At 42.0% G+C, this 1,153,433-nt stretch overlaps 1 protein-coding gene across 1 annotated transcript; it reads left to right on the top strand.

Moving 5' to 3' along the window:
• The first annotated feature begins 508,166 nt into the window (after nt 1–508,166).
• Nucleotides 508,167–1,024,225, top strand: ADGRL3 (adhesion G protein-coupled receptor L3). Its single transcript, XM_072862688.1, has 23 exons — nt 508,167–508,879; nt 598,046–598,112; nt 689,228–689,479; nt 746,190–746,403; nt 803,775–803,884; nt 845,419–846,219; nt 885,327–885,407; nt 924,122–924,427; nt 926,631–926,734; nt 935,135–935,320; nt 939,110–939,148; nt 952,003–952,186; nt 953,008–953,130; nt 955,125–955,333; nt 956,024–956,200; nt 968,590–968,799; nt 969,317–969,537; nt 976,940–977,006; nt 978,380–978,471; nt 995,923–996,091; nt 998,945–999,070; nt 1,001,702–1,001,798; nt 1,022,104–1,024,225. The coding sequence occupies exons 3-23, from the start codon at nt 689,425–689,427 to the stop codon at nt 1,022,907–1,022,909; spliced, it is 4,377 nt and encodes a 1,458-aa protein (XP_072718789.1). The 5' UTR covers nt 508,167–508,879; nt 598,046–598,112; nt 689,228–689,424; the 3' UTR covers nt 1,022,910–1,024,225.
• Nucleotides 1,024,226–1,153,433: the final 129,208 nt, after the last annotated feature.

The raw sequence follows: 1,153,433 nt of genomic DNA, 5'->3' as shown, positions 1-1,153,433 counted from the left end.
ACCTGCTCATCTCACAGTTGGACAACTTGTCCAGAAGGATGCTGTGAGGGACAGTGTCAAAAGCCCTACTAAAATCCAGAAAAAAACTACATCCACCACCTTCCCTTCATCCACTAGGCGGGTGACCTTATCATAGAAGAATATCAGATTAGTTAAACAGGACTTTCCCTTTGTGAACCCATGTTGACTGTGCCTGATGATTGCATTGTCCTTTTTCCAGGTACTGAGGTTAGACTAACAGGCCTGTAGTTTTCTGAGTCTTCCCTCGCACCCTTCTTGTAAATTGGAATAACACAGGCTACCTTCCAGTCGGCGGGGACCTTCCCAGACTCCCAAGACCTTTGGTAGATGATCGAGCGGGGTCCTGCCATAACATCCACTACCTCCTTCAGTACTCTGGGATGAATTCTATCAGGCACCCTGGGCTTGTGAACGTTCAGCTGATACAGCTGGTCCCTTACAATTTCAATGTCCACAAATGGAAAGTCACTGCTCCCACAGTTGAGGTCCTCCAACTTGGAGGTCTGGGCAGCCCGAGGTCTATCAGTATTATTAAAGACTGAGGCAAAAAAAGCATTGAATGCCTCTGCTTTTTCTTCATCCCTATTTGTCAGGTGACCATCTTCAACAAGTATTGGTCCAATGTTTTCCTTGGACCTCCTCTTGCTATTAACATACTTAAAAAAGCCTTTTTTGTTATCTGACACAACACTGGCCAGTTTCAGCTCTTGGCCTTTGGCCTCTCATGTCTTCTCCCACAGCTGTGTAATCTTCATGTGAAGCCTGACTTTGCTTCCAGACATCATACAATTTATTTTTCCCCCTGAGCTCCATGAGGAGTTCCCTGTTCAGCCAAGCTGGTCTTCTGCCCTGCTTGCTTGACTTGTGATACATTGGGATTGCCTGGTTCTTAAAAACTGACCAGCACTCATGGACCCTTAAGTCCTCAAAACCAGATTCCCAGGGGACACTGCTAAGTAGCTCCCTGAATAGCTTAAAGTTTGCTCTCTTGAAATCCAGGGTAGCAACCCTGCTGACCTTTTAGCCTTTACACCTTTGTTTAGCATGGTCACCAAGATCTTTTGGCAATGGTCTGGAGTTTAAAAAAAGTTTAAAAAAAGACCATAGAAAATGGGGAACAGGGTCCACTTTCTGAAGCAGTTTCTCCTAGCAAGCTTGGTGCAAAAGAGCCTGGTAAAATTTTTTGAAGAGAATCACTGCTTCAGTAACATATCACCAAAACCCTCCAAATACACAGGTCAGAGCCCTGTGATACACACCAGCCAAAGTCCAATATACATCTCACAGTCTCTCCAGGTGCCTCCAGAGGAAAGTGGCTTATAAGCCCAAAATTATATTGTGTGCCTGCAGCCTTTAACTCCAGCTCCTCCAGTCAAGTCATTTACATAAGTTTTGAATTCACTCTGTCTTAAAGCTATACTGCCAAGTGCCAGAAGCCCAGACTGCTGTATTCCCTCACCCTTATTGCTCTTTTGAATGTAACATGTTAATCAATGACAAACAGCTGACTGAATAATCAATGTTTCATTGCTACTGATGGCTCTTTTAGGTAGCTCAGGAGAAAATAAGGCATTCATAATTAAGGGTAATCAACTCTGAAAGGCAAGGATTCCAAGGAAAGATTTATATTGTTGTCAACTAAATACTGAGAAATTCCTGGAAATGAAGAAGTTGAGCATGAGCTAAGCTACAATGAGATTTATGCAACCTGCTTTTTCTTTAGGCCTTGTTGGCTGTTACCCTACAAAGCAAGGAAGGCTAACTCCTTAGCCAACTTGGAAGCAGAGTGGCAACCCAGGTTTTGTTCTCTGTGCACCATCAGGCACCCGTCACTTCAGTGGAAGTTTGAAAGGGTCCTAGGCAATCAACCTGCTATCTGTGCAGAACCCAGTCCTATGACCTGCAACAAAGCACAGGCCCAATGCCCCTAAGACAGCAAGGACTGTAATCAGTTAACATCCAACTTTATAGAGTTTACCGGCTCCAAATTGGTCATGTGACCACGCCTGGTTGGAAATGTGTCTGAACTCACCTCCTGGTTTTTGGGAAAAGAGACTAGTACCCAGTTCTCCACCCCTTCCCCACAAGTTCTCCAACCCCTGGGGTATTCAGTCTCAGCTCCACTATTCATTTAAGTCCTGAAATGAGCCCTTCAGCCTCTATCCATTTCAGTTCTTTTCTACATTTTGAGAACAACTTCCCTGGAGAGGAGGAAAGGAGAGAGCTGAATCTAAATCCCTGATGTCCTGATATACATGAATCACTAAGATAGCACTTCCCAAACCTCTCTAGGGATCACTAAACATTAAGTGGCAGCAGCAGCTCAGTTCTGCAGGGGCAGAGGAATGGCAACAGACTGCAGATTACAGGCTGGCAGTGCTAACAATAGTCAGGCCCTGCTAACAACCTTCAGCTGGGGCAGCAGCTATTTCCCAAGGGACAGAGGGTTTCAGCTTGTAATCATTTCACACTTACTTCCCAAAACATTAACCCTGGGGGGCGGGAGGAGGGCATGTGGAGACAGAGGCAGCAAAGGGAGGACAAAATAGCACAAGAAACCCCACACATTGTGGAGGTGTTGGAATTGGCACCACTTCCCCATCCAGGGGAATGAAACTGGCAACCACAGCTCCTTTTGTTATGGAAAAGGTTGTGGCTACTTATTATCAGGGGAGGATTTCACAACTGCAGGGGGCAGCAGCAAGACACCCCAGACCAGAATACGATGCAATTTAAAGTATACATCTTTTCTTATTACAAGGTGTGTACTTATCAATCTCCCTGACCATATAAGGGATTGCTTTACAGTGCACTCCAGCGCTATTTGTTCTTTAAAAGCAGCCTAATCTTTACTGTTTCTCTAGTTCCTAGAGGGACAATGCAATCAGAGGCAGAACCCCCCACACCAAATCTGTTCTTACTGAAATAAGCAGTAAAGTTCACAGCTGCCAGATATGATCTCAGAAGGAAGTTTAGAAACAGTGAGGTTAGAACATTTCCAACAGATAAGCAAAGGCTAATAAAGACAGCCTTAAAGTGGGTCCCACAATGACCTAAAAAAAAAAAAAACCAACATAGAATCATAGAATAGTTTGGGTTGGAAGGGACCTTTAAAGGTCATCTAGTCCAACCCCCCTGCAACAAGCAGGGACATCTTCAACTACATCAGGCTGCTCAGAGCCCCATCCAACCTGACCTTGAACGTTTCCAGGGACGGGGCATTTACCACCTCTCTGAGCAACCTGTTCCAGTGTTTCACCACCCTCATTGTGAAAAATTTCTTCCTTATAACTAGTCTGAATCTACCCTCTTTTAGTTTAAAACCGTTACCCTTTGTCCTATCGCAACAGGCCCTACTAAAAATTCTGTCCCCATCTTTCTTATAAGTCCCTTTTAAGTATTGGAAGGCTGCAGTAAGGTCTCTCCAGAGCCTTCTCTTCTCCAGGCTAAACAACCCCTGCTCTCTCAACCTTTCAGGGAAACAGCACCATCTTACTACCAAGCATCAGGTTTGGGACAACCAAGAGAAACTCTTAAAGCTGCTTAGTGTAGTGGTTAAAGTTGGGGAGATTGTCATCACCCTCTGCTTTACGCATTTTCAGTGCACTGCAGTTCTTCCTCTTGAGGTATTGTCTTACCTACTCCACTCTATGTCCATTCAACAAATTCCTCTAGAAGTTCTTCCAAGGCAGTTCAGATTATTCTGTCAGCTCCTCAGCTTTTAAATTGCTTTTCATGGCTGACCACTTATTCTTTTTGGAAATACCATCTTTTAGTACTGTTTCTTGCTTCACTGACTTCCTTTCTCTGGCAAATTTTAATCCAACTCTGTTGACTTGAGAGAATGCACATCTTTTGTAGTACTGCAGTTTCCTATTACTCTGCTTGTACTGTTGTGTCTGTCTGCTATCATTTCCTGGAAAGAGAAAAGAAGCAGCAATTCCAGACATGAGTTTGTGTTTGTCTACCAAGTATAAAGCAAAGGAGTCACACTGAAGACCTGGGTGTAAGATCTCAGTTACAACATCTATTTTCAGCAGACTACCTCCTGAGAAATTAATTTTCCAGAAATTTTTTGCCCAACCAGATGGATTCCTTAAAATATTTCTTTCAAGCAGCTGCAATGAAAATGTGCTCATGTGAATGACTAACTCAAGAATAGGTGTAAAAACGAAAAAAGAGACATTGAATAGAACTTTCACCTAAAAACTATGGATAAACACACTTAGTTTTGACATTTAGCTTGATTTGTTTTGGTTAAGCTCTGACAGGGATCTTTCAACTGGAGCAGATGTTCAGGTTGCAATGGCAGACCAATTGTTTTGACAGTACTTGGTTGGGACAAATAAATGTTGAACTAGACTTGGGCTAACCCAGGGATATCATAAGCTGTGCCTGAGAAAGAAGATCTGGAAAAGTTTATGTCAGGAAAATGCCTTTTCAGGTATTTCTGAATAGTGTTTCATTCCCAGCAGTCTGCCACCTTCTAGTACAACTAGCAAGTCTTGAGTACCTGATGATGAGACAATCAGCCTGAGAACAAGACGAAAATAAGTAATCAACTTTTCTGATATAGGGCTGCATAAATTGAAAGTTTATTAGAAACACTGGATTCCTTTCAGAACATCTTTGAGTGAATTCACAAGCTGTGGGCAAGAGTAAGAACCCATCAACAGCCCAGACCAGACCAGCCAGAAGGGCTATAGCACAGGTGGGGAAATCTAGCATTGCTACTGCTAATGTATGGTGTCCCTAAGTAATTTCTTCCACTGTAAAAGCAAGAAAATTCTAAAAGATTCTAGAGGATGAGTGTGTTTAGCACAGACAAGATTTTCTGCGTTTCTTTGTTCTTCCTAAAGGAATCAGTACACCTAGAGGTAGTAAGGGATCAGAGAGTCTGTCATAGCATAAACCAAGGTACAACTGTATTCTTTCCATGCTAGTAATGCAGACTTTTCAGCTGCTGTATTGCAGATTGCAGTTCTTGCCATGGGACTGAACCAAATGGCTGCAACAAAATTCCTTCAGAGTGGTACATTTGTTCTTTTCCCAATTGTGGGAAAGTAAGGAAGATTAATTCCTCTTGTTGGTTTAAAAGATTCAGAGGAAGGTCTCATTACAAGGTAAGGCCTGTCTCATGTCCCTTTGCAACAACACAGACATGATCTGGTAACCTTGAGAACACAGGTCTAGTAAAACATTCATAACCTCAGTAAGTGCTTTTAGGCATGGTCCTCCTCTCCAGCTTCCATAGCACAAGGGCTAGTTACCTATTTTCTGGCACAAGCAGCTCTATACAAGCTGCACTTCAGTTGCACTCCATTTGTTGAACAGGTGTTTACTTTGTCATGATAGTTCAGCAATAAAATCAACTTTCCATTGTAAACATTAGCAGACGTTAGTCTAGTCATGTGCTGCAACACATGCAGCTCATGTCCTGTGAAAAGCATATACTGTACGTTTCTCAAGTGTTTTCCTGCTCTTGGAGGGGGAGAGGGGTTGTAAGAAGAGTGTGAGCCCCATGCCACTCTGAACAGAAACCTCACAGACCATTTGGAGAGAGCAAAGATTAGAAAGAAGAGATCAAATTGTGTGAAATGAGCAGAAATAAAACCTAGTCAACTAATTCCCACATTAACCTGATTCTGAAGTATTTTTATCCCAAACAATTCTGAGCCAAACATGCCCGTTCAATGGACAAATCTGTCAAAAAATGGGACAAAACAAAGCAGTTTCAAACTACTTCCTGACTCACCTAGACTCTTGGGTAGTTTATGAAGATCCTTAGGGCTAAACTAACTTCCACCATTGAACAACCCATGGTTCACTATTCTGGCGCCAGGAAACAGCTACAGATTCAATAGGAAAGTCCACACCAAACACATTTAACCTGGCTACAATCTCTGTGAGGGGTTACTAAGAACCACAGCAACAGTCCTAAGTCCCTCAGAGTTTCTGCAGAACTGAACTATGTCAATCAAGTTAAATATTGTTTGAGACCAGAAAAATCAGCAAAAAAGTTACCAAATTCAACCCAGATTAAACAGCACTGTGTACACAAAGTGTAGTGAGAAGTGGAGAAAGCATGACGCTGTACTATCTGGTCAGCCTGGAGGAGCCTGTGAGATCTTCTACAAGTGCATATGCAATTGCATGTTTCGGAAATAATCTGTACATATTAAATATCTGAATAGCAGTCATAAACAATATATTTGTGTAGCAACTCCTTTTTATTTAAGAGAATATGGGAAGAAGATTAAATAACTTGGGTCAGAACTTCAGAAAAATAGACTGCCGAACAAGGAACAGCTCATTGTTTGAAGAGTAAAAGGTCACACTTCACTTGTTCCTTTGCATTTTTAAGAATATTTACTTCTGAGACAGACAAGTCAAATACAATGAACATAAAAATAATTTAAAAACAACACGTGGGCAGTTCTGCTTCAAAAGCCGATGTAAAAAATGAACAGTCAGAGTACAGCGGAAAGTTGCTGCGTGTTGTCTCTGGGTTTTTTTTAAATGAAAATTAATCTAGGGACAGGAAACAAAATGAACCTTAAGCAATACAGTTCAACACAACAGGATTATTCTGAATACAAGAGGAAGGCTCCCAGTACCCAACCTTTTATGATTTAGACTGTGTAAAATTACAACTAACAGTGATTTTCATCCAAGAAGGTGCAAAAGATAATAAATGAATGTAACCTTTTAAGGCAAGTATTGTTACCCTTATTCTGACAGAGGACAAAGCCCTGCACAGCGTGATAAAGGGATTATTCATAAGCATCCAGTATTTACATAATATCTGACAATGATGAATTTTATCAGACTTCAATGGGTGCCCAGTTTACATAGTCATAAACATACCTGAAAATACAGCCCTAGTTTTTGGACTCCTCCCATTCTCAGTACTTTGGTTCACACTGACCCAACTGAAAACAGCTTGGACTTAAATTTTCAGAGGCCAAAGTCACAGAGACCTGAAATCCAGACATCTCAGTCTAGGCTCCCAAGGCTGTGGAAATCAAGATGCTATACCCTTTTAAGCCCTACTACCTTGTCCCACTGAAGAGTTCAGTGAATGGATCAGGAAGAGGATCTTAAGTACTCAGTTGCTGTAAACACCATGAACGTCATTTTAGTACCAAAAAGCCTAATATTTTGACTCTGTTTGCAAACTCATGGTCAGTGAAAAAAACATAAAGCTACAAAAATACACAGCTACCCAAGAGTAGATGTGCATTAAAGAGATATACAAGAAACCTTGTTCCCATCTTGGAGATGTCCACAGTTGTAAACACAGCACACAGAAAGCATAATACTGTAGTAAGGTAGTAGTGACCTGCTCTGGTCAAAGACCAGGCATTTAGCAGGACCAAAACCTCGTATGGATCAAGTACAACAGAGTACAGCTTGTTTCCTTGTTACATGCGAACAAGGCCTCAGTTCAGCAGATGCAACATGCAGCAAAGGTGGTTAGAGGAACAAGCCACACTTGATACTCTAGGCTTTTCTGTATGCAAGTGATAATATCTTTTCATTCATAACCCAAAACAGGAAAACACTCCTAGTGTGCAGACACAAGAGCTGAGGAAAGACTCAGACTGTCAGTGGAGCAGTTTACTGGCAACTAGTTAGCTAAATAAAAAGAGGTTGATCACAACAGAGCAGCCTCCTATGAGTTACAGACACCTTTGTACTTGGAATAAAGTTGCCAAAAGCACAAAAATATTTCATAGTTTGTAAGAAGAACTGGCAAGAGTTCAGGCACTACAGATAAAGAGAAGACAATGAAGAATTCACCACCAAGTTCAGACACTTAAAATCTTAGAAGGCAATGAACACAGAAGGAAAAAGAATCTCAGGAAATTTTGAAAAATATTTTGTGTATATATATATATATATATTATATATATGGCTTTCCTCAAATAATAGCCCTGAAGTTTAAAAACCAATTCACTGAAGCATGCCAGTTGTTAGTAGCTCTACAGAGCTTGTCAAGCAAAGGGCCAGTGAAGTTAAATTGTGTATTTGGTACAACTGGCAAACAACACTAAGAAACAGAGCATGAATGGTCGACTATTTTGACAGGAAAAAAAAAAGAAAGTTAAAAGAAGAACAACCATTCAAGTCCCCGAAGATCATGTATTCATTGCTGGTGAAGCAGAAAGTCCACTTACCTAACTTGCCTTAGCTGCTTAATTTAATTCATACTGAGACCAATCTAAACTGTCATAGCCTGACTGGAGAACTACCTTAAGGTGATGGGAATGACAGATTCCTGATTAAATGACGTCACCTCTTAGCAGTTTGTAAACAATCAGATTATGACATTGGCAGTGCCACCTGCTAGGACACCAGCTGATATTTCTTCTTTTTGGACAGTCCGCTCTGGAATATAATGGGAAGCAATACCTCCCCTATTGACTTATCTGAACTTTGAATACACATGATCAGTGTCAAATGCCTACAAAGGAAATGCACTCTCAGTTGTAGCAGCAGTATTCTGACAGGACTTAAAGCTTCAGTCCTCACATGCTTGACTGTCGGAGCTCTTCACTTTGCTTCTTGTGGTGATGCAGAAACAGCTCACTATCTGTCATAATTTTGTGCCATTCTGAACCGCAATCGGACAGTTGCACATCCCACAGAAAGCAGCATGCATGCAAAGAGTAGCTGCTGACTTATCAGAAATATATTTTGAGGCACCAGTAAGGACAAACATGAATAACCTATCCTTTTCATGAAAAACTGCTGGCAATATTTCAAGGCTAGAAATTGTTTTACTTTGTCAAGGCTGTCTTCAGAAAAAAAGAGGGTTTGAAACTTAGGCCAGTGTTCCAACTTGTATGCCTTAAGTCATCACTGACATAAATCTGTACTTTGGCACCTAGGTCCAAGTGGTTTTATTTCATCACCCACAGCTACTAAAGGCTTTGACATGAGACAGGTACAGGATTCAACACCTCTATAAATCATAATATTTTTTATTTAGACACCTACTTTCAGTATAAAACCTTAAGGAAAAAAAAAGCTTCTGAAACAGGAAAGTGTGATTGTCCTCAGCCAAGTTTGCCCCCAAACATATGATGCAGTTAAAAAAGAAAAAAACCCTCATGAATACAGTAGAAGCACATTAAAGTTATGTTGTAGTTCTTATGAAATTGCTTCAGAGACAAATACAGAAGTTGTCAGGTCTGCAGGTGAAAATCACATTGAATTGACTCATTTTCAAATGTTCATATAAACATGTAGCATAATTATTCTGTGAAAGTTTACTACAGTCCAAATACTTCAAGACAGATCACAATGGATGAGATAGATATATAAAATAATGCCTTAGGAATCCCTTACACTTTTGTTGCTAGAAGAACTGAAAATCTAGTAAGAATCAGCAAAAGTACATACCGCTAGGTAAAAACTTACAAAATCTATTTTTTAACAATAAGAGCAGCATCTATCTAAATAGGGATTCATCTAGTTATACACTGATGTTTCCTTAATGTCTAATAAAACATTAGATATTTACATATGAGAGAGATTGATATATATTTCATTTCAAAGTGATGTGTCTAAGTACAGATCCACAATAAAAAGTTCACTGGATTTCACTGTCAGTCATAGTAAACAAGCTCGAACAAGTCAGGAAAGGAGAACTGAGCCTCCTTGCATCCTTCAACTAAAAATCAAAACAAGCTTTTCCCTGAAGTTGCCAGGAGCACTGGGCTCTCCCATAGCAGAGCTGTAGACCACAAATGCAGTCAGCTCACCACTGCAGTGGAAGAAGAAAGCATGCCTAGTAAGAGTCCCTCTATGTTGCTTTTGAATAAAACCTCTGTGGACAAAACCAAAGAATAAACAAGAACAAACAAGGGTATAGAAAACTTAGAAAAGTCATTGAAATCTGTGGCAGCCACAGAAACTGAAAACAGGTTGAAGGGGTCCCTACAGCCTCTTAACTGCAAAATCATGTGATGGCACTGCAAACTGTACCTGCTAGCAATTTCCCAGACACAGGGGGTCAGGGGAATGGCCACATCAGAAGCATATATTCTCTTAAGCAAAGGTCTTTGGAATCAGTCACCTAGTAAAGAGCACCTCTTTCAAGCACCTTAGGCATGCATAGTGTTATTTCCAACTACCACATATGCTTCCTATCTGCTTTGAATAAATCACAAATTCAGTTAACTTTTACAGGACTGCTTCTTCAACTCCATGCTTTGTGTATGATTAGAAGCAGAAACACTGACATGTCTTTTTTCAGGGTACTTTTGGCTGCACAGGAAAGAGCAAATAAGAGAAGCTTTCTGTCTGGTTTTGCATTCCAGGGAGATTTAGATACCTATCTATCCAAATATGCAGGTTCCTAGCCAACCTTACCCTGAGAATGGCTGGTACATCTCCCTACACTAATCATAATGCAGAGTTTAACATTCACTCATTTGCAAAGAACATAATTAATACAATAGAAATTTTTGTTTAGAATGTTGCCTTGACTGAGCATGTTGAAAATTAACCTCACATTGAATTCCTGCAGTTGATGCTTTCATTTACATTTCACACGGGACTTAGATCCCTTGTAAAAAGTTTGGGAAGCGGTGTGTGCATCTTTATTTTTTTAAAAAGCTTTTAGTGTTCAGGGTTTTTTTCCCAAGTTTCAGCCTTGGCAAGCAGTTGCAGGACTCTCAGTGATTTCCTTTTTGACCTTTTATCTATCAAAATACTTTAAATACAGTTTAATTTACTTTGCAAATATTTATTATTGTTTCACCTGCCTTTAAATGGAAACCTGTGCACTTGAAAGCTGTCTATTTCCACAGCAACATCTGCAAATATCTGTGTAACCTCTGTTGAAATTCCATTCTGTAATTTCTTGCAGGAGTATTTCTTCAGGTACCATAGCTGATATTCTTGTAACTTCTTTAGTAACAATTGCTTTAATGGAATCATTCTTCTTTGCCCCTCCCAGCTCTGGTTAAAGAAAAACCCCAATGTCACTAAGTTTTCCTAGATCAATTTCATTGTATATTTACAGATTAAGAAAGTGAGGAGAGAGCAAGAGTAAAAAGAAGGCAGCTTGACTCTCTAGTACACACTATTTGTGTAGCAGAGACATGTATTGTCCCAAAACATTTCTTAACTTAAAGCATTTAAGATCCTCTCGTATATTTACTCCAAAATTATAAGAAGCTTGCAACCAAGAATCAGTTAAGCCAGCCTAACAGGAGTTCAGGGTTTTGGATGATAAGGTCCTCATGAGATCAAAAACTTTCTAGTTTTACTCAAGTTTTACTTTATTTACTCTATTTTTATTCAAAAGACAGGCTTCTCCTAGTTTAGAATACAACCTGAAACCAAAACCCTGCGGCATGTTCAGATCCATGTTATCTAGCAGCTTCCTAAAAGGAAGGGTTTACGAGGAACTTGAAATAGTGATTTATTCCCCCAATGCACAATCAAAATAGTTCAGTAACTGCTGTAAATGCAACTTTCAGATTCTGTTTCCTTGTGCCCATGATAATTTGGGGGGTCAAAATTTAAAGTTAAAAAATACTCATTTCCCAAGTTGCGCCTTTTTAATAATAAGTACTATAACTGGATGGAAAATATTTCTAACCCCATAGAAATTCTTCATAGTTTCACACTACACTTGTGATATTTAAAAAGACAGAAGTGCCTGCTTGGATCAATGAAAAGCACAGACTTAGAATGAAGACTTCAATGCCGTAGACCAGTCTTCTAACAGCTCAGTTACTGGACATTAAATAACTAAGTCTCCTCTCTTAACCTGAATTTCCATCTCAGACCTGAAAAGTCTTTGCCCCTGAAAGTTTAATCAAAACAAGTAAAGCCTTTTCAACCACGTAGCTCAAAAGACTTGTCATTTTCTAATAGAAACACTATTAAATTCCTCAATTGTTCTCATAAGAACGCTACTCCACAGTTGATTGTTGCAGCTATACAACAGGGATTTTCATAATCTCTAATCTCTCGTTTTATCACAGTTGACATTTTAGTAACATTTGGGGTGGATAAACAACCATTCCACTAGTTTTTTTCTACTGCAAGCTACGCTGCGTACATGGAACCGTGCAGTTGCCTTATCAGGCCCCAACTCTGGACTCCATCCAGAGCACTACATTTTCTCCCTCCTACAGATGAGTGAGAACTGGTTTCTGCTCTCAAAAGCTTCTGTCCTACCTGCTACCTGAAGTTCTCTGACTTAGCTGTGTTCCTGATAGCTTTCATAGGGAGTGCATGCTCTGTCGACCTTGATCCATAACCCAACTTGATTAAACACAAGCAGGTCATGGCCCAAGTCCTCTACACATATGCTTTGAACATCTTTCTTGTATCACATTTCTTGGTAGCTTCACCCACTTCAGCATTTCTTGGAGTCCCTCACAGCTCTTAGACTGGATTTCCTAGCCTAGGTGAACCTGCTTTAGGCAGGGGAGTGGGCTAGAGAACCCTCTAAGCTCTTTGTAGCCCTATAGGTTGCAATATGTAATTTTTCTTAAGTTCAGCCTTAAATTTTTCCTAGCATACTAACAAATTAACAACATGGCACTGAACTCAGTGAAAATGCTTCTTTAGAATGCTTTTTCTGGCAACAAAGTCACCTTCAAAAGTAACTAGGATTACCAGAGTAATTTAAGAATCATCCTGAACATAACTGGAGTGCCTAAGCAGAGATTTAAATCTGAACTTTTTTTAAGACCCTAAAGGAGAATTAAGCATATGCTAGTAAGTGTGTTACTGAATGGAGACAGATTTCAGGATGCAGTCAAGTCCATTTGTGGGTCCATATTTTGGGCTACTGAATATCTCTACTTTCAGCCATGGTGACATTTCCCAAAACAAATGCTACCACAAATCACATGCACCGACAAGGTTAACATCTTCATAAAAGCCTCATAATTACACAAGTCTTAGATTATATTTAGTTTTAAATTCTTACCAGACTTCTGGTAGGCCTCAACCTTCCCTTCATGGTTGGTGGTATACTCTCTGCTCTCACAGTTTCGCTTTCCTACCCTCATTCCACTATGGTCTGTTCAGCTTCTATAGAAATTAACATAGTAATCTTTGGGTTTTACATGTCTTACATTGTCTTCACTTGGGTTAGATACTTGCAAAAATTTAATTTAAAGTTACATCGTTTGAGAAGGCAGCTCAATATAAGCATCTTCCTTTCCAAACCAATATTTTCTAAAATTTGTCTGAATGCAGTCTTGAATGCAGTTTCCATTCACACATAGAAAGAGTCTAAGCTAACATTATTCAAATACGGACAAAGGACATGAAGGCCTATATGCTGCATATACAATATACCCTTTTCATCACTTTGTTATTTGTTTCTGTGCATAAAGAACTGATAGTATTATTAACAATCCAGTTCCTCTGACGTGGAAGTTACTGTTTTTGCCTCTTCATGGACTTCCTCCCACTGCCTCTGTTCTTCTATGCAGTTTTGAAGAGTCATAACCACATACAACAAGATTTAACTAGTACTATTTAGTACTAGAATAGTGACTTCTGGGCTATCAGTACAAGAACTAGATTTAAACTGAAACCACATAACCCAGGCTTCATTCAGGAAAAGAGAATATCAAAGATAAACATCTATGGATCCAAGCTACAGAGGAAAATATCTGCTGGACTCACTGCAGAAAAAAAAACCAAACAAACAAACATCCAAATAGCAGATGATTGTATTGCTGTGATTTAAGCACCAATCATCTGCTCTATATAGCAAAAACTGCACTGTGGTGACAAGAATGGAGCATTGGTTTATGAGCAGAAAACAGTATCTCTCCAGTAGTATGTTTTAATTGTGTCAGATACTGCCACATTACAAGTAAAAAGAGATTGCTACCTAAAAGCCAAAATGAGAAATCAGGCACTGGTTATGCTTCATCCATTGACAGTACTTTTCTGAAGTACCAAAGCTTTCTATTGAATGAACTTCATTTTCATCCTCCAGTTTTCTTAACTTGAAGCGAGCAGTTCATACAAAAGCCATTTCCCTCCCATCAATAAGATTGGTCACAGAGGTAAAGTTACCCATATATACAAGGTGCATAGAATAAAGTAGTAATCATCTGGCGTATTTGGTCTGTGCAGGTTGCTGCACAGGCCCTCCAAAAAAGACAACAGACCTTTATGTAAGTGCAGAACTGCAAGATTAGAGCTGAAGTTCATGATCTGCCCCTGGATTACTGCAACAAAGAGCCTTACATTGCACAGACTCATGCTGGGTCTCAATCTGGCTCAATGTATTGTAAAGTTCACAATATTCTGTATCTGTAAGCCTCCAAATAAAATTTTCTTTCTGCATTTGTACGTACATGTAAATTAAGCTATGGCAAACAAGATTAATTCTATCTTACAAAAAGTAGTGTGGACTGAGAGTTATGCTGTAGATACTTTCCATATGAAAATGCTTGCCAAGAAAAACTTACGTTTCATTAAATGTACCTTAAATTAAATCCTAACTACAGTATAAGAAATTGATTGGATAACTTCATTTGAGGAATATCCTCTTAAATGATTTTTCCTATGTAACCTCATGAAGTATTACAAAGATATATTTTTATGTCCATTTTACTAACTTGCCACACTTTTTATGAAGTTGCTGATTAAAAAAGAAAAAAAATTCTAATTTACTGAGTCTCAGGTAAGAACTCCAAGTTTAAAACACACCTTTAAGAGAATTAATTCTGTTTAATAAATAACTTTCTATCAAATGATTAATCTCTTGATTATTTTAATTAGAATTTGCCCAATGTACATTATTTCTACTACTAGAGTAGTCAATAAATTATTTATGCACTTAGTTTTATATGGCTTACAGGCTTGACAAATTGCTTATTTGGAATGACTAACTAATCTATCACTTTTTTATTATAAAGAGGGCAAAGTGTAAAAGAATCCTAATAAATTTACTAAACACTGTCTATGTACAGAATGAAATTAAACAAATTAAATTAAAATTTCAGTTGCACACATGACTAAGCAGGAGAATGTTCTCAGGGTACTAGAGGTTAATAATAAATTGCAATGAATCTAATAACTAGTTGTTTCTTCCTTCTAGAAATGTCTGCATTTAAAAATAATTTCCAATGCAAGCTCAGGGCAAAGTGTGTTCTTTTTGCTTTTTCTGGGACACTTGTTCAATCAAAGCAGCACGAATAACAGAATTTACTCCACCCTGCTCCATATATGCCCTCTACATATTAATGTCAGGTGTCAAACAGCCTAGTTCCTCAATGTAAAGGTTACCATGGTAGTTATACTTCAGTAGCCTGTCTCTGCGGTGACCAATAAATGCCTTCAGGAAGAAGTAAAAGGAGGACCTCTACTGTGATGTCTCCCCACTATGTGCTCCCAAACATCAGCAGCTGTTCTTCGAGCTGTATAAGGAACAAGATCCAATAGAAGGACTATTTTCAGATTGGGACTGCACCACTGGGTCTCACTCACTCTTATTTCCAAAGGAAGTATTACATGTCATTTAAAAAGCCAAAGGCTTTTTAATCATCATGCTCTCTTATTCCCTACAGAGAAAAATCAAGCCAATATATTTTGCACAATATTTTCAGAAAAAAAGGACAGAAAGAACTGGAAGATATAAAAGAAGGATATTATGACATCCAAGGATGGTAAGAAACCCTTCCAAGGACAGTTTCAGGTGAATGTAGTAGCTAGAAGAGCAAAGCGACACAGACTATACTAATGAGATGTAGCTTGTCACACAGGAACAGTTATGTCCTTGAAGGGTAAGCAGCAGAACACCAAAGGCAGCCCTGGATCTCATTATGCCCTATCTGTCAAATTACAGAGCCTGTTAGTATCAGAAATCTCCACCATATCAGTTCTTTGGCCAATAATCAAGTTACTTCTTATCCTTCTCCTGGATAGATAAGCAACGCAATTTATTTAGTTTTTATATAAGGCATGTTCTCCAAACACCAACTCAGTTCTGCAATTCTTTGAAGAAAAATGGTACATCTTTTTGAAAGGTGACAACTAGACTGTGCCCAAGTATCAGTAGTTTGCCATACATATTTAGTCAGTATTTCCTTGCTCAATCAGCTCAAACTGGGGTAGAATGCCAGATAATACTCACAGGTCCAGAAAGAAACAGAAGCAGATCTTAGTTGTACCTTCTACTAACACTACTATTAGCCTAGCAATCTTTTTAAGTAGTCACATTACTTTCTCATGGAGGATGGTGAAGACATGAGGAGTAAATAGAATATTAGAAATAAAGTCTGCTTGATTTTATTTTTCTTGACAGAAGCTTAGCAACTGAAGGAGAACCAGGAAATGCAAAATATTTTCTTTAATCCAAAACAAATAATTTCAAAAAGCTTCTCAAAAGAAAAAGAAGATAAATCCCTTGTATTGGATTTGCATGGCAAGGTTTTGGTAGCGGTGGGGGCTACAGAGGTGGCTTCTGTGAGAAGCTTCTAGAATCTTCCCCCATGTCTGATAGAGCCAATGCTAGCCAGCTCCAAGATGAACCCACTGCTGGCCAAGGCTGAACCAATCAGCAACAGTAGTAGAGCCTCTGTGATAACGTATTTAAGAAGGGGAAAAAGTTGCTGCTCAACAGCAACTGCAGCCAAAGAGAGGAGAATATGTGAGAGAAACAACTCTGCAGACACCAAAGTCAGTGAAGAAGGAGGGGGAGGAGGTGCTCCAGGTGCCAGAGCAGATATCCACCTGCAGCCCATGGAGGACCCCACACTGGAACAGGTGGATGCCCAAAGGAGGCTGTGACCCCATGGGAAGCCTGTGCTGGAGTAGGCTCCTGTCAGGACCTGTGGAGATAGAAGACCCCACGCTGGAGCAGGCTTGCTGATAGGGCTTGTGACCCTGTGGGGGACCCATGCTGCAGCAGTCTGTTCCTGAAGGACTGCACCCTGTGGAAGGGACCCACACTGGAGCAGTTTGTGAAGAACTGCAGCCCATGGGAAGGACCCACGTTGGAGAATTTTGTAAAGGACTGGGTCCTGTGGGAAGGACCTCTCACTGGAGCAGGGGAAGAGTGTGAGGAGGAAGGAGCAGCAGAGACAACGTGTGATGAACTGACTGTAACTCCCATTCCCCGTCCCCCTGCACCGCTCAGGCAGGGAGGAGGTAGAGAAAATTGGAAATGAAGTTGAGCCCATGAAGAAGGGAGGGGTGGGGGGAAGGTGGTTTAAGATTTGGTTTTATTTCTTATTACCCTACTCTGATTTGATTGGTAATAAATTAAATTAATTTCCCGAAGTCGAGTCTGTTTTGCTTGTGATGGTAATTGCTGAGTGATCTCCCTGTCCTTATCTCAACCCACAAGCCTTTCATCGTATTTTTTCTCTCCCCTGTCCAGCTGAGGAGGTGAGTGATAGAGTGGCTTGATGGGCACCTGGCGTCCAGCGGGACAACCCACCACATCCCTCTAACTTCAAAACACCACTGTTAAAGAGTGTTGCATACTAGAATCAGGTCCACCAATTGTAAAGATGAAGCATGAGAGAGAAAATACCACATGGATCCCCTGTACTGCCAATAGGAACCAACTTCATAGCTGCTTTCTTTCAGCATCTATGTTGTTGGAGACTCTTGTTTTGCAGGAGGACACTGATCATCTTGGTGAGTAGAAACAAGTCTGCACTGTCTCTCCCATGACACTTGCTCTAAAGCCATCCTAGGCCTTCCTTTAGCACTGTAAGAAACATAAAAAGAAACATTCATTCAAGTCAAATACTGCAGTTTTGCCTTCACGGGGTACTCCACTTGAAGCCTGATGTACTCTCAAGCCCTACAGTACACTACATTTGACCCTGCTGCTGAACAAATAAGAGCATCAGGAGAGAGTGCAATAAAGTATGTTTTCTTCATCTGTTCAGTCTCTGTTTCTCTCTACTTTTTTCCTATTTCTTCTTCAGATTTGGTCTGGCATAGCAGCGATACCCACTCTTCATTCCTGTGCTAAGGTCTGGTAAACTATGCATAACGATACAAGGAATGGAGACTTCTGGAGGGAACCCTCCTCAACCTTTCATCCCCTCTAGAGATTTGAAGAAAATGGTACCAAGCCACCTGAAGAAGTGTCAAATTTGTTTGAAGTGTTAGAAACAATTTAAAGTTACAACTCTCTAACATATTTCGGAAAGAAACCCAAGATACCCACAAATTAAATGCTGCAAACAGCATTTGCTGTAATGTTGGCAACTGGAGAATGTAAGCAGCAACTGTTACCAAAAGACAGCAATTCCTCCTTTTACTGCTCTCCACCAACAATTTGTCTGCCAGGTCTTCATTTTCTGCAGCAGTACAGTGTTTGACACCCCAGCTTTCCACAGCATACCCTCCTACTCTTTTTCACAAGTTCTAAAAGCTCACTTGTAGAGACAAACAACTGAGGCACAGACGACACCTGTAAGTTTCAAAAGCACTTGGATAGGAGTCTTTAGACCATCAAGATCTCTTTGAAAACATGGTTAGTGCTCCTAAGTGTGTTGCTCTTTAGAGTATTCAGTTGGCTATAAACTGTCCCTGCCTCCTAATTCCTCCAATAACTATTGGACTATTCTTCCTTTAAGCAAAGTTCTCAGCTGAGGCTGACTCAGGTAATTGGCATCTAACTAAAAGCAGAGTTTCCCACACCCCAAAGAACTTTTTCATTTGAGAAAACAGTTGCCAATAACACTAAAGCCTGGATTTCAAGAGTGCCATATAGCCTCTGCAAAGGCCTGATTTGCAAAGCTTAGCAGACAGTTAGTGCTTAACTGGGAGAGAGGTTCAGCGCTTATTCCGTGTTTTCAGGAAGCCTGCCCCAGCAACCAGATCAAGCTCCTGTACTACAGCAGAGAAGTAGCTACAGCTTGTGAACTGCCCTTTTACAGCAGGGGAATCATAGCCAGCTTCAACCTGCTGCTTTAGGAGCTGCTACTTCAGCTTCATCAACGAAAACATTTCCTGAAGTGTGTCTTGGCTTCTCCTTAAGAGGTGCCAGCCCTCCTCCTGCTTCCCTTAGCTTCTCAACGTAAGTTGCTAGGCCCCTACAGAAGAAGAGACTAATAGTCCCAAACTTCACTGAGCATCGGCTAAGAGCTTCCACCAATACCTTCTCTAAACCAAAGGTCCAATGGAGGTTGCCTGCCTAACACTTAAGATTCTTTTTAAGCCTTCAGTAAGACTGCTAAACCACATAAATACTCTGTAAATGAGTGACCTTCACCATAAAACTGGATATAAGAAGGCCAGAGATGCAACCAGAGTAATTTTTTGTGAACCTGAATGACTCCTTACAAGACACCCTGATTTTTCCTCTCCTGTGTTATACCCAATCTTTTCCTTCACCATTCACATACTAAGCAGCTCTGCCTCAGAATAGTCTGTCTTTCTAGTGAAATTTGAGCTGTGCTTTAGGGCTTATTTCAACCAATAATACCAGTGCCTGAGAGGCTGAACTATCCAGATAGCTAACTGGTCCTGGATAATTGTTTCTCTTGCCATACAACCAAACAGAATCTCAGCATTTCTAGAAAGAAATAAAGATTGTGTCTCAAATGTTGTCAGTGAAAAGTGAAAGCAGCAAAACCCAATTTCTCCCCCCTCCTTCCAGAGCAACTAAGCAATAAATTAGGACTTCTGTTTGTGCTGGTAAATAAACATTGGGGGTTTGGATTACAAATTAGCACAGATGCAAGCTAGTACTAAAATCAATCACCGGGGTGCCTGTTGAGATAAGATCCCTTGACCTCTAATCCTGATTTTCCACTACTTCTTAAGAAGACACAGGCATAAAAGTATTCAGCTGGCAGGGAAGCTGCTTCTTTCCAATTAAAAATTATAGCAGTAGGTGCAGAAGGAGAAAAGTGCATGAAGGTAGAAGGAAAGAGCTCACAATAAACAAGACAGATGGACATCTTAAATGATCAAAAGACTATTCAGTTCATTTCCCTCCTTTGCCACCAAGTTTCTCTACAACCTTAAGCAAGTCAATCATGCTCAGATTCACAGGCAAATAACTCTACAGTTTGTGCCAGTGACGCTCCCGAGGCACTCCCAGTGCCTCCTGCCAAGCCAAACCCAAACTGCTTAAGCCATGACTTATGTTAAACTTCTGCCAAACCACTTGACTAAATGTCACCACAATTCATAGGCCAAGGTTTCTCCCAGCTATAGGGCGAAATCTCATCTGATACATAGTTTAAAACACACTATATGGGACACACAAAAGACAGCCCAAGTAAAGGCAGCTGCTGCCCGTTTCTCAGCAGACAGACCATCCATATAGAAAACTGGCAACCCATGTTTCAAATCCTTTTTCTGTCTGGTGGGATTTGAATTCAGAATTCTCAAATCCCCAGTGGATGACATTGCTGCTATCACTTTCAAAACTGTAGAGGAGGCCTCTGATGAACATTCCATACTGTACAGAATATTTAATCATTCATTGACTCCCTAAATCTAGTACACAAGATGCTCACTAGGGATATCTGCATTCTGATCCCTACTGAAGTCACTAATTAATTTTGGAAAAAGAATTAAAATTAGAGTGACTGAGAAAAGCCCACCTCACAATGCTTCATAGCCAAGCATTAAAAGATTGTACCTGCAAGAAAATAAGCATGAGCTGAAAGCCCACAAACAAAGAAGAGTTTGGAATTTGAGTGTCATGAAAGCTGGGAATAAAACCTCTGATCACTGGACTTGTAGAAAAACTGAAAGGTGTAATGGAAGGTGAGAAAAAAGACAGGGAAGAGGATGTGTATTCTTAAAGTCACTTACAGAGGACATCCAGTGATTCTGACTGCAAAAATGCAGGAACTCATGCAAGCCACAGATCTATAGGATCTGCTTCCTCCTGATTAGTTTAAACGGGTTCTGCCTTAGCTTTCATGGTTATGTCCGACACATGCTCACCTATATCTGCTGTATGTACACACTAGTGGTATCTTTAAAGACAATTTGCCATGTACGGGACAAAACACAACAGCAGAGGAATTGGCACAGGCTGAAATTTAGATCTATATTTTGCCTCTCTCTCTCGCACACACAAAGAGAGAGCCTAACAAGACTTTCAAACATAAGCATAACAATACTCTGAGATAGTCAATACATAAATATGGGCTTGGTCTCCTGTCACCAGTGAGGTAACAGCTCCTTTCTACTTAAGAAGAGTCTCATGTCAGAATGTCGGAGTGTCAGAGTGCTCAATGCTCAAATATCCACAGTGATGAGAGCCAAATGATCCTCTTAAAGCTGAAATTAAAAGCAAAACATTGGTTTTAGCTATCTGTTCCACAAGCAGTATAGCTAATTCAGCCTGCTTTTGTATAGACTGCCCTGAGATTTAGCCACAGATCCTCTGACAGCTAAGAATCAACTTTACATTGGAGAGTTGGAGAGGTATGGAATTGATGGATGGACTACTAGACAGATAAGGAATTGGCTGAATGGCTGCATACAAAGAGTTGCAGTCAATGTCCAAGTGGAAATCAGTAATGAGTGGAGTCCCTCAAGGGTCTGTAGTGGGGCCAATAATATTTAAAATCGTAATTAATGACATAGACAGTGGGATTGAGCACACCTTCAGCAAGTTTGTGGATGACACCAAGCTGAGTGGTGCAGCTGATATACTTGAGGGAAGGGATGCCATTAAGAGGGACCCTCACAGGCTGGAGGAGTGGGCCCATGTGGACATCATGAAGTTCAGCAAGGCCAAATGGAAGGCCCTGCACCTAGGTTAGGGTGATCCCCAGTATCAGTACAGACTGGAGGATGAATGCGTTGAGAGCAGCCCTGCAGAGAAGGACTTGGCAATAATGGTGTGGATGAAAAGTTGGACATAAGCCAGCAATGTGCACTTGCAGCCCAGAAAGCCAAGCATAACCTGGACTGCACCAAAAGAAGCATGACCAGCATGTCAAGGGATGGGATTCTCCCCCTCTACTATGCTCTCACCTGGAGCACAGCTCTGGGGTTCTCAGTGCAAGAAAGACATGGACCTGTTAGAGCAGGTCCAGATGAGGACCATGAAAATGATCAGAGGGCTGGAACACCTCTCCTATGAAGAAAGACTGAGACAGTTGAGGCTGTTCAGCCCGGAGAAGAGAAAGCTCTGAGGAGACATTATTGCAGCCTTTCAATATATAAAGGAGACTTATAAGAAAGATGCAGAAAGATTTTTTACCAGCCTGTAGTGACAGGACAAGGGGCAATAGTTTTAAACTGAAAGAGGGTAGGTTTAGACTGAATGTAAGGCAGAAATTCTTTACGATGAGGTTGGTGAGACACTGGAGCAGGTTGCCCAGAGAAGTTGTGGATGCTCCGTCACTGGAAGTGTTCAAGGTCAAGTTGGAGGGGGCTTTGAGCAACCTGATCTAGTGAAAGATGTCCCTGCCTGTGGCAGGGGGTTTGGACTAGATGATCTTTTAAGGTCCCTTCCAACCCAAACCACTCTATGTTTCCATGATTCTACATGCCACAAACATTCCCTAAGTGAGGCCACTAGATTGTAGCTAGAGAGACCTTCTTTTTTTTCCCCCAAACCTGGTACAAGCTATGTTAAGTTCTGACATTACCCTGTGAGACTTGGTTAACAGTCATTAGGTGGGGACTGGTACAGAAAAAAACAGACAACGGAATTGTTTAAGCTTTTTTGTTTCGGGGGGGGAAATCACCAAACAAACTAGAAGTCCAGTACAAATATGGAAAACAAAACAAAACAAAACAAAACAAAATTATTTACCTCTCTTCCAAAGGAGTCCTAAGAAGTATCTTCAGAAGGAAATACTGTTAGAGAGAGAAGAGTTCTAGTGATAAGGGGTCTGAGAAAACATTACTGCTCTTAATCACTGAAGTACCACATGGCTTTCCAAAATTCCTTCAGAGCCCCCATATTTTTCCTGGTATGAAACAGTTGTGTAATGAAAGACATTTAACATACTTGTTTCTAATTTATAGTGTTCTGTCTGCTTGACAATCCTATTTTATTATTTACAAGAAAAACAAAAATAAAACCAAAATCCACTACACTTCTTTCAATTAATATAAATAGCATGAAACCACAGTTTTCAAAAACTGTGTCCTTTCAGAGCTGATAGATGTTACCTGCTTGTCACTGAATGCAGGACTGGCATTGCTGAGCTTACACAGCAGGAATACCTATTATTTCATTTCATCACCAATGCTGTTGTACAAGAAGGGGCAAACAGGCACACTAGGAAATGTACACGTGAACAACAGGGAACTGAAAAGGAAATGCAAAGCATCTCCAGCAAGTTCCAAAGTTGTTGTTCAACAGTATTTGTCACCCCAGACATCTTTTTGTACAAAAAATATTTTTCTACAGAAAAAATAAAGTTTCTCCTACCTTCATGGTTTTCCATATGAAATTATGTAGAATTTTCTGTCTACAATTTTCCACTTCTGAATCATTTACAATTTTCTGCTACAACAGGCTTTACCCACAACACTGCAAGGTAAAATACCTCAGCTGAAAATTGTGTAGATAAGTGCACACTAGAACTATTGATTTTAAATTCATTAGGCAGAACCCAGAAAAAATGATTTAGCACAGCATAGAATTCTGACTTCAAAAATCCTTTACCTTTGATTAGCAACCCCCCTTTTTTTTTTTCTTCCACTGGGGTACATGCATATATACGTCTGCCCTGAACTGTGTCCAATCTGGCATTTTAGCATAAACTGCTGCCAACAGCCCGGCCCTGCAGTATTTTTCATTGCATCAGGCAGCAAGTGCTCTAGTTTCATTATCTATGCCTCACTTACACATGCTGGTGACTCTGACATAGCCCCTGACTTGTTTGACTTCTTTTAACAATATATATGCTACACTTTGCAAGACTTATGTTAGCTGACATCTTTCAAACCTCTGTTTTGTACTTCCAGATACAATTTTCTAATAGCAGGCAGTTCAAAAAGCATAGGAGACTTTTCTCCGAAGATCTCCAATCTCCTTGTAAGAAAATATTTCAGTGCTGCAAAGTCTAGAGTGGACTTACTACATGTACTATTCATCCTAGTCCTTAATGTAGCAGGGCTTCCAGGAATATAGAAGTAGTTTCTCTGAGGCAAACCAAAGTATGTATCTTCATTTGTAAAAACATGAATCCAGGGCAAAGAAGTGAAGAGTAGGAATCTTCATAAGCACTGAGTTCCTACTGCTGTGTCTAAACACAACTACAAGTATCTATGGCAGATTCAAGAACCAAAATTTCCCAACTCTCAACCCCAAATGCTGAAACGACAAAGGCAATTTTTCCTCTTATCTTTCCTATAAAACACATAGCCAAACAAGAAACAAGTTCTAAATATCCTACCAGTAAGCCTCAAAATCTGAAACACATGAGCCAGTTCTGAGCCCATTCAATATTTACCCTCTCCTGAAGATATCAACAAGGAAAACTACACATTGCCACAATGCTGTTGGCTTTGTTCTTCTGGAAGTTTGTGTGGCTGACAGTTGAAACAGGCCAGCTTCTTGTTTCATGCAGGGGAATGGAAAATCTGGATACTGAGCTTTGGTCAGGCACCAGTGAATACTTCAGGACTACTTCTTTAAGTTGAAGGACCCCACACCTCAAAACATTTTGAAGAGCACCACGTGCTTTGTACTGTGTAGGGTTAACCACCTTCAGGTAAATGGGGAACACACTTCCATACAAGGACCTCTTCAGACAAATGTTAACTCTCACTCCCAGAAGGGGCTGTGCCTTTAGGATTATGAAATCCTAATAAGCTAACACAAAAAGACTACTGCTATCCAAATGACCTTCAAAACAGCATCTAATTCAGGGAAGGACTACTGAACAGGGAGAGAGGAAAATCTGAACAAAGGGGATCAGTAGTTTTAAAGACAAGTGTTCATTTAATGAAATGAATTTTGGTGAAAGGATATAGCACTGAAAATCAGACACATCTGCTGGAATTTGATTTAGGAGAAAAAGCAGAAGTTCCTACTCCATGGAGGAAATATATTTTTGCTACTTCTGAATTAAGTATGTCTTTTTAAATGAATAATACTTTGAAAGGATATTTCTGAATTTCTCGTCAAGAGAAGTGGTCTAAAAACCCCTTTTTTTTAGGGTATATAGGGTGACATTAGAGAAATCAAAGAGTTTATTCCAGCTTATAAGAAGATAAATTTTTAAGTCTTACACAAGCAGAATTCACACTGTATTAATGGATCTTGAAATGGTCGGGTCCTGCACTCAAAACCCAAACACTGACATGATGCACATTCAGGACCTTTAGGACACCACCACATTTCCAGCAAGGAGATAATTAAGTTGTTTTCCTCAGAGTTCCTAACTAAGAGTCAGTAGAGTTGCCTCTAAGGCAAAACAAAACAAATCCCTCTGTACTATAATACTTGGGTTTTACGTGGAACTGAAAGGGTGTCATGGTTTAGCCCCAGTTGGCAACTAAGCACCACACAGCCACTCACTCACCATCCCCCCCATCCCCTGTGGGGTGGGGGAGAGACTCTGAAAAGCAAAAGTAAGAAAACTCGTGGGTTGAGATAAGAACAGTTTAATAATTGAAATATAATAATAATAACAATAATAATAATAACAATAATAATAATAATAATAATAATAATAATAATAATAATAAAAGTAGTAAAATAACGAGAGAGAGAGGGAAAGAGAGGAACAAAACCCAAGAAAAAAACAAGTGATGCAACTGCTCACCACCCACTGACCAACATCCAGCAGCAGGATGGCTGCTCCCCAGCCAACTCCCCCCCAGTTTATATACTGAGCATGATGTCATATGATATGGAACATCCCTTTGGCCATTTTGGCTGTGCCCCCTCCCAGCTTCTTGTGCACCTGGCAGAGCATGGGAAGCTGAAAAGTCCTTAACTAGTGTAAGCATTACTTAGCAACAACTAAAACATCAGTGTGTTATCAACATTATTGTCATACTAAATACAAAACACAGCACTACAGCTGCTACTGGAAAGAAAATTAACTCTATCCCTGAAAAAACCAGGACAAAGGGGAAACAAGAACTGTGTTGACAGTAGCATGCAGGCACATAGTGCTTCTCAGGAGATACCATGGATAAGCGCAAACCCATAGGTTTTTACTCTTTGCATCAATACCATTATTTCCAAATACTAGAATTAAAACAGGTTTACACATAACTATTCAGTAGCACTGAGGAAGCATAAAGAATGCATAAAGAAAGCATAAAGAATTTCCTAAGTAATTCTCTTTACACCCATTCCCCTCTGGCTGAATTTGGTTCACAAAAGCAGCACAATGTTATCTAGAAAGAGACCTTCATCAGTCCCAGCAGGATTCATGCATGTTTACACTCCCTCTTCTTTGATGCTGACCCTGTCTATAAGGCTTGTAAAACTGAGTGAGATCTACACCAGAATGCAAAAACAAACTGAAAGACCCCAGCACATTTCCTCACCACCAGTTTTCCTGTAAATGTCCATAAAATGACCACAGATGTCCACAAAATGTCCACTGAGTTCATTTAGTCCATGACTTTGGGCTCCATCTCTTATGGTGGTCACTCAGGACAGGAGAGGTGGTGTGCTGCATGGAGTTACTGGGCACCAAACTCAGCTCATATTGGGTCAGTACTGCACTTGCACTGCTTCTTGTAAGGCTTCTCCTCTATTGGTCCAGGTGGTTCCTGCTATGGTAATTCCTATAACATGCAACTCAAATCATGGATTACAACAATTGAAAGGTATTTCCATTACAACCTCCACCCCTGGTTCCTTTGGACCAGACCATAGGGTTTAACATTGCAATGAACTCCTCTCCTTGCCTCTGCACTGGCTTGGACTTATCCACAAACTGCAGTCCCTTAGGGGTGTACCTGCTCCAACAGGAGCTGTATCTATGAGCCACAGTCTCTTCAGGGGTATACCAGCTGCAGCATAGGTTTATCCATAGACAGAGTCACTCTGAGGTGCACCTGTTCCAGTGTGGCCTTGTCCACAGGCCACAATGCCTTGAGACATATAGCTGCTCCAGTGCGGCCTTACCCACAGCCACAGTCTGTTCAGGAGTGAACCTGTTCCAACATGGCCTTACCCATGGCTGCAGTCCCTCCAGGGGTGTACTTGCTCTGTCATGGGCTTATCCATGGCCACACACTTTGAGGTGCTCCAGCATGACCTCATGCACAGCCACAGATGCTTTGAGGTGTATCTTCTCCAGCGTGGACTTATCGCTTGGGCTACCATCCCTTCAGAGGTATACCTGCTGTGACACAGACATAACCATGGCCACAGACACATCGAGATGTACCTGCTCTGGCATGGACTGATCTACAGTCACAGTCCCTTTGACTCGAGTTCACACTGGAGTTTCAGCCTGTCCAGTACAGCAGCACGGAAACAGAAGCGATGCCCTGGCAATCTGCCAGCCCAGGCGCATGGCCACTGCTGTTATTAAAATGTTCCCAGGCACAGCAGAGTAAGACGATAAGCAGTACAGCAGCACAGCAAACAGTGAAAACAAAAAGCAGCCACTAACGAGCACTAGACTCTACTATATAGTGAGGCAAGCAAGCCCCATGGCAAGCACAGGAGCCTGCCAATTAATAGCTAAACAGCAATAACAGCTATAAATTCCATCTAGCACATTCCAATCAAATCCATCGTTATCTTGAACACTTCAAGCCCCACGTTGGGTACCAAAAAGGACTGTCGTGGTTTAACCCCAGCCAGCAACCAAGCACCACACAGCCACTCACTCACTCCTCCCCTGTGGGATGGGGGAGATAATCGGAATAGTGAAAGTGAGAAAACTTGTGGGTTGAGATAAAGACAGTTTAATATGTAAAGCAAAAGCCATGCACGCAAGCAAAGCAATCTAAGGAATTCATTCACTATTTCCCATCAGCAGGCAGGTGTTCAGCCATCTCCAGGAAAGCAGGGCTCCATCACATGTAATGCTTACTTGGGAAGACAAAATGCTGTAACTCTGAATGGCCCCCCTTCCTTCTTCTTCCCTCAACTTTTTATTGCTGAACATGATGTCATATAGTAGGCAATATCCCTTTGGTCATTTGGGGTCGCCCATCCCTGCAGTGTCTCCTCCCAACTTCTTGCGTACCCCTAGCCTACTTGTTGGAGGGGCAGTGTGAGAAGCAGAAAAGGTCTTGACTCTGTGTAAGCACTGCTCAGCAATAACTAAAACATCCATGTATTATCAATGCTGTTTTCAGCACAAATCCAAAGCATAGCCCCATAGCAGCTACTATGAAGAAAATTAACTCTATCCCAGCCAAAACGAGCACACGCTGTAAACCTGCTCCTTTTCTTGGGTTTGCATGGCAAGGTTTTGATAGCGGGGGCAGCTGCAGGGGTGCCTTCTGTGAGAAGACACTAGGAGCTGCCCCCATGTTGGACAGAGCCAGTTACAGCTGGCTCCAAGATGGACCCGCTGCTAGCCATAGTTGAGCCCATCAGCGACAGTGGTAGCGCATCTGTGATAACATATTTAAGAAGGGGTAAAAAACACTACACTGTTGTGTTGGAGCTGGGAGAGAGGAATGATAAAATGTGAGAGAAAGAGCCCTGCAGACACCAAGGTCAGTGAAGAAGGAAGGGGAGGACAAGCTCCAGACGCTGGAGCAGAGATTCCTCTGCAGCCCATGGCGAAGACCATGGTGACACAGGTTGTCCCCCTGCAGCCCATGGAGGTTAACAGTGGAGCAGATATCTACCCTGCACCCCATGGAGGACCCCACACCAGACCAGGTGGATGTGCCCTGAAGGAAGCTGTGACCTGGTGAAGAGCCCATGCTGGAGCAGGCTCCTGGCAGGAACTGTGGCCCATGGAGAGGAGCCCACACTGAAGCAGGTTTGCTGGAAGGACCTGTGACCCTGTGGGGGACCCATGCTGGTGCAGTTCCTGAAGTTCCTGAAGGATTGCACCCCATGGAAAGGACCCATGTTGGTGCAGTTCCTGAAGTTCCTGAAGGACCCATATTGGAGAAGTTCATGAGGGATTGTACCCTGTGGGAAGGACCCCACGCAGCAGCTGGGGCAGTGTGAGGAGGAAGGAGCAGCAGCAAAAACATGTGATGAACTGACTGCAACCCCCATTTCCCATTCCCCTTCACTGCTTGGGAGGAGGAGGTAGAAGAGTCAGGAGTGAAGCTGAGCCCAGAAAGAAGGAAGCGGTCGGGGGACGGTGGGTTTTTTTAGATTTGTTCTTGTTTCTCATTATCCTACTCTCTTATTAATTGGCCATAGATTAAATTAATTTCCCCAAGCAGAGTCTGTTTTGCTTGTGATGGTAATTGCTGAATGATCTCCCTGTCCTTAGCTCGCGAGGTTTTCATCGTATTTTCTCCTGCTGTCCCACGGAGCAAGGGGAGTGATATAAAGGCTTGGTGGGCACCTGGCGGCCAACCAAGGTCAACCCACCACATACATAAGTACAGGCATTATGAAAGACAACATTATATTATAAGATTAACTGCACTCCTGGAACATTAACCTGGATTTCTTTCAAGGGTCTACTACTATTACTATTACTATTACTATTACTATTACTATTACTATTACTACTACTACTACTATTACTGTTACATACTAAAGAAATGCTGCCTTACAAGGAACCACACAGCTTTGTCCTTTCATACACTCACCATTCATCAGGTCAGAAGCAAGCCAAGGAAATCCCACCACACTGCAACTTAGCATTAAGGATGGTGTTTGCAGGCCTACCAAAGATCTTTTCTCTCAGACATACCCGTATTTGTTCCTTCTATAATCAATTCTCAGCATCTTTCTGAATCCCTGCAGCAGGCAACCTAGGGGTAGGATCCGCTTTTCCCACGTTTATCGTCCAGAAAAGAAAACCCTTTTTGCCTTAACTCCCCAATCCTAACCTGCTGGGGCCATGCCTGAGTTAGCTGCAGTTAGTCCCAGCTGCCTATCAGGAGGCTCAGAGCAGCCCAAGGAGCTGCAGTCACTGCTTGTAGTCAAGTCAGCAGCCAGGAAGCAAAGAATTAACTGCTGCTGCCCTTCCCCATTCCCTAGAAGTGTAAGGAAGAGGGGCAGAACAGGCTGACTATTTGGGATGCAGCCTTCCAAAACCTCTTATTTTTCTCCAATAGCAGAAAACTCCTTCCATAAACAAAATGCTTATGAATAGAATGCCCTTCAAAAGCTTCCCTGTTGTAAGGCCAGGGACAGAGACACTCCACATCATTCATTAGACAAGTATTGTAAAAATCCTCTGGATTTTCAGGTTCCCGAAATCAAGTTGAAACTTGTGCCAACTAAATCCATACAAACTGAGTTAGAGGTTCTCTGCCTCTAACCTTTCCATAGGTAGACAACCTAGAAATCCTAATGTATCTAGAAAATAAATAAGTATATATACCTCCATGTCCTTAATTTCCACAGAAGTCTCAATTTCAGCTCCTATTACAAGCTTCCATCTCCTAGCTTTTAAAGTCTCTGAGATCTCCCCACCAACCCCTCACCTTATTTCATGTCCAAGCACCTCATTCATCCCCTTATGCCCATTTATTTGGAAGTTAGTTTACAAGTCTTTGGATTGCTCTCATTTAGGAACTCCACTACTGAAAGAAGCAGGAGACTGCAAGCAAAAGGTACTGGTAAGTCACTATACCTTAAGGCAGGGACCATGCTCAGGGCAGGTGAAAAGTGAACCATATGAACACTGATCAGAGCAAACTGCCAACCCCATGGGTTAAAAATTGTGTCATGAGACTGGAGTCAAAATCATGAGATTTGCTGAACTGGTATGTTTTTATCTTTCTTCTGGCTCTGGGGGAAATTCAGTTCCACACCCAAAATGTGTAAAAGCTTTTGTAAGTCTAAATCCAGCCTCAGATAAACATGCACCAATGTTTTTCCCAACAGTTATCTGAAGAAAACACCTGCTTTTCTGCATAATCCATACACTGGATGCTACTACCGTACACTTTTGCACTCTGCTCATGATTCACCATGTCTCTTTAGCACCCAAATGCACTCAGAAACATTTTATTTATGTACCAAGCCCATGGGGGTGGTAGAGAAACAAACCATCACCCTCTTTATAATAACCTAGCAACAAATACTGATCCAGGGAGCAGCAATACAGGTTCAGGTCCCTTTACTCAGTCAAGGGGAAAGTAAGAGATTCTCTCTGTCCTTGCTGGTAAAGCTGTGCCCCTGCACAGAACTTCGAAGATGAACTCCAGCCACTAGTCTGGAGCTACATTCACACTTACACATGAGACAGTCTTCCTCTTCCATACACACTTCTATTGTGGTCTTCTCTTCCTCAGCAAGTTTTATGCAACAAAACTAGTGGTTAGAGAAGATAAATATCTTCTCCAGCTGTGTCAGTGTCTACTGTACTAAAGCAGAGATAAGGAAATAGCTAGCCCCAAAGCTCTGTCACACCTAAACGTGGGTTAGGCACTGTGCTGGTCATCCGTGCCAAATTCTTTTGCTCTTAGGGACACTGCAGACAAGCAGAATTTTACTCTCCCGGCTAGACAGATGACTACACAGTTTGTTTTTCAGCAATAAATGTGAAAATTTTGGACAGCTGGACTAATGAACTAAAAAAGCCAGCACATTTCAGGGCCATTGGAGAAAGTTTCTGGGACAAAAGACCATGGGAAGAAATTTGGCATGTAGTGATTTCATCATTTATGTTTTTTAGACACAGAGGCTTTGTCATTCCATTAGAGGTACTCTAAAATCCAGAGAATTACAGTGTCATTCAAAGAGGGAAATTTCATTTGAAGTCTTCCAAAGTTGCTGATAATTTCCACAAAAGGCAGAAATTTATGCCTTTTGAAACAGAAGATTATGCCCTGCCTGTTTTTACCCTTTATTTATTTAAAGCATTCCAAAGTTTACATCATTCTAATAGCAAAAAAATAAAGCTTACGAAAGAAATAACAATGACAGGTTGTGTTAAATTGCAGACTTTTATGCAAGCTGACTTCACGCTCTTTAAGAACTGGAACATAACAGAGTAAGGCAGCCTACAAGAGCTTGCTGTTGCTGGCATGCTACCAGGGGACCAAAGATAAATAAATCAGAGGCTGCAATTAGGTGGTTTATGTGCAAAACAGCCCTCTGAGCAAGGTTTAGCACCTGCTGCTGTAGTTGATATAATTTTCCTATTTTTGTTCACCTTCAAGGTTTGGTGAGCACGTAGGAAGATCAAATAAATCACCATCTCACCTTCACATGAATCTAGCAGAAAGATCTTTTTAAAGCCTTAATTTGGTGGAGAAGGCAGGCTGCAAACTATGGCAGTTACCAGGTGTCAGCCTCACTATCTCATCCCCCATTCCTCTTCCACACAGTAAAAAGAGCCAGTCCCATGACATATGGGAGTCCTGTACTGTCTTTCATGTTAACGTACAGGGATCTCATACTTAACTAGCACTTTCTTATTCAGTCATATGATTTCTAGAGTCGTGCCTCTTTTAAGCATTCCACAGATGCTTAAAAGTAGCTCATTCTTCAAACTCCACAAATTTTTGGCTCTTTCACTTCACTCCATAAGAGAGTTAAGCCCAAAGTTATTGTGATCGTTATATAGTAACTAGATATGGTTAAAATATTGACTTCCTCAATGTTTGTTTTACAGTTGTCTTTGTTCCAAAAGAAGTCCAAATCTTTCAATAAAATGTTCTGAGAAACAAGAACAATGTAAGTATTGAATCAGTTAAAACTGTGGTCTTGAGAGACCACAGTTTGTCACCATAGTTTAAAAAAATATTTAAATGTCATTTGATTAAAACCAGAAAGAAAGCCCTGCTTTGAGCACAGGAGCACTCTAGATGACCTCCAGAAGACTTCTCTTCCAACCTAAATATCGTGACTGAGAAAGAACACAGAAATTGTATTTCAAGCAAGTTTGCTGGCAAACCTGCTGTGTATTCATTCTTGACCAGTCCTACATTTGTCTTGTTATATTCACAGCTAGGCAAAATAGTCTTTTCTGTAATAGTAAAGTTTAACAACAATAAGCATTGAGGAAAATCTGGGTTTTTTCAATTTTTTTTGAGAATTTTCTTTTTTTTCCAATTTTTTCTCATTTACCCAGTATGTTTCACCTGCATCTCAACTGCAGATGCAAAAAAGCAGGATGCCTTATCACTATTAACTCTTGCTGGTCAAAGCACGTCCCACTTTAGACCAGCTGAATATGCCATGTTTTTTATAGAGTTATCTTTTAATCCAAGATGAGGAATTTCAATGTTATCTGGAAAGACACAGGCAAAGAAGATGAGACGCGCTTTCAGATACAGAGGAACAGCAGCAGACCCCTGTAACAGAGCACCAGTACAGGAGTGCTTTAAGTCTTCTAGAGAAAGTGAATTTACAATTTATGTGGAAATGAAGTACAAACTCTGCACAAATTAACTCATTCATACAGTGCTGTCCACAGTAGCTTGTGTGGGGAGGCAAAGCCATCCTGCCAGAACCTGACTGCATGTCTGACAGCCTTTAGGTCACTCAGCAGCCAAGCTGCCCAGGCTTGGTGGGGGACTAAACTCTCACACTACAAAAGGTGCACATCCAAACACCAATTCAGTGGTCTGCCAGCAGTCATTTATACCACATGTTCTGAGAAACTTCCAGAGTTGTTCCTCCCTGTATTTCCTTTCCCAACACACAGCTTAAATATAGCTGAGCTCCAGAGGTCTTCTTTCTGGGGCTCTGACCGTGGAGCTACCCCCAGCCATGTTGCCTGATATATGAGATATATGAGAAAAGAAGGATTTGGGTATGTTATAATCCATAACTAACCTTTTTTTACAGCCTGTGGAGCTCCTAATGGTGTGTTCAGGAACTCTGTGGAAAAGCATTAAATAGACAAGTCAGCTGTATGGCAGGTGAAGCAGAAGACTTTTGCACTATATAATTCTCACCCGAAGGCTTGGGTTCACATTTCCTGTAAGGTACATGCATGAGTACCCACATATGCAAACTGATTCTGCAAAGGAAATATAAAACTGACCCTCCACCACAGATGCTTTTTCTTTTGTACTGCCACTGGATGTCATTTCTCCTTAAAATATAGCATATTGCCTGAGGTTACAAAGGTCATTAAAGACAGATCCTTTCTGGCTCAAGATGGTGTGCCAACAGGGTTGTGGTCAGGTAGGAAAAAACTGGACACTTCTCTTTTGCAGCACACCCCAACCTGACCCTAAACAAACATGATTTGTATTACAGCATACTGGCTAGTTTCTAACAGTTCTGCAAGACTGAAACAATAAGAAAAGGCCTGCTCTTCTGTTCAAGAGAGCTGAAGCAGTTCAGTGCTAGCAAAACCACAATCGACTGTTCTTGCCAAAAAAAAAAAAAAAGTCTTCTGAACCTCAATCAAAACTTGCAGTTTGGTTTCTCTTAATGGTTCTGGACTAAAATGTTTTATTGCCACCTCATATTAGATGAATTCCTTAAAATTAGAGGTGGGGGTGATGATTTTTATGTATTTCTTCTCCTGTATTAACACTTTCTTTGTTGTGAAGCCTTGGCAATCTAAGTCTCAGAGAAAGCCAGGAGTTCAATACATACAAAGCATCTAAGCTCTGAGCCTCATTTCTCAGGCTAAAGAATAAAGGGCCATGACACATGAATCATTCCTCAGACCAGATTTGGCCCAATTCTCAGATGGAGTCAGTGTGTGTAATAGCTCAGCCCAGTAGGTGGTGTAAATTGATATAACTCTGTTGATATAGTTGCTCTAAAATGCAGCTGTCATCTCTGGTGTTTACAGGATTTCTAATCTTCTAGGAGGCTGCCTTATAACTATTGTCTGCTTCATTGACTCTCAACTATAATTTGGCCAAGCATATGAGTGCAATTTTGACATCTACCCCTTAAAATCCATTATCTCTTTGCAACAGTGTACAAGACACTGAAACATACAAAGTGGGGGAAAAAATCAATACAGTCCTATAATGATATTATTCCAAGAACCTATGTTAAGTTTGCACATACCCTTTTTCATTCCCAAATTGCTATCAACAGCTATCAACAGCCTCCTGAATACCACAGGGAGCAGAAGGGGAAAGATGACAAATGCACACAGCTTTCTTTGTAAGTGGGCAATACTGTGGACATACTGTTGGAGTAACACTGGGATCAGCAGTCCTCTGCTTATTGCTGAAGATTTCTTGTATGTTTAAAGCACAAGAACTGATGGCAAAAAATGTTTCACATATTCTATAACAGCAGTCCATCAATAGCTTTATGTATTTATGTAACTAGGAAAAAAAAAAGGTAAAAATCTTTAACAAGTTTTGAAACTTGTTTGTAGCTACATGGGAAATAGGTTGATGAAACAGTTCAGCACTGAAATAAACAAGCTTTGTTTAAGAAAACAAAGTATATTTGCACAATTTTAAGGGCAGAAATCCTGTTTTAAAGAAAAATAGACACATTAGAACCCGAAGTTACAAGAGGAAAGGACAGCTCCGTGCTCATCCTTTTTTATCTCCAGAGATAGACAGCTGTTGACATTGTTTGACCAAAATGTTAGCAAAAGCACTTGCAAGATAGTTGCCAGGATGGCCAGGTTCAGTATCTTCGTTATTCTCCCATGTTCCCCAAATTTCATTCGTAGCCAAGTATGGGTTTATTGGAAATCCTAAACCTTTTTTGTTCACCTTCAAACTTTTCTCAGGAAACAGAAAAATTAAAATATTCCCAGAAAAAGTACCTTTTGAACTAGCTCAAGGTAAAATATCAAGTCCTACTTCTAAAAGTTTTCCTACCACCCCAGAGCCAGACAGCCTGCACAGGGCAGTTAACTGAGTGGGTAGCAACAAACATTTCTAGTTTTAATTTTTTTCTAGAAAAGAAGATAATTGCTTCACTTTTTCATTATATCTTTACACTCTCCTGGTATATAATAGCTACGGTGAACTCCAGATTAGTCAGTTCCTGGCACTTTATGACCTGTTGGGTAAAGAAATCTCAAGCCAACAGCCCCTACACAGATTTTTATTTGCCAGGAAATACCTGACCATGGAATCAATTATTGGTTAATTATTCTATAAATTTAAATCCATATAACTAAAGAGACTCATTGGGCTGGATGGTGCCACCTGTTCTTAGCCGACTTTTAGGAAGACCTGTCAAAGCACTGAATTTACCTCTTTCCTAGGCACCCCATATATGCTTTGTAGCATTTCAGGTTTTCTACATGCATATGACCAAGCTGTGAAGATACAGTCCTCTCCTCCCTGCAGTTTTTGTGGTATTTCTGTGCCTCAGGAGGAACAATCAGTGTTAATTGTAGAGCCGCACCAACTACTCATGCTTTATGGCCAGATTGCCTCCTTTGTCCTACCAGAGGAAGCAGCCTCAGCTGCCCACACCTTCACTTTTCTGACAGCCTTGAGAAAGTTGTGGGCGTACCCCCCACATTCAAGAAAGAAGTCCTACAGACAACCTCACTGTCCTTTCTTCATCTTTTCTTTTAAGCTTCACTTCAGCCATGGCAACCAAAAGCACTTTCCCAGCCACTTTTTTTTCAACTGCTCACTACTGCCTCAGTGCAGCTAGCACCACCTGCCACCTCTCAGTTTACATTCTGGGTTTCTGCAAGTCTTAAGCTTGATTAAGTTTATACACTTCATAACACCATAGCTCTGATACCTCTGTAAATAGGGAAAATTCCCTCAATAAGACATGAAGTATTAGCCCCTTTGTTGGAATTTAAACAGGTCTACAGCAAGCAGATGAGTGGAAGGTATTAAGAGCCATCAGCACCTGCTGAAAGGCCCAGTTTCTGTTACCAAGGGCTGTTTAGTTTAGTGCGTTTCAAACTGAAGAACAGCAAAAATCCTCTTTTTTCTCCACCATATCCTAAGAGTGGAGGACCAGCACTCAGATGCTGCAGCTCCTGCACCCCCTTTTTCAGCTTCTTCCTTTTTAACCTTTTGTCAGGGATACTGGGCAATAGACACCCACCTTTTACAGAAGCAATTTAGTCTCTTGTTATCTGCACACCTCAACACCATCTTAGATATTGAAGCTTCTCTATTTAGAGGGCATGGTCTTTTAGACCAATACTTTTCCTCTCACAGCTAACAGGGGAGCCATTTCTTAAGCACTGCCTTTATACTTCTGCCAATCTTCAACGCACAGCAAGAGGTTCAGTACTTAGCAGTTCTCACCTCCCCCCAGTGCTTTTCCCCATTGTTTTCCTCCGAAGCCTGGTGACAGAAAGAACAGTTTTCCTGTTAGCAGCTCAGTCACCATGGCCAGAGATCAACCATATTCCCTCTACCTCACTTCTTTCTTCTTCCTTTCTTTCCTAGATACAAGCTTCTACAGCACCTGCATACATCTTTTTATCTTAGTCTCCCATGCTCATCCTTAGTGTGGCACCCATGCTCAACCAGCTCTCTGTAATATTTGCTGGGCAAAAGCATCACAATTACCCTTCCCACTGCACTTCTCTCCTCAGCCTTTGGCTCCCCTCTGCCACTTACCTCTTTTCACTTTTTTTTCTTTACTTTTCCTTGTCCATTGCTGCTCAGTGTTTCTTGACACATTTCTGTCTGACAAAAATCTCATCTAAGCTCTTAACCTCCCTGTTCTAGTAAAACAAATTAATCTGCAGAGAGTTGGATGACTTTGAAGGGAATAAAGGCATTTAAATGGGGGGCAGAACAGTGAGAAGAAACAGCTTGCTGGTGGCAACTTTTCTTGACCACTGTCTCCAAGGGAAGGAGGAAAAGATCAAACACAGTGATTTTATCCTGCAAAAATATTTTAAGCATTTTAATATCCATCCATAGAGGATGGATATTATGATGTATTCTGTTGCACATTGCAATGTATTATCAGTATGTACCTCTTTTACTAGGGAGAGTGGTATTCTATTATAGTCCACTGGTGAACTTCCATTAAAAGTCATCCTTGGCCTGAGTTGCAGAGTATGTGAGTGCATTAGGGTCATGTCCCAGCAACCCTAATTCTATTGTTTATGCAGTTAAAGACCATTCATTTTATCTGGAAATTCCGATTTCAGTCCTTGGTGGTTTGAGCACCTCACACATTTTACCTAGCTTATACATGATTCCTTGTGTAGACAGCAATGTTTGTAAGGAGTCACAGTATTTTTTGTTAGACCAATTGATACATCTAGAAAACACAGATGATCTTTCAGGGAAAATCTTTAATTCTTATCTGATTTTTCACAGTTTATCTCAAATAGGATATCCTTTCAGATGTTGCCCTGGTTATATCTTTAGAACATCTTGTCTACACTCCTTGTACCATACCAAACACAAACCTTCATGCCTAGAGGAATGAGGACAGGCTAAAAAAATATACTGCTTTGAGTGAAAGTGCATTTTGCATGCTTGTGTTCAAGGAAGAAGAAAGCTGGAAAACAAACTTCTGCTAACTAAGCCAGCTTGAAACATTTGTATTTTGTTCTTTGAAAACATGCTGTCTGGAAACATTGACTTAAGGGATATAGGAAGGAAAGAAAAGAGCATTGCAAACTAGATGAGAGGGAAATTGCACACATCAGTAATTTACAGACATGTGTTTAGTTAGCTTGGATCCAAAATTTCTGCATGACAGTTATTCTGTGGAGAGCCCAGGGTTCTCTGAAATCTGAATGTGGAAAGGAAATAATTCACCATTATATATTGCTATCGCCTCAAAACTGAGTATCTCTTCGTGTGGCAAAAGCATGACAGCAGGCAGGAAGGCTCCATTTGTGATAGCATAAACCAGTTCTGAGTCTGAGCAGGTTTGTGTACGGTCCCATACTGCCATAGTTGTGAATATTGCTATCCAGAGGTCATCAGCCAAACATTCAATTAGTTTTACTTGGATACTGTTGTGATGTCTGCATATCTCCTAGACTTTAATATGCAGCTCTGTGAAGCAGGAAAGGATAATCTCCAATGGGGTGACAGATCCTAGCAGCACAGACAGGCTTAATGACTTCCCAAAGATCAAGCAGCTCTGTGGCAGAGCAGGGATAGTTATAACTGGGGCTTTCCAGAAGAGATAGGTACAAGCAGGAAACAGGAATCCCTGTTTGTAGCATTTTGAAGCACTTCCATGTCACCTAGGGTCATTGTTTCAGGAATTCTAAAACCACAGGATCCCATAAAAACTTGCCAATCAGTATTAAACTGTCCCTCTTCAGGGCTCAGCAGCAGATGCCAGAACATACTCTCTGAAACATAAAATTATTTGAAAAGATTTGGAATTTTTTCCCAAAGAAACAACATCTGCCTGATAAACATTATCAGGGTACCAGCGATGAGGGAATACCATGTTGGGGAGGACAGGCTCATGAGACCCTTTCACAAAACACTCCTTATGCTTTCAAAAACCATGTTGAATTGACATCCACTGTTTCAGAAAAGCTTAGTATCAAGCAACCTTTGTCCTTGAGTCTAAATAGCAGAGAGCTCATCACTGCAGAGAACTTGCTGGTTATCATCCAGGGAAACTGAATTCTTTGAAAATCTACTTAAATATATCGGTGCTCTTTCCTTCATAGAAATCCAGAATAATAATTGTTTTTTCATAACTTAAAAAACTGCAGATGAAACAATTAACTTCAGATTTTTTTTTTAGTTTAACAAATATATGATTCCCTTACCCGCTCTGCCCTTCCTCAGAAACTTCCAGTCCATAGGGAAAAGCTGTGTCGTAGTGTTAAAAGATGTGTGAAGAGTACACTATCTCTAATGAAACATTTGATTTTGAAGTATATTTAAAAATGCAAAATCCCTCTTGAAATGGAGTTATGACCTTTTGGGAGCTGGGTTGGATTGGACAGATTCAGCTAAAAATTAAATTGCCTGCCATAAGAGCAATCTTTCTGCTGAATGCCCTGCTTAAAGCAACTCTGAAAGAGCACAACAAAGAAATAAACACACCTCTTGCTTCAAAAACAGGTGATTTAAAGCTTCTTTCACTCCTTTAAAGCTCAGCTCCATATGCAGTTGAACAGTTCTGTGATGTGTGGAGCATCCTTGAGGTCTACCAAGTCTTAAAGGGAGGAAGGAAGCTCATTGGCATTTCAGAAATGAGCATATCCTTTCTAAGCGGAGGATCCAAAATGGACAAGACAGAACGCTTTCTATTCTTTGCAATATTCAACTGCTTAAAGAAACTGTATTTCTTATTGATTTTCATCAACTCCACTGGGCTTGGAGCTCAAAGCTTGAGCATAAGGGCTATTTTGGAAGAAATTATTAAAAATAATATGCCACAGGAGTGCAAGAGTGCATTTCAGATTATTGCAATTATTTATTTCCTTGTGACTCTGTCTGATTTTACTTTCTGTGACTTTCACAGACTTTCTTTTTATCAGCTCTTGCCTTACTGTAGATTGTGTGCTCTTTTCACAGTTTTGGTGAGTGCTTGTTTCTTTTCAAGTCCCATTCCTGGACTCATGCATTTTGTGATACTTTCAGCTTCATTCAAACAATAAAAACAACGTTCTGGTGTTCGTGGGTGTGACTGATGGAAGAAGGTTCAGAAGAGATGGGCAAGGGTGATGTGCCTGTGAAACTCAGGAATAATGCAGAGTATGACTGACCACAGCTGTTGCAAAGAAGCTGACTTTATCTCAGCACAAAGGGGACTGGAGGGTGGCCTTTGATTTTAGAGAAACAGCTATCAAGAGTTGAATGGATGAACTGGTGGTGTAAATGTTTTTCTCTGAGTTCACTAAAAGAGCGTGACTGTCCTGAGTTAGCCATACCAGCAAGGGGTGAATATCCAGCTCAGCCCAACATAGAGTATAAAACCTGAACAACTAACACAAGAGTTTTGAAGAGAGCAACGGGCTTGAGCTGGCTTCAACCCACATATTCTTTCCCAAAGATTGAGGACACACAGCATCACGATGATGAGTATATTATAGAGACTGGTAATGGGAATCACAATGGTATTGAGATTAAACTGTATATTGAAATTGCTATATATGTTGCTAAGTGTAACTTACATCGATATTGTGTAATGCAACATATTCTGTCTCTCTTCAGAAATCCCATGTAACATTCACTATCTTTAAATAAGTAAATTTGATATTAAACATTGCACCCTCCACATGTGGAATATCTAAAAGTACTTGGTCAGAGGGTACTGAACTCTGACAATGGCTGTGAATAAACAGCTGAAAAAAATCCAAAAGGTTTAAAAACAGCTCAAAGGGGTTAAAATCTAGAAGAAACAAACTTTCGAATCCTTTGTTTAAAATGTTATTGCAATTAAGTTAATTTCATAATTTTTCGAGACATGAATGCTGGTCCTGGTGGAATAATATTGTGCCTATGGGAGCTGACTTATGCATGTGGCATTTTTCCCTCCCCATCTGAAGCAAACTGGACAGCAGTATATGCCATTTTTTGAATTGACTCGAAGTTATACTATATTTTCAAAGGCACCTTTTACCGCTTTTATGTCCACTGTTAAAATGTTCTTGCTTAAATAACAGATGACACAGTAACTTTGGATATAAATATATTACTTAGTTAATTTAAGCTGTTTATTTTATTCCTTGGATGACTAAACCAAATCTAGGCAGATCTAGGTACAACTGGCCAGCAACTGCAGCAATTTTTGTGTGCAACGTCTGAAGCAAGTTCTGAAGCAAACACTTACACATTTAAAAGAGTAATTTATGGGAAAAATGCCTCTGCATGGCCTTGTGTTATAGTTTATTCTTTAGATTTTTTTGCCAGGCGATGGGCCATAATTAAAGTAAGTTCTGGCTTATTGTATGGGAGTGTTGTCCCAAGAATCAGGGTTCATTTACCTGGTGTGCAAAATGCCAATATACACACAGAGCAGAGGTATTTTATTGCATATTTGCACAGATATGGGTGCCTGTCTCAAGACAGCACACCAAGCTTTCAAATTAACATTTATACACAAAACATTAACATATTCAACCTCCTAATACATATGCAATATTATGCTGTTAAATGATTGGTTAAAATCTCTTCACTCACCATGTAAATTAGTATGCATGCTTAGTTGTTCTTTTTCAACTTCATCATTCAAGTCAGTGGTATAATTGGGGTAGGTGGTCTGGGAGTCGGTGGTCGCGATCTCCCCCTGCCAGAATTACCTTTCCTCTAGTTTCCTACTTTTTTGGCAGATCTAAGCAGTTCTTCATGGTTTACTAACTAGACTAGTAATACATCAGTTAAACTTCTGCTTTTGACAGCCACATCCTGCTTATTAGACAAAGGTACATTGTCTAAGTTCTTATGTAGATAGGGTAGGGCTCTACAATGGATTTCTGTAGCAGCATCAACATTATGTGAATTGTATACTTACATTTGATTATTACAACAGGAGGGAGAGAGCTTAGGAACCTTGCACTTGATTTATTTTTCACAAGCCTGATAATTAATTCAATGTCTAATGTAGGTCTTCTGGGAAAAAAAAAATAAAATTCAAAGTCTGTTAGACTTTTGGACCAGGTCCTCAACTTCATTCAACTGAAGTCAATGGAGATGTGCAGAAGAACATCATCAGAGGACTTGCTACCTGTGACTTGGTTTTCACGTAAACTCCCACCTCTGTGACTAGCTACATATACTGCACAAGGCTTTTTGTCCATTTAATTATTTATAACAATTAAATGGTTGTAAGGGATGAATCCAGTTCTCTCTAAAAAAATGTGTAATTGAACTAGAAGTGTAATGGAACTAGAGTACTTTTACGTTGTTTTGAGAGTGGAACGTAGCTCCATTCTGCCATGACCTTTGACTTAGTGTTAGTTCAAATCAATTATATGGTGTGACTTAAATTGCTTTTTAGAAAAGAACATGAAGGAGGCAAAGAAAAATTACTCCCACTCCTGGAAATGCTAGTTTTTGAGACAGCATCCCAGACATTTGGACAATGTTCATTGGCTATTCCTGTCACGTTGCTGCCAACTATGTACAAATATATCCTGACACAAAGAGACTGTGATGAGGGAGAATGATGCAAACACCTCTTATGAATATGGTTGCCCAAGGCAGTTAGGCTGCCTATACATTTGTGGAAGCAGGACTTTGTGTTGCTGACCATTTCTGAATTGTCATGCCTTAAAAGAAAAAAAAAAGGAAACCAAAGGTTGTCATTATGGCCTACTTTCTCCCTCGACTCTTTATCTGTAAGACAAAACAAGCAACATTTAACCTGAGAAGTTGTCTAGTTTCATTTAAGGAAATAACATACTCAGCACTGCTTTTACTAAGTAGGTCAGAAAATTCCCCAGGGCATCCAACATGCATTTTTTGTAAACATGAGTTGGTAGGCAAATGCGCTAAAAAGAATGGACACACCATTTGCATCATGATTTTTCTTGGGATTAAAAGGAAACAAGAGAAGCTATAAGAGTCTTACTACTATCTTAGTTAAATATTCCTCTTCCATGCTGTGAAAGGGTGTCTCAGAAATCTTGGGCTTTGTAAGCTTAGGTGTAATACGAGTGCACATTTCTTAAAGCTTTGCCTCTGTTGCACCTCACCCCTATTGACAAAGGCTTTGGATATTAGCAGCCCATGTGAAGGGTGTTTGAGCTCAGCTATCACACCCAAAGCATGAGGACAGTTTGTGTTCTTCCAGATGCTCCTGGGTTGGTAGTGTCTGTTCAAGGAGATAGGGCATAAATCCACAGGGCATTAAAGCCTTCATACCCCAAGCCAGGACTCATCAGTCAAACCTGTGAGTGTCTCACACATTGTAGGGATACCTCTGGCTAGTAGATGCGGAGTTTCTGATATTTTTTCCAACAGTGGGTTTTGTGTGGCTAAACTGATTTCCCTTCTTACTTCAGAAGAGGATAATGGAAAAAGATTAGCAAAATCAATGAGTGCATTTTCCTGCATTTTCCTCATCTTTTTCCTTTCACAGACAGAGAAGGATTTGCAAAACTGTACTCCATTGGCTCCACCTCCACTTGGCAGTGACATATGCATGTTGTTTGGTTGAAGGATAAAATTTTTCTGCTTTCTGGCTTTATTAAAGAACTCTGTGTTATGTAAGACATACTTCAATAGCAAATAGTAGCTATAACCAAGCTGTAAGAGGTGAAGCTGAACAGTTTGTTAGTTTGTCCTCCTCTTTACATTGAAGCAAAAGGGATGCCATAATTGACCAAATTTCAGCTGGTGAAAGTGACAGCCAAGTGTATAATCTTCAACTAAAATCTTCCAGTTGATCAGCTAAAATGCCAGCTGGGGCACGTTAAAGCACTATGTTTCGACTTCATATATAGGCAGTTGCTGAGCTCACATTAGACACCTTCAGCATCAAAGAACACAAGCATGTGTAACCCATGTTAATGGAATGCATAGGTAACTTTGAGCTAAAGATTACTTGAAACAAGCCACTCGGAGGATGGCTGAGATTCCTCTCCTGTTCAAGGCATTGTGAATTTTACTATTCAGTACAATTAGAACCATATCTTGAAGTAGCATATTTCCTATATATTGTATATAAGAAACATGACCAGCATCACAGCTTGTTGCAGTTTGAAAGCAGTCATGCAAATCCTTCCTACTCTGTAAAGTAGTGTAATCTAGCTCTTTTTGCTGACATACACATTTCAGCTGTGGTGGCGGGCTTTTATGACAAGGACACTAAGCCTAGGATTTTCAAGACATCCATCTCCCATGTTTTTAATGACATTTCTGTACTTGTTGCTCCTATTTCTCTTTGAAATCCTAGTCTAACTTCATGGACAGTCCAGCCTGACCTAGCTGGACTGAGAACTACAACTTGATTACTAGACTGAAGCAAGCAACTCATCATCACCAAAAATCTAATTTTTTCTTGTTTATATTGTCTACAAACAACCTGCAGTTCTCTTAGCTGTACTTGATATTAAATATAATTCAGTAAACAGTTTTTATGAATAATTCTGGCTTTATTATAGGTGACTCACAAGCAGTTCATAGTGAATATTCAATAATCAGAAGCAGAGATGTTTTTCAGTGGGTACCCAGAAAACATGGCTTTCTGAGCAGATGAGGACAGTTCTTGAAGCAGATGTTCAGTGTAACTACTCCCTTTCACATTCTTTTCTTGTGGATGCACTACATCCTGTGGGTGGCACTGACCTAAGTGTCATATCCTTTTACAAGCCACATGACATCAGTATCTACCAACGTCAGCTATTTACTAGTCTTGTTCTACCAGCATTCTTACTTTCTGGCCATCTAGGATGATGAATATAAACACAATTTAAAGTTCTCCAGGATTTTTAGGCAGCCACAGTTCCTTCTGCCCCATTACATAGGTCAGAAACAGAACAGGATGTCAATAATTACCACACCTTATTGCTAGTAACAAACCATCTGTGTGGTGGATTAGAAATTCATTACATGGTTCTTTAAAATTAAGTAAAGCCCCTAATGGAACTTAATCTCACCAAAGCTGCAGAGAACTGTTGCCCTAATAAATGACATCAGTTAGAACTGAAGTTCTGCTCTCTAGCATATAACCCCCTCCTGGTCGTTATAACAGGTAGAGTTGTACTGTCATCCATTAGCTCTGTTCTCACTGACGTGCTAATTGAACCCTTTGCTAAGTGGGAATAAACTAGTAGCTAACCCATAAAATACTAAATGTTCAGAAAAACAATAGGAGAAAATACATTTTATCTCAGTAGCGGAACTGTAATTAGGCATATTATAATTCCATATCTATTCATAATAAGGGCATATAATTACAAGCAAGCTCGTAAATACACCAACTTTCATTTCCAGTCAAGTCTCATCAACCAAAAATTTTCAATTATGTGCAAAAAGAGCAAAAAGCCATTTTGTAAGTATTTCCAGGTACTTGGGACATTGCTGTGCCCTTCTGGGCTCTTTCCTGGTTACTTCCAGAATGTGGATGCTCACAGGTGCAGAATGGGCAACATAATTTCTAGTTTGGTGTTCGTGTTGTGTTTGTCATTCCATTCCTCAAGCCATGATTGATAATCTTTGCATGTATTGCTTAACCTCAAACAAATTTGGCAGATGAGTAAAATGTGAAAAGATATTAAGGCCTTATAATTATCATGAAAATAGCTATGCCTTTGGTACCTGCAAAGTGGTCTTTGCACCCTATGTAATACTGAGATCACTGACACATATGCATGGACAATCCAGCTTCCTTGTTTGAAGTGCTTATTCCTTTAAGCAGAAAGTATAATTGTGAAGATAAAGCAAGATGTTTATCAAAGATGAGTTGTTATTCAAGTAACTGGATCCTCTGTCTGCAGCATTTATTCATTTTAAGATGAGAAAGCATCTAGCATAGATGCATCAAGGCACTAGCATACAACCCAGATCAACCCAAGTTTATTGTCCTCTTCTTACAGAGGATGCTTGTGGAAGTTTTAGTAAAGTGCAGAACCTCTCTGGGCATCTGAATTTGAGCTTTTCCTCCCAGAGAAAGAGGCAGTCACTGCATCCTTTAGTCCTTCATCTCGTCTGTCTCTCTGCATATGATACAGCCAGAACTGGAAACCACTACTAGAGACAAGGACAAGCTGAGATCTAGAAGCTGAGGAGCCAGGAGATATACCAGTTCACAGTGGGAAGTAGAGGCACAACTACTGGCCAAGCAAAGCTGATTTGAAGAAGCTAGGGAACTGGAATAGAAAGGTGCAGACTAGGGCAAAGAACTGAGGCAAGACCTGGCACAGCAACAGGATGCTGAAGACAGCCTTGGTGTGACAGTCCAAACAGCAGTTAAACCCACACCAGGCTTCTCTAAATCCCAGTATCCATGCAACTGTGTTGATCTGATTTTGCTTTTAATCCCCTCCTGTCCTTGTCAAGATATTTGGCCAGATATGACTGCTTTTGGAAATATTCAGATAAGTGACAGAGAATTCAAACACCTTTGGGTTCAAAAAGGAAAAAAAATGTATTAAAAATTAATTCTATTTGGGAATTAATACTAATTCAAGAATTAACTACAAATACTTAGTAGTGGGAAAAGAATCAGCTCCCCATAATCAGTAACTTGCCAATGGAGGTAAAATTTTAGATTCAGAAGTTTGACAGGAGTACAGAACACACATGACATGTTAAGCTGCCTTGGAGTCTATTTGTTGATCAACATAGCCATTTTACACTTGCATGTCAAACAAGCTGTTCACGCCACATTTTTTCCCATGGCTATTTGATTTGCAAGCTCTGCTCACAGTGGGGGGACCACAGAGAACTTGAATGACTTCCATGCAGCATCCAAGCTGGCACATCTTGAAAACTTAAGCACTTATGAAAGCTGGTGGCCATAAGAGTACGGCCATATTACTATGTGTTCCCTTATTTGCCACAAATGAATTATTAACATATGCAAGTTGACCATGACAAAGAAACCAAAAACCAAACCAACTGAACTTCAACCCTCCCACCTCACCATTTGTAGCGATACAGGGCGATGTCAGGAGATTATATTTCCCATCTCCAGATGATGCAAATGCATCTAAATGCATCAGATCATCTGGGCCAAATCCCAAAGGGCTGGAGGAATGCAAAATTCCTCATGCATGCAGTCTGTGTAGCTACTCACTTCTTCCTCTTTCTCTCTCTGTACCCTCTGGGGCTATCGAAGGCCATTCTGGCATGGGTGGGAATGAAGATGCCAGTTGTGCACCTCCAGTCCCTGTGAGCTCACCCCTGCGTTTGGCTCTAAGGATTCTTTTACCAATGTTACCTCTGGCAACATGGAGGTCTGGCTGTTACCCACTCAGCTGTGATTGCTGCCACACTTAGTGACACCTCCACCCTTAGGCCTACCTTTGCTTGACCTTAAATTTCCTCTTATGCAAAATAATTTGGCAATCAATTTATTTATTGGACGATAATATTTATGCAAGACCTGTAGAACCTGACAAGAAAAGTGTAGGAGGATTCAGCCAGAATGTGTATACATGACCACTTTTCATCTTGACTGCTCTATCACCAAGGCACCATCAACAATTCAAATCTTGTTGCAGTTGTTCATCCTTTGGCACTGCCTGGCACCCAGGCGCTTGAGCTAATAGCTTTTCAGTTCTTCTGTGTGCTTCCATCTCTCACATTTGCCCCCAGATACATGCTCTTATGGGTACTGCCTTTCCCTCTGCTACAGAAAATGCGGGTTCCCCTTTTTTTGGGTAGAGATTCAGTCCTAGCTACTGTTTGCAATATGCTTTTGAAACACTTAGAGGAAAGACAGTTTATAAATGTTAAGTATTATTAATTATTTTCTTTGTTATTGTAATATTTTCCCTTTACTTTAAAAAAGGCAGCCACATTTCCCCTCTGAAACAAAAGTTTCCATATTAAATTTATCTATTCTGTCTTTAAAAAGTGTCTAACATCCCAGGAAGAAAAGAATAGAAATGTCACAGCATAAAATACAATTTCTTCTTTGTGGAAAATTCTGTCATATTTTATCTGCATAGTAAATCTGCATGTGAATGGACAAGTATTCACAGTGAAACCATTAAGCCTTCACAGGGTGAAAGGACATAGAAATAGTTTGAAAAATGAATACAAATACACATGCAATATGTGTGTTTTTCCAGCATAATATATGGTATTTTTCTGCTCTGCATTAGTTCAAAATGTGAGCACATTAGGGGCTTAAAGAGTTGGAAGCATTCAAAAATATTCTGATTGGAACCAGAACTAGATCAGAAAGACGAGTAGGCTTTGATCTACTGCACCTTAACTCCAGCCAAACTCAATGAGCCCTTTGTGAGATCATTTAAAATGCACCTGTAAATCCCTGCTTGCCCGAGGCAGTCCCGAGTAGCCAGAATTGCAGACTCCCTATCTGCTTATCATCTCATCCAGACCGATTCTTTTTCCCTCTTTCACAGAAATACATTATTTTTCTTATCCCAGATCTTCACAGCATGATTTAGTAAATGTCTCCCCTCCTTTAAGCTGTAGCCCTGTAGTCATACCATAGTTGCTATGCAGAAGTGGTTGTATTGAAATATCAGCATCATAACTTATCTAACAGAATGACATCAGTCTCATCTTGTTTTGAACTTTAAACAAAACCTGTCAAACCTGCTGAAAAATTTAGGTCACCTCTCCTGTTGTAAAAGCCTTTTTAAAGTATTTATAGTGGTGGGAAGGTGTAAGGAGTTCAGGTGGATAAGATTTCCACCTTTTAGTTGCTATTATATTCGTGTTCATTGCTCTGATCAAATGTTCACAGTCCCACTGCTCTGGAATGTCTGAGAAGCAATTTATTTTACCTTAGTGATTTTGTTTCACATATTTGAATATATAACACACAGGCAGCAATCTACCACCTACTAGGAAAAAATAGTTTAGAGATAGTCAACCTCAACATCTGCAAAAGGTAAGAAATGTGCAGGTTATCCTCTAAAACATACTGCCAGGTATATGAAATTGAGATTCACTGTGACCTTTTTACAGCTAAAGGTTTTAACTATCTACAGTAATATGCCATCTGATCTTACAAAGGAATATATGCCAATTACTACCGGTGCTTATGTTAAGATTTTCTAATTATTACTTACATAGTATTAAAACCCCCCTGCTTTTCTTAAGCTGCATTTGAAATCTGACCTTGGAATTAACTTGACCTTCAATATAAACTATCAAGCTGACTTTTCTGGCTGCCTCTGCTGTGTAAATATTGCAAAGGGCTTGTCTGCTCTTGCCCCACAGTTAATGCTCTCTTCTGAGAGATCAGACATGTACATGCGCTTCTTACACTTACTTTTCCTATGGGAAGCAATATGTCTGTGAGACAAGCAAGAAATCAAAGCCCCTTGGAGTTTGTTATTCTCAACTCTGCAGCACTGAAAATATTCACTGGAATCCATCATTACACAGCGATGCTGGGTGTCCAGTTTAAGAGATCTTTAAGATTCCTATCTTCTGGACAATGTGTTCTCAGAACTTTCTGATAATTTTGATCACTTAAAACAGCTACAGCCAGGTCTGCAAGAATATAGACATCAGACTACTTATCAATTAAAGAATTACAGGTGCTAAAGACAGCAAACTCTTATTTCATCCAGATCATGAGACAAAGTTTGGTTCTTTACATGTTTTGTCTGTTATCAGCAGAAAGCAAGTTATGGTTCAAATGTAGTATTACACACAGAATCACAGAATCGTATAGGCTGGAAAAGACCTTTAAGATCATCGAGTCCAACCGTAAACCTAACACTACCAAGACCACCACTATACCATGTCCCTAAGCACCTCATCCAAACATCTTTTAAATACTTCCAGGGATGGCAACTCAATCACTTCCCTGAGTATTGTTTATGTATGTGTTCCTGTTTCCTTGAGGATGGAAGAAGTCAAATACTGGAAGATACTCCTTTGTTCACAACCATAAGCCTCTTATTTGGCATCCTCTCTTGAAATGTGTTCATGCTTTCTCTCATTGTTGCTCTTTCAGATTTATTTCTCAGAGCCATGCAATTCACACCGCAGCAGCTGGGTTTTGGGTAGAGCTTTCTCCTGTTTTAAGCAACTGGTTACACAGTAGAGAGCTCATGAATAAAGCTGCTTTCTGCTTTCTGTTGGTGGTACACTTCTCAGCTCCACAAGTTCTGTCACATCACACTGAGAAGATAGACTACAACCCTCGCACACAAAGAGTGAAGAGCCAGTGTCAAGGGATGTCTCGAAGGGAGTTTGCTAGGACTTGAGTGCACCAATAGGCTTTAACTGCCCTGGAGAATCTCACCTGGGACTTACACACACGCTCTCTTCCCCTGGACCTGTGAGCTCCATGTAAGTACAGTTCCTGGCCTCTAAGCCTGGTCTGAGCTTTGCTGTAGGTGGCTCTATGCCTGCTCTTGCTCTCTACTGAGCATGGCTTGCTCACTATTCTTTCTGAGTTGTTCTCGGACCTGCCTTTTTCACCTTGTATTTTTCTGAAGGTCACTACCTGTTACTGTCACTGACTCTGCATAGGTACTATGGGATTGTGTCCTTGCCAGTGGGATTCTGTCCTTGCCAGACCCCTACATGTGGGGTCTCTTAGCTTGTCTTGCTTGGTGTAACAAGCAATGATCTCAAATGTCAGCTACTAGGTTACCTTTTATTAGTAAATGCCAGCAGCTAATGGCAAAAAGACCTTGCTTTAAGCTAGCGGGTGGCGTTCTTGAAATGTTTCGTATTATCAGCACTGTAATCATAATGGTGTGTTACTTTAGGTCAGCATATTCTCACTGCATCTCTCTGTGAATCTTCTAGTCCCTTTCACCAGTTGAAATGGGTTGAAAGCACTTTTAAAATTTCTCTTCAGCAGTAGCTTTACTCATTAACTCTTCTGCCCTCATGTTTCACCTTGTAGATGCAAGATTGCCTTTGTAATATTTGTTTCATTGCTTACAAGTAAAACACAAGCATGAGATTGTCAAGTAGCAAAGAAACTGACTGTTTCCCTGTATGGGCTGTCTAGAAGGGAAGCCCTCTACAGAGCTAGAAAAGCAGCAGCTGTGTCCTGATGGAGAAAAACTTCAGGCATAAGCTGGAAGGTGGTTCTTGTGCTAGATAAATAGTCACTGATATCTTAAGAGTAGCATCTCTTTTGTTCTCTTGGTTTAAAAGCACTGTGAAATCCAAGACTTAATTCTGCATTTCATTATTTTTATGGCATTAAAAGCCCTTGCTTTATTTGACATCTGCCACCCTTTTAGTCTCTCAGTTATCTTGTAGCTACAACTATTCTGCAAGGCTGTCCCCATGCCTTTTCTGCATTTCCTTGTGATTTTGTTCTGAGTGATCAACAAGGCAATTTTAAAAGGATTGTACTGAATGTTGTTGTCCTTTCAGCTGCAAGAAGGATCACTGCATGCTGTAAAAGCACATTATGAAGTTATGGGATTCGTTTGAAAACAGATGAGGGAGGGAAGCAAGGTAATGTAAGTAAAATCATAAAATGAATTTTATGTATCATTAATTCTGATAACTGATTTTATTGCTTTGGAAAATTATTATGAGAGTCTGCTACAAAATACTTAACCTAATTTAAATTTCAGAACACATTTTTTTGGCAAATCACTGTAAGCGATATTTTTAATCAATGGAGTGGAGCTAATTTAGATTTCAGATGCTTCAAAAATTATGAGTTTGCTAAGATAAGCTTTTTGTATTTTCTTGCAGCTGTATTTTAATGTTGTTATTGGAAGAAGAACTGTGACAACTATATTCTCACTCTGTATGTACAAAAAAACCCTCAAAACCCTGAACACAGATTATAGCAATGTTTTTACAGAAAATATTATATTTATGTAGTGGCAGTGACTGAAGTTCAAGAGCTAATTACTTACCCACTGAGTTGGCAGTAGATTCAGATCATTTAGGGTCTATCTCCTTTTTCCTATCAGGACTGGCTTATGTCCTCAATTGGAGTAAAGCTTAGGAAATTAATGTTTTCTCCCCCCATCCTAGAAGTGTCTGTCTTGTCCCATTTTCTACCAGAATTGTTCTGTCCAGCATAAAACAGCAGAAAGCAGTAGAGGCAGCTTTGGGTCTTCTGTCTTAATTCTGTACTGATCTCCTAGTAATGAAAATACTCCTCCTGATACAAGGTGGCAAGGCCACTTCTCTTTAACACATCATATCCTCATTCATCTATATGTTGCTATTTAACATGAGACTGTTGTATGATGCTAGCACAGTCCTTACAAATGGCTGCAAGACCCTTTGACTTTTTGTATGTCATGAAATATGAGGGGATTTGTATAGAATGGTTTTGTCCCAGGAAGGCAGAGTGTTTTCCTACGTTCTCACTGCCTATGTGGCATCTAGTAAAACAGTACCCATTTTATAGGAGCAGGCTATTTTTCTGCATGCTCAGAGAAAGTCTGGAGCTACCGTTCTGCTTGTTTTCATCTCCTTTCAAATAATTGGGATTACTCCTTTTGTCAGTTCTCTGCCCAGATGGCTGGTACTTGTGTCTAGGACTCTGCATCTTTGATTTAAATGCTTGTGTGAAGAACTGAGTTCCCATACACCAAAAGATATTTCTTACTAGTACTGCTTTTTCACTTACTTCTTTTGAATGGGCTTTCAGTCATGCAAACACAGGGCAACTCATACCTCTCTTTTAAGGCCAGTTGGAAAACTTACAAATACCTGAAAGATATTAACTGTGGGTTTTTATGATTTTTTTTTTATTATTATTCAAAGTCAGAACTATTTTTCTTCTATCCCCTCTAGCATCTAAAACATACAGGCCCCCAGTCTTTTGGGGGCTTCTAGAAATGACCTTAATAAATTCCCTATTACCCCTGAGAGGAAGTTGTTCAGCCTGTAAAAAGAATCTCCTTTTTCCCACCTCTCTAAACAAACAGTAACTCTTTTGTATGTTTATAACCAATTCAAGGAGCAAGTTTCTGCCTGCAGTTAAAGCTGAATTGAGGTGTTGATTTAAAACAGGGTTCCACTTTGCCTGACATAAAGATACTTGGCTTGTCCAGGAACTACAATGCTGTGAGCCAGAGAGCTCTGTAGCCTACCTATTATAGTTTTATTTTTGTCTGAAGAATTGGGGGAAAAAAAAAAAAAAAGATTTGGTTTTCTTTTCTGGGGGATATGTGGGGAGGGGGATGAGAGTGCTGCAGTTTTTTCTGCTTTTCTCAGGGTATCAAAAGCACATGAGGTGAGCCCTCCTTGCCATAGTAAATGAAGATAATTAATGGAAAGCCTAGTGTGTAACCACTCATGCCAGCAGCTCATTTGTAAGAAGTCCTTGTAAGAAGGAATGAAGAAGGAATGCTCTCCTCTAATATACTGCCTGTCACACATCACCTGTATTACTTCATATCAATTTCAGTCTTGGAGGGCAACATATAAACACAGAACAACAAGTTTCATCCAAAATGGATCCATAAAACACATTCCACTCTTATATAACTATTTTTGTCATTGACACTTCTCTGTAATAAACGCATTCATGGAAAGTGCTTGTGTGTCTAAAAAGAAAAAAAAAAGGAAAAAAAGAAAAAAGAAAAAAGAAAAAAGAAAAAAGTTTTAGACTGAGATAGCTATGGGGAAAACTTCTAGGAAAATTACTTCTTATCATACTCAGCCTCTTCTGATAAAATGTAAGGCATTCTGTTAGGTAGGGTTTTCTGGTTGTTAACAGGAGTGTTCAGATTACCCAACACAAACAAGCTGTAGATGAAGTGTCAATAGTAAGAAAGAAATAAAACTTTGCTCTTCATAAAAAGTCACTGGCTGCCTCACATTCCATTTTTGATTCAATTACTATTTTTCTGATGAAGGTCCAAACTTTCAATCCCATGCTTTCAATGAGGTAAGTAATAGCACCTAGCTTCCATAGCATACTTCTACCTAGCAGATTTATGTTCCTCCACCTTTTATATTCCTGGTGAATCTTTGGGGCTTTTTTAGGCAAGTGTTAACATATAATGAGAAAACATTATTTTTTCTCCACTGAGATTGTCTAGATGTGGGGTTCTTTTTGCCTCAAAGCTTTTGGAGGTGGAGAGTCCTCAGTCTACTGAGGAAGGACTGGTATCAGCTTCACAGTATGCACAGAAGCCAGTGAAGGAGAAAGATGATTCTGGACACTGAAGTGCCTCTCAGATCCCATGCTGAATGCCCTTGGGAGCAATGTAGAATTTCACCACCAGCTTGCTCTGTTTCTGTCTGTCTTCCACTCAGATGACTCAAGGGGCCACGAGGGATCACATAGGAATAGTAACTTCATGCATGAGGGAATTCAAGAGCATAAGAACCATGCACAGTCGTTGTTCCTACAGAGCTATCGTCTTACCCCTTACTGGATTAATCCTGCTGAACAACTACACCTAGGAGCAAGTGGATTTGATGAGTGCCACACTTCTCTTCTGAAGTTTGTTTCAGAACGTTATTGCTGTCTTTGCTTTCAGTTAGCTAGCTGTTAGAAAACTAAAGCAGTACAGTGGTTATATTAGTGTGAGACCTCTAATTCCCAATAAATAGGAATTCCTTCCTCCCCTGAGGCTTAGTGAATCCAAAGACACTGTGGCCTCCAAACAGCCCGAAGGCTGATCTATGCTGAGATAATTCCATCCTGCCCACTTCCTTTTCCTGGGTCAAGTGTAGCCACATGGGAGGAGTGGTGGTAGTAAAGGCATACATCTTACTACGCTGCATAAGCTTGAATGATATTCTTGGTTGCCTGTGAGAATGGATCTGAATTTAGCCTGTTCAGATATATTTAATGCACTAGACTCTTTTCTGAAATGCTGGAAGAACCTTAGGCAAGTTGTTTCACCTCTCTGTACCTCTGAGGCACCTCATGCTGTCTGATTTTTTTAGAGAAATGGGATGCATTTCAGGCCACGACTAGACTTGACTTTATCCTGTTACAACTAACTTCCAGGAATCTCCTGCAGGAATCCCTTTCTTTCTGATTAATTACAGGAGTGGAGGAACATTAAACCATTCATGGATGAAAAACAGGCATTGGAAAATCACACAGAAGTTATTGTTGTCTTTATATCTGCTGGATCATTGCTGAAACATTCCTAGTGCTACCTGGTCACTTCTGCATCCTGAGTTACTCCCTAATGTCTCAGCATGTCTCTACCCAAAGTAATGAGCATTTGAGGTCTCAAGCCACTGACAACTAGTCTTTGGAAAGATGCAAATGTCTAAACGTATTCATCTTTCAGGTAATGTGATCTGGCTAGTATAGCCTTGGTCTTTTCGTCCATATGTCTCTATATTCAGCCCCCTGGCTTGGTTCCCTGTCTCAGTGTCACTCTGAATTAAATGTATCCCCTCCCATTAAATCAGTCATGTTTGTATTTGGGATGTGCTGTCAATCTCCTGCATGTCTGATGATCATAGTCTTCACTTAGCTTCATTTGCCACCCACTCTGGCTTTCACAGATGAGCTCTCCTGTCTCCATCCGCAATAATATGAGATGGTGAGAGTGCATGTAACAGGTGAGAGTGCATGTAACTGCTGAATGACACTTCTTCATTAATGTAGAGCCTGGAGGCTTGTGTAAATCCACAAGATGTACTGATTTCACCACATTTCTGTCAGTTCACACCAGATGAAGAATGGGTCCAGAGTTTTTCTTCCTGCCTCTCCCCTACAAGTCTCTGGAAAATCTCTTGTGTGAAAGTAATGAAGAAACACCTAGCCTTGTCACCTCTTTAAATTGCTGATTAGCATAGACAGATGACACTGTGTAAGCAAAAAGGGAATGTCTAATTCCCAATCCTAAAAGGATGCAATAGAAATACTGCTTCCATGTGTGAGCTGACTCAGAAAGAAACTTAAAGGTGAATTTTAATTTAATCTTGAACCAGAAACTCTCAAAGCTGGAAACCAAGCCTCACTGAAAGGCTGTGAGACTGTGGCTCTCAACACTGGAATTTTAAAGGTAAGTGAGAATTAACCCTGAGTTCTCTTTTCTCTCAGTATCAGCTGGGCCTCTACTGCACAGATCCTCCGTGTTACTGAAGTGGTAAATCCTTTTAAAAGCAACAGAAGTTATTTAACAAAATGTTGACTTCAGTCAAAGTGCTTAAATTCAGATGCAGCTATTTAAATCACTTGCAAGCTATGTACCTTTGAAAATCTGTGGCTCAGTACCTGTAGGACAGATTTTTGTCTGATTTTAAAAACATGGCCAATACAATAATGAAGTGAGTGTAGCTGTGTGAATTTACATCTGTGTGTCCCAAACCCTAGCTTTTAAAGCAGCCTGTTTCAATCAAATTCGACAGAATAGAGGAGTCAAAAATGTTGTATTTGACAGCTTTCATGAAATTATGGGTTTAGGCAGTCAAGAAAGAACCTCCTAAAACCTGCAGGAGGGAAACACAGCAGTACCTTTTCTGCCCTGTTAGGTACTTGGAGAATACACCAGAGGGGAGTTTCCCTGGAGACAGGAATCTCTATGAGACTAAGCTTCACTGTTTCTGCAGTCAGAAATCTCGTGGTAAAATTAAGCATTTAAAAATTCAGGCATAGGCCTCTGAAAACATCTCAGTGGCTCTTTGCATTATTTCTGAGCCAGTCTAATACCTGGGGAAAAGAGTTGCTAGGTCTTTCTGGAAAATGGAATGCAAACACTTAAACATTTACCCACTGAAAGGTGATTAATTAACTTTCTGGGATGTTTTCTATTTGGCATAATTTACTGTAATGCATCCATCAGGACACTTAATTTAGTGACACAAGCACAACTTGAAGAAATGCTGTGTCAGCCAAAGTTAATGTCTTTCCCTACCTTGTGCTGGAGATTACTACAAGCGGTTCATTGCTACCTGTGAACTAGCAATGCCCTTGGGAGCAATGTTGAATTTAACCACCACCTTGCTCTGTTTCTGTCTGTCTGGTGGCATCACAAGATGGTCCCCAGTGGCATCATAGTTCATTTGAGGAAGCAGAGGTGCTCACTGACTAACCAATGCCTATGTGCTGCTTAACTGGTACCTTTTTGGATGAACTATTTTATAACTGCTTCATCCTGCTAGGAAGCCAGGCAAAAAAGCAGTTTCACCTTCTTGATGCATACCACAAGTTTTCTACATTAGAAGAGGGTAAACTCTGTTCACTTAGCTGATAGTCAACAAAGCATGACAGATATTAAGCTAAATTTTTTTTCAGGTGGTGGTGGCTATACAACAGGACAACATACTGCAAACTCAGGAACCTGCTGCTACCATGGGTTTTCTAAGAGTTGCAATTTAGTCCATCAGCTGTAGTGTTTCCACTCATGTTGGTTAGTTCAGCAGGATATACAAGGAGAGAGTGAGGCATCCTCGGGCAAGATGCCACCTCAGTAACATCTTTGCAGATGTGCAGTGCGACCTTGAGGCTGAATGTGAGGATGCACTGTAGTGTGGAGTGCTAGGAGACCAATTCTCATTCCTTTGCTCATAATGGTCATTGAAAAATCACTTGCTTTTCTGTGTCTCTTGTGCAGCTGAAAGGCCGGGGAGGAGGTCCTGCATAGGATTCCACAACTGCAGAAGTCATGGCAGGGGAGCAGATTTACGACAGGTCCATCACTTAATGTAATGCAGTATGTTGTTATAGATCCTCAAGGTAGCTGTGAGCTAACCAGAAGAGCTTTGTGGCACAACACAGCCCAGCAGCTTCTTGCTACAATCACAGTAGCACTACCCAAGTCATTTTCCCTGCTAGGTGGGCTATAGAACATAGACCAAAGCAGAAATGCAATGACCAGTCTAGAGGCTGCTGGTTCCAGCACACCTGAGGCAATATATGGAAGAGATTGCAGTGATCTTGTAGCCTTTCCTTGCCTAGACTTGCACAGTTGATTAGTTGCTTTATTTTCATTAGTCTAACAACACCTTTGTACTCTGCGCAGACTTTGTCGTGCTTCCATGAGTCAGTTCAGACCCTTGGCTTAACTCTGTGCTGCATCTGTGCTTCATTTTATGTATCTAGGTGTTATTTACCACACATACAGTTTTTTTCTTCTCAGACTCATTCAGTTTCTATTTTACTTTGGTTTCATCTTCTACCTATTGGCAATCTCCGTTGCTTTGCTCCTTCAACACCGCATTAATAGTATTTTTCCAGAAAATAATTTTGTCTTCTGCCATTTTTTTTTTAATTGTTGAAAGGAAATATAATTTGTCCCCAAAGACATCATCTTACATTCCTCTTAAATTAATGAAAGTACTGTGGATATGAACTGGCTTCCTGAACAGTGCATTTTAGACCTTGGTTCTTGCATTTTCAGAGGGATTTTGTGGAATGATGAACTGGAAAACATAAATAGAAAAAAAGTTGGAGTGTCATCACATTGCTTTGTTTATTGATAAAACTTGGCAAGGTAGACACTAGACATTTTAAACAAATTCAGATTTTGGAACTGTTTCATCTTTTTGGAAAATTCCATTTCTTTTTTCTTAGTTCAAGTGCAACATTTTCAGAGAGTGGACTGCAGACTAAAATACTAAAGAGCTGTGTAGCCTCTCTGAGTGGAGACAGCTAGCAGTGGAGTCCTTCAGATGTTTTCCATTGCCTCTCTCTTCTGAGGAAATGATGATAGCAGCATCTCAGTTCTCCAGGTTTCTCTCCTTACTGCATGCCATGACAAGACCTCCCTCCTCTCTAAGCAATGTCTTTTAAATGGATCTGAAAATCACCCACAGTGACAGCTCCTTTATTGCTTTTAGAAAGTATGAAAATACCTATCCTTAAAACATCGTTTTCCTGGGGTGGTTTGAATCATGTACTTCTACTTTACAAATGGTTTCCAGATAATGTACCACAGAGGAAACCCTTTATGCCCTTGAAGGCATATCCCTTGCATGCTCTATATCAGCCCTGAGATACATATCATTTTTTAACAGTATCCCTTGTGTTTAAACTTTCTTCCATGCACACACCATTTCCTTATTACTTGCTTTTATGGGCAGTGCATCTGTGGTGTCCATTGCATAGATTAGTGTTTACTATCTCTCTTAATGTGTTTCATTTAGAGTACAGCTTTTTAGTACATCTCCTTTTTTATCTCCACTGTCTTACGATTAAATACTGCTGTTTGGCCTTTGCTCATGCATGCATAAGGATTCTGCATTTTTTTAGGAAATGCTTTCTTGCAGTTGTAGTGACCTGCTCTTTTTCAAAGCATTTTTTCCAACAATGTAAGTCGGTTCTTGCAAGAGTTGGCTGAAAGGATAGGTGAGAACACAACTAAATGCAACCTGGGATGAAGCAGTGAAATATCAAGCCTGTTCCACTATGCTATAAATCATTTTCAGGACTTAAGATCAAAAGTACCTACAACCCTAGTGTAAAGAAGCTGAAAATGTGAATTGCAGCACAAAAATCTCCCTGTGTTTGGGCTGAGGTTCCCTCTCCCCAAGTGCTGGTGTCTATCTATTAGTAGTTCACTAATCTGGTCGGCTGACAGACCAATTAAGTGATCACATTCACCTAAGGAAAGTAACTGTTTGTGTCTGGCTCCTCCTTGTGACATGAGAAGGAGATCTGAGTCCCCTTACTGCTATTAGGTCTCTAATACAAGTGCAAGGGTGGACTGTGGGTTATTATACCTTGGACAAGAATACCTGAATAGTTCACACAGTAATTTCCTGAGCCTTTACATAGCACATTTGGTCCTATCTGGATAGGGCTTGAATTGTTATCCTGAAAATAGTGGTGGCTCAGGACCTGCTGAAGATGCTGTTGGCCATTCAGTGCCACAGTGGCAATCTCTACTACATTGCTGGGGACAAAACTGATGCTGAGTCTTGGTCAGAACCCACAATCACATCAAGCACTTCAGTTACCAAGGAAGGGTAAGGTGGATTTCATGGAATTACTGGCATACCTAATAAAATAATAGATGTGTACAAAGAACTTAAGTTGCTAGGCATTTGCATATTTAATGTATTTGGAGAGAAAAGATCCTTTAATACTTAACAGAAGTAATTATTAATGCTTTGTAACTGAGGCTGAGAATGTAATCTGAATGATATCACAGATGCATTACTTTTTACTATTTTGTCCATATTGACTTCTTTTTAAATAAAGAATGGCACATACAGTACAGAAAGCAGTACAGATGCAGCTGGCCACCTAACCATTATGGGCATGAATAACTGTCTGTATGGAAACTTTGCAATACGAATGCTTGTCTTCTGTCTGGTTTGAATCAATTTGCTTAGAACAGGTAGATTTTTCTGGAAACAGGCAGACAGGGAATGTCTCACTCTGCTCAGCTTCAGTCCTGTGCTGTCTTCCTGCCCCATCACATTATCTTACCCTGGGGTAGGGCATGCATTCTTGCCTTGCATGTCATGGTGCAGTGGTTTTTTTCCTCCAGCACTGTAAGAAAGACCTTAACATGCGGTATGCCATTTCTTGGACTGGGCATTTTAAAAACGCCAGAAGATGCTTCTGACTTGCAGCAACTTCAGAGTCAGCCTTAAACATCAAAAAATAGAACATCTTATTCCACTGTTAAATCTCTCCTGGGTGGCTCGAAAAACAGTCTGCTCTTTGGCATAAGGTAACTCAGGAAATTGCTATGTTTTGGTAGCAACTGTGAAAATTCAAAGCCAAAGCATTTTCTACAGGGGTGTAAAGAACCAACATTTTGTAACAACTTTTTTGCCAGTTACTGGTGTGGACACTGAAAAGCATATAACAGATGAAAAGTCCAACTACCTATCTGTAGTCAGAACATTTATGTGAGGATTGGACATGGAATACATAAAAACAGACTACAGCAATGTTGTGTGTCTGACAGACCGAATGTGTCACTGAAACTTGTGCTGCACGTATTTCCTAAGTGGGCTAAGGACTGCCACCTTTGCCATTTGTCCAAAGGAAGTATTTCATCCCCAGCTTGTTTTCCTCTGTTTAGAAGACTAGAAAGTGCAGGATTAACGTTGTATTGTAGGAGTGTTGGGTTAAGGGTTACTGTCATGTAGGAGTCAGAGGAGTGGCTGAGGGGGGGGAACCCTCCCGTTGAGTCACGAGGTTCAGACAGGACCCCCTTGCTTTCTAAACTCCTTCTCAGAGAGGAGTCTAGGGGCGGCTAAGTCCAGTCCTAGTCTCAGACTTGGTCAACAGTTATTTTCTAAGGACTGTACATGCAGCCATTCATCAGAGCAAAGGCGACAGCGTTAATTTAAACGCGCTGCACCCCCAGTCTAGTCGTGTTGCATGAACTATCACGGCCACATTAATAAAGAGTGCAGTTTATTGGAGCAACAGATACACAGATTCTTTGGATTACTGGTGATAAATTTACTGTCTGCAAAGCACGTGCAAATACCAAGAGTATGAGTGACACTGCCGGCTATAAATGCGTTAAAGATGATAAAGCAACTCTAGAGAGATTTCTAAGTTTCCTGGGGAGGCACTTGGAATAACCAAGTGTTCGACTCTTACCCAAAGGCGTCCCGATGGGGGGGAAGAGAGGCTCAGCCCGTCGACTGATCCCAGAGGTCAGAGTGGTACGCGATGGTGTCTTCCCTAATATTCGCTTTCTCTTAAGCCATTTTATACTATCTTTTACCTTTCGGGTGGAGCTTGAGTGACTCTAGTCATACATCTTTGTTTAGGATTGGTGTAAAGTTTTCTCAAAGCGCAAGCTCAGTGAGGAGTGGTCGCACCTTGGAGGCAGGTAGCTTTTGGGATGGAGGTGTGTTTTGGTATTATAATGATGTCATAATGAGCAAAGTTCATCAAAGGACAGCATTTTGTCAGAAACATGACAGACTGTTGGCCCAGGGTAGCAAATGTGCAGCTTACTGGTCACACACAATACCTTTGAGTTCCCATTTAATTGCAGAGCCTGGCCGTCTCCACACCGCTCCACCCTCCGAACAGTACCTTCTTAGAGTCAGTACACCCCCTGGTGTCACTGACGTCTAAGGTTACAGGCCTAGGGAACTTCCGTGGAATGGCCTTGCATGTCAGCTGCATTCCACCCGGGAATCTTCTTCAATGCTGTACCTTACCTAAAAGTGTGAATATAAGTTTAATTTCTAAGTCACCTCCAGCTATTATCCCACAAGGAGAACCCTGAGAAGATGAGGTCAAACACTTCTGTCATCCCATGTAAGCAAGAAGTTATGTGAAGGGTGACTAAAGGAGAAAAGCCGTCTTCTGTCAAGCATTACTCTCACTAACGGACTGTGTGTAGGCCTGGTCTGTTATGTATAAATTTTGATATAAAACTGGAAGGTGTGTCCTGTAATATATATGCTAGTGGAAGAAGAAAATGGCTGATGCCATCACACCTCCCAAGGCTTTTCCAGATGCTGCAAAGAAAGGAGGAGAAATATTAAGACCTTTAATTCTTTCCTTTAGTTTTTCAGTCAGACTGAGATTTTAGAGTGTTCCCATCTTTGCAGCAAGGTGATCTTTCCATGGGAAAGTTTTCCATTGGAAAATTTTATGACCAGCTCTATTGCCTACCAGCCCTAACTTCTTTAGCACTATTATAAATGAGGTTGAGAGTTTCTTCCAAATGGGAAGACATAAAAATCTTCTCAGTCTCAGCAGTCTTAGTTTGGGGTTTACTACATTCTCAGTAGTTTATCAGCTAGTAAACTTTTTCAAATAATCGCTGAGATAGAGACCAAAAGATCTGAAGCTGTAATGTACACAGTAATTAGGCTGACAGAAGTTATGCAGCAGGGAAGATAATTCAGCAATTAACCAGGGCATATCTAATACTAATAAAAATATTTTTATGCAAACTCAAATCTTAGTATGTTCCCATTGAAGTTTTCTCCACATTTTCATTTTCAGGAAAATGTTTATATAAAAATTAAGTAATTTTATAGTTATTAGTTCTCATTTCTTAAGTAGGACTTTAAGTATTCCTTAGTACTGCAATTTTTCAGTTTTGAAGAACTGGACATTTCAGTTCTGTATCAGAAGGGAAAGTCAAGGCAATAGCTATCTACATGGAATGAAATTTTAAAGATGAGAACAGAAAAGTTTATATAAAAAACTAACATCACACTCTAAAAAATATTTTGAAATGTCTACACAAAACAGGATTTTATGCTTCAGGTCTCTTTAATGGAGAATAAAAATGTTATCAGCTTTCCACATAATTATTCACAAGCCATACTTGTAAAAAGCCACACTTTCATGCTCAAAGTTGCAGTTAGTCTTAGGCCTGAATTCATCCACTGCATTTATGCACCAATTTGAGATACTGAAGCCAGAGGACCAGTCATTCGAGGCTCATTCCATCAGTGGAAAGAGATGGGCACATGCAGACCATTCACATATTGGTTTTCATTTTCCCTCTGTACGTGCCAGACTCTCTCAACTGAGTTTATAGGGACCTGAGGACAGGTGTATTTTATGAACTGCCTAAAGCTATATCAGATAAGTCTGGGCCTTGGGCACCTTCTTGGTCTTGGATTAAGTTTCTCAAGAGACCCTTCACATGAGTACGCAGTTCCCTTTAAGTTCGTTTATTTCTGTTCTCAACCTCAGGTTTTTGGTTGGGCAGGATTTCAGTAAACAACCTAACGGGTGAAGTAATGCCCTTACTGTTTCAGGTTAAGTCAAGACACTTTAGTCGACAGCTTCCAAGCAGAGTCCCATCCAGTGTTAGACTGGAGTGTCTTGAGAAGGGTATAAAACACTCCGTCTTCGTCTCAGCGCTGTCATTGAATTTTGGCCGCCACACGTTGTTTTAAGACTGTCCAGGCAGCCTTAAAGCGCAACCTGACAGCATGGAGAAAAGGCCAATGCAAGAAGCTCTCCTGGTTGAGGAAGGAGGATTGCATCCCTTAGTGTGTAGACACTCTTTCATGCTCCTTGCCTTTGAATGAAACCAGTAAGGATAACAGCCTGACCACCAACTTCACTGCAGATTATTTGCTTGTTTAGTGGCATTAAGGTTCAGCTGGCCCCTGCTGTTTGAGCAACTAAGGTCTCTGATGCCCATCTGCTGTTCAGCTATTTTATTTAATAACAGCTGATGCCAAGCTCTAGTGCAACTCTCTGGCATACTCAGCTTTTGAGCACAGGGGGTTTCAGATAAAGAAAAGAATTGAAATTGGGACTGGTTGGTAAAAACAGATACAGTGAATCAACAGCCTTCTCATACAATGAGCAAAAGGCAAACAACAATTTGCTGCAGATTGCAGGTGGGCTAGAATCCAGTGATCTGTGCCAATTGATAACAGCAGAGATTTGGAGCCAGCTTGTGCTTTTTTTCTTTTAAGATGCACTGAATGCTTCATAGAGTCTGAAAAATATTCCATGAGAATGCAATTCAGTGAACATATCACTTTGTAATTAATGACTCTCACTTGTTTTTTTCCTGTTAAATGGACACATTTGCATGCAGACAGTATCTCTCTTTATGTAAGCCCTTCTGTTCCTACTGATACCTCAGCTGAAGTCATAACCCTTTGTGACATCTACATGGGTTGCTGTGTAGATGATTATGATGTTAAGGAGAGCACATTATGACTTCAGGTGAGGAATGAACAGCAGGAGCAGACAAAATTGTAACTCAAATATACTGCTTGCATGCAAATAACCCCATTGTCATAACACAAATGTTACAGTGAAAGATTTGCAAAATATGGAACGTGCAGGCAGAAAATAATAGTAAGCAGAGTGGCTCCCCAAAGTTCTCCAGGAACTGTAGACTATTTAAAAAAAAAGGTGAATGTGCGTCATTCCTTTGTGAGCATGAGTTGCTAGGGTTTCCTGTTTTGTTTTTTCTTCTCTGAGGAAATATCCCTTCTGCCCAACTGTTATAATTTCCAGTGCTTTTCCACTTTTACAGTTTCCACTTCTTAATTGTGTGCTTCAGTCAGGGGGTATTTATGTTTGAACACAGCCTGGCTACTGAAAGTCTGTGTTATACAGCAGAGTTCTTCCTCAGAAATGAAACTTCAGAAACTAAGCCAGACTTCAAACAGATGTGCATCAGTGTGTTGGGTATTTGGGCATTCTTGCACAACAGAAAGTGCAGAAAATGCAGGAAGGCTGTTAAAATAATTTCTAATGTGTGCTTTTTAAAATGCATCAGTGCTTTTCTGCAACTGTGATGTACCGGTTAACTATCATACACCATCTTGATAAATCAGGTAACACAAATGGACCTCTGACGCTTGCTTACTTTACTTAGCCATTATACATTTTGTTTTTTCCTGATACTTTCTTGCTATTACTAATAATGATTAGTAGAAATAATTGTGACTAGAAAGATCAAGATTTCACTTCACTAGATATGGAAAAGAGAATAAATGATTCATTGCCTTAAATAGTTTAGGATTCTGAGGATACCAGAATAGTATTTTAGTAAGAATTTACTACAAAAATATGACCCCTTGAGGTTTTCATCATGTCATTCCTACTTGGAATTGTATTAATAACCTTATTCAAAAAACCAGAAACTAGTTTGTTCGTCAAGGATGAAGGTAAATTAAATCTCTTTAGCATATGTGTCCTATCTACATTTGTATTGCAGCAGCCTATTGACTGTATTTCTTATTATCTGTATTGATTCCTTACTACTACTTCCTCTTTTGTTTGCCGGTGTTGCCTAGGAGACATTTATGATTTTGTTACAATAAAAACAGTTCTCAAAGTGAAAAGAAAGTTGAAAGGCTTCAGAAGCACACTTTTTAGCACTGATTAGAGATGGGTGGAATTCAAATACTGTTCTATTCCTCAACCTTGAGTCAAGGTCACTGTTAAACCTACACAGCTGGAAAATCCTGCTTCTGGGGAAGTCATCAGAAATAAGGTCTGTTCTCCCTCCACTGGTGGAACAGCAAACACTTTTCTCTCCTCATGTTATTTGGAAAGCTTGGAAAATATTCACAACCAAACTGAAAAAAAATGGAAAATTCATCAGTTTTCAGATATACTTATGATCCCAAAGGTTGACTGGAGTACAAATACTTTTGTCTTTAACCTGTCCCCTATTTCAGATGAGCTGAATGTGTTCTCTGGCTTTGCGCATAGTGAAGTGACTCTCTTTTTGCAGCAGTACTCCTTGCTGAGTTTGGCTTTGCCGTTCTAGGTTTGCTTACACGAGGAACTCTCCTCCCCTAAGGAGAGGCTATCCTTAGACAAACAACGAATAAAGCAGAGACCATTTTCTGGTGAGCCCAGTCATGATTTGTAATCGCAGTACTGCTCCACACACTGCAAGACCAAGCCCGAGTGCTGTGCTAGAATGCCTTCAGCTTCCTACTGTCTCCTCTCATTAATTCAGACTTTTTATCTAGCGCAGTCAGAAGTAGCTCCCTTTTTGGAGGAAAATGCATAACACCTTGGATTCCTTTAGCCATAAAGCCTCCAGTATTAATATAACTGGACCTGTGATACAAAGTATGCTATTGCTTCCGCCTACTGCTAAGATAGCTCTTAATCCCCTTATCCATAGGTCAGAACCCTTTGATGTATCCCAGCAATTACCTGGGAAGTGGGACCATATGGGAAATGTAGTTCAGACAAGGAGCTCAAGTCACCAAATGAAACAGGGACCATTAGGTGGCTGAACTATAGCTGCCAGGAGGTACCACAACAGCATTTCAGAATCAGCTGAAGTACAGTTACACACCAGAACATATATTTATATGAAGATGTATCTGTGATTATATAGAGAATATTCATTACCCAGGGTCAGTGGCTTTCCATAATCTAGCTACAAAACTATCACTAAAACCTGATTTGCAAATGACCTACCAGCAAGATTGGACATAGGGCAAAAATATTTGCATTTGAAATATATTCAGAGGTGGTTAGCTTGTGCCTTCTTTAGCTATGTAGAATTCTCTGCTTGTACAAAGATTTACCAGCCATAGACGAGAGGGATTAGTATATGTGGATGTATTGCACCACTGGCTTAAACATTAAATAGGCCTCTTCATGGGTGAGCTCAAACTAGTTTCTGAACTGACTAGTATCTACTTTTTTCCTTTACCGGGGGGGGGCAGAGAATGGGATGGTTATGGCAATGCCAGTTATTTTTTAGTTGGAAAGCAAAGAAAGATGGCTGTTGAGACTGAAAGGAAAACTTCATCCAGCTTGACTGAGCTGGAAATGCTGAGATTATAATGGAGACAGGACTTATTTAATAAATAGCAATATTCTTTCTAATTAAAGGGCCTGATTCACTGCTATTTCTGGCTCTGGATAGCTCCACTAGTTTCTGATGTCCTTTGAATTGTGCAATAGAGAAAAAGAATGAGCAACTTTCAACCTAAAGCAGAACTCCCATTCAGCTATACTTTCTCTGTTATTGTAGGCCTACTAAGTCACACTGAAGGGTGTGAAAACCTTTGCAAAGATTTCCTGGGAGAATCTTGCACCTCTTGTTCTCTGCTGGAGAGAAAACATTCTTCCTCTAACATAAGCGAAGATTTCCACAGGCCAAGTGAGAGAGTCCCGTAAGACACAAACAAAGCCAAGACTTACCCCAAGAGATGCTGGAGAATTAACAGTTTTTCAAATTGGATCAGTTATTTCAGTGTCTAAACACAAATTTTTGAAGCATGCCTCTTGGCTTTTCTTTCGGCCTCCTAAGTCTAAACAGACAAGCAAGCCTAACCAAACGGAGCTGTGGGATAACTGGACAGCTTTAACAACTGGTCTTGAAACTTCTGGATATAACCTACTCAGTGCACCAATGCTGAACATTGGAGGCCTTTTGGGCTGCTTTAAAAACTGATGAGATCAATTTTCTTTTATTGTTATTTCGTATTTTCCCCCAAGACTTGAACTTTATTTCTGATTTTAGTTAGGGTCAGTCAGGTCTATAAATCTGGACACCTTGGCAAAAACTGGAAGATAAGGGTATGTCATGCTGTACAGTGTGAATTAATAGACTGGATATTTCAAACCTGTCCACGAGGTTTAGATGCTCAGTTCCTATTAAAAGTAATGACAACTGGACTGCCAGCTCCTCTAGGCAACTTCAGAGATTGCAGCCATAGTACAAAGGGAGGTAACCAGGGATGGTGGCCAAGGAATTTAGAAGCAGGACAAATCTTTCTCTGCTGCATGAGTCATAGGAGCAGAGCAACCAGTGTATGACAAAAGGAGCCTTTTATCCAGGTGAGCAAAGATGGGTTGTCTTCTGCAGTTATCAAGTGGACAAAGGGCCTAGCAGGGTGATTTTTTTTCCCCAGAGAACAGATGGAGCCTTTTAGGCAAGAGACAGGAAAGTGGATAAGTTAAGCAGGGCTGCTTAGTGTTGGCTTCCACCGCACTCAGGGGCAATAGGCACTAGCAGCAATTAACACAAAATAATTGCAACTTGTAAGCAGGAGGAAGGTGTAAAAAGCTATGCTGCCTGCCTTCTGGAAAAGTTTCAAATCCATTCGTTCAAAAAAAGGAGGAGGTGAGGGAGTATGAGGTGTGAGTTTGACTTCTGTCCTCACTGCCTTCCACTTAAGCATTAAGTTACTCCAAACTTGCCAATGTGTTGGCTGTTTTGAACGTCATCCAGATGTACTTAGCTCCTACAATATGCTTTGCAAATGCTGCATCTGGGCCTGAAAGTTAGGTGCTTTGGTGCAAAGACATTTGCATCTTTCTCAAAGTGGCTATCTCATCTCACTTGGTGGGTTGCGAGATGGGTGAATCTTTTTGATTCCCTGACGACAAAGTCCGATCTCTGCTCAACAGAGCCGTGTGGTCGGTAGAGTCACGACAATGACTCAGAGGAACAGTCTGGCCAGCAGCTTTATTAACTGGTGAATTCGACAAACGGACAAACTTAACGAACTGGCAAGCTCAACGAACGAACAGAGGCGATTTGGCAATGGAGCTATTTTCCTGGCAACCTGTCACAATTTATCCCAAACTTACATATATTGAAAGAGTAGAGGAAGAGAGAAGCGAGAAAAGGAAAGGAGAAGAGAGGAGGAAAGAGAAAGAAAAAGTATCCCCACCCTTGGATCCTGCGATGACAGACATGGCAATCCTCCGGTGATGGGCACATGCGTGGTTCCCTGGGGGTGTGTCTTTTATAGGTTAATCCCCGCCTCCAGCTACGCCCCTTCAGGACTTACATGGTTCTTGTTCTACAAAGTTCTCAATCTTCTGCGCAGGCGCTGGGGGAGGGGGCTGGTCACAAGGGGTCTCTCGGGCGGTCACAAGCCCCTTCCTCAGATCAAATCTGTGACCTCTGGCCATACATGGTAAGTTCCGGAACTGCACATCCTCTGATGCATTCTCCACATCCCTCTCCTGCTCTCCCCCACCTCATGCTCACTGACCTGCCGTCACCATGCAAATAGCGCCTTGCATCGCCACAATGTTTGAGATATTAACTCTTTCAGTCTCTCACAGTGGCATACAATGAGCATCAAGGAAGTCTAGGTTCCAGTCTAGCATCTTAATAATTACAAGTTTGTCCTACATAAAAGTTCTGAACCCCAAACAGAAAAGGAAGTGCAAAGGCTCAGGATCCTGCAGTACTGCTTTTTGTCACCTGAGAGGAATGTATTCACCACATGGCTTGAAAATTCATTGCAATTGTCAGTGTGCTCTGCCATATTATATATAGTTGCAAATCGTCCTGCATGTGTTTTTCCTGGTTGTAATGTTTTGATATCACAGAATCACAGAATCATATAGGTTGGAAAAGACCTTTAAGATCATCGAGTCCAACCATAAACTTAACACTACCAAGACCACCACTATACCATGTCCCTAAGCACCTCATCCAAACATCTTTTAAATACCTCCAGGAATGGCAACTCAACCACTTCCCTGGGCAGCCTGTTCCAATGCTTGATAACCCTTTCAGTGAAGTAAAATTTCCTAATATCCAATCTAAACCTCCCCTGGTGCAACTTGAGGCCATTTCCTCTCGTCCTATCACTTGTTACCTGGGAGAAGAGACCAACACCCACCTCTCTACAACCTCCTTTCAGGTAGTTGTAGAGAGCAATAAGGTCTCCCCTCAGCCTCCGCTTCTCCAGGCTAAACAACCCCAGTTCCCTCAGCCGCTCCTCATAAGACTTGTGCTCTAGACCCTTCACCAGCTTCATTGCCCTTCTCTGGACACGCTCCAGCACCTCAATGACTCTCTTGTAGTGGGGGGCCCAAAACTGAACACCGTATTCGAGGTGCGGCCTCACTAGTGCCGAGTACAGGGGGACGATCACTTCCCTAGTCCTGCTGGCCACACTATTTTTGATACAAGCCAGAATGCCATTGGCTTTCTTGGCCACCTGGGCATACTGCTGGCTCATATTCAGGCGGCTGTCAAACAACACCCCCAGGTCCTTCTCTGCTGGGCACCTTTCCAGCCACTCTTCCACAAGCCTGTAGCGTTGCATGGGGTTGCTGTGGCCCAAGTGCAGGACCTTGCACTTGGCCTTGTTAAACCTCATACAATTGACCTCGGCCCATTGATCCAGCCTGTCCAGGTCCCTCTGCAGAGCCTTCCTACCCTCAAGCAGATCAACACTCCCACATAACTCGGTGTCATCTGCAAACTTACTGAGGGTGCACTCGATCCCTTCATCCAGATCATTGATAAAGATATTAAACAGAACTGGCCCCAACACAGAGCCCTGGGGAACACCGCTTGTGACCGGCCACCAACTGGAGTAAACTCCATTCACCACCACTCTTTGGGCCCGGCCATCCAGCCAGTTCTTTACCCAGTGAAGTGTACACCCGTCCAAGCCATGAGCAGCCAGTTTCTCCAGGAGAATGCTAGAGGTGTGAGAAATATGCAAAATATGCAAAATATGCAAAAGGTGTGAGAAATGCTTATAGTGGAAGCAAAGTACATGTTTTCTCATAATTCAAGCCAGTTCTGTGATCAGTATGGCCATTGATTTTGTGGTCAATTGACAGCAAGAGAGTTTGGATCTGTTCAGGGAGAAAATCAATCTTTTAAAAGAGAGTAAGATGAAACGCAAGTGGCATTTCAGGATTAATCTTTAAGGGATTTATAATAGATTATTATAATTAAAATTATTGTAACCAGTAATCAAAGTAATTACTATGCTCTGGCCTTTCTCAGTCCTGAGAAACACCAAGAATTTATCTAAAAAACATACACTGCTTATTCTAATTTCCTCCACCTCACCTATTTGCACTGATTATTTAATTTGAAAATAACACAAAGAAGAAATAGATCAAGCTAGATCATGAATTTAACACTTAATAGCTCCCAGTAACTAGGAAATACCTGCGGATAACATGGTATACTCAGTGCTCAGCAAATAAAAGGGAGTTGTGAAGCAGCCAATCTAATTACTTAAATCTGCCTACCCAGGGAAGAGTCTTCCTGTCCCTCATTAGGATTCTGAACCACAGCTGTAGCATAAGGAGAACAAAGACATTAGATGAAGGGGCAATGAAAGGAAAGTAGGGAAGTATATACAGTTTCTTATTTTGCTGAAGGAAAGGAGGATAAATGACATAGCTAGGAGCCACAGAGGTCCAGGTGAAAGTTGTATTCTGTCCTTTTTGTGTGACTGCCACTGTGTGCTGCATGCTGTTTAACATTTCTTTTTGCTGAAAGCCTTGCATATTTCCTAATGACACCTGCTCTACAGCTGGGCTAGTCAAGGGTGTCACATTAGAAAATTGCCTGTTGTGCAGTGACAGTCTTCGGCCAATGAGTCCTATATCTGCACAGATACAGTTGTGACAGTTCTTGTTTCTTCCTCTCAAATTTCTCATCAGCCCTTTTCAGGTCCCCTCCATGCTGTCTAGGAAATCCTGTTCCCACTCTTCCTCTTGACAAAGAGCAGGTGCTGGCTCTCTGTTCAAACAGAATCCATGCATTGTATCTTCAGTCTGTGCATTATATCTTGCTGCACCTGATTTTCAAGTCGTTGTTCGCATAAAATTCCTGTGCCTTGTTAGAACGCTTCTATACTAAGGAAGATCTATAACTTGATAAAAAGGCCCTGAGTTAAGGCAGGACAGACAGATAATTCACCTTACCAATTTCACTCCTACTAACAGATGAGATACCAAGAGGGCTGCTCGGAGGTGGGAGAAAACAGGTCTTCAATCTTCCTTGCAGAGGAGGAGAATGGATAACTGAGATAAAGGAATTCTGAAATTTAAGAAGATAAAACAAAGCGGGGCATGACCTAGAACATGGAAAACAACAGATGTCATCTGTTCTGGGACCCAAAGTTGGCTGGACTGCCTGCATCTATTCCGTAAAGAAAGTGCACAGAAAGGACTTTAAATTCCTATAGTTGTCTTATTGGAACAAGAAACTGGGAAAATTCAGATGTGCATTGTGAGATAAACAAGCCTGTCCACTGTTCCTTACGGAAAGAGGCCTTTCCTTCACTGTTCAAGTCCAGCACAGCAGATTCCTAGGCAGAACAAATTCCACTGAGTGAAGTCAGAGCCTCTAGGAATTTTCTTCTCCTCCTGTCCACAGACCTGGCTGTGCATCTGCTTCTTGCAGCCTGCCTAGGACTCTCTCAGTTGGCTCATCCCTGCTCTCCACCACTAAAGAGTAGTATCAGTGCTTTCAGGCAAGGCAAGTCACCCTTTGGAGAACAGCAGCCATGAAAAGGCAAACAGGCTTCCGTGCTGCACAGAACAAACCACAAGTGGTGAACTACCAACCCAGGAGCAGAAGCCTGTGTAAGTAAGAGGTTCAGCATTGGTCCGAATATATAGCATTGGTCTGAACATATATCCATATAGCAGGGATGGCTATATGGAAGAAAGGTCGCTGCAGACTGAGCAGGACTGTGGACCCAGGGAGACTGGCCAGAAAGCTGCAAAGCATTGAGAAAGGCTGGGGATGATGTGCTACTGGCTTTGTATGAGCCTTAAGGCCTCTTCTGCTGGTGCTACGTAAAACAAATACTTGTGTAGAAGTTGTTTTTGAAAAGCCTGTGCACACATGGTATATTAATGGCTGTTACATGTTGATGAAGAAATGTGCTGTATCCAGCTGGATGGAGGTCTATGTGGTGTTGCATTTAAACCATGGGAGAGTAGCAGTCTGGTGCTGCATATCCAGCACTTTATGCCATGGCTCTCTGCTCTGTTCTAGCACAAACTGGTGCATATGGCCTTTCCTAAGGATGCTTGACAGCAGTTCCTCATTCTGGTTCAGTCCCAGGTAGTGATGGCAGTCTAACTGCACTTCAGCACAGGCAGTGAGCTCTTACAGGTACGTACATACCTATCAGTTTAAAGCTAACTTTACACCTGTGAGACATTGATTGCAGGTGTGTTACCTTTTCCTTCTGTCAATATATGTGCTATCAGACTAATTATTCTATATCCAATTTCAGAAGATTAAATTATTTTCTGGGGCTAGTGTTTAATATTGCTCCCTGTAGACTTTTCCTCAGCAAATCTCAGTGCCCATCTGTTTGGGACTTCTAAGGTTTTGGAATTCTCTTCTTAAAGTGCAATTGTGGGATGCAGTTTAGGCTAGGCCAGCTCGGATTTATCCTTTTCAAGTGATCACATTCATTAGGTGTCTTGTTTAGCCTGCTTGTTACTCTTTAATATGGTTTCCCTTGTATATGCTTATGTGAGAGAAAAAAAGAAGACAGTACACTGCCCAAATTTAGGCTGCTGACTTACAGGTTTAAGGTGCAGGCTCAAGGATATGTCTTTCCAGTGACAGTTTCTTGTTCTGTGCAGAGTGCTGAGGTAGGAACATAGGGCATGCCAGCCCACACAACTGTGAAGGAGTGGATTCAGGATTTTGAATCCAGTTTTATGTGCACTGGGGCAAATCTGAGGTAAATACACAAACATATTAGTTTCAGTCACATTAAGTTCTTTGGGAATATGAAATGTTTTCACAGGCCTATGTCTAAGCCACCGTTTCTTGTCATTCAGAGACTTGTCATTGGAATAGATGACTACACAAGTACAGAGGATAGTCCTGAGGGTGATTTTGTGAATGGGGAGCCTACCTTGACATGCAGGAGACTAAATCTATATCTTCTAAACCGTGCAGTTTAGGGCTTGACCTTGAATGGTAGTCCAGACTCCCACATTATCGGTGTTACTTGTTTGGCTTATGACCTGGATCAGTTCATGAGGGTGGTCCTTCAGACCAGGAAACCTGGACACAGGGCTGGTCCAGAAGGATCATATTTTACCATCAACGCAGAAACAGCGAACTCAAGAACTGGAGCCCAAACTTTAGCACAAGTATCAAGAGTAGCGAATGTCAGATGGGAGGTTCTGGGGTATTCTCCTAATATGGGAGATGGAGAGAGAAACTCAGGAAACATTAGGATTTAATTTGCTCAGCCTTTCAAGAGGTTTGTGATTTGATGGCTCCCACTCATGGGTTCTGGATGACTTGAGAGACTGGTCCAGCCCTGCGTCCCATGGACTGTCAGAATCCACCTTCCTTGATGCTGTCTGTGAGTCTTCTTTTCTCCGATCTAACAAAAAAGAGTAGTAGCTGTGTGGCATGTGACTTGTGAAAGGATTTTAGACAAGTCAGCCATTTTCTGGAGTTAAACTAGTGTATTTCTACACTTTCTCTTGGATTTTCTTTTGCTAGCCAAGTCTTTAACAAACAGAACATGAAACAGCAGGGAAGTTGGCTTCCTGCCAAGAACAGGGCTCTATAAAGTTCAATATATTTGCAACTTTGTTGCTATTCTAGAATGACAGCACTTTTTCATATATATTACTTCCTTTTAAATAAATAACCTTCATTTTACATCCTACTTAATTCTGTGTGTAAAGATCTGAATAATATATTCTGTCAATTATTTATTAATGTCAAAGTTAATTTTAATAAGTAGATGAAAAGACCAATTGGTTTAATTTTTTATGCTTTGCCAGTGGTAAGGATTTTTAAAAAATGTTTTTGTTTACAGAAGGAGTTAACATTTTATATAACTGCTTGAAATTTTTTGCTCATAGGCTCTGAAATCATTACCATTTTATTAGCAACTGTGTAAAATGCAGAACATACCTATGCTGAAGGGTTAGCAAATCATTATGGTTAAAATGACTGAACAAGATATTCAGCATGATGGCAGGCTTCTCCCTCAGTCACACTTTAAAAAGAAATTCTGAAGCCCTGAGTCTGGTCCTAGAGAGCTGGATGCTGCTTTCTTTTACTCAGTTGAATGGGTGTGCTGGTCAAATATCAGGAGATTGGGCGCTCGGAGGTGAAGCAGTGACGTATACAGATGTGCTTGCTGCCAGTGAATTTCTTTCTTAGTATTGTTGGTACTTCTGCTTTGCTCTGTGCTAGTAGAGGTTTCAGGGCTACAGCAGGACTCCATCTGGGTCTGCTGGTTAACAGCCAATACATGTAAAGCACTGTTTACAATCCAAAGCTGGGAGCTGGGCAGTTACTGAGTGCTAACTACCAGAGTGGAATTGTCATGGCAGACATGGCATTAACTACCTCAGATTCTTGTAATTTGTTTTTTTTTCCCCTGCTCTGATTCCACAAAACTTATCTGGAAGCAGAGTCTGCAGTTTGTGGGCCTGTTTATAGATGTATGCCTATTTAAATAATCTCAGCATGCTTGAAAGAGTTTTACTTTGGGACATGGATTCCTTCTTTAACACTCTGAGATCAGAAAGGGTCCTGAGCTGCAGTGGGAGAGCACTAATGGGAATTGGGAGCTGGGAAATCTGGCAGTTTGGTTTTCGGGACTGTGTTGTGTCAGTTTTAGATGCCCTGTGAAGTCCCATCTTAATGGAGTGTCTGAAACCTGATTGATGTTTCTTGCTGTACAGCCCCAGCTGACATACAAGACTGCTTCACTAACCTTAAAGAGCTTCATTTCATGTACCCATGGGAGCTACTGGGGGCACAGAAAGTGGCGGTGTTACTCTGATCCTCTGCCTGGCAGTGTTCGGTAGCAGAGGATTCAGAGCAAAGTGCACGAAACCTCACAGTAGGGAACTGTGTGATATCAGGTAGTTAATTGAAGGCCTCTGAGACTTATGCTGTTAAACTGGTAGGGACTTGGGAAAACCATACCCTAAAGCCACAAGGTGATTAGCCACATGCACATGCCTGCACATTTTTTATAAGAACCATGAAAAACATAATATACATGTATTTGCAAACATGTCTCTAAATAGTATTGTTCATAGCTAGTTCCTCACTTAAATTGTCTTTCCAACAGCAATGCTGTGGCAAAGTGTTGCCTTTGGTATATATAATGGAATCTGTGGCATTGACATTTTTGAAGAGCATTCAGATGGTTAAAATCTCATATTAATACCATGGAAATATCTCAAGACTGTAACCTTCTCTCTCTGTGTAAAACTTTTAAAATATATGTACATTGCAACTTTCTTGGTTACTCAGCCATCTATTTTGGCTCTTCAGAGTTCGGCAGTGTGGTCGAACTGCTTGCTGCAACCTGTAACAAGGGGTCAGATTGCCTCTGGCAAGCTGCATTTATGGCAAAGGCTTACAAAAACTTACCTAAACTCAAACTCTTCCTACTAGAGCCTCAGAAGGTGTCAGCATCCATCTTCTCCTGTTAAGGATAATGGAAGCATCTGTTTGGCTGCTTCCTTTTGGCTTGCCACGTGGGAGTTTTGCCCTTTCAGAAATCTGGTCCTTGCTGTGTTGAAATTCTGTAATAAAGAATTACAAGTCTATGTTATAAAGTGAGCAAGGGCACAAAGCAGGACAAGCTAACAGTGTTTTTTGCTGGCAGCTAACAGCTCCCATTAAAACCTTTTTTAATCTTGTATTGAAGATACAAAAAAAGACTATTAAAACACTAGGAATACCAAATGCTAAGTAAGATTTCTTTTATTTATAATGTTCCTTATTCTTTTTCCCTTTAGACTTAGGGACTTTTTCCAGAAAGAAAATATTTAGATCACTTTTAAAGCCTTCTAACTGCAGTTTTGGGAAGAAGGGAAGAAATGATTGAGAAGGCCTGGAACTGTTCCAGTGCCTATCGTTAAGTCCTTGATGACAAAATAAGACATGATATGGAAGAGGACAGATAAACATAGCAAAATTGCCAAGTGTGTTGCTGTTTCTGGGGTTTTTTTTCTTTTTTTTTTTTTCTTGCAGAGTTGCTGCTGGTAGAAAGCTTCACATGAGGTCTTCTCAGTCACCCTGTAGTCTGAGTTCCAGCAAACATCAGCTGTTTAGGGTGTGCTTTTAGATAACCACCTCGTTTCATATCTGTGCTGCAAAAGATACATATGTGATATAGCCAGCTAAGGTAGTGTTAACAGAAGACAAGGGGTAGGAGTAGGAAAAAGAGAAAAAAATGGGGAAGGAAAAGTGTGCATGAAGGAAGCGCAACAAGAACTCTGTACGCCGGCTGTACACACTGGTCTCAGATGTGAGTTTTGCTCAAAAGGCCTCTGTTTGCATAAAATTGGTTCTTTCGCTGGCACATTCTCCTAATATATTTTGTTCTGACCTGTTTCTTACATTCTTTCCCTAAACAGCAGGCAACACCCCATGTTGTAAACTCAGGATAAGGACTTAGCTGGACTTATCTTTTGAGCTGGTATGGCTATACTTAGCTACTTGTGTCCCTCACTTCCTCCATTTCCCTCACTCTTGAACAGAACAAGACAAAGTGTCTTGGGTTCCCCCTTGTGCAGCCTGTTCAAGCTGCTGTTTGGGATTGAGGGAGTGACGCCTCACAGACACGATTGCAGGGGTCTCTAGGAGACTGGGCATGGGAAGCCAGAAATATAGAACCTGCTCCTTGTGATCCACCTACTTCTAGTATGTGATCTCCCAAGTAATCTTTTCACTGATGGGTTTCTGATGAGGTTGGTGGTTTGTACAGCTGGCCCGTCTCTTACTGGTTTTGACTGTTGATTAGGCTGATTTTTTCCCAAATATTCCCATATTATTTCACTCATTTCCTTTTTTCCTCCTTTTGCTTGTCTGCTTGTCATCTTAACAAAGTCCTTGAATAATGTAAAGAAGATTTTTGTCTGGTCTGTTCCAGAAAGGATCTTTTCCTCTGCTATTGTTGTTCTTAACACTGTTCTTGGTGGCTGTAATATTTGAAGTTGTCCTCCTTGCAACAAACTACCAGAACAGTAATTCAGCCCACCAAAATGTAAAGAGCAAAACCTTTCCATAAACTTTAGATTCCTATGTAGAAGGACGTCTCAAAATGGAGGGTGATGGGTCAATGGGTCCTGCTGGATCCTTGTTGCTTCTGGAAAACCCAACTTTAAAGATCAGAGTCTCACTGCCATCTCTCATTTCTAAAAATTAGAACCAAGTCTGATACACTAAGGATCTCTTAGCTGTTTTAGCTTTCTTGCCTCTCTCTCCTTTAGCCACTTGTCTGTCTTGGTTTTAGCTTTGAAGTCTTTGCCTATGTGTGTACTTCTCCACCCCCAAAAGACTCCTAAATTAAGTGAAAGATGTTTTATCCGTTGTATCTCAGTTTATTCCTTTCACTCAAAAGCCACATTTCTCACACTTCAGATTTTGACATGCTTCTCCCTGTGTCCCCTCCTCCCTGCCAAAAAAAAGGAAATTTGGTCAGCCTTTCAAGAGCGTTATGCTAGCAGCGTGACTGATCCTGTCTTGAATGGAACAGCAGCTTAGGGGTCATGAATGTCTGACTCTTTCTGATATCCCATGGGATCTGGATATGTTTGTATCCAGATTTTTCATTCCTTAGACAGAGAAGTGTAGGGGGAAAAGCTGTCATTTTTTGAGCAGTCAAAAAGCTAACTAATGACCTTTTTGACTTCATGATTCTTGTGTGGAGTCAGCCCCAGGCTTGTAGGCAGCAAAATGTTTGTCTGATGGGTACTAAGGACCTCTGTGGAAATAGTGTCTAATAGCATATCTTGTGAGCAAGTCACGGGTACCATAAGCAAGTTTACCCATAAATCTTTGTCCAGCTGGCAGATCAGTGAGTGTTTAAGCACAAAGGCTGAGTAAAAGGTCTCAGTTAAGAATGTGTAGGCAGTATGGTGGTCATGGTTTGCCAGCCAGTGCTCATTTGGGCTGGTTAATATGAGATGTAAAGAAAATAGGTTAAGAAATGGATTTTATGAATGTAGTGCTTGAAAAAGGAACAAAGGAGAGCTTGGTGGTTCTGTTTGGCATGCCTGCCTTTTTTGTTCATACTTGCCCCTTGGATTTTATCACTCCATTTATACCAATGTTTCAGAAAGTAATGGTGTATATATATGATCAAAAAATTACTGAGGGATTATCTAGCAACACTTTACAACAAGTGGCAAATTACTTGCACTTCATTTGGTATTGATTGTAAAAACATTAATCATGTTGAATTCTTTTGGTATTATTCATTTGGATGTAAGAGAATACTTCCATCTTAAACACTGAATAATTTTAAGGGTAGATCACAATCATCTAAGTATCATCCTGATTGTGTCTCAGTGCTCTATGCTTAAAACAAAAATATACAACAAGGGAGGAAGAATGAGCTTTAATTTATCAGTGTTTAGTAGAACAGCACAAAATGTTTTGCTATAGATTCAGATGAATGAAACTGAGCTGTTTGTCCACTTTGTTGATACATAGCCTCAACATGGTATTTCTTTCCTGGAGTCTGTTTTTGTTGTAATGGGATGCACCTTCATGTGGATGACAGGAGAGAGGTGTTAAGATGTTATACATGACTGTAAGGCATGCTGGTATTTCTTCCTGTCAGCCAAGGACAACTAATTGACAAAGCTGTTTTGGCTGAAGTGTCTTACTCAGAAGTAATTTCAAACAAAAGGAATGGAGCAACACAGCCCACTTACGTCTCAATGTCCTTCCAGCGAGGCAACAAGAAAGGCCCCTTACCCTCAGAATAGTCATTCCTTTCCTGAAAAGCATGGGTCTCTGGGTGTGGTACACAAGCTGCGATGCTATATATGCTTGCCCACTGGGAAGCAAATTCCTGAATGGCCCATTCCTGGATCTCATGCTCGTTTATTTCCAAGTGGGATGAAGTGTTTGGCTAGGATTGTCAGATGCTCACATGCCCTGCTGAAACATGCACATGCAAATGATATCCATCTCCACTTCTCAGTGAACAACTGAGTGAGAGGACAGCCTTGTGCATCAATTTTCTCTGTGTCCTGCTGCTAGTCTCTGCAATACTTAAAGATGCTTGTTTTAGTGAGCAAGAAACAGAAGCAGTGCTGTTGCAAAGAAGGAAAATTCTTCAGAGTTGTAGAAATACAAGCTTAAAACTTTTTTTTTTACTAGCTGGGGTATGTCAGGTAACAAATTGGGTCTGTGTGGGCTGGTGGGATAGCAGATTTGTCTGCCTTTCCATTCTGTTGCACCTCTGTTACCGCTGCTTTTGTCCATGTCATATCATAACAACACAGAGCAGCATCAGGTGAGAGCAGGTTTAAGCCACAGCTCAGAATTCTTGAAAACCTGACATGGGATATCCCAAGGGAAGATGTTCTTGTCAGCAGTTGAGGCCCTTCCAGCAGCAAACCGCTAATAGGAACAAGTGGGCGAGCTTTAGCATATGCTTCATCCATAATCTCAAGGAGAAAGCTCACTAGACTGTCTCTGATGCTATTTCTGACTAGTTACTGTGTTTTTCTCCTCAAGTCTTCAAGAATAAAGCAATTCTCAAACTTATCACTGACACTGTTAGGCACATTTAATTTACAAACATTGTCCAGAGAACCTGTTTATTAGCAGTCAGACTCCAGTAAACTCAGCAACTAATTCATTTAATGCTTAACTTTGACACTAGCAATTTAAACTATTTTTGTTTATATGGGTAAGTGACACTGTTCAGGCAGGATGCAGGACAATTAATTTAGATGTGCCAATGGCTGTAAATGTTCTGACATGGCTAATTTAGATAATTTTTGCCTGTTGCACTGCTTTAGGTGTGTCTATGCAATTATAATTATCTCTTCTTTTGGCTCATATGCTTGCCAGTCTGGAGTGTGATTTATACCAGTGATGCTGAAACAGACTAGGGTTATTAAGTTTTGCCTGGTACATAAACTTTTTGAAACTTGACCCAATTTAACTACAGATTTGCTATTGAAGCATATATGTATGTAGTCAAGGTCTTACAAGCATAGGGAAGTGGTGTCATGAATTACATAGCTGATTAATGTGTTAGCCTTTTCTTAGCCATTTCTCAACTGGAGAACAAAGATGAACTTGGTATTTTGTGGCTAGAATTGCAGTAAATATCCATGGATGGGGTGAAAAACCCCCCAACATTTTCATTTTTTTCCTCTTCATTTGAAAGTGCTTCCCTAATTCCCTAACTCATTGGGGTTTCTATGGATTGCCTGCTGTTTCCCAGATTCCTAGAGAGCAAGAGTGGCAAAGGACAGATACACTGAGTCTGTATGTTGCGAGGATGTTTCTCATTTTCTTTTGAGAGTGGGTGTCCGTGGATTTTTTTAGGCTAGTGGAGTGGTAATGGGAGTTATTTAGAAAAGCCAGCGGGTGTAAAAGTAGCTGTCTACAGAGATGCTCTCTGCCACCTCACATGCTTCAGGTATTCTAGCCATACCTCCTGGGACTCGAACACAGACGAGAGGTCTGATCTCTTCATCATGCTCTTGCAGGTTTGGGTTTCCAAATATCTAAAGAGAGATGCTAGCTCAAAGTGTCTCTCTTGGGAAACTGAGATTATAAAGGATGTCTGATCTGGGTGTTCCCAGATGTATTAATCTTGTGGGATGTTCAGGGTGAACTTCCTGACATGTGGTACTGAAAAGAATCTGCAGGGAAGATGGAAGACCTTATCCTGTGCCTCTTAGTGCACTGGAGGAAAATAAATGGCACAATGTTAAATTAAATTGCCACAAGGGATGATTGAATGTGTAAGCTGTAATTTTAGATAAGACCCGCTGTACCTAGAACACTGGGACTGGATGCTAAATTGATCATAGGATGAATACTGCCAGTCCCCTTCTCTCATCTTTGTTCTCTTATGTTCTGTTCAGATACAGCATCTGGTTTGCTTTTCTGAATTTTTTGTTGTGAATTTTCTTCAGGTCTCTTGTAGGTTCACATGTCAAAAGTATTAAAAATAATCAAGTAGAAAAATCTACAAAGTAAAGTTGAAGTCCATTAATAGGAAACGTACATACCCAGAAATGCAAATGGAAGTCAATAAACTTTCTTCTTGTTTGTTCTGTCATTTTAGAGGAGTAGAGGTTACTGCATATTTGGGATGTGTCCATGTGTCATAGAAATGCAGAGCTGGACCTGTGCAGTTAGTGATTTCACCAGTGTGATTAGTTAACTTTGGGTGGCTGCTAGATGACCATCAAGCTGCTCTCTCACTCCCCCTCCTCAGCAAGACAGGGGAGAAAATATGATGGAAAAATTTGTGAGTTCAGATAAGGACAGGGAGATCACTCACCAATTAACATCATGGGCATAACAGACTCTATTTGGGGAAAATAATTTAATTTACTGCCAATCAGTAACACAGTAGAATAGCAAGAAATGAAAGCAAAACTAAAAATACATTCCTCCCACTCCCTCTTCTTCCTGGGCTCAACTTCACCTCTGACTCTTCTACCTCCTCCCACCAGGCAGCACAGAGGGATGAGGAATGGGTGTTGTGGTATGCCCATAACACTTTGTCTCTGCTGCTCCTTTCTGCTCACTCTTCCTCTGCTCCAGTGTGGGGTCCCTCACGCGGGATACAATCCTTCATGAACTGCTTCACTCTGGGTCCTTCCCACAGGTTACAGTCCATCAGGAACAGACTGCTCCAGCATGGGTACCCCACGGGCCATAGGTCCTGCCAGAAAACCTGCTCCTGTATGGGCTCCTCTCCATCGGCTGCAGCTCCTGCCAGGATTCTGCTCCAGCATGGGCTCTCCATGGGCTGCAGCTTCCTTCAGGGCACATCCAGCTACTCCAGCATGGGATCCTCCAGGGGATGCAATGTGAATATCTTTTCGACCGTGGTCCTTCACCAGCTGCAGGGGGGAACCTGCACGATCATTCTCTTCACCACGGGCTGCAGGGGAATCTCTATTCCAGCACCTGGAGCACCTCTTCCCCCCTCCTTTTTCACTGATCTGGGTGTCTGCAAGGCTGTACCTCTAACATTTTTTCTCACTCCTCTCTCTCACAGCTGCTGTGCAGGTTTTTTTACCCTTTTCTTAAACATGTTAGCACAGAGGCACCATCAGAGTCACTGATGGGGTTAGCTTTGGGCAGCAACGGGTCTGTTTTGGAGCCAGCTAGAACTGGCTCTGTCCAACATGGGGGCAGCTCCTGGTGTCTTCTCACAGAAGCCACCCCTGCAGCACCCTCCTGCTACCAAAGCCTTGCATTTAAACTCAACTGCTTGTAGTTGTACAACTTATTATTTGTTTTCTGTTTAAAAAAAAATGAAGATGTGGTTGGTGAAATAGTGGCATGTAGCAGGATAAGAGTCAAGTTAGAGAGCAAGAGGTAGATATCAGGGCTTAGAGTGGAAAATATCAGGCAATTGCAAGAGCTGATGATACCTGCTATGCCTACAGTAGCCTTGGCCAAGGCTAGGAGACAGGGACAATTTTCAGGAGGAAATATGGGAGGGAAACAGAGAAGTGGGACTAGCCTGAAAAGTAGACCGTGAGCTTCAGTGTTGATGTGCCTTATCAGTTGGCTACATGAAGTAGCCTTGCTGATTGCTCTGCATCATCCATGACGCTTGTAATTGTATCCCAGGGTCTTGCACTTGAGTTTTTTTAAACACCACAAGCCGTCCAACTGAAAGTTGTGAGCCAGCACCCTACCATCCCTGGAACAGACCTGTCAGGCAGACAGGACACATGATACAGAGGATTCCCTATCCTCTCTCCACCTGGCAGAACGTGGTGACTTAAGGGATAGGAGGGAATGGCAACAAGTTCCTGCCCGGCACAACAGGCACATCTCCTCCATGACTACCCCACCTTCTCAGGTGCCCTTGTATAATAGGTATGAGGCTCTGCAAGTGGATCCAAACAATGATGAGGATGATGGTCCATCTAGGTTGGAGGTGTCGCCAAGGTTAAGTCAGCCTACATCCTGCATCAAAACCACTTCCATAAAGAAAAAAAGATGGGTCATTGTCATAGAGGACTCTCTTCTGTAGGGAAGAGAAGGCCCAGTGTGCTGACTGGACCCAATTCTTAAGGAACTCTGCTGCCTCTCTGGGTCCCAGGTTAAAGATCTGATGAGGAAACTTCTTACCCTGGTACAGCCTTCAGATCCATTATTGATTTTTCATGTAGGCAGTGATGAAGTTGCAATAAGAAATCCAACAGCAATCAAAAGAGAATTCAGGGCCTTGGGATGACTGGTTCAGGGATCAGGAGCACAAGTAGTGTTTTCTTCTGTCCTTCCAGTTGCAGGGAATGATGAGGGAAGAGATGAGAAAGACCCAGCTGATCAATATCTGGCTCTGTGACTGGTGTCATGGGCAGAATTTTGGTTTTTTTGATCATGGGTCAGTCTACACGACAGCAGGCCTGCTGGCAAGAGATGGGGTACACCTTTCTCAAAGGGGGAAAAGGAATTTTGCACAAGAGTTAGCAGGGCTCATTGAAAGAGCTTTAAACTAGATTTGAAGGGGGAAAGGGATAAAACCAGGTTCGCTAGAGATAAGCCTGGGGGAAGCATGCCAGCGTTTGAGAGATGCTGTGCTAGTGAGGTCCTTCAGTGTGCTCCATGGTGTGCTGAGTACACTGGAGCACATTTGAAATGTCCCTGTACTAATGCGCGCAGTACCTTAGTCATCTCAGTGGAGGCAGGGGATGGAGATCCACATGGCAGCAAAGACAAAAGATTTGTCAATGCGTTAGAAACCATGGGGAAGCACCTGAGAACAGTCACATAGGAATCAGGGCTTCTCATCAAAAAAAGGTGGCAGGATCAACAGCCCAACTGAAGTGCATCTACACCAATGCACGCAGCATGGGCAACAAACAGGAGGAATTTTAAACCATTGTGCAGCTGGAAATCTATGAAATAGTTGTCATCACGGAAACATGGTGGGATGACTCACATTACTGGCGTGCTGCAATGGATAGCTATAAACTCTTCAGAAGGAATAGGCAAGGAAGGAAAGGCAGTGGGATAGCCCTGTATTTTAGGGACTGTTTTGACTGTCTAGAGTTTGACAATGGTGATGAAAACATCGAGTGTTTATGGGTAAGAATCAGGGGGAAGGCCAACAAGGCAGATATCATGGTGGGAGTCTTTTATAGACCACCCAACAAGGATGAAGAGGCAGATGAAATATTCTATAAGCAACTGGGAGAAGTCTCACAATCGCTAGCCCTTGTTCTCATGAGGGACTTCAACTTACCAGATGTCTGCTGGAAATACAATAGAGCAGAGAGGAAACAGTCTAGGAGGTTCCTGGAGTGTGTGGAAGATGATAGATAACTTCCTGACACAGCTGGTGAGTGAGCCAACTAGGAAAGGCACCCCACTGGACCTGTTGTTTGTGAACAGAGAAGGACTTGTGGGTGATGTTATGGTTGGAGGCCATCTTGGGCACAGCAATCATGAAATGATAATGTTTTCAATTCTTGGAGAAGTAAGGATGGGGGTTAGTAGAACTGCTACTTTGGATTTCTGGAGGGCAGACTTTGGTCTGTTTAGGAGCCTAGTTGACAGAATCCCTTGGGAGGCAGTCCTGAAGGGCCAAGGAGTCCAGGAAGGATGGACATTCTTTAAGAACGTAATCTTAAAGGTGCAGGAGCAGGCTGTCCCCAGGTGCTGAAAGATGAGCCGACAGGGAAGAAGACTGGCCTGGCTGAACAGAGAGCTTTTGCTGGAACTCAGGAAAAAGAGAGTTGATGACCTTTGGAAGAAGGAGCAGGCAACTCAGGAAGACTACAAAGATGGCGTGAGGTTATGCAGGGAGAAAATTAGAAGGGCCAAAGCCCAACTAGAACTTAATCCGGCTACTGCCATAAAAGACAACAAAAAATGTTTCTATAAATATATTCACAACAAAAGGATGGCTAAGGAGAATCTCCATCCTTTATTGGATGCAGGGGGAAGCATAGTGACTAAGGATGAGGAAAAGGCTGAGGTACTTAATGCGTTCTTTGCCTCAGTCTTTAATAGTAAGACCAGTTGTTCTTGAGGTACCCAGCCCCCTGAGGTGGAAGACAGGGATGAGGAGCAGAATGCAGCCCCCATAATCCAAGGGGAAATGGCTAGCGACCTGCTACACCACTTAGACACACACAAGTCTATGGGGCCAGATGGGATCCACCCAAGGGTATTGAAGGAGCTGGTGGAAGTGCTCGCCAAGCCACTTTCCATCATTCATCAGCAGTCCTGGCTAACCAGGGAGGTCCCAGTTGACTGGAGGTTAGCAAATGTGATGCCCATCTACAAGAAGGGCCTGAAGGAGGATCCGGGGAAGTACAGGACTGTCAGTCTGACCTCAGTGCCAGGGAAGGTTATGGAGCAGATCATATTGAGTGCGATCACACAGCACGCATGGGACAACCAGGTGATCAAGCCCAGTCAGCATGGGTTTATGAAAGGCAGGTACTGCTTAGCTAACCCTATCTCCTTCTATGAGAAGATGACCCACTTTTAGTGGATGAGGGAAAGGCTGTGGATGTTGTTTACCTGGACTTTAGTAAAGCCTTTGACACTGTTTCCCACAGCATTCTCCTGGAGAAACTGGTTGCCCATGGCTTGGATGGACATACTCTTTGCTGGGTAAAAAACTGCCTGGATTGCTGGGCCCAAAGAGTTGTGCTGAATGGCGTTAAATCCAGTTGGCAGCTGGTCACAAGTGGTGTTCCCCAGGGCATAGTATTGAAGCCAGTTCTGTTTAATATTTTTATCAATTATCTAGATGACTGGATTGAGTTCACCCTCAGTAAGTTTGCAGACAACACCCAGTTGTGCAGGAGTGTTGATCTGCTTGAGGGTAGAAAGGCTCTACAGAGGGAACTGGACAGGCTGGATCAATGGGCCAAAGCCAATTGTATGAGACTCAACAAGGCTAAGTGCTGGGTCCTGCACTTGGGTCATAACAACCCGATGAAATGCTACAGGCTTGGGGCAAGGTGCCTGGCTACAGTGGCTGGAAAGGTGCCTAGTGGAAAAGGACCTGGGGGTGTTGGTCAACAGACGGCTGAATATGAGCTAGTAGTGTGCCCAGGTGGCCAAGAAAGCCAATAGCATCCTGGCTTGTATCAGAAATAGTGTGGCCAGCAGGACTAGGGAAGTGATTGTCCCCCTGTAGTTGGCACTGGCGAGGGCCCACCTCGAATACTGTGTTCTGTTTTGGGCCCCTCACTACAAGAAAGACATTGGGGTGCTGGAGTATGTCCAAAGAAGAGCAACGAAGCTGGTGAAGGGTCTAGAGCACAAGTCTTATGAGGAGCAGCTGAGGGAACTGGGATTGTTTAGCCTGGAGAAAAGGAGGCTGAGGGGAGACCTTATCACTCCTTACAACTACCTGAAAGGAGGTTGTAGTGAGGTGGGTGTCGATGTCTTCTCCCAGGTAACAAGTGATAGGACAAGAGGAAATGGCCTCAAGTGGTGCCAGGGGAGGTTTAGATTGGATATTAGGAAAAATTTCTTCACTGAAAGGGTTATCCATCATTGGAACAGGCTGCCCAGGGAAGTGGTTGAGTCACCATCCCTGGAGGTATTTAAAAGACGTGTAGACGTGGCTCTTAGGGACATGGTTTAGTGATGGACTTGGCAGTGTTAGGTTTACAGTTGGACTCGATGATCTTAAGGATCTTTTCCAACCTAAATGATTCTATGATTCTATGATTCTCTCATAGTGCTACACAGTCAATTTGATAATCCAGTAAGATATTTGAGAGTTACGACTCTATATTTAAGAAGTTAAAAAGCCAATTGTATTGTAGATTCATGATACGTACCTTTTATTTATGGTGGCTATTTCATGTAATCATATCATTCCTGTCACTGGGGCTTTCAGTGAAACAGGCATTGTGAAGCTCAGAATGAAATCAAAACAATAGATATGGTCTGTGCTTGTGTCTGAAAATGAAAGAAAGGAATACCACATTTTCCTTTAAAATGCCTGGTAGAAATGTCTACACTTGTCTGACTGGACTGAAACATTTTTCAGTGTAAGAGCCACAGAAGCAAAAATGCAGATGTGAGACTCTGAAGTCCTGCAAAGAACTCCCTGGAACCTGTTGCAGCAACATGATACAGAGGAACCAAAAAAAAAAAGAGAGAGAGAGAAAGAGAAAGAGAAAGAAAAATAACAGTTCTTCATCAAAGAATAAAGGAGACTCTTGTCTGAAGGAGAATATAAGAATTGGACCTCATATACACTAAGAGAATAGGAAGAGAGATGCCTTTTATTGTTCTAGGCATTCAGGCATTTTGGTACAACACTAGGAAGAAGTTTTACATCTCAAGTCTTCTGTTTTTAAAAAAGACAAGGTTAAGCCTGTATTTTTAAAAGTAAAGGCTTTGTGGAATAACTTCAGAAATGCTTAAGATATGAGTCTTTCGAAATCTGTTTTGTTTTGTTTTCTAGGACTAAGAACTGCTTTCACTACTTTCACCTTTCTTTCAACACGTGAAACGTGATATTTCATGATACAGTGGGAAACTTGCTGTTTCTCCCTGAAGATTAATTGAGAAGCCACAAATGTCTTTCAGAAGCACCTTATCTTTCAGCAGCTGTGAACATCTCTGGCTAAGCAAGCATGTACAACTTGCCAGGCTATCCATGTTGGCTGTGGAATTTCTGGAAAGGTCTGTGATGCAGCAGTCAGTGCTAGTTTTCATGTTAACCTCCATGTCTACTTGTGATGACCAGCTGTGTTGGCAATGGATTGAAAAGTGAATTTTCCAATGGTCTGTGCAGAAATGTGATTTTTTTACTTTAGCAGAGACCTAAGCAAATAATGAGGTGTCATGGTGAGAATATTGGCTCATGTCAGGCACATCTAAAGCAGATAATCATCTCTCCTTCATGCTCAAATGAATTAAGTACATAACCATGCTTTGGAAAATCAAGATGAACAGGAGTGCTGGCACCATGTTGCTTGAGATATTATCCTTCTGCCCACAAGTATATGACTAAACTATGGACACCAACAGAATAGACTAGACTAGACTAGACTAAACTAGACTAGAACAGAATAGACTATTTCAGTTAGAAGGGACCTACAACGATCATCTAGTCCAACTGCCCAACCACTTCAGGGCTGACCAAAAGTTAAAGCATGTTATTAAGGGCATTGTCCAAATGCTGCTTAAACACTGACAGGCTTGGGGCATCGACCACCTCTCTAGGAAGCCTGTTCCAATGTCTGTCCACCCTCTCGGTAAAGAAATGCTTCCTAACATCAGCTCTGAATCTCCCCTGATGCACCTTTGAACCATTCCCACGTGTCCTATCACTGGACCCCAGGAAGAAGAGATCTGCAGTTTCCTCTCCACTTCCCCTCCTCAGGAAGATGTAGAGAGCCATAAGGTCACCCCTCAGTCTCCTTTTCTCCAGGGTGCTTGATGCATTCAAGTACTTTCACATCCTTCTTAAATTGTGGGGCCCAGAAATACACACAGTATTCAAGGTGAGGCTGCATTAATGCTAAATACAACAGGATAATCACCTCTTTTCACCAGCTGGTTATGCTGTGTTTGATGAAGCCTGCTGTCAACCAGAACCCACAGATCCCTTTCTGCAGGGATGCTCTCCAGCCACTCCTCTCCCAATTTATACTTGTGCCCGGTGCTACTCTGCCCCAGGTGCAGAATCCAGCATTTGGTCCTGTTAAATTTCATGTCACTGACGATTGCCCAATGCTCCAATCTATCTATGCTCCCTCTGCAAGGCCTCTCATTCCTCGAGAAAGTCAATACCACCTCCCAGTTTAGTATTATCAGCAAATTTGCTAATGGTGCATTCAACGCTCACAACTAGATCATTAATAACAATATTGAACAGAAATGGCCCTAAAATTGATCCCTGAGGAACACCACTGGTGACTGGTCACCAGCCAGATGTAGTGCCATTCACTAGAACTCTTTGAGCCCTGCCATTCAGCCAGTTCTTCACCCAACTCACCATGTACCTACTCATCTCACAGTTGGACAACTTGTCCAGAAGGATGCTGTGAGGGACAGTATCAAAAACTCTATTAAAATCCAGAAAAAACCTACATCCACTGCCTTTGAATTTGAATGCAAAAGGATAAAAACCTGAATGTTAGGAAAGCCAGAAAAAGTAGGCAGAGGATGGCGAAGGAAACTGAATGGAGGTAGGAGGGGCATGCTGGGGTTCTAAAGGAAGCTTTCCTTCCTTCAGTATTTTGGCTCGTTGTGACATATTTTTCACTTTTAGACTGAAAGATCTGGTCCATATTTTCCTTATTAAATGGTATGAAACAATAATTCAGCTCAACTAGAAAGGAAAGAAGTCAAACTTTGCAATGGGAATATTATTCCTGTTTAAGTCTCCTGTCGGTTACCTGCATTTACAGGAGAAACTTCAACCACTTAAGTAGGTTGTACAGTGTGATTGCAATCAAATTGCTAACTGCCCGAGCAATTTATATGGAGAATACACATTAATAAAATGTCTTTGGGCATAGACAATGAAATCAGGCTTTCTCTCATGAGATAAAAGTCATGCTGCAGATCAAATTCTTCTGGAGATAGAAGCCCAATTTGAGGAGCTTATTTATGGCCAGATTTGTTTGTTTGTTTGTTTAGTCAGAAATGGTTCATTTGTCCCTTACAGGTTTATAGGTGGTGTAAGATGACAGATCCTCTTTCAGCCTGGACTGCTTCCCTGGGTGAAGTATGTGTTTTTTATAGTTGCGTGTGTCTTCCCATTTGATGCCCATGTAAGGCTGTTCAGATTTCAAAAGCAAATTATATTTGCGAGGCCTTCTGTTTTCCATGGGAATTATCACCTGCTAAGGAATCTTGGCTAAGCACCCATAATCAGTCAGACTCTTAATCTTTAAAATCTTGGTCTAACCATGTTACTTCAAGGTGTGCAGTTTCTAAAAGACCAGACCCAGATTTGTGGTCTGTCCCATGGATTTTTTTTGTTTCTTATGTATGTAGTAACTTACATTGAGTGAACTTGCTGCTAGGGAGGCTTGCTGAAATGGAAGGTCATATAACAACCGGTTCACAGTGGAACAACCTGCTCATGCTGGGTACTGGTCTTAAATGTCATGTAGTGAGAACAACCCAAGAAGCACAACATATTCTTCACTTCACCATTAGGTTTCCAGAGCTGTAAAATTTCTGTGAGATCACTGCATTTTACAAGGTTGCCAATGTAGCACACAAGCTAAACACACACTGCTGGGCTGTTTGACATATTTATTGCAGAGACGTGGACGGAATAGTGGGCCTTAGAGCAGAACTGAACAGACCTTTTAAAGAAATTGAGCAATGAGGTATTGTAATTGGCACCTGTCATTTGGGTTATTTTTCCCAGCTTTGTGTGACAGGTACACTTCACACACACACACGTGCACGCACACCCCCCCCATAAAGATCGGGGCTTTTGGCATGGCGATCACCGGCTTTTCCCACCTTTTGTGCTCTGCTATGCCCCCTGGCAAATATGCACCTCGGCAGGGGGAGCAGGAGAGGCGGGGGGTCCACAGCCAGTGAGGCATCTTGGCTCAGAGAAGCTTCTAGATCATGACCAAATATGACCACAGCTCAGATCTGACCCAGGGTATGAATGGGGCGCCACCAGAGACCCCCTTTGAGTGTGGTCTTCTTGGAGCAGTGGGCCTGTGTTTGGGACCTCTCCGCTTGGGTTGGGACGCTGCCTGAGGAAATTTCCTGGGATTGAGTGCCCTCACGTCCTTTGGTGAGTGATTTCTCCTGGATATATCCTTGAGTGATCCCTCACCACCCCCACCACCAGGGTGAGCGATTATATCTTCTGGGTACCCATGAGAGAGAGAGAGAGTTTCCCCCTTTGTGAGTGACTCTGTGTGTGCACTTTGGATCATCATTCCTGTGTGGAATTCTTGCAGTGTAGTAACAATACCCCAACTGACACCTGGAACCTGTTACATGGTAAATATTATCAGAGTGTTGGTTGGCTTCAGTTTACCCGTTTCTCATTGGTTTCTGTTGTGTGGTTTTGGCTGTCTTGTGAAATAAAGTTGTTTGAGCTTGTCCCTCATTTGAGTTAGTTTTAGTGTACCTCTCTGACAGTTACTAACGAGATGAAAGGCAGTCAGAGTGCAGAATGGCAACAGCCATCTTTGAACTTAGTATCTTGCAGGTAGTACTACCTCTTTCTCCCAGAAGATGACATTTCTACTATCTAGGCCACCAGATGATGTGACAGTTGTTTTGGAGATATTTCTCCCAGGCAAACTTTCAAGCAGTATTTAAAACTAAAAATACAGATGCAGCTATTTTTGTAAATGCTCTTTCGTGTCTTAAGTTGTAACTTTTTATTGAGAAATATGTTTTATTCACCCATTGTCACACAGAAACACCAATGAGTGGATTAATTTTTTGAGAACTGTACAACATTGAAAATTGGATCAGGCTTTTGCGTGTTTTCCAGGTTATGAGAAATAACCCATGTTCAAATTGGGGAACAAACCTCAGACACTTTGAAGGCTAGAGATTTTAAGGAGCTTTACATTGGTGTATTGTAGAAGAAAAAAATGTATGAAAGTGGGATTTGGCATATTTTTTATTGACGACTCAGCAAAAGAAACTCAAAGCAAGAACTACAAAGGGAAAACTGATAGGTACATGATTAATGATGTTTCCTGACTTTGATGCTCAGTTCAACACAAACTTCTGGAACTGAAATGTAGGCATTTCACATTATCCTGGTACTGAGATATTCCTGGTCCCGAGACATTCCTGGTCCCATATGAATTACTTCAGCCTACAGAGAGGTGGACAAAACCAGATCTGGACTTACATCAGTTGCTAATTGTGCAGCATAGAATGTTCAGTGCCAGTAAAGCTACCAGTCCTCACAAAGCCTTTGCAGGTGGGATGGCTTGAAAAAAAGACACAATAACCAGACCAGTAACCTTCATGGCCAGGGCAAGTCATAATCATTTTTTAATCCCTGGGATTATTTTTTTAAATAAACTAATTCGCTACTGAAACAAAACTGGACAATCCAGTCTGTCCAGTGAGCCTTTTTCCTCTGCTCATTGAAGAGGAAGGCATTATCTCACACATCAACTCTGACACTAAAGCAGTATTGCCATACTTCTTGTGCTTCCCAGGAGCTGGGGATTGATTTCAAAGCATGCCACATCTACAGTTAAAACCTGAAATGCAGAAGGCCAGGAGCCCAATGTGCTGGTTCTTCTGGAAACTGGCCTGGCTCTCAGGGCCTGGAATAAGCCCCTTTCTTCTCATGCTATTGCTTTCCTGGCAGAGAGATGTCCTCTGCTGTCTATGTACATATGACTATGGTCTTCCAATGACTCATCTACTGAAACATATGCGAATCTTGAAGGCTGGTGCTTTCTCATAGTGAGAGGGTAAACTGCTATAAAATCTCTTCCCAGTTGTATAAAAAAACATCTTCTGGTTTTCTTGAGGTGCTCCTTCAGTTGCCTGATCTTGCCCTTAATTTACTGTTGAGGGTGAAGGACATAGCTGTATCGTTATTTATTTATTTATTCTTCTGGGAAGCAGGCTGTGTGTTATCTGGAATACAGTTCCCACTATGACAGCTATTTTTAATTTCATTGAGTAAGCAGTCTCTCCTCTCTGACACTTTTCTGTTTGAAAAATATGATGCAGTGTGATTGAGGAGGCAACATAATTAGCCATGGCACAGCCAGGATCACTAGATTTTTTTAGCTTTACACAAACTCAGCTCTCACATTTTGTGACCTATGCATCTTTCCTCACCTATTTGGTCACATTGGAATAAAGTGTCCAGATGTAAACAATTAAATGTATTTTTGTTTTCATGGCATTGGGTTTTAAAACAATCTCAGTAACCACTTAAGTGGTAAGTGAGTGTCTAACATTTTGCTTTGTTTTTCTGAAAGCTCAGGATTGCTAAATACTGGAATGCTGCAAAAAAAATTTTTTTTTAGGTATTTCTGTAGTATGATGGTCTCCTTTGTATTAGAGGACAACGCCCTCCCCCCCCCCCCCCAATTTAAAACCATTCCATCCCAGAAAGCTTGGCCAATAAAATAAAGTTTGAAAGAAAAGACATGTTATTCTATTCAGTGTTTTACATCTGGCAGAGTAAAACAGACAGACTACCTGTGCTAGGTGGATAAACTGAGAGGAAGTGAGTCACACCAAAGGTTGCTCACTGAAGATCACACAGGAAAACGGGAGTAGGTACCTTTTCACTGATGACCTCCTGACTGGATGTTTCATGCTTCAGGCTACAATGCTGTTCTTGTCCTGATAGAAAGATACCTACTGCTACTGCTCAAAAACATGTCTGCAATATCAATGAACAGGTACACTTTGGGATGAATGCATAATAATAACAAGAAACTTATTAGGACAAAACCATTTTAGGGTCTGATTAATCTAGGTAAAGATTGAAGTTAGGGGAGGATGCTGAAGGGGACTAATACATTTCAGTGAATATTCAAGACAATATTGCTGAAGTTGATAAAGATGCGTCTATATTTAAAGAGATCAGGATTCAGAACACGTTTTGTGACTTATTATGCAGAGAAAATTATTACTGCCCATTAAAGAATTACCTTTCACACAAAATGGAAAAGTTGATTAGTGCACTTCAGAGTGGCTAGCTTCTAAAATTATAAAATTAATGAATGTATGAAATATTTAATTTCATACATAAATATCTATGCATAGCAATTAATTACTGCATGCAATAAAAGTCATTTATTGCACATAGAGGATCAAATATTAAACATGTGCTGAACTAAAAATGTGAGCATTTTCATAGCTTGTGTGTAATTGATTTGGATTTCTGTTGAAGATTTTTGTTACTGTATAAAAAACAGATCAAACTCAGTAATAAGATAAACTCTCTATATATTTTCAGTATCTGTGGAAGGTTAATAAAGGAAATCCTTGTTCCTGGAGAGGATCACCTTTAAGTGCAGTTGACCTCAGATACCATTGGGACTGCAAGAAATCAATGAAATAAAACATATGCTTAAGAGTTTGCAGGACTGTAACCTATGCTTCCATCATAATGTAATTTCATGTTATTGGACTGTGAGAATAAGTATAACATCTGCCGCTTTTGCAACTGTCCCAGATAAACGGCACTCTCGTATTTTGATTTTTGATGCATCAATCCGCTGATCTGGCAAACACGTACTTGATATACCATGACTTAGGTTGTGCTAATCTTTCAGCCAAATCCTGTTACTTGTACTGGATTTACTAGCTTTGTTCTTGTGCATCACCTCATCTCCCAGCCTGCCTCTACTACGTGAAAACTTTGAAATTTTCAAGCAGTGTATGTAGCTAGTTCTGCTTGCAGCTCCAGCTGTGCAGGTTAAATATTACGTAGGTTGAAATGTGCAGGAATAAGGTAGCATTCTTTTAAATAGCTTAAACCAGGTAGTGCTAGTTGCCATGTCCTATGAAATTTTGAGAGGGATTGGCAGGAACAGCATGTCCATATGTATTTAATTAACAGTGTTATTTGGGATTCTTCTGTGCTAGTGTCATTCTTCTATTGTGTTTAACAAAACAACAACTGGAGGTGAAAACAGATGCAGTGGTCTTATGAAAAGAGAATTGTTGCCTGCAGCTACTGGGCATGCAAGTAAATTGCTCATTTTTGGGAAAAATAGTATTACAAAATGTCTGACTGCTTGGGGGAAATGGACTTACTGGTGGATCCATCCTCTGCTGAAATAAACAATACAGTAAGGTTTTGAATGCTGTTAGTGATTAATAGTTTAAGTGATAAGAAAGGTTGCTGTTTTATTGATTGGGGTGGGGGCAAAAATTTGTAACTTAACAGCTGCTCTTAAGCTTGAAGAGAAAACATTTGCTGACATTGTACAGACTGCATTTCCACTGCTCTGCTGCCCAAAGCCTTGCAGGTCCCCTGTTATAAATGCAATCCAGAAAAAGAAATAGTTTCTAGATGTCTTTTATTTAAGAAAGCTAATAAAGCATTGCCAATGTGGATGGTGTTTGAAAAATTTGTCAGGTTCATCATTAGTCTCTGTAATCTAGAATAGATAAAATATTTGCCTTATTGGCTGGTGGCATACCCTGAAACTTACCTAATTAAAGCCTATCTGAAAATGAAGGTTATAACATTCTTCCAGTCACTGTCTTTGGAGGGTAGACTTTTGGCTGTAGTTAAAGTTGGCATTTGAGCTGTTGTATGCAGTTCTCGTTTAAGTGAGACACATAGCAAATATCACAGGATACTAATAACCTGTGTTAACATGATGCACTATAATTGGAAGCTAGCAACAAAAGCACCCCAAGAAGCACCAGAAGTTTCTTGCAAGTTCTAGGCATAAAGCAAATGAGACCAAACTGGCATTTTTCTGAGGTTCAGCTGTGTTCTGTGGCAATGCCATGTCCAAAGGTAACTTCAACAAGTCTTGCCATTTAAGCAAACTTTCTGACATCCTGATCACAACATATATCACAAGTGTGGTTTTTCTGAGGATGGTTAATTATCCTGATACATAACTTAACAGCATTACATCCTACAAACAAGCTGCCATGGCAGAGACTGTTGTTCTGTGTTCCTGGGCTTTTATTGACGCTAAGAAACTCAGAATACTTTGATGGCAGACTTTCCCATAGGAGGTGGCTCACAATGCTTCTCATACACAGTAAAAGCAATTAATATATTAAATGGATGCTTGTACTGAAAGTCCTATAGACTTTGCTTTCCACATTTCTTGTCTCCTCGGAACGCCACTGTACTTCAAACCATAGACAAATTCTGAGGTTAGTTTTCAAGGAAAAGTTTCACCACTGTCTCTGACTACAGTTTATGAATTGCTAGTCTGAACCCTTAATGCAGTGAAGGAGAACTAGTGTTGATTGTTGCCTCCTTGCAGGGAGGGGGAGATTTTGGGGTACACCTTGTGATAGTAACAAATTAGGGTGCCAGCTAATAAGAAAACAGATGATCTGGTGGGAGGAACACTTGTGGGACTGGAGACAGAGGCAGCTGATATATTTTACTTGAAAGTGATTAGGGACTTGTTAACCCACAGGGTACTGTGGTGTTCATTGAGGTTGTCAGCAAATGTTACGCGTGTTTAAAGATACTCCATTGTTTTTCTGGGAATGGCTGGGTACCCTGTGGCAGTGAATGTTAAACAGACTCCTTTGAAGCATTTAAACAACATATGTTTTAATAGCAGTAACTGTTCATTCTAAATACCCTGCAGTATTGTCTTTGAATTCAGGTAACTCATTACAGACAGTGGTGGTGTAAGACCTGTTTTCCTGTACTGAAAAAGTGGAAATGAAACTTCCCATCTACAGAAGTATTGTTCTTTCCTGAAAGAAATGCTATCAAACTTACCAGTTAAATGCCACATTACTACAAATGCTGGAAAGATATATTGAGGCAATCAAGAAATGTATGCTGTGTTATTGACAAAAATAGCCTACAACATGATGCAAGCTTCTTATTAGGCTATGTAAATTTAACATCAGCAGTGATATTACAGCATATTATTTAAGGTTCTAAAGTACATGTTAAACTGGATTCACTTAAAGGCTTTATTATAAAATAATGTGAGGAAGAGGACTTGATTAAACCTGAAGTTGAAGTGAGATAGGAAATGGATTTCCCCTCTGGAGTGTATGTCTGAAGGACGGAACCAGCAACTGCCAAAACGGAGGGAAAGATTTCTCCCTGGAGTGCCAGAAGGTAGCGATTAGTATGGTTACCTACTTGTCTTGCAGGAGACTTGATTTCAAACCCCAAGTTGCTCAGACAAACCAAGTGCCTGAACCCTCTGTCTTACAACTCATTACTCTAACCACTGGTTAGCCTGTGGTTGATATTTGCCTCTAACTTTCACTCCATCTTAGCATTGAGAATTCATTTCAACCTAAAGATTTATCAAAGTAATAGACTTCTACAGTTGCTTATGAACAATAAGCAATTTTTTTCACTAAATAAGCTAATTTCTCACTCATTTTGACAGGTTTGTCAAGTGGAAAAAGACCAGAGATGGCAGAAGCTAGCTTTCAAACCCCAGTTTTTCCTTTTATTCCTCTCAACTTTTTGTTGGTTTATTTTTTCAAGGGCTGAAACACCGTGCAACCTTATCTCCTCTTTTCCTCTTGGATCCATTGATAGTGCTGTCCTGCCTTGGCTGTTACTCTTCCAGTGAACTGACAGCTTTAGGGAGGGGATTTCTTTTAAACTACATTTATTAAAGAACTAACATCACCAACCAGGATATTAAACCTGCTTGTTAAAAACATTACAACATTCTGTGCCACATGGGGGAGAGAGGATGCGTAGTAAACAAATGTGCTCTGGTGGGTAGAGAGTTGATCTTTATGAGGCATTGTACAAGTGGCTTAATTTAATGGAGAGAAGTGCCTTAAGTACTGTACAGAGTAGAGTCAGGTCCTGGATTTTGGTGTTAGTTGTTTTTCTTTTTGTTCTTTGCCCCTTCAAAAGACAGGGTCCTGATAAACCTGGGTATAACAGTCCTAGAAATGTCATAGTTCATCTTTAGCAACTGAAGCATTTCAGGCCCTTTCTAGCAGAAATTCAGGCAGGATGGCCCACCCAGGGCTGGATTATTGTCACAGGCACAATTATTATGCTAAAGAGGGAGGTACAGACGTGTCCTGGGTGAGAGGTGTCACATCCAATACAAAACCATAGTGTAGTTGTTTTTAGCCAGAAGGATGGCATAGAGCTATACTACAAAGCACGATGTTGAGCTAAATCACAAACCCACTGTCAGGGTCAGTGAGTGAGGATATGGCCATGCTGGCCTTCCTGATGATGTAATGCAACTATGACCACTCTGCAGAGGGAAAAATTAATGTCTGGCCTTAAAATGTGAAGGATTTTAATAACAATGTGGATCTTGGGGGGATTAATCAATTGGGAGAAGAATTATGGAGATCTATTCTGCTATCAAAGGACTCAACATAGATCCAACGTCTTTACTTAGTTGCTTTGGGAAGCGTACAGACATAAAACAGTAGAAATCCATGTGGTTCCAGGTTGTTTCAAGTCTGGATACTGGTTGTGGACTTTGAAGCTGAATACCTCGGAGACATTGAGAGGACTCAAAAGTACTGGTTAATGCTGCAAGGACCCCCAATGCAGTAAGTGCCACTGGGATGACACAAGCTTTTGAAAAGAGGTTGTTTTATAAGAGACACTGTTGCTGACATGCAGAAATAACTTCAAAAGGCACCAAAGCGGAAACATATGTTCTGACTACTCATACTCTCCATGGAAATGCAAAGCCACTGACATGCTGGAGATGGATTTTGGTCCTTCCTTTGGCCTCAGGTTTGTCTGCTGTCATCTGGGATGACTTGCAGAGCAGAGCAGCTAAAAGCAGCATTGGAAAGGTTTATACTTGCACAGTGTTTCATATGATAGGGAGAAAGCTATGCATACCATTATGGTTTCATGTCTGTTAACAGTCCTCTGATCTAATGCTATCCTTTTCTCTGAATCTGGAAATTATGATCTTTGTCATGTCTTGTTAGAGTGCATGAAATTATGTTTGCAGACACTTATGAACAGTATAATTACACTCTACTAGTAAGATGTAATGCAGTACAGATTCCCTTTCCCACTCTCCTTTTTCTGTCCAATGGTCCCACCAAAGGTTCTAGAGCAAAGAGAATCTCAGCCCATTTCACTTCCAGTTGTCTGCTTCTAAAACTTGGAAAGTAACAGCCATGCATGATCTGATTAACTTCCTGTCAATGCCATCTAGCAGTGGCTTTTTCAGTATTTGTGCTTAATCAAACACAACATGTAAAGTAAAGCTCACTAAAGGATTATTAAATTCACTTCTTTCTTGCAACCAGCTGCCCTGCAGTGCACAGCACATCCCAAATGTGAGAATGTCAGCTACCACAAAAGAGAAATACTGTGTAAATTCTTGGGATGGGTCCCATGCTAATGTTGAAAATCCTTCTGGTCGGTACACTTCTGTGTGGAATCTAAATGTGCAGCAGCAGTCAGAAAGAGGGGACAACATGGTGGAGTCCACGTTGGATCCTCCTGTGGCTTCTCAAATGGATGTGGACAATATGGATTTCTTCATGTTTCTCTACCATCTGCTTCTCACCTATGTCAAGGTCTGAGGCAGTGATAGGAAAACCCCAGGACTTCATCTTTGCTCTCCCAAACCCTACGCCTTGCTCTTTTTTCCTCTAAATCTCTCTCTGCCTGGTCTGGTATAAATTTGCAGTTACCTTAGACAAACCTCACAGCCAGTTGTGCTTTGCTCTCTTTCTCCTGACACCACAGCTGCCCGGTCCCCCTGGCATGTTGCATCCCCCCTGAATACCATATGATTCAAGAAAGAGCAGAAAAAATTCACACTTTGATCTGTCCCTAGTGGAATCACTCCATGCTTTCCATGACCACTTTACCCCTAGGTCTTTTCCCAACCTTGACGTATCCTGCAGAGAGGCAACTGCTGCTTTCATCAAGCAAAGCTCTGTAGTACTCTGGGTTCTAAAAGCATCTGAATGCCAACAGTACCAGGACTTAGCTCTTTCTGTTGGGAAGCTATGAGGAAGCAAAGCTTCTTATGTCTAGGAGCACAAAAAGAACTAGAATTGCTGGAGTAAGAACTGTGGAAAGTTTGCATGTTACTCCATCTCACGAGTGAAGTTTCCTTAGTCTGCACAGGGGACTTTGATAGAAATTTTCTTGAAGGAGGAAGACGTTGTGAAATTCTAAATAGAGTAATCTTTACTACGTGAATGAATGCCAATAGGAGATCTAGACACTTATATTTTAAGTGCACTCCAACCTGAGAGATCCTCTGAATGCAAAGAAAACTGATGGAACAGGTTGCCCTGGGAGGTTGTGGAGTCTGCATCCTTGGAGAGAGTCAAAAGCCATCTGGACACAGTCCTGAGCAACTGGTTCTATGTGGCCCTGCTTGAGCAGGGGCGTTGGCCCAGATGACCTCCAGAGGTCTTTTCCAACCCTAACCACTCTTGTGATTCTGTGATAAATTACCTTTATGTTAGTGTGGAGAAGGCCTGGGCATCACTGTTAGAATTACAGTGTTCAGAGGCAGAAACAAACTTTTGAATATATTTATATAAAATACATATTTATATACACAGGCTCAGCTAAAGCTATATATGCTTCTTTCCCTCTCTGATTATTGGAGATAAATGAGTAAAATAGATTAGCAGGATATTTTAGCATGCTCCTAAGTTTAAATATCTGAATGGTTATTTCATAAGTGCTCTCAAATCAACTCGGTGATTTTAGATGCCCAAGTGCAGCTTTGGAAGGCTGACCTGAAGGGTTTTGTTTTTATTTCTGAAGGTGTAAGTTCTAGACTTTTGGAAATGTTGTTTCTTCATGTATGCTTTCCTTCCTTTAATTGACAATTAAAAAGTCTTTATCCAGTCATCACTACAAAGACAACTAAAATCAATACAGGAAAAAAACAATATCATTTTCTGTTCTTTGTGGAATATTAAGAAAATAGTGGGCTAAGCTGTCATTCCAGAATGTCTTTTGATGTTGGCAACAGTGGATACACTACTGGCTGGAAAAGGAATACTACAGGAGGCAAAATAGATGAGGTCATTGCAGGCTTCTTGGTGGTCTGAGGTTTTGTTAGGTTTGGTTCTTTTTTCCTCCAGAAAAAATGGACAGGTTGTCACAAAAGTAGTCGTGTGAGCCGCCATCTGAATTTGTGGGGAATAAATGTTGGGCATCAGTTGTGTCAGTTTTTAGTTTTCTGTTTAGAACACATTTGAAAATATTCACTGCTGCAGGGGAAGAAACGTATCTAGTTGGTCCTTGTTGCAGCTTTTCACATTCCTGTGCAACTAAGACAAAGTAATCACAGTAAACCACAGATTGCAGTGTTACTTTGATATCTTTGAGTCTTCTTCTTTGATAGCAGATGCAGAGCCAAGTGCTAAGCCTAACCTTGATTGACACGATATGCTGACTGGCAATGTTGTAGAGTCTCATTGCATTTGTTGGATTTGATCTGATGGAAATGAAGATACCTGAGACTAAAAATAAAAACATGGCTCTGTTGTGGTCTCCAGGCTTCTCAGTTCACTTCAGTGAGACACAGAGCATGAAGTTTTTAGTTGTAGGAGGTTGGACCAGGTCCCATTCTGTTACTCTGCATGGTTATTGGCATGATAACATGGCATGGCACATTGCCACAGCACACAGTGAGATGCCTGCCTCTTTCTGTCATAAGCCCTATAAATATAAAGCCTTATGAAGAGAATTTTCTATATCTATCCCTCTGCTTCTTTTATTCTTTGGAAATATTGCCTCCTTCAGCAAAGTAATTAATTTAGACAAAAAAAGCTGTTAGGACTGTGAATGTATGAGAATATACATATATATATGTATGTATGTGAATGTATGAGTACATACATGTGAATGTATACATGTATGTACATGTGAATACATGTGAATGTATGTACTGTCATTTTAAGCAGATTGATGTTTTCTGGTCTGGATTTTTCTCTGGTCTGTCAGTGCTACAGTCAAGAGCATTTCTGCTAAAGACTGTAGGTTGATGCACATGTAAAGGTGGCCAGGCTGTTTCTTTTCCTTTTTTACTTCTTAGCATGAATCCTCAGATAAGCTCTGAAATTTAAGGAGATGTCTTGTCAGTGGATTATTCTGTCCTTAGTTGAGGCCCAGACAGCTCTGTTAAGGAGTTAGGGAAAACGTTATGAAAACAAGCCAAGGAAAAACTTCAATAAACTGGCTTGATTGGTTGAGGATCTAAAGAGATTTGGAGCTATTGGGAATTACTTAGGTACTGCTATTGATGGGTGTAGGGGCACAGCATCTGTTCCATCCCTCTCAAACCCTGCATGCATACTCCCTCTGTACCTTCTGACAGTTCGGTATAGTAACGTTGAAATGTGTCAAGGTGATCTGCTGCTTCTGCCCTTTAAGGAAGCTGTATATTTAACTCAGCACTTCCCCTGAACCTGACTGCCAGCTCTGTGTCTAAGCAGGACACCTTTTTAATAAATCTATTTTTCTTACTGAGAAGCATTCCCTATTAAGTTTACAAGATGACAAGAAAAACTGATTTATTACCAAAGTTAATGTCATAATTTCTGTGGAGTAAAAGCACTATAGTTGGTGCTATGATGAGGTATCACTAATAGCATTACTAATTATAACTGTTGCAAATTTATAAATAGCAATAGAATATCATTAAGTATGTGAATCATGAAGAGCTAGCTTAATTGTGTCTTGTCTTGCTATCAGCCACATCAAAATTAGGCTTAGATTTGCAGTGGTTGGTAGACATCTTGACCTCCTGCTTCTTGAATTTTCCATAAGGCCTTACAATCTTAAAAGGAACAGAATCCTTTCTTTACATTAGCATTGCCTCTCCAAATATTCTTTATGGAAGCTGTGCAGCTTCAAATATACAATGGGGAATGTATTAAAATGGGAGGTGTGTGTTACAAGACACGCCCACTATATATCATCTGTGAGGCACTAGAGTGCAGTGCTAACAGTTAAAAGCCAATTGGTTCAAAATAAGACAGTTCTTTAACTTAAAATTTCTTATCTGTGAAAAACATCAGGATTTTATTACTTTACATAAGTATTTCAATATTGATGCAGGATAGATATTGTCATTCCCTCCTCTCCTGACTCTGCTCTACAAATGTGGGGCTCCTTTTTATACACTTCTGTACAGATCAGCTTCTGTCTTACACAGATTCTCTGCAATCTTTCATGCCTCAGCCTCCAGCAGTACCCTTTGCCTTATTTTGTTTCTTTCATATGAGAGGCTGTGAATGTGACTTGAAAACACCCTTCCAAATGTGTCTTTTGATCTCAGTAGGATTTCACAAAGAGGCACGGATGCAACTGTGATATCAAGATCCTAATTTGCCAGGCCGCTTTTAGAGGTTACTTTAAAATTTGCCCACGGGCTTTGGGATTTATTTAGTGTTGCTGTATACCCTGTATTGTTCATAAGCTCCTCAGAGCTAGCAAGGAAGTAGATTGCATGGTCATTTACACTGCAAGCACAAAAGGAAATTTATGACCCTCTTCTGTGTACAGCAGGAGCTAGTTGCTGATAAGGAAGGACCAACAAAGAGCTTGGGTTGAAGGCTGTATGTTACAATCTGAATTTTGTATGATTTTTTTTCCCTTCTTTTTTTCTTTTAAAATCTCTATTATCTTTAAATACACTTTCCCAAGGCTTATAATCCTTGAATATCTGCTCTGAGAATAGGATATGTCCTTACTATAATTATTCTTCATTGAAAAAGAAAGATATGTGAAGGACAGGCTGGGGCTGCTGTTACATACCCTGAGGTTACCGTGCATGTTGTTTTACAGTTACAATGCATTTCTTTAAACACATTTGTCTCAAAGTTAATGTCAACCAAGGCGTTAACACCAAGACTCCAATTAGCTCCAGTTACAATCCAAAATCATGGCCAAGACAATTTGGAATTATAAAGCAAAAACTGCACTGATGTCTTTGGGCTGCTCTCAAAGAAGTTGAGCAGTCTTTTTAGATGGGGCCCTTTGGTGAATTGACTTCTCCCATCTAACCCTGAGAAAATTGGTGTGAAGGTTCCTGGTGATTTAAATAGGGGAGGCATGAAAGGTCTCTCCTACAAATCAGTTTTACAGCTCCCAGTTTATGAACTTCTAACCATGTATTGGTAAACAGAATCTTAAAAGAATCTGATATTGTCAAATAAACTACATAAAAATAATTTCTGATACAAGCTTTCAGGTTCTTCTATGAGCCTGAAAGCACTACATATATCTTTATGTAGTTTATTTGAAAACTTCAGATTCTTTTAAGATCCAGTCTCTTCTCTATCTAAGTTTCACCAAAGCAAGCTGTGGCACAGAAGGATGATGTGTATGTGAAGTACTATAAAACCAGATATTTCAGAGTAAATAAATGCTGGAGAGTCAGAGGAAAAAACCTCAACAACCCAAACCAATGTACATGTATAGTGGGTAGCTCTGACCAATGATACAGTCCAGCACAAAAAAATGAGTGTTTTCTAAGAAAAGTCTGGCATGAGCTGGTTTCTACAGCTACAGAAGGGATCAAACTCTCTCAAAGGCTCAGTCAAGGCCAGTCAGCAGGGTTATAGGACTGGAGATGTACCAGAGTACCATTTTATTAAATGGGCAGAAGTGGGTGAATATAAAGTGCCATCCCCATTTCATATTCGTTCCATGGAGGTTTAATGAAGCTCCACATACCGGTGTCTGCAGTCATTGACACTCACATGAATTACTGGCATTTTCTTAGATAGCAACTTGTTGAACCATCTGTAGAAAGGTCCAATAGGTTTCCTCCATGCTTGATGGAAGAATGGGAGTTGAATTGCCATGTCGCTAACTGTGCAAATTAGTCCAAGCTCATTTCAGTCCCTGAATGGGAAAATAAAAGACAGGGTGGTGATTTATGGGTGTAGTTTGATCAGCCTTTTAATTTCTCTAAGTTCAGGCCTATCCAGACATGAAGTGATTTTGAACATTCATTAATGGTGACACTTTCCAGGATGTCACCATCATGAATTGGAGGGGGGAAAAAAAAGAAGAAAAAAAGACATATTTCCTTATAGACATTGCAGTCTGGGCACTGAGAGCTTTGAATAAAATGTGCCCTGTGGTCTGGGAAGACAGAAAGGCTTCATACAATTAAATATTATTTGTGCATTTGCATTAATGGCTGCAAAGCTACAGAAACTGGGACCAACTTGTAAAACTGGTCCTGTGAAACAGTTGAGACTTGTGTGAACAGAAAGTGACTTGTCCCAGTTACACACCAATTCAGGTTTCCTCTCCATTATGCCAACAAGCAATGGTGTGCATATTCTGTTATTCCACAGGCAGAAGAAACTCCTTTAAATTCAAAGCAGATATGCGTGCTTGTTTCACCTGCAAGATTTAAGCACTTTAATATAGAATTATTGTTAATTTTTTAATTATGAAAATATGCAATGTAATTTGTTAATGTGCTTTACATTGTTAGACATTTTAAAAAACATACAATTTGTGTATGTAGGTGCAGGACTATTGTATATCATACTGGAAAACGTAATTGGGTTATGGTGTACTTCCACCTTTCATGATAAGTTGAAGTTATGGAGTTATCGAATTATGGAGTAGATTTTATTACACCACAAAAGAAATGAGTTTCAAATAAGCTTCATGGCTAGACATTGATGGAGAAGATTGGACAGTTCATCTATAAATTAAGCTAACAATTTCTCTCTCCTAGTTTGACTCCTGTCAATTAAGGATACAGGCTTCCTTAAGCCAAACTGTATGAATAACACTGCAATGTGTTCTGAATTAATGAAGGAATACTTCATTGTCTCATTACTGCTGGAACAGAATTCAAATACAGTGCTTTGTAAAAGAGCACTTGGTTTTGGATTTCTGGAATACCGAAAAGGTGGGGGTTTTTTGTTTTCTTTTAGGAGTAACTTTCAAGATGTTAACAAAATACCTGAAATACAGATAGAGATCTGTCATGTTAGCTATACTGCAACAGTTTAGGGCAGGCATTACCATACTGAAAAAAATAACCTGAATAGTTGTGCTGGAGATTGCAGTGCTAAAATTATGTTCTTTTTTTCAAAATGAACAGATGTGTAATTTATCTGATTAGATTTATTGGCTATTGAACTATTTGACCTGCTTCATCCATATTAACCAGTCCAACAGAGACTTGTTAACAGCCTGCTGTTACCTCAGACAGCTACTTCTCTGTCTGAGGTCAGTGATGACTATACTTGCCTTTCCTGATATTGTGCCTACATCTTGTATTTTACCATGAAGCATGAAGAAATGGAACTCTAGTAAAGTTTCAAACAGTCTGTGCTGAACGATTGGTTAGTATTCTCTTTCAAAGACTGAGATCTTAAATGCATCTGTGGTTTCAAAGAAATGAGAAAGGCTATGTAATGCATAGATTTAGTTCACAATAAGTTAATTGGTAAACATCTTTCATATATATTCTGCCTGGTAAGAAGTGCTGACAGATTTTTTGCTTTATTTGTTCTAATACAGCTGTAATTTGATGATTATATTTAAATTTTGACAAAAATTTTAAAAGACAACTTTAATTAATATTTTTTTAAAAATTTCTAAGGGAAAAAAAGAGAAGAGATCTGGGGCAAGCTTGGTGTTCTGTATCAGTATGTAATCCGAGCAAAGACTTTGTTTATAACCTGAAAATTTCGGTCTGTTTCTTAACAAAGCTTTTAGTGCTGCTGACTTCAGTAGCTAAACTTCCCCTCCCCCTTCTCTCCCCACAAGCCTGATTGTTTTTCACGTAGGCACAGCAAAATATGGTCTGAAAAACCTCAAGCCCAATCAAAGCAATACACTTCAGCAAGCCACACACTGCCCCCCCTTCCCCGGTTTACTTGCCCCCCCCCCCCCCCCCGCACCACCTCATCCCATCCCATCGCATCCCATCCCATCCCACCCCACCCCATCCCATCTCATCTTGCACTCTGATACCCTTCTCCAGGATGAGTCAGGTCACTGTTAATCACAGCACGTAATGCAAGGTACTCTAACACTGCTGTGAATGAGGGGCTCAGTGGGATGGAAAAGATTTCAGGGGCTTGGCAGTCATATGAGTGTCTAGTCTTTGTACCTATTTTGAGCAAACATCTGTGCTTACTAGATAGTTGTTTGGACTTTGCTATAGATGCTCTTTGAAAGCAAAAACCGGGAAAAGCATTTTAAAAAAAAACCCCAAGTATCCTATCAAAACATTTATAAGTATTTGAAGCTTGAGGCTCTGAAAGCATTGTGTGCATACTAAAATAAATGGAAGTAGCTGTAAGCATTATTTTTAGATATTGATATAGCAGAGTAAGCAGGCATGATGCTTAAACACATGAAAGGTTAGTTTTTCAAGAAGGAAACTTTGAAACTTAATTTGCACATTAAATTTTCTAGTGTGAGGATTCAGTTTTTCAATTTAAAAATATCATTACACTCACACTGCTTGTGATCTGATCCAGAATACAGAGTTTAAGCCTCAAAGAGTGCTATGTCTTCAAAGAGTCTTAGAATCCAAAATTTCCACATCCTACCTCGAAGAGTCAAGCTATTGCTATTCTCAAAATTACCAAGGCTGAAACAACTGTATCCTTTCTTCTTTCATTTATGTTTCCTTCTTCTCAGGGATGGCACAGAAGAACTGACAGGCCTCTCAAGAAATTGCGTGTGTGGGATGTTACATTCCTTTTCCAGGCTGATGAACCTCACTCTTAAGCTGTTCTGTTGCTAAAGCCTTTGCTCATCTTGTCACCATCTTCTGACCCCTTTTTGCATTGCTGTTGTGTCTTTTCTGAAAAGATCAGAGCTCTATACAGTGCTGAATATGCAGATACTGCACAGATTTAATGCCATAATGTACTCTTTACTCCTTTCCTAATAATTCTGAGCTTTTATTTTGCTTTTTGACCATTGCTGAACACTGAGCTGATATTTTCATGCAATTAGCTGTTATTAGCTGTTATTACCTTATGATTCCTTCCTGAGTGGTAACAGTCAGCTCAGAAGCTGCCTTTATACACTTACATTGGGATTAGTTTTTCTCATTTCACTTTACAGGGAATGTTACCTGCAATTATATTGCCCAGTCACTCAGTGTCCTTCCCCCACTCATTCATTCCTTGGTATATAATTAGATTTGCAGGTTATTGGCTGTACTAATCAGCCTCCCACAGAAACAGATGTTGATTGCCGCATGGGTTCCTTAGATATAAGCTATGCACCCCTAGATGGAGTTGGAAGTTTTCATCTGGGTCAGGCTGACAAGTGCAGCTGAGTTGTTTTGCTTCTCATCAATATTGGACATGATGGGCTCCCTAGGAGCAGCTGGACACTAAGAGACTTCAGTAGATATTTTTCACCCTTAATTTCTCCTGCTCCCTTTCTGTGACACAGGATCTTTCATGAGCATTGAGTTTGTGGGGAGAATATGGGTTAAGTTTGGAAAAGGCAGAGTAGATGTTCCAACACATCCTTCTGGACCTCAGACTTGGATGTGGCTTACAGAGGATTAGAGCTGTGAATTAGAGCTGTCCTTAGTGCTTTGCCACAAACTCATCCATTCCCAGCTTATTGTGTCTTCTCATGTGTCTTCTTGCTATCTCAAAATGCAAATTGCAGTAAATGAGCTGCAGCTTTCACAGAGGGTGTGTCTGTAGTGCATTGTTGCTGATTTGTCCCAAGTCTTGATTTGGTCAACCACTTGCAAAGATTAGCAGACCTTCTTGCTAGTTATTTGTACGGAGATGCTCTGCACGTATTGGGGATTGCTTATGCTTTCCATTTAAAACCTCCTGTGGCAAAGGGCAGTTACATAAGACTTGTTGCTTTGTGCTCTTTTCTGCTATAAATATTGATGTTACATTTAGTCAAACCTCAAATCTGTAAATGTTGCCAGTCAGATCTGTAAATGTTGCCACAGAATGGGAGAGACTTCCCTGTCCCATCTTTGGGTGACAGAGAAAAGGACTCACATTTAGGTAGATGAGGTCAGCCATAGGATTATGTTGTACTGTAATATCTGTCAGGAATGAGGATACTTTGAACTACACTTCTATACTGGCAATTGCTCTAGTGAAGATGCAGTAATTGCTAGCATATGAGAACGTGTTCTGGCAGTGAAGCTAACTTTTTTCATACAAACACGAGCTATAAAGGGAAACTTCTCTTTTGCTGGCATAAGTTGGACTGGTGGCAAGAGGACTTGCTGGTATCATTTCAACCCTTCTAATGCAAACCAGGCCCCAGAAAAAACAGACATTACTGAAGGAGCAAAATAACATGTAATTAACTGCTAAGTGGAGAATAATACACCCAATGTTTCTAGAAAATGCATTGAAAAAACAACATATGGCACTGAGTCCTCCAAAGGGTGGAGCACCTTGGGTGCCTGCTTTTCCATCTGTTCTCTGTGCTTTTCTTCTCCAATTAATATATGGGTTTGCGTCTGCAAACCCTGTCCTTGGCTGCATAAAGAATCAATTCCATGCTTTACTCTAGAACCACTAACCACCTTCCTGAGACTCAACCAGTCACACTCTATCCTGGATGCCATATGTGGAATAAGAAGCAGACTTAGATCACTGGCTCACCCTGCTGCTACTGACACACAGGCTTTTTTACTGAGTGGCAATAGCAGCTGGACACATTTGCTCCCTGGTAGATGAGAGCATATGATGAACAACTTTCTTGCTCTGTCCTCATTATGGGCCTTACAGCAGAGTTTCTAAGAGGAGAGTTTAGGCCGAGATGCTGCTAGCTGAAAATGTGTGACATGATGGTATAAGGTGGTCTTTGTTGCTTCAGTAACCTCATAGACTTTTGTGAGGTTTCCCTGTGAAGGCTGAAGGTGTCTTTAGATCTCCAGATGCACTTTTAACCTGAGGTTCACCTCTGGATTACACAAAAGCCTTTCACACACAATGGGCTATGAGAAGATGTTGGGAATTTAGAGAGCATCAGAAAGTATAGCTCAGTGACAGCATCCTGAGATATTGCTGACAGAGTGCTGCCAAAACAAGCTAAGGAGCTGGACACAGGGTAATGGCATCAGTGCATCTCAGAGGGTTCATTAGTGACCCCAGCAAGGAGCAACCTGGTCTCATATCTGTGCTGCTTCCACATGGCAAACACACCCAGCAGGGTGACTTTACACTCTGGAAAAGCTTGAAGCCACTATTCCAAGGACAATGGAGACTTTTAGAAATGTTGTTTTTAAAAAAACACAACACACCCCCCCAAAAAAAACCCCAAACTTAAACTCCCGAAAACCCAGAAAATTAACAAAAAAACGTACCATGCTCATGTCAGGAAAGTTCAGAAGCATTGCAGCTTCAGGGGGAAAAAAATCCAAACCCAAACATTTATGAACTTTGTTTATTTTGGGGGGAGTTGTTTTGTTTTTCAGTATTTTATGTCACCTGGTGATGAGCCAGCAAAAGTGTCAATGCTTAACATGTGAGCTCCTTGGCTGCAGCAAACCTTCTAGAAAAGAGATCACGTTTGAATTGGTGTGAAGGCACAGCTGTGCTTAATGGCATTAAAAGAAAGACCAGCATGATGTTTTTGGCAGTTATATTATACACAAGCAAACATGTCAATAGCAAGAGTGTGAAAAATAATGGATAAATAAAATTAATATTAAAAATGAAACAGCCCTTTGGAACCGAAAATGAAGAAACTAACTGATTCTTTTTTTTTCTTTTCCTTGCCAGACCATTCATCAAAACTGGCACGTGTTTTAAAAAAAAGTTGACAACACCACCAAATCTATATTTTTTTTTGGTTAGAAAAACAACAACAACATTTAGACAAATAGCTGGCTGGCGCAATTCTGGGTGTGGCCTGTTTCTGGTGGTTGCTCATGCCAGGTGCTACACCCAAGAGGATAAAGACATGTTCTGCATTCGCTGTACAGGAGAATAATTGTGCTAACTTCCTATGGGGATGAGACCTCCCTGTAGCCAAAGTATGGTCAGTAGGCTTAGGTAGCCAATGCTCCTGTAGCTAAGTTCTTTCTCTACTCCTAAACCTGACAGTATGCTCTATGGCCGGGCATGTTGTGGAAATGCTTCACCTCTCCTTACTGAAGAAGGAGTTTCTGTAGTGAAGGTTGAAGCTGTAGTGTTTTGCTAACTGCCTGTCTACATTGCCTTGACACCTAACCCCTAGGGTAAGCTTGCAAGCAGGCATAGCGCCATCTCAGCAGATGGGCATGAGTGAGAGCAGCCTGGAGACCACATATGTGCACCGGGTAGGGATAATAAGGTCAGGATTGCCAATGGGTAAACTCAAGAGGGCTTTTATTATGGAGCTCAAGCGATGATAGAGAAGACATAGGGTATTGAGGGCTCAGAAGTTAGCTTTTCCTTTGAAGGGTCAAATGAATGGTTTCTCTGCTTGTGAGTCTAGAACTGAGAGACTATTGAATTCCTAGATTTTGAGGAAATGTCAAAAGGACAGAGTTAAATCTTGGTAGCTTTGACTTTAGTTATCTCAGGAAAGAGCAGCAGAATGAACTTGTATGGACATATTGTTGATTTCTTTACGTATTTCATTGGTTGGTCAGCTCAACGTGCTAAATCTTTGACTGTGTGTTATTTTTACATTGTTTTCCATTGCTAACCATGTCACAGTGTGTCATCTCAATGCTATAACTGGGCTGTAGCACAGGCTAGGTACAGGAGAACATAAATGTTTTCCAGCCGAACTGGAGCTATGAAAGAGCTGCTAAGGCAGAAACCAAAGGAGGCTGCTTCACAGAAGAAAGTTTGTGAAGGAAGCAGCAGGATAGTGTGATCATCCAGAAAAGAAGCCAACCCAATGGGAACTGAGTAGGGGACAAAATAAAGAAACTGAGAAGTCAGGATTGATTTAAACATAATGAATGTTGAGAACAAAGATGAGAGAGTCTTTTACTTTGTCACTTGCAGGCTAGCATTTTGAGGGTTTCTGTTAAGTTTTCTTTCCTGCAATCAATAAGACTAAAAGTACTGTTAAAGTTCTTGATAAAATGTGAAAAGCGAGCAATGCTGCAACATCTGCTTGTAAGCAGGCAGGAGATTTGCATGAGGAGAGGAGAAGCTGTGATCCTCTTTGAAAGACAAGATTTCAAAAGAAGATGTGTGCATGTGTATCTCCTATTAATTTCAGTGGGAAATAGAAATACATATCAGGAGACTATATGCCTACAAATTTAAAATGAATGTCTGATGCTATAATGCATACAAAGAATCTGATTTACTATATTAGGAGAAGAGGAGCTAGACAAAACTGTGTAAGATTAAACAAATACATTATGTAACCTGATGAACAATCAACAGTATAAAGTTTGTTTATGTGCCTATAGCTCTGGTTGGTACCCAAATATTATGCAAATTTCTCTCCTAACACTGTGCCTAACATAACAATGTCTTTTTATTTCAGTGCTTTGCTGCTTTGTACACAGCTTTTGCTGTTCATGCTGTCATACAATAGGTCTTCTGATTGCAGCGTGCACTATAATTTAAGCCTTGATTAAAAAATGCACTCTCTAATGGATCTTTAATGGAGTTCCTCTTTAACGATGAAAGTAGAAGTGATAATTAATACTGAACACAGGCAAGTTTAATCCTTATTTATGTTGAACAATTTTACACCTCTTCAGCATTGTAAGGATTCCTTAATATATGACATGCATTTCCAGCCACATTAAGATGCATTTGTACTAACAGAGTAGGTACAGAGGCTTTGGGGATAAGAGAGTCTCAGATTTTTTTTATTTTGGGGCTTGTTTCATGGGGAGAGTCAGAGGCAATACCTCTCATGGAGTTAGCAATGTGTGAAAAGAAAGTAACAAAATAAGCCGCCTACTCTGCCTCCTGGGGGATTTAGTCACAGTCACACAAATGTGTGGAAGTATGCTCCAACCCAAAGATGGGCTCCTGAGCTGGTCAGAAGGTGATATTTGTTGCAATGAAAAATCTCAGTAAAATCTAATATTGTCTTTTTGGTCACACCAGCAACTTCCCTTACCAAATTATATTTCAAGATCAACTTTTAAATTACATTTTAAATTTAAAAAAATTTTTGCATTAAAAAAAACCCAAACAACCAAACCCAAACTAGTTCTGGAGGAAAATGTCAACTAACTGTTGATTTTTCATCCAACATGTGGAAACCCATGCATGGCAGTACCACGAGGGACTCCTCCTCTGCTCCCCACAACCTCATGCCTGGCAGTACAGACATTGTGGACAGATTTCCCAGCAGTTCCTTGCTTTGAATTGCTATCTGATATAAGTCAATGCTTTGCGCACTGCTCAGAGCAGCACTAGTGAAGGTGAGGATCCATCTATGTTTTTTTATACCAGACTGAGCTTATGTTATTTACTATATTATCATTTATGTTATTTGATACCATGTATACACACCTATATATATAAAATCTTTAAAACTGTGCTTCTGTCCTTTCTGTTAATACTTTCCATCTTTTAAGTTGTCCAGCCAAATCAGTAGGACAGCTTCGAGCCTGTTTCACATGTTCTGCAGCTGGATAGCCCCCATGCAGTGAATGATCCAGAGCTCTTTCTATTCCAGGCCCTCTGGTCACCTTCACTGTTCCTTATTGTTATTGCCTGCCTATTCGTTGTCATGTTGTGAACAAGTCAGCTGCCTTATCCTTTTTCCTCCCTGCTGAAAAATGATGGAAGCTTTTGCATGACTTTTCATAATTTGCTGAATTTCCACAGGGACTAATATTCCCTGTGCTGGTTTGAGCAACGGTGTCTGGATACAATTATCACAATAATTTCCCCTGATACCATAGGCATCTTCAGAACATGTGGGGTGAATAGATTTATTTATTGCCATCAGCAAAATCCTTCCTATTGATGGAAAAAATAGTTCACATTCCTCTGTGGCTGTCTTCCCCATTTGAGTCTGTGTAATCCTACCTCAGTCCTGCTTCTCTACGGAGAAGAAAAGTTGTTTAGATGAACACCCTGTCCTTTCATAAGCAAGACCTGTAGCAAATGCAAGCATCCACAACTAAATTAAAGACCTATACTTTAGGGAACAGACCTAATGAGTACTAATTCAGGGAACAGACCTAACAAGTACTAATGAGGCTGTAGTAATGAGGAAGTACTAACTAAGCAACCCTCTAGTAGGAACACTTGTGGGTTCTGATCTTTATGTAACAAGGTTTCAACATAAGGGTACAGTAGCAACTTACTGTACTGAAGTTGTCACAAATATGTTTGCTCTGTTTTATTTTGGGCCAACAGTAAAGGCAGAAGTGAGATGATCTACCTGAGCAAGACTCTTAATCCAAGGTGTGTTGGTTTGCAGACATGAACTGGAAACTGGGGAGTCATTCTTCTTCAGAGAATTCCTTCAAGCCAACTTTTTGTGTCTTGGTTTTCCTATTATAGTGTGACTGTGCACCATTTTTTTATATTCTCATTTGGTTACAATGCATTAAAAGTATGTGTGTCTATAAAGTGTGTATATACACATTTTTAAAAATATATATATATATTTATAAATAAAATATAAATTAAAAAATATAAAGTGCGTATATACACGTTATATGTGTATAAAGTGTGTTTATACACTTAGAAGTGTGTATAAAGGCAGAACACAAAGAGAGGGACTGGTGAAGCACTTGATATTTTTCTCTTTATTGCTCTGCTTTTTCCCCTCTGCCCAGCTCTGCATCTTACAGCTCTGCTTTCACATTTCATCTGTTCCCTGGGATGTGACTGGGAGAAATGAGGTCCCTGGCAGATTGTCCAGTTTGTCGGTGTTCTGGCATGACTTCTGTATATTTCCTATATAAAGAAGACTTTAAATAAATACATTGATTAATTAATTAAAAAATTTCAGGTATGTAGATATCAGATATGTTTCTTAAATCACCTCAGTCTGGGACTTTGTTATGGGGAATCTCACTTGCAGACACAAGCTTATATACATCCTTCAAACAACGATGACAGCAGGAGATGACTCTCAACTTCTGCACAGAAGTGAAGATTTAATAGAGGCAGGGAGACTAGGATCTCCACTGAGTAATTGTGATCAGTGTACAGTTAGATTTGCCATCATAAGAGCAGGTGACTTCCCTAGGGAAAGTGCAGAGGCAGTGACAGGTGACTTCCCTAGGGAAAGTGCAGAGGCAGTGAACTTTGAAAGGACATATTTATAAGCTATCAATATGAAGGAAATGGTTAAGAGCAGAATGAACGGGAAGGTGATTACAGAAAAGGCAAGATGGCAGGAAACTTTAAGAGCACCTTAATGGAAGGTACATTAAAACAGGGAGAGGTGCATTTACATGGCTGAAAGCCCCCATAATTAATGGGTTTATTTAAGACAAAAGAAATCAGCCTTTTTAAAATAGGATAGAATAGACTATTTCAGTTGGAAGGGACCTACATCTAATCCAACTGCCTGACCAATTCAGGTCTGACTAAGTTAAAGCATGTTATTAAGGGCATTGTCCAAATGCCTCTTAAACACTGACAGGCTTGGGGCATCGACCACCTCTCTAGGAAGCCAGTTCCAGTGTTTGACCACCCTCTCAGTAAAGAAATGCTTCCTAATGTCCAGTCTAAACCTCCCCTGGCGCAGCTTTGAACCATTCCCATGTGTCCTATCACTGGATCCCAGGAAGAAGAGATCTGCACCTCCCTCTCCTCTTCCCCTCCTCAGGAAGATGTAGAAAGCAATGAGATCGCCCCTCAGCCTCCTTCTGTCCAAACTAGACAAACCCAAATTCCTTAGCCACTCCTCATAGGACATGCCTTCCTGCCCTTTCACCACCTTTGTTGCCCTCTGGATGCATTCAAGGACCTTCATATCCTTCTTAAATTGTGGGGCCCAGAAATGCACACAGTTGGTGGGGCTGCACCAACGCTGAATACAGTGCGATAATCACCTCTTTTGACGGGCTGGTTATGCTGTGATGAACCCCAGGGTGCAGTTTGCTCTCTTGGCTGCCAGGGCACACTGCTGACTCATATTGAACCTGGTGTCGACCAGCACCCTCAGATTCCTTTCTGCAGGGCTGCTCTCCAGCCACTCCTCTCCCAGTTTATACTTGTGCCGTCCATTATACATTAATCCATTCTAGGTGCAGAATCTGGCATTTGGACTTGTTAAATTTCATCCCACTAATCATGCCAGTACAAGAAGGCTAAATTTTACTCTGGGTGGTCAGTAGACCAAATGAGTGTTCAGAATTTTTTGTGTGAAGCAGCACATTGCTTCAGGTTCTTGTACTGGCCCAAATATTTCAGGTGATGCCTAGGACAAGAAGCTGGCATCTAACATATAGGCAGCATACAGTACCCACCAGTTGTATACCAGCCGCGCAAGCATCTTGAAGTTGCTTATTCCAAGCCATCCTCGCCACAGAGTGCAGATGGCAGGAGAGAGGAGCAGCAAGCAGCCAGACATCGTTTGGCATCCGGGCCTCAGCACCAGCCATATTGGATACATGAGCAAGGCCAGTTGTTAGCATGTTCTTACTGCCTGCCTGCTGCCAAAGGCAGATGTCTGCCAAACCATTGAGAACAAGAGCAGCCAGGAGCTCATCCCACTTCCCCTTCCCTTGTGGAGATGGCACAGGCAGGCTGCCAGGTTGATGCTGTGATGTTGTGACTCCTGTAGCAGTGCAGATATTTCAGAGAGACTGAACATCTCAGTGTTGTGCTACCTGAGTCCAGGCCTGATGTATAGAGTCTGGAAGTCCAAGACATGCAGAGTGTCAGTAGACGTTCTCCTGTGAGATTATAGGAAAGGGCAGAATGGGCTTTTCTAACCCAAAAACGTTCCATGGAAAACCAGACAAAGTATACATCAGTAAACAAATAAGCACAATAAATATTTATGGTCTAATAAGCAAAAACTTCCCACATCATGAGCAGACTAGAAACAGAAATATAGGTTCCTTAACAGTTATCTTTAGAGAAAATACAAAGTAATTGTTGGGTTAGCAAGCAGAGAAAAAGTGTTACATAGCATGCTTATTGAAGACTTATTAATGACCTGGAAGAGAAACCTGGATGAATTTAGTGAAGTTCATGAAGTTTGAGAATGATGCAAAATTACTTCAGAATCTCCTTTCTTCCATACATGCCATAAGCCCAGGAGGCTTGCAGTCTGCTCTAGAGGCTAGTATCTCCACAGTTCCTTTTGGTTTGGTTTTGATTTGGTTTGGTTTGGTTACTGAGCTGTTCAGCTAATGAATCAACACTTTTGACCCCTCATATGTGAGAGGAATAGTGTGGGAACCACTGTTCTCCCATGCAAGACCTTATGCACACATCCTTACTCAGTGGCAGCCAACTGAAAAAGGTCACTGCTCCTATTTGCAAGAACTTAGTCTATCAACTTTATTAAGATCTGCTGTTGCTGTTGCTCCCCAAAGTATTTTGGCATAAATCAGTGTTTGCACTTTTTAACATAGTACGTCTTTGCTAGCCCAGTTGTTTTCAACTAGAATGGGTTAAGGAGCTCTTGTGCTGTTGTATTGGATGGCTTGGACTGGCTGTGTCTGTCAAGTTGTGCCTGCAGGAGAGTCTTTAGCTGATGCATCAGCAACTAAATGGGAATATGTGGAACAACAATAGGTGGTTTCTGCTGCACAGAGTACAAAACTTCAAGTGATGCTGTGAGAAATGCTTAATTCTGTGGCAGCCTGAAAACACACTAGACTTCATGGCTGCAAAGTCTGTCTCACTTGTGAGCTGTGAAGTCTCTGCAGGACTCAGGCAAGCATTAGTCAGCCTATATTTGGTCTGTGTTTTCAAGATTATTACTATAAATAGAAAAGCATGTAGCAGGGTTTGTTCTTAGTTTTTGGTTTGTTTGTGTTGGGTTTTGTCCCCCCAAAACAAAAGCTAAAATTCTGGAGCACAATTCTTTGCACTTCTTTACTCTGACACACTTGATAAATGCTAGACTAAAACAGATTATAAATTTGTAGCCTGATTTTTTTTTTTTTTTACATTGATACAGGTTTTATACTTTTTCCTGTCATTTACATAGCTCTCTCCATCTGTATTAAGAAGTATGAAATGAGTAGAGTCCTCACTGTTGTGACTGGGTGGTATTTTACAAAGGCTTTTTGAAGATGCATGTCTAGAAAAGAACAGGACTGCTATATGTAGTTTTGGTCTAGTCTGATTAGGCAACATGTGGCTCATATTGCAGGAAGAAAGTCAAGAGAAGGATTATGAAAATAGCTGGAGAAAAGGGAGAAGTACAGATATTGAAAAGTTTCAGGGAATAATAAGCTTAGAAGGCAGAGCAAAAGGTAACTGTACTGAGATGGTAAAAACTTCAGTATGTAATGAAAATTTGCTAGTTATTTCTCTTTATCTTGTCATGTAGTGCCAAAAGGATAGGTATATATTAAGTAAGGAAGACAAGGAGAGTAAAAGCTTCTTTTCAACTGAGCAGCAAGCCTATAGCTTCCATAGCTGCTGTGAGAGCTGGCAATAAATTTTTGAGGATTTAATAAGAAATAGCCCCATGTCCCCCACTGTCAAAGCCATTGGTAGTAAACAGAATCATATTAAGTTAGAAGTTTTGAGATATGACTGCCCTTTTCAGAACAGTCAGCAGATACCAGTTTCTTAATGAGAGTCAGCTGGTTGAGTGATGCATAATACGGTACACTTAAGTCTCATATTCTTTTGTTTGGTAAATGGCCTGTGATTGTGCTGAAAGTTGTTCTTGCTCAAAATATAAAAAATATCGGTGAACTTTTCTTGAGCCATGGCTCAGGAACAGGTGAACTTAAGTACTCAGACCTTAACTTCCTCTGCCTGCATAATCATCACCTGAATTATTTCCAAATGCAACAGTCAGATTTACGGCTGAACATTTGGTTTTCTGCAAATATCCCCCTACAACTTCTTTGACTCCAGAATGGTGACTGTTCATGAAATGTTTACAGAAGGTTACTGAAAATACCATCTAAGGAGATGTCTAACAAACAGCTGTCCTATTCCTTTGTTGTATGTCTGACCACAGAAATTTGTCAAGATGGGACTGGAAAATGTTACTGACCATAATATGTATAAATTGGCTTATTTTTTTGACTTCTACATTTTATGTGAAAAGCAAACTCACCCCTCCTGCAGCAGGATGCCTCACAGTTTCATTGACTAGAGAGAGCTTGGCCCCAGCTCCCCACAAGTAACACCCCTCTCTTCTCTCACTTTCATCCCCACAGTTTCTCACAGCTCTTAAACATAGATGAGCAAACACTCGTGTTTGGTGCCCTTTGGTTGTTGATCTGAAAGTGAGCACTATTCATTTGCAGTCAGAGGTTGTCATGAATAGCCTGAGGACAGCCTGCCTTGGCAAATCAATTTTTGAGCCTGGCTTTCCAAAAATTAATTATCTCTGCCTAAACTAATTTCCCAGGTGCAACAATTCTGAAAAATTCAACCTTTTTAATTTATCTCTCTGGCAATATCTATTGAAATAGTAATAAGAATACTCTTGTTTTCCAAGTGAAACATTTGTACTCAGTTACCATTATGATATGGGGGCTGAACTGCTTGGTACTTCCTAGCTTGAAGGGGCTGCTGAAAAATCGAGGAAAGTCTGGGACACAACAGGTAGAAATTGTACTGAATGAGCTGCATTTTGGTGACTGCAGTTTACTGCAAACTGAAGATGGAAAATTGGCCCTTTTGGCCTTTCCAGAAGATATAAGTGATCCTCTGTTCAGGTTTTTCTTCCTTTGTATGATTTAGTTACAATGTCCTGAATGCAATATTTTGCAGGACCTAGCAAGAGGAAAGCCAGGTAGAAACATTTATTTTTAAGCTTGGAAGACAGGATTTTCAAAAGCACCTAACTTTTTGATGGGATTTCAGTATCTAATTCCCCTAGGTGTCTTTCACTGTCCCACCCAAATACATCTGGTATTCATGGTAAATGAAATTGCAAAACCCACTAATCTTTCAGTTACAGTAGGTGGAATTCTTTGCATCAGAAATTATATTTAGAGATTCGCCAGTGTGACTATTCCTGTCTCATTTTTTTCCTTTGGATTTTCTGACCTTTATTATACTTCACCTGAAGCTCCCCGTTACTCGAAAACATGAAAGCAAAATCCTCCAGTGATTACCAAAGCATGAGTAATTCAGTACTCCCTTCTACCTGACATCCACACAAATAATAAGTTAAAGCCAAATTGTTACACTCATAGGAAAGTGAGTGAGGGTATTTGAGCTAGGAGAAATATATGATTCCAAGAAAGACTTTTCTCTGACACGCTGAAGTGCAATATTAATTTCAATTTTCAAACCTCTTTGTTTTAATGATTAGATGGTCCTTTGAGGATAGCTTACCTAGAAATCCTATACAGAAATAGCCTGCTGTCCCTTGTTTGGCTTGTTAAAATGCTGATGTTTGCATTTTAAAGTATTCCTGATTTGTATACAGAGTACAGACTGCACGCTGCTTTAGAATTATTAATATTTAAACAAGAAATTAGAGAGGAGAAAAGACATGTTCAGAGACAAAAATAATTTAATAGCTAGAGAGTTGCCTCTCCAACCTTATTCAGAATATTTGAAGTAAAACCCCATGTCCACTGACCTTTTCCTTTCTCCTGCAGCTCAGAAGATAGTGAGCTATGATTAGTCACAACCTCCATGACTTTCACAGCACAGCCTTCACCCCCAGTACGGAGAACATGATATTCTCAGAAATCCACAGGTAAGGTGAGCTTGGTGCAAGGATACTACCAAGGCTGAGGTATGGGCATGTGCTGGGAATACAGGGGACCTACAGACCCAGCTAAGGCAACGGCTGCATTCCAGTAATAAGTACTTTTGACTGCATACATCTGCAGTGCAGGCAGGAGTATTTTGGGGCCCCAAAGCTTTCCCTATTGGCATGTCCTAATGCTTTTCTTAGAACTCTGCTTGAGCACAAGCTAGTTTCCATACAGTTTGATGCATGACAGAGTCTGTGTACATGGACTTACTGACAGCATTCCTGGAAGTTTTGGGTGAAATCTCTCCTCTTGTCCTTGCTTCTGTCAGCCAGTTGATGTCAACAGTGACCTACAAAGTTTCTGGCAATACTGAAACACTGGGGACTCCTGCTTTTGCTCCTTTTGTCAAGGCACACTACAAAGTTGTGCATCTTTGTAGACCTACCTGCAGATGTCTACCAGTGAAGAACTCGCAGAATATGCAGAGAGAAGGTGATCAGTTTGGGGGAATGTATAAAAATGACAGTTCAATCAAAAGTCAGGAGCATGCACTCACAGGCACTCTTTGGGCAGAAAGTGGTGGTTTGTTGTACAGATACAGTGCATGTCACCTCCTCTTTCCCCCTCCCTCTCCGGGGGAGACTTTGTATAGCAAACTAGTTGCAACTTAAAAAAAGAACACCTTGTTTAATGACTTCCATATATTTTTAGATAACAGTTCCTAGCTTTCAAATAGGGAAGGTATTAATTTGTTCCTATGAAGAAGGTGAGCCTTAGAGTTAAATGCCAGGAATAATCAAGCTAAACAATAGAGTGAGCACTAGCCTGCAGAATGCATGTGTTATTAAAATATCAGATAATGCATCCCAGGCCACCATCTCAGACATACTGAGAATTCAGGGAAAGCTGGGAAATAAAATAAGTTCTCCTTTTGTTATTAAATTCTGAACATTTCAGCATTTTTCTCCCCTGTTCTTGAAGACTGGAAGAATATTACATACAGTTTCAGTCTGAAACATTTTTAGCAGCTTCATATCCATATTGCATGTGCATACCTGATTTCTATGAGACTAGAACACGTGCATTACCTATAAACAGTTGAAAAAAAAGGGAATGTAGCTGGTGAACTAAAATTCCCTCAAATCCTCTGTAAAGAATCTGCTACCTAGGATTTCAGGACCAAAATTATGCCTTTCATACTAGAAAAGCTTGTTTCCATATCAAGTCTGAAGGGTATTCCCTGTGCTTAACACTAGCACTTCACTGGGGTCCAAAGACTGGGAACTGTCTTCCTCTATCAGCCATGGAGGCAGAGTTGTTTGCAGGGGCAATTGAAAGTAGCTGAATTAAGCTTCTCTTCTCAGTTGTCTGGGGAGTCTAGGACGACTTAAAAGGACAGTTAAAGATATGAAGCATGAGTAACCGGTCTAGCTGTTCTCACTGGGACTGAACCTTAAGGGTAATAATTACGGGTGAAACAAGGAGGCAAATGAAAATAAGTAAATTCTAAGTTTAAAAATATTTCTGCAAAAATCAGTAGTAATGAGGGTTCCTCTCAAACTTAGGGTTTGCTTTAGAAAAAAATAGAGTTGTGAATGTGGTAAAAGCTGAATCAATAAAACTTTCTGGTTTAGATACAGCTTGTGATGATAACTTTGCTTTTCTTGCATAATGCATGGCAGGTACCCAAATGGGGCCAAAGTGAAGACAACAACCAGAACTTCTGAAAATTTTTCTCAGAGAAGTGAACTTCATAGCTGTATGCCGCTGCTTCTGAAATGGAGAGTATCCATGTGGACTTACGTCAAAGAATTACCTTAGTTGGCTAAGGTAGCTAGGTAGTCTTCTTAGGCTGCTTTTGTGGCAAATGAAGAGAGCATCTTTTCTGAAATGCAATTACAGATGACCCAAAATAAACAATTACATCAGTCCTGCCACTTCCTGAGATGACTCTCTACAGGAACTGGAGAGGCAGTCTTAGGGAAAGCAGTCAGATGAACCTGGGAGTTGCCATTATCCTCCTATAGCCTAATACATAATGGGGGTAAAATAAGTTCTGACATTTTTGCCTCATGAGTGCTTGATTTTGCAAGCTTGATGTTGTTTAAGAGTACTTTTGTGTTTTTTGTTGGATTGTTTGATGCAATGCTAAATAAAAAGGGCAGTAAACATGTAAGACTTTTTACATTCTAAGTAGATATTACAACCAGAGAGAGCACATATTGAATTAAGATTATAGTAATCTTTAGCTTTCAAGATGAAATGAAAACCTGCCCAGGGAATCCTTAATGGATACCGTTACAAAAGGCATAATGTGAGCATCGCCTTAACTTTAAATTTCTTGCTGAATGTTTATTAGAACTCTGTCAACATATTTTTCATGTTTCCTTGCCTATTTGTTCTGCTCCGTCTTTTTAATAATATCTCAGGAACTTGAAAATCAAATAAGTTTTATTATTGAAATGGATTTCCCCTCAGCTTTTTTTATACACTATTTGCTTATTGTTAAGAGTATTTCTTCAAAAGTGCCAAGCATCTGGCTTAGCTAGGGCTTTTTAGGGGCCAAGAGGAGTTATGAAGAACATGTTTGGAAAGATATAAGGAACTACAGCATAAATAATTTACAAGCAATGCCTAGGCCAGCTTTGAGACATAAAATAAGAAGGTGCAGGCCATACTGTGACAAGGTTACCGAGTTGAACCCTAATCCTATGACAGGTTTTATTAAAGTTGAACTTAGTTCTGCAGCTAAGGTGGTTTTGAAATAGATTTTCATTTTGTATTATTGAAAAAAAGGAAGCCAATAAATATATGTAAACAAAAAGTGCCGTTTTTATCAAGGACATTTGTAAAACAGTCTTCATGAAAGAATATTATTTGTCCAACTAGGAAAAATATCTCCCCTTCTATTTTTCTGCCCTTGTAGGGTACTGGTTTGTGTTTGTAATACTGCCCATTTCATGGTTCTGAGCCACTCACTGTCCCACAGATCCCTTATATTTATCTGTTTGGAAAAGAATCAACATTTCCTACCTTATTCCTAGTAAGACGGGGAAAATAATTTAAATGGGAAAAAATGAACTAAAAGACTAATATTAAGAAGAAAGTACTTTTGAAAACATGTCTTTAAAAGAATAAGATACATTTTTTAGTCACTTGATTGGGACCATAATATTGGTATTTCTTAAATAATATGAATTTCTTATAATATGTATTTTAAGCCTTTTTAAAATGGTAATAAGGGTTTAGGATTTGCAGTGTAATTCATGGGATAGCATGTGATGCCTGGTTCAAATATCTTGACAATCTTAGGTTTACATCTGCAGCTGTAGATTCTCATCCATTCATGAATTTTTCTAAACAAATGGGTCACATCCTAAGGTGCTGTATGTCAATGTGATGGTATTGACTTTGATGAATCTCAGAAGGGAAATTGTGCATGATCTGTTCAGTTAAGTGTTCAGTTGAAAGGGACTGCTGTCCTCCTCATCAGATGCCATTCTCTACCACATGGAGGCCTTTAGTGAACGCCTTAGAAGAAAAAAACCTCCTATCTCTCTGTGATTTATTTAGCTAAGAGAGTGATATTACACAGTACAGGGAAAGAGTTGTCTTATTTGAGAAACAAACAGGAATCATTTGTTCCTGGAAGAAAATGCAGATTAATATCGATTGTGAATTTTCAGACAAACTGTGACATTCATGTTGCATGGACTTTATGCTGGTCCTCTCCACAGGTGAATTTTATCCTTTAAGATCTTATTATCTTTTGGATCCAGAGTGTGATACATTTCTGTACTGGTTTTACTGTGTTTACATAAATGTGCTGTGGATTGTGCTTTCTTTCTCCTGGTGTGGAGTCGATGGGAGTTGTGGGAGTTGATTTCTGATGCAGAGCCTGGCATGCTGAATCTGTATCTTGTTGTCAAGAGAAAATGAGTGCACACATCACCTGACTGCTTTCATGCAACATTATCATTTATAAATATAAAGGCTTCACAGTTCACTGGAGATGGAAGGACATTACGGTAGTGATAGAAGCCCTGGAACTTGATATTTAGCAATTACCAATCATTTGAATGTGCTTGCTCCTGAGCATTATAGACAGCTTTTTGGTTTTGTACTCCAGACAGGAAGAATGTTCCTTTGGCTGAGAACTCCCCAGATATTTCCTTCATTTGTCTGGAAAAAGAAACCGCCTCATCTGAGCAGCTGCTGTGAGACGAGACATTCCATTTAACTCGTATCAGTAAGCAGTGACGTGGGGTACTTTGAGAGTTTAACCTGGTATCCCAGTTGAAGATGCCTGCCTGTTTTGTTTGGAAAAAGGCTCCTAAAATAGTAGACGCATACAAAAATCCCTTCCCATGAGAGAGGAATATTTTGCAAGGCCTTTCTCCATGGTAGGGGCCAGGATAGAGGTGAGTTGAAGGAGCTGTTCCCGTTGCCAGGTTGTTTTTGTATTACACCTAGAATGAGTTGCCTCCACTATGACCCCTGGACAACACACAGATGATGGGTAGAAAGCCTATCATTAGCATCTATGAGCTACTATGAGAGACTGAAAGAGTTAATGTCTCAAACATTGTGGCGACTTGAGGCGCTATTTGCATGGCGACGGCAGATCGGTGAGCACGGGGTGGGGGAGAGCGAGAGTGGGACGTGGAGAGCACATCGGAGGACGCGCGGTTCTGGGTTCCAACGGACCTGACCATGTATGAATTTCTTATAATATGTATTTTAAGCCTTTTTAAAATGGTAATAAGGGTTTAGGCTTTGCAGTGTAATTCATGGGATAGCATGTGATGCCTGGTTCAAATATCTTGACAATCTTAGGTTTACATCTGCAGCTGTAGATTCTCATCCATTCATGAATTTTTCTAAACAAATGGCCAGAGGTCACATGGAGTTTATCTGAGGAAGGGGCTTGCGACCACCCGAGAGACCCCTTGCGACCACCCCCCTGCCCCAGCGCCTGTGCAGAAGATTGAGAACTTTCTAGAACAAGAACCATGTAAGTCCTGAAGGGGCGTACCTGGAGGTGGGGATTAGCCTATAAAAGACACCCCCTCCAGGGAACCACGCGCACGCCCACCACTGGAGGATTGCCATGTCTGTCATCGTCATCGCGGGATCCAAGGGTGGGGCTACTTTTTCTTTCTCTTTCCTCCTCTCTTTTCCTTTCATTTTCTCGCTTCTCTCTTCCTCTACTCTTCCAATATATGTAAGTTTGGGATAAATTGTGACGGGTTGCCAGGAAAATAGCTCCATTGCCAAATCGCCTCTGTTCGTTCGTTGAGCTTGCCAGTTCGTTAAGTTTGTCCGTTTGTCGAATTCGCCAGTTAATAAAGTTTCTGGCCAGACTGTTCCCCTGAGTCATTGTCGTGACTCTACTGACCACGCAGCTCTGCCAAGCAGAGATCGGCCTTTGTCAGTACACAAACCCTCGGGGAATCAAAAAGATTCATCCATCTCGCAACCCACCGAATGGGACGAGACAGCTAGGGAGGGAAAGCGAAGTGCTCTACCCATCACTGCGGGACGACAGAGTTGCAAGATATATAGGAGATTCATCCAACAGCTCACACAACATCTAGGGCAGAAATGGAGCACAAATTCAGATCTCCTGAGTCCCAGCCAATAGGTCTGGGCCTGTTGCATGGTGCTATGCATTTTCCCACCATTAAAAGGTTGCTCCTTGATTTGCTTCTCTCCATCATGGCACATTGTGGAATTTCTTTACTACAAAGTGTTGGAAGAGTAATGATAATTTATCAGTCTTACTCAGCAAAAGAATTGCTTTGAGATACAAGCTTCCAAGCACTTCATAAATATACATTTCTCAAAACCATGTCTTTCCATACACCTCTTTCCCAGGACAGCAGAGGCAGAGTAGTGTGCTAACAATGCTGGGAATATAGAAAAAGTGTCCTGTGAGTTGTCACCATTGTGCATGCTGCTGGGGAGTGGACTTGATGTAATTAGATATCCCAGATCCCAAGGGCTTTGGCACCCAAGTGTGTGAGTAAAACATAACTCTTAGCAAAGTAATGCTTTTGTGAAATGGAGAGAGTATAAATTGTTGTCCCAGGCCAATTACTTAATTCACATTATTTCGCTCAATTGTGAAGCCCAGTGTGTATTCCAGATTAATTGAATATTTGCATCCTTAATTAGAGTCACTATTAGGGAGATTAAGCGACTCTGTTTTTCACAAAGGACAATAACATTGTAAACCTGCCTTTGAAACCACCTTTTTATTCTTGACCTTGGGGAAAAAGATAAACACATATACCATTCACATGCTACAGCTGACACAGAGTCCATGCAGGAGACAGGATGATGTGGTAAATGTATTGGGGCCATGAAGGGAAGGTGGAAGTGCAGAAATGCAGAGACAAGCTCAGTGAACAGTGGATTTTTTTCTTTCTTTTCTTTTTGGTTTGGTGGCCAAATAAAAAACCAAACAAACAAAAAACAACCTAGGAGGGAGGAATTAGTTTTACTTGGACTGAAATAGCTATTTTTTTGAGTCTTGGACTGAAGAGAGAGAACAATGACAAAAGAAAATATGTTGCTATCTGGAAAGTTCTGTTTGACCCAAACAAAAAGATTTTCAACACCTCCAAAAAAAAAAAAAGTAGCTTTATAATGAAAAAGGCATCCTTTTTGAACCAAAGTCTGAAAAATATAGCTTAGTGCCAAAATGAAACAGCCCACATCAGTTCTTGAACTAAGCCCAAATTAGTGAGAAGAAGAAATCACCCAGTTTTAGAACATCCACACAATGCTCTTCCCTCACTGCCAGCAGTTTTTCCAACAGTGGCATTGTAATGTCCCAAATTTCTTGAGTGCCCCACAAGCACCCCTGGGAGAGCCACGCTGTCCATCTCAGACACGCTGTGTCCATCTCACCACCCACTTGACCTGAATATTGATCAAAAACTCTGTGCAACTGCACCTTCAGACCAGTCCCATTCCCCTGCCCACAGTGACAAGGGTGTTCTGTACCAGTTCCTGTGTTGTCCCAAGAAAATCCTGATTGCTTGAGAGAGCCCAGGCACAGATCAGTATGCCAAATTCACCTTGACAATCACAGGCTGGAGCCACTTTGTGTACTTTGCAGTTTTATTTTCCATGTTTGTGAATAGGCTCTTGCATATGAGAGAACTTCTTCCTTTCCTGATCTAGTGATGCTTCTTAAGAGGTTTTGGTAATTTGCATGTGTCTTACGCTAACAGGTTATTTCCCCCTACCACACCACCTTGAAGTCCAGAATTTGGGGATCAGGTGATTCCTTGCAAATGGTATTCATTTTTATTTGATTTTTAAATTAAGCAGATTTCTAATTTTGTTGTAAAGAAAAAGCTTTTAAAGCTTAGTCTAAGTGCTCCTTCAAGGCACAAAACTCTGAAAGCAATGATAAAGGAAAACTTCTTTCTTTTTAAAACATGATTTGTGGAGGCAAATGGGTGATTTGCTAAATTTTTATTTTGGAGAGTGTATTGATGCTGGGAAGTGAGGAGAATGAAAGAGCTTTTTTTTGCCATGGTTGTTCATCAGAGGAGGAAGAAATAGATGGGAGCAATATGGAATTATTCTTTGGATCATTTATCCATACCTGGTTTTGATGTTCGTTATTAACCGCCGTTTTGGTTACAAAAATGAACCACTGCAAACCACTGTTAAGTGATCATTAGTAAGGTCAGGCTACTCCTGCCATAACTTCATTGTGAACACTAGGGCTGGGACCTAATACAAACTCCTAGAGAAACTTAGCCTCAAATAAGGTTTCTCTACTTGAAAACATTTTCATCTTCTTTTTCATGGAGCATGGTATGTGGTAGATCCATCTTCATCAAGTGGTATTAGCTCAGGAAGAAGGGATAAGGGAAAACAGGTCAACACACTGAGACTCACAAGCACACGGTATCTTGTGGGATGATTTACTTTCTCTGTGGCTCAGTTGCAAAACAAACAAAAGCAACCCTCCTAGAAGTGCTTGCTTCTGCAGTTTGCTGCCATGGGTCAGGTTAAGCTGGAAAACAAGGATTTCACTTCGGCTCCTGCATTGACTGTATTCTTGGAGGAATAAAGCATACTTCATGTGTTATACAGTCCACTGACTGACATACAGTTATGGGGTCAGAACAAAATGTCTGAAAATTTACTGAACGACCTGAAGGAGAACAGAAGGGAAAGTCATGACTGGGAATATATATACAAGGAGCATATTTTGAAGCGGTGCTACTGATAAAGAGATGAGGTGTCACAATTTTCATCACTGTGCAGAAATTCTGTGGCTAAATCGTTGTGCCCTAGGTTTGAAAATTTATCAATACAAAAAGAGAAGTCATCTTGTTTCCTTCAATTGCACCTATCAAGCCAAAAATGGCAGCTCTGAAATACCAGTGAGTTTGAGACTATGATCACTGCTAGCCTGTGTAATGATGGGATGGAAGCGCATTTCCCATGTCAGCACAAGTTATGCTGTTCTGATGACTGAAGCTGACGGCAAGGACACATTAAGCCAGCTGGGCTAAATATCCTCGCTTTCTGCTGTGCTCTTTGTCTCCTTTTGCCAGTGAATTTGGACAGCAATCATGCAGATGCCAGCAAACAAAAGCGTGCCAACTTCCCAGCTGGCATGAGCCAGCTTCATTCCCTTGACACCAATGGCACAGGGTAGATTTACACAAGCACAGTGGCTGGCTTGCAGAAGTTCTTGGTACCTTGAGTGAACGTCTTGGAAAAAGGCTTTGCTTCAACTACTCAAAAAGTTGTTTTTAAGGAATAAGAATTTTTTCTTTCAGTGTGGAGCTTAGGAAGGAGTGTTTGGTGAAAAGAAGGCGCTTAGGAGGAGTGTTTGATGAAAAAGTTCTTCTTTTCACTGGAAAAAAAACAACAGCTTTCTTCTAATTGTTAAAAGCCAGACAAATGAAAAAAAAGTCCCTTGGTTTTAAATAGAAACTTGAAAAAGTTTTGGTGAAAAGAGTCCTTCCTTTTAATCTAATTTAGGCATTAAAAAGCTCAGATACTATGCTTTCCTTCCCCCCTACTATATGATCTTTACCCTCACCACTGTTAAGGCCACACCTCAAGTACTGCGTCCAGTTCTGGGCTCCCTGGTACAAGAGAGACATGGACATATGGAGAGAGAGAGTCAAGTGAAGCTCTGGACTGGAGCTGAATGAAAAATGGTGAAGGGACTGGAGCATCTCGCATAGGAGGAAAGGCTGAGGCAGCTGGGAGTGTTCAGCCTGGAGAAGGGAACGTTTTGGAGGGGATTTTATCAATGTGTACAAATACGTGATGGAAGGGTTTAAAGAAAATGGAGCCAGGCTCTTTTCAGTGGTGCCCAGTGACAAGATTAGAAGCAATGGGCACAAACTGAAACACAGGAGGTTCTTCCTGAACATCAGGAAACACTTTTTCACTGTGGGGGTGACCAAGCACTGGCACAGGTTGATCAGAGAGGTTGTGAAGTCTCCACCCTCCAAGATATTCAAAAGCTGTTTGGACACGGTCCTGGGCAACTGGATCTAGGTGGCCCTGCTTGGGCAGGGGAGTTGGACAAGATGACCTCCAGATATCCCCTTCAACCTCAACTACTCTGTGATTATTATTTCCCCACCCCGTATATTCCATCACTTGTCAATTCCTTCTCCTGAAGCAGCAAGAAGCCAACACGAGATAGGATGAGGGACTGCGACAGTGAAATAAGACAAGAGTTGCTGGGTACTTATTATCATAGATGTTGGAAGGCCACTGGCACATGTAATATCGTAGGGGTGTCAGCCTGTTTCAAATTAACCCATTTGTGCTGTGATTCACACGTGTGAGAAGATCTAATGTAATTTTAACCAGTTCTGGATTTTGGAAGGCTAGGTTCAGTAAGGGCTGAGACACAGGTTATATCCAGCTGCCACAAAAATATGTTCTTCAAATGTTGCAGGAAAAAAAAATATGCTGAAAGATGCTTTCTTTCCCCTTTAAAACTGTAGCAGAGCATGAAAAAATAACAATTTCTTACCTGTGTGTAATCTAAATCAAGTGGGAATCAGATCAGAGTGACACATTTCAACAAATGTATTTAAATTTAAATTAAATATAACTTTCAGCACTTCTTTCAGAGGCAGTTAGGCTTCCTTGTTTTTCAAAGTAATAAGGGCAGCAAAAGAAGGATAGTATTTATTGTAGTTGCTAGGATAAAAGAGAAGAGCAAAGGAGATGTATCCTGCTGGAGAATGTAAGGAGATCTTCTCTTAAAGTGCCCCTCTTACACACTGGGTGATTATTTGTTTCAAAAGCTTCAAAGGTCATAGTTTAGAATTACCGATATCTAAAGCAGAAATCTCTTGATGGAGGGAGGTGAAGGTGTCAAGTTAATGGAGGAACATCAGCCCACAAAGCTAGGCTTAATCTGATGGCTACTTTGTTCCCTCCACCTTCCCCCCTTCCCAGGAATTTGATGGGTTGGCTTTCTGGCATGTTGTTTTACCCTTTAGTGAGACAGATCTTCCTGCAAAAGATCCCTTGGGGTTGTTCACCTGCCCATGAGATTGGTTAAGTTCTTTGCAGTTCTTCAGCCCTGCTTTCCCCAAGCATCCAGTAGTAAAGTGACTCAAGAGACTCCAAGCAACAGTTTAGTAGGAATGAAGTGGTAGCCTCAAAGAGTAGAAGTGAGCACCCAAACTGAAGCACAGACCCTCAGTGTCTTTGGAGACACCATTCCTCCTGTGTTCCACCTCTCTTGAAGCCCGAACCCAAACCATTAAACCTGCTGCCTGCTGGTAACTCACTGTGCTCTTTAGACCTGGCTGATGTGTAGTGTTGAGTCTTCATACAAGCGTTGTTTTCTTCAGTTGACATTGTACATATGTTTGTTAGTAAAACAAGAACTATTGTAAGATCTGAATGAATGAATGACTTGTAATTGTATTATTTTATGGGCTTTTAATAAACTGTTTGTTCTATTTAACTATCTAAGGTGAGAGCCGGGACCCCAAGTGTAGGTGTAGAGCTGTAGGTGCCTTTACGCTGCCAAGGGTGACAAAAGCTTGTAATAAGGTGGTAATAGTATGCAGGGAAATGTGGGACTCAGGGTCATGATGCGTCATCAGCACTGCCTAAAGACACTAATTACTGGTCTTTACCCAGGTGGACAGGCCACCTTTACTTAACCAGGAAAAGGAACATGTATAATTTTATATATGTTTGATAAATAGCCACTAACATTCATGAAGGGAAATGTGATTCAGAGCCCCAAGTCTTTCAGTCTCATCCCACATTTATATACATTTGTACTTTGTTCTTTCCATTTTTTTCATATCTTTATGGAACTATCGTGCTAAAAGCTGGTGTCAGTATTTTAGCCTTACCAGTGCTGAGTATATTGGAAGCAGTATGTCACAAGAGATCCGTCTCATGTCTGGGCCTCCATTGTCCTCCATTGTCATGCTGTATTTTATCACATTGCTCCGTGCTTTCATTAGGTATTATAATAAAATTAAGCAGACATATTGGGAAATAGAAACTTTAAAAGCCCTTAAGTGTTTTTGTTTTGAATGAAAAGCTATAAAGCAATGCAATTAATGATAAGTTTCACACAATGTGAAATAAGTTAAGGAAATTTTGATGTACAGATTCATAGGTATCTGTCTTTCAAGGGCAGAACTTGGATAGCAGTTGTATAAAGAGGACAGCCCCTTGAAGATAAGAGAACAGCTAACTAGCTTTCCCTACTCTTTACTTCCTAAAGATAAGAAATTATCTTTCTCCTGATCATACACTTAAAACACATGTAATGTAAGATAGAGGTAAGTTTGTCCTCTTTCACTAGAACAAAAATGCTAATTAAGCTTTGCTTTTCAAAGAGTTACCATAAAGGGGATATTTTTCTTCCATTTATAGATGCTGAAGAACAGAAAAGGAAAACAAAAGGGAGTTTTATTTTACAGGTTTGCCCTTCCAAAGTTTAATGTGAAGAAAGATAATACTGCCCCACTAAGGCTTAAATTGAAGGTTTTCTATTAAATGCTACTTTTTAATGGATTCTGAAAGAGCCGATTGATTTTTTTTAAAAGCTTTGTTTTTGTACAAGTTGCAAGCTGAAGTAAGGCACTATACTCCATGTACAGTTTTAGTTTCAAATATTGAATAATGGTATGTGTACAAGGATTATTAATAGAAAGGATGATTAAGTAATATATTGCAAGCTAAAAGGAAATTGCTACAATGTTGATCATAATGTGCTGAGTGCCATTGATTTTCTATAAATGAAATGTAGACAAGGAATATTAATATAAGTTGCAAACAAGGAACAAATACAAATATTTTGAAAATCTGTAAGCAGATGCAGAGATTTCTTTGAAATGCTCTATGTCCAGCTTTTCCCACTGTAGAGGGTACAGAGCATTCATTAAGAACTGGCTGTTAATTATGGTGACTGAATTATAGGTAATGTCTTTGATGTCTACAGAGGGTTAATTAGTTAAATTAAAAAGCTTTGAGGAGCTTTTTATATGCCTCTAATTTTTACTAGAGGGACCTAGTGGAAGAAGATGTTCTTCTTTTCTCCCTTTCAAAACTTAATCATGATGTAGACTAGCAAGAGCAGAAGGGACACCGTATTTCTACATAAAGAGATGAGATTTGAAGGGTAGGTACATGATCCTTGTACTGCAGAGTACAAAGTGATTCGGCTGCATTGCTATAACCTCTCATTCTTTTCAAAACCAAATAGGGAGTCTGTGCAACAAAAAACACTGATGGGCAGCACACAAAAAAGACATGCAAACTCCTTCAAATGCTGGATTCTGTAACTGATTTTCCCCAGAATTTCATTAGTTTGCTGTGACTTTTTCTTTTATTGGTGATGGTTTCTGTTTGTTTTTCATGTCACTCGCTTTCCAAAGGGGAAAAAAAAAAGAAAGAAAAGTAAGCGAAAACTGGGAAAACTGAGCTCGGCTAACATGAATGACAGCTGTTGAAATGTGAGACACTAGGGAGAGATCATCAGGGTGAAAAATGCTGTATAAAAGCAACATGATTTTTATCTCAGCCCACAGCAATTCTTGCTGCAAGGGTAAGGTGTGAGATATGGCAGTCACTCTTAGGTTTTTGTTTTTCTCTTCTGTGGGTAAACTTACTCCCAGGCAAGCAGTTGAAGATAATAGTCTTTCTCTATACCTCTGGTTTACTTAGACACAATATCATTCCTCAGTATTCTTGATTCTTTTGCCTGTGGTCCAGGATTTGCCATAGCCCAGTGCACTCCATCTCTTTGTGTGTCAATCACCACGCCTCAGTCACACAAGAGTCACCCCAGAGGATGGTTGTACCTCTGAGCTTGTAACGCCTCTTGAATAACATGGGGTTTCCAGACTGTTTGCGCATGTGCAGTGGTCACCTGACTAAATTCCAGCCTTAAGATCAGACTTTCAGCCCTTTGCAATCTCACCTTACATCTAATGGGTGGGTGGAAAGAAAGTGGCCATGTCTCTCCGTAAGTACTAAACTGAGAGCCCATGCATCTAGCTAAGTTAGAGGCTCCCTTACTTCTCTTTCTCCTTTTCTTTTACCCAGTAAAGCCTGGCACTGTTATCTGTGAGGAAGAAAGTGTGTCTGAGTTTTCTTATACCTGGGCAATGCACCCAGAAAACGTGCACACATATTTTTATGACAAAAACACTTAATGTGCCTCTGTTTGGCAGAATATTATGTTACAGGTTTGTCAGTCATACACAAATTGCTATTTGGAAGTTAGGATTCAGCTAGCAGAAGGAAATGAAATTATCTCACTACAGGCAGAGGCCCATAAAGGTGAAAAAAGCTGATCTACTGATAGGAGAGTGATGGCAGGACAGTAAACAGCAGGATTGGAATAGCTAGATGTCTCTGGCTTGGTGGGAACTGGCTTTCTATGTTATGAACAGAAATTGAGGTTATGGGGATTAATCCTAGTGCTATTTAACTCAACAGTCACTGGATTCATTTGGACCAGAATTTTATTCTGTTTCTTTTCCTACTGGGAAATTGGACCAAGAGGACTCTTTATGCAGGCTGTCTGCCTTCTTCATGGCTAAATGCACTTCTTGTTATCTTTGCTTTAGAGAGGAAAACTTTATCCTAAATAATAGGCTGTGGTTATGAATTATGAACTCTGTTGCCTAGGCTTCTGCTACACTCTTCCATGATAACATGGACTCTCATGATCTTTCCTTGCCCTGAATTCCAGAAGGTAAAAGACTTCAAAAAAATGTTGGATAAATCCCTACTTGTCTGCCCCGAAAAGCAAACTGTCCAGACTGATGAGAATGATTATGAGTAAAGTCCGTGGTGAATATGAATGAGGATTGCATTATTCATGGTATTTGAATGGCATTATTTAACTGATTATAATTATACAACAAATTAGAAATTTGTTTAATGTAAATTTGCTCAGGGCAACATTTCACAAATTTCTGGCAAATCTGGTTGCTGTTAAACTTCAGTTACTGTGACAATATAAAACAGCTCTTTCTGCTCTCAACTTTTTTCCTAGTTTGCTGGTGCTTTCAACTTGATTAAAAAAAAAAAAAAAGTATTTAATTGCAGTGAAAACATTGTGAAGGTCCAGTGACATGGATTAGAAAGCATAAATCCCCAACCATTTCCCTCATCACTCAGAAATTCAGAGAATGCTTACCTTTTCAATACTTGTCTCAAGCTGACACATATCAACATTTCATCTTGAATATAGGTAGTTGTTGCTTGCATTCTGTATTCCAACAGTCCATGGGCCTTTCTCTCTGCTTTTGTTAATTTCATAAGAATTCTTCTTCCTCATGAATTAAGTTTTGTGTTGTTCTTTGAAATATGAGCAAATTTTCACGCCTTTTCTGAACAGAATAACAATTTTGCATACACTGATTTCTGAATTCTCAACTTCAGATGCTATAAATGAGGTTGCTCTTTCTCAATACTTGCTCTCTATACCTCTAAATGTAAGACATCTTTGGATGCACCAAGTTACTAGTCTTTTTTTTTTTAAATATAATTCTTTGGTATGTAGGTTTGTCACCCTCCATAGCACAGTCCACTGCTCCTCAAATGTGACTTATATCCAAATATCTAAACCCCAGCATCCAAGATGAAGGTAGAGAATATTACATGTCATCTGTGTTACAGGATTATGCATATGCTCAGATTTTTGTATCTGTGGGGCTAATCAGTGATGTCTTTTAAAAAACAGGATGCTTCGTTTTCTTAGTTTTGTTTCTAGCTAGAATAGCAATCTGATATTCTCCATGCCTTGCTGTGTAAGATTTTCAAGCCTGTCAACATGTGTGTCAAATTTTGGCATAGATGATATCTAAAAGAAGTTTACCCATGTGCATTTCTCTTCATAGTTTGTATGAGACTGGAGGAACAATTGTTTTTCAAAACCTAGAGGAAGATGAACATTTCATAGAATAATAATAATATGCTTGAGCATGTAAGCATTTGTTGGAATTTTTCCTATTTCATTAATGTCTGAAAGGAACTATGATTGCATTGCTGTGTGGCAGCCATTGTGAAATCAGCTGTTCATCATAGACTGTTTCTCAGCTCACAGAAACCATCAGACTTATAACTTAAGTGTTTAAAACTCTCAAGTTCTTAAACCTGGTATACTTGCAGAGGATGGTCAATTAATTGTGAGACACAGAATGAACTGTTTTGCTGTTGGTAAATTCAGTGTTAAATAGCCATCAGTTTTTAGCTAAAAGAGTGATAGAGCACTTGGTGAAAGTGCTTGGTGAAAGTCTCTTGGTGAAAGTGCTTGGCAAAAGTGTCCTACTGCTACAACATGTATTTTTGCCTATCCATCAAAACCATATGGGAGCCATGTCTTTAGCTGAGTTTCATAATTTCAAAATGCCTTGTCTTCTGCAGCAGAACAAAAGCTTTTCATGTAAATATTCTGTTAACTGAAATGTCCCTCAAGTAATGCATTTAGGGTTGAAAAATCAATATATTTTCTTTCATTTTTGAGGCTTTTCTTTATATTGTTTTATAAATATGAAGTAAAGAAAATAATTAAATGAAAAGTAATTTCAAAATAGACAATTAGAATGTTTTGTTCCACAAAGGTCAAAATAAAATGTTTTTACCTATCTAAACTTTTTTTTAATTTTCATTTCAAAAAATAATTTTCACAAAGCACTTTACTTTTGGTGAACTGTCATTTTTATATAAAATACATTGCAGAAAAAAAATCTGACTGTGTGTAACGATACAAAGCAGTACAATTTTCACTGTTGTCAATCTGAAGACTTGCACAAATGGTCAAAGGTTAAAAGAACTAATAACTGCCACTGAAGTCAAAGAAGGGAAATGTGTGAAAGGATTGTTACATATCTCAGCAATCACATGTAGGGGGAGAGGTGCAGGCCTGAGGACAGGAGGTGGAAAGCCACAGTCAGGAGGAGACCTTCCTACAGAGACCACGTGTAGCACAATAGCATTTAAATACCAACATCCAACTTGATTTCTCTTCACAAAAGGAAGATGGAAGCAAAATGTAAATGATGCTATATACCATGCAAATGCACTTCATGATCATTCTGTTTTAGCCACAATGGTACTGATTTCAATACACAGGTCCTGGTGTCCTGCTGTGTCAAGGCCTTGCAGCACCACCACACAGGTTCCTGTTATTTACTTTTGAAATTACTTCTTCCCATAAGTAACATGTTATATGTTTAGATGTGGCAGTACCACGTTAACATGCAATTGCTGTACTTGCATGGCATTTAAAATAGATTTGTTTCATTTTCCACATAGAAGCAAGAAAATGACTCTTTCAGACTGAGACAACCTCTCCAAGCCTTGCTAGCATAGCTCTCTCTAGCTGACACCCTTCTCAGTCTGGCCACAATGCTACTGAAACCAAGGAATAGTTTGGAAAGGGGATGATTGGACTGTTTTTGGCAAGAAAGCAATTGAGCAAGCTTCAATTAATTTGCAAGCAAGACTTAATTCTGAATATGAGTATTTTTTTCTCTGTTTGTCATCACTAAACTTACAAAACACAGGACCTGGGATCTGAACTGGGGAATGGCAGATAGACCCAAGCTCTGCCCCAAAAAGGTAAATGAACTTTTGCAAGTCCACTTTACCATTCACTGCCTCAAATTCCCTATCTGTAACGTAGGGTATATTATTCTAACCTTCTCTCGTGATGCCGTGAATGCAAATGGATCCACACAAAATAAGTTCTGTTGGTAATTGCCATTACTGAGAGCACATACCATCTGTTTCCTTAGCCATGCCTACTAGCTACTTCCTTACATACTATGAATCTGACCCCAAAGTTCATCACAAGATTTAACAAGGTAGATGGAGTGGTTGGTGTGGGCAGTGCACTAGTATGTAAGGCACATTGTTTTGGAGAAACCATTCAGGCTACTCTGGGCATTGAGATTAAACGTTACATAGGTATAATTTTACACAAAAGGGAAGGTCTTCACTCCAGCTGTGGGAAGAACAACTGCTTGTCTGTATTTGAAGCACTGGGAACGAGGTGCTTCCTCTCTCCTATAGTCCTCTTGGCTTGCTCTCTTGAGGCATGTAGGTACTGCCCCGTTTACCTCTTCTTTTCATGTTTTTCATCTCCTTTTTCTCATTTGCTTCTCAGATTTTTCCTCCCTTTACTGTTTCCTACTCCTTGTATTCTGCTTTTTACCTCATTGTAGTTTATGTATCTCCCTGCTGCACTCTTTTCTGCCAGCCTTCCTTCTATGTCTTTCCTGACCTTCCACTCTGAATGCCAACTAATACAACCTAAGAGAAAAGGGGCCCCATTTTCAATGGGGGCAAGTTTTTAGCTTGTTAGGACCAACAGGAGAGAGAAACTGTCTTTAGGAACACTCTGAAACCAATGGTGATCTGACCAGATGGCGGTGTGGGAACCATGAGCAAAGTGACTGATGTGAGGTGAGGTGGAGGAAAACAAGCCCAGAAGAGGGAGGGTGAAGTAGGCTTGTCTGCAGTTTATTTGCAGCGCTGCCTTCTGCTTGCACACCTCTGGATGAGCTAACAGTTTGCCTCCTTAGCTGAAAACACATCTATTTCCATACATTTTTATTAGACCTGGCAGCTTGTCACTCCAGTGCATCCTTCCGTTGCAGCGCATTACGTGGCACAACATAGCAGCATGATGAAATGAAATGTCAGACCCACATCAGATATATTTAGAGTTATATGTGCCTGTGTCTAGCACGGGAAAAACACTATTAGATCACAGACCCATTTCGCTAGGTGATATGTACGGTTATGAATCACTCATTTGCCAAGCCCAGCTAGCCTTATTATAATAGGAGGCTCATCTATGTCGTTTACAGTTTCAGTACCATGAAATCAACATGGAACAATTATTAGACAATTTCACATTTGTTCATCATTTTGTCACCTGCAAAAAGTAATAGTCAGGGGCCATACGTGGAAGTTGCATAATGACCATATGGATTGAGCCAGACAGCAAATAAGATGGGATTCCAGTGTTCGCAGCATTTTTATTAGGGAGCTGCAAGAAGCTGAAGTGACATTTTCATTAATAAATTATCCCATTGACATTGCTGGGTAGGTTTCAGTCATGGAAACACAACAGTGAGTGAGGGTCACACAGTCTAGCATGTAAGTCTGGTCTCAGAAGGCTTATGCTCTGTTTCTGGTTCATGTGGTGACCTGCCCTGGGCTTTAGAGGAGGCCTCTCAATTTTCTGAGAGGGAGATTCAGTCGCAAGTGAAATTTTATCATTACTTTAAAAAGGCACTTTTAGTCAATTTGAGAGTCACAAAACCATTTCTTGATGATGATTAAATTTTCCTGTTTTCAGCAAAATACTATTTCCACATTTGTTTGATGTTTCTGTTGTTTCTTTATTTTCTTCTCCTTTGTTTTTCAATAGAAACAAAACTTTATTTTTCCAAGTACCTCTATTGCTTAGCTAGTGAAACTGCAGAGAAACTTTTGCCAATGGAAATTTGAACAGTTATATAACTGCACATGAGGACACAGATTCAACCCATGCTTCTGAATACTACTGTAATACTTCAGAAGCCCACACCATCCAAAATGAAAAGAGTGGGGATGGATGAGGAAAAAACACTTTTTAGGACAGTTGGGCACATACCTTCATCAGAGCTGCATGGGATGACAATGGATAGTGGTCTCATCAGTGGCTGTAAGTATAGCAAAACAAATTACATCATTTATCCTCTGTAAAGATTCAGTGAGGACACACCTCCATGGCCCTGGTTCATCTCCCTTTGCCTAACTTCTAGCAATTATATTATATTTGTTTTCCCTATTATTGACAAACTTTACATCTTAAGGAGGATAACATTACCATACTCTTTATTTATTTGTTTGTAGTTAAATATCTTTGTTTTGAAGGCAAGTTTGAATTTTGAAAAATTGAGATGAAAGTATTTTTTTTTTCCCCTATTAGCTTTATCTGTCAGGCTGGCAGGTTTTTGTGAGAAACAGCTGACTGTCTCTTGCTGTTGGAGTGGCACTAACTCCTTTATTTACAAAGGGTAGATAAAATGTAAATGTAGGTAGCTTGTTTTAAAGTTGATTGGGGGGTTTGACCTAAATATTAAAGTGTCAGTGTGTGTGTGAAAGCTCTAAGTCCCAGTCCTGGATGTACCAGATACATATTTTTTTAGAGGTGGGAGGAGAGGTAGTGTATATAACACTGCTTCGGTGCGTCATTTCGCAGGGGCTGTTGGAGGAACTTTTAAGAAAAGAAGCCTGCTGGACCACTTACACCACCTGTGAGACAAGTAGATGGACCTAGGGATATGGGCAGCGGTCAAGGCATGTGAAAAAAATCTCAGCTGTGAAAATCTGAAATCCAACAGACAATTGCATTAGATATCCAGGCTTTAAAAAATTAAGCTATACCCTGCATAGGTATTCAAAAAAGCCCAGATCCTACTTAGACAAGTAAATAAAGTTTTCAGATGTGAAAAGGTCTTGCATGCTGTGCCCAGCCTTTTCATTTAGCTACTTAAATGCTATCTGAGCATCTTTAGAAATCTCTTCATTAACTATTTAGGTGCCTGTAGTGTGATGACTCTCCAGTTTCTGACTCTGTCCATCATCAAACTTTCTCCCAGTGTCACCAGCAAACTGGAAACTCTACAGCAGCCTCAAATAACTAAAAAGGAGAAGCTTCTAGTAGACTAACGATAAGAGCAATCTTATTCAATATCCTCTGTTAGGTGTAACTTAATCTTTTAAGGACTGCAGCCTTTTGATTTTCAAAGTGTAGTATGGCACAGACATTTATATTCAGGAACCTCACTGTGGAATTTATAGAGAAAAACCCTTGACTTTATGACACTCCAGAGGGGGTGTATTTTGAAATTTTTGCCATCTGCAAGGTTGTGGGAGGTGATTTGGGTTTACAAGATACACCCTTTAACTGAATATTTTTACTTTTATAATTATTTACCTGTTTATTGGTGATGAATGGGACAGGTGATACCTTCCAGTGTTTTTCAACTTGTTTGAAAATTAGGAAAACAAGATATCAACACAATATTCAGGTGTTTTCATCTCAGATGTAAAGGGTAGGTATGTTTAGATTTTTTTTTCTTGATAAGCATGCAAATGAGAAAGTGCAGCAGTACTCTTTTCCTTAAGATTTCCCTGAGAAATCTGAAATTTTGAGAAAAAAATCAACCTTTCACACAAATTACTGCAGCACAGTTGCAATGTGGCTCGCTTTCAGCCAATTGTTCTCAACGAGGTGAAGGCCAGACTGACATACTGCAGGCTGCTTTCCTCTGGATCATAGGAGTAGGGTTTTTTACAGGTGTAAATCACCATTCAGTGGAGTTTTGCCAGCTAATACTAACTTACTTTCATCACTGTGAAGACCTTTTCAAGTTGCTTTTACAATTAAATACCTTTATTTTTCTTTGCCATACTCTGTGTCCACAATGCCAACTATGTTTAGTTTTCACTTTCCAGGAGACAGCAGCAAAGGGGTGTGTGCTACATCTTCCCCTTAAACTGAGCCTTGATTTTTTCCGAGGTTCTGAGATACACACCATTTGAAGATACCAGATTGTATAAGAGGAGAAACTCAGTGGTACTGTAGCAAACTTTGATTATAAGCCAAGCTCTGCCCTTTTGAAACACCAAATTAAGAAGTTTTGCAGAGTGTACACCATCACCAATACAGAATTTAATCTGTGGCTGTTGTTTAGTTTCAATACCTTTCTTTCTAATGGTATAACAGAACAGAATTTGATCTTTAAGTGAATGAACACCAAAGTGGAGCAAAACTCCCTAGTTATCCCTCGTTAATGGTAACACATTCTTCAGTGCTCGACATTAAAGGGGTTCTCAAGTTATGCATAGAGTCAAAGCAAAGGGGCTAGAAATGGCCTCACAGAGCCATATAGTCATTTTTATACTTGGTCATTCTATCCTGAGATGGATGTTTCATCTCTAATGTGCACTTTCTTTTCTTTGGAGTGAGTGGTTGAAAAGTCCTTTTCTGCAGTCATTCATCTTGACTTTGTCAAAGGGAAATAATAGTTATTATAAAATAGTCAAAACCTGTATAAAAAGGATTATACAAAGGTGCATCTAAAAGTAAGCATATTCAGAAAAATAAAGCTACAGGATAGCAGAATTCCAGCATTTTAGAGAGTGCCTGAAATCCTAGCATTTATCAGCTTTTCAACTTTGCAACAATTTAGGTGCTTTCAAAATGTATAGATGACAGGTGGATAGATTGGTGCATTCCCCCCTGCCCCTTTTAATTTTAGATAAAAATAGCATGATAACTCCTTCTAACCTTAAGATAAAAAGAAGATTTTATGATTTTATATTTCAAACTGTTTTCCATGGAATGTCTCTGATCATCACATATATGCTCCCAGGCATCTTATACAAGTGTATTTATGTATGGGTTCTATCCTGAACTGGATTGAGTGCTTTGAAGATGATAAACTTGGGAAGCTGATCTGGAGCATAGTTGCGTGGAGTTCTATATAAAAAGTGTTATGAAACAAAGCAACTTCATACATAAGGCAGAAAAAAGTGACTGACCTGATTCTCTCTTCTTACAGATGCATACTGGTCACCTTTCCATCATCTTCTCTTGGGGAGGAAAAATATATATGACATTTAATTTTCCGTCATTTATGTGGAGCCCTTCCAACTGAGAAGCAGGCAAGGATGTTGTTTAATAGCAGGTACATTTGTCCACAAATGTTTAATTAGATTCATAATGAAAGGTCTTTTTCATGATCATGTTCTGTAAATGTGCAAGAGTGGAATTTTACTGACATAAATACAGTAATGGTATATATAAAGTATTGAGGTTGCTATGCTTAAATATTCACCAAAAAAAGTTTGCTTTGAAGTCGGGTTTGTGAAATTTCCACTTGCGTCATGCTCATTATTCACATAAGCCACACAATCAAGGAATAGTATGTGAAATCACATAGCAGAAGTGATTAACAAAGAAAACAACTGAATATTTTAAAAAGCTGGTTTGCCATCCCAACTCCAAAGATATTCAAACAGCTTTGAATATTAAGGTGAGAATTTTTCAGTATGTCTTTTAGCAGTTAGTGGAGAAAATAATGGAAAACAAAATTTATCAAAAAATGTTTTTGTTTTTCTAATTTTTTTTAATTTTTGTATTTCTTGGCTTATAGTATGTAAATGAAATTTATGAACTGCTCTGAAATCAGAGTAGAAAGGTAGCAAATATATGTTTGTTTACCTTCATTAAACTCCTGTGCTCTTTTCAGTAAGATGTTTCTCTGCTAAAACTTTCAAAGCAGTATAAGGAAGTTTGCTTGGAATTCCATTGAGTCCTTTTAGGACCTAGCATATTTAGGACCATAGATCTTAAATTCTCAGTGTTTGGTGGCTTATGCCAGTTTTGTATTTTTCCATTAAAAAGAAACAGAAATTGTTTTTAAAGGAGCATGTCACCCTGAGTGTCACTGCACAGCTCATAAATTCAGACCTTGTTTTAATTTAGTGTCAGAAAATGACTCATTTCTTCATTATGACATTAATTCATTCAGAACAGTACTTTTTCAGGGAAGTCCATCTACTATAAAACTAATCATCTCAGACTATCTACTCTCTGGAAAAACAAGTATACTTCCTTCTCATGATGGGTGGAAGCACACCCGGACTAGAAAAATGGGTTATGCTTTAAACTGTGTTGGGCTTAGTACCATCAGTAACAAGTATTATTAGAAAGTACAATCTCTCCCTACCTAAATTCATTAGCATAGATTAGTTTAAAAAATCCTACCAGAGTATTAAAAAGTTATCACTGTATTAGGGTATTTCTTTATTAGTTCTTTGTTTTCTAGGTGTTTGTAATGAACTGTGATCATGTTTCAAGCTTTTCTCCATCTTCCTAAAGGGTAGCAGTACTAGGAACTTTTGTATTTTGATGAAAGTTGAGATTCTTATGTAGCATCTCCTTGACAGATGCAGTGCTTGTATAATATCTAAGCATCATGAGAAGTACGGTGATATGGCGAGCACATGGTGAGCACATGGAGGACAGGGAGGTGATTCAAGACAGCCAACATGGCTTTACCAAGGGCAAGTCCTGCCTGACCAACCTAGTGGCTTTCTACGACAGAGTTACCACATCAGTGGACAAGGGAAAAGCAATGCATGTCACCTATCTGAACTTCTGTAAAGCCTTTGACACAGTCCCCCACAATATCCTTCTCTCTAAATTGGAGACATATGGATTTGATGGGTGGACTGTTCAGTGGATAAGGAATTGGTTGGATGGTCGCATCCAGAGGGTAGCGGTCAACGGCTCAATGTCCAGATGCAGATCAGTGACGAGTGGTATCCCTCAGGAGTCCGTACTGGGACCAGTGCTGTTCAGTATTTTAATCAATGACATTGACAGTGAGATTGATTGCACCCTCAGCAAGTTTGCAGATGACGCCAAGCTGAGTGGTGCAGTTGACACTCCAGAAGGACGGGATGTCATCCAGAGGGACCTGGACAAGCTGGAGAAGTGGGCCTGTGTGAACCTCATGAGGTTCAACAAGGCCAAGTGCAGGGTCCTACACCTGGTTCGGGGCAATCCTTGGTTTCAATACAGGCTGGGGGATGATGTGATCAAGAGCAGCCCTGCGTAAAAGGACTTGGGGGAACTGATGGATGAAAAGCTGGACATGAGCCAAGAATGTGTGCTCGCAGCCCAGAAGGCCAACTGTATCCTGGGCTGCATCAAAAGAAGCATGGCCAGCAGGTCGAGGTAAGTGATTCTGCCCCTCTACTCTGCTCTGGTGAGACCTCACCTTGGAGTACTGCGTCCAGCTCTGGAGCCCTCAGCACAAGAAGGACATGGAGCTGTTGGAGCAGGTCCAGAGGAGGGCCATGAAAATGATCTGAGGGCTGGAGTGCCTCTCCTACGAGGACAGGCTGAGAGAGTTGGGGTTGTTCAGCCTGGAGAAGAGGAGGCTGTGGGGACACCTTATAGCAGCCTTCCAGTACTTAAAGAGGGCCTATAGGAAAGACGGGGAGAGGCTTTTTAGCAAGGCCTGTTGTGACAGGACAAGGAGCAACGGTTTTAAACTAAGGGAGGGCAGATTTAGACTGGATTTAAGAAATAAATTTTTTACAATGAGGGTGGTGAGGCACTGGAACAGGTTGCCCAGAGAGGTAGTGAAGGCCCCATCCCTGGAAACATTCAAGGTCAGGTGGGATGGGGCTCTGAGCAACCTGATCTAATTAAAGATGTCCCTGCTTTTGCGGGGGGGTTGGACTAGATGACCTGTAAAGGTCCCTTCCAATCCAAAGCATTCTATGATTCTATGATTCTATATGATAAGAGTTGGCAACACAATAGTGAGGTTATTTCAACAGATGCAGTTTTAAGTGAGCATTGCATGTAATATGGGCAGGGAAGGTTGGTTACATTCATATAACTTGTCTTTCAATGTTATTTACCATCAGTACTCATCACCAAAAACATGTAAATAGGTATACTTTCAAACCCAGCTTGTTTGTCTTAGTTGTGCCTCTTCTACTACTAGATGTATATAAAGATCTGGAAGCAACATCCACCCTTCCTAGACCCGATGCAGACCCACTCTGGTATAATATTTTCTTTTTCTGTTTTGGTTTTTTTTTTCCACACTTTTGTCCTCGTCAGAATTTCAATGTCAGAAATTCTGTACTTTGGGAATATTACACTGCAGTTTGGGAAGTTGTGGTCAAGTTCTCCTCTAAGCATTGCTGTTTCAAATCTAGAAAAACACTATTGACTTTGGTGGAATTGTTCTGGTTTTACTCCAACACACTGGAGAGCAGAACTAGCCCCTTGCTGTTTTATCTGTCCGTGGTAATCTCTTGGACTGTGTCTTCCCAACTGTTAGACTCTCAGAACAACATCTTCTACCGGGATTTGAGAGAAATAATCCTGTTGCACTGGTCAAGCAGCTGAAGACCTTCTCAGCTGTCAGTTCTTCTTCCAACCTATTATTGCACTGTTGTGAAGGCTATGTTCTCCACAGGAGGAGTTCTTACAGAGAAGCAGAATAAGTATATGTATTTGTGGGGTTTGCCTATGCTGCCGAATACTCAGGCTCTGAGGAAAACTGATAATCCTCCCATTCTGCCATGGAGAAGACAAAGCAGTCAGCATAGATTCCAGTAATAGAAGTGGCAGATTCAGGATGTAAAAAATGCCTCCAACTGGAATAAAAAATAAAATCAGTACCCTTTGTGCTTCTTGCTGATATATGAGGTGCTTTGGTTATCTCCTTTGTAGTTTTGTTGGAGAAACGGAACATTACTTCTAGAAAAAGAGAGGCATGGGTTTAAGGCTGCCAGACACATTCTTGACCCTGCTTTCCTCATTTGGAAAGGCGCAACTGATGGATGCCCTTGGAGAATGATTAGGACAGCAAGGTGTTTTAGCTGGTACCCATGACTAAAATAGAAAGCTTACTGTAAAGAATGGGAAATTGTGATCTTACCAAAAATTGTTGTCAGTAGAAACATATTTGCTGGTGGTATAATGATGTATAGTATTTTTAAAGGCACTGCATTTTCTTCGAGCAGGTACTGCGGGGAGAATAAACTTTGTAATCTTTGGTTTACACTCTTCAGCTGGATCTGCCTCAGACAACACTGTGCTTATGCAGGATGTGAACCTGTGTGAGATTTATTCTGACCTAGACACACTAGATTATTTGTTATGGCACTCTCTAATCTTGACGTGAGTTACATGCCCCAAAATGTTTTTTGAAAAAGAAGCTGTTTTTGAAAACCAAAATGCTAGGGAAAGAGTGGGTGTGTATCAGGATTAAAATCAGTTCCCTTAATATATTTAAATAGTGAAATCTTTCCATTTAATTGCTAATGTAAATGTTAATATATTAGTCTGACATTTTCACACTTGTTTACAGAGCAGTACTTGTTGAGCAAGCAGGGAAAAGCATTGCTGTGCAAATCACATCTGACTTTCAAACAATATGGAAACAAAGCTCATTGACAACATCTGGGCAAACTGGGATGTGAGGTTCTGTAGTCAAAGACACTACAATGCATGTATTGATGCTGGTTTGATGCAGCCTGCTTTTTTCCCCTTACATAGGAGATTGGGAAGAGGAGACACAGCCCTCACTTTAGAGAGGAAAGAGGTAGGAGGCAGAGATGGTTTCTTTACAGAAGAAAAGAGAAAAGGAGATAGCAGTGTCCTTTCCTATGCAATACCTAAGGTCCCCTATTAGAATATGCGGAACCCACACTGAGGTCTGGTAGCCAACAGCTATGGCATGAAAACTGTCATTTTCAATTCAGCACTTAAAAAGACATCTGTATAGTATTATTTTAATACTCTAAAAATACCCATGAACTCAAACAACTGCTAATCAGGCAAACTCCTCTTGTCCGTTATTCTGGAAGATTAACAGGTTTGGTATGAAGTGACACCCTTCCCAAAGAATAAAAGCCCACCCTGTTCCCTGCCAGAGGATGGCTAATTTTGAATTGTCCTGCAATAAGCTGTATGACATGAGGCACTGACTACTCTGTTGCCTAGCCTAGTTCAGCCTGCTACTCTTCAGGAGGCAGCCATGGAGGGGTCTAATTCCCCATCCTGCTTAGATAGAGGAATCCCCTTGGTTTTCTAGTATCTTCTTGCTGAGCCACGGCTCTTCGCCACTGTGGGAGGTGGCTAACTGAAGGAATGGTGCAGCCTTCTCTGTTGCAAGCATGGGCGCTGGTGGTGTACACAGACACATTCGCAGCACTTCTATTTCTGTAGAGAATGAGGGAACAATTTTTGTCGATATTGCCACTTGCTGCCTTTGGTGGAGCAAAGGGTGTGTCACTCACTGGGGTAGCTGGTTAGACCCTGCTAAAAAGCTTTTCTTCACGAGGACTCATGAAATCCCAGATGGAGCTCCCACAAAAACATGCAGCCATCCAGGTCTCAGGCTGCAGGGAGTGCCAAAGCCTCCCACTGTTCATGGATGGCAGCCGTGAGGACAGCTGTGTGAGGTGCGACCAGCTGGATTATTTGCTCTGCATGGTGGCAGAGCTACAGGAGGAGGTAGAAAAGTTAAGGAGCATCAGGGAGGCTGAGAAAGAGATAGACTGGTGGTGCCATGCTCTGCCTCCCCGAGACAGGAACAGGAGCAGCAGCAGCCATGAGTAAGAACCCACGATCAAGGGGATCCTGTATAGCCCCCGCACCGGGCTGAAGGCAGCAGCTCAAAGGAAAAGAGTGAATAGAGGCAAGTCCATGCTCATGGTGGCGGGTGAACGCCCTCCTTGCCCACCTCGCCTTCCCAAGTGCCTCTGTACAACAGGTATGAGGCCCTGAAGGTAGAAGGCCAGTCAATGGATGATGGGGATGACAGTCCATCTGCACCAGAGGTGTCGCCTAGGTCAGAAAAGCGTACCTCTCATATCAACACCACCTCCACAAGGAAGAGAAGATGGGTTATAGTTGTGGGCGACTCCCTTCTAAGGGGAACTGAGGATCCAATATGCCGGCTGGACCCTCCTCTTAGGGAAGTCTGCTGCCTCCCTGGGACCCGGGTTAAGGATATCACTAGGATACTTCCTAGCCTGGTACGGCCCTCAGACTATTATCCTCTACTGCTCTTCCATCTGGGAGGTGATGAAGCCACAACACAAAGTCCTAGGGCAATCAAAAGAGACTACCAGGGCCTTGGGATGGCTAGTAAGGGACTCTGGAGCCCAGGTTATTTTCTCCTCTCTCCTTCCAGCTGTGGGCAGTGACACTAGGAGGAACAGAGGTACCCAATCTATTAGCACGTGGCTCCATGGCTGGTGTCATGACCACAATTTTGTTTTTTTTGATAACGGGATGGCCTACACAGCACCAGGTTTGATGGCGTCTGATGGGACTCATCTTTCTCAAAGGGGAAAGAGAATCTTTGCTCAGGAGCTTGCAGGGCTCATCAACAGAGCTTTAAACTAGAATCAAAGGGGGAGGGGGATAATATCAGGCTTGCCCGAGGGAAGCTGAGGGATGACATGCCACAGATAGAGGGGTGGGTGCTAGCAAGGGCACTCAGCCTGTGTCTCTGAGATATGCTGGGTACACTGCTGCACAGTTGAAGTTGTGCAGAGTTGAGCTAGAGGATACTGAGGTAATAGGAGCCAAGAGGGAAATGCCAGTGAAACCCCTCAAAGCACACAAGGGGTGTTCTTCTATGAAGGAAACACGGACGACAGCCCAGCTGAAGTGCCTCTACACCAATGCACGCAGCATAGGCAACAAGCAGGAGGAGTTGGAAGCCATTGTACATTAGGAAAACTATGATATGGTTGCCATCAAAGAAACATGGTGGGATGACTCGCACAAGTGGAGTGCGGCGATGGATGGCTATAAACTCTTCAGGAGGGGTAGGCAAGGCAGGAGAGGTGGTGGGGTAGCCCTATACGTTAGGAAGTGTCTGGGTAGTTTAGAGCTTAATGATGGTGACGATAGGGTGGAGTGTCTATGGGTAAGAATCAGGGGGAAGGCTAACAAGGCAGATATTGTGGTGGGAGTCTGTTACAGACCACCCAACCAGGATGATGAGGCAGACAAACTATTCTATAAGCAGCTGGGAGAAGCATCACCATCGCTAGCCCTTGTTCTTGTGGGGGACTTCAAACTACTGGATGTCTGCTGGAAATACAATACAGCAGAGAGGAAGCAGTCTAGGAGGTTGCTGGAGTGTGTGGCAGATAACTTCCCAACACAGCTGGTGAGTGAGCCAACTAGGGAAGGTGCCCCACTGGACCTCTTGTTCACAAACAGAGAAGGACTTGTGAGTGATGTGATGGTTGGAGGCCGTCTTGGGCAGAGTGATCACGAAATGATAGAGTTTTTGATAGGTGGAGAAGCGGCAAGGGGGGTCAGCAGAACTGCCACCTTAGACTTCCAGAGGGCAGACTTTGGTCTGTTTAGGAGACTGGTCGACAGAGTCCCCTGGGAGGCAGCCCTAAAGGGCAAAGGAGTCCAGGAAGGCTGGACATTCTTTAAGGAGGAAGTCCTAAAGGCACAAGAGCAGGCTGTCCCCAGGTGCTGAAAGACAAGCTGACAGGGAAGAAGACTGGCCTGGCTGACTAGAGAGCTCTGGCTAGAACTCAGGAAAAAAAGGAGAGTCTGTGACCTCTGGAAGAAGGGGCAGGCAACTCAGGAGGACTACAAAGGTGTAGCAAGGCTGTGCAGGGAGAAAATTAGAAGGGCCAAAGCTGAGCTAGAGCTCAATCTGGCTACTGCCGTAAAAGACAATAAAAAATACTTCTTCAAATACATTAACAGCAAAAGGAGAGCTAAGGAGAATCTCCAGCCTCTGTTAGATGGGGGAGGGAACACAGTAACAAAGGATGAGGAAAAGGCTGAGGTACTTAACACCTTCTTTGCCTCACTCTTTAATAGTAGGGCCAATTGTTCTCTGGGTACCCAGCCTCCCGAGTCAGAAGATAGGGACGGGGACCAGAATGGAGCCCCCACAATCCAGGGGGAAATGGTTAGTGACCTGCTACACCACTTAGACATTCACAAGTCTATGGGGCCTGATGAGATCCACCCAAGAGTACTGAAGGAACTGGCAGATGTGCTCACCAAGCCCCTTTCCATCATTTACCAGCAGTCCTGGCTAACTGGGGAGGTCCCAGCTGACTGGAGATTAGCAAATGTGACACCGATGTACAAGAAGGGTCAGAAGGAGGATCCAGGGAAGTACAGGCCTGTCAGCCTGACCTCAGTACCAGGGAAGCTGATGGAACAGATCATCTTGAGTGCCATCACATGGCACGTAGAGCATAACCAAGGGAACAAGCCCAGCCTGCTTAGGGTTTAGGAAGGGGTTTAGGAAAGGCAGGTCCTGCTTGACCAACCTGATCTCCTTCTATGATAAGGTCACCCACCTAGTGGATGAGGGAAAGGCTGTGGATGTTGGTCTATCTAGACTTCAGTAAAGCCTTTGACACCATTTCCCACAGCATTCTCCTGGAGAAACTGGCTGCTCATGGCTTGGATGGGCATATGCTTCTCTGGGTAAAGAACTGGCTGGGTGGCCGGGCCCAAAGAGTTATGGTGAAGGGAGTTTATTCCAGTTGGCGGCCAGTCACAAGTGGTGTCCCCCAGGGCTCTGTGTTGGGGCCAGTTCTGTTTAATATCTTTATCAATGATCTGGATGAAGGGATTGAGTGCACCCTCAGTAAGTTTGCAGATGACACCAAATTGTGCAGGAGTGTTGATCTGCTTGAGGGTAGGAAGGCTCTACAGAGGGACCTGGACAGGCTGGATCAATGGGCTGAGGCCAGTTGTATGAGGTTCAACAAGGCTAAGTGGAATGCGACAGGCTTGGGGAAAAGTGGCTGGAAAGCTGCCCGGCAGAAGAGGACCTGGGAGTGCTGGTTGACAGACGCCTGAATATGAGCTAGCAGTGTGCCCAGGTGGCCAAGAAGGCCAATGGCTTTTATCCTGGCTTGTATGAGGCATAGTGTGGCCAGCAGGACTAGGGAAGTGATCGTCCCCCTGTACTTGGCACTAGTGAAGCCGCACCTCGAATACTGTGTTCAGTTTTGGGCCCCTCACTACAAGAAAGACATTGAGGTGCTGGAGCATGTCCAGAGAAGGGCAACAAAGCTGGTGAAGGGTCTAGAGCACAAGTTTTATGAGGAGTGGCTGAGGGAACTGGGGTTGTTTAGCCTGGAGAAGCGGAGGCTGAGGGGAGACCTTATTGCTCTTTACAACTACCTGAAAGGAGGTTGTAGAGAGGTGGGTGTCGGTCTCTTCTCCCAGGTAACTAGTGATAGGACAAGAGGAAATGGCCTCAAGTTGAGCCCAGGGGACGTTTAGACTGGATATTAGGAAATTTTACTTCACTGAAAGGGTTATCAAGCATTGGAACAGGCTGCCCAGGGAAGTGGTTGAGTCGCCATCCCTGGAAGTATTTAAAAGACGTTTGGATGAGGTGCTTAAGGACATGGTGTAGTGGTGGACTTGGTAGTGTTAGGTTTACAGTAGGACTTGATGATCTTAAAGGTCTTTTCCAACCTATACGATTCTGTGATTCTGTGACTCCAGCTTCAGTAGCTATCCCTGTGCAGTGCAGTCAGTTGTGGAGATCACAGGTCATGACATGGTAATACTGGCAATATTTAGTCCCCTTGGATTCTTCTGCTTACCAGCCATCCATTTTTAGGGTCATTTTTCACTCACTCTTCAGCCTAAGTGGTTCAATTGCCTGGTATCAGGAACATGACTGTCAAGGGAGTCAAACCTGAATGCAGGCGAATGAAAGGACAGTCCCAGTTGTCAGAGTGCAGAATGGACATTGTGCAGAAATGCACAATTTCCTAAGTTATGGATTAAATTTTGGATTTGCAGCTGCCTTTGATGTTGCTTATATAGGCTGTTGTTCATTTATCTTAGAATAGCATCCAGAAATCTCAGTTGGGATTAGAACCTCTCAGTGATACATGGAGCACAAACTTCAAGGCAGGTAAAAAAGATAGCCAAGAGATGTACAGTTGAAGCTGGTGATCAGGTAGCTGCAAGGCTCTGCTGTGCTAAATCTAAGTCACTATCTTCATGGCTACATTTTGCTGCAGTTACTCAGACAAACTGTGAAACATGTCAATAACCCCTGGTCTGCGAGGGAGATCAAAGGAAGTGCAGTGTATTCCTTGGAGGACTCTGAAAACAATTTCCTGAGTGTCTATCAGGCCTTCTAACTTTCAGGATGTGCTCAAGAGTCATTTTTCTTGTAGATGAGGAGAGGTTGTTAATTTACTCTGCTTAAGGGTTGTGGGTTAGAAAGGTTTATGTCCTTACTGTTGTAACATGTTTGTATTTCCAATTTGCTTAATGTGCCTGGAGAGTTGTGATAGACGCTTTGCAAGTCAAGGTGAGGCAATCATATGCTTAGTTTTTGCTATTAATTAATCATCTCAAAGATTATGACAACCTCATCTTTCCCTCTTCTCCTCCCACACTGTTTCTCTCTACTTACAGTACCATTCTTGGTCCAGTGAGCTGACATGTTTGAAAAACAAAAAGCTGCATGGCTTGAAACAAAGAATAAGAACCTGCAACAGTTAGGGTGATGAAAGAAATGGGGTTTTCCACTAAACAGAATTAAAAGTCCCTATGAAGTTAGGTGAATCCATTGATATATAGTTCAGATTCTGTCAGAGTTTCATTAGGTGTGTTCCGGTTAAAGAGAGAAGTGCTTCAGCTGAGCTTTCATACTAACAATCCTAAGGCTACTTTTCTCCCTCATTTTAAATTTAACTGCAACACAGATTGTAGTTTACATTGACAGAAGCTGAAATTAAGGGCAGGCATGGTGGTGTATCTTCTATTCTGGGAATTTTCCAGGTTTGCTTTCCAGTGTAATAAGGTAATCTGCAGAGACAGAAAAGAGAGATGAAACTAATTTAAAAAATTTTCAGTTTTTCTAAGACTGTTCTGACTTCTACATTTAAAATGTGGGGGATTTGTTTGGTTTTTTTGAGGGGGAGGGGAGTGTTACATTTTTTGTGTCATTAATTTGTGTCCTTGTGCTCTCTGAAATGTATTTTCCAAGACTGCTTGCTTTCATTGGAGGCCAGTTATTTTTCTACTCTCTCAGAGCAATGGCTTTCTAACCAGAGACAGATCCAAAATTAAATCCCAGATCCAACCACTTCCTCAATACTGTGGATATTTAATAGCTGAATATTATTATTGTAAATGAGCCTTCCATTTTTTAGTGTATTGAATACATTGACCTCCAAGGGGATTTTGAATGAAAAAACATATAAATATGCCAGCTGGTTGGAATCTGTTCTTCAGAGAATTAGCATCTACATTTGAGCGTTAAATGACCCAATACAATTTGTTAGCATGATGCTCATTCTGTAGCAGTCCCAATTCTTGTGAAGTCCCAGCAAAAGTGAATTTGCAAATAAGGGCTGGTTTTGTTTGGTTCTCTGGGTTGATGGGATGCCAGATTTCAGATTTCAGTGGCATTAGATGGACTGTAATAGAAAACATGTTTTCCTATTAGAAGAACTGTAGCTGTAGGAAACAGCAAAAAGGCGGTCTTTCATTACCCCTTTCTACAGATAGTAGTGTGTGTATTCACTGGAGTTTATTCATATTGATTTTTCATTTTATAAATCACTTTACCATTGCAGCACCTTGACAAGCTTACATATTAAAGCACGATATATTAATATTTACTTGCTGCCTAAAAGCCACACACAGACTCTCCTTACTGTATAATGATATTCAAGCATGAATGAAAAGAGGTTGAAAAATGTTATATTTACAATGGGAATGCATCTGATTTATAGCCCCCAAATGGGAAATTATTATAGTTGTAGTAATATTCTTTCACATAAGCTGTCACAAGTGGAGAGCAGCTTGGCCAGTAAAGACCCATTTTCTAAAATGGAAGAAGTCAAATGGTCGGTCCTTCAATGTTGAGCCGAAAGGCAGTTATCAAAACTTGGAAAAGTTTCCTCAAGACGTCAAGAACAGGGAAGGGAAGCTGTCTAAAGAGTGCAGTGTTCATTGTGCCCCCATGAGGAGAGAGTAGGGAAAGGTCTTATTCTCCAGATGTTTGCGTTAGATGTGAGCTATGTCTAAAATAACAGAAAATTTTTTTCCCTGGAGCTTGTACTTGACATCTTAGCTGTTTAAGACAAAACCTCACAACCGCAGATGCCGCAGACGCAGTGGGGGTTGGTGCACTTAAGGAATCCACCCCCAAGGAGTGGGGCTGGAGAGTTTCCCCCGTTGTCTTCTGGGGAATCATCTGTTCCTGCCTTTTGTCAGGGGCTGCAGGAGGTTGCCCTGTTTTTACTTGCTCCTTGGTATGAAGGATTGTGCATTCCTTTCACCAGGTGGTTGTGGCCTGGTGAGTGGGGTGTTGTGGTCTCTTCCCTCTTCCCAAGGAGGGCAAGTATGGCAAAAATGCTGCCTTTTGCATTAATGCATGAGGTGAGGATGTCTGCTGGGCCCAGAGATGGCTGTAGAGTTTTCCAAAAGCTTATTTGGACATATGCTGAAACTATTCCCCCCACCTGGTCACACATTTATATTTTAAAATTACTTGTGGACGTGTAAGGTTTATTTTGAGTCTGTGTTAATGCTTCTGTGAAATGACTGCTTTACTCTCTGCTTACAGTAATGTGTATGTTCTGGGGAAATTTATGAGTTTATCTTTTTGAGGTATTTAAGGGTTGCAAATGAAGCAGTAGGATTGAGACACTACTTTTATTTGGTGACTTGTAGTTATTTATCTCTATAAATTTGCCAAGATTTCTGCTGCTTTGTTTTTTTTATCAGTATTTTCCCCTCTCTTGTCTTCCTTTGTGTAAATGATGAAAATTTAATTTTAGTGAAGTGGTGTAAATTGTATTATGGTTGAGAGAACTGTAAAAGGCTTTGGTTGAACTGATGATAACAGTGTTCAGGATTTCTTAGGGATCTTGAGTACCCTGCCATCCCCAGGGTCTGCTAGTGATTGTCTCCCTGGGGTCAGGGCTTTGTAAGCCCATGGAGTACTGCTAAAAAGGGGATAAAGCAGCTGGCCAGAGTGTAGGCTAGACAGAGCTGGGACTCTCTTCCACCCTTAGCTGAGATTAACCCTACCTGAAGCTGTCCAGAGTGCAATTCCTCCTAACCATGTCAAGAAACTTGCTTTTCTAGTAAGTGAAGGAAATCTAAAAGCTGAAGTTCAGGGACAGGAAGCTTGTGCCACTAACTTCGAGAGCACTCTTGCAAAGCAGGAGACTGGATGAAAAATATGCTTAGGAGCAATGCTTTTCACTTAAAAAGTCCCTTCTCATCTATAAAGCTAAAAACACTTCACAAAAATCTGTGATTCTTTTTTTTTTAACATTCTATGTGTGTACAGAGACTAGAAGCAGTTTGTACAAAAGCTGTGTTATAGTGGATAAAATCTGCCTATTAAATAGGAAATCAAGCTCTCATTACCAGTTCTGTCACAAATTTTTGGCATCACCTTTGATGGGATGTTTGGGGCCACGCTCCCTGGAAAGTATGCTTCCCACCAAGGCACTTAAATGGGGTTTCTGCTCATTCCCTGCACCCAGCAAGGATTTCTTTAGAAATCTGCTCATGTTCTTTTTCTTCTTAAGAAGTAATAAAGTGCTTGCTGACCTATGGCCTTTCAACTTTCTCTTCTGCTATTTCCCTGCTGGGAAAAAATATCTCTTTGGATGGAGACAGGGAGTTTTCAGACTATTATTCCTTCATGAATAGGAATAGCTAGGTCCACAGGGTTCACTTATTGAATAAATACTTTTTTTTAAAATCACTGCAATTACAAGAGTTTTACTGTGAGCACTGTCAGCACTTTTTCTCTTTCCTAAATGCTACAAACGTTTTGGATTTTTGTCACAATATTGAAGTCCTGGTGTTTTCCCTTCTGAGAAAGAGATCTTGTGGTCTGGCTACTAAGAGAAGTTGCTGTTGCCTATATGATCTGTAGTTACCTCTTTGATCACTAGAGGTTGTTGTGTACATGCAGGCTTAAAAACTGCCTGCTCTTCAGAGATACTATGGAAGAGGACTGAGCAATTGAGTGGCTGAGGGAGGAGAGGAAAGGGATTTTGTTCCTATTTTGTGCTTGGGCTAGTTTAAATCTAGCAAAGCCATGCTAAAATCAAGGTTAATACATGTCCTAAAACAAGCATAATATCCCTGTTTGTTCTTACCCTGCTGTATTTGAGGAGTCCTGAGGCCAAATTTGTTTCCCACCCATTGTATCTTATTTAAAACATACACCTGAGGCTACCTGGGGGGCCATCCAGATGATTCTTAGGATGTGCACGTGCATCTGGGGGCTGTTTGATGGTGTGCTTTAAAGCATGCTCATAGCATCTCTTACCTGCAGTGTTGCTGGACTTCAATCCTGTCCATCTTTATATGTCTCCTCCCACCTTGAGGTGGTAGCACTTACCCAGGAGTAGGAAAAGTTTGAGAGCTGCTGAGGAAGCTTGAGTTAGAACCAGCGAAGTGGCACCTGGTCACCAGAGGAAGGTGACCAAGAGATGTGGGACCCTCCCTGAGCCTCAGACCACACCAGAGCTGGCTTGAGTAAGCAGGAGAGGACCATGTTCCCATGGATGTGCATGGTAGGCTCTGTGCTGTCCCACTGCCTATGTGACATTGCAGAGTTATCATCCTGGCTTGGATGGAGGCTCCCATTATAGCTGTCAATATGGGTGTCTCTTACCTAATACTGAGAATGGTTTCATTTCTGAAAGCTCAGCTGCAGCCTCTCTGAAAGATTTTTATTAGATAATGGTCTTGTTTTATGGTTTAATTTAACTAATTTGGATCAATATATAACAAGGCTTTCACTGGTTTTCTCCTTGCACGTACAGCTGTGACCCAGTCTGCAGCCTGTCTTATCCCTTCTGAGCTGTTCATTTTACAGTGTCAGCAAGTGAATTTGTATATTGCCATTTAAAAAAAAATGCCTTTTTAAAATTTGGAGTAATGAGTAGTTCTTGCTTGGAATGTGAATGCCACCTCAGGAAAGACCTCTTATATTCCAGAAGAGCTGTGTCTGATCTCTTCATAAACAGTTTTTTCTTGCTTAGGAAACAGATGTATTTTTTTTTAACCAGCTTTGTGAATAGCTGGAGTTCTAATTTTTGTAAATGTCTATTAAAAAAAAAAAGTCATCCCAACACTTTGCCACTAAGAGTGCTATCAAAATTGAAGGTCCTTAGAGATTCTTTCTGCTTTTAGTCTCTTTATGGTTAGACTGTGTCCTGGTTTCAGCTGGGATAGAGTTAATTTTCTTCCTAGTAGCTAGTATAGTGCTGTGTTTTGGATTTGGCATGAGAATGATGTGATAACACACTGATGTTCTAGTTGTTGCTAAGCTCTGCTTATAGTAAGTCAAGGGCTTTTCAGCTTCCCATACTCTGCCAGTGAGGAGGTGCACAAGAAGTTGGGAGGGAGCATAGCCAGCTGACCCAAACTGGCCAAAAGGATATTCCATACCATATGATGTCGTGCTCAGTATATAAACTGGGGTGAGTTGGCTGGGGGGCAGCGACTGGTACTCAGGGACTGGCTGTGTGTCGGTCAGTGGCTGGTGAGCAGTTGCATCACTTTGGGTTTTTTCCCTGGGTTTTGTTTCTCTCTCTCTCTCTCTCTCTCATTGTTTTTCTTTTCATTACATTGTATTATTATTATTGTTATTGTTGTTATTATTATTATTACATTGCTGTTATTATTATTATTATTATTATTATTATTATTATTATTATTATTATATTTTATTTCAATTATTAAACTGTTCTTAACCACAAGTTCTCTTACTTTTCTTACTTTTCTCAACCCACAAGTTTTCTTACTTTTGCTCTTCAGATTCTCTCCCCCATCCCACCGGGGGGGCGAGGGTGAGCGAGAAGCTGCATGGTGCTTAGTTGCTGGCTGGGGTTAAACCATGACAGACTGTAAAATTAAATTATTTTGTGTAAATAAAGCTGGCCACTTACATGTCTGGCTAGCTGCTGGGGAGATATTTTTGGAGTGATCCTCACACTGAAGACATCTTGCAGCTTCTGCAAAGCACAGAAATGCAGCTTCATGACCTGTTTGGAATAGTCAGGCCACCTGCCTGTCTCTGAATAGCTTGCTTCTTGTAGTACCTGGGAATGAGATAAACAAGAATAAATTGTGAGCACCAAGTGTGGGAATTTTGAGAGACTGCCCATGGTAATTTTGATGGCATGAGCAGTGTCTCTCCAGAAAGAACCTCTGCATGATATGCCTGGCTGTCCTTCACAGACCATTCCTGGGAGGCCAGATCTGTTAACCTTCAAAATCAAAGCGGATGCTTCCAAAACCTCTTGGTCTGCTCAGAGATGAGAAGAGAACATTCTGTATCCACTGGCTATTTCCCTCAGCATGGCTTAAGGAAAAAAAAATGCAGCAAGGCAGCTGTTCTCCCTGTGTCTTCCCCCCCCCTCAGTCTTTCTCTGTCCACTCTTCCCCCTGGCTTAGGACAGAAATATTCTTGCAATATGGAATTGCAGACCTTTCTTTGTAAAGTCCATCTTTGACTCATGCAAGACAACAAGGAAATGTGTTAAAGATCAGACTGGCATACAAAGTAATCTGTCCCGTACTAAAATTACAGGTATTGGATAACAAAAGGAAATGTGGAGTAATCCTGAAGTGAATGGTGACTGAAGAATGCCCACAAAATAAAATAAATGTGGGAATGAAAGAGGCATAACTTGTTTCCTCCCTCTAGCTGCCCTTGGTGAAGCTAGGAGGAAGTAAGATGAGAGGTGATACTAAATGACAAATTAAGATACAATACTAAATGACAAATTAAGATACTATAGGCTTCAAAGGACAGATCAATTTGAACAACACACAGCTGCTGCTCATTAGGGTGCTTGTTTGGAAAGCAAACAGGCTGACATGTGTCTTTGTGTTACTTTGACCTTGCTTTGGCCAATGGAAAGGGTCCACTGTGTAACGAATGGCAGATGCCTGCATTTACAAAGCAGTTTACAAACTTTTCTATTACTTTTGTTTTCCTTATAAAAACCCAGCCGGTAGAGGAAGGCATATAAAAGCATGACAGAATTTAAATGAAAATCCACAATAGTCTGTGGAGAAGTGTCCTGTCTCCCAGTCTGAGTAGGAACGCACCCTTCTAAATTAAATAAATTTATAGTGGACCCAAAATGATGTAAAAGCATTTTACGTTCTATTTTGTGTTCATTTTTATTAATGCTCTGAATAATAAATCCCTCCTCTTAATCTTTATGCTGTTAGCTCCTACTTGTTTACCATTTTAAACTTCACAGAGGTTTTTTGTGAGGTTTGCTTCTTTAACCATGAAGTAGTCAGGGTTTTATGTAATTATGAAGTCCTGTGTTTCCTTAGAAAAGTAGGACACAGATTTCCCGGGAGGAATTAGCAAATAATTAAAATCTTGAGGAAAAGAAAGCAATAATGAAGTATCAGCCAACAGGGTTACAGGTCTCTGATATTTGACAGCATTTTGATTTGGTTTGTTGTTAAGTATTTCAACTAAGGGATGTTCTGCGCTTGACTCTGTGCTGCTGTGTTGGCGTTTAGAAAAGTAGATGCAAGAAGAATTGGACTCACTGAGTTCTGCCCTGCATCTTCCAAGGTTACTATATACTCATTTGCTTCATAGTTTGTCATCCCTCTCCTATTCCATGTTGTTAATTTCTTTGTCCTCCCTTTTCCTTCACTTCAGGCAATCAGTATTCACACCACTGTTTGATACCTCCTGTACCTCTGCCAGAGGCAGAATGACATATTTGTGCCAGCTTTGCCTTTCCTTGTGCTCTCCTGTGTGTCTATAACTACACAAAATAAAGTTTAAGGCGACCTTTCTTCCTCTTTCCTCTTCCCTGGATGGGGCAAAGGTTCTGTTTTCATTAATCTCTACTGTAAAATCTGAATTCTGGGAAATTTTGCTGTGGTGTCTCTTGGGAATGTTTTTAGTTGAAGAGCTGTACTAGGTTTACATGACAAGGTTTTTGTATCAGGAGGGGGCTGCAGTGGTGGCTTCTGTGAGAAGACACCAGGAGCTGCCCCCATGTCCAACAGAGACAGTTCCAGGAGGCTCCAAGACAGACCTGCTGCTGGCCAAAGCTGAGCCTATCAGTGACATTGGTAGCACCTCTGTGCTAACACATTTAAGAAAGTGTAAAAACCACTGTGCAACAGCAGCTGGGAGAGAGGAATGAGAAACAACCCTGCAGACACCAAAGTCAGTGAAGAAGGAGGTACTCCAGGTGCCAGAGCAGAGATTCCCCTGCAGCCTGTGGTGAAGACTGTGGTGACACAGGTTGTCCCCCTTGCAGCCCATGGAGGACGATAGTGGAGTAGGTATCCACCCTGCACCCCATGGAAGACCCCACTCTAGAGCAGGTGGATGTGCCCTGAAGGAAGTTGTGACCCCATGGAAGGCCCATGCTGGAGCAGGCTCCTGGCAGGACCCGTGGCCCTGTGGAGAGGAACCCACACTGGAGCAGGTTTTCTGGCAGGATCTGTGACCCTGTGGGGGACCCACACTGGAGCACTCAGTTCCTGAAGGACTGCACCCTGTGGAAAGGACTCACACTGGAGCAGTTCTTGAAGAATTGCAGCCCACGGGAAGGACCCACATTGGAGAAGTTCATGAGGGACTGTATCCCATGGAAGGGACACTACACTGGAGCAGGGGAAGAACATGAGGAGGAAGGAGCAGCAGAGACAACGTGTGATGAACTGACCACAACCCCCATTCCCCATCCCCTTGTGCTGCTCAGGGGAAGGAGGTAGAGAAGTTGGGAGTGAAGTTGAGCCTGGGAAGAAGGGAGGGATGGGGAGAAGGTGTTTTTGGATTCATTCTTATTTCTCATAATCTTACTCTGTTTGAATAACAATAAATTAAATTCATTTCAAGTCAATTCTGGTTTGCCCATGATGGTAACTGGTAAGTGATCTCCCTGTCCTTATCTCAGCCCATGAGCTTTTTGTTGTATTTTTCTCCCTGTCTTGTTGATGGAGAGGGAGTGATAGAGTGGCTTGGTGGGCCTCAAGGTCAATCCAAGGTCAATCCACCACAGATGCCTTGTTTCATTTCTCATCAGGACTCTGAGCTCTGAGATCAACCAATATGTCTCATGGTGCACATATTTCCCCACAAGGTGGGCTTCTTTTTGGAAGTATTGACAAGGGAGAAGATAGAGCAAATACTGGAGACATAAGGCCTCTGAATTACAGTGTCCATATGCATAGGAACAAATTAATATCTTAAAAGTTCAGATCTCATACAAAACTTTTTGTGGTGTGTTTATTTGTGTAGTTTTTCCTTTTTTGTGGAAAGGAAGCATTTTTTATTTAATCTTTTTTTACATATTGTATTATGCTGTCTACTTGGTACTGCTTAATTTCTGTAGAAGCAGGTGCAGTAAAGATCAATATTACAAGACTTACACTTTGCTGGAGAGTACTCATTGACTGCCTTTTCACCTAATTACCTGTGACCATCTAGTCTTAATTATTTAAAGAAAGAAAAAGGGAGTTTGTAATCCCATTTGGAGATGGCAAGGGAATATCTTTCCATGCTTTGCAACTGGCTGCATATTACGTTAAACCACTACATATCTGTGATGAGAAGTAATTTGAAAGACAGTTAAAACTAAGGGGTCTATGCACGTATATGTGCATATTACGTATACAGCTCTAAAGTTGGCTTTTATGCCAGAAGTACCTTTCTCCTCTAAGGAATCATCATTTCAGTGATCACAGTCTGTCATGTTGAAGGATTGATGTAGAAAAGCCAGCTAAACTATAACATTAGAAAGCTAAGAAGCAACAAACTGTTAAGAGTAGGCTCAATTACTGACCTTAATTTCTAAACTGAAGTGTCTGTCTAGGAGCATATGAGTGAATTATGCTCAGATTTAATTCTGAACTCTATATATTGTATTAGTGATTTTTGGAACCCAACCTGTCAAACATCGGTTACATGTGTTAATGAGAGGTTTAGATAGGACACAGTAGCCTTTTTTGTTTTAACGGATAAATTTATTGCTCCCATCATGGAAAGAGGGAGTGTCCTTAGCTGTAGCATTAAGGTAAGAATGCTGCTGGTCTTCTGCTTCCGCTGTGTACCTGAAACTGTATTACATCTTTTACTTGTCACTGTTCCTTATACCCTAATGAGACCTCCTTGTTTTAAAGGTTTTTGTAATACCCCTGGTAACCATTGATGTTAGGAGGTTGAATTAAATGTTCCCTATATCCTAATAATCTTAGAGATTCCCTCTGCATTAAATAAAATCCAGCTCATTTTGCTTCCACCCTGAATTACTAATCAAGTTGGTGAAAAGCAAAATGGCTTCAGCTTGCGTGGAAAGCTGTAGGGCTTTTGGTATGCTGTAAGCAGCATAGAGGGAAATCTGCTGCAGGGGCCTGATGAAATGAATGCTGATTCACTGTTAGCTTTGATCTGTGGCTGGAAAGGTTGGCTTATTCCTTACAAATATTCTTTTTCATCTCCTTTACAACTCCTTTCCTGGACGTATGGGTATGAGTTCTCAACTGAACATGAGTTATGGTGACTTAAATGAGCTATGGTGACTTAAAAAGTGTCTCCTTGCTGTGGCTGAGCCTTGGTAACCAGCTGTGTGATTATTCTGACTTTGCTCCAATTCCAGGGTAAAATATTGTTAGCCCTAATGACATCACTGTTTTTTGAGATAAATGTAGACTGAATGTAGACTATTATTTCTTTCCTTTTGTGAGTATGGATATCTCCATGTATCCTGAGGACTTTTTTATATGACAGTAATTGAGAGGCTGTGCAGACCAGGATGGAAAGAAAGGCCTGCTGAACGGCAGAGGTAAAAACACCACTGAGGGTACTGATGGGATGCTAAGTCACAGAATAGGGCTCCAGTCACTTAATGCCTCTGCTGGGGGGGCCACATTTGCTGCAAGATCCTCATCAGGATCAGGCTCTAAAAGGTTTGATATAAGGACATGGACATTAGTCTTGTGCTGCCTTTATCACTCAAAGGGATTGCTCTGAATAATTAAGAATTTCTCATAAACATTGACTTTTTGTTTGTTTGCCTGATTTACTGAATCAGAGATTGAACAGAGTGAATAGTATGCCATCCTTTTACTTAGCAGCAGCCTGCATAGCTCTTACCTGTACCGAGAGTTTGTTCTCATATATGCTGCTGGATAGGTGTTTCAAGAATCAGCTGCATGGGATTTATAAATCACACACAGAGTCAGTGATTGTCTTCTGTAACAAAGTAAATCTAGTATAGTCTAGAATAAATATTTATGAAGAGGAAAACTTTTCTGGAATCTGAAATTGCAGTAGATATAGCCTGGGTAATATCCTGCAGGAATCTCTCCACCTTTTGATTACACAAAACTTAAAGCATTCTTCACCCCACCTCACTGGCTTTCCTTGACCTCTGCTTTCCCCATGGGCCTGAGCAGTGAAATGTGTGCCACCACAGTCCTGTGCAAGAACAACTAACCAAATAACACGAACTACTATTCAATTACTGTTGACATCTGTATATTAACCGTTTCCTGGTGTGTTAGCCAAGTCCTGTCAGCAATGGTAAGAGGGTTTGGTCCATGTGGGGCTGATTCTTTTCTTTTGGGGTTGTCATATCTGTTCTACCACTACAAAACCATCACATGCCTCATGGAGAACATGTGATCTTGGAATAACTCTCGAAGCTGTGTACAATTAAGGACTAGAAGAATAACTGAATAACTAAAAGAATACCACCACCACCTTACTCCCCAAGGCAAATGTCAAAAAAGAAAAAAACTTGTACTCTTGCAACAAAATGTCAAATCTGGGATATTTGCTTGGGGGGTCGCTGGCTGCTGGAGGAAGAGTTTTGGTAGAAAACTTGCAGCCATTGCCAACAGATAGGGCAGCACCTACTAGATGCTGATGGGATGTTGCACAGCTGTTGCTCCAATGCGCTATTTGGGGTTGAAAGGTTTCCATGTAATAAGAGGGATGTAGGCCATATAACAGAGTCTGCTACTTGTGCCTTTCTGGGTAAGAATTTGAATGCCAGCAAGAGATGGAAATAGCTTTCTTTATTAAAAACCTGCTGAGTAATCGGAGAGGGGCATTGCAGGGTAGCTAGAGCATCTTCTGTGTTTTCAAAGGTATCAGTAGGACTCTGATTTGCCTGTCCTGGATGAAGATATTTTTTAGTCAATAGAATTCAGCTTTTGTTAGGGAATGCATTAGTGGAGACAACTGCAAGGCCTCCAATGAGAAAGTCTTCCATCTGAAAGAGATTAGATTGTCCAGGTATCATGCAGAGGAGTATTATTTTTGAGGGCAGTGCAATCCATAGGCTGGCAGTGAAACATGCCATGCCCCTGGTCTGTAACATTCAAAAAGGAGATGAGTGAAGAAAAGTTGTAGCAGTCTTTTTCAACTGCTTCTTTGAAGACAGCAAGATATATCTTGTCTCGCCAATCCCCTCACTCTCCAGAAGTTAGGTTAGTGTTCAGTTTGCTTTGGTGCTGTCTGGTGTAGGAAGTAGACACTTGAAAATGGTAGACCTGAGGAAAAAAACCTATGGCCTGAGTAGTAGGGCTTTTTGAAAAAATAATTAAAAAAATAACTAGATGAAAAGGAAAAAAGAAATAATCCAGTTTCTTTGCAGAAACAGCTGATATTTACTTTAATACCCAGTGTTTTATCTTCCTGTTCTTACCTTGTCCTGTGGTGAAGACCTCACAGTTTGTCTAATACAATAATACTTCAGAACAGAAGCAGAAAGGTCAAAGAGAAATATGAAGAAGTCACCAAATGGTATGAAACTTTCTTAAATGTGTTAGGAACAAGAACACAGTCAGGAGATTTTTACATTACTTCAGAGACAGCTGGATGAGCAGGTACAGAAGAGGCAAGGTGGTTGCTCTCAGCACCCATTGCTTTGATTTCAACAGTATGGATTAAGAGTCTACTTACAAACAATAATGACAAGTTTAAGAAAAGTGTGTGGTAAAGCTCTGGGAATTGGAAAATGCAACATAGTGATGGCCTTCTGTTGCAACCATGTGGAGTTTCAGGATGGTGGCATTTTGGAAAGTTTAGTTTCAAAGCCAGGCTTTCCACTTGATCTAAAAAGGAATCTCTGGTCCTGCTGAGATCCAACAAAGCCATTCTGAATCCATCCAGCAGGCATTAGTGGTGCCTGCAAGAGCATTGACACATCATGAGGGTAGTCAAACATGGTAACCAGAGAGATTGGGGAATATGTATCCTTCAAGACGTCAAAATTTGACTGGACAATTTTTGAGCTGCCTGCTCCAGTTGGACCTGTTTTCTGCAGGAGATTGACTGGATGATCTCCTGAAGTCCCTTCCAACCAATGTGTCTGTATGAACTTGTGTGGTGTCCATTTATTTGTATTTTGGGGCAGGGGGGGAAACCTAGGAATGGTACCAAGGGATTAGATAAATGGAGTAAAGGCGCAAGTAAGATATGGTTTCCAGAGGAGACAGAATTTAGCAGTGCTATCTTTGGTATGTATATGGAACTGAGACCTGCAGCCATTATTGTCTGAGTAGGAATTGGACAAGAAGATGGTGAATATCCTAGTAATTCTGAATTTGTTGTGATATCTAGTCAAAATAAAGAGGAATTTGGGGCACTTCAGAAAGCTTGTTTCTCATCATCCGAGTTCTTATATTTGAGTAAAATACGATTATTGCTTGTGAAGAAGCTGAGGGTTGGTTTCTCAGGGCCAAACTCTGATCATAGAATCACAGGATATTTGGGGTTGAAAGAGTGCTCTGGATATTTTCTAGTCCCACACTTCTGCTCAAAGCAGGGTCAGCTAGAGCCTGATACATATCTGATATGAAAACCAACAGTTTTGGAAAGGAGTTATGTGGTGTGACTTGTCCTGAATGTTAGGAGGCCTGAATGTTAAGATTTAATGCTCCAGGAAATCTTGTCAGTCTCTGGTCCTACATTACTAATTCTGCAGGTAGAAAAGCTGAAGTTCCCCACTCAGGAGCCCAGTTTCGATATTGATTAGTGCGCTGTTCAGACTTGTCTCTAACGTTGCTCTCAAGCACATGCATGCCTGGAGATAATGCCTTGGTTTGGGTCCAAGATTAAATCGTTTTACATTACTTCACATCCTTCTCCAGGTCACTCCATCAATATGAAGGGGCCAAGTAGAATGTTTCCAAACTGAAGTATTCTTTACAAAGAGGCGTAGAAAACCAGGTGGGGATGTTATTCCTACTGTGAACACAATATGGAAAATGTGTGACTAGTATGACATGATGTTTGTTACCTGCATAAATGATTTACAGTCTTTAATTCTCAAGTTTAAGCTTGATTGCAACCAGTCCCTTGTGGTAGGTCAGATACTTCCTAGTATCCTAAAAGAAATTAGTCCTACTTTAGACCCCACTAATTTTATTCCGGAAGGAGCTTAAACTGTTCAGGAGCGCTAAATGCCAGGCTTGCAGATTTCTGGATTGAGTGAGGAGCCAGTGTTTGATATGAAACCCTCTACCTTGAATTTGTCTTCTCCCTTCTTTCCCTTCAGTAAATAAATGGCAACATGGCAATGATAACACAAAGCAAACGAACTTTCTTATTCCTCTGCCAGAACTAGGAAGGTGGGAGATCATAACACAAACTGGCTGTCATGTTTCAAACCCTGTGCAAAACGAACTATTACCAGCCTTGCTGTCCAACAGGTAACTTGCCAGCAGGCATGGATTTATGCTCCTTTAGAGTTCAAAAATACTGTGAACACATTCTTTAATATGGAATTTGGAGTTCATAAACCATCGGGTCATCCACATTCAGCTGCCATGTTCCTTATGTTCTCAGGCTGTCTTCTGCTTCTATGAGTTCCCGGTTCTCCTCCCATCCTCACTCCAGTTATGTTACATTTTGACCTTCAGTGTTTTTTCTCCAAAAAAATATATACAGCTATCTACCCGCCATTTGTCACTAAACTTCTGTTTTACCTTGAGGCAGATACTAATATGCATATGTAATGCATTCCAGGGCTGAGGTTCCTACATAGTTTATTCTCGCAGCTCTACAGTGTTAGAGAGCTCTATTTTACAAAGTGCCTACAACTTTATGAGTTCGCTTTAGTTTGTATTCTAAAGCAGACGTTTAAACCATGTATTTGCCTTGTTTGCCTGCAAATAAGCACTTTATTGTTTAAATGAACCCTTTTGGGCACTTACTGCTACTCCCTCAATATGGGGTGTTTAATATCTGTCACAGGTTCGTTTTGCTGTCAGAAAATATCATAAGAAAGGTACCACTTCCTTAAAATGACAGAAGCCAAGATTGCTATTTTCCCACTGCATATTGCAGCCCCACCCTTTCAGGCACACTTCTACTTACATAAGTAATCTCATTTCAAGGGGACCACACATAGGAAAATGATAGTGCACATCTGAGTGTTGGCATGATTCAGACTATGATTAGATATCTCTGCAACCAGTGTCATTTTGTTCAGCTCCAGTTGCTGAAGCTGCAGGTGATATGAGCTATTTTAAATCCAAGTAGAGTGGTAGGTGCACAAGAGCTACAGGTTTGTTGTGAAACAGCACTACTGGATAGACTTCTTGTGCATTCAGCACATTCAAGAGTTACAGAGTTTGCCAAGGGCTGGATATTTAATGCCATCAACAAAATCCTGCCCCTAAAGCAGGGGAAATAGTCCTCTGCTTTATGCCTGATGGACTGCATTTCGTTAAGTCTGGTATATTAAGGCTTCAAAGGTCAATCAAGCTTTGATTCAGATATTTTCTTAGCCACATTGAACACAAGAACTCCCCAAGTACCTTTGGTTTTACCACATTTATTACTGTGTATGGTACAACTCCTTATCAGTAAGAATAATAGAATCACATCCTTGGTGTTTCTTCTAAAAATAACAAAACAAAACAAAACAACCACTTTTCATCTTCAAATGTTCTTCCTTAGTAGTTCCTGCAAACCAAGCATTAGAAGTATTAAAATCTAGAAGACTAAACAACACGTTGTGAGTTATCCTAAGACCACCTTATTGCCTAATAGGCTAGATGACAGTTGTAGAACTGACTTGCATAGAATATATCCTCCATGAAAGCATTTAGGTATTAAATGTGTGACAATCTATCCTAAAAAACTAGGTGTTTGGTGCTCTCCTGAAACGTAACACACACTTCAAGACATCTTGTTTTCCTGGCAATACAGAATAAAATCTTAAGATGCACGGATATGTTTGCCTTCAATAACATCCTAAATGGTTTGGTAAAAATCGGAACCTTCTGGAAAAGTGCTTTTCCTGTATTATGCTTGGTGTAAGAGTTATGCTGATACTGTGCTTGTTTTTCTGTCTGTTCCTTATTTCCCTATCAATATTAAAGATTGAGATGGAGCAGGGCAATGGCCCTTGACAAAATCACCATGCTGGGTGTTATGCTGATTCTGAGTTAAGGCTCCCAGAACTCTGACAAAAATGCCCATCACTGACCTTTGATAAACTTACTTCTCTGCAAATGGTAAAAGGTTAATTCGGTGTTCGTACATTAGGTCAAACACAACATTGCCTTTCCACACTACCTTACTTATTCTGAATTGGATTCTGTTTATCTTTCAGCTAGTGTAAACTTGGCATAAACTCTGAATTACTGGTTTGGCTAGCTAATGTCACACTTGTGTTGAATATATCAGATCTAAATGAAATTGGAAATACACCTATTGGATAGTCACAATTACAAAGGGACAACCTGGGAATGGAAAGGATAAAATTGCTTGTCGGCAATATCAATCGTTTTCTAAATCAAATAAGCAGGTGATGAAATGTCTGATGATGGGTTTATGCCAGGTCCTAGAGGAGTTACTAAATGCACACCTTTGAAGTCCTTGAATTATTCCCATTCTGTCAAGGGACTGCCTCAGGGTGGGTGAAGCAGTTTTGTTTCATAATATTTTCAGAGTACTAAGCTCCAGGAACTTGCTGACCTGCAAGTTGGTGAAGGAAGTCAAAAAAAACATACATACACAGTTGCCTGTGCACTCCTAAATTACTATGTGCTGCACTGAACAAACCAGGAGATCTCCTCCTGCTCTTTCCCAGCCCCTTCACTGTTTAACACTTTTGTCTTGTGTTTTCTTGATTATATTGGCACAGCTGTTTGTGCACCTGTATGAAAAACTAGACCCAGGAAATGGATCTTGGAGAAGCAGTGTGAGCAAAGCATGTGAGTGGGTATGGTGTGTGTTGTGGGTTTTTTTTTTCTTTTTTTAACTGATCCTGCTTTGAGAAACTTCAGCAGAGTCCCTACAAAATGTGCAAGTGTCTGAGACAGCTTTGCCAGCTGAGACAATGAGAAACTAGGGGGTCCTAAATGTTGTTTAATCAACTGGAAGTTGAAGATTACTTACACTCTCTCAGCTACAAACACTAATTATTAAATGCACTTTGCCTCTAAAGCATTAAGGATTGTTATTAGCTTAAAAACAGATGAATGACCACATATATTTTAATGACAATAAACAATAGGAAGGTGATGTACACACAAATTAAGCCCTTTACAGCAAGTGTATAGGGGGCTCTTTTAACTTCTTTCTGTCCCTCATTATCAGGAGGTGATGGCAGCTCATACAGCATTTATGCAATGAAAGGGACCATTTGAAGGCAAGCTAAGTAACCTGCAGCTACCATGAACACTAAAATAAAGCACTTTTTACTTTCTCACTACTGTTAAAAGCTCAGTTTTAACTTGAGGGGGGAAGAGGTAATTTTGGAAGCCTGTTTAGCTTGATTTATTTGTGGCTTGAGAGCTCAGATACAAAGGCATATTTGTCATTTAATACTTGCTGCAAGGCTTGCCAAATACCCTGGGACTTTAATGAACCTGGGGAGGAGGCTTCTTTACTTATGAATATGCTTTAAATTAAAAGTACCAACTGGCAGCAGAATTTTGAAGGCTGGGTGCACAACGGGGGGAAAGAGCAAATGTTAGAGCACTGCTCATATCCACAATTGAGGGCATATTTTATCCCTGGAAAGGTGTGCCCTTATGGAGACTTTGAACAGATAATTTTTTCCACCATGCTGCTCCTTGTCCTTTTTTCTGAATGCCAGAATTAAAAGCCTGCTTTATTGTTCCTCCATTTTGATGTATGCTGAGTATCAGAGTCAGAGCACCTTAGGCAATGTGCACTTGGCTGCCAATGCAATGGGAAGGGGAAGGAACTTTGGAAAAAGTTGAAAAATAAAATTCAGCTCTGGAAATTGTTTTCCACATAAGTCACTTCTTCCTTCTTCATTAGGGTAAAAGTGAACTCCTAATTATCTGTTGACAAACAGAGCAAAACAGAGAGCTCGATCCTAGCAAAGACACAGGCAGGATCCTGTTGTGTAGGTGGGCAAAACCAGTCAGGTTTTCTTTGGTAATGATAAGCATAGGAACTACTTCTCTCCTAAGGCTGAAAGCAGTTGTGTTTCCTCTCGGGGTGGGGGGAAAGACCTAACTCTTCTTTTCTTCCCCTCCCCTTTTTGGAGCTGTTGTTTGAATCATCCATTTGGTGCCTCTTGCCTCTGACATGCCTTGCTGTAGCCTTTGACATGGAATTGCCACAGCATCAGTAGCAGTCAGCAGTATTTGCAGGCAGCGAGCCCTGTGCCCCAGGTGCCACACTGAGGCTTTCTTCTTTTTGGACTCTGACTGGTCCCTCGGGCTGGTGTGGATCGCAGTGCACGTGCGAGCCCCATGCATGTACTCCAACCTCTTCTGCCTCCCAAGCACGTTCCTGCATTTCTCTCAACATAGGAATCCTCCACACTCCCAGGGGGAACAAATGGTCTTTCTGTGCTTCTTGAAAGGAAGTAGGAAAAGATTTAATTTCTGCCACTGTAGCTAAACAGGGAAGTCAAGGGTAAGCTCCTGGAGGTCAATGATAATGATGCCTTTGTATCTTGTTCATAAGCATCTCCAAGCAAATGGTGGGCAAAGGGATCATAGATCTTCCTTCATTCATCTGTTTTGCATCACTGATCTAAGAAAGCCATTTTGGTTCCTACTGTTACAATTACACGATACGTCATTCAGCTTACTTTGAGGAAACAAGTCACAAAGATATGAAATGAATTGTCATTGCAAAGTAGGTAATGTTATGCCTCTGTTCTTTCTTAATCCTTATAGAGGTTGAGTGTCTTGTGCGCCTGGTCTTCGGTTACACATATTTCAGAGCAGGGCCAGTCGTTTCCTACCTGTTTGTGTGGGCCTGCTAGTCTGGTCAAGTCCTCATCTGATTCATCCACAAGTGCTACTGCACAGGTGCTATGTTGCTACTGCAATGTACAGTTACTTTATTCCTTTACAGGAGAAAGTGAATTTGCTTTGTTGCCTTTATGTAGTAAAGAAAAGGTATGATGAAGAAAAAAAATATGTTGAAGAAAATAAATATCTAAAACTCAGTGGAACAATTCATAAAGCAGGGATATCTAGAACTTTGTAGCAGTTTACCACATGGTTTCAGGAGGTTTTTTGGGTGTGTTTCTGTGTAAGTTTGCTTGTTTGTTTTTTTCCTTTACTGAAAGAATGTTTGTAGGTTTAAATCACAATTTAGGCTAATGTGTAAGTTCTTTCACTTTGTTACAAAGAGCTATGAATGAAAACTAAGTAGATGGTGAGCAGGTATCATTAATGAAGTCAGAATTCTCAAATGCTCTATGTTTCCTAGCTGGTAATGGAAGGCAGTGAAATGACAAGGGAAGCTCTGAGAGGTGGATATGGCTTTAGTGACTGGAGAAAATTCCGCACAGCAAAAAGGTGAGCTCTTGGAACAGATGACGAAGGAAAATGGGATTAAAGTGCAGACACTTTGCTAGACCTGCATGCTTGTGGCTTAAATGGGGCTTTCATTCATAAATTGATACAATTATTTGTGTATTTTTCAGAAAAATAATTTGGCTTCAAATTGAATAAATGCTGTAAATTAGAAAGAGGCAGTGTATTTTTTTTTTTCATATAAACTAGCACAAAATAAGTGCTGAGATCTCTAGATATTAGCATGTTAAGACAGATAAAAAGCCCTTACCATTGAGTGTAATACTATTAATCCTTTACTAACTCTCTCTAAACATTGAATTTGAGACACAAGTGAACAAGTGAAGACATTGGGGAGAAATCTTTTTTGAGGGGTAGGTGTGTAGGTGGTGTTTCTCAGAAATAGTTAGAGTAGGATTAACTCTCACTCTACTTGAAGTCAGGCATTCCTGAAGACCTTTAAATTTAGGGACATTTGCCTTCATCCTGCTGCTAACCACATTCATGTTGCTTCTGGATTCTGGGCTGAGCAAGCAGTGGAATGTGGCAAAGCAGTAAGAAGGAAGAGCTGAGTTTTGCTGCTCCTCCATGAAGCATTTCCTCCTCTATGCAGGTAGGGCTAAGTAGCCAAGGCCCGGCCAACAGGTGATTTGCAGGGTCAAGGTGGCAGTTTACAACAATCAAGAACAGGACTTGCTGAGGATGTGCACATTTTGCAAGACTCTAACGTTCAGATAAGCATTTGGACAACAAGCTGAATTGAAAGGAGCCACTCTGCACTTTAAGTTGCACAAGAGGCTGTCCTGTGGAAACTGGTTAGGTTGCTACCCCTTTTCCTCAAAGCTGATGTCTGTTCTTTTTTTTTTCCCTCTACTTTTAATAGGAGAACATCTAAATAGTTGCATCAACTGAGGAGAAATCTGAATAAGATGAGCCAGGATCATCTGCAGAAGTCACTTCTCTGCCAATTTTCATCTGTTTGATTTCATTGTAGTTTCATTCATCCTCATGGAAAACAGTAATTCTGTTCTTTACCATCAAACATCCCAGCTTCCAAACATCCAGCTCAGACTGAAAGGCATAACTGAAATCTGCAGTTGAAGCATGCTGTGAAAGAAATTCATACCCATTTAAATAGCTCTAGGTAAACTGCCTTGTCCTTGTGCATTAGGCTTTACCAGCTGCAAAGCTTTCCAGTAAGGACACTTAAGGATTCAGTAGTTGCAACTCCACAGACAGACATGAGAGCTGAGCTATCTGTCTCCACATGCTTCATCTACAGTCTGTTTCTCTTTGACACAGTATATTAACATCTAGGACTGCTAATTGTGCTTCATGAGTGCACATTGTAACTGACTTGCCAAAATCAAAGGTATTAATCTTCCCACTGGAGGTTTACATTCCCACAGCTCATTCACTACAGTGAATTTCGAATTGGCTATTGTGTGGCCACAGTAAATGAGGGGACAGAGACTTCCAGTAGGGAACTCTGAACTTTTTAAGAGGTTACTAAATAGATAATCCAATCTATTGTCTGTGAAAGCAACTACTAAACCAGTTACTGCTCCACAACCTTACTAAAGGATGACTAGATAGTTTTGTTTCTGTTTTCAACCTCATAACCTGTTATTCACTGCAGGATTTACTTACAGATTCACTGCAAGATGATTTTTCAAACAAGTTATCTTATACTGACATGGCAGGAAATACAAATGGGCGTTGAGTGTAGTGCTCATATTATCTGTTATTCAACTGCACCATGCTAGCACAGTGACTAACATACGGGGCTGGCATGAGGTCTGCATTTAAATGAGTTTCATAGAATCATAGAATAAATCATTTAGGTTGGAAAAGACCTTTAAGATCATTGAGTCCAACCGTAAACTTAATACTGCCAAGTCCACCACCAAACCATGTCCCTAAGAGCCACGTCTACACGTCTTTTAAATACCTCCAGGGATGGTGACTTAACCACTTCCCTGGGCAGCTTGTTCCAATGCTTGATAACTCTTTCGGTGAATAAATTTTTCCTAATATCTGATCTAAAACTCCCCTGGTGCAACTTAAGGCCATTTCCTCTTGTCCTATCACTTGCTACTTGGGAGAAGAGATTGACACCCACCTCTCTACAACCTCCTTTCAGGTAGTTGTAGAGAGCAATAAGGTCTCCCCTCAGCCTCCGCTTCTCCAGGCTAAACAACCCCAGTTCCCTCAGCCGCTCCTCATAAGACTTGTGCTCTAGACCCTTCACCAGCTTCGTTGCCCTTCTTTGGACACACTGCAGCACCTCAATGTCTTTCTTGTAGTGAGGGGCCCAAAACTGAACACAGTATTCGAGGTGCGGCTTCACTAGTGCCAAGTACAGGGGGACAATCACTTCCCTAGTCCTGCTGGCCACACTCTTTCTGATACAAGCCAGGATGCTATTGGCCTTCTCGGCCACCTGGGCACACTGCTGGCTCATATTCAGGCAGCTGTCGACCAACACCCCCAGATCCTTCTCTGCTGGGCACCTTTCCAGCCACTCTTCCCCAAGCCTGTAGTGTTGCATGGGGATGTTGTGGGGTTGTTGTGGTCCAAGTGCAAGACCTTGCACTTAGTCTTGTTGAATCTCATACAGTTGGCCTCAGCCCATTGATCCAGCCTGTCCAGATCCCTCTGTAGAGCGCTTCTACCCTCAAGCAGATCAACACTCCTGCCCAACTGGGTGTCGTCTGCAAACTTACTGAGGGTGCACTCAATCCCTTTGTCCAGATAATTAATAAAGATATTAAACAAAACTGGCCCCAATTCTGAGCCCTTTCAATGTAAGAGAATTGATTGTTCTAATACATGTTTATAGAACAGCCAACACACAATTCTGCATCACTGACAATTTGTCCTCAGGACACGAATTGAGGGGTTTTGAAAGACAAGGTGCTTCCTGTTACAGTTGGGCTCCATGCCTGTTTGACAGGGTTGTGAGTATGGAGATCTGCTGCTCCCTGTGCTGAGGATGAGCAGAGCTGCAGCACCACAGGTTAGAATGGGAAATTTTACAGCATCGGCCAAGCTGCGCATAATCTTCTCCCCACCAAACTCTGCATTTATAGAGCGTGTGGTTTCAGGGATGCCAAAGATGCTCTCTTCAGACATTGGTGGGTTTTAGTATGTGATTTTTTTTTTGCTTGTTGTTGGTTTTTATTCTGGTGCTAGTCTTGTTCTTCGACCCCACAGGATCAATCTATGATACCTCTCTCATTCAGGTATGAATTTCCCCAGGACTGCTCTTTCCTCAAGTAATTTAGAGATCTGCAGTACTATCAGGCAGGTGAAGGAGCTTACGCTGTTATGAGCTCATCTGTTCAGTAAGTATTTAATTCCATTGCTGGATCTCTCTTTAATCTGCCCTGAATTATGCATACATGATTGTTCATGATAGAGATCTCCAACAAACCACAGACAGTAAGTATTGAGGGCTGTTATGCCTATTTGTCACACATCTCTATTTTATCAATTTATATCTTCTGAATAATTTTATTTTACATGTCAATTCAGTTGTACTTGTCACTTCTCTGCCTTCTTCATGCACTCTATTTTCTCCTATTTATTTTCTCGCTTAGCCTAGAATCTTCTTTGTATAAGAAAACATACAGTATCCATGTCTCTAGTTGTTAAATTTATGCAGCATGAAAGAGCTTTTAAGATACTTGGGAACTATTCAGTCTCTTCTTTTTGTACTAATAGCATGGATAAGAAGTGTATATGCACATCTTAGGCAAATCTAATAATAAAATTATGTACATAGGTATCAATAATATAAATGAACAGCCAGCTTTTAGGTGTAGCACACAGCTATATAGAATAAAGCTGCAGTTACTGCAGTAATAGTGTTTATCAGTACATCATCTTAAACAAAGGTCAGGGATTTTGAGTGGAGTTCTGCATAGGGGCAACAGTCTTATTAGCATAAGTTTATTGCGAATAACTTCCTGGGTTGTAGATGGTGGGTCAACCTGCATGGGTTATCCTTGAGCCTATATGTTTTGTGACTTTGTGAGGTGGTCAGTATTGTCTGTGCTCAGAAGTCACTTTGCTCTGTATAAATCTATTGCAGAAGAATAGTCTGGTTTGGAGTCTGTTTGGTGTTTTGTTGGGGGGGGGGCATTTTGGGGAGGGTGTTTTGTTTTTTTGGGTTTTTTTTAGTAAAGCCCAACAAAGTGAGAATTCAGCTTCCACCTCCTGAAGAATTACATATTCCAACCTCTTTTTTCAAAAGATATATCTCCATTAGGAAAAAAATCTCAGAATGCAATAAAAGATGATAAAATCTCACCTCCAGAAAGGAAAAGCACTTGGGGTGGGGGAAATTAGCTGCCAAAGGCAGCTATAATCCTAGATGTAACCTGGAAATCGGCTAGTAATCATGTGCTTCTGATGATTGAAGCTGCTTGGCATGTCACTGGATCAAAAGTAACCTATTCTATACCAGGCCAGGCTTCAATGCTAAATCTGCTTCCCAGATGAACTGGACGATCTGTTGCAGCCAAGAGGCTGTGTGGAGGGGAAAAATGAGAGTACTTTTTGACAGAACTCTTGCTTTGGTGCTCCTGGTGGGGTGGAGACAGAGAAGAATTGAGGAGAAAGTTTTGAATGTCCTGGCAATGCTCCACTTCTGTGGTCATACTGTAATCATGGCATCATACATACATTTGTTATTAATTAGGACTGGCTTTATACCATAATTCAGCAGAAACTGCCTCCCATTTCTTTCTTTTAAAGGGATGAAAAAAGCTGTGTTTCTAGTCCCCATTCTAGTCTCTGCTTTACACATGCTCAGCCAACATGGGTCAGGTGTGCCAAGGGTCTGATGCTAGTATCGAGGACTAGCATCAAATCACTTGGGAGAAAACATATTACTTTGAACTACCTGCTTTCCCAGCAGTCCCAAGACTAGATGTAAAAGAACTTAACTAATGTATCTGGCTGGTTTATTCCCTCTCTAGTTACTTCAGAAATCCAAGAGTGAAAAGCATCTGGAAGGATTCAAAGACTGTGTTTAGCTAAAGAAAGTGAACAAGAACTAGCTATCTTTTGTAATCCGGACTGGATTAGCAGTTAGACCTAAATCAACAAAGCAGATGGAGGCAGACAAGACATACCCTATAACACACTTCTGAGTGGTGGAGGAGAGAAATTTTATTTTGAAAACACACTAAAGAATTTAGGCAAGAGAAGCTTATATTAGAGGATAATAGCTAGCAGACAGATACTTTTTGACAGTAGCAGGAATTAGTCCATATTTTAGAGATCCTTTCTTCAGGATAAAAATTGGAAAGTTTCAAGGAATCAAACATATATGGCATTAAAGCAAGCAATATAGTTTTTTCTGTAAATTTAAAAATGGGAGGGAAATCCTAGAGGAGAGAAATGATGGGATGAAAGAGATGAAGATTACATATAAAGAGTATTCTATTTCTGATGCTTTTCTTGTGCCCTTTTAAATTTAATTCTTTGTCTGTACTTATGAAAACCTCCTACAAACAGTGGCTCAGGCAAGGGCTCAACTGTGGAGAAACAGGCAAAGGCTGAAGGACCTTCACGTACCTGTATCTTCTTTCATATAGGTAATGACTACGCCACATCCAAGGTCTGGCTACAAGTTTTCTACAGTCTTGTGTGCCGTGATGTGCACCCCACTAAAGGGAGTAGCTATAACAGTGATCTGTATGAGCTTTGGATCATGCATGTTGCCTGAAGCTTAATTCATCCTGTACCACTGGCAGTAACTGGCTGAGATTCTTCCTGAGAAAAAGTCGGGTATAGCATGGCTACAAGGAACTGGTGTTCAGCAGTATGCTGCACGCTGTAGCCAGCCCCTTTCCTTGTAGATGATGACAGCCAGCTGCAAAAAGATCTAGGAAAAGTGTGTGGTGAATAGGCAAGGGAATGAAAATCAAAGGGCAGCAGGCAAAAATCTGTGTGGTGTTGTCATAGAGAAGATGCAGATGAAAACCATGCCATCTCTGTATCTTTCACCATTTGAGTGAGGAGCAGGGGGAATTAGTAATTCCCTCATGTTCATTAGGCTGAGGATGATGAGTAGACTTTTCCTTCACCTGTCTTTTCAAGCTAGGATGCTTGAAGCTGTTACAGGAGCACAGTCAAGTATGTTGATCCCTGGCAGACAGGATTATCCATCAGGAGACAGGCCCAGTAAGCTGACTTTGGAATTTGATTGTTAACTTGCCGTTCAAGGAAGTGAGTAAATTGGATGGAGTCAGTTCATTAGCGTGAGAGCTCTGAGGCCAAGAGCTGGCTGGAAGTTGAAAAAGGAACTGGGTCTTTCTGTACACGTCATGAGTTGTCACAGTTAACAGCAAAGTAGTCTGGAAGAGATGCCAAGTCTGGAGTTTGAGTCTCTGTTTATTAGAGATCAGCAAATGGACACAGATGTATGAGATCCCTAAATCCTTCCACGAAGGAATCTGATTCTGGCTCCAGTAGGAAATCGTACATGAAAAAGCCTAGGCCAGGCATGTGCTTTAATTTGAGTAACTTCAAGCTGGTAGATCTACCTGTCTAGGAGGAAATCCTGTTTCCTTGAAATTATCCTGAAAACTGAGGAAGGGTGCAAATATTTCCAAAATGCATTGTTACCTGCAGTTAGAAGTCAGATTCAAGGCTTTATCCAACAGATGTTCATCTATCTTTTATCTTGAGAACTGAAAGTGTTGTATTTGCCTGCTTGTTTAAGAAAGAAAAAAGAATAACAAAATATTTGGGAGTGTAATGATGTGGCCACTCAACCCAAAATGGGGCCCTGAACATGACTGCTATTTTTCCCCTGTGTTTTGTAGTGGTTGTTTCCATTTATATAATTATGAAGGGACAACAGCAGAATTTTTTGATCCTGTCTCTTATGCCTGTGTCTCTTTATTTCAGGTACTGCCTTGTTGCAGTAGTTCTCCTGTATCTTGTGCCTGATTTGCAGAAAACCTTTCTTGCTGAATTGTGGTATCCTCTTGAACTTAGATACTAAGTGAATGCTTCTGTCCCTACTCAGCTATTTGTTTCAGTCCTGTCTTATAGAGGCTGGTTTTAGTATTTGACTTCACCTGTATTGTGTTCTTGGTACTCTTTTGAAAGGTGAAAGTTCTTTGGGCAAACAGATCAGTATTAATGGTGCTAATCACAGATACCTTATTGTAGTCACTGTTTTCAAGTTCAACTAAACTATTGATGAAGTGTGCAACTTCTGAGTTGTAGAGAAGGGCGATGTCATTTTTATTGAAAAGATGCATAGCAGTTAAACACTTTTGTCCTCTGCAGCATGAAGCAAGTCCCTTGTGTAACTGTTTTTCCTTTTCCTTGCAGGAAATAATATTACAAAGAAGGTATTGAATAAGATTGTACCTGGGATGCCACTGTATACACCATGAAAATATAGATAGTGGTAACTGCCTAATTCCCAAGTAGTCATATGATGTTTTCCTGAATTATTTTCATTAATAGACTACTCGGAAAACATATGCAACCAACTTCATGTGTAAGTACTTCAATAATCCCTATTGAGAGAGCATAGAAAGTTGATAGCAAAGTGGATAAACGGGTTTCCTCTGCTTTCTGCAAAAAAAAAGCAATAAGGTATTTTATCCCTAAAAAATCTGGAGCACATTTAGCATTGCTCTTAATTCAGATGTAGACTTCAGGAGTTCTGTATCATGCATGTTCCCCAGCAGGTTTCTAGTATGTCTATGAATGGGCCACAATTCAGCTAGCTTTCCAATAGCTCTGCTAACATGAATCATTACCGCCTTCATAGTGACAGATTTTTGGACAGTGGCATGTCTTTCTCTATATAAGGTACAGCCTTAGGTCCTGCAGTGCACGCTGGGTACTGATCAATCTGGACTTTGTTTGATGGCTGTTTCGCTGTGTATGTGCCGCTCTCCAGGTTTATACAATCGCTGCAGAATGGCTTGGGGATGCCAGTATGCCAGACAGTCAGCTATCTCCTTTCCATTTGCTGTTCCCTCCCATGCAGTAATGCAATATTTATGGTTTTAATTAACTCTGAGCAAATTTATTACTTGTCCATCCTGTAAAAGAATAGTTAAAATGGTGCAGATGGGCACACAGACAAGGCCTTAGGTTTTTCAGAAGGCAGAGGAGTGTTCGTGCCAAAATTTGCGAATTTTGTAGGAGCTGTGCATCTACCTGGCTGGCGTTCAGGAGAGTTTAATGCATTTTTGAGTGCCACTAGGTGGTTTTGTTCTACAATCTGAGGTTCCTATGTGGTACAATTGGCAAGATGTCAAGTCTGTGGCCATGCCTGATGCCTTAGTGTGGACGAAATTAGGATACTCTGCTTTAAGATGGAAGCTCTGTTGTCCATGTGCATGTGTCAGATTTTTTTTAAACTCCATACCCACCTGGTTGTCCGTTTATAGTCCTCTGATTAACCATTATAAGTCCTCTGATTAACTATTTTAATTAACTCTGTTTTATAGGGAAATGCAGCACAAGTGCATGGGACTCGATGAGAAGCACTGAATCATTGCAGGCTGCCCCAAGCACTGAATCATTGCAGGCTGCCCCAAGGGTGCAGTGCAGTACCCCTTTGAATCTGTATGCATCCAGACAGACTGGGTCTCACTGGGTCATGAACTGGGAGCATGCAAGTGGTGGCTTCCTAAGCTGTTACTCAGCTGCAGCTGATCATGTGGCAGTTTGTTCCTGGTCTACTACAGGACAGAATTGAGCTAACACAAAACACAACTGAAAATTAAGGTGCTTAAATGCTTCAAAATATTTACTACTATTACTGGACTGGGTTGGGTTCCCTTTCTTCTGTGTCCTGACCACTGTTACAGTTTCTGAAAAGACTCCCTGAAGGAGTGTAAGTTCACAACTGTGTGAGTTCTTCCTATTAGTATTTTTGTGTGGATTGCCCTGTGAAAGTCAGATGAATGAGATAAGTTTTATTTTGTAACATATAACCTGTAAAATAGGAAGTGTTTCATATCTGTGTGCATATGGATGGATATTTATATAGACGTCTCTATAGATAGGTACACACAGAAAATTGACAGAAGCATCCATGATGTTACAGGCATTTTTCAGTCCTGCTGCATGCTCATGTTGTAAAGCTATAATAAAATATGCATACAAAGAGAAGCCAAGTTTAAATGAAGATTCCAGAGTCATCGTTGAGAATATTTAGATTAATGCTGCATTCAGGAAAATACAGGTATGACAGATCACCAATTGTCTGTGAAAGGCCTGATAACACATCATGGTCTCTAAGCCAATATAGGAAGCCAAACTAAGCATGGGTATGAACGGTAGAAAAGACTGCTTGTATCAAAAATAGTGTGGCCAGCAGGACTAGGGAAGTGATCGTGCCCCTATACTCGGCACTGGTGAGGCCACATCTCAAATACTGCGTTCAGTTTTGGGCCCCTCACTACAAGAAAGACATTGAGGTGCTGGAGCGTGTCCAGAGAAGGGCAACAAAGCTGGTGAAGGGTCTAGAGCACAAGTCTTATGAGGAGCGGCTGAGGGAACTGGGGTTGTTTAGCCTGGAGAAGCGGAGGCTCAGGGGAGACCTTATTGCTCTCTACAACTACCTGAAAGGAGGTTGTAGCGAGGTGGGGATCGGTCTCTTCTCCCAGGTAACTAGTGATAGGACAAGAGGAAATGGCCTCGAGTTGAGCCCAGGGGAGATTTAGACTGGATATTAGGAAATTTTACTTCACTGAAAGGGTTATCAAGCATTGGAACAGGCTGCCCAGGGAAGTGGTTGAGTTGCCATCCCTGGAAGTATTTAAAAGACGTTTGGATGAGGTGCTTAAGGACATGGTGTAGTGGTGGTCTTGGTAGAGTTAGGTTTACGGCTGGACTCGATCTTAAAGGTCTTTTCCAACCTATACGATTCTGTGATTCTGTGTGAATGAATGAAGAGATGTTATTAAATGTCCATTTATCTCAAAGAGGCTAGGTATTGAAGTACTGTGTCTAATATTTTCTAGCTAATACCTACTTGAAGGAGTCCATTTGAAGATAGTGATCTTATAGGCTGTAAAAAGGCCCTGGCCAGGGAATTTCTGAAGAACAAAATGCCAAAGAAAGGTTGGTTCTACATTGTGGTTTTTTAGTTTATTTTTTTTCCCTTAAAGGTCAGTTTATCTGCAACTTGATTCTTCATGGTGTGAGGGAAAGCAAGAGATAGTAATAAGTGGTGTACTTTGGTTTAGCTCTGACTTGTGGGAGGGCAGCGTGGAAAATGCTCCAACCTGTGACATCTGCTGCAGAAGCTCCAAGGGCTATTCACTGGCTGCAGGTAGCTGAAGGCATATATCTTCTTGACCTAGGCGCTGCTAAATCAGTTGTAGTTAGTTGCACAGCATAATTAAAATGAAAGACCATGTGGCACACTGTAATTTGTGTGACGGAGGGAGCGTCTTTTGTACTCAGGTAGAAGGCACTGAAGGCAACTGTAGATCTTGCCAAAAGTGTGGGAATATCCTTTATGTTTGTTAAAGTGTGTACTTAGTAACCAGATATTTCTGGTAATCATGGGAATACCGTCTGGTTCTGTTGCCTTAAACTCCCCAGGGTCTTGATATGAGAGGTCAGTGACTTGTCTGAAGCTCTTAACTAGAGAAACTTCATACTCTTGCAGAGGCATGAGAACTAATAGAAGGAGCACTGGATATCAGGACAGCTGAGATAAATTCCTGGCCTTACTACTGTCCTACTGAGTATCATATACGTAATCTTTACTCTGTGCTTCAGTTATCCCATGAAAAACTGGCAGAGGCAGCCTCTTTCTACAAAGCCTTTGAACATCTCTTCAAATTAAAGCATCTTCCCAACATCGTCTGTTGCATGCAGGTGATAGTGAAGCTGCTCCTTTAAATGAATCCAAGGCAGAATCTCCTGGGTTGCTCCTGTGGCATAAAGTCTTCTACGAAAGAGAATGGGAGCACTGCAGAGCTCACTGAGAGGGCAAGCACAGGCATCTCATCCCAGGGTAGCCATCTAAAATAAGTCATCTGACTCCAGCTCTGGAAGTACCAGTTTATCTCCGCTGAGTGGAAAGGATTCTAGAGGACTACAGCAGACATTCTCAATGATGTTTGCCAATATCACCATTACTATCTTTTGGTGAGACTTCCCCCTTTACCTAACTCTAGTGCAGTCCTCCACTTGTGGCATTTGTTACCGTTCAGTTTATTCCATCCTAACATTAAAGTCTTGCAACAGAACGGAATTCTTGGGACCTCTGTGCTTTGAAGGATCAAAATCCTACCCTGTCCCCTTATTTAGGCTCTGACTCCAATTGAAGGCTAAACCAAATCTGAAGGAGAAATTGGGTAGGTTTGGGGTTTTTTTTATTTCCTTCTGGGAGGGAAGAAGGGTAAAGACCAAGTTCTAATAAAATACAGTAAAAAATTTAAATGTATCTAAATACAGGGGGAGTGAATTTTTTTCTGCTGTGGGAGTTTTACATCTGCATGTCACTAGAGATTGTGTTTCCAAGTTCAGCAGTCCCTTACAAACATGCAGAATATAATTTTTGGACAGTGCTGTGTGATAAAAGATGGAGAATTGAGAATGTATGTCTGTGTATGTTCTCAGGGCTGTTGTCTGCATACCAAGCCTTATGGATTAGTTACCAAAAGATGCTGTCATCTCATACCTTAGCTGACTCCATTAAGTGAACAGCAGTTCAGTAGGCTTCAGTAGGAAATGTGCATCTGTATATCCCTGGGAAAAATTTGTCTCTCAGTCTACCAGAATCTATTCTATCTTCTGCCCTCTCTTCAAACCACAATAAATAAGTGCACCAGGGACAGTATATATAATACTGTAATACAAAGAAGAAAACTGAATCCATGGCTTTGTGCTCCTTTGCTAAAGTATGGGCTTCAGAAAGAAATTAGAATTGATTTCTTTAAATGTCTTTGTCAAGAGAGATATGGGTCTTGCATACAGAGGTTTTGGGTCTTCTTTTTCTTGTAGCTCTTTTTATCACCACAAACTAGCACTGAAGTTTCTCCTAAATAACTTTGGTAACTATGTTAAAGGCAATTTAGTAGGATCTATATTACTAAGGTGTAATTTTTCCCAGCAGTGTCATTTTAACTTCGCCTGAAGCACAAGACTGCTCCCTTGGGCCTGCTGAAAGCAAGTATTGCTATAGTTTTGACTGTTAAGAGAAAAAAAGAAGAAAAGAAAAGAAAAAAGAAAAAAAAAACAACACACCAAACTCCAGGGAGTTGCCTTTCAGTTTAGCCTTCTAGAAATAGTCTCAGATTTTTATGAATGTCTGTTCACCTATAAAGTCTGCTTTACTGCAGACCACTCCAGGCAGTGGTCATTCACCCATAATCAAAATAACAGAAATTGTAACCCACTCCTCCAAATGTTACATATGGTTTAATGACAGTTCCCCCTTTCATTTTCTCGCTTTAAAACAAGTTTGACACCAAGGTCCTCCAAAATCTGCTTGCCACGTGCGCCCCCCATTCACTTGCTGCTTTCTTGTTTGCATGTGGTTGTTCTTGCCATGTGCCTAAGCTTAAAGATGTCAAGCATTTTCCCTATTGGATAAACTGGTTTGCAAAAACTTCACAAACATCATCCTCTCATTGATGGTGCATTTAGCATGTGCTGCTGCTGGACCTGTGTGGCAGACAACACAGAAGGAGTGGGTGAGCAGGTAAGCATCATGAAGCATCAGCTGAAGGTGTTCACCAAGTGACAGTGTTCCTAGGGCTCCTGTTAGGTCATTCCATCACAAGTCTGGTTGCAAGCCTGTTCTTTAATGCATACTGAGCAACAGACAGGTATTTCTTCTGAAGCAGTTTCACTTGGTGAGCAGCCATTGACTTAACTTCTTAAAGTTAATGAAACTTAATTAAAGTTTCATTGCAGACCTGGGGTGAATGAGAAAGCTCTGACATAATTAGTCTCATCATTTCCCCTGGACCTCCAATATGAGAGTATCATCTATGTCATTACCTCCTGCAGTGCAGAATAGCTGGATACTGCTGTCTACAAGTTCATTTCCTTCAAATGCCAAGTATGAGCAGCTGACAGGTTGAAGGTGACCATGTGATCATGGTGAAGGTGACCATGAAGGTGATCAATCATCAGGGTTCCTGTAGCGCTGTCCATGATCCTTAATTCTGAAAGAAAAACATAGGACATTGTTAATGGATTTTTGTTGCTGGGGATCCCCAGTGATAACTATTCTTTCCCCTTACATCAGTCTTTGGGGTGTACCAAAAAGAATGCAATATTCCTCTAGCATGTCACAGAGCTAAATTGGGTCAACCTGAAATGTATAGCAATGTTAAGTTGGGAATGGCTGGGAAGAACAAGGGCTTTCAGGAGCTATGGGGTCATACAGCAATGCAAAATGAAATTTTTGCTTGCTGCAGACTCTGGTAAAGCTGTTTTTCTAGTTACTGTAAGAAACTTAACCCCAGCTTGTGGAGCTTTTGCCTAGGCAAATAGGGTGAATAAGTTTTACTGGGAGTAGTTGCACAATGGCTGTCAAAAGTACATTGGAAGGTAGAAAGATAAATGGAAGGACTGTGCAAGAAAGCTGGTAAAGTAATATTCTTCTACCTGGTGTAATAGCTGCTTGTTGGTTCTGCATGACCTTTGAGAGAGGAAGGAAGAGTCTTATGGAAGGGTGGGAGCCTGGGAAATGGCAGCCTGGATCACAATACTGAGCAGAACAGCTGGGGAGGCTGAAGTGCAATGGCTGCGTAGAGCAAAGAAAGAAGGATGCCCTGTGCTCCAGTCCTGTAGGCAAGGGCCACTTATGAATGATGTTATACAAAGCTGTGATCATCACTACTGCACTTGTGTTGATGTGCAGGTGAAGCTTTCTTTATGTTTTACATTATGATTTGAGTGCGATTTTTTTTGCAGTGATGTTAATGCCCTTTCTATAGGGATTTGAACAATATGCATGTTTGGATTTTATTATGGTAAATGCCTATTTAATAGGTATTTGCATGAACCATTCAGAAAGTTGAGCCATGAATAAAATGCATTTGGAATATGTATAGCAACGTATCACCTATGTAAATGCTGGGAGTTGTCCCAGTCATTAAAGAGACGTACTCCTACCAATGAGATGAGACCTTATTGCAGTCAGTGGATTTAACCACAGTCTGTCATGTACAATGGTTGGCAAGCATACTTTAGCACATGTTACCATCTAGAGGTTAAAACATAAGCCAGCTTGCAACTAGAGTAGCAAATACACTTCTTATAGATATGGTAGTAGCAGTAAACTTAGTGTCTTGAAAGAGCCTTACAAGCATGGACGATTGCTTTAAAACTCATACCTGTCATACAGCCCAGCACTGGTTCTTACCCCATCACCTTTCTTAGAGAAACTCCAGAATAAACATGTCACTAACTCTTAGACCTATTCTGAGGTCAGGTGTGAAGATTACTTTATTTAGGAGAGGAGCAAGATCCCAAAGTGAGGACTGCCTCACTGGAAATACCCATCAGTCAGTCCTTGCTCCTGTGAGCCTGAGGGCTGTTAGCTTAAATGCATCAGCAACGGTTAATTGCTGTAGTACAGCAGGAGGAGAGAGTCAGTCTCCAGAGCACTGTTGTAAGATAAATAATAATGCTAATAGTGGTGTGTGAAATAGCTAGATGCCAAATCTACATTAGGATTTACTTGCTTTGCAGATGAGGGTGGCGTTTCTCAGTATTTTTTTGCCTGGGAGTCTGGCATTAACTGGCAAAGAAAAAAATTTCACTTTTTTTAACCACGAGTCTCGCAGCATATGTAGATTTTACATAGTTACTTGGAAAGCTGTGCTTGCAAAAAGCCTTAATTCTGGAATTTACTTTTTTTTCCCCCCAAAGAAATGCCTATACTTGCTGATTGTTGGGTCATGGTCGGAGTATGTTATTATTAATTCAATGAGCAAATAAGGTTAAGTCCTTTAACTGCCTGCAAGTTCTAAATGAGCCTGGACTGATTTTTGTGGAAAATTCTACTGTGCTCTCAGAGCTAGTTAACTACAGCAGGAGCTGCTGGTTTAGAAATGAGACCACTTTTTTTAAACTCTCAATATTAGGCAAAGAATAATGGATTCATTAGAATAAAGGTGATGCATCATTGCCTTAAGAAAGAAAGAAAGAAAAAAAAAAACAACTAGGATTCTATTCTAGAGCTGTTTGGGAAAACCTGCTTTTTTCCCCATGGACGAGAATCTTATGAATGCTTAGTTTTAAGAGGAGGAAGGGCTGCTTTAAGGTAACATTTTGAACAGAAGTTATTTTTGATGAAAAATTTTTGAAGCAACTCTACTATATACATTTTTAAAAGCTTAACTTCACTCTACTATGTTTTACAATCTTGACTTATGTTGTTGCTGAATTGTCTGGATATCAGATGATAAATATTATTCATTGCTGTATGCAAGTATAGTCCAGAAGGATTTGTTTTGTTTTTGGGTTGGTTTTAGGAATGTTGCTGACTGAATTTTATAATGGCCTTAGACTGATACTATGGCTTTATACAATCTAATTCTGTCTTGCTGAATAACTTGGGGTAAGAGTAAAACATGCAATAAATTGTAGATTTGCTCTGGTTTTTGCTTTGTCTCTATACTGTGCTTGAACAAGTACTGAAGCTCAGACTGTTGTGTTTGGCATATTGCTTCTAAAACAGTAACTTGAATAAAATCATCCCAGGCCTCTCTAAGTCAAAATGAGCCCTGGCCACTGGGGAAAACTCTGCTCAGTAGGCTGGATAACGTCATCTCACACTGTTCATTGGAGGAATTAGGGAAGGAAGTTAGATACCTTTCTATATCAAACAGCTTTCTAATGGGCATTAAAAGCTGCTTTACTAGTTACTGTTCTCTCTTTAGAAAACAATTCTCGATACTTGTAATATTATCACTGAATTCTCCATATTTTTAAGGGCTAGATTCTCAGCTCTGCCTACCTGCACTATTGAATGAGCCATATAGTCAGTCTGGGAAGACTCTTGTGTTTGGGGTTAAATCCCATGCTTGCTCCATTCATTGCTGATATAAGGGATCACTTAAAGAAGCATAGGTTTTACTTTAATCTACACCTGACTCCAGCCCTTAGGAGTGCATGCATTTGGATATACTTGGGCAGATACAGGCTATACCTAACTTAGCATATAAGAGATCTGAGCATGAAGTAAAATGAATTTCTATTGTGTTTCCAAATTTGTCTTCCTCACTAATTAGCATAGCCACAGGCAAACTCAGATAGGACTTCAAGGAAACCCAGAGAAAGCTTCAGAAGGTATAATCATTAGAGAGGCTATGTCATTCCAGCTAATGAGGGTTTTATTTCCCTCCCCTCCACTTCCTGTCCTATTAACTGAACTGTGCTTGTGAATAATGGTTTTAGAAGTGGGCCTGTACTCAAGTGTATCTTGCTAAAAGTAATCCCACTTAGTGTACATGAAATGCTGCCTATTTGGAAGATCACATTTCTGGATATGTATTCTTTGAAAGTGTAGCAATTACATATTCAACAATCAGTTACTGTTACCTGGCTGTAATACTATAACACACTGACTTTGATGCTGTCTCTTTACATTGCCTGCCTACTTCATAGCATGTTGTTTTAAGGCAGCATAGAAGACTAATTGATGTGAAAGTGTTTTGGAGTTGTTGATGCTCAACCGACACACAGAAAATGAAGATAAATCTGTCATCAAAACAGGAACTTTTGCTTACTTTTTGTTTCCAAAAAGCTACCCAATGTTTAAGTGAATTAATTAGGTTTGATGCACTTGTTTTCTTTATGGAACAGCTGTCCATCACCACTAGTGTTATTCAAAGCAATTTTCTGACAATGAAGCAATAGTATTTGTAGGACTCTCTGATGCTAGGTGACTTGTAAACAAGCTGCACCTAGCACATGGACCATTAAATGGGAGCAGAGGTGATGCTGCACTGCAGTAAGAAGTGTACTGCCTTGTGGGATGCCAGCCTGCAGAATAGAGTCAAGCTGAAAGGTAACCAAGTGCATGAAAACAGCTGCTGAATAATGCAGCAGGGCAAAATAAACAATGTGTTTCTTTGCATGTGCCCCAAAACATGGGCACAAAATATGTTCCCAGTTCCCTCGTTCGTCTTCGTCATCATATGACTTTTTCATGTTAAAGTATCCCCATCACATCAGCTGAGCCTATATGCTACACTTTGCAGCAAGGGTCCATCTGCTCAAATAGCTCTGCCATTCTGAGATGTGGGGAATAGGCTATATCCTCCTACAGTTAATGTAGAAGAGGCCAGGCATTAAGAGAACCAAGCATATCACTATCCTGATGTGGGAGCGTGGCATGCCTGTTACTGCAGGTACAACTGATGCACCCATGAGGAGGAGATCCCAAACACACTCATACTTGTGGCTATGCCTCCCAAGCATAGCAGCTCTTCAGTAGTAATGGCCAGGCACGTTTCCATATTGTTTATTTCAAGCAGCTTTTGCAAACTGCAGTCCAGTGGCTCCAGCACTGATGGAGGAGTCTGGGAATGGAGCCTAACTTTCTAGGTTTGACCCAAACTTCCTATGTGGCCTCAGGCCATCTTTGAGAACCTGATACTTAAAGTATTTGAGGACTTACAGGCTTGGGAGAATCTGAGCTCGGTCTTCATCCACTCTGCCTCCAACTTGCACAAGGGCAAAACCAGCTGTTGTCTCCCTTTACCTCTCTGGCACAGGTTTTGTAATGCTTGCTATCACATGGGGAATCAGTGTAAACTGGAAGCTTTTCATTGAGCAGGATTCACAACACTTGCCATTCTCTTCTGCTTGCCAACAGACAGTAACTAATGCTACTGGAGACTCTGCTTTTTCCTGTTGCCTTTGATATCTACTCTGTCTGCACTCCTGCAGCCTCCCCAAGGAGGACAACACACAAATGCATGTTGATTTAGCTTTGACTGTTATATGACAGATTCAAATAAATGTTCAGACTACTTGACTAGTTCCAGATGCAGTGGCTGCCTCCCATGAAAATATATAATCTGCAAATGATCAGTGTGGTATGGAATTGAGTGTACAGCCTCGCTGGGCTACAATTAGACAGTAAAACAATATCTGCAGAAAAAGAAAAAAAAATAAAGTTGTTTTGGGATTATCTGCTGTTGTTCTTGCTCTGATCGGCTCTTCCCTGCATTAAACTCATCTTTCATGAGGTGGCTGTGCAGATTATGACCTTCTATTTCTCTAAGAAGATTTCAGTAGGCAACTGCATGAAAAGGCATTGCAGAAGGTGCATGACATTACTTTCTGTGTGTTGACTCTAGGAATTAAAAAACAGCAGAACCTTTCCAATACATGTTCAGCTAATGGAAACCGGAACAAAAATGCCCCAACTTGCTATGTCTGAAAGTCTAGGAGGGAATATGAGTACTATTTCATTCCAGCTACCCTGCTTACACATTCCATGCTGAGGAGCAGAATAGCCTCTCTTCTTTCACGGGGATGACTGCATGGAGTTCCCGATTCTGGGAAAAGCAGTGGTCAGCTCTTTAAAAGTCTGTAGCTATGTTTGATGATGGTGAGAATAATCTTGTTCTGCACAATTTACTTGCCAGTCATGTCCTTAGTGGGAGCAAAGAGGAGCCCAAGCTTTCCACCAAACACACATTTTTGTGCAAAAGCAGTATCCATGTAGTGATGTAGCTCTCACTGCTCTCCTTCTCTATAACCGTCAGACCAGGCTGTATCTGGCTTTGTAATATTGTAGTATCAAATTATGCCAGTCCATAGGCTACTTAAGGGATCTCACTTGTTTGCTTCCATACAAGACAAAATACTGAAAATGGATGTTTGATTTCTGTGGTCAACTGCTCAGATCCATGAGCCTGGAAAACCTATAGCCCAGCAAGAAATACCTTCTCTAGTGCTCAGAGACAGGGAATGTTTTGCTTACAATGTCAACAGCCCTGCTAAATAGTTTCTAGCATAACTGGTACAATTGGCAAGGTTGGTGGTTTGTGCTCACTCCTGGAATGATAATGGTGCAAGAAAAGTTGCAACCTAGAAACTCTACAGAAGGTAGCTGTGTATAAGTGTTAGGACTAGCCAGGTGCTCATTTAGAGTGGTTGGCCAAAACGTTACCTTATTTAGAAATTATTCAGTAGAGAATAGTACTGTTTCAGAGCATAAATGTAGTTTCATTCAAACCCAATCCTTTCCTTAAAGGAAAGATAACTTTGGATTGGGTACTAAAGGTACAGCATAATTATACAAATGTGTTTTGGTTAAAATAACTGCATTGTGACCGTATTTCCAAAAAATACCCCTCAACTTTGTGGATTAAAAAAAAAAAAAAAAAGAGGTCCTAATAACCTTTTCTAAAGGACTTAAGAGGGGAGTTGTAGATGATCAGCTTGATTGTTAACCTCATGTAAATGTACTATGGTCACATTGCTATGCATCAGGCTGCAATGTGACAGGACAGGCAAAATGATGCAGTAGATCACTGGGAGCCCTGGTAACATGTTGGTATTCAATTTCTTAGATCTGGGTTGCCATTTCAGTCACCTTGGCTGCAGAGTGACACAGCACCACTAATTTAATGGAAGCTACATAGATGTAAAATGCGAATAAAATAATGAAGAATCAGAGCTATTATTCTAGCTAACAAAAGTTGGGCTTTATAGTGAGTTTAGGGCTTTTTTTTTTTTTGAAGGAGCTCAAGAGATGAGCTCTTTTGGTTAGCTGGGGAACAAACAAAAGAAGTCGCATCAGATTGTCCTCTATAACTGATCTGGAGAGAGTAAATGGTTGCATCTAAATGCAAATTAGTACTAAGGTAGCTATACTAGGTTAGAAAGAGATGTCACTGAAGCAGTACAACTCTGGTGTGTGAGTGGTCCGAAATCAGTTTTGAATGTCATCTTGTGATTTTTAGTTTTGAAGAAAATGTTTTTAAGCTGAATCCCACCGTAGCAGTAGCCAGACCCCTCAAAGAGAACTGCCCATAATTTCTACAGCATTGCAGGGAGTAGTCAGTGGCTATTAGACCAACAAATCAATTTTGAAAATTCACTGCTCTTGTGTGTCCCTTGGGAAAGCATGGCCTAGAGTCAAATCCTTATCCTGGCACATGAGGGGAGTGAGCAAGCGGCTGTGTGGGGCTTAGCTGCCTACTGGGGTTAAACCAGAACAAGGAGGTTTTAAGATGTGGAATGCTTTAGGAAGTTCTCACTCGCTTTATGTTTCTCCCACCACCAGGAGTTACTGCTTGTACCAGCCACTGATGTTGATCTAAGTCTGAACAGCCATGGACCTGCACTACTCTCCTCAGGCAGATCTGCCTGAGGGCTGAACCACCTTTTCAGCACAGAGGATAATTTTTGTGTGGACCTGCTTCAGGAATGGATTCACCACCCACCCTTGTGAACTTTGTGTGGAATCAACTGAGTCTGCCTGGAGGCAGTTGAAGCAGTTGGGAAAGGGACCTTTCAGCTGTATTCAGTTTTCTGCCTGTACGACCACGCACCCAGCCAGGGCTGCGGGACTTGGTTCACTTTTAAAAATCTCTCTTCCCGTTAGCAGTTAGTTTGCTTTCTTTTTCTTCAGAAAGAAGAAAAAGAATAACTACTGCCGAGGCATAGATATGAGTTGATGCACTCTTACACTTGATTTGGGAGCCCAGGCATTGCACATGAACTTTTTTTTTTCTTTTAAACTACATCACTTCTTAAGCTGAGATAAACTGAAAACAACTAATGTTTAAACAAGGCATCTATCTCCTGTCTCCTATGTTGCTTTGACAGTGAGATAATTAGGACAAGTTGTGATTGAATAGACAACTACTTACTGGGCCTTTGAATGGAGCCACCAGTACCCCTCTTCCCCCAGCACAGTCCTCGAAAAGCAGTTGGACGATAATGACTTCCCCTCACTAATAACCTTATCTGAATTTCAGCCAAATACCCAGAGATGAAAGGCTTCATAGTCTATTACAATTCGCTGACCTATCTAGTCCACACATTTAATTTTGCTTTAGTGCTCATACTTCCTGCCAAAATATCTGACACTTGAATATTTTTTTTAAGTAAATTTGCTTGGAGTGAGAAGATGTAGTAATGCTGAAAGTATGCTTGAATCGGGAGTCCTTCTGTAGCACTCCTGGAAATTGTTCCTGTCTGTGTTGCTATTTGATTGTTTTTTAAGTAGGTTCACATAAGGCAATTTCTTCTGGTGTCCCTTGAACTGGATTAGGCTTTGCATCCGAACTTCAGCTCAGTAAGCTTGATGCTGCATGTTACAGAGTTTACATATCATTCCATGCATTACCATGTTACCTTGCGTATTCATAGGCTTTAATACCTCTGGGGGAGGCAGGGATTTTTATGGAATTGGTGGTATCAGAGCTGTCCCAGGACTTGAAATACTTGCTGATCTGAGGTGGTTCTGCAGTATCACCAGTACTGGTAAATAATTCAAATTAAAGTACTTCCCTCTATATGTACCAGTATTAAGGGAACTTCATTTACTTTCTTTCAATGGTTTCATCCTGTGCTGTTCTCACCCTGCATTATTCATGTGCAACCTTGCAAATTGCTTCTAGTTCTTACAGCACTGATATAAATCATAGAGCCATTTTCTCTGGAGGACTTCAGCCTTAAGCTCCACAGCTTGTTTTCAAATGAAAACCATGTTCAATTAAGGTGATTTGTTTGCTGCACAAAAATTTAAGTATCTCATACTGCCATTTATAGAGAGGGAAAACTGAGATGATATAAACACAGCATGAGTATTTCTTGGGTTTTCTGCCTTCACCCTCCACCTATCTCTTTTCCAGACGTTTCCAGCTGAGATACAGTCTGCTGGAAGAGGGGTGTGATGACAGTGCTACCAACAGTGTAGGCTGTGAGACGATCTACTTTTGTAAATGACTATAATACACCACCAGACATGGTTGCTTGTCTTATTCTGTTCACAGAAGTGGAGAAAAGACTAGGATGCATCTTGCGCACACCGGCTTGAAGTTAGGTTCCTAAATAAATAACCTTGTTTTCAAGACTGCTTGCTAGATACTAATCAAAGGGAAAGTGGAGCAGGAAAAAAATGGTCCTTCACTAATATTGTTGTCCTTGAGGGTGGAAAAAATAAATAAAATTGCTTTGAAACAAGATACTGTCTACTTTGTTCTGCCTCTTTCACAGGAGTTAGAAGGATATTTGACAAATGAAAGTTCAGAGTGCTGTGCAGTTTTGTATGCTGGTGGTCCCATATTGGCCTGTTGGTTCTTAAGGCTTCTGCAGGGAATGTCAGTGGCTTAGCTCATTGCCCTGCTTTGGGCAGCTCAGCCCCCTGCACTGGCCTTCCTGTATATCCTTCGGGTAAGTTCTGGCTCTCATTCCTGTAAAACTGGTCAGGCTGTCACTGCTTTGCTTCCAGACACAGCCACCATAACAAAGCTTGTTTGGCTGAAAAAGGTGGAATTTCTCTTTCTGTGAAGAGACCAGGAAGAAAGAAATGTTCTTCCTCTCACAGGGCATATCATCTGACCTGTGAGATGCTGTGGAACCAGAGGACCTATCTGACACATATCAGTGATACTTTTCCTTGCTGTATGGGTGGCTTTTCAGCCAATACTATGCAGGTTACCAGAAGGGAATCCCACATAGCTTCTCTCAGACCTTTTGATTTTCAGCAACTCCTTTCTTGGCTCTATATGTGCAAACCTTTTTCTTCGCATGCTGTAATTGAACTTAGTTCTCTGTTGCCCTTGCCTCTGTTCCCATTTGCACCAGAGTGAATGACTGCTCTGGGGCAGGCAACAGATAGTCTGGCCAGGGTATCTTCCTGGGCAAACCTGTCACAGGTTTGACTTCAGGGCCAGCTCCTCATAAGGGAGAAGCAGAATTCCTTGGTGGTTAATACTCATGAACTTCCAGATTTTACTCTTCAAGAAAATAATTGATCATTGTTTTCTCTCTTTATGAAAATTAGTACTGCTTTCATGCTTTCTTTACTGAGGGGTTTGTTTTGTTTGTTCCCCCCCGCCCCCCGATTTCACTATTATCTTCAAATGTTTACCATCAAAAAATGACACTTAAGGTGAATTCACAGGATGAGAGAAATTGTCACCATGTCCCATGGGGAGAGAGACAAGTATATTCAGAGTGCACATCAAGTCCGTCCAAGCAAGAGCCCCTCATGTTCTTAGCAATTATTTCAAATTACATTTATATATTTTTTTAAAAGCAATTATATAAAATAATACATGAAACACTGACTTGAGTTAATTGTATAAGATCTTAGTTTTGAAATTAGAGTAGGCTTTCAGTTTTGTTATTCAAATTAATTAAAATACATTTCTTGTGACTTGATTTTTTTGATTGCTGTGTAACAGACATGCCCTGTTTAATACCATCATGACTTCTTATGCAAGGGTGAAAATGTCGATTATATCCACATCTGTTGAATACTGTCAGTTGTCTTGTAAGGCAGTAGAGTTAACAGACCTATTGTGATCTTGTATTTCATGTTTAGTTAAATCAGAAAGACAAATCACAATACCGGGATCCTTCAGCAATGAATATGTCACTGGATTGACAAACAATTTCTACACTATGCAGTAAATAAAATTACTTTCTTTTTATATACAATCAGTGTTATGCCCCTTGTCCTGAGTGGACGTAGACCCAGAGTTAGGACTTTGAATCAGATCCACTATGATTGTCTCTTTAAAGCTTATATGCCTGACTTGCTGAGGACTTGGAATCTAATACTCCCAACATCTAAGCCTGGGAATGGCCCTACTTATGCTAATATCACTGACTCTTGGTTGTGTTTGCCTTGGGCATGATAGAAGTAGATGGGTAGCTTGCTCTACCCACAGGACACAGTTTGAGCCATTCTCTGAAGTGCCACATGTCTCTCTCAGATAGACGAGGGTGTCACTTGTGTGCACACATCCATGTCCCTGCTGTCCGTGCCAGTGTTATTCCATGCTGAGTTTGGACAGCATTTGTTGTTAGCTGTCATGAAGGGAGAGGTGAAAGACTTAATCCTGAAGCTGTATCAGCTCATCCAGAAGAACAGGCAAGGGATGGTAGGGGAAAGAAGAGCTGAGAGGGCACAGAGAGAGAGTAGTAACTCTCTGTAGTAAAAGGAAAAGAAAATCAGCTCAGAACTCTGCCATGAAAAGGTGTGATGGGACCTGAAGACTGAATTGCAAGGAGGGAATTATGTATGACGAGTCTGTGAAAGGTGTGTGGAGCAAATGGGGGGACATGGTGTAGAGAGCTCATAGTGTAAGAGAAATGAGGGCTGGGCAAGCATGGGGTGAGGCAGAGGGGCAAAGGCTAGGAAGTATCTCAGCTGCAAATTCCTGGAAGAGAAAGGAGTACCTTGAGGAAGTATTACTACAGGCTTGCCTTGTTCTTAATTTTTTCCAGTCACCTGCTGTTGGCCCCATCAAAGATGGGACAGTGGATCTTGCCTGACACCTGTCTAGCTCAGGATGCGTATTTTTCTGTTTTTCCTTCACTTGAGGTGAGGAAGTGGTTATAGTGTGGGAGATATAGAGGTGACATTTGGACATTTGGGTGAGAGGAGCAAGGGGATGACTGGATCAGGTAGGGCTGGTACGTTAGCAGCAAAGAAATGAGGACAAATAAGGTGGGAAGATGGCGTTACTGGAAGTGGTAAGTACAGAAGTGGATGGTAGGATACAGAAGAGAAGCATGCATGATGGCCAAGTGTATGGAGTGAGACATGTTTCTGTCTGTATGCTGGGAGCAGTGTTGCACCCTAGTGTAGCTGTAATGTTCAGGTCACAGTTGCAGTCCTGTTTTCTGGACCCCCACCCCCCCATTTGCTCTGCTTCTTCGAATTTTGTTGTATAAACTCCTTCTTTCACAAAAGCAGCCACCCTGCATCTGGGGGAAATGGAAAGTGCAGCAAACTGACCTTTACAGCCAGGGCTGTTCTTGGATGCTACATGTACTTCTATCCAATTGTGCAGTAGTCTTTAGCTAACAACAAAACCAAATCATAGCAAAGTTCATTGTTGATACTGAATAAGGGAACACATCACCCACATATACAATTTAAACACTGAAGCTTTTTGGAGAGGAAGGAAAAAGCAGTGGTGCACACAGTTCTGTGGCTGTAGAACTGTTTCGGTACTGTGGCAGCCTGAGTTGCTCCAAATCCTGTTGTGTGCATTTTCAGCTTTAACATGCTTGTGTGCACACTTGGTTACTGTGTTCGTGCAAATGTCCAACTGAGAGAGAGTCAGTGAAGTCCAGCAAAGCATGACAAAACTGATAAACTGTGGGAGGCTTGATAAGACCATTAACAAATAGTCATATTCTCAGGAGGATGATCATGGTCTAAGACTAAAAGGCCAGGGTGGGGGAGGGAGTGGGAGTAGACAAGGAAGATGTGAAAACAGATTGTTGGGGTAATGCACTGATGGACAAGAAGCTGGCTTATAACTAACCTATAGAATTAGTAGATATTTTGTGTAAAAAGAAAGGTAATTACGATCCTGTAATTAAACTTAAATATGTATTAGATATATGGAACTGTTATTTTATCTTTCTGTAGATGTGATAGATATGAGCTTAATCTATACATTTCTGTGAAATTTCCCTTTCTAGATGAGACATTTATGTATATATGTACTTATACTATCTCTGTGTGTGTTGATAATCACTTTGTATTAATGTGACCAAAGCTGCCAAGCTCCAGTTAGAGACTGGAGGAAAATCCGTAGGGTGCTAGAGGGAGTTTATAGAAAGCTGAAGGGAGTTTCCATGCAGTTAATTGATATAATCAATTTGTGGGGAAATAACAAGACAGAGACCATTAATATTTAATGTAGGGTAAAATGTGTTTTATTATTAAAAAAAAAAAAGTTGGGGCGAATATGTATTTGCCACTAAACTTCTTCTTCATAGAAGTCTTAAAATTTCTTGGAGGCTGTTGTGTGTTGATGCTGTCCAGCAGCCAAACACCCACACAGCTGCTTGCTCACTCCCCTATCCTACAGAATGGGCAGAAAACAGAAGGAAGGTGAGAAGACTTGTGAGAAGACTTATAAAGACAGTTTAATAGGGAAAGTGAAAGCTGCGTGCACAGACAAAGCAAAATAAGGAATTTATTTAGTATTTCCCATGATCTGGCAAATGTTTAGCTACTTCCTGGAAAGTTGGGCCTTGGTATACTGATCTGTTAATTGTGAAAACAAGTGCCATAACCACGACTGTCCCCCCTGTTCCTTCTTCTTTCCCTGAGCTTTTGTTGCTGAGCATGATGTCGCATGGTATAGGATATCCCTTTGGTCAGTTGGGGTCCACTGTCCTAGTTGTTGTGTCTCCTTCAACTTCTTGCCTGCTCCCAGCCTACTGACTGGACGGGCAGAATGGGAAAAAGAGAAAGCCTCAACACTATGCAAGCACTGTTCAGCAACAGCCAAAACACTGGTGTGTTATCAATACTTCTTTAGTCACAACATTTTGACACAGCACCATACAGGGTGCAATGAAGAAGATTATTTCCTTCCCAGCCAGAGGGGAAAAATGCTTTCTTAAATACTGGAAACTCTTGATGGGGAAAGAATGATTCTTCTGCACTGCCGCACTACATGTCCCCTACTCCTCAGTGTAACATAGCAGTAGATTTGCCCAAAGTAATTGCTGTCAAGGCAAGTTGCTAGGTAGGGTCAACAAGAAAGAGGGTTCTGGCTGGGATTGCCAACCAGCACTTTGGGTAGCTGATCACCCCAGTCAAGGGGAATGAGGTAGCTTACCCTGAGGACACTGGTATGTTACCCTTCTTGGCTACCAGCCAAATCCAGTAAAAAAATTACCCTTTTCCACCAGGATTGATAGAAAACTGAACTTTATCACTCAGATCCTCTTCTTGAACAACATGGCTTGAAATTCATCTCCAGGCTGGACTTCTGGAAAGTTACTGGTGATACAGCACAGTTTGGGGCTTCACTGAGCCCATTCTCAGCTGGGAATTCTGGCTTGAGTATGAGGGTTGTGGTGCACTTTCAGTTCCAGAGGCCTGTGTGGGAACACCAGTTAGTCCCCCTGGGAACTGGGTTGTAAGTGGGAGCTTGGACAGCTCAGCATTTCCCTAACAAAAAGAAAAAAACGGCTCCCCCATTTGCAAGTGGGAGATCAATATATGGTTGCCACAGCATCCTGGGGAGATATTCAGCTTGAAAAAGGCTTGTCTTGGCATGGAAGTCACTGGTGGGTTGTGGGGATGAATTTAGAACACTAAGAGTAGGCATTGTGGTGTAACAGATAATTGTGCTATTAGTGGAAACAGGGGATCTGCTCTTCCAAAGCCGCCTGTGTTATCAGGACACACGGGCTTTTTTTTGAGTCATCAATTCATAGCAGGAGCCTAACTCAGAGACCACCTAAATTACCCTCTGTAGGAGGTATTCTCCCCTCAAGCAGGGAGAGGCCCTCCTCCCAACTTGAGTGGAAGTCTGTGCTTTATTTGTGTTGTGCTAGGTAGAAATAAGTACTGTGTGGCTGTAGTATTTCCTTGAATAGTTTGTAAGATCTCTGACAAAGACACAACAGCCAGTATTCCTGAGGGGTGTGTATATGTGGTTGGTTGGTTAGTTTTATGTAGTGTTAGTTTTTACAGAGCCTTTACAGAATTCACTTAGAATAGTTTGTGACCTGACTTGACACAATACTTACCTGCAAGTGAGATTTGGCTCTGGAGCTTTATTTGTAATAGTAAACATATTACTAGATAGCAGTACTTCTAAACTGATGTATATTCTCCGTTAAAAAAGTATTGATGTCTTCACCTTTAGACAATTGCCTCTAAAATCTAAAATGTTTGAGCAAGTACTTCTAACTGTCTACCTTCAGGTTTGCTATACAATTTTGCTTATTCATACTGAAACAATCACTGTTTCTTGTGTTTTGTGAGAACGCTGTGTTCAGGAAAATAGTTAACTCTCAAGATTTTGACAAGGGCAAATGACAGAAAACAAGGGATTTGCATTAGATATTTGCCCTCAGAGTCAAACTGTGATCTGTGCTGTACTTCTCTTATCTTGCTGGTTCTATTGGAATGGCAACTGTAGCTCCACAGCAGAATTAGGTATATCCCTTTGAAGAGTCACTAACTTAAAAAACAGAGGTTCATAGCATACCTTTGTTTTAATATGCAGTACATCTTCGTGTACTTGTCTATGAATACACACATCCCTAGATACACTCATTATGCTTGTTCCTATATATGTAGTTTCAGAATAGTTGCACTCACTAACCAAGATAAAGAAAAATTGCCACAAGACCCAAGAACAGGTTCAGCTTTTTCTGTAGCAATGCATGGTTTGAGCACCTTGACTGTCAGGTGCAGAGTATAACCTTCTGATGGGGAAAAGAAGATAGATGATACAGAAGCCTTGCTGGCTCTCAGCGTACGTGTCTATGCACACCATGAAGGTGTGCACTGAACCCTTTAAGCTCTAACTCTTTAAGCATTTAACTTAGACACTGCTGTCCAAAGAGGAAATAATGTCATCATAGCTTTTGACATTTTATGTCACATTCGTAACTTAAAAGTCAGCTGCTTCCTAACACCAACCAGAGCACAACCAAGTTTTGTGCAACCCCTCTGCATAAGAAGTTATTTTCCCAAGTCAGGAAATACAGCTTTGTATTGAACAATGATGTTAGCTGGCTCCATGATCTCAAGGCAGCATGACTTGCATGCTTTCAAGGATTAGTTGTAAAAATTTGAACTCAACCCATGTTCTTTGGAAAACATACCTGGCCTGTCCTTATAGGAGAATGCTGGATGTAATGGTTAAAATTTTGCAGTTAAAGTTTGGGGCTGGATTTCTAGAGGATTTTAAGGTACAAAAAAGGATTTCCAAAATCGGCCAAGGGCCCACCCCACTTAGAAATCTTGGTGAAGTTAAAGTCCCTGAATGATTTTGGTAATACTGGTAAATGTTCTTCTTCTCACCCCATAAGGTGCCTGGGCTTGCTGAAAGTGAGTGCCCTGTTACACAGCAGACTGTGTGATCAAGATGCTGCAGTGTCTTCTGCCAAGTGAGCACTGCAGTGTTTCTGCTGGGACTTTGGCAGCTGCTCCAGATGAGGGTTCTGCAGCACTCGGTGCCCTTGCCCAGAAAAGCTGCCCCCACGGACCTCAGCAGGTCCCTCAGCACAGTTCCTGTCCTACTGGTGTGACCCTGGACTGTCCTCAAGAAGCTACCATTGTGTTGTGAACATCCATCTCTCCAAAGCTCCTGCATTCTTTTACAAGGTGATTGCCACTTTCAGGAGATGCAATGCCCCCTTGCTATCAGCTCTCTTCCGAATAAAAGCTCTTGTCAGCTGTTCTGTAGCAGGTGTCAAAGCATTCACCAGCATCCATTGCAAAGGGGAAGTCAAGTCTGAACATGAGTCCAGTCTCTGAGAGTGGCCAAGGCAAGCCAAAGACTGTACGAGAAGGCTAGCACAGGGAACAGTAGTTGGCAGCACTATGCTGATGACCTGAAATAGCCAATGCAAATAGCTTTGGAAGAACTTGGTATGGTCCAAAGGAGGCATAAACATCCCTGCACACAAATGCTTCTGGGATATTTAATGCCATTATTCTACCCAATCCTTCTAAGAAAAAGAGGACTGGTCTAGGAGAGCTGCCAGAAAATTAACATTTCTGCTTCCTTTATGCAAAAGTAACCAAGGGGATACTAGGAGGGCCTGTAAGGCAATGGTACCATTTGATGTCAAGTCCCATAGTTAGGAGTTTGTGCTACAGATTATCACACACTCTGGTTCCAAGGCTGCCATAATTTAGAGGGGGATATTAAGATCTGGTCCATTTCTGCACCACAGATGGCTTAATGTCCTGCCAGTTATTTTGTCATTGGCTTTTGTTTTTTTCTAGGGGATGGCACTACACAGTACACTGGGCCCATAAACACTTGTGAAAAAGTGCTTTACTTTTTTCACACTGATTTTCCTTCTGCTGAGATCCTGCTTGGAAGGGTTGCTTGTGTGAGCAAGTGTTTACGTGATGACTGCCTAAGGATATTGTCGTTCTACTTGTAGATCTCACTGCAAACTGGAAGCTTATGCCAAAATTATGAAAACCAATAATCTTCCTTTTATTATATTATAAACCAAACGGTACTAAACACATATTTCCTTTAAAATAAAAGGTACTGTTCTTTATTGCATTTTCATAGTAATACCAACTTCATTAGTTTTATTGCATCATTTTTACTGATTAAAATTTAATAACATTTGTTGATGAAGCAAGGGAAGTTAGTTAACTAAATTTTTAAACAATTCAGTAATAACTTACTCCCTCTAATATATGAAGACGCTACATTGCTTTCTGGAACATTTTGAGCTGAATTCCTGAAGGCCCTTCAAGATTTTAGTGGGTTCCCTTGAATTAATTTAACTACCAGGTTTTATCCTTCATTTGAGGCTCACTTTGTGGCTGGAAGAGTCTTCAGAGGAAAAGAAAAATGGAAAATTTTAATGTTCTGTTCCTGTCATTGCCCAGACTCCAAATGCGATTGTGGATCCCTCCATATTGGCTAAGTGGGGAAAAGAAGTCACATCCCCTTTTCTTGTATTAATTGATGAGATGATTGTTTTTGGTGATCCACATACTAAAATAATTCTTTACAGTGGAGTTTTCAGAGGAGGAGGACACCAGCACATCTTGAATAAAAGGAAAGGGTCTGATATCACCAAAACCCTCCTCCTTTCCTGCAGCATGTAGAAAGAAAATAAAGCTCTGGAAAGAAACAATGTTCTGGTCCAGTCAGACTATTTGAAACTATTTTTGGCCTCCTTGAGCTTCAGAGTTAGTTCTTAAAGAAGGTCTCTATAGGCAGTCAGAACAAGGTCTAGGGTAAGAAATAAGTACATGTTCTCACGCGCTAAGGGAAACTTGCCATTGGCAGAACTTTGTTGTGATGGTGGTGGGTGGGCTCTTTGTCACCAAGTTGTTTACACTGATCAGGATGTCTTCCTAAAAGATATATGCTAGCCTCACAGAGCATTTAGTGAAAGACTGTTGCATGGACTTTACTGAGGAGACTTTGTTGATTTTCAGGTTGACAATTGGCTACTAACATTGTGTGACCATGAAAATGGCAGCTCAGGTGGTACAATCTGCTCATTGGAGTATTTCTGGCAGACCGATAAGTTCTGTTGACATATGTGGGAGATGCAGCAAGAGCATCTAGTGCTCTGTGGAGAGTTCTGGTCAAACATGAATTTGGAGAGGACCTGATGAAAGAGGGACTGTGTGGATGATGGGGGGCGTGGAGGACTCCACGAGGAGAAAAAACAAGACCCTCACCAATTTGGTCTGGCAAAACAAAGACTGGGGAAACACCATCTAACTTTGTAAACATCTCAGATGGAGCAGCACCAGAGCATGAGAAAAGCCATTGAAGCCAAAGGGCCAAGCTGTTACAAAAACAGGAGGGTTACCATGAATTTTTGAAGTGCAGAAATTAGGAGGAGGTTCCTGCTATCTCAGTGGCAAGTTTCAGGAATGGCCACCCAGTGCAAGTGCTTGGAGCAAAGAAAAAAGATAGTTCTAGGGGGGAGCTTTTTAGACCTTTGAAGAAATTCCTTTGAGGTGGGGCTGTCAGTAGAAGGGTGTTGCCGTTCAAAATAAAGTCTTTTTCAGTTTCATGTTCTCTATAGTCATGACTCCTTTTGGCCTAAAAACTGACATGTCCAGGGTATGTACAAGGCAATATTGCTAATTTGCTCACAGTGAAATCTTAATGTAAATCCAGATTGAAGCCTAAGGGAGAGTAACTACATTTCTACCACAGCTTTGCTGCTGTTAGCATCTTTCTCATTGTTTTGCTCCACTGTTGCACACCATCTCCAGAAGTGATATTGCAGCCTTTAGATTACTGATTGACTGGCACTATGATGATACGCCCATAATTACGGTCTTCTGTGGGTGATAATAGTTTTTGAAATGGTATCATGGTTTAATGATTCGGCAAAACTCACTAGGATTTTATAGATACCTGGGGTTACAGATGTGTAGTAGGTGCTTCTATTACAGCTCATTTCACTTTGCAGCAGTAACACAGAGTCTACACTAAAAATGTTGTTTCTTTGAACCAATTTGCTCAGTTGAACTAAAGTTTTCACTAAGAAAACATGTCACACATGCATTTATTTGAAACAGACCTTGAATGTTCATGACTTCAAGAAGGTTAATAACATTGGGACTTCTGGAGAATAAATAAGAACACAGTTCATTTCCTTCCTAGCTTTCCAATGATGCAAATATAGCTTGGAATTGTGCAATGATTTTAAAGGAAGTAGGTTGTCTGCATATCAACTTTTTAGACAATCATAGAATTAGCTCATGTCCAAATTTACACTATCCTTCAGTGCAGTTGGTTATTTCAGGTGATGCTTGCTATTTTCTTATACTTAAAAGGATTCTGTTAAATTAAACAGAGAGCTTCTTTGGGATTTGTGTTTATCTTCTAGCTCTTTAAAGGGATTCATTAAGGTATGTAAGAGAAATAAGAGTAGTCTCTCTACTAAGAATCTTCAAATAAGAGATTGTGCACAAATACACCATATTGGTTAAAAAAGGGCAATGCAAAATGTTTTTAAAAAAACCTGCTTACTAATTAACTCCCTTTTTTCAGGGTTGATCAGCTGGTAAACCTAAAACTTCCCAACTTTGGCACTTCCATGTTTATAATGTTTGCCTGTGTATGCTGTTAGTTGCATCGTATCAGTTGTGCTGTTTGTTTACAGAACTTGGGTTCCAGTATGGCAGGATTTGCACTGTGACAAGTGTACTTTTTCACTTTATGTAAAGCAAATAGGGACAAAAATTGAGGTATGTGTGTTGTATCTGATTAATAAAAACAATGCTGTGTAAGCTTATCATACTTGTTATGTTGCTGTAAATTGTTCTAACCCACTTACCATTTTTGAATTAGACGGTAACAATGTGAGGCTGTTGTATAACTGTCAAAATTTGCTGGGCCCAAAGTTAGTTCCTTGGAGTCTGAGAAACACTTCTAAATTAAAGAAAATGAGATGGTAAAATTGTGAGAATTTAGAGGGACTCGAAGGCATTCTGCTTACATTATTTGAAGCCAGTGGCAAATTAACAGTTGCTCTTCTGGCATGCGGGACAAGTACTGCATTGTTCTAAATATTGTATTCTAGAGTATAAATAATTTGGTAATTTTAACAAGTAGTTACTTAATTTCCATGCAGGTAGTGTTAGGCCTTCATCAGTGCTTTGAAGTATGCTCTTTATCTTCTATCTGTTTAGACAAATCCAAAGTCTTGTGCACTAGAGCTCTGGCTATCCTCTGCAGGTGTTGAAGTGACATTTTCATTTCTGTGAATACAAGACATGGCAAAGAGTCTATAGGTGGCAGCCACTTGCAGCCTAGAAGGGTCCTTCACAATAAGTCTTCAATGAAACATAAAGTATTAACACAGTTGTGATGCTGAAATGGCTGTGACACCATAAAAACTGAAGAATTAAGTCATAAACTCTATGACTTTCACCTCAGGCTTTTCATTTTCATTATGAGGAGACCCCTTGAATTAAAATAGTTCAAAATGAACCTCTTTTACATCCAGAAGAGTAGATCATCTGGAACTAATGACTACTAGACTACTGAATATTGCTACTGCCAAACCTTTCGGACTGAACTCTGGGTCTCTTCAGAGTGTATTTTACAGCTGACTGCTAATACAGTCATTGCTTTGCCTATGGTCCAGATCCAGGGCTTTCTACTGAAATGTCCAACCAAGCCCCTAAAGGGCCTGCAGATGCGTTTGGTGGTGATTCTTCCAAGCACAGCAGCAACTTTATATATTGGCTTGATAGTGCAGAAAGGTTTTACTCAACATTACTAATGAAAACAGGTATTTTGACTGATTTTCCTCTCTTTTCCTTTTGATTAAGAAAGAAAATTCTTATACCTTTGAATCAGGAATTAATAATTTCATCTGCAAAGACTCATGCCTCTCCCAAATGGCTGTAACCGAGCACAACCAAAATCAAAGCCTAAAACTAAATGAATTATTTTTTTTCTAGCATACCATGGTAGATGTTTGTCACACAATTTGAAGGAAACTCTTCTACAAAGTGATGTTGTCTTAGTACTCCTAATCCAATAATATAATTATACAGGCCCCTGTTTCAAAGGAAGTCATAAATTGCAGCTTATGTGTCTGAAAACTTTGACAACGAATCTAACATTTGATTAAAGCTGGGTATCAGTGTCTTAGAGCCAGATGTTTAAGTGCACAGTGATAAAATAACTGGGTGCCTGGGTACCAAGCAGATCAAGAATGGGTTTCTTCTTCAAGGACTTTAACGGGTATTAAGTGCTGCTGGAAATGTGGCTCCTTTGGGGATAGTTAAAGACATTTACCATCTGGCCCATGAATATATAGAGTGCCCTGGGAGACTGGAAAGATCAGTTTTTCTTTCTGTGTTTGGCTTTGGATAACTCTCTGCATTGCTTACTAAAGTACTTCCCACCTGCAGAGCCAGGACAGGGAGAGGGAAATTACAGTTCATTCTCCTACATATGCTGGGGAGGTGAAGGTGGTCTTGATCACCTGGTGTGGTATTACTATGCATAAGATGACCTAGGACACATGACAGCACAACTGTAGTTTTCAGCTGTACTGGGTTGTGTGTGTTTTCTTCAGAGAGGTGATGTCCTGCAGGGGCAGATATGAACAGGCTTGAAGTGTGCTGAATGATGACTTCAGGTGTCCTGTACACACCTCCCAGGTTTTACTTAGTCCACTGGTTGCACTAGAAATGGACGGCAAAAACAACTATGACATTTAAACTCATTTGAGGTGGGGATTTAAAAAAAAATTTTTTTAAAATAGCGAGACAAGGTAGCATCTTCAGCTTGTCTATCAGGAAGGAGCGCTCTTAGAACTAAGAGTAGAGATTCTGTCAGTGCTTCAAACCATGCAATGTAGAAGCTATAAATGGTGAATGTAAATGGAGAGAGTTTGCTGTACTGTAAGTATATTGGGTTTGATTTAGAAAGTGCTGAGGGCTTAGGCACTGCTGTGCAGAGGTATATGAAAGGTAATTGAGTAAACCAAGCCCACTATTGGCAGACATTATGCTCTGCAGCAATTTGCATCTTCACTGGAAAAAGCCTGGGAACTGCAAAAGGTTGAAGATCATGTCTGCAGTTGGCACTAGTCAGGCTTAGGAGGGTTCTCGGCCAGGGTTTAACATGTGCCTGACTTCATGTTTCCACTTCAGGCTCCCCACCTGAGAGTCCTTACATAGACTGCAGGACTCACGTTTTGAAAATCTGGCTCTGTGGCCCCTTCCCATCTCATGTGTCTTCCTGTTCAGACTATTTGTGGGATTAATTTTCCCACACTGCCCTGCTCCACATCCCTTCCCCAAGACTTACTGTGCTGTTAGCTCACTCACTGCACATCTGTGGCAAAAAGTTCCTTGAATGACAGTAGGAAATGTCAGCAAAAAGAGACTGAAAACACTGCAAATGGCTCAAGATAAAACAATTTGCTCATGGATTATTTAAATCAACAGCTCAGGCTGCAGTTGGATACCTTTACATTTTTGTTTTAGTATTTATTTAGACTTTTCTCCAGTGTAGATTCCTATGATGTCCAGCTGCCCTTTCGCCTCAGCATCCTTGGAAGATCCAGTATACAGGAAGGGTTATACAGCTCAGTGGGAAATGCTTTATATGACCAGAAGGCACACGTATGAAGGGGACAAACAACTGATAGCAAGTCTGTGTCCTTCTTTAATTTGGTCAAGGCACTGGAATAAGTTTGTCTGAAAACTTTCCACATTTTGCAAACCACATTTTGCAAACCACATTTTGAAAACAGTTTTCACTTGAAATACTGGGGGGTTTTTTAAGCTAATGGCAAATTATTTGTACTTGAGAAAATGATTTCTGAGGTGAGGAGGAGTTTTGGGATGTTTTGTGTGTGTTTCACATAATAATTACTTGGGCTATTCAAGAAAATAAGTATTTCACCCAAATGTGGCATCTTTGTGCTATAATGTTTCCTGGGAGCTACAGTTCTGTTATGTTTCTCATCTTTTTTTCAGATTCAGGCTTCCCCATGAGACCACTTTTTCTGTGTCTGTCATGAATGCAAATGTGCCATTACTATGACTGGGACTCTGCCTGCAAGGATCAACAGAGCAAAAGACACTCAAGCCATCTTGGTTCATCAGACGCCATGTGGCAGCTTTCTGAAATGACTGTTTCAATTTTCAAACTATTTGGGCTTTCAAACTGTCACTGGAAAAAATAAATCTCAGTTCTGTACATGATGAAGCAATAATTATTTTTTCCAAATGGTTTTAGTGGTATGAAAGCTGTACAAGTTGTTTTGACTATGACTACTATAACTTTCAGAGAGCCCTTTAACTTTTAGTGTGGGACCCTTTTTTTTTTTTTCACCTTTCAGAAGATGTCCCTAACAGTCTGTGGCAGTCTGGCAGGACCAGACTCATCTCCAAGGGAAAGTGTCAGCAGGCATTTTCCAAAGGCTGTTTTTTTTTTTTCTCTGAGAATGTAACCTTTAACACAGACTCGTCATTAACTACAGTCATTTAACATGAAATGCCAGTAGCAGGGTATTTTTCGCAGTTACCATAGCAACAGCATAGGGCATCAGATGGTGTCAATAAATAAAAATCCACTGAAACATTATTTTTGAGCAACCTCTATTAAGACAGTTTAGTTTATCTAGGATCAGGTGGTGATGATTTCAGCTTGTATTTTTGTTCCTTCATGTGACATTTGGTATGCTTGTGCATGTGTGGCCCTTGGTGTATATTGCCTGCCTACACCTCCCCCTACTCCCCCCAAGGACTGCTGTACTAAAGTGAGTTTGTAAAGACTCATCAATCCCCCTGCCTTTTCACTGCCTGCAATCACTGCAGTTCCCCTGCCTGATGACAGGGAATGTCATTGTGAGGGGAAGGGGGCTGCATCCAACAAGGCTTTTATTTTCCTCTCTGACAATATTTTGTAACTCCTTTTAACATGACTAGGAAGTAGCTGTCTGTGCACTCCTCCAGTCCTTGTATCTCATCAGGTATCCATGACTATCAGGTCATGACATCAGATATCAGCCCTTATCCTGACTATGCTTGTCAGGCAAGTGTTTATTTTAGTGCAAGACCACAGACCTGCTTTTCCTTCCGGCACATGGAAGAACAAAGATTAAAACACTTCTATAGTTCTCTATAGTTTTCTTCCCCCAACCCCGATGAACTACTGTCTGGAAGAAGTGAATGGAAGAGGGCTATACCTTATTTCTTGGAAAGGTTTGAGACAAAACATCTTCAGTATAAGCCATCTGACAGCATCAGTTCCTATATTGGAAAAGCTGTGCAAATGTTTACAGAAGTGACTTCTCTTCTTTTATGAATATTGTCCTTGCCCGTTAACCACATCTCATGATACTTAGGGTCCCATGGAAACAGAACTAATTAAAGCAACACTCACAAAAGCCGGTGTAAATGTCACATTTCAATGCAAGCATCCACTACCTGGATACAAAACCACATGCAGAATTTACACTACTACAAAGAAACAGAGTGGTTTCATTTTAATTTTCTGATATACATGATGTTTGGAAAAATATCACTGACTAACTAAAAATTATATGAGTTCTTTATAAACACTAGGTGTTATTTAGAAGAAAGTGTTTTCATCCCACTGCCAGAAGGAAATACCAATGCTCAGAAAACCTAGTGATGGGCCATGAGGCAAACTCAGTATAGTTCTGTGTCCACCTACTCCCAGATATAAAGTAATTCAGTTGCAAAACTGTGATGGTGAGATCATTTCTACAGACTTGCCAAAAGTAGTGCAAAACATTAGAATAACTGTGTACAGTTACGCATTGTTTCCTATTTTTCTATTATTTTCCCACCTGATACACTTCATTATCTGTATTCTAGATGTCTAATTTTCAGCTCATGTGAAATGAGCTTCTTTTTCCATTACTATGCATGTGCCTGTTGAATATATGGGACAGGATGACCTCTGAGACAGGGTTTATTTACCAGGATGGGCCTTCTTACTACTAAAAATTTCAGCTTAAGATTTTTAAGAAGTCCCTTGAAGTACTACCTGAATGGGAAAGGTTTGTCCATTTTGAAAAACAAAATACTTCAGTTTTGTATGTTAGAAGCTAGTTTCATTGTGACACCAATATAAACAGGGAAGAGCTTAAACTGGGCTCTGTTCAGAAGTATGCATAACTGTAATAAAATGGGACACAGCACACAACAGTTGGAAGGAAATTTTCACACAGCAATTGGAAAGTAATCCTAGTAGTTATTGTTATTAGGACTTGGGGTTAGAAATAAAAAAAGACCATTTTCCAGGTTAGCCTCTGGATGCCCTGTGTACACTTCTTGCCTGTGGATATATAAACAAGCTTCAACAACAAGCAAATTGCCATACTGATAATGTGGTGTCAAAACACTTTGTTACTGTATAATTTGATCCAGAGAAACATTCTGAATTCAATTCAAGTGGTCACAAGTTGTTTGTGTTTCTGCAGGGAAGTACAACATTATGAGTTCAGAAAATCTCACTGCTGAAAGGCAGAAGAAAGGCTGAATAAATTCAGAGTCTGAATTTAAGCTGGATAAAATACTAAACAAATTGTTCTTTCCACAGACAAATTGGAGTTGCTAGTCTGCTCCTGTGTAAGTAAAATTGCAAAAGTGACCCTCTCTCTTTTTTTTTTTTAATCTGCTTAACTGACAAAAAATTAAAAAAATAAATTCCACTTGCGATTTTAGATAGAGTCATCCAGAGCAGGAGTGAAAACTGAGCGTTAATTGTAGTTGACTGAGTTAATGGAGACTGTCATTTGTTGAATAAAATTATTAGGCATCAGTGGCCCACAAAATATCACAAAATGCTTGAACAACTGGTCAGTACCAGCCTTACACAGATGTAATAACTTTTTGTTGGGATTAGTTCTTCCAAGAGCAGTTAGTGTTTGCTGTGGAATTTACTTCAATAGACATAAAGATTTTAAGACTTTTTTTTGTAGCCAAATCATGTTACATAGGTATTTCTTTATAACATAACACGTAGAGTGAGATAAGACCTTGTTTTAGAAACAAGGTTTTAATTTTGAGATGTCCAGAGATGAAGAGTTTCATGTGTCTTGAAGTAAATAATTTAAATAGTTACAAGAGTTCCAAAGGAAAAAGTTTCAGATTGAAAATAATCTCTAATATAAACCTGCATGGTCTCATAATCAATATAAATATCTAACTGGTGGTGGAGTGGGGATGGCTTTTGCTTGGCATGTAGAAAGACTTACAGCAGCAATCATTAAACAATGCATTGATAGTAATTTTGTGGGTTTGTAGTATATTGGATTCGAGAAATTACCACATTCTTCTCAGGTATGTTATTTGTTATTATTTTCTTTTTCATTTTTTGCCCTTTTTTTTTTTTTAAACAGTCTGCTCCTTAATTACATTGTTTTTGTTACATTTCTAGTTCACTGAATATCTCCTTGTTACATTAATAAAGGGATAAGAGGAGTACAATTCACCTTCTCAAAAACATTCTTGGGCAACAACTACTTTGTACGCTTCTCCCTGTCTTCTTTTGTTACTTTATTTCTTCCATGTGAGACAGTTCCCATCTGACTTGCCTTGGTGGGCCTCCAGCTGTTTTAATTCCTCTTTTCAGAACCTCTTCCATTTCTCTCTTCTTTCTTTTCTCCCAGCAGATAATCAGAATTGAATGTGATTCCCTCTGAGAATACAATCTTGATATTATCTCAATGCATTTAAACAGTTTCAGTATAATTTTCTGCACTGTTTATTTTTCATAGCATTGGGACATAGCATGAGAATATGTAGGCTCTTGAGCAATATGCCCTTACTGGACATATTACTCCTGGTGTGTTGTCCCTTCAACAGACCTTCATCGAACTGCTCTGCCAATTCATCCCACCTTCACCTAATTTTGCCAGCTGCTTCTGAAATTCATGACAACTTTTTCTGGTGAGTAATCTGAACATTCTGGTCCCATCTGTTTGTGTAATATGACATGACTGTGATAAGCAATAACTTTTCTATACGGACCTTTGGTGTTAATTTTCCTGTTGGAAGAGGTGATCTAATGCTAGTATATGATATGATGGATGATGTGGAGAAAGAGGATGGGGAGAAGTTGGTCATTCTTTCTAATAAAGGAAGAGCTAAGAGGCTTCTAAGAAATTGCCACATATAGTAAGTTTAAGATGAAGGAAAGGGAACAACTTTTTCTGCACAACATATAGTTAATCTGTAGAACTCCTTAAAGAATAGCTCAAGAATAAATTGGTTCAGAGCGATATAGGACACATCCCGTGCCCATGAGCATGATGATCTGAGGCTTTGTCTCAGGATGATAACAGAAGCTGGTTTTCAGGAGCTGAGATTGCACAAGTGAGGAAGGATCATTCTATGCTTACCTTAAAGACACCACACTGGGTTGGACTGAGCTTTGGGACTATTGGGCTTGCTTTTGTGTTTTCCCATACTGAACATGGACATTTCTATTATTTTTCTGTACCTTGGTCACTGTCTTTTAAAATGGAGGAATGATGTCATGAAAGTTCCCTTAAAATCTTGCGGTTAGGATGTGAGCACAAAGGCAGTGTAAACAGCTACCCACTGCTGTTTAAAAACAAAAATCCCAAGCCATGAGAATTAGACATATAAGGCAACAAATTATTTCCTGCTTTGCACATAGTGTTGCAGAAAATCATAAAGATGAGGCCACCAAATTTTAAGCTTCCCAGATTGCTCAGGAAGTGCCACCTGTAAAGGTGATGCTGACTGCATAGGAGCTTTGTATTAATATAAAAATAACAACAAAAAATTTTTCATCATGAAGGACTTTTTCAGGTTGTCATAAAGGATTGTACATTCAAATATGAATGTCCAATGAAAGAGACAGACTGCATACAGCTTACAGTTTTCCTATAGAAAGTGCTTTCATTTATTTTGCTAGCCTATAGACAGTGTCAAACTGGCAGTATCACTTCATGCCAAGGAAACTGTTAGCACACGCCCATCTCTTCATATCTTCTTTTCCCAAAGAAATCACTTTAGATGAATGCTGAAATGAATAATTTCAAGGGGAAAACCATTGTAACTGCTAGAAATTAATCTATGAAGACTTATAATTTAATCCTTACTCTGACAGTGAATCTAGTTAAATTATTTAATGTAAACGAATAGTTTATGGTAGGCATAGGGATAGAACAGGATAACAATGAATATCATATAAGTAACTATTACAGGCTGGGTGCCTAAATCAATGTAACTAATTCTTAGCATAGCTAAAGCTATAAAATTACAAAATACCAGAGATATGAGGCAGAGAGGAATCAGGGATTTTCAGGTGCAAATGGCAGGAAGGAACACCATGGGTGCCCTCTAACCAATAAATGTAATCAACAGAGAATGGAATGATCATATTCCATTATCTTTTGTTGATATGCTTTTAATGGTGAAGGTAATAGAAGAGGGGTCTGGCACTCGAGTGTATTTCGCACCTGCAGATGTCTGAACTCTTCCTGAAACTTAGCCATGGAACCTGAATAGGCAAGGTGGGACTTCTGCTTTAATAGTTCTTTCCACTGCTACTGTTCTTGATGTCATATTTAGTCTTCATTGACTGTTTTTTATTTTCATTCTACATAAGCATGATCATCATACGCACCATGACCTTGCCATGTCATTGCAAATACTGCACTATTCTGTAGCACTGTATTGTATGATGAAATAAAATCATTTTCATATGTTGTCATGAAGATCCAGTTTTCATGGGTAGGTTTCTTGAGCTCTCCTGATTTTTCAGCTAACATCTGACCAGGTGCTCTGCTGTGGTATATGTGAAAGTATTCCAATAGGTAGGTTAAGGTTTCATTTTAGGAGCTGGAAATGTGACTGTGGATAGTTGTAGGCTCTGGTAGACCCATTCGTCATGGTTGGACGAGGGAGCCACCTTCTTTGGCCCAGAAGAAGTATGCTTCACTGTAAGAAGCACTAAAACTGAATGGAGGTACCTGCCCTGCCTAAATGCACTAAACTCTGCCACATGGTAGTATAGATCTACAAAAAAAAAAAAAAACCAAACAAAAGAAAGCCCTGCAAGAAGCAGCTATAGGTGCTATCAAAGTTATTGCTTGCTACCTGTAATAGGACAATTTGTTCTCAATACTTCTGTGACTGCTATGACTTTGAGTCCAGGCAACTTGCATTCTCTAAACTGTTTTATTTTCATGCTACTTACCGGGCTAGGCTGTGATAATTCCTCTTTGTACAGTTGGGAAGAAACAGGTTGAGTAATTTGCCTAAAATCAAAGTAGGCTGATGGTGAGGAGAAAGGGTAAAGATTCAAACCCACATCTCAAAAACTTAGCTACAGCTTAAAGCATACAGACTTTTCTTTTTCCCCATTAAGAGATATCACTTGCCTCCCTCCCTTGAGGGCAGTCTGAGTTTTATTCTACATTTAAAACTGAGATTCACCTTTCAGGTTACACTGGAAAAACATGATTCCTCTTCAGTTTACAACACACATCTTTCCAGGGCAGAATGAACTTTAATAGAATTTACAGGCAAGCCATTAATTAGTTTAGGACTGAAAATTAATTTTAAGTTATGTCTTTTAAGAAATTTAGCATCTGTGCTAGTATTTTTTTTGTCCTGAAGGTTCTTAGTCAGGGAGTAACAAAACCTCTTCAAACTTTTCACACCATTAAAATTAATTGAAAATGTGTGTGGAAGCTATATTTGAGGTAATTAGTTTGCAATTAAGTGAAATTATTGATGATAATTTCTTGACTCTGTAATGATGGGTTTTAAGAAATATATCATGTCTCGGTAATGCAGGTTTTTTACCCTTAAGTAACTCTCAGCCTTAAAACTATCTTAGCTTTGTTTGTCTGGTAATTGGCACTAAGGGGAGAATTTGGAGTGCATCATCCAATTGAATTTTCTCCTGGTCCTTCCCTCTCTCCCAGTCTCAGAAATTATTGCAGGACTTCTTTTGGAGTTTGGAGTAAAGCTGGTCTCATCTACATAACAACCTCCTGCCCCTTCTTCCCCTAACCAGTGCTGGGATGCAAAGCCCCAAGTTCTGCTAGAAGTTGCTATGGAAGCAACTGAATCATGGGCTGGATGTATTTCAAATACCTTAACAACAAAATATACTGCTCCTTTCTAAGCACAAGCAGGATGGATTGCTTCTACGGCAGAGTCCATAGCCAGTGTGTTGACAGTTCTCCCTTGTCCTGCCATGCATCCTTGGATTAGCTGCACAAATTGTTCAGAGCCCTAAACTGAGCTTGCAGTGATGCACTCAAGGTGCTGTGCCTTTGAACATGTGATTGGCACACAAACAAACCCATTAGGAGATAGGGTCCCTTTGGCCTTCTTGCATACAATACAAGCCAGGTCCTTTCAGCCTGCTGTGCTGAAATGAAGGTGGTCTTTGATAGGTACCCATGGAGAACCTGCCACAGACAAAATAGAGCAGATCTGCTGCTGTGTGCTTCACAAGTCATCATTTGGATAACATGAAAAACAGAAGATTAGGAAGGGTCTGGATGCTCCCAATGAAAACCCGCAAGGAGTAAGGATCCTTCCACCATCCAGGAAGTACAGGTTGAGGAAGTGCAGGAGCTGCTGCTCACTTTTTTCCCCCGACAGCATGGAAACATTTTCTCAGGAGGGGAGGGCTATTAAGGGCACAAAGTTCCTTTGAGATAAACAGGTCCAATTGGTTGGCATGGTTGACGCACAGTAGTTTCTGCAAGCAATTCTGAGTACTGACAACTATTTCCAAAATCGCATCGGAACTTTTCCCTCCCTACCCAAAAGACCAGTTTCAGTTGGGTCAAAGGAGGTGGGCTCTAGTGGGAGTCTGAAATTGAGTCTTTTGGTTTCATATACTTGAAATGCTCCAGTGTCATGGCTCACCTCCCTGTTAAAGGCCAATACAAAACCATAGCACTGATCGTTCTCAGCACAGACATGTTTTACAAGTCCCACATCACCCTGCACCTATGCTATGTGTCACAAAATGCCAAATATAGGCTCTCTGACTGTTAGCTGCATTGTGTTTGTTGCAGTAGAGTACTTGAGGAGCCACTGTGCAAAGCATCCCCAAAGCTTGTCATGGATCAGTGTGTTCATGTGCCTTCTATGCATGTTTGGAATGGGAGAGCTGTGAAATTGGAGGTAATGAGTATCTTTAGCCCAAAATGCTGTGCCAGTGAAAATAATACCTTTGTGAGCTGTACAATGGAGCTGCACCTATCTCTGAGAGAATACAACTTTACATCAGAAGGCTTTGGGCTACAGGAAGACTTGTCCCAAGTCAGCTGAATTAGCCCACATGAAGAAATTAAAACAGAAAATGCTTTTATTTCAAATAAGATATAACAAGGTAACAAGTGGAGTGGCTGTGCTTTGAGGATGTGTCATGGTTTAACGCCAGCTAGCAACTGAGCACCACACAGCTGCTTACTCACGCCCCCCGCCCCAGTGGGATGCAGGAGAGAATCGGAAGAGTAAAAGTGAAAAAAACCTCATGGGTTGAGATAAGAACAGTTTAATAATTGCAATAAAATAAAATATTAGAATAAGAATAAGAATAAGAATAAGAATAAGAATAAGAATAAGAATAAGAAAGAATAAGAATATACAAAGCAAGTGATGCATGATGCAATTGCTCACCACCCGCCGACTGATGCCCAGCCAGTCCCCAAGCAGTGGCCCCCCTGCCAGCTTTCCCCTAGTTTCTATACTGAGCATCACATCATATGGTATGGAATATCTCTTTGGCCTGTTTGGGTCAGCTGTCCTGGCTGTACCCCCTCCCAGCTTCTTGTGCATCTCCAGCCTTCTCAGTCGGTAAAACATGGGAAGCTGATGAAAAGTCCTTAACTAGTGTAAGCACTACTTAGCAACAACTAAAACATCAGTGTGTTATCTACATTATTCTCATACTAAATCCAAAACACAGCACTATACCAGCTTCTAGGAAGAAAATTAACTTTATCCCAGCTGAAACCAGGACAGTATGGGACAAAAATCAAGGGTAGTTTAATTATGCCATGCAGGCTGAGCAATTATTTTGCCTCAACCCTCTCTAATGACAGTGATGGAAGTTCATTATGAAAGGAAAAAGAGAATATCAAGGGCAGGGAAATTGAATTGCTATATTCAGAATGTATAGAAAGCACCAAGGTTTTAATGAATTTACAGGGTACTCAGTTGTTCACCATCTCACACCACGTACTACTCTTTCACTGCTAATACTTACAGCTCTCAAGGGTTGAAGGTCCCCCATGGAGGACCCTGAGGCATATTGTGACAACACCAGTAAAGTACAACCCAGTTCTCAGTCTAATTTTGCTGTTTCATCATCTTCCTTTGGAGCTGGCTACCCCACAGTGTGAATATAGGTAGAGGAATTATGCATTCCCTTATTTTCTTATATGTGCTTCTGAAACATCTGCTTGTGGCTAACACTGTCAATGCAGTGGCAGTGTCCAGGGGAAGAACTCTAGTTCTCCCTTAGACTGACATGCACTGTGACTCATGACTTTCAATGGGACCATGTAAAGCAAAATAATCTATCTCCAGGTGAAGGGTAGCAGATTCTGAATTTAGGGATCTAATCTCTAGAGTGAAAACATGAGATGTACAGATTAATAACAGATTAGTGGAGAAACTCACTTGAGACTAAATGTAGAATGGAAGGCTGCATCTAGTGTATCATACGCTGTCCTACCTAGATTCCTGTCACACCTGTAAGTACAGTATTTGAGGAAGATTGTAATTGATGGCTTAAAGAACATCAATATACTCTCAGCTTGTAACTTCCTTATGCATATGCAATGCTAAGGAATTCCCTAGAGTTTCAATTTATTTCAAACCAGTAAAATAATTTGGCTTAAGAAATAAATGCCCAAGCCAGAACGCTGAAGAAATAAGCCAGTTGAAAGTGATGTATAAAATGCATTCCAAAATTAGGACTTCAGCTTTAGTGAAAAGTTGTCAAAATGCTCTGATCACTTGATCGTTGTTGATGCACTCTTATTTCCCCAAAATCTGAAGTTCTTATCAGTGAGTAAAAACAGTTTCTAAGGAATCCAATTAAAAACTTCTGTCAAGCTGTTTCCCTACAACCATAAAATTTTATGCTATATTCTTGATCCAGCAACAGGGACATCTTTGAAATTATGACATCAGATGAAAAGCGTCACATTTAGGATATGAAAGATCTTTGGGTGTTGTGTCGTATTCTTACGTCTTTTGCATTTAGTACTTAGGATTCCTATTTTCAGGAAGACTAGAAGTGTACATTTGAAATAAATGAATAAGCCTGCCAAAGAAAGAAAGCTGACAGGTTATGCGAGAGACTTTTAGAGCATTTAGAAAACCTATAAATATTGCTAGGCCTGCAATTAAACTGCAATAGTTAGCGACCCTGGTTTAGCTTTATGATCTTTGGTGTTTTTTGCATGTGGTGTCCTTAGCACCTATTCCATCTGACACATGAAATTTTTGCCATGAAAAAGCCAAGTTATGAAAGCCCACCATGGTAGTTCTTGGATGTGAATCAGTTCAAAGTTTAGAGATAGGAATCTACATTAGGAAGATGGTACAAACTATACTGGTTTAGAAGAACAAAGCAACAATCAAAAGAGGGTTGCCCACAAGGTTGTCAGTACAGCTGAACTCACATTTGACTTACCCTGAAACCTCATAGTTTGGTACAAAGCTGAATCAGATTCCGTTCTCATTTTACACAGCTAAACCTGATGAAAGTTTACAAAAGCCAGATGGCCATGAGCATTCCCCAATCTTAATATGGCAAAAACAACAGGAAGAAAAATAAATTCTGGTATTAGAAACAGATGGACATTTGTTCACCTTTTTTTGTATGTTCTATCCAATAGAAAATGTTCTTAATAAAAACATGGGAGGTATCTTCCTTAGAAGTGTGTAGGGGTTTTGATGTGTACCAGGCTATTTCCTCATCTGGAATAAATCAGTCTAGTTGCCCTAAATTCAGTACTACAAGCAGAGGCAGAAAAGAGTCTTGTGATTCTTTATAGCAGGGCATCAAGCTTTCTGTGTATGCTGGAGTGTAAACATGTGACTGCATGGAAATGAGGGAATTATGCTCCAAAATAAAATGTACTGTGCACCAACAGGAAGAATCTCAGCTGGTGTCAGTAATGGTTGATGTTCAATTTGGTGTCTTCAAGTAATCTAGAGGTTTATGCAGCTGGCCTTAGGGGTGCTTCTTGCTTAGAAACACCGGTGATCATTGCTTTGAATAAGAGGGGCAGAAGATTGCTTAAAAATTGCTCAGGAAACTCAACAGAAACAAATAACTCCTGCAGAAAAGAAGTGGATGAAGACTTCCTTTCCCCAGTATTGCAGACCTGAGCCTTACCAATAATACAACACCTCTTTTTGTTGGCTGGATCTGAAGTTTTCTGGCAGATCAGCCTTTGTCTCAAATTCTGTAGCTGGCTAAAAAAACTTCAATATGCAGTGAGGGAAAATTTTCTAGAATCAGCTAGATGTTTAACTCAATGTCAGCATTATGAAAAAGTTGGTCCTGGTAGTGTGGTTCTACTGCCAGGTGACTTCACAGTGAAGCGAACTGGAATAAGCTCATGCAAAAGTATAAATCAAAGCCATTGGGCTGGTGGTGAAAAGAATAAAATTAGATACCTGAAGTAAATTGTCTTCCTCTCTGAGTTATGAGAAGCAAGGTTTAGATTTAACTGATAAACAATGCCAGTAGGAGTGTTACTATTTTTTGGAGATGTTAAGTTTGGTTCAAGGCTCCAAGTGCAAGAGCTGGGTAAGTGATTGGTGCATGTAGAAAATGTTCATCTTGTAAATTTTTCAGTAACAATAGTAAGGAACAGTAGTTTGTACTCACCATGAGGCTTTCCTAGGAAGGTCTCAAGGTGCCTTGCCAGTTAATAATTAAGTGTAGTAGCAGCTTCTGTGCTGCTTAAGAATTTTACTGGTTTGGAGGGAAGCAAACTTAGATAAAGCAAACATTATTTTCTTGTCATTATTGCTTTAACATGCAAAGAAGGGCATGTTTTCAGAAGAGATGGGGACATTGTCAACTGCTTTGTTGTCATCTTAGTTTGCATGAAGAATCTGGAAGACAGTATAATATTTATTAACGTAGGGCTTAGTTGGCTCCTTTTGAACAGCTTTGTCCTGCTCCTACAGGAAGAAGTTTTCTGTAGATGGTGCCCCTGCTATGCTGTGGCACAGTTCTGTGGAGATGACAGAGACATCGATAACTATGGCTCTTTCTCTACATTCACAGGGACTACATTCATGTCAACCACAGAGTCAGCCTTCCTGGGCAGTTAGCAGACGCAAAAATCTTGGTAGGGGTCCTGAGTAGTAATTGTCCTGTGAGATTAGACTCACCAGGGCAAAAGCCAAGCAAGCATACAGGAAAACATGGAAGAGGTCTTTGCTGTAATCGGGACAGCACAACTTTCTTCCCAAACTTCCCCCTCTCCATCTGCTCTCTCCCAGCATGTAGTAAGGACTCTAGGGAAAGGCACATTGTCAGAAGGTACTATGGATCTTAATTTGAAGGAGTATCATTCCCTTAGGGGACAGAGAATTGGGTTCATTTGACCAGGTGGAGATTTGTGTGTATGAGCTGGTCATCTAGACTTTGTACAGGAGAAAGATGCTTCTAGTGCATAATTTAAACTCCACAGAAACTCAACATTTGAATTAGGTCAGATGAATGAAAGGCTAAAAGTGCACATTTTTCTTCACTGACAACAAAGGTGTCTAGATCAAAAGCAGAGTTACCTACCTTTCAAACATATCACATGAAGCAAGACAACTTCCACCTACTAAATTCCCTTTCTCTTGAAGGTTGTCATTGCCAGTAGGCCCTAGTGGACCTCAGACTAACCCTATGTTACATTACCAGAGAGGAAGAAGATGAAAAAAATACTGAAACATGGACTAGAGTTTTCTAAAAATGTGTTGCTGGGAACTGATTCTTGGCCCCACTGCCACTATATGAAGTTCTGACACTGACCTTGCTGGCGTCATTAATTCTCAGTGTCTCTGGAGACAGAACCAGAGATTAGATAGGCCCAGCCCTATCTAATCCAGCCGTATCTAATCTAGCTCAGTTTAGCACAGCATATTGCCATCTATCAGTTGCCAAAGGGAACTTCCATTATACATAGAATATAGATGCAAATTTTATCTTTCACTTGAAAAATAGTAGACAGAAGTATCTTACTCCAAGGCCAGTCCTGCTCCCCTCCCAGCTCTGACACTGCTTGTTATTATCAATGCTGTTGATATTTTCCAACAGTTAGTTTACCTGCCCCTCATGAGCTGGAATTAATTTAGAAGAAAAATGGTACTTAAAGCTTTTTACATAACAAAGTAACTTTTCCAGCTCTAATAAAGCACATAAAGTTTATAAGGGATTTGATAAACAGAAATATATCAAGGCCAGCAAGATGACTCAAGAGTGTCGGTGTAGTTTTCTTGGATCTCCTCCCGAGTCCAGCAAGTCTAGTATTTTGGCATGACCAGTCATGACTGTTTCATTGGAGTCTCTAAAAGATGGGGAGGGGCTTATCCCCTGATTCATGATGGCTTTAATGCCTTGTATGTTTTTTTTCTAACATTCCACCATTTCCTCACTTCCATCATTTCTTCACTTCCACCATTTCTTTCCCTTCTGGTTCACATTATACATAGAGCTGTAAATAGAACTTCTTGCTATTAATTATAGGGTAAATCAGCATTCAAATTTCTCTTGGTCAAGAGAAAGGTCCTATAAAGTTTGGCAGATGGGAAAAGAAGAAATTGAACTCTCTTGATAGTTTTTAAGTCAAGAATGGATCCACCTTAACAGAGTATCCAGTAAATAGTTCTCAGCACCTCTCAGCAGTTCAGGGAGTTGCTGTCATCCTTGTTTTGCAAGTGGAAACGTTGAAACTCAGAGTTACCCAAAAGAGAGCAACTGTATTGAGAATAGGCACAAAGACTCCCCGCCTTTTGTTCCCAGTTAATCCAATAGCCTAATAAAATGTGCAGAGTGGACTTAAATTATGTTTACAAAAATTAAGTGCCTGACAAAAAGGAAGGTACCTAAATGACATAGGAGAAGTTACAAAAAAAAATTATTAGTCATTGATAGCAGTGAGAGGCTGCAGGATACTGAGATCTCTGAACACCTGGTTTTTCCTTTAATTCATTTGCAGCTCTGATGCTGATTTGAAGCAATAATATTAATAAAAAATGAAAGCAACCTTAAAAAAAACAACAAGCAAAACATCAACATTGTCATAAGAAATAACGTGGCCTTCTGATTCTAGTCTTGAGCAGGATGAAGTAGCAAGGGAAAGATGTTGTTGCATGTATTGGGACAGGGAGTAAAGGGAATGCTCAGGCCTCTCACCTGTGATGTCAAAACCAACAGGAGAATTGAGACAGCAAATGGCAAATTATATATGGCTATCCTTTCAATGAATGAGGAAGGAGAGCAAGAAATGTTTTGGGAAGGGTGATGGATGAGATGAGCTATCTGCAAAATGTTAATTCCCCTGTTGTTGAGTGGGTGGAGAGAAGAGACCTCTCTTACCTGGGCAGGGTTGTCAGATTTTTCACGCCACTCTACCTAATGAATTTTTAGTGGAAGGTGATACTGTTTTTCCAGTTCTCTTGACCTGGATGACTGTGTTGCCAATCCAGTGAAAACTGTATGGAAAGAATGGCTCTGGTTTCATATAATTTAATGAGCCTGTGAGTTTTAAAAAAGAGTCTAATCTCCAGGGTCATCTTCTTTTGAACATAACAAGCAGTAGGGGAAGGAAGCAAGTGATGGGAGGAGGAAAGAAAGGAAGAAAGGAAGAAAGGAAGAAAGGAAGAAAGGAAAAAGGAAGAAAGGAAGAAAGGAAAAAGGAAGAAAGAAAGAAAGAAAGGAAGAAAGGAAGAAAGAAAGAAAGAGATGGGAGAAGGAGAGGAGAAACAGAGGGAAGAATAAAGGTAAGAAGAATAAAAAGGATAAAAAGAATAAAAAGAATAAAAAGAAATAAAAGAATCAAGAAGGAGAATGGGTAACTGAGGGTGCTTTTAGGAACTTGGGCGACAGGTTGTTCTGAAGAAGAGCAGGGGAAGTTTGCCATTGTGACACCTTTCCCATTGATACTGTGAGAGAAAACATGCTGGAAAGCCTGTGCATAAGCAAGTTGTAGCAAGAGAATAATGGAGTATGGTAGGCAAGGTACTGGTTACCACTGAGAGATTGTTACAAACCCTTCAGTGGGAAAATACCTGCCAAACTTAAAAGCCTTCCTCTTAAATTCTTCTTCTTCGAGGCTGTGCTCAAAATCTGCAGCCCAGACAGCTCACTCTGTCCTAGTCTCAGGACACAAGAATTTCTGAATGCGTCAGAGGGTTAAGAACCACAGCACGATGGTACTGTGTGCTCTTCATCTCCCTGGGACACCTTGGAGCTGAGGCTTGCCAGCATCAGTGGCCAGGAGGGTTTCAATCCATTTGAAATAAGCCTGGCTGAAAACTTTCCACTGAGATGTTGAGGGGTTCTCCCCAAGAAAAAAACAGTTTTTGCAAAAAGCTGTAGGTTCATGCGTATACTTCTGCAAAAAGTATATGATGATCCCTTTCTCGGGAAACGGGGAGAGAAATGTTGAATGAAGGTACTTTTTGTCACCAAAACAGAAGTAGTTTTTCAAAGCTTGTAGCTGTCTTTGGCCAAAAGACTTTTATGGGTGTTTGTCTTTTTGGCAGCTGGTAAATATGCTGAACAGTTTTATGGGGAATGAAATTCTAAATGTCTACAGATTTAATATTTCTCTTGCTGTTATCAAACTATGATTTCAGGTCCACTTAATGGAAACTTGAAGTGATAAGAGTTTTGTACTTGAAGATTAATATTGTTATATTGCTTGTGGTTTTATTTTTTTTTAGACTTTGCTGTTCAGCCTAGAAAATAGTGTTGAGTGAATTTAAATTAAGAGAAAACATACCTGCACAGGGATTAACACAGGAAAAAAAAGGTGGGGAGAAAAAGATTTAATAACTGCATTGGTGTTTGTGATTGTGCTCTAAAGTTACACTTCCCTGTTCTACCAAAAAAAAAAAAAAGAAAAAGGAAAGATTGGCAATGACAGGGCAAAACAGCAAGATAAACACAACGAGATACAAGCAAGTCACTTCTAGTACAATTTATTTAAAGTAGACTGCCGATTTAGATTATTTGCAGGCATCTAGGCATTGAGGTTATCAACAAAAATATCTTAATTACTTTCCCACAGCTCTTACAAACTACTGCTTCTTCTCTATCTACTTTTTCTTGAAGATGTCTTGTTGAACCTTTCCTAACCAATTTAGTTTCTACTAGTTTGGAATTCTTCTCACTTCTAAAAGTTACTCCATTTCCTATAATCACTTTGCATTAGCCCAGTAAGTTTCTTGTTCTTGGTTTAGTTGTTACTGGAGTGGGAGAAGCTTGCGTCTGTGTGGTCCATTCATTAGTCTGAATAAAAGAGAAGGAATTTTCTACAGGTGATGTGCTTGCAATTATTATTTTCTCTGCTTGAAGTTGTGAACAAATCACAGAAAGAATCATCATATTGATCATGCAACCTTATTTCTCCTGCTAAATAGAGAGCTGAACAGAGAAAGATTTGTTAGTTGTAACAAACCACCATAGAAGAGAAATAACAGTCCAGTGAAGAAGTGCATACGTGAAGAGTGACTGACACCTATTCTGTTTGCTTAAGTGCCCTTTGGTTTTTGGGCCTTGGCTGCTGTGTGCTAAGTTTGTCTGAAAAATCTGGCTACTTTACTGAGATGAATAAGTAAGGAAAGATTTCAAAGTGATCTTGGAAGTATTGTTCAGTTTTCGAAAAACACTGTTTATTTCTCTGTGTAACTGTGGAGTGGAATGTGTAACTGTAGAGTGGAATGCTAAAATTTGCATGTTCAGTAGGGCTGGTTCAAGAAGATGTTAACTATTTATTACTTTTGTGTACACCTGTGTAGAATGTATGTTTTATACTCGAAAAAAAGTGTGCCAAATGAAATCCCTTTTTTTCTTAAGCAACTTTGGTGCATTTTTTGTGAAAAAAAACATGAATGGGCAATAAAAATTGCCTCATCCTTAAAAAACAGAAGGAATTATTCAAAATTGTTAGTGGAAACATGGCTCCCAGTCTCTACATTAATATAAAAATTCGTTAAGATTAAACCTTCTTGCTTTACTCCAACATGATGGAAAAAGTACAATTAAACTGCTGAGAAATGCCACAGCATTGCTGTCTATGTATTAGTATAGGCGGGGAAACACAAGAAACTTTGAAAGGGTTCTTGTACATAAATGATGAATCAGGAAATACATGTCCTTACAGTGAAATCTTCAGAAAAGACAGATGCAGGGGCTGACTGGGAAAACAGGATTTCTGTTCTGTGAACAAGTGTTTCAGGGCTTGTTTTAATCCTAAACATGAGACAGAGATGGCAGAAATGTTGAACTATTGAAAATGGTGTTATAAATACTTCTGGGGAGAAAAAAAAATATGTTTTGTAAATGACAGTGTTGGGTTTCATGCTGGTTGATACTAACCTAGAAAGGACAGTTTTGCTCCAGTATTTCAAGTGAGCTGTAATGCTGATTACACTCCTTCTCTTCTCTGAACCAGGCTTTCTGACCATCCTCTCTCATATGAATACTGCCATATCCAATCTTGTCTCATGAAAGCCAAGCGAACAGAATTTGTGCCAAAATGTCAGTTTTGCTCAGTATTTTTTTCTGCTTTCATATTTGTCTGTTATTCCTTCTTGGCACTTTTTTTGCTCATTCTTATTTTTTGTTTTCCATTTTAAAATGAAAAAAATTGTAATTGAATAAAAGAAAAGAAAAAGGGGAGAATGTGATTTTTTAAGTGAACATAATGTTAAAGTTTTTTCAATGATTGAGGAAACTATAATAAAAAGCTTGATCTTTTTGCCAACAACTTAACTGTGGGTACAAAAGTGTGTTTGCAGTGGAGTGGTGTTGTGTAGTGTAGTGGAGTACTTCTTATCCAAGGGGATGATATAATAACAAAACAGTGTTTTCACCAAATGATGCTTTGTCATAAAACTCAGTACTATCCATATGAGTTCATAATAAAGAGTAATGGCTATATAAAGTCTTTAAAACACATTTTTATTCTGAAATGGGTCATGAACAAATATGCGGGATGTTACTTTCACCTCTGCAACATTTTTGTAACCTGAAATGGGATGAATTTAATGGCACATAAAGTCGTGGAGCCAGGATATGAAGTGAGGAACATCATGTGCATCTGAAACTTAGGTCCCTGACTGTACTCCCCAGGGATTCCCAGGGTACCCCGGTAGCACTTTCGGCACAAGTTGGCTCTTTTGCCCTTTGAAGCTTTACCTTATCCAGGAGTATGGGAATGCTTATTTGTTGTCCCCCACCATGTTGCCCTTGATTTGGAGGGTTTGAGCTGTTTACCTCAGGCCTCCCTTTCTTCTCATAGCATCTGGCCAGCTGAGGGATGTGGGGTGCAAGCCCAGAGCATCAGGATCTGACCCAGGAGTTTCCACCTGAAAATAGTCTTGTGAGGCACCCAGCAAAACCCAAGTGAATGGAGCAAAATTGGCACCTCTACTTCGGAAACAGGATACTAAACAGTAATGTTTACTGTATGAAGAAAGTGTCAGAAAAATAAGATTGCTGGCAATGTCAGTTGCTAGCTAAATTACTTCATAGCAATCTTCCAGACTTGTAATGTTTTTTATCTCCAAAATTCTTCACCCATCTCACTTCTAAACAGAATTGTTGCTGCTTTGAAACAGCTCATAGTCATATTAAAAGGTTGCTTAAATGTTTCCAAGCATTAACAGTACTAAGTTCAAAAATTTTTGAGCCATTTTATAGCAAAGAGAACTTCTTTCCAGTCCCAAACTGTGACAGAGGCCAGTTGTGTTCCCTCAAGAAATATTTTTGCCAAACAGTAAACAAAATCCCCATCCCCTCAAAATCCAAGAGTTTCCAAGCATTGAATGACAGCCTTTTTACTTGTTCCCACTAAAAGAAGGCTTAGGGTTCCTGGGTGGGTCCCAGCTCTGTGTTACTCTGTACTCAGCACATCCAGACCTGCAAAATATTTTTCCTACTTTCATACCACTTAGATGAGTAGCACGCATCTCATCGAATGCACTCAGCTAATGTACCATTAGCCACTGGCATAACTACTGTAGATCAGAAGTGCTTTGAGAATATTATATCCTATAATATTTGCTCTGCCAAGGCTTTTGCAGGTTCTGTTTGTGGCTTTCAAGTTGCTCAGCAAAGGAAAAGAAACAACCCCCTGTTACATTGCAGGACTTTTTGGATCTTGGAGAGCAGAAGTGACTCCATGGCTCTGAGGGACCCATTCTGCCAAAAAAATCCTCCCCCACACTCCACCATCATCACCATTTTAATATTACTACTATGGTGCTGATTAGACTTTTAAGCAACTCTTGTGTTTTTAGCATCCATGACAGGGAATTTAATTGATGCAGCAGTGCTATGTTAAGCAGCTGAAGCAGCCACAAGGGACTGCCTGGCTCCTAGCTCTCTGTGGAGACAGGAGGAGATCCTCAACAGCTTGTCCACAGTATCTGATGATCTTATCCCTTATGTTCATGTTTTTCCAAAGCGTAAGGCTGTGGGCAAACACCATCTTTCAGCTTCAGCTGTGCCATGTGAGCAGGGTACTTCCTTGAGCTCCTCATAGCTGAAGGAAAGCTTGTGCAAGGTTTAGCTAAGGGCTGAAGTACAGGCAATCCGCCTCCTCAGACCAGAAATGCAGCAGTCATATGACAAAAAAAAGCACTAATCCAGTGTGAACATGACTGTATTTGTTCAAATAGTTTGACTCTGTAAGCACAGGTGTAATGCCAGATCAGGTCCCCTCAGCTGAGCGGGAGCAGTGTGGTGCTGCTGCATGACCCAGTAAGATCCTGTCCTGATGCTGAGGACTTTGTGCCAGGAATAAGGCTGTGATTCTAAATCCACTGCTGGCTGCATGGTGCAGACGTTATTTTAAATGTAAAATAAGTGCAGAGATCACTATTTTGTTTTGGGGTTTTTTGTTGTTTTGTTTTTTTTTTTAAAAAAAAGCCCTTCTTTGAGGTCAGATGGAGAATGTTTCTGCTCAGATTTACCCCATTCAGAATTTTCAAAAACCATTCAAAAGTGATTTTTCCCAGCCATGAAACTATTTTGTTTTAGATCAGCTGCTTGTTTCACTTCCTCGACATTACCAGATCATCATGTCTTGAGAGCATTGTCCTGTGAGTTATAGGGAGAACAGCTAAATGGGAAAGGTGAGCTCATGCATACAATAGAAAGCTCAAGGCCAATTCCCAGGTAAATAACAGTTGCTGACAATTTCCCATGAATAGATTTTTTCACCACAGGGGTCTTGTGTGTATTTTCTCTAACTATGTGGTCAAGTAAAAACTGGACTCCTGAGCACTTGGTTAGTGTGACTGTCACTTTGGCACATCACATAGATGAGTAAATTTTGCAGTGCTGTAAAGTTCACGTTCCACCATTATACTATCATTTATGAGAGTATATGTAATGCGCTACTTAAGCGATTGCTGTTCAGTTGGAGTTGATGAGCTCAAGATAAATTATAGCCTTCTGTGTCTTATCATTTTCCTTCAAATTTTCTTTCCACAAAATATAAGAAGGTTGAACAGTCTTTTCAGAGTCCTAGCTCACCTTCCATTGCCCATCGCTTTAACCAGGTATTTTAACAAGGACTATAATCAAGAAAATAGAGGTGGTTTGTACACTGCAGCTTCTTATGTTATCACACCTCCTTTATGGATAATAAATGCTGACAGTGCCTACAGGCTGTTAAACCCCACCTATTTCTGTGCCCTGCCTTCTTAAATGTTGCTGGGGCTGACTGCATACCCTTCCCTGACACCAGATGAGTCTCTTTCAGCAGAGTGTGAATGACACACAGGAAAGAGTGTCTCCTGATGTTGCTCTTCATTGCATCTTTCTTTACTGTTTTACTGTAGTAAAACATATACAGCGAAGCAGGTATCTAAAAGATAGCAAGGTAAAGGACAGTATCTGTAGAATATTTTCAAAATCAGTTGCATTCCTTAAAGGGAGAGGGTGTGTAAATATTGTTCTTTTTTGCTACAAAATCCTATAGGCCTTAGGTGTAATGCTTTTTTGTGTTTATTCCACCTATATGTTGATTTGATCTATAGACTGATTAATTCTGAGAGATGTGCAATTATTTTCAGCCCAGACCTCAGTTAGTGAAAAAGTGAGCAGGGTCCTGACAACAGTCCAGTTATTCTGCTTTGTGCTGGCCAGGATATGGCCTGTTGTTTCTGGGCAGAGGAAAGGAATTGCATTTTGCATGGGGTGGTGAAATTTGGCTTCACTCCAAAGCTAAGAACATGGCCTGACAGTTTTCCACAGAAGATATTTTTTTGGTGGAAAAATTAATCATTTAGGCTTGTCTTAAAAATTTTTGCTAGTGGTGTCATCTCAGTGTTGACTTTATAACAAATTCATGTCTAACAAAGGAATTGAAATGAGAAACTTCTTCAGACTGAAAAATCAATGTTACGATCAACAATTTTTCAGAATGTTTTCTCTCATCAAAAAGAACAAGAGAATACTTTTTGCTCTGCGTTGTTTCAGAAATGTGACGCTCACAGCCTCTTTGTCTTATCGTTGAACTTTTGGATATAGAGGCAATTCCACTTTCTGGGAAGTTGTAATATTTAATTATGATTAGGAAGAACTTGACAACCTGAACCTCTAAAGCCATGAAATAAAGCAAGAACTTTTTTTTTCTTTTTTTTATCTTTTTTTTTTTTTCTTTTTAATTTTTTTTCATCGCAGATGGCCTGATTTCTCAGCAGTCTCAGGAGTTGTGATAGCCTGGCTTTTGATCCCCCTCTCCTTGATCTAGTAATTTTCTTCATGCCATAATTATTCTTGTGTGGAACTACTCCTTTAATATATGATGAACTTGTAAGCTTCAGGACTAATCACGGAGCCCTGAAACGTTTCTTTACAGATCATTCCTGCTCTCTCCGCCAGCAATGAACCCGTATAGTCAGTTCTTCATTCTCTCTTGCCAAACCCATTTTATAGGATCATGCTCAGCACCACCCTGACTCAGGAGTGGAACAACATGGCTTCAACTCGGAATCATCCAGCAGCAGTGGGTGAAGTTCTGGTAGTTCTGATTGTGTGACTGAAATCTAGTGATCACACTCTGGGGTCTTTGGTAAATTGGCTGTGCAGGCTTAATATGCTGTGGTCCCCTTTCCCCCATGTCATGCCTTGTCCTCCTGCCTAGGAGTACTTACTTACCTTTGTGCTATGCTTCCCACCCTATTGCTCCCCTTTGGTAGGACAGGGTAAGATCTTCAGCCTCCACAGTGTGAGGCACCGTAGTGGCTCTGTGGTATCAGGGCAGGACCAACGCGGAGGCAAATTTGCCTGCCTCTGCTTGAAATGGTTATTTCCACCTCTGTCTGGAGCATCTGGTGTTGGCCATTCTTAAAAAGAAGGGATTGAGATAGGTGAATGCAGCGTGGCATGTCCTGTGTTCCCAGCCAGCACTGTTTGTTAATGAGCAAAGTGGGATCTGATGTTTGTTCACTTTTCACAATGCTTTATCATTTGGGGATGAATTTTTCATGGAGAAAAAAAATATTGAAAGCACCTGAGGCATTTAGACAGGCTCAAAACTCCAAAGAAACCTTTTTGCTTAGATGTTCTGCTGGCTGAATAAAACAGTGTGATAGAGATAATAGATGTTAAATTATACCACAGGGTGTCCTTGTCAGGTTGCCTCCAGGGATTTGGGGAAAAACCCAACATTCAGTTAAATCCAAACTCTCTTGTGTAGAGGCAATCCATATACCAGAATCCAGCAGATAACGAATGAAAAGAAAAAGAAAGCACTTGGTGGTGGTTAAAGAAGGCATGTTTTGCTGTGTACATACAGCGTGCTCCAGGGTGTTGTGAGTGCCATAAATCTTTAGAAAGAAAATTCACCCTTTTCTGACTTCCTGTGAGGCTTTAGCACTGTTTACAACCCTCTGAATCAGATGCCTACCATATGGATGTGCTCATACCAGTGCACACAACAGCCAACCTCCTTCTGCAAAGAGAGCGGTGATGCCTCTTCTGAAGGATGTGCTGATGTCAGGACAAGGTGGCTATATATTCTGGAGGAGGATAGCTGTTTTTAATTGCAGGGACAGTGTACCTGTATCAATCCTCCTGGTATTCCCCTGTCCCAAAAACCTCTGTTCTACATCACTGCAATTTATCCTGAGCCTGCCTTCCTCCCAAAGTCAGGCAATCAAGGAGAGAGTCTGCAGCCCAGGTTGTATCCTGAATGTGGTGAGCAGAACTGGGCAAAGTCTTCATCACATCAAAATTCACTCTGCAAACTGGATCTGTCCTTAGTTTCTTTTGGATCCTGGAAGCTCAGGTCAAATCACTGAAGTTCCAAAGTGCTTTAAGCAATCCCAGGGTTAAGTGAGGTTGGTTTGGAAACTGTGCAGGATCCACATCCCTGTGTAGCCTCAGCCTGACGTTAGGTTAGAGTGCTTGCTTTGCGTTTTGCTGTCCCAAGAGAGTTTGGGAACTATGAAGTCCATTTGTAGCACAGGCCAGATCAAGATGCTTTATTGTGTGTGCACTGGGAGAGCTACCTCCTCCTCCAGGATTTAAATGAAGAAAAAAAAAGGAAAAAAAATTGGGTTTGTGAAATCACTTGTGATTTCTGTCTAGCTCCTGGCTCTGCACCTTCACCTGTTGTAAAAAGTGGTAGACAGCCTTCAGTTCTCCATTGATATGACTATCTGGCAAGAAGTCGTGGTCTTACTGCTACTCTCAGTCACTGTAAAGGAAATTCTGATATCAGCAGTAAGCACTGGCTTCTGGAGTCCTACTTTCTTGGATCAGGAGGTGGAGAGAAGATTATGCCTTTTGGGAGGTAAGTGCTTCTGGCCTATACTCTCACCGATTGGGGAAAGGCTCCAAGCATACAAATCAGAGAGAACATGCTCATGCTGGATCTGGTCAAAAAATGTGCCGGATGGGTTGGGCTGACTGGTATGCACTGGAGTCAAGTTGGGATCAAAGAGGAAAGACAGATGAAAAATGGAAGACCATCTGAGGAACTACATGGGGGAGGTGACTGTTTTAATCTCATTTTTTTAATTTGTTTTTATTATATCAGAAGGTTTTATGGTTGTGTGCTGGCTTTCTCATTGTCTGTAAGAACATGCGTGTGTTTTTAACCAATGTCAGCACTTCTGTACAAGGAAAAAAAGTTGGTTTTTACTACATGAAATGACTTCCAGCAGTAGGATACTGGAGATGCAGAGATAAGCAGTGTTGTATTTTGGAGATGACTGCATGAGGAAAAGGGAGAGCAAGAACATAGGGGAACAAAGTTTTTGGACTGAAGACTTTTCCTATTAAAAATGACAGATTCAGCAGTGTAGTACATGTATATCTAGCAATCTTGCCAACTTGTCTTGGATACAATAGAATGTGAAAAATCAAAATGCTATGTCAACATTGTTTTAAGTGCAACTTTTTTGAGTTGTAGTAGAGTTTCATACTGATGATTCAGAAAAAACAATAGCCAAATCAGTGAAACCAGTGGCACGTAATCATTCACATGAAAATGGAAACCCAAGTGGTGATTCCACTTAAGCGTGACTCTTCTTTGAGGAATTTGGGAAGGCCTGGGGGCCATATAAAGGAGCCCAGGAGGGCTAGGCTGTGGAAAGAGCTCTGAGTGGAGAGACAAACAGCTTAAGAAAAACATGCCAGGCTTCAAAAGCATTTGGTTCAGCTTAGGCTCATTTGCAGAAGAGTTTTGACTCACTAGAGAGTTATGAGAAAGTGTAAGGAAAAGCAACTGTGTGATCCTGGGAGAAACTTTTCACCTTTTCACACCTTTTGAGGAAGGACTGTCTTTGTCCTTCTCCACTCTTGCTAGATAATTGAAATACATCTATGCATAAGAAAACTTCTATCTTCCCTGAATAAGAGAAGCCTTGAAGCCCTGGGAATGGGCAGTTAATACATTTTTTAAAGTATTAAACAACTTTCCATAGTATCCAAAGCAATTTTTAACTTGTCAGTGCCTACAGAAGGAGTAAACCTCCAGCTCTTATTTCGGATTTCCTCAAAACTACTATCTTCTTGCAGTTATTCAAAGCTCCCAGCAGGATGAGAACCAAAGTTCAGGATGATCAAAAGTTCAGGGTGTCATGAAAGGATGAATAGGGATACTAGAAGGATGGTTAGGGATGATGGTTGATTGGCAATGATGATAATGGTAGGGGATGGATTAGCTGGCATGCAGAAACAGTGTTCTGTGCTGTGGCAAAAGCTTGTGAGGCCAGTTTCAACTAAGTGCCACATAACAGCTGTCACTCCACATGTCTGGCTGACTTGCTTTCTCGAGACTGAATTAAACAACCCTTGGCCTGTGCTTCCATTTCTAAGCAGCAAGAATATTTATGTGGCAGCTTTCAGACTCATCTCCTGCAGCAGCGATAGCCTGTAGGCAGGCTCCCTGTTATGGGGGAGTGCTCTTCATCCCAGCAGCAGCTCCTGCACCAGACAAAGAGCAGTCCCCCATGCTCAGGACTCTGCACTGAGTCCAGGTGAAATGCGAGTCTTTCCAATCTTGCCAGTTGTGGTAACCCCTCAGCATGTTTGTGCTTACTGACCTGCCTGTGTATGCTAACAGCAATATTTCCCCAGCTAGGCGTTTAAATCAGGATTTCAGGCAGTGAGCTGCAGGTGACAACCTAGATACTGGGGTATTTATGTGTGTGTTTTTCAGGAATATCTTTTGTATGCTCATGTTTGATATGCTGACAGACTGTCTTTTATTACTACGAGTTGCTTTTGCAGTGTTTTGTTTCAGCTGTTCTGTCTTACCGAGTAGTTTTTCTCACCTGGCTCAGGAGACATGGGAACTCTGTTTGAAACAATCTGTGAGAAACATGAAAATAGCCTGATCCAGACTTGGATGTGGATTTTCATTGCTCAAAAAGGCAGTCTCCTTTCAAACTGGGGCTTTTGCTCTGTCCTTGAAAGAGACAGGAGCTACTTGCAGAATGCAGATCTGTATGAAGGTTTTCAACATCCTGCTGTGTGATGGCCTATACCTTGGATTTAATTTCAGGTCACTTTCTGGCACTATTTCATTTCTGATCTGTCCTATGAGTCCTACTTTACTGTATAATTGTTGATGACTCTGAAAGCTCCTGCCAACAGTTTGCCATCTGTTTTAAACTAAAACCATTTAGTTTCTCTCGATGTGAGACAAAACTGTCTGATACGTAAATATGAACAGTAGGTGGCCAACTTATCTCTACTTAATGTAAATGAAAATTCACAAGCAGTATGCAGGGGCTTCGGTAATGTTCTCCATCCATAGACCCTTCCAGAGAGTCTCATTTAAAGCTAAGTGCAGCCAGCTCCTAGATATGCAGGATTAGGGCTCCTCTCCAGGTCGAGAGACTGTTCTTTCACCATCACCACTGTTCATTTAAAGCACATGTGAAAATGTGAGAAAACCTTGTTTTCTTGTTTGAAAGGATTCTCAGATTTCTTAATTTGTGAGTCTTTAAAATGTTTGTCCTTATCCTCTTAGATGTTCCTTAAGTGCCCCTGGAGTGAATGGAGAGGGAAATGACTGCTCACTATGTCTCTTACAAGAGGAATGAGGGCTGCCAGGTGAAATTAGCAGGAGGTAGGTTGAAAACAAGCAAATAGAGGCAGTACTCATATGTGGCACTCCTGGCCAAAGCTGCACTGGCTGCAAAGAGTTTAAAGGTTTCAAGTGGAGACTGAAAAAGTTAATGAAGAGAAGTACACTGTGAGGGTTTCTAAGAAAGACAAAAACAACTTCCAGCTCAGGAAGCTGGAGATTGGGGAGCATATGACAGAAACACTGCTGTACGTTAGACTTATTCTGATATTCCTCCCTAGAATATTTATTTTGGCCACTCCCAGGATCCAGAGGCCTTTGGTCAGAGCTAGCACAGGCTAGGGATGCACGGTGCAATGAAGGGTGAGGCACAGGATTGACTGTGGTTGTGGATGGGCTGTGAACATGTCTGTTGGATATGGCATGGAGGGCAGTCATTGATCCTGCTGCTGTAGACATGGACTGCCGTATGTCTATGCTATCATCTGAGGGAAGAAAGTTTTCCTTCTGATGAACGGACAGTGACCACCATGTGACAAAGAAATCCTCTCCAAGACTTCTTTGACTGAAAGCGGCCTTGGCTTTCAAAAGTGCTTTACATTACTTCAGGCCATTTTCTCAAATTACGGATCTAAAATGGAGACAACAGTGAGTTACTTTATATCAAAAATACACATTTCAGTTGACGTAAATCAACATGAAGCAACAGAGAAATCAATAATAATGCATCATAAAAGCTAAAATCTGTAGGAACGCTATTTTCTGGTGTGCTGGATTTTAGCTAAAATAGTGACTCACCGTTTGAAGCACTCCAGCACTGGGGGAAAAGACCTCAGAGCAGGTCCCAAATTAGTTAATTTTGCTGGGACTCTTAGGTTGGGCTCCCACTGGTACAGCTGGAACTAGAGGCAGGAGTAAAGAGGAAGGTGAGGAGGGCACTGAGGCAGCTGTGGATGGAGGAGGGAAGTTGGGAGGCAGTGGCAGGAGCTGGGATGGAAGATAAGGAAGCAAGAGAAGCAACTGGAGCAACTGCCTAGAAATCTACAGAGAAACAGAAAGGTCTCCAGAAACCATGCCGGTTAAGAAAAAAAATGTCCTGGAACAGTAGCTGTATAAGGGAGGAGGCAGACCGGTCCATAGCGTGTTGCATTGTGATGAAATAAAAAGGCCACAGTCTGCAAGCTCTGGTCACTTAGGAATCAGGTCAGATGTATGGCTTTACAAGCTACTGCCCTCTATGTTTCTGCTGTACTTTTTAAAGTGACCTAATGACTTAAGGGAATATTTTTCAAAAGGTATCATTGGGGGATTTAGGAGCACACATCTCAGTTCCTCTCAAAGGCTCTTGTGCTCACAAATTAAGCTCTCTTGAAATCTCCCTAGTAACCATTATTTATAATACAGCCCAATTGTAACGGTTGCATCTTAATTTTTACCTTTCATTTATGAACTATTAGTGAACATTTTAGCTGCTTGAAAGATAAAGGACAATGGTACAAATTGTATTTCTTCCAAGTTGCATTTTTAGCACTAGTTCCTAGCCTGCATTTTTCATCATTCCTGATTTGTGAAATGTAACTGAACCAGTGATAGAGAGGAGGGAACAAAGGGAAATCAAAGCTGTGTTTGATCAGTATTGGAATATGTATCAATTCCATACCAAAGTCTTCTGGCAGCTTCCGAAAAAAGGATATGAAGAAAGAAATTGTATAAAGGGAAAGTCATCTGCACTTGCATTGGAGATCATTGTTAATAATAATTGACAGCACAAAATAAGGGATTCTTAGGGGAGTGTGCATCTTCCAAAGATAATGTAATGGTGTCATATGTTGTGAGTGATTACATGAATTAATGCCTTGATCACAGCACTTTGGAGAAGGCACTAACAAATCAGTGCATTATGCTAACATTTTGAAAAGGCTTCTCTATCCACATGTGCACACGTTTCTAGAGCAGAATTTTTCTACCTGACCCCCCCGTCCTGTTTCTTAATTTTCTTCTAACTTAGTGTGCTTGAAGACACATTGCTGCCACTAGCACCTAGCAGGTAGAGGAGCAATTGGTGCAGTTCCTATGACCATTCCTAGTGTAGAGATCCTGCACGAATGTGATGTCAGTATGAAGCTTTCCAATCCAACCCAAAACACAGTGGGGGAAAATGAGAGTGCCTATGCAGGGCAGGGAACTTGCCTTGTTTTATTGGAGCTGCCACTCAGGAAAACTGAGAGTCGAAGGGGCTGGTCTACAACTGTGGCTGTATCCACAGTTTTTTGTTCCAGAACAGGATACAGACTCTAAAAGAAGAGACAAGCACTTGCCAGAGGAGCCTGGGTGACATTAGAGCTCAGAATTGAAAATGTTTTAACTTAAAACTTTGAATACCATCCAACTCTGTTTAAAACACAGGGAAACAATTTCAGTGCATTTAGGGCTCCAAAGTTCTTGTAGCTTTCCAAGACATAATATTTTAGCCAGCCTGGTGGTTACATCTTAATTTGCTGGGTTTCTGTTTTAGGAAGAGGACATACCTTTCCTTACTTCTAAGCAGAAAAGGCCAGACTTTCAGTTGCCTGCAAATCAAGTGTCCTTCAGTCTGGTTAGCCCACTTCATTCCAGGTGAGGATCAGGTCTAGTGAATGATTTATTTATGATCAACAGCAAAATTTGAAGCCAGTTTTGAAGCCAGTCTGTCTGTTTGCAGCTGGGGGCTGGAGGGGAAGGGACAAGAACTAGCTTTCTATTTGTGATGTCAGATAGCAGCCAAGTCAGCTGTTTCAATATTACGCAGTCCCTGGGCTCCATATTGCTCAGAACTGTGGATCAAATAGAGGTGCTGAACAATAAATATGTACCAAAACAAAAGCCCCAAAAGTAGCATTGACATGGGCTGCATTTGATATCCATATAAAAGCATGACAGAATTGCAATCTTATTCTCCTTTATCTTTTGTATGCTGATAGTCTGATTTCTCTTTCCTACCTCAATTAAAATTTCATGTTCTATTTAAAAAAAAAAAATCCAGACAGATGAGTCAGCAGCTTACTAACAGTGGGTTTGTTTTTGGGGGTTATTTTTTGTTCCTAAGGAGATTTATTATTTTAGTTAGGAAAAAACAATCAAAACTAACAGCCAAAGCACCACAGCCTAAGTTGAGAATACAAGCGAGAAACAGATTAAATGGACAAATAGCAAGGAAATTGTTCTCCTTGCACATCTCTTTCAATGCATTGAGTCCCAAGTAATCACTTAAAATTCCTACTGCACCCTTCCAAAAATGGTCACTCTTTAGTATTGCACCTTACCTCATCAATTGAACATATTCTCACCTTCTACTTATATTCCTGAAATTACTTCCCTGTGTGGCCTATTTGTCATAAGTGGTACAAAATTTCATTTGGTTTCAGTTCTTGGCTCATATACTAAAAGCTTCTTATGCTCCTGAACTATTCTCTGGTGCTTAATGATGTCCCCTCTTTTTTATTTTTCCTTTTTTTAACTGAGGTGAGAGACTAAGTTAACTTTAACATTACTTCCTTTTCCTCTTCAGAAATCAGAGTTTGAAATTTAAGCAGGCCCTTCATGGTGTAAGGTAATGATTCTCTAAACACTGTTCCACATGTAAAGCTATAAATTTTGAGCATCCACCTCACACCCACTCTGAGAAGCTCCAAGAGTTTCTCACAATGACCCATGCCACTGCAGATGTAGCGAGAAGCACTGTCCTAACACCATGCATATTGTTATTGCACTCAAATATAGTTAAGAATGCATTTAGAAGTCCAATTGAGCAGGACTCTTTTCTCAACTCTCTCTTGCAACTGCTGTCCAGAAAATATATCTACCAAGCAGGACTCCTTTTTGAAAGCTCTTTTGGGTCATGATGATGTATGTGCAGCTGAGGCTTTTAGCCCTTAGAGCTAGGAGACAGCTATAGTTCAGAAAACCAGCTTCAAAGGGTGCAGAAAAGCACTAACTCCCCTGAGTGCCTTGCAAGGAGTATGTGTGGGGTCTTGGTCCCCTGGTTGTCCAGACTGCGGGTTTGGCTGGAGCACACTAAATATCGTTTCTTGTCTGTATGTCCAGCTGCCCATTCGATGGAAAGTAGGCTACGTGTGACACATTGCTCCTAAGATAATTTCTAATATGTAAGAACCAGTATAAAAAACCCTAGACAGGAACTCATATATGAAATTGTGTATGTGTGACTACAGTTAGCCTGATTTAATGTAAATATGGTCCATATTATTCATATTGATAACCACTTTAATGCCTGCTAAGGCTACTTTCTTTACATGTAAATTGAAAGAGCCAGTTCTGCAATACCTTTTAGTTCACTCTCCTATGGTAGCTGCAAAAATAGTTTGTTTTGATGATTGCAGTGTGAAAAGCTCTTTATACAGTAGCCTTTATATAAGACTTTTCCAGTTAGCCACTCTGTGAGCAAAGTGGGATGAACTAGGATTCCCCTCAGGATGTGAAGTCCAGCTGTTTGCCAGTTGTATTTTCAAAGGCAAAGGCTGATCCCAAGCTCACCCACCTTTCCCTTGTGCTGCACCTCTAAAGCTTGTCATTCACAGCTGCCATGCCGGATCCCACTGTACATTCAGCATGGAAACAGCTTCCTGGAACACTCAAGTAGTAAAAAAAAACCAAACCAATTTTCTCATCATAAGCACATTTCAGATGAACAATTTTGCTGAGGGGATTTGATGAAAACTTCGTTCTTAAACTCACACAACTATTCTTCCCTTGACAACATTAAGATCATACTGAGGGCTACATGATTTAAACATTAGGGGGAAAAGAAGGCATGAAGACATGAAGTGTAAGGCCATGAGCCTTAGCTGTGTTTTCTTGTTCATACAAATTCATGACACAAGATATGTTTTTCAAAAAGGCAGAGGGGCTGTGGGTGATGCAGGATATTCCACCCTTAGCAAAATCAGGTCAGTTCTGAAACATTTCCATTTGGTACTTAGGAACTGAGTTGCAAGTAGCCTTTGTAATTAGCAGCAAAAAATCAAAATTAAGGCGGCTGCTCCTGGTCAGATAGAAGTTAAGCACATGCTTAGATTTAATAGGATATATTGAAAACCCACTTGTGTCAGCATGAATGTTTATTTTTATGCATATGTATATGTTTAAGCATATGTTTACTGTGAAACGGAAACCTTCAAATAGTTCTTTTAAGTGAATTGTGATCCCATTAAGAAATAAAAGCTCTCCACGTGATAAGTGTGGTAAAAACCTCCTGTGTTTAGATTTGCTGCTAAGGGAGAAGTGTGCTTTTCTGCAGTGTCACTACTACAATGAATGTTGAAAACAACATGTAATCACCTTAATTTTCAAAATGACTGTGAAAGCATCAGAGAGAAGACACATGGGAGGGAAGGGGTTGCTATTCTGATCAGATGAACAGTCAGTTTTCACTTTACAGAGAAGATGGAGCCAAACTCTTCTTGGAGGTGCGCAGCATAAGGAAAAGAAGCAATGCTTACACATTGCAGCACAGTCTAATAATTACTAGATGTAACAAAAAGGTCCTTGCAGTGAGAGTAACTGAGCACTGGAGCAGGCTGTGGAGTCTCCATCCTTGGAAAGTTTTGAAACTCAGCTGGACAAGACCCTGCAAAATCTCATTTAGTGGAGCCGTGCTTTGAGCAAGTTTGAACTTGAGGCCTCCAGAGGTCCCTTCCAACCTGAGTTATACTGTGATTGTGATATTAACATCAAGCAAGTAAGTAAAGGAGAACTAAGTGCAGGAATGTAAGATAATGCAGCAAGGGACACTGTGATCGAGGATGAGTTGCTGTGAAGGTGATGCATTGATGGACATAGACTTCATTATTGAGGAGACCATAAGATATCAGAAATTATTAGAGTGAACTACATGAAGACTTTGGGTTCCTGAAACTGTGCAGTATGTGCCAGGTGGGATTTTCTGAAGTATTTAGATGTCTACTGCTGGAATTAAGGCCAAGAGGCCCCTCTGCATTTGGAGACATTTTGAATGCCTTTAAATATATATGGGATTCGTCACCCATGCAAGGGTCCTGAGGGAAGCAACCACATTTTTAAAAGTCATCAGCCTTTCCAATCATACTGGCTTTCCTCAGGAAAAGCCTCCTATCCCATCATTTGCTACCCCAAGACAGCTATGTTGGGCTGGCTGAAAATTCTTCCTAAAAATCATTGGATTTTTTTGATCAAACACATCATCCCCCTAAAGAATGTCTCTGTGGAAAATTTGAGCTTGCAAACATAACACCACTTTCTCTACCATTTCTTATCTTCCTTGAAGTAGTTCAAAGTCTGACTTCATCTCATCTGAGGGACAAAAGGTTTAGGACCCACATGGTAAGCCAAGTCCTTTAGAAAATTCTGTCACTTGGGCACCGTTTCTGTCCTCTCTATTAAAAAGTCACATTTATGGATCTTTTTGTGTCTCTGTGAAGGATGTAGGGCCTTCACCAGAATATAAGATGTTTCAGAAGTTTTTATTTCAGTTATTGTCTCATGCTTTATGATATTTAGGATATAGATCCAGCCATAGTGTGGGCATCTCAAATTCTCTAGGCCTAAGTATGCCGGAGCCTAGTTTGCTCCTTGGGCTCATGTACTGCTAAAGTATAACTTACAGTGTAGAAGTAAATTCACAGTTTTCTGACTTTGGTTCTGTAAGATGAATTGTGATCACACACAATTAAAAGTGGCCTTCAGGATGAGTCCGAAGTAAATTGCCACCTCTATCTACAGAGGTGTCTCCCAGGATCATTCTGAAATGCATTCAGGAATGGCCTAAATCTGATTGAAGCAAAAAAAAAAAGTTTTACAACTAGTTTTAAGAGGCTGAGTAATGGTGGGAAATTATTTTGAGAATCCCATATGAAGCTTTTATTTTGGGATCAACTGCTACTGGTGGATTGATGCAGAAAAATAATTTGGGATATTTTGAAAAATTGAGAATAAAATTTTGCTTTGACCTTGTTCACATGCCTTTTAACCTATTTCTCAGTCATAAATGAAATCTATACAGATGTCCATGAATAGCAGGTTTTTAAATAAATGCATTTCGCTTGGTAACCATCCCAACATGAGAATAATTAATCATTATTTCATCATCCAGTTGGGGAAACAGAATCTGAACTGTATTACTGTGGTAACTGCTCTTGCTGTTTGACTACATATTTTGGAATATCACATTTTGAAAAAGACTCTTTACATCATTTGTGATTTGTGATCCAAACAATCCTCTTCTTTCCTGTTTAAAAAAGGAAAGTCCTTAATTTTAATGTAAATATGCCAAGAGAAAAGTTGATGCTACCCTTCTGAAGTGTACTCCACATTACATATAGTAGGCTTGAACATAATTAATTACAAGTAGAATGTAAAGGAATGGCATGCCAAAATCTTTAATGTAATTCCAAATCATGCCTTATGTCAATCTCTCACTCCCCGCCAGTATGAGCTGACATATCCTACGGATGGCGTTTGATGTACTCTGGCACCTGAAAGGAACTGTCAGTAGATTTTGGAGATAAAAATGGGAGAACAGGTGCACAGCTCCTAATAGAAATTACCAACTCCAGGGTAACACTTGCTAAGGGTTGTTTGACAACAAAAATCAGTGTGCGCTCCAGGAGAGAATGGTAGCATTATCCAGAGAGGAGACAAAAAAATTCAACTCCCAGAGATATCTCCCTGCCCTTATTTTTCTGTGAGCAAACTTTCTTCCTTTTTTTTTCTCCTTTACAGCAGTCCTTCTTCCTACTCACTTGCTCTGCTGTTCCCTGGCCCTAACATTTATCCTTGCCATCCAGCAGTGGTGAGAAGGGCTGTGTTGAAGTCTGTAGAAATCCTATTAACTTTAAGAACAGTCAGTTTCTTACCAAACTCATGTGCCTAGATGAAGTAGTCATAATCTGAACTATGCAGATAGAGTACTGAGCCTGAAAATCTGCTCATTTAAGTGGACAAACCAGGTAGCAGAGAGCAGCAGAGCTGCTTGAAGTCAGGCTCAGAGCCTGTATCAGAAGTGACTCCTCTGCAGCCCTAACCCCTGTAACTGCACAGTCCTGGGAGACAGTTCAGGCTTCAGGTCAAGCATGCTACCAAGTTAAACACCCCATCTAAAAATGGAGTTGGTGTTACTGGAGGGGAAGCCATGTATGTAGTCAAGAACACCCTTATCACCTTTTTGGTTCATACTGGAGCTCTGTGCTTAGTCCATCGACAATGATGTATCCCAACACTTGAGCAATAAGACAGCCTGAAGCCCTAGAAGGACCTCAGCATCACCTGCCACAAGGGCATCCTGGGCTTGAACTGACTTAAGACCGCATACAAGGGCAACAGACATAAGGTATATTTGCCTTGTGAGCCAACAACTTCTTTTCAGTGTAACTGTAGCCTCTGTGTACACCAGAAACAATTAGTAAATCCCATCAGTTGAACATGAGCCCTACAAGATTGTCTTACTCTGGTTTCCACCACAGTCTCTGTCAGAGGCAGACTGGCTCCATGTTGTGTGTGTGCTAACACCTAAGCTTTAGCTCCCTTTAACTTCAGTGGTGCCAGCTCCCGAGGAAATGGGAGGACAGCCCTCTACATGGAGAAGCCCATGTTGGTACATGCCGTCTTTGCAGCCCTGTGTACGTTCAGAAGCACCTGCAGTTTCTTTTTCACTAGAGCAGTGTCCTCTATTCTTATCGCTGTCACAGTGGTAAGCCAGCACCAATAATGACATTCACCCACTTTGCTGCCACAGCAACTCTGGGAGACTCCAACAAAGACCATGTTTCCCCTAACACTACCTTCCATCTTGACTATTTTAGGCACTAATTCAGGAAGCCCTCCCCAAAAAGCATATACACTTCATGTCCCAGGGCTTTCTAAATATAGAAGCTAGCATAGTAACATTACAAAGGAAGAAATAGTTAAATTAAAAAAGGCCTTTTATATATTTTGACTCAGATCAAGTGGTTGTAAGGGAGCATCAGCTGGCACATATTCTTTCAAAAACTTTTTTGTTTTGTTTTATGTGTAATACCTGGCAGTGCAGGCACAAACATTTGTGAGGACAGGGTCCTGTGCTTGGCAGCTGTCAAACCTTAGGCAACTCATTTCACCTCTTAGCTTTGAACAGGAAACAGAAAGATTTTCTTTCTCTATGTGTTTTTTGAGTGCCTTAGGGACTGCAGCCTTGACCTCAGGTGGGATATGACATTCACACCTAGACAGTGTGTAACTGCTGTTCTAATAGGAAAAGCTGTCTAGTGTCTTTTAAAATCAAGCAGTCTTTCCCAAGCTAGTGCACCTGTACTAGCTTCTCTAGAAATGCCATAGGTTTCTGTGTGCAGAAGAAACTCTGCTCCATTGATTTCAGTAAGGTTATCAGTTCCTTGAAGTACTACTTTTTAAGATAACTAAAATAGAGGGTTTGGAATCTAAATGCAAGCATCTAGTTAGACAACAGCGATTACTTTGTTTTACCTCTGTCATGAATGTAAGATAGTATGAACTGTGTTTAAATAATTGTTTTATGCCTGCTTCATGGTACATAAGTCTTTCAGTAGAAGTACTGACCAACAGGACTCTACAGTGGGACATCGTTCTGCTTTAAATCTATGAGTCCCTCAGAAAGTGATACAGAGTGGCACTATAGGGAGGTTGGATACTCTAAAGGTGGTAAAGGCTTGGTTTAGGTTAGAACTGCATAAATGGTATTTCCTTGATAGTTGAGTAGTTGAGGGGCAGCTAATAAAAATAATAACTTGCTGTTCTAATTCTGAACGGAGCACTATGATGAGGAGAGCTGGAATAATGGATAAGGACACACACATATCAACAGACACCAATCTTTCCAGAACGTACTATGACACCTTAGAGCTCCTTACAAGCCCTTTTTTCTTTCTGCATTTTGAAGAGTATGACAGATAACTATTATATATCAAGCAAAAATTACAAACAACTTACAAGCAAAAGTGTAGTGAAGACCATAAGCTTGAGATGATTTTGTCTTTGCACTATATCTGGTTCAATCTCCAAAGCTCCAAGCCTCCTGGATGTATCAAAATATGGAACATTACCTGGCTCCTCTTTCTTGATATCATCAGCAAGACACCAGGAGAGTTCAACTTCTTGCTTAATTGGCCACATTGGTGAAAATAGATGTCCAATTTTCTATATGTGAATACGTGTGGCTATAGCTGAGCAGCAACATGTGCTCCTGGTGTCCAGCCAGCCTGAAACTTTCCCCTTACTGAGCACCACATGGCCCCTGGAGCACAAGCCACCAGTTGCATCCTAGGGAGCCACTGCTATGTGCTCGATACTGCTCTTGTCACGTGTACCCCTAATCCAACTGCTTTAACAGCAATTAAGCTCTGAATTAGGAATTTCTGTAAGACCTTATGGTAAAAAACTGACAAAGGAGTATGGGTGCTAGTTCTTGCCTCCATTTCCTTGCTACAGGCAACCTTGCTGTCTTCTGGCTTTCCCTTCTCCCCGTCTTGATGATTGCTGTGTCCAGGCTTTCAGTATGACTGAAATGTAGCCTGACTGCCTATCTCTCTGCAAAGGCACTTGACAAAAGTGAGTTTTTTAGGGAAGTCCATGCATTCAGACAACCAGGATGCATCTGGTTCCTTACTCAGCTCCAGTATTACCCCTTTGTGTGTGACCTTCAGCATTATACCTTCTTGGCTTCAATCCAGCAGAGCACTTAAACACTAGATCTGGGGTCAGTTTTTCAGCTGAAGCTTATTTTCATTTAAAACAAAAAATCTATTTGGCAATACTGAAAAGTTTCCAAAATTTGTCTCAAGTTTACTGAATTGTTCCTGTAAAAAATAAAGTAGAAAAAAATTTTAACCAATGTTTACTTTGGCACTTTTAAGAATAATGTGTTTATTTCTCTATTTAAAACAACTATGTCTGATAGCGGATGAGGAAAAAGCTTAATGGAAGGTCCTGTAGGGAGGACCAGGAGGTAGGTGTCCTCCAAAGAAGGAAGGAGGCAAGCATGACTAACTCTGAGACCACCCCAAAATTATATTTTTGTAGGGTTTTTTTCCATGCTGATATAAATATACAAAAGCATCTCACTCTATCATCTGAGTAGTACATTCAAAAGTACTGAAAAATATCACAGGTCAATTTTTTCCAATGCAGTTTCTGCCAATTGTATCCGCCAAAAACTTTTTAATATCTGGCTGTTTTCCGAGGCACATGGAAATGTATTCTTTTGAAAATCTCTCCTTCAGCCCTAAAAGAAAGAATCACTCAGCCAGTAGCAGAGCTACCTGCACACAACAAAACATTAAATTAACCATTTGGTAATTTGAAACCATGAGTTACAGAGTACACCAAGCCTTCTTAGGCTTGATAAATAATTTATTTTCAATTTAAATTGCACCTCTGCTTACAATCTCGTTTCTCCTCACTGACACTGTACAACTGATATTTTGCCTGTTGAGGCAAATCCATCTATTTCTGGCACTGCTCATCTTCGCCCTCATTCACCACACTCACAGTGAATCAGTGCTGAGTTGCCCTGAATGTAAACAATGTGTCTGCGTTCCTGTGTGTTGATGAATTTCTCTGATATGCTGATGATGTGTTATCTTTCTAGCTGCTGTGGCAAGGCATGTGATTTTATATGCTGTGTCTATAATACCAGCCTGTTCCCACAAGAATCGATGACAGCCAGAAACAGGGAATGTGTTTGCATTAAATCAGGAGTGTGCTGAATTTAAAGTCTGTCACTTCATGTGGATCTGGCTCTTGGTGCTCTCTTCTTCATTGATTGTCTGTTTAAAAAATGATTGCTTTTGCCATGCATTGATACAACAGAAGTTACACCATGATGCTTCAAAGAAGGGATTCCAGTTCTGCCAGTTTCTAGCATATGACAGTTTCCTGGGGTCACAAAAAGCTTTTGGAGTGAGGTTCTTTGCCTTCAAAACAGCTATCAACCACAGTGGCCCTGATGCAGTTTTAATCTTTGATGAATATTTGTCCTGCATGGCTGTCATTTTGGGAACCAGAAAAGCAAAGGTCGAGCGAGTAGGAACACACAAGGTGAGGACATTAACTTGGGAGGGACGAAGCCTAGCTTTGGTCCTTGTTCCAGGAACAGTCTTTGCAGTTTGAGTGAAAGTCTCTGGATCAAATCCAGAACAGGAAAGCTCCTCCTCCCTTTAGTTTCAGGGTCTCCAGGCTTTCGGTGTGGCTCAGGAGCTGGTCCAGATTATTGACTCTCGTGCAGCATCACCCTGTGGGAGGCTTCACTCCTGCTTCAGGCAGAACCTGAGAGGATTGGGCACCACGTGGATCAGGTGACAGCTACGCAGAAGTTTGGAGTCTGTTGCTGGTCACTAGATGATTGATGTAGGGACTTCAAGAAGCCGATGAGTATGTGACACAAGCAAATCAGTTAAGTAATTATAGAAATGTTGTTCCTGTTTTTTAAAATCTTGGCATTACTGCTATCTTCCAATTATTTTTTTTTTTCCAGGGTATGATTTGTGGGCATTTTTGTTATGCTGTAGAAAGTTTGCTGTGTGCTGTTTCAGGCAGTTAGGCTATGTTGTGGGCTGGCTTCCTGCATGCTCTGATGTGATTAATTGTAATGCTGAGCCTGAGGTTTGTAGGATCTTTATCAGATTGCCTTTATAGACCCTAGATGTGTTACAGGAATGAGCTAAAGGAGACAGGGAAAATGATATTTTACATTCTAACAGGCTGTGAAATCCAAAACTAGCATGAGAGCAACCACAAAGACTGAAAGCTTCCAAAAACGTGGTTCCTTGAAATATCTCCTGGCTTCACCTTTAAAAAAATATTCTATACCGTTTCAGAAGAAATTGTCTGTGCTAGATGTGAACCAATCTGTGATAACAGATTAACTTCCACTGACTTCAGTCACAGGACAGTGTGTAACCCTGAGCTCAGTCCTTGTTGCTTTCTTGGCTTCCCTCAGGTCTGTAGGAATGCATTGAGAAAAATGCATTTAGCTGACTGTACCCAGTCAGAGCATGGGAGTGTTTATCTCTGTATTACAGAATCACAGAATCGTATAGGTTGGAAAAGACCTTTAAGATCATCGAGTCCAACCGTAAACCTAACACTACCAAGTCCATCACTACACCATGTCCTTAAGCACCTCATCCAAACATCTTTTAAATACCTCCAGGGATGGCGACTCAACCACTTCCCTGGGCAGCCTGTTCCAATGCTTGATAACCCTTTCAGTGAAGTAAAATTTCCTAATATCCAGTCTAAACCTCCTCTGGCGCAACTTGAGGCCATTTCCTCTCGTCCTATCGCTTGTTACCTGGGAGAAGAGACTGACCCCCACCTCTCTACAACCTCCTTTCAAGTAGTTGTAGAGAGCAATAAGGTCTTCCCTCAGCCTCCGCTTCTCCAGGCTAAACAACCCCAGTTCCCTCAGCCGCTCCTCATAAGACTTGTGCTCTAGACCCTTCACCAGCTTCATTGCTCTTCTCTGGACACGCTCCAGCACCTCAATGTCTCTCTTGTAGTGGGGGGCCCAAAACTGAACACAGTATTCGAGGTACGGCCTCTCCAGTGACAAGTACAGGGGGACGATCACTTCCCTAGTCCTGCTGGCCACACTCTTTCTGATACAAGCCAGGATGCCATTGGCTTTCTTGGCCACCTGGGCACACTGCTGGCTCATCTTCAGGCAGCTATCAACCAACACCCCCATGTCCTTCTCTGCTGGGCAGCTTTCCAGCCACTCTTCCCCAAACCTGTAGCGTTGCATGGGGTTGTTGTGGCCCAAGTGCAGGACCTTGCACTTAGCCTTGTTGAACCCCATACAATTGACCTCGGCCCATCCATCCAGCCTAGCCAGGTCCCTCTGTAGAGCCTTCCTATCCTCAAGCAGATCAACACTCCCACATAACTTGGTGTCATCTGCAAACTTACTGAGGGTGCACTTGATCCCTTCATCCAGATCATTGATAAAGATATTAAACAGAACTGGCCCCAACACAGAGACCTGGGGAACACCGCTTGTGACTGGCCGCCAACTGGAGTAAACTCCATTCACCACTACTCTTTGGGCCCGGCCATCCAGACAGTTCTTTACCCAGGAAAGAGTACACCCGTCCAAGCCATGAGCAGCCAGTTTCTCCAGGAGAATGCTGTGGGAAACCGTGTCAAAGGCTTTCCTGAAGTCTAGGTAGACCAACATCCACAGCCTTTCCCTCATCCACTAGGCGGGTCACCTTGTCGTAGAAGGAGATCAGGTTGGTCAAGCAGGACCTGCCTTTCCTGAACCCATGCAGGCTGGGCTTGATCCCTTGGTTATTCTCTACATGCTGTGTGATAGCACTCAGGATGATCTGCTCCATCAGCTTCCCCAGTACCGAGGTCAGGCTGACAGGCCTGTAGTTCCCCAGGTCCTCCTTCCAGCCCTTCTTGAAGATGGGCGTCACATTTGCTACTCTCCAGTCAGCTGGGACCTCCCCAGTTACCCAGGACTGCTGGTAAATGATGGAAAGGGGCTTGGTGAGCACATCTGCCAGTTCCTTCAGTACTCTCGGGTGGATCTCATCAGGCCCCATAGACTTGTGAATGTCTAAGTGGTGTAGCAGGTCACTAACCATTTCCCCTTGGATTATGGGGGCTCCATTCTGGTCCCTGTCCCTATCTTCTGACTTGGGAGGCTGGGTACCCAGAGAACAATTGGCCCTACTATTAAAGAGTGAGGCAAAGAAGGTGTTAAGTACCTCAGCCTTTTCCTCATCCTTGGTCACTGTGTTCCCTCCCCCATCTACTAGGGGCTGGAGATTCTCCTTAGCTCTCCTTTTGCTGTTAATGTATTTGAAGAAGTATTTTTTATTGTCTTTTACGGCAGTAGCCAGATTGAGCTCTAGCTCAGCTTTGGCCCTTCTAATTTTCTCCCTGCACAGCCTTGCTACACCTTTGTAGTCCTCCTGAGTTGCCTGCCCCTTCTTCCAGAGGTCATAGACTCTCTTTTTCCTGAGTTCTAGCCAGAGCTCTCTAGTCAGCCAGGCCAGTCTTCTTCCCTGTCAGCTCATCTTTTGGCACCTGAGGACAGCCTGCTCTTGTGCCTTTAGGACTTCCTCCTTAAAGAATGTCCAGCCTTCCTGGACTCCTTTGCCCTTTAGGGCTGCCTCCCAGGGTACTCTGTCGACCAGTCTCCTAAACAGGCCAAAGTCTGCCCTCCAGAAGTCTAAGGTGGCAGTTCTGCTGACCCCCCTTGCCGCTTCTCCACCTATCAAAAACTATCATTTCGTGATCACTCTGCCCAAGACGGCCTCCAACCATCACATCACTCACAAGTCCTTCTCTGTTTGTGAACAAGAGGTCCAGCGGGGCACCTTCCCTAGTTGGCTCACTCACCAGCTGTGTTGGGAAGTTATCTGCCACACACTCCAGCAACCTCCTAGACTGCTTCCTCTCTGCTGTATTGTATTTCCAGCAGACATCCAGTAGTTTGAAGTCCCCGACATGAACAAGGGCTCGCAATGCTGAGGCTTCTCCCAGCTGCTTATAGAATAGTTTGTCTGTCTCCTTATCCTGGTTGGGTGGTCTGTAACAGACTCCCACCACAATATCTGCCTTGTTAGCCTTCCCCCTGATTCTTACCCATAGACACTCCACCCTATCGTCACCATCATCAAGCTCTAAACTACCCAGACACCTCCTGACGTATAGGGCTACCCCACCACCTCTTCTGCCTTGCCTATCCCTCCTGAAGAGTTTATAGCCATCCATCGCCGCACTCCACTTGTGCAAGTCATCCCACCATGTTTCCTTGATGGCAACCACATCATAGTTTTCCTGATGTACAATGGCTTCCAACTCCTCCTGCTTGTTGCCTATGCTGCGTGCATTGGTGTAGAGGCACTTCAGCTGCGCTGTCGTCCGTGTTTCCTTCATAGAAGAACACCCCTTGTGTGCTTTGAGGGGTTTCACTGGTGTTTCCCTCTTGGCTCCTATTGCCTCAGTATCCCCTAGCTCAACTCTGTTCGACTTTGGCTGTGCCCCAGTGTACCTTGCACATCTCAGAGACACAGGCTGAGTGCCCTCACTGGCACCCACCCCTCTATCTGTGGCATGTCATCCCTCAGCTTCCCTCGGGCAAGCCTGATATTATCCCCCTCCCCCTTTGATTCTAGTTTAAAGCTCTGTCGATGAGCTCTGCAAGTTCCTGAGCAAAGATTCTCTTTCCCCTTTGAGAAAGATGAATCCCATCAGACGCCATCAAACCTGGTGCTGTGTAGGCCATCCCGTTGTCAAAAAAACCAAATCTGTGGTGATGACACCAGCCACGGAGCCATGAGTTGATAGATTGGGTGCCTCTGTTCCTTCTAGTGTCACTGCCCACAGCTGGAAGGAGAGAGGAGAAAATATCTTGTGCTCCAGAGTCCCTTACTAGCCATCCCAAGGCCCTTAAGTCTCTTGATTGCCCTAGGACTTCGTGTTGCAGCTTCATCACCTCCCACATGGAAGAGCAGTAGAGGGTAATAGTCTGAGGGCCGTACCAGGCTGGGGAGTATCCTAGTGATATCCTTAACCCATGTCCCAGGGAGGCAGCAGACTTCCCTAAGAGGAGGGTCCATCCGGCATATCGGACCCTCGGTTCCCCTCAGAAGGGAGTCACCCACAACTAACATGACATAGGGTGTCATGTTAATCTTCATGTAGTATTTCCTCAGCTAGTGATAGCTCCAAATCGGATTATTGTATAAAAATGTACTGCTTTGAAATGCTTCTCTAGATGGTTTATGTTAATTCCATTATAATGGACCACAATCAGGCAATCGTGACGGTAGCAATTTTCACTGCTTTTATAGAAATTGAAGATAGCTTGGCACGTGCCCAGAAAAATGCTTCATCAAACACAAAGAGACATCAACTCTTATATTCTTGGTAACAATAAACATTCTACAACCTTCCATAAAAATGTAACGGAGTAAGATTATTGAGTGACTCATTAGAAATGGCTGTAGGTTTGGGGGTGGAGGGTGTTGGGGGGGGGGGTTCAGACATGCAGTGTGTCTTAAGGATGTATTGAGCACAGGATTGCTTTGGTAGGGATCTGAAGGAAAGAAGCCCAGATAGTGAAATAAAATTCTTTTTATGCTGATAGAGTGTTAGAAAACTGAAATAACTCATAAGGTATCTATTAAGGCTGAAATAATGTCAAGGGATTGTAAAAAGTCTTCAATACCACATTAGCAGGGGAGAGAATCCAACCCATTGCATTGGTACACAGAACTTCCATGAGACAGTGAAGTAATATTATGTACAGAAAAGTAACACAGTGTAGAAAAATAATATTTGATGCTCAGGGTCTGACATTTCCTCAGTCAAAATTCCCACTGATTTCAAACCAGTTAGTGCCCTTAGTTGCAACTCCCACAGGAGCAGTAGTGGGAATGCACATTTGTGCTGACACCACCATATATCTAGGGATTACGAGGCTAGCTACTGCATCCATCTGCCTGCACAGCCACATAGCCACGTGCAGAACATCTGCCTTATGTCACAACCATACGTCCTGCTAGCAGATAGGCATCTATTTGGAGGTCATATGCAATGGCCTGACATCCCCTTGTACAGATTTTGACCTGAACTGCAGGTAAGTATCAAAGCATTGGAAGCTGTGCTGGTGTTGTACGGGCTTTCCAGCAGCAGGTGGTCCCTGCCTCACTGAGGGAACTACCCTCTAGGGCTGCATTTTGAGAAGACAGCTCAATTACTTCCAGAACCAAGGCCATTCAGAGCAGGCCAGCTTGGATGCCTTTACTCTCTGCTTCCTCAATCTAACTTATGCTGGCCCAGTCCTGACCCTCAATTCACCAATAACCAATTAATTTAGACACTGACACAATTGCTGTGTCTGTGACATTCATCTTGTGTCTCACCCTACATGTCGCTTGGACCAGTCCAGGCTCACTTGACCTTCATGTCCACATGTTAACTCATGTCTACAGCTGCTCTGGGAATGTGTACTGGGTTTATGTGGTAAGGTTTTTGTAGCAGTGTCTCATCCCACTCGGTGGGTTGCGAGAGGGGTGAATCTTTTTGATTCCCCAACTGTTTGTGTACCGACAAAAGCCGATCTCTGCTCAGCAGAGCCGCGTGGTCGGTAGAGTCACGACAATGACCCAGAGGAACAGTCTGGCTAGCAACTTTATTAACTGGCGAATTCTACAAACGGACGAACTTAACGAACTGGTGAGCTTAATGAACGAACAAAGATGATTTGGCAATGGAGCTGTTTTCCGGGCAACCCGTCACAATTTTTCCCAAACTTGCATGTATATTGGAAGAGCAGAGGAAGAGAGAAGCAAGAAAAGGAAAGAAGAAGAGAGGAGGAAAGAGAAAGAAAAAGTATCACCACCCTTGGATCCTGCGATGACTATGACAGACGTGGCAATCCTCCAGTGGTGGGCGCGCGCGCTTCCCCCCTGGGCGGGGGGACATGTCTTTTATAAGCTAATGCCCGCCTCCAGGTACGCCCCTTCAGGACTTACATGGTTCTTGTTCTAGAAAGTTCTCAATCTTCTGCGCAGGCGCTGGGGCAGGGGGGTGGATGCGAGGGGTCTCTCGGGCGGTTGCAAGCCCCTTCCTCAGATAAACTCTGTGTGACCTCTGGCCATACATGGTCAGGTCTGGCATAACCTGGAACCGCGCATCCTCCGACGCGCTCTCCACGTCCCACTCTCGCTCTCCCCCACCCCGTGCTCGCCAACCTGCTGTCGCCATGCAAATAGCACCTCAAGTCGCCACAGTGTTTGAGACATTAACTGTTTCAGTCTCTCACAAGCAGGAGGGGGCTGCAGGGGTGGCTTCTGTGAGAAGGCACCAGGAGCTGCCCCTATGTCCTACAGAGCCAGTTCCAGCTGGCTCCAAGACGGACCTGCTGCTGGCCAAAGCTGAGCTCATCAGTGACAATGCTAGCGCCTCTGTGATAATATATATAAGAAAGGGTAAAAACTGCTGCGCAACAGCAGCTGGGAGAGAGGAGGGAGAGAAACAACTATGCAGACACCGAGGTCAGTGAAAATGGAGGAGGAGGAGGTGCTCCAGGCATCAGAACAGCCCGTGGTAAAGACCATGGTGATGCAGGTTGTCCCCCTTGCAGCCCATGGAGGACCACAGTGGAGCAGATATCCACCCTGCACCCCATGGAGGACCCCATGCTGGAGCAGGTGGGTGTGCCCCGAAGGAAGCTGTGACCCCCCTAGAGAGCCCGCACTGGAGTAGGCTTCTGGCAGGAGCCATGACCTGTTAAGAGGAGTCCATGCTGGAGCAGGTTTTCTGGCAGGACCTGTGACCCCACGGGGGACCCATGCTGGAGCAGTCCATTCCTGAAGGACTGCACCCTGTGGAAAGGACCCATGCTGGTGCAGCTCGTGAAGAGCTCCCTGCAGCCTGTGGGAAGGACCCACGTTGGAGAAGTTCATGAAGGACTGTCTCCTGTGGGAAGGACCCCACACTGGAACAGGGGAAGAGTGTGAGGAGGAAGAAGTGGCAGAGATGAAGCGTGATGAACTGACCGCAACCCCCATTCCCCGTCCCCCTGCACTGCTCAGGGGGAGGAGGTAGAGAAGTCTGGAGTGAAGTTGAGCCTGGGAAGAAGGGAGGGATGTGGGTAAGGTGTTTTAAAATTTGTTCTTATTTCTCATTATCGTACTCTGATTTGATTGGCAATAAATTATATAAATTTCCCCAAGTCAGGCCTCTTTTGCTGATGATGGTAATTGCTGAGTGATCTCCCTGTCCTTATTTTGACCCACAGACTTTTCATCTTATTTTCTCCCCCTGTCCAGTTGAGGAAGGAGAGTGAGAGAACAGCTTGGTGGGCATCTGGCAGCCAGCAAAGGTCAACCCACCACAGCATTGTGTCCCTGTTTTGGCATGAGGAAGAGGAGAGATGGAGGTGGAACTCCTCTGGACCCATTCCATTGTTCAGCAGTGCCAGAGCAGAGCTGGCCCTCAGCTGCATTGGGTGTTCAGGAGAAAACAGAAAGAAACTTTCTCCTGTGCTGGACAAAGGTATCCCAAATGCTTGGACAGGGAGGAATCTCAGAGCCTCTCAGCACCATCTTGAGCTATAGCTACTACCATGGGTGAAGTCCTCCAGGGACAGTCCACTCTTCATGAAGAGCCTAAATCAGTTATCAGCGGATTAGAGGGGGGGAGGGGGGCAGAAATTTCCCCCTGCCTGCACTGCCCCTTGAAATAACTAACCTTGATGAGGGAATATTTCCAGCAGGATGCTCTTTCGATATGGCACTCTATATCCCCCCCATTGCCCACTGCTAGCATGGCCTTGTGAGAAATCACCATATTTCTCCTATGCCCTTTTGTGCTGCTTATGCAGGTTAGAATTTTTTGTTTGTTTTGATTGTGTTCACATCTGATGACATTTCTTCACCGAGTAAGCAAGATATAACTGCAATTTGTAAAAAAGCTCAGTTGTGGCAAATTGGCTCTATTTTGCATTTGTTACAAGTCAAATTGGCTTGTTTTTACCCACTAGTATTAAGTGGCTTTGCTTAATAAAGATTTTATTGTTGTTCAAACACGTGCATGAAAGATATCCATGGAAATATCTTTGAATAGGAAGAAAAATCCATGCCATAATTGCAAAGAATTAACTCCAGAGTAAAGCAAGGAATTTTACAGATGCAGATTAATACTTAGTGTTACACACAGCTTTTGGCTCCCAAGATTGTAATGGGGATTACACAACCTGCTTTTATAACAATGTATGATCACATACTACTCCCTTTGTCACTTCATACACTTAAAATATTTTGTAACACAGGTGTCTGGTTTCCAACCCACTTGGACAAAGGGAAACTGAAGCAAAGCGAAAATGAGATAACTTGTCGAGGGTTGTCCAGTTGGTAACTTTGGGGTCCCAGGCCACTGTTGGGCCAACAAGCTTTCTTCTAAAAAACCAGGGTATTGCCTTGAAGGATTTTCACACTCTTTACTGAGCTCAAACAGTCAGAGAAAGCAAGGATGCACTTGCTGAGGGCACACACCACCAAGGTCCACATACTAAATTGGGTGATGGGAGGGGTGGGCAGAGGTTGGGGCTTGGGTCTTCCATTTAATTCCTCAAGGTAAGGCCCAGGAGAGCTGCATTGCACCAAAGCACAGAAGCAGAAGAGAGCAGATGTATGAGAAATCTAGAATTACTGGAGGTGAGGTCTGTGGTGACTGAATTATTCTCTCTCTAAAGATGAAAACATTTCCTTACCTTCTATTTGTTACTGCTTACTGTAATTGAGCTTACAAGCAAACTTGAAATATGTTAGCGAGAAAGCCAACTTCTTTTGTCATTGGTTTAATCCTCTGCCTAGTTTTGTATGTCCTCAACAGTTTGTAAAATAACTGATTTCACCTCGTAACTTCTTTGTCTTTTTGCACATTGTCTTACTTCATTTCATTTTATCTTTTTCAGACAGTCCATCCCTGATTTGATTAAATCAATGCAAGGAGACTATGGTCGGAAGGAATGATTTTTTTTTTCTATGGGAAGACTAGAGAATCAGCCTAATAAATGCAGGGGATCCTTAGGACTAATGCAGAAGCAACTAAGGTTATCCACATTAAAGTCTATGGCTACGTACCTGCTGTCTGGTGTGTGTGAAAGCCAAGAGTGCTATGTAAACTGTCTCTGTGCAACTTCTGCAGGTAGGTTTGAGACCAGACTGGGTTAGGACAGCCACAAGTCAGGTTACCTACATGTTCCATTGGCTCCTGCTGGAGGGTATACAAAGCCTTGCTTCCTGTAACTTTGCAGCCACACAACTTTATTGTGAGGATTCAGGAGATATGCGGGGGTGTGGTGGTATTTGTCCTGGACATGGCATACCCAGCATGTTTACACCACAGGTGAACGTTCATGTTTCAGTTTGTGTGAAGGGGTAGCAGATTTCCACTCACTTCTCTCATGCTCTGAAGTTTTTCTCTCGCCTTTACTGCTGTGTGGTCAAGGTTAGGTTGGAGCAACATCATTGGAGTAGAGATGTTCTCTTGATCTCTTTGCCCCTCAGTCCTTCTAAAGATGCAGGTCTGGAGGAGTAGAAGAAGGAGAAGATAAGTGTGATTTGATCCAAATGATGATGTAAGATATGCATATGGTTCCTTTAGGCCAATGGACGACAGCTTTTTCAGGCTAATACATTATCACTGAAATGGAAAGAGGCAATAATGAAAAAAATGGAACATTTTCTTGTTTGTGTTGTAATTTCATAGGATTTTGCCTGAAACACTGGGTTTTGTGTTACTGTAATCAGGGACAACAGTTACACAAACAATTTCCATCACTTGCTAGTGGCATCCATAGGAAAACAGTTGAGAATGTGCTTTCAGGGCTTTTTCCTTATGTTCTTTATTCTGGTGATCAGAGGGGAAAACTAGACCAGTCTTTCTGCTTGGGCAGATTGGGAATACTTTTAGTATCCTTCAGATGAAAATAGCCACTGACATACACATTGCTGGTGATCACGTCTGGAGTCTGTAAGTAAATGTGTGTAAAACCCTAATAGTAACAGGGAGTAGATGCAGTCTGCGTCTAAAAACACCAGTGGGAGTCTGGGTCAGTGCTTAGGAATGTGATCAAGACAATGGAGCTGTTACACAGCAATAGCTGGGGGGGGGGGGGGGGGAATAAAAGAAAAGAACTTGGAGCTGCCTTCGCTCTTACGTCAGTCCAAACACATTGAAGACATTTCTCTTTGTGGGACAACCTGGCCGCCGGGAAAGGCAGACACCCTGTCAGAGAGGTCACGCTGGAAACAGTTGTTTCCTTTTTGATTTTTTCTCAAACCTCTATTTCCTTGCTCTAAACCTCTGTTTCCTTGCTCTCTGAGAATAAGCATGTTGTGAAGCCTTCAAGAAATGGAAGCAGAAGAAAACCCTAGATCAGAGCAAAATTTGGGGGTGACAGAATTAAATCAATGAAGTGAGGTTGCAACAGGCTGAAGGCAATTTGCAGTGCTGGAGCAGACATACCCAGCCCAGGAACAGAGTGTTTAAAGGACAAAATTATATTGCATTTAACTAGAGAGCGAAAGATCATCTGGGATACACTCTAGCGGTGCGTTTTTGAATACTTCCCTGCCAGACTTCCGTGGGACCTGCACACGTTTAACTTTTGCTGACAGCTCACATTTTAAGGATTACCCATATAGAAACAAAAACCATGTACATACAGAACACCTTACCATAAAAGGACTCTGTGAAATAAAAGGAAAATCTTTTTTTGGAACTGTAGTTAACACTAGATCCAACAGCACAACAGGGAGTAAAACTCTGGCTATCTTTACTTGAGGAAACCAAGACTGTAAGAAAAAAGTAGACATGCATAATTCAGTAATTCAGTAATTTTTCAAAACTTTAAGAATGAGGCTACTCTAATAATCTCAGGAGATCAAGCACTTCTTCCAGTCATCATAATTATAGGGTATGGTTTTAATGTTACTATTTTTCTTATTCTTAAATGGACATTGCTTTGCAGGGTACAAAACTGAGATTAAAAAACATGAAGAATCAAATCTTCTTCTATGTAACAGCACCATCCTTATTCCTAAAATGGGGTAATGGAAATTTAGAAAGTTCAAAGATTCTGATGAGTCAATTTGTGAATCCTTTGCAATTAAGTCTTCTCAGAATTAATCTCTAAATTTCATCCCAAATTAGGATGAAAATTCTGTTTTTCCTGTGAAGCAAGTGACCTCAAAAGTGTTGTTTCAGGAGTTTCAAAAACTATCAGATAGTTATTTATTTTTCTCTTTGAAAGATTAAAACACTTCATCAGTACAAGATATGTGAGGGATGGGTTTTTTTTTTCCGTTACCTTTTTCTGTAAAAAAAAAATCCCTTAAAAAAAAGTTATACTCATGACTTTGCTTGTAAAATTGGACAAATATTCATATTTTAAAAATATTGGTGGCTTTTGAATGTAACTACCCTTTGTTAAAATTACACCTTTGTGAACATTGGTTCACAACCTAGCTCTGTGTAAAACAATCCTTTTCTCCTAAACAATCCCCCCCCCTTTATTCTTTCACAGTTTAAAACTGACTTAAGTGCTAGTACTGATGAAGAGAGAAACTTAATCACACAGGTCTAGGTGACAGTGAACTTTTATGTGGTATTTGAGAGAGAGGTGTATCAGGAGTAGTTAAGCAGTTCAGAAAGAAACAGCTACTAAATCGGGATTCCCATTCCCTATCTGTTGAGCTGGAGAGTTCTTCATATTGGTTGCTTTAATGCGTTTTGCAGATCTCTGCCTTCCCATGTGGGGAGTATTTATCATGCATTAATGTGCTAGTAAGGGATTTTGTCTTAAATTGTACAGATTCTAATCACTGCAATTTTTCAGTAAACTTCTTAAATTCTTTTTGTTACTTCTGTTCTTCTACCCACGGAATGAATGCAGAAATTAATCCAGTTCAAATCCAAACCTTAAAAATCCTTTACTTAACCTCTGAATTGCAAAAAACATGAGGTCTGATTCACAGCTTGTGTGGATCAGGAAAAACAACACTCCCACTCAAACCAGACCCTTAGTGCCAGATTTTACCAGTGTACTCACTGAGTATTCTTGGTGAAATCAAGAGAAGGAGTTACTGAGGCAGAATCAGACCCAAAAAAGGAGAAGAGCAACTCAAGCAATACTGACATGAAATAATGTTTTCTTGCATTTCGTAGAGGTCCTTTAGATGTCACAGCAGATTCAATTGTAATGTATATTCCCATAGAAACTCCATTTTTCTTAGTCAGTTTTGTTTCTGCATACATTTATTAATTTTTTGAGCTTAAATGCAATGATGATGAAATATAGCACATAATTCAAGCCTAAATGAGGGAGAGGGTAAAAAAAAATCAGGTTAAAAAAAAAGAGGGAGAAAAAGGAGCACAACAAGGCAGTTTTAGGGATGGGCAGCTTAGACAAAAAGGGTTAGAGATAAACATATAAATATATGTCATAAAGCATTGTGGACCTCCCACCAAGCATTTTTTGATGTGTAAAATTACCAAAGCTTAGCGTAGGAGCAGGGTAAGTCATTGGTTATAGGAATGGTGGGGTTTTTAAATTTCCATTTCATATGTAAACAGCAGTTGACAGAAAGTAGAAAAGCGTATATAGCTTTGCTTTTGGACTTTGTAGGTCCAGTAAAATTGCTTGTGCTGTTCTGCAAATAGTTTCCTATGCACAGCCTTTCTACACCAAGCTCCTAGCAATGTTTATGCTAGGCATCCACAGCAGTTGCACGGGGAGCTGAAGATGATACCAGCATCTATCAGAGGCAGAGCTCTGCATCTCTGCTTGAAAGTCCTTTCTACCCCTGGTTTGCAAAAGAGAGAACCAGATGTCCCTTGGGATCCTCTTTCAAAGACAACTCTTCCTGTGGAAGTAGAAACATAAGGGAGAGGGCCCTTTTCTGACTGTTACCAGCTGTAGCAGAAAGAATGTACATACTTGGTTCATGTGGTATTATTGTAGCACACAGCACAGTGGATAAAATAGGATAGGACAGATTATATGAGTATGCAGTTTCTCCTTCTTTGAGGGCTTAGAATATGAGACACTGAAAGATGAGATTACATGAGTCCCATAAAAGTTATATCTTGTTTACTTCATATGCCATTAGGTGAAGTCAGTGAAACAAAGTTAATGCAGTTTAATGAGATACATGTGTGGCAAGGATAACCTCATTCTCACAGTCACTCCTAGCTGGAATATAAAATCATGTGTGAAATTTTAACAAGAATTATCATGGTCTTCAGCATCTCATGCAAATCGTACACCTGGGGAAGTTTTTCCTTCCTGGTAAGCTCCCACCAGGAAGAACTTGCCATATCCTAGCAGCATGTCACTGTCTACAGCTGGCATTTTCTGCAATATATTTAATCTCCCCAGCTGAAACCTGCTTTTCTGCGGCAAGATCCAGCATTAGCTTGTTAGATGAGAGAGGGTCAGTTTCATCTCTGGTTTGAGCTTCCTTCTGGAGCTATGTGGAAGACATGTGAGCGGCTTTTCATATTGCTTCATCACCATGATGTTTGAGTCCTTTGATTGAGGGGGAATGGTTACTTGAACCCAAACACTTTCTACAGCTAAGTAAGCTGGTTAGCATTGGTCATGTCCTCTAGTTTTCCCAGTTTTCTATGAGAGAGAAGAATGGCCAATAATAGTGTGTTCCTCTGGTGGGCATCTTTTAAGTGTACACATGCCTCTGTGAGTGAAGGCAAGGTCAAAGGAAGGTTTCTTGCACTTGGAGGTGAAAACACTTAGAGTTTTGATGGTTGCTGGGATTCCTTGCTAGCCTTTTTCCAAAGGCTGAGGTAGCTCCCAGGATGTCTGGTCTCTCACCCAAATAAGTTTTCCTTTTCTAAGGAATCTCTAATGGAGCTCTTAGGTTGCTAAAAGAAGTTTTGCACCTGGATGGAAGCAATGTGTCTCCAAACTCTCTGTTTGACACTCTCCAAGTGAATGAGCTGACCTGGCTTTGCTGTCACAGAGCACATGGTCAGTTAAGCTAAAATGATCAAGTTCATGTTGTTGCTCCAACTCTGTAGCTTACAGTGGTCCTCACCTTCACTGGTATGTTAAACGAACACTAACTCCTCGGGCTTTCAGGACTGCTTCCCTTTTCCTCTCACACATCTCCAAAATACTGATGCCTTTGATACAAAAGAAGTATCCATCCAGGCATCCACGCTGTGCTGGGCACTCCACTGAACATCAGCAAACAGTCAACAATTACCATCATTACAGTGATGGAGGGCTTTCTGGTATACTGTCCTGTTGCCGTGCAACTCCAGGCAACCCAAATCACAAAAAAAAAAAAAAGGGCACTTACCTAAAAGTTTGCAACCTAGTGTGGAGGTTAGGAAATTGATTCATTCATTCATAATTTTGAGGAAAAAGTAATGCAGGGCTTTTGCTTCCTTCTTTTGATATCTGTAGAGCTCAGTATCATTTTTAGTGGTTCCTAGAGTCTTTACCAGCTCTAATGAGAGAGAAAAAGAAAAATCCCCTCTGCTCACTAGCCCCCATGTAACATTGCAGGTCATTACTATAAAGCTATTTATCAGTGATTTCCCCTTCTTCAGCCTGGGGGATTTAATAGTGCTAGCAAATTGATGTTTAAATCACTGGCTATTAAAAGCACTTGGGTTTTGTTTAGTTTTTTATCTTCCCTTTCCACTCTGAGTTTCCAGAGAGTCTTGTATTGTCCTGCATGTCAAAAACAAAATGTAAAGACAAGATGTATTTTGTCTCAGAAATAAACAGATATGAAAACTTTACTTGTTTGTATTTGTGAGTTTAATAATGTTCTTTGTTTGTTTAAGCACTTGTTCTGTTCAGTTGCAAGGGAACAGGATGTTGTAGCTATGCCAGAATGTTTTACTGAAGCATGAAAAAGAAGGAAGTGACTTATAGATACCAATAAAATGGCACCCTATGTCCCCAAGCTAGCGAACAACATGAATTTCATTAAAATTTATATATAAACCAGAAAATAAATATACCCTTACCTGATACAGTCTATTAAATTAATCAGGTGCAGAATGCTCCATGCAGATTAGCATCCCCTTCACCCCAGAAGATCTAAAACTACACACAAGAGGCACCTTAAATCCCTGGTATTTGGTAGTGGAACATTGTTCTATGATGTTGCACTACAAAAAGGCACACGTATTAGCAATCAATTACACATTGCCCCAAATAGTATCCCCGATCTACCTTGATTTTCTTGCTCCTCTGTGTTCATAACAACACATTCCAACACCGTGTGAGTGAGCTGAGGCCATGACCTAGAGGCACTCCACCTAAACCTCCCATTTCTGACTTTCTCGTTAGCAGGCAGGGTGCAGCAGGGCTTTCATCGTTAGCTTCCCAAACACACAGTAGCAAATGGGGCTTGGAAGTAGGGAGATTAGGAAATAGGTAGGGTCACAGGGAATTGTCCCCCATGTCCTGGCTGGCAGACTGGCCTTGTGTGACATGCTAACACAAAATATAACCACCACCACCACTGAAAATGCAGAGGTCTAGGCTCTCAAGGACAGATCAGCAGCTTAGGGCTCCTCTGGGGCAGCCCAAATACCTGCTGCCTTCTTCTGAGGCCACCTTCCTATTTATATCCTTCTCAGTTCCTCATAATATTTGATTACACTTTTCAGAGAATCATGTATCAAAGACAGAGATGTATTAAATGAAAATTACCTTATTTATGTGCTGTACTGGGTAGCAGGTTGCCATAGCCTAATCTGTTGATAACGTATTACAAATCACTTCTCTAATAGGTTTTCTAATAAATTATTGGAAAAGGTAGCCATATTGAGTGATCATTTTACCATTTTGTGCTTTTTAAATAATTTTCAAAGGGAAAATGGTATTCTGTTGTAACTTAAGTTACTTCAGTAAGTTAAATATTTGTGAATGGGATTTTGAATCATTCGGTTCTGTTTTACTTGTGTGTGTTTATATATCTATATATGTGATCGCTGTGTCCTCCTGTGTTTAGTAGTGTCACAGAGGAAATTACTGCTACAGAATTCTGTACTATGAAACAGCATGGAAACACATATAAAGATGTGAATATATATCAGGGAAAAAAATAAGCTTGAAAAATTTTCATTTGTATTTAAGGTTTAAGAATAAAAACTAAGAAACTTGAATTCTCCCCTAAGGTTTCAAGGTGTCACATCTAGATTTACCAGACCTCAGGCTTTTTTATTCTCATTGAGTTTCAATCTATTAGTAACATACAGGCAAGTAGTGTTACCACATTGCTCACACTACTAAAAAGGAGTAATTTTATGTCAGTGGTTTTGTTCTAAACAAACACCTGTTTCTAGATGAGAAACAAATCAGCTTACCTCCACAATCTGGTGCACTAAGCTCCTCAAATTAGACAGAGATAAGTATGCATGGCCAGGCCTCCAGACTTTTTCAAAAGCTCACATCAGCTGCTCAGCTTCCTGTGAGTTGAAAGGTGCTTTACAAAGCACCTCCCACCCCTTGGGACTGACATTGAATCAAAAGACCAGAGAGTTGGCACACAGCTTGAAAGATACCAGGCAGGATGCACTGTGGAGCAGAAAGTCATGGCAGAAAAAATCTGCCTTCACCTGAAGGGAAAACCTCCTAGAAACTCAACCTCTTCTGTATTCTTTGTATTCTCACTTTTTACCAGGAAAATTGCCAAACCAATCCAGGCCCCTGAGATTGCAGCTTCCTTCCTGTGGCTAATGGTTTACTGCTGTGTGATCAGGCCCTTTATCATCACATTTGCATAGCTGCAACATGACATGTAGGTAGAAGAAAAAATGGGGGATCTTCTTCCTGCTTAGCGTGTGCAAACCCTGAGGTATCTTTGCAAAACTTCTTTCTGATTTTTTTTTCCAAATGTTTCAAATTACATTCCTAACAGAATGTCAAGGTAGGTTCTTTGGAGGTGAGCTCTGAATAAGAAATGTTCTTTTGGAAGGAAATCTCATTTGAAAGGGTGCTGGAGGGAATCATTCCAAGTGAGTGGGTGTTTCTTAAAGCTCTCTTCCATTCTGCCATCTCTGTTATAGCTTTGTGTGGCTGCCTCTTGCTGTTGAAGCCAACTTCATTATGCCATTGAGTCCAGGTTGTCTCAAATTGCCTCTTCAGTGGTAAAAACTAGCATTGACCACTATTATGGAAATATTTTAAACATGTTTTCCTGTCAGCTGAAATGGGACCTTTCTATTTTGTGGCCCTTGCACTCTCCACAATTATCCTCTGTTACCAGCCAAGACAAGGAGAACAATTTCGACACTGTCATCCTGGTCACTCACCTGGCCTGTTTTGCTCACTTGTCATTCTTGTGCCTTAGTTAACATTCATTAGCAGATAATTGTTTCCAGACCAGAGGTGGATATACTGTAATTAGAATCTTTCTGTCAATGAAGGTTTCATACCTTCTAATGAGTAGGTAGATATATACACTGCTATGCTCCCTGCATAAATATGAGTATTCCTATCCTGCCACAAAATAGGCCAATTAGTTTTGCTGTTGGTTTTTTTTGTGCGTATGTGTCTTTTAATAATGAAGCACCCTCCATAAAATTCTTCATTTTCCTGATAATTTTATTTATTGAATGCGTCTTTGCTCTCATTTGTCTGTAAAACCCTCAAACCTTTATCCTTTATCCTGCTGTGGTTGCATCTTTTATTATGTACTCTGATAGTGCCTACCACGGTAGTGCCACGGATAATGACTGTGTAGCGCGTGCTGCCTTAGCAAGTGTCCAATGTTTTGTGCCACAGTACGACAGGTGGGAAGGTCACCTTCTCACATAACTTCTCACTAGCAGATCTGCAACAAGACTGTATAACCCGGAGATTTTGCCTGTGTAAGACAAATGTGTGCATATTATAACACATGCCTCCTCTCTGGCAACAACAGAACAGCAATATAACTGTATGCTGTAAGCTACCCTGAGTTCCTTTTCTTTGTATGGTCAGCACCAAGCACGTGAGGGACAGAGAGGTATTACTGAGTGACATTGTTCCAGCCATCCTTGTTCTTTTGAACAACTTCAAAAAGCCACTGGAGGAGCAGGTGGGGATTCAATCTGCTAGCAAAATAGATCCTTCTAGCGATAGATATTCTTCTTCCCCTAAAGTGCTATCCTCCAGACACCCAGCTTCAGTAATGTCGAGTTCAGTTCTAGGAAGGTCTTCACAGGCTTAATGTATGTCAGCTTTGCAAGGCTAAAAAATGATCTTAAAACTCTGGGGAAAGCTTCTGCGAACTACTTCCCAACACTGCAATAGAACTGCCAGAAGTGAGTATCCTTGGATATGAGACCTTAAAACCCTATGCTTTTGAGTATAGAATATTCTCTGAAAGCTATTTTAGTTGTTCAGGTAACATCTGTATCATTGGATTTTATTTTAAACTTAAACTTGATTGCCATGGAAGTCTGCACATGTTTAAGTCTTTTGCCAAGTCATGTCAGGTCCTAACACTTGTGGTGTAACATTTTCGACTGAGTTTGGGTAGGGGTCTCCTGAGGATTTCTGTATGGAAATCTAGCTAAACGTACATTGTTTCCAGTGAGTAGGAAATCCCATCCTTCCTTTCTGAACCAGATTGAGCTATGATTAAGGTGTCCCTATTTGCAGATCCCAGTGAGGGCAGTTCAGTGGAAGAGGTGATTAGCTGGGAGTGCTTTAACAACTTTGCTGCTCCGTGCAGGCAATGGGAGCAAGGAGGTACTCTTCCTTGACATCCAGTCCTGAGTAAGGCACAGTTCTCAGGTGAGATCATAGGACAAAACACCTCATCCTTGTCAGGTTGGCATTTTTCAGCAAAAGTTTGTGGTTATATTATTCCTTATCTGGATGAAATTAATGTGTGTGTCCGTCCCCCGTGTCCCCCCTCCCCATTTTTCTCAGTGTATCTCATTTGAATCTATTAGTAGGGAGAGAGCAGAGAGATGTGGGAGACTCCAGAGGCACTCTGGGGCAATTTAGCCCTCATATGAGCACCAGCTTGTGGTGCACAAGCTGCCCTGGCACATCATGGCATGGCTGGCATTCCAGTCAGACAGAGGATGCCTCTGCCCTTCTGTCACCTTCCAAAACTAGGTCTCTCAGGCTGTTGCTTTTACCTGTTTCTGGGAATTTTTCTCAGCTGTGTTCTCCATTCTCCCTCTTCTGCATGCAGAAGTGGCATTATGCCTCAGCACTCAGTAATTTCATTTGCCCCCACTAAGCTTTAGGTGGGAAAGACATGAAACTCATTGTCAAAGCAGATGAAGGTTGTGCAGCAAAGTGCCCTTCTAAGGCCCACAGGAACCTGACAGCCCGTTTTGCTGGGGTATAGGTACTTGTGCACAGCCAAAGGATAATACTTTTGCCTTGAGTTGAACAACAATAAATAGCACAGCTTGAATGCTGTTTTCAGGTGGATGGAGGTAGATTTAGAGCAGAGGAGAGCTGCTTATCAGGGAGCTCTTTATCATCTGTCTTTGTGGTGGCCATGGATATTTAATGAATGCGTCTGAGATCTGAGATCTGTACCTGAATGCATCTGAGATCTGTACCTGATTAGTCATAGCAGCAGTGCCCTCCCAAAAGCGCATCCAGTCTAACCAGACAAGGCAGCTTGATATGGTGGGTAGGGCATGGATCTTGGCCCCTCAATTCAGAGGCCCTAATTCAATGCTGGGACAAGAAGGGAGTTTGTACAACCAGCCAATAATTTGGTACAAAGTCTTACATGGGAATGGCCTTAATTCATTTGCCCAAAGACTTGCCAAAAGAGTTATCCAAAGAAAGTGATCTAAGTGGTCCCATGCCCATTGCCTTAACTACACAACCACCTCTGCAGTAAAGCACTAATATTACAAAAGAGGAGAGATCAAACAGCACTGCAGGCAAGCTTTTCCTCCCCCTCCACAAGAAGACTGTGACTAAAGCTGAGTAAATAATTTATAATTAATTTCTTTGATAAATTTTGGTTGTTTTCCATTGGTGAAATGTTCACAACACGATGACAATTTTCACAAAGGTACTCAGAATTACTCACTGAATAGTGTCTGCAAATAATCCTTAGTCTTTATTCATGAACAATTTCTTGCAAATCATGTCAGAAAATAGAGCAATTTTGACTGGACACATCTGTCATATGGCATATTCCTGTGTCCTGATGAAAGTTGTCAGATACTGCGAATTTTTGAAGCAAACTCTTTCTATGAGATATTCCATCTCCATCTTTGGTGAATATTTTAGTGCACTCACTATTCTGAAACAACGAATCTTGTTGTAGATAAACTCATTTGCAAGTCAAAATAATGTCCACTGAGACCACTGGAAGTCCCACTTGTTTTGAGTTTCATCTCTGAGATGGTTCCTAGCTTCCAGGAACCTCTCCTAGCTAGCCATGATGGGGTTGGAGGTAGCCAGCAGATCTCCTGCTGTGGCAGATAGTGAGGGAAGGGCCACAAGGATCCGCTGATTCCTCCTCCACTTTTGTATAAATCAAAACCTCTTTAGACTTCTAAGAAACCTAAATACTTCTAAGTGCTACTTCATTGATTCCACATAATTTTGCTCCCTCCTCCTTGCTAATCCCCTCTCTCACTCAGCTTCATGCCATCCTGGCCCTTTACAGAGTGTCAATGCTCTGTCTTTTTGTGGTGATGTTTTACACCAGAGCAGATGACCTATACACTTCACAAGCTGCATACTTCACCTCCACTTAGCACACAGTTTAGGGTCTCTGGACTCTAATACCTGCCCCAGAGAACTGAGGGGGGGAGCTGCAGGAGTACTTCACAGATGAGTGATGCCAGAAGCCTCTTATTGTAGGACTGATTTGAAACAGATGGATTTTCTGAGGCGTCTGTCACCTGACCCACCCCAGACATCTACCTTAGGCAAGCTAAATCCAGCCCTTGAGGACAGTGGGAAGAAGCAATGCCATCTCTCAACTGCCCCAGTGTCTGCATCTGTCTGGTTCTCTGGCTGCTCCTGCAACTGAAACTGTCCCTCTGCTCTGCCTAGAAATTTTGCTGCACATCAGGAATACTGTTGCAGGTTATGTTGTCTGTAAGCATTAGAATAAATAATTTGTTCTAATCATGGTTATTATCTTTAGCATTGCTGTTCTTTCCCCTGGACTTTTGAATACATTTGCCCCAGACCAAAATTATCTGGCTAGGTATTAAAGGGTGTGGGTTCCTTCATTTTTTTAGTGAGAGACAAAAGAAAGCAGTTAACTGTGAGAAAGACAGCCATACTTAAAGATGGCTGTATTTTTGAGAAAAAAGCCATGCTTGTACAGTAACCCCTAGTCAGGCAGAGCAGAAAATTATGATTGCTCTTTGGGCTCTAAGGGTGTCTTGTTTACAAGGCAAAAGCACTCTGGTTCCTTGCTGTAGCAGGGAACAGAAAATCTTTCCATGTAAAACCTTGTGTGTCCCTTTCGCTCCAACACAGAGCTCTACAGCTAAGATTCCCCTACTGACCTAATTACCTGTTTATTTTGAACCACATCTGACTTTGTGCAGCACAAAAAGCAAACAAGCAAAGGTGGATGACCCCTCATGAAAGGAATCAGGAGATCCCCTGGAAAGGCTAGACTAGCCCTGTAGCATCCTTTAATCTTTTGACTCACCCAGTCATATCTGTGCTTTATAATACTGTTGCTTCATGGCTCTTCCCAAGCTTACACTGACTTAGAAAATGTTCCCTTCATACGGCAGCACTCACTGGCATCATCATATGAGAGCCCTCACTGGCAGTGCTTCTGGATCTTTGCAGGTTTTAGAGAGCTATTTTACTTCCATTGCTTTTCTTGGCTAATCTATGTTCTTTCTGAGTGTTCAAGCGCTTGACTGGAAGCTTAACTAACTTAACTGCTAGGAACGATTCTCCACTTCTGCACAGAGAGTTGTATCAAAGCTTGGCATAGCCAGTGAGAAGTCTGCTTTTGGCTGAGGTTCTTAATAATGAAACTTAATCTTTTCCAGTCTGGTGTGGTAGTCACCAGGGAATCATGTAAACTGATCATTTGTGCCACATAAGAAACCAAGCTGATGGATAAAACTGTATCCATCTTATTCTGCAGCTATGACAAGCCACTGGCCCTTAAATAAAGTTGAAAAATATCTTAGTAGAGCAGGTGGAAATTTGTGTTGTTTATTTGTTGGGGAATTTTGATCAAAATGAGCCCTGTAGCAATGATATTTCTTTCAATTACTTTTTGCAAAAGAACTAATGTTCCTTTGATTGCCATTGATTTGCAACAACATTCAAAATGCAATAATTTCACCGACCATCTTTTGGAGCTTCTGAATGTTTTTGCTTAAAAATAAATGGAAATAGCTCATTTTATCTCAGCTTTTCATTCTCTTGCCTTTTTCTGGAGAAAGAGAGTCTAACAAAGGAAAGGGAGTTAAAAAACAAGACCAAGTAGGTCTTGCCCATAAAAACAAAGTAAGCCATATTTGAAGAACTCTTTATAAATTGAAACACTCTATGAAAAGCTTCCAACATTGCAAATCATCTTTGAACTGTTAATTTTCCCTATAAAACTTAATTCTCTTTTTTGACTATCCTTTTTTGCGGTCAGTGAACACACACCAATATCTTTCTTCTTTCTTTTAAGCGAAATAAGGAAAAATCATATTGACTTAGAGACAGATTTTCAAGAAGTATTACTGTCCTACAGTTTTTAATGCATAGCTGTCACCAGATTAAATAGTATGAAATCTTTATGGAGTTGCAGGCCTGAAGTTACTAAATGAACCATTTAACTAGTCTACTTTTTCTTTAATTTCATATACCACATAACAAACAGAAAAGAATTCCAGGACAGAAGATCTCCTAATGTCACTGTGAATCACTGCAAATGAACATCAAATCCCCTCTGAAACCCCTGTTCCTAGAACCAGTGGCAGAATCAGACCTGACTTCAGCCAGTATTTAACTCAGTTGGGCAGTCGCTCACACATCCTTTGAATCTGCATCACATTTCTCAACAAATGCCCTCAAAAAGTTTCAAGTAGGAAAATGGATAAGCTTATGTGGAAAATTCTGTGATACTCGTTTACTACATGTTCCCTAAAAGAACTCATAAACCACCTCAAGCAGAAATGGTTTCTTTTGAATTTTATTTTTATATATATAAAAATGCTTTCTGTATGTTTCATGAGCAGCCCTGTGGGTTTTTTTTTCATCCACCACAGAATCCCTAACTGTATGTTTGCAAGTAGCCCAGTGGTATCTCCCAGGGATGTAAGCAACAAGGGAAGCTTTGGTGACCACCTTAAAAGGTAAATTGTGTCTCCCTCCTGTGCAGATCAACAAAATTGCAGTAAAGTGAATTTCTCTGTAATGTAAAGAAATAGCTTGACATTTCTTCTCTTCTTTAAGAAGCAGAGGTACAATGCTAGTTCCATTTGTTACAGTCTGCAAACACTAAAAATGTCCACTTTTAACATATCAGTGCCTCTCTAATGGCTCACTGTAGAAGGAGCTGAAACTACCAATTTGTCTTCCAGCAATTTGCTTTGTAAAGAGAGAGTTGATAAGGACTCTCAACAAGGCAGACAAGCTTGTCTTTTAAAAGACAACTGTCTCCCTCTTCCAATTTTCAGGCCAAATATTTCTGAGCGAGGAGGGGAGGTGGGTGTCAGTCTCTTCTCCCAAGTAACAAGCGATAGGACAAGAGGAAATGGCCTCAACTTGTGCCAGGGGAGGTTTAGATTGGATATTAGGAAAAATTTCTTCACCGAAAGGGTTATCAAGCACTGGAACAGGCTGCCCAGGGAAGTGGTTGAGTCACCATCCCTGGAGGTGTTTAAAAGACCTGTAGACCTAAAGGATTCTATGATTCTATGATTCTATGACTCTGCTATCCGTACCTGTGTGCTTTCCTGGTCAGGAACTGCAATCAGTTCACAACAGCCCTGCCAGAAAGCCAACATGCCCCAAGTTTTGGCCCCATGCTAGTTCAGCAGGGCATGTAAAACTAATCCACTGTATCTTGCTGTGCTGTTTCTTGAGAGTGTGCTGTTTGTCAGTGCTAATTACAAAGATGTCAATGCTCGGTTCGTTGGGAGATAAGAGAGGCAGATGGCATGTTCATTTATTAAAAACCAACCCACTCCTTCTATTTGCTGTAGCTCTTTGTGCCTTCATTAGTATTTACATTTTAAATGATCAGGGATCTATTAAGCCAGCATGTCACCTCAGTATCAAGGATGTATCTTCAGGTCTCTACCTGAAGGGAGAGTCATGGATTTTTTTCTGCTTCTGAAAAAGCAGAAAAAGAACCTTGGTTTAAGAACCTGCTGGCTTGCTTTATCTCTGCTTACTTCAAAGTTTCCAGTTGTGTGAATGCAGCCTCCAACTTGGCAAAATGCAAACTCAAAACTTTCAGCTGATTCCAAATGGTATGCAGTGAGGAAGATGTGGATTTACAAAGCTCTGGCTTGTTCAATGGAAGTGTTTAATTAGCCTTTAACCAAATACCTCCGTTTGATGCCTGGGACCAGGAAGGAGCGGAAGGTAAACAAAGCTTTGTAGGCTTACAGCTTATTCTGAAAATCAGTGGAAAGACATTTAGTTCTGTTCTTAAACAGATGCAACAATGTTAGTTATGGCTCAGATATGAGATGCTGAAAGCAACAGGGGGAGGGTAGGACCATACATCCTCTCTGTGAAGATCAGGTGCAGGACAATAATTAAGGCATAATCAGAGTATCTTCCTGCTCCTTTCCAAGTCACCATTCAGCTAATAATGGCTTTATAGATTAAATAGCAAGTTGCAGCTAAGTTAGGCAAGTGCAACATAAAAACAATACTGATTAAATAAATTAGGTAAACTTAGTCAATGAAGCATAGCATCTCATTCATGTTAATCTCCAGCAGAGACCTGGTTGTTCCAGTCACTGATTCAATCATTTGCTTGCCTACGTATTCTACTTCCCTCTGTGCATTCTCTGTTACATTCTTCCCTTCAGCATTCACCTCCTTCCTTGCAGGTGTTCCCAAGGTTAAACCCCCAGCCCTCACCCCCTGTTCCTCATGGTAGCTTCTGGGGGGAAAGGGGTTAAGAAAGCAAAAAAAAAGCAGCAGCTAGAAAACTGCTAGAGAATGTGTATATACACATATACATATACATACACACATTTATACACATTTATATTTTAAAATATCTGCAATGTACCGTTAACCTCCATTGTCTCTATGTGGCAGAGCTACATCCACTGGTAAGAGTTGGCAGCATAGTAAAATTCTTCTGTGTCTGAAGACTGTTTGGTAGTTCTGCTCGCTCCAGAGCCCCACAGCAGACTGGGCTGCACTGCCAGGAAGGTGGGTGGAAAACCAAGCATGGTCAAAGCTGGGCAACCATGAAGCGGCGAAGAAAGACTAGTGCCGCCACCACTATCCAGTATGTCCTTGCACTGGCTATGTAGGATAATGGGGAGCAACTCAGAGTGAAGGGCAAGTCTACATTTGCACATCTCATATGCACAAGTCCCTTGCCAAATGCTGCCCTAGGCTAACAGCATGAAAATAGGCAACTACCAAGGTTGGGTTGATGATTGGTAAGTTCCCTTGCTTCTCTTGTCAATGCCTTTGCTTGTGTCCTTAGTGTCTTGAGTAAATGTACTTGAGAAATTTGGGCAAGATGTCTTCTTCTTGTCAGACAGTAAGACTGGGAGCAACAACACAAGTTTTTTAAAAGGGTCACATTCCTTTGAGCAACTAACAGGGACCAAATTATGGCTATGGAGGCTCAGTTCTGGTGCAGCTCCTGTAAAGGAGCACATCACTATCAGTCAATCTGCACTGCCAACAAGGCTTTGTAATTGCAACTCTGCACTCTGAAAGAGCAGTGGAAACATAAGAAACATTAACGGGTCATAGCTGTGAACCCTTTCCTTTGCTGCCTGAGATACTTGGTTTATTTTTTTGAACTCTTGGCCATATGAGGATTTCAACTGCAGTCACAGGGTTAGGAAGATTGGTAATACTAGGAACAGATATTATTGAAATGTGAATGGTTTGAGAAGAACCAGGAATTATAAGAAAAAAATATCTCTTTCTGCCATCCTCCCTTTTAATATCAACCTTCTTGTATGTAACTTGCACCAAGGAGGATTTTTATTTTTTTTTTCCTGAGGTGGAAGAAATTATACATAAGCAGAAGGAAGAATGGCATTAAATTAACAAAGATAAAATATTAATTATGGGAAAATGCAAAGCAGGGAGAGAAATCAATTGTGAGGAAACAGCATAAGAAAAGAACCTCTTAGCCTCGTCAGATGTTTTGTGGGAGAAAGTCTTCAATCAGAAATGTGCTGATACTAAATTATCCCTGGATCTGATCTAGCTCTAATAATTGAGAACTCCCACTGCTGGAACAGAACCAGCTTGCTGAATGACCACTAATTTCTCAGTCTGGATATTAAAGAGACAAAGCTGTTGCATGTATCTCATCAGATTTGTATTTTTGTTCCATGACACACTACATCCTACGCTGCGTTATGATTTAAAATTATCACAGCATCCTCTGTGACATGTGTAGATGAGATGTGCATTTTCTTCAGCACGGAAGCATTTTCTCTTCTGTCTTCACAGCTGTGATTATAAGTTCTGAAAGCAGATTTTCAGAAAGATGTATCAGAAGATGCATCCAGGTTAAGCCATTTGTTTTTTTATTTAATACCTTATTAAAATGTCTAGCCTCCAAATTTTGTAGTTCTGTGTCTGTCAGAGCTCAGTGTGATTTTGCAGGTACGGCTTGCATGTGAAGAGGAGCATTCTTTACTCTTTCTCTCCCCTTGTTATTTGTGTGTGTGGTTCCCCCCATACCTGAAAGAAACATTGCACTCTAGTAACTGTGGTCCCAAACCATCTGAACTGTCTTTGTCTCTTTTTTCCCCAAAAGAAGGTGAAAGATACTCAATTTGAAAGACAAACTGTGAATTTTGCTTCTGAAATAACATAGAGGAAAAGTGAGCAGAAATAAGGACTACAGATAGAATAAAGTTCTTACTCAGTATTATACATTTAAAATTCTTTAAGTATTTTACCTACTGTGAATCCAATAAAATGTTAAAAATTCAGTAAATAGTTATTACTGCAGGGGGGACTTGGTGTTTATCTTTCTTCTCCCCACTAAGTTGTTTCAAACTTTTCTATGCTCTTATCACTTATTCCCTTTGAGGAATTCCTTACTAGCAGCTCTTATTACACATTGCCCAATGTGGTCATTGGAAATTGTCCAGTGTCACCACTGATTTGGATTTGTCCTTTGTGTCCTGATTCAGTGCAATATATGCACCCATATCAGTACAGATCAGCTTTAAGGTGAGTACTTAACTTTAAGCATGTAGTTACGTGCACATCTGACGCTGGGTTGCCTTGTTGGATTACAATTTGAGGAGTGTAGATCCAATGACATTCTCTGTTCAGCCAAACATGTGAATCTACACTGGAAAGCAGTCAGGGAAAGGTGGTGCCAAGAATTACTGCAGCTGAGCAGAAGCTTAGTGGTCTCAATACTAAAATGTCACTTTTCCTCCATCAGGAAAACTTCTTCAGTGCTGTCTTACTGATTAACTGGTTCTCTGAGGGAGTTATGCACTTGCTACTAATCTTGCTAGTATAAGTGGTTGAAACTGGGACTTTATCTCACAGTGCAGCAAGAAGTTCTCATGTGAGTCCCCCTTTATGTACTGGAAGGCTGCTATAAGGTCTCCCCAGAGCCTTCTCTTCTCTAGGCTAAACAACCCCAACTTTCTCAGCTTGTCCTTACAGGGGAGGTGCTCCAGCCCCCTGATCATCTTTGTGGCCCTCCTCTAGACCTGCTCTAACAGGTCCATGTCTTTCTAATGCTGGGGGCCCCAAAGCTGAACGCAGTACTCCACGTGGGATCTCACAAGAGCAGAGTAGAGGAGGAGAATCACCTCCCTCAACCTGCTGGCCGCAGGATATGCTTGGCTTTCCGGGCTGCAAGTGCACATTGACGGCTCATATTAATTTTTTTTCATCCACCAGTATCCCTAAGTCTTTCTCCACAGGGCTGCTCTCAAATCCACGCATCGCCAAGCCTGTATCCATGCTTGGGATTGCACTGTTTCTCTCTGTCTCTCTCACCCTCACTCCCACCAGTGCAGAACAGTAGTCCACAGGGAAGTTCTGCTGGGAGCATAACAAATACTCCTTCATGGTTTCTGGCACACAGCAGAGCCAAAATAAAATTTAATTATCAAGTATACTTTAAAAATTAAATATTATTTGCTACTAAACTTTTATTCCAACTTTGATGAGCACAGCTTTCATTATATTCTTAAAGGAATGATTTATGACTCCAAAGAAAGCTTCCTGAACTGGTATTTTTCCATCTGCTCTGCAAAAGAAGGTAGTCTAAAGTAAGTAACGGGCATAAAAATGGCACAAGCCACTAGCTTTTCTGCTCACAAAGCATGACCCTGTGGATGGGCTTGAGGGGACAGCAAGAATGAATGAGAGGAAAGTTCAGGGAAGAGAGGATTGTGGGCGTCTTCTTGGCACATGGCTGTTGCCAGGGAGACTCTGTCTATAGCGTGTGTCTATAATGTGGTTGACAGGTGCAAGAAGCCCCGTCCACTTGATGTACTCCCAGCCTGTACATGGAGGCCTCTCTGGGCATGACTAGTGCCAAACCAAGTTGCCAAATGCAAAATATATTTCCAATACCACCTGCCACCTCCACCTGGAGAATCACAGTTTGCACAGAGTCTGGTCTTGACAGCAGGCTTAAAATTATCCCCCAGATGTAATGTAATGTGCCTGAATGTCAGTGGCTCATGAAACTGGAAGCCTGAAGGGTGATTCACAAAGCAGGCAGAGCACAAGAGGCAGAATATGCATCTTCCATCTTGCCCAAATGCTTGACACTGAAGAGGAAAACACAGCAATGGGAGTAATGAACCTGTGTCTAAAATGTAGATTCAAGTTATGCCTTTGTTGTAGTCTTGAGTGCAACGGGGATTGTGTTAACGAGGGTCAGCAGTTGTGAAATTACATAACAACCCTTATGCCATGCCCTATATCAGCTGTAGGAGCTTACAGTAACATTGCAGTGTATTTGACCCAGGTCAGCTGGCAGGACAGCAATATCACTGAGGATTTGTGCATTGCTTGTACATTGCATCTTCCTGGGTCTACATTACCTGATGGAGATATTAGAGAGGGTGAGGAAAGAAAGGCCTCAGACACCTTAGCTCTAGTCTACCAAGTACACCATTAAGGGCTCAGTTTGTAGCAAAGCCACAGAGCTGTTTATGTTGGGATACTAAGCTTTGAATTGAACTGAGATGGAGGAACAGCAGCAGGGTATCACACCAAACTGAGCTGTTACATTTCATCCCTTTCCCTTTTCTGCTCAATAGACCAAATCTGCTCCATTTGTAATTCTGCTATGGCCTCATTGCTGGATGACATGCATATAATTATCTCTGCTATGAAAGTAACTTGGCCTTTTCATTCCATACCTTGGGGGAGATGTTGAGGAAAAGTATAGTGCTGCGTAGTGAGCTTCTCCTATGGTGCCAGGGGAAAAGAAGGATTCAGAGCTTGAGATGATCCTGAATGTCTCAGGTTGAGAACAGACGCATGCCTCCAGGGCTTGCCAAGCTGGAAACTCTCCTCCTCCTTTATCATGGTTCAATCTTCCCCATATGTAACATGCCAAGACTGCTCAGTTTTATGTTTGCCAGTTGGGAGAAGTGAGGCCGCAATTTTCTTTCAGTCTGTGAAGCCTGATCCAAGGTGGTTTACTTTGACTGACAGGATGCTAATAGCACAATCTCCCAGGACAACTGCCATCACAATTTGGTCCATCACAAATACAGTTGTTCTTGTAATTTTAAGCAAGCACTGTCCTGTTTACTGCTCTGTTATGTGCCCAACTTCATGTGCCCAGACAGTAGGAATGTTTGATAAGCCTAGCTACTGTAGAGCTAGCCAAAACAAGGGACTAGTGAAATGGTCAATCCAGGCTGCAAGTTTTGAGAGATGCTCAACTTCTAATGTTATGTTATGTCTTAACACACGCATGGCCACTGCTTCAGCTTTGCCCTGACCTCCATTGAACCATTGTGCCATTCTGCCTGCTCCATGAGGAAATTCAGAGAATAAGTGGCAGGTGAAAATTTGCATACCATTAGTTTGTATGAAAGTGACCCAGGTAGATATTATTCTAGTTAATTCAAGCTGAACTTGCTGGGGATTATTATGTAAGAGTTTTTTCCATGGCACCATGTGGATGGGAGCTATGATATGGAGCGGAGCGGCAGTACCAGCTGAGCTGCAGCAGCCAATATAATGAAGTTATTGTCACGCTCCTGGTCCTCTCTGCAATATGGGGTGGTGTCACCTGTGAGACAGAGCTTGCAGCTGGGAATGTTGGGTGACATTCCTTGTGAATAAGCAGCTAAGCAGGAGGCTAGATGGCTTGCTCCCTAGTAAGATCCACATGCTCCACAACCTGTAGCTCCAAGGCAGCCCTGTCTGACTCTCACTCCAGATATCAACGTGTTCTCAGAGTTTGCAGAGACAACCCTCCTGCAAGGCTTCCTCTCCAACAAACCTCTGTTCCTCATCACAAAAGGTTTCAGCAGGGCCACAAGTGTTGATAGTTTCAGCTAAAAATAAACAATTTTGAAAACACAAAGCCACTCCAAGAAACAATTTTCTTCATTCAATGTCTGTAAAGTTTTTAAGAGAAAATATTTCAGTGATTTTTCTCACCTATCAGCTGGAATTTGGGCAAGTTAAGTTTAAAAAATATTTGAAAAGCTCATGCTTATACTCCTCACCTTGACTCTTGTCAAGACAAAGTTCTTCACATCTTACATGCATTATCAGCATTCATTTTTCCTCTAAAATTTTTGAACCATTATTGCCCATCTATTTCTAGACACTGTTTCTCTAACATGACCTTTGATGTCATGAAACCTAGTTATAGGAAAATGAGGGAACAAATCTATGCCCCAAAGCAAGAAAATCAAACCCAAATACCATTTTTTTAAATGTTAATTTTCATGTTTGCAACAAACTATACTGTTCGTATCTCAGGACCTGTTAGGCCTGAAGAAGACCAGAAGAACATATTGCCAAATACTTCAGGAAAAATTATTCTTGTTGGGTTAAAATTTTGAATGAAGTACCAGCATAGCTGATTATGAATTAATTTTTAGAAATTCAGAAAATTTGTAAAGATAAGATTTAGAGAAACAAGCAAACCTTAGTGTCCTTACCTAAGTAGACTTCTCAGAATCACTGAGGTTCTGACATTAACTAGATTATCTGGAGAGGGCAACAACCAATCTTCTTAATGGTAGTAGACCAGTATTTAGTAAAACAGGATCCCATGCATTACTACAATACAAATGTATGAATCAATTTATTACTAGTAATAATTTTTATCATTATAGATATTATTATTACATGTATAGTATAAATCTATCATCTCAAGTGTCAAAAAAGAATAAAATGGAAATCCTTCATAATTCCACTGTGGAAACCAGTGAAAGCTACAAAATGTTACTTCCTAATGACTTAGAAAGTTTCAGATCATACTCAAAAAGAAATCTTGGTCACTATCCATGGGATAAGTGCCCAGAGTTTCAAAACCACTTTTACTTTGAAGCCTTCTTCTACACTGTGATAATACCTTGGTCTTTAAGTATCTAGGAGATCCTAAACTTGAGGAAAGGACTGCTAGTCCTTCAGAGTGCCATGGGATGGTAATATGAATTAAGAGCAATAATGTGTGGTGAACTGAAAAGTTTGCTTTCTGTCAGGACACAGCCTCATATTTCTGTGTTCTACTGCAACAAATGATGAATTATTTTTTTGTAGCTTCAGAAAGTTGCTTCCAGTGACAAAGGATGAGAGACTAAACAGGAACTGCAACATACCCATTGTAAAATTATTAATATGAAAATACCAGCCATCTGTGCTAAACTTGGCATTATCATTTTCCATCAGGACAAATATGACAACAGTGATATCAAGCAGTTGACAGTCATGCTTTGGTTCCAAATCAAGGGAGCTCTTTTCATGATCCACTGTTAATATTCAGGGCATGATAAGATTGCACAGCTCAGTGGATTCTTTATGGTGGGGTAAGCATTGTCCTGCAGGTGTTTTCACCACATCTTTAAATACTCCCACAGTGCTTGCTTTGAGAAAAGGAGACAATGAATATCCCCCCCTCCCCACATCTTGTTAAAAGGATAAACTCAAGTGACCTGCATCTAAAAGTTGACCTTGCTTACAGTCCCTGGGAGAAGGCTGTGTAGCCACAAACACTGGAGTCTCAGTCTGACCCTGAGGTGATCCACCTAGAAACCTCTGGAAGTTCAATTAACTGGAAGTTCAATTAAACTGAAGTAGCCCACCTCAGCAAACCTTATCTCACTGGACAAGGAAGCCAAAGTAGACAGCTTTGTATATATTTTCCTGTGTGCCTCCATCATCACTCAGCCTGCTTAAAACTTGCTTGGACAACAAGTGACAAAGCTCCCCAACAGACCTATGAAAACTAAACTGATTGTATATCGGAATGCTCATTTGTTGCTTATCAGATATGTTCTATCATTTTTCCTTTGCAAGAACAATTTCCTAGCTAGGAGCTGAATACTGTAATCACTGTCATAACTAGTGAAAATCACTTGCTTTGAAAATAACAAAAATGTTATCATAATTGTCAAAATCATGGTTCAGTAATTTAGGAATACTTGTTATCTTGCCAGCAGCAACTTGTGGGCCTGATCCAAAGCCCAGGAAGCTCAACGAGAAGCTTTCTGTTGGCCTCAACAGGTCTCGGATCAGGCCCTTCATTAAGATATAGGAATAAAATTGGCCATTGCTGTAGTGTTGAGACAGCGTGCATGAATGTAGTACATGTGCTAAGGTTAGTGAAGTGGTTGCTGGATGTAACGTGAAGTATAATAGCATCCAAAATGGTACATCAATGCAAGACAATATTATTCCAGCTATTAGCAATTGGGATACACAGGCATCTCTACCATTCATTGGATGTGCATTCTGCTTTCTGGCAGCATTTTAAGATTCATTAAATAGAATATTAAACTAATCATGATAAACGATAAGCCAGATTTCATTACATTCTGGATAATTACAAAATCATATCTACCTCGTCTTACAAAAAGCAAATTAGTTGAAATGCAAAGCATCTTCACTGAACAGCCATGTAAGGAAAAAGCTAAAGAGGGAAAGCAGTAGGTAAATCACCTAGTCAGTGTAAAAGGATTTAGGTTCACCCTTCTTGCTGTGCCCCATAATAAAAATGCCCCCCCCCCCCCCAAATATCAAGTGAATGTATCATCTAAAAGTCTGAAATGACCACTCATTTTTATACTGGGATTTGGTTTTATGACTGTATCATAATCCAAGCAATTCCTGCACTGCTGTTCTACTGATTTATGACTGGACTGCTATTTATTTAGTGGAAAGGCATCCCATTAGGAAATGATTGTGTCCTGCTTCTAAGGAAACAGCAGACAAATCACACCAAAACCTTTTTTGCAATTACTCAGTAACACTTATTAGTGAAATTAAAATTCAGGAGAAAAGATTTTGATAACTGCTGAAGCAGCGGCTCACATTTCCAGATGGTGTGTATGAAAGTGACATTCTACACCCCTTGCAATAATACGATGCATTGGCAAGTGATTGTGGACAAGGTTTGCTTATTTAATTAATAGAGGGTTGCACATCATTCAACAATAAAGCCTGTGCGCTCAGTTCCACTGAAAGTCATGTGTGGCTCAAGTAGGGATTAGGGAGGATTTAGGCTCTCCTGTCAAAACCTGCATTCTTCAAAACCCTCATCAGCTGCCATCTCCCACAGCAGAATCCACAATTTGCAACAAAGGGCACAAGGGGACTCTCCTGGCATCACCTGTGGAGAAGAAAAAGTAGTCACAGACACTGCTACCTTTTAAAGCACGGCAGAGCAGGATGGACCGCATTTTTTTAAAGAAACAGCTCAGGTGTTGGAACATGCATACTGCTGGGAAGAAAGGGCAACTAGACAAATTCTTGTGCTTTGATAAAGTCTAGTCCCCTAGTCACTACCTTTCAGGACAGTGAGGTTAAAGTGATTGCTTCCTTAGCCTTTTACAAAAGCAGCTTTATGACTTGTATCTCCACAAACAATCAGTGAAGTAGTTAGCAAGCTGCCCATAGGCACAAACTCCTAGTGATTGGAGTAGATTTACAGACTACTCAGAAGAAAGAAGAAAAGATGATAAATTCATTTGCAATGGGAGCAATATATTTGTTATGAGATAGTGAAGAACAACCTGAATGCATGTGCAACGTCCATCATAGCTGCACCTACAGCATATACTTCATACTTCCACATCTATTTCTGTCTAATAGAGATCTTCTTTGTTCTTTTCTTGGGTCCCCTACTTCACTGCAGAGTTTCCTCTTAGTGAGTTTTATGTGCTGGGATTTTCAAAGTGGCTTAAGACTATTGACTTTCAGTAGGATTTGGGTAGCTAATTTCCTTTGTACTTTACAAATTCCAGACATAACTCTTCTGTGAGTTCATTTTAGTCTTTTATGACTGAATTTCCTGGAATGTTATATCCCTCTTGAAAGGAAATGAAAAAAAGTGTCCCTGTTTCTTTTTAATGTAAACCAAAGGAAATAGTTGTCCTTCTTCCTTTAAACATCCAAAGCTCTTGGTCTCTTATCTATTTAAATTAAATAATACAGACATCAAATGCATTAATTCAAGTCTCCTTGAGATCTTGATTCCAGCCTGGCAGAGGATCTGGGTGATACAGTCGTTCTGTCCCTTCTCAGTGTGTGCCATGCAGTGGTGGTTTAGAGCCTGTTAAAGGGGACAGAATGCTGAAAACTTAATAAATATAGTCTTTGGGCTGCCCGTTCAGCCAATGTGCTTCTGACTAGAAGCTTTTATTTTATTCTTTCACAGCCAACCTACATAATCTATTGCTGTCTGTCAGATTTGACAAGCAGTTTTGACCTCTAACTGTCCGGAGTATCTTGTCTTTTGTCTCACTAGTGGTTAGCTATGAGTTAAACCCTGCTTACTGCCAATCTCAGAAAGCAAAAAGCAAGAAATGGTCAGTACAAAACAGAATTAAATCATTCACCTAACACAGTAGATAGCTCCACTAACAATAAAGGAAAAAATAGATATTTTGTAATGGTAGCAGAAGTCTTCCAAAGGCATTCAGAACGGCAGAACAAGGGACAGAAAGAGTGCATGAAAGAAGCAAACTGCAGCGTAAGCTTTTGTGAACTGCTACCTCAGCAAGAGTGAATCAGTCAGATGTACAACTGAGAGAATTGCACATAGAAAAGAACATAGGAGAAACCAGAGGTTGTAGTTAATGGATAAAATGCAGGGGGAGGTGGAGAGAAGCATTAGTCACTGGCTACAGTTTGTCCTTTTTCCTATTTATCTCTGTCTTTACTGACCACGTGGACTGTGCTCTGGCTTCAGGCACCTCAGTGCCCTGCTCAGGTGGGGATAAGTGTACAGACCAGGTGTGCTGTAAACAGTTTTGAAAGTAATTTACACAGAAGACGACTTCACTAGAAATGGAAAAGTAGTAGGAATGGAAAAGGAAATAGAATATTCTGTAGCAGGTTTTTTGCCCAACACATTAGTGCTGTGTGACTGTCAGAGGAAACACTAGGAAGAAGGCACCTCAGTTAGAATAAGAATTATTTAAACTCCTCCAAAAAGGTGCTAAATGGAGTTAGCCATTTTTTAAGGTCACACTAGCTTTTGGAGGACTACATTTGCCTAATAAAAGAACACTAGACTGCTATTCTGTTAATTAAATTGTATAGAGCCTCCAAGATGATTTTGTGTCAGCATAACTTGTGTCAGTTTTGTTTCCCATTGTTTTGCCTTCAAAACCATCTCCAGACACAGGGATGTGCAGAAAAGCTAGTGTACTGGAACCTGTGCCTCGTCAAGGGTATTACTTCTCCTATAACCCAGCTACAGTAACAATAGCAATAAAGGATGGGTATGAGCTGTTTATAGATAAGTAAATATTGATGCCAATACTGGTTCCATTTCCCTTCTGGGATTCCCTGAGTAATGTGTGTCAGCATTATCTGTCATAAAATTTGGAGCCATGGTTGCTGCTTCTCAGCTTCCTCAGGCACAAAATGTGACTCTTGCTGATTGAGCTATCAAAGGAACTGCTTTAGAGTCTCATGTTTTCAAACCACTGTAGCACAGGTTCACGAAATCACCCTTATTCAGCAAAGCCCTGTAGCCCTTTCTGACCATCTTTCTTGCAAGGGTTTAAAGGTGCTGCATCTGCTGCATCTCCAGCAGAACTCTGCAGTTTGAACTAAAGAGCCAGCCTTTGTAGGCTGGATTATCACAGGTTTGGAGCTCCTGTGAATTAAACCAAGAGAATAAATTACACATTGAACAGCATTTTACAGACTGAAACTCCCTCAGGGCATTAGAAGCTCAACTAGAAAACCAAAAACAAAAACCCCAACAACCACTCTCCCCAACATAACAAAGTCGACTTATATAGCATCTACCATCTGGGTCCTAATTTAATTTTGGGACCATGGCACCTTCAGACCAGGTTGTATTAATTTCCACAGCTTAAACTAAACAGTCATGTTGTCCAGCTGTCTTGGGAAAGACATAATCTGGAACATGGGTAACTGCTAGGCTAACCCCATTCTTGAATCAGAGCCTGTTTAATACACAGGGAAGGACCTGTAGTTTCTGAGAAGTAAACTGCAGAGGAATTGATTGTAAAAAGATCAAAATCAGATATATGATGCATGGCAGATTCCATCTTGATAGTATTATTCATGTTGGGAAGAAATAGCCTGAGATGAGAGAAACAACAGCAAAATTATTTTCTACAAGTGGATATCCCCAGGTTATAAAGCTCACCTTGTTCAAAATGGCACAGATAATTTAATTACATTAGTAAGGAATTTCTGGTAAGTCATTGTATAATTAGGCAAATTTGAGTAGATATGTCAGCAATTACCAGCACAACTGCATTCACAAGTTGCAACTTAATCGTTTTATTGAGTGTTAGTGCTCTATATTTGCGAAACTCTCACATTTCAGGTAATCATAATGTACCAGCATGACAGAAAGCTAGTAACCCATATAGCACATTCCTTGTTTTTCTGCAGTATTATAATGAGCTATGAAACTAGAAGTAGCTGATCAGCATTTCTTGATTTCTACTCATGTATTACCATTCCACACAATGCCACTAAAAGTAATTCAGTTTGCTAAGGATATGCCCAAGAGGCTTGGACAGAGGAAACTTCCATCCTTCATACCCATCTCATCTGCCTCAGTAGCTCAGAGCTACTTCCTGGAGTTTCATGTCTCCTCATGCCCATGACAGTTTGGGGCAGAAAAAAACATTCCACTATCACCCTTACTTGGTCCAGTGACTCCAGGCCGGTCCATATCTATATGCTGGACTACACCACTGCAGAGCAAATCTTGTCCTAGAGGCTGACAGAGAAGGAAAGCCACGGGCCTGAGTCAGTCCATCATCAGCTTTGGAGTCAGCCCAGCCTGCTTCCTTGGACAGCTGTGCAAGATGTGCTGGAGAAGAGGAGCCTCACCTCCTGTGGAAAATCACATGCTCTTTCTTCCCAACCATTTAAATTTTACTGTCTGTCCTGTCAGATCAATAGCTATGTTGTTGTAGGACCCCTAGTGTAAGGAAGAGGGCAAAATGTTTTTCCTCATGAGTAGATGATGAGATTTATCCCAGGATGGATCTCTGAGGAGGGCGCTGTAAAGACATCCTGTCCTGTTGTGGAATGAGGGCAAATCTTTCTCAAAGTTGCTGTTCTCAAAGTTCCTGCCCACCAGGACAGCAGAGGACTTTAAAAGTCTTCGAAAGTGTAAAGACTGGCATGAGGGATGTTTGAATTTACAGTCACTGTTACAGAGGACCCAATAGCATTTCTCATCTGAGGACACCAAGCCTTAAAATACATTTGAAGCTAAGAAATTGTTTCTACAGAGGGACAAACTGAGCTTCAGAAACCTAACTTATTTAGGGCCAGTTAGGTTGAGGGTAGGGCCAAGCCCAAGTCTTCAGTAGGAAGTCACAGCCACATGATTGTCTTAACACCATCATTCCATCAAAATAAAATAAGTAGTAATCTCCCCTCAGATCAAAAATGTTTCATGGGACTGATCCCTTCCTTTTGCCAGCAGAACTATTCAGATGTAAACCTACTGTGACCAAAAATCAAACCACCTTAATAATGTGAATTGGTTTAGATTATTCGTTTCTCTCTCTCTCTCTGCTTTACCTCTTGACAACCTTCTTCCAAACTCTGATTTCAAATAGAAATTCTAGCAATGCCCCATACAGGCCATTTTGATTTGGAAATTGCAGGAGACAAGAGAGGATAAAGTTAATAAAACTATCAGACTACAAATAGCCACTTGGTGTTATTTTATATTTCTTCTGTTCAAAAGGGTCACAAGCATCACCTTCCAGTTCCCAAGCAGGAACTGGAGCACAAGTAATTTCAAATACAGCAAATGTTTCTACCATAATTTGTGACAGTTCTCCCTCTGTGTGTCATCTCAACATCCCCCAGGTTCCTACAAGTGCTGACAAGCCTTGAGTCTGTCCTCTGAGTCCAATGGAAATTTTAAGATGGGTTGAGAGGAGATAAATATTTATTAGTAGAAGTTAATATTTGCCAGAGATCGTTGGTGTGGCATGCAGTTCAATCTAGACTGCCTAGACCTTACAAAATCTGCCATATCTTGCTAGTGCTTAGTCCAATATGCAAAATCACTGATAAACTGATGTTCTCTTATGGAGAAAGCCATGCGTTAAGGGAAGGAGAACTTCTGCATTTGTGTCAAGTTCAGTCCACTGCCAAAGTGCAGAAAAAGAGCAGAAAATTCCTATCACTGGCTAATAACCACATTGTACTTTGCCGAACCATGGCTAAAAATAAATAGACTAATAAATACTCCTAATAGGAATTTAAACCTAAAGAAAGCTCTAAGTCCTTTCCCCCCCAAAAAAACACTAAGGAATAAGAAGCTGTCATCCGGCAACTAATCACCATGCAGCTGCTGGTTCAGTCCCCCCAACGTGGGATGGGGGAAAGGATCAGAAGGGCAACATTGAGAAAACTTGTGGGTTGAGATAAAGACAGTTTAATAGCTAAAGCAAAAGCTGCGCATGCAAGCAAAGCAAAACAAGGAATTCCTTCAGTACTTCCCATCAGCAGGCAGACGCTTAGCCATCCCTAGGAGAGCAGGGTGCCATCACATGTAACAGATACTTGGGAAGACAAATGCCAAATGTCCCCCCTTCCTCCTTCTTCCCCCAGCTGAGCATGACGTCACATGGTACGAGGTATCCCTTTGGTCAATTGCAGTCAGCTGTCCCCCAACTTCTCGAGCGCCCCTTGCCTACTCGCTGGCGGTGCAGTGCGAGAAGCAGAAAAGGCCTTGGCTCTGTGTAAGCACTGCTCAGCAATAACTAAAACATCTCTGCATTACCAACACTGTTTTCAGCACAAATCCCAAGCGTAGCCCCACACAAGCTACTATGAAGAAATTTAACTTTTGAATTTAAAGCAGCATTTCTACTTACTAAAAACAAGAAGAAACAAACTTCACTTCCATATCCACTTTTTAGTTTTGGGGCTTTAGTTCTTTAAATTTCTTCCACCATATAATGAGTTTCTTCATGGCAACAAATTGTGATTGCATCATTCAACCCAAGGGCAAATCAAAGTCTAAAGCTGTTTCATCCTCAAGGGAATTAGCACCTAAATAATCTGATTGAATTGCAAGTTAGGAAAAATGACAATACACATATATGCCCTGTATATTTCTGACCCTACCCAAACACTTCTGATCTTTATATGCCTGCTACTTATCCAAAATCACACACTGTCCTGATGTCAAAAAGCATTTTCATTAAAAATCTGGAACCTCTATTACAGACATGCCGCCTTTGTGTCTGCAGGCTGAAATTAAAGTTATTTAAAGTAGTTCAATAATAAGACCAGAGATTTTACAAGCAACCAGGAGCTGGTAGGAGGTGTAAATTAGAATGATTATGACACAGATCAGTGTAAATTCTTGTAGTAACCAATTACCAACAGACAAAATGCAATCTTTTTTCTGTACTTCTGTCTGCCGACCAGTATCAATGACCTGGTAAGAATTTGCTCTAGAGAAAGGCTGATTGGAAAGATAATTGGAGAGAGAGGAAAATATTAATAGGATACAAAACCCTCTGCTCTTAGGATATTGATACAAATTTGGTCCAGGGTCAGCTGCCACTGAAAGTTATTGACAGGCTAATAATATTCATGGATGTTGTAGTCTCCTGTTTAGTTCCTCGAGGTCATTAATTAACATCATCTGCTTTGGAAATCTGAAGAAAGAAGCTGAAAAATGGAACTGGAAATCAGATAGACACTGCCTGGCTACTCCAAACAGGTCCAAAACATACAGATGTTAAAGAAATACTTTAAGAATGAGTTATGTAGTGCTCTAAGTCTACCCACCAGACCCATTTGACATCCATCATTGTCATTTTCAGATGAGAGCTGGATATTTGTATTTGTCTAATACACACAACTTTGAGAGCCAAAAAATCATCTTCATATGAAAACTGTGCTTTGTTATGCAGCAGCATCTAAAATACACTGCTGGTGCATTTATAATTCCATTTTTCATTGCCAGCAGTACACATTTCTGAGGCTTCTTCTGAGGATGGAGCTTCAATGGTAACATCCATCTATCTAGGTAACAATAGACACAAAGCCAGATATCTGATGTTATTTGCTTATGGGAGTTTGTTTTGAAGTTAAAATTCTGCTAATTTTCAGAAATACTTGAATTATGAGAATCCTCTTGAGAATCCTCCCCTATGAGAATCTTTGTGTTTACTGAACCAAACTCCATCAAAAGATACTTTTGTTTCTTTTCTCAAATATGTCTCCTCCATAGTTTTCCATAGGTCTTGAAAATCCTTCTTGTCTTAGTTTTTCTGCTAATGTCAGTCAAGAAGAGTATTTCCAAATATGAGCTTTGTGCCCATTTAGCAGATAGTCTGAGGAGTTCTCTATGGTAATTGCATTAAAAATATATTTTCTCCACTTCTGACATTCAGTTCCTCCCTCTGTTTCTCAGCTAAAATTTATTTCCCATTTGTGACTAAGCACTTTCATATACTTTTGAGTGTATGAGTCTGCACAGATGCATGCTCAGGAATTAGTTAAATAAAAAAGGAAAACACATTATTCATGCACGCAGACCCTATATCATGTCACTATTTACAGTATTTTAGAAGTGGCTATAAGAGAAACATAATGCTAAACTATACAATATGTTTCGAATGTGCTTACAATTCATTGAACACATTTCTATTTGTAGCTGAACTGAAAGCAAGGCAAAAAACCTTTGAGATCTACAACTGATGGGTAAGTTCTCTTTTAATCGTTATTCAATTTTAGTCTTATTACTCTAACATTGACTCTTTCAAAACAAACAAACAAAAAACTGTGCAAATTCTGCCTAAACTGGCTAGACCAGCCGGTCTACAGATCAGCTCAGTGAAATGAAACGACTAGAACAGCAAATAAAATTTGCTGTAGACAGATGTAAAGTGAAACAGTCAGCCTCACACAGAAAGTGATGGCTTTAGGCTGACTCCAGCCAGCAACAAGACCTTGGGCTTTTAACAGGTAGATAATTCCATGAAAATATAAGTCTGATATTTCATTCTTTCATGAACATAGCAGACAAGCTCAGCAGCAGTCAAAAAAGCAAATCAGTTTTTAGGATTTTTTAGGAAAGCAGTAAAACAGGAAAGATAATTATGCCACCGTATGTATCCATGGTTCTCACACGCTTCTAAAACTGCATGCAACTTGGAAATGGAATAAAGTCTGAGACAGGCAGCAAGGGATATTGAAACTCTGGAGCAACTCCCAAATAAGGAATGGCTGACTGAGTAGACTAAATGTTTCCATCCTGGGCAAGGGACAACTGAAGGTAGATATGTTAGTGGTAACAAAACCATGAATAACACACAGAGGATAGAGAGGGATTGACTATTCACTCTCTTCCAGTACAAGCATCAAGAGTAATCAAACAAGGACAGCAAAAGCCACCTGCAGCACAAATTAAAGGAGGTGGTTCTTCAGGCAACACGTAGTAGAACTACCTGTTTAACACCCTTCCAAAGGACCTTGTGGATGAAAGAGGATTGCATGAGTTCAAGAGGAGACTGGATGAAAGACTTGGAAGAAAGAACCAAGAAGGCATTTCTAAACAGACAAACAGACAAACTATGTCAGGAAATGCCCTGCTTTGCAAGTGGTCCAAGAGCAGGGAAGTATCATATATACTTTGCTGGAGACAGAAAATGGGACTAGATGGGACCTGTGAGCTGAACTAGTACAGCTGTTCTTATCAATACTTTCCACCTTTTCATTTTTATATATATATTTCTCTGCATATAGTTACACTGCATAGTTTTGGAGAGTTCAAAGAGCATCTCCCTCAAAAAAGCTACAGGCAATAATCTTTCACAGGTTTCAAATTAAGCTGTTTTGCCACAGTGTTTTTGCTTACTCCTCTCAGAAAAAATGCCGCAGCAAGAAGATTCCTGTGTCCTGAGACCTCCTGAACGCATTGATTCCCTAATTTCCTGTGTAGAATAAATACATTATTTTTGTTTATGATGTTGATCCCCTAAGCACTTTGTTCTTGGGGGACTGTTCCTTTCCCCTGGAGGAGAGAGGAGGAATGACCCCGTTTGAGGAGATATAAGGCAATCAAATATTTTTTTCTCACCAGAGGATGGGATAGGACTTTTTGCACAGATGAATAAAAGTTATATAACAATAATCAGGTATTACTATTATTATAATCAAATGAGCTCAGATTTTACCTCAAGCACTTTCCAGAGACTCATTTCTATCACATTTTGCAAGGATAACAAAACACAATTAGAAGAACTTTTCAGCACTATGGCTTTTCCAGATCTAGAAGCTTGGCTTGGTGCAAGAATACTATGGGAGAATCTGTTGTTGGTGTAAAATGAGGGAAAATGGAGTAGATGGATGTCACTAGCTCCTAAATTTCAATGTTCTTTCAGAACATAACCAGCTTCCAGTTCCTAATGAGATATGCAATACTTAATCTGGGCTCTAAATACAGTATAAAGAGGGCAACCAGACGTGTAAGACTAAACGTTGTCATGGAAGATTGTCATGTCAGTCATAAACTTCTTCACATGCCTTTCAATCATAACCCTCTGCTAGCATATCCAGGTTTGATCTGCCGTAAAGGCTAATTAAATTCTACGTGTCTTGAAGAATAAAGGGAGTTTAAAATAGTGCCTGTGCCAGTATTGTCAGACATGAGTCTCTTGCTCAAAACTGAGTGGGTAAGGTCAAAGCATAAGACAACAGGAAAAGAAACATAGACAAAAAAAGCCTCTGGGCCACCACCAGGGAAAAAAAAGGGCACACCAGAGAAGACCAGAAACTTTGCTGGGAGGATGCACACAAGCTAAAAAGGAAATTTCTACAGGAAATGCAGAACTCACATCCACATAGCCCACCTGTACAAAGACTTAATCCTAAATCCATCTGATGTACCTGATAAACCTTAGCAAGCTGTAGAGAGAGCTATTCTAGTCCAAATACTGCCAGAGACAGGAAGACAGAGCAGTCCAGATAGCCTTGATTGCACCAGGATAGTTGTCCAGTGGCAGAATGGCATGATGTTGTACAGAACTTGCCAAGAATTTTCTGCTCCTTGAAGCCTGCCCTAGCTTGTACAGTAAAATGTTGCTACCCTTGCCCTTGTTCACCTTGACAGCATGCATAATGTTGTTTCAAGAACCCACGCCATAATTAAAAATCACCATCATGTATGATGCAGTGGATGGAGAGCCTGAGCTTCACAGCTCTGACCTGTGTGTTGGACAGAAAATGTCCCCTTTCCCAAAGTGTAGCGGTTACCAGTTGTGAAGGGGCTGCAGAGGTTATTGTTATATGTTATATTGTTATATAGAGGTTATGATAATGGGAGCTAATAAATATGTGCTTTCTTGTTCATCATCTGATGGATTTCAGCTGAAAGGAATAGCAGGATCTTGATATTTCTGAGAAGTTTGGGTGATCTGTGAAATCACTTGTGGAACACAGAAATCACATGTGGAACACAGAAATCACATGTGGAACACAGGAGAAGGGTGAGGTTTTCATTGTGACAGATGTGATTAAACTGCTGTATGACACAGACCTCTACTGACATAAAGATTAATGCTGTTAAGCTCTAGTGACAAATGCGTGGAATCTTTTAACATGCTACTTTATCATTTTCTTTGTTATTTATCTATTTACCTCTCACAGTTTCAGAACTGATTCCAGGGGAAAATTAACAGCCATGATAACTCCTCATTTTATCAAGATGCTCATCCTTGTTGTCTTACCCTGGCTCCTGGATTCATGTGATTAGTTGAATATCTTTTGTTTTATCAGTAGAGTTTGTTTTGTATTCTGGTGACAGGATTAAAAAAACAACCACCCCACTGACACCAAAAAAAGCCCCATCCCACTCTGAAAATCTGAACAGAGAGACAATAGAGTCCCTGGGCACTACTGTCCAAAAAGCTGACAGGAATCATGGCAGTCATCTTTTGTAAAATGTCCCCAAAGTTTACATATTCTTACAATTTGAAGTATTTAATCTATTGGGTTTTGAACATTTGATGTGGATAAAGTTGCACTTAAGTTTTTTGCAAAAACTATTACAGATAATTTTTCTGATACCTACACACAGTATTTGCAATGAAGATTACTTTCTTTGGACAGAAATTCTGAATAAGATGAATGTGCCACCAGTTGTCACAGTGCCAGGATCTGACAACTAAAGCTGATACAGCATAGTATCACTTTCAAGCCAAAGTTTTTGTAGAGATGGAAGAGTCTTCAATCAAGAAACCTGATGAATTGATTCCATTGTGATACATGGGCAGAGAGTGAAAGCAGCATACTAGCCATTACTGAAATGAGATTGTGGAGTTAGAAGGGATGAGGTGGAAGGGAAGAGTAATGAAATCAGTGAAGTTACAAAAAGGAGCGGGGTGTGTGGGAGAAGAGAAGGAAGGACAGACAGTTGCTTATTCAAAAAGATACAAGAAAAGACCAGTGGGGGGGCGGGGGGGGAGAACAAAAGAAGAAAAAAACAAACCCAAGGGAATGAGGAGAAGGTAAACAGAAAAATAGAAGAGGAATTTACATGAGCCAAGTATTATTCTTTCATTTACAATCGATCAGAGTTGACTGAAATTATCAGTTATTTGCAATGGGAAATCAGGGTGTGGGGAAGATGTTCTCTATTACTTCAGGGAAGTAATAGAGAAGAAAGGGAAGTAGTATTGGAAAACACCTCAAAAAAATCATGGTCCAAACCAAGAGCCTGTTATTTCTCAGAGTTTGGGGTTTTCTGGTTTTGTTTGGGGGAGGGTGGGGGTCTTTTTTTTCCCCTGCGGGAGTAATAGGAGCCATGGAGTATTTTCCAAAATAGGAGTATACAAGTTAGATCATCAGAACTATTTCATAAAGAACCCTGGTAAGAAGAAGAAGCAAAAGTAAGAATCAGAGCAAAGAATGAGAGCAAAAAGGTAAAATACATCAACTATATTGAATTACAAACATACAAGTCAAATCCAAGACAAATTCACATGTGTGCGTTCAGTGGGGCTCTAAATTAGGGCTATATCCACCCAGGTGCTTCCATCTTTCAAACAACAATATAACACAGCTCTGGCATTTCAGATGGTAATGTGCACAGTGAGATTAAATTACCCATTGATAAATGTGGATTCAGTTACTCATTTAACAAAGCAGCATCAGGATTGTCAACTGGGAAATAAAATATGTATTTCTTTGTGTCCTGTCTCTAGCAAGTCAGCATTGGCTTATGAAGTGCCACTGGCAAGTGTGTCTGGTGGTCCTCACCAGCTGTCTCATGCCAGTGGCCACAGAAATGTATAGAAGTCCACTGCAAGTGAGGGCACGCTTCCCCTGGGAAATGAGTAGAGTCAGGGGAAAACCAATGTCCATCCAGCCAAGACAGGATACACTGAAGGACAGTAATCAAAAACATTCTCAGCAGAGAGTCAAACTGTGTGATTTCCAGTGAGGCATCTAGAGGCAGAAGAGTTTGTGAAGCACATGGACTTGACTCCCAAAAAAGCATGAAAGTTAATAAAAAGAGTCATGAGAGGTTGAAAATTTTATTACAGTCTAAGCTGAGAGAATCTCCCTGCATAACTTAGAATAAAGGTCAGGCTTTCTTTCCAAACTCTTGAAACATGCATAAATCAACTAAACAGCATTTATCTCTGTTATCATTTCTGTTCTGATAGTAAAAGTAAGAAGGCTGAAAAAGAAAAAAAAGCAGCATAAAAAAGAGCTTCCAAAAAGAAAAGTTGAGAAAGGCTTATCCAGGAGATAGCTCACTGTGGAAAACTGATTCAATAAATGAACTTAACACACATGCTTGCATTAAAGCATATATTTACTCCATATTCATCAGAGAAATTAAGCCTGTGCTACACACCGATTCAGTAGAACAAAGGTATACATACAAGATTAAACAGAGGTTCAAATACTTTGCTGAATCAGGACATAGTTTAGGTGCCAAGGAACTGTGGTTCTGCTCTCTCTGCGCTCAGTAAATTTGATAGTGGTGTGCAGGTTAGCTCCCTTCCGTGCCTCTCAGTTATCATCTGTGGGAGTACCATAGTGTAACTCTGACATACAGAGAACTAATGAATACTTCATGAGACTCTCAGTTATTATTTAATCACAGCTCCTTTATGAGTTGATGGAATTCGTGTTGACTTGATACAAAGGGAAAATAGCACAGCACTTTCTGAAATGTAGTAGTGAAAACAAAGCTAAAAATTAAATGAGTTAATATTAAAAATATGAGAAGTACAGAAAAGAAATATAAAGTAATGGTTGAAAGCTAAACTTAGACATTTGAAAGACTTTATCAAAAAGATCAATGTAAAAGCCTAAGACAAAAGTGCTCATTTCTACAGTACAACACTTCTATTCATATTCTTGTAGAGGATCAACTCCTTCCATGAATGTCCCTGATTACTTTCATTCATTCCATGAATGTCCCTGAAACTACTGATTAATCTGAGAGTCAGGGCTAAAATGAATTCCAAGTAGAATGAATAAGAGAAACATATAAAAATCTCACCTAAACTGCCCAATTTTTTTTCCAAACCTCTTTTTTCTCTGAGAACATTAGCAGCAGTAGGGAAACTATAGGTACTCAAAACTGAAATCTTTTATTTGCCTACTAAACTCCTACCATCAAAGTTAACAGCCCAATCAAGATTATTAACTCTAAGGTTAACAACTTTAATAATTTAGTTATTTAAATTAATTCGATCCAAGGTTTGTTCTTCCAGATGATTGTTATTATGGACAACCTTATGTAGAACCACTCAATACTTCAGATTTCATAACATCCATGTGCCAAGCCCCAATTCACTGTGCTTATACTGCATTATTTAAACTGTTGTAATAGGGCCTGATCTAAAGCCCTTTGAAGTCAATGAAAATACTTCCACTGACTTCAAAGGACTTTGCATTAGGCCCAGAGTATTTACTTTGCAAGGCTTTTGTACTTGATAATATCTGATATGGTAAGGAAAGAAGGTGTGAGAAAAATTATTGGCAGTCTTAGGAGGTCTTCTTTAGAGAACTTCTATGAGTACCTGAATATTTCAAGTCAGTCAGTGGTTAACCCAAAACTGCATTTAATTTAGTGCAGGTTCTTCTGAAATAAACAACAAAAATATGTGGCACCTCTTGGCAAAACTGAAAAAAAGAATTTTTTTGGACAACATGCTTAGTTTGCCCCCACCCCCACCCCCCCCCGCCCCCGGTAGTATTTTTTATATTTATGGGTCAAAATTATCTGGATTTTTTGTTTTATATAAAGGTGATTTTTAATGAATAATAGTGTTTTAAAAGTAAAAGTCTGAAAAAAATAATTTCAGGAGTGTCAAATTCAAATATTTTGGAAATAAAAATTCATTCTGTAAAGACTGAAAAGTTTTAAATATTCAATAAAATACTTCCCCAAGCTTTTTGCCTATTTTTTCCACAGGTGTTACTTGGATTTGTGAATAGGTTTGATCTCCTCCAAACTATATTTCTATTAGTGAGTTTTTACTGGGTGCCAAATATAATGCTTAGCCATAAAAATCCAACTGCTGCTAATTTCAGTGGACGTCAAACTTGTGCAATTCACAGAAATCCTTGCCCCTATTAATCTTGCTGTCTGTGATAAAGATATTGAAAACGGTTTCTTTAAACCTGACCAAGCTCCTATGTATCACAACTGAGTTTTATAGCTCTTACATTTCACAGTGAGTCCACCTTTGTTTGAGACCTTTGGGTTGTATCTAGCTTTAGCTCCCCATCTTTTCCTTCCCTTCAAAACTTATCATCTGCAGGATTCACATACAGCATATGCTGAAGTATTTAGCAGGTTGTAGCATGGGCTGGTAACCTTCCACCTTATCTCCCTTTTGCCTTATGTGTGGTAAGATGTGGGTCTTAGCAAGAATTAAGAATATTTTACTCCCCCTTTTTATACAGCTAGACCCTCCAAAATCATTTGGAGGAGGTTGTTTACCATGCAGTATACCTGCAATCTTCATAACATTTTCAAGGACATCACTTTTCATTAGCAAATTTCAGGTCAGCAACTTCTTTCCACAGGTTTAGGGATGTATTTTATCTCTGACATACAAAATCTTGGGCAAACGCAGATCGGTACTTTCAAGTAACAAATAACTTTACCCTTCTAGGTGTGATTTATAATAAAACTATATGGTTTGTTTTCTTTTACTTCCACTAGATAAATGCCTGAATGAGTCCCTGATGTTTACATTAGTGTGCTACAGTTTAAAGGGTGTGATCCAAAGTGTACTGAAATCAATAAAAATCTTTCAGTTGATCACAATGGGCTTTTGATCTGAATTTAACACATCCAACAAATTAATATTATTTACTGTCAATCTGATGTTATAGATTAAGTTCTCTAATGGGGAAACTGTGAGCTAACAATTTCAGTTTCCAGTTGTTAAAAGTTTTATGTATAATTTATAATGAAACCATGAGTAAGAAGGCATTTCAAACAGGAAGACCCATAGGAATGCAAATCAAGAAAGAATGTTAAATACTTCCTAGACCTAGAAAAATAATTTGGATGTGTGTCCCTGTTTCGCAGGCTGTGGAGTCTTCTTCAGTAGTAGGCACTGTCATGCAGATCAAACGGCTCAATGACCTCAGTTTACCACCCCTCTCACAGTAAAGGCAATGTCAAATAAAAGGCACCTTTCACAGCACTTTCAAAATAATGCTGAGTGCAGTCAATTCCTTAAATAGAGCAAAGCAGAGGAGTGGAAAATGTGGTTATTCAAGGAGTCAACACAACTGCACGCTGCAGTTCCATCCTGGTATTAACTAGTGCCCCCTTGTCATGCACTTAGCACCTTGCAAGTTTGCTGGCTTCCAGCCAATGTGGTGGCCCCTCAACTTGCTTACTGACAACTCCATTTCCAAACTGCTCCTGTAGGACCAGCTGAAGCCTGAAAGCCTGCTGGAAACCATCTCTGATAAACAGACAGGCCATTCCAGTCACTTGGCTGGATTGACCCTAACTAACTCAACTGCCTTGGATTTGAAGATGATGAAAGTTTCACCTCTTTCATGTATTGATGTTATTCTCTGTCCTAAAGACTGTCAGCTGGAGGGAAATTATCACAAGCAGCCAACCTGGAATTGCATTTGAGACTGTGGAAGCTGATATTTGTTCCTGCTGAGCACCAGGACAGTGCACACAGATTCATGGAAGAGACAAATGTCATTATTCACAAAGAGCTTCCTCCATATGCTCAGATGCATATGCCATTCATCAATCAGTCTTACTGACAAAAAGGGAGAGAACTTAGGGCATGGCCACCATGTACAGCCTTTTTACAATTTCTAATTTACCAAACACAAGATATTTGTTCCTGCTTAGCAATGGCCTTGTGGTGAAACAGGCAAATAAAAGCACCCATTTCATGTCATATATTTCAGGGCCTCAAAAGACTGTATCATAGTCACAACAACAGACCATCAAAAGGAACTTGTGGGTACAAAGGGCTGGGAAATTCACTAGAATAAATATAACTATCTACCATACCTGCATGACCACAAAAATCTAATAAATACAGAAATATATATAGGAAAGGCAGAGAGAATTAAGATGCCCCTAACACCTGCATTTGCAAAAAACAGTGACCAAAACACTTTGCAGAATCAAAGGATAGCTGAGGTGGGAAGGGACCTCTGGACATCATGTAGTCAACCCCCCCTGCACAAAGCAGGGTCAGCTAAAGCAGGTTGTCCAGGACTGCATCCAGTCAGGTTTTGAGAATCTGGAGACTCCAAAGATGGAGACTCCACAATCTCTCTATGCAGCCTGTTCCCATGTTCAATCAAACTTAGGGCAAAAAAGTTTTTTCTTATGTTTACACAGAAGCTTCTATATTTCAATTTGTGTCCATTGCCTCCTGTCCTGTCACTGGATACCTCTAAGAAGTCTGGCTCCATCTTCTTTAGCCTCCCCCCCACACCATCAGGTATTTATACACATTGGTAAGATTTCCCCTGGGAATAGGTCTTGATAGCTATATCTATGTGGTCAATTTGTCGTGCTCCCTATCCTGCAGCCCTATCCTCAGACTACACTACATGAAGGTCTAATGGGAAAGGCTACATCTTAGCAGACTAAAGTCAGTTCCTGCTTCCATTTATAGCTTTGTGGATCATGCTGGGCAATTCACTCCATCTCTATGTTCTTTGCTTTCCCTCTCTGAAATTTGAGGATGAACTGCTTTGTGATTTTTTGCTGAAAAGTGCTGAACAACAGTAAAGTATTTGCTTCACATCTGTCTTGTCTGAATAACATCTAGCATATTTACAGAAGACCAGCTGTCATTGAGGTTTTGGGAAACCAAAGAATGTCAAAACATCAGGTCCCTGAGAGGACGCCTCAGAGATCAGTAGATTTATTGTCTTATTGACTGCATCAAAAATTGAACAAAAGAGTCCACAAAAATAAGGCTGAACCATTAAGAACTCCCTGGTATCTCTACAGCCATCCCTCCCGACAGATGTATGTCTATTAACAACTTAAAAACCATCAATGTCTCTCCCCCACTACATCCTGTAACTTATTGCTTGTGTCAATGTTCCTGGAACTAAAGTTTTTGTTAATATTCAAGTGAAATTTACGTTACTGTAATTGCAGCCTCCAAATCCTTGTTCCATTCTTATTGAACAAAGAACAGTCTATTCTCTTGCTCTTTTACATATTTTGAAGACAATTATTGTGATTCCTTTTTCTACAGAATTTAGACTTTATCACCTCAGTTCTTTCAGGATCCTGGGATGTTTTTGAAGATCTCCTGTCATCCTCTATCGCATCCTGTGCCTTTTTTGAAGAGCAAAGCCCAAAACTAGAACAGCATTTAAACTGGGACCTTGTTGCTACCAAGAAGAATGGAAGTTTTACTGAGATTGTTTTCTATATGACAACCCTTCCTGGAAGTATCAGATGCCTCCTGCCAATAGGAGAACAAAGATGGAGAGCCTTCAAACAGGATGAATCACCTGTTGTTCTGGCTCATGAAGGAGCTATGATATCAGCACGCACGCATACTTTCATACATCTACAAAATAGGGAGGATTTCAGTTTTCTGAAAATGCATGGGAAGTTGAGTAGAAGTTACTTTTAAAGCAGCTTGAATCACTTATTTTTAAGATGAGTCATCCCTCATCCCTCAGAATGTTATGAGACATGTCTCAGTCAGTGCACAAATACAGGTCACCCATCACAGACATCTTTGTCCTTCCTGAAGGAAGAAATATGTTCATTATAAGGCAAGTTCATCACCCCCTAGGTAGGCCAGGCAGATCAGCAGCAGAGCGCCCAGCAACACACAATAATGTCACCCATTATTTCTATTGTTGTCATAGAGACTACAAGGCTCCAAGTAAGTGCAAAAATCATTGTGGATACAGACAATGAAGCCAGTGGTTAAAATAGATCAGAGCAGGAGTGGGCGCTCACTTGTTTGGGTGGCTGTTTTCAAAGATTTTTATGCCAAGTGGCAATGAAGCCTCATGCCCTTCTGCAATGACATATGAAGATGAGACCCCATCTACAAAAACAAACTTGTCTGTGCGTGGGTAAGTACATACATGGAGCACATAGGGAGTTTTGGTGCTGATGAAGTTTTATATGGTAATGTTTTTACTTTGTCATCTACCAGGCACTAGAATGTGAGCCAAGAGATAAACAGGAACAGAGTTAAGGAAGCAGCAATGAGCTAGGCCTGGCTCTGCCAACTTGTAACACACCAAAAAGTGGTATCTAGTCCAACTTGGTCACTTCCTTGAAAACAGAGAACTCTACAAACTTAATAGTCCACAGTATTTGAGCAGAAGAGGTATTAAGCAATGCCTCACAAGAGCTTCTGATATCCAGGGGTCCAAAAAGAGACAAAAGCCTGTATTATTTTTTTTAATACAGGCTTTTTTAATACTTTTTTTTTTTAAGCTCAGAGCTGTCTAACTTGATTGTGTTTTCTAGCCCACTTTTTTGGATAGGTGGAGCAACAATAGTTTTAACACAAGTGGTCCTCTCAGTAGGCATGAGGGGAACCTTGAATCAAACCGTAAACCACATCTGTACATCTCATTGGTTCTCTACCTTCAAGGTGTGTCCAGCAGAGCAATTTCTTGTCATCTCCAGCACCTCCATAGCTTCTTTAATGAGAAGGTAGCAGCTGAGAGAAACAGGTGCAACATCATGGGTGCAAATGGCTTTATCCAAAGCCCATTGCAGGCTATATGGATTTTGTACATCAAAGACCATGCAGGGAACCTTCAATATTTTTCTCAAAATGACGTTTGTTTTTTCTATCCTAGGTATCTATAAGTACCAGTCTCTGCATGTAATAAAACTCTCTCAATACATTTAAATAAACAAATTCCCTCAGTGACTTCTAAAATGCTACACTTTGGCATTACCATTACAAGGCATCCTCTTCTGGGGTTCAAGCCTTTTGTGTGCAATTTGAAGAGTGCTATGAATAGATGTATCCTGAGACATAATACTTGTCTCATGCACGCATAGTAAGCCTGGCTCACGGGATCCACCCTACACACAAACAATTGCACACAGAGCCTCTGGCTGCACAGGGCCCTTCATCCTTGCCTCAATGCCAAAACGCAGTTACCCCCACTCTATCCTATCTATAATAAATGCCTAACCCTTTCAAAAGTAATGTTCCCAACAAAAAATGAGGAAGATACTAGATTTCTGCATAAAGTGACTATTATCATTTACCCAGTTAGCTAATAGGCTGTCACAGAACAGCAGTGATGTATCATTGATTACATAACATCATAGACTGTATCCCTCCTTCAAGCCCAAATATTAAACAAACACTTCTCAGTTAGTGCTGTTTAGAGGAGCCTTCTGTGTCCCATTGAAAATAATTTCACCTTTCTCATCTCAACCCACAACCTTGCCTCTTCAGGTCCTTATCAATGCCACCATGATTGTGTCTTCATATCATCATGCATGCACTGCAGTTTTTACAATATAATTTTGTGAGAGGCACAGACAACATGGATCTCAGGAATATGATATGGAAGGGATGTTCTGCATTTGCACGTTATGAGCAGAAAAGGACCTTGCAGTGAGTGGCAGAATGAAATCACAGAATCACAGAATCGTATAGGTTGGAAAAGACCTTTAAGATCATCAAGTCCTACTGTAAACCTAACACTACCAAGTCCACCACTACACCATGTCCCTAAGCACCTCATCCAAACATCTTTTAAATACTTCCAGGGATGGCGACTCAACCACTTCCCTGGGCAGCCTGTTCCAATGCTTGATAACCCTTTCAGTGAAGTAAAATTTCCTAATATCCAGTCTAAATCTCCCCTGGTGCAACTTGAGGCCATTTCCTCTTGTCCTATCACTTGTTACCTGGGAGAAGAGACTGACCCCCACCTCTCTACAACCTCCTTTCAGGTAGTTGTAGAGAGCAATAAGGTCTCCCCTCAGCCTCCTTTTCTCCAGGATAAACAACCCCAGTTCCCTCAGCCACTCCTCATCAGACTTGTGCTCTAGACCCTTCAGCAGCTTCGTTGCCCTTCTCTGGACACGCTCCAGCACCTCAATGTCTTTCTTGTAGTGAGGGGCCCAAAACTGAACACAGTATTCGAGGTGCAGCCTCACTAGTGCCGAGTACAGGGGGACAATCACTTCCCTAGTCCTGCTGGCCACACTATTTCTGATACAAGCCAGGGTGCCATTGGCTTTCTTGGCCACCTGGGCACACTGCCAGGTCATATTCAGCCAGCTATCAACCAACACCCCCAGGTCCTTCTCTGCTGGGTAGCTTTCCAGCCACTCTTCCCCAAACCTATAGCGTTGCATGGGGTTGTTGTGACCCAAGTGCAGGACCTTGCACTTAGCCTTGTTGAACCTCATACATTTGGCCTCAGCCCATTGATCCAGCCTATCCAGAACCCTCTGTAGAGCCTTCCTGCCCTCAAGCAGATCAACACTCCCGCCCAACTTGGTGTTGTCTGCAAACTTATTGAGGATGCACTCGATCCCTTCGTCCAGATCATTGATAAAGATATTAAGCAGAACTGGCCCCAAGACAGTATTGCTTGTCCAAGTAAGATAGTTTTTCCCTTTCACCCTGGCTGTGAGGATGAGAGGTTGTTCCCATCTTCTCCCATAATAGAAGATCAGGTTTGAGACCACCTGAGGAACCTGAACATACATCCATGGGATCCTGAGTACCAGAATCCTGAGGGAATTGACTGACACAGTGGCCAAACAACTCTCCCTCATATTTGAAAAGTCATAGCAGTCAGGTAAAGTCCCCGGTGACTGGAGAAAAGGGAAACATCACAGCCATTTTTAAAAATGGTAAAAAGGAAGATCCTGGGAACTACTGACCAGTCAGCCTCACCTCCATGCCTGGGAAGATTATGGAACAGATCCTCCTGGAAGATGTGTTGAAACATATGGAAGACAGGGTGGTGATTAGAAACAGCCAACAGGGCTCCACAACGGGCAAATCGTGCCTGGCTAATCTGGTGGCCTTCTACAATGGAGTGAGTGTATCAGTGGGCAAGGGAAGAGCTATGGATGTCTTCTACCTGGACTTCTATAAGGTCTTTGAAATGGTGCCCCACAACATTCTTACCTCTAAATTGGAAAGATATGGTTTGATGGATGGACTGTTAGATGGATAAGGACTTGGCTGGATGGCTGCATCCGAAGAGTTACAGTCAATGGCTCAATGTACAAGTGGAGATCAGTAACGAGTAGTGTCAGGGCAATCGCCAATATCAGTACAGACTGAAGGATGAATGGATTGAGAGCAGCCCTGTGGAGAAGGACTTAGGGACACCTGGTGGATGAAAAATTGAATACGAGCTTGGAATGTGCGCTTGCAGCCCAGAAAGCCAACCATATCCTGGGCTTCATCAAAAGAAGCATGGCCAGCAGGTCAAGGGAGGTGATTCTCCCCTCTACTCCACTCTGGTGAGACCCCACCTGGAGTACTGCATCCAGTTCTGGAGCCCCTAGCACTATAAAGACATAGAACTGTTAGAGCAGGTCAAGAGGAGGGCCACAAAATTACCCGTGGCCCGGAACACTTCCCCTATGAAGAAAGGCTAAGAGAGTTGGAGTTCAGCTTGGAGAAGAGAAGGCTCTGAGGAGACCTTATTGCAGCTTTTCAAGATATAAAAGGGGCTTATAAGGAAGATGGAGACTTTTTACCAGGGTCTGTAGTGACAGGACAAGGGGCAACAGTTTTAAACTGAAATACGGTAGATTTAGGTTGGACTTAAGGAAGAAATTCTTTACTGTGAGGGTGGTCAGACACTAGAACAGGTTGCTCACGGAAGTTGTGGAAGTTGCCATTGGAAGTGTTCAAGGTCAGGTTGTATGGGGCTTTGAGCAACCTGATCTAGTGGAAGGTACCCCTGCCCATGGTAGGGGGACTGGAACTAGATGATCTTTGAAGGTCCCTTCCAACCCAAACCATTCTATGATTCTATGTGCACAAGTTTGATCTAGCCCAAGTTTTGATTTATCACCTTCTGGAAAACTCCTACCTTCTGCTTCACCCAGGTGTATTCTAAAGAACAGGATTTTTAATGAGAAGAATGAAACTGACACATTTGTGTTTGCACTAACCACTCCTCCTCCACAAGGGAGATGGGTATAGTATTTAAATTACTTTTCTGCACCAATAACTTGGATTCCTGTAGTAGAAAATTAATTTGTCTCTTCTCTGTTGAAAAGAACCCAATGTGTATTCCTAAATCCCAGCTGGACTAGCAACAGAGGAGAAAGAAGCCACAGCACACCTAGCTGAAGAAATAGAATACAGAGCTCTTCCAAAATACAATCATATTTTTATCAGATCCTGATGGCAAACATGTCCCTGTTGTGCTAAACACAATACAAGCAAAACTTGAAAGACAAAGAAATGACACATAAGTAGTGAGCAGAAATAAGTTATAATAACCATATTCATGCAACACAGGACAGTGCAGTGCTATGCATGGAGAGTGGATTAAACAGCAGTAGCAGTGTAGCTTTTCACCGGATCCTAGCAAGAATCTCCTTTTCTCTCCTTTTTCATATTCTTACATACATATTTGCTGCTGATTAGCAGCACCCAGGATGAAAACAAGGTTACTGGGCTAGATGGACCTTCTACTGTGAGACACTCTCGTGTTAGTAAGACCATGTTTCTACTCAGGTGCAGAGCCATGGCTATATGAGTACTCTGCTTTCAGAGCCAGGATGAGTACATTGAGCACAAGCTCAGCTGTCTTTGAATCATGGGCTACTGTAATAGACACTTTCGCAATGATCTTCCTGCTCCCTACCCCCAATATAAGTAACACAGTCCAACTTCTGTTTAAAAAAAAAAAAAAAGAAAAAAATAAATCACACCTGTACTGGTAAAATTTGCACTTGAATCTTTTTACCTGAATATTGAATCACAGGTTCAAAGCAGAACCTGTACCTGCAAATGCCTATCTTGTGCTTACAGTCCAAAGATAAACGTAAAGGCACACTGCTTGGCATTTCTTATTCAAAGCTTGGGTACCAAGCTACAGGTGCTAATACCAGTGGCACATAATTCACTCCTGCAGTGATATCGCCTGATTAACCATCTGCTACAGCATCTAGAAATTTGTTACCTTCAGTTTAACCATGTCCTGTTTCCAGCTGATCTTCATTTTGGTTTATGAAGGAATATTGTGTCAAAAGCACTAGTGGTTTATAAAGCTGGTAAAAACAGTGATGGTTCTAGCAGGAAAGGAAAAAGGCAAGTGAAAATATTTTCCTGTTGTCTGCTCTCTGAAAATAACGATACTTTTAAAGGTGAATGCTTCCTATCACCTCTACTTACATATATCATTATTTGGAAAGAGGAATCAGAGCTTAAAGCAGAGTGATTGAGGTTTCTGTCAAAATTAAGCAAGTTCAGGTGCTGAGTAAGGAATTCATTTAGTTCTCATAATATTCATAAAGGAGGGCAGAATTCAGACTAGCACACCAGTTGAGACCTTCTGTCACGGAGATACAGCACAGCCACAAAGGACCCAAAGAGATCGAGAAAAACTGTCCAGTCCAAAGGAACAGAAATATTAATGCCTACATCAGAGTGAAGTCAACTGCTCCCTTTGGTAGTTTCAGCCATTCTCACAGCCCTTGCTTGCCTGAAAATGTATATATATTATTGAATAGATTTGTTTCAAACCATCTGCTTAAGAGCAGGGGCTAATGAAAAATAGAAATGGCCTTGGAACAATTAATGGAAGGCATGTGCCATTGAACGAGAAAGGACTGAGGAGCCAGATGGCTAGTGTCAACTCTGACTTACAGCTACAGAAACTTGCCTGACTTTCCCCACAGAGAGAAGCAATTAACTTTGGTGAAACTAGATTGCCAACTGTCCTCTCATAGCCTGTGTGTGTCAGAGGGGAGGGAGAACACGGGTGCAGTTCTCCTTAGATTTAAGGCCTGTTGTGTGCTTTCAGAACTTAGCAGAGTTCTGACTCTGCTTATAGACTAGTCTTCACAAGGTGGATGAGCAGCATCCTGAGCAGACCATACAGTTTCCAGGAGAAATCAAAGCATCATCACGATCTGGTCATATTTAGGACATTGAGGGCATTGAGGAGTGGTACAGAAGTTGGTTGCTCTTGCTCTGTACTAGCTGACAATTCAGCTTTTATATTGGGCCAAATTCTTACACAGATGCCAACTGAAGCCTTTTTTGAGAATCTGGGTTATGTTTGCCTGCAGGGGAAGATCCCTTGAAATTTCTAGTCCTTTTGGCAGAGTAATTCCAGAACTACAACAAAGAAGCCCATCACACAGAATACTATTTTTTCTTTAAGTTAGATCTTCCTTTCACTTTTCCTTTATTTTTTTCCAATTCCCAGGTTCCCTTCCTCAGCTCAAAATCAAGGAAAATAGATCCATGACAGAGATATCCCAGACCATAAAATTTGGTTCCCAGCATGAGTATTAAAGTACTACAAATCCAAACTGTTGCTGCTACACACTCAACAAGATCCTGTTCACCCATATGTTTCAATATGAACATTTATTATTTCACCTACAAGGTTCTGCCTGAATCTTAAATACTATTTATCATTCTGCAGGGTTCTGAAAAGCAGAATGGACTCTACAGATCAAATAAATCTTCTGGAATAGAATTTTAACTACATATAAAATTTTATATAAATATAGAAGAATATAAAATATATATATATAAAATTAAATAAATCATTCACTAAAAGAAATTCCAAGCTACTTGGCAAGTACAATCTAAGCCATTAATGTGTCACAGAATGTATTAAGATACAAGTCAGGATTCCTGTGAAAGGAGATTGAATTTTACACCTTTGTGTTCATAAGTTTTTAAATGATATCAGAATCAACTTGTTAGGCTATGACAGAGTTTCCAGTTGAATTTCAAACAAACACATCCATTTCTAGAATGAAAAACATGGTATTAAAATATGCCATGGGAAGACAGATAAGGGACAAAAGAAAAAGAAATAAGATTTTATTTCCTGCAGAGAAGAAAGACAAGGAAAACATTGACTTTTTTTCCAGTAATGCAAACATTAATATTACAAAAGTGACAAGAAGTTAGCCAGGACTACAGTGTACTTTTCCCAAGGGTAAGAAGGAAACAGGAACAGAGGAAGCAGCCCAGATGAAACAAATGAATGACCAGCTGTAGCACATGGAAAAGAAGCTAGTGTAAACTAACAGGATATTTAAAGAAGCATGTCTTCATGGGGAAGGGAATCAATTTTTTTCCCATGCTTGGCCATGTCATTGAAATATCAGCAGATCACACAGCTAAAAAAATAGGGAGAATAGGAATCTGCCAGATGTTACTCTGAGTAGCTATTGGTCCTGTTAAAATTTGAATAACTGTTCGTGTACACTTGTGATGACCATTGGGCCACAGCAACTAGCAGTGCATACTCTGGGTGTCATTATTAACACTTTTCATTTGACATGTGATTATTAATCACATGCTTTTTCTCTCTGGCAGTGACCAGCAACTATCCTTGTGTGAAGCTGAGCTTATGCATTCAGAGTACTTGAATCTTTCGGCCTCTATAGTGACATCTGTGACCATGGTAGGGATCATGAGCAACAGCAGCTAGAGGTATTATACATAGCTTAGTTCTTCCCCAAATATAAAGGACACTCACCCTGCAAAAGCATGTCTTGCAACCTTCAGTTATGTGTAGTGTATGTGTTCATCAACAGCAGTATTAGAAACTACCCACTGCAGTTCCTGGGGAAAAATGCCATGGAGCAGGAGGAGCTGTTGAAAGTGTTCCACCAAAATGCCCTGTTTTCCCCATAAAAGTTGAATCCTTCCAGTTATATTCTAGAATGGTTCCATCAACATGACTCCCAGCAATCTCTGCTGCAAACTTGCCAGCTACTCAAGAGTCCCCTCAATTCAACTGGCCCAAGCCCAAGAGCCTAAGCAGAAGTAAGGGTGTATAATTACTGGTTACTGCAGGAGAGAAATAAATGTTTCTTCTGTCCTACCTGTAAGAGAAGGAACACAGGGATAGAGGGCAAAGGTAGCTTGATGTAACCTTTGCATTTTCCTCTTCATGACAGTCTTTCAGGATCCAATATCCTCTTCTCTTCCCGCTCCCCAAACAAACTTAGTGGCTTTGGAGACTCCTGTATTAAGGCTTCACTCCAGAGCTGTCCCTCAACACCTTTCGTCAGGTCCTGGTTTGCAAGATCTTCCTTGGGAAGTCCAAAAAATTTCATCTTTCTGTCATTTTCTGTCTCCATTGTCAAGGTGCTAGGCTGCTTGCCTCCATTTTACCCACCAACATCATACACAGAGAGACAGACATGGACACAGACACACACACACACACTAACCTTTCTTTAATGCTGGCCCTTTTAAGGGGCATTTGAATCTGAAATTAGGTGAGGAATTGAATCTGCTGTAACTCAGATTTGTCTCTTAAGCAATACAGGAAATTTAAGTGACTGATTTGAAAAGAATAATAGAGTCATAGAAGCATTTAGGTTGGAAAAGACCTTGAAGATCATCGAGTCCAAATGTAAACCTAACACTACCAAGTCCACCATTAACCATGTCCCTAAGCGTCACATCTATATGTCTTTTAAATACCTCCAGGGATGGCAACTCAACCACTTCCCTGGGCAGCCTGTTCCAATGCTTGATAACCCTTTCAGTGAATAAATTTTTCCTAATATCCAGTCTAAACCTCCCCTGGCACAGCCATTTCCTCTTGTCCTATCACTTGTTACTTGGGAGAAGAGACTGACACACACCTCGCTACAATCTCCTTTCAGGTAGTTGTAGAGAGTGATAAGGTCTCCCCTGAGCCTCCTTTTCTCCAGACTAAATGGCCCCAGTTCCCTCAGCCAATCCTCATAAGGCTTGTTCTCTAGATCCTTCACCAGCTTTGTTGCTCTTCTTTGGACGTGGTTTCTTTTTTTTTTCTTGATACTGAGGTGCTGGAGTGTGTCCAAAGACATTCATTACAATGGTGGAAAGGGACGGAGGCTGTACAAGGGAAGGGAGAAAGCTGACTTTGGTGGTAGATGTTACAGATTTCAGAATGGACAGGATCAAACAACACTATTTGATAAGGTCAGTTCTATCTAAATCAGTAGTACTTGAAAATTCACTTTGACACAAGGAACTCAATGTGCTGAGAAAGCCTTGTTCCAGGAAAGAAAAGAAAACCCATTAACTGTGTGTGCACAGGTTTGTGCATACACACACACATTTGAGGTACCTTTGTCCAACACACTTCAAACACACAGATTGTCTAGCCAGGTAGCGTTCACTGTGTATAATTAAATGCCTTTATTTGGATGGGAGATTTTCAGTTGTGGTTGGATAGGAGCTATCATATATGGTTGATAGGAGCTATCAGCTGGAAGTATTACAAAAACATTTCTTGATTCTTATTCCTAGCATGCTGTCAAGTTTTGATTTTTCAGCAGACTTGCTACACTGCATTTTTGAGCTCAGACAAAATTTTTAGAAGAAAGGGACAATTCTATCAGTGGATTTTTCTCTGAGCTCTAATTGGTTAATACTCAAGGTTGAGTTATTCTTGAGAAGCTGCTGTTAGCACAGAGCTAAAATTCTTGGAGGAAAAGATTACCCTGCATGTTATTGGACCCTTTCTCTTCCTGAATTAGTAGCATAGCTTTAAATGAAGCATATTAGAGTACAAATAGGAAAAGCAATGATTCTGTCTCCACTGGAAAGCCAACATGCAAGACCCTGGGCTCTGCTATCCTTCTAAACACATAACCTAGCCCCTTTAGTCATTAAAAGCCTTACCAACTTCTAAAAATCACAGCAAGTATTTTACAAATCTCTTCAGGATTGCTGGATTCTGTACAATAGCATGGAAGGGGACTTTGCCATGGACAGAGTAAGCTTACAGTAAACTGCAAAGGTGGATGAATTACAGGATTCTTTTTTTAGGTTATCTTCAGCCTGGCTGTGTTTGGAACATGTAGCATTGGAAATGGAGAGAGGATGAGGAGTAGGAAGGTGAACAGGTACAAGTAATCATGATTAAATTCGTGGACATAATTTCATTATCAGATAGATTTTTGCATCAGCCATAGATTTCTACCAGTGCTGCTAAGCTAAGATTAATATCATTGCTGGCATAGACTTTCTGGTGTCATCTCATATATGCGTAATCGTTACCAATTTTACATAGTGATACTCAAATTCAGAATGAAGAGAAAAAGTCTAGTTTGTCTGACATGGACAAAACGTAGATTTTTCAAATGCTATTAAATATACAAGCAGCAATACATTAAAACAATTATTTTGAAACACATTTCACCAGGAAAGACAGTAGTAACTTTTGGCAGTGTATTGGTCTTACATCTTTTTTCTAACACCTCACAGATTTTTTTCTAGGCTAGCTCAAGGCGTGACTAAAATTAAAGTCAACTCTACCCTGAGCTCTACCCTCCTCATGTCTCAGTGCAATATCATAACAAATTATTTGGATGAATTAGCAAACAATCATCTATTTTTCCCTCTTTGTCAGCCCTTCAGAGCACACTGAAGACATTTTCTCCTAGATTTGTTCTGGTGAAGGAAGTAAAAGTTTCTGCTCCCAAAGTGAATTCTCTTAGATTAGCAGAATATTTATCATGTGTTTTAGACTACAAAGGCATCTACCATGGGCCACTTCCCACATCTGAATTTCCTGGTAGGTGTTCTCTACAGTATTGTGAGAAGACTTCCAGAAAGCATTTCTAAGCTTTCTAAATTGGGTGACTAAATTAAGACAGTGTGATCCTTCCTCCTCTTCTTTCATCTTCCAGTGTCTACAATATAAATTCTTCAAATATATGGGGGTGTGCATCCACCAGTGGAGCATCTGGTACAGCAGTGAGAAGCAGACCAGAAGAATACAAAGTAGCGAGTCCAAAAGCTGAAATTTCTTCAGAAGTCAAAGGAAGACCCTGCCTGTGAGAGTGAATATACTTGTGCACACACCAGTAGTAGCCAGGCTCAAGTGTCCACCTTTAATAGCATCTCTGGGCTATGTGAACCACTGATCTAAGCCAGTGAAACAATTCTTATAGGAATTCTATAGGCAAAAGGTAATGCTTCACCCCTAAAAGGATAGCTATAAATGATGAAGAACAACTTGAAAATGTTCTATTGGAAAAATCCAGGAATTTTGCAGAGTCTTTTTCCCTTAATGTGTGTAAAAATATATTTGAAGCCTGTGAAAGATAAAAAAGGATATTTTTGAAAGGTTTTATTAGAAACAATTTATCAGTTTGCAGCCACTGGAATTAAAAATTTAGCAAATGCTTATTAACATGTAAGGAAAAATTGGTGGAACATCTATTAAATGCAAATAAAATATTAATAAAATGTTCATAAACATCACAAAAAGGTAGAGCATCGCCACTGTCCCTTATGAGTCACACATACAGTAGAGATAAAGATGTCCTCCTTTGCAGCAGGATTTTGGGGAACTGCTCAGTTTCACACTCCATAAGCATTTCAACAAACACCATTGTACTATTCTGAGGAACAGATCATCTCTGAAAACACACAAACCCAGACCCTTCCATAAAACATTTATATATACCTGCTTTCATTTTTGTTTTGAAGGTTTTGGATCACTGGTCTTTGTGTTTATCTATTTTGTGTACTACTTTCTATTAGACAACAACATATTTCTTGAGAAAATGTCCTTCTGTTCCATTTGACCATCCAATTTAATTTTATACAACCAGTTCTTATTTCTGATGTTTGTCTTTCAAGTTATGTGTGAGCAGATATAGAACAAGTTAAAAATCCTCTTTAAATCTGTAAGCTAAGGCACTGTACAAGAAAATTTGTATTTTTATATATATATTATATATTAGATTGCCAGTAATAATACTTACCATCGCATTCTCAGGTACTTCATGAACATGAATATCTGTTTGGCATGTAAGACTTCCAGATTGTATACGAAGGAACAAAGCAGTTAAGTTTGCTCAAGGCTATCGAGCAAAAGGAGTAGAGAAACGAGTAAGTATCTAGGAATGTAGGAAACTCACATTGAGATCCCTGTAATGAATCAGGCAGAGGAAAAAGCTGACACTGTCCTTCACCCCAGATGAATACACCAGGCACTAGAACCAATGTGTCTCTTGCTGTCTAAATTATTATGAATTACTTATGAAATAGGGCACAGCTGCAACAGGGAGACAGAAAAAAAATCATTCCAAAGCGGTCAGCAGCCCAGCAGTTCAACACCCCTACGAAGGTTTGTGCCCTGGCAGTTTTCAGGTGGGTTTGCCTTTTCTTCCCTCACCTTACTCCACAGCCCACCACATCCTCCTGAGGAACATGGTGTGGAAATTAAGAACTTCCCTCTAGGAATTCTTTGGTTTCATGTGATCTGATGAGGTCTCTCAGGTCTCTCTCTCCCATCATCCAAATACTCAGGATATGGAGAGACAAAAGTCCAAGTTACAGAAAGATCCCTGTCCACCTGCCCAAACTGCTATACACTTTTGCTTACAAGACATTATTCATTTCCAGCCACTGAGCGTCACCTCCACTAGTGTTTGTCTTCAACACAGTGGAGGATGGAGCTAGTGTCTCTTGCCTCCTTGCTGGCATGATAAGGAGGAAGGTTGCACCTGCCAGCATGGTGAAGCAGAAAGCCCAATTCCTGAGCAATGCACAGAGGTTTTGGGGAGAGGATGGGCAGGTCAGATACCATTACTTGGTTCCTGGCATTTCTACCATGATATCCAACTGGCAACACCTTCTACAAATCATTTCCTATGGGTCTATTACCACCAGCAGTTCAGAAACATTAGTCAAAGACCACATTTTCAAAATCCCTTCTCAGGCTTCCCCTGTGAAAGTAAGAAATCTGTAAAACAGGCCCAAGATATAATTTTTCTTAGTGTCACAACTTGCATTTATGATACATGCTCATGCGAAGCACTGATAAAGTACTACTAAGGAACAATGATGTGTATTTAAATGTGAATGCCAGTCATGGGGAACCAGAGACTCACGAAGTCACAGACCTACATGGACAGGTCTGCCATTGTCACCAAAGACAGCACTGGATGGCAGTCCTATGAAATTATAAGCCACAGACAACATGTCTTCTGTGCCATGGTATGAAATGCAAAGACAGACCGGTCACATCAGGCCTTAAAAAGATGGACATATGTCTGTTCTTGAAAAGATTGTCTCTACCTGGCCTAGTCACTGGACTCTAAAGTATACCAAGTCCTGGTGAAGAGAAAATGTGGGTCTAAACTGCATGGAGGCAAAATCCCCAAAGTCTGCTAAGCAGGTAACTGGATCCTTCTGCTGCTGAGGTTTTCCCCAGATTCATCTAAATTATGTTACCAATTTCCAGGTTTAGTGAAAAATATTGACCATAAATTGGACATTTCCAGCAGGAGGAAATTTCAGACTGTTACTGTAGATGCCTTTCTATACTGAGAAGTAGTTTACTGAATGCATTGCTGTCTGGATTTGGGGAAGCAAATACTACAGTGAAATGAAAATCCCATTTTACTTGCTGTCTTCCATTTTTTTTTTTCCCCACACAAAGTAAAGTTGTTAAACCCTTTGAAGAAGGCTGCTGTCCATCTGACAATACAGCTGGAAACATGCTTTCTCTTTTCAACAAAACTGTTGTGGGGAGGTTTTTTTAGACTTTCTGAATTTAGTGGAAAATGGTAAAAATAATGGGGCAGGGGAACTAGTTTGCTAAAAACAACTGTGTTCTGGTTTTATTTGGGCATTTCCTCCTTAGCCAATAATTTTTGATAAATGTTGTGGGGGCTGAAAATTAGGGTTGTTTCATTGAATGGGGTTGGTAAAACAATGAAAGAGGAAGCAGTTTCAGTCTTGAAAGATTACTTACTTTTTCATCCACAAGCCGGAACATTGCTGGAAGCAATGGTTTTGTTTTGTCCTTTTACAATTTTCAGTGAAAAAAATGGTAATAATTCTGACCAGTTCTGCAAGGTACCCAGTTACCACTTCTGTACATGGAGTACAGTAGAGGCATGCACTTGTTGCAGAAATATCTGTACTCAAGATCTGCCAGGTAAGAGAAGACATGAGGGTGGGAAAATTGCAAGTTTCCTAGACATCAATCAAGAAAGACCAAAACTCCTAAGAAGGCATCTATCTTGGAAGAATCGTGATTTTAACATAACTCTTCCCTTTGGGAGACATCCTTTCATTCTCTGAAGGATCTTCACACACTCCTTATGCCCAACACACTATTCAAAATAATTTGTGCTTAACTGGAGTCATTTACATTAATGCCTTCTATGAATGATCCGTCTTTTATCCTATCCACTATGTACACTTAATTATTAACTTTCAGTTTTATGCTCTGATCAATTCCCCCTCCCTTTTTGCTTTCTTCCCCACCTCCCCCCTCCAGTTATCAAATACATTCCCTTAAGTCTATCACTGAGGTAGGCATTTACTGAGCAGAAACCTCCTGTTGCAATGGAACAGAATAATGAACCACCAAGAAGTTGTTTGTTTGAACATATAGAGAAGTCTCTCCATCTCTTGTGCATATGGGTGATTCCTATTAGTATTAATGGGCATATTGTGAGTGCATTGAAGAGTGACAAGGTCCCTAAGGTCATATGGTCACCATAAAGTGCTTGGGGTGATTGATCCCAACTATCCTTCTGAAGGATTCCCTTACAGCATGCAATTGCAAATTCAGTAATCCAAAAAGCAATTAGCCCAGACAGAGTCACATATCCAGATGAGAAAGGATGATATAGAAAGGAATGAAATCAAGAGTCCTAGATTATTTCAACCCTTTAACATTTTCAATTGCAGTACCTCCATTCAACTCAATGAACACTCACTTGACTCTGAGAAAAGGCAGTAAACTGTCATCTGAGTCAAAATTTGAATCAGATAGGCTTAGTCTATAGGTTATTAGTCTTCTTTTATAGGCAACAACCTTTCCACTGCAGGAGTTTCTCCAAGAGACTTACCAAAGTAAAAACTCAATAATGGCGTATCAGGGGGATTTCTGCTCCTGTATGCATAATGCTGGCAAAGTTCTGTGGTGTTCACAATACCTGCAATTCTATTGAGAATTTGAAGCATAATCATGCCATCCCTGGCATTAAGCAGCAGAAGAAAAGCCAACAAACACTCTGCCAAATAAGCAAACCGAAAAATATAATTCATGCAACTTCAAAATTACTTAAGACCAATCTACTGTCAGTTTGGGACATTAATGCATAGAATATGCCTCTGAGTGCATCCCAGATTTGCAATCAAACTGCAGTTCTGAAGGACACTGTCATTATAACCAATGCACAATGTCATATATGAAGAATTTTCTTAGAGCAGCTTGGAAATAATTTCCACCTTGAGTCTTCAAACTCCTTTGGAAGCATGGAACAAGGAACTGTCAGCAGCTATCTAACGAGAACTGAAGCACTTGTCTGAGATAAGAGGGATACAATGCAGCCATACAACTTGAAGTCATGCAGATACCTAATGTGTGCAAGGACTGAGAAGATGCTGCAGCGCTATTGCAAATGGGTGGAATAGGTGGGCAGCTGGATCTACTAGTTATAGTTCAGAGCATAGAGAATAGGGGAGCAAGTATACAATGTTTACACATATGGTTCTGATGGTTAGACTCTTTATCAGAGATTTCATGTCCAGATGACTAAATAGAATTACCTTCTTTTTCTTTTTTTCTTTTCTCCAGATACCTACAGAAAGAAAGAGGTTGTAAATACATCAGAAATTAAGTAATTTTCATAGCAGATGAGAATTTATTTGGAAACATATTAACTGTTGCTTGAAGCAGAAAGTTGGAGACCAGAAAAGAACCAACAAAGCTCACAGCTACATTCATAGTGCATGGCAACATCAGATGGATTGTTATAAAAAAACCCAAACAAGGCAACTTTAAATAAAGGGTAAGATAGAATCTGATTCCTGGTGAAACCACACCAAGCCATCTGTCTGTATTATTGATGAAATGAGCCTAGTCTAAAGAATAAATGGTGTTAACAAGACATTTGCAGAGCCTGAGGAATGTGCCTGGTCATTGGCAATACATGAAGATGTAGAAAGTCATACACCTGATGACTGATTCAATGTTTGGAGGGAGACATCAGTAAAGTTGCTTGGAGATACACCTGAGGACCTAACAAAACCACTCATTCCAATAACATAATGATAGGTCACAAAAGCCAGTTTTCAAGTAGGCCCAACAATACACCAACCTCCATAAATTCACATTTGAACAACAGAAAAAGAAATGTGAGAGGCTACATGACAAATTTCTAGATGCAACGTGCAAGTTCCTTTATTAACATTTAATCAAGATCACCATAAGGAAAGTAACCTTCCTACATGATCTCATAAAAAGGACATGTTACTGGGTTTGCCTCCCATGCCTCTGTAATGGACACAAAAATGTAAGTCATAATCACTGCAGAAGGTACAACTACCCTTGCTTCTGTTATGGCTTTAGCTAGAGTGTATTTGCCCAACACAGTCATGGTACTTGGATAAGATTTACTAAAATTCATTAATAGCACCTTTCTTTGGGATAAACGTATAGAACATACAAGTTGTATGACTGCCATACCTTTTTGGGGTTAAAAATGCCAGCTTTGAAGACAAGAGAAAGGTGGCACCCCTAGAATTCATGAAAAGAAATCACACTTACCAGATCTTGTCCAAACTGGGAAAAGAATGGGAGCTTTTACATGAACTCTTTCACACATTGCAGGAATTCACTTGCAATCTGTAATCCCATACAAGAACACCAACTGATGTCACCGAATGACATTATCAGTTCTGCAGCAAGGATGAGGAAGTTGTGTCTGAACAGCTTCTACCTTACAAAGGCTGCATATTCCAGCACATACCACACATGCTGCATGCAAGTCATTCAGCAAGGATGCTCTGCCATGTTCTGCCTAACAAGTTGTGGCTGGGTGATTGTTGCCAAAAAGAATAATCACCAGACAGGGACCACCAGCACCTACAGCCATCCCAAAGCTTAACCGATGCAAGAGTGGTCACCAAAAAGCTGAGGTTAACTTTTTATCAGTGTGTAAGGTCATTTCAATGAATGTTTTGAGGGAGAAATAAAAGAAAATTATTATGTAATTTAAAATAATCCAGATAGGCTGGGATTTACCTCCCTTAACTTTAACTTTAGACTTTCTTTACAGACAGAATGAGACATCAACCCTCCAGATGGTGATTCATCTGGTTGTAGTGCTCTCTCCACTGATTACAAAGAGGACCTAGATGATTAGTTTATACTTACCACTCTTTTAATCACAGGTAAAATTAGATGAGGTGAATCCTACCCATTCTGTGTTCCAGATGCCATACAGATCATCCAACATTTTTTCATAATGGAAAAAACCTCCTAATCCATATAAATGTTATGTGTCTACTGCTGAACAGAACCTCTTTGGGACAATAAATGTACACCTTAAGCAGTAAGTAAATAATTAAATAAATTTATTACCACATGAGACTATAAAAATAGGTAACTAAAGATTGTCTTTGCTAATCTATTATTCTACAAAGTTTACTCTGACTAGTAGAAGTCAAGATATACACAGCCTTCGAAGGCATCATGACTTCATCTCCAGTGGTACCAATAATTAACATTTCTGGCCTGGGATCACTGACTGCTGAAGTATATCAATTCAATAGTGCTTCATCCCACAGTGAATTCGAGAATCATGAAAGGTGCTTCATTAGTAGCCAAGGTTGCTGTCTTTCTGGAGTCCGTCGCCCTTTTCTGGCCCTTTCAAATTAAGAATTCAAATAGGAGTTCAATAGAAATATTTACTGTAGGAAGCTGGCTAGCACAACCCTAGCAAGTCACCTGTATTGCTCACTGCAATTAGAAGGAAAAGTGTGACTTTGAGAAAAGCAAACTTACCTTTTTTACCTAAGCAGCAACCATTGGAAAATGCTTTTCCAATTTTTGTCAAGTTTCTTCTTCCGTGAGAAAATTGTTCATATCTCAATATTTTCCATATTTATTCAATCAAGTGTTATTTTATCCAGATTTATGGTAGGTAAACTAGTTATACCGAGTAGAGCATGATTCTTTTCTCATGATTTAAAGCATTGCTGATTTTTATCATACACTCCATATAAAAGAATCATCTTTCTATTGTGAACCTACTCAAGTACTAGCTTCTAGTTATTTTCATTTTGCTCCTGTAGTTTAAGATGCAGCTCCTCAAAATGGATGCCATTTATTGTCTCTTCTTCTCTTCTAACTTATTTTTCCACTGCAGCTGCACCTACTACAATGGAAATTTGAAACAGCACAGCGAGAAAATGAAGCACAATATCTTAAGTTTTCCTGCTACCTCACTTTTTAGGTCCCTCTCTAATTTCTTTACAGGCAGGTCTTCTGCTCCATTACTATTATTTAGTGGTTTGTACAAAGTAGATTCATCATCTCTGAAACTTGTTCCACAAAAAAGGCATTCCTTTTTTAAAAAAGTCCTCTGTTAAAAGCTTTTATATATTTGTTATTCTGTGAGGCATCCTGACATGTAACTATTAGGGAAAAACCTTGCCACTTATTCCAAAGCTAAAGTAACATACTGCAAAAGCTGTGTCCTTCTAAATTCACATGGCCTGAAAGAGGGTGGCATTAGGTGGTCACATATACAGCCAGCTGTTGCTGTTAAGCAATAGTGTGAGAGTTTGTAGATTTACAAGGGAACTAGAAGACAGGCAGTTTCGTCTCTTTCCCTCTGCCCTTACATCCACTTGGATTCCTCTACTCGGACAATTTTGAACTTGCAATAAGATATGGTGCCCTCCATATGTGGAGTGTGGCTGCAAGAATGCGCGAAGAAAGCTTAAGAAAGCAAATTTCTCTTTAGTCCTTGGGGTGTGGGGTTTTTGTTTGTTTGTTTGGGGATTTTTGGTGTGAGATTTTTCTGGTTTGGTTTGTTTTTTTTAAATCTCCCTGGTTGTTGAGGATGGTGATTACAGTTCCTCTGATGTTTCTGTGCACGTGCAGTTCAAAATTAAAAGTTCACTTCTAACAAGCCTAAATGTTTTCACTGGAAAACTGTAGTTGTGCTGGACAAAGTTGTCTTTCAGAGGAAAAATGGAAACTGGCAGGTTGCTACCTGCAAGCCTGATTGTTTCTATTTTCTTGTCTGTAGACAGATTCCTGGAAAGTCCATGCATGTATTCTCTATCTTCCTCGCTTGTAGTTTCCAGGAGAAGATGGAAAAAGGCACATAAAGGAGCATGAAAGTCAGGATTTGGTCTCCTTGAATTTGGCCATGGATTTTTACTGCTTGTTGACAAGTGAAAATGCAGTAAATTGAAAACTGAAATCTTGACTCTTTTGAAAACTTTCTCTAATTAAAATGTGTGTTTGTGTGTGTTTCTCATGCAAATTTGGGATGCATTTTGTGATGCAATTATCCCCTGGAAGCAATTTTCACTTTCTGGACACCTCAGATATTCAAAGGAGAAAGCAAATCTAATGCCCTTCTCCCTGTTAGTCAACAAAAGCTCTACTGCCTTCATACATAACTTTTTCAATCAGATGTATTTAGTTGAATGGGGAGAAATTCACCCTGGTGTAATGCCATTACCTCCTTGGAGTTTCTGCAGTATTGAATTTAGCCCCTAGGAATTCATTATTCAGGCTTGCTAAGCAATGCCATTATGCTGTTCTTCAGTGCGTATAGTTTAGTCTGTAGTACCTTGGGGATAAGCATAAGTTATGGAAGATCATTTGGATAGATTGCTGCAATTTATGAATGACACCATTAATGATCTATATAGTTTGCTAGGCTATCTATCTCCCATCAAGCCCAAAATAATCAAAAACTAGACAAGTCCCTACAAGCAGTGAGTATTTACAGTATCAGAAATTACATAAGGTTATGATATTCAACCTAAACTGTGCATATGTATTTGAGGATACAACTCGGTAGTTACTTCAGAGGCAAAGCAATGCTAATGAGATTGCCTGACGATTTCAGAATAGTTGCTCAAAACTGTACTAACCCATGAGCAGATAAAATGGAAAATCATTCCCTTTTTCTTACTGTCTCTGACTACACCCCAACTTCCCCACCTTTGGAAGTTCTTGAAAGTTTTTTCCATTTGTTTCTTCACTCTGGACTGTTTTTTGCAAAACTTGAAGCTGTGGCAGGCCTGACCTTAGAGCTGATTCAGATGTGCTGCTGGCATTGCTAGCTCAAATGGATAGGAATCTATCTAGAGTCACCTAGTTCACCTGAGGTAAAGTAAATGAATTTTTGATTGTATGGTTTCCTGTGAATCAGAAACTGCACTAATTTTCTATTTTGAAGTATCTATTTTTTTCACTTGAATGAGGGGTGGAGGACTTTCTCCTTCAATTATAAACCACTTTTAAAATTTTTAATTGAGTGTGGGGAGAAATATTTCAGTGGAATTTTTCTAGTCCTGATATTCATGCATACTCTGAGCATTTTTTTTATACAGCTGCAATACAGAAAGGCCTGAGATAAATTTCATACAAGAAAAGTTCTGCCCCCCAACCCAAACCAAATCCCCCCTTTCCTGAAAACAATTCCTATAAACTGGATAGCTTCCACAGCAGAATATATGTCTCTCAAAGAAGGAAAACTGAAAGCAGAATTTATGCACTGTGGTCTATTACTTTTCTGGGGAAGTTATTATGCTGAGACAGCTAGGTGCTTTCACCTTTCTCTCTTAATATTTCCTGCCAAGAACAGCTTCTCTCTGTTATGCTACCTATCTAGTGGATAGAGCTAGAACAAGATGTTTAATAAAAATGTCTTTCCAGAGGAAAATGGTTTCTTAAAAATCTTCATTTAATTAACTCTCCTACTTCCCATCCAAAAATGCTATACATATCAAAAATACTGCTGTTGTTGACCAAATCCTGAAAAACATCAAAGAAAATGGAAACAGAGAGCACAGTTCATCTAGTAATTGCCAGGTTCTCATGAGTACAACCTGCACCTCCAATATCTCCCATCCTAGTGCTTCTGAAACAACACCTTCGCTTCTGTCTCTGCCTCCCTTTTGGCCCTGGTCTCTCAGAGACATTTTGTATGATTGCATTGTCTTACACTTCAGCAGGTGACCTTCAGATCCCTCACTCTCTGGCCCATGGGTATAGGAAGGGAGTGAGGGCTTTTCTGGGTGTGCACATTGGCAGCCAAGACAATTATGGAGGACAGAGATCCAAAACTGGCCACATGAAACAGTTGTGCCTACTTTGTTGGGGAGGCAATGACCCAATCAAGCCCTGTCAGTGAGACTTGTGGATGTGATCCATGAAGAGCCTAGACATGCATGGACATAGCTGGTGATAGCAGTAGGATTCTGATCACCATCTAATGTCCACCATGTTGGCAGAGCTGTACCTATTGTGGGCACAGAGCCAACAGGCATGAGAGAGAGCTACAAAAAGAAAGGAACTCCCCTGACCAGTGTGGGAGATAGGCAGCCCATACTACAAGCTGTTGACCATTGCCTTTGGAAGAGTCCCATTCACAAGGATTACTGTTCTTAAATGTTTCTGACTAGTCTTATTAAAACTATTATTAAAATCATAGGGCTACCTAAACAGGATGAAGAAGTAAAATTAGTGTTATTACTAGGATCAAAGACCTACTTTCACAAAGCTAGTCTAACAGCTTGTTATCCCTTCTTTATTCACAATATCCTGTCTTTGGCAGAAGAGTGTGTGCAGATTTCAAAGGTATGACTTTTGAAAATGCTTATATCCCCTCAGATACACTCTCGGGTACCTTTTCAGCTTCATACTAATTTAAAGCATTAAATTGTCATATGTATACCACTATACATTAGGAGTATTTATTGCACTGGTGAAATATCAGTTCATATTTGTTTATCTTGCTTCCACACTAATACTACTAGTAACCTCACAAAGACCTTATACAAATCTCAAAGATCTAATTGATCTTCAGCATCAGAACAACACAAATTCAGAAGTGTTTCAAGAAAATGTTTTCATCATGCAGCTTTAAGCCACTTCCAAGCCAATAAATCTACACACCCCAAAGTGGTCTTGCCTTATCATCCCATTAACCAAAAGGAAGTGTTGCCTTCCAAATCAATGACAAATCATTACATGTCAACTTACTCAACTTCCTTTATGCAGTCTAGGAAACCTCCCAAACAGCTAGGCCTCCCAAGGATCCTCTTTACATGCACTGTTGCAGGTGACAAATTTGGTAATCACAGAATGGTTTCAGTTGGAAGGGACCGGACAGTTTAGTTGGCAGGTTCAATACTATTGATGCTACAATAAGGGTTTCTCTGTATTCCCATACTGTCCTTAAAATCCAGTGCTAGATTAAAAAAAAAAACAAAAACAAAACCCCAACAAAACCAACAAAACCTAACCTCACAGGGAATTGATTGTGTCTGCTATTTTGCTTTTTGCCAGAAGAAGCATAATTCTCAGAATTTTGATTAATTTTAGTGAATAAAGTAGTACTATAGAATTTTCTTACTGGTATCAGCTTCCTGCCATTATCTAAGAGAGATAAGCCCTGCAAGACATTTTCCATTACTTTTATGCATGTTTTCATGTAAGCCTGGGATTCACTATACATTATCCAAGAAGGCTAGTCATCACAGTGCTTGCAAGAAAAGGCCAATTAGTACTAAATGTGGGCAAGGAAACAACACTTACAAAGGGACAGCTGCTTTTTCAAAAATTTTCCTGCCATAAAATCTTAGCACCTCTGGAGAAGGGGAAGGCATGGAAAGGGAGGGAGCTTAAGGAAAGCTGTATGATATATACATATATTATATGTGATACATATATTATATATGGTATAATATATGTATGATATAATAATTTTAGATAAATCATATATATGTGATTTATCTAAAATTATATATTTATAATATATACGATATAATATATATGATATAATAATTTTAGATACATCATATATATATGATGTATCTAAAATTTTATATATATATATATATATAAAAAATTCTGAGCTTCAATATGGTGCAATAGTGAAAGACCATATGTTTCCCTCATAACCATCACTCATTCACAGCTGGCCTGTGCATTTCCTGTCGGGAACCAGTTGTTTAAAAAAAAAAAATCTAATTTTTCAAGCAAATTGTGCCATGAAGGTGTTGAGGGAAGGTAATCCCCAGAGATCCTGAGCAAAGGAATTGGAGTTAATGGAGAGGGATCAGCAAAACCATGTAAATCGTACTAATTTGAATGAAACGAGAAAAGCAGCAAAGACATGTCTGTTGCCCAGCACAAAACAGTCCGGTGTGCTAGGAGCAGTATATCCACCCAGTCGCACTTTGCAGCCAAGATTGAAGGTCCCAGGGCCTTATTTCCTGTAATGTGGTCCTTCCTGTAGTTGTAACCCTGCATCCTCTTTCCTAGATGTACCCTGGAAATCTCCCAACAGCAGGGTGCAGAATTAACCTTGTTTAAAGATGCATAGAGCCATGTTCCCCCTCAGAGCTACTGTTCCCATTGGCCTGCCAACTTCAGCCACCTCTTTTAATTGTTTGCACTTAGGTGAGGACAGAAACATACCTTACTGAGCAGAAAAGGAATGTTAAGCCTCTGTTGTAATCATACCTATAGCGGTGGCAAACACATACTATGCCTATACTTTCATCCGGCCCTACTTCAGCATCATGTTGCGGCTGTGGTTCCTTCTCAAGAAGGAAGCTAAAGAGATGACCCGCATGGACCAAAACGTTGGTCTTGCTATACAGGAAAGATCATAGATAATGCACACATATCAAGCCATAGCCAGATGGGCTTCAACAGTTTCTGGTGAAAACTTGAGCTTATTTTCCTAGAATAATTCACAGAATCACAGAATCACAGAGTCGTATAGGTTGGAAAAGACCTTTAAGATCATCGAGCCCAACCGTAAACCTAACACTACCAAGTCCACCACTACACCATGTCCCTAAGCACCTCATCCAAACATGTTTTAAATACTTCCAGGGATGGCGACTCAACCACTTCCCTGGGCAGCCTGTTCCAATGCTTGATAACCCTTTCAGTGAAGTAAAATTTCCTAATATCCAGTCTAAACCTCCCCTGGTGCAACGTGAGGCCATTTCAAGAGCTTGAGGCCATTTCAAGGCCATTTCAAGTTGTGCAACTTGAGGCGCAACTTGAGGCCAATTCAAGAGCTAAGGAATTGTTATGCATTTTCTTCCTGTAGTGGCAAAGCTATCCAGGAGGCAACACATTTAAACAAAAGAAATAGGTCCAATTTTAGTTGCTTGCTGTAGTGTGGATAAATCTGACCCTATGGGACAATAAAGGTGTGAGGCTTGTTCAATATTCCATACAAGAAAAACTTTTTAGATACAGAATAGCAGTTTAAGTATTCTTTGAGAAATGTGTAGAACTGTTCAATAATAAAATTACAGAGATAAACAATGAATAAATAGCCAGGAGGAAAGAGAATTAGAAATATGTGAAAAAGAGCAAAAAATGTATTTTCAGATTAGATTTAATGGAGAAAGATAGGCAGCAAGATACAGACATGAAGACTGTTAGAGGTGGCCAGTGAAACAAAGGAGAATGCTCCAGCTGTAAGTATCCATACTTTTTTCCTTTTGCCACAGACCCCAGAATGTTTTTTCAAAGGCAAAATCATCATCACTGCCATTTTGCAGGTGGGCAAACTAAGGCAGAGCGATGTGAGGTGACTTGCCAAGAACTGATAAGCAGCTGAGTCAGAAGTGTGATATAAGTTTCCCTGCCTGATACTTTTACTGCCATGGAGGAAGGAGTATAGGGAGAGCTACAAGTCCTCCTCAGGACTAGCAGTGGGAGGACTCTGTGTGACATATGACTTCACCCTATCATCTAATCCTATATCTCAGTGCTCTTTCCCTGAACATTTCTCACTGCTCCCAGAAAATACAAGATACAGGGTTGAACGGATGCTTGATCTGATCCAGATTCTCTTGGGCTGTACTAAGGTAAAGGGGCATTTGTCTGATGCTTTGAGAAATAGGAATGATTCCTCCTAGACATACTTTCTTTAAAGTTTTGAGAAGACAATCTTTGATTACTTCATATTTTAATGACTGCAAATCTCAGAATCTTGAGACCCATTTATACTGATTTCTGGGAAAATGTTAGTAATCAGCCTGAGGGATAACAAACTCCTCATTGCAATGAAAGCAAATATAACACAAATTTACAAAAATCAATGCCAATAATGTGACATTTCCACCTGTGGCTGTTTATATCCTGTATAAAAGAAAAGGCAAATAACTCTTTTTTTTTTTTTTTAAACACCCCAAAATAATAAAAAAAAGGCTGATTGTGAGAACAAAAGTACTCAAGGGATCAAAGTGTCAAGGCACAGTATTGTCATATCAGGACTGCCAGCCTGCACTCACACTTTCTGGGGCAGCAAATGTTGCTTGTTATCAGGCTCTTAAACAACTGGGTAATCTCTCTGGCCTCATCCAAAGCTCTCCAAAGGCTATGGAATGCCCTCCTTAGCATCAGTGGTACTTTCAATCATCTTTTTCAAAGCCAGTTTGACAGAGGTAGGACACTGGGGAGGAGGGAAGGGGGCATGGAAATGTTCATGGTGCTGTACTAATCTGAGAATCTGACTTCTCCATGCAAACCACACACTACTGAATAGCATCGAGCTCTTCTGAAGGGATCACATTTTCCTGAAGTCTTGAAATAGTTCTGAAGAGCTAGTTCAAGTCTTTAGTTGTTGTGGGTAGGTGCACAGCAATGTCTTCTTTCAAGGAAACGCATTGATCTTTCAGCATTGAAGACCTATAGGTAATGTACTATAGGTTTTATATAAGTCATGCAACAAGTAGGTTCATAAAAGAACAGCCCCTTCCCAGAAAACATCTTTCTACATACCCATTTTCTATAAGATAATATACATAATATAACAGAAGTCTTTTTTCAGGTTGGCCTTTTCTTATACCCTTCCGCATTTACTGAAGGTACTCCACCAAAAACATTTTATTTCTTTTTGTGACTCCATTTTATGTTATGAACTTGAGTAAGCATGTCATCCTTTACTGTGGGATGGGTGAAGCAGTAACATTGGTTGATTCGAAGGGTAAGTGGCACGCTGACCAATTAGGTCTTTGGTGAAGACAGGACCCTGGAAATACATCTCATAGTTTTACTAGCTGACAGTTTTTGGTTGATAAGCCAAGGAGTCACTGGCAGACTCGAACTCCATTCAGGCAGTGGCTGGACTTGCAGTAAGCTTTACGGACGTGTTAGGACAAACCGTGAACTCAGAGGACTGAGAGCGATGCAGGCCATTCGTGGCAGGTAATTTACAAAGATGGGGCACTCAACTTCCGTTCAGTGATTGGATATGATATTACATCTAACTTAGCTATACAATGATTCCTAACTAGTCACAGCCAAGTGCTTGCTTTATCGGGAAACTCAGCTGATAATCTGCTCTCATGCCACTTGCTGGTTCCAATAGGGAAATGCAGTGTTCTTACTAAATTTTTCCACTTATAGTAGGTGGGTATCCAAGTTTTCACTCACCGTACCCATTGCTATTTTACCTGCAATTATGCCCTTTTGCCCTGATTCTGGAATGCAGAACAAGAACAAGGGGCTCTAGCGTCTTTTATTTTGGCTACATAATTTTGAAAGCTCTTCAAGTATAAGAAAGTTCTTCTTCAGTCCCTATTTTTCTGTCTTTTTACGGGCCCTTCCAGCATTGCTTCTGAGCTGCTGCAGTACACCTCCCACCCTAATGGTGGCAGAAAAACCCTACACTTCACTCCATTTATTGCGACCAAAGCAGATTATATCAGGGGAAAAGTAACAGGGCATATCCTGCCGTAGGGTTTCAAAAAACCAGCCAGAAAACCATCGACAAAGTCAGAGATGCTCAATATATCATTGTAAGGGAAAAGACTGTAACTGTTTAATTTAGAGGTGAACTTGGAAGTTACATAAAAGACTGAGTTAAATCTATAAATGGTAAAATCAAAAGGCCTTATTGCTCATATCACCCAAACTAGAAGAAGTGCCATAAAATTGTCAGGCAGTAGGTTTTACATAGATAAAGGAAGGGAGGTCTTGTTGCTTGTCTTTTGTTTATTTTAAACACAATTCTTTCCTAACCTTTGGAATTCACTATCAGAAGACTTGGTATTTTTAGCAACATCTAACAACAAAACAGAGTTGGTATCTTTGTGGATGCCTCCTGAACAATTATGGCAGATGGGGAATGAAATGAATGTGTTCACATAACTGACTTACAGACGAAAGACTGACTATGTAAATACAGGTGTTTGCTTAAGACACAAGTAAAAATTTGGGCAATATTTTTGAAAATTCACTTTCTTCTAGCAGCAAGTTATAAAATTCCCTTGGCACGGACAGCTTCTGAGTCAGCCAAAGCTAGTCATGCATCTCCTACACTCATCCTATCCTATGGTTACATTATGCAATCTGACAAGTAAAACTAAACTGGAATCAAATCAATCACCTGATCCTAACACAGAACATTGTTAAAAAAAAAAAAGAAAACCAAAACAAAACACTGTTTCTGATTACAAGTAGCAGTCACAAACTTAAGGCCTTGCTACAATAAATCAAAAGCATCATCCTGCTTTCATGGGTCTAGAAAAGAACTTTTTTTTCTTTTTTTTTTAAGGGGAAAAAAAGACAGTTCAGCATAAGCAACTCACGAATTCGGGTTTTTTTACATCCACCTGTGGTGAAATACAGTCATCACTAACTAATGTTAGTAACATTTTCATTCCTCCTACTTTATGAGTTTATACATGTCAGATCAATTGCTCTATTGCAGCAGTGACAGGAGCAGCACCAAATTTTCTCATTATGAACAAAATATGCTGAGTGCTTATAACTTACCAAATTCGATACTAAGCTTGAGCTCTTAAAAATGTATTGATATCATTTATTCTTCAGAAATTCTGAAAATAGGGTAAGGGAGAATCTATGCTAAACTGGAGCTCATTCACATCAGTAACAGTAGTATGATACTGCTGCTATATCCCTGGGAAGACTCACAGAATTCATGAGTAAGGTTAAGTTGAAAAGAAATTTGAAATGTGTTAAATTGGGTGAAATGCAAAGACAGTGTGCAAAAGAAATCCTTGTCCTCTTGGCCGGGCAGTAACCATACTGCTCTAATGCCCATGCAATAGCTACACGACATGATGAAACACGGACTCATCTAAAAAGTTTGGAGGGGACTTCTGGAGGTTACCTAACCTACCATGCTAGAAATCCTGGGTCAGAACGTTATACAGATTAAGAGTCATATTTTTTACTCCTTACAGTTCCTTTTCATCCAGATAATCCTTTTAAAAACATCATCTTCTCTCCTATTTTTTCCTCCATCCTAGTTTTGACTGAGTTTCTACGTCCTTTTCCATATCCCACTCTTTAAAGGCAATAAAAAAGCAAACAATCCCTTGAAAAGTGTTATGATTAAAAAGCACTTTGTGAAGTTGGTGGCAAGGAGAAGACAAAATGGTTGCCACAGACAGGAACAGTGGCAAAAGAACAGTCAAAAAGGAACAAAACCCCTGGAAAATAAGCTAACTAAAACATACCTGCCACTATACATTGTCTTAGGATCACTGAATAGGAAATGGACATTTGTCTCCAATAACAGCCATAGACAGTAAAAGCCCCCGTGCAATGCCAAGAGCAGGAGCCTGTAAAGCTGACATCAAAGAATGCCTCACCTGTGTCTGAAAGGTGCAGACAGGGGTTAGTTCTGTTACTGCTGGTGGTGATTTAATACACATGTGTAATTGAAAACACAAATGGGAGCTTGTGTTGTTTGGCTTTAACAGGGCTCCTTTTGAGAATGGTACCATGTGACTGGACAAAAAGGAATGACACTGATCAAGCCTGCAAAGATGAGTTACAGAATGGGACAGGGGAGCAAATACAATTTAAAAGTAAGATTGGGGTGTGGCTGTGGGGAGGGGCTAAGGGACGAGGAGGAGAAGCAGACCATCAAAATAAGGAAAGTCATGAGAACAAACACTGCTTCATTTCCCTGACCAAACAACAGTCCAGGCGGACAGAACTTCCTTTCCATCTTTACTGAATAGACAAAGCCTGCTGAGGAATTTCTTAAACTATATCAGAAATCACTAAATGCGCAAGTGCAGTGTCCTCAGCTGAATGGCAATGGTTTCAGGAGAAACAGACTCCAGGTGAGTTTTCTTTTGCCACGCTGTAGAAACTCAAGAGCTGCCTGGCAGATCCAGAACACACAGCACAACCTCCTGTTCCTGGGAGAGGGGATGTCATCTTACATGTAAAAATTCATAAAGCAGCAGATACAATTTGAACCTTAATGTTTAACCTCATCTGTCAGGTAGAAGATGTTAAATGCCTCAAGGTCTGAGTGTCAGCAAGAGTCCCAAAGCCTTTACAATTTGATGCTCCTTTAGAAGTGCCACTGTAACTCAGGCTCTTTACCTTCTTAATAAAACGGTCATTCTTCTTCTAGCCCCTGTTAAGGCTGCTGGCCTTCAAGCTTCTGATAGTCATGAGAAGCATAATCTAATTGTGCATGTTGTGCAGAAACATTCATTTCATCAGAGGGTTTAAGGTTACTTGCTACTGTCTACAGTTCCTAGTTCCTCCTCTGAAGAGTAGTTACAGGTTCCCCTTCATAATATTCTTTTTTTATTTTCTGTGTTTTTATTGTGTCACCTTTGATTGGTTTGGTCGTTGATGTTGTTCAATTAAGATCAATGACAGATTCAGCATTACTTTGAACTGCAGCAGTCACACACCTAATTCAAGCATCAACTAATTCAACCTCCCTTTTTACAAGCATTTTTCCATACCCCTATTCATTCTTGTTGAACCTCAATTATTTCCGCATTATCCTTTTTGAGATCAAGTACCCGGAACTGAATATAGCTTTTGAAGCAAGGTTGAGCTACTAATATGAAGAATGGCATTTATAATTGTTTGTACATTATTCTTTGTCCTCTGGCATCTGCCTATTTTGTTGTCTTCTCTTAACAGAGCTGCAGATCAAGCAAAAGACTGTATTAATCTGACAAAAAATCTTTTGTTAAATTAAGATCTCATTCTTCTAACTTTACCTCATAGCCTAAGGCAAAACGTTTATGATTCTGAATTCTTAAAAGCCCCCTAGACAGCAGGCATGTGTAATATTGCCATAATTTTCATTCAGAAGATGGTCAATAGGGTTGTACAAGCTAACCACAACATTTTGAAATACCATCCCTTGTTCCATATGACTAGTGTAGAGGCTGCCAAAGGAGAACAGAGTGTAGGAGGAGGATCTTCAAAAGCTGTTAGCTTTGGACTGAAAACCATAAAATCCAGTGGGAAGCTCTTACAACTAGAAGGTTCTCCATGTCCAATGCAGGCTTCCAAAAGACTTGCTGAACTAACATGCTGCTGGAAAGGGAGTGTTTCGCTCCCTGGATTCCTTCTTCTTTCAGGAGTGGGCTGTGTTAAGGTCAGGTAATTTTCAAAATTTAAGCCTAACTTGTGCCTTCTCAAGGAACCATACACAAAAATACTGCTTTCTGAAAAGATAAGAAAGTCTTCTTTGCCAAGAACTTGAAACATATTACTGTGCTGTGGCTGCATTTCAACACCAAAGGCCTTCTCCCATCTCCCAGTTTTCCATGAGTGTGAATGCTTCTCTCATATCACTAGAGTAATAGGAGGGGGCAAAGGGACAGGCTGAGTATTCAGTTTATTAGCTTTCTCCAGGGAAGGGAATTCTTCAAGTATAACTTCCAATGTGTTTCACTTTCTGTTGGTTCATGTTTGAGCTGAATAAATCAAAGTGATGCACACATTCCTGTACCTGTGGCTAGCTTTAGAGGAGCCCAGTCCTTTGTCCAGCCCTGCTGGGATTTAGTTTTGTATACATACTTGATTTTCCTGGAAGTTTGAATTTCCTTTTGTCTGATATGAAGTGTATGGTTGTGCCAAACCTACCTAGTCCAGCATGAGGTTGGAAACTGTTGCTATCATAGTGCCGAGAAATAATTAACTCAGCAATGTTAACACACATGCTTGACGTATCAGACAGGGTGGGAACAGAATGCGACGAGGTTTCCACCACAGCCATCTACTGACCCTGCCGTCTGCTCTGTCCCAGCTGCCCGCTCATCCGCTCTTCCTCTGCAGCCATGGCACCAGTTTGTTCAGATATCAGTGAGCAAAGATGGAAAACTTAGGTGCCAGGAAGCACTATGAGAAATGCATGCAACTGTTCTTCTTCCTCTTCCAGGGCCCCTTTACTTCCCCTGGCTCCCCAACAGCTATCCACTCTCCAGCTCCCCTCTTCTCTCCATGTTGACCAACAGAACCCTGCAGGCTGGCTTCCCACTTCCTAGGAAGAACAAATGAATCTCAGAAAGATGCACGTGCTGTGAAAATCTCTATCCTTAAAATGAAAGCTCACTGAAAAGGCCAGCAGAAGTGATATTTAAATGCCTGTGGTTCAAAAGGTCTGTGTTGGAAAGCCACTGTTTTCCATGTTTGGTGCATTTGGCCAAGGAAGACTGAAGTGAGTTGTCTAAATCAGAAGACAACTTTGCACACAGGGGGTCTAAATGGCTTGCAAATATTTCATTATTGACAATGTAAAACGCTCTGTGTCTCAGAGGTGGCTGAAATCTACCTGCTTGGAAGCAATGCCTGTGGGGTTTGGGGACTCTGACCAGAAATCTTTCCTTCAAAGCAGCTCCTTTTAGCCCTCGATCATGATGTTAAAAATCCCAAGAGAGGTCTGCCACTGTAATTGTTATTAATTATTATTCACTCATCTCTTTACCATCTCTTGCCCTGAGAAAATGGTTGCCCATTACTGGGTGAAAAGTTCAGATGACAGTGCAGTTTCCTAGACAGCCTGGTTGATATAACAGTTACCTGAATGAATAATTTATGCACAGTTCCGCCTATCTGGAGAATGTTTTATAAAGTAGAAAGGAAGACAACAATTCCTCAAAAAAAAATGCACGACCAAACAAAAACATCCCCACCATTAAAAAAAATAACAGTAGCCCAACATATGTCCTCAAGTTAAAGATATTTTGTATTATTACTATTGAGACAGTAGTAGGTTTGGTTAATTCTTGTGAGTACTTTATATTCAGTAAACAGCCATTATTGTTATATGCTAAATTTTCTAATACATCCCAATTAAACAGTCTCTCAAGGGAATAAAGGGGACTCTTTCTTCCTTGGAGGAAAGTAGAACCAGTAAACCAGACTGGAAGTCACATTATGAATCTCGAAGCAACAATATTGTTTAAAAACAACCCACAACATACTTTCCTTGTCTTGGAAGCAACAGCAAATCAAGTATGTTACTATCTGTGGAAGAAAAAAATTAATGTCATGCTTCTGAAAAAGCTATGTGAAAAGTAGATTTTAAAAAATACTTAGCAGTCCCAGTAATTACAATGGTACCTTATTGTATGAATCTGAAATGGCATTGAAACCCTTTGAAAATCCACTTCTAAATGCTATGTCAGAGATGTTGGGCAGTGAGTCCATTTGGAAAGCCAGTGGTAAGTCCTGATGTTTGGAGTTGGTGTGCACCTACAGTTCTTACCCACTTGAATGGGGATAAAGAAATGATGCTTGTGATTTAACTCTTCCACATCTGAAGTCCAACACTCCAAAATTAATCACCTAAACCAGGGCTTCTTTATTTTTAAAAATGATACTATAAAGGAGTGCTTAGAATGGCTGAGCTATGGGCAGGCAATCTGGACTCAGAAGGGGAGAAAGACAGATGCATTTCAGGATGCAAGTGATGTTGATGTCATTGGGCAAATGTGTGATACTGCATGAGCCTAAGCTAACACCAATTTCATAGGAGAAGGGTTAGAAATGGGACAAAGTCAAGAGACATAGCTGGAGAGCTGATGATACTGTGGCCTGGGATCTGAGCTTATTACACAACAGATATGGAAGTGGGTTCTAATACCTAATTGTTGCTAGAATTAAATTATATATTTAAGGCTAATATTTAATCTTTAAAGGCTAATATTTAATCTTGGAATACATCCTTGGCTGCAGAAGCAATGATTGCTAGTAAACTCTGAGCCTAATTTTAATCAATATTTTTTGAAAAAATGTACAGAATTGTAAGAAATTCATAATATTTCAAAGAAACTGACCCATTCCTATGCATGTGTGTTTGACTATTTTAACCCTATAGAACTAATATTTAGATCTGATAGAAGGGAGGGAATTTCAGAGTGAAAATGGTAGAATTAAAATACATAAATGGAAATCACTCTGACTTGCATAATGAAAAGCATGTCCATTGCATGTCAAGGAAGTCAGTCTAGTTAGCAGCATCAGCATGTGCAAGGTTTGGAACAACTGCAAATCTAGTACAGTGCCACTACCTGGAGGGCTAAGGCAAAGCAGAAGTGAAAAAAAGACTCTAATACTAAATCCACTACCACCTTCTTTGCAGTGCACCTTCTTTATATTCCAAGCAGATACAAACAAACTCCATATTAGTTCTCTCTGTAGTAGTATTTGTTTTGGAGTGGGATCAGCAGTATTGCCTAATCCCCATTTTTATTAGCAGTCCACAGAAAAATATCAAAGTGACAGTTATAAAGTACTGAACCCCACTACATCAGCAGAAAGCACATCAACATGCCAAGCAACAATTCTTCCCCTAAAGCAACACCACTTTGTGTAGGAGACATTTCCTATTCAGGCAGCCCCTTAGAGAAGTGGACAGTATTTGGGATAATTCCCAAATATCAAAGACTGCAAAGTAGGCAGAAGTTAAAGAAGACAGTCAGCCAAAATATTTCTCTCTCTTTAACCCTGAGAAAGAGTCCTTTGAAAAGTGCCAGAGCAGATTCTGTCCATCCTGATTATTTTGAATAATACTTTGTTCCACCAAGTCTACCCGTTGAAATGAAACTGGAAATACTAAGAATCTCCATCAACACTGTTGGGCTGAGGGGAATAAATATGAGAAGAAAGAATGAAAGTCATGTTATAAACTTTAAAAAAACAAACACAAACAAACAAGAAATGAACAGACCCAAGATAAATCTATTACAGGGTAAAATAAAATGCAGATCTTCTTTCTTCTCATTTTTCTTTTCTCCACTTCCTGTATTAACAGCAGAGGGCTGTTTTCTACTCAGAAATGCCTCTTTACAGTAAGGCATGTATTAATGTCCAGACCCGATTAGACAAGTGTTTTTCCCAACATCTTATGGCTTTAGTTGGATTGCTATGGTTTGCTACCCTTCCTATGAATCAGCACTGCTTTTCCATCATCCATCACCTTCCACACAGTCTGCCCTGTTCTGCCTATCCTGGGCCTAAAAGGAATAATTTTAGTAGCACTGGCCATGCATCTGCCTTCACTGAGGACCTCCCCACCCACTAATGTGTGTATATCTGATGAAACAAGAAGATGTATTTTTCTTACTTTGGAGAAATTAGGACATGTTGAATATTAAAATATTAGATCAGACTTATGCAAAATATTTTAATATTTAAGTATTTACATATAACAGTAGAACTCACAGGTTCCAAACAAGTATTAGAGATCCTCAGCTTGGGGCCCTATACAATGCAGCTGAAACACAAACTGAAACACCCTAGGATGATAACAAGCAACAGATGGATGGAACAGGAAAAGCAGAAAAAGAAAGAAAAAGTAAGTAAAAACATATGGAAGAATATTTAGAAGGCTAGTGTGCCATGGACCTCGTTCTTATCATTTTGCAGTACTCTGTCCATACCAAAGTAGCACAAAAATAGAAAGGAAGGTATGGAGTGGATTTGTGGCATTTGTGAGTCTGCCCCACAAATTATAGTTAAATGAGAGAAACAATTCAGAAGACAGGACAAGCAGAAGCAGAGGTTTCAGATGCAATGGCAGAAGAGATTAAACCTTTTAATGGAAAGGAGAGGAAGCAGAAATAGCAGAACAGGTGATTTTTCCTTGTAAAATTCATCTCTGGTGCTTCCAGAGTGAAACTGTTTCACCCTGCACAGGCTCAGCCAGCCATCTGGAGAACATGGGCTCAGTCTGTGAAGAGACTAGTGGCAGAAATGTATAGCATGGCCTGATTCCCTAAAAGGCAGGAAGAAAATCTAGAGGAAGCTTGGGTCTTGTTTTAGCTGAGTGCTGACTGCTGCTCTCTAAGAAGCTCAGACAGGAGCCCCAGGCTACATCCTACAAACTCCAGTGGGCAAGAAAATCAAGACTGTAGTGAGAAACACAGCCAAGCATGGGACAAGTTAGAACAAAATGAGAATAATAGGGGAGCAATACTAAAGGGGAAGGTTTTGAAAGAAAAGAACAACCAATATGCCACCAGACTTCTGTAATGCTGAGGGCAGAAAGAGAGAAAAAAGCCGTGGGACATTAGCTTCTACAGAAGTAACAAAAGGCAGTAGCTAGAATGAAAGAAAAGAAGAGGCATAAAGAGAGAAAGAAACTCTTTAAAATAACAAATTCAAGCTTGGCATGTAGATGTCATTGCTGAAGGCCATGTTACCGATGAAGGCCACAGGTAGGTATTTTTTTAAATTTATTTAGTTTTGTCAGATTGAAATTGGCATTAAAAAGCCAAAACACTATATTTTCCTTCCCCTGTACTATATGATCCTTACCCTCTACTCAGCACTGGTAAGGCCACACCTGGAGTATTCCATCCTGTTCTGGGCTCCCCAGCACAAGAGAGACATGGAGCTACTGGAGACAGTCCAGCAAAGGGCCACAAAGATAATTAAAGGACTGGAGCATCTCTCATGAGGAAAGCCTGAGAGAGCAGGGACTGTTCAGCCTGGAGAAGGGAATGTTCAGGGGGACCTCATCAATATGTACAAATACCTGATGGGAGGGTGCAAAGAAGATGGAGCCAGGCTCTTTTCAGTGGTGCCCAGTGACAGGGCAAGAGGCAATGGGCACAAACTGAAACACAGGGGGTGTTTTTCACCCTCTGAACGTAAGAAAACACTTTTTCATGGTGGGGGCGACAGCACTGGCACAGGTAGCCCAGAGACATTGTGGAGTCTCCCTGTTTAGAGATATTCATGTCTGGACATGATCCTGGGCAGCCTGCTCCAGGTGGCCCTGCTTGAGCAGGGGAGTGGACGAGATGACCTCTAGAGGTCCCTTCCAACCTCAACAGTTCTGTGATTCTGTTTTACTGTAATGAATCAGTTACCAATAGATCAGTTACTAAATTTTCATTTTAAAGAAAAAGCAGTAATGTTCTTAGAAACTGTCCTCCTTTGTCTCTTTAAGCATGATGTTACTTGACACAGGTTGCCTTTAAACTCATTAGTACTGAAAAAAGAGACAAAAGAACAAGTTCAAAACAGATGAAAGAGCTTACACCAATACCTATACCCATGGCTCACTGCAATTTTTATTTCATATACATTTTCACATGACAACTATGGTCTCTTTGGTTTCACTCTGTTGCAAAGAAAGTCATAAAGGCTTTTGAAAGGTTAATAGTTCATTACTACATATTTTAGGGTAAGTTACCAACATGAGCAGCATGCGTAATAGATGTTTATGAAAATGTCAGTGGGAAATGTTATACACAATTATAAGCAATCTATTGACTTCTTAGAACTTAAAACAATTTATTAAACATCTATGAGTAATTATTAATTTTAAACAAAGTATTTCTATACACATCCTTAATACTGTGCACGACTACCTTCTCATACCAATAGCTGAAAGGATAACAACATATTCAGTAAAGGAGGAAAGCTTTGACAGTTTTGAGAATGTCATGCTAGATCTGTTACAGTGTGACTCAGAAACCCAAAGGTATTATGGCATCAAAAGGTACAGATGCTGACAAGGATTTCCAGAACAGCCTAGAGGCTACAGTCAGTTCCATTACAGGCCCTAAACTTAGAAGTTGTAACTACATCTCTCTATCAACTGCATGGGGAACCAGGGCTTGAATACCCATGGACAGTAAGAGCTTGAATCAATTATCACATTGGAGTAGACTCCTAGGTACCTAACTCCCTTAACTTCCCTTAGGCTCCTGTATGCACAGTCTTTTCTGAAAATGTAGGTAATTTTTTCAAACGTACAGATAAACTACATAGTTCCCAAGTTGGGAGTGAACGGAGCTTTCCCAAGTGTTTTCAGTAGACGCATGTCACAGTTGGCTTCCTGTACTTTTTGCAACTCCTGCAACAGCAATAAGATTACCTCATAATGTTGTCTTTCTGAACTATTCTAGCTTGCAGATCTATCTAGAATTGAAATTTTATCCAACATCATCAATACTATAATTCATCTCAGGAGTTACATACTGTAGGCATTTTCATAGTTTACCAGTAGGCTGGGCATAGCAATAATTCAAACTTTCTTTTATCTTGATATACTCTTCTAATTTCATGCAAGAGATTTAAAAGAAGTGTTTCTAACTGGAAAGGTGAATGCCTAAACTGAGACTCTTTTCACTTATTTTCTTTTTCAGACCTGGTAACATTACACTTCCAGTGCATCCCCAAACCAAACACAACAACCCTGAAAAGTGAAACATGGTCAGGAAGGAGCAACTGTCTGTTACACTCAAGGACAAAAGGAAAACATCATGGTAGGTCTTACTCAAATATCTTCTGCTTATTCTTAATATAAGTTAATTCAGCATGACAGTGTTGAGGACTACTAGGATTTTAATGATGCTTCATTGTATTTGAAAATATTAGTAAAATGGAAAAGTGTTTAACCTTTCTCTTTGGTGAACATCTATCTTACTATCAGCTTTGGAAGCAATACAGCTATGGTTCATTCAGTGAACATGATTGGCAGTGACAGAATACAGGAATCCTTGGGGTTGGACTCATTGATATAGTGTGAGATTTAAGAGGAAATTACTTCTAATGCATGCAGTTAAAACCTACAATAGCTTTTTTTCTGTTCTCTCAAATCTTGATAAGAAGAATGTAATAATGCTGTTGTCTGACCTGTGGCTTGGGTACAGGAAAAGGGTGGCAGCTCAGTACCAGCCCACGCTGAGCTAAACGCTTGAGCTTGATGTTAGGGTATCCTTGCATTTCCATACTCCTGTTTCAAGCCCCCAAAAGATAGTACAAGAGTAACTAACCAGAAGTTCCTAGTAAAACAGAACAGAACACAGTTTGCACTGAAGCTGTGAAAAAGAAAGTGTGTGGAAGAGGCAAGGTGAAAGACTTAATGAATGATAAAATGGAAGGTTGGAAAAGTGAATGCAAAGTGTCTGCAGTACATCCTCATGGTCAAACTGCAGAGAGAGCACAGGCTTTTACATTAAGTAAAATGCTAATCACATTGGTTTATGTAATCATATTATTATCAAAGTTACTGCCTTTCTTGACTAAGTATTCCCAGCAACAGTTGTTCTAGTTTGGAGCACAGGAAAGGAGAACAATAGTGACCTTGTCATTGCATATTTATTAGGGTAGCTCTGTTAAGTCCATATTGCTGGAAGGCATCACCCAGGCTAGCTATTCACTACAGTGGTTACTTCCTGGAAAACATTAAAAAAAAAAAAATCAAAGCACTTCTTTCAACAGCTGATTTCTCTCCAGCAGCAATCAAAACCCTACAACCAAATTCCAGGAGTACACGACTTCTCTCTGTTTTTCTACTACGTGGCAGGCTGTCCTATACCAACTAGAACTCTCAACACTCTCATGAAGAGTAGATGACTCCTCCATCCCTTGCTCCATAACCACTGAAAGAAAATAAGGCAGAAGTCTTGTAAAGCAAATGAAAAAGCTTTTTATTGCTTCACATTTACTTCATTTTGTTTAAATAGGTATGGTTTTACTGCTATGCTTATGAATGCTATATAGAGCCACCTGAACACTTTTGTAGTTATTTATTAAGTTACCTAAGAAAGAAATTAAACTAGCCACGGTGCCAAATGGTTAGCTAGTCATCAGTTAACTGATATCCAGGTAGCTAGAGAAGAGAGCTGATGTGGACATATTTTATGCACAGAATCTAAATGGAATAAAACTGATCTAGGCATCATTTTGTGTATTATAATTTCATTCTTTCCTGATGAGCAAAATAGCTAGGAATACTCCCTCAAAACTTTGCAAAATAGGAATACTTCTTTTCTTCAGATGTTCAGTGCAGATGGAGGTACGTGGGGAGAGATACAGATGCATAAATACATACATACATATAAACTCACAGAGAAAATAAGTGATGAAGTGGTATGATAGAAAGACTTGAATTCATATGCTATTCCCAAGAGGCAGACACCAGCAAAGCGGCGATAACATTCCAAACACATGTGCACAAATTCCTTATTCCACACAAGCCTCATTATGAATTCTGTATTGCCATCTATTTACACCTCATCTATTTTAAAGAATTTCAAGAAACTATATTTATTATGTATTGCTCTACCTAATCATCAAGTGCCTTCGATACTATCAGCTCAGATACATTCACTGCACCCAGAGAAAAATATGTATCCAATATGTTTTAGATATCTCCAACTTTTTGACATCTTGCTAATAGGTAATGGTGTGAGCATATCAAAAGCAATACCTTTGATGCTGACAGGACCTAAATCATATGCAGTGTACTGGTGTGTGGTATACACTTCCACCACCAGTCAGAAATTCCTGCATTTAGGATTTTGGACTTCTGCTCTGTTACTAGGCGAGGAGCAGATTTTGCCTGTCCTTGGCCTCAGTGAGCTTTGATGGGAAAGAAAAGAGAGAAATTGTGTCAATTAGAAAGAAACTGCAGTTAAAGTTGCTGGGAAGGAAATAGTCTAGGCAGAGTTTAATGAGAAAAGTTAAGTGCAATACTTAGTCTGGCCTTGCAGCTCACCACTGCACCACATTCTGAGACACACACACACACACTCTAAACCATAAAGGTAAAAATGTGTCACATGTGGCTCTTAAAATTCAGCATAATTAGCATTATTCTTACTTTCAAAATTGTGTTAGAAATATTAATGTAGTAAAGATTGCAAAGCAGAGCATTAGGCAGTTCAGAAATGTCAGAACTTGCTGGGATTCATTTTACACACAAACAGTACAGTCCAGTGCTTAATGCATGGCAACCACCTGTTTGCTAAAACAGTTTGCTGGCTCCTAAACTTAGTTTAGCAATCTGATGCTCTGAAGTTTTTCAGACGACTCAGGGAAAAATCACCACCTTTTGGAAATGTATTGCCTTGCAAGGGATTAGTAGATGTTTCTACTACCTCTTTGTGCTCAGCCTTTAAAAGAGAGGGATACAACTTATTTCTTTATTTCTGCATCTCCCAGTTGTCCCTCCCCGCAACCAAATCAGAAAAGTGGGGATGAAAGTCTTTCTGGTTTCCATATCCATTGCCGCAGCATTCCCTGGCAGCTCTGCGGAGGAGTAGCTGTGAAAGCTTTGCTCAACCCTACAATGTCAAGGTGTCTGTTTTGGGCCACTTGGAGGGAGGCTCTCACATCCCCCTTTACCTGTTCCTGGAGCACTGCCCCTGTGAGTGCCCAGCACGTGCTCACAGCAGTGAGAGTCCTCAGGGGATTTCAGTGCAGCACACAAGCAAACCTTGCAAGCACACAAGCAAACCAAAAAAAGGATGATTTGTCAGAGACTTTAAACTCGGACACAACTTAAAATCTGCCTAGGGATGCTGGAACACGTCTCTCTCAGACCAGACAACCATGCTGCAAGTTCCCTTTGGAGGCAAAAAAGCAGTTTTTCCGGAAACAGCTATGACTTTCCAGCAAAAAAGCCAAAGAATGAATATTCCCTAATTTAATTAATTATTTTAGCTGAGACTTTAAGATAAGGAAAATTTAAAAAAACCATCAGGCTGAGACAAACTGCTGTAGGAAGTGTTGGCTGGAAGTACTAAAATATGGCAAAGTTGCATGTAGCTGAATACAGGCTGCTATAGGGGAAACTGTAAGGTAGACGACAGGATTGCTGTACTTGCTGTGTCTATGGCACGACTGCCATACAATGTGCCATGCGTTACAGGCATTTTAAATAACTGTTTGCTCTGTGCTGTCGCCCACAGCAGTCTCCATTTCCAGAGTCTTTGCAGGGAGGCTCTGTTTTTGTAAGAGGTGTGTGATGACCGTGTAGGCACCTGCAGCCTTTCCAGTCCTGAAATCTCTTAACAGTTCCCATGCAGCAAGTATAATACTAAAAGTGAGAGGCTGGCTAAAAATATCCAGAGAGTGACAATCCTGCTTATACCAGCAGTGTAGCAATCTGAAAACATGGGAATTCCCATTGAAGTAGAGATCTGACCACTCAAAATGCATTTTTAACAGCTAAAAATGCTAAATATCCCCAACTAAACAGCTAATAATCCCAAACTGCCACCCCTGCTGCCCCTGCCCCAACTGCTGCACCTGCCCCAACTGCCGCCCCAGCCCCAACTGCCACACCTACCATTGGGTAGGTGCTGCACTGCCCCAACTGCCACACCTACCCCAACGGCAGCACCTGCCCCAACAGTGCCCCAACGGTGCCCCAACTGCTGCCCCTGCCCCAACTGCTACACCTGTTGCAATGGCAGCACCTGCCCCAACTGTGGCCAGCAGCCCCTCCACCTGTGCCAGCCCTGCCCACAGCCATCCCAGGTGCCACCAAGGTGCCCCATCTGGCAGCCCAGCCCAGGGCAAAGGCCAGCTGCAGCTCAAAACTGACTGCACAGAAGTCAGCAGGAGAGGGCTTTGCAGCAAAGCAGGCCTGTGGTGTTTTTTCCCCATCAAAGCAGAGTTGCATGTTAGGGCAGTCATGCCAGGTTCCAGCTATGCTCATGGTCATCCTATCTTGCTGCCTGTGGGCTGGGCAACACAGGCACAGGGAGCTGGCCATGAACTACGAAGTGAAGGGCAGGAATAAATGGTTTCCTTGGAGCAGAGAGCTAACAGAGGGGAATGCTGAGGTGCTGTGCCAGGGTCAGCCTAACTTAGTGCGTTTGTTAATTTTCTAACAGAAACTGTGCTAAGGTGACAGGAAGGTAAAAAGCACACTGAAGCAATTTAAGGAAGAGACCAAACAAACATCAGAGTCATCATAATTATCTCCAACTTAGACATTATAAATCCAGGAAATTCAGAAGTAAGGTTTAAATTAAAATAAGTAACCTGAGGTGTGGAAATGCCCTACACCAACAACATAGAAACTGACTGCTTTTACTGAAGCTATGCAATAATAATGTAGTGATGATTAATGCATAATAGATACTGTAACTTGAGATCAGAATACAATTACTTTAAATGGTACATTAGATTTAAAAAATTATAATTTTGCCCCTTTTTGACTCTAGAGCTTTCAACGGAGTTGAATATATAGAACATTTGAAGAAGCTGCAGAACAATATTTTTTCTTGGCTAAAAAAGTACTGATGCTTAATACTATAGCTATAGGAGAATTCCATTTTAAATTAGTTTCATCTCATATTTCATCATAAATATGTTAATGTATTTACTTAGAATTTCACATAAAATTCATTCTTTGCCCAGTCAGTGCTATAATTCCAAAGAAGCAAGATATAGTCTTCCTCTGTAGTGAAGAGATCAAATCACTGCTTAACATGCAAACACATCTCACCTTAATGAAGAACCAGGACTTTTGTAAAATTTGGGAAAGGGAATGAACAGTCACATGAAAAAAAAAGGAGTTCACCTTCCCCTGCCTAAATCAGACCTTATCAGCAGTTTCAAAGAGACCTGAGCAAACTAGGAGAATGGGAAATGCAATGGCAAGTGAAATTTAGTGTTGACAAAGTAATGTATGCAGTAGGAATAATTTATATTCCTACTAAGTCTTAAATTTGCTATTTAAACCTAAAAAAAAAAAGCTAGACTATTTCTCCTACCCAAGAGAAGCACAGCTACAAAAATTTTAAAATACCAAGGAAACCTATTCCGAAAATGCTACACCAGTGGTGGTTCTTCATTAAAGGGGTCACAACGATATATATGTCAATGATAGAAACTGACCCTGGGAATTAACTAAGTGTAAAGAAATGTCTCTTTAAGGAGAGCCAAACGTTCAAGTTGTTAATTTTAGAAAACATAAATGCAAGACCTGCCATGATAAAGGTACCCACAATATCCAAATGTGCCATAAAGGGAAGCAACTCTTCTTCACCAGCAGGAATTGAAAATTAAAGTGGGAAATTGAAAGCTGATTATGAGAAAAACTTTCCCACCCTACACATTCCCTTGTGAAACTCGTTGCTACAAAGTGTTGTTAGAATCAGAAACTCAGAAGCATTCAGGGTAAAATGTGGATATGGAAACTGCTCAGGGTTTTATACCGTATCAACAAGAAAGTGTTTTAGAAAGGATATAGGCCTGACTATCCGGTCATTAGCCTTATCTCCCTCTGAAACGTCAACTAAAAGCTGCTGTTGAGGGGAAATACAAACCTGGATGGATCAATCATCAGATTCAGCACCACAAGGTGATGCTCACCCTGCCACTGCTTCTCTGCTGTGTTTATGTGGCATAGCCACCAGTGGCTTTTTTTTTAAACCTTTTCTTTGAAGCATAGCAACCTTCTCACATTCCACATATCCAAATGTAACTTGCATACAAGACTAATTTCTTATATTAATTTCTTGGATTTTGGACATGAAGGCAACAAATCTTCTGTAATCCTCTTCCATCTAAAGCATGGCTGTAATGGGATGATGCTATCTTTTTCTTAAAGTGCATCCTAATCACAGACCTGTTTATTTCTTAAAGCAAGAAGAGACCATTACACGATGTAGCCTTACTTAACTTATTACACAGGTACATAGCATCGGAAGGAGCCTGTTTTGCAGTCCAGTTGCCTTTCTACTTTTCACTGATTCAGACAACTGTTTCACATGTTCATAGAAAAGATTAGCATCTTTGGATGTTGGCTTGTATTAGTAACAAGCATGTATGTACAGTTCCTTTTTCTTTGATATCTGTTGACCAAGGCTATTCTGAAAGTAATAACTTTGCTAAACAAAATATGTCCACATTTGGAGATTGCTTGTGATGAGGAATTTAACAGAGCTTTCAATGCTATATGTGAAAGAAGCTTAAATGACCATGAGAATAGGCATTTGTCTGTAAAATGGGAAACTTGGGTTCAGTTCCCTGCTTTAAATTAAATAAAATTTCTTAGCTTGAGCTCAGAGTTATGCTAATATGTTCATCTAATCCTCAAGAAATCTGCCTCCAAGCATGGATCCTCTGAAATTTTTAGACTAACTCCAAGGCAAATACCCAGCCTCTCAGTGATGGCTTTCTACCAGTCTCTTAGTGGGATGCCAATACCTGCACATAACTGCTTAAGCTGCCATTAAAGTGAGGCTCCTGGGAGAAGGCAAGACAGGGAGCGCAACACTGCAGTATCTGGAAGGAAAAGAGACATTACAGGTTGCTTGCCACAGCCTTATTGACACAGTACCTCCCTCTGAACGAGTGTTGGTGCACCCAGGGTTAGAATGAATCAGCACCACAGCATCAACACCATATGACTCTCCCCATTAGTGAACACCTGTTGATAATTTAATAGCCTGAAGAACAGCTGAAAAATGAGACTTAGTGCTGGCAGCCAACACATCTATTCAGCAGTAAATCTTTCCTCTTAATTGGTTATTCAAGGCTACTGCACTCTTGTTTACAATGACTTAGCTCTGTTGATATTTGTGTGTGAAAAGAACACAAGAAAAGGAGGCAATGTATTATCATCCTAGATAAGAGAAGGCTGCCTACCTCCATGGCATGTCAAACTAGGATTAATCACACATATTTAAAAAAAAAAAAACCAACAAAAAACCAGCAAAAATTGTTTCCATAAAAAAAAGAGTCCCCCAAAGATTTTTTACATGGAGGACAGAACTGAGAGGCAAAACCAGCTACTTCCCACCAGAAGAAACAATAGAGGGCTGATCTAATCACCTTCTAGTCCCTGAGGAGAGAGAAGTGGACATGTCTCTTTTACTGGGGCCTTTGATGAAAAGCGTTGAAAGGTCTCACTTCAATTCTAATGTGGAATGACAACATATATGAAATAATCTTCAGTTCCTTAGCAATATGGATGCCCTGTTTACCAGTTTTCTAACCTTCCACTGATCGGTGAGCAGGGGGCTGAAAGGCACCTGCACAACTCAGCCTAGTTGCAAAACTTCACCAAGATGCCTGCAGCCATGTCGAAGGGTAATAAAAGTGCAGTCCAGGTATGATACTTAGCTTGAGGTTGCTGTTGTGGCTCTAACCAGATTGAGTTAAATCTAACCAGATTTAATCTCTGAAAATTCTGGACAAATGTCGAGTTGTGAAATTTCACCAGAGCATATTTTGGAGATTTAAAGGAGGGAAATTAATTATGAAGATAGTACTGGCATGGAGGGAGAGGACACTGATGCAGATAGTCAGCAATAACGGCTGTATGTCACTATAATATTTACTTGTGGTTTCCTGAGTCAGTAGGGAATCATTGTTTCTCTTTTGGAAGCCATCCTACAAAGGACATAGCCATAAACTTCATCATGTCAATTACAGTCATCATTAACAAGGTCTGAACAGCCTCTGACATGTAGTTCAGTTTAGAAACACAGAACTAAAATAATATCCTGCCCATACAACTCTTTGACAATGCTAGACAACATTGTCTATTTTATTTATACAGTGAAATTAAAAATAAACAAAAATGTTCATAAAAGAATATTTGAACCATTTTTCAAAGCTTTACAAAAGTCACAGTTCCAGTTCCCACATATAAATCTCAATGATTTGGGGAAAAATACTAAAAATGCTAAGAACATAATACTTCATGGAAAGCTTTGCACAAACTATTGTGACACCTTCAGATATAGCCCTCTTCATAAATTTCTCTTCTTGATAGGAAGGTTTGCATCCTATATTCAGAGTATGGTAATTTATTTACACTTTGAGTGTAGACAGAAGTTTTCCTGAAGTTCCTCATTCCCAAACACCTTTGGACTCTCTCTCTGCCTCTTTGTTCTAATGAGGAACAAGGATGAATTTGGAAGCTTCCAAAACTGCCACAAAAAGTAGTTCTTATTCTCTGGCCAGCTCTAATTGCAAAATAAATTCAGCTTAAATTCAGGTCCAAGAAAGAAAAGAATTTGACTCAAAGGTACTGGTAGCACACGTACATTTATATATGTCTGGCTAAAGACACTTACAAATGCACTTACAAGGCCATTTTCAAAGTTTTGGATTAGACCTCTGACTATTTATTTTGTCTATGGAAGAAACAGACCCACAGCTCTCACTGTAATGGGGAACTGGAGAGTTTAGGGAAAGGATAAAGTTAGGCAAGAGATTCAGCTATGCAAGACCTATAGAAAAGGCAGTGTAAGGAAGCAGCAGTTTCCTCTTCAGCATACAGTTAGCGGTTGCAAGGGGTCTGCCTGGATGACAAGTAGAGGTCATTAGGATTTCAACATCATGATCAGAGTCATGGGTTCAAAAACTCAAACCCCTTACTTAATAAGATCTTTGGAGGTAAAAAAATAAAATAAGGAGAGACACAGGGAGGGAGAGAGACAATGAAAACTTTAGGTATTAAAACATGCAGATCCCCTGGTTGATGTTTGTAATCACATTTTGAAACCCATTCCAGAGTAGTATGTCTACTCATCTGTAGCAAGATGGGAACATTCAGCTTGGATATGTTTGGGGATTGTATTTTGAATGTTTTACTGTGTCACTAATTGGGTTTTATTTATTAATCCATTTCTCATATGGCTAATCTTAGAGGACGAAGTGTGATATTTTGTCTTTTAACTTATTTTATGTTGTGTCACTGAATGTTCTAATTGGATGTGTTTCACTGAGTAATACAGAGCTGAATTAGGAATGGATTAGTCACGTTGAATATGCTGTTGTAGTCCAGGAAGAGCACAAAACAGTAAAAGTTCAATTTTAACATATTTATGGATATTTTAAAAGAAAAATATTCTAAAAATACATTATAAACTGGTGTCCATCCACAAGTTAGTCACTTTGGATAAGGATAAATCTTATCGCTGCTCATTTAAATAAGTTCTGAAATCATTGCTAGCAGAAATATATCTTTTTAGGAATGTATGAAATGAACTGTGATCCATTCGAATTAAATGGAGATGGGCCAGTTTTAATAAGTTAATTTTGTTCCCTTCTTTCATTTCCATGAAGACCATGAAAAACTGGACCAAAATACTTGGCTGCCTCTTTTAGCTGGATTTCTACCATGGAGTGGGTAAATAACACTTGTGCCTGGTACCAGCAAACGGCCTGAAACTACAAAATGAGCTGCTGTATGTTTTTGTTGGATGCCAAAAACAATTTAAAAATCAATTACCTCAATGGATTTTTGGATCAGGCTACCTGGAAAGAAAGCATAGATTTAGGCTGGACTATCTTTGTCCAAGTTAGAGTGAGCGCATTTTTCACCACTATTTTAAACAGCAGTGGAGAGGAGAATTAGGAAGGCAACCAAGAGCTTTTTCAAAGATCTCACCAGCTTTAGAATAATACATGATATGACTGAAGACCTTCTTCATATAAATCCAGATTTTTACAAAACACTGTCAGGTAATTGCTCTGTTTACTTCACAAAAGTAAATAATACCATTATAAATAACAGTTTAAAAAATACTTTGGAAGATTCTTAATGCAATTGTTGTTCCTTTATGGTAGAATTCATCTCATCTAAGTTTCATAATCTGAAAACTGGTCTTTTGTCTTATCTAGACACTCTTTGGACACTTGTTGAAGGAATTTTGAAAATCATAGAGGCAGTTCAGCCTACTGAAGTGGCTGAACCGAGGAGAATAGAATACTCTCAAGAGGAGAATAGTTTGGATAAGATGCTTAACATTTTAATCATGTTAAGCAAAAAACCCCCAGTTCTCCATACAGATGAGAAAAGCCTGCTTTAAGGTGCCAAACAGTTACAATTGCAGTACTGTCTTACAGTTGTGCAGTTATAGAGGAAATGGAATAATCAAATAATAATACAGAAACTTATAAAAGTTCTTGGAAATCATTTTTCAGTCTGTTCTTGTTACAGTAAAGTCTGTTATCTCTAGCCATTTCAAGGCTTTTAGTAATGTACAATTTATGGATTGCCTTGGGTCATGAGGATACACACCTTAAAATAACTAGTGGGAGACTGAATTGAAGGTTACAAGCACAGGTGAAAGTGTTTTCTTCTGATCTCATTAGGTAATGGCCTTCCTCAATTTGAGACTACTCTCATTTGTGGACACAAAGGCAAAAGCTTTTCTTGGGAAGGGAGGTGGATTTGAACACCAGGAGAGTCCTGCTAGGAATAAACTTCTCTTTCCATCCATACCAGAGGAAAGATTTAAATCCCCCAGCTGTTTAGGTCTGCTCCTCCCTTAGGAAGGGACAGTAACCTCCAGCAATGGAATGGGTGGCTGCAAGAAATACAAACCTCTTCAACCCTCACAGTCTGTTCTAGAAGAGAAAAAGTGCTCACAGCCCTAGACTAAATGCAGGTTGAAGGAATTCATGGGTAGCAAGCAGTAGAAAGTCAAAGATTTGTGTTCAGTGGAACAGATCACATGATTGTGACCTTCCTAAATGTGACTTGTGTGAGCAGTTGCTGATGGGAGAGACAAATCATATCACAACACTTGACATAGTTGATATTACTCACCCACACTTAATTTCTTACTATTTCTTCATAATATTTTGTTGTGTTTCTGAGAGAAGATTCTCAGGCAAGATGAGAGAGTATCAGTCATGCTGTCAAAAGAGAAAAAATGCTACTTACTCCCTTTAAAGTCCAAATTAATAACATTAAAGTTAATGTTTTTTAAAACACTTCTGTAGCTTCATGGGTGATTTAATGATGATTGTATTCTAGTGAATTTTACCACGCATGATGCTTCCATTTGAGTTTTGGTTTAGTTTATAACCTACCCTCTGCTAACTTCCATCCAGGAAATTGTGATTGGTAGTGTGAATTCTGAAGTGAAATATAAACAATTTTTTTGAAAAAGAGGAAATGAGCTTTAGACAAAAAAAGATACAAAAAGTACATTGAAACTAGATGGTTCATAATGAGCCCCAGTCCCTGGAAAAAGCAGAGTGAGGATGTATATAGTACCTTCCTTCACATTAACAGCTCTGTTATTATCATCAGACCCAGAAAAGACAGTAAAGAAAATTCTGAAAAAGGAAGAGCAGATAAAACTGGGAACATCCAGGCAATACTACCTCCATCCCAGGCAGGCAGCAGCTTTTCTGACATGATAAACAGAGATTTCACTAGTACATTGAAATTAACCACACGAGTTCACATGCAGTAGGGTCTCTGTTTCAGTATTTACTTGGCAGAGGTCCTTCAGACTGTGTAACTTCCTGTCTTTAGTGGCAATGTGGCACTATAGCCAGATTAGACTACATTAATCACCCCACTATGTTTAGCTAGGCAGCCACAGAAATGCTTTGAAACTAATGGGCAAGGACAGCTCTCTCAAAGGTTTCTGCAAAACCATGATCTAGGTATGACATTAGGATGGCTTGTTTGCATAGAAAAGTTGGCAGCTATAGCTACTGTGAGTAAGGAAACAACAAAACTGATTCTATTTTTGTTATGCTGGTATAATGTTTGCATCAGAGAATACTATTCTAGAGAAAAAGTCACTCTCTTTGGCAGTAACAACACTTTACCTCACTAGAGTAAAAACAGGTCAACACCTGATTTTCTCAAACTAGAGAGTGAAGGGATTTTCTTGCCACTTTTGGATTTTCTTGCCACTTTTGGGTTTTTTTTGAAAAAAGAAACAAAACAAAAACTCTTCTGCAAGTTTCACCAGGGGGAATAAAAGAAGAAAGAAGGGGAAAAAATCAATTTTCTCTGTGTTCTTGCCCTCGCACCCACAAACTAAATAAGGGAATACTGAGGAAAGACAGGTCTAAAACACAGGGGAAAAACATCAAAGCCAAAATAAAATCTTCTGATTGAATTGTAATGTTGCTATTTCCCATGCCCTTTCTGGAACATTTTGGAATGAAAATGTTTCATTCACTTGTTCTGATTGTTTGTTTTTTGGTTTTGGTGGGGTTTTTTTGTACGGAACAAAAAGGACAGGAATCTGGGGGGAACAACCTTCCCTTGGTGGCCCCAAGCCAGTGGGAGCCATGGGGAACCACTGGTAGAGAGGAGAGGAAGTTGTGCCCTGAGTTTAACATGTGCCACCACACATGTTAATAGCATCCATGGTTATATGCAGGCAGTGCCTCTTGGATGTGCAGTGGGTGAGGAAGGAGAAGAGGGGGCAAGCAAGGAAGCCCATCTAATGACTGTTGACTAGTCCTTGCTGGCTAATTAACTGACAAGACAGCAGTCTGACAGACCATAACTTATGAAGAAGCTGTGTGAAGTGAATTCATTTGTTGTGGTAACGAAGTTAGGGGCATTCATTTGATAAGAGGGTCTGTTTAAGGACTGTAAGTCTCCCTGATGACAGTGCAGTTTGGTGGGAGGCTAGAAAAGCACCAAGCTGATGTTAAGATTAGCTGCTGTTAAGAGGAGCTCTGCCAGGAATAGTTAACTGTGGGTTGAAGCAATCATGATTCATGATTAACTTATGAAAGCTAATCAAAAGTCCTGCGGGCTATCCCTGGACCCCTAGTGTATTCAAAGCCTCTCACAGAATGTATCTCACAGAAGTCTCTCAGTATGAAGAAGGGTGTTACATAAAGATGGAGAATGATTTCTAAGGGACCTGAATGGGAATTTGATGGAAAGGTCTCCTGTGCAATTCTGTGGTTGGTAATATCATTGCCTTTCCCATGACAGATGCCGGTGAGGTTGTCTTGTTTGCTAAGTCTGCTCGAGCAGGTTAGGATATGGTATGCTTTCAGATGCAAAACCAGATCTGAATAACAAATCAGAGTGATTAGGACTCATCAAAAAAATCTTCCCTCGACATGCCCAAGGGCAGAGAGATCCTGGGTGTCCTGCCCTTCTCCCATTTCCCTCCTCCCCTGCTGCAGTTAGATACATGTGAAGAGTAGATATGGTCAGTGAGAGAGGCTCCATGTTGGTCACAGTGGGAGATGCTCTCAGACTAGGCGATATTAAGGTGGAACAGGAACAGTAGGTTTAATGTAATCATAATCCGTACATTTTCCCTTGAAGCATGAGAATCTGATAATACTCAGTGCTTGCTGAGCTTTCCAGTTTGGCCACAGAGCACGCAATGTTTATGTGAATCACTGTCAGAGGGCAAGTTTAAATTGTGATAAGTAGCCTATATGTAAAAGCAGTATTTCTGCATCAAGTAATAATGCTGTGTTTCCTTCGAAATGAGTGGTTGAAATCCATCCCTTGTCACACAGTAACACGCACAATAAATGTAATTTTAAATCCATTATAATGCTGCCAAATACATTAAAAAAAAATATACAGAGGATTTATCCACCAGAAGATGTACAGATTTCCTGAGTAGTACATCATTATCAGAACTGTCAAATTGAAAATAAAAATTGTCAAACCATCATTGGAACATAATAAAAGCTGTGACAGAAATACACAATAGCTACTAAGTTTTTAAAAAATAAAACCCTCAGCAAACCCACTCTACACACAATTATCACCTCTGTAGACTGCCAAGGAAGCAGTAAAGTACTGAAGGATACCAAAAAAGAGAAGTGTGGTATCCAACATAGTTAATATCAGCACCACACCAATTATTACATGTAAGCGCCATTGAAAAGCAGACTGTTGTGCCTTTAATGATGGAATCCAGAGGGGCTAGCAACCATAAGAGATAAAATCCTAGCTAAAAGATGATCATTTGTTCTCACATTTTTTTGGCTTGAATTTGGATCCCTCACTGGGCTCCTGACTGGTCAGCTTCACACTTGTTAGCCTCCTTGGTTAATCTGAGAGAAAGGCAAGAAATAGTTTTGTCACAGTCTGAAAGTGATTTCTGTCACATAGCTTTGGGTTAGCCTTTCCCACCTAAAACCTTAACAGACTGATGTGTTCAAATTCCAGGAAGCCAGTCCCATGCTTTCCTTTGATCTGAGAACACTACAATGCCATCTTTCCCTTCCACATCCTTTATGATCCCTCCACGTCATTATTTCCTGGTAGACACAAGATTATATTGCAATGCTGTCCCACAAGCCTAGGGCTATTGCTCCCTGATTGTCTAGTAATTTAAGCACAACTTTTCAGCTCCCAAATCTTGCAGGTTCTCCAGATTTATAAACTGACCTTCCAAGGACATCTGGTAGTTAAAAACAAACAGGCACAAAGCCCACATAAGTGATTCTATACATGGTTGATCTGAAATCTGTTAGTATAAGATATATACAGTGCTGTCCTATTTCCCTAACTCAGTTTCTTCATTGTGCCTGGCCATTCTTTGAAGATAGGTGAGGATTTTTGAAGGAGCCTAGGATCATTCACTTTTACATAGCTTCTTCTTTGCACCACCAGAGCTCTCTTACCCAAGAAGCCTGCTTCTTATCTTGTTCACTAGTTGAGACAGATCCACTTGCAACAAAAGCATGCCCCGCTCTCCTTCCCAGAAGACTAATGCTTCTTATCACTTCTTTGCCATTACATTTTTAAGATGCTACATCAACAGCTGTTTACAAGGAAATTCTTGTGCTGTAGACCTGGTCCCTTGCAGGGAAGGGCTTACCCTGTGCTGTTACCATCTCACTGCTTCACTGAGCTTCTGCTTGGATGAGAGTCCTTTACTCCATTATTCTTCATGTTAATTACATGTCAACTCTTGGTAAAATTTCATTGACCACAGAAGTAAAAGATAACAGAGGAAGCAGCCAGTGTTCCATTCAAAATGAAAGTTTACGGTTTCACACTTAGAAGCATAAAGAGATCTGAATAGGTGTTTATTAGCAGATCAGGAGTCATAATGAACTCCTATGGCTGAGAGCTGAAGCAAGACTATCCCAGATTAAAAGTAGCCCTTTATACAGGGAGGAAAGTTAACCATTTAAATGACTTGGCAGGGGCTATGATTTCCATGTCATTTGAAATCTTCGTGATAAACTTGCAAGTCCTGAAAGATCTGTGTTGGGTCCTCTTCCCAGGCTTGTACTCGGAAGCAGGCTGGACTGATTATCAGAATATTTCCTGGCTGGAGAGGTATGGTGGCAGTTTCACTGCAAAACTATTTCAGGGGAACTTGGTACTAGTGCATCATGTTATAACCTTGAAGAAAATCAACAGTAAAATATAGAGAACCATAGAGAGCTTTTCTATTAAATAACTGAGCAGACTGAAATAAAATAAAGGGACTTGTGTGGGGTCAGTATTTCTTCAAGAGTTTGGAGATTTGGATGTGAGGGTCTTCACTCTGGAATGTAATGAAGGCAACATTAAATTGAGTGTATCCACTGAATTCCCTGTGTTGGGGATCTGGAGTTTTTAAGTCAGTGACTAAATCTGCATTGGCTTTAATGGAACCCAGTGAAAAGTTTTAAGTATTGTGACACAAAATTGAGTGGAATTACTGCAGCCTAGCAAGTTCACTGTGGTTTAGATGAATGCATTTTAGCTAGCATTCGCTGGTAGCAAAGGATGCTGCTATAGTCAGTTCCTGTAGCTCAGCTGATGCACAATATGTCATTAAGCTGCAGTAATTTATTTGTGCATCTTCATGCTAAGCTTTTCCCGGCTGTTGGTGTAGCCTAGATTATGATCAACTTTGTATTATTAGACTGCAACAACTGACCTTCTGTTTGGCTGCAACTTTATTCAGCTTTGTAAAATGCTATTTGGTCTCTTAATACCATGTCTTGTTAATACCATCCTTAAACTGTGGTACTCTATAGACTGATTTGAGCTGATGCGCAGAATGTCCTTAGCTGGCCTGATTATTTATTCTTGATGGAACCTGTATCCCAGATATACATTTCTGTGTATTTCACACTGTTACCTTTACGATATCATTATTTGTTAACCCCACTTTACATATGGTGAATTGAAGTAATGAAGTGATAGTGAGTGGAACTTTGCAGAACCAGCATACTTACTCCTGCTTCAAAAAGGAAAACTGCAATAGGTCTGGTAACAGAATCAAGCTCTTTCAAGCACAAACACCACTGAAGCCATGCAAACACCCTAACTTATGTTACTACTCCCTTTTGCACAGGAAAATCCCAAAAGCTGAAGCAATTTTTGCAGTACCAACATAATTTGGCTTTATTTGCACATTGTTGTCCTATCACTTTTGAAATCCTGGCAGCCAGAGATAGGCGTCCTGCTTTGGCTGTGGACATCTGGTCACCCTCGAATGGAGCCAGCAATGCTAATTAATTTTAGCAGTACACAATGCCTTGTTCTGTACTGTCATAATTCACTGAAGGCAGTGAAAGCTATACCCCTCTCTGTGAGGTTTCAAGTAAGCACGTGATTGGAATATTACTCCATGTGTATTTCACGTTCTTCTTTAGCCCTGATTTACCTCAAAGGAAAGTTCAATTGCTCATAATTGGGATAAACAGCAGGTTAATTTAGCTTGCTGAATAGTCCTTTAACCACGAGGAAAGCTTAATATTTACTGAAAACACCACCAATTTTGTTTATTGCATTTTAACTGCAAAATAGTTTAAATTAACAACTACCTTATCTTCACTTTCTTGACACCCACCCCTGCTCCAAAACCCCACAAACAAACAAAAATCAAAGCCAATACCTTTCAGTTCCAGTAAGGTTTAACTGACTAACAGCCTTAAGTGCCTTTGAAAATACCTGGGTTAATGGAAGCAGTGTTTTAATAAGAGGGGTAGTAAGTACTTTACATCAGCAGAAAAAGATAGTAATTTAAGAATTCCAATTGCTCTATTTTAACAGTCTTGGGGTAAAGTGATATTTTCAGTACAGATGCCAATTATTTATGTATTCACCTTCTTTCTGTCACTGGATTCATCTCCATTCCAGATTGTTGCATAACACACTTTTAAAAGAAAAGTGCAGCTAGTGGAACCCAAAGCTGGATGGCAAGCCATGGCTAAGTGAAAATAATATTTCAGTGACAAAAGTGATATACCAGAATATTGGGGGGGGCGTGGGAGGGGGATGACAACAGGGGGGACTCAGTAAACACACCCAGAGACTTAATTCATATGCACACCAGATCATATCATTAAAGCCAATTTGCTGGCTTTCTAAATTTTCCTGTTGGATATCACCAAGTATTGTGATGGCAGCAGCAAGAGAAGGGTGAGTGATAACTCAACAGTAATTTCCCTAGTGCCTGTAAATAACAAACATTGTTAGCAATTGAGTGATGGAGGTCAATGGGCCATACAGTCATTAGGTGGTTTAATGATATGCTGCAGGTTATCTCAGGGCACAGTGCACTAATGACATTCTCAGCCTTCCCTGCAGCAAATAACCTCTGCAACTTGAGATAAGCAGTCACATTGCACAATACAATACAATAGCAAATGACCCCAACACAAAATTTCTCTTCTGTTTGACATTTAATGTGCTAGTATCCATCAAAATCTGTCCTGAGAAGAGTGCTGTCCTTCTTAAATCTGTTTTTGCTAACTGAGAAGCTATTAAAGGGCAGAAACTAAATGTCCTCAGACTTGTGGGTTATGGATAGAGAGGTAACCGAGTCAGCTGGAGAAGAATACCTAGCATGTAGCATCTTATTTTGTTTTCCTGGCTGTTGCTTGTTCCTTGCAAAGGCATAGTCCAAGGAGAAAAAGTATGAACAGTATGGTCTGTTTTGTGCTGGAGGTCATATTAAAAGATCATAGCAGATCCCGTAATCTAAAAGTCTTTGAATTTATGAAAACTGCTGGGTCACTTGTCAATGACAGGTTTTAGAGTAAGATGGTAACCCAAGTTATCATAGCAGACTTGGCATCAGCATGTTAGGTAGGTATAAAATGGTAAAGTAACTTTGGTGTTACCCCAGAGCTGAAGGGAACCCAATACCAGGGGCCAGGTAGTCAGCCAGGGCAGAGAAACATTGATTTTTTTCAGCCTGACTATAGCTGCAGTAACACCATACTGTGTACATAGACCCTGCTTTGCTTAAACCAGCAGATCACATACAGCATTTTGTCTGTTACCCCTTCTGTGTCAGTACAGAGGTGACAGTTCATACCCTCAGTTACTGTGGATGGGATACAGTAAAACTAGAGATGTAAGACCATGTAAAACAAAGGCATGAATGACACTGTGGAAAAGAAAGGACAAGGCATCCCAGACTTGGAGTTTCTCAGGAGAGACACTAAAAATGAAACAGAAAAGACTCACTTGAATTATTCCATGACAAGGACATTTAAGTATAGGCGGTATATCTACTATTTAATTGATTTAAAGTACGTTCAATATTTAATTATTTCATAAAACAGTATTTATTGTGTTAACAATATTGTAATTTAAAAGCAAAAAATGCAGTAGAAGAAGGGTCTGAGACCACAAAGGAGAGGGGGAGTAGAGACTGGAGACCACTGCATAAGTTACAGGAATCCCCTTTCTCTTGCGATGGGAAGGCTAGCCAGCAAGGTCATGAGCTGGAAGCCACTCACTTCATCTGACTTGTATTACCTGTTACTCTGTCATTTTTTAATCTGGTGATCAGTTAATGTATGACTGCAGTAGTACAGGTTCCTACCTATTAATGCTGCCTCACCACCCAAAAGTAGTAGATATATATAGCAAAAACATTTAATAAGCTGAAGTCTGTGTAACCATACTAAATTTCCAACATCTTAATATGAGACTAGAATTGTAAACTCTGTAATACAACTGTATCAAAGTCTTAAAATGAAGAAGCAATGTTCTGATGATGAAATACAGTCTTTGTTCCCTGTTCAGAGCACATAGGTACTATGAAATTTCCTTAGCTCAGATTACTGGAAAAGCCAAACAGCAGGTGTTTTCCACAGTAGTACCCTCTGTTACCATCATCCTGATGAACTGTATGAGAAATAGTGGACAAAGTTGTAACATAGATCATCTATTTTTTATAAACGTTATGCTAGAACATCGCTGGGAACACCCATGTGCAATTTACCTGACTTTCTGGGAGGAGGAATGGAGAGAGGAATGTGCACACTCAACATTTTGCACACACAGAGTTGGTGAGACAAATATAAAGAAGACAAAAACTAAGTGAAATTTAACATAGACTATGGAGCGGACTTGTCCATGTATCAGGCTTCTTGATGGGTAAGATTTCCAAAGGGCTCGGCACTCAATAGCTCCCATTTAGAATAATTGGACCACTTCACTTTGGTGCCAGATAACGTGAATAAGTCCTTGAAGATCTCACTTGATTCACTTGATCTTAACCCTTCAAAAATCTCCTGAAGACCACAAGTAACACTTAGCATGCTTTCTTTAATGGTAGCACAGATTGACAGACCAGCCCATCCTGGGAGCCACTGCATTGCATATGTGTTCCTATAGCCTTGCAGGTCTTCCTAGACCCTTGCTTTGGCAAAAGTAGTGGCCATCCAAGCAACAAGATACATCCTTTTGTTGATAACTAAGTTCATTGTTGTTGCCTTTATTAACAAAAAAAAAAAAAAAAAGGCAGACCAAAGATGCAGGGAAATGAAACAGAAAACAAATACTTCAGGTGAAATATGGTTTTCTGTATGTCTGTGTGTCATAACTGATTTTTACTTGGGTGAAATAAGCACAACCTTTTACTGAGGCCTTTCTCACACATGTAGTACCTCTCTTTTCTGCTTACTTTCTCTAGGGGTTCAGCTAATACTTTGGTTATATAGGGTCCTGTCTCATAGGAACACCACTCTACTGGAGACTTTGGCTTCCTCGGTTATATTTCGTTGACATCAGCTGAAGTGTACAAAAGTTATCATAGGACAATAGACAAATAGACACAGGCTGACAGCGTGATCACCGAAATCTTGTTTTCATAGGCTGACAGGCTACAAAGTTGAAGTCAGCCATCTGAAAGCTCGAAAATGATATATCCTGCTAACTGGGCAAAAGCATGTCTTGAGAACTGTAGATGACAAATATGATTAGCTTTTTCTACTCTTTTTCTTAGCTATTCTAAAATTTTACAATGCAGCACACAGGGGCACTCAATTCACCATTGAAAATCAGAGGCCTCCAAACCACAAAGCACGTTTCCAGGGTTCATTTGTTAAACACACAGCTGGTCACAGCCATCACAAAATCCCAGGTTCTTGGGTCTTGCAGGATTAATCCAACTACTTGAAAAACACCCTGGAACAGATGAGAATGTGACTTCCAAAATAAAACATGCATCATGTTTGTGGGTATGCACTGTCTATCTCTTGCAAGTGAGATTTCATTCCTTCATAGTGCTAATCCTCACTAAAAATAATGACAGCCAGCAAAGACTTTGTGTCAACAAAGCATTAACATACTGCAAGCGGGTTGCCAGCAAATAAAAGAAGGGCTTAAGGACAGATAGTCTGCAAGGATTAGACTACCTGGATAGACTACCTGGCATAGAAAGGGGAGCTTCCATGTCAGAGCATGAGCAGGGAAGACACCTAGGCACACCAGTCAAAACACCTAGATCTCAGACTCAGGAGCAGCCTGTTGCAGCAGGGTTTTTTTCCAGTGTGGTACGCACAGATGCCACCAAGCTCCCCCTCACCTCTCCCCTCACTCACCTTTTCTGAGTTGTTTTTCTGCGTAGCTAACATAAATCTTTCAGAGGCTTCCAGAGCCATGACAGAGCTCTGCAGAGTGGGACTGTGCCCCTGCCACTGCTGCTCATTTAACAACCCTGGGGAGTCAGAGGGACTAAGCTACAGCTGGTGTACACCACAGCAAAATGGAGTAAGCCCTTGGAGTACAAGTGGATGTTTCTTATTTTAAAACTATCCACAGTTCTAATTGTGTGGAGCAGCCTTAGTTTTTATGAAGTCCAAGTCCTGGACTTCACCCAACTATCCAGCTCCTATGACTGAGAGGAAAAGAAGAGCCTTAGGTAGAGGCTTGACAAAACCCGACAAGCTTATCCTTATTGTGTTGCCTTCCTACAAAGCTGAGATCTGACATATCTACAGACCTTCAGTTTATTCCATTTAGTTACCTCTAAGTACCTGTTTTAAGTGCTGGAAGTTCCCTCTTTTCTCCCTCCCCTGTTTCTTGTTAGCTAGATGAGGCATGAAGTGTAAGGCTTGTTTCAGAAAGGCAGATTCACATGATGTTCCCTGGTTTTTCACACTTTGCAGGACACAAAGTGAAACCTATTGAAACAGCCATAGCTTAGTAAGAATAGATACAAGAGGTTTTTGTTTCCCGAGTATGATGACAGCTGTCACTGTGAATGGAAAGGAGGACAACCCAATATGCATGACACATGTATGAGACAGTAAACAGGATAGTGTCAACTGTATATGTTCCTTCTAATTTGGATGTGATTTGCTACAATAATTTAATGTCCTGCTCTGCAACTTACTCAGTTTTTTTATTCAAAGCTTTCTTAGCTGCAGGGCTTAATTAACTGGGATTTTATTTGGGGGGGGGGGGGGGGAGGAGCAGTATGAGGAATTGTCCTAAATGGGAGCCATTACCTTTTAAAACCCCTCTTACTCTACAGCAATCAATCACATAATTATGTATAAGACATTCTGGAGTAACTCAACCTTTGGCCTGCACTACACAGGGGAAATTAACCGGCAGAGCTATTCCATAATAACTTCCATTATTGCTATTTTGGTATAATTTAACTATTCTGGAATAACTCCCCAGTGCAGACATTCGGTTCCAGAATAAAAGTGATATTGTTCCAGAATAATTACTCTGCTTCTGAGGGGGAATAATCTTTCCAGATAAAGTCACTTTTATTTCAGAATCATATATGCTGGGAGTTACTTGGGCATAACTCCCCAACAAAGTTGTTGTAGTGCCAGTTAATTTTCTCAGTACGCAAAAATGTTAGTAGCCTTCAGCAATGCTGTGTCTTATTATACTTATCTGTGTTTACATGCTAATCTGCATAAAATTAAACACTAAGATTTAAATGGAATGTCTTAAACTGTGTGAATTGTCTTTTTTACCTTGTCTCGCACATAGACAGTTCAAGATTTTGTAATAAACACATATCTAATCTGAAGAAAAAAATCTGTCTGAATACTTTCCTCTGCATAAATTGTATGATGTAATCTGTCAGTGCAATCTGAAATTTATTTTCTACAGTTTACAAAAATAGTCAAACAAACAAAGAAGCATACATGCACACACAAAACTATTTTGGATTTGGGAATTGACTTGGTAAACACGTAAACATGACTGCAAAGGCAACTTTAAAGCAATTATACGGAACAAGTCCTCCTAGAAGATCCTCCTAGAAGCTATGCTAAGGCACATGGAGGACAGGGAGGTGATTCAAGACAGCCAGCATGGCTTCACCAAGGGCAAGTCTTGCCTGACCAATCTAAAGGCCTTCTATGATGGAGTGAATACATCAGTGGACAAGGGAAGAGCTACAGATGTCATCTATCTGGACTTCTGTAAGGCCTTTGACACAGTACCCCACAACATCCTTCTCTCTAAATTGGAGAGAGATAGATTTGATGGGTGGACTGTTCAGTGGATAAGGAATTAGCTGGATGGTCACGTCCAGAGGGTAGTGCTCAACAGCTCAATGTCCCCTGAGTGGTGTCCCTCAGGGGTCTGTACTGGGACCAGTGCTGTTTAATATCTTCACCAATCACATAGTGGGATCAAGTGCACCCTCAGCAAGTTTGCAGACTACACCAAGCTGAGTGGTGCAGTTGACATTGCATCACTGCAATGTCAGGGACAGGATGCCATTCAAAGGGACCGGGACAAGCACAAGAAGTGGGCCCATGTGAAGTTCCTCATGAAGTTCAACAAGGCCAAGTGCAAGGTCCTAGACCTGGGTCAGGGCAATCCTCAATATCAATACAGGCTGGGGGATGAAGGGATTGAGAGCAGCCCTGTGGAAAAGGACTTAGGGGGGTACTGGTGGATGAAAAGCTGGACATGAGCCAGCAATGTGCGCTCGCAGCCCAGAAAGCCAACTGTATGCTGGGTTGCACCAAAAGAAGCGTGACCAGCAGGTCAAGGGAGGTGATTCTGCCCCTCTACTCTGCTCTGGTGAGACCCCACTTGGAGTACTGCATCCAGCTCTGGAGCCCTCAGCACAGGAAAGACATGGACCTGTTGGAGCGGGTCCAGAGGAGGGCCACAAAAATGATCAGAGGGCTGGAACACCTCTCCTATGAGGACAGGCTGAGAGAGCTGGGGTTGTTCAGCCTGGAGAAGAGAAGGCTGCGGGGACACCTTATTGCAGCCTTTCAGTACTTAAAGGGGGTTTGTAAGAAAGATGGGGAAAGACTTTTTAGTAGGGACTGTTGCAATAGGACAAGGGGTAATGGTTTTAAACTAAAGGATGGTAGATTGAGACTAGATATAAGGAAGAAATTTTTTAAAATGAGGGTGGTGAAACACTGGAACAGGCTGCCCAGAGAGGTGGTAGATGCCCCATCCCTAGAAACATTCAAGGTCAGATTAGAAGGGGCTCCGAACAACCTGATCTACTTGAAGATGTCCCTACTCATTGCAGGGGGGGTTGGATTAGATGACCTGTAAAGGTCCCTTCCAACCCAAACTATTCTATGATTCTATGATTCTTTGATTCTATATTTCAGTCATAGTAAGGTTGCAGTCTGAATGAGCCAGAAGTACAAAAGCTGAACCTTGGAGACAACATTAATTCATTGATTTTCATAAGTGTAAAGAGTTAATAATTTGGTTTTCATGTCTGAAGAAGTTTTTCAACAGTATTCACTAGCATTTTGGTAGTGCTTTAACCAATGCTATAGCAAAAGTTGAAGTTCCCAGGTTTAGCATTTGATTATAGTTCAAAGGGCCGGCAGAAGTTTGGAGACACATCCCTACCTGGTTAGCCAGAGACTTCCTCCGAACCAGTTTGATGTCAAAAGAAACATTCCCATTGCATCTCAGTCAAATCCTGACTCTGGGCCAAGATGCAAATTAATATTTCATGATAATTTTTCCGTTCCCCTAGTTTCAGTGGTGGGAAACAGGACATAAAAACAAAGAAACAAACAAAAATGTTACTTAACCTTAAACAGATTTCTGTCTCTAAATTCAAAGTTTAAATTAAAAAAAAAAAAGAAAAAAGAAAGGAAAACTCTTATGTATAAACAATGTTGCCTTATTTCAATTCATATCAGACAGTAAAGTTGGTAAACTAGTATTTATTAGATGTTAGAAATGTTCTTTCACAGTTATTCTGCTGTCTGTGAAAATCATGTATTTTGAGTAGGATACTGACAGCTTCTGAGCTTCTTCTGTCAGGCACTCAGCACCTGTCAGAAGCAAACCCTTAGGTACTTCTTTTTAATACACATATTTATATATAATCTATGTTAAGGGAGTTGGCAGATAGACAGTTTAGTGTGGATTTTGAAGAGATAGTAAATTGTTCTTCCACAGTCTAGTTATAGACTTCTTTCATGGTCATTAAATCCTATTTTAACTTGATCCAATCATTTTCTTTCATTTCTATTGGAAAGATAGTTTTAGAATGAAAATTGCACCAATCATGCTGAAAATGAATGAGGACGTTTCTGCAAAGTTTGAGGAAAGATATTTAGCATTATTCTGGAATTATTATAATAAATTTTGCCTGGATTTTAATAATCTGTTATTCAGTTCCTTCGAATTTGCAGTACTATCACCTTGGGATGAGGTGGCTGTATTTGGAATGCAGAGCTTATATTTAAATTAATTAAGGTGTTGAATTGGATTAGTTGGGGATCTTTTGGGGGAGTTGGCCAATGATTTCAGGGGCAAAATCTCAAGCCGTATGTATGATGCCTACCTTGTTTTTAAGTTTGTCAAGACACAGAGTACACTATTGTTGCATGACAATCTATAGTTGATTTAAAGCACAACCTAGTCTTGGTCTGCAGATGTAATCTAGAGTATGTCTTCTGCATATCTATCCATTCTATAAGTAAATGTACTAATTCAAAATCTGTCTTGAAATGTCCCACCTGGGAACCATGAGATATTAAGTTGTTAAAAAAAAAACACTTTACAAGACAAGGAGGTTTCCTCTGGATAATCAGCATAGTTACAAGAGTATGGAAGAATTTATGGGTATTTAAAACAATTTACATTCTAATCCATTTCATTCAGACTTGTTTTCATTTAACAGATGGAGACAGTTTTTCAAACAGTGTTTGCACCTGCAGTGTGAAGTAACTCTTTTTTGCTACACATTTTGGTGACAGTAGACCTACAAAGTGATCTGTATGACATTACTGTGCTCTCTCAGAAGTAACTTTCTGAATGTTGAAAATGGAAAGCTGACTGAAAAGCCTAATAAAGCAATATGATGAGCCACTCCCTTGCCAAATTATATTTTCTATTTTTCACAATGATGCCTGAAACTGGCACGTTTTTTCATAATTTAGCTGTATCATTCAAAAATAGCCCATTTCTTTTGACTTTTAATTGTTTTTATTTTGCCTGAGAATTTTGCATGCCTAGTTTCAAATCAGAATGAGGTTTTCTATCCCAGATTTAAGAGTCAACTTGATAAAATGTCATTATTATTGTAACAGTTTTACTTTAAAGCTGAACTAACATTCATTAAATTTCATAAATCTTTAGTTTTACAAAGCTTGATATTAGTTTGTTATACTAGTAAGAAGAGGTAACAAAATTGCATGTATCGACTCTATGCTATTCACACAGAGAAAATACAAACTTTTAGGGCAAAACGAGTGAATAATCTAAGGTCTGTTAAGGGATTTAGGGCTCTTTTTAGATATATGGTTGGTAACATCCCACTCTGAACAGTGCTCGTGCCATCTGCAAACACATCTCTGCACTCATGCCTGATAAAAGGCACAACCAATTCACAAGCCCTCTCTTTCAGTAACTTGACTAGGATGTTCCTGTGCATTGCCAAAGATAACAGAATTGTTGCATTTACACTGCAGACTGATGGTGGTCCTAGAGTGTGAAGCAGTGGTAGAGCAGCCACACATTTTCTTCCAGTGTTTCCTGGATAGAAATGTGTACTTGTGCTTTATACTTCTGAGTCCAATGCTTTGTGAAGTGTCTGATTTGCTGTGCGCAAGCACTACCTTCGCAGGAAATCCCGAGAGGTCAGATTTATTGAGTATACTGCAGTTAACATTTGGCTGGCACTTCTGCATGTCAGAAGCCAAGCCAAAGCTCTGCTGATCTGACAGGCTGATGGGATGCCAGCAATTCCAGACATGTGCCTACATTCCTTCTTGCAACAGGACAAAAATTTCAGCTGGAAAAAAAAAGATGTCATTTAGAGAAATCTAAATGTTCCATAATCAAAATTGATGGGTTTGTACTATTCAGCAACTCTTTTTCTAGGTCACCACCATTCTTGAAGGCTTTGAGTCAAGTCATGAAATGCACTGTATGTGGGAAACAAAGAGATTTAGTTATATACAGTAAAATGAGGAAAAACCAAACATATAATTGGGTGAAGAGGGGGGAGCGGATTACAAACTTACCCAGAGACCAGAAAGATAAAGCAAACTCCATTCACGCTCTTGTAAGAGTGGTCCCTTTCATTTCAATCACATACAGATCTCAAGCTTAACCCACTCAGTAGTAGCGCATAGTGCTACATAGTGCTCATATGCTCATAGTGCTTGTGAATACCCATGCTCAAAGTGTGGGCCTAGAAGCACCTAGGCAGTAAATACCTGGCGATTTCTTCATAAGTTTCCCCAAAAACTCTGGCAATGGATATGGGGTATACTGCTGGTTGGTATGGCAGAGCTTATCCAGATGCTCTCTCTAACAGGGGCAGCACCACCCTTACTCCAGTGGCTGCTTGGGCCAACATCTGCCTCTGGGAGCTCTTGGAAGCATAAAGACACTATAGGTCTCTGTGAGTGGTTGACAAGGGAACACTAAAGGTTGGAAAAGCCATAGCTTCTTCAGTCTCACTTCCAAAGCTCAGCTGGATACATTACAGGGTGAAAGATGGAAGAGATTGGTTGGGTTTGGACATTGCCCACTGTGGATTTTTTTTCCTTCATACTTTGAAAGGGATTTACAAGAAGTAAATTGAGCAGCTGGCTGGAGCTACATTATCACAGCACTGGGAAATTTGGCAGGTATCATCAGATTTTTGTGAACTAATGTCAGGCTTCCTGAACTGCTGCATTATTTGTGCCCTGTGGGAATGCAGCCAATATTGTCTTGGTATCGCTAGAGCAAATCACAGAACAAAACCTGCAATGATTTCCTGTTTCATACTCCTTATCTGCCACCCTGGTGCCAGTGATTTCATGAAAGAGATATCACAGCCCAACCAGATGCACTGGACACCTGATTTATACTTCATCACAAGGCAGCCCTGTTGCCTGGCCTACTTGCCTTGCCCTTGTATGCATGCATGTTTTTGATTAAAAAAAGAAAAGAAAAGAAAAAAAGAGGCTAAATTTTCAAAGGGACTCAGCATGTGTTTAAGCCTCTAGATAGAGCGTCTGCATTTTCAGGGAGAGTTTGGCTCCTAACAACTTCCACTGGTTTGCATTAAGCACCCTTAAAAAACTGGGGCCTTACTGTGGAGAATGATGATTTTAGACATTCTGGTCCCGTATAGTTAAAAAACAGATGTCTCAGACTGTGGAACAACCACCCCCAAATTGTCCCTTTTCCTGTCTAGTGCAAGGACCTTACTTTGCAGACTATCATACATACAATGCACCTGTCCTTGCTTCACATCCTGACTACCCTGGTGAAATTCAAATGCATATTTCCTTTCCCATATTTCCTCTTGATGTCTCTCCCCGTGACACTGTGTCATACAAGTTGAAGAAGCAGCCTGTATAACAGAGAGTGACACAGAATAATGTGTCATGTCAAATATATTAAGTGTTTTAAGGCATCACAGACCTAGAGGATTTCAGATAAAAAGAAAAAATTATTTGAATACTAAAAAGAGTTATAAAAATCCACAGGGAATTTGATATTTATACCTGAGCTTTAATGGTGCCTCTGATTTCTGTTTAATGTGGAGGCATGTGCACAGTTACGGCTGTAATGTTAAGGCAGTAATTGCCATCAGCTTTTTAAGAGTGTTGTTTTGAAAGGTCACACTTAACGTTGTGTGCTTTGGGGATTTTTAACTCCTTTTTTCCTATGGACATTGACAATGGCAGCAGGGTCGAGCCAAAAGATATCAGTATCTTCTGGTACTTGACTCTCTGCCAGATGACAGTGAAGTAGGATTTTCTTTGATTTTCATGTTGCTTTAGCTTCATGGTTTCCCTGATTTTGTTGTTTGTGATGCTGTGTGGCAGCTGAACATGATCAGTGCTGAGGGCTGGTCTACAGAAGGGCTCTGGAAAGCTACAGTGAACCACCTAGAGGTTTTAGACTAAATTCGTGTAGAGGGATGAAGGTCAAAGCCCATGTGATGTGCTATTAAGTTACAAGGATAGGCCAGGAACCTCCCACAATATCTTCCTCTTTCTTTTTCCCGGGAAATTTATTCCCAGAATGCCCTAACAACAGTACCAACGTTAATTAGACTAACTAGGAGACAGAGACACATACTTACCTCTTTATAATTTTTTTTATGATGTTTATATTATTTAATCTGTTACTCTGATGAAGACTTATTTTTATTGTGTGCTGAAACATAAAGTTCACCACAAAAGACCACTGCCTAATTGTAAGAAAGACAACCACTGGGGAGAAGGTAGTGAGGAGAGGCTCCAGCACAGCTGCAGAAATCCAGTGGCTGTTTAGTTATGAAAATTAATTTACATTTGAGAGAAAAAGATAAACAAAGAGGACTTGTTAAATTTAGCATTATCAAGGCAGTGCCACTAGATTTGTTTAACAGCCTAGTTAGGTAAGAAAGAGCAATTCCTTTTATCAGATGTGGGTCCCAAGATTTCCTGCATGACCAGAAAGAATACCAGATTTGAGAGATAAGTTTTGTACTTGAAACCAAAAGGAAGCAATAGCTTTAAGCATTTATAAAAGTTCTGTGACTTTTGAGTCACACAAGCAATGTTTTTACAGGGAAGGAGAGTTTGCAGCACTCATAATTTAACGTTAGTTTCTGGAAGATTTCTGAGGAGTCATATAGAAAAAACTATTAGAAATTCTTGCCTGAAGCTTAGAAAAAAACATAAAATGGTTTCAGTCTGCAGAATAGAGACAGATCAGTCTCAACATGTTGGAGAGAAAGCTCAGTGCTCAGTGGACTAGATTACCAAATCACAAATCTCAAAGAGTCAAAGCAAAACTTAGAGAGCATAAGGAACCTTAAAAATTCAGGCAAGACTGGACTACAATAAGGAGCATGAGAGACGGCTTGCTTCCCATTTTGAGCATAAACATAAGTAGCATCCAATCTTGAGACAGAGCTAAAAGCAAATCTTGAAAAAATCAAAGGTTGGGGTTTTTTTGTAGAAAATAGATGGAGACTGAAAATATGCCTGAAACCAGGTTTCACAGAGATGAAATATACTGTAGAGGGACAGGAGTCCACAGTGAAAAATTTAGATAGAGGAAAGCTGCACTAAATGTAAATCTGGAAATAATAAAGAAAAGACAATTTTCCAGTATATATTCAATTCCACAGGGAAAAGTCCTAAAATAAATATTTTCAGTATAATTAAAGGTTTGATAGCAGGAGAAAAGGTAGAATAAAGAGCACAATATGATTTTGTACATATAACTATGTTCAAGAGAACATAAGATCCATGACCCGACATTGTCAGAGATTTCTATATGTTGCATAAGGATCCTGAAATGTTATCCCAGGTATCCAGAAACAATGGTGTCAGGGTTCTGATGCATGAAATGGATATTTTCTAGATTATGCATACCAATTATGATAATGTCAGCTAAAGGGTTACAATCTGACAGTTCTGAACCTAAGCATTTTGCAAGGATTTTTATTTTAAACATACTATATGAAGTGCAAGATAGCTACAATCTAATAATCTGTTCGGAAAATTATGTCTGAAATTTTAAAGGATGCTTTTCCTAAAAAGGCTGGAAAACAAAGTTCCAGTCTAGTTAGTATTCCTACCAAATCACTGGTTAGTCCTACCAAATCACTGAGCAGCACCTTTGAAATGCAACCTGTCCCTTCCTGAATTCTTGATAGGCAGTTGAGAACTCAGCTAACAGGTAATATGATCACTTGTGTGACCATAAAGACTATTGTAAAGTTTTATAAACACAAAGAAGAAAAACCAAGTTGAAAATGTGTTTTGATGAAATGAACATATCAGTCTGCCATTGTACCAGCACCTGGAGTGAAACGTAAGTGTGAATACAGGCATTTCTCCCAGAGATTTGCCTTCTTTGTAGGAGCTGCATTCTGAAGAAGGGAAAGACTTCAGGAATAATGAGAAACACCTTCAGCTTCTTCCACCACAGTACACAAAGGGAGATGGAGAGCAAGGGTATGTTTCCTCTGGCTCAGTCTTTGCCAGCTCAAAAATAGGTTGTCTAGCCTGAAACAGAAAGGATTCATCTACAGTAAGTCCTAGGGAAATGTGTAAATTAATCTCTGAAGAGAGGCATCTACCAAACTTCATTGACAATAAAGGGAGCCTAGAGGACAGCTCAGATTGTAGGTCTAATATGAAGGTGGGTAAAATTAGCTGGGATGGATCCCATGAAGAGTTTTGAAGATTCAGATCTCATGGAAGGAGCCAAAGTATCAAACAGCATTGGCAGAGGTTGCTGACCAGAGCAGTATGGGACTAAACCCCACAAGGTGCCTCAGATATCTACATGATGAGAGAGACCTATACAGATGTACTCAAGAGTTCTTAATGCATGAACTATATTGCCTATACTAGCTTTCACTGCAAGGGGTAAGTGTAAAATAATTGCCCAATTAAGGGCATGAAAGATTTTGATTTGAGCCAGTAGCTGTTAGAGCTCCAACTCTTTTTATAGGCTGTAGAATAAGTGAAGCAACACATAATCCTGCTTAGTTATCATGAACAATGAACAAACATCTTCAAACCCAGCAAATTCAGTGTTAAACATGAAAAAGCTCAAACACATTAAGACTTGGAAGTGCATGCTCTTGGCACTAATGAAATTTTAACTTGTCCCTTTGGGATATCGTGCAATACCAATGTGATTTCAACAAAAGCACTTTGACCCAGATGAAATGAAACCGTTTTGTCAAAGATACCATGACTTATTTCCCTGCCTTCCTCTGGCATCAGCAAAGAGAAGTTATCTTGTATGGATGCTCTAATTATGCATGCCCACACCATGAAACTTCACCTGTGTTTTAAGGAGTTCAGTTTAATCCATTGGAACATGTAAACTAATGGTTTACTTGTAACGCCTTGAAAAATTCATCCTGTGCCCAGAGAGTAAGTGCTGTCAGCTTGCAGAGGTTACTCTGTGGTTTTATAAGCCCAGCCCTTTGTTAAGAACAAAACTCAATTTTACGATGCCGTGAGCAAGTGCCTCCAAAGTCTAGAGCAAGGTCTCTGCGGTCAGTCCACTGCTATACCCCCTCCCTCTGCAAGAGTTTCTTTTCTAGAAGTTTTTTACTGCCGTTGACTGCCTGTGTCATATGTCTTCATTTAATAGCTGTGGCTTCTGTTAAGTTTATTTACTTGCCCCTGCAGCTTTGAATGAAGGACCGCTTAAATTTAATTACTTTCTAATGCAGCTTGAATAGTAAATGTGCGGTTGCTAATTGATAGCTCCTTTTCAATGAGGCTTTGTATCTCACCCTGGCCTGTCACCTCAGGTGCTCTGGGTAACCTCATTGTTAAGATTGCTAATTCAAATGGAAATGGATACAGGAAATTCAGATTCGGCACTGTACAGTGTAGCCTAGCAAAAGTGATCCACTTCTAACTTCCAGGGAGGTGTGTTCAGAGGGGAACAAATGACTGTGCTGAGGACATGCATATGGATTGCATGTCTGAGACGCTACATTGTGATTGCCTACCCATCCCTTACAACTTAATCCTGGCTTAAAATAGGTATGGGTGAATTAACCAGAAGTTCAACTTAAGACTGACACAGATATAGTCACAAGTTCAGCACTCCAGAAGCACTGTCAAGGGCCAACTGGCCAGCATGAAAAACATAAACATAAATTCGCAACTAAGTTGAGCAGCAATGACCCCAGATGCTGTAAACAGAACTGTGAAATGATTTTTCCTTCTTTTGAAAAATTCTCAACTACAGATTGCTTTGTTCAATATTAGGATATACCCAAGCATCACTCCACTACCCAGGAAGCCAATGACTGGTGTTTCCTACTCTCGCCTGGGATGGGGGAGACTGAAGTCTAAGGCTCTGGCCTGAATCAGGCCCCCTCATACATGTGTTCCACTTCCTAGAGGAGTGCCCTGACTACACTGGACCTTAGACTGTTCAGGAGCAGAGATCAGTCTCACCAATAGCTCTGGAGGAGAGAAGAACAGTACTGCTCAGACAGAAGGTAAATAATAATTTAGGGCCCATACAGATGGCCAGGTTTTAGTCCAATGATCTTGGACTAAAATGATCTTGCCAAAACAGAAGTAACCATTATGCATTGTTTAAATGGGAATTCAATATCTGAAGATAGTCTTTGCTGCAACAAGCCTGGGGAATTGTTCAGGTAGAAGTAGTGGCTACTGAGTGATGCTTCAGGATGTGAGTCAGCACCCAGAGATTTCGATTAAACTTTTTATATGAAGTGCTAAAGAGATATGCTGTGCAGTAGCACATACAGACTACTTAGGATGCCATTGACTGCTAAAGAACTCAACAATTTTTCCCTTTGAAAAAGAAAAAAGAGGCATGTAGAAGTTCCTGTACATGCCACACTTACAGAGAAGCAAGCATACACAGATTATTCTTGTACTCTCAAGTTTTGCACTGAATGCTTGATAGGAGTACTCTAGGAAACTCAGAAGTGCATATATATAAACCTTATAACTATTTCCAGATGGCTGAGGCTATCATTTCACTTAGAAAGCCTGTTATGAGTTCTTTGTGTTATTATTCCAACAGATGTAAAATCAACATCATGCTAGGCACTACACTAGAGAGTATTCAAAGGCAATTGTTCAAAGTTACTTGGGGGTTTGGCATAAATCATACTCTCAAAGAAAAGGGAAAAACTTGTTCTTTGTGTCATAATATAAGGAGTAGCCTGGAAATGACATCCTTATACTGTGATCGTAAGCTCCAAATCTATGGCAGTGTATCCATGCAGTTTTGGAACCTGCTTCCTGTACTCTGAAAGTACATAGAGATTTATGTAGCAACCTTGCTTGTGCTGAGTATAACATACAGCACTACATGAAATATTTATTTATTCTGGTTTGCTGGAGCAACTGATAAACAACAGCAAGCTTCCATTTATATATCAGGATTTTCAGTCTCCTATACTTATGTACAGAATATTATTATTGTATAAGGATTTAGCCAGAAAAAATTTTCAAACAAAAGCAGTAGCCATACATTATTGCCAGAGATAAAGACTGGTCAGAAACACATTAACAGTTTATTACCATCCTTGCTAAACTTTCTGTAAGTCAGATGAGTTGCCAGGCAGGTTTTGTTTTTTTAAAAAAAAGCTGTTCCTCAAAACCTCTCTCTTTGCTTTGTAGTTTCAGTGGACATAAAACAACTGTGCACATGTATGCTTCTGAATGTGCATCTGTGCTTTTCTAGTTACTGTATTTCTTTTGTTTTGTTGTTCCATTTCTTCCTTTTTCTTTGCATATCTGTCCCAATGTGATAGAAATTGCTGTGCTCAAACAAACTCTTCCTGTTTCCTTTTCTTTCTTGGTTCATCCTTTTCATATGACCTTGGCATATTTTCTTCTCTGTTGCTATTCCTAAATATTGTTTTCTCATTCAGGTTCAACTTTTTTGACTTCTTTGCTCCCATCATCACTTTTATGATTCTTCTTTTAAAACCCATCATAAAAATCTTTCCTTTGTTTTCTATTTTATGTCTCTGTCTCCCCTTTCCTTCTTGTAAAAACACTGCCCGTTTTCTCTGGGAGCTATTAGGTGTCATTTATTTTTTTAATGCTCTATCACTTTGTTTCCTTTACACTATAGCTTTAGATAACAGAGGATATGTAAAAATATACACAGTTCTGAAATAATTAAATACAATACAAGAAAAAATACAATGCAAAAATGAGGAAAAATAGGCTCTAATGAACTATATGGTAAAGGGCAAATGCTGTTAGCTTATTTTTGTACTGGACCCTACTGAGATCCTGCTTTCCTCCACTCAACGGCCCTGATAATGCAGTGAACACCCATGGCTGTGTTCTTGTAGCTGTGTGCACGCTGCAAATATGCTGCGTATACACCTCTTTCTGAGTGTAGGAAGGAGGCAGAATGAGAAATTATGAGCAACTGTTTCGATGAACTTTTACCTCTTACTACAATACTTTTCTTAAAAATATAAAGTGAAAATGCAGGTCTAGCTATATAGACAGGAATCTTTGCAGCATTCAGCCCTTAAAATTTAGGATTTTAGAGGTCCTGCTGACAGCCTTTCCTCCAGCACCTCTGATTTTCAGCCTCTGGTTTCTGGGCTGCTGTTATCACTCAGACTTTCATTTTATATCAAATATGCTAATAAGGGATTTCTGACATCAATAAATCACAATCACAATAAATCACAGGCATAATCCAGTTGGTTAGAAAACACCTGCAGTATTTGAATTCATTCCTTCCAGTGGCAAATACTTTATTGTAATGCGCCGTCGGCCCCAGGATGTAATATCTTTATCAGAAACTTAAGTTCTAAGAAGACACCATTTTTTTTGTTATTAATGATCAGGTCTGAGTAAATGTGATAGCATATTTCAGATGAATATTCAGCATTTGCAAGGATAGCTTCTGATTGTTTTTCACCATAAATTTATTGGAGACTGATCATCAGAAATGGTGAAAAACGGATAGTCAGATTGGAGGGAAAACTAAGATTAAATTCATGTTACATGAGGTGGGTTGTTGGGTTTTTTTTAATTTATTTTCAACCGGTAGGTGAACTTAAATAGGGTCTAGAGCTCAAATTGTCACTTGCCCTCCAGTAAGACCCTCTTCTCCAAGTGGGCCCACTGCAGTGAATGAATAAATGCAATTAATTGAATGACACAATCCAAAGTAAGGCTGGAGTTCAGCCCCATGTAAAACACCCACTCAAAGCAAAGTGCCACTGCCTGAAGAGTAAATATTAAGTAAGATTTTAAAAGACCATTAATTCATTAATATTGTCCAGAATCTAACTGAATACTTTCTAGTAACCAACAGATTAAACATTACATTCTACAAACTGCTCCACTGCCTGAATGAGTTATTAGATTAAATCATGCATGGTAGTATACTTCATAAGCTCTTAAACTTTAACTTTCGCAGTTTTATCCAGTGATTGTTTAATGTAAAAAAGGTAACATCCGTACCCAGAAAGCCTGTGCCCGTTCCCCAGCTGCTGTACATCATTTAGCATTAACTAGCCAGGGTGACTGCCCAAACCATTAGGAGACAAGGTCACATCTGTTTTCAGTCTCTTTTTCTGGTCAAAGGAATCTTATAGACTCCGCTGCATAAAGCCGAAAAAAAGGAGTGGAAAATGCCCTTTCACACTGACCACGCCCTTTCTGAAAAGCAGCCAGCCTGATGGCTATGCAGCTCTGTTGGGTAATAAAAGACATAGCATTGAACCCCAAGAATATTAGTTTAATATTAATTTGCATCTTCTGCACTTTGTGGGAACATACACACTTCACAAGCATCTGATCCTCTCCTGTGGTAGAGAGTTTCCTGGTAGACCTCCCCATGTGAATTATTGTGAAGCATACACAGAGGAGTACCTGATTTCTGGATCAGGTTTAGTTATGAGAAGATAGGTGCTTTATTTGAACAAATCCATGTTCACTTTCCATGTACTATCATCCTCTTTTGATTTAGTCCTAAAGCAGCTCTCCAGAGTCCAGGGTTTCTTCCTTTCTTTCCATGGTGATTGGTATTTTCTGGGACAGGAATTTCAATTGCTGTATTCTCCACTGTCCTGAGTCTGCCTTGAGGGCTAAAAGTTCACCCTGCATACACTGGAAGACTCATTTACATCGGTAGAGCTGTACTGCTTTATGCCAGCCGAGGACCTGACCTACCTTTAAGAAGTATAAGTTGACAGCAGGCACTCTTTTCAGAAAAAAATAATAAAAGTATTTGTTACCTAGCTGTACACTGATACATTCTTTCATTTCTGCAACTGACACCTAAACATTTAAATTCAACACCCAGCGATAACATAGGTGGTGATACTAAAAGACTTTATGTACTCCAAGTAGTCCCTTGGCATAAATACGTGAAGGCTCGGAGCCTTAACAAATACAACTGAGATATGTGTATTGGTTTATAAATTTTGTTTATTACATCTTTGACTGCCCTCTGTTTGTTTTCCATATGGTCCTCTGCATGCAGAAAAAGATGTTCCCCTACAGCTTGTGCATACTTTGGTCCATTTTTGCTATAGCAAACTGAAATACTGGACAGGTTTGGTAGCAGTAAATATTTGAGTTTTGTCTTTACAGTGACAACAAACACATTCTAATTAATAAACAAGTAAGCAGATATAAATAATTAAGAGGTTTTCTTATTATTTTTAGAACATGCTAATTCTGTCTGGATCGTGGCATATAGAACAAGAGAATGCTTTGTAAAATCCCTTGTTGTATTATAGAAATGTAACTGTTTTTTTCTTCCCACTTGACTTTCAGATTCTTATTCCCTCCTGAAGTGCAACACAACAAAGTCCACCTACCACTGTAGATTTTTAACCAATGACTAATTAACCATTCAGCTTTAATTTAAAACTAAAATTCTTCCCAAAATATTTTTTAAAATATTCCCTGGATTAAATTTTCCTTTAAAAAAGGGAGGGTTATTTAATTAAACACCACAGGTTTTGCTTTCCAGGTTCTTGTCATTTTTTCAGATGTGGTCTTACTTACTGTGGTAACTGGCAAGCAATCCTGCTACAATAAATCAAAAAGTACAGCTGGGTGCCAAAAGAAAACACTTCCAATGCGGCTCTCCTTTGTAGCCATGTGATTTTAACTGATATTGACAAGCAGTACATTATATCTTGGGGGAGAAAATTTAGTTGATATTGAATCACACAAAAATGAAAAATAAATGAGAGTATTTTTCAAAAATAAAAAGAAAAAAAAATTTTTTTAGAGCTCCCAAGGCTGTGGGGGTGACCATTTTTCTACCTTCACACATTCTAACAATAACTCAAAGAGATGAATTTGCCATCATCTGCCAAGGCACATGATATTTAATAATGCTGGACTCCAATTCTGACCAACTGTTGTGACTTTCTTTTCAAACCACTGCAGGTCCTTCATTCATGAGTGCCCTACACACTTTGGCAAAGATGAGATGGTTGAATATATGACATCATTGCTACCAACACCAGGAAACAAAAGAGGCACATCTGCATGAGAAAGGTGGCTTTTCTGTAGCAATGAAGAGAGGGAGGGTCATAGGTTCATTCCTCTGTTTGCAGGCCATGGATAGTGCTATAAGCTTACTATACCTTATTCTGTGGGGCTCACAGTCAGCAAATACAGCACTGGGCCCATTGCTGACTACAAAAAGACCATTATCCCCTGATAACAGTTGTGCTAGCTATGACTTTTGCATGGCACTAGGAGTTCATTTCATGTTCAATGGCTTTCTGAGAGAAGCACAAACCATTCTGCCTCTTCTTTGTACGGGTTTGTTCGATGAGGGGAAGGGACCAAGAACAGGGGGAGTTGGATTGGTGACTGCTGCTGTCAGCTAGTCTCCTCCACACTGCTACTGACTTAATCTGACCTCTTTATGGTAGCAAATGCCATGCATTTGCTGTGCAGGAATGAATAGATGAGGCTTTGGATCACAGGAGCTCCTCAAAATGCCATGAGTACCCCAAATCCAATCCAACATATTTCCTGCAGCTCAAGAGGTGCATAGTATACATGACCCTACATCAACAGGGGACATTTTGGCTATTAAAACATTTCAGAAATCTTGAGTTTCTTTTGAGTATATTTCTTCTAATACATATTTATTCTAATACATAATATATTTCTTCTATTGTCTTGGCCCATACAATAGCCTTGAAAAAAACCTAAGAATTTGCTTTTCGTTTGAGAAAAGAAGTCAGGATCTGAGATGACAAAGTTATGGATGTCTGGAAATATTTTTGAGTGGTTGCACAACAAGATATTCTTCTTAGTTTCAGGGAGAAAATAGGAAGCATGCTGTTCCTTCTCATGACTTGTGTGTGACTAGGAGGGAGAGGAGTGCTTTTAGAGATGCTCTGCAGGCTCAGGAAGCACTTTCCCTGGTTGTGGAAATAGGCAGAATTTGTGCCATCCCACTCCCTTTCAGCAACATCAATGTGATTCAGTGTTGTACAAGGTGTACCAAAAGGACTTGGTGAAATTGTGAAGAGGTACATCTAGGCTTTTCCCATAAAGTGACATAGTAAATAGGAAGGACTATAGCTCCTCATGAGATTATAAATAACTCCAGTGTTATTTCTTTAAACAGAAGCTGAATGGACAGGAGTCTTTGAAGTTCAAATCAGGCAGCTTTAGACCACCAAAAGAGTCAGACTAGTCTCTTCTTCCTGCTTACTCTTACAAGCTGGAAATGTCTGTCTCTTCTCTACCAAAAAAAAATGTCAAAGGCTTTCTCTAGTGTTTTTGCTAGCTAGCTGACCAGAGAGCAGCACAGATATTGCTGTATCAGTAAAGTACTCTGAAAGGGACACTGTCATCATAAAACAACAAAGGCTGTATCTAAATTAAGAGTCATAGTAATATTCTACTCTAGTGCCTCAATGAAATAAGATCAATGATTCCTCCCTATGCACAAAAATCCCAAATGGGCCACAAAATCCACTTGATTTACCACTGCACCAGAGGTGACCCTACCACAACAAACCAGCACATGTTATTGTTGCTGTAATCATAAGCACAAGACACAGAATGCTTCACAGGGCAGGTTATTTATATATCCAATGTGTTCAACCAGCTGCTCAAAGGAGCAGTTGAGCACAGCATTAGGAAAACACTGGGTGTGTTTGTATGATACGCCTGTGTATGTAGCCAACTCAAAACACTCTTCCTCACTTGAACTCAGGCAGTTTCCATTATTTATTTATCTACTTATTTATTTATTTTACCGGCTATTTGACATCCTTTCTTAAGCTTAGAAAATTAAGCCTCCTGCTTCATCATGCAGCTCTCTCCCTGCCATATGGTTGCTCTGATTCATCCCAGCCATCAGCTGGTGCAGTGCACAGTTCAGGGATGTTTTAAGTTTTACCATATTTAAGGGCACGAGGATTTATATGTTGCTCATCTTTTTGATGTTCTGGACTTGGATGCGCCAACTAACAACACTCATTACTGTCTGAATTAATGCTATTTTTTTTCTCTCAGGAGAGCAGTCAATGCAGGAGATGGGAAGGAGAAAATGGGCAAGCACTTATCTTTAGGTTGCTTTTGTAAAAGTATTTCAATTCCAATTCTCCTATGCCCAAGGCTGTGAGACCTGTAAATGTAATGCGACATACTCTCTCTGTTGCAAATTTAACCTAATTCCCTCACAGTAAGTGCAGCTACATTAAGAAAGAATAGACTGTGTTGTGTACAAGTGACTTAAGCTGCAACTGCTAGGGTTTGGTGTTATATTTACTCCCAAAAAGTTTATCCAAATGTGTTTTGAAATGTAGAAAATAGATGGCATTAGACAGCATTATACACTGGCCCATTCTGTAAGTACCAACAAATCATTCAAACAAATAGCTCTACAGAGAGAAATGCAGGCAAGAAAAGCATTTATATAAAGGCACAAAACAGGGCATTCCCACTATGGATCCTCAATATTCACCCTTTCCCTATACCCCAGAAGCAAGATAACACTTCTCTGCCAAGCCTCAAATCTTGAAGCCCAGAACTGATGCTACCACCAAGGCCAACACCAATATCCCCCATGTAAACAGTAACTAGCAGATAGACCTACCTTTGTATCCACAGCTGCTTCAGCCAAATGTTGTGCACATGTCTACCAGCCACCAAATTCACTGAGAATCAAAATATAGTTTACCCAAACCATTACAACATCAAGTCGACCATATTGGAGTTTTGACCAATCACTAAACAAACCACAGAGAAGAAAGAGTAAGTTGGATCAGAACGATACAAATACGTGCAACCACTGGAATAACAATGTGTATTTTCACTCTATTTAAAAGCATAGGTCACAGAGTGCTTTATCCAGTTTAACAAATTCTTTTCATGTTCAGAAATATTTGCAAAGGGAAGAAATCTCTTTTCTGATGAATAAAAGCTGTTTGAATGGCCTGACTGATTAACATTGTGTAACATTTACACAATAATTTTTGCATACATTTTAGCATTTGAAAGATTTGTGTATGTTAAATTGCATCATTCAAATATAGGTCCACATGGTTTATAAAGTCCATGTAAGCCAACCAGAGGCAATTATTAGGGAATTTTATCTCTATTAGTCTTTTGGAGAGCAGTATAAACATTAACTTTATAACTATCTTTGCACCCTGTTTCAACTAGTGAGGTAAGATATGATTTTGGATGCCCCTACTTCAAAGGATAGAACTTTTTTTTTTTCTTTTTCATTCTGTATCCAAGCAGAATAAAAATATCCAGTCTTTTACCATATAGGATTTACCTTATATAATTGACTCTGTCTAAAAACGTAGGTGTGTTTCCTAAGCTAGGCAAGATTTGAAGGAGAGGGAGGTTGGGTTTTTTGGTGTGTTGTTTTTTTTTTTTAATTACTGATATATGCGCAAAACAGACAAGCTTTCAAGCATACAAGCTCTTCTTCAGGCTTGAAAGAGAAACAAAGCTCTTTGGAGTTAAATACAAGCTGAGAACAATTGATTTGAATTGGTTAATCAGTTAGATCATTTGAGAGAAAAGGCAGCTGGTACCTCAGGAACAGAGGAATGACACTTGCAACAGAAGAGATTATAAGATAGCTATCTCCTGTGGGAAAAAGAGATAGGCAATTTATCATCAATTGAACTTGCAGGAATTAATGGGCATGGGTAAAAGAAGGCATAATGTGTTATAAAACTAGTATATATCTACTCAATTCATGACTTCTGGTATCCCATAGCATTACAAATTTTAATTCCCAGGTACTTATTTTGAAAGTATTTTGCAGGTTTCCCTTGAGCATAAGAACTGAAAAGGCAAAAATGAAATGAATGTTTTGTGAGAAATATTCTTTCTCAGATCTTTGAGTGCATCTGTTTTTCATCAATTATTCACTCATTCTGGTTTTTAGTGGTTATTTGGTTTCACACATGTAATTTCCTTGTGGACATTTGATGTGCTTGCTAAAGTATATTACATATGGAATATGTAAGCTCCAGGTCTTGTAATGGTCCAGTGAAGGACAAGGTATTGTAACAGTTGAGAAGATGCATTGGCAGTTCTTACATTTGACGTTCAGCTGCTATTATGGGTCTGTTTAGTAAGTGTTGGTCCATAAGAGTGCTGCTATAGTGGTAAGTTTAGAAAAGATCCACACCAAGGGTTCGAGGGCTGTTGAAGGAGATACCTCTAGGCAGGGGGACACATTGCATTTGTAGTGGATTTCAGTGAAAGACTCCAAATTATAAAGGGGTCATTTAGGTACAGCATAAGTATAAGCATAAGCATGGTGGAATAGACATTTAAAATACCTTCTTCAAGGTGGCTCATTAAAAGTCTGCCATATTGCAAGACCCTCTGTGTGACACAGCTGTGCCCTCACTGTCAGAAACAAAAGGAGAAGTTATGTTTGAGAATGAAAAGAAGTTGGCTGATTTGAATTTCTGAGGGTTAGTCTCCACATTGTACACACTCAGCGTAGTCTTAGAGTCTTCCATAATGTGGAGTGTTGGTATGTGAACAGGTAACATCTGTCACAACTAGGATGATGCTGGTGAAGTTGGGATTATGTTGTGTGGTTTATGAAGGAAGTCTCCTCTGTCCTGCAACAAGCATGCCCCTTTGGGGAGCACAGACTGGAGGAGGGCAGTAAGAGTGCAATGAGTAGGAATGCAAGGTTTCCCTTGACGGAGTACTGGGGACAGCATAGGAAGTCTTAAGTGCAGGAGGAGATGCTACATAAGATGATAGGAGATGTAGCATCTTCTTCAAGTTCCATCAGCCTGATCAATGTAGTCTTTGTGGATCAAGATGTTATAGATCTTCGTTTGTTGGCTTAATTGCTATGTAGGGATGGTGTTTTAAGCACTGCTCAGGATTGTTTTCAGAAAGAGGCTGTGATACTACTTTTTTATGTTGGATATTTCAATGCTCATTCTTATCCTAAAGCGATTACTGCAGCAGCCCAAGATGGGATTTTGGCTAGGCTTGTCAACCAGGCTTCTTCTATAGACTATGAAGAAAGACATTTACCTGCAGAGGCAAAACCGTGCCATTCCATGTAAAGCAGATAGAAATACCATTTAGGGATATCCATGGTACTTCCTTAGGTGCCTATAGTTGATTGAAAAGACTGTTTTCTTATCAGACATTCTCTTTCCAGCGAGCTTCTTCATGAAAAACTGAACTGTTGCTCCTTCACAGGTTGAGATTTATGGGTTTCCTTTTCCAGCCCATTGGCATGAAAATGTTTAATGGTGGTATTCCTCCAAGCTCAAAGTGTATGGTATTTCACAAGGAAAGGCAACTCCTCCATAATTGCTGACAGAAAAGCTCCTAACAGTCTTCCACCACAAAGAGGACTGAAGAAAAATCCACTTACAAAATCCAGGAGTAAATTCCTTAGGCTCAGCAGTTCCTATGGCTCCAGGAGAGCAAATGTTTCCAGTAGACCTCTTGATGAGTTGGGCAATCCATCTACAAATATTTACTAAAGAGGTGTGAGCTGGCGCTGGTGTTTGGTAGTCTGTCTCTATCCAGATGGACTTGCTTCAGTCACTGGAGCATGACTGTTGAATTTCTCTTAATTTGCAGCAGCTAGAGTTGAGCTAGGGCAACATAAGCTTCCTGCTCATTCTTACATCCAGGCTATCAATCCCTGGTCTTGCAGCCTTGGCTCAACTATTCCTTTTTCAGCATCTTCCCAGCCAAGAACTTCCTCTTCTGATGGTCTCTCGGGGCTGAGTGGAATTCATCTGCAGTGAGGGAGAAAAGGAATGGGCATCGAAGCACAAGCAGCTGAATCACCACACTGTTATCCTTGACAGATTACGGCAGTCTGATTCCTATGAAATACTGCAGCATACACTGTCTAGCTCTGCCCTGTTATCTTGTCTCTACAGTTTGACTGACTGAAGCATTGTCCAGCAGCCCTTTTTGGCCATCATTTCAGGCCCTCTGCAGATTCAGACAGTATCTGGTATGCCTAAATTATATTTTTTAGACTTTCCTTCCAAAAAAGGCAAAAAAACCTGACTCTTTCCTTTCAGTGGAAGCTGAGATGAAGAGAGCTATGTAACCTTAGGAACTGGAAGGCTTCTGAAAGCCCTATAGTCTACCTTAATCCATCTCTGCCGATCACTATCTCTTTTCATGAGTTTATAATCAACAACCAGTATTCCTTTAAAAACCTGAGATGTTCTGAAGGCAACAATGTCAAAGTAACCTCAATCAACCCAATCTGTGTCAAGTGCTTACTAAATACCAGTAATTTCCAAAGCAGAAAAAGTATACTGTACTGTACCACATCTAATGTTTTATAGAAAAACAGTGTCTTACTTACATACACTAGAAGTTAGTAGAAAAGAAAACATGGAAGTAGCTGATGAGCTGTTGACTATCCTGGTATTCTTGTCAATTGGACAGAGATCTGCATGGTGGTGAAATATGAAAGGTAATCAAACTGTCAACCACAAACAAATTTTGCCAGTTTATCTCACTATCATTGATCAAGCTGCTAATATAACATGGCACTTTAGTTCATTAGCAGTGACTATGATACTAATAAGTACCTCAGGCAATTAAAACAAGTGCTATATTGTATTAGGTTACTTTCAGTTGACACTTTGAACAACCTGGTGAGCATATATTTCATGCAGTCCGCGCAGTAGTGACAATGACCCCAGAATGAAAACTGGCTACATTTTTGGTGCTTCTCATTTTGTTGGCTACAAAATCCTGTCAGGTCTGTGTAAAATTCTGCTGAACACAAGAAAAAAAGGTAGGTGGGTGTTAATAAGAATGGCTTGAAAGCCTGTTAATCTAAAATCCAGATGTTCTTTATTAAAGAATTTAGAAGTATTCTCAAAGCCAGCACCAGCTGCAGGTGTTGCTATGCCATAATTCTTTAGATGCTATGGTAACAGACACTGTGAAAAACGCAGAGACAGATAGCTTTACATCGCTTTTCTTCATTTGACCACTACCTTCACTTTTGATTCATAGGCTCCTACAAGCTGATGTTTTAGATTCAAGCTCCAATGAATTAAAAAATCTGAAAAAATACTTAGTTAAAACATCTGTGCTTCACTCAGTTAATACAGAAATGCAACGTACACTGCTAGTCCCTGCATCAGATCTCACTAGCTATCATCCCCTTGTCCTCTAACCCAAACACAACTTTTTTACAGCTTCAAAAAATCCTCACGAAAAGTTTTGATAACTAAGTGTGAATGAAGACATGATTCCAAGATTAAGCCAAGTGGGTCTTGGAAACCTAAGAACTGTCCTGTCACTGCTCTACCAGCAAAAATTAATTAATTAAATAAATTTTAAAAGTAAAAAAAAACAACAAAACTTCACACATGTTCTTCCCCACACATGTTACTATCGTAACAAATATCTTGTGTGGCAAGATATTACAAGAACCTTGTAAGGGTTACACATATCTTGGGTGTTCTGTATGAGGCAAATTACAGGTCAAATAATCCTCTAGCACCCTACCTTCTAGGCTCCGAAACTAACCCATTATCCCCTTAGCTTCACTCTACCTCTATGGAGTAAAGAAAGGCACCATTAATTCAGTGTTAACAAAACGAGAGCTAGCTGGCTAGCTGGTATCTGAGCTCAAACAAGACTGAACAAACCTGTCATCAGCAATGCAGTTAGGTGGCAGCTGCAATTTAAATTAGATAAATGTGAAGTGATATGGAGTGGGAAAAAGAGCCTAAGTGTTTTTCACACGCTGCTGGGATCTAAATTACCTAGAGATCTAAATTACCTAGAGTATTTCAGGAATAGGATCTAGCATTCATTCTTAGCCAGCTGATGTGTTGCTGGAAGTTTAGAACAAGGAAATGATTGCGCAAAATAATAAAATTGGCAAGGATTGCTAAAGAAAATATTGGAAAAGGACTAGGACTTTATAATTTGGTGATACATTTTTTTCCCCTTGATGCTGTACACAGGGTAGTCTGTCTCAGCTCCAGGCTCCAGTGTGCCACAGACAGTAAAGGTTTACATGGACAGGGGATAAGAAAGTGGAAGAGAGATTAAATATTGAGAATGATTAAAATGACCAAGGCTATTTAGTATAGAAAGCAGGAGTATAAGAAGGACCACCTAAAATAATGAAAGGGTTAGGGGAAAGAGATCTGGTACTCCTCCACAGTCAGTCCCAGCCCCATAACACAATTACAAGAGAAATGTTGATGAAATTGGCAGGCAGAAAATGTGAAATGATCAGAAGAGAAAGTGTCTTAAAGTAGCACATTATCAGCCCATGGAATTCAATGCCACAGGAAATCATTGAGGAAAAGAGTTTAACAGGATTTTTAGAGTTGAGTTATTTATACTGACAAGTAAAACTTTTGTGCCTACATGAAGTTAGGTCAAAAACAAAAGGGACTTTAACTCTTCATGGGGAAGGAAGCTGTGAGTAGAGGCTTGCAGAGAGGCGTCTAGATGCATGAAGCCAAGGGGAATTCTTCCTTCCTTTGAACTTCAGGGACGGCAGATACCAGCCTGCCCGTTAGGGCAACCTTCACATATACAGCTCTCAGGAGCTGCTGAGGAAGGAAGCAGGAGAGAAGAGGACACTCTGGCACTTTGCTCAGATTTTGACTGTAATCAGGATAATATGTAAGATCCATGTGAGTTCTTCCTAAAGACACTAAAACTCCAGAGATTTAGTACACGTGCACCAAAACTCACTGGATGCAGGGTGCTTGCCTGTAAAAGCTAGACACCTGCTAACTGGCAATGCTGTCCCTTCCTGCTGTTTCCTCAAGGTATAATCATGTATGCTCAGCTATAACACTGCTACACAGAGAAGACTCTGAAGACTAGACACCTGGATTTTTTTTTTTTTTCAAATTATCTGCAAGAGTTGGATAGACACTTGCACAGAAAAAATAATTTTGCCAGGCCATGCAACAACACTGAGAGATTCAAGAAAACTGCGTGAAATAGCTTAAATTTCAAAATTAAAACAATGTGTTTTCTGTCTTATAGGACTTTGTCCTGAACAACAAAAGCAGCATGATGTTGATTGTCTTTTAGTAAACTACCCTTTTTCAGCACTTTTCAGCTGGGCCCTTAGAAGGAACCCTCAGATATCCTTTAAAACAGGTAGGTAACTCTGCTAGCACATTAGTCTTGATACCCAGATCTTGATACGTTCAACCAGGCTTTCACATTGTCCATCTGGTTTAATGTGTCATTGGGCCACAATGTCTGGCTCTGGAGTAGAAACAGCTCAGCCCACTCACACCAGCATTCAGACAGATGATGAAGAAACTGGTACAGCTTCTGAGCACAAATGCCTAAGAATGTCTGGTTTGGGACTTTAATCCACTGTGGCCTTCACTACTGCTAACTGTTCTGCTGTCATAGTTTATCCATAAATTTATATTGTAAAATGGTAAAAAAAAAAAAAAGAAGCAGCTATAAATGCTGGTATAAATTAAACAAACATCATTGGGTTGTCTGATACAAAAACATAAAGTGGAAGAGAAATAGCAAACCAGAGCTAGAGTTTAAGAAAAGAAAAAAAAAAAACAATAGGAAGTGTAGGTCACTAAACAAAAATCTAAAGATGTAACCAATTTTTTGTTGAGTGGAAGACATACTCATCCCTGCTCCAGCCCTTTTAGTTCAGCTAAAAGAACAAGCCAGTTCTAAAAGGCCCTAACAATTACCAAAACTATACATGGTAAGGAGAAAGAGCTGTAGAGCTGCCCTCTCCCTTACAGCAGCTGGAAGGCGGATATCATAGAGCAAAGGATTTCCCAAGCATTTCATTAAAATTTTAAACTTTCTATAGAAAATTACTGGCTTTGAGAAAAATGACAAGAAAAAGCAACTCGCTCTCTACACATGTCCCTGTCAATTAAAACAGTTGGCCTATATACTGTTAGTTAGCCTATTTGAGTGGGCTGTAGGAAGTTCAAAACACTGCTCTTCTGAGATGTCTTCCTTATCTCAGGGAGGTGGCCTTATCAGAGCCCACAGAGATATGTTTACTTCCATGGCTCAGTCAATCTTTACATTAAGTGGAAAAGGACCAACTGGCAATACTGCTTATGTAGCTAGATGGCTAGGGTGCATTCTTCATAGGACTCACATTAAAGGAAGGATCTGTCTGATATGAACACATGGCTGCTTGGTATTTTGAACTGTACTTTCAAAATTTTGTGAAAAGCATGGGAGAGCCTAAATTTTGTTTTGTCAAAATGTCAAGACTTGCTTTGTCCGCTCTTAAAATGGAGGCAATGATATTGTGACAGCTGCAATGTTTTTAAATATGAGATGACGCTTTTCCTGTGCCCTTCTGTGGTGAGATGCTCCTGACCTCAGGTATGGCATGGGACAATGGAAAGCACTTAAATAATGTACTTGCACTGCTTGCATAGCTGGATGGACCAAAGGAAACACAAAGAAACCTGTGATCAACTGCATATAACTATTTGCAGATCACCAACGTTTTTGAGACACGTCCAGCTTTGTATGTAAAGGACGTGTCTATGTCAACCTGTCAGTCATACAGTTGAACAGAGAAGGAGCAATCCCATAAATAAGGCACCCCAATGCTAACTTGGGGTAGCTCTCGTTGGCTGGGCCAGGGGTGCTCCCCAGCGAAGGAGATGTCCTTATGTCATGATGAAGAATATGGAACGTCAACAATTTCCCTGATTGTTGCTCATCAGCAGGTAAGATTAATCATTAACACTGTTGTACCTTGACTACAAGGCAAGTGAGCTTTCCTCTTTTCCCTTTCGCTCATGCTTAGATTGCTTGCTTTTCATTCAGGCTTAATTATACTGATTGATTGTCAACTTATATTTTATAATAAAGTTGGTCAGACTTGGTCCTTAGTCCGTTGTCATTTTATCATCCAATATCCAAAGAACCCTTTGTTGTGTGACAACTTTCCAGTCATCACAGGGTATCTTCTCTTCAAGGAAAGTCAGTTGCAGTCCCAATCCCGGAGTGTTGTCTCAACAAGACCTAACTGCCAACATGACAGGCAGGCTGAAGGAAAGGGACCCAGCAGAAAGCAGTCCTCTGTCCTTCCAGGTTGAAAACTGAGCTTACATAAACCACCTGCAATGCCTGCAAAGACCATGACAGAGCTAAGTGCCCTCTCACAGCAGGGAAGGGGACCCAGTGTCCACTGGGGTGGAAAATGTCTGTGGGGCATTTCAAGGTGGATAGTGCTGTAAGAGGAAAATTAACTCGGCAGGCAAGAAACATCTGGATGTGGATCTTTCTTATGCCACTCCATGTCACTTAGGATGTATATGACACTGTCATAGTAAATCACTCTGTTTCAGCATCTTTCAGCTGGGGCCACAAGACTTTAAGTGCAAGTTAGAAGGCCTGCATAGATGACTTGCACAAGCTGCTTCTTGCCTTTCGTTACTGTGTTTATTTTTATAAGATCTGTTTCATTTCATATTCCTCCTAGTCTATCAGGTTTCCAAAAGTTAAATGTAATGTGTTTGCACAGATTTTAAAACACATTTGCAAGGTGAATGCTAACCAGTTTCAGATTCCTGAGGTGATAAACTCTGTGAATCAATACAAGCTCAGTTGCCTGTGTGGCTTTGCTTTATGGAAACACAACAGTACGTCCATAATCATAAGCCTGTACCTAGTTTAAAAGAAAAATTAGAAGAAGGGACAATAGATGGTGTGGGTGGCAACATGCTACTCTTCTATTGAAATTGTTTCCAAGTTGTTGAAATAACAAAGTATTGTCTCATCTTGTCACATTTATATCACACCTGATACATAGCCTATTTTAAAGTGGTTTTATTCAGGGTTATATTGTTTCATTTTTGCTAAACAAGGAAGAGGAAAATCAAAGTATTGCACACTGTCTCACATTCCACTAATCCAACTGAAGCTACAGTGAACAGATGCACAGCATGTTATTATACAAGTCATATGATACTTATTTGAATGGGATACTTTCAACAAGAAAGCATTCATAATGCAACAACTTTATTGATGCTATAAGGAATGTGACTTATTGAAATGCAATGTATTTTTTTTAAAACCAGCTGAAACTAGGTACATTGCCAAGTTTAGAAATCCTACTAGGCAACGTGGCATACACCATTAGCTGCCTAAATACCTTTGCACTGTGTTGTTCTGGTTCTCGAGAGGTATTTAAATGTCTAATTCCCAGTGACATCGCTAGGGCCAAGATGCCTACATACCTGTGAAGGTTCAGGTTTCCTATAGCATAAGGATAATATTTTCAAGCCCAAGAGGCATATTTATTGCATTGTAAAAAACCTTTGGTCTTCCATATCTGCTGCATTTCACAATGGCTTTTGTATTTCTCATATTTGCTGTTAACTTAGGTATGGATTTAACTCCCAGTAAAATCAGCAAGGCCTAAACTCAGATCTAAGGTTAAACACATGTTAATCTATTCTGAATGAGAAGAGAGTACTGAGTTATGGCATTACAGAGGGATACATATCTGGCATGGACTTTGTGGGTTTTCATTTGGGTTTCTAAGTTGCTTGGTGCATTGTCAAAGTGTCCCTTTTAAGAGCTCTGGAGAAGCATATTTCCCTCTTTTTCAAGCGATTACTTTCATCAGTTCCTGCAGAGTCCCTCTAACTAAATCAGTGCTTCATTTTAATACATTTGACACAGTAATGCTCTGCAGCTGCATGCTGAAGCCACGAATAAACAGAGCACTGAATTAACAGGCCTCTGAAAACTTCCCAACTAAAATTCTTGACAGATTTTCTCAGTTACAAAAAAAAGGTAAGAAAAACACAAAACCCTAACAAAATATCCATCAGTGCCTTATCATGCATTTACAATACAGATCCAAACAGGTTTTGTTTTTTCAATCATTCTGACTTTCACAAAGGCATTTCATTGATATTTGATCTTTCTGATACGTGTTTAAAGACACAAATTACCAAGACTTGGGACATTTCTAAACGACAGGGGAACAGCCCTATTAATGCTCATCTTCACACCTACTTGCCAACTACTCAGATACAGAAAAAGGATTTTAGCATGTTAAACAATTATAATTCACCTTCAGTCAAGATAGGAGCATGTGTCAAAGTTGAGGTTCCAACTTAAGTCATATTCCTATATTTAAATATACTCTTTTATATCACTTGAAAGATTATATTTCGGACCTGAACCCATCCACTGCCTTTTGCATGCTGCTAAAGATTTCCCAAGCTACTTCCCAGTAATGCCTGATTTCTAAGTCTGAGGTCCTTCAGGGTGACGAGTGTTGTGGTAGATCTGTATTATAGTAAGAAACAAATTTTTATTCAATTTGGTTAAGGAATTGCATGAGGAATTTTTTTCCTATGAAAAAATAGCTTTTCAGTTAAATGGAAACTTGCACTAATTATATTTTTAATCAAAATACATCATGTTTATGGTAAAAGCCTCGCATGTTTCAACTGCAATTTGGCTATGAAAACAAAAAAAATTGCTTTTGGTTAAGACTTTTGTAGAGGAAAAAATTACTTCCTAGCTATTTCTAAATTTGCTCCTGATCTAATAAGGGAAGTACAAAAGAAATAAAAGCCAAGAGAATATAACATTTAGCCATTAATAATGTACATGCAATTGCCCCACTGGAAGGAGGAATAACCTGAGAGATGCATGTCAGATTACCTTATGCACAAACTTGCCAGATATCACAATGATGGCTGTAACATATAAGCCTGTGTAAGAAACTTTGCCACTCTTGCAGACAGCTGCAGCACTTTAATGCAATGTGCTAAATGAAATTTTATGCACAGAAGATTCAGTTAACTTCTGAGCAATGTAGTCTCAGCAATATTTAAAACTCACCCTGAAAGTCTCCAGCTGGCAGCTATTTTCCCTTGACCAAATGTATTTCTCTCTTCCACATCTTAGGTCAATTTTCACTTGCCCCTCTACTGTGGTAGGTCGTAGCATGTGAATCTCTCTCCCTTCCTGATATTTGCCTCCTGCACTTCCTCCAGTTTTAGACAAACACCTGCAGGTATCCACCAACAATCTTCTCTCCCTTTCCTCCGGCACATAACTCTTACTTTGGCAGCATTTTTTCCCAGTATTGCTTGAGTTCAGAAGCCTACACACTGCACTGTAAAACAGATGTAGGGTGATGTCTGTGGCATATAATATGGAGGTATCACATGTTTTTACGCAGTCAGTACTACTGTTGTTGTTGCTCCCCTAATGTGTAGTTTCATTCATATCTACTTTTTTCATCTGTATCATGTTTTTTGCTGTACTCTTCTGCTACAGAATAAGAGGTTATGAGGGCACAATGATAACAATTCTCAATATTTCCATGCATATAAAATCTCAATTTTCTTCCACTGTTCAGAGAGGAAAATTTGTGCCCTACCAGGTCTGGGGATGAATGCTTACCAACCCCTAAAATCCATGGCTACCTATCCTGGCAGGGTCAATTTATGCCTTTATTTTGCAAAAGTAGGTAAACAGCGATTAGGGAACTAACAGATAAGAGTTTAAAAAATGACATCCTAGCCTCTTTGCATGGTTATTAAACTTCTCTTGAGATAATAGCTAAGAATGGGGATTCCTCTTGATGTCCTTGCTCAAAGGCTCAATTGTAGCAACTGTTCAGCAACTCAGCAACCGATGTGTGCCAGAGTTGCCTATCCATTTTCTGCCAAGCAGAATTCACTGATGCATTCACTTGTTCATCAGGATATCCAGGTGCTCCATGTATAGCCTGAGCATATTTATACTCTTTGGGCTGGAAGATGTTAGGTAAGTGTGCAACATTTGTGATGACAGTAGCATTACACCTTTAAAATTCCTGTTTAGTTTTCCATTTTTGAAGGAAATGGATTAATTCAAATAAATTGATTATAAGGCTGGGATTTTCAGAAGCACTTAGCGTTGGCCTGTATCAGCTAGCTGAACTCCAGGGGAAGTCTTCTATTGACATCAGTGCCAGTAGAGTCAGGACAATGATGAATGCTTTGAAAGACCCCATGTACACCCACATTTATTCAAATTTATTGTGTAAGGTTAAATTGAAGGTGCACATAACAGAAGTACCCAGCATCCACAACTGGGAGCAGCTTCTTTACAGAATACAGAAATCAGTTATCACTAATAATTATTGTTAGTACTACAGGAGTACCTAGATGTTCTTTCTGACACCACGTCCTACACAATAGGACTCTGCCCGAGCCCCTGTTAAAGATAAGATAAATCTCCTAGCTTCAGTGGCTCAGAATTGGACCCAGAGAAAGAGACAATCTGTGACTCAAAAAGCTTATCTTCTAAATAAACAAGACAGACAAAGCCTGGATGAAAATAAATCTGTGAAACTTGCAGAGACACTCAACACCTGCTGGCTTCTGTTCACTGAGGCAAGCTAAAACAGAGCTCCGATGCGACTACCTGAGTAACTGAATAAAGATGTAAGCATGTGGCAGTGTACTTACACAAATCCTTGGTCACTGTTTCTGTGTGCAGAGGTCCAGAAATATTGCATGTCTTTGTCACAGGGATATGAGGATAGGACTCTGCACCCATCACAAGTCATTAAAATGACTTGCTGGATATTCCCAAGATATCGTTGACCACTTTTATTAGAATGTTTTTATTTCTTAATTAATGTTTTTATTTCAACCTTAGCCAAGCAAATTTTCTTCATTAGAGGCCACATACAGAACATGCCACATTTGAACTTCTAAATGAAACTAGTCTGCCTGATGAAAGCCCATCTGAACAGTCTCAGAGCAAGAAAACAACTGCGGATTCTCGCCTGTACACAGAGATGTTCAGACTTTTCAAACCTTGATAAGAAAACTCTCTCTAATCATTCACTTTTTCTCCCTTTCCTCCTTCAATTTAAAAAAAATTTCTGAGTAAAGAAAGATACTAAAATAAAAGTCTAATTGTGCACTAAAAGAGAAGAAAAACCCACAACAAAATCTGGCACTGGGGAATTTCTCAGCAGAGAGGTTTGCTATGAAAATCTAAACACAAAGAAACCAGTTCCTGGCTATTTTCCCCATCTGAAGGATAACACATTTGCACTTTTGTGTTCCTCATTGGGCTCAAGTGGAACGTTTTGACCTCTGGTCTAACTCCAGAAATGTGCCTGAGCTCTCCTTTTGTCAAAGGAAATTTAGAAATATTTCCACTTTTACTTTCATTCAGTAGCAGGATGAGTGGTGGCAGAGGAAGAGAGCATTGGCAAGAAGTGCTGGGTCAGTATGGGTCTCTGTGAATAGCTCTCGGTACACCTAGTGAGCCTTCCTTTCCTGTCACCCTTCTGCTGGCAATGGAGGGAAAGCAGGTCCCCTGAAGGACAGTCCTGGGCCACTGAGGTGTGAACTTGGTCTGAACTGCTCTTGCCAGGAGTCTCCATCTCTCTCTACCGACCACAGACGGAGCTGACAGACACTGTCTACTAGTAGTGACAGTGAATATATTGCTCTCCCCACAGGATTACCCAGTCAAGACCCTCAGGGGGTCCTGGGCTAGCTGGATCACTGGTGTGACCCCTTAGTGCAGTTTTTATGTCTTACATCCTCACCTCTTACCAGGTGCCTCTGTGGCACATCCCACATTACTGATGGAATACAGCCAATGCAAGGTAACTACAGCAAGAGGAAAGTAGCAGATTCTGGCATCGCACTGCTATTTCCAGCCCTGTCTCAAGGCCCCTACATTGTACCAGATCAAATCAAGCTCTCCTTTGAGAGAAACAGTCCTTATTAATTTGATGGCATGTGCATACAAAAGTTCTGGATTTCTAACAACTCCCCTAGTGCCTTCCCCATAAGCTGAATAATAACCATCTGGTGGAGCAATTTTTAAAAAGTACTGATATGCCAGAATTTGCTTGGCAAGGTTTCAATCAAATTGAAGGAGGCAACCCCGCAAACAACAGCCTCCATCACTCCACAAGCCTGATTCATCCACAGACACCATCCCTCCTGTGCTCTGGAGGAGGCAGGTGTCCTGTGGGAAAAAAACCACCACAGTGTGTAATTGTTTTGTTAAAAATCATACTTACTGGGGAGCAGAATAAATTCCACAGATACATGTATTTCTAGCATTTCTCAGCTCCCAGTTCTTGATTCTGAAAACTTCTCAATCTTCTACATGGTTTTGTTTGGTTTTGGTTGGGTTTGGTTTTTTGTGTTTTTGTTTTTGTTTTTTTTTTTTTTGTATCTAACTGTAATTGCCAAAGACTCCCCCAGTTTTATTTCAGTTTTGATTTTCTGTAGTGTACTTGCATTTCAAATTTTTACCCAGTGAGTTTCTAGGTGAATACCAACTATTCAGATTTGGAATAGGGATGTTTACATACAAAGTCTTTCTTTGATAGAGTTTCTTTCACAGACCTGTGTGAAAAAGGATCATTTTGATGTAGTTTGGATCAGGCTCTAACAGATGGAAAAGATGCAGTGGCTCTACAAAATGTAGACTGTTATCAAGGCCTTATGCTATAAAAATTACCTTTGAATGGCTCATATGTAGACTATTCTGACTCCTTTCCCAGGACTAAGGCTTTTACAGGGAATATTATAGAGTCACAGTTGCAAAGATGCTTGTATGCTCCCAGACCAACTTTGAGAGAGAGAATTACAGCATACTCTGGAGTTACTAAGCCCTCCAGAGTTGCTCCTACTCTCACACAGGCAAGTGTCTGGTTTTTTTGTCTACTGTTGTTTGCTGTTGAGCTGGAATGAGAATGCTGTGTTCCTTTATCTGAATGGGCATGGTCTATTTTCATACTGTAACATCAGTGCTGCTAGACTCCTGCCTGAGAACTGGATTCACCTGAGAATTGGAGCTGTCCCACATCCGTGCAAAGGCGTAAGGGTTCTTCCACACCATGAACAAGACTCCTCTAGCGTGGACCAGAGGTTACAGCAAGCATCCATCTCCAGTTCAGCTCCTCCCTTTCCAGACAGTATTCACACTACCACTGCTGAATGACAGGAAGGCAGCTAGATGAAAGCAATAGCTAGTCTTCAGTAATTAGCAGCATTCAACAAATACAAGTGTTAGAAAAGATGTTGTGCTTGGCTGAAAGGTCACACCCCTGCTATCTCTTTATCTTGATGATCAGTTTGCCAGAGTTTGCATTTCGAGGATTTTAATCTCTTCCCTACACAAGGGAAACAATCTTTCATTTAAGATAGAGGTCCTTCTTCAACATGCCTCCCACAGCAAGGTGTTGATTTCAATACTGCATGTCAGAATTAATCAATTTGGTTTTATTTTAAGGTTAGCTAAAAGAGTTTTATTGCATTTGAGTAGAGACTTAATGTTACAGAGCAGAAATAGCATGTCCACTCAAAGGAAAAATGGTTTGGCCTCTGGAGTTAATGGAGAGCCCTCTGCAACCTGTGACAACCTTTTGCCTAAATTTAAAAGAATGTAGAAATAATTTGACACCTGAATCAGGAAATGGGGTTGCCCCCTTTCCCCTTTTTTGCTTAATTTTGGGAGATGTCTGCTCTGAGCAGCTGGATTCAAAGCCTCTCTTAATATTCAAGTTATATTAAAAAATCTACAAGTAATTGATGAAATTTTTTCAGTAAGTCCAATGAGTTGGCTGCTCATCTTGTTTCCCCCATACAGTAGCTTAAGAAAGCTCTATTTGTACAGCCAGGAACACAACCCATTGAATTTGTACTCCTGCAAATTGGGCTGAATTGCTGCAGAAGCACCATCCACCCTGTTCGCACTTAGGTACAGTGACCGTATTTCTGACAGTCAAAGCAGACAAACTTTTGTTTCAATGCTTTATCTGAACCCCAGAGAACAAAACTACCCTCGCTTTGTATTTTGTAAGTGCTACTACTTCCCAATTCTGACTCCACAACCACAACAGCATGGTGTCGGATGGGAAAATTTTTCCCAGTAATGAGCCATCTGACAGAGTTATCAGGAAACTCCAAGCACATTGTTAAAATTTTCTACCAGAAAAGCCTTGACAGCGTCTTTGCTCCTTCATCTTTTTCCTTCACCCCACACCCAATTCATCACACTGAATACTCATTCTACTGGGCTGCTAGTTCCTGATAAAAAACAAGGGATAGCCCAGGTTGCTTCAGAAATGTCTTAAATCCATTTCTTACTTGAATTAAGAAAAGGATGTTTTGTTTGAGGAGCTAAAAAGTGAGGGAACATTCCAGGCATCCTAAAAGAAGTTACCAGGCTTTGGTTACGTGAGCTGGGAACATCCCAGTGAAATCAAGACAGGTCATCCTTGCCATATATCATTGACATCCCTGACAGAGTGATACCCATATTTTTACAAATGTCTAATGTGACAGAGATTTTCAGGGAGAGATTTACTGGGACTGATCGCAGAACAGGGTAGGAACCTTGCAGTATTACAATTTTTCCTACTCCTCCCCCATAATACAACTGCATTCTCAGCATTAAGTGGAGACAGGTGCTACTAAGAGAGTATCTGCCTTGCTAAGTATAAAAGCCCCAAGTGGTTGATGGCCTTTTATATTGTGTTCTTCACTTCTGTGTTTGCCTACTGTGAGTAAGTGATAAGGGTAAAAAAATCTAGTAAATATTAAGCAATTAAGGTGAAGTTAGAGTAAAAAAGAAAAAGGTGTTTTATTAAAAGATTTGGGGTTTTTTTTCTTTAAATAAGCTTGGAGGAAGTGCTAAAGAACTAGATCCTCCATGTGACTAGATGGTTTGGGACTTGGTTCAGGTAATGTCTCAAATTTAGCTGAAAGGATTGAGACGGATTTTTTTATTGCTAGTAATAGTAGTATTTCACTGTTTTGGTTTGTTCTTGTTCTGCTTTAGTTTGAAGTCAGTTGCATCCCTTTCCTAGTCTAATACCAAATCAGATATCCTCTATGTAAGTAGTGCAGTAAAATGCTTGGGGGGAAAGCAGCTAAAAAACACTTTCCTTCTTGCATTGATATCTTTCTCCTCCTCACATGCATATCAGTCATTCTATAGACTGAGAAGAATTTGTGTCCCAGAAAAGATGAAAGAATTGTATGTGTGCCATAATATTAATCATCCTTCTAATATTATAATTTGGAGAAACTCCCATAACACTGGATCACTTCTAAATGACTATGCTATTTTTCTTAATAAGAGCTTTCATAAACCATTGTTCAGCCATTAACAAAAACTTGTGCATGCCATGAATTTGGTCTGCTACAAAAATGTTTATTTTCATTGACTGATAGGATACGTGATTGAAAAATGGTACTTTGCCATAAGAAAACTTATTCTGTGAACTGAAGCAATAAGTTTTATGATGCTTCTCCATAGCTTTGATTTTGGGAATACACTTAGCACAACAAGCTCTGAGACAGGTGCTGGAAAACTGTTGTGCGATTTGGTATACTACTTCTATAGAACTTGTTTAGCATAACTTGCTTAATATTAGTAGCTAAATTCGTTGAAGCCTTAGGCTGCAAGCTGTGAACTTTCACCTAGATATGTTGAACTTTTACCTAGTTAAGTAAAAGAAGGCCCCAGAGCCAGTTCAAGCTGGAAGATAAGGAAGCTACAATCATCAGCAGAAGCTGCAACCTTAGAGTTAAGAAAAGAAATGGCCCACCTAGAGATAATGAAAGGACCCAATGAAGAATGGGAAGACCCTAGACCCTAATATTACTATTGGTCCAAACTGTTGCATGAGGGGTGGGGAACTTAGATTGTAAGGGTATAATTGCCCAGGGATTTTTTTGTTCAGGGTCCCCCTTTGGAGGCACCCAGCTCAAGCTGTAGGGCTAATAAAAGAGAACTTTACAAAAGAATTTCCTTTTTGGCTTATGGAATCAGCATAAACCTGGAGTCGAACCCTGTTATGGTAGCTGGCATGCATAATTTCCACAACAAAACAAAGTTTCAAGCACTACTTCAGGAGTTGGCTGAACCACTGAGCTTCATTAGCAATGTAATTCATCTGTGGTTCATATGGAAGAACTGCAGTATTCTATGCAACATGGTAGAGATGACGTTTAAATCAGGTTTCTTAAATATGCACATTTAGTGTACTTAATTGACTTTAGAATAATTATTCTGTGCTGTATAATTATGTTGTGGCAGGGAGCAAGGCTTCTAAACATCTCAAAGGTAAATGATTACAGACCCAGAATTAAGACATTATTCTCTCCTAAAATATACAGTAAAACAACAAAAGTGTTTTATCTCCGCATTGAGGTCTTTGCATCAGACTTGAGGCTATATTTAAGAAGATCCTCTTAATGCTTTCTTCCTCTCACTTTCTACCCTTCCTCATGCTATTTTAATTTAGCAATACTGATGGAAATAATACACTTCAAACCATGGGCAGCAATGAGGATTAAAATCCCCATATGGCATCAGTGGCATCAGCTGGATCACAATATCTAAAGCTAGTCATGTGAGAATTTCAGTTGGTCAAAGAAGTAGGCATCTCCCGAGTGTAATTTGGGACACTTGAGTTGGATGGTGAAGGTGAATGATGTGGCAATATCCCTTTGAACACTGATCTGTGGACTGACCAGAGTTAAAGATTGCTTGCAGGGAAGATGGGAGAGAAATCTGTTTTCCTCCTCTTTGAGAATTTTAGCCTAACCCTGGGGCGGGCATAGGTGTGGGTGTAGCATGAGGGGGTGTGAGAGAGAGGAAAGATGGGATGGAGAAAGTCCTCTTTTCCCTAAAGAGCTCTCACTAATGTGTCTTGCCCATGTCCCATGGGGAGGGTGGGGGTTGGTGGCTTGCAGGGAACTGACTTCCCCATGCACTTGGACAGAAGCATCTTTAGCCCTTTTGGCATGGTAGCTGTGCTGCAGACTGAGCTGGGATGTTCAGCAGTGCTTTATGCTTCTCCTAGCTACTTTTTGCTAGCTTAGAGCAGTCATGGTGTCATTAATCAAATTGCAGTTCCTAGTGAGGAGCTGGACACTAGGGATCGGAGGAAACACACTGGGAATCAGAAAATAAGTTTTTCAAAAGCCTTTTTTTTTTCTTGCCTTATTCTCTACTCCACCCCCACACACACACACAACTAGCAGAAATTGCATTTTTTCTTTGAAATGGGATCCCTCCCTTGAGGGAGAAAGCCAATTGGGAGCACCAAGCACAGTTATATTTCACAAAAAATGTAACAGACTAGAAGCCTGATTTTCACAGCCCTCCTCCCCATCTGACACTGTTGGCTTATTTGAGAAAGTATCATCAACCCAAAGCAGTGTTTCTTCACATAAGTGTTGCCATATTGAGGCCAAGTGTGCCTCTATAAAAGGTTCATTGGGTCTTGTATCCTCTAACTGGATGCTTAGGGAGGAGCACAGGGTGTTGAACAACAGTCATATTTTCAACTTGCTTTCCAGCAAGAAGAGCACTAGGTCTTCAGGCTGGAAATCTTTTGTTGCCTCCAATAGTGTTTCCAAGCAGTCACATCCTACGGACCACATCATTCTTACTCCTGAAAGCTTTTTTGGTGTGATTTGACCTTCTTTCACCACACTGCAAGAAAGACCCACCTTGTAACTAACTAGCCTCATGTTCTGCCCATCACGGAATGTGAATTCATGGAATTAGGGCTGCCTATGATGAGTACATGGGGATCTGCATGCTATCAACATGTTAGGAAGAGAAAATTAGCAGATGGGGCAGTGGGAACAGCTATATGCTAGGTTAGTCTTATTATGAAGATCTCCTCTTTCTTTCCACTCCTGAAAGACTTAGGAGACATCAGTTTATTAGAGGCAGTGTTCTTCTGGGATAGTCTGCAAAACTGTGTGCTCACCATGAACTGGACGTGATGGAAACAACTGTCTTTTCCTTTACAGACCACAGCTGGAGAGAGATCTTTAGCACTGGAACAAGCATTTTTAAGTCCCATGTCTGACCTGCACTCAGCTACCTCGTTGTGCTTCTAAGTGGCTCATTGCTGCACAAAAGAGTATGGCTTGCCTGGCCAAAAGGCAGGAATATGTTCTCAAAAAATGCAACATTGACATTGAAGCCTAATATTATGTTATTACCATGCAGCTTACAGCCCTGAACCAGAGAAAGCGTCTGTCCCTTTTCTAGGGAGCTAGATGTAGAATTGGTGAAAACACTCTCCCTCGGGAGCAGAAACATCTGGAGCTCCACTAACAACGAGATATGAGAAATGGAATATTAGCAACACTTTTAAATAGACAAGGATTGCCACAGGAGAGGAAAACCTGATTTATTCTTTTGATTAATAATAAATCATGTTGCCCTTTCAGTAGACATCTTTAATACTTATTATTTGTCACATATCTTAGATAATAGAATACCCCAAATATAGCCCATTAACTTTAAGTACTGGAGGACATTAGCAGAACAGTCTTTTGTATGTGAAGAAAAAGCGGGCGACAGATTTGATAAATTATTGGTCATGGAGAATTTGAATAGCCCATCTTCTCCATTCTCCAAATGCAATAAATTTTTTAAGATCAGAGTGTATGTCAAATGGAGTTCATAAAGTGGAAAATGACACTATTTACTTTCATCAAATAAAATGTTGTCAAAATTTATGGCTCTGCACCTCAGAAATCTCTCGGAATGCTACTTCTATTTTGTGTAACACTTTAGTAACCCAAACTAATAGGGCTATAAACCAAGTTATGCCAGCAGAAATTCTTAAAAAAAAAAAAAAAATTTAAAATCCTAAATTCATAACTTGAAGCAATACTCCAAGTTTTTGACTGCTGCATAAGGGAAAATGGTATAACTTCATAATTAGCAGAGATGGGAATTTATTCTAAAGTCAGGTGAGAAACCTGACCTGTATCAGGACCATCATACACCTTGGAAGGAGATGTGGTGACTTTAACCATCTTAACATGCAGACACCCACATGTAATGGTAATAAAATGGTCCTGTTTCAGTTTTGCCAACATGATATTTCATTGCACTGTACCAGCTGGATTTCTTTAGTATTCATTCAGAAAACACTAGAACATGTACTGTACCCTTGTTCCAACTACACTGAGGCAAATTGGGCCTATTGAGTCCCCAGTCTCATCTTTCCCACTAAAATGACCTTTTATATTGTGATAATACAGGCAGTCATCTTGATCCACCACGAAACTTTTTTTTTAATTCTTTTTTTCCCCTCTGCCTGGAAATGACCAAGACTGTTTGGCATTTACCATGATTTTTCCCTAGTCCTTTTCTACTTGTCCATGACCATACCATTTATTTAAAAAGATGTGTTTTAACAGGGGAACATCCAAAAATCCCCCTGCCTACTTGAGAAAGCATCCAAGTTCACCAGATGCAGTCTCTAATGTCATCATCAGTCCTGAAAATAGGCTTTAGAGACTACTGTTGGACAGTGCTCACAGCAAAGTGCAGTATTTATAGGTAGGGATTACTGTCCTCTAACTGCTCCTTTTTAAGGATGCCACAAACTTTTATTCTCTTCTCTCTGAAGTCTGCAAATAGATATGTCTACTGCAGGTGCGCTTTGGAGTGAAGCTGGTTTACCTCTCAGAAAAGCTTAGATGCTCTTAGTAATAGCAGAAGCTATGAAATAATCCCTTGTAAATGGACTGATGCACAGTGGTGCCTCTATCTTCTGCATCTGTCCACAGATCCCCTTATTGCAAATGCCTTGATTGGAAGAATCCAGCTTGAATACAGGTTCACCTAGTTAAAAATCCCGGGTGTAAGATTAATGCCATTGTGGGTAATATTCTGATTTCCTCGATAGATGCAGCAGTCTGGTAAAACATTAGTAGAAGTCCCAGTTAAAAATCTGTGCCCTATATCAGAAGGATAATGAATACATAGTCATCCATACTTGTGGGAAATTCAGGTACAAAGATAGTCAAGGGCCTTTTATATTTCCTTCTATAATGTAATGCACTGAGCAGCTGTGCATTACATTATAGAAGGGCTAAATGGTGAGTCAACTGTTATTTCTACTACCTGACTCTCTGACTGTAGCTCCCGTTTCTCTCCTCCAGTCTGTAGCCAGAGCATCCACCCACTATGTGAGCAAAAAGAACCAGGCTGGGTTCTGTGACCTGACTTTCTCTCCAGTAATGTATATCGATCTGCTACAAGCCCAGAAATGAACCATCACTTGGCCAAGAGGCAACAGAAGGGAGACAGAGCAACTTCCATGAATGTAATAACTTTCAGCACAGAGCCTCCAGCAGCAATAGCTTGCCTTGATGTTAAAAAAGAACCAAAGCCAAGTTAGGAAAAACATTTTTTTTTTCCTTCCTCTTAAAACAGTTTGGAGGCCCATTTTCTTTTTCTGTGCTGTAGCTAGGAATTCTCAGTTAGCATTCTTGCTAGAGGAAATATAGTACCTGCGGTTCCTACTGCTGAAAAGTCTGGGCAGAGATGAGTCACCAGTTCTGCCCACACATACATATACAAATCCATCTTTAAACTCCCTGTTTAATTTGACTAGTAATCAGTGTGGGTAGTTACCGTCTGATAATTACATGGCATTGAGATGTTGTTAGCCAGATTTCTCCCATTTCAATACACTTTGTAGAGTTGTGTGGTGACAGGTGAGGGATTATAGCCAATTGTGGGCCAGAGAGTGCATAACATACCCTCTAAAATGAGTCTGACACTTATCAGCAACGCAACAGGGCACAGAATTTCAAGTGTGAGCAACCAAGGTTGGGTCCAGAAAATATGGGCCTGTATGATCGAACAGCTTACACATTTCACCAAACAGGATGCTTCCATTAATATTTATATACTGGAATTTGAGATCTGTGACTCAAGGAAGGACAGCAACTTTATTATTAATCAGTGAGAAGTATTGTTTATAGTTCTGCACAAGAGAAGTAAATGAAATGTCTTCTTCCCACACATGATCTTTCACAATAAATATTATACTTAAGAATGCATATCCTACAGGCCTTTGTAAACTAATGCTACATGCAATAAGGACTTTTCTTTTTTACCTTGGGATTAAAATTCAGCTTTTTGTGGCGAACTTTCTCAGCAGCACTAGAGACTGAGACAGGGAAAGACTCAAAGCTTAACTTATTAGATTGTAACCATGAGAAGAAATTCAAGATGCAGGGACATATTAGCTTGACCTGTCCATACTCTGTCACAACGTGCTTCATGTCCTTACTTCAGAAAATGTCAGGAGTGTTTAACGTATGCTCTCATTTCTGAAAACCAAAGCTATCCATGCTGAAATCAGCGTGGCTCTTCCCATGTGAAAGCACTTGCACAGTACAGGAACAGAAAAATGCTGTCACGGGTGTGCACAACACTGCTTGCTTAACTGATGCTTGTCCTGATCCACACAGCTCACCAACAGACTAATGGTTATAGATCAAACCTTTCCTTCTCCTTCTAAGTCCAGGCTGTTTCCATCTGTACGTCACACACTGTGAAGCTCCACCTTTTCATATTATTAGTATACCTGCAGGAAATTATTTTTACAATTATCTGATGCTTCAGATTCAATCTGACATTTAATCAACTACAAACACAGCTTATTGCTTGATGTGTTCAAGTGCCATGAACATTATCCCTTAATAGCACGTGTCTTGTTTTATGGTTTAATTAGTTACTGTTAAAAGACATTACCGTATTGTATTCGTGCTTGTTTAGATTTTCTATTTGCAGTAATTAGCAGATAAAATACAGGTATAGAGTATTAGCAGAAATCAAGTGTATATAATTTAATCCATTCTAACAATTTACAAATAAAGACATTTTTCTAGGGTAATGAAAGAGTAAGAATAGGTTCTGAAACAATTATCAGGTTCTGATGTTATCTTAGAGCACACAGGTGGAGCCAAAGCAAAGAGCATTTTGTTTTAAAAAAAAAAAGCACAGCGCAACTGTTCAGAAGTACAATGTGTCAGCACCCACTACATTTTTCAAATTCCTAGGAGTAAAGTTGTGCAAAAGGGAGATACTCTGGTCTTATTTCAATGATGGAACACAATAGGTGGGATTCTCTGTAGTGCTTTGTCTTGATCTATCTAAATCTACTCCAGCCGATTGCAGGAGAGGGGTCAGGCTTCAACAGTCTTGTCCATCAAGGTTTGCTGGCTGTGTGTTTGCTGCTACCTCAACAGTCTGTATAACTTGCAATAACACAATCACACTCACCATGCATAGTAAAGCTGGGAAAGCAAATATTGATCTTCTCTCTTTATGCTAGAGGTGGTATAATATACATTGGAAGAGACAGATTAGGGCTCAACTCCAATAGTTCCTACATGATGTGCTTAAATATAATTGTGACTTAGACCAGCTGGTCAAAGTGGAGCACAGAATTCTTGTTCTGCCTAGCTCAGTGGTCCTCTGTACTGCAGCCATTAGGGAATCTATGGACTACTTGTAAGCCTTGCAAAAGGCAATTAAAAGTAAGTTGGTTTTCAGTAAACTAAATTCATTTAACAGCAATCCATATCTCCATTGGAAAAACTAGAGGTATTACAGCTCAGAGATGGATGAAAACTACATGTCTAATTCAGTATGGTCCTCTTCCAGAATTGCTGTCCCTATAAACTATTATAACCAGAAGTGCTTTCTGGATTACAACACAGTGTGGAGGATGCCTGAAACTTGCTGCCAGTGCAATGCTATAATAATGTTTAAGACATCAATTCAGCAAACATGCATTGAGGCTTGAAGGATGTATTCTTTATCACTGAAGCCTGAAAATACAGCTGGGCAAATTCTTTTCAGAAGATAGTAAGCTCAAAAATGTGGTTTCATGAATTTTTGGGCTGAAGTTGACAAATTATTTTGAGGAAAAATTTGTAAGCTGTAACATCAAAGCATTTCAATGTTTTCTAAAGTGGAGTTTTCCACTTTTTATTTGGAAGTGCTGATCATGATTCAAAATGGAAAAAAAAAATCAACAATCTGAAGCCCTAGGAGAATTTATTTACTTTGAGGCTTGCCAACATGTTGCAAATATACTCCACTGTTTCCTGTTGGATTTTTGGCTTAATAAAAGTTTGTTTTCTATCTGCAAAACCAAGATTTTCTTTTTTATTTCACCACCACCACCACCTTTTTTCACTCTCTGTTATTTTCTTTTCATTCATTTCCACTGTCTTCATGTTGCAACCAGGATATTATAGAGTTTTAAAACCTATCAAGTCACAAATGAAAGTCAAATATGCAAATGCTAACGTTAATAATTTTAAGATGTTTGCAGGCAGGATTAAAGTGCAGCAATTCCTTTGACGAAGGAAAAAAGGCCGATCAATCCCCACAGCCAAGCTTATTCACCACCAGCTTTTTTGTAAGGGAAGTGGTTTTTACTCAGCAATATTCTCTCACACGTGCAGGCTGGAGACATTCATCACACTGATTTCCTCTCTGTCCCTTTCCTCTCCCGGCTTCCTCCCAACTCATATCACAGTTCATGGCTGGCTGCAGTGGCTGCGTTCTCATAAGTCCACATTTATCACTTTCTGTCCACCTATTGGAGTTGCTTCTGTAGTCGCAATTGAGTTATTAATTAGAATCATCTGGGGAGGCACAACTCTTCACTGTTCCCTGTTCTAGGAATTCACTCGGCAATAACGTCCGTAATGAGATCTTCCAGAACATATATACATGGAAATGCCTTGAATGGTACTTCTTCCATATATTTTTCTCTCCCACAGGCATGTGGTTGACCTTCAAGCTCTAGATTATTTATCTCATTTCAGACTAGTTCTGCATGCTATTTATTTTGCTATGTAGGAGAATGCAGTTTGACCCATCGTAGTTCTGATGTAGAAAATACTTTCTTCTTCCTTCCAAAAAGGAAAATTTCAGATGGGTTTTATTTTGAGACCTTTATGAAATACATTAAAATATTCTTTAAATAAATACATTTTAAGATGCTGTAAAAAAAGGAACAAAAAGCAATGGAGAATACATTAAATGGAATATTCTAATTTCAAACTGATTAATTTTGCAGATGTTGAGAATCCATATGGTAACATAATTAGTCAATTTATTATCCACATTATAAATATCAAGAATCACAAGGATAAGAGCATGGAATCCCTTTCAGTCTCTGTTGCATTCCAGGTTATATTTATTTCTATTTTTTTAATTTGAGAACTTCAATATACAGAGCTTATTAAATCTTAGTAAATAAACTGCATATGGATAAAGGGGAGATATGCCAGATGATATAAAGATCTTGTGCTCAATCCTTCTGAAAATATTAGTATCTCTTCCCAGGTCTTTCACCCGGCTGTCCTAATTCGTGGTTTAAAAAGATGAGTTGAGCATCATCAAGGTCCTGTATAGGAAGCAACGCCATGGAAAGTGCTTATGTGCCTGATGCAAATGTATCTCTTTCTCAGATTGTTAGCAGATTTCTTTTCTGTAATGAATTGATATTTATGTTGTGCTACTTATCTACTGGCTTATGGTGGTATTTTCTACTCTTTAATCGCCGAACATGTTTCAGATTTCCAGGAGTATCTGTTGGGGCTGGACACACAGATCATAGAAAGGGGTTTCAGCAAGGCACTCTGCAGAAGATCCTCAGAGATCCTACCATAATCGTGATTCTGAAAACTGCTAACCCCCAAATCAGCTACAGTTTCTCTACTTGATCAGTCTCTTGAGACTCAACAGCTGCATGGTCACAGCAGGCTTATTCTTTCACGCATCTTGTTTTGGAAAACAGCTTTATAAGCAAAAAGTTGCTTGTGCAGGTATTCAGAGAAATCAGATATCAGGAACTGGGAATATCACTGCAGCCAATGTGAGTTTGGGCACATGAATGCACAGGGAACACTTTTCTGCCTTCTTGTTTTAAATTTCCTTTCACACTGTATAAAGTAAATCTCATCAATACCCTCAGAAAACCCCAATGGCAAAGCTACAGGCTTCAAACCATAAAACCCTTCCAGTTTAGTGTCATTTACACAACTTCACCAAAGCCGCCTTCTGCTGATTAACTAGCTTATCACTTAAACCAGTCATTTAATAGTCCACAAAAGTCTGTGATAAAATGCTCTGCTTGCAATTATTGTAATCAGGCATATCTGTCATTTTAAATCTGATTCCGCATGCATCTCCAGAGATTTAATCATTCAAGGTAGATCATCGAGTAGTTGGTTGAGTTAATTATTTGAATAATCTACAGTTCAGACACTTAATATTATACCTACATATTCCCCTGTATGCCTGCATCTTCTGCTCGGGTCTACAGAAGTTTGGCAAAGCTACAGGGAGGCTTTGCTGTTGGTTGTAACAGTATGAGATAAGGGCACTGTTAATCCATTGCTGCTGTGGCTTCTTCCGTCCCCAGGTAAAATGGGTTGGCATGAAGACTGTGAGTCTGGGCAGTCAGATCAAGACACTCAATCAAGAGATGAGAAGCTGAGGATACATGAAGTTGAACGATTAAGGTAAATCTCAACTTGTCACTTTTAGCATTGAAAATAAAGGGAACTTGTATCTTAGTTGTGGCTCCTATCAACAAATCCAAGATTCCTTCAGGTTTCAAGGGGGAATATTTCAGTCTAGTGGTAGAATCTGAAATTGAAATTCACTCAGGTGCCTAGGAAAGTAGCCACCTAAAGCATTTAAAGGAGCTCAGGGAGACCATCACTGTGACTCTCTTGTTTAATGGCCTTGTCTCTAATACCTCCTTTTAGGGAGAGAACTGATCACCTAAACCAGTTAACCTAATAAACATATGAATCCCTCACTCTTAGTTTGCTGAAGGAAGAAACAAACCAAATGCCCACAAAATATCTTTTTTTGCTGAGAAAACATGGATGGGAGAATAGCACTTAAAGATGAAGGACACAAAGATTTTTTGAGATAACAAACCAGCATTATGCTATACAGTAGCTGGAAGCATGTAAAACTTGTGGATGGCAGAACAAAAATGGAAGAGAATAATACTTTGAATTTGGTGTCAGTGTGCACATAGATTTGCAAAATTGAGCCTGCCACCTATTAGTGCAATGTGACTTCAAAATGCCATTTTCTTCCTACATCCCATGTTGTGGAAAAGACTGGCAACATTGCATTGTAGCTTGCTTGGTGTAGCATTGGAAGCTTTCTGCCTTCTGTTATTTATCAATATGGTCCCATCAGTGCACCCCTTTCTGAGCTCTAATATTATAGGTAATTGATTTTACCCAGTCATTCTGGGCTAAGACTTATGCGTGTACAATACCTTGTGGCTGCCAGGGTCAGAAAGCCACTATTTCCATCTTGATCTCTGAAGTAGTGTGCAGGCAGCCCAGATAAGATGCAGGCAGCTTCCTCCCTCCCCTTCAGCCAGGTCCTGCCATTGCATCAGTGGCTGGCAGTGCTTTGCCTCCTCACTAATACTCATTGACACATGTACGGTGTGAAAAGGTTGCTCTAGTTTTGGCACCAGGCAACAAGCAGCAAGCTTGATGCCTTCTGATCTGAAAGTGCCTCTGCTGATGGACTTTGGAGACCTGTACCTGGCTGTGGTTGCTCTGCTGCGACCCAACTACTACTAGAGGTGCACAATGCCAAAAACAATGAAAGAGCTGTTGGCACTGTCACTTGGAAAATTTCAGTGTCCTTCCTCTTCCTCACTCTTCTTCCTCCTCTTGCTTGTAAGAGATACAGCCCTTCCCTTCCCTCTAGATACAGATCATTGAGATCAGGAACAGGCAAGGCAGCTCCTGAACTGTACTGAGAAGCTTTGAGTAGATGGTTCAAGATAGCACTGGAAGAATGAATCCCTTGAAATGGAGGGGACAAATAAGAATGCAGCATCTATTCAAGAAAAGAAAATAACAATCCTCATGATCTTTAAGTCAGACTTGTGATTTGGGGAGGGAGAAGATAACTAACCTGTGATCTGTAATGTCTGGAGGTTGCTGCTTATACTTAATCTTCACTTCCATTAAGAAGAATTTTGTCTTTCGAAATAAGACATGAAAGGAGATTCCAGTTACTGCTTTCTCCCACATAATAAAGGTAATAAAACATTAGGTTCATAAAGGTCACTATGCCTTAGCAGAGGAGGAGGGATGGATTTCTATTACTGGCTTTCCCTCCCCTCTCTGCTTTTGAATGAATCACATGCTGATGTAATTTGAACTCAGAAGACACTTGATAAAAGGATAAAGCATTTGCTTACCCCACTGTGCTTGCAGACTACACTGGACTGACAGAGGCATTGCTATTTACAGAGAAGTGGATGATGCAATCCACCCCTGCAGATTTTAGCAAAGGCTCAGGAATGTTGAAGGGGTTGGGAGCAACATGAGACTGTCCCCCTCATCTGTGCATCTTGGGGTTGGGGGCAAAGAATATGTCTGCCACAGCCTTGTGTGCCCTTTTCCTGACCTGCAGCAATAGAGAGGACAAGGGCTAATCTGGGAAACTGCAGAGGGGTCATCCCATCCTCAGCTTGTTTACATGTGTCCTTTGCAATTGTAGCTAATCCTCAAGCAAGCAAGTGCCTGTAATAACCCAGCTCTTCCTCACTACGGGGCAAATACATCATCTTTTAAGTTCTCATGTGTGAAACTGTATTTTTTAACAAGTATTTAGCATACAATTTTTCCAGGTGGTGATGTGCAGCAGGCAGTTCATTAACATGTATATTCATCTAATTGAGTGTTTTCCACTTACAGTTGAACTAAGGTATCATTTGGCCAAAAGCCAGATGGGAACTTATGAAGTAAGGTATGTGTCATGTTCAGCACATCCCAAGTCTTGCTATACACCCACAGAACTATGTATTGCAATGCTGACGTGAGCTTGGGAGAAGGGCTCAAATTGAATAGTTATGATCTGCATTTTCACTAGGAGTGCCACCTTATGCACTCCTGAGGCTGTAGGCACATGACTCTAGGCAAAGTCAGTCTTTGTTATGGTAATATTTTTGCCAAAAGAGTTAGATTAGAATAATATACATATCACCTTCTGTTGAAGCCAGATGTTAAACCAGTTGCATACAATTATAAATATGTACATTTCTAAAGAGAAATATGAATAGTAAACATTGTTTAGCAAAAAAAGGTAGGAAAAAGCAATCTTAAAATTATGGATGCCACCTGATAAATGGTAGTTCAGGGAAGTTCACTGAGCCTGAAATTTTGACAGCACTCTAAGTTTCAAACCTGATCCTTGGAAGGTATATTCTTTACAGCTACTATATAACTATGGAAAACTTGTGTTTCCTGTGGTAAGTGTGACTGGCTTCTTGTTGCATTTTTATGTTTTCTTTCCTGTAGAGAAAAGGAAATAGAGACTTCCAGGCTGAGATTTTGAAAACAGCCAGCATGAATCTATGTTTGATCCTGCCATGGCAAAAAGAAGCCATACCTCTGATTTTTGGAAAGAAGCTGAGTTGCATTCTCATTGGAGGGTCTAGAAAACCCTTGCTGTTTTCAATCAGCCCTTTACAAAATAATTACCTGTATTTTATGTTCTACATGTTGTTTCACAGCCTTTGTAAAACGATCAGGACTTTACCATTGGAAAAGGCTGACTTGTGTTTTCCAGCACAGGAAAGAAACCTACCAAAATGTAGTATTAATGGAAATAATATTTCCAGTTTCTATTTGCCTGGGAAGTCAACTGATAGCTGGTCAGGCTCACAAAGTCGAACACTCGTTTGCAGTGTGTCTCCACAGCTAAATCACATCAAGCCAGCTTTTCAGGGTCCTTGCCCAAGGAGCTTGAGTCTTTTTCCTGCTTCCAGCAAAGGCAACTCTCACATGGAGCCCAACGCACTTTTATTTTCCATAAGTAATGTTTTCAAATAGACAGTCTAATGTCGTTGGAAAAAAAGATTCTTCCATTTTTTTCACAGCACTTGCTCAGGTAGCTCTAGTCTCCCTGTAAAGTATATAATATGCAATAACATTTATTTCAGTATAAATTTTGAGATACAGAAAAACTCCTAAGGAATAAAAGCTATCCCTTTGCTTCTGGTCAAGCACAAAATACCTATTATGAATTTCCACTTTCTGTGTGTGCCAGGCTATTCTTTGGTTCCAGCTTTGCCCTCAAAATTATGCATGCAATTCCCAAGTGAATGTGAGAGAAAACTGTTGGCTCAGTGGGAATCAATGAGCAAAGAAAAAACATCAGCCTCAGTAGGAGCAAATGGTCTGATGGGAAGAAATGCTGGCTTTGTTTCTCAAAAAGGCCAAAAGGGAAACCAATGGCACAGTTAAGAGAACACTGCGCAGAGGAATTAGCCCCATCTTTGACATATCTTATTTTTTGCCATCTCCCACCAAAAAAAAAAAAAAAATTAGTCTATTTTAAGTGTCCTTTGGACAGCTAAATACTTCAGCCTTCCCAAAGGAGGGATGTGATCATCTGAAGCATTTCTGTTGCTAAGAAACTTGCTAACACTAAAGCCAGGACAATGCATTCATTGGGCTCCTGCATTAGTTAAGGCATCCTCCCAGTGTCCTGTGCCTTCTGTGCTCTAGTGAACTGGCTGGAGGTTGAAGCTAATAAGCTGGTTCCATGCTCTGAAGTGGCTGCAAACAGCAAACTAACCATTTCACCTCTTCACAAGCACCCAAGAACAGGGCTGGCTGGGTCAGTGAAGTAAAGCTTTGGCTTCTCATAATAGGGAGTTTCACCCAAAGTGAACAGAACTGAAAAATATTAAGTAGTTATTTCAGCAATCTTACACAAAACAGTCCTGCAGAACTTAAGTGTTCACTGCTCGTCTGTAGCTGGACAGAGCTCCATACAGTCCATTCAATCAGCTAATTTAATAGAGAATGAAACTTTTTAAGCCACAGTATCATATGCCAAAATGTTGAAAATGCACAGCATGGGCTGTATAAAAGGGTTACCTTAGTAAAGGTAATATGATTTCCCCATATAGTACTGATTACTGTGGTGCAGGAGTTAAATGATGCGTGTTTGAAGAAGTGGCAGATGATTTTTCCAGAGAATAAGCAGGATACTAAGCTTTTAAGACTGGAGAGTTCACTTGAGTAGGTCTATAACTGGAGAAAAGCACCAGGGGTTAGTAACCTGAGCACAGGACTGGTCACTAGGAGCACTTGATAAATGTATATTCCCTGCACAGCTTTGCACAAATTTTACATTTCTTCCCTTAATTGGGGGTGGGGGATAATCAAGGCATTGTGAACAAAAATTCATTGAGAATAATGGATTTCAGTCCACATAGAGTTTTCCAAGAGAACAGTGATGTTCTTGTAATGGCTGGAATTTGGACCCATTTCCAATTATTCCCTGCTAGTAAAGGTATTGTATTCCTCTGAGGCCAGTACACACTGACGTGTACCCTTGTCTCCACATATGGTGTCCTTTTTCCAGAGAAACTCAATAGCAGCAGAGCACCTTGTGATTGATCTCCTTTGAATGTTAACAAGCAAAGAACATGCCATTAATAAAATCCAAAGTATGAAAATCTATCTGTCATCAGTATGATGAATCTAGCCTATAATTCCTCAAATCAAATCCCTCTGTGAAAGCAATGGCTGTTCACAGATCAATTTGTCTGTGGATTCAGAGTAAATAAAAAATGAACTGCCCAGAAGCTAAAATTTGAGTCCATCTAATTGAAAAAACATTCCAGTTGCTAGGTAGGATTATTCACACAGAGTAAGTGGATGGCTTGCTTATGCCTACAGCTACAGATTGGAGCCACCATTTTTAAACACTCTCTCTAGCAAAAGTGGGTGCTTGGTGCAGCTGCAGAAATCAGCCATCGCACAAGGAGTGAGTTTGATGCGGACATTTGCCATACACCCAACCATAGACTCTGTGGGCCCGCTATGGCTTGCTCCTTCAGAGATTTCTTTGTAATGGGGTGTTTTGCTCCCGAGTTGGGGAGAGAAAAAGATCTCTACCTTGCAGTGGCGGGAACAAGCAAGAGATTGGTGGGCTTGAGTGAGATCATGTCCAAAGGTTGAAATAAAATGGCCTTCTGAAGCCTATTCTGACCCACACAGCAAAAGTTCACCTATCGCTCTAGAGCCAAGGGGCTTAGACTTAGCAGTGATACACTAATGACACGTAGCTTACAATTAACAAACCACTAATGAGAGGATTTAAGATCAGAGGGTCTCTTCAGTTACAATTTATTATGGCTGATTTTTTTTTGGTTGTTTCTCCAGCCAAAAGAAGACGTTAGAAATATTGCCTTACCTTAATGGAAAAAAAGAAAAGAAAAAGGGCAATCCACAATAAAGAGTTCTTTAACCTCTAAACCGATCATGAGTATTCAATCACTTTTCACCATTCTTGTGCAATAGCTTTCTTCAAGTGTGGAAATGAAGCATGAAATCCAGTAGACACACAGGTGGTGATCTCTTGTTTTCCGATGGCTTTCCCCCTCCACCCCAGGAAGAATTGGGATCCCAGGCAGCTGTACCTATGCAGCCTAAACAGTACAGGAAGAAAGGCATAAAATTGGAAGCAGAAAAACAACTTTGCTGTTAAGAATTAGATATTGGGAAACAGTACTCTGGGTTTGTTCCATAACTCCATGAGGACGGACAGTACTTGCACCTTTGCCACCTGAGCGCTCTGCCTGCTATGCCACCCTGTCTGCTCCCTCTCCTGCTATTTCCAGTCCCTGAGATTTGAATTCCCTTCTGCTAGATGGCAATTTTCAGCAGCTTAGCTACTGCAGCTCAAATAGCCTCTTGTCAAGTGATTAGGAAATTTACCACAGGGCCAGCCCTCCTCCTCCACCCTGCTGCATACCTTTATCGACAGCTCTAACCTCAACACTATTACAGAAATTATGAACTACATCCAATTTTTGAAGGAAAAGACTGAGCCCAGCATCTTATCCTAAGCACAGGATAGCTTTCCAGTTCTTTTTTCTAGCTTTTCAGATGCAGCTGATTAAAAAAGTGTTTTCCTGTCAGTCTGTCCCCTCTCTCCAGTGTTTGGTATTAGATGGTATAAGCATTCCTCATCTACATTCTCTGTTGAAAATCCTGTACTGAGACATGCAGAGGCCTTGTCTCTGGTTCCCATTTCAACACTGTGGGCGTCTGCTCCTGGGGCCTGGCTATTAAACTCTAAGGCGTTATACAAATGCAATGCAAAATTGAAACTACTTATTTTGTTCTGTCCTTCTCCAGGATCATCCCTCTTTAAACTGTCAGAGGGGATTTGGTGTATCTTCATGCTACACTAGCAAAGCCTTCTGCTGTCCATGCTACAGCGGTGAGTGAGTATGAACAAACACCTTCCAGGGAATGTGAAGACACCAGATGATACCTGCCTGGGCCAGCTGAGGATCCAGCCCATGATCCCCAACCACCCACCTACAACAAATCCTGGCACCTGCGTAGTCCCAACGAAACCATGGCTCTTCCTCAGTACATGTGCGCAACAGCCAGGGTACCCTGTAAATCAACTCATATGGTTCAAGCTGAACTATATCAACCCACACAGGGGGGCGTCCTGTCCACCCACAGTCATGATTAGCCCCAGAATGATCTCTGGACTTTGCGAGGCCTCTGGCACTTTTGAGCGTGAAGCGCTGTTGGCTGGGAGGGAAGACCTGGCAGGAGGATGGGAAACAGCACTCTGCTGTCTCTGTTTAATCACAACCATATTTTGTCCATTTTCGTCTGCAGAAACCACTTAATTCAATATGGATACACAGCTACAAGCAAGGGAGAATCAGGCTCATATTTTACAGATCAGGCACCAGTGGAACCGAACACTTACTTAACTTCATGAGGATTTCATGTGTTAGCCTGTGCTTGCCAAAAACAAAGAGCAGGAGAATCCCCAAAATGAAAAGCCAGTGTCCAATTCAGCCATTAAAATCTGGCAGAAAAACAGAAAAGTTTGTACTGCTAAAAATCAGCTGCTAGAGAAAAGAGGAGTAAGGCAGAGGAAAGGAGAGCTGAGCCCTGAGAAGCAGCTTTCCAAGAGCCCAGTGCAACAAAAACACATTAAGGAATAAACTTTTACTAGGAGTAGTAAACAACAAACATGGGTGATCAGGGAAACGCAGGGATTGATAAAGAAAAGAAAAGAAGTGTGTATGAAGACACTAACCTTGTAGATGCAACACAAACCTTGTGTCGATCAGGGAACACAAGGTACAGCCTTAGAAAACCACTAGTGAAAATGAAACCAGGACTGCACAAGCTGTGAAGACAAATAAAAGCTTTTGCAGTCATATAAAGTAGTAATCTTGCTGAGGGAACACTGTGGGCTTTGAAAGACAGGGCAAGCATACAGAACCAGGAATCTCAATGACTTCCTTGCATCTGTGTTCACCAGGGAGACTGGAAGAAGCAGGAATAATTTTGCTGCACGCAGATAGGGAAGCAGAAAAATAACTAACAAATGAGGAAGGTACTGGAAGAATCAGAAAGGAATTAGATCAGTCAAAAAAACTTCAGATAGCTCCAGTACTTGACAGAAAAGAATCTCAGAAGGAATTAGAAACAAACCATTTGCAGACATTTGCAATATTTTCATTGATGCTAGCTAGGGACTAGAGAGAAACTAATCTGACACCCCCGATTTAGGATGGTAAAGAGGGAGGAACCATGAAAATACAACCCTTTACAAAAAGGTTAACAGATGTTTTCCAGTGAAATAATTAGCTGATTTTGCTATCTGCTGGGTGGGAAACTGGCAGAGTGTTTTATTAATGAAATGCAGATTTAACTCTTTATTTTTGTTCTTTAAAAAAAAATAAGTCCCACCACAACAAACCTCAAAAGAATAGAAGTTTTAGGTCCAAATGATGTTCAATATTTTTTTTTCTCAACTGCCTGTTATTTCAGAAACCTGGCCTTTAATAAATGTCCTCACGGCCCAACCCTGCTTTCAGCTGGAGACTGCAGTGAAGTCACAAATCTGTGATGATGACATCAAATTGTTGCTATGGAAACAATAGCCATGTCACAGATTCAATGTCAGTATTTCACCAACATTCACAAGAAGGCAAGAAAGGCTGTGGAAGTACTAAATTTTACTTGAAAACATCCCCTTTGTAAACAACTATATGAAACAATAGCCGAAAGATAACACCATCACTGTTAATTGGAGACACAGATATTTTCAATCTTGATGCCTCACGAAAATGTGGTAACTGCCTGTGAAACATGACAGAGCCCTGGTTTGTCTCTTTGCTGTGGAACGTGAATACCATCGAACTTGTGCTTGAGTGCTACAAGGAGAATGTGTTTTGCACATTGGATCTAAGATCAGATATTGCCTCTGACACATTGATGCCAGTTTTTTGCACTTATGTTACAATATGTGAGATTTTACTTCAAAATTCAGTTCCTGGCAATACATGGTTTTATATTAAGATCATAGCTTTTGCTTAAAATAGATCTGTGAGGACAAATTTGAAAATATGAACCAAGCATGCCCTGAAGGAAACTAAGGAGAGACCCAAACTTTAAATTTTTTTCAAGAGAACTCTTTTGTCTTTTAATTCAATCTCATTTTCTCTAGGGCTGGCTTCTGACCTTTTTTAGTTTGCTGTTAGCAAAACTGCCTTCATGAATTCTTGCGAAATAGAAGTTGAACATTACAAATAACATACCTGCTCTGCTTACTTTCAGTCACCAAGGATAGAACCTGACACTTTCTAATATAGTTGCTCTAATTGCTGCACACGACTTTGTTCCTTGGTTCTGTCCTGCTCTGTGACTGCTCTAACCTTGGTGGGTTTATGCGATATGTGAAAATGGATGTATAGACCAAAAACTATGTTTGCGCTGTCCACATTTTGGGGACTGACAGAGAAGCAGAGACAAGCCAGGGCAATTTATATAGCCCTAGGGCCCCTTCTGAATTATAGTGGCTTCCTCTGGTTGCTCTGTAAGAATTAATACCATCTAAAGTCTCTGCAGCACTGCAAGGAGGTATCAACTATCTCCTGCAATGCCTGTTCTGATAGACCCCACAGTGATCAGAAACAGGGTGGTGTAGAGCTACATCCCACCACATCAACATTGCTACCCAGGACTCAGGGCAGATTAAAGACCTCTCCCTGAAAAACTTCAAGGAGTGTTAGAATGGAAAGAGTCATTATTTCATAACAGATTTGTTGTGGAGCTAGAAAGACCCTGTGAATGTTCACTTTTTCAAGACTAATGTTCCTACCACTCCCAACAATTCCTTCACCCCCTTCGTAATGATGGAAGAGACTATATAGGTTTATCTTCAGAAACACTGTGTTGCCATAAGTAGACCCCTGAGAAAAACAGCTCTGGGTTCTAAATACTGCTGCTGCTATTTAAATATTTAAAGCCTTTTAGGAGTTTCAGTAAGAATTTGGTGAGCAAGACAAAAGCCATCTATCGTAACTCCATCACACACAGAGCCTCGTCCTTTCTCTCTTCTGCAATACTTTCCCAGGCAGGGTCGCAAGGACTTCAGCAGTAAAGCCCACTGGGTTTCAACAGGCTGGACAAAGGACCCAGTGCCAATCACCCAATGATTGTTTTCATTTATGTGATAGCTGTTCTCCACTTCCCCGCCAGCAGCACTGATACTGCTGCACTGCCAGATACTATTGGCCAGTGAGGTTTGAATCTCTCCATACCAGTAGATGGTCTAATCCCTGACAGGTGGTCATGTGGTCTCCAAGCATACCCTAGTGTGTCCATAACAATGCAGTTTTTGAACAGACTCCACCTTATTCTATATGTATGGATTCTAATCAAAGCAACGGATTATTTACTCTAACAAGCTGTTATAAAATGCCAGTCTAATTAAGCTGAGGCAGAAAGATATTTTCTAAACTTATTAGACTTGTTTACCAGTTTAAGTATGGGGAAAAAAACAAACTCGGTCTGAAGACATCTTCTGCAGTAGCCAGTTCTGCCAACCATGCCACTGGTGAATATGCCAGGAACATATTCCAGCTGTCTATCATTTTAATTAAAAAAATGCCCAGAATGCAAACAGAGTGGAAAAACTTTATTCCATGTGCTATGAACACTACTGAGCTGAGGTTGGTATCTGGCTTTCCTCAGAGTTTATTTTTAAAATAATTTATTTTTCTTTTTAGAAAATTTACTATTAGCCCTTAAATCTATTAATTATTGGCTCATCTATTAGCTTAGATTTGCTGAAGTCAAATCTTTATTCATTAAACCAAAAGGGTACTAGTTTTGCAACATCCCTAGCTATATGCAAAAAGCACAGTAACAGAAAACCCTTCTTTTCCTTTCCCCAAGACTACTTGAAGAGTAAACATCCTGACAAGCTTTGGAAGAAAAGCAAAAACGACCATGCATATCTATCAGAAACTCCAGTCTGCCCATCCAGCAGTGACAAAACAGCCAAGCTCTGAATCCTGGAGAGTACTGCTCCATTACGGCTGTGCTGAAAGGATCACATAAGAGCAAGCGTCAGATCTGTGGGAGAAGCAAAATTGACCAGTAGATACAGGGAGAGAATACAGCACACTGAAATGTGGTGAAACATTGTAACTATTAAATAAAAGGCATGTGTGATTTATTTTAAAATTTAATCTGTAGAAGGAGTGTTCAGCTGTACTAATTTCTCTCAAAGCTTTGCATTTAAGAGTATGTGTTTAACATTAAGTCAGATTTTCCAATGCCAAAAGCAAAAAATGACATCGTTTCCAGATGTAGATTTTAGTAGATCATGTCTTGAATAATTAAGGGCTGTCAGATCTGAGCAGGCTAGTAATTGAAGCTGTATAGAATACAATTTATTGCCAAATAATACCAGAACTTCAGTGAAAAGCAGAAATCACATCTCTCTAACGCAAGCTTTTTATTTTGGGCATAAGCTTGGAGGTATGGATTGAAAACATCAAATTTTCCTTCCAAATGGAAAAGTTAAAACAAAAAAAAGCAGTTCCCAGGAACATTCTTTATATGTATTTTATTATTTGTCTCCCCACATTCCTGTGTTTGCTTGTTATTTTCTGTTGGAACATGTATACAAATTATGCACTTTCCCTATGCAGTCAGGAGACAGACCTGAACATCAGCTGTTTGTATTCAGCTCAGTGCTGCTCAAAGTAGTTTATAGTTGAGTATAAACTGAACCATCAGAAATAGGGTCTCAATCCTTTGAAATGTCAGCAGATCAAGTTCACTGCACAAGCAGGAGCTGAATTTTCAATCCAGAAGGCTGCATCATTGTCAAAAGCTCAAGATTATTTAGGTGAGCTGATTTACTAACATGGCAACTAACAAGATTTGTGCTCCGAAGTTTGATTTAAACTCTGGATTCATCTTGTCAGACCAACTGTAAATAATATCTGCTAAGAGCAACATTTTAAATGGTCCATTTTCAGTTTGCTCGGATTGCTCACAAGCCCGTGGTAAGGCTACGAGGTGTCTCAAACATCAGACCTAAATTCTGCTTCGGCCTGGGCTACCATGTAGGAAAGTAAAAAAGGATACTGGCAAATGGGACGTGGGTGGCTGGCAAGAACCCAACCCAGCATCTGCAAAGGCTAAGCAGGTGTCCCAGCTCAGGGTATCCCGGCTCACCTGCTCCACAAGTTGGACAGGCCCATGATGGAGGGAAAGGACCAGACCAGTGGCTGGTGTCCCCCTCTTCTCATTACTGACATCTAGGAGCAGGGGTATCTAACTCTGATATCATGACTTTACTGAAGCCAATGGCAAAATGGCCTTTAACTGCAGTAGGTCTTTGATTTTACCCTAGGGGAGAATAAAATGCAGGTGCCCTTCTCTCGGTCTGCCCTACAAAAGATGAGGTGACTTGGGCAACTTTGTAACATCAGTGCTGAGGCTAAATCAGAGAGCAGAGAAAGGCAAAAAAGGGCTCTTGCTTTCTAAATCCTGTCAGGCAGGTTCCCAAAGTTGCTCTTTCATATATTCATGCCTTTACTCTTTTATCGTTGACTAAACCTGAACATCACAATGAAAAAAACAAAGTGTGAGATGAAGAATCTTTTGTTTTTTCCTTTCATATCCTAATTTTAAAAGTTGTTGTGAATGTTAATGAATTAGTAAAATAGAAACACATTTTAGAGAGAAGGCAGTGCATTTTCAGTAAGGTTTGGAAGTACAAGTTACAGTTCAGGTACATAACATGAACTTAAAGTAATGATCTACAGACAGATTCCCACAGGGAAATCAGTGGTATATATAACAAAGCCAATTCGCTACATATTTTTCTGTCTTCAGCATGCTTGAATAGGTAGAAGTTCATCAAGGCACAAACAGAAAATGTAGCAAGGGCAGACAAAGCTCTGCAAATGGCTACATTAAAAGGCTGCACGTCACAGGACCATGTGTTCCTTTTCCTTTTGGATCCAGTGGCCGACTGGGTTAAGCACAGGGTGTGTCTACGCTGCGTTTTCACACCTGCGCTGCACTCAAGCTCCCATAAAGAGATGCCACATTTCTTCAGATGAGTGGCTTCATTTCAGCAGCAGGCAAAGACAGGTCCTATATGCAGCTGCCGGATGCTGCCAAGTCACAGCAACCCAAGACAGGAGGAGCTGTGTCACCTCTGAAGTCTGTTCCCATGTAATCAAAAGCAGAGCTGGGGCTCAGCATCCCGGCATCTGCTCTGCAGCATCCTCACACCCCAAAACAACTTCCCTAGCAAACCTCAAATCCTTAGTACAAAGGAGTCATTGAAAAGCAAACCATTTTAATCTGTGGGATAGAAAGAAGTTCTGCAGCTGAGCTGACAATTCTTGCTCTTTTAGTATTGATTGGATGATCATTTGTTATAATGATGGCTGAAACAGTCAAGCAGATGCTACAAATACTGCTGTTTTGATTTATGAATGTGGAAATCTCTTTGTCTGCATGCTACAGAAGAATGCAAAACTTCACAGCCATTGTTCCCCAAACAGAGAGGTGTCCAGGTAGATTTTTTAGGGGTATTTTTCCATTTGCTTTTTGTGTTGTAAAAACAGAAAATTTAACAGACCAATGGCAAATATGTGAAAGCTAATGATATGGTGCCAAATGCCTACCCCAGATCTCCACCTCCAGTGCTAGGGAAAATAATTACTATATAGCCTGTAACCCAGGATAACTCAGCAGGCTTGCTAACTTACCATGTCAATGGGGAATGTTTATCTTGCACATGCGGGATCAGTTTTACCTCAAGCAGTTTGGCACAGAAGAGTTGATAAATTCACAGCATGTATTCAAACACTGCTTTCAGCAAAACATTTCCACTTTTATTCTGGGGATGCTCAGATGTGGCTGAAGAAATCTCCACAAAGTGGAAGAAGAGACGGGGCCGTGAAGTGCACGTTAAAGAGAAATCATAGCTGAATCATGCATGATCTTTCAGCTGCATCAAATATCAAGGGCTTGCTCATTGCACAGTGGAAGGAGTGTCCAGTACATGGGCAAAATGAATGTGGCTGTAACATGGACAAAGTCTGGACAATAGTAATGATAATGACTATAACTGGAAAAGGAGGCAGTACAAACACAAGTCAGCAAATTAGCATGACGTTGCTCAGAGCAGCTTCAAAATAATCCAAGAAAGATGCAAAGACCTGTGTAGCATAAGGAAGGTAAAAGCACCATTTCATCATGCCAAACCAAGAAAATTACCCCCAAAAATTGAATGTACAGCTCTAATTGATGCAATTGAGAGAGGCAGTGAAGATAATCCAAGTACATAATGACTGTGGTGGGAGCATCACAATGTAATTGCAATGTACTTTTTTTGCCACAATGTACTTTTTTTGCCGCAATGTATCATTACACCACCTCTGTTCCTCTGGAACAAATATATTTATTTGAATTGAAGCACGTAGATTCCCAAATCCCTTTGTTTCATGCCAAAACCTGCATGCCATCTCCTGTCATTGTGTCAAGGAGCTGCAGTTGTGGATAGCTGTGGCTGTAGCACAGTGTTTGTTTTCAGCTCCGTTTCATATTTGCACCCCCAAAATCAAGAATTTGCTCAGTTTGTTAACTTATCTTAACCTGTCCAGGGAGACCTATGGGGGATGTCCTGCAAGGAGGCATAATATTTCTTCCCCAAATGCAGGTCCCTCCTGTATAACAAAACTACCTTAGTGGAGATGCCTGATGCCAAACCTCCTCAGTGAAGGGGGAAGCTGATTTTTCCCTTTCATCATTTAAATGCTTCATCTATCATTTTCATCATGTGTAAAATGAAGACAATACCTGTCTTCTTCCCAAAGGCATCATTAGACCCAGCTTACTAGTTTCCTCTAAGAGATTCCCCAGATTAAAGTAGAAATGTAGAAATGTATTATTATTATTTCACCACTATCAAGAAATTACATGCAGTCATAAGATGGATACTGAAGAAGTAAGGGAAAGGCAATATAGTTTTCTCTGGCATCTTTTTTTTCTGTGGTGTATGTTCTATAACTAGTCCTGTCTCTGCTAGACATATAGCAGTATGCCTGCCACTACTGTCCTGTGACATGCTACATCACTAGTGAAGAGATGTGGTTGAAAATACCTTGTTTCTTGCCATATTTTCCAATAGACATTTTTTCCCCTCTCTTATAGTAACTTTCCAAAGATTGCTTTTGTACCTGTTGGGGACAATAAGAAAGAAAAAGGAAAAGGAGAAAGCTGACATCCCTCCATTGTATTTTTTTAAAAGAGAAATGGTTAGCTTTTGGATAAACATGTTAAAACACTCCTGAAATATTTCTGCCAAAGCACTTTTTTCTTATGAACTTGTAATTTTTTTCTTAAAAAGGGTTTTCTCTTAAGAGGGCTTTTTAAATAAATAAAAAAAAGAAGCAGACAAAAATGTTTAACCTGCTTTGTTGAACACATACGTGCTACTATTAAAATCAGCAGTATGTGCTTGTAATGCTGCTTGCTATTTTTCATTAAATCTGTACATGCATTGCAAATAATTTCTGTAGATCTTTCTAAACTTTTTGTATATAAAATTATGGGAAAAAGTAAAAGACAAGGGACTGCAAAGCCTCAAGATACCTACTTCAGCCATTCCAGAAAGAAATGACAATAAAATAAGGATTTCCAGCAGAATACAGGCATGAATAAACAGACACAATCTATTTCCATGGAAACAACTCATCTAAAATCTGGACAAAGGAAGCATGTGAGTGCCTACCTGACTATATGTCATCTTTAACATGAAGTCAGTGAGGTGAAGCGTCCACTGATGGGATGTGGCTGGCTTCCTAAAGCAGGAGCACTGTGGTCCCCAGCCAAGGGCAAGCCCTGGCACATGGACCAAGTATGCCGAGGTGGGCAGATATCTCCATTCCAGTGTCCTAGGCCCATGGAGGGTGGGAATTAATTTGCTGTTGTAAAAGAGATGGTGGCACTATGATTATGTCCTTACGTACTTCCCTTGTGATTTGTGACAGGGCAGGATGCTTGAAAGACGTATTAATAACTGCAAATCAGCTGGGTGCTTTGCGTTAACGATTTTATACAACGGATAGGGAAAGACACAACTGTATTTATCACAGCTAAAATATTACCAGCACCCAGAGTGAAGATCACTAGAACATTTGAAATACATATTTCCTGCATTATCACTTTTGTTATCTCCCCCTGAACTGAACTTTTCTGGAAAGCTAGAGCAAACACAATTCATAGCGCAAACATGAATGCATGCTGTGTTTGAGGGAGAAAGAATGCACTTCTCTTGGTCCTTAAAATAATCCTGAATTTTTAAGAGGTTTTATAGACAGTTTACAAGAGCTAGATACTGGCAGATACCACTTGGCAAGGGAGGCAGGCCTCCCTGAGAAACCCCTGTGAGTAGCCTGATGAAAATGAGCTCAGATTTGGCCAAGTGATGAGTCTTTGAGAACAGCATTTTGCATACATGTGGCAATTTTTAAATTTTTTTTAATGTATAACAAAAGCATTCAGAGTGAATATAAGCTGTTCTCTGAATGCATGAGCAGCTAACTGACAGAGAGGCTGAATGTTCACTTCTTCTAAGGTACATGCTGAATGAGCCATATTCTTCCTTTATTCACTGCTTAATAAAAAGCACATAAAGAATTGCTCCGCTTGGACTCCTGCAATGATTGAAAAATTAGGTTAAGCAAGCATGGGGGGAGCACTGTGATGGTTTAGAGGTTGCTACAGACCCAGAAATCTCAGAAGGCCCTGCTGTTTTCTCTCCAGATCTGCTAAATGCAAGCCTGCAGTCACCCCATGCTAAGGCAGCAGCAGGTGAGAATCCTCCTCCTCTTTAAAAGCAGAAAATACCAGGAATACCCAAAATCTGGCCTTGAGATCACGGATTGCAGGATTCAAGCATGAACATAATCACTGTCCTTGTGGATTACAGATTCTCCTTGTGGATTACAGAGATTGCCAAGTGTAGAGGACTTTAATAGCTTGCCATGGCCTTTGTGTTAAAAGACTTTTTTTTTTTTTCCAGTTCTGTGCTGGATGTACTAGAATATTACTTAATCTTTGTGAGATCAATTCTGGATTGCTGTGCTCTTGATTACGTAATTTGTCAAGATGTACTACTTAAGGAAAAGCAGGCACTCGGTACACCTTTCACATCACAGAGTTCAGCAGACAAATTCTCAACTCATGCATTGATTTCATATCAGCTGAAGGTAACAAAAAAGTGATAGTTCTTACTTGTGTGCCCAGTTTGAAATGTCCAAGCTGGTCGCTTTGCAGCTGACTGGTTTTTGATCGCCAGGCTGCAGATGACATCTGCGTGGGGGAATAGGAGGGGATGGATGCTTCCCATGGGGAGGTGCTCCAGGAAGGAGGTCTTGTAGGTGGTCGTCTCCTCTGCCTATGACCACTTAAGGCTGCTGGGATTTTGTTGTTCCTAATGACTCCTAATGACTCCTAATGACTTGGGCACCCACAACCCTGATTAGGTATATTTGCATTTTTGAGTGCTACATCCTTTTCTTGTAGCAGGGAAGGCCAGAAAGACATACAAACTGATCCCATCTGCTTTCCAACATGTGACAACACCTGGCAGTGCTAGGACTCAGAAAAGGATGGAGAATCAGTACATTTGGAGGTCATTTCCCTAACTTATTCCTGGCTTTCACACACATCCTGACCAAGCAAGCTGCAATGGAAATTAAATACTAAAAGATAGCATGCTTACTGTGCTTTACTTTCATAGATTTCCAAGAACTTTCCATAGATGGGTAACCATTATCTCCATTTGACCAAGAATGCGGCTCTGGGGACTCAGAGACAAAGTGGGCAATCCAAAGCATTAGCGGCTATTATTACTATTTGTTTTCATATTGTATCACTGTCAACAGAGACCCATTCCTGGATCAGTTCCCTAGTCACTGCACAGTTACATAACTAAATGACAGTTCATGCACAAATGAGCTCATAACCCAAGTAATGACATGTTTTAACAGCAAATGTATTCAGAAAAGCCTTCTGTCTTTTCTGGTTATCCAGGAAATGAGGCTTTTTTCCCTCTGTCAAAGGCCTGGCAGGAGTCATCCTTCATTTGGACACATCCATAACAAACAGCTCTCCCTGAGACTGACCACAGACAGTGCAGCAAAAAATGAACCTGGCTGCCGCATTGAAAGCTATTTTGGGGTGCAGGGAAGCAGAGGCATAGCATCAGCCGGCCGTGCTCCTCACCACTGCGGATGCTGGCAATGCTCTTTTGAGCTCTAAACGTTGAGCTGCCTCAGGCTCACCTATGCTTTCACCTGTCCAGCCATGATCAGGACAGAGCAGGAAAAAGCAAAAGGAAAGTTACCTACTGTGTCTGCAAACAGCACTGTATTGTTTTTCTAGAAGTTAGCAGTAAAACTCTTAATATGACTTGATATGCATATAAGTGCAGGCAGAATGATATCTCAACATATGTGTGTATTGTGCCAAAAAGAGAGACAAAAAACAAATCCCAGGTGGCCTTGAAATTACAGAGCTGGTGGGAGTTTTTAAATTCCTCTGTAAAATACTTCACATCCTGAACAAAATCGTGTCTAAAAATAGTCCCATACAAGATATGTGATGGCATTGCTCTATGTGAGTTCACGTGCATTTGACAAACATGAAAATCATCAAGCAAACTATAGGTTTCATGCAAGATGCTCTCAGTCAATGCTCAAGTTTTTGTGACTGATCCAAGTTCAATTCTTACCCTGGAAGAGAAAACATTGCTATATCCCAGAGCAAAGCAATTGTTTCAATATAGTAAATTGAATCCAAACATGAAGATAAGATGGAAGACCTATTTTCCAGAGCTGTAGGCACACCTAATTAGACCTCTCAGCTGCAGACTCCAGAGAATCTAAATGAATGGGGAATGATATATTACTAGAGGAAGTAAAATAATCTGAGCAGGAAGACAAGGCATAATTTTGTTCTAACAGATTACTTAAAGATATGTAAAGATTACACCAATAGTTAAATGATCTGAAATTCTACCAGTGCAACCAGAAAAGTTTAAACATACTGCTGTCCTCTCAGGCACTATAAAATCACGGTGTTGCTAAATAATATTATAACTTTCCATATGTAAGCCAGCTGTTTTGCACAATTGTTTTAAAGTGCTTGTGACCATATTTTGCCATGGTATGATAAGCTTGTGGTATCTGACAGATGAGAGCTGCAGACCTGCATGCAACCAACTAGTGCAACAAAATGTTTTCAGGATTTGAATGGACATTATTTTTGCCCACAGCTTATTGAGAACACTATAAAATAGTAAGGAGCTATCAACAGTAACACTATACTTATGGTTGTGACACAGCTCTCTTGCAGGTGACTTTGCTACAGGACTGAGACCTGGTTCTTGTGAATGCAAATGGAGGCTATTTGTGACTTAAAGTGTTCATAAAACACTGGGCAAAGGAGACAACGAAAATATGAATACCTTTTTGACAGATGGGGAAGAGTATAGAGAGACTAAGAACGTCCCTACCGGAATCACATTAGAGATATTCACACTAATGGCAAGTAAGTCCACATGCTTACGCCGCAAGTGGGGCATCGGCCAAAGGTAATTAGCGTGGGTGCCAGAAGCAGGATGGCCATGTTGGTACAGCACCCAAACTGGGCCCCATCGGGCAGCACTACCAGACTGACACTGGCCAGCTCAAGGGCCTCTTCATGATGCTACACTGGGCGATGCAGACATCTCCTAAATAATTTGCCCAATGGGAATGAAGCCCAGAGTACTGAAGCTTCAATGCCTTTAAAACAAGAGTAGCCTTTTCATGATGACCTTTGTAATTTTGATGAGCATCCTGCTCATCTTTATCCTGCTGTCCTTTATCCAGCTGCCATCTCCAACCTTGCAGCAGTCACATTTGAACATGTGGGCTGTTTTCAACCAAGCATGGCAGAAGTGCAAAAGAGATATGAAAATGTCTTCTTTTTCATGCAGACAGAAGAGCAACCCGCTAAGTGCTTTCTGCTGAGGGCCACAACATGAACTCAGCCCTGTGATTAGGCACTGCAGGAACCAGGGCTTTGTGTTTCACTGAACACAGAAAGACTTATGTGTTACTCCAGCAAAATTCAGAGGGCTGCTATAGGAGAGATACCTACAATGGCTGCCTTGTGAGACTTCACCATCCTACCTTCCCCGACCTTCTAGATATGCAGTAAAGGCAACAAACAACTATCAGCCAGGACGATGCTGATAATGTTACAAGGTGCAGGTAGCAATGCAAAGAATGGCTAGCCTGAAATCAATCTGAAATAAAAGTCTGACAAGAAAAACATGGGATAGACACTGATTTCTCTTGACAAGCAGATAGCACTCAAAGTGGATGGACTTCTGTCACACAAATAATTAAGAGGAAAAATATTTGCAATAGAAGGAAGAGGAAAGTAAGTAGACGGAGCTTTAGTCCATTTTAGAGGGATGACCTAAATAAAAAGAAAAAAAGGAAGGTAAATTAAGTTGAAGCTAAAGTCTAAGGGAGAAACGCTGATGCTGATCTATAATTAATAGACTAATACCTTTTAAAGCCAAGAGAGACCAAATAATCATCTAATGTGATGTCCTGCATTAGACCTGTGAGGTGGACAGGATTTTGAGATTTTTGACATTCGGCTTTTTTCCAGTTAAGACCTAAAGCTGACTATTTGAAAATTCTCCATGAGAGAAAATGCTGAAAAGGTTTGTCTGAACTCAAGAAAATGGATGAAAAAGAAATAAAATAATAAAATCATGGAAATTTGGTTTGATTCACCTATTTTATTTGAAAAAAAAAAAGATGGCATCATAGAAGTAGCATGAAATGCTTTTCAGAATGAAAAACTGACATTTGGCTTTGAAAACATTAAAATGATAAAACTCAGAATTATGGGAGGTTTTTTCCCTGTCAGAGAACATGTGTGAAATGAGCTTATTTGCAGAGTACTTTGATTCTTATAAGAATAAATTTTCCCATGAAGAAAGGTGCTACTCAAGATTCTTCCAGGCCCACCTTTATCCCACATAGGTCAGGCTAGACAATCCTTGCTTGCAAAGGTAGACTTTTTAAAAAGACATCTGGTCAGGGCAGAAAAGCATCAAGGGATAAAGAATTCACCATATTCTCAGCATGACACTGAAAAATTATGAACCAAGCCCTTAGGAAGCACTCCAGGGGACCAAATGGATCAAAAAAAGACTGACCAAAAAAGGGACAAAATTGTATCCAACTTCTGCAGGCTTTTTAAGAAAACAAAAAGACCTTGTGGAGGAGGTCTCATGCAGAAGGAGGCAGGCCTTGTCACAAGGGTAGCACACGGTGATTTCTCCCAAGTGATTGAGAAGATGGTAGACCACAGCGAGGACTTCCAGTGGAAATGGTTTTGCTGATGGCTGGGCTGTGCACTGTGCTGTTTCCAAGGTTATGCCATGATGAGTCATGGCATATAGCCTCAGGATGGTGCAAAATTCCTGGAGGGTGTGGGTTTGGGTTTTTTTTCTTCCCCCTCTGTCAAAGACCTGCAGCAATAAGCCATCCACAAAGTTGTGAGGGTGACTGATGGACGTGAGTGCTGTTGAATCCCCGGAGAAAGCTGAAGCAGGAGGTGGTGGTAAGCAAGGTCAAGAATCACAACGCTGAATGTCAGGTCATCTAAGGACCCGTTGTGTGAACGGGACACCTCAGGAAGAGGCATTTGCAGCAGCAAAGCTAAAAAAAGCTAACCTGTTTTACTTTGCACATAAACAAATGAGGAGCGCCCACACTGGTACTTACTGCACTACACAGGAGAGTAAGTGACGGGTTTTTAACTCCTAATCCTCTTGAATGAGATCATGGTTACATACCCAACTGTGCATTTCACCTGCACAGGGTTTTCTGTAGATCTGGGAAGAGTATATCCCCTTTAAAAGCTTTTTTGTATTCAGCCACTCTTCCAAGTTGCTTAATACAGTAACAGAGTAACCAAATAAAAAAAAAAAAAAAGGGAAAATGCAAAAAATGACATTTGCACATTGGAGAATTTAGAGGAGTGAAGGATTCTCTAGAGTTTCTCTGTTTTTGACCCATTCTATAATTAACTGCTATATAAAATGTGTTCCAAAATAATTGCAATCAGGTTAGAAAATGTCAGTTGCTCACCTGTGCATCCTAAAGAACTGTCTGGGTTGTGCTTTTAAAGCTATATGAAAAGAAACTCAGCTAGAACCTTTTGCAATTCAAAATATTTAGCTGAATGACAAGAAAACTAATTCTTGGTTTATTATTAGACATGATAAAAGATTTCTGAACATCCTGGATGTTCATATTTTTCTTCTGCTCTTTTAATGCAATGCTACTCTGAAAAATGACTTTGTCAAAAACGTAGCTGAAGCTTTTAAACGTGAGAAGTGGTTGTGGAGACACAACACAAAATGCCCTAAAGAGGTCTACTGTTTGGAGATGCGTGCTCTGCTCTTCCTCATTTCCATGCCCTTCAAGGATGGCAACAAGTCTGATGTCCAAAAATTGAGGTGCTCAGAATCATTAGTCTCCCTGAAAACCTGAGTCAGCTTCTCCTTGCTTGGTGTATTTGTCCTTGGTGCATAATCAGTTAAAATCAGAGGTTTATTTCAGACCCTGAAATAAGTTTTACTGCTCCCATTAGCTCCAGAGCATCAACAAAGCAGTGGGAGAGTGCAGAGTGCAGTGGATGCGATGGCTTTTTGTGTATGTTTTATCTATTGAGCACACTGCAAAACGGATGAACTACTACTGCTTTTGATTGTGCAGGCTCCTGGTCCTGTTCTTAGCATCAACTGAGACACCAGCTATCACACATCACCAGCAGAATTGCTAAACTCCTGGCTGATACCTCAGTGAAAATTTGCTGACAACTGCATTACTTTGCCTCAGGATGCAAAGGCCATACCTAAACCACGGGACCAGCAGCTCCTTTCCCTAGAGAGACGTGGATGGCAACAGCCTCCCTTCCCAGCTCTGAAAGCCAGGGCAAGAAAGCTAAAAAATTGTGATTGTTGAGGAAAGCAAGGGGTATCCCTGACCATAGGTGGAGGGAAACAGCATCCTATGACATGCCACCAATCGCATTCACAAGGCAATTAGAAGCAGTCTGTGAGACCTGCTGGAAATTCATTACTCACAATGAAGTTGTGAGAACGAACAAACAAATGATTCACCGGGAACAGACTGCTAGCAAGGCAAGCAGCTAAGGAAAAGGAACCCTTTTACTTTTAAAGGGAGTACTTTTGATGCAGGATTAGTAAGATAAAATAAACATAGCACTCCAGAATGATATTTTGACAGAGCCAATTTTTGGAACTGAATCACATGTTAAGTGGCATGCTTAAGCGGATGGGCAAAATCAAATTAGGGCTGGATTAAAATGATGCTTTGAAATTATTTTAGTAGTTCTTATTGATTAGGAAATGTAATTTTATAGGACAATATTATGTATAATCAAAATGCAGTCATAAAGAAAAAGGTCAGGATATTACTGAGAAAAGGTCTTTTATCTTTACAGTAGTTAGCGAAGAAGACTAAAAAGAGTAAAACTAAGCATCTTTTCCAAAGCATGGGTTACTACTTTCCCTTAATTTTAAGTTAGCAAAATTAAGATAATTTATTCAATCCATGAAGAGCAGTATGCCTCTTTCCTGTTCTGTTTATATTTCTGTTGATATAGCTGTGGAATTTCATGCTACTATCTTAAATATTTTTCTGATTTCATTTTAGTAGAGAGGTGCTAAATTCTGTTTCATCACATCTTGTACTGAACAGTCATGTGATGAATGTATTTGGCTTAATTTTATTAATTTTGAATAATTAACGCCCCAAATCTGGATGATTTCCCAGGTTACAAATCCACCTAACAGGTGCCTCAGTGAAGGCAGCTGATTTGCAGGGACACAGTAGAAACAGCACCACATAGGATGGATCCCTGTGCAACCCCTTTCTGTATCTGTGCTCATGTAGCCAGAATTTCAGCTGGCATTTCATAGATCATATTTACCCACTGAAGAGGAGAAGGCATGTCCTCTGATGCGGGAGTCCCAGGAATTAACCCATTATGGGAAAAATGATGGGAAAAACAGGCAGTGTTACATGCTATTGGGTTCAAACAAGGGCAAAGAGTTTGAACCATCAAACTGGCCTGAGAAAGATCTCCACCTTCCATCAGCCGAACCAGTGGTTTTCACAGATTGCTAGTCAAAGAAAGGTCACAGAGCAAAAATGCTGGTAAAAATGAATTCTGAACTTTCAGAAAATATTCATCTAGATGGGTTCTACTCCATTCCCTCAAGTAGTATGAAAACATCTCATTCAGTAAGATAAAAATGTTTCATTTTGATAATAGCTGAACTACATCATTTATTATCAAAATTATATGCTGGATACATGTAATAAAGGAGGTGTGTAAATTCAATATTATCATGCATATTTTATTATGCCATGCAAGCTGAAATGAACAGAACTGGAAAAGTAGAAACAAAACACATTCACATTATTGAAATGAAACATTCATGCCTTATCAAAACAAAACAAGAAAATAGAAATGGTTCATTTAAACATTTTCCTGTCAAAAAAAAAGCTGAAATTGACATCTTCCCATGAAATGTTTTGATTTTAAAAATGCATCCTTCTCTGCTGGGAAAAAGTGTTCTGCAAAAAAATGTCTGCCTGCTTTCATTGCCAGATACATGCAATATAGCATTGATTACAATGTTTTCTAAAATGGAGATCAGTCCTGATGGATATGACTTGTTCCAAGCCTCTCTACTCCAATTTGGAGATGCAGGCTGAGATGCTAGCAGCGTCCTTGTGAGAGGTAATTCTTAAAATGGTACATCTGGACTGGTCAGGCTATGCACCTAGCAGGTCCTTTGCAAATAGTACAAGAAAGGATTTGAGCATAATGCAATGGTAAATTAAAATGACTGCAGGTGAAAGTGTTTCAACTGCTCTGAAACTACCTGACACTAGTGAGCGGAATATTTTAACATCCATTCCAAAACACATTGCTTTCAAGTTATGGAAAGGCTGGAAGGCATGATTCAAAGCCCTTGGTCTGTTGGTTTCCATTTCCTGACTTGAAAGGACTTTGCACCCTAAGAAAACATGATAAAAACATGCATGTTTTTATGTGATGCTTGTTCAGCTTGCTTCTCCCTTGAAACTGGTCTTCCCCAGTCACGTCCTACTAGCCTGGTTTTCCCCTCCCCTTGGCCCATTAACACCAGGTGATAACTATACCTGCTCAAACACCCAGGCTGAATGTCTGAGAGAAAAAGTCACTTTGCTTCCCCCGAGGGTAAATTTCTCCCAAATTCATCCAGAGAAACAAAGTCAACTGAATAAAAATAAGTAGGAGTGCATCTGACAGCTCTTTGTATGAGCTCCATAAATTAGTTTATTTCACATCTCTTAGTGCACTTCAGGAATGGGAAAGACGAATGTGCTTTCCTATCCCTCTGAGAAGGCTTATAGCTATAATGAAGAGGGTATTATTGCTGAAGTCTAATTACATTCTTTAAAGTGTGCTGATAAAAGCACGTAAAGAACTGTTTTAAAACTTGATTCCACCACTGGTGCTTTTATCCATGCTAAAAACAGCCACCAAATGAACAAAACCTGGTGAAAGCAGATCTCACATGATAGTGTTTTTACTGTTCTTCCCAGTAAAAATGCAATGGGAGGGAGGAGCAGAGAAGCAGGCAGAATTTTAGATGTATTTTTGTGCAATTTAAGTGTTCCTTCTGGTGGTTTGGGTTTTTTTTGTTTGGTTGGTTTTTTTCTCAGTTAAAGAGCTTTTTCATTTTAGTAACAGTGGCTTACATTTGTACAATACTCTCAGTTGGGGCTAGCTGGGTTCATGGCTTGCTAATCCTCATCTGATTACTACCATTGAAGTTTTCTTTGACCCCGCTTAGGTGTCCACTAGTGCGATCAGATTGTGAGCAGTCTGAGACCAGGGCAGCATGCCTCCTCGTTGTCCTATAGCACGTAGCATATGAAGACTCTACCCTCTGACCAAAGTTTCCAGACACTATCAGAGTACGATAAGTAATTGGCACAGTGTTTGCGATCCAGATGGATAGTATTCTGCATGTTCATTTGCTTGAACACCGATTCTTCACATGCATTTTTCTCAGACATACTCAGAGAGTTCACCTTTTTTTTCCCTTCTTTTTTTTTTTTTCTAATGAAAAGTTACTTTGACCTTTAAACATTAGTGAAGGCAGATGACAATGTGCACAAAATGTTTGTCTTAATTGTTTTGGGTGATGTGGCTTCACTATGAAACTTTTTTCAGAAGCTTAATTACTCCCAGTGCTGCATTTACAGCAAAGGGAAGGTATCAAATGAGACAATGAAGGGAGTTCAGTGGTTTTGATCTTATTTTCTGAAATCGGGCGATCTCACACTCTCAGCATTTATTAATACAGATCATTTCCTCCCATTTCTCACAATTGAATTGAGTAGCTGTTTGCATGCTGATGGGGCAAGTAAGTGGGGAGCTGTGTTCATCGCCACCTGATAATGGATGAGAGCCATTCGTTCAGAGGCAGGCGGTTCCTCTGGAGGCCCTGTGATTTGCCAGAATATATTACATTTTTCCAAGATTATTGCACAGCATATGATTAATATTGCATGCTCAAACGGCCTTTTCAAGGACTGCACAGGAAGTGGGGGGGACTAAGGGAGAGCCTCAGAAGACTAATTTCCTATCTGCACGTTGTGATAGAAATACATAATTGGAAATAGCATTTTGTAACTTTCCAGTATAAAAAAGGGAAGCCACTGAGCGATGTGTAGCCAGAGGAAATATGTCTTCAGTTGACAAAACCAGCAGAGCCCTGTTGAAATCAATGTGGCTCCACTGGTTTGCATCAGCAAAGAATCTAACCCAGAAAGCTTACTAGGGAGGTGCAGCAGGGAACTAACATAGGTAAAGCAGTAGTTTTAGCAGGATGGGAAAATATAGTCCCTAAATCAAGGCCAGCTTGTGGTGTGGACTCTACAGGAGTATGCAGCTGGAAGAAGGATGCCTACAAAAGTTAGGTGCTGTCTGCTCTGCAGTAGCAAAGGAGTGTGCTGCATCTAGTCCAAGTGGGAGAGGTGAGGAAGAGCTGGTACCTCTCCGCTGTGGGCTGTGGGAGTGGACAAAGGGCTTCAGTTGGTTTAGGGCAGCTGTGAAATGTGTTAAAGATGTGCCTAAGACTACATTGGCCTTTGTAGTCAGCAAAGAGCTCTGCAAAACCCATAGCGGGGAGATGTAATACTAATGGAAATGCTTTAGTAGAGTTGAGTGGTGTAGGTGTAAGAGAGGGTTGTTATTTCTCAGCTCTTGCCTCTCTGGGTGCAGCTCAGATAATGTTTTGGCAGTGTTGGAAAGCAAAGCTTTGTGTAAACGCCCCCACATGACTGAGCTGGGTTTGGATGGACCTTGGATGGGCTCTGTGCTCTTTATGGCTACAGCAGCAACATTTTTGTAGCGTGTCTTCTACCTTTCAGGCACAAGAACTTGAATTTAATTCAGATGTGAGCCTAAATAACATAAGAAAATGTCTAAACTGATTCACCTCCCCCTCTTAAGCCTTTCCAGGAGCTGTGCTCTGAGCATTTTTGGCTAGCTGCAGATATCATGACTCAAAATCCGAGGAGCACATCCAGCCTGGAACTGATTCCCCCTCCTTCCACTCACATGTCCTCCCAGCTGTGCTAGCTGCAGACAGGTTGTGCTATTCCCGAGATGCACAAGTTTTTGATGCCACCTTATTTTGGCCACTGATTTCTACGTGTATTTGGTTTTCACTTCTTCCACTCCCTTAAATATGCATACTGCTCCAATCGAGGTTCTCTCTAGGACGATACTGCCAATGTTTTCCTATCAGAGGGAGAAGGGTGGGTGAGGGGGTGTCTGTGTGCTGGTGGTGTGACAGGTACGCTTCACACACACCCCCCCAACAACAACCCCCTCCACACACACACCCATCCCATCCCCCCCCCCCCCCGATAAAGATCGGGGCTTTTGGCAGGGCGATCACCGGCTTTTCGCACCTTTTGTTCTCTGCCGTGCCGTGCCCCCGGCACATACCCACCTCGGCAGGGGGAGCAGGAGAGGCGGGGCCCCTTGGTCACCAGACGGGGTCCACAGCCAGTGAGGCGCCTTGGCTCGGAGAAGCTTCTGGATCCTGACCAAATATGACCACAGCTCAGAGCCGACCCAGGGTATAAAGGGGGCGCCGCTGGAGACCCCCTTTGAGTTTGGTCTTCTTGGAGCAGTGGGCCTGTGTTTGGGACCTCTCCGCTTGGGTTGGGATGCCGCCTGAGGAAATTTCCTGGGACTGAGTGCCCTCACCTCCTTTGGTGAGTGGTTTCTCCTGGATATATCCTCGAGTGAGCCCTCACACCCTCCCCCCCCCCGGGGTGAGCGATTATATCTTCTGGGTACCCACGAGAGAGAGAGTGTTTCCCCCCTTTGTGAGTGAGAGTGTGTGTGCACGCTTTGAATCATCGTTCTTGTGTGGAATTCTTGCTGTGTAGTAACAATACCCCAACTGACACCTCGAACCTGTTACATGGTAAATGTTATCAGAGTGTTGATTGGTTTCGGTTTACCCCTGTTTCTCATTGGTTTCTGCTGTGTGATTTTGTTCTCTCACAAACCGAGTTAGTCACCCGGTGTGCAACACCCAATATGCACAGAGAGCCGAGATATCAGTTTATTTCAAGCTTTGTGCAAGACCGGGTGCTAGGTGGTAGCTCCACAAAGCTAGCACACTGCTTATTCATACAGGTGCAGTATTTATACAGTCTCATACATACGCATAAGTAATTACACAAAGCAGTTTTCTGTTGGTCTACATTTTCTCCTTTTATACTTAACACTACAGTAGGACGTTAATATTCTATGCATGCACAAAGGTGAGGGGTCTCTGCTTCAGTCAGGGTTTCCAGCTCAAGGGGTGTAATTTTTAGTATTATAATGAGGATAGTTCGCATGAGGGTGCTTCTTATCACACTTCTACTAGTAGTTTCAGATGGTTCCCAAAACATCTTAATTAGCTTATATATTTCTCCAGGACGTGTTTCACTCCCAAGGACAATAATTTTTTATTAGAATCATAGAATGCTTTGGATTGGAAGGGACCTTTACAGGTCATCTAGTCCAACCCCCCTGCAAGATCAGGGACATCTTTATCTAGATTAGGTTGCTCAGAGCCCCATCCAACCTGACCTTGAATGTTTCCAGGGATGGGGCCTCCACTACCTCTCTGGACAACCTGTTCCAGTGCCTCAACACCCTCATTGTAAAAAATTTCTTTCTTAAATCTAGTCTAAATCTGCCCTCCCTTAGTTTAAAACCATTGCTCCTTGTCCTGTCACAACAGGCCTTGCTAAAAAGCCTCTCCCCGTCTTTCCTATAGGCCCTCTTTAAGTACTGGAAGGTACTTTAAGTACCACAGCCTTCTCTTCTCCAGGCTGAACAACCCCAACTCTCTTAGCCTGTCCTCATAGGAGAGGTGCTTCAGTCCTTGGATCATTTTTGTGGCCCTCCTCTGGACCCACTCCAACAGCTCCATGTCCTTCTTGTGCTAAGGGCTCCAGAGCTGGATGCAGTACTCCAGGTGAGGTCTCACCAGAGCAGAGTAGAGGGGCAGAATCACTTACCTCGACCTGCTGGGCACGCTTCTTTTGATGCAGCCCAGGATACAGTTGGCTTTCTGGGCTGCGAGCGCCCATTGTTGGCACATGTCCAGCTTTTCGTCCATCAGTACCCCCAAGTCCTTTTCTGCAGGGCTACTCTCGATCACATCATCCCCCAGCCTGTATTGAAACCAAGGATTGCCCTGAACCAGGTGCAGGACCCTGCACTTGGCCTTGTTGAACCTCATGAGGTTCACATGAGCCCACTTCTCCAGCTTGTCCAGGTCCCTCTGGATGACATCCCGTCCTTCTGGCATGTCAACTGCACCACTCAGCTTGGTGTCATCTGCAAACTTGCTGAGGGTGCACTCAATCTCACTGTCAATGTCATTGATTAAAATACTGAACAGCACTGGTCCCAGTACGGACTCCTGAGGGATACCACTCGTCACTGATCTGCATCTGGACATTGAGCCGCTGACCGCTACCCTCTGGATGTGACCATCCAACCAATTCCTTTTCCACTGAACAGTCCACCCATCAAATCTGTATCTCTCCAATTTAGAGAGAAGTATATTGTGGGGGACCACGTCAAAGGCTTTACAGAAGTCCAGACAGGTGACATCCATTGCTTTTCCCTTGTCCACTGATGTGGTAACTCTGTCGTAGAAAGCCACTAGGTTGGTCAGGCAGGACTTGCCCTTGGTAAAGCCATGTTGGCTGTCTCGAATCACCTCCCTGTCCTCCATATGCTTTAGCATAGCTGCTAGGATTAGACGTTCCACATCATGGTCTGAATCCTCCTTATCAACTTCATGTAAGTCCCGGCCTTCCACCAGCTCTAGTATACTTCTCACATCTAAAAATTTAGATCAGACTGACCTTCCATGTATACCTGTATAACACTGAATCTGATGGACTACAACTTTGGCTGTTTTGTGAAATAAAGTTGTTTGAGCTTGTCCCTTGTTTGAGTTAGTGTACCTCCGTGACATGTATAATTGGCGCGGTGAGCAGGGTGTCAATGAAGGGATTGTTACTGAGGCACGGTTGTGATCCTTCTCCCTTAGGAGTGGAATGGGTGAAGGAGAAGTGGTGTGAACCTGAGTCTGTGGTAGAAAGGATAGAGACATGTCGTGGAAGCAAGCGACATGGCAGAGGCAAAGGGACCATGTGTGCCATACTGGGTGCCTGCTTGATGCAAGCGCAGGACCGGTACAAGTATTTTAGGCAGGTGTAGAAGGATAATTCTGAGAGTCAGCTAGAGGTCGCATGCTTAAAAGCGGAGTTACAACGGGAGAGAGAGCGAATGCATTTGCTAGAGTGGAAGATCAGGATTATGTTAACCCAAGCGAAAAAGTCCTCCAGTGTTGTCCAGATTTGGACGTTGATTGCGGGAACAGATCCCGAGGATTGGGATGGGAACATCTGGGGAGATTCTGATGAAGCTAGTGTTGATGAAACAGAGGAGGTAGAGCAAAGGGATGTAAGACCTCTTATCAAAATGGAGAGGCATACAAACTCACAGGGTGGGAATCCCCGAACTACTGTTCATACTACCCCATGGACGGGACCTGAGCTTAGTAATTTGCAAGTTAAGTTTTCACGCAAACTGGGTGAGACGGAGATGGAATATTTGTGGCGTGTTTCGCTTACCGGAGGTGATCAGATATTATTGAGTGATGATGAGGCTCGAGGGTTTTGGGGACCCAGTGTGTTTCTCAGTGATGGGCCAGCTGGCAACCAGTCTGTAACTTCCCAGGTGGCTTACTGGGCTGGCAGTATGGACCCCAAAGAGTGAGGGGAGCCGATTACAATTCGGATAAGGGGATTGTCAGTATTGGCAGAAGGGGTACAAAAGGCTGCCTGTATACAGGCGATGTATGAGAGGGGGCAGCAGGGCATACCAATAACTGCACTGGTAGATCCTACCCACCTCAGGCCTCTCGTTAGGTGGTTACCAGGTGCTTTAAAAATACATGTCCAGTCCCTTAGAGAGACAATTCAGACGGCCATAGACTGCAATCCACAGAACCCCCCGCAATCCGCCTGCTCATGTGCTGACATGAGCTGAAACACAGCATAGTATAGTCACCCACGGGCATAAAATGGGGTGGATGGATCCAGGTCGTGGTGCAGATGGGAGCAGAAGGGCCCAGCAAGCCAGCCGTGAGCCTCATCCTGGACAACTCCCCCCACCAAGGGAGCCTGAACCTTTCCAAAGCAAGTCAGATCGAGCTGGCAGACCAGAGTGGAATGACTTGTGGTGGAAGGCGTTAGCATTGGGGGTATGTTAGCATTGGGGGTACCTCAAGTGCTGTTACATGGGCAGGCCCATGAGTACATATGGAAGCTAGTGGGATTGCTGGAGGGAAAGACTAGGAACATAAAGGAGATGCCAGCGAGCCTGCCCACCCCTCAAGATGTGAGGCGGAACCTTAACCCTTTTGCATCTTTGCAAGGGGAATGAAGTGAACTAAAAACCTAAAAGTTGCAGTTTGGGGTTCGGGCCACCCAACCCGCTTGGTAAGTTCCTGTCAATGGTCCGCCGCTAAGGAACCCTTGTACATATTCCTGTTAGTCCGAAGCGGATAAGTTTAGAGTTTCTGATCAACAAAGGAGCCCAAATTAGTGTTTTAAACAAGCAGCAAGCTGACGAGCTTGGAATCAAACCATCGAGAAAAGCTATCAATATAATAGGGGTAACGGGTGCAGCAGAAAGTTGTCCTTTAGCCCAAACCCAGTTTTGGCTGCCTGGGGAGAAGCGGATGATGGCTGTGGAGGTTGCTCTGAGCCCTTATAAGGAAAACATATTGAGGTTTGATATTTTAGTGGGTAAGCGTTGGCGCCTGCCCAGTGGCAGCCTGTGGAGTTTTGGGAGCCACAGGCTGGGAGCCTCTTGCGTTAGGATCTTGCAGTCTGCTCCTGCTCTGCCACCATCCAAAATAACCTGCGTTTCCCAATATCCCCTGCCAAGCACAGCAAAATGGGGTATCACAAAAGTCAACAACGATCTTGAAAAAAGGGAAATAATCAGCCACACCCATTCTCCCTATAACTCCCCAGTCTGGCCAGTTCGCGAGCCCAATGGGCAGTGGCGACTAACTATTGATTATCAGAAATTGAATAGTAATACCCCACCACTGACGGCTGTGGTCCCAAACATAACTTCGGTGGTGACTGCAATACAAGCAGCAGCCCATCCATGGATGGCTGCCTTAGATGTCAAAGACATGTTCTTCATGACAAGACATGTTCTCCCTTCCCTAAGGGAGGAGGACAAATCGCAATTTGGCTTTACCTGGGAGGGGACCCAGTACACCTTCAACTGGCTTCTGCAAGGATACAAACACTCTCCCACTATTGCTCATAATGCCTTGGCTGTGTTCCTTGACACTGTGAAAGTGCCATTAAACATTCACATATACCAGTACATAGATGACATCCTGGTGGGTGGAGGCAATAAGGGACAGGTTGGACAGGCAGCCAAGACTATTTGGAACTTATTGACAGAAAATGGGTTAGATATTCCACCTTCCAAATGCAGGGTCCTGGACAGGAAATCAAATTCTTGGGGCCTTGGTGGATAGCAGGAGCTAGCATGGTACCTGATGATGTCCTGTCAGCCATTGAGGGGGGGGCAGACCCCGAACAGGAAAACAGAATTGCAACATATATTGGGCACACTGAGGTACTGGAGGAAATACATACCAGGATTTTTGGTAGTTGCCCACCCTTTATATGACTTGCTTCAGAAGAACAGGAAATGGGATTGGACCTCTCGACGTACAGAGGCCCTTAACGTCCTAAAGGACAAACATAAAACCTACCAGGAACTAGGCCTGCTACACCCATGAGACCCGCTAAGGGTGGAATGGGGGTTTGTGGAGCATGCCTCCTATTGTGGTGTATTCCAAAAGTGACCGCAAGCGCCGGCCAGACCTCTATTGTTTTCTTCCACCTCATTCAAGGAAACCGAACAGCGGTACTCGGAGTGAGAGAAGGGGCTTCTCTCACTCAACAGGGGAGTTAAGGAGGCGGAGAGACTGTGTATGTCACAGGACATTGTTGTGCAAGGCCCTTTCCCTCTATTAAACTCAATCCTTAAGGGGTCACCCCCTCCTGAGGGAGTGGCGCAGAAGGCCACAATACGAAAATGGTGTGCCTATTTGGAGGGAGCCAGTCAATTGTCACCATTAAAAGAAGGCCCTGCCAAAGTTTCCCAAGTTTCAACAACCCATAAACCCTGACCCAACCTTTCTGAGCTTACCTTATAAGCCCTCTCCAATTAAAGAGGCGCCCAAGCTAACTCAAGATTCAGACACACAGGGGGTGTGGTTCACTGACACGTCAGCCTGTTGAGTGGGGCTGAAGTGGCAGTACAAGGCAGCAACACTGGAAATTGGCACTGGAACAACAATGACAGAGGAGGGGGAAGATAGTCCTCAGGCAGGGGAGTTGCGTACTCTCTTATTAGCTGCAGAAGGAGGTGCCTCCACAATTTACACAGATTCTTTTGCAACTTACAAGGGTGCCACCGAGCAGATATGTCCATGGGAAGCCAACCGGTGGCAAGTAGGTTGCACTAGAGTCTGGAAGGCTGAAGATTGGCAGAGGCTATTGGAAATAGGCAGGTCATATCCCTTGAGAGTGGGTTGGGTGAAAGGACATGCGAAAGCTGGAACTCCAGCTGCTAAGTGGAACCAACAGGCTGACCAGTTAGCTCAAATCAGAGTGGTCGATGATGTACGGGAGGAGTGGGAATGGCTAGCTGAGTGGCCACACCTCAAATGAGGCCACTGTGGGAAGGCGGATCTGTGTCATGAGTGCCAGTCTCAGGGGTGGCCAGTGTCTATGGCAACATGTGAAGCAGTCCTCATGGTCTGCCCACAGTGCCGAATAAGACTTAAAGCTGACCACCCGAACCAAGTCCCAGCCCAGCACATCAGACAGGGCAAAGCCCTTTGGAGCACTTGACAGGTTGACTATGTCAGGCCATTAAAACCATCCCATGGAAAGAAGTTCATCTTGGTAGGAGTGGAAGTGGTTTCAGGGCTATTGGTAGCTACAGCTGTCGGCTCTGCCACTGGGGACCAAGTGGTGCAAGTGTTGCATGAATGGTTCATTGTTTTACCCACCCCCAAGTACATTCAAAGTGATAATGGGTCGCATTTTATGGCCACTGTGGTGCAAGACTGGGCTCAAGGGGAAGGCATCAAATGTGTGTTCCACACACCATATTATCCCCAGGCCAATGGGACAGTCAAACGGACCAATAGTTTGATTAAAAGACATGCTGATGTCTCACGCCACAACTAGGACATGCGATTACCACAAGTGGTCTTTATTGTTAACAACCCCTGGGGAAGTTATGGAAACCCCAAAATTCAAACATTCTGTCCTGTAGGACCATTAACGGGCAACAACCCTATACCAGATGATAACAGGGACCAGTTCCCACTACAGATGTACGTGGGCCAACCTGTAATGGTAAAACTACCTCAAATTGGCACTGTACCCATGACATGGGAAAAATCCAGACGCATAATATGCCTGGGAAGCTCTGGACAGGAAGCGGAAAAACCTACCATAGTAGTGCTCGGTGGATAATCCCTGACATCTAACCCTGAAAGCTCGGTCCCAGGGGATCGAGGCCTTTTTTTTGTAATCTCTTTCAGGACAACGGAGAGATGGACCATTCTGTTGATCCTACTGGTGGTGGCAACAGCTAATGAGGATGACTCAGACCTGGAAGACAACATGGTGGCAAAGATGATGGTAGAATTTGTGTGAATGATGAACCTAACATCAGTAACAGTCTGTTTACCCATCCCCAGGTCAGCGGAGGACCCCTTACCCATTTTTGTACAGGATATCAACATATCACTAGCCCTTGAATTAACATGGGGTCAATATAACAATTATAGCTGGAAGTTCCAGGAAAGCGTAGGGGATATAGGCTATACCCATATTGTTTATAGCTGGTCACTGGACACGATAAATGCTAGTTTGGTATGGAATGTGAAATGCAATTACGATCTTCAACTGATCCATAAAGCCACAGGGTGGAACATCAACAGCACCACACCCTGTCCTGAAGTTCCATGGGGAACCACTGACCGTGGCTCCCTATGGGACGCTGATGATCATTCACTAGTGTATACCAAGCCACTGAATGCTTCTTGGTCTATGAAACATCCTGACAGAGACAGTAACGAATACCCTAGCACGTACAATAACAACTCATTTGACTGCCCGCTCAACTGTACATGGGCCAGGTACACCTATGCACCTAGCTGGTACAGGGGAAAAGATAAGATACACCCAACAGGGGAATCTTCACTCTGGGACTGCCAGGCAGAAATTGGGTGTAAGGATATAGATAAGATGCCCCTGGTGTGGCTATATCCACCGGCCCAAGAAGCCTTGGTACAAGGCTGCTTATGCAGCAATACCAGATATTCATGTCCCTCTGTCCTAAATTGCTATAAAAGAGACTATTGTCACCCCCTCATCACCACTCCAGGTTCGTCCCAAACATCTTTTGTCTCTGCACCTCCTAATTTAGCGTGGGCGTGCTCTGATGGCCGCCTGTATTCCCAGCTACAGCCAACTATCCCAAAACTGGCCTGCACGTTAGCCGTGCTTTCCCTCTGTCCTATCTACCAGGAAGGGCCCGTATCATGGCAATGGTGGGATCGCTTGCCAAGGGATGTACGGAAGGGGTGGAAAAATGCTCCAACGAGGATTGCGTGGTGTTTAGAGTCAATCTTTGGAATAGGAATCGCTCCAGTGTGAAACAGGCACTCTATTCTAGAACTGAGCCTACAGCTGAGGCTCTGATGACAGCATAGGCTTCTTAAACCATCAATTACAAGAAAACAGGAAGTTGACTATTCAAAACCGCGCCATGCTAGACTTAATCCTATTGAAGGAGAAAGGCGTATGTGGGAGGCTGAATCTCTCAGTAGACAACTGTTGCGTCCATATCCCAAATGTTTCAGTGCCACTATGAGAACAGATGAATAAGATGAAGAAGATAGCTAAAGACACACGAGAAATTGCTACTGCACTAGGGACTAATTGGTTGGGGAAGGTTTTTAACGTAGTTGGGTTTTCCCTGTCGGGGTGGCTAACGAGCCTCCTTCAATCTTTGATAATGATCATAATTGTGATTGTTGTAATTTGTATTGTTATAAGCTGCATTAAGAGCACCATAATGAAATCCATGTACACCATGAAGTACATTCCCTTAAAACACACCCCTGAAACTAATATTACCCTGAATCCCACTTGTGACACTGACATGCCCCTAAAACTGACCCATGCAATTGACATCCCCCCCCTGAACCCTATTTGTATGTTAGGTGTCCCAATAGAACCCCAGGATGGTGCTCATGTGTTTGCCTGTTGCTATTGTTAATTGTTGCTATCATGTTGGATATTGTTACATGGTTCATGGTTTATTGTGGGGTGACTGGTTGGTTGCTAATGATACCTTGTAAAAGCTGAAAGACACTTAAAGAATGATGATCCAGAGTGGATTAATCCACAGTTAAACTCACCAACACTGTGCCCCCTTTTAACTTTGGAGGCAAGAGGTGACTGTACCACCACTCCAAAGAAACTGGTTGGATCATGACTGTGGTCATGGGGTGGATTGTGTGACAGGTACGCTTCACAGCTCCCCCCCCTCCCCCCCCTTCCTGATAAAGATGGGGGCTTTTGGCAGGGCGGTCACCGGCTTTTTGCACCTTTTGTTCTCTGCCGTGCCCCCAGCACATACAAACCTCGGCAGGGGGAGCAGGAGAGGCGGGACCCCTTGGTCATCAGACAGGATCCACAGCCAGTAAGGCATCTTGGCTCGGAGAAGCTTCTAGATCATGACTAAATATGACCACAGCTAAATATACCCTTCCAACCCAGGGCTAAATATACCCTTCCAACCCAGGGTATAAATGGGGTGCCGCCAGAGACCCCCTTTGAGTTTGGTCTTCTTGGAGCAGTGGGCCTGTGTTTGGGACCTCTCCCCTTGGGTTGGGATGCCGCCTGAGGAAATTTCCTGGGACTGAGTGCCCTCACCTCCTTTGGTGAGTGATTTCTCTTGGATATATCCTCGAGTGAGCCCTCACCACCCCCCTCCCGGGGTTGAGCGATTATATCTTCTGGGTACCCACAGGAGAGAGAGTTTCCCCCTTTGTGAGTGAGTGTGTGTGCATGCTTTGGATCATCATTCTTGGGTATTTATTGCCGTGTAGTAACAATACCCCAACTGGCACCTCTCACCTGTTAAGTGTTGATTGGTTTCGGTTTACCCCTGTTTCTCATTGGTTTCTGTTGTGTGGTTTTGGCTGTCTTGTGAAATAAAGTTGTTTGAGCTTGCCCCTCATTTGAGTTAGTTTTAGTGTACCTCCGTGACAGGTGGACGCTTGGGTCTGCTACAAACTAATGCAAAGGCTGCATATAGTGTTTAGTATCCTTAAGAGATCAGCCAAAATCACACTTAGTATGTACACCTGGATGTACGTGTATTGTTTCCTTACCAATTCCCTGCTATCCAGGTAGCGTCTGGTAACACCTAGGCATCTAAGCATCATAATTTATTCTTCATTTGTGCTGCCAGCTCTGAGCTGAATGTAAGGCCAGGCAAAGTAGTTCAACTCTCACACTTCTTGGTCCTGGCTTCTCAGATATGAGTTGAAGAAAGGCTGAGGACACTCTTGGCTGTGCAAGCAGATTCCTGTTGGGGCTTTTGTTTGTCCAATTTTGCATCCATTGCATGATAAGTGTATTTCTACAGGGGTCTGCCTAAATATGATTCATATCCCCCCAGGCTTCATCAAAGCAAGTTGCCTAAAGCAAAAAAAGATGCTCAAATATTTTTGCCAGATGAATGTGGTGAGGTCACTATACTTGTGAGGAGAATTTCAGTGAGGGTTGGTTTTGTTTTTTTGGGGGTTTTTGTTGTGTTTTTTTTTTTTTAATTAAAGCTTCTTTTTTTTTTAATGCTGTGGGTCTAATTTTGTCACAGAACTGTTGGTCTGGAAATCCATCTTTTTGTATTTGATGCTTAGATTATTCACTTGTTTATTGTCCCAGGAATGATGCTGAAAACTTAAGACACTACCAAAAAGACCTAGGAAGAAACTGGTTGTAATATATGATGAGTGAACAGCGAAAGCTAGTGGAGAAATCCATGTACTCTGGGACCCTTGGCTTCCTGATAGTATTTCTGTATAGCTAAGCTTGAAAATAATTTTTTTGTTTGTTTTTTTAAAATCCACATGCATAAATTGATCACTCTGAGACTGTTGTGTTACATCAGAGGTAGGACTGTAATCTGGGAGCAATGTTGGCTTAATTCTTCACCATCAATTATCTGGCAAATATTTGGAAACAGTGAACACTTTCAATAGAAGTTAGATGGGTGAATGGGGGTGGAAAAGGTCATGTTCCAGGGGATTTATCTGCAGGAAATAATTCAGCTACTTTGTAAAACCAATTCTGCATCTGGCCCTTTGATTGCCAAACTATTCATTCTTTCTAAGGCAACAGAGAAATGCTTATTTGAAGAAACAATATAAAGAGCTGCTACAGTAGAGCAGAAGGCAGATAATTTAAACATGGAAAAGCTGTGATGTTGTGGGAGATGTACAAAAGCGTTCCTTTGTCCTTCTCCCCATTGTGGGAACAAGCCAAGCCTTAATAGCAAATGTGTTAATTCAGTTTCTAAGTTAGCTATTTGGGAACGGGTTTTGCACTGTTGGGTGGCTGCCCCAAAATCAAGCTTAAGTCAAAGAGATATTAAAATAAAGGGGAAGGGGGCCACAACACAACTTCCATGGTGGGTCTGTTCTGTGCAGGTCAATAAACAGGCTTCATAGTGTCTGATCACTGGGAGAATTGCACGAGTGAGGAATGCAGGTCCTCTTCCGACCAATACTAGCAAACTGTTTGTGAACAGTACACATTCTTTTGTACTGTATTTACATAGCTTAATGGAGTTTTAAAAGGTCAAAATCTAAGCAGTATACAGTTTGGAGCAATGAACTATATATATACAATTGTGTTGCTGCATTCTTAATTGCATCTTCAGAGCGGTGGGGTTTTTTTCTTCTTTTTTTTAACTATGGGGCTTTCAGAGATGAGAACTGCGCCTTTTAAAATTTATGAGTTGCAACAGGGACAACAGACCCTACAACTCATCTGGCAAGAATGCTTTTAAACCTCTGTCCTCCTTTGTTTGCAGAGGAGATAGCTGTAAAGGGAGTAAATGTTCATCACCCCAGTACTAATGAAGTTGGATAGCATTTGTTTCAGAATTACAGGAAAAGAGGGCAAGGAACGGTGGTGGTGGATAATTAAAGACTAAGGTTCAATTTTTGGTACCCTAAAGCAACATAACCTTTATGTTGGTTATCTTGAGAGCTGGCTGAAACATACTTAGTGTTGTTTTGGACCACAGCTTGGGACCAAAAGACCTTTAAGAAGCCCTCAGGCTGTTACCTCTGGAGGGAAAGGCTCAAGCTAGGCAATCATCACAGGACAGAGCCACACATACTGAGTTAGAGTATAAAGCCATCAACTACTTTAAAGAACAGGTGTGCAGTGTTCTGTGTTTGCTGTGACTGATCAGGCCATCCTAGAGTTGAGTGCACATTGTCTTTTAACCCCTACTTATGGTATGTGTTTTCCTTGCCAAATGACAATGTCCAGCACGGAGGGCACTGCATACAGCTAAATCCCACTCAGCTTTATCAAGTTGTTTCTATCAGCTCTTTCCCTGGGCCTAAAACATTTGGCATATGAGCTAGTAATGAATCAGCAGCTCATGTAGATAGGACGTTAGCTCATATTTGTTCTTGCCAGTAATCATTAGCCCTACAATTGATTTACTTCAGCATGGTCTATGCATAGACTACACTATCAGCTCAGAGAAGTCTGCCATGAAGCCTCTACAGCAAGTCAGACAAACCCCTGAGTTATCCCAGCAGGTCTGATACTAGATACAGTGGTGGAGAGGACCTGCTGCGCTGTTTATTCCCTTTCCAGCTGTCCCCCACCCCCATGGGTTTCTGCCATGGTCAGAGCAGAGGTTGCACGTCAACAGTTGGTGTTGGTCTTTCTCTGCTGAGCTATTTTTCAAGCAGAAATGAAAATGTGTGCATTACCAGTTTCTCATCACTTACTGCTTGCTGTTAGAGAATCAATTATCAGTGGGATTTCAGCTGTTTATAATATCTGATCACTTAGGTCACTGACAAATTAATAGTTCATTTCAGCTGTAGGGTTTTGATTGTGTTACTTTGATAACTGTGGGAGCAAAAGGCTGCTTTGTCCTTCTTTAGGAAATACAGGCTGTCTCCTCAGTTCAGGCTTTTGACAAGTTATCCACAATTTATATGGAGGGTCTTCTGCATCCCTTGCAACTTTGTAATTGCTCTGATACAGGAAATGGGTTCCTTCAAGTGCTTTTCCTCAGGGAGAAACTGTCTGGGGAACAGTCACTGGAGAATAAGCTGGTTTTGCAACAAGTCTCAAGCAGCTGCATGGGAATAACCATCCTGCTTAATCTCATCATGCTCTTGGAGATGTATGCAGCTTCCTAGCAGAGCTCATTGTGCATTTGCTATCTCAGGGCTCAGCCACACAACCCAGGTAATGCAGCTTATCAAGATACTGTGAGTCAGCTGAGGTGCGGTAGCTGCCTATGCAAAACCCATAGACCCTGCCAAAAGTAATGTAATGCAACTTAACTTAATTCTCATTCCTTGCAGGCTAAATGAAATCATTTTATTGCATCAGCCATTGGCTAAAAACATGCACATGTGGTTTTCTCTGCAGTTCTGTCCATACGTGGTGTCCTGTTAAGGGGTAGTAAATTGAACTCTAGATTAGATCCTCCCAAACTTCTTCTTCAGTATAGTTTGCAACAGCCTTCACAAGGAAGGTTGTTCTATGACATGCAAGATTTCTCAGTCTAATGTATTAGTCTGTAACCTCCTGCTCCGACCAAATAAAATGTGCATTTTATTTTATGAGAAATGGTGGACAGACATTTCATGTGAGCTTGCAGAGTGATCCAGGTATTAAACCATATCAGTGTTGGTTAAGTATGTTGCTGGTTTATTTTTTGCTTTCTTACAGTGGGGCAGAACAGAGCTAGCAAAAAAAAAAAAAAAAGGTGGGAGAGAAGTACAGCCATTCAAGTTTGTTTTTATGGGCTTTTTTTAAGCCCAGATGAAATGAGAAGGAGGCAAGGGCTGACAAAGGAGGGTAAGAGGAGGCAAGAGGTCTGTGGGCTCCTCATTAACTCACCTTTCAGTCATTCCCACCATTGTACTCCCACCATCCTGACTGCACTGGAGGCTGTAGCACTAGGGCATGGCTTATGTGGTAAAAGGTGCTCAGCCTCTGTCCTATTCCTTCTTTCTCATAGGACCACAGAAAGACCCCTGCTGTAGCTCCTTCCTCCTCTTCCCCTTTTTCTCTCCTGTTGATAAGGTGCCAGTCACAGTGAAGAAGTGGTATGCAGAGAAACAGGCAGGTCACCCCTTCTGCTGGGACATCTAGGCTGGCTTTTCAGCCAAGACTGGAAGGCACCTACTCCTGCTGGGTGCAACTCTCTTCTAGTTCTTCCTTTCCCAAATCAGGGTGAAACTCCTCATCAGCTCAGTAAGACCCAGGTGGTGCCAGTGCCAAGAACTCTTCAATGTCTCTCCTCTGCAGGCCATACCAGGGAATAATGATGTCACTTCAATTTTTTTTTTTTTCTGTTGTCAAGCTGCTGGTGCTTCAAAGCAGTTTCTTACTGTCTGTGCTTTCACGCAGTTTGATGCCTGTGCTTTGGGGTTTATACATTAATGCTGGTTTCAGGCAGTCTGCAATAGTTTTTAGCTCATTCCACATAGAGCTAAAACCCTCTAAGAAATATAAGACCTTTAGTTACTCTGGCTTAATTTGATTCAAAGACCGTCTCACAGGATGAGAGTAGAGAGATCGTTAGTTCCTTAGGTCCATGAGATGGCAGGAATTAAGAGAAGTTGCTCTGCTACCCTGTGAAGTAGTCAACACAGCACTAGAGAGGGGTAGGGGCAAGAAATGGTCTTTTCTGATCTGTTCTTAGGGAAGAACTATTTTCTAAGCACAAAATAGAAAATATTTCTCTCCTGGTACTTCTGAAAATGACTAGTGGAAGTCCTGAATTAATGCAACGTAATGAAGGTCAACAGAGCAGTGAAACACATGGCCTCAAATCCCCTTTCAGCAACTTCTTGAAGATCCTAAAATGCTGAAGCTCCAGAGCCTCTTAATGCCAACTTCAGCTTCAAAACCACCCCTATTTTGGCACTTAAAATGTCAGGTTCCTGCTGTCATCTTGCTGTGATTGTGCCATGCCATCATGTCTGAGAGGAGATGGCCTATTTCCTTCTAAAGACTGAATTTAATCTACTTATGAAAGGTATGTTTTTTCATCCATTAAGCTACGCTCTCTGATCAGAGCTCTTCAGAAGGAGTCTTATTTTTTAATCAATGTTTTGTTCCAAGGACAGGAGGAGTTTAAATAAGTGAACACACTACTGCTCCTAGATGTCTCCATGCCGTCTCCTCTAAAACAAAAGCAGTGGCTCTGAGTCATCCTTGCCGTATTCCAGTTTTATGCTGAAATCAATGGGGGTACACAGGATAAAAATGGAGTAATGCAGCAGTGAATTATCTCAGCAAAAACTTGGGGTCTGTAGCATCCACCTCTGCAAGGCTCCATGGAGTACATTGCTGATTAAACTATGGGTGCCATTGCTGCCTTAAATTAGTTTTCAGAACTGTGTGAGGGATAACGTCCTCCTGGTTTTCTTGGGATAGCAAGGAAGTGGAAGACTAAAGGTGCAGTATTGTCCTTATTTATTTTTAATCTTTTCTTCCTGTGATTTATTATGAGACACTGGATTTTCCCCTGAGAGCTGCAGTTCTTTGGCACGTCTATTCTATATCACCATTTATTCGTTTACACTGAGAGATCTGAGCTTATAATATCCAATGTTACAGTGAAGTTCTTGCAGGCTCAGGGAGTTTGTGAAGTGGAAATTCCTCTCCTGTTAAAAGAATTCTGCTTTCCATAGAGAAAATGTCAGGAACATCTTAATGTCTTTGTTTTGTAAGCGCCTTATTTTTATCAATGCCTGTTGAAAACTGTGTAATGGTTTCATATTCTGAATATTGTTTTTTCGGTCTGCAAAGGTTGAGGGAGTGATCGGGAGTTATCACATTGCCAGAAGGTATTAAAAATATAGAGGGTGATGAGAAGGGCTCAGTGTAACTACTAGCAGCATATAAAAATGAAAAATGTGCAGCTTAAGAGTTTTGATGCTGTTTCCATTAGCCTTATCTATGAAAGCTGCAGCAACTGCCTGCCCTGCCAGTTAGTCCTCTCATCTACCCCGACTTACTGCTATTTGTCATCTTGGGTTCTCCTGGCTTCAGCCTCAATCCCCAGCCTTCCCCACAGTATCCTGACTTCCAGTAAAATGGGGGGAAGGAAAAAGGAGAAAAAACAAATGGCCTAAAACAACCCGAAAGGAAGGAGGGAGCTCCTGACAAGGGCCTGGCTCTGACTCGGCGTGGGTGGGGACAAGAGTAACGGGGCCAATTCCCCTCGAGTACAAGAGCAGCCCCCAAGGAGCGCAGTGAACAGGACGGGCAAACAGGGCGTAGCGCGGCAGTTTGTGCAGCAGTGCGCGCAGGGAAGGCGAAGTCACCCTACCAGCTCAAGAGGTGAGTTCATTCAGTAGTCCTCATCCTTTCAGAAGAAACTTAGCTATGGTATTCAATCGGCAATAAGCGATGCCCTCTGTTAAATGTGGCTGCCCAGATGGGGCTCCCACAAAAACATGCAACCGTCCAGGTCTCAGGCTGCAGGGAGTGCCAGAGCCTCTCACTGCTCACGCATGGCAGCCATGAGGACAGCTGTGTGAGGTGCGACCAGGTGGATGATTTGCTCTGCATGGTGGCAGAGCTACAGGAGGAGGTAGAAAAGTTAAGGAGCATCATGGAGGCTGAGAAAGAGATAGGGGATCCTGTATCCCCCCTACCAGGCTGAAGGCAGCTGCTCAAAGAAAAAGAGTGAATGGAGGCAGGTTCACGCTTGTGGTGGCAGACGAACACCTTCCTTGCCCACCTCGCCTTCCCAAGTGCCTCTGTACAACAGGTATGAGGCCCTGGAGGTGGAAGGCCAGTCAATGGATGATGGGGATGACAGTCTATCTACACCAGAGGTGTCGCATAGGTCAGAAAAGCGTACCTCTCATATCAACACCACCTCCACAAGGAAGAGAAGATGGGTTACAGTTGTGGGCAACTCCCTTTTAAGGGGAACCAAGGATCCAATATGCTGGACGGACCCTCCTCTTAGGGAAGTCTACTGCCTCCCTGGGACACGGGTGAAGGATATCACTAGGATACTCCCTAGCCTGGTAGGGCCCTCAGGCTATTATCCTCTACTGCTCTTCCATGTGGGAGGTGATGAAGCCAAAATACGTAGTCCTAGGGCAATCAAAAGAGACTACCAGGGACTTGGGATGGCTAGAAAGGGACTCTGGAGCCCAGGTTATTTTCTCCTCTCTCCTTCCAGTTGTGGGCAGTGACACTAGAAGGAACAGAGGCACCCAATCTGTTAACACATGGCTCCGTGGCTGGTGTCATCACCACAATTTTGGTTTTTTTGATAACGGGATGGCCTACACAGCACCAGGTTTGCTGGTGTCTGATGGGATTAATCTTTCTCAAAGGGGAGAGAGAATTCTGCTCAGGAGCTTGCAGGGCTCATCAACAGAGCTTTAAACTAGACTCAGAGGGGGAGGGGGAAGGGGATAATATCAGGCTTGCCCGAGAGAAGCTGAGGGATAATGTGCCACGGTTAGAGGGAGTGGGTGCTAGCAAGGGCACCCAGCCTGTGTCTCTGAGATGTGTGGGGTACACTGGTGCACAGCTGAAGTTGTGCAGAGTTGAGCTAGAGGATACTGAGGTAACAGAAGCCAAGAGGGAAACACCAGTGAAACACCTCAAAGCACATAAGGGGTGTTCCTCTATGAAGGAGACATGGACGACAGCCCAGCTGAAGTGCCTCTACACCAATGCATGCAGCATGGGCAACAAGCAGGAGGAGATGGAAGCCATTGTACACCAGGAAAACTATGATATAGTTGCTATCACGGAAACATGGTGGGATGACTTGCACAAGTGGAGTGCGGCAATGGATGGTTATAAACTCTTCAGGAGGGGTAGGCAAGGCAGGAGAGGTGGTGGGGTAGCCCTGTATGTTAGGGAGTGTCTGGATAGTTTAGAGCTCGATGATGGTGACGATAGGGTGGAGTGTCTATGGGTAAGAATCAGGGGGAAGGCTAACAAGGCAGATATTGTGGTGGGAGTCTGTTACAGACCACACAACCAGGATGAGGAGGCAGATGAACTATTCTATAAGCAGCTGGGAGAAGCCTCACCATCGCTAGCCCTTGTTCTTGTCGGGGACTTCAACCTATGGGCTGTCTGCTGGAAATACAATACAGCGGAGAGGAACCAGTCTAGGAGGTTCCTGGAGCGTGTGGCAGATAACTTCCTGACACAGCTGGTGAGTGAGCCAACTAGGGAAGGTGCCCCGCTGGACCTCTTGTTCACAAACAGAGAAGGACTTGTGAGTGATGTGATGGTCGGAGGCTGTCTTGGGCAGAGTGATCATGAAATGATAGGTTTTTCGATTCTTGGAGAAGTGAGGAGGGGGGTCAGCAGAACTGCCACCTTAGACTTCCAGAGGGCAGACTATTTAGGAGACTGGTCAACAGAGTCCCTGGGAGGCAGCCCTAAAGGGCAAAGGAGTCCAGGAAGGCTGGTCATTCTTCAAGGAGGAAGTCCTAAAGGCACAAGAGCAGGCTGTCCCCAGGTGCCGAAAGACAAGCCGGAGGGGAAGAAGACTGGCCTGGCTGACTAGAGAGCTCTGGCTAGAACTCAGGAAAAAAAGTAGAGTCTATGACCTTTGGAAGAAGAGGCAGGCAAGTCAGGAGGACTACAAAGGTGTAGCGAGGTTGTGCAGGGAGAATATGAGAAGGGCCAAAGCTGAGCTAGAGCTCAGTCTGGCTACTGCCGTAAAAGACAATAAAAAATACTTCTTCAAATACATTAGCAGCAAAAGGAGAGCTAAGGAGAATCTCCAGCCTCTATTAGACGGGGAAGGGAACATAGTGACAAAGGATGAGGAAAAGGCTGAGGTACTTAACACTTTCTTTGCCTCAGTCTTTAAAGTAGGGCCAATTGTTCTCTGGGTACCCAGCCCCCCGAGTCAGAAGACAGGGACGGTGACCAGAATGGAGCCCCCACAATCCAGGGGGAAATGGTTAGTGACCTGCTACACCACTTAGACATTCACAAGTCTATGGGGCCTGATGAGATCCACCCGGGAGTACTGAAGGAACTGGCAGATGTGCTCACCAAGCCCCTTTCCATCATTTACCAGCAGTCCTGGCTAACTGGAGAGGTCCCAGCTGACTGGAGGTAAGCAAATGCAACACCCATCTACAAGAAAGCCGGAAGGAGGATCCAGGGAAGTACAGGCCTGTCAGTCTCACCTCGGTATTGGGGAAGCTGATGGAGCAGATCATCTTGAGTGCCATCACACGGCATGTGGATCAATGGGCTGGATCAATGGGCTGAGGCCAATTGTATGAGGTTCAACAAGGCTAAGTGCAAGGTCCTGCACTTGGGCCACAACAACCCCATGCAACGCTACAGGCTTGGGGAAGAGTGGCTGGAAAGCTGCCCAGCAGAGAAGGACCTGGGGGTGTTGGTTGACAGACACCTGAATATGAGCCAGCGGTGTGCCCAGGTGGCCAAGAAGGAGGCCAATGGCATCCTGGCTTGTATGAGGAATAGTGTGGCCAGCAGGACTAGGGAAGTGATCGTCCCCCTGTACTCGGCACTAGTGAGGCCGCACCTCGAATATTGTGTTCAGTTTTGGGCCCCTCACTACAAGAGAGACATTGAGGTGCTGGAGCATGTCCAGAGAAGGGCAATGAAGCTGGTGAAGGGTCTAGAGCACAAGTCTGATGAGGAGTGGCTGAGGGAACTGGGGTTGTTTATCCTGGAGAAAAGGAGGCTGAGGGGAGACCTTATTGCTCTCTACAACTGCCTGAAAGGAGGTTGTAGAGAGGTGGGGGTCGGTCTCTTCTCCCAGGTAACTAGTGATAGGATGAGAGGAAATGGCTTCAAGTTGCGCCAGAGGAGGTTTAGACTGGATATTAGGAAATTTTACTTCACTGAAAGGTTTATCAAGCATTGGAATAGGCTGCCCAGGGAAGTGGTTGAGTCACCATCCCTAGAAGCATTTAAAAGACGTTTGGATGAGGTGCTTAGGGACATGGTGTAGTGGTGGACTTGGCAGTGCTAGGTTAACAGTTGGACTTGATGATTTTAAAGGTCTTTTTCAACCTATACAATTCTGTGATTCTGTGAAAGTGTGGGGAAACTGTTGCAGTTCCTTGTGCAATGCTCCCGTCGTGCAGAGAAATTAGGTTGTTTAGGAGCTTATGTACAGGCTGTGCTCGTTCAAAGATGCTCATATGTCCAGCCCAGGAAGCACGTTGATCTAAATCTCTGCCTCTGAACAACAGAGATGATGGAAATTTGAATGCAAAACAGTTGGCAAATGCAGCCAAATAGCACTTGATGAATCACTAGTGTAATCCACCAGTATCGCAAGCCTATAGCAAAAGTGACTGGTGATACTTTTTTCCCAAATAGCACAAAAATTATGAATGTGGTATTCATAATGTCTCCAAGTAAGTAGTCTTGAGACTGGTCAATATGGAAACAAATACGAGCAGTTTCTGGTTAGATCTCTGCACTAAGTATTTATTTAGACATCTGATTGCAATGTATATGCCTGATAAAATGGATCACAGGGTGTGAGTAGATGGCACAGAGCATACTGTTCCTGTTGCTCAGCTTGAGAGAGACACAGGAAGGTTACTTGGGTTAGAAACCGGGTCAAGCAATCAGCCAAGGAGCTAGGAACAACAATGTTATGTGCTGTCAGACCAAATCTAACCTGCTCAAAATATGAGCAGGGTGGGCAGTGATCTTGCCTGTTAGTTCAGTGCTCCTGCTGATGATGAGACACTACTGAAACCCTTTATCTCATTGAATATGTATTTTTTTAAAAAATATAAGCAGAACTCAATCCTCTAAATGAGGGCAAGCTCTAAAAGAAACCCAGGTATTATACTGGGAAATGTTAAGAAACCTAGTTGAGATAGCACAGATATTTAGAGTAGAGCTTTCTATACCTAGATATAGACACCAACAGTGACAACAGTCAGTGTGTTACCTAAAGCCATACTGTATGTTATTATGCTTTTTTGCAGTAGGAAATGTATAAATATGATCCCTCTCCCTGAGTAATGGAAACAACTGATTTTAAGCATGAGATTAAAGTTTTGGTTTTATACGTTCTTGAGATTTTTTTTTTTCTTTGAGGGGGCCTAGTTATGTGTTGTGGGTTTGTTTTTTTTTTTAAATACAGCTGGTGTTACCAATACTCTGAAACTTTAAAAGAGAAAATTACCTGAAACAATGGAGTACAACCTGACTATTTTAATTTCTGAGTCGAACAAGAAGCAAATTTTAATTAGACTGTAAGTTACGGAGATTTAAAAAAAATCTTTTTATTTGAATAATGCATTTGTTGTTAACACTCATGATGGGCTTTTGTTTTAATACATAGATTTGACTCTTTTGACCTGGGAGTTCCTCTGAAGTCTCCAGTTTCAATTTGGCCGTCTTCATGTCTGCATTGAGGAAGGAACATAATGGTGAAAACAGGCTTTGCAAAATGTCTCAGTCTTGGTTTTCTGCCCAATGATACACTAGAGGACTTGGTTATATGAATGTGTATGTTCTTGAAAAATCAGAGATGAAGAGAATTGGAAATCAGAACTACATTTAGAGGAGGTTTTCCTTCCCTTCAAAAACACTGCTGTAATATGATCTCCATTTGTTATCATGCCAGTCAGTATACACAGGCTATGTCTAGTCTACTTGAACTGGCAGGTCTGAAGAAGGCCCCATACACAGGAGCTATCAAGGTTCAGCTCCTTGAATTTGTGGTGAATTGAATTTGACAGATCAGTAATCTCATCTGCTTTTCCAATCCCGTCTGCTTTTGCAAATAGTAACACTGGGGCCCTTCTAGAAGCATCTTTGAGCTAATGTGTGCCTGGCCTGTCAATGGTGGGGTAACCTCTGTAGATGGCATAGATGGAGTAGATGGCATAGATGGAGGATGCTGGGGCAGTCCTTTGGTGTCTGAATAGAGGGTCCAGGAAACATCATAATTTCCAACAGAACCTGTCCAACAGAAGACTGCTATTTTCACATTGATTTATCTTATGGATCCAGTGGTAATATTCACATAAAGTGTTCATTCTATGTATGTGTGAATGGTAGGGGACACTGCTTTTAAGACAAGAAGAAAAAGTGGTGGATGGACAGAGGGGGTTTTAAGATTCCCCCCCCCAACAGGAAAGAAAGACTCTTCATTTTGGTTATATTTTCTTTAAAAAAACCTCACACTTTTTAAACTTGAAATTTTGCTTTCTCTCATTTTTGGCTTCTTATACCTTTTTAAGTTTATCAGCATATTGAAAGACGGAGGCTTTCAAGTGGTTGAAGGCTGAGACTACTTTCACTGAAGTCACTGGGAGCTTCATGACTAATTTTAGTATGGAGGGGGAAGGTGAGCAATCCTTGCCAGCTAACATCAGACAGGGAGCTGAGTACCTCCACGATTGCTCATCTGTTGACAATTCAAGAGTATTTTGCTATCTTTAAATAGATCACATAAAAGGTCGCTTCTAGACATGGCTCTGAAAACAGGAGGAAACTTGTAAAAAGTTTCCTTGGCTGCTATTTGTGCTTCTTTACTTCTTTGCTTGGAAAAAGCTACCCAACAATTTCCTGTCTTTTCTCCATCCTGTACCACTTCTGTCCCCATCCTTCACTCACATAGCTCCATATGACTAAAGGTCTTTGGTACTCTGTGATCCAGCTCTTTAAACCACAGAAATGCTGAATGGAAGGGACCTCTCAACGTTATGTAGTCTAATCTCTCGCTCAGTCTCTCCTTAAACAATATTTGCGCAAGAACCTTAGCAGCATAGTCTTCTTTACCAAGTGACAGCATCTGATGAAAAATTCAGGACATCTGCAGCTACGTGATCACTCCAATTTAAAGCCTGTTCCTCTTCCTCATCTTCTCTGGTTACCTGTAGCTATGCTAGGCTGCCAAGCCTTTCTCACTTCTACTTTTTGTTCTCTCCCTCTGTCCCTCTCTCTCTCCCCAATGAGTTGTCCAACTTTTTGTCAGTTCAAAAGACTTGACTCCTCCTGTCTGTCTCCTCTACAAGTTAGTATGTCCCTTTGGCTTCCTGCAGAGCATTTTTATATTTTTTTTAAACTGGGCACAGGACTGTTGGGCACACCTGGAAGAAGAGGATAACCAAGCACCACAGAATACAGGAAGCAGTGCTTTTTTTGCCTTAATGCTGGAGCACTCTGCAATAAAAAATCATCATCTCCTGAGTCATTCAATACCTGTTCTTCCAGTAGCATATACCAAGATAGCAACTGCACTGCCTGGTGATTATGGTCATAAAAATAGAGTAAGAAAGCTTGTGCTTGTTCTTTCTACCCATCTCAGATAACAGGACAGCTATACCATGAGTTTTCCTTGGCTTGAAATGGCTGCCTCTTCCCTCTGCTGAGGAAGATAAAGCCACGGAGATCATACTGGGGCATGTGGGAGCTAGAGGACCACAGGAAAAAATGCACTTGCTGCAGCTGATGCTGCTGCTAAGTTATTGATGCTGGACAAGCACTGTTGAAGCATGGACTTTGAGGTACAGCAGACATAGTGAAAAGTGGAGAGAGGAAGGGTGCACTAAGATGGTAGGCCTGGGGAAAGAGACCAAACCAAAAGGGACTGTGGGGTCTCCTCTGCCAAGGATCTGTGGTGCTGCTGGGCTTCCAGACAGAGCATGATGGCTAAGACAGCAGCAGAAACCTTCATTAGAATGACTGTTTTAGCTTTTTGGACAATTAACCTGATAATTATGCCACTTATTTATTATAACAGCCTGCAGTTAATGGATGCTACACAAGAGAATTAATGACTCTAAATTATTTTAGAAATACCCTGATTATGCCATCTTTTTAAATAATAATGCAGAACATCTCTGTAGGATGTTTAAGTAAGTTGCAGATTGCTGTGTCAGGGCACCCTGCTATCCAGGCATGCTGACCACTGTTCAAAAGCCATACTTGCTTCTCAGAAAGTCAAACATGCATTAAGGAAAAATATCTCTTGCCATGGGGCTGGGAGCAGGAGCCCGAGGCTGCTGTGTGCACTACCAGAGCAGGGATGCTTTTCAGCTCCGTAGGAAGCAGTGCACGTCGGTCGAGGCCCTGCTAGTATTTTGCATCCATCAACAGCAGGGCAATGTGTTGCCTGCCCCAGCCTTGGCTTGGTTTGTGTCCTGCCTCTTTGTTGGATATAGATGGTGCCTTTGCCTATGGCCTGTGGCAGGCCTATTTATGATCTGCTCAGCACAGACTGACAGAGGTGGTTAAGATACCTTCACACAAGGAAATGCTACTTGTTATTCCCTGGTTATAAAACAAAGGTCATTTGGACTAAAAATACCTTTGTTCCTAGCTGAAGTGGGGGAGATCTCTGCATAACTGTCTGCTGAAGCAGCATAGGGGCCATGGGAGTGGGGAGGGAGCAGAAGCTGGAAGCTACCATGGCTATCGCCAAAGCACAGATGATGGTGACTGAGTTTGCATGGATAAATCAAGCAGCATAGTTCTCCAACCCTTAGCCCAGGTTTCAGCTGGCTGATCCAAGGCCCCATTTGGTGCAGTGCAGCTGTGTGACCTTGCCTGATTTCACTAATTGCCATTAAGATGTGAGAAAGTCCATGAGCTAAAAGACATGCAAGATGATAGAAAGGGATAGTCAGCAGGTTCAAGGATTCAAAAGGAGAAATACAGCCTTGACAAAGATATAAAACTCTAAGGAAAAAAGCAGGGAAGAAGAAGATGGCAATTTGGCAATGTCAAGCATCAGCCTTTTCTCATGCAGCAGCACACATGACACCTTCCCCACCCACTGTGCCAGAAGGGATGCAGCGGCTGCCTTGTTGGGGTGGTGAATGTGCCCATGTTAGCACATGCTGGATAGCCAGCAGCAGAGCTGCTTCAGCAGTTGCTTCATTGCCCTACCCTGCTACCCTGCCTCCACTGTTTGTATTTTGCAATCAAATTAGTTCCCATCTCCAGCTCTGTTCATGCTGACACAGCAGAGAGAAATGAGTGGTCCAGTGGCGGCTGCTTAGTGCCACACTGCTCATTTTCAGATACCCACAGCCTGCATTAATGGCTGACACACCATGTGAACCCACAGCAGCTTTATGGAGCTGAGGTTGCTCTCAGCAGGGATACAGCTTCAACATGGTGGTTGTACAACCTTTGTGCCCCAGCAAAGACCAGGGACGGGATCTGTGAATCCTTCCAACAGCTGTGCTAGTACTCAAGCTATGCTTCCCAGCCAACAATGAGTGATTTGCACCGATTTGTATGGAGCAACCTGGCTCCTGGGCAGCTGTACACCTAGAGCTGCAATATTTAATACCTCCATTAACTGTCTTTATATCAAAGGGGCAGGATGGAGCGCGCCTTTATGCATGCCTTGGTTTTGTGATGCTGTGCTATATTTTTAAAGAAGGACAAGCTGTTCTATTCTACAAAGCAGCACCTACTGAATGAGACGAACTAGCCAGGTACTTAAAATTAAGTGTGTATGCTTGCCTAATGGTGGCTAACCTCTAATGGACTGAAAACTGTGTAAACCTGACAAATCCAATAAAATAAAGATAATTATGCCTTCTGTACCAGGCATTTTTAGAACATGAACAATGTGTGTTCAGGAAGAATAGAGCTTCATTGAAACTACAGGGGAAATAATGGCACCTAGTATTCATGGGGCTGTAACAAAATATTGTTTACAGTTCTCCACTGGTTGTGAAATTATCTATACCGAGGAAACTGGATGTACTCTAAACCAAAGATTGAAGTAGCATAAAACACGTAATATTGTAGTTACAAGGCACATAAAATCTTATTGGATCTGTGATAAATATTTGTGCCTGAGCAATTTTACTATTTTACAAACTACTTTCCCTGGGGGATGGTTAACGAATACAAGGACACCCTATTTATCAGTTTTAAAGTCTAGCAGCTCCCAAGACCTATGACGAGGGTGTAAAGTACCTGTTCTAAAAAGTGTCCAATTAATTGTTTAGTTTTGTATTGAAAATATTCTTTTTTGATTAAAGCTGCTATCAGTAGATAGATGTATCATCTTTAGGGCTGCATAAATAAAGGCAGAATAGGTCCCTAAAGTGATGCTGTTTTGTAATTGAAACCATATATTAAAGAAAACTTCCCATGGGGGATGGGGAGCCCACAGTGCAGAGTTTAATGCAAACACAAATACTGCATTCAGCTGCAGTACAACACTTTTGGATGTTGTCTGTGGGACTTGGAGGAGGCTGTGCTGCACATTTAAAAACTGTTTACCTAAAAATGCAGGCATGTATTTTGTGAGATTTGGGGATGGGGAGGAGGGCATTTGAAGATGGAGATAAGACTCTCTGAGTGGCAATGAAATGTTTTCTCCAATAATGTATTTTAAACACCATAAGGATCTCATCTGGACAAGTAATTTTTTTTTCTTTTAACCTGGCTTTTTATGCATTTACATTGGTAATTTTTTAGGTATTTTCTGTGTTCCATTGATTGTTCCTGGGTTTAGCCTTTTCCCCCTTCTGAAGAAGTCCCCACCTTTCTTCATGTATGGATGGAATTTAAAATACTAAAACTAAAATAAATCCTCTCTGTAGATTACTTTCTCTTTTCCTACATCACGTTTTTCCAAATCTTAAGCTTGCTCCTAGCTCAACTCTCCAAAGGAAGAGCTTATCTTCACCTTTTTCTAATAGCGTCTTATCTGCCAACTTCTTTTTTGTTCACTAACCAGCATGGAGGTTTGTCCCTTGTTCTTGGAAACAAGTATTTCAATCATACCTCATAGAGGTGCTTGCTAATTATCTTTCAGGTCAAACAGTCTCAGGATGTGGTTTGCATGTTCACATTGGGTCATCAGTGTGGTTTCTGAAGAATTCATTTGGAGAAGAAAGCAGAAGAGGCTGCTGAGTCACCACATCTGATCTGCCACAATTATATTGGGGAGGGCAAACACCTCTGAGCCTGGTGCAAATCTCTGTGCTGCTGAATTCCTGGCTGCCAATATGTAAGAAAACAGAAAGGTGAGTTAAAATGGTGTCTGTCATCGTGCAGTGGCAGTGCAGGAGGTTTGGTGTAGGGCTGGTGCTGTGTGATACAAGCAGCTATCAGTATTGTCTCTGAACAAGAGAAATCTTCTGTCCACCTTTTGAGGAGGAACAGAGGGGTAATATTTTAAGGACTGATATATCTGCATGTTTTCACATTGGATGGTGACAACAACAGCAATATTTGACGGAAGGTGTTTCTGTTTCATAAGCAAAGCCAGCCGAAAAGCTACCCAGAAATCTCAGTATAGCCTCTTGAATTCAGGGCATACAGAGGATTCAAGGATTGCACAGCCCTTTGCTCACTTAGACTTTTGTCAGATGAACATATATTCTGAAGGTAATGGTCAGCAGCCAAATATCTACAAAAGCAGGGGGCAGAGTGCCATGGATCACTTGCAGAGCAGTTCCGTATAACATATGTCTCTGTGTGTTTGTTGCCACCTATACACTGTTGCTTGCAACCCTGGAGCTGTTTTGGGGATTATAGCAGAATATTTTGTATCATGGAGTAAGTGCCACCACATGTATGTTCTGCCTCTCATAATGCTGAAAGTGGACAACGTAGCAAGTGGATTAAAGTAACCTAGTCCTAGCCAAAATTATCAAAGGCAGACAGTTCTTTTGACTAGGTTGCTTTTCAGAGTCATCGATGGGTACAGCCCTACCAAGGCAGTTTTACCCATTTGCTGCAGTCAGGTAATTTGGACAATGAACAAGTTTGGAGAGTTAAATGCCAGGGCACGAAGCTCAGTGCTGCGCATCTGTAAATAACTTCATGGTATCCCATCTGCTTAAGCATCCTTAACTGGCTGATCACTTTCTATTAGTTATCTGGTCAGGGCTGAGATTAAATTGAAGTCTTGCAACCCACTGGGACAGCTCTCACAACCACGTGAGTTTACAAGCAATTTTGCCACCAGGCCACTCTAAGCAGCTCAGAGAGGCAGAGAGGTAAATTCAATTGCCAGACCTCTCACGCATTTCATTTCTGGAACAGTAGCTTAAATAGACAAACAAAGGTGACCGTAGGTAAAGCTGAAAGTCTGGATTGAATGATCGGACCTGCAGCACATCATATGGTTTTTATTTTTGTGTTGTGCATCATAGTTCTGAGCCAAAACTGGATATTTATTATTTCTTGACTTGTATTGAGACACCACTGGGGAAAGCCCTTGCCTCTAGCTGCTCTTGACAGACATTTAAACTAACAATTTTGCTGCTATCTTCATAACCAGAAAAAAGTAGCCAGAAAGATAAACAGGAGATGTCTAATCACATCCAACAACAGTCATTACTCTTATGTTTCCTGGTCTCTATTAGCCTGAGGAAAGAGCAGCTGCATTTTGCATCATCTTGAAAGCCATCAGTCCACAGCCACTAAGGAGTGATGCAGAATGCTGGTAGTCCATGCCCAGCAAGCAACTAGTGTCCAGGCTGGACACTCCTGAAAAATGCAATCTGTGTAAGGAAGTAGTTCCTTCCTACATCTCAATTATCAGGAGCAGGGAGCAGGTTGGCCTCACTTCTCCCAGGTTTAACTTGTGCCTGTATTTGTTCTTTGTCATATGTCTATATTTCTTGCAGAGAAAAGCATCAAAATCTGAATTCCCCATATTGCAGTGTTTATTAATTCTGTTCAGTTTTTTAAAGGCAGTAAATATTAAGGAGTAATCTCAAAGGAAAAAGTAATTTTTCAGTTGAAATGCATGCTTTGAGTCAAAATTGAAGACAGACTGCTAGACCAACCTTTCATCCGTACAAAATGTAGTATGCCAGCCTAACTCCTTCCTTAATGTATTTGATGCAGAATTTTCTATGCATTGTCTTCAGCAGGAGAAGGCTGGTTTTTTTGCAGGGTGCAAAAATGGTTTGCTTTTTGATCTGCAGTGGGCAGACAGGCACGTAGCAATCAGTTCTTCAGCTACTAAAGTAAATAATCTGAATCAGTTGATACAGTAATGGAAAAACCCCAGGCTAGATCCTTGGTCTGTACCCGAGCTCCAATGCCGTCAGTAAAGCAATGCAGATTGCTGTCGGACAGGGGCCTGACCCCCTACCCTTTAAGCTATGTGAAGCCTAAAGTTGAAACATGGTGTTTAGCACTCCCACCCTTGCTGCAGGAGGGAAGGGCAAGGCTTCTCGGTCTTGTACCCTTGCTCATCTAGCATCTCTAGGACAACCTAGAACAAATAGTCCTGCCAGCTATTTGCACACTTGGAGGGTGGGCTGCTTACCATCTTCCCAGTACTATCTGCAAAGCAGGGAACATGTCTGCCAAAAATGAGAAGGATGAGTGCCAGCTGAAGTTGACCAACTGCTGGAGCAACACTCTTGCTCACTATGTGTGCAACCTCAGCAAGTATTACCCTCCTGGGTATTTGAGCACAGGGCATCTCCTGTAGCCTGCGCACTCCCTGGCCACATCACAACCTTGTAGGCAGCCAGGAGGTCACCCAGGCAAGCATTCATCGGGATGCCTGAGCAAGCCAGAGCGAAGGCATGGGGTCCAGTATGCCAAGAGGGGCATGTTTGTTCAACCCAGAAGGTCATCACCATGCTCTGATGTCGTAAAGGTGGGAAATGCTGCTGGTCGGGAAGGCATTACTGAAGAGACAACATAACTGTTGCCTTCTGCCAAGCTTGCGGGCAAAATGCCCCTTAGGGCTCCAGCTTCTTGCTGAGATGGTCATGGAGGCTCATTGGAGTTATATAGCTTCCTTGATGCTAGCCCCGCTAAACTTTTATTGGTTCCTCTACTCATGCTCTTTCCTAAAGCTTTTATTGAAGGGAAGGGCAAATTAGAAAAAGTTAATGTACAGTAAATTATTTGATTGTGACTATTACTATCACAATCCTACGTGTAGGTCATTGTTCTGTTTTGTTAGCACTTTTCTGGGAAATTGTTTCGATGAGTTAACTTAGTGGGTGCTGTTAAAGGCAAGCTGATGGGAAATCTTGTCCTGAGCATTGCTCTTTCCTGGACAGGAGAAAAGCGTTGTGTGGGAACATAGCAAGAAAACGTGTTGGAAGCAAGGGACTGAGATTTCTTCCCTGTAGAATATTATAAGATGTTTCCATCAGTAATCATTAAGCAGAATATAAGTGTTTTCCTTAGTGCCTTGCAAAATAAAAGATGGATGTTTTCATCCACATTACCAGTGAGAGTAAAGGAAGTGATGATCAGAGCCACCAGTTTTTGAGAACATCTACAACAAGCATGGTGGAAAGATAGAAAACCTGCCACAAAGTGTCATGTAAGAGAGACAGGCCATGCTTAATCAAAGCTGACACAAAATCAAGACTTTTCAAGGCAATATCTGCAGTAAAAGATAAGTATTCAGACACTGTCAGTCTCTGCAAACATCTCCTGGTGCCACCAGGTAAAAAAAATTCCCCATCAGCAATATATGATTTTTATTCCACTGTAGATGTCACCAAACAAAGCTTTCTCAAAACTTGGCTACAGAAATTTCTGAGGAAAAGTGAATTATCCAATGCTTTGGTTCCACAATACCATCTCCGAGGAAAAACCACATGAGGGTGGGCAGTCCGGGAGAAATAAGGTTAGGAAGAAAAAGACTGAGATACCAAAGCACAAGTTAGTAAGACAGACAAGGTCAAATATTATCTTTTTTTCTGAAATGGATGTTCACCCCAGTAGATTTCAGCAGGCTGCAAAAAAGTGACCAAGAAAATAATTTGTCCACAGTCCTGAATTATTTTGATGACAAAGGCAGGCCTTGGTGTCCAGAGAGGAAACAGGCAACTCATCTGAAGACTGAACACAGTAAATGTAAGCAGTGGTAGCCTTTTGGGGCAGAGGTAAAATGACCACTAGAAACTTTTTGGTTTTGCTCAAGTTGCTTCCAAAGACACATCCTGAGTGCTTTGGTACTCCCTGATTGCTGGGTTAAAATCAACACATTGACAGAGTGCTAGTTTCAGCATAACAAAGTGCATGTATTGTTCAAAATGCTTATTTTTAAATACTCTATTTAATGTTTGTTTCACATGCCACATGCTGGGTAATAATAGGAGAGGGCTCCATCGTTTTAAAAACAAATCAAATAGACCAAACAAATCCCTTTTTGGCTATGAAAAGAGCAGTCTATGAGACGGCTATAAATGTAACCATGCTTTAGCTCTGTGCTCCCAGACTCATTACTTAGTGCTTTCTCCAAACTTCTGTTTGGCAGCCAGTGCTGCTTTAGCCAAGCTGTTTGTTGGCCACCACATCTTTTCTTTAATGACATGGTGGGGGCAGTCTTTAGTGGTGATTTCCCATGTCCATAGGCTTACTCAGTTTAAGTACATGACCACAATTGCTAGTGTTTTCAAACCTGTTGGATATCATATGCCTTTGGGAGGGGGGTGAGCCCATCCTTTTCCCCCAAGGTTTTAGGGAGATGCCTCCATCCTACTAAGCGGCACAATGTATTACCAGTATTGTCTCCTCAGATGGTGTCCTGACTCAATGTCCACCTTGACACCTTACCTGTTAACTAAAGTCTTGGGTTGTTGATCCTTCCATCAGCTGCCCACTGCTTCTGCTGCCTTTACTACTTCGCAAATTCGTCCTGATAGCTTCCCCTTGGGTGGTCATGCATGCTGCTTTTCACAGTTGGCACATCTTGTCACTTTGCTCTAGTGATTGCTGCTGTCTTGTCTTTCCCTAATATTCCACCAGCTGTTGCTATTTGGAGGCATTTGTCTGGGGTTTCATCTGTCTTTCCCAACCGTTCCTTCTTTAATATTAGAGCTTGCTTGCTCACAAACAATTCCCTCTCTCATTAGGGAATTGTTAAAGTTTCCAAAGCTATGTGCAAACTACAGACTTCTCAGCAATATAATACAAGAAATTAGTTTCTATTTCTTCTGCTGCTTGATTATTGTCTTGTTTCCTAGAGAAACTGTCTGTCCGCTGTCTTCTCCTGCCTTAGGTCTCACATATAGAATTGTCCTGCTGGCAACACATTTTGACAACTGCTACCAAAATAAAAAGTTCAAATCTGTTCTTGTGGCATTTTTTCTCTGGAAAAAAAAATTAAAATTAAGGAGTTTTTTTACTGACTTTATGTCCATAGTTAACTCTGCAGAACTGGATGGTATGGTGAAGGTGTCAGACTCCAGCTGAGTATCATCAGAGACTAGATCCTTGTTCTGGTTATTGGCCACATGTACCTAAGAGTGCTAACTCCTCAGTCACTGGGCTTCTCTAACTCCCTTTGGTTTTAGCAGCTCACTGACCAGGATCTCAAAGCGATCTTGCTTTTTGGAAAACAGAGTTGATTGATAGGTTGTGATTTTGGAAGGAGCACATTAAAGTGCAAAAGCACCTGATGCTTTTTTATACTCTTTCTTCAGAGGCAACACTTGCTTTCTTTCAAAGTATAATGTTTGTTTCTCAAAAGGAAATCAAAGATTGTATAACGTGTAATTCATGTGATTTACAAACATTTGCATTTTCCAATTATTTCTACAAAAGCCTGAGATGCTGGATCCGTGGATGTGCTGGGGAGCATTCAATTAGCTTCTTTTCTAATATTCAGATGTTAGGTCTCTCATATCATATGTTACTTGGGGAAAGAGGTATGTCAGCAGCCTCAGAGCACCCTTTGAGAAAAGAGATCTCTTTCCAGTTCATGAGCTGGAACAGGAAACCTGGTCATTTCTTTGCACACAGTTACAGCTCAATTGACCTGGGATTCTTCCATGTACAGTCTCTGCTTATGGCTTAATTTTAGACTCAGCATTGCAGGAAGATTTAATATTTGTTCTTTTTTTTTTAACCTCCATAACTGTAAATAGTTACACAACACTTGACCCTTGAATGACAACGACCAATGCATTTGGCACACTTTTCTTGTTCCTTAGATATTTTACTGTGCTTTTTTTACTTCACAAAGTTGTTTGTACCATTTTGCTCCCCCAGGCCAGGTGCGTATCTGCCTTCATGCTCTAAAAACAATATATGATAAAAGCAACTTCAGAAAAAATGCAGAAATGGATTAAATACTTGCTTTTTAACAATGATTTCTAAATACCGTTTAGAGATAAGATATAATATACATATTTATAAACAGCAGTGCCTCTGCTAATGGGAGCTATTGCTCCATGACTGCCTGCCCAAGAGGAGATCTGTAGACCCACAAACAAAGTCTGGTTGTAGGCTTGATGTTTTTTCTGTCTTACCCACCTTTTTCTGTAGAGGAAGTTGTGCCCACATCCTTGCACAACAACAGGCTGGGGAAATGTTATTTCCATTCCTCTGGGGAGGAAAATCTTACAATGCAACCAATATATCAGTAATTTTTGCCATACAGCACGGCACTTCTTGTATGGAAGTCTTCATTGCTAGCCTGTATTCTTTACTGGTCTTTAACTTGATCCAACACTGTCTGGGAAAGTACATGGCTTTCTAGGTTGTGATCTAGTTCTCAAACAACTCAGAGTCCCACTTTTAGTATTCTCCATTTGTAAACTTGCACCTATATCCCACGCCACATGCGGTGGCATGAACCTGTCTGTAGACTTGCAGCAAAATGCTGCATGGTGCTCCATGGAGTCTCATAAGATGCTTGTTGCCTCTGTTTTTGTAGTGTACCTTTCAAATGAGAGCGCAAGGGCTGTGGTCCACGATCTAGTCCTCAGCTGGCTTCTAGACTTTCCCCCGCCCCCAGCAGGGAGCTTTTTGAAGCACCGGACTGTCAGACTCAATTATTTGCAAAGCAGCTTAACAAGACTTGCAGTTTTCCTAAAAAAACCCCAACAACAACAAAAAATGCCACTAAGGTCAATTGTCCTTTCTTTAAAATTGGTTTCATGGAATTCATCTCTCCCCGGGAGATTTGAGGCACTCCTGGAATTACTGCATAATCAACTCATGTCTTCTCTGGGGACTACACTACTATGAAATCAAATAATGTTGTAATCTTGATGTGAAAACCAACTTCAGTTAGCCCCTTTGATCTCAAAGGTTTGAGAGTGTCACTGAAAGAATTACTTTGAGCCTGATAGTCTTCCATCCAAATTGCAGCAAGCATTGACTGTGATCTCTCCCAAACCTGCAACCCAAGCAAGAAAGGGCCTGGGCAGGTCTTAATGAGAGGTCTCCACAAAAAGACTCGCATGACATTAGAGAGGTATTTTAGGAACTATTGCTTTCCTCAAGAGCTTTCCATAGTTGTAGCACTGCAGTGTGGTTTAGTAACTGCAGAGCTAAAGGGATTACCTGTTCCACTGCTGCATGTAACTGTGGTCCAGACCATTTGTGCCCTACAGCAGTCCCATGGCCTTATTTAGGCTAACTGGTATCTTTTCACACAAAACAAGACTTTCTATGCAAAATGGGCTTCATGGGAAGGGCATCATTCTTGATTCCCTATTTTTTTTGGTAAAAAATCTTACAGAAAAACAAAATAAGGAAAATGCACTTTTTTATTGCTTTGGTCAGTCTTCTCTGTTTTCAGTTTAATTTTTCATTGGAAACGAAGAAGGCTGTTTTCACTGGCATTTTTTAAGATGAAAAAAATTCCTATGAAAAATAATTGGTGTTTTTCAACTGCCTACAGTTAAGAGTCCTATAAACTCTAATCCTGCAACTGAGGTTATTAACCCATATTTTTGTACCCTAGCAAAGCTGTGTTGAAATCAATGGAGCAGAGCACGTTTGACAGCCAGAATGATTATAAGATCAGTGGCCAATTAGGCAAAAAAAGACAGCTCAAGACTGTTATGATACTGGGAACGGAAGCACTGTCTTCTTAGGTAACAGAGATGAATCACTGAAAAAGAATCCACATGGTTCTGTAGAAAGGCACCAAATACCAGTTATAACACGTTTCAGTGGATCCAGTGGAAAAAATGTCTTTTTGACATGTTTCGCAGTGGTTTCTTAAATTATTATATCTAGAGAATAGAAATACACCACAGATTTTTGTACTCAAGTTGATATTGGGGTGAGAAAAATACTTGTTTTTCATCTCCACCAGTTTTACTGTGTGCTGTAATTGCATCTTGTGCTGTACCAAGGGACACATTCAGCCTGCCTTGCCAACTAGCTTCCACTGAAGTTATGGGAGGTTTTGTTTGATTATTGTGCTAGACATAGGAGAACATTTTTATATGATGCCTGTAAGTGTTTCAGCCTCCTCCTTTTAAGTATTCCTTCACACGTGGTTAATGATAGTGATAATCTGATAATTTTTTTATGATTATATTTTCCTGTAGAAAGAAAGGCTAGCCAATCATGCCGTTCATCTGTGTTCCCTTACTCCCCAAAATTTCTGGACCTTTTTGATCCCTCTAAAGCAAATCTGACACAAGCTTTTAATTTTATGCAGAGTCTGTGGAAGGAGGCAACAGGTCTCACTGGAAATGGCTAAATAAAGGTGATTTGGGGATGAGCCGACACTTCGTCAGTCATCAGGGCCACGGCACAGGAGGGAACCATTAGAAATAATCTTGCCATATGAAAAGCTCCAGTTGCAGCTTGTATTTTCTTGGGTGCCAAAGCTGGTCTGCTCTCAGATGCAGAAGCATTAGACCAGGCTTGGGCAACTGCAGAGCCCACAGACAGCACAGCAAATGCTTACAGCATGCAATCCACAGGAAAATGTGTCGCACTGGGGTTTTGGGCTCTCTTGGGCTACAGTTGAAAGAGCAAATACCTTCCACGCACAGAGAAAAAAGAAGCGAAGTTATGAAGCTTAGAAAGTGATCAGTAATTCATTAAAGGAGCTCTAAGTGTTATTAACTCTGAAGAAGTCATGATCTACTCACAGATAGATAGTCTGCAAGTACAAAGAGATGAAATACACCAGATAGTTTATCTGTCCTACAGGAACTGCTTTGTTCTAGCCATTATTTTTGCTATATAATTTACTTCTCTTTTATTTATTTTCCCTTTCATACTATTTCTTTCTTTTTAAGATTATTTCATACTTGTCTTTTTTTTCTTATTGCATTATGTGCATTAAAAAAAAAAAAAATACTGAGATGCTTAAACAGCTCATTAACACCTGCTTGTAATCCTCTGTCTGGGACAAAAACTGCTGCTGTGTTCAACAGCTCAGAATACTGTAGCTTTATCAATCTTCTAAAAATCTTGTAAATCACTACTGTGGGCTGTCTCCAGTTTCTTGTAAATCAGGTAAATCACAAACCAGATCTTTTGATGAGATTGTCCAGGCACTTTAACTGTCTGTACCACTTCTGTCTTCATCCACTCCTGTGGTACAAAGCCTTTTCCCCATAATCACTGCTGCACATACAGCCTGGAGTTTCACTGAATTATTGGAAGGGGAGAGTGAGGCTTTCAAAGACAGCATTTTCATGCTTATAAATTTTATTGGTGTCATCTTGTTTGCGAGATATATGCAGGTCTCCTACAGTACCTGTGACATCCATATCCTGCCTTATAATCATACTGTGCCACAACCATCACAATGATTAAAGAGATTACTTTTTTTTTTCTGGATTACTTTTTTTTGATCTAACTCTCTTGATGAGATTAGAGGAGTTCAGTTACATGGGAGAAGGGCAATGAAGGAGCGCAGTTATATATCATGATCAGTCTCAGGAGGAGGTGTTTAGAGGAGCCCTCCCTGTGCCCCTGAGCTCTGGAGGAGCAGCATTTCCAAGGTGTAAGGGAGAGTGAGCACCCATCTTCCACCCTGTTTCTGGGAGAGCCTACAATGGGTCCTGCTTTTGAAGCAGATCTCGTCTTGAAAAAAAGCCTGCAGCAAGACTGCAAAACCTGCTGAACACACGACACAGCTGCGAGGTGATGAGGAACCAGTTTGATGGTGGCACTGGGAGGGGCAGTGGCTGTGCCCCACCATGGAATGGGGAATCGTGCCCTGCTGGGACACTCTGGGGTAACATACCTCTCTCTATCCCCTTCCACCATCTGTCACCTCAGCTTCTCCCACCGAAGTGATGCTGTGACTTTGCTGCTGAGATTCACAGCATTTTCTTTGCTGTTCCCATTTCTACCCACCCTCCTGCCCCTGCACTGGTTCTCCTCTTCAGTGTGTCCATTTGGGTTTAGACAGCGGTTTTGATTGCATCATTTAGTTATAACAAGACTCCATTGTTATTGTAGTAGAGACAATAATAGCCTTTGTGTATCTTCTACCTATAATTATTAAAATAGGATCTGGGGCTGACTCTGACTCTATAAAGGGAGCAGGGTGGTGCTGAAGGGTCACAGCTGCAGAGCCAGACCTGGGTCTTATGGAAGTCCAAGCGGCCTCCAGTGAGTCCATGATCCTGTTGCATCCCTTCCTCTGAAACTGAGACTTGAATACAGAGATTACTGTGCGTCTCCTGGTCTGCTGCCCTGCAGAAACTGTTAGTGAGGATAAGCTTGCGACTCAAAAATCACTCAGTTTAAGCTTTGTATATACCATAGCTTACAGACCCAAAATGGATCACTAAAATATTTGTGGTTTGCTTGGAGAGAAAAGTGAGGAGAGTAATTTGTGATAGTCCCTGTCTAACGTCAAGGTTACCAGAACACCAAAGACATGCCTTGAAGCACAGAGAGGAAATTCTGAATCAGAGATGTCACCTTGCCCTTAATGTGTCCTGTTTTTCCCAGGCACGGGTACATCTCCCATTAACATGTGATAGATGGAACAGATGGGCTGCAATGCTTGAACAGGGAGACGGGTTACAGGGAAGCTGCAAGGCTTTGACTTCAACTTAATACTGTTGGCATTGCTTTAACGCTACCCCTTAGCTGTCTGGTTTTAAAGGGCAGTGAGTCTTTGTAATAATGCCACATCCTAAACTGCTGGACAAAGGGCACCCACTGCTATATGGTCTTAGCACTTAGGAAAACATTGTAGCCCTCATAAATAAAGACACAATAAGCCATCACCTAGTTTTTGTAAAGTTGGCAGCAGATGAGGATGGCTGAAATCACAGCATCCACTTCTTAAAATCCCTGCCTCTGTTTTCTCTTCTGTAGCCCTGGACTGGTAACAGCTTCCTGCCTGTCAGGGATGCTGCAAAGATTAATTATACACCTGCTAAATTACAAGACAATTTAAAGCATTATTTTTATTCTAAGTAGCACTGTTGAAACCATAATGCCCCAGGAAGAATTTAAGTGGCTCCCTACCACCTTATACTTGCATTCACTTTTAAGGCAGATCGCCTTTACCATCTCACCCTTGTCCCTAATGTTACCAGGCAGATTACAGCTGTGGTTTTCAAAAGCAACTTTGTGAGTCCTGTTGTTGGCCACAGCAGAGGGAAGGAATTTCACAGGGAAGAGAGACCCTTCTCTGCTTCCCCCATCCAGCCTTTTTTTCCCAGTTTCCCAGGCAGTTTTGCTGCCTAAACTCTATTACATCCCCTGTTCATACAGAGTGGGCTGTGTTTTGCATCCCTCTGCTAATGAAGATAGCAGAAAAACTTAAAGCTACCCCCAGAGCCATGGAAATAGGATCTGAGCAGCAGCTGTTCTTGAAGGTGGTGGCTCAGCCCTCTCCCTTTTCTGCGTGTTGAAAACTCGAGAGCAGTTTCCTATGCTTGTGTGTCTGCTGGCAGCAGGCAAGTTCCTCTCTCATCACCAGAAATGTTTCGGCAAACTTCCCTTTGAATTTAAAGGCAGGTGGTTTTAATGTGTGCTTTTAATGACCCCTTTGCAATGGAGGCCAAGTTTGGACGCGGTGATTATTTTCAGCTGCTCAAATGCGTTGCCCAGTAGAGGGAGCAGAGGGAGCAGTCTATCCGCTGCCTGTGGACGCCATGCATTTGCAGAAGCTCTCAGAAAGGTTTCCCCAGTCCAAGCGGTCCTTAACTGTTTCTCCGCAATCCTGCGTGTGGGTCAGCGTGGGTTAGTGTGCCACTGAGCCACGCAGACACAGCGCCCAGGAAAGAAACAGCCTTCGGCCTACCGAGTCCTGCACGGATGCTGCCGATGCAGACAGACAGAAAATTGTGCTTAAAAATATTTTCTTAATACCTGCTTATTTAAATAATACCTAATAATTTATTTAAATAATACCCAATAATTTTAATCTATAATAATTGTAAACACATTATTTACATTTATTATAGAGTGATTAATATATAGTAATTACTAACATATAGTAATTAATATAGTAATTAATTTAAATAACATATAATAATAATAATTACCCTTTGACGAATTTGAGTTTGATTCACATGGACGGCATCCTATTTTCCCTAGAGAGGAAACAGTGTGCATGGCTTCATGAGCAGTGAGAGCACGCTTAATTCTGATCCTAAGGACAATTTCCACACTCTTGTATTTAGTTCTGTGTATTGGCCAAGGAGTTTGCTGTACCGAGGCCCCAGTGGGGCTGACAACTGAAAGCCTTTTCTGCTTGGAGGCTGGGCTTGCTCCCTCGAGGTGGGATCGGCACTGATAGCCTGCTCTGCTCATGCTGCAATAGACAACATAAGCACAAAGTGGAACAGAAAAAGCAAAAATGTCAGTGTCAGAAGACAACACATCATTTTCTGATTACAGTTAGTGCACACCTGCCTTTCACCAGCTTAGTTATGACTGCATAAGCCCATTAGGTTGTTCTCTAATTAGTTTGCGAAAGGTTATAAAAGCCATTAGATACATATTCAGAATATTACTTCATGCATTTGCTAAATAGGAAAACTAAAGATAGCATCAGGTTTTCCTGTAAAGCAGTCTGGTGACACCAACACAAATCTCCTTCTTTTACAGTAATGCCAAAATCATTAGTGCTATTGTATTTAGGTAAATTTCTGACTTCAACATGATTTTCTTTTCTTTTTTTGGAACTTAAGACAATTAGCTAAACAAAGACCATACTTCTCCCTAAAAAGTGTATGTCAGTGAATTGAAAAACTACTTCAACACAGTGAATTGAAAAACTATTGCATATTTTATGCAAAGAGATTGAATGAGCCAAACATTTTTTGCTCCCTTGCATAATTTTCATGGCTTTAATTTAAAGAAATAGTTTTCACTGAAATGAAAATTCACCCCAAAATTTCAAACTTTCATTTATTTGAAGTAGCAAGGAGGGAATAATTTTTTAAAAAGTCTTTCAAAGAATCTCTTTTTCTCTGAGTGACAGAAAAAAGAAAAGGTACAGTTAAAAATCCCACCCACAACAAATACGGAACAAAAGTTTAAAGCCTCCCATTAGGTTCAAGTGTCTTTGGATTAGCCCTCAGGGGACAGACTCTGCTCTGACATGCTCCTCTCTAATTCCAGAGTGATTTGAACAGGAGCTCCTTCGTCCTCTGCAAACTTTAGTAAACAAGCTAATTAATCAGTGAACTAAATGTGCACTTTTGTTACTAATTTGTTTTATTTCAGCCTAAATACATATACAAGGTGCAAAGCACTGGACCAGAATAGTTAATGGAAGAGCATATAGGGAATCCAGGCTATGTTTCTATTTGTGTTGAACAACAATAATTCAGGAGCGTGTAATACCAGAGGCGTGCTTATAAAGGAGTTACACAGGCTGAATCAACTTTTGAAATCAATAGGAACAGAGTATGGAAAAAATCTACACTATTTCAATTCCAACAATTACTGGAGACTTAACCAACCTCCGAAAAAAATGTTACCAGGATTGACACATTTCCAAAGTGTATTCTGATTTTAGCTAAGCCTTATCTTCTGACAAAGAAAGGTTTTGTTGGAAATCTTCCACTTTGTGCTTCGTGTTATTAGTTTTTTTCTTCTTGCTTTTTTAATACAATGATTTTTTTGCACACCGTGGCAATTGGAATAGAAGTAAGCGTGTGTTATTCTTCCGGCAGTCATATTCCCTTCACTGACTTTCTTTTAAGTAACAAGACACCGCAACAGTATGAATTAAAAGGCTACACATAGGCACATCGGGTGGCTCTGATGATTTACAGGAGTGGCGGTTAACAATGGGAGCTTGTTGTGATGGCTCGACTGCCACTGTTACACCAAGACTGAAAGTGAATATACGTGTGCATTTACAGTTCATTAAAGATGTATTCTATTTGATCCATAAGGGATTGCTTCAGCTTCTTCAAAAGTATCTGATGGAAAATACCTTTGTTCCCGTGAATGGGAGTGGGTCTGCTTTTTGGTTTTCTTCTCTCCTGGTGCTTTTATTTGCAGCCATTTCAAGTCCGAGTTGTTGCAAGTGCAATCTGGGGTGAGACACTTGTGTGAGCACCCTTGAGTTCTTCAGCTATGGTCTTTTAGATGTTTAAAAGCTCCACGGATCTACCCCCTAGAAAATGTACAGTTATTAATAACAGTCCGAGATGTAAAAAAAAAAAAAAAAAAAATCACAGTAGCAATCAGAGCACCGGCCATTAGCTCAACCCAGGATCTGAAGACATGTGATGATCCTCCAGAAACTTTTCTTTCTCTGTGGCATGCGCACAATGGATTTTTCAGGGCACGAGACATTACATGCATGGTGGAGCCCTGTCCTTTACAATTGCAGGAGCTGGCTATTTTTTTTGTGCTGCACATGGTTTGCTGCCTTGGGGTTTGAGCTGTGTCTGGTGCCGCAGATGCAGCAGATGAAAGCCAGGGAATTTTGCAACAGGGAGTTTTGCTACATGCAAAACACAAACTAGAAAGCTAATTAAGCACCAACGGGCTCCCCACTCACTTCAGGAGATGTTGGGCCTTTAGCAGAAATAAGCACTGTTCCTGGGAGCGTAATGGCAGATATTTGGTATCTGTACAATTAGAAAACCCTTGGAATCATTAAAACAGCTTTGTGAAAATAGAATTGCAAGCCTTGTTCCTTGCCATGCGACTGCTGGGTGCTTCCTACTGTACTAACACATAGTACAAACATGTATGCTGAATTGAACTGAAGGACACAAATGGAAATAAAAGATGTGGAGTTACTTAGTGATGAGAACTAGCACCTGGAGCCTGCACACTAAGCACTGGAAACATCTTCAATCTTCAAAGCCTAAAACAAAAAAATAGCATAGAAGAAGCCGCTGGGGCAGGAAAACAACAAATCACATAGTTTAGGCTTTGGCTGGCACTGAGGTATTTGCACACAAATGCTTTGCATCAAGCCAGAAAAAAATAAGGAAATTGCAGGTAGCAGGTGGAAAGCAATGCAGCCAGGGGAAAAGATGTAAAACTCTATTTCCTTGTGTATTCCTTTTGGAATGGGGGGATCAAGTTGTCTCATACCCATGTGCATGCATGCATGCCCTTTCTCGTGGTAGAGGTAGAGGAGAGCCTGGGAGGCAAGCACTGCTATGGCTCCTCTGCACACTCATCTCTCCCAGGGGAAACCCCTCGGTCCTGGTGCCCGTGAGAGAAACAGCCCCTGCAGCACTGTGGAACCAAAGATCACAGCTCCTCTCTCTTTAAGCTGATACACCTCTTCCTTGTTAAGCACAAAATGGTTCAAAGCCATGATTTCAAGCTTGACAGTGACCCCGTAAGAAAGCAGGTCAGGCAACTAACTCATCATGAAAATCTTTTTTTTCCCCTTCCTCATCTCATTGCAAATCTATTTCACCTTTACAGGGGCATTAGATACCAACAGACACATGTGTGATGCCTTGTGTCATAGACTCAATGAATCCTTCGTTTTCCCCCTTTCCACTTCATCCAAGCTCCCTAAAAAGCCCAGGAAGCATTACTTTAACAGTGTGCTGACAGTTTAATTAGATCAAGACTGCAGTGAAAGGGGGAGCATTGGGATCAGAGGCAGTTGTGGATTAGAGTTGGGATGTTTGCTGCTCAGCCTTCTTCCAGCCCACCTACGTAAGGGCAGCTCAGGGGCAGTGCTGATACTTGCATCTAGTTTTCCCCGCAGGTACTGTGTCCTTTCCAAGAGCTAGTGGCTGATCTATATGATGTGGCTACAGAGTCAGTCATTTTTTCTTTGCTTTCCATCTCTGAAGCTTATGATACTAAGGTTTGCACTCAACATTATCTGAATGAACAGTGAAGAATAATAATGCAGGTACATTGCAGCCATAATCCTAGCCTCACTAAAATTCATAGCAAAACTCCCACTGACTTCAGAGGAAGGCAAGCTGTCACCTTCAATTTCCCATGAAAAAAAGAAGGAAGCCTTAAATTAGGAGGTCTCTGTTTTAAGAACATTTATACTGGTATGAACAAAGTGCCTTTCCCCACAAAGTCCATGGCTATTTGACGTGGAGTCACAGCCCTTCTTGCAAGAGAGATCCACCATGGCTGTTTTACAGCTCTATAGAGTATGATGAAGAGAAATGAAGCTAGTTGCTATAAGTAACATCAGGGAGTAAAGTTCAGGCACTTTGACTCCCACTTTTCCACACATCTCAGATGTTAATGATTACCAAGAAATAAACAAAAACACATGCTTGTTTTTCAGCACTAATTTATGTATGAAGGTGCACTGGTTCCAGTGTGCACACTCAGGAATCCCAGGTGGGGAACATTTTGTAGACTTTCCCAATATTTTATTAACAAAGGCTAGCTTTCAGCTGGCTATTTAGCAATCTCTTTTAATAAAACATGCATTTGCTTATCTTACGCTTTATTTACTATTAGTTACCGTTCGGTTAATGCATTTGTTTTGCAGTATTCTCCATTATTTTGTATTTCTTGTCTAACATTCCGATATATGCATATATAAAGATTTTTTAAAGAGTTTGAGTCTGGAGAAAAATCACTGAGACAATAACACCTTTTTGCCTGATGCCACCATCCACTGTGTCATCTCTGCAACATAAATCATCCTCCTTGCTATCCTCTATCTTCTAGAATAGATGTTAGCTAAAATCTTGCTTAAACTCTTGCATTAGAAAGGAAATATGGGAGAGGGAAACTCTTTCTTACCTTCAGTATTTCCAGTCTTCTATATTTAGATCCCCTTTTACCTTAGTGTCGACTTGCCTGACCTTTAATGCATTGATTCTCAGTGCATCAGTGTCAAGCAGAGAAGTGCTATGCGTTCCATGTTCCAGATGGACAGTTAGGATACAGAGACTTGCTTAAGGTCACATGGGACTGCTTGTGGAAGATTAAGGGCTTAAACCCAAGTCTTTCACACACCAACAAACTACCTCCAGCACCAGATCCATCAGACACTTCAGTTTGCTGCCGTCGAGGCCCTGCCTGACTCTTACGCAGCCTCCTTCCAGCATATCTCCTGGAAAATGCCCAACTTGATGTCTGGGGTCCTCCTACCCTCCCCACTAAACATGTTGTTAACCATTTGAAAAACCAGGTACCAGGAGAAATCCAGGTGATTTGTTATGCAAGTTGGATATTTTTTTGACTGGGACCAGCTGCATTTTCATGTATGTATTGGGTTTATGTGGCAAGGTTTTGGTAGCAGGGGAGCTGCAGGGGTGGCTTCTGTGAGAAGACATCAAGAGCTGCCCTCATGTCAGACAGAGCCAGTTCCAGCCGCCTCCAAGACAGACCCAACACTGGCCAAAGCTGAGCCCATCAGTGGGCTTGGGGAAATTAATTTCCCCAGTTGAGTCTGTTTTGCCCATGATAGTAACTGCTGAGTGGTCTTCCTGTCCTTATCTTGACCCATGAGCTTTTTGTTGTATTTTCTCCCCCTATCCAGTTGAGGAGGGGCATCACAGAGCAGCTTGGTGGGCACATGGTGGCCAGACAAGGTCAACCCGCCGCAATGTAATTATCAGTGTAACCTGCTTTGGTGAGGCTATCCACATTACTCCATAGAGGTGCTATGGGTATCTGGGACAATATTTGTTCTTCTCTGAGCAAAGATGAAGATAATTGAATTAACTCTTGTATGCCACATTAATACTGCTAGAACTGAAAGGAGGATACGGCCTGTGGAGCTTGTATGATTGCTGCTTTTGTCTTAATGTGGAGCTCTTGTTTTTACGAAATGTCCTAGTGAAAAAACTAGCGTCAATTCATCTTTAACAGCATCTATTTTTTAAACTTCAATAAACACGGCATAGAGAATTAAAGTGGGTTACCTACATGAGTGCTCTGGAGGCACTGAACATCAGGTAGTTTGCCTTTGTCACCTCTCTGCCACTGCAAGTCACCCAAATAAGCTTTCCTGTAACTAAGCTAATGATAAATCTGCAACTCTGAAAGAACAGCCTTCTATCTTTAGGCTTCAGCTATGCTTTTCTTTTGTGTGTATAGTCTATTTATGGAACGCTGCTGTTGAACTTGAATGTAAAACAGAAAGGCGATCTTGCCTAAATTGTCTGTAAATACCTTCTGGAGGAGCTTAAGGGGTTTTACTCTCTGGGTTGTTGTGAAGCCCTCAGTGTGTTTTGCTCAAGTATTTGTTTATTCCCCATTCAACATTCATCTTCTGTCTTCAAGAAGTGACGTCCTGAAATGTATATCCCACCCCTTTGTATGAGACTGCTATTTTTATATAAGCCTGATAACATTGTTGCTGTATGGCCTCCATGAGGCAAGAATATACAGAAACATGCGCATGAAAATTACCTTCTTGGATACACCAAGTTACAGATGAACATACAGATTTTTTAGAAAACTAACAAAAGAAAGGATTTTAGCTGAAATAATGTTGTAAATTACTAGACTGGATCAGACTAATGTTTACCTGTCCCATATTCCTGTCTCCAACAGTGGTCAGAATTGGATGCATATGAGGACAATAGAAGAAAATGCACGGTGAAAGTGTTAGAGGATAATTTGTACCTACGAAAATTTTCCTCATTCATTAGGCATGGATTCATTCCCTCAAGCAGAAAGGTTTCAAGTGTTTTTCGAATCCTGGGCTTTGGGTTTGTTTTAGGTTACTTTTTTCGGTTTGACATCTTATGTAACCATCTCACCCTCTTCTTCCTGGGGTATCACGTGTCAACAAGTTGTGTGGGCTGATCACTCAACAAACCTGTAGTTTCTTTTAAGAGCTTTGATCTACCTGTTTTTCTGACTCTTTGAATCTCTTTGGAGCTTGAGCTGGAGGTGGGAAGGAGTGGAGCCCTCTATAAAATTAATCACTTTGACTTCCCAGTGCATCCTCCTCTGTGGCTTGAAGCAGACAGGGGCAAGGACAGTAACAAGGCATCCCACATAATTCAATTCAAGTTGCACAGGGCATTATGATTGCTCTTTTCTCCTCCTTGTGATTAGGTTGTATGATAGTAGTGAACACTCCCGTACCTTGTGATGGGGTTGTGGCTGTTTTTCAGGCTACTGCCCTCACCAGCCTCCAGCAACACTGAGGGTGTTACAGCTCTTCCAGCTCCCCCTTGGACACCCAGGACTGGAAGGGCTGTCTGGAGCGGTCATCATAGCTGAGCAGCCAAATCACAGAGTGTATCATCCCAGTCATAGAGCAAAACTGCAAATATTGGTTTTGGAAAACGTGCATGGAAATACAAAATTATATTTACACTCATGCAAATGTATATGCTTTTCCAGAGGGTATCGATGTAGTGAAAAGCAAACTCTTAATAGGCCAAGAGCAAAACAAATTTGCTTTCAAATTTAAGAGAACACTCAAAAGGAGAAAACTGCAGCCTACACTGAGCCTCATTTGACACTAGAAATATGAACATTGGCCTTAGCTTTGATAGCAGTAGTGCAATACACTTAAATTTGCTTGGGTAACCAAACAGAAAATTTCTAAACATAAGTAGAAAATTGCAAGTTAAATATGTTAAATTTAACTTTAAATTATCAACTAGCGGCCTTATTCACAGATGATTCACTGTTTTTATCTATGATAAGTCAGTTGAAAACCATAGAGTTAATACATCTCTTTTCTACAGGAATTTATGTCATTTTGACAATGGGGGGAGGGAACACACCTAAAAATATTTTTAGGTTTTGTTTTGGTAACATGCAGTATGTGTGTATCAATTCTTACTTTTACATTTGTTTAATGTTTCATAATGTAAAACAATTTTCAAGGAAAGCTCCATTTCAGTGAATTTGAAATGAAATAGGAATTTGTCAAACAAGAACAGTCCTTGGATTGATGCAGCTTAAAGCAAAGCCTGAATAGTCAGAAATCAGCCCCAAAAATGAGATGCCAACTTTATAAAAAATAGTGGGGAGTACGCAATCCAGAAAACATTTCACCCAGTTTTAAAAGGACAAAAACGTCCACTTATGAAATTGTGAAAGAAGCTAAACAGGCTGACACCACCATCTCTTGGGTAATATTACACTACCGGTTTGTCTGGTTTGGTTTATGTTTTCTCCTCATCCTATACAGCTCAAGTTCTGCAAGTGCTAAATGCCTTGTGAATACTCTTGTTGATGTGGCACTCAAGTCTTCTTAGGGTTGGAGGCTGTAAGTGTGTGTGTGTGGGGGGGGTGTGTGTGTTACCCCTCCGGGATGCCCAGAACAGAGAAAGACACAAAGGCCAAGTCTACCTTAGGAAAAGGTGACAGTAAAAGTGGGGTTTTCACTGAGTGTCACCCATTGCCACGTTGCATTTCATGGGATGTTTGCAAAGTCAGGCCAAGTTTCTTCCTGCTCATGCTTCATCACTAGAAGCAGTGGTTTCACAAGACAAATCTTGCCTTCCGTACAACAGTAGGGTTATGCAGGTGTAAAGGAGAGCGTAAGTAGGCCCGCTAATAAATCCTCTATACAAGCCAAAAGCGTAGTAGATTTTTGTGCAGCATTTAAGCAAAAGACAGCCTTCTGGTTGGCAGTAGAAGTTGGCTGAAGCTTTGTTAATCCTCCCACCAAAAGTGCCAATTTCTAGTAAGGAAATAAAACATTGTATTTCTTCTTGTTTATATTCAGAACACATCATGTTTAAATTTTGGAGGAAGCTCCAGGACTGGAGGACAGAGAAAGTAGTAGTAATAAATAGACAGGAAAGGGTGGGATAAAATTGGGATACTCAAAATAGCATTACCCCCAGATGACGTCAGAGCCTTAATACTTTAGCTGCTTTCTGGTGCGATTTAAATTAGCAGCAGAAGTCAGTCTGTCATTTAGATTCAAGCAGCATGGCTAGTGCCCTCAGGCCCTAGTAGAGGTCATGTATTGAAATCGACAGACTTAGATTGCCGGCTCAAGACCAAGGAAATAAAACTCCTGTCTGGAAATGCATCTCCCAGGTTTGTTGTTGTTACAACAAACTTGTTTGTTTGTCTGAACTGCTTTGTGTCTAAACGGGATGGAGGACATAACCTTTCTGCAAAGGTGTGGAGAAATATCAGAAACATTTCCTCGTGTTTTCAGGGCGGGTGGAAACCAAAAGTCAGATGTGACCCCTAGCCCCATGCATCTGTGCACCCTTCTTCCCCATGTCTCTTCCTGTTGGTCCAGGCTCACTTGTCAAAGAGAAAGGGACGGTTCATCCAGCTGTTAATGCTCTGTGCTGAAGTTAAGTTGGCCACGGTGTACATATGTTACTTCAACAGCTTGGTTTATGCAATTAAATATACACTTTAATGTGCATAATCTGAGCAATAGTATTGATTTAACATCAGTGTGGGAACCTTAGCTTTCAGTTTTCATAAATTATGTGTGTTTGAATTCTGAACTTTAATGCTGTACTAATGTAGGCATTTGCATTTAATGACACAGCTAAGCTAAATAGGCCTGCCACCTCCTAAACTCTTAAAAGTTTTGGGTCTGTGAAAACCTCTTGCTGAAAATACGAACAACAGCTGGTAGGTTTCCTGACTGAAATGCTGTAGGCTTGATCATGAAAAGAGAAGAAACACAGCATCAACAAGTTCTTATGAATCTTTTGACATAGTTTTATGACTGTTTTCTTCATATATTATGCTCCTTGTATCTAGAGTCTAATAAAAATTAAATAAAACCTAATTATTTAATATTCATAGCAAAACATAACAACAGAAGGATGCATGACAAAATCACCAAAGAGATGACAGGAACATAATATTTATCCTAGATTCTCTAAATGTTTGGGGGTTTTTTAATAAATTAACCAAATTATATAGACAGATCTGAAGGAAGATGTAAGAAACATTTAAAACAGACTTGCTCTGACAATGGGGTACAGTTGAAGTTACTCCTGACTTCGAGGGGCAGACCCTAATGCCCTTCCTGCTGCTGAGGTGTGTCTTACTCCATCAGCAGTCCCATTGCTTTCATCAGAGCTGCTGCAAAGCATGAGGTTTTGTTGCTTGAGGTTTTGCTGCATTCAAGGAGATGGTTTGCTAGTGAGGAGGATCACGTCATGGCATTCAGGGCTTGTGACGCCACGGTGTTTACTCTCCCGAGTGAGCACAGGGGAATGCTCACACCAATGCTGAAGAAACTGGTCTCCTGGGGTGGGAAGAGGGCCACCTCAAGGGAGCGATGTGGAAATCACCATTAACTAGGAGTTAGACTCGTAACAGTGTGCTCTAGATAGATTGCTTTTTGGAGATAGCTGACTCTCTCAAGTACCTGCAGAAGAAATCAAGGAAGCTTAGTCTCCAGCAAGACACAGCAGTTATTTTCCTGATGCTGCTTGATGTGAACACCACGTTCATGACTAAGGACTACATTCTCCAAGGTACTTTGGTAACCAGCTCCTGATGACTTCAGCAGGAATGTCCAAGTGTGGTTGAGAATGTGGGAATAAGTTCCCATCACCATCAGTATGGGCATATAGTCAGACCTATATGGAGGCATTGAAAGAATGGAATAATCTATTATTCCATTCAGTGTGTATTGAATCTGGCATTTATAAATTTCATAAATTCCAAGAGATTTAAAAATATTCAGTTGAAAGAAAAAAATAGTCATTTCAATAATCTATAAGCACAATTTGCTAACTAGTTGTAAATCTTTTTGAAAAATATTTGGTTGAGCACATTACTAGTAATTCTACTTCCCCTTAAAATTTTGCTCTAAGCATTTCCAGCTTTATTTCAAACTGCTCTAGTCTTGTCTTTAGAAAGTCAATATCAACAATTTCTTCTTTTTAGAAAAAAAAAATAGTAGAATTTCACATCTTTAAAACTTAGTTTTTTAAAATGACTTCACATTTAGCCAAAATTAAAAAAATCTTTTTCACATGAAAGTAGCTTTCAAAGTTCAAAAATACATTGACTCTAGTTATATGTTTTTGACAAGCTTTTATAAAAAGTTATCTTATTACATGCAAAGATTAATTGCTTTTTAACCTCATAACCACCTGGAACATCTAAATCTTTCACAACAAAGAGAGAGATATAAAGGTGTAAAATGGAAGAAGAAAAATACAACTTTCAAAGGAATATCAAACCTTTCAGCTTGAGGGTTAAATATGGGCATTTTAAAGAATCCAATTAAAATTGAAAACAAAGGTGTACTAAAATGCCCAACTGTAATAAATTCATTATGTATGGATAAAGGAAAACATAACAATTCATAATAAATACATGTGCTTCTTAAGTACAATTGTTTGTAAAAATAATTAAAGTAGATTATTCTGAGTTCCAGACACATGTCCTCAGTAGTCTGGTGGGTTTAGCAATGCAGAGGTACCAGCACTGCTTGGGGAGGTGGGAGATGTGCAGTAGCAGTAACACGTAATGGGATAACAACCTCATATAAAATTTAAGCCTTCTGTCTAAAAACCAGGAAATAAAAGTAGGAATTGGATGTTTCTCATCGTTGAACTTCAAAGACTATACCTTGTGTTTCTGTGATTTTATAGCTGATTTAAATACTGATTTAATGCTAGCTTTTAGCTCCCCTCTTATACCAGCATGATGCAATAACTGGGGTTAGATTTTCCAAAAGCCTGATCTCCCTATTTCAGCCTCTAGACAATCAAGTTTTCAAAGTGGCTTATCCCTGGCAGTTCCCCCGACAGCAAGGAGAGAAAGGAGGAGCCCTTCTGTTCCAAATACTCTTACAAAGCCAGGGTCACCTTCATGCTTCAGCTACGTAGTCCAAGCTCCAGTAAGAGACATGGTCGACCATAAGGTTCATAAGGTTCAGACCTGCCTGTGGAATTGCATATGTTAATGTAAATTAATGTTTTTAAAGTACAAGACAGAAGACTTCGTTTGAATGAACAATGTCATGTTTCCTCTTCTCTCCCCAGTTTCAGGAGCTGGTTTTCCCAAGGTTGGGAGGAACATAGTTGCTGTTGGTTGAGTAAGAAGGCCACGGTATCAGAAAGACAGAAAATGAGGATCAAGAGAAAAAATAAACCAAATAAAAAGCAACCAAAATGGCAGTGATCTCACAGGCCAGGAGAGCTACTGAAAATGGCAACTACCTGCAGTCTTTTCACCAAAAGGTTTTGGTTTGCTAAGAATAGTGTGTGAAGTATTTGCATGCGGGCAGTGTCAGAGGGCAGACTTACACAATGATTGGGATTGCGCAAAGAAGCTGATTCATCAGGGTCCGGTGCATTTTTAAGGAGAAAATCTAGAACGAGTGCCATTATTTCAGAGTACATTTCTCACTCACTGAGTCAAGATTCCCAGGAGCTATGAAAGGCAATCATGCGGTTCTCAAGTGATTGGAAATGTCATTATAATGTAAAATGAAGAAAACTTAATCCCCATCACTTTTTCCACAGCTTTTTTCCTGCCTGGACAGATGTTCCTTGTGAGCCTCTTGAAAAATACAGGGACCATAATACGGGCTCACCATGGTCACTGCTAACCAGTGCTGTTAGTCTAAGTATTAGTTAAAGGCAAGAACAGGAACAGGCAAACTTTTACTCTAAATAAAATATAAGTGGCTTTCTGGCCAAATTGAGCAGACGAGTATTCTAAAAACCAGGAAATGAGGTAAAAAACCATATTCTCTGCATAGTAGATGGTGTAGATGGTAAACAGCAGTGTTCAGAGATAATCATAGCCTTTGAAAGAAAGGGCTAAGACAGGGCGTGGGACAAATGGGGCTCTGAATCCCAGTGAAAGGACCTCCAAAATCCTTCAATGCTCACAGCAAGGAACAGCCCGAAGAGCAAGGAAGAGCACAGGCTCCAGATACATTGCAAAATACAAATCAGTCTGGTCCCGTGTCTCTTTGGGATTTTAATCTGCTGGGTAAAACCACCTTCCCAAGGCTACCTGAAGAATGGAGCTTGGCATGATGAAATGCATCATTTCAGCTATAGAGCTGGTACTATGAAATTCTGCTTGTGTGTATTGCTCCTCAGATTTTTGCAAAATACTCAGTCTTGGATTTTCTCAATTCCCATTTAAGCCAGCCCAGCCTACCTTCAGAAAAGCTAGTTAAACCAAAAGCTAGTGTGACACAGGTCCCCCCCTTATAATTCTTACAAATCTGAGGTCATAGTGATCATCTCCCATTAATTTTTCTATTTACCATTTTTACAGTCCACTACTTGTTGCTCTAATCACCCTTACCAGGCAAGTGTGTGTTTTATTTTGAAGAGAACAAACTAAATACCATTTGACCCCAACCTGGCCACAGTTTTTTGTTGCCGCACCTGTTTTGCGACTCTCCTGCCTCGTTTCCCAGGCTAGTTCATCACAACGCAAAGAAATAGCTTTGTACAATCAGAACTACGAATTCCTATATGCAGTGTGTATTTTATCTGCGGTAACCAAAAGTCATTACCATTGGTGGGCTAAGTCAGATAACTTGGGCTCCCTCTAATTCTTAGAGGGCAGGTATTAACATGTCAGAAAACAACCCTACTTTCATTGTGTTAATCGTCACATTTCTCCTCAGAAAGCCCAGGAGGGTGGCATGGAGAATTAATTTCCCTCTCTGAGAAATTGTGGCTCCTTCTAGGTGCTGTGGCACTTTTGGGCAAGTGCAGGGGGGTCAGAAAGTTGGCAGTTGAGAATAAAGAGTTATTTGCACTAGGGAAAAAAGATGTAATGCCTATAAGCAAAAGTTGTGTTGCATAAAACAAGCCAGACAGCCTTCAAACCATTGAGGCTGAACCAGAAGTTGTCAAAGTCTCTGTTACCACCTAAGCAATGACTTCACACGTCAGGTGAGGTTCTGCCCTGCAATCTTTGGGAAGAGTCATAAGCGCTGGTAACTGCCAGCAAGATTAGGATCATCTAATTCCTGCTAGATTATATAAGTATATAATAAATTTATATGGAATAGAATAGAATAGAATAGAAGTATATATAAATAAAAATATAATAAAAATATAATTCCTGCAAGATGTAATTCCTATACTAAGCCAAGCCTGCTCTTCCCCTTGCCATCATAACAGAGCTGATTTCTCCTATCCAGAATGAATCACTTCTGTCGCAAGCCTGTGGCAACGAGCAGGCCGCTCCACGGGAAAAAAGAAGAAAAAAATTTAAAAGAGGGAATCTTTCTGACAACAAAACAAGTTGAAACCTGAATTCCCGACTTAGGGCATAATCATACAATGCTCCAATTTTTTGACTGCCATGGGAATGGAGCATGAATAAGGACTACATATAGAACTCAACCTGAATAAACCTTATAGATAAGAAACGATATGTTTTAAAAAGTGATTGATTGCAAAATGGTAAAACAAGCAGGTATTATAGATTTTTCACAAGGGAAACATACTTCTTTACATTAGCCTCCCACAGAAATATATTGTCTCAAGTTGCTAATATAGGCATGCTTATAGATGCATTTATAATGTCTCATTCCTTTAGGTGTCTTTATTTTGATGAATTAATCTTTTACTGTTAGGCTAACTCTTGACATATTTTTCTTTCTGTTTATTTTTAGAAAATCTTCAAATTAGAACAGCCTGAAGGGTTTTTTTTCCCCCCATAAATAATTTATTCACAGAAAATTGCAGCTTCCATCAACCCAAGGCTACTCATGAGTCTGCATAAATTCAGTGAACAGAGACAACTGAATGCAAAGAGGAGATGCTTAAGTGCAAGTTAGAGAACTAGAAGAAGATGGTGAAGATATCCTTTGTAGTCCAGTTCTCAGAGCATCCAGTGTTTTGGTCCATCCACCATACAAACAATTTACCAATATGTAAGAATGTAAGAATCATATTGCAGAAGAACTATAGTATAGAAGAACCAGAGTATAAGAAAATGCTGTAGTGGATCTGCCTATCCCTCCAGTATCCTCCCCAATGAAATATGTGCAGGGCAAGCACGATGTGGTGCTTCCCCAGAGTGCTCTCACAGATGTTGCATGGCGCAATGCTAGATCTGGGGTGAGTGACTTGGCATTTAATAACTCTTAAAACATTTCTTTTCTTTGAATGTGCCCTATCGCTTTTTCACATGCACATAAGTCGCCAGCAGCTATATCACTCTGTGGCCATGAGTCCCCCAGTCTAATGCCATGTGCCATGAAGGAGCAATTCCTTTCTTTGTTTTGAACCTAGGCTTGCCTAGTTTCATTTGATGCCTTCTAGTTCTCAAATTGGAAGAGACAGGGGACATTGATCCCTGTTCCTGTTCTCCATGCCTTCTGGTGATTTTATGGTCCTAAGCCAAATCGGAAAAATAAAAAGATGCTGTTTGCTAGGTTGGTTTTTGTTACCCACAGCTACACTATAAGGGCTGCACATACTGAGGGCTTTACAGCAGCTGGGAAGTATTTTCTTGACTACTAATGATATGTGGTGAGCCCAGCTGAACTGCAATGGGTCTTGCACACTTGTACACCTAAATCATTTATATGTCCTCTTTGTAACACAAATTCCTCCTAGAATCAAAACGTACAAATTCACCCGAGTCTCACCTGCAGGATTTTAATTTCCCAGCATTATCTTTGTGTGTGCATCTAAGATGGCTAAATCCTTAGACTTTGCTGCTTTTCTAGCTGAGCAGGCGGTTTGAGGGTTTTGACACGACCGTTCACAGTTAGGGATTTAGTTTTGGCTTCTATCAGGGAGCTGAAGCAAAATGCCTTACTGCACCATTGATTTCAACTCAGCTCTGACAGTTTGCACAAGCCAAGGATCTGGCCCTGAAGAAGGTGGTTTCTAAATTCATATTTTTCTAAGAGCAGTCATGGAGTATTTATTAGCCCTCCAAGAGCCTTAAAGCAAATGTGAGAGAGCGTCCCTGTTCCTAGACCTCTGCCCCATGCCAGGGAAAGTGGCTTTGCTTTAGCTTGTAAAAAGATCAAGGAAAAAAAATCACCTCTGTTGGTAAGAGTGGGAGATGGGGCAAGAGTGACTATCCGACACTGCTGTGGGGTGGACGGGAATAGTTTGGCAGTTAAAAGACTACCAAATAAACAAAATCACCTCGCTTTTTTTTTTTTAACTTCATTATAGTTTAAAATATATATAGCTTAAAATATAAATAATTTAAACATACATGTAGTTTAAAATAGAATATGTAGCTTAAAATATCAGAGCCACAGCAAGATTAGTGCTCTGACAACTTTTGATCAATTGGGTTTGGCAGTGAGGTTAAAAACAAGCTCACGCACCATAAGCATGTGCCCCCTTCCACTGGGGTCCTAAGGCTCCTGTGGTGAGTGACTGGTTTTTCCCAATGGAGTAGGACTCCCTACAGCAGTAGGTGTTTATTTTTTGTCTTTTCTCCAGCTGTACAGCTGCTTTAGCTGTTTTTTCTCAGTGTCAGGAACTCCTAATGATTAAAAAAAATTGAAGGTGTGTTATTTAAAGGCTACCTGCAGTCCGATTCAAGGTCTGGTTAGCCCATCCACTATTCTTAATGCAACCACCTTGCTATATATATTGCAATGACTCTCCTGTTAAGGACCCTACATTTAAACAAATAAGTTATCAACGGAAAATAGGAATGTCTTGGAAATTTTTTGTAGTCATGAAAAATTAGGTTCTCCTGGCTTTTCTGTTCGTACATCCTGTGTTTCCCAAAGCACAGTTGCCTTCCAGTTTCTTCAAGTGCATGATCAAATGCCAAGAATTTGGCATTCGCTGTGTCCAAGAAGAGCCTGAGTAGGCTCTGGAGACTCAAATGCAGAGGTGCTAGAGGCAGCATCTCACTGCCCCTCACACTGGGTAGTATTTTACCCTGCAAGTAGCTGCACTGAAACCACTTACCTTCCAGATCAAGAAAGAGGACAATGTGAAGAAAAGTCCTCATGCAGATGCACAAGGAAGGACAAGGGTGGCTGTGATCTTTCATGTGCCTAGTTAAGCACCCCACCACCAGCCTGTCAGCAGGGCGGGAGAATGGTTATTTGTGGTTTGCCTGCGGCCCAGATCCCCAGCTGCATCCCAGCATGGTCTGGTGCAGAGCCTCAGTGAATCACACCCAGCATCCCTGTAAACATTTCCCTTCAACAACAGCCCTGCAGGCCACCGCCGTGTATTTGCATTACTGTACAAATACTTTCTGTTGTGAACAATGTAAGAAATCATTGCCCATTGTGTTTCAGCTCCTTTAACATCTTCTGAAAATAGAACACACACTGAAGTAGTGTAACATTGTGCTTCAAGTCTGGGTTTGGGGTTTTTTTTGTTATTGTTTTTTTTGGTGCTTTTTTTTTTTGGTGCTATTTTCATCCTCTTTCAATGATCTGGTGGTGAAGCATCTGTCACTGTATAGCAACCTTTTGCACCGATACTGCTGCTTCTTAGGCACTTGAAATGAAACATCCTCTTAGCAGAAGGCTGGATTTTGGCTACTGGCTGGCATACAGGAACTGTTCCACCTACCTGTGAGAGGCAGCTCTTTCTGGGGTGTGGCAGGACCACTGTTTAGCAGCATGTAACTCTAGGGCAATAAAATAAAAATGCTGTATCGAGCCAAAAGTGCAGGGTAAGTCCAGATGGGCTGAGTGCAATACAGTTCAAACTGAGATTTATTTTTCCCTGTGTGCATTGTGTGAGTTTATATCACAGTGGCTTCAGATTTTTTGGTTCACTGAGGAGCCAGCTTCCAGTTTCACTTTTAATTTTTGCACCTGTATTGCTGTAGAAACAAGGATTCCCTTTGGAAATGGTGGCTTCTATTGCTAAAAGCGTGACTGTTCTACTGCCACATTCCACCCCTATGATGGTGTGTATGGATTCGTACCACTTACCCCCTTCTGCTACAAAAATAAACCAACCCAGCACCTATGCACCAGTAAAGCTGCACCCCAAAAAGAGGTATGAAAGCATCCCAGCTGTTGCATATAGGAAAGGCCTATAGGAGATGCAGCTGTGATGGGATGACTCTGCTTGTCCTCTCAGCTCCGGTAAGTGCAAGGAGCAAGTAGGAGAAGACAGAGCTCCAAATTTATATATATATGCATATATACATGTATGCATGTGTATGTGTATGTATATATGTATCTATAAATGTGTGTGTGTGTATATATATATGCACAAACAGCACCTGGGTTGGATGGAGAGGGGGGTCAGGCAGAGATGGAGCAGAAAACCTGCAGAAAAGTCTTGCCTTTCTGCTGGTAGGGCATGAGTTTACTAAAAGAAACAGGAAGGAGAAAAAAGGTTTCAAGGAAGAGTCCTGGGAACTAAGAAATGCATGTATTAATATTAGAGAAATACTGGCGTATACAAATCACTGGCTCTAGATGATCTCAAAGTATTAAACTGATTTCCCTCCCACTTCCCCACCCAAGTAATACAAGAGGGGAAAAACCAGCAAATGTTGTAATTTTTTCACAACAATCCTTGAAAAATACATTTTGTTTGATCAACTAAAATCAGCTTTCTGACAAGGACAAAGCCATTAATGACAGAACAGATATTTTCTTTAATAAAAAAATCAATTTCTCAATGAGAAGTATTTCAAGAAAAAAAATCAGCCTGATTTTCTGCTATAGCACAGCAATTACTACTGAAAACTCAAAAACAACCAGGGACCCATCAATATATTAGTGAAAGGTGAATATGGTATTGATTTTCAGAAGGAAAACAAAAGAGGTGGAAGCGTTTCATAGTGAAATAAATCCTTACAAAAAATGAAAGAGCCAATATCAACAGTGTTACCACTGAACACATAAAGGTAAAAGAAATGTAGCATCTCTGGCACATCTCATAAAGAATAAATCTCCCTAGAGAGAAATATATATATATATAAACAGAATTATGAAATCAGTGAATAAAAGGTATTTGGTAAATGTGGTATCATAAGACTTTTTTTCTTGGACCCCTATTTTAAAAATATAAACTGATTCACAAACTCTGAAGTAGAGTTATGCATAATACAGAAACCAGGTGTTTGTGATCACACATTAGAAGGAATTCAGCTCTCAAGCATTGACAAACTCTTTTCTTTTGTTCTCCTGAAATTTTTCTGCAAGATAGTTTTCCTGGTTAAGCTTAGTAACGGTCTCATAAATGCTACGCTTTTGCCATTTTATGGTTTCTTTATTGGTGTTCTTAAAATATTATTGAAATAAGACACAAATTCATTAGTAAATTATTCACCAGCTCTGCTCTCAAGTGTATTGAGAACTGGCAAAAAGTCCATGGCAAAGGGTAATGCTAAATAACAGCACATAAAATGGAGAGGCACTATCAGGTAGCATAACATAGAGATTAGTGGCAGGTCCTGACTTAGTCAACATCCTCATTAATGATCCTAAAGCAGGAGTAAACAGAAACATAATGAAATCTGTGGATAGCTGGAAGGAACTGTGCATGCCAGCATCAAAGAAAGTGGAATAATACAAAAGAAACGAGATGCATGGATGTCAAATAAAATAACACTGCATGCTAAAAATCAAATTACGAAAAATATTCCATATATACTTAAGAGGAGAACCACAGGCATGTCTCAGGTTAATTTTCCATCAATCGCCAGGCACTGATAGCCAGGTAATAATCACAGTACCTCCATAAAAGTCAGTGGAACAACCAGTGAAGACTGAAGGAAGCCTGGACCTGCTTTCACCAGCTGATGAGCACCCTCCTGTTAAGGAGAGTGGCAGAGAAAGCAAGAAGAGGTCTTTGGTGCTGCATGGTGAGGTGCATTGTTTGTGTTGCAGAGAGGCAGCAGCTCTTCTGACATAACCTACAGCAAGTCATCATTCTCTGTAAGCCACCCCATTGATTATACTATCAGTACTTTTAAAAATCTGTAAAGTTACTGTTTGAAATGTTTAGAGGTGAGAGGGGTGAATAATACCAAAGGTATTTTCATAAATCTGTAGACTTGAAATGATGTACCTAAAGGTGGTAAATTAGTAAATGGCTTGCAGAACATTAACTTGCCCTGGCTGTTGCACACCCCATGCTGAGAAAAATGTTGTTGCTGAGGCCTCAAAGTGCTGTTTTGCCTGCTGTTTTCATTAGGGGCCATTCATGTTTTATTTAGATAGCTTCAATCAACGTGTATCTCTGTTTTATTTTTCAGTTAAACCCTGCCAGCGTAATCAACCTCATCTGCAAATTGTTCTGCATTGTCAGTAAGTGACTGTCTTCTAGTATTGTAAACTTTATGTAGTTAATTGTTCTTAGAGAATAGGGAAATATTTCTTGGTAGCACAGTAATCATTTACATGATAATGTAATGGTGCTGTGTTTATTTTGAATAAAAAATTCATCTCACATTGTTGGTTTTGGTATTTTTGCTGTTTGGTGCCCTACATGTTGTCCTAGTGGGGGAAGCATAGAGGGGGAGACACCTGCTTTGATTCTTTAAAAGTAGGTTGGGGACAAATGGGAATGATGGATCAATTTAGCTGGAAAAACTTGCTCTACTAAGGGGAGGTGCCTGGATATGTTATTAGTCAAAGATAGAAAGCAAGTAGTAGGAGTTAATGCCTGTCCTCAATGTGGATGGAGCTCGCTCATGGAGTTCCTAAAAGCTGTGTGCTAGGAGCTGTGCTGTTGAACATGTTTATAAACAGCCTGAAAAAGGACCAATTGTTAAAATGAAAAGGTCCAATAATTACAAAAAAGTTGGTCAGGCTAGTGAAAACAAGGGTTACAAAATTATTTTTGAAGATGGAGAGGCTGGGAGACAAAATGGCAGGTGAAATCCAGTGGAAGCAAATGTAAAGTGATGCACCTTGGAAAAAGCGATCCAAGGCTCATGAACAAAATGAGTTCTGAGCTGGCTGTAACTGTCAGGAGCGAGACCCTGAAAACATCAGCTTAGTGCTAGAAAGCACTGAATAAAATTGTAGGATGTTTTAGGGAATAGATAGAGAACAAAGAGAAAATACTGTTAAACCCTGGTACAAAACCATAGCTCATCCCCATTTTGAACGCTGTGTGCCTTCACCTGTAAATAAAATATGATGAAAAATTCAGAGGAGAGTGACAAAGATGACGAAAGGTGTGGGGCAGTTTCTCCATGATAAATGAGCAAGTGGGCTATGACTCTTGCTATGGGTCAGATTTGACTGAGAGGAGACAGGGTAGTCTCTGGGGGCCACAATGCTACGAGGAGCCAGACGCAGAAGAAACCCATGAGGGTGGTGGGCCGCAGCCTTTTGAGGCTTTGCAAGGGCTGCTTTTATGGGTGCTCAACATCTGCATGGCCTCAAGGGAGAAACAGCACCAGATTGTGCAGCAGAAATCCAGAGAGCATTACTAAATGTGGAAAAAAACCTCCACAAGTAATTGAGAAAGTCCCTGAAATTAAAATGGGTGGGAGAGTACTTGGGAGAAAGTACCATGAATGCTCATGCTGTTCTTGCTCCTCCCTAGATGTGTGCTTAGGGGCACAGCTGGAGCATGTGTGTGGTGGTCGTGGGGGTGCGTGTAAGCTGTTTGCATCCAGAACACTAACCATATGGTGCTTTTAAATCTTCTGAAACTGAGCAGCCTTGTCTCCCTGATCAGACCTTATCTTTAAAATGATGACTGGCTTTAGGGACTTCCTTCTGTGCTCACTTCCTGCTTCTGTGAACCTGAACATGGCTCTTGAGAAGCACTGTGGATTGACACCTTCAGCAACTAAAAAAAAAATAGACATCATAATCATTGCCAGAGAAGGACTGGAAAGAGAAACTGAGAGCTTAATTATGGCTGCAAAGGAATGGGCTCTTTGTATGAGCGATGATAAAATGAAGATAGAGGGAAAGAAGTACAGAGCATAGGAATTGCAATCAGGTTTTGGAGACTATTAGCGGTTCTGTTTATGATCATACCAATACAGCTAGAGATTTTTAAAAGGTGCAGCCTAAAAGGCTGCTAAATTGTGCACCATGCATTCTGGCAAGAGACACAGAATACAAGTAGCTTCAATACAATAGGATAGTAATAGGGGATGTGTTGCAATCTTAGTCCAAGTGAGAAACACTAATGTATAAAAATCCCTTTGAGATTTTTTTTTTTTTTTTTTCTGTTAATGACCATAAGGTATATGCTAGCAGATCCAGCACGGTGGCCTTAGAAAGGAAGGAAGGAGACTATCATCATGGATGCTGCTTTTCCACTTCATGAGAATGTCAGACTGAGAATGCAGGAGAAGACAAACTACATGATCAGCAAGGACACAGAAAGCATAGCTGCAATTACTTAAAAATTACTTGGGAAAACCAATACAGTACTGTGTACATTAGAGACATAAACCATGTGCCTTCCCAAAAACAAGTATAAAACATGGTAATAGCATTCCAAACTCATTGGTAGCTGGATCTGAATTGACCCCCTGAAAACTTGGGTGGTGGAGTGGAAAAACAATGACAACAGCAGCAGTAACAGTGCCCTGTAGTTATTACTAACAACACATGTATAGAAATGTATACTCATGTTTAGCATTTATACATTACAGATAAAAACCTGGCTGGTTTTGATGAACATTGTGATGTTCAATTGATGAACAATTGATGAACATTGTGATAAACATTGCAGCGGTCTGCAACAGAAAGAGATCCAACTTGATGAAGTAGGTGGCCTCTCCTTGCCCAATATTCTTTGTACAGGAAAGCTATGCATGAAGGGCAGCTAAGTATGGGTATGGCCTGAAGAGCTGAAATGCACATTTCTGCTTTGCCCACTCCGCTCCCGCCAGCTTCTGTGTGCAGGATCGGCTCTACCCCCAGAGCAGACAATTCAGCTTCAACCTCTGTTTAACCCAGGGGCTGGGATATGGGGGCCTGGGCTGCCAAAGAGACAAATGAGGGTCCCCACTGGGAAGGTAGTATCTTACTGCCCTCCCTGAATTAAACAATAGCTTTATTTCTTTAGGGAAGACTCTTTCCTTTCAATCCAGGTGTAAAAATAAATATGCTTTTCTTCAAAGGTGTAAATGAGACCCAAGGATTTGTAAGAGGGGGATGCTCAAGGTCAGAAAAAGAAAAGCCAGCAGTCTGCAGGTGTTTGGTCACGGAGCCAACCTACAACATATCCACATGTATGTCAGTCCTTGGAAGGACACCAAGGAGCAGGCAACAGTAGAGCTTTGAACCCTCCGAGCTAGAGAACAGCCACTTTCCTGATTAAAAGGGAAAAACAACACCTCAGCTAGCCCATCAATAAGGTCAGCAGTCCTATCAGGAATCCTTAGTCCAAGACCTCTAATACAGAAGAGCATGAGTGTGAACAGCTAGTATTTAACAGAGATAACAAGGCAAGCAGTGGAAGTAATTAAAAAGCAAAACAAAACAAAAAACAAAACAAACCCCCAAAGCCCCATACATCTCAATGCAGTCGTGTTTTGACTTGGAACAGACCATTGTAGGGGCCAGTGGTGTTACACTACCCTTACACTGACTGAGCACAAATTTCACAGGTAGAGCTGATTCCTCTCTTCTTTGCATACAAATGCTTACCTTCTTCAGCGTACAAGTAGACATCAACTACAAGGAGTTTTATGGGCTCTATTTAAAAAGGCTATTCTATGGCAGAGTTTCAAAAAGCAGAAGGCAAGTAACTTACAACCTAGATTTAAATTTATGATAGGCATCCTGCATGGATCATCACAAAGTAGATGTTTTGCTGTTTGCATCATATTTGATTCTGTTCTCCACTGCCACATCCAGGGTATCCAGTTCCCAGAAACTGTCACGAACACGCATGTGGCATCATGTAAGCAACACTGGAAAAAACAGCTGTACTGCAGTTCCCTTGCTGCACAGATCACTTGAGCAAATTGAAGGTAAGACGTACCAGAAGAAAAGGGTGTACTGGATAATACAAGTAGCTGGATGCTCTGCGCACATTGGTGTTCTGAGCTCAGACCACTGCAGATACATCAACTGAGGACTGAGCCCAATGGCACATTATTTTGGAAAGAAAGCTCATCTTTGTGGCTGTCCTCAGTTTTCAGAAGCAACTGTGGTTCTTAAGAGGTAAGAACCTGCTGGCAACTGCCTAGGTTTTGCTTTGAGGACAGAACTGACACCATCTCCAACTCATTTGTAGCTCAGCAGTTGAGAGCTGAGACAGGAATTTGCTGCTTCTGTTTGCTCCTCCGTCTGAGGGTCTTCATAGACTGCAATTCTCCACGATGTGTAGTGCAGAAAAACACAAAAGATTAATGAAAGGCAAAATTCCCATATCAGTTTGTTTGGAAAATCAGATTTAACTTCTATCATTGTTAATGATATTTGGGGGTTTGTCTGTGACTGGTGAAAGAGCCTGGTGATACAGGACACATCAATTTGCCAGTCAATTTACAGGGGCCTGGTATTGGATACAAATCTCCAAAATATATTGAGTGTCACATCTGAAAAGCAATTCCAATGCTTGGACCTTATTCCCTGCCTACTGCTCTAAGCATCTCTTCAGTATAATGATATTCATATTCTCCAAATCACTATGCTGCTCTAATCTTGGCTCACCAAGAAGCTGTTGTGTATACTAATCTGTGTGGTATGTCCTATACATTAGGGTGTCTGGCTTAATTTGGAAATCTTCTTAAAATGCACACTTGAATTATTGATTGTACAGCTCATAAGATGAAATGAGATGGGGTGGATTTTAGAGTTATGAATAATAAACTCCTGCTCAGCCAAAGCTACCGAGTGACGAGTTCAAGCTCAAAGAGATGCTACCACTACACATTTTATACATGCTAATATCAGGCTACATACAGTCGTTGCTACATGTTTGTAACTTTTCTTAATAGCCATGCAGAAGTAGGGGTTAATGTGTTAGGGATTAATGTGTAAGGGATTTAGGTGCACAATTCCCACTGGCCTGTGGTGAGATTATGCTCCTGAAAACCTCTTTTGAAATCTGCTCCAGATATCGATTTCCATTTGGCTGAATAGGTGTTCTGAAAGGTCCCTGACCCCCTTTTCTTGTGTGCTGGTTGATAACATTTTATAGTCCAGCCTGTTATCCTTCATGCAAGATGTTAGGTACATCTTGCTTGCTCTTCTTTCCCTTTCAGAATTTGTTTCAGCAAGCCTTTTTCAGCCTCTTTCTTCCCCAGCCCTGAGCACGAAACTAATTAGGTTCATCTATAACTATACTTATGAACAGCCAAGACTACCCAGCACTTGAGTTGCCCTTTTTGCACTGTTACTGTATCAGTACCTCAGGGATGGGGCATTCAGCATCTCACACAGCTCACAGGTCCACTGGCCCTCTCTGCATTTCAGTCATCTCTTCTGATTTGTTCTGTGCCTCTGCTGGTACATCTCACTGTTTTCTTTGCTTTCTCTCTGGCTGCCAGACACTATGCTAACTATGTGAAGATTAGATCTCCCATTTGTCTCGGATCATTTTCCTGTGACCCTATCAGAGGAAGCATTAAAAGATTTAGAAAATGAATGTGTGAAACAAGGATGTGCCAATCAACTGTACAGACAGGGGTAAAAACATTATTTCAGTGACTGCTGATATGAGTTAAAAGAAAACTGAACTTAATAAAAAATCATTCTACTGATTTCTGAAACAGAGCCCAGGAGGCAGAAAGATCATGGAGGAGACCAAAAAGATCAATTGCATGTCTCTGCACAACAATCCATTTCTTAAAGCCCTGATTTTTGGTATAATCCCATTGGCTATGTTTTGACTCAGTCTTGTCTGATTTATGTTTTCTTCTTATCAAACTGTATGCATGAAGTATCCGGCTCAAGACTTCACCTTACGCATGTTTCACAGAAAGGAGCTTCTGTTGTATTTGGTACAAACCACTCTACCTGGTTTTATTATTTGAAATCTTTGAAATTTGTCTTTGCATTATTGATTTCTTTCTTTTTGGAACCTGATTTACCCCTAACCATAGCGTTTAGTCTTCAAAATAATTAGGATCACTTTACCACTGCAGTATAACCTCAAGTGGGAAAGTTAATTTCCTATTCAGTTTAGAATTTCACCATTAATACCATGAATACTAAATTCATACCACTGCGGTTGAAGTCCTTGGAGAGCACCTTTAAAACACCAACTTCTCAGCTGCAATCATTTCCTACTTTAGTTTCACAAATGGCTTTAAAACCTCTCACAGTGTTGCAAGAAGAGGTTTTCCCTTGGTTTCTTCTCTTGATCCTACCTGCCAGGAGATAGGTGAGGTAAGTGGTTACAGATGATATGAGCATTACAGGATAGATGGCTAAGAGTACTGCAAAAGCACCATGCCCAGCAGTCCCTGACGGGCAATACAATATTTCTGCCAGTAGCTCAAATTTCTCTCAAGCCCAGCAAGCAATGTGAACTGGAACCTTACTCTTCTGGACGTCAGCATAATTCATCCTGCACTAGCGCTGTGATGGATGCCAGGGGTGGATTTCCTCCTCTTCTTCCTGGGAGATTGTGGTTTCTTGTAGCGCATAAAGGCTCTGTGGTCCTGGCTGATGGAGTCATGCTAAGTTGCAGCATGCAGCATATGGCTTCAAGTGACCAATAGATTAAGGCCAATACATTGGTTTCCTAAGGAGTATGGGCACCAAGTATCTATGTGGTGTTGTGTTGTTTGTTTGTGAAGAACGTCTTATTTTCCCGAATGCCACAAGAGTAAATCAACAGGCAGCCTAGAAATTACTGTCCACGTCTTTGGTCCTAGAAGTCATTCTGCCTCTTCTCCTTCTCAACCCCAGCTGCTGCTTTTGCTGTTTATTGGATTTCTCCTGGATTCCCTGAACTTTTCTGACTTTTACCAACAGCTGCAATCAATAAACCCTCTTGCCTGCAAATTTGCTGCCAGTCCCAGGGAAATCTCTCTGGCCGGCACGGCTTATTTTACTCTGCTATTTCTGCTCCCTGTTGTTTCAGCAGTAACTATGTGGAGGGGCATTTAATTGCTCTTTCCATTTAGCCTGGCTGAAGCATACTCAGCACACCCATCTGCTTTAACGTGGCTACTAGATCAAAGCCCCCCCCTTTTACAACAGCCGGTTACATCTTGCAGCCTAACTTATCCACACACAAAGAGAGGCTTCAGCCTCAATTTGAAAATATAACCAGAGCCAGCTCTGAGAATTCAGAAGTTCAAATTAATGAGAAAAAACCAACCCAAGTTCTTTAAATATCGGTTCTAGTGACAATTTTTATTTTCTCCCACATTATTTAAGCACTGGAACAACAGAGACAGGTCATGCTTTCCAAACAGTTGAAATCACTTGAAATCGTACAGGAGGGCTGTATTGTTAGGTTTCAATTAAGCTAAATTATTAATGATTTTTGTGTCTAATTGCCTTATTACCTCGACTACAGACAGATTCAGGTCAGCAGTTCAGATAATTCTTATGCAGGGCCATTTTGCAATCCATGTCTCAGCCACCAGTCACCATGAGTCTTCTGCAGCAGGTTTGCATGGCCTTCCGATTTGCAATGGTGACCAGTTGTGAGCGGGGTGGATCTGGGCATGCATCTCAAGAATGGCAGTTTGCTTGGACTGAACACCACGCTTTTCAGGGCAACACCCTATCTTGACCACCTGCGCCAGGAAGTCTTCCCATGTCCCTACTGCCTGCGCTTCAGGAAGCATTGAAACAGCACCACTGCCTACCAAGAGAGGAGTGCAGCACGAGTATTTCTGCTATTGAGAGACTGGGAACCCATCTTCTGCTGCACAAAGCATTGGGCTGAATTATACAGGCTGCAAGGAAATATGTCAACTGCAAGTTAGGGACCAGATGCCCACGGCACTTTCTCTCCTTTGTGCTGCTCTGATGGTGCCAAGCTACTGCAAACCTACTTTAACTGGCCAGTGTGCCATGGCTTAACCTACCCATTAGGTGGAAAAGTCTTTTTTGACGTTCCATGTTTTCAAAATAATAAAAAATAATTATTTCTTGCATTTCCTATGTAATATGGGAGGGGGTCTTTTGTTAGTTTTTTGAAGCTATTCTCACACCTAGAAAAATGGTATTCAAATGAAGGTGAAGGTACATATCAGAGGGAAGAGACTACAAAAGAAGAAAAAACTGTACTAATTGTCCACAAACCAATCATTATAAATCCCCAGAATTTCACTTGTTATAGAAAGAAAACTGAACATTAATGTAAGAAATGCACCATCAAAGTACTGAAAGAGTCTTGCCTCTGACCTGTATTTGATCCTTATGAAAGCAAAAATTCAGGAGAAAATTGCAAGATGTCTTTTAAAAACAGTTTAACTCCAACTGAATCTGTAAAGACTAAAATACTTTAATCAGATTATGCAGGTATGGCAAGACATCTCTCCACAGCAACTGAAAAGCATTATCACCACGACTCTTTTGGACATTAAAAGCCATCGTGCACTAGTTTTTTTCTTCCACTTGCCAAAGGGCCTTCACGGTTTCATACAAGACAGCAGCATAATGGCTGGTCTGACTACCCAAGCTAGCCCCAGATGTCAAACTCCTTGAACTGAAGCTGAGTGCTGGGCCATGAGGCACGTGCAGGCAGAAGCAGGATGGGGTGGGAACCTTCTGCCCCTAACCGGAGTGGAAGCAAAAGGCGTTGGCATGCTCAGCCCACCCAGCAGGCTGCTGTTATGAACCGTACAGCTTGCAACGATGCTGGGATGAGAGAAGCATTGCATCATCAATGCCAGTTTTAGGTAGTCCTGCCTGGAGCCATGAGGAGATATTTCAGGTTTGAAGAAGTGTCTCCTGCTCGTCTCTGGCGCCAAGCAATCGCTGCCTCTGCCCAGCCTGACTTTTGCATATCTACCTCTATATGCATCTTAAAACTAGCAGTGCTGAGATTTCCTGTGGTAAAATCCCTGAGTGACTAAATTCTCTAGCAGGTTTGTAGCCAGAGCAAGCGGTGGGACAGAAACACATCTGTCCCCATGCAATGTGCCCTGCTCCGTTCATGGAGAATTTATTCACCCAGTAGTTTTACCAAGGGAAACTGCTAGCTTTCAGACACATGTAGAGGTAGATATCCAAAAGCCAGGCTGAGCGTGTGCCTCAGCATTGATTTCTGCTTGTGAACTATTCCTTATTTTGTAATTTTGCTTTAGCCCAGTGCAAACGATCTCGCTGAGGCTCGTGCCTAAAAACGAGTGTGGGAAAAGGCAGCATGCAAAAACATGAGGTCTCCCCCTGCAGGGAGGGATCTCAGACTGCTTTCCTAAACCAGGGCTGCAGAGGAGATGACGAGAAGAAAAAACGCAGAATGTGGAGTATGTCAGGGTCTAATTCAGTGTTACTATCTATCATCAGTTGTTAAAGAAATCGGTGAGCTCCAATTGTGGGGATTTTATGATGGAAATGTGGGTTTATGAGGAATGAGTTGAGTTTTGCTGGATCTATAGCAGGAGGCCTGTGATGTTTATTTGTATCACTCCATAGCATTTGTTTTTTACAGTTGATGTATTTTTGTGAAGACAATACTTCACATTGGAAAAAAAAGGTGAAAACCAAACAAGCCACATAATACTTGATTATGAAGTAAAGAAAACACTGTGAAATATATTTTGTGTGGGAGAACGGGTTAAAAAAAAAAAAAAGCAAGTCTGAAAAGCATAAATGTGTACCAATGAACTGCTCCAGATGACATGCATCTCTGAGAATAAGGTAATTCATTACAGAATGTAATGGCTCAGTGACAGTTGTTTATGGAAGTTCATGGAAATCTGAGAGAAAGCCAGAAAGCAAATAGGACACAGATTTCAGAAAAAGAAGAAGAAGGGAAAAAAAAGAAAAAAGAAAAGAAACCGAATCACAGGCAATTACAATTCACTAAACCTAATTTTAATCCATCGTAAAATAATGAAATGATCATTAAAACTCTGCATCTACCTGGGGAATAAAGGAATAATGAGCAGCAAACAATGCTGGCACCACGGTGCCAGGGTGGTATGTGTGACAAATCCTTCTGAAGAAGAAAATGGATTTGGAACCCAAAATACTGGGTGAACACATTCAAATAATACAACTTGAAATGGTGATTTTTTTTTCCATGGGAGAAAGCGTTCTGGAAACTTCTAAGGCTGCAATTTGGTTCTGTTACAGGTTTTCCAGTGTAAAACACTGCACTGAATTTGAAGGCCTAAGGGCCGGCCGCCTCTGCAAGCAAAAATACCTGAACGCCGGGGTGATGGATATGGAAAAGAATAGGAGTAGATTATAGAGAGTCTTACAAAATGATAGAGCAGCACAACAAATCAATGCACTTTGGGGCTGCTGGCACAGGTAAGTTATATCCTTCGACTGCAGAGAATAACTGCTTTTTATGTAATCACACCTGGGATATAGCATTAAATTGCAATACCTCATTACCCGTCCTTACAAAACACAAAAGGATTTGAGGGAATTCAGACCCGAAGAAGAAAAATTATCAGACTCTTGGAAAGACTGATACACAAGGAGAGATTAAGTAGCTTAAATATATAGCTTATCTAATCAATAATTAAGCAAGAGAAGGATAATGGTTTAAAAATATGTAAGAGAAGGATAATTATTTTGAATGATGCATGGTCCCAATTCAGCACAGTGCTTAAACACATGTACATATCCATCAGCCCTGCAAAACACCGACACATGTGATTTCAATGGAGCTTAAGCACATACCTAAATTTAAGCATGCACTGAAGTACTTTGATTAATTGGGGCCATAACCACAAGTAATAGTATGAAATTAAGAAACGGAAAAATGTAGGCTGAACAGCAGGAAAATCTTCCAAACGGTGAGATATATGAGACTGGGAGTAATCACTCAAGGGAATTGGTGGAAACCTCATCCCTGGACACCTTTCAAGTTTTGCTGGACAAAGTACTGGGAAAATATCCTTTAGGGAATAATCTTGCTGTTGCCTCTGGGGACCACAACTACACAACCTAATGCAACTTTTCTGTCTCTAAGTTTTTCTGGGCTGGCTCGCAGCATTAAGCCTGAGACACAATTTTAATGAGCAATGATAGCGCGACAGGCTGGTGGCCTTCCAAAGCTCTTCCTTGCCTCTCCCCACAATTCATTGGGTTTTTTCCATCTTCATTATATGTAACGCTATGAGAGAAAAAAAAAACCCACCACACTTTAAGCCTAGTGGTACTTTGTCTTTTTTCCACTCACTGACTAAACATTGATTTCATTCTCACCTCTACATTAAAACAGAGCTTAAAGATACATAGCAAATCTAATTTCAACTTGTAGGGCTTTGTTTTGTTCCCAGAGCATGTGTGGTGAATATCATCAGAGAGGTAATCGTATCTTGGAGAATCTCATAACTCTGAGCATCCCAGCAGACGCAGTGTTAAAGATTTGGGGGTTTTGGTGGTTTCTTTGTTTCTTTTTCTCCACATTGCCCCTGGAAGAAGGCCTGTTGCAGAAAAGGACTTTCCCAAGGATGGAGCAGTGGATTCTCTGAGGGCTTTTCCCACTGGGGAGAATGATTTTGGTGAGCCAGATCCGAGGCCTGAAACACAATGGCTTTTTAATTGCTTTAAAGCCTACTTTTTCTTAAAGTAAACATTTGTAGAAGGCTGTGCATCATTCACTCGGACTTCTGGGTGTATTTTGCAGCCTTGTGGGAAAGGCCAGGTGTTCTCTTAACATGACTTTGCAGAGGTCTACTGGAAATGGAAACAGTTGAGACAGATCTGTTATAACTTTTAGAGTTTTTTTCCCCCTGAATTTCACCACAGTCGACATTCTTCCTTTATTTTTGTAGTGTCAGTGAGACGGGCCCTTATTTTATTATTGGGAAAACAGCTCTTATGTTTATTGGTCTTAATTTTCCACAGCACATCAAGGCATCTAGAATAGCAGTTCTTAACCTAAAATACACATTTCTGTGCCTGTCTAACTAGCAATGCAGCTAGGAACATGTGTGAGCATCTTCCTGACTCACAGCCCAAGTTAACAAACAAGATTAATTAATTCCTTTATCCCACTGAAAAGGACGGTCTTGCAAGGTCTCTGTCATTGGAGATCCTTAAGAGCTTGTTAAAGAAACAAGCTGGGCAGGATAATAAATGGAGTGGGTCTTCCATTAGGGTGGACCAGGTGGCCTCACTGGGGCCCTCCCAGCTCTCTTGGCTACAGGTTTTTTACGTTCAAAGCTGGGAGTGCAGCAGCATCTCCCCACATAGGTCTGGTCACTGGGGTAAAGTGTGGCATGTCGCACATGTATGTCAGCACTCAGGCAACTGGAAAAGTTTGCATTTCTTTTCTTCCCTTTTTTTTTTTTGTTAAAAGAGTTTGATTTGTTTGGGTCCTTCTCTCTAAAACTAAAAGCTAACAGACGATACAGTCTGGGAGAAAAGTATTTATCATGTTCCAGCCAAGCACCGTTATTTTCAGAGGTCCCTTGTAAGCATTTAAGATAACAAATGTTAAAACAAAGGTAGACTTCTTGTCCCATGTCCCGGATGTCCGTGGCTTTCCGGAGATCAGGGCATTCACATTTCCCACCTCTTGGAGGCCCCAGGGCAGAGACGGAGCTTGTCCCCCGGCCCCAGGCTGCTGCAGGGCTGCCCTGAGCCCCATCCCTGGGCTGCGCAGCCGGGAGAGGGTCTGTGACCAGCAGGCTGGCTGTGATTGGCTGTTTGGCTGGGGACAACAGGCCGAGCAGCAAATTGGGAGGTGGGGAATCCAGTGGGGAATGGGGGCTATGCCAGAAAGACAGACTGCGATTGGCTTCCTGCGAGGGGAGCAACAGGCAGAGCAGCCAATTGGGGGAGGTGGGGAAACCCCCGCAAGTGATGGTTCTGTGCTGGAAAGGCAGGCTGCGATTGGCTGCTTGGCTGGGGACAACAGGCTGAGCAGCCAATCGGGAGGTAGGGAATCCAGTGTGGAATGGGTCTGTGCCTGGTAGGCAGGCTGCGATTGGCTGCCTGGGAGGGGAGCAACGGGCAGAGCGGCCAATCGGGTCGTGGGGGATCGTTTCGGGAGGGGGCTGCGGGGCAGGTCGTGGCGGGCGTGGGCGCCAGGGCTGCAGAGAGCCCGAAGGAAGGGGGCAGCTGCAGGGCAGTGCGGGCCCAGGGGGCAGCGCGGCAGAAGCCCCCGGCGGGGCCGGGCCGGGCCGTGCGGTGCCGGCCGGCTGCTAGGTGGAGCCCGCGTCCGCGCAACCCAGATCCGGGCCCTCGCCGCTCCCCCGCCCCTCGGCTCGCCGCCCGCCCGGCTCCGTGCGGCCGCCGCCGGGCAGGGCAGCAGCGCCGCGCCACCCGCCGCCGCCTCCTCCTCCCCGGGCCCTGCTCCCTGCTCCCGGTCCGGCCCTGCGGGGGACGCGGGTGGTGCGGGTCCCGCCGCCCCGGAGCGCCTCCGCCCCCTCCCCGTGTGCGTGCGTGTGTGTGTGCGCTGTGCCGAGCCGAGCCGTGCCGGCGGGGCCGCCCGCCCGCGGCCATGGGGCCCCCCCGCGCCCGTTAGGCACAGCGCGGGGCGCGGCCGCGGAGCCGCCCCCCCTCCGCGCCCGCGGAGCCGCCCCCCCGCCCGCCCGCGCCGAGCCGCGCCGCGCCGCGCCAGGGCTGGCGGTCTCCGCAGCGGGAGGAGGAGGAGGAGGAGGAAGGATCCGGGGTGCCGGCGGAGCCTGGGGGGCTGAGGACCACCCGCCTCCCTCTGCGCGGGCGCCTTTGTGTTCCCCAGCCCCGGCGGAGCGAGGGGCCGCGGGCAGCGGAGCGGATGCAAAGAGCGGCTGGTGCTGGAGGGAGAAGAGAAAAAGGGGGATGGTGGAAGATTCTCTCTCCCCCCCCCCTCTTTTTTTGGTGGTCTCTTCGGCAGTGGCTGTTCTTCCCCAGCAGCAGCGGCAGCAGCAGCACAGGCAATGACTCTGCCGCATACGAATCGCCTGGCCGGTGGTGCCGGCTCCGGAGACATCACCTTGCTCTGAAGTTGCCCACCTGGAGGAGGTAAATCGGAGCGGGGCTTTGGTCCAGAGGGGTCGGCGGCGACGGGGGAGAGGAGGGAGCGATCGCCTCCCCCATCCCCACACACCCTGCGTCCTCCGGGAGGGAGCCTGTGTAGCAGAAGAGCACGGCAGAAAAGGAGAGACTTTTTTTTCTTCCTGTTTTTTTCCCTTTTTTATTTTTTATTTTTTTTCAAATTTTTCCTTGCTTGAGGGACGTTCCCTGCTTCTCATCCTCCCCCTTTTCCTCCTGGCTGGGGGCTTTGGTACTGTGGCCAGGTCTGCTTCCTGCCCCCACCCCTGGTTTTAATGGCTGGATTGTGGCAGCAGCTCTCTGCTGCAGGTTGTTGAGGAACTGATGGGGACTTGCATCTCAGGAGCTGGAGGTGACTAAAGGTAACTAACCACCCAACGGATGGATGCTCACCAGCCTTTGCCTGGCCGTCAGTTGCACCTTTGCCCACTTGTGTTGGGCTGAAGGGTGCTGGCTGCCCTGGGCACACGCTTGGATTGAATTATTTCATAATAAGAATAGTTTGCCTTCAGGGGGGCTGGATCCTCCAGGTAACTGGGGAGCGTCTCTCTGGGTCTGCATGGGTCTGCATGGGGGGGGACGGGGGACACAGTGGGGACAAGGGGTGTGCTGCTAGTTGGGAAATGCCTTGTAGGCTCCAGTCGGGTTTGACCGTCGACAAGTAGGGTGGCGAAGGCAGTGGGTAAATGGAGGAGACCTGGTAGGTTTTGTTCTTGCTCTCCTTTCTGTTTTTCTGTGAAAGGCACCACGTTGGACTGGTGGGTTTGCTGCTGTTACACTGAGAAATTCCTGAGTTTCATGTGTGTCCCCCCTCGTCCACATGCCCACCTCTTCGTGAATCTATGTTTCTGTTTAATTGCTGAAGGGTGCCTCGAGAAGCAATTGCTTTTCTGGATAGCAGGAGGCAGAGGGTGGGCACGGGGCACGGGTGGGGATGTTGCCGAACTGGGGGGGGTGCATCAGTGGTCGCGTGTGCGTGGATATGGGGTGGTAGGGTAGAGTTCTGCATCCAGCCCAGTGGCCCTGGGTTACAGGTAGGCGCGAGCTTCCCTTTCCCTTGCAGCTGGAGTGGGAAACGTACGGTCCAGGTAGATGCATTGCTAGAGATGTTCAGAGCTTCCTTCCCACCTCCTGCCTGTGAGATCGCGTTTGCCGGCTCTAGCAGTATAGGGCTGGCGTTTGCCAAAGAGATTTTTGAGCAAGAGGGCCAGTATGTATGGCTGAAGGAAGAAAATAGTTGGGTTTTTTTTAAGCTTTTTTTTTTTTGAGCTCTTGGTTTATTTGCTTGCTTAATTATTTATTTGTGTTCCCCTTGCAATAATCTTTGGACTGTTTAACTTGGAAATATGGTTGTAAAGCTGATGATCGCTCCTTGCCATGAGCCAGAGAGCAGCCCTTTCCTGTTTCCCAGTCTACGGAGCCCACCTCGAGCTGGTGCCCTTTATTGCTAGTGAACATGTAGGTACAGTGCCCCAGAAATGTGCCCTGGGTACCTGGGGGGGATTGCCTTCAGGGGCTGAGTTTATCAGCAGCCTTGTGTCCAGAGTTGTCCATAGGAACAATGTAGCCCCCCCGATGATCATCATCCCCCCCCTCCCCCCCTTTCCCCTATAGACAGGCAGATGTTTAGTTTTGCAGGAGGGATGGTGAGGTACCCCCCCTCTCTTTCTATCCCTTTCCTGATAGGCATGTGATTCTTCTCTGCGGTAGTTAAAACAACTTGTATATGGCCAAAAGCAAAAGCAATGGATTGTGGTCTGCTTGTCAGTGTAGCATTCGTCGCTTTAGCTAAAACAACCCATGTCTGTTGTATTTACTTTTTTATTTAGATCACTCATTAGGAGGTATTAGCATTTCCACTGTCCCAGTCCTGGTTCCAGGCAGCTAGCTGCTTAGGAGGAGGGTGAGATGCAAAAAAACCAAAAGAGGTGAAAATGCCATCTGTGTCTTGATATAAAGCAGATAGGTAGGTAGTCTGCTAGTTGCAGTTTCTTTCTGTATTACAGCACTGATTATTCCAGAGTATTGGATCAAGATTTTGACAAAGCTGACAAAAAAAAAAATCTTCCCTGGAGTTAAAAATAAATAAATTCCATTTTTTGCTGTGGAATGCCGTCTCTTAAAGAGCACAGCCAATGCTGCCTGCTCAGTATTGAGTAGTAGCGTGTGCTTTGTAGAGCTCATTTATCATAATTTCCAGGGGTTTGTGATATGAACAGGCTTCTACTGTGTATTCATTAGGAAAAATCCTTCCATGGAGTTTTTTATGGGGGTAAACCAGGTGTTGCAGGTTAAAAGAGGCTGCTGTCAAAAAGTCTGCAGTTGTCACTTAAGAATACCAGACTGGGAAGGGAGAAAATCTGTGCACCCATGCTGATGTTGGGTGACAAAGTTCAGGTTAGGGCTCCACCATAAAGCCCTATTTTTTTTCTAAAGGTAAAACAACTGCTCTCAGGTGGCAGGAGTCAGTCCCCCTTGTTGTGGTTGAGGCTGTCCCTGTTCCACCTCCTTATGAGCTTTTTCCTTATTTAGGCTTGATTTACTACAAAGTGACTGTTATCTTGTTACCTGCTAGCAATATATGAGGTGGATACCTGGTGTGTCTGTTTCCAAAAGGACTGAAGTTTTTATAAAGCTAGTGTTGGCCCATGAGTTTATATGATTTTTATTATTGAATAAAATATGAATTTTCCCTTTTCTTCTGGGGGCTGTTAGGAGAGAATATGTTTAATTTCGCATTTAATTCTAGAGTAAGCTAAATGGTAGTGCAGATTGATGACAGTGAAAACACTGAGTCCTGCTTTGTGGGGCAATGAGATTTTAATGGTATTTATTAAGTTTAAGGCTAGCAAGTCCTCGCTCAGATGTTTTGTTTGAGAAAAGTAGGAGCTCAGCTTTTGGTTTCTTGGTGCCCTCCGGAGATGGTGGAGCAGCTTGTGTCTCAGCCTAGGAAATTTGTCCCCGAGCACCTACTGGGTCGATCCCCCTCCTTTGTTTGCTGCAGCCGGTGCTTGGCCGCGCGTCCCACAGGTTGGGATGCCATAGGGACCATGTCCCTCCCTGCTGGGGTTGATGTGGCAGAGGTACTTGGCTTACCTATCCTGGTGTTAATTGCAGAAGAGACTTTTTCCTCCTGCAGCAGAAAACAAATTGCCCTGCCCGCTGGTGCGAAAACGAAGCTGGTGCCCTTTGCCGGCTGGGAGGGAAATGGAAGCAGGTTTGTAGGTGAAGACGCAGGCACGCGCATTGAGCTGGGTGTCTGCGTGCTGCCCAGCATTGCAGGGCTGTTATAAAAATAAATAAATATTTAGAGGCAGGTGGACTGAATTATTGGCCAGGACCGGAGAGGAATATGCATGACCTTTAGCCTTGTTCAGCACGTCAGTTGGAGGGCCTGATGGGTTTTCTCATTCAGAGCATGAGTGTATGCATCATCAACACAAGTAAATGAGATGCACACAGGAGGGTGAAGTCTTTGTAAATGGAGTAGTCCTGGGAATGGGTGATTTATTATTACAGATTTTAATACTAATAGTGTTGGGACTGGTGTAGATTGACTAGGAAACTGTTCCATGCGTGACACAGTATAAAGGATGGGCTGAAGATTGAAAGAGATGGAATTCAGGGAGCAAAAATGGATCAGGGAAAAGCTAAAACATTGAAGATGGGCATGAGGCTTTTTATGCTTTTAATAAGTTTTCTTTCTTTTTTTTTTTTTAAATTATGTTACTTTTAAATTATGGTGGTTGTGGAAACACCCCAATGCTGTGATTGGAGTCATTTTGACAAAACTCCTTACTCCTTAGAGCATTCTTGCACATCACAAGAGAGGTTTGGAAGAACAACTTAAGAATTACCATTTTGGAGCGGTGATGATCATACTGCTCTGAGATCTAGGCATCACAATATTGATGTATTGCTTGAGACAACACTGAGACACCAGGACAGCCCTGCAAAATAAAGAAGCATTTTCCTGCCACTTTTGATGATGGCCTGCTTATTGGGGTGGGATGCACTTGGTGAGCGTTGAAGTTTTGAAGGGGTGTTCATTGTAGTTCATGTGGACTTCCAGTTCTTCCCTGCTGGTCCCTTTCTCATTCAATAGATGCCCTCCTGCTGGGATATGAATACTAGAAATGCACCATCATGCCAAATTTTGAGTGTACATACACGCTTCAGTCTCTGCTATGTCTATATGCAATGCTTTCAGATGTCTATAGGATGGAGAGCTAGAAAATGTGCCATTTGTAACAGTTCACTCTGCCCCAGCGTATTTGTAGGAACGTAACTGTCCCAGGCAAGGCAGTCAGGCATGCTGGCCTCTGACTGTGTCATCTCCTGGGGTCATATCTGCCTTGGCAAATCTTTGTCATGATCCTCACCAGCACTTAATATCAGGCTCTTTAATCCCTGCTTGGGATGTGTGTGAATATGTCCTGGTTTTTGTAGGTGCTGAGATGCTCCAGCACTCCCTGATCTCATCTTGGTGCCTGCAGGCAGTGGAAGCTCCCAGAGCAGGCTGCTGAAGTAGAAGAAGGAGGAACTTGCTTTTAAGCATCTACTTTTAATTCTTGGTTACTTTAATGGCAAGGAAACCACCTCTTACACAAATCTGTGACGTCATTCTAAGACGTTATCCCATTGCCTGTTTTTAGCCTCCAAGTTTGCGGTGTAGTGCTTGCTTTACATTCCTCACTAGATAGTCTCTACAGTGCACAGTTTGAAACGCATGCGCCTCCTGGGTGCAAGCTAAGTGTTCATTTTTAAGATGACTTCTCTAAGGACACCTTGACACTATAACTTTTACTTCAGCAGTCTTTTCAGAGAGGCTTCTGATTTTGTCTGTAAGGCAGATGCATTTATTAGTCATTGCACCAAGCATCTGTAGCTATAGCAAGGTAGCTAGTCTTTTCAGGCAATAAAAACTTAATTTTAATTGTGTTCTGGACCACTCTTTTGCTTACTAAGCAGTGCTCAACATGGGATTTTTTTCCTAGCCTGTCTGAAACCTCTGTTTTCCTCTGGCAGAGAAATGAGGACTAAACCATTTTTAAATGGCCTTTTTCTTTCTGTCTGGTTTTTTTTTTTTCCTTTTTTCCCCTCCCTTTTTAAACTTTTCATCTCTGCTTCTTCAGGCCCACTCCTGTCCAAGGGAGGTATCTCTGCATCTGTGATGGGGTTCCCGCTGTAGTTGATAGAGCGCTTCTGTTGGCTTCCCTGTGAGGGGAGGGTGCTCAAGAATCTCAGATGTGGTATCTTCTCAAAAGATGCTCCAGAATCTCAGTCGTGGTATCTTTTCAAAAACATTCCCCCACTTCAGCATCATGTTTCTACTAATTGTGTTGTAATGTCTTTGCCAGAGGTGGCATTTCAGGCTGAACAAAGCTGTGTATGCAGGTGAAAACTTGAAATCTGTGCACACTTCTGAAATCTGCTTATGAAAACAGTCGTAAATTAAAATCAAGACACTTCCATTTGAGACTTGACAGCTTTCGGTTTCAAGGGTCATGATATAGGTACCATTCTGAAGGAAGCAAAGAAGTGTTTGGAAGCTGTCCTAATTAAGCAATATGAAGTTATCTATTTCATTTAAATGCCTAATAGTAATAAACTTTTACAGAGCATCCATTGATGTATGGCCTCACACTACCAGGATTTTTAAATTATTATTATTTTTTTTAAAGTACCATAGTCAACATGTGAGTAATTACATAGGAATTATTTTGGTGGTTACAAACCTAATGCTTGCAGTCTAGCACAACTCCGATTCATTGCAGTGGATACCTGACAGAGGGAACAGCTTTGAAATATTTTGCACAATATTTTGAGTAGGTTGGATCATAGCTTTGCTACTATTAATTGTAATAGCTTTACTGACTTGATTGCAGTTGCATTGATTTATACCAGGTAAGGTCATTGATTTTGAACTTCACAACGGAGCTATGTGTTTCTACAACTTACAGCGAAAAGTCATAAATACAAAGGATCAACATGAATGTTTTCTTACAGCAATACAAAGTTAAAATGAAGTGAAATAGGACTCTCTGTGCTTTCGTAGCAGTGGTGCTACAAATGTAATCATGAATTGCCCTACTATAAAGTTCTGCGCAAAGATGCCAGTGCTGAACAACGCCATTCTGAAAAGAGGTCTGGTCTAAACCTGGCACCTTCGGATAAGGCTCTAAGTGGTTTTATACCAATGACAAGTAGTTCACTTGTAACAGTAATTGCATACAATGCATATGAGTTTTACAGTAAGTCCTTTTCCCACTCCATGGGAACCAAGAATCTAGTTACAGAGGTGAGGATGCTGAATGAATGGACAGTGTTTAAAATTAGAGGGATAGAAACATTCCAACTAATGCAGTCTTAGCGCATCCATTTATTATATGCAGACACATATATATTCTTCTAAATATCACAATTTGGGGAACAGACACAGTTCCGATTTTTTTTTTTTTTTTTTTGGTCAGACTTGGGGAAGTGAAAAAGAGGTATCTAAGAATTGCACCGATACCCAAAACATATGTACCTGCATCTGTATGTCTATGTGTGCGCATACTTAGGTTTTGTTTGTGAAATGATGGTGCTCTTGCATAGAGTTTTTTTAATTCTGTTGCTGGAAGAACTTATCTTTCTATTGATTTTCTGATTCTTTTTTGAGTTCATGAGATGTAGGTGCAGTGATGAACAACAACAACAAAATACTTGTGCACGGGCCTGCGGTTTTAAAATTTTAACTGAGTTGCTCAGTTAGTAGTCCGACACCAAAATAAAATAACCGCGTTTTCAGATATGCTGAGCAACCACACGTTTTATCAGATTTGGTGCTGGTCCTTGCTTATTTGTTGTGGCAGCCTGTTCCCATTCTGAAGTTGTCGATCCCAAGCCTGCCTTAATGGGAAGTTTTTTCACTGCCCTCAGAGTGCAGAAGAGAAGCGTCATTGTGTTGCAGGAGTGCTGTTTGCAGCTTTCTTGGGGATGTCAACATTTTCCTTCAAGCGAGGAGTAGGGGTATGTTAGAGATAAGTACGCTAGCTAACTTTGGGTTGATCTAGGTTAGATGGGGAATTTAATTCAAAAGAGCCCAGCTCCAGGAGCTGCTAAGCTGTTGACTGTTGTTTTTTTAACATACCCGGTGTGTTGTGTTGGAGGACACTGGGAGAAAAGGGAAGCGTTAAGCAGAAACGACACCCCTGTTCTGTTTGATCGGCAGGTCTTGCTGTTTACAAGCCCTGCAGAGGCACTGCACTGCCTTGCTATTCAGCACCGTGTCGCAAACCAAGCCTTGTCTTAAGCCCGGGAGAATAGGGGAGGGACCCGAGCCCAGTTTTTGATGTTCTGCATGGGTGGGTACCCTGAATACTCAAATGCATTCCAGTGACAGCTGACCCTATAAGGAGATTTTGAATAGCGCTCTGGTTGGTTTTTTTTTCTTTTTTTCCCTTTCTTTTTTCCCTTTATTTTTTCTTTTCTTTCTTTTTTCTTTTTCTTTTTTCTTTCTTTTTGCTGTTCCAAAGACTGCTGGGGGAAAGGGAAAATAAAAAAAAGCACCCATCGTAGCCTTCTCTTTGAATAGATTTCACTGTTGGAGAGGGTTGAGGAGAATTTCAGGGATCATGTTAACTCCTTTTCTTTCACGCTGCCTTCGCGTGCACGCGCGCGTGTGTGTGTATTACTGACTGACACATCGTCATTCCGAAATGGTGCAAATTCCTGTCATTAACTTCAAGAGGGACAGGTTTTTGTGGGGTTTGGGTTTTTTTCAGCAAGATGTACGCTGCAGGTTTTGTATCCAGAAATATGCGCCATGTAATGCGGATCCTTATTTGCCACTTTTGTCTTTGTGTTCTTTTGCATCTTTTGGCTTGTTTTTTTTCCCCCCCCTCCTTTTTTTCTGCGGTAACAAAAGGCTTTTGGATTCCATCCTGAATGACTTTTTATGTTAAGGTTATCTGGAGGTACACAAAACTGGTCTATAATCCTGTAGTAGATGGCTTATCCAGAGAACAGCCGTTCTTGTTTCCAGCACACCACAGATTGCTATATTGGACATTGCGCCTCAGCTCGAACTTGTTGGAACTGTGTGTGTGATCTAAAATGTTATTCCTCTGGATTTAGCATATTGTAATCAAGGCCTGTAATCATTTGGAAATGTGGTGTATATATCCCGCTTCCTTCCGAGTGAAATTATGATGTGACTACTGCACTTTCAACTCCCATAGCACAGACTTCCTCAGGAAAATGTCATTTTGGATTATCTTTAATGGATGCAGGTATGTGGAGTGGCTGTGTGTCTTTTTTTTCCCCTCTCTTTTTTTTTTTAAAGAAGAAGGACAGTAATATTACAATTGCTGCTTTATTTGGTGCGACTCCTAAAATGATGAGTGTCTCCTTGTGTAAAATTCATCCTGATAGGTATTTGAAATATAGCGATTACGCTGCATAGAGTGATAACTTGTGACCTTTTGACAAGTGATCCGCAATTACAATCATAATGCACATTATAGATCTCCTTAAGTAGGTCACCAGTTTGCAATGAGTCTTTCTAAAGCCTGTGCAATGCATTTCGATTGTAGGAGTGGGGAGCAATTCTCTGTATAACATTGCCAGTTTTCCAAAGGAAGGCTAAAATGCGACAAGGGAATTATACCTGTGCAAGTATCTTTGTTTTGATGAGAAATACAGGTGTGCATCAGTGAGCGCATGAGGGTATTGCCACGTGAGCAGCTCTGTGTTTGCAGTGGGGCTGAGATGTTGGGTGAAACTTGAGCACCTGTAGAAAGATACCAGCCAGTAGACTCAAGCAGTTGTTTAAGCCAGCCTAAACTAAGAAGTTGTAATTTTCCCTTTCAAGGGGAGAATCTGGACTTCCGCAGTATCTGCAGGGATGTTTGTGGCAGGGAGAATGGGATATGGTGGGGAATCTATCTAAGAGGTGCCTCACTGTTTGTCTCCTTCAGCTTTGGGAGCAGCAGATGGGAGGTGTCTTCTCCAATGCCTTTACGCTTGATTGCTCCCTCATCCCATGAGAGCGAAGGGCAGACCAGCATAACCTATGGGCCAGGCTGTAACGGTGAGGATGCCAGCTTTTGTTCGATCCTTTTCAAGCTGCGGGCTTGAGGATAGTGAGGGTCCAGGGTTCCTCCCAAGTTCATGTAATTTGGGGGCAAAGCCTATTCCAGCAGTAGTCATTGTGGTAAAGCTGGTGACTTAAATAAATAAAAATTAATAGCCAAAGTAATAGGCAAGTTAGTGAAGAAGGTCATGGAAGTCTTGTCTATAGTAATATAGATGTATTTTGCAGTAGTAGTGACGTAATGCTGTTTCTTTTGAGCTCGTTCCTCCTCTTGTTACTACAATAAAATAAATGGCAAAATAAATGGTATGTGGACCTAGGGGTGCCAAGTCCACTCCTAATTTCTAACTCAAATAGGTCTCTGCTGGGCTGCAGTAGGAGCTGTAGTCAAACACCAAACAGTTTTGATTTTGTTTTGTTTTTTTTTTTTTTCCTGTGAATCACTTTTCCTTTTATACTGTAGACATTTGTGTGGGTGGTTCCTCATTGACCACAAAGATGTGGTTTTTGTTGTCTTTCATTTACGTTCTCTATTGAATTAGCAGAGTTATGCAGTTTTGTCTGTCACACTTGGGTGGGATACTGCAATGATTTAATTTAAAATGAGAGAGAGATGTCTTCATTTTAGGGAAAACCATGGCTAAGTGGTGAGAGTAAGCAGGTCTAGTCTTTACCAGCAAACCTAATTAGAAGAAATCCCATGTACGGTTGACCTTGACTATTGAGACAACCCTCAAAGAAGAAAGAGCACTAAAAATTAGTATGCTGCCAGCGCTGCACTTTTATTATTTGACGTTATTAAGCAAACTCGGTGTGTATTTCTTTTTTGAAGCGTTTGATTAAATGTGTGATCTTATCTTGGTGAAATGGCCCGCTGGGCTGCAGACAGTGGTGTTCAGAAATGAAATTTGTTTAGAGCCTCTGAACAGACATTTATTCAACGAGACTTTTCTTGAATAATAGATGTGACAGTGAGATAGCTGTGCAATGTGTTTTGGGGTTTGGGCTTTTTTTTTTTTGGTGTAGGGCATTGCAATGTGGTTGGGGGGAGAAGATAACACAAGTGCACAGGAGTAAGAACAGGATGTATATGTAGGGAAATTATCATATGTTGCAGAATCAGGTCCCGATTCTGCCAAGAGTTATTTTTGGGCCAAGCTTTGCATGCTTCGGGACCTCCCTGTTGGCATATTGTTTGGTGTATCAAGTGATACACATACATACCTAGCTCTGTATCATTAATCTTATCCTTTAGCTAGAGCTTTTAAGATGCTTAAATTTTGTGGAAATAAACAAAACCCACAAACAAAAATTAGCAGACAACAAACCAGAGAAGCATGGTAGTTGACTCTTGGGGTCATTGCTGATGTCCTTAAGCAGTTCTTCAGTTTATAATAGTCCCATCAAATCAGTGAGACTAAGGGAAGGAGGCTAGTCCATGCATAAGGAAGGCAGGCTTCACGAGCAGGTGTTCAGCAATGAGAAAATGTGTAATGTAGGTAAATATTCTTGTCTTCCTTGCTTTTTTCATTGGAAGCACAGTGCGTTCTTATTAGGCACAGCTACTGTGGGACCCTCCACCAGGGAAAAAATACCCTAAATGGGGCTTCCCGTTTTGAAGCATTATCAGAGATGCAATGGTATATATCTTTTTCCAGCAAAACAGTCAACTTCATTATAGTTTTCCATACAGCTCACGGGGATAAGATTTCATTGAATGTGTGGACTGCACAGGATTTTCAGCTGTTGATACACGATTACACGCCTTGCTTTTCCCAAGATGAAGCTGAGAAGCAACATGAATACCTGACAACGTTTTGGGTTTGGGTTTTTTTTTTTTTCAATAGTGGACTTATAAGAATATACTGTGGTGATCTCTGAGGGCGAGAGATGTGAATTTTCTCAGCGGCTTAGTCTTCCCCTGCAAAAGGGCCTTTTTTATATAGAAAGTTTGCTTTTGAATGAAAAGAGTCCCAGAATGCCTGTGCTGTAAAACTGTGTTTTGATCAATCCCCATCTGCCCTGCTGCTCCCTTGCATTGTACAGCAGCTGTCTTTACCTCAGGTTAGATGGTGATTAAGTGATTTCTCCTTCTAGAGGTAAAACCAAAACCTTCCCTTACAGGAGTCAGGAGATGTGAGCTCCATGCCTTAATGATATGCTGAGGTGCCAACTTAGGAGTCTTCCAGCATTTGATACTCCAGCTGCTCTTCTTCCCCGCTCTTTGGTTAATGTGGTTGTTTTTCTTAAAAGCTGTATGGCTCTCAGGACTTTTTGATAACTTTTAATTATGGAGACATTTTTCTTTCCTGGTGCACAGCTAATCCCACCAGATGCCAAACGTAGACTCGCAAGGCTGGGTGTAAAGTACAGGAATTCATGTGTCTGGGAGCCCTGTGTATTTTGCCATGATACTTGCCTGAGCTTGAGGGATAATTTCTGCTTGCAAGGTGATTTGCATATGTGGTATACTGAGGAATACAGCCTGTAAACATGTAGCTTACAGGCATATTTTAAGGGGCTCTTCCGTAGATCTGCAGCTGGATACGAGTCGTCTTTGTAGCAGAGACAGCAAGCCCAGAGCCATGGGTCAAAGACCAGCAAACATGATCCTCTTGAGCATCCTGGATGGTGTCCCCAGGGCTGGCTTGGTGCTGAGAGTGCTGAAGCTGCCTGCCATGAAATCATCACTCTGGGGTGGTGGTGGGCAGCAGGGAAGGGTAGGGGCAAGAAGAGCCACGTTTATAACCACTTTGTTTGTTGCACAAGGATGACAGGCATTCTTGGCTCTGGCCTGAACTCAGTGAGGTGCTCAGACAGGCCATGTCTCATCTGGGTACCTGCATGGAAGCTGGGTTATAATCCAGCCTTAAAAAAAAAACCCAAACATTTAAAAATGGTCCTTTCTGCAGATGAAACTTGCAGATGAACACACAGCCTGCTGGTAAAAGTAACGGTCCCGTTATGATCTGCTTAAACTAGAAGTCGGTCAGGAAAATGAAGATGGAAGATTCACTGGACAGAAGTCTACTTGACATCTACTCTTCTACAGAAGTAACTTGGTCTAAGTAGCTCCATACATTGTGGTTTCTGAGCTGAGTCTGGTGATTTGTTTCTGGACTAGGAATGGTAACTTGGTATAACTTGTTTTTCTTTTATTTCTATGTAAATGCTGCAGAGCTATAGCATTTCACTTAATTTTGAACTCTTAATGGGACTCTAAAATGAGAAGAAAAATCCATCACAGATAAATTTCTAGGGTGGCTACTTAGAAAGGAAGGTAGCATTTTTTACTGGCATTCTCTTGCTCCTAAAGCTAAGCCAATATTTTTAATAAAAAAAATTACTTGCTGCACATGCTGGGTGTGCGGGTTGGGTTGGTGCACGCTGTGAAGGCACCACTGATTCCCTTCCTGAGAGATGTGGTGGCCCTTAGCAAAGGTCCACGGGAGCAGTGCTGCTTCTGTACCAAGAGGTATTTTATGGTCCCATTTCCCTGTCTGGAAGTGACCTGTGCAGAACTTGAAGAGTTTGTGCAGTTGTGTGGGCTTTGGGGCTGCAGTTCCTGCTGAAGGTCCCACATGTGCTAGCACTCTTGGTGGCAAAAACTAATGCTATGCAAATGCCACAAGGAAGGGAAAGTTCCTCCTTACGACATCGACTTAGGACTTGAGAGAACCCGCCTGGCCAGGTGTTACACAAAATGTATGAGAAGGGGATAGTGCCCACACTGGAGGCAGCACAAGGTGTCTTGCTGCAGCTCATCCTAATTATTCCACTTGGCAATGTTGTTTACTTTCTACTCCTGTTGAGTTTTCACCTAATTTTGCCTAACATGCCTAATTTTTGGCATGTTAGGGAGTAAAGGACTAATCACAACCATGCAGTTAAACTTGTGTGCGTGCAATAATGATGTTCAAAGGTGGCTGTGTAATTATGTTAAGTTTCCATCCTCCTTGCTAATTTTCTGCTGATTGAGTGGAGAAATGAGCATCCCTTTGTGCCCTGATGAGTGTCTTCCCTGCCCGCAAAGCAGGGCTGACGCTTTGCTACCCCAGCATTTTCCCAGCCGGACGCCTACTTTATTTTCTTACAGTTTCTCCAGTTTCATTGCCAGACTCATTACATCAGACATCCAGGGTAAGTAAAGATGATCTATCTTTCAGTGATCTATCAGTGTATCTACCGATTCTATTGTAATGTGGAGCAATTATTGAAATTAAGCAAGAGGACATCTTTCATCAAAAGGGCGAGATAAAATAATAGCAGGAGCACCGCTTTGTTTTATGCAGGTCTGTGATCTCGGTGCTGAGATTTAAGCAGCTGGCAAGACACTTTATCATCTGGGAAGACCTGCTGCGAGTCACAAATTAATCATGTCGCGATATCTTGAAGTTGCCTTGCAATGTTTGCACTGCGGTGTTCAGCTCTAGGTGCTGATGTTACATCATGGCAAAAAAGATATTGGCATGTGCCGATGGAGGAGGATGAGCAGATAGCCTTGCGGTTGCCTCAATTTTCTGGCTGCGACGAGCTTATGAAGGGAGGGGACATTTTTTTTCTTCCTTCCCTTTTGCCTTTTCTCACCATCTTGCATATGAGTTCTCATCTTATTTACATTTTAGGATATCAGGCCAATGAAAAATGTATTTTCTGGTTTTTCATATTGGTATGATTTTCTTCTCCTTGTCTCTATACTGCTCTTGTCAGATAAGTGTATAGCGAAGAGTCAGTTTTCGCTTTTAAACTGAGAAGAAGCCGTCTTTCCCTTACTAATTTGTCTTTGGTCAGTGCTCTGAAATCTTCAAAGTGATATGGAAATCTCCCTTAGTTTGCGTGCTTGGACGAAGGCCAGCAGAGGTTTTCTTGTGTGGGCTCGCTTTGTTTGTTTTCCTCAAAAACTGTGTGTTGATTCAGGCCAGTTGCTGCTGATAAAGTCTTTGGATGTAGTGTTTGTAGCTAATTAAAAATAGCCGCTAATTGAGAGCTGAATGTTGTGGACTCGAATTTTCCTGCAAGTTAGCTGGGGTAAGAGTTTTCCTGGAAAAGTAAAGAGTGAAGCTGCTTGAAGAGGCTTGCAAAGATCTGCTTTGTTCAGTTTGGAGACACATTTGAAAAGTAATTTAGTGGTGACTCATAATATTGCTAAAATATGTGGGAAATTGAAGATTCTTTAAAAAGTGCAACATCTTGTCACTTTATTTTACCTATAAGTAATAAGTTACAGGTTATTACTTACGTATGATTAACAGGGCCATTGCCTGCAGGTACCAGCCGCAGAAGTACTGAGTTCAGTTGTATGAGTGCGGCACGGTGTAATCCCCTCGTGCCACATGATCTGTCTGATGAACTTTCTTCAGTCCCCGTGCTGACCTTTATCATTTCATGTCTTTTCTCTTTAGACAGCTCTACATATGCCACTGAGTGAAAACGATGTTTAAACGCTCCAGTGGGAAGTTGCATGTGTACAGTGACTTCACCAAAATCATGATGTGCCAAAGCCTGTGAATTTTGGAGATACCTTAGAAGTTGTTGTTCCAGAAATAACACCTGTTATATGTTGGCTATGAAAGGAACAAAGATGTAAACCTTTTTTTATTTATTACTGTATGCAGAAATAGTGGATGATGCTTGGTTCCTACTTGTGTATATTTTTATACTGACAAATGCCTAGCTTTTCCTTACAACTAACAGCTCCAAATTGCTTGAGCTTCTGCTGGCTGCTTTTTGATGAGTATGGCGTTGTTGTGAGTTTACCACCTTCTCTTCTTCCTGAAATAACTGAACAAAATTATTTGAGCTGGTCAGGTGTCTAGAAAAGCATCCCAGTGAGCAGCCTGCCTGCTCTCCTGGTACCTGCCCGGTCACTGATTTGGGCTGAGCCTTGCAGAGAGATGCTGCTGCAGCTGGAGAGCATCCACCCGGGCACGTTTGGTGGTTGGCCGGCTGGTCGCTGCTGTAGGCTGCTAGCGGATAAGCCTGAGATGGTTAACAGGCTCATTAGCAAGCTTTTATTGCAGTACTGAAGTGTGGCGCACAGGAAGCAGGCATTGTTCTGGCTTGTTTGTTTAGCTAATTGATATTTTTATAATTTTATTCTTTTATTCTGCACCCTGCTTTTGCTGTGGAATTAGTGTGTGTGGCTTTTGTGGTGTTTTGTTTTGATTTTGTGGGGGTTTTTGGGTGGGTTTTGGGTTTTTTGGGTGTTTTTTTTGTTGTTGTTTTTTAAAAGGAGAAGGATGGGGTAGGTTTAGTTTATCTGGCTGAACAGAGATGTCTTTATGGAAGCTAATAATTTAAACTGGCCTTCTAGCTAATGGAAAGAGGCAGGCACTTCTGAGGCATGATTCCTTTCCTTCTCATACAGACATTTAAAATAGGTTGGATGAATTGCACCCTAAAAAGCTTATTTCTCTCCACTGACTGTAAAGGAAGCCTAAGGTGACAAACTCAGATAGAGACATTTACATTGCAGATACCTTAAGATGGAGGAGGTGAATCCCACCCCAGGAAAATACTCTCCTTGGCTTGTAGTGCTTTCCAATTTAAATGTGAATCTGCTTGATAAGCTGGTACCTGGCGCAGCAAAGCTGATCCAGTGGGAAGTGCATGGGGAGGAATTGAAATGGCCCCTGGTCTTCACAGAGCTTGTGGCCAGGAGCTCTCACTTACTCAAAGGAGGACTGGCAAGAGTTGAATTGGTGTAAGGCATGTACCTTAAATATCACAAAAATAAATGCAAGCATGGTGGAACATGAGTGATCCCTCCTGTTAGTTTTTGCGCAGTCCACGTTGCGAGTGGGACTCCGATTGTGTGCTTTTGTACCTCCATGGCTTTTTTTCCCCAAGAACATGTAGTAGCCTGCAAACCTGAGGAATTATACCTCTACTCTCCCTTTTTCTTTCAAGGACTGGAACATAAAAGTCTGTGAAGATGCTGAAAAGGCAGATGCTGGGAGACATGTCTGCCTTGACTCCTGTGGGAAGGCGTCCCTTGGGTAGGTGCCCTGGGATGCTGAGCCTGTTAGTGGGAGATTGCAGATTGCAGCCCTAAGCTCCTCGTCCCTGACAAATTAAGGGTTTATCTAATGAAGCTACATCCTATGAATATGGTGTGCATACATCCTACTAGACTCTTAAGACTCAAAAAAAAAAAAAAAAAAATTTTCTTTCTACCCTTCTTTCTTGAGTCCCCGAGACCTGCAGTTTGGACAGATGTTCAGTGCAAGTTTTGGCTGCTTCCCCTCCACCCCCAAATCAAACCCCTTCATTTTGCCATCTGTTTCTGTGGCTGTATGGGGAACCAGGCTGGGAAATGAAGCTATAATTTTAAAATCTATGTTGGGTTTGTAGTTCTTGATGGGCTGTTTTCACCTGGGATTGGTTTTCTGGCTGGTTTACAGCTGATTTTTGTGTAGCTGCGTGGTAGTAGCACAAGCTGGGAGACAGTGCGGGGAGCGCAGAGCTGCTCAAAATGTGTAAGGTTTTCTCTGGGGTGTTGGTGGCTCTCCCAACCTTCCTGGTTCCAACCGTAGGTGCTCTGAAGGTCAATCCCCAATGTATTAGCTAAGTCTCTTGCTCTAGGGAACACTGACCATTGTGTATATATATATATATATTACACATGCATATGTGTGTGTAGGAACGTGTACATATATATACGTACATATATATATATGTATATGTGTGTATATATGTGTATGGTAACTTGCTAAGCAAGGTGGGTTCTGTTCTCTTCCCACTGTTTCTAATACATTCCAATAAAACTGGACAGAATTGAACCTCAGCATTGTGCAAACTCATTTGACAACTTGCACAGAACTTCGGAGAAAGACATGAGAGCAAACTGCATCTTGCATCTTAAAAGCAGAGCTATATATGCATAACACATGCCCAAATCCATGAATATTGCAGATACGTAGCACTAAATTCACTCACCCCGTTCCTAATTATTTGGTGCTGGTTTCTTCTCTGCACTGTTGGTTTGAATTTTTTTAAGCAGGTGACCGAATCCTTGAACAGCCCTTCATTTTGAATTGGATGGAGAAGGGGATTTTTAGGACTGTACTATAGTAGTAACACACTGGTGGCTGGGTTGGTTGTTTATAACCGTTGGTACCACTTCTGTGATGCCATTGTTTGGATGATTTTGCCCTCATTAGAGGACTAAAGGAAGATTTCTTTGTTCTTTAGTCTTGATGTAAAATGGCACGTTACTTTCTCTAAATAACAGGAGAGCTGATAGAAGTATTTAAATACAGAATGTCAGCTAATGATGAAGGAGCATTTAAAACTTCTGTTGTTCTGAATAAGTTTTAAATGAACAATGAAAACAAAGTAGATGTTGCTGAGTGTTTACTTCAGTGTGGCTTAAAAATTCAATTTGTGCTTTACAGTCATAACTGTCAGATCAAATTAAAAAATCCAAGGGAAGCCACATGGGGTTTGATCCAACAAAGGACCTTGTATGACTCATTGCCTCAAAAAAAGAAAATAAGGGATAATATTACTTCAAAATTTTAGCTGCCTTTGCTGGAGATGACCATTTCTGATTCAGGGGATTGAGAATGTTCTCTTCAGGGTTACTTGGTAGCCCTTGGACTTGGTAATTTTGCTTCAAGTCATTGATTAGGAAGCATATTCGTGCCTTCCATAGTCTTATGAAACTATGCACGTGTTTCATTACAATGGTCTCTCTCAGATTTAGGGCATTTTTAAAGATTTGTTTGTATGTGTTTACAGCATAGTCCTGTTGATTTGCTCCAATTGCTGGGGATTTATCAGTGCATCAAACATCTTTACTTAATTTCAGGACAGCATTATCCCCTAACTACAGTGGCCAAGCAACGTGCTTTTGCACAGACCTGTTCCTGAAAATTTCTTGAGGTCACAAAGACAACATGCATTCATTTTCAATAAAATTAATGTGCATAAAAAAACCTTTGAACAGCGTGAAGGCTATAACTTTGTAAAGCTCCTAAGTGTGAGTTCAAAATCTGTCTCTCTCTTCCTCTCCAGGGCAGCACTTGCAGACAGAGCTAGGGTCCAAGGGATTTAAACATGATATTTTAATGATATCTTAGTTGAATCTTCTTTTCAGTAATTTTCCTAGTATTTGCAAATTTGAAATCCAAACAAATCCTTTTATTGGAGAAAACTAGGTTTCTGGTTAGAGCTTGTGGTACACTAGGGGCTCTGGTCAATACAGCTTTAGGATCTGCCTCTGTAAGAAAGGGATGATAAATCTGAATAGCATCAAGGTGCTGCATTAACACCAGCCTTTCCTACTGAAGGACACACTTGAATAGACAAGTCCAAGCATGGCTTCTTTCTGAGTATCGTTCTATATTTCTGCAAATCTGCTCGTCCCTTGTTCTGAGAATCTTAAATATTATTTTAATTTAGGCTTGTGTTCCCTCTGGTTTTACAGCAGCTGTTAATACAAACTGTTCATGGAGCTGCTCTGGCTTCTGTACTGTTGATTTTTGTTATTATTTCTTTAAAGGTTTTTTTTTTTTTTAGAAAGTATGTAAATTTGAAGCACCATTAGTAAAAATGGGGCATGGGGACTGGTTGGCATACATATGGACAGTCATAGCAAAGAACAAGCTTGTTTACAGAGCAATGCAAAGTTAGAGGATGCACTTCAATAATTCTAACTTAGCGAGACATCAGTCTGATTTCTATAGAGATTGGTAAGGTAGTATTTTGATCACTTTTTCTACAGGTGGCTCTTTTTTTGAAGCTGACATTCTAAGTATGTGCAGTCTCTAAGATTCATACTGCTAGAATACCTTGAATGTTTTTAGTATTTGGCCTTTATAGCTTATATATTCTTGTGAATAGTGTTTAATGCTGTTCAGGAGTGGCATACATGCTTGCTCTTTTCTTGCAGTGATTTATTTTTCATATTTTCACTCTTCTGTTTAAAACCAAAATCTGAAAAGGAGTATGATAATTACCAGTTATTAACCTTCATTTGCCATTAGTTGTGTTGAAAGCTGGCATCACAAATGCTGTGAGCATTAAGAAATGTTTTAATTAGGTCATTAAATCCTATGTGATTTAGTGATTGCCCAGAGAGAAATGATAACAGGAAGAGGTGTAAACGGGCAGAGTCCTAATTCAACAAAGCGTTTATGCAGATGCACTAATAGGGCTTGAATACTTCCCTTGCAGTTGAGCATAGGCTTTACTGGGTTTAAGCCTTAAACAGATTTATACCTCAAATGAGGAGGGCTCAGCATCTTGGCAGAAGTCGCTGGTGCAGTGCAGCTGGTGAAGTTGGTGAGTTTTGGCTCCGAGGGCACCATTTGTCCATTAGCTGGAAGTGGTGATGCACCTTGGGAACGTCTGCCTTGGTACTTCTCCTTTGCTGTGATTTCTTCATTGGGAGTGTTGTTAACCTGTTGAGGGGAAAAAAAAAAAGAGGGAAAAAAAGAATGGGGCGGGGGGGAGTAAAAAGAAAAAAAAAGAGTAGATAGTAAATTAGTAAATTCTGCCTCAGACTGGAAAATGACATCTTGTTTCTCATTTACTGCCCTGAATTTCAATGGATGCTTTCACTGTGGCAACGTAAGTGTATATTTTTATCAATATTATAGAACAATTCTCTGTGCTGGGGGAAAAAAAAATTAGGGCCCATTGACTGCCTGGATCTTCATGTCTTCCCAGTGAATGGCTTATAGCAGGAAATGTTGGGTTAGATTTCAAAAGTCAAAAAAACCCTTGACATTTGGTTGGGGGGATGTTTCTTTGGCCTGCTTTACTAAAAAGGGGAAGAGCTTCAACATACTAATTTTTAAGATGTTTAGTAGCCACAAAATGTCATAACCTCTGCAATCAGATTGTAATATTTTTTTTTTAGAGCACAATCAATAAGATTAATATTTTATCACATATTCCCTTCCCACCTTTAAAAAGTGTTTTGCCAGGAAAGAAAGGTGAATTAATGGTTGTACAGGTTGGTGTGCCCTGTGTCATGCCCTGGTAACTTTTGAACCTGTTGCCGAATTTGATTACCAGAGGAGGAGAGGTCTCAAATTATTTTCTTCAAATTCTGTGAAAGCTGGTGGCCAGGTTTTCACAACCTCTTTTTTTTTTTTTTTTTTAACATGCGGAAACTAGTGAGACCTGATCCTCAAATGTATTTAGATGGTGCTTATAGCACCCTCAGCTGGGCTGCCATCTATTTATACCATCTGAAGTCTGGCTTTAATTGATGATTTTTGCACCTTTTAAGTGAACATAAATTATATGAATGCTTTACAGTCCAAAGTAATAAAAAATCTGAATTGTCACCATTTATTTCTAATCGTATCACAAGACAGATTCCCGAGTAAAGTATGCACATAAACTTTTATCCCATTGAAATATGTATATATAATTTAATTTGCATACATTAAATTCTTAGTTTCATTAATGATTTAAGTTTCTTTTGCAGTTGGAAGGCTCTGTCACATTTTTTGCTTGATTGAATTGCCTATTGTATTTAAATCAGACTTGGTAATATTGCTTGTGCGTTACAGAACGATACTGGTAACTTTGTTAGACCTTTTATCAACATGACTGATTTATAACTGGCTGCAGTGTATTATTAGCCAGAGATATATTACAGTGTAAGGCTTCCCCAGAGTGGAAATTTTGAAGTGCAAGTAAAATGGCAGTTGCAGGGGATGTAGCTGAGAAGGTGAAGGAAAGAAACCTTGGCACCTTACATCAAAAGAGCATTTTCATATTAGCATTGTTAAAAAGGCAGTAAGCTCGATTTGTGGTTTCCTTATAAATAAAAATATTAACTGGTATAAAAAATTCAATGAGCTCTTTTTTTTTTTTCTGTTATGCTACAGCAAAACAATAAATGCAGACTATTTGAAACAAATTTTAGACGGTAGCGTGCTAAATGAGTGAAGAGCCTTATTTTGCTGCTGGCCCAATGCTGGCTTGGAAGCTGCTATTGCTCATGGGCTTTTTCTTTTTGCTGGGATTGTTTCTTTCTTTTGGAATGTTGTAGGAATATTGCCCCACTAAGACAAGCTTTTTTTTTTTTTTGAGGTGACTTCCTGTGCCTCATGTTTACCAATAGACAACCTTCTGGCACATAGTAAACATGCTTTTGAAAAGGTGGCTCCATAGGAGGCTGTTGCTGTGGGATGCCATTGGGTTGCATCTTCTCTACATCTTCTCAAAATCTCCAGTTACTACCAGTTTCTTCTAATTTCCTTGGAGACTGGAGTAGTCTGTCTGATTCTCTGATAACCCAATAATCCTATCTCTAGTAAAGACCAGGAAGAGTGAAAAAACTGCATGGGCCTCACGCTGACTCTCTGGATGTGTTGTGGTGGGACTCGGCCCTGTTCAGAGTTGACTTTCTCATGACAGTGGCTGGGTTTGGTGCTTTTGGAAGTTGGGTGGACTTCCAGGAGCTCCTGACCCACCTTCACGACGTCTCTGGACCGAAGGCTGGGTGAAGACAGAGCTACTTCAACACCTCCATCTCGTCCTTCACCCAGAGATGCAAATGTATTTCTCTAGAATGGAGCAGGTCACAGAATCCCCATCCAAAATGTACCAAGAATGGTTGAAAACCTAACCCAAGGCATTAGTGTCTGGTGGCCAAAAATAACAAGGGAGAAAGACAAAGCTGCAGAATGAACAGAAATGCCTACTTGTACAGCATCAGCTTTTCCAGAAAGAGGTGGAGAAAGACTCCCAAATTCAAGAGAGAATCCTTGTCTATTCAGAGCTATTTTATCTGTGGAGCACCTGTACCATGGTTTCCAAGCACTGAAGAAACTAATTGAAGAAGTAACCGGCAAGTAGGGTCTGGGAAGTGGCAGCTCCTTTCATGGAGAGAGTGAAGCTGCTGTGCTGGAGGGCTCTTCCAGGATGAATGGATGGAGGTGCTGGGCAGTGGGAAGTCCCTCGAAGGAAAAACAAGGACTGGGGACAAAATGTAAAGCAACAGGGTTTGCGGTAAGAATGGGTGAATTGGGGAGCCCTGTGTGTTAGGTCCAGGCAAGTGCAGGCTGTTTGGTGGGGTTTTATGATCTCAATTCGTGGGGTGGATGCTTTTTGCATCCAGGTTTGCATCCTGCTTTTGATCCTTCTTCCCTGCCTACTGTGTTTACTGGAATGGGAAGCTAATCTGGACTGTCCTCTTGAAGAGGTGGTAAAGGATGTAAATGGGTTGTAACTGCCTGTGAGAGCCCTGATCCTGTAGGTGCATGTGTTAGTTGTAGAAAAGACCAGTCCCATTAAGCTTAAGTGGGACATCTTAGCTATTTAAATGTACATGTGTAGATTAATGTGCTTGCCTTGGTTATACTGCAAGATGTTTGTTAGGGCTGGTCTTGAGTTTCAGAGGGTGCTGTGATTGTAGAGAAGCAAGGATTAAAGAAGGAATAAGAGAGAAAGTGGACAATTACTGAGAACAGAGAAATTGCAGTGCTGAAAAATTCCCTTTTTACTGAGTATCAGATATTCTCGGGGAACGTACTGAGACTTGCTCTTGAGTACTCCCAGTTTGCACTTTGATATTAATTGAACCAAGGACTAAAATTCCTGCTTTGATTGATTTTTTTTAATTTTTTTTAATTTTAAACTGATTAATGTTTTCATTTGAATAGCACTGCTGACTCTGCAGAAGATGTGATCTTTTAATTAGCAGATGTCAGGATTAGCATTAGTGTTGAGCTGTAATTAGCATTTGTACGCATAGCAAAAGACCCAGGCTCAGCTTGGCAGCAAGGAGAATGAAATTATAGGTAGTGGTGTAACTTGGCGCTTTCCTGCATATCTGTAATGTTTTTTTTTGGAAAAGTGAAACCCACAAGTATCATGATCAAGGCATGAAGTCTAGTGGATTAATTGCTGATAGAAAAATTGCATATAAATTATTGGTATGTGTTCTGCTAGTTAAATTGTAAGTTTTGTTGGCCTAACAATTTAATATATCTAATTGTCACACACTGATGCTCTTAAATTGAAGGCTGCAAAATGGTAATAGTTTCTTGGCTAGACCACCACAACAGCAGCTTACGTGGACATAGATGTCTCTGGGAATGGTATTTTGTGAGTAGAGGAGACCTAACTGAAGCAGGTGACATTTGGGGCTCTTAGAGTCCCACTTCAGATTAATTTAAAGAACAAATGACTTTATATGAGTTTATGCTCCTATTTGTAGAAGTGAGGGTTTATGTGAATGGGGCCCTATGTGAATGTAGGAGGAAGCAAGAAGCAATGCATTTATCACAGGTCGGGGATATACAGGGGGACCCAGATACAGAAAGTAATGCAATCTGAATGTCTCCAAAGAAGGACACTTTTCCTCTCCTGCTGACGAAAAATCAGCATCATCCCAAGTCAATGGAAAGAGAACATCATTGACTAATGTGGGACTTAAAAGCTGATTATCGGTTATTGTGGGGAAAACTGTTCAGTAGCATTTTATCCATGTAAAGGAAAAATAGTCCTTTTTAATGCTGCCAAGGTAATTGAAGACAGTGGTGATTTCCGTGACCATTAGTCAAACAATTAGACAAAACTCAGCAGCTCTGCTTTTTGATACACCAAAGGAAAAAAAAAAAGCTGCTTGATTATAGGCAGTTCAGGAATGGAGGTTTAGAGTTTGCAGTTTTAGTGCTTGGAGGAAAAAAGGAGCCTACTGTACAGCACATCTACAATAATGGGCATAATGTTATAATGTAAAATGAGTTTGCGGTGTTCCCAGGGCTGGATAGGAGAGCAGGATCCTATTCCCGGCTTGTGTGCGCGGGTCATTCTTTCTGGTTTTGGTTTCCTCATTGCATCTAAACCCCATTGAAATGGGGTTAATGATTCTGGCCACCTTTGTCACGTGCTCTGAAATTCATCGCTGACAAGTGCTGTATTAGGGTGATGAGTGGTTTCTGGTTGCCACTTCTTCTCTGTGGTTTTAAACTCTATTGGAGATAAACAGGACAAGGAAAAAGACAAATGTTGTGTATATGAAGCTATGAAATTATGCTTTAAAAATTAAAATCTTTTGGGAGAAAACGTAGAATTGAGCCTCAAATCCATGGGTTTTTTTCTCTTCCACTTTAAAGCTGAATGTTTACAAATAACAAAAATTTCAAATGCTTATAGCAGATGACAGGCTGCTCCCCTCTTGCATTTCCACCAGGGAGAAGTGATAAAGATTTAGGTATAGTCTCGTATGTATAAATAATGCTTGTACGCATAACCACGCCCCCCAAACCAACCTTCTCTTGCATCCACACCCCTGCTCACGTCTGTGGAAACAGCCATGAGTGATCCTAGGCACTTAACATATGCCGTTTTGGGTGGGTTTATATCATTGCATTTGAACTTCCCTCCAGTGCTTTACTTCTGAAAGAAAAAAGAAACGCTATCAAAGACGAAGGCTTTTCAAGGTGTTGACCTTTTGAGGGAAGAGCGTGATACATGCATAGCAGTGTAAGCCCTCAGTGATCATTCAATAAAATAGCATTAAAAGTGATCATGTGTCTGATTCGTCAAATGTAGTAGTAGTACATCTCACCTTCCAGCTGAATGAACACAACTCATAGTGGAGGGTAATACTGTCATCATAACATAATTGAAAAGATATTATTCCAATGTACAATTCAATAAAACTAACCACAGTAGTGGAGTTATCGATTTAAACTCAGTTAAAAGCAGTTCACATATTCAGTTCAAAATATTTCTGATGAATATCAGCTCTGGTAATATGATTTCCTTCATTCAGTACCAGAAAAGAAGTTTTTATCAGCCTGAAAGATCAGATAAAATGTTAGGAATGAATTTGATTTTTGCCCCATTGGCCTGAGCAGACTGACTTGTTAGCAGCGAGAGCACTTCATTTTTTTCAGTGTACATGTTTCTGGTGCATCCCCAGTTTTTAGCATGTTTAAAAAAATTTTAAAAAAGGATTACTTAATGACACCTGTCCAAAGGTGAGGGGTCCTTTTTTGCTCGAAGCAGTCACCGCTAGTTGTAGGCATGATTATTTGTCATGTAAGTGTCTGGCTCCGACCTCTTCTGAACCAGAGGAAAGAGTCTGCGGTAATTACTTGGGTTTTTCCTAGTGTAATTAGCAAGTAATCTGCTGTGACATCTAAGTACAACATATGTAGTCAGAGTGCGAGTAAATATGTTGTTTAGTGAATTGTAAAGCAATGTCGCCCTTCAAGTGGTATTGCAGGAAAGCCTTTTGCATACGCTGGCTCTCAAGGCTATTCTTTCCTGGCTCATTCTGCCATGTCCAAAGAAGAGCAATGAAGCTGGTGAAGGGTCTAAAGAACAAGTCCTGTGAGGAGTGGCTGAAGGAACTGGCGCTGTTTAGTCTGGAGAAAAGGAGGCTGAGGGGAGACCTTATTGCTCTCTACAGCTACCTGAAAGGAGGTTGTAGAGAGGTGGGGGTCGGTCTCTTCTCCCAAGTAGCAAGCGATAGGGCAAGAGGGAACGGCCTCAGATTGCCCCAGGGGAGGGTTAGATTGGATATTAGGAAAAATTTCTTCACCGAAAAGGTTGTCAAGCATTGGAACAGGCTTCCCAGGGAAGTGGTTGAGTCACCATCCCTGGAGGTATTTAAAAGACGTTTGGATGAGGTGCTTAGGGACATGGTGTAGTGGTGGACTTGGTAGTGTTAGGTTTACGGTTGAACTCAATGATCTTAAAGGTCTTTTCCAACCTAAATGATTCTATGATTCTAAGAGGTCGTTGAAACATGAGGATGCAACAGCATAGATCATTTCACTTGAGGGGAGGTGAAAATATATAGAATTGGCATTTGTTTCTTCTTCATGGCAGGATCAATACTGCAGTCCTAAGGCCAACATTGCCCTTCTTTTTCTTTCCTGTCGTCTTCTGTTTCTTCTTTCCTTCCTGTTTTAAATCCACTTTTAAGAGGTCAGCACGGCCATTAATACTTTGAAGATTTAGATCTTGCAGTAAGTTTACTAGTGTGCTTTTTTCTTCTTTTTTCCCCCCTTTCTTTCAAGAGTTGTACTCAACCCTTTCCATTTTATATATAGCTTTTACCAAAAAATGATACTCCCCTCGCCCTGTATGTTCTCCTTTTGTGTGTACTAGCTTACACTACCATACTTGTTCTATGCTTACGTGCATCCTTCTGCTTTGTGGCAAGTGTTTTACAAAACCTTTTGCAGTAGGAGCAAGCCAGCTGTATGCAACTGCTGAGCTGGCCCGAGATCCTTGCTCTTTCTGAGATTGCTTTGTTACTCCGAACCTGAGGTGCAAGACATATTCCACATTGCTTCTAAATGTGATGGCAAGGAAGCAGTTGATAGCTGTAAGCATGAAACTTTACAAAACTTGACAAAACTTACAAAAATGTCAAAAACTTTACATTTAAGTTAGTCCTTGCATTTGACTAAACTTTATTTTTTTCCTGTTTGGCTTATTCATAGAGATGCAAACCAATTTTTTCCTTCAGCAGCACGTCTGATTGATTTCAGAGTGAGGAAGAAAAAGCTGGAGCTCACGGTGAACATTGTTCCTCCTTGAAATGTTCTGAATACTTCAATTTATTATACCGTTCCAGTGATAAGGAGGGCTGTACCCTGAAAAACCAAGAAATGAACAGTGTCTGCACCTGCTCATGGCAAGACCCTGTTCATCTGGCTACACCTCATTTTCTTTTATCTGTCATTGCATAAATACTAGGCTGCTTGGGTTGATGGTACCCTACCTGTGCCAAATATAGCTCCTACCCCACCTTGTTTGCTCTGCATAGGTCAGGTAATGCTGTAAATGGCCTGGGGAAGGAGAACTCAAACAATGAGATAAGGGTTTTCCTGGAAATGGCTCTTGGTTGGTGATTGAAGGGGTTCAAGCCTAGAGTCAGCATCGTTAACTCAGCTGGCCACAAATGTAAGTAACTTGCAGTTAGGAGTGTAACCTTGAGTTTGTTGTTAATGCTATCTTTGATAAGGCTGTTCTGGAAGAGAATTTCCAATTTCATACATGCTATCAGAGGTTGTTATATATTTTTTTTTTTTACACTAGGGAACTGTACAAAAAAGTATTGGGGAATTTTTATGGTACCCCTCGAGGCAAATTAAACACACGTTTGTGCTTAAATATAGAAGAAGAATTTAACGAACAGTGCATCGGGCAGAATCCTACTGCAATACGCAGTTCCACATGGAGTCTGCAAAGATGCATCACAAGCAAACTCCTTATATATGTTGGCACCAGCATCAATCCCGAGAGCGGTTGCATGGTGCACCTCAGCCTGGCCTTGGGTCCATTCCCCAGTCCAGCTCTGCTGCCCAAAGGTGGCCCCTGACCGCTCCCATTCCAGGATGGCTACAAGACAATGCTGAGGCTGTTTCTTATCTCATCACCCAGGGTAACTTCACTCCCTTGCAAGGAGTCCTTCTGTCCCTGGCATTCCTGCTTCTAGCCAGTTTAACCCCTTCTTGTAGTTGAGCCTTCTTGCCTTCTGTGCCAGATCATTCCTCGGTCACAAATTACCACTGCTGAGCAGTTACAATTAGAATTTCCCCTTCAAAAGCAACCATTGCGCAGTATTGAGCTGAATGACCATTCATTTCACAGGGGAGACCACACTCCATGCTATACCATCAGTATGCTTGCTTTGTTATATCAAGAATGGAGTTTAAAACGTTGCAGTGAACAGCCCCTTTGCGAGCTGCTGCTTCCTGCCTCCTTGATCGTGGAAGTTAGTCTCTCTCAAATAGGAGATTTTTTTTTTTTAAAAAGGTTTTCTTTGCTCTTCTCCACTGTGTCACCTCCCCTCCCTTACTCCTGATTTAGGATTTGTTACAAACTCAGGAAGAACATTTTGAACAGCATCTAGCGATGCTGCTGGTGGTACTTACCTATGCAGCATCCTGCCATGATCTCTTGCAAAAGTTTAGATGATTAAAACATACATTCACAGCTGTGCTCAAATGTTGTAAAGTTGCTGAATTTCATGGAGCACAATTCACTTGCTATCACATCATTCAGAGTTTTTATGAAGATTTTTTTGTTTTGTTATGAGTTTGAAATTTTAAAAAGTGCAGCTGATGCACTTAAATCTGCTGAGCCCTGACAACCGTACAATTTGAGACACTAATGCCTGTCTAGCAGCATCCTTGTGAGCCTTTTTGCATGGTTGTGCCATGATTCTGCTCTGTAAAAGCAGTCAAAAGCTGGGGCTAATTGAAATGATAGCAATAGACATCAAAATAGAGCGTTTGAGGTTGCACTGAAGGGAAACACTGCTGCAGAAGTAACAGCACACCCAGGGACTTAAATGGGTTATTTCAGTGTCCCATTAATTTGGTCTTGTTTATTAACGTGGGTGTATAGAAACCACCTTTTGCTTGAATGAGTTGAGGGCAGTGAAGCTGCTGGATCTCTCTTGGCTTGGAGATGTGATATGTCAGGAGCAGAGAGCCTGCAGGTACTATGATACTGGAGGGATGGTACCATGCAATGTCTTCAGGCCTCCCGCAAGCCCAGGGATGAAACAGAAGTAGAAATGAGCCCTGCAAAAAGAAGCCTGTATAGGAGTGTGAGAATGGTTTACTTGAGAGGTGATCAATGTGCAGAGGAATTACTGTATTGGGTGAGATGATCTAAGGTTCAGCTGTCTGAGGGAAAAAAAAAAGCTGGACTGATATAAACTGCATAGGTATAAGCTGCAATGGTTTGGCTGTTTTCACCTCCTGGAGCTCAGTTATTTCAGCAGGTGGTGGGAAGAAGCTCTGCTTGTGGTGTGGGTACATGTGCAAATTCATTAGCCTGAGAAAATAGCCCCACCCTAATGATATCGGATCAGTTATTTGAGGAGGAACACTGACTTTTCCCGTGTTTCGGTGCGCTGGCTCCTCACAGGAGCAGTCATCCAAAGGGGTGCCGCTCTGCCCTGCCAGGCAAGGCTGGAGGGCTCTTATCTTCTTCCTTCCACCTCGATAATAACACTTGTTGTCTTGCCATGCATGTGGATTTCTACACAGCTCAGCATGCTTTCTAGCAGACACCAAAATATTAATTATAATGCTGTAAAAATTAATTGAAACACAGCATAATCTCTGTTAAGTAAGGTCACTGAAATTGTCTTAAAATAGACCCCTCAAGAAATAAAATGAAATCTCTCGACAGAGAAGCTTGGCAGATTTCCTGTGCCATTCCTCTTGAAATGCTTCCTATTGCCATCAAAGTGCATTCAGTATTTCTGTATTTTCCCTTAGAGCACCTGCCATTCAGAGCAGCTTTCCTATCCTGCTCATCTCTGCTAACCCATTAATAGTATTTTGGCCTCCCTTGCTCAGGTAGTGGTGATGGGAGCCGAGCATTAACTGGTGGTATCTTCATCTGAGCTTTGACTCCTTGGGAGAAGATGTGGACCCATGGAGGATGTGGATGGAGATCCAGTCTGGTGGTTCTTTGATTCCCATCACAGATGTAATATCTGAATTACCTGTGATGATCTTGCAAGGTTTTAGAGCAGAGCTGGCACAAAACATTTGGTGGTTAGTGTCTACCCAGTGCCTACAAAACTGGTCCAATGAAGTGGGTAGAAGGATAAAATACCACCAGCTTCCCAGTGCCCCCCATCCAACTGTTTTATGGTTTTTAGGAATGGCAGCCATGTCTTTTTCATCCCATTTCAAGCCAACTAGTACTATATCTTGTTAGATTTGGAAGCAGGATGTGTGTTTACACTAGAGATTGTTCTTATTTCTTTGAATTGTCTATAAATTACACAAATATAATAAAAATAGTAGGTTTCCGGAACACTTTTTCTTGCAAATAGATGGCCCGTAGCTTCAGTACCACAGTGGGATGCCAGCTGGCATTTTAAGGATGCTGCCAGTGATGTGGTTACTTTAAGAAATTCAGGCTCCCATGCGGTGTGATAAGCCTTTACTTGCTGACGCTGCGTGAATGGGATCTCTGACAGTTTGCAATTTTGGGTGACACCTGCTGTATTTTATTTTATTTCAAGGTAAACTGCTGTATGGAAAGGTAGAATCACCTCCTGCAGTCAGAGAAGATCTAACTGGACCAAACAAGTTTCCCGACGTGTAATAGCATGACCTTTTTCCATCTCTAGTTTTCTCTTTTGGTATTGTAAAGTCCTTTTCTCTGACCGGAGATCGGTGGCCTGTAGAAATAGTAACCTTCAAGTGGAGGGGGAAAAAAAGGAAAGAAAAGAAATCAGAGCTTCAGGTGAGCAAGACGAGAGCACGGGTGGAGGAGCTCCTGTGTTGTCTGGATGCTGTGATGCTCTGTGCCTTTCACTCCTGCACTCCAAAGACAAGCCCTTCTGCAACTGTGGGTTTTTTTTTTTTTTTCTTGGTGACAAAATCTGTGGGGAGGAAGTATGTATGTGTGAGTTTAACTGTCCTAAAGCTAATAGAAAGAGGTTGCTTGGACATCACAGTGAGGTGAGAAATAAGGCTCCATGTTATTTCTTCTAAGGTGCTGGCAGCTGCTTACGAAAGCACATCTGGGAAGCAGGTGGAGAGCTATGGTTTTTGCAGGCAGGGCCAGAAAAGAAACACCCAGAGTTTTGCAGGACTGGGACCTGCATGTTTGGAGCAGAAGACTTGAAACACACCCTTACCATTTAAAAAAAAAAGTGGTAAACTTGAGTGGTGTCCTTCCTCCTCTTCCCAGAGGGCTATGAATAGGCAAGGCTTTCACCTGTGGGCATTGCATCAGTGCGCTGTGGTGGGGGAAATGTCCTGTAAATGCTGGGAATGGTGATTAATAATATTAATAATGGTGATTAATAGCCCGTCCCCCTTCTCACACAGAGCTGGTGGTAGGTAAAAGGCTATGGGGCTTCAGTGGGGAGAGGAGGGAGCTCAGACCAGAGGCAGCCTGCACTGGGGATGATCTCTGCATTTTGTTTGCTTGTTTTTGTTTTCAATGAAAATTGCACAGTTTTGGAAAGAGCCTCCTAAGGGAGAGAGGATAGCAGTGTTGTGTGTGAATTTTTAATTCACTCATATGATAGAGCTGTAAGAAAAAAACCTGGACGGCTTAGCACTTAATGTTTTTCTGTGATCTTGGTTGATATAAAGATAACTTTGTGTAGCATGAACTCTAAGCTGCCATGGTCTCTGGACTCATGCAGCAGCCAGGGAAGGGAGTATGTTGCAAACTGCAGCGATTAATCCCAGCAGTTTGTTTGTTAGGCTTCTAGGAGGCATGCCTTGCCATGTGGAAGTTGAAATAACCCATTGCAGGGGAAATCTGAAAATGAGACAGCAACCTCCTTAGGTCTGGCTTCACACAAGGCATCTGAACTGCGCTATATCCATCTTCTTAAAATGTGTGGCTAAACTTTGCAAGAAAAGAGCGATCAAACTTCGTGTTGTGATGACGAAGGGTGGATCCACTGTCAGAGTGATTAGAGGCTCAGGTTATCCCCAGCAATTGCCGTGTTGTAAATATTCAATCCTTCTCCTTACCCTGAAGCCAGCAGCCTATAACCCTTTTAGAGAAGAAATGCCATGAAGTTGTGAGCCAGCAGACCCATTTGGAAATGTATTCTTCCTCTGCTGTTGGGCATTACAGCACTAAAAATAAATTAAAGGGCTCCATTGTAGAATATTATTACTAGCTTATGATGCAACTTAGCTGCTGATAGACAGTCTACTATAACAATTCCTTCTGGCTGCTGACAGCTCACCAGGTGCTTGGAAATGTCAGCTACTGCCCCAGGATATATGGAGAGGTTATGGTTTAATTTTCAGGAATTCCATGCTGTCTGTGGGTGAAGAGTAGCGGGGAGTTGGCCCCAGGGGTCTTGTGTCCAGCTTGTGTTTCTCAGTGTTTTCTTTAGCCTACCTGAACAGTGCTCTTGCAGACCTCATTGCTCCATCAGACTGGTGGGTTTTGGCGCATTGTGGTCTCCTATGCTGGTAGTCACTTTTTTTTGGCTTTATTGAATCCATCTCAATTTATTCATATGCTGCCACTCCTTTTTTTTTTTTTTTTTTTCCCCCTCTCAAGGAGGGGCCCGGTCAGCCTTACTGGTATGTTTGGTAATGTATAATTAGAAAGCTAAAAATAATGTACCGAAAGCATCAGTTTCACAGGAGGCATGCCAGTTTGGCGACACTGGGCTCTGACTCACGTTTGCTTTGCTAAAAACCAAGATGGTTTAAGACAGTAGTGGGTATTGGGTATTGCCTTTCTGAGCAGCTAGCGTTTGCCTATGCGTGGTGCTATGTAGCTGAGATCTGGCCATCCACTCCCAGCTCTGATAACGCCAACCTGCTGTGGATGGAGATTTATTGCACTCTGTGTTTATTTAGGATTTATTACGATGCTTACCAAAACCCTACCCAGTGCTCTAAGTATCTTGGTGCGAGCAGGAATGATACAAATCAAAGAACAAACCTCCCCATCTTTGTCTGACAGCCAGCACATCTCAGCTCTATCAGCAGTAATGCTTTTATCCTTAAAAATAGTACTGCAAGCAGTATTAATTATATTTTTTAAAAATTATTATTATTTTGCTTCCTTCCATGCAGTGACAGGCCATAAATTCCTCTTTCTCTCACACTGGTTTTTATTATTTATTTGTAGTGTGCTAATTCCCAGAATCTGAACCCACATCAGGACCCCATTAATGCTGGTTCTTTACAGACCCACTGTAAGAAAGGAACTCTCTGAAATACCTAGGAAGCCTGTTTTACCACCTCGCTTTATACTTGGCATATGTGCTGTTCTGGGATAGAGTTTGAATGAAGGAAAATGCAAATTATGAAATAAAGATTTCATATTATGCTGTTGTACCAGGTGAAAATCCCCTTGTTGCCAATTTATCGACATTTTTATCATTTGTCTTCCAGTATGCGCTCTTTTTCGTCAGGCCCCATCCCTTAGATTCATGTGGTCCTAGGGGAATTTCATCATGTTGGCTGCTTCACCTTATAACTGTCTGGAAAACTTTAGATTATGGATCTTAAAAATGGTGGCACCCAAATACAAGCGGAAAGACTCCCAAAGTTGTTGTCTTTAATCGTCTATTATTCTGTGAATCACTCACCTGATCTTCTGGGGGCTGATTTGTAACCTTCAATCATGGAACACCTGAGATGCCATCAGGGTGGTGGGAAGTCAGGACTGGCTTTATATCAATTTAAATGCACAGAAAGCTCATAGGACTCAACTTAGTTATTTATCCCCTTTGTTGTCACTTTAATCCTCTTTTGGTGACCAAATTCAGTGAACTGCAGAAGAGGGGTAGCTACTTAAGTCTGCCTTGTTCTGACTGGTTTCTGTCGAACTTTATTTTGCCTCTTAGGTGAAATAAGGAGTAAATTTACAGCTATGGTTTGTGAGCTATGCTTAGCTCAAATGATAATAAATCCTTAAACATGCTGCCATTGGCTTTTGAAGGGAAGCAAATGCAGCCCAATACTGGGACCATTGAACTTCCAGTAAATGGTGAATACCTATAATAAATAAAAATGCATGAGAAACAGGTTTCAGCTGAAGACTTTTAACCTTCATGACAAGTGCTTTTTAAAAACTCTGAGACTGGTTTGCTTTATAAATACGATACTTTTGGACATCCTTGTTTCGCAGTGGATTGGCTGGTCCAATGCACAGAAGAGTTGAGGTCATGCCGTAAGAGCAGCAGAAGCGCATCTGCCCGCTGGACTGGATGTGGAGATACATCAATACGTGTACCTGCAGAGCAGGAGGTGGACGTGGACCTAAGCATGCCCTAAACTGGACTGTGTTGGGTCATCTGCCGGGCTAATGCATCTGCCTTGTGCGTGTCCACAGCACAACCAGGGTGTTGTTCCAGCATGTAGCTTGGTTTCTCCTAGCAGGCGGTCCTCAGGAGCACTAGTTTTAGGATTAACCTAGTTGTATGAGTGGGTCCCTGGATCCCAAATGTGCTCCTACATCCCTGTGGGTGTGGTTCCCAGGGAGTTTTTGATGACAGGTTTTGGGTTTGCATGCCAATGTGACAGTTACCCATGGGCTGACCTACAAGGCTGCTGGCTGTGTTGATCACGCGGCTGATGAAGTTGGTGGTGGGCGTCACCACAGGCTTAACAGTGCAAGATTGCATACTGATTTAGGGAAGGACGGGCCTCAAAATGGGGTGGATCCAGCCTCTGCTATTGAGAATAAGCCATGGAGCAAAGACCAGAGGCAAACAGTACGAACCCCGAAACCTTGCAGCTGCCTGGGTTGGCTGAGGATGTGTTGGGCAGTCCAAGTCCATGTGTGGCTGAGAGTTTCCCTGCAGGGTCGTGGTGAAGTTGTGTTTTCCCCTGCATTCAAGGCTCAGCTCACAGTTACCTTGGAAGGAAAACCACTGTGTCTGTCTTGGCTAAGCTTTAGGGAAGAAAAGGAGGGCTGCTGTGCTAGATGGAGGTGCCCTGGTGGGCAGGATTGGGCGCTCTCGATCACGGCACACAGCCAAAACCTGGCATTTCTGGCCCTGCAATGATTTGCCTTCAATAAGAGGTAGGAGTTTGAATTTATTCTGCTTGAGTCAGTGAAAGAGGGTATAACTGGTTTTGGGAGGGAGGAAAAGATGTGTGTGTAGATCTATTTATCGGAGTGGCCATGGGTCACTTCTTCATTGCCAGAGCACAGTGTGGCTCTTTCGCTTATTTATTTATTTGCTAAATAAAAAGCTACAAAATTTTGGAGGAAAGGCTGGGAACACTCATTTGGTATCCGAATGCCTTCCACATCCATGCTGTGCACAGGCATATACATCTTTATATCCCATTTTTAAATTATAATCCACGATGCTGTAGATGAGGTGTGGGATGATGGCTAACATTTCAGCTCACTTCATATCATATTATTTTTAATCAGAAGCTAGTGCTCAACTTTAAATAAACACTGGTGAGTCAACTTCACTGGTCTCATCAAGTGGTAATAAGGATTGTGATTTTATTCATTGCAGCATAATTAATCACAATGCCTATAAGGGACTTTTTGACCATTAACTTCTGACACCGTAAACTCATTTTTGGAAAATTCTTAAGAAAAAATGATATGCAGAAGCATTTGTTTCTGTCCAGGATCATGTTTGCAATTGACAGGAATCAAATACTTTGCTGCCCAGGCTATAGGTAAATTACTGACCTCACAGAAATCAGTGGGATTTTTGAGTGATTTTGCAGTCTCTGGCCATTCCTGTCTTCCAGTGTCAGCAAGTTCCTTAGAAAAGAGGAAACTTCAAAAGGACTGTGCTATCTTAGAGCTCTAATTAAATTACTAAAACTTGTCCTTCCTACCCTGTTTTCCAAGTTAATTTGTAACTAATCTTTTAACAGAACACAAAATCTGCAGGCCACCTGCAAGAAGCAGGGTTATTTCCATTTAATAATATTTTCTCAACAGAGATACAAAAGAAAAGCCCTGCAGAGTTAATCACAAATATCCATTGAGAATAAACATGCAAAATGTTACATCAACAGTGTTCCTACATACACAGCGCTCCCTTTTGAAGCGCCACTGCTATTAATAATATCTTCAGAAGGCATGGGTATGCGAAGGAATGAAGATGTTATATGCATATATATATATGCATATTATATTTATATATACCCACCAACTATATAACCTACATGCTAGACTTTACATAGCACTGTATCAGTTTCATCCTACTGCTGCGTGCAAGACTTCCCTGGACTTAATTACATGCTAGAGGATCTTAGCAGCATCAAATGATAAAAACATTATTAAAAGGAGGAGGTTGGCAATGGCACAAGCTACAGTCAGGAGTGCTAACTATAAAGTGTTGGGCAACAACTCATCTTTGCCAAGCTTGCTTGCCACACGTGCACCCCAAACCATCCTGGTTGCAGGTCATCGGAGGGAGGATGGATGTGTAGCCACCTGAAGTTTATTTACATAATAAACAGTTCCCATACAGAAAATCATCCTTAAAAGTTGAGTCCTGGGGATTTTTTTCAGAAGAGAACCCGCAGTTGCTTTTGCCCCCAGGAGCAAACCAATTTGCTTGTGAGAGCTGGTGAGCAAGCTGCCTGCTGCAGGCTGCAAAGGAAGCAGTACTGTGAATCGCTGCAAAGAGTTAAACTCTGGAAAAAAAACCCCATTTTTTCATGTCAAAGCTGGGTTACTTGGGTTGCCTTTGGCACCGCAAAGCTGCTTTTGCCCCCTGCCCCCCCTCGCCTCCCCATTTTATTCTGTATAAAACAAGACCCCCTCTATGGAGGAGAGAAAATTCATAGTAATGAAAGCATACCTCTTGGTTCAGACCTGTTTTGTTGGGCTTTGGTTTTTTTTCCTTTGCAGTTTTATAAACACCCACGCGGGAGCTCAGCTTTAGGGGTATCCTATAGAGAGCTCTGTGGGTATCTGCTTTACAGACATGTACAGCTCTGGCAGTCTCATGGGGCTGCAACTGTTCCTAAAATATTTTTGGGCACTTTTAGCTGCAAGAGGAGTTAGTTGGGTTCGACTCCTCTGATGGAGGTAAAATTCCGTGATCTAGCAACTTTTAATGCTTTGCTGCCCTGTTAGCACGGAGCGTCAGCTCAGATCCCAGCATGGGGCATTGCAACCGGTGTTTGGCTTCAAGGCAGGAGAGAGGGGCCATCCAAATCATCCCGCCACCTGCTCTGCGCTCCTGGCCGGCCACGTTTTCCCCCTGTTGTTCAGCATTCATCAAAACACAGCGCTTGGAGAACGGATTTGCTGTGCTCTGCAGGAGTCTCCTCCAGCACTTGCTTCAACCGGGAAGAGCAGCAGCATCCCACCCTGGCTCAGCACTCGGAGGATGCTTGGGCTAAACTGCCTGTCGGGGTGTGAGGATGGACCTTTACTTGACACCTTAATGCTTGTACTCGATGCAGAGAATATATAGGTACTCTCCACCAGCTTGCAGTGATCAAATTACTGTTTACATACCTGGGTATGTACGTTGCACGTACCTGTTTGCAAAATCTGGGTGCGACCAACAGCGGCATGGTGTTCTACCTTCCCAGGACGTTGTCCTCCCAGAAATAACCCCAAATTTGCCTATTTGCTTTGCGGGTCTCAGGATGATAACTTAAGATGGTCTCACTTTCTGAGCAATTTGAAATGCTAATGTTAATTAGAAATTTTAAGTGGCTGGTTCTGGCTGAGAGACAGGATGCCAAAATTGACATTTATCCATTAAAGTCAATCTTAGTTACAACAAAGCCAAGTATTGTCTGTTCTGACCACAAGCTTCACACTGGGTTTCCTTTTTATTTTTTATTTTTTTGCCAGTTTATGTCTTTATAGTGAACCACATTCATACTTACTGATTTTTTTTAAAAATCTGATTTCTAATAAATACATATTACATCTTTTTTTTTGGGGGGGGGAGGGATTTAGTTTTGCTCCAAATAGAAATCCAGATTCAAGGATTTTTTTTTTATTTTTTTCTCGATTTGTTTTTAGTTTCTTGGTGCAGTCCAATCCTCTTCCTTCTTTTTGTCCAGAAATAATAGCTTTTTCAGAGCACTCTGCCTGCTTGAAACACTGTATCTACCAGCTTGACCAGATTCTTCTTGCTTGTAATCAGCACAGATGTCATACACCACCTTTCTCCTCTCTGGGTCTGAGGCTACGGTGTTTTTAATGGATTTAAAGACAACTTCAGCATTAATAACAGCAATACTCATTTATTTCTATTGCTTCTGACAGGTTATGCAGATATTGCAGTTATTGTAACATTGTGCGTGCTTCAGATATCAGATGTCCTTTGATAATTTTACAAGATGTGTTTTGCCTAATTATTTTGTCCCTAATTAATTCAGGCTGTCCTTGACGTCAGGGCAGCACAGGATGCACGTGCCGTGGATTCCCGGGAAGGGGTTTAAATCCCTGGGCTTGCTGGGGCTTGCAGAAATAGCTCCTTCTCACCCCAAATATAAACCAGCAGCATCTCTGCCGTCCATGCCTTGACTGGTCTGGGGTGCTCGGCTCCTGTTCCCCCTTGGCTCTTTCTGGCCTTGGTGGGATGGTGGCTCTGGCTTTCCCTGCCAGCCATGGGTGACCCCAGGCAATGCCCCTCTCCAGCCCCATCCCTGCTCTCCAGGGGTAAATCCTCAGCTTGTAGTGCTGGAGGATTTCCCTTGAAAGGGTTTGAGGAAGGGAAAATGTTGTGGACAGACCTAAAAAGTGGACCTTCTTGGGGATTTAGTGTGTTAACTGCAATCAGCAGTCAGGCGGTGTTGCTCTTATTGCGTTAGTTGAGTTGTTCTTGTTTGATGCTAGGAAGCACAGTGGAAGTCCTTAAATTCCTGGGTTTTTGTTGTGTGTTTTTTTTTTTTTATTTGTTGTACTCGAGACTACGTGGAGCAAAGTATTTATTTAAAAATGGCAACAGAAATAAGCAAAGAGTAGAAAATGAAATTAAAATACAATGGAGGCAGAAGCTAAGAAATAATCTGAATGAAGGAAAAAAGTGGACTTTAAAATTTTATTTATTTTTTTTTAATTTTAAGGACATCAGATTTTAAATATTGAAAGTGGGAATGGGCAAAAATTATTAAAAAAAACCCAAAACAAACCAAACAAAAAACCCCCTCTCCTTCTTACCAGCAAGGCTGGGCGTGCCCAGCTGTGCTCATGGCAAGTTTTTCCTGCAGGAGTGAAGTCTGTGCGGAAAGTCTCAGCACAGGGCAGCCCAGGTTTTGTTGGCCGCTAGCACAGCACCCATGTACAAACAAGACTTCGAGCTCTACGGTAATTTCAGGGCTGGGGAACGCAGTAATTACAGCCAGGGAGTTGGTATTACACCAAGTTATTTTCTAATTGTATTGTACTGGACTTGCAGAGTAGAGATTATTTCCAAGCCAGTTACTCCTAGAAGCTTTCCGTAAGCCCCTGTTTGTGTGTTTGGCAGTAAACTGTGTATTTCCCATCTTCTGTATGAGAAATACACCTTTTGCAGGAGGGTGGGCTCTGCAGGGAAGATGAGCCTTTCCAAAGCTCCAACCTGGCATCACTGGCAAGGCATTTTTACGGAGCAGCTCTGAAAATCACTTATACCTTTCGCTGGTATCAATGTTGGCCTCTCCTCATTTTATCTTTTCACCATGTGATCCCAAAAAGGGGCTGCAGCATACCTTTGATGCCAAGCAGGCAATTAATTACAAGTGGAGGATTTAAAGTTTTGGAACTTTAGATGTCTTGCTCATTCTGCATAGAAACCATAAACTGGGAGGTGAAGGAGACCTAGGCTGGTGCCCAGCGAATCTTAACAAGATTTTGGTGTGAATCTTGAGTTTGGCAAGACCCTTTGCAGCCTTTTGGGCAGACGTAGTTAATTTTCTGGAGTAATGCAGAGTGGCTTTTAGATATCCCACGTTACAAGGTGATGCAGCTGATGCTGTGGCTGTCCTTTACTCTTCTTTTTTACTGACAATCCAAAGTAGCTTTTTATCAAGTTAGAGAAAAGTTATGCCAGTTTCTTCTTGCCAGTTAATTGGTTTATGCTTTGGTGGTAGTGTTATATGTCACAGTGTTGATGGTAGGTAGCACCCCAAGTCACGTCCCAGGAGCACTCTGCTGAGCGCTGTGCTGGGGGGCTGAGGACATGGTGCTCGCTTGCAGCATCAAGAGAAGGTTATTTCTTTTTGTTGCTTCTCAGTTTCCTGGGTTTCGCTTCCATCTGGAGACCCTGAGGTAGGCAGTGTTGGTGGCGTGACTGCAAATGAAGTCTGTGCTCTGTTGTCTGGTTGGTAGGCTGTGCTCCTCAAGTCGCTCTTGAATTGAAGGAGATGAAGGTGGTTGTGTCCAGAAACATTATTATACGAGTAAGGAAAATTGTCCCAATCATACTTATCAAGTTTGTTGCTTTTTTGGTCAACCTGAAGCACCATGTATCTTTTTAAAAGGCTGAAATTACTCAAAATAACTGGATTTGTAGTTTTGAAAGTCAGCTGTAAAGTAATTCTGTGATCATTTTGCTGACTGAGGCAGCAGCATGTTATATTTCTGCTCCTCTTGTCCCATAAGACCTTCATAAAATGAGATCTTCTACCTCATGAGCCTGTCAAAATGACTGCATTTTAAAGTAAATATGAAGACATCAGTGAACATAATTTTCTTTGAGTTCAGCCCCGGCCTAATGGCTTTGACAGAACATCCAGTTAATTTTGCTCTAGGCTTCTGCTGCAATCTATCCTAAGGAAATTACTGGGGATGATCAGATTTCTTTGTTTGTGAGAGATGAATGCTGCTGAGTTGTCTGCTTTCTCCTCGCTGGTGTGGCCACAAGCTGGGGTCAGCTTTCCAGAGAGCTTTCTGTGAGGTTGCACAGAAGTAGAGGTCCTCCATGGCGAGGAATACCTGCCTTGGTGTCCTCTACCCAGGCTGGCATTGCAGGTGGGTTTAATACGACGTTGGCTCTCTAAATGTGCGTTCCCTGGCAAGCAGTAGGTGCAATGCCTCAAAGCCCTCCTTGAGTAGATTAGGGGCCGATTCCTCCTTGCTCAGCTAAAAAGCCTGTTATTCATCCTTCCAGTTCTCAGCCGACAAGCACAGCACGTTGCTTGCCTTGCATTTAAATACCACATGGGTGAACATAACTCATTAACCATTAAGCCATTAGGCTAGCCACGTTTACCGGCCCACAGGCTCATGTGGTGTATGGTGGAAAGTCATTGCATTTTGCACACTAGCAGTGCTTTGTGTGGACCAGCACAGAAGTTGATATGGAGCTCTCCCGCCCTGGAAATTTTGTTCAGTTCATGGTTAGGTGTTTTGTTAGGTGTTTTGCTTAGAACTGTTGGCAACTGAATGAATGGCTTGGTTGCCATGTTGTAATTAATCCAAAATGGTCTTGTGTTGACTAGCATTTGCGCACTTTTGGGTGGTGGTCCAGCTGTTTGAAGTTTACTGTTTCTTTCCAAAAAATGGCTTAAAGCTGAGAATAAATAGGGAGAAAGCCGCTCCTCTTAATAAAGAAAAAAATCAAACCAAGTGTGGGCACACAAGAAGCAAGAAAAGTGGAATATGAAGGGAAAGAAGAAATAAAGCAATATCCCTTGTTAACTGGGAGCAGGGCTCATGCAACAAATCCTGACCAAGGCAAATTCTCTTCTTCCTTTTCACTTTAACACAGCAAAACATGCTGCCTCTCCCCAAATTAGTCCTCCTGCGTGAGCCGTGGTCTTGCCCAGTACAGAACACAAATAAGTAAAATTATTCGGCACTGGTAGGTTTGAAAACACAGTGTGTTTAGAGTCAAAAAGAATATTCTGAACAAATTGGTACAGGGGCTTTGATCTGAAACTACTGTACTCTTGCATTTTAAAAGCAGTAATTTTGGACTTTGAGTCTCAATTTAGTCTTAAAAGAAAAAGGTTGTTTAACCTTAAAAGGAATAAAATGGAGCACAAGTTTACTACCTAGCATCTAATATCTTTGCAGAAGACATGTTTTGCAATAATGTTGGGGTTTTTTAAGTTTTGTTTTATCATAAAATAGTCTTTTTGAGTAAATTGTTTAATCAGAAATGTTGGCAGTATAACATAGATTTAATTTTCTCCAAAATAGCTTTAGGGTTTTTTTTCCAGAGTAGTTATGGAAAGTCTTCCTATTTTGTGTTTTCTCTGGAGAGAGGGTTTTTTTTTTTAACAGGTTCGGTAAACTATTTCATGCTTTCACTACAGATATCACTGCATTTTAAAATGTTAGACTAGGTTTTCTTAAAAATCCAACAAACGTAGTCATTTCTTGCAGGAGGTAGGTTTCCATTTTCTCCAGGCGGGTACGTCATTGCACTAAGCCTAAGGAGGCTGGGTGCAAGCGTGGCTGTGCCATTCCCAAATTGACTCAAGGATGTTACTGGTACTGGTCTGAGTCAGCTGAGCGTTGCTGGACTTTTGACCTTATTCATCTCCCTGCATATCCACAGGGCAAGCATTTAGCCAGGAATGCATCCCGTTTTAGAAACAGACACGCGCCCACCCCCCCTCCACCCCGTATTTACCTCCACAATTTCAAGAACACCAAGTTGGTTTGCATCAGTATCACACAAACACCGAACCAGTTTTCCAGGAGTTGAAAGACTTTATCTTACTAGTTACTGAGGTATTAGTTTGTTGCTGCAATCAGTTGTTAGGCAGGATTTGCAGGCAGTCCTGAAGGTTGGGAAAAACTCAATAGATGGCATATGCTGATTTTCAGTCCTCTGTGTAAATCACAGACTTAACCGTATAGGTTGTGCTGCACAGCCAGGTATTTAAATCCTCTCAGCCATAGACAATATGCACCATTTAAACACTACATGTTATGGTGTGCTGAAATCTTGCATAGGTATCTGTCTTTTTATCTCAAAGAAAAAATAAAACCCAACCTCTTTTGAAATGAACATTTCTATTCCTTCTTTAGTGGCTATGAAAGAGGATGTTTCAATGGGAGTCTTGCATTGTGGGTTTCTGTGTTACTGAGATCGAGTGAGGAAAGCCTGGAATATGCGAGTGAAAATGTTAGCAGAAATTATAAATTTAGATATTTTACTAAGTATCTTAGTGAGCTTTTTCAATCTTTCTACTGATTTATCTTTACTTTCTGCTTCTGCGTTATTTTCAGTGCCATTCTGAAAATTAGTAATGCAAAGAAAAGCATTGCTAGAAAAAGAGAAAATGTGGGGGTTTTTTTCTTTGCTTTATATTATTATTTCCATCTCTTCTCTCTTTTTTTTCTCATCCATTAAATGATAGGAGCTGAAGGACCTGTAATTTATGAACTTTGAAAAAGCCTCCTTTAAATAACATGGAAGTTTAATTCTGCATTGCCTTTGGGGAATATTTTTGAAGGTCTGTGACTAATTCTTGTTGATTTCAGTGGGAAATAGGAGCCTAAACACCTTTTAAAAATCTTTCTGGTAGCACTTAAGGCACTTTACAAGTCAGTGGGATTTGTGTGCTTATGTCATTGAAGCACTTTTGAAAATCACATTTAACAGCTTTGGAGGCAGACCCATCATTGGGAGCTATGGGGATTTGTTTTACTAAGTTGCTTAGGCACTGCTGATAACCTGAAATGATTGCAGGTTTCCTGTTTAAAACAAATTAAAGTCCCCTTCCTTTGGCCCAGGATCATTTTTCACTACCTTTTCTATTTCATGGTAGAAACCATGAAGGCCCTTCGTGTTTCTGAGAGTAAGGCAGGACACAAACAGCTTTTCCCTAAAGTGATACAGAAATCTTAATTACAAAGACCGAAGAGAAGAAAAGCATTTTACTGTTAATACAGCGTGTATTATCACTCCTTAGGCAAGCAGGCAGATCAATTCTTATCTGACTTTTAAAATGAGTTTGCACTCAGATTGATCCAAGGCAGTGCTGCAGGGCTGGTTGCAGCCTGCTTGCTGCGAAAGGCTGTTCCTGTCCCCAGCTCGGCTACTTAAGTGTACAGAGGCTGCTGCTGAACACCTGGGTCAAGGTACGTGTCTGCAAAGCCTCACATGCAGAAAAATCTCTGATTCAATTTTGGGTGGAGCTGCAAGCTTGACATACATTTTTTCCATCCCTATTATTATTATTATTATTATTATTATTATTGTTGTTGTTGTTATTGTTATTATTATTGTTATTGTTATTATTATTATATGAACCTGTACATTTGGGGCAGGAACAGCAGTAAATCTCATAGCAGTGTGTTTGAGAAGGGTTTCCTTGGAGAAATGCTGGACGTACTTTCAGAAGAAGGAAAGGTGCCTTGTATCAGGAACATTTTCTGCTTAAGAGTTATCCTGGGTGAAAATTATTCCTTCCTAAACCAATCCTCATTTATCCTCTCCTCTCTGCTTTCTGCGTACAACCTGTTTCCCTGGCTGCTGACGGGTCCAGCCACAGAAATCATTAAAGATAGGCTTGATGGGAGATGGGTCTTTTGAAAAGCTGCCCCTAATGTTAGAGCATTTTAAAAAATACGACTGAGAAACTTTACCAGCTGTAAGTGGTGGTACAGAGCATGACTGTCATTTTCCACCTCCATTAATCATCCATCGGTGTTCATCGGGATACCTCAAGCCAGAGTTAAAGCTAGGCATGTGCCAGCCCTGGATTGCACCATCTCCTTGTATCCTTAGTGTGACATCGATTTTAAACTTACTAGAAGGCTCTGAGTGCCTGTAAAAATATTTCCAAAGCATTGCTTTCCTGGAATAGAGGTGTACCGATGAGATAGTGCCATTGGCTTCATGTGGTGCATCCAGAGGGGGGCCGAAATTTCCTGGTGGTTTGTAATTAAAAGAACTTTATAATAATAAATGCTGGAACAAGCTGAAAAAAAAGTGAAAGAAATTCAACCTAGAGAGCCTGTTTTGGCTCCTAGGAGTATTTAAACAATCATTACACCTTAAATTTAGGAATTAAGGGTTTGTTTTCTCAATACTGCTGCCAGCTAGCATGCTTGGGGATGCTGTAGGAAAGCTTAGGGATTCACCTGCTAAATTTAGCTCTTCTCCACTGCTGAAGACTTTTGCTTTGCTTCTCTCTCAAAGCATTTCTGAGCAGGTTTTCCTGCCTTAAAATACAGGGCAATGTAGAAGCGATAACATAACCCTCCTTAACCCACATACACACTTATCCCTCCTCTCACCAACACTATTTACAGAGATCCTCCAGACCTTGCCATCCGCTCTGCAAGGTTTCTTCAAAGAGGAAAACTTTCAGAGACTTAAATAAATACTTTTTTTAAAATGGTTGTAAAGATAGCAGCTCCTGGAGCAAAGCCCAGCTTTTGCAGGAGTCTGTTGGCCAGGTGTGAGAATTCATGGGCTGCTGGCCAGTGTCAACCCAATATATTAGGTCTGCTGGCCAGTATAAACCCAACAGAGCCTCTCTGAGGTCTTGCGGCTTTGAAGTTTGGGGAAGGAGTCCTGCCAGCCCCAAAGAAGGGGCTCTGGAGGTGGAAGCAACTACAATTAGTTTAGGAAGGATTTGCTGCCTTGACATTTCGCTGTGGGATGCTGCTGGCATCTCTACGGAGAGGCTGGTTGCTGCCATGCTGAGGGTCTTGATTTCTCTCTTAACTATTTTTAAGTCTCAAGTAAATGTTCAGTGAGTGATTTTTATAGCACTTCTGGTTTATCTTCCAAACTGTCTGGTGGCATCAGTCTGATTGCTATGAAATCTCAACTGATAGCATAAATGTGTTTTAAAGTAGCAAAATGCCACTGAATTTAATGTGTATATGAAGCTGTATTGCCGAAGGCTAAATTACATGCTGGTTTTAGAAAACAGAGCAGATACCTGTTCTGGCGTGAATTGATCCTGAGCTGGTGTAAATTCCCGAGGGTGGCTATTGCATTTACTCCTAAGGTGGGTGATGAGTTCACATGTCATCTGTCTTGCCCTGGGAGCCAAAGACAACATGTCCCTTGGGGGCTGGCTTCAACTCTTCCTCCCCTGACATAAAGCTTGGGAGCTGAGCACGGACCCGAGATCTTTCCTGAGGTGGGATGGGTATGGTTTTAGCTGAATCAGAGTCTTGTCTCAAAAAGTATCACTGGCCATTCCTCCAGCTGTTCTACAGCAGGGAGAATTTTGAATCAATCTGTTAATTTTGATGTACTGGTACCTTGCCTGCAGTGACATGTGCTTTATTGAGTGAGGTTGCTTTTGACCTTTCCAATGATTCTTCTGGTTGTCATTAGCCCATTTGGGTGAATGGAGGGGTTGGCGGCCTTGGCAGATCACCGGCTGTGCTTTCTGCTCCATTTGGAGACAGAGATGCTTGCACCAAGGTGGCTTTTCATTTTTGCTGTTCAACTTCCATGCCACTCTTGCTCCCCAAATGCTGATACAGTAATTCTTTGCTTAGGTCTGTAGTTTTCTAAACTTGTATGCAGTGCATCCTCAGGATGGTGCTAGAGCAATCTGTAAAAGGATGCTTGCTGTGCAGGTAAGCATATCTTACTTGTCTTGCACCATCAAATAAAGTGCATTATTTTCATATATTTTGCATTGATGCTAACCATCTTGGTGGATAAATAATGCAATTAATCTTGTGATTTTCCCTACTAAGAAGTAACATAGCTCTTTCGTTTAAATACAGTCCTCTCTTGTGAGTAATTTGAGTATCAGTTGGCCCCGTGTTTATTACTGTCCTCTGGTTTACTGTGAAAAGAGGTGGACACCTGAATTTTGGCATGCCTTGGGTTTGAAGCTGCTTTACTTTCAGATAGTAGATGGTTGATGGTTCTGTCAGACAAACCCCATTAAAACTTATTCATTCCTCAAAATGGAAACACGGACAGCTGCTTATTGCTTGTTCATGTCAGCCAATTTTTAGAGAGATTAGTTTGTTCTGATAGTATGATCAGCAGTTGTATGATTGCATTCAAAGTGTCTGATTATTTATCATTAATAATAATATTAATAATAATGATAATAATAATTTCTTAATTTTAGTTCAATGTTTTATTCATGTTTCTGAATGGCCTGACATCACTCATGAAGTGTCAACAGAAAATTTAACTTACAACCAATGAGGAAATAATATTACTCTGAAACAGAAATTTGAGCATCCCTAGCTATAGGAGGAGCCATTTCTTGTCTACTTGCTTATTTTGACCCTCTTTGCTGTCCCAGCTGAGCACCTCACAAATTTTGACATGGAAATCTTCCCGTTACGTTGTTTTACAGGTGGGGAGCTGGGGCAAGGTGATACGCTGAGTCCTGCAGATGCTCTGAGTACATCAGAGTATCCGGCTCCCTTCCCACTTGGCTGTGCACCCCCTGAGCCACGGAAATTATGTCTATAGTTGTAACATTAATATAATGTGTTGGTGGTGGAAAGTGTGATTGCAAAGTGATGCAAGAGCCCTGTGCAATTTATAGCATAATTACTTGAGTTGGGTGAGTGGAAATTGAGGGCTCACCCCCCTCCCAAGGTTTGGGGTACAAGGAGAAAAAATTTGAAGGAAAAAGGGTCTCTTGGTCTGTGCTTCCCCAAGGGCTAATAAACCACTTACAACTGCTGCCACCTTCTTCTCACTAGCTTTTAGTCCCCTTGGCTTTCTAGGAAGCTTTTTGCTGGTGTGCAGGTTAGCAAGTGGTACTCACATCCCTGAACCTCCTCCCATTAAAACATCTAATCATAGTTGTCTGCATATGAAGAATTTTCCTGAGAATTTTATTTCCCAGTTAAATGTTATACCTGCTGGATCTGGTAATTTCTTTTTTTAAAATTCCATTCATTTACTAATATCAAAAGGAAAAAGGAAATGTTGTTGCAAGACAGGGATTTCTTAGTAGTGTGGATTTTTTTTTGTTTTGTGTTGCTCATGAGAGTAAGTGAAAAGCTGCTTAAGCTGGACTCGAGTCTCCATGTGCAGCAGAGGTCCCATTTGGATCTCTTTGTACACCCTTGCAATAAAATCATTTTATGTTTTCCTTTAGATATTTTTGTTCCTACACATAGAAAAGATGAATCGGTCATTGAGATTCCAGCAGCCCTCACAGTCCTTACAGAAAGGATAAAATTATGGAGGCATGGGAGGGAAACACTATGATCTGAAACATGCTGAACTGTTGAGCAGAACCTCTCAGTGAAGCTTGTTGGTAACCTCCTTCCTCTGCTGGGAAAACAGCTTGTGCAGATACTTGGTACGTGCACCAAACTGTACCATGAGCCAGGAGGACGGGGAGGAGGTGAGTGACAGAGAGGGCTTGTTCCCATGGCTGGTCACCTTAATTGCTGGCTGGTGATGTTGTGTGGGGGAGCAATCTTGGTAAGGGAAGATCAAAGAAACAAGATTTTAAGGTCAGCGCCGCTTTACCAGCTCCAAGCAAAAACCTCCGTGCTGAGCAAGGGCTTCTGTTTTCAGGGCCACCTGGGAAGTACACTGTATTTTTTTCCCCACCTGGTGGTGGCAGAGCTGGTGCGTACTGGTGGAGGGTTAACTAAACCCTTCCCTGCTTTGCAGATCTGAAAGGCTGTGGTATTTCTCATCTAAACTCATTCATTCAAGCCCACTTTGAAGGTAGTTTTGTGTGTTGAACAAAATCGTAGTTCCCCAAATTCTAAGCTCAGATGACTAAAGCTGAGTTATAGAAGTCTGGTTTTTAATGTCTTAAGCAGGAATAATTTGTATCCAGAGAGAAAGTAGTCTAGAAATGCATGTATTTAAGTCAGTTACCAGTGAAATACTGATTGTGCTGTGCTGGACAAGATACCTAAACACTTCATACCTTGGAGCTGTGCATGGACCACTGCAGCTGTGGGCTCCAGGGTGGCCTATTTGGTGGGTGCTTGAGATGACATGCAGGAAAGGAATGTTTACTTGATCGTTTTAAAGTTTTGAAGTCCCATGTCTACATAGCTGAGGCATCATGATAAGAATCTTGAAAGTTTAAGAAGCACAAAGCATATATTTGTACAAGATGGGCAACTTTAAACATTCATGTTTTAAGGCAAAAGCTATTTCCAGAATTTATCTTCTTGACCTGCTGTATAAATATAACATGTATTTCTAAATACAACATTTTCATAAATGACTATTCCTGTTGCCAATAATATGTCTTATGCAGCGCATTGCCACGACACCTGACTTGCTAGAAGTAGAAGTTTTTAATAATGTGCAGATAAAGTTGCTGTTGCATTGCATCTTGTGGTTGTTGCCTCCTGGAGTATAAATACACATAATGATGTTGTTTAATGTGACACATCCTGTTTCACCATATTGACATTTCCATTTTAATGCACTATACCTGTCAGGTGAGGCTACCTTTAATGTGCACCATGAGCATAAAAATCATCAGCAGAAAAGAAAAACAGCCCACTTGAAGAAATGATAGCTGATTTAGCATTGTATTAGTTCTGAGAAAGTTTTATGCGTGAACAAATGTTGCAGTTTTTCAGAGCTTACACCAAACCTCAAAATGTGTTCTGTAGCCAGCGTAATAAAATAGTGATTGGGCCATGGAAAAGATGCTGCTTCTCCCAGGGGGAGCATCGTTCCTTCTTATGCATTTAGGCTATGGCTGTTTAGAGGTGCAGTCACAGGGTGCTGAGGTTAGATTATGCATGGCCACCACTTAGGAGCTGAATTTTGATCTTTATTAAATTGGATGGAATATCTTCAACCTGAGCTATGGGGGGAGGGAAGGGGAGGGAAAGTGTCTAGAGATGCTAGGGGAATAGACCTGGAAAGGGCCAGGGGGCTTGGGGAATAGGGTTCCAGATACAGGGAAGTCAGCAAGAGTCCACTGTTTTCAGCAGGGAGCAGAGCTCCTTTTGTCATTGTTTTTTATTTAGCTGTAAAATTTGAGAAGAGAAAGGGGAAAACCAGCAAGATTTTACTTTTTTTAGTGCTCCTGAAGACTACTGAGAGAGTTCTAACTTGCAACACAAAATTTAATAGACTCCTAGTGCATAAGGTAAAATACCATCCTTGGATGTCTTGGAGAAATAAAATCATACTGCCAGGGTATTCATTCATGCCGAGCATCTAATTCTCCCCGTGCCCCATGGGCACTGTGTTTGTGTGCTGCAGTACGCAGATTAACTGGAGCTTCATTTTGCTCAAAAAAAAGTCCACATCCTACTGTGGAGCCCTGACAAAGTAAATCCATAACCTTTTTTTTTTTTTTTCCCCAGAAGAAGTGGCAGTTGTGCTTTTACGAGTGCAAATAAGAAGCAACGTGGTCTGCAGGAGTGGCTCTGAATCGGCCCTTGTGTCCCATTGTGTCCTTGCCAATTAAAGGTCATTGGCAGGGCACAGCAGCAGGGAAGTAGGGGCTAAGCCTATTGTCCACACATTAATGACCACTGAGATCAGAGGCAGCTGAAAAATTCGTGGGCCAAACTCAGTTCTTGTACGCCGGCAGGATGAGGGCAGGGCAATGCCAGGGAAGGCACAAGAGCATTCCTGCCTAACGACGCACAGTGGCTGCCAGTGCCCAACTCTCCTTCATTTTTCCCCAGGCTACTGCTGACTCTGTTACCTTCAGTGTCTCCTCAGTGGGATGCTCTTTGGGGCAGGGACTCTATCTTCCTGTTGGTGTCGTTGTGCAGATGGGATCCTGAAGGTGCTGGGATGATAAGAGCAGACCCATTTTCCAATAGCATGTAGCCCCAATGGTTTCTTCCTACACAACATTCCTTTGAAGGATGTCAAAGGGCTTTAAAAGCAGTCACAGTTTGAAGGTTGTGGCACCCTTGTTGGATGAGCTATTAGGGTCTTCGTTTTAGACGTGGCAGAACCAAGTGGAGAGATGTTTTTGCTTCAGCATGTTGAAGTCTCTCTGCTAAATTTTGAGGTGGGTATGCCATGAGAGCTTAAAATGGTGGTGTGGTCCAAGTGATGCCCGGTGCCAAACTGTGCCAGTGCAGAAATCCCTAATAAATGCAGAATTTTGAGGGCTGCAGTGATTTACCCTGAGCTGGGAGGAGCGGCCCTGTTTGGGGGCATCTGCTCCTGTGTTTTACTGTTTTACTTGCTGTTGGGTTCCTGCATTTTTGGTATTTCTAGTGGTGTTATTTACCATTCTGGTGATACTAGAAAGCAAATAGTGAAAAATTTGTTTCTCCACCGGGGAACTTGTGCCTTTTTGGAGGCTCAATACATAAGAGCAACGGAAATCAGCAGCTAGAATATAGTCACTGCCATGCCATATATCTTTACCCATAAATTACTATTGCTGAAGGCAAAAGACTAAAATGGGGTTGACAGGGAGGGATAATAGGTCTGGGACTGGAATTAGGAATTTTCTTAAATGTAACGCAGAGGTAGATAGCAGAATGCTTTCCTTTGAACGTGCAGGACATGTGAACTCTGACTGCAGTGTTTCCAGAGTTTAATATCAGGTTCGGGCACGATCTTTTGAATTTGTAGCTGAGATGGAAGAAGTAATGGTGCAACCGTGCCAGGCAGCAGAATTAATAACAGGTGTTAAACCATATTTCAAGAGACGCCACTAGTCGGAAAGCATACTTCTCCAGCCTCTTCAAGCCTGTATTGTTTTGTAGGGGCTTTATTTCATGTTGGGCATGACAATTTGATAGCAGATTTCTTCATCTTATATTCTCTAGGCAACTTTTCAATGTTGCTGTCATATCTTGTGATTATTTTATCACGAATCACATGGGTTGTTTTATTTTTTAATTCTGGCGCGGCTCCTGGAATTGGAATATTTAATGCTAATTTCAGCTTTCATTAAAAAAATAACTTTCAGCAAGAAAACCTAGCACCCAATGTCAGCAAAGGTGCAGTAAAGTCTTTGTAAAGATACACTGATGAATCTCTCTTGTTCTCCGAGTGATACTACTGCCCAGGGGACTGAAGGAGGCCAGGAACTGAAGATGCTCTTTAGCCACAGGTTCCTGCTGCATTTTTATTGTAGTCTAATCAGTGTTTCCTTGGAGAGATGGGGTGAGCTGATGAGGCACCTGTAGAAATTAATGGCAGGACGACTTTTTCTTCCCAGTCTGAATTGGATCCCAAGGTGAAACCCTGGTTCCTTTGAAAGGATTGCCAAATTTGCATTGACTTGAGGCAGTCAGGGTAGCACAAGCAGTTTTTATTGCACTGCTTGCAGCTACAGCATTATAGCGATTGGCAAAAGAGACACCACAGGCAGTATTGACTTTGGCTGCTGCAGTAGGAAATGCGTGGTTTAATAGAATGAATGCCTAAATGCTATATGCAAGAAAAGATAACCGGTGTAATTGTCCTGCGCAGGAGTCCTTTACACTTATCCCTACAAGTGTGTGTCATGGCCAGGTTTTTGGCATAGCTCGTCCTGTGGGCAACAGAGTCTGCAGGGTGCTAAACCCTTGCCAGCACTTCAGGTGAGGGTCCCAAACAGGACAAGGAGAGAGCGGAGCCGGATCCGTCCCTTGGTGGGCGTCAGTCCCTCCTCCCCTCGCCCAGGAGTGCCGTCCTTCTGATTTATGGTGCCCACCTTTGGGTTCAGCATCAGCATCACTTGTGTCTGCTGTCTAATTTCTCATGCTTGACAACCTTCACGGGTGAGCTGGCTTTCCACTCCTTGATCCAGCACACTTCTTGGTTTATTGCTCACACAACAGAGTCTTTTAATTGAATTTATATTTGTTTGGATAGCACTTGTCAGTGCGGCATGAATCTTCATCAGGTTGGCTCGTCTTTTGCAGAGTTCATATGTAATCCCCACAGTAAGCACTCCGAAACTGGAAGGCTTGTTTCCACTCGAGGGGAAAGACAGCTGCTTTGGGGAATGGCTGGTTTTTGTCCCATGCCCATCCCATGCCTTGCACCATCAAGCCCTTGTCCCATACTGGAGACAGCAATAATAGGGTTGTGAATTTTTTTTTTTTTAATGCAAATTGAATATTTACTTAAGGGAAATGTAACTGTGGTTATTGTTAATACTGCCAAAGAAGTGAGATAAGCCAAGGGACCATGGCTGATGGAAACCTTGGGAGGAAGGGGGGTAACATGTTCGGATGCTTCCCCTTTGCACGTTGGAGGACCAGAGTGTCCTGTGGAATAAGCAGCTCCCTCTCTTGCAGAGTCTGGGCTGAAAGGCCTTAAGACCTTGAGAATTACTGACACAGGAAACATGGTAACAGTACGGGAAAAGGGATAAAAGAAACAGGAGCGTAGTAATTCAGTTAACAATATGTTCGACAGAATACATTCATAACTCTTTCTACTTGGGGACACAATTTGCTTGCTGTATTATGCCAGTAGAGATAACCCTTAATTCCTTTCGTATCCTGTTTTTGAATCATTTTGTTAAACAAAGGCCTTTGAGTCCTCCTTTGTTGCTGAGAACAAATGGTGAGATTTTGGGGACTGTAGCTACTTTTGTTATTCACGAATTCCAGAGCCTTTCAAAATTCTTCATCATTCACATTCTGGGCTTCACCACACAATCATTCATTATGTCAGCAGCTGCCCGGGGAGTCTCACTTCAGCTCATTCAGCCAAATAATAAGCACTGGGACAACTGCTTCTGCATTAAAATAATAATAAAATAATAAATAGAGGTCCTTGCATGTGCAGAACAATGTGGCTATCTCCTGCTTTTTGACACATACCTGCCTGGAAGTCGGTGATCGATTTTGATCAGCATCTGTGTTGAAATGAACCTGGGCACCAAGAAAATTATCTTTTTCTGAAGGATGCTTCGATATGGCCAAAGTTGCAGAAGGCTTTACTTTTCCCAATGAATCACTGCATAATTCTCCTGCCGGTTTCAGTGGGAGGTAACACTTAAGTTCTGCCCAATTTCTGGGCATGTTTTAAACACATTGTCTTACTTCTCAGATGTCTTTTTAATGTTCCAGTCATTTGACAGTGAAATCCTCATTTCATGAGGATTTGCAGTGCTCACCTGCCATGCCTTTGCAGGTATATTAGCATATATGTGTAGAGATGTGGAGATAACACAGCCCAGCAAGCAAAGTGGTAGTTGTGTGGTTGTTCGTGATGTGGAAGCGGGATTGCAGATGAGTGACCAGCACTGTGAGTTTATGTTTTTTGGTGCAACCGTTTTATTTTTCCAAGTGAATGCATCCAAGGAGCTAATAATAATGTTAGTGTGATGCTTCGTTCTTCCTCTTTAATTAGGATAAGGAATGTAATTTACAAAGTAAAGCGGGATTATTCCTTCCATCTCCTGTGCAAACAGTTTGCACTAGCTTCCTGTGCAGATGTATGCAAATATAAACGTCTGATCCGAGTGCAAAGTATCAGTGCTGCAATCTGCCTGGTAGCTGACTAATCCAAGCTGCCTTTGTCCAGATGTCGTGCTGTCCCAAAATCTGAAGTGATATACCCTGCCTGTGCTGTTGCCTCGTTCATCTAAGTGGAATTTACATCCTGATTCAGCTGAGCAAAGGAAAGCTGCCTGTGGCTTTTCAGGCACATAGAACTTTTGATGCATCAGCCAGGCTGTGTGCGACATTGCCACCTTTTGCTGAACTCTTCCCGCCTGCACAAAGAGTGCCACATAGAACTGAAAATGGCTGTTGATTTTGTGGAAGCAGCTCACGTGGAAGAAAATTTACTAGTTCATTTTTTTAAAGTGAGCATGAGGACTATACAGAAGTGAACAGATGTTCCCAAAGGCTGACATTAGCCAATTGTAAGACTGGGTCTGAAAATGTTCAGTAAGGATTTTCTCTCTGAGTATGAATACAAGGTCTGAACAAAGGTTTCTCGTTGTCCCACCCAGCTGGCCTCACTCCTTTTTCTAAACACACTGGGTAACAAAAAAAGAAAGGCAGAAGAAAAGCATTTAAATTGTGTTTGTGGTGGCTGTTCTTTTTGGTGAAGTGCAAAGAACTTGTATTTTCAAGTGACATAATTTGTTTTCAAATATTAGCCCAGCAACAGGGGCCCCTTGTAACCTGCCGTCTCCTCTGTGCCTTGCAGACAGGGGCATTGTCTTTCCAACCCGAAGCTGAGCTTCGATCTGCACAGTCTCTACCATTTCTTACCACGACCATGCTGTGGCCACTTCATTTTTATGGTCAAGCCCTTTCTTAGCCTATTTCTTTTCCTTTTTTTTTCTTTTGTTTTTTGAGCCAAAGGAAATGTCCTCAACTGTTGCACCTTTGGAGGAGAGACTGTGTTTTCCTTTCTCCTTGAAAAGCTGCTAGCCCAAGGGAACCCCCTCTTAGCTGGGCATCCTGTGGCAACACAACTACCAGTTATTTACCTCCACGGTTTGTTGGTTTTTTTGCGGGTGGTGGTGGAGATCTGAGCTTTGTAAGCCCTTGTGTAACTCTAAACCCAAACAACAGGCTTATCCCAGCCTCGTGAGCCACATTCCTAAATTGTGACGTAGCAAAGAGCCTTCTCCTCCCTCCTTCCACACCCTCCGTATCCCCCAATTTGGCTCCCAGCCTTATTCCTTCTATTTCCACACATCCCTACTTAAACCTCTGCACAGCAGGCTCTCAGCCTATGCCTTCACATAGCTGAAGCATCTCAAAGGGGTATGGTTTTGATGATTTTCAGGTGGCCTGGGCCCCAGCCTCCATGTCTAGCAGCTCCAGCCTCTTTATTGGTAAAGTAGCTCTTAGTCACTCTCCGGCTTCTTCGCCTCTTACTCATTTGTCTTTCCAATCTTTACTTTTATGAGTGTTTTTCTACTCTCTTGTGTTTGTGCCTTTACTGTGGTGCTTGTGGATGAGATGGAAAAAGCCCCTTTTTCCCCTGGCACTTGCCTGGAGGAGAGTTGAAGAGGTGGTGTGAGTGGTGGCTCCTGCAGGGTGAACTCAATGCTGAGCTTCACCACTGGAGATAGGTAAATGGCTCTTCCAGCAGTTCATCTTTTGGGCAGTCTTTGTGAATGTATGTAAAAATACCCTCTTACCTTCTCCAGGAAACCCAAGGCACATTGCAAAGTGAGATGGGCTGCAGTCCTCTTGGGCAATTGTGAATGTGTCTTGCACTGGAGCTAGATATGCTCAATACAAGGAAAAAAAAAAAAGGAACGAAAAAAGGCTGTAGATTCTGATGGGGAGAAGTTCCTTTGCAAGATTTCCCACTCAGTTTTTTTCCAGGTTTTGGGTATGAACTTTCTAAAAATCTGAAGTGATGCCTGTCTGTGCCATAGCTTCCCAGGCCTTGCCCAGCACCCTGGTGCAGTTTCAGTGCTGTATTGGCTTGGCAGAGCCTTGTGCATACACTCTCTGTGGGCGCAGAGGGATGCTCGTATGCTGACATGTGCTCAATTCACATTTTCAAAGCTGTGAATGCAGGCTGGGCATGAAGAGTAAGGCCTGATCCCCTTCATCTGTGTAACTCAATTTAACTGCTGGGGCACTCTTTGCAAAATTAAACACAAGTCTGAGAAGGAACATAATTACATCTTTATGCAATAGCTATACAAGTTATGTAGAGGCTGTGAGGACAAGCATAATTTCTGCTGGCCTGTCCTCTTGGCACGCAGTTTGCTTCTTGTACATGCTGGTGGACACCCCTTTTTGGGTCAGATGAATCACTCCCTCTGGCTTCCCCTGACTACGTTGGCTCAACAATCTCTGCTGACTATAAGAGGAGCCCGGTGAGAATTTAGGCTAGTGATGGCTCTGTTTTAGCCACCAGCCCTTGGGCAGCTGAATCTTTCATCTAAGACTCGTTAGCCTGGCAACTGCTGGGAAATGACGGTCTGCACACCAGGAATGGAAGGGACTGCTCCATCAGCCTGCAGCCTTGCCACTGCAGGAGGTGGAGAGGCAGATAGGCACAGGACTTGCAGCTCCTCCTATCCCTCCTTTGGGGGCCACGTAGAGCCAAGCTCCCTCCTTCAGCATTTAACCTGCCCAATGGGAAGCTCACCCTGAAACCTGTACATTGTACCCTGAAATTTGGTTTCCCTTGGGCAAATGTATGTGTCAGTCAGGGCTGTGCCCACAGGTCACATAAGAAGGTTTCTCCATTCACATACCCTCCAGGGTCCCCATCCTGAGGTTCAGGGCAGCTATTGCTCCTTGAGAGGGTCTGGGGTTACAATGACATAATGCACAAAATATGAGTAGCAAAGTATCAGGTTGCAGCAAATTTCCCATGAATTAAACTTATTATGGGTGCAGGAGCAAATAGTGTATCTGCCAGTCCCATTACTAGAATGGACATGCTATAAGCATGCAAGAAATACACTCTTTAAAGATATATAAAGATGACTGCATTAAAATCCATACCTGTTTGGATTTTAGCACAGCACACAAGCTATCCTTTGAATTTCAGCAAGCTGAGAGCTGCTGGAGAAATGGTTGAGCGCAAGGTGGGGGGGGGCAAGGAGCAGTTGGTAGCACGTCCCCTGGTTTTCCTGCGCTCCAGCATCCCTTTTCCCTGACAGAGGCAGCAGCTGTTGCTGCTGTTCGCAGATGTGGCAAAGTCCTCCAGGTAGGGGAGAGCTGCCACTCTGTCTGCAGAGCAGCTGCTCTTAAATTGTTCTTTTCCTCTGCTATTTCCCTCAGCTCTGAATTTCACTGATACCTCCTCGTACAGTGTCTGCCTCTTCCAGCCTTCTCAGCGTACTTCTTGCTTGTCAGGGAGGCATTTCTACTTTCTTCTCTTTTGAAGAGGTGAGAGCTGAAGGCCTTGCTGTTATTTTTGAGGGCCTCTCTGCAGTGTTCATATCCAGTTTAATTTGTCTTTAGTGTGGTGGGTGACCCATGAAACCAGGTATCCCCCTCTCTTCTGCTGCACAGCCCCTCCACACACAAGCTCTGAGCTGTCTCTCCAGATCTCCTGCATCTGATGGATTTTGATTATTTCAGGACATGAGTTTTCATGTTAGTGGGGAAAAATTCCTTTTAGTCTTGTATTTTGCACTTTACTTACCAAAGTCAATATTTTTCTGTTACCTGCCTTGGATCTAGATACCAGCTGGGTTAAAAGGTGCCAGTTTGACTTCTTGACTTTTGCAGTTTGGTCATATGGACATTGATCCTTTCTTTGGTTTCCTACATCTGCTTTTACATTGGATTTATACGTGCCTCCTGTGTCTCAGCCGTGGCTAAGAAACTTCACTGTGGTGTAGGTGTGGATTTAGTTTTCTAAAACCCCTTTTCTTAGCGCAATTGGTGGTTTTTGCTAACTTCCAGGGAGAAAAGGCATACCCCCATTAGTGTCTTTGTTAATCAAGCATCTTGGCTATAATTCTGTTTTGACAGAGAGCACTTATTTTGAGGTAGCACCTCCTGTATCGTGATCTAGAAGCTGCCTGGCAGGGGTTTTGCTTTCAGGTGGCAAACCCCTACTTTTCTAGGGTCTGCACCTTTGGTACGTTCACATTTCAGTACCTGAGCTCACCCATCTGTTTTTACAGATTCTGGTCCTCACTCCAGTACACTTCACACATCCTTCTCCTGATCATAAGGTTATGTTTACAGGTGGCAGAATATTTTTTTCAGAGACAGAAAGTTATTTTCCTGAGAAAAAGTCCTTATTTTTTAAATGAGAGGTTTTGGGGAAAGATAATTGTTTCACATTCTCTAAAATATCATCATAATCTTTTATTGTTGCAGCTTCACAGAATATTTCAATGTGAATAATTGTCTTTCAGTAATTAAGGAGAAAATGAGTCATTATTTGAGTTAATATGTTTTAAACACTGAAAAAAGCAAGTTTGTCTTTTTGCATCCTGTAGCACTTGCACCTAGGGCTGTTGGACTCCTGCGTATGTTTGAGAGCCCATCATCCTTCAGAGATGCCTGAAGGATCATCCCCCTTCTTTCACTGTCAACTGTTTGAGTTCAAGCACTTTTTTGTTTTAAGCAAAGGACAAAACTGAACTAAAACCTTGTTCAAACTGCTTTTTTCTCAGACCAGAGTGGAGCAGCTTTGGCCATAAATCACCTGGAAGGCATTTTGGTTAAACTCCCTGTCTCAGTTTTCCTCAACAGAACATGATAATGGAGGTTTTAATTTTGGCAGTACTCTTGGTTTGACCACATTCCTCTTGCTGCTTCTTTGTCCATCACCAGTGATCTCAGGATGTCCTCAGAGTCAATGCTGGGCCACCCTTCGCTGAGCCCTGGCTCCTTAGACTGCTTGCTTTCCTCTTAACCTGCTGGTTTGAGTTGTTCCGAAAACTGTGTGTGATCTCTGCGAGCTGCAGGGTGCCATGGAAAGATGCTGTATGTCCATTCTGTAGGACAAAAAACATTTCTGAAAATGGTCTATGTGCATTTGGCTGAATGAGAAAATACCCCTGTGGTGGTGGTCTCAAACCAGGCTAACGAGAGAGGAAGTAGAAATTAAACGTATAGATTTCAAAGGAGCAAACCCACCCCATGCTTGCAGTCCGGGGCACTTAACATCCTTCCATTTAACCCGCAGACCTGTATGGCCACATTTATTTAATCTGTCTGCGTCCAGGGACGGATGTACTGGCAGGGACTCTGTGATCTTTAGCTTTGCAATTAGCCGTGTCTCTTGCCCTGACGAGATGCTGGCGGCACATCCCCTCTCCCGGCGGCTGCGTGGGTTGCAGGGCTTTCTGGCGTCTCCTAGCTAGAGGAGAAGCTGCCATGTTTTCCCACTTCTGTGCCATCCCCTGCCTCCTGCCACGTTGTCTGATAACATAGGCGTGATTTTCTCCCATGACCCCGGTGAAATCAGTTAAATGCGAGTGGAGGGCTCAGTCAGAGCTTCATCAGACCCTGGTTTATCATCCATAGTACTTAGAATAATATGACAGCAAGGACAAGGAGGAGAGAGCTGCAAGAGCCACCGAAACCAACCGGGCAGCTGGGTCAGGATGTGTCCCTGACTGTGCACAGCAGTACGTAGGACACGCACCCCGGTTATCAATAACCAAAATTGCTTTGTGTCCTGACTTCTAGTGATATATTTCTGTAAGAGGAGTGGTTGCTCCAAATGCTCCCTTTTGGCCTGCATTCTTAATGAAGGCTACGGCTGGAATCACCACCACCCCCCCCCCCCCAAGCTAATAATGGCACTTTTACTGCTGATTTCAGCATTAAGCTAGAATGAGATAATTTTGAAAACCCTATGCATTGCCACCAGCACATCTTTAGTGTTATAAGGCAAGGTGTATTTTTAGTTGTGATAAGCTTTCTACATGCAAACAAAGCAAGCAGCAAATTCTTCCTTTCAGTTGTAACAGTATTTTTATTTGCATGACTTAGTGTATGTCAGGAAAAAAAAAATCCCATTTCTTCTACTTATGCCACTTAGCATGGAAAGGATGGGAATGCATAGGCTAGTTTAATGCAGATGTCGAAAACTACTATGAGGAGCAAACTGGTCACAAAAGAACAATATATGAGGTCTTCAGAGAAGCAGGAGAACCCAAGCAGCAATACATTTGAAAGGAAACCTTCTTCTGCACAGGATAAAATTCCTCAGTATAACTATTCTTTGTAAGTTACTCTTCTTGCAGTTTGTGGCTTTGTTTAGTATCAGATTTCCTTCATCTTGCGGGCTTGTGCAAATGGAGTTTATCAGGATTGAATGACATGAAAGTGTTTGCATATTCATAAATTAGTCTTTTTAAGACTTCCCAGTGGGACTTTTAACTATGCTTAGTCTGTTTATCCACTCAAATCCACTGCTACAGTGTTTTAAAACTTGAAATCATAACTGCATCTGAATTTCACCATGAAATAAAATATTGTGAGGACACATGTTAGCAATCAACACAAGGTCTTTCAAATGAACCCTTGTGCTGCAGGATGGGAGGCAGTTTCCAGGGAAGTATTGACAGACCCTTGATCAGTTGAAGCCCGGGGCACTAAATTCCATCAGTAGGCACGGAGGTTAACGCAGAACAGGTTTTGGAGGTGCTCAGTGCTTCTCAGTGATGGACCAAATTATTTTGGTATCTTAACCATAGCCAGCTGAGCTTTGTCAGGCTAGCCATAAATCGTGTCATGGGGAAGGTGCAGAGGTAAAAGCAAGAAGGAGAATCTGCTTAAATTGTGCATCTGGAGCTATCACTGCTTTTTCGTAGTCTCCGCATGCTCCTGAGTGCTGACGTTTTGACTGACACCAAATTTTTCATGTAGAAACAGGGGTCTTGTTGGATTGTTCCTCTTATCTCACCCCTTCTCATTTTAATATGAGCTTTTTCCAGTCTGTAGGATTGCTGATTGGATTTGTTCAATTAACAGAGACGTTCATGTTGCAGAAATGAAAATTCATATTTTTGAAAATTTTATTGCTGGATAGCTGAACTGGCCAACTGGGGATGAACTTTTCAGAAGATAAGCAGCAATGGATTAAAGTTAGGAGTCATGGCTGTGATTTTCCAGCAGACCAGAGATCTTGCGGGTCACACTTATTAGTGAGTCCAACTTGGGGCTTTTTAAAAGAAGTTTCATTTTTAAAGAGCAAGTGTGGAGCTTTTAAAAAAAAAAAAAATTCTGATGGCAAATTGCTTTGCATGCTGAAAGGAGTAGTTGTTTTTGAAACAAGCAACTAGGTGATTAAAGATACTTGTTACAGTAGGGAGAAGTATAAAAATCATAAGATGTGGTGCATTACAATACTAGGGGGAAGGCCAGGGAAAAGTGCTACACCATAACATAAAGCACTGCTTTATGGAGGAGCTGGAAACAAAGGCACAGGAATATCTTTGGAAAAGCTTGCTGTAGTTGGCTGAGGTTAGAAAAGGAGAAACACCTCATCTGTTCTTCTTGAGGGCAGAAGGCGACTTGTAAAACTAGCAGGTAAAATTCTCATTTAATATTTTTAATACTTAATAGGAATTCTGTGATTTGTAAAGCTTCAGGCCATGTCTTTTTTATATATATATATATTTTTATTAAATTGAAATTATTTCTTCTTCTAAGCCGCTATGAAGTTCCTTAATTCATTTGGCATGCCTTGGCCAATACAATAGTGGAATAATGAGACAGACCTCTGATCCTGGGGCACGCACATTATACTCTACTGTATAGCAGCCTGCATTTCCTAGCAGTACTCTTACCTTCTTCTCCTTTAAAGCAATACAATTTAACTTTGCAGGCCCTGTCATCCAGCAGTAATTTTCTGTCACTGCAGGATACCAATCCCCTGTTTGCAACTCAGATGCATTTTAACACTTTACCCTGTTAGCATGCATCATTGTTTGAGGACTTATGTAGATGAGGGATCCGTAAGCTGAGTTTCTGAAGACTGAATTCACTGTCTTGTTTCCAACATTCAGCACTATTTTTACTGTGGTTACTTTATTTTGGTCCTTGTCTTATATTTGCTTTTTGACAGATTGAAAAATAGGCAAAAGCAAAAAAAAACCTAGCATCTTCTGACATCTCCCTATTTTTAAATGCTGTTGGTAGTTCTTGTCTTATAGCTAGGTTTGCATGGGATCATTTAATATAGTGTTCCCTAGAGCACAAATTTTTATTTCTTTACCCATTGATGACCACGTAAGGTTTGATTTGATGTTTAACTTAAGACAGAGGAAGAAGGTTGGAGAGAACACAAAGAGGACTCAAGAACATTTACAGTTGGAAGATAATGTGTGTGTAAGTAAGAGGACTTAACTAGCTTAAAGAAAACAAGAAGAAAACAGAAAATGAGAGAATAAAGAGAAACAGCAGAATCTTTGTGGAACATTGAAATGTTCCCATGTGCATAAGCTCCTTTCTTTTGCTTGTGGATGTGGGAAGTCAAGTCAGTACAGCTGTTGATTTGTGAAGGATCAGAATTTCACCTGTTACAGCTGGGAGTTTTTCTTGGTTTATTATTTTCTGTGTTAGGCTTGTTGTGTAGGCTGGATCTTTCGGTGAGGAGGCAGATGTTTGGAAATCTGTGCCTCCTTGCTACATTACAGCTTGTTACAACATAGTGTTATTCAAGGACTTTGTGAGCAGTTTCATTGTCACTGAATTTACATTTCGTGTGATTAGATGAGATTTTTAGATTAACCATTTTCAAGTTTGTCTTCCTTTTTTAAAAGACACATTGTATTACTATTCTTTGAGCCCTGTGGAAATTGTAAAATAGGTCCTGTAAATAATAGATGCATAAAAAAATCTTCATTAAAAAAAATCAAGAATGCTTCATCTCTACAAGGTTAAGCTCTCTACCATTGCACACCTGAAAAATGGTCACCCTAAGCAGTCACTGTAACTTTTCAGTGCAAACAGACCCAAGTCCCACACGTGTGCCTGTTTCTCAGTTTCTCCCTCTGCAAGTAGAACGGATGTTTTGTCCGGGTCGAAGCCCCATGTTCCCAAGCTGGCTTGTCAAGTTGTGTATTTGCACAGCCACTCCATCTGCAGCAAATTATCCCATCCAGAAGGTGCCTGTGGAGATTTGGGAGCATCTGTGCAAGGCTCCACGTGTCTCTTCCCACCCTGCTCCCTCCCTCCACAGTGGCAGCGATGCTGGATCGCAGCATCCCCTCTTGTGTGCTGAGGAACACAACTAGGCATTGCGGGCCAGAGAAGCAAAGGAGAAAACTACTTTTGGTGCAGGTTTCCCCAAGGAAAAGCTCTTTGCCAGGGAGCTGGTACTTGGCAGAGAGGCCCATGCAACTGTGTGTCCAAAAATGGACCTTCATCTTCTTTTCTTTGCCACAGAGCTGTTGCAGCTTGATATGGATCAAGCCCTGCTTCCTCTTTTAATGCTCTGAAGAAATGGTGATCCTGTAATATCCACGACAGTGAGCATAACTGGGAAAGGAATCCCTCCTCGAGAGCCTTTTTTTTTTTCCTTTGACAGTTTTTAGGACATGTTGTATTTCCTCACCTCACAGGTAGGTTTTTTTTCTTAAAAGCATGAAGGGCTACAAGCGAGCAGCAGTGCGTAGCAGCATGGGGTGTTCTCCTTTTACAATGGTAGTGCTGATTTGGGGTCAGAGCTGAAAGCTGCAGTGCCTGGCATGGGTGGAGGTGAAGAAAAGCAGGGGAGTGCTGGGAGATGAGGCACCTGCAGTAGGAAGGGCAGTCATTACCTGGCTCAGAGAATTTTAATTAGGGAAAGGTGGGATCAAAGGAAGAGCTGTTCGGGCAAGTTGTCTTTTTTTTAATGCAAAGTGCATCACCCGAAATAAATTTGGGGTGGAGGAATCAAACGGTAATTTTAATGATGCAGCAAAATGTAACGATGAAATATAGTTCCTCAGGGGCTCCGTTTTATCATAGCGTGTACCTTTAAAAACACGGGCTTCAGGGGGTAGAAGTTGTAGCATCTATCTGTGCAGGCTTTTATTTGACATGGTTGGGTAGGCTATTGAATTCCTACTCCCCGCCTTTAGCTTAGCTGTGTGCTATATGTTCTCCACAATACCTCAAGCTGAAAATTGATCTCTGGTCAATATTGCGCGATGATTCGAACCACTCCTGTAATCAGCGCAGCTCGTTGAATGAAATTCGTCGTGGGAGGCCTGATTATTTTCTCCGCCAGGACTGACCTGACTGAAAGGGCTATCAGACTGTCTGAATTTGGACACTTTGGACAATTGCCATCAGGAATTATCTATGCTTTCAGAAAGGGCTAAATTGAGCAGAGATGAAGTGCCGGTGTTTATTGATTCCTTTTTTTTTTTTAAATATTTTTTCTTTTCTTCCTCCACTCCTCCTGACTAGGTAGAGCAGAGGCAGCTTTAGCTTCATACTCTGGGGGTTGAGATAGCATTGCTGCAGCGAAGATGAATCTTCTCTGACCCCATGTCAAATTGTCTGCAGCGCACACTGGAAGATTTCAGGGCTGCTTTTTAAGGAAAGACCATTTGTCAAAAATGCTACGGCATGTAAAACAGCCTCACAGTCCTCTTGGCTACATGCTGCAATCAAGGTAAAACAGAAAAGTGCCGCAGACAGGGCTGAGCACTTATCAGTTTGTGTATCAGCCTCAATATACAAGTTCTTGATCTGTGGGTACAGGGAAGAGGAGCTGAAGCCTTCGAGTGCCTGGTTAGAGAGGGATTCGCTGTGCAAATATGTTTCCCATTAGGTGACCAGTTGGGCTACCCTTGCCTTACATTATGAAGCTTTCTGGAGCTGTATAAGCAGAAGGGACATATTATGCCAGCACAATAAAGGGCTTATTAGCAGTTAATAATACTTAAACATTTGACACTTGCTTAGATAATGCCTTTTTTTTCTCTTACCTTTGTACAGGAGTACAGAAAGTGAGGCAGATTGTTTTTCTCGCCTTACTGGTGTGGAAATTTCAGTTACACTGACACCACCTATATTGGGAAACCGTGTTTCCTCCTACAGGAGCACATGCCACTGGTCTTTATTAAAGTCTGTTTAAAATAGCGATAATGAATGAAGTGAAAGTATCATAACTATTTCACAGAACATTTTTAAAGTTAGTGTGGACCAGGGGATGTCAAGCTTTAACCACAGAAAACCAAAGTAAGGCTTGTTGGTGAAACTACACCGCCGTGCACTGTTGCCTGCCTACCCAAAGAGCTTTATGCAGTAACAGTGCATGGTCCAGGCTTGCTAATGGTACAGTTTCTCTCCCCAGTGGCAACTCTTTTTCCTCTGACTCGAGGACCTGGACTGAGATCTTAATTCACTGCAAAGCTCTCATAGACGGGTATGGACTTTGCTTCAGCTCCGTTTGATGGAGCACAGTGGAAGCTTTAAAGGCATTCAGGCCAAAGTCTCTTCACCAGGGGTGTTGTGCCTGTTTGTCACCAGATAACCTCTAGGCTTTTAATAGAGTTAAAGCTTCGTGGGCAGGCTCTGCCCTTGCTTAATGCCATGGCATTGTTCCCATTGGCTTCAAAAGGAGGAGGCACTTAGACTGGGACTCACAAAGGCCCTTAGGAGCCTTAGTCCCATTCATTTCCTGATTTCAGTGGGACTTAGAGTCCTAAATCCCTTTGTGAATCCAAGTCATAACGCTCTACTATCTAGGCACAAGCATTAACAAGAGTTGTCTTTTTATCCTCTTAGCATGGTAAGCCTGGAAAGTGGAGCTCCTTATTATCTTCCCTGTGCTCCTGAAATAGGCTGAAAATATGTGTAGCTGTTTAAATATGGAAGTTATCTTCTTACTGGAGTCTGGATTATCTTATCTTTTCCAGAACTACGAAAACAAACAAGTCTGGATGATCAAGCTTCTTTCTGGGCTGAAACTCTGCAGGATGGGTGTTGAGGCAGAGAATTGGTAACCTGAGTGACAGGAGAGGAGTACATCATCGCTTTAACCCCTTTCTGTCCTTCTCCCTTCCACCCAGCTTGGTCCCTTGGGATGAGCATGAAAATCATCTATGTGACAAACCCTTTCCATACTGGTAACCACGCTTTGGAAGAGCCCTGTGCCACAGTATCCACAAGAACTTGATCCGCCGACCCTGTGCAGAAGCCAGGTACTCATTGGCGGGGCCACAAATATCAAACCCTCAGTAAGAAACCTTCATAACAGCTGCTTACTGTCATTCTTTCAATGCCAAATGAGTGTTTTGCATCTGTTTGCTCATTTCCAAATCTATTGATGATGGGCCTGGTGCTCAGCTGATGCAAATTAGCTTAGTGCCACTGCAATCAGGTCAGTGGCTGTGTTGATTTATCTCATCTGAGGAGCTGATATAGCCTCTCTAGTTCTTCTGGTGTTAAACACTTTTCCCTCTGTAGCCATCTTCATCCGTTGAAGAGCAATGTGAATCTAGAAATGATTTTGAGTAAGAGAAAGAGCTGTATGATGTCAAAAGTAAATAATGTGTAGGCTTACAGAGGATCTAATGATTAGATGTTGGCATATATTCTTGATAGATTAGGAATCCTTATCCTGTTAATGGGTCAACTCTTGGCCTCTGTGATAAATAGCTTTGACTGACAGAAAAGCGGAATGATGAGATGTATTCTCTTTGCTATGATGATCCTAAGAAACGAGGGATGTCTAGTTCTGAAAAATCCTTTGACCAAGGTAAATAAAACACCCAATTGATCTACAGTTAGTGCAGGGAACTGCTACAGAGGTGCCGCTCAAATCTTACAATTTACAGCAAAGCGTGTTTGCAGCAGGTAAGGTTTTAACTTAACTGATTTTGTGTCGATTTTCAAATCCATAAAATATAAGGACTCACCATCTTCCACTGTTCCAGATGGGAACGGGGTAGTAATAGTCATGAAGTTGATGGGATTAGAGAATGTAGCGTGGTCTTGCATTTAGGGGCCAGGGGTAACACTGCTGGGGTAATTCTGCTCCTCCCCTAGCGAGCCATCCTGCCGAGCCAGGGAGCACCGTGACGTTGAGTTTCTTTCTCCTTCGGTCGTGGATCACTGGTTTTAATAGCTTGTGCCACAGTCTTTTCTGCAAACAGGGCCCTTCCTGCTTTTCTGTAATTTTGCTAAAAATGAGTGAGTCCCGAGTGCTGCATGGAGTTTTGTAACTGGAGAGGTATTGATGAGGGAGGTTATTAGAAGGTTCCACAGTCCTTAAGGGACATATATTCTCCATGCTTGGTATCTGTTTGATTACCTTGTGTATCAGTTGGGTCCTAAAATCCTGAGAGAGGCTCACAGTACAGATCCGAAACACTCCTTTTTTTGCAAGGCATTCAGAGGGATGCTTTCCTTTTTGTCACCAAATTACCAACTCATGATAGCAGAGCGGTGTTACAGGAGGATGCACGAAGTACCTAACCACAGCGTTTAGCAGCGCTGGCCCAGACATCAGAGAGGGGAGGGCTGGCCTTGTGGTGGGCTCCAGACTGCAATTCAGGTGACCTGTGCCATTGATTTTTCATCTGACCTTGCACAAGGCATGTAACCTCCTCCTGCCCTGGGTGGCCATCTGCACCGCAGGGACAGCGCTACTGCCTCTTTCATGGTCTTTGTCCTCAGATGTATTGAATATATATTGTTCAGGGCAGAAGGGGTTTTACTATATGTGTGTGTAGTACTTAGCGGGCGGGAGCTTAGGACTCCACTGGGATTTTGGGGTACTATGGTAGTAGTAAAATAATGAATGATACCTTGCACGCTGCTTTCCTCCTACTTTATCACCATTGCCATTGTGGCCCTTTTTCTGCCTATAAAGCTACCATATTGGCTTTGAAATGGTCTCCCATGACCGTTAGGCTGTGCAGTGATTGACGGGTGATATGCAGCTTATGCAACCGATGGGCATTTTGCATTTTTATTTCATTACCAGTTGCAGGTACCTTGATTTGGGAACAGTCACAGTCTGTAGACTCGTTATTTGCTGAAGCTGTATTAAAAATTCAATGGAGTGGCAAAAAAACCTGAAAGAAGAGTAATCTGGCATGCCCTTGAGAAGTTTAAGGTGTTATTCCACCATCAGGAATCATTGTTGAAGCTTCCGCAAACTTAGTTGCATCCTGACTTGAACGGATATACTAGAACAAAACCTTAAAATGCTTGCTTGAAAATCTATAATTAGACTTGCTGGGGAATGGTTATAGAATATATTAGACTGAGTGGCTCTTAAATAATTTTTTTTAAAGCAAATTCATCTGGTTCTCAGAATTGCTTTCTGTAGAAGTGCCAATTGCCATGACCAACAGGGCTCCGGTGACTCTCAAGAACGTATAATTTTAAAAGTGATTAGAGATTAATTAAACAGAGCTTCATCATCTGATGGAATAGCTAAAATATACATTTGCTTTATCGTAAGTTGGCAATAAAAAGGATGTATATGTTCTCAGTGGCCAAAGGCGCTGCCACGTATTGTGGAGGCAGCATGCCACCCCGTTGACTCTTTGGCAGCTTCTTCAGCTCTTCCCTTCATGACTTTGGTGGTGAGGCAGGAGCACGGCATGGCCAGGTGTTGCCTAGGGCATCAGGGACCTTCCACTCAGGACAGGGGGAACGATCACGGTCCCCTTCCGAAAGACAGCCAAAAATTTTATCTTTGCTATTTCGTGGTTTCCTTGGGTAGCAGCTTTTCTGATAACAAGGAGCTCAGATCTGTCTATTTAATCCCAGGGTCTAAAAGATGAAGCTTTTATTTCCCAAATTAACATAGAAGAAAAAATAAAGAAAAAAAAAGATGCCTTCTGTGCATCTGTGTTTGACTTTCACTGGCAACTTCTCCTTCTCCAACTGTTCATTGCGAAAACGTGTGCTTGTCGGGGGTGGAGAGCAGGGTTGTAAACACATGATGTTCTCCAAACATCAAGCAAATCTGGTGTGTCCCCCTCCCTCCCTGTTTTGAATCATAGCTGATTTTTCTTTAACCTCTCGGAAATAGTTTGAAAATCCCTGTTGTATGCCTGTAAAGGATAAGCATAACCATAAGATCCTGTGAGCTTACTTAATTCAAAGTCTTTGTGGCTCATATTCAGAATGGTGCTTTACCACACACCTTCCTTTTTTTTTTTTTTTTTTTTTGAGTAGATATTCCTATTCCACCTTCTCCTGAAACTAAAAATGTCTTTGTCATTAGTGATCAAGATAATTCCAGTAATGAAAAACCACATTTTTAAAATGGTTCCACTTCATGCTTGCTTTCTTCTTCATCCCTTCTCCCCCGCCCTCATGTTGGAAGGATTATAAATGTATGAGAAAATGTATGGTTATTCAGGTCAAATTATCCTTCAGCAATGATTTTTATGTTTTGAATCTTACTCTGATATCCATATGTCAGAATTTTGGAGGCTCAACTTTTGTGATCCTAATGTCACTTCATTTTTTGGCTGCAGGAAGCAACTGCAGCCTTCAAAGGATGGGAGCAGAGACGGTTTTGTAAGCACAGGAAAAATATCTGGGATGCTGTGTGCATGTTCAGTTTGCAAATTGTGTGCTGAGACAGGCAAAGACACTGCATGTAGCTCCACGCTGAAAAGTTAGCATTCTTAGTGCATCCTTGCTGCTACTCTTCACCATGGCTGGCTTGTTATTCCTGGAGCATGAAGAACCTACCAAGTGGTCAAACGTTGTGTGCCATGCTGCTTACCATCTTCAGCGATGCTGCTGCTCCTTTGAATACCTGAGTGCTGTCCGAAGGACTGCCTCATGGCAATGCATCCCACCAGCTGCATTGAGAAGGCTCCTTCATCAAGGTGCTGCTTGTTTCATGGCGTTTCCCTTCTCCTTGCGCAAGGAGGCGAGATAGCCAGACCTCTTCCAGGTCTGTTGGAAATCTTGTAGGAAAAAAGGTAAAAAGGCCTTGGTGGAACATTGTCTGGGATCTTCTGCCGTAGTGGATCAGCATCATTGTGCTGATCTCAGTTCTTACTGTATCTTCTTTTTATTAAGATCTGAATAAGAAAACCGACCTTAGGTGGCTGTAAGATGTTACTGTGCAGTTTATTTCTCCTAACCTACTCGAGTGTATCCTTGCCTGAGGCAATACAACATGCTGTCAGATTGTCAGAGTAGAGTTATACCAAATAAAAAAAAGAAGGAAAAAAACCCCCTTCGTTTTGTTCTGGCCTTAAATGCAGCAAGATGGCAAAGAAATCCAGTGTAAACCTTTAGGCAGTCTATGCCTTTACTGCAGCCCTTGAAAATAATCCAGCAAACAAGCATAATTTGGAGTGAATGGTGAAATGGTGTGTTTCTCTTTAGTGAGCTCTCTGCAGCCTTCAAAGACAGGTAAAATGACTGGTGGAAAGAGGATTTGTGTGTAGTCAAAGAGCCACCTTTTATCCTAAAAATGACCTGATTGCCTAATTATTTTTTTGTTTCCCTAGCCAGCTGTTGTTATCAATAGCAGCTTCATATGGACTGGATGGGTTGAAAGTATATCTGTTTTTACATTGCTCACTTTGTATTTCCCGTCTGTACTTCAAAGATTTGCTGTTGTGGTTTTGTTTTTTGCCTCTCCCATTTTTTCCCCCAAGCAAACAAAACCCCCAAACCAAGCCATTTTGTCAGGGGTATGAAAATCTCAGGGTCAAGTTGCAGACTTGGCAGTAGAATATCTAAAACTTCTTCTGATTTAATTTTGTAGGATGGTACCTACAAAAGTCAACGATGCCTCCTTTTAAGCAAGCATTATGTATCCCAGTCCTAAGCACATTGCATGCCAGGTGTTCTGTATATACATACATACATATATATATGCATATATATATATGTGCGTGTGTGTGTATATATATATTCACTAGGAAATTTAAGTAAACTCTTTACAACAAGGTCCTTAGCTTGCAATGATATCATGTAGCTAACATTCACTGCACCCTCCTTGGCACATTTACAAGAGAACAAGAAACGAGCAGACACCTCTGCGGCAGCGCTTGAGCTTTGTAAAGTGATCTGCTGGCTTTGCTGGCGGCTGCGTTTTGCAAACTTACTTTGGGGCACACTGTGCGCCCCTGCTAGTGCTCATGATGGTGCAGGAGTGGGCACCCAGGGCCTGTTTTTGGGGGGGTCCTGACCTAAGGAAAAGGAGGGAGGTTTCATGTTTGCTTTCTGCTTTTCATGGGATAGGGCCACCTGTAGCCTCCTTTCTCCTCCATGGAAGGTATTGCTTTGAAGACATTAGGGTTTTGGGTTGTACATCAGTACCGCACTCCGACTTTTGTTTGCAATATTTCCAAATAGCATAAGGAGTTAAATGCAACCCCGTGTCTTGCTGTAACATGCAAGGAGAGGACTAAAGGGGATTCCCATCTGTACCAAACACCTGCCTGCGGAAAGGAGGCACCAGGGCTCCCCTCCCCTGAAACCATTCCCTCTCAGCAAGGTTAACCTGCTTGGTAGCTGAGGGTAAATGCTTTCTGAAACGCTTCCTGAAAGCCAACTGCTTGAGAAGTTTAAGAAAGGCTGAAATCAGTGGGCTTTGGGTGTCTCAACCCTGTTCCTTAGTACTTCTGCATTGCTGTGTAGCCTCACCTCCTGAGCCCTGTCCCACCGGTCTGAGGAGGGACGACAGATGTTCAGTGAGTAGCTTCACAGTATTTGGTATTCCCTCAGCTGTTGGCCTCATATTTTATTCCCTGCAAAGTATTGAAATGCTGAAGATACAGTTATTAACATCATTTTGACTCCTTTGTGCTGTTGCAGATGTATTGCTGTGCTCCAGAAGCAGCAATGAATTTATTTTCTCCTTACCATTGCAAAATATCTGTCTGTCTGTCTGTCTATTTACTTGCGTAGCTCTGCAGATAGGGAAGTCAAGGTTGGAGAACTCTACCTGCCAGCTGCAGGTTTGGGGTCAGACTTGCCTGCATAGTGAGTGTGTGTTGTGCTCTGTTTGTTCAAAGCACGGGCTCCCCTGACTGCAGTTGTGGTTTTATGTGCGCTGAACTTTTGCAGTGGAGATCCTGGGTTCTCACTTCAGCTTTCTGACAATCTTAATCTTTCTGGAAGTTCAACTCCCGCTTCAGCTTCTCAGATTCACTCCTGTTCAATGGGGGAGCCCAAACCAGAAAAGGATGCTGTTGGTGACTAGGAAGGCATGAATGCTGTCAACACCTTCTGCCTCAAGACAGCTCAGGTCTTCACAGAAGGCTCTTGGAAATGTGTGCATTGAGCAGAAGGGAGCGATGCAGAGGGACTGGAAGGGAAGGAGAAAAGGCATCTGGCAGCATGAGAAATAGCCAGCATCCTTCTTACCGGAGCATCCAGTTTGGGAAAGCCAGAGACATGAATTAGTTCCCTTTCGCAGGGGCTGGAGCAGGGGAACTGGTAGGTCTCCACTGAAGTGTTGCTGAGCGCCCAGTGCCTCCCAGCGCTCGCCTGCCGTCATCTCTCTGGGTGCTGCCAGCTCTGCCTGCTGGGCTCTGCGCGCCTCACAGCCCCGCCGTATTCTGCTGAATATGCTTTTTCCTTGTGCAGCCGAGTTCATTTTCCTGCAGTGGGGTCCCTCGTGAGGCTCCCTGCTTCAGGAATTCGGCCGTCAGCCTTCAGGAGATGCTGCCTGCAGGATTCAAAAATAGCATCCAACCTTCCGCAGGGACTCCCTGGCTGGGGTAAATGGAGCGGCCCTGCACCTTGGCACCAACTTCCGTGGCCAAGTGTCACCTCTAGGCACTTTACTCTTATTTGCCTGCATAAAAAATTTAACTGGCACTTGAGGTTCTTGGTTTCTCCAAAGCCTTAAGCTGCCTCTGGCTGACTTCCAGCCACAGCAGAGGAAGAGAAGCCTGGCTGAGCAGTGCCTGCTCACCCTGCCGTGGTGACTCTCTCGAGGGGAAGGCGTGTTTTGTTGCAGATGCAAACAGGCCCCATGCAGCTTGCCAGGGATGTGTTGCTGTCTTCCAGTAGAGCGGAGGAGTTACACAGGTCCAATTTCCCAGCAGAGGAGTGCAATGCCACCGCCTCCCTGTGCCAGTAAGTTCTTCCTCCCTGGGAAACGAAATGGCTAAAAGGAATAAAAAGTTTGTGTGGACTTTGGAAGCAAGCCTCTGGCTTGGGGTCCCATTGCTTTCTCTCTTTTCTGACTTACTGGTTTTTATGGAGAGAGATTTTTTCATTGTGGAGGAGGTGTAAAGGAGAGGAACGCTCCTAAAATGCTCAGTCCTTCCTCTTAAATACGTGTTCCCCATGTTGTCTCACTTCCAGGCTTAGGCATAATGTAGCTATCAAAGCCTCCCCCTTGGCCTCGTTGTGCAGCATAGCATATTTTTGCCCTTAAGCAAGGGAAACAGATGATAAGCTGAAGCTAGCCGTCCTTGTATTGAAAGTGCCGGAGTGGGGCCAGCAATCCCTGCCACTGTGGGTACGTGCCTGCTACAGATGCCTTGCTTGCCATTAATCCTTGCTGTGTGCCAGATGCTGCTTTTCAAGGCGGCGCAACGTCCTAGGAAGTTGTGGTATTGGGGAAATGGTCAACATGCTTTTAGTCCTGCCTCCTCAGTCTAGCAATGAGAAGAGAGGAGCTAAAGCCAAGCCAGGGGCAACTTGTGGAACAAGAGCAAGCAAGTGGGTGCCTCAGCCTGAGAAATACTAACCAAGAGCAAACCCTTTAAAAGTGAAATGTCCTCTCTTCTCCAGTCTAGGAGGCTAAAAGGTCTTGATATCTGTGGAGGGCTCATGGTCCCCGCTGGAAGGTGACCTGTTGCGGTCCTTGTGCCCCCTACCAAGTGTCCCTTCTCTGCCAGCCTCCCCTCTGGCAGGGAGGAGGCTACCAGTGCAAAAGAACATTATTGTCCTCTCTTAAGGAGTCGTTTATCAGTTTAGTTTGCAGGTACGCATTGTGTTTTCAAGCTTTAGCAGAAGACGACTTTGGCTGGTTTGGAGATCTCCTGTGGTGTCAATTTGTTTGTTGCGTATGCTTGTGCCTCACCTTGCAGGCATCCTACCATTATGTCCTTGTGAAGCACAGTGTTATTCTTCATTTCTTGTAGAGATGAGAGATGGCATTTTTCTTCCCATTGCTTGTGTGTACACGGTTTTTGGGTTTTGTTTAGTTTTGATAGCAGGAGAAGTGCTGACTGATAGATACAGACTCCCATCTTAGACTTTGCTTCCATGGAAATGAGTGAGGACCTCTGCTCTTGACTTCAGAGGGTCCTGAGCAACCTTGGCAGGTGAGAATGCACAAGGTATGGTGCAGGTCAGGAGAGGAAATGGGAGAAAAAGGAGCATTGCTCTATGATATCTGCAAATCAATTTTGAGAATTTTGTTTTCCCTTTTGAGCATTCAGCCAAGTAGCCTGCCTTCACCTTCTGTTCCCTTGAAAATAAGAAGGGGAAACCACTGCATTAGCCAGAAGGAACGTAGATGCAGGAGGAGCACTGAGCACACCCAGCAGCGTTGTCCCTTGCGCCTCACGATTGCCTGTTTGATATTTGGAGTTCCTGGAAAGCTATCTGTGCTCATACTCCTCACTGAGGGTTGATGTTTGCAGAAGGCATGTGAAATCCTGCTGCGAGGACTTTAATGAGCACAGGGCATTGCTCAGAAGGTTTCCTGCCTGCTGTGAAAAATGCCAAACCTCTTGATTGCCCTCAAAGTCCTGGAGCCCTTGCAGCACTTTCAGACTTTCCCACTGTCGAAGTATTCTGCTTAACAAATATCCCAAAGACAACTTGAGCTGTATGACTTTGATTGCAGTACAAGGCTATCAAACGGTTTCTCTCACTATTTTATTACTTTTGCTGTTTTTCTAGAAACATGGGCCTGTGCATCACCTGCCCTCCCCTCCAGTCCCTAATTCAAGTCCCACAGGAAACACCCAGCAGCATTACTGCTTTCAGAAAGGCAGGTGTGCCTTTTGATTTGACAAAGTTCATGCAAATACATACTACTTTTCTAGGGTCAATAGTGGTTGTTTTTGTGATCCAATCTCCCATCTTAAGCAACTGGATTGGATACCAAGTTGGACACAGGTTTACATACTACCTAGATAGGAAAGGCAAATATTTGCCCAGATGTCAGAAATTATGTTTCCCGTGTCGCAGCAATACTAGATCCTCTTTCCTTATAACGTAGCCACTGACTTCAGTTCATCCCTGATGATGAGAGATGTACCAGTTCCTTTCTGTGCCGTACCCCTTGCTGTATTCCTGTTGGTGTAGTCAGCAACGCGCAAGACAGTTAAGGATATTTACTCTCCAAAGTGCTGTGACTAAAAGAGAGAGCTGACTTGTAAGCATCTTTGAGGATAAACATGATAAGTCCTCTGTTATTTGGGAAAAAAAGAGGACCTGCAAAAATGGTCCAAGAGATCTTATCTGTAAAACGCATTTATTTATTTGCCTTCCCCCCCCCCCTTTTTTTTTCCTATTTAGCTGGATGGAATAGTATTTTATGAGCTGTGCTAACTAAATCTTGGCTGCAAATTGACTCTGACTTGGAAACTGCTAACATAGAGATGAGCCAAAACGGGATCTTACTGGCAGTGTCCAGAGGTGTCGTTGATCTGAAATGCTTGCAGCTTGCCAGTGCTCAGGTGGTGGGTGGCTCTCGGCTCACCGGGATGCAGGACTCAAGTCAGGCTGAAGCATGGAGATACTCGGGAATTAGGGGACTGCAGGCATGCTGAACAGGACCACAAATCACCCATTAGCTTGTATTTGCACAGAGCTCTGAAGATGATAAATGCTGTCTAAATGTTCACTTGAACTTCAACATGAGTTAAATCCAATAGAAATTTGGTTTGGACTTTATTTTCAAAACGTTGCAACTGGACAAATGGTTTTTGTGGTGGTTTTCTGGTTTTGTTCATTTAAATATTTACGAAAAATATGGGGAAAAGATTCCATTAAGAAAGAAATCTTGCAGTATTCACCTGACTGTCTTAATATCCAGTTCTGTGGTGTGACTGTAGCACCAAATCCTGTGGATTCCTTTCCTTTTGTGGCTACAGTAAACACACATGTATGATGAGACCGAGAAGGGTAATGTTTGCAACAGGAGTTACCTCTAGTTTCCCACTTTTCGGAGTGGGGCACAAACTGACCAGCAATGACTGCACTCAGTGTGGTCAGAGCAGCGAGCTGAAATCCTCTGGCTGATGTTACACAGAAACCCAGAGCAGCTGAGCCGTCAGTCCCTTTGAGCCTGGGAACGGGAGAATCTAGGCCAGGATTCAGGGCAACACTGCCCAAAGTTAGGCTTTAAAACACAGCCTCCTGAATCTCAGCCATACTAAGCCCCCAGCAGCTCCCACGGATGTCAAAAGCTGGTTTGGGAGCCTTGGCACACCAGAGGATGAGGCTGTTTTATGCAGGTGACTGAAGGCAGTTGGCTTTAGGACTGACTTTGGGAACCTCAGCCTGTGTTTCTGGGGGGAGAATTATCTTCTAGCAGCCCAGACCTGTGTTTGCAGCAGCGAGGATGCTGCCTGCCTGATGAAGGTCTGACATGCAAGGACCTATATGGTCCTAGCAAATGATAAAAATACATAAGGAGGTTTATTGTTTGTTTGTTTGTTTGTTTGTTTGTTTCCCTACTCCCAGTAAGCCTTGCTGGCTAAGATAGTCCCTCTCAGTTTGATTTCTTTGTGCTCTTCATCCTCCTACTGTGCTGCGCAGAATCTCAGCCTTTAACATTTTTCACCTTGTTGAATTCACTGTGTATATTAGTACAATGAATGAGTCATCTGGTGTATTTAAATGCAAACCTTAGGAGAAGATAGCTCTAAAATTGCCTTTTCTACTGGAAGCTGATAAGCTCATTACATATGCAAAAAAGGATGCGTGTATCAGGCAAAGCCAATATGTGACTTAGTAGTGCAGACCAGTCTGAAATACAAAATATATGTAATGATTAATTTAAACACCTTACTAAATCACAGCTGTGCCATTTTATTAGACATTGTTTCATAAACTATGAAAGCTTTAGCTATCATATAAATCTGTCTCTTAATAGGCAGCAGTTACATTTCTTTGTAATTTATTTCTCTGATACTGCTCAGCAAAAACGCACCTTCCTGGCAACTCCGATTATATACTACATTTTGTGTATCACATCAAGCCAAAATTTCTTGCCACGCTCTCTCTGCTGGTGCCATGTGAATAACAGAAATACAACCTAGAGGTTGTGCAGATAGCAGTTACAAAGAAGTCCTTGTGTTGCTGGCACTGAGCAAGGCATTGAGATGGGTTTCTGCAAGCAGCTTCTCACGTTTCTCATCTGGGACCACCCACTGGTTAGGATTTGCTTAGCACCGAGGGCAGTGGGACCTCTTACAGCAGTTCAGAATGAACTTGATAAATATACATCAGCCATCAGGAATTGCTGGTATCCCAGTTCAGACCAGTTGCTCTCATTTTTATTGCCCTAATGTGATGCTTACTTGAGTCACTTGTTCCAGATGTGGGAATAGATATGAACGTCTTTGATAAGTGTTCTAGGAGATCCCAGCCAGCAAATACCTAGTAAATTACAATTTGAGGATATTGAACATGACTCGTGATGCTGGTCAGGTATGCGTACAGACTGCCTTTCAGGGTGGTTCTCACTTCAGCTGTCAGATGGCCACCAGCCGTCTGGCGTGGAGCAGCAGTTGGCATCCAAGAGCTGCAATGGGTTTGTCCATCCTTCTTTCGTTTAGGTCATTAGTGTCTCACCACCAATTCCAGTCAGTCAAGAGAGTGGTATCCCCCAATCCTAAGTCTACCAAACATTTTTACATTTTTCTGTCTCAGATTTGTACTGATACATCTAATACTGGATGAAAACATACAGCCTCTCAATATTCTGCTAAATGGCTAGCACTGTTTTTTTCTCATACTGTTTAAACAATTACAGTCTCCCTTTGTCATTCATCTGATGTTTTTTCAACCAATATTCTTGCTCTGGTAAAATGTTTTGAATGTTGTTTCTCTATTTATACTTCTCTATATCAACGAAGAAGCACCATCAGGAATGGGGATAGACAGAGATTTCTCTGTGATGTTCAGCAGCTGATGCTTTTTGGCCAAATAACCTCTGTAATGGTTCATGCAAAAAGAAGGGACATTTAAAGCATTTTTTTGTTCTAATTACTAGAGGTCTGCCTTCCTTTTTTTCAGGTCAAACCATTAGTAAAATCTCCTTTTCCATGTTAAGGAAAGCCCGAGCAGTGCTCATCATTTTAAGAGTCAATGATTCCTCTCATATCTAAAAACAGGCCAACTGTGAATAAAACTGTGGTATCCATTGAGACCTCCTTGTGCAAAACTTCCTTAAAGGAGCACCTGAGAAGAGTGCACTTTTTCTTAATGCCTTTTTTTTTTTTTTTAATTCAGAAGGGATTAATAATTTATGTGACTTGAAAAAAACATATTGGCCAAAACCAACATACTTAGAAGATAGTCAAGTTCTAACTATCGTCTCCAAATGAGTGCAGTTTTCTAGAAGTTGAAAGGATCTGTAATGTGGGCTTAGAGTGGGTACAGAAATGTCACCCTGTGGGTTGATGCATTTGTTATCAAGGACCACCACACAAAAGCTCTGATTTACCCAAAACCAGTGTCTCTGCCACTTCCTGCAATAGGTTTTTCTCACAGCCATCCATTCAGTATGTCTCTGTAATTTAAATAAGTAATTTAGCTCCTTTAAAAAGTATATGCTTACCTGGAATACTTTCCTGCATTTTTAATTTCCTTTTGCTTGTGTCAGACTACTGATGACATTGCAAAATGAAATTAATATTTGATTGCAGAGTTTATAACAAATGCAGGTCTAATTGCTTAAGCCAGTCATGTTTATATATCTAATGCCATCAGACTTCTTTTGGAAGAATACAGCAAGACCCCAGTTGGCAGGGCCCTTCACCACATCCTTAATTTTCATCTGCATTAGTTTTACGGATGCTGCTGAGACTCCTCAGTTATTTGAAGCTGAGAAAGGGGCTGGCTTGTTTTCCTTCAGCAGCAGTAATGCTAAGGTTTAAGCCCTGTATCAAGGATGGTGGGCCAGCATGTGCCAATGAATCCTGCTATTTTAGAGCATATGTAGAGTTAAGCACATGCTTAAACTGTGCAGTTGAATGCTTTGCAATGCTTAGTAAATGTACCCATCAACTGAATGAAAGAGAAGTGCTACCAGGAGCATCCATCTTGCCTGAGATTCAAGAAGAAGCTGAGAAAGCAGCGTTTTTGCTATTTGGTCAGGTGTGTCAAATGCAAGCGGCAGCTTTGGAACAGAAGGACTCTTCTGTCACGGATATTTAAGCAAGTTATTAAAACACTTATTCTTGTCCTTTCTGTGAAAAATTGTGGTGAGTAGTCGAAAGATTATTTGTTTATGCTGGCTAAGTGCAAACAAAACTTTATCATTTACCATTTAAAAAATTTAAGGTGAAACCAAGCAAGGAAATTTAAAAAGTAAAAAAAATAATTTCAGCTGTTGAAAAGCAGTCACCTTCTCAAACACACAGAGAAAATGTGTGTTAGTGAGAGCTGGTTATGTGCAACCTCTGGGAAACAAACAGCGATGACAATTAAAATACATTTATCTATTCCTAAGGGAAAACCAGAATTGATTTGATTCTTGGTTACCCTTTTTATATTGCAACGCACAAGTTGAAGCATTTGTTCTTAATTCCAGAAGTTTTCCTGAAAAGGGAGGATTATACAAATTGCTTGGCTGGAGCTGAGCAAGTAGCGGTGCAGCATGTTTTAATTGTGTGCCCATGAGAAGACCTCTGTGTGGTGGGGTGATGCTTCACCTGCATGAGATGGGGTGATGTATGTGAAGGCCAGGCTTGAGTGTCTAAACCTTCATTAAAACTCTTGCAGAGTAAGGGAGGAGGATAGCTGCTGAGGATTTTAATGGGATTGCAGGTGTGTGACAGATATTGTTAGGGACACCATTAAAGGTGCAAGCGTCCCACATCAGAAAAGTTTGCTGCACACCTAGAGCAGCTTTTGCTCCCTTTTGGCTTGGGACGTTTCTGACACTCGATCCTGGAGCTGCTAGGAGCCAGGGTCTTTCTGTTTGTAATCTGTTCCACTTTCTGGTGCAAAGAAGAAAATATTTCTAATGCGCAATCCATTTAAAAACGCACACAAAAAAGCGCCTCTACAGCTGTTTGAAAGCTGTGCGGAAGTATGGCATATTAGAAATAGTCCCAGCTGAAATGGATTAGCAGACAGAGTTCAAGTGAGGAGGTCAAATGTGTAAACTGAATGCAATTTATCTTGTGGCACTGCAGTTTATCACATAGTTGCAGAAATAAAGAAATACCACACGCATGCACATATTCACACCTAATAATTTAAGAATAACTGGAAAAGGTCTTAAAAGACATTAAAAGGCTTCTGATGATATCATGCTATCTGAGGTAATAAACCAAAGATGGTTGAAGTCAGTTCCAAAATAGCTGTAGCCAGAGATGTCTTTATATATATTTCATGTCTCAGGAAAAAGGTATTGAACACTAGTATTGCATGCTAACTGTATGGGGAGACACTGGTAAGATTTTTCCTCTCATGGATTTCTTAGTGCTACATTTAATTTATTTTTTTTACCTTTACAGAAATCCTTTAGTGTCCAGATTAGTTGCATTTACAGATCTTTAAAACTTGTGGGATGCTTTGCCCCACAGAAAACTGAAAGAAAATTTCGGCAGGGCATGACTGTGCAGTTTCCTTGGAGCCTCTCCTTTTGGGAAAGTTTTATTTTGTGCTTTATGGGGAGCAGGAGGCTTTCCCCCCCACCCGCCCTTTTTAAATCTTCATCATTAGCTAAAGGGCTTCTCCCTGAATTTGGATAGCAGATCGTTGGACAGTTGAATTCATGAGGGTATCTGCATAGAGACCCCCTGCTTCCCTGATCCTGGCGGCGCAGGATTTCCAAAGCCCATGCTTTGCTGGTGCCGCAATGTTGTGATCCTTCAGCACGTCAGGACCACATGCGGTATTTTCCTTGACAGGTTGCAAAGCTCATAGAATGAGCTCATAGAAGCTCATTTAAAGGTCATGGAAGATGCTTATGAAAATGTGGTCATCCTGAGACTTGTAGATTGGACTGCATTGCCTTGAGACAATGCAGCCTGTTAATAACCTTTAGTCTTGCGTTGGATGTTAGAATCATCTAAGGTTGCACATGTGTGTTAAACACACTGATGTGGGAAGGTATTCCTCTGCACTTCGAAAGATGTTTACTAATGTCACCAAAATAGAAAAGGTGATGGGCCTCCTTAGGAAGGAGGAACTGTAACTGGTGAGCCACTTTGAATTAAAAGGTCAAGATAATTTTGCATTTGAGTCACATTGGATGCTAAGTTTAATGATAAGGACATTTTTTGAAAGACGCTTTAGGTGGCATAAACTCCAGTGAAGGATGTTAGTGTCACATTAATAATAATTATTTAGAAGTGTGACAAACTCATCTTGAGCAGCCTTTATCAGACACAATCTTGGAATGAAATTTAAAGTAGAAGGTGGTTTCTAGATGCAATTAAAAACTTGTCAGGGTGAAGAAGCAGCCACTTTCTATCTCACTTTGATTGTAAGCACTGTAATGAAGTAGCTCGGCCTGGCATTTTCCTACTTGCAGCTTGAGCATGGGCAATCCTAGTGCAGTATCTGATGCGGTTGCATTCTAATGCATTAAGCTCTGATGTTCTTTGAGGAAAAATACCCCAAACTTGTTTTCTATGTTAATTTTCTTTTAAGGAGTTTTTTAAAACAAGTCCCTGAAGTATCAGTGGCCCTTATTGCAACCATAATTGTTTCAAGACGTGATCCCTGCAGAAAACTATTGAGTTGGCATGTTTGCAACTTTTCCTTGTCCTCACATGCCAGTTGCTGGGGGACAATAACTGGAGCATGTAGCCCTCCTTCCAGTGTGCCCTCCCAGACTGCGTATTTCTGAACTCCTCCTTTGCTTTTTGCCTGCTTATCGTTTATATTGTTAAGAAACTTGATATGTGCAAGAAGCGCCTCGACAACAGCCTCGGAGCTTCTTTGGTGGGGCTAAGCAGAGAAAGTTCATTTTTAACTAAGTATTATTTGACTTGATGCCCCTCAAACCCTCAGTGCCAGTGACTAGGCTGAGATCACGTCTTTGTTCACATATAGTCTGTGACCTGCAGTGACCATCCCTACCTGCTCTCCATGAGGTTCAGTGAGATCCCTGTAGGACCATCCCTTTGCCAGTGTATTTCCATGGTTCAGGATGCCCTTGGGCTGCAAGCTGTGGTGGACTATCACAAGTGCCTCCCCAGCTGTGGTTGGTGGTGATACAGAGCTGGGATAGGTGCCTCGCAGCTCCTGTTTTTGGTTACAAGTGTCAGGATAGGGCTGCATGGTGGCCTGCGGTTCAGCTGGAGAGCTAGGCATGTCCCATCACCTAACACATCATGAAGCCAGTGATTTAGATTTTAAAGACAACTGTTTTGGGAAAGGACAAAAATCTATAAACCAAAATTAAAACTAACTATGGGTTGAATATATGCACAGGAGAAAGGTTGCATTAACCCTCTTTTATAAGGATATTTTAAAAAACCCTCATAACATTGACTTAGAATGGAAAAAATGGAGCCAATATGTCCTAAGTTTGGCTGCTGGTGTCTGGTGGGATTTTTGCTTTGTATGTGTTGTTTTGGTAAAGATTGGAAGAGTTCTAGGGTTGTGTAGTGCTATGCATTTTATGGCACATTTAAATGTCTATAATATAAATAGCTTTACCATCAGAAGGCATAAATGTCAGCCTATTGACACATTATAAAGGCACAAATGGAATGTAGCCTGGCAGACTGGTGGTGATTTTGAGATTTAATAGTACATCTGTATCATTTATCCCAGTGGGAAATAACACAGGATGTTGCCTTGTAATTTTTTACTACTGTATAATAAAATGTAACCATAATAAAAGGTGTCTAAGCAAGTAATGCAGCAGATTCTGGGTTTCATCCAGTGTGTCTTTACCACTTATTTTAGGTTAGCTTTGCCCCCCCCCCCCCACTTTAGGCAACATACGATTTTGACTGGATACAAATTGAATGTGGATCTCTTTAATGTGTTATGTACGTATCCATAGAGAAAGAGACCCTCCTGTGCCAAATGCATCCCAATAGCTGGTGTTAGCAGTGTACTGGTTCATTTCTCTTTAAATCACTCACATCCTAAGCTGAACTGTCCTTGAAAGGGTCTGTTCTCCATTTCTGCACTTCAAGAATGTCTTTGCAGGTTGATTGCTTTCCCAAATGTCCTTACGGTGATACAGTGTTATGTGCAAGTAGCCTATTGATAAAAACCCGAGCAACTATATTTCATCGAAGCGTTATCAGACTCATGCAAATTGAGAGGAGAGATTTGGTGGGTTTATGTTGGTTGAATTTAACTCATCGCATATTCCCTGCCCAGTGCTAATGGGGCATCTTGCACACCTTTCAGCATGCTCGGGAGGTGCTGTGTCCTGCCTGGTGCCGGTCCTTCCCTAGCTGCAGTGTCTGGGCTGTCGCATTGCTGCAGGCTGTGATTTTTTATTAAAGCCACAAGAAGTCTGAGAAAGGACTCGGCATCCATTTAGGCACTTCTGCAGGGGCCCGATAATGCAGAAGGGCTCTCTGGGTGCTTTCTAACATCTGGCCCGTGATGTTCTAAGTGAAGAAAAATATGAAAACATTATTCTGTGCGTATGAGAGTACTGCACGTTTGTAAAAAGACAATTAACACAGAAATGAGGGAGGCTTTTGATTCATCAAGTAGATTCAATAGACTGTGTCATTTCCTTGTTTTTCATTTTAATTAGGATTAATCAGTTTTATCTCCTAAGGTCTTTCCAAGGAATTTACACGAAACAGACGACTTTGGTCAGTGGTGTGCCAATGTAATAGCCCCTACTTGAAGAAATCCAGCTGTGGCACGTATAGCCAGGATTAGATTTGGCAGGACTCCAGACTCCCTCCTCCTCTCGCATTAAACGCCTTGCTGTTGCAGGGAACCCTCTGGGTCTTCCAATACCAGGGCCTCAGCTTCGCATGGCTGCCTGGTTACTTGCTTCTAAAACTACTTGGGACCAGTATATTACTTGCAAAAAAATCCCTGGGATGCCAGCTTGAAATAATGGCTGCTTTCTGCTCCAAAGACAGGCACAAAATTCTTGCTTAACCCCAGCAGCCGTTGGTCCTGACAGCTGGGAGCTAGAGCCAGTTGAGACAAAATGAAACTGACCTTTTTCTCCTCAAACTCAATATATTTCACAGAAGTGTATGGGTTTGGATGGAGTTTCGGAGGTTCTGTTTGATATGTTAGAAGTGGAAAATGAGGGAAGGGAGCCAGGTAGTTATATAGGAAGGAGAGCAGCATCCCAGTGGCCTCGTAGGGGAAGCGGCGAGGTTTAAGTGCGTGTTCTGCATGATGCAGAGCAGAAGCATGATTCTAACACGCCTTAGGTGAGTGTTGCTGTCCTAGCATTGGGCTATGTCCTCTTTTTCTTCTTTTTTTTTTTCCTTTTTTTTTTCATCTTTTTTAAAGTCGTCTTTCTCATCCCATCGAGAAAAAAAAAAATCTTCAAAAACGGTTACAAAACCAAATGAATATTTCTGGTTTAGTTGCTAGATGTGTTTATGAGAGGACAAATTTAATCTTGGAAATTAGAGTTGTTTGCAAACATGATGAGCATATACTTATAGTTTTATATACTTATAGCATATACTTGTAGTTTTTCTGTACCTAAAATAGATGTCTTGGTATGAAAACTTCCATATAATGTGTAGGTGAAAATTTAGCTTGCAGTTTCTTTCCTTAGTGGAAAGGAGATTATTATTCCAGAATATATGAAATGTAAATGTTTTCCTATTAATTATAGGAGAACAAAATTTCATCCATGTGGGCCCTACAACAGTAAGTACCAAGGGTAGGCTTTAAGCTTCTTGTACACTCAAATAACAGATTTGAAAGCCATTAGGCATATGAACAAGAAGGAAACGGAGACAGAAGGCAAAAAATGCTGAAGGGAAAATCCTACTGAAAGCCCACAAAGCATTTTCAAGCTTACAGAAATGACCTGCTCCATTCCTGTTACACAGAAGTGTTAAAATGAGAGCAGGCGACCCCTCTCCCCCAAATCATTCATCTGCTATGTCTGCGATGTATTTAGACTGAATCCTTTCCCAGATGCTGTGGATCTGTCAGTTCCAGGGGAAATTAATGGGATTTTACCATTTGCTTTGAGGAAAAGAGGACTGGACTTTCTCCTGCTGTCTTTGGCAGGAAGAAGCGAGGAGCTTTCCCGTCTGCTCACTTTAAATATTGTGTCTTTTTAAGCTTTTTTTGCCAGATAGCCTAATTTGTGTTACTGCAATGTACCATGTTGGAAAATTACAGAGGTTAATGTACATCACTGTGATACACAACCATAATGGTAGACTCTAATGTTTTTTAAATGGTAAAACAAAGGCATTCGTAATACAAGTTGCCTGCAATTCTTGCCAGAGATTAGTTTAGCATTGCTTTTAATATTTTATGCACTGAAGTTGTTTGCAAAGACTAAAAGCTTCACTCACTTTGCACACTTGTACTTTGTTCTTTCCCCGTACAAAGCACAACAGAAGCACTCTCTTGCTCATGAATTGTATGGCAAGAAGTTTTACTAAATTCCAGTTACACTGCCTTGGAAAGATTTTTCTAGTAATCAGTGAAAACTCTATCAGATTTATGGTGTCGTAACTGGGCCGGGTAGTTAGAAATCTAACCTTTTGTAATATCACTAGTTGCATATTAATGTTTTTAAATATCTTAAACACATATGAATGACATAGGAGGTTTTGACTTTAAATGTTACCGTAGAGATTTGACCATACATAATCCCATTAAAATAGAAGAGTACAAGATAAAATGATCCATTTGCAATTATAATTATGCATATCGAGATTGACCATTCCTTAAAAAATTGGAAGTGCAAGGTGGAGAAGGGCGCTTGAGCAATCACTCTTTGTTGAAAGCATTGATGGAAGAATAAAAAAATTGAGGGGGATTGATTTGTCAGTAATGTGCACAAAAAGGTATGGGAAGCATTTCTTTGGAAGGTGAAGGGAAGGTAACTCTTTTGCTGTCATGGTTAGCTTTGCTTGGAGAGCCACCACAAAAATACATGATGAAACACAGAACAACAAGTAACACTATGAACTACTTCATCTGCTCTTGACACTTGATAAATAAAGTGTATTAGTTGATCAGCTTAGTATTGGAGAGTCAGCATGGCCTTATGAGTGCTCCACAGAGGAGGTGGGTTTTGTTCTGGCTCCCTCGGCAGCCTGCTGTTTGACCTTGAGCAACTGGTTTTTGTCTCCGTGGCTTTCTTTCTGCTATTCCTTGATTGCCTTGTCTTCTTGGAGGATGAGCTCTTTGGCAGAGAGATTTCTTTGCATTGTGTTCTGTGAACAATGAAGTCTGAGCCTAGCTGAAGCCTCTAGGGGCATCTCTAACACAAATTATAATTGTTAGCTTTAATCACTTTCATCAAAAGAGCTTCGTAATGGAGGATGGCAATGTGCGGGATTTGGAGAGATCCGTAGTGTGCATGTTAATTAAGTCACCATAGGTGAAAGTTGCTGATTTGGTTTCATAGGGCTGATGCAGAGACGCTAACACCCAGGAGCGGTGCTGTGCTGCTCCATATGGGTTTTCATCTCCAAAAGCACAACGCCGGGTGCTCACTCCTCTACTTGAACAGAGCCAGAAACAAGGTGCTTGGTATGTTTTAGCAAAGAAGACTTTTTCACAAGCCTCCTGCTGGTTGCCTAAACCTTTGTGTGGGTTTTTTTTGTGGGTTCTTCTGCCGTGAGCATTAACGACTGAAGTCGGACCGCTTGGCTTTTTGCAGCGAAGACAGCTGCTCGAGGGTGAGCCAGCCTGTCTTGATGGATTCTCCTCCCAGCCTTTGCTGTTGCCGAACAGAAAGTGTTTATCATTGCTCTCCCTAATAGCAGCTTCTGTTTTGGCATGGAGGTGCAGCAGCACGCCGGTTTGCAGATTAATTGCCCTTCTTCTGGCATCTAGTGATGCAGAGCAGTATGCCCTTGTCATATTTGGGTGGATGCATTACTCACCATAGCAGAGGATTTAGAAATATTTAGCCATAGGAATGCCAGCAGTTACATTAGTAAGAGTGGGCTGTGTTGAAGTATGTGTTACCCATTTAGCAGTAATCTCTGCAGGTAGAGCTCCAGGGTAACATGGGATGGAGCAAGAGAGAAGAAGGTGATTTCCCCTCTCCATTAGCATCTTAAGTGAAACCACTTGCCAAATTGTCCAGGCAGAGTACAACTGGGGAAGAACTGGGAAGAAATGACAAATGCTTTCTGAGAAGAAGTACTGTAGGTTTTAGAGGGGAGCAGGTTAGTCGAGTGGTGTGGAAAGCAGTAAAAGAAAATAAAAACGAGCTTCCCTTGCATATGGGGCAGGCGCTGTACTGCTGTGAGTATTAACAGGAGTCAGACGTAAAGCAATGTCTCTTTCTTTAGTGTGTTTATTCTATCTTTTAGGGCTAACGCCAAATCCCTGTAGTTCCTGCAGTGCACCCAGTGCCAGTGAATGCTGACTCTCTAGCAAGTATTTTGCAAGATCTTTGCTGTGCAGGAATCCCTGTATTGTTCCCTTCTTATTTTAATAAGAACAAGAATTCCCCAAACTACATTTGAAATCTGCATAGAAATAGCATATGGCAGAGGCCAACTCAAGGTTATACATTTGGCATTTGGGGAGGGAAGTCAAGAAAGATTTACCAGTCAGTACACTCACATTATGATAAAATAAAGGTGAGCTGGGAGGAGAGCATGTGCTGAATCCTAAAACGACACAGAAGAGCCATAAACTGTATGTTGTGCTATCTCTAGCCCTTTATGCTCCAAGCAGAAGTGAAATCTGGGGTATCATAAATGAAACAAAGATCTTGTTTTAATTTCATTTAAAAAGCCGTTGCAAGGTAATGGGGTAACAAACATTAACTTCTTCAGACTAGGCAAACCACCATTTCTCTGCTCTATACTGCTGCCATCAAATCAGAGTTATTCTCCAAAAGCTTCTTGGAACCAGGTGGAGGTTTTGCTATAAAACACAAGCAGAGTAGTCTAAACAAATGGCATTTTACCTAGAAATAACGTATATGGATGCCCTCATGAGGTGTTGCCTGGTCTGCTCTGCACTTGTAAAAGTGTTTTTCCTACTGAAACTGTATATATTTGATCAAAATCCAAGGCTGAAAGCAGCTAACATCTGGAGACTTTTTCATTTGTACAGTGAGAAATAATAGCTGGTCTTACCCTGAGTTTGCCTGTAAACTTCTTAGATGGTCCAAAACCTGTTTATTGCTTACAGAGGCAATTTTGCTGACAGGCAACCTGGAATAGGTCTCTTTTTCTTCCAGAGCATCCATACTTGCCTATTATAGAGAAATCACTCAAAAAGCAGCATGCATGCTGGAGTCTCAAGCCTTGTTTTAAGTTTTAATTTACTTGTCTGACTTCCAAGGTTACTGAATGCAAGCGATTGCTCCTTTAGTACATAAATAAGATGAATTATGTGTTAGGGACCAATGCCTTAGCCTCCTTCTTCTCATACTCTCAGGGGAGTACCTGCTGAGGAGTGCATAGAGCTGGCGTGAAACTTTCCTTTTTTGGCATCAAAGATTAAAGTAGGACCATTCTGAATCAGCTGAGCTATGAAACCGGAGCCCTAGGACCACTTTTTTTCATCTGCAGAGTTTTTAAGGTATAGGATGGTCCAGGGTGCGGGGCCATGGCAGCAGGAGGAAAGCTGTGCTGCAGTCCCTGTTGGGAAAGGCTTAGGGACCCACCACTGCAACTGGAGCAACTGGCCCCAGTTTAACACTGGATCCTATTTTAATCAGACTTTATAGTTTTTCATTTTAATAAACTTCTTGCAGATGAAATGAGCTGTGTTCTCCCTTACGGGTTGCAGAAAACGAGCTGGGCTTGTAGTTAATGTTGGAAGCAAAATTCAGGCAGGAGGAATCATTGCTATTTTCCTTGTGTGGGGCTTTTATTTCGTTTTCTAATTGTTTAATTGGGGTGGGATGGGGTCCCGGGGTCCTGTGCCATCCAGCTTGACTCTCACGAAACTGATTCCCACCAAAGTTTCATCTGTAGCAATCCCAACTGTGAGGAGCAATTTTTCATGTGTAATTAATCCTAGTAAAACCAACACTTCCAGGAGGCTGACCTGGATCCATGCATTTCATGCTTTTGTCAATGTTACATTTAGCATCTAACACTATAGTTAGAAGAAAATACTGAAGATGTAAAGGGACAGAGGAAATTTAAGATGTAACTGCTGAGGAACAGGAATTAACATCCTTAAAATTGTAATTTATTTTACATTCTTTTCAAGCTAGATATTTCTTTATTATTGTGGTGCAGCAACCTCTAAAAATCTCTGGTAAAACCTCTAGTATAACAATAGTTTATCCAGATCACACTAGAGTCTGTTATGGTGAAGAGATACTCATGAACCTGCTTGTGTATTCAATAACTACTTGTATCTTTAATGTTTTTTTTATAATTGGCAGTGATAGCTTCTGCTGATTTTTCATCCAACTGTTGTTGGTTATGTGCTAGTACTATCTTCCCATACAGAGGTGTACTTCACAGAGATTAAAAATTCTTATAGGCTTTTTAAAATCAGATCTGTTGACCAAAACCAGTTGTTCATTGCTGTATCCTCTGGTGCATGTATAGCAGAAAGTTCATGAGTGCCTAATAAGTCCTCAGAGGCAAGTATAAATGTTTTATAATTTTTTTCTTTTTCTCTTTGTTTCCAGAAATGCTGAGTTCGGTACCCTGCAAAAAGTAGCATGTGGATTTTTAGCACCTGAAGAACAAGAAAAGGTAATTACTGGACCATATAGTCTAGCCTCATTTGTTAGCTATGCTAAAATATTAAACCGCTCAACCTGATCATGTTGCGTGAGCCTACAGCACCATCTCTGCATATGGGTTTTGTGTATTTTCAGTTATGCAGGCACAGTTGTTTCTTGAGAATATTCCTTTATGGAAAGGGAGCAGGGGAACAAAAGCAGCAGAGCATGAAAATGCTGAAGCAAAATGGTAGGGAGTAGAACACCGTGATTTTTTTCAGTGCATGTAGAAGTGAAAAAGGTAAAAGAGGGGAAAAAATCAAGGTTTATATGTGCCAATGGAAAAGGCTGTGGACTTCCCTATATTTGCAAGACTGCCTAGCACAGCCTTGTAGCACAGTCTGCAAGTATCGAAGGAGGCTCAGTGTTCATCAGTGTTACAGCAGCCTCCTCATGTTTCGGTGACCGAGTAACTTGTGGGGTGGTGCACCCTGCTCCAGAGGTCATGAGCTCCTCTGCTGCCTGCGAGCCTGCCTCTTGCAATTGAGTCTCTTGATCCTCTTGGGGCGTGACATTTTGCTTGGGCAATGCAGCTCGACAGGGCTGTGGCTCAGTTGCTGGTGTTAAACAAAATGCTGTTCATCAAACTTTCATGAGCCACTTTGCCGGGGGCTGCATCTTGAAAGACTAGGCTCCAAAAAGCAATGAGGAGAGCTGTGCTGCTCCGTACCGCTGCTGTCTCCTGTATTTTATTCCACCTTCTTTCCAAGGCTGAGAGGCGAGCAGCCCTGTGGGACCTTGTGTGGTTTTGCACTTTGCTCCTTTCTGGAGGCAAGTCATGTAGAAGTTGGGCAAGGAGGGCATGGTCATGTTGAAGAGTGGCGGTCCTGCTTCAGCTGGTACATCCTTCCAGCTGTACGGTGATCCAGAGGAGTGATCAGGACCCCACGTCTGCCTTAAAGCCTGTGCATGGCTTCATTTTTACTGTGGATAACCTAGAGGAATCTACATGACCTGAGCCTTTCAGTTTGTTTTTGTAATAATTAATATATTAACTTCAAAGTGAGAAGAGATGTATGTAGATGCCACAGTATGGAGGCAAAAGGGAATATATAACGTGAAGGTCTGTACATTTGAGTATAGCAAAGCAAGCATAGTGAGATTTAAAAACATAGATGCGAAGAGAATCAGATAGGAGATGTTGCAGGCGTCAGGAAAGCTTCTGTATGAACACGTAATATGTTCTTATGAGAGACTTCATTTAATTGCTTGGGTTTGAAAAATGCATGTGAGTGACATCTTGTGTTCACTACATCTGCAGTGCCATACTGCCGATAATTAGTACATGCATTTTAGAGGCAGTATGTAAGCCAAGATGACAAATGCAAACAAATCATAGGGTGGACCAGTGCTGCCTTCTTCATGTTTCAGCATTACAATTTGCTGGAAGCCCATCTTCTCACCCTACAAATAAGAGTGCCATCTCAGTTCTCAGGAAGGATGTTGAAACACACTGAAAGGGCTTAAATTTGCAACTTGCTTTGGTCCTTCTGTATTTTTTTGTGGTGGACTCTGCAAGCATCAATTTAATGCAAAATTATGACAGGAGAGGAAAAAGAGCAGATAGAGGGAGAAGCTCTACGAGTAAATAAATGCTTGCTTAAAATGCATTAAGTTTTTAGAGAACCACACTCTCCTGTAGTTTGGGCTCACAGTGTTTTGAATTACCTTCCATGTGCTAACGAATGGGATTTGTTTTGTTGGATACTTCCATTAGGATTTACAGTGTCATTTAAAACTCTGTAAAGCCTCGTGTCACCATCGCCAGCTCATTTCTCTGCCCTGGGACTGTCATGTTTGGGCACTTAACATGTATGGGAGATGTAGGATAAGTTTACTGGGGACTTAAACAATTCATTGCTTTGAGTATAAGCTGGTTTATCCATGTCAAAAAGAAAGATTGAAAAATCCGATTTCTTTAAAATAATTAATTTCCCAAGGGGAATAATGGAAAGGTGGCTTATACCTTTCTTCCCCTCAGTATCCTGCAGATTATAGTAAGATGTGATGTATTGGCAAAAAGAAAGACTGTGCTGCACTGTTGAGTTTCACTGTTATTTCACTGCTCTTTTATAAGAAGGTGAAATATTAGTCTAAGTTATCTGTGCAATTTAAAATTATCTCAACAAATCCAATTGTCTGTGTTTATTTATGCTTTTGGTACAGTTGTAAAGAGATTTTTTAAAAAAAATCAGTATTTCTTTTTGCAAGTAAGAAACTAAAAATACCCCAGATTCATCATGGCTAAGTGCTTTCCAAGGACTTGGATTTAAACTACCCGCACTTTAATGCAATGTGGCTCAAACAGGGGAATTATTCCCACTGGGTTTCTTAAAAGCTATAGACAGTGTTTTAAAGTTTAAGCATAAGCAATATTGTAAGTAGACAAGGGTACGTATGTAGCAAAGAAATGGCCACTGACATTGTTATATTTGACCAATGTGTCATTTTTATCAGCTTCTCCTGTTCTCTGAGGTCAGGTGATTGCACGCAATTTTTTTTCAGCCTGTGAAAGGGATCCCACGGAGCCATTTAGCTCTGTCAACTGTAAGAGCAGGACATCCGCAAGCTCTGTACTTCCTCCAGACTTCAGCGGTGTCCTTTCATTTGGTACCGCATGACACTAGGTTGCAATGGCTGGGTTAGGGTCGTATCAGACGTATTTCATTGTATTGAAGAGATGCTAGCTGCTCCGCACATGCACCATCCCTTAGGAAAAGCTTTGCTCCATCTTATGGGAGAGGTGACCTTGATGGGGGTGTTCACCCCCATGAAATGAGGGCTTTTTGCAGGTGGAGTGGCTTTCATGCTGTGCTGCTGTTAGCATTGGTGAGCGGAGTCCGAAGCTTCAGAAATTGAGACTGCATTTTTATTGCCTGCGTGGCCAGGCCAAAGTAAGAGATCCCAAGGCTCAAGGGCATGAGAAGCACTCTCTTCTTTTGTTCTTGGTGCCTTTTTTTTTTTTAACCGGTTGGCCATGACATTAAGATTTCTAATTAATTTAGAAACCACAGGCAGTTGAAGAGAGTGAGCAACGTAATAACTGGGCCATGGGGCAGAGTAAAAGCACATCAATTATTCAGGCAGTCGCTGCTGCTTATTCCCTTCCCGGAGCTGGGCTGGCTGTCAGTGTGTGTCAGCGATGCCGCTAATGCCCTTCAGAATTTACATGCATAAACAGTGGCCTTTTAAAATCTGCATGAGGATAACTTCAGCATTTGCAACGATAGCTGCCAGCAGCGTGCTCCGTCTGGCAAGTGCCAGGGGCTCTGACCGGTATTTCGGGTGCCTAGTTCAAAACCAGGATCTTGGCAGGCGTGTCCACTGGAAGCCTCTGCTGTGGAGAAGTTGCTCCTGAAAGAGGTTGAGGGGCAGTCCAAGCCATGGGAAGAAAGAAACAGTCCTGCTTTAAAATGCAGATGGTGTCTGAGAGTGTTCTCTCCGGGCGAGTGAAGACCAGCATCTCTTATAATGCATCATCCCCTCCTGCTATTTCTGTGATGTCCCCGAAGCGTGCAGTGCAAGGATCCCATGGATGCCACTGGGGCTGGACCCACCACAGTTGCTCTACAGGGATGAGGGGCAGGAAGCATCCTCCTCCTCACTGCTGTGGCTATTTCACGTCCTGCGCTTTGGCTTAGCAGTGGTAATGTTTGAAAACGAGGAAGCTTTTCTCACTGCAAAGAACTAGATTCACGGAACTGCGGTGATCGTCTTACATGGGTGCACTGCAAAGTCTCATGTTAGGGGTGCCACAGCGAGCAACACCGGTTTCTGCATTGAACCAGCAAGGGGACTGAAAATTGGGGAACCTGTTGGCTTTTTCTGCTGTGGACTACAAATGGAGCACGAAGCCTTATTTTCCTGGCTGGCTGGCATGGTTATCCCTACTGCTGGAGGCAGCCACCTTGCTTTTTAAAAAGTGAACTAATTTGTGAAGGCAACAAACTAAAATGAGCCTCACTAATTATGTGTTGTGGCGGCGAAATGACCAGCTTCAGTTCAGAAAACGCTGGCTGTAATTAATGGTGAAAGGCTTTCTTCTCTGATCTGTGTAGCCATTTATGAATCGCTTCTCCCCACGGAAACTTTTAAATCTGTCTCACTGGGGAGCCTGAGGAGGAACAGGTAAAATGGATTTGCTTTAATAGCTGCGGTTGTAACTTAAACACTTGAAATGATATTAAGCATCTTTCTCCATTAGCATTTCATGTTGATCCTGATGATATACCAGCCGAGGCTAAGACAGGATCAGCGTTCATTAAATGGAAGAAACTAAACTCTGTAGACAAATGCTTTGGCTAAATGGGGCCTTCATTGCACTGAGAACAAGAATGCAATTAGCTGAAATGTTTGTTTACAAAATCTAATTCCTGGGGAGTATCTTCTCAGATTGCTGCTTACATCTCTTGGGCTGGTTTTGTTGCCAAGGCTTGCAGATTGACAGATTTTGCAAAGCTTGGTTGTAGCACATATATAATGGATGGGTCAAACTTTGCATGGTAAAGCTGAACCCAGCTGAAGAGCAGGGGCTAAGCTGCAGATGTGCCAGAATTTATTTGTGCATTCCCCCCATCTATTTTACAGTTTACAGTTAGGTGCAATTAATAATTATTAGATGTTCCCGATATTAAACGGTGTAGGCTGAAGAGAAGCTGGAAATTGTGCAGCGCTGAGTGTTGTTACTGCCATCCTCCTGTCCCCCACCTGGAGACTAAACCAGGGAAATCACAAATGGATTCCAGCTGGGTGAGGATGCATCTCTCCCAGGGTACCTGCATGAAAAGTCTTGTCCTCCTGGTTGGTTGAGAAACGTGGACACCCTCAAAAGGTGATTTCACCCATCCGCGATGCGAGTCGTGTTCTGGAAATGCTGCTTCTCCTTGGGTTACAGAAGGAGCCAATGGGAAACATAACTGCTGCAATCCAGATATTAGGGTTGGGTTTTTTTTTCAGTTGGGTTTTTTGTGTGTGTGTGTGGTTTGGGTTTGGGGTTTTTTTGTTAAATTAAGGCCAATAACATGGTTGAGAAGTTATATTTAGGTGAAGCAGGAGACAGGGAAAATCTATCGTAGGGAAATGTAAACATGGCTTGTGGGAGCCGGATGAGAAAAGATCTTGACAAGAAGAAAATGGCTCACGCCGCTTTTAATACCGGCTATGCACAAAGGGTGGGGGCTTGGGCGCTTCATTTTGTGCCTTCATGGAGGTGATGAAGTGCCAACGGTAGGGTTCGATTTTGTCGCTGCATAGGGTTTGTGGAGTGTGAAGGATCAGGCAGTTCGAGCGTGTGTTGATACCAACAAAATAGCACGTATTAATTTTAAAGTGTGTAATAACACATTGCTTTGCATGCTAGGATATGGTCTGTCAGTATTTATTAGCTCATTTTCTTCTTACCCTGTGCGGTGGCTCTGCTTTCTTTGCAGTTATTTCTTGTGGCTTCCTTGCAAATGAATAGGGTGTCTGGACTTATCCATCAGGTGACATTGGGCAAGTAAGCATTTCCTGGACACATTTGCCTCGTGTGTCTGGTGGCAAACATTAAACAGTTACCAGAATAATACAATTTCCTCCCCATTTGCTGAATACAGGATATTAATGGAATAGTCAGTATAATCTGTTTGGCAATGGCTTATAGTCATGTTAAATGATGGGGAACAGACTAATGAAGACCATCCTATTGATGGATAAGGGTTACAATTTACCAACCCTGCAGTAACTGAAATAAAACAAAGCTGCTTTTGCCTAATCCGCAGAGCGGTAGGCAATGCACAGGTATGTCCATGCATGTTGTACTGAGTCGGGCTGCAAAGCGAGGGGGTGAGCTCTGGACCTCTGTGGGAGGTCAGGATGGGATGGGACCGCTGCAGAGGCTCCTTAACTGGTTGCAAGAGGTAAAGTCTCCAAGTCCTTCAGATGTCTTAGCCATGACTTGTTAATGAGCTCATTGCAGTGTTGTGGGTCTTGCTGTCTCCTCCTGTGCAAGTGATGCTCCCTGGCAGGGCTTCTCCTCCTTCAGGCAGTGAAAGGGGAATTGCAGGAGTTGATGCAGGGGCTTGTTCCTTGAGAGGGGCTGCTCAGGAGGTCCCTTGGGATTCAGTGCTAATATAGCATTTAAAACATCACTTTTTCAGTGTCAACTCTGGAAATGACAAATGCTTTCTTTAATTTGAGAGAAGTGTGCCTGATATTATGTGCTTATATATGCCTGAGAGTCTATTCTCAAGACAGTACATGGGCCTATCTCCTATGAAAGCTAATTGCACTATCAGGAGAAGATCCTGCTAACTTAATAAGATACATTTATTTGTGTCTTAAGAGGATTTTTTGCTGAGGTGAAAGGAATCCTGAACGGTGCCAAATTTTATTGGAAGTGTATTGTTCTTCCCTGTCCCTTCTTCTCTCCCCATGTCAAAACTGTTCTGGAAATTGAAAATATTACATAAGATCGAGGCACACCAATGTAATTGAAGGCAGGCAGCACTTTACTGAGCTGTAGGGGAATTCATCATGCAGATGGCTTGAGGCTGATTTTTTTTTCCTGTGGGATAGTCACTAGGAAGCAGCATTGCCAACAGGGCTGTATGGATTAAAGGTATAGAAAACCCAGGGGAACAGAAAGCACTATGGCCGAGGTATCTCACTTTGCCCCTGCTCTGCTATGACTTTAGCAGCCACCCCAGGTGCTATCAAGACTTTGGGGCAGATAAAGGGATTTATTGCCCAGGTCTACCTTGGGATGGAGGAGAGGACCTGGGGCCAGGGTGACTGCATCTACACCTTCCCCAGCACCGCCCTCCTCTTGGCATCCCACGATGCAGATCATCTTCGTCTCCTCTGCACTTCCACAGACAGTTACACCGCTATTAGGAGCTGGGCCTTGAGGTTTTGTACCAGCATGATTTGAATTAAGTCTAATTTAGACAAAAGTTTTAAGTGCTCTCTCCCCTCCCTCCCATGCAAAATAAATTGGTGAGTTTAAATGCAGTATGTCTGGCTTGGAGGCATTTCCCTGTGGTTTATTGCTTTGCTTTTATTGATGGGCTGTGTTTGCTCTCACACAAACTGATTAATTTGAACTTGATGATTTGTTTCGCAGAAGTTGTTTGCTTAGGGATGAAGGCCAAATTAAGGGTTTTTATGGGGTGGAAAATTTAGATCCTACAGACTTCTTCAGATCTTGGTTCTGCTCCCTGCAAAGTTTGTAGAGACTCAGCTAAAGTGGCCCTTGGCCAAGCTGGGAAGATGCAACCTGCCAAGTAGCTGTAGGGAGAGCAGGAGGATACATTAAATTACAGACAGTTTTTGAAAATTTCAGAATGTCCTGCCGAAGCAAAATGATGGACCTTTTGAAAAATGTAAGATAATCTGATTCTGCTTCTTAATTTCCAAAAATAAGAACAAAATTGGAACAATCAATCCAATTATATTAAAATATGAAGATATGCTAAGTACAGCATTAGATATGTATTTTTTTTTACTATAAATATACCCGCAAGGAATCATTCTATTTTTAAGGTGAACTTGGTATTATGATAATGTAAAAGAAGTCTATAATTTATAATTCCAATTGGAGGTGAAGAAATTTAACATGTCAGCTTCTCTATTCATTACCCCAGCAGTCAAGACTAACAGGCTGTTCCTTCACCTTCGCTGTCAATCATTTAGATAGACCAATTATGGATTCAGTTAAAAAAAAATATATATCAAAAGAGAAAATGCAGCAGAAGAAGGTTCAACATACTAATTGTTTTAAAAAACAGGTCTGTAAGGGTACATTTAGTCCTATGCTGTATGAGCTTCATGGCCAAAACTCTCCAACTATTACTCTGGTCTTTCTGGAGGTGCCATATGGACTAAGTTAAGAAGTGGTTCTCCAGTGTTTGTGTGTTGGAAAAGAGCTGGTGACAGCTGACAGTCACTTCATGTACCATTTAGAAATACTCACTGCCTGGCAGCTTTTTTAAAGAAGAAGGGAGGAGGTGAAAGAAAAAGTCCTATATTGGTATTTGGGTCTTGGTTGTGCAGAGCCATTCACGGATGCTGGGGAAAAAAAAAAGCGCATTCTGGCTGGGTTGAGATTGCTATTAATTTTTAGTGTTAGTTTCTGGAGTTTTGAGCCTTAAGGTCTCCAGTGCAGCACTTCTTTAGCACTGAATTTAGAGGGGACTGTTTCCTTTTAAGATGTAGGATATAATTGCATTGACCTCTGTTCCATCCGTACTAAATATTCAATGTGCTCCAAAAAAAATCCACAGAACTGGAAAATCAGATTCCTTACTGAGATGCATAAATATAGTCACAGGTCTAGTAATCTTGTTTTAAAGCAGCAGCATTCCTTTGGGGTAAGTTTATTATGACAAAATATACGTGGCCAAACTTAAATATAGTTAACCTAATATGATCAGACTGATTTGGAGCAGAGGTAGGTCAACACTAAGTGCTTTTGAAAATCTCATCCCAGCTCTCTAGAGATTAAGGGTACGAGTGCAGACCATCAGCCTAAGTCATGCTGAAGAGCCAGAAGGGATGTTTCTCAGTGGAGAGAGGCTTCAGTTGGAAAGCAGGAGCACAACACAGACTGGAGGTTAAACCATGACAAGGGATAAGAAAGGTCTGCAGCCACATGGGGAAATATCCAGCTTTGCCCAAGGCACGGGGCTTGGAAGTTAACCCACTTGGTTGCATCTGTGACTGACTGCTACTGGAAGTGTGTGTATATGGGCAGACTCTCTGTTTTTGGGTTGTAGGAGCATCCTCTCCGCTCGTGTTTTGAGCAGTACTGCTGCACCAAGGGAGTACAGATGAAAAACTTTATGTTGATGGCCCCAGTTTTCTCTTTGGTTTTACCTTCTTTAAAAAAAGGGGTTGTTGCAAAGGCAGCGTCCTTGGGATTTGTAACACTCGCTGGAATCTCACAGCATGGGAACTCATTTTTGGTGTAACATTTTCATTTTAATACCTAAAAGTCCAGTAATATTTTAGGCATTTGAGTGAGTAGAGTCTTGCTGTTACACATGGGAAGAGGCTTGAGGGCTGTCCTCTTGTATCTCTGTGAATAGTGCATGCGACTGATTTAGTTAAGGAGTTGAAAATATAAGGTCTAGCGAGGCCATGGGAAGAGTATTGACACCCTTTGCATGCATGGCTTCCTACTGAAATAACTGGAGCTGTGTTTTTTTGAAGTGAGTCTGAGTTTGGCTCCTAGATCACGTGGATGGGATAAGAGATTTGGCTGGATCCAAGCCACGCAGCATTGGTCCCTTTGCAATCAATGAGGTGACTCATTCTAGTACCTCACCCTCAGATGATCTTGCTTATCGCTAGTGCTTCATCCCACACACATCCAGCTGATGGAGGTGCTTCTCCCATCAGCCGTGGTGTCCCGGCATGAGATGTGTGCAGTCTGCTGGTGCCTCCTCTCCTCTCAGCGCCAGCTGTGTTAGTGCAAGCCCCCAGAGGAAGGCATTCTTGCCAGTCTCTATAATATTTAAAGAGTCACTTTGTCTCCCCTTATAACTATTGCAGTATATTCGAGTGACAGACTGATTCGCCAATGAAACTTTCTCTTGGACCATGTGTTTGCAATTTTAAGATCAATTCCTGCTATTACAAAAAAATAAAAATCTAGCATAAGCAGTAAGTTTAGCCCTTGAACTGCAGCAGCACAGTGCCTTTTGGAAAAGCACACAGCTGCTTTACGTATAACATGTGCGTGAGTTAAACCTCCTGGGTTGCTTTCCATGATCAACAGTTTCGTACAGGAACACAACATCTCAGTAAGTGGATCTAAACCTATTGAGACTTATCCTTTGAGACTGACTTTTGCACATCCATATTATATGGAGCCTGCAAAGGACTGGAAAGACATTTTGTCGGCATCTCTGTATCCCTGGGCTGGGCCTAGCACCTATATACAAGAAAAAAATCCTTCAAATGCTCAAGGCAGAGGATAGGGAAGAGGCAGCACATTGAGTAAACAGATGGGGCGGGCCAACGTTAAGAGCAGGATGGGTATGGTAAGTGTAATGTGCAGAAGTCACAGTACATCAGCTGGCTAATCAGTGCCGAATGATTTGTAGGCATCTCAGCAGAGGTGAGTTTTAAGGAGGTTTGAAGGAGAACAGTGTCGTGGTTCTGCAGATTTGTACTCTTCACCTGCAGAAAGAGGGACTCTGGGAAAAGCATGAAGGTTATTACTTCAGTGCTGCTTTTCTACATTTTTTTTATATTCTTCTTTTTCTGTATTCTTTTTCTGTATTCTTTTTCTGTATTCTTTTTCTGTATTCTTTTTCTTATGTATTTTTTCTTTAATTTTTTAAATTCTTTTTTCTTCACATTCTCTACAGAGTCTCTCTAATGAGACAGGGTGATCATGGGCCCAGATGCTGTGTTACAAATGCCAGTTTTTAAACCAGCTGAGAATCTGGCCTGATACTTAGCAGTCGCTTAGTACTTTAATCTTCAAAGTACTGTGCAAACATTAATTAATTCTGCTGGGGAGTGCACAAGAAAGCGCTGCTGGAATAGTTATGCAGACTGCAAAGCCGGGAGAGGTGGCAAGGACAGTTTTGCTGGGCTTGGGAGATCTATGCTTACATACATAATTCGGCAAAGGGCCCTACAACAAGTGGTTTCATGGGAGGAAAATCTCCTTTAGGTGCCTGTTTTTTCCACTGAGTGGATGCTTGGTGTTTCCAACAGAAGAGGGTTGCTGTTTCTGTCCTGCTTAGGGAGATGGGTGACCTGGGATTTCTGTGCCCACAGCCACCTCTTCCGAGGGGTTCAAGCTTGCAGTGATAGTAACCTCGACAGCAAGGCAAATGCTCTGCGGATGCTGGGTGCTGAGGCAGAGAGAGGCCGTGCAGAAGTCAGGGCTGCATTTGCATGCTCTTCACTTGGAAAATGTATAAACTGCTTGCGGCACATGCAGATTTGGAGGTGCACACTGCTCCGCTCTGCTCTTGCAGCTCTTTGCATATGCAAACCCATTTTGCTTATGTGGACGTTGGCTTTCTCAGGAGTGAAAAAGCACAGTGAAGCTGCAAAAAGGACTGCGAGAAAGCCTTTCATCTGCTCTTAAGGACAGTGTCAGCAGCCTTCGGTGTGGGCTGCGGTAACCTGCACTGGAGAGGATGAGGAGTGCTCGTACATCCCCTGCCGCTGGCTCTGCACAGGCAGGACAGCGGCAGCTAAGGAGCAGCAGCAGCATCATTTCAAGCTGGCACAATTGCTGATGTCTTCTGGCTGCACACCTAACTCTGTTGGACACGAGGCGATCAATGCTTCCTGTGCTTTGAGACTTGCCTGGAGCACTGCTGTTGAACGAAGATGCAACTCCACAATATTTTCACACTGAATCCACTCAACCAGTTATTATACTATTAAAAGGAGCTTTTAAATGATCATGCCTACTGATGCCAGATTATTAGCAGTGAACCATGCGAGCCTTATATAACCTGAGTAATGCTGTATCAATCAATTCCAGGTCAAAATAGGCACCTAGGGGTGAGGAGGTATGCAATTTGTTGGTATTATGAGGGTAAGTTGGAGCGGGAATGCTGATGGGACCAAAAGAGAAGGCAGAGGGATGCTTCATGCCAGAAGATAACATGGCTGTAGAGATTTTGCTCGTTGAGTGTCTGTCGGGGATTGGATGCGAATCCGTGTTTTGGTCTGAAAGCTGGAGGCGAGACATGTCTTCATACTGAGTAGAAACAGGTCTTTGAACAAAAGACAGATTCAGGTTGACAGGATGGGAGCTGGGTTTTGGCTTGACTTCGCTGACCTTGCTCTGATGAGGAGGTTGGGGGAAGCTTTAAACTTCTTGCGCAACTCATTTAATAGCACTTAACACAATGGCAATTTTTAGAAGCTGTGCAAATGCATTTAGAAAAAGTATATTTTTTTTAGCTTTGGCGAAATAGGTAGACAAAATGTTCCTGACTGCAGGTTTGTGTTCATTGAGATCCATAGGTACCTACTGATAGTTTTCTGAACTTACTTTTCAAGTTGGTGAGTTAAGGAGCCGAGGAAAGAGAGATCACGACCAAGGCAGTTACTTTTCCAGCGTGCATGGTCTATGCATTTAAGATAGTAAAATTATCTCTAGAGCTGCACGGTTTTAATTTCCCACTCTTCCTAAGACTTCAGTAGATTAACGTGCTCAGAAATATTTCTTTTTAATCTCAAGATATTACCATGCCTAGGTTTGCATGAAAGGCGAGGCTGGATCTCTTGAGGCTCCCAAGCTGTAATCAGAGATGTTTATATGAAATTTTAGTGTTCCATCATATCTTACCATCTTGGGAGTGAAAAAATAAACTTAATGAACCTAGATCAGGCAGATTTGTGATGAAGTCCCAAAGAAGAGAGAGGATTTGCAAGTAGCTGTGATTTTGCTGGGTGATTTTAATTTTATGGGCCCCTGTTGTTCAGTGTTTTCTTCAGAGTAACTAAGAGTTGCATTAAATATTAAACAAACGGTGTGATGATTCATAAAGAGGGTCATGAGCTCCATATGTGAGTTAGAAATTTAATCTCCAGCTGGTTTCACTGTAATCCATGTCATATGTCCGGGATCAGAGAACTCCAGTGTCTTCAAATAATTAGTTAGTGATCAAAACAGGAAAAAAAATTCCATTGAAACAATTTTCTCTTAGAAAAGGCTGTTTCTTCAAAACAAAATTGCTTGTTAAAGCTCATCAATTTTAATGGCATTTTCTTTTGAGTGGAAGTAAGACAAAAATAATTTGGAAAATGTCAGAATGTCTTTTTGATATTTACAGCATTGATAGTTTTTTTAGTGTAAAATTACTTTCATTTAGAGTTGTAACTCTTACTCTGTTTTAATAGGAAAAGAGGAAAGTGAGGCTTTTTCTTTTCATTGAATGTAACTTATTTTAATTAACCTGAAATGACTTTCTTTCTAGAATGTTGTTTCACGAAAAAGGAAAACTTGATTAGCTTTTTTCTGATGTCTATATATAATTTTAATAGTTCAGGTTAGGGAGGGGGGAAAAAAAATCTCCAAGTCTTCTTTGGATTAGGAAATTAATTTTTCCCCTACTTCCCCCTGGAGCCCTGGAAGAATACCTGTCAGCTATTCATCTCCGAGACAAATATGCTGAGCTTTTTCCCATGCCTTGCAGAGATTGCACCCTCCTTTGCATGACAATTCTAAGGTGATGCTGGGGGATACCACGTGAATTAAAAACTTGCCTGTCCTTTATAGCAGCCACTCACAACACAAAACACACAGACAAAACACACACAGCACACACACACACACACAGAGTCCAGTGGTCATCCACACAGTTTCCCAAGAGGTTTTCCTATGCTGCAGGTGGCTTTCAGCCTGCACATGGATGCACGCATGGAGTTTACCTGTTGGGTCAGTTGCATCTTGACTTTGAGCTATAAAAGGTTTTTGTTTGGGGCATTTGGAGACTAAGTATTGAATCTACACTGAAGAAATACCATGGAGGCAGTGGAAGTGCAGGTCCTGTTGTGGTGGGGTAGGTTACTTCATGCATGGCTCTAATTAAGGAGTGTTGCTGTTGCGTTTAGTTGGTCAACTCATGAAGCAGGTCATAACGCATGCTTGAACTTAAGAAGTGGGCATATGGATGCACACAGAATTGAAGTTTTAATGCCTATAGTGTTTACAGACCTCTGAAAATACAACTATACTTAGTTTCTTAGGGGTGGGGGCTTGCTTTCTTGGTGTGTGGCTTGGGTCTTACTGCTTTGTTCAGAAAGAAGTAGGGTATGATGTTTCCTGTCCCTATGCCAGGACGGTAGGATCTGGGAGGTATAGGAGAGCTGGTGGGATGGGATCTGTGGGGTTACTGGTGAGGGCAGGACTGTTGTCTGCATGAGACCAACTCAACGGTGGCTTTGTATAGCTGTATCTTAGAAACCTCCAAGGGTGGAGATAGTACTGTCTCTCTGCTGACCTGTCCCAGGGTATTGAATGCTCAAAATAGGAGAAATGTGTAGACCTGAGTAGGTTTTGGGGGAGGAAAAAATAAGGCCAAATGTAAAAAATAACAACATTTAATCTATTTAACTGTGTTAAAAACATGCAATTAGGGAAGCATGTAAATGGTTACGCAAGCAGACGTTTGGTATCTAATTGTAAATTAGATAGACAGCTGCAGGATATCGATAGACATATGGCAGGAATGTAAATAGTTTGCTCGCACTTTAGTGACATCCTGGAAAGCTGCGTGTAAACTTTCTGAAGTGAAGAGAGAAAAGACGATTTCCTGGAAAAGAGAGTTTTCGAGAGAAATAATCACTTATAAATAATCTGTGTCCCTCTGGAAGGCGAAAGTTTTATTTTGGCACTTGCTTAAAAAGCAGCCTCTAATCAGACTGCATTTTCTCATTTGTCTGACGAGCACCAAGCAAGCTGGAGAAGGCGCCAGTTGCATTGTGTAGCTGGAGGCATTGTAGATCAGAGCTCGCTCCTCCGTGGGACCTGCCTGCTGATTTCAGCATAACCTCCTGGCAGATGCTTTGTGTCTACCAGGATTTCGGGAAGATGACAAAGAGGAGGGTAAACAGTTGAGTAATTCAAGAGGGAGTGTCAGATTTCAGAATGTAAATTCATATGTCAGTGGCCAAAACTCCTCGTTCTTCCACCAAACCGTACACAAGACTTGCCTGCATACCAGCTGTAGGGGTTGCTGCTACTTATAGCGACCTTTAAAATAATATCCTAGTGGAATGCAATACTGTAAGGCACTAATTTTGGCTTATTTTGCAAGCCAGCAAAGCTATCTAAATATTTAATGCTCTTTCGTTAATAGTTGGCCATCACATGTTTTGCTTTGCATAAGGTGATACTATTGAGGCCATAAAAATTTGCAGTCTAATGATAGATAAAACAAGAGTAAACCTTGAATAGCATGATTGATTTCTGAATGGGTGTCTAGTGACTTAGTTCTTCAATAATTCTTGTAAAGTTTTCAGTGGGCCAAATTCTGGCCCTGAGGAGGTCAACAGTAGCTATTCCAGTTTACTTTGTTGGGATCATGCATCTGCCTTAGGGACAAATTTCAGTCCCATAGCTTGTTAATTGTAATTTTAGTCAAAAGGCCAGACTTACTTAGCAGCTTGATATAATTTTTTTTTTTTTTTAATAAGACAATTTCTGAAGGATGCAAAGAAGCTTTTATGGAGTGGAAGCAGTGAAAGGAGAGTGAGGAAAATCAAAGAAATTTAGACATCAGTAATGTTTCAAAAGTACATTTCACAAGGGAGTTTTCCTTAACTATCCTTCAAAGATGACATGATGGAAAATTCGGTTATTAATCAACAGTGCTATCTCTCTGTTGGGTTCAAGAATATTTTTTTAAAAAGAAGATTAACATCTGGTTCAGTCTACAAAGAATTTTTAGAATTGTAAAACTTTAAGTAACCATAAATTACTTAAAGTGTGTGGAGGATTAATATGAAAAGAAAAACACTTCAAACGTTGTTCTTTAAGAGGTGAGCTTAGCCTGTGTAGTCATAGAGTTATGTCATTGGTATATCCTTACCGAATAATTGCAAACATATAGCGCATATCAGTCCCTGAAATCAGCTGACATACAAATATACTATAGGGTGTTTTATTACAGCAGAGCTTGAGAACTGCAAAACCAATTTTCCATAGAAAAATTACTTTAATATGAGTGCCATGATTTGGTTCATTTGAAATGCTGTAAGTCAAACTGTTTGCTGATGTTCCTAGCAGGCCTCTGTAATTCTACATTTATTTATAAAGGACTAATTTATAATAGAAATTTTGCCCAGTGCTTGTAAGTAAGAAATTGGAATATTTCTGGGGGGGTGGGTGTGGTGTGGTGTGTATTTAACCAGATAATTTTTCACTCATGAAGTAGGAAGGAGTGGCTCTTATCAACGGTCATTGCTTTCCAAAAGATACTCCAAAAGATGAGAAGACATCTCTCTTTTCTCCTTTACCGCAGCATGTTTCTGATTTGGTTTGCAGCAAGCAGAGGACTTTGCAGTCAGCCCATGGCCATAACGCCGTGGATGTTTTTTTCCCTTGACTGGACTTAGGTATATCAGTAGCCCCCAACTGCTTTCACAAAACACTTCTATATTGGTGTTTCACTTAAAATATAATAATAAGTTATGCCCCTGTTAGTCGTGGTGGCACTTTTTGGCATTTTAATGGCAGGTCATTGTCATTTTAATGACTCCGCAAGCTCAGTTCTGCTCCAAATGAGTCTAGAGAACAACATGATGAAAATCTCATTGCATCCATGTTTGAAATTATTTGCTACGGGAGAGGTACCTGGCAGCATTGGGTTGTTTTCTGAGTGTCAAAACCTTGGTGGATTTTACTGCTGGATGCTGGAAGCTTCCAGCAAGTCAGGATTGTAAGTGGATAAAACGTCTTTTCTTCTTCTGGAAAGACTGGTTAATATTTTTGTTGGTGGGATTCTCTGGGAAGGCTAGATAAAAGTTTGTATAGGTAAAAGAAGCCTGATGCTTTCTTTCAGTCTTACAAGCCACAAGTAAATGTTATTTTGTACTATGTGATTCTGCACTTACATGGCTAAATCAAGTGCATCAAGTGAATCAGGCCCTGAAAAGGCACTTAGGAAGGAATTCCTAAAATACAAAACCCCATTTTTCACCTGCTCCAGATGGATGGAGCATTCATTCTTTGCATCCTAGGCTTCCCTACAGGGCTTCCCTGTAGTGAGACTTTCCGATCTTCCCAGTCTCTTGTTTTCCATCAGTGTGGATATTTGGGTCACTATTTCCTCTCTTCTCCTCCCCCTAACTTCCTTCTCTTCAAATCTGTCTCCTTCTTGAGTCCTCGGTGTCACTGATAGGCAGCTCTGTGAAAAAATGAAGTTTTTGTATGAGGTTTTGCTTGAGCAAAACCATTGCTGTTTATTACTTGCCTGCTTTAAAGCCCTCAGGTGTTTTTCAGTGCTTCAGCAAATATGTGGTCATTATATTCTTCTGGCTTTCTCTTTCTCTGTCTTTCTGGTCTGAGTCCCTTTTAGCCATGCCAAATGGCACTGTGCCACCCTGGGAGCCTGTAGGTCCTGTCCCATCAGGAGGATTTCCTGGCCCCGGTGAGGAAGATGCTCACAGGCAATGAGATGAGGTCTTTCTGCGGGATGATGTCTGTTTCTGCTTCAGCTACAGCTATGCCCCGTTGGGGCTGCCCTAAGCCTTGTGAGCTGAAACTGTTTTCCAATAGCGGAAAGGTAGAAAGGGAAGGGCATTTGGCTGCTGTCACCTTTTTTGGGGGAGCTGGGAAAAATTAAAAAAAGAAAGACCACTTACAGTAAAGACCATGCAGAAGAATTTAACATCGTCCCTCCAAGGTTGGCTCACGCTGAGCTCCTGAGCTAGGTGGTCCTTCCCAAGTACTGTGTGGCTTTCCCCCTGCTGTCTGAGCTCCCTGCCTGACTGCTTTCCCCAAGATGCTTTACAGGTACCCACTGGTAGATGAGCAACGAGATGCTTTATCAAGGGTGCATGGGCTAGAAGAGAAAATGGAGCATTTCAACGCTGCAAGAAGCGCTGTAGTGGACAAACTGATAGAAAACTGTTTCCAAGATAGTTTTGACTTGTTTTCAATCTCTTTGAAATAATCTCTTTAGGTTTCCTGGTGGGAATTTTGTTTTTGCTTAATACTTTTTCTTCTTGTATTTTTTATGAAATGTCAAAATTCATGGAGCTTTTCCAGCTAGCTCATTTTTTGCGCATCTGGAGAGACCCAGATAGAGATAAAAACAAAGTCAGAGGGCCTGTCTTGCCCTTTTGCAGGCTGGAGGCATCATTTCTAGCTAGAAGATTAAGGGTGTAAAACTTTTTCAGAAGAGCTTAGCATTCAGAAACTCCCATTATTCTCACTATATGTGGCACATTTTGAAAAATTGGCCCTGACTGGAGAAGCTGAGAACTTTTAAAAACGTATCCCTGAATTATTCTACCTATTTTAAAAGCCTGGACTTACTTTCTTGGACAATATACTAACCTGCTAAGAGAGAGAGAGTAAAAAAAAAAAAATCAGAAAATATCTCCCGCCCCAATATATAATTCTCTGCAGTGCCAGCTCCTGCTGGCTGGTTGTCTTTATTAACTTATTTTCTGGATTGGTATAACTGAAGTTTGCATATAAATTACATATTTATTAATGTACATTTTTATTTTCCATTGTTTTGGATTAACAGAGACTTCACCCTCTGGGCTTGCCGTGTTTCACCTTCTCACATATCAAGGAAAGCTCAAAAGTCTTTCCCATGCTTATTCTCATTTTAAAATGAAAATGTTACACGCCGCAGTTGAGCAGCGGAGTCGTCTTGAATGTGATATGCAGTTTGCACTCAGATCACTTGCTCCTGTGTATAATTTATACGTGAATCATGAATTACGTTTGGATTCTCAGGAAGCGAAAATAAATTGGGTAGAGCCACATCCAATTATGTAATGAATTCCTCACACTAAAATTTACGGCGGGGATGTTGCAAAGAAGTGGAACGCTGATAAAAGATTTCCAAAAGATTTGTTGCAGTATCTCCCGATAAAAATAAACCTCTGTCCATTTTAGGCATAGAAAAGCCATTTTGATTCAAACAATAAAATATTTAAAGGTGCATGGGATTGTTTTTCATTGTAGCTTAAGTACTGGTGCATAGATCAAGGAGAAGAAATACTTGATACAGTCTCACTGAGCAAAAGCTTCTTCCCAACATGTCATAAAGAACTCTTCTTTATGACTCTAAAAGCACTTTCTAGGATGTGTCTAACAGATTATATTTTGTGGAGCTATTTCCTGACCCTGGACTCGAATTTTTTAAACTCACTGCTGAACCCTGCCTTACTGGGCAAAATACAGCTTGTGAGCTTTTATAAGGCGAGCAAACAACTGGTGGCTCTGCGAGAAGCATTGGTAATTTCACCTGTGTTTGTGGCATTGATTTCTTTTAATAGCTTTTTGTTTGCATTTCCTCCCACGTTTTTCACTGTGCCTTGACCTGTTGCTTTTGATTCATTTTTCAGTCGATACTCAAGTAGCCCAGGCTTCAGCTGTGTCGTGCAGATGTTTTTCTGAGCAGGACATCCCCACTCTTTCCAGTGGGACGTCCTTCTTCAAAACCCATAATGTGGCTCCCAAAAGCTGCATATCAGTTGCAGCCAAAGGGCGAACAGGTGGATACATCCACACCATTTGTATTAAATAAATCTCCTTCTGATGCTGCAGCTCATATTAGAAAAATTTCATGACAGTGGCCAATGTACCATATAGACATCAATAGCTGTTAAGGGAACACTTTCCTTTCTTTGCTTCAAATTTCCTGCCTCAGCAAATCTTCATGGTACTTTGCACCAAAAAGCATGTGTCTGCATGGCAGGGAGCCAGCTCTGGCGTGGGAAGCAGGATAGCAGTATCCCAAGAGTTTTGCTTAAGCCATGTGCTATCTTCAAAGCTTAGGTTTAATAAAACCAGAAGTCCAGAGGTAGGCATTTGAATAAGGAAGATGTTTTATTTTCCTAGATGAGCAGAACATCTTAGCAGCTCCAGTGGCTTAATACCATTTTATTGATTAATTTATCTATTAGATTGACCACATGAAATGTTGAAGCACACCTACTCAAGGGAAGAGCCTGGGACTTGCGCTTCTAATTCCTGCTGGTTTTCAGAGTTTTCTGTGGTGGTTTTAATTTTGCCAAATGCTTTAAGGGTAAAATCTTGGCCCACTCTCAAGCTGATGATGGGAGGTTTACCATCATTTTCAACAGGCTGCGGACTTCCCTGGATAGGATTAAAGTGGATGTGTGCCCTGATTGATAGAATTCAAGGTCAGAGCAAGAAAGAAAACACCCTGACTTGACACAAAAGCAGCCTTAAACTCTCGGGCCAAGAGCTCCTGCATGGCCTGATGTCACCTCTCCTGACAACACCCACATGGTCCCCTGAAACAAGGTGCTGGCTCTCAGGAGTCAGCCGTTCCCACTGCCCCGGTCCCCACATGGCTGTATGGAAAGGTGCAGGAGGCATGGCTGAGGTGACCTCAGAAGAGGTTTCTAGCCAGAGAGAGGCATCTAAGCAGCTGTTTAGGTGACCATAATCTGTGGTTTGCATCAAAGGCTTTATAACGGGAACATTGCCAAACCAAAAGGCATGTCTTCTGATGGGCTCTTCCAAAACTCAAACTGATTTATTCTGTTCCCCTACATTTCCTTTGCTGATGACACAAGTCCAATTTTATCCCATCTGATGAAAGCGATCTTTGACAGGGCTGTTCTTCGATGTATACCTGGTCCTAATCATACTGAATTTTGTACCAAGTGATTTCTAGCTGGGCAGGTCAGAGTGGTGCTGATGGGAGTTGGATGCTCATGCTCACAGCTCTGCTCAAGCTATGGGCTTGGTGAAGGCATCCTGAATGAATGCTTTTTTGGACATCAAAAGCCAAAACAAAGTCAAGCCGAGCTGTATAGTTCCTGTGAGTTTACAGCTTTCCCCATAGCTAAGCAAAACTTGATTTTTTTTCCAAGTGCAAATTCAAGCTGAGACAATAATTAGCATCTTGTTTGTTTGTCTGTCACCTTGAAGGAAGAAAGGTCAAATATAGTCAGCCTGAGAACTACTTTGCCTTTCCCCCTTGAAGCATTTAATTAGATTTCTCATGTAATGTAAAAAAGAGGTAGTACTTTGAATACAGCAGTCAGAGCTTGCTGGAACGGCTTATCCATTTAAGACTTTTTTTTTTTTCCCTCCTTTTATTTCTTGGTGGCTTCATAGCCCAATTGTAATTTTTCTGAAAAAGTGACAAGTTTAAACACTTAACCCTTCTTGCAGAGAATAGGCAGGGTTTTTTTTCTTTTTTAGAAGGGAAGGCTATAAATCAGCACAATGTACAAATAAAAACACTGCTGTATAAGACAGTAAGAGGCACTTTAGAAAATGCCCACAATGAAAGTCTTACAGCTTATGCATCTTTTTTTTTTTCCCCAGGAATACATGCATAAATGCTGTATGCATAACTCTTGGAAAATGGACTAATTATTTATTGTTTTTTGCAATATTTTTTCACCTCTCATGTCTCTCCTGGTTTTTGTTTTTTCTTTTTTTCTTTTTTCCCTCCCAGAGGACAGGCTTGCTAGATAACTGGAACTGTACATGTTAGGCTGTGAGCTCGGTTCAGTGATTTTCATGATGGGAAGCAATTGCGAGGAGGAGAGAGGCAGTATGCATTGGTGGGTTACAGACCAGGCTTGCTGCATGTCACAACAGCTGAAAAACCCTGAATATATATATTTTTTTCCTTCAGTCATGTCCTGGTTCATTGGAGTTACAGCTGGGAGGATACTTCCCTTATTCTCTCCTGCGGTGCAGTGGTCCGTCTGCCTGGGATGGCCACCAATTTTCTTTGAAATCCCAATACAACTCCACTCTGTGCCCAATGGACTGAGCTACCCTGTGGGTATCTTTCACCTATGCATATATACTCATGCACTGTTTCAGGTGTGCATTAAAGTGCACATTTAAACCAAAAAAAGAGGCTGAAACAGCAGAGTGGATTTGCAGTATTACCTGTGTCATTGTATTAAAACTGGAAATTTTCTGAATTTTTTTTCCCATGTGCTGTCCCATCCATTTTATCTCCCAGACAAACTGGAGTTTGTAACCACTTCTAATCCAGGTCTTTTTGCTGTCATAAATTTTACTAGTAATGCAAAGCCCCAGAGGGGATTAGCCAACCTGAACATTTCAAATTTTAAACTTCAGTAAGTCTTGAGTTATAAATAGGGAGAAAAAGCCTTTCTCAGTCATTTTCAAATCAACTTACTAGCTGCCCCACCATACCTTCCTCTCCCCCTCCTGCAATAAAACTGTAGGTTTTTTTGGTGAATGTAGAATGAAAATCCTTGGAGGGAAAAATCTTGCTCATCCTTCCAGGGCATGGAGAGATGGCGAAGCCTAGAAAATGCCAGGACACAAGGAGGATTTTTTGGAGTCTCCTGCATGGAGAAATGCTTCTGTGGACCCTGACCCTAACCAGCATCTTGCAGTCACTAATTGCATCTTATGCTTAGACTGGGCACCTGAACCTGCTGAATATAAAGAGGGGAGAGTTGAGGGTCTCAGGATTTAAGTCATAGAAGCCACTCTCCAAAGCGGATACCATTTTACAAAGGTATGAAAAGCCAGCAGATCTCTTCATTTGTAGCAAAAGCTGCTTGGTGGTGCGTCGCTAAAAAAAGGTCATTTTTGTGCCGGTTTCATTTTGATTTGAATACCTAAGTCATGTCTGTGAGGATGCAGAGGCATGCAGAACTGATCCACTCCTTCCCAAAACCTTCTTCAGAAATGCAGCAGTACTTGGTGGCAGAAATTAACACACATACCTTAGCAAATGCCCATGGGCTGGAGTCTGTAAAAATGAAGAGAGGAAGACAGATTTGCTGTCACACCTGGGAGGAAAAAAAAACATTCTTAGAAAGTGGGGAAGGCAATAATGGGCTTACTGCAGTCAAAATAGTGCCATGGGGTGTTTTTTTTTCTTTTTTCAGTGGTGGAAATATATCAGTTTATTTCTGCATAACACGTGTATTCATGCTGCTTAACCACACCATTAAAATAGCAATTCAAAAGTCAATATTATATTTACATGTCAGATGATTGAGATTTCAGTTATTTCTTAGCAAAAGGGCTCCATCTGAGAACATACTGGCCCATGGTCTTGTAGGTGGGAAGAGTCCATAATGGGCAATTATGGACTAAATGGGCAGGGTTACGTGGTGTTTATTTTATTTGTTTATTCAGAATTATTCAACACTTAAAAAAACCTCCCTTAATGGGTAATTGATTTCTATAAGCATTTTGTGTTTGCTACATTGATTAGTTGCGATCCTAATAAGATGGTGTATGTTGAAGTGCACTTTCTGTTTCTGGTGATTTTTGCTTCTGACTTTGCAGTTCATTTCCCTGCATAGGTAAGTTTAAAGTCACTGCAAGCATTTTGCTCAGGAAATTGAAGAAGATACCCTAAGGTGTTTGGAGTCATTAAAATTGTCTGCTAAAACCATGAAATGGTTTGGTAGAAGTGGTTGGCATCGAAGGTGACTCTGGCTGGTTGTGCCCATATTTTCAATGATCTTCAGTAACTCATCAGGTTAATGAGGAGGAAAAGTCTGTCTGGAGGGGGTAAAAAGTAGCTAGAGGAATATCTGGGTGATGTGGACTCATTGACTTGGTTGTGGAATAAAGCGTGCATGTTTGTTACAGCAGCCCTTCGTCTGGCTTCAACACAGGTCTTGTTTCTACTACATCTTGTTCCAAGCGAGAGAATTAAGGAGTCCCGCTTACTTGAGTAGGAGTAAGATATTTTAGTAAATAGCTCTCTACTTCATTAAAAGGAGTTCTGCACGTTCAAGAGTAATTTTATTTATTCTAGAACAAAACAGGGTGTTGAGGAATTTCTTACCTATATGTCAAAAAAAGGGAGCAAGGAGGGTGAGAAACAGTCTTATGCCACCCTTGGTTGTTAGTTCCAGTCAGCTTAAAATGTGCAAATTAATAGCGCAAACTAAGAGCCAGATTCAGATGTGGTGTATTGTTAGAGGCGCAGCTGTAATTTGCTTATGATATATTAAAAAACAGAAACACCTCAAGCTGTATTAGGTGGTGTTGATTGCCAGTTCCCTCTTGCATAAACGCCATTAGATGCCTAAAGTTACAAATTGCTTTAATAACTTTCACAACTGATTGGTAATCACCCTGCAGTTAATGAAAGAGGGAAAACACCTCTCGCTAAATACATTGTCTTCATTTTCTCCTGCATAATTTCCAAGGTGTAGAGATCATTTTCAACAAATCCCATGCTAGAAAGGACATCTGTTAAGTTTTACTCATATTCATGTTCCTATTTTCCTTTCTTGGTTCAAAAAAATATATATCCAAGCCAGTTTTCCCATGCCTTGTTGTCCAGTGTGGCTTTGTGCATACGCTCCAGCGTTTGACTGCTGATTACCTCCAAGGAGATCTTTGCAGCTCAGTGGAAGTGATGCTGAAGACAAGTTTGCCAGAGCTGTTCTTGCTGTGTGTCTGTCCAGGCAGATGGAGAATCACACTGTAAAATCCCATAGCAGCGCACTTACAGTCTTATAAAACCACGTGAGCTGCAGAATTGCAATTCAGGATAGACTTGTTTGAATGCGGTTGGGTTGGGTTTTTTTTTGTCCTCCCAAAGTGGTAATTTACAAGAATTGGTCTCTGGAAAAGTCTCATAAAATTGTGGAGTCGTTTAAGGATAAAATTAGTGGCCACTAGTTAATGATGAAGGAATTAAATACATGGCACCGAACTGAGTGCAGCACTTCACCTCTTGCTGTTGCTACATTTCAGAGACATTAATGTCCCTTAACAAACATCCGAAGGTAATTTCAAAGGGTGGGGGAGGTTAGACAAAAGAGCATGGCGCTGTTTTATAGTTGAGATTGCCTATATATTAGACAGCTCTGACAGAGCGTGTAATTAATTTTTTAAGTGTTTATCCTAAATAATAAATAACTAGTAATACATATGGCACATTATAAATGTTTCAAGTGCACTGTATTTGGTCTAGATGTTAAGCAATGGCTTTGTTGTGGTTTTGAATGGAGTCAGCATAGGTAAAATTGGCCATTTAGGGTCAGGTTTTCTCAAGTGTGTTTAGCATACACTTAAGAGTCTAAGTATGGTGGCCTGGTTTTGGAAAAGTCTTAACACCCAGGCTGTGTATCAGCAAAATTCAAGAGCGTGGTGGTGGTTTCTGCCATCCTTGCTGTCCTGAAAAAAAATCATCTGATTTCTCCAGCGGTCTTTCTGCGCTCAGTTAGAATTTAAATGGGTGCTGAGTGCTTTTGAAACTCTGGTCCTTAGCTTTTTATATGATCTCCAATTTTATATGCAGTGCATCTGAAAAAGAATATGTATGATTCATATACGCATACAGGAACCAACACAGAGGGATAATTTTAATATAAATCCCAGTGCTGTCTGTTTGTTATGTTCTGAAATGTTGCATAGAATAATTCAAATATTTATAGATGGTAGTTCAGCTGGTGCTTTGCTTGCAGCATTTGCCTTTTTTCATGTCTCAGTTGAGCCGTTCTTCCTTCCTTCCTTTGCACTGGAAACATCGCCTGTGCCCAGCACTGTCCTTCTGCTTCATCTTCTGGAAACTCAAGCTGTGACAAACACATCTCAGGCTCTGGGGTCCCATTTTCTGCCCTAGTCACTGAAGCCATACCAAGGAGCAGGGCTGCATTCCTTTGCCACGTGCTCTATCAGGAATGGAGGAGTTTGCTCTGCTTTCTATGGAGTGTGTCCTTTTGGGGCTCCTAAGGCAGAGGACTTTGTTTAAGGGCTTCTTCCATACAGAAATGAAGTTACGACTATGCTAGATGTGAAGTGATGATTAGAAGGGTGTTAACATCTGCATTTTCATGCCGACCACACACAGTGTTTTGGCCTGGCAGTCCCACCCTGGGGGGTTGCTTCGAAGCAGCTTCTTTGCACTGTAAAAAAGGGGTTTTTTTTCCTACCAGGGAACCCCCAAGGTGCCCCAAGAAACTCTTAGGTTTGAGATGTGTCTGGAAAGCAAGGCTGATGTAATTACCCATAGAGGTTCGTGTCTGTCATCAGCACTGGCGGGGGATTTAATCTATGTGTATAAAGTTGCCTGTTTAGGAAGTTGCACATTTTGTGTGTTTTTCTTTTTGCTTGTGCTTTAATTCTTCACTGCCTGGCTGGGAGATAAAGAAGCAGTAAAGTTGTCAACATTGAGAAGCGTGATATAATATTAAAATGCTATAGTTTCCATTGAATAGATGATGGCAAGAAGTTATTTTAATGGGTTTGTTGAGAATTGTGCTTTCAAAGACTCTTAAATTATTGCAGACTGTGCTGCTGGGATACGTATGGGAAACAGCCATTTTAATTAGGAAGATACGCTTGGAAATGAAAAGTCGTTTTTTAAAGGTAATTTCCTTCATGAGTGTTTTACTGACCGCTTGAATTTATTTACCACACAGGCCTAGCGATAAAATAGGTATTTATGGGGTAGTTTTTAATTAGAAATAATGGCTGGTAGAATTGAAGTGATTAATATCTTCTCCATATAGGCTGTGGTAGTCCTAGTGAAAGACAGTTGTATTGACAATTTAGAGAGTGATCTAACTGCATGTTTTGTCCTTAAACACTACCACCAACAACATAATCACGTTTTGACTTGGAAGAGGAGAAATCAGGCTATCTTACTGTAGTGAACTTCACATGTGGATGACTAAAGAAATACCCAACAAAGCTGGGTTTTTGGCCTTCTGGATGTCACTGACATTCATAAATAAGAGTAATTAAAAGAGTAATCCTGTGATGTGGCTTTATTTCTACATGCAAATGGCACTTGGAGGGAGTCAACTGGTGATGACAGATTTATGGTGAGAGTATTCATGACAGCGGGCTCACTGCTGAAATGCTTGGGCAGATGCAACTGAGTATTGTTTCAGGAAGGATCAGAGATTTTTAATCAGCCTTTTATTTCTTGGTTGAGAACGTGGGGATAGAAATTACAAGTAACCCAACTTAACAGCTTTAATGGCCTCAACAGAAAATGCATAAGAGTTTGGGGAGTGTAGCACAAGGAAAATTTTGCATGTATGCCAGTTAGCTTTACTAAGCTTCGCATTGAGTCATACATTTCCTTTAGCCTCTCTGCCCAAGGAGGTCTTTACTCCATATTTCAAAATGCAGCATGTAATAAACAAGAGCCAGCATGCAGTGCGGTATACATTTTAGCATGTAAGAAACAAGAGCCAGTGCATATCATTTTCCAGAAAGTAATGACATGTCATGGCAAGTGCATGAAATAAATGTATTTTTATGTACTCATTTTAGAAATCAATGTAGTGATAAGATTCGGCTTTTTATTAAAGGGTCTTTCCAGAACTCTGCGTCCAAGCGTGAGCTGTCTGACTGCTGCTAATGGCTCTACCTATTTTTCACTCTGAAGGTATGCTAATTATCTTTACAAGAATCAAGGCACTTTCTTCCTTTTCAGTATCCATAGGAACCTGTCGGGGATGAAAAAGGCTGACATTTTGATTCCCAGCTTTTGTTTCCCTAATCAAAAATAAAGGCATAATGGACAAGAAGAAGCAATTTCGTTCAGTCTTCTCATCACGATAAGTTTTGTGATTAGCCTGAATCCCACTACATTTTATTAAATTATGCCTCTGTTTGAGTTTGCAGCATCGCTTTTTCAAGGAGAGCCTGCTGCAGCCCAACTTGTAATAATCTGTGTTTTCTCATAAGCTCAGTGTTCACCAAGTGAGCTTGAAATTTCTGAGCTTGGTGCAGAAACCAGATCACCACCTGCCTGTGTGTTCCCCCCTGCCCCATCCTGCAGATTTGAGCCTGTCCTTGCTAACGTAGGCAAAAGAGAGGCAGGACTGCATCACACCACTAGCTGATTTTGTTAACAAAAACAGGCTTTGCAAAGCCACCTAAATTCAATTTGTATTTGGAAAATAAAAACACAGTACAGCACGATCTGCTGGGAGATTTTTCATGCCACGCAGGTATATTTTCAGAAGTGGTAATCAAATATTCTGGTGCCATATACACATGGTTTCTGGTTTAGCTGTGGTCCTTTGGGATGAAAGTGAATTACTGTTGTTGCTTGCCTGTTGAAGAAGTCCATTCACAGGACAACTAAAATGGTAAGCTGCTCTGAAAGTGCTGTTTATTGACTTGAAAACCAGTTGAAAGGCAGTTTTGTCATCCTCTGAAACTTTGTATGGTGGTTCATGTGTATGGCCAAAGCCCCTTCGTCTGTCCCTGAGGGAGACCTGTGGTAGTCGATGCTGAGCCTAAGCACGTGTGCGAGAGCTGCATCATCACTGACGGGCTGAAAAGAGATTTACCATGTATTTCTCATTTCACTGCCTGCTCATCGGAAAAGAGCTGCTTTGTGAATAGCAAAAGTCCCTGGCATCAGGGTGAGTGCACAAAAACTGGTGGGATAATTCAGTAGACGTAAAAAAAAAAGTCTCTGGAACCATCTAGGTACAACTTAATGCCCATAATGTTGCTAAGATATTTATGTATTTATTATTTTTGTTCTACCTAATGTTGTCTGTGTCTGCCTGTAATGTTTTTTCTACTGATTGTAGGCTGAGAACTTAAATTTACCCTTGTAGAAACCTTCTCAGGCTGAATTTTCTGGCACTTCTTTTCTATAAAGAGGCTGCTTCTTTTAAATAAAACATCTTGAATAGTCCTTTCGACTAAGGGATTCCTCATTTCCAAATGTGCAAGGTTTCTCCTCTCTTCCCCCAGAGCACTCTGAATTCAGAGCAGAGACGGTCATTGATTTGCGTGGGGGTGAAGGGCAGTTTTTGGTGGCTCCTAACTGCTCACATGCGCGTGTAGCAGCGAGTGGCCTCACAAGCCATTTTCTTTTCAAAGGTCTTTAGAAAAAGCTGCGAGCGAGACTTCATGCGTTCATTAGACAGAGATCCTATTTGAAAGTTTACAGCCAGTATGTATGAAGTAAGTATGGCTTTCATTAAAGAGGAGACATGTATTTTATCTCAGCTGAGGAATGGGGAAACATAGGCCATAAAGCCAATATTGTAATAGAGTCTCCCATTTTAATAGCAAGCTGTGTGCTGCACTTCTGAAAAGCCTGGAGTTCTGGGGGCTGAGCTGATCAGAGCTCAGCATGCTTTTTTTTCCCCTGCCTTATAACCCTTGTTAACTTTTCAACTTGTCAAGTATGTGGTGGTTTATGAAATTTTAAAACTAACAGTACGCTGTGTGAGGATCACAGCGAAACGCTAGACTTTTGAGTGCATCCTGAGATTAATAAATCATGAAGTCACAGAAAGTTGCAATTAAAGAACCCAAACCTGGATGCTTGAAATACTATACCTGGGTTTGTGTGACTTTAAACAAGAATCAGGGATGGAAGTGGTCCACACTTGAATGGGAGATCAGCAAAAGGAAAAAAAACAAAGGTATCTGTGGAACATGTGTTTCTTCCAGGGCAGCAGACTAATATTTACTGACCTGAAGTGGAGTTATTGTTGATAGAGTCGATTCCCTTCAGCTCAAACAGGTAGACATGATCCCACTGGAGATGGAAATTGCCTGATCCGGTTTCCTCCTGGAATAGCTTCCTTATAAATGAAGATAATCCTTTGTTTGTTGCTTAGTTGATGACCTTCCTGTATTTTGCTGAGTTGCTGTAAAGATGCTGCAGGTTATATTCTTTTTTTGCTAGAATCCACTATGGCTTTAGCAGTTACATTGTGACTGTGGGTCAGGCAAGGGTTGCATTAACATTTCATCCCATCCCTGGCTCCCCAGTTGCCTTTGAGATATTTCTGATTTTCCACGGACTTGAGATGAGTGGCTGATGCGTCTCATGTTTGCATCGCTTCTTATTTTAGCTTTCCCATTGAAAAAAATGTGAAAAAAAAATCCACCATTATGGCTCTGCGTTTCAAGAGGGTCTCTGTGGGAGTCATGCCTTGTCTGTCAGTAGGGACACCCAGTGATTCACATCTTTGACTTCACGTCTGTGAGTAATTTCCCTGACTTCAACAGGATTACCCAGGTGTTTAAAATAAGACTGTGTTGTAAAGATCTGCAGGATTATGAGGCCAGAAAGATTGGTTGTGTGACTAGTCATTGAGATTTTCTTTTAATTTCTCCTTTTATGAGTTTGAAAAGTCAATAAAAAATAATTCAAAACACATGCATGATTAAGGCAGGGGCTTAGCTGCAGCTATGCTGGGAAGTTCACAGTTAGGGTTTCTGGAGGAACCCTCTCGTGTTTTTTCTTCCTTACGTGTTTGCACTGTAAAAAATGTGTATTATGTATCCACATATATGCACTGATAACACTCCATCTCAGGTCATTTTTAACTGAAAGCAAATGTATTTGATCAATCTTTCTGGGTTATCTGGACATACCACTTTGCCTTGGTTTCGTGTGGTTTTGTTTTTCTCTCCTCAGTTGTTTCTTGAAATCACTCTTACTGCTGCAGTTTCCAAATAGCTTCCAGCAGTGCACATCTGTATGTGCTCTTTCATCTGCTCCCCAGGGAAAGAAGGATGTGGAGTCGAGTGTTTTGGTCGGGAAGGTTTATATAATCATGCACATGCGTATGTGGGTAATGTATATGTACGTGCTATACTAGAAAAGGGAAGTAAGTGCAAAATTAGCCTTACTCCCCGAGCTGGAGATTTGTCCACACAGAGCAGCTGCCAAGAAACTTCCTCCTCCTCTCCAGGCAAAGCTGACCTAACTGCAAAATTATACACCCCCATCACTCCGTGGGTGTCCTGCGTGATCTTTATGACCATAAGGGCCACCGAGGACCTTTGCAGTAATGGCAGGGTACATGAGCTCGACTGGAACATTTTTAATTTTCTGCAGGCTGAAAAAGGTTAAAAATCACTGGGTGACCTGTGTGTGTGTAGAGTCCCAAATTTATTCATCCTGCAGTCCTCTGGACCCTTCTTCCAGGTTGTCCTCTGGCTCTGATTGCCTTGTGATGATATGAATGTCGTGCCACCATCCCTCCCCTTCAGATGCTAAGGGGGTCCATTTGTAAGAGTTTGTATGGGAAACATTAATACTGGGAAAAGGTAATTGGAAACAAAATAAAACCACTTATGTATATGTATTTAATCTTAATTTCTGAAAATTTATTTTAGAATTTTTTTCCTTGCGAAACGTTTTTAAAATGATACCAATACTAACCTGCTAACAGAACTTCTTTATTTCTGTGAAAACAGTATTTGTCTTGGGGATGGAGGCTTACACAGCTGCAAGATAATGTAGAATTTGCATGTACCTAAGTTCTGATGTAAAAAAGAAAAGCTGTCGAAACCAATTGTTAAAATTTGAGGATGCTGGTGACATGAGATATATGTATGTCTTAGACGTCAGCTGGGAAGGAAGAACAAGAAACATTTTGTTTTTATCAGTTCCCATCAACATTGCAGCGAGGAGATCTGTGTGCAGTAGTGGCAAAAATGAAATCCCTGGTAGGGATGTAGGAATAGTTCTCTCCCACACACAGCCCATATAGGAAAGGGAATGGGGGTCTAGTTTCACATCTGTTCTTCCACTGTGTTTTTTGTCTCATTTTACTTCAGTTAGTAGTGTGCTTGAGCTGGTTTCACTGAGATGTTCCTTAAAGTGGAATAATTGGAGCATGCAGTCGTTCTGCCCTTGTCTCCCCCTCCCCTCCTTGGCTCTTCAGTAATTGCATCCTGGTTCATATTCATTTGGCGTGCTAATTGTTAAGACTTAAGAAATAAGAGACTTGGCAAGATGCAGAAGAATTAAAGTGATTGCCCTTTTGTCTGCAGAAACAATGGAAGCTAATAATTATTACTGTTATATTGTTGTTGTTGTTAAAACTTCTCCCTCCCGCTTTCGGTTTCTGAGACCTCTGTTTTTCCTTTGACAAAAAGCAATCTGATTTGATGTACATAGGCAATACTTCAGAATCCATCACTCACAGCCACAGCCTTCCGAACCTCCTATATATTAACAAGCAGATGTGTCATCCTGCAGACTGCTCAATAATAGATCTTTTTAAGAACTGCTTTTCCTCTGTGGAGTTCAGGTACTCCAGAACTAGAATTTAAGCACTGCTTTCATTTTATATAGAGATATCAGGAGATACTCAGCTTAATGTAGAGTTGTATATTTGCATTTGCAGAACATTTTATCTTCCTTTATTCTCTTTGCAGACACAAGGTTTGGAATGCCAAATAGCTCGTCAAGATATACAGTGTGCAAGGAGAAAATAATGTCTAACTGTCTGGGTTTTTTTTTTTAAATCTTTGTTACATCGCTTTCAAAGGAGCCTAAGGAACTCAGAAGTACATGGAACCTAATGCTTCTTTTTGCTTTCGTATCATTCCTATAAATTTGACACCAAATTTGATAGAGCCACCCAACATGTCTCATCCCTGCTGTTAAACATATAGAGAAATTACAAAAGCCTTCTAAGAAGACGTAATTAAAAAAGCCTTAATGAGGTTAAGCTTCTTAAAAAAAACCAAAACAAACCCAACACATTTCTATTCATTCAGCACACATCTGGACACTGGCTCATTGCTGAATTACAAGTTTTTAAGTTCCAAAACTAAACACATTTATCACCAGCAGGCTCAGCTGGGGGAGACAGGGTAAGCCCCAGTTTTCCCCTCACCTGGATGCTTGCTCCCTGAGGATGAAGGGATGCTGCCCTGGCTGAAGCAACACTTGGGTCTCATGGGCTCACTCCAGCAAGCATCCGTGTGTTTTTGCTTTGCTGTCCTCCAAACCCCTTGTAAAGCGGTTTCTCCTGTCCACACTAGCCAGAACCTTGTGGATTTTGATGAAAACCAGAAACCTACCTGTTTTCTATTAATTCGGGCTCCTTCTGCCTTCTGCTGAAAATAAACAGGGCTCTGATTGGCAGGAGGTGACCCAGCTGGAAGAGGGCAGGGAAGTAAAAATGTGTTGGAGGGGAGGGAGAGGGCTGAGAGCTGCTGGGAGTGCCAGTCAGCTCCCACCCCAAGCCCTTCCGCTGGATCCTCAGTGATTTTAAGGGAAATCAGGCTTTCTAGGACTCTTCCAAAATTGCTATGTAGAGACCGCAAGGGGCAAATTGAAGTTAAGATGTAAGGCACACTGATGACCGCAAATGTGCTGTAATACAAACAGCAGAGCATGTTATTGTTATTATCTAAATATTATCCAGTTCCTGTAACATCTGAGAGCCCCAGATGTGGACCGAGACCAGATGTGCTAGGTGCTGTACCACTGTAGAGCAGAGAGGGGCACCTGCCCCAGAGCCCCCCCATTGTAAGATGTTGTTATAGACAGGGTGTAAGGAGGCAGTGGGACAGTGATCCACATCAGTTATCAGCCTCAGCATGCCAGAAAGCAAGATCTATTAAAAATCCACTGTATAAATGCACTATAACTGCAAGTAGAGCTGCATGTGTTGATTTTAGTGGCAGTTACAAGGCTAGGGATGTTTTTTATACCCTACTCGGCACATATCTGTGTCTGTGGGACTTAAAAAACAGATGTGGGGGTCTATCTTCTGCATTGCAGCAAGGGAGAGGTTTGGGGAAGGACCAGAGAGAGGTTTTCAGCAATGTGTGGCTCTTCTCTGCATGCCAGTGTAAGAGAAAGCATGTTTTTTTGGTTTTCAAATATAGAAATTCAGGGGAAAAAGTTGCTGTTAGTGGCAGAGTAGAAGTATATCTCGGTAGCAGGAGAGGTGATGTTCAAGTTGGAGATAAGCCATGAAAAAAAAAACTTTCAGCTAAAAGCACAGCATTTATTCTGGATGTGTGAAGTGTATGTAACCACGGAAGAAAAACATGGAAGTGGGATGTGGTCAAAGCAACAAGGTGTGGAAAGGATCTTCATGGCAGCGTTTTGAAAGAAAACAAATGCATCAAGATGATTTTCTGCAAGGCCATGGGAGAGGATGTTGCAGTAACCAAAACCTTCCTTGGAGAGGAAGGGCTCAAACTTTTTATGGAGCTGTGAGCTCCATAAAAAAAAGCTGTGAGCGCCTTCTTGGGCACAGCAAGGAAAATCTGTGCACGTACAGCACGGCGTGCTGTATTCCAGGTGTACCCTGGATTTTGGTGAGCTTGAATAACCTGCCGGGACCATGCGTAAAGCAGGACCACAGCAGAGCATAGCAGGGCCACAGCGAGGAGGCCAGCAGTTTCCCTGGAGAGTGGAAGGGAAAAGACAAAACTGGGGGGGCGAAGTGGGTGGGGGACAAAATGCTGCCCAGGCTGCTTCTTACATACTGGTTAATGTTTTTGTAATAAAATGTTACTGGAAGGAGGGAGGGCTGCATAGCTGGCCTCCCCAGCACAAGTACAGCATCATTTTGAGGTGCAGAGAGTCTGGTTTTCTGAATTGCATTATGGCACTCAAGCTGATTTTAATGTGAGATCTTGTGTGCAGCGTGTTGTAGTTTCTGTTTTGTTTAACTCTTATGTTTTCATTTTTGAGTGAAAGATTAGCTTTTAATTTTTTTTTGCTTGCATCTACTAATTAGTCACCCATCCAGTTTCAAGTTGCATTTAACAGCTGAATTTTTACCTGCCTTTCCCTAGGCAGCAGGCTGATTGGCATCTCTTCCTCTGTCCAGCTGCCAGTGTTCACGAATCATGAAAAAATCAATTTATCTTTCAAAACCTTCTACCCTTCTTTCAAACGTGATTGAAAGCAACCAGTGAGTTCAGAGGTACAGGGTAGGGAGGGAAGACAAGCAAGAGAGACCAAAAAAGGGGGGTTGCATTGCTCTCGCTTCCATAGGAAACGTGCAAAAAAAGGTTACACTGCAAAATCTGGGGGAGCTGGAGGAGAATTGCTTTTTGTTTTAAACAAACTTAACTGTTGCTGTGGGGTGGACTGGGTTTTTTTGTTTGTTCGTTTGTTTTTTGCCATTTAATTTAAATGTGGCAGAACTTTTGCTGCTTCAATGTAATTAATTTTCTTACGCAGTTGCAATATTTGTAATTTGATGGGTTTTAAAGCCAAAGGAGTGTTGCCTGCCTTCTGCAACTCAAAGAAAGTTTGCTTGCAGTTGCAAGGGAGGCATGCGAAGCACCTGGCTTGGTGCAGAGCTTTGGCAGTGGAGAGACTTCTTAACTTATTAAGAGTTAAGAATTCCTACTTAAAATTCCTAACTTATTCTAAAAATTAAGTCATTATGTAAATGTTTGTAATTCTGGGCTGCTCTGAGAAGCTTCATTAGGAGGAATACAAGAGCAGGAATTAATTTTACTTATGTGTAACAAAGAGCGGACGGGTCCTGAGGAAAGGCTGAAAAGTGAAGGAGGGAGAGAGATGCTTGATCCCCCTTTACCAGCTGTTTGTGAGATGCCATTTCACAGGGATTCGCTTCCTTTTGGTTGTTTTTTGTTTGTTTGTTTTGTTTTTTATCGGGGGATGTCTGTGAATATATGACACGAGATTACAATTTTATGGATCGCCATGAATCCCTCGTGAGGGTAGGACAATGTGGAGGTGTGCAGCCAATGCTGCATTATAGGGAAACATTAGGGGCTTCTATCTCCACCAGTAATGACCAGTTAATGACCACTGAGATAAGCTAACGAGAAGTCAGGGCTACTTAGGGCTTTGACTCATTATTTCCTGACCACCCACAGACAAAGAGGCCATTATTTCTATAGTTTTATTTAATGAGTATTTCAGATGAGTACAGGACTCGCTTCACGCTCTGGGGGGGCTGCCTGAACATTTTGCTTCCAGCCTGTGAGATACCTTTATAAAATCACATAACTGGAAGAAAATCCCAGATCTTGGTGGTGGCTGGAAGAAGTTTGTTCAGTGGCTGCTCAGCTGGGACAGGCTGGTAGGATTTCTGAGAGGATTTGTCACCAGCTTTGATGTTGATACTCTTCAGCCCAATGGCAGTGAAATTTCAGGTGTGCTTCTGCTTATGCCAAATTTGCTGTGCAAAATGGGGCACAGATCATGCCGTCTTCACTCCCACGGAGTAGAGTTCACCACCAAAAAGCCCCATAGGTTTTCCTGGGCCAACTCAGTGAGAAAAACAAAGAAATACAGAAGAAGGTGACAGAAGAGGTGTACTCTCATGTCTATTGAACATCAGATTTTCAAACCAATAGTGAAATGGAAAATTCTCATTTATTTTCATAACTACATCTGAGAAGCAGGGACTTTAGGTGATATCCTGAGTCCACTTGAAGCTGTGGGTACATTATCATTTAATGTCCCTAGGACATAATGTTGCACTCTGTATGTTGAGGTTTTTGAGCTTCACTGGGCACCTAGTCTTGTCTCAGAGCTGGATGTTTGATGACTGGTACTACTGAAAGTTATTGACCAGTCAGGATGGCAGAGGAGAAGGCTTGGAAAGAGAAAAGGAGGCAGGAAGATCTCAAAAGAGTAAAGACAACTGGATTGGACTGGGCAGGCAATGCCATTAGCAATGAAGGGAGAAATCCAGATAGGATGCCACTAAACCTAATTGCCTTATTCAATAATAATAAATGCCCTAACCAGCAGTTGTGGATGGGACCTTCAGCAGCAAAAGCACAAGTTGGGGGAAACATGCGGCACCTGAGAAAGCTCTTACAGCTGCTGGGACGGGACTACTGACACCCCAGATACCTAACTTGTGTTAACAGGGATATTCCTCCACCTGCTACTCTTCTACCTCCATCAGCAGCGATGTTGCTGCTACTGGGAGCCATGAGCATGCCCAGGCAGAATGCGTCCTTTGTTTTAAAAAATCAAATTCCCATTTTTATTGCTTCCTCCTGCACAGCCTCACACAATGCAACAGTGTGATCCCTCCAGGTTTTATAATATGGGCTTCCTTCGTCTGGATTTGGGGGGGGTGGTGGGGGCGGTTTATTAATGAGCTCTTCTGTGTAGCTGCTAAGCAGCGTGGTAGGAAAGGATAGGTGAATGCCTCTTTGTATTGCCCAGGCATCAAATATGAATGCTTTGTAATAACAGAAAGGAACAGACAGGGGAGCCCTTGTAAATACATTTAGAAGAGGCTGTGGAGGTAATACAGAAGCAGGTTTGTATTTGTGGCTTTGGGAGGGAAGGACACTTAAGTGTTTCCATGCACTCCCTGTACTGCTGCATCCTTGGGAGCCTTGCTGGGTCTCCATGCACCCCTCAAATCCACACAGCACATGCCAGCCACAGTCTCCCAAAAAGGAAAGGAAAGGACAGGGACCAAGAAGTTGTTTTGCTTTGGTGCCACAGCTGCAGGGAGGTTTCACTAGCCAGGCTGCCCCTGTGTGCTAAATTTGGGCCCCCAGGCCTGGGTTGTTCCCCTAGAAGGAGGCATTATGGCTCCCAGCTGTGGCCCCAGATGAGCGAGGGGAGGAGGAATTTAGCTCTTCTCCTGCCCCGAGGCTACCAGGCTGGATGCTGAAGGGAGTTCTACTTTGCAGCAGCTTGTTGAGGTGCTCCTGGCTGATGATGGTGAGAGGTGGCTGTTGTGGGGGGGGGGGGGCGGTGGTGGTACGTGAGGCAGTGGCTCAGAGATTGCTAATACTAATCAGCAAAAAAAGAAATGCGCTTTTTCAGGGCTGTGTTTGTGAGGTCTTTCAGGCTTTCTCCCTCAACAGAAATGGGGTTGGGGCAAGCAAAACTGATGTTTGCAGTATGGTCCTGGGTCCATGCCCATTGGCTGCGTCTCTCATGCATGCCTGGCTGGTGTGTGCGAGTCCTTTCTGCTCCTCTCTACTCCTTGGTGCTGTCACTGCCCCTCCTTTTGCCTAAAACACAGGTAATGCCTTCAACAGTTTTACAAAGGCTTAATGTTCATCTCGGGTATGGAACCCAAAACTGGGCTGTGCCCAAACTTAAAATGCTCTTAAATGAGAATTAATAGCTCTTAAAATGAGTTTCCCTGGGTGTTGGTTGTAATGTTCCTCAGCCAGAGGTGGAAAGGAGAAGTGGGAGACAAGATGAAGACTGTATTATTTGCTGCCTCATATTATTGCACTTCGAAAGGGTTTATAGTGTTTTGGTTACTCAGGGAAAAGCAGAGGCAGGACACAAACAGGCTGCGGATAGCTTTGTGTCTCCGAAGCCCTGCCTTCGTTATTATGCAGTGCAAGTGGTTGTTGGCACAAGGACAAATTCCACTGTAAATTATACGTGATTTACATGAGAAGCTCATTAATTCTCTAGCACTGGATTTAGATGGTTTCATTTGTAAAGGGTGTCACTTTAAACACCGCCCAAACATATTGCCTTCTATCTGCTGATTCAGAGTGTGTGCTGAAAGATGATAAACAATAAAGTGTGTATGTGTTTACAAATACATGCACACAGACACACACACATTAAAAAATGGTATCAATTAGAAGGTACACTCTGTGTTTAGCAATGGTGCCTGTGATACACAAATTGGCTTCCTATTTAATAATTTTGGCTACCTCAATATTTGCATGTCATAAACCGTGCAGGTTTTTTGTGTTGTGCTTATCGATGTGGAGGTAACGCCTTTTCGTTTTGATTTTTATTATTGAACCTGGATCCTTATGCTTATTATCTGCTGCTATGGTTCTTGTTGCAAGGGCTTCCCCTTCCTGGATGAGCCTTTGTGCTGGCTTCAGGAGCAGCAAGACTCAGTCCTGAACAAGCAGTACAGTTCTGCGGGATATGCAATAAGCAGGGTGTCTTTTTTCTTTTTCCTCATATATTCCCTGTTCTTCCCAACTCTGCTGTAATTCAGAAGTTTGACTAAAAGAATACTCAGAGGGGAAAAAATAATCACTCAGTGGAATTACTTTTTTACTGGGGACTCTGTCTCTTGCTACAGTATAGATATAGCTGATAGGCACAGCAGAAGTAGCTGTTGTTGCAGCTCATATGTTGAGATAATGTAGTCCATACACTAATTTAATGTTGCTTTTGCATTAAGCAGCATGACCCTTCTACATTAGCTGAAAGAATTATATGCTCATTTTCAGCTTGTACTTATTGTTTTAATCCAGCATCTGGAGCTACGTGTTCTCTGATATAGGGCTGACACTGAAATTTGGACGATGGTGTAAGTGTTTTATCATACATTCATGTGCCGTTCAGGTTTAAGTTGCAGCTTATAATTATTTTAAACGGGCAGTTGCTCTTTAGAAAATCTTAAGCTTGACACAAACAATAAATGCAGGACAAGCTGACAGACTCACCTTTGAAGTCTCTGGCCTAAGGAAACTGTTTCTTGACATCTCATTACTTTCTTTCTCTTATTAGAAACAAATGTGGACTTCCTACACGTAGATTAAATATGGCATGAATTAAGAAAGCTGAGGTAGACAGCAGCAAAAGAGGAGAAATTATGCCGCGCTCCGCTGCAGTTTTGTTTATCAGGAAATAAGTTTGAACTTATTATTTTTTATGACTTGTAAGTTAGCACAAGGAAAGAAAAAGGATTTTTTTTTTTTTTTCCCCTGCGACTATCAATCTACCGTTCCATACGCATTTAAACAATTTTGCCACAGGGAAAAGAAAACGTAACCCCAACATCCACAGTGGTGGTTGTTGTTCTGCATGTAGCAGGGCTTTCCTTGCTTTGGGTGAATTTTTTTCCATTGCCTGGAGAAAGTGGTTTTGACTTACAAGGCATGGGGAAATGCAGGACAGGGTTTTGACGGAGGAGGAGGGAAATCCTGTAGCTCTCTGCTTGTGAACAGCACATGTCACACCTTCCCTGACCTTTTTTTTTGGCCCTCAGGCTGAAGTCTTATGTCATGACCTCTCTGCATCACTTGCAAGAACTGGATAAACATGTTTCTGAAAATAAGAATACTGACAACATTTTTTTTTTCAGCAAAACTTCTTGCATAGAAGCTCCTTATCTAATTTATTTGAGGAAAATTTCTGGGGAAAAAAACCCCAAGAAACATCGTGCTATTTTCTTTTGTATTCCACGACTTGCTTCTCACAGAAGATCATCAGAACAACATTTTGTCTAATTTAACAAGAATTGCAAAGGTGGTGACTATGCCTTTTTTCCCCGCACTGTATCTTGAACTTGAGATGTATTTAGAAGGAGGTAGGATGGGATACACATGGTTATGGATTGCAAACAGCCAGAAATACTATACCTGAAGTCAACGCTTGGCAGGACGGAACACTCTTTAGGTGGTGCCACCCTGCATACTCTATGTATAAGCCACTGACTGTAAACCCTGTGTTGGCTTGATTGTTTTTCTGTAGTACTTCTTTTTTGAAGACCCAGTGCTCCTGCAGGCGTAGCATGAATTCTTCTTATGTTGTTGTTGGTTTAGCTTGGCTAAGCTTTAGATCTGGAAAAGCATTTTGAAATTATTACATGTTTTTTCTGGGGGAATACATGTGGGTCAGAACGCAGTTTCAACTGTCCCAAAATACTGTACCTTCAGAGGGCACTTGTGATTTCAGCCAGCTGCTCCCTTATAGACTGAGAAGGAGGTCTGTGTCTGGTGCAAATCTGTGCAAGTATCGTGGAAAAAAATTATAAGAGCAGTGCCAGATGATACCATGTGAAAAGCTGATCCTAGCTGTTAATGGCGCTCTTCAAGTGTCATGGTCTAACACAATGTTATTTCCCAGTGTAGACCAGCCCTCCATGAGATCTCCCTTTCCTTTCCCCAAACCCATCATGCAATGTACTGTCTTTAGTGGAATATTTTAATTCTTTCTAACTTTTTATGAAAGTTGTATCCATAGTTCAAAATGCAAGCAGAGTAGCTAGTGTTTATTTCTTTGTGAGGGTGAAGGGGAGAGCCACTTTGGTTTTGGTTATAAACATTGTTTCCATCCTGAAAAACATACAGCTCTAGGTAGACAAGATGGACAAAAGGTGGGAGAAAAGATGAATTATTGTTATTTGACAGGGACTCCACTGAGGCAGAAAAGGAAAAACAAAGATCCCTAGTTTTGTAGACTTAGAAGTCTACAAAGTAATCCCATTTGGAGAAACATAGTGGAATACAGGAGTGAAATTTCCTCTTATTTCTCTAAGGGAATGCTCCAAGAGCATTTTTTAGCTTATGTTCCTGGTATATAAGAGGCCAGGCCAAGTATTTGCCAAAAATAGAATAAAACACTCTGCCAGCAAACTACTTTGCATGTCTGTATGTGTGTGGATATTCATACATACATATATATAGTAAAATAAGAAAAGTCTTATCCCATCTTTGCACACTTTTCCATGTGAGGATGCTTGGGTTTGGTTTCTGCACGGTGCTGTACATTAGCAAGCATGTATGTAGGTCATTTTGCTCCTAACCAAGGCACTGAAGAAAATCAGCAGTTAATGTTATGCAAAGTGGAATGAGGCAACCATGTCACCTGTAATATGACAAGGTATTAACTTCCTAAGTCAGAGAAATGAGCTGGACAGGCTGGAGTTTTAATCTGACTCTTGACTGTTTCCAATGTACTCTTGACTGCCAAATAGATTTCAGCTAAGTGAGGTGAATGTTTATAATTAATTTTGGAGTGGCTTAATTTTTACACATTAAGCAAATTGGCATCTTGTTTTAGGCTCTGAAACCGGGAGGCGACTCAGCATGAGTCTGCCTGTGATTCATTTAAAAAGAGACTAGCTTAAGGACCCTGAAGTCATGCTTGGGGTTGAGCTGGTGCTCGGCATTCGCACACTGTGGTGTTATCTCCCTCAAATGGCCACTTCATGGTGAGGTGAAGTCTGAAACTGAGATGCACAGATGAAAATCAAAGGTTATGAGCCTGTCTCTTTTCTCTTTGTGGTGGTTTGCTGTTGGCGTAACTCTAATGACATCAGTCACTTAATGAGTGACACCACTGTAATAAAAACCTGGAGACTCATTATACGCTCGCAATACCATTTCTCGTCCAGTCTTTGGCTGCTGCTAAAACCTCACTGTTAGACTCTGCCCACCCTTTCCATGGCTGAACAAACATCAGTTGACCAACAGCGGTCTTTGCCATTGGTGCTTGGGGTCCCAATTTATTCTTCTGTCCAAGTAGTAGCCAAATCCAGGTCTGCTCAGTTTCCAAGGCTAGACAAAATCTGGTTTATAGCCATATGCGGGAGCTCTAACGAGTGGTGATGTTAATACACAAAGTGAATGATCATTTGTTTTAAGCAAATTAAGAATTACTCTTAAAAGGCCAGGGGAGACTTAATGCAGCACGACAGACATTGTTGTCGCTTTAGTGATGCTATGTACAGTTCTCTGTAGCTTAAAATGTTCCTTGCCGCATCTTTGCTGAACAGTAGCTTTTGTGCCACCTTCTCGCTGGACCCTCTACTGCAGTTCGTGTCTTCTGGTCTGCCCACGCAGACCAGATTAATGTTTTATTTCTGAGTTAATGATTATCTTTAAGATCATTTGTCCTGGAGGCTTTCCCAGTGAATTATAAGTAACTTGTGTTTGTCTTTAAAATCTGGTCCCATTGAAGTTGAGAGAGGGCTGAAAACGATTATAGAGGAAACACGCTAGTTCTTAAAACCCTACAAATGGTGTTTCATTCCTCCCCCATGCTTTTAATTCTTTAAGGATCCCTAAATAGGAGCTTTTTAAATCAAAGCAGTAAGGAGCAAAAGTGTGGCGCAGAGTTACAAGCCAGATGTTGGTTGCAGTAACTCAGGTGCGCCGTTCCCTAACACCCACTCAGCTTTCCTCGTGGTGGTTCCCCAAAGAGGACCTGGGGGCTGGATGCAAGCTGGGATCAATCCCTGGCTTCTGGCATCTGTTTGCTGAAGGCTGGAGCCACGTGTTGAGTTGAAGTTGTGTGAACTGAGAAACAGAGACAACGTGAAGTTGGGAGCAAGCCTGGATCTTGGGAACATATTGCTCAAGCGACCAGAAACTAGGCTATACTTGTGCCAAACCAAAGTCAAAAGCCATGTGGGTTTCAGAACATTAAAAAAAAACCAAAAAACCCCTCAAAAAAAACAGTGTTAAAGAGTAAGCTGGATTTGACAACTGATAACTTGTTGCTCTTGTGCTGCTATTTGTACTCTCAGCTTTGTCTTGTGCTGTACCCCTGAGGTCTCACATTATAGGGAGCTGAGTATGCAGAGCAGAGAGCTGAAAATTTGACCAAAAGATTGATGTCTTGAAGTGCAGGATTGAAGAGTATTTCTGGAACAAGTAGTGCTGCCATGCTTTGTTGGCTCAGGGTAAAAAAGGGGGAGGAGGGATTTTCTCATAAATTCCTCCTCTGGCTTTTCCAAAGTTTTGCTTGGGATGCTGGCTGGGATAGCTTTGGATGTTGCATTAAGCATTTTACTTGGGAACTGCACATAGGTGCTGTTCCATGTCTTTAGCTTGGTAGAGAGAAAAATTAAGAAACAAAGGAAAAACTGTATTGAACTTTCTTGATTTCTGACCTGAGATGTGGTAGAGCATAGAAGGGGAAGCTTTCCCTGTAGAGCGGAGAAGGAGGAAGCTAGATGTGGAAGAAGGCCATGCTTTTATTTTTATAATCCCAAGACATAAGACCCTAACTTTCTTTCTTTGCAAAGAAAGAGAGAGGATGGTGGGGGCAGGCTTAATTCTGGGACATCTGGCCCCAGTGAAGCTCTTGCTGGTAATTAGGTCCATCTTGAAATCAGCCTTTTCAGCAAACACATAATTACTCGGGTTTCATACCTACTTTGAATGGTTAACATATGATGTCCTTATACATTGTTTTTCTTGCAGCTCATTTTTCCCTATAGTGTGACTGTGCAGGATTTACACACTCAGTTTGTGTTGATGGTGTCTCACCTCACAGTTTTGGTATGGAAAGGTTGAGGCTGCATGTGGGACTCGTGCAGACAGAAGAACTACGCTTGAGCCCAGTATTAGTCATGCTAAGCTGTTTGCAGACTAATTCGGCACTAAATCTTGACTTCTTTACTTCTTTTGTTAACTAGATGCCACCAATTTAGGCAGCTCTACTCATGCACCTTGCAATCAGGCTGATGGACCAGTCAAAAAATTATGACATTGTAGGGCATCTCCCCTACAGATATCTTGCTTTCTTCTCTAAACGTGGGCAGGAGCACTGGAAAATATAGCCAAAAATGCAGAAAATGCAGATCAGCTTCATACTGTTACTGGAGCAAATATCTTTCTATAGGGAGAAATCTGAAAAATGTAGAATATGCTACTAAAGTTTGCGTTAGAAATTTTGCATCTCCTTGCAGGAGGTGAAATACTGCTCTCCTAGTGTGCCTGGCAAAGGTGATTGTGAAGAGTTATGTTGCACTTGAATTTCTTTTGATACTGAAATGGGATTAAAAAGGTAATAAATGTTACCAGACTTGCTTTCTCCTTTTATGTTTGGAAGATGATCGGGCACTGCAGAGGACAGCATCAGAACTAAAGGAAGTTTTATCTGTCTCTGGAGCTCAAGCCCTCTTCAGGAAGAGGGTTGTTCATCTTTGTATGGAGGTGGGATCATTGGCTTCCTCATCTGCAGCTGTTGAGGTACGGTCACAGTCCTAATGGGAATTGCTAGATTGTTTTTTCATAGTTATATTATGCTGTTATGAGCATGGTTCTTAGTCTGAATTTGGTAGAGCTGAAAACCACTGACAGGGCAAACAGTGAGCAAATATTCAGGGCATCTCATGGTCGGCAGTCTGATGAAAGAAGTGGGCAGGAGTATATTTACAAGCCCTTACCTCTCAGCTATTTTCATGAACCTAATAAAAGGTTTCTTTGATTTTTCTTTTACCTTTGCTCCTTGTTACTCTAAGGAGCCATATCAAGTATAAGAAAACTTCACCTACCAAAAACCACTACTATGGCTGAGAAGTTAAGCAATGGACCTCAGCTGTGAATTTGTTGCATGTTTTTTTCAGTTTTTCTTTTTTTTTTTTAAAATTTTTTATTCTCCATAGCTCACCCTTATACCCATATGACTATGATACCCATAGTCAGCTTATAGTATCCAGAAGAACAGCATGTTACTTTTGTTTTTTTTTTTTTTATAAAGATCAGTTAAAGATATGTCTACAGCAAGTAAACCAATCTGACTTCTGACCATCCTGGGACATTATTTTCCCCCTCTTAATTTTTCTGCAGTGACATAAGATGGAAGAAAATATCTTTCCAATTTTAAGAGTTAGTTATGACGAATGAGCATTTGCATTGCCTGTTCACAAGCACAGATGCCACATGGACCTTGGTGGGAAGTACGTTTGATTACTTTAATGTGGATGATGCTCACTCAGCTTCAGAAGAGAGCTCCCCTGATTGATACTTTTAATGAGCTAGGAGAGAGTATTAAAACTGCCTGCCTATCTACCTACAAGCCCTCAGGGTAGAGAGCTAAATTGCTGTGAATCATTAGAAGTAGAAGAGGTTATCTAACCATCCATTTTCTCTGGTGTATATGGTATTCATGTATGTGCATATCACACTTTTTTTATTTCTCTGTTTTCTTACAAAGCAGCATGAATGACTGTGCTCCCATCAGCAGCCTTGAATAACTGTTGTCTAGCCGACAGCCTGAAAACAATATAGCATGCCCAATTTCCTTGCTGGTTTGAGCCACTGAAACAGATTCAGTCTCCTTTATTTTTTTTCTACCCTAAGGATATGCAAGGGGAGCCTATGTGGAGGAATGAGTGTTTGTGTGCATGCGCATAGGGATATGGTTGTACGTGTGTATTTGTTGTATGGGCTGATAAATGTCCAGGATGACCTGGGACCTGGAAGGGGTACCTGTGAATATGCTACTTTATAATAAAAATAAACAGAAAACCTTTGGTTTTCTTAAGCAGAACTTAATGGAATCAAGGAAAATATTGGATTCTGGGTGCTATTTCGAAGTCCTTTTCATCAGCATGGAAGTGGCATAATCAATATGTAGCTCTTTGGCTGTTAACTCTTCAGATTTAGCTGAAATTGCATTAAATGGAATAGATTTTATTCCTGGCTCAGGCAGAGAGGGTTATATTTAACTGAACTCTCTGGAAGTCAACTATTTGGGAGCTGCCAGCTCTTCACAAAACGATGATGCTTGTAGCTGTAACCAAACAAATCATGATATCGTTTCTTTGTCATTACTGATGCGGGCCCTGCTTTATAATGAACTAAACACAAGAAGTTCTGGTGGCATGCATCTTGTTTGCTCTTCCTAATTCTCCCATTGATTTCTTTGCCTGTCTGGCCTCAGGTGAGCCTTGTCATGCCTTTCCTGTCCTAGGGTATCTTTGCAAGAAATGATCTCCCTACCATTGATTTGGAAACCTCTGCTGTAGGCAAAATTGCAGGCCAGCATTTTGGGAAGGTCAGGGTCTGGACTGAGTTTGCAACTATGGGGAGCATCTGTAACCAGGAGAGGTGTCAGTGGGAGCAGTTGTATTTACCACCGCTGCAAACAGCACCTGATGGTTTTAAGTTCAACACTCAAACCGAGTCAGTCTGTATTTGCAATCTACAGGTAAGAAGACTACAATAATTATTTCTATTAATTACTAAAAAAGCTATAGATGCATTTGGAAGGCCTTAGAAGCCAATATTTCCTATTGCAAAACACTTCTTAAAATTTATTTTTGTTTCTTGCAAAAAAACCACCGCACAAACAAAATCCAAAAGAAAAACCCTCTTGTGTTCTGGAGATGCTGTCATGAGAGAGGCCTCCTAGGTAGCATCTGTTCACACTTCCCACATACTGTGTAAATATATCTACCTCAAGTATTTTATCTTCCCAGGAGTCATGCTTTCCTCTCTTCTCCAGACAAGAAAGCTGGAATCCTCTCCCTCCTTACAAAGCCCACCTGTAGCTTGGCAGACTACCAGCTTAAGGTTGTTTGGGTTGGGTTTGGTTTTTTTTTTTTTTTGATAATGCTCCAATTTTAAATTTTGCATAAAAGCTGTAAATGTTTCTGGAGTTATGAATGATCTCATTTCCCCCTTTACCCCATTCCCCAGGAACATTCCTAATAAGTTACTCAGTCACTCTCTCTTCTGAAAAGGGAGAATTTCAGCCATAAATAAAGCAACACTCAAAACCGTAAATAATGTTTGGACAGCTTGCGCTGAGGGATTCCCAAAGGGAAGAAACTATTTTGTTGTGGCAGCGTATCATGGGGCTGTCCGGTGTCGTGCTGGAAGCTGATGGTGTTGCTTCAGAGCATGCTGTTACGTGCGCAGAGTGCTTCCAAGTTCCTGCAAGTTGGGTTGTGTTATTTTTTTCCCAAAGGACTCCTGAAAAACTGGCTTGTGGTATGGTGAAGTAAATCACATTGATTAGAGGAGGGGAAGGGGAAGAAGGAAGAGGGAGAATTAAAGCCACCAAATACTAACTGGTGCTAAGAAATTCCATGCTAAGTCTGAAACTGCAGCCTTATATCAGGATTTAGTGGGGAAAAAAAAGTATGGCAGGAACATATGTCAATGACAGATTGCCAACCTTAGCATTTAATTCCTGGCATTTTGTGGGTTTATAGGATTTGCTGACAAAAAGATGAGGGGGAAGGGTTGGATGGGATGTAATTTCCTGAGTGTTCTTCTTGAAGGGAAAAATCTCAACCCAGCTTCTTTTATTTGAATATATTGGAAACAGCCTGAACAATTGTAGTTTTTCATTAGATTAAATACCTTTGAGTTATGACACTTTCTCTCCTTTAAAAGCAGTGTCCAAAGCATTGGAGAAGTATGCATAATTAAATGCTTTTCTTATTTGAACTTCATTAGGAGGCAGTCTACTTCTTTCTTCATTTGACACCTCTGAGCTATGTAGACTCATGGTCTGTTAAAATGTGTGTGTTTACAAAGATGTGAATAACCCCAGTCTGCCTGTTCTGCAAAGATGTATAATAAGCGATGTTTTGAAAACTTCTGAGAAGCCTGACAGTGAGGATATTAAAAGTGAAGCCCTATATTGTACCCAGGTGTTTATTTAGACACTGACTAGCCACAGTATATAAAAATGTTGTGTGCTTCCTCACTTTGCCTTTTTATCTCTAAATCTCTATCTACCCATTGAAATATCCTTGACCTGAAAGCCCTAACCTGCTTTTGGCATGGGCCCTCGACAGGGAACTGTTCTAAGCGAGGCAATTGGAAATCCTGCTGAACTCTTGGGAATTTCATCTGGATAGCTCTGAATATTATATGCTGAGTGGACAACCCTGGAGGAAGCTATTAAAACTTTTGCAGGAAAACCACGAAACAATTTGAATATAGATTATTTCCTTTTTTCCTTTTTTTTTTTTTCTTTTTTTTCCCTCTCTAGAGCAATTCCTGGAGGAAGGATGTGGGGATGAGCGGGCTCTTTTTCCTTTGGAGGTATGACCTGTTTCTCTCTTGACCAAGGAAACAGCTTGGGAAAAGGAGAGCACTACTCCAATGGAGAGTTTGAAGCGTTTTCAAAAAAGGTTCTTCGATATGTAAAAGGCCTTTTAATATTCACAAAGGCCTTGGGTCTATTTAAGTATGCATCAATCTACTGCTGTTTTTCTCATTGAGCAAGAGTATATGGAAACTGCTTTTAGAGGTTGGGTTCCAGAGTTTGCAAAGTGCTGGCTTGCAGTTTTTTCCCTTTTTGCATCAGCATCTAAGGAAAAGGCAAAGGCCTTATCTTTTGGCTGTGTATCATCTCAGTATGTACTTTGGTGAGCTTGTGAGGTCCTCTGGCATTACAGAAGGAATATACAAACTTAATAGTTTTTCTTTTTCTTTTTTTTCTGCTGATGTTGTAAATTTTGCAGACTGTAAGGTCTGTGCTGGTTATGGTGGGCTCCTCCTAACCTGTGTAAATCTGAGACAACAAAATGTGTCTGGGTCCGAGTTTGTCGATGCACCTTGTAAACTCTGCAGGCGACACTGCCAGTGGAAATTAAAATATTCCGTGAGCCCTTTGTTTCAGGTTTTATTGAGCTGACAAACTGCTCTATCAAAATAGTATGTTTTATAATCTCCATGAGTTAGTTGTTCATTTCAGGGCTCATGAAATTTAAAAGCTAGGCAGGCCAGTTGGCAGTACTTGTAAAGCCTGTGAGTCTGTCTTTGCAGGTCGAGAGATTTGAAAATCCCCAACAGAGTGTGGATGTCTATTATAATCTTCATGGATCTGCCATGAAAGGGTTGGGGGAGTTTGCAAAATCCTCTGGTAAACCAGAAGACCATATAACCACACATGGCATGCCATTTATTTTGGTATTCTGTTAGAGTCTTAACGTGCTGAAATCTGTTCTTCTCAGGCTCGTGAGGACTACAAAACCTGTGGTGAAGACAAGTGGTGTTTTTAATCCTGCTCTGAGGCTCCATGGGTTTATGTCCATGTGTGACTGCTATCTTCTCTGCTCCATTTCATTTGGTTTCCCTGAAAACTTATTTGTTCTCATCAGTCTTTCCTCCTGTGGATTGAGTAACTTAAGCCTAGTCCTTGGCAAAATGCATCTCTTTGAGCAGGTAGAAACCCTGAATAAGTGGGGTGAAGGTGCATGTCTCTTCTTCTCTGTAAAACATGTTTGAACGTCACATATGTAAGCACAGACTGTGGTGCTGGTGCATCCAGCCTCATGGCGTAGATGTGAGCAGAGGAGAGAGGAAAGTGTGACTTAGTGTGGTCCACTGGACTTGATGAAAGGCAGTAAACAAATATTTGCTTGCTTAGCCCTGTCGCAAACCCATGATAAGAAGTTGAGAGGTCTGTCTTTTTTGGCACATGTAGGTAGGGAAGTTTGGGGGGTGATTACATGCCTGAATGGCATAAATATCACAAGGTAAACTATCTCACGATGTTTTCCTGAATGGTGATTTTATTTAAGTCCCTAAGTGCTTAGGGGAACAGGCCTGAAATCCCTTGCTTTCCCTGTTTGGGGCAATGGCAAGGTAGAGTTGGTGTGTAGAGGGGCTCTAGTCTATAGTCAAGTGCTACCTGGGACTCCAAGGTAGGGAGATTTAAGCATCTCCAAACTTGATTCTGTTTTGGTATATAATGGTTGCTGTGTTCTTTCTGGGGAAACATCTGCCTGGATGAAATATTTTGGCTGAGGCTTTCATTAGGATTAGCCAGCAAACACCCCATTTTGACCATCGAGGACTGAGTCCAGACTCCTGCGGTGGGATTCTTTCCCTAAAAGAGACTCGCTGACTTCTCTGGCTTGTGTGCGTGCACAGGCACGTATGTAAGTGCATGCCTTCTAAATTGTAAATTGTTGTAAATTGCTACCAGCTTTTGAACTTAAGGGGAGGACAGAAGGGCCAAGAAAACCAAAACAGGAGAGGAAAAAGCCCACCCTACCTTTCAAGTATCTCAGGATCTCTTAACAAAACCTGCATGCTTGCAGGGCTCATTTGGCATTAATGAAGCATTGACAAATATTTTTGCAGCTGGATGAGTGCTAATGAAAACCGTTAGTTTTGGAAGGACCTGCGTGCAGAACTGTGTTGCTTAATTTCAGATCCCTGGATTGCTTGAGTCTGGAAGAGCATGTGGAGGGCTATGGCTAAGTAGTTGTCTGGTCCTAATGCTCTGGGCTAGCCATCCACTGTAGGTGATGTTTGAAGATAATAGCTGTCTGGACCTCTGGTCTAGCCTGGAATGACTGTTTGAATGAAGAGATAATAGATGTTTGAAAGTAGTTTTTTGTTTCCCTTGATGCTATTGTGGGTGAAGTGTGTGGTGTTCTCAGTTAAATGAAAGGATGAGAACATGCCCAAGAGTGTGAGAGAAGTCCAGGAGAGCAAGTAATTTTTATTTTCCAGCATTTAGAACTGATGGATAAACCTTGTGGACTTCCGTACGTTGGTTTTACATCATCATGTCAGTTCAGTGAGGTAAAAGGAAACATTTTTAATTTGCAGGTTTTGAAAACATGGGGAATAGGGGAATTTATTTCCCTCTGTGTCTGTCCCTACCTTCTTCCTCTTTGTTTCTGAAAGCAGCCCTGGTAGCTGAGCCTGCAGAGCGCTGCACTGGAGCTCCAGCTCTGGGATATTACTCACTGACAGCAGCAGTATACATACGAGGTGAGGCAGTAGCTGGAATGGCCAGTAGGATAAATTGCAAGTTGAAGAACTTTTTAACTTCCCCCCCCCAAAGGACAATTTATTATGCAAGTGTCTGTAGGTTTCTTGTGGCTGTAGGGGTCTGCAGTGAGATCCACTGAAGAACATGGAAGGTAGCTGTAAGCTATGCATGTGAAGACTGACATTTATTTATTCACTTTAGATCTGAATCTGTGCCTGCAAAATCAACGTGCTTCTGATCTCCAAAAAATCCCCGCTGTTGCCAAAGCCAAGTAGGAAATGGGAAGGAAGACCCAGGTGCCCAGCAGAGAGAGACTGCTCAGGCAGTACCAGACTGGCTTTTCTCATGCCCTGTTCTTGGGTACCACTAACAGCCCTGATGTTGGCATTTGGGGGATGAAAGGCAAATGCATCTTTGAAGTGTCATTTTGGGGACAGGAAAGTAATGCCACAAAGAAGATTTGGGGAATTTCTGGTTTTTGGAAAATGGAATTACTTGCTTCTGGTTCTGCTCCCCTGAATTGAATTTAAGACCGAGTTAATAAGTACAATGTTGATTATGTGTAAACTATTGCCTCTGGAAGTAGAAAAGAAGTATTATAGCAGGGATAGTGATGAAAGACCACTGGTGATCGGTAAGCCTTTGAACATTCAATGTGTGCTATCTAAATAAATAGATGGTTTGCCTTGGCTAATTATTCTGAGGATGAATCGGTGACATACAATCAGGAGATGTCAGAAAAGAAAGCATCCACCTTGAATGGCAAAGCATAATTGTTATAGACACAACTGATAGTGGCCAGTATTGGACTCACGCTAACGGTTGCTTAAACTGTTAGATTGGCTTTTTTTGTCAGATCTCAGATTTGGTCTAGCAGCAGCAAACGTCTTCTATCAAAGTGTTAGTTTCTTTTTATCCCTCCCCCCACCCCCGCCCCGTTCTTTTTTAGTCATTTGACAATAATTTACTACCTTGCTTAGCTTTTTAGTCAGTTGTCTCCCACTCCGGAAAGCCAGGTTTCTTAAGTGCTTCTATGATGCCAAGTTAATTGCCCGAAAATAAGTGCTTGAAGATGGATCAAGTATTGTCTCATCAGCATTCAGCATCCCTGCCAGAGCATGGGAGGGGGAAGGGAGGCAACAGCAGGAAGGTTTGAAGAAAAGAGGTAGGGAACAAAGGAAAGCACAACTGTCCTGCAAACGGGCCTGGCGAGGGCGAGCCAGCAAAGCTCTCCTTGGATGCAACTGAATCCCTGCTGTACTTGCAGGTTGTCCTGCAAAATGTCATCAGCACTGCAGTGAGGACATGGGTGAGATTGATCTCCCCTCCCCAGAAATGAGGGGGGAGACTGTGCTTTTGGGTGGCCCTGGTCTTGATTCTTTACTATGGCAAAAGTTGAAGCACATACCTACCTATTCAGGCAATAATTGTGTTGCCACTGCTTTCTTTTCTCTGCCTCTCTATAGAGCAAGGGGGGGGAGTCGGTGTTCCTGACTTGTTTTTATGGTGAGGATGATTCCTAGATAAATGAGCAGTCTCAGAGGTACGTCTACAATGCAAAGATACACGAGAGCGATCGTAGAAGTTAGGTGTGGGGAGAGCAGAGGAAAATGCAAGTCCACCTTGCCACTGGTCGGTAGTGCAGTCAGATGCAGCACAAGGCTGGATATAACACAGCACCTTTTCCTTCTTTTATTGCCATGGGTGATATGCAGAAAAATGAATGAGAGACATAGCCACTGCAATGAAACCATGCTCATTTGAGGCAGGACAGGAAGGTTTTTATAGGATAAAGCACCCAGCATCCCCCTTTAGGCTCGCAGGGGACTCTGAAGGAGCTGCGGGGATGAGGAGCAAAGACGAATGCCTGACCAACATCAATAACAGACACTTTGTGCAGCGACCGAAGTGCAAGTTGAGTCCTGCTGAAACCCCCTGTGCCTCAGTGGTGGGCAGGCACTGGCAGCTCTTTGTGAGAGCTTGAATGTGTTTGGGGTACCCAGCTGTCCAGTCCTGCTTGTTACCTCGAGTTGTGCTCCCTAGATTTGGGGAGAGGAAGGGGACCACCATCCCCTCCAGACTTGCCAGCACCCCGGGGCTTTGCTTTATCCTCCTTTGCTGAATACAGCCAGGGCCACTCCCTGGGTTTTAACAAATCCAACAAATTTCAGGGCCTGAGGGTATTCGCAGTGCTCTTGATCCCTCCTGCCCCATTCTTGCTCTGATTGCTTACACTTGGGTGGGTTGGACTCTGCACCCCGAGGGATTTCTTGCACCCTCTCTTTCTGGGACCCACTGGGCAGATTTGCTGTAATGATGCATATATTCATGCCAGCTGCCTTGCCTGACCTCAGTGAGTTTCAACGCCTTTTCTGCTCCCCTTTAATCTGGGAGAGCCTCCCTGGTCTGGAGAAGGAGCAGGCTTTTATTCTGGCTCATGTGTTATCGGTGGATTTGTTAACTAAGCTGTATATGTAAAATCTTTAATAAATGTGATGTCAGCGCTTTAGAGAACCTGCATGACTTTCACATCCCACTGGCAGGGCCTGAGGTCAGAAATACTGTTCTTGCACTAGCAAATTTGACACAGGCGTGTGAATATATGCATAGCCTATATTAGTCACTTTGGAGAGCATATATATTATTTGAAAACCTTTTCTACCTTTCAGCCCTCATCTTGAGATCAGAAACATGGCAGTCCTTTACTTGATTAGGCAGCACTGAAAGTAAATAATTATGGTTGAAAAGCACTCTGAAAATATTAAATATTGCTTTAATAAGTGCTCTCCATCTACATTTGTGCCTTTTGTCAGATGTGCAACCCTCGATTAACGCATCAGCCTTTCTTTATCATTCATCTGTGAATGTTATCCCACTTATCACCTGCATTTTTGAAGGACCTGTCACTGCCATGCCTGTGCAGCTCTTCCATATCTCATTCACCAGACAAGTTGGGGCTGGCAATAACCAGAAAGGAGTGTAATGAGCCAGAGAGAGCCCAGCACGCCTGGTGCGTACATTCAACAGCATCCTAGGTGATAAATTCACACGTATACCTTTGTCGGTGCTCACGCAGTAATGTCACTTCAATAACATCCCTTCAGGATAGTAAGATGGATTTTACATTTATAATGAATGAGATAATTTGATTATTGTTGCTAGCAGCAAAGAGGTTTAGAAATAGTCCAGTTCTCAGCCCCGTGAGAAGCAGAAATGATGAAAGAAATGTTGCGGCATTCCTCAGCACACATTTGATCCATCAATCACCCAGACAAAGTGTGCACTCCTAGACCATTAAAGTGTGACATCTTCTCCTCAGACTTTTGAGTTTACTGACTTTAAAGCAGCAAGTCAATTAGGAAGCCAAACCTAGGCTGGGAGGATAGGGGGAGAAGAAAAAACACTATTAAAATACTAACTTGACATGCTTAGGTTTGTTTGATAGGCTAACAGACTGCTAATATTTAATTTAAAAAACCTGGATGCTGTCCAAAGCAAACTTATGAATAGCATAAGTCATATTAAAGCAAACTTTCATTAAGCAACAGCTTTCTCATAATTAGTTTCAGCAGAAGGATACGGTTTCAGAGAAACTATGGCATTTCTTTATTTCGGTAACAGAGATTTCTGCTAAAGGTTATTTCCAGAGGGTTACTCATCGTGTGGTGTGATGAAATAAATGGAGGACTGATAAATCTGGAAGAAATCTCGGACCAGGAGTCCAGCTCCTGTTCTCTTCCCAACAGTCCCTTGCACATGAGCGTTTCAATAAAATTTAACCTCTACATGCAGTCACCGGGGGGTACTTCAGGGGTAAAATGTGTTGGTTGCAGTTCTCTGTTGCAAATGCCGCTGCTAGTTACCCACTGAATGACTAGGCAGGAAGAAAAGTGCAAAGAAATACAGCGCAGAGTGGTTCTGAAATGAAATAGTCTGCTTAAATGACAGGCCAAGGTGGTCAAATGAGTGTCTTGGAAATAGCTGCTTAAAGATTTGATGGCCGCATCGCAGCCCTCACATGCTTGCGCCCCATCCACTTTTGCAGTGGTGCGTGCTGTGGCCGGCAGCGGATTGTACGTGTCCCCGGGGCCAGCTGCACTGAAAGTCATAAAGCTTTGTTATCAGATATTTTGGCCTGGTGTAGTATTTATGCTTTTGCCTTTCCTTTCATGAGCTGCATTAAGTTAATTGCTAATGAGGGGGGGAACATGCACAGAAATATCCAAAGGGAGTTAGGAGCCCAAATTATCTTGCCCAAACTGTCCTTGATTCCTTAAGTAGAAACACACACATCCAAAAATACAAAATGTATCCCAAAATAATTAGATAGACATGATGATGTGTAATTAGTGACTTTTTTCTTATATTATTATTATTTTAAAGCCTGTGCACTTTCCTAGTAGTTCCAGCATTTGACCTAGTAAGGTTTCTGCAATAATGAGGAGCAAGGGAGGTTTTATTACTCTTTGGCATGTGTTTATTTTCAGTGTCTGTGCCTTAGAAGCCATAATGTGCGTGTGTTATGAGTGTTTGTATTTCCTGGGTGAGAGGAATGAGTTGTGAGCGATAAAGGGGTCAGTGGGTGGCGTCAGCAAGAAGTGTCGGAGGTGGCCCTCATCATGAGTCCCACAGCTGCTCCTTGGAGGCATGGGAGTTCATGTTCTTGACAGCTTCCCCTCCAAGGTCTTCAGATTGGCTCTTAATTGGCAAGCTCATTAGCAGGCTTGCTAACAGGAGGGAGAGCGAGCCAAATTTGTATTCTGTCAGCACTTGCTGTGAGGAGTCAGTAATCAAATAGCTTTTTTACAGTGTCTTCTTTGGTGTCTACTTCTGGTGGCTCAGGTTTGTAGGCCTGCTATAAACCCCAATAAATATAACAGCTATTAATAACTGATTGACCAAAGGGATTTATGTAATCACGGGATTACAGATGCTAATTTCTTTCTCCAGTCATGTTTCTGCATTTTATTGATCGGGGAACTGGCTGTAAAACTGATTTAAACTAATGGCATGACAATGCAAGGGTGAGCTTAATGCCACTTGAATGCCAAAAGACTGCCTCGATTGAGTGATGCTTGGGCTGATTTCACAAACACTTGAGGAGGGATGTGGGAAATGGTTGTGTGTCCTGGGGGCAGCTTCTCCAGGAGTTGCAGCTGACTCGCCTAGTAGTCACCTCAGAGGAGGTGGCCATACCGGGCTGGAGTAAGTCTACCTCCTTGCAGTCTTTGCATCTATGAGAGATGTGCTCTGCTGTAGATACTTATTTTTCTTTGAATGTTAACGTCCAGGAGCCTATTTTGTCTCATAAGGCAGTTAGGTTGTTTGGACTTGCTGGTTCCAAATGGGACTTACAGGATTTTTCAGCTGGGGAGGTGGGTCCAGGGAAAAGGAAGAAGTGCTGCCCTTCTAGAAGGGAGATTGTGGCTGGGCCGTGGAGGCCGGGAGCTCCTGGGGGCTGTAACTGAAGGTCATAGAGAAGGACTGGGGCTGAGTGATGGTGGGCCAAAGTGGCTCCTGGGGTGAGTGTGGGTAATGGCATACCCCCTCACAGCCTGCCTAAAGCTTGGGCCTGGCTTGGCATGAGGTGTCTGTCACATATGGAGCTGTGAGACACCACTTGCAGAAAAGGGGTCACCCAGTCACGACTGTCCCTGCTCCCAAGCTTCTCCCATGGCTATTGTGCATGTCTCCCCACTGTGTTTCACCAGCTGGAGTCACCCCATTAGGCTGGGTCTCTTTCCCCTTCCCCTGATTGGTGTGGAGTGGTGGGGCTGACTGACACCAGTTATTGGCTCTTCCATGTATTTGAAACTCATTTTCTTAAAACCCCCTCAAAGTCTTTTCCAGAAATTACTAAAGACCGTTTCCTCTGAGGTGCTACGTGAGTGTCTTTCCCAACTATCCAGGTCTTTCGCCTGAAATTTGACCTGAATTTTCAGCTGAAAACCTAATTTATTTTTTCCAAGATGTTAGTGAAATGAATGCTGGTGGCAGGAAGGTTTGGTTTGCTGAGCATGGGATGTTCCTGCATTAGTAAGGTGGAATTACTCCAGGTTGCAGAGGTGCTGTAAATAGGGATCTACGAGGCACCGTAAGGCAGCGCTTACTGGACTGGCTTGTTGCTGTCTGCTAAAGACCTGCAACTCAACGTAAAGTGATGAGACCTGGACCCATGAAAATGTATGTCGGCTCATCAATGCTTTAAGCAGGCTGCGGGAAGTGCCTCTAACGAACCATCTTTTCTCCATCTTAAAGTAAACGAAATTAAACTGAAAAAATACTGAATAGAAAGCATCAGCCGGCAGTGGTCGACAGGCAGTGTTTGTAGTGTGAAATGTGCTCCTGATTCCCAAGGCAGAGGATGCAAGTGGTGCCACGTGTGCAATGCCTTTGAATGCCGAACGCACCAGCTACATCTGAAAGGTATCAAACCCAAAAATCTGAGCAGCGGTGAGCGCCTCTCAGCTCTGTTAGGCAAAATACTCTGTGAAAGTGGCTGCTGGTACAAAACCAGACAATACGCAGAGATGAAAAGCTTTTCATCTGTGTTTCTGAACTGGATGTTTCTCCCCAAGCTTAAGTTTTTTCCTCCCTCCCTCCCCACCCCCCCCCCACCCCATCTCCACCCCCTCCATGCAACAGCGGAAACGATTCCCAAGGGTAGTAGAAGCCTTTGCCATCCAACTCTGGGAACAATAGCCCTGTTGTGCTATTTTGGTAGGCTTCAAGAAGTTAGGCCTTCCTAAGGGCAAGCGTTTCTGGACAAGCTGTCGCCATTTCTTCTCCCACCCTGTTCCTGGCTATATTGTGTCTTCTCTGCTGGGGCTCGGTGTATGGGTGGGCACAGCTGAGGGGGAGCCTCCCTTCCCCAAAGGGAATCTCACTTTGTTTCCTTAACAGCTCCACGTTTTATGGCCCTCCTGGGGCTTAGTTGGTATAAAAAGTAATATCCCAACTTTGTGTGTCTGTTAATTATAATCTTTTTTTAAATTTACCAGCAGCTCAGAACTGAGTGTTACGACTTAAATGTTGTATCTGGGCTCCCTTTCAGGTGACAGCATGAATGAGAGGCAGATGCTGGATTAATGCCTTGTCCTAATCTCCTTTTATTTGCAAATATCCAGCTCCTTGCAGATGGCTCTGAACAACAAAAAGCATACACAGCCTGCCCCTGGGGAAAATTAGGTTGTTTGTGGCCACTGCTGGCTGCGTTATAATCCCTGCTGGCAATTTCTTCTTTTGTCACCAGAGCGAGGGTTCAGTCACACTTTGAAGGCGTAGCACGGCGAGGTGGTATTGGAAGCAGCACCCCTTTGGGTTCTGAAGCAGGGTGGTGAAAAGAGAAAGAAGAGGACTTTCTTTAGAAAGCAGGAGGTTGTGTTTTTTCTTCTGATCATCCTTTCACCAATGCCATGACAAGGGGGTCAGGACAACCAGCTCATGTGAGCATCTCTCCTTGTAGCATGAGATGCCTTCCCGTGGCAGTGGGCTGACTCTCGAGCTAATTTCAAGCCAGACTGTCAGTTCTCCATCTCAACTGCTGTCCCCAGGCTTAGCTGGTGTGCGGCAAGGCAGTGCTCATTTGTGACTTTATCCTCAACTTGTCAGAGTGTGATATGAGAAATCAAATTTGACGTGATGAATTAAGGGCAGGGCTGGGCAATAACTACTCTTGTGAAAGGTGGGGGGAAAAGCTGCTTATCAGGAGATAATTAATCATGACAATCAAATGATCAGATTAATTTTTGTGGCCTGGCTGTGTCTCAAAGACTGCCAACAGAAAAATGCAAGAAGCTTCCAATAAAGAATAGGTGTTGCAGCGGGAGAGATGAGCCTGAGGTACTGCGTGTGAGCAGAGGTACTGGGTGGTACTGTTAAAATTTGTACCACTAGCTACGTGGCAAGAAGATCTTACTGTAGATGTCAATGTCATGTTGTTAGCCCAAAGTGAACTGCTTTTTTGACTCGCTATCTAAGAAGGCAGGAAACTGCAGAAGGTAATTAGCCACCAATGATACATCACTAGGGTACCCGAGCCAGCTTTCTGGATGCTGTCTAGGTAATCTAGGAGCCAGGCTGTTTGTTTTTCTTTCTTTTTTTTTTTTACGTGGGGAATTTCTGGGCTTTAAAAGAGATTTCCTTTCTTCCTATCCCTTTGATGACACTGCTGCCTGTGAGGCTGGGGTGCCAGCTCTGCCTGCAGGCCAGTCCCGGGGCACTGAAGCTCTCAGACCAGGACATGGAGGTGAGCCCTAAGCAGAAAACTGCAGTGGCCACAGATAATTTAGGAGACAATCTGATATCTTTGCCTTTGGAGTTAGCAAAGTCCCTCAGACCTTCAGTTTGTGGCTGCATGCCTGTCAGGGCTGGTAGCTCCACTAAAAATAATCGAAAGTTAGGCTTCTCCATTGCTTGAACACCTTTAAAGGTGGGATTAGTTAGGAAAATTGTTCCTGTAGCAGCTTAAATTGTATTGGAAGTCTGTGAAGCACAAACATCCTAGTGCTGTAAATTGTAATTATAATTGCAGTGTGAGACCTACTTTTGATCAAGTCTACCATGGCAGCAATAGCAGTGAAGCCATGGCAGGACAGGGCTCCCTTGTCACTCTTTCCGGCACTTGAGTCAGGTTGATTAAACATACTGCGGGTATGTCGACATGTGTTAGTTGCACCTTTGACAGAAATATGAATGTGCCTCGAGGGTCCTGCATTTTTGTAAGTAAGGGTTTATCTTATTTAAAGCCTAGAAATCGAAACAAGTTGTGTGCATATATTTTCCCCCTTACAAGCTGACAAAATCAGCCCAATATATGGGTCCTGTCCTAAATCCTCTGCCATCAGTGGATGCTCCACCAGGTACGGGCAGTGACGGGACAGAGTCTGACTCTGGAGAGGAAATGGCTGTCTTCTAAAGCAGTGCTTTCAATTTAGCCTTTGCTTTGTTTTCCCCTTTTCTCCTTTGTTAGAAACTTTTGTTCTGTAATTGTATTGACATTTGCAAATGTTTTTTGGGTGCAATCTGTAGGAGAGAAGCTCAGCCAGATGTGCTCTCGTACACATGTACCCCTCTAGCTAGATCGTCTGAGTCATCTGGGTCTCTAGTGCATGTCTTTTGTCTATGCTGGGCCCTCTGACTTTTAGGGCAGGAAGGCTGTTTTGTTAAATAAAGAATTAAATTAAATTTGCTGTTTCCAGATGGCAGTTAAGAGATGTCCAGGGTTTGTGTCATGACATTTTGTTCTGTTGTAACTGCTTCCTCATGCTGTTGCTTTCCAATCCTCTCATCTTTTCATGGCAGGCTGCTGCAGGTGGCTCTGCCCAGGTGTAGCATCTCAGGCAGCTGACTTGAGGATCCTCTTGAAAGAAATGTGGTTTTTGCAGTGTTTAACAGCCTGAACTTATCTCAACTTCACTGAACCCACTGTTTAAAATATTGTGTTTCTCTACCTTTCCTGACACATCTCCACCACTTACTCTCTGTCTCTGAATTCAGGATGTTAAAGGAGGCTTTGCATGTGAATGTACTCCTTGGAAGGAGATTAGATTTTTTTGTTTGGTTATAGGGCATTTTGTAGATTTGTGCAGTGGAGGTTGAATCCCCAGGAGAAAAAGAGATGCAGTATAGTTTGAAAGGGCATTGATATTTTGCTATTAGGTCCTGCTGGTTTCGAGTGTTGAGACACATCCCTGGGTAGCAAGAATATCGCAAACCATGTTGCATGTTGTCAAAGCGGGAGAAAAAATTGAGCTTTGGAAGACTGTGCATGCACCTGCTGCAGAGTGCAGGGTCTAGTCCCTTACTGAGGCCAGCTGATGGCGTGTAAGTGGATTTTGGGTGGTTTGGGGAGCAGAGGAGGCCTACCTTGTCCCCCAAGCCAGCTGGGGTGATGGCAGGATGGGGATTGTCCCATGGGGCTTGTCCCTAGATGAGCAGTGGCAATTTGCTGCAGGGCCAGCCATGGGCTGCAGCCACATGAGCACTGTTGCTCGAGCAGCCATTGTATTTGTTGCTGTCTGTGGGAGCATGTCTGGAAGGGATCGCTGCAGGCCAACCCTTGCCACTTTGGTGCAATCCCAGCTTTGCCTGTCCCAATGCTTTTCTGGTATTCCTGCTGAGGGGTGCATGCAACGTACTGACTGATGCTTAGGAAAAGTGCCTTGGCACTGTTTTTTTGGGTTGTTTTTTTTTTTTTTGGTTTTTTTTTTTTTTTTTTTTAGCAAACTGCCAGTGTCTGATAATACCAAGGGAGATAAATCTGTAGTTTGGTACAATGGATCAAGGCAGTGCTGCCTGCTCGAAGAATAATGCTGTCTCTAAAGCACATGGAGGAGGATTAACCGGTTTTCCAGCAACCTGCTGCCATCTGTGCAAACCATTTCCTAAAATATGCTGGTAAATGCCTGTGGGAAGAGCCGCGACTCTGGTTGTGTTTGCAAGCCGGTACATTAGTCATTGGTCCTGTCTGCAAGGTTAGAAATCGGCAGCCCAGGTGGAAAGACAGAGATAGGAGCAGGGCAGGTACAGAGTGTATGCATGGGGTAACGCCGACTCTTTGGAAGTGGTGGGGAAGGAGAGGTGGTGAGTGCCAGAGAATTGGGAGGTTTGGAGTCCTTGCTGAGCAGGGATGCCTCCCAGAGCATCAGTGTTATTAAGCAGAGATTGGCCATCTTCAAGCAGTGCAGTGGCAGTGTTATTATTAAATGATCTCTGTAGAGATGAGAGGCTGTTTTTTCTACAAATTCACTTTGAGCCAGATCCTGTGGTCTCCGCTTGCGTTCAGCAACTTGGTTTTCTGAATCCCATGGGCTTTGGTGAGAGCTATTGTGTGCTAAACCCTGCTCAGCTTGAATATTGGTGGAATAATCTGGTTTTATTACCCCAAGTGTTATATTAAAACTCTGTAATTAAAAGGGGGAGAGGGATCTTCAAAGCATTCTCCTTTTCATATTGCTATCTCGCTCAAGAAATGTATCTTTCCAAGAGAAGCCTTAGCACTGAAGTGTCATCTCCACAGAAGGAAAAACAAATACCGACTCTAACATAAGCTCCATTCTTCCTTGAGGCCTGTGAGATAGCAGCATAATATGTGACATTTAACATCAGCCTTTTCTAAAGGCTTCCGGATAATTGTGAAGGGTCCCTTTGTTCAGACCAGTTGCTTTTCACAGCTCTTCTGCAAAAACTCTCGAGGGGGGAGGATCAAGAGCAAGAAACCCTCCCCTCTGGTATGGGAAACACTGCATTAAGAGGTCCATTTTTAGCATTTGTCTTACCTCAAAATTGATAAGGTTTCAGCTGTCTTGCTCATTTTCTTTCCTTTTTGCTAGAAACTGGTGGATTCATGACCATGAATTCAAAGCTGCTATACTGATACTTGCCATACTTGAAATGAGTTGGGACTGTGAAGAGCCCAGTCCTGCAAAATGATCCATTATTCTGATGACCTCTCCTCATGTGAAAGCAGGGTTAGTCACTATAGTTCATTTGGCATCCTGCCATCAGCTGTCACTTGTTTTATACAGAAATTTTGAGCTCTTTGAGGTAGAAAGTGTCATTCTGGCTACTTGAAGTTATACCGCCTGGGGCAGCAGGACTCTGAGCCATGGCTGAAGTCTTAATTTGACTGAAATTATTCCAGGGAAAACATTTTGATTTACAACTGGAAGGCCCGAAAAATAAAAAAAATCTTTCAATCATGGTAAACCAGTTATCTTTTGATGGTCCCAATTCCTTTTCTGAAAGATCAGGGAGTCAGTTTGAGGCTTATAAGTAAACTAGAATCTACTCTCCATTAGAAGTGACCTTAAACCAAACATACAAGTTTTAGCGGTGTAAGTGCTGAGAAGCACAAGTATGTCAGGGTAGCCGGACAAGGCCATATCATGGGTGAATTGCAGAGGCATAAGCAAAACACATGGTCCCAAATCCCAGCTCCTTGCCTTGCCCCACAGTCCATGCAACTTCTCATCACCAAGCAAGGTAAGAAGAAGGCTTTACTTCCATTGGAATATGACAAGCAGCTCAATTTGGTGTGAAGTTTAACTTAGAGAAAGAGAGTTTGAAGCTTGCATGTGCTTACTGGTTTGGGATCGTGTGCCCTTGCTATTCCCTCAGAGAGTGCTGAATTGCTGCTCTGAATGCTTTGCATGAACGTCAGGTCTTGGGTTGAGACTGTACAAAATCATCCATTTACATCTGGCTTCAAGTCAAAGTCATAAATACTTCTCTGGCACCGTGAGAGAAAGGCGAGGGGGTTATCCCAATTCACAGCCCTCATTGGGATGGTGCTGACACTTCCCTGAACTTTTCTTGGGGGCTCAAGCTGAATTTCAGATTCATGGTGAAACCTGAATGCAGGTCAGCACAGTGCTGCCTCAGAGACAGTAACAAAAACCCTTGCTTGGTGCTATTTATAATCTTTTAATTTGTATTCTGGCCTGCTGAGCTCTCTGGGGGGCTGAAATAATGGTGACCGTAACTCAGCCCCCAAGAATGAACCATTTCCAGCAGGGTCGCTCTCTTCTGTAGCTATTGAGTCCAAATTAAACGATCCCGTTGACCTGTCTTTCCCCCTCTCAGAGGGGCCTTATAACATGGCACAAACACAGGCAGTGCTTTTAACAACCCGACCAGCACAAGTAGGAAGAAATTTGGTGTAGTTGTGCTTCCCCTTGAAAGGTTCCCAAAGCCGAGGGTCTGGCGGCACCTCTTGCTCCACAGACTGTTTCGTTCAAATCGATAGGATCTTGGCAGCACGTGTGTTGCGAGGGCCTTAAAAATGGAGCAGAAGTACTGGAAGGTAATCTGAATGAGGAGTAAACTCAAAGCAAGGTGACTGTGGAGTAAGGGGAGCTGTAATCTAGTAGGTTACTTGAGAGACGGTGATTTCGTCTGTTGCCTGCCACAAGTCCCTTAACTTTTCCTGTGTTTCCATCTTCAAAACCATTGTGTGCCTTGCTGGCTTGTTTTATAATATGCAATTCATGGAGAATTATTTGCCTGGCATTTTTGATTTTGCTATTACAGATTTTTACAGCTAGGAGAGACCGTTAGATCATCCATTTTAACCTCTAGCATCTCACAATTTTTTTTGTTTTCCAAGGTGCTTCTCTCTGGATCCCTGTAGCCTGAGTTTTAGGTAGTAGTAAGTATTGCTGTTATCTGTACCCTTGCTTGTACTCAAGAATATGTTGTTATAACTCTTAGATATCTCTCAACAAAGCCATGTCAAGGCACCCTTTCCCTCTTCTCCCCTTAGCATGGCCTCCAACAGTCCCTGTGCAAGGAACACGTCTGAGGGTGGGCAGTGCTGGGGTCTTGCTTCTCTGGCCATCATCCCTGTACTTCTTACAAATAGTCTTCATGTGTATGTTTTTGTTTGGTTGTGTTTTTTCTTCTCCCCTCATCTTTGGTGTTGAACCTTCAGTGCTTTAATTGAGGTGCTTTGTCCACTAATTGCTCAGGGCTGCTTTTGGTCCTGTAGTTACTTGCAGCAAAACGCAAACTTTTTGGATGCATGGGACCTACGGCAGCACTGTGTGCCTGCTCCGAGTACTCATCTTCTCTCCCAAGTGACTTTTAAATGTGATATTATACTGTTGGTTTTGTTTTTTTTTAATAATGAGGTGCATGGCTGTTATTTAGAACTGGTTTTTTATACATTGTGAATCTATAATATTTTTATAAAGCACTTTTATTAGTAGTAATATACACAGGCTGCAGCTGACTGATGGCTGGATACGTGTGAGCTGTCTGCTTCTCATCCAAGTAACCAAAATAAGCTGGGGGAGGAAGCAGAGTTGCAGAGCAGGGAAGGGGACTGATATAGGATTTTGCACCACTCTTGCCAAGTGTAGTTCTTGATTCAGAAATTTAAGGCGTGCTTTTTCATGGAGGCTGTACCTGCAGCTAGATACCTGATTCATGGGCAAATTACTGTGAGATACCCTGTGCCAGTGCATCATGGTCTACGGGCACACATTTGCTGTTGTCCTGCAGAGAATATGAAATAATTTGGGATAGCTTGTTCTCCTTTGAGAGCTATGTCCTGCTTACCGTGGAATTAAGCGTGTGCACAGATTTACTAGGGAATGCGATACAAGATAACCTGTTTCAGAACACAGTATTTGGGACAGTGCAGTGCTAATGGTTGGTTTATAGGCATATTGCTGTCACGGGCAGAGTTGTCCTTCTGCTTGCAGGCCATTTCTAGTGTTATTTTGGCCTGAGTCCCACAGTCTTCCTTTAATTATGGTAGAAGCACTTTGGTCTCAGGAAATAGGGCTTTTTATTGTTAAAATTTATTATTCTAATTAAAAAACTATGATGGCCAAGACAAAGTTAATGTTTCGTGTTAGCAGCTAGGCATCAGTTCCCCATTTATTCATATCCATCAGTACTTCTCTATTGTGGCAGAGTGCAGTTTGGATGAGGTCGTAACACAGCACTTGAAAATGATGAAAGAACGTCTACTCAGGCTAAATCCTTGCCTGTCTGAGGCAGTTTTGTGGTACTTGGGTGTATTGGCTGTTTCGCCTTTTACGCAGTTTAATGAGCTGCTTCTTAAGAGAGCAGAGGGTTCCTCTGGCTTTGTTGCGGAAGCTCAGTCTCCCTTTGTCGTACGCTCGCAAGAGAGGACAGCGGCTGGGGAGAAGTTGTGCCTTTACACGCAGAAGCGGTGTCTGCTGGTGGCGGGAGCCACTGAAAATGGCTGTTCAGAATTGCTTCTTCTAGCAGTTTCATTGTGAAACTCTCTGTATTTGGTATCTTTCTTGAAATCTCAGCTCCTTCAGTCCTGTTACTGCATGAGAATTGGAGCTTCAGATTTGGTCTCTGAGCTGTGGACTGAACCAAAAAAAAGATCAGACAGCTCCCTGGTAAGGGGCAACATCTCCCCTTCTTCTCCAAACCTGAAAAACTTAAAAGGTCAAGAACAATCCAGCCAGTCTTTAAGGGGGGTGTGTGTGTGTGTATATCTTTTTCTCCTTTAAAAATTTCCCTATTTTTGAGGCAAAGAACAGTAATATTAGAGAGCAATGGTCTGAAAACCAGAAGCAAATTAGGTGCATAAGGGAATAGCACTGTGGAGAAAGAACAGGGTAACATAGGCTGCATTTGCCCCACCATTTTTTTTTTTAATTTTTTTTTTTTTTGGCCCAGCGTCAGGCACGGAGGTGCCAGCTCCTGGAACCTGGCCCTTTGATACTGCAAATTCTTTTTGTTCCTGTCCTGTGTTCATGCTTCTCTGTGCTGGTATATAAGCAGGTGAGTGGAGGTATTGCAGCAGATAAAAAAAGGTAAGTCGTGAAATTTGGTCTTGCATTTGTTACTCAGTTGTTCCTGTGTTAGGTGCAATATATGTTGGGTTCCTTTAAACCTGTGTTAAAGTAATAGGAGCTTAAAAAAAAAATCATGCATGTATACATGCATGCTGTTTACTGTTGGTCAGTAAACCCCAGGGAGAGGAGTTTCATCATCTGCTGGCTGAGAATTTAAAACCAACAAATCCCTCCCCTGCGGAGATAAAGCCCTTGTGAACAGTTCATTATCATAGTCTCTGTTTTGCTCTTAAGTTCTTCTTCCCTTCAGAGAAGCACCTGTTTAACAACCCTCTTGTGTCAAGGGCCTTGGGAAAATCACTGCATGTTTATGGGCTGTGCAGGCTGGCAGTCGGGAGGAGAGAGATGGGTCTATATGTGCATGCTGTTGCTCAGTGTGTTGCTGACCATCCCCTCTGGCTGCTGAAGTGAGCTACTATGGGAGGTGACATGTTATTTCCCACCTCCGTGCTAACCAAGAGCATCACCATGTGGGGCAGTGGGATGGCAGCTTTTGCTTGCTTGCTGTATCTGCCTCCTCACAGGTGGCTGGGATTTACGTTCTGGGGGGAATAAGCGTGGCCTTTTGCACAGGCAAAAAAGAAAAATGTGTGCTTGACCTGCATTGCAGTGGTGCCTGGCAGTTGGCTTTTTCAGCTAATGCTTTGATGTGTATTTTCAGAGTGGCTGTGACACTGTGAATGAGGGACAGTGACTGACCTGAATTTTGGTGGAAAAAACAGGCAGGCAGTTTCATCAAGTGCCAGAAGAAATAGATGATAGACTGGCAAATGATGTTTTATCTTGAGAACCACACAGCTCTTGTTTCCCTGAACTGCTAGCATGGTTTCCAGTTGTTTTTGCCCTCCACTGTAAATGATAAACTCTTCCAAGGAGGGGGGCAATCATTTCTATGTTGTAGAAAGTGCCAAGATACATTGGTACTTATATAAAGAATAGATGCTTCTCTCTCTCTCTCTCTCTCTCTCTCTTGGGTGTCTTCCTACCCCTCTTACTTAGTGAAAGCTGTTTCAACAGAAGCATCCTTTTTATTGCAGTCTTCTACAGCCATACTTGGACTGGGTAAAAGTTTATAACCCTTTAACAGTGATTGGGTGAAGATACTGGATAGGTTACTATGCTGAAGAACAGCCTCTTTGCATAGAATCATTTAGGTTGGAAAAGACCTTTAAGATCATCAAGTCCAACTGTTAACCTAGCACTGTCAAGTCCACCGCTAAACCATGTCCCTAAGCGCCATGTCTACATGTCTTTTAAGTACCTCCAGGGACAGTGACTCAACCACTTCCCTGGGCAGCCTGTTCCAATGCTTGATAACCCTTTCAGTAAAGAAACTTTTCCTAATATCCAATCTAACCCTCCCCTGGTGCAACTTGAGGCCATTTCCTCTCGTCCTATTGCTTGTTACCTGGGAGAAGAGACCGACCCCCACCTCTCTACAACCTCCTTTCAGGTAGTTGTAGAGAGCAATAAGGTCTCCCCTCAGCCTCCTTTTCTCCAGGATAAACAACCCCAGTTCCCTCAGCTGCTCTTCATAAGACTTGTGCTCTAGGCCCCTCACCAGCTTTGTTGCCCTTCTTTGGACACACTCCAGCACCTCAATGTCTTTCTTGTGGTGAGGGGCCCAAAACTGAGCACAGTATTTGAGGTGCGGCCTCACCAGTGCTGAGTACAGGGGCACGATCACTTCCCTAGTCCTGCTGGCCGCACTATTTCTGATACAAGCCAGGATGCTGTTGACCTTCTTGGCCACCTGGGCACACTGCTGGCTCATATTCAGGTGGCTGTCAACCAACACCCCCAGGTCCTTCTCTGCTGGGCAGCTTTCCAGCCGCTCTTCCCCAAGCCTGTAGCGTCGCATGGGGTTGTTGTGACCCAAGTGCAGGACCCAGCATTTAGCCTTGTTGAATCTCGTACAATTGGCCTCAGCCCATCAGTCCAGCCTGTCCAGATTGTAGTTATGTTGGTAGCAAACCTCAGGAAAATGCTACCAGCTCCCTCCCCTTTTGCCAACTTACTCCGTCACCTGTTTTCTGAGATTTCTCTGTTGTGAGTAGTGTTGCAAGGTTCCCTCTAGAACATTCCTTCCCAGGGGAAAGGGATAGTTAACGTCTCCCTTCTCCTGTGTCTCTGTCCGAATGTCTATGATTTCACTATTGAAATCTATCCAGTGCTCAGGTGAAGACAATGCCAGGGTAGCTTCCCCTCAGCTTCACATCGGTTGCAGTTGGATGAAGCTGACTTCGTTTTGTATCTCTGATGCTCCTCCAAACAGTGTGACAAGTTTTGGGCTTCATGCCCATCTGTGAACTGAATTCTCACTTCAGGTTTCATCTCCAGCTTGTGAGACTGCAGATTCGTACGGCCGATGGCTACTCCTCCACAGGAAGTGTTGCTTACAAGATGCAAACTCCAAAAGCAGATTTACTATTGAAAGAGATTTTCTAAATGATTGAGTCTTCCAATTTTGTTTTCTTGTTTCCAAGATCCACGTGGGCATTTAATGCTCTCCCTAGTCCACAGGAAATGACCTCCACGTTGAATCAAAGGACATCTCATGGGAGCTCTGTCTCTGTGAAATACTGCTGGAAAGTGAATAGCTTCTGTGGTGTGTTTTGTTTTCTTATCACAGCATGCACATCCAAGTCCCTCTTTAAAAAAGAGGGAGTGTTTTTGTTGTACTTGTTCAAGTGCTCCAAACTTCCCCTTTCTCTGAATGCAGAGAAAGAAGCTTCTCTTTGGTGTAGCAGCATGTTTTTGCTTGTGTAGCTGTGCATCCCTGTGACATCCAGCCTGGTCCAGTGTCATACGTGGGTGTGCAAACCTATACAGAGCCTGCCTGGCTATGGAGAGGGCTTCCATTCATCTCCTTTTCTGCTGCTGTCACTTTTAGTTGTGTTCTGCCTTTGTAGGTTTTGCTTAATGTTTGGTATTTCAGGCTAAGAACCTTGCCTTTTAATCAGGCTGCAAATCACTTGGTACTTTTTGAGAACTATGTAATAGTGATTTGCTGTCAACCTCTCAAAGCTGCAAAGAAAGTTGAAATAAATTCTTACCGGAACAAAGGGTGATCACCTTTTGATGAATAAACTCACAGGCAGTTAACATAGAAACTATAATGTCTCCAGACATCTGTCCTCTCCCTTTTGCCAGCTCTCCATATGGCACAGAGTTTTTAGGCAGAGAGTAAAAAGGAAGTCCCCCATGAAATGTGTTGCTGTGTTTCATGGGACCATTCCCTACCCAGCCACTGCCATGATCCAACCCTGAAACTGGCCCCCATACATGCAGAATAAGGTGGTGCTTCTTCATAACCAAAGCCCTGCAGGGCTTCAGAGCCCAGAAGGTACCTGCTGTCACAGCAGCATTCAACGCTCTGCAAAAGATAAAACTGCTCATGAGCACAACTTCATTGTAAGGAAGATTTTTGCCACTCATGGAGGGAGGGTGCGTTGTGGAGGACAGTTAGGATCTTCTGGGTAGGAAGACAGCTGTTGTCATGCAGAGAGAGCACTGGGGATATTTATCGATGTATTTTCCTTGTAGTTTTGGAGCTTAGGCAGCCAGATAGTCTGAAGACTGATGCGGGGTACACTGTGCCTTGAACCCACTACCTCTTCAGGAAGAAAAACAGTTTTGAAAGTGGCTTTTGCTTTAAATTTCTATATTCTTGGTACGCAGCAGGAAGGAAGTTTTTAAAAAATCTAGAACTAGCCAGGAAAGAAAATTGGTAGTTGATACGATGGAGGGAGAGGGAGGGAGGAGAGAAAAATAAATAAATAAAAGCTTCCTTGTTGTTTATTTTTAGTCACTAGCATAGAAGAAAAGTTGTCTCTGACATGCTCTTGCTTGGATGACTTTTGTCATGAGTTTCTCAGGGGATGATGGAGAAAACTAGTCAGAATACGTCTGCATCTGTGTTACCCACTTGCGGTTGCAACAAATGTGAGAGTTGTTCTGTATGTGACTTCCCTCTCTCATTTCCTTAGATCCTGAGCAGCAAAGAGGTTGCCAGATTGTTTGATAAATGGTTCCAGGATAACCTGGTCACAAGGATTTTGTGAGCTCTCGAGGATTAAGAGCTGGGATATAAACATCTGCTGCTTTTGTGAATTGGCTTCATCATCTTCTTGTGGCAGCAAGTTCCCTGACTTAGGTGGGACGGGGGGAATTTCTTCAAGATGTTTTGATTTACTGCTTTTTAACACTGCTGCATGACCCTTGATCTCATCTGGGGGAATATCAGTGCCCAGGCTACCTGAATCTCTTTGCACATTGTGACTGAGCCCCTTCACTGTTGCTTTGGAAATGCTTTTGGATGTGCTTCCATCGTACACAGGATGTATGGATGCAGAGTATTTCTAGTTGGTCCTGCTTTGGCGAGCCTGAATCATTGGTTTCCTTTGCACTGCTGGGATAAGGAGACTGGATTTGTGCTGAGTTTTGTAGAAGTGAGGAGGCTTCTCGCTAGCATGCAATGTGTTCCCCCTTTTGAGATTGTAAAACTGCTTGTTAAATTATTGCCAACTAGTAACTAAAGGGGTGGTCGAGATTTAGTAGGCAACTCTGTGTTTGTGGCCCTAAACAATGTGTTGGTTTTACACTGACTTTTACAATATGAAAAGAAAGTATTCACCTGCTGATAAGGAAATTAAAGCACTGGGGGGTGGGGTGGGGAAGAAGCAAAGGAGCACAGGAGTAGAAATAGGGGCAAGAAAAGGGAAACAAATGACTGCTGGCTGCATTGTAACTCTACTTTCTGACCCAAACTTTCTGTATGTCCAAATGTCTGGAGTCCTTTCATATGTCTTTGAATAGGTCAGCAGTATTATAGGTCAAAATCCAAAAGATTGTTTTATTCAGCTGGGAGGGGGAAGCATTTGAATCATGAGACTTTGAGCACAGCTCATTAGTGCAGGAGAGGGGATAAAATAAATTGGGGGAGCCATTAACAACAATGATTAAAATGTATCATAGTGGTACCATAATTGGTACCTCAGCTGAGTGAGAAGTGAAGTACTCCAAGCCAGTTGTATTAAGTGTTCATTTCTGAGAGGCTGACAAAGATTTATGGCTTCTTTTCTATAAGTCCCATTTAGTCTTTGTAGCACTACATCTTTTACTGATGCGCATAAGAAACAGTTACTGTTAATGGCTGGACCGTTTCTCTGAAGGGTATATTTAAAATCTGATTATTTTGGAGGAGAGGGGAAAGCGTTGCAGGCCTTTGGGCTATGTTTTGCAAAGGCCGCATTGTTTTTGGAGTACTTCTGTAGGTGTTGGTTGACTTCGTAAATGCAGTCTGACCTCTTCACCTGGTGAAGGACAGTAGCCATGTTCTCACCATGCTTTTTGGCCTGCTGGGGCACTTCAGGGCTCCCTGATGGCTTCAAGGCACTCTATCTCAGATAACAAGTCTTCTGCAAACCATTATTCCTGCCTGCCTGGCCTTAAAGCTGTGTTAGCAATTTAATGGCCTCTTGGTACGCCTAATACAGCCTGGATTGGGGTCTGAAAGCAGCATTAGGGACCTGTGTCTCCTCTCCCAGGTGGCTGGGAGCCTTGGCACTGGTTTCCATGGAGGGGCACCAGAGAGGACAACTGTTTTGTGCTGTGGGTGTGGGATGGGGCTGCTGAAGAAATCGTGCCTGGTTGCTGTGGGGCTGCTGGGCCCTGCCAGCGGGTCATGGTGGGGCCTGAGGTGGGGGGGAGGAGAATTGCTGCTTGAGGGCCATCAAAGTAAGGCCTTAGGATCAGGGGTTGCCATGGGGCCCAGGGATCCTGGTGGTGGGGCCTTGGGAGGAGTCCGTGGGGCAGGCCCCATACCACCTAGGGGTGATGGGCACCAAAGAGCGGGTCTGAGTGCCCTGACCCCACCAGGGCCTCTACCCACTCTGTCCCCCACGAGGGGAGGAAGCAGGACTGGGTGTGGTGGCCTCAGTGACTGGGCAGGGCTTCCTCTGAGATGCCGCTCTGGAGGTGTGTGGGACCCGTGCAGCCCCTTCCTACCCCTGCCGCTTCTGCCAAAACCCCCAAATCTCTGACTTGTTAAAGAAATCCCTTTGGAGGCCTCTGACACAACATTGCAGGCAAGCATCCTCTCCAGCACTCTATGGGGATGCAGTCTGTGGTAGGAAAGCACTAGTAAGGAAGGTAGCCCTTCATGTTTCAGGCTACTTTTGAAAACAATTTTAAATAAGAGCAAAAATGATTAAAATTTTGTATGAAAAATTGTATGTATGTACGATATATATGTATGCAACTTGCATATATTTTTCAGAAGGAGAGGTACGCTTTATCTGTCAGTACTTGCTGCTGCTGTGTTCTTTGAACTTGTAATCTTCCTAAACATCTCCTGACCTTTGTAGCTGTCTAGCTGGTATTTATTGTTTTACTGATGTGTTTATCCCCTAGCTCTTTTCTAATCCTGCCCCGGTTTTCACCCTGAGATGAGGGGAACAGTGGGGAGGGAGGGGAAGGTAAGTGTGTCCTCAGAAGCCTTTCACCTGGCTGGGAAGGAAGATGGGGACATGCAAGTCTCCAGTGGTCAACAGGCTTTTCTACCTCTGGATGCACATTAAAATAAGCCCATGCATTAATTTTACCTGGTTTTGTCCCCGCATAGTGATGTGCTTTGTCTGCACTCCCGTGTACTCAGCAGGAGCAGTTGTCAGTCAGACAGAGCGTGTCACGAACCCAACCAGGTAGCCTTGCTCAGTTGCCTGAGGTTGTCATAACTAAGTGTTCAGCCTGATAATCCAGAGCAGAATAAATTAAAAAACAATTTTTGCTGTTAATGTATTTTGACGAGCATATAATGCAGAACATGCTACCAAGGGTTTTTGTAATGATCTAAGTGTGACTTCAGGTTTTGAGGAAGTATTAATTAGGAGTTTTGGTCTCTGGTTTTCCATTTTGCAAGGTGATAGAAATGTTTCAGAAGGTGAAGAAAACATCATGGAAATACAGCTTTACAGAATCAATAGGTTCACGTTGCTGCTCGTTTGGTTAGTGGCTTACCAATATTGGCCTTGAACAGTATTGATTTAGTTTTCTCACTGTCACTACAGCATAGCTTTGCTTTACACCACAGAGATACAAGTTGCATGTTTTCAGTTCACAGTGATTTTCATGCAGGCTGCCTTTGGAATTGCTAGCCTCATGGACACAATTATCGGCTTTGTGAAGATGAGCTCTCGCTTTGTTGGTTATCCCTGCAATTGTTTGTCCTGCCTCTGATAACCATGCTGTGGTGTTCTTGATTATTCCTTTTTGCCCTTTTGCTTAACATGGGAAAACCTTTCCAGATGCTGTTTGGTTAAGAAGACAGAGGAACATGTTTTAAGGGTTGGGGCTTGCTGTATTTCACAGGAACTTTGCCAATTTAAATTACAGTGATGATATGTAGAGATGCTGAAGGGCTATGAGGAGGGCTCAGTTCTGGTATAGTCTTGAAGTGTGGACTGCAGGTTATGTGACAGTGGCTTCATTAAATAGGGTGAACCAGTCTGACACTTTCACTGAAACTGGATAAAATCCTGCTGCTGACTGGAAGATTAGTGTTCAAAAATTAATCAAAGGTGCTGGCTGTTTTTGCAAGGAAAGGTAGCGTAATGCTGTGGAGAGGAAGGCACAAGGAAGTCCTATGGATCAAAAGTACGATGCCAACTAATTCAGGATTCACCCTCTTTTCTTCTTTCTTCTCCCCCCCCCCCCCCCCCCTTCTTCTCACAACCCTGAGCTTTAATTCCAGTTATTCCTGACATGAGCTTTTTAGGTCTATAGTGTTCGCTTGGACATTGCTGCCATGCTTGGTAGGGAAGACTCTGACGCTGCCTCTCCAGTATCAGTTACTTGTAGATGAGAATAGCAAGACCCGGATTAGGTCAGAGAAAGATCAGTGGAAGAACACTTCAGTCTCGCAACTCGGTTCTTTGAAAGCTAAACATTAGTGAATGCATTTCAAGGCAGGTAGGAAACTAAAGTACGTAGAGAGAGCTGAAATGCAAGGGAATCTCGCAGAGGAAAGTGCTTGAACTGATTGTGTGGCACTTGAGGATGGCAATGCTGGAACGTGCTTTGCGCTCTCACTTCTCTTCCCTAATCTCCACCTTTTTGCCTCAGTAATGCTGAAGTTGATAGGGATGCACAAAAGAGCACGTTGCATTCATCCTTACTGCTGGTATCAGCGAGTTTGCTACCAGGGAGCAGACCCACTGTTTGACCAGCTGTTCTGGTTTAATTGTGGCTAACTTCTAATTACTCAGTAAGGAGAATATAATTCTAGGGAGATCTGTGTTTTCAACTACTCTCCACCCATTAGCTTTCAGCGATGGGCTGGTCTGTACTTCTCCCCTCAGTCTTGTTTTTACCTACAGGAATGAAAGGCTGGGACTCATGGCAGCATTTATGGGGAAGAAGGCAGTGGGTTTGAGACTGAGCCCAGCGGGACAGAGGTTCTGGGTATTTAAGAAGTGAAGGATATAGAAGTGGAAGTATATTTGGTAGCAGGAAAAAGCGCACTTGAAAATGTACATGCATTTTGCATTCAAGGAGGATGGGGGAAAAAGGACTTGCCCTTTTGCTGAGGGAAGCATAACAGAAATATGATGGGGAATCAGGGACATGGAGGGCCTTCCAGCACCAGCCTTCATTTGTAGAAGGTTCTGGTTCTCCTGGTTCTCCTCTCATCTCATAGTAGGCTGCCCCGTGGTCTGACCATTTTATGCAACAGTTATCTGAGTCATCACATTGCATGCATCTTCTCCATTGAGTAGAGAGAAAATTACTTTAAGTTACTGGCAATTTTGATGAGAAAAAAAAATCCAGGGAGTACTATTTTCTCCAGCAAATTGACTTTTTTTTTCTCAAAATCATGTATCAGCCAGAATGTTTCAACACAACTGAAATCTTTTCTGTTAAGAGCACCTTAGTTTCTTAAAATGAACTGCCATGAAGTGAAACAACATCAGAAAAAGTAGTTCCTAACTGGTTAATAGGAAAAACTAATTTCAAAAATATTGAAATTGATAATTTGATTATTTTCAGGAAAACATAAAATTCAGAAAAAAATCAGAAATATGTCATTTGGATCAGCAATGCTGGGTTAACAGCAAATCTATACCTTCTGTTGTTCTGGACGAGAGTTTACATAATTCCAGTTCTCAAGGAAGAGTTGAAAGTAACTTTTCCAGGATATCCATGATACACGCAGGTTGGCTGAGAAGTTCCTGCTGTAACCCAGTCATGTAAGCCGAGGGCCTCTGGTGCCTCAGAGTTAAATTCAGCTCCGCTGCTGGGTAACCCGGGATTATTTCCTTGCCTCCGAGATGATTAACTCCTTCCTCTTCAGGTGATGTGGCTTGTAAAGACTTCAGGCTTGTAAAAGCACCTAATTTTCTTGTGTTTGGAGCAGACTGTGTTTGTCTCAAAATGGGATGGTTTTTAAAAAGAAGGGCAGTTGTAAAAGGGAAGGAAATTCCTGGAAGTTTCCCAACCTGATTTCCATGAAAAGGCATTTTTGTTTCCTGGTGTCAGTATGTGACTGTGGCACTCAACAAGACTCCTCATGGGCAAAAAACCTCAACCTCTGACATTAGTGGACTTCTCTTTGCCAAGCATTGCTGTCTCTCTCTAGCTGGGACTGAAGCTGTGAGGAGGTGCTTGTTTGGAGTATGCCCCCCCCCTTCACTCTGCTGATCCGAGCCCCACATCAGTGGTTTTAATTCCTAATGTAGGAGGAAGAAATCAAGCATAAACTTCTTGATAAAGTTCTGATAGCAAACTGTGTCCTGCTTGGGCTCTCCCTACTCTCTCACCCTAAAGCTATCTACAGCCTGAAATCTACTGGCATGTAATGCTTTGGCTTTATACACGTAGATTTCTGAAGCGTTTGAAGCTAAACTGTTCCTGGTGATCGCATCCAATTTACAAATGCTATTTCTGTTTTCTTCCGTAATGAGACAGCCCTGGCTGGGATCTGGCTCTGTGGGCTTGTGTATGATACACTGCTGAATTATACTGGCTGCATTTGCACTGAACGTATGCTTTGCGTAAAGGCAGTGTTAAATTGTGTGGTCAGAAGGGACACTGATGCCAGGAAGCAACCTACCCCTTCTTGCCCTCAGAAGACATGCTCAGGTCTTCACTCCCTATTTCTATTACTGTCTAGGCAAAGCCTGAATGGAAAAAAGTGTTACTTTGGAGATAATTAATTTTAGGTATTGCTCTTTTTGTTGACGGTCATTTTGAATCAACAGAAGGTCTTGACCTTCCTCTTAGCTGAAATAGTTTTCTTTCAATTCAGACATTGCCTCTTTGGGGTCTGTTTGCCTTGGAAGTGAAACTTATGTAAATGTAAGGTAAGCAGTGGATGAAAGAATCTTAATGTTAGATTTTTAGCCATCAGTTGGCTCTGTTACTTCTGATAGATTTCCCATCACAGGCGATCTGTGTTCTTGCTTGCTCAGATCCACAGTGGTGCCAAGTGCTAAACAATGACGCTGTCTATCTTTCTGCACAATTTGCCAATTTTGGTTACTTTTCAAGCCCAGTGTTCCCGCTTTACCCTTGTGAATCTCCCTTACAGGGAGAACAAAATGAACAAGGGAGTGATTGCTTTAGCAAAATGTTTAGGGCTGATTTCTTTTTGTTGTTTATCCCCTTGTTTTATAAACTAGAGTGCTTACTCCTCTTACAGTAAAATAAGTCAAAGTAAAGATGTAGTAAAAAGTTGTTGTTTGTTGTTTACTGTGAATGGTTTTTCAGATAATTGAATGAAATACTTTATTGCAGTTCCACGTTGAGCTATGACCTTAAATAACAAAGGTTTTACTTGCTGCTTGCTAGGCTTAGGGTGATGTTTTCAAAGGCCCTCTCTTGGTTGTGCTTCTTCCTACAGAAATCAGTGGGATTTTGCCAGTGTCCTCAGATGAGCTAGCATTAGAGCAGTGCTTTTGAAACCCTCTCCTGCAGAGGATAAGAAATGTGGTCTTCCTTTCACAGGGAACATTCCAGGAGATACCAAAATTCTCCGTCCTCCCCTCAAATTTATCTTGCATATCAAACATAGCTACATTTTGGTATTTATAGAGTCCCTTGCAAAATATCACAAGAGACAGGCCCATACATCAGATTAATTATCTTGCCTTATAGTTACCAGAGGTGCTTAATTTCTTCTTTGGAATTGAATGTGATTTCTACAATTAAATGTTTCTCCTCGACTACTGAGACATCTTGCTTTTCTAGGTGAAGCGCTGCATTAAGAGTAAAATCAGAAGTGGACTTGCATACTTTATATGTACCACCACAAATAAAGGTGTTACTGCAAATTTTACAACTGTTATACTTAGGGTATATGGAAATGAGACTGGTTCCATTATTTCTAAGGAAACAGTAAACTGAGTAATGAAGTTCATTGCAGAGTCTCAGTGGTACAGCCATCCCATTTCAGTCTGACTGTATTTGATCATATTTGATTTTGCAAGATGCCTGTGACTGAACTACACATTTACATTGTTTTCTTGATTATTTTAAGTTCAATGTGTATTTAAAAATGTAAAATGTTACAGATGTTCATTGCTTCAGTTTGGCAAACTACAAATGAGAGCGTTGTTGTTGAATATAGTTGCTCCAGTCCTGCAATAATTTATCTAAAAGATTAACTTCAATCCCTTAATTTCAGGGGAAGTCAGGTAGGAGTAGGTTTATTTGGGGAAAAAGGCACTGAGAAAGTTTCAGGGGTTTGGGGGTCTGTCCCCTCTTCCCCCCCATGATGCTGCCTCATTTTCTGGGACTTTAGACGACCTTATGTTGTAAGGACTGTCTTCAGTTTTCCTGTGGATTTTTTAGTGACTGTTACTACATAATAGGCCATTAAGAAATGTGTTTAATTTGAGGCTTACCGAGGCAGGCACATTTTGGATTGGCAAGTTTCAAAACAGCTGTATTTTCTCTTTTGGCTGGTTGCTACTGATCCTCAGCTATGAGGCATGAAAATAGGGCAAGTGTCTCGCATTCCTTACTCAGCTGCCCAAGATAATTCTCTTAAAAAGCACGTTTGTCCTGATTGTCCTCACAATTAATTTCTGCAAGAAAGCACTCAGGGAATTAATTAATTTTAGCCTTTCACCCACCCAAACGTTTTATTGTTTAGAAACTTTATAGTACCCTTTAAAAAGCACACATGCTTACTGGAGTTAGTGGCTTTTCTTTTGCAAAAAGCAAGTGTTTTGACTTTAAAAATACCTTTTGCAAGAATTAGGGGGCCAGTCTTTTTGGAGAAGAACGGGTCACCACATGGGTCTTGGCAATGCCAGGTCGCAGTGTAAGAGCAGAGGCTGCAGCTGGGTGCTCCTGGTGAAAATTCCAGCTGGGTTTAAATGTTCTGTTTAGTTAAGATCCCTTTTGTAGTTTCAGCTGGAAATATCTGGCCTTTGTTTCACTTCAAAAGGGAAAAGAGAAGTGTATGTGATCCATGTTATATAAATATTTTATCCATCCAGAGTTTCTAGTATAAAATGTTTCCTTTGTAGTACCAAGAGAAGCGTTGACTTTCAGCTGGAGTGCAGTGGCAACTTCGGATTGCAAATAGCTGTTGTGTATAGTTGTATGATGCTCCTCATCAGGAAGGAGACCAAATAAGTTGCAGTCTGTCAGCTTGTGTTTGAGGAGGGATTGTTGGCTTGGGGTGACACCAGTGTACCTTCACACACAGCTGAGCCCTCATGTTTTCACTGGACAGGGGTTTAGCAACACTTTATACAAGACTGGCTATAGTCTTGTCCTCCAGTGTTGTGAATGCAGTAAGAGGGATGCTGAGGATATTACCTCATTTCCCTAAGGTTCGATGGGAGCTTTGCTATCCAGTTTGCTAATTGAGCTTCAGTGCTGAAGTAGTAGCTTGGGAAGAGACTGGGTTCACTGCTAACCTAAAAGATCTCCAGAGTACCCCTTTGCAGAGGGACAAAGCTAAGGCAACTGCAAATTACTGGGGGGCGGGAAATATTTTTGTCAGAGATTGGACTGGGTTCAGTTGCTCTCATTGGAAGGGCTGCTTCTGTAGAGAGTAAGGAAATACTGAGTATTTACCACATCCTATTGAATTCAGCTGGAAATAGTCCACTTAACTGGCTGAAGCTTGGTTTCAGAGTTGAAGGGCAATCACCAGCTTCTATCTCTCTACACCTCTATTCTCTGCAAAAGAGTGTTTTCCTCCCATTCTTTGTTGATTGGTTAATATGAGGGAGGAAAGGGGAAGGAGGAGTAAAGCTGTGTTTTACTGTGAGAATGCCCAGGACCTTTCATAACTGGGCTTTGGGTTAGATGGTGACCTCTGTTAGGAGGTTATAAATAATAACAAAACTATCTGTGCAGAAAATTACTGCAATAATTATCTCCTTTTTTTTTTTTTTTCCTCCAAAGATCAAAGAGGCTGGACTCTTGATTAATGTGCAACAGAAGTCATTAACCTGGTAAAATGGGGAAAAACAGGCTCTTTGTTATTACTGCACAGACATTTGCTGTAGGGAACTGTAAATTCTTTTTGTTCTGTTATTTGGCCTATTGCTTTTTCTGTTATTCCTGTGTATGTAGCTCATTGGAAAATACCACACCTAGAAATTTAGATGCAACATTTATTCTTCTGCATGCAGATCTCTTACTTTTGTATGATGCAAAATGCTGCTGCTGTGTTACTGTCTTGCTTTTCCAGTCAGTCTATGGACTGGCTTTGCCTCACTTCCCTGCTCTTTCTGTACTACATCAAGTTCTACTTTTCTCCTAGCAACCCACTGGGCTGCTCTATTGTCTCTGGGTCTAAGAAGAATGGGGTTTTTTTTCATTGTAGATATGAATGCTTAAGGTTGACTGCTTATGTTGAAAAATGAGACAGAGTTTCTCACCTGCTAATACTAATTTTTTTGAGACTGCCCACAAAAGAACAAATTCTAGCTAAGATTTCTCCAACACAGCAAGGTCAGGAGTTTTTCATAGATTTTACTTCTATCCAGACTCTTTCTTAATTTGCATCATTTGGTTGAATAATGTAACCCTCCTAATATTTTCCAAGCCACTTACACTTAACTAATCACTTACACTTATCTTCAGCATAAACCTCATTGATTTTATTTCTCATTGAAAACATCAGTAGTAGCAAACATGATCCTATTGGCTCACAGTCTATTAGAAATAAAATTATATTGAATGTCTTGTGGGGTGTGAAGAGGTTAAGTCAAGGAGAGTCGTCTGAGAAAGTCCTCCTGGTGTAAAACATAAATCTGGTTTATATTTAAAGTACATGTCACCCACCAGCCAAAAATAGCAATGATTATTAAAACCCAATTTGCTGCTAAACATTAATAGACATTTATTACATCATAACAGATCTGAAAGACAATTAAACTTAACTTTTTCCTAGATAACTGTCTTGTAAAAATGTGTTATTCACGTGGCTTTTGCCATTAATCTCATTTGCCAGCAATTTTTGTTTTGTTTGATAGTGTACACATGTGCATAGAGTTGTATGTATAGGTGATCTCTTGTTACTCTAATTCTTTCAAGAGCAGTACATTTTAAACGGGAAAAGCGATTAACCTTGCTTATACTGCCTGTTGATTTCCTAATCAGCACGAAAAGTTAAGGAAATTACATTTTCTTAGTGCAAAACAAGTAATACCTGTTACCATCCATTTGAGAAAGGAATAGTAAGCACGAGTAGAATAAAAGGGCACTGGAGACACATTTTACAGATAGGAAGTAGATCACAGCTTTGCTGCCGTTTTCACTGCAATTGCTCGGTCAAGTGGTACTCTTTCCCTCTTTTATTACTGCACATAGTTATACATGTGAGTAGTGACTGGAGCTGGAGTAAGTCAAAGGCTGAGGAAATCCAGCATTGTCAAAAGTACTGCTTCCTATGACAACTGCAGTTGTGACCCTGGTATTTCGGTTCATGCGTTGCTGTCTGTCAGGTCCCTGCTGCTGCGGGCCCTGTGAAACAAGCCATTGTAGAAGCCAGGCTTTCTGCTTCAGCTCAGCAGTGCTCAATTCTCTGTAGATGTTGATGTCTTTAACTTTGCTATTTAACCTTCATATCCAAAGAGCTGTGGGGCCAACTGGGCTGTGGAGGAGTGTGCCAAGAGGTGGGCAGTCCCTTTCCCCCTTTTCTGAATTGCAGGGCGCACAAAAAATAGTTCACCATCATCTTTGCAAGTAAGATTCTTCTCTGGCATATGCCACTTCTGGGGAGCAAACAGCTCTGAAAGCCTGTGCACCATCCTCCTGTTCCTAGCTGATGTATGGGGAGATGGAACCCACCCATATGGGCTTTGGGCTGTGTCCTGATGAGCTGCAGAAATGGCCCCCACCTGCATTCCCCTATGCTCCCCAGGAAGAAAATCCACCCCCAAAACCTGATCTTGCTGTGATGGCAGATTGCACTGAACTCTTTTCTCCTTCTATATCTGCAGCTGCTGGACAATTTTGGGCAATGTAAGTAAAAGAGGTCCTTTCCTGCCAGGAAGAGGAAAGGAAGAAAATTAGAGATGTTATGAAGGAGACAGAGAGAGCAGGGAGAGATAGGGTGGATAAATGAATATTGAAAATTACTTTAAAGGCTGCATCCAGAGGATAATACTCCAATACTTTAGGAGTATTTCTCCTCTGGTCCTAATATCACACTTCACTTAAAGGTGTGCTATTTGAACTCTCCTGGAATTTTGTGTCATTTCCGTTGGCTAATTTTCTCCCTGGAGGCTGTCACTTCCTCAGGTTAAAGCAAGACGCAGTGCAGAATCTGTGCCATCACAATTACAGCCATGGTAAGACACTTGAATAAATGGGGCTGATATGTAAAGGAGAGGTGATGCCTCAAAACACAAGCTCTGCGAATGGTAGCAAAAGGAAGTTAAAATTATGCTGACCCTGGTAATAAGCTTGTCTCCATCTTCAGTGCATGCACCATGCATGTTTTATTTGTCACAGAATAATTGCCAAAGGCTCTATGGAATGCAAATAAGCATTACGAGAGTATTGTGAAACCCAAGCTTTCAACTTCATGAATGATTCACAGAAAAAATTGAGATTTGATCAAAAGTCATGCGAATTTCAAATCAAATAAATATGTTATGTTTATTTACTACCAGTTTACTAAGCCTCTGAGGTGCATTTCGGTCCTATTTTTCAGCTTTTCTCTGTAAGGAGAAATTTACTTGAGAAGAAAGCTGAAATTTTCATTATTGCAAGGAGCTGCCACATACTGAAATGCAGTGCAGTTTTGCAATGAAATCATAACTGTTGGAAATACTATGTGTTGCCTATGTATTATTTTCCGTCTATAAAGATGTGCTACAAACGAAAACATTTGAGAAAGATGGTGTATTACATAGGTATAATAAACTTTCAAGAAGGATCTTAGCACCTCTCCAAAAGTTTTCAGAACATTGTTGTAATAATTGCTGTATACAGCAATGATGAAATAATGATTGTTTCAGGTGGTTATAAGTTTATGGTGCTGTGCAGCTTGTCCAAAGAGCTGCATTGCTTTTCCCAAGACACGTAGGGTTTTTTTTCCCCCGATGGAGTTTGGAGTGGTGGAGGGGCTGACTTGGTTCTTGCCAGCTGCCAGCTGCTTTAGCAGGTGGTGCTTAACCAGTGAGAGTACCAAGTTTTTCCTGATCAGTATTCAGAAAGCCCGCTGATCTAGGGGTGGTAATGCAATACAAACATTTGCATATTTTACCACATCCTCAGATGATACCCTGCACCTTTTGAAATTTTGCATGTGTTATGATATGTTTGCATACATGCAGGGACCTTGTGAATGATGTACCTTCCTCTTTTAAATCTGTACTTAAGTATATTGCTGAGGATAACCAGCAGGCACTTAAAGAAAGGCTGGAGCATTCAGTAGCTCTGGTGTTCATGCGTACAATTCGATACAATCTTTCTAAGCTTCTGGACTGTGTTTCCAAGACTCTTCCTTTTCTCTCTGTTCCTTCCCCCAATCCTCCCATGTGAAGTCACAAGATGTGTGACTAGCTTCACTTTTAGTTTGGTTATCATTTTCTGCTTAAATTGCTTTGATCCTGGATTGAATGGGAAAACCAACACGGAGCTGATAGCTTAAGTTCCCCTTTTGACCTTTAGAAAAGTACAAAAGCCTCCATTTCACCTACACAGGAAAAAAAAGCTACTATATTCAGCTGGTCTGTATTAGAGTGTGCTCTTATCAAAGGCTTGATTAATCTGAAATGAATTAACTCAGTTAACACTTGAGAGTTATTTTGCAGTGAATCCCGTAGTACATCTAAAGAGTTCTTAGTCACTTTGAATTATAGCCTAAACAGGTGGTTGATGAGGCTTGGTTTGATCTGACAGCAGTTCCTTGCTGCCCCGGCTGCTCCTCCCAGGGGAGCATAAGTAGCACTGCAGTGACACCTGAGAGTCCAGGGTGAATGCAGACTTATTAGACATTTTTGCCGTTGTTGCTTGCTTTTAAGGTTTTTAAAATACTTCTCAGAGTGCTACGTAAGATATAAAGGAGGAGTAAAGGGCAGAATGGTCTTAGGTTTTCAAACAATATGGATTAAATGAATGTAAATATACAGGAATGTGTAATTAGGGGCAGAGGTGCAAGTGCTCGTTTTAATCCTTGCTTGGAAATAGGGACTTGGAAATACCTTGTAGTTTTGTGCATATGGGGTGAGAGGGTTGAGGAGTTTCCTTCTGAGTTTACAGCCCCAGCAGAGACGTGAGAGAGAACAGGAGCAGGGTCTGCGGTACAGAAAGGGGACGTAGATGTGAGCAGGTTGAACCACAAGTTGGTGAGTCCATTCACCCTAAGAAGGCTCACCAGATCTTTCACAGTACATCACATCTAGCAAACTTAAAACCTGAAATGAGGAGCCAAAAGCCATGGCTGCCACTTGATATTTTGAGAAACAGAAGTCTGTTTTCCTGAACTCTGTGAGAACTCTGACTTTATGAGCATTCGCAGTATATGATGAACCTTCTCCTGGGCTAAATGCAGACACAGATAAAAGTTTACAGACAATTCAGTTTATGTGTCTCAGAAACATGTTCCTGACTTCTTAAAAATGCCCATGGAAAAACAAGTCCATAAATAACTACATCCCTGTAGTGGTAACTTCAGTGAGTGGCTAGGAGTGAAAGTACATGTGGTTCCATTGAAATGCCAGGAGTGCAGCCTTCTCCTGCCTTGCTCCCCCTGCGTTATACCATCAGTAATGTCTGCGTGACCTTTTATACGGCAGGTTGTGTTGCTGCCACCACAAAGTGACTGTGGAGCCACATCCTGAGTACCTGACAGGGAAAAGGATTTGAAATAGGGTAAAGGTGGAAAAAGGTGGGAGGGGCAAAACTTTTCTTTTTTTAGTAATGTTGCAAAAAATAAACAAAACCCCATGTTTTGCAGACAACTCATGACCAAATGTATTGAGCAATTCTTTTGTTTAGCTGTTCATAATGGGAGTGGCAATACAGGTCATTCTTTTACTTAAAATAAATTTTCTAACATTAAATTGTAGTTAATTTACTTTTGCAGAGATTGCATGTTATCTTTTTCATTGCTGGGGTTATTTCTCTTTCCTCTCTTCTTAGTGAAATTCTGAAAATGTTGTCTGGAATAAATTGTCTCAAGTAGCAGATGAGAATGGGGAATTACATCCATGGTTCCAGCTTGGCCCATCATCTTCAATGAGTTTAATTACTTCCAAACTTTTTCCCTTGTAAATAGTGGATTTAATCAATATTTGTTTGAAACATCCCACTTATCTTCTACTTAGTAAGCAACTTCTGCCAAAGGAGGAGATAAGTGCAGGAATCTTTTCTATTAAGAAATATAATGTAATTCTTGCATCACTGATTTGTTTAAGGTAGTTTTACTATGCACATTTTCAAGGGTGGTGAGAAAATTACTGGATAAGAAAAACAGGGCATTTCTATCTGGCTTTTGCTAATGAGCCTCCTTGCAAAGCCCCTCCTATGGCTGTACCCCAACTGCCTAGAAAATGCTAGATACCTGAGGAAGGTAGGCAGCTTTTGCCATGTGAGAAGGGTATTGTCCACCTTGTGCAGGTGCAAATGCTCATGTTTGGAGGAAGGCAGGAATTAAGTGCATTTCTGACAGGTTTGGCTTGTGCTGCTCTAAATTCTGCTTTGAATTCAGCCTATCCATTCACTCATCGGATGAACTGGTTTCCTTTTCTTTTTCACCCTCCCTGTAGACTGTCGACAGATGAGCTCAGAAAATGCTCCATGTGCTGCTTGACATCAACTGCTGAAGAACAGACTTGGGTAGATGTTGAGTTTGTCAGTGTGTCTGTAATGCTCTTTTATGAACGACTCCTTGACGAATACTTCACTGCTCATCTCTACACCATGAAGCCATAGTTTCCTTCGGCTTTCTGCTATTCTGTCAGTACCTTTTGAGATGAGTTGGATTTTGGGAACTGCCAGCATGCAAATCAGATTTGGGTGATGCTTGGAAGCAGATCAGACTGTAAGAGTGTCAGGGGCAGCCCTATGGGCAGAAAGGTCAGTGAGCAGAAGAACTTTCTTTTAAATCAATGCAGGCTGCATCGTCTTTGTGGTTCAAGTCCAAACCCCTTAGGTCAAGTGTAGCCCTTAAATTTTTTCACTGTGATGGAATATCCCCTTCTTGCATCAATAAATGTGACACTTTGCACTGACCAGTTCACAGATACGTGCCCTAGTTTCTCTCTTGGGCTGTACCTGGAGGTAATCCAAAGATTAAGTGAATTTTGTTTTGCAGGCCTCTTTCTGCATCTCATAATGCTGCTTAAGAGGGGTTGTGTGACCATTAAGAAAAAGGGTTGCTCCACTCATTTCCTATCTAGCTGTTCCCCTGCAGATACCCAGTTCACAAATGCACTATGATTATTTCACAGAATCGTATAGGTTGGAAAAGACCTTTAAGATCATTGAGTCCAACCATAAACCTAACACTACCAAGTCCACCACTACACCATGTCCCTAAGCACCTCATCTAAACGTCTTTTAAATACCTCCAGGGGTGGTGACTCAACCACTTCCCTGGGCAGCCTGTTCCAATGCTTGATAACCCTTTCAGTGAAGTAAAATTTCCTAATATCCAGTCTAAACCTCCCCTGGTGCAACTTGAGGCCATTTCCTCTCATCCTATCGCTTGTTACCTGGGAGAAGAGACTGACCCCCACCTCTCTACAACCTCCTTTCAGGTAGTTGTAGAGAGCAATAAGGTCTCCCCTCAGCCTCCTTTTCTCCAGGCTAAACAACCCCAGTTCCCTCAGCCACTCCTCATAAGACTTGTGCTCTAGACCCCTCACCAGCTTCGTTGCCCTTCTCTGGACACGCTCCAGCACCTCAATGTCTCTCTTGTAGTGAGGGGTCCAAAACTGAGCACAGTATTCGAGGTGCGGCCTCACCAGTGCCGAGTACAGGGGCACGATCACTTCCCTAGTCCTGCTGGCCACACTCTTTCTGATACAAGCCAGGATGCCATTGACTTTCTTGGCCACCTGGGCACACTGCTGGCTCATATTCAGGTGGCTGTCGACCAACACCCCCAGGTCCTTTTCCACCAGGCAGCTTTCCAGCCGCTCTTCCCCAAGCCTGTAGCATTGCATGGGGTTGCTGTGGCCCAAGTGCAGGACCTTGCACTTGCCCTTGTTAAACCTCATACAATTGACCTCGGCCCATTGATCCAGCCTGTCCAGGTCCCTCTGCAGAGCCTTCCTACCCTCAAGCAGACCAACACTCCTGCCCAACTTGGTGTCATCTGCAAACTTACTGAGGGCGCACTTGATCCCTTTGTCCAGATCATTGATAAAGATATTAAACATAACTGGCCTAAACACAGAGCCCTGGGGAACACCACTTGTGACCGGCCACCAACTGGAGTAAACTCCCTTCACCATAACTCTTTGGGCCTGGCTATCCAGCCAGTTCTTTACCCAGTGAAGAGTACACCCGTCCAAGTCATGAGCAGCCAGTTTCTCCAGGAGAATGCTGTGGGAAACAGTGTCAAAGGCTTTCCTGAAGTCTGTATAGACAACATCCACAGCCTTTCCCTCATCCACTAGGCGGGTCACCTTGTCATAGAAGGAGATCAGGTTGGTCAAGCAGGACCTGCCTTTCCTGAACCCATGCTGGCTGGGCTTGATCCCTTGGTTATTCTCTACATGCCATGTGATAGCACTCAGGATGATCTGCTCCATCAGCTTCCCTGGTACCGAGGTCAGGCTGACAGGCCTGTAGTTCCCCAGGTCCTCCTTCTGGCCCTTCTTGAAGATGGGCGTCACATTTGCTACTCTCCAGTCAGCTGGGACCTCCCCAGTTAGCCAGGACTGCTGGTAAATGATGGAAAGGGGTTTGGTGAGCACATCTGCCAGTTCCTTCAGTACTCTCAGGTGGATCTCATCAGGCCCCATAGACTTGTGAATGTCTAAGTGGTGTAGCAGGTCACTAACCATTTCCCCCTGGATTGTGGGGGCTCCATTCTGGTCCCCATCCCTATTTTCCAACTCCGGGGGCTGGGTACCCAGAGAACAATTGTCCCTGCTATTAAAGACTGAGGCAAAGAAGGCATTAAGTACCTCAGCCTTTTCCTCATCTTTGGTCACTGTGTTCCCTTCCCCATCTACTAGGGGCTGGAGATTCTCCTTAGCTTTCCTTTTGCTGTTAATGTATTTGAAGAAGTATTTTTTATTGTCTTTTACGGCAGTAGCCAGATTGAGCTCTAGCTCAGCTTTGGCCCTTCTAATTTTCTCCCTGCACAGCCTTGCTACACCTTTGTAGTCCTCCTGAGTTGCCTGCCCCTTCTTCCAGAGGTCATAGACTCTCTTCTTTTTCCTGAGTTCAAGCCAGAGCTCTCTAGTCAGCCAGGCTGGTGGTCTTCCCCGCCGGCTCGTCTTTCGGCACCTGGGGACAGCCTGCTCTTGTGCCTTTAGGACTTCCTCCTTAAAGAATGTCCAGCCTTCCTGGACTCCTTTGCCCATTAGGGCTGCCTACATGAAATACATGAAATACACTACATGAAATACAAAACCACTCAGAATTTTGTAGCATTACAGTGTGTTTGGTTAATGTAGTGGTGCCCCATGTTGTTAAACAACTTTGGCATTTCTCCAGACACATTGTGGATTTGTTAAGATTTGTGCATGAGCTTAAGCCTAAGGGGTTGAAGTCTTTTTAGGAGCAGGCTTAAGGGCAAGGTTGTGCCCAGACAGGGTGTGCAGACACAACCTGACAGGTCGTGTCTCTAGCTTGTTCTACTCTGGCAGGAAGGAAAGTAGGGCTGGGAATATTGGACCAGATTTACAGCTGGAGTAAATGGTGCATAATGCTGAGCTACTCCCATTGTATCTGTTTTGCACGGGAGCTTTGTGACTAGATAATGCTCTTTCCAGTAGGATAAAACGTTTATTTGCAGTTCTGGTGGTGGCAAGACATTAGTTCCCAAAATTAGTGTTTGGACTCTGCAGAGAGCAGGTGAATCCTTTTGCTCATTCAGCCCCAGCCCATTAGATCCATAGAAGAAATCCTTGAATCCTATCATGCAGGAATATATTGACAGAAAAAAACAATTTTAAAGGCCACTGTGTAAATATTTTGTTGACAATTATCCCTTCTCTGGGATAGGTAGCATAATTAATTTGTGACTTCTTCAGTTTACACCCAAAAGCCTTTTACTGCACCATAATGTTATCTCTTTCTAACAGATTTAGATTACTCAGAACTTGATTCAGCTTAAATAAAAATCAGAAAACAAACCTCCACTCCTTCACTGCCTAGCTGAGCTTTTGCTTCAGGGAAGTGTACCTGAGCTTGAATAGCTTTCCCCCATCTCTGTATGCCTTTTCAAATTTTGTAGCACAAAAAGCTTCTCACTTTTAAAACTTTACAGAGGATGCTGTAGAAAAAGCATGCATAAATAATGGCCAGTGGTGTAGTTTGATGTGTACTGCTAGTCTCCTAAACCATAAATGGAAAACTTAATCTCTGTTTAGAATGTATGATTTAAAATATTCATGAGTCTTGCCCCCTTTGGAAAACGGGCTTTAAATATTATCAGTGACTATTCTGATTAGTACCAGCTTGAGCAAAGTTTTAATTTCTAGGATGTCTATAAAGAAGCCACTTGACTGCATATTGACCTTTGGCTTTTTAGTTACCCCAGTTACAGAGCTGACAAAAAGCTTTGAAAGCTAAATGCTACATTTGAGTGACCAAATTGCAGGGATAGACTGGGGAGGAGACTAGAGTGGGAGAATAAAATCTTGGCAGTGCAAGCAGATACATTTATCGGAAAAAAATGCAGCTTCTTTATAGACTTTGGTTCTGAACAATGTGGGATTTGATTTAGTTGATCAGCAAAGACAGGAGGCAAAACAAAGGCCACTTTGTCATGCCAGAGTTTCAGAAATATACCCACATCACAATGGCATGCAGCACAGTTTTTCATATAGCTTTTTGGCTCAAACTTGGTTTTGGGTAAGAACAAAAGTTGGCAAAAACAGCTTCTTTGCTCAGAGAAGAATAACTTCTGTTGATCAGAGATTTTTGGAGAAATTTTTAATTAGACCAGTGCTGTGAAGGCTGCAGAGTCTAGGGGGTTCAAAACAGATATGCAAAGTACTTTTCAATTCCTCATATTTTATCATCATTTCAAAGTCAGTGGGAAGCTAAGTCTCAAATTGATGCCATGGTTTAACTCTGTATAGTAGTTTTTTTCCTGCCAAGTTTGAGTCACTGTGACCATCTAGCCCCTTCTTGAGAGATTAAAATGATGGGAAGCTGGAATACTTTCTCCAATTAAATGAGCAAATGTTTCTATTCAGATTTCCCTGTGCTTTCCTGTAAGCGTGTGGGATGGATGAGACCATTTTTTTTAATCCCACAATGAATAACTGCAGAGCTCGACTAAGGGTGACTGACCGAGTCACTGGCAGTCACCATAGAAAGTAGCTATAGGATAAGGGTGACTTTTAGGCTCCACTTGGGTTCAAAGCCTGGTCCAGATTCAGTGATTAAAAGCCCTACAGGACACCTCAAATGAGGTGATAAAGAGGCTTTTAGGCATATCGTCGGCAGACGTACTCCCAAACCATATTACTGATCCCACTGCCTGTTACCTTGGTGTCAGCCTCAACAGGGGAGCCATGGGAGAAATGCAGAAGGGAGTGAAAGGTCTTAGCAGAAAACAAGAGTGCAATGCCCAGCTACCTGGGGAAGCACTGGGCTCAGTTTCTTCCCAAGTCATTCAGGACATGTAGCAGATGTTTGCATAGATAATTTTTGGCCAGTATGTCCACCTGCATTACATACTGTGCAGGAGGTTAAAGAGAATGTGGGATTGTTGTCTGGGTGTCTTATCCCCTACACTGGGAGCAGCCAAGCTGGTGTGGATGTGTTTACATATATTGAAAAAAGGCTTCTGTTTGAAGGGAAAGGGGAAGCAGGCCAGGGAGTGCAGCTGTCACAATTCTTGAGTTGCATTTTCTCCTAAAACACCGTGCTTCCCATGCGTGGTCACAGGTATGGCCTAGACCAAACGGTGAAGTGACCTCTCTTGTTGGTAGTTTGTTGACTTGCCAGCATGCTGGCATGTGTGGTCTTTCAGGAGCTTGCATTTACTCTTTGGCCCTCCTGTATTTGAGTGTTTTGGGTAGAAAAGAAGTGGGTGGGGTGAAAACTTACTTCTGTTTAAGAAATCAGCGCAGAGCCTAGGCACCAGTTAAACTCATTTTAGCTCTGGAATTTCTGTTGGCTTGTGACTTATAGACAGCCAAACGTTTTCAGGAGAGTTGCAGCCTGTTTTAGAAGTCCCATGTACTTAGGATACAATGCAATGCATATGGACTTGTTTTTTCTAGTCAACTTTCAAGTCTGTGGGCTCTCTGGACCCATGGGCATCATTGTTCAAAACTGCTGTCTTAAGCCCTGTTTTGAGAGAGGAAGCAGAGCATTAGTGATGCACAAGCTGGCTCTCTGCACAGGGACAAGTTTTAATTCCTATTGTAAGTAGGAATGTGCGTACATCTGAAGGGCCGGGGGAGAGGGAAGACAAGTTTGCCTTTACAGCTGTTGGCAGCAAAGAAACACAACAAGACTTGTTTGAAAACACCTATCTTACTGTTTTACTAACTGTATTTTCTTTCCTTTCTCATTTGTAGGTCTCAGACTCTGGATACTGGCTGTGGGATTTTATTATTATTATTATTATTATTATTATTATTTTTGATTTTTTTTCCCCCTTTTTGGATGTGAATTGAAGGCCAACAGTTGAAGTGGTGGAAGCAAGTGCAGGAGGACACCTTGTTTTGTTTGAACCCTCGTTTGCTGGGATACTTTCAAGCCCTCCTTCACAGTCATGTGGTCATCACAGCTGCTGTTCTTCACAATGCTCTTAACACCGTTAGCCCATGGTGAGTGAAAGATGGTGTAAATTTGCCTGTGAGAAGAGAAAAGAGAATAGAAAATAGCAAAGATTCTGCCTGTCTTTTACCTAATGGTGTGTTTTTTTCCAGGATGTTGATTTCTCTCCCCGCTTCCACTCCAGGTCTTTGAATTCCCGGGCTACATTATGACTAGTTAAGTCCTGAAACAAAGAACTCCGGTCACACATAAAGATTTCTGTTATTGAGTTTAGCTGCTACGTTAAGGCAGTCTTTCTTCCTCATGCTCAAACCCATTCTGTTGGCTGTGTGTCACTGGGATTCTCTCTCCTGGCCTCTGCATGGAAATGAATTTCCCTTCTGTGAATACTGCTCAGTAAGGGGCTGCATGTCCCCCTTTAGCCACAGCTCCAAGGTGGGATCTTGCACACATCATGTTAGACTGTGATTTTAACCATTGCAGTGAATGTTTCTGTGCTCTGCCAAAAGACGGAGGCTCCCATAATCTCAGTGACCCTGAGCCAAGAAGAACCAAAACCACTGTAGTTGCCTTAGCCTGGCATGCTGTGTAACCCACCCAGCAATGTGGAGTCATTAGGTGTAGCACTAGGCTGCATCTGAGAACTGAGCTAATAGCATCAGGCACAGCTGCTGTGCGGCAGGGATGTATGAGCTCTAGCAGAAAAATTTAGTCTTTTTATTAGCCAGGAAAATGTTAAGTGAAATCTGACATGTTTAATTCTTTGCAGTAAGATTTTGAGGTCTAGGGTTGTAGTTTTTTGATATGAGAAACCCAAATGTAGGCCCCAGAAGTAAGTTGCCAGATTTCATATGTGCTGAAGGGTTCAGGAGGTCTTATTTGCAGTGATAGTTGCTAAATGCTCAGAGTAGAGCTTTGGAAAATCTGTCTGCCTGATTTTCCTGATTCCTAAATGGAAGGTGAGCTCCACCAAGGATCTCATGTTAATTACAGGTCAGTTGGGAGCATGTTTGTAAATAACATGACTCCCCATATGTAGGCTGTGGGCCCCTGCTTTTAAAATATTCATCAGACTTTTTGTGCTTTACATGCACTGTGTATGTGCTAAGATACTAGAGCAAAATTTTACAGTGAAGAAGGAGGTTAAAAAATGAAATAAGTGTAATTGGCTGAACATATCTATTTGTAGAGCACAACCTGTCTGCTCATATCACTTATAACACCTTTGGGCACAAAGGTTATCTGTACTATTGTTCTTCAAGCAGAACTCCTCACTGACTTTAAAATCAGAATGACTATTTAAACTGAGCCAAGCAGTTGGGGTGGAATGAAAGAGCCATTAGAAAAGGTGCTCTCCATTCTTCTCCAGGAAAGTTAAATGGTAAATGTTTTGTAAATCTTTGTAATTAAACAATATTAACAGTTACGCAATTAACAATTTAAATATGCCTCTGGCAGTTCTGTTTTAAATTCGCAATGCCACTGTAAGCTGGAAAATCCTGCCTGATAGTTGCAGTAAAGGAAAATGTCACAAGTATCCTAGGAGTCGTATTATGCTACAGATGAGGAAACATCAGAGATGCAGAAACTAGGTGCCTGGAAATATTTCTACCCTTTATGTTCTTCTACAAAGTAAATGTACAGGGTGGCTGCTGTGGTTTTTGTAGCAGTCAGTGGTGGTAAATCTGACCACCACACATCTAACCAACATACATGTGTTACCTCATCCCTATAAATCGCTAGTGAAAGTGCGGTAGAGGCTCACAGCCACCTTTGAATGGTGGAGAGTGAAGACCTTTGGTCTGAGGCAAAGGACTTGGTTTGGTTCTTCCTGTTTTGATCTCTAAGATTGGCCAGGATGCAGTTACCATCTCAAAACTTTGGTCTGTTGCCTTTCTTGGGGGAAGCAGGTACTGAGCATGTGTCTGGTTGTTTGAGGGTGGGACATTCCTGATACTAAATGAAAGAAGACGACTGCAGTTTAGCTGTGTGATGTGATGTTCGATGAGTATGTTTGGTATTGGCTAGCACTGGGCAAACCCATCCAGTCTCCCATGGGGACTGAAGGATGTGTGCATAAAAATCAGAGTTGTATCGAAGGTTGGAATAAATAGTCTAATGTGGCTTCCAAGGCTTTGAAATCAGAGACTGAATGTCTGATGGCTTTCAGGTGCTCTCCCTTGCTGCCTCTCTCCCTGCAAGCACCTGCAGAAGGTTGCCTAACATGAATGGCAAGCCGGTATCAATGCAGAGGTTCCTGCTAGCCTGAAGACAGTATATGTGTGTTTAAACACATGCCACAGCCTCACCTTGCATATAAAAATAGTCCAGTTAAGCCCTGCTTTTTTTTCCCCCTTTTAATAATCCCCTTTTGCTGTATGCAGAAAGCTTTCATATTTTGTGTTTAACAGGACTCAAGCATTTCAGTTCCTGTTTCATGGGCTGGAACAACTCCTGTCCTGTAGTGATTGCCAGAGTTGATATTAACTACTTTTACAGACTGACCTCGCTGCATCTCATTCCCTTCTTGAGTTTCCTGACACAGTCCCTTCATCTGTAGTGGTAGCTACATTATAGACATATTTCTTATGCCAGTGATCTCATAAACTTGTTGGTTGTGGTTTTTTTGTTTGTTTTGGCTGTTTTGGGGTTTTTTTGAGTGGGATTTTTTTTTTAGCTATCTCATTTCTTGAAGTATATTGTGTGTCTTGGGTTGTGATGACAGGTGTGGAGTCAAAGGGTGTGTGACTTCAGTTATCTGCAAGATGAAAAGTAATCTTCCAGGATACTGCTCTGGTACAATGTCATCTTGTTGATAAGCTGTAGAAATAATGAAAGGGGAAAAAGTAATGAATCCTTGTAGTTTCTCGGTGATGATGTTAATCTGCTGTATCCTAAACGCACAGGCACTGTACTGTCTATTTTTGCTTGGACTGCTCTGAATCCTAGCTCACAAAAAAACTGAAACCATGTGAAATACTTGAGATAATAGCAGATTTGAGTAGTGGGTGCTTTCTTTACTGCTGCCCTTCACTTGAATGGAAAATAACTTACAGCTTGCATAGACAACACAACTCAGACCAGTGTGGAAGCCCCCAGAAAGCTGTCCCCTTTTCTAAGCTCCAGCAAAGCCTGTAAATCCATCTGTTGGATAAAACTAAACTTGTTACACAAAATTAGAGAATTATCCAAGATAGAAAGCAACAATACCAGGGAATAAAAAAAAATAAATAAAAACCAAAACACCCAAACATCAGCAACAACAAAAACATCCTTTGCAAGGGCTCTGCTATGGGCAGGGCTTTTGCACCCCTGCCTCCTTTTTGCCCCTGTTTGGAAGCTTTTCCCAAAGCATCCGAAGGCCTGGACCATCAGGAAAGTGGTCTTTGGCTTGCGTACCCCCATGTACACCTGAGCAAACTGATCCTCTTTGTCTGTAACGGGTGGATTTCCCACAGACATTTTCTGGAATGAGCAGCTGTTCTCATCTTCCTCAGCCTTCCTCCCCTTGACCCCAAACAAAGCAGATTTCTCTTTACCCACAAATGAACACTGTCAAAGTTCACCCAAAATGAGACGGACGTGACAGGCAGCAGCTCAGTTTGCGAGCCTGGAGAGACGTACACCTGCTCTGTCACATTGCTGTCGTGCTCATGTGTGGCTGAGAGTTGAGATTTAAAACTTCCAGACTGCTGGACAAAAATAATAATAGAAATAAAAGGATTCAGAACTGCATGCTGTTAAGAGCAGGCTAGGAAGGACACCATAGTGATAGCTGTGGGGTGAAATTTTGCATATCTCCAAACAAGTAATTTACTTTAGGCTTTGGAAAAGAGCTGAAGGCCTGTTGAATGCAAAGATCTTTATCATCCCATCAGGTTGTTTTATTATTATTTATTTGAAAATTATTTTTTTTAAGGCTTGTATTGTGTGCATAATTTTGTGATGGGCAGCGAAGAATTATTATTTTGTTGTTGTTGTTCTAATGCTTTAACAGTCTAATCCAAAGTAGGACAACCACTTATTATTACTCAGATTAAAGCAATAATCCAAATTGCCCAGTTTCTGCTGGAGATCATTACAAATGCAATAAAATCAATAGGCATGGCAGTCTGTCTGTTTCGTCTGACGCTAAGCTCTTGCCCTGCAGTTGTGTCGTGAGAGTGAGCTGTCAGCATCCTGGTTCCTGCTTGGGCAAAGTGTGGTGTCATTTATGGGAGTTGGTTCCTTCTTGGTCTTGCAGCTGCTTGGGGTTATTTTTTTAATATGTTTTAACCCTGTATTTGTTAATGGGTTGCAGACTGTTCCCTCCTGAAGATCCATAGGGGTAGTTAGTCATTGCTGTGATTACTTAGGTTTCTTAATATTTGTCTCCATATACAATGTGATTTTTGGGCTAGAACCACATTCTTGCCCAAAGCTAAGCAACACTGAAGCCAGAACAAGTTATGCAATAACATAACCAAAACCTGGCTGGAATTACAGGACAAACAATAGGTATCTGACATTAGACTAGTTTTGCTATTACAGCTAGGACAGGCTAGACAGAATCATCTGATCCTAGAGCAAGCTGCAGGTGCAGTGAAGGTTTCTTAAATAACTTTGGAGATAGAGCTAAGTTTAAGCTAAAATAGGTTCTAGTTCAGACAAAGCCTGACAAGTCCTGGAGCCCAGTGTTGTTATGAAGCTTAAGGCCTACTACTGACAGTTGACAGCACCAAACTGGCAGGGCTACAGTTGCTGCTGGCTCAACTCTGAACTTCCAAAAAACAAGTTGCCTCCAAGAATTTATTTATGCAGAGTTGTGGCATAGCTGTAAAGTGACCTTCCTGCATTTAGGGACAGATGCCATCTTGTCTCTCCGTATGAGAATTAGTTCGAGATGGGGCTGAACTAACTTATCATTTGCAGAGTAGAAAATGAAATCTGAAGTCCTTTCAAGTCATTGCAGCTGCAAGGAAGAGAGCCTCGTCTGCTGTCCTGTTCTGACCCTCCATGCTTCTGCGCCATCTTCTCGATGTTTCTGGGAGATGACCATGGGGAGGGAGGGCTGTGTCTCTGTGAGAAGATGGTGCTTGAAGGTCAAGCTGATCTCTCTAGGCATTAGCAGGTCCAGATGCCGAGCCAGTTTCTGTGGGAACAGTGGAAATATTTATTACTGAACAGCACTGGTAGTTGCCTGGTGACAATGATTCTGTTGAAGCAAGCAGCATTATCTTTCTTGGGGGAATATATGATGCTAGCAAGCTGGTCCTTGGTGACAGAGTGCTGTTTAATGTGAGCTGAACATTTGCCTTACTACTATTTTAATACAGTGGAAATACTGCCACTGCTTAAAATACATACTGTGTTTCTTTTATACTTGTACAAGTGTTATGTTAGCTAGTGAATGGTGGATAATTGCCTCTTACTACAATACTCTTTATATAGTCAAAATGAAATACAAGAGACATGTTTTATTAGTTGTGAAATAGCCAAGTTGACTTCCAGGCTTCTGCCTAACTTCATTGTTTTAAAAGATTAATCATCCTTGAAATATTTATAATATTTGCTATTCTTGGCAATTTGTATTACCTGCAGCTGTGCCACCTTTTCCATAGTGGAACAAGTAGTCGAGGAAGGCTTTTCCTGATAAAAGGGGGTGGCTGTTCTATGTATATACTACAGTGCTTTCATTAGCAGCAATGTACTAAAATCAAGAGTATTAAGTTCCCCATCTGATGATTGACCAATCTATAAGCTGATAGAGGGTGAAATTCAACCTTGCAAAGACTCTATACACCATTTAATTCTCGCTTAAGCCATTAAGCAGTGCAGAGGTCTGTGTGCAGACCTACTTCTTTCATGTCTAAATTTCACACTAAATAAGGAAGGAGATTTTAAGGGGATTTTCTGATGTTTTTTTTCTTCAGTGTTTGTCAAGCGTGTCTGCTCATAGCATCTTCCTGCGTTACAGAGGGAAAAAAGATCTTGTACTATTTTCACTTGCTATTTGTACCAAAGCACGCTTTCCATGGGACATGCAACCCTTAGCTATCAGCAGAGCTCTACTTGCAATGAAGCTGGAGGTATAAGACTTGAACTATAGAAGAAGGCTGGTGACTAAGGCCCAAATTAATGCATGGAAGTTACCCTTTCCTATAGGCTCCTTAACATATATGACATATAGCGGCAGGGCACATGGCTTGCTTTCTGAGCTACAGCAGTAGAAAATGTGCTTGCTCTCACAGCAATAGGAAGGGGGGAGTTGTGTTACCCTGCAGGCCTATAACCTCTGATGCTTGTTTCATTTGTAACCGTTTCCTGACAAGACTGGTTTCTGATCTCTAGTGACCAACTCTGTGCACTCTGATTTTTTTTGTAGTGTTAATTAAGCCATAAGATGTGACAGCATGTGAATTACGGTGTAGTAATTCACGCCCAGCACATTCAGGCACAAAGATGAAGGCCAAATGGCCTCTGTGCAGCTAAGTGTGAATTATTGTACCATAATTTAATTCCCATTAGGTTTTACTGTGATTATAAAAATGTTTTTGTTAGTGAACTTCTTTAAGAAAAGTTACTTTTTAAAAAACGGAATTGAAAAGTACAACACAGATCCTGTCACAAAGAGGGGTAAGTAGCTTTGGGAGATCAGTTTTGCTGAATCCTGAAAATTTATATTTGTGCAGTTATTAACCCTAGGTAATGAATGGGTATTGTGGTGCAGACATCTGCTGTCTAAAAAACTGACTTAACTCTAACTATTCATTTCATGCAAGCTGCCAAGCAGTTGCTAAGTAGGATGACTAGGTTTATTTGTCCCTGACCTGGTCTTGATTTGATCTGAAAACCTTAGCTTGCAACCAGTCTCTTGAGCCATCTAATCTTTTTCCAGTTCAGGCTATGCAAATGCACACATCAGACACTCTTATTACAGCTGGCGCATTTGTTTTCGGTCCTAGTGAGCGCTGAGTGAATAGAGAGGACGAGTTATTTGCGGCAGTGTGGAAGAGCACCGGAGGGACCAGCCTGGTGTGCCTGCTCTGCTGCGTGTTGGGAAAAATAAGCCAACCTGGAAAGTGGTTTGGGTGGTGCTGGAGAGGAAAAACAAAAGGGCCATGAATGCCTTAAAAATCTTTCTCAATATTTCTTTCTCTTTTGTCTTTCTGCAAACCTCTAATACTCTTTTTTTTGTTGTTGTTAAAGACAAAAGGCAAAGCTTATGCAGTTGAGGTTGCTTAAGGGTTACCAGGATAAAACCCTCTTCCCAATGAATTGTTTTTAAAGAAATTAATGAAGAGCAGCCATGTACTTGGCACATTGTTCATTGAGATGACAGGATCTCTGGGGCAGTGCCTGGTTGTCTCTTTATCTTGGGATTCAGGAGGATGTTGAGTTTATTCATCCACACTGACCCTGGTGTCTCTCTCCTGCAGTAGCCCCTGGCTAGCAAGCACTGTTAGCTAGCCCTGTCCCCAACTAGTCCTTGTCATAGCTAAGTGCAGAATAAATAAGCAATAGCTCTTAAAAGTGGGCTCTTCCAAGGGAGTTACTCTCTGAATAAGTTTTACTCATGCTCTCAGCAACTTCTAGCTGATCAGGATATTGATGGGGCCAGGGCTGTTTCACTTTTGGTGGGTATCTGGGGTTTAGGAATATTATAGCAGCCCAATGAAAAACCATGATAATTTTCCATGTAAGCAGTAAGTATCTGTGATATGATTACTATGGTTTGGCTTTAGATGTAAATACTTTTAAAAAAAACCAACCAAACAAACAAATGAAAAAACCTGCATGAATTCCAAATAAACACATCAGAATAATCTTTTTATACATCCTTTTGGAGTTAATAATCCCAAGCAACCAGGACTGAAAAATGTAGTGGGTCAAAGCTGACTAATATGGGTACAGGTGTCCCTTAGACAGTACCCAGAGGGTACCATGGAGCACCACCAGGAATATTTTCACATCTGCAGCTATCCCTGTATGTGAGAAGGCAGCTTGTCCCCTGTCTTTCTGGACATGCAGGGTACTCCAAAGGGACTGGTGTGGGGCAAGCCAAGGTTGAACGAGGCTGGTGCAGTAGGGAGAGGAGCAAAAATGGGCAGCTTTCCTTTCCTCATCCCAGTGAATAGTAGAGATGATTGCCTACCCATTCCTCATTTGCTTTCACCTATTGCATTATTATCTGAATGGGAAAATGGAGATCTATTTGGCTAATTGCTAATCCTACCTAATACTTTGTTAATGCTAAACTTCCAGATAAAGCTTTTATGTGGTGAAGATAACAAGAAGCTGCCAGGGGTTGGAGAGAGCCTGCTGTTCTGGGCTGTGTAAAGGGGTTTGATGCATGAGGCTATGCATCTTTTCCCCAATACTTGGAGAAGTACAGGACCTGAAGACAGCTTCACAGCCAAAGTAGCTGCATAGTGCTAAGGCAGAGCCACCCTTCCCAGCAATGCAAGTGGGGAGCCATGGCCAGGTTTTGAAAGCGCAGAAGTTTGATGTGCCTATCTTTCCCAGGCAGCTATAAGACCTCTTTTCTGGATGTGAATATGCCCACAGATGGGATGTCATTCCTGTTTCTTTTCCTAATAACTTCAACTAAGCTTAAACCATTGGAGTTGGAGAGAAAAAAGAAAACAGTTACTTCTGAGGGTTTTCTGACCCTAGTTCTCTCATCCATATAAGCTGGGCATGTTGAAGTACTTTAAGCTAAAATAAGAAGAGAGTGAGAGTGAGGGAATGAATTATGGCCACGTTCATTCTCGCACCGCCTCCTCAGTTGCTGCTAACCTGCTCCCACAAGATCTGGGCAAATCTGCTGTTTTCCTCTGTTAGAAAGAGCACCCTTGGCCCAGCAAGAACAGCAAGCAGAAGCTCTTTATTGCAAATGAAACTGCTGATTCCCTAGAAGAAATCTCTAACATCTATTTTATCAGCTCCACAGTAATGTTAAATGAATCCTAGAGCCATCTGATGTTTATTACCCCACGGCACATTCACTGTTGTTCAGTTGGTTCCTTTAGTGATCATGATTTCTCAAATTGGTTATGTTGTTTGGTAATGTGGTTTGATTTGAATTTGGAAGAGATCTCCTGCTGCTCAATGAGCAACTCATCTGGGAAAGATGCTCTGGGAAGGGAAGAAATTGAAAGCATGTTGGAGAGTTCAGAAGCTTTCCCCCACTTTGAATTTCCCTGATTCCAGGAAATTGTTTGGTGCTGGGCAGCGCCCCCCCCCCCCGCCCCGAATATCCCTCCTAGTGCCTGGCAGGACCATCTCTGTTCTCTCATTAATCTGCTCCAAGCTGTGGGATGTTCAATGTTTTTTTTTGCCAACACCACGCAGATGCTGCAATCTGCCCACTGCAGAGAGTGTAGGACTAGGCTGGTGGGTTTTTGATTACGGTGCAGTATTGAATGCATACCATAAACTCAAGGAATTGTAATGAGAGCAACATCATCTTTTATGTATTTCCTTGTGCGTTGCCATGTTGGGCTGCTTTCTGCAGTGTCTGGTAGTGTTGGGTGCCTGGCTCCACATCCTGAGGTGTGAGTTTGTTTCACATAAGATTCATGGATGCTAAAGATCCTCCTCAGTCAGTCTGTGCATTAGAGTGGGCAGAGGAAGAAGTAAGGGCATCGTCACTCCCTCCTCTGCCATAATCTGTAGAAACTGAGATGCCTGATGGATTTTAGAAGCTCAGTCAAATTGTCAGTTGTTCTTAAATCTCCAGAATGTGGAGACATAAATAAATGGCATTTTTTAATACTGAGTTTTTAAGGTCTGATCCAAATTCCATGGCAAGTCAGTGATGTAAATGCACTTTGAATTTGGTCTGCTGGGCCCAGAGGGGTTATTTTGGGGAAATCTGGAGTGTAACATGGAAGAGATCGTACCCTGGGCTTGTCTTTGCATAATCTTCTCTCAAATCTTAGTGCTTGCAGTGAGTTGACCAAGTTGTGGGCTGCTCCCCTGCCCCAAGAGCTTCAGTGTTGCGCTCGGTCCTTATTCTCTTGGGAGACTGTTCCCCTTCAAGCTCTTCTAGGAACAATTAGCAGTCATCAGTGCTACTGATTTAAATTAAGACTTCTTTTTAATTTTTTTTCCCCCTCTATAGCTCTTGTTGCTGAAGATCTGTCTCCAGTTTTTAATTCACAGTGTTTTGTTTCTATTACTGAAATGCTGGAGGCTGCAGTAGGGGTTGATTTAGTATCAACAGAGCAGATGACAAAAAGAAAACTAGCTTTGGTATGTCAGTCTTGTGTAATACTCCTCTCTCTAGCATGATGGGGGGAGAAATGTGCATGTCAGTTTATAAGCAAGGCAGTTAGACTGGCTGTGCTAGTTGTGTTGAGTTGGAGCGGGGCTGGGAGCCTAGCTCCTTTGCAGTTCAAGGTGTGGATGAACAAACCCATGTGGCAGTGTCTCTGCAGGCAGGGAAAACCAGGATGGTGCTCCACAAAGCCAGGGGCTGGTAGTAGCCACGTCAGCCGCTGCTTGCCATGCATGTCTCAAAATGCATCATCTCCCTTCCCCTAACATGTCTGCTCCTCTGCTGGATGGGAGCATTTGGCGCTGGTGCTGACAGGCGTTCCTGTGAGCAGGAACACCCCTTATTCCTCCAGTGGAAGCACAGCTCCACTTTGCAAGACAGATTCATGGCCAAGTCCTATTTATCACTTAAAACAATATTTTGCCAGCATCACTGCTCCATTCTATGTGTATGTAATTTGTAGCATGTTTTAAGGAAGAATGCCTACTTGTAACAGTTGTAGGAAAATCCAGGTCACTGAGTTTATTTTTGTGTGTGTGTATTTATATATATATATATATATATATATATGCGTGTGTGTGCACTTTATATATAATTTTCACACTGTATATATATAAATAAACATATAGAGAGCTAGTCTATCTAAACTTGGAATAATGCAAGGAACTTTTAACATGCCTTCATTTCATTGATGTGACTTGAAATCTGGCCTGTTATCGCAATTTGTAATCTTATAGGCATATGCAATTAAAAATCTTACTATTAGTTATTACTCTGGGGGAATTCTTAGGACTAAGAAATCTAATATTTAGTTGTTTTCCTTAATTTGATTGGAAAAAAAAAATAAATAATTCGGCCTCTTGGTCAGATGCCAAATACATAATGAGTTTGTATCATCATCAGACACCTTAAAGTCTCCGAGCCCTGCTGACAAAAGTACTTGTAAGTCATGTGTTACAGTATCAGACAGCCATTAAAAAACCCCCAAAAACCAAAAAACCCCAAACAACAACAACAACAAAAACCAAAAAAAACTTGCTTACCTTTATGCTTGTGTCTGACAAAACAGATCCGGATGTAAATTTTGGGAGCGGATGAGCTCTTATTTGTGAGAAGCTATTTTCGCATGTCCTTGGCATTTCTACCTCTTCTGACACAGAGCAGTTGCCGGGAGGCACCACAAGCATGTCCTTGCATCCTGACAGCTACAATCCTTGTTTCAGATCACATACCTGAATTCACAGGAGCCTTAGATTAAAGGGGTGGAAGACAATAAGATGGAGGAGATGAGGGACAAACTGGATGAACCTTTATGCCCTGTCTAGTGTCCTTGGGGAACTGACTTAAAAATGGGGGCGGGAATCCTGTTTAGTAGAAACCCAAATGGTTTAGACTATTTGCTGTATGGCGTGATTTGTGGCACTGGTGCCAAAAACTTCCTAGCAGGCCCCAGAAGGTTGGACTGCTCTATTTTGATGCCTGGCTTGATGTGGATTCACGTTTTGTTCTGTGCACTTTTTGCCCCGGTAATGCTGGCTGTCCCCCATTGACCTATATAATAGCTGAGCTCTTCCTGCCTTGCTGTCACTAGGGTGTTGAATTGTGGTCTTTCTCCTCTAACCAGCCAGCAGTTCTTTGCAAAGCATAGTAACTTAATTATTTAGGGTCTGCACTGATTAGCCTCACATCTTGAGGCTACGCAGATTCTCAGCCATGGAACATCTGGTGACAACCCTGTTTCTCAGGGCTCTAGTCCTTGCACAAATACAGCCTCTTTCTTTTTGGGACAGTAAATATATGACAGATGTGAAACTCTCCAGCTTTTGGGGGAGTGCTGACATGTTGAACTTCATTATCCCTCATTGGTCGGTTGGCAAAATGCAATCAAGAATAACTTTTGAGGAGGGCTGGCATATCCAATATCACTCTGGAATGCTATTATGGTGAGAAGCTTAAAGAAGGACAAGCTTAGGGCACAGAAAAGTTGATACAAGGAGATAGGATCAGTCTGTCTAGCACTCATGAAAATGCAGTGCATTAAAAGGGTAAAATTCGAAGTCAATGGGAGCTGTGAGGTACAAACCTCCATGAGAGTTGGATTTGCGACCAGTTTAGGTGCCGAGACCATTTTGGTACACTTCACTGCAGTGTGTGATTTTTTTTTTTTTTTTTTTTTTGATGGTTTACACAGTGATATAGCAATCTGAGTATCTTATGGAGGTGGTAACTGCAGAGCTGCCAAATGTTCCTTAGTTTTTATAAATATATTCACTGGTGGTTATACAGTAATAATGCTTAAACTGCTACAGCATTATGTGTGAAGTCAAATACACATATAAGATGTAGGGTAGCCAGATATACTACCTGGAAAGTAACAGAAATGCTAGTTAAAGCTGTGGGGAGAGAGCAAGCTAGAGCTGGAAGGCAATAGTAATGCTAGTTAGAGCTGTGGGAAGAGTTATAGCAAAGGTATTTTTCTGGGGAAGCCTGGGGGAATGTTTGTAAAGCTGAATATGTGGCTTTGACAACATTAAAAAAAAATATATATGAAAATCCATTTTGACTTGGAGTTTGCTGTGATGTCTCAGGTGAGTTGCAAGTCCCATGGCTACGTGTGTGTGTTCTTCTCTGCTGGTCGGGCTCCTTGTCAGAAATGCGTTTCCTGGGGTGACCTGCGTTTCCTGGGGTGACCCACCTTCCCTCAGCAGGCTAAGAGAGGAGGTGCCAGACTTGACCATGTAAGTTAAGCTGTGCAAAATGAAGATGAAGACCATGTATGCAGACACTACCTGTTCCCCAGTTCTTCAGCGGAGAGGTTGATCGAGTTCTGCTTTTATTACATTATAGAGTTCAAAGCAAAGTTTAGGAGAAAATCCTGCAAAGAAAGTGAATGAACTGAAAGCTATGTACTCATGCCAGTAAGATGATGCTATTACATAGTAGAGGGAGTGAAGGACTTTTCTCATTATAAAGATCCTTAAATAACTTACATTATAATCAACTTTCTTTTTCCCTCTCTCACCTTCATTCCCTTCCCGCTTCCCAAACAAGGAGCGGAGAACCCAACACTCATCCTCCCACTCCCTCCTTAAAATACCAAACCCAGCAGATTATCTTGCCTGTGGAGAATTGTCACTGTTCCTCAGAGGCTGTCTCCAGGGTAACTTTGTTTGCGAGGTCCTCAGGGGGATGGCTGCCCTTCAGGCTTTGTTCCGGGGAAACAAAGCTTTTGCCTTGTGCCCTCAAATACATTGCATTATAATGCTTTGAATATATCTGAGCACTCACTTGAACCCTGCAGAACACACAAGACTGTCATGCCACAGTGGAGCAGGACTGAATAGGTGTCAACAGGATGTCTGGCTAGCAAATGTAACCACTTATGTATTAAAATAGACGTTCGGTGAAACTTGAATACAGAGGTATCTGGTTTGAAAGCACACTCTTTGTTTCAAGAGCTGTGCTGTTCAGAACAGTTCCTCTCTTTGTATTGTTCCTCGCTGAGTATTAATTGATGGTCAGTTAACTAACTGAATCCCTTTCAAATAGAGAACTGTAGTAAATACTTTATTACTTGACTAGGAGGTTATGTGATGGCTGAGATTGTTGGCATGGCACGTGCAATCTATCCCTTTAGCAGGAAGAAAGGAACATAAGAAAGCATCTTGCTTAACTTCTCTCCTGCAACTTCAGGGCAGATCATACAATGACATCAGGAAACTCTTTTCCTGACATAGCTGTGTCCAATGCAAAAAGACCTGAAAAGTCAGAAAACTTGTCTGTTCCTCTACTTCTAGGAAACAGTCTGAAGAGATTTCTGTGGTGGTCCTTGAGGGAGATACTAGTTGAACAAACTTTATCATTCTGAAAAGATAGTTTGTTTCATGGGCAAGGGAAATAATGGAGACTGATTTCTTGTTTTGGATCTGAAGAAGCTAGTAGGGTCTGTCTCCACTGTCAGGCTGCTCACTTCCATGAAACTTGCAGAAATTGAATTATTTATGCTCTCTGTCCTTTTTGCCAGACAGGGTTCCAAATGGACAACACTCTAAGAGTGGTTAGGGGGATACTGTCCAGCAGACATGGTCTGCAAGCTCTTATTAGCTTCAATACCCTTGGAGAACAAGCCAAAACAAGCAAAAAAAAAATCATCCCTTCTGACATGCAGTTGGTTCATCACTGTCTGCTGCTGCTTTGTGTGGGTGGCATCTGCTGGCCCAACTTCTTCCCCTCCTCTGCATTAGCAAGGTTGAAGAGAACTGTAGGAGTCATAGTCCTCTTTGGCCTTGATGTCAAAAGTCAGCATTAAGGGAAATGTGGACTGTCGGTGTAACCATGCAGATTCAGTCTAGCACTGCAGAGACCTCATACAGCCATGTGCTTCACGTGACCATTACAGCATGAGTTGTTTAATAGTGTTAGCTGCTGATTGCATATAATCTGTCAACAGCACTCATGGCTAAGCAGAACGAGGATGCTGTGGAAGTCTTTCATAGAGATGGGGGTCTATGAGGCAAATGCTATGGCACCATTAAAATTATGTAACTATGTTGTTGAAATGAAACCCTATAGGGTGCTATTACAGATAGGGCTTCATTTTCACAAAGTTTCTGGACTTGACACCAGTTTCCTTAATTTGACACCTCTTTGTTCAAACAGAGTATCAAAATGGCACTTAAATTACACTGTGAGGGAAGAGCTTAATAATAACCATGCAGTATAATGTGTTTAAATTAAAGCACAGTGTTGTTTCAGTCTGGGGTTTCAGATTTAACTTTCAAATGCTTTTCATCTCCATATTGCAAATTTGACAGATGCCTTTTATTGGTAGAAGGTTGTAAAGTATTTTCATTTACCTGACCTAAAGGACAGAGAGTTTATTTGCGTTTGGGCAGGAGTTTGCAGCACAGTGAATTAGCAGTAAACTGATACTTCAGTTCTTGGGTTTTTAAAAAAATAATTCCTCCCAGGATTTGATTTTTTTTTTTTCATATCATAATGTATTTATACAAAGCTTTTTTTTTCTTTCCAAAGAAATCCCATTTTGTGTTCAGGAGATCATATGGAAATTTTCACAGACTAATTGGCAACACTCAAAAAAAAGATGGTAAAATAGAAACAGACTAATGTTCTTTCAGACTGTTTTTGTATTCCTTTTGGATCATAACTTGAATGCCTTAAATTTCACGTGTATAGAATGTATCAAATTGATTTGCAATGCAGATACCTGGTATGCTGTGTACCTTATGGATACGGTTGGTACTACTAGTATTTGTATCCTGTGCTATTTTTATTTTATTTCACCTTTAATTCTGCTGCTAATACAAGCTTAAATCTGCAAAGGCAATAATGAAAAATTGGGAAATGTTACAATCTAAGTGTCCTGGGCATGTTGAATATGACTAAATGGCCCCCACTGCTGAGGTGCTGTTAACTTTATCACGCTTGTACTCTAAAGTCTTAATAGTCAACGACTGCTTGCTGGATAATTGTAGAATATCTAGCACAACATCTTTGCAGGCTAGGTACTGTCTAAGTACATTTCATTTTTCATTTCATTTAATCTTCCTTGTGCCAACTTCTATTCCTCTCTGTCATTTGTTGCTATTTCCATCTACTTTGTGGTAGTGGTGCGATCAACTATTTTATCTTCCCTGCAAACATTTCTCCATTAGATTTTTATGGATGCTGTGGTTTCCACTTGACGGCTTCGCATGGGGGATCTGCGTGAATGTGTCTGAAATGTGGGCAGCTCTCCTTTTTTGGTAACAATGTAGTATTCTTACATGTTATGTACTGAAACCTCAGAGTTGGCACTTGTAGATGCAAGCGGTATTTTAATAAGTGAAAAGCAGAAGTTAGAGTGAAGAATTTGAGGAGGGAATAGGCATCTGTGTGTCTTAACACTCCTAATGCAGTGTAATTTTTTGGAACTGTGGTTTCAGCTACAATCTCTCCCAAAGGTCACTTAGCTATGAGAGGGAAGCAAGGAATTGTCACAGTAACGCTGTAAATCTGCCTTTGGGGATGCTGCGCAGCAGCAGCACAAATGGGCACTACACCATGCGCTGGATGGGGATCGATTTCTGAACACGTCATGGTGTGCTTCATGTGGGACCCCTCTTGGTCGCTGCGTGCTTTCTCCTTGGGTGATTTCCAGGTAGGGGAGAAGGCAAAGAACAACTGTAAAACTCTCATGCCCTGGCAATCTCTCCCCCTTTTTGCCTGGGCTCAGAGGGTTTATTTGTTCGTTGATTAATCCATTTATTTTCCAAATGGGCTGCCTACTTTCTCTGACTGGTCTTGGATGATGATAAATTGAGGAGGTAAATCCTTCTCAGAATCACACTCTTTTTGGCGTCATTGCGATAGGCGCCCTAGGTGAAACTTTTCTGCCTGGTGAATAGAGTGGTGTTACAGATTGGTATCTTAAGGGGAGCAACAGCGGGTCTTTCGTGTGCATCACTAGAGATGGGAGAGGCATATGGTATGGGGCATACCCTTTCCCGAGGAACTGAGATAAAAACAGCTAAACCCAACCTTGTTGTTCATTGCATCCTAGTGCTTGCTAAAGTCTAAGCTATCCCCTGCTCCCTTCCCATCTCTGTGGAGAATGATCTTTGGGTATGTCCAAGAAAATAGTCCAGGAAAAATATTTGTTTTAAGTAAATTCTTCCCTTAATGGCTCTTATTACATATTTGCTTAATTTTGGATCAGCTAGTTTAATAGCAAGCAGGGTCATCATCAGAAACAGCGTACATGCATAGATCCCTGCTAAGATGCAAGTAGTTTCTGAAACTCTTGATGTTAAAGACACTATAAAAATGCTGAAAACTTTCACAGAGGGAATAATTCACTTGACTCATGATTTAAAAAAAAAAAATTTCCTATTTTGAGGTTTGACATTTTTCCTACTGCAGCATGATTTTTCCCATCAGAGCCAGCTGTTGGCTGAGTTTTGGTGGAGACATGTTCAATATGTGCTTGTTAAGAAAACTCTGTATCATTGTGAGGGCTCCTGGAAACCTCTTACGTTTCATTTGCCGTCAGTAGATGGAGAAAAACAGACCCACATGAAAAATGCGATTTTTATGTTTGATGGCCAGGCCAGAAATTTGAACACTATAAGAAAAATAGTTATTTCTTTTAAATCATTTGGGGGGGTGGAGTGGGGTGTCAATTTTCTAACTAAGGAGAAACTTCTAACCAGGAGGAAAACTCTTGACTAAAACCAGCTCAGATTAAACTATATTTCGCCATGAATCCAAATGAAATGTTTTATTTTTCCCTTTTAGATTGTTTTAAAATAATGTTTCAGTCTAACATTTTCCTAGAGTATTTCAAAATAAACTTCCAGAAGGTACTTGATGACTTTAGAACTGCTTTTTGGTGACTAGAGTATTTAAATTAAAAAAATGTTACCATTTGTTAGGCAAAAAACCTCATCTCCTGCATCACTGAAGTTGGCATCATTGACTTATCTTGTGATATTTTGCAGCGTGCCTTGTGATATTTACTGTTTTTCTTAAAAGACTTACTGTGTAGAAATAAGTGTTTACTTTAGGCTTTCAACTTCTGTTTAAAAATAAAAAAACATTGCCCTCAATCTAGTGCAGGAAGCCTTTTGAAAACATGACTTAAAGTTGCTGCCTCTCTAAGACAAATAAGAATTTGATTTAGGTGACTACAAATAATGATGTGCATGTATCTATGAAGTTCCCTCTCACAGTAGGCTTTGTTTTGCTTTCCTGTTTGCTTCTTGTGAGATTCATGCTACTCTTTAACTTAACAAAAATTAGGGTTGTGTGCCTAAGGGTTGTGGTCGGTGGAGAGAGACTTACTTCTCTGGAGGCACTGCCTGCATCTTTTTTAACCCTAGTTATATGAGTAATGGCTTAGGCTGTAAAAGAGACGTGAGGTTGATAATAGATGCAATTAAGTAATAGGAAAATCTCCCTGACAGAGGTGGTAGGACTGGGCTGTTGCATGCACAAATCCTAAGCCTTCAGTTAGTTTTCATGCTTCTTGCCTTTTCCCCCATTGCCGCCTTCCTACTCTTCTTCAGTGCACCCCTTCCTCTCTCGCTAGCCGCTTGTCGCTCTTGCTCCTTGAAGGACTGCTAGTGCCTGTGGCAGAAACATGAGCTGGGTCAGGGGGCTGTACAGATAGGAAAAGTGATGAGCTTTGAGAGAGATTACAGGGTTTTAAAATAAATTAAAATGAAATGAAATTGCCTGTCTTAGGGGGATGAGGCAAATGCTTTCAAATTTAGGCCTGTGCTGATGTGGGCAATTCTTAAGGAATACGTTCAGTTTGTTTGACATCATGGGGTAATTTAGTAAATGAACACCACTAACAACTACTGTTTGATGCCATTTATTAATGTTAGCATAGAGCAGGTTTTGGGGAGCCAGAGCAAAGGCATGCAGAATGTATAAATAACAAATAGTGGATGGAAGACAACTTTTTCGTCAGCTCAGAGCATGCTACACGCTAGAACACAATAAACAGATTATAACTGGGCAGTAGCTAGAACCAAATAACATCTGAGGAGCAAAAGCAAATGGGTTTTTTGCTTACTCTGCAGATTATTTTTCAGTCTTGACTGCCAAGGCTGGTATGTGGAAGAAGACAGGTTTTACACGCACAAGAACTGCTTGTGTGTCGTATCACTCATGGCAAAGAGACAGCAAGCACTCGGCTGCCTTGTCTTGGTGAGTTTCTCATTTTATGAGGTGATTTGCCCTTCACTTTTTAGTGCTCTTCTAAGCCTATTGTAAGACAAAGTTGGTCAGAGTGACTTAGCCAGAAGAATGGATGGGGAGCAGCAGGAGGCCCCAAAGGCTTTCACGACCTGCAGTGTCCGAGCTATGATCTCCAGTGTCCATGGGTACCAAAGGCACACAAATGCATCCTTCCATGATACACTTGATAGCTTTGGCTGACTTGGACTAATGTGTCAACTGACAGCCACTGGTATGTAAGCAACACAATCAAGCTGTAGACTTTAGAGATAGAGAAATTCAAGCCTGAATAATAATATACTTTTTTTTAATATGTTATTTCCTGCAAATTCTACAGTACAACTAGATGCAAAGTACATTTGTTTCAGTGTGTCTCTGAATGAAAAACTTTGTTGCTGTTACTGGCTTCCTCAGTCTTGAAATGTCAGTATCCTCTAATGTAGGCTCCCCAACAGTGGGACAGTGCAGTGCAATCAGAAGATTCATGGAAAAATGCAAGCTCTCGATGCTAACCAGCTTGTAGGAAAAAAGGTATGAAAGCACCTTTATGTGTACGACAGCACTGAGGAGAGATGCCAGAAAGGTAAAGGAGTGTGGCATGTGTGTATTTGTCAACAGAGATGTCTCTAGAAGTCTATTATTAATTAGAAAAGCATTTTACTACAAATTATGAAAATTAGCAGGCGACTGATTTCAGTTACTCTCATTTGCTCTCATTAACACTTTAGCATAATATGCACTTCAGTCAAATAAAGAATGGAACCTTTTTTGTGCCTTTTGAGAGTGCCTCAAAAAGGGCCTTGATTTATACTCTACTTTTTAGCCTAATTAAAAGTGATGATTAAAACATGCAAGTCCCTTAAGATGACTGTGCTAAAGTCCTTTTTAAAAATTTTTTTAATAAGCTGAATAATATTTAATGTTCAAGGTAAAACTGTCTGAAAATGGAATTACAGCATCTCATTATGTTTTGTATTTAAACTTAAGTAATTAACATCAACACCACCACTGATTGTGGATATTATTGTGGAAGATTATACACAGTTATTGAAATCACATATGAATGACTGTTCAGAAACACACAGCCTTAGGCCAATATCGAATAACGAGGTGGCAGCCCTCTCTCACTTGTCTCACCCAGGAACTCATTAGACCTGACTGTGTGCCTGCTGTGCACACAGCACTTTTGGAGAGGCAGTCACTGTGTGTGTGTAAGTGCCCAACTGAACTTTATTTTTGTTGGGTCAGGTAGTGATGGGAATGAAGGAGCTGCAACAGCAGACATTCGATTGTGGTTTTGGTGACTGGGTCTTGTACTATTTCAGGCTAACTACTGGATTAAAGCTGCCCTTACATGCTGATATAGGCCTTGGTATGTTCTTGGTGACACTTCTCCTCCACCTCTCCTTTTAGAAATCTCAAATTTGCTATTGCTGTTTGAAAATGCAGTCTTGCTTTTGTCTGTCTGCATTTATGTTTTGGCTGCTTCCACTCTAAGTACAGAGGGGTTTACTCTGCATAAGAAGAGCTCAGTCCCTCTTCTCCACACTCATAAGGGCTCTTTTTTGCAGCTAGACTACTCAGAAGAGCAGAAGCTGGGAAGGAGAAGCTGGAATCTTGGGATGAAGGGGGACTGACCATGTGCTGATCTTCCTTCTTGATAGCATTGTTTCCAGCCATTCTTAGGGTTGCATGGGGGGCTCTCCACGTGCGTGGCATCCATGGAAATAGTGCGTAGGGTGGCAGGAAGCAGGCAGGCCATCATACATGTTTTCCTCCTTGTTGGTACCATGGCATGCTGCAGAAGGCTGCAGGAATGAGCCCTTGGTGATGAGTTCCCAACCTGTGGCTGTTGTACAGTGTGAAAATGTATTTTAAAATGCTGCACTAGGCACTCCTGCTTTTTATGCGCTGCTGTCGTATCGTTTGAGATGAAGGTCTCTATTTGGCTGTCACACTTACGGTGCATGATTTGGTCTGATTTGATTTTGGCTTATGGATACATCACATAGCTTATGGATACAAGAGACCATGCAGAGCTCAGTCCTGTGAGGTACTATAAAGCATCCTTTCCCAAAAGCAGAGTAATCTCATTGCTGGATGGCTTATATGGGAGCGCTGGGCAGCTTGAGTCTCACAAGATCAAGGTCTGAGGATTACAGCCATTATTCCAAATTTTCAAGGTATTGCTCTGGGTCATATTATCTACGTGTGATGGGGGAAGCGGGTACAGTTTGTGCTTGGGGAAGCAGAGACAAACATTAACTCTGCTACCATTTTATAAAAGCTGTTGCAAACCATCTCTTGCCAGAAACGCACACAAAGAGAAGCAATGCCAAAACATGTGTGGTGGACTGCTAGAGAGCCTGGTGTCCACAGCATCTCCAGTGATGTGACAGGGTCTGTATTTAACCTGATAAACAAGAACAGTGCTTTACCTTTGTCAAATTACATTGAGAATTCACTGAGGGAATGAAACCTTAACCTTTCTTGCTGCATTACATGGGGGTGTTTGAAGGATTTTAAATAATGAGACCTGCTGAAAACAATTCCCTTGTATAAACAGAATATAAATGCTGTAAGTGCATGGCTGGTATAATCTTGAGGCTGCTTTCACTTGTCTGCCTGCTTGACTGAGAACTGTGTTAAACCAGACCCTCCACAGTATATATCTTAGATCCTTTACTCCCAGAAATTGCTCACTTGTTCATTCTTGGGCAGGAGTGATCAGATCACCCCTTTTTTGAGGACAACAGATGTATTCTGTGTGCTTCAGGATCTTATGCTGCCTTTGCCATGGTAGTATCTGAACACTTGGCAATATTGCAGGGACTGGTATGAGAGTCAGATGTGGTCTGCTCTTTTCCCAGCAAATGAACTGTGATGACTGGAGGCCTTGCTCCAGTGTGGTTATACTAGTGTTTTCTGTAGCTCTGGGATGGATGGTGTGACCAGGCTGTACCTACAAAGGTAATCCTCCAAAACAGGGTGGATGCCTCCAGTTGACTTACAGAATATGGTCCTTGGCCTGTCCTAAGCCCTTTACCTTACCTAGATGTTGGGAGAAAGTTGTTCCTGGAGCTGAAACCCATGCCAGGAACAGTGCTAACAGTTTGTATGTGGATGATCATGTGCTAGTGTTTGTGGCAGTGTCCTGGCCTTGTCTAATTCTCTAGTATAACTGTAATTTCAGTGTTGGGATTGATCTTTTTTTTTTTTTTTTTTGGCAGCATTTGCTCTGTCTTGCATACATTGTATTCTCACATTGTCCTGTGTTCATATGTCAGAGGAGCATGCCTTGGCTTGCACCGACTGTGGCGATTTGCTTGGATAGACAATCCTGTGTCCGTTTGGAGGATGTCCCACCACTGCGCCCCAGCACTTGGAGATACTTGGTTTTTACTCCAAAAAAACCTGTGTGACCAGTGGTATCTGGAGGCGTCTCTGCTTTGCTGTGCCCTGCCCGCGTGAGCTGTGCCCTGCAGCTGCTGATTGACAGCTGCTCTGAGGCCTCAGTGTGACAGTTGACACTACATCGAGTGGCACCGAACCAAAATCCCCAAAGGAGACCAGGAAAGATAATCTGGAGAGCAACTGGTTGCCTGGGTCATATCTCGTACAGAGCTGTTAAGTGCCATGGAGGTGGGGCCCTGTGCTGCACCTCTGGGCCCAGCTGGCATCCCTCCAAGGGACTTCCTCTGATGGGGCCCTGTCACCCTTTAGGTTTGCCAGCAAAACTCTCCCTGTGGCTCAGTTCCTGCTGTCTTCCACATCAGCACACCTGGGTTGAGATGCACAGATGAATTTGCTAATGGGCTCTCTGAAAATTTTGGGTCATTTTTTAGATAGCTGGTGCTGTTCTGCGATGCGGACGGGGAGGAGGATGGAGTAGGTGATAACAATAAAAGGAATGAAAACATTAATGTGAGAGGTGTGGGGTTTGTTTTTTTTTTTTTTGTAGAGATGTAACCTGCATGTTTTCACACTTCCTTGAAAAATAGAACGTTTTAGCCTTCTATGCTTAATAAGTTGCAATGAAATGTAGACGTGGGTATCAAATGAAACAGAATCCGTAATTTTGCTTATTGGAATTATTGTCCTTGAAACAAATTATGTTTGCACTGTTTTATATCTAAAAGGAAATCATAATCCCTCGTACATTTATGTAAAGCATAATAGCCTTTTGTTTCTGCTAGTCACTCTTCCTTCAGGGGGAAAATAGGTATTAATTCTGCTTAGATTTTTGCAGTTACTTACAGTTTAGCACTCCTTTGTACAGCAAGTGTTGGATTAGCTCAAAGCTCTCTGCTTCATTGTTTGGCACTTGGGACATGAAGACACTCTTTGAATTAGGTGTAAATAGCAGTTTATATGCATGGTAAGTGTCGGGAAGCTTGGATTACTGGGACGCAGCCTCTGAAACGTGCAGTTTATTCGAGCTTTGTGGTAGAGAGCCCATGTTGTGTTGGTGGTGTATCACGTGCATCCACATTGTCTGCTCCTTGTCTTGACTGCCAGGAGGAGTGAAGGGAGATAACAGAAGGGGAGGTAAAATGCATGTCTCTGGTACTGTCTGCCTGAGCTTCCTTCACATGCTGTGTGGCTCTTTGACTTTTTACATGGGTCAGATCCCCGGAGGCAACTCACCAGTAGCTTGCCTCTGACCTCATCCTTTAGGACTCGGGATCACGGCGATTTGCTGCCCTCTAAGAGCTGGGGAGGTGTTAGTTGTTGGGAGGGCTCGGGCAGTGCAGGAAGACAGACAAGTTCAATTTTGAAAGTGCTAGAAAATGCCTCCTATTCTCCTAATAATCTTGCTGTGTGCTTCTGAATATAGTTCGTGCAACATTTTATAGCTGAAGAAGCAAGTATCTGATGAGAAATTGCTTTCTTTTACTGTTTTGAAGAAGGCTAATGATTTAATTTTCCTTTCACTGTTCCTTTACATGGCAGTTAAATAATTTAGTTGTTTTGCTTCCTTATTGGAGGAAGTCTCTGCTTTAGAAAAATTAGATCTGTTTTTACATTTCATTCTCATAGTAAAAGGAATGTGAACGGAATTTCACTGAGTCAATAAAAAATAGCTCTATTACAATAGCTACTAAAGGTGAATCTTAAAATTTATTTTTTAATGAAGTCATGAAAGGCATTGGCAATATAAACAGTGTGCTTAAGTCTCTCTTTTTTTTTAATTAAAAATAAATCTTCTGTTTCCATTTATGTTAATGCACTTAGTAAATAATTTGGTAAAGAGCAAGCTGCAGGAACGAGGCTTGGAGTTAACAGCCAGAAGGGGAATGCAATGGACTTCGGTTGTATTGTTTCGCGGAAATACTTTTTTTTGTCCTCTAAATGTTAGAAGCTCATGGTCCTTTAAACAGATCTTCACACTCAAGGTCACCGTAGACTCTTTATGCCAGGAGTTAAATGTGCCGTGGATGCTCTGAGACTGTCTTGACATTTTGAGTGAGACACACGAGGATGCTCTCCACATTCACAACACTTGCTTCTTCTCATCAGTCTCTTCACTGGCTTTCTTTTTCTTCCTGTGTTTTGGTAGAGATTTTTATTTCCTCCTGCTTTATATGTCACTGAATAATTTCTTTCTTCTTCCTTACCTACTCCCCTCTCCAGCTGACTTTTGTGCAAAAAAACCCTGGACAACTTCTTTTTTCTCTCTACCTTTTTGCTCTGCCATCAGTCTCTTCCCTCATCTCCAGGGTGACCCCTTGCCCTCTCATGCTTGAACTGTTGCTCTTTGTCTCAAGATGTGTCAGAAATTAAGTTCTCTGGGGCACAGAGTGTGTCATCTGTGTCATCTTTATTTGCTTGGGAAGGTGCCATGGACGTTTATGGCAATGCAGTTGTAGTGATGGTAATGGGGAAAGAGAACAGCAGAGTGGCTAAACTCTGCCTTTGCTGAAACTTTGTCCTTTTTTATAGTTTTGATGAAACAGCCTGGATTGGGGGGGAATACTGAAGGTCATTCAAAAATTCATGAAATGCTGTTCCTTGCATCCCTGCTTAACAAGATCTGATCCTATTGGCATTATATCACTGGCAGGACGCTGGAGTGCCATATTAGTGTCAAAAGCATTGAGATAAATGACAGCTACATTAATTGGGTAAGCATTTGGGCTCAACTTGAGAGCCTAACATTTTTTATAGGTGTGCTTGGGGCAACAGGGGGGTAGTGTGTTGAAAAGTTACTGGGCTCTGATATTAACTGCTAGGTATGTTAATGTGAACACAAGCATTGCTCTATCTGTAAGGCTTGCACTGCTGGAGAGGGAGTTTAGGGATGCTGCACACATAGCCTGAAAGGAGACAGACTCTCTGCATATATCAGGTTTTTTTCAGCTGCAGTCCCTTAGCACAAGGGGAGCTGTACACAGGCAATATGAGCTGCCTACTGATCAGGCACACAACTTACTCAGGCGGGGATTTTTAGGAACGTTTAAGGGAGCTACAGCTGGATCCAGAAAAGTAATTAAGCACTTCAGCTGACATTGAAATCTGTGGGAAGTTAGAAAGTAAATAAGATGTCAGAACTTTATTACTTTTGTGGATATCTGTGTTTGGTGTTCAACAGAGCAAAAACCTTTTAAAAATACCAGCTCTAAACTACATGTAGTTTTGGGTTTTCCTGTAATGTCAGTGTTGTACCAGAGGTCATGATGCAGATATTTTCTTCGAGCTCAGTAGTCTCAGCAGGTGACAGAGATGGTGGGCTCTGCATCCAGAGGCAACAAGGAAGAAAACGCATGCTTTGCATCAACTGCCCAGCTCTTAGAGAGACTGCAATATTTGGTTGTTCAGGAATCTGTTGAACAGAAATGCTCTTTTTGATGGTAAAGAGTTCACCTGCTTTGACTAAGTTATTGTGCTGTATCGTCACCTTCCAGGTAACAACAATATTACTATATTTACATTTTAAAAATTCCTGCTAGCAAATTAGAGCTAAGAAAGGTGGTTACTCTTCCTCTGCTGTGTTGGAGAAAACATGGCTTACTAAATTTTTTATAAATTGATAATTAGTTACACTTGTGCAGCTCCAATAAATGCCATCAAATTGCACAGCAACAACTGTGGTTTAATCTGCCCGAATAACTTCTATTAGTTATGATGATGTGCAAAAAAAGATGTATGCTGGGCTGATTTTCACATGCCATGCCTTCTTTTTTTTTTTTTTTTTTTAACCCCAAGCTGCTTGTCAGAGTTTAATCACACTTGCAGGCTTCTGCTGCAGCCAGGGAGTGAAATTGGTAAAGAGTTGAAATTGCAGCTGGCTCTGGAGATGTGCAGGTTTTTGGAGATAAATGACATTGAGGGGACATTTATGTTCTATCTAATTTTCCACAAGTGGCAGCCAGGATATACTTATTTAACCTAACATTTGTGCTTCAGATGATTTTATGTGCCACATAGGTCTTGAATAAAGTTTGAAATCTGTTTGCTTTTTATTTTATGGTGTTGATTAGTTAACAGGTTGCAATTAATAAAAACAGTAGTTTTCCGTTGTTCTGCCCTATGATCAGCTGACAGAAAGCGTCTAGACTTTGCCCCAGGTAAAGTGCAAACCAGCGAGGGCATTGCAAACCTATGAGGCAAAGCTTGAAGTAATGGGTGATCTCATTTCCCTGATGAGATTGAAACTTTGTCTTTTCTCCTGACAGAAAGCCAGAGACTCGCTAGTACAGAGGAATTAGCTCGAGCCGAATGCTTTGGCACAACCGGTATTGTATATTCACAGTAGTCTTAGAGCTGGAGGGGATATCGCTGAGCTAAAAGGGAGGTAACCAGCAGGTATATCGAGCCATGCATTTATTAAAAACAGTTTTAATGTGGTGCTCATCACGTAAATAGCACTGACTGTATCTTCAAAACTATAATAGAACCAATAATGGCTGTGGGGGGAAGCATAGGGGAGAGTTTATCAGCAGTAACATTAATAACCCACGACTCAGGTTTTCAAGTCACAATTAGGTGCTCAGCAGCTGTGACCCACTGGAGTTGCCCATTACTGTCAATCTCAGGAGCTGACTCCCATGCCACAGCTTGCTGATGTCATCCACCCCAAAGGTTGCCCACAGAAACTGGTCTTCAGATACTCACCATCAGCTCTGCTTATGCCATGTCACATTTCCTTATGTTAAAAAAGGTAATAAATTGTTAAGATGGCTATTGTAAATCCCCAGCGGTTCAGCCAGGCTTTAATGGGTGTGATGATCACTATGCTTCTGGTAACTCATGTTCGTTCCCCAAATTGGCAAACTTTTGAATGGTGGTGTTACAGTGTGCCCTGTCTTACAGTTTTGCAACTAGGTGAGGTCTCAATGCAGGAAGAAATTATTCAACTATTTGACGTGAAAAAAACTTTCAGGTAAGGGAATAAAATTCTGCAAGAACCTCTTGGGAGTGCTGTCTTTTCTCCATATGGTCCTGATGGAGAACAACCAGGTAGACGCTTGTATTTCAGATTTTCCCAGTTGAGTCACAGTTTGACGGGAGCTGGAAAGGAAGATTTTTTTCAGATGTCTCGAATGTCAGAAGCATGGGGTGAAAATGGCAGTGGTAATTTTAGCTCAGAGGAAAAAGGTTTTCATGGTTTTGCTGCTATAACTGCTTCACCTGAGTCCAGATTTTTGTTGTGTTGCAGTTGTTGTCGGAGAGGTTACTTTTGCCAGAAACAAAAAACAAAACAAAACAAAAAATCGGAGATCTCTCTTCCTGTGCTGCAGCTGGTTCCTAAAATGTATGATTTGCAGTAAGACTTTGCCGTGGGCAATGGGGATTTTTTTCTGATGTTCTCTAAGAAATTGAAATTTATTATAAACATGGTTGTTTTTCTTATACCGTCTTCTGTTTCTTGTATTTAACATTCATTAGAGATCGTTTGTTCCATAAAATCCTAATCCTAAAGGAACTCAGTAGAGTGTGGCTGTGTACATGACTGTGACAGTGCAGACTCCCTATCTGCTTTGCTCCCAGAGGAAAAAAGACTTATGATCATGCTGAAATGATTTTGAGGGGAAAAGAAAGGAAAATTTTCCCATCCTGACTGGAATGTTAGTCTCTCAACTTTAATCAGTGTATAATTTGGGAGTGGGGAAAAAGGCATGAGAACTCATCAGCAAAAATACTGGATTTACGGTATTTGGAAGCACCACATTTTAATTTCAACTTTTGTTAAACTTGATTGAAAAAAAGATTAATAAGTGCTTGTAAATGAAAAGGCATTCAAGATTAGTTTAATCTCTTCATTTAGAAGATGTTTAAATTGGACATTTTGACAGTTTGGAAGTTTTTGGTTTATACGCATTTTTCTTTTCCCAAAAAGAATTCTCAGAATTTCCCCTCTTTCCATGAACAGATTTAGTTTTGACAGATCACCATTTTCTGATGAAAGAACAAGTTTTGTCAGAACATTCTCAGCCAGCTCTTCTGGGGGCTATACATACTGAACAACACCAACCTGACAAGTATACTTTCTTAATCCACGTGTGTGTCAAGTAAAGCATAAAAACAGGTGCATGTTATGCTAAAATAAAATTTTAGATTCTGTGGGTTTTTTTCTAACTTTTTGGTATTACCAAGTAACGGTGTAACTTGAAGATGAACCACTAATGGCTTATAGAACCTTGGTTTTAAACAATATGTAAAAATAGGTAGTTTTGTACACTTTTTTTTGTAGTGAGAAAAATGATGAAATCTAAAGTAGTAGAAAACTTTTTTGTTAGTATATTTTGTTGTCTGTTGTGGAACACACTTATGCTATATTGGGTAATTTACAAATGAATACTTTGTGGGGAAAGCATTTGTACATGTGGCAGGCCTTGTAGGATGCACGCTCACTTTTCTTTCAGAAAAGCTGCTGTCCTCAAAATTGAAATACTGGTGGTGTAGCCTGAACTTTTCCTGCTTGTTTTTGAAGTCAACTCTTCCGGTAGAATGAAAATGAACTGACTCCTACCTAGAAAGAGTATTTTAAATGCTGGCTTTAAATCACACCTTTTTTTAAATTCCATTTAGAAATAGGTATAATACATTCGTTTTAAGTAATGCAAAAAGGCTTTACAAAGAAGACACCACCTTACAGGTGGTGTCTTCAGGTGGGTCTACAGGTCTTACAGGTGAGGATAGCAGAAATACAGCCAGATGTGGTAACCCGTAGGTCTCTGGTAGGCTGGTGCAGCCAAGGCTTGGCCTTAGCCATGTTCTCCGATTTGCAGGTAGAAATATAGGGGAAAGCTGATTTCCTCAAACCTTTGCTCGCTGGGTCATCTTCTGGATGTGGGCTCCAGAGCCAGGCAGCAGTTGCTCTTCCGAAAAGTGCTGTTCCTGCAGCTGATGGTGCTTTCTGCTCATGCTGAGCTGTCCCGCTGTGCGAGGTGGTCTCTGATGGCTGCCTGCAGCTTGCTAGCCTTGGGGCTACCCCTCCGTGCTAACGGGCACAGGAGGCAGCAGTGCAGGTACAGAAGTTCCAGTTTTCACTTTAGTGGAAATGTGACAGTTTTTAATCATTGTTCCTACATCTTTTAAACCACATTGTAAAATGACAAGTAGACAGTAATAGAAGGAAGAAACCTTTCTTTTTTCAAACATGTGTTGCTTCTGTTCATCTCAGCATGCAATAACCCTGCCCTGAAAATTTGCGCAGTTTTGTTCCACAACGTCCTGTGCACCCTCCAAGTCTTGTTGGTCTGTGGATCAGCAGTTCACTGGCTTGGAACAGCTGTGGATAGCTGCTGAAGCTTTGGTTGACTTCTTGTAGGCTAGGATTTTAGCCCTTAAGTCACTTTGTCCTTGCCTTCACACAGTGGAGGCAGCTCCTGAGCGCTTGTCCTGCAGACAGCAAGGTGGTGAGTGTCATGTAACCTTTGTGCCTGAAGGGAGGTGTCGGCAGGAATGGTCTGATAATTTGGGGTTCCTGGACTGGGAAATGGTGTCCTGGACCAGGCAGGACGGTAGTGGTTCTCTTGCTTTTGCTTTTCCCTTTTAAACTTTTTTTATTTTTTTTATTACCACCATGAACACTAACTTTCAGAGATCATCTTTATTATTTTTGAGAAGGCATATATTTTTAAACACCCTAAAATACAACGGTATAGAAAATTCAAGCAGCCTGAAAGCTGCAATTGCCATGTTCCTTAGGATAGGAGAGAGGGAGAAAGAGTAATGCAATAACCAGTTATTCAGGCATAGGTACTATTTTCAGATGGATGCTGCTGTATGTCACATGATTTCAGCAACTTCTGCTAAGTAAAGTGACTCTTCTGAGGTTTCTTTGGCTTTATTTCCTTACTGCAGTGAAGCCTTTTTAGTCCAATAATTTATTGTTTCAGTGACTTTCTTCCTCTGATGGTTCTTCATTGGCTATGTTATTTGAGGACCTTGGCAGCTACTTTCTGAAATAGCCCCATGACTGCATCTGTCCAGGCTGTTACTGTATTTCACTATAGCTCTTTATTTTCAATGTATTATATATATTTTTATATAAATATTTAAACCGCTTATAAAATGGCATTATAAATGCATGCCACTTGGTAAGCTTTTTTCCTCTTTTAGTAAGCAAATCTTGAATGGCAATGTACTGTGTAAAGTAATACCTTGTTAGTTTTATGCAACCTATAGATTTGATTAAAATGTAGTAGAAAAGTGCCTTTGGTACGTATGAGGGAGCGAGGGCAAACCTTTTCTGAATCATTGCGTGGATCTCACGTGAGGCTTGCTGGGAGAAGCTGTAAAAGCTGAGTGATGTCTATTAATAGAACCGTGCTAGAGATCATGGGAAAGTGTTTTATTATATTCCAGAAATATTGTATCTTTTTTATGGTGATTTAAAATGGTAAGAAGAAAATGAAGTCTTGAAATTAATTTGACTGTTAAAATGTAACTTTGCCGTGAGCTTACAGTAGAACTGGTAGCACAATTAATTATTCTTAAGCACTGACAGAGCTGTTTGACAGCTGTGCCATCTGGCTGGGTGTGGGATAGACTGGATTTGATCAATATTTATTTTATAATTAACCCCTAGGATGCTGGCCGACATGCAGGAAGAAGGGATTTGGAAGTTGGTTCCTGCAGGGTTGGAAGCAGAGGGTGGACTGGGGAAGGTTTTTTGGTGACTGGAAAGCAGAGCAAGATCCCACTTTCATGTGGACTGGCTCTTCTTCTATTGTGGTGGGATATCCTGAGACTTGAATACAGTCTTTGGATTCACTGGGCATTGCTCATTGCCATATGCACCCAACTATGGGAGCTAGAAGATGGTAGGTTAGCAAAGTACTGAGTGTACTGGATTCCTGCAGTGTCTACTATGGGCTGAGCTGAAACTCCAGCTTCTTCTGTACTAATAGGGTTTCTCTCTTTTGCCTTGTTACTATTCTTACCAAACAGGTAGGAGGTTAATGATTAGCGAAATCTATTTTCCTTGTCTCAAAAGTCACTGACTTGGTGGGATGCACAAATACAGACCTGTACATAATATTATACAAGTCATGTTCCCATATGAAACAGGACTAACACTATGCCAAAGCAGAGTATAACGGTATACTGGAGCTGAGGTCTCCAGCCTGCCCCCATTTCCACTGCTTTTGTGCGAATGGCGAGCCAGGCCATGCTCCTGTGAGCGCACTTGACTTTGGCATGTTGGTATCGGAGAGAGTTTTGTTCTGTTTGAATCCTTAGGTTTTAGTGATAGAGGCAGGTAATGTGTGTTGAGTTTCTGTCAAATGTTTCCCTTAGTGATTTTTAGCTTTAGCTGGAGGATTAGCATGTGAGATGTGTTCTCCCCTGCTGCCATTGCTACCTCCCTTCAGTGCTATCCTTGAACTCAATGGGAGTTTTAACATAGAGTTCAGGGAAAGCGGTGTTAAGCCAGTGGAAGCTTTGCAAATCTATTCTTTAGGAAATAACTTCTTACACTGATATCATTATATCTTATTTAATAGAGCAATAGAGTGCACAGGAGAAGAGAATAACACATGTACTTCTCTAGGTTTTCTGTGCACAATAGCTGGGTAGAAGTTGACTTATGTTAATTAGCTCTAATTTCCCCCTCTTTCTCATAGTCACACTCATTTTTGTTAGGGGGATGATAGAAGACACCTTACCTTACTCTTTTGTCTGTTCCAAGCAGTGAGAGCATCTGTAAAGAAAGCATTAGTGGGTCAGGCTGAAGACTTGGGCTGACCCAGTGTCCCGTCTCCAGAAGCAATTAGCAGCAGATGGGGTGAGGGGAAAAGTAGTATGAGAATAATGGCATACCTGTGATCATTCTCCTGGCATACATTCTCTGTTTCTGATGTAAAGACTTTCTAATCTGGAGATAACATCTGGACTGTCAGGTTACAGCCACTGATGGATCTTGTGCTATGTGAATTTGTCTGGTTCTTTTTGAATATCTCTTTGACTTCTGTGTTATCCTGTGGCAATGAATTCCCAAGGTCATTATATGTTATGTGCAAAAATGCGTCACTATGCTTGTTTGAGCCTTGCCACTGTGAGTAGTTTATTGGCTTCCCTCATTTGTGGTATTATGAGAAGTACTGAACAATTATTTCCTATTTACCTTCTTCATACCATTACTGATGGTAGACATTTCAAACATATCTCTCTCTGTTCTGTCTTTTCCAAGCTGAAGAAGCTGTTTCAGTATATTTGTGTCATGCTTGTAAGGAGGATATTTAGCTTTTGCTTGGGTGGAAGCCATCCCACCAAGGGGTGTGCTGTAGTAACCAGCCTCTGAGTGAAGACTAAATCGGGTCTCTGAAGCTTCTGTGATGGGTCAGTTATTGCTGAAGAAGACATGTGACTTGCTGTTGTACCTTCATCTCAGTCTGTGGCTTTTTTTCAGTGAAGGATTCATGCCTTACATCTGCTCTGCAGAGCTGAACCGCCTCACCACCTCCTACCTGTGAAGTCAATATCTGATCATTTAGTGACCTTGCTGAAAGCTAGAGGATTTATTAGGAACTTCCTTGGTGTGAGAACACTTGCAAGGGATAATGCTTCATAACAGGGCTTTGCACTTTTGGGCATATGCATGCAGGCTGCTTACCTGTGTGCCTTGCAGCAGAATGCTGCCTGTGTGCACTGTGATCAGCCTTGAGGGCTGTCATAGAGGCAAGGGGAGAGGCAGAGCAGTGACTTCCCCAAACATTTCCAGCTCTCTCAGCTGGCTAGCAAAAACAGCTAAGCTGAGGATCCTGCTTTTGCACAGACTTTCCTTATGACCACTGATGAGATGCTTGGGCTCATTTCTGTGTGTTGAGAAGCCCACTGAGACGGCTGATGAGTGGGAACAAGGTGCTTGCATGCTGCTGTGGCAACAGTGAAGCTACCAGAGATGCTGACAGCACTACCAAACTGAGGCTCGTAGGGAAGATGCAGCATGGGGGTGAGCATTGGCTTTTGGCTGAAGTCCCATGTCAGTCCTTGCATCAGGGCTCATGCCAGTTCTTCTGGCCACTCCTTGTGCACCTGGCCCGTAATCCCATCAGACCTTGGTGTATAAACTGAGGACAGGAGTACTGCTCTGTCTCCAATTGCATGGCAGGCAGAAAAACATGAAATGCACTCAGACTCTGTGGGAACTGAGCCTACATAAGTGTGTAAAATAGCCTTGACCAGGGATTGCATTTGTCTTCAGACTCTAGTTAAGGTCCTTATGTTGCTCTCTCAACGTATATGCTGGGAATAAGTCAAGATAACAAGGTCAATATCCAGAGAAATTGAAAACACCAAACCACCACCAGGTGCTGGCATCTGTTTTGAGGAGCTAAAATAAGGCATAATCTGGAAAACTGGAGCAATCAGTGTAGTTACAAGTACCTATTTTCTAATCTCTTTTAGACCTTGCTTCTCTCCATCCTGTTACTGTGGTGGTGACAGATGACTGCAGGATCATTGAACAGCCCTGAGTACTGCTGTGAACGGAGCTGCTGTAATTTGCCACTGTATTTTCTGTGTTGTTGTTTTTTTCTTTATTATTTCTTCTCTTTCCTTGCTTTTCCTGCTTCTCTCTGTCTTGCCTACCAGTTTCTTTTGGTTTGAGAGCCACATGGGCATCTTGGAGAAAGTGTTGAACTGATCACTTAAAGCATTCTCAACAATTCTAAGAGCGGGGAAGAGGTCTTAGGACCTTTTCTGTCTAGTTGTTGTAAGCACTTTGTTCCATGAGCTCCCTGTGCCCCTCTAATCCTGGAGGCAGCACAGGTTTACAGCCATAAGAAAAAGAACACCCACCCAGAGCCATAAACCACCTAGCACATACATGTGAAAGGTATATTGCAGACTCCTTTGACAGGATTGCAGGAGATATTTTTATGGCAGCCCCTGTAAGTACGTAGGAGCACTTGCAATAAGACAACGTGATCACACCTTTGCTGACACGTAGAAGCTGTAAGACCAGGGCAGGCGTATATGGTGCTTTTCACTAGTGTTTGCCCAACTGCCAGCTGTTTTCAGCTTCCCCAGCCTGATGTGGCCCTGTGAAATGTAGTGGTCTCCATGATGTAGTGTGGAGCTGTGCTGTATTAGTGTTGACATGCTGCCCTACCACCCCCACACAGGGCCCAGACCTGGGTTTTCCCTGATTTTGTGCAGCTGACTCATAGCAAAGGCAGTTGTCACATAAAAGCAGTGCCAGTGGGATGTTCTGGGTGGTGAGCTCTCTGCTTGTATGGGGAGAGACTACATGCAGAGTTGCTGTCTCTGTTGCTGCTCTCTTAACAACTCTTTGCATGTGTGTGCACACGTATGTATCCGCTCTGCCTCCTTTAGCATCGTATGTTGCTGGGGTGCTGTTTGCGGGGGCTCCCAACACTGCGAAGAGCCCAAGTAGTGTGATGGGGAATGTGCCCACAGAGCAGGAGCATTTGAGGGTCTGGTCTCTTCATCAGCAGCTTTCTAGGTGAAGATTTGGGGAAAATGGATTTATTAATACAAAAGATATTTTACTGTTACGTTTATGTTCTTTTCCATGCCCTTCTTGGTGTTTTGTATTTCTTGTATCCCTTTTTCTCTTTGTTTCTGAAGAAATCTCCATAGCAACCTCCCTGGTATGGGAAAGAAAGAAGCCAGGCTGGGAGAAGCAAGAGAGAGGCAGCCTGTGAACATGGCCAGGGTGTGTGCTGTAGTTTGTAGTTCTACCTTTGCTAATTCTGTTCCTGAAGTAACTTTTCAGTTTGGGGTATTATCTAGAATACAAAGCGTAAAGTATGGTGGTGCTAATGAGACCCACAAGGGGCAAGAATTACAGCAGTGCTGGTTCGAAGGGACCTCTGGAGATCTGTAGTCCAACTTCCCCCTCAAAACAGGACTGTTGCCAACCATACATCAACACGAGAGTGTGATTAAAAGGAGAAGAAAAAGAAAACCACTATCACTATGAAACTAAATTAGAGCTGTATGCAAGATCTCAAACATATGAAAAAACTTTCATTTTGAACAAAATTCCCTTGCAGGAGCAGGGTGATAGAGAAAGGAAGACATGAGTCTGTGCAGAGACCTACCTGGAGGATAAAGATAAGAAAACAACCGTAAAATTTGCTTCCCAACTTAGGGGAGAACAGTGACCCCAAGGTATGACTGAGAAGCTGTTGCTGGGAACACTGCCCAAGGCTGCCTGGGGTTTGCAAGTGTCCTTGCCCCAGGCGGATCAATACTGCTTCTGTTGCCCAGAACCAAGATGTGGGAGAAGGCAGAGTTAACTCCATTAGATAGCTGACAACTCTGGCTCCAGCACATAATTTCTGGTGACATTAAGGACTCCCTAGCACTGAATCCACATGATGCATGGAGGTTAGCCAGGACGGGGGGTAGAGAGAAAGCTAACTGAAAGACCCAGTGAAGGGCTGAAAATCTAATGCAGAAGCACACGTGGGCTGCAGGAACCCAGAGCACAGGAGGTACAGACCTACTCTGCTGTATGTGCAGTGCTAGAGGAGGTTGCCAACCATTCAACTGCCATATTTGCAGCTATGCTGTGAGTCAACAGCCCATTCAGTTTGCTCTGGGTTGCCAAGCCAGCTGCTATGTAATCCCAGCCACGCTGATAAGTGGAAAATATAAGCCTAGGGAAATATGACCAAGCCTTGGTAAGATACAGTGCAATCATTCTGTGACTAGCAGGCAAATGCAAGCATGTTGTGATAACAAGCCCATGCAATAGGAGAGGTTTTTTGCCTGGAGGTTCGTGCAGCTGATGTACAGCAATACCACTTGTGGCGGGGCATGGGTGTAATCCTAGGACAACACTGGAGTATACCCTGGAGCAGGGGGGCAGAGCTGATATCTGGGCCCTGTCTAGTGTTTGAACATAATATGAGGATGCAACAAAAGGAGATTAATGTTTACAGGGTGAGGTGAGGATAAAAATAAAAATAAGCCTCTTCTCTTGGTCTTGTCTCCTACTCCCTCCATCCATGCAATGCCTGTGTAGCTTCTGAAGCATGAAGTAATGCTAATGCTGGTGGAGAAATCATTGCATCCCTTGAAACTGCCCCATCCTTGATTGGCAGCTAAAAGCATCAAAGAGAGCCCTCTAGCAAAGTGAGGAGTTGGTCCAGTCCAAGGCCATTAAGAAGGATACAGAAAAGAAGCTGCTACCATTCCCAAGGAGAAAAGATACACTGCTGCTTAAGCAGCAACAAAAATGGCCATTGCTCTGGGTTATGGCAAGCTGACCTGGATGACTTCCTCAGCTTTCTGACCTCAGGAAGTTATTCTGGTGTATCTGAATGCACTCACCTACAGTGGAAGGGCTTTCAGGCATGGAGATGGTTGTTGATGGCATTCATATGGCAGGAGCACAAAGATGCTGCAGAAAATGACCACTGGAAATCGCAATGCCAAGGTCTTTGCGCTCCTAAAAGGGGGACGATGCAGAGTATGGGCAGACTCACCCAACAGAGCCAAACTCTCCACCACTGATAGCCTCCAGCCCCCTCATCTCCTACCTGCTGTCTCTCTCCCCTGGTTCCCTTGCTGAAATGATTGAGGGGGGAAGAAGGAAGCAAAAAACAAAAGTCCCCCAAACCACTGTGTGGGATCCAACTAAGCTTTTTAGTTGGGCTGAAAGGAAAGGTTTCCTGTAGGTTCTGTTTGTTTATTTATTTTGCATAGCTGTTTTAAATTGCATTTAAAGAAATATAAAAATATCTTTGCAAGGTATTTGTTTTGTTTGGAAGGTATTTCAATGGAGCAGTGTTGGCTGTGTGTTTGGATATGAGAGAGGGAGGTGGTGTTTGAATATTAATTTCCAGTTCTGGTGTGCCTTACAGATAGCTTTGTTCAGCGTGAATCTGGGTAAATAACACATTTGATTGAAACAACTGCCACAAACTTCTGCCTATGGCTTTGAAGTTAAGTGAAGTTGTGGCACCTCTTTATTTCATTCTGCTAATAAAGAGAGTTTAATTTTAGAAGCATGGTAGTTTGTCGTGTCCTTGCCTGGCACAAGATAGATGGAAATAAACTCTCAGTCTTTACCGGGTTCACTGTGTGCATGCGCTGAACAGGGATAGTGATGCAGTAAACATTCACAAAAATGGGAATTACCCTCTAACTTAGGGGTCCTGTTCCCAAGCCATGCCAGAGCGGGGTTGCCACTATGTAGAAAGGATAATTTCCAGGACTGTGTCCATGTGTGACATCCATTAACAGGCATCAGTCAGAATAATTTTATATTTGGTGGTGTTTTCTTGTTGCCACTGGTGAATGAGGATGGAAGCAGAAAAGGCTGCTTACAAAATGCCTGATGAATGTCAGCTGGGCCTTTGGAAGCTTTTTCCTGTACTGCTTACGTAGTGAGGCTTTTTTTTTGCAACATTTTTAGGCTGTCAAGAGCCATACCATGCCCTGGAAGAGCCTTCTCCAGGTCTGTTCGGGATCTGTCAGGCTTTGTATCTGCTAGGATGGCCTCTCACACAGCACTGTGGCTCATCCTCAAAGTTATCTCTGCAAAGAGAGAAACTATCGGGTGGCGACAAGGCAGGGAAGGCTGACATGATGTTTTCCCCTCATGCTCCTGTTATGTTCAGGGACCTCTCATTACACTGCTGAAGCTCTCCTTTCTCCTTTGGTGTTGGAGCAAGGACCGGGACTAAGCCAGCTTCTAAATTTGGCTCATGTTGGGCATTCCATGCAAGGCACGTGCTGGGAGCCATCCCTACATGGGAAATAAATGGAAGGGGGTGAGCACCTTGCCTTTAGGTTAGAAATGGGACAACAGATGAAAAAAGTCAGTTTAAAGTTGGTATGACAGTGTGCATTACAGCCAGGTTTTTAGGAGCTTATCTCCTACTTTTTAGATGGCTTATTTGTTTAATTCTAGTCAGTTCAGTGAATTAAACTTTTTCGCTTCACCTCACTTAACTTCTGTGTGCAGGGGCCTAAGAAATTGGTAAGACTTTTGCTTTTTGTGGCTGTTATTTTCTCAGGCATGTTTTTGATTACTGTTGAATCTATTGCAGTTGTTTGTTCTTCTGCAAAAAGGGGGCAAAGTGCTTCTACTGTGTATGTATTTTATCCTCTTGTCCTCATATGCATCAGTTTAAAAAAAAAAAAAAAAAGGCAAAGAGGAAAGAGAGAAGCAGGGGTCCCCCCTTGCAGACCTTTCTCTCCAAGGGGCTGGGTTCTTATCCATCTCTTAGCAGGCATTAAAAGCAGAAAAGCAATATATTACTTTGGATTTACTCTGGAAGTAGCTGATTTTGAGATTACAGGAGAGTCATCTCATTGAGCAGCTGAAGAACTGATGATGCTTGCGATACTGTGTCTCTGCCATTTCTGTGCTCGGCTTTTGACATAAAGCCTGACTTGCCCAAGGCGTGATAATATTCTGGCAAGACACACGTATGCTGTTGCACCTGCATAACGTAAATCTGTAAGTTAACAATGTAGGATTGTTTCACCAAAGTAACTGTAACCCTAAACCCTTTTTTTCCCCTCATTTCTGTCTGTAGCAGTAAACAAACATTTTGGATTTGATTTGTGTAATAATATTATGATGTACCCATCTTACTGTAGACTTCTCCTGAAGCCTCACTGAGTAGCAGTTGACGTGTTCTCTGCAGCCTGTTTATGGCGGTAGTGGGGGGACTGATTGGCATGCTGTCTCCTCCCTGTCTGCTGGTATTAGTATTCATATCAAACTGCAGGAGTCAATCCCTGCTCCCTGATGTGAATGGCAACAAAGACAGAAACTGTTCCTTGATTCAGAGCAAAAGAGCCCAAGTGGGTGCTTTGATTTCAGAGAAACCCTGCCCTGCGAGGGATCTGCAAGGTTGGCCTGCCAGTGTTCTTCTGAATTGTGATTCCCAAAGTGCTTTGGCAATAAAGCAGAGTGAAAGATAAGCAGGCAGGCCTCATGGATAATTTTACATTAATAACGATGATTTATAAATGCAACTGTAAGACAAGTGATTCCACTGTGATAGTCAGACCATCATTAAAATATCTAACTCTCTATAGAGGGGCTACGCTGGTGGTAAATGGGTTATTGACTTTTGGCTCCTATTTTGACTAAAACTGCATACAGGATGTAAGGACTCCAGCAAATCCCAGTGCCTAAGGTGGTAATGTATTCTGTAAATCAATAATATATTAGTAATAAAAATGATCAAAGCATGCATCCATTAAGGATTCATAATAGAAATTTGTTTAGGTTATATACTGTGTGTATTGATTGCTGCTATTTAAAGATGAAGTATGTCTTTCAAGCAGAGTGCTTATATATGTAGCTGCCTACATTTTAAATCCATTTATTTTTAATATGAAGATGAACTTAAATAACATGGGGAAATATGTATGAATAGAAGTCAGTATTTTATATCACAAAACATTATGGGAATGTAAATATGCTGAGAAGCCACAAGCAGATGTCCGATATTGCTGAAACCTAAATATTGGACCCGAGCAAAATAATAAGCAATATATGTGGCAGTCACTGTTTGCAGCTCCAGGCTTCCAGGTAGCTTAAGTTTTTCTTGCTTTGTGCCTTAGCATTGAATTGCTCACCCTTCCATGTTGTGGTATAGTGTATAATGTAACGTGATGTAATATAGTAATACTGTGCCCTGCTTTGCCCGAATGGCAGGGACAGATTTGTGGTACAGAGCTGCCAGCAGAATGGGGACCCTGCTTCTATGCAGTGCTGCTGGCTCTCTGCAACTTCCTGCATCTGGTGCAAGTGGCTGCACAGTCAAAGAGGACTTAACGGGACCATGTCAGGGTTGGGGACACTTGCAGCACCATGTCTGGGAAGTAGGATTTGGGAAATAATGCCCCCAACCCATCCCAGTAACATCATACCAGGACCCTAAATGCTTCTGCCATTGATTTAGTATTGTAGGGTGTACACCACGAAGACTTTACGTAGCTAATAGCACCTAGAGACCAGTTGATAGGCTTTTCAGAATTATTATGATTTATTAGATAACCATATTGGAAGGCTGAATTAACCCTCCCCTCCAAAAAAAACCCCAAACCAAAACAAAACCAAAAAAACAAAACAACAAAAACCCAAAGCAGACAAACCTACTAAAAATGTAGTGCCATACCTATACTTCATCCATCCTCCTAAACTTAATCTGGCTGACTGGTCCAGGGTCCAGTGCGTCTTCAGCAATGAAGAGGTACCTTCCATAACGATGAATGGTTGAGAAAACAATTCACATGCCATAGCTACAGTCTTTATGTTTCACTGCAGCAAATAAAAACTGTTTTAGATTACACAGATTATGGTTCATTATGAAAACAAAGCAAGCCTCTGACTGAAATCCCATCTGTTGGTTTGCATGAAGCAATTCCCTTCCTCCTCCTTGCCATCTTTTATTCCTAGGAATTTACAGAAGCTGTCCTGGAACATTTTTTGCCCATTCATGGTCCCATTCATGGGACCACTAGATAAAGGCAAGATAGAAACCTTCTTTGCATGGATGAGTGCAGCAGGTATCTACATAAAAGCTGACTGAGGGTTTTTTTTTTGTGTTGGGTTTTGTTTTTTTTTTTTTAACTCTAAGATAATAAATTCAGTGGGTTCCATGCTGCCAAATGTCCCCTTCTCTTCCTGTTTTCTTTCTCCCAAATCTTCATAGATCTTTAAAATGCAAAGAGACTCCTATGATCAACAAGCCAGACTGTTTGCACAATAGAGATCTCACCCAGTAATTTGTCAGTCAGGCTCCCGTATCTTCTGTTTGAGCTGTAACATATCTTCCAGAAAAATACTCAGTCATGATTTAGGGACTTCAGCTGATAGGGAATACATCATATACCTAAGTAAACTGTTCCATGGTAAATTACTCACACTGTTAAAAATATGTACCTTATTTCTAGCCTGAATTTACCTGGCTTCAACTTCCAGCTCTTGCATCTCGCTTGCCTTTTTTAGATTAAAGAGCTCCCTATTGTAAGAAATATCTTCCCTCTGTAGATACCTGCAGACTACAGTGGTCTTTTGGACTAGTTAAACAGACTAAGCAGCTTTAGTGTCTCACTTGCATAACTGGCTTTCCAGACTCTACTTGATTTTTTTTTTTTTTTTAATTTTCTTAAGTTCTTTTGCAAACCCTTTCAAAGTTTCCGACAATCTTTTTGAAGTATAGACACCACAATGTACATGTTCCAGTAATGGACTCATTAATACCATATGCAGGGCAATTTCATCTTCCCACTTCTGCTTGTTATTCACCTCCTAATACTTGCAGAGATCATGTTTGCCCTTTGAGCCACTGTGTAGCATTCAAATTCTTATCAATCATGAAAACAGTCTTGTTTCAGAGTGACTGCTTGCAAGGCTGTCATCTCACATAATGAGCACTTTTTGTATTCCTATGTGGACTTGTATTTGTCTGTGTTAAAGCATGGTCTGCTCAGACAGTGTATAGATCAATCTGCAAAACCAACAAGGTCCATGTCATTACTTAACATTTCATCAATTTTTGTGCCGACTGCAAATTTGGCAAGCTTTGAGTTTATTTTCTTTCAGATAATCAAGAAGTGTGTTGAATGATATTGGACTGATGAGGTTCTTGCTGAACTTCCAGAAATGGTTCAGCTGAGATGACAATTCCACATTTACATTACTTTTTGACAAACAACCGCTAATGCATTTTTTTCTGTGTGCAGTTGGACTTATGTTCTGTTTTTATAGCCTTGATTTTTTTTTTTTTTTAAAGGCTTGCTAGTAGCAATGTGCCAGCATCCCAGATTGAGTTAAAAAACAGCAAGGGGTTCCTGAGAGGGTTTTTTTCCAAACTCTCAGATAGAAAATATCTAAGTCTGCAGAATGAAAAATATTGGGCTGTTTGCTATTACATCTTTCCTAATGTAATAGCATTTTGTTCTGTAATGACAGAACAAAAATCACCTCTTTATCACTGTGAATTATGAATACATCTGTTTGCTTCTTTCCAAATACAGATTGGAGTGAGTTATTGAATATTTGTAGAGGGTTGATTTCATGCTTGATAACTGGTTGTCTTTGACCCATACACCTTACTATTTAAAAAATACTGCTGCTGCTTTAAAATTTTTGCAAACATAATTTTTCTTAGTCTGATGGTCCACAGTTATTTCATTTGTATTTTGAGCTTTTATTACTGCGTGTTTGTGTTTCCAAACTGTAATTTGTACTTGTTAACTACATTGCTGCCTTTATCTTCTTTTTTTAAGTGGGAGCAGACTGTTTAACAAAAACCTTTTCTCATGATTGCAGAGTTAGGGATTTTGTCATCTGGAAACAGACTTGTCAGTTTACTGTCTCCATTTTTAAACTTAAATCTTTATTTCTGTTTAATTTTGTGTGAAATATTTTAATCTACGAGGAGCTATCCTGGGTAAAACCCTCAAGCATATAAGTTAGCAGTCAGGACTGTGTTCTTATTTTACTTTCCAAGTTACATTGGTTTGTGGCTATTTGCTCATAGGCATCTGGGGTTTTTTTTTGGTTTTGTTGTTTTGGTGGTTTTTTTGGTTGGGTGGGTTTTTTGGTTTGGTTTTTTTTTGTGTGTGGTTTTTGGTTTTTTTTGTCTATGATCAACTTGGTAGAACAGGATCCAATACAAAATTACCCAGAGACAGTCTCACTAAAATTTCTTTAACTTTTATGGTCAAAAGTAGGCATCAATACCTTATTGGTTTTGTCAGTCACGGTACGACATTTCCAGCATATACTTCCCTGATAGTAATGTAATGAAAAAATTGCAGAGAGATATTTAGGAGTTGCTCTTCCTCATTCTTTATCTAAGTTAGGGGCCTTAGGGCAACCCTCCACCAGCACAGCATCCTGTGTGTTAGCACCTCCACCCAAAAGCAATAAGGGCAAATATTGCACTGCATCAAAAACTACTTTATTTTTTAGAGAGGATGGGCTCAACAACAGACTTGCTCAGTGACCTTTGGTATTTTGCCCAGGTAGTTCCCCCCAGCCCCTGCAAAACAGTTTTTTAACCCTACACAGTTTAAGGTGCTTTATTACAGAACAATAGGGGACATGGAAGAACCGTAAGTAGAAAAGTCTGATTTCTTTTATGAATTTTTTTCCTCATGCTCCAAAAGTGCCCTTGGAGGGCAGTGACAACAGAATGCTTTCCTCGAATATGAACAGCAAACACAAGATGATGGAAATATACAACAATTTTATTCTTAGAAAAGGCAAAAGATTCTAAATGTGAAGTATAAATAACTCTAGAAGAACAATGCTCAAAATAGGTACGGAAGGAAATGGGTATTATAGGTACAGGAAAAAGTGCTTGAAATGGATCCTTTGTTAGATAAAAGTCTGTTTCTATTTAGAAAGCGCACTTAAATGTACTGTAACATAATTACATTAGAAATTTAACTAGTAATTTCCCAGAAGCAGTTCTCTAGAAACCTTTCCGTGATGCTTTTTTCAACTCAGAGGAATCCTTCAGAAACCTTTAGGGAGGAACAGTGCAGAAGGATTTGGCAAGTGTCGCAGGTCAGTGCCGGGTGAGGGTCTTGGTGCCTGCAGGCTGCCTGCCTCCCAGTCTTGTTGGAGGGTACCCCTAACCCTGGACAGGGGTCCTGGGGACTCCTGCCCTGGATGCGATGGCACCCCAACCTCACCCGTCCGCCACACTCAGATAATCCAAGTGAAGCTGCCTAGACCATCTTCTGTCCTGGGAGGTCAAAGCGGGGACTCTGTAAGCTTAAGGTCAGTGTTATTTGAGGTCTCCTAAATCTCCCCTGGCCGACTGGGACTGCTCAGTTGGGGGTGCTGGATCCTGTGCCTCTTCTCACTGATCAGGGAAACTGTCTGCATTGAATGCTGTTGTGTGGCTGAGCTGCGATGCCCAGGTGTGCCCGAATTAACTTTGGCCTCCCAATTCTCCGAGGGCCTCCTCAGTGTTGTACCTTTTTGTCTGGGCATCCCCTGGTGTCCCAGCAGTGCTGTCTTGTCTGGGGCTTGAAAAAGTCCTGCTCTTTCTGACCGCGTATCTAGAGGGGAAGGAGGGATGGAGTCTTTCATCAGGTTATTTGGTTGAAAACTTTTCTTTGCCCTTAGCCCTGATATCTCTCTCTGGTTTTGTTGGGCAATTAGATACTGTGTTTTGTTGCCAGAAACATCAGCAAAAGATTTACTTCTTTCATCTACTTCTTGGAGGACGAGAATGTGAAACAAGATTAGTGATTGTGTTTAAAAAAGAAAAGAGGAAGGAAAAAAAAAAAGAAGTCCTCCATCCATCATAACTGTTGCAGTGTTTCTTTCCTGAAGCAAGTTAGATAATTTTTTTTTTTCAACAATATTTTCATTGAACTAGTGAGCATTGTGCCCTCAAGTATAGTATCTGTATCTGTTTGTTACCCATGCTGCATGGCTATCCTTTTCTGTGCCACGGTAGCTCCTGTCTCTAATCTGTATGTATTTCCTCTTCTCTTTAAAGTTTCCTTTGGGGCACAGACCCTCTTTTTGTTCAGTCGTTCACATGGGTGTCTGTGAAGGAGCCCTACGCTTTCCCACAGGACAAGTAATAAATCATGATATCCAGCACTCTAGGGACTTTCATAAGACAGGGTTGCCTTTTAACTGGTAGTAGGTTGTTTTTTTACTGAGCACAATGTCTCTGTGACGATTCATACTTGTTATTGCTGCTTTTTAAAATGCTTTTTCGACTATCGTTAACCACTCTTGAAGCCTGAAGTGGAAAATGAGTGAAAACGTGTATCCTGGTGTCCCTGGTTACTTAAAACTGAAATTGTCGGGTGTGGAGGGCAGGATTCAGAGCATTTATTGCAGATAAAAATGTTGTAAGGTGAGTTTGGCCACACTGCCATGCCCTCGCCGCCCTGGGGCGGCGATGGCAGTCCTGGTGGTGCTACAGAATACGCATCCCCTCCCTAGCATGAAGCCCAGGAGCTCTCAGCTCTGTTGCAGAGCTGTTCACCTGACTCTTCTGGCAGCAGTTAATCTGTTCAGAGCATTTCTGGGAGCCTACAGGTGAGCATTATTTCAGATTTTTTTTGTGGCTCACCTTGAGGTGGGCAGTATTGTGTGTGTATGTGTATTATATGCACACACATATGTATGTATACAGTGTTTCTGGAGCAATATTTGCACAGGCTGCATTAGGTGGAAAAATAACTAACCACAGTGTTTGCTGTGAGCAGGTGGGTGCAATAGGAAACTTAATCACTCAGGATTTTAGTTGTGTTTCCTAGTAAGTGAACCATTTTGTGGAGTTGAGTTAATTCATTAGTTTTAACAGTTTGCTATCTTCCACTGAGGAGAAGGGGTATCTGCAGGCAAAAATATGTGATTTCCCTGAAAATCTGCTTTTACTTGGAATGTATTTCCACCTGGAGCAAGTGTGCACGTTTCAGCTCATTCCCCAAATTTAATTCTCCTATTGTTCTTTATTTTTAAGATTGCAGGGAAGTAAATAAAGTTGGCCCCTGTTCAGATGAATGCGTATGCTTCTGCAAAGCTCTTTTTAGCTGCTAGTATATTCGAGGTAAAATCCTTGATGTTTTGAGGTCAGAGGGGAGTTACGTCATAGACTTTGGGGAAAGTCATGATTGAGAGGGCTGCAAAGAATGGCTTACCACAGCCTACTTGTAATTCTTGTTAGCGTATCAGGAAAAAGGATCTTAGATCTCATGCCTCTCTGAGATGGACCTCATAGATGTCATGCTATGGAAATCCTCATCCAGCAGCTGGGGACTCGGTTGTCTTTGTAGATTACTCATAGATCTTGCTGATAAGCACCCACTGGTTTCTAAAAATGAGTGACCTTTAAGGTGTGCTGAGTAGGGGACCCCAAATTTCATCTTGCCTTGTAGAAAACTACACTTTCCCTTTTGCCTGTTACATATATATAATACATTTATAGAAGTGTGTGTACATTAAAAAAAAAAAAAAATATATATATAATGGACTGCAATTCTGGGAGGAGGCAAGATCTTAAATCTTAAAGCAGTCTCAGCCTTCTTTATAAAACTTTCACAGAGTTATGGCTAGTGGAAAGAACAAATTCTCTGTTGTTATTTACGGCAGAGACTCAAAGGAGCTGTGATGTCTAAAACACCAAGAAAAATCACAGTTATTTATTTAACGATCTACAGTTTAGCCATATTACTTCTTGAAGGTGGCTAGTCTTCAAGGTCTAGGTAATTTCTTGTAAAATTAATTCTAAAGGAGGCATTCTTGGCCTTCAGTGATGTAAAGCAATTACTTTAAATGATAAATATTTGAGGCCCCAGATTTTTATACAGGTATTGGAATGACAGGCTCTAATACTTAGGGAAAAATTCTTCTCTTTTGCCTGCCTCTCTTTTTCTCTGGACAGTTCTTCAGATTTCACACAGTTTTCCTTTCCAGGCAATACAAACTTAAAAATAGGTTTACTGCTCTGGTAAACAAGTCCATAAACAGCACAAAGTAATCCTCACTCTGCTGTTCATCATTTCTTTAATAATGCAGGTATTTCTACAACAGCTTTAATGTTCCCCTTCAGATGCTATTCACGGAACTGTAAATCAAAATTAAAGTTTTAACTTTGAGGAGGTGTTACTCAGTAGGAATCTATTATTTACAGTCACTCTGCTCTTCAGTAAAGCTCCAAATACATCCAACCTGTCTGATTTGCATCAGCCTTAAAAGGATTTCTGAACCTGCTGAGTTCACTGGATGTCTTCCTGACTTTTGGGGGTTTGGGGTTTTTTGTTTGTTTGTTTTGTTGTTGCTTCTTTTTCCTTTTTTTTTTTTTTTTTTTTTCCCCCCTCCTGTGGTGAGACAGAAGTCAGATCTAGGCTCTGTTTGCATGCGGCCATCCTCCATGGCAGGCCATCTCTGACTTTTGAGGGTGCATTTGGGTCTCCTCCAGCTTATCCTTGTCCTGCTTCCTGCAGCTCAGGGCTGCCACCCCCCAGTTCATGGTGGTACAAATGATGGAAAAGAGCATGTCAGCACTTGGGCAATATCTATCTGGGGACACCACTAAATCCTATTGAAGCCCATTCTGATGACATACCTAAAAAAGCTCTGCTGGTAACAGGAAAGTTATTCCAGATTTGCATTATTTTAGCAAGGATAAGAATTTAAGTTAGTGTTTTAAATGGAAACAATAATAAAGTGTAATATTAAATGAGCTTATGTTTTAATATGAAATAAAAAAATGATAAACAGATTATTTTTCCTTAATGTTCTTAGGCTAAACCCTTGATACTCATTTATCTAACTGCCTCTATGATTATACCTACTATGGTGGTTTATAAAAAGTTTTTATCTGAGATTTAAAAATTAACCTTACTAATGGCTACAATAAAAAGCTACAGTGGAGTAATTTAAATTTCAATTTTAATTTAAAATTTTAAAAAGTTATTACTCAAATTCTACTTGCTTCACATTAATTTATGCTGCATTAAATTTGAGACTTCAAGGTTGTTCAGCAATGTCAAAGTCAAAGCCTCCCTGTTTTGTTTTTTGTTTTGGTTTGGTTTTTTGAGACAATTAAGTGTCTATTGTAACAGCAATAACTTTGAGTTGGGTAAATAATAAATGGCACGGTTTTCTTTATTGAAGGCCCCAGTGCGATTTGTGGTATGTGGATTTTAAAAAAGGACTGGTCCCTGTGGCACAGAACCTAACACTTCCTTTATTGAGAACATGAATATCTCAATGTTATGGACTAGGATCTGAAACGCTGATATTTTAATTAATGTCACTGTTAGGCTGGAGGGCAAGTTTAGCACGAGGGTTGGTTATACGTCTTATGCACTGCACTGCAGGGCTTTAACCACAGACGCTTTCCCTGTCTGTGCACCGTTTTCCTACACTTGAAAGTTAATTCATGTGAAGGAAGCCTGTGAATTTAAAGAGCAGTCATATCTGAATATCTTCTTCCTGTGCCTTTCGTTGCAAATGAGATGTTCCACTGCAACGGAAAACATACTTGGGAATAGCTTTTTCCCATGATGGGGCCTAAATATTAATGTGCTTGCATTCAACCTTCTCCTTGGAGACAGCGTTTCATTTGTCTGTTGTTCTCAACTTGTTGCTTCTGCTTTAATTAAATTCATTTAAGTGACATTTAGCTCAGGCTGGGACTGTGCTTCTGACCTCTGATTTGAAGGTAGGTTGTCATGTATTTTTGAAAAGTACATTAAATTCAGCCTCCCTTCCTTCCTTCTAAAAATCTTTTGTTTCCTTTCTATGACCCTGGCTAACCTTTTCTGAGCTGGTTCAACTCTACTAGCCCAGCAGAAACCTCTCTTCCCCCCCTGCCCCCCGCTGGTTTAGTTTCTTGGTGGACTACTGAGTTGACCTGCCTCATGAAGGGATTCAGCGAGCACCAGAACTGGGCACAGGTCCAGCAGATGAACTATGGCTGGAGATAGGAGGGCTTGGCTGGGGGGGAAGCAGGACCCACTCTCCCTTCAACAACAGTGACCTGGTAGGTTGGCTTACCCAGACCACTGCCTCTTTAGCAGCATGGAGGGTGAACCTTGGTGATGCCTTGCCTTGCAGTGTGCTCTGGTGTAAATATTAGCTGCAGAGGTATTAGTCTCTCTAAGTGAGGCATTTGTGAAGATGAGGGCTTGTTGAAAGAAACATTTGTTGCAGTTCTCAGAGTACTTCCCATCACTCACTAATGAGGCAGCAGCCCCTGAGTCCCAGAAGATGGGAATGGAGGAACAGAAAGAAAGCACAGTACTGCTGTTGCACTACTTCCCCTGCAGGTCTGGTTCAGTTCAATTCCACATCTTCCTGGGCCAGTCTGCCTTCTTGCCTCTCGCCCTTTACATGTCCTCAGTCGCTTCCTACTGTCAGACTCCTCCATACATAGTTACCATCTGGTTTCTGTGGTCTTGCTCTTTTTTATCGCGTCATCTCCTTTCTTCATAGGGCCTCACAATGACCCATTTCCCTTGTGAACACCCGTCCATAGGTGCAAATGAATCCACTTCACTGTTCTTTCCTCTTTCTGGTGATCTTCCACCAGTCCTCTTTGCCCATTATCTGTTAATTTATTTTCTCTTTACCCCTATAAGAAGAGCTAATCTAATACTTAGTCTAAGAGAATCTAATACTTTCTACTACTGAGAAAAGCTTCTCCATACTTTGAGCTAGGGTTTGGGAGAGTGAGGGGAGAGAAGAAGGGTAGTTAGCAGCTGAGCATGGCAAGGAGATGAAGGAACATCTGTGGTATGAAGCGTGAGCAGCAGAAGTGCGCCAGGATGTAGCTGTCTGGTACTTAATCCTCTGGCTGCTGTCCCTGGGTTTTCTGGGCATCCAACGTGTGGTGGAAAGGGCCAGTTGTTTCTGCATCACCCTTTTGAGATCTGACCTCTAGGGTGTCTAGAAATGTGGAAGAAGGAGATCTGTCATGGAAATAAAAGGTACTTTCCAGGAGGCTAATGTTTGGGGGCAGAGGCTTGCTTCAGAGATGTGCTGTTTGGGACTTGGCTAGGCTTTTCGTTGTGCTCCTGTTTTCATCCTTGGCTGTGTCACCTTGGAAAATGCAGTGTCTGTGTGTGGGTTTGGCAGCCCCTATAGAAAACCCCTTCTATGTTTACTACACCCTTCTCCTGTGTCTCCTCTTCGTCATGGGGGAGGGTGTCAGATATAAACACGCTGCTGAACATCTATTGTATTTTCACTCAACCTGGGAGCAAATCCCTAGCAAGTGTCACTTGAGTGTTATAATGGAGGTGGATTAAGCAATTTATGGACCCATAAGAGAGTTGACCTCAACCTCCACAGAAAATGCACAGGGAAGGGCGTGTGGGGTTTATTTTAGCTTTTCTTTGGTTGCCATGGCTGGGGTGTTGCACAGCATTATGTTTCTCTTCTGACTTTGTGTACTCCATCCTACCATATAAGAGGATGCTCTTGCAGTTTGTGAAATCTCTTCATAGCTGGCTGTTTGCTGGGTAAGGGGGATCACTGCTTCTGGTCAAGGTGCCCAAAGGAAAGTCACAAATTGGTTTTGATATCTTCTATAAAATAAGAAAGCCCAAGAAAGCCTGGGGGATGTGGGTATTTGATTCACATGGGGAAACCCAGGCTGAAGCCATGTTCTTCACCTTCTGAGGATTATATCTCATTCTCTTCTTCTTTTCCCTAGCAGATTTTGAAGTGCTTAATGGAGGAGATCAGATAATTTTCCCATTTTTATAGATGAGACAGCAATCAACTAAGGCACAGAGGGGAGAGGGAGGAGTGGAGACTAGCACTGTCCGGCTCCAGCCTTGCACTGCTGATGGCTCCAGACGTTTGGCCACACTGGCTGCCTTCAGTCTTCACTTCCTCCCCAGAGGAGCTGGATATGGATGTTGCAAGCATTTGCTGCAATGTCTTGGCACCAGCCATCGTCTGTAGGATGCACCTTTAACCCCTCTATAGGCTGAGAGTAGAAGGCTTTTCCACCCTAGAAAAGACACAGAGTTCTTTGTTATTTAATTTGTTGTCAGCATATGTAGAGAAAGTGGGGGAGAGAGAATAGTATTTCCACATTTGTATACTAATCACAAGTTTTCAGAGAACTTTGGACCAGCCAGGTTTTTTAAGCTTGTCAGAACTAGATTGATACTTGTGAGCAATGAAAACACTGGGGAATGGGAGTATTGTACATTGAAGAAATGTTTGTTTCATTATCTTTAACCTGAATTTTTGTTTGCTACTAATATTGTTGTTGGGATTGGAGGCCAGGTATAATTTGGATTAAGGAAAAGGGAGACAGAGAAGAAGCACTGAGCTATGTTTGCATGCTGCAAATGAATGCACTAATGAGACTTTATAGGGAAAAGTAGGGCCCTGATTTAGAAAAGCACTTAAGCACGTGCTTTTCTTCAGGGAGTGACAGAGTCATTTAAGGTCTATTGACTCAACGACTGAAAGGGATTTCAGCTCATACCCGTACCTGAGTCGGCTTCAGAATAAGGGGAGGGTGGGATTTTTTTATTATTACTTTCTGATTTATTTTTTTTTTCCCCACAGAGTCAAGGTGAACTGTGGCAATATTAAGTATTGCGAAATTACAAACACAGAAACATTCCTCCAAATTAGTAGGAAACCCCAGCATGTTGTGTTTGCCTTTGGGAACAGTAAGTCAGGTATTTAGTTAGGCAGACCAAATCATGTGCAGAGCTTGTGGAAATAATTATCTATACATTTCCAGCTTTTGTTTCACTGCCCTTAAATATGCACTGAAATTTCACTCTGAAAATTCTGAGCCAGAACGTCATTTTGCTGGGAAAATTGCATATAAAACCTAATTAAAAGCATCATCCCACACTTTTCTTTTAAAAGTACATCTACTACCATCATGCCTCTAAATGTAACAGAGCTCAACAAGTCTCTAGCAGCCAAGAAGACACGTAATTTAAAGGCTATTTCAGCATTTGATTAAACACACAGTGATAACTACAAGCCCATGCCCTGCAGGCATGACAAGAGGCAATTATGTTCTGAGGTCAAAAGCGAGGGGGAGAAAAAGCACAAGATTTTGATGACTTACTTAATTTTCCAGCTCCTGAAATTAGCAGAGACAAAGACGTTCTAAATCGCCCAGATAAAATCCTGTCATTATCGGTTACCGTTTCACCCTCTGCTCTCACTTTGCCCTGCAGAAGCTCAGGAGGATGATTTTCCACCAAATGGCTGCACTTAGAAAACTCAAGTTTGGCACACGTTTAAATGTTAAAAAGAGTGTTTTTAAAAATCTTGAAGTTCTGCCGTCTGTATTTAGAAGGCTGTCTGCACATAGGATCCTGGAAAAAGACACCTGTTTTCCAAAGTAGTGAGCAGCCATCAGCTCCTCTTGACTTCAAGCCAACAATTAGGTCACTTATTTAGGAGATTAAATAAGGATCTCAGTGAGAGACTGCAAAGATAGGGAGCTGCTCAAAGGAGAGAGAAGTGTATTAATGAATTAATACAACCACGCTGTGTATTTCACAGATGGGCTTTGACATATCTTATTTCATAGCAAAAAGAAAAAAAAAAATCTTTGCTCCTCACAGGAAAACCAGTAAAAATTTTAAGTAAGATTATCATATAGGGATGCAACATCAAGAAATGTGCTTACAAGGAGATAAACAACCAACCTCTAATTTCCCTTTGGAGTATTTGTTGCAGATATCAGGGTAGAAAAAAAGCCATGCAGAGCAACTGATTTGGTGGAGGATGGCAGGATGGAAAACACGTGCCATTGCTTTATCCTATCATATTGTATTACAGTATTCAGCTATTCCTACAGTTTGTTCAGGGTGTCACATTTCCTTTATGCCTTACATCCAGGAAATAAATGTTGACTCCATGATGCCACAGTGAGGTGTTGTCATGGTTTAACCCCAGCTGGCAACTGAGCACCACACAGCCGCTCACTTACTCCCCCACGGTGGGATGGGGGAGAGAATTGGAAGGGTAGAAGTGAGAATACTTGTGGGTTGAGCTAAAGACAGGTTAATAGGTAAAGTAAAAGCCGTGCACACAAGCAAAGCAAAACAAGGAATTCATTCACTACTTCCCATCAGCAGGCAGGTGTTCAGCCATCTCCAGGAAAGCAGGGCTCCATCACGCGTAACGGGTGCTTGGGAAGACAAACGCCATCACTCTGAATGTCCCCCCCTTCCTTCTTCTTCCCCAGCTTTATATGCTGAGCATGACATCATATGGTATAGAATATCCCTTTGGTCAGTTGGGGTCAGCTGTCCCAGCTGTGTCCCCTCCCAACTTCTTGTGCACCCCCAGCCTACTCGCTGGTGGGGTGGTGTGAGAAGCAGAAAAGGCCTTGACTCTGTGTAAGCCCTGCTCAGCAGTAACTAAAACATCCCTATGTTATCAACACTGTTTGCAGCACAAATCCAAAACGTAGCCTCATACTAGCGACTATGAAGAAAATTAACTCTACTCCAGCCAAAACCAGCACAGGTGTCTGTAAGTGAAAGCTGCCCTTCTAATGGCAGGCAGTTGAGGGATTATGTGAGAAACAAAAAGGTGAATTCCAGTAAACAGCAAGCCACATCTAGACATGTTTGCATCTGTCCAGAAGTTCTTTAATGGGAAGTAGAACCTGAGCTGTTATTTTTAGGGAGTGGTGTTTGGTTTTGGCTTGGGATTTTTTTGGGGGGTACCAGGGACTGACATTCATGCAATTTTAGTAGATCAATGCTGTAATGTCTCATGTACAGGAGAGATGCCCAAGATACAAGAAATGTGCTCTCACACCTGGTACAGAAACATGTTTAACAGTTTTTACTAAAACTCTGTATTTTCATATTAACTGTGAGATCCTCCACCAGAAGCCTGAAGTACTGCATCATCATTGTTGATAGAGTTGCTGTGAGATTAGGATGCTATCTTTGCCCTCAGATAAACTTCTGTTTTAATAAAACCATATTGCTGGTCGCAGTTCCTACTGTCTTATTTCCAACAAAACATGACAGTTAAGATTAGCTGCATGTGTACAGGATTGCTGTTTGACAAATACACTAGGTTTGTATGAGTGAATTCCCAGACAGTTATTTTCTGCAATTTAAGGGGGGTTTTCCTCAACCATCGTGTTTAATTTCTGCTTTCTTTGACAATATAGAATAGTTACTGCGAAAAATGCATAGGAATTAACAGCAAAAATACACTTTCTAAAGCATGTGGGTCGGAGGTTTGAGTTTTGTTTTCTATAGTGGGAAGCGTAAAAAGTAGTGTTAGCAACTGTCTTTGCCGGTTTTGTAGCCTACAGTAGCCTCCCAGAGAAAAGGATCCACATTGCCCAAGAACTGAGCCCAAGAACTGGGCCAAACCATAGCTCCAAACAGCTAATATTGACTGTAAACCTTATTTTGCCATTTTCTTGGCAGTTAATAGGAGTCTTCTAAGCGCATGACAGAAGGAGGGAGGGCACTTGGCCTCAGCGTTCTGCCAAAAGCTGCTAGAAACCTTCTGCCTCCTGTGTTGCCAGTCTGCTCAGGTTTAGTGCAGAAGAGGCTCGAAAAGAGAGCCCACCACAGCTCTTTTCCAAAATCAGCAGCCTGGTATCAGAAGTTTTCTGGTCAGCACTGGGCCTGTGAACACTAAAGGTAACTCAGGCAAATATAAACTGCTCCCCTGTTGCCATGGCGTCCGGTGTTTTGCAGAGCAGGGGCTGCTGCAGCCTTCTGTGGACAGATCCTTTTAAGTGGACCTAATACCTCTTGATGTTGTTTGTTGGGCAGGCTAAAATTGCTGGGCTTTGCTGACTCTGCCTTTCTGTCAGAAAGACTCTTCGATCAAATGTTGTCTCTGACTTTATGTCCCATCCTTCCTCCACTCACCTTGTCATTGATTAGTGACGTAAAGCCAAGGGTAAGAACGAGGTATTGCGTCTCAGAGCTTCGTGCTTGTCCTCCTGGTTTCCCTCCTTCTGTAACAGGAGAACTTGGTTGCAGCAAGAATTTACTGCATTACACAAATGCACAGTGCAATATGAGCTCAGGACAAAACTGTTTCTCCGATCTCAGGGAAGGAGGACATCTTACATGATCTAAACGCTAAAGCTATGCTAATTGTAGAAGCTATTACTCAAGAATAAATGCATGTCTGTTTCGGGAGTTTGGCAATTAGTCCACAACTCTGGTGCATCAGTAAGGATCTGATATTAGAGTAATCCCTGCAAATTTACAGAAATGGGAGTGTTTATCTGTCCAATAATACGAATCTAAATGAGACAACTGACAATAATAGAAGGCTTCATGGAAGTTAGAGTAATGTGTTGGATTGCTGCCTGCCAGACAGACAGATAGATAGAGCAGCCTTGATACAGTTAAGAGGTATACCGAGAAACATCAGTATACTCTTATTTCCATAAGCAAACTTGCTGTGCATGTACCATGTAGAAGTTTTATGGGACAAGACAACAGTGCACTGGAAGGATTTTTTGTTTTGGGGAGGGTATTTTGGTGTTTTTATAAAGGGGCCAGGGGCAAAAGTGAGTTGTTGAAAGATGCTTGGTGTCAGATGGACCCTGGATCTGTTTGAGGGTTAAACCTTCCCTGTCTGCTCTGTGACCATTACATAGATACAGACTTAGTTTATATGTTGAGTTTTGTAGTTGGAAGTAGTACAAAATGGAGCCAGAAGGGCACATCATCCTTGCAGCTGGAAACCTTTTTGGTGTGGGTGAGTTTTCATTCTTGTGGAGGAAGGAAGGGAAGGGGTTGGCTTTTGTTTCAGCTCACGGCCGGTGCACTCAGCTGGAAAACAAGTATTCAGTTCCCAGCCTCACCATGGATTTCCCATGAGATCTTCTGGAAGCCGCATAACCCTTCTGCAGCTGAGATGAGAATGACAACACATAGCTACCTCATATGGATATTTGGAGGATTAATACATTCACGTTTGTCAAGCTGTTGGAGATATTTGAATCAGAGAGGCTGTAAAGATGGGAAATATTATTGCTTGTTGTCATGTCAGTTTATTTACTAATACTTTAGGGCTTTGTTTTCAAGGCATCTCAAAGCGTATTTCTTTTTTCTTTTGCAAACTGTAGCCTGGATTTCTTTTAAAACAGGTAAGATTTCTGAGAGCTCTTTAAATTAACTTTACAAGTATGTGCCAGTATTAAATATCCATGCAGATCCGATGCAAAGCTGAGACTGAACTTTAATCACCTGGTGTCTCATATATTAGCCTTTCCATGGAAAGTATCACTGCAGGGCCCAAACTTCGGGATGGTTGCCAGAACCTGCAGGCCACCCCCGGCACACTGCAGGCTATAGCAAAAGCCATTAGGCTCATGTTTTCTAAGGACCAAGAAAGGGACCAGGAGCAATGCAGATGTTACTACATCTGCAGTAGGACAGATGCAGTCTTGCTGAGCAGGTGGGATCCTGGCACTTGGATTGCTTATTGTCAGAAAATTTCCCCTGGTTGATCAGATACAACACAGGACTGTAATTTTATATATCAAAGCTAACTAGCTTTTCACCTGGTAAGTAGAAGTAATAACAATGCCATAGTTGCTATTTACCTCTTTCAATGGGGGATTTCTAAAGCCCTGTATAAAAGGGATCATTAGCTTATTTTTGAGATGAGAAAATCAAGTCGCTGAGTGGAGAAGTGATTTCTCTGGGCAGCCAGCAAGCTGGGGATTGGACCCCATTTCTGCAGACTGTATCTCAATGGTACTGAAACTATCTCAGTACAGCATATGGATAAAACCTGCTGCTAAACATTGTTCCGCTTTTAATCCTAGCCTTAGTGTGGAAAGTAAATGTTTGCTGTGTTTCTGTGTTAATCCTTGCAGCTTTCAGCCGTGCCCCGGTCCCCATGGCTGTGGTCCGAAGGGAGCTGTCCTGCGAGAGTTACCCCATAGAGCTTCGCTGCCCGGGAACAGATGTTATCATGATAGAAAGTGCCAACTACGGGAGGACTGATGATAAAATCTGTGACTCTGATCCTGCTCAGATGGAGAATATCCGCTGTTATCTGCCAGATGCCTATAAGATTATGACTCAAAGGTATAGTATTTAATATTCTTTGTTTGTTGACTGTTGGTTTTTTAATCCTGTATGTACACGCTAGTTTGTGTGTGTGTTTGCATGAGAAAATGCAGGTACTTAGTCTGTATGTATGTGCACAGAATTACAGCTATCATTGCTAAACTGGGTTTAACAGAGTTAGGTTAGCATCACGCAATATAAATAACATTTGCTGTAAGTACTACTAATCAGTCATCTTGATACTCACTGCATCCCAATTTTACCTCTGAAATACCTAAATATCAAGGCTCTTAATGAACATGTAAGTGAAGTCTTTCTCAAGTGCACATTCACTGTTTTTTGTGCTGTGTTCAAACAGACGGCCAATAATCTCCTTTAAACAATTAATACTTTGTGTTCAGAATAACATTTACATTTTTCAAAATACAAAGAAAAGTCTCCATCATTCATTGTGTTGCCAGGCTTAGTTTTAGGGAGGATCTGAATTCCCAGTCAGGGACTCGCATTGATATTGGTTTTGCAGAAGACTTGCTAAATTTCTGTATAATAAGTAATGCTGTTAAGTGTGGCTACTGCATCCGGAATTGGTAACTGAGAAACACACCATGTATACAGACTCCTGTATTGCAGAGCCAGGGCCTAACGGTTTATTCCAACCTAGAGGTGTCCTGGTTATGGAAAGCCTTTAACTGTTGCTGAATTTTTCAGGGTATTTTCTGGCACAAGAGGTGTTGTGGGAAGGATTTGTAAGTCACAGCTCTTGACATTTAATTGCATTCAGTACATTTCTCCTAATAAGTACACATGAATAATTATTCAGTACATTTGGCTTTTAATTAAATAGGAATAGAAATTAGTATTTCAGGGTATTAATAATGGTATTGACATAGGCAAAGTGTTGCTAATTGAAGTCATGACAACAGTGTTTGCATGGTGACCTAATGGCTAAAGCAGTGCAAGCTTTTAACGGAGTATCTTGCTATTGTTTGCTGTGAGACACTTTGCACTAAAAATGGAGTTGTGCGAGCAACAGAAAAGAAAGCGTGAGTTTCATCTGTATTTGACATGCTAACAGCTATTTTTGAGCTCCCTTTAGAATTGCTCCACATCAAGGATTTAGATCTCAAAATGCTTAGAGGTCTCGTGAAAAATGTCCTCATTGCTGCATATGGCTCCTGTAAGCCTGTTCTTTATGTTGAACCTCCTTGCGTTAGCTGGTTGAAGTCCTGTTTGTAGGATTGTGCCAGTTATATTTTCAAGAACAGTGGAAAGGGTAACAACATGCCATCAGCCGGTCCCTTGGATTTGGCATGGTTTTAGTGGAATTACTGTATTTCTCCTGTTCAGGTTGTTAGGGGCTTCAAGCAGAAACCCTTAATCCTCTGCATATTGGCAGAATAAAACTATGTCATCCCCTTTGTGGGCTGTTACAGAGTAAAAAGTATTAATATTTTTATATGTATGTAGTAGCATCCTCCAGGCGCTAGCTTCCAAGCCAAATGCAGAGCTCTGCAATCTTGTGGTCGGTCCCCACACATAGCAAGTCTGCAATAAACATTAGCCCTTTGGTCAGGGAGGGCACATAATCATGTTATGTGCCCATGGCACTGGGATGAAAACTCATGTTGATTACTTGGCTCCAGATATCATAACTGCGGACTCAACTGGCTTATCAGAGAGTTAGCAGGGAAGCACATCTCTGGGGCAAAGCATCTCTGTTTTCCCATTTGGGTGGAAAGTGGTGCTGGAGAGGATGGCCACTGAATGAGAAATTTCTTGCAAGGGAAAAGCAAATCCCTACTGACTGAATATTAATATCTGTGGGGCCTTGCCTGATGCTGTTTATCAGGGGATATCAGGGAAGGGTGGTGGCTCTTTCCATTTAAGCCATTTGATGATCAATTTTCATGAAGAAGTGTGCAATCATGTTATTAGTTGGGTACTATTGAGTTTCTTGAAAAGAAATATAACCTGCTTCTAGTTAAAAGGCAGGTTAAGAAGGGGAAAAATACTCTACTTTGCATTTTTATGTCATTCTCATTTCTTTTTTTTAATCTCCATTAATTCAAAGAGTTGAAACAATTTAAAAATAAAACCATTAAAATGAAATATGTTCTTAAGATGCAAGCCAGTCTGCTAGCTCACAGCTCCGAGTACGCCTTATAGCTGAGCCTCTGAAAAAAGTAGTTTAAAAAGAAAATCATGACAGCCTAGTAGTTGTGGCACTAACTATGGCATTTTCTTCTGAAAGCCTCTACCTGCAAAATTAATCAATGCAGCAGTATTTGGGTGGTTTTGCAGGTGAATGCAGGCTTTAATACAATAGGCTTGTCTTTGCTAACATTGCAGCGTGGGGAAGCAGCTACTGGGAACTAAAGATCATTGTGGCACTGTAACCCGCATGGTAATCGAAGCTGTCTGCGTATGGAAAGAAAAATTATATGCACAGTGCATGCTTATTATGCATTGATTAATTATTGCATTCATAAATACACAGTCCCCTTGTAGGGTTTATAATAAGTTGTCTAACTGCTGGCAGTTCTTAATCAGCAATGCTGTACATCTGACTTAGACATTATGGCATGGCTGTGGGGAGGAGGAGAGGGAAAGGTGGGAAGAAAAGTCTGTGTGAGACAGAGATGTTGTTAGTATATGAGCTGAGGCTGCGAGTGAGCAGATTTATGGTAGATATTAGCGATTGCTCCCCCAGCTCACGCTCCCCCCCATAAAAAAAAAAATTGAGCTAGCATGTTCCTTTCTTCTGTATGTTTATTTAAATTAATTTTGCAGACGAGTACGTGGGGTTATTTTGAAAGGGAAAGACATAAATCTGATGGTGTGTTTGTGGAGCCCCCTGAGTAGAAGGAACACAAGGTGTTCTTACTGCAAGCATTGCCCTGAAAATCTCTAAAATCTTCGGAGTATTGCTCTAAGTAAAGAACGTTTAAACAGCCTGTAGGGAGCTATTTTATAGGAAATTAAATCTCTGTGGCCTATTTTGTTTTTTAACTTACCAACTCTTCCTTCAAGCATTCGAGCAGCAGCTGCCCATAAAAGCTCAGAAAGAATGCTTTATGGACTGAAGTTTTTCTGGTAGGATTAGAGAAAAATGTATTTCATAGCATGTTTGCTTTGGATAAACGTCTTTTCGAGGGCTGTAACAAACAACTAAATTCTAACCATGTCCATTGTAAACTGTGTGCACTGTACCATGGGAGACTTTGCTACATCCTCCCTTGAGCAACTATGTCACAAGATTAACTTATCATCAGTTCAAACAGCCGGGGTTCTCTGCGAACAATAGGGAAAAGCAGCCTCCTATTCCTGTAAGAGTTGCCTTTGTTTTTTGTAGTGTTAACACTGCCATTTAGTCTATTAAAAAACACCCTAAAGATGAAGAAAAAAAATAGCTTTAGCATGCTTTCTCAAATTTCTTGTGCATGCTTTCCACCAAGGAAATGCCTAGCTCAGAAAGACAAAATCTGTGATTATTTTTTGTGTCCTGGTGGTTTCACTACAAGTCAGTGGAGCTAGTCGCCTCGTAAAAGTGCCACACAAATTTAAGGCTGCAACCTGGGCAAGGGAATTAAACATTTAGTTGCCTCCTCCTTGATTCAGACAAATATGCCAGCACGTGCTTCTTTTTAAGGCACGTACTTAAGCATTTTGTGGAACGAAGACCTGCCCATGTACTTTCCTGGGTTGAAGCCAATGGAAGGAAGAAGATGGGTGGATCAGGTTTTGCACATATGTTCACAGAACTGTGCGCTGTCTATAGCACCTTTGTGTTTAACTTTGTAATTTGAAACAGTCTGTTTTACTGAGCTACTTATCCTTTCCTGTAGGCTTTAACCTTGAATGTTAAAATGGGGGGGAAGGTCCAAGTAGCAAAGCTGGCATGTACACATACACAGAACAATTGCATTTTTTGCCTTAAAGGCAAGATCAAGACTTTCCTTTTGCTTTCCAGATATCAGGAGTAAAGGGATCCTTGTCTATCCCAACCATTGTCTGCTACTCTTAAGCTGGAGGAAGGAAAGGAGGGATAGAATAATAATAAGACAAAACCAGCAGGCATAACAGAGGAGCCAGGGGAGAAATGTTCACAGGTCTCAGCAGCTGTTCCCCAAATCAAAGCAAAATTCCTTCTGCCTTTTCAAAATTTGGAAGGTAGAAAATGTGGAAAGCTCTTGCTGGGGGAACTCTCTCGTATCTCTCAGCAACTCAGAGAGCTCAGTTTGCAAAGGGGGCAGCTTGCACAAGTCCTGCCTTCTGCCACAGTAGAGCATTGCAGGGCTCTTGTGTGCCACTGTTGCCACTTCTGGCTTGAGGATGAGGGCTGAAAGCTGCTCAGCTCTCTCCCCTCTTCTCCCCTGAAGGGAGCACTGGACGCATTTTGTGTCCCACAGGCAAGACACCTCTTGCCCAGAGCTTCCTGCTGCTCCCAGGACAAAGAAACTGCGGCTCCTCTGGTGGAGGATGTGTAGCCCACACAGTGCAGTGGGACAGGTACCCTCTGCTCCGCTGCAGCTGGTCGTGGTGCTATCTGCCCGCAGCAAAATGCCCTGATGCAGTGCAGGTCAGGGCCTGGCAGGTGGGTGCTGCAGTCCTCTAGTCTCCTCCACTGACTGAGCAGACAGACAATTTCTAGTAGCTCTGCAGGAGGCACAGCTGGGAGGTACTAGAAGCCCTGCTGGGCTGCAGTTGCTTAGCTGAGCTATTTTCCTTTAGGTTTGCGTCTAATCTGCATGGTTTGTCCCTGTGGTTTCCATGTTGGCGTCACTGATTAAACCTGCAGGTCAAGACCTAGAGTTAAAAAAAAAAAAAGTGCAATTAAGAGCGTAAGACTTTTGTCAGCTGCTTGACGCTCTCGGATTTCCATTTAGTTTCATCAGAGGGCCTGATCCTTTTACATGAGGAGGGGCACTCACAACTGTCCTGGTAGTCAGAAGGATGGCGGCAGGCACTTTGCACAGTGTGGGTGAGAAGAAAGTAATCGTATGAACCAGCTTGCATTACACTGCAAAGATTTTTCATCTCCTGAAGGGCTGTGTTTTGTTAATGTTTTTGGTTGATGACCTGAAAAATGCAGGAGTCCGAAACGAGTGCCATTATTATTGTAATAATATTGCATCTCATGGTGTGCTGTTACTGATGCTATCAGCACCTGCGATTTTGAAGACACTTCTCAAATGCCAGTGATCTGCTCTTGCGTTAGGAAATAGAGACAGGCTTATCTGGATTTTACAGATAGGACAACTCACATTAGTCATTCATAAAGTGGCCACTGGTTTTGATCATACCAATTTTGGGATGTTCTCATAGAGTCTTTTATATTAAGTAACTTGTCCTGGTGCATGTGGGGAGGATGCGCAAGACAAGGAGAGCTGCAGACAAGGAGGATCTGTAGTGGCAAGGCTGTCAGTAGGACTGAATGAACAGACTTCAGCTGAACTGCAGCACAGTTCTGTCAGGCTCTACAAATTAACGGCATATTTCTCAGAAAACAGCCCCCTGCTTAGACATTGTCATCACCTCTGACTCAGATACTGAATGCCCCATTTGATAGGAACCCCTCTGCCTTCCCCTGCATCCTGAGTACATTTTGCAAAGACTGCCAAGATAATACTCATATTTCTAAATTTGTTATCACACAGATGGCATGGGAAGTGCATTTCTGAAGGACTGAGATGTTGCAATGGGAAGCTAGGCTTTTCTCTTTCTGTGAAGCATAAGTCTGGTGCTTTGAGATCGCCACGTGAAAAGCATCAATATGGAAAAATACAAAAGTTTCAGTTAAACAGTAGTTTCTGTAACTAGTGGAAATGAACAGGGAACACTGAAGCTCACGTTCCCTGGATTCTGATTTTAAAGGCTAGAAAATAAGCCTCACCACTTGGTTTAAACCACCTATTTTGTCACCATGCAGACAGGTATTTTAAAATGAAAAAAGTCTGCTAATCTCATGGCACCTTGACCCTGGGACAAGGGCACATATACTATTACTAAGAGGGGAAAAAAATTAAAAAGAAACAAAAAACCCCAGTAAGTGCTAGTGTAGCAGTCTGCACTGAGCTGTTGAATCACTCTAAAAAAGGTCGCTACTTCCCAGCCTGTTCAGTCTTAATTTATCTTACCTCTTTCTTTCCTGAAAATGCTGGCAGACCCAAGCAGAGGAGTAAATTCTGAAAGTGACAGCCCCCTGGAATTGCCCTGGTACCCTAGTAAATCAGGGCTTGTCAGCCCAAGCATCTCAGGTGATTGCAGCTGCCATGGTAACAGATGAGGAGGAGGCAGTAGTTTCTGAAGGTAATTAGGTTCCAAACCGTGGAAGGCTCTGTAGATCAAAAATAATGCTTTAGGCTCCCTGGGTACCAATTGGTAGCTGTGGCCAGCTATAAAACACCCCATTTAAAATAAATAAATAAATAGACAGTTGGGTTGTTCCGTGGCTGCTGGTTTCTGGTGGCTGTTAGCATGCAACTCCAATGCACTATCATTTGAGAAAAATCCAGGCTTGAGCTGAGAAAGCAATGTGCCAACGGGCAGCCTCTGTGGCCGAAGGGAAAGGCCTCCTTAAAGTGCACAGGCTGGAGGAAGCTGGAGGAATTCATCATTGCTGTTTTCTAAGACAGTTTCAGTTTGCCAGCTATTTCGGTTTGTTTCATTTCATTTTTTTACCTCTCACTGGCCTTAACTGACAAAGAGAAGACATGGGATAATCTCTTGGATAAATCATGTCTTGAAGTGGCCTCAGAAGTGCTGAACACATGATGTGCTAAAAACCATGCAGGGAAAATCCAGGTTTATTACTCCATCCATTACTTCACTAGCATGAAAGTGGCCAGCTCCAGCTCTGTCAGAGGGAGGAGACTGGCCAGCCCTTAGCAGCCTGCCATGTGTAGCTTTTGCCAGTGGGAGAAGACCTACATGAAACATGCTCCTGTCATCTGTTTTTTCTGAACGTTTGAGGCTGGTAGAGAACAGCAGCTACTAATTTGTACACAGGGAGGAAGTGTTGAGCAAAGATGGAGACGCTGCTGACAGTGGTGTCCACCAGTTGAAATGTGTACTGCATTTATTACCACGTCGCGGGAGGTGGTTGCAAGCACATAGAAAGCCTTCCTGTAACCGCAAGGAGGACGATCAGGGAAGATGCAGCTCTAGGTCCTCGGGTACTGTTCTCTGCTTTTGCTGAAACAGGTTTTGTAGCATGAAAAGCATTATCCAAGCTGCCCAAAGAGCAAAGTTTAAAGCTAGGTGTCTGCATGATGCCCATCGCACCTCCTGCCCATTGCCTAAATTGCTGAAGTGATGAACATTGAAGATGCTTCTGCTCAGTCTTCCTACATCTTCAGTCCACCTGAATGTGACAGCCTTGCAAGGCCATCACAGGGCTTGGTCTTCAGATGCTTGGTCTCTTTGTCACAAGGCTTAAATTGATTTAGAGCATTGCAAGATAGAGTATAAGGTTTATTCAGGCTAAATGGACTTATACTATCTTAACATAACAAAGAAATAATTTGGTTTGAGTAGAAAGATAACAGCATGCTTCTTCTCTGGATAGTCTTCTAGCTAGAAGTAACGGCTAAAGAGCTGTGAGGTAAGATGACTTTGAAGTAATGCATCTATATCAGTTTCTTTTGCTTTTTTCTTTCTTGTACAAAAGAGCTCAGTCTATGCCTGAGGTCAAAATTGGGTTTATACACAGGGGATTGTCTATTCTCCAGGATATTTCAAAGCTTTCATTCAGCACATTTTTGACTGCATCGTTTGTGGAGTCTTGGGAGCTTGAACTCCGTATTCCGTTCCAAGACGTGTAAAACCAGTGCTGGCTTATACCATACCCTCTCTCTGTGTATGCCTGGAATTTCTGTTCTTCTCTGCAGGGCTGGAAACGTTCTCTGCAGACCTCACTCACCTTTGCACGCTTGCAGTTTCGCATCCACCGCGTAGCTTTGCATTTTGTGTGATCGCTCTGCTGATACCAAATGCAAACAGGCAAAAGATGGGTAATAGGCACAAAACATTCACTTGCCAGTGTCAAAAATATGGAGGCAATGTTCCTGGATCATCAATTCAACATGGTCCTTAAATTTAAGTGTGAGCTTTGTTAGTGGGATGAACTAAAGTTTATTTCAGTTTCTTTGGAGAAAAGAGGGAATGAACGGCTTTTGTTGGAAGCAGTGACCCAAGAAAAGGTTTTGCTGCCATTATGATTCAGGAGAAGGATTTTATGTATCAGTAAGCAGAGTGCATAAGAGATGCCAGGCCACATCTGTGATGTAAAGGAAGGACAGGATATGGGATTTATGATTAGAGCAATCTTCTATGCATTATGCATAAGATAATACATTGGTGTCCGTTATATACAGTAGAAGCCTTAATTCAGCTGGAGTCCTGCTGACATCGTAAACTGTGAGACAGCGAGTAGTTTATGGGCAGTAGTAGAGCCTCCGGACTGAATTATGGCCTCAGCATTCAGTCCGTTACTGAGAGTTGCAGTTCGTAGTAGGCAGTATATTACGTGCTTTTACCCAGAGTAGGACCAGTGACAAAGAAGGAAAAACTTTATTGCAGAGATGCTGTGCGGAATAGGAGATGGAGTTACGGGCAAGAGAACCACAGAAAACTATAAAACTAATGCAAGTGAAGAAGGGAGGATTTGGAGCTGGCCAGAAGAAAAGATGCCAGGATGGGAACAGGATTTCCCCGCGCAGTCACTGGTCTGCCCCATGCCCTGTCCTGCCTGCCTTGGGGCAGGATGCGGCATCCCTTAGGGGACAGGGACTGTCTCTGCCACACCCATGCCTTTTTTCGTCCTGATCCCTCATAGTTAGAGATGGGCTTTCACCCCAATGCCCAAAATTTTTAATATTCTTTCTAGATTTTCTTTGTTAGCATTAATTGCAATTGCTGGATATTCTTGCTGTCCATATAAATGGCCAAACGCTTTCTGAATCTCATCAAGTCCCTGGTCATGATGACTTCCAGGAGCTCTAAGTCCAGCAGGATAATAGCTTATTGTGTGAAAAATGATTGCTTTTTGTCAGGTTTTAATTTCATTGCCATCCCTCCTCAGACTGTGAAGACAGAGGCATCCAAGCTACCTTTTCCATTGCCATTCATTAGCTTGTATGCATTTGTTATATTGCTTTTAATTTATCTGCTCTCCAAGGGAGAAAGTTACGATCTTTCAAATAATCCTTCTTACAGGAGTTGATTTGGGTTTTTATGACGAGTGTGTGAAGGTTCTCATTGTTTTTCCCTGAATGCCTTTTAATTCTGCATTGCCACATTTGAGACAAAATGAGCTGTACCGTACACAGTGTTCCAGTTTAGGCTGCATCATCTACCTATATAAAGGCAAGATGCTATTTTTTGATTATTATTTGCACTTCCCCCTTCCCCCCATGAAGCCTACTCAAATGCTGAAGGTTTTCTTTATTTTAAGCAAAACCAAAAGGGTAAAGGAGGGAGAAAAAAATTGTTCGTGATGAATTGGAGAGTTTGAGGCCGTTTCTCTTTGGAAAGCCTGCTTCCTCTCTTTCTTTCCCCAAGTGGCTTTGATTTACACAGAATGTCCCATTTGACTCAAGAGTATTACAAACCACACAAGTATAATTACGTCCTTCCCCAAAACACCTGTTCTGTTCCTGATAAATTATTAGCTCTCTTGGTCACTTGGAACAGATCGTTCCACTTAAATGATTACAGTGGCGCCCAGCTAGCACTGATGGAAAGTAAAGTTTGGTCCTCGATGCTAATTCTAGCAAATATGTGGAGTAAAATATAAAAGCAACCGTTAGGTTCGAGGGAGCAAGGTTAGTTCTGGAAAAAATATAGTGCTTGTTGCAGGTGTCTGGGGTCTGTATCGTGCATATCAGAGCACTATACTCTTGTCAGGGATGTTGGTGGACTGGAGGTGTGCTCAAGTTGGTACCTCGAGTGATTTCCCCATGGGTAACGGAGAATTGCATGTACAAAGGCGGATGATGAATCTTTACTGTTGATATTTGTGGGAGCAGAGAAGAAATCTTTAGGATCCCTCTAAATCTGCCTGTGTCAGAAGTGCTCCTTGGCACCCTTTTGAATTGCTGGCAAGGTTGCCAACAGCTGAACACAGGCATCCGAGACACCTTGAAAAAACCCAAACCCCCTAACTATACATCCACAGAAAGAATATAGGTCATCTTCAATGCAGTGGATTAGACTGAGCACTGGAAAATCAATTTCAGTTGATTAGTTGCACTTGTAGCTAGATGTAAAGAGTTAAAGCCAGGCACCAAACAACGCAGGCTAATGCCTGTCGTGTCGGGCTGCAATCCAGAAAACACTTCGGTGCTTGTGTAACGCCTCGCAAATGACAGGAGCTGCCTGAAGCCAGTACAGAGGTAGAAGTGTTCCAAGAGATCTCCGCAAACTTTGTTTTCATGGCCTGGATGGCGTCCAGGCAGCAAAAGCACCTGGTGGGTCATCTCTCCAAGTTGCTGGAAGTCAAGGGGACCTAAGGGCACCAAAGCAGCCACCTACTTTGCTGCAAACCACGCATGTGAGTGGGTTGGCAAGCCGAGGGTGGATTGCATCCTACTGTCACCACTTGCTCCATTCCTAATGACTGCAGTCTTCTATGCCCAGAGGTGGCTGAAGTGAAACTGAAGTTGTAAACACCTGTCAATTATTTAAAAACCAAAAGTACTCTATAAAGAAAGAGTGAAGGGAGAGGAAGAGGATGGAGATTTTCTTTTATAATGCTTAAAAGTCGCCTTGTTGCATTGGCTTACAGATTCAGTGCCAATTGACACAGCATCCCCTAAAGGTGTTTTTTGTCAGGAGACTGGATGGGAGTAGAAACCTCCTATAACTAAAGTATCCTTCCGGAAGACCCATGTATTTGTGCTAGTATTGACAATAGGTAAAGTAAATTCCTTTATGTCTTAACAGCCTTTCTCTGTAGCTTAAATTTTAAGGGTTTAAAATACTTAAAAGCACCCATTGGAGCCAGGAGCCTGACTCCTACTGAACTGGCATGAGTCCTGGGTTCCCAATGTCCAGAAATTTCTTTTCGAAAAGGAAGTTCACTCTTAAGTGGCTCTAGTGCCTTTTAATATTTTGCTCATGATCTAATTTGGATCTTAAGTATACCAATTTGGAAACAGCCTGCCTGACATCAAGCTCTGAGTTTTTAAACTGGCATGGTTTAATAAGATTAACTTGCTGCAGTTCTGATACAGTCTTCAGTGAAAGCTTATTCAAATTAAGAATCAGTCAGAGGGGAAGTAGCCTCAAGCATAAAGTAGGACTGAGGTGGTGCCAAAAATCGCGGTTCCGAGAGGCTCTGTTGTCTCACCCTTCAGTGAGAGCAGAAACTTTTAGCTGCCAAATTAATGCACTAAGGGGAAAAAAGCATAATTAAGAGATGAAAAACAAATATTCCCTTTTTCAGCTGTCTTCTTTGGAGATGTACGCATATATGCGCACATAGAAATGGATATATAGTTCAAAAACTTTCCTTTTTGAGACTCTAGAATATGTATTAAATATGTGGGAACTGGGTACTTCTTTGATAATTCAAGGAGATGTGTAAGAGTAATTCACAAAGTAGAGCATGGCCACTAAAATGAATGAATAAATAAGTGAGTTTGAGGAGTATTCCTGCCAAATCTGTGTTTTGGGGCTCTTCTGTGTAAAAGAATTAATTCATTTTTTTTAATCATGTTAGTTTCTTCCAGTGTTTCCTTGCATTTCAGCAGCTGAGCATCTCCACCATGAATTTAATTTCCTCAGTGTTGGTATGGGAAATCCTGATTGTATAACCTCTTTTGACCCAAGGTTACATCTTAATCCCCTTCCTCCCAGGGGTAGACCCTCAAGTTTGGCAAGTACCATGTGATTTACAAATGTGTACCATATTGATAACATGTATATGGAATCAGGGCCCTTCTGGTTCTGATTTGAATTCTGAGCATGTCGGCCATTTTTTATTCTTCCATGAAGAAGAAAATTCTCAGCAGAGTTTCCATGCGTAATTTCATTCCACTGTTTCAGCAGGAATAAGGCAGTTGTGAAAGAGGAATGTGAAATCAAGAGCCCATCACTTTTTGAATATCGCAAATTTTATTAAGGGTGTTATAGGAAGGAGGAAATCTATAGGACAGATAGGGCTTTGGTTGTTTCTCTTCCAGCTGAGCAGTGTTGCTCAGCTAGCAACAGTCCAGTGTTGCTCAGCTAGAAGAGAAACAAAGCCACAGTGGCTGCGGTGCTAATTTAAAGCTTAGCATTGGCAGCAGGAATAGCTGGAGTGCTTAGTCATGAGTATGAGGCCCTGGGGTAAACGTTGGGTAATTTTGAAATCCCTGTGCTGCAACAGGAGGCATCATCAGCCATTGGTTACCCAGACCTGGTCCAGGGGAGAGCTTAACTAGAACAAAATGGTACAAAAATGTTTTGACTACACAGGAAAATAAAAGAGTTTGAGAGGCTGAGATTTGCAGGGGTATATCCTTTGTAACGGTGATGAAAGTGTGCCTGTCCCGTCTTCTGTGGCAGTTAAAAATATACTGAAAAGCAAGTTGGTCTTCTGCTGAAGTTGGTTGCCATACAGTGTAGCCTGGGTGTCTCTGTATGGATAAAGCTATTGCAGTAATGGTTAATTTGCTTGCAGAGCAAAGAGTAGCCAGTAAATTTTCTTTCTGTAGGTTGGCAGAAGTGTACAAAATCTAGTTTGGTTACATTAAGTATTTCTTCTATGCTTTTTTCCTCTTCCAGATGGCTATTGCCAAAATAGACCATATACAGTATGATGTTTTAAATATATGCACTTCTTTAATCTGCAACATTTGGCATGTTTGTATATACATCTAGGTTGACTGCATATATGTAGAGAGGGATGTACATATCAGAAAGTACAGCAACATGTGCACAGAAAAATAGCAAATGACAGCCTTTTTTAAAGAGGAAACTTCACAATTCTTGCCTTTCATGTCCACAAAGAGTAGAACAGATTTAAAATCAAGGAGAGCAGAAGCCACTCACTGTCTCTTCAGAGAATTAAAACTAGTATCAACATCCAGAAGACCCCAAAGGTGTTGCAGCATACTAGCTAATCCAGATTGTTTTATGATATATATATATTTGTTGGTAATTTGTTTTATTTTGAAATTGCAAAGCAAGCAAGAATGTTGCACTGCCCTGGATGTCTGTTAAGCCTGCTGCACCACACTTAAAGCTGAAAAATTGCTGTCTTAATATCTCACACAGGTGTTGTGACTTTCAACTTGGCACCTCCAAACTTTTATGACTCCTAATCAATGAACAGACACTGTGACCAAATATCCCACTTCTGCCCATGGTAAGACCGTGGTAGGCAAACGGAGTCCAAGGGAGCTGGCTCCATAATATGCCCAAGAATTTAGCCTTTGACTTCCAACTGCTTAAATTTTTCCATCTTATCCAAGCTTTTTGCTTTATTATAATCTTATTATCATCTCATTATTAGGCAGTGGAGAAAGCTGTAACTCTTGCTTTAATACTTTCTATTTTCTCCTGGCTTTACATCTGCTGGAGTTTTTTCTTTCTTCCTAGGAGCTTTTCAGTGTCCTTTTGCTCCCAGGTGATCACTGTGTTTTCTCTGTAACTGTGAAACCTGTGCTGTTGCATATTTCTAAGTAATCCTTGTAACTTTTTTTAATGTGGTTGCAGGGACTTTTATTAGACTATGTGGAAGTCTAGGTCCTGAGCTGCTCTAGGTGAGCTGCACTTTGCCGACTGCAGTCGGAGTGCCCTGATTTGCAAGTGCTGAGGATCTGCCGTGTTCAGTACAGCCTTTGTATGGCTGCACCAGCAAATGCCTCCCATGGGGATAGCACCACCAGGGCAGGCAGTTTTTATTTTCAGTGACTTCCTATGACCAGCATTATAATGGGAAGCTGATGGGTAGGCTATCTTTGTGTTCAGGTTTGGCACTGAATAGGCAATCTGTATCTTGGTGGGGTATGTCGCATAACTGGAGAAGAGGGGGATTTCTTTGAGGTTGCACGGTCAGCCAGTACGGAATTAAGTTAATATTTTACAAGGCTTTTTGTTCTGTGGCTGTGCTCAATCCCTTTGATCTTCCCAGCTCCTAATGAGGTGGGGCCCCTGACTTTTGCTGGGCTGTGCGTGCAGCTCTGTCAGCAGTAGCAGATAAATCCGTATTCGTATTCCTGGTCTTGGGCTGTGCTGTGAGATTGCGAAAACCGAGTGTGGAGGCTCTTCCTGCCATTTCAGCTCAGCTTTGAGTAAGCGGTCATGCTTCACTGAGGCTCTGAATGACTTGAGATGGTGTGCAAAGCAATCCGAGCAGCAGAGCAGGGTGGAAAGTACAGGACTGTATGCACAGGGAGCAAAACCAGATGAATTTATGGCCTGGGAAGCATTGGCCATGGTCAATGACGTTTCTAATGGTGTTTTGGTGCATCAAGAGCCTGATTCTGGAGAGGCTGGGGTAATTCAAAGCATTGTTGTGCATTAGTGGCTCAGTTCAGCTGAGAACACTTCCCAGGTCGTATTGGTCATCCTTGGGAGTAAATGTTTGCAGGATTGAACCTATAACTTTTGAAGGTCCCTTGCTGTGGATTTCAGGAGGCCATGCAGAGGAGAGAGGAGAAAGAGAAACATGCTGGGTAACAGGGAGAATGAGGAATGTTTTGGAGTGAAACCTTAATTCGAAGAATTGGCTTTTTTCATCATGTAGTAAATTCGTTAGTCATGTACAGCTAGGAAGTTGATTAATGGCTGTTAACAATATTGAATTGACAAATGTAGCTTCTTGAAATTTAGTGGCCAAAATTAAGGCCTCTCCAGGCATTAATAGATTAGACTGCTTAAAACAATTTAATTATTTATCCTGTGCAAATGGGATAGGATATTTCTAGAGTGATGCCTGTATTGCTTTAGACATATTTTAGTATACAAGTGATTAAAGCTCTGTTTGTAATTCCTACTAATTGACTAATGGCACAGAGTGGTGGAGGATGGGAAGGACCTTGTCTGAGACTTAAGAATTTTTAATTTTGGGGACTTTGGGGGAAAAAAACCTGTCAGTCTGATTTGAGCTAGTGCTTTCTTCCTCTTTCCCATAAACTCTATCAGCATCTGTTTGTAAAGGAGCTAAAGGAGCAAAAAGGGAGGCTATGAATAGCACAGTGTGTCTGCATTAAAACACAGTATTATGCATATATACTGCTATTTTTATTGCTGTAGTATGCGGATCAAGTGATGTCCCATGATAGGCTCTGCATATACATAATTCCCCACCTGGAGACCTTAAAACATCAGTGTATTTTTTGTGAGCGATCATGTCACGCAGTCATATCATCTCCAAAGGAAATGACTGTGCTGTAAGTGGCTCGTCCTTAAGTGCTATCCTACCCAGAAAGAGAAGGAAATAATTAAGATGACATGAATTATGTAAAACAGACTTGAATAAAGAGTGACAGAAGGGCTGGCTTTGACAGCTGGATGTTAAATGAAATTTGTTTCTGTTGTTATAGATGCATAGACTGTTTTTAAATGTATAATTTATTTAGATTTATTTAAGGGGTAGAGGAAAGAAACAAGAAATCCCTGATGTGGAGAATTGAAATAATGAGTTGTTATACACACATAAATAGTCATTACAAAATATTTTATTGGTCTATTTTTGCTGTATTTATAAGGGCATTTTAAGACTCCTTGAGTCTGCATTTTACATGCACACAAATACATGCTACATTTTACCCAACAATCCTTATTGTGTGCTTAATTGAATTAATGGCAGAAAGATGCAAATACTCCTGACTGCTCCAGCGTAGCTCTGGGGAGAGAATGTATTTTTCATCTTTTCCAAAAGAGAATTTATCCTGAATGGCTGTATCTCAGGCTGTGTTTTATTACTCATACCTTTAAGGAAGCCAAAGCTGTAGGTATGGGAAAGCTTTCTACTCTAAGTCACAAGAGCTTTAGCTATGAAGTCGAAACATCTACAAAAAAGTACTTCAGTTACATTATAATGGTGGGAGGAAACAAGAGTGGGGGAAAAGGGCCATCTCCAAAAAAAGCCTTCAGATGGTTGGCTGGGATAGAATTGATCCTCTGGTTAAGATCGTATAGTGCTTTCTTTGTCAATGTGTCCAGCAACACTGCGGACCAAGGATTTATACAGTGAGGGGAGGAATTATTTCTTCTGGGTTTGTTAGACTGAATCATGTCAGAAGTCATCTGCTATTTGCTTGTGACTTTTCCACTTACACTATATGAAAATACATGCTATCACTATAAAGTTTAATCTTTATAAAGAAATTATTTTCAAAATTCAGAGTATTCAGCAGCCCATACTGATTTTATGGAGATTAAACCAAGCAGTGCTTAGGAGACAAGCAGTCCTGAAGCAGGCAATTGTGGTAAAATTTGCCTTCAGGGCAAATTCTTGCCTCCTCTTCTCTCTGATCCATGCTGTCACTGACTTAGTAGATTTCACCAGGTATAACATTACGCACGTTGTTCTCTTTTTTTGGCATCCCAATATTGTGTTAGAGCTCTTGGGCACCCCTGGGGCAAATGGCAGAGGTTTCTGGTCTCCTAACCAGCTGCCTTGCCAGCGCTGTGCTTTTGCTTTTCTCAGTGTGAACATTTTCTGGGTTTTTTAAGGCTTATATATTGGTTCGATGTAGAGAGATCTTCTTTTTCTGCCTGTCTGTGGCATTTACTTTCCTGTAAGTTGTTTGGAATGAACTGATGTCACTGATCCTTCTGCTTCTGCTGATCCTTTTTGTTGCAGATGTATTTGATGCCTTTGATTGCTGCTGACAGCAGGATTGTCTGATAGTCTGTATCTCTGGGTGATTGCTTAATTGCCTCTATGACATCTGCAGTAATATGGTCAGGAATTTGTCACTTTGGTCCTGAAAATCATAAAATGTGTGGTTTGCTCACTTGTATTTTGTGGCACTTATGGAGAACCCCAAAGTGAGCCTCTTTCTTGCCTATTTTTTGTATGTAGTCCCAAAGTTGCCTCTGAAGTTGCTCTTAGACAGTAAAATGGAGCTAGTTTGCAGTTTGGTAGGCGCACAGGCAGAAATGCTAAAGGATGGTGGCATGGTCAAAAGCTCTGATCGTTTCTCCAGTGCAGACACACCATTGGCAAGTTCAACAGAGGAAAGAGAGCAGCTTCCCACACCCTCCACTCCTCATCCCCTTTCCACCCAGAAACATGAAGTGTGTGGATCGTTGGGGTAATTCCCATTCTCTGTAGTCCTAAATTGGAAAGCATATGCCTACTCAGGTCAAGAATTAAGTTGCAGTAATGATATTTCATTGTTGTGTACCTCTGTTGTCTGTATTGGTGACAGAAAAATGAGAATTTCAGCAGGGCAGTGGGAGCCGAGTTAAATGGTCAAAGCTTCTGGCATTTCTTGTGTTCATACAATTTTGTCTCATGTGTGCTTTCTCAGAAACAACCTGAAGAAAACAGACTTTCCCTCAGTTGAGGTGTGCAGTAGATTCTGTTTTCTGAAACAAGAAGCAATGCCATTCAAAAAGTCTTTCCTGTGATGAAAAAGTTGATTACCTGTTTGTGTGTCTAGATCTATACCTAGAGGATCGATTGGCATGTGAATGCAGCGTGAGAATTACTCTTTAATCATTGTTTGCCTGATTATGTTATTCTTCAATGAAAACTGTTCTTTCAGCTTGTCAAGAGAGAAATGCCACCTTGAGATCGCAGCCCTGTGGGCAATTCCCATAGGGCTCAAGGGAGGACTGTGTTTCTAGTCATGAAATGCAGGGACTGTTGGCTGAGATTTTGTCCACCTGTGCCCTTTCTCCACAAGTAAATGCGTGCATTTGGGAGAAGCATGGATCCTTCCCATGCTGGAGATGATGACTTTGTACTAGGTGATCATAAGGTGAGGCATCAGTGGCATTGAAAGCAGCTGCTCACAAGTGGCACAGTGCAGGGGGAAGCTCTGCCAGATCCTCGGCTGGGCCCTGTGGCTGCATCAAGGCAGCAGGAGAGTTTTGGCATCTTCACAAAAGGAGAGTTACTGAGACCAAACTGGACAGGAAAGCTGGGTGTGACAGGAATCTGCCATATCTTATGTGAAATTGTGATTTTTCCTTTTTCTTTGTAATTTAAAGGCACCAGGTCTTTGACATTATGGAATGGCAAGTATTGAATAAAGTAAGGACAGAGCAATTCCTCCTCTGCAAGCCATTTTAATGCGTGCTTTGGATCAATACAAAGAATGAAATGCTTGTCAACGCAGAAATTCTGGGAAGAATATCTTGGGGAGACTGACACCGTAGATACTAGAGGAATATATTTGTCTCTTGGCTCTCCAGAAGCCAAAAGATGGTGTGATTCAACTAACATAATAAAAAAATGTACTAGCAGATCCCATTCAGATTGCTAAATATGCCTTTTGTGTGCTGAATCAATGTTTAGATGAGTGTTGTGAGCAGCGAGAAGTCCCCTGGATAGCCGTTTGCAACTATTACTGCCAATAACCTTCCGTTTCTGTTCAATTTTCTACTTACAGGTTGCTTGATGTGGAAATGGGTGCTATATATTAATTTTAGCATTAATTTATACCAGACAGGTTACTTGTGAACAGTAAATAAAATTCTATTTCTGAGAAATATTAGAAAACTCAGTGTTTGTGGCATTCTTGTGTATTAGAATACATGGTTACATCAATAGATGCCAAAAAACCCATATTGGATCATCTGTAAAGCTCACTTGGTATCCTTTCCACCACCATTAAAAAGGTAACGGGGAAGAATGGCAGTGTCTCTATTAGCAGACTCTTAATTTTAATTAAATGTTGCATCCTTTATATTGTTTAATAAAGATCTTTCTGCACATGAAGGTTTGCATCCATATCAGATAGCTCTTTCGCTTGACAAGTACTTCTGCCTTTTAGAGAAATTTTGATTGAAAAAAAGCCTACAAGATATTGTAAGCACCTTTGAGGGAAAATGAGATGTGCGTGAAAGCCTGGTGAAGGACTGGATCATCTTGTACAGTGCTGGATGGTTTGGTTTTGTTGGTTTGGGGTTGCTTTTGTGGGGCTTTGGGGTTTTTTTTTTGGGGGGGTGCTGGTGTTACCTGCTACATGCTGTGTACTAGCAAACTGAATTTAGAGAAAGACAAGAGAGCAAAGCATGCAGCAGGCACAACTTGGAGGCAGACAAATTTGGTCAGTATTAAATGGGGTGACAGCAGGGATGAAACTCTATGTGATGGTTGAGAGAGATTTCTAGGAAAGCATATTGGAAAGGAGCCTGGAGAGAGGATCTGAGGAAAAAGAGGGGGAGATCATCTGGGTGAAGGCAGAAGAGCTCACTTAATATGGATGCAAACCTTGATGTGGATCGTCAGGCATCTAACTCAGTGATACTCTGTGTCCTCTGGGGCATGGAAGAAAATGGAGGTTGTCCCTTACTTCCATCACATCCCAAATTAGATTGTGCCCATGGGGGAGATGTAATTTAATTATCTCAGAGAACCTCAGCATCGCCGAGACACTGGAGTTGGCTTCACAAGCATCCCTATGACTTCACTGTGCATTCGTTATCCTGACCTGCTCTTCTGTCACGCCTTCCGCTTTCCAGTTGATAAAAGCCTCTGCCTTTCCATTTGGTCGATTAAATGCTGTAAATTCTGCGATGAGGGGCAAAGCGTTAAATTTCTTGAGTGCGTCTGTGTGTCTTATCGTGGAGCTGCTTCCATGTTGTTAACAGTATTTGATTCATACTGAAGGAAAATTGATGACCTGAATCCTCCTCACATAAGAGCTTCATTGTTAACATCTCTTGTTCTCAGTCACACCCCCCCCCCCCCCCCATTTTTTTTTTTAATGCCTTCCCATTCAATTTATCAAGCATGCTTTTGGCAATCAAAGGCTAGAAAATCGCTTTCATTCTTGAGGAAGATATTCTGTGTCATTTTATCAAGATGCAGAGCTCCTAATTCTCTGAAGAAAAGCTAAAGAAGTGGGGGCTGTAGCTTAGCACCATCTCCCAAGTCACGTTAACGGAAGATTGCAGCCAAAGGTGACAACAGACCATTCCCGGTAAAAGAAAGCTCCCTCACATGCTCAAGGAGCCATGCGTAAAATAGCCTTTCTCATTGCATCAGTGTTCAATGCCAAAATGCACAGAGTCAGCTCTGGTGCACGGTAAACTGCTCGGGGAGGAGGCTTTGAAATGCCTGACTTGGAAGCTGTAGAAGGGTTGTGTGTGGATTTAAAACAATAAGGAATATCAAGGGAGTTGATAGATGAAAGAAAAAAGGCAATTAAAACTGGTCAGATGGCATTAACCTGAGTTCAAATAACCTCCTGCTTTACGGAGAGCAGAATTTCAGGTGGATTTTGTAGCTTCAGTCAGCTGGCTCTGTGTGGGCAGGCTGCTGTCACCATTAGTACAAACTATATTTTGCTCATGCTTGTAAGATTAATTCTAACTCTTTGCTATTGCTTAATACAACTAGTACTGGTCCCCTGTTTATGTAGACCCGGTATCAGGATGAGCAGATTTAGGAAAAACACAGGTGTAATTAAGGATGCAGTTAGCTGTGGAATGGACACACAATTTTAAGTGTGTGCTGAAGAAGTGGCTGGAAGACAGGCTTGTTTGGTGATGTTTTTTAAATGAGGCTGAGTAGGTAAATAATTCAAGTAAAAACAACTTTTTTTGCGGTGTGCTTCTAGCGATGATACATGTGTCTCTCCAGTGTTTTGAAGGATTTGGCATTTACTGTTTGTATAACCTCCACTCTAGACGAAGAATAGTAGCATGGTTTTTGGCTCTGTTTTGACAACTCTAAGGGGGAAGGCTTGTCATTTTGGAAAGTAGCTTTGTTGGGGAATAGCAGTGAGACTGATTATTTTGCTGCCTGCCAAACCCTTTAAAGATGGGCTGGTTCACCTAACAGCTCTAAACAGGAGCTGAGCGCTTTGGAGAGTTTGGTCCAGGAAATGCGACAGTCATTATATATAACCTGGTGCTGAATATTTCAGATTTATGCAAGCAAGATGCACGTAACTGCCGTTTCTTGGAAAGAGGACTGAAAAAAAAATCATATAAACTTAATTGAAAATATCCATCTGCTGGTCACCATTTCAATTTCAGTACAACTGGTAGGTCTGCCTGCTGTATGGCAACTGTAGTGGACAACAGGAAGGGTAGGATGGTTAGTTATGCTAGTAAAATGGAGGAAAAAAGTAAGAAAGAAGGAGGGCAAAAAAATTACTACTTCAGTATCTAAGTTCAGTACCTTCATTTATCCCTTGCTTGGCTGCTGTAACCTGACAGGTTTCACTCTGTGGAAGCTGTTGTCTTTGTGACCCCAGTAACAGTTGAGATTTGTCTCTCAAGTTGTTTCTCTCATCATCAGCACTTGTCACTGCAGCCCTCCCAGAAAAGCAGGAGAAACCCTTTGTAATGAACCATCCTATATGATTCACTCTATTTTTGTCTTGCTCCTTTTTTTTTCCCCCCCTCTTTAATGCCCTGGGTAGTTCAGCCCCTAACCAGGAATTTCTCTGACACTAATCACCTCCCATCCATCTAGCCATTCCATCTGATAGGTAGTACAGTTGAATAGCTTGAAGGTGTACAGCATGAAAACTTGGGGGAAATGGTCAAAAATTGCATTTGGTGTTTTGCCAGCTGTGATTGTTTTGGTGCAGTGCATTTGCGTTTGACATGGTGATTTTGGAACGTTTGCCTTCCTTCTCTTTAGCCAGTTTTGGCTTATGCAAAAGTATTACTGAAATTGCTTTGAGACACTAATTGCATTCAATTTGAGGGAGGGGGAGCATAGAAGATCCTGCACAGTCTTCCAGATGCACTTAATATGACAGCAATCTTAAACTAGCAACCTTTTCCTTGCTGTAATGTTTTAAATTAAAATAAACTGATGATGAAGCTTTTTCAGTTAGTGCTTTCACCCTGTTTTGTTTTCTGATGGTCATAACAGGTAACATATGCTTTCTCCATTAAGGTTTCTTTGTTCTTGTTAGGGTTTTTAGATACTTCTTGATAATTGTTCGTTAAGTTTCTGTGGAACTCTCTGCAGAATATGCCGGGATCCAGGCTCTGATCCAGCCCAGGGTGCTGGCTTGATTTACTCCCTCTGCACAGCTAATTTGTCTTCTACTTACTGTTTTCAATATATCAGACCTAATTGCTCGGAATGCTGGGGAGAGGGGTGGTTTTGGTATGAACTAGAGATCACTTAAAATGGAATTGAGAAAAATTCTCCCTGCTTTCCTTGTCCATGTGCGGTATCACCACTATCATGGGTCTCTTACTTTAAAGTATTCTTGCAAACTTCAAGTCAGAACCCAGCTATTGCCCTTTTTCTGTGCGTTTGCCATGTGTTGTATATGCCTATGTCTTTTCCTCGGATGTAGGTCACAAAGCCAAACTGTCAGGTATGTTTTGTTATGAAAGAGTAGCAATGAATTGTCTTCACTGAATTAATTTTCACTCCAACGGGGTTTTCAATGAAAGTTTACAGACACTATAGTTCAGGCAGGCAGCCAATGCAGAAGGGATTTCTGTTTGTATTTCTTTGTTTCAGTGCCAAAGGAGGATTAGCTTGTGCTGAAGGGGGGGGAGCGGTGAGCTAGAAATGCTTGACCTGGTCTTTACTAGACGTTTTCTCATTATTTTCTTCTGAGCGTTCTGCAAGTCCTTCTTCACGCATGCGGGCAAGAACAGATTAAAAACCATGTAGACCTGCCAAAGCTTTACAAATCTCTTTACTAGCTTTATTAAACCAAGCTAAAAGAAACCCCCATATCTTTTTTTTTTTTTTCTTTTTCTTTTTATTCCCCACCCCGTCCCCCCACCCCCATAGGATTTGGGGTTTTTCTTTTCAGCCCACACATGTGTAAATGCTTGCTTGGTACAGGAGACACATTTTCATAGTTCATTAGCTTGCCTTTCCAGCCCTGGCTTGTCAGTACCCCCCAACTCTGCAATGTGTTCAGAGCTTTGTTGGGTTGCTTGTGACTGTGTTTGGGTGAGTGCTGCAAATTTTCTGTAACATATCTGGTAATTTGCTTGAATGTAGCATGGGCGGGAAGATGGGAACGAGCCTTTGATCTCTGACATTGTGATATCAGCAGGGGAGAAAATAAAAAACACTTCAGAGTCGAGATGTGTTAAATTAGTTGGAAAGTAAATTGACAGAGTTGGCAATGAATACATGCTGTAAAATCACTAACCCTTTGAGTAAAGTATGGGTATTTTCCAGCAGTGGAAAGTAGTTTGCCCTAAAGCTTTTGTCTAAGAAAACTGGCTGGTAATATAGCAAGAGCAAAGGCGTAATATTTCTGTTCTATATCCAAGAACTTCTTTGGGGATACCACAGCATTATCTTAAGAAAATGAAAGTTGTTAATATGGCAAGAAGCTCTTCACATCTTGTTGGAATTCTTAACTATTTATTTATTTAAGGCTGCATTTCCTATTAATTGCCTATCAGGCTGCCGTTTGTGCCAAAAACGCTCTGTGCCCCTCTTTTTGTAAGTCAGTTTGGGTTTCCTAATTCCTTTCCCTGAGCTGCATAGTAAATATAATGTAGTTCATTTAACAACCAAAATATTGCAGACTGTCGACACTGTCAAATGGACTAAGGCTTTGAAATCTCCACAGTATTTTGATGGTAATATACAAAGTATAATCAACAAGCTACACTAATCCAAAAAAATCCACCACCCTGCAATCCCAAACAAAAACCTGAAGTATTTCCATCATCACCTATCAGTGAGCTGGGAATCCCCCTGCTTCACACTTTGTGTGCATTGCTGAGATGGTAAACATGGCCTGTAATGTAAGTTAGTAAGTTAATTTCTATATCCAGTGCCTTTGTTGAAGTTTCTGAAATAGCTATTTAATAAGCGTGCATTAAAACCTTTTGAATCACTTCCTAGAAGCCTTCTGCAAGGGTTGTACATTCAAATCCCTTTCCAGAACTCAGTTCTCTGGGCAGAGGTGACATGTGGTCTAAATAACTTGTGTGCAGATTTCTTCTGCACAAAATCTGACAGCGTCTTTTCGGGAACAGTAGTGGGATGGGTAAATCCTGAATGCATTGCGACAAGGAAATGTGGAACAAAATGGTATCGTTTAAATTTAGGCCAGGAAGCCAGAGCACATCAAGGAGCAGCTCTGAATTAAGGCAGATGCACTGGGCATGGAGGAGAGCAGCCAGGGATGGGAGGCAGAAGGAACATCAGGAGTTAAACCATTTTAGTCAAGTTGTTGCCCCACAGAGGAGTATGTAGGATATGGCCATTCTCTGCAAGCGCACCTGTAGTAGCAGTTTGTATGCATGGTGGCTCCTCAGTCTGCACGTGTTTATGGGTTTTTTCCAAGGATTCCTCTGTTTTTAATAAGATCCAACTCAATTATTGAACTATGGACTTTCTTCCTTAAAACCCCACGTGCCTAGATTTCCCAGTAGTCTGACTGGAACACAAATACCTGAGTAATTTAAACAGATGGCCGTTTGCAGCATAATTACTGCGGTTGTTAATGATAAATAACAGGCTCAGCTTGCAAACCCCAAGAATATCTAATTTGTTTGCCTGCCTGCAATGGATTGTCTTCTGTGCAGAATACAGATGATCCTGCTATTACAAGCCATAAAAAGGACATTATTTCAATTCATCCACCCTAGTCCTGGAAGCACTTGCAAGCTATTTGCAGGATCAGGGCCATCATTTGCTTCTGTGAGGGCAACTAGTCTTTTCCAGCTTTAATGATATCCCAGTTTTACAGAGAGGAGAGAAACCTTGGAGCAGCTTTTTGAAGTTTCCAGTGTTCGTGATTTTGTTTTCACCTTTAGCAAACTGGCCATTTTTTCTCCTTAATCTCTAGCTGATTAAGGCATGTAATATTTGACCATTTTGATTTTTAAAACCATATTTTTACACCGGCTATTTAAAAATACTTTTACTTGAGAGAGAGATGTGTGCTCAAAAATGTCAGGAAAATGTCCCTTCTTTTATCATAGTTTTTTTAATTACATCAATGTCATGCTTTTAAGGGGATTAATGAATGATATTTAAGCATCTGTGTTTAGCGGTACTACTCAGTTAGCAATCAGCATAGGTTCTTCATAAGGAAAATGTGATTCAGGTGAATCCTGTTTCCTTTTCAGCAATTTCATTAAAAAACTTATGTCAGAATACTGAAATAATGATTCACTACCTGTACTCTTTATAATCCCAAACACTTCCTCCCTTTCCCTGTATTTCTTAGGTATAATATATAACATGGTGAAGAAACAAAGAATTATTATTACAATGGAGAAATAGCCTAGCAAAAATAGTACAAGAAAGAAAACATCACCACCTTACTGTTAATTTGGAATTAAGGCATGCATCGTTTTCCACTTATGAATTCTATCTTTTTGGTTGGTTTGTATGGTTTGCTACCGACAAAAATTATGCAGAATTGAGTAGCGGGAAATGCATTTATATAAAACTGTCTTCCCCTTTTAAATATAAAAACTATGAAGCTTGGATTTTAATGCAGAGTTTGTTTTCTTATAAAACCCTCCTTTAAGGTATGGCAGACATTGGGGAAAAAAATATTACTAATTTTTGCTGATAATTAATCTGAGTTTCTTTATCACATCACAGTACTAATCTTAGTAAGCATATGCTTTTATGTATTTGAGACCAATACTTCAAATATCTTTGCAGTTTGCCTTTGTGTTTATTAAACTGTTAACTTTTAGGCACACAAATCCTTTTTTTTCTTTTTCTTTTTTTCTTTTTTTTTTGAGATTATGCATCTGAACAGTTGGTCAAGAAATGTAATAAAACACTTTGCCTTGCTTTACATCCTTTGCACCATTACACTTTATGATATCATTGCTACTACAAACTTGCATTGGCATTACACAGCTTTGGTTCTAGATGACAAGGGAGAGAAGAATTTGGTTACAACTGCATTTTTTAAGTATGCTAGCCAAAAAAAAGAGTTAGAATTCAGTTGACTGTTATTATTTTTTTTGGTTTTTTTGGGAAGGACATTTCTTTTCTTTGATCTTTGAAAGCTTGTCTCCCAATAGATACTCTCAGCTGCCTTCTGGGGAGCTTGGAGTTATAAACCTTTTGTCTGCCTAGAGACATCTTTAAAAAAAAAAAAAAACAAACAGCAAAAATATAACATAGCTTAGCATGCAAAAGCTGAGCATTCATGTTAAACCTGCATATATCGCAGAAAATGTGCCTTGCAGGAAATTTAATCTAAAAATTTTTAGACAGTTAAATCGCAAGAATTTATTGATACCACATTTGATATATTACCCATGCCAGTAGCCTCTTGTGTTAGTGAACATAGTCTTTATTTTGAAACCTTCCTACTAGTTGGTGATGGTATTAATTCATATTTGTTAGGAAACTGCTGCATCTTGTTAGTTAGAGCTGCTGAACACTGAGGAACGTCAGGGTGGGGTTGTCAACAGAGTTGGTAATCCCACTTTGAGTAACTCAAATTGTCAATACAGTGCAAGAGAGCAGTGTGCAGATACCTTTGTGGAGAGTTATACTTTGTTAAATATTTCTGATATGTTTTGTGTTAATTGACTAAACTCCCATTGGGGGAGAACTATGTATTTAAATTCACCTTGCAGTTTGAGCCTGATCTCTTTCTGCTGCTTGTTGCTCTGCTTGCAGCTTCCAGGCTTCTCCTCACCATCAAAGACGTCTAAGTCAAGAATACTAATGATGTCCGTTGTAGTTGGAAAGCTTTATAGATAGTTATGCCATTATTAATTCTAGCTCCTTGTTGTTTTTTTTTCCACCTGAGGGTCAAGATATTCTCCACTTCCTTTGGTGACAGTGATGGCACTGTCCCATATGCCTCCATTGTTTAACAGTCTCATTTTCCGTGTTTTACATATTACTGGCCACACACCAATTTTTAATAGTTCACAGAGTAAATCCATGTTCTGTATCTTTTGGACGAAGCCGCTTTTGGTTGTATCCAAGCAAGTTGCCATTACAAGCTGCCAGAACTTGGATTACTTTTGTTGGACATGTTTTGTAACGTCATAAGAGTTTTGGCACACTATGTTGTAGAGGCTCATTTCAGTCAGTGCTGTCTAAACACACTAGATTTCCCATCAATTACACTGCTAAAACTTTGACAGACTCTGCCAATCTTTGGGTAAATGCTTCCCAGTTCTTCATTTTGACAGACAGAGGAGGAGAGGGAAATGAGAACTACTTTGTACAGAATGGCCAATATGGGGAGCGTGTCAAAGTTTTCTTAGCTGACTTTTTCCACAGTTAAGAAATGTCTGGAGGTTTTGGTTGTGATACAGCCTCTTCAGATGCTTTGCATCAGAAATGTCCTGGTATTGTGTTTGACTCTAATTTAACTTAGTAAATCTGTTCTTTACTTTTTTTAAAAAAAATATTTAGATATTTTTTTTAAATGGATGGTGTACTGAGTTTTATTTTCACTTTTTAACACAAGAGGTATTTTTTTAATTGGATGAAAATGAAGACAAATGTCGGTATATGTAGCACCGAGGATTTCCTTGCCTTGAATCTTAGAGGTACTGTATTTCTGTCCAAGGTGTCTTTGAAGCAGCGCTTCAGTGATACAGTGCAGGAAGCTTCCAGCTTTATGTCCATGACTGCTTGATTCTTTCCTGCTCAGAAAGTAAGCTGGATGCTCTGTGGAAGTGAGCATTTAAATGTACATGAGTTGCCTCGTTGCCTGCACCTTAAACCCAACATTTTCCTAAATTACATTTTCCTAAAAAACTTTGTGCGTGTGTGGTACAATTTCACCAGTGCCTGTACAGTGTGCACAGCCAAGATTTCTGGACATACAGTAGCTTCAGCTGGGCTACCAGATGTCCAGACATCCCCACATTCAACATTGTAGATGTACAGGCAGTCCTCAGTCATCCACACAAAATTTCTAGGAAACGTGTACCAAGAGCAAGTCTTAAACTATGCTATTACTCTGTTTTCAGTCATACTCAGAATCCTGTCTTTCATTTGTTGGATGGCGTCTTCTTGTATATGTTACACCTGTACATTAGATGTGCATCTATGTGTATTATATGTGTGTATATATGTGTATATGTGTATTTTTATAAGTGTATTTTGAAAAAGATGTGCGCATTTATATACATATGCCTATAAGATAAGTAAAGTTGTGCTTGAAACTAGGAACTTAATATAAGCATATCCCTGTACATACTGCTCTGTGTGAAAATGTACAGAATTAAATTCTATTATTAGGAATGTAATTTTATACAGGTGTGATTAGCATCTGAACATAGTAGTTGAAACCTTGTTCCTATTAAAATCATTAACTGTCTACCTATAGGTTCTCGGGAATGGTATTTCAATAAGCATAGGTAAGTCATTCAAGGAAACAGGAAAAATGATTAGGGAAAATAAACATGATTTATTTTATCAAGGCTATTCTTTAATATATATTATTTTCCTTAAAATAAACATTATTTTCATTGGCTCACTGCGGAGTTAAGTGACCGCTAAAGAGAGGAGTCAGAACTCATTTAACATACTAGTTCATTGAGGCTTTCAGTGCTGCTGTTCCTTGCTTTTATGTGAACATGACAGTTAAACATAGGTAAATTAATGGAATTGGAGTTGTTTTGAAATGGTTATGCCAAGTGGAAAGAGATGGTTTCATTTTTGGACTTGCCTGAACAGCAGTTTTTCTCTTTTTGATGGAAACCTAGACCTAGGTCTAACAAAGTGCAACTTAATGCGGGCTCGTGGTTCTGGCCGTTCCTTTGCATTTTGCAGCTCCCTGTGCTGTAGAGACCCGGCTGCAAAAAGTACACTGCTAAATTGCCAGCTTGTGCAAAATGAAAGGTTAAGACATTCTTCATGCCTCTCTCCTAGCTATTTACATCAGCCTTTGAGACCCCCTTGCTGTCATTTTGCTAAACGGTCCCCTTTTGACAGTGGCCGAGAGGCCAGGACAAGCAGCCTGCCTGGGCCCCTGTGCTGCTGTGGGGTCATCTCTCCGGGCCATGCTGTCAGGACTCCCGAGTCCCTTTGTAGCTCTTGGAAATTTGGGCTGAAGTTTGAGAGCATGTCCCTCCTGTAAATTAATAAGTTGTTATTACTTTGTTTTCAACAACCGAGTGGCTTTGAAATTCTTTTTTGGCAGGGATTTTCAGCGTCTCCCCCTCCCACCCATCCTTTATTTTAAAAGAAATGTTTTCTTTCAGTTTGATTCAGATTAAGGAATTTGTCTTGTGTGCGACAGTCACTTACAGCGAGGGAATTCTGTTTTAATCCCTTAACTATCATTGAACAGGGAAGGAACTTGTTCTTTCAAGCTGATGCAGGGAAGCATTAGTGGTGATAAAAGGATATATTGTTTAAAAACAGCTGAGAAAAGCTGCTGTCTGTATTGCTCCTTCTGCCTTTCCTTATCCATGATGGGCTTAGGAGGAGCCTTCACTCCCTCTTTGGGCATGGGGGTCTTCATTGTGGCTGCCCTGTGAGGAGCAAGGAAAAGGAGAGAGAGAGAAAAGAGAGGAGAGAACTGCTAGCATCTTTTTTGGCACCTGGTTAATGGCTCAATCGAAGGGCAGAATCCTGTGATGTACAAAGGGGTTAATTAATGATCTGCACACACAGAGCTGCAGCACTAAAATAGGATTTTCTGCTCTTGATTGTCCACAGTCCCTTTTTTTTTTTTTCTTTTTTCAATTATAAGAAGGATGGCACTTCTCACTCGCTTCCTGCAAGCTTCGATCATGCTATTAATACAGCTTCCTAAAGTATGTGCGAAAGCAGCCACAGTCAGTAATTCAGCGACACAGACGCACACTTGTGACAATATTGAGCAACACCACAAGCATGATTTGTAATGGTAAAGGGCTAGAGAATGAACCTGAACACGCAGCACATTTTCAAATCTAAGCCTCTAGTCTTTGAATCAGGCTTATGTTAGCAGATCATACTCATCTTTGGATAAGTTTTTGGAAGAGAGGTTTTCACAGATACGACTGAAGGCTGGGGCCCGATTCACTGTTTCACCTATTTGGGGATACTGAAGGAAACGGATTCTGAATGTGGTCTCAAAATGGATTAAAGTCATTTAAAGGTCTGTAAAGGTTACCTCTGACCATCTAGCACCAAGCCATTGATGGCCGGAAATGAGTTCTCATGCCCTGTGGGTTGCTGATTGGCAGAGGAATAAAAGATTAAATGGAAATTACAGTCCATCTGGAAAGGATTTGTTATCACCCAGGATGGACTGGAGTCAACAAGGGATTTTATTAATTCAATTAATAAAATCTTTTCTCTCTTCCTGCTGAAAAAAAAAGATTAGATATGGTGGCTGAAAAATAAGGTGCTGGTGATGGGATTAGAGAGGTTCCTGCAATTTTTCAGTCATTTGCTTTGAATTAATCAGCATTTGAGCTTTCTTTTGGGGCACTAGTACTTCTTTCCCCGCTTAGTTTCAGGCTATAGTTGTAGACTTTTTTTTTTCCTAATCAGGCCTGGCCTGTGCCCCTAATTTGGGCTATGTAGAGACCACTTTTTGTAGATTCTATTTCTGGCACTGTGTTTGGGTGTTCGCCTCCATGTGCCCTTGTCAGCTGTTTCCCCAGAATTAGAGCCCTGCTCCTCCCACGGTCCGATCTGCCTCTCCTGCCTACTAAACACCCATGGCTTGGACCTGGCTGGCTGTAGTCACATGAATCTTACCAGAGCAGGATAAGACCCACATACTGTTTTTTTTTAAGCACTCAAAGATTTGTGCTTTCCTTTTATTTTGAACTAGCTCCTTATCGGCAGGCACACACCAGACTATCTGGGAGTTGCATTAAGAAGTAGGTTTTGGGTGAAAGCTTTATTCGTTCCATCTGTAATTAAGTGATTTGTTCCAAACTCATAAATCTCTCCTCTCTTTCTTTTGCCACTGACTAGCTCTTCCTTTCAGCTGCATGTCAGGCACTCCACTCCCTGCTCCCTTTCTAGATCAGGTTTCCTTCATTGTCTCTTTTCTTCTTACACCTTCTGGGGTTTTTTTTGCTTGTGGGTTTGATTTTTTTTTTTTTTTAAACCACTCCTTGTGTTCCTCCTAGCAGCCTCCATTTCCACAGTCTTTCTGTGAAGAAACTGGGTTGTCTTTGTCTTTTTGCCGAGCATCTTCCTGTCAAGTCAAAGCTCCTGATTTTTGTCTGGCGCCTGACCTTAGCACGATTTTGGCTCTGTTAGTTGGTTGTGAGTAAATTAGCTGGTTCTTCCTTCTCCTCGCAGTTCCTTTCCTTTGTACATCTCACATGTCCCCCATCAATCACCTTGTGCCAGCCTCAGAGGCTGGCAGGAGAATTTGGCACCTCCCGCTTCCCCCCTCCTCCCAGGGATCCCACTTTCAGACCATTCCTTTATCCCTGCTGGAAGGACTTGCAGCTTCTTGTTGTGTGCTTTGTGCTCTGCAGAGCTGGCCCACTCCCTCACACACCTCATTCTGCCTTTGGTGCATCGTCCTGCCTGGCAGCCGAGATGTTCCTTCCCCGCTAACTGCATTGAGCTGTGCTTAGGTGGTCTTCAGCCTCTCTGCTTCTCAGTACCTTTCACTTTTTATTGCCTGACTCTTATTTCCTGCTCTAGTTCTCCATTAAATCTCTCCTATGCCCTCACTTCTTATTAATGTTATTCTGATTCAGATATAGTTGGAAAAAATACATTTAAGCTTCAGGGGGAAATTTGGACCCCTCCAAAAGAGACGACTTCCATTATGAGAAGAAGTATTTGAAGGGGAGAGGGTGGTAGTGCTGGTGGGAGCATGGAGGTTAAAATGACTTTGGAAATCTCAGCCAGCTCTCCGAGATCAGGCACAGTGGTGACACTCCCGAAGAGCTCTGTTGCCCTTTTGATCATCAGAAATACTTAACTCTCACTCTACCTGCCTAGGATTGTGGAAGAGCTCCATCCATTGAAGAGTTCTGGCATTGCCACTGCCTTCCCATACCTTTATTCCACTCCTGCAATCCTTAGCCAAGCATGAGTTCTGCTTAGCGATATTATCCAAACAGGGCTGAGCCTCAGGTAAGCTCTCATGACTTTATATGCTATTTTTGTACATTGCTGTTTTGAGATGAGAGAAGGAAAAAGGCATTCATATAGGCATTCAGAGACTTAATTCTTAGGAAGCGCCATTAGGATCCTTGGAGATATACTGCAAGCCCACAATCTCATAAGCCAATGTTAATGTGCTCTTTTTTCCCTGTTATCCATGAATCACTGTAGTATGCAGTCTCCAGGTTTGTTTGCTTTTTATTTGGTCAGGGCCTGCACCCTGTGTGCGGCCAGTGGAATCAGCTTTGACTCTTAAGCAGCCTGCCAGTGCTATCTGTAGCTAATTAGAAATCTGCTCTTACAGTCAGGTTTTCCTTTCAGAATGTTAATTAATTTTCCAAACCTCTGTTATTTGGAGGAATGGGACCACAGTGGCAAGATAAGGAAGATCTGGCTTCTTTTCCAGCTCTGTTACACTTCTGGATTCCCATCCTCCTGTGTGCTGATTAGCCCTGCAATAGGTGGGGTGGGGACATGAGCCAGCCCTGGGAGAAAATGCTCCTGCCTTTCTCCTCTCCATTTTATATTCTCTGTGTGTGTGTTCCCTGCCTTTATTTTGCATTCTCTTGCAACATCTAATTGATTCTTTGAGGCCTCTGTGCTCCATTTCTTTCTGTGTAAAAATGTCAGTGCTGTTCAGCATTGTTGCTCTGTGGCATGAGTCCTTGGGGTCAGGAGACTGGCTCTGGGTTTATGTCCTCTCTCTCTCAGTGCCCAAACTCCCTCAGGGCAGTCTGTGACCCTTTCTGCCCATGCAGCAGGGCTCCTCTGTGGGGTTTTGGGGTGTGCACTTAGAGCCGGGAGTTGGAGAAGGAAATGCCCGTAGCCTCTGTAAATTCTGCAGCACGTCTTTTTGTTTCTCTCCTTCCACCTGCGAAACAGAGATAACTACTGTTAACCCATCTGTATCAGAACAGTGTTGAGATATTTAATTAGCTGCTGTCTGCAGGACTTTGAAGGTGTAAGGTATATCTGAAATATTTTTAAAGGTACTACTAAGATTAGCCTTGCTGAGTTTTGCTCTTTCCCATACAATTACCATGCAGATGTACGCAGTACGTGTGCAGATATGAAATAGTTAAGAGTTCTTGTGTGTCCTTAGAAAAGACATCCCATTAAAACAAAACACATCAAAGTGAATTAAGTCCTTTTGAAATAATCTTTCTTACTGTATGTGGTTTAGGACCAGCTGAACCCTCTGAAAAGCCAAAGCAGGGAGCGAGAGAGGGAGAGGGGGAGAGAGAAAGACACTTATTTATGTGAAGTCTGTCCCTCTGTTCGACTTTGTACAGCCAGAAACTGAAAGAAAGGCTTCGCTAGTGTGTCCAAGTTTCTGGTGAATGGCTCCTTTGGGTGCGGAAGTGAGCACCGTGGATCCTTTCAGCCAAAAGGAACAGTTAATGAGTGTTTCTCTGTTCTGCGCTGCTGGAATGAGACACATCCCTCTTTTTAGGTCACTAAGTTAATCAAGTCAAGGATTTCTGTCCATTGTCCTTCTTATCAGTCACAGCTGCATTTGCATTAGGAAGCTTTCTGTTTCTTTAAGCCTCATTCATGTACTGATTAAATCCCTTTCCAAGTCTGCAGAAGCAAATGTCTAATGTATTATATAGCCATCTCCCGACCTAAGTAAAAACAACATACAGTAGAACATGTTTAAAAGCAGATGAAAGGAAAAAAATAATTGCTTTGATTTATCTGATCCTTGGCGATAAAACATAGGGGCAAAACAGGTGGAAGCTTATGTTTCTAATGTGTGATTTTTAACTTGATACTGGGTAGCATCAATGTCAGTGTGTACCCGAACAATCAATCTAAGGTGGGAAGTGAAATTGCTCTTCTTGAATGTTTGAGTAAACATTGCTGTAGCACCTCATAATAAACAGCAGTAGCCATTACAATGTATTAGATAATAAATTGGTCTTGGCAGCACATTTCCAATTCGCAAGGATGACTGAAGGATAAACTTGAGACAAAAATGCAAAAACGGCTACCATTGTAACCAAATACTTGTAGCGCTCACTTTTAAAAAGGTGGCAATCTGCCTATGGTCATGCTTTGGTTTCCCCACTGATTCATAGTCTTGATCTCTGGAGGCATAAGCTAAAATGGCCATCCTATTGACTTTTTTTGTCTTTGTAATAGCATCATCTAGGGTTCCCTGCTCAACAACTGTACTTTACCCTTCCTCATAGATTTTCCTGCAGGTTCCTTTACCTAGGGCCTTTCTTACACCCTAAGCAATGCCCTGAAGCTTGGGCTTTTCTATCCTCCCTCAGCCTGGTGAGCATGTACGGGTTCAGGTCCTTTGCAGTGTAGGAAGGAGTTCCTTTTGCTCCCATTTTCTTTCACTGCTCTCAGACAAATATTCAGTTCCTTTCAGCTCTGCAGAATTCAAGTGCTGTGTCCTGATTGCGGGGCCTCCCTCAAAAAGCAGCCGAATGAAGGTCAGAGATGCCAACAGGCAGTGGCAGGAGCAGGGTAAACCTCGGAAGTGACTATCGCAATACCAACACAAGCAAGGTCTGAATGGCAATGGTTGTCCCAGTGGCTGCTGGATGCCTTGATGCTTCTGCAGATGAGGAGTGCAGGGTCTTCTTTGGGGAGGAGAAAATCACTCCATAAAGCAGGTATGTCAGACAGAAAAGGAACGTCAGAGAAAGTGTACCCCCCAATGAGCAAGACTGGCAAACTGGTAGCAACGGATGACTCAACAACTTCTTTGCCTCAGTCTTCATTGGCAACCTCTCTTCCCACACCTATTGAGTGGATGGACTGCAAGATGGGGACTGCAGGAGCAAAATCCCTCCCACTGTAAGAGAAGATCAGGTTTGTGACCGCCTGAGGAACCTGAACATACATAAGTCTATGGGACCTGACGAGATGCACCCTAGAGTCCTGAAGGAATTGGCTGATGTAGTTGCCAAGCCACTCTCCAAGATATTTGAAAAGTCATGGCAGTCAGGTGAAGCCCCTGGTGACCGGAAAAAGGGAAACATTGCCCTCTTTTTTAAAAAGGGTAGAAAGGAGGACCCTGGGAACTACCAACGTCAGCCTCACTTCTGTGCCTGGGAAGATCATGGAACAGATCCTCCTAGAAGCTATGCTAAGGGACATGGAGGACAGGGAGGTCATTTGAGACAGCCAGCATGGCTTCACCAAGGGTAAGTCTTGCTTGACCAACCTAGTGGCCTTCTATGATGGAGTGACTACATCAGTGGACAAGGGAAGAGCTACGGATGTCGTCTGTCTGGACTTTTGTAAGGCCTTTGATATGGTCCCCCACAACATCCTTCTCTCTAAATTGGAGAGAGACTGTTCAGTGGATGAGGAATTGGTTAAATGGTCGCATCCAGAGGATAGTGGTCAATGGCTCAATGTCCAGATGGAGATCAGTAACAAGTGGTGTCCTTCAGGGGTCTGTATTAGGACCAGTACTGTTTAATATCTTCATCAGTGACACAGACAGTGGGATTGAGTGCACTCTCAGCAAATTTGCAGACGACACCAAGCTGAGTGGTGCGGTTGATGCACCTGAGGGATGGGATGTCATCCAGAGGGACCTGGACAAGCTTGGGAAGTGGGCCTGTGTGAACCTCATGAGGTTCAACAAGGCGAAGTGCAGGGTCCTGCACCTGGTTTGGGGCAATCTTCAGTTTCAATACAGGCTGGGGGATGATGTGATCAAGAGCAGCTCTGCGGAAAAGGACTTGGGCGTACTGGTGGATGAAAAGCTGGACATGTGCCGACAATGTGCACTTGCAGCCCAGAAAGCCAACCATATCCTGGGCTGCACCAAAAGAAGTGGCCAGCAGGTTGAGGTAAGTGATTCTGCCCCTCTACTCTGCTCTGGTGAGACCCCACTTGGAGTACTGCATCCAGCTCTGGAGCGCTCAACGCAGGAAAGACATGGACCTGTTGGACCCCCCCAAGAGGAGGGACACAAAAATGATCAGAGGGCTGGAACACCTCTCCTATGAGGAAAGGCTGAGAGAGTTGGGGTTGTTTAGCCTGGAGAGGAGAAGGTTCGGGGGAGACCTTATGCGACCTTTCAATACTTAAAGGGGGCTTATAAGAAAGATGGGGACAAACTTTTTAGTAGGGACTGTTGCAATAGAGCAAGGGGTAATGGTTTTAAACTAAAAGAGGGTAGATTCAGACTAGATATAAGGAAGAAATTTTTTACGATGAGGGTGGTGAAACACTGGAGCAGGTTGCCCAGAGAGGTGGTAGATGCCCCATCCCTGGAAACATTCCAGGTCAGGTTGGGTGGGGCTCTGAGCAACCTGATCTAGATAAAGATGTCCCTACTTATTGCAGGGGGGTTGGACTAGATGACCATTAAAGGTCCCTTCCAACCCAAACCATTCTATGATTCTATGAAAGCTTCTCATTTTCAAGCGGGGTGGTATTATGAGAGCTAAACGCACAGTGGTATACAAACTGCTCATCTTAAAAGGCATTATGATGCAGTTGGACCAGCCTGAAATATTTTTCCCTTCTCATGAGCCTGCATCCTGCAAAAGGCTCGGGTTTTCTCTTGCTGAGTAGTTTCTCCTAGGCTGTGGTGCAATCAGTGTCTTGTGTGCACTTGCTTTTGCATTTTAATGCCCACAAATCTACTTAGCCAATCCTCTGAAATACTGTAGTGTCCAGAATTAGGGACCAGGGAAGGGCTTTGGCTAGCCAGTGAGGTACTGAAGATCAGTGGCTCTGCAGTAACTCTCAAAAAAATATATACATGTCTTCTGAGGGACCATATAGTAATCTCAGGTCAATTTAAGGTAGCTTGTAAGCTGGTGAAAGAGGGCTGCATTACTTGGCATTTGCTGAGAGCACGCTCAGCTGCTGGAGAGCAACTATATATTAATTTAAAAGTTGTGAAGAAAAAAGAAGCAACTCTTAGAGTTACCTGGAGACCAATTATTCTGTGCTGCAGGAACTTCTGCTATTGCAGTGACAATGTAAAACAATTCTGAATCAATGCAAGATCAAACATTTGTAAATTGTCCAGAAAACTGATTTTTTCTTGAAAGAAATGTTTCTGTTGAATCAGAATATTTTGCTTTTTGAAACCACATAATCAATTTTAACAAGAACACATAAAACACGTTTTAAACTGGAAAGCTTTTTCCTAAAAGACAATGTGAATCAACACATTCCCACACAACATTTTGATTCAATAGTTCATCATTTTCCAAGGGAAAACAGTGCCTCAAAAATATTTGGCTGTGACAACTATTTGGATTGAACTGCGTTGATAAGAAACAACACAGTGGTTGTTCCTGTGGATGCGTGTGAGTGTCTGAAGAAATGCGGAGACTGGAGCAGCACAGCATTTGGAGGTAATAGCTCTGCATTCATCGGGGATCAGTGATAGCTCCATGGGATCTTTATTGACTGAGACCTGCTAAGGATCTGACTCACTAAATATGCAAGATAAAACTACCTCAAACCTCTAGCATACTTACGAGCCAATGACAGACAAGCTACAGATTATTATTTGAGTGGTTTAATTATTCTTATCATTTGTCCATGTTAGCCTGTGGTTTCTAGAACTGCACTTTGATTAAAATTCTTTGGTTAAACAGATAACTTGTCAAGACAAATGTTTCTTGCAGCCCTCTTAAGTGTAGTACAAAATTATGAACCTTTTCCTGCTTCAGTTTTCATTCCTGCTTTCTCTCCCATCCACAGCCAAGTGGATTTAGGATGAATCAATGGGGACCTAATAACCTTTTGGAGCAGTACCTCTTACGCAAGAAAACATAGCAGCTGTAACTGAAAGAGGGACAGAATGGAGTTTCTTAGTAGCTTTTGCAGAAGACCATTGTAATTTTTTAATTGGTGAAATAGTTACAGACTTTTTAGCTCCCCGTTTAACATCAATAGAAAAAAAAATCAAGCAGAGGCCTTGACAAATACAAGTGCTCAGTCTCTATGTTGTTGATGATGTTCAGGCTGCATCTGAACAAAGATGTCTGAGTCCCTTTGTGTTGCTGTTACCAGCATTTGCCTGAAATGGAGGGCAATATGGGAAAAGGCAGGCAGTGTGAGAGAGGATTTGGAGTGGATGGTGAGAGAGGCTCCAGCATTGTGCCCTTGTAATTATGCTGTGAAGTAATGCAGAGGGATAGTCATAAGAGCAGATGTTTAAGGGTATATTGGCACTGGAGGAATGAAAGGCTGAATGGGATTGTCATGACATGAGAGGGAGGCCTTTGAAAACTACACTGGACACTGATCTGCAGGCTGGTCTGCAGTGGACCGTTTTGCCAACGCAGTTGGTTAACAGCATAAGATGAAGTTGTGCCATGCCACTAGGACTCATAATTTGAGCACAGACCTATTAGCAAATAATTTGTTTTGCCAGGGTAGCTGGTTGTACAGAGAGAATGAGGAAAGCTCTGCCAGCAAAAGCCCTCTCTTACCAGCCTCATTTACTTCATGGTGTTGTTCAGTTGGTTTACTTTGGATATGGCTATGCCAAAAAGAGGTTTTTATGAAGCAAGCATTATTTTTATTAAATGCAAATACTGAACCAGATTCATCATCATTTGTGATACTTTTAACAGAGACAGTTAAAGTAGTTTGCTGACTTTGCTCCCTGTGCAGACCTTGGGCAGAGGCTGCCTCCTCCAGACGAGGTCCTCTCTCTCAGATGGCACAAGGGTCCTGGATGCTTCCTTGATTTCAGAGCATCATTTTGAGCTTCAAGGCTATTGCGGAGTCAGCAGGCTAGACTGCGAACTCATCAGGTCAGGAGTTGTGTTTCAAAACCATGAGGGACTTTGGTCCCCCCGTGGGGGGTCTCTCATTGGACTGATGTAGTAAAAATAATCATCTTTGTTGGAAACGGTTAGGTAATGAGAAATCTGGTCAGATTTGATAAGTGTACAGCTATAATAAAGTAACATAGTGATGTCAGACCACCACTGCTGCTGAGCAAATGTACCATATGGCCTATTATTTACTTTTTCCTCCTAAAATTTATAGGTGAAGGTTCACCAAACAGGAGCAAGGAGCTTTCATTTTGCTGTGAGTGCTTGTCTGCTATTTCACTTGATGTAACAAGTTCCAGGTGAACAGGCAAAATGACTTTCACTCCCATGGGTTTTTTTTAGATGCAACGAGGTTTTAACACTTAAATTATCATAAGAAAGTGCTGACCATTTATCACATCCAAGAGTGTCCCCTTTAAAAGGGAATAAAAACCTAAAGCAGCCTATGACCCAGTTTCTTAGTGCTGGGCATCCCGGTACTCCTTAGCACAAAGGTAATTGCAGGGGCAAAACCACAGTGGGTTTGATTCACTGCAGTGTTCCTGCACTGTGGGACTGGAATAACTGCTGAAATCAATACTGCTATTCCAGTGTACAAACAGAGCCTTGCTGGGGTGAATTTCTTTCCTTGGAAACAAAGTGGGCATGGATTTACTCACCTAGTCAGTAGTCCTCTTAATTTTACTTATGTGAGTAACTGTTCTTGGCAGGGGAGTAATAGACTCTGCACTTGTGGCCTGGAGAAATTTATTACGCTTTTTCTGTAGAGCTATCTGCCTTTTTTTTTTTTCCCCTCCTATTTCCAGTGGAAACTGCCTTGTTTGTCACAGGTCATCCCACATCACTACAGCTCACTAGGGAAATGGCAATAATTCAAGTACTTGGGTACGGGTGTCAGGCTTTTCTCTCCCTGTTGTTTTGTGGCATGACTGATGTTACTTTGCTTTGTTTGAAGGCAGCAGTTAAGACGGCAGGATGAGTAAAGCTACGATTGCATGAGATGTAAACGGACCTTGGCTCTTTAGGTGTTAATACCATTCCAGGAGCAGCGTGGGAGTGCTTCGAAGTGGAGCAAAGGGAAAGCGGGGAGGAAGGAGGAGCAGGGAAGGCAGGAGAGAGCAAGGTCAGAACGCCAGTAGCTGCCCCTGGCAGCTTTTGGCAGCCTCATCCAAAGGAAAAGACTGAACAGATCTTGAAAATACTATCCCTAGATGGTAGAAGATGCTGAAAGTTGCTGAAGCAATAGCAGGATGTTTGCTTCCTTGTCATTTCCATTTCATTTTTGCTGATGAAGAGAAGACATCTATTGTCTCCTATACCAATGGGAGTTACTCATGTGCTATAGTGGAGCTGTGGGGGTCTCTGAGCTGTCTTTCCAAAGCCTTTACTGGCACTAAATCATCTTTGCAAATATATATGTTCAAGAAGAAGAGAAAGGGATGAGGCTGGATGTGATTTGTTAGAGACACCAAGGAAAAAGTCTCAAGATGTGATTCTCTGCATCACAGAGTTGAGAACAGATCTCACCGAAGTTAATGCAAGTCAGTCATATGATGTTCAAAGACAAGAGAGACCCAGGGTTTTGCTTCAGTAGGCGCATCAGGTCCTGTAGGGGACAGTAGCATGGTGCTGTATCCATGCTCCAGCTGAGTTAGAAATGGCCTGTGTAAGCCCCAAGGGCCACTCCACCAAGCTCTCCCTGCACCAGGTGGGACATGTGAAGGCTGCAGTTAGGGGTGCTTGAGTGGGAGGGGAGGGAAGAAAAATGCTAACATCCTGAGGTGAAAAGGGTGGCCCTAGGGTGTTTTAGCCCACTTTTTTTTTTCTCTTCCATCCCTAGCATTGTTTGGAGTTAACTAAAGTTGTGGTTTTAAATTTGTGTAATTTATTCCTGCTTGGAGACACATGTTGGTGTTTTAATGTGCCTTATTCAGTTTTATCGTAAATCAATTAGGAGCAGGTAGAAACTAAACTGATTCTGTCACTCTTAACCAGGGGTTTGTATCAGCTTAACTAAATTAGTTTAATTAAATCAAACACTACTTCATTCCTCAGACAGTCTCCCAAAAAGTTGCCTGTGCTTGCGCATACATGTATGCAGAAGGTGCATGTGTGCTGAATGTGTGTGCCACCACGTGCAAGCAAGCAGCTTTCTAAATGTCAACCTGCATATCTGTCTGGGCATTTATAGGTTGCCAATTACTCCAATATCGCATCTAATGGAGAGATGTAAATCCCCCTATAAATTCAGCTCGCTGCTTTGGTGGCTTTGCTGACAGACTAGTAAATAATTTCTATGCAGAGTGCGATTTTCTAGTTTAGGAATGAAGCCACTTAGATTAGAACTCAGCATTTTAGTGAGAAATGTCTAAAACGTTTACATAACCTATTTACATATGAATACAAACATTACAGGCTTTATATTAACAGCCCTTGTTGTTGCTCATTACTATGCATAGAAAAAGACATCAGCATTTCTAGTAGCATCTACAAAATTATAAATATGTGATAGAGTAATTACTGATTTGGAAATCCAAATTATATTAAAATGATTGTAGCATCTGTGTCTCCAAAAACCTCTCCATTTGTCAATTCTAATCTTTTATTGCTTAGGCAATAAACATGAGTCTGATGTCTGTTTACACAGTTCTTTATGACTCCCACCCCCACACCCCCCTTGAAATTTAAAAAGAAAGTGGAGGAAGGAGAGGTTTGATATGAAGGTATCTGAAATTGGTCCACAGCTGTTTCTCTCACCTTTTCTTTACCCCACACCCTCAAAAATATGAGAATTGATGGTAGCTCTTGCAGATTTATCTGAAGCAACCAGGAGTTGCCAGGAAGATCAAGCTGGAGCTGATGAGATTTTGCCCTCATGGTAAAAACTGCCAAGGAAGTTCCTTCCAAGAAACAGAGGGATCAGTTAGGAGCTGATCCTTTACTCTTTTTACTGCAGACTGGCTTGAGTCAAATGATCGTGAAGCTCCTGTAAGCCAGGGAAGCATGTGGTGCGCTCCATGGCATGAGTGAATGAAACTCAAGCCTTACTGTCGTGACTGCGATGCAAAGTAGAAACCAGGGACAGGTTCAGATGCCCTTCATTGCAATGGTGCTTTACTTCTAGAGGAGACCCTGTAGGTCTCAACAGTTTTGGGTAGCAGATTTCACACATCAGTAAATAGTAATAAAAGTAATATAAAAGTAACTTTTATTTTCCCATCTGTGGCGCTCAAAAGACTTTGCAGGGAGGTCAGTATAATGCGTCCCGTTTTGCAGAAGAGCAGAGATGCCCCCACCCAAGGTCGCTCTGCCTCACAGCAGAAATCACAGGAGAGGCCCCTTCGCCACTCTCTGTCTGGTCTTCTGGCCACTAGAAGACACTGTCCAAGGGAATTTATTCATGGCTCACTCAACTGTATTTATTTGTAGCAGCATCTGCTTCCAGGTTTTTCAGTCCTGAACCGAAATTCCAGTTGGGGAAGTCAATGGGAGATGATTTGCCTGGAAATAATGTGCTCACTAGATACAGCGGGTGCTGATGTCATGGGTGCTCTGATAAGCTGAGCAGGGATTGACAGTGTCACACTGACCTTTAAGAAGGTCTTTGAAAATGGGTCCATGTTTTTCACCTTGCCTGATGATGGGGCGTGAACGCTTCTTCTCAAGTGATATGTTTTCTCTGGCATGCTTACCCCAGTTTTAGCTGAGCCATCCGCGCTTCCCCCCTTGGCTTTAATTACGGCACTGCCTCTAGTTTTCGCCTCTCTTTACACCTTCTGCTTACACCACACAAGGACTTAAAGGCCTGTATTTGTATAGTAAGAGGTCTGCAAGGTGAAATGCTGCTCTATAAATAAAGCATTCATCACACCTGCAAGGGAGGTTTGAATAAAATCCCACATAGTTTTACTGCATGAGCAAGGAAAGATCAGAAATGACAAATGGGTTGATAAATGGTGTGCAGTGCATAAATAGCATTATTTATTTACTCAGTCGTGTTGGAGTAAGTGAGATGAGGCTCACTGGCTTTTTGAGAGAGTTGTCAGAGTATTTGTAAAGGCAGAGGCCGCAGGATCAAGCCCAAGCCCCTGGCACTACAAGGTAGGTAGCCGTTAGCTGGAAAACTGAAGCATCTCTTTCCCAGGCTGCACAGTTGCAGGGAGTGACAGATAGGATGAGGCTGGTTGGGACAGAGAGAATTTCCTAGTTGGTCAATATTTTAGGATTTGCCTGTCAATCTGTTCGCACTAAACTGTTTCTGAGCGCTGTCCATATGCCTGTACTGGATAATTCAGTATACTGAGGGGCACTGGCTATTTATAGACAACGCTTCAAAAAGCTTGGAGTGAGATGAATTAAAGACACCAATGACATAAGGAAAAGCCTCATCTTCTCAACATTTGAAAAAGAATTGACTTTCCATAGATGCACTAAGAAAAAGAAGGAAGAATTTGGATGCCACCTGTGACTTAACAAGCTTGTCTTGTTTACACTAATAAAGAAAATAAAACGCTGTCAGTCACCTATTATTTTTACTGCCTTCAGGGTTAGCAAAAGTGAATATATGGAGACTTTTTTTAACCCTGAAGCTGAGCTGAAATATCCTCACCCCTGACTGCTTACTTTCCAGCACCTGAGATACCAGTCACCACTGCTCCTCATTACAGCCAGGCCGCAAAATGGACTACCAAAGTATTGAAGGATTTTAAGTTACCACAATTTTAATGGCATTACATGGAACTGAATGTATCATTTTTTCCATTGCTGCTCTTGCCTATACGTTAATTGGTCAAATATTTACCAAGCCAGATAGCAGCAGAGCCTGCCTGATACTTTATTCTAGCAGTCCAACATACACTAGAAAGGCAGGATGCCTTTTTCAGCCCATACCAAAATGCTTCCTCAGTTACTCAGAAAAAGTGGAGCCCATTGCAAAGAGAAGAGGTTGGACTTCACCACCATAAGGGTGTTCTGCTGGAGGATGGGAACTAAGGGTTTATGGCCATCCATGGAATTAAATCCAACTCTTTCAGATCCTAAACAAAATCTGTGGTGCTGAACTACTGCAGAGACCAGGAACAAAGTAAGTGCAAGGGACAAGGCATCATCAGTCCAGTATGCTCGGCACTAATGGTCCTGATGGGGTGCAGGACTTTAGAACTTCTTGTGATTTTAAGCCTGGGAGGTTTCACGGTGTTATTAATAGTTGTGTAAATTGTTCAGCTGATGCAAGGGCCCCTGTGTTGTGAGGCTGGGGGAATCGCTCCCTGGTGGCCCCAGGGGAGTGTGGCTGTCACCTCTGCACCCATGTCTTCGTCTCCTTGAGAGAGTAGGGAGCTTTATAAATATAAAGGTCAACAGGTCACACGTGGAATTGGACGTGGCAGAAAGTCTAATAGCAGCTTCATGGTCTCAAGCATCCAGGCACAGAGTTCAGCAGGACCAAAAGCCAGTTGGCAAGTTACCCCTTGGCTGGGAAACACGACAGGAGCTGGTGCGTGTTCAGAAGTCATTTTCTGGCCATGGTACCAGTGCTGAAGAGCTGCCCAGCCATGGCCTCTGCTCAGCAAGGGATACCTTCTGGGTTTCCTCCCTCATGGAGAAGAAATTTTCCCGTGACCTCACCAAAGCTTCCAGGGTTTGTCTGAGCATCTGTGGTCAGTTCAATGAAAGTCCAGAGGGTTTGGGCAGCTGGTGAGTGTTTTTGCAGTTTACGGCTGTTTGCAGTTTAAGCACTTGCTTGCATTACTTGTACAAGGCTGGGGACAGATTTTTCTCCCCAAAACTGGATCTTTTGGTAAGTCAGAGCAGGGGAGCTGTCTGTGTAAGGGCAGGAGAAGAGGAGGGCAGGACAAGCATTTTAGGGAGGAGGGTGGTGAGGATGTAGCGTGTGGCTGGTAATCCTGTAGAGAAGTTGGGCACAGTTACAATGGATGAGTGTAGCTGAGTGTGGGTCACATGTATGGGGTGATCCTTTTTATTAACAATGTTTTAAAATCTTAATATTCAAAGGAGGTTTTGGGTGGATGGTTTGGAGAGTCTATTTGGTGACATGAACTGGTGAAACTCTTTGTGTGTTTTCTTAATACGGGAGATTGTACACTCCTACCCAGCTCAGACCTGTAGGTCTGTAAATGGTGCCTGTAAATGATTGTTCACTCACTGAACTCACTGGGGTGTGGATCAGGCCTGTGGGGAAAAGCAACTATAGAGCCAGCAGTATGTTGGGTTTGGGTTGTTTTTTTTCCAGGAACAGGTTGCTTTTTTGCTTCTTGCAGTGAAGTGAATACTTAATGCCTTCCTTCTGGCAGGGCTGAAGTACTCATGACCTAGCCCATGATGTGGTTGGGAGTAGATTATATTGCACGGATATAGTAGGTCTCATAAGGTAACAGGGCAGGTATCAGGGGCTATGGTCCTCTCCACCTTGGCGGTAGCTAGCAGAGCGAGTTAGCCTGCCTCGAGGAGCATTAATGCATAAAAATATCCTGTATCTTCTTATCCCTCAAATGCAACGAGGAGGAATGCGATAGTGGGAGCCATGCTCTCTTGGGAAACCCCACTGCCAAATTCGAAAGCTTCACATGGCTGTAGCAGTGCTACTCCTTGTCATAAAATGGAGGATTTTATTTGCTTTTATTAAGTAACAGAAGCTTAATTAAGTTTCTCCTGAATGTAATAGAGCGATACAGCTGAATGTAGGTCAGTCCCAAGTAATTGTTTCACTACTTTAGCAGCTGTTTAACTGATACTCAAGTGTTAAATAAGAATGCTGAAATTTTGGTGTTTTGTTTTTTTTTTCTTTAAAGGGGCTAAGTGGTCTCTTTCTCAGGGGACTGTGAGGTTAGCCTTGGCCCTTTGAACCTAATTAATCAATGGTGAGGCTCTCCAAGTGCTGGCTGTGGAATGCTCTTTAATTGCTCACTTGTGCAGTCATTTGTTTTGTTTAACCTGCGACGGATTAAACTCTGTTATAAAGGTCCTTGCTTCTGTTGTAGAACAACTCCAGCCATGCAACAGCAGGCTCTCCGCTCGATTACCGACTCCCCTGGGGATGTGGCAGGGAAAAAGGGAAGGATGGGTCTCCCTGCTCCCCCTCGCCATGCTGCCTGTACCCGCTGGTGTTTTTGTGTGTCCCCCCCCCGTCGCTGTCGGTGAGCTTCCCCCAGGGCGGCACTCTTGGCAAATGGAATATCATTAGCTGATAATATAACCCAAGAATTCTCCAGATATCTCCCTCGCTTTCTTTTATTAAATGTGAAACTTTAGAGACAGAAACTTTAATGATTTTCTGTGCGTGTGCGTGTGTGTAATACTGTATGCTCCGCTGGGACCCCTCTGGCATCCCACATCTCCGAACAGCTGTCAGGCAGCTCAGATTCTTTTCCAAACTGCCAATCTCCAAAAATATTTCCTCCTCTTCTCAAGTATGGAATTTCGCTCCTGAGTCAGAGGGTCTGTGCGAAGCGATGGCAGGATTCAGTGACAAAGTTAAGGCTGCCAAAACATTAGGGCCAGAAATAAGATCTTTTATACCAGTTGCAGGGGGGACCAGGACTGTGAATTTCCAGGCTACAGTGGGACTCTGCTTTCGCTTCTAGCCCCAGTGAATTGTTTTGAGACAGTGTGTTTCTTGTAATGCTTGCCATTAACACTCAGAAGAAAGCTAGATCATTTTAAGATGTTTCAAAAAGGGATGTTAAAATTTATCTTCCTTTTTATTAGATCCACTGCACCAAGGCACCCAGTGGCTTTAGAAATGTAAGTAATGAAAGGCAGAGAACAAATGTGAACTATAGAAATGATTTATGGAGACATCTGATGAATTTATCCTGCATCTTTACCCTTTCATCCATCTCCCTGGACTTCAGCTAGTATGTCTGAGGAGCATCAGTCACATATTTTAAAGTTGACTTGCCGGAGACACGCTCCATGCTCTGGAATGTGGATTTCCCAGTTTCTGCCCCACCTAAGGCTCCCATGTAATCCCGGGCAGGCGGGTTTTTTTTCCACAGAGCTATCTGTGTTAGATTACCAAAGTGGTTAGGCAGTCCGTGACATAGCCTGCTGCCTGAGAAATGCTTAATAGCCAGCACCTTCACTGTTCTCCATGAGAACTGAGGAGTCCCAGGCCATGCTCTAACAGCTGGGCCTTTTTGTAGTTCCTCCAAGAAGAACCAAGCTCTCTGGAAAAATTCAGCTCCAGTGGGAGGCAGAACCTTTCTGGAAAACTTGGCCTTTGAGTTACGTTTTCTCAGAGGAAGCTTTCTTATGTACAGCGAGTTTAATTCTGTGAGTACAGCATTAGTCAGGCTTTGTAGTATGAAATAGCCAATCCTCCACTAACAAAGTATTTTCCGCATCTTCACAAAGATGACTTGAGGCTTTGCAGAAGCCCTGTTGCTTTGTTCCTACCAGTTGTCGTCCCACAAATGTTCAGAGGCCATTTTCCTATCAGACTTTTTCTCAGGATAGTCTTTTTAGCCAAATCTGTATGTATTTTAACAATATATTTTAAAGATGGTAAGGTAGGAATGAGCAAGTAGTGTCCCTTTCAGGATGGTGACCAGATGGGGCGTGGCAGGAGATGAGCTCATGGACATACATAGCTGAAAACTGCCCCAGGAAGGACAAGTGAGGAGGGAATAGGGTGGTGGGAGGGCAGGGGGATATGATCCTCCAGCTTAGTGCTGAGCACAGCATGAGAAAGCCTTGCTGGCGCTGCTGGACAGATGTTCTCAAAAATGCATCCCTCCATCCCCTCCCACGTTGCTGCATGCAGCCACAGAAAGTTCAGTGTTATGTCTACATTTTGAGGAACTTCACAATGGCAGGTTCATGTGACACGTCTAAGATTAGGCGCTTTTTTTTTTTGCCCCCCCTTTTTTTTTTTCTTACAGTTTGCTTCCATATATGCTTTGGCTGGGAAGCGTATGAAGGTTTTGTGATGCTGTGATGCTTTCTCTTGAGCTCAGAATCAAAATGCACATTGCTTTTATTCAAGCTTTGGACTGAAGATCGAAGAGGCAGAGCTGGCTATGTTGGAATAAAATGAAAAAAATCCCTTTCGAATATCAAAAACATATTTAGTTGATTTCAGGATTATTTTTTGAGAAAGTTTGGGTTGTTTCTGATTATTATTTGTACTGCTTTAATGCCTGAGACACAGGCAGGGGCCAAGACTCCTTTGCACAAGGTGCTGTACAAAACCAGGTGCCATTAATAGATGCTGTATTAATAGCATATGACCCTGGCAGGCTGTTTGTTTTACTCACTAATATTATCTTTTTGTCTGAACTGATTTAGCCATGATGCCAAAGGCATAACATGTCACATGTTGATCCTTGCTTGTCTCACTTGGTTGGGAAGCTTCTCTCCCCTGGACGAGGCTGAGGGGCGATTGCTTCCTTAACTAAAATCTATGGACCTTTACTTAAAAATCACTTCGTATCATGCCATTGACAAGAGTGATGAAGAGGGAGGTTGCTCTGGGTTTTAGAAACAGTGCTGCATGGATGCCTTCAGTTCACTCCTGACTTCATCAGGGAGCTGCCCAGCTTTGATCTCCCATGCTGTTTGGACGTATTCATTTTTGTTTCATTCAGTCATTCAATTATTATGTCAAATTTGAAATGGAGTGCAGTACAAATTATTTTGGCCCAAAACCTTTCTTTAACCCTATTCACAGAGGTGAAAGGCTAACACATTAAACCTGTGATCCCATGAATACAGATTACTTCAGACCATTTAGAGACAATATTCTCTAATCTCAGTTTTTCCTTTTGCAGGAATCAGTCAGTGACTGGGATGAGGGCATTGGGTAGTGACAGTAAATGGCAGCATTGCGGTTATTATGGGATGTGTAATTCCTTGTACTTTGAGAAAATGTGACAATTAGTGAGGGGGGATGCAGTGGAAGTAATACTGGATTTTCCTTTAACAACAGGACAGAATATCTTTTTTTATTCTTTTTATTAATATATTTAAAAGATTTCTAAACATTTGCATTCAGATTTGCTTTTTGCTCAGCTAGTGCTGAGCAGCAGGTTTGTACCTCACAGTGCTACAGGGCTGCAGCGCCTCGGTGTCCGGCACAGCATCGGCTCCCTGTGCTGTGGACTCAGTGGATAAGCAGGTAATGGTAGAGTAAGGGTCTGAACACACTTCAGAGCTGTTGTAGAGAAAATAATCCTTTGCCACTTGCTCTGGATATCCCAGCTCTGGGTAGCTGCACTGAAGAAGAAGAAAAAATGGGCTTTAACTCGCATTGACTTGTGTTAAAATGGCAGTGAAGACAAAGTAATATGGAGCACCAGCTGAAATTCAGCCCAGACCTCCTCTAGCCTTTAATTTGTGACCTCCTAACCCAAATTAAAAGCCAGATTGTTTTCTGTTTACAGTTATTTTAACTAGTGTTAACTCTGGCTAAACTGACAAGTCTTTTATTGGTTAGTTTCTTTTAGGTGTTTACCCTCCTCTCCAGATATCCTGTCAGTGTTTTGTAAAGTGGATTTTTATTAGGGTGCTACAGAAGTTTATGGAGTTGGAAGAAGTAGAGTACCTGTAAAAGGGCAGATGTAGTTCTTTAAAAGATGAGCTTTACAGTCTTAAGGCTTGCCTGGTTTGGTTTTCAGCCCTATGGACCGGCATCCAATAAAAGACGTTAGCCTACATTGCAAACCTGGCCTTGCTTGTGTCCTCAGCTCCTTGCAGCTGAAGCAACACCATGACTGCTTTAGACATTCTCGGTGCAGATCTCTTTTCCATGCTGACCCAAACCTTTCATCCAGATATACCCAATGGCTTGGACAGATTGTCGTTTTTTTCTTCCACCGGGCTTGCGTTCAGGTTCCTTGTTGCCGCAGGGGTGCTGTAGCCAGGCACATTAGCACAAGGTGTTTGGCAGGTTTTCCTGTTGGGGTACACATTCATTGCCTTTGGGGATTTCAGCTTCCCTCCTCACTGTGTTCATCACAAAGAGATGGGACAGAAAGAAATCCGAGGAAACTATAAAATTTAAGATATTACATGATGAAGCACAGAGGAAAAAGCTTTTATTACTTGGGGGGACCCTCCTTTGGAGGGTGATGATGAGCCAGGGCATCCCCACTGGCGGGTCCTGCCCCAGTCCTCAGCTTCCTGAGCTGGGGAGTCCCTGGCAGCAGAGCAGATGCACCATGTGCAGGGGTGCCCCAAATTGCCATTAAATCTGTTAAGTCTTGTGAATTTGCTGTTAAATGCTTCTTGTTAAATTTTAAGGGCCTTATCAATGAGTTGAAACAGCATAATTACTTTTTCTTTTTTCTTTTTTCTTTTTTCCTACATAAAACTGGTATTTAAATTATGTCCAGGACCTGTTTTCCATCTTGCTCCCAGGCTTTCCATAATATATCAAGGTAGTCTGCTCGGTGACCTTTACAGCTTGGATTCAGTTTGGCTTTGCAGGATTTTTTTGCTGTTTGGCTGGCTGGCGTTTTGGTGTGGTTTTGGTGGTTTGTTTTTCCTCAATTTTGCTTTGCTCAATATAAAATAATAATCAGAGGAACGAAATGGGTTGAGGCTATAGAAAGAGGACTCTTTTTTTCCCATCAAATGTTGTAAGATTTTACAATAACCATAGCAGTTTAAATGTATCTCGTTGGCATATCTCCACAAAGGCGCTTGGTGAGGCTGCAATTAGAGTGCTCTGCCTCTCCTTGTATTAGTTTGATCACATAAGAAGCAGCCTATCTGACAGCTCTAGCAACTGCATAGATAATTAAAACCCGTCAATAAAACAACAAAATGCAGTGTGTAGTGGGACTCGTCTCTGCTAGCATTAAACACCGCAGATAATTATATTGCAGCAGAGGTTGGAAAGCCAGCTTCTCCGTGCTCTGAAAGATCAATAAAAAGGCTCATTCATAATGAAGAAAATGTTAGAGAAACTGGATTTTAATCTCCCTGTCATTAGATCCTTTGCTTTTAAGGTTTTGCAGAGACAGAAAAATATTCTGTTGAGGAATTCTTTGTTTCTGGATGCTAAACAGGCAGAGGATTTAGCTTTGCTTTTGTGCAGCACGTTATTGAAAGCAAATGTGGTGAACCAAAGGCTTTTCTCAGGGCTTGTGGTTCTGTTCTCCCCTCTCCACCCTCCGCTGCCTCCCTTCTCTGCTTGCCTTTTTTTTTTTTTTTCTTTTTTCCCTTATTTGCAAGCCATCATGTTAACTCCACTTATGAGTGAAATTTCTCGTTTCTTCCTGTTTACTTTCTCCAGGGCATTAATTTTTTTTTTTCTCTTGGCCGTTCCTAAAGGGTTGATTTGGAAATATCACATATTGACAGGGGAGAACACACTCCTGGCTGACTTATTTGCTGTGACAGCCTCTTTCTTAAAGCAGTCATCCAGAGAGGAGATTTTTGTGTTCTGGAGAAGGAAAAGGATGTCTTGCAGCATTGCCATGAAGAATAATGAATTAAATCTGTCTCTTATTGTAAAACTATTAGAAAAGTATAAAAGACCTTAAGAAAGACGCTTAGATATTGATGTCTTGGCTATATTAACGTGCCTAGGCACATGATGGCTGCCTTGTCTTTGCAGAAAAAAATAAAGTCTATGTAAAGTAGGTGTTTCAGTTGAGGGGAGAGGGAAAGCGTACCTTTGTTTTTTGGCAACCAGTGCTCATGAACACAGGTGGGCCCGTTTAGTCGGCACATGCGGGCATTAAGAATCCCTTGTTATAAGTTGCTGTAGGTGGAGGGTGGCACCAGCTACGAGCAGGGTTTGTTAGCAGCAGCAAGGGATGGATATGGCAGCTCAGTGCTTTCCATACAAATCCGAGTTCATGGTCATGTAGCCTGAAATTTTCCAGTCTTCAGGGTATTTAAGAGCCTAGCCCTGGACTCTGACAGTCTGACTGTGGATTCAGAGGAAGCAGGTGGCTTCCCCATTTGTAGTAGTTTCCAGTACGCCCTGTTCACAGGAGCTCCTGGCCACAGTGTTGCAGAAGGCATTGCTCCACCTCAGAAGGGCTTGTCTCTAGAGGATAAGGACCAGCAGAAAGAGGGTGTGTTGGGGATGAAATGGATGTTTGATCCTCTAGGCTTGTTGTGGACCTGTGTACAGATTTCTTATTGCTCTTTTCCTGGCATCCCTAGCGTGACGGGCACCTGCCCCTGTGGTTTTGGCACCTGTTTTTCTGGTCTGGGGCAAATGGTCCCCACCTGGATGGGGAGCTGGAGGACTTACTGGTATTGTGCCTGCAATGATTAATGCTGAAAGGCTTTTGTTTGGGATTGATCTTTTATTTTGTGCTGCCTTTGCATTTTTGTTCTGGCAAACATAATGCCCCAGACATGTCTAGCCTGATGCTGTTGACATGTCTGTGCTATTAAAGTTTCTGGAAAGGCCTAAAATAAACATCACCTGCCAAACTATTATTTTTTCCTTTCTTTCTCTTTTGGTAAATATATCAACAATGTCAGCATTGGAAAAAAATAAAAGATGTCAAAGCAGGAGTAAGCAGCTGTTTATGACTTAAAGTGTTTCTGCCTCACTATCAGAAGATGACCTTGTCACTTAAAAATCATAAAAATGTTGCCGGGGAGAAGAAATGGAGGTTTACTGAAGGGAAATGAAGTTTTGGTGGTGGTGTTTGGTTTTTTTATTTGTTTGTTTTTTTTAAGTCTGAACCCAGAGTTGCAAGCAGAGTTGAGCCCTGCAGCTGGTTCTGAACTCAAATGCTTCCTTCAGTCCCACTGCTATAAATGCAAAACAAATGACACATGAATTATTATTAGTTTCACATTAAAACTCTTGAAAGTAATTTTCCACTGGAACTGGGAGAAGTTCTGCAAAAATGATCCATGTTTTCTGTTACAGTGTATGTGTTACACTGGATTGACACCTCTCTTTTAGGATAAATATTATTCCACATCTGAAAGACAAAACAGATACCTTAATAAGTGGGAATAAATGTAGCTGGAAAGAAGGCATAAAGAACCCCTTTCTTTCTTTTTTCTTTTTGTTGTTGTTGTTGTGACTGGGACAATTTACACTTTTCCCAGGAGGTAATTTTTCCTCTCCAAAACATATATGTGAATAACATGAACTTCTGTTTATGAGATGCTGGGTGCTTAAAGGCTGCTGAGTACCTTGGACTGATTTTTAGGAGGGTTTGGGGTATTCTCTTTTCCTGAACATGCAGGAATGTATGTTTCCATCAGTCTCTCAAGTCGGGGTGGAAATGCAGATCTTGGGTTATGCTTTGGTTTCTGATCTCTTGGTTGGTCTTGGTAGGCATCTGCACCTTGGCAAAGTGGATGTGAGATACTGGCCTTTTCACTGAGCGCACTTTGCACCAACACAAGCGTTTACAGAGGAACTCAGGCACTGGCAAGTCACATTATCCATATCTTGCAAAATGGAAAAAAGCAGCAGGCTTTTTGCCTTGCTAGCCTGAACGCTGTGGCAGCACAGTGAATTATTTCTGATGAGCTGTGTGGACAACTCTTGGTCCAGGAAAAGTGTTCATGAATCCCAGCAACAATGACAGAGATGGCCTGAGACATGCAGGGTCTCTGAGAAGCAGGCTCTATCTTCATGTGCCCACCTTGCACTTCAGGGAGCAACAGGGAGACGGGAATGATTGCAGGTAGAAATAAGGACTTCAAAACAGAACAAACCAATTTCAAACAACAAGATAGCTATAAATTCCTTGTCGGATTTCATGACAAATGGCAATAGGGGGAACTAAAACCACTTGAGGGGCTGCTTTAGTTCTTCCGTATCCCCAGAACATTTGCCTTAAAAGATTATACAAACTAATAACATGGAAGCTGCTTTTTTAATAGAGATAAAATTGTCTGTCTGGTCCCCCAATTTCACAGATTCCTCTCACAGTTCTGTTGTTTACTTGGTGTCAGAGCATATGGAGAATGAGAAAATACCCTGAAAGGCCAGGGGTCGCTTAGGAAAGTTGCAGCATGAGGGCAATGCAGGGGAAAGAAAAGTAGTTTCGTTTGAAGGAGCTGATGAATCAGTGCTAGAAATAAGAGGTGCTTGTCAAAAGGTGGTAATAAGAGGTATAGATGGGTGTAAAAAAGGTGACTGTAGTTTTCTGGAGTACACTCATGCTAGAGCCAGTGATGCAAATGGTTGAAGGAGAATCTAGCAAGCTGCGGAGCTGCCGCTTCTAGCGTAAACCTAAGGGACCTGGGTACCATTTCTGCGATTGCCCTGCAGAGATATAGATTTATACTTGAGCTGATGCAGTGCTGGTTCTTACCGCAAATCGTAACTCCAGTAGTTAGTAAAGGTTTCCTCCTTCAAGAAAGGAAGGGAAAAAAGAAAAGAAAAGAAAAAAAATGAAAAAAAAAAAAAAAACAAAACACAAAAACCCCCAAAATAGAAACAAGGGATCCTTGTTGCATTGACTGGAAAGGTCAGTCCTCAGCACTGTGCCTCACCACTCGCAGGAGTTTGGACCGAGTATTACTAAGACCCAAGTGCCAAGAAATCCCAAGATTCAATGTAAAATCCCATGATTTACAAAGAAGAGCTTGTGGGCTGGTTTGCTGGGAATGGAGTAAGGTGTGATTACATTTGGGTTTTTTCCCCCCCCCTCCCTTTTCAAGGCTACAAATGCATTTTCTTTTACACATCTCCTTTTCTATGTCACTTCTCGTGTGTCACTTAATGTCACCTGGGTCTTTAATCTGTCTGGAAAGATATGTGACAAAACTGAAGGCACCAAGAAGCTGTTGTGAAAGTGGGGAAAAAAGTATGAGCAAAAGCACAGCAACCAGAGCTTTAATGATGAGTGGTTTTCACCTCTTTCTCCCATTAAAATTTTCGTAGCCTGATGTCTGACAGTAATAGTTGGTTGAACAGGTATTAGTTTTTTTTCTAAGGTTTTTAGTCCAAATTGCCCTCATCCCTTAAGTGTGCTGGAATGGGAACTTGCATGTTTCACTCTGGGGTGATAAAAGGAAACTCAAAATGCCAAGTGCCAGACACAGTTTTGCTGCCCATATGAAACAGTGTGAAAAAGAGAGGAGGCTGAGTTTTTCTGGTTGTGGTGGGTTTTTTTGTATGAGCCCTTTTTTGCAAATTGTGTGAGGTACTGACACCACATAGTATTTGAGCTTTTATTTGGGAGTTTTTAATTTGGTTTTCTGTTGTCCGCCTGCCCGTCCGTCCCCCCCCCCCCCCCCCAGGTGGCACTGACAATTTGATCTCATCTTCTTTTGAAGTTTCTGTGCTTGGTAGGCTCTGTGCTTTGCCATCTCCCGATCCATGGATGTGCAAGGGGGCTTGATATACTTGCTAGAGTTGGCCATACCAGCACCCTGCCTTCCCCACTCAACCGCTTGTATCATGGTGCTTTTACTCTCTTTGTAGAGAGGCAGAAGGCAGCATGCATTTGGGGGCGGTTAAAGCTGGTGTTCACAGCCTTTGGCTTCCAAACCAAGTTTTGAAATATTGGTTGTGAACCTGGAGCTTTCCAGGTTGCATATTTTCGCTTCTGGTTTTTGTGTCCGAGTTCTTGCATAAAAAAGAAATAGCCGCAAGGAAATGCTTGGCCATTCAAAGCAAATGCTTCCTTGCAGACAGAAATAAAGAAAACACATGAAGATGAACCCTAAATGTGTCTGTTCCTCCCCCCACTTCCAATTCCTCATAATTTTGGATCCTGACTCGTGATTTTGAAATGTCTCTTTGATCCATTCCTCTTATTCTATGTAATGTGGCCAGGGCTGTCCCTACAGCCAGAGAGACTATTGATCAGGCCAGTGCAATTGCTTTTTGAAAGGCACATTGAGCAGAGTAAAGAGTTTTGGTGAAAGTGAAGTTTTGGATGATGTTCAAAGCCTCTCCTGGAAGACTGCCTACTCGCACCGTCCGAGCTACCTGTGATATCCCAGCCAAGCCACCTGTCAGTAGGTAGCAAGGGTGAGGACAACAAAGTTATCATTTTTGTTAACAAAATTGTTTTTCTGTGTATATGATAAAACTAGTCACTTGCTGTGATAACTGTCATCTTTCAACTAGAAAACATGAGAACGTCCCAGCCCTCTGGATTATCTGTTATCCAGCAAAACAGCCCGATGAGCAAGCATATCATCTCATATTAATCTTTCCTTAAAATTAAAGAAATTATGGAGCTTAAGGCAGTCACTAATGAATCAATTTTAATTTATGGGCTCAAATAAAATCCTCATTAAGGCTGACAAACTATAGCCTCAGGTAAACATGAAGCATTTCCACCGCAGACCTAAATGAGTTCTGCGCTGGATGTCATGGCTTCTGCCCCAAGAGCAGGACGGTCAGGGGTCCTGTGCCACATCATAGGAGGCAGCACCTTAGAGAAAGTAAACACAGTGGTCTAGCTCTTAGGAAGTCTCTTTCTGGCATGCAAAAGCGTAAAAATCAAGGACTAATTATATTTCTCTTTTTTTTTTTCTTTAAACAAGCAGAGGATTTTTCTCCGTAGAACCGCTGTTTACTAAGGGTTTTTGCATCCCCAAAATACACAAAAGTTGTACGTAGAGATGCTTATACCATGAAAGCAGAAGCAAATTTGGGTTTCCACACATGCGCAAATCAGTCACCCATGGACGTGAGTTATATGCACCACAGGGAAAGCATCTCACAGCGCCCCACCTGTGCGTGTATGCTTTTAACCTGAAAGATACTCGCTGCAGCGGGCAGGGTCACTTCCTTCTCTGTGCGGTTGTACGGCAAGATCATCAGTGAGAACAATGTTCACTTTTGGAAAAAAATATATCATCTCAGGAGATGCATCTGTGCTGGGCAGAATGATTGAATAAAACTTAGCCATTTATAACTAATGCAAGTGTGTTGGCTGTGTATGAAAAACTACTATTTTGGTTTTTAGACAGCTTATTTGGTGATTTTTTTTTTCCCCACTCGTGTTGCTGTTTCTAGTCTTTGCTTTGCATTAAACAACATTATTCAAGGTGACTGTTTTTGTGGGAACACTTTATAAATATTTTGTAAAACGTATTTGTTTTGCCTGCTGTAAAATATACAATGATTATTTTTGCCACAAGTGTTGTTGGTTCAGTCTTTGCATTTTGTATGGTGGGGATGCTGGTATTTAACGTTAGTTGAGGTCACTGTAGTGGAGTTTGGGTTTCAAGAATTAGAGGACCACGAACCTGTAATCATTTTTTTAAAATCTTCCTCTTAGTTTGGTTTTAAAGAAATACCTCCTGGTGCTGTAAGAACTGCTAGGAGGGAAAGGGGTTGTGCCACCATGCCTCTTCTCTTTTGGCAATAAGCTGATGAAGACATTTGGTGTTTGCCAACAGCCTTTAAGCGCTGTCTGGTGAGCTTCTCCAGCTGATGCCGAAGTCCTGGCTTCTGCGTCTTCACTCCTGTTGATGCTGGAGGGGCCACTCAACCTCTTGACCTGTCCTTCTGTCTGGACTGTTTTCTGACACTCTTTTTTCTTGCTTTTCAGATGCAGTAATCGGACCCAATGTGCAGTTGTTGCTGGCCCTGATGTGTTTCCAGACCCTTGCCCTGGGACGTACAAGTACCTGGAAGTGCAGTACGAATGTGTCCCTTACAGTATGTATCTTGATATATTTGCATTTGTTTCTTTAATAGAGATCTGATTTATTGTGGAGGCTGGGCCAGCCTTAAGCTTGCCTCTTGTTGCCTGAGGGCAAGTAAACGCTCAGTGACAAACCACATGCATCATATGAGACTGAGCTGATAAGATATGAAAAATTGTCCTCTGTGCAAAGTTTGTGCTTAGGTTAAAAATATCCTAATAGTGCCCCATGTTTTCCTTGCTGTACAGTGTAACAGTGACATATCACTTTTTGGAAAATACTTGTGAAGCCCCATTAGTGAAAGCAGAGCAGAAGAATGAAGCACTGTTGCTAGCTTATAGCTTCTCTTTCCAGAGTTTTATGCTTGTAATCGTATAGCAGTGCTCTTCGACTGACCTATGTCCATGCAATTGGTGAGATTTGATAAGTGCCTTAAATACAGTATTGTATCGCTGAGGAGGTAGAAAGCTAATGTTTTGGGAAATTTGATGTTTAATGGTAGAAAATACTAATTTATAAGCTTCCAAAGTTACGAAGACATATTACAGGCAAGCCATTTAGCCTGAATTTTTGAGGGTAGAAAGATAGTCATCTGGGATTACAGCAATATGCGCCGAACAGGAACTGTCAGAGCTACAAAAAGTTAATCATACCTCAGAATTTGCTTTCTGTAGAAACCAGTTAGATGCAGTTAGACGCAGTTAGAAACCAGTTAGATGCAGTTATGGTCCTACTGTCAAAAATGGCATATCTCAAAAAAGAAAGAACAACAGTACTACTTTTTTATTAGCAGTCGAAAAGGGCTGAACAGTGAATAACAGTACTGTTTCTGGGTTTTCAGTTTGAGTAGGCCAAAGCTCATAGCACACCTCTCAAAACAATAAAGCAGGTACGGGAATGGATGCTTTCAAGCCACAGAGTTGTATTGAGAGGGCAGCAGGAGATTTCAGTTTGCTGAAACCCAGGATTTGGCTTGAGGACTAAGGGCATCTTCTTCATTGCCTTGAGCACAGGCTGCAGCAGAGCAAACGTGGCTGAGAAATGACAGGCACGCTGTCCAGAGGGGAAGCAAGAACTTACAACCCCTTGGGTTGTCCCTGTCCGTTGTGCAGGAGGTGGCCGCCTGCCTGCTGCTGCAACGTGGAAAGGCTGTGTGGGGTTTTGCTTGTTGTGAAACTGCAAGGTGAGGGATGCAGCTAAGACCACCTCTCTGAGCAAAGGGGACCCTCTCTGCTGAGGGACTCTGTCTCTCTGCTGATGGCAGGGTCGGCATGTCCACATTTGGTTTTTCTAAACAAAAATGTGAAGCTTCTAAATGCAGTGATGGAATTTTTTTTTATGGGGGGAGCTATTAAACCCATGGAAAGAGTGACATCAGGGGCTTAGGGTCTGCCCTAGCAAGCTTGTACCAAATTACCAGTTTGGAGTTATTCCACTCTAAATGAGGTCTTTCATTTTACAAACGATACTGTGCGTGGGGAGGACGAGGGGAGATCAGTTTCTACTTATCATAGCAGGTTGTATTTCCTTGTGATTTGTGATTTGCATGAGGTATGCCGTTCCCTCCTGAGACTGGGCTGGTAAAGCAATAGTCATGACCTAGTACCCCTCTGTAGCCTTTGTTGCATATAAAACAAAGAGGAATAGTGGGGCCTTGTGAGAAAGGTAATATGTGAATATTATGCCCCGAGGTGTTAATCAGCCCTAAGTACAAGATGTAAAATAACTCTTATGAGAGGTTGCTCAGTACCAAATGTACAGTATGGATTGAGTATGTTTTAATGATCTGAATGTGGAGAGGAAAACAACGACAATAAGCCATGCTGCCTTTGCAATTAAGTTAGTAGCTTTGATGGCTCTTTCCTCCATTTGTTTATGAATCAAATATAATGCCTCTGCAAGTGGAGTTATGGGGTGGGAAACAAGGGGCGAGCACGTTGTAAAATAGCATCCCATCTCCTGGGCTTGTTGCTCTGCATTGCCTAGGAAATTTTGGGTCAAATCTCCATGCGTTGTTATGCAGTGTAGCACCAGGGAAGTTTGTTGCGTTCGAGCAAACTGTGTCCCTTTATTTGCAGGTGTGGAGTGGGAAACCTAGGGCTCCTTTTTATTCTTCTCCTACCTCAGTCTCTGCCTGACTTTATTACTGCCTCTGTGTCTTCCCTCTGAAAATGGTCAGCTCAACTTTGCAAATGTTCCTTGCCTGGGCCCCAGGAGTGCCCCACAAGTGAAAGCCATCCAAGTGACAGGGAAAGTGTCAGCTCTGGACAAGGAGGTCAGCAAGGGTATGGTTGGACCAAAGCTATGCCTGGTGGATGAAATCTGTTTCCCCCGTGAGGCCGTTGGTGATGCCTCTGCCATTTGCTGTGGGTCAGCTGGTCCCCTTGGGTTCTTGTTGCCAAGCCCACGTGCTTCAGCCCCTCTGGCTGAATTTGGGCTATTGCCCAAGTCCTTTCCGGTCCAGCTTTCTTAGCATCGCTACTCACACCCAGCTGCCTTGCGTGATGCATGGCTGGAGGAGGGAAGTGGGCTCTATGGGCTCCCTGGCAGTGCTTAGTGCTGGGGAAAACCCTTCCTTGGCTGCTGACATTTCCTCAGTGGCTCTGTGCACGAAGCCCTTGGTGAATGGTGGTGTCTGCCATATGTCCATCTTCTCAAGAAACACAGCAGTTGCATAACAAAGGAATTAATATTTCAGCAGGGACTTGTACTTGTGTGCAATTCCAGCTTGCTTCGTCTGGTTGGATGGGTTGCTCCTTATGGTTTCAAATTATTCCTTATGGACGGAGAGAGACAGTTTACCCAAGTGCTGGCTCAGCAGCAGAGGGGAGCGTATGCGTGTCTCAAGAGTGCAGCGTTTAGGAGTCATCTTTAACAGATATTGTTAGGACTGACCTTAGGCGTTTATGCCCAATATAGTGCTAGTGTATATGTTCCCTTGGAGAAAAATTATGGAAGATTTAAAACTCCATTGGGTCACCTGCTCCTCTTGCAATTTTATTTATTTATTTATCTTTTAACTCTTCCACCACTAACTCATATCATTTTCAAGAGGAAAGCATCCCCTTTCCTCTCAGGAGGGGGAAAAACAAACCTCTTCTAACTTCGGTAACTCATATATTTTGAAATGTCTGTTATATTACCCTCCACACTGCATTCCTGTGTGTTTACTGGAGATACCCCTGACAAGGAGAGTTTCATGAGGCTGCAGTTACTCTCAACATGTGGGGAAGACAACAGGTGATTACACAGATAACCCATCCCTCTCCTTGTTTTCCTGATCCTGTAGTCAGTTTATGTGATGGCAGATGCTGTCTACAAAAATGGACAGTCATTCCAAGGACCTCTGGACTTTTTTTGTTGCTCTCTTGACAATGAAAAGCAGGTGATTTCAGCAGGTGAAAAGATACCAGGCCTAAGATTTGACAGGCTTCAGTGGCATTAGTTGTCTCATTTTTCTGGTATCAGAAAAAGTCACCAAATTAATTTTGTCTTTCTCAAAGCAGGCCTTGGCATGTGGTGTTTATTTCTCTGACATGTTCTTTAAATACTGCCCCTTTTCTTCCAAGATACTGAAATTACTACTCCAATTTTCTTAAATTGAATTTTCTTTTAGTCATTACTGATCAAGAGAGCTTTTCCATGGTTTTCTATTAGATATGTACTACTGCATACCTGCAGTTTGCCGTTGCCAGAGCACATGGCACATTGCAGAGAGAGGTTTGAAATTGCATTTTGGGCTGCGTTACACTGTGTGTAAGTATGAGAAACCTCACTTTGCAAGGGTCCCTTTGATCCAGTACTCTGGTGTTGTTTCCTAGTGCATCCCTTCCCTGTCCCCTTCTCCTTTTATGGAACACTGTTAAATGGGTAATGGGAACAGCAGTGGTGGAGGTGGTTTTGTGAAGCTAGGTCAACACTCTCATTACAGAAACACTTCAGTATCTTCTTCTGGTGCTTGTACAGTCCTGTTGTCATGGTGCCAGTATATCTAGGAGTGTAATTGTTCTTATTTCACCTTTGTAATGTGCTAAGGGACTTATGAGTTTACTCATGAGCCAGAGCAGAAAGCAGATGAACAATTTATCCAATGCTGTACACAAGACTGGTGACAAGCAAGAGAGTCCAATTTTGCAAGACCAGTGGTGGTGGGAGAGCTGCTGAGCTAGCTGTCATTGGAAGCAGCCAGATTTTCTATTGATAATCTGATAAATCTGAACCAACGTGTTGGTTTTCCTTATGCAAATACAGCCTTTGTATGCACGTAACAATTTACAGCTCAAACCATCCGGGTTTTAGTAGTCCTGCATGTATTTCTGAGATGGATGAAGAGAAAGAACAACCCACTCGAGGCTGACGAGCCTCCTTCCCTTCACTTTCCTGAGCACGCATGCTCCATGGGCCACAGCAGCAGCGCTGCCCTTCATGAGTGACACCCCAAGTCAGAACAAGGGGAGATTTTCCAACATGTGAGCAGCTATCTCGCACTGGCTTTGACCAAAATTTAGGGATTGTCTGCATTTAGATTGTATTTTGGTTTTGAAAAAGGTGCGAGTTGAAAGCGCGGAGGTATTTTGGAGTGCTTTTTCCTTTCATTTCCCCCTAGAGACAACCATTCAGGCTCCCGAGGATCCAGCAAGATGTTGGAAAGAGGATTTAGCTAGCTGAGTCAAATTTACCTTCAGTTTTTCCTGAGCTCTCAATTCCCTTAGGTTCTAGGTTTTGGAGTTCACAGAATAACTTGTGCACTGTTTTCCTTTAGAAACAGTTTGTTTTTTAACAGAGGCTTGGAAACTTTAAGGTATAGGGCAGGACAAAGTGGAAAAAAAGGTGGGGGCTCAATGAGGACAAGCCCATTGCTGCATTGATGGAAAGGATGGCAGCAGCAGGAGGGACCGAGACAGGTGCCTCGGGCATGGCATATCTGTTGTTTAACCCCAGCCAGCAACTGAGCACCACACAGCCGCTCACTCACTCTCTCCCGGTGGGATGGGGGAGAGAATTGGAAGGGTGAAAGTGAGAATACTTGTGGGTTGAGCTAAAGACAGGTTAATAAGTAAAGCAAAAGCCATGCGTGCAAGCAAAGCAAAACAAGGAATTCATGCACTCCTTCCCATGGGCAGGCAGGTGCTCAGCCATCTCCAGGAAAGCAGGGCTCCATCACGCGTAACGGGTACTTGGGAAGACAAACGCCATAACTCCTAATGTCCCCCCCTTCCTTCTTCTTCCCCAGCTTTATATGCTGAGCATGACGCCATATGGTATGAAATATCCCTTTGGTCAGTTGGGGTCAGCTGTCCCAGTTGTGTCCCCTCCCAGCTTCTTGTGCACCCCCAGCCTACTCGCTGGTGGGGTGGTGTGAGAAGCAGAAAAGGCCTTGACTCTGTGTAAGCCCTGCTCAGCAGTAACTAAAACATCCCTATGTTATCAACAGTGTTTTCAGCGCAAATCCAAAACATAGCCTCATACTAGCTTCTGTGAAGAAAATTAACTCTATCCCAGCCACAACCAGCACACATATCCCACTGTCATGATAACTTGCCTCGCACCCAGGTGACAAGTCTTCCATCAGCTTTTAATATTGGGGAGATCTATTCAAAGGGCTGTTTCCTGCAAAGGAAAAATGTTTGTGGCTTCCAAGGAAGGATGAATCGTCCCTCCTTTCCGGTTTTCTGGGTAAACAGGCTAATAAATGTTACGAAGGCACCAAATATCGGTCCTGACAGAGATTTTCCTGCTTCTTTAATGCTAACAAGGCGAAGGAAAACAATGCTTGATCATGGTTCATCTTTTATTTTCTTAAGACTTTTTTCTTTTTAAATGTGGAACCTGAAATCACATTTCCCAATTGCTGTATTGATGGAAGGAAAGGTCATTTCTTTGCTAGCAATATTCCTTTTATTGCTGACAGAAGAGTAGATGGTCTCACGTATCAATAAAAGTGAGGGATGGTAAGTGTGATGTGGGAACAGAATTCAATAAAGTTTTATTGTATCACAAGTGGACTGAAGTGCATTTAAAAGCATTAAATGAAGGCTCACAATATCTGCTCTGCTGGACCTTAGGGCCAGTGAATAGAAAGATAATTGAATAATGACATTTTTAAGAGAATACAAGCACTAGAAAGCAAACTGATATTTTCATTGCTCCAAGATTGCTGGTGGAAAGGGAAAGAGGAGGGAGAAGCTGGGAGAAAATTGCAAACTGAAAACAATTTAATGAGACCACTTTTCCCAAGAATACGGTTCTTAATTATTTCTGGAGTGCTGTAAGACCATTATGTGGCCTCCAGGCTTTCCCTGTGTGCGTTTTCTTGCCACCTTCCCTATTGGTTGAGAAGCAGTGTTTACCCACCGAGAGCAGTGCTGTGTTTTGTTAAACAAATGGACTTGCAGCTTCTACAGTTTTCTTTCGCTCTTGGTTTTTGTTTTTTTATCTTTTCCCAAGAGGACTTGGTCCCCTGGGGCCCACCGGTGAAAATGGCAAGCATTCCCAAGTGGTTGAACCTGGCTGTTAGCGCTTTGGTCAGTAATGAGTGAATTCCGCGCTGAAGCCGGGCGTCCTTCGTTTTATTTAGTTACATAAATGATTTGTGTGCATGGGCTAGGAACACTAATTTAAAAACAAAACAAAAAACCCACCAGACCTCACTATCCATTATGATTATTTCTGAGCAAAGAATCTTTACTTTGTATCCTGCTGACAAATTGCCTTTCTTCCAAGGCATACAATTTCCTGGACATTGCTGCCAAAACCCCCTTTTTTGTATTTGCTGAAATTTCCAGCTTTTCTTCTTGGTTCTTTATCCGTGGAGGCAGAAATAAAGGATGTGTTACTTCCACTATCAGTCTCCTTTGACCGTGTCTTTGTGGGGAGAGCGCACCTATACAACAGCCAGTTGGAAAGCACCCTTAATTAAAATAACCTGATAGTATGGAGTTTTGCAAACCTGGAGGCTGAGCTATCTGCATAGGTGTGTGCATAGTTTTCAAGAAGGGGAGGAAAACTAAGTGCTGAGAGCTGGGGGAAGTAAAGGTGTTTAAAAACTTGAAAGTAGCCTGAGATGAGGGAAAAAGGACGTTTTTGTGAGACATGGTGGAATATATGACAACATGGTTAATTTTTGAATCTGAGATGAGTTTGGTTTAAATTAAAGGAACAAGGTGATTTCAACTGTGTGTGCCTGTAATGCATACTGGTTTAAAAGTCTGCTTCAGCAGGAGCGCTATGGATTTTCTTGTGAGGAGAAGGTAGATAAATGTTAGGTAATCTGCATAGTATGAAGGCCATCACTACCTGCTCCATCTATAATTTCCAGCATGCTCCTGTGAAAAGCCAGCTCCTGCTGGCTCCTGTCATCTTGGTCCTTTCCTCTAGGTTGTGGGACACTTCTTCATGTCTCCCACTTCTGCCAGTATGAGACCTTGTGTGAAAAGTGATCTTTTCTCTCTTCTTCTCTTCTGAGTGTTTAGCTGATCACCTGCTGAACTAGCTCACCACTTCCCAGTCCCAGGCTTAAAATACTGAAATGTCGCTAGTCACTGATGCATTCTGTCTTTACACCGTGTGTTGGTTCTGAAAATCATATCTCCACGCACAACAGGTTGTGCTCCCATGTATCTTTGAGTCACACATCCTATCTTTATCAGAAAACTCACCACAGTGCTTCTGCTTAATTGTATTAGATCTGAAATGCCGCAGGGGAAAAGAGTTGGAGTCTGTTATAGCCTGGGCACCTATGAACTTGCCAGCTGATCATGGGGTGTTTTATTGCACATCTGCTGTCAAAGTCAGTAAGGACATAATTTGATGGACATGTATTAATATCACTTAGAAAAATAACTTGGTAGCTTACCAGCTGAACAGGTTGTTATGGAAGAGTCATTGCAGTGAGAAAGTGTAACTTCAGTCAGATGAATGTTTGAGAGTCACTTCTCTGCCCATCATATTTTAAAATTGCATTTCTAATTAATCATGGAACTGAGGTAAGCCTTAAAATGAGGTCTGACATTTAAGCTGGACATCTACAAGCTTCATAGTTGTTGAAGATCTTGCACTCAAGCACAGTGAAAATCAAAAGTGTTGCAGGAGGTGGCGGGGGGGAGTTTAATTTTCCTGCAAGTAAACAGAAGGATGCCCTACACGCCTGTATATTCCTTTTTCTTGGTCCTATTATAAGAATTTCATTACCTCCAGACTTTTCATTTTTCACTCCGAAGGAAAATACTTTCTTGCAACATTACAAAATGGCTTTTTTTAACTGAAGGCTGAACTAACCCATTACATGATGAACTACGAGCAGAGCAGCCAGCAGCATGCTCCACTGACAGGCATCCGAATGGCACGGTGTGTTGGGCTACACGAGATACAACTTAACACTCATGGTCTGAATGCCAAGTCTTAGGGCAGGAAAGGTGTCTTTTTATTTACTTATTTTTTTGAGGCAAATTCATAACTTCCTTTTCCATTCATTTGGAAAACACTGAGCATCTTTTGGCGATGTTGGACGCATTGAATGTAGGTGAGAGAAACAGCAGGAATGGTGCAATTCTTCTGCTATGAAAGTTTGGGTATTCTGGTGATAGATGTAATTAAGGAGGAGATTAGTTTTTTCCCTTCCAATTAATACTTGAGTAGATGGAAAGTTAAATGGGTACTGGTGACAAGTTTGCAAGAGTAAAATTCACAGACTGAAGGGAATGTGGGGGAGCGTGGAAAGCATGACAGTAGTTTAATGATGATTTTATTTTTTTTTTAAAGCAAGTACAGCTGGGAGAAGGTTTCTTTCTTTGTTTAGAGAATATAAAAAGTTTTCTGTGGTAGAGCAAGAGAGGCAAAATTCATGTCTCTATCCCCACCATCACCTCACACTCACAAAGTTTGCAGTGTGGAGATCCATACTTTAAATAAGTCAAAGCCTTTACTGTAGATATGTTATGTATTTCTTACATTTGATGTTCTTCTTGATGCAGAGCCCTGTCAGTTCTCCCTAGGGTCACTATAATTGGTTTATTATGGAAGCTGAAGGTGGAAAACTGTGATGAGTAGTGTAACTTATCTCATTTTATGAAGATTATGAATATAAGGGAGTAACTTAATTCCTTGTGTGACTTCTGTGGCCATTTATTCCTTTCCAATCTTGTCCCACAGCAGCTGAATTTTAGTGAGAAAGTGTACATTGTTGGTTTGGGTTTAGCATTTAAACTAAAAGTTGCTTAAAATCTTTCAATCTGTTGCCTGAATGCCTTTGGCCTTTGAGTCTGAATCAAAGGTCATTAAATCACAGGGAAACTTTCTTTCAGTGTCAGCAAACTTTGGGTCAGGTTCCCAGTAACCTGAGGCTATCTGAAGTCATTAGCTTTTTTCGATAAATTTGTCTTTGTCGCACCCATTTCTAACTTAGTAAGTAACTGATATTGTCTCAGCTAAAATGGAAATTGTAGCCAACAGTGGGCAGAAAGAAGAATGAAATTCTGGTTAATTCCTCAATATATTAATAAGCTACAATCCCCCCACCTTGGTGGCTGATGGTTCCACATCCAAATAGCAGAGTGTCTTTCTAATGACTGAAATAGCTTTGGTTTTGCTTAACAAAGATGTTGACAAAACATAGCAGCCTGACCCCTGCAAAGATGCTTGTCTGGAGTACCAACGGGAAGAAACCACTGGCTTTAGGTCGTTTGTACCAAGCCATATTTTTCATCTCTTTCTGACAGGTCTACTACTAGATATTTGACACCAATTTGCTGTCTAAACACAACCCCATACTTCCCAATTGCCTCTGAACAATTCTGTCGTCATTAGGAGGAATATATTTCTTTCCATCTTTAATAACCTATTGTCTAAATTGTGCTATTATCCCAAGCACTCTCTGGAGACATTGATATGGATTTCATACATTTTATAAGAGATCTTCATGGAGATAATATTTATATTTCCAGATTTTATTCCTATTATCCTTTCATTTCTCTCTCAAGAAGTACTGCAAAGGTTTCTTTCATTGGTGCCAGCAGTGTAAGGAGATTAAGACCATCCTTGCCAGGTGCTATTATAAATCCACAAAAGAAATGAAATACATTTATTGGTTTTTATTCTGGCCAATGGGGAGAACAGAATATGTGTATCCAGTGGTTAAGTTGAGGATTGAAGTTCATTTCTTCTAGCACATGGGGGAGGAGGAGGGAGTGGGAAATTTGAGTGTATTAAGGCAAATCCCTTTAGTGTGTGAAATACGAAAGCGCATCTTTCCAGATCTAAAAATACAACTTTGAGTTTCTTTATATTAAAAGGGCTCCCAGGAAGAGAGCCAAATACATCTGAATGTATTACTTCTTTACTCATTTCCTCCACTTTCCTTGCTAACAACTTTTCCAGTCGACTTTTAATAATAATATAGGCCTACATGAAACCGCAGTAGTTGTATGTACCTCAAACTCTGGCAGAGGAAACAGAAACACAGACTGCATAGCATTTGATTTTGCTTAGCTTCTGTCCCTGTTTCCAAGAGGAATTAAATGGGAGGAGGATTTGTGGGAGGCTAAGGCAAAGGGGCCTGCCCTAGGGCATTCTTTTGCAAAAAAAAAAAAAAAAAAAAAAATCAACTTATGCCTGCAGGTTTCCTATCTCAAACCTCACCAAAAAAATGACATAGCATGTCATTTACCCGGGCTGATTGCCAGGCTATGCAGAAATGTTCTTAAGGGTTTTTTGGGGTGTGCCTGGCTTTTTGGGGGGCAGGGGGCAACAACCAATTCAGATTAGAAAAGATTTATTCCAGTTGATTTCCCAGATGAATGTATTGCTGAAGGTCTAAACTAATCTCCTCCTCCAAAGTCTTTTTCCCCTCCATGGGTAACTTAAATATGTCTAATGTAGTTTTAAAAAATTCCTTAATCTCATTTATCTTTAATTTCTCTGTTCCGCTCTACAGGCCCACATAAAAGGATTTACATTGGGTATTTATCCCTTCCAATATCAAAAGCAAATTCCTTTCCAGATCTCAGTTTTCACTGGTAATCCTCAGAGATGTATAATTTTAATTTACCTTGCAGATGACATCTACCTGGTTTCTCTCTCTGCTTCTATGAAGGTATTTTTCAGCAGCACCTCATTAACTCTCTCTTTTTTCTCTCTCTTGTGTGCGTTGAACGGTGTCTATGAGTGAAACTATTGTCTTGTCCTTTGTTGGAGAGCACATGCTAGTTCAGCAGAGGCTGGGGTTAGCACATTGCTGCGTAATCCAGCCAAATTCTTTCTTTTTATCCCAGGAGAGGCAGCATTGGGCCTTTTGTCCTTTTTGCTTTAAAAATTAATAATCGCACATTTTTCAATTTAAGCTCTTGCAAAGGCTTGCAGGACCACACAGATGCACACTCACACACCTGAAAGCTTCCAAAACCTCAGAAGTTCAGATCTGCAAAATAATAGTTCTACTAAACAGAACAGGAGCTATTGCGATCTGTGGGATTTTGAAAATGAGCCCATTGTGTTTAGGTGCCCTAATCAAAGCTAAGCTCCCCCGGAAATCTGCCTTTAATGTCTATATATGAAACACTCTGGAGTTATTCTACCTATGTTACTATTTAGAACAACAAATAATGCATTTAAGTGCTATTCTGAATGCGACCTTAAAAGATGGTTCCATGTTGCAGCAGAACTGAAGGGATGGCAGGAATGCAAAGTCCATGTAGCAAGTGCAGACTTGGGTTTGAAAATTTGACCCTAAGGAGAAGAAAAATCAGGAAACAATGCATAGGTGACATTGGAGATGTTTTTTATTGGTAAGACTTGGCACAAAACATTGAAATTTTAAGATAAATTACTTTGATATTCTAGTCTTGCTTGGCAGAGCAGAAAGGAGTAGCTAGTGGCTCTCTTCGGTATAAAATTACACTATATCACTACTGGTGGTCTTTTTCTTATCATAGGCTGAAAGTAGTCCTGCTTCAAGTATAATTGCATTTGTATCCTCTTGCTGCTTTGGGTATTTATACTCAGGTTGGCAGTGCCTGAAAAAGGAAAGACTGTTAGTCGATACTCAGTATAGAGCTGAAAATACAGAGGCATCAGCTATTAAAATGTAGCAGGGAAAATATGGTGGTATCCGAGTACTGCCACAGGTTTGACATGGTGGGGTGCGTGTGCAGGGAGTGCCTGCAGTACATACAGGCACACCTGAGTCGGCTTTGATACGGACTAGGAGATGAGATGCAGAGGCATGAGCTGTAATGCAGAAATAAATTTACCATGTGAATATTTGTATGAGGCACAGTTGTACCCCTGGTTTCACTAGGGCTTTTCCCATTGAGACTGCTGGGGTGCTTATACCTAGGCAAGTGCTTAATGCTTGATCAATGTCAGCTTGCACGTTAACATTTTATATATGCTGTATGCAAATAACAGAAGCCTAATTTGGGGGTCACTTTATGTGCTGAGGCTGGATTTTCGAAGAAGGAACAAATGGGCCTTTGTCCATTTAAAGACTTGGTCAGAAGAATGAGCATGTGCCATGTACATTTTCAATAAAGTCAATAATTAAATATGTTCCAGATGACTCTGGTGGGGGAGGATATTAGTAATTATCATAAAGTGACAAATCTACATTCTGCAGCTGGTACTTTGAAAAGCAAAAGTCAGTGTTTCAATCAGAATCCATTAAAAATATGTCCTGGTTCAGTTGTCATGTTTAAGTTAAATTAATGTCTTCTTAAGTTTTAGATTTTTTTTCTGGTTTGTTTTTGGTTTTTTTTTTGTTTGGGGGGAGGGTGGGGTTTTTTAGCAGGCTTAATAAAGGTATAGTAGTTGTCTTTGGACACATGCTTTTGGTGAGACCCCACTGAAACACCTGGGAGTTTTCTTGTTGACTTGGAGGGAATTTGGATGCACAGAGTGAAATTGGGCAGTATTAAAATCAGTGCAGCCTTGGTTATTAAACAGAGTGAGTCTGGGCCTTCAGATTTGTGAGTGGAGAAATTTGTGGTGCAGTGATGATAATTGTGAGAGATATTTCCAGTGCAAAGGAAAGGCATTTCTTTTTCAAAGAGGACTGCTCTGTCCTCCCGCCTCCTATCAGAGACAAAATTAAATGGCTACCAAAGTCTCAAACCACTTCTAGAGTACACAAAGCAATCATTCAGATTCCTCCTTGATACAATGAAGATTACAGAGCTGTGGTTCATATATGCAGGAAGAAGACATGAAAGGCCAAAGCTCAATTAGAGTTGAAACTGGCCAGTGCTGTGTCAGACAACAAAAAATGCTTTTTAAAATACGTTAATAGCAAGAGGAGGTCTAAAGAAAACGTTGGACCAATACTTGTTGAAGATGGTCACCTGACTAACAGGGATGAGGAAAAAGCAGAGGCATTCAATGCTTTTTTATTGCCTCAGTCTTTAATAATGCTGATAGACCTTGGGCTGCCTGGTCCCCTGAGTCAGAGGACCATGGGTGTGAGAACAGTGACTTTCCTTTTGTGGACACTGAAATTGTAAGGGACCAGCTGTATCAGCTGAATGTTCAGAAGTCCATGAGGCCTGATGGGATTCATCCCAGAGTACTGAAGGAGGTAGTGGATGTTACGGCAGGACCCCTCTCTATCATCTACCAAAGGTCTTGGGAGTCTGGGAAGGTCCCTGCCGACTAGAAGCTAGCCTGTGTTATTCCAATTTACAAAAAGGCCGTGAGGGAAGACCCAGGGAACTACAAGCCTGTTAGTCTAACCTCAGTTCCTGGAAAAATTATGGAGAAGATCCTACTGGGTACTATTGAAAGGCATTTAAAGAACAGTGCACTCATGAGGCACAGTCAACATGGGTTCACAAAGGGAAAGTCCTGTTTAACTAATCTGATATCCTTCTATGATAAGTTCACCCGCCTAGTGGATGAAGAGAAGGCGGTAGATGTAGTTCTTCTGGATTCTAGTAAGGCTTTTGATACTGTCCCTCACAGCATCCTTCTGGACAAGTTGTCCAGCTGTGAGATGAGTGGGTTTACGGTGCTGTATTGGGTTTGTGTGGCAAGGCTTTGGTAGCAGGGGGGCTACAGGGGTGGCTTCTGTGAGAAGCTGCTAGAAGCTTCCCCTATGTCCAACAGAGCCAATGCCAGCAGGCTCCAAGATGGACCCGCCGCTGGCCAAGACTGAGCCCATCAGCGACGGTGGTAGCACCTCTGGGATAACGTATTGAAGAAGGGAGAAAAAAACCTGCACAACAGCAACTGCAGCCAGAGAGACGAGTGAGAATATGTGAGAGAAACAACTCTGCAGACACCAAGGTCAGTGAAGAAGGAGGGGAAGGAGGTGCTCCAGGCGCTGGAGCAGAGATTCCCCTGCAGCCTGTGGTGAAGACCAGTGAGGCAGGCTGTCCCCCTGCAGCCCATGGAGGTTAACGGTGGAGCAGATATCCACCTGCAGCCCGTGGAGGACCCCACGCCAGAGCAGGTGGATGTGCCTGAAGCAGGCTGTGACCCCGTGGGAAGCCCGCGCTGGAGCAGGCTCCTGGCAGGACCTGTGGACCCATGGAGAGAGGAGCCCACGCTGGAGCAGGTTTGCTGGCAGGATTTGTGACCCTGTGGGACACCCATGCTGCAGCAGTCTGTTCCTGAAGGACTGTGCCCTGTGGAAGGGACCCACGCTGGAGCAGTTCTTGAAGAACTGTAGCCTGTGGGAAGGACTCATGTTGGAGCAGTTCATGGGGGACTGTCTCCCATGGGAGGGACCCCACGCTGGAGCAGGGGAAGAGTGTGAGGAATCCTCCCCCTGAGGAGGAAGGAGCAGCAGAAACAACATGTGATGAACTGACCACCACCCCCCTTCCCCTGCGTCGCTGGTGGGGAGGAGGTACAGAATTAAAGTTGAGCCTGGGAAGACGGGAGGGGTGGGGGAAAGGTGTTTTTAAGATTTAGCTTTTATTTCTCATTACCCTACTCTGATTTTGATTGGTAATAAATTAAATTAATTTTCCCCAAGTCGAGTCTGTTTTGCCTGTGACGATAATTGCTGAGTGACCTCTCCCTGTCCTTATCTTGACCCATGAGCCTTTTTTTCTCTCCCCTGTCCAGTTGAGGAGGGGAGTGATAGAGTGGCTTTGGTGGGCACCTGGCATTCAGCCGGGGTCAACCCACCAAGGTGCACTGGGTGAAGCACTGGCTGAAGGGCAGAGCTGAAAGGGTTGTAGTGAATGGGGCTACATCTGGCTGGCAACCGCTCACCAGCACTGTTCCCCAGGGCTCAATTCTAGGGCCAGTTCTGTTCAGTATATTTATCAAAGATCTGGATGCAGGAGTTGAATGCACTCTTAGCAAGTTTGTTGATGATACCAAACTGGGAGGTGCTGTTGAGTCTCTTGAGGGACAGGAGACCTTGCAGAGGGATCTAGGTAGGTTGGAGCATTGGGCAATGATTAATGGGATGATGAAATTTAACAAGAATAACTGCCGGATTCTTTACCTGGGACAGAGTAAGGCCAGGCACAAGTATAAATTGGGAGAGGAGTGGCTGGAGAGCAGCCCTGCAGAGAGGGATCTGGGGGTGCTGGTTGACAGCAGGCTCAATATGAGTCAGCAGTGTGCCCTGGCAGCCAAGAGGGCAAACTGCACCCTGTGGCGCATCAAACACAGTATAACCAGTCGGTCAAAAAAGGTGATTATCCTGTTGTATTTAGCACTGGTGCGGCCTCACCTTGAGTACTGTGTGCAGTTCTGGGCCCCACAATTTAAGAAGGATGTTAAGGTACTTGAGTGCATCCAGAGGAGGGCAAGAAAGCTGGTGAAAGGGCTGGAAGGCATGTCCTATGAGGAGCAGCTAAGGGCTTTGGGTTTGTCTAGTTTGGAGAGAAGGAGGCTGAGGGGTGACCTCATTGCTCTCTACAGCTTCCTGAGGAGGGGAAGTGGAGAGGGAGGTGCACATCTCTTCTCCCTGGAATCCAGTGATAGGATGCATGGGCATGGTTCAAAGCTGCGCCAGGGGAGGTTTAGACTGGACATTAAGAAGCATTTCTTTACTGAGAGGGTGGTCAAACACTGGCAGAGGCTTCCTAGAGAGGTGGTCGATGCCCCAAGCCTGTCAGTGTTTAAGAGGCATTTGGACAATGCCCTTAATAACATGCTTTAACTTTTGGTCAGCCCTGAAGCGGTCAGGCAGTTGGACTAGATGATCCTTGTAGGTTCCTTCCAACTGAAAATATTCTATTCTATTCTAAAATATGCCTTGCATATCCTTGCATTTTAATAGCTCTGTTGACACAGTCAACTCCTCTGCACAGTCGCACAAACATCTAGTAATTTGTTTATTAACTGTTTGAGGGAAATGGTGCCAAATTATTAAACTATTTTTGCCACAGGAAGATGTTGACACTTTGCAATGACTCAATAAATGAGGCTTCCAGAGCACCATGTGTGTGCCTGGAGACAGTTGGCCATCGTTGGCTATAATGTATGGCAAGGAAAGCTCCGACAAATTGCTTTGCAACACTTCATCTGCACATCGATACTCATGTTGAAATGGGTTTTCACAGTCAAACTCAGCCCAAATCTTATCAATTATGAATGGCTGCAACAGATGGTATGTATTATTGTTTTTAAGAATGAGTGATACGTTTCAAATGAGAAACACATGTTGCTCAGCAGCTTTAGCTGCCACTTCTGAGACGGGAACCAACTCCCTGACCCCTTCTTCCCCTACACTTGTTGGATAACATCCTATTTTAATAACCTGAAAATGAAGACCATGAAATACTGCGTGATGGAAAACTGTGAGCAAACATCGATTCCGGCGTAAGAGGATCCTGCTCTTTCTCAGGTTGGTGGGAGCTGCACCCATCTGGGCAAGGGTGAAATTCATGTTTGCAGTACAAGTATTGATCAGCCTTTCCCGAGGGGCCTAGGGACAGGGAAGTTCTGCAAAACTTCTTACCTGAAGTTTCAAGAAGTTTGTACAATGTTACTGCAAGGGGCTGGCTGGTAACCCAAGATCAAGGTATATCATGATGATGTTGATGGGTGCTTTATCAGGTGCCTGGCTTTGCAGAAAATACTGTGTATTCCTTCAGAAGCCAGTTTTCCTTTCAATCCTCATCTGTCGCATTGCTTTCTTTTAAAAATAAAACAGTTGCTCTAAATAGAGCAGGTTAAAAGTTGTTGCGGAATAAAAGCCTGGCTCTTGAAGAGCAATCCAGATGACAGCAATGCTGTAATTCATTTGCATCCAGATGACTGTAGCCCAGCAGTCCTCAGAAACTGGACCAACAATCTTGGAGACAACATTCTCTGAGCGTGTGCCTATTTTTACAACAGACACAAAAGTCTATGCACATGCCTTATCTGGAAACGAATAAAATGTGTAAGTGTCTGCAGGGTTGGTGCTTAATTTGGTGGAGAACAGGACATTAAAAATCTTCATCACTTTTACAAAATATGCTGCAAAAACATTTGCTGGCTATGATGCAAAATACATCATTAAGGCACATATTGCCAGCACAAATGAGCCAAAGGTATTTTGTGATAGTAGCCATTCAAAAATAAAATCACAATCATTTGCTTACTTTCTGATTTATAAAATTTCTACAGTGTCTTGGCTGAAACTGGGAGTAGAAAGTGTGTATGTTCTTCCTCTGGCCTTTTAAAATTCACACTTAACATTCATAACACAGCAAAATATTCATTTCTGTGTCTTTAAAACCAATCATATTAGTTATTCCCCTGCTGAACTTAGTGCTTATTCAAATGCACACTTTGCTCTCCTTGAAAAGAAATTTTGGCTCAATTTCTTTAGCGCAAAGCCCTTCCTTAGTGTGTAGATAACACAGTGTTATCTTATTCTGTAATGCTTCACCATACAAAGCAATCTAAAACCCAAGGAAGCATGCCAAGAGAGACTGGGCAAAAAGCCCTTATGTAAAGTTTGGACTTCTTTCCCTTAACAGTGCAGCATTTACAGAGCCCTCTCTTCAGGCAAAGAAAATAAATAAATCAAAACAAAGCTCTAAAGTTAACCAAGAAGTTTCTTAAGTGTTACTTTTGATATTTATTTTAATGGGAAAAAATAATTTTTTTTCCACTTTTATCAGACTAAATTAGAGGAATTCTGCCGTGCGCTTTGCTAACAGTGGGACAAACTCCTTGTATTGTGCCATTGGTCAGATGTGGATGTAGAGAGTTTCCAATGTAAAAGCCTATTTTTTGTGGTGGGGTTCGATGCTCTATGGGTCCTGCCTGATCCTCTGCGGGAGTGTGGTGAGAGTCATGCAAGGCCTAAAGGATTTATTTTCCCTAGACCTCAGGGCAAGAAGAGGCAGACTTAGATACCGATGGCCACCTTGGCAAGAGGTGCACCTCCTGCTACCCAAATATTGCTACTTGAAGATGTACAAGAGATGCATCTTCCTCCTCCTTCTCTCCCACTTGTGATCATCTTCCTTGTGATGCTTTTGGTCCAACATTGAGCTGCTGCATTTAATGTGAAGTCGGTTATCTTTGCCCTGCAGTTTGTGGGCTGCATAAATCTGAGCAGGCTGAGAGACTCATTGCAAATCAGGATGTGTGGGAAGGAGCTCCAGGTACCCAAGATTTGCTGTCTTTCTCATGATACCAGTCCATGGAAATTAGCTGTATGAATACTATTAAACAGTGTAGAGATGTGAGCTATCTGCAGAGAGATTATTTATCACTTTCCTTTCCCTCTGCCTGAATTCAGGGAGTTTTTATTGAAAATTTACCTTTCCTCTCCCCTTCTATTCTCTTTCCACTTCATTTCTCACATTCTTGCTTACTCTATCATAAATATACCTGCACAGCTGTGACTGTGGCTTTACAAGCTTCAGCCTCTTAAATCCAAATGCTGTTCTTTGCAGTCGACCTTGCCTTTCAGGAGCAGAGGCTCTCCTGGAAGACAAGGCTCTGGGAGGATATTGGCTTGTAGAGTATTGGATTTACTATTAATCGGTCAACTCAGACTTTTTTTTTTTTTGGTAAGTTTTTCTCATCGCACCAGCAGAGAGTCCCAAAATCTGTTCACTGACAGGAATGCTGAATTATCCTAACTTAATGCGCACACGGCTTTTGTGGTACCAACAGTGTGTTTTACTTTGGTCAATCGATAGGGTCAAGAGGCAAGAGTTTGTCTGGTTTATATCACTGTTTGCCTGAAGTTAAATAGGTAGCCAATTAAATTTTCCAACATTGAATGAGAATAGAGTGGTAGTGTCAGCTCTTCTACAAATGGATATTAAATTACATGATGTAAAAGTGGCTAAAGATGATTCACAGCAATAATATGACCCAGTTATGTGTTTATTGCATTTAAAAGACAATTGGGGGGTTGATCTCATTGCCAGCTGTGTGGTAGTTAATGATCAGTAAGAAAGCATCAAACTGAGAACAACTTCTGTTTCTAAATACAGCCCGCCATGCTGAATTTCAGAAGTTCCCAGAATGAATTGTATATAAGTAATGGATCTAAAAATAAGGAGAAATATGCTTTTATTGGAGACTGACAGTATATATTCACTGTAAAACTGTTCTTAAGCTACAAAGAAAAATCATATGAAGAAATGATGGAATTGCTTCTAAATGCACATAATTGCTCTGACCTACAGCTATATGACTCCTGATTAACGCTGGCCATAAATGAATGTCCTAATACAATTTTGAAACCTATGAAATTAGCAGTAGAAGCCAAAATTGTTACTTCCTCTTCAGACCGACATTTTTACTGCAACCATTAGTTTTAAAAACATCAGGCAAGCTCTTTACCCAAGTGGTCTGTTCAGTATCACTGTTTTAAAAATTCATTTCTGGAAACAATTGCACATATGATAAAAATCAGTTTGAAAATTCAATTTACTGCATAAAGAATTTGGGGACACAGTTTTTCATAAAACAAAATAAGTCAATTAGAGCCTTCTTTTCACAGCCTGCAGATTTTCTTTCAAGCGAAATAGCAATGATTGTTTTTGGTCTATAAAAGCGTAGGCATTAAAGCTCCAAAGAATGATGTGCTACAGAAAATGTTGAATTGGAGGTACCTAAGAGAAAATGAATGTTACAGTGTTTTTTCCTTTGATTTTAGGTTTTATTATGTACATGGCTTGTTAGTTCCATTTAAAGAAATGAATATGCAAATATTTCTTGCTCTAGAACACATTTTATTTGAAAACCCAGAAATTTGTTCACACATTAATTAAAATGTAGCAGCATCCCGATGTCTCTCTTCACCCAGTGCTGCAGCTGAGATGTTTCTGTGGTGATGTATAGCAGCTGTGTAAAAAAGCATGGCAAACTGGGTGATGTTCTGGATAACATGCAAAGAAAAGTCTGGCTTTACTCACTTGTCTTTCTAGCTGGGAAAGAGTGCGATACATGGACCTGAATTTTGGACCAGTGGATGCTCCTGTTGTGCTGTTTGGGCACGCTTTTGCCTGCCTTTAAATGGGGATGGAGAGGAAACCAGAATTTCACCACTGCTGCTCAACCTTTAAGCCATCCTTTTAGCTTAAATCCAAACAAAATTTGTTTTAGTTTCTCAGGGAGATGCCTGATCTGTCATGCTTGTGCAGAGGCAAAGCTTCCTTAGTAGTCCAATACCTAGTGGAAGAGCTTTTCCAACTTCATGGTCTGCCAGACCCCAAACCTAATTGACCTGGACTTAAAAAAAAATTGATGCTAAGGAATTGCTGGAAATATAAATATTCTGTTCTGTGTACCTGCAGCATGCAATTGAACTGAAAGCTCTGAATGTTTTGGGCTAGGCACATTGAAGTAGTTAAGTGTTTTTAAAAACCTGATTGTGTCTCCATAAGGTTTAGTCTGCAAAAGATAATGAAAGCAGCCTTGTTGGATGATTATCCTCCTAAAGGTGCTTTGCAGTGGACTTTGTGTACTGCCTGCACTATTCCTGGCTGCTCAGGTGACTGAACAATTGTAAAAAGATGAGAAAAACAGCAAGCTTGGCTCGCAAGTGAAATAATAGATTAAAAAAATAATCTTCTTCCATTTAACGTGAAGTCATCATTATTTAGCATTTTTGGACAGACTTTCTCTTTTTATGCAGAAGAGCTAATCCTTGACTGTTTAACTGCTAATGGAGTAACATTTACAATTCCTGTGTTATTTACTTGGAGTGGAATTTTACCAAATGTATTGATGTTAGGATTTTATTGTCTTTAAGCAAATTGACCAAATAAAATAATAAAAAGCCTATTGATTGCAGGCCTGTGCATCTTTGATGGTAAGTGTAGAAGATGTAAGCTGTTCCAAACTTCTCACAGTAAATTGCTTTTAAAGAATTGCAATTATATCAGCTGAAAGACATAGAAATAGAGTAACCAATAGGATCTGATCGCCGTTTCTCTGCTTCCCATCATTTCTTTCACTTCCTTTTGGGTTCCCTGCAAAACATTGAACTCATCAATACTGATGATCCTGCATCAAGGGATACCATGGCTTGCCATATAGCATCCTAGGGGAAGGCAAGCTCTCCATGATTATGGAGATCGTTTGGACCAGTTCTATCTAGATATTTTATACTTCAGTTGGGAGTGTTGCAACGTAAGGTGTAGGGAGGACAAGACATGGAGGGTTTTTCATCGTTCCTGTTTCACTCTTGCTAATGCCCTGACTCCCTTGTGTTGGATTTCTATCATCTGGAAGGAAACAGAGTCTTGGCCTTACAGTGTGACGTTGATGCTACAGACTGCATTTCTATTCCATAGGTATGAGATCTCCCTCTCCATTCCTCCATCTGCTGGATATTACTTTTAGAAAAACTGATAGATGTACTCAACATTCTTCCTGTTTAATTTAGTTTGGTGATAATGTGTCTCTTCCCTCTCCTCTTCCCCCTTCTCTCTTTAAAATGTCCAGTACAGGACTTTGTCTGACATGAACTGAAGGTTTTTTACAGACTGTTGGATATCCCACCCATCTTTCCCATCACCAGCTCTAATATGTTGAATTAATCTTGAACAAGTTGAAAACTCTCTCTGCTCCTCCTTTGTTTGCCCTAAAACTGCAGGGCAATAGCCTATGATGGTGCTTTTTGCTTACAGTTCCTGAATGTGTGTGGTGCTAGGAGTTGTTAATTTTCTTACTCTTAACAAAGCTTCATTTATTCATGTTTGCTTAAATGCATACATGTAAAAAAAAAAAAAAGGCCGTGTTTTTAAAGAATTTTCAAGCACTTTAAAAGTACTTTTATTATCAAATAAGATTTTTCTCTTTCTATTTTCCTTCAAAACGTGCACTGAAAACTGCTGAATGGTGATTCTCACATTCTCTGTGTGGAAACTCTTCTGTACAAGAGACCTCATGTGTAACAGTGTTGAAAATCTAATCAGGAATGCTTCATGGAGCTGTGAAATCATTGCTGGATAAAACATTTTAGCAGGGAAGCAAAGCCGTAATTGCCAGAGAAGGTCATGATTGCAAACGCTGTGTTGACTGGGTGTGACTTGGATGAATTCTGATGGTCCAGAAGGAAACCTAGTTATGCCCTAACCTGTTGGCTGCTATTTTCTGGCCCAGTTTTCCTCTTGTGAAACATAGCCATTATGTTGCTAGAGGTTGGAAGACAAAGCAGAAATTCTGATTACAGCCAACAAGCTCAGCATTTTGCACACTCAGGTCCCTGGCGAGATGATACTGTGTACAGCAGTGCCATTTTCCACTGTCGACTTTGTGAGCAGGAGCCTTCCCTGACCTGCTCTATAAATAAAGTCTATGTTGCATGCAAAGCCCAAAGTCCCCTTTAGATTTATTAACAAAGGAAGCAACAAAAAATAGCATGCTGAGCTGCTCCTAGGGCTCCTCCCCAAGGACTGCACTGTTCAGAGCCGAAGTCCTCTCTGCAGACCAAGTGCTCTCCATTTTATCCTCCGTGCCAGCAGGGGTAGCACGATGTGCTTTGCAGAGCCGCTTAACCCTTTCCTGGAAGGAACTGTATCTCATACTGTCTCTCGGGGGGGGGTTCGTGTTTCTTTTCATCTCGGTCCTCACAGCATGCATACACTAAATGATTTTTTTCTATAATCTAATAGGCAGATTCCTGCTGTTATAGTAGGGAAATTCAGAGTCGAAGGTCCTGTGACTCCCAGACATTGTGTGTGTGTCACACACGTCACTGCATTAAGCTACCCTTGGAGTGGTGGCCAGGCAGACCTGATAACATAACAGAGGACCTAACTGGCTGCCCCTCACTGGTACCTGTCTATCTTGGCGTTTATTTTCCTGAAGCACCTAAACAGCTCATGTTGCTCTCCCCTGCTGTGAATGCCACCCCTACATGGTCTCTGATGATCCTGAACTGCAGCTCTTGCTGTCGTGTTTTCTGCTTTCTTACCGTTCTGGTCTGTGTTTTTTGAAGGTGGCATCTTGATGATCCTTGGCCTCCTCCGGCATTGCTAGGAAAGAAAACAGTAAGGCCTTTATCCAGAGCCACTGCAAACTGGTGCAGCTCTAGTGGTGGATATTAAGCATGTATCCTTCCCCATGACCAAATTGGCATCCATCAGTCTAGCGTCTGTCTACAGCATGTGTGTACATGCAAGCAAAGCCACTTCCAGTTTGATTTCACCTTGCAACCTAAGAGCCCTCTGCTGTGCAGACATCAGGAATGGGGGAGAAGGAGCACCAGGGAGAGCACCATATGCCCTGATGCTCTGTTGTTAGAGACGGGAAGGATGGTGGCACCCTTGGACCATTTGCCAAAGGGGCTGTGGCTCCAACCCCATATTGTTTCCCTGTGTTCGGTGCCCGTCAAGCAGCATCCCTGTTCCCATCCCCAGCTGCCTCAGACCTCATTCACAGTGGGTCACCAGTGGCGACCATACTGGTGGCATCCCAGCAGCTTTGGCTGCTGGAGATGATGGTTGTCACCTCCTCAGCCATCTCTACTCCTGGGATGGGCACTGCCAACAGTTTCATGCAAAGACAGCTGCCCTGACAACGGAGTGCAGGGGGGAGCTGCTTCTGAGCCTTTGCCAGCATCACGGTGGGTTGAAGTGCATCCAGAAGGCAATTGGCACTTTGTCCAGAGCACAGACCACGGCCTTTCCTCTTGGGAGCTGACTTGTGTAACACAGGAGCAGCTGTGTTGTGCACCAGCTTTAATCTGGTGGCTTTCCAAAGCGGGAGCCCTCCCTCTTCTGGGAGTTTAACCTTGTAATGGCTGAGGCCAGGCCCAGCTACCAGAGGAAGAGAAACAGGCTTTTGATGAGCTGAGGAAGACAGAGAGTCATTTCTTACAGGCTTTTCTCCTGCTGCTCAATGAATCCAACCGTAGAGACGGATCTATGGGGAGGCTGTCACTAGGAAGTGCTTGGCCAGTTGGCAGGCCAACATCTGAAAACAATGCTGTAAGGTAACAAACCTTCTCAGTTCCTTAGAGCAGATCTCCCCATGACCAGACGTTCCCCACTCTCAACCAGACTGCTGACAGCAGCCAACAGGCAGCCAGGCAGGTAGCAAGACTGAGGGTAAATAGCTCTGAGTTCACTGAAAAGACATCAGTGTCCAAATCTGACCACTGTATCCTCTCTCCTGAGTTAATGTGATCCACAGGAGTTCACAACATTGAACCTGTGGGACTAGAGGAACAGAAAAATTATCTCTTATACCTGCTTGGTGTCTCTCTAAAGGGAGGCCATCATGCTGTGATCGACCTCAATCACCCTTAAAAAGACCTGGGCAAGGTGTCCTTGCCAGGCTGCACACAGCAGACTGGAAGGATGCCAACAGCTGCATTTGCAGTCATCATCCCTCAAGGAAAGCATCCGTGTTTGCTCCTTACACTTGCAGGTTTTCATATTTGATTTTGGACTATGGTTAAAGCACTGGAATCCAGATTTGGCACCATTTCCCAGCTCTGCCATGGCTTCCTTGGGCGACCTTGGGTGGAGCAGGTAATATTTTCCTGCCGCTGTTCCCAGATGGGAATCTTAATCAATCTTTAATTAACCCTATTTTATTTGTTTAGCTTGCAAGCTGTTGGGAGAGCAGTCTTTTCTCACATTAGCAGTGGATGGCTGCCTATTTCTGCTCTGGTCCTGGGATATTGCTATAGGGATAAGTACCATCAAAAATAATAGGACATTTCCTCGCCTGGTACCTTTGCCGTCGTGGCAGTCACACCCACAGTGGAAATGCTGTCATTGGCTTGTTGATCCACAATTTTGACTAATTTTTGAATCCTAGCATGCATAACAGGAGTGTTCGGAGAAGCAGTTTTGCAACATCTGTGAGGCTTGCGTTTAAAATAGGATTAAGAGGAACAAAACAAAGTACATCCATGAAAAAGCCAGCTTTCTTCATGGTAAAACCCAATGTTTTAGGGATTTTTCACATTTCATCTAGTGTTTGTATTATTTTTCTAACTTCGAGCAAGTATAAACAAAATGTTTTTTATTTCTGAAGGCCTTTGCTTAAGACAATCAGCATGACAAGTTGAGAATATGTATATATTTTTAAATTTAGTATTTTTTTTCCTGTGAATGTGAGTCGTGAAGTGATTGTTTCATCCCTTTCTTTAGGAAAATGAGCCTTATTCTTTTTGGCTGGTATTTTCTCTCTATATTTGGTTGTGATGCAGTCAGATATGACCAGAATTGTAAGTAGTGAAATAAGTTTTCTGAGAAGAACTTAAAATTGCAATTCCGATCCAAAGTGGCATGTGGCTTTGGATGGAAATTACAAATAATTTTAAAATACCTATTTAGGTGTTTTTTTTGGTTTGGGTTTTTTTTTTTTAAACTTACACATAGGTCTCTTACAGCCTGCACTCCCCCCAAAAAAACAGAGAGAGAGAATCACAGGTGATTTTAATGTGCTCTTGCTGTTTATACTGTGGATGCTTTCTCCTGGCTCCACTTACGCTTCAGGAAGGAATGAGACATGTTTAGCAAATGTACATTTATTGTGGGACATCCAGATCTCTGAAGAGCTCTGACGTACTAGGCTTGTCATCTCAGTTTTTCAGTGAACATATTTCTCCTGTCCTTGTGTTCATGCACGGCTGTGCATATGTCAAACACAGTTTCATTTTGCTTAATTCACTACAGATTGTGCCACGAGCACCTGGTCCAGTTTTCCTCTGACTTTGTTGCATGACTTGGAACAAACTGTAAAATTCCTGGGTTTTTTCCCTTTTGCCATTCTGAAAACCAGAGTAATAATATTCCTAGAGAGTTTGTGAACTGAGAATTGCTGTAAGCTAATGGACAGTGAATTAAATACATGTCCAGCAGTGCCAGGTCACTGATCCTTGCTCTGCCAGGGTTTCAGGGTGTTAGCATTTGTGTTGGCTTCCTTACCTGTAAAACGGAGATATTGCTTGCTCAGGTGTGGTTTGGAGGGAGTAGCTGTGTAATACCTACTCTTTGCATTGAACGGAGTGTCCAGAAGCCATCAGTCGAAGGTGTATTTTGCAAACTGTCAGAGAGGTCCACTAAAAGATCTGGAGGCCAGCAAAGCAGGCTGCTTCCAGCTTGCATCTCTTGCCTGTTGGCCACAAGAGCAATGTCGTAAGCCTTGCCCAGAAGGTTCCCCATGGCTTAAAAACAGAGGCATCTGCTGGGGTTATAAACTGCTTAGCAGCTAGGCTCAGCAGCCGGGGTTCCTGTAAATCGATCAGATCTGTCTTTACCTATAGCTTTCACAGCTGTCATGAGGAATGCTGTCTTTGCTGCACAGCTGTGGGGGTGAGAGCGGCAGAAACACTGGCTGGAAGAGATGGATGTGTGGTCACATAAGGAGAGGGCAAGAAAGCATGGGTTCTTCTGGATGTGCCTTCACACAAGAGGGATTTGGGGATTTTTGCAGGGGTGGGGATGGCTTTTCTTTGTTCTGATGTGCCCTGAAATGCCATGTGAAGTGGCATTTCTGTGCCCATTTTGTATACCTTTCCAATGGCGTGTTTCAAGGGCATGTGTTCTGCTGGTTGAAATAGTGAGTCGCAAAAAAGGTCCTAGTCCGTAAGCCAGACCAGCCTGGACACTGCAGCCCAACGGTGGGCTCCTTTGGTGGGAGCCTGGCCCAGGGTCATCAAAACCTCGGTGCACACCAAAGAGCAGGATGGCCCTGCTGCTGCTTCCTCCTCCTCCCCCACCCCCGTGTCAGCTGTGTCTCCCAGCTGCCTGCAAGCATGCAGCACTGGAGACATCCCATCCATCTACCTTTTTTCCTTCCCCCATTTGAGTGTGACACCAGAACAGGCAGCACCAGCTGCCAGGAGCCCCCGGCAGCCCCTCCTTTAACTTTCAGAGAACGGTAGTCTCTCAGCCAAAATAATACATACACTTCCATCCTTTCTCCGTGTCTCAGGTCACACACACAATCTGCTATTATTAAGCACATTGGTGTTGAACCAAGATATGGGCCATTGTCTTTCTGAAACTGCTGAGTACCTGCTCTCTTTAAATCAGAGCCCTTTTTTAAAAATGGGTTGGTCTTCTGCTAATTTAGACTAATGTCTTTAGAGCTAAAGATCAGGTCTTCCACCTCAGTCAACCCAGGTAGAGCCGTCATGGGGACTTTCTTCTTGTTTCTTCTCTTTTGTGCATTAGCTCGATGAGAATGTAGTAATGTACTGAAAGTTGTTGAAATTTTTATTGAAGTATGCATTCGTGAAATATGCTCCACACAAGCTCCTTCTAGCAGTAGGATGGGCTACCCACAACCCCTCACTCGAGGCACTGCTCTTGCCTTCAACTTGTGACGGAGATGTGCAACATCCTAGGCTTACAACTGTTGAGGACAAACAGTTGATTAAATTTTTGTTGGGTTGTGTCTAATATTATCTGAATTTTGTAATGTGATGCCACTGCCAGGAACACCTGTTATTATCATGTTGGTGTTTTGCTGGTCATCAGAAACTGCTGCTTCTCTCTGAGAGGTGAATGTGGAAAAAATAGGCTGGGTTAGCAATGAGCTGTGGTGGCTACTAGTTGAGATGTATGTTGTTGGGTGGTCTCTAGGTTGTGTTTCCATACCAGTCTTAATGATGATGCTTTTTAAACTGTTTCACTTCAAATTCTAGCCTGGTGCGGCCTCTTCTCACTAGCCTTAGGTCACCTAATTGTGCTTATTTTTGGTCCAACTCTTCTCAAAAGCCCTTCCCTCCCACCCTCAAGGTTATTTAGTAATTTGGTGGGAAGCCGAATCTTCAAAAGCCTCTCATAGGAGAGACTGTAAGCTATGCTTGTGCTCTTCATGGTCTCAGGCCATGGCACAATCCCATCAGGTCTGTTAGATGAGGCCTCCTGAATGCAGAAGAGAATGGCACGCAATGAAAGAAAAGGGCTGAGTCCTCTGCGCCACCGTATCAGCATGGCCCCATCAGTGTCCCTCTGGGAACCTCTGGCAACATGACCATTCGATTCTTGCGAGTTTGCCTCATCTAAATTGTCCAAAAGAGTTTTCAAGAGAGAGAGCATTTATGTGAAGCAGCCATAGCCTTGGCATCTGGCTCTGTCCCCTAGACCTCTCAAGGTTCCTCTTAGCCCTATTTCCTGTTTTCAGATTACTAAAAGCTGGACTGAAAACTGAACCTCGCCCTTAATTCTTTTACCATTTTGAAGTTAGCAAGATAAATAAGTGTTGTTTTACATAAAAAACTAAGCCTTAGCAAAGTAGACAGATTTATTGAATTACCTCATAGCAAAATGAGTGTGTTTCATTGTCACATAATTTTTTTTTTACTCTAGCAAGGATTTTTTTTTTTTAATCTATTGATGCCATGGGGAAAATTCTGCATTGGCTATGAAATAGAGAGAGGGCACCACACACTGACCGCACCAGTAAATATGGTGCAAGAGCTCAAGGATCCTAATTTTTGAATATATAATATATTAGGAGTTAAGCTGTTGCAAAAGCACACAAAAACTTCTCTGAACCTTCATAAATTCTTATGCTTTAAATTAGAAATAAAATAGTCTCTTTTTCATTAATGGCAGAAATGATAGGTCTTAGCGGTGCCTAATATTCAGTTCATTGCAAATAGTACCAAATTTCTACGTATTCACCGCATGTATTTTATTGCTGTAATTTGTGGTTCTCCCAAGCAGAATAGTATTTTTACTTTACTGAATGTACCAGTGCAAGTTAAAGGGCTCAGATGTATTCCTTTAAAGTGACAGTTCATTCCAGCTAGCTCCCTACTTTATATCAGTACTTATTAATTAAAAAATAAGTATAAAATATAATGTTATCCTTCTTAGTCCCAGATTCAAACAGTGGGGAGCCAAATCCCAAAACCCATAAAGTGCTCTCTATTCACTGGGCCCAGAGCACACATTTGTTGCAAGCTACTCTCCCTTAATGTGTTTGCCTGCATGCTTGGTTAAGTAAATATACCCCAGTGCCAACCTGTCAGGGGTCTGCTTGTGCGGCAGCCTCAGCTGGTGGCAGGCTGGCTTGCCACAGCCTTGCTGAGAGCGCCGCAGACTCACGGCTTCATTTCTGCTCCTTGGTCAGCTCTGCAAATATGTGAGGGTTTTCTGCACTGTTTGGTAGGTAGCGATTAATGGGTTCTTGGTGTGGCAGGGAGATGAGTGAAACAGAGGTGAGGAACATGCTTGTGCACAGCAGAGAGAGATTTGCTCAGCTAGGATTTGAGGACACCCTAACATGGTGTAGTGGCGGACTTCATAGTGTTAGGTTTACGGTTGGACTTAATGATCTTAAAGGTCTTTTGCAACCTATATGATTCTGTGATTCTGTGATTCAGCAGAATCAGCACATTTAATGTTACCTTCTGGTCTGTACCTCTTGAGGAGGCAACTATGCCTATCTGTCTTGCACTGCATAGGCATGCCCACATCTCCCCAGCACATCTGGAGCATGAACTGGGGTAAAGGCATGGGAGCCTTTCACAATTTGGCAGGGCATGATCTCTGAAACATCTGCCTCTCAGCTGAGATTTTGTTGACTCGGAGTACTGAGAGCTGGAGCAAAAGAGAAGATGAAATGAAGACTCCTAAGCAGTTTTCTGCAATAGTTGCTTTAGCAGGTTGTACATGGGATGTCAGTGTCAGACTACTGCAGAATTGTTTCTTTGGAGTGTTTTGGGAATGTGCCTCAAAGTGTAAGCTATGCCAATATGCCAATACCTTTGCATTACACATGTGAGCATATGTGCATGGGACACATATAGGGGTTAATTATTTAAATCTTAAAATGTTGGAAGTCACTCCTCTGCATATGAGTGTGCATATGTGCGCACACACATACAGCACACTTGCGTTAATTACTTAAACCTAAAAATGCTAAAGTCACGCCTTGATTCTTTTTTTTCTTCTTCTTTTTTTAAATAGCAGATGTTGTTAAAATTTACACCAGATTGTAAAATCTTGTTCCAAAGGACCAGTTCCTGAAGAAGTCTAACGACTCCTTCCCCTGCTCTTCACTTGCTATCCAAAGAAGTTCCAGTAAAATCCCACCTCTCCAGCTACTTTGGAGGTGTTCCCCCAATTCAGAGACGAGAAAACAAATGTGTTGGTTTGTTGTTTGGCTTTGTGGAAATCCTTTTCTGATTTTGATGGGCATTTTACTACAGCATCCAGTTGGAGACACTTAAGATTAAGTACTATTGAGAGAGACAATTGATGCAAAATCCGTCCTTATAATTTTCTCAATAGCTAAAGCGGTGTTTTACCTACCAAAGCGTTATTAAAGGAAACTCAGCCATAGCAGCCGGTGTCAGCAATATGCCTTGCAATCAAACAAGAAATATGGTAGATACTCCAAGACATGAGAGAACTGCCAAGGCTTATTGCAGAGCAAAGAGCTTTTCAAAAAATGTTTTCTCTGAAGAGCATCAGATTTCACTCACTTCTCACAGCACAGACATGCCTTGGCAATCATGATTAGCCTCATTTGGGCCTGTGGAATCCATTATTTTATAGCTAGTCTCATAGCTGGCAGGATGACAAACAGTTTATTCCTCTTTGGAGAGAAATCGGACCAAAAGACACAGAGCTTTAATTCTGCGTTCCCCCACCTAAGACATTTTTCCCTTCCTGCTTACTGCTTAAGGCAAGACACCTAATGTTTGCCTTGATGGCTCTGTCAGGCTCTTGACATCCCAAATTTATCTCGTGCCTAGATGAGGACAAATCTTGAATGAACTTCAGGCTTTTGTTCCTTTTAAAGTGAGGCAAGGAGGGTTTACAAATCATCTGGCAAGAAAGATATAGAGAGCTATGCAAATAATAATTATTCTTAATTAGCTACATTTGCCTAGTTGCCAAGTGATCTTTCCATGCGTTTGACATCCCAAGAGGAGGAAGAAGTGGGGTGGTTATCTGGGTCTGTTTACCCGACCCAGTTACACGTAGGCTGAATGACAAGGCGAGTAAGACCTAAACTCAAGCTTGCTTACAAGAACTCTTGGGGGTTAGATTTTAACAGGCAAGGTTATTTCCCAAACAGCTGTTTTGTTGTGGGGTTTTTAACCATTCTGTCTGTCTGTCTCTCCGTGCCCCATCTCTGAGCGCCCCTGGGTTGAGTTGGCAGCACTGGGAATTAGGTGTAACATAGGTTCCTGCCCTGGAAAGCCACACTCAACAGCCCTGGAGGATCAAACCCTGCTGCCAGCACCTCTTGGTCCACCTCTACGTGCACAGAAGCCTTTCTTGATGGAGGGGAGCAGCATCTCGGTACTCATTTTGTGCCCAGACGTTTTCCAGAGGGGCACCATTAAATAAATGTTCTTGGAAAATGCCCAGCTATCTTTCTTTTTTTGCTTTTTAGGCCTGGAGCTGGAAGTAATGTGCAGTAATGCCTCTCTCCCCTTGTATAAAGGAACTCACAGCCTGGATGAGGTTTAATTTACGCCTCCATTGGAGGGACTGGATCTCCACATTTCGCTCATCCTAACCGCAGGGCTGTGTTGCAAAAGGCTGGTGGGTGCTCAGCATCAGGCTCTTCATCAGCAGCAGGAGCCAGCTACAGAAAAAGTGCTCCAGAGGGTCAGCCCCGCAGTGCTTACCTCCTTTTCTGGATCTGCGCTTTCACTTTTTTCTTTCTTTTCCTTTCTCTCTCTCTTTTTTTTTTTTTTTTTTAAATTATGGGTGAATGATGTCCAGGTGGCTGATTCTGCTGTAATTTAATGGCAGCTCACTCATCTGCTGTTGTGCTGGAAACAATAAGGGGCCAACTGCCAAGGAAAGTTTGGCTGAATGACTTGTAGCCATAATTGAATTTCACACAGTACTTGTACTGTCCGTTTTTTCCCTCTCATGCTAACTCATCTTGCTGCTTCTTTTTAATTGGCGAATTTAAAAGGAAAATTCTGATGCACAACCAGTTGAGAGAGTTGCAGTGAATTAAGAAGTTACTGCTGTTTTTCGTATAAACTTGTGACAACAGGGGGATGTGCTACTGGCCATAGGGTCACAGCAGAAGTCTGCCCAGCTCATTTTTCTGCTTGTGATGGTGGTGAGCAGTGGCCAGTGCTCTGACAAACACTTTGACTAGCATAAACAACCTTTTTGTTTCCAAAATTCAGGGATGAATTGGTTTTTCAGGTTGCTTTATCTCTGGAAAGGTGCTCTAAATATAAAATCTCACCTACAGAAGAGATTTATACACATTAAAAATTCAGATATTTCTTCTGAAGATGAATTTTGAATATAACAATACTTGCTGCTTCTTTTTTTTCCAGTGCAGTATATTTCAGGACTCATTATACCTTAAGTGAATTATCTTTACTTGAGCAAAAAATATTTACTTCTTGGAATAATACATTTAGAAGTGCAGCGCAATCACATTCAGTATCTGCTGAAGCTGATGAAGTGTCTGCTTCTTCAGAGAAGCCAGTCACTGTGACTGCCACCTGGAATAATAACAAGAGGAGAGCGGCAAAGAAAGAATAGAAATTATTCACGGAATTTCGGGAAATCCGGATGTTTGCAAAACCGTTGAGAACCATCTCGCTGATCGCTGCTCTGCACAACAGTGTCAGCTCTTGCAGGGCGGGGCATGTAGCAGGGATTTTACTGTTTAACCCCAAAACTCAGAATCCCAAAGTTTCATTTGCTTTCTGCAGGACTGATTTTTTTTTTCCCTTAACAAAATATTTAATGGCATAATTTTTTGTGTGCTTTAGTACCTAAAATTAGGAAATGAGGTCATAATATTTAAGCTCCTAGAAAATTGGCCTCGACAGGACAGTGCCATGGAAAAGCATTTGTTATTTCTCGGGTTTGGGGGAGAGTCCATTTGAGGGCCTCTGATGCCTGTCATTCATTACATGAATCTCTAACAAAAAGATGGCTTCCTCCCAAAATAGCCTGAAGTTTGATCTGTAATACACAAGGCAATTTTGTAGGAAACCATAACTTTCTTCATATCACAGAAACCTCTAGTGGACAAGAGTTAATGTATATTAGTGGTTTCCTGGGTCCTGATGACTCTAAGTTACACTGACAGGTGTTTTAACATTAATAATCTTTAGTGTTATTTTAGTGAACATCTATTAAATTTAGTTATTATGTATTAAAAAGCAGACTGAAAGCACTGACATTTTAAGGAAGCCCAAATTAATGGTTTGAAAGGTTTCACAAATTTATCAGATGAATGGAAATCTAAGGGAAAAAAAATCCACTTATGAAAAACGACAGCTTTGATTTCTGCAAATCCATAGATACCATATTTAAGGATCTAATTTAGGTTGTGGTTTGTGAAAGCATTTATGGATTATTGACATTTCCAGTCTCCATACTTCGCAGTGAAATTAATTAAGAGGTGATAATTTTGGGAATGTGTTACATGAAGCCATTGTAATGCAAGGCACTTGTAGAGTACCTTTGTTCACTGATGCCTGGGTATTATATGAAAAATATAATTTGGAAACGGAGCAAGTGAGATGATTCCTCCCTTTTATTAAATGAAGGATTAGCACTTCATTTGCTGTAAAATGCAAGCATTTTTCCTGTGCAATAAATAAAGGCTTTTTTTTCCCAGCCTTATGGGAGGGAGTATAATGTGCATGCACAGGTGCGTACAGTCAAAAAGAGGGAAGTACAGTGTTTACTGAAACCTTAAATTTTCTTGGAAATATAAATAACGCTACAGACTAAGTGGGTCCCACCATTATAATCATTTAAACCTAAACAAACTTTAAAACATGGATTGCAGAAAGTTTTGGTCTGGTGGAGAACTGCAATGGAGAGGCTTGAAGTTCCGTGTGGTTCTTTCATAACAGAAATTGGCAGCCGCAAGAAAGTTAATACATGGCAATATAATTGATAATAATTTCTTCATTCCCCTGGCTGGAGAATTAAAGTCTGAGCGCTTTACATTCAAGTGTCAGGTTGCTCTTGGACTCCAAAGCCAGTTGATGTTAGTGGGGTCTTGTTCCCCATTTAAATGCATGTACGCGCTTGCCCTTGGCACAAGTGAAGATCCCCCAGGTAAAGCAGTGGCGGGGCACAAAGTGCATTCTGTTATGTATTTATTTATTGTACCTTGCCAAAGGAAGCTGACATTGTTATTGCTCTGAAAGGGAAGGGAAATGATTTCTAGAAAACCTGTCATGTTGAGGGGAAAAAAGAAATTAAAAATCATAGTATAGTGAGACTAGGTGGCAAAAATGGGAAGATAGCAACAGTACATATTTGCAAAGTAGTCTTAGAAAACCTAATTCTCCCATTCTCTGTGCTTGCTCCTGAGCCAAGACCCAAGAGGGCTTCCCCTGTTGCATGTTAAAACTTTTCACATTAAAAGCTCATAAAATGAGTGCCTTACTGGGTCTAACGGGACTGGAGCTAAATTCTGGCTTGGGGGCACCTTGATGTGGCAGATGGGGATGGAGGGTGGTCACCATGTCTTCTGTAGCGAGGACAGTTGCAATGAAGAGACTGAGACCAAAGACCACTGTATTGCTGTTGCTTTTCCTTTGCCTAGAGGCAAAATGTCATCTGACGTTCTGCTGGCTACAGCTTGCTGTAGTGGGACCCCAGGCTTTCCTAGAAGGAGCAGGTGGATGAGAGAAATGGTGGCATGTGCTTTGGTTTGTGTCTGTGCTGCACAGAGTGAGCCCTGAGCTTGGCTATGTGGTCTCTTTTGTCATTTTAATTATGTGTCAGGAGAAGAAAATGAAGCAGAGATGGGTACTTACGCAGCGTTTTGAACTTTAGGTTGCTAAAACAGCTTGTGTCATATAAATGCTGAGCTAGCTCTCTAACTGTTCTGGCAAACTGTATGTGGGGGTTTGAGTGTGCTTTAAGTACAAATTAATAAAAGAAGAGTATTTTCATGTTTTCATTTCCTGGGTTTAGATATATTTATTTTAGATCTGCTGCTGCAGAGTTCAGCTTTCCTCCAACTGTGCTTCCCCATTGGGATCTGTCTACGTACCACCTGCGCTTCCCAATGGTAAAGCACCATGGATTTGAAACGCATACAGGTGTGGTCCTCTTCAGCTTCACTTGAAGGGTGCTGGGATAGGGAACCAGAGGAACGAGTGAGAAGCTGATAAGCCTCCTGAAGTATCTGTGCCCCACTCACATGTTGCCTCTGATCTGTCAACTGCCACATTTCCTCAGGGACCTCAACCACTTTTTTAGATTTTAGATGTTGGGAAGAGAAACTGCTCAGGACCTCATGCGCCCTATTACTATTAGCATGACTGGAAATACATCCTACCCAACAGCAGATTTTCCTACAGCCTAGAGGACAGAGTTTCTCTAGCACTGACTACGGGGTCCTGTCATCAATGATCCACCACGCTGGACGTGCTGTGAATCTGATGCCGCCCTTGCCTGTATATTGCCTGGTTGTCTAGACTACCGCTTTCTATTGTGATAGCTAAAAGGAAATCTGTTATCGACATGTGCTTTGAGGCACAGAATATTAAACAGGCCTCTTGTCTACTTTAATCTTCTTTTAGTAGAGGAACACCGAGACTCCAGCATGTCTTCTAAAAAGAAGAGCGCCTTCATCTCTGAGCAGGTTCTATGTGGACTCGCTTTGGGGTGCCTTGCTATGTTTGCAGCTTCCCAAATGTGTTCCCATTCAACTGAAAACCCACAGGTGGTGTGTGTGTGTTGGGGAGAAACACGTAAATTGGGAGAGCTCTCTGTGGGTGCTATAGGGAAGCCCTCAAGTCAAAGGCTGAGAGAATTGTGGATGCTTTGCTGTTGGCACAAGGCTGGCATAGGAGCTTGGGGTCTAGGGATTAGAGAAAGAAAGAAAAGGCTGTAGATCCCAGACCGTCCTCGTATGAGGATCCCTGGCGCAAGGCACCTTCCAGACTTCATTTTATCATTAGCAGGAATTCAATGGTCAAGTCCAGCGCAACAGGGCTCAGGGCCAAGTGGTGAGTCAGCTATGTGATGGCCACCATCTTGCACCATGGGTCATGTGTCAGGGCAGGGCACAAGGCCAGTGCTGTGTCTTCTGGGGATGTTTCTCCCTAGTTGGTTCCCTAGTGCCATGATCACTTTCGGCTTCACCTTCCCATGCATCTGGTCAAGCTGGTTGATGGAGGTGAGAAGCAGTGGTTAGCCACATCTGGCCTGAAGCACCCTCAGCATGGCTGAGACACTGCATCTTGTGCTACTAAGGTCAGCCTCAAAAACCTGCTTTCTTAGTCCTTTAGTAAGACTCCTTAACACTTGAGTCTCTGTATATTAAATCAGTTTGACCTGTGAAGGACGGGAATAAGGAGTGAATGTCACTTATTCTGCTATTAAACATCTGTCCTGAAAAAAAACAGCTGGACAAGTACAAGGCACAACTTTTTACCTACTTTTTGCAATTGCCTTTTAACATCCTCCCTACTCAGATAATTTTTTTCCAGGAGTTTTGTGCTCCTGTTGTAGGTTTGAAGCAGTGCCAGGGAGAGCTCTCTACAGGACTCTGCCACTGCATGCTTGTGTCTTAAATAGTTGAGTGCAACTCAATGTGGTGGTAAGAAAATGAGCGGTTAATCTTGTTCAAGTGTTAATTGTGCCAGAAATTAAGAGTGTATTTTCAGAGCCTCAACTCAGCAGTACTAAGAGCATTTAATTAATTTGTTTGTGCGATTTCTATGAATGGGTGGCAGGAATCTGCCTGATCGCTCAGCTCCAGGCACAGCGGGGGAAGGCTGTAGTGGCCGATGATCGCATATTGGCCTCGGTTTTTCTTCTGTCCAAAGAAACGGAAGAAAATCAGGGTACATGGAAAGTCTTGTTTGTAACTCCCCTCAGACCTGGCACGTGGTTCTTGATTTCCTTCGAGCCTCTAGCACTGTTGAAGACAACGGCACTGGCCTGCAACTGGTGTAGGAAATCGAGGTGAAATACCCTTGTTCTGCTCCAATGCAGCAATAGCAGGAGCGAAACATCTCACTGTAAGAGAAATAACTGTGTATGTGTGCTTTTTCTGTAGAGCCATGTAGGAAGGTAAGGTGCCTCCTGTGCTATAAGCAGTATTTAAATTCTGTGGACTGGCACAGGGGTTGCAGAGATGTAAAAATGTCTGTAATTGGGCAAAATTTTAAAAATTTTTCCAATACTTTATGAAGACAGTTTTGCAGTGATATGTTGCATAATTGAAGGGATAATCAGACCCTAATTAGACCCTTCCTTTTAATATTGCTCAATGAGCTAAATCCTCCCAGCTTCCCATGCAACCTGTTCAAATAATATGATGTCCCAATATAAGCTGAGTAGTTACTGAAATTCAAAAGCATTAAGTCTTAAATCAGCAGGAGAAAATACGTATTTGGGATACATACAATGGAAAGCACCATGCAGGAGGTGACAAAAACACGTACCATGTCTGGAATTATAAGAGAGCTAGATATGGTACTGACCACTAATAACACATATGAGCTATTCAGGATAAGCATAATCAATGCTTCAGGTCACCCAGCTCAGCTGGTCACAAATATATTATCTCCTGCAGAAGCTTCTCTCTTCCTGCTTTACAATATCACACTGTTGTTCGAGTGCATTACAAAAGCTTTTGATCATTTGGAAATGTAAATTACTACCTTCTATGCTGCCAGAGGTACAGTATACCATCAGCCAGAAGAATCAGTGTGAAGCCATACATTTGAGGATCTGTTGTGTTGCTTTCTTGCTTTTGCAGGGGACATTGAATGTTTTTCTCACTACCTTACTTAACTGCGGCCAGATACAGCCTGGGATGGGGAGAGCAATTGCTGTGTGGGTTTCTCCAGTTGCTGGGTCTGGTGCCTTTTAATCTTGCTGGCTCTTTCCTTTGCAAAACCAGGTGCTTGCACTGAAATGCATCACCTCTTCTCTCTAGAGCCCTGACAGCCACATGGTGAAAACAGTTGCCTTTAACCTTAACCTGTTAGAAGGTAGAAAGGAGCCTGAATCAAAGCCCAGGTATAAAAGGCTGGTTAATTTTGGAAATGTTCATTTTGGGAGCAGCAGTTGGCTCTGGATGTACGGCTCTCCGCACGGCAAAGTACAGATCCACATGTCTAGCCAATGCATTTGCAGTGTTATCCTGAAATCATTCTTCCATTGAGCCTGCAGTTTCCCATCCAAATAAATGAGACTTTTGAATGCAAAGGGGTTTGCAGTCCCAGCACCAGAGGACAGTCCTTTGGCAAGTGTCTCGGTCTGGAAGGGGCCAGAGTGAACTGTGGGCAGGCAAAAACAAAGCGCGCGTGCATACTTTTGCATTCCTTTCTCACTTCTCTGAACAGAGATCTCTCAGCTGTCAAAACCATACTGTTTTGCTGGCAGGTTCTCACTTCTCTCTCAGTGATATTTTACGGGTCCTGTCTTCTCCTACACCTTCAGGGAAGAGGCCTGGCAGACCCAGCAAACCCCAGGGCTGGGGGTGCAGAAGCTGTTTGGGGCCCCACCATCCTGGAAGAAGGAGTCTGTGCCACAACTGCAGGGGGCTTTTGGATGAGGGCTCCCAAGGCCTCTCACAGGAGGCTGTTAGCTGTAGAAACTGGTACTGAGAGTTTAGTAATTAATAAATGCACTGCGTTTATTTATTTATTCTGACTGCAAGGGGCTTTGTCCGAAGGGACGCAGCCTCTTCAGCAGCATTATCATGCATGGTGAATAATTCACATAAAAATATCCAGCAAGTTCTGGGGTTGGGCTTTTTAAATAGTGCTTGGATATTTTTAACTTGTTAACATTATAAGTCTTTGGGATCTTATAAATCATGTAAGTATTACAATATTTAAAATGTTTTTTTCCAAGTCCTACTAAAGCTTGTTTCTCCGAGATGTAGGACAGGACTGTGCAAACATCCACCAATGTGCTTCATTTGACTCTCCTAAGTTCTCTATTCATGTCATAAGGGAATATTCTCCTGCTTAAAGCAGGGATCTCAGTTTTACAGGATTTTGGCGAAATATATGAAGATGTATATTCTATAAAGTTTCTCCCTGGAGTTTTTATTCTATACATAAATCTGTATCAGTGATATTTCAGTGTATGGGTATTTCATTTTGCTCTATGAAACTCGCCTAAGGCTGCTGCTGACGAGGTATCTCAAATAGTTCAGGGGGCTTGGTATGTCCCAGGTGTTGGGGTTTTTTTTCTTCTTAAAGATTTTTGTAAAGTTAAAATTTATCTGTATTTTGTTCAGCTTGTCTGCATATTATCCAGTGTATATCAGAGAAAAGGCTTTTTATATATATATAAAATGTTCACGTACTAAAGTAAATTAATGAAGCTTCCTTTTCATATGAAAGAGGTAAAGAAAAGTACCTGGCCAATACAGTACCATTAATCTATTCTCTTTTCTCCTTTCTCTCTTTACCTCTCTCTCTACAATAGAAGTGGAACAAAAAGGTAATTAAATACCTTTCAAATTATATATATATATTACTTATGTATAGGCTAAGTTATTTAACAGTTTAACGTTTTAGTTGAAATACTTTGTCATTAATTCTCACTACTTTTTTGTTAAAGTTTATTTAGTATCTCTGCTGCTCAACTTCACCAGATAACTCATTTTTGCTGAAAAGTTTTTACCAGTGCCACTTTTTTTCATTAAATTTCTGTACAAAGGTTTACATAACTCACTCTTCTCCTGCCCCAAAGAATTTGGAAAGTGTGCATACATACGTATGTGCGTAAGTATATCTAATTATGCCATAAAAGCCTCTTGGAAATGGCACCCATTTGTCAGCAACTCTAGGTGGTTACTTAGAGTCCAATAGAGCAACATCCTTTTACACCAGTTACTAAATCTGATTTTCCTCCTGTCTCGCTTTCCAGAGGATATTATCAGTTTCTGCATTTCTGAAAATAACTGGTTATGCTCCAAGCAGGGAGCACGAACGTGGGATCCCATCTGCCAGCCCCGCGCTACCAGAAGCGTGTGGTGGGATACCTCTTCACGCCTCCCTGCTGCCCATCCCATCGTCACAGTTATTGTACTACTCATGCTCATGGAGATCAGCATTACAAATAACCAACAAATATTCTCCCCCCAAAGCGTGTGCAGCACCTCCAGGTCAGGAGTGTGCTACCGGGGATGACGAGGGCCAAGCGAGCCAGTTTTGCTCTGGAGCATCCCTCCTTTTGTCTCCCCCTCCAGCCAGCCGGCCTCTTGGCGTTGGCATTCCTGTGATGCCAAGGTCAGCTGGGCACTGGCCAAGCCTCCTCCTGGGCACTGGGCATGCCCTGGCCCCTCTCAGCCCGCCCCGAAGTCTGAGCAGCAAAGCACCCTGGTTAGTCAAACTGCTCCTCTGTGCTCCTCTCATGTAACAATATAAAGTATATGTTTTTAAGTTTGAATTACTACTATATTTAACAGGACATTTTTTAACTGATTAAAATCTAGACCTTGGGTTCCTCTCCAGTGAACTTTATTCTTTTCCTTCCTTCTTTCCTTTCTTCCTTCCTTCCTTCCTTGTCTTTTCTTTTCAGCGTTCATACGTCTTTCGTTTTTAATTGTGTGGGCTGCATGTTTCGTGTGTCCTGTAGCAGCTTTGAAAGCCTCATTTCTAGTTATACTACAGATCTGTAGATGGGTGTTCCCCCCGCTCCCTTTGCTTTAAACACTCTTCTAAGTTGCTAAGGGATTTGCCTGTGCTTTGCTGTTGGTACCCTTCAAATACGTAATATCGTTTGGGCTGTAAGGATGGGAATTTCTTTCTCTTATTTCCATTTCTAGGCCACTCTTCTGTGGACTGTTCAAATAAATATGTGGATCAATTCCCTGGGAGTTCACCCCTTCACCTACTAGGTACAGATTCACTGCAGAATATAATCTGGAAATACAAACCCAGAAATCCTTTGGGGGCACATATTCATTTCAGAGTTTACAAAGGCGAGTGGTCCAAGTAAATACACCTGTAAAAATAGATTTTAAAAGCAATAAGAAAATGAGCCACAGTTGATAGAAAAAGCAGTGAAAAAAAAAATCGGTTTGGTGGAGCAAATCTTGTTCTAGAGACATGGCTAGCGGGAATGCTAGTCTCCAGCTACAAGGTATTGCTCTTGGGTTTCCTCTGATCTCGAGTGTCCTCTGCTCCAGAAGTAGAAGCTGTTGAGACATTTTGGCCAACCACTCCCCGACTATCATTAACTTTGGTTTTTTTTCTTAAATTCTTTTCTCCTCTGACAGTTTTTCTTTGCCCTGGACTGCTGAAAGGAGTATACCAGAGTGAACACTTATTCGAATCTGACCACCAGTCTGGTGCCTGGTGCAAGGACCCTCTGCAGGCATCTGACAAAATCTACTACATGCCCTGGACGCCGTATCGGACGGACACACTGACGGAGTACTCCTCCAAAGACGACTTCATTGCCGGGAGGCCAACCACAACCTACAAACTGCCGCACCGGGTGGATGGCACAGGGTTCGTGGTGTATGACGGGGCTTTGTTCTTCAACAAGGAACGAACCAGGAACATAGTCAAGTTTGACTTACGGACAAGGATAAAAAGCGGGGAGGCTATCATAGCTAATGCAAATTACCATGACACCTCTCCCTATCGCTGGGGAGGCAAGTCTGATATAGACCTGGCTGTGGATGAGAATGGGCTGTGGGTAATCTATGCAACAGAACAAAATAATGGCAAAATAGTCATTAGCCAGTTAAACCCTTACACGTTAAGGATTGAAGGGACGTGGGATACTGCCTATGACAAGAGGTCAGCTTCTAACGCCTTCATGATCTGTGGGATTTTATATGTGGTGAAGTCTGTGTATGAAGATGACGACAATGAAGCCACAGGGAATAAAATAGACTACATTTATAACACTGACCAAAGCAAGGATAGCATGGTGGATGTGCCCTTTCCAAACTCCTACCAGTACATTGCTGCTGTGGATTATAATCCCCGGGACAACCTCCTTTACGTATGGAACAACTATCACGTCGTGAAATATTCCTTGGATTTTGGCCCGCTGGACAGCAGAGCAGGTAAGGGTTTTAATACTGAGCCAAAATCTGAATTGGGCTTTCTATTTTTCTTGCAAATAGGGTGTAAAATGGAAGTACACTCCTGTCTTACTGATCTGCCTGTGTTTCAGTAAATTAAGCCCCACCACAAGACCTATGATGGATATTCAGACATTAATACATGCAGAATAGGTTTTTTTAATCTTAGTTTTAAATGAAATGGAGAAAGGAGTGTGTTACCCATAACTAACCTGAAACAGTCTCCAAATGTCCATGCTGTTGTTCACATCAGAGGGTAGCACTCTTTTCTCCTTAATTGAATTTTCCATACGTCGGATCATCTTCCCTTCTGCAGGAATTTTGGCAAAACAAAGCGTGGAAAATGCTGTTGCTGCAAACAGCTGGGGGAGAACTGCCAGCTGGTTTAAATGACTTCATTCCATTAAGCTGGGGGAGTTTGGGGTGTTTAGGGAAGCCGCCACTAATTGCATACATGAGCATGCACCCACAAGTGTGTGTCTAGAGTCAAGAGGGGAATCAACAACAAAATCCTCCAAATTATTGGTTTATTTTCTTTAAAGGTGATCTTTTTTTTAAAAGCATTTCATGACTTACTATGACTTACTATACGTTCTCTAAGAGAGGAGCATGTGGCCCCCAGAGGATTCCCAGCTTTTCCACCTTTTTTCCTGTTAGAAATTATGCCAGTAATTACTTAGTTGGGTTATATTCACTTAACTTTACCAACTTCTTCATTCTTTTGCAAGCATTAGGTTCACAGTTGCCACTTTATTAATAACATGACTTAGCCTAGATTGTGGTCAAACTCATATAACGGTGCAAGAATTTCCAAACTGTTTGCTCAATCACATTCAAATGGTTACTGCTGTATGTGATGTTGGCATAATTATCAGGTAGTTCCTATGGTGGACTGTGTACTTCAGAAAGGCTGAAAAAGTAAGACAAAAGGCAGAATTAATATAATTTGGACAGTAAACTATTTGATTTGTAACATGGCTATTCCCAAAACTTTCTTTTTTGTTTATAAGAAACTCGGAAGTGGATGAGTGGATTCAGGTCTTCAGATTGCAAAAGAGAAGTCAAAAGGTTTCTGTCGCTGAGCTTTTCTTTTTCTTTTCCTGTGTGCAGCCTGTTATCCATACAAAAAATGGATCAAGAGATGATGAAAGAAACTGTGGATATGAAAATCTGGGGAGCAATGGAATAAAACCAGTAAAATGGCAGTGAATTTCTCGTTTTTGTACAAAAATGTAAGGAAGAGGAGAAGGAAATCTTGAAGAGGCAGATGAACAAAACTGAGTAACTGTTAAGAGAGGAGCCAGGGACATTTTCAATGATGTTGACCTCTGCAAGATCTCAGATGAGCAAAAAATTAAGTAATGCTTCTCGTTCTCCCAACTTAATGATGAGCATGTACTTTCTGAGTGGTGGAGTGAAGCAGAGCAATTTGTGAGCTATTGGTTATCCCCAAGGAGTGAAAATCAATTGCGTCCCTTCTATTTCACAGTTTTCTTTTCAGTGAATTATTTCCAGGTATTATAGCAGGTATTATTCCAGGTATTCATGTGGTGACCGTTGTCGGTAATAGCATCTTTAATAAAAAAAGCCATAATCAGTGAAAAACCCAGATTTTGTACTTTCCTATAAAAAAACAAACAGTTCTCCCCTTTTTCCTAGTCTAAGCTGGTGAGATGGGAGAGCAGGTGAAAACGTTGCAGAGGGCTGAAAGTCTGTGAGGTGCAAGGATTTGATTTGTCCTTGTGTCACTCTGGTTTGAAGCCCCTTTAACTTCACTCATGTTTGGATGAGAATTTAAAATCCCCCTGTGCCTCAGATGGAAAGCTGGAGCTGTTTTTGGCTTTGGGTAGTGGACATGAGAGGGTTAAGCTGGTGTTAGGGAATCTGCTGAGCCTTCTCTGATGTTCCTTTCGTGCAGTTTTTGATAGCTTTGTAATGTGGGCACAAAGCTCAATTTTACATACGTTTCTCTTCTCTGAAAATTGCCAGGATTTCCTTTTTGGCAGTAATGCATAAGGATCCCATTACCTCACTGTTTTACGGGTTTAGAGGACTTTTGAGAGGACTGCTCTGACAGCAAATGAAATTCTCAATGAGACAGCTCGAACGGGCCAAGGCATTTCAAAGTGAAGAAAAATACCTTTGCAGAGGGAGTTTACTGCTCCATTACCTGCACAGCCTGATTAGTGGGAACATTATTTTATGAGTCAGTCAAATAGAAGCACTGATTTTGAATTGAATGGGTGAGCAAACGCTTGCCTGACACCAGGTTTTTTTGCAGAGAGGATCCAGGAGACCAGGTCTACGTGACTCTTTCTCTTCCAAGCTCAGTGCAACACATTTTCTGGTTAGCACCAAATTTCATGCTGCATTGCTTTATATATAATACTAAATATATGGCTGGCTTAAACCCAGCTCCTCCACCAAAGAGCAGAACAGGAGCCGGTGCAACACTAGGAAAGCAGTGAAGACCCAGGATATTTTTATTTGCTTATTTAGTTATTTATTTTTTTACAGAGTGGATTGTGGATATGTGTTTCCCCTCTTCTCTTCCTAAATCACCAGTGTTTTTCTGTTTAGAGCAAGGCAATGTTCAATGCAGCCATTTTCCATAGGGTTACAGTTTGAGTAGCAAAATATGTAAACAATATCTGCTTAATTAGAAAATAAAAGAAAGATTGTAAAATTGATGAGTCGAACAAATTGGTTGTTAAAAAACAATTAAGGGTGAAGTTTTAGGAGAAGAGCTCTTAAAACCAAAAACTGATTGTAACAAGAAAAGTGATATATTTAGCTACCTAAATAGCCAGTAACATATTTGAAACATATTTGAAATCTTTGGTATCATACATTTCAAGGATATCTGAAATAAAAAACAGGTGCTGGGGTCTCCAGTTCACTTAGAATCAAACATTTTCAGTCTTTTCCCAAACCATCCAGGGAAAATGGGAGGAGGCAGGAGTCGCTTAGCTTATAGGAAAGGCAAGCATCACATCCTCTCACTCTTTGCATAAAGGTGCATGTTTGTGCATGTAGGTTTGGTACATATTTGAGACCTTCACTATCGCAGAGCTTCTATTGCCCGCTGTTTGGAAAAATGGGCTTTTACTCCTCGGAGTAAATGAGTGTCAAAACCAGGAGTTTCTGTGCTCAGCTTCCGTAGCAGCTGGAGGTACCAGGGAAGACAAAATATTCTGAAGTCTTAAGTGAGGCACAAAGCTGGATTCAACTGATCTAGAAGCAATTCAGGGCTCTTGATTGAATTAAACCCAATTGTTTATTTTTCTCAGAATTGGGAAAAGCTGCATTTTAAGGATTTGCCCTGCTCAATTTTTTTTTCCTTTTGTCTGGGGTTGTTTTCAGTTATCCCAAAAGCAGTTTTGAAAGTAAACACTCCTCAGTGCCTGCAAATCCCAGGAAAACTGTCATTAATGTCTACCTTCAAGAAGTGAACTTGAAGATACCAAAAGCCTTTGAAGTGTATTTTCTTTGAGCTGTTTGGCCTTTAAATGAGTTTTTTGGAGGATGCTTTTCCATAAACGCTCCTGAGCTTTTGGGTTATTTCTTTGTAGCTGCTTTTGAGTTTGCTAATTTGAACTGATAGTGAGAATACCACTGCAACTCTAGCAGTGTTTTCCATCACATTCTTCAAGAAGTTGAACCCAGAAAAGTGTTCAGGTTATTATTTTCTTTATATGCCCTGCTAGACATGTGCAGAGAGGGAAATGAAAGAATCAACAGAATGAAATATCCACAGAATGAAAAATTTTCCGCAACCTAATCAGTCTTAATATTCACCAGAGTTACGTGTTTTAATCATCACCCACTTGTGATACAGTCTGTGTAAACAAATTCAAGAAAATATCAACAAATCCTCCTCTCCAAAAAGGTAAAGTGCTCATATCCCACTTCCTGGTGCTGTGCTGCATACAAACACACGTCTCCCAGCTTTGCGTCTCTGCACCTCCCCAGGCGGTCATGGCTCCTGGCTGGGCACCAGGTAGGGGTTCCTGGGCAGCAGAGAGACCAGAAGAAGAAAGTTTTGTCTTTTAAATGGCTGAGGAGCCCCACGCCAGTGCCGGCAGCTGTTGCACAGGGGCTTGGGATATGCTGGCTGAGCGCTTAGACCGGGGTAGGGACCAGAGCCTGTCCTATAGCTCGGCAGTGAAGAAGTCCAAGGAAGGACTTGAACCAGGATAAGGATCCCTCTGTGCATGTCTGGGACTTGGATGTCCTGGCAGCTGTTCCCAGTGACATGGGAAATACAGACCTCCTACTTTCGAGGAGAAGTTTTGTTCTTCCCTTTTAAATTATGTCCAGGAGACCCAGGCATTACAACATGGGGTTTTTAATAGATGTATGAAATTCATAAATAAATATGCCCAATACATAAGGAAGACAGTGATATGATACAGGACTTCTAATACAGCCTCATTGTGCTTAAGTGGCTTCCACAGATTGCATATTAACACTGTGGACTGCCAGTCTGGTAATCAAATGTGTTATGAAGCTTCCATCCGTATCTATGATTTTTTAAAAACCTCAGAGGGTGCATGTCAAACTTTTATCCTCCACATTTTGTTAAATATTGTGGGATGCTCTCTGGACATGTGATTGCAACCATTTTATTCAGTAAGGGTGGTTGTTTTGGGGGTTTTTTTTGTTTTTTGTTTTTGTTTTTTTCCTAAAGCAGTTTTACAATGCAGATAAGGTGAACTCTCTGTCCTTATAATATGCTAATTAAGTGCATTTGTGTCTTGGGTAAAAGATGTGGCAGTATGGTGATGAATAAGAACTTTAAACACATATGACACCTCGTTAAAATGTAATTTTCACATCATAAATCTGAGGCCTTTCCTTTGACAGCTGAGTAATGTGGATAGTGGGCAGAGGATCTTGAACGTTTCAAAGCTGTCACGTGCTAATAGGTAGCTGAAAGCAGCTTCCTGCACTGCTCGCCTTTAACGCCTTACATCCTTGCCTGGGAAACGCATCAAAAGGGCTGCCGAATCTTAAATACCACTTGTGCACGGGATATGAATTGCCATCGCTTCTAGATCCCATTGCGATAAGCCACGCTTACTGTCTCTGAAGTTTAATTCGGGCTGCATTTTAAAAGGCCAGCTGAGCCTTTTTAATGAGCAGCTTCTCCTGGCGGACAAGGGCCATTTTTAGGGAGCTGCTGAGTGTTTAATTGGGGCTTCTCCTGTGTTTTTCTTTTCCAGTTGCTTTCCTCCCATCTGGGAGCATCCCTAACTCTCTCTCTCCTGTTCCTCTTCATTGCTTACAGTGACAGCTGCTGGTTGCACAGTGTTTCTGGAGGTTTTCAGAGATCAGTGCTTGCTTTCAGCAGCCTCTGCTAAACACGTATCGTGACTGGGGCCCTAGCTTTTATCCTCTAATATTTGCCCATATATGCATGTCCCATTTATTCTATAAATATTTCAGTCCCTTTTTTCTATATAAGATAGAAAGACATGTCTAAGTTCGGAGATGAAGAAAGCAGCACAGAGACTCTTCATCCTTTATAACAAAGCTGGCATCTCAACCTACATTTGCTGTCCAGCTGGTACCTTAAACTCAGAAGGACAGGAGGATATTTCACCTACATGGGGTATGCTGGGATCCAGAATTGCATTTGTTCCCCATTTTGAGGCCTGATCTGTCTCTTCATTTTTATCCTGTTTTAAATTTTCCCTCTTTGTAAAGCAGTGTTTGATTAAAAATGATAAAAAAGTATCATACCACTGGACACTTTTCTGAAATTAGGGATTTCTGCTTTTTGTCAGGAAAGCTGGAGTTTGAGCTCTTTCCTCTACCTTCTCACAAAAAATCCTTAAAAAGTGCAAGATTCCTCAGCTTCAAAATGCTGCCATTGTGGAGCATTTCATAAATATTAATACTGTTTGGTTACCACAGCGGGCGTATCTTCAGTGCCTTTCCAGTACGAATAAATATGTGGTTGCTCCCTCCTCCTAAATAAAAATGTACTTCTCTCAGTAGGACCGTGGAACAGGAGTTAGACTTACCAAATGGAGGTGGAGGAGCCCTCCTTTTCCTTGAGTCCCTCCTCCTACTACAAGGCACCTATTTGAGCCAGCCTGAGAAAATGGTACAGCAGACCTAACCCATCCAGGAGCTAAACCGGGATACTGCTGTATCCTCTTTGGAGATCGGTTGTTACCGTTGCAAACCAAACGGGAATCTGCTGTAAGACCTGAATGCCGTGAAGTCACAGCCAATATCCATGGGCTGGGGTCCTGTTCCCGCAGGCTCGCAAGCGGGAGTGCTTGGGGACTGGGCTGGTGGGCAGCCAGGATGGTTGAAGTAAGGGAAGGGCAGCAAAAGACAACATGATTAAGCTAAACTTCACTTTCAAGCTTCAAAACAAAAGGAGGCCAGGGACTTCGGCACTTCATAATCCTGTCAAACGCCAGGAGGGGGAAAGCACCTTGCCAAGAACATGTCTGAAAAGCTGAGGCGGCTGTTCCTGGCAGCAAGCATGGGATGTACTACTGAAGATAGCGGGGTGATTGCATAGGGGGCAGAAAAGCATGAACTGCGTATGAAGGATAGCGGCTTTTTTCCTCTTCTGCAGCGAGCTCTTCGACTTGAGGAATCAGTCTGGAGTTGTGATTAATTGTCGTTTCATTAAATTCAAGACCACCGGGTTGTCACGCTGACATCCACCACAGCTTATCAGTCTGATGCAAATACTTTGCACCAAAGCCAGCTATGAGAGTGCCAGCCCTTTGGGTCTGAACTGTTTGCCAGAGGCAGGAAGTGAGAGGTGACACGTAGCAAATGTCCGAGGGCACCTTTTGCAGGAGGAAGGGACTGCATCATGTCCTAGAGACAGCTTTTGAGCGTTGGATTTTTACACATGGTTTTTAGTGATGAATGCATCATTTATCCGTTGGCCAGCAGATTTTGCTGGCTTGCGTGCAACGATGGGGGTCTGCACAGGGTTGGGGGTTTAGCCCAGCAAGAGACTCCAGGATGTTCTATTTTTGAGCTGTTGTGTCTGCCACCTCCTCTCCTCCCACCTCAAAACAGGATTATAACCTGCCAGATGTCTTCTCAAGGCATTACCCTCTCAACTTAGATTATATTTGTGCACCTGATTCCTCAAGGCTGGCCCTATGTGGTGCAAACACCTTCTGCTCCTTGCAGCTCTGCTCTGGCCTGGCTGCAGAGCCACTAGCTTGGCTTGGGACCTGGGGTCCCGGATGCTTTCTTCATGTCCCAGCTTGGTTTTTTGCTACTATGTTTTTAAAATGAGCAGCCTTTATTCCTGCTCCCCACTGAAAATAACTCCACCATGGCAGCTCATGGGTCTGGATCGCTCTCCTTGTTCGTCTGTCACTGATTGTGTTTGTTCTGGAAATGACTACTGTAATATTTTTAGCAGCGCTTATTAAGACTTGTCTCCTGAAGTCTAGTTCAATGTTGCTAATTAACTTTTTCAATGCTGCCAGCACTCTGCAGTGCTGCCATGGCAGGTTTTCTTTCTTTTTTTTAACCAATAAAGCCAAGAAAGCAGATGTGGATGCCCTGCCATATTCTGCTTTAGAGTCAAAGCAAGCAGAGGACACATTGGATGCCCTTCATACTGCTGGCATTGGTACTCAGGTTAAAGAGTAAAAAGCTCTTTAGGAATAAGCTACAAAATTACTGAACCTTTATGGGGAGGCTTTACAGAGCCTTCCCTTGACTTCAGGAATTTGTGGTGATGCCCTTAGCATCTCCCCATCCTTCAGATGTGGCAGCAAGTCAACTTTCCAGACACCTAAGGTATAACTGAGCTGATAAAAAGTACCCAAGGTGTACGTGAGGAACGGAAAGGTCAACCTTATCCTCAGAAATCCCGCTGAATTCTCACGATAGGGTTGGATTTGATGGGCTGCTTATAGGAAGGGAATTTAGATTGAAGGTGCAAAAAGAATCTTGGTAGCTAGTTTGAAGATCTCCATGTTCTGGGAGAAATGGGACCAGCCACGAAGGGCTGTGAAATGGTAGTTGGTGATGCTGTCAACAACCTGACAGGGGAAGATAGGTAGATCCCAGAAAAAAAAGAGATAATAGGCACTTTGAAGCACACCTTCTCAAAGTGCATTTTGGCATTGGTAACTATGCAAAATCAAGACAGTTGGGTTGTGAAAAAAATAAGAGTAAAACAGTGCCCATTTCTTTTGGGTGAGTCTGCCAGGTGTGCATGAATAAAGGTTGGTAAAATTAAAAAGTTTCTGGGACAAAATCTCAGAGTTCCTGGAGAGTTTCAGCTCAACCATTATTCAGACAAATCCTCTAAAGTTGGTGGGAGTTTAGACTAGGGTCTTCAGGAGTAAGTCTGCAGTGAATTTCTGTTTACCCTGGAAGGAATTGCATTTTGTCAGTGAGAGGCTTTTTGACCTCCTGATTTGTGTCTAAAGCATCCGAAGAGGATATAAAAATATAAATTGTAAACTGGAACAAATAGAGAATATCCATATGAATTTGAGTCGCAATATCTGCCCTACATTTTTATGTTGAAAAGACTTTTTTTTAAGGGCGCGCTCATGATTGGAGGGCAAAGCAGATGATGAAGGCTTAAGTGAAAGAGATGTGTCCATTAAAACAATGTAGTGATTGTTTGCTGTAACAGGATTTCTTCACTGGAAATAGGATTTTTGCTTGATTAAAATGTGCTGAGAGAAAACAAGACCTAAGGCAAATTTCACTGAAACATGGGCTTTGGTTTAAAAAGACTGGCACTGAATAAGCAGGCTGGGTGTTTCATGTTACGTAGCTCCTCAGTTCTGTGTTCTCACAAAGTACCAGCTGCTTGAGACTCAAAAGAGAGGGGGAAAAAAAGCGAAGAAACATCAGAGCTGAAAACTATAGAAGTTATACACTGGCCATGAGAGAAGATGGGAAAATCAGCTGCCTTTATACCAGTCTGAGCTGGCTTACTGGGGTGCCATTCATGCTTCCCTCAAATAGCTGGAATAAATTAACACAGCCACTGGAGAGATGAGGCATTAGGCAGCTCTGCAATTCTTTTTCATCTGTCGATGTTTAGGACGGAGACAGGGAAAGGGCCATCTGTGTGCTGCAGGCAGAGAGAAAAAGTAAAGGCGGCATCAAGTATAGATATGCCAGCAGAGAAGAAGTCCTTAGTCCATTTGTAGGGTCTTTCCAACATACCATGTGAAGAAGAGCTTTTGTGAGCCCCCGTGTATTGGCCTCAAATTCAGTTGCCCCTCTGACTGGGTTAAATTCCCTCTATCCAAGGCATGCATGAAGGATGCTGTGCCTCGCTAAGGTCAATCAGCCTGAATCCATGTGATGGTTTGCGCTCTTGTACTGCTGAATGAAGCAAATTGCTGGTAATGTTAATGTGAACACTGAGGCTCCAGGAGGAGGGAAATACTGAGGAAAGGCTGCATGGAGAAGAGAAAGAGGGGAAATTTTTTTTTTTTTTTTTTTTTGAGGGAGAAGTAATAAAATATATTTGCTTGATGGGAGCATATGTATACACTGGAGGGACCAACAGCAATGAATATTTTTGGCCTTCTCCACGTAAGTGCTTGCTTTTCTCACTGGACAGTGACTGCCAAGTATTTTCTTGGTGCAATATTGAGTATATTACAAGTTATTCACAAGAAATATCCTTGGAGTGACTGGAACAGATTTTATTGATAAAAGTATGCTCTTCTTACCACGGCAGGTTTCAGGATACATGAGGAATGCCAGCACTCAGAAACCAAGACAAGGTGGAAAGTGCTCTGGAAAGTTTCTGGTTGATTCGTATAGTTTAAGGTGCAGATTCATCCAACATTGTGTTGGGAGAGGTGCCTCTGCCTGGTGCCTTGCTTGTAAATATAAGCACTCTTTATGGATAAACAAAGCCTCCTCCTGAGCTCAGTGGGAAGTAAATGAAGCTTTTGGGTAGCCTAAAACTGCATAGTCAGAACATGGTGTGTTGTGTAAGGCTGCTGTAATGTGTTCTTTTCATATAAATGAGTTTAAATTGACTCTGGTATGAAGAGTAGAACAGAGAATTAAATTAGATTAATAGATTTTTTAAGACCAGAAGGGACCATTAGCTCATTTAGTCTGACCTCTGTAATGCATTCGATTGGATTTCATCCGCTTCCTCTTGTACTGAGCCTAATGACTTGATGTTAACTAAAGTGTACCTTCCAGAAAGGCACCCAATCAGTGTGTCACTTCATGAAGTGCTTTTCTTGGGTGGATATTCTCTCCCAGTGATAAAGAGGTAAAATAATATTCGCATTATAAATGTTTTGGTTGTACTGCCCAGTCAGCGAGTCCTTTTTGTGCCTTTTTGCATCATACATAAAAAGTCAAAAATGTGCTTCTTGAATTGCAGTCTTTGCACCTTGCTCAGATGGTGCTTGGGAGATTGCCTTCTGTGGGAGTTACTGGTAGGTCTGAGATTTTTTTTTTTTTAAAGAGGATAGAAACTTGTTACGTGGAGTGGGAAGTTCCTGAATGGACTGAGAAAGCAAATAATTCACTAGCAATGAGAAAATAGCTTTCTGGGCACTAAAAACAAGAAAGCCTTCTACTTTCAAATGTCTACTTTATGAAGAGTGTCATTAAATGTGTCTGTAAACTCTGCTTTTTAATTAGAAGAAATTACCAGTCTGCAGAGCTTGCATACTGCTCTCTTAATGCCACTTCCATTTTTATTTGAACCAGAGTGGTAGGGAGTGACATTTAAACCTCGGAGTTTGTCATCAAGTTCTAATTTTCTCGTTGATGAGAACATCTGTCCGTTGGAAAGGGCAAAAACTCGTTCCAGCAGTTTTGCCATAAAGTATTGGGAGATTTAATTCCAAATGGATTTTCTGATTGTTGACTTGGTTTTTTTGCCTTTTGTTTCCCATCCCCTTTTTAAAGGAGCCTGTATTTACACTGGGTAAAAAAAGATGATGATGCAAGGAAGTGAACTGTAGAGGATACAAGAAGCACTTGGGTAAATAACCATTAATTGTATTAAGAGTGTTGTTACACCAGGTTTTGCATGTCAAAACGTACTGGCAAATTCTGGTGCAAAGAGGTTGTCATTTTCTTAATATGCAAATATAAATTGGCTGCACTAAAAAATGTCGTAATTCAAACTGAAATACTGTGCTGTCAGAATGTATTTTTTCCTTCTAACACCATGTTTTGCAATATTTTGGATAAACTTCACCTTCAGGCATTTCTTTACGGTTATTGACCACCTGAGAAAGCCTTTATCAAGGCTGTGGCTTCATTAGATTAAGCAGTGTGAGAGTAGACATGTTACCCCCTCTTTCTCACTTCTTCATTGGAGAGAAAAAACCTTAAAATGGACATGTATCAAGGAAGACTAGGGAAGTCCTCTCTTCCCTTTACAGGGTAATTTGTGACCACAATGATCTTGTACACGTTTGGAAGTCATCGCCCCAACATAGTTGACAATGTATACATCAGCTGTAACCGAAGAAAAAAGATTCAAATTAGCCAAAATGACTCCAAAATGTCTTTAGAGCTAGCTGGTATAGGGTAGTGCCAATAGGAGTTTTGCGCTGCTGATTTCCATGCAACCTGATTTGCACATCGAAGGCAGTAAGCATCGCCTTGCTGAACCATGGCCTTTACGTGTTTCATTAAATTTTCCCCTTATGATGACTTCTAGGTTGGGGGGAAATTATGTGAAAAGTTTCTTTCTACAGTTAGTTGACATTTATTCATGATAAATGTCTTTGCTTTAGTGAGTAGATCCAGAGCTGTAAAAGCTGGTCCTCTCCAGGTAAAGGTTTTGTTACAGTGACCTTACTGCCCTCTTCATACTCCGATTTGAAAGCTGACTTTAATCTGCAAAAGGAGTAATCATTAAAAATATAGCATGCATCAGTGCATTTCTTTAATTCATCTTCCCTGAAAGCCTTGTGGATACAGAAGCAGCAGACATGGGCTTGTGCATACCTGTCTACAACTTGCTAACATGATGTTTAAATGTTATTCTTGCTTCTGTGCCTGGACTGCAGAGACCTGCCTAGCATCATGGTGCTAACCTGATTCCTCCAAAGTCACTTTGCGATGTGACCTATTTCCTTGCTGGAGAAGTTTAGAGGAGCCTGTTGCACCTTCTTTGCCATGGAGGTGAGGATGTTTTGAGGGAGCAGAGGCACTGGTGTTTTGGGAGGTTATCTACTACCGTGTAGCCCAGGGCTGGCCAGGAATACCCACACACCTCTGTGGGTGCATCTTGCCACAGAGGTTGCCTGTTAACCATTGTGAGTCGTGTCAAAAAATGTCTGAGGCTGTTGATGTCAAACAGGGAGCTGGGGAAAATGCAAGGCTTGTGGCTGGCTGCAGGTGAGGTCTTTAAACAGTAGTAGTTTGAAGATGGACCTAGCAAAGGGCCAGGGACTCCAGGAGAAGAGGCTCTGTGTATCAGAGAGCTGCCAATAATAATAATAATAATATATCTCTAGTAGATCCTTGATTCGTCTCCTCTGCCCCTTTCCAGGTATATTTTTTATGAAGCCAAACCCTTTTCTGATGGCCATGTATAAGGAGAGATGACATCAAGGGGAGAAGAGGGCTTAGGCAGCCTTTCTTTCCACTTGGAAACCACAGAAAACAAACCAATATTTTTGCCTGAAATTAGAAAAAGGGAGAGGTTGTCAAGTGTTACGAAATCCCTTAACATGCATGGCAGAGACTCTGGCCTATCGCTAAAGGTGGCACTTCCCATAGCTGGCATGACTCATTGAAGAGACATCTTCAAGCCGTTTAGTAAAAGTATTTATTTGTTTGTTTGTTTAGAAATCTGTAAGAAAGTCCTTTGGGTGTTTCCATACAGGATGTTGATGTTATCTTGTCCCCTCAGTATCTTTATAAACTTCAGTTGTTGTTGATTCTAGAGATTTGTTTTACCTATCCTGGGCTTGTCACTCTTCTACCACAAGAGATTGATCATTGATTTTTTTAAAATTATTATTATGGCATATTTAACAATAAAACTGAGTGATGTTCTATTCCCAGCTGAGTCTCCAAGGAATGCAACTGTCTCTCATTATAAAGGGGAAAAAAAGGTAATTAAATTTTAATTATTTTTCCCTTTTGCCCGAATATCTTCACGCAGTGCAAATTAAATAAAATTATTTAACCATGACAAGCACTTCTGCCAATTAATCCCTGAGAAGTGAAGCTGGAAAATGTATGCCACACACATGCAGGCAGTCACACACAGATCCCTGGAAAAAAGAAACCCAAAGGAGTCTAAGACAAGCATGAGTTAACCAGCCCAACAGAGCCGTGAATGGGAGTTTAAGCGATAGTGACGTCCGTCCGCAAGCTGATCTGAGCTCTTTGCAGCTTTCCATCTGATACTCTGAAGAATCTTTTTCCCTTCTGGCTTAATAGCTAAAGATTAATTGAAGTTCAAGAACTCAGTATTTCTAGTAGCTGTTATAGTGAAATTTAAGATGGGTAATTTAACTTTGAATTGATTTTTTTTTCTTCAATTTGATCTTTTAGTATGTGCATATTTTTATCTCGGCTGCGCTTGCGTTTCCTGAATTACAGGCAAGATTACCAAGAGATATTCATTAGACAAATGTGTTTATTAACAACATAAAGGTTGTTGTACTGAATGTCTGAAAATGGGATCCAATTTTTAGAAAAGAAAATCTTTCAGGCAATTTCAAAGCATTAAAGAAAAAATTCATCTTGTCTATCTGGATTTTTATATACCTGGTTTCATTATCTATTGAAAAACACTGGTGCTTTTTGTATGGGCAGTGCTTCAAGGTCAAAGTTAGCCCCATTTCTGAATTTCAGCAGATTAAAAACCCCACTTGAAGTCAATGGCCTTGTCCCAGGGAAGCAACTCCAGAAAGACCTCGTCTGAATTCTGCAGGGAGGTTCTCATGCGCAGGCATCTGGAGGGCCTGTGAGATGGTTGCTGGCTTGGTAAAAGCCATACCTGCATCTCTGAGATGTTTATTTAGGCCTATTTGGTATTCAGACTTCATCTTTCAGTAGCTGAAATCAAACATTGAGCACAGAGCTGTCTGTAGCTACTGCTGGAGGAAGTACTATTGACCATAAGTCGTGCACATTTTAGAGAGAGATATGTATGTGTGTGTGTGTGTATATAGAGATAGATGTTTGCACGTTGATTAAATATATTTGAAAAAGTAGGATTTGCAAGCTGGCTCAGTTGCCAAGGTGATTTAACTAAATATACATTTATTCTCATGGAAGACAGGGACATACTCAGTAGCATTACAGACAGAGGAGGTGTTTTTTTCTCCTTGGATGAAGCTGTCCCAAGCAATGCACATGTTCTGATAGATAAGAACATTTGGTAGGCTTCCCTAACTCTACTCAGACATCAAGATTTATGTAGACCTAATTAATTTGATTCCACACATCATTCCAAATACAATATAGGAAATTAATGCATTTCTATCCCTTTACCTATTTTTCCTCCCGTAGGCTCCTCTAGGCAAGATTAGTTGAGCTTTGGCAGAGTAGCGAAGGTCCTTGGCTCTGTTAGACAACATCAGATGGCCAATACTAAGCTTAACAGGAAAGGAAAAAGGCCTAAACCCAACCAAAGTAGGGCAGCAAGACTGTGAGGGATTGACCAGGTTTCCTGAATTAGGCAATTTTCCTCTGGTTTGCAGTGAAGCAAAGGCTCGGTCCTAACTCTGACACCATTAGACTGTCTTGATTTGTTAGGCAGTGGTTTCCAACCTCTGATGTTCCCAAGTACAGTCACTGCTTTGAAGAGGAGAGAGCATCAGCCTGGTGGAAATTCAGAGGCAGATTTTCACAGGCAGGAGAGGTGACAAATGGGGACAGTTGGGACGCCGCTGCTTTCAGCCTCCTCCGCTATTGAGGTTGAAGGTTTTTTTATACCACCTTAGATGTAGAAAACTGTAGATTTAGACTACAGCACACTAAACAACTGTCAATAGAATGTTTTGTTGTTGTTGGAAAATGTCCCATTGATATAAAATCAAAATATTTTGTGGGAACTTGTCCTTTTTTGGCAGGAAAGTATCAAAACAAGCCTTTTGGATGCTGCTGTTGTCATCAGTAATGTTAAATTGTTGTTATAGTATTTTTTTATTGTTTTGTTTAACATGGAACATTTTAGTATTACACAAGGGAAAAAAAAAATAGTTCTATGGAAATTAAAGATTTGGTGACCCTTTAGTCAGTGTTGTTTGAAAGTCACAGTCCTTTAGAAATTCCCGCTTTTTGTTCCAGGTCATAATAAAAATAGATCCTTGCACATCACAATTTCGTTCGGAGGGCAGGTTTTTCTGACCAGCGCTGGTCTGGACTCACGTTATGGCCCCTCAGCCCTGCCAGAACAACGTAAAGCTCTTGTTGATTTGAGCCCTGTACCCTGGACTCATTGTGTTTTTAGACCAAGCAGAGAAACTGTGGTTTAGCTACGTAGAGGGGTCTAACCAGGAATATTCCTTGTCCTTTCTAGCTGGCCCTATAGCTATTTTGTGGCTGTTTCATACTCTACCCTTTTCCATAGCTTATAACTTTCCTCTGCAGCTGGCAAATGTTGGAAGATCTCAGTAGTCCTTGCTGGACTGACCAGGGAGAGTCTTAGGTTTGCTGATCTCTGGGTAGGAAGATCAATCACACATCCTGCATTTTGCTTTGGGGGAAAAGGAACAAGCATGCCAAGTGAATTACTGGGTGATTTATTTATTTGCAATTCTGGGATGGAATCTTTTATCTTCATAAATCTCATATTAGGATAGGTATTCTAACTATGCCCAGTAGTGATATATTTGTCTATATAAAAATCAACGCCTTAGCTGTGCATAGGGAGCAAACCTTTGTGTTTCACCCTAGCTGCATTTGATATCCAAAGTTAACTAGGATTGTCCAGTGTTTAATTACATACTAAGATGAAGCTGTGTATTTCATCTGTATTACTAGATGCAAGGGCTGAGATTCAGCTTCAGGCTTGCATGGAGGGATTGGCATTTAGCAGGGGGTGCATCGTGTGCCAGATTTTGTGATGGTTGGGTGCATTGCACTAACAACAAACCAGCAAGGGGAGCTGAGACATGCATGATGTGGTTGAAAATGTCAAATGCCAGGAGTAGAAGCATGACAGAGAGGTGGCCAGCAGAGCTAACTGTGGATATGGCCTTTTTTATGAGGCCATCGTTTGTTGCAGAGCTAAGCACAGATGACTTTGGTTAAAAATTAGCTTTGGTGCCTTTCCAGGGTATCTCTCTGAATGAGAGGCAGGGATTGACCCAGGCCCTGCATCTTCCTGAGCTGGCCTGAATTTCTTTCTGAATTTCTTGCTTTCCTAGGAGCACAGGCTTGCTTTTCCGCTTGATGTTGTGGGGCCCTCCTTCTCCAAGCACAGGCTTTCCTGAATGCTTGGATGCTCACTGTTTTCTAGCTAAGTCATAGATTGCATCCTCAGATGGTCATGATATTTTCTCATTTCATTGCACCCCACAGTAAGCTTATTGCCTGCTCTTTTCTGTCCATGTTAGTGCTGTATTGGTAGTATTTTAAATTGAATACTGGACCTTTGGTCTGAAACTGGGAGATGTGGACCAGATCAAAAAGGGTTTGCTGACATCAAAGTGTGTCTATATAATCGCTACCTGACAGCAGCCTGTTCTTTGGTTATACATACTGATCAGTTCTGATGTTTCCAGTGTATTAATTTGTCTGTGACAATTTTCTTAGCTAAAATTTGAGCAGTACTACTGCTGGCCTCAAATGACCCTAATTTCTTCATCTGGGAGACCTCCTGCTCAATAGGAGGTCGTTATAGATGAGATCAATGAAATTTTGGTAGATGATCATCAACTTGGGGAGATTATGATAGAATTGCTAAGTTCTCCTTTGTCCTGCACCCACTGAAAATGATGCATCAGATCAATGAATTGTATTATTTTAGTTTAGAAAAGCATCTGAACGGGCCAAACTTTATAAACAAGGTTGAAGACTCTTACCAGCTTCTGGTGGTCAGAGGGTAACGCCAGGTGTCTGCTCGTCTTCCCATCTCTCCCTTTTTGCCCAGCTGCCCCTAGTAAAGAAGCCTACCAACAACTGAGAGAGGACGCCGACATGGATGAGGATTGTTGCTGGCAGCCCATCACTGGGTTGCAAATTCCTGTGTTGTATTAGAAATCATGGTAAAGTGTCAATTTTTGCCTCCCTGCACAATGGCTTCTTCCCAGCTGAATGAAGTTCTTTACCATTTATATCGCCGGTCCTGTCCCAGGCTGGAGAGGGCCGTATCCACAGCTCACATGGAAAGGTGCAGCCCTGCTGAAAGCAGTGAAGTTGCAGCCGTTTGCACCACCTAAAGATTTGGCCATTTGTTTTGAAAATGGCTTATCATCTCTGCAACCCCAGGGCATGTTGCTTCTTGCTTGCTTAATTGCCATTTTAATCAAAACCTGACGTGCTGTTTCAAATGTGATTTCTCCCGCTGAACAACTCAAGCTGTCACAGTGTTTCTGTGCATGTGTCTGGTGTGTGCCATGAATAGCCAAAATGTATGGCTCTAATTCGTGGTGCTGTGCATCTGAGCAGACTTGAGCTGCCCAGGCACTGTGGCTGTTTAACAATGTTCCCATTCCCAACTTATCATTAACCTCCTTGTGGGACGTTATCCCCAGCGGACCTGATAGGACAGAGCACATGAGTGCTCATCTGCTCCAATGCAAAGTCCAGCAGCCTGACTTTGTTACCAGATCACTGGGGGATTGGGCATCTGGGCTATATTCTGCTTTCTTAATTTTCTAAATGCCCCCCCAAAAATGCAAATTTTCACAAAGACGGGCTCTACCTTTTGCTCTCTGAAGTTAAACTTCAGGGCTGTCAACTCTAGTGACCATGTTGTTGAGCTCAGTGTTGGTTTTTCCAGACCCTCAGCCTCTGTGATTGCAGGATTTTCAGTTCTGTTTAAAAGTACAAAAGTCTTCTTGCATTTCTAAGTGGAAAGAGAAACTTTAAAACACAGTTCCTGAAGACTTTGAGGCACAGCGAGGAAAAGCCTAAATCCATAATATTTATTATTTTGCATGGGTTTTATTTGCTTCTGGCTTAAAAGTCCTAACATGTAATCTCAGAATTTGAGGGTGTCTCTCCTGATTTGTAGATGCTTGAGGTTGACAGTGAAATGTCTTCCCAGCACCAGCTTTTGAGCAATGTCATTTCAAGCACCTTGACAAACTGAGGCTTTTTCACAGGTTGTTTTTTTCCTGGTTGTCCCAGGAGCTCTAAGCTTGTTCCAGTCATTTGTAATCTTTGTAATAAGCTTGACTGAGGTACCTGGGGAAAACCTGCTTCCCTGTTCATCCAGCTTGTAAAGCATAAAGTGTAGGTATCTGCCCTCAATCCACAGCACAGATATTTTGCTGCCCTCCACTTTTTCTTGCAATCGCTCCCTTCTTTTGGTCTCACTCCTTAATAAAATCTTCTAGTGGTTCTTAAACCTCTGCTTATCCTGAGCAGAAAGCCGCTTTTGTGTCAAGTAACAGGCAGTTTGCAATACGGCCTCTCATCCGTATGAAACTAATTGGAGATTTTTGGCTGGATTCTTGCAAAGGAAAAAGCTTTCAGAGGACTTGCTCCCTGAACACAGCGATACAGGATCGGATGCCAGGGTCTCCAACCTGCTGTGAAGGTAAGTCATAGATGCGTCAGGATGCGTCAGGGTTTACCTCTTTTTTTAGGGACTTTTCCCCCCCCTGTTTACTGTCCCTCTTTACTTCTGTTTGATTTGCCTGGAAATAACAACAGTGTGATTCCTCAAACCCAGTAACTTGAGAAGGAAACCCCATCTCTAATTAAGTCGTCCCTGAAGGGAAGGACAATGAAAGCTTGAACTCCTGCACTAAGAAGTCACCTGTCCAAAGGAGCTTAAACTCACTTCAAAATGGTAGACTGGCACAGAGAGCAGCGCAGCCACCTTCCTCAGTGGCATTCCCCTCCATCTGCAGGGGCTGTAGAAAGGAGGTGGACTTTTGGCTGAGGCTTGCCTGGGGTTCACCTGGTTTGCTTAAGGACTGATGGCTGGTTTTAGAAAGGTGAAGTTTATGCTGCTCTGAAGGTGTCACTGCCACGGTGGGGTCACAAATACTTCTACACCGGATTTTTTTTTTTTTTTTCCCAATCTAGTTCTTTTCTTTTCTTTAAGCAGATTGTGCTGCTCCAAGAACCCCTCTGCAGCAAATGGGCTTGTTTGTAATACAGGTTGCTGAAAGCAAAATACTATCTTCTATCAGATTCTTGTGTACACGCAATTCTTGCTGTAGTGGTCACTGAGCCATTCAACCAATGTTACTTCAATTGAAACTATCATGTCAATCAGAGCTGAAATGGCCGATATTATTGAGACTGCTTATTCAGTCCCTAGGAGCCAACCCAGAAATCATACCTCCCTTTGAGTGGCACCAAAACCACTAAATGCTATTAGATATAACCCTAAACAAGAAGGATTAAACAGAGTTGCTCTGTCCTTTCCCTGATCTAGGGAAGACAAGCGTGTATCCATCCTGGGCTCCTCAGCAATGAGGTAGTCATTACTATCGCTCCATGTGAAGCTAATTCTTTAAAAGTTGTGAATCCCACGTCATTCAGATACCTAGTCAGAAATACCGGCATTTCTTCTTCCTTGCTCAGGTCGTGAGAGGGTAGAGGATGTCACTGACAGAGGCCAGGTTGGCCAGACAATTGAAGCTTGAGTTTGTCAGTTCTTCGATCAAAAGATCATTTAAGAAACCCAAGTGCAAGGTTAAGGGTTAGCCTGTTAGAGCAAGTTCAGCTTGAGATGGTGGTCAGGGCTAGCATATATGAATATGTAAATCTGTACGTTCATTAAAGCAACTAAGGGGTTGTAGCTCTAAAGGAAAAAAAATGTTTCTTTTGCATTGAGGTGTTGGGTGATTGTGTTTCAGAGGTGATGGAATATATGACTCAGGATGATTCAAATATTGTCTGTTGCAAAGGAAAATATTCAGAACTAAAGCTGTCTATAATTTTATAGCAACGTATTTCACTGCAAAGAGCAGGAGCCAGATGCAGAAGGAGCTCAAAGAGTTTTCAACTGGGCTGAAACACACCACCTTTTGGGTGTACTTTTCAGACCCCGTGGTCTCATTTTCAGTCATGCTGTATGTCTCCTGTAATCCTTTTTGGGGCCAGACACATCAGAAACAATGTAGTGTAACATGCCTCTTCCCCCTGCATGTATGCAGCTAGATCACTGGTATTAGGAAATTTGACGGTGCCTCAGGACCCTTGCCCCAGCGCTGACAAGACAGAGCAGTGCACTTGCAGACCTGTCTGCTGCCCTTGCAGAGGACAGGCATCCACCATGACTCATACAGTGCAAAGGAGGCTCAGGCGAGAATTAATATGTATTATTCAAGAAGTACCAATCAGGATCTTATTGTTCTAGGCAGTGTGCAGATTTATAATCAAAACTGTCACCCAGAGGCCTACGGTAACATCGTGGGAACTAAGATAAGAATAATCCAGAGACACGCTTGAAGGGCCTTAAAGAATTTAGGTTCCAAATACAGAATATCTGATACTAAAAAATGATACTTGACCTTGTATGAAACATCTGGTCTGTAAAATGGTGTTTAATGTATGGACCTGTGTTCTGCACACATTTATTTGGGAGTCAGTGGACTTGTGCAGTTTCTGACCCATTGCAAACTTCTCAGTTCCTGGCCTTGTAGAAAGAAATAAGTGTGATACGGCAGCATGAAGGGGACAGATGTTGAAACCTCCTGTGTCATTCCTGGCTTCACGAAGCAATGAAAAGGGACACGATGAAGTTTATGAAGTCCATAGTTGACTTCACCAAAACTCAAATTGGTAAGCTACAGACTTTAGATCTCTTTGAATCTATAAATCAGCAATTCTGCTGCATGGGTCTTTAAAAAAAAAAATTAAAAAATTGGCCACATTGAGCGTGGGTTCCCCCAGCTGAGTTTACAGCAGGCAGGTAAAGAGGAAAAATAAACAAAAATCACCATGTTTTGACACTTAGCTAGAAAAACTGTCGAGAAAGACCCAATGAGCAAAACAGCAGTCGTCGAGTTGTAAAGCTATGTTACATGCAAAGGTGAAAAGAGTGCAAAAACAATGCAGCCCCAGATTGTCTTTGCAAGGCACTTTTGGGCTGCTTGGCATTGCTTCACCCTATAGGACTGGGGATTTCTGGAGTTCCCAATCGATGCAATAGAAAGAGATGCTCTTTTACTGACTGTGACAGGAGCATGCTTAATCTTTGCTATAAAGCGGTAAGAGTGCTCCCAGGATTTGACCATCAAAAATTGTATTCAGAATTGTCACTGATGTGGAAAGGTTACAGATATATTCACAGCTAGGGACAAGGTTTAAAAATGCTTAGATTTCATTTTCTTTGGGCTGAGGAAATGGGAGATGTTTCCTAATGATTATTGAAAAAAATCCCAGTAAGGCTTCTTTGGATGGCTGATCCAGCAGCTTGCCTGTTACTGTCATTGGAGATAAACTCAGGCCTAAAAGCTCTGCTTCCTGTGCTGTTACTGTCTGCACCCAAAATGAATTGACTCTGCCCTCGCCAGCAGTCAGAAATTCCATATGCAGTTGCTATATGTGAGTTAGGGAAACTGTTGTATTCACATCCTCTATCTGTGTGCAATGGGACGATGTGAGAGACTTTTAAGACCTTCCTCTTCCTCTCACAGGCTTCTCCATCCAGCTAGGTTAATGATGAACAGTGCAGCAAAAGTAGGTGATCTCCCCTCTTCTCCCCCTTCTCTGAGATTGAACTGAAAACATGGATTCTTTAGGAGGCATTTGATTGAGAGAGAAAACATGAAAACAGAGAGGAAGTCTGTCAGAGTTGGATCAATTTGCCCAAACAGCTCAGTTTTTCGGCTGACAGCATTTTAGCACTCAGAGGGGAGTTGTCAAAATCTCTCTACAGGCAGCCATGTCCTTCATGCTGAGACATACCTTATATTATGTCAAAAAGAAAGAAGTAAGGGAAAAAAAAGAAAGAAGATGAGGTAGCTTAGATTACTGTTCTTTTAGGTCATGGAGAAAATACCCACCCTTGTTTCATTTCTTCATCAAATAACGTAGCGTTAATCTCATTTACTGCTTGATCACTCGCTTTGGGATAGAGTCTATCCCCTCTTGCAGGGACTCTGCACCGTAGCTGAAGCTTGGCAGCAAGCTAGAAGCAGAGCCAGGCAGGCTGTACTGCCTGTCTCAAGGCTCCCATTGCAGATCAAAAGAAGTGATTAATGGAGTTAGGGTGCACTGACCTGCTCGGAAAACAAATTACTCATCTCTTTGCACTTCCTTAATGAGAGCAGTTGATAAAAATAGCTGTAACAAAGAAGACTGCTTTAATGTTTTATTGTCTGGCAGTCCTTTCTGGGCTGCAGTTGCAGTGAGGAATAGTCACAGAAACCCATGGAAGATAGGAGTTAAGGTTTGCGTGGTATGTGGTCGTGTGGCTATGGAAGATGGAGTTAATTAAGCTGGACAAGAGGATGCATGTCGGGAGCCAGAGAAGCAGGCCTGTGCACTCAAATTGTTTCTTGGAGGCTTGCAATCACGAGTTCCTGGAGAGAGACTTGTCTGACGTAGAAGGTGAGTGGAGGCAAGGTCTCGCCTGCTCGGGAGCTGGCGGAGGAGAAAGAGAGAGGATCGCAGCAGACATATAGGCAGTACCAGGGAGGTACGACGTGGGGATGGAGACCATGCTACGCATGCAGAGACATACAGGCTAGAAAATAGTGGCAGAATTGGAGGGGACATCTGCTATAGGCTGTCACCAAGGGAGGAAAGTGAGAGTGACAAATTCTCGGACCACATCTCACAGTATTTGAAACCACAAGGCACTTCAATTGCCATCTCCAGGCTAGTGACTCACAGATCTACCTGTCTGCTTCAGACGTGTCTCCTACCACATAATCCAGCATCTCAGCTGATTTCTCTGATAACCCACCCCGGATGCTTTGCCATTGAAATTTAAGCTCAACATGGCAAGAGCTACTGCCTGATTGCTTCTTTTCCCCCACTGCTCCCCTTTCTGCTTGAACAAGAGCGGCACAAGTAACAGAAAGACAGGGCTGTCCCAAGCTCTGCCTGCGAGGAGTGAGCATGCTGTAATGCATTTGACTTTCATTAAAACCCTTGACCTGGAGTTGTGAGACATAGCTCTCTAAATTATGCTGGCAGGTGGATTAAAAGCTGTCTGAAAAGCAGTGAAGAAAGGATGCAGTTGGTGGGAGTCTCCCTGGGGCAAGGAGAGAGTCTGGCGTGGGGATGGAGGAGATGCCCAGATACAATGCCACTACTGTTCCCAGGTGCGGTTTTATGTTACAGTTAAACTGATAGCTGTCCCCATCCCACCCTGCCTCTTTTATTCTTGCCCTTCCCTTTGCATCAGATCTGGCACTGCCGCCACAGCAACCTGAATTGGTTCTGCTCATTGAGCCAGTGGACAACTAGTAATTATTGGTTTTGGTGGTATTCTTGCCTTTTGTTTTCCATCAGATTAGCTCTAGCTCGCTCTGTGCTTGCATTAATTGCCACATCTGCTGCAAGGGAGGGGATGGAGATGCCTGGCCGTGTCCCAGGGGAGGGAACACCGTCGTGAAATGGGTTAACTATAACACAAAGCTGCACCCTTGGTTAAGAGTGCCCAGCTAAGAGAGATGGGGGAGACAAGAAATGTGGGCGATAGTGAGAGCACAGCAGCAAAGGGCAGGCCCTAAGGGAGTACAGGCAGGGGGAAAAGGGCAAGCAACCAGGAAAAAATACAGCAGAAACATCTCAGGTGGGGAGGCAGCAGGATTCCTCCCGTCCCCAAGAAAGGGAAAACAAAGATGAAATCTTTTGAAGGCAAGATCTGCTGCTCAGCGTCTGGGAGAGAGCGGTGGGCAGCCCTGAGGAGACACCTTTCAAAACAATGTAAGGAACAATTTTGCCTCTGCAGGAGATGGACTGGATTGCTTTGGCTAGGTTTCCCACCAAAAGCTCTTCCTAACTTCTCCATCCCAAGTCTTTTCAACCTCATCTGAGGCAGAACGGGCTGGGTTTGACCCACTAAGGCAGTTGGAAACATCCTGTTTGACTTTTGGGACAAGAGCAGAGCAAGCACAGCAGGAGCTGGCACAACGCTCTTCATATCAAATTAAATCTTTGAGAGGTGGCCAAGAAAACCTCCCTGGGCTTCGCTGTATTCACTGTTTCTTAACCCACTCTGGGTGGTTTGTGTTTACCAATATTCATCATCTGCCCCAGGGCTCCGAGGACTGCATTGCTCCAACTCCCTCGGTCTCCTCTGCACCAAAATCCTTCTCCTCCCCCCTGTTTTCCAGCGCAGGTGACCGGTAAATTGTATTTCATAGCACAATAAGCACATCTGGGACGGGAAGAATAATACAACGTGTCGTGTTTCCTTAGCCTGCCGGGCAAGCTTTTGGGGAGCAAAGCTCAAAAAATGTGCAGCCCTGCAGGTCAGCTCCTCGCCTTGGGCGCTGGGGAAAGCCAGACCTGGATATGGCCTTCCTCCACATGCTGCCGTATGGGGGGAAGATAGGAGGTCTTTAAAATTGTTTAATTATAATGGCACATGTGAAATATTTCCCGCGTTTTTTTCTTCTTCTTCCTCCTCCTCCTCCCTGGCCCTTATACCAGGCTCTCATACCGCAGGGTAAATTCTGGGACGTGCACTGGAGGATGCAGAGCATCACTGGAGCCAAGGTGCTGCTAAATCAAATGTTTCAAGTCCTTAACAGAGGGATGAGGTTCATATGAACACAAAACACAAGTTACAATGTTTGCACAGCAAAATGAGGAATCTCAGTGTGACTTGTAGAAGCTTCTTCACCTCTAACTTCAGCTGGGACATGAGTTTCTGAGTCCTAAATGCTCCTTTGAAAATATGCAGCTGCCACTAGTGAAAAGCTTCCAATGGCTCCAGCTGCTATAATACTCAGGCAGTTTTTAACCCATTCCTTTGGCATTATTTTTGTCCTTATTTTTGCCTGTAGTTCAAACCTAGCTTAGGCCCTCCCAGCTAATGGCTGTCACATGAGGGACAGTTTGGTCATCAAAAAAGGCCATTTTGATTTCCTGCTTCTCATGGTTAAGGCTGTTTTTTGTTGTGACAGATTCAAAGCAGGAATAGTACATCTGCGAAAAAGACTAGTCCATTTTATCACGCTTTCTGCTCACACAAACACGCTGCCAGGCGCTGCTTTTGGATTTGCATTTACTCTAAAACATGGGATGTGTGTGTGACAAGGACTTAGCCAAACGTCTCCCCAGCTCACCCCTCTCCCTGCATCCTTCATCAAGCTTTCTTCCTCAGCTCCAGGGTTTTCTTCACATTTGGCAGCCCCCGTGGCTGAGCCTGCAGGTTGCTTTGGTCAGTGCTGGGGAACTTGGCCGCAGCTTGGGACAGGGAGGTAAGAACCTACCTCGTCTGCAAATTGGTTCCTTGTGAGTTTTCCTGTTGACCCCTCTCTTTGGAAGGCACAGAAGCAAAATGCACATATCAAAGCAGATTTTTAGTAAAAAAAAAAACCAAAACAAACCAACGCAGTCCTGCATCTCCTACGCTCACACTTTAAATTACACCTGTAAGATAAGATGCACCAGCACACAATATTGGCATTTGAAAGAGCTGCTTTTATATATATTTTATGACAGCTTCAAAAGCAACGTATAGCTAAACAACATATAGAGTCGCAATATTATTACTTTTCTCCTGTCAAGAACAGTATGGGAGAAGAAACATTTGCTTGTTATGCTGGCTTTGCACAGGAGCCCTCTCCTTGGCGTGGATTGTAGGCTCTCTGTCAGTGCCCATTGAGGCTGCTGGTTTTGGTAACCTTCATTTTCAGAAGGCAGCTGTGACCAGGAGACAGAAGTCTCTCTGCATGCAGCCATGCTTGCAGGTACCCTACTTTTCCAGCTGCAGTTGCTTTAAGCTTGCAATGGTTCCCAGTATGAAATACAAGAGGCAGAATAGCAAGAGAGCAGAGGCAATGTAGTTGGAGAGCACCCTTTGGAAAAGAGTTTTCTTGTATTCAGAGGCATGCACGGCTTCAGGGGAAGGACAGGGAAATAAACCTGGGAGGGACAGAAGAAGAGGGAGCAGATGAGTTACTGCTACCCTAAGGAGTTAAAAGGACAATGAAAGATGAAAGAGAGATGTACAGGTGAAAGAGAGATACTCCATAAAAGTCCATGAATAAATGAAGCGGTGGACAGAATCAGTGCGAACTCTGACATGTCTGAGGTAGGGAATGGCTTTATAAAAGCTTTATTTAAAAAGAAAGCTTTTAATGCAAAATGGAAAAGGGCGGGCAGTGAGGAAATTATGTTTTGTAAAGATAGTCACTGATGAAAGGCAGAAAAAAAGGCTGTCGGGAGAAGTCTGAATATACGCTGAGTAATAGGTCTGAATTAAATTTGTTTAATGGCATGTCAGAAGAGTTTGTTAGCAAACCTACCAGCTTTTTAATTTCTCTTTCCATATGTTTTTATATATGCCTACATATTATGGAGTTCAAAAAGACTCATGAGTGGAGAAAAAAGGACAAGAAAAAAATGTACTAATTTTGGAAGTTAAAGAGGATGAGAGTGATGATGCTGGAAACTGCAATCCAACAACGTGGAATGTAGTCGTCAGTTAGCTAATAAATTAGATTTTGGAAAAAATCCCGTTAACAGTTAGAGGATTACAGAAAAGTGGCCAAAAAGTAATGTTGTTTTTTAAGATCAGATAATCACAGACAAACTGGACTGGTTTTAAAAATAGGGAATTTTTCAGTTATATGGAAAAAAAGGCCACAGCATGCAAAGTATACTTTATCTGTAAAATTGTCTGTATGTTTTCCAAGGCTTTTCCTTAGAATATATATTTAGTGTACCTAGTATGTGCCCATCCCATTGTTATAAAAAAAAAAGTTTATGTGAAGAACTGAAATTAAAATCTCAGGAATTGATGTGTGGTTTCACAGTTATTAACTTAACTCATTAGTGATCCAAGCAAGTGGGCAAACAGAATGAGGGATTAAGTCCATGGAGGTGGCTGCGTTTGGAGGTGCTGACAACAAGGGGTGTAGGAGAGGCAGTGCGTGGGAGCACCAGGTCATCAGAGGTACCAGCACAAAACTAAATTAAATCCTCCGCATGAAATGCTAGCTAGGCTGTCTAAGAAGGATCTTAAGAACTGGTGAGTCCATGGAAGACAAAAACATACCAAAAGAGGCTGGAAAATGGGTGGAAAACTGAGCAAGAGATGCAGTCTGACATGGCAGCAAACAAATGTGTTGCAATGATCACCTCTGGGTGAGGACAGGGACTCTTACCACTTGAGACAAATAGTTTGAAGCATGTTTGTTTAAAAAATGTATCTCCTGGTGGCTTCTCATTGCTGCTGCTGGAGCTGGGTCAGGCATGAAGGAGAACAACTGTCTAGGTGCATGACTGTCCATCCCCACCACGGTACCATGGGCAGGGGGCAAAGGAGCAGTAGAGAAAAGTGAGGACCAGCCATTCTGGTGATTTTAGTTATCTTCATGGCATAGCCAGCACCAGAGCTTTAGGAGGCAAGTCATCAGGTGTTTAAGAGGTCTCTCATCAGATGTTTTAAAAAAGCTTATTTTTAGTCTAGTAAATGTTGGTGTTCTTTCTCTTTGCTTTTGAGGATTTGAATCTTCCAGTTTTATGTTTTCTTTTCAGGTTTTCTCTGTAACAGTGCAAGTAAAGTCTCAGGGAGAAAATGAGCAAGGGCCGGGCAGAAAGGTTTCCTGCGTGCACACATGACGATAGGAGTTGTGCTCTAGAAAAATCAAATGTCACGGGCACTGGAAACTCAGAATAGGGTCAGGAGGCAGGTCTGCCTAAACAGTGGGTATGTTTCCAAAAAGGATTGGGGGAAGTGTTTTTAACAGATAAACAGATGAGACTGCTTTGTTGCTACTTTCCTTGGTTAGTCCGTGCATTCACAGATCTTTTTCTGTAGATTTATATCATGGCATCTGTAGATGACTATATCACTTAGGGACAGATTTTTGAAGATGTGTGGATGTTTATTTTCTGTCTGAGAGCATCCAGATCCCTTAAAATTTTTTTTTTTTAAATTCTTTAGGCAAAGCTATTTTGTTTCCTTCAGTCTTCACAAAACATTATCTTTGTTCTTCTAAGTTATTGGCTGTGTTTGAATGTGTTGCTTCTCTCGTGTCAGGCCTGAAAATAATGGCCAGCCAGGCACTTTTTCTAATCCGCAAACATCTCTCCCTTTTCCTCTACCCGAGGAAGACTGTGCCACCAGGTAGGCTTTCAAGGTCATATCTATACTTTGCTCCCAAAATTGCTGCTACCAAACATGCTTCTTTTCCTATTTCCACACCACATGCATATGGCCTGGCTACTATGGATGCTGTATGTCTGTCCTCATTGAGAGAGGCAGCGTGAGCAGAAGACAGGGACTTTGTGGCTACCTGTGTCACATTTCCTGTTTGCCCTGTCTCACCTGAGATGGTTTTGACATTTATGCAGTGTTGGCCAGACCCGAATCCTTGTGGTATGATGCAAAAAAAGCAGACAAGGACTGACCCATGGTTGTCTTCCAGTGTTAGCCCTTGTTGCCCATTTGCTCCCCTTGCCCTGCTCCTGCCGCTCACGGGGAGCCATGGCCATCAGCCATGTCGGTGGCCAGACCTCGCCAGCAAGAGGAATAAGGGAAACAGAGCCCAACCTTAGCGATTAGATATGAAATAGGCAACTTCATTGCACATTACTTTGATGATTACGTTTGATTGCTGTTTACTTTTTTACCTGGGAGACGGCTGCAGAAACACCAGATGGTTATAGTCAGGGTGGGATTTGGAGAAGGCCGTGCAAGCTGTTATGATATGAGGCATGCCCAACTTTCCATCAGCAGCAGAGACATCTTGACCTTTGGTATTTTGTTGGAAGCTGGCGCTTTGTTTGTTTGTTTGTTTTTTTAAATAACTAAAAACTGAGGCACTTATTTAAAGAGGTGCAGTTATTTTCGGAGCATCCTGCAAAATTCAGGAAGGACTTGACACCAACCATTTCCTCTCCTATAGGCACAGGTACCAAGTCAGTATTGGTTAGCTTGTGGGCAGCTCTTCAGGTCAAAGAGTGGTCGATCAGATACGCTCATGGGTTAATAGATGTGTGGGTAGAAATGAAAGCCTGACAGCTGGAGAGATAGTCACACAGGCAAGGGAGGCCGTGTCCCACCTGCCGGTGCTGCATCATTGTCGGCTCAGACCCAACATGCAGAAAAAACAGCTGAAGGACCGGGCAATTTGGAGAGGGAGGTGTTGAGTGTTTCTGCCATCCCTTTTTTCATTAAGGCTTTCACATTCCCCTTTTCAAGTGTTTTTCTGCAGTAGCTGGAACTGGAGAGGGGGAGATTGGAGTCATTCATTCCTGGAGTTGGGGCTTGAAGTAAGCATCCAAAACTGCAAAATTCACGCAAAAGGGACTGGGATTTGGTGTCACTTGGCAAAACTAGTCCCGTCAGTCTTTGCGACCGACTTGAGCTGCACCAGTAATTGTTCTGGTTTTGGCTGGGATAGGGTTTTTCTTCCTAGTAGCTGGTATAGTGCTATGTTTTGGATTTAGTATGAGAATAATGTTGATAACACACTGATGTTTTACTTGTTGCTCAGTAGTGCTTACACTAGTCAAGGACTTTTCAGCTTCTCATGCCCAGCCAGCGAGAAGCTGGGAGGAGGCACAGCCAGGACAGGTGACCCAAACTGACCAAAGGGCTATTCCATACCACATGATGTCATGCTCAATATATAAACTGGAGGGAGCTGGCTGAGGAGTGGCGACCGCTGCTTGGGAACTGGCTGGGCATCGGTTGGCTAGTGGTGAGCAATTGTGTCGTGTATCACTTATTTTGTATATTCTTTTATCATTATTATTGTTATTATTATTTCACCTTCCTTTTCTGTCCTATTAAACTGTCTTTATCTCAACCCACGAATTTTACTTTTTTTCCCAATTCTCTCTCCCATCCCACGGCGAGGGAGGAGTGAGTGAACAGTTTAGCTGCCTGCTAGGTTAAACCACAACAGTCCTTTTGGCTCCCAATGTGGGGTACAAAGGGTTGAGATAACAACAGATCTGACCAGAGCACGTTAAGGCAAACTTGTAATCATTCATTATGTTGGTTTAATAGTCGCTGGTCACAATGTTGATTTATTTGCTCTCAAAGTTGTGTTATGTAATACCTTATTTGCGGTAGATGTTCCCTATTGTGCTGTTTATCACCTCTGTGAGATGGATCAAGGTTATAATTTTGCTGCACTGTGTAACACTGGCTTATGATATGATAAATTATTGGTCGTGAGACTAATCTGATATTTGTACTTCGTATTGCCATCATTTCCATACCTCGGGAGCCACCTCTAGGAAACTATTAATAATTACACTCTTTACCTTTTCTTCCTGGAGAACCAGTCTATGGGGGAGATGGAGGGGACACTTTGCCCCACTCCTTCACCTTCCCTTTCTCCTTCAGGCTAGTTACAACAGCTCTTGATAATTTTGAATATCCTTGGGATGTTCAAACCAGCATGTTCCTATTGCTATGTCTCCTGAATGTGTTTCAGGTCTTGTTTAGGGTTAAACAACTATTTAAGAATACCATCCAGAGATCTACCCCCACAACAGGCACTGCAGCTACTCCAACCCCCACGGCAGGCACTGCGGCTACTCAAACCCCGGTGACAGGCACTGCGGCTACTCAAAGCCCGGCGACAGGCACTGTGGTTACTCCAACCCTCGCGACAGGCACTGCGGCTATTCACACCCCCATGACAGGCACTGCAGCTACTCAAACCCCGGCGACAGGCACTGCAGCTGAACCAGAGAACCAACCCATGCCAGTATCAGTTGCCCCTACACACAAGAAGAAATAAGCAAGAAAATCAGCTCGTTTAGTAAGGGATGAAGATGAACCAGGGCCATCACGAGAACAGGAGGAGGAAGAGGCAGAACCCATAAATGAGATGGTAACCACCTGATCCTTATCCCTGAGTGAGCTGCAAGATATGCAAAAAGATTTCAGTCATTGTCCAGGCGAGCACACTGTCACCTGGCTACTCTGATGCTGGGTTAATGGGGCCCAGAATTGGAGGGTAGGGAAGCCAAGCAGCTGGGACCCTTTTCTAGGGAAGGGGGCATTGACAAAGCAATTGGAAAAGGGGCACAAGCCCTCAGCCTCTGGTGGCTACTCCTGTCAGGCATGAAGGAAAGGTATCCCTTCAAGGAAGATGTTATATGTCACCCAGGCAAGTGGACAACCATGGAAAGAGGTATCCAGTACCTGAGGGAGTTAGCTATGCTGGAGGTGATTTATGATGACCTGAACAACAAGCAGTTATCCAAAGATCCAGATGAAGTTTGGTGCACACAACCCATGTGGCAGAAGTTTGTATGGAGCGCACTATCATCACATGGAAACTCACTGGCAGTAATGACCTGGAAAGACGGAGAGGAACAAATGGTGGATGAATCAGCTGGCCAACTCTGGCAATACAAAGAAAATCTCTCTTCCTCCCTATGGGCCTGTGTCTCAGCTGTGGAAAAACTATCTGAAAAACTGTCCCAGGAATTCCAGCAACTGAAAGAGGATATGTCCTACTCTCCACCTGTATGGACCAGTATCTCAGCCATTAGGAGTAAGAGTCCCTCTGCTCAAGAGAGAGTATATAGTGGATACACACCATGGGCCACCCTATGGTTTTATCTGTGTGACCATGGAGAGGACATGAGGAAGTGGGATGGAAAATCTACCTTGACCCTAGAGGCACGGGCACATGAGTTGCAAGGAAAAACAATCACCAAAGGGGGTTCTTCCAGGAAAATTGCTGCTCCAGTTTCCAGTGAGCAGTTCCCCAGACAGAGTAGAAGGGCTGATTTTACTTCTGATCTTAATAAAGGCATTTTTCATTTGCATTTACAAGAAGTGGGTAACAAATTCTCTAACCAGAACTAGAGGGGCCCTGCCTCCAGCCAGGTGGAGGAAAGGGACAACCAGGTTTACTGGACTGTATGGATTCGATGGCCTGGCACATCAGACCCACAGGAGTATAAGGCTCTAGTGGACACCAGTGCACAGTGTACCCTAATGCCATCAAGCTATAAAGGGGCAGAACCCTTTATAGCTTGATGGCATTAGGGTACACTGTATTTCTGGAGTGACAGGGGGATCCCAACAGCTAACTGTATGGGAGGCTGAAGTGAGCCTAACTGGGAATGAGTGGCAAAAGCACCCCATTGTGACTGGCCCAGAGGCTCTGTGCATCCTTGGCATAGACTGCCTCAGGAGAGGGTATTTCAAGGACCCAAAAGGGTACCAGTGGGCTTTTGGTATAGCTGCCTTGGAGACGGAGGAAATTAAACAGCTGTCTACCTTGCCTGGTGCCTCAGAAGACCCTTCTGTTGTGGGGTTGCTGAGGGTTGAAGAACAACAGGTGCCAATTGCTACCACAACGGTGCACCGGAGGCAATATCATACCAACTGAGACTCCCTGATTCCCATCCATAAGCTGATTTGTCAACTGGAGAGCCAAGGAGTGATCAGTAAGACTCGCTTACCCTGTGGTAGTCTCATATGGCCAGTGTGAAAGTCTAATGGAGAGTGAAGACTAACAGTAGACTATCATGGCCTGAACGAAGTCATGCTGCCACTAAGTGCTGCCGTGCTGGACATGCTAGAACTTCAATATGAATTGGAGTCAAAGGCAGCCAAGTGGTATTCTACAATTGATATTGCTAATGCTTTTTTCTCAATGCCTTTGGCAGCAGAGTACAGGCCACAGTTTGCTGTCACTTGGAGGGGTGTCCAGTACACCTGGAATCAACTGCCCAGGGGTGGAAACACAGCCCTACCATTTGTCATGGACTGATCCACACTGCACTGGAACAGGGTGAGGCTCCAGAACACCTGCAGTACATTGATGACATCACATCATTTCTTCCCTTTTGAGAAAGGGAAGAAAATAGTCCAAATCCTTCTGAAGGCCGGTTTTGCCATAAAACAAAGTAAGGACAAGGGACCTGCACAGGAGATCCAGTTTTTAGGGAAAAAATGGCAAGATGGACATCGTCAGATCCCAATGGATGTGATCAACAAAATAACAGCCATGTCTCCACCAACTAGCAAAAAGAAAACACAAGCTTTCTTAGGCGTTGTGGGTTTTTTGGAGAATGCATATTCCAAATTACAGTCTGATTGTAAGCCCTCTCTATCAAGTGACCCGGAAGAAGAATGATTTCAAATGGGGCCCTGAGCAACGACAAGCCTTTGAACAAATTAAATGGGAGATAGTTCATGCAGTAGCCCTTGGGCCAGTCCGGGCAGGACAAGATGTAAAAAATGTGCTCTACACCGCAGCCGGGGAGAATGGCCCTACTTGGAGCCTCTGGCAGAAAGCACCAGGGGAGACTCGAGGTCGACCCCTAGGGTTTTGGAGTCGGGGATACAGAGGATCTGAGGCCCGCTATACTCCAACTGAAAAAGATATATTGGCAGCATATGAAGGGATTTGAGCTGCTTCGGAAGTGGTTGGTACTGAAGCACAGCTCCTCCTGGCACCCTGGCTGCTGGTGTTCAAATTGGGCTGGATGTTCAAAGGGAGGATCCCCTCTCACATCATGCAACTGATGCTATGTGAAGTAAGTGAGTCATACTGACCACTCAATGGTCCCAGTTGTCCAGGAATCTTGGAAGTAATCATGAACTGGCCAGAAGGCAAAGATTTCAGAATATCACAAGTGGAGGAGGTGACACATTGCTGAAGAGGCCCCACTGTATAATAAACTACCAGAAAATGAGAAGCAGTATGCCCTATTCACTGATGGGTCCTGTCATCTTGTGGGAAAGCATCAGAGGTGGAAGAGGCTATACAGAGTCTTATACGACAAGTCTCAGAAACTGCTGAAGGAGAAGGTGAATCGAGTCAGTTTGCAGAGGTGAAAGCCATCCAGATGGCTTTAGATATTGCTGAACAAGAAAAATGGCCAGTGCTCTATCTCTATACTGACTCATGGATGGTGGCAAGTGCCCTGTGGGGGAGGTTGCAGCAATGGAAGCAGAACAATTGGCAGCGCAGAGGCAAATCCATTTGGGCTGCCACATTATGGCAAGATATTGCTGCCCGGGTAGAGAACCTGGTTGTAAAAGTACATCACATAGATGCTCACATACCCAAGAGTCAGGCCACTGAAGAACATCAAAACAACCAGCAGGTGGATCAGGCTGCTAAGATTGAAGTGGCTCAGGTGGATCTGGACTGGCAACATAAGGGTGAATTATTCATAGCTCGGTGGGCCCATGACACCTCAGGCCATCAAGGAAGAGAGGCAACATATAGATGGGCTCATGATCGAGGGGTGGACTTGACCATGGACACTATTGCACAGGTTATCCATGAATGTGAAACATGCGCTGCAATCAAGCAAGCCAAGCGGTTAAAGCCTCTGTGGTATGGAGGGCGATGGCTGAAATATAAATATGGGGAGGCCTGGCAGATCGATTATATCACACTCCCACAAACCCGCCAAGGCAAGTGCTATGTGCTTACAATGGTGGAAGCAACCACCGGATGGCTGGAAACATATCCTGTACCCCATGCCACTGCCCCGAACACTATCCTGGGCCTCGAAAAGCAAGTCCTATGGTGACATGGCACCCCAGAAAGAATTGAGTCAGACAACGGGACTCATTTCTGAAACAACCTCATAGACACCTGGGCCAAAGAGCATGGCATTGAGTGGGTATATCACATACCCTATCATGCACCAGCCTCTGGGAAAATTGAACGATACAATGGACTGTTAAAGACTACACTGAGAGAAATGGGTGGTGGGACATTCAAACATTGGGATACACATTTAGCAAAAGCCACCTGGTTAGTCAACACTAGGGGATCTGCCAATCGAGCTGGTCCTGCCCAGTCAGAACTTTTACATACTGCAGAAGGTGATAAAGTCCCTGTAGTGCACGTAAAATACATGCTGGGGAAGACAGTCTGTGTTATTCCTGCCTCAGGCAAAAGCAAGCCCATTCGTGGGATTGCTTTTGCTCAAGGACCTGGGTGCAGTTGGTGGGTGAGGCGGGAGGATGTGGAAGTCCTGTGTGTACCTCAAAGGGATTTATTTTAACCAATATATGAGAATAACCAATGAATTAAATTGTATCATGTTGATTGCTATACAATACTGTCTATCATCACTTCTATGGTGGCTGTATGCCATAGCCATGGTGTTACAATAAGAATCACCTAGATTAACAAAGAATGAACTTTGATGAAACTGAGCAAAGTGCAGCGATGATAGAACCGCACAAGCACAGCAATAATGGAACCAGAACTAGCTTTAACATGCAACAATTGAACACCACACACCATCTTTCCTGCCTTGAAGGACTGTTATGACAGATGGAACCCAAAGTCATGGACTAAATGAACTCAGTGAACATTTTAGAGGGATGGCCCATAGACCAAGGGAATGATATCTGTGTGTGTATATCAAAAGACAGGGAAAGTGGTGGTGATTGATTGGAATGTATTGGAAAGTGTGGGACCTGGGCATGACGTAGATGGTATAGAATAAGGAGTGGATACTGTCCTGGTTTTGGCTGGGGTAGAGTTAATTTTCTTCCTAGTAGCTGGTGTAGTGCTGTGTTTTGGATTTAGTATGAGTAATGTTGATAACACACTGATGTTTTACTTGTTGCTAAGTAATGTTTACACTGGTCAAGGACTTTTCAGCTTCTCATGCCCTGCCAGCGAGAAGCCAGGACAGGTGACCCAAACTGACCAAAGGGCTATTCCATACCACATGACGTCATGCTCAGTATATAAACTGGGGGGGAGCTGGCTGAGGGGTGGTGACCGCTGCTTGGGAACTGGCTGGGCATCGGTTGGCTAGTGGTGAGCAATTGTGTTGTGCATCACTTATTTTGTATATTCTTTTATCATTATTATTATTACTATTATTTCCCCTTCCTTTTCTGTCCTATTAAACTGTCTATATCTCAACCCACAAATTTTATTTTTTTCCCCGATTCTCTCCCCCATCGCACAGCGGGGGAGGAGTGAGTGAACAGCTGTGTGGTGTTCAGCTGCCTGCCGGGTTAAATCACAACAGTGATATCAGCCTCAAAATCTTGCATAGGTCCATGGGGTAAAATTGTGTTTTTTAATGGAGTCAGTGGCAAAACTTGTAATACCGTTAAAGCCAGAAGGACCATTACTCTGATCCTCTAGTTTGGCCTCCTGACTCAGAGTTTTCTCTGTGTGCTTGTGTACCAGTCCCATTGCTAGGGCTTGCTTCAGGCACTGCCCCGTTGCCTCCCTTCCCTCAACCCTCTCATATGTCACCGTTGCCAATAATAGTAAAACCAAAGAAAAAATGTGATTCTGTTGATTAACAAGACAGTTTATAAGGTATCTTGATCCTGAATGTATAATTGGGGCCACATATAGCAGTGGAGAGCCTTTGTTCCTCATATGGGAAAACTGTGATGAATCTGAAGAGCAACTAAGCTGGCATTCATGCACAAAAGATGAAGCACAACAATTGTTTGCATTGCTTTTTTATAGAGAATTAAAACCCAAAATTTCACTTATTAGCATTGCAAGTCTAACAGAAGTCAAGTTTTATATTTTTTTGGAAGTAGTGTGTTTTGCATCAGCAGCAAGTAGATAAAAGCTTTCTGCAAATTGTTTCATTTAGCACAAGAGAGCATTTGATGCTACTGCTTCCTCCATATTAGGTAAAAGCTTTTATAAAACATTCATAAACTTCCATAGTTATTACTGAATTGTAATGTTGTCAGTCTACACAGATGTTTTGTAGTCTTTTATATACTGTGCATGTATCTTCTTTACTCCAGGCTAGCCCTTTAAGCATGCAGAATCATTCTTTTTTTGTATTTGGGATCACTTGGTCCCAAGAAGACCAGTTGATAAAAAAACCAACCAAACAAACAAAAAACAAAACAAAACCATGTGCTAGCAATGTGCCCATAGGGCAAAAAAGGCCACCAGCCTCCTGGGCTGCATTAGGCAGAGCATTGTCAGCAGGTCAAGGGAAGTGATCCCCTGCCCCTCTGCTCAGCACTGGTGAGACATACCTGGATGTTGAGTCCAGTGCTGGGCTACCCAGTACAAGAGAGGCAGGGACTTACTGGAGCCAGTCCAGGAAAGGGCCATAATGATGATTAAGGGATTGAAGCATCTCTATGTGGGGAGAGGCTGAGAGAACTGGGACTGTCCAGCCTGGACCAGATGTGATCCAGGAGATCTTACCGATGTGTATAAGTACCCAATGGGGGGGAATAAAGAAGATGGAGCCAGGCTCTTCTTAGAGGCATCCAGTGACAGGACAAGAGGCACAAATTGAAATACAGGAAATTACACTTAAATGTAAGAAAAAACTTTTTTTTTTTTCCTGTGAGGGTGGCCAAGCACTGGTACAGGTTGCCCAGAGAGGTTGTGGAGTCTCCATCCTTGGAGATACTAAAAATCGGACTGGACACTTGCCATGGGCTCTTGTTGCCCTTAGGCTGGACTAGGTGATTTCCAGAGCTCCCTGCCAATCTCAGCTATTTTGCGTTTCAGTGGTATCTTTGATGCAGCAAATGGGCAGCCTGTCCTATGGTTATAAGGGCACTGATCCTGCACATTGAGCAGCTTGGAGTGAGAGCAGACTGTCTGCCTGTTTCTGCTGCAGAACCGAGCAGCTATTAAATGATGACTTGTTCTCACTAATGACATCAAATGGATTTTTAACATGTAAACGAGAAGGGGAAAGCGGGGTAACTTGTTATTACCTATGAGTTTGCCTGAAGCAGATTTCCCATGTTAAAGCACTTAAAAGCAAATATAGAATTTATGATGTGTCAGTAGATTTTAAACCTGAATAATGTCCAGTTGTTGTAATGGCTAATAATACAAATTATCTGAGTAAGCCTCAGTGTAAAGCAGTAAATATATCCTGCCCACTCAGACACACTTCTTTTTTTTCCCCCTTTCCCATTAATATTTTATCCCCCTGAAGAGATGTTTTCAACGTATTATGTGCACCAGCATACTGCGCTCGTGGTATTCCTGGATGTCATTACAGAGAAGCCCAAAGACTGTACCACTGCTCCACTGCCTGTGACGCTAGCTTGGAAATTGCTTGGAGCAACAACAGCAAGTGTCAACAGGGAGCCGTATTAATTATTTGGAATGTGTCTCATAAGAGGAATCAACTGCTTTTATTGCAGCATGAATATTACTTGAAACGGGAAGGTTACTCTAACTGTTATTGTAATCTATGTGTCATTAACTTTCCATGTTTAGAAAAAGAGATTAACAACCCTGTAAATTGTTACAGTAAATAGATGAATTATAACAACATGTTTTTATTATAAATAGAAGTTTCTCAATATAGTTACCTCCAAATTACTGGAGAAGAACTGAGTCTTTACCAACTGGGAAACTGCATGGCGGTGTTGGGAACCAAAAAGCTTCCACCCAGGTGAAAGCAATGCCAAGCTCTGCAAACTGATATCTGCATCTTCTGCAGGTGGGAAAAACATGCAGTTGTACTTCATACCATGCTTCCTTCAAAAATTGCTGTGACACAGAAATGCTTGCTTCCCTCTTAGAGTGCGATTAACAGATTGAATGGGCTTGTGTGAAATCAGTTGTCTTCTGTGGCATATGGCCTTTTAAAAGAACATCGTGCAAAATGTACATGGTAGTGGTAAAGCAGGTATAACTAAAGTTCAGCATAGTACCCATGTCTGCATGGAAGAAGCAAAAGAAATGGGAGTGTTTTCAACTTTTCATCGGGTATCTCCACAAAATGGAAGTTCATTGTGAAAAATGCACAATAGAACAAAATACTTGCAAACCTGTTTTGAATCCAGTGCCATAAAAATGCTGTATGTTTAATTATAGCCCTGATAGATCTCTGTAGGAAACAGCAGAACTAAAACACTTATTTGTCCACAGGGCAGGCTCACCATGGGCAGGTTTCCTACATTGCCCCACCAATCCACCTCGATTCGGATCTGGAGAGACTGCCATCCAAGGGTGAGTCAGTGACACAGTCTCCATGCACATGCATTGCGAACCAGCCATAGGCGTAAGTGCATATCATTCATTTGTTCATAGAGCCTCCGCAGTAAAGTTACCACCCTCCATCCAAGGACACTCTCAGGAGGAAATTAATTCCTGTGAGAGAGCTGTATGAGAGATGACCGTGTCCCATGTGCCCCATTATGTAGCTTTGAACATACAATCTTGTTCACAAGCTATTTTGCTCTTCCCACTAGTTTACTTCTGCAGGGACAGGAATACCTTAGGTCCTGTCCTCTGCCTTCTTCCTTTCCTTCCTAATGGCAGCAGACAGGTACAGGGAGCTGGTGGCAGGATGCAAAAAGGCAGGTTTCAGCAGCCCCTCAGATGAGTAAAGGTACAGAAGTGGTCATGCGGTGGTTCAGGCCTGGATTCAATCCTTGTTGCCATTGGTCAAGGTTTTTTCTAGAGTTGGTGAGGGGACACATTCACTCTAGAGGATGACTCAAATTTTAGGTGAGCTGATTGCCCTCGGGAGCAATGCTAGTAGCCAATACGTAAGGATTGAGTCCCTAGTAGCCCTGCTAAGATAGGTGCCTCTCTTGAATGGTGCAGATAAAGTGATATGAATGTGAGCCCTTGATTTCTCTGCCTCATTTGGAGGATCGTCCCCTGGCTGTGCTGTGATGAACACCCAGTGTTTGCCCCTGTGGCCTGGGGAAATGGGCTTGGCCCCAGAGCAAGCATCTGTGCTGGTGCAGGCTTCTTACACTTCCCTTTGCTCCTTTTAATTAGGTTGTCAGTATTCAGGTAGGATATCAAAGTGACCAGCTTCTCCTTCTTGGAATGGATAATAGCAAAGCTAAAATCAAACAGGTATATGGAGGGATTTCTTGGTCAGCTCCAGAAATGTGTATGAACACAGGGTTGTGGAAGAAGAGAAGGGGAAGAAGAGGACAGCCAAAGCACGTTAGCAGGGAGATGCGCTATAGTTTAGGTTTGGGGTTTTTCCTTTCTCCTACTCTGCAAAGGGTGCTACAGTAGCAGGAAGGGTACGGGATTGACCTTTGTAGTGATTGTTGCCATTCTGCCCCCACACTCTAAGGCTGTGAGTATGTGTTTGCGTGTGCATGTGTTTCTCTAAGTGCTCACAATTGAAAAACACAGTGTGTTCATGCAAGATTAATCTGTATAGGCACACTGTCATTATGTAATATGAAGAAAGTTGTCTTCTAAATCTCACTTTGTTATCCATCTCTAATATTCTGGGAGACAACAACCTTTGTGTCGGTGAATTGCAGCTGCAATTGCAAACCCTGCTCCTCCAAATGGCCCAAGGACTTTGTGGGCTAAATTAAAGCATACTGTTAATGCTCTTGGCATGGAAGGCTCCCTTAGTTTTAAGTGAGCTTTTCCACCAGCATCCATGTGGCTAGATCTGTAACTTGATCGAGTAAACATTTGCTGGGTTTTTTCCTTTGTAAGTGTGAATGTGTGTTTTCTTAGGTGATGCATAACAAAAACTAAGGAATTCACTCTTGCTGCACAGAACCAGCCTCAGCACTATAATTACTTGGTGGTTCCTCTTGCATTGCTGCAAGGTGGAACCATGTGCTGAGTGGTGGAGCTTGGGTGTGAGGATGCTGGTTCCACAGTCCTCTCTCCAAATCTGGTCTTGTCGTGCATTGGGCTGGTCACATACAATCTCCTGGCAGTCCATAACCTCCATTCAGCTTTGAGTGAACTACCCTGAGATTTGACACGTGCATTTGAGATCAGCTTCTTCTAAGCCACTTGAAAACCTCCAGTTCTGTAGTAAAATTTACTACCTTGGATTTTTAGCAGAGCACTCCAGTAAGGCAGAGACAGTTATGACTTCCAGGACCTTCTTGCTCAAGTCTGTCTTTGCTGTGGGATGTGATGATTCAGGGCTTACTTAGAATAGGTCAATGTAAATCCTCGCTGTGGGGTCTGGAGCAGCCTATGGAAGACTCAAGGACACTGGAACAGCAGCAGCCAAAGAAGCTATGCCTGCTTTCTCCAAGGTAAAAGAGCTAAAGACAAAATCTAAAACCAAAAATCTTCAGTGATCTTCTGTTCGTGAGCGCCTAGCTACCTCTGCAAGATGGATGGCACTGCCACCAGGAGCAGGGCAAAGTGGGTCAGGCAGAACAGTTGCAGCGCTTGCAGACAAGGTAAAATGGAGTTTGTCCAACATAAACCGCCACAGTAACTGCTTCCACCAGGACCTCCACCCCCCCACACCCCACCACCATCCCCCCTGTTGAGAGATCTTAAAGAAAGGGCTGCTCAGGGTGGAAGGACTGATATTACTGCTGCTACGTGCTGGTAAAAGGACTCACGTCCCCTTGTGTACCTTAATAGGAGAGGGCCAGGGAGGCAGACAGCTCTGAAGGCATCAGTCTATTAGCTGGTGACTAGGGGGTGTTAAAAACATAGTAATTGGTACTGTCTCCTGGGGGAAGAGCAAGGCCTTCCTCTGGCCCTGGGATCTGGGATGTGTAGTTCTACTTATGCGTCTGCTGCCTCATTTCTAGCCTCAGCGCCCAAAATCCATTAGAGTGTTGTAATATTTTTTTTTTTTCCTAAGTGTGTAAGGATTATGAAGTTTTTTTGTTTGGCTGCATTTTCTGATAGCTTAGGACATGCTCAGGTCATGTTCCAAGCTTCATCTCGTAACCACAAGAGTTGTTTTAAACAAAGGAGACAAAACCACCTCTGTCCTGAAGCTCTCATTGGTTCTCCACATTTCCAGTTTCTGGAACTCTAAAAAAAGAGCAGCAGTATGACAGTTGTCATAAACCGCTAATGCTTTTGGCTGTTGCTTTGATGCTCTTCATTTCCCTTCCGCCTTCCCCCTCGCACTGAGCTGAACACCAGGTGCAGGTCAACGTTGCATTTAGAGTGGCAAAAAGAAGAAGCCACTGTACAATTTTAATTGTAATAAATGGAAATAGAGCCAGGGTAGGGATATAAAAGCATCATTCCTTCCTGTATTATTAAAAAACGACACAGCTTTAGTGCTCCTGTGGGTCTATGCAGTTGCAATTCTCAGCTGGCAGATTTATTTGTAACTGCTTCTTCCTTCTCCTTTTTAAAAATTTTATCACTGGTGACATTTACACACATTGTTTATGCATGCAGGGCATTTTTACCTGCCTTTCAGAGTCCTGATGCTAGTAGTGAATAAACTCCAGTAGTTTACTAGTACATTAGTGTCATCGTGCATTAGAGGGTAATTACTCTGAGCCACTGCTCTGTACAGTAACACAGTAATGACACTGTAAATCACTTCATAGAAATGAGGCTCTGAATCAGCATTTTTTATCAAGATACTTCTTATTCCCCACCCCCTTTTTAATTTGAGGGTGTTTTAAAGTTAGTTCTGTATATGAAGCACCGTTAACCATTATTTTTACACCTCCTCTCAGTCTTAATGATCTGGACTTGATTACATGATTTTTACGCAACTGTTTACGTCACCGTATGCAGAATAATTCCAGGGGTAGCTGAGACCTCAGGTTATGATCTCATAGACTGAAGATTAAACTTGTGTTTAAAAATGGATTGCTGGTTACTGACAATAGCAAGTAGTTTCACAGATGAGGGTGATGCTGATACTCTGGCTTAGAAAGGGATTTTATGGAATTATCATATGTAGCAATAAATTAAATTTAGTGTTTGGACTCAAATTCTGTGAGGTACTAAAACACAGCAAATAAGTGAATTAAACTCACCGCATCCACACACTAAAACTGTTTATAAAGCTTTATAGATGCAGATTTTAGCATATATGTGGAATCATATTAAACATGAAATATATGCCTGGTGTTTAAAGCTAGGCAGTCTGAGGAGCTCTCCTCCCCTGTTGAGCTAGCGTTTTGCAAAGATTTCCTTCAAAGTTGAAGCTCAGGGAGTAGTTGTCTTGAAGATTGATATGCTTGAAGTCAGTACATTTCTGAAACATGAATTGATAAGCAAAACCGTGTATTGGTCCCCAGTTTTAGAAATAAATAGCAAATAAAGGAGGGATGGGAGGTTCTCACCCTTCCGTGCAGATTTCTCTAGCCAGGGAGGTTGTTTTGGTCCCAGTTAAGGCACCGTGGGGTTTTTTTCCTGTAAACCTCAGTTGTGAGGTTCAGCCTCTGTAGATTCAGAATCTCTCCCTACCCCTTGGGCAGCATGTCGAGACAGCCAGAGGTTTTGCTGTTTTTTCCCTTTCTTCTCCAGCTCAGTGGTGTGTCCCTTTGTGTTTTCTTCCTTCAAAAGCTGGATCCATTCTGCCATTTTTCTCCCCCTTTGCATTTGCAACGTCTGAGGGAGAACCATTCCTGAACGTCAGAAGCACTGCGAAATCTTATTACCAAAAATAGAGCAGGTTTTTGGATGCACACATTCTGGGTCTTTTTTTTTTTTTTCTCTCCCAAAGGTCCCAGAGAGGGTCGATGGCTTTGCAGATGATGTGGGAGGATCTGACAGCTGGGCTCATTGCACAGCCCCAGTCCTCCTTCCCAGGTCCAGAGAAAGGGGAGCGCCGGGCAGCGAGGCCCAATGGCACTCCTTGCCTTAATTCAAGCTGACACCAGCGTCACGCATCCCATGCTCACCAGGCCCTGAGATACCAGCTCTCCTGCCTCTCCCTCCCCGGGTCCAGCACTGTAAGAGAGGTGCTGTTCAGGAGTCCCTGCTCTGAGCCGATGGTGGCCAGGCACCTCCTGTTTCCAGGCTTTTTCATTTTCTGCTTGAGTCCCCCAGGAAAGCCATTCCCTCAGCGCGAGAGTCCTTTATAGTGTCCCTCTGCTTCTCTCTGAGGTCCCGCTTTTACTCATCCTTCTCCTTCCTTTTAGAATTAGTTACAGCTATATGTTTCCAGCTTCTTAAGGTGATATTATTTTCCTGCCATCCTTCAGGCAAGAGGGTCTGGGGAGAGGCTAATTCAATGCCTGAGCCAAGAGAGGACCATGCACTGGATGCTGGTTGGGGTCCCCCGTGCTCCGGACCCTTATTCCCTTTTTCCCTATGCAATGCTGGAGTGCTATATAGTGTCCTGCTCTTCCTTGATCGTGTACAGGGTTTTCTTCTTTGCTTTTGCTCAGCCTTTTCTCCAAGTATGACTGCTCTCAGGGCTTCCCCTTCACGACTGGCCTGAGCCCACTGGCGTATCTCACTCCCTCCGACATGGGGTGTGAGTGCTCATTGCAGCAAGCCAGCAACACACACACAACATTTTCTCATCCCACGTGGCTTTTCAGGAAAGCAGAGTATATGAGGCATGCAGGTAACTGGTGTTGCACCGATTGGATGGGAGATGACTGTTCACCATACCTGCACAGTGAATGGAAAGGTTTTGCAGTGACTATGAGCTTCACATATACTGTGAATTTTCAGCTGCCTTGTTTTGAAAAAGTCTGTACAGATTTGTTTGTTGGATTGCTTTGCTGCTTGTTTATTTTTCATTTGAACTCTGCTTTTTGTCATGATGGGCAGGCTCATTTAAAGCCCTCAGCCTCCAGGCTGGAGATGAGTCTTCAAACAGCTCAGTATGTCAACAGGGTGGGTTTTGGGCAGTGTGGTAGATGCAGATGCAGGAATGCATTGCCAGGTATGGAGCTCGTTTGGGTTGTGAAGACAGTGGAGGGGTGAGCTCTCATAGAAGGATACAATGCCTTTCTCAGTCTTATCCAGAGCTCTCCGAAAATCTTTTGTTGTGGCTCAGATCCATACCAAAACGTCCACCTTCCTGGACTACACTGATTTCCCTGAAGCAGGCAGCTGCTTTGAACATGGGCCATGCTCTGTATTTATTAATTCCTCATTAGATATCATGGGTGGTGATAACTAGTATCATAACCGGAGTAGCCAGAGCTCCTGGAAATCTTGCAGCCAGCCTGCAGTCCTCCTGTTTGCTTGTTATCATCAGCAAGGTCCTGCTTTACGTCCTGTAGCTATCCATAGTCAGAAAGAGTTAATTGCATGCCGTTTGCTATTTTCTTTTTTTACTATGGTGTTGAACTGTTGCTCTTAGTTCTTTGGAATGCATGTTTTCGTTGCAGAAGAGCACCTCGGGGCATTGCTGTTTATTTATAAGATAACAGCGTTCGCTCTAGCAGAAAGCCGGAGCTAACAAAGTCTCTCAAGGAGGAGTGCTAAATCCTGTATGCTGGTGGGAACTGTTCAAAGTATTTACACTTGAAAATATTTAAAGATTTTGGGGTGGAGGAGGAACAGTCTGAGTGATGTTTAACACCTTTTCCATTATTCCTAGTCATCTAAAAAAAAAAAAGAAAAAAGCACTTTTAAACTAGCTTTTTTTACCAGGTAGCTGCTGCTTTGTAAAGAAAGGAATTTTGCTATGGAGATCAGCATGAACTGTGATTTAAAGATGCTTTGAAATGTTATTCTTTGTAGGCTGTTTGAAGCTACTATACAACCTGATAAGCTCAAAATGGACATAGATAGCCACCCAGGAGATTCTTTTGACAGTGGGTTTCATTTTCGCTGTACTGAATTGTGTCACTCACTATCAGTGGTGGAAGTTTTCACCCACCTGACAGTGGCAACAGCTGGAAAGCAGAGTCAGCTATGGTGGTGCACCCTCAAGCATCACTAATCTAAAGTGAATGTCCTATTACCGGCTTGAAAAAAAGCTGTTGAACCAATTCAACATGGAAAAAAGAGCGCAGTGCTGCATACAGCGTGAGACCCTTCTCAAACTTTTTTTTTTCCCTTTTCTGCCAGACTAATTTTTGGCCACACTTCTCATTCTGAAATATTTATAGGGCAAATAACTGTTTTAAATGAGCAGATGGGGGAGACATAAGACAAGCTGTTAAATTAATAAACATGTGTGGTGCTTTATTAGTAAAGGAGCCCATTTTGGCATTTCTTCTGGATGATTTGTATGGCCTATCACCATTGCACCTGGTGCAGGGACAAAAAATGGCCACTTAATAACCAAACAATGTGCAAACTCCTTCCATTATAACTTCATTATGTCAGATATGATCGTCTATAACTAGATGTCAAATATATAATTTATGTCCAGCTCCCCTGTGGAATAGTGGTCATATGAATGAATGGCCCCATTAATGGGAAGGAGCTTTTACTGTAACTTTTCCCCTCCTGGTACATGGTCCGTTTTGTCATCTGGTATTAATTCTGAATCATTTCAGGGCTGCAGAAAAATGCCTGTTATATTTATATTTGTGTAATGAGAGAAGATGGCAAATAAATCATATGAGAGATCAAATTTCAGGTCCACTGATTTCCTAAGCCATAGGCCTGTTTAAAAGAGAACAGGATCGGTCTGCAGTGCTTTGATTGAGAGGCATAACTGGCCTTCATTTTACCCATCCGGAGACATTAAAAAGGCATACGATGTGAGGAAACACTTCCTTTGGGAGCCCTCTGCCACAGTCAAAGAGCTTAGCCACTGGAAAGTCTTTATCTGCCACTGCTGCCATGATGCTTGCATCCTTTGCTTGCATCCTGTGCTGTATGTTGCATCTTCTCGTGTTTAATAAAAAAACAATAAAATATGTTTTATTCTGTTGCAGCTACAGGGGTAATATTTGTCTTATTCTTCCTCAGGTATAAATCTCGATGACAAATTATCCAGTTAACACCATTTATAATAGTATATGACTTCTTAGTGTCTGATAGCGTTTCCCATTGCCAGGACAAAAATAGAGTTTCCCATTGCCAGGAAAAAATGATTTTAAAACTAGATAATGAATGGAATGTTTACCTAACAAAGTATTAAAGTTTCCTAGACTTGTGACTTGGATGATTTCTGAGTGGCATGTGTACTAAAATATTTGCAGTAGTGGAATATCATGTTACATCTACAGCATCTTCTCCTGGAAAATATTTTCTTTATTCTTTTCTTTTTCTTCTTTTCATTTTCTGTGATTGTTATTTTTCACTCTGTGTGTGATGTATTTAAAGAAAGCAGATCACTCTTACGAAAGAAATGTAAAAAATGTAAGGTCTGGTTTAAGACAAGTTAGGAAAAGCAACTGATAAAGACCTGGACTATTCAGTGGTATAGTCTGTCTGCCTTCCAATAAAATGTAGAAATATTTTACTACTCAATGAGCAAGTTTAGCGTGCTCTCATTGAAGCTCATGAAACTCAAGCCATGCATCTCTAGAAAGGCAGGCAGCCGATTTCCCATACAAGCAAATCATGTTAGGCTTAGACATACCACTGTTGACAGCACTGAGTCAAAGGGTTTTGTGTTCATTTGATGGCCTTTCAGCTGTGCAGTGGGATTTTCTGTAGGTAAGCAAGTTTTTTACAGCACTTAGCTCTTGGAATCATCTTGTGTTGAATCAGAAATTGTTGGAAATGAGAGATTTCCACCAGAGTCAGTGGTCTGATGCTTTCTAAAATGTTTGTGTTTAGAGCCTGCTTTGGCCCTTGAATTTTGTTAAAGCGGATTATTGAATTTTAATTCTTCCCTTCGTGTGTTGTTTTGTTACAGAGGAATTCTAATGATGTGATATAATCTATGCAGAGGGAAATTTATGCCCGTGAATTGGGTACCTTACTCTTGAAAGGCGCTTTTGGAAATCCCAACCTTAATAAATGCATAATAAATACTGATTTACAGATAAACATTATGGACCCTGTTGCTAAGATTGTAACTTGGCTCCCTCATAAGAAGCCTCATGATTTAAGTCTTTCAGCCAAGTAAATTTGGCTTGATAACTGCAATATTTGTTCAGAAGACAAGGACTGCTATCCTCTAGCTCCAAATGGTTTGTTATTCAGATTGGCTCGATGTAGTTCATTCTCCTTGAAAACTCGCAAGAAGCAGTATTTAAAAGATCTTGATTGCCTTTGAGAAGAGTTATTAAGGTTGGTTAAATGTAATTATAAGGGTTAGAGGGCCAGCGTGCATGAGGGTGCAACAGCCATGGGGCTGTTGGCCAAGGAGCTTTCAGGGATGGAGAGAACCAGCTGGACTTGGGGCAAGGAGAAGACTTTGCCCTTACCCAGCTGAGGATGCTGTTCTTTTTGCAGATATGGTACACAGGGAGTCTTGTAGAGGGCTCTAGATTAAGCATATTAATTAGCAAGTGTATCCCTTGTTTCACTGCAGCTGGTTTTTGGAGAAAATTGCTTGTGCTTTCTTCATTAAAAAATGACCACAGTTATGGATGCTTTCATGGCAGTCTCCCCTTTAGATTTTCTCTAAGTCCTGGTTTCATCTTTATTTCATGATGAGCGCTGCTTTGCACAGATGTGTGTGTGTGTGTGTGTCTGTATTATGCCCACAAATTTAGGAGCAGACGTGCAGCAAAATAATACTGTTACTGAGTAAACAATTACATTTCATTTTCTGGAATAAAAGGGAATGTGTGCCCGTAAATCTTATTCTAAATAATCTGTGTCGGAGAGTAAAAAGAAGATGAGGTTTCTAAATTCATGAAGGCCCTTCACAGTGGAATCCTGTGTGCCACTGAAGTGTAACAAGCTTATTTATATTTTATTGTGCTTCTAGATCAAGCTGCATTATTATGGGCTGCATTCCCCTGACACTATAGCTGTTGCTAAGGAAGAGGTACATTATGTTAATATTTTGTGATAATAACTATGCAAGCTGGGTTCTGTACATTGAAGAAGTTAGGGGGGGGGAAGTGAATTTAATGCACCATTTTGATTAGAGCCTCCACAGATTGTCACTCACATTTAGAGGCAAAAAGTAAGCTTGAATTTGAGAAGAATTCACACAGAAAATGGGAGAAAACCAAACGATTGAAAGAATTTGTTCACTGAACTTTAAAATTGCTCAGCAGTAGGGATCTGGAACTGGTGCTGCTAAGAGGGAATCTAGCAGAAGCAAACCGAATGCTTTTACCAGATACATTCAGTGAAGAATTTCTCAGCCTTCTCATGCCTTAATGTGTTTTGATCATGTAAACAGAGCATTCATCCTTAATTCCTATTTCCTGACCATTTCCAGTGCTGGTGCCTTTTATGTGATTTTAGTACCTTCTGATTCATTTAGGTTGATTCACTAAGAGCCTAAAATCAAGTAGTAGCCAGCACAATTCATAAAGTAAAATGGCAACGTGATGTATTAGCTTCAGTGTATGGAGTCAAAGAAAAGGCCACAGTCATGAGCAAGATACTGGTGTCCATGCTGGTTATTTTAAAAATAAGCTCTACAGACTGTATTGATGAGTATTCTAAAAATGTTTACACAACAAGTAAAATAAACAAGGAAGGATCTTGGCATTCCTCCTAAAGGAATCTTCTGAACTGAGTTTCCCCTTTCAAAACTGTTTTCTCATTAATACTGCTGCCAAGGCATGAAGCAGCCACAGAGAGGGAGGACTGGATGGGTAGGAGCTCATTTCAATTCTGGCGTGCCTTGCACCTAGCTGGTTCGACCAGGACAGTGTCCTCAGGAGTATCCAGGGTTATCATGGCCATGGCACCTGAGAATAGATAATTTTTGCCTTGTACTACTGCCTCTCCCATTTTCAAACATTCAGTGCACTGGAGCTGGGTTTGCACCTGGATCGGGTACAGTGAGGATTATCCTGTCTTAATCTCAGCTCCTAAATTGGGGGGCATGGAGCAAGCAGCCCACCCAGCTGAGGTCAGTCCTGTTTGCCAGAACCCCAGAAAGCAGCAGCCCTCGAGCAGGGCTGGGAAACCTCTCGGGGTCTTGCCAGCGTCCTAACCCCATTAGTGGTTGTTTAACATCAGCTTCAGCCTCTGACCCTGTCATGATGAGTAGAGCTACTTTTTCTCCCTTATCCTCTCCCTTCCCTCCTCACTGTCCTTTTTGCTCAAACCTTGTACAATGGGTTCTTTAACCCTTAACAGGGCTTTAGGAAAGTTAATATTACGTTTTCCTAGTCAAGGCTGTAATAATTCATGTTATACCTCATTGTGCACACCTGATCATAAAATCCATCGAGAAGCTAAGGTCGCTCGCTTGGGCAAATTAAATATAGTGTGAGATGAGAGTGGGATGGAGGGGTGGGAGGGAAAAGGAGTAGTCAGCCCTGAGAAGCAATGGGTACTTCATACTGGAGGTGTGTGTTGTAAAGAGGAAAATGGGAAGAATAAAGAGTGATGAGCTACCAGGACATGGATTGCGGATGAGGTCAATGGGAGAGAAGTACCAGAGGGTAAAGACAGGCTGCATGGTTTGGGCAGAGATTATGGGTGCAGAGGGCTTGTTGGGCAAGCTAGACAGCTTAGAGTAGAGGAAGGCAAGATGAGAGGGAAAGGATGGGAACGGAAAAATGGCTTTTTTAAAGAATGCCTTTATGTAACGTATATGGAGATTTAAAATCCGTTAGCTTTGGGCAGTTGAGACTTTCACTGCCTCCAGCAACTATGCACAGACTAATCATGTAACATTTATATTACTGTTTTCCTACTATAGGCACCCATTCCTACCTGCTTGCTTCTTTCCAGCTTTTGCACTGAGTTGCTGCAATTTAATAGCAAAAATCCAGAGATTTCCTTGAGCATCATTAACCACTCCTAACCTGCTCTCTTGGCAGTAACATAGAGCTCAACCCGAATGTCAAGAGCAGCCCCGTGTGCTCATCCATTTTTTTAATCTGTTGAAGTCTCCTTCTCAGCCTGGCCACCCAGATCTTCAGCTCCTGTCCTTTTCACATCAGCATAGCTGTGCCTGCTGGCTCCCAAGGCCATGGGCAGGGATATTCAAAGTCCTTGGCCTCTCCATAATATGCCCATGGTTTTAAAAAATTTTGCCCCCTTATGGCCTAAGGTTTGTGCTTATCTTTACAGCACATTTCTCCTCCACATTGTGTTTGGTTAAATAACCGCAGCTTGGTGTAGATATTTCGCATATAAGCTGACAGGGTTGACATTGTGAGTATTTTGCAATCATTTGTTTAATTAGCTGAAGCTCTCTGGGGAGAAGTTTATGAAATGGCATACTCCCAAAGTCTAATTTAAATCTGTTTTGCTTTTTTTTTGATGGAGGGCTCATAATGCAAAGCATTAGAAAAGGTACAAGTGAATGGAAAGCAACAAAACCCCTTCTGTTAATGGGCAGTGCCTCAGTAACAAACTCACCCGAATGCAGAACGGAAATTACATTGGGTAAAATGACCTACAAGAGGGGAAATTGGAATTAAGTCCGCGCAGCTGTCTTGTCTTTTTTTTTTTTTTTTTTAACCTGTACTTCCCCTGTGTTTTCTTTTAGTACAGTGCTTAATTAAGCTTCTCTTTTGTTTGGAGGTTAATTCCTTTTCTAATCTACAGCTATTTTTACAAAGGTGTTCATTACTGGAGCGAAAAAAGGCTGGAGACTAAGAGAATGGCAGGTGCTGAGCCTCGTTTAGTGGGAAGGGATTTTTGCTCACAGCGAAATCTCGAGGCCCCGCTTTTGGATGCAGGGCTTCTGTGTCAACTCTCCTCTGCTTTCTGCTTTCAGTGAAATGGTTCCTGGGAGGGAGCTGAAGTTTCTGCCATAGCACTGGGGCTGTGCTCTCCTGTCTGCTCACTTAATGCTCTTAGAGCCCTTTGTGCTCCACAGACCCTTAAACATCCATCTGACTATACATAGAGACCAGTGGTTTCTCTTTTGATACTTACCTGCCTATTGAAATCATTGAGAAACTAAGATCCTAAATATTTAATGAGATCCGATTTGATCTTTGTGAGTCCCCATGGAGTAACAAGCTCCTGCATGCATGGTCACAGTGTGCCCTCATCGCTCGAGGTAGGCTCTCCTGCTTGCTGGCATAGCGATGCTCGGAGTACCTGAAGTCTCTGATACTTCGCTGTAGCATTTGTAGAACATGCAGAGTGCATGTTAATCATATAAAAGTATTTATATTGCAAGAAACTGGGGTAGCAACGCTAAATTTTGCTGCTGAACTGCAGTGCCGGGAAGCAGGCAGTGTTGACAGAGCAGGGGCCGGCTCGGCACAGGGGTGTCAGTCTGTCTCTCTTGCGTATCATGCTTGCCCTGGCAAATGGAAGTGAACACGAGAGCAAAAGCTAAACAGCTTTTAGAGGAATAAAGCCTGGAGAAAACACAAAGGAATGACAGGATGCCCCAACAGTTAAAAGCAGGACCCCTCTTACTTGGCTTAGTACTGTTAGGAGCAATGTGGCGGGCCACATCTCCAGGCGCTGTTCTGCCCACGCAGTCCTTCACCGTCCCATGGCATGGTATTAATAAAGGGTCGCTCCTTCCAAACAATGCGAAAAGTTGGGCCTGACCTAGGAGCCATTGCTTGTCATCTGGAGACCAGATTTTGTTACGTTCCCTTGTTCTGGTTGTGTGATTAGTCATTTCATGCATTCATACATATATCTAGTGTCGGTAGAAAGTGACTTTTTAACTGTGGCACCCTCTAACCTTGTGGCTATTTATTTCACATACTGTTCTGAGAAGTGGGAAACGGTCTCTTTGGTTCTGTAGAAGCTCTAGGTTTGCGGGAAAAGAGAAAAGGCAATTGTGGAGCTGGTCGATTATTACTGACACAGCATAATTAATATTAATCATAATTAATATTTCTGAAATCATCAGCTAATGACAGAAATACATGTCCTATCCTTTCCACACAGAAAATAAATGGCTTTAAAATACTTTTTGTTTGTTGTGCTCTCTAGGCACCATGGTTGGTAACCTGCACACATGGCTAAAACATTTTGCACTTTCTAACATTCTGTTTTTTTCCGGAATTCGCAAGATGAAAAATGGCACGAACGGCTCATGGAGTATTGACTTTTGCAATCAGTAGCTAGTGAAATTAGCATATTCCTTCTGTTTTGTTTGCAGAGACGATTACAAATTAGATCCAGAAAATGTGCTCCCAGAGGTGTGGTTTTGGGTTTTAAGAGAACGCTGGCATGGGAAGGAGGGAAAGTGTGTTAGTACAAAGCATTTTACCCCCATTCGTGGCTGGCTTAAAGCTACAAGTCTTACAAAACTTCAATAGAAGTGGAAAAGAAGAAAAATGTGGGAGGAAAGGCAACATAGGAGAAAACAAAGAGCTGTGTGGACAGCTAATTAGCACAGATTGCATTCAGCTGTGCAAGAGGTGCTGGGAAGATACCGAGTGTGTTACATGAGTAGCAAGCATGGAGGAACGGAGGTGCACGCTGAGTAAGGTAGGTTCTCCCACCCACTGAAATTGCATCTTGGAGCATTTCCAAACACAAAGGTTGCTTTTCCGAAGTGACTTCCCTGTCCAAAATGCTTTCTCAGTGCTGGACTGCTTTAGGAGATAGTAGTGCCTGTCCCTCCTGCCTTGGCAGGTCAGCATGGTAGCGTCCCTCTCAGGTTCAGACCAAATAGCAAAGGTTCAGACCAAAAGTAGGTTCAGACCAAATAGCAAAGTGCTTGCATTGCTGCAGACACTGCTGTTCGGGACTTTAAGTGGACTTTGAACAGATGTACAGGCTCACGCTCGGCATGCCTGGAAAGGGAAAGGGCTGTCCTTCAACCAGGTAGTGCCAGGTCAAAAACACTTGTCAAATACCTGTCTCCTGACTGCTCTGGGGCCCAGAGGTCAATGCAAGGTGAGGATGGGTTGCATCCATGAGTTTCAACTCTGGGTGCCTGGCCACTGCATCTTGTGAAGGGACTGAGCTTTAGTTTCTGGCTACCTGGTGGCGCTTGAAGTGTATCCACCACCTGGCACCTCCCTATTTTGAGGGTGGCAGAATGGGGTAAGACCATGCATCCATCTATGGCTTGCTAGAAAAGGCAGAGCAGAAGGGGCTCCTAGTGAACAGGCCAAGCTACAGTTACAGTCCTGGTTTTTTTCTCTAGCCAAATCCCATCGGGGATGTGGTGGTATTTCTAGGCTGTTTTTTTGATCCACACTTCCAGCCCAATCCCCAACATATTGTCCATGTAGAGCCTTATCCCAGAGGCGTTGACCACCCCTGGAGTGGTGCAGCATGGGGGAGAGAGTGGTCTCCAAGCACCTGAGCCTCCAAGTTATTATTTGGATGTGTAGCAAAACCAGCCTCTTCCCCAAAATCCTCACCTCCCGGAGGGCCGCAGTATATAAATCATCATCTCTTGGACTCCAACACCAAAGAGATGTAAGTAATGAGCAGCTTTTATTGACCGTAATTGCATTTGAATTAACTAGATGTCTGTGTAGTTGGTGGCTCCTGCAGCCTGACATCCCTCCTGCAGCACTGGAAACCTCATTGCTTTGCCTTGCAACAGTTCCTATGCCAGGAAGCTTCAGAGGGCACAGCTCTCTTGGCATAACTCTAAAATAACTTGGCAAGTAAGCTCTGGAGGCTTAAACTCTTGCCCCAGCTGGGATACATAATGATCTAGCTACCTGCACTCTTTGATCTTCCCTTTGTTCTCTGATTTTCACAGTGTTATCATTTGTTCACACACCCCCAAAAAAGGGGGGGGCAGGGAGGAATAGAAGGGAAAAACAAAAAAGGAAAAGGATTGGAAACACTCCCTACAATTTGCAGGCAGGGCTGAGATGCAGGCTTGGCTCTGCTCTTTGTGTCCTCAGGGTGGTAGTGCAGCTACTGCTTCCCCATGCCTTGCCGGCTGACAGGGAGGAGGAGGCATTTAATTTCCTGCTTAGAGGTTTGTTTTAACCTGTATCTCTGTATTTAAATGACACGGACACATGTGCTCGTGTGCTTTGTTTCCTGAAGCTGTGTCAGGGCTGCCAGGGTGAGTTGTGAAGGGGACGTTTTTGTGATACCATGCTAGATGAGACCGTTCGGAGTCAGGGACTGGAAGTTGCTGTCAGATCAGCAAGGATTTAGCGAAAATCTCTTCTGCCACTCTATTGTAGCCTCAGAAGAGAGGGCAGGACTTCTGTGGGCAGCTGGCCAAAAGCTGCATGGATGAAGAATAAAGAAAAAATATACAGGGAACTTTTACTAGGTCCAAAGATACTAAGATTTTTTTTCTCTGTGTCCACTTAAAGACCGATGCAGTTTATCAGAAATCTTCAGAGAAGCTAATATTACTGACTGGATAGCTGAGAGTTTTCTGTACAGCACTTTTGAAAAGGCAAAGGTATATCACAGCAACAGCCCCAAGCAAGGGTGAACCACAGCCATCCCCAGCATAGTTATTGAGGCTGTATCCCTCAATGCTTCTTTTGTCCTTAAATTTCGTCAGGATTTGTTCCCAACACTGGTGTGCTGCTATTCTGAAAAGTGTGGTATTACAGGAAAAAATAATCATGTAGTGGGATTTAAGCTGTTGCAGAAGGGAGTGTAGTACACGATCCACTTAAAATGATGAGTATAGCTAAAAGTCACAGAATTTTACAGTGCACAGACCATAATATACCACAGGGCATCCGTCTTTAGCAGGAGGGGTTCAAATCTGTGGAGATTTTCAGTCTTCATCTATGAAATCACTTTAGCGCTTGGGTTTTTAATTTGGCTTTCTACTCTATTTGATTGTGGCCATGTTTGAATAATGTCAGAGAGGAAATTGGTTTTATTGGGCTTAATTTTGTCCACAGCAAGATGTACGTTGCCTTGAAATATGATGTAATTCCCAAGCAGAAGGAGATGGGCTTCTCTTCAAGTCAGACCTCAGCTCTGGTGTCTTGGTTTTTAATACACTGGGCTGCAAAGTAGCAGGAAATGGTGGAAATTGCAAGGTGGAAGTGGGTTTAAATGGCAGTAATCTCTACCCTTGCTTCAGGGAGAGAGCTGTAAATTGCTACTGTCTGTTGGCTCTTGCCCTAATGCAGGTTGTTGCTCTGCTTTTGTTTGATGGTATTTCACCTTTTCTTTAAGTGAACAAAGGTAAAAAATTATAGGGAAAAGAAAGTTATAGAGCATTGTGGGAAAAAAAAAAAGAGGTCTGTCCAAACACCTCATATTGTTGGATGTGGCTACTTTTCGGATAGAAAAAACTCCTTCCAAGGGTAGATGCACACAGATGGAGATACTGGCTGTGAGTGAGGGATAGCTGAAGTCTTTGATTCAATGCAGTTGAGTGAAAAAAACAAAGAAATGTGGTGCAAAATCTCCCAAAGCCCTGAAATCATGCACGGCTCATCCAGCAGCTGTGCTCCAGGTTGGAGCCTCCCAGCCACCACACTTTTATCTCAAAAGCCAAAGCAGGAGTCTTGGCCATGTGAAGAACTATTTAAGCAAAAAAAATAGTGTTGCTCACATTTTCTGGTTGCCATGGGTTTTGGAGACTCTGGTATTCACTGCATTCTAGATATCAAATACAGACATAGCTAATTTCACCTGAAAAAGTGGTGGGATTTTCTCTTCTTTTTAAAGTGAAGATTTTGTCTGTTTGTTCTCGACCCACAGTTTCTGGGGGGCTGCTTGTTTGTTTATGGGTTTTGTGTGCATGCATGCAAAAATGACACTGAATAAGATTAGTAGTGAGTCTGTTGGGCTCTGCTTAATAATGCTGGGGTGTAGTTCGAGTAGCTTTGTAGTAACTCAATGCAGTGAATGTCCATATTAAAGATAAAGGGTGGCGAGCCAATTTTTGGCTAAGAGTCACTGCTTTCTCAGCAGTTACACAGCGAGACTGATCTGACAGTGATACAAACCCCAGAGCCTGAGTTTTTGGCACAGGGGCTGGAACAATAGTGGCCGGTTCCCCCAGAGGTCAGAGCAGATGATGCCACGATGCCTTCTTGCTTTAGAAGTCTGCAAACCAGTGCAAGAAGTAGAGTCTCCATTTGTATTTTTGAAGAGGGATAGTTTATTCAAGTGTGCATACTGTAATGGCATTGCGCTGGGCTGCATTATCCTTGCTGGCTTGGTTGGAAATGAAATTTCCCCTTTCCTCCTCTTAGCGGTACTTGGGATTTGGTGCATTTTTGAACCGTGGATATATTCATCTTCAAAGGGATTTTGCATTTGCACATGGGAATAGCTGTCTTTTCATAATGACTGTGGCCTTAAAATTTGCCATTAACTAAAAAAAGAAGATTGTCTCATAGCTGCATGCACATTTTATGAAGATATTTCTCTTACCCTACACAATGGGTTTTTTTTTGGGGGGAATTATAACTAGGATCCAAGAGAGGCTGTGCAAGTCAGAACATGGTTTGTTTGCCCTGTGTTCAATCTCTCCTTGAGCCCAGCGCAGTTCGTCACTAATCCAGCTGGATTTGAGCTGCAAGCTGTGATGTACCAAGAGAAACGTATAGTGGGGTACAGGTCTTACCAGGTGAGAAATGTGAGAGAAAGAGACTGTTCCAGCACAGAATTACAACTAGGACTGATGCTCCTCCTGCCTTTCTCTAAAGAGATCCTGGTGGTCGCACACCATTTTAAATTTGGGGGGAGGGGGGGAATTTGGAGCAGGGCTGGAGATGGAAACATGGTTTAATGGAGATGGAGTAGTACATATTCCTGCATGTTATCTAAGCTGGAGACAGCAGTGGGGATAACAAATTCATTTCATTTTTAGTTTTGCTGAATATTCCTTTTCTCTGCTAAAAGACACATTTTCTTTTGCCTTTGACACCTGTAGCCATTTGCCGCACCAGTGGAAATGGAGGGTAAAAATATCCCTATGATAATTAGGTAGTACTTTACACCAACTGTGTCGTCGCTTTGCACAGGCATAAAAATGACTAGATGAGGTACAGAAAATCAGTCTGTAAATCCGTAAAAATCGTGGGTTTTCTGCATCTACTGATTTTCCATTGTCCGTATTCATTAACAGAGAGCAAAATGGATGAATTCGTGCTCAGTTCCAGGCAGCTGTTCATCTAACTTCCCCAAGCTGCACATGCTGAGGGTGTGTAGGATATTTTCACTTGCAAAGAAATAAAAAAAATCCCCAGCTTCCGTTATCTCTTCTGCTTTCTATGTAGCCTTCTGAGGCCAGAGAGCCCGCTGCTGCATTTTGTTCTTCCATGAAGCCCAGCTCTGATCGTGTGGCTGCCTTCGAAAAAAGATTTCATACAGAAGAGTGGCTTTTGCAGGGATCCTTCCACTTCTCCAAATGGTTCCCAGACGTCAGCCACTAACTCTTGTGTTGGGGCATACATTTACCATTAAGAACAGCCTGGGAGGTGCTGAGCTCCGCTTGCTATGTTGGTCCTGCTGGAACGTGTGCAAAAATAGTCTCTAGGTTGACTACGGGGGATTTTTGAACTTGGAAGAGCAGTGGGAAAGCTTTGAGCCCCCTGTGGCAGCGTAGTAAAAGGACTGTGACTTGCATCCATCACTTACTGAGAAGTAGAAAGGCTTGGTTTATTTTATGAGAAGCCATCATGCTCGCCCTTCATGTTTACAAGGATGGGGAAGGCTGTGGATTAGGCAGCCTTTTGCAGGAGATCTGTAAATTCATAGCCCATGGGGAGAAGGGATTTGGAGGAGGGTTGGGAGTGTCCTACTGCCCCAGGCGCAACTGGAGGAAGAAGCCAAGAACCCAGGCGAAAGCCAGTTCGCACTCAAGGACCTGGTGCGTGCTGGAAGGAGAGTGGAAGGAAGCTGTACATGATTTCAAAAGGAAGCGTTAGCCTTGCTCCTTTGGCCTAAAACACATTGGAGAGCAGCGAGATGAGCAGCCCTGCCAGCAGAGCCAGGCACGAGGGGCCATCTTGGGCAGGAGACCGAGGAGAGGCAGCTGGGAGAGGGGCAGATGCTTGGATCTGCCTGGAAAACACAACTGAGTAATTTGGGATACAGATGGCATGTCACAGACAAAGGCTGCATAGATTAATACGGTGGGTGGCTTTCTTAGGAAGGGGACTTCTTAAGCTGTTACTTTTCTCCCTTTCTGCGGCTCGATGCTGCTGATTACAAGAGTAGAAGAGGATTATTATAGATATTAGCTATTTAGACACTAGAGATAACTCACAATGCTGAAAACTGAACTTACCTCTGATTAAAATTTAATTGTTCCCAAGCTTCCACTAGTTACTTGCATTAAGTTTCACGCCATTGGAAAGTGCTCATCAACCCGTGTTGGATTTAACAGAAATTTGGCAGATGTTAGTGACGTGCTGGAGGAAATCCAAACCACAAGATCTGCAGCATATCATATGTTTGAAAATTTGTTGGCAGCTGAAAGAAAAATCACAAACCTGGAAATAGCAAGAACTGGACACGGCTCTCTTATCAAACAGCCAAAAGGTTGGATCATCACCTCCAGCACCTGGAAGACCAGCACAGGTCAAGAAGTGCTGTGTGTCAGGTATCTCAGTGAGGTGTAAAAGCAGCAGATACTATATTATTGGCTTTTCAAGTGCTTTATGTGAGGAACATTGGTATCTCCATGGAAATCTTCAGAAAAAAAAAACCCAGTCTGTTCTGAGGCAATTTAGCAAATTAGCTATGTTTTATAAAACTTAGGTTTTCATCGCAGATTTTCCTTCCTCTTGAGGACGTTTATTCAGAAACAGGGTCCTTGTTCACTAAGAGACTGATTTATTTCTGTTACATATTTCCTTCCTATTGCTCTCTGTCTGTGGTGTTGTAACCTTCGGCACTGCTTAGCTTTTTGTCAACAGGATCTGCTGCTGGTTCAAGGAGAGGACAAACACGAGTAGCTAACAAGGTTCGAGAAAGCTTGATCCAGTTTTTCGTAAGTATATAAAAGAAGTGCTTAGCTTTATATCGACGTGTCGGTGTGTAGTATTATGGTAGCCTCAACAGCTGTAGCACAGTGAGACTGCAGAGGGATAAGATGCCTCTTTTAGACAAACAGGACCTGAATTAAAATTTAGGATGGTACAAGTCCTTTTCAAAGAAATGCTTAGTTGTGTTTAAAAAGAAATATAACACACTTCATTATTTAGTATCTGTCATGTTTTAGTGCATGCAAGTATCTTGACAGTGGTTGTGGCAGGAGCTTGTATGGAAAAAAGTAAATCTCACCTTAAGCCTTTTCAATTGAAACAGTGTTTGGTGGAGTTTGTGCGAAAGATTAAGTCTGATTCACCCCTTTTGGAACTGAGCTGATGGGCACAGAGATAGAGCAGGACCTGCCTTGTGCTATTGCAGCATTTGATCCCTTATAGATAATTTCATTTTTTCTCTAGTATATAACAAAATGCATTTCGTACGCTCTTGTCTCTGTGATGTGACCTGGGGTCGGCAGATCTCTGTTGCTAGGTAGACGCTGCTTGGGAGAGATGCTGGATCCCTGTGTTAATCCTGCCTCATCTTTTGGTGCTGATCTGGCTTTTTTTTAATCTCCTGGGGAGGATGTGAGCAAATGAGGGTTTAAAAGTTTGGGTCTGTGGCTGGGAAGTGAGTTCAGCCCATGCTAGGCTCTTAAGTGTTGGCTTAAATAACCTTAAACCTACGCTTAAAAGGTGTACTGAATTGGGAACTATATGCTGCCATGCTCTGCACTACCAGGTTAACAAGTTTAGTCTACGTAGTCTGTTTCCTTAAGTTATGTCTTGTATTGTTACTAATAATTAATACAGTTTTTTAGAAAAAAGGCAAATCAAAAACTTCAAAAGATATCAGTCCCTTTCAGTTCCAGATGCAAAACCCGTCAGTGCTCATTTCACATAGTATTTTCTGAAGATTTATGGAGTATATTGTGCAAAACAATTCAGAAATACATGGATAGAAATTCTATTTCCAGCAGTGAAACTTGTTCAAAAGCTGATAAGAAAGGAGGTGGGTTTTTTTTGAGCGCCAAAGGCAATCAGTTTGAAACTTGAACAGTGATGTAGGAGGCAGAAGGTACACATAGGCTGTCGCAGGGCTCTTTGCCAGTGAGTGGGGAGAAATAGGGCAGCACAGGCTCTCTTCAGGTTTTTCAGAGCAAATCTGAAGCAGATGTTCCTTAGCCCTCAGACACTGCTCTAACCATGAGCGCTAATCTGTCCTGACTGTAATAAAGGCTGGCCCTGCTTCTAATTCTGTCCGGCAAATGCAAAGAGACGTGTACAGAGGTAGCAAACCATGGGAGGGATTTCACCCATCTTGAGCTATTTAAAGTGTGATGGGCTAAGCCATCCATTGGGTTCCCTCTGCCATCGAGGGAGAGGGGCACCTCCAGACTGAGATTCAGAAGAGCATATACCAAAATTGAGCATCGTGTAGATGCGTGAAGCGGATGTTTGTGGTTTACTGGAAATTATAGGTATTTGAGGTGTGATGTAAATATAGCAGTCAGTGCTCGGCAAGGTGCACTCAGGATTTCCCAATTAGCTTGAGTGAAATGGGGGCCACCTTCTTTTAAGGTTTTTCTTAGATCTGGCCTCATATGTGCAACTTCATTAGATTGGACTCCCGAGCCAGTACAGAGCCTGTGCTATGGGAAGACGAAACTCAGAGGGAAAGTAAGACTGAGACCCATAAATAACACGATACTCAAAAGGTCAGTGCTTTTTTAAGGCAGTGGGAGATACTGCTTTCTTAGTACTTTTAAAAATCAGGCCACTTGTTCAGAGACTAACATTGGGATCCTGTTTATGAAAGTCTTGACCTAAATGTCTTATCCATTGTGTTTGCATTTTTTTTCCTATGGGAAAAATAATGAAGTGCAAAAATAAAGGGAAAGGGAGGCCTGCAAGGTCCTGCTTGACCCACTCATAAGGGCACAGGCTGCACAGGACTCAATCCCTACTGCTGGGCACGGCCCATTCCTCTTGCATCCCCCCCTGCCATTTTGCTCTCAGTGGGACAGTGGTTTTCCAAGTATTCAATGCCCAAAGAATCCTCCTTATTTGGTTAGGACTATAACATTTCAAAGGGACTAATTTCAAACAACAAAAGAGCCTAAACTTGTGTCTGTTTCACAAGCTACTTCACTGGAGCATGGAGCAGGACCTCCCCAAGGAGCACGCACTTGACCCTTTCTGTCTCTTGGCACATCTCTGCCACAACTTGTTGATGTTCCCAGGACAATGTTTGGGTAGCTGCGCCACTTTTCAAGGACTGAAATATTCTTCTAGCTCTCCTTAGCTCTTTCCATCCTTGGCCTACCAGCCTGGGAATAAAATGGGCCTTTCTTTATCTGAGAGCTCTTGGAGGATGCTGTGATATGTTGGGTGTGTGATGACATAGTCTTCCCCAACACCTTGTGCTACCTCCAGCATTGTAGGTCTAGAATAAATATCCAGATGCTCTTCCTGCAACCTAAAGGTTCTCTGTATTAATGTGGTAAGACAGATCCTTATCTGTGTCTCCCGCTGACTAACCAAATGATGGGCCATGTTCACAAAATCATTAACCTATCATCATTTGCGCCATCGCCACGTGCCCGTTGCACGTCTGCCGCAGCTCACCTAACCTTGGCCACCAAGGGCAGTGTGGACTGAATACATATTTCACAGAGAAAACTGAGGATGCCCTGCAACAAGGAAGGTTTAAACAGGGCTTTGTTGTGCTCCCATCTTGCTGCGTGGCAGAGTGGCAGGGAGAGACAGGCAGCGTGGGAAATTTTGCTGACACAGCTGTTATATTGTCAGCAATCAGTTGGAAAGTTTTGTTCGATGAAATGTGTTCCAGCCTATGAAGGATGCCCTTCACTTCAAGTTGGGTTATTAGAGGACTGAGTGTCCCATAATTTACTTTTTTTTCTTATGTGCTCGGTTATTGTTGGCAAAACCAGGTCTTCTTTTACAGTTCTGATAGAGCACACCTAACTTAAAGAAGCTCAGATCACAAGCATTTTTATGGATAACAATTTTGGTTTCACTTGTCTTTTTAAAAATTCACTTTCAAAGAATACTAGTTATATTGAGATAGGTGTTTTGAGTGCAAAACTTCTATCATGTCCTTTTTCATGTGCTGTTTGATCCAATGTGGTTAACTCTAATTGTAATTTCTTTTGTGGTGGAAGAAGAGTATATACAAATATATACACACAAACATAGCTAGTTCATCTAGCAATTCTGGGGGTGGGGAAATGAATGTTATTTCCACCCTGCAATCAGACTTTAGCACTACCCCACTGGTTATGGCTCTCCAAAGGTGGAGAAGGTGGTAATTCAGCAAATATTACCACTGGGATGTAACACATCAGCCAGAAAGAAGGCTGTTTTTCTCCCCTCCCTATACCGTGTTGTGTTGGGTTCTGCAGAAGGAAAGATGTTGATAAATGTTAGAAAATGCCTGGGACATTGTGTGCTTAATTTGTGCTCGGTGCTCAGATGAGCTTCCTTAGGTCCATTAGACCCCTACCTGGAATATGAAAAGGTTTGTCAGGAGAATTTGAGACGTGCTGGGGATCCGCAGCCCTAGGCAAAAGAGCCCTCCTGCACAGGTGCTCCTCCTGCACAGATGGACCTAAGAAAAGCAATACATGAAACCCAGTGGCTCTAACAGAGCAGCCGAGCCTTGGCGTGACTGGGGGGTCTGCAAGCAGACAAGGGGCAAGACCTGGCTCAAACAGAAAATACCATTGAAGCTAATCTGGGGTGTTGTTGGGCTGCCCCAGTTTCCAGGGCTGCCCTGCAGCCGTGGCAGCACTGGGGAATGAGTTTGTGGGCGAGTGACAGTGGCGGTGAGCTCCTGCCACGGTGAAGCCATGGAGCTGCTGCAGGTCTGCTCCATCACTGTCATGTCTTCTGGGTATGGTCACTGCAGGGTTAGGAGGAAGCCATCTCCCACTCCTCTCAGGTCTAATTTTTCCTCTCTCTGATAGGATAACCCTGTTAACATCTTGCATCTCCAAGATACCCTTCATCCCAAAGTAATCCTTAAAATAAATTATAAATGAGAGCTGAAGTCACCACCCCACACACCAGTTGTGGCCACTGGACTTTTTTTTTTTTTTGGGGGGGGGGGGGGGGCACGGGGGGAGATGTCAAGTCAAGGAGGAATCCAAAATTGTTGGCATCGGGAGTATCCTTGGGTTTGGAGTTAAGCTGAGAGGCGGATGTGAGGCTGAGGAAAGCTCCAGGTCGGGATGTGTTTGCCAGTAGAGGCTCTTCTGGGAAAGGAAAGGAAATGGAAGACAATGGAGAAATAAGACTGGAAGGAGCAGCTTGTTACTCAAGGGGCAGATGTAGAAGTGGTTTGTAGGCAATGACAAGTGAGACAGGCAGGGGTAAGTTTTGGAACTGACCCGGGATGAGGAAAAGAGCTAAAAATAGTGATTGAAGATCCCCTTTAATGGAGGTGAGCCAGCACCATGCCAAGAGCTGTAATGCAGGTTCCACATTAACAAGATTTTATTCAATGTGCAGGGAGAGAAATCTGGGTAAGAGGGAGATTAGGGGATTTCTGAATGTTAGGCTGAAATTTCATCAGGGATCCTATCACCTGCGGGGGCTTGGCCTCACTGGCGCAATGTTTCTGTTGGCTGATGAAGGCAATCTAACACCGCATTTCCCATTTGGAGGATCCCTGCAGAGGAATTGTCTCCGAAGGAAAAATCTTCAGTGACACTGGCTTAGCTCGTACTGCTTTCATCCAGCTGCACTGGGCTTTAAGATTTAGATACTATCAAAAAGGAAATAGAAACCTAGAAAGGCCCAACTTGATATTAATTGTAGGAGGAAGGAATTGCTAAGCCAGATTGGTCCTTGTGCTTGGCTTCGTTCTTATTTTATGCCCTCTGCATCCTCTTTCCCTTGTTCCCCAGCTCTGTCCCATCTTATTCAACATGCTCTCAGGCTGGCCTGGGTCAGTTCTGCCATGGTTGTTTCTCATTTAGGCAAACACCACAGCGAGGACTTACCTCAGCTTGACAGAAAGGGACACATAATTTTCAGTTATGTTGTTATCGGAGTCCTGCATGCTTCAGCTGGCAAACAGATTGTCAAACATACTTGGACAGTATTTGCTCAGAGTGCAAGAGAGAAAAGAAATCTAATATCTGCTTTTAGATTCAGTTCCTTTCTTATGTGTTTTATTTGGTTTTCTTTGCACACACTTAAAATTTCCTTTCTATTAGATCATATTCAGCCTAAGTTGCTTAGTGAGATTTGTTATTGAGTGAGTGCTTGGTCATGTTTAAAAGTTGTCTGGATCGAGAGATGATTTTTCTCCTTATCTCCTCCCCTTTCCCTCAGTGGTGGTGAATGGCAGTGAATAGTAGCTCCTCTCAGGGACAAACTTTCCCATCTCCACCCAAAACAGCAGCTGCCAGTGGGCTGAAAGCTGTGTGTGGCACATAAGTGTCAGGTCAGCATGCCCCGATAGGTGCCAATGTCTTCTAGGCTGCTCTTAGAGATGCTCTTGAGTCTCTTCAGTACAGGATGCACGTTGCTATTACTGAAGACAAAATCTCAGCTGGGAAGCATAATTTGTGTTGCTGCCCCTGGAGCTGGAAATTATGCATGTTGCTGAAATAAAGCTGCCTCTCCCTTAGTTACAACCTGTTGCCTTGTTGGAGTCTGTTTGACCAGGCATCTCGGTCTCTATGAGATTTCTGTGCGCTCTGCTCTGAACAAGAGCTGCAGACAGCGATGGTTTAACTGAATCAGGGTCGCTGTTTTAGCTCAAATATGAAGTTTAATAAGGGAAAATAACAGCTTAATTTGGAAAGGCATCTTGTAGGCCAGGGGGACTGACCTTGTACGAGTGACTGCTGCCAAGAGGATTTAGGGAGTTGTATGTTGTACTCAGAAACGTACTGTGGACATGCCGAGCTTGGCGCAGAAGATGGGAAGAGTGGTCCCTTCAGTCCAATACCTTGTCTGAGCTTCAGACTTTGCAGAAAGAGATTCCTTGGGGAATAACCTGGATCAAGAGAAGGGCTCATTCTTTTGCATTAGCCAGTAATTTCCTCATACAGTAACAGAGGAGGATCAAAGCCTTCCCCTTGTTTTACTGTAATCCTTGGCACATCTCGGCACCTCCCAGGAGTGTGTTGTGGCTGTGATGAAAGATGTCCTCTGCAGGAAATAAAGACATAGGGTTGTCTAGTTGGGCTAGAGTTTTTTCCTGCCTCTCCCCACCAGTCTGTTCTTAGCATCCATACTGTAGTTCTGGATTTTCTGGTTATCCACAGAAAGGCTTAAGCCTTTCCCAGCACCAACTAAACACCTCAAGGAAACGTGAGCAAATAGTTGAAACGCTTGCAGTTTCTTTTGTGCCCCAGGGATCTGCTGTAAGAGACACTGTGTTTTTCAGGAGACAAAGTCAGAAGTTGCTTGCTGTTGGGTGCCACGATTTCCAGCTGAGGCTCGGGCATGGAAATGTCGATACAGTGAAGGTGGTGGCGTTGCAGGAATCTGTAGGCTTCTGCTGTCATCAGTGTTGTGAGGCACCTCCAAAGAGCACCTCGGGTCTTGGGCAAATTGAACAGTTTTTGTTGCTATGTTTTCCTATCCATAGACTGGCTGATTCAGATTCCTAGGTCAAATCTCTCTCTTTTTCTCTCTCTTCAAGCAAAGTCACATTTTTCTCTTGCCACTGCAGTGCTTACACTTGTAATTTCTATTTTGCTGAGCGGCTCCAGGTTGGCATGCCAATGAACTCTGTCTCTGATCAATGGTCAGTCATCCTCTAGCCTCTTAAAAAAAAAAGCCCACCTCTCTTTGAAGGTTTAAACATTTCTTGACTTGCTTAGTGCTGACCACAGGGTCTATCACAGGTGACCTTCTTCCTCTCTTCCCATCTTGAGCCTGACCACCATACTAGAAAGTCTGTTATTTCCTTCAATGCCAAATGAGTTCAGTGTTATGCTCTGTTTTTTTTAGTACTCCTGGCCTGACAGATTTCCTCTCATTATAAATTATTCTGTCTGCTTCAGCTGCATGCTTTTCCTCATTTACATTTAAGATAATGGGAGAAGAGTTGCTTTTGATGACATAAGTGAGCTAGATTTTGGGTTAGCATTATTACAAAATGAGAGTTCTGCCTGGATAATGTAAAATATTAAGGATTTTGAGGTTTTTAGTACCTGTAAGCGCTGCAATTACTAGAAAAACTAATATATTTCTTCCCTGCAAATTGATGAAACTTCTTGATGCATGCACGGAATGTGAAAGGCTCAAGGCTAATAACATTACAGGTCTCAACACATGTACTAAATGGTCTGCTGTAAAATATTTACAAAACAAAAACATTTCAACATATTTGATGCTGAAGAGGGGGAAAATTAATAATCACTGTAGACTGGTGCATTTATTTTATGTTACCTGTGAGAGCTGTAAAATGAGGTTTAGGCTGTGTGCGAGAAGCATACAGCAGCTCTTTAGCCCTGTATTGTAGCGGAAGTTTTATCCTATACTTAAATATACAGAATTGGATACAAATTGCTTGACTACTTTTTTTTTCCTCCCAGTTTTCTGTTATGCTTTTGAATCTTGCAGTCATATGAAGATACATTAACATTTAGCTAGACAACAGGTATATTTTCTAAGATACGTGCATTGGACCAGGTCAGACTTTCTTTCATCTCTCCTCTCTCTCCTCTTTTTTCACATGTTGAATATATGTATCTCTTTTTTTCCCCTATGAGAGACATGATTCTTTTGTTCAAAGTATCACATTTATGCTTTGCAGTGACATCAGGTTCTTAATTTTATGGATGTATATGTTATAAAAAGGCAAGGAAATTACTCAGCTTAAAAATCTCTAAAGGATACAATTTACTTTTTTCATTTCTGTGTCACCCTATCTGCTTTTCTTTACCAGTTTCCAACTTCCTCAGATTCTGCTGATGCTCGTGGGGATCCACAATGCCTTTCTTGGTAGCCCGAGTGGATCAGGAGTTTAGGCTTCCAGGCCAAGCGTACATTATGAAAAATCCCTATTCTGGCACAGCAGCACCTGGATGTTCCTCTGTGCATTTGGTACCTCTGGTTTGGACCAGTAATTCCCCATGGCATGTAAATTTTAGCACCTGACTGCATGCAAAACCACATGCCAAACCTGGGGAGGCAGGCATGCATCTTCGACCTAAAATACTTTGCTTTTCAGCACTACTATTCACTTTCTTGTGGGCTTTTTATATCTATCTTTTCTGTGGGCCTAATTCAGAGTGCTGCAAGGTCAATGGGTATATTCCCCCACTTCACAAGAAAAAACATGCTTACATTGCAATGTGCTGAGGTGAACTAGCCATTAACAAGAATAATCTGAAAGCTGACAGATGTAAAACTAGAAATCAGCGTTGAAGGTTTTTCCACCTTGGGCTTATGTATTGTCATCTTGTCATCAACCCCTCGGGTAAGAGTTTGAAACTACGTCTTGGCCAAAGCTGACTGCTTGAGAGCTGGTAGCCCTTAATCGTGCAGAGCCAGACAAGTTAGGTTAAACTTCCTTTTCTGATTTTTGGATGCTGTTCCTCCCTACCTCTCAGCCTTCTGCTGTGACTTTTCAACTGAGATGACTAGCCATGGCAATGCCTCCAGCCCTGGAGCCTTCAGGCTGGAGATCTTTGCCATCTCCTTGAGATGCTGAGGCATATGAATGCATATTCAGCATTGCTACGAGCACCCCAGTGTCCTCCCTCAACAAAAAAATAGCCTCCGGGACACAGGTGAGGGATGCTTGCACGCCAGGCTTGTTAGGACATCAGCGTGGACTTGATAGTGTACCAAGTTGCCTGTGTCCATAAGTACTGAAGTCTAGTATGAAAAATGGGAGATCCTTGAAAGTGTTACCCAGTTCATTTCACCTTAAAATGCCCTGTATATTGTACAATTTGTTTATTTGTTATAAATCTGCTTCGCTGAAGCAAATGTGTTTTTCATAATATTAATGGCTGTCTCATTGTTAAAGCCCTCCGCAGAACATCAGATATCTATAAAACAAATTTAGACGCCAGTCCTGTAGTTGAGCATTGTTTAGGCAGATCCCTGAGCCAACATGAATGCAGCTATTAGAACTGAGCTTTACAAAATATTGATGTTTCTACATAAGTAATAAAGAGTTTTTGAAGGGAGCTAAACAGTGTTTTATGGTTTGTCAGGGAAACTGCTTTATTTCTGAAAGTAGCTGAATATTGATATTCTTACAATGGAGTTTTGTCGGCTTCTTAGGGTTGGCTTACGTGAAACATTTTTTTTCTGTTTGGCACAGTCTTGTTCCCTCCCTCCTTTCCATCTGTCACTCCAGGAGCAGAAAGCAAACCACTGGCAAGTTTGGGGAGAGAGTTGAGCTAATCCGAGCTCCAAAACAAGATGTGGCCGAGAGGCCGACGCCATGCCTGCCCTCTGATGTACAGGAGGGGTCTTGACAGCACATCCACATGAGGTGCACCAGAGCATACTCAAAGGATGAGAAACAACAGCTTTTCTCAGCATTTCCCTGTTTCTGCTGGTTTCAATGGTCAGCTCTCTCCATAGTTCAGGCTGGTTTTCTCCTAGGAGCAAGAATAAATAGAATAAATAAATAACATAGAAGCCAATGCAGTCAGAGACTGAGTGGAGCAAGCGCCCAGTAGAGAGAAATCACTTTGGCAGCTTTGGAGAAGGATTTGGTTTTTTGAATCAGGTTTGAAATAACCAGTGGGTTGTAACAAGAGGACAAAATAGATGGGTTTGGTGAAAGAAAAAAAAGTGAGCTTTTTCTGGTAGGTTTATCATTCCTGTTGCTCTAGAGGATGCTAAAAGTACAGTATGGATATAACATCTACTATACAGACAGCAGGCCCTGCTTTCAGGTCTCTGATTCATGTCTGGGTATGCAGAATGACCTGCATGCTAATGAAGTCAATCCTAACATGAGTTAGAGAAAGAAGGGTATAAGCAACCCTAACTCCACCTTTGATATTTTGTGCTTTATTCTGTTTCCTCTCTTTGATTTCAGCTGACCACTCACAGAGTATGTTTGCACTTAAAACACTGGGCATTAGGGCTGATTTGGAAGCCCAGCAATGGTACACGAGACTGGGAGAGACCTCAAATCCTGAGCCTCAGAGCAGCTGGGGTTGAGGTGTGGTGCATGTGGTGTAAGGGGAGATGCATAGTAAACGCAAAAAGCAGCCTTTGAGATTTTAATCTGCCAAACCAGACAGGAGGAAGCGTGGCCAGGTGGCTTTCCACCCACCTCTCCCCCCACGCCTCTTGCACACACACATGCTGCGGGGCCAGAGAGCTGATTTCTTGTAGTTCCAGCGTGTTGTCTCCTTGGGTTCGGTTGTACTATGCCCTCTTCCTCAAGATAACAGCGTAACACAATCAGGTTTTAAATATTAATATGGAGATCACAGGAGGTAGCTTGGAAGCACCGAATCACTGAGAATTGAAAAGTCTAATATGTCCTTTTGAAAGCTGTCCAATTTCTTTTTTATTTACAGCATTTGAACCATTTCACAAATTGGAAAGCAACCATCCAGCCATTTCACAGGCAGATTATGGTATGTTTAAAAGAGTCCGAGGCATTTATCCGAATGCAATTGGCCATCTTGCTGACTAACATCTAGATTGGAGATATTACACACACAGATGAACAGAGACTATTTGAAGATGGTAGTTTTCTCTTATTAAAGGTGTGTTTGTAGCTTGCAACTGAAGAAATATTTCAGATAGTGGTATAAGCTGACTGCCTTTGGCCCTCGGAAGGACTCGTTGCATTGATTGGATAGATCAGAAAATGCTAGGGCGTGAATAGTCATTTTATTACTCCTGCACTTGCTTCCATTCATTGAAATGCAGAGGTGGAGAACTGCTGGAGAAGGACCGGCTCCATCTGGCATTGCCTCTGCAGAGTGCTTGCAAGTTGTTCAATTAAAGATGCAGAAGTGCAGGCAAAAGGCAGGAAACACACATTAGATGAAGCTACATCCGTTGCCAAATGGATGGGAAAAATTGTTTTTTCCTCTTAACAGCTACGCATGTGCTTGTTCTGTATAGAAACTAAAAGGTATGTTTCAGCTTGCATGTCCAAAACATATACATGGTTTAATTAAAAGGTAAAAAAATAAAAATACAAACCTGGCAATCTCAGCCTCCAGTAAATCTCTTGAAGTTGTAACTGTAGTGCTCACGTGTCTGCACTCTAACGTGGTCTGAATAAAAAACTGACAGCACCTGTTATTGAAATCAAAAGTGATTTCTCTAACAATGGGATACTGGGGAATTCCTACCAGGCTTCTCTTTAATAGAGTTTGAAGGATTCAGGTTGGAAGACAGTGCATAAGATCTGCACCACTGGCTCCGATGGATGTGATTCATGCCAGGGGACAGAGATTGTTTAGGAGGTTAGAAGTTCACTCCATACATTCAGTAATAGTATGCAGCTGATGTACCCTTAAAAAAAGATTGTATGCTTCCCCCCCCCCGTGTGAAATAACATGTGGATTGAAAAAAAATAGTAGGCAGATTTTCTGGGTTCAAACCCAGAAATTCAAAATAACTGCAACCACATCTGACAGTATTTTTGAGAACTAGAGCGATTTGAAGCTAGATTGCCTAAAAGTAGCTCTTGAACTGAACTCTCAAACATATTAGATTAGTCCATTTATAATAAATCCTGATCTACCGTCTATTAGATCAGCTCTTCTGTAATCTTTTCCTGTTTACCAGGCCTCCTATGGGCATAGTTCATCTGCATTTGTAAAAGCATTACAGCATGATGTTGAAAAAATGTTCTCAGTTTTTATGTCTTGCGCACAATGGTCCAGTTAAATTTCTGCCTGAACATTCAGAATCAGTTGCAAAGTCTGGAAAGAGCGATATGGCATTAATGCCAATCATTGGATGGGTGCCGAAGGGTAGGAGAGGTTCATAAGGGTGGATTTGGCAGAGGTCCTGGGTAGAAAACAGAGCTAAGACTTCAGGAACTGTCTTCTGATAGAAGACGACCATGATGAAAACAACAGCTGACGCTCATATGCTGTACCATTTAATTTCCTGGTATTGCTAGCTATGCCGATGTGCTGTAACCCCATGCCAATGACAGTTAAAACATTGTCTGATGTCTCTGAAGTTACACACTTTAAGCAGGATCCAGTAATTTCTTGGAGAAGAATGGGTGGGAGAGGAAAAGAAGAAAAAAGTAGCTTCTTTTATTCAATGACAGCTAAATTGGGGACCTGACACTAGGAACTGTTGGGAGCCAGAAAAAGTATTAAGCACTCACACGCACACAAAAAAAAAGGCCCCACAAAAGCATAAAACTTGATATTTCACAAAAAAACAGCCAGGCTACTGTTTGGGTTCTTATTTTTTCAGGCAAAACCTGGAAGTTTGCAATAATAACTAGAATGTTTTTGACAAAACGACCTTTCCGTAGCAATCCGGCATGTGTAATGAACAGTTGATCGTTGTCAGAAATGTAAAGTTTTGATTCAAAAGGGCTTTGGTAGACATATTTTTTGTCTGTTGGAAATTGGTGCCATTTGGTGGCTGCTTTGAATGTATTCATTGTCTTGCTGAGAGTTGTGGTGCAGTGAGAAAGGAAGAGTTGGGGTAGATTGACTGGACTTGAGCCTGTTGTGATGATTTTGCATGCTTCAGCTCTCATTCTTTGTTTTTTAATGTTAAATGCTCAAACTGAGATTCAGAGGAAAAAAAACCCAGCATGTTAAGTGATTCCAGCTTGAACTGCATTGAAACAGCTGAGTTTGCACCATGTCTTGGACCACAGCTGTAGGTTTCCCCCTAGTACAGGGAACTCAATGTCTGGCCCATATCCATTGCAGCATCTGCCCAGGCCCAGCAGAACAGTCACATGTGGGCAGAGTAGCCTCAGGCACAAAAACTGATCCCCTACTGGAAGAGGTAGAAAAAAAAATCCAGAAAGGGTTTTTGCATTTGGCAGCAATCCACAAGGGAACGGACCTTTCTTCTGTCAGATGCAGCATCCTCCTCCTCTGTTATTTCAGGTGTTAGGTAAGAGGGAGGAAAAAGAAGAGCTATGTATCTATGTATCATACTTCATATGACTTTTTTGGGGCGTAGGACTACATGCGGTAGTGTTGTTGAAGACAACATGCCATGTTGAACACTCTGGGGCCGTTGCATATCTAATCTTTTCTTCCCACCAATGTTTTTTGCAGGCCTTTTGTCAGTCTAAGTCAAAAAAGTTCCAACAACAAAAAACACAGCCCCAAGCCCTCCAAAAGCAGTGTGTGAACTTTTATGTTCACACACAATTCTGGCTCAGCTTCCCCAAATATCGGCGCATGTGAGCACAGGGGAGAGCTGTTCAGATGTTTGATGTGAGGCCTGCTTGGCTTTTACCTGCAGTAAAAATAAATCATAGTTTCTCTCAAACACGTGGAAGGAGCTGTACGTAATTTAGAGGCTAGTCTCACCTTGTTGATTCTCCAGCCCACAGCTCCTGGGTGGCACCGGCATGTGGCTTTTGGTCTCCCAGCAGATCAAACGAGATGGTTTTGCAGGGTGATGTCTTTTGCGGTGTGGACTCTGTATAACGTTGCAATCCACTGGTGTGTTAACGACTGGCTTGATGTATACCTGCTTATGCAGCTCTTAGGGATGGTACCAGGTGTGCAAGGGTCAACCTAGGTGCTCCTTGACTTCAGTCATCCTTTTCTGTCACCTTACAGGGAGTTTGGTGAAAAGCCATCCAAAAAAAAGGCAAAAGAAAATGTGAATATATTTATTTTCAAATAATAATTTTTTTCTAGGGAGTTTCAGAAAATGTTCTGAAATGCGTTTGAAAATGCCTGTAGAAAACTAATTCCCATTAGGTGCATTTATGTGACAGGGAAGAGAAAAACAGCTGTGATATAATCCTCCAACTGTATTAGGTTTGGGGTTTTTTGTGCTGCTTCTTTCAAGACATGCTTAAACCTTCTTATTTGCTATGTAAATACAACTTGCACCATCTTTCAGTAGAAGAAGAAATGATAAAAGGGGATGCTGTAAGCAAAGGATGGGGTTGGCAAATATGAAAAGGGCAAAACTAGCAGTGAGGGAGGAAGGGACCTTTAGGTTTTGTGTTTCTCACAGCCTTTCAGAAACCAGCAATGCTCTGTCTTAGCATGGCAGCAACATGCATAAATAATTGTGAACACAGCCCAGACATGCTCAAGAGGGCACTTGGATTGCTGTATCCTCCCGAAGATGTTGAACGCCTTGGATTAGTTGTACCTCAGTTGCTCGAGCATTGCACCAGCTGCAGCACAGGGAGCAGGCACGGGCTCTTGGCTGCCGGCACCCTGGCACATCTGCTTGAGCATCAGTCTCGGGAATGCAAAACTCGCCAGAGAGTGAAGTCATCATGGTTTGCTTGGACCTTGCGCACAAAACTTGGAGTGAGGCCTCTCCTTCCAATTACATGAGCGAACGCTGGCTCGTAGCACATAGCCATCAGGCTAAACCTTTGGATTTCAACCCCCAGAGGATAGCTTGACAGATGTCTTCTATTACCTAGCAAAAGCCAGTGAACCTCACCCAGGAAATCTTATGTGCAATTTCTGCTTGAGGGGCACCCAGTTATCTTTGTTCATGGGACAGAAAACGCATGACATCTCTTAAAAAGTATTTTCAGTTATTGAGTACACTGGATCATAGGCTGGATACTTAGGTGCCAAAAGAAAAAACTGAGAGAAAAGGTAGCTTGTTAGTGATTGCAAATAGCCTTGCTTGCAAGCAAAGCAAGTTACTCTGACACTAGTCAGAGTCATCTGGAAAAGCAGTCTCCCATGTCTGGGAGCACCAGGAAGAGGTGAGCAGAGCAGAAGGTAAGATGATGTGTGCTGGATTTACCTGGTGGCAGATAGGTAGCACTGGTCTTAGGCCAGTTGTTCACTTGTCATGTTAGATCAGGAAAGGGGAAAAGAAAGAAATGGGGGCGGGGCGGGAGGGACACACACAGACAGACAGACCCTTATTTATTTAAGATTTTTCCCTATGAGCAAATCCCTCCCATGATTTTCCTTCCACTAAGCAAATTCCTCCTCCAGAGGCCCGAGCTCTGTGTAAAGGTTGGGAAATAAAAGAAAGAAGGGAAAAAATTAACAATTTCTTTTTCTTGCTAGTCAATGTGCTGGGAGTAGAGAGAGGCTCCTCTGGGAGTTGCAATTACTCCCCTGTGGATGCTGGAAATGTTTTGGGGTTTTTTTTATAGCTGCAGCTCTAGTCTGAATGATGGCAAAACTTACTCTTCTGCTATTAGTGCCAGCTCTCTAGATAGAGCAGGGAAGAAAAAAGTGAAGTATCACTTTGGGGTGTTTCTGAGGAAGAAATGTTTCCACAGCCGCAGTTTGCTTTCTTGGGAGCACTGTGAAAGTACCTATCCCAGTGCTGTGCTTCGTGGAATCGAAGTCTGCAAAGTCTCATGAATGTCTTGGATCTGAAGCCTTGAAGTAAAAACTGAGTCTTACCCAAAAGCTGTCTTTAAACTCTTGATATGGCAATGCATGGTAAAAACAAGTAGTAAAAGTAAAATAATCAAGATTATACATTTCTAGTTGTAATAATGTTGATGATTTTTAAAGGTTACTGCTTGTCTGTGAGCAAAGATTGTATTATGAAGTATTATCTGAAGAATCCTTCTATTAAAGTGATGCTGCAATGCTGCTTTTCCCTGAGTTAAAAATTCACAGTTTATTGGCAGCCTGAGTTAATCTGGAGGTTTGATCTCTGTTCTGTGCTGTAGGATTTAGGTAATTTTGCACAGGTTGCAGTCTCTTCGTGGTTTTGCTTGGATTTGAGAATCATTTATATGTAAATAATCCTGATCTCTTGTTCTTTCCCTTCTTAACAATTAACTTTGTTTTAAAGCACACAGTTGTGTGAGCAAAATTGGAGACTGGTGCTGCCTGGGGTTGGTGGAACTGGGTGGTGTTAGCATGGTGATCATGTTTGCTGGAGCTCATTACCAAATGGACTCGTTGAATAATCAGACCTTTGAACTGAGTTCAGTGGTATCCCATCCATCTCACTCCATTAGGCCACTTCGAGGCAGCTCTTTCATGTCTTCTTATAATTTCTCCTATGTAAATGGCAGAGGTGTTTATTTTTAAAAGCAGCAAGAAAGCACAGTTGAACAAGAAAAAAGTTGGAAGAACAAGCCCTCAAAGAGATTTCAACACTAGTGCCAAGGGGTTTATGAAAGATAAAACAACTCTTTTTTGATGGCTAAAGATAAATGCCATTAAATCCCTTGTGCCTAGCTGCTACAGTAAACTTGCCAGAGCTATTCCAAAAACAACATGCCGCGAGATATTAAATGATTGTCAATGAAAACTAGGCTCAAAAATGCAGCACCCCTGCATGCGGATCAAGGGGAGCTCCTGGGTGCTCAGTATCATCTGTTTCTATATGCTCACAAATGACTGTAAGAATGATTTTAAGGGGGGGGGGGGTGTGCTAGTTTTGACTTTGAAAATGCATCTGCTATATCTACACGGTACTTCTGTGCCTGTAGTGCATGGTGTAGGTCATTTCGCAAATGGAAAATAACTTGTTATTGCACGAGTAAATGGGAAAATTTCTGCAGGTTGTTATCTACTGGGCTAATCATTATTATGAAGAAATAAAATATGTACTCATGGCAGGACCCACTGTAGTAAAAACATAATATTTGCAGAAGTTGTCTACAAATTTTAATCCTCCCTGTAACGTCAGATGGAAATCATTGCTTGGTGATCTAGCAAAGCTTTGAGCAGAAACTAGAAGAAATCTGTCAATGTCTGCAGGATTTTGCACTGTATTTTTTGGAGTTCATTCAAACCCAGGGCTCATAGTAGAAGGGACGTGGCACAAGAAGGCTCGAAAATCTGATCAATGAGCTCAGGATACCTGATTTCAGATCAGTATCCTGGTGCTCAGGTGATTTACTGCCTGTTGCGCTATTGCTAGCCTTTTTGGAGGCTGGGGGAACAGATAATCCCGTTTTCTGAGGGATGGTAGACCTGGGATTTTTCAAGTGAATGTTTTCTTGAAAAATACTGATCTGTCAGAAAATTATGTTTATGATGCTGCTGTGTTTTAAAATTTGAGGAGAGGGTGTCTCAGGCGTGGAGTAAAATTACCTGAAACCAGAGCAAGCGTGTGCTTCAACTGCCATCTTATTGATTACTCTGGGGCAGGAGAATTGCTCACAGCCCCATGGGCTTAAAATACTTAAATAACAAAAAAACTCTTTCAGAATGGAAAAACTCCTATTTTACACTTAAAGGCAGGCATCTCTATGCTTGAAATAGGTTAACTTGAATGAACTCCAGTGACAGCAATATCATTATATGTTAATAACTAATATTACATGAATAGTGAGCATGGTCTTCTTCACTGGACCTAGAAGAGAGGACAGTCTCTGCTCTCAGGAGCTTGCAGGCTGAGCCTGCTCACACAGCTGAATAGTTAAGAGGCTGCTCCTCAGGGTGACAGGGTGATTCTCGCATTTAATTTTAATTTCTGGCTAGGCTGGAGTTCACACATGGCTGTCTTTAATGTAGAAACTCCAATTCGTATTGCTGGACATGGAGCAACTGTGACTCTGAAGCCTTGCGTTCATCCCTCAGTGCACCACTGTTTTGGGGATGGATTTGTGGTGTAGGGTTTTTTTATTACACCATGGAAAATGTTTTTCTGTCCAAACCAGCTGGGTCTTCAGCAACACTAAAAATTAAAAGCACTTCTGTGCTAGGTGTTCCCTAAAAGATGGAAAATAAGATTTTTACATTAAAATGCCAGGAAGAAAAATGGTAAGGGCATAAAGTGCTGCTTTATTTTCATCAGATGCTAGTGCTTTTGGAAAATCGGTTGTGCTCCAACGGCCATTACCCCCCTGTGTGCTTCTCTTGCTGTGTGCTCCAGCTTCATTCTGAAAGGCAGCTATGCAGCAAGCCTTGCATTAGCTGTATCTCCAACTACACCCCGCAGGCCACCGCAGTCGGCAGAGGGGACATCCTCAGGACCTAGGCTTGTGTTCCTTTTTTCCTTCCTCTCTTTTAATCAGCTCTGCCTTTGTTTCAGGCATATCAACGTCGGGGGCTCTGGGCCCGGGGAGCACCACTGCCAGCACCACGCCACGGGCAACCACCAGCAGCACCGGCCGCCCCACCACCACCTCAGCCTCAGGCAGGAGGAACAGGAGCACCAGCACGCCATCGCCCATGGCTGACGTCCCCGACGAAATGACTACGCACCTCCCACCCGCCTTCTCCCAGTTGCCGCCGGCCGGCGCGGAGAGCTGCGACCCCTTGGAAGCCCGTGATATTATGTGGTCTCGGACTCGGCAGGGCCAGGTGGCGAAGCAGCCGTGTCCCATGGGCTCAATAGGTGAGTCGAGGGGCGCGAGGACACGGCAAGCCATCTCCGTTTGCCCATGAGACATTGTGAGTGTGCAACCCAGTTGCCCACGGGCCCCTGTGGCACACGTGGTTTCATCAGTGGAGCACACTGATGCCTTCTCTCAGGTGTACATTGCCTTGGTGAGGTATGGCAAGCAGCTGGCTGGGGCAGAAGCCTCAATATGCTGAGCACGATGTGCAGGATCTTTCGCATCCCAAGCTCTGGCTGAAGGAGAGTACAAGCTAACGACCTTGTGGGGTTGAGCTTGATGTGCTATAAGAGCCTCTGCCTCCAGAAGTTATGTACGATGCGCCTGTTATCCCTGGTTTTGCCTGTATTTGTAGCCCCTGGACTCATTGACTGATATGTTGATGACTGATGCTTTGCATATTGGCGGGGGGGCGGGTGACAGGGGAAATTAAAAAAACTTACATTTTGAAGCTCTGTGCTGCACTGTTTGCATTTCAAAGGCCGTGGCCAGCATTTCGGAGCACAGGTATTCCCAGATCTCACTCCTGAACCAGTATGAGTGATTTTTCAAACTGCAGCCAGAATCCAGTGTGATCAGCAGGGAAAGCAGGGGGAAAAACAAAGCCAAATCTTTCACAATGGTTTATTGTTTATTGGATTTTGCTCCTTTTCTTCTACTCTTCCCACCAATTGTTTTCTTCCAAAAGGTTGCTTTTGGAAATTTTCTGTCCAAATTAAAACACGGTCAAGGGAAGAATGGGTTTTGGCATATGGTTTAGTTCGCCGTATTTTAACAAATGCAGTTTTCCAAAAGTATTTATTTTTCAAGCTAGTCTTAGTGTCCAGCCCCGAGAACCCACTTGCCAAGAAGAAATCAGAAAGTGGAGGAAATTGCCTGAAAATAAGGGCTGGAGAGATCTGGCTTGCAGAGGAGACTCTCTGTTAATTCTTCGCTCCATTGCCCTGGAGAGCCATTCACACCTGTGTATATGAATACTGACTCTCTCTTGAATTTGGTGAGGTCAGACTGATAGAATATACGTTAAAGTATGAGGGGCATGGAGAGACATCAGTGGTGAGAATAGGTAAAGAACATTTTTGCTGTGTTTCCCAGCCCCACTTGGTGAAATTAATGCAAAAAGTATCATGTGGTTCCTAGAGACGGGAAAAGATAGTCTGAACTGAAGCTGTGAAAAAGGAAAGAAAAGATAAAAAAGGAAAATGAAGGCTGGATGCAGGGAGCCCTTTTCCAAGCACAAGAGCTAAGGATTGGATGAAAATAGCTAGGGGAAAAAAAAATAACCGAACTTGTTGATAGGGGATGGCAGTAAGCCTTTCCCATCTCTAATTTCAGTGATTCATGCGACTTGTTAAAAGCTGTGGTATATTAGCAGTGGGCTTCTTCCAACTCCCTTTGAAGGCATGAGCAAGCTCTCACTGGTTTTAATCGGTGCTACCGTCAGACCTCGCCTGTAATTCACTCCTCTGCTGAAAAGTTTGGCTCTGCAGGGCAGAGCACTTTATAGGACGCAGAGTCTTTAATCTACGTGTACCAGCTTTCTTGCTTTTTAAAGATGTTTAACTGCACCATTTTGAACACATTTCTCTTTGTCTGGAAGGGCCCGGGGTGTTTTGCTGCCTTTTGCAGCAGGGATCTGGGTGGCCCTTGCCAAACAAAACTAAAGTCCATCTCGACGGCTGGGGGTGGACAGTAAAGCCCAGCGTTATATCTTGGCATTCATAGCATTTAAACTTTTGTGTGTTTCCACCCAAATGGTTTAATGATGATTCAGAGTAAAATCTTCTTAAAGCAGCAAAGAAGTTGAGGCACAGGGTCTGATCCCAGGGCGCCAGCGGTGGGGCAGAGCATTCGAGGTGTTGGCTCAGCGTTTGAGATCCAGCTTCGACTTCTTAGTCCCTGGCAGCTTTTCTGCCTGGCCTAAGGCAAAGCCCTCTGTCCGTAGTTTCTGTGTGGTGAAATGGAGATAATATCCCTGCACTACTTCATGGGTCTTCTATGTCTTAGGGCCCCTAAGGACTAAGATGATGGGAGACTAGGACACCAAAGATGACTCAGAAGCGTCCTACTGAGGTCCTGAGCGCTAACATGCTCCCAGGCTTTGCATAAGGTGTCTGTCATTGTGAAATGAAGCCTGTGACATGGGGTCCTGGGGGCAAAATTCAACCTATAACACTGAACACAGTGGCTTTCCTCTTCCAGGTGTTGCAACTTTCCGGTGTCTTGCACCAGATGGGATCTGGGAGTCCCAAGGACCTGATCTCAGCAACTGCTCTTCTCCATGGGTCAACCACATCACTCAGAAGGTAAAACCCTTCCCATGTGTTGACCACATCGAGTCTACGCACTGACCTTCCTGAGCTGCCTGATTGTTTCCACAACAGGGAACCCAAAGTGACCAACAGTCACACATAAAGCATGAGCCATGGGTGGTATCCAGGAGTTGCAAGCAGAAAACAAGACTGTAAAAATCTGATGGAAATTAAGGCAAAGAGAGTGAGGGAAAGGCAAAGGAGAGGGACTGGAGAGTGGAATTAAACTAGAGTGAATGACAGTTCTTGTTTGTGGCAAGAAAAGGAGGAAGAGGGAGGAGGAGGTGGGTGGACATACGGAAAATACCAACTTATTGCAAAAGGAAACTCCCTTTCACGCATCCTCAAGGATTCTCCCATGCCACACAAGCACAGGATAAATGCTGTAGTTGAGAAATCTTTACCAAAGAAAGGCAGGCTCAATATGAAATGTTTGCATTGCACTTCTGACTTTCTGTTTTTAACTTCCACCCAAATTGTAAAAGAACTGATGGAATAGAAACCAATGCTGCAGTAATGCCTATCTTTTGACTGTTAAGTCCCTTGATGAATGTTTTGTAGCACTTCATGATTTATCAGTGTTAAAAGTGCATTAACATGTGACAATAGAAGTTCAAGACAAGCAGAGCTTATTTGGTAGCAATATGTTGACCGTTTTTGTTATTAATGCACAGTGGTGCTTTCAGCTGATTTCATTACAAACAGAGACCAGATGTGTGTTTACGCCACAGAGTCTGTGGGCTGAATCCTTATTATAGCAATTTGTGGGGATTTATTCGCTCCTTTAGCCAGAGTGAGTGAGTCCCAGCATTGTGGGCTAGCTGTGCTGCTGTGTGGTAGCAGCACTTTGCTCTCGGAGAGCCAGTGCTCGTTGGTGAACGGGATGGGGTGACCCTACAGACAAGACTCTGGCTTTCTCCTCCCTGTCCCCCATCTTAACTGAGGTTCAACAACCTGCAAATAGCTAGCACATACATCTCTGATCGTCCCTATCTCACTTCATCTGTATTTATACCTGTCCCTTGCCAAAGACGAGGGAAGACATCAGTTAACGTGGGGCTGCTGTGACATGGTGCAGCCATTACAAAGCCCATGGTCCTTCTGTCCCATGCGGGAGGGTAGGCAGCTCTTCTGCCATATGCTCAGCTAGCTGATTAATAAAGACTGCCTTTGCTGGCATTAGCAGCTTTACAGCTCTTGTTTTATGACCCACGTACTTATCCTGGAGGGGTTAATATTACTTACTCTAGCCATAATTCACCCAGGCAGCTGGGAGACCTCTTGCTGCTCAGTGAAGATGGCTAGTCCGTTAGCCATTAGCAGAGGGAAATAATAGCCTGCACTGATGAAATCTCCATCAAGGTTAGGCTTATTTTATTTGAAACCCCAGCTATCATTTGCGTAACAAATGAGCCCCATTTAATTTGTTACGCGCTTTCAAAGCAGGCTAAAATTGAAGAGCCAGGTTTTCAGAAATGCTCAACAGGTTACAATTGAGACTGGATTTTTTTTTTAATTGTTATTATTTTTCTGGAGGAATTTAGTTATGTTCAGCTTCGGGAACCTTCCACCAGTTGGTGGAAAGACTAGGGGAATCTGCCAAATTACTCTGGATCTAAACTTTTGATGCTTGAGTGGGAATCCACTGGGATCTTGGGATATGTGGCCCAGCCTCTGTGCAGAGCTGCTACAAAATGTCAAGACTTTCCGGGAGTGACTTTTGAGGGGAAGGCCCTGCCAGGCTTGCCTAGGGGCTTTTGTTGGGGTTTGTATTCATAGAATCATAGAATCATAGAGTCGTTTAGGTTGGAAAAGACCCTTAAGATCATCAAGTCCAGCCATTAACCTAGAACTGCCAAGTCCACCCCTAAACCATGTCCCTAAGCACCACATCTACAGGTCTCTTAAATACCTCCAGGGATGGTGACTCAACCACTTCCCTGGGCAGCCTGTTCCAATTCTTGACAACCCTTTCAGTAAAGAAATTTTTCCTAATATCCAATCTAAACCTCCCCTGGCACAACTTGAGGCCATTTCCTCTTGTCCTATCTCTTGTTACTTGGGAGAAGAGACCAACACCCACCTTGCTACAACCTCCTTTCAGGTAGTTGTAGAGAGCAATAAGGTCTCCCCTCAGCCTCCTTTTCTCCAGGCTAAACAGCCCCAGTTCCCTCAGCCGCTCCTCATCAGACTTGTTCTCTAGACCCTTCACCAGCTTCATTGCCCTTCTCTGGACACGCTCCAGCCCCTCAATGTCTCTCTTGTAGTGGGGGGCCCAAAACTGAGCACAGTATTTGAGGTGCAGTCTCACCAGTGCCAAGTACAGGGGGACAATCACTTCCCTAGTCTTGCTGGCCACACTATTTCTGATACAAGCCAGGATGCTGTTGGCCTTCTTGGCCACCTGGGCACACTGCTGGCTCATATTCAGGCGGCTGTCAACCAACACCCCCAGGTCCTTCTCTGCTGGGCAGCTTTTCAGTCACTCTTCCCCAAGCCTGGAGCATTGCATGGGGTTGTTGTGACCCAAGTGCAGGACCCCGCATTTAGCCTTGTTGAATCTCATACAGTTGACCTCGGCCCATTGATCCAGCCAGTCCAAAGGCTTCAGTAGGATCCTTACAGCAAACACAGTTTTAAATTACTTATTAAATAACTGATAGCCACTTGGTTTCCCTGTCCAAGCAAAAGGTTTGGAAATCATCACTGCACTTAGAGATGGAGATTGATTTATCCATAAATCAGGCACTGGTTTCTCACATCCCTGCCATGGATGGGACACTTCCCTGCCCGAAGCTTGCAGATTTGCTCCAGCACCTCTCTAAAGCTGAAAAAGGAGCCTTCCTCCTCTAAGCCAAGCCAGCTCCTCTTCTTGCTGCTGTGGGAGCAGCTAGACAAAGCAGTAAGCCAGCCATGCCATGAGGACAGGGGGTGATCGCACCCTACAGCTCAGCTCTCCTGTGTCCCCAGCGCTCAGGTCCTCCTTGGCCACCTATCCCACAGCATCCGCAGCTGCAGCACAGCTTACAAAATGGGTATAAATGCTTCTCTGGCAGCCAGGGTTCATACCTGCTCAGCATGTCTTTGTTCCTAATCTGCTTTGTCTCCCACAAATCCCCTCTTCTGTCACCTGCTGGGTCCAGGCTGCTCAGGAAGAAGGGTGATGGGTGCCCTGGAGGGATTTCAGCCAAGCCAGAGAGGATGTTAGGGAAATGCTGTGCTTGCTTTCATGTCTCTGTAAGTGAAGTAAGGATTATTACTTGCTTCTTTTCTTTCTCCTGCTGTGCTCAGACCATACATTGGGTGGTTGCCTGCTTGCATCCTGGTATTAGGTTTTACAACCCTCTGTTAGCTTCCATTAGAGTTATTGTGCTTGATGGAAGATCAGAACAAATGTCCGCTTCAGCAATTCATTGGCCTCCTGACATTTACTTTAACTTTATTGTTGGTCCCTACCATGCCCTCGTAACGTAGCAGGAGAATAAACTTGCCAGTGCGATTGAATTATGCACTGCTACCTGGGTTATTTCCAGAGTCAAGCAGTAAAAGGAAGCAAAAAGGTCAGCTTGGATACATTGCATTGTCCTGATCATGAGGTCATACATTCAGTCTCAGCCTGTTTGTTTTACCCCTTGCTTTCATCAGTACTGTCCTTGGCGCAGTGTGTGACTTGCCTGAAAATATCTTTTCCTCACCACAGCTTTCGGTTGTGGGTGCTTCCTGGGAGGAGAGGCATCGCTACTCTTGGATTCAAGCCTACGAAAGAGAGGAGGCCTTTTCTATAGCAGAATAGAAAGCATTGTGTCCTTCATGAATGCATGAAAAGCCTCAAACTGTAAATCTAAAGTACATGCCACCCATGTTCATACTGTCCTCCTGAACAACCTAGATGATATAGTCATAAGGAGCAGATAAACCTTAGGGGTCAAAGTACCTTCATCAGGTCTTGTAGATCTCCTTGTGAGTGTCTGGCAGAGGGAGTGGGGTTTTGTGGAGGGCATCACCACATTGTTGAGTCCAGGCCCGAGGGTGAAATTTCAGTCCTGATGACACCACGATGAAATCCTCCATCCAGGTTGCTTTGGACAGCCTGTTTTCAGAGCGCCATCACGTACTGGAAGGAGTGGGTGTTACAGTTGGAGGATTATTAAAGGGACATTAAATGTAGTTTAAGTTGTTTGAAACTATGAATACCATAGTTTCAAAACCACTTTTTCAGTGTTCTCCAGCTCTGCCGTACTGTATGGAGAGCAAGAATCCAACTGTCTGTTGGATAACCAGTGTTTATAACTAGTTAGTTATAACCTTAGGTATTATCTGATAAAAGAAAAAAACAAAGTTGAATGGAATGGGATGTTAATCTTCCAAAAAAAAAAGAGGATGGTCGATATGCTCTGACTCTTTTCTGTGAATGCACACACGTATAATGAAACCTCTGCCAGGGAAAGAAAATGGCCATGAAGGCTTTGCAGTGTCAGAAGTTAGCCCACAGCCCCTGTTTCAGCCTTGCTACCTGACTGCTGGCAGCTGCTAGTGCCCGATGAAACCTGTCAGATGTTTGTCCCTCCAGAAAATAGCATCAACTTCATGGCCTTTCCAGCTGACCAGTCCATCTGTATGTCACTGTTTTTAAAAATCCTGTTTCAATCTTTCTTACCATCTTTTTCTTTTTTATATCAGTCAGCCTCAGGCTGCAGGAAAATATTTTTGCCTTTATGACCGCTGGTGTTTCAGCACATTCACTCTCTTCCCAGGATCTTTCTTATTTTTTCTGAATTTTCTTCCCTAAATACCTCTTTTCTGCAATTTCTCTCATTTTTATTCTACTGTCCTCTTCTGCAGTTGGTTTGCTCTGAGAAAGGTAGGACTGAAGCAGCAAGCGATGCTGCAGGAGTGGCTAGTCTTTCCAGACAAAGCTCCCTACTTCTGTTCCTTGGCATATATGCAACAGGCAGGAATATATGCCCTCTCCAGCAGCTATTATTTCAGTCTTTTCAGTCATAAGAAGACACGAGATAGTAGTACAAACTTGAAAAATATTAGCAAAGTGTTGCACAGCATGATTTCAGGTATGACCATGCTCATATGTAGATCTGGCCTGAATCCTGCCAGTATGCTCAAAAGGAGAAGGGGAGCAATTCTTTTGACAGAGCTAGAAAACTATGTTTTGTGTGTTGGCATTTTTGGCAGGAAACATTTTTTCTCTCCTTCAAATTAGCATTCCAAGACTAGATTTAATCAATTTGTAAAAGGCAAAAAAAAATCACCCAAAACAACCAGAAACCTGATTTGAACAAAGTGTTTTCTTTTATCCCAGAATCCTTTTTGGTTTTTAAATTTAATTTTTTCATAATCAAGATAGAAATTTTTTTTTTAAATTAGTCTCAAATCAGAGAGAGATGTATTATTTGTAATTCCCTTTATTGTTCTTGAGCCTCCCAGTAGAAACCTCAGTTACTTGCACATTTTTTCCCTACTTCTTGCTTGCCTCTCAATGACAGCCTGACCCTTGAAGAACCTCCCAAGGATTGTTCCTGTGTTCCTGTGTGACTATGTCAGTGTTTAGGTTAAAGAGTATTACATGTTTTGGAAGAAATACGTCATGAAGAGCTCATCTTCCACGCAGTAATAATGAAGAGGAAGATGTGGAGAGGTGCTTTATAGAAGGGAAGTAAGTTAGTAATGCATCCTCTTGGGCAGCGGTGAGCTTTTCTGAGCATTACGTAGAATTAACCAAAAAGGGGGCTCAGTCCTGTTGTTATAAGAGACCAGACATATATCTTAGGCCTGGAATATTCAGGCAGCATTTGGGACTGATAACAGAAGTTGAGTTTGATGGGACTGCATAGGAGACACTTCAATTTCAGTACAAAATGCTCAAAAGAATTGGAGAAATTAACATTAACATGTCAAACGGCCATCATTTTGGATACCCCTCGCATTACGCACACAGGCAGGATGGAAAGAGTGTCTCAGCACTGTTGTAGTGACTTGTAGCTGCATTTTCTGGGTGATAGTGAATAGGTTTGGAAATAAGTGTCAGTGCTAGGAAACAGCTTCATTGCCTGTCAACCAGACACGTTGTCCCAAGGGAATGGCACATCTGTGTTTTCAGGAAACCTGGGTGCATGAAATGAATTTGGGTCAATACTTCTATGTCCCAGGAGTTCACAGATTTTGAGATTTAATGTGCCTTTTCTCAGGCTTTTCTTCCATTATTGCCTGTTTTGGGGTGTTTATTTGGTCACCCTAGAATTCGTCAGATTTGCAGTTTTTAGGATCAGTCCAAGATAAAAGGAAAAGAGTTTATTAGTGACCAGCCTGTGCCGCTTTTGCAGACGGGTAGGAACAACAGCGGCCTGCAGTTGAATGCAACAAGAGGCTTATTACAGGGAAAGAAAAGTCTTGGGTTTGCCTTTGTAGCAGCGGAGCAATTTGCTCTGAGTATGCCAGTTTGCATAGGTGCGTGGTCCAAGAGAAAATGTACGCATCAAATATTGGGTAGCAGGTTTTTTTTCTAATGTATCTGTAAAAAACTTGCATTCCTGCAGTTTTCTGCAAGGCTTACAGAAACATCGTGTGTCATGATACATGCTAAGCTCCAGCAATGAACTGTAGGAAAATGTTGAAATTGATTTCTTTATGTAAAGGGATTTGATGTAGTCATTCTTTAAGGTTCTGTGTGCCATCAGAAGAGGTCAAAATTCAGCCTCTATGCTGATGCGTGGCTTTCTTCAGCTGCTTAGGAGACCAGGCAGCTGTAAGAATAGGATCTGGTTTCTATGGCATTAGCCTTGTGTGTAACAAGGAAGAAATAATTCAATTTTTGAATATATGTATCATTGCTCTAATGGGAAGAACAACACATTATCTGCTTTATTTATCTTATTTATATCATCATATACTTTAATTCTCTGAAGATGAGCATATGAACATCTTCAGTTAGATTTCATTTCAGGCTGTTGCTGTCAAATTGATGGAAGTAAGTTATTCATTTATAACTCAGCTAATTGATTTACAGAGAGGTAGAAGCTCAGCCTCTAATCTTTCCCTAGAATCTCGCTTTTATCATAAGGACCAGAAATTGAGGGAACAAGAGAAATACCTGATTTCTAACTATTGGAAGATAAGACAGTTGGAAATTTCATATGAAGAACCCAGCAGAGTTGGTCATTGAGCCCAACAGGGAAGTGTGAGCTTCTTTTAAATCTCATCCTGTGTAATTTCTCCTTATCCCTGGCATATTCCCCACAGATACACATTTGAGTTCACAGAGCAGTATATAACGAAAAAAAGACCAGCAACCTGCAATAGTATTTTTGTAGTGGGCTACTTGTAGAAAGGAGACGGGACCAGCTGTCCTGTCCCCAATCCCCATGGCATAGAAGAGGAAAGGAGCACCAGATAGGGAGAGCAAAATAGAGCAAGAAAGAGGGAAAAGCCACAGGGGGAAAGAGAGAGTTTTCCAAATAATTACACAGTGAATTTCATTGCAGGTGATTCGTGAGTTTCATGACTCCTACTAAACAATAAAAGTCTTTTAATAGAAGATTCAGCCAAATAGCCTACTTGGTTTTCCCTTCTGGTGGGCCTCTGCTTGAAGCCTTAAGCCTTTTGCTCCTGAGTTAGTACGCTTTTATGCGCTGAGAATCACTAGCCTCATTACAGATGTAGTGGCTAGTGTGGTAAGGAGCACGTCTCCTGCGTGCAAATGCTAAGTGGTAAATTACCACCTGATTATTAAATCCCCATGATGGGAATTGTGAACTTTTTTGTCTTGTTCATCTGGGTTATGTCATCTATTTTTGTTGCTTTTACAAGGAACTTTTTTGCACAGGAGTTGTAACAAAAATAATCTCTTCGCTATCAAATAACCTTCTGGAATTGGAAACTGTTCTTTCTTGACAGGAGAGACTATTTATATGGTTTGTTTTTTTTCAAGTGGCGTAGATAAGGCAATGGGACAAGCTAACTGAAGCCCTCCCTAGCATGGGCATCCTGTGGAAAGCAATGCCATCTTTGGTTGCATCTGCTGCAGTACAAAGAAGCAGCTGCCCCTCAATTCCAGCAGTGCCCTGTGAGGAGATCAGAAATTGTTGTGTTGAAGTCAGCATGGTGACCGTAGCTGGAAAAACCACTTGTGTTTAAACCATGCTCAAATGCTGTACATGATCAAACCATGAAGACCCTTGCTGTAGTTTTCCTTCTTGGAAACTTCTTCTCTTCCTCTCTTCTTCTCTTCTCCTCTTCTTCTTCTCTCCTCCTCTTCATCTCTCCTCTTCTTCTTCTTCTTGCAGGGAGTTAACTTGCTTAACACTGTGGGGCTGGAAGGGACTGGAGTAACATCATCCTAACAGCCCGGGACAACCTTTTCCTCTGCTTTCTCAATTGCAGATGAAGTCAGGGGAGATGGCTGCCAACATTGCCCGGGAGCTTGCAGAGCACACAAAAAACCATTTATATGCTGGTGACATCACGTACTCTGTGTCCGCCATGGTCCAGCTGGTGAACTTGCTTGACGTGCAGCTCCGAAACCTGACTCCGGGTGGGAAGGACAGTGCTGCACGCAGCTTAAATAAGGTAAAATTAAAGGGGCTCGGGAAGGGACAGGAGGCTGAAGAAGGGTTTGGCTCTCCCTGGAGAGCTATTATAAATGTCTTTCTGAACGACTGCCATTTTAGGGCAGTGATTCTTTCACAGTAGACAAGAATACGTGGCAGTTTTTCGTTTACAGTGTATTTTATTCTGCTGAGAAATGAAACAGTTGTAAATGCCAAGTGTACTATTGGTGCTGGGAAATGTATACCCTTAGATGTGTAGATATATGAACTCCAGGTACTTCATTGTGGTCTCAGCTCTCATAGCTCAGTACGAGAATAACTCAAGTGATGCCATGGCAATTATTTTGGACTTGTGCCAGTGTGAATGAGACCAGAATTTTGTCCAGCGTTTCCAGTGCTGAATCTGTCTGTGAAATGCCATGTAATATGATCCAGAAATTCTGAATATTTAAAGTCCCATGAGAGAGAGTCTGGATTTTGATTTTTTTCATCTTGTAACATTACAAGATGCTAATGTGAAGGTCAAATGAACACTTTTATGCATTAATATAAACAAATAAAAGCAGACATAGTTGTTTATTTACACTGGAGATACATTTACCAAAGGCACATAAGATACCATCATATTTACACTTAAGGTCTTCAGAATGGTTTAGTATTAGAGGGCCTTTTTAGTGATAGCCTGTGACTTAGCCCAGAAGCACCTTACTGCATGATGACAATGTGGTTTCTGTGCCCCCTGTTTGAGAAGAATTATTAGTCCTTTTGTCATTTCCAGAATTAAGTGGAATTGCTATGTACTAAACATGCTAGAAGTTGCCAGTTGTGGGAGGAAATATGGGCTGTGGAGTCTGTAAGAATACATTTAAAGTTGAGGGTTTCCTTGGTCCAGGGCCCTCTTCATCACTGAATCTCATGTAAACACATGGGATAGGACTTACATAGGATTCAGACGGTGAATTGTGCGGGCCTGGTCATCAGAAAAAAGAGCAGCTGAACCCTGGGGCTATGAGCACATGGTTATATTGGCCACCCAGTTAAAATAAGACACAGAATTTTGTTCTCGGCTAGGTAGCTGGCTCTGACAGCCCTGGCATCCATGTAAGTGAGAACAGAACTTGGTCCTGAGATTATACGGGGAATAAATGATCCCAGCTAAGCCTGAAAATTCTTGTGTGTCTTCTGAAGAGAAATACTTTTCAGAGAAGTAACATTGTCTTTTTTCTTGCAAATTATTATTGTAGACTTATACTGTTATAAATGCAAAGGGCTTCTGGATTGTCTAAGATTACAGCCGCATGGGGATTGAAGTCCTGCATCTCATGTGCTTTGCATGTGCTGTGAATTGGGTTATCCTGATGCTTTTAATTAGTGCTTCCAGCTATTTTATAACAATGTAGGTAATAATTGTATTAACTGTTACATCAGCATAACGTTATTTGTTATAATCATACCATGGTTCTTTGTTTGAAATGATGGTGATGTCTGACAATATCAGATAAAACCAGCAATTAATGTCACCTACTAACGGGTTTCATGGTTGTAGTCTGCTTGCTCTTCTGAATATGCCCTAGTCACACCCAACATTTTGTCACTTCAGCTTTGCAAGCACATATTTTTCATCTTTTTATATCCCACCTTCCGATATTTGTTTTGATTACATGAAATCAAATGTATCATGGGGGCAGGTATGAGTTACCAAGGGGAGCGGAAGACTGGGCAAGGCAGAACTCCTTGGCTCGCCTGTCACTCCTGAGGTCCCCCTTGCAGGTTTTCCCCCCCGCCATCAGCTTTTCACAAGCAGCTCATACAAATCAATTGCACTCCACATTAAAATTCTGGACTGCGTGGAGTCCTGCAAAACAGCGATGCAAGTCAGTGATCCAAATGACAGGCTTGGTAATTTACTTGCTCTCATTCCCCACTTAATTCTTTAGAAGAGCAACTGCTCTGTGTTCATTTAAGAATGCATGAATTCAACTTGGAAGTAGTATTGGGCAAACAAAAGGCAGCAGAGTTACTGCTCCATTTTCCCCTTCACTGATCAAGAGTATTTAAAAAAAAAAAAAGGAAAAAAGTCATTTGCAAAGAGTTTTGTTTAGTGCTGTTTAGTCAAAAAGAAGAAATAAAGTAAGCACTAGCCATTAAATATTTTTTTAATCATTAAAGGAAATGTGCTGGGGATCTGAAAGTAATCACCTGTGCTGTTTTGTACTGGGTTTTTTTTTTTACAAGCTGATATACAAGGAATTGAAATAAACTGGCATAATCAGAATTTTTAAAAGCCATCATCTTTCAGGAGCCACTTTCCTGTCACTAAAAGCTTTATGCTTTCCACTGGATCAGGCTTAATTAAAGTAATAATTGTTCTATTGCAGACTGGCAAGACCCCCGAGTGGATAGCTCTGTAATTTTCAGCAAGGCTTTCTTTGATCTCCATTTGTTTCTATAAAGTCTTCGTACTGGCCAAGTTTACCCAGAGGAAGATTTCTACTGTTACAAATTGATAAATTAGAAATTGAAATTAGGCACTGGATGATACCTGGGTGTATTTTGTTTATTTCAGAGCCTCAAAACTCTTGGGGACAAATTTGGCTCTCAGCTGTACTAATGGAATTGCACTGCTGTGAGTTGAGAGCACAAGTTACCCCGAATCTCTGTTGATGTGCAATTTCCAACCCAGGCACATCAGCAAAAACAAACCCAGCCAAGCCAGTGGCTCTGAGCAGCCTGATCTTGCGAGGTTTAGTTGCACTGATGCAGAGCTCACCAATTCTAGCTCACTGCTGCAGACTGCCTGCAAAGTCCTGGAGAGGTAAATAAGTGCCTGTTTGAATTTTGTGACACACTAAAGTGCAGTTATCAGGCAGGAGGCATACAAGTGCCAAAGTACAGTCCTAAACGTGGCTCCTATGGAAAAGGTGGGATTCTTTGTGGAAAAGCTATTCAGCGTGTAAAGCATTTAGGCCCAGGAATTACAAAGGAAAGCACAACTTGGTATGAGAGGACTGGAAAATGCATTCCTGGAGAAGCAGTTTAATCCAAAGGGGAGAGAATGGCCTCAGCTGGAAATAATACATCTGATTCCCATTTCATTGTTATGTCCTCTTCAGTGGCCCTTTATGCTATCAGAAGCCCTGGGCAATGCTCTCTCCTTCAGTGCAATGTGTTATCACACTCAACATGTGCCTGAGCTGGCTTTAAGCAAGCTGACAGTAGTGAAGCTGTAGCACTATAGGTTTTGCCTGGAGCCAGAGACCCGAGCAGGTGTATCAGGATGGGTCTGTACAGGTCCAGCCTGTATCAGGATGCAATCCTGCATACATCTTGCTCCCTGGAATTGGTCCTGCTCATCCAAAGCTTGGTTATACCTCACTGTGCCATCAGTGCTGTCTGACTGCAGAGCCCACGCTCCTCTTATGTAAATAACCATCAGCCCCATCCTTTCCAGCTTTGTTTGATGTGGAAATATCATGTGTGATCTCCAAGCTGTAAGTAAAACATCATCTCTTGAGCATCTCTACTTGACTTCAGTGTCTCCTACCATCTAACAGCTGCTCTTGCAAAGTTGCCAGTCTGTGCTTTCCTTCACTGAAAAAGGACTAACCCATATTTCTGGAGCCAGTCCTTCCAGCCTTCCACTGCTGCCTAACTTGCATGCTTCTTTTGGTTTGGTTGGTTTTCAGGACCGGTTTAAGAGAGAAATGAGGCTTTTTTCATAGGCGTTTTCTTCAATTTTTTTTTCCTTGTTCTGTCACTAACTTGTTTTTTCTATTCTGTCTTTAATCTGCTGTCTTTATGGACTCAGCTTCAGAAAAGGGAGCGCTCTTGCAGGGCCTATGTCCAGGTATTTCTTGTGTTTTTAATACATGTGTCCAGTTGTTTGACTGAATGACTGTGAAGTGGGTCTTGTCTCTGTGAATAATCTGATTATTACCATCTTTGTGGCAACAAGTTCTAAGGTTAAGGTTACAGGATAATAATTCCATTCTTCATCTCCCCCCACCTCCCCAGTTGATCTCAGACTTGACAAAAATTTGGGGCAAAATCTCTGAACAAGAAAGTGGGAAAAAACACAGGAGAGATCTGACAAGACTCATCTGGCCATCGGAATAAGCAGGACAATATGGGTGTGTGCAAGTAAAGAATTCAAAACTCCTACTCACGGAGGTGTCTCCAGACCAGCTGGGTTTCACTTGCAGCATGTCACTCATATGATTGCCACCTGCCTTTCCTTAGTTTTCTTTCTTCCCCTCTTACACTTGCAAATTTAGAAACAATTTGAAATGGCAACAATTGGCATGAGGAAGGAGGTAGGATCATAATGAAATGCAGAGTGTCCTCGCAGAGGGATGTAGGAAGGAGGATAGTGCTGCAAACTAAATATAGGAATAGGAACATAACGTTCCATAAAGTTCACACAGCTATGGCCCGAATTTTGTAGGCTTACATTGTGTTTTACGTGAACAAAGTCAAGCCCCAGCATTTTGGAAAGACCTGCTTGTAGGCTTTTCAAGAGTGGGGCCTTGGGTTATGTTATTTATCCTGTCACCTTGCCTTATAGCATTTGCTCCAGTGACTTTTATATAAACCTGTTTGTATACTGTGGGTGAGTTAATGCTGCTTTAAGAAATGTGAACTTTTTACCTTCTAATTTCTGTCTTGTGCTTATGAACATTGATGTTGTACTTATGGGTAGTTGATCATTATTTATATGTGTATGTATAACATGCAGAGGTGTAAAAATGAACCCCATGTTTCTGGAGGGGTCTGTCTAATACCTGAACCTCACATTTCTGGAGGGGGCTGTCTATACCTGAATTTTTCTGCAAAATTCAACTTCCTACAGTCGGTATTGACTTTATTTTGTGAGCACATATTTCATTTAGCGTGTGGGATTACATGGTTTCGATTTCTAGCACATTAAAAATAAAACAGTACCCCTCTGTGCTGGCAGGCTGTCTGTCTTCCCTTTGGATATGGTCATGAGAGCAAGTCACCTTTTCCCTTCCATATACATTAATGGATAAAGATGAGTTATGGAGTTACACACCCCTTGTCTGGAGTGACTTCTCTTAAGATCTCAGAGAAAGTAACTAGCATTTGAAGGAATTTAGGAAAGTTTACAGTGCAACAGTCACTTCCAAGCTAGCTATCTTGTCTATTGGTACCACTGGAAACGTGTGAGGCTGGTTTGACCATGGACCACACAATCCTGTTGGGGACCTTGGGTGCTACCTGACCCACAGTTGTCCTTTCCACTAGCTGCATGGGTGTACTCTACAGAGTCGATGCATGTTCCTGGTCTTTTTGTCTTCTTTCAAACAGTAGTGAATAGTGAGTTTAATATACTCTACAGAAAGCTTGGCATTGATAGAATAAAGCCTGAATATTCTGCACAAACTTTATCTTATCCTTAATTTCAATTGAAAAATTCAATTTTCCAGCTCTGCTTTGTATTATATGGAGGTAAAGTAATGTATCTGGACATATTTTCATACAGTATGTTTCCATTTGGAAAATCATGTAGCTAAAGTCATCAAAAAATCTTGTGAGGGAGAGTTTGTCTGTAATAGGAATTAAATGTGACTGCAGATATTCCTGTTACAGGCCACTTATCCTTTACCAGGCAGTGAAATGTCTGGGCTGGCTAAGGCAATTTAGCAGAGATTTTTCAACAAATCTTAAATGGTGAAATCCTGGACTTTGTGAAGTCAATGGGAGATGGGAAGTCACTGGGAAATATGCCACTGATGGCAGAGAAATAGAGTTTTCAACCTTGCTGACATGATCTCCTTGTGCTGATCCCATTATTGTGAAGAGCTAAATCCATGGCTGAATTCGGCTCACAGGGCTGGAAGTGTACCTTCAGTGCTGTGCTCCCTAGACAAAGGAAAGTGCGGTACAAAGTTCATGTGAGAGATGTCCAGCAATCGTAAATATCAAAAGTGCAATTGAGAAAAGGTGGATTTTGGGGAGGAGGAGGGTGACTTGAGAAGATAATAATTGCTAAAATCAGTCTTACTGTTTTGTTTGGGCTGACAAATTTAATTAGTCATGACAGAGCCCCTGTAGCGATTGGGGTGTAAAGTCTTCTTGAGCCCAAAATAAATTAATATAAATAAATATGTAAAATGGATCTGGAAATTTTGTGAGTTATTCAAATATGAGACTGGAAATGCTGTACCAGATTATCATCTCATCTCTCTGGCTAACTTTATAATTAAAACAAATATTGATTTAATTTGTGCAGTGTCACAATATTTGTTGAGTTAAAAGCTCAGGGATTTTATTTACTGGAGATAGAGGTTACAAATGCTGCTCCTTTAGTTGCAGGTGTGGTAGACATCTTTTTGGTCTCAAAAATCCAACAAGAACCAACCCAACAGGTGATGTGATAAATACTTATTAATATAATGACTCGACAATTGCTGGGAGATTTTTCAATCACAGTGATATTTAAGAAACTGCCACATGGGCTTTAATTTGTGATACTAAGAGTCAGCTAAGGCTGAGCTGACCAAGGTGGATATCCAAGATGGACGGAATGAGTGCCTTCACCTTGGAACACTGCTCCGTTAGCTAAGGGAGAGCTTGAACCTGATGCATGGCTTTTTGGAGAGCGGAGATCTACATCTCTCATGCCCACCTTTCTGTAGTGCACTGTTTTTGCACTCTATTTTGGGAAAGGGATGGAAAAGTCATTGTGTGGGAGAATGAGTCACAATAGGTGGCACATTTGATTAAGAGAGCTTCATTTGGTGACTGGTGTGTGACGTAAGCTGGTATGAATTTTCTATATTTTTTTCAGAATTGATATTTGTTAATTTTCCAAAAGTGTTTCTCCTTAAGCTGAAGCACTGAAGTTGTAGAAAACACGAAACATTTGTCTTTTGGGGACTGTGAAACTGGGTTTGATGTCACAGATTTCTTCCATGCCCTTCAGCAAGTGGCATATGCTCACTATTTCTCAGCTCCCCAACTTAAAACGCCATGGGTACAATTCCCCTGGCCTCTGGGAACAGAGGTGGGATAGTAAAAAGAAAAAAAAAGCTGAATACTCAGATATTGCAATAAGTGAGGCCATTTGAACACGGAAAACTTAAACATGGGGAGAGAATTTTGAGAGAGTTAAGAGAGAAATTTTGAGAGAATTAAGAGAGAAAATCTCTCTCTTAACTAATTAGAGAATTTTGCTGTAAGATTTAGTAGCTGGAAACACAAGCTTTAATAAAGACTTGTACCACATCCGGGCATATAAAGTCTTTTTATCATATACGTGCATCTGATTGCAAAATCTGAGCTCACCTCCTTGCTTCACTTGGATTTGTGGGCTGGAGCTCTGGGGCATCATGAGGCCAATGTCTTTCCCTGTGGTGCCAGCCAGCAGCCTCTTCCCATGTGAAATTTCATGCTGCGCTTGGGATGCAGATCTCGGAAGACAAAAACTTCACAGGGTTCCCATTCTTTTTGGGTTTTTTTTATTTTTTAAAGCCAGTCTCGGTGGCTTCAAAGCTGGAGGCTGGTGAAGACAATAGATAGGCTCAGTGGCAGCTTTGTGGGAAGGGTAGAAGGAGGCAGCAGAGCATTGCATTTGCAGTGTTTTCCTGGTCTAATGGTGTTTGCTGCTCTGGTTCCTGCCACCTTCTGGGCTGTCCTGTAAATCGGCTTGCCCTGTTTTGTAATTCTGGGCTTGTGTGTACAGCAAATGGCAAGGATTATGGAGGTGCCATCTGCTCTGTGAAGATCACAAGAGCTTCTGGGTTCAGGTGTCATCAGAGCCACAAATGAAGCCGGTGCTGAGTTGCTGGCAGGTTCCGGGTAGCAGACAGTGGCGGGTGGTTGCAGTCAGAGTTGTCCTTCTGGTTCTCCTGGAAGTTTTCTGAACACTTCACACTTGTAATGGGGGCTGTTTGAATTGCTGTACTAAGCAAAAAATGAAAGGCTTTCCTCAGAGGATTCAAGGCATTAAGTTTAGAGCTGAGTAGAAGAGACTTTTTTTTCCCTTTGCTAACCTAGTAGCTCTCAGCAGATAAAAGGTGCATCTGGGACTTAGACAGTACTATTTAAAGTGGATTAATTCTGTTTGTCCCACTTCTCTCTTGCTTGCATGACTGGTCCCAACTTCCTTGAAGACTTAACTAAAGAAACTTGTAGCTCTGAGAGGGAGCGTAAGTTGAATTATGCTGCATTTACTTGTGTTCTTGTTGTGCCTGTGACAAGAAAGACTCTAACCTCCATTTATATAGAAAAGGGCAAATTAATGAGGATTTTCAGGTTCCTTGTTTGGTCACTTAATTGGCTGTACGACAAAGAGCTCTGCAGTGCATGTCAAACAACTTTCAGAGTCCTCTAATGATTTGTGCGTTGCTCGACTCCTGATGCTATTCTGTGTGGCGTGTCAGGCGAGGTACCGTTGTTAAAGTGGCTGGAGTAAATTGGCTACCAGTGTGCATACAATGTCATATATTAGCTATAGCTACAGGGAGTACTTTTAGCAGCTTTTTCAAGAAATTGAGATGTTTGCCCATCAGCATCAAAGTGCCCCAAACTTTCATTTAATATAATTAAAAGGACATCTGAAAGAAGTGTGACTCGCAGCAGGGTTCTGCGGTTTGGTAGCCCTTTGTTAAAACTCTGTGAACTTAATATACTTCACAGCTTGAGAAACCTGCACTTCATTTGCGTCAGCGAGAGCAAAACTAGAAATCCCCACCCTGCATTTCTGCTGCGGTGAGCCCATTGTTAGGGGTGAGGAAGATCAAAGCAGCAGCCTTGGGTTTGTCAGCGGACTCTGAAATTCTTCATATAAATATTAAAAAGGAAGATGACTGCATATTCCTCTATCTACAACTGAGTTACACCTATGGTTATGTGCCCACATGTAACATAGCAAAACGGAGAAAAAAAATCTAGCGTTTTCTGTGTTGCTATGTGTTTACTCTGCTTTAGGCTGTGTCAGTCCTGGAATCTGGTGGCACTGGTAAAAAGTCTCAGTATAAATTGCTGTAGAGATCAGTGGGAGATGGTCCCTTTGATTTGGACCGTTGGAGGAAAAGGTAAGTCTCAGGGACTCCCTAGGAGTTCCCTTAAAGGTATGGATATTCTGTCAAAGAGGCATTTCTTGTTTGCAAGCCATTTTCCTTTCTTGCTACAGCTTTGCTCACTTCCCCAGTGTAATTACTCTAGCGGTTGCTTGTATAGTCTCAAATCCTGAACAGTAGGGCAGCAAATACAGATGATTCATAAATGCAGTTCTCAGCTTATTCTGCAGGGAAGATCTCATTATGTGAAATAGATCGTTTGTTATTTCCTTCTTCCCGATCAATTCCTTTTATTTCAGTCCTACAGATACCTTCTGACCTTAAAATATTCTTCCTCGTATACTAAGCAAAGCAAAACCATAACCTGTAATTTGTAATCTTCTTCTGTTTCTCAGATCTCTTATTTTTTTGTGTGTGCTCCCATTAGGAGATTATTGGTAGTTCAAGGCCAAGATTGCAAACCTTGCATGCCTAGTGCAAGACCATTAATTCCGTAGTTAAGGAATTTGGTGGATGGCCTAATTTTAATAAAGGTCAGTGCCTTTCTTCTCACTGCAGTGAGTTCTCAGCGCTGCTGAAATTCAGGCCATTTCTGAGTCAGTACAGTCCTGTAGCCACAGCATAAACATTTGCTGTAGAGTTGAAAAGAGAAGGTCGCATGCTCTTTCTTGAGAGCCTTTGCTCACAATCTATGGAGCAATTTTAGAAATTCTTCTGCAAGGTCAGGGAAAGATCTCCTCTTGCCTTTGCCATGAGTAGTAGGTTTTGGCTCAGTTCACCAAAACTGATACCATCAGTTGCCAATCACCACTCTGGTACTAGATGTAGGCTAGTGTTTCTGGCTTAGTTTTGAAGGCAGAAGCGGAGATTAGTAGTAGATATGATAATGATTTATTTATTTTTAAGCACTCGTTGTGCTTCAGCTAAGTTCAATCTAAATATGTGTTTGTCCATTTCATTGAATATTATAATTGTTTTGCGATGATGTTATTGCTTTGTAAAAAGCCGTAGACAGTGGCTGGGCTTCCCTGTAAGAAATTGTCTCCAGTGTGCTTGCTTATGCTTTGCCCAGAGACAAACTGTAATTTGGAATTAAAAGAATAAGTGACAAGGCGAAAGACCATCCGAGGGTGAAGAGCTTTGTCAGACAGATTTGAAGTCACTTCTCAGCTAAGAAGTAGGATTTAACACCATCATTTAGCAAAAATGACATTTTCCTTGCTTAGGAAGCTGAAGAAATGACATGTGCATCTATTTTTGACTTGAAGCCCCATAGAGCGGATGACTGTTCCAGTTTGATTGGCGATCCCTGTGTAGTGGGATCAGGGTGCCGTTCATTTGCCACTCTAAAAAGACACGTCGTTTCCTGAGCTGGTCCCTTTCAATGCAGTAACCTTGCCAGAAGCGGCTCCTTGCATGCCCAGATCCATGCTTTCATGCTGGTCCTCTTCTCCAAAGGGCCCATTCTGGCTGCACCAGGTACATTCAGAGTTAATGGGAGTTTCTCTTGTACTGGTGCTTTTTCTGGCTAGAGGCAGGAATCGCACAGCTTCCAGCAGAACTTGCCATCAATGGCATTGATTGTGCCTTTAACTCAATTAGTTTGGAGGCTTGCAAATATTGATAGCTTAAGAAAAGGTTTTGTTTTAGCACTGGGTATTTCATATGAATACAGAGCAAAACCAGCTGTTCTTGAGCAAGGAAGCAAGTAAGCTTACTTAAGGTACCACCGTGTTCTAGTAGGAAAAAGGAAAAAAGAGCAACATTGTGATCATTGAACCATATCCACATTTCAGTGCATCTGCTCTCTGACAGGTTTTTCATTTTCACTGTGCACTGTCGACCTGAAAGGGTTTTCGTGCTTTTTTTCTCTGCTGATTTACCATAAAACCTCAAGGTGCTATTAAAAAGTGGGCTAGTAATGTTTTTGCATGCTTTGAATAAAGATGATGATGCACTGGTTTTGGAGCAGTACCTGGAGACCTCAGGCAGGACCAGAACCTCAGACTGTAAACACAGCCTGGGGCTGTGTCTGTGTGATTGCACTCTACAGTCTTAGTGCTGCTGTTCTCAGAAAGGGTGAGCAAACCTTTTTTGATGAAGCTGTGCCAGCAAACACCTTTGGTACAGGGGTAGCTGTACAAGCACTGCTTCTTTTATGCACCAGCTGTGATTTTAGTCTACTAATGCAAAGCACAGCCTTGTTGCTGTAGCTCCTTCTATCCTAATTTTTGAAAGTGCATTGCATGACATATTTCTGTGAGATCAAGGAAGACAACTGTTATCAGTATGAGACAGGGGTTTAAAAGTTATAAAATGCAGATATTTTAATTAGAGATGTCATTGCAAAAGTGGTGCTTTACTGCCCTGTGCCACTGTCCTCATTCTCCCAAAGCTGCTATAGGAGGTAAGATCTTGATGTAGGTTCCATGCAAAATAATGTATACAGTGTGTTCAGTCTCCTCTTAAGGAGGTGCTCCTTTGTGAGGAAGGACAAACTGCATATTTGAAAATTACTCAGCAGAAGGATCCAACGAATATTCCCTGTAGGGCCTGCTAGTATTCACGTACCATGAAGCAGTATTTTCTCCACTCGTAAGTTTGTAGGGGTTTTTGTTCTTCCATCAGCTGCTCAGTGAGAGGCCAAAATGAACAATAAAGGTTTAGAGAGGTCCTAACTCTAGGAGAGCTGCTGGTTTTCTAAGGTTAGGGTTGCTGTGCTTAAGCACCATAGCACAATGCAGTCTAGTCCCACATTTGGTAGTGAGATGAGCAAGTCTGACATCTCAGTGATTTCCAGTGTTGACTCCCAATTAAAGATAGATTTTACATCACAGAATCTGCTTTTGTCAAAAAGCAGTGCCTTGGATGTTGGTACGGTGAGAAATAAGTAAATGGATGTGGTATCACTGGATATATACTCCCCTCCTAGGTTTAAACTGTGTGTCACATAGACAGATATTCTCACCAGACATTTCTAGAGGGGGACAAGATAAAAATAAATGAACAAGCAAAATTCAGTTTTACGGAATGAAGCAGCTGTCACAAAGGAAATCAATGGGATATGTACGATTGGCCTTTTAGTAATGTATAATTACTGTAATACTCCTAATTAGTTGCCTTTTGACAATACATCTTTTAATATCAATTTGTAAGTGTCTTGGAAGGAAGGTTTACATTTTGTTTCTGTTTTGTAACCTCAGGACAAAATCAAGAAACCATGAGCATATGCCCTTATTTGGGAAAAAAATCTCCCTCTGTTAATAATTGTTATTAAATAAATGTAAATAAATAAATGTTAATAACTTATTAACATTTATTTACATTGAATGTACACTCTGTGGTGCTATATAACTGCATAATGAAAGGGATCACCATCATGAGATTTGTCTTCTGTGCTTGGCATGTTCTTGCTCTTCTCTCGACGTCCAATTGTAGCCCCTGCTGGAGACATGAAACGTCCACTGAGTCTAATACTCTCTGACCCAGGTTGGCTGCTCTTTATGGGCTTGTATTTAGGGGGTTTGGCTTTGCATGTATAGGTACCCTGACATCACAGGCAGCATGCAGCTACATCTGCTTATCTTGGGATAGAAAGGCAGGTGGAAAATCTTCCTTCTTGGCTCCCTTCTGCCATGCCCTTCTTCCCTCGTTTGATCTTAGGCTACAAACAAGCAAGCTATGTTTTGTGAAAGCTTTCCCTTAATGTCATTTGAGTTACTTTTGTCCTTCTCCCTGGGCATACGTGTGCTTGTGCTGTCTATTCATTAAGCCCCAGCAACCATGGCATTGGTTTGGTATCATGCTGTGGGTGATGTTGAGGTACGTTTGGGCTCCAAGCCCCACGTTTTTATTTTGCATGAGGTTCACAAGGGTGCTTTGGAAATTGTTCACCCAGTTGAGCTGCATTTGGAAGAGGGATCAGGCAGGGGAAGAGAAGAAAACCACAGCAGAGGAAGTCCTTTAGCTTGGGAAGCAAGGACAGGGTCTTCAGTGAGGTAGACATGCAACATCCTTTAATAGGTGTTGGGTTCTTTAGGGATAGGATTAATCTCATGTGACTTTGGCCACTTAAATGGGGATAATGCTTACTGTAGTTCCTTCTACTTTCAGTGGGGAGAGAAACTAGAGAGTGTCTGGGCTCCTGACTTGGCTGCATGTTAAATTCTTGAAGTGAGGTGAGATGAAACTAGGTCAGAACTTTCCTAGCTCCTTCTGAAAGTTCCCACCTTTATCAGGATCACCAGGGATCTCAGGTAAAACCTATCACACCATCGGCTCCCAGGCACACCTCTCTCATGCCTTCTTCATTTCAAAGGTCCTCCGTCAGGGCTAACCCTCCTTCCGCTGGTCACTGCAAGGCTTTCCTGGAAGCTTGGCACTGCTGCTTCTTCTATGTTGGAGCTTCATCAGACCACAAAGTCATTGGAGCAGGTGCTAAACGCACCTAAACCATGATAGCTCAGCTTAAATGCAAAGACACAGGCCAATCCTTGTCCCGTGTGCCTGCCTTCCCACAGTTCCCGCTCCCCAGCCCAACTTTTCCCAGTTGGCGTCTCTGCCTCAAGAGACACTGTTGCTTTAACAGCTGTTTTGTTTCATTTAAACACCTACCTCAGCTCCTGTCCAAAATGCAAACATTTCATTAGCACCTCATCTCCTTGGCTTCAGTCCACAGCACTCAGCCATAATTAAGTGCTGCACTCAGAAATATAATGTGGGGAACACTTGATTAGTGTACTGAGACAGGTGAGACGAGTGACCCTCTGGGAAAAGCTATGGACTAAATTCATCTCGGATGTAATGCCAATGAAGACAGTCTACCAGCTTTGTTCAGATATGTGCTAAGGACCTGACCCAAAGTCCTTGGAAATTTTTCTGGAGCTTTTACATCAGATCCTAGATCCAAACTGAAGTGGCTGGTTTCAAGTTAGTCACTTCAAGAGGACGGATGCTCATTAGCACTGCATCCATTGGGTGGGGAGTACACATTGTGTGGGAAGTGACACATGAGGCCTGATTGGTGTTCCCACTCAAACTTTGCGTGCACACATGCACACACATTTTAAAAAAATAAAAAATAAAAAATGCATTAGATAAAATTTTTTTGGGGGGAAAAATCTTTGCAGCAGATGTTTCACTGTAACACAAATATTTCAGCATCTGTTTCATGTTTTGACAAATAGGCATTACCTTTCCATCCAGAGCCAGGAGCTGGATCTGCTGCAAAGACTCTTTCCACCATTCAGATATTGATAAAAGTATCCAGAATGTTGTTTTAGCAGAGATTTAAAGACACCATTAGTAGCTGAGCTAAATGGAAGTAAGGCAAACTTTAGTCTGTGTAATAACATTGGAAGGGGAGAAAAAATCCTCATTTTCTGCTTTCTGTGAATAAAAGATCTTGGCAAGAAAACACCATGTTGTGTAGAACCTGCACAGCAAAATAGACAAGCTTTTTGGTCACTGGAAAAGAATACTACCTCCTTTTTTGCCTGTAAAGAGATAAGCTACCAAAGTAAACTACAGAATTTTATTAAAAGCTACAGAGATCAGTCTTCCAGATTTTAAAACACCAAAAAACCCCGACTTAAATGCTATGTATTTTTAGTATTTCTTCTTGACTATTAAAGTCAAACAGCTTTTCATGTGCACATATTATATGTGTTAAGATTAATTTTATACTATTTAGGAAAATCAGTTTAATAATCAGTTTAAGAAATTGATTTATGGTTAAGTTCCACTTAACAGCAAATGAGAAGGGGATTCCAGTCCTGGATTGTAAAGGCTTGACAGCAAAAAGATTTTTGCAGGAGCACTAGAGGACAAGATTTTCCACCATTTCAGTTTGCTTCAGTGATTGAAGCTTTGGGAAACCAACCTGTGAGGCTCAGGAGAAATGTTGTCTATTAATCAAGGGACCAGGGCAGTAGCTGCTAGGGAGGAGATCTGTTTAAGGTACAGGAGAGGTTTGGCACAAGAACAAATGAGTTAATTGATCATTAATAAATGTAGGTTGGAGAGTAGGAGCTTCGTACTGTCAGAGGAGCCCGATTCTGGCTCAGTCTTCCAATAGGAACCATGGTGGTATGAGAAACCTTCCAAACTCAAGGATATTAAGGACGAAGATGCACATGGCAATGTCTCAGTGAAATGTCTTTGCTGGGATTAGAAGCATCAACAGTGGCAGGTTTAGCTGTCTTTGCTTCTCCTTGAACCTTGCTGTAATTGAGTTTTTTTGAAGGTCACCTGGATATAGCAATAAAATCAAATTCTGGTTTGATGTGATTATATTCTCCCATTGCACATTTGTATCTGACCATGACTGGTGAGTGAGTCAGGATGCCCCGCACTCTCTGTGCCATGTGTTGCCATTATAACACTCCTCCTGAGGGCTCTGCTGGAGGATGGGCCATGCCATATCTTCTTTTCACATGTCACATTGTACAGGTGGGTTTAGAAACACTTTCAGGAGTAAATACTGAAGTATTTCCATGAAAGTGACTCCATGGGGCATCCTTTAGGCTTGCAACATGTTGAAATCCCACGGGACTGTCCTTGCCTTGCAGAACAGAGGTGTGAGTTTGATGCCTACGCATTCAGCATACAGAAAATTATTAAGAACAGCAATTTCATCTCAAACCGAAGGTTGGTTTCTGCAATCAGCATTAGCTGGCAGCGGAGGTGTTTTTTCTGTGGGGCAGGCCTGCCTGGTGGCTAGACACTAACCAGCAGAAGAAAGCATGATCAAAGTACCTTTTTTTTTCCTTTTCCTCTGCACAATCAGTTCTACCAAATGGTACAGCTGGTCTTATTAAAAAATGTTAGCTGGAAGGTAGTTGAGTCAGCTCTGGTTAGTAACTAAGCGGGGGTTTTAGGTTGAGCAAAACCTTCGGGTTGGGTAGGCTCTACTGCTGTAATTTTGCGATCATGAGGCCAGGGTGGTTTCATGTGATCCTGGATGCACGTCCAGATTAACCTGTGGGAAGTTCTCCATGGGAGAGCTCTTTGTGCATGGCAGCCCAGGGCAGAAGGTGCACCGCAGGAGGGACTGAAGTTGCTGCCACGAGGCTGACTCCTTCCTCAATGGAGCGATTTGCAATGTAGTGTCTTAACTAAATCTCTACAGGCACCTGCTGCTTCTCTGGCGTAACTTAACTATCCCTGTGTCTTCATGACTGCCTGCCAGAGACTGTGTGGTGGGAGATGCTCTAAGGAGCATAGCTCCTGCAGATACTAAATACCTTCTTTGGGTACCCCAGCCCTACTCTTGGATTCTGGTGCTGTGGTGCTGCAAGTAGCAGCAACCTGCTTCACAGAGGGGTTTTGAAATCTATTTTCCTGCATGTTTCCTTAATGATCCCACCCCCCCCAAATTCCTTCTTAGTCCAAGCCCGGAGCTGCTGATCACAGAAGCAAAAAAATGCTCTTCCCAGCCTACATTTAGAATAAAATCAACATTTCCTCCCTCTCCCATCTGATGGGATAAATGATGCCTAGCTCCACTGCAGGCTGCCCCAATGGGTAGGGAAATGAGATTCTGTCCTCTCTCTATAAACTAATGTGTGTGGAGAATGGGATTGAGCATATGTCAGAGGTCTTGATGGTGCTTTATGTTCGCTAGAGCCCTTTCTCACTCGATCCCTCTCCCTTACAGGCCATGGTGGAGACAGTGAACAACCTCCTGCAGCCACAGGCTCTGAATGCGTGGAGGGACCTGAACGCAAGTGAACAGCAGCGCGCAGCCACCAAGTTACTTGACACTGTGGAGGACAGTGCCTTCGTGCTGGCTGATAACCTGCTGAAGACAGACATCGTCCGGGAAAACACTGACAACATCCGTAAGGGACAAATCCCATAAATACCGAGAGCAGCCGGAGGGAGAGTAAAGGCTGGGAAACCTGGCTTCCGTCTTGGCCCCTAGATTAACTGGAGAGCAATTTGTTAGATATGTCTTGGCCCTTTGTCTGAAGGACTTAAAAGTCTTCCCAAAAGAGCCTAAAGGAATAAGGCAGCTCTCTACCCTTGAAATCCCATGGAAAATGAGCACCTAACCTGCCTTTATTACTCCTGGCTTTGAGGGCAAAATCTGTGCTACAGCAAAGAGAGCACTGCTTCACAGGGAGATTGTTCATCGTAATGCAATTGTGTTTCATTTCATATAAATTTGTGTCTTTATTTGCCTGATTGTTGATTTTAATTAAAAAAAAAAGCATGATGGAAAGCACCAGCACTCCCACTGTGCATATGTAAAATGAGAACAACTCTTCTTTCTATTTCTATGAATACAGATCCTGAGTACTGATAACATTTACAGAAAGTACCAATCGCCAGTGGCAAAAACCTAGCATTTTCAGATTTTAATTTTAACCATTGTCCTTAATATCCTGAGGTTCTTGTTTACAAGAACTGGTTGTCTTTTGTCTTCCACAGAGAGTAAAATTTATTTGCCTTTTTTTTTTTTTTTTAAATTAAATTTAAAACTTCATCAGGGCAAAGATTTAAAAAGAAATAGGAGCCCAAACAGAGTCTAGCATGAAACATTGTAAGTTGATTCCTCTGCTCTCAGATGGTCTGGAACACCATTTTGCAGCTTTGAAGTATCATGTCAAAGATTATTTCAGTAGAGATTTTTCTTAGTGTCAGTCTCTCTTGCAAACAGAGCTGGAAGTTGCGAGACTAAGCACAGATGGGAATCTGGAAGATCTGAAGTTTCCCCAGAACATGGGCCACGGGAGCGCCATTCAGCTGTCAGCAAATACCTTGAAACAAAATGGTCGAAACGGTAGGTCCAGCACCTCTGGCTACACGGCCTCATGAATCAGTCACGCCTTAGGCATTGTTTTGTGTTTAACCAGTTCTAAGTATAGTATTAATCGCTATGTTAATATTTAAATTAGCGGTAGCATCAGTTTCTCATGCCCTTGACTGCAAGCTAAGTTGGCTGACTGGGAATGTATTATATTGCTAAGTGACTCGCAGCCTTCAAAAGTATTACGTGCTGGTAAAAATGCATCAGATCCTTAAATGGTGTGGCTGTTGGGGCACAGCGCTGAGTCCAGAGAAGTGCTTTTAACTGCTGTCGTCTGCAGTAGGAGGCTTCAGATGGGGTAAGAGGCTTGTTTGAGTAAACTACTTCACAGTGGGGCACTGTACAAATATCTGAAAAGGGAGAGGGAAGTAACAATAGTAGCAAATATTAATAATGAGCCAACATGGCAGAAAAGGTTGATTAACTGTTATAAGTCTACATCTTCAATGCCTTTCTCTCTGAAGCTTATGAACCTCCTGCTATAGCAGAAATTAAAGATGTTGTTATATGTGAATGGTCTTCAGGTTGCCAAGCCATTTATTACCAGACCAGGAATTTGAGCAGACACATTTGTTGATCTCTATAGCCCCGCTATAGACTGACTTCAAACTCCCAGGTTTTCTACTAATGGGCCTAATATGCTCCTATTTCTGAGTTCCTTAAAAATTTAACCTGTGTGCAGGGTGAAAGCACTCTAGCATGGGCTTTGATCACTGCAGGCAAAACATGGAGTGATAGGGCAGTATTACAGCCAGACCAGATGCGTTAGAACTGCCAAAAATTTCTGACAACTGTCGAGAGAAAAGTTTGGTCTGGTGGTTCAGAAAGCAAGTTTTGCCACTGGCTTCCTTGACGGGGTTTGGTACCTTTGCATGTAGGATTTGAAGAAAAGTATTTCTTTTAGAGACCCGTGGGGGAGGAGTTTCACTCCGCTAGCAGGGTTTGGAGATTTGTAGGGAAAGAGAAACTGTGTTGGCAGCAAGGAAGGGGAATTCTGTATTTCTAAGCATGGTATCACTGGAGTTCTGGTCAAATCAGGAGAGCCCCATCAATTTGCACCACCTTGGCACCCACACAGAGGTTACCAAAGAGCTAGGAATAAAATTATCGTAGAAGGATTTAGATTGGGAGGGACCTTTGGAGTCATTAGTGCTTCAGCTTCCTCAGAAGCTGGGGTGATTCCTATAGAAACAAAAAAATACCTCCCCACAACTAATACATATAAAGGCAAACTAATCACATTCAATTCTTATTTATAGCCTGTGAAATAATGTGCAAAACAGAAAGCAAATTGAATGGTTTCAGTTAAAAACAGTTGGCTGGTAGCCTGGGTTTTCTGCAGCCTCCCTAATGGTGGGTTTTTTTGTGGAAGAGGGGATATCTGATTGGCAAATTAAGAAAAGAAATATATTTTTCATAAAATTTCTGCAATTTTGTTTTGCCCTTCATGTGAGATTAGAATTGTGTAGAAAAGTTTTGGATTCCTTCTCCCAGATTTATCCCCACACTTTTCTGAGGTAGTCTTAATTTATTAATGGACTAAATTATAGTTTTATACTGCATCTGTGCAACAGGCCAGAACGAAACATGTTTCCCAAGCATAGCCTGGAGAATAAGGTGTTATGTCAGGTGGGAAATGGGCCACCTGGCCTCTTTCCTCTGGAGCCAGTTACACCCACAGACACCAAAAATAAGCCCACCTTCTCTGTCTGTCTTCCACCAATCTGTTTGCTTATAAAAGTTTGTTTTGAGAGGAGCAGCTCTGCCCTTCTTATCCATGGACCGCTTGTTGCACCTTGTGGTGCTCTTTAGGATTGGCAGGAGGAGGTGAGTTTTCATATGCCACATCTTGGTTCTTTCACATTTTCTCAGAGAAGTTTTAAAGTTGGTTCACAGAAGGGATTTGTCATTTTAAAAAAAAATCCAGTGTGCTGACCTGGATATCTAACCTCTTCCTGCTCTTCTAGGTGAAATCAGGGTGGCTTTTGTGCTGTACCACAACTTGGGCACCTATCTCTCCACGGAGAATGCCAGCATGAAGTTGGGAACAGAAGCAATGTCAACTAATCACTCCGTCATTGTCAACTCCCCTGTCATCACAGCAGCAATAAACAAAGAGTTCAGCAATAAGGTTTACCTAGCTGATCCTGTGGTGTTTACTGTCAAGCACATCAAGGTGAGTGAGTTTGAAAAGTGCTTCTTTTTTTTTTCAATTTCTAAAACAAAGTGATGCAAAAGTTGGCTGATGTGAGGCCCCCAGCAGTCCTTGATTAGATTTTGAATTATACATTTGTTCCTTTGCACTTTGTGTTATTTATGGAGAATGTCTCTTTTACATTGCATTAATAAAAGTAAAGAAAGAGTCTCCTTTGAGCTGATGCCCATTGCTCAGTTGCTGACACACGTCATTCTGTAATTAAAAACTACCAATATATTAGAATAGACCATAATATTATTTTATCATGGTGGCAGGGGATATTAGAGGAAAGTGGAATTACAGTGAAAGAGGACAGCTAGTCCTCCTGTTAGCCAAGCACAGTCATTGCAAAAGTTGATTGCTTAAAGCAATTAATTTCTCTACTCTGCAATGCAAATGAAGCAATCTGATTTTGAGGAGCTGGATTTAGTCTTTGGCTGAAATTAATCAAGAACAAAGAACTAAGTTTGCATTAGCAAAGAGAGCAGCAACAATCTAACTTTCTCTGGTATTGGCAAGTAATACTTGATGTATAAACCACTGCTGATTGTTTATCCAAAATTAAAAGGGTGAGAGTTACAAAATACCTCTGGAAAAAAAAAATTAGTGCATTTAGAAATCTCTGAAACCCTATAATTTTTATTGCATTTACTAATTTTTTTCCTGCAGCAGTCAGAAGAAAATTTCAATCCAAACTGTTCGTTCTGGAGCTATACAAAGCGTACAATGACAGGGTATTGGTCCACCCAGGGATGTCGCCTCCTGACAACTAACAAGACGCACACCACATGCTCTTGCAATCACCTAACCAACTTTGCAGTCCTGATGGCACACGTGGAAGTTAAGGTAGGCATTGCAGATTCACAGGCTGTGAATGCACTGGGCAGGAAAAGCGGCCAATGTAACACCATTTTGTCACTGCAAATGGAGCTGAGCAGAAAAATTGCTGTGTGACAGTAACTCCAACAGTAGAAACCACCTGGTGTAAACCTTCCTTCTGCTGTATGGTGAAACAGGAGATAGTCACACCAATGCAAAGCCTGTCTTGAGCTCCTGGCATGGGCAGCTCTGAGCTGAGGATGACGAGTGAGCAGAATTAGCTATTGCCACATCCTTTGCTTACTGGTGCAGAACATCTCCTGGCTGGGTCCTTGCTTGTGGGATCCTCACTATGCCACCAGAGAGTAGCGAGCACCCTGGGTGGTGGGACAGAGGCATGCAGAGCCTGCTTCATGGGGTGGAAGTTGTGTGTCCTGCTTGCAGCAGCTGCAGATACACTGCCGCACATGTTTGTGTGAGGTGCATGTGTGGAGCCAAAAGTATTTTCCAGCTTCCAACTAGGGGAAAAAGATACTTTCTCTGCATCTCACTATGTGACAATGAGCTACACATAAAAGGAAAGATCCTTATACCATCCTGCATAGACTGTACATCTACCCAGGGCCAGTACATGATCAGCTAGTTCCCTTGCCTGCATTTAGATCCATGGTGTAATTCTGGCTTCCCAGATGACTATCCCACTGGAGCTAAAGAAGTTACGCCTGAAAGTAGATGTTCCCCATGGTAGCAGTGGCTTGGGGAGTGAAGTGCACATTTGAGATTTTATTCAAAAACACAAGAATGGTTGAGATGGTCCTCCATTTCCTGAGCTGTCTTGGCTGTCTTTGGTTGAGAACAGTCTCAGCTGCTATACAAAAAAGAGGAGAAAGCCCTGATGCCCCAAAAATTTTGGCCTAATGATTTTCTGCGTTGTGTTGTCTCCATTTCATGTGTCTGGTACTGCAGCAGAATCCACAGCTCTGAGCTAGATACAGATCTGGCATCTTCCATTCAGGCAGAACATTTCAGAGCCACTTCCATGGCTGTATAACCACAAAAGCTATTATGATTTTTAAAGGCCTTTTCTCAAGTAGTCTTCTAGTGTCACTCCTTTGTATATTTTTCTTTCACTTGATAATCTGAAGAGGAATGTGAAGAGACACAATAAAAATATATATTAAGGCACCGTCATGCATGACCAAAGCTCTGCAAAAAAAGAAATAGGAGCCTGGCAGCACATTGCCACAACAGCTGGGTCCAGCTGAGGGGCAGGATAGGTCTGCTGCTGCTGCTGCTGCTGCAGGATGACATATCCATTGTATCCTGCAGGAGTCACTACCGGTCCAGGAGACATGCCATTAAATGGCTGTGGCATTATCCTGGGAGATGTCTGAAGAAATGGCCTATTCAGAGCACATGTTTACAGGTTAAAGACATTTTGCAGTCCAAGTCTGTTTTTGCCAGTTTCCTACAACTGCTTGAATTTTCAAAAGAAATGTGTGTTTAGCTCGTTATCACCTGCCTGGAGTTAACAGATATACCTGAGTCACTGAAGTCAGAGGTTGCACCTGGAAAATGCAGGTAGCATTCCACTGATGTGAATGAGGGTGATTCGTACTGCGTGGTGCAGATACAGGCTAGCACCAAACAAGCCTCTTCCCAAATTGTAAGTAGGTCAGCCTTGTCTGCACGGCATTTCACCCAAACCTCATTAGACTAGTAGCGCTGGTGTTATCTCATCTTGCAGAAAGAGAATGTGAGACCCTTGCTTGCCCATGCTCAGCCAACAGGTTGGAAAGAGCTACAGCTGGAAGCTTCCTGAGTGCCAAGCAGTGTGCTATTAGCCCGTAGGTGTTTCTGGGCGTTAATGAGTGCCCTCAGGCCTTTCAGGTCATGTTTTATCATTTGACTGCAGCCGAAGTACCATTGCCCTTAGAGCCAAGTTGGCTCCGTTTTGTTGACTCTGATGCAACCGGACAGCTTCCTGGCATGTCCACTTTAGCAATCATCACGGTCTGAGGGTGAAGGCAGGTGCATACCCTGCAAACATCTTCAACTCTTCCCTCCAGCTGCTCATCACTTTGCTCTTCCTGGCAGCACCATCCCTGGCCTGCTGGTGGAGCTGGCCATGTGGCTCTTGGCAGATCTAGGAGGTGGCTTGTATGGCATTCCTTATGCTGTTGCAATCAGTTGATTTTAAAGTCTTGGCAGCAGAATACCTGCTGGTTTGGAAAGCTGGAGGTTTAAAAATAAATGGGGGTTGTTGTCATTCATTGACTCGCACTCATCTCTCGTAGGCATGCTTTTGAGCCATTTTGTTGTCTCGTGTCTTGTACAAAAAGGCATTCCTTGCCTCAAAGACCTTTTAGTCTTCTTGGAGGTGGAACGATCCTTGGGGAAAGGATGTTGCGTGCTTGTGCAGGACCTCTTACAATGGTGTTCTGGCCAGTGACTAGGATCCCTTAAGAGAACTGTCGTACACACAATAATTCTGGAAGTTCTGCAACAGAAACAATTTTCCTCTGTAATTGAGATTTGTAGTTTACTGACTTCAGTTTGTCAGATTTTTGGATCCATAGGGAGCACCCTTTGGTGTAATGAGTATCCACAGCACCCTACCTAATGAGACTGAACACCAGGCATCGTGGGGAGCGGACATCGGAGTCCTGCTCCTTAATCAAAAGCCAGCACCAATTTGACAAGTGTCACTTCTGGTCATGAATGATCTCCCTCCTTGGTAGCATGGCAAAAGAGCCTGTTCTCCAGAGGAGACCTCAGTGGCTGCTCTGCGAGTTACAGGCTGGGATTTAATTATTAGCAGAGCGTATGTGGCAAGGCGGAGCTGGAAGGTAGCACCGCTGAGGAGGTGATTGATGGCCGTCTGGCTCTCTAGCATGAAACAGCAATATGTCTTTGTCCGAAGGGGCAGAAAATGACATTGGCTGACCATGGCGGCAGGGATTTATTGGTATGCTTCAAGAACAGAAGTTGCTGGGATCAATTCCAGTCTTAATAGGACAGTAACGGATTAAGAGGAGGAGATTTTAATTTGAAGATGGTTTCTGCCTGTTAAAATTACTTGGGCCCAGAGTTTCTTATTCACCCATATATTTCAGTGGGGTAAATAACAGTGCCCAAGACCAAGAGCCTGCTGTGCACACGGGCAGGGTGCATAGCTGCTGGGAAGAGTGGTGGACCTGCATCCACAGGTACCCCTCCAGCTGCTGTCAGAGCCCCAGCTAGCATAGGAAGAGGACAGAAGGACCGTAATGACCTGTGAGATGGACCTCACTGATGCATCCTCCTGGCAAGGGATAACCTTACAGATCTGCAGCGTTCGTTGCCCTTTCAGACAATTTATCAGGAAAAACGAGAATCTCCCTTTGGAGAGAGGTTTTAAGACTTGGAAACAAACCATTGTATTCATCAGCTAAGAAGTTCATTTGGCCTCTGTTATGGGAAAATTATTACAGTCTCGTAAATATTTTGTTAAATTATGAGATATGTTTAACATAGATGAGATCTATGTTAAATATCTATCTCTTGTTTGAATCAGTAGGATATTTGTTATGATTCTTAAATGCTATAAAAACATGGTGGGTCCCATGCCATGGGACAAAGCCCATAGTTAAATAAGCCATTCTACCTATGTAATTGCTCCAGAATTATTCAAAATTTGCAAGCTGTTTTTCATATAAGCTTGTGCTTTGCATCATATTAATTATAGCAGATGCATCTTAAATGTACCATGGGAAAAATATGCAGCCAGAAAACAAGTTCAGAGCTGGTGGGAAAATACAATTTAAAAAAACACCCAAAACAGAATAAGCAAAGCTACCTCAGGGAAGACAAATGTTGCTTATCAGTATGTAGTGAATGCTAGATCTTACTCTTCTTTTAAAAATAAATAAATAAATAAATAAATAAAACAAGAGAGAAAGGAGGAAAAAAAGAAAGGTGTTTTAACTATAGCAATTAATTGGAAGCTTTCAGATGTTATTCTATACCACAAACACATTACACTGTGCTAATTATTTGGGGAATGGAAGCGTAAGGCAAGCTAAGGAGAGAAAGGAATAAAAATATATGAAGTCTAAATGGAATGCAGTGGTCCATTGCCTAAAGCAATACAGCCATTTCAGATATAAAGAGCAAGCTGAAGTTATTGCAGTGCTGTTTTATCCATATATTAGCACTTGTGGGATTGAACAGCAGTAAATGAAAGCAGAAGTGGGTGTAGGATTGCAAAAATACCCTAACTGAAGAATTAACTTACTAAAACCGCTATGTAATGAATTTTGCAAGACAAATTGTTTTGTACCATCAAAGGGGTTAATTCTCAAAAAAAAGAGATAAATTACACATTGCAAAAAGTAACTTATTCTAATATGTTATTAAATAAGAACTGTTTTAATTAAGCAGAAAAATTATTAAATGTGCTTGTCTTCTAAGAGTTTTTTAAAATTTTTTGAATTTTAAAATTCAAAATACAGCAGTAATTGAGCTTCTGTTAGTAACAGAAATCTGTGACTTTGATGACTGTGACTCCAAGAATAAGGGGTTGTAAACAGCACTTTTGGTTATACCTTAGGTCAAATATACCTATTCGGTCAAGTAATCTATGCCTACGGGGTCGATTCAGAGTTGTACCTGGTAGCAGTCCTTGAGCTTTTCATCTAGGTGGGCAGTAAGTCACTCCAGGGAATTCCTTGAGTTCCCCACCCTCAGTTTGACACATGTTGTTTTGGGTTGAGCCCTAGTTGTGTCTTACTGTTTTTAGTTCTGCCAGGTTGGATGTCTCGCTGGTCCTTGTCTGTGTGCTCCCCGAAGCATTGACCCAGATCTTCTCAGGCAGCCAGTTTTGGGTGTCCAACCTGAAAACATCTAGAGCCTGGATTCAGAAAGACCTACTCTGAGCCCTTGAATTTGCAGTTTCCTAACTCAGCGTTTACAGGTGTCAGAAATTTGAGCACACAGCAGCTTATTAGCCACAGCTTTCTTTCTGCCCAGTCCAATGGGTACATATTTGCTTAGTATTGCCCTTCTTGACTCTCCAATCTGTGAGCCAGGGCTAGCTGCACAGTAAGTAGTAGTTGCACAGTGGTTGGAGGCCATCTTGGGCTTAGCGACCATGATATGATAAAGTTCTTGATTCGGGATGAAGTAAGGAGGGGGATGACCAAACCCCTACCATGGACTTCTGGACGGCAGACTTTGGCCTGTTCAGGACACTGGTTGAGAGAGTCCCTTGGGAGACAGTTCTGAAGGGCAAAGGGGTCCAGGAAGGCTGGGAATTCTTTAAGAAGGAAGTCTTAAAGGCACAGGAGCAGGCTGTCCCCATGTGCCATAAGACAAACCAGTGGGGAAGATGACCGGCCTGGCTGAACAGGGAGCTTTTGCTGGGACTCAGGAAAAAAAAGGAGAGTTTACCACTTTTGGAAGAAAGGGCAGGCAACTCAAGAAGAGTACAGGGATCTCGTCAAGTCATGCAGAGAGAAGATTAGAAACGCAAAAGGCCAGCTAGAACTCAATCTGGCCACTGTTGTAAGAGATAATAAAAAATATTTTTACAAATACATTAACAACAAAAAGAGAGCCAAGGAGAATCTCCCTCCTTTACTGGATGCGGGGGGGAACATTGCCACCAAGGATGAGGAAAAGGCTGAGGTACTTAATGCCTTCTTTGCCTCAGTGTTTAATAGTCAGACTAGTTATCCCCAGGGTATTCAGCCCCCTGAGCTGGAAGACAGGGACGGAGAGCAGAATAAACCCCCCATAATTGAGGAGGAAGCAGTTAACGACCTGCTACACCACCTGGACACTCACAAGTCTATGGGGCTGGATGGGATCCACCTGAGAGTACTGACGGAGCTGGTGGAGAAGCTTGCCAAGCCACTCTCCATCATTTATCAGCAGTCCTGGTTAACAGGGGAGGTCCCAGACGACTGGAGGCTTGCCAATGTGATGCCCATCTACAAGAAGGGCTGGAAGGAGGATCCGGGGAACTACAGGCCTGTCAGCCTGACCTCAGTACTGGGGAAAATTATGGAGCGGTTCATCTTGAGTGCGCTCAACAGGCACGTGCAGGCCAAGCAGGGGATCAGGCCCAGCCAACATGGGGTCAAGAAAGGCAGGTCCTGCTTGACCAACCTGATCTCCTTCTGTGACCAGGTGACCCGCCAGGTGGATGAGGGAAAGGCTGTAGATGTATCTACCTGGACTTTAGTAACGCCTTTGACACTGTCTCCCACAGCATTCTCCTAGAGAAGCTGGCGGCTTGTGGCTTAGGCTAGTGTACTCTTTGCTGGGTAAAAAACTGGCTGGATGGCCGAGCCCAGAGAGTGGTGGTGAATGGAGTTTACTCCAGTTGGCGGCTGGTCAGAAGCGGTGTTCCCCAGGGCTCAGTTTTGGGGCCAGTCTTGTTTAATATCTTTATCAATGATCTGGATGAGGGGATTGAGTGCACCCTCATTAAGTTTGCAGGTGACACCAAATTGGGTGGGAGTGTTGCTCTGCTTGAGGGTAGGAAGGCTCTACAGAGGGACCTGGACAGGCTGGATTGATGGGCCGAGGTCAATTGTATGAGATTCAACAAGGCCAAGTGTTGGGTCCTGCACTTGGGTCACAGCAACCCGATGCAACGCTACTGGCTTGGGGAAGAGTGACTGAAAAGCTGCCGAGCAGAGAAGGACCTGGGGGTGCTGGTTGACAGCCGGCTCAATATGATCCAGCAGTGTGCCCAGGTGGCCAAGAAAGCCAATGGCATCCTGGCTTGTATCAGAAATAGTGTGGCCAGCAGGACTAGGGAAGTGATCGTGCCCCTGTACTCGGCACTGGTGAGGCCACACCTCGAATACTGTGTTCGGTTTTGGGCCCCTCACTACAAGAAGGACATTGAGGTGCTGGAGCGTGTCCAGAGAAGGGCAACGAAGCTGGTGAGGGGCCTAGAGCACAAGTCTTATGAGGAGCGGCTGAGGGAACTGGGGTTGTTTAGCCTGAAGAAAAGGAGGCTGAGGGGAGACCTTATTGCTCTCTACAACTACCTGAAAGGAGGTTGTAGCAAGGTGGGTGTTGGTCTCTTCTCCCAGGTAACAAGTGATAGGACGAGAGGAAATGGCCTCAAGTGGCGTCAGGAGAGGTTTAGATTGGATATTAGGAAAAATTTCTTTACTGAAGGGGTTATCAAGCATTGGAACAGACTGCCCAGAGAGGTGGTGGAGTCACCATCCCTGGAGGAGTTAAAAAAACGTGTAGATGTGGCACTTCAGGACATGGTTTAGTAGGCATGGAGGTGTTGGGTTGATGGTTGGACTAGATGGTCCTAGAGGTCTTTTCCAACCTTAATGTTTCTATGATTCTATGATAAGGAGCCGTGCCACAGAGCATGGGGACAGCATCACCCCGCAGGGTTTCCTGATCCTCTGTCCTAAAATGCGCAATTCAAGTAGCTGCCATTGGCAAGCACTAAGCCGTAACCTATTTCTTGCTACCCGCTTCCTTCCTGGCTGAGAGCAAGGTGAACGCGAGGACCAAAGTGAAGGTAGTGGCCGTGGTGTGGTGGAGCCATGTCCCAGCTGTCTCCTGGCACGAGGCTGGGTAAGACCGTCAGTGCAACAGCAGAAGCTGACAATGCTGTGACCAGATTTTTTCTGGGAACTGAAATTAACAAGCTGGCAGCTTGGCTGGGTAGATGTCTACACTGAGTTTGGCGCAGCTGCCGTAGCTCATTTCTCAGGTTGGAGGTGCCTTATGAGTAAGCAGAGCTGCGCCGCTTTACTAAATCCAGCCAGCATGGGAGGGCAGGACGATGGATGCAATTATTGTCCCAGGCCTCTCCTCCTCTCCACAACTGAATCTCACCTCAACTGCATCTCAGTTGCAGCAGTGTCAGTGAGTACGACGGAAACACTGAGCTCTTGCCACACACCATATCCACAGTAGTGTTTGTAATACCTGGTGAGGTGAGGTCTGTACCCATTTCTCTGTGCACACCTGCCCCCATATCACTTTATTCTGGCTATGGGGATTTCTGTGGCTTGCGCCGGCTGCTGCTTCTGGCAGTCACTGGAAGGCTGTTGCATTTTGGGGAGAAGTTGGGGGGAAAGGGTTCTTCTAGGAGGCCTTCATCTTGCTGAGGAAGGCAGAGGAGGAGGAAGATGGTCTGTGTGGCCCTTGCAGAATACGAAGACAGCTTTGAGAACTAAGGCAAGGAGAGGAAAGGTGGCTAAACCAGCTTGCAGGAGTGCTTGGGGATCTGAGCCTTATTTTAAATGGCCATAGTAAGAAGACAGTGATGTTGCACAGGGGCTTCAGGTGGGAATTAAGCTCTCTTTATTCATGGGTTAGGACCTGATGGTGCCCATGAAAGCATCGCCTTTGCAGAGCACAGAGGGGATATGTACCAGGTCCATGGGTGCTGTGTCTGCTGTGGAGCAGAGCTGACTGCCTCCCTAGGTGCATCCTTGGGGAAGAGGGAGAGGATGGGTGCTAAAGCAGTGGGATGCAAGCACGTATCCCTCTTGGCCACAGAGGGAGGAAAGTCCCCTTGAAACCTCTCATGCCTGCATAGCCATGGCAGGTGATGCCATTAGCCAGCCCAGACGTGCTGCATGAGTCCTTGGGGTTTCCTCCTGGTCCATGTAGCCCAGTTGATGTTTTTCGCGTATCTACAAAACCATTTGCTTCTTAAGTAGCCCTTTGCACTTAGCCACGAAGCATTACAGCCAGGTCATAGCAGTAATCCTCTCTCAATACCAGCAATGGGGGAAAAAGGGCAGAGGGAGCCAGCACGGCCCCAGATGGCTACAAATCCAAGGAGCAGCGTCAGCAACGCACAGGAGTTCAAACCTGTCCCATTTGGGTATCTGCCCAGCCCAGCACACTGCCAGCTCCCACCAGGCACCGAGTGGTCATATCTGAGCTAGTCAACGACAATGTGTTTTTATTTACTGCTTGCTTATTCCTCCACCCCCAAACATATTACTCTTTCCATTCCTGGAGGGACAGATTAGGCAAAGGAATGTGTCCTTTGCTGCTGGCAGCTCAGTTTGGCTGCTGTTTTCTTCTACTGATGTTTTTAATAAGGGAGGAAATGGCTGTTCATCTCAGGGAGAGCCATTCTGTCATAAGCTGACATTCCCTGGGATTTGTTTTTATTAGCTCAGCTCTGGTGTACAGGCGCTGCCAGAGCTGCTCATTGATTTTTCCCAGCCTGGATAATATCTAGGCTGCCTGCTCACCCTGCTGTGGTTGCTACCAGGGCTCCCATAACTCCTCCTGCACAGGTTTCCATCAGCGCTCTCTTCCTGCCGCTCTTGGCCCCACCAGAGCAAAAGCAGGGCTTTATTCCAAAGCCAGGGAAATCTTCTTTCACTGGGTTTTGGGTCAGGCTCATGCCTAAATCATGAATGTAAAACATACTTAATATAGAAACCCTTTCACTGAAGTGAATTATTTTATTTCTTTCAATTACTCAGTAAGTCGTTCTTGTGCTGAAAATAATTTGCATGTCAGTTTACCTGTAAAGCTGGCATAGCTTAGTGGTAACAAAACTCAGTGGCTTGCATGCTGGGCCATGTAGCACCAGTCTTGACAGCCATGGTGCATTTGGACAACAAGGTGTTTGATTGATGCTGTCAGGAAATTTTCCCTTGGACTGACGTCTGGTATCTCCCATGGGCTCTTCCAGTTGCCCAGATCTTTGGGGAGATTATCAAGAAGCAAGAGTTGACTGTTAGCAATACACTGGTGGTTTCAGATGTATTTTACATGCCTTAGGGACCCTAGAGCTTGCAGGGTGCTGGAAGGATATCATTAGTGTGTACATCAAAGCTATTTTATCCTCAGTCAGGGAGTGCTTGAACAGTGTTGGGCAGGGTAAAGAGAAGATTTGATCCTCTTGCATGTCTCTGCAGTTGAGGGACCAGGCTCAAAGGCTGTGACCCAGATACAAAATCTTGGTGTGCTATTTATCAAACTTAACCCTGGAACGCCATATACCAACTGTGTAAACCAGGTATGTTGCTCCCTTATTTGTCACATAGCGATTGGGTGATGGTAAGGATAATCTCATCGCATTGAGGAGTGATTACCACAATTCCTCCTTTTCCCATATTACTCTGCTTTGTGGCCTGTGGCAGCACAGTATTTTACAAGTTTCAGTCTCCAGCAAAAGGCAAATTCCCTTTTGCTGGACTTGCTGGTGTAAAACCTCTGGAAGTGCCTGGCCTGGGGGCAGTTGGCACTGCCATGGCAAGGATGCCAGTGCTTACCAACTCCTCCCTGACCCATCGGCTCTGCCGTGGCACCTGAAATTGGGCATCCCAAACAGGACAGAGCGCATACAGCCTTTGAAATCCAGCTCACTTCTTCTCTTGGACTTTACTAGAAAAGCTACAAATTAATATTTTTTTTTTCCTGGAGGTGTTCTTAAATTGCTCTTGTTCCCGCTTTATTATTATTCCTATTTGTTTGTTCTTTTGTGAGTTTGTTGAATCTGGGGAGGGAGGTTGTAATTACAGAGAAGTTGTTTTTACGGTTGTTTCCCAGCACTCCAGGGATGGGTGTTATGTACATAAAATCAGTATTATCATTACAATTAATATTAAAAAGAAGAGTAGTAAGAGTGATAATAATAATATAGCAATGAAGTCTGAGTTTTTTGCTAAGCATGGTGAGCTTTGTGGGCATGCAGCCCTTCCCTGAGGAAGACCATGAACCTAGATGGCAGGATCCCTCTCCAGAAGCAAACACATCCCTAATTCCTGTTAAAGTCAGCAGAGTTATGGTTTCACGATAGAGGTACAGGAGCTGAGACCTGTGAGATTCATGTCATGTAGGGGAAGAAGCCCTCAGAGAGCTTTCCCTGTGCCAGGCTAACTTTGTCTTGGGATAGATGAATCTGTGCCGTTGGCTGCATCTGGATGGGATGGATGCATCTGGCCAAAGTCTGCCTGGTTTCTTTCTCCTTGCATCCACGCGCATTAGCTGCCTTGCCCCACTCGCCCAACCCAAGAGCTCTTGGTAACTTCAGCTTGGCAGGGCAATTTAATCAGCTGAGCTGGCGGGGTTGTTTAGGGAGATGTTCTCCTGCCATTCCCCAGCAGCCTTGGACAAAAGAAAGAACGATTTGCAAGGTGCAAGGTTTGCATTAACATTTTTTTGCACTGAGTTAAGAGGGATGGATGAACTAGAATGATACTGAGATAAAGCAATGCGCAGCTGCCAGGAAAACGACATGTGCTTCATCTTCTCAGTTTTCTGGGTGCTGCTGGAGGAGCTGGCTGGAATAGGCATTTCTGTCATTATCTACAGTAAACACACAATGATTTCTTGCCTCTCTGTTGGACTTGCAACCCCTAGTTCCTTAGATACTGTAAATACTCAGGAAGAGCTGCAAGAGCATTTGGGGAAAGGAGCCCTCATCTCTCCACTTCCAAGTCTCCCTGGAGAGAAAACTTCCAGCATGGAAAAGATGGAGGGGAAAGTCACTCCCCAGCTTTCATTATCATTTGATGCCTATCACTCATGCTGATAAAGCCAAAGAGCTGAAAGGTTTGAGTTGTTTCTCACGGGTGCTGACATAGCAAAGTGTATATCAGGAAAGGTCTGACATTTGATGTGGCTTTATCATTGGCAAGCAGGCAAAGAAAATGGATAAATTAATCACCTTTTCCCTCCATCTGTCATAAGCTTTTATCCCACGGGGAGGAAAATGTTCCCAGTTTGTCCTGGCTTTTTGAAGCGTGACGCTATTGTGTTTGCCAGCCTACATAATGCCTAAGTCATCAAGATGCCAGAAGTGGAGGGGAATGTGAATACCACTTTTAACACAGCCTGGTGGACCACAAAGCTGGGTTTCAAGCCTCTCTGGTCTTTTTGAAAAGCCCCCAGAGATTTCCAGCCAATCTTTCCCTCAGCACATTGACTCTAACCACTTAGCCTCGAGCAGCCGTCTTGTGACTCACCATGTATTTCTCATTTCTTATTTACATTTTACTAGGTAATGATATCTCTAATTTCACCGCATCTGGTGGAAACTTGGGGAGTTCTTTATACTGCGTGTCCGCTCCTTTGCCGTGTTTGCGAAGGATGGAGCTGCATGCAAGACTAGCTATGACATCTCGGTATTTTCAACAACAGCATCATTGTTTCTAGGATATTTTGGGGTCTGAGTCTGTACAGGGCACCTGCAGCTTGCCAGACACTTTGGAGTCTGTGTTTCAGGTTGCAGCTTTCTTGATGCACGATTCAAGTCTAGGTCCATTTAGTCTTTTTGCTACTGGTTCCTTGTGCCACATCTTGATAAGTGGATACAAATATTTGGGGAAGGGTCTCAGACAGCCTCACTCTGTGTCTGGGATGGATTAGAAGTCATGCAGCATGCGGCTGATGATTTTTTTTTGTTTTATCTCCAGCACAGCGATGCAGTCCATGACCTGCTCCTGGACTTTATCACGTGGGTTGGCATCCTGCTCTCACTGGTCTGCCTCCTGATCTGCATCTTCACCTTCTGCTTCTTCCGTGGGCTGCAGAGCGACCGCAACACGATTCACAAGAACTTGTGCATCAGCCTCTTCGTGGCAGAACTCCTCTTCCTCATAGGCATCAACCGGACTGACCAGCCGGTAAGAGGCAAAGCACTTTCTGCTCCCGCCACAGGCTCCCGTCTCAGTGCATATGGGATGTTTGACTATGCAGTGAGATATATTCCAGCACTGCCTTAATTCCATGCATGAGTCCTCACAGGGCTGGGCCCCTGGTTGTTAACTGGGAGTCAAATGCTGATGCTTGCTGTGATTTCAGAGACTGTATGTATGTTGTTTGTAAATAATGCATGTGTGTATGTTTAATAAGCAGGTTGTAAAAATGCACTTATACTATGTACATCTTTATATGTTTATTTGCCAGATTGTGTACATACCTACCTTTGTATCTTTGAATATAATTTATATATGCAGAGATGTGTCTATTTTGAAATAGTTCACGCACATTTTCCAAGTGAAAAAAAAGTTCTTCCGCTGGAGAAGGGAAGATAAAAACTCCCTCATTCTTATTAAACCTCCCAGTAAGAGTAATCCTGACTGTTGCATTAATTCAGCATGGTACAAACACCTTCCCTCGCTCTTTTCAATCCGCACGCAGATTGCTTGTGCTGTCTTTGCTGCCCTCCTGCACTTCTTCTTCTTGGCGGCTTTCACTTGGATGTTCCTGGAGGGGGTGCAGCTCTACATCATGCTGGTGGAGGTTTTCGAGAGCGAACACTCCCGGAGGAAGTACTTCTATTTGGTCGGCTACGGCATGCCTGCGCTGATTGTGGCCGTATCAGCAGCAGTGGACTACCGGAGCTACGGCACGGACAAAGTGTGAGTGGGGCTTGGCACTGCTTGAACCTGGTCAGGAGGGATGGGAGTGGGGATGACAAAGGGAAGTGAAGAGCTCAGAGACCTGGCAGGCAAAGGAGGCTTGCGCAGGCAGAGCTCAGCCAGGAGGCATGCCTTGCCTTGCCTTATCTCTGTGTCTCTAACACAGTCCATGATGATACAGTACAAATTCCCCGCTATGAAATGATTTGCAAAGGTGTTTTCTTGAGGAAGTCAGTCAGGGAAATTTTTATCACAACATTGCATAACATCAGCAGAGATGGCTGTCCCAAGTGTCAGTTTGGTTCTGTATCAGCAAGGTCATCCTTCTTCTCTAACCAAAGAATATTTCTCATTTGGATGATGAAACCCTGCTTTCTTCTTCCTCTTTTTTAAATGTTCTATCAAATTAACAGAGCCTGCAAGCAAAATAGGTGGTGACTGTGGAATGCATTAGACTCTGCAAATCAGAACAACTACATCATTTATCATTATGAATATTCTTAAATGTTTTCAACATTGCTGAAGCTGGTATCAAAGCACAATTTAGATGATCGTGAACACCGTCTAATGGAAAACAAGGGGAAAATCAAGCCTTTGATTTTCTTTGCTAGCTTTGTTACAATAGCACTAACAATGTGGTTTTATTGACTTTTTTTTTTTTGCTTTCCCTTGTCAGGCTGCCTTTTCCCTGTCATTTTAACTGAGTTAAGGGCTCAATGTGAAGGCATACATAGCAATGAGCTGGTGGTATTTTTAAAGCTCTTCTTTAGCATAGGTTGGGTCAGGCCATGGCAGCAGTTGATATTCTGTTAAATTTGACCGCAAAATTTTTGCCTGAAACCTTATTGGTATACATGAACCTGATTCCTTGCAGAAGCAAATCTGTAGAGCAGTGGAGCTGCTCATGATCCATTACTGTGCCAGCAGGTAGGCTTGGATCCCAGCTGGATATTTGCATCATGTTCCTCCCATGAGTAGGAGAATAGCAACCTAAATTTTTATAGATGTCATACTTTGTGGAAAGGAAATGACCCACACAGATAAAGGTAGGAGGGAGTAAGTTTTCAAGGATCTCTACCAATTTATCCAAAGTAGTTTGACTGACTTTGACAGACCTAGGGGGCAAAGAAAAAGTAACACAACAGCTGATTACAGTTTCTGGAGAAGACTGTTTCCATCAGCTGCCACGTGCTTTCTGCCCCAACCAACTCTTCTGTTCACATCCCCTCTTGACTGGTATATAAGCCCTCATTGAATCAGGTATTAAAACATTCTGCCTTGTCCCTTTAGGCAAATTTATTCTTACTGCGGTGTTTCTATGGAGGACCTATCTCTTCACAGCGGCCTACATGGGGCATGTTGAGCCTCAAACATGTTACAGCCAAAGGGCCATGAGTCCAGCTCCCTGGAAAGCCAGCTGAGATGCTCCCGCACATCTGCCATTGCTGGAGCTGTGTCCTCACTGGTCTGGTTCACAGTCTGTTGTTTTAATGGCTGCCTTCCACGTTGTTCACCCTGTGACTTCTGCAGCCTTACTGTTGCAGGACTTGTAGCACCAGAGCAATCCTTTTGACTTCTCTCTCAATGTTTTGGGCTGCCTACCAAGAAAACCCAGCATTGCCGCTAGTTTGCGATGAAAGCTAGCACCAACTGCATTCTCTTACAGTGCTCTATAACTGTTGCTTGTTGAAAATTCCTTACTTCATTCCTTCGTAGTAAAAGGACATCCCCAAGCCCACGGTATCGCTTTGGATGTGAGACAGCAGTTGATTTGCATCTGCCCTCATCTTTGCAAAGTCCCTTGTGTTGCTCTGTAGGGACAAGCAGAGTACCAATGTAGGTTGTGGGAGATAGCGGCATGCAGCAGGCTGGCTGTAGAGAGTGGGAACATACAGCACCTAACCACATCTCCCATAAAGCACCATGGCAGCTTGGCATTGCTGAAATGTTTCTGCTCCTGTTAAATGAATATATGGACCTTTCTGAAGCACAGCAAAATAAACATATTCCATGGGATACACTGCCTTTTCCCAACAGGCCTTGGGTGCCCAAATGTTTTCATGGCATCGGAGGTACAGGCAGAAAGTTTGGCTGAAATTTGCTGGAGGTGAACAACAAAACTTTGCTATCTTTGTGTTGAGGAGGCAGCAGTCCTACGTCTATGCCAATAAAATCTCTCTCCCTCCCCACAGCATAAAGTAGTATTTTTAATGATTAAACATGTATATATAATATTTTGCAAATAAATATTTACAGAGATTTGCAGAGCCTAAAATATTTATTCATGATCTCTAATTCCAGAGTGCACAATTTTATCACGTTCTCATAGTGGAAAGTAAAAACACACAATATGTTTTGTATAACTATCATGCTCCATCTGGTTGATGGATGATGATGTATTTTTCTGTATAATGTTATTAGAAGGGTAGAACTGATTAGAATTTGTAGTGAACTATATGCCAGGCATACATAATTTGATTGCAAGAAGTTGCTTGGTTTTGCCAGGTTTTGTAAAACATCCTCTGGAATATATTACTTGCCTCCCTCCATTATTTATTGCATTTGTTTAAGCAGGACTTATGGAGCTGTTAGTGTTATTTGTTTTTTGCCTGGCATTTGGTGCCACCATTCATACATCTCAGAATGATTTGCTTAGACACCCAATGTAGGTTTTCTTGATTTCATTCTCCTTTCTAAATCCAACCCTCCTGTAACACATGCCCAGATTACATAGCTGGGAACAGGCAGTTGTTCCTCTCTCTGGTTCTTTGCTTATCACTTGGTGCTTGTGATTTTCTGAAGCAACCCATGTCCTAGTATTCATACTAGTGTTTTGGAGTAACTGCCCAGTAAAGATACTCTCTTACACTTAATTATTCCAAGGATTGGAATTGATCCTTTTCCTTTTATTTTTTTGTTTAAGAGTAGTTCAAACCACTCATATTAGGAGATTAATTTGCTTTTATAACCAAGCAGCAGCATAGTGATTCCATTAAAAGATCATCCCATTCAGGCCAACAGGGACTATTCATGTGAGCGAGCTGAGCTGTGTTTGGCCGTTTCCCCCAAATAAATCAGAAATGTTGCATCTCACCTTGTTCTGATTGTAATTTCTAAAGTAAAGGTGAAAAGCAGGAAGCCCCACTGCAGACAGTGTGGTCCCCCAAAATTGCCAAAGCGATTCTGGCAATGCTCACGTGAACTTCCGGGCTAGTTCACATTTCTTGCGGGCTAGGTTTTCAGCTGCTGGGTCTTAAATGGCCACATCTCAAGGTTTGCTGTGAAAAAGAAGACACTGGGGTTGCAGTTTTAAAAAGTTACATCATTTGCCTTGTCCTGTGTGTTAACCAAATCCATCCATCTCCTGGCCGGATCTGATGTCAAGCATTGTCGTGGGCAATGCTGTGAAATGCAGAGGGAAAATAGCATTTGCAGTTGTTAGTGTTTGAAAATAACTTGTGTCTAAAATTCAGTAAAAGCTGGATTAAGACTTTAGCAGCCTCCCTTTAAGAGGACTCACTTAAGTAGCAGGCCATCCAAAATCAACAGCAAGAAGCTATTCCATATTCCCATACTGTCCTGGGTTTCGTATCAATGCCTCTTGCAAATCTCAGAGGAAAACGGCTATGCTTTGCATGGTTCAATATATTTTAGAAAACGTACTTGTAGGTATATTCATCCACTGGTGATCAAATTCATCGTGACAGGAATCTCTCTATTGTGTGTGTGTGTGTGTCCCCTTTTGGTATGCTATAAAGCAGGATATATATGGCAAGCAATCCAGCTGTCAGAAAGCAAAATAAAAGCCCAGTGTATGTACACAGCCTCCAAGTCCATCAGCCAGCCGCCGACATTTTATGCATGTTAACGTTGCTCGGAAAATAGCTTCTAACAATACGGTCTGTCTTGGGTGGCTCCACTGAACTTGTTTTATTTTCAGTGTTCGTGACGGGTATTTGGAGGAGGAAGCATGAGCAATGTGGACACTGGACTGCGTTAAGCAGAACCTATATTGCACCCTTGAAAGGCATGTCTTGTGCATACATATCCCATTACCGCACCCAGACAAGGAGGCTGTATAGCCATGTGAAACAAACCTGCTGAGCTCCCATGAACAACATGATATGTTTAGGGCTCTTCAAATTTTATGGTCCAATGGCAGCTAATGATTGTTTATTGGTTATATTTAATGCACACCAGGGATAGTTTAGTATTTGATTTCTCTTCATGCAGAAAATAGAGTAAACTCTTTGTAGTCTTTATTACTTGGGAAAAGCTTTAGGTGAATATAGTGACTTGTCACTGTGGAAAAGGAGGAAATTAAAAAGTAAAGGAAAGCAATGCCACAGAGCTTATTACAAGCACTGAATACGCTGGTGTGACTCTTGGAAGAAGCAATGGGGTTTTGAGCAGCATTCCCTGCATCTGCAGACTTTCAGATAATCCAGTCCGCCTTGTACTGAGCCCTGAAGCAGCTTGTTTGCTTAATGGCAGCAGAGTCTAAACTTGTAATGTGGCAGGTCCGTGTTCACGGTGCAGCTGTGCATGGGGGGTCAGAAGTAACTCGGCAGCCCAAGATTAGCAACTTCGGGAAGTGAGTCGCCTGATTGCTTCCTTGTTTTGAGGAGCTCATTTATGCAGCTCATTGTGCGTGTGGGTTTTTGTCTTTTAAGGGAAGAAAAGCTCAGTGTGGTATTTGTCTGATTAGCAATTTACAGCTCCTCAACGCAATTGGCCGGATGCCTGTGTTTTGATGTTTTGGTCTTAATTTGCATTTTTAATGAGGTATGACTTAAATGGGTTCAGAGTTGCATCTCTTCCTGGTGACCACAAAAAACCCCAGCTTTTTAAAGTCCCTCTGCAGATTAGAGGCAGTCCTGCAGCTTTCCATTTAGTCGCCCAAGACTGAGTGTCATACATGGGTTCATAGAAAGGTGATTTTTCTATTCAAACAAATAAAAAATGACATCACGTTCTTTAAAGCATGCAGAGAGGTGAAAAAAGCCTTCTCTGGTTTTCACAAGCTGTACTCTTGCTTAGATGAAGCTGTCTTTTGTTGGAAGGAGACCCTTTTGCTCCATGCTTGTCTCCCTTATCCCGAGGGCAGGACCTGGATCCTCAGCTGTTTCCCATCCACAGAATCTATCTCTTGGCACTGAATTGTGCTCCACAACTGATTTTTTAGGGGAACGGGGTGGAAAATTTCATCCATTTGGCTGACTGGAAAGAAAACAAATTGCTTTGCGCTTCTTTGCTCAGCCCGGCACGGCTTTTCCCTCGTGCTGTATTTCAGCTTTGACCGATTTTCCCTATGTCCCAATCTATATGCATTCAAAAACAGCTGCATCAGATGTGACCATATGGCTGGCCATCATGCTTTAAGGAGTAAAGAAAGTATTTATGTCTTTCCTCTTCCCTGGGCTTTCCAAAAGCCAAGTCGCTCGTTGTGCTGAAGGAAGACCAAGTTGCTTGGCAATTAAAATACACTGTGCTCCTGACTACTGTGTAGCAGGGGCTAGGGGATGTTTTGAATGTTAAACTGGAAAAAAAGTTCAAAACGTTTTAATTAAAAAAAAAAACCAAAACCCCTCTGAGTCTTCTCCCACACACCAGCACTCTTATTATCAGTAGAAAAAAATTGTGGGCCTGCGTATTCCCTGATTTATATGTGGCAGCTGAGGCATAAGCACTAGTTACACTTTTTTTCCAATGGGATGGGGTAGCTATAAAGTCTGAAATGCCATATAATGTGCGAGCTGCTGCTATGCGGATGTCTTTTTTCAGGGATGGGGGGAGGACTTTTTACAGGGACTTTATTATCCTTGAAACCTCTTCCTCTATCAAATCTAGTTGCAATTGGGCAACATTTCAGATGTTATTATGGGTGATACACAGATGTCATGATCGCATAAACCTTTTCCTATAGGAAATCAGACTCAAATGGTTTCTAGTCACTCATGTTGTTCCATTACCAGCTGCATCTACATCACCTTGAACTTCAGCAGCCGCAGAGGAAACAAGATTTCCCCACAATCGCTCTGAAAGCCTCTGTTTGCCTCTTGCATTAAGATTTTGATGCTGTCACATGAAGATTTTGGATGAACACCTGCAGAGGCAGTTAAGGAGCGATGGTCATGGAAGTGATGGTATTTTAATTTGTGACAAACAGCAGTATGACCATATATACATATCGATACACCTTCAACACTGAGGAGACCTGAAATTTATATGGTCAGGGAGGGAAGTGAGAATCTTTATCTACATCTTTGAATTTATTCATATCTTGGCTTCTCCCAGTCGTAGAAGTTCAGGGCATGTTTTATTTTCTTAGCAGGCAGCTTCTGCTCATCTCTTCCGTGGGGCTGCTGGCACAGAGCTTTCTGCCTGTTGCAAAGTCCATTGGAAGGGAAAAAACATTCAGCACATGCACTAGAGCTGTCATTTGTGAGAACTGCTATCTCTTCCACCATGATAAATTCATATATACAGTTCCTGTCACTTGCCTAATTATGAAATTCCATTGGATATTTAGTATAAGAGTGGTTTTATGCTTTCTTAGTCCCCTGTGTATAAACGGAGCTGTAATTTGCAGCATTGCAAACACGACAAGATATTATTATTTTAAACATCATGTGAAACTTTCTTGGAATTTATATTCGTCTGTCTTGTTACCAGTCACTTCCATTTTATCTTCCCGTCGCCTGGAATGAACTAGGAATGGAAATGTAATTTCCCAGGGGCCTTAAAAAATGTGGGGAGTATTAAATGCGGTTGAAATTAAGCGATTAATAATTTAGTTTTAGGCCATGAATCAACTTCATGTGATAGCACAGACCATATGCAACCCTCGAAACATTAGTGGAAACAAAACACTCCGAAGGTTCAGGGAAATAAAACACTCTAAAGGGGAAGTTGCTGAACCTAATTAAACCTCAGCCTTCTGTTATCCAAATCGAGCTTCCTATTTGCACCAAATTTGCTCTGATCTGCTTGCTGGAGAAATGTCATCTCGCTTGACAGTTGACAGACAGCTTGCGTTGCATGAGAGCCGGATAGAAGAGGAGCTTAAAGTGAAGAAGCAGCTCCATGGGTGCTCATCGGACCCCTTCCTTAAAAAACCCCACAGTTTTAAGTTTTTTTCTGACAGATGCAGAAAGCCTTAGCAACTAGGCCTTGTGCCATTTTCTCCCTGCTTCCTCCAGAGGTAATTATCTTACTCCATCAATAGCGCTGTCAGAAATTGGGCACATAATTCAGCATTTAAATGAACAAGCAATGTAATATTTCCTGTCTCCCACCGGCGTGTTTTGCAGCTCACATTCTTCTCTGTCACTCGCTCACTCTTGATGTATGTCCTGGGTGCAGTCCTTGAATGCCTTCTCTCCCCTGTGTTTCATTGCAGATGTTGGCTCCGACTTGACACCTACTTCATTTGGAGCTTTATAGGACCGGCGACCTTGATAATTATGGTAAGAACTCCTAATTAACTACTCCATCTCTCAGGTCAAGAAATAAAACTTTTGCTGTCCCTTTACTCTTTATCTTTAATTTACACAGATTAATTTCAGAAGCGCATGTTCTTCTTTGACCCCACCTGGCACAAGCAATTAGACCCTCATTACGAGCGGCTCTTGGCATTGCAAAATACTTGATCAAAACAGGCCAGGGAGCTTCGGAGCGGGCGTTTGCAGAGTTTGGTTTCTACCATTGGACATTTAGAAATGCCAAACTCTATTTCATGACCATCACTGCCCCCACTTTTGAATTCCAGAGCAAAGCTTTGCATCGATCATGCAAAAAGGGGAAGTCTGGGGTGGGGGGAATGAAATAAAGTCCAGACTGGAAGAGAGGTTTGATGGGGGTTTTTCCTTCCCGGCAGAAGTTGAAGCTTGTTTGACTTCATGGTTAACACATTGCCAGCATATCAGCTAACACTGCAACAAGGTAGAGAACCCAACTTTAGAGGCAGCTGGAGTTTTCTTATACTTTAATCACTACAATATGGCTTAAATAAACCATCCTTTGTTTTGAATAGACTGCAGTTTGGCTAACACAGCAAACCAGGCACTCTGACTTCAATGCAGACATTGTCCCTGCTTCTCCTGCTTCTCCTGCAACTGGGGGCCATTTCAGCAGCCTTCCACATCAGGGAGCCGTGCCACCAGCTACAACTGTTGGGTTTTTTTCCCCTTAAGCAATTCATTCATAAAAAGATATCTTCCCTTTTTGATTATGTCTCAAACTCTGGCCTGGGCTTTTGGGGGAATACCTTTCCAGGAATTGGCAGCCTTGTTAACACTGAGGCATTGAAACACTATTGCATCTTTTACAGAACAAATCAAACTCTTTTTCCTTTTTATTTTTCAACTTTGCATTGTGCTAAGCATCTTCAGCAGTCATGATTTCCCTGCCCATCTCCCCTGTTACACCATATTTAAAAGGTATATTCACAGAAAAATATGCTATTTTGCTTCACTACAATGGGGCCGACTAAGCAAGATGCTTGGAATGACTTTTCACGACTCTATACCTCAGACACAGAAGAGCAGTTACAGCAAATATTTTTAATTTTCCATAACGTCATTTGAAGCACTACAATTCATGTTGGAACCAGCCCCCTATCAGTAACATATGCAGTGCCACAGCTTTGGTAATGCTGTGGCATCACCAGTCCTGCAGTCTGCAGGCCAGCTCACCTTATAAAATGCTTGGCAATTTTCTTTGCTTTAGTCTCTACAAAACTGCAGCAACTCATCTGTTACAGAGAAGAAGCTGACTTTCTCCTCATCATGTTGTGCTGTGTCATGTAACCCTTTTTTGTTTTCCTTCCCCCCCATTGCAGCTTAATGTCATCTTCCTTGGGATCGCTCTCTATAAAATGTTTCATCATACTGCCATACTGAAACCCGAATCTGGATGTCTTGACAATATCAAGTAAGTGGTTGGGCTTTTTTCTTTCTCTCTGCCTGTTTCTGTCTTTTGTTGTTTATGGCCCTGTTCCTCTCCAAGGAGTGTACAGGGGAACCAACTCTGCCGGCAGCAGTGATAACCAGAGGCAATGTGTTGGGTTATGGCACTGCAGAGTGGTTTCTAACAGGTCTCAACAAGTGGCTGATGATAAAGCACTGTCCTTATTGGGATTTGGCTGCCAGTGGTGGCATTTTCCAGCCAATTTTGCATGAAGGAAGTAAAGTTGCATTTGCTGTCCTTGAAGCAGGTAACCTCCTAGTCCCTCTACATAAAAGGAAATCGTGCCCAATAGTTACTGGCTAATTATTGCAGTCTCTACAGGGAAGGTGTTGAAATTGTTGATCATTACTACTTCTCTGTGCTCTGAGGGTGGCAGCCTTACTTCTTTTCTGTTTGTTTTGGTCCCTGACAGATTTAGTGACCCAAATTCTCCCCAGAACCTGATTAGTTTCAGCAAAGTTACCGGGGCTTTACCTGGGCGTGCCCACATCAGAGGATGTGCTTGCCAGCCAAGGCATGTTTTGCCCTTGCACTCGGTTAACATCTGAGCCTGGGCATCTTACTGTCTAGAAAGCTGCTTCATTATACTGAGAGAATATTAGTCTCCATCAGTGCCTGTTTATTCATGTACCTCTGGCTTTAATTACTCGCTTCAAAAATACAGGTGGGATTTCAGGTGCAGCGTGTGATAAGATGGGGAGACTGCTAATTAATAAAACCATCTAATGAACTTCAGGAGGAGGAAATTGTTGGGAGTCAGCGCTTTACTGCCTGCCCAGGAAAGGAGAGCATTGTGCAACACGGCTGGAAGTTGGTTGTCCCCTCTCTTCCGTGCTGGGAGTGGGAGAAGAGGTGCGAGGGGAGCTTGTTAGGAGATGACTGAATTGCACAGTTGCGAGGCAGTTCTCAGCAAGATTATTGTTCTTACTGCAGAGCTGCCCTCGCAGATGCAGCTTTAATTTCAACTAGGTCAGTACCCCCTTAAAACTTCCGCAGCAGGCAAGGCTTGCAGTGCTGCTGGCGTGCCAGAACCTGGCATGGTCCTTTGGGTGAAGTTTTAGTTGCTTAGGTGCAGCTTCTTCTTCGAGGGTTGGGAGGAAAGGGGACCAGAGCCTGTACAAATACAGGAGACCCCAGTGACCTCAGGGACCCGCAGAGCACTCGTTCGCCGTGTGTGTCCCTGTCCAGGTTGCAGGCAGGCTGCTCTGCAGTGTGCCTTTCTCCTGCCATCAGTCAGCTACAAGATGAAACTGGAGGAGCAGTCCCTCCTGGATGTCCAGGACTGATCCCAGCGTGATAGTCTTTCATTCCGTCTTGGATGAGGCGTTAAAGGAGTGGTACATTTAATAACACTTATTAATATGACTACTCGTCATGCATTAGTGCTATGGGATTGCTCACTGAGAACAGTCTTTCTAAGGTTACCCACACAAAATCTGTCTAGAAGGCCTTGCAGTATGACATTTAAATTGAAAACTGGGGGAAAAAAACCCCAACAAAGCCCTTACAATTAAGGCAGAAATAATAATTGCCTACTGAATAATCTTGCTTGTGCTAATCTCTAGTATCTTTGTTTAAAATGCCAGGAATTTATACAACCAGTTACATCAATTATAATGTCATTGTAAAATATTTTGTATGTTCTTTGACAGATTAGTGTCTATTCCTGATTTGACTTCATTAAAACATTTTGTAAACACAAACAATTAAAATACTTTAAAGTATGTTGCTGATACCCCTCCAAACATGTTGCTTCATTACAAATGATTTTTTTAATGCTTGAAAAAATAAGAGAAATGTAATATAAACTCGGGAAGACCCCAAGCTCACCATGGGAAGTTTATCAAAACAAGAATTTCAGAAAAGACTTGATTATAATTTCTGAATACCTAAGCAGGACAAAGTTAATTCTCTAAATCCAAGGCATGTGTTGTCTCAATATTGGATATGCTTGAGTTAGGAGAAGGTGCAGATTTTTAACAGAGAAGGGAATTCACCTTTGAGGGAGCTTTCCTAGGGATGTGAGGGGCTTGCAATCTCTGGAAAACTTTTAGGTAAGATCATAGTCATCTTCTAGGTAAAATCGTAGTCTTCTAGGTAAGATCATAGTCTTCTTCCAAAGTCATTGGCTCTAACTCAGTTGCAAAATATGGATGTGGTACAGCAGCTCTGGAATAAAAAGCCACAGACCACATTATTTCACAGGTAACCAGGAAGATCCTTTCTGAGCTTACCTCCATGGGTCTATATGGTTGGTGAAAAGACACCCAGATCTGTTCCTCAAGATGCGCGCTGCCTTTGCTGGCTCTCAGCATGGTCCCAGAGTCTTGCATCTTGTCTTACAGGCTTATATTTAAAAAAACAAACCAAACCAAGGGCCTGGGTTGGAGGGCCCCTTGCTGCCTTCTGCATGTGACAGCTTTACGGCACACGGGGAGCTGAATGGGAGTTTGTTCTCCCAGTTCATTTTCTAGTGCTGCTCTGTGTTACGCTGTGGTGAAGCTCTCGCAACATAAATCCTGAGCCTGTTCAGCAACAGCAAAATACCTGATTCCCTATGGCAACATAAAAATAAAAACCATAAAATATTTTAATAGGCTGTTAATAAGCGCCCCTGCAATCTGGTGCTTGCCTATGTCACTTTAAAGGTTAGAAATACATTATAAAGTATAGAAAATAGAGGGCCAAATAACTCCACTTAAATTAATGAACTTGATAAGGGATCAGGTGTCACCTGGGATACCTTTAATTACTGCACCAACAGAAAAGCCATTCAAAGGGCAGTGCCTGAACCAGATGCTGTGTGGCTGAAAGATTTGTAGGCACTGTGCAAAGTTGTAAAAATAAACTTCCCTAAACTTCAGGAACAGTCCCTGTATTATTGTGCCAGCATGGGAGAATCTGACATTCCCTCAGTGGAGCACTGGTTACCTAGGGGTTACCCAGCCAGAGATTTGATGAGTACAGAGCTGTTTTTTTTTTACCCACGTCAACTTTTCCAGCATAGCCCAGCACTTTCAAGAGGGAAGTAGGGTAACCACATATGTGGCTCCTTCCCCCTGTGCTGAGAGCATCCTCCCTGTGTGGCTGGGTCCTACTGAGCTGATTCAGTGGGTTGCACCCACTGAGACAGTTAGGTTCATGCTCTAGTCCTGCTTTTGAGGCATGTAGCCAGGAGAAGATGTGAGCTCATGTACATGGGATACGTTGTTTGGAGCTGCAAGAGTTTCTGTGCCTGCTACTGATGCCAGGAGGGCAGACTAGCTCCCATTTCACAACAGTTGCCATCACCAAGAGTAGCATGCTTTTACCTAGGACCTTTTGAAAAAGTTCAATTTGACTTCTTACTTCAATACATTTAAACAGAAATTTTAAGGGTTCACCCAGGGTGGGGATCTCTTCTGCCTTTTAAAGATCTGTTTAGTATGAAGCGACACAGGCAAGGACGCCAAAATGGCTGCCTCTTGGGTGGTGCGTGTAGCTTCTGCCCATGCCTCCCCAAACACGGGGTGGGAGGGGATTTTCCTTCCCAGCCTTTTCCAATGGCTGTTTCTGGGCGCTCGAGGTCCACTGTGGCCATTGCTCTTTCATCTCTTCGCAGCTTGTCGGCAAACATAAGTGAGAAGAGACGGGCAGTGAGGAGCATCATTTAGTCTTTGGTAGCTCTGCCCACATCACTTATATCTCACTCGTGGCCCATCTGAGAGCATAAGCAGGATGCAAAGGGTGCACGAAATTGCTCGTGAGCACAAACTGATTCACTGTCAACAAACGTCCCTGGGAAGGTGTTGTTTCGGAGGATTGATTCCCCCAGCCCCTACGAGCTTGCAGGGAAGACAGATCTTTCAAGCCAGGGACTACTCAGTCTTTTTGGATGGCAAAAGCCTGCTGTGCTGCTTGCATCTATAGCCTGTGAGGTGGAGACTATAGGCATATCAGTGTGGTATTGATGCACTCTTGCTAGCAGATGGCTCCTCGCGAGGACGTGTTACCAGCTGGAATACTTTAGAGCAGCTGTGAGGCTGTTTTACCGGAGGTTGCTGCCGTGTGGAGTGATTTCTGGAGACAAGCAGCTCGAAGTCTCTCCTTCGCGCTTTTCCATTGTGCCATGTAGATGTTAGATGTGTGAAATGTCTCAGACTGTCATAGACAGGAGTACACTGAATCTTTTTTATATTCACATTCTTGTAGGAAGCCTTATGTGACAAAGGAAAATATGTCTATATGTGAATAATCTAGCACGGTTCTTCAGTTTTTCCATCCATCAACTCCTTTCTGTGTGGTCAGGCATGTACTGTGACTGCTTATGGTCCTCACACATCAGGTTTTCATCTGACCCATGCCAGATGCTGCAGCACAACAAACCATCCACGTGTTTCCAGATTCTTAACTCCCATTCTCTGTGCAAAACGGAGGGTTTCAGATGAACCCCTCCTGAAATGCCTTTGCACTGTGTGGCAGTGCAGTGCTTGTTCCGCAGCCATTTAAATACTGCTCATTCAATTCATCGCGGCATTAGTAAAGGGAAAAAAAGAGGGGCTACACTGATGGTAATCCAGATGTGCTCTTCACCATATCTACTGAAATCTGAAGTCCTGTCTTTCCTATATGCTGTTACTGTGCACAATGTGGGGTGCATTAGTTACTGACATGGAAAACTGGTAGAAAATTGGGTAGGGAGAGCTGTTATTTTGTTAACAAAAGGCAAGTCCTATAAGCAGATTGAAAGGATTCATCAATGGGACCGAGCAGCTGCTGCACCTGAAGTTGCACAGGACATCTCCAAATTGCCGGAGGGGAAAAGGTGAAACCTCCTTTCTCCTAGCAGAGACTAGAAGCCATCCTTTCTTTTCCTTACAGACGTAACCTTTCCTTTGAAGTTCGCGTGGGCACCCGTCCCCTCTCCCCCCGGCACTGCCTGGCTGCGGTTGGGTTTGTTAGCGTTTCCCCCGGCCAGACCAGACTTCCTGACATTCTTCTGTGCTGCAGTATGTGGCAATGAGATTTTATTTTATTTACTTTGGAAGGGCGACACGTCGGCCATAGCTGCCAAGCGCAGTTGCGGACCTGCTAGAAAGAAGGCAGGAGGTGAAGGGCTTTGTGAGCTTGCTTCTCTTTCTGTCCCATTAAGAAAATTATTATTTTATTATTTTATTGTTTTAACCAGGGTATAAGGCACCAAGGCACCATAGGCACCAAGCCTATGGCTTGTGCCATAGGCCACCTGGATGCTCTTTAGAAAGCACAACTCATGGGGACCTCTTCAAAGAGGAGCATGTCAGGCTGTAGTCCTGGGTTTATTGGAAAAGCTCATCCAGTGCAATAGAAACCCACCCGAAAGTCATCCTGGAAATTTAATTTTCTTTCTTTCAGACAGGGAGATCCAGAGTCTTAGCTGGGAGCTCCTTTTGTTGCTAAAGAGTCACTATTAATTAGGGACCTTGAGATAGTTTAATCCTGGCATTAATCACTGTAGTTTTGTTGCAGCTTTCTTCCCTCTTGTGGAAACCTGCTCCGATCCCATCTTCTCCAATAATAGAATAAGCACTATATCAAAAACCTGAAATTCCTTGGAAAAAATGTATTTATTCCCAACACACAGGAGAGAATATTTTTAGGTATTGTGGACAGATTCACAAGAACACACTCTGAAATCCCAGTAATGGGGATGATGCAGAAATGTGTCCTGCATTGCAGTCTTCAGAAATCAATCCCCAGATGACGAAAATGAGCCCCCCCTCAGCTTGCTGGCTGCCATGGGAGCTTCAAATGGTCCAGGACTAAAGGCACACGGCCCTGATTTAATGGATAAATGAAAAAATATACATTCTCCCAAGTTTCTGACTTGAAACAAAACTCACACCATACTCCTTTATTTTTATTTTTTTTTCCATGGGAGTCTCTTGCTCACAGGCTTACAGAAATAAATCTGAGAATGTGCAACCTAAAAGCCAAAAGTCGGAGCCAAATGCAAAGACTCAGCGTTGATTATTGCTATATAAAACCTCTCAAGCCCAGTCCAGGCTCTTTTAGGGAGCCCAGCCCAGGCTGGGGGAGGCAAGAGGCGAGGACCATCAGGCACAAAACTGAGAAGCCCCTTTTGAAAATGCCTCCTTTACAAACTGTTTCCATATCCCACTCTCCCCATATGTTGTATGGGTGTAAGTGATTATCTGCTCATTTTCTTGCTTCAACATATGTATTTTATTTAAAGAGACATGACTAATCCCAGCCCCCAGATTAGCTTGTTGTTTCAGTCCTGCGGGTTTTCTTAAGTCATAAAAAAATCCTCAGAGTTAGTTAGAAAATTGAAAACAAAGGTTAAATAGAACTTCCAAAAATCATCTGTGGAAATGTTTAAATTAAATCCTTGATTTAACACAGCGGTATTGTGCTGGCAGGAACAGAGGTTTACCAGTCTAGTTTTATTTACTCAGCTGATTGAAATGCAGAAAAAGTAAACATCCTGGGTTTGGTGCAGTGAGGAACAAGTTAGACTTTTGAAAATGCAAGATTTCTTCTCCTTCGGTAGGTAGAGCTTACATTACTGATGCAGAACGATAATTTGTAGCAAGGTATCCTTTTACTAAAGGAAGATTAATTTGTGCTTTATTCTAGCTATTTTAGAAACAAGTGAAAGCAGGGAGACAATAAGGATTATTTAATCTTTTTCTATTGAGATTTAAACTCATCTATCGGTTTCCAGATCTTTTTTGTTTAATCGTAAGACGCTACAACTTGGAAATAGTTTGTAATGTCAAAGGGTCTGGAATTGAATATTGCATTAGCTTCACCCAGGGGACTTGACTTGCAGAACAGCACTTTAATCCTTCATTCCTTCTGGGTTTGCGGTTGCTTGGGAGTACACAGCGAGGACATGGTACAACGAAGGGGTCCAGCTTTTGGGAGCGTGCCCAGCGCAGCGTCTGTGTTCAGAAGGCCCAGTCCTGTATCTTCAGCATTCTTGGTTCCCAGCAAAGTAAGGGCTGAGGGTCTGTGGCAAGGTGCAGACTCCTTCTTTGGAGCAGGAAGTGGGGAGAGGAGGTTACATGCACCCATGCAGCTTTGAGGAGGCACGTGCATTGGCGTGAGTGGTGGAAAGGAAGAAGTACAAAGGGCTTGAAACACAAGCTAGTGAATGCAAACACTTACAGGAGCCACAGTGAACCTCTGTTAAACATGACCCAGAATCCTGACTGACCATTACCTATAACTTACAGTGTTAAATGAAATAGCAGTGCCTGTAAAGAATGAGCTTTCTGTTAAGATTTTCATACAGTCCTACTAACAAAATAGGAAGACTAACTGAGCAGGCTGTTCAAGAATAGGGTGTTGAAAATCTGTCCTTCCCAGACAGTGCTATATGTAGCATTTTTGGACTCCTCTGACTCCTGGGCACAGCAGGCTCAGAGCACAGCAGCTCCAGGGATGCCTTTTGGAGAGAGATCATCCCTGGATTCCCGTTCCAGGAAAGTATGATCTGATCCTAGGGAACAAAAAGAACCCTCAAGCCAGTGTTTGGGTCTGGATAAACTGGGATGAGAAATGAAGTGTGTGTTTTAATGGTGCTTGGAACGTGCAGGCAGCATGTTCTCTGTGACCAGAAAACTTGACAGGAGTGTTTTGCAAGTATGACCAAATGATCTGAGTACTTCTGAAAATGAGGAATAACTTTCTCTCTCCCTTGGAAAAACTCCCCCTGTGCAAAGTTTAGATGTTAGCCATGGAGTACTGAGCTGGGCATTAGAAGCTGCCTGCCTCACTTTCCTTGTACAGGAGCTCAGGCTATGATCTTTGTGTCTCATACGGCCTTGAGAGAGAGTACCGTGCCTTCACAAGCCCGACGGTCAGCTTAGCATCTCCCTGGATCCTGTGTAAGAAAGCACCACGCTTCCTAGTCCGCTGGGTAGCTCAGTGCGGCTCCTATATAGCCTTCATCTGCATCTCTGCATGAGCAAACTTTGAACAGGCAGCCTAAAGCAAACCCAGAAAAGTCACTTGGAGTTGGCACAAAATGAAGTATTCACAAGCTTCCTACCAAGACAAGATACGGCACATTTATATTTTGCCAGAGTGCAGAGTTTGTGAGCACCTCAGAGGCAGAAACCCTGCTGATTGCTGAAAAAACATCTGAGATTGCAATTCTGTCTGGGTGCCTTTTTTGCCCAGTAATGTTGATGGCAGCATCCCATTTTGTTTGTTGCAATCTGCTGCTGTGTGAGTTTTTCACAGAAGGCTTTGGTTAATATCTGACTCTTTTGGCTTTGGGTTTTGCTTGTTTACCTATAGGTTTTGTGATGGCTGCGTTAATGTTGAACGTTGATTGTAAAGCACTAATCTTCCCCCTGACAGGTGTCGTCCTTTCCAAATTTAAAAAAAAAAAAAAAAAAATCAATCAGCGGTTATTGATTTGAGAGAGTGTCCTGGAAGCTATTAAATACCTAAGGTCTTTCTGTGAACCCATAAATCATGATTATTGTTTTAAAAGGCCATACATTTTAAGTATTTTGTCAGCAAGCCCTGCTGGTGCTATTTGGATAATACAAATGTGTCTAAAGGCTTTGCTGAATCTGTATCATGTGGAAACAATCAGATATGTGGTTACACATCAGTGTGGTTTGAATAATCATGCCATGCCTTTGCAAAGTTAGAAGGAAGGAAATAAACAGGGTAAGCAATTCTGAGGGTAATTAATTACTTACAGAAAATGAGATGAGCTTAACAGAATTGTTCTTTCCAATTGCAATAATTAAGAACAAGTCTCATAAAGCAGGCCATGACTTCCCTGGATGAGTTGAGGGGGAAAGGGATGATGCTTTGCCTTTGGCAGAAAAAAATCAGGTATAAGTTGCCCCAAATCCTGGGCTTGGGCATCACGTAGGGCCAAGGAAGGTTTGGCCTCATTTTGTCTCGATAAAATTTTCAGAGCTACCAGTGGAAGTCAGAAGTGGCTGTCAATCTATATACAATTTCCCTTATGCCAGGGGTAGGACCCCAACCTTTACAGATCTCCAAGGCATGTAAAGCCAGGGGTTTCTTCTGCAAATGAAGCTGAGACAGGCCCACTGACACCCGAGATGGTTACAGAGGTCTGCAGGGGACTGGCCACCTCCTGTCAAAGACAGTGCAGGAGACAGAAGATGAGACTTGGAAATGATGGCTTGGAAAAGCTGTATGATTAACACCAGCAGACTAAGGAAGACGATCAGGAAGACATTTGGCTTCATGCCATCAAGGTGGTAACTTTGTCACGAAACGTGAAGGCAAAATCCTTTAAGCACTCTTTTATGGCTTGCAATTGATTTTTCTCACCATGAAGATGCTCCTTCACTAATTAGCAATGAACCCATTTGCTTTATGAGGGGAGTGCTGGACTTTCCAACTCCTTCCTGTAGATTTTCAGCAGTTCGATATATCAATCTTTTCTAATCCTTGAAATTTAAAAAAAAGGGAAAAGAAAACAAACATCCCTACTGCCTCATATTGGCAGGCAGTGGGGAGACACAATAGCACGCTTTATTTTGTGTCTGTCTTGTGCTTGCCTGCAGGAAACATCTGTCTCTCTGCTTTATTTGCGCCATATTAAAATGAATTCCACGGGTCTTTCCAAATGCTTTTGAGGGGGCACATCGTCCATCTATTTTTATTTGGGTTTCATCACCCGTAACAGTTACTAAAGGTCCTGTGTACTCACTTTGTCATTTTTGCTCACTACCCAAACTGTTATTTTGAGGCCCAAGCACTGAGTCCATGAGCTTACTGAGCCTTTTCCTGCTATCAGAGAGATGGGAAAATACTTTCAATTGTCAAAAGAGCGATAAATTCGAGTTAGGTAAAGTTAAACCGTAAAGGGTTGAATAAAATGATAACACCTGAAGTTGATTAGTTATGTAGGGTTTCATTAAAGGCCCAGTTTTACTCTAAACGTGGCTCAAAAGCTACACTTTGTTAAATATAAAAAAAAAGAGAAACTATGTAAGATGTAAGAAGACCAGACAAAATGTAAGAAGACCAGACATTATTATTTTAAAATAAGAGCTGAATAGCTGCTTTTTGATAACAGGCTTTCTCTGTTCAGCAGCATTTTAGGACCAATCTGTGTGTGAAGGTAAATTCTTGCCTTACTTTTCCTGCTGAAAAAAAAATGAAGACTTTAGCAATCCACGATATTGGTAATCTACATACATGGAAGTGGTTTGCACCATATAATATAAGTTGCAGATTGTCTGTGCCTCTGTATTGGGCTGTCAGTGTATATTCTGGGAATTCGGTTGCCTTGTGTCAAAAAGGTACATGTTGGGGTTTTAAAAAGGATAGGAAGCGTGAAAGGGGTTTCTGAGCTTAGGATGCGTTGGTTTTGAAATTCCTTAAGCATCTAAACAAGGATATAAGTAGCTAATTTTAGCAACTTCTTAAAAAAGTATTGGTCTGGAAATGTCACAGGAATATAGAAGGTAATATGAACAGTCCTTTCTCATCATTGAAGGAGAAAGTACTCTGGGAAATTGAAAGACATCTAGCTTAAATAAGATTTTGAAAGAGTTTTACATGATGTGTAATTAACCTTAAGAAGTATTTGCCCCAAGGTAAAGTCAGGGCTTTTTTAAGATTAGAAAATGAATTAGGTATTTATATAGATTGGTAGACCATCCACTATCCATCATCTGGGCTGCACAGAAACACAAGAGAGGTGAGGTAAGATTTCGCAGGTTAAAGGAATAACGCAACCACTAAAGATCAGCTTTTTAACTTCAGGTATTTGAAAGTGATGCCCCCCCACCTAAGCCATCATTCAGGTTTCCTCTGCAGTCAGTAGAGAAAGGTATTTCTTCAGGGAATGGTGAAGCCTCACCTACCTTAAATACCTGTTCTTGTAGGGGATAAATTGCTCTTTGGGGGTACCAGTCTCCTGTTAACTATGGAGAGGTCAGAGTCACGTAATTTAAATTCAATGGGCTGTATCCCTTACTGCCAGGAATTGGAAGAATTTATCAAAATCTGGAGAAAGCACTTTAGATCTAGCATCTCAAGCTGTGCTAGGCTAGGTTTTCCAACGATTTCTGCTTCAACTATTATTTGCTTGTACTGCTAGTGAATATAATCTCAGTTTTCCAGTTAGCAGCTCCATTTTCCAAGGCTTTTCCAAGGCTTCCAAGGCTTTTCTCTTGTCTAAGTGATGGTTTTTATGTATTTCAGATACTGACACAGTATTATGGCAGCACTGATAGGTTTCTCAGACTTTACCAGGGGAAAAAAAAACATTCTGGAATAATTTTTGTCAGACATGAATTGTTGCTAACACAAGAATTAAGCTTCTTACAACACTTGAGTTGGTAAAATGAAAAGGAATGATCTCTATTTCATGAGGGATATAAGAGACCAAGTCCTGTGGGCCCTATGTGTAGACATTTGAAGTGTTTGGGAGTTAGGCGTCTTTGAAAATCGCACTTCTTTAGGCACCTGCTTGCTTTGAGCAGTGGTTCCTAGGCACATCTGAGTTGGAAATGGGGTACAAACTGCTCAGGTCTTTTTGACGGTTTTCTCCTGAGCTGCTTTGAAGTGTTAGCCTCAAGCTAAAAGGCAATCTGAGTTTACCAATTTTGCGGTTTTTCTGTACAAAGATGAAACGGATCCTTCAGCTGCCTCAAAGAAAGGCTATTACAGATCACTGAAAACTTTGCAAGGGTCTGGATAGCAGCAACAGAGTAAAAAATTTCCCTAATTCTCTCTTTTTATAAGCTATCGCCAGTGACATTTCAACAGTAAAGTCTTTACCATAAAACCTGAGCGCTTGTGAACACAGTAATAGAAATTCATGCCCTGCTCCTGCCCACGTTGCTGGGCTGGGAGCTCCAGACTGCCTAACGTCTTTGTTTAATTTAATTGCATCGTGGGGGAGCTGCAGGTCCTGTGATGCTAGACATGCCAGGAGCACAATGGGAAGCTGCCACGATGATCTTGCAGGCTGAGTGCATGAGAGGGCAAAGAGAAGCAGAGGGATTTGACCAACGTCATGCTACACAGCTGGGATGGGCTGGAGATCCCTGTTGGTGCAGCTAAGGGGGGAGCCTTTTAATACCAATGGCTTTTCTGTGTTCCTGGTACCTCCCCAGATGCATTGCAGATGCAGAGGTCACACTGTCTCAGCCTATGTTTTGCTAAGCCAAAGGAGCTGAGCTTTCCTTGCTGTGTCTCAGTTCCCTGCATCAAGCCACCTTCTCTGCACTTGCTTCCTCCTTCCTTCCTGATCCTGATAGCTTTGTGGTTTCTCTGTGCGTTATTAGATACTGCCTTTGAGTGCCTTAGGGTACTTGAGTGCCTTAGATGTCCTCATGCGTCTGGTAGATGTGGCACAAGATCTAAGGTGAGCAGCTGTCAGGGTGGCAGCTGATGACCAGGGGGGATCCCTGCAGGGATGGCAGCCAGGGAAGCTGAAGGGGGTGGTTGGATGCTGGAGCGGAGCTGCAGGAAGCTGTCAATGGCTGGGGGAGGATGATGATGGAGGCAGGGAGGGCTACAGCCCAGGGATGCTGTAGGTGCTGCAGCTGAGCTAGCACTGCTTACCTGTCAGTGACGTGGGGATAGCTACCTTGTCCCCCATGGTGTGTCCTCTACTTGTATCTGGCTGCTTAGAGTGGGGTTAGAGCAAATGTTATGAGCGTGGCCAGATCCAGCCCTTTTGATGACTGTTCCCTCCCTTTCCCAAAGACCCCAGGTGACCATGCCAGGAGAAAGCTGGGACTGCCAGCATCGCTGCCTCTTCTGTCACAGCCAAAGACGAGGTTGGGAGAAAGTGGGAATGTTTTGCACAATATATTGTGTGAAACCACCTTCCTCCCATGAGGACTAAATCCTGCTCCTGTGGATACTCAGATGGCCCCTCTCTGGCTTCAGGTGCATGTGAATGGTGCAGAAGTCGTCCCTACCTGGCATTAGCCGCTGTGAGGAGAAAACACAAAGCGTCATCTTGTACATACTTAGTGTCCGTCTCAGTCAGAAGTTACTGCTGAAAATCATTCAGCTTTAATACAGCTGCTTTCTAACTCAGGCTGAAGCGGGTCCCCGCTGAGGGACTTGGAGCTGAGTGGTTTGTTTAGCAGAGGGTATAGCTTGACAGATTGGCAGTATTGACCAAAGGAGGTCTCAGCAGGATGGACTGGCCCCAGCTACATTGGCAGGGGTAATGAGATGAACGTATTGAGCCAGCCTCCATCTCTGGCACCTATGGTGGCCGCTGCAAGGGATCACAGGTTCAAAAGCTCCAGCCATGGGGGAGAGGAGGCCTGGGAGTTGGCCTGCCCTCCCCACATGTTGCACATCACCCACCACGCAGGCAGAGTTAGGCACAGTGCCTGTCCCAGGAGGTCAGGGAGACTCCCCTAGGAAAATGGCTGCAACTAATCTTGTGTCCCCACAGTGGCAGAAGCTCATTTTGAGTGGTCCATCTTGGCTTCTTCTTCACTGCAGCAGGCTGCTTTGCACTCTTGCTTGGCAGAGTCCTTTCTTTGTCCTTCCCTGTGAAATGGGAGTAAATAGGTCAATGCTTTCTGTCACCCAGGGCTTTAGAAGATCCTAATGCCGTTATCTCAAAAAGAAGATCACGCTGCAGTCTGGCTCGTAAGTTGGCAACTTGGGAGTTACACTTATGAAAAAGTAAACAGCAATAAAGAGGTTCCTGTAATACACTACAGCACCGCAGACAGAGTGCTGGAGGCACGGTGAAGTTTTGCCACCTGAACACATGAAAGCCTTCTGTGATGGCTACACTGGAGTTTCAAAACTTGTCTTCTCCAGAGATACCCATGATTTTTAAAAGAGATTTCAAAGTCAATTGACAGTTGCGTGATTGGAGCCAGGAGGGGTAGCTGCAGCTCACAGCTAATGATGCTCGCTTCTGTGCATGAAGCCAGCATCCTCGGTCATGTTTCAATTCCCTGAGGCAGCGAGCCAGGCTGGCTGGTGTGTACCAGGCGCACCTGACGCTGGTCCACCTTTGGTTTTGGTGATGGCTGGTGGGAGAAGGGAGGGGGACTAGCAGTAAGCTATATTCTCTATGTCGTTATATTTCTAATGTTGGTGTTCTTGTCTTTATGTCTACGCATTCTTTAGCTATGAGGATAACAGACCCTTCATCAAGTAAGAATGACCTGAATGGCTGATAAATTTCATTTATCAGTGTGGTCTCACAAACCAGCTGTCAGATCAATATTGAGAAATCATTAAAGCTTCTGTCATTCACATTTGAGGCAGAAGAGCAAACTGTGCAGGAAAATGGTCAGGCATACAGCTAATGTGCAGAGTAAATGTGCTGCATATGTATTGCCAACCAATTGTCACTGTATTGGCTTTATATTCTTTGATTGGACATTACATGAATTTAGGGTGAACATTCCCAAGTTAATCCTGTGTAATACAGACTTGTTATACCAATAGCAAAGCTCTGGTCCACTGTGCTCTGTCACTGAGAGTGCTTTAAGGTAATATAAATACAGAAGTAAATTTTCAGAAAGGTGCATGGGTGGTAATCCCCATGATTCCCGTTCTAGTTAATGGGAGCAGTGCAAACAAATCTGTGTTCGGTGCATTGGAGCAACTAATTGTCCCTAATTGTAAATCTCGGATTTTCAATTACACCAAAACATCGATGGCTTTGTTTCTTTATTGCTATAAAATTGCACTACAGAAAAGAAAAACTGTGAAAAAGCAACAGCAAGTCTGTACAAAGAACAAAACAAAAACCCCAAGCCACACCAAAAAGAACTGCAAAGAAAGCCAAAAATGCTTAGAAATTACATGCCTTAGGGCATCTATGCTTTTTCTCCTGCAACCAAAAAGTAATGTGCAGTAGCACGAAATAGAAGCAAATCAACTTTGCAGTAAACTTTCAGTTTGTTCTTCTGGTGAAGAGTCCTTTGTGTTCATTCTTGCAGCATCATTCCCATGTTCTCTTTCATCGCTTGGTTCTTTTTTTTGCTGTGGATACGAGATGGACCTATTCAAAGTAATCTCCACACCCTCTTTATCTCCACGTCTTGTTTTCTGAAGCACAACACTAACACATGAAGTTTGCACTGTTGAGAGTCTTCTAACCCACAGATTCCTTTCCATCACTGAAGGGAGCCTATTTCTACTAAATAACTGTTTCACTCCTGCACACCTCTACAGCCAAAGGCTCTTTAATCGGGTTCAAGAACTGGCTGTGCTTCAGAGCAGAATAGTTTTCTCATATCCTGGGAATTGTTTTTAAAAGACTGTGTAAATGCAGGAAGCTTTTAATTGTGGAGGAGAAGAGAAGGGGGAGGAAAAAAAGCGTTTTCCACTTCATTTGTTGTTCTTCTTTTAAGGGAAAAAAATTATTTGTATTTTTTAAATTGGCATGCAATTAAGATGATAATGTGCTCTCACTGATGGTGGAATCTCGGGGAGAAAAATATACCAAGTGGCTAAAGCTGTAAATTTATCTAGTGGCTACCTTTCTGAAGGATTTTGAGAGTGCATTTTCAATTTGCGTCGTGCTAAATATTTATTAGCAGGATTGACTGGAAATGCTTCAAAGGAGCTGTTCTGGTCTGCTAGATACATAATAGTGATTTTTAAAGAACTGCCTTAATAAGCAGTTACCTTAGGGAGCTCTTCTGGTCTTGTGGTTAAATAATACATATTTTATAAACTTCTGTGGAAGACTTAATGCTGTATTCTCATTCTAATACCTAAAGAAAAAAACAACAGAAAACATGAATACAACATTGGTGTTCTTCTGTTTGTGACAAGCCCAGCTAAAAGAAAAAGGATTCAAGGCTACAGCTGCCATGGAGTCTCCATAGTGGAGATTGCCTGCCTGACCTCTGCAGGACTTAGTTTTTCCCCTAAGCTGCTGCTGCTTCATCTTTCTTCCCCTTGCACCATGCTCTACTTAGCAGATGGAAGCCAAAATATGCCCAAGCCCTGGCCAAGTTTCTACAAGGCTGAAGTGGCTTACAAACGTAGGCAGGTCCTTGTCCCTGCAAGCCCTTCTGCAGCACCCCAGACTGCTGGCTGCACCCCAAGGAAGCAGAGGTGCTGGCTGGCTGCAGGCTTGTCTGCTTTGGGGAACTGAAGGGTTAAACAGTGAGGAAGGGGTGCAAAGAATGGGTATCATTGCATTCATTTTTATGATGTTACACCTAATGATACGAGGGGAAGACAGAAGAAAATCAAGGCCTTGAGGGAAAGGGCAAAGGGATGCTCATGGTGCTGCTTGCTACGCACTTCCTTCTGTGCTTCCCAGCTAGAAGTTGACTCCCTCCCCTGTGCAGCAGCAATGCCTTTAAAGCTGTAGGTAATTTAGCATGTGGAAACTAGGGACATGGCTAGGAGCAGGACCTAGGTCCTATCCTGCTTGTCACACTTCATCTCATGTCCTCTTATTGGAAGATCAGTCTCTGAGAAGTTAATTTAGCAGATGACTAAATGTTATTTAGCAGGGTAACATCGAATACTTCTCCTGCCATCCCAGCAGAGCTTCCAGCTTTCCTGAAAGTGCACTGAAAAAAATAACATGCAGCAGCTGTCCCATGTCCCCAGCTCTGGCTGTCCAAGCAGAAAGTCACTGGGAGAAAGTAAGCAGAAACTGCAGGCTACCCATATGTGCTTGAACAACATTTGGGGCCAAGCAGTGGCTGCAGCACTACTCCCGCTTCCCTCCCAGGGTGGAGCAAGTCATAATCTTAGTTTTGCAGCCGATGTGAAGACAGACTGTCCCTCCTTTTCTCCGAGGAGAACTGTGGCAGCAGCTACTGTTTTAGCAAACATGGTGTGTGAGCGCCTATACATGTATATATATTTCCCCTCATCGCAGGGTGGAAGAAGTGTGAAGCAGCATCACAGAAAGCCTCCTTGTGCAGAGCTGATCTGGCAGGTGGTGAGGGCTTGCCCACCTGCTTGTAGTTGTTTATCTGGCTTACAGGCATATGGGAGACTAGCTAAAATGCAGCAATACATGTGTCTTGGTGTTAAGCGTAAAGGAGCTAATCCAGCTGGCCCTCCTGCCCCAGTGAAACCAGTGGACACTAAAAAAGTGACATTCGGAGTTGTTATTTATTTTGGTTGGTTTATTTTCTTTTCCTGCCATTTGCAGAAATAGCATCTACATGTCATTTACATACACACTGCTTTTACATGAAAAAAAAAAGAAAACATTGTGCTTTGATTATGATAAATTTCTATGCTCATAACATTTCCATTTCCGTATATTTCCTCAAGCTTGAAGATTCTTAAACTGCATCCAGCTTGACAACAAAAGTCCCTACGATTCATTTTGATATACTATTTTCTTTTTGCTAAAACCATGGGCAAAGTCTTCCTGCTTGTAGATGTGTGCCTTCTTTTGTAGATGAAAAAACAATCCCTTTCTTTTTTTTTTGTTTCTCCTAACAGGTCCTGGGTTATAGGTGCAATAGCCCTACTCTGCCTATTAGGACTGACCTGGGCATTTGGACTCATGTATATTAATGAAAGCACAGTCATCATGGCGTATCTCTTCACCATATTCAATTCTCTGCAGGGAATGTTTATATTCATTTTCCATTGTGTCCTCCAGAAAAAGGTAAGACAGATGGTTCCCAGCAGCAAAAGAGGTGGTAACGGGGTGTTTTGTTGCCTAACAACCGCAGCATAACATCATCTGTGTACCCTGAATTCGTCTCACACAGATTTATCTCCATGCACCTAATAAGGGTGATGTTTAGACTGGAAACAGGCAAGATGCAGGGGAATGAGGTGATAACAAAGATATTTGGCAGTGACATTTCAGCAGCCAGGGCGCTGGCGACAAGCGCATCGGAGGCAAGGGAAAAGGCAGCTGACAGTTTGCAGGGCTTTACGGTAGCGAACCTGTAAAAGGGCTTTGCCTGCTATCGGCCAGATTCTCCTTTCCCATATGCCAGTGTGAGACAGGAGCAACTCCACGAGCATCCAGAGGGTCCTTGCATGGCTGAGTGCTTGCAGCAAAATGGAGCTTTACATCCTCATTTGCTGTCCCTGCAGGAAATCACCTCTTTCTATAGCAGCATGTATGGGTTGATGGTATGTAACAGGGGCTGCTTCCTCCGCTTTTTTAAGAACTGAACTGAAGGACCTGTGCTCTGCAACAGTTCATTAGCCTTTGTATTGCTTGGTCCTAACATGGGCTTTTGGAAATCTTCCTCAAAGCAAGCAGTAAGTAAGTGCTTCTTGGTGGAACTTGAAGTATGCCCCAATTAACATTTGCAAGATAACAGTGGAGTAACTTAGGTAAACTCTGGGGGAAAAAAAATCAAAATAAAAATCTCGATGTGTATATGTAGATCAAACTTACAGCCTCTGACAATCAGTAATAAATATTTTTAAGAACCATTTTATTCTCCACTGAAGTTCAGTAGTGCAGAGCTCTCCAATTCTGTGCATGTCTACTGATAATTTTTTATGTACAAGTTGGTTTCAAAGGGCAGTTTCTTTATCCAATAGAAACATAGGGAAGAGTTTATACATGGATACATCTGGGTCCCAGTTTCTCAGTGTAACCAGTGGCTTTTGGTGAAATGGCTTATTTGCCTAAGTCAGGCCCATGTTGAGGTCTGTTCTCCATCTGAGAGCCCTGGGCTTGCTCCTGTGTTACCCACATTTTCCTTTACAGAGAAGAGAGATCTGACCTATGAAAACATAAGCAAAATTCATTGTAGCAAGTGAGCTCTGCGAGCGATGCCTCTGGAAGGATCTGCAGAGCTGTGCAAAAATGTCATTCTTGAAACCAAAGGAAGACTTCTGGGATTCAGAGTTTTATCCTTGTCATTTCATCTCAAATTTGTGCATCTTAAAAAGCTTAAAAGCTTTATCTAGATGCAACTGCCCGCCAATGATCTCAAAACTTTCAGCAAGAAAGTTTCCTGGCAAGATGACAATAAGAATGTAGGAATCATCACCATCGCTAATTAAACCTTCAGGTGCCTCTTTGACGAGGAGTTTGTATTTGTGCACCATTCTCACTGGTCCATACTCTCGCCTCCAATGCACCTTGCAAAGGGTCAGTCCCTAACCTGGCATCCCAGCATGGTACTGCAGCCTTCTTGGCTACTGAGGTGCTCACTCGGCATGGAAGAACCATTCTCTTTTCTGTCTCAAGCCAGTCTACACCCTTAAACCATCACTGATGACTGTGGGATCACTCGTGATTTATTGCTGCATAGAAGGAAGGAGAATGCAGCTGGTACCTTGCTGTGGGGTGGATGCATCTCTGACCCAAGAGCTGAGGGAGGAGTTATTTGAGAGGAGAAAAAACAAAAAAAAATTCCTTTCTTTTCCTATCTATCATGGACTAGAAAATCAGCAAAAAGCCGCAGAGAGGCAAGCAGTGGGTGGCTAATTAAAGCAATTGAATTATTTTCTCTCAGCAAAGGATTGATTAGGCACTCGAGCATATTGGGCACTCGTGGTATTGTGTTTGTCTTAAGTGCTTAAGGAAGAGCCTAATGAAAAAGCTGTAATTTGTTATTTAAACAGTTGTTTCACAGAGTTTTGAAATGCTCATAGATAGTCTGGCAAAATTTCACGGCTAACCATGTGCTCCAAGGAACCTCAACTGGTGTTTTGGACATGCATGGGCTTTTTTGCGCTGTTTTTCATCAGTGGCCAACGTGACCTGCTTTTGGCTTTTCAGTACAGTCTGCTCATTTGCAGTCTTGTCCCATCTGGTTTCTGGATATTGCTGCCCATAAAAAATCACACCTGAAGCTAGCCAAAGCTTAGATTCTGCCCTGGCACAAGTCAGCATAGTTCCCCTGAAGCAAAGGAGGTGGCATGGCTTTACTACAGGCAAGGAGTTGGCCTGGTTTGACTGCGATGCCCATTTAAAACGTGACTGGCTTGCACAGTGCTATGAGAAAGCAGGCTCCAACCACCCCTGTGCACTGGGAATATAGTCTCTAGGGCTGGTGGCTCTACAGTTTCCTCGAGTTTCAATTTGACTGCAAGAAATAATTAAAAAAAAAAAATCAATAGCTCTTATATGTTTCTTTTGGAATTTTTCTTCTTAGTCCCCTGCCAGAAGCAATAACTTTTAGTACCTTGATGAGCCAATATGCTAGTTTATATCAAATCTATGAGGATATTAATTTTCAATCATAAATAGTGTATCTGTAGTTTCTCCCATGCTCCTTTGATGTGCCTCAGAGGAAGCTACAACCGATTGGTGTCAACGAGCAGCTTTGCTGCATAAAAGCAGTCCCTTACGCCATCATAAACAGTGAGCTCATATATCAAGAGCGTTCAGCTGCAAGGTGTAATAGGCTGCTTCCCCGCATACTGCAACAGCTATTGTTTTAATGAACCACTGAGGAAAAATCAGGGGCCGTGTTGAGAATTGGAAAGAGGTGGGTTGGAGGAGGAGCTGCCCACTAACCACCATTGTTCTTTCCTTGGCTAGGTACGTAAAGAGTATGGAAAATGCCTGCGCACACATTGCTGTAGTGGGAAAAGTACAGAGAGCTCTATTGGCTCAGGAAAAACTTCGGGGTCACGGACACCTGGAAGATATTCCACAGGCTCACAGGTAACCTGTGCTTCTTGTCTATGTCCCAATGCTTTGCACCACCGCGCTGGTACCCTTCACAGCTATGCTGGGAGGAAAGCTCCTCTCAACACCAACGGAGCTGCCTTAGAGCTCTCCCCAGTGCACCCGCAAAGATTTCCCTCCCTCCTGGACCTGAATTCAACACAGTGGCTTCCCTTGGGATGTGATGGCAATTAGTGCTTCCCCAAGAACCTTCTAAATACTTATGATGAGAATAAGAAGTCCACATTTGCCTTCCAGAAGCAGATGGGTGGTCATCACCTGAGCTGTCCTGCCCACTCTCCATGGGAATCAAGAGCTGGGAACATTTTGTCAGTTATTCTACATCCCAGTACGTCCTTTAATCATGAGTTGAAGGTTGTTTTCACCGCTATTGCCATGAACAGGAATGATGCTATAACAACCAAGTATTTTTCTTGCTAAAAAAAAGAGTACAAGAGTCTTGCAATAGCCTTCACAGTGAAAGGGCTTGCTTTCTGGCATTTGGTGGTTTGATCAATTCCTTTTCTCATTCAATTTGACTTAGTTTATAGACCTCTTAGGAGAATCCATTGGGGTCAGATTATCTTACTAAGTTACTGGATTTGTTATGCTTTGGTCACTTCAAAATTCAGGGTTTGTGTAGTTTGTGCACTTAGCAATTTTGTACATACAGATGCAGATTTATGGACAAACAGTTCATATAAAATGAAGAAGCTTACTTATTAATCAATAGAAACCAAACACAAATGTATTCAGTATTACTAATGGAAGTAATTATACATGACAGTTCCACTATTAAATTATGAAAGACATGCAGCAAGTAAGAGTTTATAACCTCCCAGGAAAACCTAATTTGCGATTTATATTTTGGCGCAAATTATTATTTCTTTTCAGCGGTTTCCAAGATGTCATCCAAGAGCTCCACTTTGGCATTTACATAGGTCTGGATGTTATGCAGGGCAAATAACAGCAATAGAATATGGAGCCTCTCTCCAGTAGGCCATCAAATCCCACAATAATCAATAATGTCCAAAACTCACTATATCTAGCAACATTTAGGTGGCTGATTTGAAAGCCTTTGGTTTTACATAACTTAGCTACTGGGTAGGTGCCCTCCTCTCCAAGAAGAGTTGGCTTTAATGGGCCCTCCCTCTTGGCAGTCTCAGCACAAGAAAACAAGCCCTTTTGAGGGTGAACTGAGTCTCCTGGCAGCAGTCCCCTCGTGGCAGGTGAGGTTTGAGGTACCAAGGAAGATTATTTTGCCTGCAGAAGCTTTTCCTTGGAAGGATGGAAGTGTCTGAGACCTATCATAGGCAGGAGAAACCTCACACAGGTGATGGAGAGTGGATGGAGATCAGTCTGAGTTGTTGAAAGCATCTGACTCTTAACTTTTGAATAGAGAAGTCCATGAGGAGGAAAACTCCTAAGATCCTTTTTTTTTTCTGAAAAGCACTTAGGAAACAGAATAATTAATCCACAATGGATCATGTCAGAGAAATACAATAGATTAAATGTCCAGGTGAAAAATAATTGCTGTAAAAGTGCATGGGCCTCGTGTCACATTGTACTTCCATTTATAGAGGGCTAATGCATCATTAGGAGATGCCGTTACTACATAGTTAATGAGTAGACTAGGAGGCACTTTTCAGCTGTGACCACATGAGTAAGCCCTGGAAGATCTTGCATGGCCAAGATCCCACTACGGGAAGCACTGGATTTTTAGCAATTAGAAAAACATGGTCTGTCACAGTGGGAACCAACCTTCCCCATCCCCCAGACCACCTAGCACCACTTTCATGCAGCCACGGGACACATCCATCATACTCTGATAGGTGAGGTGAGGGAGATTTTCCCCTGGACACCTGGGTTCCCCAGTCACGTTCACACAGGGATTGTGGTTGAACCGCTCACAAGATGCATATAGGCTGATTTTTTTAATCTTTTGCAAGGTCTAGTTGGGGAGGAGCAAGACAGTGGTATAAAAGCCACAGAGGTAGATACTCCACAGCATATTTGAGAAATAAAACAGAAGGCCAACATATTTGGGACGCTGTTTCCCCAGTAGCAGAAGCTATACCACAGATGGCAAAACCATCACAGATTTTTCAGTAGGAAAACAGAAGTCATTCATTTGTGGGGGACTTTTTTTCCCCGATCTTCCCCAAGATGGATAGTAGCTATAGAAAATATCTATTCATTCAGGGACACCAAGACACAGATCAAGTCTTCTGTTACACTTCACAAAAAGAAGACACAAGCTATCTGAGATAGTACGGGAAGCATGTGTGCTTCTGTATGTAAGTTATTTTTCAGTTATTTGGTGCTATATTGGTAAATCTGTAGTTCGCATGGGTCTGGGTTTCTCTCATATATGATTTCTGTTGCTTTTTTTGATTAAGATGTAACCAATCCAATTATGCCCTTCTTCTTTGAGATAGGAGTTTGTGTTAAGAAGTTAGGCATGCACGAGGCAGGCTATAGCAAAGCAGCAACTGCGTGCTTACAGCTGGCTAGAAACAAGTCTTATCCTGAGCTAGACATGCCAATAGCCATCTTTAGTGAGGCAGAAATAAACCTATGTGCAGCTGCTAAAAATTCATTACCTGCTGTGGTTCAATCCCTCTTCAGAGCCGGATTCGTAGGATGTGGAATGACACAGTTCGAAAGCAGTCCGAGTCTTCCTTTATTACTGGAGATATAAACAGTTCAGCTTCACTCAACAGAGGTAATTATAAACTATTTTTCATATCTCTGACTCTTGTGATGGCTTTAAGGAGTCTGAAATGTGTTGCCCCTTTACCTCCCTCCCCCTTCCTCCTCACCTTGAACAGCACTGGACCCTATTCTCCTACATAAGAAATGTTACAATGATAACTGGGAGGATGTTTTGTGGTGGTTGTTGCCTTTTTTTTCCTTTTCTTTCTTTATTTTTACACATGCATTTTCAAGAAATGTAATTTCTGGAAGGGAGTTAGGAAAAGCAAAAAAGATAAATGAAATGAAGTTGAAAAGAAATCTCCCCTTTCCCTCAGCAAACTGCTAGTGCCAGAAGCTGCTGAGGTGTCAGGCCTCATTGCTGACAGTGAAAATGGGCCATTACAGCACTGTACAGCCTGTGTTAAGCATCACAGGAGTCCTGATTGTCCTGTGTATGTAGCAATACTGTCATCTTTACAGAAGCAAAAATGAACAGCAGAGCATAGACATAAGAAAAAACTGTGCTTGGAACAAAATTGTCTGCATTGATGTTAATATACCTAGTTTGAAGAATTGACTGGTGTGAACTTTATAGACATCTGCGGAAGGGCTATCAGAAACGTATATGCCAAACAAAATGTGGTGCCTGGCACAGGAGAAAATCCTAACAGCTTTTTTAAAAAAAAGTCTTTTTCAGGGAGTTGCAGGAAAATGACAGTAAGGGAATACCAGAAAAAGAGCCTCAGAGATTGGTTTCTTTCTCCTCCAGTACAATTGCTTTATGGTTGCCTTGAGCAACCAGATGCCAAGTTCTGTTTTGTGTATCTGCCCAGTTGATGCTGGAATTAAGGGGGGGTAGAATTGGGATTACTGGGCCCAGCTGTTCTCTCATGATGGTGAAAATAGAAAGTATTTCCAGTCCTGATGGTTGGACTGCAAAGTTCAACTGAGAATTGAGTTGGGACTTTGGTTCTTATTCAGTCTTTATTCACCCAGAATTCCCGCTGATTTTAGAGTGAGTTTTGCCTGAGGATAGGCTTGAAGGATTTTGACTGTGCTGTTAAGTAATATTGACTACTGAGTGCTGGGGAACTAGGGGTATACGATTCAGTTCTCTGAACGTTATAGATATCACCCAAATCAGTGCAAAGGGGAAGGCAGTATAGTTAACATGGAGATGTACTTTTCTCCCTCAACCCACTCTGGTGGGTTTTGTGCCAGGATATTTTCACTTTGCGCTCAAGATTCATTGATAAAGACAGCTATAAGATGCCGTTACTGCAAATGCCTGATTTATCCACATGTGTTGCCCTTGCATCTCTCTCTGTCTTTGCATCAAAGACTGGAGAGCTACAGCCAGGCTTCTCTGGGGCTAATTTAGACGCGGATCGGTTGTTGCACAAAGGTTACAGCAAGAACCACTGTTTCCCTTGGCCATCCATCGCTCCGTCTCAGCGGCAAACCAAAATGTGTTATGCATGAAATGTTCACTCCTTTAGTTAACGTAGAAGTTGATTTGCTCTCTGATGCAGCTGTGGCTACAAAGGGAAATGCTTTAGCGAACAGGATCTTCTGGGCTTGTCAGCAGAAGAAAGGTATCTCTCCTTTTTCAGTTTAGGCTCTTTTTTGCGTGCAAAGAAGGGCATATGACCATAAATTGGGAAAGCTGTGAAGAGGTTTCAAGTGGGCAATCTTCATCCCAGTGTGGCGAGAGCCTGTTACTAGATGTGCCTGTGATTTAAAGGTCAGTTGGGAAATGAACTGCCAGGGGAGGCATCTTCAAAGCACATTTCATACAGCTATTTTCCTTGTGTAACATCGGATGAGATGAATCACCCAAAGGGCCTGAATCTGTCCACTGACTACAGAAGCAGCTTGATAACTGTCTTGGAAGGGAAGCCTTTTAGGTGGGACACTTAAGTGACTTTAAAAAGTTGTACTATTATACAGGGGCATCCTCCCTCTTTCATGCAGGCAGGCACAATACTTGTTGTTAGTTTTTTTTCTTTTCTGGTAGACAGAAGTATCTGCAAAATGGAGGTTAAAACATTTCTTTGGGAGTTAGCATCTCCAAAGCAGCAGGTGGTCAGTTCTGCTAGGAAAATACACCTGTCATCAACAGTAATCCCAACTGCATGAGGCCCCAGATATTTCACACTTTATCCTGTTTATTCCAGCTGAAAGTATGCTTTTTGGTACGTGGGCTAAGGCCAGTTTTTAAAAAGAGCTAGAGATTAATAGCAATTAACAGCATTACTGTTATTCCAGTTCTGCTGTACTTGTGCTTTGGTAATCTAATCATGGACCTGTGCTGTACCCGCAGATGGAGCCAGCAAGGGAAACTGGGATGTCTCTCAGCACAGTGCTGATGGCAAGAGGAGCAGATTGCAGGGGACTGCTGTAAGCATGAGCACTGTTGGGCTCTGATGGTACAGCACAGGCCCGAGCTTTGGGTACATCCAAGTGGCCACCTCGGGAGCATGAGGGACAGGTCTGTTTGCACCTTTGGAGCATTACTGTCAAAAAGCATTTGGATAGCTCAGACAGCTTTGCAAACAAGCAGTCATAGCATGAAACAGCAGTGCGACTCCAGCCTATTTTTATCCATGTCTTAGGTGAGAGGTAATACAGTAATTACTGTCTCTCTTTGGATATGAGACAAATGGGAGAGAAAAAAATCATCATGAACTATATAGTACTTTGTTACCCTTCAGGTTTTCAAGTTGGAAGTCGCAGGGGGGTGATATTTTTTTTTCCAGAGGAAAAATGGAAGTTATCTGTTAAAGAAAGGAGTGTTCCTTGTTTTGGTGAGTCTTGAGAACAGCAGAGGCAAAGAAGAGTTTGTCACTGGTATGAGGCAGTGCTTTGTTATAGGAAAATGCACTGATGGAGCTATGTATATCAATTCAAGTTAGCAGATAAGGGGAACTGTATCTTCATTCGTGGCAAACGCTTACTGTATCTTAATAGTTTTTCTCTCTTTGGGGAAATAAATGGGCTAGGGGTAAAGCCACCAGATTTCTTTGAAAATAGAAACTACTTCAGAAGTCTGTTGTGTTGGGTCAAGTGCTGTACTCCTGGTGTAATGCTCTGAGTCTTGGCTTACAAACTAGACAGCAAGTTTAATAGCTTATTCCAATAACAGTCTTGCTATACAAACAGGAGTATGTACACCTCTTGTCTTTTGGCTATATGCTTTATGTCCCCTTACTCCCAAAGCACTGCATACCATTCCCCCCACCCTCATCCACAGAAGTCTCCTGGAGGGATTTCTTCATGGTCTACATTGCTGCTCCACTTGTCTGAAGGACAAGAAACATCAGGGAGCTGTAAGAGCAGAGTTGTTTCATGAGGGAGAAGAGCAGGGAGCTGAGGGGGAGTCAAGTACAAGCCATGCCCTCCCTGACGGGGCATGGTCCCACAGGAGCTTAAGCCAGCAGGCAGAGCTGGGTGCTGGTAGCAGGGGCCATCCAGAGCCCTGGACAAGGTGAGGGGATGAACCAGCTCCAGGGTCCAGCCCAGAGCAGCAGGAGATGTTGGCAGAGACAGGGCTGGAAACTGGGCTACAACCCAGGTCCAAGGTCCAGCCAGGAGACAGACACAAGGCAAGGACTGAGTGCCCAGGGCAGGGGGTGCGGGTCCCCTGTGGGTCTCATCGGGACCACTAAGGCCTATCTGGGTCATCAGGACCCTGACAGCTGGTGCAGGATTGGAGCCCAGGACCTCTGGCAGCTCTTACTGCAGGGTGATGAGTCTTAAATATGAATTCATCCTTGTGGCCCCAAGGGTCCGTTCATGAGGTAGCATGCCCTTGCCAGCAAACCCCATCAAACAGTCATCACAAAGCCCTAAGATCCCCAGTATTAGCACACCAGATATTATTCCTGGCTAGGAAAGCCATATTCACTCCCTGTTTGTTCCCATGCAAATGGGATGAAATGGGAAATAGAAATGAGGGTATCGTTTGTCCCTGCCCCTCGCTTTTTCTTCCCAAATGCCTAAGTGTTGTTCTTCCCAAATGCCTAAGTGTTGTTGCATGTCTCAGCTTCTAAGTAGTGTTCCAGAATAAATACTTGATTCCCCTTTGCTTTATTATTTCTCCCCTGTGTTTTTATATCAGCCACAAAGACTTAATCTGAAACGTACACAGGAAAAAGGGAAATTATTGCTACTGTTTTCAGAGATAATCAGTTTAATGTCAAATTCATGTGGATTTCTTCATAATGAACAGAACAAATTGAGCTCAAATTCAAACTGTGGGAATCTGAGTCAGAGAGGAAAATTAAAATGAAGAACATTAATATCCTGATTTCTAACCCAACCGAGACCTGATTGTTTCCTAAATGAAATCTCCCATCAAATTCCTCCCACCCACCCAAAAATATAATTAAGCTGTGATTTCCAGGCTGAAATCGTATCTGTGCTGTTAACTCAGCAGGGATGACTCTGTGTGTTGCAGGGAGGGTGGGTGAAGTTTTAAATTATCTTCAGGTGGCCGTATTATCCTGCATTTTTAGGAAGCAGTTATTTAGAAAATACAGTAGAAGGTGAAATTCTTCCTTTGGTAGGAGACTGTCACTCCAGAAGACAGGAGCTGCAGGTTAGCACTGCAGTGAGTCAGGTTTGGGTCACTCTCCCCAAATCTTCTATTTCTGCTCAGAGACGGGGGCTGCCGGATGAGTCTCAGTGTTGCGAGATGAAGATGCTTCAGTTTAGCTGTCTGCAGGGGTGGTGGGTGTCATGGTCTGGACATAACTTGGCAATTCAGCAGTGAAAACAGGGTAGAGTTTGGTGTGATTAAAAGGAGAGACAAGCAGAGGAGGAGGAAAAAAGAAAGAAAAGGAAAGCACAAAATGGAAAAAGGAAAATCAAGTCAAGATTCCCCCAGGGATCTCAAACCCTATCCCTGGTACACTTCAAAGAGCAATTGCTGCTCATCGTAGCCCATTTGCGACGCTGACCTTTTGTTGCCAGTGCCTAGATAAAGCATAGAGCGGGTGGAAATTTGGGCCATGGAAGCACTACTGTTGTCATGCGTCAGTCTTTCACAAGATGCTTGTTCACTCCTTGATGGATTGATGTGACCGGCGTGACAGTCAGATTTCTGCTGAATTTATGTTGCATATAAAACAAATAGCAAGCAGCCAAGCTCTGGGAGAGGTGGAAACGCCTCTACTCATCTTAATAGGATATTCAGAGGGCGCCATCAACTGATCTATCACAGTCTGTCTAAACGCTTCTTACCTGCTCTGAGTAACACCTATGGCTCTTCTTGTGGCTTAAAGATATTAAACAATAAATACTTTCTCTGTTTTCTTTCCATTTGTTTTCTTTTTACAGTTGGCAGCAAACAGTGCCCCAGTTTCTCTGGTGAAATCAGTCAGTTTTCATGTCATGTCTTTCAGAGAGATGGTTTTATGGTGTGGGGATTTTTTAATTTTAAATTAGCAGGTTGTGGCTTTACGAACACAAGTTGGCAGGCGGAATTAGTGATGACCACTGCAATTTTTAAACACATTTTCAAGTTTGTCAGATCACTTTTTTTTCTTTTATTCTTGTTCCTGTTGTGGTACTCAGGTAGGCAGGTTCAGCACAGTGGACTCCCAGGTTGTCCAAGGTGCCTGTGGTTGCTTTCCTTGTTCATGAATGCATCTGCAGATGCCTAGAGGGAACTCGCTGAAATATTCCTGGGTATAAAAGTGTTTTGCATTCTTTTTTTCTGAGCACCAAACAATTCAAAAATAATTGGACTAAAGAAAAGTGTCTTTGCAGACACTTTGCTCTTGTGCATCACTGTGCAACTGTGGTGTGGAGCAAGATGTGCATCTGTTTAAATCTGAGCTCCCCTCAGTGATCGTTCAGAGACCATCAGCCTCTGTGACCGTTCAGAGACCATCATCTGCCAATGTGGAAATCTCATTTCTTCATCATCATTGCTTTAAATCTAAGACACGGTACTTTTCCCCAGAACCTATCCTTTTTGCAGAGTGCTGAGAGGTGTCGGTGCTTACTGTCCTTGATCACCATTGCTGAGTCAGCAGGGGCAAGGTGCTGCATGAACCTGAGGGATGCAGCGATCCTTGCCCGCGAGTATCTTCCTTCTCACTGGCTAGCAAAGCCCTCAGTCCTGGGAAATTTAGTCTTTGTTTTGAGGGATTCATCAGTCCTGGAGCCTGGAGGCATCTGGTTTACCCACAAACAAAAATAGCAATGCCACTCTCCTCCTGCCTCTGGAGTATGATTAGAAGTTCAGTTTCTACTCTTTTTCGGTCCAGGCTGCCGCTTGAGAAGGGGGTAATGGTTTTTGGAAGTAAGTGTGCCTTGGCTGTTTGGTGGAAATCAAGGGGCGAGAAGCAGGGTGAGAGTCCCTGGTGGCATCTCTCTGCTAATCCAGAGCGAGCCTGCGGGCTGTTTTCTAGCATCTCGTCCAGCCACAGTTTCTCAAGCACTGTGGCTTCTGCTCTTCACTGGGGAGACTGATGTTCAAGAGTGCTTGCTGTTGCAGCACCACAGATGCTTGTAGCAGTGCTCACAACACCGGGGAGAGCCTGCAACAGAAATAGCATGGTCAATTTATATCAGGACTTTGAAATTTCCATTTTATCCACTGTAGGAGGCCTATCCTTTACCTCCCTGTCTCACCACCACTGGCGTTTTCCTGATGGAGCTCTTTGGTTTCATCCCCCATGCCCTTCTGCTTCTTCTGTTCCCTCTTGTAACCCTTACAGACAACACACATCCTCCCCTGACCCCATGGATACCCCTGCCTGGGGCCCATTGCCCAGATGGAGGGCATATTTGGAGGGAGTAGTCCACATGCAGTTGCACCGAATCAGCCAGGAGAGATTGCTGTTTGCAAGCCATAAATCTCTGCAACCCTGTTAAGTGACTGTTGTTGGTTTGGCTAAATGTCAGCATCTGTCCTCAAAATGACCCATCCTCATAATCACATACGAAGTAGAGAGAAATTCCAGGTAGATGACAGCAGAGGAATATTTTCTGTTTGTAAGGGAAACTCAGCATCCTTTTGGACTAGCAAATTGCCTCTGCTGTTTTTTTCTTTTTTCCTTTTTTTTTTTCAATCAGCTGTACATTTTATGCCAGGAAAATTATGATTTTCTGCATCGAGCATCAAAACTTAGGGAATTTAACTCCTATTTCTGCCTACGTGCAAAATGAATCCCACTGTCGATTGTCTTCTGGTTTATTTTGCCTCTCTGCTGCCTGGGACTGAGTTAGCTGAGATTTGTTGCAGTGATTTCAGTGAGTGACATGACATTCTTCCTTTGGGAGATATTATGAACTGGCTTTGATTTTAGGATTGACAGCCATATAATTGGAAGTTCAGTCATTAGGTGGATCAGATTTAAAGAGGAAAAGTAAGGGCAAGGCAATTTCTGAAATCAGAGCAGGCTTTGGGGAGTATTAGATCCAGCAGAGTATTGCTGCAGAGCAATCTTAATATGATGACTGTGAAGAAGGAAGAAAGCATGGCTGCTTATATAGATTCCTATTAAGTATGGTCCAATTTCCACCATAGGCAGGGCTTTCCACATGTAAGAGCTCAGGTAAGAGCTCAGGTCTAGTGAGAAATAAGCATAAGCAGGAACAATTAGGGATAATGCATGTTTGTATAGTCGAGGTACAATGAGGTATAAACCCTTGGAAGGGGTAATGATGGTAAAAAGAAATGTCCCATCCTGAGACAACGTTTCTGCTCCAGGCAGTTGAGAAGGAATTAGCGAGTGGGCAAATATTTATAAATTGATGTAGACTAGCTGTGTGTTTTGAACATGGCCTGTGGATTATAATCCAGCAGAGGTTTGTCATCTGAAATCATTGCAGAAGAAAGGAAGGAAAAAAGGGGCAAAGAAATACTTTCCCTCCCCTGTCTCTGCATAAAAGCATAGGATGTTTCATTTGGCAGAAGATGGCCCAGAGCTTAACAACCTCATTTGCTGAAACTCCATTTCACTGCAGTCAGTATTAATAGCTTCTCAATGAATAGATTAGATGCTGCAAGTGACAACAAACCTATTTGAGAGAAATTTAATAAGGAGGTTTATTGAAGTTTATTAACTGAATCCTGTTGGCTATTATAAGAACACAGCTCGATAAATCTAAACGTCAGAGCATTTGTTGGAGGGAACCAGGAAAAATGCTGAAAATACCTGTTGTCCTCCAGCAAATATGTGTGATTTCACTTTTCATATTTGCATTCATTGTCAGAATAAATTGCAAGTGAACACATGGAAGACCAGGATTCTTTAAATACTTGAAAACTCTGCCCGTAACACAGAAAAGGACACTACTGAATGCTGGTGAGGAAAGTCACAAAGAAGACTAGAGCTTTGATTCCTACAAACCTACTTAGAATGTATTTTCTTTCCCCAGGAGTAAAGTGGAATAAGTAAGTTAATGCTAAGTGATGTACAGAACCAGCCAGAATTTACAAACTGAAATCAGTGCAGAGAGGCTATTTCAGTAACATTCGAGTTAAGGAGATGAGTTATTTACTACGGTTAGGGTAAGGCAGCATATGTTGCAGGGTTTTTTTTAATGGACACTTAGGAGAGGATTAATCTCTAACCATATTGTTGGTGTCCAGGCTAAACTGTGATATCTCAGGCACCGCAGTACCTTCAGGGAATGGTCCATGTTCTCTCTGGCTGTCGCTTGTCTCTGCAGGGTGGTCTGAAGTCAAGTATATGAAGTACGAGAAGTTGAGGGACTTGATTTATGGTGGCTGTGAACAGCAAGATAAGTTGGGTGCTTCAGGAGGCAGAGCGGGCAGGAGTACAGCACCGTGCCTTAGCCCTGTGGGAAGGGAGCTGCATCATTGGCCAAATGGGGACAAAACAGAAAGATTAAGGTTGACCGAAAGCACAGCAGTACATGCTTTTGTTATTGTTTCTTTCTTCTGAAAACAAACAAAAACAAGCCCAAGAAAAACTACATTTTGGGACTGCTGGGTCAGAGGCAATGAAACATTTTGTTACAACTCAGATGTGCTTTTTCTAAGCTATTTTTGTTTCTACTCTAATGAAAAGATGACATCATATGAAAAAGTCAAAGTCAGCTTTCATACAAACCACTCTTTTGGAACAAAAAGTGAAAACATTTCATTTGGAAAATACTGGGGTTTGTATGGACATTTTTGAAGCATTCAGCTGATTCACTAGTTCGTCCGACAAAATTTGTTAACTGGTTTGGTCTCCTTTCTCAGCAAAACTGCACTTCTGGCACGTCTGCTGGGCAGTGAGGGAAATCTCCCCATCCCCAGTGAGTATCCACCTTGCTAAAATGCACGTAGCAAGGATAGAGCTGATTTTGGCATGCAGTTGGAAAGACCCGAAGCCAAAGAAGAAAACACGAAGGCATTGTTACCTATGTGCGTTGTTACCAGTGCTGCTCAAGCCATTTCAGCCTGGTAGAGCCACACTGAATGATACTATTTTTCAGAAAGTCTGGAGGAGCAGTTGGATCCCTTTCCCCTGCTGTTGGGTAGACCATGCAGATGATTCAAGTTAACCTAAATGCCTTTGTGTGGCTTTGTTGGCCAGCTGCTCACAAGAAATTAGTTTAATTTTGTTCCTGAATGAGGCAGTCTGGAGTCTGGCAACATGTGCTTGTCATGATCATTTTCATCCTTTGCTTTCAGTGAGTGAATAAATCATACTTCTGTTTAACAAGGTGCAGTTTTCCCTTACAGTCGTAACACCAAACTCTCCCAAAAAAATATTTCTACATTCAGTGTTGTCCTGCATCAAGGACATCAATTTCTGTCTTAGAAAGGGAAGAAAAGGATACCATTTGGTTGCATACTGTCATTAAAATAATACCTACTTTCATAGGCACACAAAGCAGCTAACGGTAGCTTCTGAATCCTCTGTGTGTGGTTACAGTGATCGTAAAAATTGTGGGATTTTCATTTTCTTTGTCCTGGTTGGTTTCCCTATCAGATTTTCTCAGTTTGCAAGTCCAAAGTGCAACCCTCCAGATCTCCCCCTGCACCCTGAGCACAGGCTATGTCTTCTCATAGCCTTTTAAACCCGGTAAGAAAGACTGGATCTTTGGTACTTGGACCACAAGGATCCCCGATGCTGTGAGAGGGACAGGAGCATCTGTGTGTTATGCAGCTAATACTTGCCTTCTGTAAGAGCATCTTTCCTTTCTCCTCGTGATGACAGTCTGTAAATCCTTCACTTGAGGAAATCCGGCATCAGGAAACCTTGAACTAAGCACTGGCATTGCCAGAAACCTGAATTTGAATGTAATTTTGGATATCATAGCTGGCCTGGTAGCTGTGTTTTACACTGAACTTCAGTCTTTGGTTGGGTATCAGTGGAAACAAGGAGACTTGGGACTGTAGTTATACCAGTGTGGTTGTAGGGAATATTCTTGTAGAGGTGTGAGTTCTGCTGTTAAATGTGTTTGCTGGTTGTGATGATCTCATTGCACTGAACAAGGAGATACCCAGGTGAACCTGTGGGTTTGAAGCCCTATATTTTTCCCAACCCCAAATTCATGGTCCCACATGTACACAGCATGATAGGGGTTTGGACACAGAGTGCTTTAAGTAGGGTACCTTCGACAAGCAGAACTGAAGGTGTTTCAACGCAGCTGAGTTGAAGGAAGTCACCCTAACTAAAACAAATAAAGAGTGGTGGCTGTGTGCTGGGCTCAGGTGCTTTGGGAGATGGCAAAGGAGGGATTTGTATAGTGAATGTTATTGCTGAAATGCAGGGAAGCAAGGATGACACAGGGCTATGGGATTTACTGGGAGGAATTGATGTCACACCACAGATGCTGAGAGCCAAGGATCCAGCCATAAGTGAATAAATAAAACTAAACGATGAACAACTGCTGCTTGCTGAGGATATTAGGCACATCGCCAACAGCGAGCCAAACAGCTGCTGAGGGTCATGTCCCGAGAGCGCTCTGCCGGGGAGGAGATTCAGGGTGGTCGATGGGCACCTGCAGCCCTGCTCTTTCTGCTTTTCGGGTCCCTGGACACACATTGACCTTTGCAATTGCAGCCCTGGCACCCGGCCTTTGTTGCACACCCGCACGCGGGGCTGCAGAATAAGCCTCTTTGCTTTCTCTCATGGTATTTTGGGAGAGCATGCTGCTTTGATCCTGTGCTTGCTTTATTGGGTTTTTGTTGGCTGTTTATTACCAAGGCCATTTTCATGCAAAGGGGGTCATAGTTTGGTAGTCTGCCTGCTCCTTCTGCTCATGCCTGTCTGCAGACCTAATCCACTCTTCCTAATAGCCCTGTTGGTTGCTATAGCAATGATAAAGTGTTATGAAAAAGGCAGGATGATACTTAAACATATCGCTGGTGTTACCTTTTTCTTTCTCCCTCCCGGGAAGGAGAAACCCAATAATGGGGATTTGTTTGGTGTATTATTGTTTTATCTAAAGCTTTAACTGTAGGCTCTTTGGAGCCTGAATGCAGTCCTTCTCTCTCAGTATCCTTTGAGGCTGGGAATGTTGCAGCTCTAAAGCAGTTAGGGAGAAACAAGAGCTCAAATTAATGAATACAAGGTATATATTTTGTTTTTAATATGTCAAAGGTTACATTTACTGTGACCCGCAGAGAGTGTGAAGTTTGCTGTGGCCAGCCCACTGTGATGGGAACCTGCTGCAGAGCGCTTAGGGCCCAGTTGGGTTTCTGAAAGTATTGAAAGGTGGCTGAGCGTGTTAGCAGTGGGTTTGTTTTGGATTTACATCACAAGAATTACTCAGCACTGCCATCAAAAGTGGCATTTTGATCAGTAAATTAAAAAATCTTAACACCCGCAGCAATCAAGGGAGAGGAAGGCAGAAGATGCAGTATTTTTGCTTAGTAGCTGCATACAGGAATGGGTGGCTGTTTTGTTGTACCAAGCCCCCTCTTTTACACACCCAAGAGAGCAAAAATGACTTATTCTGTATTTTCAACTTTTTGCAAAGTTTATAGTCAGAATCATGTATCTGCATTAACAGTTGCCAGAAACTATCTAGTTTGTAACAGCCCGAAAGAGCCAGGTTTGTGTGAATTTAGCTCTCTTCAGAGCCCACCACCCTGGCAAACGTAGGCAAGCGAAGCGTTAGAAGTGCTGACACAGATTGGTCCCTTCTCCTCTTTTGTCACGGCAGAGAGAGCATCCCCCATGCGAAACAGCTTGACCTGCCCAGCCGTGGCCAGATCAGCTTGTTCCCGCCTGCTAGGGATTGCTAGACAAGATCAGACCAGGAATATATCAAGTGAGATGCTCTTTCTGGCAGTTGCCATTTAAAGACGCCTCAAGCTAAAGCATTCAAAAGCACACGGCGGGTGTATTCTTCTCTGTATCAAATCTCATAGGGACCAAGTTGGAGATTGGGTTAAATCTCAAGTGGGAGGATTATATCACTTCTGAATTTATGGCTGGCATTAACTCTGGACATTCCCGTTACTTGTATAAAAGTGAATTGCTTTTTGAATCTTTTATGGCCTCGCTTGATTAAAAGTGGGATGAAAGCAGAAACAATTTTAATGGACTTAGTACTCACACTGGTATAAAACTACTGCAAGAAGAGAAGTGGTTCCTACAGTCCCTCATCCCAGATGTACATGAGATTGATGGAAAATACATTACCAGAAAGAAAGAATTGACTCATTTACCTATTAGTTACATTCAAGGTTGCTTAGTTAAGCGTTCATATAATGTTTTCTTACAGGAGACAGCTTTGTTTCCTTATTTCCAAACACAGCAGCTCATCTTGCTTTCCATCAGCATAGCCAAAAATATCAGGTGAGAGAAAACAAGTCTTTTTTTTCCAGCTGCATGTGTCGAGGAGCCTCCCTGGCATGCAGCCCCCATACAGTGCCGCCTTCTACTTTGTCCTGTACTCAAAAGACCGATTAAGTGACCCACTAATGCCATATGCCAGGGGCTGGGAAGGGCTGGGGGAGGATGAGGGAGAGGCAAGAGAGCAGTCTGCTCTCTCCTCTACCTGCGCAGACATGGAGAAACACTCTCCCGGGAAACGGAGCCACGCCAGCGTACGAGCACTGCAGGAGGCAGCTCTGGAGGCCTCAACCTAGCCTTAGGTTTGGCCAGTTTTTGCTTTTTGTAAAATAATTAGTAGGTGTGAGCTTTCAGAGAGCTCACCACTAAGGGGATTTGTACCAGCCAGAGGCCCTTGGTGCTTATATATCCTCAGCAATTCCATCCAAAAAAAAAAAGAAAGAAAATGAAAGAAAAGAAAAGAAAAATCAGGTAATGAGTTGCAGAGAAGAGATTGTACCCAGCACCCCACATGCCTCGCAAGGCTGACTCCGCCATGCACGGGGCCACCTCCACCCCTAAAAAGAGGTAAATGGGGTCTCCATGCCCCAGCTGTTGACAAAGGCATCCCTGCCAGGGTTGCTGGGTTTGGGGATTGGCTTTTCGGTCACTTAGTTGGGTTGGGGCTATGAGATGTTGGTGACAGCCAGGTAACCTGAGCCCTCTGACAGGCCTGTCCTGGCTAGCTCTAGTTGCCCCACCAAAGACTTACTTTCCTGGTGGAAAGGTTTTGTCTTAACAGTTTAGCCCCAGAGGTAAAAATCATGGTGTGTCCTTGAGTATTCCTGCTCTAGGTCTCTACTGATGACAGTGGGAATGGCCCTGGGGGCAAGTTTTTGAGTCAGTCATCTCTTCGGATCCCAGAGGAGATTTGGAGCAAGGGCTTAATGGGTTTTTTTGGACCTGTAGGTCAGCTAAAAGGTGGGGGAAGGCTTTGTTTCATGGGTTGATGCCTGCAATAGGAATCAAGGTAGGACTTGGCAGCCACATGCCAAACTGTGATGATCGTGAAAAGCACAAGTCCAGAGGCTGTGACTCCAAGGGATAAACCAAAGCGGGAGGACAACTGCTGGCTGAGTGCTTGGAAACGACAGCAAACAGGTCCAGCAGTGGGGAAACAAGGTGTTTGTGGGGCAAACGGAGAGCCTTGAAACGTGCGTCTCCGTGGCCGCTCTCACTCCTGATAGAAACGACAGATGGAGCCACGGTGCTCTTGCCTTCAAGGGTGGATTCAGGTGGTTGTGGATGTGCTTGATGGTGGTACGTGAACTGTAGCTGAAGTGAAACTCTCCCTCTTAGACATGAGAAACAGCTGCTCTCTGATAAGTGCCGAGAGCCTTCTGAGAGGCTGCATTCTCCATCCTTTCTTTTTAATTCTGCTTTTTCAATTTTAGATGGGTTGCAAAGGACTGGTAAAAGAGATCCTAGCCCATAGTGGGAGTTGAATGTGCTGTTTTCTATTAGTCATTATATTTTTATTATTATTATTCATTTGGCACTTTCTGGAGAGTTTTTTCCCCCACATTGTGTAGGCTGCCATCTTCCTTTCTTTCTTTGTAGCAAGCATGTGGGCATAGCCTTGCTTACTCTCCGAGCGACTGGGGAACCACCATAAATGTAGCTTATCCGCTTTCTGATACATTTTCTTTTGCATTGGTTTGGATTTGTGCATCGTCAGTAACATCTGTTCTGCTTTAGTGGCGTACAGTCTTCCGAGTCTAATTAGCTGGCTGCTTGTAATCAGGACTATTTCAACTGTTGTCATTCTGAATGTTCTTTTTCCCTTTTTTTTAATATCACATTTGCCTGATTGACCTTTTTTGTTTTTTTTTTTTTTTCTCTGTCTTTCTATCGGGCTGCTCCAGGAGCCATGGCTAATCATCTTATAACCAATGCTCTGCTTCGTCCTCATGGCACTAACAACCCTTATAATACATTGCTCGGGGAATCAGCGGTCTATAACAACCCTTCTGTCAGCATGTACAACGCACAAGGTGTGCTGGAGTTTCTCTCTAATTTTTCTAGTGAGAATTCCATTTTCTGTGGCTTATTTTGGCCCATTTCTTTCTTTTTTTTATTCCTTTTTTTTTTTTACACACACACACACTTTGTTTTTTTGGAACTGGGCACAAAAAAAAAGATCCCCTCCCCTTCCTTTCATTTCAGTGCATCTTTCCATTTTCTGGAGGCTTTTTTTATGTAAGGGATCAAATTCACTTTGAGAGACCCTTGTCAGTTCTACTCAAAGCATTCACAGTGGTTTTGATTTTGATTTTTTTTTTCAGTCTCCTCGCTTTTGTATTGTTTTGGTTTTGTGCATGTATTTTGTCGGACGTGTCCATTCCTCTCTGTTGTCAGCGCATTTCCTTGTTAAACCATTCATTTCAGAAAGAGGAACACCTTTGAAGGTAAGTGAAGCTAAAATGGCCTTTGCCACCAAACCTGCTCTCATTTGAAATGGCGTTAGAGAAATGTGGTCAGCAGCACACCAGCTTGCACAGGAAAAAAAAAATGCAAAATAAAACAAAACTGCCCTTGATCTCTAAGAAAAATGACAGCTGAAGTGAGGAGCATAGGTCAGCTCCAAAGCACAGAGCTTAGATATTGTAAGAAATGTTTTGCCACTTGCATTAATACATTTTATATGTGCTATTAGAAAGAAAAAAAAAAAAAGACTAGAAAAAGGTGTAGGGAAACTAGAAGCTCTTGCATATCCTCCTTTTCGCAATGGAAAATAAACAGGTAGAGTCGGTTGTACCTAACAGAGGCTTCCGCTGTAGAAATCAGTCTCTTGTCACCTACGTGTTTGTCTCTGCTCCGGCTGTGGGAAGGGACCATGTTTGTAAGCTGATGTCCTGATGCTTCCGTGAGGGAGAGGCAGATGCATTTAAGCAGGACCTGATGAGGAGCTGGGGAGTGTGGAGCTCTGCCACCTCCTGTCTGTTGGTGGCTCTGTCCTGCTCTGCCATTTCCATGGGGGGTTTTTTTGGTTTTTTTTTGGCTTGCTTGCAAGGTGGCTGAATCATTACAGAGTAATGCTGCGTTCAAGCACAAGTGTGTCAGCACTCTGTCAGCTCTCCACTCCCAATGAAGGCGTCCCTTTCCAGTAAAGGATCTCTAAGGAAGGGAAAATAGTGATGGTTATAATGCAAGCAGGAGAATACCCTTTGTACTATATGGCAGCGTATTGTTTATGATATAAATAGATATTAAACTGTATCAATAGGATATTTTCATTCAAAGCACAAGGAAAGCACACGTGTTTGACCTTTTTGCTGTTCATTAATTTCCTAAACTATGCTAACTTTGTGCAATAAATTTGCTTCCATGAACGCTTTTTACAAAAGGGCTACTGTTAAACATGAAACGCTCTGAACTTCAAGAACTTCAGTGTACTGCAAATGTCGAAATGAGCTTTGATGTCCTGTATAGTTTCTTGCATGATAACATTGAGGTTTGGGGGACTTTTAAATCAAGTGGCAGCAGGTAATGCTGGGCCAGCATTTGGCTTAAGAGAAGTCCTGATGTTCAGGTCTGGGTGCCTCAACTGAACCCAAGTGATTTGGGCAGAAATGTGACAAAAAGGTTTTACATGCATTTTAATAATCTTGTGTTCTTCTAATTTTTAAGACTACATTCTGATACAGTTACCTGAGCTAACAGCATTTTATTCCACAAAAATAGTGTAATTGATTTGCAAGTGCTATTCAATGAAACACAGCCGGATGGATAACAGAGAAACCAGGCTTCATCCATGGGAGATGAGGATAGAGAGTGGGACCAGTACTGATCCCATTTAAGCCCCTGGAGCTTTGCCATTGACTTCACAGGGAGCAGAACCCAACCCATTCTTTTCAGGAGGCTGCAAGTTAATTAATGATCTATTATTGACCTAGCTATTGCTTTTCAAACTGATTACTGTCCCTGGACAATTTCAGACTGTGAATATTAGGAGATCCCACAGCAGAAACGAAGGTTAGCAAAACCAACCAGGCCTAATGGCCTTGGCAGTTCTTTGGGATTTAAGGATGCTGCACCAGCAAGCATGCTAAAGTGATGATAGTGCATTGTAAAAGTAGATGCTGTCACCATCTCTAGGTGTGCCTTGGCTGGGATCGGCGTGCAGTAAGGGCATTGCTAGCTAACGTCATCCAACTAAGACATTCCACATCACTAAGGCTATTATTTTTTTTACACCTTCATCTACCACTTCTGGTGCTGGCCATTGACAGGGACAGGACGCTATAAGAAACCTGGGGCCTGATCCAGTCCACCCCTTTCTTTCCCCCTCCCCAGAGGGGGAAGGTGTTTTAAAATACCCTCTCTGCTCAAGCCAAAGCTGCCCCATCTGCGGTAAAGACTCACCAGGGGCTGGGAGCCCTAAAAAAAAACCTTGGAAAGAGGTGGGGAATCAGACTTTAAAAGGCCAAAGTCACATTTGCTGGTGACGAAAGCGATTCCGTGATGGGACACAGAGCGTAGAGGAAGGATGAGATGGTAGGTGAGGGGTCTGGCACCCCACAGCACGTGCCGAGCGCTCACCACCGTTGGCAGCTGACAGACATACGCTGGCTTGGTCTCTTGGCTGCAGGAGTTTCTCAAAACAGCCTAACTGCTTTCATGAGAGCTAATTTTAAGAGGAGGCGGCAATCCTGTTAACAAGCTCTGTTTAAACCCCAGTGTGCCACAGACCATTGCAAAGTGGGAAGCTGAGAGTTATCACTGGCTCTTCATCTTCATCTCTGCTCTTCTTGTTTTAACCCTTTCTTCTTAATAGCTTCATTTAGCAATGCCATTATTCGAACTACTGTTCCTCTTACCTTTTTTTTGCAAAGTCCATGTAGTTTGCCATGTGTTCAGTTAAAAGAGCAGACTTACCAAAGTTTATAAAATGCCAGCAGCCCCATGATGAGCAAAGTCATACTCTTACAAAGCACTGTTGCAAAGGATGGACGGCAAAACATTTTTAGCAAGGAAATGGATTTCGGTTTCAACTGCCAGGGGTCATTATAACTAACAGTAAGTAAAGCCATTCATTTTAAGACTTTGGAAGTGACATTGACAGTGCCTGTCTTTTCAAGCATGACTGTTACCAGCTTTAGACTTTTCTTAAATTTCCAGGCATTATTTCTTGATTTGTGTTGCACGCTGAATGTTTTATAGTGGCATTGGAAAATGTTTTAAAGGTGATAATTTTTTTAAATAAAAATGTAGTCTATTGAATATTGCGCGTAAAATAATTTTTCTGTCTAAAATGTCAATATTTTTAACCTGAAATAAACCATGTAACAAATTCATGTATTCTGGGCAGTGGAAATTATTTCTGTTAACTCTCTTTTCTGCATATCATCAATTTGCTTTTTACTCATGTTTCTCCTACTGTCACTGTAAGCTTACTTGTTGTTTTTTCTTTCCTTTTCTTCATGCTGTCGTTTAGAGCCCTACAGAGAGACAAGTATGGGAGTAAAGCTAAACATTGCATATCAAATGTAATTTTTTTTAGTTCACTTTTATTGCATCACATATAGATGATGTAGTTAATAAAGGAAATTCATCTCACAGTTTTGAAATCGAAAGAATATGAATATACATATGTATATATATGTGTATGCGTGTGTATGTATGTGTGTGTATATATATGTATGTGTACATATATATATAGATGAGATTAGATGATGCTTTCTTTGTTTATTTCTCATTTTTGTGGTATCGTTTACCCAGCATAGTTTCTCATATAACTGTGCATATGATTTTTTTTAAACTTCACATTTTTATTTGCGATGTCATGGCATTTTTATATGGCGTGTTTCATTGAGACCCCACTCAGTTCTCACCTGTGATGCCTCCATTTTATTTCCCCACCAAACCCCAGCTCTATGCATTGGCAGCAGAAGCGCAGCACTCAGCGCCTCAATGCATATGTTATTCAACGTGACCATCAGACAGATGCTGTTGTACCCGTCACCCATTACATACGGTCCTCCCTCCAAAATGCTCACCTTTCATTTCTCCCCAAGCATCGTGACTCGGTTGGAGAGCTTCCACCGTGAAAATCAACGGCTTTGCTCTATGTCTGTGATGGCTAGTTGATTTTTTGCTACATAGCAAAAATAGTTCCCTCATTTGTTGGGAAACCTGGGATATGGCAGCACCCTCTAAGCTTCAGAAACCTAAAAGGTGACCAACACATTTGGGGCATTTCACTCAAAAACAAGAAGAAAGCCTGCAGTAGTGCTTCCCAGCCCTTGACATGCAGCAACTATTCCATTGCAGATATAGATCGAATCCTGTGTTTTCGGAAGGTAGACATGCCATGTACCAAGCATGGTATGAGCAACTGTTCATCTGAAATTGTCAGCTAACAGCTCCTCTAACCCACCGCGGCTTGCTGGGAGTTGCTTGCCGTTTTTTGGCAACACCCGAAGCCCTTAGCTGAAAGGTCAATACGTTATTTCATGCATCCCCACACCTGCACTCCTTCCAAGGAGGCCAGTTATCCCAAAAAAGGAACCGTGGTGGCTTCACTGCTGGGCCTGGTTTTCTTCTCCCTTGCCCACTCGTGCTGCATTGCTCTCAGAGTGCTTCCCCACCATCTCCCATAGCGTGTTGGGAAAGAGCTGAGCTCCAGCCTTACATTGACGGTGTTGAGACACCTACAGAGATGCGATAGGCAGTTAGTCGGGGGACGCCCCGAGACCCTGTTACTCCTCGCAGGTTCCCTTGAGCCCAGTGTACCATGGCAGTGATGGTACTTGCTCTACTTTCCTCTGAACCGTCTGCTTTAGCTTTGCAAGTGAAATGGGAGCTATTTTTAAAGGCTTCACAAGACCCCACAGCAGCTGCCTCCAACATCAATTGTATTAGAAAATCCCCACCCGGCCAGTGTGGAGTAAATAATTTTGGTCGTGCCCTTGTGCCGGGAGAGGTAGGGCATTTAGCCTTGTTCCAAAAAAGCCTAGGCCAGGAAGCACTTTTTGCCACTGCCTTTCTAATCCCTGAATCCTGCCATTCGGGATTATGCCTTTCCCCTGGCAGCCTGCCCAGCAAAACAGGAGAGCAGATTTGTTTTTTTCCTCTAGGAAGGTTACACTCCCAAACAAAGTTTGGGTAATGATTAACCTGGGTTGTGAATACTTTTCCCTCAGCTGGGGGGAATTGCCCCCTTCCTCCAAAGCACCCAGAGCCAGGGCAATTGGGACCAGCCCAGGGTCACCTATTTCTCAGCTCCCCTGGAAATACGTAGAGCAAAGTACAAGAGCTGTAGGAGGTACCGGCCAGGAGAGGTTATTCCTTCCCGCCGGCTATTGCCACATCAAGTCACATACTTGACAGCACTTTCCATTTTTTTGGTGGGAAGACCTTAAGCCGGTTAGCTGGAACTGCGCCCTCCTATTTTGGCCGCAACGCTCTCCTCACTGCCAAGCCATGGCAGCCTAGGAAGGGGGTTTGAGTGTGCACATCCCGCGTGAGTGTCCTGTTTGTACAAGTCACCCTCTCTTGTGTAATGTTTTTCAGAGGGGCTTCTGAACAATGCCAGGGATACAAGTGTCACGGATACTCTACCACTGAATGGTAATCATGGCAACAGCTACAGTATCGCCAGCGGCGAGTACCTCAGCAACTGCGTGCAAATCCTTGACCGTGGGTACAACCACACCGAGAATGCCCTCGAGAAAAAGATCCTGAAGGAACTCACCTCCAACTACATCCCTTCCTACCTGAACAACCACGAGCGCTCCAGCGAGCAGAGCCGCAACCTGATGAACAAACTCGTCAACAGCGTGGGCGGCGGGAGCGAGGACGACGCCATCGTGCTGGACGACGCCACCTCCTTCACCCATGAGGAGAGCCTGGGCCTGGAGCTCATCCACGAGGAGTCGGATGCCCCACTGCTTCCCCCCCGGGTGTACTCGGCAGATAACCACCAGCCCCACCTCTACAGCCGGCGGCGCATCCCGCAAGACAACAGTGAGAGCTTTTTCCCCTTGCTGACCAACGAGCACACGGACGATCTCCAGTCACCCAATAGGGATTCTCTCTATACCAGTATGCCCGCGCTGGCCGGCATGCCCATGACGGAAAGCGTCACTGCCAGCACCCAGACCGATCCCCCACCGGCCAAAAGCGGTGGCGGCGACGCCGATGATGTTTACTACAAAAGCATGCCCAACCTTGGCTCCAGGAACCACGTCCATCAGCTACACACTTACTACCAGCTAGGTCGAGGCAGCAGCGATGGTTTTATAGTCCCGCCAAACAAAGAGGGAACCCCCCCGGATGGCAATGCAAAAGGACCCGCTCACTTGGTCACTAGTCTATAGAAGATTCAGCAAAAATTAAGCAAAGAGACAACAAAAAAGCCCCTCCGTAACACTTGGTTTACTGTTCTGAGTTAATCCAAACAGTGGTAATATTGTGTGTACTCCTAAATCTTCATGCTGTTCAAAAGGAAACTCTCGGACTTTTTTTACTGGAATTTTTAGGCCGGCCTGGAGAGGACAGTAACTGCTGCGCCCCTCTCTTCTCCCCCCATACTCCTTCCCTCCAGACAGACTTCATTATGTTAATGAAAGAGATAGATAACGGCACACTTCGTGGCCTTCTCAAGTTATGCCGTGTTTGTTTAAACAACCCTTGATGCTGTGTTGCTCTTAATACCAAGGACCTGATTTAAGGGGAGGGGGAGGGGGGGGGCAAAGAAAAAAAAAAAAAAAGGCCAAAAATGTGCATTTGAAGCTAGTAGCGATGATGCATCTAGGTGGGAGCGCTGCACAAAAACAAGCTAGCAAAACTCTTTCTTACCAATCCAGATCACGTCATGGGTTTTGGTCACTCACAACTTGGTTTCATTGCAGCACCCTTTGCTGCAGGAGCAAACAAAACAAAAACAAATTTAATGAGACGGAAGGGAATCCTAGAATTCTGTGCTAAAGGCATATTTTATGTTTTGCTGTATTAACGGATGATAAAAACTAATGGCAGAAAAAGAGAAGCAAACAGTTTCTATGTAATGTACAGATACTAGCATTGCACATATAGTCTGCTTTCTGTTCCTCCAGAACTTGCGTCCCTGTTAATGTAGTGGAAAAAAAAAAAAAAAGAGAACTTTTTTCTGTTGTGCTGGTCTTGTAAGTTTGTCTACCAGTAGGAGCAAGGTTTTTCATAACTCTTTTTTTTTTTTTTTTTTTTTTTAATTTTGTTTTGCCTCTTCCACTGCCCTTCCCCTCCGCCCCCTCCCCATCCCAGTAAGGAAATCTCACTGGGCAAAAAAAAAAAAAAGAACATAACTTTCTAAGGACCAGTTTTAGTAACGCCATCACCATTTCTTTTCAGCCAAGGCAGTCTTTTTATTTCCTCGCTGTATAACTTTCTTCAGCCGGCAGACCTTTTGGCAGACTAGAACAGGGCAAACTTCCCCATTGACAGTGCACAACCGATCGTGACAATAACCCTGCGAAACATCTTTGGTGAGCAGCCCCTCAGCCAGGCCATAGGGTCGCATCCAGGAGCCGAGAGGTTTTTTTTATAGTCATAGCGGGGCTTCTACAGGAGATGGCCATTTCACTGGACAAGCGAAGGGCCTTCACAGCTCCGTCGGTCCCCGGTTTAGGCACTTGTACTGCAGTGGTTAAGAAGAAAATCGATTGATGCGTAGTGAGCTAAAAAGTACTTTGCAGTGATTAAAAAAAAAAAAAAGTCTTCTGTTCATTATTTTTCCTAACAGGAAATTTATTTATTTGACAGGATTTTTAAGTAACATAGGCTTTTTTGAGGTAAATTAGCAGCACGGAGTATGAATTCTTCTTCTTTTTTTCCTTTTTTCTTTGGGTTTTTTTTTTTAATTTATGATCCATTTTGTACGGTCTCAACAGTTGAATGACCTCATTACTAATATTTGTTGTAAAAGTGAAGCTTGTTTGCCAACCAATAAACAACTGATCACGATTTAGAAGATACTGTATGTATGTACTGTACGATTTATCTCTTTTTTTTGTTGTTCTTGTTGTTCCTCTCTCCATTACTGTCTTCACTACGAGTCTCCACTCCTTTATGGCATGGGTGAGCAATGCCAAAGAAAGAAGGCCTAAGCTGAGCAATTTAAGCACAAAGGTTACACAGCTATGGCTGGCTAGAAATATCAGGCTAGCGGTACTTGTTTAGGGGTGAGAACAATGCCGGTCGACATTTGTTGCAGGTGAATCTAGGTCTGTTTTGTGCCTACTGTGTAAACTAGCCAACGACACGCGGATGACTTGAGTATAGTATTTCATGTGTCGTACCTTTTATTCATTGTAATGATTTTTTTTTATTCTTTTTTTTTAAAATTTTGGTTCCTCTGAGATTAAAAACTGCTGGTAGCATGTCAAAGAGTAAAACAAGTCCCCGTTAGGCCTCCTCGCTCGTTGTTTGCTGTCTCTTTATTTTCTTGTTCCGGGCGTACACAAAGTGCCATCACCATCCTCGGCCACATCACCCTTCCCGTCCCACCACTGCCGACGGCCCGTTGGCGCTTTGCCGCTCTCCTCCAGCCTCTGCTTTCAAATCCCTTGGCAGCAACTAGAATTCATCATCACGATATAGAAAGCCACAAAATAGACTAGAAAGGTTGACAACGAAAATAACCGCCTCTGGTCATGCTTGGTACCGATTTTTCGGTATGTGATTTTTCACAGAGCCCTCCCATGCTTTGGGGTCTGGTGCTGCCTCCATCCAAGCCTCCTCCATCCAACTCCCATCAAGCTGGGTAAAAGCCAAAAGATTTGGAGCAGGCAGGTGATGCCCATGTTAGATGATATTCCCAGTGCTGGAGGGTATATGCAGCAGCAGAGCAGCTCTGCTCCATCCCAGGGTTGTCCTCATGTGGGGCGATGCTGCTTGGTACTGCTCAGCAGGGGCTTGTTGGGGGCAGAACCAGGGGGTGGTGGTATTTGGTGGTATTCATGGCTTACAAAAGAGTCTGGTTTGAGTCACCTGAGTCCTTTCTGCAGCCAGGCACTCAGGCCAAAACATCTTGGGGAGGAAACTTCATTTCTGACCAAGCACTGATCACAGCTGTGCCTCTTACCAGGTCTAGGTTTTGGCAAGGGAGTGTTTCCTATCAGGAGACTGGGAATCACCTCGCCTCATAGCAAAACTGGCCAGCCGGGTCGTGCTCTTGCTCTTGGTGCTGCCTCCCTGTTTCATTTTATTTTCCGTGCCAGCAGCGATGGAGCTGGGCAGTGCATGGTAGACCTATGCATGCAGGCAAAGCAAGGATTTCGGGCCTACGTGGTCATACCAATCCATGTAGCAGCTCCACGGAGGCTGCTGAGGCTTGAAATACTTGAAGTACCTCTTATTTTGGAGAAAGTAAAAACTCTTTTGCTGTATTAGACTCCAAAAAAATAGTTTTCCATGGATATGGTAGGATTAAATTCATTCAGAGGGTGAGAGACACATAGCAAATATTGTCATGATAACATGACAGGCAGGTGATCAACACAGCATTTAACCAGCATGCTTGAAACTATGCAAGAACAAACCAGTGGTGGATTTGCTATGGGATGATTGTGTCCTTGACTTTCTTTACTATGAATGGTCATTCTTCCCCAGCCTTTCTGTGTATTTCAGATTTATCAGAGGACAGGCTGTTTTTCCCCCTTTTCTCCATCCCTCCTCCCTTGAGCTTCTCTCTGCCAGCCTACCATGCCTATTAGCACTTTGATTGCAAAAAAACGCTGTTTATTTTCAAGCTGATTATTTCCGTCCTCAGGCTGTTCTGGCACCACAGGATTCACTGTTGGTGCTTCTTATAGCTTTGGAAACAGCTGAATCACAAAAGAGAGGGGAAATAGATATTATTAATTATATTAAGCCAAAAATGGTTTAAGACTGTAATTTAGCTTGGGGGGAGGGAGCAGGATGGGGATACTTTTTGTCTTTTTTTTTTTCCCCTCGAAAACAAGCTTTTGTTGTGTCAGTTGATTATGGGCATGGTGAAGGTTTCTGCTTGTTGATAAGTAGCTCAGTAGATACAACTCTTATGCGAGTGGCAATGTAGTGTTGTATTCTGTGCAGACTACAGCATGCGAAACTCAAGTCAATGTTAAGTCCTTAGCCCCTAAAATGCTCCTGGGGTAGGAGGGAGAGCTACAAAACTTCTAAGGCATTTCTTAATGCTGAGCCAAGGCAGAGATGTGAGAAAACTAACAGCTTGATGAAGAGGCAGTAGCGATTATGGTATTAAATCCATACCTATGCTTGGGGCACATAACTTTGCAAGCTGGGTTGAAAGGGATAATCAGCCCTGTACTGGAGGGATCTTCTTTTTTAGAGCTTTGTTTAACAACAACAAAAAAAAAAAACAGATTTGCCTTATAGTGAGAAGATTAAAGCTTCATCATTCAACTGCAATAAGCATCCTGCTTTCAATGAAAACCAAACAGAATAGAGGCAAACAGGCAATGCTTGGTCCAACAAAAACATCACTCTGATACATAGACCCCCCCTTTCTGAAACATGAGACCACCTTTGGAAGGCACAGGTTGCCGGGCATGTTGGGAGTGAGGGTTGTCAATGTTGATCCCTTGCTTGAGGCATCCTTTCGGAAATCCTTGCTTGCAGGCGGGAAGTGGGGGACAGAATTGCGAGGCTCTGTGCCTTCCATTTTCCTGGAAATCATTTTGGGATACTTTGCCAGTTGTAAATCCCTTTTTTTCCCTCACTTCTTCTAATTTGCACAGGACTGGGTTATTTTTCCTGTGTAATCCCATCGCAAACTGTCCCGTAATGAGCTGACACACTAGTTTACTGTGCAATTGATATGTTTTCTACTGCTTAAGGACACTTTGGCTCCAACAGGCAATGCCTGCTCATTTTCTGCAAGAGTCATAAGAGACTGTAAAGATCTCCCCGAAACACATGAAGGAGACACACAAGGGGAAAGACATGCCAAGAAAGGCTATGTAGGCTGGAGGGTTACTGGGGATGGGAGGTATTCGTCACAGCTTTGGAGGCACTGTGTAGGCAATATTACTTATCATGGTGCTGCTCCTTTCTACCTGTTGATTGCACTTAATTCCCTGAAATCTGTGGTTGTTAACCGATCTTTTTCCTTCCTGCTAGCCCCCAGGTAATGAGCAGTGAGGTGCTTCAGAGGGCCAGGGGAAATGGTGGCGGCAGTGGGAGGCGCTGAGCTCCAGGGCGTCCTTGCGTGTCTCTGTGTGTGTCCCTATTGCCTGCATCCTCCTTCCCTCTTCTCTGGCCAGCTGGCCTCTCTCTTACACACACCCATATGCTCTTGATCTCGCTAGTTTATAAAGAATATAATACCCTGCAGACTTCCCTAGACAACAGGGATAAAAAGATAGCTCATCTTATTTAAAAAGCTATCTCAGGAAAGCCTAAGAGCACCGGCTTGGTCATCTGTCACACCCTGATCTCCTCTTTACATTTAGAAAGAAAAGTAATTTATTTTTAGCTACCTGCTGCATTCAGCCAGACTCTATGCAAATTTTATTTAATGAATATTTTAGGGTTTAAATAGTCTGTGCTCATGAACATTATATAAATGTCATGTCGTCGCAGGCTCTCTGGTAACAGCGTGGAGAACATCCTGCAGCGTAAAGCTGAAACCAGATAAAATCGGTGATTAATGCTCCCAGGGAAAGCAGCGGTGGTCGGGTTAGTGGTGGCCGTCCTCAGCAGGGACATTAGCGGCGCAGCCGGGGAAGCGCACCCAAAGGGGTACCCCCGGGAGGGCAGCAGGACCCCCTGCTCTGCACCGAGAGTCATTTCGTTCAGCACAGGCAGCTGGTGTAGGGCCAGTTTTGCTTTTCCAAGGGCTTTGGCAAGCCCTATGGATGCATGGATCATACACCAGATCATAGGTCATCCCAGTTCAGGAGGGATGGTCTGTTTAATGCTGAAATGTTGAGACTAGCCAGGATAGCTTGGAAATCTTCCTTTTTCACATCAGAATAGCTTTTTACAGGTGCTTACTGTTTATTGTATTGGGTACACCAGACAAATAGATGGTGATAGTCTTCTCCAGCAAAATGCCAACAACAAAAAATCATCCCAACTATCTGCTTTTTATTTCTTCATCCTCCACGTATTTTCTTTTCTTATATTTCTACTCCTTAAATACGCTGTACACATGTAAAAACCCAAGCTAAAACCTCAATAAATAAAAAAAAATATTGGTATACAGAGCAATTGTTATGTGCTGGAAGCAAATGCTTGATATTTTGACAGCGTTACTTAAAACCCCAAACAACTTAAAGGGCACAAACATAGCTGCTGCACAACCTCCTCAGCTGGTATGCATGGGAATACTTGTATGGATGACCCAATATCTCCACCTGCCACTTATAATCGACTGCATCTTATGTTACAACTTTGGAAAGGTTATCTCCAGCAGCAGGATGCTCGATGGGTAAATTATGGCTATAATAAAACTGTTTTCAGCCTGTCTTCTCCCACTTCTCTCTGAGGCATCTCAGGCAGAGTTTAATTCGGGTCCCTGTGGCAGGAAAGCTCAATGCAGGCACGAGCCCTTCAGCCTTTGTGTCCCACCAGCAGCAAAGGCTTCACCTTTCAGCAGGCACGAGCCTGTGGTAACATCCACTAATAAACATTTGGGGGGGGATGAATGTTGAAAACCAAGTGGTCAACGAACTGGGTGGAGGATTTCAGGGTATGCCACTCAGGAAGCAGCAGCACCTCGCCCCGAGTATCTCTTAGCACTTGGTTGCACAAAAGCTTCCATGGGGGTGGGAAAACAGACTTTGGGTGGGGTGGAATGAAAGAAGAGCCCCTAATTTCTGGCAAGGCTTCATCCTTTGCCTGAAATGTGCCAAAAGGAGTTTCTCAGGCACTTTCCATAGGCAGATGGAGAGAAGTGTAGGGTCATATGGGATTAGCCCATGTGTGACGGGAGGCCAATTTGAGGTAGGCTGAAGCCTTGCTGTGGCTGTCGGGTGCCTGCTCTGGTCAGCCTCTGGTTTCCTCACCTTAAAAAAAAAAGGAAAGAAGGTTTTATGGTTTGCCGCCAAGGACCTCAGCAGCCCTTTTTTTGAGGGAGTCCCTCCCTAATAAATAAATAAGCTGTTTTCGGTGCAAGCACCTCGGATCTGCCCTTTGGTCACCTCCGCCTCACCCTGCCCCTTGCTAGGATTGCTACCATTCGTACATACAGATAAAAGGCCTCATTGCTTAAGCTGCTGTTGATAGCAGCCAGAAGGAGTGCTTCATATTAAATAGGTGGGATTTTTGATTGTTTTTTCCTGAGATACACTGTGCACCCAGGCATTTTTAGCTGCTAGCAGTTTGTGTTGCAATGCAAAGCAGCCTGCCAAGCGAGCAGCAGCAGAAACGAAAGGAGAAAATGCATCCCACTGCTTGGAAAAAAAAAAAAGACATGAGCAACAAGGAAAGGATGAAAGTCCCTCCTCTTCAGAAAAACCCCAAAAGAACAGCCAAAATAACCAAGCTGGGAGATGCCCCAAAAGTTGCCAGCTCTGCCCCCCACAATATTTTCTATGTTGCCGTGCAGAGCAACACAGATTTGCTGGCTCTTGGGTGGGTAGGAGATGGGGTGAAATTATTTACGCTTAGAAAATGGCTCCAGGACAACTCTTAATTCTTCTTGAATGTGTCTAGCCTATCTTAACCTCTCCCTGAAATATTATTTATAAAAAAACCTGCCTGTGTTCACCCTGAATTGCATGTGGCTGCCTCGTCCCAACCTGCACATGTAAAAGGAGGCATTTTCCTCCCTGGGGCTGCAGTGATTATAGAGGCATCTGTAAAGCAGAGCACTCAGGATGTGAAGTACCCTTCAGATAATGTCTGATAGCAAAACAAATCTGTTTACTCTGCAGTCATTTATACTGACTATTTATTATTAGGGGGTGAGGGGGACCACAAAAAATGCAGTTTGCTCAAACAAACCCTATTGGGCTGGTAAAAGCTGGTGGTTGCAGCTCAGCTCTGGTCTCTCCTTGCTTGAGCTGGGCTAAACCCAGAGGAGCAAAGAGGCACCTCGGCTTCGCCCTTTGTCTGGGGAGCGGTGTGCAGCAGTGGCTGATGCTGCTGGTCCTCACCATTTAACAAGTAACTGGCTCATGTGGGGACAAAGCCCCACAAAGCAAATTTGTACCACTGGCTTCAGCAAAAAGGGTGGGAGGAGGTTCCTGATGGGATGCTGTCCCATAAATACATTCACCTGCTCTGAGCAAGCCTTCCCTTTTGAGGCAAGCCCAGGCATCCCGTGCTTTGTTTGAGGGTGGAAAAGGTCTTAAAAATAGCTGGTGGCTGCTGTAGGGTCCTGCTTTGGGGCTTTACCTGCTCTCCCCTTGTTTTCCACAGAAAGCGGAAGGACACCCAAGCAGGAGCCAGTCTTCAGGCGAGTCACCATGGAAGACAGTGTCATCTAACACCCAGGGCACTCAACAAGCCTGCCCTGGTGAACCCATGCCAGTGCACCGCCTCAGCTCCTCTGTGCCTCGGTTTACCCATCCCTCACATGGGATCGTGCAACGGGAGAGGCTGGAGAACCTAGCCTCAACCAAACATCTTGGCAAACCCTCGTGTCCCCAAGGAGAAAACAGCCCAGCTGAGATTCCCACTGCCCCACGCATGGCAGTGCCCTGGGAAGTACCCTCGCCACTTGGTCGGTTGCTTTTTTTTTAAGATGAGCAGAATGGGCAAAAAATGTCTTTTGTAATGAGTTTTGTCTGCTCTAAACGTTGGCTTTGCAACTTGAAAACACTTAAAGACAGCTGAGCGTGCTCAGCCCCTTGTCCTGAGCCCCTCTCCGTGCTTGCAAGCTGGGCTGTATAAAGGTGACCCCGTCAGATCCAGGTCCCTGTTGTAAATACAGACCTGGCTGTGCAGAGAGGTAATGAGGGAAGGAAAAGAGGGACAAAGAAATAGTCCTTACACCAGAAGAAGCTGAACTTGCTGACAGAGTACTGCCGAGCAAAGCTGTCGCTTGTAAATAGGGACTGGTGCACACATTCAGCAGCAGCTCCGCTTGGCAAAAGCTTCTGGGGGGGGGGGAAGCTGCTCAGATTTTATTGTCTTGTGTAAATAGAGATATTTTTTTGAAAAAATGAGCCTTAGTATCTTGAAGATAGCGTTTCTCAATCAGCTCAGCTGGGGATGGATATATGGAAAACCATGGCATCTGCCCGGTGGAGGCTGGCATGGGGTCTTGTGGCCAAGCTGTGCCACCACGGCGGACGCAGGAGGCACCTGAAAGATGATGGATGCATCTGGCAGAGGACTTCACAGATGTTTCTCCTTCATTCCTGTAAACAGGGTGGACTCACTGGGCCCATGGTCTCTGCTGATGTAAATACTCAGCTACAGTCCATGGAGGACTTGGGCTGCTTGGTGCAGGTGGTGGGCGAGAGGGGTTGGATGGGCAGAAATCACAAGAAGGATGCAAACTCCATTGGTGTGGTTCCCCCAAGGCTTTTAGTATTAATTCAAAAAAAAAAGGAAAAAAAAGAAAAGAAAAGAAACCCTGAAGACTTGTTAATGGTGTTGGGCCAACTGTTTGGTTGGGTAAATGGAGGCATGCATAGACATCTGTGTTCACACAGCCAGCACTTGTACGTGCAATCTCCTCGGCGTGTATGCAAATGCATGTGCAAGACTGCCCTGCATTTGTGGCTGCCAGCCAGCACAGGTCTCCATGTCTGTGTAGCTGTGTCCATGAGAGAAGAAGAGAGGATATGGATGTGTATGTTGTACTCACCTTTATATGCCTAAACACATTTGAGAAGTCATAAGTAACGCTGCTGGGTCCAACTTTATTAGCGTGAGTGCAGAGTAGTGTCTGCATCTCGCTGGGCAACAAGGCATGGCAGGCCAGGGGGGTGGTGTTAGCTGAGTGAAAGCTGATAAATCTCTGCTCCTCATTGAGTCATCATCTGCTGTCCCCCGCCACAACACAACAGCGGCCATCTGCAAACGCTACCAGCAGAGCAGGGCTACGCTCGGGCATGGGTGTTTACAGGATGCAGGCTGCTGCAGCGTGGTACCTGATGGAAGCAGGAGAGGAGCTTTGGGATTTCCCCTTCTTACTTCACAACTCAAAGCTTACTTATGCCTTATTTAGTCTGAGTCCGACCGTGTGGATTCATGCAGCGGAGGGAAATTAGAAAAAAAATCGGAATTAGAAATTGAAATTAGAAAAAAACAGACTTAAAAAAAAATATATATTTTTGAAAATGACCCAGAATAACTTTCTCTAGACATAAAAGTCTCTCTTCAGCCTGGCATTTTGCAAGGAAGCAGGGCCAAGGTGGAACTGTCCCATCCTCATTAATAATCCAGATAGCGTAAACCAACTATTACACATATTTAGCATAATACTAGGGGCAAAGCCCCTATACCTTTGCAAGGAAAGGCCAGTGGGCGATCAACAGAAATTGGAAGCTGCCTCAAAGCACTGAGCATCCAGAGTGGTAATTCACTTGCAGTGGTTCAAGGTGAGCTGCAGGGATGGTCTTTTCCTCTTGGGTACTTGAATACATCCTCTGTCATCCAACTCTGTGGGGCTGCTGTTACCATTAACACATAACAACTGCCAGTGCTGAGTGATTTATTTATTTATCAAACCATTTATTTATTTATCAAACTGGCACACAGGAGAGACCATGCTCTCTTCTGCCACATGTGGACGCCTCTTCCTTTGTCTGCTTCTCCAGCCTTGTATGATGTCCCCAGGCAAGGTGGCCATCATCCTGGGGAGACTCAGGTTTCCACCCCAGTGAAGGCTGTCAGCCTTTTTTTCCAGGGAGAAAAAAAAAAGAAAAATATGAACAATCTACCCCATCTTTGTGCCTGAAATGTTCTGAAAATCAGACAGTATATTAAGCAAAATAAATACCTCCGAAAAGTTTGAAAACTTACGATCTTTCATAGTCACAAAGAGACCATCCTTATGGTTTCTAGAGCCCTGAAGGGCAGTACTAAATCCTTAGCCTGGGGCTGCCTGCCCCTGGGGAGGTCTGGGGTGCTGCATGGGATGAAGGGGGGGCTGCGACTGCAGGAAAGCAGAAATTCCCTGTTTTTTGACTAGATCACAGAAAAGCAGAAATACCCTGGGTTGGATTTGGTGGGGGTTTTTTGTCATTAGAGCCCTCACTATTCGTTTCTCTCCCCAGACTATCCCATCATCCTGCACCTTAAAACCTTGCCATTATGTCTAGAAGAGTTATTCTTGGAGGCATTTACGACAACCTTCAATGTCTCTCTCTCTCTCTCCCCCCAACCCCAAAGAGGCTGACACCCAGTAACTAATGGTGACAGCTGTAAAGATGAGCCAGAGCAACCCCAAGTCCTAATAAAAATTAGGAATCCCATCCGCTGCCTCCATATCAATGGCACACAGGTTACGCACGGAGGTGAGCCAATGAGGAGGGGGAGGCAGATACTCAGCGGAGAGCAGGTCCGGGAGGTGCCATTACCAAACCCACCCAGCTGCTGGGTTCCCCGGGGCAGAGTTTTGATTTAATCTGGCCCCAAGTAAATAGTGATTGACGTTTCACCTGCTTTCCATATCTTAACTGGACTTCCTTACTCCTCAGGCATGAAATGAATCTTAATACATTGTAATTACTGTACTCCTGGTGATGAACCAGTATGAAAAGCTATCACGGAGAGCATTAATAAAATTTACATTATGAAAAAGAACTCGGCATTGTCTGAAATTAATAATGCACCAGATTTTTCTCATCCATGCCTGCTCATTACAGGCCTGCCCTTGAGTTTTCTATTAAAATCACTTATTCAAACTACTTGTATAGCTGTGTTTGGCGTGAAGTTATGTGCTGTAGGTTTGCATCCCAGTTAGATGTACCGCATGAGGACTTATTAATCTGTTAGGTCTTTCAGGCATTGATTTTAGTGACATTTATATAATGCCGGTATGACTAAAATGAACTGATTGATTCATGCGTATGGATTAGTTTGCCTAAGATTTTGAGGCTAGGTAGCTTTATCATGCACTGTAACACCAGAATTCATCACTGTATTATTTACAAGAGACTGAACTGGCTGTATCTCAATAACTGAAGAGATCTTCACTGTTTTATTTATGTATAAATGTTTACTTAATCAGCCACCAATTTTGTTTAGCAGAATTTGTTAGCAAACGGAAATTGTAAATGATAATGTGGTTTCTATTTTAAAATTTATAGGCTTTCATCTATAGCAAAATCCAAGATTTCCAAAGTGTCTTTGTCTACTGGCAATCAACAAGCTCTCTTGTATATGCTTTCTGGTAATTGCAAGTAGCTGCTGCAATATTTCACATAAAAAGTAATACAACCCTAATACAGGAGATCTGAGTGGTAGTATGTCAAAGTCAACATAAATATCCTGATACTTAGAAACATTGCTGCAAGTTTAACAAAGCAACAAGGAGCCACCGGCCAGCACAAAGGCAGGAGCCCCGCAGCTTGAGATGTGGCAGGTGTCATCACACACTGGCTGTGGCTTTGCGCTGGATCGAGGGGCAGGAGGACATCACAGGCTGATGCCTAGGGACCAAGTAATGCCTATCTGCAAGGCCTAGTCCATGGACATGCCAGTATGGTGAGTTCTGCTGCCTTCCCTTATGAGACAATCCCAATTCCAGATAAAATGAAGTGAAGCTGTATCTTGATTGCATGGGCCATATCCCCTGCAACAGCTTGAGGAAAACCTAGTCAAAGGGGGCGAGGAAAGCATCTGCTCACTGTGCATTGCACCTAGGAAAGTAGCTGGGCTACAATGTGGGTTTAAGGGAATAATGCTCCGAGGAGGCTTAATCCCAGGCTCCCAGTCGATGGCACAGGTTTACTTTGGACCACACTGCTTCTCCCGGGGACCAAGGAATAAAGAGACTAAAAGGATTTATTAAATGAAAGAGGAGACTTTCCTGTTAGGAGCCATTTAGAAATATTTTTAGTGTGGAGGCACATAAGTAGTGACATGTTAGAGGCATATAAAATAATAAGTAGTGTCCAGAGAAGGTGAATTGAGTGCTGCAGTTCACCATAGGTAATACACCAAGTGGCACTACGTGGGGAAATGAAGAGGTGAAGTCTTAAATGTAGTTAAAGGCAATGCTTCATTACCCAGCACAGGATTAACCCAAGGACTCCCTGACCCAATAGACCAGTAAGATGATGTACAATGAATGAGCTTCAGTAAAATATTATACCTTTTTACAGTTTAAAGAAAGAGAAAAAAAAGGAAAAAAAAATCCTGGCATCTATAGGCTCTTGTTGCAAGGTCAGAAATAATTGCTAGCTCCCTCAGGAACCAAAGAAACACCCCTGCTGAGTCTTCAGCCATACTTCACACTGTTGTGGTTTTTTTAACCTTTTTTTTTTTTTAGGTACAAAATTACAATAGTATTAGGTATGCCTGGGAAATTGCTTACCAGCTGGCAGTGCTAAAAGAGGGGGTAAACCTTGCATGTCAGCACCTTGGGCTATAGCTTCAAGAGTGTGGGCTCACAAGAGGGGAATGCTGGGGGGTACATCCGCCTCATGACCATTGAACTGGTCACTGCAGAGCTGCTAACAGTTAGCTTACAGCATGTGGGTAACGTTGCTGATGCTTTATTTCTGTGGCCAGTGCATGGCTTGTAAGAGCAAACCCCACGTCTCTCCTGTGAGCAAACCAAGAAGGGCCACCACCATTCTGCCTTGAATCCACTTTGCGCTCCAACTGGTTAATATTTAAAGCCAAGCGCATCCCCCGTTTTGCAAATTCACACATTCAAAGTAAGGGCGTTTATGGCTTGTTTTTTTTTTTTGTTTTTTAATATAAAACCTGTTAGGTAGAGGTGTGGGGCCAAATGATGCTGTCTTGGTCAGTGATGTGGAAATTTGGTGGGGGCAGCTGAGCCTCAGCAACCTCATTTCACCTAGGACTAGCGCTCACCCTTTCTTGGGACACAGAACTACATTATTAGTCACTTTTGTTGGACAGCCTGTGATTGTGATCTAATGCAAGGGGCCCTAAATGGGGGTTTGTGGGTTTGGTTTTGTTTTTTTACACACAGCGACACAAAATTAATCAAAAATATCAGTACAAGCTAAAAAGTCAGTGATGCTTTATGAGCTATTTATATAAAAGGCAGCTCATATATGCACCAATTTTGTGGCTTTCAGGCTTTAGGACAGGTGTTAAAACCTGCCATCCTCAAGTATGCTGTGGGCTTATTTTAACCTGAGGCCATGGTGATGTACCAAACCACAGCCCTGGAACTGAGAGGCTTTACCCCCTCTGAGGAGGGCTATAGCTGTTGGGTTAGACATGCCTTTGGGATGCTCACAGCAGGGCTCCCACCATTTCTTCTCATGTAGCTTCTGTCTCTTAACTGTGACTTCCATAATCTGCAGGTTTGTTCATCAGTCATTTAGGGCAATTAGGAAATGCACCTGACAAGGGCTAAAAAAACCAAAAAAGGTAACAACAACGTAAGGACATTGTATGAAGGCTAGGAGCTGCTTTAATCAGGTCTGTGCCCACCTGGATGTTAACTCTGGTCCCTAATTGGGAGAGTAACAGCGGCATGTCTGGGTGTTGCTTAGAGGCCCCTTAGCAAGCCTCAGGGGGATGCTGAGGATGGTCTCCTCTATGCAGACCAAAGTGATGAAGCTAATAGTGCTTGCAGCAAATTTATAACTCCTGGCTGAACTGGAGACTAACCTTTAGGAAGATGTTTCAAGGCTGACTGCAGTTTTTGAGGAATGAGGAACCTGTTGGACCCCTTGGTAAGCCGCCCCACGTGCTAACTGTTTCTGCTGATGTGCAAGTAGTGCAGTTTGCCTTGTGTCTCAGCAATTAGATTTTATTTCCTGTCTTATGCCCTGTTTATCCATGCTAATATCTCTCCTAGATCTTTTTGGATAACACCTGCTGTGTAGGAAGGTATAAAATTGTAGGAAAGGCTGAAAATTTGTCACCATAATGTCACCAAAACGGTCTCGACTAAAAGGTGTTGCTGCAGGAGTCTGATTTTTTTCTCAAGCTTCCCTCCATGCATATGAGCTTTTAGTTAGTCATGTTTCAAAATAAAATGAAGGCATGTCTTATTTTTTTAAACTGTAAAGCTAAAAATGAAGCTGTTGTGTGCATGTTTCCTTCTGCTTGGATGCACTTTCTGGCATCTGCTGCTGTGGGAAGCTGAAGTCACTGATGGTGAGGCTAAATTCAACCTCTCCAGTATCTGTGTTGAGGGGGTATAAATCAACATGTGCAAGGTGGCATGTGGGGTAAGGGTAGCTGACCCTCATGCTGATGCACTCTGCTTAGAGCTTTGCTGTCCGGGGGATGCAGCAGCTGTACAAAAAGGTCTTAGAAAACCTAGTTTTCCTTGCAAGATACTCTACCTTTACATATGTGTTATTGTATGGATTTGCTGGGGTTAAAAACTCCAGTGTGCACTCCCACTAAGCACCACCCAAGAGGACCAGTGGCTGCCTGCCGCTCTGTACCTACGCTGAATATTAAGTGACTTCCTAAATGCGATGAGGCTGTTATGGCTGAACAGCTTCACCATGTGCTGGCTGCACAGACATCCAGCAAAGAAATCAAAGGCATGATGTCACCAGTATTTCTTATCTAAAATTAAATATCTGTCTTGGGTCCCCAAACACGCAGAGACTTTGTATTAGAAACATATACTGAGAGTTCAAACTCTGAGTCATCTCATATATATTTCACTCAAGCCAAGGGAATAGCAGAGAGAACAGACCTGCAAAAGAGCAATTCTCTGTTCTAGCAAGACGAGGGAGGAAAAACTGTTTGGGGAAAATACTAATGGGTTCACAAGCAAAAAATCTTGCCAATGAAATTGTGGCTGTAATATTCTGTATCTTTGCAGTAAAGCCATGATTTGCTGCAGAAAGTGCAGCAGAGAATAAATGGGTCAGCTCATGCTCATTAACAGTGGAGACAGAGCAAGTGGCATTTAAAACAAGCCTGCTTGGAGGGAAAGCGAAATAATGATATATTCTGAAGTCATAAAATGTTTGTTGTCACAATTAGCTTTTCAATAGCAAGTCACAGCTCCATGCGGTGCCATCAGCCGGGCAGGATTAAGACAAGCTTTGGACGTGCTGGAGCTGAGGGCTGCATTTCTGCTGCAGCTCTCCGCTGCACTGCTGAACATGTGAGCTAGCCGATGCTGTGCTCTTTTCCCGTGTGTGCCACAAGTGTTTCGGTGGGGTTGTCAGCAGCTAAAATAGAAGACATGATGCTGGAAATTATTTGTCCCTATCTGTGCAAAGGGGTGAATGATGCCGGGCTCGGGGTCACCCGACTTGCACGTCAGCGGCTGCACTCGGGCCCAGTGAATGTCTCTGGATCAGGAGCACACTTCCTCCAAGGAGAGGATATTTGGGTGGCCAAAGAGAGCTTTTAAGATCCCTCTCCCTTTTGACTCCTTAGTATCCCCTTATTGGCCTCTATTTAACTCCTAGCTCCATGATGGCTCATCTACCCTCCCTGATCTCATGCTGTGCTGCTCATTTGCTTCCCACACAGGCAAGTTCATGTGTGGTGGGCACATACTAGCTCCTAAACAGTTTTCTCCAAAGGAGCTAGAGATGTTCCCTACTCAACAAAAGGGTTTTTTCCTCCTACATGCATTTCAGGCTCTTTAGGTGCAGGGAGGAGCTGTGCACTGGGTTTCCTTGGGATCTGGTGATTCTGCCACTACAGGAAGGCATGGGGCAGGAGGCAGCACAGGGGCATCTCTGGAGCCACAGGGGATAAAATCCCTGCCCTAGGCTATTCTCCAGCTCTTACTGGATTATAGCCCAGACCTGAGGCCCAACAGATGTATTGTCAGGTATGAAGTATTGGCTCCGTAATGGGAACCAATTCCCTTCCTTAATGCATAGTCGTTGCGTTGCATAAAAATCATTATTACACATTGTGAAATCTAATTATTGCACACTGTGTATACACTCTAATAAAGTCAGTGGATGCAATAACACTGCTAGTAATACACCATTCAACCAAAATTAGTATTGCTGTCAATTTTACTTTCATTTTTTCTTTATTTACCCTGAAGAGCAAGGCTTTCAGCTTGCTTGCTTTGGCAGGTGGATGAAGCGGTGAGACGTTACAAGGGTAACAGCACCCCACAGCTCCTATTGCAGTTGGGAACATGTGAAGGGGGGACTACCATGCCCCCATTCTGATACCCAGTGGTGAGACATGCCCCATCCTGAGGGGTACCAATGCTGTCCTGAGATGGGTTCAAAATCAGCTGGGCTCAATTACCCTTGAAAGTGCCCCTTATCTCCACTGATTGTAGATCCTTGGACACCTGTGCTCTCAGATGTCTGTAACCAGATCAGCTCAAATGCCTCCACCCCTCTGGCATTGTGGTGTGCAGGAGGAGGAGGCTAGATGATCCTTAGGCTAACTTTACAGATATATATTTGCATGTGACAGTATGAATTTGGTTGCACTGAGGTGGTCCTCACCAGCACTAGAGCCGAAGTAATGGGACCTGGACTCAGCTGAGGACACAAGGTAACTTCCCAATTAGACCAATGATGAGAAAGAAAGCAGGATGAAAAGCAGCAGAACTGACATCTGAATTATTGCTCTGAGAAGGATTTAGCTCTCAGTTCTTCTCATTGTAAAGGTTGTCTGATGAATACAAGCTGCTGGTGCTAACCTGCTGGTCTCTTGCCCTCTGCTCTCCTTGCAAGCTCTTACACAAATGCGATACAAGATCTTTTTAGTAGTGGAAGATATGAAGAGGGGCTCCTTAAACACCTCAACATTTCCAAGGGGGTAGGTGCAGATTTACCAGCCATTGCAATGCTGTTTGCAACGTGCCCTGAATCCATCAGCTGAAGAAATCACATTGGGAGCTGAGGAGAGACAGTTGTAGGGGTTTTGATGATCTTCTGAAGATCCCTTCTTTTCAAGTGTGGCAAATAAGACCAGGGCTCAGCCACTAGAGAAAAAGAAATGAAAAGGGAAGGTGGACTGAGAAAAAAGTATTACTTTTTATTTCCTTTCCTAGACAATTCAGACCCTGGAAGATGCTTTCCTGCTGTCCCCATCACAACCTCTTCAGAAGGAGGGGGTGTGGACCTGCAGTGTTTCAGTATGTCTTTACTTCTAAATGAAATGGGATGCCAAAAGTTAGTCCCCGAACAACACCCAAGCATTTACAGGAGAAAACTTGGTACTGCTTGAGTCTCCTGAAATGCCCATTTGCTGAACCAAAGGTTGTCTAGGGTCCTGGTGCTGGAAGCCAAGCATAGTTGGTTCATTGCTTCTCCTAATGTGCCAAGGCAGCTCCATGTGAGGTTGGACCCTGGCATGGGGTGGGCACAGTTTTGGCTTTTTCACAGTGTAGACCTTATTTTACATTGGGTAGTACAGCGCGCTCCAGGAACCCGCCTCCATAGGATCATCTCTCTCCTAGTCCAGCGTACAAAGCATCAAATGCACCACGCCAAGTCCCAGCCGCTATGCTGCCCCTCCTCCAGGCGCATCCATCCACGTTTACCACTGAAGCATCTTGTAAAACAACAGTGATTCATCTATTCTGCTCACAGCCTGCCTGGAAGTGGCCCACGTGTTAGCTTTTGCCTGTCTGTCTTGTTCAATGAAAATCTGCTTGGAGACACGTATGTCTGTGGAGCACCTGTGGATCAAAATGTGTAATTCCCATCACAGTGTTCAGACTGTAGAGGACCCCCCTCTCTTTAATACCACAAACTGTGTCTACAGATGTGTTGGAAAAATATTCTTTGTGGTAGCCAGTGGGGTATGAAATGCATTCTGGCTATAGATATTACATTTCTAGGCTTTCTACCCTGCCACAGGCTCCTCGTGGAGATAGCTTTGGGGGACCAGAGGCAGATGGAGAGAAGGTGCTGAGACGAAGGAAGTTATGGGGGACTATCAAGGGAGAGGAAAGTGTTTCTCTCTACTGTAGGAATCCCACCAGTTATCAGACTGCATCAGGAAAAAGACATGTGGGCAGGTAAGCTTTAATTCTTCCAGCCACTGAATATTTTTTTTAATCACTATGAGCTTGTACTAAGTTAATTAAAAATCTTGGTTAACTATTCAGTAGTCCTCCACTGGGAAGGTGTGCATGAACTTAACTGTGTCCTCTTGGCCCCTTGAATTCCTGTTCTGCATACATGTTTCACATTAAGGATGCCACCAGTCCTTTTTCTGTCTCCTGCCAGTATCAGAAAACAGACTGCTGTCTCTGGTAGCTGTCTGGCAATCCTCTCTTCAGGAGGTGTTTGTCCTCTGGTTTCATTTTTTCCTTCCTTCTCTTGGACAAAAGTCCAGAGAAAAGAGAAGTGCCAAAAACTATATATGTAAAATCAAAGGGAAATTGGGAGGCAATGCGGAGAGAGATGACAGATGAAGAATAGGAGGAAAACACCATAAGCAATCCTATCTTCCTTTCCTGTAGGGTAAGAAGGTCAAGGTTCCTCAGCACACAGCTGAGTCCTAGTTATAGCTGTCAAGTTTGTATTGAACCTACTACCTCATTTTTCCCTGTAGTAAATTACTGTGGAAGTCAACAATATTTCTGCCTTTATTGCAGAATCATGGCTATCCGATACAGAACAGACAAAAGGGTCGCCTTGATAAAGGCCTCTCCCCCGCTGGAGTGATTTATGAGCAGTGTCAGCTTTCCAGGTCCTGTTGTAGCAGGTATCGCGGGAAGGAGTCTGGTCTCAGTCTCCCCTGGGCTGAAATGGAGGTGTGAATATTGCTTGTGGAAAAACAGGGGCTTCCGGAGACTGTTTAGTTTCATAAATCATCTGGAATGGGACACGGCAGCCAACACTGGTCAGTCTGAGCTGCAGATGTGCAGAGCACAGAGGCTGCTGAACTCCTAGGGGCTGGGAAGGGTCAGGAGACCTGGGGTCACTGCCTTGGCATATGGCTGGTGTGCAATGGTAATACCTTACAAGCAGGTGTCTTTTTTTTGATCACCTGTTGATTAATCTTGCTCCACACTAATGGATAATATTGCACCTTTAGTGGAGATAAACTGCCTCGCTAATGAACTAGACTGAAGAGTTTGTACACACCATAACCTTGCCATATACCTTGTGCCCTCTCCCTCCTTCGCTATCACATCCTTTAGCGACTGTGAGCTTTTTCATATTAGTTTCTAGCCTTTTCTTTTCTTTTTCGTGGATAATTCCAGTTAGTCTTCCATCCTGCAGGTGCAATTCAACCCTCATAGAAAGTTTGGTATCCTGCCAGTCCCAAAATTCAGCAGCATCTTTCACTTATGTTCTGATGCTAAGGAGTGGTGACGTGCCAGAACTTTGCAAAATGCCCTAGCTGCTGAGAAATGCTGCGATGTGGCGTGAGTGGCAATCCTCCTCTGTTGATATCTGTTGCACCATTTGGCGAAAAACAAGAAAAATCCAGACTCCCACCAGAAACGTGAGCCTATTGAGGAATTAATGAAATCTCTCCGTTTGGAGACTCGCAGATGCTGTTCTGTTGGGAGCACACTGAGGCTGCCATAAAATCCCTTTGGATAAGACTCAGTAAACATCTGGTACTTTTTTTAAAAAATAAAAACTATAATTGTTTTAGGCCTTGTTGTCTGCCCATGCTGGTAATGTGCCTGCGAGGTCTAATTAGTTGACAAGTGACAAAAGAGGATACTGTAGTGAAGGGGAGGCTGGGTGCCAGGATCATTAGATAGGTTGGGCAAGAGCCACGAGAGCCAGCAGGTGATGGATGCAGGAAAGGTGTATTATCCCCTGCTTTGTTACAGATATGGGGACATGAGGAAATGAGGCAAATTGATAAACCAAAGGCTCAACGTTTTGCTATTCATCTTATGTAAAATTGGATCTGCAGTCTTCTGTGAGTATGATGGTTAGGTTCTTTAATAGCTGTTCAGTGCAAAAAAAAAAAACCAAACAAAAAAAAAACCAACAACAACAAAAACAAACAAACAAACAACAAAAAAAAACCCTGACCTTCAGCCTCTATTGAGTACCTCTCAATGCTTGTGAAAATCAGATGGAGAAGACTTGCGCCTGAGCTTAGCATGAGTAAGATTTGGAAAAACTCATGGCATTGTAGCTGTATTCTTGTTTGCCATCAGTGATAAAATCCCCACTGACAATCAGCAAAAGCTGAATTGGATCAAGGCAGAGGGGAGTCCCCTCTGGTTTTATAACCAAGTCTACAGGACAGGATCATTAGCTGCAGACAGCAAGAGCCGACTACCTGCTTTGCTTGGGTCTTCTCCTTGAATTGTTGCTTATTCCTAAATTAATAATTTATTATCCATATATTTATGTAGATATAATATATTAAAGATGTTGCCGCATCCTTTCAGGCAAAGAGGAGATCTGGGCTTTCCAGATATGGGGTGGACTGGTTCAGCTGGTACCTGCCTCTCCATCAGTGTGATGACTACACTCTGACCATCTATGCCAGGGCAGAGCTGGCCTTGTCAGCTACACAGGGATGCCCAACACTTGTGAAGCTGTGGGTTCAGGTGCCGTATGCTATGTCTTTTGAGTGTGCCAGTCCCAATGTTTGATTTTTCAGTACTGGATCTATGCCCTGGCTGAACTCTGCTTGGCCCTTAGATTAGTTATGGCACTGGAGGTAGGTAGTGTTCATGTATGGATTTGAAAAAGCATTTTTAAGAGTGTTTTAGCACTGCTTAGCCCATTACTGTAGAGTCTTGGGGACAGAGTAATGGTGGGTAACGTGAATATCTCTTGGTCTGTGTTTCCCAGCACTCATGGCAAGATTGCAATACTTTTTCCTGGTGTTCCTGTGCAAATCCATTGGTAGGTTCAAGGATTTCACAGCCATTAGTCTCATACCTACAGCAGTATCTGGCTCATCATTGCTAGACTCCCTGGGCCACACTGCAGAAGTGGATTTGATTTGTGTTGAAGTCACCCTGAATCACAATTACCAGTGGGAAGGAGCAGGTGCATAAAAACAGTCGCAAATAAAGTTGCATAAAGGGGATTATCAGAAGTGAAGATGAGATTGAATTTGATGGCACATATTGCAGCAAAGTCAATAGCTACATTTCTTTCCCCATATAGTCAACAGTTCCCTCCCAACTCCCCATTGCTCCATAGGGAGGACATGCTGCAGACAGTAAGGAAAATCCCACCAGGAAAAGGAAACCACCAGCACCTCCCTTTCCTCCTGTAAAACAGGAATAAGCCCGCTAAAATCAATCAAAGTTCTCCAGGATAAAACTTTGTAAATGAAAAAAGGAAAGGTTTCGTTCTCATTTTCTGCTGTCCAGGGCACCATGCAATGAACATTTTTTTAACTTAAAATGCTGCTAACCTTAAACCCGTGTCCAATAGTTTTAAAAAATTTATAAAGACTCCCAAGTTCATGTTTTGGCAGCCAGTTAAGTGGCCTGATTTGGTTTTGGTCTGATAAATGGGGGCAAAAGAAGCAATTGAATCTCCACACCCGGAAACCCCGCCTGTTGCTCCAGATCTCGGTTTAGTTTATCCCCTCTGAACAAAATGAATGACATTTAGTGAAGCTCCCTGCCTAAGATATCACTCTGAAATTATAGGGCAGCCAGAGGAGCAGGAGAGCAGGAGATGGATGGAAGCAGGTAAAACACATTAAAATCTTTTAAAAGAAAAGCTTTGTTCTTTGAGAACAACAACAATAATACCTTTCCATGATACTCAACTGCCTTTAATGCTTCAGTCCCTTTATTCCTTTGGAAGCGGGGGAAATTCAAAACCCATACAAGGCAACAACACCACACTCTTTGTTTTCTTACAACACAGTTCAAGGGCAGAACACTTAAATTTTGATTTTAAGATCACAGGAAATGAGGTGCCATCATCTTTATATTCCTGGCGTGATCTGCTTCTCAAATGAAAAGCCAGGATAATGATTATTATTTAAAAACAACAAGGATGACAAAGGCAAAGTAGGAAATGTGCTGTAAATGCAGAAGAAAAAATATCCTGGCACCACCTACGTGTTTATACATGTATATGTGTACATAAAAAAAGAAAAACCTACTGAGTTATTGAATACAAATGAGACTGGCAAGAAGAGTTTTTCCCCAAGCCTTTGCATATTCCACAATCCTGTCACGAAAATGTCTTTCTTCCCACCTCTAACTTTCTATTGTTGCTTTTCAACCAAAACAAAGTGAAAGGAGATGAAAAGATTGAAGAGGAAATGGTAAGTTATTTTCAAAGGTAATTTCTGTTGTGGTGTTTTGTTTTTTTGGGTTTTTTTTTAAATCATGTGCTGGCATGGTAACAAAAGTTACCAGTGTGTGCCCAGAATGATATTTGGTGATTTGTTTTACTTTTTTTTTTTTTTTTTTGAGTTAAAAGAGCAATGTTCGTAACACAAGAATGCCTCTTTCTCAATTTCAGGAGGTCACAGACTGAAAAGAAAAGAGAAAAGAAAAGAAAAAGAAGAAAGAATAAAAAGTCTGTTTTGGATGTCCTAGCTGGTACAAAGTGTCCAGCCTCCTTGAGCAGCCCTGCATGCCTCGGAAACAGGACAAGCAGCAGAAGTGATGCCATAATATTGGTACAGGCATGAGATGAGCAACCCCAAAATTAAGTGAGCTGCTCAGCCTAGTTGTGCTTGTGAGTGCATATGGGATACCTGGCTAATACCCTGATCAGTGCAGGATTAATCACTGTAACAATACTTTCCAGTTTCTCATCCAGTGAGTTTTGCAAGCAGCACCTAAAAGAGCTAGCTGCCAGCATGCACATAATTTGGGAGCACACTAGTTTTATTTCCTTTTGTTCCAGTGCATATTTTATAAGCTTATCTTATTTTGGAAAAGTTTGCCCTAAATGGTGCTTTTTGTTTTCACACATGTTGCAGCTGTGAACGCAGGCAGGGTTGTGCTGTGGAAGAAATGTTCTGCACAATTTTTTTATTTTTTTTTTTTACACATGAGGAAATACTTTCTCCCAGCTTTTTAATCTTTTTCCCATCTCTTCTCATTGCTTACCAAGAACTAGCACAGCCTGATACTTACATAGACAATTGTGCCACATAGAAATAGACTTGTGCTTTCTTCTGCTTTGGTGTATGGTTTTGCAAAGCAGGCATATGCTCCTTCATGGGCTTCAGGTTATGTGCAAATAGAGGTCTTGCTTGACTGCCCCAAAGCCTAAAATCCCACAGAAATCAAAAGAATGGAAGAGCATCCTTGAAGCAAGACGTGCTAGAGCAATTTCCTTAATGGCAGCTGCAGTTTCCAAGCTTCCTCAGCTATCAGCATCTATAAATTCACTACTGGGATTTCACAGGTTTGGCCATTTATGGTTTGAAATCTCACCCTGGAAAGCTGCGGTCTTCTGTACGCAAACGGAAGGCGCAGGAGGCAATGACACTTCTTTGGGTTGTCGATGAGACCCCACCACACACCCTTTAGCGTTTCCTCATGATGGAGGAGCTGCACTTATGTGGAGCCTCCCTTAGCCACAATGGTCTGTGTATCTCTATCACCATGATCCAAATCTAGTTCTTGCCCTTCCAGCAGAGACACTCCGGCAGAGAGCCTGTCCCCTCCCTGATGTACATTTTGCTCTCTGGTTTGAACCCTGGGTTGCAGTGCTGGAATAGCAGAGCAGGAAATGCTCTCATGGGTTGTAGAGCATCATTTGCTAGCACACCAGCAAGCACATCAATACCACTGGGATCACCCCAAAATCACCCACACTGATGAAAAAGGATCTTGCAGGTTTGGACCTGAGCTGCTAGGAAGGCTTGCTTTAAAGACCAGACGATGATGAATCACTTGGATATGAAATCAAATGCAGGGCCCCCGTGGTGGTGGGGATGAGCCCACCTTTATAATGAGAAGTCACCTCACTTTCTGCTGGTATTGATTGTGGGAACCATACTTTCCCCACAGCTTTTCTCAAAGAAATACAACACATTCAATTAACAGCTTCAGTCCATCTGAGTATTACACATGTTCATGCCTTAAAGAATGTGTAACATCATTTTATAACAATATCTAATAGAGATTAGGCCTAGAAAAAAACTCAGTGTAATCCTGTTATATAAGAGCAAGGATATTTTGCAAGCTATAAATCAAATGCTCCCCGCAATAGAAAGCTCCTTCATTACCTTGTAAGCCAGATAAACACTCAAAAAAAGCTTAACTATAAGGTATATGTTGTGATAAATAACACACAGATCAAAATTTAATTGGTAGCAGCCTGCCTGTTTGCTTGCGGTCATGCAACCTCCCTTTCTTCCACGACAGAGCATGTGCAAAGCTTTTAGAAACTCCATGCATTAAAAGTGCAATTATGGAAACAATTTATAATCAATATGTGGTTATTAGGGTAACCTGAATGTATAGGATATATTATAGCAATTATAATCCCGACAGTCCTTTCTGAGAGCAAAATTTGCATCTTGGTTTTTCCCTTTCAGGTTTCAGTCCCAGCAGTGCCACCTACTGCTGAGATAACTTTGACATCGGAATTTATTATTACCTTGGGGGAAAATTTTCAGAGACCATTATCTGCAGGTGGAACACAAGCTCATAGGAAAAAAAAATGGTTGCAAAAGCTCAGCAATCTCTGACTAAAATCTCCCCACCTATACATAGCTGAGACCAAAAGGAAAAAAAAAAGAAAAGAAAAAAACCCCAGAAATCCCTCATTTGTAATCTTACATTGCTGAAACCAAGTGTTACCCTGATCACTCTTCATTCACTCATGATAATTCATTACTCAGCTGGTGGGAATTGTCCCAGCTCCAGTGAATACCATGGAGTTATACCAGCTGCTATGAGCTGAACTTCTGGCCCAGAATTGTTAAGAAAAAGGGATGCAGAATTACTTTTTTATTTTGGAAACAAAAATAAATTGCTTCTGCCAACAAAACCTACAGCCTTGCTTACTTCTTAGTGATGGGAGGTTAGTTCACTCTTCTAAGAATAATTACTAAGTAATTTATTTAGTGAAGGACGTGAAGGACAGCTGAGGTAGGATCTCAGCATTCTGGTATAAGTGCAAAGGATGTGGAAGTTCTGACATGGCTTTACCAGACCACTGCTGGCAAGGGAAGAGGTACCAAGGATAGGCTTTAAGATCCTGAAAACAAGGAAAACCGACCAAAATGGTGTTTGTTTGGAAAGAAGCTGAGATTTTTTTCAGGTTAAAAATGCATCCTCCTCAGGTGGTACCTTGGAGGTATTTGTGTCTCATTCTTCTCCAGCGCCACATCTCCTTCCTGTAAAAATAGCCTGTAGGTTGGACTACCTCCCCCAGATACAGTAAGTGATTTGGGTGAAGAGGGTTAGCTGGGAGGTGATGGCAAATGTGGGGAGCGGTTAGTATTTGGCACGGCTGCATTATTTACAAGCAGAGACTGAGGAGAGAGCAAGAAAACTGTGGAAGCAGTGAGAAGAGCCTGACTGAGATGAAGTCGAGAGAGAGGATACTGTGGGGTGAAGGGCTCAGGGAAGAAAATCTTAAAATGGTGGTTTCCTCCCTGATGTATACTTATTGCCTGTCACAGCAAGAAAAGCACAAGAAGGGATGGAGATGGCCAAGCACCATCAGCGAAGCCCTCGCCCATTGCAGAGGGTGCTGCAGGCAGGCTGGAGGCACAAGCGAGCAGGACTGGAGGTGATTGCACAGCAGGTGTGCATGCAAAGAGGGAGGCATCTGCTTTGAGGTAAGGGTTGTGAAGAGAAGAGGCGCTGTTTCTGTAAGACAAGTAGTGGACCTTGGGATGGGGACAAGAGTTATTATTGTCATTAGATACAGCTAAACACTGCTAAGGCACGCTGCCTGCCTTAATCCAACCAAGCCGTGATGCTGAGGGCTGAGCCCTGCCTTACTGCACACGGGTGATGCTGGGAAGGTCCAGCGTAGATCCAGTTGCGTGCTCCCTTGCTGTTGGCCTGTTCATTGGTGTTTCTAGTACAACCCCATGGATCATCACCATGGGATCTCCCTGGACTGGCACATCACCCGGTGGCTTTCTTAGTGAAGCCTTTTCTAGCAGAAGATGTATGACCCAGTAGGGTTGCAGGTTACTGCAGCTCACTATGGTCATTGCCACTATCTCTGGCTGGTTACATTTTTTTTTTTTTTAATGTGACGTGGCAGTACAATTTACACTAGATCACCTCGTTGCATGAGCGGGGCTGCAGTGTTTGCAGCCTTCTATGAACTGCCCTAAAGCTGTCTGTACTGTCTCCTGGAAATGTGCCTGAACCAGGCTTTATTCTCATCTGACTTTGCTTACGTTTTACTTCTACTGGAAGTAAATTTTCTTAGCCCTCTCTTCCATTTTTATTCAGCACCTGAATTTCCCAAGACCTAGCAGCCTGGTCATGATAGGGTTTGTTTTGTTTGTCTTTTTAGGTTGCCTGTCCTTAACTCTAAGTACTCAATGTTTTCCTACACCCAGCTCTCCAATTTGACATCTGGGACTTGTTTACTACCCCTTTTCCATGCAGATTTTATAATTTTAATTTAATCTTCCCCCCAAAGTGACAGGGCAAAACAATAAGATAGGAACAGGGAGAACATCTGTCCTATAAGATAAACTTTTGGTAATATATATATATAGGGCTTTATGCAAATCTCTATGAATACTTCAGTGTAACCACATGCTTCTTCCCACCTTAGCAAGCACCCTCCATCACAAGCCAAAAAAAAAATGTTATGAAATTGTTTTGAATTACTTTGGTGTCAGTATGACCTTTTTTTGTAGGTGGGCAGAGAAGGATGAGGTGGAACAGGAGAGTCATGGAGGGTTCCCACCATCACTGGAAGCACCCAACTCAGGAGCCTGGGACAAGACTTGGTGCATTGACTGTCTTCAGAGGATCTTCACCTCCCAGTAGGGACCATGAAGCCTGGGATGGTGAGGCTGCTGTTTTACACAACCCAGTGCAATGGGAAGAGTCTGTCTGCTGGGAAAATTCATTGATGTTCCAGACTGATGTCCCCTCACCCACCCTGACAGGAACTGGTGATGTGCATCCCAAAGATGCTTTTACTTGACTTTCTGGGTATCAGCTAGATTGCTTATCCTTCCAGTCAAATTAGTCCTTTTCATTGCATTTCTCAAACACATATCCAAGACCCTGCATTTGCCAAATGAAAAAAAGAAAAGAAATATGGGTTGATGGGGGAACTCTTTTCTGGGCTTCTTACAAGAGTGATTCCAGCACCGAGTAAAAAATAAACTTTAAAGCATAATTTGCCACTGTCCTTTCAAGTCTGCTCATTTGGCCCTGGCTAAATGTTTCAACCCAGAATATCTCCAGCTGCTCCCTTGCCTGTGGGAGAACTTGAATTTCAAAATGTCCCCTCTGTACACCCTGTGTCTCTGCTGGGAGCCCAGCTCCGGTCCACAGGATTAAATCTGGACATTATTAAATTCTGCTGATCGGTGACAGAAGTGCCTTCAGAAAGCAGTGCTGAGCAGCTGCTTAATACTGTTTTTCTTGTGATAGGGAGGCAAATGTCTTTTGCATTGGCTAGAAAAAGCAGTTTGTGTCATTCGTAGAAGCACTTTATTGTGGAAACAGAGCTTGGAGTCGTTCTTTACAGGCTGGTTGCCAAAACTTCAGCAGAAACAGAAAAGCTTGCAAATAATTAGCTAGACTGTCTCTAGCAGGTGTCACTTTGGAATTCATCATTGATGATAATCCTCAAAGATTGCGGAGAGGTGATCTGATCGGACAAAACAGGTCCACTATTCATATATTCCTTTGCAAGCAACCACTCTCCTCGCTAATGCACCAGCTCTGATAGGAAGCAGTTTTACAAAAACATCTGCAATTTGAACTACAGGGTAAAGAAAGAATAAATTGCTCTTTTTAACTTGGGGAAAAAAAAAAAAAAAGAATTCCCCCTGCCCCCAGACAAATCAATACAATGTCTTGAATCAGGAAAGGATGCTGTGTAATTGGAATACAGATCCTACGTGAAACCCCGATTCTAGTGTGAGGTATTTAATACTTTCTGCCACAATAAAAGAAGAGAATTAATGGTCTTGGTGGGAAATCTAGATGGCATTTAGCTCTGAATCAGACTATTATTTTACACTTGGCATTGATAGGAGTCAAAATGAGGCCACAAGCCCAAGACTTTCTCAGCTCCTTGTGAGTGCCAATTCCCTTTATATTCCCATGATCCCTGCTTGGAGGCTTCCCTTTCTCCAGCTCTCAATCACAGCAGCAGCAAACTGAAGTAATAAATTATGAAGCCACTTCAGGCTAAATGTGGGTAAAAAATGCATGCATTTTCTCTCGTTTTAAATATGTGGCTATTGCACATACATGTAAGATGTAGCTGACAGATTATAAAATATATGGTAAAAAGGCAGACTTTTATTACAGAAAATTTATTCTATGAATGCATGCTTTATCAAAATGTGCTGCTTGCCCTATAAAGAAGGGATTTTTTTTCCTCACTGCTCTGATTTTTAAGGCATGCATGTGTATTTGGGGTGAATTAAATGGGGACAAGATGTCAACAAATTTTTTGCACTTTCTAGGGACAAAAAGCTGGTAAATTTTTGCAATCTTTTTTTTCTTCCTTTCCCCAATATTAAAAGAGCCTGTAAGAAATGGGGCAGGTGAAGAAAGCTTGTGAGTAAAAACAACATGGGCAACTCTCCAAATCCATCCTAGAGTTTATTTCCAAGGGGAGGATTTATTTGGAAGGTGTCTTGATCATCAGACGACTCGGAAGCCGTCCCTGCAGTGGTCCTCAGGACTCCTTGGATGTATCAAAAGGGCTGTGTTGCTGTTGCTTTCCAAGCTCAGCATTATGCTGACTGTAAACCACATAATACTGCCTGTAGAAGCCGTTATTTATAAACATGTATCTGATGAGTCCTCCTGATACCTTCAAAAGTGGATGTATAAAGTTATGAATATCTCGCTCCAAGCCAAATGGCAAGCGAGGAGCAGAAATGAGGCTGGGATTCAAGAGCTCCCAGTTCCCATGCCTTTCATACAAATCCTGTCATACAAAGATGAAGTGTGAGAGAAAGACTGCAATGAAAAAAGTGCTGCTGATGATCACCAGGTGCTGTGCACTTGTTCTGATACTATCCTGGATGCCTCCCTTCAAGCAATCTGGCTTCCTTGTTATCTGAAATACCTAAGACCTCGACATTTGCAAACCAAGCTGTAGAGTAAATCAACAGCAATGCTCTCGCCAGATCCACACAGCAAGGATGCTTGGTTCAGTACCCTCCAGCAAAACCAGATGATGGGCAGCAGGAAAACAAGTAGGAACCCTATTTCTGGAGGTCTTGTCAAAGAAAGGGCTGTGGGTCTGTGCTGGGGAACACAGTACCATATGAGCAGCTCCTTGGCTTTGGGTTTGCTGGCCAGTTTCATTACAGCCACATTTCTCCCTTTCACTAGCTTGAAAACAGATGTCTAGAGAGAAAGATGAGAAAATCAGTCTGAGAAAGACTTAAGAGGGGTTTCTCTCTCCTTCCCCAGAGCAAACACTCATAACAGGGGATTGCCTTGTGATATTGCTGGAGCCACTGAGACATTTCCAGGCTAGGGAAACCCCATCTGAGTACCAAGAGGAATGGCTCAGCTGTAGGGCTCATGTAACTTGGGGCGGGCTGGCTCCTTTCAGACCTGTGGTGTTTCATTTCAGAAGTCAATCATGCTCTGCAGAGGCTTGAGCTTAGCTTGGCAGAAGAATAGTGTTTTTGTCCTCTCTATCTTCTCTCCAAGATGACCTTTAGCTTTATAAACTGATGGGCTCGAGGGCTTGATAATCTCAGATTTGTTGGTAGTGGATATCATGTGTTGGCAATCCCCAAATTGTGCAGCCCCATTTCAAAAATAATTGTGCTGAAGCAAAGATAAGCTATTGTCTCCAACTATAGGATTTTAATAAAGCCAGTGTATGAGAAGGCGAGGATCCAAGCCAATTATAACCTAATTGACCCTCCTAAGCCTTCTTTCTTATCTAAAAGCTCATTCTTTGCCAGTCAGGCTCATGATATCTGTAGCTTGTAAAGTGTAATTTTTAATGAACTGTTACCTACAGCATTCCTGATCCAGATAAATAAATGCAGGCATCCACCTCTAGATGGATGATTGATTTAGTTACAGTGGTCATAATTGGTCAATTAGGGAGAAGCAGTCTGCTAAAGCCAGCAAAATGAACTCGAGACAGAGGGAGGCTGAGCACAGGATTTACCTTGACAGAGGAAGCAATTTAAACTAAGGGAACCCAGTGTTGCCTATTTAATACTCCATGGAGTATGAAAAAGCTTTCCAGAAATAATTACTCTCCATATATACTGTTGTAACAAGGAAAAATTAAGTTGCTGGCAAACTGAAATCACTATTTTCCTGTAAGTTTTGATGGGTCATTTGGCATTACGTGTTGGAAGCCTGAGAGTGGAGAAGGAAGGAGAACACTGTGCTGATTGGCTCAGGGGTGGGTGCCCTGCGAGCATGCTGCCAGCACATCTTGCTGGCTAAATCAGGGAGGAGGCATCCAGCACCAGCACAGCTCCTTGTATTTGTTTTCTTGTGTCCAGCAGTGCTACGAAAGGGTTTGGACAAGAGAAGAGACAGGAACACGGTTCCTGTGGCATGATGAGGAATACCATATAGCAGCTCAGGCAGAGAGGGAATTGGAGAGTGAAGCTAGGAGCAGGTAGATTAATCCATCCAAAGGGCATATAGTGGCTTGGCTGGATACATGATGTGAATTCAGAAGAACAGATTTGCTTCTTGCTTCTGAGCGGGAATACAAATGAGAAAATCAACTCCTACCACGTCCCCTTCTTGAAGACTGAAGCAGGACCCAGTGCGCTGCTCCACCAAAAGCAGGGCAGACGCAGCACAGCAGCCAGGCTTGCTAGGCACTTCGGAAAGTCTACTCATTAGACTCGTTTGCTGGTTTCTCGTTGTGGAAGTTTGCTCTGGTTTTGCTCTGCTAGCCCCCATGGTCTCTGCTGGCGGTGGGCAGCCGTTTTGAATCTCTGACCCCACCTGGCTGGAGAAAACAGTTGCCTTTCCTCCAGACATAGCTGCTTTTTGGGCCAGGACTGCATTGTAAGGAAGAGCCTTGCCCTCAGCCAAACCTTGCGCTGTTGCATTTAGGCGATGGAGTGGAAAAGGAGCTTTAGCCTGTATTTAGTCCATGTATTCCCAGCTTCTGCTTGAAGCCTCCCTGTGGAGGGATCTCTCTTGCTATTGACTGGAGAGGGCACCTTTGGAGATGGACTTTTACAGAGATTGAGTTAGACATGTAGAGTTGGAAATGCAACTGTCTCAGCTTGCTGTCAGCAAAGAAACCAGCTTACACCACACAGGCAGGCAAAACATTGGTTGGTGTTGCCTTACACCAACAGGCAACTGCCATAGCCATGAATTCACGTCCGATGCTTCTGTGGTGCGATCTGTCCTCTGAAATCTTTAGGTGACTGCAGCAAGTACATACAGACCTCAGCATCTCCCCAAACTGCCTTTCTTCCCAGATGTAGATGTTCCTTGGTGCTGGTGCAGCAGGCTGCTGACTGGCACATGGCAGTGGCGGCACATTGGCAGGGCAACATCAGTCCTCTAGAAAAAGCCTGGGTGCTTGTGATCCCAACGCAACGTGCAACAGGTCTGTGGCAAAGCAAGATCCCTTAGTGCTGCTGCAAAAGTACTGATCTGTCCCCTAAGTCCTTCCCTGAGCACTTGCAGGGTGAACAGCTCTGTCCTTTCAGACAAATGACTCAAAGGCTTAGTGTTTCTCATCCTGCTCACAGTGACACAAGGTGGACCATGTGTGCATATGCTCAGATACATGCATGCGTATGTGTCCCTACAGAAAAACTTGCAGGCTTTCTTCTGACAGCTTTTGGGTAGCATCCTGAGGGGCTGTGTCAGGTGGCACTTTCTCTTTTATTTATTGGCTTGGGAGCCATAACCTTTACCATTCCTGCCTGGTTTCAACACCTGCATTTCCAAATGAGCCCCGTGCTGTTTCGTGCCCAGAGTTATTTGGGCCAGGCAAGCTATCACGTTGGGGTCACAGTCAGGGAGACAATTTGGTGTCATCACCTGAAATATTTAACAGAACCCAGCTGCAGCTTGCAATAAAAGACATCCCTTTCTCCCTTCTTCCTCCCAGCCCCAGCCCTCAAAGCATACTATTTCTGCAAAGCACGTAGAAGAGCTCCACAGGGAGCAAACAAGAAGGGGGTGGCAGGAGTCACAGCTTTGTGCCATCAAAAACATCTTTGGGATTTTTTTTTCTCTTTACCATTTGTAACCCATGTCTGACTCTAATTTCTGTGGGTGTATTTGCTATTACCCATCCCAAATGCTCTCTGTGTCCAGCAGAGGGAAATGGGCTATCCCTCTCTGGCCATCAGCAAAAATCAGAAGCAATGATTTTATTACGTGGAAATAATATAGTTGTTGACAGGAGGAGCCACACACATTCCCCCAGGTGCCAGCCTGCAGCGAGGCGTGTGCTTTGGGACAGTGGCAGAGCTCATCCACCCTGACGGCAAAGGTGGTCTCCTAGACCTCAGCAGTGACTTTGTTGCTCTATCCTGAAACTTTGGCTCCTGCAGCTTGTCCTGCCGCATTCTGGCTTCAAAATGAAATGGCCAAGCTGTACCAAGCCCCTGCACCATGTGCAGAAAATTGTCAGGGCCCCATGGCATTAATAACCCCTAACTGCCCGTTCCAGCCTCACCTGGGTCCTCACCTGCACTGCTCATCCACAGCACCCATTTAAACCCTGGCCCTTGCCCCAGCTGTGGCTGAGGGTGTTGGGAAGCAGGCATGTGCTAGGGAATGGTTTATGGAGCCAGCTGAGCCTGTGGGGGCAAGTACTTATTGCCCCCAGGTATTATGCAGGTTGAGTGAGCCTTAATGTTGGTGAGTGGGCTTAGAGAACAGCTGCATTTTCTCCTGCTTGTGGTGGGGTCAGAGCGTGCAAGTCAATGCTGATAGCCCAATGCCTAAGCCTTTGGTCTGCTGCTTGCAAAAAAAGCAGATATTTAAGTAGCAGCTTCTCTGTCCTGGGTTTGTAGTGAGCAGTTGTTTTGTTTATGAGCATGATGTGATGTATTGTGGTGTTTATGTGAACTATGAATCATTTGCAAGTGTTTGCTCATTGCTCCAGTATGCTTGTTGGGGGGAAATCTGAGCCCCTTGGGGAAGCTACTTTTTCTCTCTCAACCCTCTCCTGGCCCCCTAGTTTGTCTCTGTTCCTCAAAACCCCTTGGAGGGAGACATCTCAGACAATTCCCACAGTAAGGGAGCAAGGAGCTGGGGTGGCTCATTGCCCTGCTTGCATCTGCATTGCACTCCTCTACAAAGCTGAAAATGTGCACGCTTCTCTCCCAGGCCCAGTCCCTGCCTTGCATTTGTTACTCTTAATGTTACTATACCTGATTTCCATCCTCCTGAAACCATGCTCAGTGCTTCCAACCAGGGTAACTGGCTGCCAGGCTCCCTTGGGATAATCATTCCCTGCATTGCTCAAGTCTGCAATTCAGTCTCAAGGGAGGACAAGACGTTTTTTACCATGCAGCGTCTGAGATGAGAGGAGTTAACTGCCTCTTGGGCAGTGGTGTAAGATTAGGTGCTGTGATAGGAAATTAGGTTAGGAGGTAGAGCAAGGCAGCTGGGGGCAGGGGAAGATTGCTGTCTAAAATATGGCATTTGAATTTTTATCCCTATAATGAATAGCCTGGGCTGAAGCAGCTTCATTCCCAAAAGGTAGCAAAATGAGGTGGGTTTCCCAAGCCTTTTTACGTTGACCGGGATCTCTTGCCATGAGCACTGAGCAGCACTCCCTTAATACCCCTGCTTGTGCTGTCTGTGGGGATGGAGGCTGCTGGGCTGAATCAGATTCCAGCTGTGCCCATCCCATGCTTGTCCTTCTACCACCAGCTCAAGATGCTTCAGAGGAGGATGCAGTCAGCAGCTGGTGTTAGTCAAGAGTAATTCTACCCTGTGGGAATGGGAGAGGAGGAAAAGAAATTCTGCTTGGCAGAGGGTGAAATAGAGCAACTTCTGTAGGAGGTAGTCCCAGACCAGGTCTGTCACAGAGGGAAAAGTAGCAAGATAGCCCAGAAATCAAAGTGCGTGGAGCAGAGCAAATGAAAATGTGTGTGTCACGAGATCCTTGGTGTTTCAATAGTGTGCAGCTAACTAATGCAGATTTCCCCTGCATATATATGTATTTATTTAGCTACAAAGATAGAAGAGATGTCATTCTCTTTTTCCACAGTGTGGCTCACCTACAATATTCAATAATGTAATATTAGAGAAAAGCCTTTAGTATGGTCTTTAATAAAATACCCTGATCTGACAGGTAGGTTATTGACTATTATAAAGCTGTTAGATTTAATATGAATCTTCTTGGCAATCCCTGGTATTAATCACATTTTCATGAGTAGCGAACGGTTGTAGATATTGCCAGATGTGGTCTCAGAGTGGAGAGCAACTGAGACAGAAATTGCAAAAGCAGCTAAATGATGCATGGGCTGAAATCCCACTTCCAATCAGACCTAGAGCATGCTGTGAAAAGATTTAGTGAGCTACCTCCCCGTGGTTTGAAAGTCTCCTGAACAGTTTACCCAGCTGCCTTGGGAGAAAGAGGAGTGGGCAGAAACTGGATAATCTGATCTTTATATTAATTTTATCACAGAGATTACTTTAAATCCTGAAGCAGGAGATTATATAACCCTGTAGTATTTACTGTTGTAACTCTGGAGGGCTGCACAAGTGTCTGATCCCAGGACTCATTGATTTTGTTTTCACTTTGTTAACATCTTACTGTAGCCAGCATCCTAACTCTTTGCACTGTATGACGTGCTGGTTTCTTGTGCTGCCTTTGATTTTAGCATTTCCTAATCTTATTCTGTGCAATTTTGGAAAGATCTAATTTCTAACTTCCCTGGTGCATAGTTTGGTCAGTCCCAATTGCTCTCCCGTGGAGGAGAGGGAAGGGCTTCTGTGAACTTCCTTGTTCCCTTTTCTGTAACTCCACAGCTTCCAGCTTCAGTGCTTAACTTTATTTTGCAGTTGTGCCTGGAGATGTTCCCTGTGAAAGTCTTGGCATCATTGCTCTAGGTACTGTACAAACACAAATATTAAACCCCATGTCTACAAGATTGGGAGCTGTGGGGCTCCTAAACAGCAGGGGCAGATTTTCAGAGAGGGGCTGCACTAAACCAGCTCCCACTGGTGTCGGTGGGAGACGTACTCTTGCAAATCACAAAGCAAACACACATCATCTGATTCCCCTGTGCTGGGATCCTTTTTGGTTTTTTTTAATAGAAGATACTAGTGCACAGCCTCCCTGCTGAGCAATCCTGTTGTCCAGGCAAAAATTGAGTTTTGCCTTTGCCATTTGGCTCCTGCACCCCATGTTTTCATACATGTACTGAGAGTTGTGAACACTGTTGCCTCTTTCCAGGCTTCTGAATCAAATAAAAGGGTTATTTGAGCATGGAGGGGAATGAACACATTTGGAATGAGAGAGGATAAATAAGAGGTGACTAAAACAGTCAAGGAGGTTTTTGGCAAATTGGTGGCATTGGCCAAAAACTTTGGTAACCACACTAAGCTACTCTCTGACAAATAATGTCGTCCTAAAGAAAGTGCCTAAATATGCTGTGTGGACAACATTAGGTCAACTTGAAAGAGTTAACATCTAATCGCAGATTTGGTTTCCTTGATTGACAGACAATTTTCAAAAAGAGTGCAGTTTGTCAAGAAGTCATTCCCTTCTTCTTCCAGAAATCTCTCTTTGAAACCAGGGCAGGCAATTTCCTGCCTGTGATGGCATTCAAGACACGAGATACCCTTGTCTTTGACAGCAAAGGACGTTGGTTTCATTTGAGCTTTTTCCCTTATCACTGACAACAATAAAATTGTCAAGTGTGTGATTTGAAACATCAAATTCAGTATGAACTTTTTGTGTAAGCAAGGGACATTGGACATAATAACTTTTTTCTCCCATCTGTACTGATATATGGGACATACAAATTGACAAATGGTAAAGATTGGCTGATGTATGTGTATGGTAATTTATGTATAAACTATCAACAGACCAACAAGGTTATAATGAAGTCATCGTTTGAATTTAATAATAAATTTCCCTTTGTCAGCATTGGTCCAAGGTAATGATGTGATGCTTCTTAGCAGCAAAGACAGAGGAAGACTTCACAGCTGAGGAAGTGCCCATTTTAATTGTAGGCTTGGAAATACTGTCTGTCAAATCATAGTAGCATTATTTTATTTTTATGGATAAGCTGGATGCATTTGAACCTGACCCAGAACCCCAAGGCCATCTCTTCATTCAGAACAAATCAGTCATGTTGAACAACTGGTGATGTTGAGTATTTTACTTTCTGAGTGCCTAAACTGTGAGACTTGAAAGTCACCTGGAATTTGATGGTTTTAAATTTAGTAATTGGAATATAAAGTCTGTGTGTTATGTAGAGACAAATGAGATCTTTAGCTATCCTTCCAAATACTGGCCTCAAACTTCACTTTGTTGAGTGTAAGCACTGCAAAGTGTGGATGAGCTGGTTCACTGAGAGGAGAGTGGGCTTTGCCTTGTGAGCCATGACTTCAGTGTGTCTTATGTCAAATTGCTAGCCTTTGTGTGATGCATATCACTATACTACAGCTGTGGCTAGGTGAACTGTAATATTAGTTTTTAACCCTGTGGTTGAGTCCTTAGAAGGTTTTAGCTTGTCACGAGTATGACATACTTTCCAAAGTTTTGGTTTTGTTTCCTTTTTAAAGTAAATAGGCATGTCACACAACCACACCTCAATACCTTTTAAAGTGAGTCTTTATGGGAATTATCTCAAACTCCAAGTATTAGTCTGTAGACTGAGAGCATCCAAATCCTTAAGCCAAAGTCGCTTGTCAGGAACAGGGACACGGCAAAAAACAAATAAGGAGTGGAGCTTATTTCAGCTACGTGGGACCCTAAAAAGCTCAGAGGAAAACTAAACAGACACATGTTTAAATGCAATAAACTCATGGCAGTGCATGGTATATAATAGTAGTCATTCTCCATGCTTGTGCTTTTACCCCCACCCAGGTACAATGCCCTGCATTTTACCTTTACCATTGGGGTCAAGTGCAGGTGTGTGCATGGTTGGTTATAAAGTTGGAGCTGGCTGGTGGTAACTTGTTGTATTGCCATAACCCAGTTGCATTAAACAGCATGCCTACACCCAAAGCTTGATCAAAGGCAACCAGCAGCACCAGGAGGCAAGTGGGTGGCACTTGCCTGCCTACGCTGAGCTGCTCCAAAACCCTTGGGATCCTACAGAGGTGACCCAGAAACATCACTCATTTTTATGGTAGCAGGCAACAGCCCCCAGCCCAGGAAAGTGTATTGGTTTTATCTTCCAGCCCTCTTTCCACTCTTAAGTTACTACTACCTCCAGCCCTCAAAGAGCAAAATACATGGCGGTACAATTGCCTTGGAAGAGCAATTTAACTTTTGGTGCTGAGCGGTGGTGTTCTCAGCTGAATTACAGGCAAAAGCCTGAATCTAACAGGGTATTTATTTTACTTAGCAAAAATTATCCAACAGTAAAAGTATAGTTGCTGCCATTGGAAATATGACTTTTTGAATAAAAGTTATGGCAACAGTAAGATTCAGCTATGGTATGTTAATTTGAATCTGCAGTAAATCTGTCAGGTTTGCAAGTCAGTTTAAGAGCTAAAATATAATTGTTCTAAAACACAAAACTGCAATTTATATATATTTTTCCCAACCACTTGTGGGCTAGCAATATTTCAGTTCTATAATCACAATTTGAACCTTTTAAAAGGTTTTTTATACAAGTCAGCAGAAGTAGTATTTTATTACTTTTCTTTGTGTGGGATTCTTTGAATGCAATACATTTTTGGGGAGGAAAATGGTCTGGGGATAAAAATCAGCAGAGGCTACCTTACACTTGCTTTTCTTTTCTGAGAGATAGACGCGTCTGAGTGTGCAATGAACAATTTGTCAATCAATTTGGAGCTTGATGAAAATGACTGTCAAAATGGAGTTTTGTTAGTTAGATTTCAGATGCCATTTGACCCTGCAGAAATGCTTTCTGTAATGGTATTCTGTGATAACAGGTAGATATGATTTTTTTTAAAAATAAAAATCCATTAGTAACCTAAATATCTTTTTAAAAAATAAGCTTGCTTGTATAACTGAGTAGAAAAAAAAATCCTGTAAACTGCTTTCAACTTGATTAAATAATTAAATTAGTGCTTTAGACTGTCAGCTTTCAGTCCCAAGCATCTTCAGGTGTGGTTTTCCATGACAGTCACCCTTACTGTTGGCTACTCAGAGTTTGCTACCCATCTTCTTGGAGAAGCTGTGACAGTCACTGAGAAAGCAGAGAGGGGACATGAAGCAGGATGCCTGCATCATGCTTTGAACAACTGGCTAATATTACAGTTAGGAGGTGATCCTCATATTGTCATCTGAGAGCAGGCAACACATCTGAGGAGCTGTGTGTGAGCATCACACTCCAGCAGAAACTCCAAGTGTGATAGAGGAGAGGCTTTAATGCCAGCCCACCCTTCAGCAGGCAAAGGGCTTAGTGCCTCCTGGAGTGCATTCCCATTATCTTTGGGATACTGAACCCCACTGATCTTTGGCCGGGTTTCCAAGAGAAATGTATGTATACCTTAAAACAAACAAAAAAACAAACCCCACAAAAAAACAGATGGTACCTTTTAAGTCCTGACTGTTTGTCAATATAACTTAATAATACAAAGGAGATTCTCCGTCAGTTTTTAGAACAAAAGCATCAGCTTTGCATAAAGAGATAAAGAATTGAATATTGTCCATTCACAGGAAGGAGTTTCTGGAGAGAAGTCCCCAGGGGCCAAGTGCCCTTTATAGGAGATAAACCTTGCCTGATGAGTTTATGGGGACTGATGATTTTGGGTGGGTCCTTATGGGTTAGGAATGAAATCTGGAGCCACAGGATCTCATGTACTCTCCAGTCACACTTGGGCTGTGGCAGGCTCCTGAGGGGTAATTGCAGAGGGCATGGTGTCATCTTGAGTTCAGACCTGCAGGAGCTCCTCTGGAGATGCCCTGGGAGCCATTTAAGGAAAAAGAAAAGGCAGCCTGTTCATTTGTCCTTATTAGGAATTATTTTTCAAAAGCTGGTAAAGCTTTACTGCTCAGAGGAAAGTTACATCTGCTGATTGAGGAGGGGAGGGGAAATGATAGTAAAAGTTACTCGGATGAGGCTAATTTGGCCTTTTGAGTTTTGCAGTCAGATGAGTTTGACAGATTAAAAGGAGAGAGAAAAAGATGGTCTGCATGCTTAAGAAAAGGATAAATACCCCTTTGTACTCATTACTTTGCTATGTTTTTGTATTTTACTTTTTAAATTTTATTTTTTAAAGCATTAAGGGAAAGAGGACTTGACAATTCTTTGGCAGATATTAGACAAGGCTGAGTTAGTGCAGTGAGACCGCTGGCCATCTGCGTAGTCTGGGCTGCTGTGGCTTTCAAAGCTAACATACTTCACATTAATAGGTTTAGATGGCCAGAGTCTGCACAAAAAATAATGACAACCAGGGAGAATCTTTTTATTTTCTTGTTACCTATGTTGAAGTGTGGCATTTCCTGCTTCCTGCAAGGAAGAGGACAGGTGCTGCTTGCACTAAGGTAATGGCCCTCTATCTGCATCTCTGGGCAAAGAGGGTGCAGAGATTAGCCTGTCCCAGAGCATTTACAGTCCAAGCAGATCGGGGAAAACCATCTCGGAGTCAGGAGGGATAGGAAAGCAGAGGCAGAGTGTGAGGAATAGAGTCCCAATAGCAGTCCCTACTGGCCCCATATCCAAACAAGGAAGTTTCTGGAATCCCAAAGGGGGATGGTTCTCACCTCGCCTTTAATATGACATTGCTCTTGCCCTGATAGTGAAATTCCTCTTGTTTCAAGTCTAGCGCCCATAAACTTAGCAATTTACTCTCTACAGACACATGTAAGACTCTGTCTCTGGGCCCTGGCGGGGTGCCAAGGGTATGCCATGGCCATGCCCTGCGTGTCCCTTCCACCAGCAGAAAGGGCAGGTACCTGCAAGGACATGGGCCACTGACCCTAACTCAGCACCTGAACTGGTGCCTGCTGACAACTGCCTTTCTGACTGCATATCTTTTTCAAAGTAAAGAGATTGCTGCATATAATGGGAGAAAAAGCCTTTCAGATCCTGTTTGATGCAGTCTTTGGGTTTCAAAATCAAGACATCATCTAGCTGTCAGCAAAGACGGCACAAAACTTGCAGGAGAATCCTCTCCGGTTGCTATTTACCTGTAACAAGAAGACAACAAGAAAGAAGAAAAGGCATTTTATTGTGAAGTCTTTCAGGCTTGCAAATGCACTCTGCCATCTACACACTTTCTTTTGTCTGCATTGTGTTTGGCTTGGCAGGAGCCTGCTTCGTTATCCTGCCCCATCTCTCTTCCCCTCCTGCTCCAAAGTAACACTGCAACCCATTAAGACTGAGGTGCAAGGGGTGCAGGTGTACAGAGCCTTTGTCCTTGTGTACTCAGACAGAGGAGGGAAAGCAAGCTGAGAGAGGCTGCGGTGATGTGTGCTCATACTGCATAGATTAAGAGGGAGATGGAGAGTGATGGGGCCCAAGAGCACTTGAGGGAAAGCAAAAACCTTTGTAAGACAGACAGGGGGCATATGTGATGACACCATGAGACATAGTCCCAGCGGGTAGCCACTGTTAAGAAAAGACTTTGAATGTGCTGAGCTGCAGAGAGCAAGCAGGATGGACTGCTTGTTAGACACTGAGGGCTGCAGCAAGAGGCTGACCAGTTGCCTCTTCCCCTGAGTGCCCTGGAAAAGCACACAACAGCAGCTGCCTTTCTTGCCATTTTTTCTACTCTTTATTAGTTTGCTTTTACATCAGGTACCACACTGCTTTCCATCCCATGACTGTGCAAGTGAGGCATTGGTGGGGCTGGAGGTCACAGATGGAGCATGCCCAGCACTAGGGTCAGCTCTGCCATCCCTATCCCATCATGCAGGAGCGATGCTTCCAGAAACCCTTTTCCTACCTGTTCAACCAGACAGGGCTGAAGTAATTTCCCTCTAAATATAGCTCTGTGCACGTGGTGGAGCCGAGCTCCTCTGTCATAGCAAAGCACAAGCAAAGGGAAAGCCAGATGGCTGATTCATGCTGAAAGGCAGCATGAGGGAGTAGAGATGACAGGCAATAACTTGGCAGAGTTACCAATTTCTTGGATGCCTTGGAGAGGGCATTTTACCTTGCTGTGCCACCCTCTCCACTTACCCTTAGCTTTTCAAGTTTTTTTCAGATGGTGATACCTACTTATCAGGGACCATATCTCCCAAAAGAGGATAATCACAGCACACAAACTTTAGGCATGTAATATACAAGATCTTTAATCAAAGAAGGGAAGCAGGTTCATCCTCCTGGAAATCCAAATCATCCATCTCTCTGACTATAGAAAGCCTTGGCAGGTAAGTGTGGTGGTGACTTCACTCATTTGTACCAAATCTGTGCACTGTAGGATCTCCTTGCCATATATAGGATTGCATTTCCCTTAAATCAGCTGGGGAACATGAGGCCATGTTTATGCTGGTTTTATGAGGACAGACAGCATGTGATCCAGCAAATAGTTGCATAGGTCAGAGCTATCCCTGTGTGGGTTTGTGGGTTTTTTTGGGGGGAAGGTTGTTTTGGTTTTGCAAGCATGGACCAGCAAGTAGGCAGTTAACGACTCTGGGCTTAGTGCCATTAGACTTAGTAAATAAATGTTTTTCCTCTTGTGGAGCCACAGGTCTGACACACAGGTATCTCTCAGAGTAGGTGCTGATATGGTTTTCCTGCTCCTAAACAGAATGAGTGGGTGGATTGGATCTCTGTTTAAGGCTCAAAAATTGTGTATTTTATACTTGACTTTCCTCTGGCCTTACCTGAGACCTCAGGCACTTCCCAGTCCTTCCTTTTTCCACCCACTCTGCCTGAAGGCAAGTTTCCAGAGACCCTTCAGCCTGCCTGCCAGAAACAGCAATGGCTTTCTCTGTCCCCTGCTCCTCAAGCCAGGGACTCTCTCCAGGTCCAGATGCACAGATTGCCTCTACCACCTGTGACTGAAGCTTCTAGGGATTGCAGCCTAGTAGTATAGCTCTAATTACTCATTCCTTGCACAGTAAGCTAGACTGCTTGTCTGTCCATGGCTGGCTTAGATGTGTTGGGGATAGGGGACAAGAGAGTTGGAGGGGTGCAGTGACTTCTCAAGGGATGTTCATATGATGGAAAGAGGGGGAGATAGCACTCAGACAAAAAAAGTTTCTATCTCTGCATTTGAGATTTGTCTGGGCTGTTGTGTTGCTTGGGACAGGTCCTTTCATCTGCCTTGGCACATGTTACCTTTGAAGGTGCTGCAAGAAAAAGTAAAGGATCCTATCTACTAGTCAGAGTGCACTTAGGAAACTACACTGTGCCACCAAACTGTAGCAAATGGCTTGAATTGCAAAAGTAGGGGTAGCCTAAAACACTTTGAAGCTTTTTTTTACACAGCAGCAGTGAGTGTATTGGGGGAACCACTGAGAAAGCATGAGGAGGGTAACAAAGGGCTGAGATCATTTTCTGCTAAAACACACACAGGTATTCCTTCCAGTGTACATGTGGTTCATATTTGCCATGAGCGGAGAAACTGGAGCCACACTGTGGCACAGGCTTCAGGTGACACAAACACTGTAACAGGTGATGAATTAAGTGCAAACATTTCAAATTATCACCTTTGTTTGCAGCTGAGAGGACACAAGTCAGTTGGCAGAAAAACTAAGTGGCACTGTGGTGCTAAACACCCGAAACCAAAGTGAGACAAAAGGTATGCCTAAAACCTGTGTTAATAATACATGGTAAGCTGAAACTGGGATTTGCCCTAGGCTGGGAAAAATGAGTGCAATTAGTTATTGGCTACTTGCTGAACAGCCACAGGCACCATAGGTGGGACATCAAAGTAACTCCAGCTTCAGGGCTGCAAGGTTTGCTGGCTTGCTATTAAACCACAACAGATGAGATGAACACCCCAAAAATTGGGGGTAGATGAAAAAAATAGAATTTCAAAGCCTTTTAAACATCTAAATAGAAGCTGCCACCATGACCTGGAAACTTGATTTAGTAACAGGAGGAAAAGTATAGAGAAAAGTGACACAAACCTGAAGCTTACAACAGCCAGTCCAATGTTCCAGGGATTTCATCTGTATTGCTACAAGATTGTGTCAACGTGTTCAGGCCATCCCTAGTTAGATCCTTGTGGTCACTCAGATCCTTCCCATGCCTCTGGGATGGTATGAGCAGCAGCCGTCTGGTATTTGCTTTGCCAACCTGCAACAGTCCAGATCTGACTCGCAAAAATATTGTGTTAGAAGAAGGCTAGCATAGTAATGAGTATGTGTTTGCTTTTTCTTAGCTGTGCATTAAGGAAGACATGGGGGCAGAAACAGGCAGATACTGCAATGAAGCCTCAAAAAAAGAAACCCAAACTCAAGCTGGGAGAGGGCCAGCACAGAGGTAGTTGTGTAGATCTGGTATGTGCTGTGGGTACAGACAGAAAAACTGTCTCAGGTACTCTGGAGTAGGGAGCAATGTTGCTGGCTCACTAGCTGATTAAATGAAACATTGCCTTTCTGCAGGAAAATGTGGCCTTTGAGAGGTTCCTGTGCTAGCTGCTGTAGCTTACTAGACTATATTTAAGCAGAGTCCAGAAGTACAGTTTGCTGGCTTGTCTGGCTGCTGAAGCTAGCCTTTCTGATGACTTCTGGGCATCTTGGACCAAACCCTCCATGCCCTTCTAGCAGCAGGAAGATGATTACACCATAGAGTATCTCTGCCATCCTCCTGGGAGTCTAAGGGAAATGTAAAAATCTCCTCTGAGACTTGCATTGCCCTGCCTCCTGGGCACACAAAAATTAGTGTGATTTTAGACTCCTAAATCCCAGAGAGTTTGAAACCTTGGTTCCCTGTGCAAAATATTAACTTGGTTATTTGAAGAGAGTCAGACCGCCAACCTCCTGCAGTCCCTGCAGAAGGAAATAGCTTCAGTATTGCTTGCTTTAGTCATCTGCCATGCTGAGTTAGGAAGGGCTGAGTAGAGGGCTTTCAAGGCAGGATCCAGGCTTTGCTCATGCATCCTGCTCCAGCTGCAGCTTTATGGATGAAGCCATTCACTCGCCCATCCTGGGTTCCCTCCCCTCTCTTCACCTCTTGCTGCCAGACACCATTCTTTTCACATAGCCAACACAACCGCAGTGTAATTGCACCCAGTCTGGTTTAGTAAAACAAACAGACCAAGATTAACCCTTTTACCTGGTCAGTCTGTGCTGCCCAGCCCTGAGCTGGTTTGGGGAATGATGATTTGAGATTGCTGGCAAAAGCAAAGGAATCTGGGGACAAGCTGCCTGTGGGGGTAACCCAACGGCGGCCAGGTCTGGACATGAGCAGAGCCTCCCTTCACTCTGAGCTGCTGAAGAGGAATTTCAAACTGGGAGCTATTGTGGATTCACATCCTCCAGCAAGTTAGCACGGGGAAGACACATGAGGGACATGAACTATGAGATATGCATGTTGTGGGTTAAAATGTTATCATCTCACTGAGCAGAGCATGTAAAGTGTGCATATCTGGAATGTATGGGAGCTGTGGAGACTGTGATGATAGGTCTATTGCACACTGGGTTACTGTGCTGGCTGCTGAGCTGTTTCAGTTGTTTGAGCCTGGACTAACTTTGGTGTGATTCATGGTGTTAATGATGCACTTTTGTTGCAGTGAAGAAAGAATCTTATTGTCCTTTCTTCTTTGTTTCAGTTTGGTTTTGCTTTACATCTGTTGAATATTATTATTTTGTCTCCAGTTTGTATTAATTTTTGCAAATTGGTCCCTGCAGTGAGAGCCTGTATAAAGGTATTGTGCCACATCTTCTAAGCCTACCTTAATGTCCCTGCATTTATCTTTTGAAGCTAATAATTAAAAGGGAAAAAATGCTGTTTGTGGATTTCTGTCGTGATGCCAGTTGAGTCCATTTTCTCTCTCATTTGTAACTCTCTGATCTGACTTGTACCCACAACAGACTGTGTTTGGGGGTGGGGGGAAAGTGTCGCTGCTTTTATTTCATGTCTGGCCTGATGAGAATAGTAATTACAATGGCAAAGCAGTTGCATTCCCAGCTAGCTGGCAACAAAGCAGGCAGGCTGAGTCCTCGATGTACTGTCAATTCCATGTGTTGTGTAGGCAATTAACATTAATGCTGAAATAATTAATGATGAGAAAAGGTCAAAGGGTTCGGGTGCTTCAGTTCAGATGAGCACCAGAAGCTCTGATTGTTATCCAGGCTTGTCTAGGAGTTGTCCGAGTGGATCTTATAACCAGCTTTCTGATGCTCCAAACCACAAAAAGGCTGGGGCTTCCACGCAAAGTTTCACATGTTCAGACATCTAAAAAGCTCTAGGAGACGTTTTATGGAGAATGAGCATTTCTCTTACACCTAATATGAGCTGGTTTGTAACTATCTCATCAAAAGACATAATTTTTCTATTTTAGAGATGTGCTGCATGGGTTTATTTACAATAGGCTATCAGCCACAATTTCTTAATTTTTAGGGTAATGATTGAATTCTTTTTAGGTTGATGTCTGGAGCAGGCAAAAATACAGGGGAGGAGGTTGGCAGTGATGCCACAAGTAGAACTTGCCATCCAAGGCAGCACCTCGATTCCCCTATTTCATACCTTGAGGACAGAATTAGCCTATATATTTTCTGGAATTATGGCTATTGAGCCTGCCTCGATAGTAACTGCATTTCTTTGGATGGACCAGAGGAACACCTGCAACTACAATGTCCAGAGAAAACAAACATATATCACTTAAAAAAACCCAACCAAACAAAAAAAACCCCAAAAACACAAACAAAAAAAAAAACAAAAATGAAAATATGAACTTTGGTTACAAGTCTGGCCTGGCTGCTCCCACCAACTGTTACATCCTTCTAGAGTCAAATATGGAGTGCTCATGGTCAGTGCTGGAACACAATGCATTGATTGCCACTTTACTACCTCCAGCTTCAGGGCTTAGAACTGCTGGCCCTTGTAAAGTCCCATCTGCCACAGGACTCGCGTGGCTTGCAGGACTCACATGGTGGAGGACTTTGGTATTTCTAAAACTGGAGAACAAAATTGTGTGCATCTACTTATATTTAGCCTGACAAGTGTGTTTAGTTGCTTCAAATTGGAGATACTTGAAAAAGCTAAGTGGGATGTCTAATATACTTCTCCAGCACTTCTCCTTTGCATCTTGCTTCATTGGACTAGATCTGATTATATGTGCAGCAGTGTTTTAGGTCCTGTCCTACAATCATAAACATCTATTTTTCCTATAGAGGAATGCAAGTCACTGTTAATGACTGAATTGTCTGTCAAGTGTAAAAAGGGGTGAAAAACAGAACAGATCAGCGTGAGAGTCATTTAAAGGAAAGCACATCGCAGTGTGTGGAATGCAGCACAGAAATGCTGCTGGTGGGACACAATGCAAATTTTCTTCCTGCATGTCTGTCCTCGGAATATGATTAGGTGTGTGCTACCACATGTGTGCTTTAAAAGTTTCTTACTGACAAGAATAGCTAAGTTTTAAAGTAAAAAAATATGAACCAAAGAGAATGAAAGTAGTCAATGCTTTATTATCTAAAGAGAACTTTGATGTGGAAAAGTCACATACAACCCAAATCATCTATTAAATTCACCTAATCTGTGGCCTGTTTGATTTCAAAGGCCTTTGAGTAGACTTTTAAAAACAAAGTTTTAAAAGTTCTTGCATTACAGGTAGCATTTTAAAAAATATGGCTTGCTTATTTTTTAATGACTATGCATGCCCCTTGCCTCTTCCTAAGGTAGCAAACCAAACATCTGGCTTCTAGGTTCAGTGATGCTTGGATCATGATCAAAGGGAAAGGTAGCCAATTAACCCCCCATGATCTCTCCACCGTGTGCATTTGATGCCATCTTTTTTCCATTTGATTTATTTAATCTGAGCTTGATATTAAATCCCTTACCAAATTCAGATTAGCTATGGCTTTCCCATTGCTCTGACATCACATCAAAGCTCCAGAGGACCCCAAAGGTTGAATTAGCCACTGTCTGAGTATTCACTGAGCTGCTCTGAGAGATGTATCTGTGTAAGGAATAAAGGGAATAGATGATATCTCTGCTCTGAAACTTTCAGAAAAGTTAAACGGGTATAAGGTAAGACTGAGCTAAATTTAAACAAGAAGTACTGTGCAGAGAGTTGTATACAACCCCTCTATTGTATGTTTTACAGAAAAACTGCTAGAAAATAAGTAGCAACAAAGATCTAGAATAACTTGAAATAATTTCAGTATATATTTCAGCAAAATGGGATACATTATGTTACTAATGGTGATATACTTGCTATTTGTATTAAAATAACAACTTTAGAAAAATTAGGGAGGAGCCACAAGGCCCTGTAAAAACTACACTCTATTGTCATTTCTATTACAATCATTAGCTACCTTTAGAGCAAAGGGGCAAACATTTTCTTGTCTGTCTTAGGGAGCTAAGCTACTACCAAGAGCATGCAGCAGTGTGGAAAACATGCAACTGATTCTTGAGAGGAAGAGGGGAACAGTTTACATAGAAAGAGTAATGTGAATTTAGCCCTCAGGGACTCAAAGTTAAAAGGCTTTGTCTGTGCTGGCTTGACTTCACTAGCCCAATAGGAGAAGTGTACCACAATGGCACCCCTTCAGCTAACCTCATCCCCAAGAATGAGTTATTTGCTGTTATGAGACTACACAGACTGCTCACTGAGGTGTGAGGAGCACAAGTCAGAGATAAACGAGCTTGATTTGGTCCCATACCATTCTCATTACAATCGTGACAATAGCTGGTGGGCTGGGCAGGGCTTTGCTGTCACTATCTGGGGCAACTCTCCACATGTCCTCTGTAAAGACATAGGTAGTGTCAGATGCTCTGACGCCTGTATAATTTTATCTAGTCCATTTTGTATGATAAGGGGTGATTTGGTACAAAATCTTGGGTCTAGCGGTTGAAATTAGGATTATATCCCAAGGGTTGATCAGAAGTCAAGGAAGACTGGTACAAATCTTTGGACCTGTGCCACACATGGCTAGATGCTTTTTCAGTTTCTCTTTCAAATACAGCTGCCACCTCCTGGTGAGCCAATTCATAATTTTTCCATTCAGGAGTCTATTTACATACGTAGATTTACACATGCACTTAAACATACCTGAGTGAAGGAAGACCTCAGGCTGCAGAACCCAAAACCTCTGCAGACGGCTCAAGTCCAGTACTAGCCAGCTGTTAGAAACGCTTTCTTTGAATTCCTCTTGTTGCAATTTAAAACTGTCACTCCTTGTCCCATCCACCATACAGAGGCAGCTGATCTCCTCCCTCTTCACAACAGCCTTCATGTCTGTTTCAGATATGAAGTAATTTCAGAAATGGAGTGCAGTCTCAACATGAGAAAAAGTCTAAAGGAGGGAGCTGTGGTTTGCTGAAAGGATGAGCCAAGTTGTGAGGGTGCGGAAATCCTTTGGGACCTTGAGTAGGAGCTATATAGGATGGGAAGAATTATCTGTAACAGCAGTGTAGATTTATTGACCGTTCCTTACAAAGGCAATTGTACAAAATAGTGCAGCATGATATAGTGGCATTGGAAGGACATCTCTTAAAAAGAAATAAAAGACTTGTGTTTGAAAAGGAAGGAGAAGGTCAGAAGAGAATAATATAAAATAGAGCCAAATATGGTCACTCTCACAGCAATGGTCTGATGGAGAAAGACCCTCTACTATAAGAAACATTGCATGTGTTAGGTGATAGTTATGTTGCTTAAGGAGGTGACTGAGATCAGTTTGGACCCATGTTTTGTTCTCGTGCCTTGTATTTGAGTTGTGCCGTGTGGCCAGATATGAAGGCTGTTGTGAACAGGGATGGGAACAGTATGGTGGATGGGACAAGGAGTGACAGTTTTAAACTGCAAAAAGAGGAATTCAGGTTAGGCACGAATAAAACATTTCTAACAGCTGGCTAGTACTGCCCTGGACTTGAGCCGTCTGCAGAGGTCTTGGATTCTGCAGCCTGAGGTCTTGCTTCACTCAGGTATGTTTAAGTGCATGTGTAAATCTAAGTCTGTAAATTACCCCATTTGTTTTCAGTATGTAATGAATCTAAGAATGTTTATTCTTAGATTCTAGAGCCTTTAGATTCTACAGCCTTTGAAGTCTGGGCATTTACTGACATAGTTGCTGTGAAACTTAGGCTTCTATGTGTAGGTGGAAAGGCAAATGCTGAGATAGAAAGGTATTCTTTTTCATCAGCTGATTGGCATTATGGGCCAGCAATGGCCAATATTATATCAGTACTTAGTCAAAAAAAAAAACCAAAACCACAACTCCTAAAACATACTTATGATCGTCATCAACATCCAAAATACAAGTCTGGTGTAGGAATGTGCAGAGAAGATGCACAGGGATTTTTGAACTTGCTTCTCTGGCATTTGGAACCTGGCAACCTTTCTTTACCTAAAACATAATTTCCATGAAGACCAATAGTCCTGATTACATGAATTTAAAAGGAGAGAAGTCATAGTATTTTCTGGCATGTCTGCGGCTTACTGGTTCTTGCCATTAAAAATCTTGCGCTTTACTCTTAGTTGACATCTTCCAGCTTTGATTTCAACCATGAGTACTCTTACTGCTTTGCATTTGAATTAAGAAAAAAAAAAAAAAAAATACCAGCTACTCAGAGCAGGTGAAAAGCTGCCCTGAAATGCTAACAGAGGTATGAGCCTCAGTTAGTCACCTACAGCACCTCCAGTGCATGTCTCCCCCAACTTTCACATAGGCTGGGAAGCACAGGAACCCCTGGGAAGGCTTTCAGAAGCAGAAGTTATGAGAGGTTATGTTGTTCTTGGTTATTCCCTTTGCCATTTTCACCTCTGGATCCGAGCAGGCAGAAAGGAGGGCACCTGGGGAAAATGGGATGGGAATTTGGTGCTAGGCAGAGGCACAGCAATGGTGCTGAGCACTTAAAAAGTGTGAGACTTGTCCTGCGTAGCCAGACACTATTTTCCCATGGTGAAACTCTGAAGGCAGCATTAAAGTTGGTTACAGAAATACAAACACTTAGAGCTCAGTTTTCAAAATCAGATTCTTAATTCAGCAATTAAACACCTGCACACTGATTAGTTATTCAGAAAGCCTGTTGGCACTTACCTCTTTCAGTGGGTGTCAAGTGCCAATTTTAGGTCTAAGTGCAGAAGTAGGTGCATGAACAGAGGGTTTCAAGATTGGAAACCAAGTTCTTAATAACAACAGGTTCATCTGCCTGTGACTCCTCTGCACTGCACAGCAAAATCAGCTGAGCATAAATGGGGAGAAGGCAAGGAATAAGGAGCACGAACCAGCTAATAGCTGCTGTTATGAAACTGTCAGATGATGACTTGCTGCCTGATAGGGGGAATGCTGTTCTGCTGAACAGGGCAGCAGGCCCTTCAGCTCCAAATTTGTGACATTTCCTTGCTTGTCTTCCTTTTGGTTTCTGAACTATTTTCCAGTGCTTCACCGGCAGAGCGAGCATGTCATTTAACAGAGTATGGCACCTTCTGAACCCAAAGAGGCTGGCCACTGATTGACACCCTTCTTCTCCCATGGGATAGAGGCAGTGTGTTAAGAGGCACCAATGTACTCTACCTACCAAAGAAGGAGTGAACAAAAAGCCTGAACGTCGCAGTCTGAAGGAACAGAGGAAAAGAGCATAGGAAAAGACAGGCTGCAAAATGAGACATTGAAGGCAGCAGGGCAAACACAGCTCCTGTCATCAGGTTTCTCCCTGATATGGGGACAGATGGCCTACCATTTCTAGCTTGTGCTTCAAGATCCCCTAGGAGATGTGATCATGTATTTTCTTTAAATCCAGGCTGACATGCTGAAAGTGTGAGCTATGTATATCACAGAATTGAGGTATGGATTTCTGCCTTATTCAATGTAAACCAAAAAAGAAAGGTAGCCTTGTCAGCCTTGCACTAATATCTGCTGCAACATTTCTTGGGCGAAGGAAAGAAATCAGTCTTAGGTTGTGAAAGGGGCGGGGGGGGGGGGCTGTATTTCTGCACATACCCAGCCAGATGCTGACTGAGAAAAAGCAGCAATATTTACAGTATGAAAGGCTCAGGGCAGGGACAAAATGCCATAAACATATTTGTGCAGGACCTCTTAGAGGAGGCAAAGAAAAACCAACAAACAAAAAAGCTCAACCTGCTATAAAGAGCCTTGCAAAAGTAAATGAAAATAGCTCCTCCCCGTAGAAAATTCAGCTCTCTTAAAATGAAAGGCTCTTCTCAACCAGAGCAGGGTTCCTCATCGGGATGAACAAAAGGCTGGGGTTTGTGCCTGAAAAGCCAGATTTCCTGCAGTCTCAAAGGGGAGAGGAAGCGTTCTGGCAGTACACTGTGAAAAGTCACGAGATCCCAGCCTCTTGCTCCCCATGGGTGGGAGAAGGATGGGGAGAGGTAATGGGCTTCCTGCTATCAAAAGGAGCAATGCTGCCTCCCAAACAACAGAGCATAGCAGGCTGAAGTGTCATTTTGGAAAGCTGCCTGAGTTAGCCCTGGCCTCAGCAGAGCTGGTTCAGCAGTGGTGTGCTAGGAAGACTGCCGTATCACAAAGAAAATGCTGCTTGGGCGCTGTGGGCAGCTGCAGCTCCAGCAGCGTGGAGCCTTGACACCTCCTCTGAGGATTGCAAAGGTGAGGATTGCAAAGGTGAGGATTGTCGTCCTGTAAGGTCAAGATTTAGAGTTTTAATAGCTGATATTCATCAGTCTGTCAACAGCATTTATCAAATAAACATCTAGCATGCAAACCAGTCCATGCCAGAGCCAGCAGACCTTTGTTTTTGTTTAGCAATCCTTTTCTCTTGCAGTGGGGGGAAAATTAAACACAAGGACCTCTTTACCTCTCCTTTGCTGTTCATTTGCTTACTTTTCCCTACCCTCCTGTCTGTTCCTCACCTCTGCTTTGAGTCTTGGCACTAGCTGCTTGGAAGAAGAGTGTGTGACATGGACAACAGGCACCCAAAGCTGATGGGGACCAAAATCCTATTCTCAGCAAATACATAGGGAGCAACCACAGCCAGCTGGATTGGTGGAAAGAGGTCTATGATTATTATCAGTATCTTAGCAGTGCCAAAAACAATGTTGCCATCAATAGAGCCCTAACATGCCTGACACTGCTACGTATCTGTTGTGGGAGCACTCCCTCTATTCAGAGAGTTTGTGCTCAAAGCAGGAAAGAGTGGGAGAGGAGATGGATTGACTTACGAGGAATCACTGCAGGGTTAGAGGATTTGTTTCTATTTGAACTCAGGTGTGCTTTCTCCAAATCGCTTAACTTATCCTAGAAAAAGCATCACCTCCTTGTCCAGTGTCATGCCAGTGCTGCTGAGCCTTGAGTAGATACCCTTTCATTTGGGGCTGTTAGTGCACCAAAATTTTGATTTAGTTGCTGGGAATTAAAAAAAAAAAAAAAAAAAAGCTCTCAGTTCTTAGATTGCTTGTTAAATCCCACCATAGCTCAATAACATCTGGCTTTCTATAAATACAGCAAGCCAGTCATTAACAGTGGGACTATTCACTGTTTACAGAGCTGCATTTGAAAAGATCTGAAATGCAAAGTATTCATTGAAGTCTGCAGAGCATCTGCCTGCAATAGACTTTTGATAAACCCAGCCTTACACTCCAGTCATCTTCATATTCCAGTATTTGGATATCTTGTGTATGATTACCTGTCTTATTTTCCAGAGTCACAGACATGTTACTGATGTAGGCAACATGGGAGTTTCTAACGTGCACAGAAATTTCTTGTGTGCAGAACAACAACCTTGGATCCCTGATTCTATTTAGATATGTATAGACGGTCCATCAGACCCAATCAGCCTTTTATCCAGGTAAAGCCCTTTGCTGGATCAGGACAAATAAACACAAGTCATACATTACATCAGGGATTTCTTAGAAACATCTTAGTTGTCATCACACAGCAAATCCCAGCCTCTCAGTTCTGCATGGAGAAAGTCAAGACGAGGTCCGTGTGCAAAAGCAAGGATCTCTATCCACTGAGGCAGAGCATCTTTATAATCCAAAGGACCTGTGACACACAGTTAATCCACTGACATTGCAGTCCCTCCAGGAGTGGGCTGCCCAGCCAGACCATTGCAAATAGGTATTTCAAACCAGGCTTTTTTGCACATGCTGGAAGTAACGAAGCCTGGTTTCCACTGCCTTTTTCCTGTGCAGATATGTTAATGCTTAATAAAGCTCATTAGATGTTTCCCTAAGGGCTAAGGAGAGAGAGAGGAATTTTTCCCTACCTACCACCCAACTCTGTCACACGTGTAGGATCTAAGTGCCTGTGAGAGATCCATCTGTTGTGTTTAGATAGAAATTGCCAGAGAGGTTAAAAAGTGGCCTTTGGGTGGACAGGCAAGGGTACGCACAACGAGATCCCGTAACTGTCCCTTTCAGAGAAAAATCAGACTAGAAGGGGATATTTGCAGCCAGTGATAGAAGTGCCAGGCACTGAGGCACTGTTCCTGTGCAGCGAATCGGCACTGGTTTCTCTCTCAGCGGGGCTGCTACATTAATGATATTTCCCAGCAGGATGCTCCGCAGGAGGTGGCACAGGAGGGCCGGAGCAATCGCTTTTTGCTGTGAGAAACACCAGAGAGCTGGCGAGGCTCCTAGCTGCTCTTGCAAAGGTACATTCACCCATGTCAAGATGGGCAGCCTCTGGCATGTGTTGTAATTATGCTTAGAAAATGGCATTTAAGGCACTTGAAAAGTTGTTTCTAGCCGTTTCCTCTTCATTGTGGATAGACACAGGGGTGGATCCTTGCACCTCTTTCTGCCTGCTTCATGTTGTCCCACCAGTCTGACCACCTCTGCTGTAGCATCGGTGGCAGGAGTGAGGGAAGATGCCTCCCAGGAGGAGGGAGCCTTTCTGAAGGAGCATGACTTGCTTTGCAAGGCATAAGGGAATGCATGGGTGTGAGCTCTGCTTCACCAAACTACTGAAGCACAGGAGGAATATGACGCTCTCGTTTTTGGTTTTGGTGGGGGTTTCGGAGGGTTTCTTTTGAGTTTTGTACTGCCATCCGTGGTTTCTGAGCACCTTCCATATGACAACAATTAGTAATTCTAATTAGTAATTGTATGGAGTCTGTTAATTAAATATCCTTCAGGACTGTGCTGTCTCAGGGCCATAGTTTTCAGTATCACAATGGTAGTGCAAGGCAGAAAAATGCCTCTTTTCTGGTGGAAGATGCTGGTGATGTGTTTTCTGATGGTATGGACTGGCCACATGGGGGAACTGGTAAGAATACGATCGTGAAGTACGTCTCCCAGGTAGTATTGTGGCAGAATTGCCAGTCTATCCACACACACCCCAATACAAACAGCCTGAAAACTTTTCAGGCTTTCAAGAAAAAGATGCTTAGAAACTCTCCTCAGCAGAAATAAAACCAAACAAAAATTCAAAAGGAAAAAATAACATGGATTATACCTATCCACAAAATCTGCACAACAAACCTCCTGGGTGCAGTATGTTCATGGGATGGGAGCTGTAGAGATTATGCTGCTTGAATCTCTGCTTTTCCTTAATCAGCACCTCCCTTCTGTACTGTAGCTTGATGGAAACATCACTGAAGATGATGAGAAACATCCTACTGACTTCAGTGACCTGTGGATCAGGTCAGCAGCCTCCAAAGTGCCTACAGATTGGACGTCCCATCTCAGGTAAGTCTGTGGGGTTTTACTGCCACTGTGGATAGGTAGCAGGAAGATCCCATACATTGCTCTCTTCCTGGGACACCTAGTGCAGTGGTGTAAAGGGAGTACATCCTCCTGCTTCGTGTCAGTCCAACAAGGAAAAAGCAGGACAACTCTGAGTGGCGCTGGTCAGAGACAGGTCAACTTATTTTTTAACCTGTGCTTGCCCTTGGCTATATCATGGACCATGATATGGTGGAAAATGTGCCCACGAACCGAGCTTGTATAGGCTATGCTCTCCTCTCACACTGTGTTCAAGCAGGCAGATGCGGTGCAGGCTGAATGTTTCGAAACTCATCTCAGTAGCAAGTGCTATAAAATATGCACTACTTAAATATTGTCAGTAAATCAAGGAAAGCTGTCAGAAATTGGTGTAACTTTTGATGTTTAAAACAGTAACGGTAGAAGTTATTGCAGTTTTATGCATTTGAGAGGATGTTTTGCCTTTATTTTAATTTATTTATTGATTTATTTCACTGCCAGCATGCTCTATTATGGGAAGTTTGTCATCTTTAAAGTAAAACATGCTAAGAAAGATATATTTTAAATTAAACAGGAAATTGGCATATAGTGATAAAAAACAGTAACTGAGGGCGTTTATGATGAGCTGCCTTCAGCCTGTGGGGTTATGTACATACAACATGCAAACAAAACATCTTGTTGAAACCGTCATGCCGTACATCTAGCCCAGAGGGCAAAAGTCAAGAAATCACCAAATTAGGAAGAGGGTAATTTGCTTCCTCAAATCAGGAAAAGGAAGAACAATCTGGGTTTGAGATCTATGTGTCATTTTCTTTAAGGAAGGGGAGGATATAAGCACAAGGGGTTTATCATGCATTTCTAGGCCTGGAAGAGACCTTCACACCCCATCCCCAGTCTGATCTTCAACCTAAGACAGACTGGGGGGGACTTTCGGTGTTGAGTATATATTATGGTTTTCAGAAGCCATTGAAGGATTTAAGGAGCACAGGTCCCACCTAAAGAGAATGATGCCCTGAGGCAGCAGCTGAGATGGTAAATGTGCACAGAGACCCAAAGCCACAGCCCCAGGACCCATCATCTCCACCAGCAAACACACACTGTTAAGATCAAAGCAACAGCTGCAACTTGCTCCTCTCCATGGACAGACACTCAAGACCAGCTGAAACTCAACACCTCTCCCAAAGCACCTGCATGCTAAATCCCCAGGAAAGCACAGCTGTGTTATTTCTTTCCCAGAGATCAGTGGGACACTCCCAGCCCCGGTTGATTTAAATCTTTGGCTGAGGTATGAACGCTGAGCAGGAGAGGAATGAAATAAAGCATGCAGGGGAGAGAAGTGCACACTAGGTCTCCTCTGCATAAGAGCAGCATCTCCTGCAGGCTCCTGGGGGGACATCCTAGTGTTGCACAGTCTACTGTGGCCAGTTGGCATGCAAAAGTTGCACACACTTGCAGGACAAGACAAAACCTTTCCTCTCTTTTTCTGAGAGCTCCCTCCCCTCCAAGAAGCATGCCACTACTGTGTCACCCTTGCAGAGGGACATAGCCACTTCATGGGGACGTGCATCTACAAACCCCTACAACTACACCATTAGCTACATGTAATCAACCTGGGATAAAACTGACTAAATGCTGGACATCTTCCTGAGCTTAGTAAATCCCTTTAAAACAGGGAAGCCCAAAAATATATCTGGTATAGTAATATATTGCAGGAAATACTCTTCAGTCTGAATTTAAAACGTGGCCTAGAAGAAAGGCTTTTATTTTACTCCTGGCATAAGCTCTGGAATGACTTTGAAGTGTATTTTATCTGGTCTTTCTATGATATAAACTTTTAATTAGTCATAATCAATGTAAGTGGGGAGAAGCATGTCAGTGCACCACCATGTAAAATGAGAGTTGCATCCCTGACCTATGCCAGCCTTAGGGAGGAGATGACAGTGACTGGTAAATGTAGGTCTTGTAATACAAAATAGCAAATTAAGTGATTAGTAATTATTATTTCTAATAAAATACAACCTGAAATGGGTACTTTATTGTGGTAATAAATTTTTGACTAGCTTTCCTCTGTAAATATTATAGCCTTACCCTGTTGAGAGGCTTTTCCAGCCATAAAAAAGCAGGCTGAACATGACATTGTGTCCCACCCTAGAAGGAGGAGAGCATTTCTGCCCAGGCAATCAGTTCCCCTATTAAAGCCCGACTCCATTGCTTCATTCCTCACATAAACACTTGCTGCAATGCAAAGCTGGGACTAAACTGATGGGGCTGCACTATGTTACTGGTGTGTGAACCCAAACTGCCAGACAGAAGACTCCACTTAGTTTCAGGAGTCCTTGGACCTGGCCAAAATGGTAGGAGCCATCTCCCCTAATATTAGGCATCTAATAATACTCTAGCCCCTGGGCATTTAGGCTCCCTCCATGGTTATTGCAAAGTGCAAAGCACCTCTACAGAGCAATTGGTATAAAGCCAAAGGTATGTCGTATATCAACAGGGGCACAATTTGGACTAGGAAATAGACGGCTTTGGGTGGTAGTTCGTGGAGTGTGACTGGCCCATTCAGGTCCCTCTTCCCTTGTTTGCTGACTCGTTTTTCACTTGCAGCAGGAATCGGAAGTGAGCCATCCATAGCACAGTTATCATACAATGAACAGACTCCTTTTGGGCCAAGTACTGAGAGAAAATGCTCAAAGCAGTGTGAGAAGGTATTCCTATTTTATTTCTACAGAGCTGTGCCTCATCAAAACTCTCAGATCCTCCTTCAGAAAACCAGGATCCTGGTGAGATATACACTAGCCTGAACCACAAGCCTTTATATGTGTGTGAGTGTGTATTTAAAACAGATTTTGGAGAAAAATGAGCCATCATTCCATTTGCAGTTCATGTTAACTTTGCAAAGAGAAAATGTAGGGCCTGCATTATGCACTGCACAAACAAGGGACGGAGGGCAAAGAATGAAAATGGGTGTGAAGGCCCCTGCCCAGCATCATGGAGCAAGGCACAGCAGAGCTGCAGGGAAAATTCAGTGGGGGTGGAGGGGAGGAAAAGCAACTTGAAGGAAACTCAGTGAGAAAATATACCCCTCCCTTTTGTTTTTTCTAAACCTAAAGCTACCTGGTGTAGTATTAGGCACTTTTCCAAATGAGTGTTGTTATAAATAGTGCTCTGCATTGCAGCCTTCACATATGACTGACTGTGTCTGCCTGCAGACAGCAAAGTGTGTCTCCATTTATCACCTCACTTTCTTACCCTGGTTCATCACCTTAATTTGCCACTGTTACCTGGGAGCTGACAGCTTCTAATTACAGTCACATTTGCAATGCTGATAGAAAACATCAGGGCCCGGTTTTCAAAGTTTTGGTCTATTCTTTCCTGAACAAGTGTTCTCCCTGCAGTCCACTCAACAGCTTGTTTCTGAGATTGTGATCTTTTCCACAGATGTGGTTTGAACTATTTAATGCTATAGTGTAGTGTAACCTGTGTGGAACCAATGCAGTTCCCACTAAAAGTGTTACATACAGTTATTGGAGATCCCAGGTGCTACTTTGAATGTTTTATGCGTTTATACAAATAAAACGACCTTTAAAATTGGATGAAAGTTTTCTTTAATGCTTTTCTCTAAAACAAATTGATCAGCGATTTTTGCAGGTATAAACTACTGAATTGCTCATTGTAAAGTGGCTCGGTGAGTGCCACACTGATGTGGAGGTAGATGTGGAAAGAAATCATGGAGAAGTCAAGGCTGGTGGCGAGTGAGGTGGATCAGAGAAGAGCATATGGGAGCTGCTGTTGCTGAGGAGGGCAAGTACAAAGCTTCCCAGACAGATGAGCTGCCTTTTTCCCACCTGTCCCTTCCTATGCTGTCCAGACACTGCAAACTTGAGACCAGGAAGCCAGATCTTCCAGTTCCCTGTTCCCAAATCCAGTCTTTCTGCCCCCTCAACCAGTTTCTAAATAGGAAGGAGCAGGGGTAGAGAGAGATGTTGTTAACAGAGAGCAGTTCCCCTAAGGGGGTCAGTATCGCAGTCTGTAGGGAAGCTGGTGAAGCATCTTGGGGGTGCTCTGGGGAACAAACATGGCCCCGGGGAGAGCATTTGTGGGACGTCAAAGGCAGTTTGTATGGTTCAAGCTGGCTGAAGATGGATCTCAGAGCTGATCCTCAGCTTCCCTGTTGCTGGACCACTGTGTCACCCTTTGTAGCCCCAGGACATCAACCAAGTAGGGTAGCTCCAATATACAAACTTCTGCATCTGAATGATTGGGTTTTTTTCTTTTTCAAAGCACTAAGTAGAAGATGGAGCTAGAGAGACCAAGGGACACCCAGATGCCAGCATGGAACAAGCTGTCTGAAATTCATAGCCAGCTCAACAGAAATCCTGCCAGTAATGGAGATGAGAGAAACAGACTCAATTTCCCATTCCAATATATGACAGTGGTTAGAAATGAAGTTTCTCCCATGTTACTCCTCACCTCAGCTGCTGATGCTGCCCACTGAAAACAGATGCCACAGTTAGAAGGACACAGCCCAGGAAGGGAGGCTGGTGCATCTGCCACCTCCTGCTTTGTGTCTTTGATTCAAGCTGCAGCCATCCCTCCTTTTTGTAGTTAGTGGCCAGCAGAACAAAGCACTGCCTCTCTACTCTGTGCAGGCACCTTCCTGCAGACTGAAAATCATTGATGGTACCTGGAAGAAGACAAAAGCAACAGTGAAATAAATGCTTTCTCCCGGGAGCAGGGCTCCTAGAGAGTGCTGGTCTCATCCCAAAGTGAGTGGAGCATCACTATTCTGGGAGCAGTTGCACTGGCCGTGTCAGGGGCAGTCTGGAGTTTCTACTGGGTCTTGCTTCCTGCACCTTCATTCCCCTATTAGCAGCAGGTTTGAGAAGGGATCTCAGCTTACATCCTTGGATCAGAGGCCATGACCCATTACTTAGTACTGCTTCACAAGATTAAATAGAATTTCTTTAGGTACTTAAATAGGGACAAGTCACAGGAAACTGCGTGGCATTCTATCCTGCTGGGATCTGAATGCAAATAAGTTCTGCTTTTTAATTTCAGGATCACCTTTACAATACAGTATACTGTATTTAAGGGCAATTCTGTCCTCTTTTTAAAGGAATTAGGCTTTTCGTGGTGTAAGAGTTTGAGAAGAAAGCAGGAAGGGACTGGTGGGACTGTGTGGTCCAGAAGTCATCTACTCCAGGCAGCTCCCTGTTGTAGTTAATACAGTTAGATTAAAACTATTTTGGTTTTTTGCTCCACTAGTCATCATAGATAATTGCTCCCAGCCTTGAGGACTCATCCTTTTGGATGCAGTGAGGAGCTACAGTAGCATTTCTCCAGCCCTATGAGCACAGTGACCGGTTATTCCCAAGCGAGGTGGGCCAGGCAGCAGTAACAGTGTAACTGCAGGAAGGATTTTAGCATGGGCAGGACTATATGAACATGCCACAGCCCTATTGCCCAAGCGCAATCCCTGAAGTTTCATGGGCAGATGAGCAAGGACCCAAGACGCTGTTTTTCAATGTGCAGAAAAGACTAGTCTCATCTGGTCTGTCTCCATTGTGAAACAGAATGAGAGAATTGGAGGTGCCTTCCTTGGGGCACTGGATCCCTAAGACAGAAGAAAAGACTCTGCAGAGGGTGGGACCAACCCACCTCTGTGTCTTGTTTTTGAGAAGAATATTTTCCTCCATGGTGAGGCTGGGGCTATCGCAGGCTGCAACACACACCTATTTGCTGTTTCCCATATAAATGTCATGCAGCATGGATAAATAACAAGCAGAAACACCTGTGCCTGCACTTCAGTTGATCATTTTCCTGATTATATGACATATTTAGGTGGGCCAAAACATACTAAAACAACCACTTAATGTGAAGCTGGTTAGACTTGTGTGACTGACTTGCTAATAAAATCACCGTACACTTAGTACATTGTGGAAGACCCCAAAGGACCTATTGGTTTTTGAGCCTGATCCTCTTTTCCCTTACACTGATGCAAATCAGGAATGACCCCCATCAGTCAGTGCCCATGTATAGCCACACACATAAAGACTAGGAGGAGGTAAATCATTAGAGATGGATGGGGAGACGAATTGTAGGTGAAATGCCCTAGACAGCTTGGGTCACCCTATTGCAGTTGCAGAGCACCACAGGCTGCAAAAAGCAGGGAATAAGGAGTGTAAATCTTGGGACTTCCTAGGGCATTGCTGCCCAGTGCTTGAATCTGACTACCTATGAGCTGGAAACCAGTTTGATGGTGGGATGAAAGGCACAGCATAAGAAAAGAACACAGCAGTTTTGAAGCAAAATGCCTTAAAAAATGTTTCCGCATTACCTGGCAGGATGAGGTACTGTGCCTTTCTTTATGAGCCATGGAAACAAGATAAAAATAAGCTATGAATGCAGCCCCCTGAAATTGTTGGAAGCTGCAAAATGCAAACAAACATGCAGAACTGGGAGAAATAAAATATCACAAATGTGTGCGAAAGAACAGTTTCATACAGCACCTTTGTTCTTGCCTGTGCACAATGAATTGCTGTCCTTTTCAAGAGAGGCGATGAGGAAGAGAGAGCACAAAAGAGACCATTACAGAGGCTGCAAAGGGGGAGGGAGGAACACAGATCTTGCAGAAGGGATTTATTATACTTACCAGCAATTTGGGGAGGAGGGGGGGGAAGAGACAATTATGGGAAGGTTTCAGTATGTGCTTTCATCACGATTTCTACACGTGCTTCTACCCATGTTGCTGAGCACCCTGTTGTGCCAAGGTGTTTGCATTGTCTTACAACCCTTTATGAATCATGTCTGCACTACGCAGGTTTTATGTTTTGAAGAGCCATGAGTTCTAATGCAAACTTTTCCTGTCTTCGGCATGGCGTGATTACTTATTAGAAGAGAAGCAGTCAGGTATGAAATGAATGAATGACATAAGCAACTTTTTTTAACGTGCTCTTTCAGTTCTTCTTCCCTTGAGACTTTCCATCATCCTGACCCTGCTTGCCCCACTTGTCCCACTGTAAAAGGGTTGATCTCAAAAGAGAAGATAACATTTTGAAAGACTTTTCTGAAATCATAAGTGACTGGCAGGGAGACAATTTAATAGTGGGAGGTGAAACTGGGACAGTGGAGATAAGAAATTAATATGAGAGTTAGTCACATACAAAACAGCACTGAGATAGGCAAATGTAAAACATCTCTTTGATTTCCCACCTAGGTTGCTGTAGTGAACAACACCTTTTCTGAACATCAGCAAGAACACCTCTGTGACCAAAGCCTACTGATGACCGTCTCAAATGTATGTTGCTACTGGCTTGCAGGCTATATGATCTGCAGCTGGATAGAAATGGTGCTTATATATTCATGTCACTGAATTGTAGAGAACTCCAGTATATTGAAGCCCACAAGATCAGTGTCAGAGGAAGATAAAAGATATAAAATGTATAATTATTTCACAGCAGAATTCCAGTATTGTTACTCTGCTGTCTTCTTTTTAAAATACTGCTGGCAAGAAACATTTAGATGTGGTCTTTGAGGGCACCATTGGTTTTACTGCAAGGGGCTGCAAGCGCATCATGCGTGTGAATATTTTAAGCACAGTCTTGCATGTTTTAAACAACAGCTTCAAGGAAGAAAAATATCTGCAGAGTTAAAAAGTGAGATAGAGCACCTCTGAATCACTTGTGTTTGCACAGAGAAAAAGTCTAGTGTTTCCCTGATCTGCCGGCGATTTATTGTGTTCCTTTTCTTGGTCCACTTGGAAATGGTACGAGCTATTCCAGGATGTCCCAGACGTCCCATGGTCACAGACAATGGCTCTAGGAGTTAAAAATCATCAGTTAAAACACAGCAGTGTGCTCTTTGTAGTCTCATTGCTGCAAGCAGCAGGTGGAAGTGGGGAGATGTTGGCTCTTAGGACACAAGGCACAAACCAACTCCAAGATCGCAAGATACAAAAAAAAAAAGGTGAAGCAAGGGGGGTCATAGACCTTCAAATCTGTATATTAGAAATTAAGCACAGCAGTAGGAATTACTGTCTGACAGCAGATGACTCTCTAATGTCCTAATTCACCCAGTTATTTAGATGCCTAACTCACATTAATTTAAAAAGACTTGACAGGCCACCTTTTATCTCTCTTTTTTGCATTAATTTCTCACCTGTGCAAAGAGGGAATAATAGCTTTCCTTTACAGGGGTGATGCAAGGATAAGCATATTAAAGTCTGTGAGGCTCAGTTAGGGCACTGAGGAAAGGACAGAGCAAGCTTATTGCACATCAACAAGTGTGTGAGCTGTCAAGCTGGCTTTAGGGCAGAAATGTGAGGATTTAATATGTGTGGAAGATGAAGAAAATAATTTGGATCACGTTACAAGAAAAGTTCATCTGCTGTTCACAGCTCAAACCAAAATTTAAAGTATATGCTCCAATATGAGGCAGCTGCTGTTAATTTTTTCTTAATTTAGAGGTTAGCATTTCTCATATGGTTTATCTTCATAGAACTGACTCTACTGGCTCAGTGCCATAACATGCCAGTTTATAGGTACCCTCAAAATGTAAAACTCATTAAAATGCATATTACAGCTGTTTTTCCTCTTTGACAGTCAAACCAAGCACAAAATCAGTCCAGACTCACCCCATGTGTGTCTGAAGTCCTTCACCAGGTGTTATCACCAAGCTAATCAGAAAAACCTTCCTGTTTTCCTTTGCCTCCCTCATGGCCATGCAGAGAAAAGGCACTGGCAAAAGCCTCAGGTATCAAAAGCGCTGCTTTGGCAGTTTCAGTTGTTTTCAATAACCATTGATTAGAGCTTACCTTCTGCTGAGGTCAGGTAACACACCTATTTCTTTACACTGCACCCAGTCCTGGGGTCTGCAATAGGCCTCAGAGAGCTAGGGTGAGGCAGTATGTGGCATAGTGAACCCAGGAGCAAGTATGATGAGATGCAGGAGCTTTCCCTACATTGCAATATTCTTTTGCAGATTTGTTATTCTTCTTCTTCTTCCCTGGAATTATTTTTGGGGTTTTGGTTTGTTGGCTTGTTTGGGTTTTTTTTTTTTACTACTTTCACAGGTTCTGGGTGTTTCTGCCTTATTTCAAAGCATCAGGTGCTGGATTCTGTTAAAGGCAGGTTATTGGCATCACTGGGCCTTTGAATCAGGTATGACAAATTCTGCGTGATGTAAAAGTAAATTGCACTGGGGTAGGGAATAAGATTATATTTGCTATTCCACGATTTGTATCTCTTTCTCCACCAGTTTTATTTCCTTGACCCCTGCACAGCTGCTTTTGCTGCCTAACCCTGTAGGAAGAGAATTATTCTCTTTCTCTCTCCTCCAAGCTTTGCAATGCTTAAGGAGTGATTCAGAGGCTAAACTGGAAACTTTCAATATCAGTTATACCTTTACTGCTGAAATATAGCTGCCCATGAATGGTCATGAGTTTTTTTACTGCTAATAGGAAAAGAATCTCTTGTGGTTGTTGATTAACCCTGTGCCAGATTTATCATTATTTCAACAGGATAGCCTTGGGATGAATTTAACCCCTTGCTCTTCTGGAAGTAGTTTAAATGACTTAGCCTTGTTCAAGTGTGTAGGATGAATTGGTGGCTGGGGTTTTTCAAAGGACAGGCCTGTTGGTCTGTCCACTGAAATCCAATAGGATTTTGGTATCACTTGTCCCTGGGGTCAGACTGATTATTGCAGTAATGGGTAGCAATTACCAGGCTTGCAGTAAGTTGCAGAGGTCTATCATCTGAGAGTCTTGATTGCCCAGAGCAAGAATGAATTGCATTTTTTGACCCATTAGTGATCTCCAATTCTATGCAAAGTATTGCTGCTTAATTCACTTATTGAGGTTAATATTGAAAAGCTTTGCTTACTTTGAATACTTTTCCTCTTAACATTTGCAGTTAACAACGGTGCAGTAGGGAGAAATGAAAGATCAATAAAGCCTCTCTTATCTTTTAATATCCACCTTGTCAGGCTAATTTGTGTTCCCTAAAAGGGCCGTGGTGTTGGGTTCATTCTGGAGATGGATTTGTTTCTGAGGCTGCTTGGCAACTTTCCATCACTTCTATGTCAGATTTGATCACTAATTCCTACCTATGTCAAAGGCTAATGGAGGACTGTTATGCGTATAATCGTGTCTCATTGAGGAAAGGGGTCAAATAGGTTTATGGGGATGAACCTCTATTGATTGCTAGGACTATTTAAAATAATTGGACTCAAGCAATCAGATTACACAGTTATGATTATGAGATGGGGCTATATAGGGTAACTTACATGTTTGACATAGATTGCATCTGATCTGGGTTCCTTTTGTCTTTAATATGCTGAATCTTTACTCATGTCCTTATTAAAGCTGAGACTAATTGGAACAAGTTTTAGGCACCAGTGTATATAAAATCAACTAGAAATTCATACAATAATATGCATCTCCCAGTGAACGCATGGAGAAATGTGCCTTCACTTGTGAATGAGGGAATAAACTGGGAGTTACAAGCTGGACATTAGTGAGGTCAGACTATCACAAAAAGAATGCAGGTGTATCTCTGAGATACTCATGCTTTGTGGGTCACTCTCCTGTCCTCATAACTATTTGCTGGAGGAGTAAAAAAAACCAAACAAGAATTATGAACAATTCAAGTCAAAGGAACTCAATGTAGAAATAGCTTTACCACTTGGAGAGCAGAGACCTGCGGTAATACCCACCAGAGGTGACCTTTAGAAACCTACATCCCCCATAGGGAGCCCCACATGTTTCTGCAGTCATTTAGAAATGCAACAAGTGTGGTCAGGAGCTAGGAAGACCCAAAGCTTTGGGATCCTCCCAGCCAGGAGGCTGCTTTTACACCATAGGAAGGAAACTCAAATACATGACTCCAAATTGTTGGCATCAAAGACCAATAAGGCGGAGAACCCAGAAAAAAACAAAAATACTTTTGAAACAATGTCATTCTTGCTCTGTTTTCCTGATTTCACGAGGACTAGCTTGCTGTTTCAAACATGAGCCGTTCACAACTTCAAATTCCAGTTTAAAATGTGCTGTTGCTGCTGGGAGATACTCAGGGCTACAGTTCCGGGGAAGCAAGCAAAACCTTCTTGCTCTGCATTAACAAACAACACAGAAATTCATCAATTCAAGCATTCATTCATTTCAAGCAAGCAGTCAGTTGTTTATTAACAAATCTGTTTCTGTTTAAGTTGTTCTCAAGGATCCCAAGTTCCCCCTACTTTGCAGGTTATGCTATGAGAAACATTTACATTTGTACACTTCTGATAAGCTGCAGCTGTTACCACGTATATACAAAGTGAATGCACATGCCATAATCCAAGACATCACGAACTGGAAAATCTGCTCAGTTAGTTAAAGCAAGGGAAAAATAACACTTTGAGGTGTTTTGGAAAATGCTTTGAGCCAAATCAGCAGTCCAGTGATTTTTGCCCTGTATGTCTTGGAGAGTGTAAGAATGGTCCTACTGGGACAGACCATAGGTCCACCCATCCCAATATTCCAATTTCAAAGGAGACAGGAAAAGAGGATGAAGAACAAGGCTTGCATACAGTGTTGTCTTCCCAGCTAGTGCACTAACAGTTAAGACCAAAAGACAGAAGTTTTCTCTAGATCTCCAAGTTTAATAACTGTAATTTGATGGTAGTCAATGCCATATGACAAAAGGTGGGTTGTTGTACATGTGTATTTCAAGGAGCTACTTTCATTACTGTGTGAAGTTTTCTAAAAAAATGTAGAAAAAAAAAATCTCACAAATCTGGCTGTGAGCTAGACTCCAAGTTCATTGCTATCAAAAGAAAGGCAGTGTGAAGCAATGTGGGCTTTTGGGTCAGGAAAGGGGAAGAACAAGCTTCCTGTTGTATTTTTAAATTGGCATTACCGTAATCAGCCCTACTAGTATAACTTGGAGATGAATAGTTCACTTATCCCTGCCGTCCAAGCACTTTTTTTCATAGTCCAGACCCGCATAGTTAATTGTAACGTGCCATCTTTTCGAATGCATGGCTCATCGAAGGAAACTGCGGCAACCACAGGTTGCAAGCATGGGAGTGGGCTCTGTGGGCTCTGACTCAAGCCCACAGAGTCAGCTGGCAGGCACCTTGCAATGCCCTTTTCTCCCTGCATTGCCTGTGCACAAAGGCAAACCTAGGGGAGAAGATGTGCTGTGCACAAACTGATTCCTTGAGGACCCCTACAAAAGAGCCTGGGGTGTGACCTAGTGCTGTGCTGAAGGGGCGCGGGGAAAGCCAAACCTGCACAGTGCAACTAGCTTTGGGGAGAGTCACAGCAAGGGTTGAAGGGGTATAAGCCTCTCTGTGGGGATGCTGCAGCTGAAGGAGACCTCACTGTGAGGCAAGGTGACCTGAAGCTTTGGTGTGACACTATGGTTCTCTCTGTTCTCGCAAAGATGCCTCTGGCAAGCACCCATGGCTTCAGTTGGCAGGCCAGTGGGTATTTTTTGATTAAGCAAGACCCCTTTACTGCTTTCACAGAATGGCTCAGCAAGGAAGGACAGGGCCAAATTGCTATTGAATTGAATGAGGACCGTGAGACTCTCTTCTATGCTTTGTATTAAGAGATTAGTGATTTATAAGGTATATTAGATCATGCTGTGGCCGTTTGCTTTATTACTTCAGAGCTGGTCAAAGATATCTTGTCCAGAAGCCAGTTTTCCAGGGAAAAGCTACCTTTGCCTGAGGACAATCTCAACAGAAGTTACTATCTCACAGATTTGAGGGAATTTTAAGGAAAACAATATAGATAGCAGGGGGAGAGGGGGAATCTCTCTTCTTTTTCCCTCTGAAATAATGAAGGTTTGAAAAAGAAAAATTTAAATTTATTCTGAAAGTTACCTCATCAAAAGGCCTCAGTTCCTCTGAAACACCCACAAAGCTTTCTCATGGGTGTGCGTTACCCTTTATTCCTGCTGCCAGCACTCGGAGCACCCGTTGTAAGGCAGAACCTCTGTCTGCTAAGTGCTGTTCAAAGGTAGAATAAAAGGACAGTATCTGCTGCAGTGAGTTTAAATCCCACACTCTTAGTCTTAATTTTTTTTGGTATTTTGAGTCCTGCAGCAGATTTCGTGACACGGGTGCTGTCAAGTTGCTGCCATTGAGAGGTTTCTGCAGCAAGCGGGCTTTCATTCACAATGCTGTATTAATTGCTATTATGTTTTTCTTTCTGGTTGCAGCATGTCAGTAATCTGCTACTTACAAATGTCTACTCCCTAGGGAAAAAATAAATCATATGTATTTTTTGGAACCAATGCTGATTCAATACTTAGGAAATGCATTTGGTAATAATATTGGGTGTAATCCTCCCAAGAGAAATTAATTATAAGCATGTAGCAAGGTAATCAGGAAGCCGCTCTTGCTGTGACATTGAGCAAAGAACACCAAAATGAGGGGAGAGGTTGGATTGAATTAAAACCAAAAAGTGCCATGTCCTCAGAGGTCAGGTGGTATACCAAGCTGTGCTTGCGAGCCCTCAATGAGGGAGGGAAAGGGCGAGCTGGCTTGGACAAAATAAGGAATTATAGCACAATGTTGTTATAACATGACTGCTGATGTGCCAGTCCAAAGATAAGGTGGTGGATGCTGCTCTTGAGTTAGGATGTACACGTGTGCCTATATGGCTGTGATTGCTTGTGAGGAAAAATTCTCCTGGGTAATGAGAGAGCAAAACACCCTGAGGGTTAAAATAGTGTCATGATCGACAATAATGTGTTATTGCACTGGCCCTATTGTACCTCCTTGCTCTCGTCTTTCCACTCACCCCTGGTTCCTCATAGATCCCCATCCATTCCTACCATCTTCTCTTTGCATCTGTCCTCAAGCTTTCCTTCTCAGGTAGTTGAAGAACTGAGTTTTGTTTTGCCTTCTCTTTGGCCTTCCTCACTCAACGTTTCCCAGCACTGTAATACCAGTTTATTCACCAATAAATTACAAACGAATGTGGGTTTGTTGGAGCAATTTCACAGGTGGGCAAAGAAAAAAATATTTTCTGCTTTTATCCCTGTTGCTTTATTTTGTTTGGGGTTTTTATTAGCACCTGGACCTGTTCAGATGTCTGGAATATTAGAAGTATGTTCCTATATACTGGATTAACGGGCTAAGCATAAGGGAGGTGGTTAAAAGTATAGGAGAAATGCAGCTTATCCCACGACACATATTTACTCTACCCCCAGCCACCCAAAAACAAGGTATGGATCTCTCTGCTAAAAAGCACCACCGTTTAACTTATCACAGGAACACATTATAGCCTGAGAAAGTGAGAGATACAAGAGCCACTTGAAAGTATAGGGGGGAAATCAGAGCAGCAGGTCTGTGCCTAGTGTGTTTTTTCCACCCTGGAAAAACCCTGCTCCCCGGTGGGGCAAGGTTGGGGGTATGGCAGCTCCAGCCAGCTTTGGCTCAGCCCTAACATAGCTGTAAATATTCTCTGTGCTCACCAAACCTCTTGCAAATGGCTGTAATGTTCACCTTCAGGTAGTTACTGCAAGTGACCTAAGTTGCTTTCTGCAACACTTAAGCCCTTTCTTAAAGCTTCCAACTCTGTTTTTATTGGGGACAAGGTGGTTTTTATAGATGTTGTCCAGCTATTCTTGCCCTCAGTCTTTATACAACTCTTCTTTTGACTCTTTCTTTTCCATCTCACCTCTGGGCGATTACGTCTATTATTTTAAAATATCTTTTGTGAGATTTGAAGTATGTAGGAGAAAGAAAAACAGTTCAAAGAGAAGTAAACAATACCAAAATCAAGACACTGCCGCTGTCCTTCAAGCAATTATAACACTACCATTTTTTTCCTTTATTTTTAAGGGATTAAAGCTGAAAGCACTGATGATATAACCAGACGTAACCAAAATGATTAGTTTGTTCTTTTGTAACTAAGCAACATAGAGATAGGAGCGGGGTAGACAATACTTTAATGTTGTGTTTGTGTATGGCTATAGATATGCTACTATGCCCAAAGACAGTTGGACAAGGAGTAGTACAGTCATGCTCCTATGTTCCCAGTACAGCCCCAGCCCATCTTGACAACCAGTCGAGGGTGGTTAGAATAACTGGTTTGTGTTAAGGGTGCCAAATCATTGTTAGGGACCATGCACCATGAAGAAGGGAAGCAAGTTACATAAGCAAGGTGGGATTGCGCATGTCCAGAAGAAGGGGTCAACTAAAGGACACACCTGTACGACCACCAAGGACCACCAGAGACCCCCACAGAAGCCCCTTGGAGCTCAAAGACGCATGTGTAATGACCATGCAAATATGATAATTAGTTCCAGGAAATAGAACGAATATGCATGATCATTCTGGGAAATTTGATGCTTATGTATGTAATTGGACAATATAAGTTTTGGCTGATGCAACCTGCGGTATGCACGCTAGGTGGAACGATCCCCCGTGCATCCGGCGCCATAATAAAGAATGCCTGCTTCTTAATACTACATTGGTGTTAAGGAGTTTGATTCCCGATTTCGGTGACAGTTTTGGTGACTCTGGTGGGACCCTGCTTCTGAATTTCAATGGATCCGAGAGATCGCAGGACCTCCAGCTGGCACCGAAGGATTCTTGGGGAGAACCTCCAATCCTCGGACCGAAGAATTCTGAGCAAGATCCCCTGGAACAAGGTAATAAGGCATTCTTCTAACAGGTAACAGAACTTTAGGTAGGACGTGGGTTAGAGTCCCACTCTGGGCAGTACGTGGGGTTAGAGTCCCACTTTAGGTAGGACGTGGGTTGGAGTCCCACCAAAGGTAGGACATGGGTTAGAGTCCCACCAAGGCCTGTTCATAAGGCACGGCGAAAGCTATGCAGGGTTGGGCTAAAGAGGTACCTCGGTTGGTAAGTCTCTGCTAGGCGAAAGCCTGTGGAGCAGGGCCCAAGGGGGAGCCTTTGACGGGGGGCTGAAGTCTCCAAGGTTGGGATTTCTGGCAGGGGGCTGGAATCCCAGAAGGAGCTCCAACAAGGGTTGGGGTCCCTCTGACTAGTGCTTGTGATAGTGCACAATCACAAGCACTAGTCTTTTGGGAGAAGGGTACATTTCCGAGTAAGAAACCCATCCCACAAAGAACACCTTTCAGATGTATTTTAAAACATTGGAAAGATCTGGGGGGTGATCCTTTGACTTGGAAACAATTAATTGAATATGGCAAACATTGGTGGCCAATGTATACTTTGGAAGGTGGGGAGAAATGGCCAAAGAATAGTCCATTGCAATATAATACCATCTTGCAATTAATGTTATTTTGCAAAAGGGAAGGTAAATGAGATTAAATACCTTATGAGGTATTTATTTTTGCTTTGAGAAATCATCTGGAGTGGCAAAACCAGTGTGGGATTATCCAGTAAGATTTTATGGTATTGACTTTGGAAAAAACAGGGAAGGAATAAGAGTTTAAGATGATGTTGCTCTACCTGTAGCACTGGGAAAAGGGAATGTCCCAAAGTGAGAGAATTGGATCTTTCGCTACAGGCAATTAAGTTGATGATTCTGAATGATGAGGACTGAAGGAGACCGGGGGAGTCAACCCCAGCTGAACACCTGGTTACATTAAAGCTGCGGAATGATGAAGTAGAATTTTTAGTTGATACAGGGGTAACATATTTGGTATTAAATATATGCAAAGGGGGGTTTAGTCATAAAACTATAAGAGTTGTTGGGAGAGCAGGGCAGAAGGAAAATCGGCTGTTTTTACAACCTTTGAAATACAAATTGGGAAAGCAATGAGTAACCCATCAATTTTTGTATATGCCAGAATGTCCATCATCTTTGTTAGGAAGAGATATATTGAGTAAATTGAATACACAAAATAATTTTTAAAATGGGGAGATTCACCTGTTAATACCTGAATCAAAAGCTGTGGAAGAAGAATTTTTATGTTACAGAACACACCAAGACCGAAGGAAGAAATTCCTGCAGAAGTAGAGGATGCAGTAACGCCCTTGGTATGGGCTAGTGGAATTCCAGGTCAGTCTAAATTGGCGGAACCAGTAAAGGTTGTTCTAAAATCTCGAACTAAATCGGTAAGACAAAACCAGTATCCTATTAAGTGGGAAGCTAGAAAGGGGTTGGAAGAATTAATAATGAAATTTTTGAATTATGGATTATTGATAGAATGTGAATCAGAATATAATACCCTGATATTGCTAGTGAAAAAGCAGAATGGCAAGGAATATAGGTTAGTTCAAGATTTCAGAGCTGTGAATCAGGTTGTTCAAGACAGTCACCCAGTAGCAGCTAACCCATATACCTTGCTGACATCTTTAACAGAAAAACATAAGTGGTTTACTGTACTTGATCTCAAGGATGCTTTCTTCTGCATACCTCTAGACAAAGATAGCCAGGCATATTTGCCTTTGAATGGAAAGCCCCACCACTGGATGTAAGACACAACTCACCTGGACAGTGCTACCTCAAGGGTTCAAAAATAGTCCTACAATATTTGGTAATCAGTTGGCAAAGGAATTGGAAGTGTGGAAAAAAGAAATTTCAGAAGGAATAATGTTGCAGTATGTAGATGACATCTTGATAGCAGCAGAGACTTGGGAGGACTGTTTACAAGTGACCATCAGCCTGTTGAATTTTTTGGGACAAGCAGGATAGCGAGTATCAAGAAGCAAGGCCCAGACTGGGAAAGAGACTGTGATATATTTAGGCTTTGAAATTTTGCAAGGACAAAGAAGATTGGGAGCAGGCAGAAAGGAAGCAATTTGTCAAATTCCAGAACCCAGAACGATACGGGAATTGCGGACATTTTTGGCTATGGTTGGGTGGTGTCAATTGTGGATCCTCAATTATGCAGCTTTGAAAGGATCCCAGGAGAATCGGACAGCTTTTAAAAATCTGAAGAAGGCTTTGATGTCCACACCTGTGTTAGGACTCCCAGATTTAGCAAAGACACTTGAATTGTTTGTACATGAGCAAAAACATCTTGCTTTGGGTGTGTTGACTCAAAAATTAGTAACCTGGAAACGGGCCGTTGGGTATTTTTCTAAGCAATTGGATAATGTCAGCAAGCGATGGCCTGGATGTTTGCGAGCTGTGGCAGCAACTGTACTCAATCCAAGAAGCAAGGAAATTAACCATGGGGCAGAAAATTACGGTTTATGTCCCACATATGGTAATTTCTGTCTTGGAGCAAAAAGGGGGGCATTGGCTGTCCCCAAGCTGCATGCTCAAATACCAGGTCACTCTCTTGGAACAGGATGATGTGGAACTTAAAACTACAACAGCAGTGAACCCAGCAATGTTTTTGAGCTCTGAAATGGGTGAGTCTCTACACCTTGATTGTTTGCACACTATTGAACAGGTATATTCTAGCAGACAGGACTTGAAGGACGAACTGTTGCCTAATCCTGATTTGGAGCTGTTTATGGATGGAAGCAGTTTTGTCCGAGATGGAAAACGAATGGCAGGGTATGCAGTGGTCACCACCACCCAAGTGATGAAAGCTGAAGCTCTTCCTGTGAATACATTAGCACAGAAAGCAGATTCACACACATGGAGCTATCTCGAAGGAAAGAGGACTGTTGTCAGCTCAGGAAGAAATTCTTCAACTCCTCCAGGACATCCAGCAGCCCAAGGAAGTAGTGGTAATGTATTGTAAAGCACATCAATTTGGACAAACCGTGGTAAATGTGGGCAACCAATTGGCTGATAAAACTGCTAGAGAGGCAGTAGAGCAAAGCATCCTTGCCCTGGTACCAGTAAAACAGGTAAAACTTCCAACCCCAAAACCAAATTTTGGTAAATTGGATAGCTTATTGGCAGAACAGTTGAGAGCAGTAGAAAATGAGGTGAGTAACATCCAGCCGACAAGTCATAGTTACCCCACAAATAATGATAAAAATAGCAGAGGAAAAACAGAGAGAAACACATGGGGGAATTGAAGCGATGATTGTGGATGTACAGAAATCAAGATTGCTGTGTGCACATCCCAAATATTACAGCTGCTTTGAATGAACAAATAGATGATATGAAGAGGTTGGCACAGCAGACTCAAGGTTTAAGAAGTGAAATGCAAACAAATTGGTTAGGCCCAATTTTGGGACATTTTGGATTTCCTCTTAAAAGATGGATAACTGAGTTGTAACAGACACTAATCATTTTGATTACAGTTGTTTTGGTGATTTGTTTGGTTTATCAATGCTTAAAGAAAATGTTGACACAGAAATCAGTGATGAAGCATCGTACACCAATGCCAGGAGAGAAGCCACCTGCTTATGTTGAGATATGAAATATTAAGAGTGGAAGTATTGAAAAGATGATTATTTCAAAACTTCCAAAGGGGGGAAATGTAACCAGACGTAACCAAAATGATTAGTTCGTTCTTTTGTAACTAAGCAACATAGAGATAGGAGCGGGGTAGACAATACTTTAATGTTGTGTTTGTGTATGGCTATAGATATGCTACTATGCCCAAAGACAGTTGGACGAGGAGTAGTACAGTCATGCTCCTATGTTCCCAGTACAGCCCCAGCCCATCTTGACAACCAGTCGAGGGTGGTTAGAATAACTGGTTTGTGTTAAGGGTGCCAAATCATTGTTAGGGACCATGCACCATGAAGAAGGGAAGCAAGTTACATAAGCAAGGTGGGATTGCGCATGTCCAGAAGAAGGGGTCAACTAAAGGACACACCTGTACGACCACCAAGGACCACCAGAGACCCCCACAGAAGCCCCTTGGAGCTCAAAGACGCATGTGTAATGACCATGCAAATATGATAATTAGTTCCAGGAAATAGAATGAATATGCATGATCATTCTGGGAAATTTGATGCACATGTATGTAACTGGACAAATCTAAGTTTCAGCTGATGTAACCTGCGGTATGCACGCTAGGTGGAACGATCCCCCGTGCATCCGGCGCCATAATAAAGAATGCCTGCTTCTTAATACTACATTGGTGTTAAGGAGTTTGATTCCCGATTTCGGTGACAATGATGCAAAGACGTGTGTTTTAGCTTTCCTAAGTAGTCACATCAAGATAATTTGAATCATTTCCACTCAGCATATTTGTGTTGCTTTTACATAGATCATTGTCCTTTGGAAAAATCATCGTGTCTTGCATAGTTCATTCTTCCAGCTATCTGTATAGGAAGTTCCATTTTTTTCCTTTGAAATACATTGTGGAATGAAAATTCAAGGCTGAAATCCTTCAAGAAATGTAATTTGTAATGGTTGAATGGCTGGCTTCTAATAAGATGACTCCTTTCATGTCTGAGGTCAGTAATTTGGTAACACATGCCATCCCTGATCTCCAGAAAGTACCTAATGAACATGCTCCTCAGAGGCTGGAAAAAACCCAAGGTCTGTGCTCAAGGTACCAGAGTAAAAATTTGACACTGGTGTTGCAAGATGCTAGTCTCTATCTTTTAATTTAGCGGAGTCCACAGATTGCCAGGTCTCCCTGAAGGTCTGACATTGTCTGCTCCTCTCTATTTAAAAAGGCCTGAATGCGAAGAAATCCCCTACACCATTGCACTCCTTCTTTGCTTTAGCTCCAAGTATTAGCAAAGGGCTGAAGCCCACTAGGCAGCCTGGTTCATGTCTGGGCTGCTGGGCTGACAGGCATCTGGCATGCAAGGGGGGAGGCAACGGTGTCGGAAGGGGAAACTGTAATGTGTCAGGATGCTGGAGGTGCTGGGATGCTGGTGGGTTCACTATTATTAGTTTTGTATCCCCGTGAGCCTGCTTCCCATGAATATTTGATAAAGCCCGAGAAGGTCACTACAGCTTGTTTAGTCTCCATATGGCATTTCTGCATGTCTCTGCTCTCTCTGCGTGTGACTTTTTTTTTTTTTTTTTTTTTAATCCTTTAGCCCATGGCACTCAGCCAGATCCCCCTTTTCCCTGCCTGATTTATTTATGGCCGGGAGGGGGATGGGGAGGGAAATAAAAGGAAGAGGATTTTGTTATTCATCACAGGTGAAAAGCTGTATGTACTCTGAGCAAATCTGAGGGGGAAGCTTTCCCATGTTTTGTGCTTGTGTGGTGAGTCATTATGGAAACCAATTACCCAGGAATGGGTTTCTGAACACCCTAGATGGCCTGTTTACACTTCAGTGGGTTTCGCCAGTTTAGGCACATAAATTGAGTTAGGCTGGCAACCCCCTCAAGGAGAAGTAAACTTATTCAACGGGGAGTCACTAGCCACTACAGATTAAAGAGGTTGCCTGGATGGAGCGCATTAACCTTGCAAAAGGAGTTTGCGGGGGTGATTGTGTCTATGTTTGGTTTTGGCTGGAAAAACCTAGCTGTGCTCAACTTTTCTATGCCTCTGCCTCGTGCAAACCAAGCCCGAGATAGCTTGGTAATAACACGTGCATGAGGTGAAACAGCTCTGGGCTGCGGTCCGTGGTGGACAAAACCTGGTGGCTTGGGACATTGCAGCCCACAGAAGTTACCAGCCTTGGAGCAAAGTGGGCAGAAAGGGCCATGCACCTGCAGTGCCCTTGCTCCAGCCCGGGCTCTGGTGCAGCAGCTGACAACCCCATGAGGTGGATTTGTGTTACCAATGTGACTGATGGGCTAGCACAACTCCTCCTCTGGAATCTCGCGTGGGTTTGTCAGGCTTAAGCGAGGGGGTGTAAACAAAGCACTGGCAATGGTGTTAACTTCAGTGCAGAAGTTGCTTGCTCAGTGAAACTGAGTCAAAGCCCTGGCTTGGATTTTGTAGTCTTGGCCATGGCTTGACACCCCGTTATACACATAAATTAATCTCCATTACTGATAAAGAAAAAAATATTTTGGTATTCCTTATATAAGTGAGGAAGTTGAGGCAGGGAGCAGTAATTCAGACCAGACACGAGTCATTCTTCTGTCATTAAAAATACACTGTCTTTTGGCGTGTCTGGAGAACACAACAGAAACTTTATGGAAACCGTTTCAATATTTCCTTCTGCTGCTGTCAGAGATGAACATCTTGAAAACTCCTGGAATATGAAGTCCTTCTGCCATGTGGTGTATCAGGTGCTCCCTACCTCCTTGCGGTGCCAGCGTTGTTCCCTGCTTCCATCTGTTTATCTGCACAGGGTAATGAAAGCAGAAAATCTTTTCTGCCGTCTTGGGAGATGTGGTCCAGAGCTGACCAAGTAGCTGATGCCTACCTAGGCTGCCTGATAAATCTGCCTGTGTTAAAGATTAGGAACAGGCTTATATACTTCAGCTAATGGAGAGCAGCTGAGAGCTTTCATGGATACTGTTCTTCTGCCACTTATATCCTTGTCCTCCTTAAACCAGCTGTAACAACATCTGCACGTCATCTTAATCTTTTGACACAAGCTTTCTGGAGAAACATGGTGTGCGGGTACAGTGCTTGGCACACTGCAGCGGACATGCATGAGACATCACTGCAACACCAATACCCACTACTGCCATGAATAACACTGGGAGGTATATAGATGAGAGAAACCATTTTGTGATTACCACTGTTTTTCTCTCCCTATCATCAGGTGCGTAAGGTAGAAGACACTGGGTACAGACTCTTAATAAAATGTGATAGTTTTAATAAATTTGAACGTGCTCAGTAGATTTTCCCTAAGGGAATTACTCACAAGGAGTAAAGATGATTAATATGAGAATTTAGCCGGACAAAACAGATGGTGTAGAAAAAAGGCTCAAAGTATTTCATGTGTTTCAAAACTGCTCTTATTTGGTGCTAATGAAGAGACTGTTATCTCCTTGTGTGTTAACTCTCCACTGATTCTGCAGAGTCCTTTTGTGCCTTGCTCTCGCCCTTCCTTCCCCTCACCAGGAAAAGTGCTGTTCCCAGAGCACGCTAGCTACTGTATGATAACCAGCTGAGTAAAACAAGATAGTCTGTAGTTTTAATTGACACAATGATCTGCTGGTGTGCAGAAATCATGACCTGCCTTGTCTTTGCTAACCTGGTTTTAGCACGTGGCCAAAGCCACACTTTTCTCCTGAAAGCACATTTGCAAGGATGTGTGCTGTCAGGGTTCTTTCCAGCTAAGACAGTCTCACAGGTACGACTTTCCTTAATCATCCTTGCTTGCAGGACATCACTGATGCAGGAGCAGGGATGGGGACCAACATCCCTGTGCCAGATCCATGCAAGACAGTTGCAAGGGGAGGATAGGGACAAACAGCCACCCTGTAAAATAAAGTTCTCAGCTTGCTGGGATGCCTGAGATGATCTCTGTCCTTTATGCCCTGCTTCATATGTCTTCCTAATGCACCAGGCGTGTATTAAGCCCTCTGTTCCTGGTGTCAATACAAGTCTTGTTATCGCTTTTCAACAGATCTGGCCCATGCCTGCTGTCTAAAAAAGTGTGATGATGGCCCCATGGGCCAGCCCCCAAATGCCCTGCCCTCTCCTGCAGCTGACTCCAGCAGTTGCCCGGCTCTGCCCCGGTAGCTCTGCCGAACCCCTGGCATGGAAGTTGGTGCTGTCCTATGCACTGTGGCAGGCCAAAGCAATCCCACTGCTTCTTTCACCTGCCTGGGGGAATTCTGGTTGTCCTCTTCCACAGCTGTCTAAATTGGAGCACAGCTGTAAGGCGCAAAAGGCACCAGCAGGATCTCCTCTGCTTCCTGAGCAAACGGCACCATGAGAATGAGTGGTGCTGTGGGCTAAAGAGGCAACTTGAAGGGAGGAGTACCCACAGTGGACTGGGCTGGTCAAAATGACATTTGGGTCTCCACATCATTGACCTGACACAATCGAGATGATACAAACAAGCATTTATTGATTTTTAAGTATGTAGGGTGCTTGGATATGCTTGGCATGCCCTGGTCTCTGAGAAGGGAGTAAAGATTTTTACCAGCAGTTCCAATGGAAATCAAGAGAGAGCAGCAAGAAGTAAGTGCTTTTGAAAATCCTACCTTCAGTTTGCTTTTCAGTGCTAACATAGAAAAGATGTACCTCCTGTGTCAGCTAGAGTTTTGTAAAGGATGATAGATGGTACTGAGATCAGATGCTGGGCTTTACAAAGACTTGGGGTTGTTTTCTTTCTTTCCTCACAATTATTCATTGCGAGCTGTCCACACTGGAGAGCAATGAATTAATTTTTTCCTCAAAGTTCATGCTTTAATACTGAACTAAATAAAAAACCAATTAAGTACCAGATGACTGTGACAAGGCTAGATTTTTTTTCTGACCAATATTTGAACACTAGAAAGAATTGTTGGAGAAAAGAATTATTCAATTCCAAAGTGTCCTCATTTCTAGTATTTAATTAAATGATGTTCTAAGTGATAACATATCTTTACAGCAGAATAGGGCAGGGGAAAAAAAGCTTTCCTCTATTCACTGCCATGAATATCTCTGCTAATTAGAGGAATAGTACTTTTATGTAGCAAGTATTATCTTGTGTTGTAGAAACTCTTCCCTGTCTTGGTGAGAGGAGAAAGAAATGTCTGAGTAAACAGGCAGGAACGGGCACAGAGGATCCGCTGCCGTTTATTTTTATTCACAAGGCATCGGTCCGTCCTACAACTCAACCCAGATCCTCTGTCTCTGAATACTCGTATGTGGGCACTGGGGTTTCCTAAAGCCACGATGTCCAGTCAGTGTTGCTGTGTGGGCGGTTCTTTGGGTTTGTTTTCATTTGTTTTTTTTAAGATCTGTCAGGCAATAACAATGGGGAGAAACGGTGAAAGGGAGCTCATGCTTTTCCAGGCTGCTGCAAACTAAAGGGCCGAAATTGTCCCCCTTAGTGCAAAAAAAGCACACAAAGATGCAGCACTGAGGGCTTCCTCTTCATTCTTGTCCAATGATGCCTTGTGCTGGTGTGAAAAGCTGTTGAGGGCTTGCTGGAGCCAATGCAAGTGTCTTGCAACTTGCAGAAGTTGCTAGGACCAGAGATGAACCAAGCACAAGCCAGACTGTACCCGTGGTGACCCAAAGGGCCAGGAGAGGTGAGCCATGGGGTTGCATGCCCTGCCAAGGCCCCACCATCCTAAGCCTCAGAAGGTGTAGCTTAGGGCAGATGCATTTTTCCAAACTTGTACTATTAACTATGTCACTAATAAATAAGATCTTAGTGCAGTCTGTGACCGCATCCTAGGGAGCAAATTGAATATTATGTTTTTATTACTTCAGAATACCAATAGTAACTCAACCCATACACTTCTGCTTAGGGAAATCTCTAATGAGTCGCTGTTCAAAACTCCTTGAAACAGTGGATGCAGAATAAAATAGATAAGCTGGAGGGTTAGGCCAACCTGAGGATGTGGTCTGTGCGATACAGGGTCAGTTGTGACGGATTGCTGGCAAAAGGATCACCTCTTAGACCTAAACTTGGACCTGGAAGCAAGTCAGGCAGTTGCTGGAAAAGCTGACAGAGGTTCATCTACCTGCCACTCAGTTTAATCATTCATGCAAAACTCCCCAAAGTTATCATGAAACTTTGTGTGACTCGATTACATTAATGAATCGCTCTTGCCTGCAGCTGTTAGTCAGCAAGAGGACACTTGGCCTGGTGTCACCCCCTTATGCGCTCTTGATACTTTTTTCCCCAGATATTACATGTTTATTTTAATCAACAAGACAGTTTCCTCTAAATGTCGCTTAGTCAGACAAGATTCCTCAGTGCAAGTAACCTGTGAGAGCTGAGGTTGCTGTGCAGCTGAGAAGGCAGAGGGGTGTGGGGATGCTTTCCTTGGCTCCTCTCCTGCGGGAAGGAAAGGGGCATGGACTCTGAGAGCCCCCAGCAGCTGCTGGTCAAGGAAGAAGGGAAGAGAGGAGAGTTTTGGCAAGGAGGGTGAGTTGGCGGAGATGATAGTGATGCTGCATTTCCCATGAGCACTGCACAAATGTGCCCATCTGAGCTTTCCGCAAAGGTTTTGCAGTGAGGTCACAGCTAGCCAGGCTCACCCTGACTTGGGATTTCTGACTAGCAGGGAAGACCCTAAACTTTTTCAGGCTATCCCCATCTCAAGATTGGTTTTGAAATGACTTGCAGAAGGGAGGGAAAGACAATAGTCTTGTTTCCTTGATTTTCAGGGAGAGTTGATTCTTTGGTATTCTTTTAGGCCGTCATCCCTGCTTTTTTTCCCAAAAAATGTTTGCCAAAGGCATCCAGAATTGTTGTCAAGTTGGAGCCAAAACAAATAGTAATAATAAAAGAGATTATGCAGGCAATAATCATTCTTAACTCATATTTTATGAAAACTTTCTGCTCCATGATATAAGATAATTTTTGATTGGGTTTTTTTGGGTTTTTTTTTAAGTGCTAAGCAGATGCTCCACTGTAATGAGAGGAAACAGAAGTGGAAAACGAGGAGGCTCATACTTAAACAAATGAACAGATGCAGGGAGTGGAAAACAACAAGGTAAACAAATGAATACATTGAGTAAACAACCTAAAACAAATAGGAAAAAACCTACAAACAGTCAGCCTGCACCAATCTGGAGCTGGGATTAATCACTTCTCCAAACTTTTCACAGATTTTTTAAAAATGGAAGTTGAAAATGAACATTTCTAGCAATTTTGCAGTATACCTGTGTGTGGAAACCCCTGCCACTGCCCCAGTGCTGGTGCTCATCTCAGAGCCCTAGGCAGGGTTGCAGTGATGTTCACTGTTGCCTTCCCCCCACCCTACCAAGGGAAACTGAGGGCTGGGGAAGGCAGGAGATGTGCTGAAGGTGTAACCCAGACTCCCTAGAAGAGCCAGAAAAGGGACTCGAGATCTTTTGGGTGCTCTGCTAGTTACTCTGAAAATGCAGCTTCACTGCTAAGCTCCTGGATGTGGAGACCTATGTGGTAAACTATCTCACCTTTCATCCTAGGAGACATGCATCATATACTCATTATAGACCATAGCAAATAACTCCCATAACTGTGTAGCTTTTCTAGCCTGTACCAGATGCAAGGACTTACGCTATATTCTGCACAGATGTTGGACATAGGTATCAGTGCTTCTCCTGGGGTGTGCAGAGGAGCAGGAGAGGAGAGAGCGTGAGATCTGAAAGATGGAGGTGAGCCTGGGCAATGCAATATGGCAATGGGACCATCGCTGGGTCAAGCCTGGCCCTGTGAAGGAAAGAGGGAGAGGCAGAAGTGCCATTTCAAACTGGGCAGGAAAGTCTAGATGAAGCTGGAAAGGAAGGGCAGTCTGCCTCTTGATAGGTGTTGAAAGCCCTGCTCAGTGCAAAATACCAAGCTTGGGGGGGTTTCTGGTTCACGGGAAATGGCACTCTGAATTTGGATGTGACAGCCTTTCTCCCCACTCCCTACATCAGCTGGTGCATATTGTTTTTCTTTCCCCTCCAGCCTCTGCTTGGCCTTTCCTCCCATCTCTGCTTAAATGTGCATCTGCATGGAAAGGAGCTAGACCCGAGGCTTTTTTGGATCTTCTTTTTTGCAGATCCACCCTCCTGGCTAACAGACGCTGCTCTGTTCTTCTTTATTAAGGGCCTTTGTGCAGCACACAGCCGCTACTTAGGGAAAACAAGCCCCACACAGAGCTGCTGGTGCATCTGAAAGGGGGATCAGTGTTGAGCATCGCGCCACCGATTCGCTTTCTTCTTTCTCACCGCCGAGGGAAGTCGCCGCTGCCTGGCATCTCCCTGTGCAAAGCCGGGGACCAGCCCGTCTGGGCAGGCTGAGCCTGGCGATGGCATGGTCGTGTCCTCTGCCTTGGTGGTAGCTGTGGTAACGGCAAGCGGAGAGAAGGGGAATGGTGAGCACTAATCCACACCACGGCAGGAGACCGGCTGTTGGTTAACCCAGGGATGCGTGGCCTTTTCTGCTAGAAAATCCTTGAGTAAAGAGCACGTGTTGTAAGTCGCTGATGAATTTCGCTCCCTGACATTTCTGTGATAAGGAAAAGACAGGCAGCACCTGATTTCTGAAAAACATTTAGACATTTTTGCAAGCTCTTACATATCTTTAACTCAGTATCTCATTACCTGCTTTTGAACAAGGTTATTATTCATTCTTTATAAGATCTCCTCCCCTCTCCCTGTCATCATTTATCCTTCTTAATTAACAAATGGCATCAATTAAAATGTCAAATATACTCCGCACAGAACATGCCAAAGCCACTCTCCGTTGTATGTTGAAATGAGAACATCCCCTCTCGGCTTGGCAGGGACAAGGATAGAAAATCTTGTCTGAAATGCAATTACTTGCAGGCTCTGTCTGTAAGTAAGGATGGCATTTGTCTTGCACAGAGGAGCAGACCTGACAGCTGCAAAGCTTTCTTCTGAAGATCTGCCCAATTTAGACAGTTGGCTGCTTGGGGTGGGAAAAAGCTCATTGCGTGGGATTTGTCTTAAATTATTTTAGCCACCTGGCCCTGGGGTCGGTCAGTGCTGGGTATCTGGGCTCCCTCGAGAGTCATCAAAAGCTGAGGAGGAGAAAAGAGCATTACCAGAGTGTGATGCAAATCCCTCGTTTATGTGCCTGTTTTAGGATAGGATGAATCACCCTCTTCTGCAGAGAGGCAGGTAGCTCTGGGGGGCAATGAAGTCTGCCTGAGCTCTGAATCTCCCCTGAGCACAGCGTACCCGGGTGACTGCTGTGACTAGGTAGTTAATTTTTTGACAGCTGAAATTAGCTGAGATGTTCTTGCAGCGTTTAGTGCGGCATGAGGGCAGGCTGACTTTTCATCAGGGGCCTCTTCAGGATGCTTAATCAAAATATATCACAGCAAAGGGCATTTAGAGGACATGACCATCATTTTCTAGGACCAAACACTACTTATCCACTAGGGCCTAATGGCACAAGCCCTTCACTATGAACACTGTTTATTTCGGATCCATTGTATGAGACAAACTGTAATTTCAGCTCATGCAGATGGAGGACAAATGCAATTTGTATAGCCCAGAACAGGCAGGTAATGTTCTTCCCTCAAACACTAATTCATGATGTGACTCTAACCAAGTCCCTTACCCCCACTTACCTGTGCCCCTGCTTTCCCAGGCAGTTTGCAGAAAAGCTTTACCAGCTTGGCAGGGACCTGTTGATTACCCATTAGGTCTTTGGATCACTATTTTTACCTAAGAACTGAGGGCAGGGACTCAGACCCTTTTCTACTAGAGGCTGTAAAAATACACAGGAAAAAAAAAAAGAGTTTGGAGAGGTTTTTGGAAATGAAGGCACTGTGCAAAACTGGTAAGACAGGTTGATACTTGTTCAAATATGCACGTGTAACCCAATGCAGGCTGCCAGCTGGCAGTCATAGCAACACCTTCTTCCTTGGTAAGGTTTTTGTGCTCTCTATGCCTACTGCCGTTGTACTGTGGTGTCAACGCTTGGAAATCCTGCAGGAAGACCCTCTCCCTGCTCCATACTACAGCGAGTCCCAAAGTAGGGTGCAGTTTTCCACATCCTGCGTAGTGAAATAAGACCAGGAAGAAATACTTCCCCGGTACAACACAAACTGTCAGATGAAATGGCTCTTGCTTCTCCCAACCAAAGGGCAGGCAGAACTGCAGGGCAGCGTTTGGACTTTAATACTGACTTATCAGAGAAAATCTAAAGCTCAATAATTACTTTTTTTAAAAACTGCAAGTGAGGTTAATCTGATGTGCATGCACCTCAAGGCGCTCCCGTGGCATTAAGCCAAGGTCAGAGAAGCTTTTTCAAGAGAGAGGCCGATGTTTTATCTAGATTCAAATTTGGTAATGGCAATGTGTGCACCTGGTAGCCTGCCGCTACTGCCTTTGTCTTCAAGACCTCTCCTTGGTCTATGTCTCTTGTTTAGTGAAGTTTGACTCGGGTGAGGCACTCATGTCTTGAGAAGGTGTAGGACAAATAAGGCAGTGTTTGCCCTTGCTGGCATAAAATAATTCTGATGGGTAATGTCAGCATCTGTTCATTTCTTAAGCCATGCACACACTCAACCCGTTTCCAGTAAGTGAAAGCCTAGGATTTAGGAAATCTGTGTTTGTTTAGTTAATTCATTCAATAAAAGCTTTGTTCGAGAAGGCACCTCCACTCGGCAAAATACCAAAGTTTATACTTAAATGCAAGTAAATGCTGAAATCCTGCTGAAGATAAAAGGATTTGTTAGGTGTGTAATGGTAGCTTTGTGCTTAAATATTTAGCTAACAACAGTGTTATTAAGCAGATGCTTATCTGACTTTCTTGAACGGAAACCTGAGAGGGTATTGCAATAGGGAAATATCCCGAGTCCAGGTTGATAAGATGTCTGGAGCACTGGGTAGATGCGGCTAGCTGGCTGTGAGTGGCTTCTGGTATGTATCAGGCAGGGAAGTATATGTTGCAGATGACACTTTGCCAATTGAGGTGACTCAAAGCCTTTTTTTCTGCAGGACGTGAAAACCACATTTGAAACAATAGCCCTGCATGGGGTAAAAAAGCCTTCAAAACTTTACATATGTAGTTATGGGCTCTAAAGTGGCTGCTGTCAGTAAGGAAAGAGGTCTTGGAGCTTCAACATGTGCTCAGTCCTCGTTAGTAGTTATGCTAAAAATTATTAGGGAAAGAGAACAGAAAATACCCCCAGGCTGCTGTTTAAATGCATGGTGGTTTTACATCTTGAGTGCTGCATGCAATTCCAGTTTGTCTAGCTCAAAAATGATCTAGCAGAGCTGGGCAACATCCAAAGCAAGGCAATAAGGATTACCAGTAGTACGGAACAGCTTTCTATAAGGGGTGATTAAATGGCCTAAAGCTCTTCGGTGTGGAAAAAGAGGTGTCTGGGGGAAGTACGAGGGAAATCTCTAGAAATGTGAGTTTGGTGGAGAGGGGGAAGTTGATTGTTCTTATAACTCAGGAGCCAGGAACATCAAATAAAATTATTGAGTGGCAGATTTGGTACAAACACAGGCAGCCTTTTTTTTTTTTTCTTTCTCCCCTCACAGTGGTGAATTATGCTGCCAAAGTCATTGCCAAAGTGGAATCAGATCTTGAATTGCCTTTCAAGCTGGGGAGCAAGCACAAAAGTTTTTCATAGGGGAGGATCCTCTAATCCAACAGAAAAGGGCACAAAAACATCCTGAGGCACATACATAGGAAAGATCTTTCTCGGTTAGCAAATTGAGTCCTTGCTGTCATAAAAAGCGAGTCTTGTGATCTTTCCAATAGATTTAGGGATCCCCTTATTAAAACTAGTTAATGTTTTCCTAACCTACTCTTCTGGCTGGAAAGCTGTCATTGACAAACATGAACAGTCTTCTAATTGCCAGCCTTAACTTATTCATGACTTAGTAAAATACGTTTGTTCTTGTACCAGCCTTAGCTCTCAGCCTGAGAGGCTTTTCTTTCTCCCTGGTGTTTATTACCCCCATATATTTTGTAAAATTGCAGAAAAACAGCATTTCAGGGAACCATTTATGGTTAGCTGCTCCCTATCCTTGCCTCAAAGCCAACCCAGTCATCCTGATAAAATTCCTGATTGATATTTGTGTAACCCATTTGTGAAGACATTGAGCAGTGGAAACATCCACAGTGGATGCATGCTAGTGTTTTGCTTCTCCACCTTCGCATCCAGGAACAGAAGATGTGCTGCTTCATTTTTAACTTCAAAAGGGGGAAATTAAAAAGAATGAGGAAGAATGAAAAAGCTTACTATCTATCCATCTAGGCAAACCGAGCAGGAATAAATACATAAAAGGAGCAGTCAAAAGGGTCTAATTCTTGGATTATAGCACAGATACTTCAAGTAGAAGCTCAGAGTAAATGTGCATTGCCCATCAGAAAAAAAAAAATTGAAAGGATGACAGTCAAACACTGTAGTAAAAGAAGCCACTAAGAAAAGATAGAAATGATGTTTCAACACATATGCACACACACACACAAAGGCAAGCCCAAATTCTGGAAAGTGAAATGCTAAACCCTAGTAAGAAAAGCAAAAAAAAAAAAAGGGGGGGTGTGTGTGTGAAGCTGAGTTTGCTAAATGCAAAAGAACACTTTCCTTCTCCCAAACGTATCAGAAACAGGGATATTGCCATCTACTCTGTAGGGATAATAAATGACTGAGACACAATCGGGGGCACTCAGAGAAGATCAGACTATGTAATAAAAAGCCATTTAAAAAAATAATTTTGATGGAACCAACTGAGCTTTCCCATGTTACAACATCTCTTTCTGGGGTGCTTTTCTGACAATCTATCTCAAATTAAATTGCTGATAGAAAAGTTTTCCAAATAAATTAACAAGAAGAATAGTAACCAATTGCAAAGGCTAACTAATATTCACACAAGAGGTGTAAAGGAATTCAAGTATGAAAGCGCTGACCTACCAGCTGTGTTGTTTTCATGTACTCCTTAAATAGCCCTTGGTTCCAGGAGAATGGAAAGTGGCAAATACATGTTTTTGAAGTGAAGTCTGGGAGCATCTGGTGCAAACTGTAATTAAGAATGGAATGAGTTGATGTTTGGATAAATATGATACAGTGTTGGGGGGGGAAATCTATGCAGTTTTTATAAAAGGAAGTTATTACCATACAAAACTATTGGAGCTCCAATAAGGAGAATCCAATCAATACAAAGGACTGGATTTTGAAAATCTTTTTGACGAAGACTCACCAAAGTCTTTTAGAGCTACCATGGGATAAGAGAAAAGGTTAATTAATTCATATATATACTGTTCCTATGCATTAATTATTTGTAATTAATTTATTCCTAATACAATTTTTTATCTCTGTTAAAAGATAAGTAATGAAGTGAAGAATAAATGGCCCGTCTATAAAATGGACATCCAATAGTGATCAGTCCTAGGACCTGGTATGTTCTGCATAGTCACAGGTGATTGTAAAAAGGGTGATGGGGAAGCAACAAAATTCCCTGGTAATTATATGCTATTCCAGAAACACAAAACTAAAATTTCCAGTGAAGTGTTGAAGACGCTATGTGACTGGCTGATAAAATAGTAGACAGAATTCAGTGTCAATAAATGCGAAGTAATACAATGGAGAATGGTGCTAAGTATGTGTACATAACAAGGGGTTTAAATGAATTCTTTTCCAGGAAAGAGATGCTGAAATTATTATGGTTAGTTCAACGAAAACAACAGCCAATGCTTTTTTTTCCTCCCCTCCCTTCTCCTGTTAAAAGAAATGTTGTAGTATCTTTCATCAGAAGGCTATTGATCCAGCTAGGTCTCAAGCTCCTTCCTCCAATTTTCTCCCCTTCAGAAGAGTGCGGACCTGTGGTAGTTTTAGTGCCTTTGTGTCTAGGACAGCTTTGTATCTTCCTAATTCAAAATGCTGAGCTCTCCAATCCAGCTGACTTCCACAATTATTTTCGCTAGTTTACCGAATTTTGCTGGTCCGCATATGGAAACAGAAAACTGTAGATGTCAAAATGAAACACTCCATCTGGGCACTGGAAGTAATTAATCACGGGAAGAGATTGCCCGAAGGTGATGGCAAATTGTCCTTCACATCAAGTTTTTTGAAGGAGATTGAACCTCTCCTGCTGTAAGGTCAGTGCTGGTTCAGTTGCAGGACGTTGGGCTTGATGTTGGCTGAACTCCTCTGCTCTGCACTACTCACCTCAGCTCTCCTCTTGCCTCTTTCTTCATCATCTCTACTGTACATGCACTTCTCCCTGACAAAACACTGCATGAAACATATTGCATTTACTAATTAGAATAGCAGTTACTAATTAAGTTTAAATTCCAATGTACCAATCAAATTTTATTTCCTAATTGTGCTACATTATCACTAATTAGAATAGCAGTTTTTACTTAATGGATTATATTTAAATTAAGATGTCTCCATCCAATGTTTTTCCTACTTACATTTTAACTAATTGGTACTGCAATTATTAAGTTACGTTTAAATTGAAATATATCAGGCTGGTAGGGAATCATACGATAGTTTGCTTACATCTGTATGATACTAGTAGGAATGATTAAGATACAGTCCAGTTAATTAGTTCTGGAATCAAAATAATTTTATAAGTGTTTGAATAAGGAGTGAGTGTACGCTACTCCCTTGCCACACTATTAAGGAGGAACTTATTATGGGCTCAGCAGAGATTTAACATGGTTATTGGTACTAATCAGCTCAGATTCAATCTGCAAATATTTAAGCCCAGGTTCAGGAGGGCATTTAAACATATACCCATATTTAAGCATGTTCTTAATGGTTGCCCCACATTTCTGAATCAAAGTCTTTTGATTCCTGCTTGTCAACACTTGAAATATTTTTGTGATGGCTAATAGAAAAAGGCCTTTGAAGATTTATTGACCATGCTTTACCCTATTCTGCAATACCATCAAAACAGATGCTGGTGATGCTACACAAATACAAAGACAATTGCCAAGTGCTGACAATTAGCAAAGGAGTAGACAGCAGCCTTAAATCACAGGTATGCACCAAGATCCAGCACGGAGGCTTACTACCAAGCTAGCTGGAGCACAGGGAGGGAATCATTACTGGCTAAAGGAGTTGTGATTCCTGTTTTCTGCTGACAGTGACCTTAAAGCGGCATGGGGGGGAGAGCATTTCAGATTGCAGCAAATGCTGTGACTTGGAGGTTTTAATGCCGCAGCCCTTCAGAGGAGCAAGCACAGCATGCAAACTTCAGGCCACACTTGTCCTTCCTGAGCACCAGCGAACCCTTGCTGCTAACACCACCTCTGCTTGCTGAGAGTGCAAGACTGCATTTGTGAGCAGTAGGCATGGGGATGAAGAAGGAAGAGGCTGAGGATCTGCAGCCTTGCAAAATCCCTGTATATTTTTTTTTCAGTGCCATTATGAACTTAGAGGAGTGGGGTGGCTTTTGATAGATATATATAAATACATACCTGTATTTGTAGACATATGCCAGATCCTGTGTCCATTCACACCCATGCATGCTGTGGTGCAGATGAGTCATGTCTGCTGTCTTTGACAAAATCAGTTTTGCACAGATGGTAGGGAGACGTTACCTTCTGCATCCTTCAGCCTAGGCTTGGTCACAGTTAGGAGCTGCAGGATGTTCCTATGGAAACTCTGCCTTTTGTTTTTGTGACCCAACATACAAATCATGACTGCTTGAAAGCTTCCAGGCAGTGTTGTAACAGCATCATGACAGAAGCAAATATCTGGGAAAAGAAGTCTGTAATGACTTAATACCCATTCCAGAGTTGCAATATTACCAAGAGCAGGTGGGGAGCGATGTAATGATCCAACTGATCTGTAACAGGTTAACGACCTTCCTCATAGCAAGTGACATTTAAAAGAAACCAGCTAGATAAAATAAATAAATAAATGCATGAGGTAAAATTCAGGTTAAATTAGGAAGAAAGGTTACTGGTGCTTCACAGACAGGAGGGCCCATTAGAAATGAGATTAAAGTGCAAAGTTTTGAATCGACGAGATTTTAAAAATATTTCAGCAATATTGCCTCACTTCTATGTAAGTAAATGAGAGGGTGAATTTCAGAAATGGTACATATTCAGTAATGCCTTCCTCTTCCCCCCAGCCCATGCTTTCTGAGCTTTACAGGAACAGACTGGAACTCCAGAGAAATCCATATCCATAAGGGGGTCTGAGTCCTTTCAAAAAGCCTGCAAAATTTAAGGATAAGTGCAAAAGAAAAGATACCAGAAAATCAGATTGTCCTCATATTAAACAAGATCTCAGTTTTGGAAGTACCATAACAGCCAATGTCATCAAAAGCTCCTACAGCATTGAGAAAGAAGAGAAAATGTCAATGACTACTTAACTGAGGCAGAAGGATCAGCTTGAGAGCTAGGAGATGACAAGCCATGCCAGCAATGTATATTTGAGAGACCGTGTCCTTCATTGTAATGCAGCTATAGACATGAAGGCAGTTGCTGTATGATTATTCTTTAACAGTTAACTATGAGGGGATTTTATCCATTTTCTTTCTAATTTACTCTGACTTCGTAAAACCATGTTCCTCCAAGCCCTGTTCCAGCATGCTAAGGACTCCTGTCTGTACAACGTGAACAAAAGATGAAAGCCCTGAGCTGTGCTTTTCCTTCTGTGTAACTTATTTCAAGGCAGAATGTAGAGTCTTTTCCCCAACAAACTTTGGCAGCTTTTAGAGTGTTGTTGCTTTTGACTGAAATGCTGAACCCAGCTGAGAGTCATAGCCAAATTTCTCAAAGTTCGGTCAGCTTCTGAATGGACACTACAAATCTGCCACCAAGTGAATAAACAAGGGATGCAAGCGAGCATTTGTGGGCTACTCATATGTAATATAAGGTGTATAGCCCTTCCTCAAAATATCTGCATTTCATCCTCTGGCTTAATAAACAATAGAAACAGGTGGACACCTTGGGTTGGATATTCAATTGGTATAAAAGCAGGAAGCTATGCTGATTTACTGCAGCTGAGAAGCTGGTGCCTGCACTCTATCCTAGAAAGGATTTCATGGTCTGCAATTCAATTACTACCCTGGATGCCTACAGGAGGTGCCTTCAGCTAAACCATATAGGGACCAGTCAGAACATTTCTGATTGAGTTGGTTTCAGCCAGAATATGATGTCATGTCACACCATAACTTTTTTGAGCTGTGTATTTAGTGATGTTTCCACATCTTTCTGTTTTCTTAAACTCATGGGGTTTAGCACACTAGCCTTGGATGTAAAAAATGCAGGTTCAGACCCTTGCCCTCTGAGCTGCAGTCATCCAGGGTGAAAAATTGCCCTGATTCAGGCTAAGGAATAGAAAGAAGACTTTGTGCAGCTTAGACGATTGCTGTAGCCGTAAGGCTGTATGCAGGAAAAGCTTAAATTTTGTTTGGGGTGGCAGGGGGGAACCAAAAACTATGGGATTCAGTTTTTGCAAAAAGTATCCAGTGTGGTTTGGTTATGCTCCACACTAAGGCCCAAAACTTTCAGAGCTACCATGAAATACAAACAAGCTTGTTGTCTGGTCAGCTTTATATTCAAAGCGTTATCTAAATCTAGTGTACAAGAGTGCACATACTTTCTTTCATAAACACATGGAAAGTACAGCTGAGCATTAACAGTATGAAATCAGTAGGGGCAAACATTACTGTAAAAGGCACCGATTGCAGAATCTGGACTTTAATGTACTATTTCTGTTCTCAGTAATTTAAAATGTAAAAAAAAATAAAATTATACAGAGCACGTGTGTGTGTGTGTAACTATGATAACTGTGACAAACTAGTTAACAAAACTGAGGAGCTGGTATTTGTTAAGTTAGACATACTGAGTTTATACCAAATTTTATGTAGCTGTAATTCTGGTGGAGAAGTATCTTATTATTCCTCTCTGAAATTTCTCCAGCACAGCCCCCACCCCCCACAGATGGGAATTCATTTGCTAAAAGGCGAGTTGGCAGCAAAGATCATCCTGAGCTCTGTGGGCTGTGTCTCTTCAGGAGACAGGATTATTGCAAACACTCCCTCTGCACTAAGATATTTAAACAGTCTTCCTGGCAATGTTAAAAATGTAAGGTAAGGTGTGCATGATTATGAAATATAACTATACAATGACTTTCACATTTAAAAAGCAACAAAACCTTTTCCAGCTGTGGCCACCACAGTGTCAGAGTATGATATCACTCTGAGCATTTATTTCTGGAGGCAAAAATATTCCTGCCTCCCTCTCTCCCTCTCCAAAGTGTTCCCCTCCACACCTGATGGACTCTGTTGTTTGAGGCGAGTACCCTTCATTGCCTGTTAGCTCCTCAAAATCGCTGAGAAATCCAGACCCAGAAGGCAGTCCAGCACTAGTGAAAATCCTCCCTTTGCCTTCACGGGGATGAGACACGTTCATAGGTATCCTGCAGGACTGTTTTAACTATACTGTTACACAGTGTGCACCGTTACTGTAATCTGGATTTCCTGGCTAAACCCAAATGATAGATACAAGCATGCAAAAGATTCAATCTAGACAAAAATCTCCAGGGCAGTTTTGCTGAAGATAAGAGAAATATTCTTCATATGAATGCACCAGAAACCTGCCAACTTCCTGACTGAGCAGCAAGTCATAAAGCAAGCACAGCTCAGAAAAGCGGAGGTGTATATAAGTATCAGAATGAGAGGTGAGAGATAAAATCAGCTTTTTTACATGTGGGGCTGGAAAACAGCTGAATAAAACAAACTCAACATGAATGCCAGCATGGTTTTCTGCCCAACAAAATGCAAAGCCATATGTGTGGAGTGAAAGAAAATGGCCTCACTGATTTCCAAAGCCGGAAGAAAAGCCAACAGGAGAAGGAAAGGAAGGTGAGTTGGGAGCAGCAGCTACCGGATGCTGCCAAACTCTTCCACACCGGAAAGTCTGTAAGAAGACGCGGGACCAGAATAAGAGCGCATCGCTGTGTTTGCCTTCAGTCAAAATTCAGAGGAACAGCAACATAATTCTGAGGACTGAAATTCAGTTAGAGCGACACAGCCTGGCCCTGATGGGTCAATTCCTTTGCTGTCATGCATAACAAATGTTCTGTCCAAAGTGGCCAGAAGCCATCCGCTTATGCCCTGATCTACAAAACTCCAAGACTTGAGAAAACAAAGAACCTTGGAGCCTAAAATGTAGTCTGTCTTGTCCATTGGAAGTCTGCCACAACTTCTCCTGTTAAGAGCTAAGAGCAATTTCTCTTGGCTACTCAACCCACTACTTTGGTTGTAGCTGTGTTCTGTAGATCCGTCCTTATTCTTGCCTTCTGCTGCTGAAGTCTTGTTCTCTCTCATGACTGGCTTACCTGTCTGTTATTTTGGACTCAGTTATATTGTATTCTCCATGGTTTCCATTTCATCTAGACTTGCTTCTGAGAGTGTGTTTGCCTTGCTCCTTGCTTGATGGTCTTCGAATGTCCATGACCATTGGACTACCTTTGGGCCATCCTTCTTGCTCAGACTCCTGGCCTCAGCTGCACCTTGGTCAAGGTATGGGGTTCTCTTCTGGGTTAGAAAGTCCTCACTTAGCTGCAATCACTGGACTTTTCTCACTATGTCTGCCTGACAATGATCCTTACTGCAAAACTCCAGAAGCCATATCAACTAAAATGGGTCAAAACAAGAGAGCAGAAAAATGAGGGACACCTGCAGTAGTTAGAAATTAGATGAAAGGCCCATATGATCCAAGAAGATGCATCCCCATTTTCCTTCTAGCTGTCAGTTCTGGCAGATAGTTTGTGTAACTGAGTCTGAGCAGCCAAAAACCTGAGCATTTTTCTGTGTCATCCTGTGCTTGTTAATGCAATCCGTGTGCTTTGAATGTTATGATTATTTATTATTAAACTAAGAAAAACATTGCGTGAGTCTGTCAGATTTTCAGGAATAGCTTGCACTCTTGCACATGCCTTTCCCATATGCACAGTTTGGCACCTTCAAACGCATTGTTTTTGTCTGTGTTTATTTTAAACTGAGAAGCTTAAAGAAATGCACAAACAGTCACAGGGAAAAAGGAAACCAGTTATTTATAGTATGAAGCAGCTACATTTTCAGGATGGTTATAAGTATGGTTTGTAGCAAGCGGTGCCCTAATTCTGAAAGTACTTAAGGGTGTCTTGCACTTGACACATTAGGCAAGGGGTGCTCTTGACCCAGTTTCAGGCATGTCATCAAGGTCATCTTTGAAAGGATACTTGTGCTCAGAACAGATATGTGAGCTTTGAGCCTGGGCTTGGGCATCGCTGGATGTGCCTCTGGATCATCTAAGACCCACCTGGGTGCCTTAGCACAGCTGGCAACTTCATACGGTGCCAAGACAGTGAGCCTGTAGGGGGGAGAGAGCACCTTCTATATGATCTGGATAGACAAGACAGTCCACAGACTGCAGAAGGACTACCTGTGTTGCCTAAAGGTGTCTGTGTGGGGACATTTGCAGAAATGAGACTTAGCTGTGGGACTACAGGGCTACATCGTGCTGCCAAAAAGCAAAACATTAGAGGTAACCTGAGTTTTGAAAAGAGGATATTTGTCATAAGAAAAAAACCTACAGAGACTTTATAGCAAGTGCTCATTAATTCTGCCAGGTTAGTTAGGTTCTAGCTGCCAGGGTTTTTTTCCTTTTTTTTTTGGTGTTATTCTTCCTTCCTGCACAAATTTGTCTTTTTTGGTGAGAAATGTTTTGCTAGGATTATTTTCTGCAGCTCTACACACGTGTGCTGAAGGGGAGTTACTGTTGAACTGATCCTGTTAGCGCTATGAAGAAATACTGATGCTGACAGACACTTTGATGTGCTAAACTAAATCCCAGTGGGCATAGGTACCAAGAAGAGCCCTGCAAAAACACGGCAGGCAGATAGTCATAATTGACCAGAATTATTATTGTAATAAATCAATATTTGATTAACAACAAATATTTCCTCTGATCTCTCTCTTGCTTCATAAGACCACAAACAAAGGTAGGATGGGATTTGTCAAAGCTCACTGCACTAGTCTCATTAATTTCTTTTTGGACTCAATGGTAAAGTGTCCTGTAACACCAGTGGGAAGTGAGTTATGCCAACAGTAAGCACTTTTGAAAGCCTATTGGTTATAGGTACTATGACAATGTAGGACTTGGAGCCGGGTTTTACTAGAGGATATCAGTTGTGGTTTAATTTCACAGTGCCACAAAAGCTGGGTTGATAAAATATTTGATAGAAATGCCAAATTAGCATTAGGAAGCACTCTTAACAGGATGATAGAGTGAAAGTTGTTTTCAGCTTTTCACAACATGTAATTATGCTTTTGTGGCACATTTTGGTCTGTGCTAAGACCTAGAGATGTTCATTGTTACATGAGATAGCTGTAGCAAAGTTTCATACTTGCCATGCGACCATATCGCAAGCCTGTGATTGGTCTCAGGATGGACTCCCCTCTAACACGGGTTTTCCTGCACTGTGGCTTTAAAGGAGCAGATCCCAGACACATCTCAGGGTTTTTATTCTCAGCATTTAGGCTCTGTTAGACATGGAGCTACAACTGTGACATTTTAAAAGAGAAAATTCAATAAACAAGGTTTATCAAAATATTTCTGCCCTGTATAGGGTGTCCTTGCAGAGAGTTTCCTTCCTGACCAGCAACATTTTGTTGCCTTCTGCTTGCAAAAAGAACTACTGGGTCCCTTTCTGTGTCTTCAAATAATTTTTTTTTTCTTTCTATTACTTCAGTGTCTCCTGGACTCTCCCTGCCACCCAGGACACAGCCTGCCAATACCTCTTTACCCTATGGCAGCAACTTCTTGCTGGCCGTGCTCAGTCCTTTCCAGATGGGAAGTAAAGGCTCAGAGAACAGCAACTGTGTCTGAGAAAAAGTGCGTGTCCCTCTCTGCTTCCCCATATCAGCTTTTGGGAAGATTGAGGGTAATGAAAACAATCCTAACCAATGTTATCCATCGCAGACCTACTCATAGCGAGCAACAGGTTTAACTGCCTTAGCTGCTGTTTGTCTGTTCATCAGTTATCTAGGAAAGATTATGACTGCTCAAGAACTAACAGTTATCATATATATGTGAAGGTATTTCAGTCTAACTTCTGCCTTATAAATAATGGTTCAAATATCCAATATACAGCTCATTGTTTCGTGGTTTGTGATAAGTTGTATGGTGCCGCTTTTCTTCCCTCTCTAGACAGATGCAATTTTTTGAGTTAAGAAAAGGATGTAAATAAATCCCATGTAATCGCACAATGCTTCGCCACAAATATTCATGGTTGCAAAAATGTTCACAGCATTTTGATTTCTTATGTGCTGCTAAACAACTTACCATTTGCATTAATAAACACTAGACAGAAAAGTTTTGGAAGCAAATTCAGAGATTTATTCCAGCAAATATTAGCCCATTCTCTCTTTTTCTTTTGTTTTTATATTTCTCTCCCTGTCAAGTCCTAACCACAGCTCCCCAAGATGAAGCAGGCTATTTGAAAATAATTAAAAGTTTCTGCCTTTGCATGACTTCTATTGACACCACATCTGCTTGAGCATGGTAGGAACCAGCTCCAAGCCAATTAAAAGGAGATGGGTGCATCGTACAGCTCCCTTCTCTCTTAGTGAACTTTTGACCAAGAGGGCACTACATTGATGAATTTCATTTCTTCCTAATCTGCTTGTACTCTGCTTGATAGCTTGGAGCTTTGCTCTCTTCTGTTTCAGTACAATGACCCTGCTCTTGAGAAAGCTGCGAGTTCGAAGCAAAGCAAAGATTTCAAGTTATTACAAGATGTTGAACACACGGATCTCTTCTTGGCTGTCTGCAAGATGTTGCCTGAAAGTTGAGAAGGGCTCTCACCCCATAGAAGAAGAAATAGTAAGGCATTATTTCACAGCTTTTAAGGCAGTAACAAAGAAATGGAGTTTCACTCAGCACTACGTAGCTAAATAGAGTCAGTCCTTCCGGGTGAGTATATGGAAAGGAGCGAACTAGCTACACCCAGGGATTGCGTTAGTGAAAAATGTGTGTGCTATGCGGCTTTTAAGAGCTAGCCTTCAGGCAGGTGATCACGCGCTGGTCAGTCAAGTCAGAGGTCCCTTTATGAGTAACTCTATGCATATGAAGACTAAAAGGACATTTCCGTAAGACTGCTCTTTTTCTGTTTCTGGGACAGTGCTGTAGGTATTTTTGCAGAGGTTTCAAGCTGCCAATACGCCAGCCTTTAGGCCTGTTCTGTAATGGCTTGTCTTGAGCAAAGTCTAGTGAACAGGGCCAAGGGTGCCCTGTTGCAGGATGCACACTCTAGCCTGCTTACTATTATCCTAGCCAAACAAAACTGATTTGCTTTTTGGCCTTGTTGCCAGATAATGAGCTTTGGTCAACAGACAGTGTTGGCCTCAAATAGACATTCCTCGGACAATAGGGAAATGTTTCTTTCTTATTTTTGCTAGCACTTGGGTGCTAGATGTTAATTAAGATATGCAACAACAGAACAGGGCTTAAGATCTCTGTAAGCAGAATATGATGCTGAGGGGAAAGCAGTTTACATGTCTTTCAGGAGAAAACCAGAGCAACAAAAATTCATCATCTTATACATAGCTACAAGGAAAATCCTGACACCTACATCTTCATATTGGAAAAGTCCATTGCTGTTCAGAGTCTGTACATTCAGGATCTAAGTGACAGGTGGAAGTAACGTTCCAAAACCAGTACATCATGAATTTCTGTTTCCTTAGGAATTTAATATTTATAAAGTGGCTTAGCTTTGAATTGCTATGACAGTATCACAGCATTAAAGACTTGGCTGTTCTGATAACATAAATGTAACTGCTTTCCCCAAGATCATCTTTGATTAGAACCTGTTCCAATCTATTTTAATTTTTGTTTAATCGTGACATTCTCCGCACATACAGAATGTGTCTTTGTGGCATGGAAAGGAAGTAAACATGACCTTTATCATATAAAAAAATGTGCATTGCTACTGCAACAAAGTGTAAGTGTAGATGAAATACAGATACTTGTATTTATACGACATCTGGAAGACAAATACTGACCAAATCTTTTTATCACTACTGCACCACTCCAAGTTAATTGGAGAGACAGAAGGACATCACAGAATCTCATCAAAGGGATTTAGAGATGTCAGTCTGAGTTTCTAACCTTACAGTGAATTTGGCACCTAATTTTTTTACCTAGCCTTTTGGAGTTTCAAGATAATAGAAAAGAAATAATGGAATAGATAGGCTAATTTAGGAAGAAATTGTGTTTGAAACCGTATTATCAAATAAATCACCCTCTGTGGGAGAAAACAATAGAGTGGGACCTTGACTTTACTAGTTGGATAAAGATAAGTATTCAGACTGAGACAACTAAAGCTTAGGAAGATAATAGCTTGTCCATCAGGGGCAATGTTGCCAATTAATGTTAATAGCAGCATATAGATCTCCTCAGTATTGATATTGGGCATGCTGGGAATATTGTAAACACCAGTGTGGCCACCTGTTATTAAGGAATTGGAAGGGAAAAAGAAATAAGAATGAGCATAAGAGAGGGAGGATCAGCCTCTCACTGGAGATGAAATGGTTTCCTCTTATTTAATTAAGCAGCAGTTTTTCAGGTCTGAAACAGACCAAGTGTGTCCACATTTACTTACTATGTGCCTCCTCCACAAGCACACCACATTTTGAAACCCAAGATGAGGAGAGATATTTTGCCAACAGGAAAGCATAATTTATGCTCCTTACTACCCATGGCTTACATAGTTTGTTAATGTTACTACTTCTTCCTTGTAACTCCATTTGTGTTTCAGATAAAGACAACCATCTTTTCCTCACCTGGACATCTCTATAAAAGGAAAAAAATGGATAATGACATGGAGGCTGTGATTTGAGGAAATCTTACCATTATCTTAGCTCAGCTTAGCTTATCTGTTTGAAACTAAAGGAAAAAGACCTTCCATAATATCATTCATTCTAGGTAAGGGAAGATTGTGCCCAGAGCTAGTTACTAGGACTGATTGAAAAAGTGTATTTTTTTTTCTCAGCAGAGATTATTTTTCCCCCTATGGAAATCTGAGTATTAGAATATTCTAGTAGAAAAGATAAATATTTTGGCTTAAATCCATAAAGACATTAATTTAGAAATATTTCTATTTTGCCTTATGGAAATTGCAATTCTGGGCTAAACAGGAAAAATCAGGCACCCAAATTACCTAGCTCGATCCACTTAGCCACCTTTGATGACTCCTGAGGGGAAGGGCAGTGGCATCATGGGAGTCCTGACCTTGGTGCATCATAAAAGCTAGCTTAGAGCAGTTTCTGCAGGAGAGATTTGACAACCCACAGCATCCGAACCATGGGGTGCCAAAAAACATACCAAAATAATTGCCAAATACACACATTTTCTGGTTTGATTAAAACACCTAGTTTTCACTGCCTGGTTTCTCCATTTAAAAAAAATGAAAAATTCAGGGGAAACTGGGTACTATTTGTGAGCAATAACACCTACTTTAGTTATTCAAGTGATACATGTAGGTGCTTTTGCATTTCTTATTATATGATCGAGGTAGAAATACTAAGACAAGACTAACATAACGTGCCTTGTATCAGTACTGCAGCAGCTGCAACAGTATTGCAAAAGCAGGGGAGAGTGTTAGAGTGCTGTCAATAAAGTATTTTCATCTCAGGCCTGAGCTGACAGAGATCTTATGACTTGTACAACAATTTTTTCAAAAGGCATCTCCAAAATAAGATTCAGGATTCATGTTTTCTTGAAGAATTCATGTGACTCCTGCTTTCAGTCCCCTCCCAAAATCAAGGTTAACAACTGAAAAGGATTCCAGCTAAGAAATTTTAAGCACTCTCAATGCTCTCATGAAAATAAGCAAGCAGAGAAATAGCAGCATGCATTCCAGTTAACAAAGGTGAATGCATTGGCTTGACAGATAGAGTAATGGTGAGAGATGCTCTCACTTCTAGCCTGCATTTCAGTGTTTGCTCCTGGCCTTCAGCATCCAAAAGTAAATCAAGACTGGCTAGAGGGCAGCTGGGATGTTCTTTCTCTCCACAAGCCCTGTCTTTCATTCTGCCATGCATGTGCCCTTGTGCAGATGGAGGCTCTGACTGCAAGCGGAGGGTTTTGCAGAGCTGGCAGCGCACGTGTGTTTGTAGAACTCCATGGCCTCGCCCTTCCACTACTAGACCTAGTGATGGGCAGATTTGTGCAACCACCAGCAAAAGGCAAGGTCTACCAAAACATCGCTCAGGAGCTCTTCTTGATGTATGTCCTTTTTAATAAGTCTTAAAAAGAAATAAATTTTGCAGGGTGCTGACCACAAGTGTGGGAAGATCGAGCATGTCCACTCACACCACTAATGTGAGCAGTGCCAATCAACGTCATGGCTAATTGGCTTCCCAGCCCATCGCTTGGGCTTCCTGGTAGGTAAGGCTCTCCTCCATACTCCTGGTATTACCCTGTTCTGAATTTCATTTCTCAGCTCTGGTTTGTGAACAAGGATTGCATCATTCCATCATAACAACAGTTAATTAGGAATGAAAACCCACCCAAATCAATTACAACAAATCAAATTACTCTTAGGACAAAAATGCAGCAGTGAATATTGTGGAAAAATATATGAGAAACACCTCTTGCCAGTTCAGTATTTATAGTGGCCAGCAGCCACTGTAAATTCCCCCGTATAACAGGAAACAAACAGCACGTGTGAAATGATCTCATCTCTTCAGGGTGCTGATTTTATGAGCAGTTCTGTTCGTGCTTATCTTTAGAAATGTAGATAGATCTACTGAATGTAATGGGCTTCAGTTCCTGAGACAGCAGGAAGAGAAGAGCCCTGAATAAAAGCAGAGGGGGGAAAAAAAAAGGGGAAAGGGAAGCAGGAAATTGTCTGTAAAAAAAGAATAATTAAGGGGGAAAAAGATCCTTTTGTGTTTTTTGGTTGTTTTTTGTTGTGTTTTTTTCCCCCCTTGTGAACGAAATGTACTGTCCCGTACTAGCACCATTTTTGCAAGCAAACTGTGTCCTTGGTGTTCTCCCACTTGCTTGGGAATCATCCAGAAGGCTGAAGCAGCCCATCAGCATGGAACAGTGCAGGTATGCCCCTGTACACTGCCGTCAGACTATGTGTGTGACTGAGAGAGGTCCCAGCAAGGCTTGTGAAGTGACGGGAAGGGGCAAGCTCAGGCTTGAGACAGGAATTAATGTTTTGGAGAACCATGGTCTATGATGGAGGAAACACAGAAGAGAGGTGATAGAGAAGATGGGAATGCACCAGTGCTTTGAGCCATAGGGATTGATGGGCACAGTTAATAGGACACAGGATGTAGTGTAAGGCTTTAGAGTTAGGTCCATGCTCAAAGCAATGCATGGTATGAGGTGGTATAGATGCCCACTATTCAGGTCCCCTGTAGGCTTTTATCCACACGGAAGTACAACCAACAGGAGGTAAAAAAAGAAGGTTTAACCTACTTTACAGATCTTTGAAGGTGAAAAATTCCAACAATGACCCTTTTTCAAGTCCATCTGATTGCTGGCTTCCCAACTGCTCCTCCTCTGAAAGAAGAAAAGCCAAAGAAAGACACAGAAGAGATGAGCAGAGCTCACTGCAGGAGCCAGGTGAATTTGGGCAAAGGTAGGGGTACAGGGAGAAGGGAACGGAAGAAATGAGCATCCTCCTGCAAAGGGACTGAGGTGGTGCTGGGATGCCAGGGATGACTGTGGGGTGCTCATGAGTGCTGGTGCAGAAACATTGGGGTTTATACCTGCAGATATGATAGCTGAATGAAAAAGGGTTGTATTACCACAGAGAATTTCTGAAGCTTTTTACCAGGAGTGTGTTCTTAGCAGTACTGAAAATACAGCTAGACTGGAGCAGACGACAGCAAGTATAAATCAACGGAGGGCAACTAATTAACAACAGTGAGGGATTCAGTTCAGTATTTCAGCTGTTGTAAGGTGCTGTGGTTGTTCTAGTCAGAGGGGTTGAGACTTGGTGATAAATTGACACTATTTTAAAGGTTTCTTTGCTTTTAGGATGTCTGCTGGGATGGGCTGGTCTGACGTCTCTGCCCGGCTCTCTGAAGAGTAAATGGCTGCATGGGGATATGCCTACATGGGGGGAAAATAATCTTTGTCTAAAGAGAAGGAGTCTGAAAAAGACTTTTTTTTTTAAGCCTATGTGTTGAGGATATGAGGCTGGTATGAAATTGCTTTCTATGTCTGACTCCCTCCTGTCCTTCCACAAGAACATCTGTCCAAACTGGCCAATTTCAGACGCATTGGAGTGAGGTGGCAGATTCCTTAGGATACTGGCTTCATGAGACCTGGGGCCCAAGCAGAGGGTGGAGACCAGTGTTGAGCTTTCTTTGGAGCGTGTGCCTTGTCAGATACCAAAGAATCAAGTCATAAGGTAAAGCCCTGCTGTCTCTCCTTCCCAGACATGAGCGGAGGAAGATGCTCTTTTCTTAGGGAAAAGATCAGGATTACAAATAAGTATGCTGGAAAAGGTGTGGGTCATCTCCCCCAGGGTTTCTTCCCACGGCTGAGGGAGGGTGGGAAGGGACGCATGATTTTCCTTGAACAGTAATGCCTGGGAGCCTCAGACAGAGCTCTCTCTTTTTTTTTTTTGTTTTAATTACTATTTAAACTTTGGATGGCTGCATGTTTCAGAAGACTTTGAGCATCCTTTTAGGAAATGTGCTTATGGAGGACAGGTTGTTTTATAGATGGATTTTTGTAAGATACAGAGGAGCTGTGTCCCAAGGATGAGATATGCTGGGGATTTTAAAGTACAGTTGGACTGAATGCCAGCAATGCTTACAAGTGCAGTCTCTAAATGCACATAAATGATTGTGGAAGAACTTCAGACTAATGAACACAAAGTGCTTGTTTGTTTCTTTTTTATAAACAAAGAACACTGAAGGATAATTAACATGATTGGGGAATTTGAAATGAACTTGAATATCTTGCTGCAGTGAATGGATTTTGTCAGCTTTAATGTATGTGCCAGTGACACTTCAGGTATAAATGAGGATTTGAGAAGCTCTTAAATCTGAAGATGGAAGCTGATGAAACGTGATATTCTTCCTGTATTTAAATTAAGCTTAGCAACTACTAGATGATCACTTAAACCCTAGATGATCCACCATTTCTGTGGCTTATTAGTCCTTAATTTCTCCAGCTATTTTGAAGGAATTGATTGTTATTGTCCTGTTAAGCTGCTGCACTGAATTATTTTTGGGTCAGAATCGTTAGCTTTGGATGTAGCTACAAATCAAGATCTCTGCTGAAGATGACCGTATTTTGCAGACAACAAATAAATAGAGAGAACACTCATCTTCAGTGTAAACATTTCAAAGTAATTTGATAATAATTCTCTTTGCTAAAACAAACAAATAAGCCAACTCAAAATATTGTATTACATGCATGTTGCCTCTGTATAATACCTTTATGGAGAACTGGTTACTGAAGATTTTCCAGGCCTGCTCTATTAAGTTCAGTTTGAGTTTGACTGATTATGAGACCCTTTGTTTTTCACAGATATTTTCTCTGCATTCATAACCCTATTCATGTCTCTGAGGAGAGGCATAAGGGAGTAAATATCTGGTAAAACCTAAATGACTGCACTGTTCTTTGGTATAGAATAAAAGCCTGAAGGTTTTCAGCATGCAGTGAATAGATCAATGTGTATTAGGAGCAGAAAGAGCCTCCCTGGTTAACCAGGCTCATCCCTGCAGGCTGTAAGTTGTGAGTGATTCAGCTACCTATCTTTGTGGTTGGACTTATTTTTCCCCTCTTGCAATTAAGTCAGGATACAGGACTATTTGGAAGTGCAGTACTTTTTCACTGCTTTGTGGAGACAAATGAATGTAAGTTGAATGAGGGTGTGTTTGAGTAGCCTCCTCGGGCTGCAGATGTTGTACACAGAGATCACAGTCTACCCTGTTCAATGCCTCCTCCCACCTGGACATCACTATATCCTCTGCCCTGCTTCAACCACGAGAAACATGGTTAGCAAAGGGTGGCTATTCAAACTGTGCTTAACTACAGTATTGACTTCGGCTGAGACAGGCCAGGGAGTATTCATCTCATGTGAGTGGCTCAGAGGGCAGATCTGGAGGTGGGTAATCCACAGCAGGGAGCAGCAGTAGCTGCCCTGATGGGGAGCAAGAGGGTAGGTGAAGGGCTGTAACCTTTCCAGATAGCAGACTTGCTGCTGAGAACAGATGTGCAAATAGGTCCCAGTGCCATGGGCCATGTTCACCCTTTTTTTGAGGCAAACAACAGCGCATGCCCAATGCAAGGCAATTTTTCATTTCAGCATATACAAATTTGCCAGCGAAGCGGACAAAGGCAAACTTTCCCTAACAAATCCTTACCTAGGAGCAGGATCTGTGTAAGGCACTGGCCTACTGTCTCCAGAGAAGCATGCTTCCTGCCCAGGTAAATAAAATACAGGGTTAATTCCCAGTGCAGTGCTTAGGCACTGTTTAGATCTGAAGCACTTATTATTAGGCCCTTTAATCTGGATATGAAAATGGGGCTGCCCATTTAGAAACTGCAAACTCCTTGGCTTTGAATGTCCACCTCTTAGGAGAGAGAATTGCTTCCCCACACCCACTAGATTTCTGATCCCTGGATATCTCTGTCTTCCAGGAGAACTAGTTGAAATGTTAAGTTGCTGAAAATAAAGGAGGAGATAGTTCTGCCGCTTGGCACAGGCTGTGGGTTTCTGTCCAACTTATGCTTCATGCTCCCAAGGGAAGTTGCAGCAGGTATCCTTTGCCTGTGTGACGGAGAGCTGGGAGAGCTGAGATGCTCTTGGGACCAGATGCATCCAACTGGAGTACCAAAGTTAACTGAGGATTTTCATCTTACGCTCTCTGTATACAGCTCTCCCGATGCTGTAGAGAGAGCGTAAAGCTAAGCTAGTTGAACTGGGCTTTTGGAGAGCCAAGATTTCATGCTGAGCCCAGCACAGGGTACATGAGTACCATGTTCTTTGCTCTGTAGCCCATTTCCAATTACTAGAGCTATTCACTCCTCCTAAGCTACTTATTAAAATAATTAGCTTAGACCTCCTGTGTTACAGACTAGTCCTAGAAGTCTTTTATTTGCAGTTGCTTAACATTAACAAACAAATTGCCTGTCCCTGCTCTTTGCAATGATAATCTAATGACAAGGACAGCATTTGCCATAAACTAGTTCCATACTCGTTGCTTTCAGTAAGACTTCTATCAGATGAAAAGACAAAATGAGGCTTCTCTCTGTCAGTGGGAGGGGGTAACAGAAACTGGCTTGTAAATAATGAACAATTATGCTGGGAATTAACTTCCAAGGAGAGGACAGACTCTTTCGGAATATAACTGACGGAAATTAATGCCAGGCAAATGTACAAGGTTTCTCACAACCACATCCAAGTCAACCAGAATGCTTGGTTTCCCTTAATCGCTTTGCAGTTCAGCAAGAAGTTTGTACTTCTCTTCCAGCAAAATTTTAATGTGTCAAGTCCCTGCTCAGTATAAGCACATGGATTTTATGGCCTTCACAGTATTGCTGTAGCTTTTTTTACCCTCTTTTTTTAAGAGTGGAGGAAAAAGGAAAATTGTGAAAAAGGAGGCTAATTAAAGAAAACGGGCTTAATTTGGAAGACACAGGTACCTCTTTTATAAGCTTTTGTTGAGCTTTTGCCCACAGTAAATTTATACAAGCTTTGGATAGATGGTAAATCTCTGTTTGCTATGGCCTGCTTTAAATGGGGAGCTTTCAGAACTGCTTTGCTGACAGCTAAGGGCACAGATGAGGTAATAAAACCAACAAGTCCTGGGAAATGCCCACTCAGCTGAGAGAAACATTTCCTTGGATCCCTTGTTTTTTTGGATCCATGTAAAATAGTATTCATTGTTTCACTAAAATGCTTGGTAGCTACATCACTGTGGGTTTAAGAAGGGCTGATATGAGGTTTGATTCTTCAGCTCTCTGCTGCCTTCTGTCTTGCCAGTCAGGCATTTCAGACCTCTTTCTAAAGGACTGGCATTTATTACCACAATTTCATCTTGCAGGTCCTGGCCAGCCTACTTCTGGAAGGTTTCACTGAAGAGAATTGAATGCTGATTGAACTGAACCGCCCGAACTGAATGAAGCATGACCTGTATACACCTGTCAATTGGATGGGAGTCACTTAGGTGAATTACTATTAAAACAGTAAAAATCAAAGCAATGCAATCACATTTACAAACTGTGGTTGTATTTGATGGAGGTATCTAATTAGATGACCAGAATGTAGTCTTGCACAATGCTTAGACTGACCCTGAGCAAACCTGACAGCCCTACTTTTCAACAGGGTCAGTTCACACTCAATATCATGGGTGTATTGGTTCCTCTCTGGCACAGGCTCACCAAAGAGGACTGCTGGTGGCAGGGCAAATTTTAATGTCCCACTACTGCTTTCTAGCAGCAGCATGTGTGCTTTTACCCCATTGGGGGCAGGAATCATCTGTCATGATCTCCAGCCTCAAACCAAGGCTGCATCTTCACCCACCCTGTCCAAACTACACAGCAAGCACTTGATCTGGAGAGATGAGATATACCTCTCACTTGCAGGGGCTTCAGCTGGATAGTGGATGGCCCAGCATATGTCTCTGCCTAGACCTCAGTTGCTTAGGAAAAAGGCCTGCTAAGGCTCTTAGCTAATACCAGTCACAGTCTAGAAGCTCTGGCACTAACATTTAGAGCATCTCAGTTAGGTCTCTGGTGTTACCCTAATGACTAACACATTAACAGCTCTGCGATTCCATGTGCAAGGGAATTACCTGCCTAAAAAGCACTGTGAAAATCTGGTCACATACGTCTTGTGTTACATACCCAAGAGCTAAGACACAATTAGTGAATGCTTAGTGTCTCTTCATCTCCATACCATCACTGTAAAAGTGGAGTAAATTGCACCTGCTGGATGAGGACGCATGGCTTGGTTGAAAAGGGTATGAGATATCTGTGTGAAGGTTTGTGTTAAATTTGTTATACCTCTTAGTAAATGTGCTGGAGTTGCAAGGGAAGCAGTCTTGGCATAGAATGGGGATGGACCAATGGCACTCCCCCCATCTTGTGCCACTGAAGAACTGGAAAGTTGATTCTGTCTGGAGAAAAACAAAACAAAACAAACATATCCCTGCTAAATACTGAAATCCACCCTCATCATTAGGATGGCAGTAATACCAGCTCCCAGGTAAATCTGAAAGCTGAAGAAAAGCTCAGCTGCTGAACTTCAGCCCTCCATGATATGAAGGAGTGAATTTGCTTTCTGAACAACCAGAATGGCTGTGCTTCCCTGAGACAACGGAGGTGGCAGTCTTCCCCAGGCAGAAAATGGTTTTAGTATGGCACTTATTTTATTGAAATACTGTGCTCTTTCAAAAATTCTACAGGTCAGGCTTGAGCCTGAAAAGCAGATGTGGTAGACAGATAAATGAAACAGAGGTAGTAAAGAGCTCAACAGTAACAGATGAGTTGAGGCCAGGCTCTGGAGGCAATTCAAGAGAAATAATCAGGTTGAAAAGTTGAACTAATGAAGACTTCTTGGAAATGCAGACAAAACTAGAGCCAATAAATATTTTTCTTTCTTTTTTAAAATGAAAAATTCAATTAAGATTTCCATACCTTAAAAAAAAAAAAAAAAAAAAGGCAAGAAAAAGCTGTTTTGGCAGTTTCTTATTTTTTTAAATAAAACCTCTTCATCTGAGCACAGCATTGTAACTACTGCAATTCTGAAAAACATTTGAGGAAATGTTTGTAAGGTCTTAACAGACTGGAGGCAAAATTGATTTGGGGAAATGACAAACGGCTGTTAATCCAGGAAACTCTGGTCCTTTAATGAAATGACTTAAAGGGCAGCACAAGAAAAGATGATCAAAGGCAGATCCTTTCTTAGTAACTACAAATGTGGAGAAAAGATAAGAAAAGCGAACAAGTGTCTGATTGCCTTTTACAATGAGATTATTACTCTGTGTGATCATTAGATATGAATGAGGTCTTTTAATCACTGTAGCTAGGTCTGGTCATTGCCCATCGGGTGAATTCTAACAGAGGTGTTAGTGTAATTTCTTTAATATTAATAAAGATATTCCCTCCCTCACCAAATAACTCACTATCTGTTTTGACTCGCAGTCTTGGCAGAGCAATGGGATGATGTTTGTCAGCTTTTGGCCATTTCCTTTGGCTAGTGAATGAATGATGACACCCTTGCCACTTTTAAATTTCTGGCAGAGAAGCAATTTACACTTTCCTTATTGAGCTACCTCTGTGCAAAGCTCATCCTTTATCCCTCGATTTCTTTAATTGTGCATTTGCTATAAGACAGTTTGTGAAAACTTGAATCCTGAGCCATGCTTATATCCCAAGGGTCAGGCCCAAGTTTGGTGTATATAGTCCCAGCTTGTGGAGTCATGGGATTACACTGCTGTTTCTGTTCAACTGTGAGGAGATACACTAAGTTCCCAGCTCTCATATCTGTGCTGGAAGCCTTAAAAAAATCAGCAAGTAAGTAAGTCAATTATTTCTTCCCAAGATTGCAGACAGCCTGAAACCGTAACTCTGAAAGTGGAACTTTCCCTCTGTAATTTTTAATAACATCTCAAAACAATAACAGGGATATATTGGAGGGGGAGAAGGAGGAGATGAGGCATCTTCTTATCGTTAGTACCTGAGATGGAAATAGTAATCTGGGCAAGTAAGCAATCATACCTAAGCCAGTGGAAGTAAAGTTGGATACCAGGCATGCTGTAAACTGACGCCAAATTGGCAGCTGGATTTCCAAGCCACCAGCAGTGTAGTCCAATGTGATGCAGATATAGGGACTTTATGTATTCCTTGCTGACTCAGCTGAACCCCTAAACGGCTGAGTTATCTAGGGGTTTAATTTACCATCATAGGCTGCTGTCCATGGTTGGGCACTGTCACACTGGTAACTACTGGTTAGTAACTACTGGTCTAAACTAATTACTACTTAGTCACACAGGGACTATTGGATTTCTAGCTGCTATGGGGCTGTGCCCCATTCTCAGCTTTCCATTTTGCAGCTGATCAGCTAATCCCTACAACTGGCTACTCCAGCATCTCTTTGTACCATCTTATGTCAGTGTGTATTTCTATATCTGGACATTTCTGATGCATCTGACAACATAAGTGTCTTGTGCAGCCCTCTCTTGAGCCTCTGATAGATGACAGACATGCTGATTGTTAATTTTTTTATCCAACCACTATTCAGTTTCATTCTCAAATGCCTCATTATATCATTTGCACAGCCATACTAATTAGACATGATACTCCTCACGGTTTCCGAGCATTGCTTCAGCCTGCTCCACTTCACTGAAAAATCTTTCTCTCATCATGCCAATCTCACCGTTGCCTTCCCTGCAACTACCTTCAGTATTTCCTGCACTTCCCAGTACTGACTGGACACCGAACTTGAATCTACATCCGTCCTTCCACTGTAGTGGAAGTGAGTGAGAGATATAATGGACATTGTCTCTGCATTATTGGCATTTGACATTTTGTGATAACAGCTCCCTCTATCAGCTACCAGAAGGCACTGAATAATAATACTGGAAAAAGAGACATCCCCTCTGAAAACCTGCAAAATGATCCTAATAAAATCGGTAATGAGATCTAGTATTAAAATAACACACATCCATCTCCTACATACAGATAAAATGCAGACCTCCATTGACACAGTGGATGACAAATTCATTCCATGCTGTGGCTTGAAGACTGACCTTAAAGCATTATCTATCCCTTTTCTTAAGGTAGTGCTCCTCATCTATTAATTCTTTTGAAGCACCAGCCCAGAAAGTGAAAATGTTATGAAAGAAATGCAACACATAAGTGCTCAGTTGATTTAAGGTACAGAACACAGAAATTATGGGATTCTGGATACTGCTTAATTAAAAGGATTACTGGCAGCGGTGGTTTCCAAGGAGGAATTTCCAATTTTAATTGAAAAATCAAATATACTGGTCGAGAGAGGTGTTTTTCTGTCATAAAAACTAATAGCAGCTCCCTTGCTTTACCTGACAGTTTGCCTTTGCCTCCCAAGATAATTGTGCTATTTTGCATGGATGTGCAGAGATAGTTTCACTGCTGAGCACAACATTGCTATATAGGTTTGCTAAGTATTCACAATATAAAGTAGCATACACAGTAGAACCCTACTGATCATCTACCATAAATCAATTATTTTTCCCTCCAGATGAGAGTGGAAAGTAATTATTCTGGGAAGGGACATTGTGACCTCAGAGATCATAGTCATATCACAGCATTTGGAACCAGATTTTCTATTATGGTCATATTTTTCTCCCTGAAGACAAAATCATTCAATCTTAATTCATAAGTAATAATTATTTCCCCACTGATGATGTTTTAACACATAATCTCTGAGCTACGTACACTAAAGTAGACCTTGCGAATGCATTTAAGCATGACACACATCTACAATGTTAAAAGCTACAGTCAACCAAACAAAAAAAGTTGCTTTAACTGTTTGCCCTCACATAAAGTAGACTGCATTAGAATTGGACTTCCATATCTCTGGATGGCTATTATTGAAGCCATCCAGGAAAGTTAGAGATCTAAATCCATCAGATAGTTTTGGAAGCCCAAAAGAATTTCAAAAATGTGAGGCTGAGTTCAGACCTAGCTCAGGGTTTTATGTTGTTCATCCACTTGTGGAGCAACCCATTTTCAGATGCAATGAGATGGCTCTTTTGTATATTGACATCAGGAACTGAAACAGGGAGGGCTAAACCTGGGAGTTCCTGCACACTAACCTACAGGGTATCATGCTGATTGATGCAGCAATGCCATGTTCATTACCAGTCCACAGAAGGCAATAATTCAGTGCAGACTCTATAACAAGAGGGCAGGGAAAAAGTTTTATGCCATGATTTCTGCACATTACGGTGTTCAAAGTGAGGAAGGCAATGGGACATGTGCTTCTAATCTTGAGTTTCTGCTGTAGACATTTTTGTGTGTATTATTGGGACAGCTTGAAGGAAAATAGTGGGTGATGTACTGCATGTGACTGTCTTCTGCTACTGGGGTGCTGTTTTAATCTTCCCTCTCATCGCATGGTCATTCTCCCTTTATTTTCTTCTATATGGTTTTACATTCTGTTTTCATATCCTGCAATGTAGGTCTTGATCAGGTATCAAGGAGAATTTAAGTTCTACTTCTTGGTCAAGAATTTTAGTCATGTCTAGCTCTCAGCAACTGCTATTATTTCTAGTTGCATTTATTGTTATAACTATATTTATTCATATTTTCTAATAAACTGGAAATAAAGGTTTCCTTGTAAAACCCCTAAAAGGTGCAGCTTGAGTCTCTGTAAAATACATGAAATGAGAAAATAGTTGATCTCTGGATGCAGGAGCCAACACAGTGTGAAATTCAACTCTGTAATGGCAACGATGTAATTCCATAACATTCCCACTCTTTATATAGATAAGCTTTTTAGCTACAGTTCTGTTCTAGCTATGCCAAAATCATGTTGTTCTAATTTCTGTTAATGAAATGGCTAACTTTCCAATTGAGTTTTGTTTTTGTTAATACAAATACCGCTGCTAGGTTTTGAGCAGTAGAGTCTGTGAACTGCTGCAATAGCAGATAAAATTTCGCATTCCTGAAGAAACACTGCTAATGCTTTACTTTTGGAAGAAATTCACCCAACGAGGAGTGGCAGGATTGAAATTAATAAACCACATGAAACAAAATGGGTCAAATGAAATTAATGAATAAAGTAGAAGATGGGAGGAAAAAACACTTATTTTATGCGATTGTGAGCATGTCTGAAGCTTGGAACTGTGAGCAAAAGGGGGGTGGGGATGGACATGGAGGCTGGGAGTGCTGTTTTTGCAGGTGTGCTCAGTTCCCAAAGGCTACAGCTCATCCTTTTGTTATGCCTGGAAGATGCAGAGTCTCATTCCCAAATCTGCAGCATTTCCTCTTGGAATACAAAATGAAGTTTTTCAATAATGTAAAAGGGAAATTAATTTCAGGTCATTTCAACTCAAAACCAAACAAATGGAGCCCTTAAGGAATTGGGTACCTCTAGCAGATCTCTTTTTGCCTATCTAGATAACAAGGTTCATCAGACCTTCCACTGAAACTCTTATTTCTGGATGTGTACCTTGGAATAAACAGTTTTGTGAGTAGTAGAACTGATGAAACCCTATTTCCTATGAATTTTTTTTTTACCTCCTCTCAGGCTGCCCTGCATTATAAATAAGTTAAGCTCCTTTCCAGGTCTCTCTAATGCCAGGTAATGCATTACCTGGCAAAGGCTATGCTTCAGCTAGAGTATTGCCCCTGCTGATTGCTTCACCTGATCTTGCTGGTGGTCAGCTGGTGTCAAGCATGATGTGAAACAGCTGAGTGTTCCTTTCCTTTACTTTAGAGAGAGTACCATACAGCTGCTGAACAGCTTTCATCCTGGTGCTTGACATAGTGTAAGATCTGTACTAATGCTGAGACCAAAGTTCTCATAAAGAAAAAACTCCTCAGTCTCTGAAATATGTGACTCTGCTTCCTAACCAGCTCTCTGTCTCCTGTGGACTTTCAGGTGATCGGACTAATCTAAGATCTTTGCTCTTTGTCCAACACCACCAGGTAAAGTGAAAAACAAGTATAGATTTGTATATGATGCAAAGGAGGATATATCTGAATTAACTCAATAAATCTGAATCTAGCATATGAATCAGGTTTATTCTAAGAGAAAACTAGGTATTGGTGCTCTTAACTGTTAATTTTAATTGATGATAGTAATACATTGGATTTTAATGTAATCTCTGCATTCTGCAGTGGGATTTTTTTAGGTCTCTTCTATAGTTTCTTGCTGTTTGGTCTCTCTTAAGCTCAGATCTTTGGCCTACATAAATGATTTTAAGATCTCTGATTACTTTAATGTATATGAGCAACAGTGCTATTGTATCTGCACACTCTTGCAAAGAGCTCCTGAAAGTTCAGCTTGACTTGGAGTCCTTTAATATTAGCCCCTCCGCTGTTTGCTATTAAAGTGACTATTGCTGCCTCCAAGGCTGAAGCACAGTTTGTCACTGGGGCTGGAAACTGGAAAATATGAGGGACAGGTTTTCTTTGTCTATTTGTTTTTCTTTGTCCCTAGACCTTTGTCTCCCCCAAAGTTGCTCTTGATGTCTCTGCTCATTTTCCACTGTATTTTGACCTCCCCATCAATTTGCTTGAAAGTTGCAGGTATTGTGTGTCCCTCCTCCCAGAATTTCAGCTTTCTTCACCCCAACTACCAGGAGCTTATCGGAAGTCTGCTTTGGCATTTAAAACTATTTCTGTTTCTTGGCCCTGGCTGTATCTGTGATTTGTTGACTCAGTCCTCTTCACAAGCTGTATGATCTACTGATTAAGTGAAGGTAACTGCCATAGGCTTTAGCTCCATCTGTTTTACGGGGAGAGAGGTAAGGACTGTTGGGCTCAAAAGGAGGATAAATGTATCTATAGCATGAGATTAACTTAATCCAGAACATGTTTTTGTGATCTGTTATTGTGACAATTCTGTCTGTAAGCACTACCTGAACTACCCGTACCCTCTGCAGTGGAGGAAAATGTTCCTGATGTCTGCTCATGTCAGAATCCCACCTCATCCAGCACATCATACTGGGAAAGCCCTGAAGACCAGGACAGGAGCAAATGTTCATTCACTTCTGGGGCAGAGCCTTAGCAATGAGATGACAATATGTGATTGTGACTGACCAGTAGACCCCTACAATGGACAAAGGCTCAGTGGAGCTGGGCAAGGGCAGTGTGCCCATGAAGCTCAGGGAATAATGCAGGATGTGACTGACCACAGCTGTTGCAAAGAAAGCTGACTTCATCTCAACACAAAGGGAACCAGAGGGTGGCCTTTGTTTTAGTTAAACAGCTATCAACAGTTGAGTGGATCAATCGGTGGTGTCAGTGTTTCTCCCTGAGCTCATTAAAAGAGTGTAACTGTCTCCCTGAATTAGGCAGACCAGCATGGGGAGAGTGAATCTGTGGCTCAGCCCAACGTATAGTAAAAAGCTAGATAAGTAGCAAAATAATTCCGAAGAGAACAATCGTTTTGAGCTGGCTTCAACCCACATATTCTTTCCTGGTGACTGGGGATGCCTGGTGTCATGATGGTCAGCATATTACAGAGACCAGTAGTGGGAGCCATGTTGGTATTGTGATTGGACTGTGTATTGCAATTGCTATATTTTGCTAAGTGTAACTTACATTTGTATTATGTTTTCAGTATATTTTGTATCACTCCACTAAATCAGAAATCCCATATAACATCAACTCTCTTTAAATGAGTAAATTTGATATTAAACATTACACCCTCCATGTGGACTATCTAAAAGAACCCGGTCTGACAAAAAAAAAAAATACTGTATTGGACTCTGACAGTGATGGGCAGACACTGTTATGAAACTTGCGTATTCAAGCATATTCTTGCTTCTGCCACTGAACTACCCTATAACCTTGGGCATGTCACTTTGCCTCTCTTTCATCTTATGTTTTTAGCTCTTAGTTTTGTCACAGGATTATTTTGGCAATGTCCCAGATATTGCCTAAATCAGCCTAGCTAATTTAACTATAGCTGAAATCTGCATACTTTAGGGAAACACAAACATAATGGTATAAAAGTGTTTGTATCAGCGCAGCTGGACCCATATGAGGTCTTATGCTAGCCTGGCTATACAGGCAAAAGTCATATTTCTAAGTGACAGGTTTTATAAAGCTTGTCTTCACTGTGTAGCAGTAGCGTTGTTAAAGAAATTTCTTTAACAGTTTGGTGACCCAGATGGGACCCTAGGCCACCATCTTTGGATGCTCTCATCTCCAAACATCCAACTGCTGGTATTGGGTGAGTTCACCTGGGACATTTGGAGTGGGAGGCATTGAAGGGTGAGTGTTAAAATTCCCTAAGCAGATTTGGAAAAAATACTGCAGGGGATTTGACTCCTCCTCAGTATGAGGGTCCCTTGAGTCCCTCCCTTGCTGCAGTCTGGATATGAGTGCAGTGTAACGAGTGCAGTGCAGAGGTGCGTGGCCTGACCAGTGTAAGGCACATGGAGAAGGGGGTTCAAGTCCCTCTTATTAATGGGAGAAGGGTGTTTGAGTCTCTCTTAGTAATGGGAATAGAAAGGGGTTCGAGTCGCTCTTTGTAATGGGAAATACAATCCTTTAGACAGAAACTGTTGACCAAGTCTGGAACTAGGATTGGATCCAGACACACCTAGGCTCCCCTCTGAGAAGGAGTTAGAAAGCAGGGGGTCCTTTCTGAACCTTGTGACTCAATGGGAGGGTCTTCCTGACAAGAGATGTGAAACAAACTTGGCATAGAAAAGGGGACGCCCTTGGTCGAGGTCTTACAGAATTGAGATAAAATTTATGATACAGTGGAATTAGCTCAAAAGCGTGCAAACTAATTATGCCAAGGTGAATGGGTGTTCATTACAAGAATGGATCCACACAAAACTATTGTATTTGAGACATCAACTGGAGGATAGGCACCCATACAAAATGGACTACTGGTATGTATGGCATGAACAAACTGGGGAGAGGAAAAACTTCTGGGACAAAAATCGAAAAAGAAAAAGGGGGTAATTGTAGCAGTAGCAGAAGCTACCACACCAAAAATTCCTGTGAATTTTTGGTGAAAAATTCCTAGTTAAACCCCACCTTACCTATTGTCTCTGCCTTCTTCTGATTCTCTTCCTATTTACCCTCTGGCTTCTGGGCTCTTTGCTATGACTACTCATATTCCTAATCCTGCTGCTATGCACCTGGTAGAGATTCTGCCAGTATTAACCTTTTATAGGGACCAGCCTTGGAAACCTAGTGACTTAGCGTTGTAGGGAAGTAAGATGCCCCACCTAAGGGAAGACACTGAGAGCTGTGCCCAATTATTTTTGAATATATGTACAGGTTATAATCTGAATTGGAGTGACACTGAAGAACACATGCCCAGGTGGCAGGGAGAGAATTTGCAAAAGATTTTGAATATTGCTGTGTTTTGTGTGTGATGGGCATGAGGAGGGGCAAAGGGCTGAGCAGATTAAAGAAAGAAAGGAGGAAGGCAGAAGAACAGGAGGCAAGTTTACTGGCCATGGCTTTAGCAAGGAATTTGCAAGTGAGGTACAAGGGTGAGGGGAGGAAGAAGACCGGATACAAGGTCTGAGCTAAGACTACGACAAAAAGGAAAGGAAAACAGGAAGGAATGCTGGAAGGGAGTGTTACTATTGTGGGAACCTAGGGCGTATACAGTGAGAATGTCCACTCCAGCCGCTGGAGAGGACAAAAGAAGGAAATTATCACTGGGAAGACTTGCAATCACAGTGACTGGAGGAAAGAGACCCTGTGGATCTTGAAGAAGAAGCAGAAATGTAGCCAATCAGGAGCTGGTGGAAGCCTGGGACTTATGTAAAGTTGATAAGGGGGATTCAGACTGGAACGTGGAACGTCTAAACAAGAATTACTGTCCTTGGGAGTAAAGCACATCCTGGAGAAATATGAAAGCTAATTAAGATGTTTTGGGAACAGTATGAAACTACTAGTAGAAGCATGATAAGAAGCACCCTCCCGTGAACTATCCTCATCATAATACTAAAAGCCACCCCCCCTTGAGCTGGAGACCCTGGCCCAAGCAAAGACCCCTCACCTTTGAGCATGTGCAGAATATTAAAGTAGTACTGTAGCTTTAAGAATAAAACGAGAAAATGTAGACCAATAGACAACTCCTTTGTGTAATTACTTATGCATATGTATAACCAGACTGTATAAATACTGCAGCTGTATGAATAAGCAGTGTGCTAGCTTTGTGGGCTACTACCTAGCACCCAGTCTTGCGCAAAACTTGAAATAAACTGATAACTTGGCTCTGTGTGCGTATTGGGTGTTGCACGCCAGGTAATGAACTCCCTTTGTGAGACAACAGAAAGATTAGAAATTTTTAATACATGGATAACCCAACTGGATCAGCAGGGATATATTATAGGTAAAGTTGAAAGTCATGCAGTTGAATTTTTAGTAGATACGGGAGCTACCCTATCCCTTTTAAACTTTACCCCAAAAGGATCTGAAACTAATGATAAAGTCATAATACACAGGGTAACGGGAGGGGGAGAGAGGAGTCTGAGTAAACCTTTATGAGTAACAATTGGCAATAAGAGTGTTTGGGGAAGGTTTGTATTAGCAGAGGACTCCCCAGCATGCTTATTAGGAAGAGATCTCTTGCAGACCGTAGATGTAGAATTATTTTTGTCACCTGCAGGGATAGACCTAATAATTATGGGAATGAGTGTAATCACTGAAAGCTCACAAAATGAGACAAAAATACCAGAAATATTGAAAACTGTACCCACAAAGCTGTGGAGTAAAACTAACATTGATGTAGGACTGCTGGTTTTGCCTCAACCTGTAAACATAAAAACAAAGGGAGGAACCCCACTGGCTGTGAAACAGTATCCTATTCCCCAAGAAGCTGGAAAGAGCATCTGTAACCAGATAGACCGATATTTAGCATAAGGAGTTTTGAAAGTATGTATGTCACTGTATAACACTCCTATACTCCCCATAAAAAAGAACAGACTAGATGAGGATCTGGAATACTGCTTTGTGCAAGATTTGCAGGCAATTAACCAACATGTAGAAACTCCACACCCAGTGGTACCTGATACTTCTACCATACTTCTCCAAATATCCCATTGGGCAAAATAATTTACTGTGATTGATCTAACTGCTGCTTTTTTTAGTATCCTGTTAGATTAGGGCAGCCAACTTTTATTTGCTTCAGGTGGAAGGGACAACAATTAACCTGGATGCGTCTCCCACAAGGGCTCACGGGTTCTCCTACAATTTTTTTGTGAATACTTGGAAATGATTTAAAGGATATAGAATTACTGGGTAAATCAGCTCTTGTACAATATGCAGATGATTTGCTATTAGCAAGTAAAGATGAAAACTCTTGTATAATGGATACTGTATATCTTTGTACTGCTTTAGCAGAGAAAGGACAACGTACAAACTCCAGCTGTGTCAGAAAGAGGTTAGATATCCAGGTTTTATTTCAAGGGAAGGACAGCAAGTAGTAGACCCAGAAAGAATAGAAACTATAATTAAGCTCCCGCGGACAGTCACGAAGAAACAGTTGTGAGGGTCCCTTGGAGCTGTGGGATTTTGTCGGCCGTGGATCCCCAGGTTAGGAGAATTAATGAAACCTCTGACAGGCAACAAGAAATGAAGAAGTAGAACCTATAGCATGGGGTCCAGAGAGGAAACAAGCTTTTAAAGCAATAAAAAGAGTCTTGGCATCTGCTCCTGCCCTTGGGCTCCCAGATCATACAAAGCCTTTTCACTGATACATGCACGAAAGAAAAGGGATAGCCAGTGGGGTGATAAAGCAAAAACTAGGACCCCACCAGAGATGGGTCACATACTACTCTGCGCAACTAGATCCAGTTGCAGCAGGAGCACCAGCCTGTATTAAATTACTGGCAGCAGTGGCAACAATATTGGAGAGAAGCCGACCCCTCATTCTGGGACACCCTGTAACAGTTTATGTCCCACACGAGGTGGAAATACTGCTGAAACAGTATGCAGCCCAGGCCCTATCGCCACAACGGGCACATAGATATGACCTGATCCTCCTAATGGCAGATAATGTAGTTTTGAAAAGATGCAATACTCTGAATCCAGCAACCCTAATACCTTTGCCTGATGATGGGGAAGAACATCATCAGTGTGAGCAGTGAGCAGGTAATGAAGTCTTCAAGTAAACCGCAAACAGATTTAACTGATGTTCCTTTGCAGAAGCCAAATCTAGCACTTTGTGGATGGCTCATCCTACTACCTGCACAAATAACGACAGACTGTGTACGCTGTGGTCGGCCAAGGACGACTAATAGAAGTTGAACTGCTCCCAGCAAGTATAAGCGCACAAGGGGCAGAACTGATAGCCTTGATGCACACAACTCATCTAGGAAAGGGAAAATGAGTCAATATCTACACGGACTCTTGGTATGCCTTTGGGGTGTGCCATGCATCAGGAATGTTATGGAAAGAACGAGGACTTTTCACATCATCAGGAAAAAGGGTATCCAATGGAGAGGAAATAAATACACAATTTGTTGGAATCCCTCCAACTACCCAAAGAGATTGCTGTGATGCGTTGTCCAGCCTACACCAAGGACGCTACAGAATTTAGTAAAGGGAATGCCTTAGCTGATGCAGTTGAGAAGGCTGCAGCTTGGCAACCCCTGAGGGAGTGTATGGTCACAATTTCAATTGAAAATCAGAACAAATGGCCAAATTTAACAGACCCCAAAACCATGTATGAAAAGGACTCTTTGGCAGAGGAAAAGAAACAACAGGAGAAGTGGGAAGCAAAGCAAGATGACAGCAGAATATGGACAATTGGAGAAAAACTGGATTTGGCAGATAAATATTTAATTACTGGGGCCAGGTGGTTTCGCGGCAAAGCTCATGGAGGAGCAGAAGAGGTGGCTAACCAGGTACAAAAGATATGGACAGCACCAGGAATTTATGCCGCCGCAAAAACAATCACCAGTAGCTGTTCAACCTGCCAAAAGTTTTCAAGTATTAAGCCAAGCTCAGAGTTAGGGGGACGACCATGGGCCTACTTCCCTTTTCAGCAATTACAAATAGATTATGCAGATATGCCACCCACCAGAGGATACAAACTTTTATTAGTTATAGTAGATCAATTGTTAGGTTGGGTAGAAGCTTTCCCCACGAGAAAAGCCATACAAACCATTAGGAATAGAAAGAAACCTGCACACCCCTTACCACCCTTCAGGACAGGTAGAAAGAATGAACAGAACCTTAAAGGAGAAAATAGCAAAAATATGCACACACACTGCCCTCAAATGTCCAGAAGCATTGAACTGAGCTCTATGGGATGTCTGCAATGCTCCACAATAACCCATAGGGCTAACCCCAGCTGCAATTCTCTTTGGGAGACATTTAGCCATACCAGGGACTTACATTCCAGCTAAGACCAGTCTATTGGATGGAGATGAACGGTTACTCCAGTATGTTATATATATATGCATAAAGAGTTTGATGAAAAAAGGAAATATGCTTAATGGTGTCAGCCCACACCACCTGAAATACAGGTACATGATATACAGCCTGGAGTTGAAGCGTTAATTAAGGTATTTTCATTAAAATCCAAATTAGAACCTAAATGGGAGGGGCCATATACTGTCCTACTATGTTCTTATTTTGCTGTTAAAGTTTTAGGAAAAGAAAATTGGATACACCATTCTCACATCACACGAGTGGTAAATAACCAACCAGCTAACAAATGACTGCATTCGGAAGAACCTATACACTAAAAAGATGAAGTGGGACACCTCATCTCTCTTGGTGCTGTCAACCCTGATGACCACAGCAGCATGGTTAAGTATAAAATCAATGGATGACCCAGGGCAGTATAAAGTCAACACAACAAAAGGGGAGGTAGTTCACACAGAACTTTATGGGGCCGGTGACCAAACCCCTGGGAAACCCAATGAAAAAACTCTCATTTTCTGCTGCGAAAGAGATACGGCTCATGATCTAGCTTTGACAGAGATAACCAGCAAGACCAAAGTTCATTGTCCCAATGCTCCTAACTGTTGTTTAGCTTTCAATTCCAGTTGCTGTGTATGGTTGAACACTGGATTTCAAATAAATAGAATATATGTTAATGTGACCTGTGAAAAAATTAACTCAATACCAACCACTGTCCCTTTGCCCAGCACAACGAGCCTAGCTACCATACCTCTGCTGATAAGGGAGAAGTTGACACCACAAATTTCTGAAATCAGACCATTATGTGATAAAAAAATACAGGTCAACAACGAGTGTTGTTCAATCTGTTGTGGTCTCTTAAACAAGTAGAACTATTGATGCAAATCAATATCTCTACGATCAAACCAACCTGTTCCCCATTCTTGGGTATGTCCTATGCAGGATGGTTAACATGGTTACATGGACAAACCCTAACCTTTCTAAGATGGATAAAGAGAGATGTGACTGGAGTCCTAGGAACAGGGTTAGGAGTCTTAAATAGCATAGATGCTGAGGTGCTCACGAATAAACTTAGCATGAAAACAAGTGATTTAAACAAATTAGAGTGCCCATTATGGTCCTTTCTGTTAGCGTTGGGAACTAACCAATGGCTCCTATCTAAAATGTTGCCTTAGTGGGAAAAAATTAATGAGAGAGACCACCAATTGATTACAAATGTGCTTGAGGTAGCCCAAGATAACATTTCACTAGCTTTTAGTTGCATCCAAGCACAACTGTGGATGCAACAAAGGATAAAAACAAAGGGAGGACTGTTGCAAATTAAGTTTCATTAACTAAATTCTCTTAACTATATTCTTTTGTCTGAGTAGTTTTGCTTAGCATGAGTTGCTGAAGCCTTAGGCCACAAGCTGCGAACTTTCACCTAGAAAAGTTGAACTTAATCTTGAACTGTTGCTTAGTTATGTAAAGGATGGTCCTGAGATCAGTGCAGACTGGAAGATAAGGAGGCCACGACTGTCAGCAGAAGCTGCAACCTGTCCAGATAAGAACAGCTAATGGCCCGCCTGGAGTAGGGGAAAGAATCCAATAAGGAACAAGAAGACTCCAGACCAGAAATTACCATTGGACCAAGAGCTGCATGCAAGACACATGAAAAGCATGTGAAGAATGGATTGTAATGCATAGATTGTAAAGGTATAAATACCCAGGGATTGCTTTGTTCTGGGTGCCTCTCCAGAGGCAGCCAGCTCAAGCTGCTCTTGTTGCTGTACCACACAATTAATTTTGGGGTTTTTTTCCCTGGAGTCTGACGTCTGAGCCTCTGTTGCAGGAAACCTAGGGCAAAAAAATTTCTTTAACAGTGTCTAGGATAGTAACACTAAGTACAAGTTGGTCATCACCAGCTAGATCACATGCTTTTTGTTCAGGAGGGTGTTTAGGTAGCAACAAGTGATATACCCTTCCCACTTGATTTCCTTGAACCTGCAGGTTGCTGCTGCCATTGTGCTCTACAGCTTCCAAGCCCTTCTCCACAGTCACCTTCTCTGAAATAGGTGGATTTTCAGCTTGCCGTCAGAGTTTATGCGTGAAGTTGGTGTTGTGGTATTGCCAGTCACACCTGTTGCTGAGAGCAGCCAAAGCAAAGGTTGCTCCATTTGCTGTTTTCTTTTTGTCCATATGCCCTGCAAGGCAGGATCAGGATTTAGCCTTAAGAATAAGTTCACAGTGACCTCATTCTGGAATAGTCTTGATTTCATATGGGAATGGATCAAAGCCAAATTTGGTCTCTAACACCGTGCCACATGAGGTACAGTAAACTTCTCTTTCTTCCCAATAGGGACAAGCTAAAAGGATCCCATATCACATGTGCAGGATGCCTAATTAATTTAATGGGGAAAGCTAAGCAGGGCTGTGTTTAGGGTGAGAACAAGAGGCTTGCATAGACAAGACTGGGAATGTGCACTCTTCATGGTTAAAGATGGAGCATTCCTTTAAGGGCAGGCATACAATGTTAATTTAAGTACTCAAAGTGATACTGTATAAGTGGGAGAGCAAAGGGGCACCAAGTTCTTTTACTTTGTCTTTGGATGATACAATATAGTAGCTGGATACATCCTAGAAACTTATAATTGAAGGTCTCTGCAGAATATATGAAGGTTCTACTTGAGCTTCCTGCATAATTCTCAGTGAAAGGAGAGGAAAAATTCCTTTGAAAATACATGAGGCGGTGAATCTGTCTTCTCTGTGTGCTAGAGCTCCAGCAGAGCTGCTGAGGCCCGATGTCGTTGAAGGGATGTAATACTTGAAGTACAGCATGATCAAATAAAATATGCAGAAACCAAGCACAGCCTTAGGCTCATTTCATTTTAAGCAAACAAATAAAAAACTGTAAGGCAGATCAGGCAGTTGGAAATGGAACAGGGAAAACAGCACAGAGAAGAAAGCAAACCTTTGATTCAGGAATTTGAGGTACCCAGAAGTAACTTCTGTGGCAACAACAGGGCATGGATATAATTTGACCCAATCTTATGGACCACCCTCTGTGGTGGCCTCTATGTTTTTGAGGCTGCAGAGCATGTTATATCCAGAGCTGTCTGCTCAGGCCATGCTCTTTCAATTCTATCAGTATGGGTGGATCTGGGTGCCTGTATAGAAGCTCTATTGCATCTGTTAGGGCTGCTTGCACATGTGGGGTTACTGTGTGCCTATGTTCATCCATTGTGTAATTGAACTGATCTCCAACATTGGTGCTGTACCAACAGATGCAGTCTCTCCAGCAGTTTTGAGCTCAGAAAGAAAGCATGTGCTGCTGGTGGACCCCTTGGAGGGCTTTTGTGATCCCTTGCCATCTTGCTGTGTTTCTCCTTCGTGTATGCTTGCCATTCAGAAAGCAAATGCAGAAGGTACAGTTGGGCCTGTGGCAGTGAGCAAAAAGTGTACCTTCACCAGGTGCAAACTGGTCTTATGGTTTGGCCTGTTCCCCCACCATGCTCCCCAAGTTTGTGGCTTAAAAGAATTGCCTCTGTCTTGTAGTTCCTTTGCTCTCATGAGCTTTCTTGTCCACCAGCCTTTCTGGACCAGAATTTTGTCTTTGATCTTCAACAGAAACTGGATAGATTAACATCTCAAAACAAATAGGCTTCTTTTGGGTTTTTTTCCCCCTAAGTAAGTGACTTTGAGCTTTTCCAGGAGCAGAAGCTCCTCCAGTTATTGCATCTTTTTATGCTGATCAAGTTTTCCCATCTTTGTGTAGTAGGATGCAGAGCTGGGAATAGAAGATTGTTCCTACCAATTTCTGTTTGATCTTGTCTTTACCACACTGCCATTAAAAGACTTTCACCATCCCTGCAGTTGGCTACAGTATAAAATCACTTGCTGCTCACAGTGCTCTGCTGCTCTTTCCCAGTTTTTCTGTGTTTTTTTTCTAGAGATTCAGCAATGGGTAGAGTTCGTTCAGCCCAGGAAGTTGCTGGGCTGGAAAACTAGAGTAGAGGAAAGACTTTATCCCACAAGGACACAGAGGATAGGGACATTTGTTTCCAAGCTTTTCATTTAGTCTGTCTCTACCCAAGTAGACGGTAAAGGACAAAACATAATGTCACACCCAGTTCTGATACAGAGTTTTTTTTCTGGAGCACCGCAACAAGCGTTTGCCTAGGGAAGGCTGAGAAAAACAGGGGACGAGTTGCTGTGAACCGCCACAGTCCCCCATTACAGTCGCTGGCTTTCAGGATTTATGATGTCTCAGTAGTCGAAGGTCAGCTCAGTGTCCTGTCGTCTTAAGACAGGTGTTTCAGTGAGGCTCTGAGCTTTCATGATTAAACAAGGCAGCCCTCCCAAATCCACACTTTCTGACTTGCTGGCTGTGTAAGAAGTGGTAAAATATGTTTTCCTGGTACCAAAGGACTTCAAAACTGCTGGGCATTTTTAAACCGCATGCTGCTGATCCTCTTTCACCAAGTGAAATAGTAGCACTTCCCACTTTGTAGACAATGGGAATCTTATCACTGCTGTGTTAAAAGCAGAGTTATGCCAAAGCTAAGCTGTTTTGAAAATCCCTCGAGCTCCCAAGCGTTAATATCCTGGTCTTGCAAGTAATGCCCCATACATCCCTTCAGCCCCTCTCTTGCTTTAAAAGAAGTGATCCTTTTGAGTAAGCTTGTGCCTCAAATGTGAAGTGATGTGGGGATGAACGAGGAGGGCTTACGTGGACTCGGAAGTCACCCTTTCATTTTTTTCACTGTATTGTCATAGTAACAACAATCTGTCCTTCGTGTAGTCAAAAATGATCACTATGTGCTAGCTATACTTTGCAGAGAAGGATGTCACATTGTTTATCTGGAAGGATGACAAGGCATGAGAAATAATCACAGTGACTTGAAAAACCAAAAGCGCAATTTTGTGCATGGTGCCATTTCTGGTTTGCATTTCACTGTGTACCTGTGGCAGGAAAAAAGACATAATTAGTGCCATAAAACATGGACTTCCAATCCCTTGAGAAACACAGCAACTCCTTGTAGAGTTTTAGTTGACATGGTGATATTTAAAAGCAGCAATATAGGATCCTGGAAGCCATGGTAACTTACTGTACAGAGATACTATAATGTAAAGCACCCTGTGGTGGCTCATTGACAACAGGGCTCGAATCTACAGTCTTTGGCTATAAAAGCTACAGGTTCAGTGGCTAAAATAACTGTTCTGTTATGCAAGCCGATGCATCAGCCTCTACATGTTGTCTAGTACAGGCAGGCTCCACTTTGAATGGGGACAATATGAGATGCCTCTAAAGCGGCCATAGATTGCTCCCATCCCAGGACAGGAGAAGCAGTAGGCTTTGGTCAGTCTCTCGCTGCTGATTTGTGGCTGATAGCCTGTGAATTGCACTAGTTTCTTTTCCTTACCACTAAGCCCCCAGAGCCCCTAGGCAAGGCTTTTGAATGGGATGTTAGCTCTGTCAGCTTTTAGAGGAACTGAGATAATGGAGAAGTTATATGGTGACATTGGAGCTGCCCTGCTGGGAAGCGCTTGTGATGTGAAAGGCTGTCAGGGGCAGATGGTATTAGCTACCCGACTGCATGTTTCTATGCACATGAGAATTACCTGTATTGTTCAGTGCTGCCCTTCTGCAAAGCTGCTATCACAGGGGTCAGTCTATTGACGTACCAGCTACGTCTTGTGGAGGAAGGTGGTCTGCCAGGCGATGCATCACGGTGCAAATCTGGAGTCCTATGCTGAGCTCCCCTAGAGGCCTACAGTGTTGTGTGGCTTTCTGCTCTCTTCTTGGGTCAGGATTGTATCCTGGCTCCACTGAAACGGGCCAGGCTTTCAGCCAGAGAGGTTTGCAGTAGGGATTCTGTCTCAAAGTGCTGTGCAAAAATTTACTGGGGCCCTGATCTTGCTTGGAGCTTCTAGATGCTAAAGTAATATAAAAGGTTAGTAATAATAACTCATGACGGACAGAGTAGCAAAGCTGTTCTCATGAAAGGTCCTAGAAAAAATCCTCTCTGAGGTGTATTTGACCAGTTCTACATACTTCTCTCTAATGTGGAGCTGTACTTTCACACCAGTTTCTGGTGGACTTGAGCAATAGGTAAATCATTTTGGGCCCTTAATGCCACGACTGCCAGGCTGTGCTGAGACTTCACAGATGTCCTTCTGTAGCCTGAGGGAAAACTGCACTGTCTCAGTTGTTGTGGTGTTTTCCGCCTTGGGAAAGGTGGCTTTTGTTTTTCCAACAGTATTCAAAAGAAGCTGAGTGGCATTAGTGGTTTTTACGTCACTTTTGATGAATGGATAAATGGAGTGAATGGATAAATGCAGTAATTTCAGATGTTAAGGCTTATACCAGTCTGAAGCTACAATGACAATAATAAAAACATCAATAGTTTTCCAAGTTTAGAGAGAAACAACAACTTAGTGTTACTGCACATTTTTTCTGTTTACTTGTTTGTTTTAGACGTACCAAAAATGGTTAGATGTTCCCAACAAATGTGAATCAGCCTCTGAAGTTTTTTAAAACCTATAGTGGTGGTCGACTTCATACTGGTGATCCAGTGACTGAAGAGATTCATGCTGTAAACGTCACAGGGGATTTTTTGCCGTCATTGGTCTCTTAAGGTGCATATTTTACTGTGCAGATAATCTGTATTTGTGTGCTGTTGTCTTGGTTGCATAGGTATGGACTTTCCCATTCTGGAAGACAGAGGAAAGTTAACAGCACGTCACAGAGCAGGTGTAATCACACAGGGACACGTGCCTGCTAACGCAGTGGGATCCTGATCTTCCTCTTCTCTTTTCTCTTCCCCAGCCCCTTTTCTTCCAGTTCTGCACTCTCACTTTAAACTGTGTTGCACATTGCCTACACGGAGCTCCTAAGCTATTTACCACTGACCTAAGTGTTGATATCGGTAAGAGCGTTATCACTGAGACAAACATAAAAGCCAGACTTGCATCAAAGGAAGGTGGTTTTTCTTCTTCTCTGCCAGATTCATGGCTAGGTATTTCATGTCGTTTATTTGAAGGATAGGCTATTTAGTGGGCAGAAGTGTCTTTCCCTTTTTAAATTTTTTTTAAATTTTATTTTGTACATCTCCCCTATTGCAACATGTGGCCCAAGTATCCCTTTGTGCTGCTTTACACAAGTGGCAGCTGTCGCAATGCCTGCAGGTTCAACACGAGACTACTAACCCGTTGTTTTGGGTTCAGCCATGCTTTAGAAATTAGCATAGGGCAGTCAATATTTAGTAGTTTCCTTTTGTCTTTATGAACTGCGTGAAGATAGTCTTGGAGCCTTTTTTGTTGCACAGAGCTTTTGATAATCCACCTTGCATCTCCCCACTCTATTTCAGTATAAATCCATACATGGCTTTCCCAGGTTTTTTCCTCCTTGCACCATTTCTTATCAATCTCCTTTTCCTCTGCAATATTTATCTCTGTGAATGTCTAGCCCTTCGACTTTCTTTTCTCTTCTGCTTCCCAGGGCTCTTTACTGATTTCTTTCTTGCATTACGTTCACGTATGCTTTTATGGGGGAGATTGGGTCAGGAAGGCACAGGCTAGGTCAGAAGAAGAAGGGGAAGGATTAGAGGACAACTGAGGAACTGTGAAGGTCCTAGGCTGAACCTAGACCTCTAGAGCTGCAGATAACAATTCTGTCCTCATGATCCTGGATGGTCTTGAGCAAACAGCTGAGGGTCAGTGAACCAGCAGACTCCTCTGTCACCATCTATGAATCAATGACACCGTGTAGTGAGGCACTTGGTGAGTAACAGGGCTGCCAATGATTTCTCTGTCTGGACCCTTTAGGCAATTTTGTTTTGGCTCTTTGTAACAAAATAAGTGTGACTATAGCAGGACTTAGCAAACGTGTAGTGTCCTGCATTGACATTGGTAAAGTAGCCAGTGAAGATGCACCAGCAAGGACACTATCAGCCAGGGTACAAATGGTTTCAGTGAGCTGGATATGTATTTTGGTGACTAAGGTGGCTGCCCCAGTGTGATTAGCTGGCAAGGCACTTACTGATGTCTGAGACAACAAACTGGTTCTGCTCTGGGAGCATGTGACTTTGCAACACCACTGTGAAGGAGCAAGAGGTGGAGATTTAGAGCAAGTGCTGGAAGCCTTCCTGGTTTCCCTCGTAAATTCATACCTGGCTAATGTGCCAAAGACTACCTTGCTGCTATTGTCTCCCTGCTGTATCTCTCAAGACAGCACAGGGATGTTGGCATTTGCTGCCAAGGTGCCTCTGCTTTGCTGTGTAAATACATTCCTAATGTCTCTGGGGATGTATCGCTTTAAGAGCTTCGTTTTCTTTGGGTTAGCAAAGCAAGTAATGGGAGTAGCTGCATCCTGCTGAGACTTTGAGGGGAATGGAGAGAGACAGAAAGCAATTATTCAAGTTAGAATGTGTGCAGAGCACTTTTATTATTGTTATTTATTGTTTTATGGTCACACAGTTGTTCTGCGCTTTGGAGGAGGCAAAGCAAACCATTGGCACAGGTTGTGTAAATCACTGCAGCTCCATGACACTGCTGGATTTACACCAGCTTGTGCCACATCCTGACCCTCGGTTTCAGCCTCAGAAGATTGCTGTGTGCATTTTAAATGTGAAAAATTGGGATAGCAGGCGTGCTGAGCAACAAAGAGGGGATAGGAAGAAAGCAACCAGACTTGCTGCCTGATGCAAGAAGAGATGCTGGGTGAATGGACAGAGCAAAGAGATAATCTCGTCTCCCCTCTTTTTTTTTTGCATCTGAAAAGCTTTGGTATACATTTTGATAGTATTCTGACTAATGCTTACATTGTGAGAAGGAAATGCACTGGGAGGCAGGGCATGTTTTGAAAGCTTTGAGGTGAAAATAACTTAAAAATTCCTGTTTGCATCAAAATAAGGTGGTTTTTCTTCTTCTCTACCAGCTTCATGGCTAGGTATTTCATGTAGTTTATTTGAAGGATAGGCTATTTAGTGGGCAGAAGTGTCTTTCTCTTTTTTATTTTTTAATTTTATTTTTACATCTCCCCCGTTGCAAGATGTGGCCCAAGTATCCCTTTGTGCTGCTTTACACAAATGGCAGCTGTCGCAATGCTTGCAGGTTCAACGCAAGACTGCTAACCTGTTGTTCTGGGTTCAGCCATGCTTTAGAAATTAGCATAGGGCAGTCAATATTTAGTATTTTCCTTTTGTCTTTATGAACTGCGTGAAGATAGCTTTGGAGTCTTTTTTGTTGTTGTCGGTTTTCCCTATTCACATCTTAACGCTTAAGAGGAGTATTTCCCAGGGCAGGGAAGTGTAACTATGAAAAATCATGGACATGGTACTACAGAGAGGGTGCAACGTTGTGTAAAAAGAGTATTTTTAGGGGGGGATGTGTGTGAGGATTTCATTAATTAATTTATTAATTATTTTATTTGTTCTGTGTTGGTGGGGGAAATGCAGCTTGCTGCTTCATGTCGCTCCTGGAAGCTTCCCACTGCCGCTGTGGCGGCTGCTGGTGGGCGCTCCCACCACCTCTCAGGAGCCCGGGTGGGGCTGCTCCCTGCTGCCGGGCCGGCCCAAGGCGGGCGGAGGGGAAAGCCGCTCCGCACCGCGTGTCCTCGACACGC

Source organism: Ciconia boyciana, chromosome 5 (genome assembly GCF_034638445.1).
Source record: "Ciconia boyciana chromosome 5, ASM3463844v1, whole genome shotgun sequence".
NCBI classification, from domain to species: Eukaryota; Metazoa; Chordata; class Aves; order Ciconiiformes; family Ciconiidae; genus Ciconia; species Ciconia boyciana.
Note: the sequence above shows the minus strand (reverse complement) of the source record. Positions and strands in the feature narration are given on the sequence as shown.

Excerpts from the sequence above, each read along its gene's own strand:
- ADGRL3 (XM_072862688.1), top strand. The coding sequence starts at position 689,425 with ATGTGGTCATCACAGCTGCTGTTCTTCACAATGCTCTTAACACCGTTA. Across the intron at positions 969,538-976,939 it reads AGCTACGGCACGGACAAAGT|ATGTTGGCTCCGACTTGACA; the intron begins GTGAGTGGGGCT and ends GTTTCATTGCAG. Across the intron at positions 996,092-998,944 it reads ATTGTGTCCTCCAGAAAAAG|GTACGTAAAGAGTATGGAAA; the intron begins GTAAGACAGATG and ends TTCCTTGGCTAG.